The 1,143,562-nt window shown below is 39.5% G+C and overlaps 3 protein-coding genes across 3 annotated transcripts; 1 reads left to right on the top strand and 2 right to left on the bottom strand.

The window, feature by feature from the left end:
* The first annotated feature begins 114,106 nt into the window (after nucleotides 1-114,106).
* Nucleotides 114,107-152,716, top strand: LOC128659306 (lanosterol 14-alpha demethylase). Its single transcript, XM_053712972.1, has 11 exons — nucleotides 114,107-114,408; nucleotides 118,381-118,551; nucleotides 124,708-124,806; nucleotides 124,919-125,095; nucleotides 130,694-130,820; nucleotides 131,699-131,873; nucleotides 132,575-132,694; nucleotides 134,651-134,846; nucleotides 135,483-135,578; nucleotides 136,079-136,247; nucleotides 152,316-152,716. The coding sequence occupies exons 2-11, from the start codon at nucleotides 118,390-118,392 to the stop codon at nucleotides 152,495-152,497; spliced, it is 1,503 nt and encodes a 500-aa protein (XP_053568947.1). The 5' UTR covers nucleotides 114,107-114,408; nucleotides 118,381-118,389; the 3' UTR covers nucleotides 152,498-152,716.
* A 76,323-nt stretch (nucleotides 152,717-229,039) lies between these two features.
* On the bottom strand, nucleotides 229,040-1,123,044 carry AKAP9 (A-kinase anchoring protein 9). Its single transcript, XM_053715709.1, has 50 exons — nucleotides 1,122,890-1,123,044; nucleotides 1,039,344-1,039,598; nucleotides 1,013,172-1,013,216; nucleotides 957,288-957,341; nucleotides 956,677-956,847; nucleotides 842,997-843,152; nucleotides 841,856-842,053; nucleotides 832,600-834,975; nucleotides 823,975-824,188; nucleotides 822,273-822,365; nucleotides 815,019-815,104; nucleotides 791,256-791,340; nucleotides 790,877-791,108; nucleotides 789,176-789,263; nucleotides 774,632-774,988; nucleotides 763,598-763,960; nucleotides 713,984-714,208; nucleotides 692,036-692,161; nucleotides 691,457-691,578; nucleotides 687,501-687,703; nucleotides 665,997-666,217; nucleotides 587,540-587,702; nucleotides 541,095-541,307; nucleotides 538,899-538,937; nucleotides 537,368-537,600; nucleotides 512,935-513,054; nucleotides 500,753-500,929; nucleotides 500,237-500,341; nucleotides 488,819-488,971; nucleotides 438,124-438,297; nucleotides 435,076-437,613; nucleotides 426,651-426,785; nucleotides 425,560-426,063; nucleotides 400,352-400,415; nucleotides 398,928-399,043; nucleotides 358,661-358,852; nucleotides 347,924-348,112; nucleotides 342,994-343,138; nucleotides 336,459-336,681; nucleotides 335,745-335,895; nucleotides 331,791-332,447; nucleotides 301,961-302,172; nucleotides 301,311-301,419; nucleotides 292,193-292,375; nucleotides 291,058-291,258; nucleotides 290,424-290,656; nucleotides 287,043-287,128; nucleotides 267,008-267,140; nucleotides 230,366-230,493; nucleotides 229,040-229,528 (listed from the first exon to the last, which is right to left on the bottom strand). The coding sequence occupies exons 1-50, from the start codon at nucleotides 1,122,941-1,122,943 to the stop codon at nucleotides 229,485-229,487; spliced, it is 13,344 nt and encodes a 4,447-aa protein (XP_053571684.1). The 5' UTR covers nucleotides 1,122,944-1,123,044; the 3' UTR covers nucleotides 229,040-229,484.
* On the bottom strand, nucleotides 743,527-745,109 carry LOC128660269 (mothers against decapentaplegic homolog 1). The gene has a single exon (XM_053714028.1). The coding sequence runs from the start codon at nucleotides 744,680-744,682 to the stop codon at nucleotides 743,675-743,677; it is 1,008 nt and encodes a 335-aa protein (XP_053570003.1). The 5' UTR covers nucleotides 744,683-745,109; the 3' UTR covers nucleotides 743,527-743,674.
* Nucleotides 1,123,045-1,143,562: the final 20,518 nt, after the last annotated feature.

The following is a 1,143,562-nucleotide window of genomic DNA, read 5'->3' as shown; positions in this document are numbered from 1 at the left end:
TACAGTGGTTGAGGTTGTACATTATTGGTGAGTAGATCAGACTTGATTATATATAGAGAGAGGGAGTTAGACAGCTTCAAGATTCGTTGACTGCTAGCAGACATTGGAAGCTGGTAAAGGTGATTTGACGTAGTGTTAAAAGGAGATGTTAGATAATAAAGCATAAGATTTCTTTTGATAGTTTTGTTAGCATGTTATACAGTGGACATATTAAATGTCTTTCTGTCTTTTCACTTTGGAAACCTACTGCTTAACAATGGGCTTGACATATTTTATAAATGCAGAAAGAGAGTGGTTCCCGCCTGTATTTGGATGTGGCAGATTCTGTGATTTGAGTGGTTGTGTGCTGTTTTTTTACTACTGATTTTGTTCTTGACATATTTTCTCAAAGCAAGCAACATTGCTCAGCAGCCAAAGATGCCATTCAGTGCTAACAAATTGAAGCCTTTCAAATTAAGTTCCAAAGGAAGCAGCAATCCTTTTTTTATTCAATCCCACAGCTCCAGGTAGTGACCACTTTGAATACAATATACAAAACCAGAGAGAGTAGAAAATATTGCTGATGTTACTTTCCGGTGCTTCCCTTATATAATAATTTACAACAAGCAACCAGAAAGATATGTATTCAGGACATATAATACTGTCCTAAAAAGTGCAAAGGAAAATGAACAAGCACACGGAAAAGACTTTAGAAACAATATTTTAATCTATATCCCAAACAAACAATCAAGTGCATCACCTGTTAATGCTTAACAGCACCACATGAAGTAAACACATAGACAAACAAACAAAATGAACGCCATGGGTATTCCCTATTGCTAAGCATACGTATGCAGGATCATAGATAGACCTAGTGCACATAAAGTATCTAATTGTATCAAAATTCTAATTCTTATACATAGTACATGCTTTAAAAAGATTTCAAAAAACAGCTATACATATAGTTCATTGGACAGGTACAGTTTCTTGTACTTAAGGCGAAATCCCAGCTGAAGAAGCAAACATATGGAATGCAAATGGTAAACCTCGAAGGTAGCAAACATTACCAAGATGAACCGTCTTATATGTAGTTAAATGGGCTCTCTATCGAGCGGATCCTCATTGCATACGTATGTATCATGCAGAATGTAGCGTCTCGCGCTTGTCATCCCAAGATGTTGCTGTTCTGAGCTGTTAGCAGCAATAGGACCATAACGACTCATGCATTAAAAGTTTCCCAGGAGGTAGTCGACTTGCTCAAGGGTCCTCCACACATGAGTGCCAACGCACGTTTCACCCCACACCGAGTATGTGTCATCAGGGCATACTGAATCCTAGCTGGATATCCTCTTTTATAACACCTGATTAACTTCAGGTGATTACTCCTACATCCATTTCAATCTCTTGAAGGCACCAACTCATTATATTGCAATGTGTAGTAGCTTCAGCCCCAAATTAGAAAGGTTAAGAGAAATGTAATTATAAATTGGCATCACCTAATTCCTAGTGACTCTGCCATCATCATCTCCCTTAAACATACGTACCCACTTTATTTAATACGGCATATACTCTGTCTGAAGCTTATATAAATATGTACATGATTTAAAACCTAAATACACACTTTAGTAAATTATAAACCTAAAGAGAATTAGTTTAAATGAAGCTTGCGAATTCTAGCTTATCATTTAACCCAGCTGGTAGTCTAGTCCCCAGCCTATATATCCATTTGGCTTCATTTTGTAATAGAACTTTGTCATTATTGCCACCTCGTCCATTCGTTATCCCTTTATCTATTACAATAAATTTTAGGGACTCCACATTACCATTATGTGATACACAAAAGACTTCTGTTGGATCCAGGTGCAAATACAAGAGAGGATAAGGAGGGGGACTTCTTTGTGGAGGAGTGGAATGAAAAACTCTCCTCAACGTCCTTGGATTTGATGGATATGATGATTAAAAGAAATAATAAAAGGCTTGAAAAGGTTAAAAGTGAGGCAGAAAAAGCTTTAGCAAAGGTAAATAGTGACCCACATTTTTTTACATTTCCCTTAAAGGGCCACTGTAAGTAAATATTTTCTATGCATGTTACTAACTAACTACCCCAAATACACTTTTTATCAATAGCATTTCATTAACATATCTCTACCGTATATCAGAAATCTTGTCTGCAAATTTAATTGTTTTCCAAACCCACTCCGTGGGTATCCTTTGCTCTGTACCAATCCGTTTACAATACCTAGGTTTCAAAATGGCGCTTTAAACACAAAGTTATTGGTTTAAGTATTTTGAACATGCAGTGCTGAAAATAGTGGGCAGGATAACGTGACATCATCGGCGAATAAAAGATATAACTTTTAGAACGTTATGAAACTTCGTTTTGGAGAAAATATAGGTCAGTAGGTTTTAATTATTAACTTTAATATGTTAGTTGTTTAGCTTAAAAATTATAACAGAAAGTAATCCTTTAACCTTTCTAATTTGGGGCTGAAGCTACTACACATTGCAATATAAGGAGTTGGTGCCTTTAAGAGATTGAAATGGATGTAGGAGTAATTACCTGAAGTTAATCAGGTGTTATAAAAGAGGAAATCCGGCTAGGATTCAGTATGCCCTGATGAACCCCTGTGACACATACTCGGTGTGGGGTGAAACGTGCGTTGGCACTCATGTGTGGAGGACGCTGGAGCAAGTCGACTACCTCCTGGGAAACTTTTAATGTATGAGTCGTTATGGTCCTATTGCTGCTAAGAGCTCAGAACAGCAACATCTTGGGATGACAAGCGTGAGACGCTACATTCTGCATGATACATACGTATGCAATGAGGATACGCTCGATAGAGAGCCCATTTAACTACATATAAGATGGTACATCTTGGTAATCTTTGCTACCTTCGAGGTTTACCATTTGCATTCCATATGTTTGCTACTTCAGCTGGGATTTCGCCTGTCCAATGAGGACTGGTTGTTTTCTTTTTCGCTGGTAACTCCTTACAGATCTCTGTGACGATATAACCACTCCCCTCTGGGTAACGTAACGCGACTGGGAAACGCTGAATGTGGAGATAGCAGGCACGCTGGAACAACACGCTATCTAAGATAAGTGCAAACATACTTTGTAAACTGTACAGTTGCTATATGACCTTGTGTGCAGCAGGATCGCTGTGATCGAATTACACTACTTATGGACATAAGTTTATTTTGGAAGTCTTAAGTACAAGAGACTGTACCTGTCCAATGAACTATATGTATAGCTGTTTTTTAGCTCTTTTTAAAGCATGTACTATGTATAAGAATTAGAATTTTGATACCATTAGATACTTTATGTGCACTAGGTCTATCTATGATCCTGCATACGTATGTTTAGCAATAGGGAATACCCATGGCGTTCATTTTGTTTGTTTATGTGTTTACTTCATGTGGTGGCTGTTAAGCATTAACAGGTGATGCACTTGATTGTTTGTTTGGGATATAGATTAAAATATTTTTTCTGAAGTCTTTTCCGTGTGCTTGTTCCCTTGTTTTTTTTAGGACAGTATTATATGTCCTGAATACATATCTTTCTGTTTGTTTGTTGTAAACTTTGAATACAATGCTTGCAATAAAACTTGTTTCCCCGATTCCCAGAAAACATGTTTAAGGGTTATGACAACCAAAATATTTCTTTCATAATGCAGAGACGGAGCGAAAAACTTGAAGAACCTTTCCAATTTGGTTCTGTTATCAAATGTATGTTTTCTTGGTATCCTCTGTTGAAAAGCAGGTACATAGATTCAGGAGCAAGTGGCTTTATTCTGAAGAGGTCAACATAATAAATTATTATTCTAAAATTGTTTGGTCATGCTGTTTTCTCTGGCTGGAATTGGCAGTACATGGTTAAAGGGACACTCAAGTCAAAATAAACTTTTATGATTCAGAAAGAGCATGGTTTTAAGACACGATCCAATTTACTTTCAATATCAAATTTTGCACTGTATTTCTATACGCACATTTTTGGGGGAACAAGATCCTACTGAGCATGTGCACAAGCCCACAGGGAATACGTATACTAGTCTGTGATTGGCTGATGTCTGTCACATGATACAGGGGGCCAAAAAACGAGAGAAAAAATAAAATTTGTCAGAAAAAAAATAATCTACTGCTTATTTGAGATTCAGAGGTGTTAAATCATTGAGGCCCATTTATCAAGCTCAGAATGGAGCTTGAAGGGCCGTGTTTCTGGCGAGTCTTCAGACTCGCCAGAAACAGCAGTTATGAAGCAGCGGTCTGAAGACCGCTGCTCCATAACCCTGTCTGCCTGCTCTGAACAAGCGGACAGGAATCGCCACAATTCAACCTGATCGAGTACAATCGGGTTGATTGACACCTCCTGCTGGCGGCCCATTGGCCGCAAGTCAGCAGGGGGCGGCGTTGCACCAGTAGCTCTTGTGAGCTGCTGGTACAATGCTGAATACGGAGAGCATATTGCTCTCCGTATTCAGCGAGGTCTTGCGGACTGGATCCACACTGTCGGATCAGGTCCGCAAGACCTTTACTAAATTGGCCTCATTGTCTTTTTATCATGCATTTGTTAATTATGCAATTCTACTGCATTGAGTGGCCCTTTAACCGAGTCTATTAATAACTAAGTATGACAATCACTGTAATATTCAGACAAACTCTTTATCCCCTTTATAATTAAAGGTAACTGCTTACAAAATCAATAGATTTGATGTCTTCTGCCACCCTGTTTGCAAGTTAATCTCAGATGGACAGAATTAGACACAACTCAAACATAATGGACTACATGTATATGATACAAATTAGAGCATAAGCCTGTTTATAGATTACATCTTTTTCTTATTAACCAGACTTTCTCTAACTTAAAATTGCCAAAGTATTAGGATTCTCGATTAAAGGGATAGTCTAGTAAAAAAATAAACTTTCATGATTCAGACAGAGCATGCAATTTTAAGCAACTTTATAATTTACTCCTATTATCAATTTCTCTTCGTTCTCTTGGTATCTTTAGTTAAAAAAGCTGAACTGTAAGCTTAGAAGCAAGCCCATTTTTGGTTCAGAACTGGGTAGTACTTGCTGATTGGATGGCTACATTTAGACACCAATCAGCAAGCGCTACCCAGGTACTGAACCAAAAATGGGCCGGCTTCTAAGCTTACAGTTCAGCTTTTTTAAATAAAGATACCAAGAGAACAAAGAAAAATTGATAATAGGAGTAAATTAGAAAGCTGCTTTAAATTGCATGCTCTATCTGAATCACGAAATTTTGACTATACTATCCCTTTAATGGATACTACTGGAAAACTTTAAATTGTACTCTCCTAAATAATATGGAAAATTACTATCCCTAAACCTTAATTTTAGAACGACAAAAGTAAGCATCACATATTTGGGAACACAAAACATTTATCTTCCACCTGCAAACTTAAAGACACATAAAACCAATTTTTTCCACTCATGATTTAGGTAGAGCAGAGCATGCAATTTAAAGAAATCCACTTTACTTATATTATTAAATGTTCTTCATTCTCTTGATATCCTTTGTTGAAGCAGCAGCATTGTACTACTGAAAGCTAGCTGAGCACACCAGGGGCCCGATCCGATATGCAGCGTCGCCCGCAAAAGCCTGCGACGCCAGATTTTGCGCTGGTTTGGTATCAAATATACGGCGTAACATAGAAGTTACGCTCGTATATTTCTCCCTTTTACATTGCCCCAAAGTAATCAGCTCTTTTACCTGTAATCTAACCCCCCTACACCGCCGCCACCTATATTAAATATATTAACCCCTAATCTAATCCCCCTACACCGCCGCCACCTATATTAAATATATTAACCCCTAATATAATCCCCCTACACCGCCGCCACCTATATTAAATATATTAACCCCTAATCTAATCCCCCTACACCGCCGCCACCTATATTAACTATATTAACCCTAATTATATTAGGGTTAATATAGTTAATATAGTTATTATATTATATATATATTATTAATATAGTTAATAATTAATATAGTTATTATATTATATATATTAACTATATTAACCCTATCTAACCCTAACACCCCTAACTTAATTATTATTGCAATAAATCTAAATAATATTAATATTATTAACTAAAATATTCCTATTTAAAACTAAATACTTACCTATAAAATAAACCATAAGATAGCTACAATATAATTAATAATTACATTGTAGCTATATTAGGGTTTATATTTATTTTACAGGTAACTTGGTATTTATTTTAACTAGGTACAATAGCTATTAAATAGTTAATAACTATTTAATAGCTACCTAGTTAAAATAATTACCAATTTGCCTGTAAAATAAATCATAACCTAAGTTACAAATACACCTACACTATCAATAAATTAATTAAATAAACTACAATTATCTAAACTAAAATATAATTAAATACACTAAACTAAATTACAAAAAAAACAAAAACACTAAATTACAAAAAATAAAAAAAGATTACAAGAATTTTAAGCTAATTACACCTAATCTAAGCCCCCTAATAAAATAACAAAGCCCCCCAAAATAAAAAAATGTCCCTACCCTAAACTAAATTACAAAAAGTAATCAGCTCTATTACCAGCCCTTAAAAGGGCCTTTTGTGGGGCATTGCCCCAAAGTAATCAGCTCTTTCACCTGTGAAAAAAAAGAACACCCCCCCATTACAACCCACCACCCACACACCCCTACTCTAAAACCCACCCTATCCCCCCTTAAAAAAACCTAAGTCTAACCCCCAAGTGGTCCTTACCTGTCCTGAAGACCGGCAGAGAAGGTCCTGTTCCAGGCGGAGAAGTCTTCTTCCAGGTGGCGACCTCTTCTTCTTCCAGGAACCAGCCGGCGCAGAGCGGAGGAGTTGACCGATGACCGCGGAGCTGAAGACCGTCCTCTCTGGAACTGAAGACCGGCGATGCAGGAACTGAAGATCGGCGACGCTGGAACTGAAGACCGGAGCCATGGAGTGTGGAGGATCCTCTTCATACGATCGCCGCCGTACACTGAATCGGAATTCAAGGTAAGCGATTAAAAATGGCGTCCCTTGAATTCCTATTGGCTGATTTGAGCCTTCAAATTCAAATCAGCCAATCGGATGAGAGCTACTTTAATTCTATTGGCTGATTTGATTAGCCAATAGAATAAGAGCTACTGTAATTCTATTGGCTATTCTAATCAGCCAATAGAATTACAGTAATTCTTTTATTTTTTATGGTAATTATTTGAACTTTTGACATTTATTACAGTAATTCTTTTATTTAACTTTTGAAATTTATTACAGTAATTCTTTTATATTCTTTTATGGTAATTATTTGAACTTTTTAAATTTATATGCGATAGAGACTCCTATAGAAATAAGTACCATTAAGCTAGCTCATTCACAATAGTTTTCAGTGCTTCTCATTTTCAGGGTTATTATTTACATCTATGACACACATTGCTCTGTGTCCTCCAACCCCTGTCTACATAATAATGAGCATTTCATGATATTAACCATCCCAAATAGTTTTTATATTTCATTCCTGATTGTTGTTTGCCAATTGATTTCTTTATCTAGCCAGTATGGGGATTTATGAAATCTTTCATGATATGGGTCATACTGAGTGTTCGCCTAAATGGGAATATATCTACCCACACTCATATCTTAACATACTGCCCCATTTCTGGGACTATATTTATATATAACCTTACTATAAATACTAACTGTATAGTCATATATATGTGTATAATTATGTAAATATATTACTTGATTTTGTTCTGTTATGTTTCCTCCTGCTGTATACCGATAGTGTATTTGGGATCCTTTGCTTTTATTAGGTGTATCTTGGTGTTGCATCTCCCTTTCAAACAGCTAATACAACTAATCCTACACAATAAGGGTTAATTTGTACACACCTTTTCAATCCTAATCTTCATTGGTTCAACACACCCATAAAAGGATCCCCAGCAGCAGGAAACACTATCTCTGATGAAGCGCATGTGCTCATGCGCGAAACGTGTAAGATAGGAGCTTACCTGTTGGTTTTCATGGAAGCCTGCTCCTAATAAAACTCTTTTTGCATTTACCTACAAGACTCAGCGCTCCTTTCTCCCCGTTTTACATATGCATCGGCGGTAGGAGGATCCGCCATATGCTGAGTCTTTTGTGGAAGGTGCACACTGGATATTCATTTCAGAATTTCAAGGGTACCCAATCCCCGCGCTCACTGTACTACAGCTATCCCCACCGGAAAGCACTGCTTGAGACCAGAGGGACCCGTAGAGCCGCGCAAGTTCTGGAGCGACACGCTCACCACACGCCAGCATGAGAGAAGCTCTCTCTCAATGAGCTCATCAACATCCGACACGCACAGATGCTAGGAAGCGTGTCCACACGAACATCCCTGCACGGAGAGCGGAAATCACTTAGAGATCTACCAGGAGGCTCTACTCTGGATCACCCCGTCTTCTCTGCAGACTCCGATTGGGAACATAAGGAGATCACCTTTGGCTCCATAATCAGCAATCCCTCGTGTGTTCTCCAACAATAGACTTCATTATCGGTGAGTGCTGGGAGCAAAGTGTCTACCACCTGTGAGTACCCTTATTTGGATACATACAATCGAACTGCAGTTATATTCCTTATAAATTGTGGCACATATATATACAAGAGGATTCCCCAGTAAGAACTGTTATGGTCTGAGCTCTATGACTTAACTGTGACTGTTATATTTACAACTGAATGGATCTTGTCGTGGATATACATTTCCCATATCCTTTATTATCACAGTACAGCCATCCACTTGTCTGAACCGTTCATATATACACAAAACCGACAAGAAGGGACTCTCCAACTGACTTTTGTGATTGAGACCACCTTATAGACATTAGTCGTGTTTTGTCTAGATTTCAGACAGTGACTAACTTGTTTACAACCCATTGAGTAGGACTATTACCTTCTTGGAATTCATTGTATGGATTGTGCTCACTAGGGTTATTGGCTATACTTAAGTATTTAACCATATAGTTTAGGAGACACACCAATGGGCTTATGTTTTAACAAGTGACTCATCACTATAGAAATTTACTATTGGTTCAAACAAGCCATATCCATAAGGTGTGCTGATTGCTAGGCAATCTACCTAGACGCAATAATTAAGGATTATGTCCATTATTGTCCTTTCTTCTCCCTATGCAACATCCTAGACTATCACTACTGTAGTTATACTGTTTATATTAGTCTAGCCCTTAATACAAGTAAATTATAGTACCACTGCTCATTGTTGAACAAATACATACATTTAAGATACTTTTTTTCAACATTTGTATACAGAGTGCGTATCTTCCTTTTTGAGAAACCAGTATTTTAGATCAGTTGCTGATCCTTTACCTCTATAGTTTCTCTTAGTATTCAGGCATTCCACTATATATATTCAGTACTATTCTTAGTATAACCTTTTACACATAAGAGAGTACACGTGTACTAACCAACATTTTGCAACTCATTATGGCTGAAGGAAACCCTCCCACGGGGGTATTAGACACAGACAGAAGAAAACACATAATGAACACTGCATTAAAGGGTAACTCCATCAGAACAGAAGAACCTCTGGAAGGGGACTTAATGCATATATTTAGTAACCTAGAGAAACAGAAATATAAAGAGAGCAACCTTTGGTGGGATATTGAATTTCTTGAATTATACATTAATGAAAGAAAAGTTCCTAGAGGACTAAGGATGAAAAAGTATCCCTCATTTGCACTACACAACTCTGATTTCATGGAAGAATGGAATAACAATCTGACTAACTGCTCCATAATTCTTATGAAGCAGCTACTCAGACATAAAAAAGAAGAAAGAGACTCCTTGTTGGTGCAAATTGAGGGCATATTTGAATCATTGAAACCCTTTGAACTAACCAAAAAATACATAGACTACAAAACACAATTAGACTCCACTATGCAACAACTTGATACCACACTATCAGAGAGAAAAGTTAATAAGTACCAAAGAGACGTGAAAGATTATGAACTAGACATTGTGTATTCATGGCAAAAGAACCAGCCACATAGACAGAAGAACAATTCACAACCAAAGAACAAAAATAAGAACAAAAGAAAGGGCACTTTCAACAATACATCTAATGCCAAACGAGTAACATTCTCGAGTATAGACACAGATAACACAGAAACCTCATCAACTATGGAAGACACTCAACCACACACCACTAGTGAAGTAATAGCTAATACTGATACCACAGAGTGTAAAATGAAACTATCCACACTTGTCAACACACCAGTCACTAGCAGCACACCAAAAAAGGACACCCCACTACGTTATCCAAGCAGGATCAAAAAGGGTACACAGAAGAAGTAGGATCAGTAATTAACTTATCTAACTACACACTCACAAGTTCACAGATCACATTACTAAACAAAGGGTTATAATTTGCACCATCCACTCATTTTGATTTATTTTCAACCATACTAGATGTTAATGCCTTGGTTAGGAAAATCACGCTTTACAAACATTTTTCACTTATATCTCCCACAAATACTCAACTGAGAGATGATCCACCACCAGAAAACACTGCTATCACTATTCAACAATCCATAGGTCTAAAATGTATAGACCAACAGGACCTTAATACACTTATCACACTACAAGCCACTACACTAAGAGAAGCTAGCACTTATGACACCATTCCCAAATTCAACACTTCCTCTAGTAGGAAATCACATTTCTATCCGGTTCACAACAGGAGTGAACCAATAGAAATGTTTCAAAGTTTAATTGAACTAGAGATCACTAGTTTACACACTTCTTTAGAAACATCACCTAGTTCACCTCCTGCACCTACGGACAAACACAATTTATCAAGTAAGGAACAACAGGCACTTCTGACACTTAGTAACAACAAATACATTGTAGTCACCCCAGCTGATAAAGGGGGAGCTATAGTTATTTTAAATACAGCCGACTACAAGAATGAAGTCTATAGACAACTCAATGACAGTGACATATACCAGAAATTGACATTTAACCCAATCCAGAAGTACAAACATGAACTCCATACACTACTTGATACAGCAGTAGAAGAAGGCATCCTCAATTCAGAGTTAGCTGAATATTGTCTAGTAGAACATCCAATCATTCCTACCTTTCGCACAGTACCAAAAATACATAAAACTCTTACCAATACTCCGGGCAGACCCATTGTGGCCAGCCGGGGCTCACTGTGCAAAAGGATAAGTGATTGGCTAGACAATGTACTTCAACCTATCGTTCGAATCTTGCCTGGATATATACGTGATAGCCCTCATCTTATATAGCAATTACAACCAATTTCCTGGCAAGAAAACTACACATGGCTCACTATAGACGTAACAGCTCTCTATTCAAGCATCCCTCATGAGGAAGGCCTCAAAGCTCTTACTTTCATGCTTAAATGATACACAACCTATCCTGACCAATTCATTGCCTTTGTGGAGGAACTAACATTATTCCTCTTGACTCACAACTACTTTGTCTTCGAGGGCCAATACTACCTCCAAAAATGTGGCACTGCCATGGGGGCAAAGTTTGCCCCCTCATATGCTAATTTGTATATGGGATACTTTGAACATCTGTACCTTTTTGGGGGTGGGTTGGCCTTGGCGACAAAGTAGTTGTTTATGGAAGGTTTATAGATGACCTTATTCTCATCTATAGAAACAATACAGAGTTATCTATACAAGGAATGATTAACTATCTCAATGACAATACCCTAAATCTAGAGTTCACCCACAAAGATAATGACCTGATAATTGACTTTCTAGATCTTACCTTAGAACACAATGATGAATGCCAGATAATAACCAGTACATTTAGGAAACCATTATCTAAAAATACTATTCTCAGAGCGGATTTGTGTCACATCTCACATATATTAAGAGGTATCCCTAAGGGTCAATACCTAAGACTACGTAGAAACTGTAGTACTATGTATCTGTATAACAAACAAGCAGAAGAACTCACCAACAGACTAGTAGCCCGAGGATACAAGAAAAGTGTCCTCCTCAAAACCAAAACTCAGGTAGCAAGAATGGACAGAAACAAGCTTCTCACAAAGAATACAAGCACTAAAATGTGAAGAACATCCAACACTGAGAACAAGACCATCACACCTAAAGAAAACATATGTTTTACAACCAGATATAGTAATCAATTTCATTCTATAGTTAAAATTATAAAGAAATTCTTACCCGTCTTAAATGGAGACATTACCTTAAGATACAAACTAGATAAAAATATTAAATTTGTAGCTAAAAAGGCTCCAACTATACGAGACAAAATCACACAAAAATGTCATTATAAAATTCCATCCAACACTAATTGGTTAACACCAACCAAAGGTAATTTTAAATGTGGCCATATACCATGTAAAACTTGCAAATATATTGATAGAAGCTCCACATTTAACTCTTCACAAACTAACAAATCATATCCAATTACTACTAGAATGGACTGCACTTCTACTCATGTGATATACCTTATAACATGTACATACTGTAAACAACAATATACAGGTATCACAACAAAACCATTAAAAGACCGCATTAGAGAATACCTATTATCTATAGAAGAAGAAATTCCAAGAACCACGGTAGCTTAACATTTCCATACACATGATCAGAAATTATCCAATTTTTCATTCAAGGCAATAGAACAAATTCAGAAGGATCCGTTAGGGGGTGACAGAAATAGGACATTATCCAAAATAGAAGTATATTGGATATTTACGCTACAGACTAGAACGCCACAAGGCATGAATAAGAAATATGATGTGAATTTATATATAGATTAATTTTCAAATAATTGTTTCCACCCATGCTATACACACATAAAAAAGCATATTCAAGTCCTACATATCCCGAAAGACTAATTAGATTGCTAAAGGTTGCATATTCTCTCTATTTCTCCTTTTAATTCTCTTTTTCTTACCAATTTCTCCCCTTCCTTATATCCAGTTAGTCTTAGTCTATTCCCTCCCATTTTTTTAATTGACACTCAATCTAATGTTTTTAATTTTTAGAATATAGGTGTCTCTGCTATATCTCCTTTCTCTGAATTGAATGATCGGAGACAGATAATTTTGCCAATGTAACACACAGAAGTTGTAATTCTTTACGACGTGTTTAAACTCATTATATAAATGAATTATTATGCATATAATAAATATATTTTTTTAACTATTGAAATTTATATGCGATAGAGACTCCTATAAAAATAAGTACCATTAAGCTAGCTCATTCACAATAGTTTTCAGTGCTTCTCATTTTCAGGGTTATTATTTACATCTATGACACACATTGCTCTGTGTCCTCCAACCCCTGTCTACATAATAATGAGCATTTCATGATATTAACCATCCCAAATAGTTTTTATATTTCATTCCTGATTGTTGTTTGCCAATTGATTTCTTTATCTAGCCAGTATGGGGATTTATGAAATCTTTCATGATATGGGTCATACTGAGTGTTCGCCTAAATGGGAATATATCTACCCACACTCATATCTTAACATACTGCCCCATTTCTGGGACTATATTTATATATAACCTTACTATAAATACTAACTGTATAGTCATATATATGTGTATAATTATGTAAATATATTACTTGATTTTGTTCTGTTATGTTTCCTCCTGCTGTATACCGATAGTGTATTTGGGATCCTTTGCTTTTATTAGGTGTATCTTGGTGTTGCATCTCCCTTTCAAACAGCTAATACAACTAATCCTACACAATAAGGGTTAATTTGTACACACCTTTTCAATCCTAATCTTCATTGGTTCAACACACCCATAAAAGGATCCCCAGCAGCAGGAAACACTATCTCTGATGAAGCGCATGTGCTCATGCGTGAAACGCATAAGATAGGAGCTTACCTGTTGGTTTTCATGGAAGCCTGTTCCTAATAAAACTCTTTTTGCATTTACCTACAAGACTCAGCGCTCCTTTCGCCTCATTCTACATAATAGAGCTGATTACTTTTTGTAATTTAGTTTAGGGTAGGGACATTTTTTTATTTTGGGGGGCTTTGTTATTTTATTAGGGGGCTTAGATTAGGTGTAATTAGCTTAAAATTCTTGTAATCTTTTTTTATTTTTTGTAATTTAGTTTAGTGTATTTAATTATATTTTAGTTTAGATAATTGTAGTTTATTTAATTAATTTATTGATAGTGTAGGTGTATTTGTAACTTAGGTTAGGATTTATTTTACAGGTAAATTGGTAATTATTTTAACTAGGTAGCTATTAAATAGTTATTAACTATTTAATAGCTATTGTACCTAGTTAAAATAAATACCAAGTTACCTGTAAAATAAATATAAACCCTAAAATAGCTACAATGTAATTATTAATTATATTGTAGCTATCTTAGGGTTTATTTTATAGGTAAGTATTTAGTTTTAAATAGGAATATTTTAGTTAATAATATTAATATTATTTAGCTTTATTGCAATAATAATTAAGTTAGGGTTGTTAGGGTTAGATAGGGTTAATATAGTTAATATATATAATATAATAACTATATTAATTATTAACTATGTTAATAATATATATAATATAATAACTATATTAACTATATTAACCCTAATATAATTAGGGTTAATATAGTTAATATAGGTGGCGGCGGTGTAGGGGGATTAGATTAGGGGTTATTATATTTAATATAGGTGGCGGGGGTGTAGGGGGGGTCAGATTACAGGTAAAAGAGCTGATTACTTTGGGGCAATGCCCCGCAAAAGGCCCTTTTAAGGGCTGGTAATAGAGCTGATTACTTTGGGGCAATACCCCGCAAAAGGCCCTTTTCAGGGCTATTTGTAATTTAGTTTAGGGTAGGGACATTTTAGTATTTTAGGGGGTAATACATTTATTATAGGTGGCGGCGGTGTAGGGGGATTAGATTAGGGGTTAATCATTTTAATATAGGTGGCGGCGGGGTAGGGGGATTAGATTAGGGGGTAATGTAGTTAAAATAGGTGGCGGCGGGGTAGGGGGCTCACATTAGGGGTTAATATAGTTAAAATAGGTGGCGGCGGTGTAGGGGGATCATATTAGGGGGTAATATAGTTAATGTAGGTGGCGGCGGGGTAGGGGGCTCACATTAGGGGGTAATATAGTTAAAATAGGTGGTGGCGGTGTAGGGGGATCATATTAGGGGGTAATATAGTTAATGTAGCTGGCGGCGGGGTCCGGGAGCGGCGGTTTAGGGGTTAATATATTTATTGTTAGGAGTGAGAGGGGGGATTGCGGATAGAGGGGTATACGCAGATTTCTGGACATTGCTAGTTTGTCAGACTTACGGCACTTTAGCAACTGCCGGCGCCGTATATGAGATAGCTCGCTGTGCGAGCTGAAACGACGGGCGGCGCAGGTTTCCACGCTTGCGCCGAAACCTGCGCCGTATATCGGATCGTGCCCCAGGAGAGCTAATTACAAGAGTAATATATGTGCACAACCAATAAGCATCTAGCTCATAATACTGCTCCTGAGACTACCTTTGTATCCTTTTCAGGAAAGGATGCCAATAGAACAAAGCAAAATAGATAAAAAGTAAATTTGACTGTAAAAAATTGCATGCTCTGTTTGAATCATGAAAGTTTAACTTTGACTTTACTTCCCCTTTAATCACACCCCATCAGTAACAGTCTAATACAAACGTTTTTACTTCCCCTTTAATCACACCCCATCAGTAACAGTCTAATACAAACGTTTTTACTTCCCCTTTATTCACACCCCATCAATAACAGTCTAATACAAACGTTTTTTACTTCCCCTTTATTCACACCCCATCAATAACAGTCTAATACAAACGTTTTTACTTCCCCTTTAATCACACCCCATCAGTAACAGTCTAATACAAACGTTTTTACTTCCCCTTTAATCACACCCCAACAGTAACAGTCTAATACAAACGTTTTTACTTCCCCTTTAATCACACCCCATCAATAACAGTCTAATACAAACGTTTTTTACTTCCCCTTTAATCACAACCCATCAATAACAGTCTAATACAAACGTTTTTTACTTCCCCTTTATTCACACCCCATCAATAACAGTCTAATACAAACGTTTTTACTTCCCCTTTAATCACAACCCATCAATAACAGTCTAATACAAACGTTTTTTACTTCCCCTTTATTCACACCCCATCAATAACAGTCTAATACAAACGTTTTTTACTTCCCCTTTAATCACAACCCATCAATAACAGTCTAATACAAACGTTTTTTACTTCCCCTTTATTCACACCCCATCAATAACAGTCTAATACAAATGTTTTTACTCCCCCTTTAATCACACCCCATCAGTAACAGTCTAATACAAACGTTTTTACTTCCCCTTTAATCACACCCCATCAATAACAGTCTAATACAAACGTTTTTACTTACCCTTTAATCACACCCCATCAATAACAGTCTAATACAAACGTTTTACTTTCCCTTTAATCACACCCCATCAAGAACAGTCTAATACAAACGTTTTTACTTACCCTTTAATCTTACCCCATTAATAACAGTCTAATACAAACGTTTTTACTTCCCCTTTAATCACACCCCATCAGTAACAGTCTAATACAAACGTTTTTACTTCCCCTTTAATCACACCCCATCAATAACAGTCTAATACAAACGTTTTTACTTACCCTTTAATCACACCCCATCAATAACAGTCTAATACAAACGTTTTACTTTCCCTTTAATCACACCCCATCAATAACAGTCTAATACAAACGTTTTTACTTACCCTTTAATCTTACCCCATTAATAACAGTCTAATACAAACGTTTTTACTTACCCTTTACTCTTACCCCATCAATAACAGTCTAATACAAACGTTTTTACTTCCCCTTAATCTTACCCCATTAATAACAGTCTAATACAAACGTTTTTACTTCCCCTTTAATCTTACCCCATCAATAACAGTCTAATACAAATGTTTTTACTTACCCTTTAATCACACCCCATCAATAACAGTCTAATACAAACGTTTTTTACTTCCCCTTTATTCACACCCCATTAATAACAGTCTAATACAAACGTTTTTACTTCCCCTTTAATCTTACCCCATTAATAACAGTCTAATACAAACGTTTTTACTTCCCCTTTAATCACACCCCATCAATAACAGTCTAATACAAACTTTGACTTTACGTCCCCTTTAATCACACCCCATCAATAACAGTCTAATACAAACTTTGACTTTACTTCCCCTTTAATCACACCCCATCAATAACAGTCTAATACAAACTTTGACTTTACGTCCCCTTTAATCACACCCCATCAATAACAGTCTAATACATGATCTATCTTAAGGTTATCAATTTAAACATATATATAAAGTCAGCTCTGGATTTTTTCGTCATTTTGCAAAAAAAGAGCATGAATAAAATATCTGACCATAAAAATAAATTCCACAAGTTTTAATCTAAAATTCTGATTTCCCAGAGGGGGACTTAATTACAACTTGAGATTGTTATATATAATGTTAGTTGTGTAGTAAAATAACTATATACTTTATACTAACATAACCACCATGGCAAGCCTGGAATAGCCCCTCTAAATAAGGTAAGTGGTGGGTGGAGTTTTGCTACTAAAAAACAATGTTAAAAGGACATAAACCCCCAACCTTTTCTTTCATGGCTCCTATATAACACCATATTAAACTACTTTACAAATGACTTCTTGTATGACATTTTCTTTCATGGCTCCTATACAACACCATATTAAACTACTTTACAAATGACTTCTTGTATAACATTTTCTTTCATGGCTCCTATATAACACCATATTAACCCCTTAATGACAGTGGACGTACCAGGTACGTCAGTGAAAAAACTTCCCTTAATGACAGGTGACGTACCTGGTACGTCCTCTGTTGTCTTAAGTGCTGGAAGCGATCACGATCGCTTCCAGCTGCTTACAAGGGATTGTAGTGATGCCTCAATATTGAGGCATCACTACAATCCCCCATTTTACATACCGATGCAGAAAGGGCCACTCTGTGGCCCCATCTGCATTGGCTATGTATTTAATCAAAAGTGTTGGTGGATGGGAGCTGCATTTTCATAGACTTACATCTATATGTTAACAAATAAGCGATCTCTCCTTCTCACAATATTCTCCCGGTCCGGCGGTTGCGGCGAGGGGGGGCGGGGGGCGGGTGCGTGCGCGTGCACGCCAAACTTACAGCCCATTGAAAAAAACAACCGATCGATCTAGATGCAGTGGCATCTCGGTTGTTTAATAAGGGATCTGGGAGGGGGAGGGTTGAAGATTATTTAGGGGGGCCAGCTACACTACAGAAAAATATTTTATATTTAAAAAGTTAAAAAAAAAACTATTTTGGGGGGCAAATTGGGTACTGGCAGACAGCTGCCAGTACCCAAGATGGCGGCAAATAGACAGAGGGGGAGGGTTAGAAAGATGTATGGGGGGATCAGGGAGGTTGTGGGGTAAGGGGGGATCTATCACTGCAGACTTTATGCAAAAAAATAAAAAAAAAATAAAAAAAATATTTTTATTTCAGTACTGGCAGACTTTCTGCCAGTACTTAAGATGGCGGTGACAATTGTGAGGTGGGGAGGGAAGAGAGCTGTTTGAGGGGGGTCAGGGGGGGATCAGGGGGTGGGATGTGTCAGGTAGGAGGCTGATCTCTACACTAAAGCTAAAAATTAACCCCACAAGCTACCTAATTAACCCCTTAACTGCTGGGCATATTACAAGTGTGGTGCGCAGGAGTATTTAACGGCCTTATTATTACCAAAAAGCAACACCAAAGCCATATATGTCTGCTATTTCTGAACAAAGGGGATCCCAGAGAAGCATTTACAACCATTTGTGCCATAATTGCACAAGCTGTTTGTAAATAATTTCAGTGAGAAACCTAAAATTGTGAAAAATTTAAGTTTTTTTTTTTATTTGATCGTATTTGGCGGTGAAATGGTGGCATTAAATATACCAAAATGGGCCTATATCAATAATTTGGGTTGTCTACTACACTACACTAAAGCTAAAATTAAACCTAAAAGCTCCCTACAAGTTCCCTAATTAACCCCTTCACGGCTGGGCATAATACACGTGTGGTGTGCAGCGGCATTTAGCGGCCTTCTAATTACCAAAAAGCAACGCCAAATCCATATAGGTCTGCTATTTCTGAACAAAGGGGATCCCATAGAAGTATTTACAACCATTTATGCCATAATTGCACAAGTTGTTTGTAAATAAATTCAGCGAGAAACCTAAAGTTAGTGAAAAAAATTGTGAAAAAGTGAACAATTTTTTTTATTTGATCGCATTTGGCGGTGAAATGGTGGCATGAAATATACCAAAATGGGTCTAGATCAATGCTTTGGGATGTCTTCTAAATATAAATATATACATGTCAAGGGATATTCAGGGATTCCTGAAAGATATCAGTGTTCCAATGTAACTAGCGCTAATTTTGAAAAAAAGTGGTTTGGAAATAGCAAAGTGCTACTTGTATTTATTGCCCTATAACTTGCAAAAAAAGCAAAGAACATGTAAACATTGGGTATTTATAAACTTGGGACAAAATTTAGAAACTATTTAGAATGGGTGTTTTTTGGTGGTTGTAGATGTGTAACAGATTTTGGGGGTAAAAGTTAGAAAAAGTGTGGTTTTTTTCAATTTTTTCCTCATATTTTATATTTTTTTATAGTAAATTATAAGATATGATGAAAATAATGGTATCTTTAGAAAGTCCATTTAATGGTGAGAAGAACGGTATATAATATGTGTGGGTACAGTAAATGAGTAAGAGGAAAATTACAGCTAAACACAAACACTGCAGAAATGTAAAAATAGCCATTGTCATTAAGGGTAAGAAAATTGAAAAATGGTCCGGTCATTAAGGGGTTAAACTACTTTACAAATGACTTCTTGTATGACATTTTCTTTCATGGCTCCTATATAACACCATATTAAACTACTTTACAAATGACTTCTTGTATGACATTTTCTTTCATGGCTCCTATATAACACCATATTAAACTACTTTACAAATTACTTCTTGTATAACAATTTCTTTCATGGCTCCTATATAACACCATATTAAACTACTTTACAAATGACTTCTTGTATGACATTTTCTTTCATGGCTCCTATATAACACCATATTAACCCCTTAATGACAGTGGACGTACCAGGTACGTCAGTGAAAAAACTTCCCTTAATGACAGGTGACGTACCTGGTACGTCCTCTGTTGTCTTAAGTGCTGGAAGCGATCACGATCGCTTCCAGCTGCTTACAAGGGATTGTAGTGATGCCTCAATATTGAGGCATCACTACAATCCCCCATTTTACATACCGATGCAGAAAGGGCCACTCTGTGGCCCCATCTGCATTGGCTATGTATTTAATCAAAAGTGTTGGTGGATGGGAGCTGCATTTTCATAGACTTACATCTATATGTTAACAAATAAGCGATCTCTCCTTCTCACAATATTCTCCCGGTCCGGCGGTTGCGGCGAGGGGGGGCGGGGGGCGGGTGCGTGCGCGTGCGCGTGCACGCCAAATTTACAGCCCATTGAAAAAAACAACCGATCGATCTAGATGCAGTGGCATCTCGGTTGTTTAATAAGGGATCTGGGAGGGGGAGGGTTGAAGATTATTTAGGGGGGCCAGCTACACTACAGAAAAATATTTTATATTTAAAAAGTTAAAAAAAAAAACTATTTTGGGGGGCAAATTGGGTACTGGCAGACAGCTGCCAGTACCCAAGATGGCGGCAAATAGACAGAGGGGGAGGGTTAGAAAGATGTATGGGGGGATCAGGGAGGTTGTGGGGTAAGGGGGGATCTATCACTGCAGACTTTATGCAAAAAAATAAAAAAAATTAAAAAAAATATTTTTATTTCAGTACTGGCAGACTTTCTGCCAGTACTTAAGATGGCGGTGACAATTGTGAGGTGGGGAGGGAAGAGAGCTGTTTGAGGGGGGTCAGGGGGGATCAGGGGGTGGGATGTGTCAGGTAGGAGGCTGATCTCTACACTAAAGCTAAAAATTAACCCCACAAGCTACCTAATTAACCCCTTAACTGCTGGGCATATTACAAGTGTGGTGCGCAGGAGTATTTAACGGCCTTATTATTACCAAAAAGCAACACCAAAGCCATATATGTCTGCTATTTCTGAACAAAGGGGATCCCAGAGAAGCATTTACAACCATTTGTGCCATAATTGCACAAGCTGTTTGTAAATAATTTCAGTGAGAAACCTAAAATTGTGAAAAATTTAAGTTTTTTTTTTTATTTGATCGTATTTGGCGGTGAAATGGTGGCATTAAATATACCAAAATGGGCCTATATCAATAATTTGGGTTGTCTACTACACTACACTAAAGCTAAAATTAAACCTAAAAGCTCCCTACAAGTTCCCTAATTAACCCCTTCACGGCTGGGCATAATACACGTGTGGTGTGCAGCGGCATTTAGCGGCCTTCTAATTACCAAAAAGCAACGCCAAATCCATATAGGTCTGCTATTTCTGAACAAAGGGGATCCCATAGAAGTATTTACAACCATTTATGCCATAATTGCACAAGTTGTTTGTAAATAAATTCAGCGAGAAACCTAAAGTTAGTGAAAAAAATTGTGAAAAAGTGAACAATTTTTTTTTATTTGATCGCATTTGGCGGTGAAATGGTGGCATGAAATATACCAAAATGGGTCTAGATCAATGCTTTGGGATGTCTTCTAAATATAAATATATACATGTCAAGGGATATTCAGGGATTCCTGAAAGATATCAGTGTTCCAATGTAACTAGCGCTAATTTTGAAAAAAAGTGGTTTGGAAATAGCAAAGTGCTACTTGTATTTATTGCCCTATAACTTGCAAAAAAAGCAAAGAACATGTAAACATTGGGTATTTATAAACTTGGGACAAAATTTAGAAACTATTTAGAATGGGTGTTTTTTGGTGGTTGTAGATGTGTAACAGATTTTGGGGGTAAAAGTTAGAAAAAGTGTGTTTTTTTTCAATTTTTTCCTCATATTTTATATTTTTTTATAGTAAATTATAAGATATGATGAAAATAATGGTATCTTTAGAAAGTCCATTTAATGGTGAGAAGAACGGTATATAATATGTGTGGGTACAGTAAATGAGTAAGAGGAAAATTACAGCTAAACACAAACACTGCAGAAATGTAAAAATAGCCATTGTCATTAAGGGTAAGAAAATTGAAAAATGGTCCGGTCATTAAGGGGTTAAACTACTTTACAAATGACTTCTTGTATGACATTTTCTTTCATGGCTCCTATATAACACCATATTAAACTACTTTACAAATGACTTCTTGTATGACATTTTCTTTCATGGCTCCTATATAACACCATATTAAACTACTTTACAAATTACTTCTTGTATAACAATTTCTTTCATGGCTCCTATATAACACCATATTAAACTACTTTACAAATGACTTCTTGTATGACATTTTCTTTCATGGCTCCTATATAACACCATATTAAACTACTTTACAAATGACTTCTTTTATAACATTTTCTTTCATGGCTCCTATACAACACCATATTAAACTACTTTACAAATCACAAATTACTTCTTGTATGACATTTTCTTTCATGGCTCCTATATAACACCATATTAAACTACTTTACAAATGACTTCTTGTATGACATTTTCTTTCATGGCTCCTATATAACACCATATTAAACTACTTTACAAATTACTTCTTTTATAACCTTTTCTTTCATGGCTCCTATACAACACCATATTAAACTACTTAACAAATGACTTCTTGTATGACATTTTCTTTCATGGCTCCTATATAACACCATATTAAACTACTTTACAAATGACTTCTTGTATGACATTTTCTTTCATGGCTCCTATATAACACCATATTAAACTACTTTACAAATGACTTCTTGTATAACATTTTCTTTCATGGCTCCTATATAACACCATATTAAACTACTTTACAAATTACTTCTTGTATAACATTTTCTTTCATGGCTCCTATATAACACCATATTAAACTACTTTACAAATGACTTCTTGTATGACATTTTCTTTCATGGCTCCTATATAACACCATATTAAACTACTTTACAAATGACTTCTTGTATGACATTTTCTTTCATGGCTCCTATATAACACCATATTAAACTACTTTACAAATTACTTCTTGTATGACCTTTTCTTTCATGGCTCCTAACACCATATTAAACTACTTTACAAATGACTTATTGTATGACATTTTCTTTCATGGCTCCTATATAACACCATATTAAACTACTTTACAAATGACTTCTTGTATGACATTTTCTTTCATGGCTCCTATATAACACCATATTAAACTACTTTACAAATGACTTCTTGTATGACCTTTTCTTTCATGGCTCCTATATAACACCATATTAAACTACTTTACAAATGACTTCTTGTATGATATTTTCTTTCATGGCTCCTATACAACACCATATTAAACTACTTTACAAATGACTTCTTGTATGACATTTTCTTTCATGGCTCCTATATAACACCATATTAAACTACTTTACAAATGACTTCTTTTATAACATTTTCTTTCATGGCTCCTATATAACACCATATTAAACTACTTTACAAATTACTTCTTTTATAACATTTTCTTTCATGGCTCCTATATAACACCATATTAAACTACTTTACAAATGACTTCTTTTATAACATTTTCTTTCATGGCTCCTATACAACACCATATTAAACTACTTTACAAATTACTTCTTGTATGACATTTTCTTTCATGGCTCCTATAAAACACCATATTAAACTACTTTACAAATTACTTCTTTTATAACATTTTCTTTCATGGCTCCTATATAACACCATATTAAACTACTTTACAAATGACTTCTTGTATGACATTTTCTTTCATGGCTCCTATATAACACCATATTAAACTACTTTACAAATGACTTCTTGTATGACATTTTCTTTCATGGCTCCTATATAACACCATATTAAACTACTTTACAAATGACTTCTTGTATGACATTTTCTTTCATGGCTCCTATATAACACCATATTAAACTACTTTACAAATGACTTCTTGTATGACATTTTCTTTCATGGCTCCTATATAACACCATATTAAACTACTTTACAAATGACTTCTTGTATGACATTTTCTTTCATGGCTCCTATATAACACCATATTAAACTACTTTACAAATGACTTCTTGTATAACATTTTCTTTCATGGCTCCTCTATAACACCATATTAAACTACTTTACAAATCACAAATTACTTCTTTTATAACCTTTTCTTTCATGGCTTCTATATAACACCATATTAAACTACTTTACAAATGACTTCTTGTATGATATTTTCTTTCATGGCTCCTATACAACACCATATTAGAAATATAGAATGGAAAAGAAGGCGCCACCATAGTGTACGATCAATGGATACAGACAAGCTTCAGATGCGCATGAAAAACTGGTACTTACAAGCTCCTTGACACTTGAGAAGTGTCACAAACGCCTTCTGGAACTTTATGAGTCGTCCAGCTAACTCACACCACCGTCCTTGTTGACCCGTTCTATGGGGTATTCAGATGGATGCCGGATAACTTGCTCTCCCGATAACAATCTGCTTACTCAGGATACAATCTTTGGTTGGAGATAGCCAAACCCGGTCGGCTCTTGTGTGCAGTTAGGACCGTATAGTGCCGTAAACAGCAAACTCCAAAATATATGTACAAAACTGCTACAATTTGATAAAATAAAGTTCGTGGATCCAACGTCTTATAAAACTTGACTTTATTTTATAATATAACACAACGTTTCTCGGTCTTGAATGACCGTTTCATCAGGTGTATATTGACATTAGTGAAACCACGAACTTATATTGCCGATTTGTCGGCGTCTGCTGATTCCCAATGCGCATGTGTGTAGGTGTGTCCGGACCTAGTATTTCCCATTGGAGGACCCAATATGGGTGTGTGATTATTGTGGTGAATCGCTGCTTTCAATGATTCTATATCACGCCTAAAATAAAAACAAGACTTTTGTCTCACATTTATCCCTAATAAGAAATTGGAATTTTACAATGGGTCTAAGTCCGGATTCACATTCACACATGGAACATATTATGCACACTGCATATGTAGCCTACGCATATGGGCTCGATACTATCTTGCAATTAAAAACAAATGAAATACATACTCAGATCACATTTCCAAAATACTACTTAAAAATTATTACGAATAAAATTGGCTCCCTTATCTGAAAATTGACATTCTAACAGTGGAACCAAAAATAAAAACAAAAACAAACCCAAAATAAATTTGGATTATTAGATTGAATGAATATGTCATTTAAAAAAGTGTGTAACAATCAGTCGCATTAGAGTACCAATATGATACCTAGCTGACAACGCGGTGTAAATCTAGATGGGGGATACATAACTTTCCTTTTTGTCAGATACTCAGATAGGTTATTTATATCTATAAAGGTGCAGAAGTCTTATGGACCTCAATTACATATGTACTATATGCAACTGTAAACTATGGGACCGATAGTGTTAATAGACATAATGTCAAACATTATATGATGATCATAGTAAAAAATATATAAAAAACATATATAAAATATATAATATAAAATATATACATTAGAAATTGCAAATATTGTATTAATATTAAATAATAAATAAATATGGAATAAAAATAAAAAAATATATAAAAGAATGAATCTAGGAGTGGGGGGAACTCTAATTCTCTTGATGGGTGGGTAGCTTATAGCTAGTAGCTCTGTGTAGCAGAACCTATATTGTATCACATGATGGACCCACAAAATAGGCCCTACGCATAACCTGTATGTAATAATCTAGGTTTTTGACATATGATTCCAACCTAATGAATAATAGGTACTGATGTTGTACTGTATGTAATATTCTAGGTTTTTGACATATGATTCCAACCTAATGAATAATGGGTACTGATGTTATACTGTATGTAATATTCTAGGTTTTTGACATATGATTCCAACCTAATGAATAATGGGTACTGATGTTATACTATACTATACTGGGTTGCATTAAGCTGTGTGTAATTGGTCATTATCAATTGAATGCAGCCATATCGATATTTGCATTTAAGCCACCGGGAGACAGGGTCTTGAGTTTCCATATCCAAAACGTCTCCCTCTGTCTCAAATGCAAAAATCTATTTCTACCCCACTTCGGAACAATGAGCTCTAAGGGAAAAATACTGAAAGTGTTGGAGTCTCCTCTATGGCATTCTGCAACATGTCTTGGGACACTATGATTTTTAATATTTTTATCTATATTTCTCTTATGTTCACCCCATCTTTTTTTGAGGGGTCTGGAGGTCCTACCTACATATTGGACCCCACAACTACATTCCAGCATGTACACCACAAATGAGGAGTCACAAGTAAAATGGTTAGTAATGTGGAATGTTTCTTTCGTTACAAAAGATGTGTATTCAGTTCTTTTGTCGTTTGTGAATGCTCAAAGTCCACAATTAGGACGACTACACTTGAAAAAACCTGGTTTCCCTATCAGTTTACTTCTGACTATATTCCTAGTGATGTTCTGTCTATTTTCCCTTGGGCAATATTTCTTCATTACGATTTTGCTGGGTGCAAGTTTACTTTTCAGAGTTGGCGCTCTTCTAAAAGTGCAATTGGGAGAAACACCTATATTCTCTTTCAATAGGGGATCCCCTGTTAAAATGTGCCAATATTTGCTGAGAATGTTTCTAATTTTGTGATGATTATTATTATATTGTGTAATGACGCGTACTTCCTTAGATGGTCTTATATTTTTCTTGACTAATTCGACTCCTGCTTGTAAATCCTGTGGGGTAATTTCTTTGTTTGTATATTTGACAAAAAAATCTTCTCTGCACTTCTGTCTAGCTTTCAGATAGCTTTCTTCCACTAAGGTGTTTGGGTATTTTTTATCCAAAAATCTGTTTTTAAGAATTTCGGCTTGACTGTCAAATGTACCTAAATTGGTGCAGTTTCTTCGTATCCTGCAAAACTGATTGTAAGGAATATTTTCCTTCCAGGGCTTATGATGGTTACTCCTATAATTGAGATAACTGTTGGCATCAACTGACTTAAAGAAGGTTTTGGTTGTTATTTTTCCTTCTTTGTCCCATTCTAATACTAGATCTAAAAATTCTATACTTATAGGGTCCATTTTGGCAGTGAAACTGATGCCCATGTCATTGTCATTTAGACTCTTGACAAAGCGTTGTGCCTCTATTTCAGTGCCCTCCCATATGAACAACAGGTCATCTATAAAACGGCCATAGAAGACCAGATTTGCCCTAAATTCTGATGGATATATATAATTATCCTCAAACATGCCCATAAATAAATTGGCAAAACTCGGGGCGAATCTGGTCCCCATGGCCGTTCCTTTGGTTTGCAAGAAGAATCTTTCTTGATACACAAAATAATTGTTCTTAAGAACAAAATCAATGCACTTAAGCAAGAATTCTCTTTGTTTCTTGTGTCAAGGAGCTTGTAAGTACCAGTTTTTCATGCGCATCTGAAGCTTGTCTGTATCCATTGATCGTACACTATGGTGGCGCCTTCTTTTCCATTCTATATTTCTACAGATTTTGTTCTTTTGGGACACCAGCAAAAGTATTGAAGAAGCCGCGAGCCATCATCTGACAGAACCTGAGGGAGTAATCTGACCCCCTAGGTCTCACCAAGTAATATTTACTTAGCGGTACTAAGCTAAGACATCTGAACATTCACTTTTATCACAACACCATATTAAACTACTTTACAAATGACTTCTTGTATAACATTTTCTTTCATGGCTCCTATATAACACCATATTAAACTACTTTACAAATGACTTCTTGTATAACATTTTCTTTCATGGCTCCTATATAACACCATATTAAACTACTTTACAAATGACTTCTTTTATAACATTTTCTTTCATGGCTCCTCTATAACACCATATTAAACTACTTTACAAATGACTTCTTGTATGACATTTTCTTTCATGGCTCCTATATAACACCATATTAAACTACTTTACAAATGACTTCTTGTATGACATTTTCTTTCATGGCTCCTATATAACACCATATTAAACTACTTTACAAAAGACTTCTTGTATGACATTTTCTTTCATGGCTCCTATATAACACCATATTAAACTACTTTACAAATGACTTCTTGTATGACATTTTCTTTCATGGCTCCTATACAACACCATATTAAACTACTTTACAAATTACTTCTTGTATAACATTTTCTTTCATGGCTCCTATATAACACCATATTAAACTACTTTACAAATGACTTATTGTATGACATTTTCTTTCATGGCTCCTATATAACACCATATTAAACTACTTTACAAATTACTTCTTGTATGACATTTTCTTTCATGGCTCCTATACAACACCATATTAAACTACTTTACAAATTACTTCTTGTATAACATTTTCTTTCATGGCTCCTATATAACACCATATTAAACTACTTTACAAATGACTTATTGTATGACATTTTCTTTCATGGCTCCTATATAACACCATATTAAACTACTTTACAAATGACTTATTGTATGACATTTTCTTTCATGGCTCCTCTATAACACCATATTAAACTACTTTACAAATCACAACTTACTTCTTTTATAACCTTTTCTTTCATGGCTCCTCTATAACACCATATTAAACTACTTTACAAATGACTTCTTGTATGATATTTTCTTTCATGGCTCCTATATAACACCATATTAAACTACTTTACAAATGACTTCTTTTATAACATTTTCTTTCATGGCTCCTATATAACACCATATTAAACTACTTTACAAATGACTTCTTTTATGACATTTTCTTTCATGGCTCCTATACAACACCATATTAAACTACTTTACAAATGACTTCTTGTATGACATTTTCTTTCATGGCTCCTATATAACACCATATTAAACTACTTTACAAATTACTTCTTGTATGACATTTTCTTTCATGGCTCCTATATAACACCATATTAAACTACTTTACAAATTACTTCTTGTATAACATTTTCTTTCATGGCTCCTATATAACACCATATTAAACTACTTTACAAATGACTTCTTGTATGACATTTTCTTTCATGGCTCCTATATAACACCATATTAAACTACTTTACAAATGACTTCTTGTATGACATTTTCTTTCATGGCTCCTATACAACACCATATTAAACTACTTTACAAATGACTTCTTGTATGACATTTTCTTTCATGGCTCCTATATAACACCATATTAAACTACTTTACAAATGACTTCTTGTATGACATTTTCTTTCATGGCTCCTATATAACACCATATTAAACTACTTTACAAATGACTTCTTGTATGACATTTTCTTTCATGGCTCCTATATAACACCATATTAAACTACTTTACAAATGACTTCTTGTATGACATTTTCTTTCATGGCTCCTATATAACACCATATTAAACTACTTTACAAATGACTTCTTGTATGACATTTTCTTTCATGGCTCCTATATAACACCATATTAAACTACTTTACAAATGACTTCTTGTATAACATTTTCTTTCATGGCTCCTATATAACACCATATTAAACTACTTTACAAATTACTTCTTGTATAACATTTTCTTTCATGGCTCCTATATAACACCATATTAAACTACTTTACAAATTACTTCTTGTATAACATTTTCTTTCATGGCTCCTATATAACACCATATTAAACTACTTTACAAATGACTTCTTGTATGACATTTTCTTTCATGGCTCCTATATAACACCATATTAAACTACTTTACAAATTACTTCTTGTATAACATTTTCTTTCATGGCTCCTATATAACACCATATTAAACTACTTTACAAATGACTTCTTGTATGACATTTTCTTTCATGGCTCCTATATAACACCATATTAAACTACTTTACAAATGACTTCTTGTATGACATTTTCTTTCATGGCTCCTATATAACACCATATTAAACTACTTTACAAATGACTTCTTTTATAACATTTTCTTTCATGGCTCCTATATAACACCATATTAAACTACTTTATAAATGACTTCTTTTATAACATTTTCTTTCATGGCTCCTATATAACACCATATTAAACTACTTTACAAATTACTTCTTGTATAACATTTTCTTTCATGGCTCCTATATAACACCATATTAAACTACTTTACAAATGACTTCTTGTATGACATTTTCTTTCATGGCTCCTATACAACACCATATTAAACTACTTTACAAATGACTTCTTTTATAACATTTTCTTTCATGGCTCCTATATAACACCATATTAAACTACTTTACAAATTACTTCTTGTATGACATTTTCTTTCATGGCTCCTATATAACACCATATTAAACTACTTTACAAATGACTTCTTGTATGACATTTTCTTTCATGGCTCCTATACAACACCATATTAAACTACTTTACAAATGACTTCTTGTATGACATTTTTTTTTGCTTTCTTGCTATACTTTATGAAAAGCAGGAAGGTAAGTTCAGGAGTGTGCACGTGTCTGCAGCAGCTTTGCAGAAATGTTATACACTAGATGGCAGCACTATTTCCTGTCATGTAGTGCTTTAGACCAGGGATAGGCAAGGTGTCCGTACATGGACACTGGTGTCCGTGGCTGGCCCTTGCAGTGTCCGCCATTCGTTTTGCAGTGGGGAGGCAGGAGTAGGACAGATGAATGCTGGTCCTGATACCACCTTGACACACGCAGCACCACGTTTCACAGGGTTGGGGCTGCACCCATATGACGCCACTCAGTCCCGGGAAAGTGAGCGAGAGGGAAGAAGCAAGCTGCCTGCAGTGCAGCCTGTGTCAACCACCAGTGAGATGTGAACCGTCCCAATTTCTTGATCTGTGTGGCCGCATGTTGCTGATGTCTCTTTGTAGAAGGATACTGCCTACTCTGACAAACCTTACCTTACTAAGTAATTAACCAACCATGATGATCCTGCGATTAACATCAAGGTGGGTGGGTTTGATCAGAAGCTGCAGACTCTCAATACAACCAAAAAAAAAAAAAAGGTAAGAATTTTGAAAACATTTTATACCAGTATACCACAAGCAGTCTTTATATAAATGTTATTTTAAACTTGTTTGATTAGATGACTAATTTGCAGTTGTGGAGCTAGACCAGGGACATCCAATGTGTGGCTCATTTGACAGCAAAGTGCTCCTGACTTATAGAAACATAAAATGTGTCAGCAGATAGGAGCCATTCGCCCCATCTAGTCTGCCCAATTTTCTGAATATTTCCATTATTTCCTGACCTTATCTTATATCTAGTATAGCCTTATGCCTATCCAATACATTTTTAAACTCCTTCACTGTCTCTACCACTTCTGTTGCATGGCTATCCCACCATGAATCCTCTATCCTCTCGGTAAAGAGAGTGTTTTTTGATGTTTTTAATTTGAAATGTACCTTGGTGTCCTTCACTAAGTTCTGTACTTTAAACTACTTTACAAATGACTTCTTGTATGACATTTTCTTTCATGGCTCCTATATAACACCATATTAAACTACTTTACAAATGACTTCTTGTATGACATTTTCTTTCATGGCTCCTATATAACACCATATTAAACTACTTTACAAATGACTTCTTGTATGACATTTTCTTTCATGGCTCCTATATAACACCATATTAAACTACTTTACAAATGACTTCTTGTATGACATTTTCTTTCATGGCTTCTATATAACACCATATTAAACTACTTTACAAATGACTTCTTGTATGACATTTTCTTTCATGGCTCCTATATAACACCATATTAAACTACTTTACAAATGACTTCTTGTATGACATTTTCTTTCATGGCTCCTATATAACACCATATTAAACTACTTTACAAATGACTTCTTGTATGACATTTTCTTTCATGGCTCCTATATAACACCATATTAAACTACTTTACAAATGACTTCTTGTATGACATTTTCTTTCATGGCTCCTATATAACACCATATTAAACTACTTTACAAATGACTTCTTGTATGACATTTTCTTTCATGGCTCCTATATAACACCATATTAAACTACTTTACAAATGACTTCTTGTATGACATTTTCTTTCATGGCTCCTATATAACACCATATTAAACTACTTTACAAATGACTTCTTGTATGACATTTTCTTTCATGGCTCCTATATAACACCATATTAAACTACTTTACAAATGACTTCTTGTATGACATTTTCTTTCATGGCTCCTATATAACACCATATTAAACTACTTTACAAATGACTTCTTGTATGACATTTTCTTTCATGGCTCCTATATAACACCATATTAAACTACTTTACAAATGACTTCTTGTATGACATTTTCTTTCATGGCTCCTATATAACACCATATTAAACTACTTTAAAAATGACTTCTTGTATGACATTTTCTTTCATGGCTCCTATATAACACCATATTAAACTACTTTACAAATGACTTCTTGTATGACATTTTCTTTCATGGCTCCTATATAACACCATATTAAACTACTTTACAAATGACTTCTTTTATAACATTTTCTTTCATGGCTCCTATACAACACCATATTAAACTACTTTACAAATGACTTCTTGTATGACATTTTCTTTCATGGCTCCTATATAACACCATATTAAACTACTTTACAAATGACTTCTTGTATAACATTTTCTTTCATGGCTCCTATATAACACCATATTAAACTACTTTACAAATGACTTCTTGTATGACATTTTCTTTCATGGCTCCTATATAACACCATATTAAACTACTTTACAAATGACTTCTTGTATGACATTTTCTTTCATGGCTCCTATATAACACCATATTAAACTACTTTACAAATGACTTCTTGTATGACATTTTCTTTCATGGCTCCTATATAACACCATATTAAACTACTTTACAAATGACTTCTTGTATGACATTTTCTTTCATGGCTCCTATATAACACCATATTAAACTACTTTACAAATGACTTCTTTTATAACATTTTCTTTCATGGCTCCTATACAACACCATATTAAACTACTTTACAAATGACTTCTTGTATGACATTTTCTTTCATGGCTCCTATACAACACCATATTAAACTACTTTACAAATGACTTCTTGTATAACATTTTCTTTCATGGCTCCTATATAACACCATATTAAACTACTTTACAAATGACTTCTTGTATGACATTTTCTTTCATGGCTCCTATATAACACCATATTAAACTACTTTACAAATGACTTATTTTATAACATTTTCTTTCATGGCTCCTATACAACACCATATTAAACTACTTTACAAATTACTTCTTGTATAACATTTTCTTTCATGGCTCCTATATAACACCATATTAAACTACTTTACAAATTACTTCTTGTATAACATTTTCTTTCATGGCTCCTATCTAACACCATATTAAACTACTTTACAAATGACTTCTTGTATGACATTTTCTTTCATGGCTCCTATACAACACCATATTAAACTACTTTACAAATTACTTCTTGTATAACATTTTCTTTCATGGCTCCTATATAACACCATATTAAACTACTTTACAAATGACTTCTTGTATGACATTTTCTTTCATGGCTCCTATATAACACCATATTAAACTACTTTACAAATGACTTCTTGTATGACATTTTTTTTTGCTTTCTTGCTATACTTTATGAAAAGCAGGAAGGTAAGTTCAGGAGTGTGCACGTGTCTGCAGCAGCTTTGCAGAAATGTTATACACTAGATGGCAGCACTATTTCCTGTCATGTAGTGCTTTAGACCAGGGATAGGCAAGGTGTCCGTACATGGACACTGGTGTCCGTGGCTGGCCCTTGCAGTGTCCGCCATTCGTTTTGCAGTGGGGAGGCAGGAGTAGGACAGATGAATGCTGGTCCTGATACCACCTTGACACACGCAGCACCACGTTTCACAGGGTTGGGGCTGCACACATATGACGCCACTCAGTCCCGGGAAAGTGAGCGAGAGGGAAGAAGCAAGCTGCCTGCAGTGCAGCCTGTGTCAACCACCAGTGAGATGTGAACCGTCCCAATTTCTTGATCTGTGTGGCCGCATGTTGCTGATGTCTCTTTGTAGAAGGATACTGCCTACTCTGACAAACCTTACCTTACTAAGTAATTAACCAACCATGATGATCCTGCGATTAACATCAAGGTGGGTGGGTTTGATCAGAAGCTGCAGACTCTCAATACAACCAAAAAAAAAAAAAGGTAAGAATTTTGAAAACATTTTATACCAGTATACCACAAGCAGTCTTTATATAAATGTTATTTTAAACTTGTTTGATTAGATGACTAATTTGCAGTTGTGGAGCTAGACCAGGGACATCCAATGTGTGGCTCATTTGACAGCAAAGTGCTCCTGACTTATTGAAACATAAAATGTGTCAGCAGATAGGAGCCATTCGCCCCATCTAGTCTGCCCAATTTTCTGAATATTTCCATTAATTCCTGACCTTATCTTATATCTAGTATAGCCTTATGCCTATCCAATACATTTTTAAACTCCTTCACTGTCTCTACCACTTCTGTTGCATGGCTATCCCACCATGAATCCTCTATCCTCTCGGTAAAGAGAGTGTTTTTTGATGTTTTTAATTTGAAATGTACCTTGGTGTCCTTCACTAAGTTCTGTACTTTGGAAAATGTCCACCACAGCCTTGGTCCGTGCCTATCCTTGCTTTAGACATGTGCACATTACTAACCTAGGTCTCTCTTCAACAAAGAAGAACATGAGAACGACAAAAATATAATAGAAGTAAATTTTAAACTTTTCTTAAAATTGTATTCTCTATCTGAATCATGAAAGAAGAAAAAAAATTGGTTTCATGTCCCTTTAATTTGCTTTTAAAATATCTAGACTTGGCCGTTTTATTATTCTATGGCTTAATTAGAAGGGATTTACTGTCCCTTAGATTTAAACAATTAATGTATGCTCCTACCTCTGTCCAAACTCACTTAGCGTAGTAAAAAAGGAACAATGTACTATAAGTTTTGATTCCATAAACAAAATAAACAATATAACTATTGGTTGCTGCTAGTTGATCGTCATTACTATGCAATCACTTGATAACTATAATGATGTAGACACCCTATCAGAGTGGTGGAACTATGACTTTCAAATAAGGGGTTCTTTTTTTGGCAAAGCCAAACCTCCAAAATAAGACCAATATTGGGTTTGTTGTATTTGGCAGCTGGATGGACACAGGACCATTTAATTGAAAGGATAAGATTGCTGCTCTCAAATAAGCAGTGTCATTTTCCCCTATTCGTTGTAGTGGGCACCAAAGATGCAACAATACTACCTGTTCTATTTCCACCTGTGCTAGCAGAAAAGTCATTTGATATTATACTCAAATGTACATCTAATTGATATTAATTTTACTAACACTTGAAAGTTACAATAAAAGTTTGTTCTTTTGGGATAAGTATCCTCGCTCCTCTGCGATCCTCCGTGTGTTCTCAAAGAAAAGGAAACAAAATATGCAACATAGTGTAACTCTGTAACAACTTGAAATAGAGTAGTTCTGCTTGTTAATGAGTGATTACTCACATTTGTTGGAGCTTTTAACCAAGCTCAGGGAAATGCACAATCCCACTTTATACTGGTGGGAAAACAGTACTCTCAGGCAAATCTCTTAAAACGAATATTTATTAAAATACATAAAAGGCATCACAAATGCCCCCAAAACACCTATAACAAAGGGTAAATGAGCAATACTAGATATAAGATCACTCAAATCTCCTTTTAAGAGATTTGCCTGAAAGTACTGTTTTCCCACCAGTATAAAGTAAGAGTGTGCATTTCCCTGAGCTTGGTTAAAAGCTCCAAAAAATGTGAGTAATCACTAGTTAACAAGCAGAACTACAGATACTCGTCGACTTACAACCTATGCGACTTATGACCATCCATACTTACGACCATGTGTCGTACTGCAGACAGCAGTGCTTGTGTGCAGGCCATACGAGAGTGACTGTCGTAAGCAGCAGCAGCAGCCTTCGCATGTGTCGCAGCCTCTCACCATGTTGCAGTCCAAAATACCTGTGATGTGTAGCAGCAGACCTATCTGCCTAAACCCTACATTAGACCATTTTATTTACATGCCGTAGATATATCGTCCGACTTACGTCCAAATCGTCTTACGACCGGACGGTCAGAACGTAATGCGGTCGTAAGTCGACGACTACCTGTACTCTATTTCAAGTTGTTACAGAGTTACACTATGTTGCATATTTTGTTTCCTTTTCTTTGAGAACACACGGAGGATCGCAGAGAAGCAAGGATACTTATCCCAAAAGAACAAACATATCCTTACATATGAACTTTTTTTTTTTGGTTCACTTTTTTTATTTTGTAATATTCGATTATCATATTTATTTCACTTATTTTCTTATTGTGATATTTGGTATATTTATTGTACATAAGTGAAAGTTACAATAACTTTTAGTTTGTTTCTTTTCATATGTTTTGTATTTTATGTAATTATGTATTGTTTTTTTTGTTACATTTTTTTGTCTGTTTAAGGGGTGAAATGTGCCATATACATGTCTTTTTTTTTAGCCTGAATGGCATTTAACACCCCTCATATAGCATATACTATATTTGTTTTTATACAAAACATTAAATAAAGGTGTTTGCATTCCATATGGCATCTTCTTGTGTTTTGTCCGAACACCAATCATTCAGCTCAATTGTTACCTATTAGTAACTCCAGTTACTTAAAAAGCAGGAAACACTTGTTCTCAAGTTGCTTGTCAGGCCCATTCCTGAACTTAACAGAACAAGACTTTGCAATACTCCTAGTCAGGAACACACAGCATAATATAACTGTGCAATACTAGTAATCAGGAGGGTTCAAATAAGCCTTTTGAGAGCACAGGACAAGACTTGGCTATACTCATAGTAAAAAACAGACGAGGTTAGTAACTTGAGCTTAGAAGGACTTGACCTAAAGAATTGCAAACAATTTGGAAATGCAACTTTTAAGTGGCTTGCAAGATTGCAAGACAATGTGTGATGTCAAGCACCACTATCCGTCAGCACAGCTCCTTTATATCTGCTACTTACAAATATTCTCAGCCGTTTTACTTTATTACAAGCTGGGACAACTGTTATGTGATAATCAAGGCTGGAAGTTGTTATACCTCAAGAAGTTATGAGGCTATCAGGATCAAAGAGCTAATTTAAATTCTAGAAGTAGAATGTTTACATTATTATTATCATCATCATGTATTTTTTATTTTATATATATAGATGCTGATGAAGGAGGCAAGACCTCCGAAAACGTTACAGGAATAAAGTAACTTTGCTGTGAAAGACCTGAGAGTGCACTTCTTTTTGGCTACTATATATATATATATATATATATATATATACAGGGAGTGCAGAATTATTAGGCAAATGAGTATTTTGACCACATCATCCTCTTTATGCATGTTGTCTTACTCCAAGCTGTATAGGCTCGAAAGCCTACTACCAATTAAGCATATTAGGTGATGCGCATCTCTGTAATGAGAAGGGGTGTGGTCTAATGACATCAACACCCTATATCAGGTGTGCATAATTATTAGGCAACTTCCTTTCCTTTGGCAAAATGGGTCAAAAGAAGGACTTGACAGGCTCAGAAAAGTCAAAAATAGTGAGATATCTTGCAGAGGGATGCAGCACTCTTAAAATTGCAAAGCTTCTGAAGCGTGATCATCGAACAATCAAGCGTTTCATTCAAAATAGTCAACAGGGTCGCAAGAAGCGTGTGGAAAAACCAAGGCGCAAAATAACTGCCCATGAACTGAGAAAAGTCAAGCGTGCAGCTGCCAAGATGCCACTTGCCACCAGTTTGGCCATATTTCAGAGCTGCAACATCACTGAAGTGCCCAAAAGCACAAGGTGTGCAATACTCAGAGACATGGCCAAGGTAAGAAAGGCTGAAAGACGACCACCACTGAACAAGACACACAAGCTGAAACGTCAAGACTGGGCCAAGAAATATCTCAAGACTGATTTTTCTAAGGTTTTATGGACTGATGAAATGAGAGTGAGTCTTGATGGGCCAGATGGATGGGCCCGTGGCTGGATTGGTAAAGGGCAGAGAGCTCCAGTCCGACTCAGACGCCAGCAAGGTGGAGGTGGAGTACTGGTTTGGGCTGGTATCATCAAAGATGAGCTTGTGGGGCCTTTTCGGGTTGAGGATGGAGTCAAGCTCAACTCCCAGTCCTACTGCCAGTTTCTGGAAGACACCTTCTTCAAGCAGTGGTACAGGAAGAAGTCTGCATCCTTCAAGAAAAACATGATTTTCATGCAGGACAATGCTCCATCACACGCGTCCAAGTACTCCACAGCGTGGCTGGCAAGAAAGGATATAAAAGAAGAAAATCTAAAGACATGGCCTCCTTGTTCACCTGATCTGAACCCCATTGAGAACCTGTGGTCCATCATTAAATGTGAGATTTACAAGGAGGGAAAACAGTACACCTATCTGAACAGTGTCTGGGAGGCTGTGGTTGCTGCTGCACGCAATGTTGATGGTGAACAGATCAAAACACTGACAGAATCCATGGATGGCAGGCTTTTGAGTGTCCTTGCAAAGAAAGGTGGCTATATTGGTCACTGATTTGTTTTTGTTTTGTTTTTGAATGTCAGAAATGTATATTTGTGAATGTTGAGATGTTATATTGGTTTCACTGGTAAAAATAAATAATTGAAATGGGTATATATTTGTTTTTTGTTAAGTTGCCTAATAATTATGCACAGTAATAGTCACCTGCACACACAGATATCCCCCTAAAATAGCTATAACTAAAAACAAACTAAAAACTACTTCCAAAACTATTTAGCTTTGATATTAATGAGTTTTTTGGGTTCATTGAGAACATGGTTGTTGTTCAATAATAAAATTAATCCTCAAAAATACAACTTGCCTAATAATTCTGCACTCCCTGTATATATAAAAAAATTAATGTTTTTTATTGTGGTTCAGTGCAAGGCAAAACATACAATTGTCAATATACAATAGAAAGAGAAAATAGTTTCACAATATACAACCAATACGGGACAGACATGTACACTATATGGTTATATGACAAGTTATAACTAATAAGGTATACCAAAGCGCCAACTATACGAAGGCTGGGTCTGGACCTAATGCAATATTGTCAAACGATTACAATAAACAATATATTGAGTACACAAATAAGTTAAAACATGGATCCATGTATAAACAATCAAATTTATACAACAATAATAGCTAAATGAATAGTTAAAACAAATAGTTATGTAACAGATATAGCATTTAAAATTGTGCAAACATTGCTGTTAAAAATATTCCTAAAAAATTCCAAATTTAGTATAAGGCTCACAACAGAAATTCAACTTTGTGTTTACCACATACACATACACACATTTATACATCAATAATAGCTAAATGAATAGTTAAAACAAATAGTTAAATAGCAGATATGGCATTTAAAATTGTGCACACATTGCTCTTAAAAAATATTCCTAAAAAATTCCAAATTAAGTATAAGGCTCACAACAAAAATTCAACTTTGTGTTTACCACATACACATAATAGGTGAAATATATTAGTCAGTTATATAATATTATCTAACCAATAATGTTCTCGATTCTATGCAATGCTCCTAAATATTGCCAATAGTGACTAATGTGTAAGGCTCTGAGTAAGACCTTTAACTGTGTGTTTAACACATACGCATTGTCAAGTAAAAAATATTGTGACAGCAATAAGCCAATGTAAAAAATGTGTATCAAAAAAGTTGTGTGCAAAAATTAGTGTACAAAAATTATTAATGGTCAAAAAATAGGTTGATCTTCAAAAAAACGTGAATTAAGAACAAAGATTGTGAAAAATTAAAAACCAAAAATTTACAAAAACATTGTGGTGTGTTCAAATAGTAACTTATATAAATGTAAATAATAGTCCAAAAAATAGTCCAACAGTGAAAACTTAATAGAAAAAAGAGTCCAACAATAAATTATAATAAGTAGTGTGTCTCTTTAAGAAAAAACAATAATCCTTAAAGTGTTGAGAATCCTAACAGCAATAGTTATGGTGATTTTCCAAGTCTTTTATACTGAATAGCAGTGTCAGTACTTGCTATCCGTTTTCCAACCCAAAATTCTATCTTCTTGGCAAATATTTTGTTATAATCCCTGGATGATCCTTCTGTAAAAGAAAGATATGATGGTGTAGATTGTTTTTAGATCAATAGAAAATAAAATTGTGCTTACCAGTCAATGCGTTTCGGTCACAAAGAGACCTTTATCAAGACTTTGTTCTTAATTCACGTTTTTTGAAGATCAACTTTTTTTTTGACCATTAATAATTTTTGTACACTAATTTTTGCACACAAATTTTTTGATACACATTTTTTACATTGGCTTATTGCTGTCACAATATTTTTTACTTGACAATGCGTATGTGTTAAACACACAGTTAAAGGTCTTACTCAGAGCCTTACACATTAGTCACTATTGGCAATATTTAGGAGCATTGCATAGAATCGAGAACATTATTGGTTAGATAATATTATAGAACTGACTAATATATTTCACCTATTATGTGGATGTGGTAAACACAAAGTTGAATTTTTGTTGTGAGCCTTATACTTAATTTGGAATTTTTTAGGAATATTTTTTAAGAGCAATGTTTGCACAATTTTAAATGCCATATCTGCTATTTAACTATTTGTTTTAACAATTCATTTAGCTATTATTGCTGTATAAATTTGTGTATGTGTATGTGATAAACACAAAGTTGAATTTCTGTTGTGAGCCTTATACTAAATTTGGAATTTTTTAGGAATATTTTTAAGAGCAATGTTTGCACAATTTTAAATGCTATATTTGTTACATAACTATTTGTTTTAACTATTCATTTAGCTATTATTGTTGTATAAATTTGATTGTTTATACATGGATCCATGTTTTTAACTTATTTGTGTACTCAAATTGTTTATTGTAATTGTTTGACAATATTGCATTAGGTCCAGACCCAGCCTTCGTATAGTTGGCGCTTTGGTATACCTTATTAGTTTCATCTTTCCATTTTGACAACTAGGTGTCAAATTATCAAAGTCAGAGGTCTTATTTAGTAGACGCTAGGTGTACTCCACTATCTATATGACAAGTTATACTTTCTATTCAAAGAATGTTATCCAATCAGACAATATACCTACTAATTGACATAGGCCACTTTTTGACCACATAATGTTGCGGAAAATACAATATATAGTAGGTATGATGAAAGGGTACCACTCTTGAGTCCCAAATGATAGACCTCGTTTTACTTTTATGTCTCAGTGCTGTGTAACTTTGCGTCAGATAGTAATTTAAAAGAAGCGCTCATTGTAGCCAAAATCAGAAAAGGGTTACTAATTATAAAACTATGTAACTCATTCAGTGATGTGGGACATTTCGACAAAACAAACTTCTCAGAGCTAGGATAAGACTTCACAAGATAAAATGCCCAGCGGGTTAACTTTAATTATAGTGGAAGCCTAACAGGTTGCCTTAATAGTTTGATTAAGAGGGTAATAAAATAGGAGTATCTGCTATATGAGGGGTGTTAAATGCCATTCAATGAAGGACTAAACTTTAGCCTTAAAGTAAGCTAAAAATTAAGGTTCAGAATTTGCAGACTTAAAATGATAATATGAGCTTATAAGATACAATTACGTAGAATGCTAGTAAAACTGAGGGCACAATAACCCTATACGTGCTTAGTCAGTGGCATACAAATAGTTCAAGCTCAGAGAGGATGACAGAGTCAACTATAGATATGGCATACTGCCTTGGCCGCTGGCAGTGCAACTTCCAAAAACTTGTGGATAATAGTGTAAGGGCCATCGGTAACAAGCACTCGCCTTGTAGAAAAAAGGCAGATATAAGGGTTGCGTTTTAAAAAGTTTCTGCCCATAGCCAACAAGTTAACTTAGCCCATATGGATTGTAGAATTAAAATGGAGATGTTACATATTATGAATATAACATGTTAAGTATTAGCTCCTACATTAAACCGCAAATTTAGTACAAATAAAAAAGAGGAATGGTTAACAGTTTCACAATATACAGGCATGGTAGTGACCTATCTTAGTGGGAATGTCAAAATTCCAAGTCCTTTTGTACTACTGGGGCTGGTACAGGTTATGAAGCATGTGCTAATCACTAGCTTGTAAAACAAAAAAATGTCAGTCATGCACCCCAATGTTCAGGTTAAAACTTCCTTAATAGAAAATAAACATTGAGGTAAAATAAACAGTAAGGAAAACTGTAAAAGAAACAGCACAGAGAGAAATAATAACACTCCATATTAAACAGCTATTAAGAACTTATGTGTAAAGAAGCTTTTGTTGATTGTCTATATAATAAAAAACAATCATAGAGCAAGCTAGAGTAGCCCCTTGAGACCCTCACGGGTGATTAGTTTGTGCTCTATAAGTACCCAATAGATAGATAGTAAAGCCCCAGAGTACATATCTCAGGAGAGTCTCAATGTGGCAGTACTTCAAGTCCCACTGGAACATAATTCTTTATTTATTTATTTATTTATCACCATCTATGCATTCGAACAACTTAAATTACACATCATTGTGACACGCAGGGCCAAATATCATATATTACAAAAAGAAAAATCATTAGGCATATAGTAATATTAATCCATAGTTACCAAGAATACGCCTCCATAATATAACTGTACACATCGGTGGGCTTTTTCTCTATTTTAAACCGGACCCCAAAAACATGCCACACAAACAACAACAACAACCACAACAGAAAAAAACCCGAACCCCCCCCCTCTCTCTGTTCCCATCGCTCACTCCCCCTAACCCCCTCCTCCTAAGCCTAATACCATAATCCCCTTATACAATACTTGATCCTTATCCTCACTATTTCTGATCTCACTCTAAAAGTTTAATTCAGCCTAGTCCATCTTTAGTATCACCTAGGGACCCATATCCCTGTATCATGCCAGCCAGGCTGATGGAAAGAGGTTAGCAATCACTAACTCTGCAAATGAGATAGAATTCAAAAAGGGCGATAATATCCGTCTTTGAATATGTAATGGGAAGGATTTAATCACTGGGAGCCAATTCTGGAGGAAAGATCTTCTCCTTGTTTCTGCCGAGGAGTTTATGTCATTGGTTTCAAATAATATCTGATATTGTATTTCTTTAATAAATACTGAGAAACTCGGAGCAACATGATCTTTCCAAGATTTCAGAATTAACAGTCTAGTAATAAGAATGATAGTATTTAAAGTCTTGGTCCTAATTTTAGATCTGGTATCGGGGGTATGAGAAAAAAATATTTCTTCTGACGTATAAACATTATAATCTTGATACAATTTACTATACCAGAACCAGATCTTTTGCCATAACTGAAATATTTTTGGACATGACCAAAATAAATGCTTCATATCTGCTTTAGGAAAAGAACAGCGCAAACATTGAAAATTTTGTGAGGGGTAAAATCGAGACATTCTATCTGGAGATAAATAATAATTATTGATAAGTTTCATATGCGATTCTCTCCAAGATATTGGTATCACTAGTTTATCCAACATCAAAAAGCTTTGATTAATCCTGTCCTCTTCCAACATAGGAAAATACCTTAACCAAAAATTGTGTAATTTAGTAATATGTAATTCTCCCTGCTTAGCCAACATAATATCGTATATCAGAGATATAGAGGTGCCTCCTGCGGTAAATCTGCGAATGATTTTTATGATATCGGACCACTCAGCCAATCCTTCTGTATTCCATTTTTGCGCAAGAACGAAATGGCGTAATTTAAAAAAAGCATATAAATTTGAACTTTGAAGGGAAAACTTTTGAAAGAGGGATTCCGATGTCCTTATTCGGTTAGAACTGAAAATTTGATATACATATATTAAACCACGATCAGCCCATCTTCTGAATACTACCTGAGCTAAACCTGGTGTAAATTCAGGACTGCCCCTTATAGGGAGAAACTCGGAGAATGTTGAGGATACCTTAAGCAGATTACAACTTTTCTGCCAGGCAATAATAATATTTTTAATAGAGATCAATCTAGAAACATTCAAAGGAAGTTTCTTTAACGTACAATGTAACAATGCCTTTAATGAAAATGGGATTACTAAAAAGGATTCTAAATCATATAATAAACATTTTTTTAACTCCGTAATCCATTCCAGGGCTACCTTAACTAGGGAGGCCCAATTATATATTCTTAAATCTGGCAAAGCCAATCCTGCTGCCTGACGGGATAGGGTTAGTTTCTTATAAGCAATACGCGATTTACTTTTCCCCCAAATAAACTTAGATTGCCATGCCTGAAGACCTAAAATATCTTTGTTAGTTAAAAATAAGGGAAGGTCGGGACTTCCGGTGGGCGGAGCAACGGACTGGCAGCAAACACAGAGAGCTCTGCACACTAAGCTCTTGAAAAAGCCGATATTTGCTGCCAACACGTTCCCCACACGTATTGACCTTGTTGGAGGTAACTGTACACCTCAACCCCAACGGATACAGAAGTGTGAAGGGCTACTACATCGCCCTTGCCCCCAGAAAGGAAAAGTGCGCATTGCGCAACGGAGTGCAAGGGGTGAGCGCCATCTTGGACCGCGGCCTCCTCTCCCCAGTACACACAGCAGGAGAGCTAACCTCATTGCGAGGACACCGCTGCACGCAACAGGAGACCGGAGGTGGTGAGAAGGCTAAGGTTCTGGACCGGTGCCTAATACTTTATTTTTCAATAAGGGAGCGGTGGTGACACGGAGGTGAGGGGGGCCAAGGCGGGATAACATAACTCCCTGGGCATGGAAAGAGTGCAACAGCACAGCGCTTTGCCCTAGACGAGGTATCCTTCTAAGCATCTTTTAAAATCTGCAAAGGGTATGTTTTGAACTGTTTTGAACTGCAGGTGCTTCAGCTAATACCTGACAAAAGAGTGAAAGCTGTCTTACAAGGCTTACTAACGCATTGCAACATCAGACAGCCACTACACAAAAGACTCTCTTCATTTAACTTTCACGTGGCCTTTCTCCCCCCCTACCCCCTCCCCCCCTCTTCATAATACAAAGCAGAGTGACCCACACTATAAAACCTGGGCAAAGGATGTCTATTAACTGACTTCGGTCAAACACACACAGAGACTTCAATTAAGCCCTTGAATGTTACTAGCACTAGGGAGCGAAGACTCAGCAAAGCCACCTATACACGGAGTGTAAAAACCCTCCCTGTTTAAGCTGGACATTAACATATCTTCAGAGAGAAGGGGAATAGTGTAAAGCACTGCATGGTGAAAACTTTGTGCCTTTAACTGTTGGGTGCTGTTCTTGCAACTACTGAGACCTTGTCCTGTACTGCCACCTAAGGGACACTAGGAGTTATAACATCTGGCTAACCTTTACTACTCAGTTAAGACACTGATTTATACAAGAGGTGCTATGCACTAGAAGTCTTACACTTTTAATTACTTGGCACTGCTATTGCGCCCATTGACACTGTCATTCAGGCAACACAAATAGCAGTAACATCCAGTACAGTCACTTATACTCTGCTCAGACTAGACACTGATTTGCTGAAGCATCATCAAAGAGGGGAGGAAAGGTGAAGTGCGACAAAACGGAAAAGTTTTTATACCTTCAGCCACTACAGCTTGTGCCTGCTATTCCAGAATTTTTTATTTTATTCTAAAGTCTGGGGGACACTCACTGTTGCAACGAATAAACACCAATAACACTGCAAACAACTAGTGAAGATTTTGTATGAAGCTTGACCAATATTTTACACCTGTTCCTCACTCATCGACAGGGAAAATGGCCTCTAGGGGCAAGACCGACGACAGATCAACCCATGGAACCCCCACCCTCCCCTAGGTCCTCTCAGGGGATCACAACAGATTCAGCTGCCCTGCTTCAAGAGCTTAAATAATTTTTCTTACCTAAAATGGAATCCCTCCAGGCAGGGGTTGATACCCTCACTAGTGAAGTGCGCCAATTTTCCACCAGGCTCACTCATGCTGAACAACGCATATCGGATGTGGAAGACAGACAGACGTCCACTTCTACCGCAGTAAGACAACTTCAACGCCAAAACCAGGCACTTTAAGAGAAGTTTGATGACCTCGAAAACCGCAGTCGAAGGAACAACCTTAGGGTGGTGGGGGTCCCGGAAACGATAAAAAACAAGGATCTATTGGAATTCACTGCCTTGACCCTCCCTAAGCTGCTTAAGATGAACGCAGACCACTTGCCCCTGGATGTTGAACGGGCACATCGTCTAGGCCCTGATAAAGGCCTGGAGACCCTCAACGCCCATCCGAGGCAGGTAATCTTCAAATGCCTTAATTACCAAGAAAAACTTGCCCTGCTGAGAGCATATCGAGCCCACTCCGGGGATCTAGTTTTTTAAGGGAAACGGCTGTTAATTTTCCAGGACTTCTCTGCTGAAGTGACTAAGTTGCGCAGCGACTTTGCCCCACTCTGCTCCCGTTTACATAAAGAAGGAAAACCAGCCATGTTGCTATACCCGGCAAAATTGAGATTACAAACACCTGCTGGGCCTAAATATTTTCGTACTCCACAGGAATTACAGTCATATCTAGACAAAGATATTCAAGATGCAGCACGCTGACTATAGATCAGGGCCGCCACTAGAAATTTTGGGGCCCCTGACTTAACCATTGATCAGGGCCCCCCCTTTTTTGACATGTGCAATTTTTGACCAAGTAACTAAAACTTATATGCACTTTATTCTTAAGTGTCTATTTAAACTTGGAAATGTTGTAAAGGTAGTAACACACACTGAAACTTACACACACACTCACACATAAGGATTCACATATAGACACTCTAGCAAACACGCAAAGAAACTGAGAAACAGACACCCAAACAGACACTTAGCACTTGTTTACATTGACCTGACAAGTAATGAGGTAAACTACAGTTTTGTAAAAAAAGGAGATTTAGAAAGCAAAATATGGAGTTCTTATTATCTTTTTGTAAAGGAAGATGCCAACTAAATGATGACAACAGCATGCAGTGGCTGAAAGGAAGGGCCCTGAACTGCCTAGACAATAATTTAAAGGTTAAATGGTAGATTGGTGACTTCCAGAAAGGTCTCATTAGACTCAAAGTCTGTAGAAAGATGTGAATAATCAGTAGTAAGGTCAAAATGTCCTAAAAAGGAACAGACAATGGACACACACACAAACTCAAACTTGCACATACACCCAAGGAAACACCAACAGAGACAGCCTCAGAAAACACACAAAGACATACACACACACACAAAGACACCCACAGAAAACACAGAAAGACATACATATACACCCTCACTGAGACATCCACAGAAAACACACAAAGACATACACACACCCTCACAGAGACACCCACAGAAAATACATACCCTCACAGAGACATCCACAGAAAACACAGACATACATACACACACACACACACCCTCTCAGAGACATCCACAGAAAACAGAGACATACACACCCACCCTCACAGAGGCATCCAGAGAAAATACACAAAGACAAACACATGCCCACCCTCACAGAGATACCAACAGAAAAAAAATACATACACACTCATAGAGACACAAACCAAAGCACAAAGACATAAACACAGACACCCACAGAAACACTCACAGGAGGAAACATTTATGCATCTTGCATCCCCTAAATCAACAGTGTGTGACATGCATGTTAAAAAAAAATGCAGAAATTAAGAGATCACTTTTTAAAGAATCATATTTGTAAATGTGCAAACAAAAATAATTATGTGAATTCAAAATTGTACATTAATGATCTGGGTAGATGGCTAGATGAAGAAAAGTACTTTTAAAAGGTTGACATATGTTTGTTTGATATTTTCCCCAACCAAGAGCACCACTTCAAATATAGTGTACAAATGTTCCTATCTGTCAGTTGTACTTGTGGATTTTGAAAATGCTGTACTCTATATGGTCTTGGTGGAACCATAAGCTGTGGTACTCATACCATTAGATCTGGTTAAATGCAGGATTTAAGCTTGTTGGTATGCATTTCAAAATTAAGTCAGCTGTAGAGTAAACTGAACAGTTTTAAGTTAACCTGTCTCATTTCCAACACTGAGAAATCTTAGTCTGAGAGTATAACATGTTATGCAGATGTAAAAATCTTAGATAAAATGCCTCCTTGTATCTGGAAAGTCCTTGCATAAAGGGCAGTAAACTGGAATGTAATATATATCATTTGTGTATTGAGGGGGAAACATTTCTGCATGGTTTTAAATATAGAATTTCTACAGCATTTTCAAATAATCATAAATACACTGCTGCTAAAAAAAATGTGTTTTTATGGACCCCTGGCCCCACCATAGAACTACTTCCACACTGAAGTTACAATCTTAAATTGCACAAAGAAATAAAAAAACATTTGCTAAGTAAGTCCTAGCTCCTCTGCAAATGAAAGTGATCTGCCGTCTGACTCAGGCACGCACTGTACAAACAAAGTGCCAAGTCAGTCTCATACTGTGCATAGTGGTTTAGTGCACACTCAGAAATCCTCTCAAATGCTAATACTTTACTCCTTGTAATAACATGTCCCATGCTCAATTAGCACTCTGCTGTAGTACCCACTGGTGGCTGCCAAAATTAAAAAAAAATAAAAAAAATTTTTTTTAGTTCTTGCCTCATGGGGCCCCCCTAGCCCATTGGGCCCCTGACAGGAGTCACCCCTGTCACCCCCTGATGGCGGCCCTGCTATAGATACTTGAACACTAGGCTCTCTTTCCTTTTTCCCCTCCTTCTTCTGTCTTCTCATGGAGAGACAGAGATATGGGGAACTTGTCTGTCTTGGAGGAACCATGGATACAGACCCTTTGAAAACTGACAGGCTCCAATGGGCCCTGACCTGCTCTTTACCCCATCTAGCAATGGAGGAAAAAAAGACTCTTGTCATCTTTAGTCTTTTGTGTGGGGTGACCAAGGTTATAAGTTATGGAAAGTTTTCACTTTTGCCTTTTACTGTTGTAGACTATTATGTTGCATGTTATGCTATGTCACTGTGTGGTACGGCAAGAGCTATTGTTCTATGTATTTTGCTGTCTTTACAAGTATGTGTTGCTGTTTTAGGTTCAAGAGAAGGATCATACTTGTCTTTTCGTTCAATGGCACCTGTGCCAGGAAAAGATTTGCCTCTGTACGCCTGCAGTGGTGGATGCACATTATTACAGCTAGACACACCTATATTGTCCATTTCATCTACGAATGAGGTACCTTTAAATGACGTCATCCAAGATGGCGTCCGCTGATCCAATCAGCCAATCAGATTGAGCTCGCATTCTATTGGCTGTTCCGATCAGCCAATAGAATGCGAGCTCAATCTGATTGGCTGATTGGATCAGCCAATCGGATTGAACTTGAATCTGATTGGCTGATTCAATCAGCCAATCAGATTTTTCTAACTTAATTCTGATTGGCTGATAGAATCCTATCAGCCAATCGGAATTCGGCGGACACCATCTTGGATGACGTCATTTTAAGGTACCTCATTCGTAGTTCAGTAGTCGTCCGGGATGGATGCTCCGCGGCGGCGGAGCGAAGAAAGAAGATTGAAGATGCCGCCGGAAGAATGAAGACTTTGCTGCCGCTTGGAGGAAGACGTTGCCGGAGGAAGAATTCTTCTTTGCCGCTTGGAGGAAGACATCGCCGGAGGAAGAATTCTTCTTTGCCGCTTGGAGGAAGACATCGCCCGGATCGGATCAGGAGTTCGGCCGGGTGTGGTGAAGACAAGGTAGGGAGATCTTCAGGGGGGTAGTGTTAGGCTTTTTTAAGGGGGGTTTGGGTGGTTTTAGAATAGGGGTATGTGGGTGGTGGGTTGTAATGGGGGGGGTATTGTATTTGTATGCAAAAGAGCTGAATTCTTTGGGGCATGCCCCACAAAAGGCCCTTTTAAGGGCTGGTAAGGTAAAGAGCTTTGAAATTTTTTTAATTTAGAATAGGGCAGGGAATTTTTTTTATTTTGGGGGTTTATTATTTTATTAGGGGGCTTAGAATAGGTGTAATTAGCTTAAAAATCTTGTAATCTTTTTTTTTATTTTTTGTAATTTAGTGTTTGTTTTTTTTTGTAATTTAGTTTAGTTTATTTAATTGTATTTTTATTTAAATTCTTTTTATTGAGTAGAGACTGTAAATAAACAACATCCATGACATGGCATAGAAAAAAACATTGAAACTTATAGAAATCTTACAGATAATGCATAAAAATACAGACTCTGAATTTTCTTAAGGAGGGGGGAGAGAAAAAGAAAAAGAAAAAAAAAAAAATGGGTAAGTGTATTATTAACAGGGTATAATTGAAAAATTTCAATTAACAACAATTTACGTTCACACGTGTGTCCAGTCTCAGAGGGTGAGTTAAATTATTTGTAGCTGTGGGTGTTATCTTCCAGAATTTAATATATTTCAGCCAAACTATATCCTCGTTTTGCCGGTATTTTTGTTGCTGTGCTAAAGGGAATGTGTATTTTTAATATATTCATCCCATATTGCTTGAAGCATTATGAAGCTTTCCGTACTTCCCTTTTTATATAGAGAGTATTCCTCTAGTTCTAACAATATTTAATTGTATTTTTAGATAGATGTTTGTAGTTTATTTATTGATAGTGTAGGTGTATTTGTAACTTAGGTTAGGATTTATTTTACAGGTAATTGGGTAATTATTTTAACTAGGTAGATATTAAATAGTTAATAACTATTTAATAGCTATTATACCTAGTTAAAATAATTAACAATTTACCTGTAAAATAAATATTAACCCTAACATAGCTACAATGTAATTATTAATTATATTGTAGCTATCTTAGGGTTTATTTTATAGGTAAGTATTTAGATTTAAATAGGAATATTTTAGTTTATAAATGAATTAGATTAATTTAATATAAATTTAGTTAGGGGTGTTAGGGTTAGATAGAGTTAATATAGTTAATATAAATACTATAGTAACTATATTAACTATATTAACCCTAATATAATTAGGGTTAATATAGTTAATATATATAATGTAATACCTATATTAACTATAATATACTTAGGGTTAATATAGATAATATAGCTGGCGGCGGGGTAGGTAGATTAAATTAGGGGTTAATCATTTTAATACAGATGGCGGCGGTGTAAGGGGCTTACATTAGGGATTAATAATATTAATATAGCTGGCGGCGGTATAGGGGGATTAGATTAGGGGTTAATAATTTTTATATAGGTGGCGGCGGTGTAAGGGGTCAGATTAGGGGATAGATAAGGTAGATGACAGCGGTGTAAGGGGTTCTAATTAGGGGATAGATAAGGTAGATGGCGGCGGTTTTAGGGGCTCACAGTAGGGGGTTAGTTTATGTAGATGGCGGCGGGGTCCGGGAGCGGCGGTTTAGGCGTTAATAACTTTATTAGGGATTTCGGGGGGGGGGGGGTCGCGGTTGACAGGTAGATAGACATTGCGCATGCGTTAGGTGTTAGGTTTATTTTAGAAGATCGCGGTTGACAGGGAGATAGACATTGCGCATGCGTTAGGTGTTAGGTTTATTTTAGCAGCCAGTTTAGGGAGTTACGGGGCTCCAATAGTCAGCGTAAGGCTTCTTACGGCTGCTTTTTGTGGCGAGGTGAAAATGGAGTAAGTTTTCTCCATTTTCGCCACGTAAGTCCTTACGCTGCATATTGGATACAAAACTGCGCTGGTTTGGTATACCTGCCTATAGCCCAAAAAACTACGGGCGACGGCAGAAATATACGCGCGTAACTTCTAGGTTACGCCGTATATGTGATACCAAACCCGCGCAAATATTGGCGTCGCCGGCTTTTGCGGGCGACGATTTTTATCGGATCGACCCCTTGCTTTTCCCCGACGTTATGGTGCTCTACTTTTTCAAATACCTGACTCTAGAGACAATAGACGCACGACCTCCTCTATACACACACTACCTGGAGATTACTCAGAGCACTTGGAAGCGTGGGACACATTTCCATAGACATTTGGGGATTGACTCGCCTGACCGGCCACATCTGCTACCTTTTACCTTTGCTATTCTCCACTTTCATGGGTTACCCTTAGGAAGCCTTAAGCTGCCCTCCTCAAGTAGCCCATACCCACCAGGGAACAACAGAAATCATTCGACTGTCTTGACACACACGCTCAAACCTCCAAACCCCAGACTACCCTCATCACCACATATACCACTAGGTACCTGGTTGTACTTGATCGCTATGCATTTCTCCACTGCTCCAAATAAGTGCCTCAAAACATACTTGATAAAGGTTTCTTACTCCCATAGGAGCATTATGCCGATGGGCACCATTGGAGTGTCTTGTTTGTGTGGGGTTTTTTTTTGAGATATTACTATATGTTCTGTTAATGCCAGTGTTTTTATACCCTCAGCAGCAACCACACCTCCACTCCAGGGAACCTCTGCCCCAACGACAGCCTGAGATTCGGCGGCTATGTAGACTGAGCCTTGGGCCTCCTCTTCCTCCTCCTAACCGTGAGTACAGCACCCTGGCACAGGCTACTAAGATTTTTGCTAAATTGATCCCCCAATATGCAGAGCAAACCATGCATGTTCCCAAACCAGTAGTCCCCTTTTTAGAAAACCAAAACATGTCCAGGCCAATTTATCTTTCCCTACCTATTTTATGGTGTTACGGTGTAACATAGTTTCATGGAATGTTGGAGGTATCACCTCTCCCGCTAAACGCAGTAAAATACTACATTTCTTAAATTCAATACATACTGATATAGCTCTTTTGCAAGAGACTCGCTTAACCCAGGAAGAACATGATAAACTCAAGATTAGATGGGTGGGACAGGTCATAAACACGCCCATAGAGGGTAGAAAAAGGGGGGTGGCTATCTTGGTCAAGAAGGGACTTAATTTAACTTTCAGAGACACATACTTAGACACCAAAGGCCGCTACATACTTACTAACCTGTGTATAGCAACCAAGACGTACCTACTTTGTAACGTCTATGGCCCAAATGCTCTTTCACCCCAGTTCTGGCACCAGCTAAAACTTAAGCTAGCAAAGAGGAGTGGGCTCCCAATTATCATGGGGGGGGGATTTCAACATGACACAACTCATACCGATTGACAGATTCGTAGAACCCCCAGCCCTCCCGACCTTACGTGCTATATCTCGCAGACAAAAAGCTGAAGCAAAAATCACTAGGAGTCTTAGGGAGGACTTGGGACTGGTAGACTTATGGAGGTTACGTAACCCTACAGAAAAAGACTATACTTGCATATCTAAAATGCATCACACAATGTCTAGGATTGATTACTTTCTGACACATCCTGCTCTCACACCACATATTCCCCATACTATGATATACCCTGTTACCATCTCAGACCACTCACCCATCAGACTGCTACTTGACCTTGCCCCCCCACATAGCTCACAGAGGACATGGAGATTTCCCTCTCATCTTTACAATAATGCTGATTTCCGTCAGCAGCTGCGCTCTTATTGGATAGACTATAGTACAAATAATGCGCAGCACCAGAATAACCCAGACCTCTTCTGGCACACATCAAAAGCTGTCTTGAGAGGGAGCATTACGGCCTATACGGCACACCATAGACTTAAGGCCAAAAAGATAACTGATCAGATGCTAACAAATCTCACAGAAGCATACAACTCTTACCTGTCTCACCCCACGCGCCATACTAGACAGCATTATTATGATCTCAAACAAGAGAGGGACATACACATCCAGATGGTGGACAACACATATGCGGTACACAGGCAGGGAAAATTCTATAGGTATGGGAATAAGGCCGGTAAAACCATGGCCAATATGGTCAGAGTGGTCACACCCAAATCCTTTATCCCGGCGTTGGCTACAAAGGGAGGACTTTGTACAGACACCCCTGCAATTATGCAGGAGTTTGTCTCCTTTTACTCTAGCCTATACAATAGGCAGGAGATCTCAGAGCCAGACAAACGCTCGTTCTGGAGCAATATAACTGTTCCTACCCTAACGCCTGATCAGCTGTCCTCCTTAAATGCCCCTATCCAGCAACAAGAAGTAATGAACACTATTAAACGCATCAAACTTGGCAAAGCGGCGGGACCTGATGGTCTCCCCACGGAATATTACAAAATTCTATCTCCCGAGATAGGCCCCTACTTTGGCGACACTATTCTCTGAATACCTTTCAGGGGCATCAATCCCTGACTCTAGGTTTTCGGATGCAAATATTTGCGTTATCCCCAAGCCCGATAGAGACCCTACTATACCCTCGTCCTACAGGCCGATCTCCTTATTAAATGTAGACTATAAATTGCTGACCAAGATTTTGGCTGATAGTTTGGCAGAGGTCTTACCCCTCCTGGTCCATCTGGACCAAACAGGGTTTGTTAAACATCGCTCATCAGTAGTTAACTTGAGAAAAACCCTTGCAGTTATTGACCATTATCATCATGCCCAGAGGTTCCCAGTTGATACCCCGTTGCCGGATGCTTGCTTTCTCGCGGTAGACGCTGAGAAAGCATTCGATAGAGTAGAATGGGATCACCTATATACCGCTCTGAGGAAATTTGGTGTCAAGGGCCAGTTTTTTGAGATAATACAAAGACTATACAATGCTCCATCGGCGTCCATTGTCGTAAACAACAGTCTATCCCCCTCCTTCCAACTTAGAAGAGGAACTAGGCAGGGCTGCCCGCTGTCCCCACTCCTCTTCGACCTAGCCATCGAGCCTTTAGCCTGCTATATAAGGCAGCATTGTCCTGGCCTACAGGTCCACACACAACTTCTACATTTATCTCTCTTTGCTGATGATCTGTTGCTCTATATAGGTAACCCAGCCCTAAATATACCTAAAGTGCTAGAAATCATGTCACAGTTCGGTAGATTCACCGGTTATAAGATTAACGTTGATAAATCAGAGGTGACTTGGCTCCAGAATAGCAAAAACACCTTGCTTGGGGACACAAATCTATGTATCACGACTGGCTCATTTAAATACTTAGGCATACACCTGCATGTAGACCCCACACGTATATACCACCTTAACATCCCCAAGGCCATAGCTAATTCACAAGATCTTATTAGAAGCTGGAGGGGGCTCCCTCTTTCTCTCCACGGTAGAATCCACCTACTTAAAATGATTATTCTGCCAAAAATTCTATACCCGTTACAGATGCTTCCTCTATTACTTCATAACAGGGACACTCAAACCATCTCTTCTGCCTTTGCTTCCTTTGTTTGGAATCAGAAGAAACATAAGATTAGCAAGTCTAAACTATCAATGTCATTAGATGCGGGAGGTCTCAAATTTCCGAACATCCTGTGGTATAACTGGGCAACGCTAGCTAAGTTGGTTATAGGGTGGCTCACCAGATCCGACTACTTCACCCCTGCTGTAGAATTTGACATTATCACACCTCTCAATGTGGCTTATTTGCCACACGCTAAGCTGGCATCCCTTCCCTCCCACATCTCTCAAAGCATACTGTTTCGTGACCCATTAAGGGCATGGTGCAAGATGTGTAGATTTTGGAAAATAAACCAAGGGGTGTCCAAATACTTACCTATACAAGGAAACCCTGAGTTTATCCCGGGTTACACTACCAGAGCCTTCCAGGATTGGCAAAACTTGGGACTGACTTCCATTGCACAAATGCTAAACACTTCCACACTCCAGGTCCACCCGTTTCAAAATTTGAGGGAGACCTACGGTATCCCATCTAACACTATGTTTGCCTATTTTCAATGCAGACACTATGTTCAATCTCTCATCACATCTAGCCAAATCACAAACACAAACTCCATCATAGACAAACTATTCCGCATTGCACAACAGGGATCACACTCCATCACCAACATCTATAATGCATTAGCAGCCCACCTAGAGCAATCGGTCCTACAGACAATCTATAACAAATGGCGAGAGACAAGAAACATCACAATTACCCTACCAGACTTGACAGAAAGTTTTTCAAAAGTTCGTATGACCACTCTTTCTGCATACTCGAGAGAAGCCCACACCAAGTTACTCCACCAGGCATACAGTCTTCCAAAACTAAGAGCTAAAATGGTTCCACAGGCAGTGGATAAATGCACCAAATGCTCCCTTGAATCCCCAGACCTTACACATCTTAACTGGGATTGTCCCAAACTCACTATAAGGAACAAACTCCTTTAAAGGAACACAAATGCTGTACCTTTAAATGTTATAGTGTATCACTGAATAAATGTGAATCCTCTATTGGTTAAAAAAGGATTCAATAAGTATTTAGTGAAGTTTAATAAAGGATAATTCTGTATATTACTTCATATACAAGAACTCAAGTTAATGGTGTTAACTTAAAGGTATTATCAGAATCCTAAGTATTCCAGAGTAAGTAAAATTAAAGTATCACTTAGGTATTTGAATAACTTCAACTTAGGAAACAAACTTGTGGTATTCAGTCTTGAATCTATGTGTCAGCAAAACCCCAAACTTGATAAACAGTCTTTGTATTAATTAAACAATAAGGACAGCTTCTGAATAAATTGACTTAATTTTTACCTTGCTTGTACTTTTATTTCCGGCTGTAAATGCTGCGGTATCGTGGCTTTTATTTTCAGCAGGAGGCAGTATTAGTTCGTAGTTTGTTGCCTCTGGAAATAAACTGCTTCGGTAGTCAGGTATGAGCTGTAGCGGAGGCTGTGTGAGAGGAGAGAAAGAGATGTAACTCTTACCGCGGTCCGGTGGCGTCTGACGTCACAGAGGGGAGGAGAATGGAAAGCCGTTGCTCCGGTCCGGTCTGTTTTCTTACTGACAAGGTACTAGGCAAAGTATTGAGAGGAGGGTTTGCCAAACAAATTCCGGATTGTTGAAGTAAGAATGAATCTTTAGATGGGATTTGTAAAATTACAGCAGAATTGTAAGTTGATATTATGTTTTCCTAATAATTGTTTGAGAAGGTATCAATGCTTTGTGGATTGAAAGAAATAACAAATCCTTATTTGAAAGAATTGCGTTTAGTAGGCTTCAGTACTTCCAAATGAATTCAGGTAGCTGTAAGAAAATTACTAAGCACTGAGTAAAGGAAGTGGTAAGGATTTAAAGGCGTTGCTACCAATCAGATTGTTTCTAAAACTTAAAGGGACAGTGTGAAATCCTGACATAACCCCCCCCTTCAAGACAGCTGTCCCACAGCTGTGGGTCTAGGACGGTCTGGATGTCTGCGATGGAAGACAGAAATTAACCTAGGGGCATTAAGGTTAGAAGCCGGTTCCCAAGTATCATCATCAGGAGAATAGTTCTTCCACCGGATTAAATATTGAAGTTCACCCAAATGATATCTAGAATCTAGTATTGATTGTACTTCATATTCATCAGGGTCCAAGGTCTGTGGTTGAGGAGGTAGGACAGTTGTATCCTGTCTAGTACTCAAAAAGGGTTTTAGAAGAGACACATGGAAGGTGGGATGGACTTTAATACTGTCAGGTAATTGAAGGGTTACAGCGTTGTCATTCACAACCCGTATAATAGGAAAAGGTCCAAGAAATAAGGTTGCCAATTTCTTACTGGGTATCTGTAATCTTAGATTCTTGGTAGATAACCAAACCTTATCTCCGATTTTATAAGGAGGAGGAATTCTTCTACGAAGGTCATAATATGATTTCTGTATGGTTTGTGCTTTTTTGATATTATTATGGATGAAAGAAAAATTGTCAAGAAGGGAATTCTGAAAATCTTCGACAAGGGGGGAATTAGTAATCTCTTGAGAACTTATATTGATTGGCGGATGAAACCCATAATTGGCGTAGAAAGGAGTGAGTTTAGTTGAGGAATTCAAGGAATTATTATAAGCAAACTCAGCCATTGCAATGAATTTCATCCAGTCGTTTTGGTGGTAAGAGCAGAAACACCTTAGATATTGCTCCAACCATTGGTTAAGACGTTCAGCTTGTCCATTGGTTTGAGGGTGGAAAGCAGTGGTGTATCTATGTTCTATGCCTGTTATTTTACAGAGATTTTTCCAAAAATGAGAGGTGAATTGAGATCCCCTGTCGGTTGTTAGAATTGGGGGAATACCATGAAGTTTGACGATATTATTGATAAAAAGATGTGCTGTTTCTGAAGAGGTCGGAAGCTTATGGTACGGGATAAAGTGAGCCATTTTCGAGAAGATGTCAATTACCACGAAAATAGTATTTTGATTGTTAGAATTAGGCAAATCAACTATAAAGTCCATTGACAAATGGTACCAAGGTCTAGTGGGGGTAGGTAATGGCATAAGTAGACCATAAGGAGGTTTCTTTTCTGATTTTGAGGTTGTACAGATCAGACAGCTTTGAACGTGTTCTTGTATAGTCTTCTGCATGTTAGGCCACCAAAAATCCCTTTTTACTAATTCAGTTGTACGTAAAATTCCAGGATGTCCTGCTAGAGGAGTATCATGGTAAGTCTTAAGAATTTGTGATCTCATTGCTTCTGGAACATAGAGTTTCTCACCATGGTAGTAACTGTCTTCTTTCTTTATAAGTGATGGATGTGGAGGATCTGGTTCTTGACTTGTAAATCTCCTTATATCTTCAAGGAACAGGTTTGTGAAACCAATAAACTGGTCCTTAGGAATGATAGGGTAATTGTTATTAAGGTCTTGAGGTTTGTCTGGTAATCGTGAGAGGGCATCTGCCTTGCCATTTTTATTTGCTGGTCTATATATGATATTAAAATTGAACCTAGAGAAATAAAGGCTCCAACGAACTTGTCTTGCAGATAGTGTTTTATTGCATTGCAAATACTGAAGATTTTTGTGGTCAGTATAGACTGTAACAGGGTAAGTAGTGCCCTCCAACAGATGTCTCCAATGCTCAAAGGCTTGTTTAATAGCTAACAGTTCTTTTTCCCCTATTGGGTAATTTCTTTCTGCTGGCGTCATCATTTTGGAAAGGAATGAAACAGGGTGGATAGGGCTACTAAGATTTTCTTGTTGTGAAAGGACTGCTCCTAAAGCAAAATCAGAGGAATCCACCTCAAGTATATATGGTAGATTGGGGTTTGGATATTTCAATATAGGAGCGGTAGTAAAGCGTTTTTTTAATGCTGTAAAGGAAGTAGCAGCATCAGTGTCCCAATGATAAGGAATTAAAGAACTAGTTAAACGTGTAAGTGGTTTTGCAATTTTCGAATAATCTTTTATAAATTTTCTGTAGTAGTTGGAGAATCCTAGAAACTTTTGAAGCTCCTTTTTGTTTCTAGGGGTAGGCCAATTTTCAACTGCTTCAACTTTTTCTTTTTGCATTTCTATTCCCTGGGGGGATATGTTGTATCCAAGGAAAGAAACTTTGTTCGTATGAAAAATACATTTCTCCAATTTGGCATATAATTTGTTCTCTCTCAACCTTTGAAGTACCTTGCTTACATGTTCAATATGGTCTGACTTATTTTTTGAGTAAATGAGTATGTCATCTAAATATACTACAAGGCAATTATCCAGAAGATCACGGAAGACATCATTAATAAAATGTTGGAACGTGGCGGGTGCGTTGCACAATCCAAAAGGCATGACAAGATATTCATAGAGTCCGTATCTGGTTCTGAATGCAGTTAACCATTCGTGTCCTTCCTTTATGCGAACCAGATTGTATGCTCCTCTCAGATCCAACTTGGAGTAGATGGTGGCTTGTGAAAGACGTTCGATTAATTCCGGTATTAATGGTAAAGGATATCTGTTTTTTATGGTTCTTTTGTTGAGCTCACGATAGTCTATTATTGGCCTTATGGTTGAGTCTTTGTTGCGTACAAAAAACATCCCAGCTCCTGCTGGGGAAGTTGAAGTTCTTATAAAGCCTTTCCTTAGATTATCGTCGAGATATTGTTTTAGGTAATCTAATTCAGGTTGGCTCATAGGATAGAGATGTCCGTAGGGGATGCTGGCCCCAGGTTGTAACTCAATGGGACAATCGTATGGTCGATGAGGAGGGAGATTCTCTGCCTCTGTTTTACTGAACACATCTTGGTATTGTTTATATTCCTTTGGTAATGTTTCTTCAGGAGAATCAACCTGCAGGATTAAAGACTCAGGTATACATTGTTTTTTACAATATGTGGAGGAAAAAGTAATTGTAAAAGGATTCCAATTGATGTATGGATTATGAAGTTTAAGCCAAGTAATACCCAGGATAATAGAAAAATTTGGGGAAGGAATCACATCGAAAGATAATAGTTCTGTGTGTCCTAATAATGAAACAAGAAGTGGTTCTGTGTGATGTGTAATAGGCCCTGTGGGAATGGTAGAGCCATCAATGACACGAACACAAACAGGTTTTGGTTTGCAAATCAAAGGAATTTTATTAGAAACAGCAGTGTGGTAATCAATGAAGTTTCCATATGCCCCAGAATCAATAATGCCTTCAACCTTCAGTTGTCTTTGGTGCCACTGTAGAGAGATAGATAAAATGTTAAAAGAAGATTGGTTGGTGGTCTGTATAGAGTTATTAAGATATGTAGACTTACTTCTTTTAGATTTTTGAAGTAAAGGACAATCTTGCACAGTATGTAACGGATTTGCGCAGTACATGCATAGACTTTTAACTCTTCGGCGGAGCCTTTCTTCGGGAGTTAAAGGTCCTCTGAGCACTCCAATCTCCATAGGTTCAGCTGTATTTTTGGTCGTAGGTGTGTTATTATGAGCCTGGGGATAACTTGATGACTTAGGACGAACCTCAGAAGTGTAGCGTTCTGCTCTGCGTTCACGTAGCCTACGATCCAGTAGGACTGAGGTTCTCATCAGAGCATCTAATGTTTTGGGTAACTCGAAACGTGCTAATTCATCTTTAAGATTTTCAGCTAATCCAAGACGGAATTGATTCCTTAAAGAGACTTGATTCCATTGAGAGTCGGCTGCATACATCTTGAACTCTGTGATGTAATCCTCCACAGGTCTTTTCCCTTGTCTTAAATTCCTCATGGAGGACTCTGCTGTAATCTGTACATCAGAGTCTTGATATAGCTCATCCAATGATGTAAAAAAATCTTCTAAGGACTCTAACAAAGGGTCATCATTCTCACAGAGGTTGTCAGCCCAGGTCCTGGGTTCCCCTCTGAGAAAAGAGATGGTGCTTAAAACTTTTACTCTGTCTGTGGGGTATGTCCTGGGTCTAAGATTAAACAATAACTGACAGGAGTTTTTGAACTGTCTATATAGTTTTCTGTTTCCTGAAAAAGTCTCAGGCAAAGAAACTTGCGGTTCAGGGGAATTCTCATGTTGTGAAGCTCTTACTGTAATTGAGTCTCTTATAATGGTTCTTAATGATTGATTTTCAATCTGTACATCTCGAACTGCTTGAGTGAGTTGGTCTACCTTTTGAGAAAGATTGTATACGATTTGTGGGAGGTCAGCTGGTTCCATAATTTATGGCTTAGTAATTATATAAGGAACAAACTCCTTTAAAGGAACACAAATGCTGTACCTTTAAATGTTATAGTGTATCACTGAATAAATGTGAATCCTCTATTGGTTAAAAAAGGATTCAATAAGTATTTAGTGAAGTTTAATAAAGGATAATTCTGTATATTACTTCATATACAAGAACTCAAGTTAATGGTGTTAACTTAAAGGTATTATCAGAATCCTAAGTATTCCAGAGTAAGTAAAATTAAAGTATCACTTAGGTATTTGAATAACTTCAACTTAGGAAACAAACTTGTGGTATTCAGTCTTGAATCTATGTGTCAGCAAAACCCCAAACTTGATAAACAGTCTTTGTATTAATTAAACAATAAGGACAGCTTCTGAATAAATTGACTTAATTTTTACCTTGCTTGTACTTTTATTTCCGGCTGTAAATGCTGCGGTATCGTGGCTTTTATTTTCAGCAGGAGGCAGTATTAGTTCGTAGTTTGTTGCCTCTGGAAATAAACTGCTTCGGTAGTCAGGTATGAGCTGTAGCGGAGGCTGTGTGAGAGGAGAGAAAGAGATGTAACTCTTACCGCGGTCCGGTGGCGTCTGACGTCACAGAGGGGAGGAGAATGGAAAGCCGTTGCTCCGGTCCGGTCTGTTTTCTTACTGACAAGGTACTAGGCAAAGTATTGAGAGGAGGGTTTGCCAAACAAATTCCGGATTGTTGAAGTAAGAATGAATCTTTAGATGGGATTTGTAAAATTACAGCAGAATTGTAAGTTGATATTATGTTTTCCTAATAATTGTTTGAGAAGGTATCAATGCTTTGTGGATTGAAAGAAATAACAAATCCTTATTTGAAAGAATTGCGTTTAGTAGGCTTCAGTACTTCCAAATGAATTCAGGTAGCTGTAAGAAAATTACTAAGCACTGAGTAAAGGAAGTGGTAAGGATTTAAAGGCGTTGCTACTAATCAGATTGTTTCTAAAACTTAAAGGGACAGTGTGAAATCCTGACACTCACTAAACTGTGGGGCAAACTAAAGTTTTGGCTCCAGAAGGTGTTGACTGAGAGGGTTGACTTAACACCATCCAACATTATTTTTCTGCATGATTTTGAGGTTGCACCAGGGCACCAGAAATTTCTTTATTCTGTGATACTCCTTACCAGGAGGTTAATCCTGCAATACTTGGTGTCCGATAGAGCTCCTCCCTTTCAGAAATTATTACACACCATACATACATAGGTACTCTTAGAACAAGCAGATGTGCAGGGAGATCTAGAAAGGAGAATCAAAGCTTTTATTTGTAAATGGGAACCCTACCTTCTTTATTTATCTCCACAAGTGAGAGATAGGATTCTGTATCCTTTCCGTAACTCCTTATATATGATGGAAGAAAATCTTCGTGGTAGATGGTGTCCAGCCCCTTCTGTTGCTACAGTATGATTGTATCACTTCCACCTCACTTCTAGTCCAGTAATCTGACACTATGCAGACCTTGTGAATCTTCCACATCTCCCTGTGTTGCCTGTGCCGGGGTGTGGGTCTCCCCCCCCTCCCCTCCCTTCACAGGTCACCCCTTCCCTGGAGTGGAGAGCTTAACTAGAGAACTTCTACCACTCCACGTTTTGAGACATGTTATACTATGTTAAATGTTTTTGTAGTTTTATTTGTTTAAAAATTAGAAAATGATGCTGAACTCTGTGACGACATGGACACTAAAAGACTTTTGGTGACGCTCTCCCGCACAAGCGGCTTGAGAGACGGTCGCATCTTATGTACCTTATGTATTGTTTTTTGCACATATCTTTCCGTGTTGTGATGGAACCAGCATATACAAAAATAAAGTTTTAAAAAAATAAATAAATAAGGGAAGGTTTTGAAATAGATATAATAAACGAGGAAAAACGATAGTTTTTATTAAGTTGATCCTAGCTGACAGGAAAATCAGTAGAGAGGACCAAGCATCTAGGTCTGATTTTATTTTCTGGAGTATTGGACCATAATTCAACCTGTACCAATTTCCTGGATTTCTGTGAAAGACTATACCCAGATATCGGAAAGAATCAACCGATTTAAATGGATGAGAACAAAATTTATGTCTCCCTTCTAAAAGCATTAAAAGTTCACTTTTGTTATAATTAATCTTGTATCCGAAGAAGGAGGAAAAAAAATGAAAGAGTTGAAGAAGCTGCAGAATATCTTTATAGACATTATTCAGAAATATAAGCAAATCATCTGCATATAGAAGAATTTTTACCGTATGCGGCCCCATTAATATACCCAACGGGTCCCTCTCTTTAAAGAGATCTTGGGAGACAGAGCACCATTTATACATAAATATGATATAGGTGAATTATAAAGATTTCGAATAAATTGCAGAAATTGATTGCTGAATCCAAATTTCTCAACAGCTATAAATAGATATTTCCAATTAATTGCATCAAATGCTTTTTCTGCATCAACCGTGAGTATAGCACTATCCTTATACTTTTTAAACTCATCTTTATTATGATCATGATTCCATACATAATCTAGAACGGTAGTAACTTGTCGAATGTTTCTAAATGAACTCCTATTTTTCATGAATCCAGTCTGGTCCAGATGAATAATCTTATCCATATGCACCATAAGTCTAGCAGCTAAAATAGCAGTCAAAATCTTATAGTCGGCATTAAGGACCGATATAGGTCTATATGCCCCTGTGTCAAAGGGGTCCTTACCTTTCTTTAATATCAGTGTAATACGTGCTGCTGTGAAATAATTTGACATGTCATTTCCATGATAGAATAGAAATTATACAGACTGGCTAAGTATGTTTTAATTTCTTCCCGTAGAATTTAAAAAAATTCTATTGGGAGGCCGTCCGGACCTAAGGCCTTATTGCTGCTGATTGAATAGCTTTTACTATCTCATCCTCTGTTATTGGTTGATTTAACCCTTCAAGTTCCTCATCCGAGATGCTAGGGATCTTAATCTTCGTCCAAAAGTCTGTAAAATTATCCATCTTTATCTGAGATTCTGTATATAGCTGTTGAAAAGCTATAAAAAACTCTTTATTAGTATATTCCGGATCCGTATACGTTATATCATTATCTTTAATAGATGTAATAAGGTTCTTACTCTTTCTGATCTTAATTAATTTGGCCAAATATTTTGTTGAGTTACCATAGGATCCTCTGAATCGTAGATTAATCTTTTGTTCTTCTAGCAGAGATCTTTGTCTCAGAAAAATATCCCTTTCTCTTCTAGCTTTGCAATATTTATCCCAATTACCCGGGGATCTATACGTCAGATAGCCTCTAAAAGCATTTCTAACTTGTGCTTCGAGCTGTAATTTCCGCGCTGCTGTCTTTTTTCTCCAGATATAAAGATAAGATTTAATTTCCCCCTTCAAAACTGCTTTCGCAGCTTCCCAAAATGTCTCAATTTTCTGGGATTCAATTATATTATGTGTCACATACTCCTTCCACTTCTGTTTTAAATTATTTATAAATCTTAGATTATTAACCAGAAACCATGGAAAGAAAAAAGGTGGGACTTGATTCTTAGGAAGGACTGCTGTACGTAACATCACTGAAATTGGTGAGTGGTCTGATATCACAACATCATAGATACTCGCCTCTATTCTACCGCAGGCGATAGATTTAGAAATGAATAAAATGTCTATTCTAGAGAAAGTTTTGTGAACTTTTGATTCACATGTAAAACTTCGCTGATCAGGATTTTTTAATCTCCAAATATCTACCAAGTTTAATTCATAAACAAATTTTTTAAACATTTTTGCAATTTTCTGATATTCCTTGACATTTTTTGATGACAATCTGTCTAATTCAGGACAGAAGGACATATTAAAATCCCCCCCTAAAATTAAATTTCCTCCCGTAAATGGGAACAATTTGCGCTTAATATTACCCCAAAAAGCCGGGGAAAAACTGTTCGGATCATATACATTGCAGAGTGTATAATTATGACCATTAATTTGTACACCCAAAATGATATAACTTCCTTCCGAATCAATTTGAATATTGCAAATGTTGTACTCCAAATTTTTATGAAAAAGGATTGCCAACCCAGATCTCCTTTTACTGCTGGAGCTGCTACTACCTCACCTACCCACTTACACTTTAATTTAGGTATTTCTATTTCCTTAAGATGCGTCTCCTGAATCATTGCCACATCCGGCTTAAGTTTTGCTAACTGAGTAATAATGAGTTTCCTTTTTCTAGGGGAAGTAATCCCTCCTACATTCCATGACATAATATTAATATTATCTTTCACTGTCGACATCTATATCTTCAAATACCCTGTGACTGGGAAAAAATAGCCATATAATGAAGGGGGGGGGGGTGGACGAGGAGCGAGGGAGAGAAAAAAATAAAAAAAAAATAAAACCCCACTGGATCTATAAAAATTAATAATACCTGAAAATAGTCTACTTAAACACGTCTCACAGCGTTGACTATTATTGTAGACTATTACATAATCATAAAACACACACAGAAAAACAACAAACAACAATTTGAGCTGTTGGTTTCTAATAAGAAAAACATTTCTTCTCGGTCTCATTCTTGTCATATTGAAAAAGTATAATCTTACTTATGTAGACTTTAGAGTATTTTTGAAACAGGGACATACCCTTTTCTACTATATTTTGTCAATAAACTCCTGGGCCTCTGAAGTATTGTTTAAAACCCCTCTATTACCCTTATCATCTGCTATTATCTTAGCTGGGTAAGTTAACCATGCTTTCACACCTTTTTGCACAATTTTTGTACAATACGGTATCATTTGTTTTCTCTTAACCGAGGTTTCAAGTGAGAAGTCTTGAAATAATAAGAGTTTATTATTGTCAAAAATAAATGACTCAAATGTTTTATATAATTTCAAGAGTTCCACTTTATCCTGGAATTTTAATAGTTTGAAAATGCACATTCTACTTCTGTGTGGTGTGTCTACATTAGATTTTCTTGCACCTATCCTATGCGCCCTCTCAATTGCTAATGGTAGCTGTTGTGGGGGGAAGCCCAGCGCTTGAGGTAATACAAAAGATGTAAATTTCATCAGGTCCTCATATTGAGGGGATTCAGGGAGGCCAACAATTCTAATATTGTTGCGTCTGGAGCGATCCTCTAAGGCCTCCAGACGCAACTGAAGGTCAGAGATCTTAGTCTCTTGTCTTTGGACTACACTCTCTTGAGTATTAACTAAATCTTCTAAGTCGGATATCCTGGATTCTGCCTCATTCAGTCTAGCAGAAAATTGTTTAACCTCATTTGATAACGTAACCAATTCAGATGAAATAGTAGTTAACTCCTTTTTAATCATATCAAACTGTGGAATAAAGATAGCTGACAGTTGCACCAAAAGGGATTGGGAATCTACAGCGGCAGCAGGCATATCTATGGGAGTGTCTACAATAGCATCTAAATTCTTATTCCTCTTATCTTTTACTCTTGAAGGCATTATGGGAGAATTCTGTTTCCCCTGTGAAATAAACCTTTCCATAAGTTTTTAAATGTGAGTATAGGTCAATCTAATAGAAAGTGATAAATCTAGGACCTCTTGGACACCTAGATATTTATAAAAAAAGAATAACAGCTGTACAGCTGTAACAAACAATAAAAAGTGATAAATCTAGGGCTTGTTGGATGCCTAGATATTTACACAAAAAAACCTGTGATACACAATATGTGTTTTTTTTTTCTTTTACGTACTCTGTCTTGTGAGAGCCTTTTTACGAAGCACAACTATCTGCTAAAAATCAATCCGTAGAGATTTTTTTTTTCTTTTTTTTTTTTTTAATAAGTATCCTTTCTAACGTACAACTAGATGTTAACCATAAGTGTAGCGTAAAGAAATTAGATTAGATTCTATCTATTACGGATACCTTTACTTATCCATTAATCCTTTTGCCCAGTTTTAATGTAGCACTTAACTACCCAAATATATTTTAGGGGTCAGCCTAAATTGACTCAGATGAAAAATACCTCTAGATATTTGTTAGGTACTACTGGTTACCCTTATTTATCCTTACAACCTCCTGTTCTACTAAACCTTTATAATCTGCACCGGGATAAAGGTGAAAGAAGAATATAGCAAAAAAAGAGAAACAATTGTTACTTATTTGCAACAATTATGCTATTTAACAGTTCTATCAACAACCCAGGCAGTCTTCAGATTTTATGTGTGGACCAATGTTCCCATACAAACAGGGCTGTATGACCGTATTAGAATGTCTGTAATATGCTCGAGTTACCGATGTAACAATTTTTTTTTTTGTATCTCCCAGAAATACACCGGCCCAATCAAGAGAAAAACAACGTTCCCAGGTTATAATATACCGTAGTCCACAGCCCAGAGAATTTACTGCAACCTAGGAAGGCCCATACACATAGTCCCTATGCAATCCAAAGTATAGCCCAAATCGTATAATTCAAATAAGAGAGTACCTGTTGGGCCGATATACATCTATAAGACCTTTAGATGCATGATCCAGAAATGTACATTACCATACCGTTCTTAGCTCCACACTTTGCCTCCGGATACTTCAGGGTTACTTAGCCCCACAAACAAACCTAGCAAGTCTTCATAAGACTGCTCCTCCGAGATATCACCTCCACCACAGCTCAATATGATATACTCCAACTGCTCCTGATACTTTCATGCACCCGCGGCGTCCAGCGGGTCTCTACAGCTTGACACTTTGTAGGACCGCGAGGAGGAGGCGCCACACACGGATCCCTCCACTGAGTGGCAGCCCCGACCTACTAGCGGCAATCTCAGCTGTGACCTGGGGAACACCTACCAGATTTCTCTGCACGCTGTTTCACTGGACCTCTGGCGCAGCCAAACCACCGGGTAAGAAGCGAGGAGTGTGGTACCTTACCACTTGGCCTCAACAGGCAGGTAGGAGTTCCGCCGCTATGGCTCAGACCCAGCCAAACAACCCCGAAAATCCCGGAACCAGGCCGGGTATACGGGAAAAAGCAGTGGGGCAAGGTCTCGTATTGTCAGTGACTCGTAGCCACCATGGAGCTGTGAACTGTGAAACACGTCTGACAGCCCCGCCCTCCAACCGGAACTCGATAATCAGCTTGTCCTTGTGCACAATCTCGTCCCACTGGAACATAATTCAATAGTGAAAATATATTTCCATATATGTGAGTATCTAACAGATAAGTAGAGGTTTGATGGTCACTCTGTGAAAATAAGATTTAGCCCACTCCCATGCGACTGAATGTACTGTCCTGTCGGTGCAGCAAAAAAATCACTCCAGTGGAAGCCAAGGGGCAGTATACCACTAGGAAGCCTGAGGCGAGTAGCCCTACAGCTGAACAAAAACATTGCAGGCTGGAAAAGATTTAGCGATAAGGTCTCTGCACTCTCAGTGATTTCTATAGTCTCAGTTGCTTTGGGGTGCGTCAACAGCAGAGGAAAACACATTCCCCTCATACTTTCTTGTACTCCCAAACCCAGTAATAAAGTGCGGTGATCATCTAATAGACTCTGCAAGGATATAGGATTGTTCCCCACAGAAGGACCCTGTAGGAGCATCATAACTCCTCAGTTCTTGTGAACAGAGCTAGGTACAGCAGTCTCCCTGAGGGCAAGTGTATTTGCTTATTGCAGTGCCTGTGTTAGCATAGCGAAGACTTTGATAGCTATGTAAATCACCTTTTTGACCCTTGGCAGAGACAACAGGTGTGGCACCATCACCCAAGAGTTCAGTTAAGCCCTGGTCGCTTCTTCCCATCTGGGAGTATGAATCAATCTGCTCCTCATGTTCCAACTTAGGATCATTGTCTGTACCCCAGTCATGTACGGATGCAGGGCCGGCGTTTGGTATAAGGCAACATAGGCACCCGCCTAAGGGCGCAGCAGCCTGGGGGCGCTGAAAGCGGTGCCAACTGCGAGGATTTAAATGTATTATTTATTTTAAATTTTTTTGTGAAACTTGTGTCGAGACTTGAGTGGATCATTCTTTAATTTTATCGCCTATCGCTGCGCCCGCTGGCTACCCCTGCGCCTGTAACTACTATTTCAGTCTTCCATCCTGTCCCTCCCTGGGCTGGCCCGGCTATTGCTTATAGATATTATAGGCCGCCTATGGGATGGGAATGTGGGCGTGCCATGCGTGCGTGTTGTCAGAGTGTGGAGGAGGCCGCCACAGGCGGAGCAGAGTTGCGCAGCAGCTGTCGTGCGGGAGCGGGATGCCGCCTGACTCCACATGATGTCTGGGACTGGCTCACTTACAGCACACTGACTGCACCGCCACCATTTAGAGAAGAGCTGAGCCTAGTGAGTGTAACTGATAATGCTGCCGCCCAGCCCGCTGCCCGCAGATAAAACGAGTGAAGAGAGCAGAGCTGGTGAGCTACCACTGCTTTAACACTTTCTCCCCCCTACAATTTATATGCAGCTCCGAGTCGCTGTATAATTATTTAAAGACACTTTTCCTAACTTAATGATCACTTTATTGTGTCTCTCAGTAACAACTTGTACTTGCTAGCTTGCTTATAGAAATCTCTCCGTTTCTGCCAGCAGTATAACGATGTCCCCTCAAATCTGTGCTTTGTTGTGTGGTGTGGGCAACTTGTTAGTGCACAATAAGGCTGCATCATTGCTGTCGTGTAAGACTCAGGACAGTACCCATATGGAAACTCTGAGCGTGGCCCTTAAAGGCAGAAATCATGATTCTGGTAAATGATATTCCAGCTGAAAAAGTCTGTAAAGAAATAATAATACTAATATAGATGTGTGTGTGTATATGCATTAGACTTGTGAATTTATTTAAAAACCTTAAGCTTTTTTCTGGGGAAAAAAATATTGTTATTTATCCACCACAGTGTTTGTGAGGCACAGTAGCTGACTATGGTCAAACAGTAACTTATTTCTATGTAATAAGCACAAAGCTCAACCCATGTGGTGTGTGCATTACATTGAACAACTGAGAGTTAATGGATTCAACTTTTACAAAACCGTTGAATTCCAAATGAAAGACTTATCATTATATTATCTCTATATATAATATGACATGTTTTCCCTGTGATTAAAATGCTCTTCTCTGCCATGTAACATTATGTCTGCGCCCTGTGAGAGATGTCCCATTCTATGCTATGGCCAATGCCTCTCTAGCAATGACTGTGGTGTATATCTCCCATGGCATATAATAGACATTTCTTGGACAAGCAATGGGGAAACATCGTTTCCCTCTATAGATCACTGTCTAGTTACTAAACATGTTTCTGTGATCATTGTTTTCCTGTCTCTGTTATGGTATGAATTTCTCACATATCTCTGTGTTATAGTTGTTCTCTTCCTGTCAGTAGTTACCTGTCTCTGCCAATCTGATATGTACTACTATGTCTCTAGCATATGATTTGTCTTGTCAGAGAGAGATATAATACTAGTGTCTGGTTACCTCCTGTATACCTACTTTACCAACCCTACATTTTAGGTGTAACATGCAAAAGGTATGCTTTCTGTTAAAGGGACATTAAACCCCCAAAAAGTATTTCATGATTCAGGTAGAGAATACAATTTTAAATAACTTTCCAAATTATTTCTATTATCTAGTTTGCTTCATTCTTTAGATATCCTTTGTTGAAGAAATAGCAATGCACATGGGTGAGCCAATCACACGAGGCATCTATGTGCATCTACCAATCAGCAGCTACTGAGCATATCTAGATATGCTTTTCAGCAAAGCATATCAAGAGAATAAAGCAAATTAGATAATAGAAATAAATTAAAAAGTTGTTTAAAACTGCTTGCTCTTTCCAAAGCATGAAAGAAAAAATTTGGGTTTCATGTCCCTTTAAGTGTCTATTGCATATTATCATTGTCTGTATGCTTCTGTTGCCCGTGTAATATAAGAAACATTTGTATTTGTGTTTTGTTTTTTCCTAGCATTGTCATGAAATGAAATGTTTGTTCCATTGGCATGTAGAATATATGTTTGCTTTTTCGGGTGGGGGATTGAGGGGGGCGTCAAAATGCTCCTTCGCCTGTGTAGACAAAAAATCCTTGCACCGGCCCTGTACGGATGGCTTAGCTGTGATCTTGTGGCGCAGTAGGATTGATGATATGCTGTGCAGTAGTGCCTCAAAATGCCTGGTAATCAACTGAGATATTGTAGTTTCCCATCTATCAACTGCCTCCATAGTAGACACTTCCAGCCACTTAACTTCAAATGTTACGACCGTTAGGAATTGCAGCTTTTATCTTATAGTTGAGCGTAGGTCATTGCTTAAATAGTATTTTAGAATAATTTTATATCAGCGTAGAAGCCGCTCATACCCCTTATTATTGCTTGCGGGGGGGGGGGGGTTGAGGGTCTCCACAAGGGTTGCTGCAGGCCTCAACGCTTCAGATCAATTTTCTGGTGCGGAACTAAGCACAATCTGGTATTAAAACGTTCAGCAAGATCTGTAGAATCCAGTCAGCAAGGCGTACAAATTAGATGGCTTCATAGCAACCAATATGTGGAAATGTATCAGTTTTCCACACACAGCAACCAATTTTGCTACCACTCAAGGTGCTGCCTGAAGACATGCCTCCTTATGTATTTGTGTAGCGCCGCAAATTCCGTAACGCTAATAATATCCAAAGGATTGAGTCAAAAGCCCAGTATGAGACGTTCAGGGTATTGGAGCTAATCAGAACTTAATAATACATTTTTAAAATAGCTATAATGTATCCAAAAAGAATTACATTTGAAACCCAATACAATAATCTACAAACATTTTAATTAATATAAACAGTAAAGGGACATAATACTCATATGCTAAATCACTTGAAAGTGATGCAGAATAACTGTAAAAAGCTGACAAGAAAATATCACCTAAGCATCTCTATGTAAAAAAGGAAGATATTTTAACTCAACATTTCTTTAGCTCACTAGAGTAAGTGTTATGTAAACAGTTATACTTCAGCTGCTGTACAGCTGCAAGTTGAACAAAAAAACAAAAAAAACAAAAGCCAATCAGCAGTGCTGAGGTAATGTTTTGCCTTTGCTGTGATCTCATGAGATTTCATATAGACAGATGCACACTCTCTAGCTTGTCTTGGGACAAGCATCCTGACTGGCTGCTTAAAGTCTCTTTACAGTGAGGTGTGAATACTTAGGATTTTTTTTTTTTTTAAAGAAATGTTCTTTTATTGAGGTTTAGCAAAAACAAAAAGAGAACAAACATTGAAAATGTTGCAAATTACATATCATCAGCTGGACACAAAGTAGATACATATGTAAACATGGTGGTAGAGACATTTGTTTTAATCTGAAGCTCGTTAAACCTCCATTTTAAATTTTTCATTTGAACTTTAAGCAAAATAACCACTTGTCAGGCCACTTTTGGACCATATTGTATAAGAAACAAACATTACATTTCTGGTGCAAAGAAACATTTTTGTCAAAATATGGTAATATCAAAAACTATTGAGATTGGATACTGAGTGAACCAAGAATCTCATATCAAACAAATACTGCCAGTGAGGGTATTCTAGGAGAAGATTGGGGGGTTGGAGATGAAGATAAAAAAGGAGAGGGGAGGAAAAACAAAAACAAACAAAAAACAAAAAAAAGGAGGAGGGGCTCAAAAAATTAGGCTACCTGTTTTCCAGCTTTTCACTATAATTTATCCAACTGTTTCCAGATTTCCCAAATCTGTGAATGAAGAAATACCTTGTTTTGCTGAGTAAAAATCGGACCTTCCATTATTTCTAAATAAGTCATTGTTTTGACTATGTCGCCCCAGGTGGGAGGTGACCTTTGTTTCCAGAGTCTAGCTATTGCCAATTTAGCCGCAGTGAGTATGTAAACTCTGAGAAGGGTTGTCGGAGTTGAGGGTGTTGTAATATCTAAATGGAACAAAGCAGTTTGCGGAGAGTGTCCTAGGGGTGGGTCTAGTGTTATGCATTTGTGTGAAATCTCGATCCAGAAGGGTTGTAAAATCAGGCATTCCCACCATATGTGGGCCGGCGATCCCACTAACCCACATCCTCTCCAGCACAATGGGGAATTTAGGTGAGATATTTTAAAAAGTCTGAGTGGAGTGAGGTGCCACTGTGTGCAGATTTTAATGTATAGTTCTAGTAAGGTAACACAGTGTAGTGCTTGTTTGGTAAGTGCAACAGCTTTAGACCACTCATCTTGCTCTGCATGAAAATGAAGAGCTCTCTCCCAAGCCAAAATATAAGCTGATTTATAGAAAATAGGGGTGTTCATCAAATCTCTGTATGCCGTTAGCCCACCTTTTTTCCTAACTAGTGCGTTCGCGCAATGGTTGATCCAGAAAACCCCATGATTTCAATAAACTGCGGAGTCTCCAGAACTCAAACTGCAGGAGCTGCGGTGGACTATAGACAGAATAGAACTGCAGTGTAGAGATGAAGCGCCCATTAGGAAATAGATCTCCTATGAAGTTTATACAATGCTCCTGCCACAGATTCGGGTGTGAGTCCCTAAGGGCCGCTAGCAGGCATGAAAGGGAATGTATAGGGGAGGGATGAGGAGCTATCTGTGGTAGTGATCGGAGCCTATCCCACAGACAAAGGGCATGTGAAATGATTGTGTTTTGGATATTATAAGCTGATCTAACATGTTTAGGTAACCATATGAGGTCAAGCAGCACGAGCGGGCTAGGCAGTGTTGCCTGTTCCAAAAGCTGCCACTTACTGTTGCTTGGTGTCACATTCCATGATAGAATATGGGCTAGTCTCGAGGCTTCATGGTAAAGGGTCAAATTGGGGGCGCCCGCACCCCCATTAAGTAAGGGGTGTTGCAAAATTCTTGTAGCAACTCTAGGGTGTTTATTTTTCCAGATATATTTGTTACATACTTGCTGGAATTTCCCTATAAGAGATTTGGGGATTGGGAACGATCGGAACAGGTATGTAAGCTTGGGGAGCAGTATCATCTTGAATGCTGCTATACGGCCCAGCCAGGAAATGCATGGGACGCTCCAGCTATCAGCGCTCTTTTGGAACTGCTGCAATAGAGGGTAAAAATTGGATTCTATTATAGTGGAAATGTTACAGGATAGAAATACTCCCAAATGTTTGATTCGTTGTTGAGACCAGTTGAAAGTGTATGATCTTTTGAGATCTGCAAGCACCTAATTTGGAATATTGATGGCTTAAGCATCAGTTTTACTAACATTAAGTGTATAGAAGATGATTTGACCAAAATGATGCAATAAGTCAAAAAGAGCGGGGAGGGAACGGGGGGGGATCCCCCAAAAATATGGTCAAGTCATCTGCAAATAATGCAGTTTTTTGCGATGTCCCAGCTATCTCTACTCCCTGTATATTAGGACTACTCCTGATCGCCTCCGCGAGTGGCTCCATGATAAGAGTGAATAACAGAGGAGACAAGGGGCAGCCTTGTCTCGTCCCATTTGTAATGGGAAAAACGGGAGAGTGAAATCCCAGACCCCTTACTGATGCAGAGGGGGCGGTATATAACGCCTTAACGCAAGAATGAAAATATGGGGGAAAGCCAAATTTATGCAGGACTTCGAATAGGTAGGCCCAGTTCACCCTATCGAAGGCCTTTTCAGCGTCCAGTGCTAGGGTTGTACAAGGGAGGTTCCTTCTCTTGGCTTCAAAATAGATTTTGAGGATTTGTCGAGTGTTGTCTGGCCCTTCTCTGCCAGGAGTAAAACCCACTTGATCTCCATCTATTAACGATGGAAGGACTCGATTTAGGCTGGAGGCCAAAAGTTTAGCTAGAATCTTCATGTCCGTGTTGATCAAGGAAATTGGGCGAAAATGTTCGCACATGTTAGGAGATTTGCCTGGCTTTGGAATGGTTACTATAACTGCCTCTAGTAATTCAGCTGGAAGAGAACCAGATCGTCTAGCCATAGAGCAAACTCTAGTAAGAAGTGGGGAAAGCTGTGGGAGAAAGGTTTTGTAAAAATGTGCGCTATACCCGTCGGGGCCTGGGGCTTTATGAGATTTCAAAGTTTTAATGACTGAAACCACCTCTTTAACACAAAAAGGAGAATCGAGTAGCTCCTTCTGAGCCTCCGATAAAGCTGGCAAGGAAAGTGAATCTAAGAAGTCCTTAATATGCTGAATAGATGGTGTAGGAGAGTCTGGAGAACTTTTTAAGTTATAAAGGGAGGAGTAATAAGTGGCAAAAGCCTTACCTATATCCGCTGGTAAGCGGACCACTCCTTGTGGTGTTTTGATGTATGGGATGCGTGCTTCCGCCGTTCAGTGCCGAAGCTTATTAGCTAATAACTGATCCGCTTTATTCCCTTTAGCATAAAGGTCTGTTTAAAGTGGCGAACCTGCATTTGATACCTCTTGAGTTCCAGGGCTTCTATTTTTGCTTTAGTATCCTCTATTTGGGATAGGACCTGTAGGTCCAGCGATGACATGTGGAAAGAAGTTAACTTCCGAAGGGTTAGGTGTAGCTGAGCTAAGGTTCCTCCCATATGCTTTCTATGTTCTGCTTTAAGTTTAATAAAGAGCCCCCTAATTTATGCCTTAAGAGCACCCCATAGGCAAAAATCACTAACTGCTCCATTATCATTAATGGCTAAAAACTTGACTAATTATTTTTGAATATACACAACCTGCTCTGGGGTTGAAAGAAGGTCTTCTGGTAATCTCCAAGAGGGCCTGGAGGACATACAATTTGGGGTCCTCATGGAGAGTTGAATCGGTGAGTGGTCTGACCATGAGCAATTAGGCATGAGTACTGTTTGAATGTGATCTAGTAACCGTGGTTCACAAAAAATATAATCAATTCTGGTATAGGTGTTGTGAACTGCAGAATAAAAGGAGTAGTCTCTAGAGGAGGGGTGGTGGGATCGCCATGCATCAAATAAATTATATTGGGCAATGAGATTGGTAAATTGTTTGGCAGTCCTGGAAGTATGGGGATCGCAGGGTTTAAGCTTAGGTGAACGTCTGTCCAAGGTCGTATCTAGGAGCATGTTAAAGTCACCTGCTAGGAGCAGGTTTTGAGTCTTGTGAGAGGTTAGTAGTCTGAGGAACTTTCTGAGCACACAAATCTGTCCAGAGTTTGGTCCATAGTAGCTAGCCAAGGTGTATGGGACGTCATCTAACTTACAGTTTAGGATTAGGTATCTACCTCCAGGAGCCTTTAAAAATTTCTAGTTTTTCAAAAAGTACGGTCTTATGAATCAGTATTGCAACCCCTCTCGACTTCCCCGGGTAGTAGGCTGTCTCTATTACTGGGTAATGCTTACTATGTAAAGGAATAGGTGCGCCCTCCATCCAGTGGGTTTCTTGCAAAAAAACTACTTTTGACTTGGTATGAGCTAGCAAACTCAGAAGTCTGTTTCTTTTATTTGGCATATTAAGCCCTCTGACATTATGTGAGTTACATATTAGAGACATACTTCTCTCTTTTATAAAAATAAAAAAGGGGGGGGGAAGGGGAAACAGGGGAGGATAGGTTTGGGAGGAGAAGGAGCTGAGGGGGAGGGTTACCCCACCGGCCCTAGATGCGCTATATAGAACTGTAATATGATACTATGATAAAATCTTTTCAATTGCGGTATTGTCAAGAAAAAACGCTTAGATCGTCCACCTCAGAGAGGGGGGCTCCTTATTTAAGGGGGAAATGGGGGGTATAGGTTGTGGGGGGGATGGTGGTTGATATTATTCTAAATGTCGCGGTATTGACAAGAGATTTGTAAAAGGGGAAAATGGGGGGAGTGGGTATCGGGGGGGGGAGAAGGTGGTAGGTATTATCTGTAAATTTTCTAATAACAATAAAACTTTTGGGAAGAGAGCCGGTCGCACAAGAGCAGGGCAAAGTTTTCTGAGTAGGGGGAACTAAAATTTAAACTAAACTATCGGCCTTGTCGCCTGTCGAGTGAAATAAGTGAAAAACATATGAACCAATATGACAGTGAACAAGTAAGGAAAGAAACCAGGTAATTCACATACAGAACTTCAACATAACTAACATTTACTATACAACATCCTAATAACAGGTAGCCAAGTTCTAATCCCGGTGTGGTTTTCCTGAGCTACTCTAAAAAGTATATTCTACGGTGTCCTGAATATTACGTATTGCATTATTGCACAAGCTGCCCAATTATCTACCCGTGTCAATTTGACTCTAATGACTGCAGTATAGGCTGGGTTTCATATAGTAATCCATTTATTCCAAAACTAGGTACTAAGAAGTAATAAGGGGCTATAACCTTCTATAGGGTGCCTCAGATTATAAACTTAGTGAAAACTAGTGTCCTAGTCAGTTGTGTAGAGCATCATGAATCAGACTGACGTTAGTAGACTGGATCCTCCGGATTAGGGATGCCTACATATGGTGGAACTATCTACTCCAGCTATCTCATATAATCTAGGTCTGGGAGGTCTAGCAGAGGGGTTCAGGTGTTGAGGACACTATTTTATACTCTAGGCACCCTAGTCCACCTCAGTGGTTATGTGTATAGTGCATGCTATTGTAATTTTATCGAGGCTCAGTGACAATAGAGCTCTATGGCTTATAGAGTATAGATGTGTAGATACCAAAGCGCCAAAAAAGGCTGGGTCTGATTAGATGAGAGCTTATACTTGGTATAAAATATGATTACAATTTATTTATACAAGTGGACAAACATGGATCCATGTAACATACAAAACAAACCTTAAAAGTAATAAAATTCGGTACAAATGACTGTATTAAAAATGGTTTAAAAAGAATATGGTAATGAAATCACTGTGACTACAGCCAATGTCCTACATCAACAACTGGTTAAAGAGCTTGGATGTAGTAGTGTCCTAACTGTTATCTTAGGTGTGGAATTTCTAATTGGATGGAACTTAAGTTCCACCTAACTTTGACTAAGGCACAGCTGTGAAATTGATGCTCATATGTTAGCTTGCAACTATGTGTTTACCATAATAATGGTCCTTAATAACAGTATATCTCTTAGGATATAAGAACGCTATAATTAAACTAATTAAGACTTCTATAATAGTGATGTTCAAGTGTTAACTTGCAACTATGTGTTTAATAAATATTGCTTGTTAATAACAATAAAATACTCTCAGATGTAAAATTAATATAATAACAGGAATGAAGTTCCTGCTATCTTAAAGAATCCTATGATAGGTGATGACAGTGTTTTTGTGTTGTCCTGCAACTATGTGTTTAACAGTCGTGTATCTTTAAAAATAAAATAAAATAAAATAATAAAATAAGTGATTGCAGTGCTTAACAATCCATAAAGAATAAAGGAAAACGATTCATAAAAATATACTAAAATAAAAAATAAAAATAATTCCTTTGTGTGGATGTGTATGTTGTGAAAAAAGTACAAAAATGAAAATATCAAACGTTAAAAACTTGAAAACAATCCATATGATAAAAACTTCCGTGAATATAGTTCAATTGATCCAAAAAATGTGAAAAAGTAATCCAAGAAACTTGTGTGTAAAAATAATCCAAAAAACTCTAAAATAGTGATTCAAATATATCTGTGCAGCGTCAGTTAATAGAAACAATATCCAAAAAAAGGTATCAAAATATATATCTAAAAAAGGAAGACTAATTCAGTGGCCACTGTGTTAAAAAACATCATAATAGCAGAAAGTTTACATACAGTGTTCCTAAGTGTAACAGTCTCTTAGCTGGTCTGCATCCAAAGCAGGGGGAGGGAGCCTGGGGGTTGCGTACTCTTCTCAAATGTCTAGCACTCCCAGATGGTCCCTAAAATAATACAAAAAACATACAATAGTGCAGAGGGTATTTTAAAAAAGGTAGTTAATTGGAATGAAGCTTACCAGTCGACGCGTTTCGGTCTGTCCTAGACCTTTATCAAGACTGGTTTGTGTAGTTTGTGGTGGTCTTTTTATACCGGAGTGAGCATATGCAAACCGGAAGTGATTGCACTTTTGGATTTCTTAATACTTCCGGTATCTAGCCCCTCTATTAATCTCTAATAACTATTAATTTCTGATGTTGCTTAGTCCAAATTTGATAGAGGTATGTGTTTTTTTGCTCTTTATATACATGTATCTTATGTTCATATCCAAAACAACTTCTTGCCAATATTAAAATCGTCAGCCACTTTCACTTCCGGTTTACACAATGTATATTCATAAACCTTTAACATATACCTTTACAAAAGATTATTCACAAATAATATGTATTAATTCTTCAGACCCGGCCTTTTTTGACTCAGTGCCTTAGATTTTAATTAATAAGCTGAGAGAACGTTAGTTTTCATTTTGGGAAACAGGGTTTTCATTTTGGGAAACGGGGTTGATCTATATAGCTATTTCCAGATAAACTTTATATATTAGTTGTAGCTTTTAGATTGTCATAGCTTATTGTAGCTTACTTTCACAAAGATCCTAGCTTGTTACAACTTATTGCAGCTCACGCTGTCATTTTTTTTTTGTTGATCAGTGTATATCGTCATCAGAGCCTGTTCTGCTTTCACAGAGATCGTAGCTTTTTACAGCCTGTTACTACTTTGTCATCAGAGCCTGTTCTGCTTTCACAGAGATCGTAGCTATTTACAGCCTGTTACTACTTTGTCATCAGAGCCTGTTCTGCTTTCACAGAGATCGTAGCTTTTTACAGCCTGTTACTACTTTGTTGTAAATCAGTGTGTGTCATAGTTAAGGTGAGGAGGCTGCATTCCTTTGACCCATTACACAGCTAAAAAACCCTTGAAAAACCCCGACCCCCAACAGTTAACTTATCTAAGTCTTATCTAAAATGAAAACACAGACACAGTAGTTATGGCGAAATGTGGAAAGGTCACGATTTATTACTTAATTGAATTTTGCCACCTTTAAACTATATCTTGCAAAATTCAGCCATAAAATCAACTTCAAAAGAACATCAAATAATGCCACTGCATTAAACCAGAATTATGGGAACCACGCCTAGGGGGGTGTAATCACTACCCCCCCCCCCCCCTGGCAGGGCAGTTGGAGAAGGGAGAACCCACGGCATAGCCCTCCCCCTAGATAGACCACCGGATCACCCCTCAGGGCTGAGTATGCCGCGGGATCCTCCCACCCCCCATTCTGCCCCGCCCACTTGTCGTGCACAAACTTCACCGCTTGTTGCAATTGTATGATCCATATTACAAAACAGCTGCCGTTTTCTATCCTCCAGCCAGCGTAGACCGCCAGGTCACCTGCCGTCCTTCGGTTGCGCTGTGTTCTCCCCTTATTGAGGCGCACGGCGGTCTTACTGATACTCGACCAATTAGTCAACGTCCTGCCCTTAGCCGTGCTGCTAACTGCTTTTTCACGTGACCTCTCAGATTATTGCATCGTGCTCTGCTGCGTCTAGGGTGGGTGGGTGGGAAACAAAGAAAAAAGGTTAGTGACTCCTTCTTGCTGTCCCCCTCCTTATAACACCTTTTCTCAGCCCCTCCTCTGCCCTCCTCCTGACCAATGCCTTCTCTCCTTCTTTCTCTCTGTTGTAACCCCCCACACCTGGCACACCTAAATCATCCATTGTTCTTTCCCAGCAGCCCCTCCCTTATGACGTTCCCCTCACATACGCTCCATACACTAGTTTTATTACAGCTTCGTTGTTATCAAAGCTTGTTATGCTTTCACAAAGATCGTAGCTTGTTATAGCCTGTCAGTTTTCATTTTGGGAAACAGAGAGCTTTCACAGAGATCATAGCTTGTTACAGCCTGTCAGTTTTTGTTGTCAGTCAATGTATATCATAGCTTCTTACAGCTTTCGCTATCATCATAGTCTGTCATCATAGCCTTTTTGTTATAATTTGTTATAGTTAATATGTATCTATTTTTAAAAATATGTATCTACCTTTAAAAATATGTATCTACTTTTAAAAAGGATCACAGCTTATTACCGCTTATGCTCTCATTAGAATCTTATTCCAGCTTGTGCTGTCAATTTTTTGTTTTTAAAACGATGTGTGAGAAGAGACATTTATTTATTTATTCCATTTGTGAGAGGAGACTTATAAGGAATAGTAGGTGTATCTGGTCGCACTCCACTATTGCTTGCTTTAGCTTAATTTTAAAAAGGTGTATGTAGGAGGATGTGTGAAGAAAGCAATTACTTTATTAGTTCATTTAGTTTTAGGAATGGTGTGTCTAAGCCGCTTCTATTTTCTTGAATTTCTTATTTCTTGGCTTGTTTGGCAAATATTAGAGTTTAATTCTTCATATGGGATTTCTTGATTTATTTATATTGTTAACAGGTAATGTGTTAATCCCTCATATATATAGATGTTGTTATGTTGAATATTTTAGTCACCAAAAACAAATTTTGGTCCATTAGTTGGATGTTAAGGTAATCTTAATTAAGTTAGGCATAAATTATGATATCAAGAGGACTTAATCTCTTGCCTATAATTGATCATATTCTAGAGATATATTTATGCTAAACTTTGTCTAACTAATAGATATCCGGGCTTACCCAGAGTCACATTGATGCAGTGATTGTTCTACTCAAGCTATTAAATCGTAGAGATCTTATAATGAGTTATACATAATGGTACAATAATAAGAAGGGAACCTAATCCCCTACTGATATCGGATATATTTTAAATAGTAAATATCTTTTAAGTTAAAACTAGCTGATGACTTTACAGACATTATCCAGATGCAGTCATTAGTCTGCTCAAAACTAGCATATTCGGGTTAATGTATATCTAAAAAATGGCTTAATGACTCAAATTATATTATGGTAAATATTGAATTGAGTAAAAACCATCTAATTGTGACAAAGCACAAATTTAACCATATACAACATATTACTTTAAATAGAGGAGGGTACATATAAAACAGATTACTTTAAATAGAGGAGGGTACACTACTTATACCATATACAACAGATTACTTTAAATAGAGGAGGGTACATATACAACAGATTACTTTAAATAGAGGAGGGTACACCACTTCCATTATTACATGGTACTTGGATACTGATGTCCTTAGGAGGAAACTTCTACAAAATCCGTTATCTACAAAACGTATTTCATTTAGACAGTCTCCCTATTCAAGATGTTTATGGAGACTATTTTAAATTATTTTATTTCAGTATTATCAAGGCCTGCTAAGCCCAATATACTTAGGAAATTCTATTTCGAAGATGATGCTGTTTTACAAGTATCTAGATAGTATTCTGGAGACTTTTTGTTAGGCACAGGTCCGTGCAATATATCCGTACTGGGTGAGAGATGACTTTAGGGTGTTCGTTCTGGGCGAAGTGTGGCTTCAATGTGTTCAAAAACAAACAAACAACACCCTTAGATTTATTTCATTAGAAATAAAGAGAGGTGACTAAATTTATATTAAGAAAAGAGAGAGAGAGATGCTTATTTCCAAAAGAATCAGCATTCTTATGGGATATTAAATAAATATCCTTTCGAGGAATGTTTAAAGATAATTTGCATAGATGATCATTTTCATAAGTCTTTGTCTTAAGAATTTGTGTTAAGAATTTAACAAATGGGAAAGGTCTTCTTTATTATTAAGGCCCCTTGGGTATAGACAGTCCATTTTGAATATCTACTTGGATTCGGTGGTTAATAGTTGTTTCTCAAAATTACCACCTCTCCAATTTTTGATAACCTTTTGGATTCCCATATATTTCAATGTTTTAATATTTCCCTGATGTTTGGTCGAGAAATGTTTATACAGGGGTGTGTCCATGTTCTGTTTCTCAATCATTAGCAGGTGTTCCCGAATCCTATCTCTGAGAATTCTGGACGTCTGTCCCACATACCGCAGCCCACATGGACACTGCAATAGGTAGATTACTCCCCTGTCTTGACAACGTATTAGATCTTGTATTTTAAATTCCTCTTTAGTGTTATTTGAATGGAACTTAGTTGTTTTAGTCCCACATTTACATGCTTTACATGTATGGCAGGGGTAGAAACCTTGGACCTTTTTTTCCAAACACATCTTGTATTCCTAGGTTTTTTTTCTTCTTTTGAAGGCTAGGTGCTAACCTGGTTTTCAGATTTTTTGTTTTCCTGTATATAAATTGCGGTGTTTGTGGCAGTTTTTCTCCTAGTAGGTCATCGTCCTTTAACAGCGCCCAATGTTTCCGAAAGATGTTTTCCACAATGTGTTTGTTATCATTGTATTCTGTTATCATTGCTACATTGAGACTGTCGTCGGTGGTGTTTTTCTTAGCCTTTTCCTTATATTTAGTAAGTTCTTTTCTATGTGTTCTTCTTACTTCTTCCAGTTTTTGGTCCAACATTCTCTCATCATAGCCTCTCTCTATAAATGTCTCTTTAATTATTGAAGCTTGTTCTTCCCATTTAGAGACACTGGAGCAGTTTTTTCTCATCCGTAAAAGTTGTCCCTTCGGAATATTGTTTTTCCATTTTGGCAGGTGACAACTTTCCTTGTGGACGTAATTGTTGCTATCCACTTCTTTAAAATGTGTGGATGTTTCCAGTCTCCCTTCTTTCACTTCTATTCTTAAATCTAAGAATGTCAGCGCCGTATAGCTCCACTCGTATGTAAACTTGAGATTTACAGTGTTTTTATTCAAGATTTCGATAGTATATATCAGATCTTCCAGAGTACTCTTCCATATTATGATTATATCATCTATATAACGCTGGTAGAGGACCAGGTCCGCGCCAGCTGGGCAGGAATCCCAGAAAATTTTCTCCCATTTTCCCATATAGAGGTTCGCATAGCTTGGCGCGAACCTGGTCCCCATGGCTGTTCCACACGTTTGGCGATAGAATTTCCCATCATTACTGAAGAAGTTGCGTGTTAGAATATATTGGATACTCTCCAATATGAACTCGCTTTGCTTTGATGGTATATCGGATTCTTTATCTAGAAAGAACTTTACTGCATCAATACCCTCTTCATGCGGAATGCTTGTATATAGTGACGTCACATGATGCTAATATGTAGCCATTCTCCCAAGGTAGATCTTCTATAAGGTTTAAAACCTGTGTTGAATCCCTCAGGTAGAAGGGTAATTTCCTGACCAACTTTTGTAGATGTTTATCTACATACTCCGACCAGTTGCTGCTCAAAGACCCTATTCCAGAGATTATTGGTCTTCCTGGTGGTTTAGTCAACTATTTATGGATTTTAGGCAGATGGTATATTATTGGTATAACCGGATATTTTATATTTAGATAGTTAAACTCTTTGTTGTTTAGTATGCCCTCCTCGTTGGCTTTCTTCAGCAGGTCTATGAGTTATTTTCTATATGCATTCATTGGATTTCCTACCAGTTCTTCATATGTACTTGTGTTGCTAAGAATCCGTCTATTTTCAGCTTCATAGTCGTTCCTATTCATCACGACAATCCCTCCACCTTTGTCCGCGGGTTTTATTGTTAAATCCTGGTTATGTTCCAACTTTGTGATGGTCTCAAGTTGTTTTTTAGACAGATTTTGCTTCTTATACTTTCGTTTTTTCTGTTGTATTTCCCTTATCTCTCTGCAGACTACGGTTTCGAAGGCTTCTATTGTCGTTCCTTTACTACTTGTGGGATAGAAGGTCGATCTTGGTTTTAATTCAGTGTGCACATATTCCTCCGTTATTCCGGAATTTTTATTCCTCTTTGTATTTTCTCTTGTTCCTTCCAGTTCAGATTTAAGAAAGAATCTTTTCAGAGTCAATTTTCTAATAAATTCTTTCGTATTCACGAAAGTGTCAAATTTGTCTAAACACCTAGATGGAGCAAATGAGAGCCCGAAATTGAGGATTTTTCATCCTCATTTAGTTCATATGAACTAAGGTTGAATAGTCCATTATTTGTTTCTTTCTTCTCCACATCATTATTCTTATGTTTAGCTCTCTTAGTCTTTACACCTCCTCTACTTCCTCTATGTGTCTTGCCTTTGTTTTTGATATATGTTGATTTTTCTCTTTTCCTTTTTGTTGGTGGTGATCCAACTCTAAAAAGGTCCAAACAAAGAGCCAGATGTAGATGGTTGTGTTACAGTCGTTGTGGCTGCATTTATCAATTTTGGATCCATATCTCTTCTTTTTGTATGGTTTTTTCGTTCCTCAGTTCTATTGACTTCTTTCTCCCTCGTTTCTTCTATTCCATTCTTTTGTTTAGGGAGTCTTCGATGCCATCTTGGAGTTTCATATGGGTTTTCAATTTCCACATCATTTTCATAGTCTCTGTAGTGATTTCTTGGCACATTTTCATAGTCTCTGTAATAATTTCTTGGCAGATCCTGGAAATTTCTCCTTCTATTCAGGCGATGTCCGGATTGATATATGTTTTCTCCCTGATAATGTCCTCTTTCTGGCTGGTGATGATAGCTTCCATATATTCGATAACTTCAGGCCTTCTTCTTGTTCCATATTCTGTGCAGCGTCCAATATATTGTTCCAATATATCTGTGCAGCGTCAGTTAATAGAAACAATATCCAAAAAAAGGTATCAAAATATATATCTAAAAAAGGAAGACGTTTTTTTTTAAAAAAACAAAAATTGACAGCATAAGCTGGAATAAGATTCTAATGAGAGCATAAGCGGTAATAAGCTGTGATCCTTTTTAAAAGTAGATACATATTTTTAAAAGTAGATACATATTTTTAAAAGTAGATACATATTTTTAAAGGTAGATACATATTTTTAAAAATAGATACATATTAACTATAACGAATTATAACAAAAAGGCTATAATGACAGACTATGATGATAGCGAAAGCTGTAAGAAAAAAACTGACAGGCTGTAACAAGCTACGATCTCTGTGAAAGCTCTCTGTTTCCCAAAATGAAAACTGACATGCTATAACAAGCTACGATCTCTGTGAAAGCAGAACAGGCTCTGATGACAAAGTAGTAACAGGCTGTAAAAAGCTACGATCTCTGTGAAAGCAGAACAGGCTCTGATGACAGCGTAAGCTGTAATTAGCTATGATATACACTGATCAACAACAACAAAAATGACAGCATGAGCTGCAATAAGTTGTAACAAGCTAGGATCTTTGTGAAAGTAAGCTACAATAAGCTATGACAATCTAAAAGCTACAACTAATATATAAAGCTTATCTGGAAATAGCTATATAGATCAACCCCGTTTCCCAAAATGAAAACCCTGTTTCCCAAAATGAAAACTAACGTTCTCTCAGCTTATTAATTAAAATCTAAGGCACTGAGTCAAAAAAGGCCGGGTCTGAAGAATTAATACATATTATTTGTGAATTTATTATTATTATCGGTTATTTGTAGAGCGCCAACAGATTCCGCAGCGCTATGAACAAAGGGGGAGTACAACAAAACAATTATAGGGTAGAGGGCCCTGCCAAGAGTTGCACTGTTGTAGTCAGCTCTTAAGAAGGTGATCTACAAACAGCTGGACTTTTAGGCTTACATGCTAAGGGGGTTCAGGGGATTGCAGTGGAGGAGAGGAACTGGTATTAGGAAAGGTTAGCGTAAGTTGTATGCGTCCCTGAACAGTAGAGTCTTTAGGGAGCACTTGAAGCTTTTAAAACTAGAAGAGAGTCTTGTGGAGCGAGACAGAGAGTTCCACAAGACGGGAGCCAGTCTGGAGAAGTCCTGTAAATGGGAGTGTGATGAGGTGACAAGAGAGGAGGAGAGTAGGAGGTCATGAGTAGAGCGAAGGGGACGGGAGGGAGAGTATCTGGAGACAAGGTCTGAGATGTAGGGGGGAGCAGTGCAGTTGAGGGCTTTGTATGTAAGAGTGAGAGTTTTGTGTTTGATCCTAGAGGCAAGAGGAAGCCAGTGAAGGGATTGGCAGAGAGGCGCAGCAGATGAAGAGCGACGTGTAAGGAAGATGAGTCTGGCAGAGGCATTCATTATGGATTGTAAAGGAGCTAGGCGGCAGGTGGGGAGACCAGAGAGGACAGAGTTGCAGTAATCAAGGCGGGAAAGAATGAGAGAGTGGATTAAAATCTTAGTTGTGTCTTGTGTAAGAAAATGTCTAATTTTAGAGATGTTTTTAAGGTGGAAGCGGCAGGCTGTAGCCAAGGACTGAATGTGAGGAGTGAAGGAAAGATCTGAGTCAAATGTGACCCCGAGACATCGGGCATGCGGGGTAGGGGTAATGATGGGGTTGTCGACAGTTATAGAGATATTGGTGGTGGAGATTTTGGAAGAAGGGGGGAAAATGAGGAGCTCAGTTTTGGAGAGATTTAGCTTGAGGTAGTGAGAGGACATCCAGGAAGAGATGTGAGAAAGACAGTTAGTGACACGGGTTAGCAAGGAAGGAGATAGGTCTGGTGCAGAGAAGTAGATTTGGGTGTCATCGGCATACAAATGATATTGGAAACCGTGGGACTTAATTAGGGAACCTAGTGATGATGTATAGATTGAGAAGAGAAGGGGACCGAGGACAGAGCCTTGCGGTACTCCGACAGAAAGTGGTGACGGGGCAGAGGAGGCCCCAGAGAAGGTTACACTGAAGGTATGGTTTGATAGGTAGGAAGAGAGCCATGAAAGGGCTGTGTCACAGATGCCGAAGGATTGGAGGGTTTGGAGCAAAAGAGGGTGGTCGACAGTGTCAAAGGCTGCGGACAGATCAAGGAGGATAAGCAGAAAGAAGTTGCTTTTTGATTTAGCTGTAAGTAGGTCATTGGTGACCTTAACAATAGCTGTCTCTGTGAAGTGATAGGGACGAAATCCAGATTGCAGCGGGTCAAGAAGGGAGTTTAACGTAAGGAAATGGGATAGGCGTGCATATACTAGTTTTTCGATAAGCTTTGAAGCAAGAGGGAGGAGGAAAATAGGGCGGTAGTTGGATGGGGAGGTAGGATCAAGGGAAGGTTTTTTGAGGATAGGTGTGACCAGTGCATGTTTCATCGATGAGGGAAATGTACCAGTGCTGAGGGAGAGGTTGAAAATGTATGTTAGTATAGGGGTAAGGGTAGCAGAGAGAGAGGGGAGCAGCTGTGAGGGGATAGGGTCAAGGGGACAGGTAGTGAGGTGAGAGCGCAGTATAAGTGCTGAAACTTCTTCCTTAGTAACAGGGGAGAATGAACTAAGTTTCAGGTTATGAGGGTTGTGGTTGGGTGAGAGTATTTGAGAGGGGGAGAGAATGGAATTATGTTGAGAGCTGATTTCATGTCTGATGGAGTCAATTTTGTTAATGAAGTGACTGGCAAAGTCTTGAGCTGACAGAGAATTTGTATTAGGAAGTGGGGGAGGGCGGAGGAGAGTATTGAAAGTGGAGAACAGACGTTTTGGGTTTGAAGAAAGATTAGAGATAAGAGTAGAGAAGTAGTGTTGCTTGTGGAGATTAAGGGCAGAGTAGTTGGAGTTCAAGATGAATTTGTAATGAAGAAAATCAGCTGAACTCCGTGATTTTCTCCAATGCCGTTCAGCAGTACGGGAACATCTGCATAGGTACCGTGTCAGAGAAGTATGCCAGGGCTGGGGATGAGTGTGTGATTTCCGAGCAGTGGTAAGAGGGGCAAGATTGTCAAGGACGAATATAAGGGTGGAATTATAGTGGCAGATAGATTGTTCAGGGCAGGAAAAGGAGGAGAAGGATGAGAGGAGCGGTTTAAGGGAATTAGCAAGTTGTTGCTGATCTAAAGACATAATGCTTCTGTGAAGTTTGGTGTGAGGAGTAGAAGGTGGGAGAGTTGTAGGAAGGGATGATATGTTGCAGGTAAGGAGATGGTGGTCAGAAAAAGGAAAAGAAGTTTGAGAAGTTTGAGAGAGTGCATTGATAGCTAAAGATCAGGTCAAGAGAGTGACCGTCTTTGTGAGTGGGAGAATCAGTCCATTGTGACAGACCGAAAGAGGAAGTGAGTTGCAGAAGTTGTTTAGCAGATGAGGCAGTGGGATTGTTAAGGGGGATGTTGAAGTTGCCAAGAATGAGGGCAGGGGTGTCTGAGGAAAGGAAATAGGGTAGCCAGGCAGCCAAGTGATCTAGAAATTGAGTTGAGGAGCCAGGGGGTTGGTATATGACTGCAACACGTACAGAGAGAGGGGAGAATAAGCGAATCATGTGGGTTTCGAATGAGGGAAAAGTGAGGGAAGAGATAGGATGTATTTGTTGAAAGGTGCAACGAGAGGAAAGTAAAATACCTACACCACCTCCTTGTCTATTACCAGACCTAGGAGTGTGGCTGAAGTGGAGACCCCCATGTGACAGAGCAGCAGTGGATGCTGTGTCTAGGGGAGAGAGCCAGGTTTCTGTTAGGGCCAGAAGGTTGAGGGAGCGGGAGATGAAGAGGTCATGTATAGAAGTGAGCTTGTTGCAAACAGAGCGAGAGTTCCAGAGTGCACAAGTGAAAGGGGTAGTGGCTTTAGATGCAAGAGGAATGTGAGTAAGGTGTGCAGAGTTTTGTTTTCTGAGTCTATGGGATGGTACACAGGGATGTGCACGGTTTGTCAGTGGTTGGGGACCAGGATTAGGGGAGATGTCACCAGCAGTAAGTAGAAGCAAGAGGGAGAGTGACATGAGATGAGATACAGATTTGCAGTAGTGAGACTGCTTTTGAGAGGAGTTGCAGGGGAGAGAGTGTTTAGGAATAGGTAAAGTTATTGAGTACAAAAGTAAGGTGAGTTTAAGAGAGATGGGCTAATGAACAGTGCAGGTGGAGAGGGAGAAGGAGTAATTGAATAGTGTAGTTTGTTATAGAGACAAAGGGTAGCAAAAAGGAATATGAATATATTGAGCATTTTTACAGAATTGGGAACCAGTAAAAAACATAAGACACAGAATTACTGTAACAATTGCATAAGGGAACAAAAAGGTATATGAAACATAATATTACAAAAGTACTGTGTATTCTATAGGGTTAAGGGATTGGAAGGATGTGCTGATCAGTGTTTGCACTTGTCATTTCAGGAGAGTGAAAGTTGTGTGGGAGACTATCTATAAATGAGGAAATGAGCTTGGGGTGGGTGGGAAGCTGTTTTCCAGAAGGCTACCTGTAGTAAGTTAGAGGGCAATTGAAGCAGTTGCGTGTAAAAGTCTGTGCTTTTTCTCTGTGTTCTGAGAGAGAATGTGTCTGAAATCAAGCTGAAGGAGAGAGATATATTGGTTAATGATGGCCCAGCGAAAGTGTGTTAAAATGAGTGGGAGGGTACATTTATGGACATTTTAAGCTAAGGGTCAATCATGCAGAAACCAAAAAAAAACACATCAAAAAACAAAATATTACAGAGATAAGACAGACATACAAGGGGTGAAATAAAACCATTAAAACAAATAGACAGATAAATGGACAAGAGCTGCTTAAACTAACAACATAATGGCAGACAAAGTTGATAAGATGTGCAATGAGCTAGAGGTATGCAAATTATGACTAGCACAGCTTGTAATATATACATTTAAAATAAAAACAAAACAAAAGGAATTATCACTAAATATACAAACACATACAATAAAACAACTTAGTAGGTAAAATATTATGAACCTGTTTTCCAGAAGGCTACCTGTAGTAAGTTAGAGGGCAATTGAAGCAGTTGAGTGTAAAAGTCTGTGTTTTTTCTCTGTGTTCTGAGAGAGAATGTGTCTGAAATCAAGCTGTAGTAAGTTAGAGGGCAATTGAAGCAGTTGAGTGTAAAAGTCTGTGTTTTGTGAATAATCTTTTGTAAAGGTATATGTTAAAGGTTTATGAATATACATTGTGTAAACCGGAAGTGAAAGTGGCTGACGATTTTAATGTTGGCAAGAAGTTGTTTCCGATATGAACATAAGATACATGTATATAAAGAGCAAAAAAACACATACATCTATCAAATTTGGACTAAGCAACATCAGAAATTAATAGTTATTAGAGATTAATAGAGGGGCTAGATACCGGAAGTATTAAGCAATCCAAAAGTGCAATCACTTCCGGTTTGCATATGCTCACACCGGTATAAAAAGACCACCACAAACTACACAAACCAGTCTTGATAAAGTATAAATAAAAGAGAGAAGCGCTCAACCTGGAAACGAACAATAGCATAATAGCTTGTTCTATGGCTAGTTACCACCCAAGAAGCAGCCTCTTTTTGCTCAACATGTGCCTTTCACAGAGAAAAACTTTCCTGAAGCATATCAGTCTGATCCTGACTTCACAGTACAGTCCAGCCCCGAAATACCAGGCAATTCTTCTCTGAACGAGAGAAACAGCAAAACCCCAGACGTACGTTTCGGCCTATTGTGGGCCTCGTCAGTGAGGTGCAGCCATATCCCTCTAGGCACACTGAGCAACGGGTCCACGTCTGGATTCCCGCATCACACTTAGGGAGACTTCCCAAAATGTCATAATTTGCATAAATAAAAGAGAGAAGCGCTCAACCTGGAAACGAACAATAGCATAATAGCTTGTTCTATGGCTAGTTACCACCCAAGAAGCAGCCTCTTTTTGCTCAACATGTGCCTTTCACAGAGAAAAACTTTCCTGAAGCATATCAGTCTGATCCTGACTTCACAGTACAGTCCAGCCCCGAAATACCAGGCAATTCTTCTCTGAACGAGAGAAACAGCAAAACCCCAGACGTACGTTTCGGCCTATTGTGGGCCTCGTCAGTGAGGTGCAGCCATATCCCTCTAGGCACACTGAGCAACGGGTCCACGTCTGGATTCCCGCATCACACTTAGGGAGACTTCCCAAAATGTCATAATTTGCATAAATAAAAGAGAGAAGCGCTCAACCTGGAAACGAACAATAGCATAATAGCTTGTTCTATGGCTAGTTACCACCCAAGAAGCAGCCTCTTTTTGTTCAACATGTGCCTTTCACAGAGAAAAACTTTCCTGAAGCATATCAGTCTGATCCTGACTTCACAGTACAGTCCAGCCCCGAAATACCAGGCAATTCTTCTCTGAACGAGAGAAACAGCAAAACCCCAGACGTACGTTTTGGCCTATTGTGGGCCTCGTCAGTGAGGTGCAGCCATATCCCTCTAGGCACACTGAGCAACGGGTCCACGTCTGGATTCCCGCATCACACTTAGGGAGACTTCCCAAAATGTCATAATTTGCATAAATAAAAGAGAGAAGCGCTCAACCTGGAAACGAACAATAGCATAATAGCTTGTTCTATGGCTAGTTACCACCCAAGAAGCAGCCTCTTTTTGCTCAACATGTGCCTTTCACAGAGAAAAACTTTCCTGAAGCATATCAGTCTGATCCTGACTTCACAGTACAGTCCAGCCCCGAAATACCAGGCAATTCTTCTCTGAACGAGAGAAACAGCAAAACCCCAGACGTACGTTTCGGCCTATTGTGGGCCTCGTCAGTGAGGTGCAGCCATATCCCTCTAGGCACACTGAGCAACGGGTCCACGTCTGGATTCCCGCATCACACTTAGGGAGACTTCCCAAAATGTCATAATTTGCATAAATAAAAGAGAGAAGCGCTCAACCTGGAAACGAACAATAGCATAATAGCTTGTTCTATGGCTAGTTACCACCCAAGAAGCAGCCTCTTTTTGCTCAACATGTGCCTTTCACAGAGAAAAACTTTCCTGAAGCATATCAGTCTGATCCTGACTTCACAGTACAGTCCAGCCCCGAAATACCAGGCAATTCTTCTCTGAACGAGAGAAACAGCAAAACCCCAGACGTACGTTTCGGCCTATTGTGGGCCTCGTCAGTGAGGTGCAGCCATATCCCTCTAGGCACACTGAGCAACGGGTCCACGTCTGGATTCCCGCATCACACTTAGGGAGACTTCCCAAAATGTCATAATTTGCATAAATAAAAGAGAGAAGCGCTCAACCTGGAAACGAACAATAGCATAATAGCTTGTTCTATGGCTAGTTACCACCCAAGAAGCAGCCTCTTTTTGCTCAACATGTGCCTTTCACAGAGAAAAACTTTCCTGAAGCATATCAGTCTGATCCTGACTTCACAGTACAGTCCAGCCCCGAAATACCAGGTAATTCTTCTCTGAACGAGAGAAACAGCAAAACCCCAGACGTACGTTTCGGCCTATTGTGGGCCTCGTCAGTGAGGTGCAGCCATATCCCTCTAGGCACACTGAGCAACGGGTCCACGTCTGGATTCCCGCATCACACTTAGGGAGACTTCCCAAAATGTCATAATTTGCATAAATAAAAGAGAGAAGCGCTCAACCTGGAAACGAACAATAGCATAATAGCTTGTTCTATGGCTAGTTACCACCCAAGAAGCAGCCTCTTTTTGCTCAACATGTGCCTTTCACAGAGAAAAACTTTCCTGAAGCATATCAGTCTGATCCTGACTTCACAGTACAGTCCAGCCCCGAAATACCAGGCAATTCTTCTCTGAACGAGAGAAACAGCAAAACCCCAGACGTACGTTTCGGCCTATTGTGGGCATCGTCAGTGAGGTGCAGCCATATCCCTCTAGGCACACTGAGCAACGGGTCCACGTCTGGATTCCCGCATCACACTTAGGGAGACTTCCCAAAATGTCATAATTTGCATAAATAAAAGAGAGAAGCGCTCAACCTGGAAACGAACAATAGCATAATAGCTTGTTCTATGGCTAGTTACCACCCAAGAAGCAGCCTCTTTTTGCTCAACATGTGCCTTTCACAGAGAAAAACTTTCCTGAAGCATATCAGTCTGATCCTGACTTCACAGTACAGTCCAGCCCCGAAATACCAGGCAATTCTTCTCTGAACGAGAGAAACAGCAAAACCCCAGACGTACGTTTCGGCCTATTGTGGGCCTCGTCAGTGAGGTGCAGCCATATCCCTCTAGGCACACTGAGCAACGGGTCCACGTCTGGATTCCCGCATCACACTTAGGGAGACTTCCCAAAATGTCATAATTTGCATAAATAAAAGAGAGAAGCGCTCAACCTGGAAACGAACAATAGCATAATAGCTTGTTCTATGGCTAGTTACCACCCAAGAAGCAGCCTCTTTTTGCTCAACATGTGCCTTTCACAGAGAAAAACTTTCCTGAAGCATATCAGTCTGATCCTGACTTCACAGTACAGTCCAGCCCCGAAATACCAGGCAATTCTTCTCTGAACGAGAGAAACAGCAAAACCCCAGACGTACGTTTCGGCCTATTGTGGGCCTTGTCAGTGAGGTGCAGCCATATCCCTCTAGGCACACTGAGCAACGGGTCCACGTCTGGATTCCCGCATCACACTTAGGGAGACTTCCCAAAATGTCATAATTTGCATAAATAAAAGAGAGAAGCGCTCAACCTGGAAACGAACAATAGCATAATAGCTTGTTCTATGGCTAGTTACCACCCAAGAAGCAGCCTCTTTTTGCTCAACATGTGCCTTTCACAGAGAAAAACTTTCCTGAAGCATATCAGTCTGATCCTGACTTCACAGTACAGTCCAGCCCCGAAATACCAGGCAATTCTTCTCTGAACGAGAGAAACAGCAAAACCCCAGACGTACGTTTCGGCCTATTGTGGGCCTCGTCAGTGAGGTGCAGCCATATCCCTCTAGGCACACTGAGCAACGGGTCCACGTCTGGATTCCCGCATCACACTTAGGGAGACTTCCCAAAATGTCATAATTTGCATAAATAAAAGAGAGAAGCGCTCAACCTGGAAACGAACAATAGCATAATAGCTTGTTCTATGGCTAGTTACCACCCAAGAAGCAGCCTCTTTTTGCTCAACATGTGCCTTTCACAGAGAAAAACTTTCCTGAAGCATATCAGTCTGATCCTGACTTCACAGTACAGTCCAGCCCCGAAATACCAGGCAATTCTTCTCTGAACGAGAGAAACAGCAAAACCCCAGACGTACGTTTCGGCCTATTGTGGGCCTCGTCAGTGAGGTGCAGCCATATCCCTCTAGGCACACTGAGCAACGGGTCCACGTCTGGATTCCCGCATCACACTTAGGGAGACTTCCCAAAATGTCATAATTTGCATAAATAAAAGAGAGAAGCGCTCAACCTGGAAACGAACAATAGCATAATAGCTTGTTCTATGGCTAGTTACCACCCAAGAAGCAGCCTCTTTTTGCTCAACATGTGCCTTTCACAGAGAAAAACTTTCCTGAAGCATATCAGTCTGATCCTGACTTCACAGTACAGTCCAGCCCCGAAATACCAGGCAATTCTTCTCTGAACGAGAGAAACAGCAGTCTTGATAAAGGTCTAGGACAGACCGAAACGCGTCGACTGGTAAGCTTCATTCCAATTAACTACCTTTTTTAAAATACCCTCTTCACTATTGTATGTTTTTTGTATTATTTTAGGGACCATCTGGGAGTGCTAGACATTTGAGAAGAGTACGCAACCCCCAGGCTCCCTCCTCCTGCTTTGGATGCAGACCAGCTAAGAGACTGTTACACTTAGAACACTGTATGTAAACTTTCTGCTATTACGATGTTTTTTAACACAGTGGCCACTGAATTAGTCTTCCTTTTTTAGATATATATTTTGATACCTTTTTTGGATATTTACAGAGAGAAGTGCACTCACAGGAACGAACAACTGTCTCAATACCATTGTTAGCCTGTTCTATGGCAATTTACCACCTGGGTGCAGCTTTTTAGCCCAGTAATGCTTTTCACAGAGAAGAAATGTCCTGTAGTATATCAGTCTGATCCCGCCTGATATCCTTTTTTGGATATTGTTTCTATTAACTGACGCTGCACAGATATATTTGGATCACTATTTTAGAGTTTTTTGGATTATTTTTACACACGAGTTTCTTGGATTACTTTTTCACATTTTTTGGATCAATTGAACTATATTCACGGAAGTTTTTATCATATGGATTGTTTTCAAGTTTTTAACGTTTGATATTTTCATTTTTGTACCTTTTTCACAACATACACATCCACACAAAGGAATTCTTTTTATTTTAGTATATTTTTATGAATCGTTATCCTTTATTATTATTTATATTATTATTTTATTTTTAAAGATACACGATTGTTGAACACATAGTTGCAGGACAACACAAAAACACTGTCATCACCTATCATAGGATTCTTTAAGATAGCAGCAACTTCACTCCTATTATATTAATTTTACATCTGAGAGTATTTTATTGTTATTAACAACCAATATTTATTAAACACATAGTTGCAAGATAACACTTGAACATCACTATTATAGAAGTCAATCAGTTTAATTATAGGGTTCTTATATCCTAAGAGATATACTGTTATTAAGGACCATTATTATGGTAAACACATAGTTGCAAGCTAACATATGAGCATCAATTTCACAGCTGTGCCTTAGTCAAAGTTAGGTGGAACTTAAGTTCCATCCAATTAGAAATTCCACACCTAAGATAACAGTTAGGACACTACTACATCCAAGCTCTTTAACCAGTTGTTGGTTTAGGACATTGGCTGTAGTCACAGTGATTTCATTACCATATTGTTTTTAAACCATTTTTAATACAGTCATTTGTACCGAATTTTATTAATTTTAAGGTTTGTTTTGTATGTTACATGGATCCATGTTTGTCCACTTATAGATAAATAAATTGTAATCATATTTTATACCAAGTATAAGCTCTCATCTAATCAGACCCAGCCTTTTTTGGCGCTTTGGTATCTACACATCTATACTCAATTCTCTTTTTTGATTACTAGGAGTCAAAGCCAAAGCTAAAGGTCCACCATTTGAGGCAGGCGCATAGTGTACCCCCCCCCCCCTATCACAGTATTTGAATCAGTGCACCTAGCCACACCGTGCTGCCAGCCTACATATTTGTTACCAGGACTATCCTATTCTTTACCCATACTATTCCTTGCACATATAATTTTTTTTTATTTATTTTTTTGCACACATTTATTGCACAATCTTTGACAATCTTTAACATTTAATATTATCATCCATTATGGATAGTCTGAGGAACTTAAGAGAAGCCATCAATATAAAAGTGGTTAAAGATAGAACCAATTCTGATATAAGTACAGATGAGGAGGAGATTATTGATATCCAGTTGATTTTTAGGGAACTTGAAAAATTATTAGTTACATAAGTAAAATATAAGGCAGAAATATATTTTCTGCAAAAGTGTCTAGAATTAGATATCATACCTAAGGGTCTATTGGTGCATAAAGAATGCGCATTCCCCCTCTCAGAAAGTATTGCCGAAAAATGGAGAAAGGTACTAATAGACACCTCTAGAAAATTGATAGAACTCATTATAGAATATAGGATGATGCTAACATCAAATATAGACCTTGAAATAAAGGAGGATGAAGAAATGATCTTAAACTTAGAAAATTCAGGGTCAGAATCAAAGGATATAACAAAAACGAAAGAAAATCTAGTTAGGAAAGTAAGTAAAATCAAAGAGGATGTGATACAAAAGAAAACTAAGAAATTGATGAAGGAGTTAAATAATAAAGAGCAAGAAAGTAACCTAGTAACAGCGGATACAGACACAATAACAGAAAACACAAATCTAGGAGAAACTGATATTGAACCCAAATTAAGATGTAACACTGTGAATAAGAAAAATATAGCTGATCAAGGATCAGATCGTAGAGAAACTCCTACTGACAATTTTCAAAATGAAGGACATTTGAACAAGAACCCACATACAGAGAATACACATGGAAATTATAATTCTCATTACTCATCCAATTATCGTCAGTATGACAATGGATATAACACAGATACAAAGGGAGATTCTATGGAAGACAATATAACAATCAAAGATGGGACAGGGGACAGCAATACAACGTGAGAGATAGGGATGATTATCCCAACTATTGGAATAAAGAGAGAGGAAATAGGAATAATCATTCCAATTATTGGAATAGGGAGAGAAGACATGATGATTTTAGAGGAAGGTCCGATTATTTCGGACAAGAATATGGAACAAGAAGAAGGCCTGAAGTTATTGAATATGGAAGCTATCATCACCAGCCAGAAAGAGGACATTATCAGGGAGAAAACATATATCAATCCGGACATCAAATTTCCAGGATCTGCCAAGAAATTATTACAGAGACTATGAAAATGTGCCAAGAAATCACTACAGAGACTATGAAAATGATGTGGAAATTGAAAACCCATATGAAACTCCAAGATGGCATCGAAGACTCCCTAAACAAAAGAATGGAATAGAAGAAACGAGGGAGAAAGAAGTCAATAGAACTGAGGAACAAAAAAAACAAACAAAAAGAAGAGACATGGATCCAAAATTGATACATGCAGCCACACCGACTGTAACACAACCATCTACATCTGGCTCTTTGTCTGGACCTTTTTTAGAGTTGGATCACCACCAACAAAAAGGAAAAGAGAAAAATCAACATATATCAAAAACAAAGGCAAGACACATAGAGGAAGTAGAGGAGGTGTAAAGACGAAGAGAGCTAAACATAAGAATAATGATGTGGAGAAGAAAGAAACAAATAATGGACTATTCAACCTTAGTTCATATGAACTAAATGAGGACGAAAAATCAGTCCTCAATTTCGGGCTTTCATTTGCTCCATCTGTTTAGACAAATTTGACACTTTCGTGAATACGAAAGAATTTATTAGAAAATTGACTCTGAAAAGATTCTTTCTTAAAGCTGAACTGGAAGGAACAAGAGAAAACACAAAGAGGAATGAAAATTCTGGAATAACGGAGGAATATGTGCACACTGAATTAAAACCAAGATCGACCTTCTATCCCACAAGTAGTAAAGGAACGGCAATAGAAGCCTTCGAAACCGTAGTCTGCAGAGAGATAAGGGAAATACAACAGAAAAAACGAAAGTATAAGAAGCAAAATCTGTCAAAAAACAACTTGAGACCATCACAAATTTGGAACATAACCAGGATTTAACAATAAAACCTGCAGACAAAGGTGGAGGGATTGTCGTGATGAATAGGAATGACTATGAAGCTGAAAATAGACGGATTAAAGTAATCTGTTGTATATGGTATAAGTAATGTACCCTCCTCTATTTAAAGTAATCTGTTGTATATGTACCCTCCTCTATTTAAAGTAATATGTTGTATATGGTTAAATTTGTGCTTTGTCACAATTAGATGGTTTTTACTCAATTCAATATTTACCCCAGTATTTACCATAATATAATTTGAGTCATTAAGCCATTTTTTAGATATACATTAACCCGAATATGCTAGTTTTGAGCAGACTAATGACTGCATCTGGATAATGTCTGTAAAGTCATCAGCTAGTTTTAACTTAAAAGATATTTACTATTTAAAATATATCCGATATCAGTAGGGGATTAGGTTCCCTTCTTATTATTGTACCATTATGTATAACTCATTATAAGATCTCTACGATTTAATAGCTTGAGTAGAACAATCACTGCATCAATGTGACTCTGGGTAAGCCCGGATATCTATTAGTTAGACAAAGTTTAGCATAAATATATCTCTAGAATATTATCAATTATAGGCAAGAGATTAAGTCCTCTTCATATCATAATTTATGCCTAACTTAATTAAGATTATTTTAACATCCAACTAATGGACCAAAATTTATTTTTGGTGACTAAAATATCCAACATAACATCTATATATATGAGGTATTAACACATTACCTGTTAACAATATAAATAAATCAAGAAATCCCATATGAAGAATTAAACTCTAATATTTGCCAAACAAGCCAAGAAATAAGAAATTCAAGAAAATAGAAGCGGCTTAGACACACCATTCCTAAAACTAAATGAACTAATAAAGTAATTGCTTTCTTCACACATCCTCCTACATACACCTTTTTAAAATTAAGCTAAAGCAAGCAATAGTGAAGTGCGACCAGATACACCTACTATTCCTTATAAGTCTCCTCTCACAAATGGAATAAATAAATAAATGTCTCTTCTCACACATCGTTTTAAAAACAAAAAATTGACAGCACAAGCTGGAATAAGATTCTAATGAGAGCATAAGCGGTAATAAGCTGTGATCCTTTTTAAAAGTAGATACATATTTTTAAAAGTAGATACATATCAACTATAACGAATTATAACAAAAAGGCTATGATGACAGACTATGATGATAGCGAAAGCTGTAAGAAGCTATGATATACATTGACTAACAACAAAAACTGACAGGCTGTAACAAGCTACGAACTGTGTGAAAGCAGAACAGGCTCCGATGACAAAGTAGTAACAGGCTGTAAAAAGCTACGATCTCTGTGAAAGCAGAACAGGCTCTGATGACAAAGTAGTAACAGGCTGTAAAAAGCTATGATCTCTGTGAAAGCAGAACAGGCTCTGATGACAAAGTAGTAACAGGCTGTAAAAAGCTACGATCTCTGTGAAAGCAGAACAGGCTCTGATGACAAAGTAGTAACAGGCTGTAAAAAGCTACGATCTCTGTGAAAGCAGAACAGGCTCTGATGACAGCGTAAGCTGTAATTAGCTATGATATACACTGATCAACAACAACACAAATGACAGCGTGAGCTGCAATAAGTTGTAACAAGCTAGGATCTTTGTGAAAGTAAGCTACAATAAGCTATGACAATCTGAAAGCTACAACTAATATATAAAGCTTATCTGGAAATGGCTATATAGATCAACCTCGTTTCCCAAAATGAAAACTAACATTCTCTCAGCTTATTAATTAAAATCTAAGGCACTGAGTCAAAAAAGGCCGGGTCTGAAGAATTAAAGGGACATAATACTCATATGCTAAATCACTTGAAACTGATGCAGTATAACTGTAAAAAGCTGACAGGAAAATATCACCTGAGCATCTCTATGTAAAAAAGGAAGATATTTTACCTCACAATCTCCTCAGCTCAGCAGAGTAAGTTCTGTGTAAAAAGTTATACTTCACCTGCTCCCAGCTGCAGGTAAAAATAAAAATAAATTAAGAAATGAACAGCAGCCAATCAGCATCAGCAGTGCTGAGGTCATGAACTCTTACTGTGATCTCATGAGATTTGACTTAACTCTCATGAGATTTCATAGTAAGCTTCCTTTACCTGATTGGTGAAATAATATGAGAGTTCATGAGGCTCATCCCCTAAGCTGTCCCAGGACAGACACACTAAAATGCTGCTTAGAAATCCTTTACAATGGGATGTGGCTACTGAGGAACATTTGAGGTAAAATATCTTTCTTTTTTACATAGTGATGTTCAGGAGATATTTTCTAGTCAGCTTTTTACAGCTATGCTGCATCACTTTCAAGTGTTTAAACATTTGGGTATTATGGCCCTTTAATACATATTATTTTTGAATAATCTTTTGTAAAGGTATATGTTAAAGGTTTATGAATATACATTGTGTAAACCGGAAGTGAAAGTGGCTGACAATTTTAATGTTGGCAAGAAGTTGTTTCCGATATGAACATAAGATACATGTATATAAAGAGCAAAAAAACACATACATCTATCAAATTTGGACTAAGCAACATCAGAAATTAATAGTTATTAGAGATTAATAGAGGGGCTAGATACCGGAAGTATTAAGCAATCCAAAAGTGCAATCACTTCCGGTTTGCATATGCTCACACCGGTATAAAAAGACCACCACAAACTACACAAACCAGTCTTGATAAAGGTCTAGGACAGACCGAAACGCGTCGACTGGTAAGCTTCATTCCAATTAACTACCTTTTTTAAAATACCCTCTACACTATTGTATGTTTTTTGTATTATTTTAGGGACCATCTGGGAGTGCTAGACATTTGAGAAGAGTACGCAACCCCCAGGCTCCCTCCCCCTGCTTTGGATGCAGACCAACTAAGAGACTGTTACACTTAGGAACACTGTATGTAAACTTTCTGCTATTATGATGTTTTTTAACACAGTGGCCACTGAATTAGTCTTCCTTTTTTAGATATATATTTTGATACTTTTTTTGGATATTGTTTCTATTAACTGACGCTGCACAGATATATTTGGATCACTATTTTAGAGTTTCTTGGATTATTTTTACACACAAGTTTCTTGGATCAATTGAACTATATTCACGGAAGTTTTTATCATATGGATTGTTTTCAAGTTTTTAACGTTTGATATTTTCATTTTTGTACTTTTTTCACAACATACACATCCACACAAAGGAATTATTTTTATTTTAGTATATTTTTTTCCTTTTCTGATTTTTCAGAAATTGCTTTTATTATCATATGTAACATATAACATATTGTGCTTGCATATTTTGCACATCATAACAGAAAAATAAATTATACAATGCAAAAAAAAAACTAAAACTAAAAATAATAAATGTAAACAGTAAAGTCTGTGGTCCATTCTTGTTTTCCTGAAAACTTTGTATGAATTATTATCAGATATAAAAGGACAACAAATAGATATAAACTAAGAATAGTTGACTTGTACATTCAAAACTTCAACATCTCTCCTAAATCAGTAACTCTCCTGATATGGTCTGTGTTGGTATACTATTAGCTTGTCTTTGGCTATTTAGCTTGTACACCAGGATTGATATGGGGCCTGACAGTTGTGATGGTGTTGGCTTGCTCTCTGTGTTTTGCTTCTGTGTACATTATCCAAGGTTCCCATATTTCTATGAATGTGTCTTTAGTTGCCATTAAATCCGCTACTGAACTAGACATTTTGTATAAATACTCTATTTTTTGTTGAATTATGAAGAACCCTGGTGGTTCATTTTTCCAGTATCTAGCAAGGCATAATCTCGTGGCTATACATAATTGAGCAATTAATTTATTTTGTTTTGGTAGGAATCCTCTCATTGGGAGGTGTAGCAAAGCATGTTCCGGTAATAATGTTACTTCTCTGTCATATATGTCTTGCAATAATTTGTTTGTTTCTTGCCATAAGTGTTGTATTTTTTCACAGTGCCACCACATATGCATATAGGTGCCAATGTCTCCGCATCCTCTGAAACATAAATTACTATTTTGGTTTCCTATCTTATGTAGTCTAGTGGGGTATAAATACCATCTATAGGCTGATTTTAGGTAATTTTCCTGTAATGCGGAGTTAATCGTGAACTTTGTACCCTGTCTGAGTGTCTGAATCCAGTCTGTAATTGCCCATTCCTTTCCTAAATCAGCTTCCCATTTGTCCATTGTTGATGTTTTGTTCGTGTTATTATTTATATTGAATATTAGGTATAATTTAGTTATGGAGCCTTTTGGCCTAGTTTTAGAAAGACATATGGATTCAAAGGGGGTGGTAACGCGTGTGGTTGATGTACCCATAATTTCATGTACTCTAGAGCGTAACTGGAAGTAGTGGTACCACGTATGTGTGTCTAAAGGGTCTAGTTCATTGTATTGGTTATGTGTCATGAATGTCCCATTAATGAGGGTGTCTGCTATCCTGTACAGTCCTCTGTTAGCCCACTTATCCTGTACTATCTTATCTATGGAGGAGTTGAGATCAGTTAGAGGGGTTATCGGGGATTTGGTGTTTGTGATTTGATAATAATGTGTTAATTTGTCCCAGATATATAATGTGTGTGTAATGGATATGAATCGCTTCCCCTGCTGGGGCCTGCTTTGTTTTGTGGACCATAGAAGTTTGGCTATATTATTAACTCCTATTATGTTAGCTTCTAATTGCACCCATTGTATGTTTTTATCTCTTGTACACCAAAAAGCTGTTTGTGCCATTCTGGCGGCGTTGTAATATGATATCAGATGGGGTATACCCATTCCTCCCCCGTCTCTATGTCTGGTCATAATATGCTTGTTAATCCTCGCTTTTTTATTTTGCCAAATAAAAGAGAGAATATCGTTTTGTAAACTATGTAAATCCCTTATTGGGATGGATATAGGTAAAGAAGTTTTGGTAGGATTGTCATTTTAGATACTATAATCCTTCCCAGGAATATTTTATTTTAGTATATTTTTATGAATCGTTATCCTTTATTCTTTATGGATTGTTAAGCACTGCAATCACTTATTTTATTTTTAAAGATACACGACTGTTAAACACATAGTTGCAGGACAACACAAAATCACTGTCATCACCTATCATAGGATTCTTTAAGATAGCAGCAACTTCACTCCTGTTATTATATTCATTTTACATCTGAGAGTATTTTATTGTTATTAACGACCAATATTTATTAAACACATAGTTGCAAGTTAACACTTGAACATCACTATTATAGAAGTCTTAATCAGTTTAATTATAGGGTTCTTATATCCTAAGAGATATACTGTTATTAAGGACCATTATTATGGTAAACACATAGTTGCAAGCTAACATATGAGCACCAATTTCACAGCTGTGCCTTAGTCAAACTTAAGTGGAACTTAAGTTCCATCCAATTAGAAATTCCACACCTAAGATAACAGTTAGGACACTACTACATCCAAGCTCTTTAACCAGTTGTTGGTTTAGGACATTGGCTGTAGTCACAGTGATTTCATTACCATATTGTTTTTAAACCATTTTTAATACAGTCATTTGTACCGAATTTTATTAATTTTAAGGTTTGTTTTGTATGTTACATGGATCCATGTTTGTCCACTTGTATAAATAAATTGTAATCATATTTTATACCAAGTATAAGCTCTCATCTAATCAGACCCAGCCTTTTTTGGCGCTTTGGTATCTACACATCTATACTCAATTCTCTTTTTTGACTACTAGGAGTCAAAGCCAAAGCTAAAAGTCCACCATTTGAGGCAGGCGCATAGTGTACACCCACTATCACTCTATCGCTTATAGGTAAGGTAGTCTGAAAGGCCACCAGGCACAAACAAGAAAGGGAAGGGTATAAGGAATGTACCTCAGCTGGGCCCACGCCAAACGTACACACCCTGTTTATTAATATTAATGAGTTTGGGTTCAGGAACTCTAACATACACTAAATTCAACTTTTACCCTCTGCATCTTGTGTTGGCTGGTGAGGTCCAGTCTGTAAAGCTCTAGCTAAATCTCAGAGTCTGACTATAGTAAGATCTACAACTGTGAGTTCACAGAAATATCGCTGTGGGCAAAAAAACAATCATCTACACAAGTATTATAAATGAAATATAAAATGTATAACCAAAGAAATACTTATTGTCCAGAATCCACAACTATCAGGTTACGAACTTGAAGAGCTCAAGAAGTCCTGGAGCAATATCTGTTAATATAGATAACATTTTATAAGCTAGATGAGTTCTTTTAGGATGTTGGTGAGCCGGATCTATGTCTTTGCGGAAGGTCTGACCAATCTAGACCTTCAGGATGATTTTGAGGCGCAAGGCCTCGTACAGCTGTTGATGTCCATTCTTTAGATTTGATGCTACTAGCAGGGACTTGTCGGTTTGTGGAGTTGTTGGGAGCTGTCCATTCTTCTGCCGAAGCCCTTAGCTGACTTTGTCTGGGTTGTGGTCTCTCCTTTTGGGATGAATGTAGATTCCACAATTGTAGAAGTTCATAGCCTTTGGATGGTTTTAAACACCTGGTTATCTCTGAAGACTAATAGGTTAACGGGGTAACCCCATCTGTACCTGATGTTATTTTTCCGGAGCATAGATGTAATTTCAGTGAAGGTTTTCCTCTTTTGTAGGCTCCTAATGGACAAATCGGGGAAGATTTGTAGACTTTTAAACTTATCTGGTAGAGAGGGCTTCTGGAAATGGGCCCTCTGAACTCTCTCTTTGTAAGTGAAGTTATGTAGGCGGACTATCGTGTCTCTTGGTTGGTCCTCCGACAGACCTTTGGGCTTGAGTGAACGGTGGGCACGATCCATCATAGCCTCTGCCTCTGTAGCAGGAGGGGATAGCGTATGAAACAGCTCTTTCAGAAATGACTGCAATTCAGACATGGAGACAGTCTCGGGGATACCTCGGATCCTTAGGTTATTCCGCCGAGATCTATCTTCCAAGTCTGCTATTTTATCTTCTACAACTTCAAAGTAGTCTGCCAGGCGCTGTGTGTAATTTTGTAAGTTGGATTGTTCCACTGCTGCATCTTCATATCTTCTCGAGAGAGAATCAATACGCTCGTTCGTAAATGAAATTTCCTTTTTAAGTTCAGCCATAGAGGCTGCTATTTTAGCAGTGAATGAAGCATGATGTTTGTCCAGCAGAGACTTCAGAGTCCATAATAAAAGTGGGGGTAACCGTTTCTGTTGAAGTTTGTTGAAAATTCTGTATAGCCGCTAGTGCGAGATCAGAAGTATCAGACCTGGGAGAGTCTGGAGTCTCCATTTCACTTTGCGACATCACACATGAAGGCCCAAAATGGTCCATCACAGTTTTTTTTGGCGGAAAAGGCTCCCTATTTTTTTTTTTTTCCCCTAGCAGACTGACATGTTGGATGAGGAATAAATTAGTGCGGCTGTATTGACAATACTGGGTGGTATTGTATCCAAAGACACCCAGGCAGACACGCTGAGGCTGAGGGAGTGTTCACTGTGTGGTAGACAGGCTGAAGTGGCCTAGAGATATTTATTCAATTTCAGCAGACTAGAACGCTAATTAGATGAAAATAAAGGGCTAGGTGATAAAAGTCCACTGTCAGGTTTCTGGGATTTCACCCCCTAATGACCAGCTGCCAGATGCCTTTAATATAATAAGTGGAACCCACGTAGTAGGGTCCTAAGTCCCTGAATGAGATATTTGTATAATGGGCAGGTCCAGCAAAGGTGGTAATAAAATGTCAGATTCAATGTCACTTTATGTACTTGGGTCTATGTTGAACCCAAAGCAAGGTGCTACACCCTTTAAAAATAATAGTATGGTGTGCACTTTGTTGCGTTGCACACAGTTACCATACAGACAGTCCAGGCCTTAAATACTGCATTGACCTAAAGGGCCAGACCAGAGCCTGAGGCAGTTGCTCTGAACGCAGTGATTCAAACCGCTTATTATTTGTTCTTCTCTGATATTTATTTGCCCTGAGGCTGTTCCAGCCCTGAGAGTGACCAGAGAGGTGTTGCGTAGTGGATTGCCGCATTAACTACCATGCAGGCTGCGACCTCACAAAAGATGGCGTCTCACCTGGGAATTCAGAAGCACACCTCTTAATGCCTCCGATCGCCTCCAGGTGTAATATGTGCTGCTCTTCTCCGGTCTGGTAGGTAGTGATGGCCGGTGCGACTTCTTTTGCCTATACAGGCTCAGTCATAAAGGGTGCCGGGCAGCTCCGCTGTTGTGCTGCGATGCGAGGGCTGTGTGGGCTGCAACACCAGAGTCCCGGGATAAGTGGAGAGAGTGCGTCCAGGCGAAGTTACCCCCCCCGGTGGTATCAAGGGAGGTTTAGATCTGACCTGAGGGTTATTCTGAGGACAGGGCTGTAGTAAAACAGGCAATTTTGTATAAGATTACCAGGGAGCTCCGCTCCAATGCGACCAACCTAGGAAATTTGAGGTAAAATTATCTTCCTTTTTTACATAGAGATGTCCTGATATTTTCTAGTCACCTTTTTACAGCTATGCTGCATCAGTTTCAAGTGCTTCAACATTTTGGGTATTGTGTCCCTTTAAAGGGACACTCAAGTCAAAATTAAACTGTCATGATTCAGAGAAGCAATTTTAAACAACTTTAACATTTACTACCATTAACAAAAAGTGCTCAGTCTTTTTATATTTACACTTTTTGAGTCAGCAGCTCCTACTGAGAATGTGCAAGAATTTACAGAATATACGTATATGCATTTGTGATTGGCTGATGGCTGTCACATGATACAGGGAAAGAAAGACATAACTTTGAAATTTGTTAAAATAAAATCTACTACTCATGTGAAGTTTAGACTAAGTGCTTTTGCATTGTCTTTTTATTGCGCATTTGTTGTTTATGCAAATCTACTGTATTTACTGGTCCTTTAAGTACTCAGATTTCTTTTTAAAGTATGTATTGCATTTAAATATAAAAAAAAAAAAAGTTAAAACATCTTGAATATTTTGGCAGCACATTTGTGACTTGTGAAGATATTAAAGTGAAGGTAAAGTTTTTGCAGACTGTATTTTATTCCTCATCTAATATATAGTATGATCGCAACTTTTAAAAAATTTTTTTTATATATATTATAGTTATAAATACACTTTATATTTACATTCCCGGCTCCGCCCTCCATGTATTTCCGGATAATTGCCTTTATTACTTCAAATGCCAGAACAATTGCGCATGCGCACCATTCCCCATACAATCCATTTGCGCCTGCGTGACCCAAAAAATGTTATGCCTAAAGCGCAGGCGTCAATCGTTGCAACATAGTATTCAATGACTAGCTATCAATGATAGTATTCAATGCCGGCGACGCTGAAATTTGCGCTGGTTTGGTATCCTATATACGAGCGTAACCTAGAAGTTACGCTCGTATATTTCTGCCGTCGCCCGTAGTTTTTTGGGCCATAGGCAGGTATACCAAACCAGCGCAGTTTGGTATCCAATATACAGCATAAGGACTTACGTGGCGAAAATGGAGAAATCTTACTCCATTTTCACCTCGCCACAAAAAGCAGCCGTAGTAAGCCTTACGCTGTCTATTGGAGCCTCGTAACTCCCTAAACTAGCTACAAAATAAACCTAACACATGCGCAATGTCTATCTACCTGTCAACCGCGATCCCCCACCGCAATCCCTAATAAAGTATTTAACCCCTAAACCGCCGCTCCCGGACCCCGCCGCCATCTACATTAACTACCCCCTAATGTGATCCCCCTACACCGTCGCCAACAATATTAAACTACCCCCTAAAGTGAGCCCCTTACACCGCCGCCATCTACCTTACCTACCCCCTAATGTGAGCTACTACCCCGCTGCAATCTATTTTAAAATTATTAACCCCTAATTTAATCCCCCTACCACGCCGCCACCTATATTAAATTAATTAACCCCTAATCTAATCCCCCTACCACGCCGCCACCTATATTAAATTATTTAACCCCTAAAATACTAAACTATCCCTACCACTAAACCCAAGTCTAACCCTACAAATAGCCCTGAAAAGGGCTTTTTGCGTGGCATTACCCCAAAGTAAACTGCTCTATTGCCAGCCCTTAAAAGGGCTTTTTGCGGGCCATTGCCCTAAAGTAATCAGCTCTTTTACCAGCCCTTAAAAGGGCTTTTGGTGGGGCTTTGTCACAAAGTAAACTGCTCTTTTGCATCTAATCTAAATCCCCCCACACCGGCCCTACCTATAATAAATGTATTACCCCCTAATCTAATCCCCCTACACCGGCCCTACCTATAATAAATGTATTAACCCCTAATTTAATCCCCCTACACCGCCGCCAGCTATATTAACTATATTAACCCTAATTATATTAGGGTTAATATAGTTATTATATTATATATATTAACTATATAAACCCTAATTATATTAGGGTTATTATACTTAATATTTAGATAATATAATAACGATATTAAGTATAATAACCCTATCTAACTCTAACATCCCTAACTAAACTCTTATTAAAATAAATATAATAGGAATATTTTCATTAATAATATTCCTATTTAAATCTAAATACTTACCTATAAAATAAACCCCAAGATAGCTACAATGTAATTAATAATTACATTGTAGCTATTTTAGGGTTTATATTTATTTTACAGGTAACTTGGTATTTATTTTAACTAGGTACAATAGCTATTAAATAGTCATTAACTATTTAATAGCTACCTAGTTAAAATAATTACCAATTTACCAGTAAAATAAATCCTAAGCTAAGTTACAAATACACCTACACTATCAATACATTAAATAAACTACAAATATCTAAACTAAAATACAATAAAATAATCTAAAATAAATTACAAAAAAAACAAACACTAATTTACAAAAAATATTACAAGATTTTTAAGCTAATTACACCTATTCTAAGCCCCCTAATAAAATAATAAAGCCCCCCAAAATAAAAAAATTTCCCTGCCCTATTCTAAATTTAAAAAAGTTAGCTCTTTTACCTTACCAGTCCTTAAAAGGGCCTTTTGCGGGGCATGCCCCAAAGAAAGCTGCTCTTTTGCCTGAAAAAAACAAAACAATACCACCCCCCAACATTACAACCCACCACCCACATACCCCTAATCTAACCCAAACCCCCTTAAATAAACCTAACACTACCCCCATGACGATCTCCCTACCTTGTATTCACCCAGCCGAGCAGAACTCTTCATCCGATCCGGGCGATGTCTTCAAGCAAGCGGCAGAGAGTCTTCTTCCATCCGGTGATGTCTTCAAGCAAAGCGGCATCTTCAATCTTCTTTCTTCTCTCCTCCGCCGCGGAGCATCCATCCGGCACGACGACTTCCCGATGAATGAGGTACCTTTAAATGACGTCATCCAAGATGGCGTCCGTCGAATTCCGATTGGCTGATAGGATTCTATCAGCCAATCGGAATTAAGGTAGAAAAATCTGATTGGCTGATTCAATCAACCAATCAGATTTTTCTACCTTAATTCCGATTGGCTGATCGTCATTTAAAGGTACCTCATTCGTCGGGAAGTCGTCTTGCCGGATGGATGCTCCGCGGCGGAGGAACGAAGAAAGAAGATTGAAGATGCTGCTTTGCTTGAAGACATCACCGGATGGAAGAAGACTCTCTGCAGCTTGATTGAAGACATCGCCCGGATCGGATGAAGAGTTCTGCCCGGCTGGGTGAATACAAGGTAAGGAGATCTTCAGGGGGGTAGTGTTAGGTTTATTTAAGGGGGGTTTAGAATAGGGGTATGGGGGTGGTATTGTGTTTATCTTTACAGGCAAAAGAGCTTTGAACTTTTTTAATTTAGAATAGGGCAGGGAATTTTTTTTATTTTGGGGGGCTTTATTATTTTATTAGGGGGCTTAGAATAGGTGTAATTAGCTTAAAAATCTTGTAATAATTTTTTTTATTTTTTGTAATTTAGTGTTTGTTTTTTTTGGTAATTTAGTTTATTGTATTTTAGTTTAGATATTTGTAGTTTATTTAATTTATTGATAGTGTAGGTGTATTTGTAACTTAGGTTAGGATTTATTTTACAGGTACATTGGTAATTATTTTAACTAGGTAGCGATTAAATAGTAAATAACTATTTAATAGCTATTGTACTTAGTTAAAATAAATACAAAGTTACCTGTAAAATATAAACCCTAAAATAGCTTCAATGTAATTATTAATTACATTGTAGCTATCTTAGGGTTTATTTTATAGGTAAGTATTTAGATTTAAATAGGAATATTTTAATTAATAATATTATATTTATTTTAATAAGAGTTTAGTTAGGGATGTTAGAGTTAGATAGGGTTATTATACTTTATATATAATAACTATATTAACCCTAATATAATTAGGGTTAATATAGTTAGTATAGCTGGCGGCGGTGTAGGGGGATTAAATTAGGGGTTAATATTTTTAAAATAGATGGCGGCGGGGTAGATGGCGGCGGGGTAGATGGCGGCGGGGTAGCTAAGTTAGATGGCGGCAGTTTAGGGGTTAATAACTTTATTAGGTAGCGGCGGGGTCCGGGAGCGGCGGTTTAGGGGTTAAACACTTTATTTGGGATCGCGGACGACAGGTAGATAGATATTGCGCATGCGTTAGGTGTTCGGAATTGTTTGCACATGCGCTACATGTGAACAAGCATGGATTGTCAATGACGATTTGTTAGGGAACGCATGCGCAGTTTGATCGCGTTACGTGTGCAAAAAGAGGCTGGACGCCACGGGGTATGAGCTAGAATTCGTTAAGGGCAATGTCAATCAAATTAGATACGAAGGACAAGATGGCGGGCGGAGGAAGAAAGTAAGCGAAGTAGGTTTATAAATCCTTCGATTATGGTTTTAGTCTTAAATTATAAAAAAAATGATGAATTAAACTAACGTTTATTTTAGGTAATTAACAAGATGAGGAATAGTGGTGAACGTGACTTGACATTCACTTTAATGTTGTATTATTAGAGTTGTTTATAACAGTACACTAGGGTTCTCTGTTTCTCTCTCTCTTTCTACCTATATAAAACAGCAAAAAAAAAAAAATATTGTCATACACACAAAATCTGATCATTTCTGTACAAGCTCTTATATAGGAAGAACTTCGGTATATCAGTGAAGTACCCTGATCTGACTGAATGCTTGACAAATCTGAAAGGTGTTTTGCATTCTATAATGGCACTGCCTACAGAAGTATACAATTTACCATACTCCATCATAGACACACGTTAATGTGATCACAAGCAAAAGCTCTGTCTATATGATCTTCACTACACATTTGTGTGTGCTTAAGCCTTGCACACAAATGAGGTGCAAACCTCTTTGTACGTATAGGCTGTATCAGTCTTAACTCTCATACAAAAATTAAAAAAAAGTCTCCAGCTCCAGCTTCCTCCGGTGGTTGCAAGCCATTTCTGACGTCAGAAATGATGGATAGGTCATTCTCCAATCACGGCTCCCCCCCCGGGGGAATCAGTGTCTGATTCAACGCCGTGATTGGAGGAAGCCGGGTTCCTTATTTTAGACCCAGGAAAACGCTTTGAGACGGGTGGAGGAAGCTGGAGCTGCAGTGAAGATTAAAAGGTAAGTTTTTTTTTCTCAACAGGAGTGAAATGTGAATTTTGATGAATTAAAGTGCCCCTGTTTTTAATCGAATTTTTAAAAACCGGGCACTTTAGCATCAAATTTGACATTCACTTTAAAGGGAATTTGAAGTAGCAAAACACTATATTGTCTATGTATTAGTGCTTTTAATTCCCACAAGGGTGATTTATTAAAATTTCATTAGAAATACAAAACAAACAACACTTTCAATATAACTTAAATCTTGTGTATACTCCAGCAACAGTATACTAGTTATGTTGATTTAGCATTAAAATGCCCTATAGGTGTGTACAAAATTCTAAACTGTTTTGAATCAAGCTTTAATAAAAAAAATAAAAGATAAAAAAAACAACAACACATCCTATGAGATCTATAGCCATGCTAAATTAGCCATATATGTACAGTGGGCAAGGTCAGAGGTCTAGGTATGTTGTGAGTGGAGCCGGTCAGTCCCTGATTTCACTCTAGAAACTGCTACATTTGCCCTGAAGAGGATGCAGCAAGAGGGACAGCAGGCAGAGCTCCGAAACCCTGATACCCCACAATATGCAGGACAATAGGGAACTTTGCAGTAGTTTTAGCTGTAGCTCAGTCTCACAATCCTGTAATGAAAGAAATCATTTTTTTTAATCTTAGTAATGGAAAAAGTAATGTATTATAACAATATACTTCAGTGTTTTGGGGGCTCTGGTGACAGCCAACGCAAAGTAAACTGGAAAATGTAATGAATTATTCCAGTTATAAGATTTTACTAATGGAGTGTCAGTTTGTGCACCAGTACCTGCAGTGCCTATCTTCTGCATTACTGGAGAAATTTATTATATTATTGATAGGTCAATGAAATTAATAAAAGATATAGTGAGGACATGTCCGGAAAACTATCAAATTATACAACTGACCAGGTGGTCCAGAAAACAACATCGAGGCAACACAAGCAGTAAGAGAGTAGTTTGTTGTACACCGTGAGCTGAACAACAGTTTAAGACTAACGGAAATATAAAATGCTCACGTTTAGCTATAAATATGTAATTCCAGTATCTCTGACAATTTGAAATAACAAATATAATTACAATCTAAAGTTCAGCCATAATATTATTGCACAAAAATAAAATAGCAATGGGAAAATAACTATATAATTTTATAAATGGATTTAAATTAATTATTAAAACAAACATTTATGAAAAACATGAAAAATTGCAGCACAATCGTGTGACACACACAACAGACAAGCACCACACACGTCACGTACACACTCGTTCCCGCCTCCAACAGCTCACAAGCTGATTGCTGCGTCACCGACTCAAAGGCAGCGGATAAGGCAGTCTGCAAGTGACCTCAGATAGGCAGACATCAGTTCAGCGCCTTCTGACCAATCACACTGCAGCATCTTCAACTGCGCTAACTCGTGTATGGGCCGAGTCTACTAGTACCAGCCCCTCCCCCTTTATACGAATCGGGCAGCATCTTCGTGCGGAACCCTATGCATCCCACCTATAGTTTGTTTTAACCCCTCTGGTATCGTTGGGTTTAATGTTAATGCGCGGTAGCTGAGCAGCTTTCGGTAGAAGTGTATAGCTCGTGTCGTGTTTATTTTGGGGCGTGTTGTTGCTTGACAGGTGATTCCGCCCTTTTCATTGCTCCGCCCTTGGTTGGTATCATTCTAGCAAAAAGCTGCGGGGCTGGTATTCAATTCTCCTGGTAACTGCTAGAAAGGAGGCATCACTTGCATATACAGGTATGGGGCACAATATAATGACAGCTGGCTATCATTATTAATACACACAAAATAAGCATTATGCACACGCATATACAAAAATACATTTTATAGAGTATTTAAAGGGACATTTAAATGCATATAGATGAATTACATATCTGAATATAAAAATATTTGCAATACAGATGAATTGGCAAAAATGCTTCTAGTAAGAGATATCACTGTTTTAGTGTTAACTTTTTTCTCTGCACGTGTCTGTGAAGCATAGCTGGATATTCTCAGTGCACCAGCATTTAAAATATTGCAGCTTCTCAGAGCACCAGTGGGGCTTGTATCTTATCATGCAGAACAGTGAAGAGGTGGTGTGAGTGCTATCTATATAGGTATATGCTTAAATCCCTAAGTAGTCTGATATAATCTCCAAATACAGACTATTGCAGAAAGAAAAAAGTGGGAGGGGTGGGGGATAAGCGCTCTGGACCTAAGGTGAGTTACATTAATATTATATATATATATATATATATATATATAAAGAATGATCAAGATGTGGAATATATAAAAAAATCTAGACAAAAAAGAACGATATCAAAAATATCAATTTAATTAAAATAAATATCAGCAGTGTGTAAACAACAAACATTCAGCATAAGACATATAGCATAAAATCAATTTCGGATGACTAATGTTAGTCTAAGATGCCGGCATCAAAAGATAGACTGGTACTAACAGATGATGAAGTGTATAATTAGCCAACTAAAATAAAATACACATAATATTGACAATTGGTATTATAAAATAGCGATTGCTATATATTAAAAACAACAATGCAAGAGACTTGATAATTGCAGTAAAAGCGCTAATATATAATAGACCGATATTTCAGGCACTTTTGTAGGTGAAACCAAGAATTAAATTCAAATAATATGTCTGTAAGAAAGAACAAACCAGCAGCGTGTGTTTGTGTCCGTTGGGAACAATGATGAGTGAGATCCGTGGATAGTGACGTCACGTCATGTGACTTATAATAATGATCCAATAATATCAAACGATCTTGATAAAGGCAGGTCACTCTGCCGAAACGCGTAGATTTGCTTACATTTGATGAGAGATACTCATACATTCTCCTACTCTGCACATTACATGTTCATTTCGAGCTCTACAATTTAAGCAGAACAAGATATATGAGTAATTCCTGTGTGCAGTGTTTATATGCTAATTATAGCCACTGATTTTCATTTTCATCTCACCTTGTTTACGGCGGCACTAATAACAGGTTCATTTCTACCTCACAAATCAATCTTGAGCTAGATATATGAGTAATTCCTGTGTGCCTGCTGTTTATTTCTTGCTCTAATTACAACACTACTACCTACTACAGGGACAGCTGAAAAAAGAGCACCTTGCAAAAAACTTTTATTCATCTGGAGTTCAGAAAGAAAAGACGGACATTTGTTCACACTTTATCCACAATGTTATTTTAAACAGCTGAATCGTTTCCCTTCAGGAGAGATCGGAAGACAGCGATCCGCTACTTGCAAGTATACTTTACACTGCTACAAAGAAAATTGACATTAAGTTTCTTTTTTCCTTTTTTCTATATATCGGTATATATATTTTTCAAAAATACGCTACACCAAAATCGTTTGATATTATTGGATCATTATTATAAGTCACATGACGTGACGTCACTATCCACGGATCTCACTCATCATTGTTCCTAACGGACACAAACACACGCTGCTGGTTTGTTCTTTCTTACAGACATATTATTTGAATTTGATTCTTGGTTTCACCTACAAAAGTGCCTGAAATATCGGTCTATTATATATTAGCGCTTTTACTGCAATTATCAAGTCTCTTGCATTGTTGTTTTTAATATATAGCAATCGCTATTTTATAATACCAATCGTCAATATTATGTGTATTTTATTTTAGTTGGCTAATTATACACTTCATCATCTGTTAGTATCAGTATATCTTTTGATGCCGGCATCTTACACTAACATTAGTCGTCCGAAATTGATTTTATGCTATATGTCTTATGCTGAATGTTTGTTGTTTACACACTGCTGATATTTATTTTAATTAAATTGATATTTTTGATATTGTTCTTTTTTGCCTAGATTTTTTGATATATATTTTTTTAAATATTCCACATCTTGATCATCCTTTATATATATAATATTACTGTAACTCACCTTAGGTCTGCTCCGTCCAGAGCGCTTATCCCCCACCCCTCCCACTTTTTTCTTGTATCTTATCATGTCAGCAATTAACAAAGTAGTCATTACCAGTTAGTACAAGCAACTTAGACTTAGCAAAGTGCTGTTTAAAATGCTAGTGCACAGTGTATACTTAAAGGGACATGCCACCCACATTTTTTCTTTTATGATTTAGAAGGGAATGCAATTTTAAACATCTTTCTAATTTACTTATATTATCTAATTTGATTTATTCTCTTGATATTTTTTGATGAAAAGCATATCTAGATATGCTCACTAGCTGCTGATTGGTTGCTGCACATAGAAGCCTCGTGTGATTGGCTCACCATGTGCATTGCTTTTTCTTCAACTAAGGATATCTAAAAAATGAAGCAAAATAAATATTGAAAGTAAATTGTAATGTTGTTTAAATTTCTATTTTCTATCTGAATCATGAAAGAAAGATTTTGGGTTTAGTGGCCCTTTAAATACACTTTTGAAACAGCTGTAGCTTTTATTGGAAGCTTTTTTGCTAATACATGCACTATATATTACAAGACTGCTTCTATTAAGAACTGAACTGCATCCATATGGATATCAATTTTGGCTGGATTGTCCCTTTAATTATGTTAGACAATTTTACATTGTTTTGCGTTTAAGAGATACACCACTTGGTAGGTCTCTTGAGCATGTAACGTTATCTAATTTGCAATGGATAACTATGGACGTATATGAGTTCCCTCTCTGATCAGGAACACAGTGTAGCGTTTGTGGGGTCAGTGTTTTAAATCTTTCATGCTGCAGACAGCAGAATAGAACCAGTAAATAGTAATCAGGAGGGACCAAATCAGCCTCTTGAGAACACCAGGACAGGACTTGGCTATACTTATAGTAAAAACCCAGACCAAGTCAGAAACGTGGGATTAGCAGGGTTTGACAAAATAATTGAAAACACCGTGGAACAGTTATTAAATGCAACTTGTAAGTAAGTGGCTTGCAAGATGTGCAGGGCAATGTGTGATGTCAGGTGTCCCAGCACTGCTCCTGAGAATAGTCTCAGCTTTTTCCATTTTTTTTTTATTACTTTGCAATAGGCAATTCAGATGTGTTTAGTATAAACAGATATAGAAGATATTACACACTTTTCTGTTAACTAAGCAGTAAAATACCTCACCAGTGGGGGACATCTCTTGTTTTGAATACCAGGGATATTATACATTTCCCTCACTGAAGAGTTCTTTTCATTTTAATACAGTCAAGTGTATGGTTGATCTGTCTTGTCTACTTTACTCCAATATATACGCTTAGGATATAGCAGCCAGTAGTTTTTGCATATGCTCTTTTCTGTTTCCATGAAGTATTTTAAAATAATTAGTATTTCTATAATTACATGTTTTTGTTAATATTAGTGCTCTACAATCTGTTTAATATTCTACATTTTGGAGGCAGATAATCAGCCCAAATTCTAGTAAGAACCTTAATGGTCTCTAGCATTATGGATGAAATGTAAATACATGTGCCTTTCTCCATATTATGGATTACAGAAGATGTCCCATATTCAGAGGTTGACAAATAGCCTACAAACCTATTCAATGAGTAGTTAGAAATCATAAAACCTCAAAAGAGTAATTATATTTATTGTACTTACACCCACCATAATATGGGTTATATATTTTAGTAATGATTGTTACTATAATATTTATCATAGCATAATACATACACCATATATACACTTATGCAATAAATACATGTATATGAAATAAAAATATTTTTGATTTATTGGTGACATTAGAAGCTGACCATGCTGGTGAGTCTGTGGCAGGCTGGCGGTGCCCTGTTGGAGGAGGCAGTAGGGGGCAGCTTGGCATCACGAATACTACTTCCCTGTACCTTCCTCCTCAGCCTAGCGTATCTGTCTAAACTGGCTTTTAAACACCTGCAGGCTGTTGACACTGATGACGTGGTGAGTATATAATATAGATACAAAACATCTTCTGTTAGCAGGTGGCATTCAAGGAAAAAGTTAATATGATGGACTATTTTTTATTCTTCATTTCACTCTTTTCCTGATCACCAACATAGATAGGGTCTGATTCAAAACCCATTCGCCAGTATACAGAGTGTATAGCATTTTGTACAGCCATATTTATAAGGATATTGAAACACTTTGGTAGCTCAGCACCGCTGCCAGGTGCAAGCCAAAAAAGGGGTGCTGTAATCCCTTGAGTACTCACAAATCCACAGAGAGGCAGCACCTTGCAATATAAAAAGTCTTTATTTCCACATACTGGAATTAAAACAGTGACGTTTCGGGTGCAAGACCCTTAATCATACGTCACTGTTTTAATTCCAGTATGTGGAAATAAAGACTTTTTATATTGCAAGGTGCTGCCTCATATTTATAAGGATGAAAGCTGCTTTTTGATGGGCCTTGTGCTTACTGACTGCTGAAGATCAAAGTACAGGAGAATTGAGAGGGTGTAGCTGTGTAGCTTCAGTGGCTAAACTAAGTTATAACATGTGCTAGTTACAGCTAGCAAGTCACTTGTATATTTGGAGGGATATTAGTACATCTTTTTCTAGTATTTTCTGTTTAAAAGGACTGTTGTTGTGTTAGCAATTGTATCTCCTTGTATGCAATCCCCTGCAATTGTGTATTCTCTCTATCCAGTTCTTGGCATAAAGAAGGCTCCTGGTCAGTATGATATACACACCCCCTAAAACTTGGCTCATTCCAGCTAATAACTTTTTGGATTACTACTGGTCTACATATATCTGTACATAAATTATTCATGTTCCTAAAATATGTTTCACTGGCTCTTCAATATTCTGGATAGCTTCTATGTTTTATATGAATTTTCAACCACTGTATGGCCCATTTAATGGGAACCAAAAAACCCCCAAAAAACTTAAGAATTTGGCTTGCCGGGAAAGGACGGAGGAGAGACAGCAAAATACCTGTATGCAAAAACTAGATAGGTGATATTTAAATAAAATACACTTACAACATGGAAGTGATACCTTTTTTAAAGACTTTCTAGTTGCTGATTATTGGTTATAATTTTATATAAATCGGACAAATACTGAAAAAAGATGCAGTTTATCTGCGTTACAACATAATGGATGAGAAATAATTTCTTTATTTTTGTTATATATTATTTGTCTTTATATGTTGTTATTGTATCATTTATCTGGAAATTTAAAGGGACACTTAAAGTGAAGGTCAATTTTGATGAATTAGTGCCCGGTTTTTAATAATCCTATTAAAAACAAGGGCACTTTAATTCATCAAAATTGAAATTTCACTCGTTTTCTTCAAAAACTTACCTTTTAATCCTTGCAGCTTCTCCAGCACTTCCTCTGCCCGTCGCAAGCCGTCTTCGCGGGTCCAAAATGACGAATCCGGCTTCCTCCAATCACAGCGTTGCATCAGGCCAAGATTCCCCCGGGGGGAAGCCGGATTCGTAATTTTTTTGACGTCTGCAGAGGCTTCCGACGGCCGTGGGAATCGCTGGGGCGGTTGCCAGAATGAAAAGGTACGTTTTTGAAGAAAAAGAGTGAAATGTTAATTTTGATGAATTAAAGTGCCCTTGTTTTTAATAGGTTTATTAAAAACCGGGCACTAATTTAATCAAAATTGACATTCACTTTAAGTCAAAATTAAACTTTTATGATTCAAATAGAGCATGCAATTTTAAACAACTTCCAATTTACTTCCATTAACAAAATGTGCACAGTCTTTTTATATTTACACTTTTTGAGCCACCGGCATCTCCTACTGAGCATGTGCAGGAATTCACAGAAGATACATATATGCATTTGTGATTGGCTTATGGCTGTTACATGATGATGGAGGAGGTGAAAAAGACATAACTGAAATTTGTCAGAAAAAAATAAATCTACTACTCATTTTGAAGTTCTGACTAAGTGCTAGTGCATTGTCTTTTTATCATGCATTAATTGATTATGCAAACTGGTCCTTTCTATTTCTGTTTATACACACGCAAGTGAGCGCACACACGTTGATTTTTTTTTACACACTCTCACACAAATACTCTTGCACACTGTCTCACAAACACATGTACACAAAAGAGGGTAATTTCTGGCTTCCGCTGACTCCTAATGAAAATCCGAAACTTAAACCTGTACCCCCTCCCATTAATCTGTATGCAAATGCACAAAGAGAAAAATGACTGTGCCACCTTACCTGAGAGCTCTCCGTTTTAAAGACACAAAAAAGATTGATTTGAAATATACAGCTGTGCATTTAAAATTTTAAAGAATTCTTTCTAAGCACATGCAGATAAACGGCATGCATGCTTTCCTGATACCTGCATGTGCTTGGAGTGATAGTGATTTTAGATTTCTTGTTGATCAATACAGAAGATTTCACTTAATATATTATAAAAATCCTTATGTGGCCATACTCAAAAGGTTTTACGTCTTAACCCCTTTGTTACCTGGAGTGTCCGAGAAAAATGACCAAAATACCAGATAATTTCTAGCATTTTTGCTATTCCTTCATTTAAACAGAAATTGAGCCTTGTTTTTTATATTAACCTATCAAAACTATTTTTTTTAGTAGAAAGCACAAGATATTAACCTAGGCCATTTTGGTATATTGCATGCCACGGTTTAGTTGCCAAATGCGATTATATTGAAACATCATTAACTTTTTCACAAACTTTGGCTTTCTCAATAATATTATTTTCATACCGCTTGTGCAGTCATAACACAATTGGTTGTAAAAGCTTCTCTGGGATCACCTTTGTCCAGAAATAGGAGACATGCATGACTTTTCCATTGATTTTTGGTAATTTAGAATCCCGCTAATTGCATCTGCACGCCACACTTCTAATATTCCTGGGAGTGAAGGTGTTAATTAGTTAACTAGCAAGGGTAATATTATTGTAGTGTATTACCCTCCCTCCTGACATCTCCACCAAACTGATCCCTACTTGATCCTTACAGCTCTCTTCCCTTCCACCCCACTGGTCACCGCCATCTTAGGTACTGGCAGACTGTCTGACCAGCATGCAGTTTTAGGCATTTTTTTTTGCATTGTAGGGACCCCTCATCCCTCCAAAACAGCTCTCCAGCCCCCTCCCTCTAACTGGTAGCAGCCAGTTCATAGTAATTTTATTATTTATTAAAAATTATTTATTACAAATATTTTTCTGGAGTTTAGCGATCCCCTCCGTAACTTATTGTTTACAGGAACCCCCCTCCCCCTGTCATATTCTTTTTCTGTAGCATAGGGGCTCATCCCTCTCTCAACAATATTTTTTTCTTTCTGTAGAGTAGGGATTCCTCCTTTTGCTCTGTCCGCCCACCCCCTCCTACACCACCCACGGCATTACCACAAGCCAATACAGACAGTGACACAGTTAACCTGTCTGTATCAACGATTTGCCTTTATATGCAGTGTTCTCCACACAAACTTTTTGCAGCCAGGTGGCATTATAAGTAGTCGGGTGGGGGCAGTGTTGTAATATTTTTTTAAAATTATATAATTTTCTGCTATTCAAAGCACAAATTAACTGCATAATTTAACTAATGTATTTAAAGGAATAGTCTAGTCCAAAATTAAACTTTTATGTTTCAGATAGAGCATGCAACTTTCTAATTTACTCTAATTTACTTATCAACTTTGCTTTGTCATCTTGATATCTATTTTTTAAAAACCAAGAATGTAAGCATAGGAGCCGGCCCATTTTTCGGTTCAGAACCTGGGTAGCACTTTTTGATTGGTGTCTAAATGTAGCTACCAATCAGCAATCGCTACCCAGGCGCTGAACCAAAAATGGGCCAGCTCCTAAGCCTACATTCAAATAAAGATACCAAGAGAATGACGCAAAGTTTAATTTTGACTAGACTATTCCTTTAATGATAATGTGTGCAATAAAAATTGAACTTTTTTAGTATTGGCTAATTTTAGTTTAATATTGTCTAAAATTTTAGCAGGGTGATCATCAAAATCAGCCAGGTGGTGCACCTTCTAAAAAGGTCCTGGGACTGAAATGGTAAATGACAAACTATAAGTTCTTCCTTACCATATAAAGGCAGATGCCTTCTGCCCCTGGCTGCAGTCTCCACTGTGTTGGATGTAGGGACTATGTCAACACAGTTTGCTGGGTACATATAGTACCTATGTCCATTTGGCTTAAAATGGTTAATAACTTTTAAAGGGACACTGAACCCAATTTTTTTCTTTTGTAATTCAGAAAGAGCATGCAATTTTAAGCAACTTTCTAATTTACTTCTATTATCAATTTTTCTTCGTTCTCTTGCTATCATTATTTGAAAAAGAAGGCATCTAAGCTTTTTTTTGGTTTCAGTACTCTGGACAGCACTTTTTTATTGGTGGATGAATTTATCCACCAATTAGCAAGGACAACCCAGGTTGTTCACCAAAAATGGGCCGGCATCTAAACTTACATTCTTGCATTTCAAATAAAGATACCAAGAGAATGAAGAAAATTTGATAATAGGAGTAAATTAGAAAGTTGCTTAAAATGTCATGCTCAATCTGAATCACAAAAGAAACATTTTGGGTACAGTGTCCCTTTAAATGTGCTGAGCCAATTTACTTCAGATTTTCAGGGTTTGCAGTAAGTACCAATCCCAGCTTAGCCGCCAAATTCAATGGTAATAATTTAAAAGCCAGAAGCAAAATTTAGACAGTGTGCAATTAATAAAACAAAAACTCTAAAATGTATTTTTGTAATTAAATTTGCTTTGTTCGCTAAGTAAACTTTGTTGAAGAGTAAACCTAAGTAGGCTCATTCAGGAGCATGCACTTGTCTTTAAAACTCTAAAGCAGCAGTGTTTGCAACACTGTATAAAATTGCTTCAAACATTGTTGCAAACTGTGTCGCTAAAGACACGTGTATGCTCCTGAGCTCTTATGAGCCTACCTTTTGTTCACTCTTTAAAGGGTAGTACACACCTTGAGATATTTATATACAATGATTATGTGTAATGAAACAACGTTGCAATATCGTTGTATTATTTACCCCCTTTTTCATGTAATTTAGGTCTGACAATTGAACAATTTCTAATTCTTAGAAATTGGAATGCATCTTGCTAAAATTTTTACTAACTTTATGACCATCACAAGCCTTGTTGTCTGTGAACTAAGATTGGCTTCACCAAATAAGGCAAATGGTGGGTGGAGTTTGGTTATTGAAAAATAATTGCAATAAAAAGGATGTTACTTTGTTTAAATAAAGTTGGCTGATATGTTATTCTATAACAACACAACAGAAATGTCTTGTAATTACAAGGTGTTTACTGTTCCTTTAAACAAAGGATACCAAAAAAAACAAAGCAAATTTGATAATACATACGACATGAAAGTTGAATTTTAGGGGTCAATTTATTAAAGTCTGACGGACATGATACGCTGTAGCGCATACGCTGTCTGTATTCAGCATTGCACAAGCAGTTCTATTGAACTGCTTGTGCAATACCGCCCCTGCAGATTTGTTGCCAATTGACCGCTAGCAGGGGGTGTCAATCAGCCCGATCGTATAGGATTGGGTGGATTGCTGTACGCAGCCTCAGAGGTGGCGTATGAGTTAAGGAGCAGCGGTCTATAGTCTTTAACATATGTTCACTGTGCAGATTTCCCTTTGTATGGCTAAAAAAAACACCATTAAACTGAAACACACTCATGCAATCAACAAGACGAATCAGTGATCCATAGCATCATCTTAACTACTTGATTACCCAGGACATAGACAGCACTGATTGAATCCCTTGATTGCCTCCTTTAACTTGCATTGGAGTTTTGCTGGTCACTCTTGGGCGATGTTGAGGTGGAGGGTCAAGAAAGAATGTTGAGACAGTCAGTTGCACTGGGCAGGGGTTACTAGTGTGGCTTTGCTGATATAGCAACCTTTAAGGATCTTATTATCAGGTGCTAGATCTTTTTTATAGGAACCATGGAGTATAATCGTGTTATTGAGTTTGCTATTTAGTGGCTTCTAATTTGAAACAAAGTAATTTTATATAATATTTCAGTCTCTTCTCCCAAAGTTGTTTTTAGCAAGATATTATGGATCTACATGTCTGATACGGTGTGCAAATTTTAAATACTTTTGTTCTCTCTCTACAGAAAAATCCTCCGTTCATTTCATCCCCTATACCATTTTTGGGGCATGCAATATCATTTGGGAAAAGCCCAATTCAGTTTTTAGAAAATGCATATGAAAAGGTAAGAAATCAGTTATATATAAATTAACCCATAAAAAAGAATGCTTTTTAAAAATGTCATCATGCTGAGACCTTTATTGTTGACTGTTCTACACTGTGTATCTTGTTTATAGTACGGGCCAGTCTTCAGCTTCACTATGGTCGGCAAAACATTTACCTACTTGGTAGGAAGTGACGCAGCTGCTTTGCTCTTTAATAGCAAAAATGAGGACCTGAATGCAGAGGATGTATATTCTAGGCTTACAACACCAGTCTTTGGCAAAGGCGTTGCATATGATGTGCCTAACCCGGTAAGATTGAAATATTGTAATTCTTCATTCTTTTATGTGCATTTAATCTTATGTTCTAGAAAAATAACTTTTGTTTGTTGTACATAACTTTGGATTTAAATAACTTGAACACAAACAATTTTTACTTTTTTATGTATTTATGGAATACATTGTTCCAAAGTTTACAGACTTTGCTGGAAAATTCCAGGAGAAGCATCTTATGAGGGTAATTTGAGTCAGATGTTTCAGTTTAGATCTTTTGTGAGTTTAAGGGGCAAAAACATCCATATGGGAAGTGAAGATTAACGTTAGCAGCATATGAGTTATCAGAAATACACAAATAGATCTGCTACTGAATTGTGTCTTATAATTATGTTGAGGATAAGTCAACCTTTTGCTGTCAGCACTGCTGGTGCTCATGGAAGTAGGTGCTGACAAGTAAGTAGGGAAGACTGTGATATAACGTCAACAACATCCTGGGGTTACAACATAGCTTACCTCTGGTTTCCAGTAAAAAATAATTTAACTGCGTGAATGCAGATATCTTAATTTCAACGTAAAAATAGTTCATCTAAATAAATTACAGATTGCATTTGTGATGACCAAATGAAAGTCCTGACCATGACATTTATTTTCTGTTTTGTGTGAATTTCCCAGTTCAACTCATAACATTTTCCTATGACTTGATGCAGTTGTATTGTGAGGAATCTGGATACTTCCAATCTAATAAGTGATATTAAACACTTTTTTTTAATCAGCTCATTACTGCTAAAGGAGGTGTAACCAGACATTAATGCTTATACCTTTTACATGCTTTTTCTTCAGAAAGAGTGAATGTTTTATTAATATGTTTGATAAAATGTAAATATATTTTTGTATTGTCTGATCAGCTTCTCTACTATTAGTGGTTAGTTAAAATCAGATCACATTGTAAATTAAATAGCAGAAGAATGGGGGGGGGGGTCCGGGCAGCTGTCATAGCTGGCAGCATCTTTCACATAGGCAAATCAAGATAGTGATAAGCCACTGAATATCAGCCTTCTCTCTTTCCATCTACAGCTGAAAAGCTCAAAATATCAAACCTCATCACTATAAGCAAAGTCTGTTATTTTTTGAATATAACTATTGAGGAAATCTGGACCGTTGGGACCTAAGGTGGCCACGTCAGGGAAGGCCCCAACACCCACCCACCCCCGGCAACGGGGTAATCTAAGAGCCATCTCAGCTCTATCAACATTATACAGAGTTTACAGATTAGCTACAACTTTAATACCTTTTTAACTATGGGGGAGACCTACCTTACCATCCAAGCTCTCCTGAAAGACTTTAAGAATACGTTTTGTGAGAAGATGGAGGACTTGCTGCTACTCATTCATTCCGATAGCAAATGGTCAGAGACCAGGAGGGTGATCACAGACATGAACAGCACCATGAAGACACGAGTTGCCTTGTCGCCTACCTCACAGCTGATAGAGCCTAACCCTGAGACTGCACAGAACACCTGGCCGAGCGATACGCTCGATCAGACGTTGAATACCAGCTTACCTTCAGAGTGCTTGCCGAAAAGTGGCATGCAGTCATCGCTATTATCTACGTATGCCGACGAAGACTCCCGTAACCAAACTATCGATCCAGGAGAGGCGGACGATTTCCGGGATCGAGATGTGAGTCATTCCTACACAAGAAAAGAGGGCCTCTTAGATAGTATGTTGCTCCAGCCCACCAATCCACTCCACTAAGTCCAAAGAAGAGGATTACATGCAGACTCCCTAGTAAATGGAGACAGACGGATCTCCAGACCCTACCTGGATTCACAGAGCAGCAACGCAACTCCAATGGAGGGATCCTCTCATCTCAAGCACAGGCTCCTCAAAGTCCACAGCTCGGTACACAATCCAATCTCCCTGGTGGGTTACGTGGAGAGGCAAGGCAAGAGCTCAGCCCCCATTGCATTATGGAACTCCCAGTACCCCAATCTGACTGTGTGCTTCAGACTCTACTTTGGTCACCACTCTTGTGGCCATCACAGGAACCAAAGCCTGGAGAGCAGACCCAATCTAATGGACATATTATGTTTACACCGTCCTATGGGTTTTGCCTGATACTCGCTTTTGCTTTACAATACTTGGATAGATACGGACTGTGTGCACCTGATATCTTTTCCAAAAGAGGAATCGGATACATTAGGTGAGGAGGAGGCAATTTCATTATACCCTCCAATTCCATGCTAACCTTTTACAGCAACACATTGAGATACATTGAAGTCTGTAGGCCATGTGCACTTAATGTATGTCTGGATATCAGTATTCTTATGGAGGGTTTCTAAGTTTATTTGCTGCTCCTTGCAGTTACTTCACCCACATGATTTAAATGATGTATGAGGACTGTATTGTCTGATGTTTCAGAGGACGCTTAGATGTGGGATCTGTAATGTTTCCCCACAATATGTTAAATATCCTAGCTCTCACCCTATAGCAAATTACTACCTTGGGGCAATAATTATACATTTGGCTCAGATAATCCCTATAGCAAAATGGGTATCAGTTACCTTTCCCCTATGTGTCACTCTATCTTATACTGTCAATAGATCATTGTGATATTAATGTCTTGAAAGTCACACTGTTAGCACAATTAGCACCCTCTAAGTACCTAATTATTTAATGATATGTCTGGACATGTACTAATTACACAAGCTCATATATAAGAGGTATATTTACCTGCCATTACATGCTTACTTATGACAGATACTTTGATATCAAATGCTTACCCTAATATCTCACATATCAACACCCAGCGTTTTTTGCTGCTTTTAGATACCAGAATTTGCCACTTCTTAATGGAGTATTAATTGCCTTAGTATAAGTACATGTACATAGGATCTGCTTACTAGAAGATTGCAGATTTATCTTAAACAACATCATTAAGAGGCTCCTATAGCTAAACCTAGCAAGTATAAAATGCCCTCCTATATACATACTTAAAGGGACAGTCTACACCAGAATTGTTATTGTTTTAAAAGATAGATAATCCCTTTATTACCCATTCCCCAGTTTTGCATAACCAACACAGTTATAATAATATACTTTTACCCTCTGTGATTATCTTGTATCTAAGCCTCTGCAAACTGCCCCTTTATTTCAGTTCTTTTGACAGACTTCCAGTCTAGCCAATCAGTGCCTGCTCCCAGATAACTTCACGTGCACAAGCACAGTGTTATCTATATGAAATACGTGAACTAACACCCTCAAGTGGTGAAAAACTTAAAATGCATTCTGAAAAGAGGTGGACTTCAAGGTCTAAGAAATTAGCATATGAACCTCCTAGGTTAAGCTTTCAACTAAGAATGCCAAGAGAACAAAGCAAAATTGTTGATAAAAGTAAATTGGAAAATTGTTTAAAATTACATGCTCTATCTGAATCATGAAAGTTTATTTTGGCCTAGACTGTCCCTTTAAGAGAGCCAAATAGGTTTATCCTGCTCCTTGGGAACTAGTACTTGCACTGTTTGAAAAGTGTACCAGGCACACATATTGTAAATTTGCATACAAAGAGAGAAGCGCTCTACCAGGAACGAACAACAGCTCAGTGGCTTGTTCTATGGCGATTTACCACCCGGAGGCAGCCTCTTTTAGACCAGTGTGCTTTTCACAGAAGAAAACTTTCCTGAAGTATATCAGTCTGATCCCGCCAAGCAAGGTCAGTCCAGCCCCGAAATACCAGGCAATTCTCCTCTGAACAAGGAACATGACAACCCCAGGCTATCGCTTCGGCCTTTTATGGGCCTCGTCAGTGAGGTGCAGCCACATTCCTCTAAGCACACTGGGCAAGGAGTCCACGTCTGGTTTCCCCCATCACCCTTAGGGAGACTTCCCCAGGGTCATAATAATTTGCATACAAAGAGAGAAGCGCTCTAACAGGAACGAACAACAGCTCAGTGGCTTGTTCTATGGCGATTTACCACCCGGAGGCAGCCTCTTTTAGACCAGTGTGCTTTTCACAGAAGAAAACTTTCCTGAAGTATATCAGTCTGATCCCGCCAAGCAAGGTCAGTCCAGCCCCGAAATACCAGGCAATTCTCCTCTGAACAAGGAACATGACAACCCCAGACGATCGCTTCGGCCTTCTATGGGCCTCGTCAGTGAGGTGCAGCCACATTCCTCTAAGCACACTGGGCAAGGAGTCCACGTCTGGTTTCCCCCATCACCCTTAGGGAGACTTCCCCAGGGTCATAATAATTTGCATACAAAGAGAGAAGCGCTCTACCAGGAACGAACAACAGCTCAGTGGCTTGTTCTATGGCGATTTCCTGGTAGAGCGCTCCTCTCTTTGTATGCAAATTATTATGACCCTGGGGAAGTCTCCCTATGGGTGATGGGGGAAACCAGACGTGGACTCCTTGCCCAGTGTGCTTAGAGGAATGTGGCTGCACCTCACTGACGAGGCCCATAGGAGGCCGAAATGATCGTCTGGGGTTGTCATGTTCCTTGTTCAGAGGAGAATTGCCTGGTATTTCGGGGCTGGACTGACCTTAATTGGCAGGATCAGACTGATATACTTCAGGAAAGTTTTCTTCTGTGAAAAGCACACTGGTCTAAAAGAGGCTGCTTCCGGGTGGTAAATCGCCATAGAACAAGCCACTGAGCTGTTGTTCGTTCCTGGTAGAGCGCTTCTCTCTTTGTATGCACACATATTGTAAATCTCTATTCTCTCTTTTTCTCTCTCTCTCTCTCTCTCTCTCTCTCTCTCTCTCTCTCTCTCTCTCTCTCTCTCTCTCTCTCATTTATATATATATATATATATATATATATATATATATATATCGTTACTGAGACATATGTCAGCTTGTTATATAAGGTACTTCTGCTTATAAGGGTATACTATTACAATATATGTTCCAAACTTGTTCATCTTACACATTTCCATGACATCCTGACTTTTTGACCTCCACACCCACTATATATATGTAGCTCCCTCTCTAGTAAAACCTGTTTGCATATAATCCTTATCATATATAATATTGTGGGTAGATAAGCCACTATTTCACATTGTCGGTTCAGAAATAACCCTTTCTCGTGCAAACATAGTCCTTGCCTATATCATTTTTGTTTATATATTTTTATATCACCCATTATTAATTTATTTATGTTAGCAGTTGCTAATTTCTTATTAATTATATACAGATAATAAGCTATATGTTTATTTACCATGCCCAAGAGTGGCTTTATATTATTCTATTTTACCTCCAGTGACTTAAGCTATTTCACATAGGTCCAAGAGTGGCCTATAGACAATTTGGGAGGTCTATATAATAAAAAACCAGGTTTCATTTGTATATGCTCAGTCTGAAATGCTGACGAATCTGTCATTTTGCCTTTTGTCTATGTTTACCACGTATGTAATTATTGTCATTGGGAAAGAACATATATAAATTTCTGTTATGCTGTTACTCATAAAAACCTCAATATAAAATCTGATTTAAAAAAAAAACAATAGCAGAAGAATGACAAGTTCTCAGGTGTTTCCTTACCCCTGTAATATATGCAAAGTAGCTCAGAATGATTGTTTCCTTGCAATGTAATTACAATGCTTAGCATTATATTTTTTAAATTTTCTTTGCAGATCTTTTTGGAACAGAAAAAAATGCTGAAAACTGGTCTGAACATAGCACACTTCAGGACTTATGTGAAACAAATCGAAGAGGAGACAATTGATTATTTTAAGCGCTGGGGGGACAGTGGAGTGAAAAGTAAGGGCCTAGTCATTGTCCTTTTAAATGTCAAAATACATCAAATTCACGTTTTTAAACCATTTTTGTCATTAACCCTTTCGTGACAGGGTTAAAGTGCCTACATCGGAACAACTGTTCCGATGTAGACAAATTGAAACTACGCGATCGTGCATACGATCGCGAGATTTCAATTATTGGATCGCATCTGGGGGGCGTCCCTACAATCCTAGGAACGCCCTCCAGACCGCGATTAAATCCCTGAAGCACAGAAGGCTTCAGGACAGCCGTTAGTTATGACGTTCCATTCCGTCATAACGGCTTTAAAGCCCAGTCTAATTATGACGGAATGGAACGGCATAACGGCTTTAAAAGGTTAAAACCTTTTGTTTCAAATGCATTGATGAGGCCTGGGGGAAATAAACATACAAATGATGTCTCACAACTTTTCTGAGAACAAATGTGTGTGTGTTAGTTAAGAAGTTTTAGTTGGAAATAGGTATTTATTTAGATAATTACAAGTACTAATATTCATATGAAATATGTATTGAAGGTAACTTATTTCTTTATTGCAGCTCAAAGAGGTATATTTAAAAAAAACTAAAAACTAAAAAAAAACAATAAAAATACAAAACTCATATCTGAATATACAAAAGTTTGTCAAAGCTTGGCCCTGAAAACCAATAAAGCTGTGGGGGTTGTCTCATGCAGCCAGTTAGAATATGTGATGCAGTATTTCCTGTTACTTTCAAAGCCAAGTATTTTTAATAAACCATGTTCATGATATATTATGTTTATTTTTAATTGCTGCTCTTGCTCATTGCCCTCCTTGACTCTTTAATATTACTTTGTTTAATTATATCAGCATTGTAGGCTAATGTTTTGCCTTTTTTTGTTAGATTTGTTTGATGCTCTGTCGGAACTCATCATCCTGACCGCCAGTCGTTGCCTGCATGGGAAGGAGATCAGGAGTATGCTGGATGAGAGAGTAGCTCAGCTGTATGCTGATCTGGATGGAGGATTTACACATGCTGCATGGCTTCTCCCAGGCTGGCTTCCTTTACCAAGTTTTAGGTAATAGCTCAGTGCAACAACAGAAGTGAATGGCATCATGTGATTTTAGTGTTGGTATGGCAGGTGTATCTGTTTCTGGTATTTGCAGTTACAAGTTAAACTGCTCTAAACCAATCAAGCTAAAGTTTTAGAAGCTCTTTATCTTTATAATCAGTTCAATTAGAGCTAGTTGTAATTCTACCTGATAGAAACTGTACTAAGGGGAATGATGTATTTGTAGGGCTGTGCAGATCATATGTACATGCCAGGCTGCTGTGTCTCTCACGCTAGTGGTTGCCATGCTGCCCAGTTTTGCAGTGTTAAATGCCACTTACACTATTTAAAACGGTGCACGAATCTTACAGCTGCCTGATGATAGGTTCTTGCCTGCTCTGATCTACTTTAGGAGCTTTTTGCATAGTGTCTGCAGCTGGCCATTACCTTATGCTTATAGCACCTGTCACCTTTGCCAGCCTGCCCCTACCGGACGCTGATCTCATTCAGCACTTAGCTCTGGCTTTGTCATGTTTAAGGACTGCTGTACCTGTCTACTTCTTGACTTTACTCCTTATTAGTGAATACAGAAATGTGATACTTGTGCATATGTCCTTTGCTACCTGTCACTAAACCACTAAAAAGAAACGCAAGCATTTTAGAAACTTGAGTTGGATTTTTTTTAAAATGAGAACTTTTTGTTAACCCAATAATGTTTGATTTCACAGACGCAGAGACAACGCTCACAGAGAAATCAAAAATATCTTCTACAAGGTGATACAGAAGCGTCGGCAGTCTGGTGAGCAGGAAGACGACATGCTGCAAACGCTGATGGACGCTACGTACAAGTAGGCTGTTTTAATTCCACCACCTTGTTTATAAGTGTTGTTTTGTATAAACCACATTTGCTTCTCTTGTATCATTACATGAAAGTTCCTGCAATATGCGAATTAAAAAAATTTAAAAAAAAATCAATAAATTGAAATGTACATATAATCATAAAAACAAATGAATGGAAAGTGCTGATAATTTTCAGGTGACATCTGAAGTGCCTATAAAAATCTTCTGTCTTTAATTTTCACCCCTTTTGGTTGTCCACTTCTACCTCAATCAATATGAGGTAAGTAGTGCATATCTCATGTATTCCTTACAGCAACTGATGTTAGCGTGGTATCAAATACAACTCTTCCTGGCTCCTAGACCCAAACTAGGAGAAACTTTCTGTATGAATCCGTATAGGACTCCTTGTAATCCGCAAGCCTTTATGAGTCGCTCATAGGAAAAACAAAAAACAGCTGATAGTGTATTACCTTTTATTATAAAAAAAACTTATTACCACACCATCAAACTCACATTTATAAACCTCAAAGCGTATGAGGTATTTAAAAGCACTAATCACTCCCAGTTTGGAGCACACACGTTGGCGTTTAAAATCCAGCTTCCAAAGCACATTTAAAATCAAAGTTCCTTTTGAGTTGATACCAATACATGCAGGCTGTTAGGAGTACTTCACCTGTTTAATATACACTCCTGGTCTAATATTTACGCGTTTCTTCAACGTTTTTAGAAGGTATTCTAAAAGTCAAGCTTCGTTATTTAAAGATGTCGCCGTCATCTTTAAATAACAAAGTTAGAATGGTCTTTTATATCCTCTGATGAAGAAGGCAATTAAAGCTTGACTTTTAGAATACATATCGATTGAGGTAGGAGCAAGTAAGTGGACAACCAAAAGGGGTAAAAATTAAACACAGCTGGGAAGCTGTGTTTGCAGCCATATCAGAGATAATTGAAACTGAACTAATACCCCAAGTGCAAGTGCTAATGTTCCAAAATCTCCCTAAACTTCAAAATAAGGCCACAAGATATTTACTTCTTTTGATGATTAACGGAGCTAAAAAACTAATTCCCATGAACTGGAAGTCAGTGACTCCTCCAACTATTAGTGACTGGCGCACTCAGATGACGGACCTCCTTACCCTTGAGCGATACCACTTCATGAAAACCAATAACTTAGACCTGCACTACCTTATGACGAAAACTTGGGACAGACACAAACCTCAAACTGTACTTGACACCCATATATCGATTAGAGATTTACAAAATGACTGTGGACGTCCTTGTGTTGTGCCCCCTCGTGAAGACACGTGTTTTTTCCTCGGCACTAGCCTCTCTCAAAATTAAAAAAAAATCCATCTTTTGGGTACTTGCACCGGATTGTCAGTTTCCCTTATGGTCACTCGAATATCGGTCAATAATATTGTTCCCTCTCACCCTCCCCCCCCTTTTTTTTCTTTTCTTTTCTTCTCCTCTTTTCTCTCTTCTGATCCTCATCATACTTCAATTAATATAATAGTTTCCTCAAATATGGGGCTCAACTAGAGGCCCCTCTTACTACTAATCCTAAATATGTTTTCAAATTGGTAAACATTTCTAACTCTACTGAATTTTTGCTGCCAACATAAGCAGAATTTTGCAACTAGTTTGTACTATTACATTTGTATATTGAGGCGACAGACTTAATATTTGTTAACCCTGGAAATATGTTTTGTCTCTGTCACAGAATATTGTTTTATATGATGTAACTTTGATTTTATCAATAAAAATTATAAACATAAAAAAAAATAATTAAAGACAGAACATTTTTATAGGCACTTCAGCTCTTTATCAGTACTTTCCATTAATTTGTTATTGGTTGTGCAAAGCTGGGGAAAGGGTAGTAAAAGCATTATCTATCTTTTTAAACAATAACAATTTTAGTGTAGACTGTCCCTTTAATTAACGGCTACAATTGTTTTCTCTTACAGGGATGGCACACCCCTAAATGATGATGAGATAGCAGGAATGCTGATCGGGTTGCTGCTAGCTGGACAACATACATCTTCCACCACTAGTGCTTGGATGGGATTCTTTATAGCGCAAAACAAGTCTCTTCAAGATCAGTGTTTTGCAGAACAGAAGAGAGTTTGTGGAGAGGACTTGCCACCTCTAAATTATGACCAAGTGAGCAGTTTGTTTTTCTTCTTTTTAGCTAAATAAGACTATTATAACTGATTAGATAATAAACATGGTTCCACAGTGCAGTAAACATACAACATAACGTTAAGCTACTAAGTGAGCCAAATTATTACTTTAGAGTAGCATAAAGGCAATGGGTGATTACTAGTGATATTTGTGCTGTATTGATTTGATTTGCTTTGTATTTTTGTATATGTATATATATATATATATAATTAAGTAAAACACTATTTTTGTGTTATGTTTAGTTAACACCAGTTAAACCCCCCCCACACACAAAAAAAACCAGATTATATTTATTTTACATACTGGTGAGTTGAGTAAAACTTTAATGCTACTTGCAGAAATCTGTGCTTTGTTGCACCGCACTATATGCACCTTGTAAAACGGATAGGTTTTCCAATCTCAATTTCCATTAGTTGAGATGATTAGAAGCAGTGGTCTTCATTGATAAAGGAAGGTCTGATCTCCCACCTTACAGAACAGGTTTCTAGTAAAGCTGATACAAGAAGTAAACAGTCCTTACATGCTTGTGTTATTGCACTAAGCAATATATACATAGCCTATAGCTTCTAATGTCGGTTTATTAATAAAGGCAATGTTATCTGTTAACATTTCTAGCTTAAAGATATGCAAGTGCTGGATCGCTGCATTAAGGAGACGCTAAGACTGAGACCTCCCATTATGACAATGATGAGGATGGCAAGAACACCACAGGTGAGTATTACTGGTGCCTCGTCACATACATCAATAACAAGGGGGATTTAAAGGTCAGAAAACCTAAGAAAAAAAATAAACATTTAACACCTCATAAAAATTTTAATTATGGACAGCTAAAATATTTTGCCCCATATTCCTGTAAATTAACTCAGAAATAGTCTTATAGGACTTAATGGGCATAACCCAGAAATCAGAAGCCTAACCCAAGCATTGCAGGAACTGTGCAGGAGCTTATTTACATGTGGCTTTAATTGGCAACAGCAGAGGAGATTGTATTAGCATACTAACATTGTATACCCAGATTCACATTTATATTAAGAACAATGCAGTGACCTCCCTGTACACTCTAGCTACTCTTGCTTTGGATGGATTTTACAATAAGCTTATTTAAAACTACACTTTTCTGAAGAAGGCCTCAGATGCAAGAAACATACTGGAACCCATGTAACCTCTTTTATATACGGCTGGCTCTGACTGTTCTGCTTTTCTTTTTTCAGACGGTTGCAGGTTACACTATTCCTCCAGGACATCAGGTGTGTGTCTCTCCCACCGTCAATCATCGTCTCAGGGACACATGGGAGAAAAATACAGACTTTAATCCTGACCGGTATCTTCTTGAGAACCCAGCAGCAGGAGAGAAGTTTGCATACGTCCCTTTTGGAGCAGGTAAACAATTTAAAATGCCTCAGAATAAGTGTTTGGACTGGATCTACTTTTTTGTGTGAAATTTGTCAGTTCGATCTGCTTTCATACATTTTATTTTTTTTTGGGTAACTTTGAGCTTGCATTCCTAGTTCTTTAAAGCGACAATCTACTGTAATATTTCCCCCAATAATAAAATGTAAAATTTCTTTTTTTGGTTAATTTTTGTATTTGCATTGAAACCACTATTGTTTACAAGAACATGACCATTCAAATGAAAGGTGTCTCTATGCACAAAGGCTATACTTAGTTATTTAAATGTTTTTTTAAAGGGACAGTCTACACCAGGGGAGAGCAATTATCGTCCCTCCAGATGTTATGGACTACATCTCCCATAATGCTCTTTCAGCCATAATGCTGGCAAAGTATCATGGGAGATGTAGTCCACAACATCTGGAGGGCAGATAATTGCATCTTAAAGTCTTACCTTAGATTAAGCTGCAAATAGCCTCCTGCACCCCTTTCTATATCATGCTGCAGGAATGGTAAAAAAGTTATTTTAAAATAACCACTGGCCACTTTGAAATGGCTGCCAAGCTCTGCCTACTGATGACATCAAAATGTATGCTGCCTATGTCCAATCACAAAATTTATTCAACAGACTGTCAATGCTATTCAGCAGAGTGCCTAGATGCAGCCCAGATCGTGATGTCATCTGTGGGCAGAACTTCGTAGCCAGAAACCATATTCATTTTAAATATTTTTTTTTACTGTTCTGTTGCATGATATAGAAAGGGTGCAGGAGGCTATTTGCAGCTTAATGTAAGGTAAGACTTAAAGATGACTAAGTTGTATACTGTCCATTTAAATAACTAAGTCTGCCTTTAAGGTGGTAGTTTTAAAGAGAAAAAACGGTTTTCAAATGGAGGAACAAAAAAAAAAACCTAAACTAAGACTAAAGGCACAATTTACAATACATTTAATACATGTACAGGTTTTATCACTTAAAGGCACACTGTACCCAAAAAATGTATTTTGTAGAAAACATCCTTTTCAAGTAATTTCTTACACACTTTTTCTTCTCTTGAGCAAAAAATTATGGCCCTTGACTTAGGTATACAGCAGACAGACATACACTGTCACTGATGTATGATTTTAGTCTGTAGCATTGCTGGGACATCAGTAATACAGAGTCAAACTGTCTTTAGCTCAGTAATATCATGTGAACAGTGCTGGTGGCATTGTCACAAACTCTAGCCATGATGTGATATTGTTGCCATGAATAAACTGTTGTGATGCCAATATTACATATTACAGATACTGTGAAACTATTATGTGCTTTGTAAGTTTGTGATGCCTTCTCAGAACTGTAAATTTAGACTTGTTTTTAAACAATGATTTTATTCTATAATTTGCAGAACAAATTTAGTATTGTATAACTTAGGGCTGCAATTAACGATTATTTTCATAATCGATTAATCGGCTGATTATTTTCTTTTCAAAGATACGATGAGTCCACGGATCATCATCCTTACTCGTGGGATATCACCTCCTGGTCAGCAGGAGGAGGCAAAGAGCACCACAGCAGAGCTGTTAAATAGCTCCTCCCTTCCCTCCCACTCCAGTCATTCTCTTTGCCTACGTTAGTGATAGGAAGAGGTAAAGTGAGGTGTTAGATTAGATTCTTCGATCAAGAGTTTATTATTTTTAAAGTAGTGCCAGAGAGTGCTACTTTGTTCTAGGGTGTAGCCTTAGTCCATATCAGTCTCTACAGTAGAGCTATTGGTGGCTTTAGAGCTATGGGAACTTGTGGGACATAATTCTCACTGCGCCTCCCATTTTCAGCTGCCCTATATCCTTCAGCCTGAGATTCTTTCTGACTCAGCATGACTTTATCGCTCAGGCCAATGTGAGGGAGAGGACCTCTCAAGCTTGGGAACTGCCCTACTGCCAGGCAGTGTTTGAGTTAAGTGCTACCTTTTCTGGGATTTAAGGAGTCTCAGTGTTTAACTTAGCACTATGGCACAGTGGGGTTAATGGGAAGCCTTATTTATGTGGGGACAATGTCAGACTTTCAGTAGAGGAGTCTTATTTGGGCAGTGATTTGGTGCAGGCACTGGGGCTGGAGTTATGTTGCTAATTTTATTTTTACTACAATGGAGGGCTCCGGTGGTTTCACTTTAGTTTTTTTTTTTTTCTCTCTCTAAGAGGGAAACATAGACTTGCAGCACGCCCACGAAGGGCCGGACTTCCTGTTTTTTGGCGCCTCTGCTTGTAGCGCTATTTCCAAGCAGTTGCAGGAGGATAGTTGTGCCTTTAACTTCAGATGTGCTGTACTGGGGTTTTTCTGGGCAAGAGCAGCATGTAGACACCTGTCATGCGCTTTTAGCACAGATGCGTTCCTAGTCCGGTGTTTTCTGACAGACTGCAGTAACAGATCGTTGTCTTCTGGGTTCCGGTAGCATTGGTTAAGGTAGGAGCGCCTCAGCAGGTTGCTGTGGTGCAGAGGTTTAATGATTACTCATTTTTTCTGCCCAGTTTATTGCTACAGCAAAACTGGCAGTTTTGTCAAGTGAAAGAAAAACCGTTTAAATTTAAAGAGACAGTAACGGTTTTTGATAAAAAAAATTTTTTTAATGTTTCAAAATGTTTATTGAACAAAATAGTCATATAACAGCAGGAGACAAAAAGTGGAGATATGGACTTGCAAGTCCATGTACATAAATACATAGTAAATACAGTTTTTAATATAATAATATATCCCCATATATTGAAAGACTGATCAAAGTATAATTCTCCCCTAATGGAACACATTGGCCACTAATGGACCATTTTACACATAGAAGGATTGGGTAGGGGTGTGTGAGGGGAAAGGAATAGAAGGGTCACTATATGGCCTACTATATAAATTTTTAAGATATAACTATAAGGAAACCATCATTGCCGATAATTTGAGCTATACAAGTTAATTAGAATGTAAGTACTAATAACTCTATGGGGAACAAGGAATTCAGAGAGGGGAGAGCCTAATAATAGGTGGTTTCAGCTACATCTCCACACCCGCCAGACTATTAATATTGCAGAGACACTAAAATACATAATATCCAAGTTATTACTTAGTATTGTGAAGCGCCGTCCCAGCCGCAGACAGCACCCCACCAGAATAGGGTGAATTGGAGTGCTCTTTTAAAAGTCTTTACCAACTATGTGAGGTAAATGAACCTCTAACATTATCAAAGATTGCATAATACATACAGTGATTCCAGGGATCAGCTTAAACCACTATGTACACCCTCACATCATAAAAATATAACAGGTGCTATGCCATATAATGAGATAAACTACTAATTCAGATCAGGGAATAAAAAGTTAAGTGAAAATGTGCGGCATAGAATTATATTAAGGCAGACATCACAAGGGTCTATATTAAAGCCGCCAAAGTTTAGTATGAAATGAGATTGCAACACATATTTACTGCCAAGTAAAGGCTAACACCAGAAAACCTAAATATAAATGATCATGCTTATAGTATGTATAGATATGGAGTAGTTTGTAGGGACTTAGAGAGCAGATAGTACTAGAAATATATTTCAACAAACTTAAACACAAACATTATATCTAGAGATTCTGAGATGAGAAGGGAGCCATGGAGGTACCTAGAAGAAGACAAATCACTATTCATAGCACAGGAACCGATACAGATTTGGCATAAGTACAATAGAAAAAAAACAAAACATATATATATATTAACTGCGTTTACCAGGCATTTCATAAAAAAAGGTCTAGCATGCTAATAACAAAATGCACTGAAATTTGCTAAAGCTAAGAGGTATAAGTGATGCATGGGGACAAAATGTCTAGGTTGATATCCGGAGTGGTCAACATCTATTATCAAAGTCTCAGACGAAAAGTCTTCATGGATATATTAGTGTAGACACTCATACCAAGTTCTATTCTAAATAATAGTAGTAACTCACATTAGTTTTTACTCAAACTGCGCCTTTCCGGCTATATGTCCTCAAGACTAGAGCTCACTACCCCATCATTGCACTCATATTCTCACTCAAAGGCATGTGGCCTATTCCCACGGTGTCCGTGGAAAACGACTAGATCGCACAGTACCTAAAGGAACCGGCTTAATCTGCAACGGGCAGGTGGTTCTATCCCACTCCTAGTCAAGGAAGCAGGTCGGAATCAGCTGAATTGGGCTGCTCCTTGTAGAAAAATGCAGAGTGTAAGAGCTACAAACAGTGCCCCAGCCCTCCAGGGTTATTCACACATCACATTTAGGATAGTTGTGCCTTTAAAGACCCCATAGACAAGAAGTTGGAGGGTCTACTTAAGAATCATTTATGTTTACCAGGGTCTGCTGTTGCAGATGGCTGCGTGCATTGCTACTGTCACTAGTGCGGCAGCTTATTGGTTTGATGCTCTGTCCGAGTCTCTTAAGTCTGAGACTTCTTTGGAGGAGATCCAAGATAGGATTAAAGCTCTGAAGTTAGCCAGTGCTTTTATTACGGATGCTTCTCTGCAAATTACTAAATTAGCAGCTAAGAGTTCAGGGTTCTCTATCCTAGCCCGCAGAGCTTTATGGTTAAAACCTTGGTCTGCGGACGTTTCATCTAAGTCTAAGCTTCTAGCTATTCCTTACAAGGGAAAGACCTTGTTTGGACCTGGCTTGAAGGAAATTATCTCTGACATCACGGGAGGTAAGGGTCATCTCCTTCCTCAGAATAAGAGAAATAAACAAAAAGGACGACAAAGTAATTTTCGTTCCTTTCGCAATTTCAAGGGAAATTCTTTCTCTTCCTCCTCTAAACAGGAAGGAAACTATTTACAATCTAAGGGTAAACAGTCCAAGAAGCCTGCTGCTGACTCCAAAACAGCATGAAGGGCATGCCCCCGATCCGGGACCGGATCTGGTGGGGGGGGAAACTTTCTTTCTTCGTTCAGGCTTGGGTGCGAGACGTTCAGGATCCCTGGGCTATAGAAATAGTGTGCCGGGGATACAAACTGGAGTTCAAAAATTTTCCTCCTCGAAGATTTCTTCTTTCAAGATTATCTGCAAACCAGATAAAAATAGAGTCATTCTTACATTGTGTAAGAGACCTCTCCTCCCTGGAAGTGATTATTCCCGTTCCTGTAAAAGAACACGGGCAAGGTTTTTATTCAAATCTGTTTGTAGTTCCCAAGAAGAAGGGAACTTTCAGACCTATATTAGACCTCAAGAGTCTGAACAAGTTTCTCAGAGTTCCATCTTTCAAGATGGAAACTATTCGTACCATTCTTCCATTGATCCAGGAGGGTCAATTTATGACGACAGTGAAAGGATGCATATCTACATGTTCCTATCCACAGAGATCATCACAAGTTCCTAAGGTTTGCTTTTCTGGACAGACACTTTCAGTTTGTGGCTCTTCCTTTCGGACTGGCCATGGCACCCAGAATTTTCACAAAGGTTCTGGGGTCTCTGCTGGCAGTTCTAAGACCGCGGGGCATTGCGGTGGCGCCTTATCTGGATGATATTCTAATCCAGGCGCCATCTTGTCATCAAGCAAGGTCCCATACCGACATTGTACTATCCTTCCTGAGAACTCACGGGTGGAAGGTAAATCTGCAAAAGAGTTCCTTAATCCCGAAAACAAGGGTGACTTTCTTGGGAACTTTAATCGATTCTATATCTATGAAGATTATTCTGACAGAGGTCAGGAAATCAAAGATTCTAGATACTTGTCGAGCCCTTCAGTCCAACCCTCGGCCGCCAGTGGCCCAGTGCATGGAAGTAATCGGACTGATGGTGGCGGCAATGGACATCATCCCGTTTGCTCGGTTTCAACTCAGACCTCTACAGTTAAACATGCTCAGGCAGTGGAATGGAGATTATGCAGGAACAGGAGACAAGGGACTCACTTCAATGGTAGTTGTCTCTGGATCATCTATCCCAGGCAACATGCTTTCGCAGACCATCCTGGGTGATTGTGATAACAGATACCAGCCTTCTAGGGTGGGGAGCTGTCTGGGGTCCTCTAAAGGCTCAGGGAGTGTGGACTCAGGCGGAGTCTGTTCTTCCTATAAACATCCTGGAACTGAGAGCGATCTTCAATGCTCTTCTGGCCTGGACTCAGTTGGCTTCGGCCCAGTTCATCAGATTCCAGACGGAGAACATAACGACAGTGGCTTACATCAATCATCAGGGAGGAATGAGGAGTTCCTTAGCGATGACCACGGTAGCCAAGATAATTCGGTGGGCGGAGGCCCATTCTTGACATCTATCAGTGATCCACATCCCAGGGGTGGACAACTGGGAGGCGGACTTTCTGAGCAGGCAGACCTTTCTTTCGGGAGAATGGCGTCTCGTCAGAATGCCAAGCTCCCGAGATACGGGTCAAGATCCAGAGATCCCCAGGCGGAACTGATAGATGCTCTGGCAGTTCCTTGGTCCTTCAGCCTAGCATATCTTTTTTCCCCGTTTGCTCTTCTTCCTCGGGTCATTGCTCGAATCAAACGGGAGAAGGCATCAGTGATCCTCATTGCTCCTGCGTGGCCTCGCAGGATTTGGTATGCCGATCTGGTGGACATGTCATCCCTGCCACCTTGGAGACTACCATTGAGGAAGGATCTTCTCATTCAAGGATCCTTCCTTCATCCAAATCTAATTTCTCTGAAGCTGACTGCTTAGAGATTGAACGCTTAATACTATCCAAGCGGGGGTTTTCTGATTCGGTCATAGAGACCTTGATTCAGACGCATAAGCCTGTAACTAGAAAGATTTACTATAATATTTGGCGTAAATATCTTTATTGGTGTGAATCCAAGGGCTACTCGTGGAGTAGAGTTAGGATTCCCAGAATTTTGTCTTTTCTCCAAGAAGGTTTGGAGAAGGGTTTATCTGCAAGTTCCCTAAAGGGTCAGATTTCTGCCTTATCTATTTTGTTACACAAACTTCTGGCTGATGTCCCAGATGTTCAATCCTTTTGTCAGGCTTTGGTTAGGATCAGGCCTGTGTTCAAACCAGTTACCCCTCCATGGAGTCTGATTTTAGTTCTTAAAGTTCTTCAAGGGGCTCCGTTTGAGCCTATGCATTCCTTAGATATTAAGATGTTATCTTGGAAAGTTTTATTTCTTGTTGCTATTTATTCAGCTCAAATAGTGTCTGAGCTTTCAGCGTTGCAATACAATTCACCTTACCTTATTTTCCATTTTATAAGGTAGTTTTACGTACTATACGAGGGTTTTTCAGATAGGAACATTAATCAGGAGGTTGTTGTTCCTTCCTTGTGTCCTAATCCTTCTTCTCCGAAGGAACGTCTTCTGCACAATTTGGACGTAGTCCGTGCTTTGAAGTTTTACTTACAAGCTACTAAAGACTTTCGTCAGTCTTCTTCTGTGTTTGTAATTTTCTCTGGAAAACGTAAGGGTCAGAAAGCTACGGCTACCTCTCTTTCTTTTTGGTTGAAGAGTATCATCCGTTTTGCTTATGAGACTGCTGGACAGCAGCCTCCTGAAAGAATTACGGCTCATTCCACTAGGGCGGTTGCTGCCTTATGAGCATTCAAAAATGAAGCTTCTGTGGAACAGATTTGCAAGACTGCAACTTGGTCTTCTCTTCACACTTTTTCTAAATTTTACAAATTTGATACTTTTGCCTCGGCTGAGGCTGCTTTTGGGAGAAAGGTTATTCAAGCAGTGGTGCCTTCCGTTTAGGTTCCCTGTCTTGTCCCTCCATTATCATCCGTGTACTCTAGCTTTGGTATTGCATCCCACAAGTAAGGATGATGATCCGTGGACTCATCGTGTCTTTAAAAAGAAAAGAAAATTTATGCTTACCTGATAAATTTGTTTCTTTTTAGACACGATGAGTCCACGGCCCGCCCTCTTCTTTTTAAGACAGGGTGTTCTTTTTTGTAAACTTCAGACACCTCTGCACCTTGGCTTTTCCTTTCTCTTCCTAACTTCGGTCAAATGACTGGAGTGGTAGGGAAGGGAGGAACTATTTAACAGCTCTGCTGTGGTGCTTTTTGCCTCCTCCTGCTGACCAGGAGGTGATATCCCACAAGTAAGGATGATGATCCGTGGACTCATCGTGTCTAAAAAAGAAACAAATTTATCAGGTAAGCATACATTTTTTTTCTTTTTTCGATTAATCGATTAAAAAAAAAAAACTTCAGGCTAAAACTTTATAAACTTTTTTTATTATTAAGCAAAACAACACCACAAACTGTTTACAAAGAGGTAGAACTAGAAAGAGGTAGACTATTACATATCCCACCTTTCAGAAACTTTACATTGAAATGCATAAAGGTCAACATGACCACATGCTTCTGTCTGAGGCTGTCTTTTTGCAAGCTATATTACCTGCAGCAGAGAAGAGGCGCTCAGATGGTGTTGAGTCGCTTGAGATGCATAAGTAGGGTTTTGCCAATTTCACCAAGGTGGGATATTTATCATTGTTAACTCTCCACCAATGCATGGGGCCTCTTAACAAAGTAAGCCTGGACTTCATTCTAACATAAAAATATCTTGAATATCTATATTCCCTGGTAAATAGCCAGCTATAAGGTTTGGGGGAAAAATATCTAGTCCGCTTTTAAAAAAACAAATATATACTTATAGAGGTTGAATTTGGTACATATTACAATTAATTAAAACATATGAAGAAAAAAAAAAGTGCCAAGGACTTGATATATATCAATAACAGGACAAAAGCCTTACCCATTTATCTTTAGAGTAGATATAATCAGCAATAGCAAGCGATCCGTTAATAATTGTGCAAACAGATAACAGTGCACATCAATTCAAATAACAACTCCCATCAATCTAGGGCTAGGTGTAAACAACAAGCACGGCACTATATCATAGTCCCAAATCACCCGATTTAATATAAACAATCCAAATAATGACTTTTATTTTATTTATGGGTTGCACATTAGCCAGGAGTAGTTGTAAACGTATACTGTCCTGAAAAAGTGAAAAGTAAACATCTGTAGACATCCTTTAAGCTAAGGGCATAACCATAAAACACAATACCATGTGCAGGACTGTCTGTGCCCAGACCCACTTATTGCAAACCAACTAATCGATTATGGAGATTCGTTGACAACTATTTTCATAATCAATTATTATTGATTATATTGATTACTGGTTGCAGCTCTAAAAATAACTAAATGCTGTCTCATCAGGAATTAGCATTGTACATTAGTCCCATTTATTATTATAAGGTTTAGTCTCTGTGCCTCTAATTATGTCATTATGACCACAAAAGGGACACTAAAGTCAACATTTCATGATTCAGATAGAGCTGCAATTTAAAAAAAAAAAAATTTTAAATTTATTTCCATTATCAAAATGTGCACAGTCGTTTATATGCACGTTCTGTGGCACCATCTCCCACTGATCATGTGCCTAAGTGCAGTGTATAAACATTTGTGATGGGCTGATGCCAAAAAATCTACTAATTTGAAAATAAGTGCCATTATTGTCTTTTTATTATTTATTTGTTGATTATGCAATTTTACTGAATGTATTGGTTCTTTAAAGTGCCTACAAATAGTCTGTTGTATTTAACAGTTAATATGTAAGATTTATGGATTTATATTTGCATTATACTAAAAGAATACAAAAGTATTTTAGGCTTTAGAACAACCTGGATTCCCTAATAATTCAGAGAATAATTTTCTCTGACATTTTCTAAAATCCTAAATTTATTCTATTGAATATTGCAAGGCCACTATCCAAATCCTATTTGTTATTATCATTCATGAGAATCGGAGATTTATCTAATTGAATAGTCATCTGAATATTTGTGAATCAGCTTTTACATGGGTTTAAACAAACGTAGGGAAATAAAGTATCCATGCATACAAAAGGGCATCAATTAAACAGAATATATTTCTCCAACATAGGTGTGTCCGGTCCACGGCGTCATCCTTACTTGTGGGATATTCTCTTCCCCAACAGGAAATGGCAAAGAGCCCAGCAAAGCTGGTCACATGATCCCTCCTAGGCTCCGCCTTCCCCAGTCATTCTCTTTGCCGTTGTACAGGCAACATCTCCACGGAGATGGCTTAGAGTTTTTTAGTGTTTAACTGTAGTTTTTATTATTCAATCAAGGGTTTGTTATTTTAAAATAGTGCTGGTATGTACTATTTACTCTGAAACAGAAAAGAGATGAAGATTTCTGTTTGTAAGAGGAAAATGATTTTAGCAACCGTTACTAAAATCGATGGCTGTTTCCACACAGGACTGTTGAGAGGAATTAACTTCAGTTGGGGGAAACAGTGAGCAGACTTTTGCTGCTTGAGGTATGACACATTTCTAACAAGACGATGTAATGCTGGAAGCTGTAATTTTCCCTATGGGATCCGGTAAGCCATTTTTATTACATAAGAAAAAAAGGGCTTCACAAGGGCTTTTAAGACTGTAGACATTTTCTGGGCTAAAACGATTGAGATATAAGCATATTTTATACTTCATAGCTTTGAGGAATTATTTTATTCTTGGGAATTATGTAAAATAACCGGCAGGCACTGTATTGGACACCTTATTCTCTAGGGGCTTTCCCTAATCATAGGCAGAGCCTCATTTTCGCGCCTCTATTGCGCACTTGTTTTTGGGAAGCATGACATGCAGATGCATGTGTGAGGAGCTCTGATACATAGAAAAGACTTTCTGAAGGCGTCATTTGGTATCGTATTCCCCTTTGGGCTTGGTTGGGTCTCAGCAAAGCAGATACCAGGGACTGTAAAGGGGTTAAATATAAAAACGGCTCCGGTTCCGTTATTTTAAGAGTTAAAGCTTTCAAATTTGGTGTGCAATACTTTTAAGGCTTTAAGACACTGTGGTGAAATTTTGGTGAATTTTGAGCAATTCCTTCATACTTTTTCACATTTGCAGTAATAAAGTGTGTTGAGTTTAAAATTTAAAGTGACAGTAACGGTTTCATTTTAAAACGTTTTTTGTACTTTGTTATCAAGTTTATGCCTGTTTAACATGTCTGAACTACCAGATAGACTGTGTTCTGTATGTGGGGAAGCCAAGGTTCCTTCTCATTTAAATAGATGTGATTTATGTGACACAAAATTTAGAGAAAATGATGCCCAAGATGATTCCTCAAGTGAGGGGAGTAAGCATGGTACTGCATCATCCCCTCCTTCGTCTACACCAGTCTTGCCCACACAGGAGGCCCCTAGTACATCTAGTGCGCCAATACTCCTTACTATGCAACAATTAACGGCTGTAATGGATAATTCTATCAAAAACATTTTAGCCAAAATGCCCACTTATCAGCGAAAGCGCGACTGCTCTGTTTTAGACAATACTGAAGAGCATGAGGACGCTGATGATATTGGTTCTGAAGTGCCCCTACACCAGTCTGAGGGGGCCAGGGAGGTTTTGTCTGAGGGAGAAATTTCAGATTCAGGGAAAATTTCTCAACAAGCTGAACCTGATGTGATTACATTCAAATTTAAATTGGAACATCTCCGCGCCCTGCTTAAGGAGGTGTTATCTACTCTGGATGATTGTGAGAATTTGGTCATTCCAGAGAAATTATGTAAAATGGACAAGTTCCTAGAGGTCCCGGGGCCCCCCGAAGCTTTTCCTATACCCAAGCGGGTGGCGGACATTGTAAACAAAGAATGGGAAAGGCCCGGCATACCTTTCGTCCCTCCCCCTATATTTAAGAAATTGTTTCCTATGGTCGACCCCAGAAAGGACTTATGGCAGACAGTCCCCAAGGTCGAGGGGGCGGTTTCTACTCTAAACAAACGCACCACTATACCCATAGAAGATAGTTGTGCTTTCAAAGATCCTATGGATAAAAAATTAGAGGGTTTGCTTAAAAAGATGTTTGTTCAGCAAGGATACCTTCTACAACCAATTTCATGCATTGTTCCTGTCACTACAGCAGCGTGTTTCTGGTTCGATGAACTAGAAAAGGCGCTCAATAAAGATTCTTCTTATGAGGAGATTTTGGACAGAATTCATGCTCTCAAATTGGCTAACTCTTTCACCCTAGACGCCACTTTGCAATTGGCTAGATTAGCGGCGAAAAATTCTGGGTTTGCTATTGTGGCGCGCAGAGCGCTTTGGCTAAAATCTTGGTCAGCGGATGCGTCTTCCAAGAACAAATTGCTTAACATTCCTTTCAAGGGGAAAACGCTGTTTGGCCCTGACGTGAAAGAGATTATTTCTGATATCACTGGGGGCAAGGGCCACGCCCTTCCTCAGGATAGGTCTTTCAAGGCCAAAAATAAACCTAATTTTCGTCCCTTTCGCAGAAACGGACCAGCCCCAAGTGCTACGTCCTCTAAGCAAGAGGGTAATACTTCTCAAGCCAAGCCAGCCTGGAGGCCAATGCAAGGCTGGAACAAAGGTAAGCAGGCCAAGAAACCTGCCACTGCTACCAAGACAGCATGAGATGTTGGCCCCCGATCCGGGACCGGATCTGGTGGGGGGCAGACTCTCTCTCTTCGCTCAGGCTTGGGCAAGAGATGTTCTGGATCCTTGGGCGCTAGAAATAGTCTCCCAAGGTTATCTTCTGGAATTCAAGGGGCTTCCCCCAAGGGGGAGGTTCCACAGGTCTCAATTGTCTTCAGACCACATAAAAAAAACAGGCATTCTTACATTGTGTAGAAGACCTGTTAAAAATGGGAGTGATTCATCCTGTTCCATTAGGAGAACAAGGGATGGGGTTCTACTCCAATCTGTTCGTAGTTCCCAAAAAAGAGGGAACATTCAGACCAATCTTAGATCTCAAGATCCTAAACAAGTTTCTCAAGGTTCCATCGTTCAAAATGGAAACCATTCGAACAATTCTTCCTTCCATCCAGGAAGGTCAATTCATGACCACGGTGGATTTAAAGGATGCGTATCTACATATTCCTATCCACAAGGAACATCATCGGTTCCTAAGGTTCGCATTTCTGGACAAGCATTACCAGTTTGTGGCACTTCCGTTCGGATTAGCCACTGCTCCAAGAATTTTCACAAAGGTACTAGGGTCCCTTCTAGCGGTGCTAAGACCAAGGGGCATTGCAGTAGTACCTTACTTGGACGACATACTGATTCAAGCGTCGTCCCTTCCACAAGCAAAGGCTCACACGGACATTGTCCTGGCCTTTCTCAGATCTCACGGGTGGAAAGTGAACGTAGAAAAAAGTTCTCTATCTCCGTCAACAAGGGTTCCCTTCTTGGGAACAATAATAGACTCCTTAGAAATGAGGATTTTTCTGACAGAGGCCAGAAAATCAAAACTTCTAAACTCTTGTCAAATACTTCATTCTGTTCCTCTTCCTTCCATAGCGCAGTGCATGGAAGTAATAGGTTTGATGGTAGCGGCAATGGACATAGTTCCTTTTGCGCGAATTCATCTAAGACCATTACAGCTGTGCATGCTCAGTCAGTGGAATGGGGATTATACAGACTTGTCTCCGATGATACAAGTAGATCAGAGGACCAGAGATTCACTCCGTTGGTGGCTGTCCCTGGACAACCTGTCACAGGGGATGAGCTTCCGCAGACCAGAGTGGGTCATTGTCACGACCGACGCCAGTCTGGTGGGCTGGGGCGCGGTCTGGGGACCCCTGAAAGCTCAGGGTCTTTGGTCTCGGGAAGAATCTCTTCTCCCGATAAATATTCTGGAACTGAGAGCGATATTCAATGCTCTCAAGGCTTGGCCTCAGCTAGCAAAGGCCAAATTCATACGGTTTCAATCAGACAACATGACGACTGTTGCGTACATCAACCATCAGGGGGGAACAAGGAGTTCCCTGGCGATGGAAGAAGTGACCAAAATCATTCAATGGGCGGAGACTCACTCCCGCCACTTGTCGGCAATCCACATCCCAGGAGTGGAAAATTGGGAAGCGGATTTTCTGAGTCGTCAGACATTTCATCCGGGGGAGTGGGAACTCCATCCGGAAATCTTTGCCCAAATTACTCAATTGTGGGGCATTCCAGACATGGATCTGATGGCCTCTCGTCAGAACTTCAAGGTTCCTTGCTACGGGTCCAGATCCAGGGATCCCAAGGCGACTCTAGTAGATGCACTAGTAGCACCTTGGACCTTCAAACTAGCTTATGTATTCCCGCCGTTTCCTCTCATCCCCAGGCTGGTAGCCAGGATCAATCAGGAGAGGGCATCGGTGATCTTGATAGCTCCTGCGTGGCCACGCAGGTCTTGGTATGCAGACCTGGTGAATATGTCATCGGCTCCAGCATGGAAGCTACCTTTGAGACGAGACCTTCTTGTTCAAGGTCTGTTCGAACATCCGAATCTGGTCTCACTCCAACTGACTGCTTGGAGATTGAACGCTTGATCTTATCAAAGCGAGGGTTCTCAGATTCTGTCATTGATACTCTTGTTCAGGCCAGAAAGCCTACCACAAAATATGGAAAAAATATATCTGTTGGTGTGAATCTAAAGGATTCCCTTGGGACAAGATAAAAATTCCTAAGATTCTATCCTTTCTTCAAGAAGGTTTGGAGAAAGGATTATCTGCAAGTTCTTTGAAGGGACAGATTTCTGCCTTGTCTGTGTTACTTCACAAAAAGCTGGCAGCTGTGCCAGATGTTCAAGCCTTTGTTCAGGCTCTGGTTAGAATCAAGCCTGTTTACAAACCTTTGACTCCTCCTTGGAGTCTCAATTTAGTTCTTTCAGTTCTTCAGGGGGTTCCGTTTGAACCCTTACATTCCGTTGATATTAAGTTATTATCTTGGAAAGTTTTGTTTTTGGTTGCAATTTCTTCTGCTAGAAGAGTTTCAGAATTATCTGCTCTGCAGTGTTCTCCCCCTTATCTGGTGTTCCATGCAGATAAGGTGGTTTTGCGTACTAAACCTGGTTTTCTTCCGAAAGTTGTTTCTAACAAAAACATTAACCAGGAGATAGTCATGCCTTCTTTGTGTCCGAATCCAGTTTCAAAGAAGGAACGTTTGTTGCACAATTTGGATGTAGTTCGTGCTCTAAAATTCTATTTAGATGCTACAAAGGATTTTAGACAAACATCTTCCTTGTTTGTTGTTTATTCTGGTAAAAGGAGAGGTCAAAAAGCAACTTCTACCTCTCTCTCTTTTTGGCTTAAAAGCATCATCAGATTGGCTTACGAGACTGCCGGACGGCAGCCTCCTGAAAGAATCACAGCTCATTCCACTAGGGCTGTGGCTTCCACATGGGCCTTCAAGAACGAGGCTTCTGTTGATCAGATATGTAAGGCAGCGACTTGGTCTTCACTGCACACTTTTACTAAATTTTACAAATTTGATACTTTTGCTTCTTCTGAGGCTATTTTTGGGAGAAAGGTTTTGCAAGCCGTGGTGCCTTCCATCTAGGTGACCTGATTTGCTCCCTCCCTTCATCCGTGTCCTAAAGCTTTGGTATTGGTTCCCACAAGTAAGGATGACGCCGTGGACCGGACACACCTATGTTGGAGAAAACAGAATTTATGTTTACCTGATAAATTACTTTCTCCAACGGTGTGTCCGGTCCACGGCCCGCCCTGGTTTTTTTAATCAGGTCTGATAATTTATTTTCTTTAACTACAGTCACCACGGTATCATATGATTTCTCCTATGCAAATATTCCTCCTTTACGTCGGTCGAATGACTGGGGAAGGCGGAGCCTAGGAGGGATCATGTGACCAGCTTTGCTGGGCTCTTTGCCATTTCCTGTTGGGGAAGAGAATATCCCACAAGTAAGGATGACGCCGTGGACCGGACACACCGTTGGAGAAAGTAATTTATCAGGTAAACATAAATTCTGTTTTTTGGATTAAAAAGGTAAATATAATCTTTTTAAACATACCAATGGCTGATACGGACAGCCTCCAAAGTTTGTGAAGAAAAATGTTTTTGTTTTTTTCAGACTAACTTTTTTTTTATACTTTTTAATAATGCATGTTAAAAAAAAAATCACTTTTTTTATTACAGGAGAAACAAAAAATGTGTAATTTATTTTAAAGACAGCATAAAGAAAACTATAACAGCAAATGTTCTTTGTGAATTAGTTTACTACTTGTGCTATTTCTTACTTTTGCATTATGTTTTAAATAGTTGCTTAACCAAATATTTATTTCACATATTTTTTTATTTTTTCAGGTCGGCATCGTTGTATTGGTGAAAACTTTGCTTATGTTCAGATTAAGACAATCTGGTCTATTATGCTTCGTTTGTATGAATTTCAACTTGTTGATGGATATTTCCCCACAATAAACTATACTACTATGATTCATACACCAAACAATCCCATTATAAGATATAAAAGGAGACAGCAACATTAAGTTCAGAAACAGTTAAAGTTATCTTAGACCTTGTCTAATTTCTACTTGAAAAAATTGTATAGTGGGGGGGGGGGTGTTAAAAATCTTTACTGTACATGTTATGTATTTTATATAATGAATGTGTAATAGTAATACAAAAATAATTAAGAAAATTGGGCTTTCTTTTTTTTCTATGTTGTAAATAAGTGAATTCCTATTAAAAATGCCATGTCCCTTCCATTTCTACTTGTGTTTTTTAATTAAACAAATGTTTGGAAATTTGTACATTAAAATAAAAATGAAATTGTTATTTTGCTCAGTCTTCCACTAGCATAAGTAATTGCAGCCACCGGAACAGGTACTGTCAATCACTTCATAATGCTGTTTTCTCAAAGAAAGTGCTTCTCTGCATATCCCGGTGACTATGCAGGGGCTAAATTTCAATGGCAACCCACACTTCACCAGTAATATTTCATCTCTTGCTGTATTACTACCGGGTTCCCCTATAAAATAAAATAAATAGTATTCCTCTTAACCACAAATCTCTCTGTCCTAAGTACTTGAGGTCCCCAGTATTGCAGTAGGCATGTCAAAGAAGCTCTAAACATGATTCCAGACCATACCATAGCTTAGGAAAATGGTATCTGGGGACATTCTTATTAACCATCTGTTGGAAAACTGTTTCCTTTGAGAATAAAATCCTGAGTTTGCAATACCTATGAGTAAGAAAATGCAGCAGTTAACATGAAACACTGTACACATCACTGTAAAGATTACAATGCAGACTTTTACTGAATGAAACATCATAGGGCGCACCCGTTATTTTAGTCAAATTAGAAGTTGTGAGTAAATTTGATTGCAACAATGCGATCGCAGTTTGTGCTTTGATTAATACTGCTTCTCAAAAGCAGGTGTTAACCATAGTGCAAACCTAAAAAGTGTTATAAAACAGATCAAAAATACAATGTACAGTAACACTCATATTAACACTGTCTAATAAAAATGATTTAATACAGGTATGCGTTGCATAACGACCATTCAGTCAACGACCAACAGCATATACATCCGCGGTCCATAGAGAACAGATAGAGATTAGAACTCTTGATCGCACAACAGGACATAGCGGACATAGTACCAGTAACGCTTTAAATGTGCATCAAAGTATAGTAGAATGACTCCTAAATGGAAAAAAAAACGCCTTCTGATTGCAGCAGCAAGAGTCAAAGAAAGAGTATAGATCTGGAAGTAAAACAGAAAGTAATTAAATAGTATGAAGGTGGAAAACAATTGAATGCTATAGCTCATTATTTTGGCATGTCGCACTCCACAGTGACAACGATCCTTAAGAATAAAGATAAAAGTATATATATATAATATAAGTATATTCCAAATGGTTAAAAAAAAGGAGCAGGACCAAACTACAATCTTAATTTTAATACTAGTTCTAGGATGTTCAAGCACTTCAAACAACGTTTTTCACTGCATAATGTGAAAGTGAGAGGTGAGTCTGCAAGTGCAGATAGCAAAGCAGCAGAAGAGTTTGTTGAAATCCTTGATAAGATAATTGTAAAAAGAGATTATAAAACCACACACACAGCCAGTAAAAAATATATATAGCTGGTGATGAGTAAGAGGCGCCAAAAAACATAATTTATGTAAGAACTTACCTGATAAATTCATTTCTTTCATATTAGCAAGAGTCCATGAGCTAGTGACGTATGGGATATACATTCCTACCAGGAGGGGCAAAGTTTCCCAAACCTTAAAATGCCTATAAATACACCCCTCACCACACCCACAATTCAGTTTAACGAATAGCCAAGAAGTGGGGTGATAAGAAAGGAGCGAAAGCATCAAAAAATAAGGAATTGGAATAATTGTGCTTTATACAAAAAAATCATAACCACCACAAAAAGGGTGGGCCTCATGGACTCTTGCTAATATGAAAGAAATGAATTTATCAGGTAAGTTCTTACATAAATTATGTTTTCTTTCATGTAATTAGCAAGAGTTCATGAGCTAGTGACGTATGGGATAGCAGATACCCAAGATGTGGAACTTCCACGCAAGAATCACTAGAGAGGGAGGGATAAAATAAAGACAGCCAATTCCGCTGAAAAATTAATCCACTACCCAAATCAAAAGTTTCAATTTTTATAATGAAAAAAACTGAAGTTATAAGCAGAAGAATCAAACTGAAACAGCTGCCTGAAGTACTATTCTACCAAAAACTGCTTCTGAAGAAGAGAAAACATAAAAATGGTAGAACTTAGTAAAAGTATGCAAAGAAGACCAAGTCGTGCTTTGCAAATCTGAACAACAGAAGCTTCATTCTTAAAAGTCCAGGAAGTAGAAACTGACCTAGTAGAATGAGCCGTAATCCTCTGAGGCGGGGATTAACCCGACTCCAAATAAGCATGATGAATCAAAAAGCTTTAACCAAGATGCCAAAGAAATGACAGAAGCCTTCTGACCTTTCCTAAAACCAGAAAAGATAACAAATAGACTAGAAGTCTTTCTGAAATCTGAGTAGCTTCAACATAATTTCAAAACGCTTACCACATCCAAAGAATGTAAGAATCTTCTCCAAAGAATTCTTAGCATTAGGACACAAGGAAGGGACAATAATTCCTCTACTAATGTTGTTAGAATTCACAACTTTAGGTAAAAATTGAAATGAAGACAGCAAAACCACCTTATCCTGATGAAAAATCAGAAAAAGGAGACTCACAAGAAAGAGCAGATAATTCAAAAACTGAAGAGATGTCTAAAAGGAACAATACTTTCCATGAAAGTAATTTAAATGTCCAAAGAAAGCATATGCTCAAACGGAAGAGCCTGTAAAGCCCTCAGAACCAAATTAAGACTCCAAGGAGGAAAAATTGGCTTAAATGACAGACTTGATACAAACCAAAGCTTGAACAAAATAATGAATAACAGAAAGATTAGCAAATTTTTCTGTGAAAACAGCACAGAAAAAGCAGAGATTTGTCCTTGCAAGGAACTTGCAGACAAAAACCCTTATCTAAACCATCCTGAAGAAACTATAAAATCCTAGGAATTCTAAAAGAATGCCAAGAGAATTTATGCGAAGAGCATCAAGAGATGTAAATCTTTCAAACTCGATAATAAATCTTACTAGACACAGATTTACGAGCCTGCAACATAGTATTAATCACTGAGTCAGAGAAACTTCTATGACTAAGTACTAAGCGTTAAATCTCCATACCATCAAATAATAATTTGAGTTCTTGATGGAAAAAATTAATGTTAAGATATAAGGTCTGGCCTTAATGGAAGTGACCAAGATTGGCAACTGGACATCCGAACAAGAACCATATACCAAAACCTGTGCGGCCATGCTGGAGCCACCAGCAACACAAAAGATTGCTCCCTGATGATTTTGAAAATCACTCTAAAAAGAAGAACCAGAGGCGAAAAAATATAGACAGATTGATAACTCCAAGGAAGTGTCAATGCATACACTGCTTCCGCCAGAGGATCCCCGGACCTGAATAGGCCCCTGGGAAGTTCCTTGTTTAGATGAGATGCCATCAGATCTATTTCTGGAAGCCCTCACATCTGAACAATTTGAAAAAACACATCTGGGTAAAGAGACCATTCTCCCGGATGTAAAGCTTGATTGACAGAGATAATCCGCTTCCCAATTGTCTATACCTGGGAAATGGACCACAGAAATTAGACAGGAGCTGGATTTAGCCCAAGCAAGTATCCGAGATACTTCTTTCACAGGCTAAGGACTGAGAGTCCCACCCTGATGATTGACATACGCCACAGTTGTGACATCGTCTGTCTGAAAAACAAACGTCTCTTTCTTCAGCCAAAACTGAAGAACTCTGAAAAATGCACGGAGTTCCAAAATATCGATTGGTAATCTCGCCTCCTGAGATTTCCAAACCCCTTGTGCTGACAGAGATCCCCAGACAGCCTCCCAACCTAAAAGACTCGCATCTGTAGTGACCATGGTCCAGGTTGAATGAACCGAAGAGACCCGTAGAACTATATGATGGTGCTCTAACCACCAAATCAAAGATAGTTGAACATTGGGATTCAAAGATATAAAAAGTGATATCCTAGAATCCCTGCACCATTAATTCAGTATAAAAAACTGGAAAGGTTTCTTATGAAAATGAGCAAAAGGAATCGAATCCAATGCTGCAGCCATAATACCTAAAACTTCCATGCATATAGCAACTGAAGGAAATAATAGAGACTGAAATAATGTGAAAAAAACTGGTGCCAAGTATGACGACCATATTTTTGGCGCCAAGTATGACGCCCACATTTTTTGGCGCCAAGTAAGACGCCCACATTTTTTGCCGCAAAAAAATCTAACACACATGCGTCAAAAAATTACGCAACCACGTGAAAACTTCCGGCGTCAACTTTGATGCAGGAAATGACGAAATTTTGCGCCAAAAAAGGTCGCGCCAAAAATGATGCAATAAATTGAAGCATTTTCTGCACCCGCGAGCCTAACAGCCCGCAAAGAAAAAAGTCAAATTGAAATTTTTAAGGTGAGAAAAAATATTTATTCATATGCATTTTCCCAAAAAATGAAACTGACAGTCTGAAAGAAGGAATACTGATTATCCTGAATCATGGCAAATATAAGTTTAAAACATATATTTAGAACTTTACATATAAAGTGCCCAACCATAGCTTATAGTGTCATAAATAAAATAAGACTTACTTACCCTAAGACACTCATCTACATATAGTAGATAGCCAAACCAGTACTGAAACGAGAATCAGTAGAGGTAATGGTATATAAGAGTATATCGTCGATCTGAAAAGGGAGGTAGGAGAAGAAATCTCTACGACCGATAACAGAGAACCTATGAAATAGATCCCCTAGAGGAAGACCATGGTATTCAAATAGGCAATACTCTCTTCACATCCCTCTGACATTCACTGCACTCTGAGAGAAAACCGGGCTTCAGCCTGCTGCGAAGCGCATATCAAAGTAGAAATCTAGCACAAACTTACTTCACCACCTCCATGGGAGGCAAAGTTTGTAAAACTGATTTGTGGGTGGGGTGGGAGGTGTATTTATAGGCATTTTAAGGTTTGGGAAACTTTGCCCCTCCTGGTAGGAATGTATATCCCATACGTCACTAGCTCATGGACTCTTGCTAATTACATGAAAGAAATTGCTAAAACATCTAGTGTAGAAAAAATGTTCCAGAAGTGTTTAAAAAATATATCCAATGGATAGTAAAGTGTGAGCGATTCTACCATGTAATGTTTCACTATAAATGTGTGTGTGTCCAAATGATATCAAAAGTATGATAGACAAAAGAATCAAATAGTAAAATGATCAAAAACGACAACCAATACTAATGCAAAAATAAATGATGAAAAAAATAAAATAATGAGAAAAATAAATAATTAAGTGTGCAAATAACAACAATAGAATTGTCCAATGTGCAAATAAAATCCCATCAAGTGCTGAAATGGATGTTGTAAACAATTTTGCGGCAGCTCCTCTAGTGTGTTATGCCACAGTAACACATTCACGATATCCTAAAAAAACAAAGCATAGAGGGTGCCACATGGTGCAGATCAGGCGATCAAGATGCAATAAATACAAAATAGCTACTCACGTGGTATCAAGCACAGATTGTGCAATAAGGCAGACCGGAACCTCAAGTCGTCCGGTAGACACTCAGGCAGTGAACAGGATAAGGTAGTCCCACAAAGATAATCACGAAGTTCCAGAAGTCCCACCAGGGGGAGTCCAGGATAGGATAATTGTAAGGAGGTCAGGTTCCTTGGTTGTGACCCAAAGTGCGCTCAATCCCACCAGGGGGAGTCAGCAAATGATATCCAAGGATATCCTTTCAGCTTGAGGAAATGGTGTTCAAAAATGAGCCACTGTGAGTGTTTATAGCAAATTGGATAGTGCTATATTCTTCCAAAGATAGCATAAAAAGAAAGCACAGTGTAGCAGCAGGTACAGCCTGATGAAACCGTGCTGTGACATGGAGAAACGCGTTGCTTTTAAAACTTCATTTTTATTAAACCTTTTAACTTTGTACCTGCTGCTACACTGTGCTTTCTTTTTTTTCTTCTTTTTTTTTCATTGAGGTATGTTCAGTCATTTTTTTTTTTCTGGAGAGACTGCGTTATTTCAGAATTGGCTGACAGTATCCCCAGGAGGGAGAGGGTAAGCAGTAATCCTAAAATATATAAGAGGGGTATTACTGAGCTTGCATATAGGGGCTATACAAAAATGGTTGACACTGAGGTTTGAATGTTTGTGGGCAAACGTTTACATGACTGGGAGTGCAGATAAAGTTTTTTATGAGATACGTTTTTCATGCTTTATTGAGAGGGTACACATGGCTTCATTTTTGGGTATATGAACCCACATGGCTAGTTTTTAGACCGCTCTGGTGCGGTTAATTTGGGCTGTGAGACATCGAGTGAGATGGGCGGGGCCTATTTTCATGCCTCAGTTGCGCAGTTGTTTTTATCAGGCAAGCAGCAAGCTCCAACTCTGGTGGGCCTTTGTGAGCTGTATTGGGCCAAATCTAAGGTTTAACCCGGTTTTACAGACCCCTGAGGGCAGGTAGGCGCCACAGCAGGGATGTGGTGAGGTGCAGGGGGTGCTTTTTATTGAAATAAATGTTTTATAATTTTCCGTTTTTTCTGGTAAGGGTTGTGTTCCTTTCCTTGTGGGGCAACTGCAAAGTTAGGATGCTTCTATCATAAAATTGGAATAATTTTATTGTTTTAAAGCAGTTTTGGAAAAATGGTATGCTTTTTTTTCTCTTAAAGGCGCAGTACCTTTTTTTCAGATTGTTATTTTTTCACTAAATAAAGTGTTTTCAAGCCTGTTTGTGATCATTACTAGCCTGTTTAACATGTCTGACATTGAGGAAAGCCAATGTTCCATGTGTTTAGAAGCCATTGTGGAACCCCTACTTAAATGTGTCCCTCATGCACTGAAAGGGCCTTAAATTGAAAAGAACATATTTTAGCTGATAAAAGTATGTCGCAGGATGATTCTCAGTCAGAAGAGAATCAGGTTATGCCATCTAATTCTCCCCAAGTGTCACAACCTTTAACACCCGCACAAGCAACGCCAAGTACTAGTGCGTCTAATTCTTTCACCCTGCAAGATATGGCCGCAGTTATGTCTACTACCCTCACAGAGGTATTATCTAAACTGCCTGGGTTGCAGGGGAAGCGCAGTAGGTCCAGTATGAGAGTAAATGCTGAGCCCTCTGACGCTTTATTAGCCATCTCCGATGTACCCTCACAATGTTCCGAGTTGGGGGTGAGGGAATTGCTGTCTGAGGGAGAGCTTTCTGATTCAGGAAAGATGTTCCCTCAAACAGACTCAGATATGACGGCTTTTAAGTTTAAGCTAGAACACCTCCGCTTGTTGCTCTGGGAGGTTTTAGCGACTCTGGATGATTGTGACCCTATTGTAATTCCACCAGAGAAATTGTGTAAAATGGATAGATATCTAGAGGTTCCTGCTTACACTAATGAGGATTTCGGACATTGTTACTAGGGAGTGGGATAGACCAGGCATTCCGTTCTCTCCACCTCCTACTTTTCCCATATCTGACACCATTCAGGATTCGTGGCAGACGGTCCCTAAGGTGGAGGGAGCTATTTCTACTCTGGCTAAGCGTACAGCTATACCTATTGAGGACAGTTGTGCTTTCAAAGATCCTATGGATAAAAAATTAGAGGGTCTTCTAAAGAAAATATTTATTCATCAGGGTTTTCTTCTGCAACCTAAAGCGTGCATTGTTCCTGTAACTACTGCAGCTGCTTTTGGTTCGAGGCTCTAGAGGAGGCTCTTAAGGTTGAGACCCCATTAGATTATATTCTGGATAGAATTAGGGCTCTCAAGCTAGCTAATTCTTTATTACAGATGCTGCTTTCAACTGGCTAAATTAGCGGCAAAGAATTCAGGTTTTGCCATTTTAGAGCGTAGAGTATTATGGCTTAAGTCTTGGTCTGCTTATGTGTCATCAAAATCTAAGCTTTTAGCTATTCCTTTCAAGGGTAAGACCATATTCAGGCCTGAACTAAAGGAGATAATTTCCGACATCACTGGAGGAAAATGCCATGCCCTTCCTCAGGATAAGACAAATAAGATGAGGACCAAACAAAATAATTTTCGTTCCTTTCAAAACTTCAAAGGTGGTCCTTCTACCTCCTCCCCTGCCACAAAGCAGGAGGGGAATTTTGCTCAATCCAAGTCAGTCTGGAGACCTGACCAGACCTGGAATAAAGGTAAACAGGCCAAGAAGCCCGCTGCTGCTACCAAGACAGCATGAAGGGGCAGCCCCCGATCTGGGACCGGATCTAGTAGGGGGCAGACTTTCTCTCTTTGCTCAGGCTTGGGCAAGAGACGTTCAGGATTCCTGGGCTTTAGAAATCGTGACCCAAGGGTATCTTCTAGACTTCAAAGATTCTCCTCCGAGGGGGAGATTTAATCTTTCACGGTTGTCTGTAAACCAGATAAAAAGAGAGGCGTTCTTATGCTGTGTAGAAAACCTATATACTATGGGTGTAACCCGCCCAGTTCCAAAATCAGAACAGGGGCGGGGGTTTTTCTCCAATCTGTTCGTGGTTCCCAAAAAAGAGGGAACCTTCAGACCGATTTTAGATCTCAAGATCCTAAACAAATTTCTCAGAGTCCCATCCTTCAAGATGGAGACCCGGACTATTTTACCAATGATCCAGGAGGGTCAATATATGACCACCGTGGATTTGAAGGATGCGTATCTTCACATTCCTATCCACAAAGATCATCACCAGTTCCTCAGGTTCGCCTTCTTGTACAAGCATTACCAGTTTGTGGCTCTTCCTTTCGGGTTGTCCACAGCTCCCAGAATTTTCACAAAGGTGCTAGGGTCCATTTTGGCGGTTCTAAGGCCATGGGGCATAGCAGTGGCGCCTTATCTGGACGATATCTTAATTCAGGCGTCAACTTACCAACTAGCCAAATCCGTGTTGGCTTTTCTAAGATCTCACGGGTGGAAGGTGAACATAAAGAAGAGTTCACTTATCCCTCTCACAAGAGTTCCATTCCTGGGGATTCTGATAGACTCGGTAGACATGAAAATTTTCTGATGAAGTTCAGAAAATCAAAGATCTTAACCACCTGCCGAGCACTTAATTCCATTCCTCGGCCGTCAGTGGCTCAGTGTATGGAGGTAATTGGACTAATGGTAGCGGCAATGGACATAGTTCCATTTGCTCGCTTGCATCTCAGACCACTGCAACTATGCATGCTCAGGCAGTGGAATGGGGATTATGCAAATGTATCTCCTCAGATAAATCTAGATCAAGAGACCAGAGACTCTCTTCTTTGGTGGTTGTCACAGGATAATCTGTCCCAGGGAATGTGTTTCCGCAGGCCAGCATGGGTCATAGTGATGACGGACGCCAGCCTATTGGGCTGGGGGGCAGTCTGGAATTCCCTGAAGGTACATGGTGCAGATCAGGCGATCAAGATGCAATAAATACAAAATAGCTACTCACGTGGTATCAAGCACAGATTGTGCAATAAGGCAGACCGGAACCTCAAGTCGTCCGGTAGACACTCAGGCAGTGAACAGGATAAGGTAGTCCCACAAAGATAATCACGAAGTTCCAGAAGTCCCACCAGGGGGAGTCCAGGATAGGATAATTGTAAGGAGGTCAGGTTCCTTGGTTGTGACCCAAAGTGCGCTCAATCCCACCAGGGGGAGTCAGCAAATGATATCCAAGGATATCCTTTCAGCTTGAGGAAATGGTGTTCAAAAATGAGCCACTGTGAGTGTTTATAGCAAATTGGATAGTGCTATATTCTTCCAAAGATAGCATAAAAAGAAAGCACAGTGTAGCAGCAGGTACAGCCTGATGAAACCGTGCTGTGGACACGGAGAGAACGCGTTGCTTTTAAAACTTCATTTTTATTAAACCTTTTAACTTTGTACCTGCTGCTACACTGTGCTTTCTTTTTTTTCTTCTTTTTTTTCATTGAGGTATGTTCAGTCATTTTTTTTTTTTTTCTGGAGAGACTGTGTTATTTCAGAATTGGCTGACAGTATCCCCAGGAGGGGAGAGGGTAAGCAGTAATCCTAAAATATATAAGAGGGGTATTACTGAGCTTGCATATAGGGGCTATACAAAAATGGTTGACACTGAGGTTTGAATGTTTGTGGGCAAACGTTTACATGACTGGGAGTGCAGATAAAGTTTTTTATGAGATACGTTTTTCATGCTTTATTGAGAGGGTACACATGGCTTCATTTTTGGGTATATGAACCCACATGGCTAGTTTTTAGACCGCTCTGGTGCGGTTAATTTGGGCTGTGAGACATCGAGTGAGATGGGCGGGGCCTATTTTCGTGCCTCAGTTGCGCAGTTGTTTTTATCAGGCAAGCAGCAAGCTCCAACTCTGGTGGGCCTTTGTGAGCTGTATTGGGCCAAATCTAAGGTTAACCCGGTTTTACAGACCCCTGAGGGCAGGTAGGCGCCACAGCAGGGATGTGGTGAGGTGCAGGGGGTGCTTTTTATTGAAATAAATGTTTTATAATTTTCCGTTTTTTCTGGTAAGGGTTGTGTTCCTTTCCTTGTGGGGCAACTGCAAAGTTAGGATGCTTCTATCATAAAATTGGAATAATTTTATTGTTTTAAAGCAGTTTTGGAAAAATGGTATGCTTTTTTTTCTCTTAAAGGCGCAGTACCTTTTTTTCAGATTGTTATTTTTTCACTAAATAAAGTGTTTTCAAGCCTGTTTGTGATCATTACTAGCCTGTTTAACATGTCTGACATTGAGGAAAGCCAATGTTCCATGTGTTTAGAAGCCATTGTGGAACCCCCACTTAAAATGTGTCCCTCATGCACTGAAAGGGCCTTAAATTGCAAAGAACATATTTTAGCTGATAAAAGTATGTCGCAGGATGATTCTCAGTCAGAAGAGAATCAGGTTATGCCATCTAATTCTCCCCAAGTGTCACAACCTTTAACACCCGCACAAGCGACGCCAAGTACTAGTGCATCTAATTCTTTCACCCTGCAAGATATGGCCGCAGTTATGTCTACTACCCTCACAGAGGTATTATCTAAACTGCCTGGGTTGCAGGGGAAGCGCAGTAGGTCCAGTATGAGAGTAAATGCTGAGCCCTCTGACGCTTTATTAGCCATCTCCGATGTACCCTCACAATGTTCCGAGTTGGGGGTGAGGGAATTGCTGTCTGAGGGAGAGCTTTCTGATTAAGGAAAGATGTTCCCTCAAACAGACTCAGATATGACGGCTTTTAAGTTTAAGCTAGAACACCTCCGCTTGTTGCTCAGGGAGGTTTTAGCGACTCTGGATGATTGTGACCCTATTGTAATTCCACCAGAGAAATTGTGTAAAATGGATAGATATCTAGAGGTTCCTGCTTACACTAATGAGGATTTCGGACATTGTTACTAGGGAGTGGGATAGACCAGGCATTCCGTCCTCTCCACCTCCTACTTTTCCCATATCTGACACCATTCAGGATTCGTGGCAGACGGTCCCTAAGGTGGAGGGAGCTATTTCTACTCTGGCTAAGCGTACAGCTATACCTATTGAGGACAGTTGTGCTTTCAAAGATCCTATGGATAAAAAATTAGAGGGTCTTCTAAAGAAAATATTTATTCATCAGGGTTTTCTTCTGCAACCTAAAGCGTGCATTGTTCCTGTAACTACTGCAGCTGCTTTTTGGTTCGAGGCTCTAGAGGAGGCTCTTAAGGTTGAGACCCCATTAGATTATATTCTGGATAGAATTAGGGCTCTCAAGCTAGCTAATTCTTTTATTACAGATGCCGCTTTTCAACTGGCTAAATTAGCGGCAAATAATTCAGGTTTTGCCATTTTAGAGCGTAGAGTGTTATGGCTTAAGTCTTGGTCTGCTTATGTGTCATCAAAATCTAAGCTTTTAGCTATTCCTTTCAAGGGTAAGACCATATTCAGGCCTGAACTAAAGGAGATAATTTCCGACATCACTGGAGGAAAATGCCATGCCCTTCCTCAGGATAAGACAAATAAGATGAGGACCAAACAAAATAATTTTCGTTCCTTTCAAAACTTCAAAGGTGGTCCTTCTACCTCCTCCCCTGCCACAAAGCAGGAGGGGAATTTTGCTCAATCCAAGTCAGTCTGGAGACCTAACCAGACCTGGAATAAAGGTAAACAGGCCAAGAAGCCCGCTGCTGCTACCAAGACAGCATGAAGGGGCAGCCCCCAATCTAGGACCGGATCTAGTAGGGGGCAGACTTTCTCTCTTTGCTCAGGCTTGGGCAAGAGACGTTCAGGATTCCTGGGCTTTAGAAATCGTGACCCAGGGGTATCTTCTAGACTTCAAAGATTCTCCTCCGAGGGGGAGATTTAATCTTTCACGGTTGTCTGTAAACCAGATAAAAAGAGAGGCGTTCTTATGCTGTGTAGAAAACCTATATACTATGGGTGTAACCCGCCCGTTTCAAAAGCAGAACAGGGGCGGGGGGTTTTTCTCCAATCTGTTCGTGGTTCCCAAAAAAGAGGGAACCTTCAGACCGATTTTAGATCTCAGATCCTAAACAAATTTCTCAGAGTCCCATCCTTCAAGATGGAGACCCGGACTATTTTACCAATGATCCAGGAGGGTCAATATATGACCACCGTGGATTTGAAGGATGCGTATCTTCACATTCCTATCCACAAAGATCATCACCAGTTCCTCAGGTTCGCCTTCTTGTACAAGCATTACCAGTTTGTGGCTCTTCCTTTCGGGTTGTCCACAGCTCCCAGAATTTTCACAAAGGTGCTAGGGTCCATTTTGGCGGGTTCTAAGGCCATGGGGGCATAGCAGTGGCGCCTTATCTGGACGATATCTTAATTCAGGCGTCAACTTACCAACTAGCCAAATCCGTGTTGGCTTTTCTAAGATCTCACGGGTGGAAGGTGAACATAAAGAAGAGTTCACTTATCCCTCTCACAAGAGTTCCATTCCTGGGGATTCTGATAGACTCGGTAGACATGAAAATTTTTCTGATGAAGTTCAGAAAATCAAAGATCTTAACCACCTGCCGAGCACTTAATTCCATTCCTCGGCCGTCAGTGGCTCAGTGTATGGAGGTAATTGGACTAATGGTAGCGGCAATGGACATAGTTCCATTTGCTCGCTTGCATCTCAGACCACTGCAACTATGCATGCTCAGGCAGTGGAATGGGGATTATGCAAATGTATCTCCTCAGATAAATCTAGATCAAGAGACCAGAGACTCTCTTCTTTGGTGGTTGTCACAGGATAATCTGTCCCAGGGAATGTGTTTCCGCAGGCCAGCATGGGTCATAGTGATGACGGACGCCAGCCTATTGGGCTGGGGGGCAGTCTGGAATTCCCTGAAGGTACAGGGTGTGGACTCAGAGGAGGCTCTCCTTCCAATAAATATTCTAGAACTGAGAGCGATATTCAACGCGCTTCAGGCGTGGCCTCAGCTGGCTTCGGCCAAATTCATAAGGTTCCAGTCGGACAATATCACGACTGTAGCATATATCAATCATCAAGGGGGGAACAAAGAGTTCTCTAGCGATGATAGAGGTTTCCAAAATATTGGATGGGCAGAGACTCACTCTGGCCATCTATCAGCAATCTATATCCAGGAGTGGAGAACTGGGAAGCGGATTTTCTAAGTCGTCAGACTTTTCATCCGGGGGAGTGGGAGCTCCATCCGGAGGTGTTTGCACAATTGATTAATCAATGGGGCACACCAGAATTGGATCTGATGGCATCTCGTCAGAATGCCAAACTTCCTTGTTATGGGTCCAGATCAAGGGATCCCCAAGCAGTACTGATAGATGCTCTAGCAGTACCTTGGTAGTTCAACCTGGCTTATGTGTTTCCATTATTTCCTCTCCTTCCTCGTCTGATTGCCAGAATCAAACAGGAGAGGGCTACAGTGATTTTGATAGCACCTGCGTGGCCACGCAGGACTTGGTATGCAGACGTGGTGAAAATGTCATCTATACCACCGTGGACACTGCCACTGAGACACGACCTTCACATTCAAGGTCCGTTCCAGCATCCAAATCTAGTTTCTCTGCGGCTGACTGCCTGGAGATTGAATGCTTGATTTTATCTAAGCGGGGATTCTCTGAGTTGGTCACAGATACCTTGATTCAGGCTCGAAAGCCTGTCACTAGGAAAATTTATCGTAAGATATGGCGTAAATATCTTTATTGGTGCGAATCCAAAGGCTACTCATGAAGTAAGATCAGGATTCCTAGGATTTTGTCCTTTCTCCAAGAAGGATTGGAGAAGGGGCTATCAGCTAGATCCTTAAAGGGACAGATATATGCTTTGTCAATTTTACTGCACAAGCGTCTGGCAGATGTTCCAGACGTTCAGTCGTTTTGTCAGGCTTTGGTTAGAATTAAGCCTGTGTTTAAACCTGTTGCTCCGCCATGGAGTTTGAATTTAATTCTTAAAGTTCTTCAAGGGGTTCCCGTTTGAACCTATGCATTCCATAGATATTAAGCTTCTATCTTGGAAAGTTCTGTTTTTAGTTGCTATCTCTTCGGCTCGAAGAGTTTCTGAGCTATCTGCATTGCAATGCGACTCGCCTTATCTTGTTTTCCATTCTGATAAGATGGTTTTGCATACCAAACCTGGATTCCTTCCTAAGGTTGTTACTAATAAGAATATTAATCATGAAATTGTTGTTCCTTTTCTGTTTCCTAATCCTTCTTCTAAGAAGGAGCGTCTGTTACACAACTTGGACGTGGTTCATGCTTTGAAGTTTTACTTGCAAGCGACCAAAGATTTCCGTCAAACATCTTCTTTGTTTGTTGTCTATTCTGGAAGACGTAGAGGTCTAAAAGCTACGGCTACCTCTCTTTCTTTTTGGCTGAAAAGCATCATCCGTTTGGCATACGAGACTGCTGGACAGCAGCCTCCTGAAAGGATTACAGCTCACTCTACTAGAGCGGTGGCTTCCACATGGGCTTTTAAAAATGATGCTTCTGTTGAACAGATTTGTAAGGCTGCGACTTGGTCTTCGCTTCATACCTTTTCCAAATTTTCCAAATTTGATACTTTTGCTTCTTTGGAGGCTATTTTTGGGAGAAAAGTTCTTCAAGCAGTGGTGCCTTCTGTTTAGGCATCTGTCTTGTCCCTCCCGTTCATCTGTGTCCTGTAGCTTTGGTATTGTATCCCACAAGTAAAGGATGAATCCGTGGACTCGTCATATCTTATAGAAGAAAAGTAAATTCATGCTTACCTGATAAATTGATTTCTTCTATGATACGACGAGTCCACGGCCCGCCCTGTCAATTTAAGACAGATTATATTTTTTGATTTAAAACTTCAGTCACCTATGCACCTTTTAGTTTCTCCTTTTTCTTTCTATACTTTGGTTGAATGACTGGGGGGTGGAGTCAAGGGAGGAGCTATATAGACAGCTCTGCTGTGGTGCTCTTTGCCACTTCCTGTTAGCAGGAGGATAATATCCCACAAGTAAAGGATGAATCCGTGGACTCGTCGTATCATAGAAGAAATCAATTTATCAAGTAAGCATAAATTTACTTTTTTATATCTTTTCATGTGACAACACTGAAGAAATTATACTTTGCTTCAATGTAAAGTAGTGAGTGTACAGCCTGTATAACAGTGTAAATTTGCTGTCCCCTCAAAATAACTCAACACACAGCCATTAATGTCTAAACTGTTGGCAACCTAATTGGAAATGTCCAAATTTGGACCAAAATGTCACTATTTTGTGTGGCCACCATTATTTTCCAGCACTGCCTTAACCCTCTTGGGCATGGAGTTCACCAGAGCTTCACAGGTTGCCACTGGAGTCCTCTTCCACTCCTCCATAACGACATCACGGAGCTGGTGGATGTTAGAGCTCTTGCGCTTCCCCACCTTCCATTTGAGGATGCCCCACAGATGCTCAATAGGGTTTAGGTCTGGAGACATGCTTGGCCAGTCCATCACCTTTACCCTCAGCTTCTTTAGCAAGGCAATGGTCGTCTTGGAGGTGTGTTTGGGGTCGTTATGTTGGAATACTGCCCTGCGGCCCAGTCTCCGAAGAGAGGGGATCATGCTCTGCTTCAGTATGTCACAGTACATGTTGGCATTCATGGTTCCCTCAATGAACTGTAGCTCCCCAGTGCCGGCAGCATTCATGCAACACAGACCATGACACTCCCACCACTATGCTTGACTGTAGGCAAGACACACTTGACTTTGTACTCCTCACCTGGTTGCCGCCACACACGCTTGACACCATCTGAACCAAATACGTTTATCTTGGTTTCATCGGACCACAGGATATGGTTCCAGTAATCCATGTCCTTAGCCTGCTTGTCTTCAGCAAACTGTTTGCGGGCTTTCTTGTGTATCATCTTTAGAAGAGGCTTCCTTCTGGGATGACAGCCATGCAGACCAATTTGTTGCAGTGTGAAGCGTATGGTCTGAGCACTGACAGGCTGACCCCTCACCCCTTAACCTCTGCAGCAATACTGGCAGAACTCATATGTCTATTTCCCAAAGACAAGACTCTGTAAATGACGCTGAGCACGTGCACTCAACCTCTTTGGTCGACCATGGCGAGGCCTGTTCTGAGTGGAACCTGTTCTGTGAAACCGCTGTATGGTCTTGCCCACCGTGCTGCAGCTCAGTTTCAGGGTCTTGGCAATCTTTTTATAGCCTAGGTTATCTTTATGTAGAGCAACAATTCTTTTTTTCAGATCCTCAGAGAGTTCTTTGCCATGAGGTACCATGTTGAACTTCCAGTGAACAGTATGAGAGTCTGAGAGCGATAACACCAAATTTAACACACCTGCTCCCCATTCAAACCTGAGACACTAACGAGTCAGATGACACCGGGGAGGGAAAATGGCTAATTTGGCCCAATTTGGACATTTCCATTTAGGGATGTACTCACTTTTGTTGCCAACGATTTAGACATTAATGGCTGTGTGTTGAGGGGACAGCAAATTTACACTGTTATATAGGCTGTACACTCACTACTTTACATTGTAGCAAAGTGTCATTTCTTCAGTGTTGTCACATGAAAAGATACAATAAAATATTTACAAAAATGTGAGGGGTGTACTCACTTTTGTGAGATACTGTACAATGCTGTGTTGCAATCAGGGTTATGAGAGTTGTGACTGTGAGGCTGTCTGCATGAAAAGGAGGCTCCATGCAAGTCCATGGGGGGGGGAATCATTGCAGAAAAATAACTTTTGATTTATGAAAGTGCGAGCGGACATGATACGATGTATCGTGTCATGTCTGTTGCACAGTGATAAATGCCGACAGCATACGCTGTCGGCATTTATCATTGCACAAGCAGTTCTTCTGAACTGCTTGTGCAATGGTGCCCCCTGCTATCGGCCTCTAGCATGGGGTGTCAATCAGCCCGATCGTATAGGATCAGGCAGATTGATGTCCGCAGCCTCAGAGCAGGCAGACAAGTTATTAGACCACTGCTTTATAACTGCTGTTTCCGGCGAGCCTGAAGGCACACGCGGAAACAGGGTCATAAAGCCCCATTCGGAACTTGATAATTCGGCCTCTCAGTGTTAAAATGCTTCACAGGCAGAATTGCTTTAAAAGCCATAACTCATGACAGACCTGGCTGTGACCAATATTACTCCCAACAAATGATCTCTGAAAAAAAAAACAGATAACTTTTGGCAGGATTGATATACCTACTAAAGATCTGAGAAACCTAAACAACTTAACTGCACTACTTCAACTGGTCTTTTGGTATTTTATAATCTGTAGTTCAAGAAAAGGTTCAAGCACAAGTAAAAAAAAACAAACATAATTTATGCTTACCTGCTATATTAATTTCATTCATGGTGGTGAGAATCCACAATCCATTACTCCTGGGGAAATTACTGTTCCTGACCACTAGGAGGGGGCAAATATTATCAAACGCCAAGAGCCCTATTATACCCCTCCCACCTCTATGGTAACTAGTCTGACATATAGCCAAGCAGAAAAGGGGTAGGAAAAAAAATAACAGCAAATAAAGGAGCAGGAAAAGAGGTGCAAAAAATATAAAACTCCCACCAGAAGAAAATAACAGGGTGGAGTTTCATGGACTCTCACCGCCATGAAAGAAATTAATTTATCAGGTAAGCATAAATTACGTTTTCTTTCATACAGGTAGTGAGAGTCCACAATCCATTACTCCTGAGAAATTAATACCCAATCAGAGATGTCCACGTGTAATGAGGGCTGAACATAATGAAAAAATTAAATCTCTTTTTTCACAATACATTGCTATAAAAAACTTTAAATCAAAAAGCTTCAACCATGAAACTTCCGGTGGGTGGCGCTCTAAGATGGCCACTAACTTCTGAAGCTCTGTGTGATGTTCTACAATCACAGTGGACAGGTGTCTTTAGCCTCCCCATCCGTATATATCCCTTGGCAACAAAAGTACCCGGGAACACTTCTGGATCAAAACATCACTCCTTGGTTGTTGAGAAGCATTTTAAACTTTCCAAAGCCTTTTGGCGAGTTTTCTGGTCCCACGCTGTATATAGTTGTACACATACTCTTACTTTATACCTGTGTACGCGAGACACTTATTACATAGAGTATGGCTTTAGAGACCCCTGATTTGTTGCATTCTATAATTGCTGCTCTTTCAACTCAGCTTTTACCAGCACTTCATCTTTTGGAGGTGGCTATGCAGCATTTGATGGCACAGTTCCGGGTTCAGGATTTTCCTGATCTAGACGTGATAGAATCTAGACACAAGTATCTCTTGCGTAATGGCTTCTACTGATCTTCCCCTAGCAATGCTACAAGCTATCTCAGAGAAACAGAATCCGTAAAGTTTTGCGGGTAATCTTACGATTCTGAGGGGTGTCACTAGCACTAATTGGGAAGCTTTACCTACACTTATTGAAACCCAGAATGATTTCTGGAGCCAGCATGGGGCTGCTGTTCTCTCAGTGGAGTCCTATTTGTTCAACTTTACTCTTATCTGAAGGACCTTACAAAGGCCTAGATTTAGAGTTTGGCGTTAGCCATCAAAACCAGCGTTAGAGGCTCCTAACGCTGGTTTTTACCGCCCGCTGGTATTTGGAGTCAGTCAGGAAAGGTTCTAACGCTCACTTTCCAGCCGCGACTTTTCCATACCGCAGATCCCCTTACGTCAATTGCGTATCCTATCTTTTTAATGGGATCTTTCTAACACCGGTATTTAGAGTTGTGGCTGAAGTGAGCATTAGAAATCTAACGACAAAACTCCAGCCGCAGAAAAAAAACAGTAGTTAAGAGCTTTCTGGACTAACGCCGGTTCATAAAGCTCTTAACTACTGTGCTCTAAAGTACACTAACACCCATAAACTACCTATGTACCCCTAAACCGAGGCCCCCCACATCGCCGCCACTCTATTAATTTTTTTTAACCCCTAATCTGCCGACCGCACACCGCCGCCACCTACGTTATCCCTATGTACCCCTAATCTGCTGCCCCTAACATTCCCGACCCCTATATTATATTTATTAACCCCTAATCTGCCGCCCCCAAAGTCGCCTCCACCTACCTACACTTATTAACCCCTAATCTGCCGACCGGACCTCACCGCTACTATAATAAATGTATTAACCCCTAATCCGCCTCACTCCCGCCTCAATAACCCTATAATAAATAGTATTAACCCCTAATCTTCCCTCCCTAACATCGCCGCCACCTAACTTCAAGCATTAACCCCTAATCTGCCGACCGTACCTCACCGCTACTCTAATACATTTTTTAACCCCTAAAGCTTATTCTAACCCTAACCCTAACACCCCCTAAGTTAAATATAATTTAAATCTAACGAAATAAATTAACTCTTATTAAATAAATTATTCCTATTTAAAGCTAAATACTTACCTGTAAAATAAACCCTAATATAGCTACAATATAAATTATAATTATATTGTAGCTATTTTAGGATTAATATTTATTTTACAGGCAACTTTGTATTTATTTTAACCAGGTACAATAGCTATTAAATAGTTAATAACTATTTAATAGTTACCTAGTTAAAATAATTACAAAATTACCTGTAAAATAAATTCTAACCTAAGTTACAATTAAACCTAACACTACACTATCAATAAATTACTTAAATAAACTATCTACAATTATCTACAATTAAACCTAACACTACACTATCAATAAATAAATTAAATAAAATACCTACAATTATCTACAATTAAACCTAACACTACACTATCAATAAATTAATTAAATACAATACCTACAAATAAATACAATGAAATAAACTAACTAAAGTACAAAAAATAAAAAAGAACTAAGTTACAAAAAATAAAAAATATTTACAAACATTAGAAAAATATTACAACAATTTTAAACTAATTACACCTACTCTAAGCCCCCTAATAAAATAACAAAGACACCCAAAATAAAAAAATGCCCTACCCTATTCTAAAATTAAAATAGAAAAGCTCTTTTACCTTACCAGCCCTGAAAAAGAGCCCTTTGCGGGGCATGCCCCAAAGAATTCAGCTCTTTTGCCTGTAAAAAAAACCCCCCATACAATACCCCCCCCCAACATTACAACCCACCACCCACATACCCCTAATCTAACCCAAACCCCCCTTAAATAAACCTAACACTAAGCCCCTGAAGATCTCCCTACCTTGTCTTCACCACGCCGGGTTCACCAATCGATCCAGAAGAGCCTCCGATGTCTTGATCCAAGCCCAAGCGGGGGGCTGAAGATGTCCATGATCCGACTGAAGTCTTCATCCAAGCGGGAGCTGAAGAGGTCCATGATCGGGCTGAAGTCTTCTATCAAGCGGCATCTTCAATCTTCTTTCTTCCGGATCCATGGTCATCCCGCCGACGCGGAACATCCATCTTCACTGACGACTTCCCGAGGAATGACGGTTCCTTTAAGGGACGTCATCCAAGATGGCGTCCCTCGAATTCCGATTGGCTGATAGGATCCCGCTTGGATGAAGACTTCAGTCAGATCATGGACATCTTCAACCCCCTGCTTGGGCTTGGATCAAGACATCGGAGGCTCTTCTGGATCGATCGGTGGCGTGGTGAAGACAAGGTAGGGAGATCTTCAGGGGCTTAGTGTTAGGTTTATTTAAGGGGGGTTTGGGTTAGATTAGGGGTATGTGGGTGGTGGGTTGTAATGTTGGGGGGGTATTATATGTTTTCTTTTTACAGGCAAAAGAGCTGAATTCTTTGGGGCATGCCCCGCAAAGGGCCCTTTTCAGGGCTGGTAAGGTAAAAGAGCTTTTCTATTTTAATTTTAGAATAGGGTAGGGCATTTTTTTATTTTGGGGGTCTTTGTTATTTTATTAGGGGGCTTAGAGTAGGTGTAATTAGTTTAAAATTGTTGTAATATTTTTCTAATGTTTGTAAATATTTTTTTAATTTTTGTAACTTAGTTCTTTTTTATTTTTTGTACTTTAGTTAGTTTATTTCATTGTATTTATTTGTAGGTATTGTATTTAATTAATTTATTGATAGTGTAGTGTTAGGTTTAATTGTAGGTAAATGTAGGTATTTTATTTAATTAATGTATTGATAGTGTAGTGTTAGGTTTAATTGTAACTTAGGTTAGGATTTATTTTACAGGTAATTTTGTAATTATTTTAACTAGGTAACTATTAAATAGTTATTAACTATTTAATAGCTATTGTACCTGGTTAAAATAATTACAAAGTTGCCTGTAAAATAAATATTAATCCTAAAATAGCTACAATATCATTATAATTTATATTGTAGCTATATTAGGGTTTATTTTACAGGTAAGTATTTAGCTTTAAATAGGAATAATTTATTTAATAAGAGTTAATTTATTTCGTTAGATTTAAATTATATTTAAGTTAGGGGGGTGTTAGTGTTAGGGTTAGACTTAGCTTTAGGGGTTAATACATTTATTATAGTAGCGGTGTGGTCCGGTCGGCAGATTAGGGGTTAATAATTGTAGGTAGGTGGAGGCAACGTTGGGGGCGGCAGATTAGGGGTTAATAAATATAATATAGGGGTCGGCGGTGTTAGGGGCAGCAGATTATGGGTACATAGGTATAATGTAGGTTGCGGCGGTGTACGGAGCGGCAGATTAGGGGTTAAAAAAAATATGCAGGTGTCAGCGATAGCGGGGGCTGCAGATTAGAGGTTAATAAGTGTAAGGTTAGGGGTGTTTAGACTCGGGGTTCATGTTAGAGTGTTAGGTGCAGACTTAGGAACTGTTTCCCCATAGGAAACAATGGGGCTGCGTTAGGAGCTTAACGCTGCTTTTTTGCAGGTGTTAGGTTTTTTTTCAGCTCAAACTGCCCCATTGTTTCCTATGGGGATATCGTGCACGAGCACGTTTTTTAAGCTGGCCGCGTCCGTAAGTACCACTGATATCGAGAGTTGCAGTGGCGGTAAATTATGCTCTACGCTCCCTTTTTGGAGCCTAACGCACTGAAAACTCAGCCATTCTGTGAACTCTAAATACCAGCGGTATTTAAAAGGTGCGGCCAAAAAAAAAGCCAGCGTTAGCTACGTGGGTCGTTACCGACAAAACTCTAAATCTAGCCGAAAGAGTGATGTCACCTATGACATCTCTTTTGCTGGATTTGTTTCACCAGTGCTACATTTCATCAAGCAGACTTGGAAGTGTGGCTTCACTTATGGGTGCTCAGCTTAGTGTTGTTTACCTGCTCTGCACTGTATAAAAAGACTGTCAAGAACAAAGGGCAGCTATTTCTATGATAACCTTTCCAGATGACAGTGACAAAGGGAAGGTGGGTGTGGGGTGTGATTGTTATGGGGACGTAAAGGAGACTTAACTCTTCTATAAACGTTTATATCTACATAGCTGGTCTCTGTTTTAGTTATTGTTTAGTTATTTTTTACATTCTTTGAAATACCCTGGTCTTTAGGATGTTGTTCTTTATATGATTGTTGCTTGACTATGCATAACACTTTTCCTAGTTTTCATATTGTATTGGATCTTAGTTTAAATAATTAACTGCGTAGGCTGTTGCTTAAATGATTACTTTCTGTTATAATTTTTAAGCTAAACAACTAACATATTAAAGTTAATAAACATTAATTAAAACCTACTGACCTATATTTTCTCCAAAACAAAGTTTCATAACGTTCTAAAAGTTATATATTTTATTCGCCGATGATGTCACGTTATCCTGCCCACTATTTTCAGCACTGCATGTTCAAAATACTTAAACCAATAACTTTGTGTTTAAAGCGCCATTTTGAAACCTAGGTATTGTAAACGGATTGGTACAGAGCAAAGGATACCCACGGAGTGGGTTTGGAAAACAATTAAATTTGCAGACAAGATTTCTGACATACGGTAGATATGTTAATGAAATGCTATTGATAAAAAGCGTATTTTGGGTAGTTAGTTAGTAACAGGCATAGAAAATATTTACTTACAGTGGCCCTTTAATAGGTACTATTCCAAAATATTTTCTGTATGGATTCTGCATGAACAATATATATTTTATTTTCTGAGGATGTTATGCTATTAGAACTGTTTTACTGTTTGTGCAATGTCATTGTGTGGACAGCTTTATTTGACACCCAAGTTGCAAGCTTATTGTTCTCAATTTATTTTATAATAAAATGTATGTCACCTATGTGTAGCATAAAGACATTGGGCGAGATTACATATACGGCACAGGCTTCAGCATAACTGCTGAAACCCACTCCACCCGTAATTTCACCTCGCACATCAGGGTATCACATATACGGCGCTGGCAGTTCATATCGATGTCCAAAATTTCTGGAGTCGCCAGTGACTTACGGCACTTTAGAAACTGCTGGCGCAAGTTTAACCCGCCTCCCAAAAATAAATCCGACACGTCAAAACCACTATATCGGCAATCCCCCCCACATCGCAACTAATAATAAATCGAAATTAACCCCTAAACCGACAAACCCCACAATGCAATATGCCTAATTAAACTATTAACCCCTAATCCGCCATTCACCCACATCACAATCTAACTAGTAAAAGTATTAACCCCTAAATCCACCAACCTCAACTTCGCAAACTACCTAATAAATGTATTAACCCCTAATCCGCCATTAACCCACATTGCAAAGTACCTATTAAAACTATTAACCCCTAATTTGCCATTAACCCACATCGCAAAAAAACCTTATAAATATATTAACCCCTAATCCGCCAAACCCACAAAACACAATAATCCTAATAAAACTATTAACCCCTAAACTGCCAAACCCACACAATGCAATAATCCTAATAAAACTATTAACCCCTAATCCACCAAAACCCCACAACGCAAGTACCCTAATTAACCTTTTAACCCCTAATCCGCCAGACCCCCACAATGCAAAGAACTAATTTAATTACTAAGCCCCCTAACCTAATACCCACTAAATTAACCCCAACTTACATAAATAATAAAATACTAAATTATAATTAAAATAAAAAAATACTAACAGTACTTAGAAGAATAAACCTAAGATTAAATTAAAATAAATGAAATAAAAAATGAATAAAAAAATCTAACATTACAGAAAATAATAAAAAAAAATAAAAAAGCCCCCCCCCAAAATAATAACACCCCATAATCTAATGCTAAAATACCAAAAGCACTTAAAAGGGCTTTTTATAGGGCATTGCCCTAAGTTAAACAGCTATTTTGCATTTAAAAAAAGTCCCCTAACAGCAGGGTCGGCTCCAGAATGAATTAAATGGAGGGGCATTTTTTTTTTCACGAGGGGACACGCATTTACAAAGCATGTATGAGAGTCAAAATAAGAGCAGACCTACTATGGCAGTCCAGGGGTTACATTTATCAGATCTCTGGCTGTGCAGGAGTTAGATTTGTTTATATTTCTGGCAGTGCAGGGGTTACATTTGTCATATCTCAAGGAGTATAGGGGTTACATTTATAAGATGTCGCAGCAGGTACATTTATCAGATTTATGGCAGTGCAGGGGTTACATTTGTCACATCTCAGGAATTACAGGAGTTTCATTTGTTAGATGTATGGCTGTACAGGAGTTACATTTATCAGTTCTCTGGCGGTGCAGGGGTTACATTTATCAGATCTCACTAGCAAATCTCTAGCAGTGAATGCAGCTAGATTTGTGAAATTTATGTCAGTGCAGGGTTACATTAGACATATCTCTGGCAGTATAGGGGCTACATTTTCCAGTTTGTTCGTTCGTTCGTTCTCTCTCTCTCTCTCTCTCTCTCTCTCTCTCTCTCTCTCTCTCTCTCTCTCTCTCTCTCTATATATATATATATATATATATATATATATATATATATATATATATATATATATATATATATATGCTATATACAGTTAATTCCAGCCCAGGGGTATGGGACAGTTACAGAGCCGCCAAGGAAAAATTGAGGAGCGCCAGAGCGGGGTGACACATGCTATCTTGAAGCAGGACATACTTGAAAACGAGAGAAATCTCAATGTATCCTTGCTGGTTAAATATTTGATAAATAAATAAGTTGAAGCCCCCAATAACCGGTCTCACTGTACTGTACACACACTGTCTGCTGCTCTGTGTTAAAGACAGACAGTGAAAGCCGGCTGGCCGGGGTGGAAGCGGGATCAGGCCATGAGTGCTAGTGGGTGATAGAGCGCCACTCGCGCTTTAGGGTGGAGGAGCAGCTTATTACCGGCACTGACTGCTGGCACCTTAGAGGGAAAGGAAACGGTGCTGCTGGGCCCTCCTATGTGGCGGATCTCCAGGGTCCGGTGGCCGCAAATGGTTTATGCGACCTTTGGAACCCTGGAAGTTCCGTCACTTATAAAATGTAAAAAAAAAACCTTTTTTTTTTTTTTTTTTTTTTTTTTAAATCATTGCTCTCCAATTAGGCAGTTTTCCTGGGGGGCACATCATTCCATTTGGGTGGGCATTGCCCCCCAATGCCCTCCCTTGGAGCCGACCCTGCCTAACAGTAAAACCTACCACCCATCAAACCCTCAAAAATAAATAAACCTAACTAAACACTAAAAAAAACTAAACTACTCATTGCCCCTAAAGGGGCATTTGTATGGGCATTGCCCTTTTTTAAGCTCTTTTACTGCCCTTAAATGACATTCAGCTCTTAAGAGTGTGCAATAAACCCCTAATCTAAAAAAAATAAAAAATGTCAACAGCCAATAGGATTTCATTAGATCTCATTCCATTGGCTGATTTGAATTTGAAGAATCAAATCAGCCAATAGGAATGCAAGGTACACCATATTTAAACGCATACCTTGAAGGCGATTGTACGAAGAGGATCCTCCACGCTCCATGGCTCCGCGGTCACTGGTCCTGCTCCGTGCTCATCTCCGCACCGACTTGGTCCTAGATGAAGAAGGAAGTGGTCCCCGCTTGGAAGAAGATGTCGGCCGCTTGGAAGAAGACTTCACCGCCTGGAACAGGACCTTCTCCACCGGGCTTCAAGAATGGTGAGTACCTATTTGGGGGTTAGGCTTTTTTTTTTTATAAGGGATTTATTGGGCACTCTTAAAAGAGCTGAATGCCCTTGCAAGGGCAATGCCCATACAAATGCCCCTTTTAGGGGCAATGGTTAGTTTAGGAATTTTTAGTCTTAGGTTTTTTTATTTGGAGGGGTTTGGTGGGTGGAGGGTTTTACTGTTAGAGGGGGACTTAGTATTTTTTAAGGTAAAAGAGCTGTTTAACTTAGGGCAATGCCCTACAAAAGGCCCTTTTAAGTGCTATTTGTAGTTTAGTATTAGATTAGGGTGTGTTTTTATTTTGGGGGAGCTTTTTTAGTTTCATAGGGATTAGGTTTAATTTTTTTATTTTTGATAACTTGGATTAATTTAATCTTAGTTTTTTTTTTATTTTTAAGTAATGTTAGCTTTTTTATTTTAATTGTAACTTAGTATTTTTTTATTTTAGGTAATTGTGGTTAATTTAGGGTGTGTTAGGTTAGGAGTTTTAGTAATTTAATTAGTTATTTGCGTTGTGGGGGTTTGGCGGATTAGGAGTTAATAGATTTAATAGGATTGTTGCGTTGTATGGGTTTGGCGGATTAGGGGTTAATAGTTTTATTAGGTTTATTGCGTTGTGGGTTAATCGCGGATTAGGGGTTAATAGTTTTATTGTGATGTGGGTTAATGGGGGATTAGGGGTTAATATACTTTATTAGTTATTGCGGTGGGGGATTGCGGTTGACAGGTAGATAGACATTGCGCATGTGTTAGGTGTTAGTTAATATTTTCAGGCAGTTACTGGAGTTATGGTGCTCACAATTTCAGCGTAAGGCTTGCTGCGCCTGCCTATGTGTGGCAAGGTGAAAATGGAGTAAAATTTCTCAATTTTCATTGCGTAAGTACTTGCGCTGAATATGTGATAACGATTTGTGACATGGTTCTATGTTAGCTTATGGGAGTAAAAATTGCGGGCGAAGGGTGAAAAATATGCACCGTATATGTGATACAAAAACCGCGTAAAAACTGGCGCCGCCGGCTTTTGCTGGCGACGCTGCATATATAATCTTGCCCATTACCTGCACTACGGTATTTAAATGGGGATGTCCTTATAGCAGTGTTAGATTTATTATTATTATACTTTATTTATGAAGCACCGTCATATTCCGCAGTGCTGTCCATGGATACAGTTCATTTAAATAAAACAATAGTATAAAACTTCTAGGACTAAGAGAAAGGACACACTTTACAAACACATACAGGAGGAATTGAGGGCCCTATTCCCGTGGGAACTTACAATCTAGAAGGGTAGGAGGTTGAGAAACAGGAGGTGAGGACTGTAAGATTGAGAAAAATGTTAATGCAGAGTTAGATGAGGGAAATGTTGTTAGGTAAGAGAAATATTATTGAGTTGGGTGGTAGGCTTCTCTGAACAGAAAAGTCTTCAGATAGCATTTATAGGAAGAAAGATTAGGGCAAAGCCTGACAGCACGAGGGAGAGTGTTCCAGAGGGTAGGTGCTGCACGACAGAAGTGTCCTGCAGTCTAGCATGAGATGAGGTGATAGTCGCAGATGCAAGGAGCAGGTCATTGTTGGATCTTAGTGGGCGGGCTGGAGTATACTTGTTGATTAGAGAGGATAGGTAGAGGGGAGCGCTGTTGGTGAGCGCTTTGTATGCAAGGATGAGAATTTTGAATTTTATTCTGCTGTGTATGGGGAGCCAATGAAGGGACTCGCAGAGAGGTGCAGCAGATACAGAGCAACGGGAAAGGTGGATCAGTCTGGCAGAGGCATTTAGGATGGATTGAAGGGGGGAGAGGCGGGAAAGAGGAAGGCCAGTAAGTAGGTTATTGCAGTAGTCAAGTCGGGAAATAACAAGGGAGTGGGTTATTTGCTTTGTGGTGCTAGCACACAGAAAAGGTTGAATCTTGGAAATGTTGTGTAGATGGTTGCAGCAGGATGTAGAAAGCGATTGGATATGGGGGGCGAAGGATAGATTTGAGCCAAGTGTAACTCTGAGGCAGCGGACTTGGGGCGATGGAAAAAGGTGATGCCGTCAACAGGGATAGAGAAGTCACAAGCCGGCGTAGAGCTTTTTTTTTTTTGGGGGGGGGGGGGTAAGAAATAGCTCAGTCTTGGACATGTTAATCTTTAGGTGGTGAGAGGTCATCCAGGAAGAAATGTCAGATAAGCAGTCGCTGACACGAGAAAGGACAGCGGGAGAGAGAGCAGGGGTGGAGAGGTAGATCTGGGTGTCATCAGTATAGAGGTGATATTTGAAGCCGTAACTGTTGATAAGTTTACCCAGCAAAGAAGTATAAATGCAGAAGAGTAGAGGACCCAGAACAGATCCTTGAGGTACTCCAACAGACAGAGGCATTGGAGAGGAGGAGTTGCCTGCAAATGACACAGAAAAAGACCTGTGAGAAAGATAAGAGTGAATCCAGGAAAGAGCAGTGTCAAAGAGGCCAAACTAGCTAAGGATCTGTAGGAGGAGGGGGTGATCAACTGTAGGCAGCTGAAAGGTCAAGTAAGATGAGTATAGAGTAGTGGCCAATATTTTTAGCAGAGAGAAGATCGTTAGTAACCTTGGTAAGGGCAGTCTCGGTTGAGTGTTTGGGGCAGATTCCGGATTGCAGGGGGTAAAGTAAGGAGTTGGCGGACAGGAAGTGTATTAGGCGATTGTAAACTAGTTTTTCAAGGAGTTTTGCTGTTAGTGGAAGCAGTGATATGGGGCGGTAGCTTTCAGGATAATTAGGGTCAAGGGAGGGCTTTTTGAGTATGGGAGTGACTTTTGCTTGTTTGAAAAAAGATGGGAATGAGTCGGTAGAGAGAGATAGGTTGAAGATGTGAGTAAGAGCAGGAGTGAGGGTGAGAGGTTAGGGAGGGTATTAGATGGGAAGGGATAGGGTCGAGCGGGCAGGTAGTGAGGCATGAGGAAGATAGTAAGGAGGAAACTTCATTCTCAGTGGCTGGATGGAAGATGCAGAGGGTGGCAGAGGGAGTAACTGGGCCTGTTGATGGAATATTGCAGGTTGGTGTTGGGATGTTGCTTCGGATAGAACGTGTTTTGTTTAAAAATTAGTCTGCCAGATCTTGAGCACTAAAGACAGATTGATTATTTAGCAGAGATTCTGCATGTCTGGAGCGCACAGGACTTTTTAAATCAGTAAAACCTTAAAATCACTCGTTTTAAGGCCGGTTGTTTACACCCCACATACATTTCTAACATTTGTGGATAAACTTTCAGCACAAAGTATAAAGGTATAATTTTTATACTTTCAGTGAATAATACACTTAGATGAAGCAGGGAAGTGAATCTGTATTTTTGTTTATTTTTTTTTTTTTTTTTTACGGAGAGCATATGAGTAGTGAAGCAAAACTGTGTAAGCTGTGATTTCCCTAAAAGAAAGTAAGCCACTAGTCTTTGGCGACTGACTAATATTGTTGCTGTCCTATTTCAGTCTATTATATAAAATAAAATAAATCTGCAGCTATCTTGATAAGTGACAATTATTTTTTTCCCATTTTTGTTACACTTGTGCGCAGCGGAAAAATTAGTTTCGGTTAGTTTCGGATTGATTCGGATGTTTTCGAATCGATTAAAATTCGGATACATTCGAATGCATTCGTTTTGGATTCATTCGGATTCGAATAAATTTGAATGTATTCGGTTCGGATTTGATTTGTAAATTCGGAAGTTCTATATGTGTTAGGTGGGATGTGCTGTGTATTAGACTAGTATTATGTACTGTAATATTAGGTGTAACCCATAGCAGAGTGATATAAACTAATATACTGTACAATACTAGTGTAATTGTGATTAGTCCATGGCCATCCGAATGTAACGAATAAATCTGAACTAATTCGGATTTATTCGTTAGTTTCGGTGCAATGGTAATTCGGAAATTCGATTCAATCCAAAGCTCTGAATCTGACAAATATGTCCGAATTTCGATTCGGAACGGAACGAAACGCACATGTCTAATTTTTGTTTAGACATCTACTTTTTGTTGTTTCACAGTTGTAATTAAAAAGCTGGAAGTGTGGGTATATTTCATTATTAAAACATATATTTTGATGATCTGCAGTAGTGGATACTGTGGCAATGTAATTTCGTTTAGCTTTAACTATTAGCTAACCTATCTTTGAGATTGTATGTATATGGATGATGCCTATTCTACCATTCATACATTCTTTTTTTTTTTTAACTTTTTATTTATCGCCAGTAGTGTACAATATTACAACAGAAAAAGAAACACAAAAGCACACACGCTTTATCCTTTGCGCCACACAGGGCCAAGATGTCAAACAAAATAGATTACCTCATTAACCTGTATGATTACATACTTATAGCTAAATCAAGAGAGCTTCGTATTTGTACACAATACTGGATTTTCAAACAATTTTTATACCCCAAGCATACAGACCCCACACACAAAGAAAAAAAAAAAAAAAAAAAAAGGGAACACAATACAAATCTCCCCAGCTCTGCCCCCCTCCCCACCAGCCGGCCTAGGGGCATATCCATTCTCCCCTTAAGTTAGACTCCAGTATAAACACTGAGGGGGGTAGTTATCAAGCCGTCAACCTCAAATACGCTGCGTATTCCGCAGCGTATTTGTGGCGAGGCTGATACGTCTTAGTTATCAAAGGCTCGAGACCGGCAAAAGTAGAATTTTGTGACGTAAGCTTCGATCCGCCGGACTCAGTCCGACACAGATCGATTCTTACGTCACTCCAGATGTTCCGCACACAAGTGCGGCACATTCTCACTACTTTTGCTAGCTATCAAAAAACTAGCAGGTACGCTCGGCACTTTTACGGCCCAGCGTACCTGGTTTTCAAAGTGCCAGCCTGGAGGCGGCGGATCCCATAGGAATCAATGGGAGTCTGACCATAGCGAAAGTACAAGTTCGCTGCTGACAGACATCCCATTGATTTGTATGGGAGCTGTCTGCACCTAACACCCTAACATGTACCCCGAGTCTAAACACCACTAATCTGACCCCCCCTACACCGCCGCAAATAAATAAAGTTATTACCCCCTAAACCGCCGCTCCCGGAGCCCACCGCAAGCTACTCTATACATATTAACCCCTAAACCGCCGCTCCCGGAGCCCACCGCAACTATAATAAATGTATTAACCCCTAAACCGCCGCTCCCGGAGCCCACCGCAACTATAATAAATGTATTAACCCCTAAACCGCCACTCCCTGAACCCGCCGCAACCTATATTAAATGTATTAACCCCTATCCTGCCCCCCCTACACCGTCGCCACCTATAATAAATTTATTAACCCCTATCCTGCCCCCCACTACGCCGCCGCCACTGTAATAAAATTATTAACCCCTAAACCTAACCCCCTAACCCTAACGCCCCCTAACTTAAATATTAATTAAATAAATCTAAATAAATTACCTCTTATTAACTAAATGAATCCTATTTAAAAATAAATACTTACCTTTAAAATAAACCCTAATATAGCTACAATATAAATAATAATTATATTCTAGCTATCTTAGGATTTATTTTTATTTTACAGATACCTTTCAATTTATTTTAACCATGTACAATAACTATTAAATAGTTATTAACTATTTAATAGCTTACCTAGCTAAAATAAAGAGAAATGTACCTGTGAAATAAATCCTAACCTAAGTTACAATTACACCTAACACTACACTATACTTTAATAAATTATTCCTATTTAAAAATAAATACTTACCTGTAAAATAAACCCTAAGATAGCTACAATGTAATTAATAATTACATTGTAGCTATTTTAGGATTTATATTTATTTTACAGGTAACTTTGTATTTATTTTAGCTAGTTAGAATAGTTATTAAATAGTTATTAACTATTTAATAACTACCTAGCTAAAAGAAATACAAAATTACCTGTAAAATAAATCCTAACTTAAGTTACAATTAAACCTAATACTACACTATCATTAAATTAACTAAATAAACTACCTACAAATAACTACAATGAAATACAATTACATAAACTAACTAAAGTACAAAAAATAAAAAAGCTAAGTTACAAAAAATAAAAAAATAAGTTACAAACATGTTAAAAATATTACAACAATTTTAAGCTACTTACACCTAATCTAAGCCCCCTAATAAAATAACAAACCCCCCAAAATAAAAAAAAACCCTACCCTATTCTAAATTACATAAATTTCAATGCTCTTTTACCTTACCAGCCCTTAAAAGGGCCATTTGTGGGGGCATGCCCCAAAAAATTCTATCAGCCAATCGGAATTAAGGTAGGAAAAATCTGATTGGCTGATGGAATCAGCCAATCAGATTGAGCTCGCATTCTATTGGCTGTTCCGATCAGCCAATAGAATGCGAGCTCAATCTGATTGGCTGATTGGATCAGCCAATCGGATTGAACTTGAATCTGATTGGCTGATTCCATCAGCCAATCAGATTTTCCTACCTTAATTCCGATTGGCTGATAGAATCCTATCAGCCAATCGGAATTGAGGGGACGCCATCTTGGATGACGTCCCTTAAAGGAGCCGTCATTCGTCGTAGTCCGTCGGTGAAGAAGGTGGTTCCTCGTCGGCGGAAGGAAGATTCAAGACCCGGCTTGGAAGATGACTTCGCCCGGATAGAAGACCTCTTCAGCGCCTCTTTGAAGATGACATCGGCCGGATCGAAGACTTCTTCAGCGCCGCCTGGATGATGACTTCATCGGATGGAAGATTTCTTCAGCGCCGCTTGGAGGATTAACTTTTTCCGCTCCGGATGTCCTCTTCAGTTCCATCGGTGGCTCGGCTGAGTGAAGACGACTCAAGGTAGGATGATCTTCAGGGGATTAGTGTTAGGTTTTTGTAAGGGGGGTTTGGGTTAGATTAGGGGTATGTGGGTGGTGGGTTTTAATGTTGGGGGGGGTTGTATTTTTCTTTTACAGGCAAAAGAGCTGAACTTTTTGGGGCATGCCCCCACAAATGGCCCTTTTAAGGGCTGGTAAGGTAAAAGAGCTTTGAAATTTATGTAATTTAGAATAGGGTAGGGTTTTTTTTTATTTTGGGGGGGTTTGTTATTTTATTAGGGGGCTTAGATTAGGTGTAAGTAGCTTAAAATTGTTGTAATATTTTTAACATGTTTGTAACTTAATTTTTTATTTTTTGTAACTTAGCTTTTTTTATTTTTTGTACTTTAGTTAGTTTATGTAATTGTATTTCATTGTAGTTATTTGTAGGTAGTTTATTTAGTTAATTTAATGATAGTGTAGTATTAGGTTTAATTGTAACTTAAGTTAGGATTTATTTTACAGGTAATTTTGTATTTCTTTTAGCTAGGTAGTTATTAAATAGTTAATAACTATTTAATAACTATTCTAACTAGCTAAAATAAATACAAAGTTACCTGTAAAATAAATATAAATCCTAAAATAGCTACAATGTAATTATTAATTACATTGTAGCTATCTTAGGGTTTATTTTACAGGTAAGTATTTATTTTTAAATAGGAATAATTTATTAAAGTATAGTGTAGTGTTAGGTGTAATTGTAACTTAAGTTAGGATTTATTTCACAGGTAAATTTCTCTTTATTTTAGCTATGTAAGCTATTAAATAGTTAATAACTATTTAATAGTTATTGTACATGGTTAAAATAAATTGAAAGGTACCTGTAAAATAAATATAAATCCTAAGATAGCTAGAATATAATTATTATTTATACTGTAGCTATATTAGGGTTTATTTTATAGGTAAGTATTTAGTTTTAAATAGGATTCATTTAGTTAATAAGAGTTAATTTATTTAGATGTATTTAATTATTATTTAAGTTAGGGGGGCGTTATGGTTAGGGTTAGACTTAGGTTTAGGGGTTAATCATTTTATTACAGTGGCGGCGGCGTAGTGGGGGGCAGGATAGGGGTTAATAAATTTATTATAGGTTGCGGCGGGTTCATGGAGCGGCGGTTTAGGGGTTAAACTATTTATTTAGTTGCGGAGAGGTGCGGGATCAGCAGGATAGGGGTTAATAATTTTACAATAGAGGGCGACGGTATAGGGGGGGCAGGATAGGGGTTACTAGGTATAATGTAGGTGGCAGCGGTGTCTGGGAGCGGCGGTTTAGGGGTTAATACATTTATAAGAGTTGCGGCGGGGTCTAGGAGCGGCGGTTTAGGGGTTAGTAACTTTATTTAGTTGCGGGGGCCTCCGGGGGCGCCGGTATAGGGGGTAGAACAGTGTAGTTTAGTGTGAGTGCTTAGTGACAGGCTAGCAATAAAGCTGGGAAAAAGCCGAAGGGCAGCGAGATCGGATGAGTGATAACTGTCACAGTCCGCTGCTCATCGCCCCGCGGCTTTTTGACAGCTTTATTTGATAACTTAGGCGAACGTATTCAAGGTCCGCGGCGGCGAAGGTAGGCGAGCTTAGGCGGACGTATTGGGCCGGCGAAGCCAGAAAAGTAGACGGCTTGATAACTAGCCCCCTGTGTCTCTAAAGGGGGAGATGACCAACTTCCTGGTGTTGGTATCCAGCGACTTAATATAAATTTCCCATTTAGCGAAAAAAGCCTCTATGTTTATTTCCATTTCCATTTGAACTTTAATCTGCTCTAGGAATAACTGATAATGTATACCTTTCTTGAATTCTGCAAATTTAGGCTCTTTATGGGATCGCCAGTTTTTCAGAATTGTTTTCCTACCTAACAGAATGGCCGTGTTTATTAATAAGGGATTCCGCCCCGCTTCCTCATACGTTGTTAAAAAGAAAATATTCTGACATGTGATGTGCATATAACGCTGAAAGATTTTTGTTAACCAAAATGAAATTTTACCCCAGAATCTCTGAATCACCGGGCAGGACCAGAACATATGATATATATCAGCTAAATCTAATTTGCATCTAATACAACACAAACTATCTCTTTCTTTTACCCACGATGAGAGAGACTTCGGGGTAACATATACCTGATATAAGATTTTAGTTTGTTGTTCTCTATAGTATTCCCCTTTCATAGCTTTTGCTGCTCTTTTGACCGAATTAGTCAAAAGCTCTGGCTCTATTGAAATAGTCGGGCACTCTCTCCATCTTAGAGTAAGATATCTAATATTACTCAGATCTTGATTAACTAGTAAGGCCCCATATATGGGTGAGATTGAAAGTTTCCCTATGCTAAATAAACAGAGGATTTGTTTTAAGGCTTTATTATCCCACTCCAAGTTTGGCATCTTCAGAATTTGTTCAGCATAATGCCGAAGTTGCAAAAAAGCAAAATATTGAGAGTTGGTAATACCGAATTCTAACTTACATTCATTAAAGGTCTTAACTCTATTCTCCACTATGTTAACTATTTGAATCATATATTTAACCCCAGCATTAGTCCATTTCCCGAATCTTGAAGAGTCATATCCCTCCGAGAACTCTGGGTTCCCTCTAATAGTTAAATACGGAGATACCTTAAAGTTGGAGCCCGTTCTCGCACAAAACTTGCGCCAGGCTCGTATCGGTTGTTCAATAATTATTAATTGTTTACTCCTTTTAGGGATTTCAGGTGGGGACATATGAGTTAGGGCTTTCAAAGAAAACGGAGCAGCTAGCCCTTCCTCTATATCATAGACCGAGAAATGACCTGTCTCTAAGAATCAATCTGCTACATACTTCATATTAGCAGCTAAGTTGTAGGCTTCGAAGTCCGGGATGGCCATTCCCATCCCCTTCTTCCCAGCAAACATACGCTTCATGGCTATCCTGGATCTGCTATTCTTCCAGATGAATTGCCTAATATATTTATTAATTATCAGGCTATCCTTCTTTGCCAAGAGAAGTGGCATAGCCTTAAATACGTAGAGAAATTTAGGTAATGAAATAATTTTTATTAACTGAATCCTGCCAGATAAAGACAGAGGCAAATTCATCCACCTGTCTATGTCTTCTTTGAGTGACAAGATAAGTGGAAGAAAGTTTAAACTATACCACTTCCCTGGGTCACGTGAGAATTTCAGCCCCATATATGAGATATATTCTTTTGCTTCCATGAATGGTGTTGTAGGAGAGTCCTTATTTTTAATCAGCCACAATATTTCCGATTTACTCTTATTTATTCCAAAACCTGTAAAGGTCTGGAATCTATCCAGCGCATCGACAATTAATGATAGATTATTTCCCAAATTTTGTGTAAAGATAAGCAAATCGTCAGCATAGATTGCCTGTTGTATCCTAAATTGTCCTATATTTATTCCTACTAGATACTCTCTGAAATAAATGGCTAAGGGTTCCAGAGATAAATTAAATAGCAGGGGTGAAATAGGGCACCCCTGCCGCGTCCCCCGTTGTAGGTTGAATTTGTCCGAAAGAGTAGAATTGATAACTAAGGCAGCTTGGGGTGTATTATATAATAGTGTGATAATATTCACAAAATTACTCTTAATTCCAAAATTTCCCAAAGTGGTGAACATGTGATTCCAGATCAGAGAATCAAAAGCCTTCTGTGTGTCTATAGATATAATGGCAGCATCCTTGGCTAGGAATGATCCCCCTTTATTCGCTATATCACAATAATTTATTGCAAGTTCTAATTTTCTAATATTCTTTACCAACGTCCTACCTTTCATAAATCCGGTTTGATCCGGATGCACAAGTGGACCAATGGCTATCTGAAGTCTATTCGCCAGAATATGTGTTAGTATCTTATAGTCCACATTCAACAGGGAGATGGGTGTATAAGACTCAATACATTTTAAATCCTTCCCCTGTTTTGGTACCAGGACAATCCTGGATTCATTAAAGTATTTGCTTGGACTGTTCCCACCTATAAGAAAGGAGTTATACATATCCCTTAATGTTAAAATGATTTTATCGCCAATAATCTTATATAACTCCCCAGGAATGTCATCAGGTCCCGAAGCCTTATTAAGTTTTAGTTTGTTAATAGCCTTACTAATTTCCTCCTGGGTTATTGGGGTATTCAACATTTCAAGATCTTCCTTCTTAACTTGGGGGGGCCTGATACTTCCCCAAAACTGCTCCTTGTTACAATATTCCACTTCTCTCTCCTCATACAGTTTTTGAAAATGTTGTTGGAATTCCTTAATAATATCCAGTGGTAATGACTTTACCTTTCACTTTAATACTTGTTATATTTTTACTAGATTTCTGAAAGTTAATCATTTTAGCCAGGAATTTCCCTGTCTTATTACCATAAACCATAAACTTGCTGTTCCGCATTGTTTCTGCTTGTATTTCTCTTGCTATACATCAATCATCCGTCTGTTTATTAGCCTCTAAGTATTGTTTCCAATTCTCACTATTATTATTCTGTATATATATTTGAAATTTATTAACAATCTGATTCGTGAGTTGCAACCAGTGATTATTATTTATATTTTTTGCTTTAGCCAAGAAAGCTATTATTTCTCCTCGAATTACTGCCTTAAAGGCTTGCCATAGTATCTCTATATTCTCGACAGATCCCTTATTTTTGTCCAGGTATTCCTCCCATTTACTAAGCAAAAAATTCAGAAATTTCAAATTTGTATATAGATAACTTGGGAAGAACAACCTATTATTTGATGATTTGTTAGCATTAATTACTAAAGAGAGCAGAATTGGCGCGTGATCAGAGAGGGTAATTGGCGTTATTATTGTTTTTTGAACCAAGGCGAACAGTTTCTTACTGATTAAAAACATATCAATGCGCGCGAGGGACTTATATGCTTTGGAGAGGCAAGTGTATTCCTTACTATCTGGAAAGGTGTTTCTCCATATATCTAAAAGATCTAAGTTATAACAGAATTTTTGAAATGTTCTAGTGTCCCTATTCCCCGAATGCTGCTTCCCCGCCTGTTGTTTCCTATCTATTAATCCTGATGCCACCATATTCAAATCCCCCCCAAGAATAATATTCCTATCTGACCCCATCAGTTTGTCCTGCAGCATTTTCCAAAAACAATTTTTCTTTTCATTTGGGCCATATACGTTACACACTGCAACTCTCCTCCCCCCCTAATTCCATTTCCAAAATAATAAATCTACCCTGTGTATCTATTTCTTTTTTCACAATTAGGTATTGCAGATTTTTCCTGAACAAAATGGCAACCCCGTTTTTCTTGTGAATAGCCGGAGCATATACCACTTCTCCAACCCATCCCCACTTAAGCTTCTGACTTTCCCCCTCATCAAGATGCGTTTCTTGCAGCATACCTATGTCCACTTTAAGTTCATTCAGATGTTGCAGAACCGCTTTCCTTTTTATTGGAGAATTAAAACTGCCTACGTTCCAGGAACCTATCTTATACTTCCCACTCATTCAGCGTTCAGCCCATACTACACCCCCTAGCTCCCAGCCTGGTCAGAAGGGGGGGGGGGGAGAGCGAGAGAAGAAAGAAGAGAGAAAAAAAAAAAGGGGGTCCATTCATCCATCCACAGCCCACCCCCTCCCCATCCAATCCCCTATCATTATATTCTGAAAATCCCCTATATGGTTCTTCTAATAACAACATGATATTTCCTAAACTGCGGTCCATCCTATTCGGACAGCAACACAGTATATCCTAAACTGTATCCAGTCCTATCACCTAACTTCCTCTAGTAGGAATTTTTCTGCTTCCTGAGGATTATCGAAGGTCTTGAACTCATCTGGGGTTTTAATACTTATTTTAGCCGGATATAATAATCAAACTGTTCTACCTTCCTTTATTAAATTAGAGCATAATGGTGCACAAAGTTTCCTCCTATTGGAGGTTTCATAAGAGAAATCCTGAAAGATAAGACATTTCTTATTTTGATAAAAAAAAACTCCTTCTGGAGTCTATATGCCTGTAAAATCTTTATCTTATCCTGGTAATTCAAATAGCGAACAATAATCGGTCTTGGCCTAGTTTTCCCCTCTTCCTGCGTCCTAAAACTCCCAATCCTATGAGCACGCTCCACTATCATTGCCTGCTTATCTACTGGGATTTGTAATAGAGTAGGTAACTGAACTGCAGCAAAATGCAGGAGATCCTTTTTCCAACAGGTTTTCAGATATTCCAATAATACGCAAGTTATTTCTCCTTGACCTGTTTTCAAGGTCCTCAACCTTGTCACTTAAAATTTTAACTTGTTTCTGTATAGCTGATAACTCTCTATCTTTCTCAATGTCTCTATCCTCTAAGTCTGAGATGCGCTGCTCAACTAAACCTAACCTTGCAGAAATTTGTTTTGTTTCTTGTGAGATTACCTCTACTGTGCTTTGTATTGCCTCAAATTTAGGCAGAAAAAGGGTAGTGATTTGTTTCAGCAGTTCAGTGTTTGTTATTAAGTCTGGCCCTGACTCTTGTGAGATTTCTATAGCTAGCTCTGTGCTACGCCTAGGCTGCTTTTTTTCCTGTTGCCTTCTCCCTGTCATGGCTGCTGATTTGGTGTCAGGTACTGAAGATATATATTTATCCATAAGGAATATATAAAAAAAGGTAATAATTCAATTTCCCATATATGCTTTCTGCCAATCTTTGAACATAAGTTGGGCCTCAGCTTAGTTTTATTCTGACCCTAACTCCTAAACTTGGTATCAAACCCCAACACCCCCTAATCCCCACAACAAAACTAAGTAGTATCTACAGATAATGTTTTAGACAAAATGTGCGCCAGTATTAATTTGTATCCATAGTGAACATTAATGAACATATCTTGATAATAATAGAAAAGAAAAAATTACCCTCAAAGAGGAAAGAGAAAATAAAAACAGAAATTACCCTCAAAGAGGAGAGAGGAAAAAAAAAGAAAAAACAAGAAAACAAGAGCAAATTACATACTATCCTGCAAGTAATACAAAAAGAAAATGATCTTCCATAACATATTAGTACTTGGTAAGTCCAATGTCAGTGCCAACTTCACTCAGCCCTGTTTTCAGCCAAAGGAAAGCAGCATTATTCTTGCAGATGCATCTTAAATGTTCAGGGAGATTATTTCTTTTCTTCTTATTTCAGAAAGCTAGATTTTAGCGGCACTCAAGTGTGCCTGCAGTTGTGAGCTGGCCTTTAGTAGCAGTCCAGCATGCTGTCTCTCTCTGAGCGTTGTTGCTCCTCAATTTGTACATACAGGGAAAAAGAAAAAAAAGGAAAAAAAAAGAGAAAACAAACAGGGCCACCCCTGTGTAAATCCGTTTAGGACAGGTACAAAGCTTATGTCTACGTATGCAGGGTACTCACAAAAACGGCGGCACTCTGTTGTGCCTAGTGATGCTGGCTAGGCCTTTTACAGCAGCCTAGCACGCTGCTTCTCTGCCTCTCTTCCACCGGTGCAGATGGCTCCGTCACATATATAACAAAGAAGAGGGAACAGGGATACAAGGCCTCATGTGTGTAAGACTGTATGATAAAGTATATAAGATTGCATGTGATTTTCAGACTAATACTCACAAAAAAGGCGGCACATCAGTGTGCCATTATGGGCAGGCTGGACCTTTTACAGCAGTCTAGCATGCTGATTTCTGCGATCCGTCAGTCCCCCTTATGCATTACTATGTTGTAATCTATAGTCCTTTTCTTTACTTTTCCCCTTTCTTATCAGGAAAAAAAAACAAAACAAAAGCAGGACACCACCTTCAGACAGGGATAGGACAGTGGGGGATATCCCTTATATTCCACAGCACCTTCTCAGGGGGTAGATGGCTGCGCTGACTATGCCAGCCTGTGATCCTCTATATGCACTAACTGTGCTTATGACTCACGGCCTAGGATACTACGGGCGGGGGGGGGGGGGGGAGCGGCCAGAGGGGCTAAAAAAAAAATGTATGTGTGGCAGCAATGTTATAACCAATTTAAGAGTATCTTATATGCAAGAGGCTGGTTACTACAGCCCCCACATTAGGATCCTGCCGCCTATTGCAGTATGTGCGAGCCCCGTTCTGGATATATTAAAAAAAAAAAAAAAAATCACGCTTACCATCAGGCCGCTTCCCCTCGCCCGAACACCTGCCTAGTGAGTGTACTGTGCCCCTTGCGGAGGCCGGGGGGAGGAACTGCTCGTCTGCCGGCTGTGGAACCCAGCATCTGTTCCAGTCTCCTCACTCCTGGTGCCCCGAACACTACGATGATCCTCTCCGCTCCCTAGCGCTTCTCGCGCGCTATCCTCAAGCGTGCTACGTCAGTACTTAGGACCTCCCCCACTCCTGTATGCAGCGTGGCACCATTCATACATTCTATTGTACTTGCAAATATACTCTGTATTTTTTTGTATACCTGTGTTTCCTTAATTAAAGTAATTAAAAAAAAAAAAAAAAGCTTCAACCAAAAAGCCAAAGCTACAGCCTTAGCTTTCTGTTATTTCCTAAAACCAGAAAAAAAAAAGAACAGAGAGACTAGATTACTGTCTAAACTCTCTAGTAGCCTTCAGATAATACTTCAAGGTTATGACAACATCCAAAATATGGAAAAGCATCTCCCTAGAATAGTGAAACAAAAAGAACGATTAGCAGTCTCCTGATTAAAATTGTTCAGAGATATCACCATTGGCAAGAAACCAAACTTAGTCCTCAACACTGCCTTATCTATATGAAAGCCAAAATGAACAAAACATTCTAAGATAAAAACTAAATATCCAATAAACCCCAAAATCTACACTGATCAGCCACAACATTAAAACCACCTGCCTAATATTGTGTAGAACCCCTTAAGCTACCAAAACAGCTCTGATGCATTGAGACATGGACTCCACAACACCTCTGAACATGTCCTGTGGTATCTGGCACCAAGAAATTAGCAGCAGATCCTTTAAGTTCTGCAAGTTGCGAAGTGGGGCTTCCATGGATCAGATTTATTGTTCTAGCACATCCCACAGATGCTCAATCAGAATGTGATATACGGAATTTGGAGGCCAAGGCAACACCTTGAACTGTTTTTCATGTTCCTCAAACCACTCTTGAACACTTTTTGCAGTTTGGCAGGGTACATTATCATCAGCAAACAGGATTGCCATGAAGGGGTGTACTTGGTCTGCAACAATCTCTAGGTAAGTGGTAAGTGTCAAAGTAAAATCAACATGAATACCAGGACCCCAGAGCTTAACACTCTGCCGGTCTGCCTTCTTCCCATAGTACATCCTGCTGCCATCACTTCCCCAGGTAAAGACGCACATGCACATGGCCATTTACTTGATCTAAAAAAAAACATGATTTATCAGACCAGGCAACCTATGTCCTTGTGAGAGTGTCCCTGACACGCGTTTCACGAGGAAGCGTTATGTGAAATGTGCGTCAGAGGCACTCTCATGAGGACATAGTTTCTCTTTTTTACTTATGCTTACTCTGTTGCACTAATTTAATTAATCACTCGTAGCGTTTGATTTCAAATTGATCAGTAAGAGTATAAATAATTACAGTTCATGTCATAGAAGGAGCTTAGCCTAAAATTGGTATCTGCTTTGTCATGACAAATATGATAATCACCATGACTGCTATGTGAGATTGACTAGACAGAGTAAAAGTAATTTTAGCTCTCGCTATAGGAGCTTAGCCTGAGATAGGTATATACCTCTCCAAATCTTAGCTCTTTAGTTACAATGCCATATTTTCTCTTCTGACATATATAATATGATAAAAACTGGCAATTTCTCATTGCACACAGAGTTCAAGTGATCTTAATGTGTTGTGTTTATGTGGAACATTCAGTTGTCCATTTTTCCCAATAAAATTTGTATGAATGTATGTTTGATACCAAACCATATTCTTTTCTGTTTAGATCAATTTTCACCTTTATTATATATGTATTTAGGGTAAGGCAATTCTTTTTTTGATACACCACTTGGTGTGCATTTTTGTATCAGTATTTAAATTATTGCCGTATACCCTTTTTTCAGCAGTATAATATTGCAAGTTTTACATTTACTGATTAATTTAATTAATTATAAAGGTGCATTAACCCTCGCCAAACAAATTTAATCTTTCATTGCTCCATGGTCCAGTTCTGATGCTCACGCTCCCATTAAAGGCATTTTTGGTGGTGGACAGGGGTTATCATGGGCACTATGACCAGTCTGCGGCTACCCAGCCCCATAAACAGCAAGCTGTGATGCACTGTGCGTTCTGACACCATTCTATCATGGCCAGCATTATTTTTTTCAGCAATTTCAACTACAGTAGGTAGCTCTTCTGTGTGATTGGACCAGACGGGCTAGCTTTCACTCCCCATATGCATCAATTAGCCTTGGGCGCCTATGACTCGGATGTTGGTTAACTGGTTGTCCTTCTTTGCACCACTTTGGTAGTTACTAACCTCTGCATTGCGGGAACACCCCACAAGACTTGCCATTTTGGAGATGCACTGACCCGTCTAGCCATCACTAGTTCGCCCTTGTCAAAGTCATTTAGATCTTTTTGCTTGCCCATTTTTTCTGTTTCCAACACATGAAATTCAAGAACTCACTGTTCACTTGCTGTCTAATATATCCCACCTGTTGACAGGTGCCATTTTGACAATATAATCAATGTTATTCACTTCAGCTATTTAGTTTTTATGTTGTGGCTGATCAGTGTATTATTTGAATGAAAACATCTAGATGAAGAAACCTCTCCCCCGGATGCAAGGATTGATGACTGAGAAAATCTGCCTCCCATTTGTTCACCACTGGAATATAAATTGCAGAGAGCAGACAATTGTCCTCTCTCCAGGAAAGAATCAGAGATACTTCCCTCATGGGTAAAGAACTGCAATTTCCCATCTGATGATTGAAAAAAAGCCACTGCTGTGAAATTGGCTGACTGAAAAAAAAGATAGGATACTCTCTCAACAGGGACCAAAATCTGAAGAGCCTTAAAGGGACACTCAAGTTAAAATTAAACTTTCATGATTCCGATTGAGCATGCAATTTTAAACAACTTTCCAATTTACTTCTAGTAACAAATTGTGCACAGTCTTTTTATATTTACACTTTGTGAGTCGCAAGTTCCTACTGAGCATGTGCAACAATTCACAGAATATACATATATACATTTGTGACTGGCTGTATCACATGATACAGGAGGAGTGGAAATGGACATAACTTTGAAAGTTGTCAGAAAAAAATCTACTACTTATTTGAAGTGCAGACTAAGTACTATTTCTGACGACCAGGGTTAACCTACCCTGCACCAGTCACTTGTTTGGCACAGAAAGAGATAACAGACCCTTTCCACTTTAATTAATCTGTCAAAGTCTAGCCACTCTAGAGAAGCCTGTGATTTAGTTCAGTGGGTGCAAGGGTTAACAACACTCTAGTCTGTCCTAGACTTAGAAAAAATGCCCAAACTCCCATTTAATCCCGCCCACGCTAAAACTATCTCCAAGCTGCCACCACTTACGATTTATTTATGGGGAATCTTAAGGAAAAACCCAGACTTACATATTAAATCCCAGAATACAATTTAGCAAAAATAATCTACCAGTCTCTTTAAGTAACGTGGCTATAATATTAGACAAAGGCAAAACTTAATAAGCGAATGTTTATTATGTGAAAAATGATGCACAGTGCATTATTAATAAAAAGATGTTAAATAGAATTATACACAAGTAAACAGTTTTGAAATAAAAAGGAGAAATAACAAACCTTATACTTTACCAGATTTGGTATCTGCGACATTGACATTGGCCAGTAAAGATGGTTATTCACTATGTTGATATACAGCCTCTCATGTAAGAATAAACAACTTGTATTGTGTTAAACACAACATTTTATACCTGTTTCTCAGATATCAAATTGCTTGACCCAACCTTCTTACAGAGGTCCATAAATAATCACTCCCCTCTTTTTACCACTTCATAAAGTTCAGAATCTTTGGCTGAAATTATAGAACACCTTATAACTTCTGATATGCATATTCAACACATACACCTATATAAGCAATTTCCCAGTGACATCATGAGAATTAGTTTGGTACCAAATATGACATGGTTGTCATATTTTCATCATCTAGTGTCAGAATATAGCTAAAAGCATGTCTCAAATTGTACTAGTGTCCTCTGATTGCCCTTATCTAGCTTTGGGTAGAGACACTGCTTTTTGTCTCTTGTGCTGACACTTACTTGCTTGATGCATGCAATAACATTTGGTCAAGTGGAACTTAGAAACAATTTATTAGGGGTCAAAGGGAAAACACACCAACACATTTCTACTGAAAAACAAATGTTTTTAGCAGACGAGCTAAAGAAAATTAACCCATTAGCATCTCAATCATAAAGTATTCATGACACTATTGCATTGTCTTTTTATCATTCATTTGTTGATTATGCAAATCTACGGTATTTACTGGTCTTTTAAAGATAGAGTTCCAAAATCTAAATAGGTAACCTCGCCTCCTGAGAAAATCAAACTCCCTGTGCTCTCTGGAACCCCCAGACTGCCCCCCAACCTGTACAATTTGCATCTGTCAAGATCACAGACCAAACAGGACGAACAAAAGAAAGCTCCCTGAATAATAAGTTGAAGATTCAGCCACCAAGACAGGAACTTACTTATTAAGAACCCCAGGGAAATCCTCTGAAAAAAACTAAATATGATCCCTGCATCATTGCCGAAGCATATAAAGATGATGAGGCCTCATGTGAAATTGAGTAAATGGAACATTATCTAATGCTGCTAACATTAGGCCTAAAACTTCCAAACAAAAAGCTACCAGTAATGTGAATTTATGAGGCAAGCGCCAAAAGGTTAAGGTAGGTTGATAAAAGGATGTCCTAAATTTCTGAATAGCAGTTAAAATATACAATTTTAATATAATTTATGCAATATATGTAATACAATCTAGTACATTAAAATTCATGGATCCATGTTTCACAGATAAAAGAGTTCAAATTAAAATCACAAAATAAAAGTAAAATCACAATAGTAAAATCACAATATTGAAATGTCACAGTGATAATAGTAAATGTTGCATACAATAGTACATAAATGCAGACATTATCTGAATGAAGAGCAGCTGTGTGTAAATTGTGGTGAATCCCCCAAAAATAAGTTGAATATAAAGTTGGTTAGTGTGTAATCCAAAAAGAAATTCTTATTTCGAAAGCAGTCTCAGTTCTATATTATAGATGTGGTATCCTTTGTGTTCAAATAATAAAAAGAATTTGTCCAAAATCAAAATTAGTCATCAGTGATCCAAAAATCAAAAATGGAAATAAAAAATGCTGATAAGTAGTGAGAAAATTGTATATGGTGAAAAAATAGAAATATCAAGATAAAAGGTGAAAAAAAGGGCATCAACAAAAATGTGAAAAGTGTGATGACATAAAAAGCATCAAAACAAAAATAAGTGAACAATGAACGATGCAAGTGTTAGAAGGATGGTGTAGTGAATTCCTTGTGTCTTCAAAAATCCATAGATATCACCGATGGATATACAAATATTCCTAAAGTAACCTGTTAGAGAAAAAAGAAGAAACAATACTGCAGAATATATAAATCGGTAAATTCAGATAAAGGTAATTGGCTTACTTTTGATTATGTTGACGCGTTTCGGCCTAGAACTAGGCCTTTATCAAGACTGAATAACCAAGTAAGCTAGTAAGAGCTTTATAGGGTAAGTTAACCAATGGTTAGTGGCTGTTTGAACGCCAAAGTTAAGCCCCGTCCCCTTCCTGTAAGTTGCATTCTGGGTGTGGGCATGCAATATCTTATATATGTTCGATATATTTCTGGGTCACTCTTAGATCCGAATCTGTCTATTTGTATAGATCTCAACTCAAGGCTAACTTCTTACCTTCTTTGCAAGTATCATTCACAATTTAAATAATTTAGAAAATTATCTTCCGATTTTTTAGGTTCAGTTGTAATACCGGAATGACACTTCCAGTTTTACAATGTTTGACGTAGTTTCTGGAATGTCAGTTCCGGTTCCGGATATGTGACATCATTTCCGGGGTAGACACTTCCGGTTTCGGATTGACCGGATACTCTTTATAGAAAATGAAACTAAAGGTTTTGTGAAGATTTTACATTACTATTTCATAATTACTGTTTAATATCTAAACTAAATATTTTGCACAGATGAGTTATTCCCTCAATCATGAAAACAGTGTTTTAGTAAGTATTGATACATACAGCAATTTTTACTACTTAAATATGGACTGAAAAAATAAAAAGCAGTTATATATACTAAAAACTTATATATATGTATAAGAGACGTAGAAGGACTAAAAGTGCAAACTATATTTGCTAAGTTTGCATAGTTAAAGGGCATTTTTTAAAAGGAATAAAATGGAGTACAAAAATTACAATAATGATAGTAAGATGTAAAGTGCAGTCAGATCTACCATGTGATAGTTAATCTACATATGAAGACATATCGGCCCTTATTTTCTTTCCATTAGAGGAAGTCAATAATAGTGCTAATAGATGGAATACTTGGACGTCTATCTCTCAGTGCTCCTATTAGTGAGGATTAAAATACTGAGGCTGGATGTGTTGTTGCAGTGCATTGGTGAATATAATTTTCATAGCCTAAAATTGGAAAATATGTTTCTAAATAAACATTCTCTAAAGTTATCTGTCTTTTTTAAGAAGGTTAAAAACTTGTCCCATTAATGCTTCCCAATTTGTGCATCCAGTTTGTTTTATGGTATACAAACTCTTAGTGTCTGTTTAAATGGAAAATGTGTGAAAGGTCTTCTTTGTTATTTAATTCCTTTTGGATATAAACAATCTAAAGCGAAAATCCATTTAGACTCATTCAGAAGTAGTTTATGTTTGTAATTACCTCCTCTCCAATTCTTACTCACTTTTTGTATCCCACAGTATTTAAAATCTTTAAGGTTTCCACCATGTTAAGTGGTGAAATGTCTATATAATGGAGTGTCTATGTTCTTTTTTTCTATGCACAGTATATGCTCTTTAATTCTGTCCCTTAGTAATCTAGTGGTCTGTCCTACGTACTTTAAATTGCATGAACATTCGATTAGGTATATAACACCTTTATCACAGCACCTAATCAGATTATTGATCATAAATGTCTCTTTCTTGTGTTGTGAAGAGAAGGTGTTGGTTTTCCAACCGTTTTTGCATGTCTTGCAGCTTGGACAGGGGTAAAATCCTTTAATTGTCTTATTAAGTTGATTTTCCATATTTTGTCTTTTTTGTTTTGGGATACTTGGAGCTAGCATATTTTTCAAATTATTTGTTTTTCTGTATATAAATTGTAGGTGAGCAGTCCGTTTTTCTCCAATTATATCGTCATCTTTTAATAATGACCAATGTTTCTTAAAATTTTCTCCATAATGTGTTTGTTGGCACAATATTCTGTGATCATTAGGACATTTATAGTATCATCTTCAGACTTTTTCACCTATTTTGAGGTCTTTTCGGTCAACGGTCCTGACTGCTTCAATCTTCTCATCCAGTAGTGCCTCTTTGTATTCTATTTCTAAGAATCTCTGTTTTAAAACACTAGCTTGTTCCTCCCAGTTTTTGGGGTTGGAGCAGTTCTTCTTTACCCTTAGTAATTGCCCCTTTGGATATTGTCTTTCCAGATGGCATGGAGACAACTTAAGCTATGGATGTAATTATTACAATCAACCTCCTTGAAGAAGGTCGATGTTTCTATTTTTCCATCTACAATCTCTATTTCAAATCTAAAAATTGGATAACCTTTTTGCTGTATTCGTAAGTGAATCTGAAATTCATCCTGTTCATGTTCATTACGTCAATGGTGTGTTGCAAATCTTCAAGTGTGCCTCTCCAAATAAGGAAGATATCATCAATGTATCTTACATATAGGACCAGGTCCGCGCTAGCTGGGCAGGAGTCCCAAAAGACTTGCTCCCACTTGCCCATATAGAGATTAGTGTAGCTCGGCGCGAACCTGCTCCCCATTGCCATCCCACATAATTGTTGGTAGAACTTATTATCATTATTAAAATAATTGTGAGTTAAAATGTAGTTGATGCTATCAAGTATAAAAGTGCGTTGTGCTTCGGGAACAGATGAGTCTTTTTTAAGAAAGAAATCCACCTCTTCAACACCTCCTTCGTGGGGAATACTAGTATAAAGCGACACGACATCATATGTGCCATAATATATGTGTCTTCCCATACTATTTTCTCCAAAATGGTCAGAACCTGTGTGGAATCTCTTAGGTAGGATGGGAGACTGGTGACATGTTTTTGGAGATTTTTATCCACGTATTCAGAAAGATTACTGGATATCGATCCTATGCCTGATATAATGGGTCTTCCGGGTGGATTTACCAGAGATTTATGTATTTTTGGGAGTTGGTAAAATACTGGGGTAATTGGATGTTTAACCATTATGTAGTTATATTATCTTTGGTTTAGTATCCCCAGTATCTTTGCTTTCAAAGCTAAATCTTCCAACTCTCTTTTAAATTTCTCCACCGGATTGTTAAGTAATCTCTGGTAGGTTTTAGTGTCGCTTAAAATTCTGTTACATTCACCCTCATAGTTGCGTCTATCCATCACCACTATGCCGCCTCCTTTATCGGCTGGTTTAATGGTCAGGTTGTAGTTGTTTTCAAGTTTTTTGATCGTATCAAATTGAAATTTTGATAAATTATATTTGACATTCTTGAGTTTATTTCGGCTCAGATTTCTGATATCGTGACATACATTTGTCTCGAAAGCTTCAACCTTTACTGCCAACTGGGTAAAAAGTGGACTTCGGTCTTAAGTCTGTATGTGAGAATCCGTTGTCCCCGGATGATGCAGGGGGTATATAATTCCATTCAATTGGTGATCTTAAGAAGTAACCTTTTAGTGTTAATTTTCTGACAAACTCTTTTGTACTGATAAAAGCTTGGAATTTGTCCAAACATTTAGTTGGTGCAAAGCTCAGGCCGTACAATAGTACAGATTCCTCTTTTATTGATATTTTCTTGAGCTTAGGTTGTATATGCCATTCGCTCCTTTAGTCCAAGTTTGATCTTTGAGGGACTGGATCTTGGGTGGTGTCTTCAATATGTGGCTTGTCTTTTTTCAGTTTTGTGCCACCTCTTTTTCCTCTATGGGTCTTCTTTTTTGTTGTGTGGTGCTTTCTTGGTCTTCTGAATCTATGTTTTTCCTTTTCATTGTTGTTCTCTCTTTTTCTTTCTCTCTGGAAAGCAGGGGATTTACCCCTAAAAAAAACGAATCAGAAATGGAGGCTAAAGTAGGGTCTTGTTCTGTGATAGAGATGGCCTTCTTGGGTTTTTTATGTAATAGTAAGTCAGGGTGGTGTTGTATTCTTTCATTTGTATCTTGATGGTCGTTTTCATATCGGATATTATAGAACCTCTTGGAGTCATTATATCTCTCTCTCCAACTAGATCCTTGGTATGAGTTTGTATGATAATTGTCTCGATGGTAATGATTCCTATGATCAAACGTTCTTCTTTCATATCCTCATATATCATCTCTGTGATCGGAGAAGGAAATCCTCCTTTCTTGTATATTTCTTGCTGTAAATCTTGGCTTATCAAATTTTCTCTGAGAGTTATAGTGATTATGGTAGTATGACCTATTATGGTTCTTGTTAGGGTAATATGATCGATTGTCATAGTTGGGTTGGTTGTCATAATTGGGGTAATACCTGTCATTATACATCCTTTGATTGTTTTGTCCATAGCTATGTCTATTATAGTATCGTGGAGCTCTGTCATGAGTGTTAACCCAGTCTCCATTTTGGTATGGGACATTGGCCCTGGATGGAACCTGATTATTTGAATTTCTCCTTTGAGATAATTGGCTATTACGATCTCCATAATGATTTGTGCGTGTGTTAGTATGATAATTGGATTGTCTCCTATTGGATTGCTAAGTGCAGACTAAGTACTATTTCTGACCACCAGGTTTAACCTACCCTGCACCAGTCACTTGTTTGGCACAGAAAGAGATAACAGACCCTTTCCACTTTAATTAATCTGTCACAGTCTAGCCACTCTAGGCAAGCCTGTGATTTAGTTCAGTGGGTGCAAGGGTTAACAACACTCTAGTCTGTCCTAGACTTAAAAAGAATGCCCAAACTCCCCTTTAATCCCTCCCATGCTAAAACTTTATCCAAGCTGCCACCACTTACGATTTATTTATGGGTAATCTTAAGGAAAAACCCAGACTTAAATATTAAATCCCAGAATACAATTTAGCAAAAATAATCTACCAGTCTCTTTAAGTAACGTGGTTCAAATATTAGACAAAGGCAAAACTTAATAAGCAAATGTTTATTTTGCAAAAAATGATGCACAGTGCATTATTAATGAAAAGATGTTAAATAGAATTATACACAAGCAAACAGTTTTAAAATAAAAAGGAGAAATAACAAACCTTATACTTTACTAGGTTTGGTATCTGCGACAGGGAGATTGGCCAGGAAAGATGGTTATTCCCTCTGTTGATATACAGCCTCTCATGTAAGAATGAACAACTTGTATTGTGTTAAACACAACATTTTATACCTGTTTCTCAGATATCAAATTGCTTGACCCAACCTTCTTACAGAGGGCTAGAAATAATCACTCCCCTCTTTTTACGACTTCATAAAGTTCAGAATCTTTGGCTGAAATTATAGAACACCTTATAACTTCTGATATGCATATTCAGCGCATACACCTATATAAGCAATTTCCCAGTGACATCATGAGAATTAGTTTGGTACCAAATATGACATGGTTTTCATATTTTCATCATCTAGTGTCAGAATATAGCTAAAAGCATGTCTCACATTGTACTAGTTTCCTCTGATTGCCGTTATCTAGCTTTGGGTAGAGGCACTGCTTTTTGTCTCTTGTGCTGACACTTACTTGCTTGATGCCTGCAATAACACTTGGTCAAGAGGAACTTAGAAACGATTTATTAGGGGTCAAAGGGAAAACACACCAACACATTTCTACTGAAAAACAAATGTTTTTAGCAGACGAGCTAAAGAAAATTAATCCATTAGCATCTCAATCATGAGGTATTCATGACACTATTGCATTGTCTTTTTATCATGCATTTGTTGATTATGCAAATCTACCGGTATTTACTGTTCTTTTAAAGATAGAGTTCCAAAATCTAAATAGGTAACCCCGCCTCCTGAGAAAATCAAACTCCATGTGCTCTCTGGAACCCCCAGACTGCCCCCCAACCTGTACAATTTGCATCTGTCAAGATCACAGACCAAACAGGACGAACAAAAGAGAGCTCCCTGAATAATAAGTTAAAGACTCAGCCACCAAGACAGGGACTTACTTATTAAGAACCCCAAAGAAATCTTCTGCAAAAAACTAAATATGATCCCTGCATCATTGCCGAAGCATATAAAGATGATGAGGCCTCATGTGAAACTGAGTAAATGGAACATCATCTAATACTGCTAACATTAGGCCTAAAACTTCCAAACAAAAAGCTACTGTAGGAAATAATAGACACTAAGTTTAAACAATTTAAAACTAGCTCCATCCTCCTTTGATCTGTCAGAAAACGTCTCATGGAGACAGAATCTATCTGAACATCCATAAAATTAACTCTGGTCTGGGGAAAATTAATTTTCCAACCATGTTTTTGAAGAAACAAAAAAGCCTGTTGGTATGAGATACTGCTGAAAGAAAAAAAGGGAGCCTGAACCAAGATATCATCCAGGTAAGGAAACACTGAGATACCCTGAGTTCTGATTACACACAGAAAGGGAACCCAGAACCTTTTAAATTATCCTGGGATCAGTAGCCAGATCAAATGGAAGAGCAACAAACTAAATTAGTTTGTCCAGGAAAGTAAATCTTAGAAACTAAAAATGATCCTGGTGAAAAGGAAAATGAACAAGAGGCAGAATAGTCCGGATAGTTTCCATTTTGAAAGTAGAAACTCTGAGAAACTTGATCAGAGCCTAAAATCTGGCCTGAAAACGCTTTCATTTTTTGGAACAAGAAAGAGGTTTGAATAAAACCCCAATCCTTGTTTAAAAATTGGAACTGGAACAATCACTCCCATAAATTCAAGATTAGAAAAAGACCTTGCCTATACGGGATTCTCTGGAACATTGGACAAAAGAAAACTCTGGGAGGCTTTTTCCTAAAACCTATCCAGTAACCCTGAAAGACTATATACAGAACCCAAGGATCCAGAATAAAATAAAACCAAGCCTACTAAAAAAAACAAAATTTATGCTTACCTTATAAATTACTTTCTTTTATGATATGACGAGTCCACGGATTTCATCCTTACTTGTGGGATATTAACCTCCTGCTAACAGGAAGTGGCAAAGAGCACCACAGCAGAGCTGTATATATAGCCCCTCCCCTTCCCCTCCACCCTCAGTCATTCAGCCGAAGGTATAGGAAGAGAAAAAGGAAAGGCTAAAAGGTGCAGAGGTGACTGAAGTTTTCAAAAATAAAATAAATCTGTCTTAAAATAACAGGGTGGGCCGTAGACTCGTCATATCGTAAAAGAAAGTAATTTATCAGGTAAGCATAAATTTAGTTTTCTTTTACAAAGATATGACGAGTCCACGGATTTCATCCTTACTTGTGGGAAACCAATACCAAAGCAATAGGACACGGATGAAAGGGAGGGACAAGACAGGAACCTAAACAGAAGGCACCACTGCTTGAAGTACCTTTCTCCCAAAGATAGCCTCAGAAGAAGCAAAAGTATCAAATTTGGAAAATTTGGAAAACGTGTAAAGGGACGACCAAGTCGCAGCCTTACAAATCTGTTCAACAGATGCATCATTTTTAAAAACCCATGTGGAAGCCACAGCCCTAGTAGAATGAGCCGTAATTCTTTCAGGAGGCTGCTGTCCAGCAGTCTCATATGCCAGGCGAATGATACTTCTCAGCAAAAAAGAAAGAGAGGTAGCCATAGCTTTCTGATCCCTACGCTTTCCAGAATAAATAATGAATAATGAAGATGTTTGACAGAAATCCTTAGTTGCCTGTAAGTAAAACTTTAAGGCACGGACCACATCCAAATTATGCAACATACGCTCCTTCTTAAAAGAAGGATAAGGACATAAGAAAGGAACAACAATTTCCTGATTAATATTCTTATTTGAAACAACCTTAGGAAGGAATCCAGTTTTGGTACGTAACACCACCTTATCAGAATGAAAAATGAGATAAGGAGAAACACATTGTAGCGCTGAAAGCTCAGAAACTCTTCGAGCAGAAGAAATAGCAACCAAAAACAGAACTTTCCAAGATAACAATTTGATATCTATGGAATGCATGGGTTCAAACAGAACCCCTTGAAGAACTCAAAGAACTAAATTCAAACTCCAGGGAGGAGTAATGAGTGTAAATACAGTCTGACAAAAAGACTAAACACCTGGCAAATTTGCCAAACGTTTGTTAAACAGAATAGATAAAGCTGAAATTTGTCCCTTAAAGGAACTTGCAAATAACTCTTTTCTCCAATCCTTCTTGGAGAAAAAACAGAATCCTAGGAATCCTAAATTTACTCCATGAGTAACCCTTGGATTCACACCAATAAAGATATTTACGCCATATCTTATGAAAGATTTTGCTAGAGACAGGCTTTCTAGCCTGTATCAAAGTATTGCTGACCGAATCAGAGAATCCTCGCTTTGATAAAATCAAACGTTCAATCTCCATGCAGTCAGCTGCAGAGAAATTAGATTTGGATGTCTGGAAAGGACCTTGAATGAGAAGGTCCTGCCTCAATGGAAGTTTCCACGGTATCAGAGAGGACATGTCCTACTAGATCCGCATACCAAGTCCTGCGTGTGCCACGCAGTCGCTATTAGGATCACTGAAGCTCTCTCCTGTTTGATTCGAGCAATCACGCATGGGAAGAGAGGAAAAGGTGGAAACACAAAAACTAGGCTGAACAACCAAGGCACTACCAAGGCTTCTATCAGTTCGGCCTGAAGATCCCTTGACCGGGATCCGTATCTTGGAAACTTGGCATTCTATTGAGATGCCATCAAATCCAATTCTGATCTGCCCCATCTGAAAATAAATGAGGCAAATAACCCCGGGTGAAGTTCCCACTCCCCCGGATGAAAAGTATGTTGACTTAGAAAATCCGCTTCCCAGTTCTCTACTCCTGGGATGTAGATCACTGACAGATGACAAGAGTGGGCCTCTGCCCAACAGATTATCTTGGATACTTCTATCATCGCTAAGGAACTCCCTGTTCCCCCCTGATGATTGATATATGCCACAGTCGTGATATTGTCCGACTGGAATCTGATGAATTTGGCCGAAGCCAACTGAGGCCACGCCTAAAGCTCATTGAATATTGCTCACAGTTCCAATATTAATTGGAAGTAGAGACTCCACCTGAGTCCAAACACCCTGAATCTTCAGGGAATTCCAGACTGCACCCCAGCTCAAAAAGCTGGCGTCCATTATCACTATTACCCACGAGGGTCTGCGGAAACAAGTCCCCTGGGACAGATGATCCAGCGACAACCACCAAAGAAGATAGTTTCTGGTCTCTTGATCCAGATTTATCTGAGATAAATCCGCATAATCCCCATTCCACTGTCCGAGCATGCACAGTTGCAGTGGTCTGAGATGGAAGCGACCAAACGGAACGATGTCCATTGCCGTTACCATTAATCCAATTACCTCCATACACTGAGTCACTGATGGCCAAGTAATGGACTAAAGAGCTCGGCAAATAAATAGAATCTTTGATTTTCTGACCTCTGTCAGAAATATTTTCATAGCTACTAAGTCTATCAGAATTCCCAAGAAAGGAACCCTTGTCTGTGGAACTATTGAACTTTCTCTATGTTCACCTTCCAACCGTAAGTTCTCAGAAAAGACAACACTGTGTCCGTGTGAGATCTTGTCAGTGAAAACATGGATGCCTGGATTAGAATATCGTCCAGAAAAGGCGCCACTGCTAAACCTCGCGGTCTGAGAACTGCCAGAAGAGACCCTAGAACCTTTGTGAAGATTCTGGGTGCTGTGGCCAACCCGAAGGGAAGAGTCAAAAGATAGATAAAAATACCCTCTGCACTTCGAATCAAGTTTCCAACCCTTCAGACCAGCTACACAGTCCAGGAGCCACAGAGTTACTGTTTGCTGCTGCTAAGCCTGAAGAAAATGCACCAAAATAGGCTCCGCCCCTTATGGTCAAAAGTCGGAGTAGGCCCAAACAACACCGCATAAAAACAATAAGTTATAAGTGCCAAAAAAAACAAAACATAAAACATTGTTTTTTATATTGTCTCCCATGTCACATAATGCCCAAATATCAACTAATGATAAATATAATATAGGGACTCCAGTAACACCCCTCTTATTAAAATAGGTTTTACTGCATACCCCATTCCCATACAGGGAAATAATGCCAGCCAGTTCTGATACACCAAGTCTCCTCAGAAAAAAAGGCTGCACATACCTTAATGCTGCTTGTAGCATGAAACCGGTCTCCACACTGAAGTCTCATGGTTACCTTCAGAAGTCTCTTGGAAACCAGCGTGGATCTTAGTTACATTGCTAAGATCATCAAATCTCAGGGCAGAAATCTTCTTCCATATCCCCCTGAGGAAAATAGTATGCACTGGTACCATTTAAAATAAAAAAACACAATTTATGTAAGAACTTACCTGATAAATTAATTTCTTTCATATACATTCCTACCAGGAGGGGCAAAGTTTCGCAAACCTTAAAATGCCTATAAATACACCCCCTCACCACACCCACAATTCAGTTTAACGAATAGCCAAGAAGTGGGGTGATAAGAAAGGAGCGAAAGCATCAAAAATAAGGAATTGGAATAATTGTGCTTTATACAAAAAAATCATAACCACCACAAAAAGGGTGGGCCTCATGGACTCTTGCTAATATGAAAGAAATGAATTTATCAGGTAAGTTCTTACATAAATTATGTTTTCTTTCATGTAATTAGCAAGAGTCCATGAGCTAGTGACGTATGGGATAGCAGATACCCAAGATGTGGAACTTCCACGCAAGAGTCACTAGAGAGGGAGGGATAAAATAAACACAGACAATTCCGCTGAAAAATTAATCCACTACCCAAATCAAAAGTTTCAACTTTTATAATGAAAAAAACTGAAGTTATAAGCAGAAGAATCAAACTGAAACAGCTGCCTGAAGTACTATTCTACTAAAAAATGCTTCTGAAGAAGAGAAAACATCAAAATGGTAGAATTTAGTAAAAGTATGCAAAGAAGACCAAGTCGTTGCTTTGCAAATCTGATCAACAGAAGCTTCATTCTTAAAAGTCCAGGAAGTAGAAACTGACCTAGTAGAATGAGTCGTAATCCTCTGAGGTGGGGATTAACCCGACTCCAAATAAGCATGATGAATCAAAAAGCTTTAACCAAGATGCCAAAGAAATGGCAGAAGCCTTCTGACCTTTCCTAGAACCAGAAAAGACAACAAATAGACTAGAAGTCTTTCTGAAATCTGAGTAGCTTCAACATAATTTCAAAACTCTTACCACATCCAAAGAATGTAAGAGTCTCTCCATAGAATTTTTAGGATTAGGACACAAGGAAGGGACAATAATTCCTCTACTAATGTTGTTAGAATTCACAACTTAAGGTAAAAATTGAAATGAAGACAGCAAAACCACCTTATCCTGATGAAAAATCAGAAGAAGGAGACTCACAAGAAAGAGCAGATAATTCAAAAACTGTTCTAGCTGAAGAGATGTCTAAAAGGAACAATACTTTCCATGAAAGTAATTTAAATGTCCAAAGAAAGCATATGCTCAAACGGAAGAGCCTGTAAAGCCCTCAGAACCAAATTAAGACTCCAAGGAGGAAAAATTGGCTTAAATGACAGACTTGATACAAACCAAAGCCTGAACAAAATAATGAATAACAGAAAGATTAGCAAATTTTTCTGTGAAAACAGCACAGAAAAAGCAGAGATTTGTCCTTGCAAGGAACTTGCAGACAAAAACCCTTATCTAAACCATCCTGAAGAAACTATAAAATCCTAGGAATTCTAAAAGAATGCCAAGAGAATTTATGCGAAGAGCATCAAGAGATGTAAATCTTTCAAACTCGATAATAAATCTTACTAGACACAGATTTACGAGCCTGCAACATAGTATTAATCACTGAGTCAGAGAAATTTCTATGACTAAGTACTAAGCGTTAAATCTCCATACCATCAAATTAATAATTTGAGTTCCTGATGGAAAAAATTAATGTTAAGATATAAGGTCTGGCCTTAATGGAAGTGACCAAGATTGGCAACTGGACATCCGAACAAGAACCATATACCAAAACCTGTGCGGCCATGCTGGAGCCACCAGCAACACAAAAGATTGCTCCCTGATGATTTTGAAAATCACTCTAAAAAGAAGAACCAGAGGCAAAAAAATATAAGCAGATTGATAACTTCAAGGAAGTGTCAATGCATACACTGCTTCCGCCAGAGGATCCCCGGACCTGAATAGGCCCCTGGGAAGTTCCTTGCTTAGATGAGATGCCATCAGATCTATTTCTGGAAGCCCTCACATCTGAAAAATTTGAAAAAACACATCTGGGTAAAGAGACCATTCTCCCGGATGTAAAGCTTGATTGACAGAGATAATCCGCTTCCCAATTGTCTATACCTGTGAAAAGGACCACAGAAATTAGACAGGAGCTGGATTTAGCCCAAGCAAGTATCCGAGATACTTCTTTCACAGCCTAAGGACTGAGAGTCCCACCCTGATGATTGACATACGCCACAGTTGTGACATTGTCTGTCTGAAAAACAATAAACGTTCTCTTTCTTAAAAAAGAAGCCAAAACTGAAGAACTCTGAAAAATGCACAGAGTTCCAAAATATCGATTGGTAATCTCGCCTCCTGAGATTTCCAAACCCCCTTGTGCTGACAGAGATCCCCAGACAGCCTCCCAACCTAAAAGACTGAATCTGTAGTGATCATGGTCCAGGTTGAATGAACCGAAGAGACCCGTAGAACTATATGATGGTGATCTAACCACCAAATCAAAGATAGTTGAATATTGGGATTCAAAGATATAAAAAGTGATATCCTAGAATCCCTGCACCATTAATTCAGTATAAAAAACTGGAAAGGTTTCTTATGAAAATGAGCAAAGGGAATCGAATCCAATGCTGCAGTCATAATACCTAAAACTTCCATGCATATAGCAACTGAAGGAAATAATAGAGACTGAAGGTTCCGACAAACGGAACCCAATAAAATTGTCACTTGTCTGCTAGAGACAAAGACATTGACACAATCTATCTGGAAACCTAAAAAAGGTGACCCTTGTCTGAGGAATCAAGGAGCTTTTGATAAAAAGATCCTCTAACCATGTCTTGAAGAAACAACAAAAGTTGAATCATATGAGATTCCGCAGAACGAAAAGACTGAGCCAGTACCACGAGACCGTCCAAATAAGGAAACACTGAGAAGCTTGAAAAGATTCTCAGAGCTGTCGCTAGACCAGAAGGAAAAGCAACAAATTGGTAATGCTTGTCAAAAAAAGAGAATCTCAGAAAATGAAAATAATCTGAATGAAAACAGAAAATGAAGATATGCATCTATTGTATCTATTGTAAACAAATAATGCCATCACTGACCAAAAAAGGCAGAATAGACCATATAAACACCATTCTAAAAGATGGTACACTTATATGACAATTAAAAAAAAAATTCTATCTTTGGGATAATGAATAGTTTTGAATAAAACCCCCAAACCCTGTTCCTAAAATGGAACTGGTATAAATACCCCAGAAAACTCCAGGTCTGAGCAGCGCCTTGAGCCCCAACGGGTGACCAGCCGCGCTTCACAAGTACCCAATACATACAGGTCTGAAACACACTTCAGGAAAGTGTGAGCCTTACTGGAATAGCTGAAATATGTTAGAGAAAAAAAAGACTTCTCACAGAAGGTTTTACTCTAAATCCTATTCTGTACCCAAATCTAAGAAATTTGGACCGAATTGAACCAAACAATTTTTTTTAAAAAAAAGTCTTAACCTGCCCCTTACCAGCTAAGCTGGAATAAGAACTGCACCTACATGCAAATTTGGGGAGCTGACTTTGATCTTTTAAATGGCTTAAATTGAATGAAGAAAACTTCCAATTATAAACATGTTACTTGGGGAAGAATTTAGAATTCCGTTCCTTAGTAAGAACAAAAACTAATAAAAGCTTAAAATTTAGTCTTAGAACTCAATCTTGAAGCCCAGAGTAACAGTTGAAGAATTGAATCCAATTGTGAACCAAATAATTGATTACCTTGGAAAAAAAGAAATTTGGAATTTAGAAATCAAATTAGCATTCAAAGATTGAAATCACAAAGTTCTTTTAGCTAAAATAGCTAAAGACATAGATTAAACCTCATTTGCGAAAATATAAAAAAAATGACGACACAAATGAAATTATTAGCATGTTGATCAACTTAACAATGCTAAACAAATCATAATCCGATACTTGTTGCACTAAAGTATCCAACCAAAAAGTTGAAGCAGTTGCAACATCAGCCAAATAAATTACAGGTCTAAGAAAAGTACCTGAAAATAAATAATTTTCCTTAAATAAGATAAATACTATTTGCTATAGGAATAGTAGAATGTTTAGCAAGAGTAGAGATAGCCCCATTAACTTGGGGGATCTTCCTCAAAACTTAAAACTAACTGCAGGCAAAGGATACAATTTAAAAACCTTAAAGAAGGAATAAAAGAAATTCCCGGCCTATTCCATTCCCTAGTATCAGGAACTGGGAAAAAACCTCTGAAGAAACCACAGAAGGTTAGTAAGCAGAATTTAAATGTTAGCTAGTCTTAAAATCAAAAGAACTAGTTACTTCAATATCCAAAATAATCAACACCTTTTCAACAAAGAACGAATGTACTCTATTTAAAAATAAAAAAGTAGATTTGTTAGTGTCAATATTCTGAATGAGAAAAAACACCATCAGAAAAGGATAATTCAGTATGTTGTTGGTCATTTGAAACTTCATCAACTAAATGAGAAGTTTAAAAAAGACCTAAAAATTTTATTAGAAGGCAGGATGGCAGACAAAGCCTTTAGAATAGAATCAGAAAAATATTCTTATAAATTCCTAAGTATATCTTGTACATAAGATGTAAAAAGAATAGCAATAGATAATGCATAAATACTAATGGACTCTGCATGTAAAAGTTTATCATAATAACTTATTACAAACCATAGCTAAAGATAAACATTCATAACATTAAAATAAATGAACTTAGCTTTGGTAGGACTGATATCAGTCATCAGGAATCCCTCAGTATTTTCTGATACAGGAACAGTTTTTGGAATATCTTGCAATATGTAATAGAAAAAAACAACATATAAAGCAAAAATATCAAATTCCTTAAATGACAGTTTCAGGAATGGGAAAAAAATGCAAACAGAACAGGCCTCTAGAAACCAGAAGCAACTAAAAAATGAGACTTAAATAATGCTAAAAATCTGGCGCCAAGAATGACACCCACATATTTTTTGGCACCAAAAACGTCTGCAACAAACACGACAAAACCAAAAACGTCTGCAACTACGTGAAAACCTCCGGCGTCAACTACGACGCCGGAAATGACGTTATTGATCAATCTCGCACCAAAAAAGTCTCGTGCCAAAAATGACGCAATAAATTCTAGCATTTTTTGCACCAGCGAGCCTAACAGCCCGCAATTTAAAGGAAAAAAGTCAATTGAAAATTTAGTTAAGAAAATTATTTAATTCATATGCATTTTCCCAAAAAAATGAAACTGACACTCTGAATGAAGGAATACTGAATATCCTGAATCATGGCAAATATAAGTTTAAACACATATATTTAGAACTTTACATATAAAGTGCCCATTATAGCTTTGAGTGTCATAAATAAAAATAAGACTTACTTACCCTAAGACACTCATCTACATATAGTAGATAGCCAAACCAGTACTGAAACGAGAATCAGTAAAGGTAATGGTATATAAGAGTATATCATCGATCTGAAAAGGGAGGTAGGAGAAGAAATCTCTACGACCGATAACAGAGAACCTATTAAATAGATGCCCTAGAGGAAGACCATTGTATTCAAATAGGCAATACTCTCTTCACATCCCTCTGACATTCACTGCACTCTGAGAGGAAAACCGGGATTCAGCCTCCTGCGAAGCGCATATCAACGTAGAATCTAGCACAAACTTACTTCCCCACCTCCATGGGAGGCAAAGTTTGTAAAACTGAATTGTGGGTGTGGTGAGGGGTGTATTTATAGGGATTTTAAGGTTTGGGAAACTTTGCCCTCCTGGTAGGAATGTATATCCCATACGTCACTAGCTCATGGACTCTTGCTAATTACATGAAATAAACTTCTTGATTGAAGAAACTAAAACTAACACCTCACTTTACCATGTCTTCCTAGTATAACACAGGCAAAGAGAATGACTGAGGGTGGAGGGGAAGGGGAGGGGCTATATATACAGCTCTGCTGTGGTGCTCTTTGCCACTTCCTGTTAGCAGGAGGTTAATATCCCACAAGTAAGGATGAAATCCGTGGACTCGTCATATCTTTGTAAAAGAAAAGCACAACCTACCCCCAACCAGAATGTCTGGATTGGGGGCCGCACCTTCATGCTGACTTGGAAGGAGAAGTAGTTTTCTTGGATTGCTAGATCTGTTCCAATTTAAAACTGATTTTCATGCAGAGTTAGAAAATCCTTGTTTCTGAGAGGAGGATGCATATTTTTGTTCCTCATACTGACAAAAGGAACGAAAACGATTAGAAGCTTTAAATTTACCCTTAGACTTCTTGATGTGAAGAATAAATGCTCCTTTACCTCTAGTCACAGTAAAAATAATAGAATCTAAATCAGAATCAAACATCATCTTTCCTTGAGAAGAAAGTAGCTTGTCTACTTATATATATATATATATATATATATATATATATATATATATATATATAGTTAGTCCAATAAAAAAGTATCATTGCTCAATGCAATACTTTTGTTATTTTGGTACCTTTAGAAGAAAGAAATATGTCTGAATATAGAAACCATATCAGCAGACCAGAACTTTAACCATAACGCCTTTCTAGCAAGAACTACTAAAGACATACTCTAAGCATTAAGCTAAATAATGTCAATAATAAAATCATAAAAGAAAGCATTAGCAAATTAAGGCAACACTAACTGCAGGCCTAAAAAAAACATATGGAAAGATTCTAATCTTTTAGGCATAGGTTCTTAAGAAAATTACTCTCTTCCAAAGGAATGGAAGCCTAGCCAAAGTAGAAATAGCTCTGTCCACTTTAGGAACATATTCCCAAAGTTCATTAGAAGTTGTCAATGGCTACATCCAATAAGACATTGTAGAAGGAATAAAAGTACTAACTGACTTAGTTAATTCCTTAGAAACTATCTTAAATACAGCATTAGGGAAAAGACAATGTATTGCTTTATTGCCCAGGCCCTCCTACAATGGTTATTCACAAGTGTAATCACACTAATGATCGGTTTAGACCACTCTGTTTCCGACCTGGGCCGGGAAAATCCCTCTTTAGATCAACCTGGTAACTCCAGGCTACCTCAGGAGGTAACGTATTGATACGGAACTTAATGCAGACACCTAAACAACATAGCACAGAGTAAACAAGAAAATCCTTGAAGGTTTTAACTTGCAGGTTATCAAATCTAAGCGTTTAACAGACTTGTCCTCAGAAAACTTAGTATCCTGAAACCCTTAAGTATTAAAAACATCCTTAAAAGTGAATAAAGATGTTCAAATGTAAACAAGAAAAAGGACGAATCAGCAGAACCAGGATCATAAGCATAATCAAAAATAGACTTAGAGATAGTAGACAGTAAATCATAAACTGATCTTTACTGTTTACTTGGAGGGGGCACAGCCACCAGCATTTCGGATATTTGGAACAAATTTCTCAAATGCTTGTAAATAAATTGGAGAACTCCCCTGTAAAAAACAAACAGACGGAGGACAGACCTCTTTAGAAGCATAAATATATTAAAGCAGGTATTATACTAGAGGTAATACCTCAGCAGGTAAAAATATATACACTTATCATTGGTAGGAAAGTGTTTAAAGGACTTGGCTTTTAAAGAGGATTTAGGGGCAAAAATAGAAGGCTCCATGATTGTGGAAACTATAAATTAATAGAATGCACAATCATAAGGCGCTATCCTCTTCAAGTTCTTGAAGTAAGGGACAAAACGTACCCCCTCCAGATAGAAGCATTAAAGGAAAAGTAAACTTTGACGCACGGCCACACAGCTTTTGCAAGTAACATAACAATAAGTCTGAGTTTAATTCATAATTTTTGTGAAATCTATTAAATCATTTCCAAGTACCCTTTACGACGAGTGCTCCTATCGTCGTAACTCTGCCTGTCTATTTTTTTGTTTTTGGATGACGAATAGCCTTTAGACTGTTTCTATTGGTCCCTCACTGGCGTCCCAACAGACAACATTAACGCCCACTAGTTGAAATACGAATGCGTGTCTCGTGAATTTTGCGCCCGCATCATATGCGCGTCCATGAGAAACGCATGCGCATTATCGGTTTTTAAGCAATTGATGTCACAGCAGTGCAAATTCTAGATCGCAGCGAGGATTTGATCCAATAATTGTGAATCAGTGAAACAATTGTAAAACGATCGATGCAACGCTACAAAAGAATGGATCAACTGATTTATTCTTACAATATGTATCCAAGCTGCAAGGTTTTATGCGCATGTGTAATATACGAAGACGGACAAGAACGCGCACAAATGTACACGTAAGAGCAGGTGGGACCGGTCTTACGTGTAATGGAGAGAAATTACGGAAATGATTGGATCGGCGGAGTGAAAATGGAAACAGGTATGCGATTTCAGTTAGAAATAACAAATAATAATCTTTAAAATAAAAAAAGTTAGCGACTATAGTTAGCTCATAAACATTAATCAGCATCACATTGTTTTCAAAATGAATCTATGTTGGGAGTGAGAAATTCTCTCAGATTAAATCTTTACTGCAGAACTTGTTGGTACAAATTATAATAGGAAGAGTTGACAGAATCCTTGGAGCTTTAGCTAGATCAAAAAGAAGAGCTACTGAAAAGGTAAATGTTGCATTATAGAATTGAGAAACTGTGTAATCTTGATGAATGTGGATATTTTAGTATTTAAACACATATACAGAAAAGCATCTGAGAGCTCTGGTAGATTTATAACAGATGACCAAGAAACCACATTCCAGGAGATTTCAGAAGGTTGCCTCTGTAGAAACGACAGTTCAATTTTCTTTCCAATGGAGTATCTGCATTCTTCCAAGTAGCCATTGTGGGGGAAAAAAAATCACCTGAAGAGATGAAGTCTTAGGGACACATCTCTGGAATTCTGGTTTCACTGGCCTTAGTAAATTTAGTAAAACTGTTTACTTTTATAATGCCATCCATTAAACCCAGATAGTTATACAATGTTTCTAACAAGGAAGATGGATTAACTTAAAGGGACAGTATATACAAAATGAAATAAATTGACTGGATAGTGTATGGAATTTTAAACAGCTTTCTAATGTACTTATATTATCAATGTAACCTTTGTTAAAGACTATTCCTAGCTGAGCTCAGGAGCGTGCACCAGTCTATAGCCAACAGACAGCAGTGTTTTCAACATTGTTTATTGCATGGTTATACAATGTTACAAACACTGCTGCCTAGGTTTATATTTTAATAAAGGACAATAGTACAAAAAAATGTGATAAAAAAAAATAAATGGAAATTGTAAGCTCTATCTGAATCATTAATGTTTAAGTTTACTGTCCCTTTAAGATTGATGACTGCTTTAATAGACTTGAATACCTTTGGTTCTGGAAAAAAGTTTAGAATTTTAGCCAGACTTATTCTCAAAAAAGAAACAGTGTTATGGAGCTGGAGAAATTCTTGGAAAGGTTAATTTGCTATTTAAAGGTTTGAAGATCCTGAATCACCATGAAGGGAAGGTGTAACCGGCTGCTAACTGTAACAACAAAGTCTTAAAAAAGAGGTTGTCCTGTAACATGACCTTTGCCTGCAGAGCTACGAGAATTGTGAGAAAGATCCCTGGAATTCTGGGTAATCTGACAGGGCAAACTGGAGATTAAAGGGACAGTCTAGTCAAAATTAAACTTTCATGATTCAGATAGAGAAATTTTAAGCAACTTTCTAATTTACTCCTATTATCAATTTTTCTTTGTTCTCTTGGTATCTTTATTTGAAAAAGCAAAAATGTAAGCTTAGTAGCCGGACCATTTTTGGTTGAGAACCTGGGTAGTGCTTACTGAATGGATGGCTACATTTAGACATTCTTGCTTTTTCAAATAAAGATACCAAGAGAACAAAGAAAAATTGATAATAGGATAAATTAGAAATTTGCTTAAAATTGCATGCATGAAAGTTTAATTTTGACTAGACTATCCGTTTAATAGAAAAAAGATGCTTCATTTAGATTACTGGTTTTCAAACCTGTCATCAACAGGCCAGGTTTTCTGTATTACCTTGCATGAGAGCAGGTAAAATAACTCTGTTTACTAATCAGCTGATTGTTTCATCTGTGCTCCAGTTCAGATAACCTCAAAATGTGTCCTGTTAGGGAGGTCTGAGAACAGGTTTGAAAACCAGTGATTTAGATCAGCAATACTCTATAATAACTACCCTGCATTTATGGCTCTTTTAACATTTTAAAAGGGCTCTGTTTTGAAATGAGGAACACACATAAGCCCAGTGGAGGCTCCTCTATAGGAGCACTTGAGCACGTGAACCCCCTGACACCTGATGCCCCCTAACCCCTGATAAACCAAAAAAAAAAAAAAAGAGTGAGAAATAAAAAAAACTAATTCAATTTAATTCAATTTTTAAACCTTTTTTGCTGATTCCACTGCAGTTTTGACTAAAAACATTAAAATTGCCTTATTTAGGCTGAAAGTGGAATGGGCTTTTGCCTAATACTTCTATCTATCGCACATGCTTTTTTTTTTTTTTTTCTCTCCTCAAAATGTAAATTTAATACGTAATCTGAGCAAGTTATGATGGGATGTCAGATGTTTCCATGCCATTACATGTAATATATATTTCATAAAATGTCAGGATGGGTTTAACTTTTGGTAATTGGATTATAATGAATAGACCTATATGTGGAGATAAAAACTTTTTTTGTGTTGCTGCATTCTGTCTTTTGACTCTGCATGTTCAGTTATGAACTATTTCTTATGCTGTATCCTTGTTTATATTTATGTTATCCTGATATGTAAAATAAAGATATAAAAAAAAAAAGAAGTATAGGCAAAAGCACTTTCCACTTTAAAACTGCATTGACTGCAGCACCACCAACAGGCTAGCCAATAGCTTTCCTAACCGCACAGCTCTTAGTGTGCGAGAGCCAGCTGTCACGTGACACTCGCACACTAAGAGCTGTGTATGTGTGGGGAGTGGAGGAGGAGCATCGTGGGCTTCAATCACTTGAAGAGCCCGGCCCACCACCACTGCAGGCAGCACTAACAAAGGATTTTTTAAAATTTATTTTTGGCTGAAATTTTTCTGGTGGGGGAGGGGGCAGGTGCAACTCTCCAGGAAGTTCCGGAACCGGGAGTCTAGTGTGGCTATCTGACACCCGCAAATTGCCGGAATAGGGGAAGGCCGCGCTCCACATTCTTCAGTGACAGTGCAGCATTAGGGACTAACTGAGTTCTTGGCAGCGTGACTGCACCCCCTTAACAAAACAATACTAGGCAGCAAAACCAGGAAGCAGCAGACGCAGCACAACAATAGCTAAGTACCTGGGGCTGGGGAATTCATGGGGCTAGGCTGAGCATTGTATCTCACTAAGAGGTGTTCCATTAATTTCGGTGTACCAACATGAGACACTTACATGACATTAAGGTGCTCAGTAAAACTGACAGTTTACAAAGAATATTAAAGGTAAATAATTTACTTTAAAAATCGTATTGATAGTACACATTACAACTCATTTTAAAAGTTCACAAAAAAACGTTAATTTAAATTTTGCAATAAAGTTGTTTAAAATATTCAGGAAAAAACATTTAATGTACAAAATAAAATATTGGATTAGTTATGGAGTTTAATCTAGTTGAAAGTGGATCCTGACTCACCTATTTTAGAACTAATTTCAAATGAAAAACTTGCGGCATTGGGGCATAATGACTGATGGGACAGTTATTAGTTAAAAAAATATATGGTTATTATGACATAAATCATGGAAAAATTGGAAAAAAATACTTTCTAGTATTCTGGTGGGATTATTAGTGAAATTTCTCCTGGGGTCAGTTTTTGTCATTTCTGGCTATTGAATGGTGTGATAAATTAGCCCATTGGGGAATATGGCCCTTACATTTAAAGTATTAGGGTGGTGTATCCTTCATCATGTGGTTTGGGTATACCAGTATTACTTTTCCCCTTATGTTTAGGAACTTGGCTCTCAGGTTGCCTTTGCTAGTGTGTTATTTATACATATATGCTCCTAGTACTCTTTACTAAATGTGTTTTTGTAAATATGTGTGTGCCTATGAATGTGTGTGTGATTATCTGTTTATCAGTGTGTGTATAAATGTATGAATATGTCTATGGATATATGTGTGTGATATGTTTATCAGTGTGTGTGTATATATGTGTATATGTGTGTGTTTGTGTTTATCAATGTGTGTGTGTGTATGTGTAAATATGTGTGTGTGTATACTGTGTGATCCATGTTGATTTTTTAAATTGGAATAATAAAGCTGTTTTTCTTTTATATATACCTGGATATCGGGACCGCTTTTTTACTTTTTCACATGTGCTAATAGGATTACAAGGAATCCTCTACAAGGTACCCCTTATCCGCAAGTACGTACAGGCAACCCCCGGCGGACCCATTGATTCATCCGTTACAGAGCTCCGGCTCAGCAGCAGGTACGAGCATTGCACTGGATTGCTTAATCGCTTACCATGTGACACCGCATCTTGATTGTTATTGGCATATTGGATCTGCTCATCAGAAACCCCAGAGGAACCCCAGACGAAACCGGCTTGGAAGAAAGCTGCCTGATTGGAGTTACTGCAGGAACAGTACGTTGTTGGCGGCGGCCGCAAGTTTCCGTTCCTGTTGGGTATTGAAATACGAGTAGTTGGAGCATCTGGTAGCTTCATTTCCGCGCAGTGTGGATACTCGTGAAAATCTACCACGGATCAGAGCGGGTGAGTCTTCACGCTTGATAGCGTCTTTACATGAGAAATAAGTCTAAAAGTTTTGCATGGACATTTAACCATTTGTGCTCCCAATATTGTTTTGATACCTATAGTGCTTATGAATAAAGAATACTAGGGGCTGTGGACTGCCTTTCTTTATATACTATACGGCCATTCATAGGTTAACCACAGAAAAACTTTTGTTATTTCTCATTATTCCTTGATACTGTGGTTACCTGAAGTATAGCTGTGCTGGGTTGCCTGCTACTTGTTAAAGCTTTTAAACATGGACACCACACTAGAATCTACACAATTTTATTCACTTATAAGCTTGAACGATCAAGATTTAGAAGGACTTGAACTTGAAGAGTTTTTCTCAGCACAATCAATTGATATCAAGCTTGGGGATTTGTTCCATAAGTTGGAGATTTTAAGGCTTAAAGAGATCAGGTTGAAGTTGGACTCCTGGATTTTGAATAAATACCTCACTTTACAAATGATTCCAAGGGGACTGAGAGTAAAAAAATTCCCCAACTTTGAAGTAACTGACCAAGACTTTGTAAAGAAATGGAACAGCATACTCTCTGAATGTTCCCTGAGACTTATGGTTATGCTCATTAAATTTAAATCTAATCAATTGGTTATAGTCAGGAACAACATTGCCAAATTACAAGTTGAGCTAAATAATTTTAAGTCGAGTAATGAATATGTGAGTTTTGATCAAATGTTAAGAGATGTTGTTGAGTCTTCTAGACAGGAACTGATTTCTATAAAACACACTAAGTTCCTACAAGATCAGAAGGATTACTCTGATAATCAGGTCTTTATTTGGCAGAAAAACAACACACGTTATAGAAGAAATTTCAATAATAACAAACGTATTGGCAAAGCCAACCAAAAACAAAGCAAAACCACACATATCAATTCTAACATTACATAAGTAAATCAAGGCCCAGGCACACATACAGAGGTACAACCATTCATCCCTCATCACAAGAAAAGAAAAAACAATAAATCTAAAAAAAGAGTTACATTCTCTGACCCAGAAACCACAGATGATGACATCATCCCAAGGGGTTTCTACTTCAGGTGATGAGGGTTCTAGAAATGATTGTAATGTTGATTCAGAGACAAGTGGTGAAGAGGTTGAGAAAGCACCACAAGTTAGCAATATTGATACAAACAATTCATTCAATCCAGGTGCCAGACCTAAAATATCTCAAACTAAGACACAAGACAGACCACACAGCTCTATCATTCAACATAACACACATCCAGAGATTAGTGCACAACAGGAAACTGTAGTACCACAGGTTTTTCACGTGGCACAGAAACATACGGGAGGGGGAGGGAAGCAAATACATACTCCCAAGCACAGATACACATTGAGAGATCCCAAAGTGACAAGCTAGCTCAATCTAGTAGTGTTATTAATTTGTCATCACATATCCTGAACAAAGCTGAAATTAAGATCTTGGAACTTGGTTTGGCCTTCTGCCTTAACAGAAAGTTCAATCTTTTTCAAACTATCATTGATCTCAACCGCTTTGTAAGGAAAATAACCTTGAACAAACATTTTGAAATGTCAGCTAGAACTGATGATGCAAGCTCTTGCTCCTTACAAGATACTTTGGAACCCATTTGCTCCTCTACCCTCAGTTTCCAAGAGGCTTGTAGTGTTGCATCTCTGGAAAGCTTGGAAAGGGAGTCTACATTGTCTAGCCACGTAACTAATACCAAGTTTCCCCAAAGAAAGGTTACCTCCAATTTTTACCCGATACATCATCGGGGAAAATCTTTGGAGGTTTTCCACAAGCGGGTGGTTGAGGATTTAAAACAACTTAGTATGTCTACTACATCAACCACGCACAATCTCTCTAAATCAGAAAAAGAAGCGATCATTTCAATACAGAATAATGACAACATTGTCATAAGACAATCTGATAAGGGAGGCAGTGTGGTGGTACTTGATCGTGTAGACTATGTCAACGAGGCTTTACGACAATTAACTCATCCTTGTACATACTCAATTATAGATCAGAATCCCACCAAACGTTTTCAACATGAGCTTGGGCAGATGCTGGATGATGGGGTAGAATTAGGAATATTGGGCCAACAAACAGCAGATTCCTTATATGTGAAATATCCAATTATCCCCATCTTCCATCATCTGCCTAAGGTTCACAAGAGCCTTACTAATGTCAAGGGTCGTCCCATCGTTTCAGGGATAGGCTCACTCCTTGAGCCTTTGTGTGACTGGCTGGATGGAATACTCCAGCCATACGTTTTGGCCTTGCCAAGCTATATTCGTGACACAACGCATGCGTTGGGTATGCTGGAGGGCATCGAATGGCATGCACATTACAGCTGGCTCACCATAGATGTGGTTTCGTTATACTCCAGCATACCCCACAACATGGGGTTAAAAGCCATTGAGTATTTCTTAACTTCCAGTGCTGATTTGACAACAGAACACATAGCGTATCTTTTACGCATCACTCAGTATGTGCTTGAACATAACTACTTCTGCTTTGAGGGGGTGTTTTACCTCCAGAAGCAAGGCACGGCCATGGGTGCTAAATTCGCCCCCTCTTATGCGAATTTGTTCATAGGCTGGCTTGAACGGTTTTTCATCTATGGAGGTGATAACCCCCTCTGAGCAGAAGTGTTTTTTTTTATCGCCGCTTCATTGACGACCTCATATTTATCTGGTCATCTACTGAGAGACAAGCCGTTTCATTTTTTCGGTATCTCAGTGATGCCAGGCATGGCCTCACGTTTACTTATGAGTGGCACAGGCAGAGAGTCAACTTCTTGGATGTCACTCTAACAGGAGATCATGAAACACATAAGATTGTTTCAAAACTATACAGGAAACCCATCTCAGGGAACACGATCTTACATCACAAGAGTGGACATCCCTCTCATGTATTTAAGGGAATAGTAAAGGGTCAATTCCTGCGAGCTAGGAGGGTTTGCAGTAACGATAACGATTTCCTAGAGGTATCCAAACTACTCAAGCAAAGACTCAAAAGCAGGGGATATCCACCAAAGTTGCTTAACAACATAACAAAGAAAACGGCCCTGGAAGGAAAAAATAACTCTTTAACGCCCAAACGGGGGAATAGGGAGGAAAGACCACTTACATTTATTACACAATATTCCTCAGATTTCTCAAAAGTGTGTGACATCATCCAGAAATATTTTCCCATTCTTTTGGGTGATGTACATCTAAAATCCACAGTGGAGAAGGGATTTAGGTGCGTCTATTCAAAAAATCTGACCCTAGGCAATATGCTGTCTCCAAGCCTCCTACATTGCAAACAAAAGAACAAAGGCTCTTGGTTGCAAGTTAATGGCACTTACAAGTGCGGGGATCACAGATAAAAAGCATGTGATTTCATCACTGAGGGCAAAGAATTTTATTCTTGTGCCACCACACAAAAATGTGCCTCCAGAGGCTGCATAAAATGCTCTAGTACCTATGTAGTGTACCTCATTGAGTGCCAGGCACACTCCAAACAATACGTTGGAATGACTAGCAGGGAAGTCCGCACCCGAATCAGAGAACATTTAGGATATATCAAATATGAGAAGCCATGCTCAGCACTATCACGGCACTTCATTGAGGTGCAAGGCAAAGATACTGGAGCATTTAGATGGCGAGGCATTGAGACCATAAAATTGCCCCCTAGAGGTGGTGATAAGGATCAGATCCTGGCTACACAGGAGGTGTACTGGATCATGAAACTGAATACTCAGGTTCCTCAGGGATTTAACTCTGAGTTTGATATTATTAACCATTGGAAATAAGTTGTTTTTTGGTCCAGTGCATCTCCTGTTGGCCAAAAAATACAAAGGATATATTTTATTCCTCTTTCACTGGTGCATTTTACAATGTAATTACATAGTGGTCAAGATATTATCTATCTATAATAACATACTTATAGCCCCATTACAGTATAACCCCTTACCACCATTATAAGAAATTTAATTATGAAAAAGTCCCGAGGCACTGGACAGGAGTTTAACCTAAATCTGATATTAAAAACCCTTCTAGTCCCTAAATTTTTTTGGAATTGAGCTTTTTATTAAATATCCACATTTTTTGTGAGCTGAATTACATCAAAAATACATGCTATTAAATAACTATACATGCAACATTTAAAGTTTTTAACTTTAATATAAGGTACATTAATTCAATGCAAATTTGATTCTTAAGTGTAAACATAAATACATCATAGTTACAGGTCTTATCTAGGCAGTATGTTGAACTATGTCAATTTATTTGGACTGTTTATAAATTTGCATTTTATAAATCTTATGTTTATATTTGGATTGTTGCTAACAATATGGTATATTTTCTTAGACTCTAATTTCTCTTGATCAGGTCAATGCTTTGTTAAGTGATTTATTATGTGTGTATATTTGTCTTTACATGGTTAATAGGGGTGTGTTACACCAACCAATAGCCATGAAGTTTGTATCCTTTTTAAACACTTACCTGTGTCTAATTAGGTTTATGAGTACGGCACTGGGCCGAAACGCGTAAAACCAATCACTACTGTGTGATCCATGTTGATTTTTTAAATTGGAATAATAAAGCTGTTTTTCTTTTATATATATACCTGGATATCGGGACCGCTTTTTTCCTTTTTTCACATGTATATGTGTATGTGTAAATATGAGTGTGTGTGTGTATATGTGTAAATATGAGTGTGTGTGAGAGTGTATATGTATATGTGTAAATATGAGTGTGTGTGTGTGAGAGAGTGTTTGTGTGCATATGTGTATGTGTAAATATGAGTGTGTGTGTGTATGAGTGTATATGTGTATGTGTAAATATGAGTGTGTGTATATGTGTAAATATGAGTGTGTGTGTGTGTGAGAGTGATTGTGTGCATATGTGTATGTGTAAATATGAGTGTGTGTGTGTATGACTGTATATGTGTATGTGTAAATATGAGTGTGTGTGTGAGAGTGTTTGTGTGTATATGTGTATGTGTAAATATGAGTGTGTGTGTGTGAGAGTGTATATGTATATATATGAGTGTGTGTGTGTGAGAGTGTTTGTGTGCATATGTGTATGTGTAAATATGAGTGTGTGTGTGTATGAGTGTATATGTGTATGTGAAAATATATATGTGTGTGTGTGAGTGTTTGTGTGTATATGTGTATGTGTAAATATGAGTGTGTGTGTGTGTGTGAGAGTGTATATGTATATATATGAGTGTGTGTGTGTGAGAGTGTTTGTGTGCATATGTGTATGTGTAAATATGAGTGTGTGTGTGTATGAGTGTATATGTGTATGTGTAAATATGAGTGTGTGTGTAGGTGTATGTACGGTATAAATGTGTAAGAGAGTGTAAATATATGTTTGTCCTCTAATGGGGAGGGGAGTCAGTGGAGCTCTGTTAACGTGGAGAAAAGTGTCCCTCTTTCGCTATTTCAAATGTTGGGAGGTATGCATTTTGAATGCAGTGCGCAGTTGCTGAAATCAGAAGTGGCAGCAGGCAATAGGGTGGAGGAGGGGGACAAGAGGTAGGTAGGTAGAGCAAAGAGGAGGTGGGGGGGGGGCCCTGCCACACTTTTGCCCGGGGGCCCTGATTGGTCTCAGTCCGCCCCAAGAGGACAGTCTGAACTACCCCAGAAGAGCAGTACTAGACAGAGGCGGAAGACAACAGTAAGTTACACAGTATGTCTACCAGTTTTTTTTTGTTTTTTTTTCTTGCCCCTTCACCTTTTCTACCCTGTTAATGTTATTCATTGCACACACGCATAATTTATATATGTGTGTGTGCGAAATACTTTAGAAAACTACATTTGATTTGACTAAAAAGTTGTGTATACAACTAATATGATAATATACTAAAAAATATAAAACGCTCATTGTTTTTAAGAATATACTATTGTCTGTGCAGTGTGTATTATACATAAAACTATATGACTTTTTATGGGCTAGTATATTGGATTCATTACTTTTTAAGTGCCCCTAATTATACTTACTTACGTGTTTGCATTTTATTTTTTAATGATTATTATTATGTATAATCCATGCTGGAAAAGCACACTTTCACTGCCACAGTGCTTCAGTGATTAATTGCAAAATTAAAATCCTTACAGAATTGTAATTCAAGTGCAACTATCTCCTACTCATTGTAAAATGTACTTATTTACAAAATGGACATATATGTATGATATGGTTTCATTCTTTCAGATGCAATTTTACAGCTTACCCATAATAATCATTTTATAGCTTTCTATGATTATACAGGACTGGATTTCTGTTTTATATATTTTAGTTTTCCTCATTTTTCCTAATATAAAACTTTTCATGCTGTATGCTATATAGCATAACAATTTATGTGAATCTAGTATTGTGCATGTGTGTGTGTGTATAAGGGCTGGCTGATTGTGTTGTGATACTACTTCTGCCCATAGTAGTTTCCTTGTTAATGTTGGTCTGTGAGTAGTCTCCTGTCAGTATGTATGTCTAAACTGATTTGTAAGTGTGCCAGTGCTATACCTAACGTGGGCATTTCTTAGATATGTTGTTAAATATATACACACATACACAATAAAATGGGCGGAGCCATCTGAGGGGCGGGGCTAGTGCTCCCCCATCTTCAAAAGTCACCAGCCGCCACTGCATAAGCCCTTACAGACATGAAAAAAGTGCCAAATACTAGTCCAGTACTGTGTCTGTGAGGGATTATGTTTATTGTCTAAGATTTTACACTGTTAAATAAAACTGTCCTTATATCTGAGCATTTACTTTAAAATCATCTATCTTAGTGCAGTAAGGAGTGTTAGCTGTTTACATCTTGCATTATTCCACCTCGGTAAAGCATGCACCCAAATGAGAGCAGTGCTCATATTTTAAAGGATAAAAGACCATTATTTTTTCTGAAACACCTTGCAATCATGAGTTGTGTGGTTTTTTTGTATGTACAGTAATTTACTTCTTCAATAAGCTTATAAAAATATACTTTTTACAGAACATTTAGTCATTTTATGCACTGCAATAATATAGTATACATTTACGCTGGTCATGTCCAAATTAAAGAAACAAACTGTGTTCAATGCAAATTTTTTAAAATGGTGAAATTTATTTCAGTACCTTGACAAAATACCCATAAAATTCAAAACTTCTACCATTACAAAAATAGTTCTCTACATATGATATGTTCAATCCGCGATGCCGGTAGCAAATATTAGGACAGGACAGTAACTTCAGCCTTCAAGCAAGGCTTCTCGTTCTGCAGTACATAAAAGTTTCTTTCACCCGTTTCATAAATACGTATAAGTTAATCATTTAAATTAGAATTGCACAAAATGTACATGTCATTTAACGGCTGATTTGAAACAAAACACAAAAAAAAATCATATACAGAAATTCCAGACTGCTTGATGTGTATTCATGGAGCGGTGTCCGATTGTTCTACTGGGCTGATGTTGGTCCCACAAGAGTCACAATACGGAAACGAAGAAGCAGCACAGCTTTACAGAAGGCTATTCAAGTATTGCAAGAATATTATCTTCTTGTTCCATAGTGTGTCGGGGTAATTGCACTGGATCCTGTAGTGAAGATGTAATATGTTTTTTTTTAATATTTAAATATATGATCTCTTTGCATCATTCTTACAAGTGTAATTAATAACTGAAAAAACACTTAAAGGGACAGTCAAGTCCATAAAAAACTTTCATGATTCAAATAGGGCATGCAATTTTAAACAACTTTCCACTTTACTTGTATCACCAATTCTGCTTTGTTCTCTTGATATTCTTAGTTGAAAGCTAAACCTAGGAGGCTCATATGCTAATTTCTTAGACCTTGAAGGCTGCCTCTAAGCCGAATGCATTTTGACCACTAGAGGGCGTTAGTTTGTGTGTTTCATATAGATAACATTGACCTCATGCACGTGAATTTATCGAGGAGTGAGCACTGATTGGCTAAAATGCAAGTCTGTAAAAAGAATTGAAATACTGGGGCAGTCTGCAGATGCTTAGATACAAGGTAATTGCAGAGGTAAAATGTGTATTATTATAACTGAGTTGGTTATGCAAAACTGAAGAATGGGTAATTAAGGAATCATCTAACTTTTATAACAAAAATTCTGGTGTTGACTGTCCCTTTAATATTCCAAACTGATGGGCACGTGCGCACTTATTGCTAGTGACATATGCAAGTGCTTGAGATTAACACACAAACATACTTTATTTTTATGTACATATTGTGCTTTATAAGTACTGCACTGAGAGGTTCTCACATAGGAAGATGACAATGTATTCTAGAAGTGATAAAAAGCCAAACTGAGCATAAGATACTTTATAGGCTGAGGCACCTTATAACTGAAAATCATCCACTTAACATTTACAGGTTCATACTAGGAATGAATTACAATGATATCTTACCTGACTGCACACTTCCTAGTCGTTTCTGCAGTGCTTCTAGACGGTTTATGTAATCTGTTAATGCTCTGTCAGGATCATAGTGCTGAAGGTGAGAGCATGGACCTAGATCAGTAGAAACAGCACTGTATCTGTGTAAAGAAAGTGTCAAATATTACAGACAATATAGGATATTTAGGCATCCTGAGATTTGTAGTATGTGGCAACACTAAAAACTCCCTGCATTTATCACAATTCAAGTGGAAACAGACGGTGGTTCATTACCATTGGGTTTTATCAGCCAACCACTAGGAAAGTGGAATTAACTTTAGAAACAATTCTTTCCCTATCCACTTTTATTGCTTAGTTAAAGGGATATAAAACAGTTTCATTTTTGTAATAATAAAAGCACTAAGCATTGGTTTCCAAATAGCAATCATTACAATATGTCCTTAAAGGGACAGTCAACACCGGCGGTAACTTAAGGCCATACCATAGATCCGGAATAGAAGATGCAGCTACACCGCATTGATGTTGATGAGCTCTAACGGTATTTGAGTAATCACCGAAAATACATAGGCTTATTTCTTGAAAATATGGCTGCCAAACTCCCCCCACTATTACGTATAAACCTTCTTTTTAATTGAATCTTCCAATCGCAATGACATCCTCAGTCGGTTTGCGAGCGTGCAGAAGATAATGTGCATGCGCATTATCAAAACAGAACCATCACCCTTTGAAAAATGAACGAGCATCTGAAAACATGAGAGAAGGGGACGAAGGATGAGTGGAAGGGGTTTGGCAACCATTTTCAAGGAATAAGCCTATGTATTTTCGGTGATTACTCAAATACCGTTAGAGCTCATCAACATCAATGCGGTGTAGCTGCATCTTCTATTCCGGATCTATGGTATGGCCTTAAGTTACCACGGGTGTTGACTGTCCCTTTAAGTTCTCAGCATGTCTGCTCCATTATGTAACTTTAAGCAGGAGCTACATAGAGAATTTCTGCATGCTCTTTTTCAAGAAAACAAGGATGTTGTTTGATGTTTTTTAACACAATCTGTTTCTTTTTATGTTTTGTTTTTTTCCAACCAATTTTATTCAGTTTAAATCAAATTACAATGTGGAAGGCCCAGCTTCCATGAACAGTATATAACAAATCGGTAATGTTTTACAAGATAAATTGTACAGTTAAAGAATATGAAAAAAGAAAACCTTCTTACAAAATTACATTTGAATTTCTAAGATCTTTTATGGAGGTTTAAGAAAAAAAGAAGAAAGAAAAGGATAAAATTACTGCTTAGTACTGACATATTTTGCTTTAAAGGGACACTGAACCCAAATTTTTTCTTTCATGATTCAGATAGAGCATGCAATTTTAAGACACTTTCTAATTTATTCCTATTATCAATTTTTCTTCGTTCTCTTGCTATCTTTATTTTAAAAAGAAGACATCTACGCTTTTTTTTTTTATTCAGAACTCTGGACAGCACTTTTTATTGGTGGATGAGTTTATCCACCAATCAGCAAGAACAACCCAGGTTGATCACCAAAAATGGGCCGGCATCTAAACTTACTTTCTTGCATTTCAAATAAAGATACCAAGAGAATGAAAAAAAATTGATAATAGGAGTAAATTAGAAAGTTGCTTAAAATGTCATGCTCTATCTGAATCACGAAAGAAAAAATTTGGGTACAGTGTCCCTTTAAGTATAAAAGTTGGTTGACGGGGGGCGGAGCTAACCGCTGTATGAAGAGGCTGTGAGTTCGTGGACCTCTATACTATAGAAGGGCTATTTAACCTTAAAAATCCACTCTGGGGGATTTGCAAGTGAGAAATTGTCACATTTAGGATAGGAGAGGTGCTTGGATTGATCCTGCAATTTCTAGCCGCACAAAGCTTATTCCCGTAGACCCTCAGACTCTGAGCCCGACTTCGCAACTCAGCCTGAGCACTGGAGCACATGGAAGGAGCAGACTCAAACTGGTTCCAGCTATCTCTCCGGAGGGTCGGGGATCCGCTCCGGAGAGTTACATAAGTCATAGGAGGAAGTCTAAAGGAAGATTGGACAAGCTGCAACCACGGGTACTCAGCCCGGTGAACATATCCTTGCCGCCAAACAAGCCGAGACCCAGGTGCGGCCTGAAGTGACAGGGTAAGAGCTGTATGCGGGGTAAAAGGGGTAATGTCACTGATGGCACATCACTGAATGTCAGTGTAATTGGAGGTTGAACTGTAGCAAGCTAGAGGAGGTGCCGTACCCTGTTACTGTTAGGTGGAATCAGTGTGGTGGAAATATTCAACTCCCGCAGGGCAATACTGCTTAAGATTACAAGTAGGAAGTTTTCAGGTTTCCCCTATATAAAGAACCGGAGACGATTAAAATACAGACGATCAGCAACAGTTATAACTGTATAAACAGAGACCTTGGCACAGTGTATACAAACAAGCTGCAAGACACTAAATCTCCCTGCTTGTTTTTGGCGCGAAATTCCGCCTCTGTACACAGCTCACTTAACACTTTCCTCTACCCTTAGGGGAATTAAAAGATCGCTAGCTCTGTATAAGGAAGAACATATGATATTATTCCCATACCCAGCTTTAGGGGGTTGATGTCTCACCATTAACAGCGATCTTACTTGCTCCTTCCTCGCTGTGATTGTACATTCAGCAAATATTTAGTGTAACACAATAACCCACACTCTAACCGCCCTAAAGACACAGCACAGCTGCAACAAGATTTTAGAGGGGAGATCATATCTCAGTATCTGTACTGTATCAGAATCTTGTCACATACATAAAAGAGAGGACATTATAAGCAAATCAAATATAGAGGAGAGGAGACTGCAAAAAGCCTATGTATATTCTAACTAGGATTTTCAATATAGGTTGACTGAATAAATCCCTGCATCCCTGAAACATACCAATTGGGGCAATTTCACAGATGGCCGTGCAGCCTCCCTCTCACCTGCCCTAGCAATACAGTTTGAGGACAACCACGTGGGGCGCCCACCTCCCCCTTTTCCTGCTGTGTGCCACCACAGCAGGCTATATCCACCTTCCTTTGTGCATCCAGGTCCAGGGAGGACAGATACCCCAGGGTGTAGCATCACCTATCAACATTGTATTGAAGGAGTATAACTGGCCCAAGAGGGGAGTGACACCCATATGCCCCTAACGAATGGAACCCAAAATTTGATAGGACGCATAATCTGAGTGATGGCCTCACACTGAGACCTTAGGCAGGGGGAGATGTGGAGCCTCTAAGTGATCATAGCAACACCACTCCTAAAATCTGGTGCCCCTCAAATTATACTTCTCTGCTGACCAATATTCTCTCTCATAGGGGGCAACATAGTACATAACCCAAAATGGCCCACTCCAACAAGAAAAAACATCAGCAAAGATTAGGAGATGGCCTCAAGCGTACAGTAGCAGACCATTTCAATAACAGAATCCTTTCAGACAGAGAGGGTTCTGATGAAGAATCCAGGGACTCACGTTCATCTTATAAAGAAATATCTGAGACAGACAGTCTTTCTAAGGGAAAGTCATCTCACTCTGACACTAAAGTCTTGGACTCAATTAATGCTTTATCTACTAAAATAGATACCCATTACTCCTCCCTCAGAAATGAGATAAGGAATTCAGTTGCTGACTTAAGAAGAGACCTAAATACCCAGAACGAAAGGTCAGAAGCGATAGAGAGGAAGCAGGAGGATATGGCGGTTGATCAGGCCAATGTACTAGCATATGCACAATCCTTGGCAGAGATTATCAGTGACCTAGAAACTAAGATAGCTGACAATGAAGACAGGTCCAGACTGAACAATGTCAGGATAAGGGGTATCAAGGAAGATGTCGGCCCCGCAGATCTACCTGAATATCTACTGAGTCTATTTAAGGACCTCCTGGGCACTTTCCAGAGCACGGACGCTTTAATTGATAGAGCTCATAGAGCAATTAAACCGAGAACAATGGCTTCGGAGCTCCCAAGAGATGTCATTGTACGCCTCCACTATTTCACTTTTAAAGAAAAACTGATGAGGGCCTCATTTTCTAATAAACCGTTTGCAGAAAAACACCCTGGGATTCAGTTGTTTCCCGACCTCTCTTCCTTCACCTTAGCAAAGAGAAGATCATTTGCCCCTGTTACACTTAAATTGAGAAGGGCCGGGATCAAGTACAGATGGGGTTTCCCTGTCAGACTTTTCTTTCAGCATGATAATAAGAACTATACCATCTCTTCATTGGAGCAGGGCACGAGCCTTTTAACAAATCTTGGCCTAGGACAACAGGAGGAGGGTTTGTGTCCTACTACAACCCCCCAAAGGGACTTAAGACCGTCGGCTGCTGAATGGCAGCCTCTGCCAAAGAGACCAAACAAGCAACAGAATAAAGCTCCAGCACCATGAACAGGGGTTTGAGTCCATCTATGATGCTTTCAACAATTCATGCTGAAGTGATTGGCATCTAAAAGCTGAAATCTCACAACAAATAAAGAGTGTTGCTAACTGGTGACGATAATTTGTAATACTTGAAGTTAAAGACAAGTCAGATTCCTTTTTATGTCTACTAAGCCAAAGAAGGACATTTTCACGATTTGCTTGACCTCAGGTCAGAGGGCACTAGCCTAATATAATTCATGTACATTGTAATTCCTCTACTTCAGTTCACCATGGACTTGGGAAAAGATTTAACTGTTCATAATAGAGCTATATGAATGTTTTTTGGTTGTCTTGTTCTTCTTCTTTTCAGGGTTTCTTTTTGTTTTCTAAGTTGTATGAAGAAGACAAGTCCGAGATCAGGATGTAGACCGGGCAGGTTGGCAAGGTTATTTGACCTCAATATAACATAATTTATGTAAGAACTTACCTGATAAATTCATTTCTTTCATATTAGCAAGAGTCCATGAGCTAGTGAGGTATGGGATATACATTCCTACCAGGAGGGGCAAAGTTTCCCAAACCTCAAAATGCCTATAAATACACCCCTCACCACACCCACAATTCAGTTTAACGAATAGCCAAGAAGTGGGGTGATAAAAAAGTGCGAAAGCATATAAAATAAGGAATTGGAATAATTGTGCTTTATACAAAATCATAACCACCACAAAAAAAGGGCGGGCCTCATGGACTCTTGCTAATATGAAAGAAATGAATTTATCAGGTAAGTTCTTACATAAATTATGTTTTCTTTCATGTAATTAGCAAGAGTCCATGAGCTAGTGACGTATGGGATAATGACTACCCAAGATGTGGATCTTCCACACAAGAGTCACTAGAGAGGGAGGGATAAAATAAAGACAGCCAATTCCTGCTGAAAATAATCCACACCCAAAATAAAGTTTAACGAAAAACATAAGCAGAAGATTCAAACTGAAACCGCTGCCTGAAGTACTTTTCTACCAAAAACTGCTTCAGAAGAAGAAAATACATCAAAATGGTAGAATTTAGTAAAAGTATGCAAAGAGGACCAAGTTGCTGCTTTGCAGATCTGGTCAACCGAAGCTTCATTCCTAAACGCCCAGGAAGTAGAAACTGACCTAGTAGAATGAGCTGTAATTCTCTGAGGCGGAGTTTTACCCGACTCAACATAGGCAAGATGAATTAAAGATTTCAACCAAGATGCCAAAGAAATGGCAGAAGCTTTCTGGCCTTTTCTAGAACCGGAAAAGATAACAAATAGACTAGAAGTCTTACGGAAAGATTTCGTAGCTTCAACATAATATTTCAAAGCTCTAACAACATCCAAAGAATGCAACGATTTCTCCTTAGAATTCTTAGGATTAGGACATAATGAAGGAACCACAATTTCTCTACTAATGTTGTTGGAATTCACAACTTTAGGTAAAAATTCAAAAGAAGTTCGCAACACCGCCTTATCCTGATGAAAAATCAGAAAAGGAGACTCACAAGAAAGAGCAGATAATTCAGAAACTCTTCTGGCAGAAGAGATGGCCAAAAGGAACAAAACTTTCCAAGAAAGTAATTTAATGTCCAATGAATGCATAGGTTCAAACGGAGGAGCTTGAAGAGCTCCCAGAACCAAATTCAAACTCCAAGGAGGAGAAATTGACTTAATGACAGGTTTTAAACGAACCAAAGCTTGTACAAAACAACGAATATCAGGAAGAATAGCAATCTTTCTGTGAAAAAGAACAGAAAGAGCAGAGATTTGTACTTTCAAAGAACTTGCGGACAAACCCTTATCTAAACCATCCTGAAGAAACTGTAAAATTCTCGGTATTCTAAAAGAATGCCAGGAAAAATGATGAGAAAGACACCAAGAAATATAAGTCTTCCAGACTCTATAATATATCTCTCGAGATACAGATTTACGAGCCTGTAACATAGTATTAATCACAGAGTCAGAGAAACCTCTTTGACCAAGAATCAAGCGTTCAATCTCCATACCTGTAAATTTAAGGATTTCAGATCCTGATGGAAAAAAGGACCTTGTGACAGAAGGTCTGGTCTTAACGGAAGAGTCCACGGTTGGCAAGAGGCCATCCGGACAAGATCCGCATACCAAAACCTGTGAGGCCATGCCGGAGCTACCAGCAGAACAAACGAGCATTCCTTCAGAATCTTGGAGATTACTCTTGGAAGAAGAACTAGAGGCGGAAAGATATAGGCAGGATGATACTTCCAAGGAAGTGATAATGCATCCACTGCCTCCGCCTGAGGATCCCGGGATCTGGACAGATACCTGGGAAGTTTCTTGTTTAGATGGGACGCCATCAGATCTATTTCTGGAAGTTCCCACATTTGAACAATCTGTAGAAATACCTCTGGGTGAAGAGACCATTCGCCCGGATGCAACGTTTGGCGACTGAGATAATCCGCTTCCCAATTGTCTACACCTGGGATATGAACCGCAGAGATTAGACAGGAGCTGGATTCCGCCCAAACCAAAATTTGAGATACTTCTTTCATAGCCAGAGGACTGTGAGTCCCTCCTTGATGATTGATGTATGCCACAGTTGTGACATTGTCTGTCTGAAAACAAATGAACGATTCTCTCTTCAGAAGAGGCCAAAACTGAAGAGCTCTGAAAATTGCACGGAGTTCCAAAATATTGATCGGTAATCTCACCTCCTGAGATTCCCAAACTCCTTGTGCCGTCAGAGACCCCCACACAGCTCCCCAACCTGTGAGACTTGCATCTGTTGAAATTACAGTCCAGGTCGGAAGCACAAAAGAAGCCCCCTGAATTAAACGATGGTGATCTGTCCACCATGTTAGAGAATGTCGAACAATCGGTTTTAAAGATATTAATTGAGATATCTTCGTGTAATCCTTGCACCATTGCTTCAGCATACAGAGCTGAAGAGGTCGCATGTGAAAACGAGCAAAGGGGATCGCGTCCGATGCAGCAGTCATAAGACCTAGAATTTCCATGCATAAGGCTACCGAAGGGAATGATTGTGACTGAAGGTTTCGACAAGCTGCAATCAATTTTAGACGTCTCTTGTCTGTTAAAGACAGAGTCATGGACACTGAATCCATCTGGAAACCCAGAAAGGTTACCCTTGTCTGAGGAATCAAAGAACTTTTTGGTAAATTGATCCTCCAACCATGATCTTGAAGAAACAACACAAGTCGATTCGTATGAGATTCTGCTAAATGTAAAGACTGAGCAAGTACCAAGATATCGTCCAAATAAGGAAATACCACAATACCCTGTTCTCTGATTACAGACAGAAGGGCACCGAGAATCTTTGTAAAAATTCTTGGAGCTGTAGCTAGGCCAAACGGCAGAGCCACAAACTGGTAATGCTTGTCCAGAAACGAGAATCTCAGGAACTGATAATGATCTGGATGAATCGGAATATGCAGATATGCATCCTGTAAATCTATTGTGGACATATAATTCCCTTGCTGAACAAAAGGTAAAATAGTCCTTACAGTTACCATCTTGAACGTTGGTATCCTTACATAACGATTCAATATTTTTAGATCCAGAACTGGTCTGAAAGAATTCTCCTTCTTTGGTACAATGAAGAGATTTGAATAAAACCCCATCCCCTGTTCCGGAACTGGAACTGGCATAATTACTCCAGTCAACTCTAGATCTGAAACACATTTCAGAAATGCTTGAGCTTTTACTGGATTTACTGGGACACGGGAAAGAAAAAATCTCTTTGCAGGAGGTCTCAACTTGAAACCAATTCTGTACCCTTCTGAAACAATGCTCTGAATCCAAAGATTGTGAACAGAATTGATCCAAATTTCCTTGAAGAAACGTAACCTGCCCCCTACCAGCTGAGCTGGAATGAGGGCCGCACCTTCATGTGGACTTAGAAGCAGGCTTTGCCTTTCTAGCTGGCTTGGATTTATTCCAGACTGGAGATGGTTTCCAAACTGAAACTGCTCCTGAGGATGAAGGATCAGGCTTTTGTTCTTTGTTGAAACGAAAGGAACGAAAACGATTATTAGCCCTGTTTTTACCTTTAGATTTTTTATCCTGTGGTAAAAAAGTCCCTTTCCCACCAGTAACAGTTGAAATAATGGAATCCAACTGAGAACCAAATAATTTGTTACCCTGGAAAGAAATGGAAAGTAAAGTTGATTTAGAAGCCATATCAGCATTCCAAGTTTTAAGCCATAAAGCTCTTCTAGCTAAAATAGCTAGAGACATAAACCTGACATCAACTCTGATAATATCAAAATGGCATCACAGATAAAATTATTAGCATGCTGAAGAAGAATAATAATATCATGAGAATCACGATGTGTTACTTGTTGCGCTAAAGTTTCCAACCAAAAAGTTGAAGCTGCAGCAACATCAGCCAAAGATATAGCAGGTCTAAGAAGATTACCTGAACACAGATAAGCTTTTCTTAGAAAGGATTCAATTTTCCTATCTAGAGGATCCTTAAACGAAGTACCATCTGACGTAGGAATAGTAGTACGTTTAGCAAGGGTAGAAATAGCCCCATCAACTTTAGGGATCTTGTCCCAAAATTCTAATCTGTCAGACGGCACAGGATATAATTGCTTAAAACGTTTAGAAGGAGTAAATGAATTACCCAAATTATCCCATTCTTTGGAAATTACTGCAGAAATAGCATTAGGAACAGGAAAAACTTCTGGAATAACCACAGGAGCTTTAAATACCTTATCTAAACGTTTAGAATTAGTATCAAGAGGACCAGAATCCTCTATTTCTAAAGCAATTAGTACTTCTTAAGTAAAGAACGAATAAATTCCATTTTAAATAAATATGAAGATTTATCAGCATCAACCTCTGAGACAGAATCCTCTGAACCAGAGGAATCATCAGAATCAGAATGATGATGTTCATTTAAAAATTCATCTGTAGGGAGAGAAGTTTTAAAAGATTTTTTACGTTTACTAGAAGGAGAAATAACAGACATAGCCTTCTTTATGGATTCAGAAACAAAATCTCTTATATTATCAGGAACATTCTGCACCTTAGATGTTGAAGGAACTGCAACAGGCAATGGTACTTTACTAAAGGAAATATTATCTGCTTTAACAAGTTTGTCATGACAATCAATACAAACAACAGCTGGAGGAATAGCTACCAAAAGTTTACAGCAGATACACTTAGCTTTGGTAGATTCAGCACTTGACAGCGATTTTCCTGTAGTATCTTCTGACTCAGATGCAACGTGAGACATCTTGCAATATGTAAGAGAAAAAACAACATATATATAAAGCAAAATTGATCAAATTCCTTAAATGACAGTTTCAGGAATGGGAAAAAATGCCAAAGAACAAGCTTCTAGCAACCAGAAGCAATAAAAAATGAGACTTAAATAATGTGGAGACAAAAGCGACGCCCATATTTTTTCGCGCCAAATAAGACGCCCACATTATTTGGCGCCTAAATGCTTTTTGGCGCCAAAAATGACGCCACATCCGGAACGCCGACATTTTTGGCGCAAAATAACGTCAAAAAATGACGCAACTTCCGGCGACACATATGACGCCGGAAACGGAAATAGAATTTTTGCGCCAAAAAAGTCCGCGCCAAGAATGACGCAATAAAATGAAGCATTTTCAGCCCCCGCGAGCCTAACAGCCCACAGGGAAAAAGTCAAATTTTAAGGTAAGAAAAATGGTTAAATCAAAATGCATTATCCCAAATATGAAACTGACTGTCTGAAAATAAGGAAAGTTGAACATTCTGAGTCAAGGCAAATAAATGTTTGAATACATATATTTAGAACTTTATAAACAAAGTGCCCAACCATAGCTTGGAGTGTCACAGAAAATAAGACTTACTTACCCCAGGACACTCATCTACATATAGCAGATAGCCAAACCAGTACTGAAACGAGAATCAGCAGAGGTAATGGTATATATAAGAGTATATCGTCGATCTGAAAAGGGAGGTAAGAGATGAATCTCTACGACCGATAACAGAGAACCTATGAAATAGACCCCGTAGAAGGAGATCACTGCATTCAAATAGGCAATACTCTCCTCACATCCCTCTGACATTCACTGCACGCTGAGAGGAAAACCGGGCTCCAACTTGCTGCGGAGCGCATATCAACGTAGAATCTAGCACAAACTTACTTCACCACCTCCATCGGAGGCAAAGTTTGTAAAACTGAATTGTGGGTGTGGTGAGGGGTGTATTTATAGGCATTTTGAGGTTTGGGAAACTTTGCCCCTCCTGGTAGGAATGTATATCCCATACGTCACTAGCTCATGGACTCTTGCTAATTACATGAAAGAAATATGTTTTTAATGTTGGGTTTATTTTAAAGGTTGTCTTTTATTATAGTAAAAATGTTGATGTATTTCTACATATATGAAGGAGTAATATGCTTGTTGTATTGCATGTCACCAATATTACTTTTATTTTACACAGTTTAATTGCAGAGTGTACCTCCACACATTATCTCCCCCTCTTAATTTGATATCTTTTTTCCTATTTTAGAAACTAACTGGTTGCTATATATTTCTGTGAGATCCCACTGGACCTCACAAATTTGGGGGTTTAGAGTACATAAGTAGAGTTAACCTAACCACGACCCTCACATATTCATTAGGTATTGACCTATATTCAAAGAGTAGTTCAAGTTAGTCACGACAAATTGTAATAGCTGTCTCCGCCCCCCCTTCTTTATCTCATCTCCTTGTTTCTCTTCGCTGCTCCCTCTTTCCCTCCCTCTTTTCTTTCTTTTTCCTAACTCTCTATACATAGTCCACCTAAATCCCAACATTCCCTAGCATATCTTTCTCCCTTGTATGTGTCCATCTCTTTGTAAGTTGGAAGTAGTGATGTGACATAGATTACTAATAGAGATTATAATCGGGCCCGATCACTCTAATAACTTTATATAGTATTCATTACCTTTAGGCCCTGTCCTTAACCTATTCTTCTCCCCTCTCTTCCCCCTCCCATCTCTCTTTTTCTTATTTTTTTTCTCTTTATCTATTTGCTTTTTCTTCTCATGTTCTCTCTCTACTTATATGTTAAGAAGGTTTATATAGCTGCGTATCAGAGAGAACACATAAATTGAAAATTCTTAGTCATAGTTCACTCTCACCGCCAGTGAACTAATCAGCGGTGTTTACCCGCAATCACAGGTATAGTGTTATAAGTTATTTTTGTATTTGCTTTTCAGTTATATAAATTCCAATATTAGCCTTTTAGGATTGACACCAGAGTGAGTAATTCCCAGCGGTTGGGAACACTTTCTAATTTTTAGGCCCTATCTAACCAGGGGGAGGGGGAGAGAGAGGGTGAGGGAAGGTGATTGTGTTTTTTTTTTTTTTTTTTTTCCCCTCCTCCCTATTCCCTCTTCCTACCGCATCCCAAGCTCCCCACCCTCCTACCCTGGGACATTCTCTCCAACTTTGACACACTTACCGCTAATAATGGCAGGCTTAAGGTTCCTCACTCACAACACTCAGGGTCTAAACTCCCCGACTAAAAGAAGCCTTCTGCTCAATCAACTCAGACGAAATAAAATAGATGTTGCTTTCATTCAGGAGATCCATTGGCAGCACCAGGAGGGTGAGATATTTAAATTTCGCAACTATTCACATGTTTATAGAGCCTCCCACCACAGTAAATCTAGAGGAGTAGCAATCTTGATCAGGGATTCAGTAAGCTTTGAAGAAATCTATAGTGAAATAGATTCTCAGGCGAGATATATTTTCCTAGTCTGTAAAGTCAATGATATACTCTTTACCTTTGTAAACATCTATGTCCCCAATGTGAAGCAAACACGATTCCTTAAAAAAACACTCACCCGTGTCGCAGCTATCAGACAGGGAGAATTGTGTGTAGGTGGAGATTTTAACCTCACATGGGATCCTGATATTGATAAGTTAGTACCCCCTGTACTTAAAAAAGACAGGTCCTCAAGGTCAAAAGCAGCTGCATTCCAGAAGGTGATGATTCAGTTTCAACTCTACGATGCTTGGAGGGCGTATAACCCTTCAATGCGCGATTACACTTTTTATTCAAACCCTCATGGGTCGTTTTCTAGGATAGATACCTTTTTCACTTCGGCTAAACTCTTAGATAAAACGTTAAGGTCTGGTATTCATCCGATCTCTTGGTCGGATCACCACTCTGTGACACTGGAGCTGGGACCAATTATCCCGAATGAGGGATATTCTTGGAGACTGGCGGACTGGTTGATTCAATCACCTGCTGATATACTAAACAGCCAAGAAGACATCACAGACTTTCTGAAATCAAATGATGATAACCAAACGAGTTGCCAGAACCTATGGTCCACTCTCAAAGCATACATGAGAGGCTTCTACATTAAATTGGCAGCCAAAGCAAAAAAGAAAAGTGGTGGCACTCTGGCTGAGTTAACATGTAAATTAAGAAACTGTCAACTTGGAATTTCTGGGACCTATTCTGCAGAGATCAATGGTCAGATACAAACACTAAGAAAACAGATTAGAGATCTAGAACTTCTAAGAGTTCAGAGGACCCTGGATAAGTTTAGGCAGAGGTTCTATTATTGTAACAACAAACCAACTACGTTCCTAGCGGACAAATTGCGCAATCGAACTGCCCAAAAACGTATAGTGGCTATTAGGAGAGGAGATACTAAGGTGTCCTCTCCGAGAGAAATTGGACTAGCCTTTAGTGAATTTTATAGCTCTCTATATAATATACAAGTTTCGCAAGATAATACATTCTCCTCGACAGCGGAGATAGGCTCTTTTTTAGGGAGTCTAGAGCTACCTATTCTATCCGAGCAAGATGCTACACTGTTGGAAACCCCAATATCTATCGAGGAGATTAAATTGGCGATTAAACAACTCAAAATAGGGAAGGCGCCTGGCCCTGATGGGTACACAGGGAAATTTTATAAAACTTTCAAACACATAATTATGCCTGTCTTGCACAGATTCTTTAATGAGATAATGACTTTGGCGACAGTGTCACCAGAGTTTCTAGAAGCTAACATAGTTACTTTACTAAAACCAGATAAAGATCCGGCAGAATGTGGGAGTTATAGACCCATATCATTGATAAATGTAGACACTAAATTATATTCTAAAATCTTGGCCAACCGCTTGGCAAAAGTCGTGCCATCTCTGGTATATGGGGACCAGGTGGGGTTCATACTGGGTAGAGAGGGTCCCGATAACACTAGGAGGCTGGTACACATAATGTCTGAGGCCCAAAATAGACGGGTCCCCCTCCTCGCCCTGTCCCTAGATGCGGAAAAGGCATTCGACAGGGTGAGGTGGGACTACCTGTGGGAGGTCTTGAAGAGTTTCGGAATCCCAGAGCAGTTTGTTGTTGCGGTGAAGACTCTATACTCAGGTCCCACAGCGGTGGTGAGAGGCGTAGGATTTCAATCTGAAAAATTCCAGGTGTCAAATGGAACGAGACAGGGGTGTCCCCTGTCTCCCTTATTATTTGCACTTGTAATAGAGCCCTTGGCTCAAGCCATTAGGAGAAATGATAAAATTGAGGGTGTCAAGCTCAGAGACTCCACACATAAAATTGCACTTTTCGCAGACGATGTCACTCTTCTATTGACATCCCCTAGAACATCTCTGCCGGCTCTCATGGAGGTCATACAACAGTTTGGCGCTCTGAGCTTCTATAAGTTGAATCTAACTAAAACTGAGGCCCTATCGATCGGAATTCCAGACTCAGCAGTGGCTGAAATTAAAAGAAGATACAGTTTTAAATGGATGAAGGATAGCATAAAACACTTGGGAGTGTACTTGAGCCCTGATCTGGTTACAATGATAGACAGAAATTTTACTAATCGAATGCAAGAATTTAAAAAGATCTTAGATTCATGGGAGTATGCTGAAATTTCTTGGTCTGGGAGGATAGCATCGGTTAAAATGTCGTTCCTCCCAAAAATTACCTACCTATTTCGATGCATTCCTGTTCAAATCCCCAGATCAATAATAAATCGGTTACAAAGTATGATTTCAGCATATATTTGGAGGAGTAGGAGACCTAGGATTTCGGGTTATGTTCTGCAGAGGAAGGTCAAACAGGGAGGCCTATCGGTCCCAAATATCCTTTCGTACCATGATGCGGCACGATTATCCCACATCATGGGATGGAGTATTGTCGACTCTAGTCTTAGATGGCAAGAGGTGGAAAGGGATACTTTGCCATTACTTCCAGATCTGATATGGATCCCAGCTCATTGCCGTGATAAGCTCGGAATAACTCAGCCAGTTATAGTAGATGCTCTCAGGTTTTGGGACAAAAATAGACACAGACCAAATATAGCTCCACATCCGTCTCCAGTACATTCAGTAGTAAGCGTTGCTTGGTGTCTCCAGGAAGCTCATATGAACATATGGCTTAGTATTGGTAATCTTCTGGCTGAGGATATACAGGAGGGAGTTGATCATTTCTCCCTTAACTCCTTTATGACAAAATATCAGATCTCCAAAAAATGCTACTTTGAAGCTTTTAGATTACTTAACTTCCTTAGAAGCTGGGGATTGCTAAACAGCACCTGGAGGAACAGGACAAAATGGGAGTTGTGCTGGTGTTCAGTTCACAAACCTAGGGGTATGATGTCTTTCCTATATTCCCTATTAATTGGAGAACAAGCGATGGTGAAAACTGTGTCGCACTTAGCCTGGGAGTCAGACCTCCAAGAGTCTATTGCTATGAGAGATTGTCATAGAGAGATGCTGCTAGCTAGGAGATACCTCCATTGCTCGACACTCTGGGAAATCCATTACAAAATAGTATACAGATGGCACCTAGTACCTAAACGGTTACACCAGATGTACCCTTCCTCCTCGCCATTGTGTTGGAGAAACTGTGGACAGATAGGCACATGGATGCACGTGTGGTGGGAGTGCCCTCAGATAAGGCTCTTTTGGCGATCATGCCTAAAACTGTTAAGAGACTTACATTATAATATACCGACCTCCCCCGCGCTTGGTTTGCTGCATTTGGGTCTCCCTAGAATGCCTCTCCCGAAAAAGATTTTCCTGATATATTTCCTTACTGCAGCCAAATTAATAATAGCCAGAAAGTGGAAGCAAATTTTGCCTCCTTCTATAAAGGATGTGGTTATTCAACTTACTCACATGAAACATATGGAAAGATATGTCTACAATACAATGGGTAAGGCAGATCTGCACATCAAAGTATGGGAGGGCTGGTCTGAATTCTATGGGGAATAGATTTGACAATATTCAATTAATAGAGAGGGGACCTTACTACATATCTAATCAGATTGGTTTGGACTATTTACACTCCATCCCCTCTCTGCAAACACCTATATTGCCATCCCTCCCGGTCCCTTCTGCATATTTCTACCTTCCTCCCCCCTCTTTCCCCCCCCCTTTTTTTTTTTTCTCTCTCCCCCTTCTCCCCCATAAGATCAGAACTAATTGGTGCCGAATCTACCAGTGGGTAGACATTTATGTACTCGTTCTCACCGGTTTATAATACATGTTAAAGGTGTTTGTCCTACTTGTGCTTTATTACATCTTGAAAAGCACCAATTAATAAATACATTTTCCTGTTGTATATAATTTACCATACTATAAGATGTGTAAGTTGTTATAGATATCCAAAATGCGAACTTTTTCTTTTTGCGTCATGACATAAGAAACAAAATGGAAAAGAGGTAACGCCAGAATGTGATTATTTTATATTATACTGGAGATTTTAGGAATGTACAAGCTTGTGATGTATAATGTTTCTACTCTTTGTATAATGTTTATTGTACTTTACTTTTGTATTCCTGGTATTCCTCAATAAAAAACTTTGATTCTCAAAAAAAAAAAAGTTGGTTGACGACTCATCTAATTTTGTAGAGCAAACCCAGCTAATCCTATGTATTTCATGTATATATGTAGATATAAAGCAAATGGTTTGGGTTAATGTAAATTTATTAGCACTCATTAAACAGATCAATTGTAACTATTTATAAGTGTTTATTTCTTAAGGTATTGTTCCCATAAATACATAATTTCTGCAAACGTCCATTTTAGTGTTTCTTTTTAGGTTTAGTTTAACGTATATTTTATTTTACTATTTAATATACCTTTAAGAAAAGAGACTAGGAAGGTCAGTTAGAAACCAGTAGTGAAGCCTAGGAGGAGGAGTCTGCTGCGTAAAAATGGCAGCATAATTTTGAAGCTCCAGTAACCTCCTTGTCAGTACCAGAAAGACTATAAAGTAAAAAACAAACTAGATTATTACTGCAAGCCCTAAGTTAAAAGTTATCCTGCGTACCGAGCAAGAAAAGCCCAAAAAAAGTAATTCTTAGAGACGTTGAAGGATGTAGCTGCATACCACAGAGCACGCTCCAGTTGCTACCTGGGAAGTAAGAGGTGGGGAAAACCTACCTTCTGAAAGTAGCAGCATCTAGCGTTCAGTGGTGGCTAATAGAGTCGACCTAGTGCACAGTGGAGACGATACACAGTCCCGGTGACATCGAGGAGATCGGGTGTGTGGGAAGAAGCCACATATCAGCGAGTACGTTACAAGTGAGAGCGGGGAGTTCTCCTAAAGGCAACCTCATCCTTCGCTCAGTGGTAGTCACCGGCGGAGTATACAGAGAGCACAGCACTGGTAGCAAGAAGGTCAGAGTGATGCTGAGGAGAGTGGTTGAGCAGACGCAGGTAAGACACAGTCGCGAGCACTATCATGAACTAAAAGGACTATGCTCAGAAAGGAGCCACCTGAGAGGCAGGCGTTATTAGGTGCAGCAGCATCTAGGAACAAGTTTGGAGGAGACCGCCCAAAAACACCCAGAAAGAGAGGAAGGCGAATGAAAAGGAAAGGAGGGGAAAAGAAAGACAAGAGAAGAAGACAGGGGATAAAAAGAAAAAAAGAGACTAGGAGGAAATAGAAATGCCAAAAAAGAGCTGGAACAAAAAGAATATTGAGAATTTATGGATGGCAAGGCCTTTATGTGCTGTCAGAACATGACAAGTGGATTTAATGTAAGGTACACAAATCATATTTTCTCTCACATGAAGTAGAAAATATTTTATTACCACTGGGTGTGAAATAATGATGGTGTAAATAATCACAAGGGAGTGTATAAAGGGCTAACCACAAGTCATACAAGTGTCAGGAAGAGATTGACATCCAAAGTAGCAGAAAAGGCACTTCTGCACCCACATTATAAGAGGCAGTGTTGTGATAAGCGCAAAGACAACGAATAGGTATGAAGGGTGGGGTTGGTTTCTTGAAAAATGAGCACTTCCCAGTGTAGCCTCTGCCTTCAGGGAAATAAAATAGCTTACATGCTGGCAACTTAGGCTACATTCTGCCTTTTCTGAGCATGGGCAAATCTGACTCCCTGCTAGTATTAACTTAATAGTAAACCAGCTCATGCTACTGTAGGAGGTTTATCACATCAAGCTAGATAAGCCTTCCTGTAGAGACCTTCAGCCTCCTTGTAGGGTTTTGAATTAAAGTAATGGACACTGCACAAATGAAATTTAAAAAATAAAAGGTAAAATCATTTTAAAATGATGGATAATACATATAAAAAATGATTTCTATTAAGCCTAAGCCACCGCTTAGTGCTTTCTTATTACTGTTTCATACCCCTTTAAATACATTTTAAAAGTCTTAAGTACAACTACCATTCCTTCCTTGATTGTTGCTGGCATTCAAAGATTTAAAGGGACAGTATTCTATTGTGTAAAGTGTACTGAAGTATAAATTTTGATATATGTGTAATTCATTATTTTGCATACCTTGTTCACAATAATTCATTTTATATTTTTACATTTCTAAGCCCCCTGTTAAGGTCTTCAAGCATGCCCTATCGATGAGTGCTATCCAGATAGGACCTCGGTCGCGAGCTCTCCATATTAGCGAATGCATACATCTATTGCACTGACGTCCGAGCAAACGTCAGCCATGCTTTTTTTCATGCTCGGAAGTGTGTAAGAGACGTATGACAGCAGTGACAAGAAGTGCTGATATTTTATAAAGTTGTGCAAGTGTATTGTGGGTTACTGCACTGCATATATGCACGGGAGCGCACTTCTACAAAGTATGTATTCCTAAATTAGGAGCAAAAATTGGCTACAATTTAAATAAGGGGGTTTGCTCTTTTCCATGGGCTTGAGTTAAAGGGACAGTATACTGTAAAAATGTTTTTCCCTTAATGTGTTTCCAATTACTTTTTTACCAGCTGCAGAGTATAAAATCTATGAGATTTGCTTTTTTAAGGCTTATTTGTGTACATGAATTAGCTTATTTTGTGTTTTGAAGCCACAACCTAATAAAATGGGTTGAGCTTGTAGGTATAATCAGATCTCATTACTTTATCACATTGTGTACATATACCTGCTTCCTTATCTTATATCTGTCCATAAACCAATCACCAATATTTGGAGAGAACAATGAAAAATGAACTTTTTTTTACCTTATCTCTTCTATAACCCACTGGGAGTGTAATTTCTTCTACTGGCTGTGTTTACACAGCTTGGCCTTGAGGCCATAAACCTTCAGGAAGGGTGGGGATACCACAGGCTAAATAAACTATTTCAAATGCCAATATAAGGGTAATGGAAATACTTGGAAACAATTTAATACACTACAGCAGGTAAAGCGAATCATCGGGAACAAATTAAAGGGGAGAACATTTTTGAGTAAACTGTCCCTTTAACAATGCGTTCACAGCAGTAGGATTAAAGAAAGGAGTTAGGGATTTAAATATAAGTTAGATTTCAACATTGTTAGTAGATGCGTTGAAAGATTACTGTCCCTTTAAGTTTGAAAGTAAATATATATTTTGAGCTAGGAAGGACATACTTTAAAACTACACAAAGTAGCACACAAATATTGTCAGCATGTGCCCCGGGGCTACCATCATACTACTTGCTGTGTGGTCATACTGCCTGCAAGATTATATATATATATATATATATATATATATATATGTATATATATACACACACACACACACACACACACACTCAATGGCCACTTAATTAGGTACACCTGTTCAATTGCTTGGTAACACAAATTGAAAATCAGCCAATCACATGGCAGCAACTCAATGCATTTAGGCATCTAGACGTGGTGAAGACGACTTGCTGAAGTTCAAACCGAGCATCAGAATGGGGAAGGGGATTTAAGTGACTTTGAACGTTGCATGGTTGTTGGTGCCAGACTGGCTGGTCTGAGTATTTAAAAAACTGCTGATCTACTAGGATTTTCACGCACTACTATCTCTAGGGTTTACAGAGAATGGTCAGAAAAAGAGAAAATATCCAGTGAGCAGTTGTGTGGATAAAAATGCCTTGTTGATGTCAGAGGAGAATGGGCAGACTGGTTCGAAATGATAGAAAGGCAACAGTAACTCAAATAACCACTCGCTACAACCAAGGTATGCAAAATACCATCTCTGAACGCACAACATGTCGAACCTTAAAGCAGTTGGGCTACAGCAGCAGAAGACCACACCGGGTGCCACTCCTGTCAGCTATGAACAGGAAACTGAGGCTAAAAAATTTGCACAGGCTCACCCAACTTAGACAATAGAAGATTGGAAAAACGTTGCCTGGTCTGATGAGTCTCGATTTCAGCTGCAACATTTAGATGGTAGGGTCAGAATTTGGGGGATATTTTCTTGGCACACTTTGGGCCCCTTAGTACCAACTGAGCATCGTTTAAACGCCACGGCATATCTGAGTATTGTTGCTGAACATTTCCATCCCTTTATGACTACAGTGTACCCATCTTCTGATGGATACTCCAGCAGGATAATGCACCATGTCACAAATCTTAAATCATCTCAAACTGGTTTCTTGAACATGACAATTAGTTCACTGTACTCCAATGGCCTCCACAGACACCAGATCTCAATCCAATAGAGCACCTTTTGGCATGTGGTGGAACGGGAGCTTCGCATCATGGATGTGCAGCTGACAAATCTGCAGCAACTGCGTGATGCTATCATGTCAATATGGACAAAAATGTCTGAGGAATGTTTCCAACACCTTGTTGAATCTATGTCACAAAAAAACCACATAAGCTGTTTTAAACCGCGATTAACCACTGTGATTTAAAAACTGTGAGAGTCTGCGTTTTTTATGTGGGGGGGCGGGGCCTGGGGGGACATCACGTCACGATGATCATGCCGTGTGCAGGTTAGTCCCGGGTACCTTCATTCCGAGACAATGCAGTGTCCGGGAATGGAAAGTCGCCTGCCAATAACGTCACACCCCAGGCAGCTCAGCAGAGTGATCCGCTACCTGCGTGCCCTCGCTCGGCTCTCCATGTGCTGCAGCAGGATAGGCTTTCGCAGGATTTCACCGCAGAGACTAATGGGGTATGTAGTTCCTACCACTAGTAATTCTGGCATATGTAGGTTATGGCAGGATTTCACCACAGACTTGCAGAGACTAATGGGGTATGTAGTTCCTATCACTAGTTATTCTGCGGTATGTAAGCTTCGGCAGGATCTCACCACAGAGTATTGAGCTATTTAGTTTTTATCACTAGTGCTTTTGGGATATGTAGGTGTCAGACGGAGCACAAGGCCACAGGTACAGTGCGGGTATTTTGGGATGTGTATTTTTGGTACATATGGGATACGTAGGCATCAGCAGTGTTTCAGCACAAGCTCTATATACAGTCGATCACGACCCAGTGTTAGCAGCAGTAATGTTTTAATGTGAGAGTGTTTTAGTAATTTTTAAGAAAACCGCGATTAAATCGCAATCGCGATTTTCATTTTTGCCCATGTCGCCCAGCCCTAATATCTATCTATACACACACATATACATATATACACACATATACATATATACATGCACATTTGTTTTTTTTAAAGAGTTTTAAAGAGAAATATGGTTTACAAGCAAGAGCACACCATTACAGGAGTACAAAATATAAGATACAAGCCATTAAAATAAAACATCTTGAATATACCCAGCAAATAACATGAATTATTATTATTATACTTTATTTATAAAGCACCAACATATTCTGCAGCGCTGTCCATGGGTACAATTCGTTTAAATAAAACAATGATACAAAACTTGAAAGAGACCAGACAAAATTTGACAAACACATACAGGAGGAGTTGAGGGCCCTATTCCTGTGATAACTTACAATCTAGAAGGGTAATGGTAAAAAATAACTAAGAAAACCTTTCTTTTTATATAATAGGAAAAGTATATTTAAAGGGATACTAAACCCAATTTCTTTCTTTCCTGGTTCAGATAGAGCATGCAATTTTAAGCATTTTCCTAATTTACTCCTATTAGCAATTTTTCTTTGTTCTCCTGCTATCTTTATTTGAAAGTGCAGGAAAGTAAGGTTAGGAGCCGGCCCATTTTTGGTCCAGCACCTTGGTAGAGCTTGCTGATTGGTTTGCTACATTTAGCCACCAATCAGCAAGCGCTACCCCGGTGCTGAACCAGAAATGGGCCGGCTCTTAAGCTTACATTTCTGCTTTTTCCAATAAAGATAGCAAGTGAACAGAAAAAATTGATAAAAGGAGTAAATTAGAAAATTGCTTAACATTGCATGCATATCTGAATCATGAAAGAAAAAAATGTGGGTTTAGTATCCCTTTAAGAGGTCTAGAACACTGGTTTTCAAACCTCTCCTCAGGCCTCCCCAACAGGCCAGGTTTTCAGGATTACCTTGGGTTAGAGCAGGTAAAATAATCATGTTTACTAATCAGCTGATTATTTCACCTGTGCTCCAGTTCAGATATCCACAAAATGTGGCCTGTTAGGGAGGTCTGAGGACAGGTTTGAAAAACAGTGGTGTTGAATCATTAAAAACTACTCAGGTTTTCCTTTGGGGTTAATTAACTGGCAAGAGGGTTCTATCTGAAAACAGATATATTAAAGCCACTCTTGGGTTTTAAACATAGAAAACAAAAATGTATAGATTAAATTTAGTGACCAAAACCTAAATTATCACTTAAGCACCTGAGGAAAAAAAAAGACTTGATATACTGTACTAGTAACTTATTAAAGGCCTAAATAAGCAACATCTGTGAATAAAGAAAAGGATACAATTAAGTGGAAAAGGGTTTCTAACTATGATGTAAAAACAAATGTATAATGTGTACTCTCCAATATACCAGAAGGGTCTGGAGATGGCGATTATCAGAATGTGGGTTCCTACAATATTGCAAAGCTATTAACAAAACACTAAAGATAGGGTGAATTATAATAACTGGAGACCTGCACTTATAGCTTAATACACAAAGTGGCGTGATAATAAAAAGAAACTAGACCGCATCTCGCCATCCCGGCCGCTGATTGCTGTATACCGTATAAGTTAAATTGACTTATAAGGAGAAAAAAAAGGGGAGGGGGATAACCCTATGGGAGCTGTTCACTATAATATTATTAGGTAGTTTTGTTATACTTCTGCTGTGCAAATATATAAACATAGTGGAGATAGAAGAAAAAGGGCAAGATTACAGTTATGCCTTGGCAAGACATCCAACATGGAGTAAAATCAAATTAGTATTAACATACAAAGGAACCTTATCATGGTAATTAAATAAATACAACAGCAGAAATATGTGTAATTTGATCATGAAATAAAGGTCCAGTGGATCAAACATTACACTTCTCCCATTATCCCCATTTACAGATATTTTTTTTATAGGATTATTGCCAATCTGGGCACATATTCTAAAAGATTTTCTACTTCTGTTAAGGTAATGTCCAAAACATGGCCACAATCAAAAAGTGTATAGTCCAATGAGATACTTTAGACTAAATATTCAGATTAAACAAAACCATTCAGTTAAAGGGACGTTATACACTCATTTTTTATTTACATAAATGTTTTGTATATCTATTTATATATATAAAGTTTTGTTTTTTTAATTTTTTTTTATAGTTTTGCTTATTTTTAAATAACATTGCTCTGATTTTCAGACTCGTAACCAAGCTTCAAAGTTTTATGAGAATACCGTCAGCTACCTACTCCAGCTTTCTCCTGTTTGTGTTAAGGGTCTTTTCATATGCAAAAGAAGGGGGAGGGGGGAGTGTCTTATTTCCCACTTGCAGTTGGCTTTCCAGCTACCTTTTCAACAGAGCTAAACTGAGAGCTTCTAAACCATTTTATACTGGATTTTTATATCAGTATCTGTGCATTTTATTCTTTAAAGTAGTTTCTATTACATGCAGTTAAATGAAAATTAGTGTATACTGTCCCTTTAAGCGAAAATATAATTGGTGATACCCTATTTTAATTGGAAATTGTACTGACCATAATATATCCTGTTAAAAAAAATGCCAATTTGTACATTCAAGCAATTTAAAATAAATGGCTGCCATATTCCAGAATATAAGGGTATGACCAAATCCAAAACGTAAATAGGTAACTTATCCCAAAGTAATGCAAATAGTTTTATTAATTAGTCTATAAAATGTATGGGAAAGTGTTTATTCATTTAAAAGTAGCCCATAATATAAAGGCAATGCAAATATATATTTAAAAATAAATGTAAACATAACACTATGACAATATGCAGATTCATTCATAAAGAAATTAAACAACTCTACAATTACACTAACCAAAGGGCTTTTTATATAAGGTTTCAAAAAGTATATATTGCAGTTACCCACAGAACTGGGTACTAAGAATCTGCCAGGAAGGTGCTCTACCGACTTAACCCAATAACATAATTTATGTAAGAACTTACCTGATAAATTCATTTCTTTCATATTAGCAAGAGTCCATGAGCTAGTGACGTATGGGATATACATTCCTACCAGGAGGGGCAAAGTTTCCCAAACCTCAAAATGCCTATAAATACACCCCTCACCACACCCACAAATCAGTTTAACGCATAGCCAAGAAGTGGGGTGATAAGAAAAAAGTGCGAAAGCATAAAAAATAAGGAATTGGAATAATTGTGCTTTATACAAAAAAATCATAACCACCACAAAAAAGGGTGGGCCTCATGGACTCTTGCTAATATGAAAGAAATGAATTTATCAGGTAAGTTCTTATATAAATTATGTTTTCTTTCATGTAATTAGCAAGAGTCCATGAGCTAGTGACGTATGGGATAATGAATACCCAAGATGTGGATCTTCCACGCAAGAGTCACTAGAGAGGGAAGGATAAAATAAAGACAGCCAATTCAGCTGAAAATAATCCACACCCAAAACAAAGTTTAAATCTTATAATGAAAAAAACTGAAATTATAAGCAGAAGAATCAAACTGAAACAGCTGCCTGAAGTACTTTTCTACCAAAAACTGTTTCAGAAGAAGAAAACACATCAAAATGGTAGAATTTAGTAAAAGCATGCAAAGAAGACCAAGTTGCTGCTTTGCAAATCTGATCAACCGAAGCTTCATTCCTAAACGCCCAGGAAGTAGAAACTGACCTAGTAGAATGAGCTGTAATCCTTTGAGGCAGAGTTTTACCCGACTCGACATAAGCATGATGAATCAAAGACTTTAACCAAGACGCCAAAGAAATGGCAGAGGCCTTCTGACCTTTCCTAGAACCGGAAAAGATAACAAATAGACTAGAAGTCTTTCGGAAATTTTTAGTAGCTTCAACATAATATTTCAAAGCTCTAACTACATCCAAAGAATGCAACGATCTTTCCTTAGAATTCTTAGGATTAGGACACAATGAAGGAACCACAATTTCTCTACTAATGTTGTTAGAATTCACAACCTTAGGTAAAAATTTAAAAGAAGTTCGCAACACCGCCTTATCCTGATGAAAAATCAGAAAAGGAGACTCACAAGAAAGAGCAGATAATTCAGAAACTCTTCTAGCAGAAGAGATGGCCAAAAGAAACAAAACTTTCCAAGAAAGTAATTTAATGTCCAGCGAATGCATAGGTTCAAACGGAGGAGCTTGAAGAGCCCCCAGAACCAAATTCAAACTCCAAGGAGGAGAAATTGACTTAATGACAGGTTTTATACGAACCAAAGCTTGTACAAAACAATGAATATCAGGAAGACTAGCAATCTTTCTGTGAAAAAGAACAGAAAGAGCAGAGATTTGTCCTTTCAAGGAACTTGCAGACAAACCTTTATCCAAACCATCCTGAAGAAACTGTAAAATTCTAGGAATTCTAAAAGAATGCCAAGAAAAATGATGAGAAAAACACCAAGAAATGTAAATCTTCCAGACTCGATAATATATCTTCCTAGATACAGATTTACAAGCCTGTAACATAGTATTAATCACAGAGTCAGAGAAACCTCTATGACTGAGAATCAAGCGTTCAATCTCCATACCTTCAAATTTAAGGATTTGAGATCCTGATGGAAAAAAGGACCTTGCGACAGAAGGTCTGGTCTTAACGGAAGAGTCCACAGTTGGCAAGAGGCCATCCGGACAAGATCCGCATACCAAAACCTGTGAGGCCATGCTGGAGCCACCAGCAGAACAAACGAGCACTCCTTTAGAATCTTGGAAATTACTCTTGGAAGAAGAACTAGAGGCGGAAAGATATAGGCAGGATGATACTTCCAAGGAAGTGACAATGCATCCACTGCCTCCGCCTGAGGATCCCTGGATCTGGACAGATACCTGGGAAGCTTCTTGTTTAGATGAGAAGCCATCAGATCTATTTCTGGAAGTCCCCACATTTGAACAATCTGAAGAAAAACCTCTGGGTGAAGAGACCATTCGCCCGGATGTAACGTTTGGCGACTGAGATAATCCGCTTCCCAATTGTCTATACCTGGGATATGAACCACAGAAATTAGACAGGAGCTGGATTCTGCCCATACCAGTATTCGAGATACTTCTTTCATAGCCAGAGGACTGTGAGTCCCTCCCTGATGATTGACATATGCCACGGTTGTGACATTGTCCGTCTGAAAACAAATGAACTACTCTCTCTTTAGAAGAGGCCATGACTGAAGAGCTCTGAAAATTGCACGGAGTTCCAAAATATTGATTGGTAATCTCACCTCCTGAGATTCCCAAACCCCTTGTGCTGTCAGAGACCCCCAAACAGCTCCCCAACCTGTCAGACTTGCATCTGTTGAAATCACAGTCCAGGTCGGAAGAACAAAAGAACAAAAGAAGCCCCCTGAACTAAACGATGGTGGTCTGTCCACCACGTCAAAGAGTGTCGTACAATCGGTTTTAAAGATATTAATTGAGATATCTTTGTATAATCCCTGCACCACTGGTTCAGCATACAGAGCTGAAGAGGTCGCATGTGAAAACGAGCAAAGGGGATCACGTCCGATGCAGCAGTCATAAGACCTAGAATTTCCATGCATAAGGCTACCGAAGGGAATGATTGAGACGTCTCTTGTCTGTCAGAGACAGAGTCATGGACACTGAATCTATCTGGAAACCTAAAAAGGTTACCCTTGTCTGAGGAATCAATGAACTTTTTGGTAAATTGATCCTCCAACCATGTTCTCGAAGAAACAATACAAGTCGATTCGTATGAGATTCTGCTAAATGTGAAGACTGAGCAAGTACCAAGATATTGTCCAAATAAGGAAATACCACAATACCCTGTTCTCTGATTACAGACAGAAGGGCACCGAGAACCTTTGTAAAAATCCTTGGAGCTGTTGCTAGGCCAAACGGCAGAGCCACAAACTGGTAATGCTTGTCTAGGAAAGAGAATCTCAGAAACTGATAGTGATCTGGATGAATCGGAATATGCAGATATGCATCCTGTAAATCTAGTGTGGACATATAATGCCCTTGCTGAACAAAAGGCAGAATAGTCCTTATAGTTACCATTTTGAATGTTGGTATCCTTACATAATGATTCAATATTTTTAAATCCAAAACTGGTCTGAAGGAATTCTCCTTCTTTGGTACAATGAAGAGATTTGAGTAAAACCCCAGCCCCTGTTCCAGAACTGGAACTGGCATAATTACTCCACCCAACTCTAGATCTGAAACACATTTCAGAAATGCTTGAGCCTTCACTGGATTTACTGGGACACGGGAAAGAAAAAATCTTCTTGCAGGAGGCCTTATCTTGAAGCCTATTCTGTACCCTTGTGAAACAATGTTCTGAATCCAAAGATTGTGAATCGAATTGATCCAAATTTCTTTGAAAAATCGTAATCTGCCCCCTACCAGCTGGGCTGGAATGAGGGCCGCACCTTCATGTTGACTTGGGAGCTGGCTTTGGCTTTCTAAAAGGCTTGGATTTATTCCAGACTGGAGATGGTTTCCAAACTGATACCGCTCCTGTAGGGGAAGGATCAGGCTTTTGTTCCTTATTGTGACGAAAGGTTCTGAAATTACTTCAGAAATAGCATCAGGGACAGGAAAAACTTCTGGAATAACTACAGGAGATTTAAAAACCTTATTTAAACGTTTAGATTTAGTATCAAGAGGACCAGAATCCTCTATTTCTAATGCAATTAAGACTTCTTTAAGTAAAGAACAAATAAATTCCATTTTGAATAAATATGAAGATTTATCAGCATCAACCTCTGAAACAGAATCCTCTGAACCAGAGGAATCATTATCAGAATCAGAATGATGATGTTCATTTAAAAATTCATCTGAAAAATGAGAAGTTTTAAAAGACCTTTTACGTTTACTAGAAGGAGGAATAACAGACATAGCCTTCTTAATGGATTTAGAAACAAAATCTCTTATGTTAACAGGAACACTCTGAGTATTAGATGTTGATGGAACAACAACAGGTAATGTAACATTACTAAAGGAAATATTATCTGCATTAACAAGTTTGTCATGACATTCATTACAAACAACAGCTGGAGGAACAGATACGACAAGTTTACAGCAAATACACTTAACTTTGGTAGATCCAGCATCAGGCAGCGATTTTCCAGAAGTATCTTCTGATTCAGGGTCAATCTGAGACATCTTGCAATATGTAATAGAAAAAACAACATATAAAGCAAAATTGATCAAATTCCTTAAATGACAGTTTCAGGAATGGGAAAAAATGCCAGTGAACAAGCTTCTAGCAACCAGAAGCAAATAAACAATGAGACTTAAATAATGTGGAGACAATAATGACGCCCATATTTTTTAGTGCCAAAAAAGACGCCCATATTATTTGGCACCTAAATGCTTTTAGAGCCAAGAATGACGCCACATCCGGTAACGCCGACACTTTTGGCGCAAAAACGTCAAAAAAGTCCGCGCCAAGAATGACGCAATAAAATGAAGCATTTTCAGCCCCCGCGAGCCTAACAGCCCACAGGGAAAAAAATCAAATTTTAAGGTAAGAAAAAAATTGATTATTCAAATGCATTATCCCAAATAATGAAACTGACTGTCTGAAATAAGGAATATTGAACATCCTGAATCAAGGCAAATAAATGTTTAAACACAAATATTTAGAACTTTATATAAAAGTGCCCAACCATAGCTTAGAGTGTCACAAAAATAAGACTTACTTACCCCAGGACACTCATCTACATGTAGTAGAAAGCCAAACCAGTACTGAAACGAGAATCAGTAGAGGTAATGGTATATATAAGAGTATATCGTCGATCTGAAAAGGGAGGTAAGAGATGAATCTCTACGACCGATAACAGAGAACCTATGAAATAGACCCCGTAGAAGGAGATCATTGAATTCAAATAGGCAATATTCTCTTCACATCCCTCTGACATTCACTGCACGCTGAGAGGAAAACCGGGCTCCAACCTGCTGCAGAGCGCATATCAACGTAGAATCTAGCACAAACTTACTTCACCACCTCCACGGGATGCAAAGTTTGTAAAACTGATTTGTGGGTGTGGTGAGGGGTGTATTTATAGGCATTTTGAGGTTTGGGAAACTTTGCCCCTCCTGGTAGGAATGTATATCCCATACGTCACTAGCTCATGGACTCTTGCTAATTACATGAAAGAAATTGTGATTTAACTGCTTTGTATTTGTGGATTGAATTAATAAAATACATCTTAAAGTGAAAGTCAATCATAGCATTGTACAAACGCTAGGATTGACTATTGAAACAAATAAAGGGGACTTTTCACCTTATTGGTTTCAACAGATCGCTGTTCTTAGCTGCTACAGCAGCCCACGGCTAAAAAACAAAATTTATGCTTACCTGATAAATTTATTTCTCTTGTGGTGTATCCAGTCCACGGGTTCATCCATTACTTGTGGGATATTCTCCTTCCCAACAGGAAGTTGCAAGAGGACACCCACAGCAGAGCTGTCTATATAGCTCCTCCCCTAACTGCCACCCCCAGTCATATGACCGAAGACAAGCAAGAAAAAAGGAGAAACTATAGGGTGCAGTGGTGACTGTAGTTTAAAAATAAAAAACACCTGCCTTAAAATGACAGGGCGGGCCGTGGACTGGATACACCACAAGAGAAATAAATTTATCAGGTAAGCATAAATTTTGTTTTCTCTAGTAAAGGTGTATCCAGTCCACGGGTTCATCCATTACTTGTGGGATACCAATACCAAAGCTTTAGGACACGGATGAAGGGAGGGACAATGCAGGAACTTAAACGGAAGGCACCACTGCCTGTAAGACCTTTCTCCCAAAAATAGCCTCCGAGGAAGCAAAAGTATAGAATTTGTAGAATTTAGAAAAGGTATGAAGCGAAGACCAAGTCGGCGCCTTACAAATCTGTTCAACAGAGGCCTCATGTTTAAAAGCCCATGTGGAAGCTACTGCTCTAGTAGAATGAGCTGTAATTCTTTCAGGAGGCTGTTGGCCAGCAGTCTCATAAGCTAAGCGGATTAAGCTTCTTAGCCAAAAAGAAAGAGAAGTTGCCGAAGCCTTTTGGCCTCTCCTCTGTCCAGAGTAGACAACAAACAAAGCAGATGTTTGACAAAAATCCTTTGTAACTTTAAAGCACGAACCACATCAAGATTGTGTAATAGACGTTCCTTCTTTGAAGAAGGATTAGGACATAATGAAGGAACAACAATCTCCTGATTGATATTCTTATTAGATACCATCTTAGGAAGAAACCCAGATTTGGTACATAAAACTACCTTATCTGCATGGAAAATCAGATAAGGGGAATCACACTGTAAAGCAGATAACTCCGAAACTCTTCGAGCCAAGGAGATAGCTACTAAAAACAGAACTTTCCAAGATAAAAGCTTAATATCTATGGAATGCAAAGGTTCAAACGGAACCCCTTGAAGAACTTTAAGAACTAAATTTAAACTCCATGGTGGAGCGACAGGTTTAAACACAGGCTTGATTCTAACCAAAGCCTGACAAAACGCCTGAACGTCTGGAACCTCAGCCAGACGCTTGTGCAAAAGAATAGACAGAGCAGAAATCTGTCTCTTTAAGGAACTAGCTGACAATCCCTTCTCCAATCCTTCTTGGAGAAAGGATAATATCCTAGGAATCCTGACCTTACTCCATGAGTAACCCTTGGATTCACACCAATGAAGATATTTACACCATATCTTATGATACATTTTCCTGGTGACAGGCTTTCAAGCCTGAATTAAGGTATCAATGACTGACTCGGAAAAACCACGCTTTGATAAAATCAAGCGTTCAATCTCCAAGCAGTCAGACGCAGAGAAATTAGATTTGGATGTTTGAAGGGACCTTGAAGTAGAAGGTCCTGCCTGAGCGGCAGAGTCCAAGGTGGAAAGGATGACATGTCCACCAGATCTGCATACCAAGTCCTGCGTGGCCACGCAGGAGCTATCAAAATCACTGAAGCTCTCTCCTGCTTGATCTTGGCAATCAGAGGAGGGAGCAGAGGAAATGGTGGAAACACATAAGCCAGGCTGAAGGACCAGGGCGCTGCTAGAGCATCTATCAGCGCTGCCTGGGGATCCCTTGTCCTGGACCCGTAACAAGGAAGCTTGGCCTTCTGACGAGACGCCATGAGATCCAGTTCTGGTTTGCCCAATAGTTGAATCAGCTGGGCAAATACCTCCGGATGGAGCTCCCACTCCCCCGGATGAAAAGTCTGCCGACTTAGAAAATCCGCCTCCCAGTTCTCTACTCCTGGGATATGGATAGCTGAGAGATGGCAAGAGTGAACCTCTGCCCATAGAATCATCTTTGAAACCTCCAACATTGCCAGGGGGCTCCTTGTTCCCCCCTGATGGTTGATATAGGCTACAGTCATGATGTTGTCCGACTGAAATCTGATGAACCTGATCGCAGCTAGGTGAGGCCAAGCCTGAAGAGCATTGAATATCGCTCTTAGTTCCAGAATGTTTATCGGAAGGAGGGCTTCCTCTTGAGTCCACAAACCCTGAGCCTTCAGGGAGTTCCAGACTGCGCCCCAGCCCAGAAGGCTGGCATCTGTCGTCACTATAGTCCATTCTGGCCTGCGGAAACTCATTCCCCTGGACAGATGGACCCGAGATAGCCACCAGAGAAGAGAATCCCTGGTCTCTTGATCCAGATTTATCAGAGGAGAAAAATCTGTGTAGTCCCCATTCCACTGATTGAGCATGCAAAGTTGCAGTGCTCTGAGATGTAGGCGGGCAAACGGAACTATGTCCATTGCCGCTACCATTAGGCCGATTACTTCCATACACTGAGCCACTGACGGCCGAGAAGTGGAATGAAGAGCACGGCAGGAAGTTAGAAGTTTTGACAACCTGACCTCTGTCAGAAAATTTTTAATTTCTACTGAATCTATCAGAGTTCCTAGGAAGGAAACTCTTGTGAGAGGGGAGAGAGAACTCTTTTCTTCGTTCACCTTCCACCCGTGAGACCTCAGGAATGCCAGAACAATGTCCGTATGGGACTTGGCGATTTGGAAAGTCGACGCCTGTATCAGAATGTCGTCTAGGTAAGGAGCCACCGCTATGCCTTGTGGCCTTAGAACCGCCAGTAGGGACCCTAGAACCTTCGTAAAGATTATTGGTGCCGTGGCTAACCCGAAGGGAAGAGCCACAAACTGGTAATGCCTGTCTAGAAAGGCGAACCTGAGGAACTGATGATGATTTCTGTGTATCGGAATGTGGAGATAAGCATCCTTTAAGTCCACGGTAGTCATATCATGGACATGGACCCTCCTGGCTCATAGGTAGTATGGTTCGAATAGTCTCCATCTTGAAGGATGGGACCCTGAGAAATTTGTTTAGGATCTTGAGATCCAAGATTGGTCTGAAAGTTCCCTCTTTTTTGGGAACTATAAACAGATTTGAATAGAAGCCATACCCCTGTTCCTCCCTTGGAACTGGGTGAATCACTCCCATAACCAGTAGGTCTTGAACGCAACGTAAGAATGCCTCTCTCTTTATCTGGTTTGCAGATAATTGTGAGAGATGAAATCTCCCCTTTGGAGATGAAACTTTGAAGTCCAGAAGATATCCCTGGGAAACAATCTCCAGAGCCCAGGGATCCTGGAGTCTCTTGTCCAAGCCTGGGCGAAGAGAGAAAGTCTGCCCCCAACTAGATCCGGGCCCTGGATCGGGGGCTACTCCTTCATGCTGTTTTAGAGGCAGCAGCAGGTTTTTTGGCCTGCTTCCCCTTGTTCCAGGCCTGGTTAGGTCTCCAGACTGGTTTGGACTGGGCAAAATTTCCCTCTTGTTTTGCATTAGAGGAAGTTGAAGCTGCGCCACTCTTGAAGTTTCGAAAGGAACGAAAATTAGTCTGTTTGGTCCTTAATTTGTTGGACCCATCCTGAGGAAGGGCGTGACCTTTTCCTCCAGTAATATCAGAAATGATCTCCTTCAGTCCAGGCCCGAATAGTAACGTCAGCTGACCAGGATTTAAAGGGACACTGTACCCAAATTTTTTCTTTCATGATTCAGATAGAGCATGCAATGTTAAGCAACTTTCTAATTTACTCCTATGATTAAATTTTATTCATTCTCTTGGTATCTTTATTTTAAAGGCAAGAATTTAAGTTTAGATGCTGGCCCATTTTTGGTGAACAACCTGGGTTGTCTTTGCTGATTGGACAGCACCAATAAACAAGTGCTATCCATGGTTCTGAACCACAAATTGACTGGCTACTTAGCTTAGATGCCTTCTTTTTCAAATAAAGAATGCAAGAGAACGAAGAAAAATTGATAATAGGAGTAAATTAGAAAGTTGATTAAAATTGCTTGCTCTATATGAATCACAAAAGAAAAAAATTGGGTTCAGTGTCCCCTTAAGCCATAGCGCCCTACGCACCTGAATGGCAAAACCTGAATTCTTAGCCGTTAGCTAGGTTAAATGAAAAACGGCGTCAGAAATAAAGGAATTAGCTAATTTAAGAGCTTTAATCCTGTCTAGAATATCATCTAACGGGGTCTCCACCTGTAGAGCCTCCTCAAGAGACTCGAACCAGAAAGCCGCTGCAGCAGTGACTGGGGCAATGCATGCAAGAGGCTGGAGAATAAAACCTTGTTGTATAAAGATTTTCTTAAGGAAACCCTCTAAATTTTATCCATTGGATCTAGGAAAGCACAACTGTCCTCGACGGGGATAGTTGTACACTTAGCTAGTGTAGAGACTGCTCCCTCCACCTTAGGGACCGTCTGCCACGAGTCCCGTGTTGCGGCATCTATGGGAAACATATTTTTAAAAGCAGGAGGGGGAGAGAACGGTACACCTGGTCTATCCCATTCCTTAGTAATAATTTCTGAAAACCTCTTAGGGACTGGAAAAACGTCAGTGTAAACAGGCACTGCAAAGTATTTGTCCATTTTACACAATTTCTCTGGGACTACAATGGGGTAACAGTCATCCAGAGTCGCTAAAACCTCCCTGAGCAACAAGCGGAGGTGTTCAAGCTTAAATTTAAATGCTGTCATTTTAGAATCAGACTGAAGTAGCGCCTTCCCTGAATCAGAAATGTCACCCACAGATAGAAGCTCTCCTGCTTCGGCTTCTGCATATTGTGAGGGTATATCGGACATAGCTACTAAAGCGTCAGAAAGCTCTGTATTTGTTCTAGCCCCAGAGCTGTCTCGCTTTCCTTGTAAGCCTGGCAGTTTGGACAATACCTCTGTGAGGGTATTAGTCATAACCGCCGCCATGTCTTGTAAGGTAAACGCATTGGATGCGCCAGATGTACTTGGCGTCACTTGAGCGGGAGATATAGGTTTGGACACATGGGGAGAGCTAGGTGGTTTAACCTCCCTTTTGTCAGTCTGAGAAACCTCTGGTGATAAATCTTTAAATGCCATAATATGGTCTTTATAACTTATAGAAATATCAGTACATTTGGTACACATTCTAAGAGGGGGTTAACACAATGGCTTCTAAACATAATGAACAAGGAGTTTCCTCTATGTCAGACATGTTTAACAGACTAGTAATGAGACCAGCAAGCTTGGAAAACACTTTAATAAATGTGAAACAGCAATTAAACAAAAACGTTACTGTGCCTTTAAGAGAAAAAAACTACCACATAAACTGCAAAACAGTGTTAAAAAGTAGTAAACTCTACGAAATGTTTACAGTGTGTATAAGGGACTAAAGCAGCATTGCACCCACTTGCAAATGGATGATTAACCCCTTAGGCCCCAAACTGTATTTGTAAAACGTTAAAACTGTTAATAAACAGTCAAACACACTGCCACAGCTCTGCTGTGGCTCCTACCTGCCCTTAAACATGATTTTTGCAGGAAAAAAACCCTCTCTAGTGGTCCTAGATGCCGGAGGGCTCCTTTAGGGAAGCTGGATGTCTCAGTCTGAATATCAACTGCGCATTTAGAGTGCGAAAATAGGCCCCTCACACCAAGCACTCAATGTCAGAGGGCCTTTAAAAAGTACTCCTAGGAGTAATCAGACTAGCCATGTGGAAAACTAGGCCCCAAATAAAGATTTATTACCCTCAGAGAAAAAACGTTTTTTCTATAAACCATGCAAACGTTTTGACACTAAGTAATATGAGCATTAACATGAATATTACCCTTTTTTGTAAGCATGATCCCAGTCGTTGTTAAATCACTGCATCAGGCTTACCTCAAATATACAAGGCCCTGTCAGCATTTTCTAGACCTTATCATCTCTCTAGAAATAAATATACTGAACATACCTCAAAGCAGGTAATCTGCAAACCGTCCCCCCAACTGAAGTTTTCTTTCCATACTCTTCAGTTATGTGTGAGAACAGCAATGGACCTTAGTTACAAACCGCTAAGATCATCAACCTCCAGGCAGATTCTTCTTCTAATTTCTGCCTGAGAGTAAAACAGTACAACGCTGGTACCGTTTAAAAATAGCAAACTCTTGATTGAAGGTAAACACTACACTAAGTCACCACATCTCTCTTACACTTCCTATCTTGTCGAGAGTTGCAAGAGAATGACTGGGGGTGGCAGTTAGGGGAGGAGCTATATAGACAGCTCTGCTGTGGGTGTCCTCTTGCAACTTCCTGTTGGGAAGGAGAATATCCCACAAGTAATGGATGAACCCGTGGACTGGATACACCTTTACAAGAGAAATGTTTTTGCTAAGAGGTGACGTTTTCACCTCTTAGCCAATAGCCGTGCGGTAAATCCGGCTCCCATGGGCGAAAAAAATCCGGGTCCCATGAAAACATCACTTCTTAGCACAAACATTTTTAGCCGTGGGGCTGCTGTAGCAGCTAAGAATGGCGATCGGTTGAAACAAATAAAGGGGCTTTCTACATGAAGTATCTTATACTTCATGAATGAAAGTCCCCTTTATTTGTTTCAATAATAAATCCTAGCGTTTGTACAACGCTAGGATTGACTTTCACTTTAAGTAGTTGGAAGATGAATGTTTTTGGTTTTAAAAGGTGGCTCTCTTTTTTTCCTTACATTTTTATTTTTCTGTTGTGAGTTTTATTTGAGCCTGTGATCCATAACTAATTATATAAGGCTCTTATGTAACATCTCAGCAGTACTATAAGCTACCACAAATATATCTAGAAAGGCACATTTTATATTGAGCGCTGTTATCTTGCTATTCAGGCCTCTGCATAAGAGGAGAGACACGTATCACAATATAATCTTACTCCTCAGTAAAGATGCACCCTCCCTCCATGATGGTATGTTTTTTATTATCTGGCCCTAAGTATGAATGATGTATGATGGCGGAATGGCAAGTGCTGATACTATTAAATGTTCTCATATAAGATAAAATGTTTTCTCACAGTCTGACAATCTATAGATATTTTATGTTTATATAACTGGCTTACAGCTGTAGCTTATTATTTCATTTACTTTGCATGACTGACCTTTATGTAATCACTTCTAACAGCATTTTGCTATATTCTTACACTGTTATATAAAGAGATGTTAGATTATCATAAACAGGTATATACACATTTATAATGCATGTTACAGCTCAGTATACACTACATGCACACGTTTTAGCTGAAAATAAATAGCTACTATTTACCTATGATGAGAATTCACAGTGGACTGAGGGGATTCAAAACCTGATCTCGATCGAGAGGAAGAATGCCTCTGGTCTCCATACAGCTCCAGATTACCAGCTGGAAGGTACGGAGAGTCTGTCCTCAGCTCATTGCCTGAAAGAGATTACATGGGTAAAACCAATTTCTTTATTATCTTTTGTTTAATAGGGACAGTCTACTTAGAAATTGTTATTGTTTAAAAAGATAGATAACTTTACTACTCATTCCCCAGCTTTGCATAACCAACAATGTTATATTAACATACTTTATAGCCTCTAAGTTTGCCTGTTTCTAAGCCCCTGCTGGCTGCCTCTTATGTCAGTGCTTTTTATTAGCTTTTAACAGCCAGACAGTGCTAGTTCACGTGTGCCATATAGATAACTTTGTGCTCACTCCAGTGGAAAATGATAATCGTTATGCAAGAACCAGCACTAATTTGTTAAAATGCAAGATTGTAAAAAACATAATTTATGCTTACCTGATAAATTAATTTATTTCATGGTGGAGACAAGTCATGATCCATTACTCCTGGGAATTACTCTTCACTACTACTAGGAGGAGGCAAAGATAACCAAACCCCAAGAGCTCTATAAAACCCCTCCCACATCACGGGTACCTTAGGCTAACGTATAGCCAAGCAAAATTAGGTAGGAAAATAAATAAGAGCAAAATAAAAGGAGCAGGGGAAAAAACTAAATTTATGCTTACCTGATACATTTCTCTCTTTCCGGATATGGACAATTCACAATGTCATTCCAATTACTAGTGGGAATATCACTTGTGGCCAGCAGGAGGAGGCTAAGAGCACCACAGCAAAGCTGTTAAGTATCACTCCGCTACCCATAATCCCCAGTCATTCGACCGAAGAGAAATGTAAAAAGGAATAACACAAAGGTGTAGAGGTGCCTGAGCTTCAGTCAAAAATAACTGTCTTAAATAAGGGTGTGGTCATTGGACTCTCCATATCCGGAAAGAAAGAAATTTATCAGGTAAGCATAAACTTTGTTCTCTTTCCTAAGATATGGAGAGTCCACGACGTCATTCCAATTACTAGTGGGAACCAATACCCAAGCTAGAGGACACGGAATGAATAGGGAGGAAGAACAAGACAGGCAGACCTAAACAGAAGGCACCACCGCTTAAAGAACCTTTCTCCCAAAAGAGGCCTCAGCCAAAGGCAAAAGTATCACATTTGTAAAATTTTGAAAAAGTATGCACGAGAGGACTAAGTTGCAGCCTTGCAAATCTGTTCCACAGTTGCTTCATTTTTGAAAGCCCAAGAAGAGGAGACAGCCCTAGTGGAATGAGCTGTTTTTTTCTCTCAGGAGGCTGCTGGCCAGCAGTCTCATAAGCAAAACTAATTATACTTCTTAACCAGAGGGAAAGAGAAGTAGCCTTACGCTTTACAGAGAAACAAACAAACAAGGTAGAAGACTGGCGAAAATCCTTAGTCGTCTGAAGGTAGTATTTTAGAGCACGCACCACATCCAAGATGTGCAACAGACGTTCCTTATGAGAAGAAGGATTAGGACAGAGAGAAGGAACAACAATTTCCTGATTAATATTTCTATCCAAGACCACTTTCGGAAGAAAACCCAATTTAGTACGAAGAACCACCTTATCTGCATGAAAGATAAGGTAAGGCGAATCACACTGCAAAGCTGAGAGTTCCGAAACTCTTCGAGCAGAAGAGATAGCAATAAGAAACAAAACCTTCCAAGATAACACTTTAATATCTATAGAATGAATAGGCTCAAACGGAGCCTGCTGTAAAGCTTTAAGAACAAGGTTAAGGCTCCAAGGAGGAGCAACAGGTTTAAACACAGGCCTGATTCTGACCAGGGCCTGACAAAAAGATTTAACATCTGGCACTTCTGCCAGACGCTTGTGTAAAAACAAATTATGCTTACCTGATAATTTCATTTCCATCTGTATGGGAAGAGTCCACAGCTGCATTACTTGTGGGAAATACTGAACCTGGCCACCAGGAGGAGGCAAAGACACCCCAGCCAAAGGCTTAAATACCTCCCCCACTTCCTCATAACCCCAGTCATTCTACTGAGGGAACAAGGAACAGTAGGAGAAATATCAGGGTGAAAAAGGTGCCAGAAAAAAAATAAAAAAAAATTTAGGGCCACCCATCGGAGAACACGGGCGGGAGCTGTGGACTCTTCCCATACAGATAGAAATGAAATTATCAGGTAAGCATAATTTATGTTTTCCATCTTAATATGGGAAGAGTCCACAGCTGCATTACTTACTTGTGGGAAACATATACCCAAGCTCTAGAGTACATGGAATGCTAACGGGAGGGAAAAAAAGAGAGGCGGACCCTAATCTGAGGGCACCACGCCCTCAAAAACTTTCTCCCGAAGGCTGCTCCAGCAGAAGCAAAACATCAAAATTTTAGAATAAGTATGTAAGAAGAAACAGATAACCGCCTTACAAATCTGATCCATAGAGGCCTCATTTTTGAAGGCCCAAGAGGAAACCACTGCTCTCGTAGAATGAGCCATAATCCTCAAAGGAGGCTTATGTCCTGCCGTTTCTATGCTAAACGGATGACACTCCTCAGACAAAAAAATAAGGAAGTCGAAGAGGCCCTCGGACCCCTACGCTTCCCGGAAAAGAAAAGAAACAGAGAAAGAGGTTTGTCTAAATTCCTTCGTGGCCCGAAAATAGAACTTCAAGGCACAAACCACATCCATAAATACGTTGTAAACATTTCTTCGATGAAGAAGGATTAGGACATAAGAAAGGTACCACAATTTTTTGATTGATGTAGCGAATTGACACAACCTTAGGAAGAAAACCTTACTTGGTTTGCAGAACAGCCTTATCGGCATGCAAAGCCAGATAAGGAGGGACGCATTGCAAGGCAGCAATCACAGATACTCGCAGAAGCAATAGTCAGTAGAAAAGGAACCTTCCAAGTCAACAATTTAATGTCTACTTCATGCATAGGCTCCAACGGAGATGGTTACAAAACCTTAAGAACAAGATTTAAACTCCAAGGAGGAGCCTTAGATCTAAACACAGGTCTGATCCCAGCAGAGCCTTAACAAATGGCTGCACATCTGGAAGCTCTGCAAACCTCTTGTGCAGTAACACAGACAGGGCCGAAAACTGTCCCTTCAGGGGACTTGCAGAAAAGCCCTTCTCCAGTTCATCCTGGAGAACAGAATAAGTAGGTCCTCCACACCTTATGATAGATGCTACGAGCAACCAGCATACAAGCTTGAATGAGAGTAAAAATAACTCCCTCAGAAAACCCTCTCTTGGCTAGGACTAAGCGTTCAATCTCCACGCAGTCAGCCTCAGAGAATCTAGACATTGATGAACAAAGAGACCTTGGTCAGCAGATCCCTTGCAACAAGGTAACTTCCACGGAGGAGATGATGACATCCCCACTAAATCCACAAACCATATCCTTTGCGGCCAAGACGGAGCAGTCAGTATAACTGACGCCTGCTTGACTCGAGCCACTACACTAGAAAGTAGTGGTAACGGTCGGAAAGGATAAATTGGATTGAACCTCCAAGGCACCGCTAAGGCATCTGTTAACTCAGCATGAGGATCCCTGTACCTCAACCCCTATCTGGGTAGCTTGGTATTGAGACGTTATAAGATCATCCTCTTGCAAATCTCTGCAAACACTCGGGATGGAGAGACCATTCTCCCGGATTAAATGATTGTCTGCTGAGGAATCCGCTTCCCAGTTGTCCACACCCGGAATTTGGATCGCTGACAGCGAACAAATGCGGGTCTCCCCCACACCAGAATCCGAGATACTTCCCTCAAAACTAGGAAGCTTCTTCTTCCCACCTGATAGTTGATGTAAGCCACCAAGGATATATTGTTTGATTGGAATCTGATTAAATGGTATGAACCCAGCAGAGGCCAAGCCTTCAGAGCATTGTATATTGCCCAAAGATCCAAAATAAGATCAGGAGGGAGCTTTACCTCCTGAGACCAGATGTCCTGTGCCTTCCTGGCACCCCAAACTGCTTCGCATCCTGACAGACTCGCAAACCGTAGTCACAATCACCCAGGATGGTCTTGAGACGGATGTCCCTCAGGACAAGTGATCCGGACAAAACCACCAAGAGAGCGATTCTCCCGATTGGTTGTCCAGAGATCCGAATGATCGCCATTACACTATTTCAGCATGCGCAGTTGCAACAGTCTGAGGTGAAACCTGGCAAAGGAAATGATGTCCAAGCTGGACACCATGAGACCAATCACCTCCATACCCTGATCGAGATCTGGAGGGCAAGACATGTTGAAGCTAGCTTGCAACATCTCTGGTCTGTTAGAAATATTCTCATGTCTATGGATACTTTTATAGTACCCGAGAATTCTACCCTGGTACTTGATACAAGAGAACTCTCTCTAGATTATCTGCCATCCATGGGATCGAAGAAGACAAAGGAGATATTCTGAATGGTCCACTTTCGTTAAAATTTCTTTAGCTAGACCAAACGGAAGGGCAATAAACTGGAAGTGCTGGTCCAGGAATGCAAACCTTAGGAACTGGAAGTGGTCCTTGAGGATTGTTACGAGAAGGGAGCATCCTTTAGATCTATCGTGGTCATGAACTACCCCTCTCAAATGAGGGGAAGAATGGACCATATTGTCTACATCTTAAACGAGGGGACATTTAAAAACCTGCTTAAGCTCTTTAGGTCGGAAAGTTCCCTCCTTCTTAGGGACCACGAAAAGGTTTGAATAGTATCCCAAACCTCTCACTGCAATAGGCACCGGGACAATAACTTCTATATGACAGATCCCGTACACACCCCAGAAAGACTTCCCTCCTTTCTGGTCAGGAAGACAGGAGGAATATGCCCTTGGGTGGCTGAGACTTAAAACCTATCTTGTAACCCTGAGCAATGACCTCCAGGACCCATGGATCCTGCACGTCCCTGAACCAGGCGACTGAAAAGAGCAACATACTGCCCCCTACACGATCCAGAAGAGGACCGGGGACCGCCCATTCGGCGGGCTTCTTGCTCTGCTTGGATTTATTCCAGGACTGAGCCAGCTTCCAAGAGCTTTTGGTTTGCTCTGGCTTAGCGGAGGACTGCTGACATGGGCTTTATCAGAAAGAAAACCGTCCCTTAGATTAGTTCATATACTCTTGCGGTAGGAGGGCACCCTTGCCCCCTGTGACCGTGGAGATAATTGAGTCCAGGCCTGGACCAGACAAAAACATGATTTATGTAAGAACTTACCTGATAAATTCATTTCTTTCATATTGGCAAGAGTTCATGAGCTAGTGACGTATGGGATATACAATCCTACCAGGAGGGGCAAACTTTTCCAAACCTCAAAATGCCTTTAAATACACCCCTCACCACACCCACAATGCAGTTTAACGATTAGCCAAGTAGTGGGGAGAAAAAATGAGTAAAAAAGCATACAAAAAGAGGAACTGGAAATAAAAATGTGCTTTTATTCAAAAATCATAACCACCATAAAAAGGTTGGGCCTCATGGACTCTTGGTTCTTACATAAATTATGTTTTCTTTCATGTAATTGGCAAGCGTCCATGAGCCAGTGACATATGGGATAAAAATACCCAAGGATGTGTGAGACCACAGAAGAGTCACTAGAAAGGGAGGGATAAAATAAAAACAGTGATTTCTGCTGAAAAAATTAAATCCACAAAAAATAAGTCTTTCATAAATTTCAAGAAAAAAACAAATCATAAGCAGAAGAATTAAACTGAGACAGCTGCCTAAAGAACTTTTCTACCAAAGACTGCTTCAGAAGAAGCAAATACATCAAAATGGTAAAATTTAGTCGATGTATTCAAAGAAGACCAAGTTGCTGCTTTGCAAATCTGATCAACTGAAGCTTCATTCTTAAAAGCCCAAGAAGTGGCGACTGATCTAGTAGAATGAGCTGTAATTCTCTGAGGCGGAGACTGACCTGCCTCCAAATAAGCCTTGTGAATCAAAAGCTTTAACCAACATGCTAATGGAATAGCAGAGGCTTTTTAACCTTTCCTAGGACCAGAAAAAACAACAAATAGACTAGAAGTCTTCCTGAAATCTTTAGTAACTTCGACATAATATTTCAAAGCTCTTACAACATCCAAAGAATGTAAAGATCTTTCAAGAGCATTCTTAGGATTAGGACACAAGGAAGGAACAACAATTTCCCTACTAATGTTGTTAGAATTCACAACCTTAGGAAGGAATTTAAACAAAGTCCACAAAACTGCCTTATCTTGATGGAAACTCAGAAAAGGAGACTAACAAGAGAGAGCAGACAATTCAGAAACTCTTCTAGCTGAAGAGATAGCCAAAAGAAACAATAGTTTCCAAGAAAGTAGTTTAATATCAAAAGAATGCATAGGTTCAAAAGGAGGAGCCTGCAAGGCCTTCAAAACTAAATTAAGACTCCAAGGAGGAGAGATTGATTTAATAACAGGCTTCACATGAACCAAAGCCTGAACAAAACAGTGAATAGCAGGAAGTTTAGCAATCTTTCTATGAAATAAAACAGAAAAAGCAGAGATTTGTCCCTTCAAGGTACTTGCAAACAAACCTTTATCCAAACCATCCTGAAGAAACTGTAAAATTCTAGGAATCCTAAAAAAATGCCAAGAGAATTTATGAGAAAAACACCATGAAATATAGGTTTTCCAAACCCGATAATAAATATTCCTTGAAACAGACTTACGAACCTGTAGCATATTATTAATCACTGAGTCAGAGAAACCTCTATGACTAAGTACTAAGGGTTCAATTTCCATACCTTCAAATTTAGTGATTTGAGATCCTGAAGGAAAAACGGCCCTTGAGACAGGTGGGTCTGGCCTTAAAGGAAGTGACCTAGGTTGGCAACTGAACATTCAGACAAGATCCACATACCAAAGCCTGTGAGGACATGCTGGTGCTATTAGAAACACATGTGAATGTTCCAATACGATCTTGGAGATCACCCTTGGAAGAAGAACTAGTGGTGGAAAAATATAAGCAGGTTGGTAAAACGCATCCACCATCTCCGTCTGAGGATCCATAGACCTGGAAAGGTACCCGGGAAGCTTCTTGTTTAGATGGGAAGCCATCAGATCTATTTCGGTGACACCCCACATTTGTACAATCTGACAAAATACATCTGGATGGAGAGACCACTCCCCTGGATGTAAAGACTGAAGACTGAGATAATCTGCTTCCCAATTGTCTACACCTGGGATATGTATTGCAGAAATTAGACAGGAGTTGGATTCCGCCCAAAAAAGTATTCAATAGACTTCTTTTATCACAAAAGGACTGCGAGTCCCCCCTTGATGATTGACATATGCCACAGTTGTGATATTGTCCGTCTGAAAATGAATGAATGATTCTCTCTTTAATAGAGGCCAATCCTGAAGAGCCCTGAAAATAGCACACAGTTATAAAATATTGATTGGTAACCTCGCCTCTTGAGGATGCCAAACTCCTTGTGCAGTCAGAGACCCCCAGACAGCTCCCCAACCTGTGAGACTTGCATCTGTTAAAATCACAGTCCAGGAAGGACAAACAAAAGAGGCCCCTTGAAGAATCCAATGATGGTCCAACCACCAGGACAGAGAGAGCTGAATGTTGGGATTTAAGCAGATCAACTGTGATATCCGAGTATGATCCCTGCACCATTGATTCAGCATGCAAAGCTGCAGAGGTCTCATATGAGAATGAGCAAAGGGGATTGCGTCTGATGCTGCAGTCATGAGACCTAAAACTTCCATGCACATAGCCACTGAAGGGAATGATCGAGACTGAAGGTTTCGACAGGCAGAAACCAATTTCATTCGTCTCTTGTCTGTTAAGGACAGAGTCATGGACACTGAATCTATCTTGAATCCTTAAAAGGTGACCCTTGTCTGAGAAATCAAGGAACTCTTTGGTAAATTGATCCTCCAACCATTTCTTTGAAGAAACAACACAAGTTGATTCATGTTAGATTCTGCTAAATGAAAAGACTGAACCAGTACCAAGATATCGTTAAAATAAGGAAACACCGCTATACCCTGCTCTCTGATTACAGATAGAAGGGCACTGAGAAACTTTGAAAAGATTCTTGGAGCTGTTGCTAGGCCAAATGGAAGAGCGACAAATTGGCAATGCTTGTCTAGAAAAGAGAATCTCAGAAACCGATAGTGGTCTGGATGAATCGGAATGTGAAGATATGAATCCTGTAAGTCTATTGAGGACATGTAATGACCTTGCTGAACAAAAGGCAGAATAGTCCTTATAGTCACAATCTTGAAAGTTGGGACCCTTACAAATTGATTAAAAAAAAAAGAATTTTATTTCTTCAGGACAATGAATAGATTTGAATAAAAACCCAGACCCTGTTCCAGAATTGGAACTGGTACAATTACTCCTGAAAGCTCTAGATCTGAAACACACTTCAGAAAGGCATGAGCTTTCACAGGATTTGTTGTAACGTGAGAAAGAAAAAATCTTCTCACAGGGGGTCTTATTATGAAACCTATTCGATAACCCTGAGAGACAATATGCTGAATCCAATGAGTCTGAACAGAACCTGCCCAAACGTCTTAAAATAATTTCAATCTGCCCTCCCTAGTAGAACTGGATTGAGGGCCGCACCTTCATGCATTTTTGGGGGCTGGCTTTGGTTTCTTATAAGGCTTGGATTTATTCCAACTCGAGGAAGGCTTCCAATTGGAGCCAGAGTCCTTAGGGGAAGGAGTGGTTTTCTGTTCTCTATTCTGATGAAAGGAACGAAAGTGATTAGAAGCTTTAGATTTGCCCTTCCCCCAGTAATAGTGGAAATAATAAAATCCAACTGAGAATCAAAAAATGATTACCCTGGAATGATAGAGATAGTAACCTAGATTTAGATACCATGTCAGCATTCCATGATTTGAGCCATAAAGCTCTTCTAGCTAAAATAGTCAAAGACATAGATTTAACATTAAAGGGACACTGAACCCAAATTTTTTCTTTTGTAATTCAGAAAGAGCATACAATTTTAAGCAACTTTCTAATTTACTCCTATTATCAATTTATCTTCGTTCTCTTGCTATCATTATTTGAAAAAGAAGGCATCTAAGCTTTTTTTTGGTTTCAGTACTCTGGACAGCACTTTTTATTGGTGGATGAATTTATCCACCAATCAGCAAGGACAACCCAGGTTGTTCACCAAAAATGGGCCGGCATCTAAACTTACATTCTTGCATTTCAAATAAAGATACAAAGAATGAAGAAAATTTGATAATAGGAGTAAAAGTTGCTTAAAATTTCATGCTCAATCTGAATCATGAAAGAAAATTTTTGGGTACAGTGTCCCTTTAATCTTGATGATATAAAAAAAAGCATCACAGATAAAATGATTAGCATGTTGAAGCAAACGAACAATTCTATGCAAATCAGAGTCTTTTTCCTGTTGTGCTAAGCTATCCAACCAAAAAGTTGATGCAGCCGCAACATCAGCCATAGAAATGGCAGGCCTGAGAATATAGCCAAAATGCAAATAAGCTTTCCTTAGATAAGATTCAATTTTCCTATCCAAAGGATCCTTAAAAGAAGTACTATCTTCCATAGGAATAGTAGTATGTTTAGCAAGAGTAGAAATAGCCCCATCAACCTTAGGGACTTTTTTCCAAAACTCTAATTTAGCCACTGGTAAAGGATACAACATTTTAAACCTTGAAGAAGGAACAAAAGAAGTACCAGGCTTAGACCATACCTTAGCAATCACATCAGAAATAGCATCAGGAACAGGAAAAACTTCAGGAGTAGACATAGGAGGTTTATAGACAGAATTTAAATGTTTACTGGATTTATTATCAAGAGGACCAGACTCCTCAATATCCAAAGTTATCAACACTTCTTTTAACAAAGAACGAATATACTCAATCCTCATCAGAGTAGGATATATCAGTATGTTGCCGGCAATTACAAATTTCATCAGAATTATGAGAAGTTTTAAAAGACCTTTTACGTTTATTTAAAGGCGGTATAGCAGCCATAGCCTTCTGTATCGCATCAGCAAAATAATTTTCATATCAACAGGGATATCATGTACTTTAGATGTTGAAGGAACAACAGATACTGTGCTAGCACTAATAGAAACCTTTTCTGCATGCTAAAGCTTATCGTGACAACTGTTACATACTACAGATGGAGATATAATCTCCACTAGCTTACAACAGATACACTTAGCTTTGGTAGAACTGTGTTCAGGCAGCATGGTTCCTACAGCAGCTTCTGAGACAGGATCAGATTGAGATATCTTGTAAAATGTAAAAGAAAAAATAACATTTAAACAGAATATCTTATTTCCACATATAGCAGTTTTAGGAATGGGAAAAAAACGCAAATGCTAAAATTGGCAATAAAAGCAAATAGCATAGCCCTCTGAGCATAAAGAAGGCAAGGAGCATATAGGAAGTGGGGTAAAATAAAACTAATTTTTTTTTGGCGTCAAGTATGATGCACGACGCAAAAGGAAGATTTTTTTGGCGCCAACAAACATCCGGAAATGAAGCAACTCGCGTCATAACAATTTCGCGCCAAACAACCTAACGTCAACTAAGACTCAGGTAATGATGAACTTGCGTCATTACATACGCACATTCGCCCCAAAAAAATACTCACGCCAAGAATGACGTAATAAATAATAGCATTTTGCGCCTTTGCGAGCCTAATTTGCCTGCAAGTTTTAATGAAAAAAAAAGTCAAATGAAAAAAAAGACTATACCCCAGGTAAGACAAACTTCCTAAAACATGATTCCCATAACGAAACTCCCAGACTGCAAAGGGAAATACACATAGACCTGACTCATGGCAAATATAAGTAAAATACATATATTTAAAACTTTATGCATAAAGTGCCAAACCATAGCTGAGAGTGTCTTAAATAATGATACATACTTACCGAAAGACACCCGTCCACATATAGCACATAGCCAAACAAGTACTGAAAGCTATCAGCAGAGGTAATGGTATATAAGAGTATATCGTCTATCTAAAAAGGGAGGTAGGAGATGAATCCTTACGACCGATAACAGAGAACCCTTGAAAGATTTACCGTGAGGAAACCATAAAATCAAATAGGCGATACTCTTCTTCACATACCTCTGACAAACAATGTACTCTGAGAGGAATTGGGCTTCAGAATGCTTAGAAGCGCTTATCACAGAAGAAATTATAAAAAACAAGCACAAACTTACTTCACCACCTCCATAGGAGGCAAAGTTTGTAAAACTGAATTATGGGTGTGGTGAGGGGTGTATTTATAGGCATTTTGAGGTTTGGGAAACTTTGCCCCTCCTGGTAGGATTGTATATCCCATACGTCACTAGCTCATGGACAGGCCAATTACATGAAAGAAATCATTTCCTTAAAGAGAGAGATGTCGTCCAGACTTAGAAGTCATATCCACAGACCATGACTTCAGCCAGAGCCCGACGGGCCTGAAAAGAAAAAGCTGAAGCCATAGCATTCAAGCGAATAAACTGCCTAATAGCAGCACAGATAAAAGAATTAACAACCCTCAAGGCCATAAATCTTTACTGAGTAATGTCAAGGGGATCCTCCACCCCGATCAAATCCTATAAGGAGTCACACCAGAAGGTAGTGTCTCCAGTAACCACGGCAACAGCTGCTGCCGGTTGAAACAAATATCCCATATGTTGAAACCTCTTTCTTAACAGAGTTTTCATGTTTTATCCATGGGCTCTTCAAACGAAGAACTATCCTCAAGCGGGATAGTAGTAGGTTTAGCAAGGGTGAAGATAACGCCATTCCATTTAGGGACGGAACCTCACAACGCCATTGAGAGCCCAGGACCAGGGACAATTTGTTAAAGGGAGAAGAGGGGGAAAAGGAATCCAATCCTGTCCCATTCATTCTTAATAATGTTCTCCATCTAACAGGAGTAGGGAAGGATAAGGTACCACCCTGTCCTCAAACTCTATCCAATTTAGGAATTAAAGGTTCATCAGGCAGTTTGGCCTCTGGAACCTCTGAATTCGCCAACAACTTCCTTTAGAAGAAAGCGCAAACTCCTAAACTTAAGTCTGGTTCCTCCGCAGCCAGAGGTTTAGAGGTAGCAGACTCCAACCCAGAATGTTCATACTCTGAAGTCTCAGAAAGAACTTCATCCTTGGATAACCCTCAGTTAAATCCAATAAATTATCTGATGTACTCTGGGAAGGAGTGCAATGTGTAACCTTTCGCTTGCGCTTAGCAGGGCGACGTAAAGCATTAAAGGCCGCAGACACCACCGCCTGAACTGTGCAGTAACGTCTGGTGACAAAAAAGCCCCCTCCAGATGGAGGATCAGCAATGCTACGGGAAAACTGCATGTGTAGAGATACAAGAATGTAGGGTACGCACCTCACTGTACGACAACTCCTCAGAAGTGGATGCTTTGTGGTATCAAACATGTTTGATATTATCACATTATCAGGGCATATGGAACATCATTGAGTGGGCGGAACTAAGGCCTACTCACCATATAAACAGGAATTACTCATAAGGAATAGAGGGAGTGCCCTCTAAAGTAACAGAATCCTCCATCGTTAGTGCAATAAAACTAGAGAAATAAAACATCTTATCTTATACAAAAAAATGGCACCCCTATACCCCAATGGCTGGGGCACTCACCACCTCCTATGACCCAGACAGTACAGAGATTTATGACTTCTCTCTGATAGACACCCGGTCAGGAAAAAAAGAATGAATCACATGGTGCAGAATGCACTACCGTCCACGCTATAAGAAAGCGTGCCAAGCTTGTAAGCTGCATGGCTCTCAAAGTGAAAGTGAAACCTGTATTTTCCATAACAGCCTATGAACCCATTACATCTCACACATAAAAGCAGCATAAAATAAAATAAACATATAAGTTTATTCCCCCCTGTGAAATAATCCCCCTAAGGAGATATTAACCCTTGATTCTATACAGATAAAAGGAGTCCCACTGTGACCATGTCTTCTTGCGTTATCATACATGTGTAAATTATGAAGCGATCTTACCAGAATCTACGCCGTGGAACAGGAACACAGCCCTTCAAGTGTGACAGATAGTAGCATTGCTTCTGACATGGACTTGAGTGAAGAAAGCAGGCAGCGAAACTCGTCAACGCTGATTGCCTATGGAGCTGTTAATAGGAGTCGGGATGGTTTGCAGAACGACTCTACCTGCATCTCCGGACTCTAACTTTCATCCATGCTCTCACTGAGAGTCTGACAGGACTACTTAAAACTCCAGTCCCATCTCGAAGAGTACTACCCTCCATAAGAGACTACTTCAAAATCTTCTAACACTTCTCTGCCAACCTCCTGTGATGAAAGGAAAAGAATGACTGGGGTTATGAGGAAGTAGGGGAGGTTTTTAAGCCTTTGGCTGGGGTGTCTTTGCCTCCTCCTGGTGGCCAGATTCAGTATTTACCACAAGTAAGGAATGCAGCTGTGGACTCTTCCACTCTTCCCATATAAAGATAGAAATGGCGCCTGAACCAATATGTCGTCCAGGTAGGGCGCCACTGCAATTCCCGGAGACCTGATCACTACCAAGAGACCCCCCAGAACCTTTGAGAAAATTCTGGGAGCTGTGGCAAGGCGAAACGGAAGAGCCACAAACTGAAATGTTTGTCTAGAAAGGTGAATCTCAGGAACTTGTGATGATCCCTGTGGATGGGAACATAAAGATACGCATCCTTCAGGTCTATGGTCGTCATGAACTGACCCTCCTGAACTAATGGAAGAATGGAACGAATGGTTTCCATTTTGAAGGATGGTACCCTGAGAAACTTGTTGAGACACTTTAGGTCTAAAATTGGTCGAAAAGTTCCCTCTTTTTTGGGAACCACGATCAGATTTGAATAGAATTGTAGACCCTGTTCCCTTACTGGAACTGGAACAATCACTCCCAAGAAGGAAAGGTCCTGAACACAGTTCAAGAATGCCTCTCTTTTTACCTGGTCTGCAGATAATCTTGAGGTGCGGAATCTGCCCCTGGGAGGAAAAGTTTTGAATTCTATTTTGTAACCCTGAGATACTATGTCCACAGCTGAAGGATCTGGGACATCCTGTATCCATGCTTGACAAAACAGGGAAGGTCTGCCCCCCACTTGATCCGATCCCGGACCGGGGGCCAACCCTTCATGCTGACTTAGACTCAGCTGAGGGTTTCTTTGATTGCTTTCCCTTGTTCCAAGACTGATTGGGCTTTAGGCTGCTCCTGCTTGGAAGAGGGAGAGGAAGACTTTTGACCTTTGAAGTTACAAAAGGAACGAAAATTACTTTGACGCCCTTTAGGTCTGTTGTTCTTATCTTGTGGTAGAAAAGACTCTTTTCTACCCGTAATATCAGAAATTATTTCTGCCAGACCAGGTCCAAACAAGGTTTTACCCTTGTAAGGAAGCGCCAGAACCTTGGACTTTGAGGTAAAAAAAGCTGACCAAGATTTTAGCCACAAAGCCCTGCAGGCTAAGACAATGAAGCCAGACATCTTGGCTCCCAGTCTAATAATTTGCATGTTAGCATCAGAAATAAAGGAATTGGCTAGTTTGAGAGCTTTAATCCTATCTTGAATCTCCTCTAAAGGAGTCTCTACTAAAATTGATCCAGACAAGGCATTGCACCAGTAAAATGCAGCACTTGTTACTGTGGCAATACAGACTGCAGGTTGCCATTGAAGACCCTGATGAACATACATCTTTTTCAAATAAGCCTCCAGCTTCTTGTACATGGGATCCTTAAAGGAGCAGCTATCCTCTTTAGGGGATCGTAGTTCTCTTAGCCAGAATAGAAATAGCCCCTTCTACTTTAGGCACCGTGCCCCATGAATATGTAATGGAGTCAGCAACAGGAAACATCTTTTTAAAAATGGGAGACGGGGAAAAAGGTATCCCTGGCTTCTCCAATTCCTGTGAAATAATCTCCATCACATGGTCTGGAACAGGAAACACTTCCACAGAGGAAGGAACATCATAGTATTTGTTAGGTGTACTAGATTTTTTAGGGTCGACAACGACAGAAGAGTCAGAGTCGTCCAAAGTAGCCAATACCTCCTTTAACAGTACACAAAGGTGTTCAAGCTTAAATATGAAGTTTACTTCTTCAGTATCAGATTAAGGAATTATACTGTCCGAATCGGAGATTTCACCCTCAGAGGCTACCAATGTATCCTCCTCATCAGACTTATGAGGGAGTGCAACCTGCGTAGCAGTAGGTGGAACAGAAACCTTACTATCTAAAAGTCTAAATTTCCTCTTGCGTTTTCCCAGTATAGGAAAAGCAGATAATGCCACAGATACCGCAAAAGATACCTGTGCAGCAAAATCTGCAGGCAAATAAACTCCTCCAGGAGGCTGAGAGGAACTGCAGGGCACTGTATGTGATGCCACTGAGGCTTGGGACGTCGGAGGAGAAAGCTGTGGCATTGCCTGAACAGCATCATCCTGAAAAACATTAGGCTCAGAAACCAAAAAAAATTCTTTACATTTTAAAGTTCTTTTTAAGCATGAGGAACAAAATTGCATAGGTAACACAATTTGGGCCTCAAGACAATAGACATTTGTCCATAGGAACAGACTCCTGCTCTATGATCAAACTACCAGAATTCCCACAGAAATGACACAAAAAATAAAACTCTTTTACAACTGTACTGTCACTTTAAATGTATACAGAGCGATATAGTGCTCAAAAAAACATACCCCCAAATAGCAACCTCTACACGTCAGCAGACTGATGGGCTCTCTCCTGCCTTCCGGAGAACAAAACAACTTTGAGGGACTTAAATTAGCTGGCTCCTAACAGACACTACTAGCCCAGCCGACACAGCTCCGATCTAAGAGCGGAAGAGAGAGTCACGTAACCGTCTAAAATAGAAACTGCGCAACAGAGTAAAAGCGTGAGTTTCAGAGCCGAGTCAAACGTAACAGTCAACTGTAATTACAGTCCTGAATGTGCAATCACATTAGCTCCCAACACTTTTGCCCCAAACTTAGAACAAAATTGAATACAGAGCCATAGGATTAAGAATTAACTCCTTCATACCCACAAAGGAGATAAAACTTAAGTCTCTCACATACATGTGCCTGCCCACTGCCTAATAAAATCCTTTACTAAGGATTTAATATGTCCCACTTAAGATAATGCAGAGAAATTCTTTAAAGTGCCTCCATACCAAGAAGACTAAAGCACTTACCTGCAATTCCAGCTGTCCAGCAGGTAGACAGCTCACAAGGTGTGAAAGGACACATACTCCTTACAGAGACCTGTAGAAAAAGAAAGAACAGAATAACCAACTCTGGCTTTCTATACCGAGGGTAGCAAACATGTTAGAAAACCAAGCAAAGACTACCTCACAACTTTCTAACTGCTTAAAAGCCACCACTAATCTACTGAAGAGATTGACGTGGACACAGCTAGACCCAAAATCTTGCTTGTAGAAAAACGAGAATCAAATTTTTCTTCAGAGATCAAACTTCACCTCCTCCATTGACAGAGGCAAAGAGAATGACTGGGGATTATGGGTAGGCGAGTGACACAACAGCTTTGCTGTGGTGCTCCTTGCCTCCTCCTGCTGGCCAGGAGTGATATTCCCACTAGTAATTGGAATGAAGTCGTGGACTCTCCATATCTTAGGAAAGAAAAAAAAAAATATGCGCTATAAAAAAAAAATAAAAAAAAAATAACCACCTTGAAAGAAAATTTTTTATAAGGTAAGCATAAATTATGATTTCTTTCATACAGGTAGTGAAAAGTCGATGACCCATTACTCCTGGGAACTAATACCCAAGCTGTGGTGTCCATGAGTAATGAGACACAAAGAGCGGGATTTAAGAAACATCAACAACCCCAAAAGAACAAAAAAAAAAATATATATATATATATATATATATATAAAATTATATATTTACAGGTAGCCCTCAGTTTACGCCGGGGTTAGGTTCCAGGAGGAATGGTTGTAAATCGAAACCATTGTAAATCGAAACCCAGTTTATAATGTAAGTCAATGGGAAGTGAGGGAGATAGGTTCCGGCCCCTCTCAAAATTGTCATAAGTAACACCTAATACATTATTTTTAAAGCTTTCAAATGAAGACTTTAAATGCTAAAAAGCATTATAAATCTAATAAAATAATCACACAACACAGAATATATATTTAAACTAAGTTAAATGAAGAAAAACATTTGCTAAACAACATTATAAATCTAATAAAATAATCACACAACACAGACTTCACTTACATTTTTCTGCAAACAGTTCTTTCTATGCATTCCAATCTGGACTGATTTATAGACAGGAAGATCTTGTTCCTTTTAAATCTGCTCGATAGCTCAGGTCTGGTTAAACTGATTAATTTCAGCTTGCTTGGCTTTGCTGCAACACAAGCGGACAGCTCCACCTACTGGCTATTTTAATAAATGCACTGCTTCTCAATGCTTTTCAATAGCAGTCACATGACTAGAAAAAAAGGTTGTTATTCTGAAACGGTGTAAATTGAACCGTTGTAAAACGAGGGCCACCTATATAAATTTGAAAGCCCAAGAAGTGGCAATCAATTTTGTAGAATGAGCAGTAATTCGTTTAGGCGGAGGCCTTCAAGTAAGCCTTATGAATCAAAAGTTTCAACCAAAGAAACAGCAGAAACTTTCTGTCCTTTCCTAGAACCAGAAAAGTTAAACTAGAAGTTTGTCTGAAATTCTTAGTAGCATCAATATAATAATTAAAACCTCTAACAACATCCAAATTATGCAAAGATCTCTCTGAAGCATTCTTGGGATTAGGACACAAAGAAGGGGCAGCAATTTCCCAACTGATAATGTCTGAAGCGGCAATACATCAAATTTAGTTCTTAAGACTGACATCCTAATGAAAGATAAGATAATTAAGGAGGTTAACAAGAAAGACCAGACAATTAAGAAACTCTCCCCAACCTGAAAGACTTGCATCTGTAGTGATCACAGTCCAGGTAGGCAGGGCAAAAGAAGCCCCCTAAATAATGAACTGATTATCCAGCCACCAGGCCAGAGACTGACTACTTCTGTGATCTAGAAAAATCTTCTTTGTATGATCCCTGCACCAATGACGAAGCAAACAAAGCTGAAGAGGTCTTGTGAAATCAAGCAAATGTCGTATCTGAAGTTGCAATTATAAGACCTAATACTTTCATACAAAGAGCAACAGAAGGAAAAGAGAGAGACAGAAGGCTCAGACAGGCTGACATCAACTTTAGCCTTTTCTCTTGATCTGATACTCACAAAAGTAACCCTTGCCTGAGACACCAAAGTACTCTGGAAAATTGATCTTCCTACTAGCAGTAGCTACATAAAGAATAGAGATAGGTGGCCTAAACAAATAACCTGCGTGCAGAAAGGCCCTTCTATGAAAGGATTCTAACTTCCTATCTAAAGAGTCCTTAAAAGAAGTATTGTTTTCCAAAGGAATAGTAGTATGCTTAATCCAAGTGGAAATGGCCCCATCTACTTTAGGGACAGTCTCCCACAGTTCAATATTAGAGGCAGGTAAGGGAAATATTTTCTTAAACCTTGCAGAAGGATTAAAATAATTACCTGGCTTAGACCATTCTCTAGAAACTATTTCATAGACAGCATCTGGAATAGGAAAAACCTCAGGGGTTTTCGTAACAGTTTTAAAGACCCCTAAATTAAGCAAAACCACTATAAAAGAGAACAAATATGTTCAACTTTAAATAAAAAAAAGAATATGATGGGGGGGGGAGTGTGTGTGGGGGGGGGGAGTGTCTGTGCAGCGTTCTAAAGAGGACGCTTTTCCTGGAACTCTTGAGAAACTTTCAATAACCGTCGACTATCCAAAAATTATAACAGAATTTTTACTGCATTTACTGATAATAAATTGTGTGAGGATCTTTCACAATTTTGATCAGCAGTTTTTATAAATCAGGAGCCAGGATCGGCAGATTGAGGCCTGAGGTACCTTTGAGGTGGGAGGGGTTTTATAGAGCTCTTGGGGTTTGGGAATCTTTACCTCCTCCTAGTGGTAGGGAACAGTAACTCCCAGGTGTAATGGATCATGGACTCTTACCACCTGTATGAAAGAAAGCTAAAATTAGAAATAAGGATTTTTTATGGTGTTTTTTTCATGTGCCTAAAAAGTCAGAAAACCCTGTGGAATTCCTAAATAAAGGGTATTTGAATTAGGTATTAATAAATTATAAAAGAAAAAGAATAATAAAAAAAAAGATCACAACTGAACAGTAATATTGCTATTGTTTTTAAACTCAGGTTAGACAGTATAGTTTAATAACAGTTATAAAATAGAAAAATCTTGTAATGATTTCAAAGGAATAAAAAAAGAAGTATTTTAGTAAGTAACTAAAACCTGTCTTAGACAGTCTTTTGACACTGAGGATGAATATGTGTACTAATGTATCCAAAACTAGAAAAGTTAGTAATAAAAATGTTTTACTTATGAAATTCATGACAAGAATCTATAAAAAAACACAGTTTAACATAAAGGAAATAGGCCTGGAAATGTCATGTTTGGAACTATGTACCTACGTGATCTACTCAATGACAGAAACAATAGAATTGCCATCTATTAAAGGAATAGCCATGCATACTTATAGATTACCCAGATGACGCTATGTTATGTCAAAATATAAGAATTTATCTGCCAAATCTGGCATCAGATGAGGCACAAACATACAAGTAGTGTTTACAGAATGATTAAACCAGTCCACAGGGTCCTCTCTTGGAGTCTTAAGACTTCACTCTCCTGGATCAATACCCTGACAGCTTAGGAGAGGATGATCCAGCAGTCATGTTGTTTCGTGTCATGATGTTCATGCAATATTGATAATCACCCCTTAATGATTTACAGATTACAGGCTAGAGCAGTTTACCACCAAGGTCCATAATTAATAGGTTATGCTTATATTTCTAGCAAACCACCTAAGATTCTCGGCACATCACAAGATAAAGTTATAAAGCCTACCACTCCTTATAAGTGGTTTTATGTTGTGCTAAACACTAGTTTTGATTATGTGGTTTCTCACCTGTGCTTTGCCCAAATCCACTCCTGTTCACACCACCTGGACTAAAACTAGTAGCTCGTTGCCACCTCCGAACTAAGAACTTCATCCTATGCAAAACAAGTATAAACACAGAATTACACATCAAAAAATCTTATATGATAGTGGTGGATAGGGGTTACATACAAATCACTCTCTATTTGATCTAGACTCCCCCATTCAAACTATAGGAGCAAATTTAACGGGACATGAAACCCAAAAATGTTTTTTTTTTCATGATTCAGATAGAGAACACAATATTAAACAACTTTCCAATTTACTTCATATAATTTGCTTCATTCGCTTGGTATCCAAAAATGTTCAGAACACATTGGTCTGCCAATTACAAGAGGCATATATTTGCAGCAATCAATCAGCAGCTCCTGAGTCTATCTAGGTATCCTTTCCAACAAAGAATATCAAAAGAACAAAACAAATTAGATAATAGAAGTAAATTGGAAAGTTGTTTAAAATCACTATCTGAATTTTAATTTCTTCTCATGTTTGTTTAATTTTGGTTTTCTGAAAAAAGTGGACATATTCTGTAAAGAGTAACATTTTTTCCAGACTGTCATTATTGCTTTTGATGAACTATTATCTGTAATATTTGTTTTGAAACCTCAATAAAAAATGTGTTTTTGCATTTCCTTTAAAGGGATAGGAAAGTCAAAATTAAACCTGCATGATTCAGATAGAGTATGTAATTTTAAGACACTTTTAAATTCACTTCTATTTTCAAATGTGCTTTGATCTCTTGGGATCCCTTGTTGAAAAAGAATATGCACATATCCTACGCTAGTGGGAGCTAGGTGCCTGCACACTTGTCTCTTGTGATTGGCTAACTAGATGTGTTTAGCTAGCTGCCAATAGTGCAATGTTGTTCCTTCGGCAAAGGATAACAAGAGAATGACGCATATTTGATAATGGAAGTCAACTGGAAAGTTGATTCAAATTGTATGTTCTATTGGAATCATGAAATACATTTTTTGGGGTTTCCTCTCCCTTTAATATATATTTTTTCAATAAAAAGATAGATGGAGAACAATGGTTTTAGGTTTCTAACTCTTGAAGAACTGTCAGAATTTTGAGAAACAGGATAAAAGTATATTTTACTCTGAACAGTGAAAAGATTAGTTGAGCAGTCACATAAACCAAACACCTTTAAAGAGATATTAAACTCAGCAACTTAATTTTTTATAACACTTTATAATTATGCACACACTTATGAAACATCAAAAATTAAACATAATACAAATATATTTTCATAATATAATGGTTAACCTCTTATTCAGGCAGCAACTTTAATTCCAAGTGTGTACAGGTTTTCATTGTGCAGATTGTTTAGGCAAATGCTAAAAGACAAACTCAGAAAAGTTCCACTAAAAATGACCACACACAGCATTGTCTGTCATGATGCAGCCTCCTAGAAATGATCTGTGCTTCACCAAAGTATTAGCACTGCTTTTTATTAGCTGAGACTTTTAGGCATCCTATTGTTTGTAAACAACCAACATTAAAGGATTATATTTGTTAAAAGGATAATCTCAATAGTGTGCAAAGGAGAAAGGCAACACCTTATAAGTTTAAACATAAATGCAATGCATTTCTTTGCGTTTAACAGTTATTATAATTCAGAAGGGCAATGCTTGCTATTTTTGAAGTGCTCTTATTGATGAAATGTGCGTCTTTCTATATGGTTAAGAGAGAGGGTGCCAACTGAAGATTAAATCATAAAACACACTATTAAAGTGGCACTAGTGAAAACACAGTCATCTGTATGAAAGAACAGTATCTAATGATGTTAAAAGTATTTTTGCATAAAAAAGTGAAATAAGGGCTATTTAATACAACTGTGTCAGATGTGTACTTCTCACCAATGCTCATTGGTTGATAAGACACTTCCTACTAAGGTTCTTTGGTTGAAATATTCTTTAATTAATTATTATTGGCTGTTAAGTACTTCCTGTTAATGCTCATAGGCTGATATATACTTCCTGTTAACGTTCATTGCCTGATAAGGCTGGACAGGCCTTTTTAGGTGGGATCAGACTGATATACTTCAGGAAAGATTTCCTCAGGGAAAAGCACAACTGGGCTAAAAGAAGATTTTTCCAGGTGGTAACAGGGCAATAGAACAAGCCACTGAGCTGTTGTTCGTTCCTGGCAGACTGCTTCTCTTTCTGTGTGTTAATGTATTTCCAGTTTATAGTTATTGAGCACCAGTAGGAAGTCAATAAGCATTAATAGGAAGTGCATTCACTTCATATATATATATAATTAGGCAATAGAAAAGTCAACATATTAAATAAAGCTTTTTTTATATGGATAATAGAACATTCTTGAGTACAGTGTCTGTTTAAGAGATATTTTTTCCTGCTCGTGGTATACTTTAACCCTTTGCTCTGTATGTCAGCTGTTTTTAAAATAAGGGGTTAAGTGGCAAGACCACACTATAGCTAAATGCTGTAAAGAGGTAAGCAACAGTAGTGTGTCTCGTATCTGGCACTGAGACCCGCGTTATTACCGAGATAAAAAAACCTTTCATGATTTAAATAGGGAATGTAATTTTAAGCAATTTCAAATGTACTTTTACCACCAATTTTGCTTTGTTCTCTTGGTATTCTTAGTTGAAAGCTAATTCTAGGAGGTTCATAAGCTAATTTCTTAAACCTTGAAGACTGCCTCTAATCTGAATGCATTTTAACCACTAGAGAGCATTAGTTCATGTATTTCATATAGATAACATTGAGCTCATGCACGTGAAGTTACCCTGGAGTGAGCACTGATGCAAGTCTGTTAAAAGAACTGAAATAAGGGGGCAGTTTGCAGAGGCTTAGATACAAGGTAATCACAGAGGTAAAAAGTGTATTTATATAACTGTGTTGGTTATGCAAAACTGGGTAATGGGTAATAAAGGGATTATCTATCTTTTTAAACAACAAAAGTTCTGGCGTTGACTGTCCCTTTAATGACATGCGACTTACAAGGTACATTGTGTACTTAATAGGCTAAGGGTGCTGACAACTGAATTGCTACATTCAAAATGCAACTTCATAATGATGCAGCCCAAAGCACAGTAGCACATGCAGACCCTTATACCAAATGGCAATATTTAAATGCCAACATTTGTGCAGGGGTCAGGAGTCCCAAAGCTGCAGCCTAACTAGAGATTAAGTGTTGGCAACTTACTATTTTTAATACCCAAATTGTTATTTCTGCCATTTTGATATGTCAGTTGAGCATCTCTGACATTCTCTTGCTGTTCTACACACTACATACATTTTCTAGCTCACACTGTGCTGCCTTACAAATAAATAATAATACAATGTTCTTTGGTTTTTAGTTTTGTTCCCGAGCACCACTTACCGTGAAATTGCTATTGACACCCTAACAGCAGAGCGGAAGCGCATGAAAGCGCGAGAATGATGTGTGATTATTTCCAGATCTGTGTAGCAGGGTTGCCCACCCATTCTTGCAATCAGAGCTAGAGTGGCCTCTTCACATTCTTGAAATCCACCAAGTAACAGCAGCAGATATTTTTTCTGGTAAACCAAGGCTTTTCTATAGCTTTCTGACCGCAGGTATTTACCATAAATTCTCTAAAATACACAAAGTCAACAGAAAAACTTCTTACTTTGACCAAAACACAAACATATGAACAAGAAGCAAAGTAAATAAATGAATAAAAGAACGTAAAGGGACTGTTAAATTTATGCTGAGTATATAATGGAAATAAAGCAATGCATTGAAAACAATATATACCTAAAATGTTTTAAAAGTTTTTATGTTATCTACAATGCTGTGGCTAATTAGGGACAGAAATCAGTGAACTCCTGCACTGATCAATCAATCACTGTGTATTATGTAGCAAAATCCCCTTACCCATCCTAGTGAAAAATATAGTTTTTGTTTACTACTCATAATCAAACACTTAATAGAGAATGTAATTTGGAGTTTAAGGTCATATTACAAATACAGCCATGCAAATCTAAATGTTCACCTTCAGAGCCATGTTTTCAGACTCCCGCCCAAGACTTCTTTGCCGGTCTTCATTTCTTAGTTCAGCTTTTAATTTAGCCAGCTCTGCTTCCGATTGCTTCAAAGACTTCTGAAGACTGAGTTTCTCTTTAGTCCACAACTCCCTTTCTGTTGCAATGAGCACATCTATATTAACTGTGTTGTGAGATGAAGATCTAGAACCCTGTGAGAACAAAGTATTAATCACTAAGGTGCAAGATCTGTTACATTTAGAACAGTTCTAAAACATAAACCCCCTTATGCGTTTAGAGATTTAAAAATAAACTCTATCAATGAGCAAATGCTGTTTGATCCAGGCAAAATGTAAGTCAAGAGAAGGCACTCCCCTCATAATAGGCCAGGTGTCGGCTCTTCCGCCAAACCAGTTACTGGTTTACATGTCTAGATATTAATTTCAAAAGATTCTAATATTATTTAAAGGTAAACATTACATCCTATACCTTCTTAAGGGATGGCAAATTTAAAACTAAACTTCCATGATTTAGATAGAGCATGAGATATTAAACAACTTACCAAGTTACGTGTATTCTCAAAATGGCTTTGAACTCTTTGTATCCTTTGTTGAAAAGCATACTTAGGCTCAGGAGCAGCTGGTGATTGCTGGCTCTACATATATGCCTCATATTATTGGCTTGCAAGCTCCCATTTCTGCCTCTAGTTTTACTCTTCAACAAAGGATACAAAGACTACAAAGTAAATTTGCTAAAAGAAGTAAATTGGAGAGTTGTTTAAAATTGCATGTTTTATCTGAATAGCGAACATTTAATTTTGACTTTACTATCCCTTTAATACTTACAAAGAATCATATAGCTTTCATCTAAAGTAACTAACCCTACATGGAATTGTAACTTATACTGCATAGTAATTATATAGATGTTATTTGAAGTTCATGCCCAAGAAGCTGCAGTATTTCCACTGTATTAAACTTTAAAATGCCCCTTTCCTACATATAAAACACTTGGCTTCTAAATAAGCTAATTTGGTTTGGAAGTTCTTGCACATAGGGAAAGCTGTCACATAAAACATTCCTTGACCTATAGTCAGTTTAACACAGTACTGAGTGCTATCCTTGACTTCATTCTCAGTTCAGTACTTACGTGATCCCCTGATGGGCCTGTCTGTCTGTTGCGGCAGGCTTCTCCCTCTAGTTTAAGCAACGCATTCCGCAGATCATTTTTTTCTTCCGTTAACCTGCTCACATATCCTGTAAGCTCTGCATTTTGTGTTAGCAATCTCTCAGTAAGGGAGTTTGTATCTGTCCCAGCTGGTATAACCATACTCTGGAAAAATAAAAAGAGGTCTGTTTATATGAACCAAAAATGTATGCAATCTATGTATTTAGTCATTTTAAATGTACAACTGCATTTTCCTGAATGTATTTGATGATTTAAAATGTGGATAAAAGAAGAGGACGTGGTTCACTAACTGTTGCTTCAAAATCCACAGCATTGTCATTATATCTTAAGAACTATTTCTTACACACACATATTTCTATAAAGTACTGATTTACATGCATAAAACAATTCTTATGGTATGTTAATCGCTTTCTTACACAAGAGAACTACAATTTGCTGACCTTCGAACAAACATTTATAAAAACAAAATGTATGCTTACCTGATAAATGTATTTATATCTTGACACGATAAGTCCACGGATCATCTAATTACTATTGGAAATATCACTCCTGCCCAGCAGGAGGCAGCAAAGAGCACCACAGCAAAGCTGTTAAATATCACCTCCCTTCCCTCCAACCCCAGTCATTCGACTTAAGCAAAGGAGAGAAAGGAAGCAACAAGGTACAGAGGTGTCTGAAGTTTATAACATACCAACAACCTGTCCAAAGAACAGGGCCGGCCGTGGACTCATCGTGTCAAGAAATAAATACATTTATCAGGTAAGCATAAATTTTGTTTTCTTTCTAATGACACAATGAGTCCACGGATCATCTAATTTCTATTGGGAATCAATACCCAAGCTAGAGTACACAGATGATAAGGGAGGGACAAGACAGGGAACCTAAACGGAAGGCACCACTGCTTGAAGAACCTTTCTCCCAAAAGAGGCCTCAGCTGAGCCAAAAGTGTCAAATTTATAGAATTTTGAAAAAGTGTGAAGAGAGGACCAAGTTGCAGCCTTGCAAATCTGTTCCACAGAAGCTTCATTTCTGAATGCCCAGGAAGAGGAAACAGCCCTCGTAGAATGAGCCGTAACTCTCTCAGGAGGCTGCTGTCCAGCAGTTTCATAGGCAAATTCATAGCTAATAATACTCTTCAGCCACAAAGAAAGAGAAGTAGCCGTAGCTTTCTGCCCCTTACGTTTCCCCGAGAAAACCACAAACAGAGGAGAAGACTGACGAATATCCTTAGTCGCCTGTAAATAGAATTTTAATGCACGCACCACATCCAGATTTTGCAAAAGCCGTTCCTTTTGAGAAGGAGGATTAGGTCACCAGGAATGAAATACCATCACCTGATAAATGTTCCGTTCTGAAACTACTTTAGGGAGAAACCCTAACTTAGTATGCAAAACCACATTATCCGAATGAAAAATAAGGTAAGGAGACTCATACTGTAATGTCGAGAGCTCTGACACTCTACGAGCAGATGAAATAGCAACAAGCAAGAAAACTTTCCAAGATAACAACTTAATATCTAAGGAATATGAGGCATAGGCTCAAATGGAGACCCTTAAAGAACCTTAAGAACTAAATTAAGACTCCAAGGAGGAGTAACTGGCTTGAACAAAGGCCTAATCCTGACCAAGGCCTGACAAAACGATTGTACGTCTGGGACGTACGCCAGACATTTATGTAACAAAATAGACAAGGCAGATATTTGACCCTTTAGGGAACTTGCCGATAAACCCTTCCCCAAACCTTCTTGGAGAAAGGACAGAATTCTAGGAATCCTAACTCTACTTCAAGAGTAGCCCTTGGATTCACACCTATATAGATATTTGTGGTAAATCTTTCTAGTCACAGGTTTACGAGCCTGAATAATGGTCTCAATGACCTATTCCGAAAATCCACGCTTGGATAAAATTAAGCGTTCAATCTCCAAGCAGTCAGTTTCAGAGAAACTAGATTTGGATGAAGGAAGGGCCCTTGAAGTAGAAGGTCCTTCCTCAACGGAAGTCTCCAAGGTAGAAGAGATGACATGTCTACCAGGTATGCATACCAAATTCTGCGAGGCCACGCCGGTGCAATGAGGATCACTGACACCCTCTCCTGCTTGATTTGAGCAATAACCTGAGGTAGCAGAGCGAATGGAGGAAATAGGTATGCGAGACTGAAATTCCAAGGTACCGCTGAGGGTGCCTTGACCTCGACCCGTACCTCGGAAGCTTGGCAATCTGCTGAGATGCCATGAGATCCAATTCCGGCTGACCCCATTTGAGAATCAGGCTGGAAAACACTTCCGGATGGAGTTCCCACTCCCCCGGGTGAAAAGTCAGCCTGCCTCCCAGTTGTCCACCCCTGGGATGTGGATCGCCGACAGACAGCAATTGTGGGTCTCCGCCCACTGAATTATCTTGGCTACCTCTGCCATGGCCAAGGAACTCCCCGTTCCTCCCTTATGATGTAAGCCACTGAAGTTATGTTGTCCGACTGGAACCTGATGAACCGGGCCGAGGCTAACTGGGGCCAGGCCAGAAGAGCATTGAAGATTGCTCTCAGCTCCAGAATGTTTATGGGTAGAACAGACTCCGACAGAGTCCATGTTCCCTGAGCCTTTAGAGAGCCCCAGACTGCTCCCCATCCCTTGTCTCCTGCTCCAGCTGTACCGTGGAGACAGATCTGCATAATCTCCGTTCCACTGACTGAGCATGTTATACTGCAGAGGTCTAAGGTGGAAACGTGCGAACGGGATGATGTCCATTGCCGCTACCATCAGACCGATTACCTCCATGCACTGAGCCACTGATGGCCGAGGAGAGGACTGAAGCACTAAGAAGAATCGAAAATCTTTGATTTCCTGACTTCTGTCAGAAATATCTTCATTGATAAGGAATCTATTGTGGTTCCCAAGAAAATTACCCTTATATTTGGAACTAAGGAACTCTTTTTCAAATTTACTTCCATCCGTGAGATCGCAGGAAAGATAACAACATTTCCGTGTGGGATTTTGCTTGTTGAAACCAGAATGTCGTCTAGATAAGGTGCCACTGCAATGCCCCGCAATCGGAGCACCGCCAACAGGGATCCCAGAACCTTTGAGAAAATTCTGGGAGCTGTGGCAAGACCGAATGGAAGAGCCGCGAACTGGAAGTGTTTGTCTAGAAATGCAAACCTTAGAAACTTGTGATGGTCCCTGTGGATGGGAACATAAAGGTATGCGTCCTTTAAATCCACTGTTGTCATAAATTGACCCTCTTGGACCAAAGGAAGAATGATAGTTTCCATCTTGAAGGACGGCACTCTGAGGAATTTGTTTATACTCTTGAGATCTAAAATTGGTCTGAAGGTTCCCTCCTTCTTGGGAACCACAAACAGATTGGAATAGAACCCCAGACCCTGTTCCTGCATCGGAACAGGAACTATCACACCCAGGTCGGAGAGGTCCCGAACACAGTGTAAGAACGCCTCTCTTTTTGTCTGGTCTACAGATAATCTTGAAAGCAGAAACCTGCCCCTGGGAGGAAAGGTCTTGAACTCTAGTTTGTATCCCTGGGACACGATGTCAACCGCCCAGTGATCCTGAACATCTCGAACCCAAGCCGGAGTGAAGGAAAGTATGCCCCCCACAAGATCCAGTCCCGGATCAGGGGCAGGCCCTTCATGCTGTTTTTGATTCAATAGCAGGCTTTTTGGATTGTTTTCCCTTGTTCCAAGACTGATTGTGACTCCAGGAAGGTTTAGACTGCTCCTGCTTGGATGAGGGAGTGGAAGGGTTTCCCTTGAAATTTCGAAAGGAATGAAAATTACTCTGAGGTCCCTTTTGTTTATTTCTCTTATCCTGAGGGAGGAAATGGCCCTTTCCTCCGGTAATGTCAGAAATTATTTCCGTCAAACCCGGCCCAAACAAGGTCTTTCCCTTGTAAGGAATCGCCAAAAGTTTAGACTTAGATGACACATCCGCAGACCAAGATTTTAACCATAAAGCTCTGCGGGCCAGTACGGCAAAACCAGAAATCTTAGCGCCCAGCTTAATAACCTGAAGGGAAGCATCCGTAATAAAGGCGTTGGCCAACTTAAGGGCCTTTATCTTATCCTGGATTTCTTCGAGGGGAGTGTCTGTCCGATTAGAATCAGACAATGCATCATACCAGTATGCTGCAGCACTAGTGACAGTACCAATACAAACCGCGGGTTGCCATTGTAAACCCAGGTGTACATACATTTTCTTGAGTAACCCCTCTAACTTCTTATCTATAGGATCCTTAAAGGAACAACTATCCTCTATGGGACTAGTAGTTCTCTTGGCTAGCGTGGAAATTGCCCCTTCCACCTTGGGTACCGTCTGCCAAGACTCCTTGATAGAGTCTGCTATAGGAAACATCTTTTTAAATATAGTTGATGGAGAAAAATGGATACCTGGTCTCTCCCATTCCTTAGCAATAATCTCTGTAGCCCTATCTGGTTCAGGAAATACCTCCTCCATGGAGGGCACGTCAAAATACTTTTTCAGTTTACTGGACTTCTTAGGATTGACTACGACAGTAGTGTCTGAGTCGTCTAGGGTAGCTAAAACCTCCTTAAGTAGCAAACGGAGGTGTACGAGCTTAAACCTGAAAGAAACAACTTCAGTATCAGCTAAAGGCATTACACTCTCTGAATCTGAGATTTCACCCTCAGACGCTACCGAACAGTGGCGTATTTAGGTTTTGTGCTGCCCTAGGCACTTAAGATTCTGCTGCCCGGTCTGTACTTGAATAAACGCTTCATTTTAACTTTATATAGTTTCTCCTTCTCTTTGCTGGAGGCGGGACCGTGAGCCGCAAATTTTTTTCTTATGGCACCCACTGCGACTACCAGTTTGATTACATTACATGATATACTGACTGAGACCGGCTACATTTCTCACACTGTGCCGATCATGGCATGCATGGTGATGTTGAACTTGTGGCGCGCCGCTCTTGTGCATAAAGTAAATTAACAGACAGATTTGCAGCGCAGCCACTAGTTTCTTGAGAGACTGTCAGACTGAGTCACTAGTAGACAATAAAAAGCATTGGTGGTGTCAGTGGGGACCCGGGGACACTTACCTTGAAATAAATATGCGTCTCTCAGTCTCTTCAGTCTTTTTCTTTTCAATGTGTGCAGCGCAAGCACGTCTGGGATAATCAAACAAACCTTATGTGAATGGTGCTTGCCGCCCTCAGCTGCCGCCCCTCCCAAAGCTGCCGCCCTAGGCACGGGCCTTGTTGGCCTTGGCCATGATTTGCCCCTGCTACCGAAGTATCCTCCTCTTCAGGTTTCTGGGAAGGAACATTCGGAATAGCCACTACTGTGTCAGCAACCTTAATCACTGGTTGATTACCCTTCCTTTTGTGCTTTTACTGCAGCATGGGAAAAGCAGACAATGCATCAGATACCGCTGATGACTTTAGGGAAGCGATGTCTTGCAAGGTAACTCCAGTTGGAGTAATAGAGGAAGCGTAGGGCACTAGTTGAATGGACGCTAAATTTTGGGATGCTTGAGGAGAAAACTGCGGCATATATTGAACATTGTCAGAAGGCTCCTGAACAGCATCCGCCTTAGACAATGCTGGCTCCGAAAAAAGTCTATCCCTATAATATATAGATCTCTCAATACATGAGGAACAGAAAGGGATTGGTGGTTCTACATTAGCATCAAAACTTAAAGAACATGTAACATCTTGCAGGGTTTCTTGGTCCATCTTTATTCACCAATAAACAGACAAACTGATATTTAATAAAGAAATTATCCCCCAAAACAAAAACAAACAAATAGTTACTGTTCCTTTAAATTTTAAATGAACAAAATAGCTGCTTTATTTTTGTGCTATTAAAATTACACTATAGCCCCCAAAATAACTTCCAGACAACTCTACACTTTGGCTTAGCGTTGCTGAGGTGCTTACCTGCTTGCCTGCTAACGAAGTATATTACTCTATAAACACTGCGGTCCATAACCGCAACGCTGCTGAATCTGTGACGCAGATGAATTTCCCTTCGGAGACAAAAAAAAGGTGCGCAATAGGAGCTGCCGCTGTAACTAACTCCGCCCATCGTGGGCGTAACCTGAAAACTCTCGATCGGCTAAATGAATTACCACAGCCATTGGGAGTAAGGTATAAAAAACAAATACACCACCAAGAGTCAGATTCTCCTCGTCTCCAGTGCCTGCTCTGCTGCCCTTAATAAATATTCCCCTGACATAGGTGAATGTGACTTGTCCCCCAATGAAAGTAAAAGTGCTATCCTTTTTCTCTGCATGTCCCAAAAAAACATAACGTTAGCACTTACCTTAATATTTCTGCCAGGCAGCACGGCAGCTCACTAGGTTTGGGACGTCAGTTCCCTCACATGGACCTGTGGGTAGAAACAAAGACTGAGTAATCTTACTCAGGCTTGCATGGATAGGGCAGCATAAATACATGGGAGGCCCAGTGAAGATTGTACCCCACAAGTTCCCATTGCTTGAAAGCCACCACTGCTCTACTGAACAGACTGATCCATACGGCAACACCCTAGAGCAAAGCAGAACAATCTTGCACTGCTTAAAAAATAATAAAATCTTGCTTGAAGAATCTTTTCCTAACACCTAACTTTACCACTTCCTTGCTCTAATGTAGGCAAAGAGAATGACTGGGGTTGGAGGGAAGGGAAGTGATATTTAACAGCTTTGCTGTGGTGCTCTTTGCCGCCTCCTGCTAGGCAGGAGTGATATTCCCAATAGTAATTAGATGATTCTTGGACTCATCGTGTCATTAGAAAGAAACTAGACAAGACACCTGCTGGGTTCTATGTAACTTGTAAATTCTCAGATCTACTTTACAATCTTCACTAAAATCATTACACTTCAATCTTCCTTGAACCTAGTTATGTATTTAAAATACAAGTATCTGAATTGTAATGAGCTTTGTAGAGCTCTGGTGAGAGATTTCACTGTAATCATAAAGTTAAGAAGAAGAGGATTAATTGTGAGAATTACTGAAAAAAACAAAACATTTTTTTTATTATCACCAGTAACACAATGTGTATTTTATACAGGACTGAATATCTATAGCTTTCTGCACATGAAAACTGAGAAGTATAATTGAGTCATGTTTTGCATTACTATAAAAAGGATTTTTGGGGATACCTTTCCTGTGTGTGGGCTTCTCATCTACACCGACCACAAACACCAAATGACTTATGGTGGAACTTTAACCCATTACAGGTCAAATATTACCCTTAAACGTCTTTTGATACTTTGGAACCTTTATGTGCAGTAAAAATCCATGTGGTTATTCCCACACAAGAGGGTTATGTTTACTATTTAGTGGGTTACAGAGAAGGAAATTGAAGATAGATTAAAGGGACATGAAACCCAAAATATTTATTTTCTGATTCAGACAGCACATAGAGTTTTAAAAACGTTTCCAATTTAATTCTATTATCTATTTGCTTTGTTGCCATAGTATTCTTTGTTGACGAGATACCTAAGTAGATGTATGGAGCACCATGGCAGGAAATAGTGCTGCCATCTTGTGCTCTTGGATATGGATAACATTCTTGCAAAACTGCTGCCATATAGGGCTCCAGAAGAAAATTTGATAATAGAAATAAATGTAAAAGTTGTTTACAATTGCATGCTCTGTCTGAATCATGAAAGAAAAAAAATAGGGGTTTAATTATTATAACTATCACATTATACTGTTACCTTAATGGCTTTTTTATACACTAACCAAATGTTTTACTTACCATAAAAATAATTTCTAGAGCTAGAATGTACCAGGACGTTTAGTGTGCTAAGCTCCCTCCCCTTTCTGTAAGCTTCCCCACATATACTGTGGGAAACACAAAAACATAATTCTGGCTGGGCCATAATGTGATGGCACGTTGTATATGAAGTATATGATTAATTGTAAGTTAGGGTATACAGGAAAGCAGTTTTTTTTTATAGAAGAGCAAGTTAGTATCAATACTGTGCAAAGGACACTGCAATTCTCCCTAAAATAAAGAGTAAAAATTTTCACTAAACACCAAAAGCACAGGACAACTTAAAGGGACAGTACACTGTAAAATTGTTTTTCCATAAATGTACTTTAAATGACTTGTTATACCAACTGCAAAGTATAAAATATTTGAGAAATTGCATTTTCAGGTTTATTTGTGTATCTGAAGTAGCTGATTTTGTGCTTTGAAACCACAGCCTATTACAATGGGTTGAGCTTCAGGTAATATCAGATCTCATTATGTTATCACTTTTATGTACACAGACTTGCTTCCTTATCTTTGTCTGGAAAACCAAAGCTCAATACATAGAGAGAACAATGGAAAATTATCATTTTATTACTTAACTATCATGCCCCCCACTGAGGGTGTAATCTCTTCTGCTGGCTGTGTTTACTTAGGCTTGTCAATAGCGTATACGCCAGTATCAAAACTTTCAGTATAGGTTGGGAAACCACAAGCTAAATCAGCTATTTCAAATGCTGAAATATGAGTAAAGGAGCTACTTGCAACCAATTTAATACACTCTAGCAGGTTAAAAGGATCATTGGGAATAATTTAAAGGGGAGAAAGTTTTTGGGTGAACTGTCCCTTTAACCTCTTTACAATACCCAGACACAGATATGGTAATGAGATACTGACCCATACAAGAACATACCTCAGCCTGAGGTATACCAGGACTCACATTGCTTTGTAAATGAAGGGTACCGGATGGTGATTAGGACAAAATTAGGACAATACAAGCTTGTAAACCTTGGTACATAGCATGCTATAATGTGGTGCACACTGTCCCTATTGGATAACAGTCAAAGGCTGCCCCTTGACAGGAAGGCTACAGTTCCTACACATCAGCTATACATTAAATGAGAAGGGTCAAAAACATATTTATTGAACTATTAAAAACAAAACAACTCTTTAGGCTGGAGCAAGCATGCAGCACACAACTAACAAGGTGCAAACTGAACTGTAGCTTGCAGGGAGGGGAAATCTGAGGACTTATTAGAATTTCTACTTACTCCAATAAGAAATGAACCCACAGGTTGGAAATATATGATATTATGTCAGAAATACAGTTTGTTTAAACAATCCTCACCTCTCCTCTAACTGATGACATTTCTAGTTGATCAAGCTGAGATGCAACCTCTTGAAGGGTGTTTTGTGACCAAACAAAATTCTCATCATCTGCAGTCTCAAAAAGAACCCTTCAATGAAAGAAAGCCAAGTAAAGGTCAGACACTGAAAACAGCTTAAACCCATTTGTAAAATAATATATCTTTTTTGTTTAAAGTGACCCAAACTTTCCAATTTACTTCTATCATCTAAGTTGCTTCATTCTCTTGATATAATTTGTTGGAAAATATATCTAAATAGGCTAAGTAGCTGCTGATTGGTGGCTGCACATAGATGCCTTTTGTGATTGGCTCACCCATGTGCATTGCTATTTCTTCAACAAAGGATATCTAAAGAATGAAGAAAATTAGATAATAGAAGCAAATTGGAATGTTGTTTAAAATTGTATTCTCTATCTGAATTGTGATAGATAGAGATTTGGGCATGTCCCTTTAATATTCACACTTAAAAGCAGTTAATATATTGAGCTCAGTTAATCATACTAAGAATAAAACTTAAGAATTCCCAAATAAATATTTTTAAAATGTAGGCCAATATATTTGACAGGCCCAAAAGTTAATAAACAGGTTGTGTTCATGATATAAAATATCACTGTATAAAAGTGTCTCTCACCTTTGGTTTGCTTTGGCTGCCAGCTGTTTAAGTTTAGCAGATACCTGCTGTAGCCTCAATCTAAGATTTTCTAAATGCCAGGGACCCTCATGTGTAACAGAGTTTCCGTTCAATTCATGCAGAGGGGATGAGCGTAATTCTTTTTCAACATTAACTCCTTTTTGGTTCTGGACAGTATTATTTCCTTGATCGTTAATCAAATTCCATCCAGCCTAGAGACATTTACAAAACAGAAACAGTGAGAATTGAGAACATTTTGTAACAAATATAGTAAATAACAGAGACACTTATGTGTTCTGCTTTTGATAATAAAGATTAAGGGCTAGTTTGTGGAGCGCAACTGAGCTCAGGGTGCGTTATCTTTTGCATGACCTAAAACAAAGAATAACACACACTCTAGTATTACATGTGGATGATTATATATTTTAACCAAAGCATTGTAAAGTGCCCTAGACATTTACTGGATATCACAGGTATTACGTATGTTAATTAAGTGTTGCACTTAAGAGCAATCCAAAACACCACTTTAAAATGTGGAGATTAAAATCTGAAGTAAACCATTATTATTAATAATATAGCACAAAACGACACGAAGAACCCCACACCCGCACTATAGGCTTAGAGCAACAACGGCTTAGCAATCAAGTGATATCTGTCATAAATGTTATTGCCCGCCCCATACAAAATGTATTATGTGAAAAATTTAGCAAACCTGCGCTATCTGGCATATAGATGTTACTGCCCTAGACTTACTAATGATTTTGCTTGAGCGATGTTAACACACAATTCCGCTAATATTTTTGTGCTCCATTTGTAATCTAGACCACTGGTTTTCAAACCTGTTCTCAGGCCTCCCTAACAGGCCACATTTTGAGGATACCTGAACTGGAGCATAGGTGAAATAATCAGCTGATTAGCAAATGTTTATTTTATCTGCTCTCATCCAAGGTAATCCTGAAAACCTGGTTAGATAAAACTTCTAAACAGGGCACAAGTAATATATAAGGACAAAAAGTAAATTTTAGACCGGTGCTTAAGTAAATAGACTATAATTTAAAAAACAAACAAACTTATAATTAGCACTCTTGCCACAAATAAAACGGCGAAACACCACCAGGAGTGGCCGTATTATAAGAACAACAGTCACTCACAATGCTAAGGACTCTGCCAAATACAAACTATATTTACATCAATGCCAATTATGTGTTTATTAGCAGTGTCACACAAAAGAAATAAGTTAAAACATACTAACAATGTGAATAAATAAACAAACATCAAATCCTACAATGTCCTGACTCAAAAAAAAATCAAGGACAACAGTCCATGAGAGGGGAAATGATATCTATGCCACCGTTTATTTCAAGGTAACAGAGAGAATTTAAAATTCCTTTATAACAAAACAAGCTCCTCTGTAACATACGGTATGTATTTCCAATGCTGTTGAATCAATGTTTGTAGAAGCTCTTTACATCATCCTCACCGGGTTGGTGCCGCGTTCTAGTAATGCTCACGGGTTAAAGTGCACAGTCAACAATGTGCAAGCGATATCGACCGGTTGTACCAAGGCACCCCCAGATGGCTATAGACTCAACTCGCCTCTAAACCGCTCCGATATTATTGTGTCGGTGTGAGCCCTCCCCTAGAATCTGCTGGCTGGAGCGGGATGAGTCACCACAAATGCCAACAACCGAGGGGCAGGAGTACTTCCACATAGCTCTACCGTTCACAACACACTCCACTTAAGAGGCGGGTGGTAAACAAGCCAATATACCCATATAGTGAACCAGCGTGCGTACATGTCTGAAAAGAATCCTCCTCTCAAAAGACAGTCAGGATGTGTAGGATTTGTTGTTAAGCCAATGATCGTTTCACCTGTCTGGCTTTGTCAGGGCTGGAAAGAAAGAAACACAGCGCATCCCATCTAAGAGTAAAAGTATTTAATGATACAAACAATGCGCCATATAAAATCACACTTACAAGATGTGAGATAAAATCAAGCATATATGTGAATGCTCTGCGTCAGTGAGTCCAAAGAACGCCCAGGCTGGAAGTTATGATTTCTCAGATCCGCAACTGAGCTCTGCGCAAAACTCGTGGGCTATCAGGGCTGATAAATCAAATCAATCAAAACTACCTTATATGGCAACCATGTGTTGCCTCGCCCTGGAAATCCAAATGGTGAATTTTCGTTCCTGTGCAATCTGGATTATTATTGAATTACATAGCAACACTGTAGCCTATGTATTCAAGACATGTAACTTATTGAACATAATATGTACAAAATATATACAAAATAGCTTATCTCTGACAATGTAATGTATAGTAAAAAAAAAGCATACAGCAGAATTAAACTCATACTTGTTATGCTGTTGTTCAGTGGCGTCACTAGGGGGGTGCGGGCCGCACCTTGGTGACACCCTCCAGGGGGTGACACCAAAAAAAAATTTTTTTTTTTTTTTTAACATTTTATTGAAATTCAAAGAAATACAATGTTGAGATGCATAGATTATTTTATTAGAGGCTGGCATTTGTGAACATTAGTGGGACTGGGGAAGTTGTAGACAAACAATTTTTTTGCCCCTTAAACCAGTGCTGCAATTTCAACAAATAGTTTTCCCGACTGCTTTTGCTTGTTTGCACTTTGCTCCTCCCCTGCCCAATTTCACTATGAATGTTGTGGGTGTGCCGTGGGGCTTGCAAAGTTGTGCTGCTAGCCTAAACCTGCCTGCCTATCTGTGCTCACTGCTCAGTGACATGCGGCCCAGGGCTGTGCACTGACAGACTTGGAACAGAGTCAGAGAGCAGAATTTTCATAGTTTGCGTGCCTAAACCTTTTCTTCAGTGATTTATTATAGAGTGCTCTGTTTATCTTTCATTTGATGTTCTGCTGAGCCAGGGAGCAGCTCTAGGCATGAGCTTTATAATTAATGCAGTGCAGTTTACATATTTTGTCTCAGTGTTTTTGTGTGTGTGTCTGAGTGTGTTTCCGAGTGTTTGTGTATGCATCTGAGTATGTTTTTAAGTGTGTCTGAGTGTTTGTATGTGTGTTTGCCTGTGTTTTTGTGTGTGTCTGCTTTCTGGGGGGGGGGGGGTGACACCATGACTTACCGCACCGGGTGACACCAACCCTAGTGACGCCACTGCTATTATTTATCATACTTGACAAATTGTTATATCTGGCATTGATATAGATAAAACCTATGGCTTTCACCTAATGTGTTTTAATCACGGACACTGATACAGATTACCAAAAAGTCAAATATTGTCAACCCAAAATGGAGAAAATAGTAACTCTTCATTCAGACCACCTTGAAAGAGCGTATCCAAATTATAGATCCAACGACTTTCGTGTTGCAAGAGTATTTTATCAAGGTTCCCACCTCTTATGCCTAATTTTACTTTCTCAATTCCTATTAGGCTGAACATTCTAGGTGAAGAATTGTGATATTTTTTAGAGTTGTGCTACACTATTACATTGCTGTGTTCAAAGAACTCCATACACTCTTACCAATTTGTTACATTAATGTTAAATTATTATGCTAAATAATCTCTACATTGTTTATTGCTAAGCTAAAAGCCATTTAAAGGAATAATCTAGTCAAAATTAAACTGTCGTGATTCAGATAGAGCATGCAATTTTAAGCAACTTTCTAAGTTACTCCTTTTATCAATTTTTCTTTGTTCTCTTGCTATCTTTATTTGCATGTAAGCATAGGAGCCGGTCCATTTATGGTTCAGCACCTGGGTAGCAATTGCTGATTGGTGGCTACATTTAGACACCAATCAGAAAGTAAAACCCAGGGTGCTGAACCAAAAATGGGCCGGCTCATATGCTTACATTCTTTCGTTTTTTAAATAAAGATAGCAAGAGAACAAAGAAAAATTGATAATAGGAGTAAATTAGAAAGTTACTTAAAATTGCATGCTCTATCTGAATCATGACAGTATAATTTTGACTAGCCTATTCCTTTAACATATATGAGTTATCATTTTTATTTGTCATATTACAGCATTTAAAGGCTTATGACTTTTCAATAACTGTGATTTACCTACCTCTCAAAAAACTTATTCTACCTTTTCATATCTCTCTATTCTGGGTTATTTTGTCTCTTCTGCTGCCTCAGTTTTCTAATTTTCACCTATCTCCACAAACTTTCACCTGTATCCCAAATCAAACAAGAGGCAACATATAGCAATAAGCCCATTATCAAACACCAGCAAATAAAAATGTCACTTGAATTGAAAAAAGGGACATGATACCTAAATGTTGAAGCACTTGAAATTGATGCAGCATATCTGTAAGAAGCTGACTAGATAATATCACCTGAGATATTTTACCTCAAAATTTCCTCAGTGAACACATCCCAGTGTAAAGGAACTTGAAGCAGTCACTCAGGATGCTAGTCCCAGGACCAGAGGCGTAACTAGAAACCAAAGGGCCCAGGTGCAAGAATCTAATATTCTACGGCTCAACATTCAATAAAACTAGGTTTCATTGAATTATTACCAACATCGCAGGGGGTAAGCAAAGCTTATACGATGACAACTAAAACCACGGATATATTAAAGGACTTATCATATACTCACATAATAATTCCTATAAAAAAAAGGGCCTGTGCTGATTCGGATATGTGGGCCAACGTAATGGACTGTATATGCACTCAAAACTACTCTGAACATCATCAATTTGCGAAATCTGAGACTGTAGTTAAGTCAACTTATATATTTCCAGCAGAAATTAAAACCAGATTCTTTCAACACATTTTACTCAGGTTAACTGATGCCGATATGGTCTACATGGTTCTCCAGGTTTTGCAATGGGCTTGAGAGCACAAGCGGACTAGGTTAAGGCAACTGAGCTCCACACTTGTCATTATTAATTTTCAAATATGTTTAAGTTCATTGTTAGCACTGGCCCATTTTCAGTTGTCAAACAGTTTTCTTTCCCAGAGAGATATAGAAAGGGAAATAATAGCCCTTTTTAAATAGTCAGACCAAATGCAATCCCTTTACTAGTGGACCAACCCTTGGGAGATTGGGTGTTTTTCTTTCCCCAGTATCACATTACCTTTCTTTTTTCTTTAAAGTATTTAACACACTACCGTTCACCAAGTCTGCTAATTCCCTGTATAATAGATTTTTCTTTAAAGTAACAACTGTTTGTTCCTTCAATACACAGATTAAAAGAGATATACAGCATCATATGACTAATATATAAATAAATAAAACAAAATTCATGCTTACCTGATAAATCTATTTCTTTCCGGATATGATGAGTTCACGACGTCATCAATTACTGTTGGGAATATCACTCCTGGCCAGCAGAAAGAGGCAAAGAGCACCACAGTTAAACTGTTAAGTATCACTTCCCTTCCCACAAACCCCAGTCATTTGACCGTAGTAATGAAGAAATATGAGTAACATAAAAGTGGACAGGTGCCTGAGGTTTATTAAAAAAAACAACTGTGTAAAAATAAAGGGCGGGGTCGTGGACTCACCATATCCAGAAATAAATTTATCAGGTAAGCATAAATTTTGTTTTCTTTCCTAAGATAAGTTGAGTCCTCAACGTCATTAATTACTGTTGGGAACCAATACCCAAGCTAGAGGACACAGATGACCAGGGAGGTACAAGACAGGCAGACCTAAAAAGAAGGCACCACCGCTTGAAAAACTTTTCCTCCAAAAGAAACCTTGTCCACGGCAAAAACAAATCAAATTGATAAAATTTTGAAAAATTATGCAAAGAAGACCAAGTTGCAGCCTTGCAAAACGGATCCACAGAAGCTTCATCTGTGAAAACCCAAGAAGAAGAGACAACCCTTGTGTAATGAGCCATAACTCTCTCAGGAGACTGCAGCCCCGCAGTCTGAAAAGCAAACAAATTAAACTTCTCAACCAGATAAAAGAAGTAACAGAAGCTTACCGTTATAGAGAAAACAAAAAAACAGAAGAAATATTAAGCACGCACACACGTTCCTCAAGAGATAAGAATGAGGACACAGAGAGGGAACAAACAATTGCCAAACAATATTTCCACTTAAGATAAATAACCGCCTTATCCGAAATAAGATAAAGCGAAACACACTGCAAAGCTGAAAATACCTAAGCTCAAGAAGATATAGCAAAAAACATAATTTATGCTTACCTGATAAATTCCTTTCTTCTGTAGTGTGATCAGTCCACGGGTCATCATTACTTCTGGGATATTACTCCTCCCCAACAGGAAGTGCAAGAGGATTCACCCAGCAGAGCTGCATATAGCTCCTCCCCTCTACGTCACTCCCAGTCATTCGACCAAGGACCAACGAGAAAGGAAAAGCCAAGGGTGAAGTGGTGACTGGAGTATAAATTAAAAAATATTTACCTGCCTTAAAAACAGGGCGGGCCGTGGACTGATCACACTACAGAAGAAAGGAATTTATCAGGTAAGCATAAATTATGTTTTCTTCTGTTAAGTGTGATCAGTCCACGGGTCATCATTACTTCTGGGATACCAATACCAAAGCAAAAGTACACGGATGACGGGAGGGATAGGCAGGCTCTTTATACAGAAGGAACCACTGCCTGAAGAACCTTTCTCCCAAAAATAGCCTCCGATGAAGCAAAAGTGTCAAATTTGTAAAATTTGGAAAAAGTATGAAGCGAAGACCAAGTTGCAGCCTTGCAAATCTGTTCAACAGAGGCCTCATTCTTGAAGGCCCAAGTGGAAGCCACAGATCTAGTAGAATGAGCTGTAATTCTTTCAGGAGGCTGCTGTCCAGCAGTCTCATAAGCTAAACGAATTATGCTACGAAGCCAAAAAGAAAGAGAGGTAGCGGAAGCTTTTTGACCTCTCCTCTGCCCAGAGTAAATGACAAACAGAGAAGACGTTTGTCGAAATTCCTTAGTTGCCTGTAAGTAAAATTTTAGAGCACGGACTACATCCAGGTTGTGCAGTAGACGTTCCTTCTTTGAAGAAGGATTTGGGCATAAAGAAGGAACAACAATCTCTTGATTGATATTCCTGTTAGTAACTACCTTAGGTAAGAACCCAGGTTTAGTACGCAGGACTACCTTATCCGAATGAAAAATCAAATAAGGAGAATCACAATGTAAGGCTGATAATTCAGAGACTCTTCGAGCCGAGGAAATAGCCATTAAAAATAGAACTTTCCAAGATAACAACTTTATATCAATGGAATGAAGGGGTTCAAACGGAACGCCCTGTAAAACATTAAGAACAAGGTTTAAACTCCATGGTGGAGCAACAGTTTTAAACACAGGCTTAATTCTGGCCAAAGCCTGACAAAAAGCCTGGACGTCAGGAACTTCTGACAGACGTTTGTGTAACAGAATGGACAGAGCTGAGATCTGTCCCTTTAATGAACTAGCAGATAAACCCTTTTCTAAACCTTCTTGTAGAAAAGACAATATCCTAGGAATCCTAACCTTACTCCAAGAGTAACCTTTGGATTCACACCAATATAGGTATTTACGCCATATCTTATGGTAAATCTTTCTGGTAACAGGTTTCCTAGCCTGTATTAAGGTATCAATAACTGACTCAGAAAATCCACGTCTTGATAAAATCAAGCGTTCAATTTCCAAGCAGTCAGCTTCAGAGAAGTTAGATTTTGATGTTTGAAGGGACCCTGTATCAGAAGGTCCTGTTTCAGAGGTAGAGACCAAGGTGGACAGGATGACATGTCCACCAGGTCTGCATACCAAGTCCTGCGTGGCCACGCAGGTGCTATTAGAATCACTGATGCTCTCTCTTGTTTGATTCTGGCAATCAATCGAGGAAGCAACGGGAAGGGTGGAAACACGTAAGCCATCCTGAAGTCCCAAGGTGCTGTCAGAGCATCTATCAGGACTGCTCCTGGATCCCTGGATCTGGACCCGTAACGAGGAAGCTTGGCGTTCTGTCGAGACGCCATGAGATCTATCTCTGGTTTGCCCCAACGTCGAAGTATTTGGGCAAAGACCTCCGGATGAAGTTCCCACTCCCCCGGATGAAAAGTCTGACGACTTAAGAAATCCGCCTCCCAGTTCTCCACTCCCGGGATGTGGATTGCTGACAGGTGGCAAGAGTGAGACTCTGCCCAGCAAATTATCTTTGATACTTCCATCATAGCTAGGGAGCTTCTTGTCCCTCCCTGATGGTTGATGTAAGCTACAGTCGTGATGTTGTCCGACTGAAACCTGATGAACCCCCGAGTTGTCAACTGGGGCCAAGCCAGGAGGGCATTGAGAACTGCTCTCAATTCCAGAATGTTTATTGGCAGGAGACTCTCCTCCTGACTCCATTGTCCCTGAGCCTTCAGAGAATTCCAGACGGCACCCCAACCTAGAAGGCTGGCGTCTGTTGTTACAATTGTCCAGTCTGGTCTGCTGAATGGCATCCCCCTGGACAGATGTGGCCGAGAAAGCCACCATAGAAGAGAATTTCTGGTCTCTTGATCCAGATTCAGAGAAGGGGATAAGTCTGAGTAATCCCCATTCCACTGACTTAGCATGCACAGTTGCAGTGGTCTGAGGTGTAAGCGTGCAAAGGGTACTATGTCCATTGCCGCTACCATTAAGCCGATTACCTCCATGCATTGAGCCACTGACGGGTGTTGAATGGAATGAAGGGTGCGGCAAGCACTTTGAAGTCTTGTTAGCCTGTCCTCTGTCAGGTAAATCTTCATTTCTACAGAATCTATAAGAGTCCCCAGGAAGGGAACTCTTGTGAGTGGAACGAGTGAACTTTTCTTTTCGTTCACCTTCCATCCATGTGACCTTAGAAATGCCAGCACTAACTCTGTATGAGACTTGGCAGTTTGAAAGCTTGAAGCTTGTATCAGAATGTCGTCTAGGTATGGAGCTACCGAGATTCCCCGCGGTCTTAGTACCGCCAGAAGAGCACCCAGAACCTTTGTGAAGATTCTTGGAGCTGTAGCCAATCCGAATGGAAGAGCCACAAACTGGTAATGCCTGTCTAGGAAGGCAAACCTTAGGTACCGATAATGATCTTTGTGAATCGGTATGTGAAGGTAAGCATCTTTTAAATCTACAGTGGTCATGTATTGACCCTCTTGGATCATAGGTAAAATTGTCCGAATAGTCTCCATCTTGAACGATGGAACTCTTAGGAATTTGTTTAGGATCTTTAAGTCCAGGATTGGTCTGAAAGTTCCCTCTTTTTTGGGAACCACAAACAGATTTGAGTAAAACCCCTGTCCCTGTTCCGATCGTGGAACTGGATGGATTACTCCCATTAACAAGAGCTCTTGTACGCAGCGTAGAAACGCCTCTTTCTTTGTCTGGATTGTTGACAATCTTGACAGATGAAATCTCTCTCTTGGAGGAGAGTATTTGAAGTCCAGAAGGTATCCCTGAGATATTATCTCTAGCGCCCAGGGATCCTGAACATCTCTTGCCCAAGCCCGGGCGAAGAGAGAAAGTCTGCCCCCCACTAGATCCGATCCCGGATCGGGGGCCCTCAATTCATGCTGTTTTAGGGGCAGCAGCAGGTTTCCTAGTCTGCTTGCCCTTGTTCCAGGACTGGTTAGGTTTCCAGCCTTGTCTGTAGCGAGCAACAGCTCCTTCCTGTTTTGGTGCAGAGGAAGTTGATGCTGCTCCTGCTTTGAAATTACGAAAGGAACGAAAATTAGACTGTCTAGTCTTGGCTTTGGCTTTGTCCTGAGGCAGGGCATGGCCTTTACCTCCTGTAATGTCAGCGATAATCTCTTTCAACCCGGGCCCGAATAAGGTCTGCCCTTTGAAAGGTATATTAAGCAATTTAGACTTAGAAGTAACATCAGCTGACCAGGATTTTAGCCACAGCGCCCTGCGTGCCTGAATGGCGAATCCTGAATTCTTCGCCGTAAGTTTAGTAAGATGTACTACGGCCTCCGAAATGAATGAATTAGCTAGTTTAAGGACTCTAAGCCTGTCCGTAATGTCGTCCAGAGTAGCTGAACCAATGTTCTCTTCCAGAGACTCAATCCAGAATGCCGCTGCAGCCGTGATCGGCGCAATGCATGCAAGGGGTTGCAATATAAAACCTTGTTGAACAAACATTTTCTTAAGGTAACCCTCTAACTTTTTATCCATTGGATCTGAAAAAGCACAGCTATCCTCCACCGGGATAGTGGTACGCTTAGCTAAGGTAGAAACTGCTCCCTCCACCTTAGGGACCGTTTGCCATAAGTCCCTTGTGGTGGCGTCTATTGGAAACATTTTTCTAAATATCGGAGGGGGTGAGAACGGCACACCGGGTCTATCCCACTCCTTAGTAACAATTTCAGTAAGTCTCTTAGGTATAGGAAAAACCTCAGTACTCGTCGGTACCCGCAAAATATTTATCCAACCTACACATTTTCTCTGGTATTGCAACTGTGTTACAATCATTCAGAGCCGCTAACACCTCCCCTAGTAATACACGGAGGTTTTCCAGTTTAAATTTAAAATTTGAAATATCTGAATCCAGTCTGTTTGGATCAGAACCGTCACCCACAGAATGAAGTTCTCCGTCCTCATGTTCTGCCACCTGTGACGCAGTGTCTGACATGGCCCTAATATTATCAGCGCACTCTGTTCTCACCCCAGAGTGATCACGCTTACCTCTTAGTTCTGGTAATTTAGCCAAAACCTCAGTCATAACAGTAGCCATATCCTGTAATGTGATTTGTAATGGCCGCCCAGATGTACTCGGCGCTACAATATCACGCACCTCCCTCTGAGCGGGAGATGTAGGTACTGACACGTGAGGCGAGTTAGTCGGCATAACTCTCCCCTCGTTGTTTGGTGAAATTTGTTCAATTTGTACAGATTGACTTTTATTTAAAGTAGCATCAATACAGTTAGTACATAAATTTCTATTGGGCTCCACTTTGGCATTGCAACAAATGACACAGGTATCATCCTCTGAATCAGACATGTTTAACACACTAGCAAATAAACTTGCAACTTGGAAATACAATTCAATTAGAATAATATTAAAATGTACTGTGCCTTTAAGAAGCACAGAAGATCTATGACAGTTGAAAATTAATAAATTGAAACAGTTATAGCCTCAATCCTTGTAAACAACACAACTTTAGCAAAGGTTTAATCCCATTAGCAAAGATAACAAATTCTGAAAGCAGGAAACAAATTACAGAATAAACGTTTTTTATCTCAGTCAAACTATAATTCTCACAGCTCTGCTGAGAGAAATTACCTCCCTCAAAATAAGTTTTGAAGACCCCTGAGCTCTGTAGAGATGAACCGGATCATGCAGGGAATACAATGAGTTGCTGACTGAAATATTTGATGCATAGAAAAAGCGCCAAAAAACGGCCCCTCCCCCTCACACACAGCAGTGAGGGAGAACAGAAACTGTCAGAAAAACAGATTAAGCAACTGCCAAGTGGAAAAATAGTGCCCAAACATTTATTCACACAGTACCTCAGCAAATGAAAACGATTTTACATTCCAGCAAAAACGTTAAACATAATCTCTAGTTATTAAACAGCTTTATGTATTTCTTACAGTGTAATTCTAGTGAAGTACCATTCCCCAGAATACTGAAGTGTAAAGTATACATACATGACATTATATCGGTATGGCAGGATTTTCTCATCAATTCCATTGTCAGAAAATAAAAACTGCTACATACCTCTATGCAGATTCATCTGCCCGCTGTCCCCTGATCTGAAGTTTACCTCACTCCTCAGATGGCCGAGAACAGCAATATGATCTTAACTACTCCGGCTAAAATCATAGCAAAACTCTGGTAGATTCTTCTTCAAACTCTGCCAGAGAGGTAATAACACACTCCGGTGCTATTTTAAAATAACAAACTTTTGATTGAAGATATAAAACTAAGTATAATCACCATAGTCCTCTCACACATCCTATCTAGTCGTTGGGTGCAAGAGAATGACTGGGAGTGACGTAGAGGGGAGGAGCTATATGCAGCTCTGCTGGGTGAATCCTCTTGCACTTCCTGTTGGGGAGGAGTAATATCCCAGAAGTAATGATGACCCGTGGACTGATCACACTTAACAGAAGAAAAAAGAAAAACTTCCAAGATAAAAATTAAAATCTATGGAATGCTATGGCTCAAACTGAGCCAGCTGCAAAACCTTAAAACCAAGGTTAAAGCTCCAAAAGGAGCAGCAGACTTAAACACAGGTCTGACCAGGGTCTGAGAAAAAGATTAGACATCTGGCACATGTCTGTAAAAAAGGATAACGCAGAAATCTGACCCTTCAGAGAACTGACTGACAAACCATCCTCCAGACCTTCCTGGACAAAGGGCAAAACTCCTAGGAATCCTGACCCTACTTCCAGAAGCAGTCCTGGGATTCACACCAATCAGGGAATTTACGCTATACCTTATGGTAAAAGATACCAGTAACAGGCTTGCAAGCCTGAATCATGGTCTCAATGACCGATTCAGAAAAACCACGCTTAGACAGAACTAAGCATTCAATCTCCAAGCAGAAAGCTTCAGAGAAAATGAAAATTGAATGAAAGAATGGAACCTAAATTAGAAGGTCCTTCCTCAGGAACAACCACCAAGGTAGAAGAAATACATCTCCGCTAGGTCTGTATACCAGATTCTGCGAGACTATGCAAGATACGAGCAATGACTCGTGGAAAGAGAGCAAACTGAGGAACAGGGATGCCAGACTGAAATCCCAAGGAACCGCCAGAGTATTTAACAGAGCAGCCTGCTGATCTCATGACCTTTAACATAACTTTGAAGCTTGGCGTACTGCCATCTCCAATTTCAGCAACCCCCATTTAAGCGATAGCCTGGAGAACATGGAGATGAAAAACCTGACTGCTCAAGAAGTCTGCTCCTGGTATTCACTCCTGAAATGTGAATAGTGGATAAACAACATTCCACGCCAATCATGGCAAAGGAACTCCAGGTTCCTCCCAGGTGGTTAATGTAAGCCACTGAGGAGAAATTGTTCAACTAGAACCTGAAAAACCGGTTACGACAACTGAGTCCAAGCCATCTGAACATTGTAGATCGCTCTCAACTCCAAGATGGTTATAGGGAGGAGCAGAAACCTCCTAAGTCCATAGTTACCAACCAAACAGGCTAGCAACCGTGGTCACTATTACTCAGGAAGGTCTCCGGAAGCATGTGCCCCAAGACAGATGTTCCTGAGAAAATGAAAAGATTCTGGAGAATGCGGGCAACGATCCCACTACCTCTTGCAAGCTAAGCGGGCGCTCTACCACTAATTCCCCTTTCTGATCCACAGGGAAGAATCTCATGTCGACAGATCTAGATCTATCCTCCGAGACAGAGCCACAAGATCCTCGGTCCACTATCTGAACCTACAGAACAGCAGACTCTCAGATGGAATCAAGCAAAGGGATGATATCCAATTAAGCAACCATCAGACCAAATACCTCCATACATTGAGCCACGGAAGGACCAAACAGAGTACTGAAAGAGGCAAGAGGAAAGAATCATCTATTTTGTGACCCTTGTCAAAAATATTTTCAGAGATAGGGAAACTAATATGGTCCCTAAGACAATACCCCTGTAGCTGGAACAAGGGAACTCATTTTCAGATTCACTTCCATCCATGGGAATGAAGAAAGACAACAAGATCTCCTGAACCATTAAGATGTCCAGGAAGGGCATCACAGCAATTCCCTGAAACCTGATCACTGACAATATAGCCCCCTCTGAGAGTCATGGCAAGGCCAAAGGGAAGAGCCACAAACTTAAAGTGTTTGACAGAAAGGTAAAACTCAGGAACTTGAAAATATGTGTCCTCCAGGTCTATGGTCACCATGAACTGACCCTCCTAGACCAAAGGAAGAATGGAACCACTGGTTTCCATTTGAAGAACGGTACCCTGAGACAACATGTTGAGACACTCTAGGTCTACCATAGGATGAAAAAAATTCCCTCTCTTTCGGGAACCACAAACAGGAATTAATAAAATCCTAGACCCTATTCCCTTACAGGAACAGGAACTATCACTCACAGGGAAGAAAAGTCCCAAACGCACTACAAAAATGCCTCACTGTTAACTGGCCTGCAGATAAAATAAAGAGATGGAACCTGCCTCAGGGAGGAAAGATATTAATTATATGTAGAAACCCTGCAATACTATGTCCACGGTCTATCTGAGCATCTCGTATCCATGTTTGAAGACAGAGAGATTCAGCCCCCCAATTGGAGCGATCCCGGATTGGGGGCAAACTCCTTAAGGTCTATTCATCTTGTCTTGCGGTAGAAAAGACCTTTTTCCACCCTTAATATCAGATATATTCCAGTTAGATCAGGACCAAACAAGGACTTACCCTTGTGAGAAAGCCCCAGAAACTTAGACTCGAAGACTTAGACTAGAAGAAAAATCCCCTGAACAAGATATAGTCACAACGCCGCGCGGGCTAGCACAGCAATGCCAGATATCTTGGCTCCCGGTTTAAAACTTGCATGGTAGCATCAGAGATAAAAGAATTGGCTAGCTTAAGAGCCTAAATTCTATTCTGGATCTCCTCCAAATGAGTCTCTACCAAATTGGAATCAGACAAGGCGTCGCACCAATAAGATGCCGCACTTGACACAGTGGCAATACAAACTTCCATGTAAGACTCCAGCTTAGTCCATTGATCTTGAAAAGAACAGCTATCCTCTCTAGGAATTGTAGTTCTCAGAGTAGAAATGTTCTACTACTTCAGGCCCTGTGCGCCATGATATTTAAAGGAAACAGTGACAGAAAAATATCTTTTTTAAGATAGGAGACGGGGGAAAATGAATCCCTGACTTCTCCCAATCCTGTGAAAAATCTCTCAGCACGGTCTGGAATAGGAAAAACTTCCACAAAGGAATACTAGTATATAAAAGTTTACTAGATTCTTTAGGGTGGACAACAACAGCGTATCTGAGTGACTCCAAGGTAGCCAAAACCTTCTTTAACAATACACAAAGGTGTTCAAGCGTAATCTGAAGGATACAACTTCAGCATCAGATGAAGGAATTATACTGTCCGAATCTAAAATTTCACCCTCAGAGACTACCGACGTATTCTCCTCATCAGACTTAAGAGTAAAGCCAAACTGAGTAGCATTAGATGGGCAGAAACCTCACTATCTGAATCTTTAAGTTCCTCTTGCGTCTTCCCTCAACTAGGAAAAGCAGATAATGCTGCAGATACCGCTGAAGATATTTGTGCAGCAACTTCTGCAGGCAAATAAACTCCTCCATTGATAGGAACCGCAGGGCACTGCATGTGATACCACTGAGGCTGGGGACGTTTAAGGAGAAAGTTGTGGCATTGCCTGAACAGACTCATCCTAGGAGACCTAACATAATTAAATTAAATTGTGGTAAAAAATTATTAGAAAAACTACTGTCCTTTTAAAGGGACACTGAACCCAAATAGTTTTCTTTCGTGATTCAGATAGAGCATGCTATTTTAAGCAACTTTCTAATTTACTCCTATTACCAATTTTTCTTCGTTCACTTGCTATCTTTATTTGAAAAAGAAGGCATCTAAGATTCTTTTTTGGTTCAGGACTCTGGACAGCACTTTTTTATTGGTGGATGAATTTATCCACCAATCGGCAAGAATAACCCAGGTTATTCACCAAAAATGGGCCAGCATCTAAACTTACATTCTTGCATTTCAAATAAAGATACCAAGAGAATGAAGAAAATTTGATAATAGGAGTAAATTATAAAGTTGCTTAAAATTGCATGCTCTGTCTGAATCCCGAAAGAAATAATTTGGGTTCAGTGTCCCTTTAAGGACAGCAGTCCGATCCAGCTAAGCAATCTAGAACAATCCGGAGCGCACCAAGAAGGAGGTGCCGTAGTGGTCCTGACATGCAATCAACCTTAGGAAATGTCGGAAACGAAGAAACCCCGCACCGCTAGAAAAACTGCAGCAGAAAGCTAGTCACAAGCCTGCCGACAATAAACTGCGCAGCCATTACGAGTGCGCAATTCTACTCTGACTCCCCACCAATATTATGAAGGAGAGAACGTTAAAGGCGGCAAAACTCGGTTTTAGAAAAAAAACTTTCCACCCGTCCAATAGTACAAAGACCAGCCCAGACTTAACATACTTATAGGTAAATCATATATACATTTACATGTTTAAAAACATAATTACATGCATTTGATATCCAAATAACACCCATTACAGTGTCAATGGAGCTGTTAGCTGCTAAAAAACATAATTTATGCTTACCTGATAAATTCCTTTCTCCTGTAGTGTAGTCAGTCCACGGGTCATCCATTACTTATGGGATTATATCTCCTCCCTAACAGGAAGTGCAAGAGGATCACCCAAGCAGAGCTGCTATATAGCTCCTCCCCTCTACGTCATACCCAGTCATTCGACCGAAACCAAACGAGAAAGGAGAAACTATAGGGTGCAGTGGTGACTGGAGTTTAAGTTAAAAATTTAGACCTGCCGTAAACAACAGGGCGGGCCGTGGACTCACACTACAGGAGAAAGGAATTTATCAGGTAAGCATAAATTATGTTTTCTCCTGTTAAGTGTAGTCAGTCCACGGGTCATCCATTACTTATGGGATACCAATACCAAAGCTAAAAGTACACGGATGACGGGAGGGAAAGGCAGGATATTTACACGGAAGGAACCACTGCCTGTAGAACCTTTCTCCCAAAAACAGCCTCCGAAGAAGCAAAAGTATCAAATTTGTAAAATTTGGAAAAAGTATGAAGTGAAGACCAAGTTGCAGCCTTGCAAATCTGTTCAACAGAGGCCTCATTCTTAAAGGCCCAAGTGGAAGCCACAGCTCTAGTAGAATGAGCTGTAATCCTTTCAGGAGGCTGCTGTCCAGCAGTCTCATATGCTAAACGTATTATGCTACGAAGCCAAAAAGAGAGAAAGGTAGCCGAAGCTTTTTGACCTCTCCTCTGTCCAGAATAAACGACAAACAGGGAAGAAGTTTGACGAAAATCCTTAGTTGCCTGCAAATAAAATTTCAGGGCACGGACGACGTCCAGATTGTGCAGAAGTCGTTCCTTCTTTGAAGAAGGGTTAGGGCACAATGATGGAACAACAATCTCTTGATTGATATTCCTGTTAGTGACTACCTTAGGTAAGAACCCAGGTTTAGTACACAGAACTACCTTGTCTGAATGAAAAATCAGATAAGGAGAATCACAATGTAAGGCCGATAACTCAGAGACTCTTCGAGCCGAGGAAATAGCCATTAAAAACAGAACTTTCCAAGATAACAGCTTGATATCAATGGAATGAAGGGGTTCAAACGGAACACCTTGCAGAACGTTAAGAACTAAGTTTAAGCTCCACGGCGGAGCAACAGTCTTAAACACAGGCTTAATCCTAGCCAAAGCCTGACAAAAAGCCTGAACGTCTGGAACTTCTGACAGACGTTTGTGTAAAAGGACAGACAGAGCTGAGATCTGTCCCTTTAACGAACCAGCAGATAAACCCTTTTCTAAACCTTCTTGTAGAAAAGACAATATCCTAGGAATCCTAACCTTACTCCATGAGTAACTCTTGGATTCGCACCAATATAAGTATTTACGCCATATTTTATGGTAAATTTTCCTGGTAACAGGTTTCCTAGCCTGTATTAAGGTATCAATCACTGACTCCGAGAATCCCCGCTTTGATAGAATCAAGCGTTCAATCTCCATGCAGTCAGCCTCAGAGAAATTAGATTTGGATGTTTGAAAGGACCCTGAATCAGAAGGTCCTGTCTATGAGGCAGAGACCATGGTGGACAGGACGACATGTCCACTAGATCTGCATACCTGGTCCTGCGTGGCCACGCAGGCGCTATTAGAATCATCGATGCTCTCTCCTGTTTGATCCTGGCAATCAATCGAGGAAGCATCGGGAAGGGTGGAAACACATAAGCCATGTTGAAAACCCAAGGTGCTGTCAGAGCATCTATCAGTACCGCTCCCGGGTCCCTGGACCTGGATCCGTAACAAGGAAGCTTGGCGTTCTGGCGATACGCCATATTTTATGGTAAATTTTCCTGGTAACAGGTTTCCTAGCCTGTATTAAGGTATCAATCACTGACTCCGAGAATCCCCGCTTTGATAGAATCAAGCGTTCAATCTCCATGCAGTCAGCCTCAGAGAAATTAGATTTGGATGTTTGAAAGGACCCTGAATCAGAAGGTCCTGTCTCAGAGGCAGAGACCATGGTGGACAGGACGACATGTCCACTAGATCTGCATACCAGGTCCTGCGTGGCCACGCAGGCGCTATTAGAATCATCAATGCTCTCTCCTGTTTGATCCTGGCAATCAATCGAGGAAGCATCGGGAAGGGTGGAAACACATAAGCCATGTTGAAAACCCAAGGTGCTGTCAGAGCATCTATCAGTACCGCTCCCGGGTCCCTGGACCTGGATCCGTAACAAGGAAGCTTGGCGTTCTGGCGAGACGCCATGAGATCCAGATCTGGTTTGCCCCAATGCTGAAACAGTTGGGCAAACACCTCCGGATGAAGTTCCCACTCCCCCGGATGAAAAGTCTGGCGACTTAGGAAATCCGCCTCCCAGTTCTCCACGCCTGGGATGTGGATCGCTGACAGGTGGCAAGAGTAAGACTCTGCCCAGCAAATTATCTTTGAGACTTCCATCATCGCTAGGGAACTCCTTGTCCCTCCCTGATGGTTGATGTAAGCCACAGTCGTGATGTTGTCCGACTGAAACCTGATGAACCTCAGAGTTGCTAACTGAGGCCAAGCCAGAAGGGCATTGAAAACTGCTCTTAATTCCAGAATGTTTATTGGAAGGAGTCTCTCCTCCTGATTCCATGATCCCTGAGCCTTCAGGGAATTCCAGACAGCGCACCAACCTAGCAGGCTGGCGTCTGTTGTTACAATCGTCCAATCTGGCCTGCTGAAGGGCATCCCCCTGGACAGATGTGGCCGAGAAAGCCACCATAGAAGAGAATCTCTGGTCTCTTGATCCAGATTTAGCATAGGGGACAAATCTGAGTAATCCCCATTCCACTGACTTAGCATGCACAATTGCAGCGGTCTGAGATGCAGGCGTGCAAAAGGTACTATGTCCATTGCCGCTACCATTAAGCCGATTACCTCCATGCATTGAGCCACTGACGGGTGTTGAATGGAATGAAGGACACGGCAAGCATTTAGAAGTTTTGATAACCTGTCCTCTGTCAGGTAAATTTTCATTTCTACAGAATCTATAAGAGTCCCCAAGAAGGGAACTCTTGTGAGTGGCAATAGAGAACTCTTTTCTACGTTCACCTTCCACCCATGCGACCTTAGAAATGCCAGAACTAACTCTGTATGAGACTTGGCAGTTTGGAAACTTGACGCTTGTATCAGAATGTCGTCTAGGTACGGAGCTACCGCTATTCCTCGCGGTCTTAGAACCGCCAGAAGAGAGCCCAGAACCTTTGTAAAGATTCTTGGAGCTGTAGCTAACCCGAAGGGAAGAGCTACAAACTGGTAATGCCTGTTTAGGAAGGCAAACCTTAGATACCGGTAATGATCCTTGTGAATCGGTATGTGAAGGTAGGCATCCTTTAAATCCACTGTGGTCATGTACTGACCCTTTTGGATCATAGGTAAGATGGTCCGAATAGTTTCCATTTTGAACGATGGAACTCTTAGGAATTTGTTTAGGATCTTTAAGTCCAAGATTGGTCTGAAGGTTCCCTCTTTTTTGGGAACCACAAACAGATTTGAGTAAAACCCTTGTCCGTGTTCCGACCGCGGAACTGGGTGGATCACTGCCATTAGTAAAAGGTCTTGTACACAGCGTAGAAACGCCTCTTTCTTTATCTGGTTTGCTGACAACCTTGAAAGATGAAATCTCCCTTTTGGAGGAGAAGCTTTGAAGTCCAGAAGATATCCCTGAGATATGATCTCTAACGCCCAGGGATCCTGGACATCTCTTGCCCAAGCCTGGGCGAAGAGAGAAAGTCTGCCCCCCACTAGATCCGTTTCCGGATCGGGGGCCCTCACTTCATGCTGTCTTAGGGGCAGCAGCAGGTTTTCTGGCCTGCTTGCCCTTGTTCCAGGACTGGTTAGGTTTCCAGCCTGTCTGTAGCGAGCAACAGTTCCTTCCTGTCTTGGGGCGGAGGAAGATGATGCTGCTCCTGCCTTGAAGTTACGAAAGGCACGAAAATTAGACTGTTTAGCCCTTGGTTTGGCCCTGTCTTGAGGCAGGGCATGGCCCTTACCTCCAGTAATGTCAGCGATAATTTTTTTCAAACCGGGCCCGAATAATGTCTGCCCTTTGAAAGGGATGTTAAGCAATTTAGATTTAGAAGTCACATTGGCTGACCAGGATTTAAGCCACAGCGCTCTACGCGCTTGAATGGCAAATCCGGAGTTCTTAGCCGTAAGTTTAGTTAAGTGTACTACGGCATCAGAAATAAATGAATTAGCTAGCTTAAGGACTTTAAGCTTGTCTATAATCTCATCCAATGGAGCTGTGCTAAGGGTCTCTTCCAGAGACTCAAACCAGAATGCCGCCGCAGCCGTGACAGGCGCAATGCATGCAAGGGGTTGTAATATAAAACCTTGCTGAACAAACATTTTCTTAAGGTAACCCTCTAACTTTTTATCCATTGGATCTGAAAAAGCACAGCTATCCTCCACCGGGATAGTGGTGCGCTTAGCCAGAGTAGAAACTGCTCCCTCCACCTTAGGGATCGTCTGCCATAAGTCCCGTGTGGTGGCGTCTATTGGAAACATTTTTCTAAATATAGGAGGGGGTGAAAAAGGCACACCGGGTCTATCCCACTCCTTGTTAACAATTTCTGTAAGCCTTTTAAGTATAGGAAAAACGTCAGTACACGCCGGTACCGCAAAATACTTATCCAGCCTACATATTTTCTCTGGAATTGCAACCGTGTTACAATCATTCAGAGCCGCTAATACCTCCCCTAGTAATACACGGAGGTTCTCAAGCTTAAATTTAAAATTTGAAATGTCTGAGTCCAGTTTACTTGGATCAGATCCGTCACCCACAGAATGAAGCTCTCCGTCCTCATGTTCTGCAAATTGTGACGCAGTATCAGAAATGGCTCTATTATTATCAGCTCACTCTGTTCTTACCCCAGAGTGATCGCGTTTACCCCTAAATTCTGGCAATTTAGGTAGTACTTCAGTCATAACATTAGCCATGTCTTGCAAAGTGATTTGTATGGGTCGCCCTGATGTACTTGGCGCCACAATATCACGCACCTCCTGAGCGGGAGGCGAAGGTACTGACACGTGAGGAGAGTTAGTCGGCATAACTTCCCCCTCGTTGTCTGGTGAAATTTTCTTTACATGTACAGATTGGCTTTTATTTAAAGTAGCATCAATGCAATTAGTACACAAATTTCTATTGGGCTCCACATTGGCCTTTAAACATATTGAACAAAGAGATTCATCTGTGTCAGACATGTTTAAACAGACTAGCAATGAGACTAGCAAGCTTGGAAAAATACTTTTCAAATAAATTTACAAGCAATATAAAAAACGCTACTGTGCCTTTAAGAAGCACAAAAAAACTGTCACAGTTGAAATAACAATGAACCAAATTAGTTATAGCAACCAAATTTTCACAGTAAATGCATTAAGTTAGCAAAGGATTGCACCCACCAGCAAATGGATGATTAACCCCTTAGTACCCAAAAACGGATAACAATTTAATATTAACGTTTTTATCACAGTCAAAACACACTCTCACAGGTCTGCTGTGAGTGATTACCTCCCTCAAAACTAGTTTTGGAGACCCCTGGGCTCTGTAGAGACGTCCTGGATCATGGAGGAAGAAATAGGAAGACTGTGACTGAATTTTTACTGCGCAATAAAGCGCTAAAATAGGCCCCTCCCACTCATATTACAACAGTGGGGAAGCTCAGTAAACTGATTTTATTCAGAAACAAACGACAGCCATGTGGTAAAAATCATGCCCATAAAGTTTTATCACCAAGTACCTCAGAAAAAAAACGATTAACATGCCAGTAAACGTTTTAAAAATAAAATTATGAAATGTTATTAATAAGCCTGCTGCTAGTCGCTTTCACTGCAGTGGAGGCTCAAATATTACTTAAATATATACAGTATTTTCTTAGTGAAGTTCCATTCCCCAGAAATACCTCAGTGTAAACATACATACATATCAGCCTGATACCAGTCGCTACTACTGCATTTAAGGCTGCACTTACATTACATCGGTATTAGCAGTATTTTCTCAGTCAATTCCATTCCTTAGAAAATAATATACTGCAACATACCTCCTTGCAGGTGAGCCCTGCCTGCTATCCCCTGTTCTGAAGTTACCTCACTCCTCAGAATGGCCGAGAACAGCAAGTGGATCTTAGTTACGACCGCTAAGATCATACACAAACTCAGGTAGATTCTTCTTCTAATGCTGCCTGAGAAGAAACAACACACTCCGGTGCTGTTTAAAATAACAAACTTTTGATTGAAGAAATAAAAACTAAGTTTAACAACCACAGTCCTCTCACACGTCCTATCTATTAGTTAGGTGCAAGAGAATGACTGGGTATGACGTAGAGGGGAGGAGCTATATAGCAGCTCTGCTTGGGTGATCCTCTTGCACTTCCTGTTAGGGAGGAGATATAATCCCATAAGTAATGGATGACCCGTGGACTGACTACACTTAACAGGAGAAAAGTTCCATAAGATATATAAAAATAAAGAGGTGACAAATTATACACATTGATGAAACACAGCCCACAACTTTACAGGGGAAAATACTTGATATACCAGAAAGAAGTATAAAACTCCCAAATTCTCCTGTCACACATGCAGTGACTGCTCCCAGCCTAAATATACCCATATAAAGGACATGTGTGTCCCAGAAAATGTTGCAGGTCTTTTTACCTCATTAAGTGCACAGTCTCCCATCCCTAGAAGACAAAAGGCACTTACTTGCAGTCAGGCCATCCGGCAGGAGGACTGATTACACAGTATGAGAGAACACATGTTCCTCACAGAGTCCTGTAGAAGAGAAAGAACAGAGTAAACCAACTCTGGCTTTCTATACCATGACAACAATGTAACATGAAACACAGCACTCACTGCACAGCCAGGAACAGGTTCACCAAACCCAGCATCGATATAAAGAAACAAAATTGTTCCAGCTGGTGCAAAAAAGACTTTTATTGTGCAAACAGGGATGTAAAAAAGCAACGTTTCAGGCCCACACTTGGCCCTTTCTCAAGCTTGACCATAGATTAGTGAACAAACATTTAAATAGCCACAATGGCGCCAAATATTGTGATTGAAAGTGATACAATGTTGCCCTCTAGTGGCGAGCAATAATATAACATACAAATGTGTTTAAAGTGCATTTTGATGGCCTACAATACCGACACCTAGTGAGTCATCATCATGTTGTCTGGCACATATATATACTTCATATCATATGTGAAAATTCATATATTAAATATTAAAAATAATAAGCGTTAATCAATTTATCAATATATAAATGACAAAAATTTTATATTAATAAAAGTTTAAAAATGCATTGAGAATTTAATCATTGTTTTGATAACCACAATATATTAAATTAAAAAATATATATGTAAAGTGTATCTAATTACAGATAGATAAATTATTTTTATCAGTTGACTTGATTTTGTAATATCTTAATTTACTATCCATCAGTAGACAGACACACCTACATATTTGGTCAATATTGGATATTCAACATTATGTATTCATTCACAAACTTTCAGAGACATCAAATCTCATATCAATATGTACATATGGGCGCACATCCATCTATGCATGATTTTAACAGTACAATACTATAAAAAGAAACTTTTTATGTCATTCCATTTTATTAAATTACCAAAAGGCAGTCTAATTGCATTCCCTATTTAAGCCTCTCGGCCATAAAGTGCATAATTCATTAATCCAGAATGTTTCTTTTTATAGTATTGTACTGTTAAAATCATGCATAGATGGATGTGCGCCCATATGTACATATTGATATGAGATTTGATGTCTCTGAAAGTTTGTGAATGAATACATAATGTTGAATATCCAATATTGACCAAATATGTAGGTGTGTCTGTCTACTGATGGATAGTAAATTAAGATATTACAAAATCAAGTCAACTGATAAAAATAATTTATCTATCTGTAATTAGATACACTTGACATATATATTTTTTAATTTAATATATTGTGGTTATCAAAACAATGATTAAATTCTCAATGCATTTTTAAACTTTTATTAATATGAAATTTTTGTCATTTATATATTGATAAATTGATTAACGCTTATTATTTTTAATATTTAATATATGAATTTTCACATATGATATGAAGTATATATATGTGCCAGACAACATGATGATGACTCACTAGGTGGCGGTATTGTAGGCCATCAAAATGCACTTTAAAACACATTTGTATGTTATATTATTGCTCGCCACTAGAGGGCAACATTGTATCACTTTCAATCACAATATTTGGTGCCATTGTGGCTATTTAAATGTTTGTTCACTAATCTATGGTCAAGCTTGAGAAAGGGCCAAGTGTGGGCCTGAAACGTTGCTTTTTTACATCCCTGTTTGCACAATAAAAGTCTTTTTTGCACCAGCTGGAACAATTTTGTTTCTTTCTATACCATGGACAGCAAATATGTTAGGTAAAAGCAGCAAGGCCCACCTTACAAGTTCCTAACTGATTTAAAGCCACCACTGCCCTTACTGAAGAAACTAATGTGGAGTATGGCTAGACCCAATCCTTGAAAAAGGGGAGTGAACAGAGTAACCTACTCTGTTCTAAAATAATAAAATCTTGATTGAAGTGAAATAAATACAATTTCTTCAGGCACCAAAACTTCACCTCCTCCTTGCACAGAAGGCAAAGAGAATGACTGGGAAGTGATACTTAACAGTTTAACTATGGTGCTCTTTGCCTCCTCCTACTGGCCAGGAGTGATATTCCCAACAGTAATTGATGACGTTGTGGACTCATCATATCTTAGGGAAAAAATTATAATATATATATATATATATATATATATATATATATATATATATATATATATATATATATATATACACACACTATATATATATATATATATATATATATATATATATATATATATATATATATATATATATATATATATATATATATATATATATAGATATACACACAGTCGTATGCAAAGGAGTAGGCACCAGTGACAATTTCCATGATTTTCATTTAAAAAAAATTGGGTGTTTGGATCAGCAATTTCATTTTGATCTATCAAATAACTGAAGGACACAGTAATATTTCAGTAGTGAAATGAGGTTTATTGGATTAACAGAAAATGTGCAATATGCATCAAAACAAAATTAGACAGGTGCATAAATTTGAGCACCCCAAGAGAAATAATGCATCAATATTTAGTAGAGCCTCCTTTGGCAGAAATAACAGCCTCTAGATGCTTCCTATAGCATGTAATGAGTGTCTGGATTCTGGATGAAGGTATTTTGGACCATTCCTCCTTGCAAAACATCTCCAGTTCAGTTAGGTTTGATGGTTGCCGAGCATGGACAGCCCGCTTCAAATTACCCCACAGATTTTCAATGATATTCAGGTCTGGGGACTGGGATGGCCATTCCAGAACATTGTACTTGTTCCTCTGCATAAATGCCAGGTAGATTTTGAGCAGTGTTTTGTGTCGTCTTCTTAAAATATCCAGCTTCGGCGTAACTTCAACTTTGTGACTGATTCCTCAAAATTATTCTCAAGTAGCTGCTGATATTGAGTGGAATCCATGCGACCCTCAAATTTAACAAGATTCTCAGTACCGGCACTGGCCACAGAGCCCCACAGCATGATGGAACATCCACCAAATTTTACTGTGGATAACAAGTGTTTGTCTTGGAATGCTGTGTTCTTTTGTCGCCATGCATAACGCCCCTTGTTATGACCAAATAACTCAATCTTTGTTTCATCAGTCCACAGAACCTTCTTCCAAAATGAAGCTGGCTTGTCCAAATTTGTGTTTGCATACCTCAAGCGACTCTGTTTGTGGCATGTGTGCAGAAAAGGCTTCTTCCGCATCACTCTCCCATATGCTGAATTGTTGAACGATGCACAGTGACACCATTTGCAGCAAGATGATGTTGTAGGTCTTTGGAGGTGGTCTGTGGGCTGTTTTAGACCGTTCTCACCATCCTTTGCCTCTCCGATATTTTACTTCTGGCCTTAACAAGAACTGTGCCTGTGGTCTTCCATTTCCTCACTATGTTCCTCACAGTGGACACTAACAGCTTAAAGGGCCAGTAAACCTAAAAAATAATGTTATATAATTCTGCACATAGTGCAGAATTATATAACATTATATTAGCAGCAGCTTTATAAAACATAATATTCCCTGTGAATTTTTATAAAAAAATACTGTTTTCCAGACCCGCTCTCTGTGCTCTTCTGAGCGGGTCTGGTTTTTACACAGAGTGGATTTGGCCAGCTGTCTAGTCACAGCCCGGCCCGACCGCACCATTACACTCAGTGCAGCTCGCTCCTGCTCTGTCTGATAGCAGGAGCGAGCTGCACTGCAATTTTGGTTGCCTCCCATTGATATTTTTTAGTGATTAACTTTGAAATATCCATCCATTACTTCTCCCTTTTAGAGAAACTACTTAGAAATTCCTTTATTGCATTGAAGGTCTTTTCTTTACCATAGATATTGATACTTATTAAAATGATCCAGATGTGGGCTTCTCTTTTTCTTATTGTCTTCTTTAGCATGAGGATTACTATTCATTATGTATGTATCTCTATGCAATGTTATATACTATGTATTGTATATTTTGTTTTGTTGCCAAATCAAGCCTGCTGCTTGTTCTTTGTTTGTTTCCTCAAAAAAAAAAAAAAAAATTAGAAAAAAAAGATAGGCTCAGGCAGCCTACCTATACCCTCTGCACCCCCCTCCCCGGTTATCCGGGTACAACAGTTGTGTTGAAACTGTCTCTGCACCTGAATTATTTTAAGTGGTTCTACTGCACAAATTCTTTTGGATAGACATGGAGATGATTGAGAGTTGGGAAAGCTATGCAATAAACCTGATCCACACACATTTTACCGATCTTAAGCAATTGGTATACCAGTCTACCTTCGCAGATGGTCCAAAGTCTGAGGGGATAGCATGCGCAATACCAACACACCCAGAGGAGGGTTCATCCCATGCCGAGGCGCACACAGTACAGGATTCAGTAATCCTTCATGGAACCCGTAATAACCAGTGCCTGAAAGTCGCAGAGTCCGAATGACCAAACTTAGGAGATTCTGCTACTCTGTGAAAGAAAATAACTTTGGCCACGACCCTTATCAATAAATGTGTGAGCCGGAAAGGTAACCATCTAGAGAGTCAAATACAGCCTGGAAGAGAACGGATACATATCACCCTGGAGCCACAGAGAAGTAAAGTAGCCGACGCGGCGTTACTGAATACCAGTGATTCCATGCGATCTCTAAGCAAATGTGGAATCGGCTGAGTTTCAGCCACTTTGCCATAGCAGATCACCTAAGGTGGGGGCTTATAGACCATAGTAAATGATCAGATTGTTTACATCACTTGTTCATATGTACTGAACTTTATGATGGTGATGCTCCTGAGTTTCCTTCATCTGATCATTAGATCTCATTCCCATGTACTTTCTAACTACACAGTCTAGTGCAGTCTGATGTCAATATGTGAAATTGCTCCTACTCAGACAGATGTCCCTATAATCTCCAAAGTTAAAGTGAAAGTAAATCCTAGCGTTTTACAAACGCTAGGATTTACTATTGAAACAAATAAAGGGCACTTTCATTCATGAAGTATAAGATACTTCATGAAGAAAGCTCCTTTATTTGATTCAATTGATCGCCCCTCTTAGCTCCTACAGCAGCCCACGGCTAAAAAAATTTTTGGCTAAGAGGTGAAGTTTTCACCTCTTAGTCAATAGCCATGCGGTAAATCCGGCTTGGCGTCCATTGGAGCTTTACCGCACGGCTATTGGCTAAGAGGTGAAAACGTCACCTCTTAGCCAAATTTTTTTTAGCCATGAGCTGACGTAGGAGCGGCGATCGGTTGAATCAAATAAAGGAGCTTTCTACATGAATGAAAGTGCCCTTTATTTGTTTCAATAGTAAATCCTAGCGTTTGTAAAATGCTAGGATTTACTTTCACTTTAAGTATGTGACTATGAGAATGTACCTATCAAATTGCACTTAAGGTTTCTTTTTTTGTTAAATAGATTTAAATGTTATCGATGTCTGCACAATGTGTATATCTCTGTTAATTTCATTAGTTTCCAGTGCAGAGTCATTTAACTTATATTTTCTACCGTATAATGTGCAGGCTAACTTTATATTAGATGTATAGGTGTAAATTATAATGTTAAGTAGACCTGATGGTAATGATGTGCTTTTATTTGTGCTACTGCTCGCTCTATGATTAGAGATTTGTTGTAATTAACTAATTAACCTTTACCATACATTTATAGTGATATGTCTCTGGGACTTCAGAGTATATAACTTTAAGCTTATGTGAGCAGAGTTTTAAGGTAGCTAACAAAGGCTCAGTATAATTCACACCTATTTGGACGGCTGTCTAATTTTAATGTCCACTAGCTCTTTATATTCCCACCGGCGATAGTATATCTTTATGTGTAATAAAGGGTTAGTACTATTATAAAGCGCTCACCACTCAGGTCAAAACATATTTACTTCTCTCAAATATACTCTATGCAATGTATTCTAACTCTACTAACATACCACATGTTTTCTCTAATCCCACCCATGCCATTTAATTATTTCCTGAATATACTCACTACATCTCCCATATTCCATCAGTAGACCACTATATCTCATTACATTTTGTAGAAGCTCAGGAGGTCCCCTTTCATACTGCTTTGTAACGTCCCATTCTAGTTTTATACTCAGTTGTTAAAATATTGTAACTGATTGACATTTTTTTGGTTTCTCATGAGTGACATATAGTCTAAAAGTGGCGATAATAGTGACTACCAATTGAGCTTTACTATACATGAATAAGAGGTCCATGAGTGAACAATCCAGTAGTCACTTTCGTCTGACAATTACTGTAAATAGGAAGTTGCAATAAGTTATGTATTGGTACTTACTATATGTTACCTATTGATATTGTTTTTTTGTGGAATATCAACATATATAAGAAAATTAATTTGAGGTTCCTTATTTGAGATCCACAAGTGGTCTCTCATTGTATATGATTACCCTCTATTGCTTTGGTTCAATTATAGTACTAAAAGGTCCAAGAGTGGCCTCAGACACCATCTTGAGGGTATATAGACAGCAGGCAGTATAAAATATTATAATTCTGACTTATAGCATATGAATCTACATTTACCTTTTTGTTTCTTTATACTGGCTGTATATTAAGACTAATTTTCTTTGTATGTTTTTCTGACATATGCAATATGTATGCCTGATTTGAATCTCAATAAAAAATAAAAAAAATGTAAAAAATATGAGCACGCAAAATTCCTTCTAGAGTTTACATGTTTACAGTAATTATAAGGATGTTACTTAAATGCCCTATTAGTATTAATTTTGGGCTGCACCTTATGGTTTAGTTTAGAAAATGTGAGGACACTGTTTCTTTTATGTAAACCTATACTAAGTTTCCAAATAATATCATATTCAAATGTAACATTGTGAAATCCCAGGTGCTTATTTATACCTGTTCATGAGAATATAAATATAGTACAAAGCTGTTAACAAGCTAAAAACAAACAGATTAACACTTCCGCTAAAATATACAAATATAGGAAAGTCCTACAAGACCTGGTGCTAGAAATCACGATCAGAATGTAGGAAAAAGTTGTTGTTTTTTTGGAAACAACTTACCTCACTTTGGCCTTGCTCTCTTCTTGTAGCATAAAATTCTGGAGCATCCACCTGAACACTGTTTTGAAGTTTATGAATGATTTGTTTCATATGCACCTCATCTGCTTGTAGCATCTGGACCTCTAACGTCCTCTCATCTAACTTCCTCTGAAGATCGTCTACCTTCGACTTTAATAATTCTTCAGTCTGATGAGGAGACTTCTTCACTTCTTTCAACTCCTTTTTATGATATTGCCTTTCTTGTTCAATAGTTTGCTTTAGATCTGCACATTCTAATTTATAGCTTTCCACCTCACTCATCAATTCTACTATACGTTTATGTTTGGAATCTAACTGACTTTGCAGCTCATTGATTAAATCAACAGCAGGGTTGTAGCCTTCTTCTTGCTCATTCCCTTTACTGGTCTGAATCTGTGTTTCCAACTCTCTTCTACACTCAATGGTATTCATAAGTTCACTAGTTCTTGATTTTTCTAAATCCAAGAATGTCTGAAGTTCAGACACTTTGCTTCTCTCTTTGGATAGCTCTGTGTCATATACTGTTTCCAATGATACAATTTTTTCATTGAGCTCCTTCACTTTCTGTCTCTCTTCTTCTAAACGAGTAGTAACTTCTGTGTTTTTCAGTCTTTGGTCTTCAACTAAAATTTTCAAGTCCTGTATAAATAAGGGACTTTGTCAGCATTTATTTATAAAACAAAATCTCACATAAAATTTAAAATAAACCATAAGTCATTGCAATCCGTTGTCACTAAATGCAGTGGAATTAAATTCTTTCTTTAGGCTCGGAAAAATAATCACGATTATAGCTCTCTTTCATTTACCATGAATAAATCTACCCAAATCCCAGTCATTGCATATGACTAAACTAAACATCTAAAAAGTAAAAAAAAAAAAAAGAAAAGAATACCACCAAAAAACAACAACCACAAAGCAATTAAGAGACTACAAAAAGCAATCTAGTAGGAAGTGTACCATATTTTTTGCAGTTTTCCATGGTCAGAAAGATTGGATGTTAAGTTTAAAATGTCTCTTTTTTGTACTACAGTACTGTAATACTGTAGAATATAACTGAAGTATTGTCCCCACAAATATCAAATATTAAAGATTTTGTTTTGATAGTTTTAAGACATATATCTTATAAATAGAAATATATTCATATATAGATGCACCATGCATACATACAGTGGATATAAAAAGTCTACACACCCCTGTTAAAATGTCAGGTTTCTGTGATGTAAAAAAATGAGACAAAGATAAATCATTTCAGAACTTTTTCCACCTTTAATGTGACCTATAAACTGTACAACTCAATTGAAAAACAAACTGAAATCTTTTAGGTGGAGGGAAGAAAAAACAAACAAACTAAAATAATGTGGTTGCATAAGTGTGCACACCCTCTTATAACTGGGGATGTAGCTGTGTTCAGAATTAAGCAATCACATTCAAAATCGTGTTAAATAGGAGTCGGCATACACCTGCCATCATTTAAAGTGCCTCTGATTAACCCCAAATAAAGTTCAGCTGTTCTAGTTGGTCTTTCCTGAAATTTTCTTAGTCGCATCCCACAGCAAAAGCCATGGTCCACAGAGAGCTTCCAAAACATCAGAGGGATCTCATTGTTAAAAGGTATCAGTCAGGAGAAGGGTACAAAAGAATTTCCAAGGCATTAGATATACCATTGAACACAGTGAAGACAGCCATCATCAAGTGGAGAAAATATGACACAACAGTGACATTACCAAGAACTGGACGTCCCTCCAAAACTGATGAAAAGACGAGAAGAAAACTGGTCTGGGAGGCTACCAAGAGGCCTACAACAACATTAAAGGAGCTGCAGGAATATCTGGCAAGTACTGACTGTGTGGTACATGTGACAACAATCTACCGTATTCTTCATATGTCTGGGCTATGGGGTAGAGTGGCAAGACGAAAGCCTTTTCTTGCAAAGAAAAACATCCAAGCCAGGCTCCCAAAAGCATGTGGGAAAAGGTGTTATGGTCTGTTGAAACCATGGTTGAACTTTTTGGCCATAATTCCAAAAGATATGTTTGGCGCAAAAACAACACTGCACATCACCAAAAGAACACCATACCCACAGTGAAGCATGGTGGTGGCAGCATCATGCTTTGGGGCTGTTTTTCTTCAGCTGGAACTGGGGCCTTAGTTAAGCTAGAGGGAATTATGAACAGTTCCAAATACCAGTCAATATTGACACAAAACCTTTAGGCTTCTGCAAGAAAGCTGAACAGGAACTTCGTCTTTCAGCATGACAACGACCCAAAGCATACATCCAAATCAACAAAGGAATGGCTTCATTAGAAGAAGATTAAAGTTTTAGAATTGCCCAGCCAGAGCCCAGACCTGAATCCGATTGAAAATCTGTGGGGTGATCTGAAGAGGGCTGTGTACAGGAGATGCCCTCGCAATCTGACAGATTTGGAGTGTTTTTGCAAAGAAGAGTGGGCAAATCTTGCCAAGTCAAAATGTGCCATGCTGATAGACTCATACCCAAAAAGACTCAGTGCAGTAATAACATCAAAAGGTGCTTCAACAAAATATTAGTTTAAGGGTGTGCACACTTATGCAACCATATTTTATTTTTATATTTTTTTTCTTCCCTCTACCTAAAAGATTTCAGTTTGTTTTTCAATTGAGTTGTACAGTTTATAGGTCACATTAAAGGTGGAAAAAGTTCTGAAATGATTTATCTGTGTCTCATTTGTTTACATCACAGAAACCTGACATTTTAACAGGGGTGTGTAGACTTTTTATATCCACTGTATATACATGACAGAACAACAGGATTGCCAATGAGACTTTTGCAAGATGATGCAAAATATGTGAAGCTGTTAATATTCTGAAATGATAAAATTCTTAACAAACATGAAGGCTTTGTGTTTCTGTGACACTAAGGGTGGTCACATCTAGTCACTAAGGACAACCTATCTTATTTACAGAAAGGCTTATTGATCATTAATGGAATTAACTTCTACAAGAGGTGGTAATGACAAACACTGTGGGGTGACTAATGCCTGAGATAAGCATAAGGCTATCCTATGAACTAGATACATTTATACTTTTAGCAAATATTGGTCAGAACTATGGTTCTTATCTGCCGTCAAAATCTATGTTTCTAACCAGAAGACCAGGATATACTATGCCAGGATAGTTTTCCACATTTATCATCTCATACAGCTACAGCTCACTGTATTTGCAGAGTGTATAATTGTCTTGTGTCAGTAATTAAATGGAGTTAAATAGTATATAAATGCTAGTGGGATATGGGATTATGTGCTTTGTAACTAATCTATGTGGGATTACAGATAATTTACCTAAAAAGTGCTGTGCATGAAATAACTAAGAATGGAATCTGACTAGGGTCATTGAGGTCTGACTTGAGATTAAAGGGACATTGTACACTAGATTTTTCTTTGCAAAAATGTTTTGTAGATGATCCATTTATATAGCCCTTCTTCGAGTGTTTTTGTACAATGTAAAGTTTTGCTTATTTGTTAATAACATTGTGCTGATTTTTAGACTCATAACAAAGCCCCAAATTATCAGATGTAGACTGAAGACTACAGATTCCAGATTGCTCCTGTTTGTGTAATCTGCCTTTTTATATGCAGGGGGAGGGGGGGGGTCTGCTCTTTCTGCTTTCCCAGCCCTTTTCACTGGGTGTCCCAGCCTAACCTCATCAACAGTGATAAATTGGGAACTTCTAAGTAAGTTTTTAAAATGTTTTATCCTGTATTTTTAAATCAGTATCTGTGCATATTCTTCTTTATAGTAGTGTTCATTACATGCAATTATATGAAAATGAGTGTACACTGTCCCTTTAAGCCTCAGATCTTTTTGAAAGCTTACAATGCCATCCAAAACTATCCAGTAAGCTTTAAATAATGATATTATTCCAAAACCTGTAGATACTTTGTGAATTACACATATTACCTCTAGTTCCTCTCTCTCTCTTTCCTCTCTCCTTTCAATTTTGGCTTTTTCTTTCTCCAAGGCCCATTGCAATTCTCTACTTTTTTTCTGCTCATTTTCTAAAGTGCTATTTACTTCATCCAGTTCATTTGTTCGCTGCGTTACTTCCAACCTGTTATGAAAAAAAAGTAATGTTTAGAAACAGCAGAGTTTAAAGGAACATGAAACACGAAAATGTTTCTTTCAAGATTCAGATAGAGTTAAACTTTCCAATATATTTCTATTTGCAAATTTACTTTGTTCTCTCAGTTTCCTTTGTTGAAAAGTAGGTTTAGGAGGGTGCACGTGCCTGCAGCAGTATTTGGTAAAAATGCTTTTATCCATGTTAAACATTTGCAAGAGCACTAGATGGCAGAAGTATTTGCTGCCAAACTGTGTGAAACAGATGCAGGCTACCTACCTAGGTATCATCTTCAACAAAGAATAACATAAGAACAAAGCAAACTTGATAATAGAAATAACAATTAGAAACTTTTTAAACTTTTTAAAATTGTATTGCAGCTGAATCATTAAAAAACAAAAATTTGGGTTTCATGTTTTCATTAAGAGAAAGCAATTGAAAACTTACTGAAATAACTTTATCTCATTAGTATCAAACCAACAATCAGGCCTTAACGTAAAACAAGGGCGATCCCTCTTATTAATCAGGAAAATCTGCTTGATCTATTGGCAAACCTGAGTGTCTCCGATTCGTTAAAGTGCTTGTGCTGTATTTTGAGAGTAGCTTCGAGTTCTGCCTTGGTTTGTGCAAGCTCTTTCTTAATCTCGGCAACCACCACCTTCTCAGAATGTAACTGTCCCTGGAGCTCTTTAGCCTTTGCATTCATGTTGTCAAGCTGCAAACTGAGCTCTTGAGTTGGGTGAGGATTCTCTTGCTGCAGATGGTAACTTACTACATCTGGTTAATAGAGGAAGGAACAATACTCCGGGTTTAGAGTACAATAACAGAATTTATGTTTACCTGATAAATTACTTTCTCCAACGGTGTGTCCGGTCCACGGCGTCATCCTTACTTGTGGGATATTCTCTTCCCCAACAGGAAATGGCAAAGAGCCCAGCAAAGCTGGTCACATGATCCCTCCTAGGCTCCGCCTTCCCCAGTCATTCGACCGACGTAAAGGAGGAATATTTGCATAGGAGAAATCATATGATACCGTGGTGACTGTAGTTAAAGAAAATAAATTATCAGACCTGATTAAAAAACCAGGGCGGGCCGTGGACCGGACACACCGTTGGAGAAAGTAATTTATCAGGTAAACATAAATTCTGTTTTCTCCAACATAGGTGTGTCCGGTCCACGGCGTCATCCTTACTTGTGGGAACCAATACCAAAGCTTTAGGACATGGATGAAGGGAGGGAGCAAATCAGGTCACCTAAATGGAAGGCACCACGGCTTGCAAAACCTTTCTCCCAAAAATAGCCTCAGAAGAAGCAAAAGTATCAAACTTGTAAAATTTGGTAAAAGTGTGCAGTGAAGACCAAGTCGCTGCCTTACATATCTGATCAACAGAAGCCTCGTTCTTGAAGGCCCATGTGGAAGCCACAGCCCTAGTGAAATGAGCTGTGATTCTTTCAGGAGGCTGCCGTCCGGCAGTCTCATAAGCCAATCTGATGATGCTTTTAATCCAAAAAGAGAGAGAGGTAGAAGTTGCTTTTTGACCTCTCCTTTTACCAGAATAAACAACAAACAAGGAAGATGTTTGTCTAAAATCCTTTGTAGCATCTAAATAGAATTTTAGAGCGCGAACAACATCCAAATTGTGCAACAAACGTTCCTTCTTTGAAACTGGATTCGGACACAAAGAAGGCACGACTATCTCCTGGTTAATGTTTTTGTTAGAAACAACTTTCGGAAGAAAACCAGGTTTAGTACGTAAAACCACCTTATCTGCATGGAACACCAGATAAGGAGGAGAACACTGCAGAGCAGATAATTCTGAAACTCTTCTAGCAGAAGAAATTGCAACCAAAAACAAAACTTTCCAAGATAATAACTTAATATCAACGGAATGTAAGGGTTCAAACGGAACCCCCTGAAGAACTGAAAGAACTAAATTGAGACTCCAGGGAGGAGTCAAAGGTTTGTAAACAGGCTTGATTCTAACCAGAGCCTGAACAAAGGCTTGAACATCTGGCACAGCTGCCAGCTTTTTGTGAAGTAACACAGACAAGGCAGAAATCTGTCCCTTCAAGGAACTTGCAGATAATCCTTTCTCCAATCCTTCTTGAAGAAAGGATAGAATCTTAGGAATTTTTACCTTGTCCCAAGGGAATCCTTTAGATTCACACCAACAGATATATTTTTTCCATATTTTGTGGTAAATTTTTCTAGTTACAGGCTTTCTGGCCTGAACAAGAGTATCAATAACAGAATCTGAGAACCCTCGCTTTGATAAGATCAAGCGTTCAATCTCCAAGCAGTCAGTTGGAGTGAGACCAGATTCGGATGTTCGAACGGACCTTGAACAAGAAGGTCTCGTCTCAAAGGTAGCTTCCATGGTGGAGCCGATGACATATTCACCAGGTCTGCATACCAAGTCCTGCGTGGCCACGCAGGAGCTATCAAGATCACCGATGCCCTCTCCTGATTGATCCTGGCTACCAGCCTGGGGATGAGAGGAAACGGCGGGAATACATAAGCTAGTTTGAAGGTCCAAGGTGCTACTAGTGCATCTACTAGAGTCGCCTTGGGATCCCTGGATCTGGACCCGTAGCAAGGAACCTTGAAGTTCTGACGAGAGGCCATCAGATCCATGTCTGGAATGCCCCACAGTTGAGTAATGTGGGCAAAGATTTCCGGATGGAGTTCCCACTCCCCCGGATGTAATGTCTGACGACTCAGAAAATCCGCTTCCCAATTTTCCACTCCTGGGATGTGGATTGCAGACAAGTGGCAGGAGTGAGTCTCCGCCCATTGAATGATTTTGGTCACTTCTTCCATCGCCAGGGAACTCCTTGTTCCCCCCTGATGGTTGATGTACGCAACAGTCGTCATGTTGTCTGATTGAAACCGTATGAACTTGGCCTTTGCTAGCTGAGGCCAAGCCTTGAGAGCATTGAGTATCGCTCTCAGTTCCAGAATATTTATCGGTAGAAGAGATTCTTCCCGAGACCAAAGACCCTGAGCTTTCAGGGGTCCCCAGACCGCGCCTCAGCCCATCAGACTGGCGTCGGTCGTGACAATGACCCACTCTGGTCTGCGGAAGCTCATCCCCTGTGACAGGTTGTCCAGGGACAGCCACCAACGGAGTGAATCTCTGGTCCTCTGATTCACTTGTATCGTCGGAGACAAGTCTGTATAGTCCCCATTCCACTGACTGAGCATGCACAGTTGTAATGGTCTTAGATGAATGCGCGCAAAAGGAACTATGTCCATTGCCGCTACCATCAAACCTATTACTTCCATGCACTGCGCTATGGAAGGAAGAGGAACGGAATGAAGTATTTGACAAGAGTTTAGAAGTTTTGTTTTTCTGGCCTCTGTCAGAAAAATCCTCATTTCTAAGGAGTCTATTATTGTTCCCAAGAAGGGAACCCTCGTTGACGGAGATAGAGAACTCTTTTCTACGTTCACTTTCCATCCGTGAGATCTGAGAAAGGCCAGGACAATGTCCGTGTGAGCCTTTGCTAGAGGAAGGGACGACGCTTGAATCAGAATGTCGTCCAAGTAAGGTACTACTGCAATGCCCCTTGGTCTTAGCACCGCTAGAAGGGACCCTAGTACCTTTGTGAAAATCCTTGGAGCAGTGGCTAATCCGAACGGAAGTGCCACGAACTGGTAATGCTTGTCCAGGAATGCGAACCTTAGGAACCGATGATGTTCCTTGTGGATAGGAATATGTAGATACGCATCCTTTAAATCCACAGTGGTCATGAATTGACCTTCCTGGATGGAAGGAAGAATTGTTCGAATGGTTTCCATTTTGAACGATGGAACCTTGAGAAACTTGTTTAGGATCTTGAGATCTAAGATTGGTCTGAACGTTCCCTCTTTTTTGGGAACTACGAACAGATTGGAGTAGAACCCCATCCCTTGTTCTCCTAATGGAACAGGATGAATCACTCCCATTTTTAACAGGTCTTCTACACAATGTAAGAATGCCTGTTTTTTTATGTGGTCTGAAGACAATTGAGACCTGTGGAACCTCCCCCTTGGGGGAAGCCCTTTGAATTCCAGAAGATAACCTTGGGAGACTATTTCTAGCGCCCAAGGATCCAGAACATCTCTTGTCCAAGCCTGAGCGAAGAGAGAGAGTCTGCCCCCCACCAGATCCGGTCCCGGATCGGGGGCCAACATCTCATGCTGTCTTGGTAGCAGTGGCAGGTTTCTTGGCCTGCTTTCCCTTGTTCCAGCCTTGCATTGGTCTCCAGGCTGGCTTGGCTTGAGAAGTATTACCCTCTTGCTTAGAGGACGTAGCACTTGGGGCTGGTCCGTTTCTACGAAAGGGACGAAAATTAGGTTTATTTTTGGCCTTGAAAGACCTATCCTGAGGAAGGGCGTGGCCCTTGCCCCCAGTGATATCAGAGATAATCTCTTTCAAGTCAGGGCCAAACAGCGTTTTCCCCTTGAAAGGAATGTTAAGCAATTTGTTCTTGGAAGATGTATCCGCTGACCAAGATTTTAACCAAAGCGCTCTGCGCGCCACAATAGCAAACCCAGAATTTTTCGCCGCTAACCTAGCCAATTGCAAAGTGGCGTCTAGGGTGAAAGAATTAGCCAATTTAAGAGCACGGATTCTGTCCATAATCTCCTCATAAGAAGGAGAATTACTAGTGATCGCCTTTTCTAGCTCATCGAACCAGAAACACGCGGCTGTAGTGACAGGGACAATGCATGAAATTGGTTGTAGAAGGTAACCTTGCTGAACAAACATCTTTTTAAGCAAACCTTCTAATTTTTTATCCATAGGATCTTTGAAAGCACAACTATCTTCTATGGGTATAGTGGTGCGTTTGTTTAGAGTAGAAACCGCCCCCTCGACCTTGGGGACTGTCTGCCATAAGTCCTTTCTGGGGTCGACCATAGGAAACAATTTTTTAAATATGGGGGGAGGGACGAAAGGTATACCGGGCCTTTCCCATTCTTTATTTACAATGTCCGCCACCCGCTTGGGTATAGGAAAAGCTTCGGGGGGCCCCGGGACCTCTAGGAACTTGTCCATTTTACATAGTTTCTCTGGGATGACCAAATTCTCACAATCATCCAGAGTGGATAACACCTCCTTAAGCAGAGGGCGGAGATGTTCCAACTTAAATTTAAATGTAATCACATCAGGTTCAGCTTGTTGAGAAATTTTCCCTGAATCTGAAATTTCTCCCTCAGACAAAACCTCCCTGGCCCCCTCAGACTGGTGTAGGGGCCCTTCAGAAACAATATCATCAGCGTCCTCATGCTCTTCAGTATTTTCTAAAACAGAGCAGTCGCGCTTTCGCTGATAAGTGGGCATTTTGGCTAAAATGTTTTTGATAGAATTATCCATTACAGCCGTTAATTGTTGCATAGTAAGGAGTAAGGAGTATTGGCGCGCTAGATGTACTAGGGGCCTCTTGTGTGGGCAAGACTGGTGTAGACGAAGGAGGGGATGATGCAGTACCATGCTTACTCCCCTCACTTGAGGAATCATCTTGGGCATCATTTTCTCTAAATTTTGTGTCACATAAATCACATCTATTTAAATGAGAAGGGACCTTGGCTTCCCCACATTCAGAACACAGTCTATCTGGCAGTTCAGACATGTTAAACAGGCATAAACTTGATAACAAAGTACAAAAAACGTTTTAAAATAAAACCGTTACTGTCACTTTAAATTTTAAACTGAACACACTTTATTACTGCAATTGCGAAAAAGTATGAAGGAATTGTTCAAAATTCACCAAAATTTCACCACAGTGTCTTAAAGCCTTAAAAGTATTGCACACCAAATTTGGAAGCTTTAACCCTTAAAATAACGTTTTTATATTTAACCCCTTTACAGTCCCTGGTATCTGCTTTGCTGAGACCCAACCAAGCCCAAAGGGGAATACGATACCAAATGACGCCTTCAGAAAGTCTTTTCTATGTATCAGAGCTCCTCACACATGCATCTGCATGTCATGCTTCTCAAAAACAAGTGCGCAATACAGGCGCGAAAATGAGACTCTGCCTATGATTAGGGAAAGCCCCTAGAGAATAAGGTGTCCAATACAGTGCCTGCCGGTTATTTTACAAAATTCCCAAGATTAAAATAATTCCTCAAGGCTATGGAGTATAAAATATGTTTATATATAAATCGATTTAGCCCAGAAAATGTCTACAGTCTTAAAAAGCCCTTGTGAAGCCCTTATTTACTGTCTGTAATAAAATGGCTTACCGGATCCCATAGGGAAAATGACAGCTTCCAGCATTACATCGTCTTGTTAGAATGTGTCATACCTCAAGCAGCAAAAGTCTGCTCACTGTTCCCCCAACTGAAGTTAATTCCTCTCAACAGTCCTGTGTGGAACAGCCATCGATTTTAGTAACGGTTGCTAAAATCATTTTCCTCTTACAAACAGAAATCTTCATCTCTTTTCTGTTTCAGAGTAAATAGTACATACCAGCACTATTTTAAAATAACAAACTCTTGATTGAATAATAAAAACTACAGTTAAACACTAAAAAACTCTAAGCCATCTCCGTGGAGATGTTGCCTGTACAACGGCAAAGAGAATGACTGGGGAAGGCGGAGCCTAGGAGGGATCATGTGACCAGCTTTGCTGGGCTCTTTGCCATTTCCTGTTGGGGAAGAGAATATCCCACAAGTAAGGATGACGCCGTGGACCGGACACACCTATGTTGGAGAAATAAAGCTTCTAGCCACTAAATAAATGTGACATAAGAACATAAGGCAAGTACTGTATTTAATTTACGTGACAAAGATAGATATAAATCTTTGTGAAAGTGATATCACAACACTCAGAGAATTCTAGATTCTAGAATATTTGATAATTTAAAGGGATCATGTTTATGCAGTTCTCAAATACAATTTATAGAATGTTCAACTTAGAGAAATCATTGCTACAGAGAGGATTTACTACCTTATAGTTTAGATGATCAACTCTATAATTTGTGCTGGGAATTAAAGGGACTGTTCTCTTATGGGTGTTCTATACATTCATACAAGTAAGTGCAGCTGGTCATATGCAAACTTAACACATTGTGCCAGATAAGAGAGCACATTGCAAATATACCTTCAGCTTTTTGATGATATTGGGGACTAGCACTGTCTTCATTTTGTAAGCTGATCAGCTGTTCCCGGAGATCCCGAAGTTCCAGTAACATACTCCGCCTATCTGCATTTTGTAGGCAATCCATTGCATTTATCTGCTCCATGCCCTTGAAAGGGAGAGTCACCATTTCATTACTCAGTCAATATAACAGGACATATAAAATTGAGGTTTCTTGAAAAATTACAGGTCAGGTAATAGCTTTTAGATTGGTCTTGTTTTGTTCATACCACTTCTGGGCCCTTTATTTATGTCTATATTTCTATTTAAAAAATTGGCTCATGAAGGGGTAAATGTCTACTGACTATACTAGCTTGTACATTCCTGTAATTGTATACCTGTATTATTTTAATTGTAAACCTCTTATAAAAAAAAATCTGATTAGTTAATTATTTAAAATAACTTGTTAGGAAGATATTAAGCAGGGAAAACTATAGGACCCACTAACATTATGTAGCATTAAGTACATCATAAGAGAAGAAGAGAGAGTTGCTAAATTACAAGTCTCTAAATGACAATGGCACATACATAGGACATCATTAAGGATCACTTCTTCACAATTTAAGAGAAACCTCCCCAATATACACTCATCACGGTGTCTAAAACAATGAGAAACTACAGCACTTCTCAAAGTTTAAAGTGACATGGCTATAGATTAAAAAAGCACAGTCACTAAAGAATGGAGAGATGGGTGAAATTCACTAAAAAGCTGCAAAGAGGATTGGCTCAAATGTGGTGGAAGGGACAGTGACTGGGTAATATGGCTAGTGAGATTCTAAATTTCAATTAGCTATAATACAGTATAAGAAGTCTGCAACATTACAAAATAAAAGACAAATATATGCCGCAGGTGTGGGATTCTAGGATTTTGGAATACACTTGAGAGATCATGATTGAAAAGTACTGTCTGAAAAGGAGTTTGAGTTAGGGATTGACAAATTGCCATATATTGGCCTGTTCCTCTGCATTCACTCTGTTTGACTCAGTTTCTGACTTCCACACCCTTCTTTCTCTCTATATTTCCATTTTATTCCGAGTGTCCTTCCGTTTTCAGATATTCATTGCTTGACTATTGGGTGGTTTATTTAAATGCATATTAAAACATAAGGGTTTATGTGCTGTATTTATATCATTTAAAAGGGACAGCAAACTTAAAAAATAATGTTATAGAATTCTGCATACAGGGAGTGCAGAATTATTAGGCAAGTTGTATTTTTGAGGATTAATTTTATTATTGAATAACAACCATGTTCTCAATGAACCCAAAAAACTCATTAATATCAAAGCTGAATAGTTTTGGAAGTAGTTTTTAGTTTGTTTTTAGTTATAGCTATTTTAGGGGGATATCTGTGTGTGCAGGTGACTATTACTGTGCATAATTATTGGGCAACTTAACAAAAAACAAATATATACCCATTTCAATTATTTATTTTTACCAGTGAAACCAATATAACATCTCAACATTCACAAATATACATTTCTGACATTCAAAAACAAAACAAAAACAAATCAGTGACCAATATAGCCACCTTTCTTTGCAAGGACACTCAAAAGCCTGCCATCCATGGATTCTGTCAGTGTTTTTATCTGTTCACCATCAACATTGCGTGCAGCAGCAACCACAGCCTCCCAGACACTGTTCAGAGAGGTGTACTGTTTTCCCTCCTTGTAAATCTCACATTTGATGATGGACCACAGGTTCTCAATGGGGTTCAGATCAGGTGAACAAGGAGGCCATGTCATTAGATTTTCTTCTTTTATACCCTTTCTAGCCAGCCACGCTGTGGAGTACTTGGACGCGTGTGATGGAGCATTGTCCTGCATGAAAATCATGTTTTTCTTGAAGGATGCAGGCTTCTTCCTGTACCACTGCTTGAAGAAGGTGTCTTCCAGAAACTGGCAGTAGGACTGGGAGTTGAGCTTGACTCCATCCTCAACCCGAAAAGGCCCCACAAGCTCATCTTTGATGATACCAGCCCAAACCAGTACTCCACCTCCACCTTGCTGGCGTCTGAGTCGGACTGGAGCTCTCTGCCCTTTACCAATCCAGCCACAGGCCCATCCATCTGGCTCATCAAGACTCACTCTCATTTCATCAGTCCATAAAACCTTAGAAAAATCAGTCTTGAGATATTTCTTGGCCCAGTCTTGACGTTTCAGCTTGTGTGTCTTGTTCAGTGGTGGTCGTCTTTCAGCCTTTCTTACCTTGGCCATGTCTCTGAGTATTGCACACCTTGTGCTTTTGGGCACTCCAGTGATGTTGCAGCTCTGAAATATGGCCAAACTGGTGGCAAGTGGCATCTTGGCAGCTGCACGCTTGACTTTTCTCAGTTCATGGGCAGTTATTTTGCGCCTTGGTTTTTCCACACGCTTCTTGCGACCCTGTTGACTATTTTGAATGAAACGCTTGATTGTTCGATGATCACGCTTCAGAAGCTTTGCAATTTTAAGAGTGCTGCATCCCTCTGCAAGATATCTCACTATTTTTGACTTTTCTGAGCCTGTCAAGTCCTTCTTTTGACCCATTTTGCCAAAGGAAAGGAAGTTGCCTAATAATTATGCACACCTGATATAGGGAGTTGATGTCATTAGACCACACCCCTTCTCATTACAGAGATGCACATCACCTAATATGCTTAATTGGTAGTAGGCTTTCGAGCCTATACAGCTTGGAGTAAGACAACATGCATAAAGAGGATGATGTGGTCAAAATACTCATTTGCCTAATAATTATGCACTCCCTGTATAGTGCAGGATCATGTAACATTATCTTAGCGACAGCTTTAAAAATCAAAAGGCTCTTCTGATCAAGATGTCTTTTTCAAAAGCTCCCGCTCTGGTCTGGTAGCAAGCTACATTTAGTTCAATAGTGTGATCGGGTGCGCTGTGATTAGACAGCGCGCCCGCAAATGTCTTTTGAAAAAGAAGACCTGATCTGAAGAGTTTGGAGAGAAGACCACGTAAGTGCAACTTGGAGAGCTAAAATCTCTCAAATCTTTTGATTTTTAAAGCTGTTGCTAAAATAATGTTACATAACTCTGAACTATGTGAAGAATTATATAACATTATTTTTTAAGTTTACTGTCCCTTTAACAAACAAAAAAAGACATTTAGTAAAAAAAAACTAAAACAAATTTGTTCCTAGCCAGTCCACTGTTCTTTTCTAACCATTTGTATGTTCATGATCCTCTTAGTATAAGTTTGACTCTTTGGTTTGTTTGAGGTTCAAGTAACTCTGATTCTTCCTCTGTGATTGACATTTCCTTAGGGACTGTCGCTTTCAGCTTATCTGGGACAAAAGTGTGAAGTACGTGGAGGTGTGGCATTGACGTTCACAGCACGAGTTAGGAGACAGACTAAATGCACTGATATGTTTACAAGTACATGCAAAACTGTGCACATTTACAAAGGTCTCCCATAGCACTGAACTAGAAAACATTGGTTTCATATAAATGATAACATAAAAAGATTATTGAACATAAATTGTTTGATAAATACAGGTATCAATTTCACAATAAGGGCAAGATTAATCATTGCTAGTATCCTATATTTGCACATAAAAATGCGCACACAAATAAATGCCCCTATTTATCAATCAAAGACGTGCCTAAATGTTATACATAAAATCTTATTTTATTCTGTTTCCTTTTAGGGCCAGAGTCCTAGTAGTTTGAATATTTAATTAACTATTCTTTATAAAAACTTTAAACAATGTATTTGAATTGTTCCAAAAAGCATTTGATAAGTTATTCAGTTTAGGTTGTTTTTTTTCTTCTTCTCATTCTAAGGACGTAATTAATTTGTAATATTGTTGTTTTATGATGTTTTTTAAAAACAGGAAAAGATTTGAGGTTCCATTTATTGGAGTAAATGTATACAATGTAACAGATTGTGGATACATCATTGGTGCCATAACTTGAAACAGATGTGTCTCAAGATTATTTTGTTAAAGAGACTTTAACCACAACGTGTTTGGAATGTACGTGCTTCAAATCTGGACAACATCCTGAGTCTCTTGTCTCTTAAAGATTTTTGGAGGCAAAGACTACATAGATGTTTCGCTGTTAGATAGATTTATCAATATCTTTTGTAACAATATTGCATTGTCATTACTTTTTGATTATAACCTCAATAAAAATTAAAAAAAGCCTTAAAATTGGCTATTTCGACTACTACTCTGTTTCCGTTCTTCTTGGCGTACAGGTGCACCAAAAAAAGGTGAAATGAGATTGTTTTAGTCGTATTTCCTATAGTACTCCTCATTAATTCAACTTGTTACAAAATGATCATTTCTTTTCTCCTATAGAGGACTGACAGTTCTCCTGCAAATGCGTGCATTAAAGTTCTCCATAACTACTGTGAAGAACAGCTTTAGAACTCTATTCTATACCAGTTCTAGAAGCAATGTAAGAAAAAAAAGGCTCAACAATCTGCAAAAATAATATATAAGAAGCACAATAACAATGTATATTGGAGTGCAAAAATAAATAAATATTGTAGCGCAAAAATAATATATATATAGGGGAGCAAAATAATGATAACAGATCTATTTTCTTTCATTGTTGAAGAGGGGCGTTAACTAAACTACTAGTGGGGCTGTATAAATATTGCTATTGGTTCATATACCAGTTACATGGGGAATAGTTGCTTATTTTCATTGATAAAAAAGGTGCAGATACTAATCCGATTAGAGAAATTTACCTTTACATCTCCTCAGCTTTCCTATGGAAAAGTGAAAAAAAAAGGCGAGCTGAGGAGAACCCATAGAACAATTACCCTGAGAATTCTCCTTGCGCTTGATACATCACGTTCTGTAAAATCAGACAAAGTAGTACACGCACAACCACTCAGATTCTTTTTAAAATCCATAACCACAATATGTATTTCTAATCACCTGCTCCTGCAGACTTAGTTGCATTTGGTTTAACATGGCTGCCGCATCACAGCTACTAGAGGCAGCCAGCTGAGTGTGGAAAGCTGCTAACAAAACATCTTGCTCCTTGCAGAACACTTCCTGTACAGCTCTCAGGAGTTCTCCTCGCCAATCTGGGATACATTCATAAATATCAGAATTCTCGGTGCCCTAAAATAATTAAAATAAATAAAAAACGATATACAGTATGTATGATATTTAAATAACTGCATAACAACATCTATGACGTATATGAAGTTCTGTAGAAATATCTATTCTAAGGCGCAAGACAGATGTTTTAGAGAACATTTCTCTACTATGCAAAAGAAAAGAAATAAAACGTCAATATTTTTGAATGAAAAAGTAAAATTCAAAACTTAAAAGGGACACTCAAGTCAAAATTAAATTTTCATGATTCAGACAGACAGAGCATGCAATTTAAACAACTTTCCAATTTACTTCCATTAACAAAATGTGCACAGTCTTTATATTCACACTTTTTGAGTCACCAGAACTCCTACTGAGCATGTGCAAGAATTCACAAAATATATGTATTGGCATTTGTGATTGGCTGATGACTGTCACTTGATACAGGGTGTGTGGAAATAGACATAACTTTGAAATTTGTCAGAAAAAAAAATCTACTACTCATTTGAAGTTTAGACTAAGTGCTATTACATTGTCTTTTTATCAAGCATTTGTAGATTATGTAAATCTACTGTATTTACTGGTCATTTAATGGTAACTGAAGGAATTTCATACCAGAGTACAATGCAGAAATATTAAATAAAATTGATTTCCATGCTTATGATATATGTGACATTAAATTCAAACTGCAATCGGCCATGGTGAATAATACTATAATTTCCAAGAACTCTATAGTTATAGCTAACTTGGGGCTAGATTATAAGGAGAGCAATATTTAACGATCCCGCATTAACTCCGCTAGAAGTAAGCTTTTTGCGGGTAGCATGCGTATTACAAGTTGAAAGTTTTTGTACGAGTGCTAACCAGACGCACACGCAAAAATCCGAAACTATAATATTGCGAACACGTTAACTTATTCCCCGATAGACTTCAATGGAGTGCGAAAACGTGGGGGAAAAAACACCCAATAATTTGTGCAAACCTAATTCAGTTTTTTCAAGTGCGCTAACCCGACATGGAATATTAATATGGAATGTGAATTTCTTCACAAAGCAGAATGTTCTATTTATTTTTAAATACACACACATATATATATATATATATATATATATATAAAAAATAGTCCAAAGAGAGCACTCGCCGTTAATCTTTTAATCCAGTATGTAAACGTTTTCTGGGAGTGACCCCGTCATCAGACAAGTGAACTAGCGCTGTCTAGCTTTAAGCAACTGTCAAAATGCACTGAAATAAGAGGCGGGCTTCAAGGACTTAAAAATTAGGATTTTAGCCTACCTAAATTTAGCCTTCTACCAAGAGAACAAAACAAATTTGATGATAAAAATAAATTGGCAAGTTGTTTAAAATTGCATGCCCAATCTGAAGCATGAAAGTTTAAATTTTGACTTGACTGTCCCTTTAACTGGTTCATAGAAATTTCACAATTTCTACTGCATGAAAAAAGGAAATTTATGCTTACCTGATAAATTAATTTCTTCTACGATATGACGAGTCCACGGCTTTCATCCTTACTTGTGGGATTTATCCTCCTGCTAACAGGAAGTGGCAAAGAGCACCACAGCAGAGCTATATATATAGCTCCTCCCTTCCCTCCACCTCCAGTCATTCGACCGAAGTTAGGAAGAGAAAGGAAAAGCCAAAGGTGCAGAGGTGACTGACGTTTACAAAAAATATATCCAATTTAAATCTGTCTTTAAAAAATGACAGGGAGGGCAGTGGACTCGTCATATTGTAGAAGAAATTAATTTATCAGGTAAGCATAAATTTCCTTTTCTTCTACAAGATATGACGAGTCCACGGATTTCATCCTTACTTGTGGGATACAATACCAAAGCTACAGTACACGGATGAAAGGGAGGGACAAGACAGGAACCTAAAAGGAAGGCACCACTGCTTGAAGAACCTTTCTCCCCTAACCAGCCTCAGAAGAAGCAAAAGTATCAAATTTGTAAAATTTGGAAAAAGTATGAAGAGACGACCAAGTTGCAGCCTTGCAAATCTGTTCAACAGAAGCATCGTTTTGAAATGCCCATGAGGAAGCCACAGCCCTAGTAGAATGAGCCGTAATTCTTTCAGGAGGCTGCTGTCCAGCAGTCTCATACGCCAGACAGATGATACTCTTCAGCCAAAAAGAAAGAGGTAGCCGTAGCTTTCTGACCCCTACGCTTTCCAGAATAAACAATGAATAATGAAGATGAACTTCAAGGCACGGACCACGTCCAGGTTATGCAACTTACGCTCCTTCTTAGAAGAAGGATTAGGACATAATGAAGGAACAATGATTTCCTGATTAATATTCTTATTAGAAACAACCTTAGGAAGGAAGCCAGGTTTGGTACGTAAAACCACCTTATCAGAATGGAAGATAAGATAAGGTGAATCACATTGTAACGCTGAAAGCTCAGAAACTCTACGAGAAGAAATAGCAACCAAAAACAAAACTTTCCAAGATAACAGCTTAATATCTATGGAATGCAAGGTTCAAACGGAACCCCTTGAAGAACATTAAGAACTAAATTCAGACTCCAGGGTGGAGCAATTGGTCTAAACACAGGCTTAATTCTGGTTAAAGCCTGACAAAAAGACTGAACGTCTGGAACATCTGCCAAACGTTTGTGTAGTAAAATTAACAAAGCAGAGATCTGTCCCTTTAAGGAACTCGCTGATAACCCTTTCTCCAATCCTTCTTGGAGAAAAGACAGAATCTTGGGAATCTTAACCTTACTCCATGAGTAGCCCTTGGATTCACACCAAAAAATATATTTACGCCATATCTTATGATAGATCTTTCTAGTGACAGGCTTACGTGCCTGAATCAAAGTATCAATGACCGCATCAGAGAATCCCCGTTTAGATAAAATCAAGCGTTCAATCTCCAATCAGTCAGCTGCAGAGAAATTAGATTTGGATGTTGGAAAGGACCTTGAATGAGAAGGTCCTGTCTCACTGGGAGTTTCCACGGAGGGAGAGAGGAGATGTCCACTAGACAGGCGCGATTAGAATTACCAAAGCTCTCTCCTGTTTGATCCGAGCAATCACCCGGGGAAGGTGAGGAAACGGTGGAAACACATAAGCTAGGTTGAACGACCAAGGTACTGCCAAGGCATCTACTAGTTCGGCCTGAGGATCCCTTGACCTGGATCCGTATCTTGGGAGCTTGGCATTCTGTCGAGACGTCATAAGATCCAATTCCTGTCTGCCCCATCGGAGAATCAATGAGGCAAAAACCTCCGGATGGAGTTCCCTCTCCCCCAGATGAAAAGCCTGGCGGCTTAAATAGTCCGCTTCCCAGTTGTCCACTCCTGGGATGTAGATTGCTGACAGATAACAAGAGTGGTTTTCCGCCCATCAAATTATCTCGGATACTTCCGTCATCGCTAATGATTGATGTAAGCCACAGTCGTGATGTTGTCCGACTGGAATCTGATGAATTTGGCCGAAGCCAACTGAGGCCACGCCTGAAGCGCATTGAATATTGCTCTCAATTCCAGAATATTGATTGGAAGCAGAGACTCCACCTGAGTCCATACACCCTGAGCCTTCAGGGAATTCCAAACTGCACCCCAGCCCAGTAGACTGGCGTCCGTTGTCACTATCACCCACGAGGGTCTGCGGAAACACATCCCCTGGGACAGATGATCCGGCGACAACCACCAAAGAAGAGAGTTTCTGGTCTCTTGATCCAGATTTATCGGAGGAGATAAATTTGTATAGTCCCCATTCTACTGTTCGAGCATGCACAGTTGCAGTGGTCTGAGATGAAACCGGACAAACGGAATGATGTCCATTGCCGCCACCATCAATCCAATTACCTCCATACACTGAGCCACTGACGGCCGAGGATTGGACTGAAGGGCTCGACAAGTATTTAGAATTTTTGACTTTCTGACCTCCGTCAGAAAAATCTTCATTGCTATAGAATCTATCAGGGTTCCCAAGAAGGGAACCTTTGTCTGTGGAATTAGTGAACTCTTTTCTAGATTCACCTTCCAACCGTGAGTTCTCAGAAAGGACAACACTGTGTCTGTATGAGACTTTGTTAGATGATAAGTTGATGCCTGAATCAAGATATCGTCCAGATAAGGCGCCACTGCTATGCCCCGCGGCCTGAGAACCGCCAGAAGGGACCCTAGAACCTTTGTGAAGATTCTGGGTGCTGTGGCCATCCCGAAGGGAAGAGTCATGAACTGAAAATGTTTGTCCAGGAAGGCAAACCTTAGGTACTAATAATGATCCTTGTGAATAGGAATATGAATGCATCCTTCAAGTCCACAGTAGTCATATATTGACCCTCCTGGATCATTGGTAAAATTGTTCGAATAGTCTCCATCTTGAACGACAGAACTCTGAGTAACTTGTTTAGACTCTTGAGATCTAAAATGGGTCTGAAAATTCCCTCTTTTTTGGGAACCACGAAAAGATTTGAGTAAAACCGCTGCCCCTGTTCCAGTCTTGGAATGGGACGAATTACCCCCATAGTAGAGAGGTCTTTTACATAACGTAAGAACGCCTCTCTTTTTATCTGGTCTACAGACAATCGTGAAAGAAGAAATCTCCTCCTTGGAAGAAATCCTTTGAATTCCAGTTGATACCTGTGGGTCACAATTTCCAGTGCCCAGGGGTCCTGAACATCTCTTGCCCAAGCCTGGGCAAAGAGAGAAAGTCTGCCCCCTACTAGATCCGGTCCCGGATCGGGGGCCGCCCCTTTATGCTGTCTTGGTAGCAGCAGCGGGCTTCTTGGGTTGTTTGCCCTTGTTCCAAGCCAGGTTGGGTCTCCAGAAGGACTTGGCCTGAGCAAAATTCCCTTCCTGCTTTGTAAAGGAAGAGGAAGAAGAGGGTACTCCTTTAAAGTTCTGAAAGGAACGAAAATTATTTTGTTTACCCCTCATCTTAACAGACTTATCCTGAGGTAGAGCATGACCTTAACCTCCAGTAATGTCAGAGATGATTTCCTTTAATTCAGGCCTGAATAGGGTCTTACCCTTGAAAGGAATAGTCAAGAGCTTTGACTTAGATGACACATCAGCAGACCACGATTCTAACCATAACGCTCTACGCGCTAAAATGGCAAATCCTGCATCTTAGCCGCCAACTTAGCAATTTGAAAGGCGGCATCTGTGATAAAAGAATTAGCTAGCTTGAGAGCTTTAATTCTATCTAAAATATCCTCTAAGGGAGTCTCCATTTTAAGAGACTCTTCTAAGGCATCAAACCAGAAAGCCTCAGCAGTAGTAACTGGAACAATGCAGGCTGTTGGTTATAAAAGGAAACCCTGATGAATGAATAACTTCTTTAAAAGACCCTCTAATTTCTTATCCATAGGGTCTTTGAAAGTACAGCTGTCCTCAATAGGAATAGTTGTACTCTTAGCCAGGGAAGATATAGCTCCCTCCACCTTGGGGACAGTCTGCCAAGAGTCCTGATATGGGATACATTTTCTTAAAAGTAGGAGGAGGAGAGAACGGTATACCCGGTCTGTCCCACTCCTTCTTGATAATCTCCGAGATTCTTTTAGGAACCGGAAAAACATCAGTGTAAACGGGTACTTCTAGATATTTGTCCATTTTACACAATTTTTCTGGTGGTACCATAATAGGGTCACAGTTATCCAGAGTCGTTAAGACCTCCCGAAGTAGTAAGCGGAGGTGTTCTAGCTTAAATTTAAAGAACATGACGTCCGAATCTGTCTGAGGTAACACACTTCCTGGTTCAGAAAGTTCTCCCTCAGACAAAATTTCCCTGACCCCCAACTCAGATCCCTGTGAGGGCACATCAGAAATAGCCAACAAAGCGTCAGAGCACTCAGTATTCACATTTATTCCTGTCCTACTGCGTTTACCCTGTAACGATGGTAACTTAGATAATACCTCTGTAAGGGTAGTTGACATAACTGCAGCCATATCCTGCAGAGTAAATGAATTAGACGCGGTTGAGGAACCCGGCATCGTTTGGGTGGGCGTTAAAGGTTGTGACGCTTGGGTGGGCGTTAAAGGTTGTGACACTTGGGGAGAATTAGGCGGCATATCCTGATTCTCTTCAGACTGACAATCATTCTTAGGCACATTTTCTTTACATAAAATATGCTTTTTACATTGTAAGGCTCTTTCAGTACAAGAAGTACACAAAGTAAGAGGGGGTTCCACAATGGCCTCTAAACACAAAGAACAAGGAGTTTCCTCAAGCTTAGACATGTTAAACAGACTAGCAATAGTCACAATAGCAGTTTTTAACCCTTTTAATTGATTAAAAAAATTTCAGAAAAAAGGTACTGCGCCTTTAAATAATAAAAGCGCAACAATTTTACTGTACTGCAGCAAGAGCGATTTTTTATTACTAAAAAATTATACTAAGCAGTTCCAATTTGCCAAAAATTATTGCACTAATAGAGCAAAGCTAAATCACCCTGCAAAAAGTCTTTTTATCTGGTAAATAAACTTTAAACAATGATAACAGTCCCTGCACCTCGCCCTACCTGCCCCCAGGGAACTCAGGAAAGATTCAACAACGATCCGGTTATTGAATATCTACTTTAGGCCCCACGGGAGCTAGTGCCTGCTGCCTTCTAGTGAGGAAGAAACTGCGCGTCTGAGCGTGCGAAACAGGCCCCGCCCACTATGGACGTCGTATTAAAGCAAAACACCATAACCGCATGGAAAGCGGTTTCAAAGAACCATGTGGTCCCCACATTTATTATGCCATATTGTTTACCCCTTTAATAAACATAGCAAATATCACAGCTGCCTCTCCCAGTGTCAAGCCCCAAGTGAGCTACATAAACGTAGTAACTCATATGTATACACTAGTAAACACAGTAACCCATAATTCCTATATGTCTACTGCTTACCCTTTCCCTTACAGGGAATAATGTAAGCCAGTTCTGATATAACAAGTCTCCTCAGAAATAAAAGACTGAACATACCTCAATGCTGCTTGTAGCATGACACCGGCCTACACACTGAAGATTTTTCTTGCACTACCTTCAGAAACTCTGTGGAAACCAGAATGGATCTTAGTAACTTAGTAACGTCTGCTAAGATCATCAATCTCAGGGTTGAAAAAAGATCTCTTCATTCCTCTCAGGAATCCATACTGATGATTTCTCCCTGAGAAAAATAGTACACACCGGCACCATTTTAAAATAAAAAATATCTTGATTGAAGAATCTAAAACTAACACCTCACTTTACCTCTTCCTATTACTAACACAGGCAAAGAGAATGACTGGAGGTGGAGGGAAGGGAGGAGCTATATATACAGCTCTGCTGTGGTACTCTTTGCCACTTCCTGTTAGCAGGAGGATAAATCCCACAAGTAAGGATGAAATCCGTGGACTCGTCATATCTTGTAGAAGAAATAAGCACTGTGAAGAAATCAGAACATAGTATACTTGTATCCCTTGAGCAAAATTGGATTACAAAAATGGATGTTCCTAGAATGCTGACTTACAGAGTTTTGTGCAAATGTCAGTTACTTAATTTTTTCATACAAGATTTATTTTTGCCCCATGACCCCTCTCGGTTATTTTTAAATTTGTGACAATACATGATGTCTTCTATTGTTTACAGAGGTAATTATCATAGGTTTTTTTAAAAAAAAAAATCCAAAAATGTTCTCATATATTACCTTGAGATCAATTTATCTATGATACCAAAAGGCAGATCCCATGACAGAGAGTCATGGTTCTGGTGAGAGTCAAAGGTTTCAACAAATAATGTAAAAGATTTGCTTCACAGACATTAATTACAGTTTCATAGAAGGATGCCATATAATTCTTAAATATGTGTATTTAAAAACATGTTAAATATAGAAATAATAGTTGTAAAAAATTGCATTATCAAGAGTGAACTTCCAGATCAAAATGAAGATAGGCACATTCAAGGAGAAAACCAAAAGGTTTTATTTATCTGAATGAGAGCAAAAGAAAAACCCTTGACTACTCTGACATAGTTGAACAGAAAGTTGTCGGATGGCCTTAGTTTGAAGAAGTTTATCCAGAGCAAAAAAAAAGAGCTTGCTGAAGAGCAAGACTGGAGGCATGATTACAATCATGGATTCTAGGACTAGGTGAATCAAGTTATGTTTTGTACACTAAACAGATAGTTTTATGAGTTACTCAGTAAGACACAAGAATAGTGGCTCATCTTAATGAATATGAATAACTGGCCTCCAACCAGCATACTGTCTTAAGGATTAGAAATGGTGTCTTGCCTGTAGCAGACCATATATTACTAATTCTAAAGGTCCTGATGGATGCGTGAGAGATTAAAAAAAGTAAACATGAAAAAGACTTGTGGAAGGGGCATTTGTATGAACCCCATTTAAATTAGGGAGCGAAAGGAGAGAAATCATGTCAATTGGAATGTCTTATTAAACTAACCATAAGGTTATTTTACTGAACATTACATTGTAAAGTAAGTGTCTCTCCTTAACATAAATCATATTGGTGAACTACACTTAATGACATACACAGTTCCCAAGGTAAAAACTGCCTTTCAAATTATCACTGAGGGACCTCATAATACTGACAAGGCATCTTATAGAATCTAGCTAGACCAGAGAGCTTTAGAGAATAGGGCCCTTAAGGAGGACTCACAAAAGGCAAAGGGAATTAAGTAGATGGAGAAAAGGCATATATACTCCACAAACCATTTACCATAGTTTCTCCACCCCTCAACTTGACTAAGTCAAGGTATAGTGGCATATACTGAGAAAACATCCTCCATCTGTTTAATACAGAAACATGGAACAGAGGAAGTATTGCTGGATAGAAACCTCTATGGACTGGTGTGTTCTTAGGGTGCCAATGAGTAGGGAGAACTTGAAAGTATATCCCTCTTTACCAGTGGGTCTTCTGAAGGTACAGTGGGAGGTAAGGATGCCAGCGCCCTGGGGAAGAAAGGTGTTGCTAGTGTGTGTGGGGGTTCTGGAAGGTACAAGCTGTGACATTTAAATTATGTAAGGCAATAAAGGCATGCAACTAAAAGGTTTACAAATTGAAGATTTGGATAAATGTAGACAACATTATACATTTGTCAGAGAGATAGGGTAATATTAAGAGAAGGGCGTGTGAGGTGTTAAAAAGGTGAGGGGGTAAAGTTAGTGAGTTCCTTTGTTAGGATTTTGTGCTAGTGATGGTTTAAAGGCTTGTTCTGTGCAATATGCACATATATCACTCAGGTTATTTGAGGGATGTGTACACTTCAATTAAGCTAGCAAATAATTCAGATGTGATCCTACATCGCTCGAGGAATTCTTGATCTCGGCAAGGGAATCACGTATCAGTGTTTGTTCCATTACAGGTGCAGTTAAACAAAATAATTTGAAAGAAAAGGAGTGGATGATGTCTACATATCATACTAATAGTACCAAGACCCAGTAGAAGGGAAATTACGTCTAAAACAGCTGGGGAAGTGTACCAGTATATAGATACTACCATAACTATGAGCAAGACTTCTGATTATGTGATCTGATCTATGAGAATGAAATGTGATACATGGACTCACATAACACAGTATTACACTTGAAGATTCAGAGCACAGAATAGAAAGGAGTCAGCAACATCACTGGAAGAAAAAATAACTTGAAGACCTATGTAGTTCATGTGTAAATAAAACTTATAACCCAGGGTACAAATGAAATAGGGCAAAAGGGCAACTGGTGACCGGTGCTTAAAGGGACATGAAACACAAAAAAAATCTTTCATAATTCAGATAGCGAATACAATTTTAAACAACTTTCCAATTCACTTCTATTATTTAATTTTCTTCCTTCTCTTGTTATCGTTTGCAGAAAGGTTTAGCTAGGAAAGCTCAGGAGCAGCAAAGAACTTAGGTTCTAGCTGCTGATTGGTTGCTGCATATACATACCGATTGTCATTGGCTCACCCATGTGTTCAGTCGGCAACTAGTGGTGCATTGGTGCTCATTCAACAAAGCTTACCAAGAGAAAGAAGAAAATTTGATAATAGGACTAAATTAGAAAGTTGCTTAAAATTGCATGAGCTATCTAAATCATTAAAGAAAAAAATGGGTTTCATATCTCTTTAAGTAAATCTAAATATATAAATTAATAAGAAGAAGAAAAAAAAGAACTTATAAATAGCACTCTTGCCTCTATAAAATATTGTCTATAGACACAAAAATGGTGGCTACAAATAAATGTTGTTCATGGTATGGAACACAGGGAGGCTATAAAGCAATGATTTAGACTGCAAAAGCCACTTAGTTTTAAGTTCCTGCTCTTCTCCAATGGGTGGCTTGATATTACCCCACTGGTAATGAGTCATCTCCTACTAATGAGGATGAGAAAAAATTGTCTAAAAGTTTTAAAAGTATTTTACACAATAAAGTATTCATTTAGAACATACAGCACTTTTATACTTACAAATATAGAGACATTCTTCTTTTACAGAACTGGCTTTATATACATGATCTAACAGAGCTGTTTTACATGTGTGATACCTTTTAAATTACATCTAAAATTGTGAGTTGTCTCAACGTTGCGGCTTGTTTTACAAATGGTTTAATTACTTCAGGTTGATCTGTGCATATCATACCTCTGACTCTTTGTGAATCTGCAGTTTGCCAATCAGGGCTTTTAGAGATGAAATAGTTTCAAGAAAAGATTTTCTTTCTTTCAGCCAAGGATTTTGACTCACAGTGACAGATTTAGTTTCCTTTTCTGGGCTTTGAGGTTCAGTCAGTGTTAAAACCTGTATACCTTCTTGATGAACTGCCCGTAGCAAGTTCTGTAGAACAATAAAAACATAAAAATACTTATGTCAGTTAATATGCAAGTCATATATACGGTTACATTATTATTATTATTATTACTATAATAATAACAACAACATTAACAATAATACCACTTAGTCTAAAAAACAGCAACCTCTTTGTTATTATACTATTGTAGATAATCATTTTTTGCTGCTCCCGAGCTTACTTAGATAAACTTTTCAGCAAGGGATAACAAGAGAAGGAAGCAAATTAAATAATAAAAGTAAATTGGAAAGCTGTTTAAAATTGTAAGCTCTGTCTTAATCATGTATGTCTAATTAAGACTTTACTGTCCCTTTAACTGTGAATTTTAGCTCAAGGCTTTGAGTAATACATTTTGATTCCGAAATATTGCAAACTATTATTGTTATAATTTTGTTTTTAGTGGTAGTGTATATCCTTGAAACAGGGAGGTAATTCACAGCACTTTGTAAAGGTATCTCATAGCAAAACAGTTTCTAAACTCCTCTGACTTTCTGAATTTAGAACACACAGCTGTGGAGCTTATGATTTTAGGACTATGCAGAATGTTCCCAGTCACCTTCATCCACCAATATCAACATAATACTGAGTACACAGAAACAACACTCATTCCCATTTTCTACACTAAGGGAAAAAAAACAGAATTTATGCTTACCTGATAAATTACTTTCTCCAACGGTGTGTCCGGTCCACGGCGTCATCCATTACTTGTGGGAATATTCTCTTCCCCAACAGGAAATGGCAAAGAGCACAGCAAAAGCTGCCCATATAGCCCCTCCTCAGGCTCCGCCCCCCAGTCATTCGACCGATGGTTAGGAGAAAAAAAGGAGAAACTATAGGGTGCCGTGGTGACTGTAGTGTATAGAGAAAGAAAATTTTACAAACCTGATTAAAAAACCAGGGCGGGCCGTGGACCGGACACACCGTTGGAGAAAGTAATTTATCAGGTAAGCATAAATTCTGTTTTCTCCAACATTGGTGTGTCCGGTCCACGGCGTCATCCATTACTTGTGGGAACCAATACCAAAGCTTTAGGACACGGATGAAGGGAGGGAGCAAATCAGGTTACCTAAACGGAAGGCACCACGGCTTGCAAAACCTTTCTCCCAAAAACAGCCTCCGAAGAAGCATAAGTATCAAATTTGTAGAATTTGGCAAAGGTGTGCAGAGAAGACCAAGTCGCTGCCTTACATATCTGATCAACAGAAGCCTCGTTCTTGAAGGCCCATGTGGAAGCCACAGCCCTAGTAGAGTAAGCTGTGATTCGTTCAGGAGGCTGCCGTCCGGCAGTCTCATAAGCCAATCGGATGATGCTTTTCAGCCAGAAAGAAAGAGAGGTAGCAGTAGCTTTTTGTCCTCTCCTCTTACCAGAATAAACAACAAACCAAAGATGAAGTTTGTCTGAAATCCTTTGTTGCGTCTAAATAGAACTTTAAAGCACGGACCACATCTAAATTGTGTAACAAACGTTCCTTCTTTGAAACTGGATTTGGACACAGAGAAGGAACAACTATTTCCTGGTTAATATTCTTGTTGGAAACTACTTTTGGAAGAAAACCAGGTTTAGTACGCAAAACAACCTTATCTGAATGGAACACTAGATAAGGTGGATCGCACTGCAAAGCAGATAATTCAGAAACTCTTCTAGCAGAAGAAATAGCAACCAAAAACAGAACTTTCCAAGATAGTAACTTGATATCTATGGAATGTAAAGGTTCAAACGGAACCCCTTGAAGAACTGAAAGAACTAAATTTAGACTCCAAGGGGGAGTCATGGGTCTGTAAACAGGCTTGATTCTGACCAAAGCCTGTACAAAAGCTTGTACATCTGGCACAGCTGCCAGTCGTTTGTGTAACAACACAGATAAGGCAGAAATCTGTCCTTTTAGAGAACTCGCTGACAACCCTTTATCCAAACCTTCTTGGAGAAAGGAGAGAATCTTAGGAATTTTAATCTTACTCCAGGAAAATCCCTTGGATTCACACCAACAGATAAATTTTTTCCATATTTTATGGTAAATCTTTCTAGTCACAGGTTTTCTGGCTTTAACCAGAGTATCAATCACTGAATTTGAAAACCCACGCTTGGATAAAATCAAGCGTTCAATTTCCAAGCAGTCAGCTGCAGAGAAACTAGATTTGGATGTTCGAATGGACCTTGTACTAGAAGATCCTGTCTCAAAGGTAGCTTCCATGGTGGAGCCGATGACATATTCACCAGGTCTGCATACCAAGTCCTGCGTGGCCACGCAGGAGCTATCAGAATCACCAAGGCCTTCTCCTGTTTGATCCTGGCTACGAGCGTGGGAAGGAGAGGGAACGGTGGAAACACATAAGCTAGGTTGAACGACCAAGGCGCCACTAATGCATCCACTAGAGTCGCCTTGGGATCCCTGGATCTGGACCCGTAGCAAGGAACCTTGAAGTTCTGACGAGACGCCATCAGATCCATGTCTGGAATGCCCCATAATTGGGTTAACTGGGCAAAGACCTCTGGGTGGAGTTCCCACTCCCCCGGATGGAAAGTCTGACGACTCAGATAATCCGCCTCCCAGTTGTCTACTCCTGGGATGTGAATTGCAGATAGATGGCAGGAGTGATCCTCCGCCCATTTGATGATCTTGGATACCTCTCTCATCGCCAAGGAACTCTTTGTTCCTCCCTGATGGTTGTTGTAAGCTACAGTCGTCATGTTGTCTGACTGGAATCTTATGAATCCGGCCTTCGCTAGTTGAGGCCAAGCCCAGAGAGCATTGAATATCGCTCTCAGTTCCAGGATGTTTATCGGAAGAAGAGACTCTTCCCGAGACCATAAACCCTGAGCTTTCAGGGAATCCCAGACCGCGCCCCAGCCTAATAGACTGGCGTCGGTCGTGACAATGACCCACTCTGGTCTGCGGAAACTCATTCCCTGAGACAGGTGATCCTGAGTCAACCACCAACGGAGTGAGTCTCTGGTCACCTGGTCTACTTGAATCTGTGGAGACAAGTCTGCATAGTCCCCATTCCACTGATTGAGCATGACCAGTTGTAATGGTCTTAGATGAATTCGAGCAAAAGGAACTATGTCCATTGCTGCAACCATCAATCCTACTACTTCCATGCACTGAGCTATGGAAGGCTGCAGAATAGAGTGAAGAACTTGACAAGCGTTTAGAAGCTTTGACTTTCTGACTTCTGTCAGGAAGATCTTCATTTCTAAAGAATCTATTATTGTTCCCAAAAAGGGAACTCTTGTTGACGGAGACAGGGAACTCTTTTCTACGTTCACCTTCCAGCCGTGAGATCTGAGAAAGGCTAGAACAATGTCTGTATGAGCCTTTGCCTTGGAAAGAGACGCTTGAATTAGAATGTCGTCTAGATAAGGTGAAACTGCAATGCCCCTTGGTCTTAGAACCGCCAGAAGGGACCCTAGCACCTTTGTGAAAATTCTGGGAGCAGTGGCTAAACCGAACGGAAGAGCCACGAACTGGTAATGTTTGTCCAGAAAGGCGAACCTTAGGAACTGATGATGATCTTTGTGGATAGGAATATGTAGGTACGCATCCTTTAAATCCACGGTAGTCATATATTGACCCTCCTGGATTGTAGGTAAAATTGTTCGAATGGTTTCCATTTTGAACGATGGAACTCTGAGAAATTTGTTTAGAATTTTTAAATCCAGAATTGGTCTGAAAGTTCCCTCTTTTTTGGGAACTACAAACAGGTTTGAGTAAAACCCCTGACCTTGTTCCACAGTTGGAACTGGGTGTATCACTCCCATCTTTAACAGGTCTTCTACACAATGTAAGAATGCCTGTCTCTTTATTTGGTCTGAAGATAAGCGAGACATGTGGGACCTTCCCCTTGGAGGAAGTTCCTTGAATTCTAGAAGATAACCCTGAGAAACTATTTCTAGTGCCCAGGGATCCGGAACACCTCTTGCCCAAGCCTGAGCGAAGAGAGAGAGTCTGCCCCCTACTAGATCCGGTCCCGGATCGGGGGCTACCCCTTCATGCTGTCTTGGTGGCAGCAGCAGGCTTCTTGGCCTGTTTACCCTTGTTCCAGCCCTGCATTGGTTTCCAAGCTGGTTTAGCCTGGGAAGCGTTACCCTCTTGTCTAGAGGCTGCAGAGTTAGAAGCCGGTCCGTTCCTGAAATTACGAAATGAACGAAAATTGGACTTATTCTTAGCCTTGAAAGGCCTATCCTGTGGGAGGGCATAGCCCTTCCCCCCAGTGATGTCTGAAATAATTTCTTTCAATTCTGGCCCAAAAAGCGTCTTACCTTTGAAAGGGATATTAAGCAATTTTGTCTTGGAAGATACATCCGCCGACCAAGACTTTAGCCAGAGCGCTCTGCACGCCACAATTGCAAACCCTGAATTTTTCGCCGCTAATCTCGCTAATTGCAAAGCGGCATCTAAAATAAAGGAATTAGCTAACTTAAGTGCGTGAATTCTGTCCATGACTTCCTCATATGGAGTCTACATATTGAGCGACTTTTCTAGTTCATCGAACCAGAAACACGCCGCCGTAGTGACAGGAATAATGCACGAAATTGGTTGGAGGAGGTAACCTTGCTGAACAAAAATCTTTTTAAGCAAACCCTCCAATTTTTTATCCATAGGATCTTTGAAAGCACAATTGTCCTCAATGGGAATAGTCGTGCGTTTGGCTAGCATAGAAACTGCCCCCTCAACCTTAGGGACTGTTTGCCATGTGTCCTTCCTTGGGTAGACCATGGGGAACAATTTCTTAAATATAGGAGGTGGGACAAAAGGTAAGCCTGGTTTCTCCCACTCCTTATTCACTATGTCCGCCACCCTTTTAGGGATCGGAAAAGCATCAGGGTGCACCTAGGAATTTGTCCATCTTGCACAATTTTTCTGGAATGATCAAAGAGTCACAATCATCCAGTGTAGTTAGCACCTCCTTAAGTAATGCGCGGAGATGCTCTAACTTAAATTTAAACGTCACAACATCAGGTTCTGCCTGTTGAGAAATTCTTCCTGAATCTGAAAGTTCTCCCTCCGACAAACCCTCCCTCCTCACTGCCACTTCTGACTGGTGTGAGGGTATGACAGATAAATTATCGTCAGCGCCTTCTTGCTCCACTGTATTTAAAACTGAGCAATCACGCTTTCTTTGAAATGCTGGCATTTTGGATAAAATATTAGCTATGGAATTATCCATTACTGCCGTTAATTGTTGCATAGTAACAAGCATTGGCGCGCTAGATGTACTAGGGGTCGCCTGCACGGGCATAACTGGTGTTGACACAGAAGGAGAGGATGAAGAACTATCCCCACTACCTTCATTTGAGGAATCATCTTGGGCAACCTTATTAAATGTGACAGTACTGTCCTTACTTTGTCTGGATGCCATGGCACAATTATCGCATACATTTGAAGGGGGGACCACCTTGGCCTCCATACATACAGAACATGTTCTATCTGAAGGTACAGACACGTTAGACAGGCTTAAACAGGCTAATAATGCAAAAAAAAAACGTTTTTAAACAAAACCGTTACTGTCTCTTTAAATGTTAAACAGAGCACACTTTATTTCTGAATGTGTGAAAAACTATGAAGGAAATATCCAATCTTTACCAAATTTGCACCACAGTGTATTAATGCTTTTAAAATATTGCACCCCAATTTTCAAGCTTTTAACCCCTTAAATGAGGAAACCGGAGCCGTTTAATCAATTAACAATTTTAACCCCACTACAGTCCCAGCCACAGCGTTTGCTGCGACTTCACCTGTCCTTAAGGGTTATACGATACCAAATTAAGCCTTCCAGGAACGTTTTCAATGATCACCAGACCCTCTCACATGCAGCTGCATGCACTGCATCCAAAGAAACTGCGCAATTATGGCGTGAAAATGAGGCTCTGCCTACTATAGTGAAAGACCCTTCCTGACTGGAAAGGTGTCTAAACGACTGCCTGGCGCCTAAAAACGTTCCCCACCATAAAAGTTTTAGAAATCACTTCAAACTTCATAAAATACTTAAATAAAGCAATCGATTTAGCCCACAAGAGTGTCAACCAGTGTATAGCCCATAATAAGCCTTCATTCTGTTAAGAGTCTAAGAAAATGGCTTACCGATCCCCAAGTGGGAAAATGACAGTCTTCTAGCATTACACAGTCTTGTTAGAAAATGGACTAGTCATACCTTGAGCAGAAAAGTCTGCAAACTGTTCCCCCCAACTGAAGTTCTGTGGGCTCAACAGTCCTGCGTGGGAACAGCAATTGATTTTAGTTACTGCTGCTAAAATCATACTCCTCTTTTAAACAGAACTCTTCATCCCTTTCTGTTTTAGAGTAAATAGTACAAACCGGCACTATTTTAAAATAACAAACTCTTGATAGAAGAATAAAAAACTACAACTAAACACCACATACTCTTCACCATCTCCGTGGAGATGCTACTTGTTCAGAGCGGCAAAGAGAATGACTGGGGGGCGGAGCCTGAGGAGGGGCTATATGGGCAGCTTTTGCTGTGCTCTTTGCCATTTCCTGTTGGGGAAGAGAATATTCCCACAAGTAATGGATGACGCCTTGGACCGGACACACCAATGTTGGAGAAATAGGATGTCATACAAGCAAGTAAATTATTGTATTTGCCTTTTTTTGTGTAAAAGGAGTATAAAAACATAATTTATGCTTACCTGATAAATCAATTTATTTAATGGTGGTGAGAGTCCACAATCCATTACTCCTGGGAATTACTTTTCTCTTCCACTAGGAGGAGGCTAAGATTTCCAAACCCCAAGATCCCTATAAAACCCTTCACATCTCATACATACCTCAGTCTAATGTATAGCCATGCAAAGTGAGAAGAAAAAGGAATACAAGCCATATAAAGAGCAAGGAAAATAGATATGCTGAAGAAAAAACTAACCCCCAAAAACATGAGGGTGGGGGTCTCTTGGACTCCTGAGAACTAATATCCAAGCAGTGGATTCCATGAGTAATAACATAAAGGGAAGGCTTTAAAAAACATCTTTCACTGAGAAATTTAATCAACTTCAACAATATTTTTTTTTTCAATGCACTTAAAATAAATCAAACAGGCAAAAAAGCAGAAAAGAACCTTTCTACCAAAGGTTGCTTCAGAAGAAGCAAAACCATCAAAATCGTAACATTTTGTAAAAGTATGCAAAGAAGACCAAGTAGCTGCCTGTTAAATCTGATCAACTGAAACATCATTCTTCAAAGCCCAAGAAGTGGCAACTGACCTAGTAGAATGAGCAATAATCTGCTGCAGTGGAGGCTGACCTGCCTCCAAGTAAGCCTTGTGAATCAAAAGTTTCAACCAAGAGGTCAAAGAAACAGCAGAAGCATTCTGACCCTCCATAGGACCAGAAAAAATAATGAACAAACTAGAAGTTTTTTCTGAAGTCCTTGGTAGCATCAATGTAATATTTCAATGCCCTAACAACATCCAAAGAATGCAAAGATCTCTCTGAAGCATTCTTAGGATTATGACACAAATAAGGAACAACAATCTCTTTGCTAATGTCTGAAGAAACAACCTTAGGCAAAAAATCTAATTAAGTCTGTAATACGGACCAGAGCCTGAACAGAACTATGAATATCAAGAAGATTAGCAATCTTTCTGTGAAACAACACTGAAAGAGCAGAAACCTGCCCCTTCAGATAACTGGCAGTTGGGCCTTTATCCACACCATCCTGCAAGAACTGCAAAATCCTGGAAATTCTGAAAGGCCTTACAGACCTTGTGATAGATTCCCCTAGTTACAGGCTTATGTGAATGAATCAAATGGTAGAGCAACAAACTGAAAATACCTGTCTAGAAAGGCAAACCTCAGAAATTGGAAATGTTCTTAGTAAATAGGAACATAAAGGTAAGCATCCTTTACATATATTGTGGACATAAACGGACCTTGCTGAACAAAAGGCAGAATAGTCTGAATAGTTTCCATTTTGAAAGACTGAATCCTTACAAACTTGTTCAGGGCTTTAAGATCCAGAACTTGTCTTAAAGTACCTTCCTTCTTTGGAACAATGAAGAGATTTGAATAAAATCCCATGTTCCTGCAAAGGAACTGGAATAATCATTCCCATAGCTTGCAGATCTAATATAAGATAAGAATATTGTCTACCAATACATAATTTGTAACAACAATTATGCATGTTCAGAAAAATGCTATTTCTATTATGTCATCAAGTTAGATATCATAGCACCTGTACACTCCATTTGAGCCTATCTCCTCCCCAAATGGGTGAACACCGACCATCTATTGGCCAACACACCGCACTTAAGCTCACCTGGAGTATCAGGTAACTATCTCTGATGAAGAGCACGTACGCATGCCCGAAACGTGTCAGGAGCCTTGTCTACCTGCTGTCTACTACCTGAATAAACGAACATTTGCACTGGCATCCTGGCTCCGGTGTCCTCCTTTCCTCATAGTTTGCATTCCAGCGGATAAATCAACCACTATTCACAGGGCCCAGCCAGTAGCTCACTATACAGAATATCTGGTTTTCTCTTAATTTCCACTGTGGGCAGAATGAACAGCATTGCACAGAACTGACTCTGTCGACAAATATCCATGACGCAATCGAGGAGCGACAAGAGCTACTAGAGCTGACGTCACACGAGAGCGTCACGTATAGCGCATCACGCACCACAGAGTGAGGACGCGAACAACGCCATCTTTTTTGCTGAGATGATATTAAGGAGTCCAAGGCACTTCTGCATCCCTACCGATCACAGGAGGAGGAGCGGGCTTCACACCTGTACCACCACTGTTTGACCGAGTCTCCGTTAGCGCAATAGCACGCTACTACTATATGTGACTGCAAATTAGAAACAGCTCTAGCACAGCATCTCACAGCCATCCCACAAGGAGTACCAACTTAAAAACAGAATTTATGCTTACCTGATAAATTACTTTCTCTTGCGGTGTATCCAGTCCACGGATTCATCCTTTACTTGTGGGATATTCTCATTCCCTACAGGAAGTGGCAAAGAGAGCACACAGCAGAGCTGTCCATATAGCTCCCCCTCTAGCTTCACCCCCAGTCATTCGATCAAAGGTTAGGAAGAAAAAGGAGAAACCATAGGGTGCAGTGGTGACTGTAGTTTAAACAAAAAATTTTTACCTGACTTAATTGCCAGGGCGGGCCGTGGACTGGATACACCGCAAGAGAAAGTAATTTATCAGGTAAGCATAAATTCTGTTTTCTCTTGCAAGGTGTATCCAGTCCACGGATTTATCCTTTACTTGTGGGATACCAATACCAAAGCTCTAGGACATGGATGAAGGGAGGGAACAAGGCAGGTACCTTAAACGGAAGGCACCACTGCTTGCAAAACCTTTCTCCCAAAAATAGCCTCCGAAGAAGCAAAAGTATCGAATTTGTAAAATTTTGAAAAAGTATGCAGTGAAGACCAAGTCGCTGCCTTACAAATCTGTTTAACAGAAGCCTCATTTTTAAAAGCCCATGTGGAAGCCACTGCTCTGGTAGAATGAGCAGTAATAGTTTCAGGAGGCTGCTGGCCAGCAGTCTCATAGGCCAAACGGATGATGCTTTTCAGTCAAAAGGAAAGAGAGGTAGCAGTCGCTTTCTGACCTCTCCTCTTACCAGAATAGATAAACAAGGAAGATGTTTGTCTGAAATCCTTAGTTGCTTGCAAATAGAACTTTAGAGCATGAACTACATCAAGATTGTGCAACAGACGTTCCTTCTTCGAAGAAGGATTAGGACACAGAGAAGGAACAACTATTTCCTGGTTAATATTCTTATTAGAAACCACTTTAGGAAGGAAACCAGGTTTGGTACGCAAAACTACCTTATCTGCGTGGAACACAAGGTAAGGTGAATCGCACTGTAAAGCAGATAATTCTGAGACTCTTCGAGCAGAAGAGATAGCTACCAAAAACAAAACTTTCCAAGATAACAACTTAAAATCTATGGAATGTAAAGGTTCAAACGGAACCCCTTGAAGAACTGAAAGAACTAGATTAAGACTCCATGGCGGAGCCACAGGTTTATAGACAGGCTTGATTCTGACTAAGGCCTGTGCAAACGCTTGAACGTCTGGAACCTCTGCCAGACGCTTGTGTAAAAGGATAGACAGAGCAGATATCTGTCCTTTTAAAGAACTAGCTGACAATCCTTTCTCCAAACCTTCTTGGAGAAAAGACAATATCCTGGGAATCCTAATCTTACTCCATGAGTAACCCTTGGTTTCACACCAACAAAGATATTTCCGCCATATCTTATGGTAGATTTTCCTGGTGGCAGGCTTTCTCGCCTGAATCAGGGTATCTATAACTGACTCAGAGAAACCACGCTTTGATAGAATTAAGCGTTCAATCTCCAAACAGTCAGACGTAGAGAAATTAGATTTGGATGCTTGAATGGACCCTGAATTAGAAGATCCTGCCTCATTGGCAGTGTCCATGGTGGGACAGATGACATGTCCACTAGGTCTGCATACCAAGTCCTGCGTGGCCACGCAGGCGCTATCAGAATCACCGAAGCCTTCTCCTGCTTGATTCTGGCGACCAGACGAGGGAGAAGGGGAAACGGTGGAAAAACATAAGCCAGATTGAAGGACCAAGGCGCTGCTAGAGCATCTATCAATGCCGCCTTGTGGTCCCGGGACCTGGCCCCGTAGAGAGGAAGTTTGGTGTTCTGACGGGACGTCATCAGATCCAACTCTGGAGTGCCCCAAAGCTGAGTCAGCTGGGCAAATTTACCCTCCCGTAGAGAGACCCTAGTGCTTAGAGCCGGCAAAGAGAATGACTGGGGGGTGGAGCTAGAGGGGGAGCTATATGGACAGCTCTGCTGTGTGCTCTCTTTGCCACTTCCTGTAGGGAATGAGAATATCCCACAAGTAAAGGATGAATCCGTGGACTGGATACACCTTGCAAGAGAAATAAAAGCTTATAATTGACTGATCCGCCAAAAGACTTTTAAGGTCGACTACTTGAGAGCATTAACTACAGCGACCCAGAGGCTTGGGACTAAAGTCACTTACCCTTGATAACAAAATAATTACTGATGAACTTTATGAACTACTCTTGTTTTTAACATCATAGTCCACACTAACCACTGGACAAGTCTATACGTTACAAGGGACTCCAGATGTGGCATCATAAAGTTCTCTGTACCTCTTAAGAGCCGTTTAACATCTAACTGCATATACTGAGTACTGGGAGTTATTGTTCTATACCTTTGGGTGTTATCAAAGTATTTTTCCCTTTTCCCATTACAGCATAGTGTAATCAAGCCGATACGATATACCAGCACACTCCTTATTTTCTAACCATTGTATAAGACACTAGTCTAACAAGTGATTTATTCAGCAAGAATTAAACTTTAATCAGCACAACAGCACTTTACTTAACAATATAAACACTCAGACACATTTCATTATGGCTGAAGGCCACAATCCCACAGGGGTAATAGACTCAGATAGAAGAAAGCACATAATGAATATAGCACTAAAATGCAGCTCCACCACAGGAGATTAAATAGTAGAAAGTGACCTGGTCACAATCTTTTCCAAATTAGAAAATAAAAAGTACAAAGAATTAACATGTGGTGGGACATAGAATTTCTAGAGCTCTATATTAGTGAAAGAAAGGTCCCTAGAGGCCTTAGGATGAAGAAATATCCATCCTTTGCAGTTAATATTCCAGACTTCATGGAAGAATGGAAAGATAACAACCAATGGTTCCATTATTCTCATGCAACAACTATTAAAACACAGAAAACAGGAAAGGGAGACCTTACTAGCAGCAATAGAAGGGGTATTGAGCACTCTTATAAAATTTGAGCAGACACAAAAATACAAAGATTATAAGAAACAATTAGATGAAACCTTAACACAGTATTATCTAGCAGAAAAGTCAGTAAATACCAAAGGGACAGCAAAGACTATGACTTAGATATAATATACTCCTGGCAAAAGAACAAACCCAATAGACCACACAAAAAACAAACAGGGAAAAGGAAAGAAAAGGAAAAACCATTCACATCATACACCTAATTCTAAAAGAGTAACATTCTCTAGCATAGAAACTGATACTTCAGGTAACATCTTCAATCAAGAGGATAACCAAGCACACACCAGCAGATCTAGTGACGAACCAGACAGTCCCCAAACGTTGCAAGGGAGAACACGACTAACCACTTTAGTTAACACCCCCCATCACAAGTAGTACTCCAAAAAAGGATCTGCCACCCAGATATCCGAGTCAGATAAAGAAAATGACAAAGAAGCAGTAACCAATCTCTCAGACACACCTCTCACGCATCACCAATTACAACTTTTAAATAAAGGTTTATCGTTTGCACCTTCCACTAATTTTGACTTTTTTCGATCATACTTCATGTTAATGCAGTAGTCAGGAAATAAAAAAGTGATAAGTTCCAGCGCCCAGTATAATGCCCCTAAGCTCCCTTACAGGTTACCTTCCCTAAAGTTAACCAAATATACACAGAAAAAAGACAACTTGGATAGTTCAGGAGCGCTTAAAAGCCATAAGGGTGTATGGAGATCAATATATAAATTTGCACACTATAAACAATAATATACTTGTACTTAAAATAATTTAATATGAATTAGCAGAATATAAACAATAATATTATTTAATAAATAATTTATTTAAAACAGATTATAGGGGACGTCTCCCTTAAAACATCAAAAAATCTAAAGAAATGTAATATAAAAATACCACATAAGTGAGTTCTCAATTGAAATAAAACAAAAGACTTAATAAAACAAGTTAAATTAACTACGTACAGCTTAGCGCTAATTCCACCTTAGATAATATGAATATAAAAGAACAAAGTCTGTTCGAATTGTAAAGATTCTCTCAGACGTGTAGCAAATCGAAAAAATGTTCCTTTACACTGAGGCTAGTTTGACACAATAGGTAAAAATGTATCTTTTCTCAAAGGCTATTTTTGACACAATAGAAGGATACAGTCTTTGTAGTTAAATGCCTTTTGTCTTGCAGTTTACAAGATGTCTTTAATTATTTCAACTTGCTAAAGGCTGTATATGGACATAAGCTTACCGGATCTTCTGACACATTCAGTATCTAGTGTAGAGTTTTCTTCTTATTGTGCCTTACCGAAGTTGGGCAGGTATAGTAGTAGGCTTCTTCTTTACTTAGTATCCTGCTTTACTGTTCAAACTTGTACAATACAAGGATTCGGCGGGTGTTAGAGATGAAGAGCACGCTCCTGCGTGTTTGTGGTATCAACACTCGTTACCGACAGCAAGTATCTGAGCTCTTGTTAGTAGAGAGTATGCTCCAGCAAATGGTTTCTATACTTATATGTTATAAGTAAATTTCCAGAGCTTCAGAATCTGGTGCACGCTCGAGCGTGTTTGCAGGTACCTAGGATTGGGTAAACAAACGGCCGTTCGTTAACGATCTGCTCCCCTGGACTCGTATGTGTCTGCGATTAAGCAGGGGGCAGCAGAAAAGGTAATCCAGTCCTTTACAGTATGTTGTTCCTTGTTAAAACGTCAACGCATTTCGCCAGCAGGCTTTGTCAAGACGTGTATGTCAGTTTGTTATTCCGGTATTTTAAATAGCCCTCCTGTCCTTCCTATTGGTCTGTGACTTCTTCCCTTCAATTGGCTGGGAATCAAGGTGGATTATGTGACAGTCTTGCTCAGTCTATTAATGTGGAATCGCTGTACAAGCAGATTAACACTTAAGAAATATATACAAGACTTCTTTAATAGTTACGTTAAGAAGTATAGTGTATGTGCCTAGTGATAAGAGTGGTTTAAAGTGGACTTCGCTATTGCAATTATTTAGGAAATTTTGCAAGTTAATGTAACTCATAATATTTAAAAATTGTCATATATCTATATAGATTCACTAGCCTATATAGCAGTATCTAGAAAAACGAAAAATGATCAAGTTTAACATTGCAGACATATGAAATTAATTCTTTGTTGAAGGATAATTCTATGCTCGTGGGTTAGAATACTTATTTTCCCCATTCCTTCCTTTGTTTTATGGTGGATGGTGGATATAAATTTACTAGCCCATATCGCCATTCCTAGACGAGCAAGGAGTGATAAAGTTTTGTATTGCGGACATATGATATTGAATCCTTTGTTAAAGGATCATCTTATACTCGTAGGTTAAAATACTTATATTCCCACTCCTTGCTATATTTTATAGGGGTTAATGGGTCTAGAGGATATCTATCCTGGCATAAAAAATTGTTTTAAAGGGTATTATAATCTAAGTAATAATTAAGTTAATCCATTTTCAAGATGGATCTTAATGGTGGGCGCATTTAGATATTTAGAATCTTATGTTTATAATTGCCTGAAAGTCACATTAGTAGGATTTAGATACTTCAAATTCTCAATTTATTTCATCTAATGGAAGTTGTAGAAAATATGGATTAACTCATAGGATTTTCAATATATATTTCATAGCTCACTATCTATTATCTATCAGACTTTATTTAGAGGTGAGATTAATAGATCTAAATGTGATTTTAATGGTCTAATCTATCGCTCACATAGTCAGGAAAATCACTCTAAAAAAACACTTCACCACACAAGCACAAAATGACACAAACAATGATCAATATATTGTCAAAAATAATTTAATTGAAACCAGGCCCTCAAATGCAGATTTTACAGACTCACAACCCACCACACAATTAACTAGTCTCTCTGACAACACATCCAAGGATAACCCATCCATGGATATAGGTATCACATTCACAGACTTATGTGACTTAACGATCAAATTGCACTTCAGGCACCTACCCTAAGACAAAATAGTATGCACATTCCTACACCACTTATAAACACAACACTTAAGAGCAAATCATATTTTCATCCTGTACATGGCAGGAGTGAATCTATAGAAATGTTTCATAATTTGGTAGAACAAGAAATTACACAAAACTATTAAAGACATCCCAAATATTCACAAAGATAACTTAATAGGAGAAAGTAATTACAAATTCTAAAAAATAATCCTAACATAGTCATTACCCCAGCAGATAAGGGAGGGGCCATAGTAGTCCTCAACAAAACAGATTACAAATCTGAGGCCCTCTCCCAACTCACAGATATCAACACTTATCAAAGACTCACTTTTAATCCAACAGAAAAACTTAAAAGAGAACTTCACACATTAGATACAGCTTGTGAAGAAGGTTGCATTAAACAACAATTTGTCCAACATTACCTCAAAGACCATCCCACTGTCCCAACCTTTTGCATAGTCCCCAAGATCCACAAAACCCTGGTTAAACCACCAGGCAGGCCTATAGTGGCCAGCAGGGGATCACTGTGCGAGAGGTTTGGAGACTGGCTAGATAATGTACTCCTGCTTATAGTCAGATCTCTACCAGGATACATTCGAGACAGCACACACTTGATCAATAAAATGGAAACAATCAAATGGGAGAATAACTATAAATGGTTAACTATAGATGTCTCCTCCCTGTATTCTAGCATTACCCACTCGGAAGGACTAGAAGCACTAAAATTCATGCTAGAACGTTACACAGATTTTCCAGAAAGGTTTATCAGTTTTCTTATAGAGATAACAAAATATCTTTTGACCAGTGTTCCCTCTAAGGACAGTTTTGTGTGCAGCCCAGCAGTGAAACAGTTAACAAGAGAACCATACCTTCCCATCTGCATTGTGCAGTGTTTGCTAATTGCATTGTGTGGTTACCTAATTAACTGTTTCACTGCTGGGCCGCACACAAAACTGGCCTTAGAGGGAACACTGCTTTTGACCCACAATTACTTTGCGTTTGAGGGGATTTACTACCTCCAAAGATGTGGCACGGCTATGGGGGTAAAATTTGCCCCCTCCTGTCAAGGTATATGTAAGGTTAATAAATATATATTTTAATCATATGTTTTAAGATTAATAAATGTATATACATATTTTGATCATGTGTTTGACTGGTCGGTGGAGGATGATTCAATTCATTCTTAACTTGGGACTCCTGTCCCATCCTCCCACATTCAGTGCAAAAAGTGAAGAGGGCATCCAAGTGAGAACAATAGAGCATTTGGTTTAATTAAAATTTAACAACAATTTCAGGAAACCATATGTGTGATTGCCTGGGAATGTGAGATAAAATCTATTACCCCTCACAACGTGCCGTGGAGTCTGACTCAGGCGACATAGCTTGTGAGAAAGTAACTCTGTGCATTTCAAATGCAAATAAACCATGCTATGTGGGTGGGGCAGTGAAGACCTTAGGAAACAAAGACAAATGCTATGGTGTGAACTTAAAATTACTGAAAGCAGTGTGGGTTGAAGAATTAACATTTACAACCCCTGTATAACACAGATAAAAATAAATACATTTTTGCAAAGGGAACAATACTAGTTTCATATGTGTTTGGAATAATTCAAATAACCCATATATGTATATATATGGGACTGAGACATTTTATATTAAATGAATGATTGCTATGTTGAGTAATAACTACATCAAATACATATGAATGCTTGGATCATTTCTAATAATTATTTCTATTTTTATTGCAGACAACCATTGGTCATGGGCATCAATCTATGCACTTAGAAAGAGGTGCACTGAATACCTCAGCCTCTGCGTTTTTAAGAATATGAATAGATATTTGTGGACCTAAAAAGAAATAATTAATGACACTTATTATTTTATTTCAGGTGAACCATGGGCAAAGTTCCTGCGTGCAAGAATTGTGGGAGACATAGAGCATACTATATTATATGAACACATATTACATGTATAAATTCCATTAATTTCAGAAACAGGATACATTATTTTAATATAATATACTGTGTTTCATATCAAAATGATCAGAAAATTCATAAGATATTACTTATCCAAAACAAATATTGTGAGTAGTTGTTGCAGTAAATTATGATAAAATGAATAACCATTTCATAGAAATACTGAATTAAGTTGTTAAAATGTTTAGAAATGGTATTGCATGTATTGCTGTGTTGTGCTGTCTGCTGCCACCTTGTGTTATGATGCGAAATTGCAGCCATGAGATGATTGGTTGTTGCAAGGATGCATATCCTTGGCAACATACATTCCCAAATGAACCAATCCATGTTCAGTTGCAAAGGGCCAATCCGAAACAAGACTTCCGTGGGGCGTTTCCAATACTCACCAATGATGGATAATGATCAAAAAAGGGGAGGGGTAAAATCAGATGATTTAACCCCAAGCATAGAGACTGAGAGGAGGCTGCTGGCTAATCCTGGAGGAATAACTACTGTGGTTATTATTAAAGCACACGGCTACTCTTAGACTCCATATGTGAATATCCCCAATTTTGAAATTCTGAGGTGAAATTGAATCTGTTGAGAAACATTGGAAACTGGATATCGATTGGTTTATTTGGTAAAGTATTGAAATTACATGTGATGTTTTAGAATAAGTTATATGCATAGTCACTACAGTTAAATTACAATTGGAAGATTGGAGAGAGCAAATTGTACTTTTAAATTGTATTGCATAACCTTGAATAGCTCTTAGCTTGCCTATTTGTATGCAAACATTTAAAGCAAACATTTACTATTGCTGTATGTAGCAGAGTTAGGGAAATAGTTTACATTTCAAGTTAGCATTTCATAGCCTATGTATTGTTAAACTAATCCCAACCTTTCTTAAATTGTTTATCTATGCAAATATATAATAATAATTCAGAAGTGTATATTGTATTATTATTTAAATTTGTATCTGGTAGACCAAGTAATTTATCTGTGAAAGTTCTAATGTTTTAAATCAATATTGTATTAGGATAAATTGTAGTTAAATAGCATAATATATATATTATCCTATTGTTTATAAGCACTGATAGGATTGTATTGCTTGGAAGTTAAAAGTAAAAGGTTTTAGTCCCATTGTGTTAACTGAATGAAAGGCTATTTGTAAATAAGGCTGATTTTTTAAGGTAAATTTTTCTGGGCTTTGTAAGAAGGATAGCATATCTTAATAGTTGGTTTTAACGAATATAATATTGTGTCATATTCTGGTATTGCAAATATATGTCAAAATGTTCATGGATATTAACTAAATAAAAGAATTCAGGTATTTATATTAATTGTATGGTTTCTAGTAGATGCATGTTGGTTAAGGGTTTCTATTTTTAAGGATAATTATTAAATATATTGTGTTATAACCCTGCCATAAGCTGATATATTATTTGGAGAGCACTACTTAGATTTTCATAAATATACTGACACTCCTATGCAAATTTGTATATGGGATACTTTGAGATCAGTCGCATCTTTGGAGGAGACTGTCCCCTCAGGTACAACATCATAACATATGGAAGGTTTATAGATGACTTGATCTTAATTTATAAAGATGACCAAGTAACAATTCCCCAGCTTATAGCATTTCTTAATCAAAACATTCTTAACCTCTCATTCACACACAGACTAATTAATCGAGTATAGAGTATCTTGACCTGTATCTATAACATGATGATAACAATAATATCATTACCTCCAATTATAGCAAACCCCTTTCCAGAAACACCATATTAAGAACTAACTCTTGCCATGCTTTTCATATGAGGAAGGGGATACCTAAAGGCCAATTTCTTTGCTTATGCAGGAACTGTTCCACACTAAAATCATATAAGCAAGAGGCCAAAATACTATCCAACAAACTGATAGCCAGAGGCTACAATAAATCTGCACTTAACAAAATCAACACACAGGAAGCAAAAATGGACAGACATACTTTACTAAACAAGAATGGAAACAATTCCAACATTAACAAAAATAAGAAAGCAAACAAAAACAAAGACAAACACAAAAACATGACATCCAAGAATACAGACTTATTGGACATGGATGAAATATACTTTACAATCAAATATAGAATACAATTTTACAACATCTGTGGTATAACAAGAAAGTACCTACCAGTCCTTAATGGAGACCCCACACTAAAATTTAAATCGGATAACAAAGTAAAGTATGTAGCTAAAAAAGTGATCAACATTGGAGATGTAGTAAAGAAAAAATTCAACAGTAAGGAACCTAGACAAGTGAATTGGCTTTTTTAAGTGAGGACATGTTCCATGAAAAATCTGTGCTTACACAAACAAAAGCATTCACCTCAACACAAATGGGAAAATAATTCAACATAAAAAACAATAGATTGCACATCCAAATTTTTGATTTACTTAGTAACTTTCAAACAATGTCACCTTCAATATGTGAGCATAACCAAACGCCCATTGAAAGAGATAGGATCAGGGAGCACCTTATTTCCATAGAGGAGGCAAAACCCAAAACACCAATAGCAAAACATTTCCACACACATCAAGCTTGTATCTTTTTCATTCATAGGCATAGAACACATAGACAAAGACCCCCTGGGAGGGGATAGACTGAAAAATCTACTACAAAGAGAGGTTTACTGGATCTGAACGCTAGCAACTAGAACACCTCTAGGCATTAATAGGCGATATGATGTAAACCTGTTTGTGGAGTAAGAACCTTTAACAAGTAACGACCATTATTCAACTACTAATTTCACTCTACCATCCATGCAGCAATACCAAATGAAGTTCAAACCTTATTCCATCATACAGGTTGCAACATAACACCTCCATTTGCTATACCTACCAACACTCTACCATTACACAATAGACATTAGGTTTATTAAATTAGATAGAACATATATATATATATATATATATATATATATATATATATATAAAAACACACACACACACAGGTGGCCCTCGGTTTATGCCGGTTCAATTTGCGACGTTTCAGAATAACAACCTTTTTTTTCAGTCATGGGACTGCTATTGAAATGCATTAAAAATCAGTGCACTAATTAAAATAGCCAGTAGGTGGAGCTGTCCGCTTGTGTTTCAGCAAAGTTAAGCTAGTTTAACAGCCTGAAATTGATCTGTGTACACAGATCAAACAAGACCTATCGAGCAAGATCTTGCAGCCACTTCCCTATTATCTTCCTGCCCAGCTGCTTGAGATGAGGGTGCCTAACTGCCTATTAATCACTGCCGATTGAAATGCATAGAATAGGTGCAGACCCAATATTATCTAACATGCTAACAATGCAGAAAACTGACTGCAGAAAAATGCAAGTAAAAAAACGTTTTTGTTCATTAAAGCAATCTGTTGTGTAATTATTTTATTAGGTGATGTTTAGCAAATGTTTTTGTTCATTAAACTTAGTTTGATGATACTACAATCTATATTAGGTTTATAATGCTGTTTAGCATTTAAAGTCTTCATTTCAAACCTTTAAAAATAATGTATTAGGCGTTACTTATGACAATATTGAGAGGGGCCTGGAACCTAACTCCCTCACTTCCCATTAACTTACATTATAAACTGGGTTTCAATTTACAACGGTTTCAATTTATAACCATTCCTCATGCAACCTAACCCCAGCGTAAACTGAGGGCTACCTGTATATATATATATATATATATATATATATATACAGGTGGCCCTCGGTTTACAACGGTTCAATTTACACCGTTTCAGAATAACAACCTTTTTTTCTAGTCATGTGACTGCTATTGAAAAGCATTGAGAAGTAGTGCATTTATAAAAATAGCCAGTAGGTGGAGCTGTCCGCTTGTGTTGCAGCAAAGCCAAGCAAGCTTAAATTAATCAGTTTAACCAGACCTGAGCTATCGAGCAGATTTCAAAGGAACAAGATCTTCCTGTCTATAAATCAGTCCAGATTGGAATGCATAGAAAAAACTGTTTGCAGAAAAATGCAAGTGAAGTCTGTGTTGTGTGATTATTGTATTAGGTTTATAACGCTGTTTAGCAAATGTTTTTGTTAATTTAACTTAGTTTAATTATATATTCTGTGTTGTGTGATTATTTTATTAGGTTTATAATGCTGTTTAGCATTTAAAGTCTTCATTTCAAAGCTTTAAAAGTAATGTATTAGGTGTTACTTATGACAATTTTGAGAGGGGCCTGGAACCTAACTCCCTCACTTCCCATTGACTTACTTTATAAACTGGGTTTCAATTTACAACGGTTTCGATTTACAACCATTCCTTCTGGAACCTAACCCCGGCGTAAACTGAGGGCTACCTATATATATATATATATATATATAGGAGCCTCTGATGAAGCGCATGTGCGCATGCACGAAACGCGTCAGGTGTCTATCTGTACCTACACCTGTCATTTGGCCAAATAAAAGATATTGATACCAAGTTTGCAGTCTCCGGGTCTCCTCCTTCATTCCCCCTGGTGGGATTTACCTTCTTCATTATATATATACATACATACACACACACACATACACAGTTGTGCTCATAAGTTTACATACCCTGGCAGAATTTATGATTTCTTGGCCATTTTTCAGAGAATATGAATGATAACACAAAAACTTTTCTTTCACTCATGTTTAGTGTTTGGCTGAAGCCATTTATTCTTTTCTTTCACTCATGGTTAGTGTTTGGCTGAAGCCATTTATTATCAATCAACTGTGTTTACTCTTTTTAAATCATAATGAAAACAGAAACTACCCAAATGACCCTGATCAAAAGTTTACATACCCTGGTGATTTTGGCCTGATAACATGTTCACAAGTTGACACAAAGGGGTTTGAATGGCTATTAAAGGTAACCATCCTCACCTGTGATCCGTTTGCTTGCAATTAGTATGAGTGTATAAAAGGTCAATGAGTTTCTGGACTCCTGACAGACCCTTGCATCTTTCATCCAGTGCTGCACTGACGACAGTAAAAGAACTTTATCCATTCATAAGAGTTGGATTCATATGAAGAGTGACCCTCCTGTTGTTACGTGGCGTGTACTGGTAGGGATATGTAACTGTCAGGATGTCAACACTCAATAGGGGATAGGCATCGTAAACAGGGGCGGGATCTTCTCTCATTGGTGTGTTCGTTGTTTGCGGACCTACTTTATATATAATATCATCGCTATTGGTGTTTACAAAAAAAGTTATTGTTATATCATAAACTTTGTTGTTACAAAGAATTCTTTCTTTCCCCTGTTATAACGAGCTGACCGATTCGCAAAACATCTAAGGTGATAGCGTTATTTGACATGTACAAAGGGGGTGTGTATAACAATACCTGTACACGCCACGTAAAAACAGGAGGGTCACTCTTCATATGAATCCAACTGTTATGAATGGATAAAGTTCTTTTATTATCATTGTTCCAAACAAGTTGCCTTTAATCATGCAAGCATTAATATGGACGAGATTTAAGTCAAAGTAAGTCTGTTCAATTTGATACACACCATGGTTTTTTAGACACCTAAACACTTATTACATTGGCTCTGTTTGGTTTAGATGCACGGGACACACACACTGATACAAGGAATCCAGGTTCCCTAGGCATCGATTATTATTATTATGGTATATAGACATTCATGTATATATATTGTCCTCACTAATTGTATGTTTATGAATGTAATACAACAATGATTTTACCAATTGCCATTTGTAGATACTCACTAGTGTGTTTTACTTGTTTTGCTAAATATGACACAAATGTTTCTAAATGTGATTGATACAGACACCTTCTGGCATTAAATACTGTTTTAGATGAAAGGAGTTTATTTGTACTGCAACATGAATATTGAATTTGTACTAAAATGTGAATATAACCCTTTTTTAAGCATTAGTATTTACATAGTTCAGTAAATGAGTGCTCTGTCTATTTTTGATTGGATGTGATTTTCTAATTGTCTGTATGAGGATAACACCCACTTCAGGTGTTGCTCGTTAATGAACTGTTAGTATGGTATATAGCAAGTGTTTTTTGTTCATTTTTATTATGCCTGATGAAACAGCCACTGGTGGGCTGAGAAACGCGTTGCAATTCTTATATACTTATTTTAATAAAGTAAGTTTTATATTAACTTACCACACCTTCAACCTGAGACTGGACACTGGAAGCTCCTGACCCCTGTGGGATAAGTCTACTGGGTGACTATACTGACCCCAGCTTGCCTCTATAGCACTAAGGGAGGTGCTCCACCAAATGTGAGTGTATATTTGTCTCTCTATCTCCCACTGCTTGTCTCAACAATACTAGGCCATAGGCTTTTTTGTGTTCCTTCATATAATCCTCTGCAGAGATCCGGACATATTCTCTAGTCCAGTCTTCTGGGTGACTGATATTGATCCCAGACTGCCTTGTCTACACCATTAGGGGTGCCTAACCATATGTGAGTGTAATCATTAACATCTATCAAAATCTCTGTTCCATACAATATTGGGCCATATGGCGCTTCTGTTTTTTTGTGTTATCTGCAGAATACTGAACTTGGATCTTGGCCGTGATCCTTAACAGTCAGCTGCCTTGACCAGCCCAGATATCATATTTCTGCACTATTTAAAGAGACTGTCCTATAGCAAGTCCATGAGCAAGCATGTATTACTAATTATCAATTTTATCATATATGTGCATAATATGTGATTTATTAACTCACCCTATATTTTATATTGTTTGATTTGATTAATTTCTTTGGTTATTAATGCATGTGTGCACTATACACTAGTGACCACATATTACACACTAGTATATATTCCTATCACTCTACCGTTATATTTTAGAACACTCATATTTAGAGGTACTCAACACTGTTGGTGCTACAAGGGCGCCCCCTATACAATCTAATTATTTAAAAAGATTAAACACAGTTGATTGATAATAAATGGCTTCAGCCAAACACTAACCATGAGTGAAAGAAAAGTGTTTGTGTTATCATTCATATTCTCTGAAAAATGGCCAAGAAATCATAGATTCTGCCAGGGTATGTAAACTTATGAGCATATCTACCCACCCACCACATCTTTGTACCTAAGAAGTAAAAGAAAGGAAATTTGATCTCAACATAAATAATGACCTAGTCCTGTGGCCTCCAATTCCCGGTATATATTCTAACATAACTGAGGCCTAATCACTTAGATATAGGACCTGAGCATCGGGATCACACTAAGGGGCCCATTTATCAAGCTCCGAATAGAGCTTGTGGGCCCGTGTTTCTGGCGAGTCTTCAGACTCGCCAGAAACCGCAGTTATGGAGCAGCGGTCACAAAGACTGCTGGTCCATAACCCTGTCCGCCTGCTCTGAGCAGGCGGACAGGAATCGCCGGAATTCAACCCGATCGAATACGATCGGGTTTATTGACACCCCCTGCTGGCGGCACATTGGCCTCGAGTCTGAAGGGGGCGGCGTTGCACCAGCAGCTCTTGTGAGCTGCTGGTGCAATGCCGAATACGGAGAGCGCATTGCTCTCCGCATTCAGCGAGGTCTTGCGGACCTGATCCGCACTGTCGGATCAGGTCTGCAAGACATTTGATAAATAGGCCACTAAGTATTAACAGATCATTTTTTTTTTTCAATATATCTTTATTTCCCCGACAAGGCAAACAAAAAACCAAGAGGATAAATATCAAACACACACAAAAAAAGGCATATACAATAGCATATACATCTCATATATAACATATGCCTCCTAACCATACATCTTCAAACAACTAATTCTACTTTTGTCCTCCTTTTCTTAGTACATAAAATAAACCATACATTGTCAGGTTTTATTCGTATTTTCCTATTCCTACATTTCACCTTAGATCAGTATTACTGGTCATACCTCGTCCTGTCTACCCCCCCTGGTCCCAACAGAAAAAAAGAGAAAAAAAATAAATAAAAAAATAAATAAAAATTTTTCCCTCACTGACATCCTCTATCTTATATTAAAAATATTTACAGTTATTTCACCTCTCAATATCATTTCACTGACATACACTGAATATCGAAAGGGCCATATCAATTTTTTCTGAAGATCCTCTGGATAAATTTTAATTAAATCAACCCACTTCTGGAAGAAGCGGGTAATATCCATTTCTTTCTCTGAGTCTATTGTACAATGTTCGATAATCATATAGTTATATACATTATTACAAAATTCTGCAATAGTTGGGGTCTTCCTATCAATCCATTTCTTCAGAATCAGATTCCTTCCTATCATTATCATATAATTAATAAATTCTTTGTTTCTATATCCATTATTCTTTGGCAATAAAAATATCACAAGCTCTAATCGTATTTGTATATTTTCAGTTATTATTTTCTGTAACCAGTAATTTACCTTCATCCAGAATTGTTTAATTTTGGGGCAGTGCCAGAAATAATGCAACATCTCGGCCGAAGGGCATTGACATTTACTACATTTATCTGATCTTCTTACATTCCACCTATGTAATAGTGATGGTGTAAGATAGACGATGCAGAATATTCAAATGTGCTTCTCTAAAATTAGTAGCTTTGGCTGCATCTTGTGCACTATCTATACTATACTGGATCATCTCTGTATTTACTTCAGATATTCCTTTAAGATGCCATTTTAAAACTAATTGATTCAGAGCAGACCTTCCTTCTTCCTTCATAATAATATGATACCATTTCTTTATTGAAGAATTTCCTGCTTTGCATATACCTAAACCGGCATCTATTTTGTCCCAGCTCTCCTCTGTCTTGTTAACTCTAAAAGATTTATCAACCCAATGCCTTAGCTGCAAATAAGCAAAAAGATCTTTATTCATAAGTCCAAATTCTCTTTTTAAATTTTCAAAAGATTTCATCCTTCTCACCCCTTCTTCTTGCTCTAGTGCTTGATATATATAGTTCAGCCCTGCTCTTCTCTATCTGTGAAATACTTCAGCTTTCAATCCTTCTGGGAATAATGGATTCCCTGTTATTGTGCAATATTTGGAAAACTCATGAGATAACCCCACTTTTTTACAAAAAATTTGCCAAGCCCTTATTACTGTGGAAATCGTTCTAATTTTTTTACATTCCTTGGGTAGTAATCTATTATCCACATGTAATAATGCTTTTGTCACATAAGGTTTTACCAATAGCTCTTCAAACTGCCTGTCTGTAAAATATTCTGCCTCTATCAGCCATTCTGCCGCTATTTTGACTAGGCACGATATATTATAATCCTGTAAAGATGGGAGTGCGAAACCTCCAAAACTCTTTAATTGAGTTAGTTTCCTTAATGAGAATCTTATTCTCTTTTTCCCCCAGAAAAAAAGATGTCAACCAGCTATTAAATAATTGAACATCCTTTCTTTTAATTATAAGAGGCAAATTTTGAAGTTTATATAAAATTTTTGGAAACAATATAATTTTAACTATATTAATTCTCCCTGTAAGGGACAGTGGTAAATTTCTCCAAATTTCTAATAATCCCCTTATTTTTACAAAAAGATTCTTATAATTTTCTTTATACCATTCATTTGGGTTCTTATTTAGCCATATGCCCATATATAAAATTGTATTTACCACCGTGAAGATAATTTCTTTTGGTGAGTCCTTAGTTTTCCTTAACCACATCAGATCAGACTTCGACATGTTAACTTTATAACCCATAAATGAGCTATATCTGTCCAGATACTCAATTAGCAATGGTATATTTCTCTGTGTATTTCTAATAAATAAAAGGACGTCGTCCGCATAGAGCAATATCTTTGTTTCAACCGTATTACATACAGCTCCTTGTAAAATCTGATTTAATTTAAAAGCCAGCGGTTCAATTGAAAGATTAAACAAGAGGGGGGATAGAGGGCAGCCCTGCCTTGTTCCTCTTCCTAGTACAATCTCAGATGACGTCTATCCATTGACCAGTATCAAAGAGATCGGGCTATTATAAATAGCTTTAATATACTTTACAAAATTACCTATAAGACCATAGCTGGCTAAGGCTGTATAGAGATGATCCCATTCAACTGCATCAAAAGCTTTTTCAGCATCAATGGTTATTAAAGCGGCATCATCTATATCCTCCCTCTCCTCTTGTCCTTTTAGATTCCAAAAATATTCCAAAATCAAACAGGTCCTTCTAATATTTAAGGTAGATGTTCTTCCATTCATGAAACCTGTTTGATTTGGGCTAATCAGAGAGTTCATCACTATTTTAAGTCTATCTGCTATTATAGAAGCAAGCAACTTATAATCTAAGTTCAAAAGCGAAATAGGTCTATACGAATCAGTTAACTCTGGATATTTTTCTTTTTTTAAAACTAGTACTGTTATTGCTTTTGTAAAATTTTTGGAGATTGGGTTATTTTTGATATAATAGGCATTAAATAGCTTGGTTAAGATAGGGACCAGATCTTCACATAACATTTTATAAAATTCTGCTGGCAACTGATCTTGGCCTGGCGCCTTATTATCTACTGATTTTTTAATTGCCGTTTCTACTTCATCCTCAGTAATGTCTTTATTCAAAACTTCCAATTCTTCATTATTTACTTTAGGTAAAACAATATTTTCCCAGAACTCTTTTTTATTCTGCTCGTTAATTGGCCTGCCATAATAAAAATCTTGAAACTTATTATAAAAAATTTGAGAAATGTGCTCAGGATTTATCACTCTGATTTGGTCCTGTCTTATAGCCTCCACCTGGGTAGATTTTTTAAGGGACCTAGTGAGTTTTGCAAGATATTTACCCATCTTATTTCCATATGTCATGAAGTTTGCTTTATTTTTTAAATCTTCTCTATATGCCTTTTGTAAAAAAAAATACATCCCTCTCATGTTTCGCATTAATATATTTTTGCCAATTACTTTTAGATGTATCTTGGAGATATCTGTTATACAGGTTAATTAATTGATTAGCTAATTGAATCTCCCTAGACTTACATTTTTTTTTAAACCGGGACATATAACTAATTACCTCTCCCCTGAGAACAGCTTTCGCTGTTTCCCACAACACTTCAATCTTGTCTGCGTAATCTACATTATTTTCTAAAAAATCATTCCATTTCGTTTTAAGCCATATTCTAAATGCACTATTCCCCTTCATATATTTAGGGAAAAAATTTATTATTTCTGTAACCTTTATTCCCTGCTTCTGTAGATATTTTTAATGTTATTGGGGCGTGATCTGATAGTATAACTTCTTTAGTATCTGCCATTATTTCTTTTTTCATCAATGATTCTGAGATCAGAAATATATCTATTCTTGATAAAGAAGAAAATCTTTTTGCTAAACACGTATATGCCTTTTCATCAGGATTTTGGAATCTCCAAATATCCCGTAATTTAACAGTTTTGCATAAATCCCTAAAGATTTTTCCTTCCTTTTTTAGCCTATTGTCATAGCTTCTATTTTGAGTGCTGAGTCGGAAATTGGGAAGTTAAATTAAAATCTCCTGCCACAACTAAGTTATAATTCATATATTCTATAAAGCGTGCTTGAATTCTAGACCAAAAATCAACATCGATTTCATTTGGGCCGTAGATGTTACATATCACGAGCACTGCCCCCTTTATTTCTAATTTTAATATCAGAAATCTTGAATTTTCATCTATGACTGTCTCCAAAACCTTACAATCCAGATTTTTATTAATTAGTATAGCTACTCCTTTCTGTCTCTTGGAGCACGGCGTCGCATATACCTCACCAACCCAATTACTTTTTAATTTACAAATTTCCTTATCTTTTAGCCGAATCTCTTGCAAAAGAGCCACATCAGTATTTAATTTTTTAAAGTGTTTAATAATTGCTTTTCTTTTTATTGGTGAGGTAATACCCGCCACATTCCAAGATGTTAAAGACACTGTATTACTCATTTTCTTTCTGCTTTCTGCTCATTTGTGCTCATTTTTAATGTAAACTTGTATATCCTTTTAACCACAATATTGTTTTAATTATCTGTTTTTCTTTTCTTTATTTCTATTCTTGTGTCACACATTTTCTTAACCTCTATTATTAAAATATACATTCTTATAATAATAAGCATTGGTTTTCTACAGATTGCCAAAAACTAGTAATGTAAATGAACTTTTTTGAGTAAAAAAGAATATTGTCTAGCAATACATAATATGTAACAACAATATGCATATTGTTATATGTTCAGAAAAATGCAATTTCTATTATGTCATCAAGTTAGATATAATAGCACCTGTACACTCCATTTGAGCCTAACTCCTCCTCAAATGGGCGAACACTGACCTCCTACTGGCCAACTCACAGCACTTAGGCACACCTGGAGTATCGGGTAACCATCTCTGATAAAGCGCATGTACGCATGCGCGAAACGCGCCCGGAAGAAGGAGCCTTGTCTACCTGTTGTCTCCTACCTGAATAAACTAAAGTTTGCACTGGCATCCTGGCTCCGGTGTCCTCCTTTCCTCAAAGTTTGCTTCCAGATTTGAGACAGACTAGAAAAAAGCTTGAGCTTTTACGGGACTTCTTGAAACATTGGACAGAAAAAACCTCTCTCTGGAAGGCCTTATTCTGAATCCTATTTGATATCCTTGAGAAACTATATTCAAGACCCAGGGTTCTGGAACAGACTGAGACCAAGCCCCTTGAAAAAGGCCTATTAATCTGGCCCCCTATCAGTACCTATCATTAACTCTGGATCGGGAGCCGCACTTTCATAAAGTTTTGGTAGTAGGGATAGATTTCTTAACCATTATAGGAGAAAACAACAATGGAAAAATACAAACAATTGATTATACAAAAAACAATTGTAAAAGTAAATGGTAAGAACAAATACTGCCCTTCAGGAGCGGAGCCGCTGCCTCCCACAGTTTCTCCCAGCGAACTGTTAGTAGATATGATTTGGTTAGAGGGGCGCTTGCTCCAATGTGTAATCTACCAATTCAATGTCAGTCCAGAAGTGGCATCACTGATACTGGATTTTTGATTCAGTGAGTATACTGCACTTATTTTTATTGAGTGTATACAAACACAAAATTGGAGTCCTTTCATTTCCAAAGTCTTCTGGACTGACATTGAATTGGTGGATTACACATTGGAGCAAGTGCCTCTCTAACTAAACTATAGATTTCTTACCCTGTTTTGACTTGTTCCAGTTAGCACTAGGTGTCCAGACTGAACCAGAGGTGCCTTGCTTTTGAGAAAAGAGTCAAGAAGCTTTAGATTTTCCTCTAGATTTCCTGTCCTGAGAAAGAAGAGCCACTTTACTTCCAGTAACAGTAGATATTATAGAAACTGAAAGAAAATAGATAATATTCTGGATTTTGACACCATATCAGCAGACCAGGATTTAAGCCATAAGGCCCTCCTGGTAATGACTGCCAAAAGAAAAAAAAAACGAAAGGAACAGAGCACGGGTAAAAGCAAAGCAAAATAACATTTATTAGACATGAATCTGTAACAAACAAAAAAAAAGGTAAGACTACATGCAGGAGAAAAAGGTGTCAGATGTGTTTCGGCTCACATCTGTGACATGCTTTTGACATTAATCTTCATAATATCAAATACAGCATTACAAATAAAAGAATTGTCACTCTTAAGAAAACCCAAAAGATTTGCACTAGCAGCATCATCAGGATACTGCACCAAAACACTAGACAACCAGAAAATAGAAGCAGCAGCTACATCAGCAATATAAATAGCTGGCCTGACAATATAGCCTGCAACTTTCTATCTAAAGGGTCTTTAAAAGAAGTACTGTCTTCCAAAGGAATAGTAGTACATTTAGTTAGAGTGGAAATGGCCCCATCAACCTTGGGAACGGTTTCCCACAAATCAGTATTATTAGCAGGTAAAGGATATAACTTTTTAAACCTTGTAGAAGGGGTAAACAAATTACCTGGCTAAGACCATTCCTAAAAAATGTCAGAGAGAGCATCAGGAATATGGAAAACTTCAGGGAGATTAACAACAGTGTTAAAAACTGAATTTAAATGATTACAAGGCTTATCCTCAGAAACTTTAGGATCTTTAATCCCTAAAGTAATTAAGACCTCTTTTAGAGAATGAATATGTTGAACTTTAAACAAAAAAGAGGAAATATCAGATGAAGATTATTCATCACTAGTGGAAACTTCACCATCTGAAGGCTTAACAGTATCCCTGGTTTCAAGGCACATAGAACTTGTATAAGGTAAAATCTGAACTGCCCTTTTATGCTTGTTTGAAGAGCAGTCAATGCCTCAGAAACTGCCTTGATAAAATATTTCACAGTAGGTGAAACTATGTAAGTATTCTCCTGTAATGAACAAACAGAGGGTGCATTAAAACCCAAAGAAACAGCATTAAAGGGACACTGAACCCAATTTTTTTGTGATTCAGATAGAGCATGCAATTTTAAGCAACTTTGTAATTTACTCCTATTATCAATTTCTCTTTATTCTCTTGTTATATTTATTTGAAAAAGAAGGCATCTAAGCTTTTTTTTGTTTCAGACCTCTGGACAGCACTTTTTTATTGGTGAATGAATTTTTCCACCAATCAGCAAGAACAACCCAGGTTGTTCACCAAAAATGGGCCAGCATCTAAACTTACATTCTTGCATTTCAAATAAAGATACCAAGATAATGAAGAAAATGTGATAATCGGAATAAATTAGAAAGTTGCTTAAAATTGCATGCTCTATCTGAATCACAAAAGAAAAAATTTGGGTTCAGTGTCCCTTTAAGTTGGTCTGATAGAATTAAAAACTTGAGCCACATAAATGAGCTGGGGAAGGCACTTCAGTGTTTTTACAAAAAGCACACCTAATAATGGTAGAAAGGTGTTCAGGGGACTCGGTTTCTTGGGTAGATTTAAAAACAAAGCCAGGCAATGCACTTAACACTATAACCTCTTAAAAAGCTCTTGAGGAATGGAAATCAAATCAAAACAAAGCAGGAGACATTAACATAACATCTGAAGGCAAATAACGCTCATCAGAAAGATATAATGCGCACAAAAAAAAACTAACAGCTAAAAGGAAAACCCGATGTGCTCATAGCAAAGGACAAACGCGCGCTAACCTGACACGCGAAAGTACTATAGAAAGACTAAAGGGACATGGCAAACGCGAGGTGCATAAACCTAAAGACCAAGGTGTGAAATTCAAACTAATTGCATGAAAAAAAAACATGCAAAAAGGTAAGGGAGTAGTGTAAAGGATTCTATCCCAGGACCATATATATATAAGCAAATATATATAAAAAATTTAAAAAGTGGCCAAAACATAGCTATAGAGTGTCTAAAATATATAATAAATGATACTTACCAATAGACACTCCAACAGCAAATAAGCAGCAGACAGTCCCTGCGACCAATTAAGGAAGGGTTAGGAAAAAGTTCCCATGAAGTGAAAAAAGAATCACAAACCATACCCCATATATATCGCTCTGACAAGCACTGTACTCTGAGGGGAAACCGGGCCTCAACATAGACTGAAAAACAGAATTTATGTTTACCTGATAAATTACTTTCTCCAACGGTGTGTCCGGTCCACGGCGTCATCCTTACTTGTGGGATATTCTCTTCCCCAACAGGAAATGGCAAAGAGCCCAGCAAAGCTGGTCACATGATCCCTCCTAGGCTCCGCCTACCCCAGTCATTCGACCGACGTTAAGGAGGAATATTTGCATAGGAGAAACCATATGATACCGTGGTGACTGTAGTTAAAGAAAATAAATTATCAGACCTGATTAAAAAACCAGGGCGGGCCGTGGACCGGACACACCGTTGGAGAAAGTAATTTATCAGGTAAACATAAATTCTGTTTTCTCCAACATAGGTGTGTCCGGTCCACGGCGTCATCCTTACTTGTGGGAACCAATACCAAAGCTTTAGGACACGGATGATGGGAGGGAGCAAATCAGGTCACCTAGATGGAAGGCACCACGGCTTGCAAAACCTTTCTCCCAAAAATAGCCTCAGAAGAAGCAAAAGTATCAAACTTGTAAAATTTGGTAAAAGTGTGCAGTGAAGACCAAGTCGCTGCCCTACATATCTGATCAACAGAAGCCTCGTTCTTGAAGGCCCATGTGGAAGCCACAGCCCTAGTGGAATGAGCTGTGATTCTTTCGGGAGGCTGCCGTCCGGCAGTCTCGTAAGCCAATCTGATGATGCTTTTAATCCAAAAAGAGAGAGAGGTAGAAGTTGCTTTTTGACCTCTCCTTTTACCGGAATAAACAACAAACAAGGAAGATGTTTGTCTAAAATCCTTTGTAGCATCTAAATAGAATTTTAGAGCGCGAACAACATCCAAATTGTGCAACAAACGTTCCTTCTTCGAAACTGGTTTCGGACACAGAGAAGGTACGATAATCTCCTGGTTAATGTTTTTGTTAGAAACAACTTTTGGAAGAAAACCAGGTTTAGTACGTAAAACCACCTTATCTGCATGGAACACCAGATAAGGAGGAGAACACTGCAGAGCAGATAATTCTGAAACTCTTCTAGCAGAAGAAATTGCAACCAAAAACAAAACTTTCCAAGATAATAACTTAATATCAACGGAATGTAAGGGTTCAAACGGAACCCCCTGAAGAACTGAAAGAACTAAGTTGAGACTCCAAGGAGGAGTCAAAGGTTTGTAAACAGGCTTGATTCTAACCAGAGCCTGAACAAAGGCTTGAACATCTGGCACAGCTGCCAGCTTTTTGTGAAGTAACACAGACAAGGCAGAAATCTGTCCCTTCAGGGAACTTGCAGATAATCCTTTTTCCAATTTTTGTGGTAAATCTTTCTAGTTACAGGCTTTCTGGCCTGAACAAGAGTATCGATAACAGAATCTGAGAACCCTCGCTTCGATAAGATCAAGCGTTCAATCTCCAAGCAGTCAGCTGGAGTGAGACCAGATTCGGATGTTCGAACGGACCTTGAACAAGAAGGTCTCGTTTCAAAGGTAGCTTCCATGGTGGAGCCGATGACATATTCACCAGATCTGCATACCAAGTCCTGCGTGGCCACGCAGGAGCTATCAAGATCACCGACGCCCTTTCCTGATTGATCCTGGCTACCAGCCTGGGGATGAGAGGAAACGGCGGGAATACATAAGCTAGTTTGAAGGTCCAAGGTGCTACTAGTGCATCCACTAGAGCCGCCTTGGGATCCCTGGATCTGGACCCGTAGCAAGGAACTTTGAAGTTCTGACGAGAGGCCATCAGATCCATGTCTGGAATGCCCCACAGTTGAGTGACTTGGGCAAAGATTTCCGGATGGAGTTCCCACTCCCCCGGATGCAATGTCTGACGACTCAGAAAATCCGCTTCCCAATTTTCCACTCCTGGGATGTGGATAGCAGACAGGTGGCAGGAGTGAGACTCCGCCCATAGAATGATTTTGGTCACTTCTTCCATCGCCAGGGAACTCCTTGTTCCCCCCTGATGGTTGATGTACGCAACAGTTGTCATGTTGTCTGATTGAAACCGTATGAACTTGGCCCTCGCTAGCTGAGGCCAAGCCTTGAGAGCATTGAATATCGCTCTCAGTTCCAGAATATTTATCGGTAGAAGAGATTCTTCCCGAGACCAAAGACCCTGAGCTTTCAGGGATCCCCAGACCGCGCCCCAGCCCATCAGACTGGCGTCGGTCGTGACAATGACCCACTCTGGTCTGCGGAAGGTCATCCCTTGTGACAGGTTGTCCAGGGACAGCCACCAACGGAGTGAGTCTCTGGTCCTCTGATTTACTTGTATCCTCGGAGACAAGTTTGTATAGTCCCCATTCCACTGACTGAGCATGCACAGTTGTAATGGTCTTAGATGAATGCGCGCAAAAGGAACTATGTCCATTGCCGCTACCATCAAACCTATCACTTCCATGCACTGCGCTATGGAAGGAAGAGGAACGGAATGAAGTATCCGACAAGAGTCTAGAAGTTTTGTTTTTCTGGCCTCTGTCAGAAAAATCCTCATTTCTAAGGAGTCTATTATTGTCCCCAAGAAGGGAACCCTTGTTGACGGAGATAGAGAACTCTTTTCCACGTTCACTTTCCATCCGTGAGATCTGAGAAAGGCCAGGACGATGTCCGTGTGAGCCTTTGCTTGAGGAAGGGACGACGCTTGAATCAGAATGTCGTCCAAGTAAGGTACTACAGCAATGCCCCTTGGTCTTAGCACAGCTAGAAGGGACCCTAGTACCTTTGTGAAAATCCTTGGAGCAGTGGCTAATCCGAAAGGAAGCGCCACGAACTGGTAATGCTTGTCCAGGAATGCGAACCTTAGGAACCGATGATGTTCCTTGTGGATAGGAATATGTAGATACGCATCCTTTAAATCCACCGTGGTCATGAATTGACCTTCCTGGATGGAAGGAAGAATTGTTCGAATGGTTTCCATTTTGAACGATGGAACCTTGAGAAACTTGTTTAAGATCTTGAGATCTAAGATTGGTCTGAACGTTCCCTCTTTTTTGGGAACTATGAACAGATTGGAGTAGAACCCCATCCCTTGTTCTCCTAATGGAACAGGATGAATCACTCCCATTTTTAACAGGTCTTCTACACAACGTAAGAATGCCTGTCTTTTTATGTGGTCTGAAGACAACTGAGACCTGTGGAACCTCCCCCTTGGGGGAAGCCCCTTGAATTCCAGAAGATAACCTTGGGAGACTATTTCTAGCGCCCAAGGATCCAGAACATCTCTTGCCCAAGCCCGAGCGAAGAGAGAGAGTCTGCCCCCCACCAGATCCGGTCCCGGATCGGGGGCTAACATTTCATGCTGTCTTGGTAGCAGTGGCAGGTTTCTTGGCCTGCTTTCCCTTGTTCCAGCCTTGCATTGGTCTCCAAGCTGGCTTGGCTTGAGAAGTATTACCCTCTTGCTTAGAGGACGTAGCACTTTGGGCTGGTCCGTTTCTACGAAAGGGACGAAAATTAGGTTTATTTTTGGCCTTGAAAGGCCGATCCTGAGGAAGGGCGTGGCCCTTACCCCCAGTGATATCAGAGATAATCTCTTTCAAGTCAGGGCCAAACAGCGTTTTCCCCTTGAAAGGAATGTTAAGTAGCTTGTTCTTGGAAGACGCATCAGCTGACCAAGATTTCAACCAAAGCGCTCTGCGCGCCACAATAGCAAACCCAGAATTCTTAGCCGCTAACCTAGCCAATTGCAAAGTGGCGTCTAGGGTGAAAGAATTAGCCAATTTGAGAGCATTGATTCTGTCCATAATCTCCTCATAAGGAGGAGAATCACTATCGACCGCCTTTACCAGCTCATCAAACCAGAAACATGCGGCTGTAGCGACAGGGACAATGCATGAAATTGGTTGTAGAAGGTAACCCTGCTGAACAAACATCTTTTTAAGTAAACCTTCTAATTTTTTATCCATAGGATCTTTGAAAGCACAACTATCTTCTATGGGTATAGTGGTGCGTTTGTTTAAAGTGGAAACCGCTCCCTCGACCTTGGGGACTGTCTGCCATAAGTCCTTTCTGGGGTCGACCATAGGAAACAATTTTTTAAATATGGGGGGAGGGACGAAAGGAATACCGGGCCTTTCCCATTATTTATTTACAATGTCCGCCACCCGCTTGGGTATAGGAAAAGCTTCTGGGAGCCCCGGGACCTCTAGGAACTTGTCCATTTTACATAGTTTCTCTGGGATGACCAACTTGTCACAATCATCCAGAGTGGATAATACCTCCTTAAGCAGGATGCGGAGATGTTCCAACTTAAATTTAAACGTAATCACATCAGGTTCAGCTTGTTGAGAAATGTTCCCTGAATCAGTAATTTCTCCCTCAGACAAAACCTCCCTGGCCCCATCAGACTGGTTTAGGGGCCCTTCAGAACCTTTATTATCAGCGTCGTCATGCTCTTCAGTATCTAAAACAGAGCAGTCGCGCTTACGCTGATAAGTGTGCATTTTGGCTAAAATGTTTTTGACAGAATTATCCATTACAGCCGTTAATTGTTGCATAGTAAGGAGTATTGGCGCGCTAGATGTACTAGGGGCCTCCTGAGTGGGCAAGACTCGTGTAGACGAAGGAGGGAATGATGCAGTACCATGCTTACTCCCCTCACTTGAGGAATCATCTTGGGCATCATTGTCATTGTCACATAAATCACATTTATTTAAATGAGAAGGAACTCTGGCTTCCCCACATTCAGAACACAGTCTATCTGGTAGTTCAGACATGTTAAACAGGCATAAACTTGATAACAAAGTACAAAAAACGTTTTAAAATAAAACCGTTACTGTCACTTTAAATTTTAAACTGAACACACTTTAATACTGCAATTGCGAAAAAATATGAAGGAATTGTTCAAAATTCACCAAAATTTCACCACAGTGTCTTAAAGCCTTAAAAGTATTGCACACCAAATTTGGAAGCTTTAACCCTTAAAATAACGGAACCGGAGCCGTTTTTAACTTTAACCCCTTTACAGTCCCTGGTATCTGCTTTGCTGAGACCCAACCAAGCCCAAAGGGGAATACGATACCAAATGACGCCTTCAGAAAGTCTTTTCTATGTATCAGAGCTCCTCACACATGCGACTGCATGTCATGCCTCTCAAAAACAAGTGCGCAACACCGGCGCAAAAATGAGGCTCTGCCTATGATTTGGGAAAGCCCCTAAAGAGAAAGGTGTCTAAAAAAGTGCCTGCCGATATAATCTTATCAAAATACCCAGATTAAATGATTCCTCAAGGCTAAATATGTGTTAATAATGAATCGATTTAGCCCAGAAAAAGTCTACAGTCTTAATAAGCCCTTGTGAAGCCCTTATTTACAATCTTAATAAACATGGCTTACCGGATCCCATAGGGAAAATGACAGCTTCCAGCATTACATCGTCTTGTTAGAATGTGTCATACCTCAAGCAGCAAGAGACTGCTCACTGTTCCCCCAACTGAAGTTAATTCCTCTCAACAGTCCTGTGTGGAACAGCCATGGATTTTAGTAACGGTTGCTAAAATCATTTTCCTCATACAAACAGAAATCTTCATCTCTTTTCTGTTTCTGAGTAAATAGTACATACCAGCACTATTTTAAAATAACAAACTCTTGATTGAATAATAAAAACTACAGTTAAACACTAAAAAACTCTAAGCCATCTCCGTGGAGATGTTGCCTGTACAACGGCAAAGAGAATGACTGGGGTAGGCGGAGCCTAGGAGGGATCATGTGACCAGCTTTGCTGGGCTCTTTGCCATTTCCTGTTGGGGAAGAGAATATCCCACAAGTAAGGATGACGCCGTGGACCGGACACACCTATGTTGGAGAAACCCCTTTCTCTGAAGAATCAAATGCACATCTTTATTCTTCAACCACCTCCAGTGGAGGCAAAGTAAAGACTGAGGTATGTGTGAAGTGGCTCTTTGGGTTTGGAAATCTTTGCCTCCTCCTAGTGGTAGAGAATTCCCAAGAGTAATGGATAATGGACTCTCACCACCTGTATGAAAGAAAGTACATGCCAAATGCAATTAGAATACAGGTGGCCCTCGTTTTACAACGGTTCAATTTACACCGTTTCAGAATAACAACCTTTTTTTCCAGTCATGTGACTGCTATTGAAAAGCATTGAGAAGCAGTGCATTTATTAAAATAGCCAGTAGGTGGAGCTGTCAGCTTGTGTTGCAGCAAAGCCAAGCAAGCTAAAATTAATCAGTTTAACCAGACCTGCGCTATCAAGCAGATTTCAAAGGAACAAGATCTTCCTGTCTATAAATCAGTCCAGATTGGAATGCATAAAAAGAACTGTTTGCAGAAAAATGTAAGTGAAGTCTGTGTTGTGATTAATTTATTAGGTTTATAATGCTGTTTAGCAAATGTTTTTGTTCATTTAACTTAGTTTAATTATATATTCTGTGATGTGTGATTTTTTAAATTAGTTTTATAATGCTGTTTAGCATTTAAAGTCTTCATTTCAAAGCTTTAAAAATAATGTATTAGGTGTTACTTATGACAATTTTGAGAGGGGCCTGGAACCTATCTCCCTCACTTCCCATTGACTTACATTATAAACTGGGGTTCAATTTACACTGGTTTACGATTTACAACCATTCCTTCTGGAACCTAACCCCGGCGTAAACTGTGGGCTACCTGTATATTTTTTTCAAGATGCTTGTGTTTGTAAAAATACTTTTGTTGAGAGTTATTGCAGCTAGAATACATTTTAACATGCACGTGACCTGCTGCCAGTGCTGGACGTCTTGCAAATGATTATTTGTTTAATATGCACACAATTTCAGTTGGTGGTGCATCACCTATACTGCAAGCAAAGTTCAGGAAACAAAATTGTAGCATACAACGTAAAGTCGTATCAGCCATGTGCGCATTCAAAGTTATCCAGGAAGAACAGCCTAGGAGCAGCAATAGCCTAGACACAAAGTGGTAGACAATGCAAACTCACAGAGTGAGACTGTAGAGTGCTGACATAAAAATCACCTATCGTCTGTTTCATCACTCACTACAGAGTTCCAAACTGCCTCCGGAAGCAGCATCAGCACAAGATATGTGCGTTAAGAGTTTCATGGACACCACTGGACTGTGGAACAATAGAAATGTCTTCTCTGGAGTGCTGAAATATGCTTCACTATTTGGCAGTCTAATGGAAGAATATGGGCATGGCGGATGCAAGAAGAACGCTACCTAGGCTTACTGTAAAGTTTGGTGTAGGTGGGATAATGATCTGGGATTGGTTTTCAGGGTTTGGGCTAGGCCCCTTAATTCCATTGAGGTTTGGTGTGGAGGAACTGAAGTGGCCTGCACAGAGCCCTGACCTCAACCCCACTGAATACGTTTGGGATTAATTGGAATGCCGTTTGCAAGCTAAACCTTCTAGTGCAATATCAGTGCCTCACAAATACTATTTTGGCTAAATAGCTAAAAATTCCCACAGCCACTCTACAAAATATTGTGGAAAGCCTTCCAAGTAGAGTGGTGGCTGTTATAGCTGCAAAAGTGTGTATGTGTGTGGGGGCAACTCCATGGTTTTGGAATGGGATGTCAAACATGTTCATATAGGTGTCCACATACTTTTGGCCATATAGTATATATCCCTTCAAATCTATTCTACCGTCACATACAACTAATTTTCCCAGGCAGATAATGCAATTTGAAGTTTGTTTGCACAGTCACATTTTACCTTTTAATGATAAAAAACTATTATCACTGCAAATAAAGTATCAACTCATATGACAAGGTTGGCCACTTTTGAATTACACGATGAGTGACAATGTATAGATCCGTTTGAATTTCTTTTATCTTAATTGTACAAGGTTGAGAATAAAACATGAATATTTTTCTAAACATTCATACCTTATATACTATGAATATATGGCTGCTATTTTACAATATACTTAGGAAATCCATGCCTTTACCTTTATTTTGTTTGGAATAAAGTCAGTTGAGAATTCATCATCACTTCGAACTCCATCTGGGCCTGGCTCAAAGTTATGAACAGTATATGTGCCTTGACTCCACTCAGAAGTTCCATCTATATAAAAAAAATAAAAAAACATGTGCTTTTACAGTAGATTTATATCTAGAGTACTGGCACCACAAAGCACACGCTTAGCAGTCAGAATAACACAGTACTTTAGGTGCTGCTTCTTGAAATCATTCTTTTTATGAAGTCCTGACATTTCATATAAGTCACAGGTAATAATAACATCTTACATTTCTTATAGTATGTTAAATGTAACATGAAAGTTGTATGTGTGTAGTGTTGTTATATACTGCATATGTACATATGGCTGTTTTGTACACAGATGAATTTGTGTGTGTTAGGTCAATAAAGATGTTGTGCATCACAGGGAAATGAATGCATATTTGTGCATTATCATGGATGTTTTGGCTGTGAACAGCATTAGTAACTATTACACTTTACCCAGTACTCTTTGCACATGGCGAGTCTGTTATTGTGACTAAGAAAAAAATGCATTATAGGTCATATCAGATATTCAGCTTTAGTAGCATAGTAAAAATGTAATATTACATCCTGGACAGTTTTATATTGCTATAAACACGTTATAAATATTTTTGTAAGAAAATGATAAAGCAGTAAAGGGACATAACCTTGTACCACACTCAGAAGTGATTAGACCCTTAAAATGAAATGCAAGTAGTATGTTGAAAAGTATTACATGTATGTATAGTTTTTATATTACATAAAGTACCTTTTTAGATCATCTTATCCTTTTTTACACAGATTCATGTATTTGTTTTTCTTGTGATAAAATGTGCCTTTACATCAGCTTGGATATTAATTCTGCCATTTATGGCTTAGAAACAATGCACACTCACGATAAATGTCAGACTCGGTCACAGCATGTGTGACATCACTTGGTCTCTTTGCATAGGCACGCTTGAATAATTAAATCACTGTTAGAAATTACACAGGTGTTGGCCCAGAGGATGGGAGCTCAGAAAAAGGAGATTAAAGAGACCCTGCATTGTAAAATTAGTTTCTCCTTAATGTATTCTCAATGACTTGTTAAATCAGGTTACAGAGTTTTAAATGTAATGGAAATTGCTACTTTATGTTTATTTTTGCATTTAAAATAACTGTTTTTGTGAACTGAAACCACCAGAAATAGCAAATCTGTTTATTTTATCTCACCCTCTGTATACAAAAAAGAACATACTTAGGGCACTACATTACAATTACAAGTGATGGTTTCAATGAGTAAAGCTATTTTAATTGCTAAAAATTAACCATTTATTTGAGGCGCTGCTATAACAATAACAGCAGCTACTGTAATAACTCAGCTTAGTTTAAGAATTTAAGACAAAATGAACTCACCACTAGAAGCTGTATCTGTGAACTTGCCTGAAGCAGGTAATGCTGAATCTGGAATAACGCCTCCCTAAATAAAAGGAGACAAACACATAAAATGTAACCATTAGATATTTATCATACCTAACATTGTAGTCTCTTGGGGAACGGAGGTTGTGTTGAGCGGTGGAGGGGTTCCCTTTAGTACAATGGTTCTGGGCAGTAAAGGGAGTATAGTGGTCCGGGGGTCAGGATAGAAAAGTCAAAACGTTCCTGATTCAGAAAGAGCATTAATGTAAACAATTTTGCAGTTTACTCATATTATCTCATTTGCTGCACTCTCTTGGTATCCTCTATTGAAAAGCATACCTTGGTAGGCTCAGGAGCAGCAATGCACTACTGGGTGCTAGCTGCTGATTGGTGGCTGCACGTATTTGCCTATTGTCATTGGCTCACCTGGGTGCAGCTAGCTCCCAGTAATGCATTGCTGTTCTTTGAAGTAAGAATGCCAAGAGAATGAAGCAAATATGGCAATAGAAGTAAATTGGAAAGTTGTTTGAAATTGTATGCTCTGTCTAATTCATCAAATAAATATTTGGGGTTTCATGTCCATTTAAATGCAATAGTGAACAACATGAGCTTATGGTTTATATTCACAACGAGGCTGAAATTGATAGCAGTGGGGTCCAGGAGGAAGGAGGTAAATAGTGGTTAAAGCGAATAGTGGGCTGCAGGATGTAAAGGGTTATTTGCAGTTTATTGTGAGTGAAGGTGGCAAGAAACTTTAAAGAATTTTATTGTCACCAAAAACATAATTTATGCTTACCTGATAAATTTATTTCTCTTGTAGTGTAGTCAGTCCACGGATCATCCATTACTTATGGGATTATATCTCTTCCCCAACAGGAAGTTGCAAGAGGATCACCCAAGCAGAGCTGCTACATAGCTCCTCCCCTCACATGTCATATCCAGTCATTCGACCGAAACAAGACGAGAAAGGAGAAACCATAGGGTGCAGTGGTGACTGGAGTTTAATTAAAATTTTGATCTGCCTTAAAAGACAGGGCGGGCCGTGGACTGACTACACTACAAGAGAAATAAATTTATCAGGTAAGCATAAATTATGTTTTCTCTTGTTAAGTGTAGTCAGTCCACGGGTCATCCATTACTTATGGGATACCAATACCAAAGCTAAAGTACACGGATGAAGGGAGGGACAAGGCAGGAACTTTAAAAGGAGGGAACCACTGCCTGAAGTACCTTTCTCCCAAAAATAGCCTCCGAAGAAGCAAAAGTGTCAAATTTGTAAAATTTTGAAAAAGTGTGAAGTGAAGACCAAGTCGCAGCCTTGCAAATCTGTTCAACAGAAGCCTCATTTTTAAAGGCCCAGGTGGAAGCCACAGCTCTAGTAGAATGAGCTGTAATTCTTTCAGGAGGCTGCTGTCCAGCAGTCTCATAGGCTAAACGTATTATGCTACAAAGCCAAAAGGAGAGAGAGGTAGCCGAAGCCTTTTGACCTCTCCTCTGTCCAGAGTAAACGACAAACAGGGAAGAAGTTTGACGAAAATCTTTAGTTGCCTGCAAATAGAACTTCAGGGCACGGACTACGTCCAGATTATGCAAAAGTCGTTCCTTCTTTGAAGAAGGGTTAGGACACAATGATGGAACAACAATCTCTTGATTGATATTCCTGTTAGAAACTACCTTAGGTAAGAACCCAGGTTTAGTACGCAGAAGTACCTTGTCTGAATGAAAAATCAGATAAGGAGAATCACAATGTAAGGCAGATAACTCAGAGACTTTTCGAGCCGAGGAAATAGCCATCAAAAACAGAACTTTCCAAGATAACAGCTTGATATCAATGGAATGAAGGGGTTCAAATGGAACGCCTTGCAGAACGTTAAGAACTAAGTTTAAGCTCCACGGCGGAGCAACAGTCTTAAACACAGGCTTAATCCTAGCCAAAGCCTGACAAAAAGCCTGAACGTCTGGAACTTCTGCCAGACGCTTGTGAAGAAGAATAGACAGAGCAGAAATCTGTCCCTTTAACGAACAAGCGGATAAGCCCTTTTCTAAACCCTCTTGTAGAAAAGACAATATCCTAGGAATCCTAACCTTACTCCATGAGTAACTCTTGGATTCGCACCAATATAAATATTTACGCCATATCTTATGGTAAATTCTTCTGGTAACAGGTTTCCTAGCCTGTATTAAAGGGACAGTCAACCCAAATTTGCAAATAGGTCATTCTTATAAAGTTGCTAACGATATTTAGTTTGCACTGTAGCATATTTTATTATCCTAAATAGTTTATAAGCATTAGCACTTACTTGTTTGTTACTTGCTGTTTAAAATGCCCGCCTGCCCCCTCCCATATTTCGTCATCATGATCCTCAGTTTCTTCAGTGTTCAGCTCTAACTCGGATATTTCTCGCAATTCCACGCTCCCTGTGATTTTGCGCATGCGCATTGCGTTGCTAACACTAGGGGGAAGGAACTCAAGATACTCTCTCATGTTCCGGTACGTCTGATATTTCAGACGTACCAGTGTGCTGCCAGTAATCTGTGAACAGTCTCCGGCAGTGTGTACTAATTGATCTAATAGAGGGTACATAGGAAGCAGCTAAATGATGTCTAGAGCTCTATCTTACATTAGTACATTACTGCAATTATTGCCCACCACCGCATCTGCATGTTTTAAACATTTAGCTGTCAAGAAATAGGGCTGCAACGCATCGCGTAGCAGTTCTCTGGTAACAAAGAATGTGTTGTCTTTTCTGTGTAACAGAGACAGCTGTTTATTGGCAGCTTAGTGTTCTTTCGATAACTGAATAAAATACAATTGCCATTCCTTTGACCTACCCTAGAATCACTGTTAGTAATCACCTCTTCTTGCAATCCTTCATACTTGCGTGACCTCTCTATTACTACTTTCATTTTTACTAAAAAAAAATGTATAGGCTGTATTGATCTTTATTCCGTTGTATCCTATTTTAGTATAGCCTCTTACTACTGTAAGTCGTTTGTCATGTTCCTTTATTATTTTGTTTTGGTACATTTGGTGCAAAACACATCACCAAGTCTCCCCTGCCTGAAGGATTTCTAAGCTCCCTCTATTCCCTCAATTATCGAAAGAAAACTCCGCTGCCAGTAAACAGCTGTCTCTGTTACACAGAAAATTAACCATTTAGCTGTCAAGACATATTGTATTATACATTTTGTTGCAAACCAATTCTCCCCTGCCTTCTCTGGTAACAAAGAATGTGTTACGTCTTTTCTGTGTAACAGAGACAGCTGTTTACTGACAGCGGAGTTTTCTTTTCATAATTGAGGGAATAGAGGGAGCTTAGAAATCCTTCAGGCAGGGGAGAATTGGTGATGTGTTTTGCAAAATAATGTATGTGTGTTATTAAATACATACATGTGAAAAGATTAAATATATAATAGATAAGAATAGATGAACTAAGTATACTATTATCACCATCTCTCTCTTCTTCTCTCATACGTCTATAGTTATTTTTTAGGAGATTTATAAATAACTAGTAGAATATGCTGCACACATTTGAGTAACAGAGAGTCAGTTTCTAATTACTTGTACTCCAGCTGAACTTTGGCGTTTTCTTTGACTTTCTACCTAATGTATGTGAGCTGTGTGCCGTGCACGGCAGAAGTGTATTCATAGACACTAAGAGAATGAAAAGTCCAGACCGGCTCCTTTTGGTGCCAACAAAAATGAGGGCTAGCAGAATGTATTGACCAAAGGCAACACTTTGCTATTCACCCTAATTAGCTCAAATTGCTCCTTCGCACTAGGGAAGAATGCAGTGCTTGCACAGTAAAGAGTGTGGCAAACACCCTAGAATTATGACTGACATAATATAAGTATTATAGTTTCCCACAATGGAATGCATGAAAATTACAAGCTCGACTTTTTCTGGGATTCATGTGTGCAGAACTGTAGATGTGTTTGTATTTATGTGTTGTCCTATATCAGTTGCTTTTTATATATAAACCAGTGGGTTTTTCCCTGGACTATTTATTCACTTGGTTACCAAGCAACACATGAATCCCAGAAAAAGTCGAGCTTGTCATTTTCATGCATTCCATTGTGGGAAAATATAATACTTATATTATGTCAGTCATAATTCTAGGGTGTTTGCCACACTCTTTACTGTGCAAGCACTGCATTCTTCTATTGAAGATAATGATGATCACACGGTCTGGCTGTCTATCTACACAACTATATTTTACATCTAGTAGCTAGTATCATTATTAATCTTACTGAAAAAATATGTTTTATGCAGATAACTCCACATATTTATTTTTTTCGCAATAATTAGATACATTTATTTCAGTATAAAAGTTACAGAACCATTTCAGTGAATTGTATTGTCTATTCTGTATAAAATGGTAAATGGTATAGTACATGCTTCAACATATGCCTTACAGTTACTGATTAGAAGCAGTGCGCAATATAAAATAACAGTTTTATTTCAGAACAGTCATGTATGTTGAAGCATGTACTATATTTTAATATAAGCTCTGGACAGCAGAGTCCTAAAGCAAAAAAATAAAGGAGTTGTAAAGCAAAAGGCATTTCCTGCAAAGCCTCGGGGAATAAAACACTGAGCTCAGATCCCTGGTGCGAAGGAGCAATTTGAGCTAATTAGGGTGAATAGCAAAGTGTTGCCTTTGGTCAATACATTCTGCTAGCCCTCATTTTTGTTGGCACCAAAAGGAGCCGGTCTGGACTTTTCATTCTCTTAGTGTCTATGAATACACTTCTGCCGTGCACGGCACACAGCTCACATACATTAGGTAGAAAGTCAAAGAAAACGCCAAAGTTCAGCTGGAGTACAAGTAATTAGAAACTGACTCTGTTACTCAAATGTGTGCAGCATATTCTACTAGTTATTTATAAATCTCCTAAAAAATAACTATAGACGTATGAGAGAAGAAGAGAGAGATGGTGATAATAGTATACTTAGTTCATCTATTCTTATCTATTATATATTTAATCTTTTCACATGTATGTATTTAATAACACACATACATTATTTTGCAAAACACATCACCAATTCTCCCCTGCCTGAAGGATTTCTAAGCTCCCTCTATTCCCTCAATTATGAAAAGAAAACTCCGCTGTCAGTAAACAGCTGTCTCTGTTACACAGAAAAGACGTAACACATTCTTTGTTACCAGAGAAGGCAGGGGAGAATTGGTTTGCAACAAAATGTATAATACAACATGTCTTGACAGCTAAATGGTTAATTTTCTGTGTAACAGAGACAGCTGTTTACTGGCAGCGGAGTTTTCTTTCGATAATTGAGGGAATAGAGGGAGCTTAGAAATCCTTCAGGCAGGGGAGACTTGGTGATGTGTTTTGCACCAAATGTACCAAAACAAAATAATAAAGGAACATGACAAACGACTTACAGTAGTAAGAGGCTATACTAAAATAGGATACAACGGAATAAAGATCAATACAGCCTATACATTTTTTTTTAGTAAAAATGAAAGTAGTAACAGAGAGGTCACGCAAGTATGAAGGATTGCAAGAAGAGGTGATTACTAACAGTGATTCTAGGGTAGGTCAAAGGAATGGCAATTGTATTTTATTCAGTTATCGAAAGAACACTAAGCTGCCAATAAACAGCTGTCTCTGTTACACAGAAAAGACAACACATTCTTTGTTACCAGAGAACTGCTACGCGATGCGTTGCAGCCCTATTTCTTGACAGCTAAATGTTTAAAACATGCAGATGCGGTGGTGGGCAATAATTGCAGTAATGTACTAATGTAAGATAGAGCTCTAGACATCATTTAGCTGCTTCCTATGTACCCTCTATTAGATCAATTAGTACACACTGCCGGAGACTGTTCACAGATTACTGGCAGCACACTGGTACGTCTGAAATATCAGACGTGCCGGAACATGAGAGAGTATTTTGAGTTCCTTCCCCCTAGTGTTAGCAACGCAATGCGCATGCGCAAAATCACAGGGAGCGTGGAATTGCGAGAAATATCCGAGTTAGAGCTGAACACTGAAGAAACTGAGGATCATGATGACGAAATATGGGAGGGGGCAGGCGGGCATTTTAAACAGCAAGTAACAAACAAGTAAGTGCTAATGCTTATAAACTATTTAGGATAATAAAATATGCTACAGTGCAAACTAAATATCGTTAGCAACTTTATAAGAATGACCTATTTGCAAATTTGGGTTGACTGTCCCTTTAAGGTATCAATAACCGACTCCGAGAAGCCACGCTTTGATAGAATCAAGCGTTCAATCTCCATGCAGTCAGCCTCAGAGAAATTAGATTTGGATGGTTGAAAGGACCCTGAATTAGAAGGTCCTACCTCAGAGGCAGAGACCATGGTGGACAGGATGACATGTCCACTAGGTCTGCATACCAGGTCCTGCGTGGCCACGCAGGCGCTATCAGAATCACAGATGCTCTCTCCTGTTTGATCTTGGCAATCAGTCGAGGAAGCATCGGAAATGGTGGAAACACATAAGCCATGTTGAAGACCCAAGGGGCTGTCAGAGCATCTATCAGCACCGCTCCCGGGTCCCTGGACCTGGATCCGTAACAAGGAAGCTTGGCGTTCTGGCGAGACGCCATGAGATCCAGATCTGGTTTGCCCCAACGATGAATCAGTTGAGCGAAGACCTCCGGATGAAGTTCCCACTCCCCCGGATGAAAAGTCTGGCGACTTAGAAAATCCGCCTCCCAGTTCTCCACGCCTGGGATGTAGATCGCTGTTGTTATAGTTTAGGGAGAATGGGGGGATTTTGGCATTTAAGCCAAGTGTAGAATTATACACACATTATTAGAATAAATAATAGAAAATTAAATTAACACTTTATTTAACAAATATGCAAAAACAAACATTACCATAGGTAGATACTATAGTTCAAAAAGAGTCTGGGTATAATTCCTTCCAGTCCCCACAGGTGTGATTTAATCAATACAGTATCTATCTATAATTAAAAAAGATACTATTAAGGCCATAAAGAAACATGGGAATTCCACTACCAGTTTCTATAAGTCAGTTGCCTTTGAATAGCATCTATATTAAAATAAGGGCTATAGAGTCTGTAATGGCGTGTGATTTTAATCAGCTAGTATTAGGAAAAACGAAAAAAGTAGGATGCTTAGTGATTCACAATCAATCCATTCCCAACAGTATTCACACTGTCTGTAAAGCTGTGCGCTCAAAGGCGACCTCCTACCTGCGTACCGCTCTGATTTAACAGAGTCGGCCGATTTCTGACTAAATTCCCTATATACAATATCTATATGTCACACACACATCACAGCATACAACTATTATGAACAATACTACTGGTCATTCCATTATCCTCTTAGTCTATATCAGTAAAAAGAGGTGACCCTGTTTGTAGTGGATACAAATTGGAGCTATAAATATGTGAAAGAGAGGTAACTAAAAAGCTGTCATTAGCCTTACTAGTTTCCGCAAATATTCTACTGTCTAGTATATGCCCCAATAGGAGCTGTAAAGTTATCCCCAAATTTTAGCAACAATTGTATCCAGAGCGGATATAACTTAAAACAAAGCCGCTCGTGTATGCTGTGTAGTTGCTAGCAACCACGCTCAAACAGACTCCGCCCGCTGACGCGTTTCAGTCACTGTAACGTGACTTCGTCAGGGCATAGGGCCAGCCCAACGTTAGGCCACGCTATTTGTACCCGATGGTTGTCAAGGTAACGGTTTGTGGCTCCACGGATATTCTGTGGAAGTGTTAAAAAACCGCTTGGCATTTTATTAATCATCTCTTGTCAGTCATTTTACTGAACGTAATTTGTGTAAGTTTTTCGCCACCTATTATATAAAGGCTGCTACCAAAGTCATCGCAAGTAAATATTTCATGTATGTTTATACTCAATTGTGTATATTGGCTTTGTTATTTAGTATTATTCACAATAAAATTCTTAATCCTTGTCCTTATTACTTCCCATTTGTATGTGTCTAATCATAAGAGTGTTGGTATAAGTGGATATATCTTATCATAATAGCTTGTACTTAACTTCAGCAAGTTCATTAATATCTATCTGGAAGGTAATGTCTAAAGAGTTAAAGAGTCTATCTAAGCCAGGGAACCAATCACTTATCCCGAACTTGTGTGATACAGCTCCAATATCTTTGTTGAACTAGAACTAGAAAAAATTATCTAGTTAGTATCAGACACCAATCATTATCATCATTTCTGTTAGTATCATAACACTGATCATTATCATCATTCCTGTTAGTGTGATCTTTATCTAGTATAATATAACTGCTGCATCACTTTGCGACATATTCCTTCAGGATAGAAATGCTAGTGTTTGTTACAACAGGGATTACAAATGTCCCTATTATTTATTTAAGATATATAGATTATATTATAACACTCCAACTAAATAAGGACTAATGTGAATAAACCTATTGCTATGTGCATTTTTAAGGAGTATCCAGACATAACTTAAAGCCAAATACATGTATGCAATGTGTGTAGTGGTTTATAAAAAGCATTTAAATGACATTGCCTCATTTAATCCTCGTGGTGCTGAGGACTGTAATTCGTGAATCCATCTACACTCTTTTTGTAGTAACATCTTAGTGATGTCTCATTTTCTGCCTTTTACTTTGAGTTGTTCTATAGCAAAGAAAAATATGTCATATTTGTGTCCCAGGTGTAGGTGATTGGTTCCCTGGCTTAGATAGACTCTTTAACTCTTTAGACATTACCTTCCAGATAGATATTAATGAACTTGCTGAAGTTAAGTTCAAGCTATTATGATAAGATATATCCACTTATACCAACACTCTTATGATTAGACACATACAAATGGGAAGTAATAAGGACAAGGATTAAGAATTTTATTGTGAATAATACTAAATAACAAAGCCAATATACACAATTGAGTATAAACATACATGAAATATTTACTTGCGATGACTTTGGTAGCAGCCTTTATATAATAGGTGGCGAAAAACTTACACAAATTACGTTCAGTAAAATGACTGACAAGAGATGATTAATAAAATGCCAAGCGGTTTTTTTAACACTTCCGCAGAATATCCGTGGAGCCACAAACCATTACCTTGACAACCATCGGGTACAAATAGCGTGGCCTAACATTGGGCTGGCCCTATGCCCTGACGAAGTCACGTTACAGTGACGGAAACGCGCCGGCGGGCGGAGTCTGTTTGAGCGTGGTTGCTAGCAACTACACAGCATACACGAGCGGCTTTGTTTTAAGTTATATCCGCTCTGGATACAATTGTTGCTAAAATTTGGGGATAACTTTACAGCTCCTATTGGGGCATATACTAGACAGTAGAATATTTGCGGAAACTAGTAAGGCTAATGACAGCTTTTTAGTTACCTCTCTTTCACATATTTATAGCTCCAATTTGTATCCACTACAAACAGGGTCACCTCTTTTTACTGATATAGACTAAGAGGATAATGGAATGACCAGTAGTATTGTTCATAATAGTTGTATGCTGTGATGTGTGTGTGACATATAGATATTGTATATAGGGAATTTAGTCAGAAATCGGCCGACTCTGTTAAATCAGAGCGGTACGCAGGTAGGAGGTCGCCTTTGAGCGCACAGCTACTGACGGGTGTGGAATGGAATGAAGGGCACGGCAAGCATTTAGAAGTTTTGATAACCTGGCCTCCGTCAGGTAAATTTTCATCTCTACAGAATCTATAAGAGTCCCTAGGAAGGGAACCCTTGTGAGTGGTAATAGAGAACTCTTTTCCACGTTCACCTTCCACCCATGCGACCTCAGAAATGCCAGAACTATCTCTGTATGAGACTTGGCAGTTTGAAAACTTGACGCTTGTATCAGAATGTCGTCTAGGTACGGAGCCACCGCTATGCCTCGCGGTCTTAGTACCGCCAGAAGTGAGCCCAGAACCTTTGTAAAGATTCTTGGAGCCGTAGCTAACCCGAAGGGAAGAGCTACAAACTGGTAATGCCTGTCTAGGAAGGCAAATCTTAGGTACCGATAATGATCCTTGTGAACCGGTATGTGAAGGTAGGCATCCTTTAAGTCCACAGTGGTCATGTACTGACCCTCTTGGATCATGGGTAGGATGGTTCGAATAGTTTCCATTTTGAATGATGGAACTCTTAGGAATTTGTTTAGGATTTTTAAGTCCAGATTGGTCTGAAGGTTCCCTCTTTCTTGGGAACCATAAACAGATTTGAATAGAATCCTTGCCCGTGTTCCGTCCGCGGAACTGGGTGGATCACCCCCATTAGTAAGAGGTCTTGTACACAGCGTAGAAACGCCTCTTTCTTTATTTGGTTTGCTGATAACCTTGAAAGATGAAATCTCCCTTGTGGAGGAGAAGCTTTGAAGTCCAGAAGATATCCCTGAGATATGATCTCCAACGCCCAGGGATCCTGGACATCTCTTGCCCAAGCCTGGGCGAAGAGAGAAAGTCTGCCCCCCACTAGATCCGTTTCCGGAAAGGGGGCCCTCTCTTCATGCTGTCTTAGGGGCAGCAGCAGGTTTTCTGGCCTGCTTGCCCTTGTTCCAGGACTGGTTAGTTTTCCAGCCCTGTCTGTAACGAGCAACAGCTCCTTCCTGTTTTGGAGCGGAGGAAGTTGATGCTGCTCCTGCCTTGAGGTTACGAAAGGCACGAAAATTAGACTGTTTGGCCTTTGATTTGGCCCTGTCCTGAGGCAGAGCATGGCCCTTACCTCCCGTAATGCCAGCGATAATTTCTTTCAAGCCGGGCCCGAATAAGGTCTGCCCTTTGAAAGGAATATTAAGCAATTTAGATTTAGAAGTCACGTCATCTGACCAGGATTTAAGCCATAGCGCTCTGCGCGCTTGGATGGCAAATCCGGAGTTCTTAGCCGTAAGTTTGGTTAAATGTACGACGGCATCAGAAACAAATGCGTTAGCTAGCTTAAGTGCTTTAAGCTTGTTCATAATTTCCTCCAATGGAGCTGTGCGAATGGCCTCTTCCAGAGACTCAAACCAGAATGCCGCTGCAGCAGTGACAGGCGCAATGCATGCAAGGGGCTGTAAGATAAAACCTTGTTGACCAAACATTTTCTTAAGGTAACCTTCTAATTTTTTATCCATTGGATCTGAAAAGGCACAACTATCCTCCACCGGGATAGTGGTACGCTTAGCTAAAGTAGAAACTGCTCCCTCCACCTTAGGGACCGTCTGCCATAAGTCTCTTGTGGTGGCGTCTATAGGAAACATTTTCCTAAATATGGGAGGAGGGGAAAAAACAGAATTTATGTTTACCTGATAAACTACTTTCTCCAACGGTGTGTCCGGTCCACGGCGTCATCCTTACTTGTGGGATATTCTCTTCCCCAACAGGAAATGGCAGAGAGTCCCAGCAAAGCTGGTCACATGATCCCTCCTAGGCTCCGCCCACCCAAGTCATTCGACCGACGGACAGGAGGAAATATATATAGGAGAAATCATATGATACCGTGGTGACTGTAGTTAGAGAAAATAATTCATCAGACCTGATTAAAAAAACCAGGGCGGGCCGTGGACCGGACACACCGTTGGAGAAAGTAATTTATCAGGTAAGCATAAATTCTGTTTTCTCCAACATTGGTGTGTCCGGTCCACGGCGTCATCCTTACTTGTGGGAACCAATACCAAAGCTTTAGGACACGGATGAAGGGAGGGAGCAAATCAGGTCACCTAAACGGAAGGCACCACAGCTTGCAAAACCTTTCTCCCAAAAATAGCCTCCAAAGAAGCAAAAGTATCAAATTTGTAAAATTTGGCAAAAGTGTGCAGTGAAGACCAAGTCGCTGCCTTACATATCTGATCAACAGAAGCCTCGTTCTTGAAGGCCCATGTGGAAGCCACAGCCCTAGTGGAGTGAGCTGTGATTCGTTCAGGAGGCTGCCGTCCGGCAGTCTCATAAGCCAAACGGATAATGTTTTTAAGCCAAAAGGAAAGAGAGGTGGAAGTCGCTTTTTGACCTCTCCTTTTACCAGAATAAGCAACAAACAAGGATGATGTTTGTCTGAAATCTTTAGTAGCCTCTAAATAGAATTTTAGAGCACGGACAACGTCCAAATTGTGTAACAAACGCTCCTTCTTTGAAACTGGATTCGGACACAAAGAAGGTACAACTATCTCCTGGTTAATATTTTTGTTAGAAACAACTTTAGGAAGAAAACCAGGCTTAGTACGCAAAACCACCTTATCTGAATGGAACACCAGATAAGGAGGAGAACACTGCAGAGCAGATAACTCTGAAACTCTTCTAGCAGAAGAGATTGCAACCAAAAACAAAACTTTCCAAGATAGTAACTTAATATCTACGGAATGTAAGGGTTCAAACGGAACCCCTTGAAGAACTGAAAGAACTAGATTTAAACTCCAGGGAGGAGTCAAAGGTCTGTAAACAGGCTTGATCCTAACCAGAGCCTGAACAAATGCTTGAACATCTGGCATAGCTGCCAGTCGTTTGTGTAGTAAGACAGATAAAGCAGAGATCTGTCCCTTTAGAGAACTTGCAGATAATCCTTTCTCCAAACCTTCTTGTAGAAAGGATAGAATCTTAGGAATCTTTATCTTGTTCCATGGCAATCCTTTGGATTCACACCAACAGATATATTTTTTCCATATTTTATGGTAAATTTTTCTAGTTACAGGCTTTCTAGCCTGAATCAGAGTATCTATTACAGAATCTGAAAACCCACGCTTTGATAAAATCAAGCGTTCAATCTCCAAGCCGTCAGCTGGAGAGAAACCAGATTCGGATGTTCGAATGGACCTTGAACAAGAAGGTCCTGTCTCAAAGGTAGCTTCCATGGTGGAGCCGATGACATATTCACCAGGTCTGCATACCAAGTCCTGCGTGGTCACGCAGGAGCTATCAAGATCACCGAAGCCCTCTCCTGATTGATCCTGGCTACCAGCCTGGGAATGAGAGGAAACGGTGGGAATACATAAGCTAGGTTGAAGGTCCAAGGTGCTACTAGTGCATCTACTAGAGTCGCCTTGGGATCCCTGGATCTGGACCCGTAGCAAGGAACCTTGAAGTTCTGACGAGACGCCATCAGATCCATGTCTGGAATGCCCCATAATTGAGTTACTTGGGCAAAGATTTCCGGATGGAGTTCCCACTCCCCCGGATGGAATGTCTTCCCAATTTTCCACTCCTGGGATGTGGATCGCAGACAAGTGGCAGGAGTGATCCTCCGCCCATTGAATTATTTTGGTCACTTCTTCCATCGCCAGGGAACTCCTTGTTCCCCCCTGATGATTGATATATGCAACAGTCGTCATGTTGTCTGATTTAAACCTTATGAATTTGGCCTTTGCTAGTTGAGGCCAAGCTTTGAGAGCATTGAATATCGCTCTCAGTTCCAGAATGTTTATCGGGAATTCTTCCCGAGACCATAGACCCTGAGCTTTCAGGGGTTCCCAGACCGCACCCCAGCCCACCAGGCTGGCGTCGGTCGTGACAATGACCCACTCTGGTCTGCGGAAGCTCATTCCCTGTGACAGATTGTCCAGGGTCAGCCACCAACGGAGTGAATCTCTGGTCTTTTGATCTACTTAAATCGTCGGAGACAAGTCTGTATAATCCCCATTCCACTGTTTCAGCATGCACAGTTGTAATGGTCTTAGATGAATTCGTGCAAAAGGAACTATGTCCATTGTTGCAACCATCAATCCTATTACTTCCATGCACTGCGCTATGGAAGGACGAAGAACAGAATGAAGTACTTGACAAGAGCTTAGAATTTTTGATTTTCTGACCTCTGTCAGAAAAATCCTCATTTCTAAGGAATCTATTATTGTTCCCAAGAAGGGAACTCTTGTTGACGGGGACAGAGAACTTTTTTCTTTGTTCACCTTCCATCCATGAGATCTGAGAAAGGCTAGGACAATGTCCGTATGAGCCTTTGCTTTTGACAGAGACGACGCTTGAATCAGGATGTTGTCCAAGTAAGGTACTACTGCAATGCCCCTTGGTCTTAGAACCGCTAGAAGGGACCCTAGTACCTTTGTGAAAATCCTTGGAGCAGTGGCTAATCCGAATGGAAGTGCCACAAACTGGTAAAGCGAACCTTAGGAACTGATGATGTTCCTTGTGGATAGGAATATGTAGGTACGCATCCTTTAAATCCACGGTAGTCATAAATTGATTTTCCTGGATAGTAGGTAGGATCGTTCGAATAGTTTCCATTTTGAACGATGGTACCCTGAGAAATTTGTTTAGGATCTTGAGATCCAAAATTGGTCTGAATGTTCCCTCTTTTTTGGGAACTATGAACAGGTTGGAATAAAAACCCATCCCTTGTTCTCTTATTGGAACTGGATGAATCACTCCCATCTTTAACAGGTCTTCTACACAATGTAAGAATGCCTGTCTTTTTATTTGGTTTGAAGATAATTGAGACCTGTGGAACCTTCCCCTTGGGGGTAGTTCCTTGAATTCCAGGAGATAACCTTGAGAAACTATTTCTAGCGCCCAAGGATCCTGAACATCTCTTGCCCAAGCCTGAGCAAAGAGAGAAAGTCTGCCCCCCACCAGATCCGGTCCCGGATCGGGGGCTATCCCTTCATGCTGTTTTGGTAGCAGTGGTAGGCTTCTTGGCCTGCTTACCCTTGTTCCAGCCTTGCATTGGTTTCCAGGCTGGTTTGGGTTGTGAAGTATTACCCTCTTGCTTAGAGGATGTAGAATTAGAGGCTGGTCCGTTTCTGCGAAAGGGACGAAAATTAGGCTTATTTTTAGCCTTTTAAAGACCTATCCTGTGGGAGGGCGTGGCCCTTTCCCCCAGTGATGTCTGAAATAATCTCTTTCAAATCAGGTCCAAATAATGTTTTACCCTTGAAAGGAATGTTAAGCAATTTTGTCTTGGAAGACACATCCGCTGACCAAGACTTTAGCCAAAGCGCTCTGCGCGCCACGATAGCAAACCCTGAATTTTTCGCCGCTAATCTAGCTAATTGCAAAGCGGCATCTAAAATAAAAGAGTTAGCCAATTTAAGTGCTTGAACTCTGTCCATAACCTCCTCATACAAAGATTCTTTATTGAGCAACTTTTCTAGTTCCTCGAACCAGAAACACGCTGCCGTAGTGACAGGAACAATGCATGAAATTGGTTGTAGAAGGTAACCTTGCTGAACAAAAATCTTTTTAAGCAAACCCTCTAATTTTTTATCCATAGGATCTTTGAAAGCACAACTATCTTCGATAGGAATAGTAGTGCGTTTGTTTAGAGTAGAAACCGCCCCCTCGGCCTTGGGGACTGTCTGCCATAAGTCCTTTCTGGGGTCGACTATAGGAAATAATTTCTTAAATATAGGGGGGGGGGACAAAAGGTATGCCGGGCCTTTCCCACTCTTTATTTACTATGTCCGCCACCCGCTTGGGTATAGGAAAAGCGTCGGGGGGCACCGGAACCTCTAGGAACTTGTCCATCTTACATAACTTCTCTGGAATGACCAAATTGTCACAATCATCCAGAGTAGATAATACCTCCTTAAGCAGTGCGCGGAGATGTTCTAATTTAAATTTAAATGTCACAACATCAGGTTCAGCTTGATGAGAAATCTTTCCTGAATCTGAAATTTCTCCCTCAGACAAAACCTCCCTCATGGCCCCTTCAGATTGGTGTGAGGGTATGACAGAACAATTATCATCAGCGTCCTCTTGCTCTTCAGTGTTTAAAACAGAGCAATCGCGCTTTCTCTGATAAGTAGGCATTTTGGATAAAAGATTTGCTATAGAGTTATCCATTACAGCCGTTAATTGTTGCATGGTAATAAGTATTGGTGCACTAGATGTACTAGGGGCCTCCTGTGTGGGCATAACTGGTGTAGACACAGTAGGGGATGATGTAGTATCATGTTTACTCCCCTCATTTGAGGAATCATCTTGGGCAATATCATTATCTGTGGCATTACTTTCCTTACTTTGTTTGGACACTATGGCACAATTATCACATAAATTTAAATGGGGAGACACATTGGCTTTCATACATATAGAACATAGCTTATTTGATGGTACAGACATGTTAAACAGGCTTAAACTTGTCAACAAAGCACAAAAAACGTTTTAAAAACAGAATTTATGTTTACCTGATAAATTACTTTCTCCAACGGTGTGTCCGGTCCACGGCGTCATCCTTACTTGTGGGATATTCTCTTCCCCAACAGGAAATGGCAAAGAGCCCAGCAAAGCTGGTCACATGATCCCTCCTAGGCTCCGCCTACCCCAGTCATTCGACCGACGTTAAGGAGGAATATTTGCATAGGAGAAACCATATGGTACCGTGGTGACTGTAGTTAAAGAAAATAAATTATCAGACCTGATTAAAAAAACCAGGGCGGGCCGTGGACCGGACACACCGTTGGAGAAAGTAATTTATCAGGTAAACATAAATTCTGTTTTCTCCAACATAGGTGTGTCCGGTCCACGGCGTCATCCTTACTTGTGGGAACCAATACCAAAGCTTTAGGACACGGATGAAGGGAGGGAGCAAATCAGGTCACCTAAATGGAAGGCACCACGGTTTGCAAAACCTTTCTCCCAAAAATAGCCTCAGAAGAAGCAAAAGTATCAAACTTGTAAAATTTGGTAAAAGTGTGCAGTGAAGACCAAGTCGCTGCCCTACATATCTGATCAACAGAAGCCTCGTTCTTGAAGGCCCATGTGGAAGCCACAGCCCTAGTGGAATGAGCTGTGATTCTTTCGGGAGGCTGCCGTCCGGCAGTCTCGTAAGCCAATCTGATGATGCTTTTAATCCAAAAAGAGAGAGAGGTAGAAGTTGCTTTTTGACCTCTCCTTTTACCGGAATAAACAACAAACAAGGAAGATGTTTGTCTAAAATCCTTTGTAGCATCTAAATAGAATTTTAGAGCGCGAACAACATCCAAATTGTGCAACAAACGTTCCTTCTTTGAAACTGGTTTCGGACACAGAGAAGGTACGATAATCTCCTGGTTAATGTTTTTGTTAGAAACAACTTTTGGAAGAAAACCAGGTTTAGTACGTAAAACCACCTTATCTGCATGGAACACCAGATAAGGAGGAGAACACTGCAGAGCAGATAATTCTGAAACTCTTCTAGCAGAAGAAATTGCAACTAAAAACAAAACTTTCCAAGATAATAACTTAATATCAACGGAATGTAAGGGTTCAAACGGAACCCCCTGAAGAACTGAAAGAACTAAATTGAGACTCCAAGGAGGAGTCAAAGGTTTGTAAACAGGCTTAATTCTAACCAGAGCCTGAACAAAGGCTTGAACATCTGGCACAGCTGCCAGCTTTTTGTGAAGTAACACAGACAAGGCAGAAATCTGTCCCTTCAGGGAACTTGCAGATAATCCTTTTTCCAATCCTTCTTGAAGGAAGGATAGAATCTTAGGAATCTTAACCTTGTCCCAAGGGAATCCTTTAGATTCACACCAACAGATATATTTTTTCCAAATTTTGTGGTAAATCTTTCTAGTTACAGGCTTTCTGGCCTGAACAAGAGTATCGATAACAGAATCTGAGAACCCTCGCTTCGATAAGATCAAGCGTTCAATCTCCAAGCAGTCAGCTGGAGTGAAACCAGGTTCGGATGTTCAAACGGACCCTGAACAAGAAGGTCTCGTCTCAAAGGTAGCTTCCAAGGTGGAGCCGATGACATATTCACCAGATCTGCATACCAAGTCCTGCGTGGCCACGCAGGAGCTATCAAGATCACCGACGCCCTCTCCTGATTGATCCTGGCTACCAGCCTGGGGATGAGAGGAAACGGCGGGAACACATAAGCTAGTTTGAAGGTCCAAGGTGCTACTAGTGCATCCACTAGAGCCGCCTTGGGATCCCTGGATCTGGACCCGTAGCAAGGAACTTTGAAGTTCTGACGAGAGGCCATCAGATCCATGTCTGGAATGCCCCACAGCTGAGTGACTTGGGCAAAGATTTCCGGATGGAGTTCCCACTCCCCCGGATGCAATGTCTGACGACTCAGAAAATCCGCTTCCCAATTTTCCACTCCTGGGATGTGGATAGCGGACAGGTGGCAGGAGTGAGACTCCGCCCATAGAATGATTTTGGTCACTTCTTCCATCGCTAGGGAACTCCTTGTTCCCCCCTGATGGTTGATGTACGCAACAGTTGTCATGTTGTCTGATTGAAACCGTATGAACTTGGCCCTCGCTAGCTGAGGCCAAGCCTTGAGAGCATTGAATATCGCTCTCAGTTCCAGAATATTTATCGGTAGAAGAGATTCTTCCCGAGACCAAAGACCCTGAGCTTTCAGGGATCCCCAGACCGCGCCCCAGCCCATCAGACTGGCGTCGGTCGTGACAATGACCCACTCTGGTCTGTGGAATGTCATCCCTTGTGACAGGTTGTCCAGGGACAGCCACCAACGGAGTGAATCTCTGGTCCTCTGATTTACTTGTATCTTCGGAGACAAGTCTGTATAATCCCCATTCCACTGACTGAGCATGCACAGTTGTAATGGTCTTAGATGAATGCGCGCAAAAGGAACTATGTCCATTGCCGCTACCATCAACCCGATCACTTCCATGCACTGAGCTATGGAAGGAAGAGGAACGGAATGAAGTATCCGACAAGAGTCTAGAAGCTTTGTTTTTCTGGCCTCTGTCAGAAATATCCTCATTTCTAAGGAGTCTATTATTGTTCCCAAGAAGGGAACCCTTGTTGACGGAGATAGAGAACTCTTTTCCACGTTCACTTTCCATCCGTGAGATCTGAGAAAGGCCAGGACTATGTCCGTGTGAGCCTTTGCTTGAGGAAGGGACGACGCTTGAATCAGAATGTCGTCCAAGTAAGGTACTACAGCAATGCCCCTTGGTCTTAGCACAGCTAGAAGGGACCCTAGTACCTTTGTGAAAATCCTTGGAGCAGTGGCTAATCCGAAAGGAAGCGCCACGAACTGGTAATGCTTGTCCAGGAATGCGAACCTTAGGAACCGATGATGTTCCTTGTGGATAGGAATATGTAGATACGCATCCTTTAAATCCACCGTGGTCATGAATTGACCTTCCTGGATGGAAGGAAGAATAGTTCGAATGGTTTCCATCTTGAACGATGGAACCTTGAGAAACTTGTTTAAGATCTTGAGATCTAAGATTGGTCTGAACGTTCCCTCTTTTTTGGGAACGATGAACAGATTGGAGTAGAACCCCATCCCTTGTTCTCTTAATGGAACAGGATGAATCACTCCCATTTTTAACAGGTCTTCTACACAATGTAAGAATGCCTGTCTTTTTATGTGGTCTGAAGACAACTGAGACCTGTGGAACCTCCCCCTTGGGGGAAGCCCCTTGAATTCCAGAAGATAACCTTGGGAGACTATTTCTAGCGCCCAAGGATCCAGAACATCTCTTGCCCAAGCCTGAGCGAAGAGAGAGAGTCTGCCCCCCACCAGATCCGGTCCCGGATCGGGGGCCAACATTTCATGCTGTCTTGGTAGCAGTGGCAGGTTTCTTGGCCTGCTTTCCCTTGTTCCAGCCTTGCATTGGTCTCCAAGCTGGCTTGGCTTGAGAAGTATTACCCTCTTGCTTAGAGGACGTAGCACTTTGGGCTGGTCCGTTTCTACGAAAGGGGCGAAAATTAGGTTTATTTTTTGCCTTGAAAGGCCGATCCTGAGGAAGGGCGTGGCCCTTACCCCCAGTGATATCAGAGATAATCTCTTTCAAGTCAGGGCCAAACAGCGTTTTCCCCTTGAAAGGAACGTTAAGTAGCTTGTTCTTGGAAGACGCATCAGCCGACCAAGATTTCAACCAAAGCGCTCTGCGCGCCACAATAGCAAACCCAGAATTCTTAGCCGCTAACCTAGCCAATTGCAAAGTGGCGTCTAGGGTAAAAGAATTAGCCAATTTGAGAGCATTGATTCTGTCCATAATCTCCTCATAAGGAGGAGAATCACTATCAACCGCCTTTATCAGCTCATCGAACCAGAAACATGCGGCTGTAGCGACAGGGACAACGCATGAAATTGGTTGTAGAAGGTAACCCTGCTGAACAAACATCTTTTTAAGCAAACCTTCTAATTTTTTATCCATAGGATCTTTGAAAGCACAACTATCCTCTATGGGTATAGTGGTGCGTTTGTTTAAAGTGGAAACCGCTCCCTCGACCTTGGGGACTGTCTGCCATAAGTCCTTTCTGGGGTCGACCATAGGAAACAATTTTTTAAATATGGGGGGAGGGACGAAAGGAATACCGGGCCTTTCCCATTCTTTATTAACAATGTCCGCCACCCGCTTGGGTATAGGAAAAGCTTCTGGGAGCCCCGGCACCTCTAGGAACTTGTCCATTTTACATAGTTTCTCTGGGATGACCAACTTGTCACAATCATCCAGAGTGGATAATACCTCCTTAAGCAGAATGCGGAGATGTTCCAACTTAAATTTAAATGTAATCACATCAGGTTCAGCTTGTTGAGAAATGTTCCCTGAATCAGTAATTTCTCCCTCAGACAAAACCTCCCTGGCCCCATCAGACTGGGTTAGGGGCCCTTCAGAAACATTATTATCAGCGTCGTCATGCTCTTCAGTATTTAAAACAGAGCAGTCGCGCTTACGCTGATAAGTGTTCATTTTGGCTAAAATGTTTTTGACAGAATTATCCATTACAGCCGTTAATTGTTGCATAGTAAGGAGTATTGGCGCGCTAGATGTACTAGGGGCCTCCTGAGTGGGCAAGACTCGTGTAGACGAAGGAGGGAATGATGCAGTACCATGCTTACTCCCCTCACTTGAGGAATCATCTTGGGCATCATTGTCATTGTCACATAAATCACATTTATTTAAATGAATAGGAATTCTGGCTTCCCCACATTCAGAACACAGTCTATCTGGTAGTTCAGACATGTTAAACAGGCATAAACTTGATAACAAAGTACAAAAAACGTTTTAAAATAAAACCGTTACTGTCACTTTAAATTTTAAACTGAACACACTTTATTACTGCAATTGCGAAAAAACATGAAGGAATTGTTCAAAATTCACCAAATTTTCACCACAGTGTCTTAAAGCCTTAAAAGTATTGCACACCAAATTTGGAAGCTTTAACCCTTAAAATAACGGAACCGGAGCCGTTCTGAACTTTAACCCCTTTACAGTCCCTGGTATCTGCTTTGCTGAGACCCAACCAAGCCCAAAGGGGAATACGATACCAAATGACGCCTTCAGAAAGTCTTTTCTAAGTATCAGAGCTCCTCTCACATGCGACTGCATGCCATGCCTCTCAAAAACAAGTGCGCAACACCGGCGCGAAAATGATTCCTCAAGGCTAAATATGTGTTAATAATGAATCGATTTAGCCCAGAAAAAGTCTACAGTCTTAATAAGCCCTTGTGAAGCCCTTATTTATGATCGTAATACACATGGCTTACCGGATCCCATAGGGAAAATGACAGCTTCCAGCATTACATCGTCTTGTTAGAATGTGTCATACCTCAAGCAGCAAGAGACTGCTCACTGTTCCCCCAACTGAAGTTAATTGCTCTCAACAGTCCTGTGTGGAACAGCCATGGATTTTAGTGACGGTTGCTAAAATCATTTTCCTCATACAAACAGAAATCTTCATCTCTTTTCTGTTTCTGAGTAAATAGTACATACCAGCACTATTTCAAAATAACAAACTCTTGATTGAATAATAAAAACTACAGTTAAACACTAAAAAACTCTAAGCCATCTCCGTGGAGATGTTGCCTGTACAACGGCAAAGAGAATGACTGGGGTAGGCGGAGCCTAGGAGGGATCATGTGACCAGCTTTGCTGGGCTCTTTGCCATTTCCTGTTGGGGAAGAGAATATCCCACAAGTAAGGATGACGCCGTGGACCGGACACACCTATGTTGGAGAAATAAAACCGTTACTGTCACTTTAAATTTCAAACTGAAAACACTTTATTACTGAATATGTGAAAAAGTATGAAGGAATTGTTCGAAATTCACCAAAATTTCACCACAGTGTCTTAAAGCATTAAAAGTATTGCACACCAAATTTCAGAGCTTTAACCCTTAAAATAACAGAACCGGAGCCGTTTTTACATTTAACCCCTATACAGTCCCAGCTATATGCTTTGCTGAGACCCAACCAAGCCCAGAGGGGAATACGATACCAAATGATGCCTTCTATAAGCTTTTTCAGTGATTCTTAGCTCCTCACACATGCATCTGCATGCCTTGCTCTCCAAAAACAACTGCGCATTAGTGGCGCGAAAATGAGGCTCTGTCTATAACTAGAAAAGGCCCCCATCTGAAAAAGGTGTCCAACACAGTGCCTGTCGTTTTTCTAAACAATCCCCAAGATTATAATAACCATTATTAGTTAGAATCTGCATAATATGCCTAGTAAAGCAATCGTTTTAGCCCAGAAAAATGTCTACCAGTTTTTGAAGCCCTTTTTGAAGCCCTTTATTCTTTTATGTTTAACTAAGAAAATGGCTTACCGGTCCCCATGAGGGGAAATGACAGCCTTCCAGCATTACATGGTCTTGTTAGAAATATGGCTAGTCATACCTTGAGCAGAAAGGTCTGCTAACTGTTTCCCCCAACTGAAGTTACTTCATCTCAACAGTCCTGTGTGGAAACAGCAATCGATTTTAGTAACTGTCTGCTAAAATCATCTTCCTCTTACAAACAGAAATCTTCATCCTTTTCTGTTTCAGAGTAAATAGTACATACCAGCACTATTTTAAAATAACAAACACTTGATAGAAGAATAAAAACTACATTTAAACACCAAAAAAACTCTTAACCATCTCCGTGGAGATGTTGCCTGTGCAACGGCAAAGAGAATGACTGGGGTGGGCGGAGCCTAGGAGGGATCATGTGACCAGCTTTGCTGGGACTCTTTGCCATTTCCTGTTGGGGAAGAGAATATCCCACAAGTAAGGATGACGCCGTGGACCGGACACACCAATGTTGGAGAAAGGCACACCGGGTCTATCCCACTCCTTGCTAATAATCTCTGTTTGCCTTTTAGGTATAGGAAACACGTCAGTACACACCGGTACCGCATAGTATCTATCCAACCTACATAATTTTTCTGGAATTGCAACCGTGTTACAATCATTCAGAGCCGCTAATACCTCCCCTAGCAATATGCGGAGGTTCTCAAGCTTAAATTTAAAATTAGAAATCTCTGAATCCAGTCTCCCTGGATCAGATCCGTCACCCACAGAATGAAGCTCTCCGTCTTCATGTTCTGCAAATTGTGACGCAGTATCGGACATGGCTCTCACATCATCAGCGCGCTCTGTCCTTAACCCAGAGCTATCACGCTTGCCTCTTAATTCTGGCAATTTAGATAATACTTCTGTCATAACAGTAGCCATGTCTTGCAAAGTGATTTGTAAGGGCCTCCCTGATGTACTTGGCGCCACAAAATCACGCACCTCCTGAGCGGGAGGCGAAGGTACTGACACGTGAGGAGAGTTAGTCGGCATAACTTCCCCCTTGTTGTCTGGTGATAATTTCTTTACATGTAAAGACTGACTTTTATTTAAAGTTACATCAATGCATTTAGTACACAACTTTCTATGGGGCTCCACATTGGCCTTCATACATAGTGAACAAACAGATTCATCTGTGTCAGACATGTTTAAACAGACTAGCAATGAGACTAGCAAGCTTGGAAAATACTTTTCAAATAAATTTACAAGCAATATAAAAAACGCTACTGTGCCTTTAAGAAGCACAAAAAGCTGTCACAGTTGAAATAACAATGAACCAAATTAGTTATAGCAACCAAATTTTCACAGTAAATGTATTAAGTTAGCAAAGGATTGCACCCACCAGCAAATGGATGATTAACCCCTTAATACCCAAAAACGGATAACAATTTAATAATTAACGTTTTTATCACAGTCAAACACACTGTCACAGGTCTGCTGTGACTGATTACCTCCCTCAAAATGAATTTTGAAGACCCCTGAGCTCTCTAGAGACGTCCTGGATCATAGAGGATGAAGTAGGAAGATTGTGACTGAATTTTTACTGCGCAAAAAAGCGCTAAAATAGGCCCCTCCCACTCATATTACAACAGTGGGGAAGCTCAGTTAACTGTTTCTATGCAGAAACAAAAGTTAGCCATGTGGTAAAAATCATGCCCCAATAAGTTTTATCACCAAGTACCTCACAAAAAACGATTAACATGCCAGTAAACGTTTTGAACATACATTTTAAAAGTTATGAAGTGTTATTAATAAGCCTGCTACCAGTCGCTTTTACTGCAGTTAAGGCTCATACATTACTTCAGTATTAACAGTATTTTCTGAGTCAAATTCCATTCCCTAGAAAAATACTTCAGTGTACACACACTCATCAGCCTAATACCAGTCGCTACCACTGCATTTAAGGCTGAACTTACATTACATTGGTATCAGCAGTAATTTCTCAGTCAATTCCAATGCTTAGAAAAATAATATACTGCACATACCTCGTTTGCAGGGGGGCCCTGCATGCTATTCCCCTTTTCTGAAGTTACCTCACTCCTCAGAATGTGCGAGAACAGCCAGTGGATCTTAGTTACATCTGCTAAGATCATAGAAAACGCAGGCAGATTCTTCTTCTAATGCTGCCTGAGAAACAAACAGCACACTCCGGTGCCATTTAAAATAACAAACTTTTGATTGAAGAAATAAACTAAGTTTAAAAACACCACAGACCTCTCACAACAACCTATCTTTAGTTAGGTTGCAAGAGAATGACTGGATATGACATGTGAGTGGAGGAGCTATGTAGCAGCTCTGCTTGGGTGATCCTCTTGCAACTTCCTGTTGGGGAAGAGATATAATCCCATAAGTAATGGATGACCCGTGGACTGACTACACTTAACAAGAGAAAAATATATTTTGCTCTTCTCATCGAAAGTGCATTTTCGCGTGACCTGTTGCTATAGACGTTTAGTTAAAATGTTTTTTTTTCTGCACTTGGATTTTGATGGGCTATGAAGCACAAATGTTTGGGAAAGGGCTGCCAGTAGCTACCAGTCCTGTCCGAAATAACTGAGCCAGCCCCTAGATGAAGCAATGCTTTTTATCTGTTTACTGTTTCTTATTGATTAAAAATGATAGAATAAGTCATTTTAAATTGACACAAGTATTATGATCTCCCCATAATCAAACCATATTATCAATGAACTCATTAAGGTAACAGAAATAAAGATGTTATAATTTAGGTGTCTAACCGATTCTCCCTTTGTTACAAAACAAACAATCCTTACAGCTGCAGTCCTGAGAGAGTCAATCACTGCTTTTAAAGCGTCACATTCCTCGGTTAAAGCCCGAACTGCGACATACTGCTCTCTCCTCAAGGAGTCTGCTTCAGAAATGTGCCTTGCTTCCATATCTAGTATTTCTGCAGCATGGAGGTCCTGCATCTGACCAATCTTTTCTGTGAACTGTTCCATTATTTGCGTAACTTCATCTGAGGTGCTGCTCCCATCAGCAGCCACAAACTCGTTCTGGACTCCAATGTCTTTGAGATGGACAGGTGGTGTTTGATTACTATTATTAACACTCAAGGTCCTGTCAGTCTGAGATGAGGAGGTTTTCCTATCAAAATCGGTCTGCTCCTGGCTATCCACACTGTCTGCGACACCAATTGCTAAATTCTCTTTGATTCCTTGCTCCTCCATATAATGTGCTAGTTTCTCTTCAGCTTGTGTGAGACACTGCTTCACATGTTGTAACTCTTCTTGTAAGTGGGCCACGTTTGTTTCCTTTAGCTGAAAAATAGTATTTTTTACTTATACAGAAAAAATATGGCGGACTTCACCTGCAAACGAAACACTTCTTTTCACATAAATGTACATTAATACATACTTAAAGGGACATTGTACACTAGATTTTTCTTTGCATAAATGTTTTGTAGATGATTCATTTATATAGCCCATCTGGTAGTTTCAGACTCCTAACCAAGCCCCACAGTATCAGATGTATACACGCGTTTACAGACTCCTGCAGGCTCCTGTTTATGTATCATTCTTTTCATATGCAGGGAAGGTGGGGAGTATCTGCTATTTTTGTTTACCCAGCCCCTTTCACTGTGTGTTCCAGCTAACCTCATCAACAGTGCTAAACTGGGAGATTCAGTACTAAATATTGTATGCCTGCTAAAATGTAATGGTTAGAGAAAATAACCTTTTACTACAGCATTGTTCTAGTTTATGTCCCTTTAAATCTGCTTATTTTTGCTGTTATGCCCAAATATGTCTTACAGGAAATTAAGACACTAAAAACAAACACCAATAGATATAATTATTTTATCAGACTTTCTGTCCATTATGGATAAGAATATCTGTTTGTTCCATACCATCAATTCCTCTTTAAGCTTTTCCGAAACTTCTCTGAAGTGACACAACTCTTCTTTGGTAGTTACTGCCTCTGCTTTAATTCTTTGAAGCTCTTGTTCTAGATCCTCAACACTCTGAGACGGTCTGAAAAGTTCCTGAAAAAAACAAACAAAAAATACTAATAAAAAAGACAAAATGTATGCTTACCTGATAAATTTATTTCATTCTTGACACGATGAGTCCACGGGATCATCAATTACTGTTGGGAATATCACTCCTGGACAGCAAGAGGAGGCAAAGAGTATCACAGCAAAGCTGTTAAGTATCACTTCCCTTCCCACAAACCCCAGTCATTCGACCGAAGGAAAGGAGAGAAAGGAAATAACACAAGGTGCAGAGGTTTATATAAAAAATATTGTCTGAAAAAAAGGGTGGGTCGTGGACTCACCGTGTCAAGAAATAAATAAATTTATCATCAGGTAAGAATAAATTTTGTTTTCTTTCTAATGACACAGTGAGTCCACGGGATCATCAACTACTGTTGGGAATCAATACCCAAGCTAGAGGAAACAGATGATAAAGGAGGGACAAGACAGATAACCTAAACAGAAGGCACCACTGCTTGCAGAACTTTTCTCCCAAAAGAAGCCACAGCCAAGGCAAAAGTATAAAATTTAAAGAATTTAGAAAAAGTGTGCAAAGAAGACCAAGTTGCAGCCTTACAGATCTGTTCTACAGAGGCCTCATTCTTGAAGGCCCAAGAAGAAGACACCGCCCTAGTGGAGTGAGCTGTAATTCTCTCAGGGGGCTGCTGTCCAGCCGTCTCATAAGCCAAACGAATAATACTTCTCAACCAGAGAGAAAGAGAAGTGGCAGTAGCTTTCTGACCCTTACGTTTCCCAGAAAAACAAACAAACAATGCGGAAGACTGACTAAAGTCCTTCGTAGCCTGCAGATAAAATTTAAGATCCCGCACAACATCTAAGTTGTGCAACAAACATTCTTTATGAGAAGGATTAGGACAGAGAGAAGGAATAACAATCTCCTGATTAATATTTCTGTCCAAACAACCTTTGAAAAAAAAAAAAAAAAACTTGGTACGGAGAACTGCCTTATCTGCATGAAATATGATATATATATATATATATATATATATATATATATACTGTATATATATGATAATCACACTGCAAAGTGGAGAGTTAAGAAACCCTCAGAGCAGAGTAAATAGCAATTTTTCCAAGATAAAAGCTTAATATCTATGGAATGCATAGGCTCAAACGGAGCCCGTTGTAAGACTTAAAGAACCAAATTAAGGCTCCAAGGTAGAGCAACTGATTTAAACACAGGCCTGATTCTGACCAGAGCCTGACAAAAGGATTGGACATCCAGCATATCCGCCAGATGCTTGTGCAACAGAATAGATAAAGCAGAAATCTGACCTTCAAGAGTACTGACAGATAACCCCTTCTTAAGGCCTTCCTGGAGAAAAGACAAAATCCTTGGAATCCTAACCTTACTCCAAGAATATTCCTTAGAATCACACCAATAAAGATATTTATGCCATATCTTATCGGAAATCTTTCTAGTGACAGACTTACGAGCCTGAATCATATAGTCTCAATGACCGACTCACGCTTAGCTAAAATCAAGCAGTCAGCTTCAGAGAAACAAGGCCCATGATCCTAATTACTTCACTTACTCCTTGCACTAGAGGCAAAGAGAATGACTGGGGTTTGTGGGAAGGGAAGTGATACTTAACAGCTTTGCTGTGGTGCTCTTTGCCTCCTCCTGCTGGCCAGGAGTGATATTCCCAACAGTAATTGATGATCCTGTGGACTTACGGTGTCATTAGAAAGAAATATAATTTCACACAGCTTTTTTTGTGTTTCTGTTTAATAAGTAACCCTGCTAAATACCCAAAGTAATGTAAAGTTTTTGGACACTACTAAAACACAAACTTATACAGCTGTACGTTGGAGACATTGCAGGTTCTGTTCCAGACCACCGCAATAAAGCGAATATAGCAATAAAATGAGTCATACAATTTTTTTTTTTGGCCTATAAAAGTTATATTTACACTATGCTGTAGTCTATTAAGTGTGCAATAACATTATGTCTAAACGAAACAATTAGATGTGTATATATAGGTTTGTATATGTGTATATTCATGTCTATGTATGAGTTTATATAGTATGTTGGGAAAAATGGCATTGATAGACTTGCTCAACACAGAGTTGCCACAACTCTTCTATTTGTAAAAAACAAAAATGTATGCTTACCTGATAAATTTCTTTCTTTCTAGATATGGTGAGTCCATGGCGTCCTTAATTACTGTTGGGAATATCACTCCTGGCCAGGAGTATCCCTCCCCTTCCCACAATCCCCAGTCATTCGACCAAAGGAAAATGAATAAAAGGAGAAACACAAGGTGTAAAGGTGCCTGAGGTTTAGTAAAAAAAACTGTCTTTAAAATACAGGGTGGGGTTGTGGACTCACTCAATTTATCAGGTAAGCATACATTTTGTTTTCTTTCCTAAGATATAGTGAGTCTACGGCGTCCTCAATTACTGTTGGGAACCAATACCCAAGCTAAAGGACACAGAGGACTAGGGAGGGACAAGACAGATTACCTTAACTAGAAGGCACCACTGCTTGAAGAACCTTTCCCCCAAAAGAAGCCTCGGCCGAGGCAAAAGTATTAAATTTATCAAATTTTGAAAAAGTATGCAAAGAAGACCAAGTTGCAGCCTTGGAAATCTGCTCCACAGAAGCTTCATTTTTGAAAGCCCAAGAAGAAGAAACAGCCCTAGTGCAGTGATTTGCAACCTTTTTTTTGCCGTGGCACACTTTTTTACTTTAAAAAATCCTGTGGCACACCACCATCCCAAAATTTTACAAGTCACACATTGTAGCCTAATACAGGATATATATACAGTATATACTGTATATATGTGTATATATATATATATATATATATATACACATATACACACACACACACACACACTGTACTGTGCTGTCATGCCATGCCTCCTACAAACTATACATGACATATTGACATTCATTCACAAACAATCATAATGATTTTCTGTGAATGAATGTCAATGTCATGGTTGTAAATGATGCCTGATGAGCCTGTCACATACCTCCCAATATTTCAAAATTTGAAAGAGGGACACCCGCACTGTTGTCAGTCTGCCGCAGCACACCTGAGGATCTCTCACGGCACACTGGTTGAAAAACACTGCCCTAGTGGAATGAGCTGTGATTCTCTCAGGAGGCTGCTGTCCAGCACTCTCATATGCCAAACGAATAATACTTCTCAACCAGAGGAAAAAAAAAAAGTAGCAGTAGCTTTCTGATCTTTACGTTTCCCAGACAAACAATGCAGAAGACTGACGAAAATCCTTGGTCGCCTGCAAATAGAATTTAACCACACGCACAACATCCAGGTTGTGTAACAAACGTTCCTTATGACAAGAAGGATTAGGACACAGAAGGAACAACAATCTCCTGATTAATATTTCTATCTGAAACAACCTTGGGAAGAAAACCAAACTTGGTACGAAGAACTGCCTTATCTGCATGAAATATGAGATAAGGCGAATCACACTACAAAGCTGAGAGTTCAGAAACTCTCTGAGCAGAAGAGATATTAGTAATAAACAAAACCTTCCAAGATAACAACTTAAGATTTATGGAATGCATAGGCTCAAACAGAGCCTGTTGCAAAACTTTAAGAACAAGGTTAAGACTCCAAGGTGGAGCAACAGATTTAAACACAGGCCTGATTCTGACCAAGGCCTGACAAAAGGATTGCAAATCTGGCACGTCCGCCAGACGCTTGTGCAGCAAAATATATAGAGTAGAAATCTGGCCCTTCAGAGTACTGACAGACATATCTTTCTCCAGACCTTCCTGGAGAAAAGATAAAATTCTTTTAATCCTGACCCTACTCCAAGAGTTTTCCTTGGATTCACACCAATGTAGATATATTTACGCCATATCTTCTACGCCATAATCTTTCTAGTAACGGGCTTACGAGCCTGAATCATAGTCTCAATGAGATAACATTAAGCGTTCAATCTCCAAGCAGACCGCTTCAGAGAAATGGAATTTGGATGAAGAAAAAGACCCTGAAGTAGAAGGTCCTTCCTCAGAGGGAGTCTCCATGGTGGCAGAGACGACATTTCCACTAGGTCTGCATACCAGATCCTGCGTGGCCACGCCGGAGCTATTAAAATCACAGTTGCTCTCTCCTGCTTGATGCGTGCAATGACTTGTGGAAGGAGAGCAAACGGCGGAAAAAGGTACGCCAACTTGAAGTTCCAAGGAACTGCCAGAGCATCTATCAGAAAGGCCTGAGGATCCCTTGACCTTGAACTGTACTTTGGAAGCTTGGCGTTCTGTCGAGGTGCCATCAGATCCAATTCCGGTACTCCCCATTTGATGTTTAACCTGTAGAACACCTCAGAATGGAATTCCCACTCCCTGAGATGAAAAGTATGTCTGCTCAGGAAATCTGCTTCCCAGTTGTCCACTCCCAGAATGTGGATGGCAGATAGGCAGCAATTGTGAGCTTATGCCCACTGAATGATTCAAGCTACCTCCTTCATGGCTAAGGAACTCAGAGTTCCCCCTGGTGGTTGATGTAAGCCACTGAGGTTATGTTGTCTGACTGGAACCTTATAAACCGGGCTAAGGCCAGTTGAGGCCAAGCCATCAAGGCATTGAAGATCGCTCTCAACTCCAAAATGTTTATGTGGAGAGCAGATTGATCCTGAGACCAAAGTCCTTGCCCCTTCAATGAGTCCCAGACTGTTCCCCAGGCCACCAGGCTGTCGTCTGTAGTCACAATCACCCATGAGGGTCTCCGAAAGCATGTTCCCTGAGACAGATGTTCCTGAAACAGCCACAACGGAAGAGAGTCTCTTGTCAACTGATCTAGAAATATCTTCTGAGACAGATCTGCATAATCCCCGTTCCATTGACTGAACAAGGGAAGTCTTTCCCAAATTCACCTTCCATCCGTGAGCGTGAAGAAATGACAATAAGATATCTGTGTGAGATTTTGCAAGTTGAAAAGATTGGGCCTGAACCAGAATGTCGTCCAGATAAAGCGCCACTGCAATTCCCCGAGACTGAGTCACTGCCAAAAGAGCCTCCAGGACCTTTAAGAAAATTCTAGGAGCTGTGCGAAGCAAAATGCAAGAGCCACAAACTGAAAGTGTTTGTCCAGAAAGGCAAATCTCAGAAATTTGTGATAATCCCTGTGTATGGGAACATGGAGGCACGCATCCTTCAGGTCTATGGTCGTCATGAACTGACCCTCTTGCACTAAAGGAAGAAAGGAACGGATAGTCTCCATTTTGAAGGACGGCACTCTGAGAAACTTGTTGAGACACTTTAGATCTAGAAAAGGTCTGAAAGCTCCCTCTTTTTTTGGGAACCACGAACAGATTGGAATAGAACCCTAGATCCTGTTCCTGTACTGGAACTATCACTCCCATGAAGGAAAGATCCTGTACACATTTTAAGAACGCCTCTCTTTTTATTTGGTCTGCAGATAATCTTGAGAGGTGGAACCTGGCCATGGGAGGAGCGGTCTGGAATTCTAATTTGTAACCCTGGGATACTATGTCCACGGCCCACGGATCTGGAACATCTCATATTCATGCTTGAAAAAACAGAGAGTCTGCCCCCCCACTTGATCCGGTCCCAGATCGGGGGCGAACCCTTCATGCTGACAGACTCGGCTGCAGGCTTCTTAGATTGCTTCCCCTTGTTCCAAGACTGACTGGGTTTCCAAGAAGGCTTGGACTGTTTCTGAAGAGGGGGAAGACTTACCTCTGAAGTTACGAAAGGAACGAAAATTACTCTGACGTCTTTTCGGCCTATACTTATCTTGTGGCAGAAAAGATCCTTTACCACCTGTGATATCGGAAATTTCTGCCAAACCCGGCCCAAACTAGGTCTTATCCTTGTAAGGAATAACCAAAAGCTTAGACTTAGAGGAAACATCTGCTGACCAAGATTTCAGCCATAACGCTCTACGTGCCAAAATTGCAAAACCAGATATTTTGGCTCCCAACTTGAGGACCTGCAATGAGGCGTCAGTAATAAAGGAATTGGCTAACTTAAGGGCCTTAATCCTATCTTGTATCTCCTGCAAAGGTGTCTCTGCTTGAAGAGACTCAGACAACCCGTCAAACCAATAGGCTGCCACACTTGTCACGGTGGTAATACACACCACCAGTTGCTATTGGGAGACCCTGATGAATATACATCTTTTTCAAGTAAGCCTCCAGCTTCTTGTCCATAGGGTCCGTGAAAGAACAGCCATTCTCAATAGGAATAGTAGTTCTCTTAGCCAGTGTAGAAATGGCCCCTTCCACCTTGGGCACCATCTGCCGGAGACAGGGAAAAAGGAATTCCAGGTCTCTCCCATTCCCAGGCAATAATCTCCGTAGCACGGTCTGGCACGGGAAACACCTCCAGAAAGGAGGGGACATCAAAGTATCTATTTAATTTACTAGATTTCTTAGGGTTGATCACGACAGGGGTATCAGAGTCGTCCAAGGTAGCCAAAACCTCCTTTAACAAAACACGAAGGTGTTCAAACTTAAATTTGAAGAAAACAACTTCAGCATCAGAAGTAGGAATTATACTATCCGAATCTGAGATCTCCCCCTCAGAGGCTACCGAAGTATTTTCCTCTTCAGTCTTATGAGAAAGAGCAACTTGGTTAGCCTGGACTGGATCAGAAACCTTACTATCCGATACTCAAAATTTTCCTCTTGCGTCTTCCCTGAAGCATGGGAATGGCAGCTAATGCCTCAGATACCTGGGCAGCAATTTCTGCATGGAAATATACTCCTGCAGGAGATTGCGAGGAACCGCATGGCACTGCATGTGTTAAGGCTTGGGAAGTTTGGAGGAGAAAGCTGCGGCATTGCCTGAGCAGCATCAACCTGAGAGAGTGGTGGCTCAGCAACAAAAAGTCTATCTTTGTACATTAATGTTCTCTCAATACAATCAGAACAAAAGGGCAAATGAGGTTCAACTTGGTTATCTAGACAAAGCTTGCATTCAGCAGGAGGCACAGACTCTTGGTCCATCTTGCAATTAAAATTGAAACACAAGCGACAAGCAAAAATGCCCTAACCTCTCTAAGATGTAATTGAGGCTTTATAAACTAAAACAGGATACCTCAACACCTCAGCGATATCACTGAGGTGCCTACCTGCCCCCTCTGCACTCCGGAATCATAAGTCGACTTGAAAACGGAGCCTGTAGTGATTTCTAAGAGTTCCGTATAATTTCTGCAGAGGCTTGACGAAAAAACATCCACTTCCGCTATAAGCTACGCCGCTATAAGGAAAAGCGCGCGCTTAAGGGAAAATTACCGCCTCAGAGAAGGATCCGCCTCCCTCTAGTATGACAGAGGCGGTCCCGGCGGCCATAACAAAATACTTGTATCGGAACTCTGCTCCTTGACATGTCTTAGGTGTTAGTCTCCTAAACTGAGACATGTACCGGACCCATCCGTTTTACCACCGGATCCCCAGAGAATACTACTGAGCCACCAGTGATTAACACACACATCTCTTTAAGCCCCAGTGCCTGCTCCCTGCCAAATGAGTCCTGTTAGATAATACACGAATCTAGTCCCCAAAAAAGTGCAGCTATTCTGCTTTAGAGCCAGTGTTCTGTTTCTCTCACACAAAAAAACAACAAAAATGGCACTTACCTGCACCTCTGGCTATCCGGCAGGAGGACAGCTCACCTGGTATGAGAGGAAGCCACTCCTCACAGAGACCTGTGAAAACAAGAAGGGACAGAGTAAACCTACTCTGGCTTTCTATGCAAGGGCAGCAACTTTTTAGGAAAACACAGTGAGGCCCATACCACAAGTTCCTAACTGCTCGAAAGCTACCACAGCCCTACTGAAGAGACTAACGTGGAGTACAGCTAGACCAGCTGCAAACCTACTATGGCTTTCAAAATAATAAAATCTTGATTGAAGAAAAATCTTTTACAGACACCAAACTTCACCTCCTCCTTGCATTGAAGGCAAAGAGAATGACTGTGGATTGTGGGAAGGGGAGGGATACTTAACAGCTTTGCTGTGGGGCGCTTTGCCTCCTCCTGCTGGCCAGGAGTGATATTCCCAACAGTAATTGAGGACGCCGAGGTCTCACCATATCTTAGGAAAGAGCAATATCTGCGAAGTGCAATAAAACGAGGTATGTCTGTACAAAAAATGCACAATTCTGGAGTTATTTCATGCTGAAAATGTATAAATTGTTGGATCCTAATACATGCTACAATTTTCTAGTTCTTCACAGATTTCATGATCAATGAAATAAAAATCACTAAAGTCTTAAACCCACACAACAGTACACTAGCATGTCAATATTGGAGTATATTTAGCTGCCATACCTGTGATGCGGAGGTCAGAGTGTCTTCTGATTGGCTTTCTATAAAGTTTTTATCCTGACTTTCTTTCATGTTCTCCAATATATGCTGCAGCTCACGTAATTTGTTTTCTTTCTCAGCAGCCTGCTGATTAGAGGTGGTAACATGCTCCTTCTCTAGCTGTAGTTGCTCGTGGAGGTCAGCTAGTTGCTTCTCCAGCTGCAACAGTCTCAAAGATAATACTGATAACTTTGACTCTACTTCTTCCTCTCCTATAGATTTGGAGAGGTCTGTCTGTGTCGCTACTGACCCATCTGCTAGGATGCACACCTCCTCGGTCTTATGCATAAGTTTACTCTGAACTTGAATGGCTTTCATTTGGGCCTCACTTACAAGAGCTGATGCCACTTTTTCCCTGAGTTTATCCTCCATGGCAGATATGATTTCACCATGTTTATCATGTTCAGAGTCTGCCTGTTTTTTGAGTAACTCTATTTCATGTAAATACTGCAACAGTTCTAAATCCTTTTCTTTAATAATGTTCTGATGTTCCTGCAACTGAGCTTCCATATTTTGTACTGTATGCTGTGAGGTGTCCTGTAAAGATGTGAGCAAAGCTTGAGTTGCTAGAAGCTGTGCAGTCTTTTCTCTGAGGGTTTCCTTTAACACATCATAATTAGTACAGCTTTCTGGATCTTGTGATTTTACATTTGACTGTCTGTCTGCAACATTTGGATCTGTAACATTTACTTCAATTTTCAACTGTGAGGATTCATCATCAGCCATCTTGGCACCTTCTTGATTGCTCTGTCCACTTAAGCATTCCACAGAAACCCTCTCCTCTATAGTTGCCAACCTTTGCTCCAAAGAGTCTATAACCCCATTCAGCTGTTCTACTTCATGTGTTTTCTCATTGAGCAGCTCTGCTTGAGACATGTATTGCAACAATTGTAATTCCTTTTCTTTAACAACATTTTGGCACTCATGCAATTGAGACTTTAAGTTTTCTACAGTGCTCTTCATAGCCTCCTGTACAGAAGAAAGCAAGGTTTGGTTTGCCAAAAGTTCAGCTGTCTTTTCTGTTAAAGCCTCTTCCAACTTTTGGATGTCAGATGTTTTTTCTCCTATGACCATCTCCTCATTGCTTTCACACACATTACTACTTTCACTGTATGTTTTAGGTATCTTCAAGTCCTGCTTCAGTATATTAATTTCTGTTTCTGTATTTTCCAGTTCTGTTGTTGAATGGGTCATATCACTGTTGTTTATTTCTAACTTATGATGTAATACCACATTTTCAGTCATGCCAGCACCTAAATTATGTTTGCCATTTTTATGGTAATCTTCCCTACTGTCAAATCCTACAGCAATATTCTTCTTAATATCTTCCAGTTCCTTATGAAGTGCACTTATCACTTCATTCAGATGTTCTGTTTCTTCAACCTGAGTTTTGAGCAATTGTATTTCAGCTGAATACTGCAGCAATGTTAAATCCTTATCCTGAATAACTTTCTGACTGTCTAGTAACTGTAACTCAATATTTTGTATAGTGCTTTGCATGGCCTCTTGCACTGATGAAAGCAGGGACTGATTTTCTAACATATCGGTTCCCTTTTCTCTTGGAGTCTCCCCCAAGCTCTTAACGTCTACTTTATCTGAATTAATTATAGTTACTTTTACACTTTCACACTTTATTCCTTTTTTGTTTTCTGGAGACTTTCTCAGGTTTTCAAACTCTTCACTTAGTAGCCCTAAGTCTTCATAGGCTGCATCAAGCTTAGAGTTTACAAGGCTCAGCGCTGTAGAACTCATTTCGCTCTTTTGAACTGTCATTTTTTCTCCCATTACAGTTTCAAGTTGGTGTTTAGAACTCTCTGCACCTTCTGTGCTGTTGACAAAATCTACTGGCATCTGATCACTGTTTCCCAACTGCATTTGCAGTTTCTCTATCATCTCATTCAAATGTTCTACTTCCTGGCTTCTCGATTTCAGCTGCTTTATTTGCTCTGCATATTGCACAAGTTCTATGTCCTTATCCTTTACTTCTTTCTGAAGCCGTTGTAACTCTTTTTCCAGATTGTGTATAGAGAATTGAACCAATTCCTCCTTTACTTTTTCTTGATGGTCTATTTGCTCAGAATTGATGGTGGCTTTACCATGCTTAGTTCCTAATGTTGTATCTCCTATAGGTTTATTGTGAGCCTTTCTCAACTTCTCTAATTCTTTCTTCAGCTGTTTAACTTCAGCTTGTGTCATTTCAAGCTCAGTAATTACATGCGTCACCTCTGCATCATTTACGTTGGCTTCCTGTTGCAATGATTCCTTTTCTGCCATCATACCTTCTAGCTGGTGCTTGCTACTTTCTGCAACTTCTGTCATGCTGGTGAAATCCATTGAGACATTTGGTTCTATATTTGCCAGCTCCTCTTGAAGTTTCTCAATTACTTCATTAAGCTTTTCAATTTCTTCCTCGCTATTCTTTTTTAAGCGCTCTTGATCACTCTTTAAGCATTTAATCTGAATTTTATATTCTTTGATTTGCTCATTTTTTTCTTCAATTTCCTGAAACATTTAATAAAAAATAATTATAAACATTTTTATTTATTTTTTATATATCAACTAATGGAGATTTCCTAATTTATATATGAAAATAAAACAGAATAGAACTTAAAGGGACATTAAACCCACGTTTTAACTTTCATGATTTAGAAAGAGAATGCAATTTTAAACATCTTTCTAATTTACTTCTATTATCTAATTTGTTTTATTCTTTTGATATTCTTTGCTGAAAAGCATATCTAGATATGCTCAGTAGCTGCTGATTGGTTGCTGCACATACAAGCCTCGTGTGATTGGCTCACCCATGTGCATTGCTTTTTCTTCAACTAAGGATATCTAAAAAATTAAGCAAAATAAATAATAGAAGTAAATTGTAATGTTGTTTACATTTGTATTCTCTATCTGTATCATGAAAAAAAGATTTTGGGTTTAGTGGCCCTTTAATGTGCAAGATACAAATCATTATTATAACAAACTTAAGCGCATAGTAGCTAAGAACTTAATGTTATTTACTTTGTTATCAGATGCAGCCAAAAGCTGTGCCTGTAGTTTTCCAATCTGTTCATTGAGCTGATCCATTTCCTTATCCTTCTCTTGCAGTAGTTCTTTGAATTTCTCTGGTTTGGAATGGCCAGCATTGAAAGATATGTTATCTTGAGCTTCTTCTGTTAAATTGTCTAATTCATCCTTAAGTAAACAAATAAAAAAGACTAAATATTAAATACTCAGAAGCCTTTCAATATTTAAATATTACATAAAAAAATTTTAAAAGAAAAAATACTATAAGAGGATAAGCAAAGATAAAAAAAAGAGAAGATAGTTTAAGGGACATATTAGTCAAAAAAATTCTACCATGCACATGAAAGAGCAGCAGTTAAAAATATTTTGTGGCCAAAAAAGGGTTAAAGGGACATGAAACCCAATATTCTTCTTTCATGGTTCAAATAGAGCATCCATTTTTTTAACAACTTTACAATTTACTTCTATAATCTAATTTGCTTTGTTCTCTTGGTATTCTTTGTTTAAGAAGCAGCAATGCAGTAATGAGAGAAAGAAGAACATATTGGGTGAGCCAATAAGATGAGGCATATATGTGCAGCCACCAATAATCAGCTCATGAGCCTACCTAGGTATCCTTTTCAACAAAGGATACCAAAAGAACAAAACAAATTAGATAGCAGAAGATAATTAAAAGTATGTTTAAAATCACATGCTCTATCTGAATCATGGAATAAAAAAATTGGGTTTCATGCTCCTTTAAGAAAATAAAATGTATGCTTACATAATAAATGAATTTCTTTTTAGGTGGTGAGAGTCCACAAATTCATTACTTCTGGGATTCAAATCCTAGCCACAAAAAGGTGGCAAAGACTTCAAGAGATCTCTATCCCTCCCACCACCTCACTGATTAGCCAGTCTAACGTATATCCAAATAAGGAGAAGTAGAAAGGTAGAAAAGGACAGAATAGATAAATGAGGTGCAAAACTAGAGAAAAATAAATAGGACAGGCCTTGTGGACTCTCACCACCTTGAAAGAAATTAATCAGGTAAGCATAAATTGTGTTTTCTTTTGTAAGATGGTGTGAGTCCACAAGTTCATTATTTTTGGGAAATAATACCCAAGCTATGGAGTCAACGAGTAATGAGGGCGGGATAACATTTTTAAAAAGGCAGGCCCGAATTTCCAGACACTGCTGCCTGAAGAACTATCCTACCCAAAAACTGCCTCCGAAGAAGCAAAAACATCAAAGTGGTAAAATTTTGTAAAGATATGTAGAGACGACAAAGTTGCTGTCTAGCAAATTTGCTCAACAGAAGACATTTTAAAATGCCCAGCAAGTGGAAACTGATCTGGTAAAATGGGCAGGATGCACTTTGGAGGAGACTTTCACACCTCCAAGTGAGCCTTGCAGATTAAAAAATGTAACCAATAAGTTAAAGTAACAGCAGTGGTGTTCCGGTCTTTCCGTGGACCTGAGAAAAGGATGGATAGAATAGAGAACTGACTAAAATCCTTTGAAGCCTGAATATAAAACATTAAAGCTCTAACTACATTTAGGTTATGTAGAAACTACTCTTTAGAATTCTTAGGATTTGGACAATAGAAGGAACCATAATTATTCTAGTTCTCAGAAAAAAAGGTACTTTTTTTAAGGCATCAAATTTGGTTCTTAAAAGAGCCTTATCTTGATGAAAAACTAGGCAAGTTGGATCACAAGAAAGAGCAGACAATTTGGCAGAAGAAATCTCTAAAAGAAACAAAACTTTCAAAGACAGTGGCTTAATTTCTAAAGAGTGCATTTGAAAAAAATGGAGAAACTTGTAAGACTTAAAACCAAATTAAGGCTCCAAGGTGGAGAAATTGGCATAATAAATATTTAGTCTGTCTAAAGCTTGAACAAAATTCTAAACATCAGGAATTATAGCAATTTTTCTATAATATAGAACAGAAAGAGCTGAAATTTGACGCTTCAAAAAAACTAGAAGATAAACCTTTGTCTAAACCTTTTTGTAAAAATTGCAAAATTCTGGAAATTCTGAAAGAATGTCAATTAAAATTCTGCTTTTCGCACTAAGAAAGAACACTTTCCATACTTTGTGATAGATATTCCTACTGAGAGGCTTTCTAGTCTGGCTCAAAGTATTTACGACAGAACTGTTTTAAAAACTAAGCGTTCAATTCCAGGCCCTAAAGTCGAGATCTTTATAATATAATTGTCACGCTTGGCAGAGTGGGTACAGGAGTTTGGAGCTTATGTGTGAAGGTGTCGGACTTAGGGCTGTCTTGTGCTTTAACAGGGGCCAGTGAGATGGACTTCTGAATGGAACTACCCCTTTTAGGCATAGCTAAAAAACAGACAGACAATACAACTTTACTGTACAGGAGAGTGAAGGATCAGATGCTGGATATCAGGATAGGTAAACAGGTATACTCACTCCAGAGCTGGAATCAGAGTTAATGCCCAAGATAGGGCCAGGAACAGGAATGCCCACTTGAGGCCAAAGACTGCAATGCCCACTTGACAGACACCCTCTGCAGAGCTTGGGTGCAGTAGCTGGAGACTGGCACTTGGCAGACACTACCTGCAGAGCTTGGATGCCGTAGCTGGATACTTGAACTTGGCAAGTGCTTTCTGCAGAGCTAGGCACTGAAACAGGATACCTGTGCTTGGCAGGCGCCCTCTGCAATACTTGGGTACAGGAGCAGGATACCAGAGAAGGCAGGATGGTGACACTGGATAACAGGTAACAGGTAGCAGTGACAGGCTGGAGATCAAAGAATAGCCAGGAGACAAGCCAATAGTCACCTACAAACTGGTAGAGCCACAGTGTCAGGGCAGGGAGTGGTCTATGAGGTGGCCTTAAACAGCAGTGCTGATAGGGAAACTAGCTGCAGCTGGCAAACAGGTGGAGCCAAAGAGCAAGGGATTGGTGACTGAAATAATCCACTTCCCAGTTGAGCACGATTGAAAGCACAAGTAAGTCATCGCCATCAGGAGAGGCCAGCCCTGAAGAACCCGAAGATTGCACATAGTTCTAACACATTTATTGGCAACCTCGCCTCCTGAGGAAACTAAACTCCCCATGCTCTTCTGCATCCCTATACTGCGTTCCAACCCAGGAAATTTGCACCTGTCATTATTATCCAAGACAAAGGGAGAAATGAAGTCCCCAGAGAAATGTTGATTTATCCACCACGAAAGACACTCTAGTTATAAGATCTAATAGAATCCTTTAACAAAGCAGAATGTAATCCTTGCAACATTGACTCAGCATGTAAAGATGACTAGCTCTCAAATGAAACCAAGCAAACAGAATGAAATTTAATGCAGCAATCATCAGACCTAGGGGTAGATTTATTAATGGTCGAGTGGACATGATTTGCTGTAGCGAATCATGTCCGCTTGACTATGCTAGTGAAATGCTTGTGCAATGCCGCCCCGTGCTCACTGCCGGACAATCGGCCGCTAGAAGCGGGTGTCAATCATCCTGATCATATCGGATCAGGATGATTTCATTCCGCCACCTAAAAGGACCGCTGTTTAACTTCCATTTCAGGCTAGCCTGAAACGATGGGCGTAGAATGCAGCATTCACTGCTTAATAAATCTACCTCCTAGCATTTACAGAGCATTTAAAGCGCTAGCAAAGGATTGTGAATAGACAAACTTCATACAAGTTGCCTGTAACTTTACCTTCCTGAGATCTGATAGGGATAGCCTCATAGATACAGAGTCTTTGCCAACTCCCAGAAAGATACTCTAGTCTGAGGAGAGCTCTATGGAATATTTATTCTTCATCCATGTTGCTAAAGAAACAACAAAAGATTGAATGTATGAAAAAATGGAGCTTGAACCAAGATATTGTCCAAGTAAGGAGCTACAGAAATGCCCTGAGCTCGGATTACAAAGAATACCTTTTGTAAGTATTCAGGGAGCTGTAGCTAGACCAAACGGACAAAGCTAAAAACTGGAAATGCCGATCCAGAAATTCAAAACTGAAAAACTGACCCTAAATAGCCCTGCAGACTTACAGGAACCATAGTTGTTATTGTTTCCACTTTGAAGTTTGGAACCATGCCCAGAAACAACCAATAGTTTCTGGGCATGGTTTCAAGATAATGAAAGGGATTTAAAGTGAAGCTCAATGTCGAAGAATTAGTGCCTGGTTTTTAATAATCCTATTAAAAACAAGGGCACTTTAATTCATCAAAATTGACATTTCACCCGTTTTCTTTAAAAACAGACGCCTAGATTTAGAGTTCTGCGGCCAAAGGGGTGTGTTAGCTATGCATGCTTTTTTCCCCCCGCACCTTTTAAATAACGCTGGTATTGAGAGTTCTCAGAAGGGCTGCGTTAGGCTCCAAAAAGGGAGCGTACAGGCATATTTACCGCCACTGCAACTCTCAATAACAGCGGTGCTTAAGGACGCGGCCAGCTTTAAAAACGTGCTTGTGCACGATTCCCCCATAGGAAACAATGGGGCAGTTTGAGCTGAAAAAAAACCTAACACCTGCAAAAAAGCAGCGTTCAGCTCCTAACGCAGCCCCATTGTTTCCTATGGGGAAACACTTCCTAAGTCTGCACCTTACACCCTAACATGAACCCTGAGTCTAAACACCCCTAACCTTACACTTATTAACCCCTAATCTGCCGCCCCCGCTATCGCTGACCCCAGCATATTATTTTTAACCCCTAATCTGCCGCTCCGTACACCGCCGCAACCTACGTTATCCCTATGTACCCCTAATCTTCTGCCCCTAACACCGCCGACCCCTATATTATATTTATTAACCCCTAATCTGCCTCCCCCAACGTCGCCGCCACCTACCTACAATTATTAACCCCTAATCTGCCGACCGGACCTCACCGCTACTCTAGTAAATGTATTAACCCCTAAAGCTAAGTCTAACCCTAACACTAACACCCCCCTAAGTTAAATATAATTTTATTCTAACGAAATAAAATAATTCTTATTAAATAAATTAATCCTATTTAAAGCTAAATATTTACCCGTAAAATAAACCCTAATATAGCTACAATATAAATAATAATTATATTATAGCTATTTTAGGATTAATATTTATTTTACAGGCAACTTTGTATATATTTTAACCAGGTACAATAGCTATTACATAGTTAATAACTATTTAATAGCTACCTAGTTAAAATAATTACAAAATTACCTGTAAAATAAATCCTAACCTAAGTTACAATTAAACCTAACACTACACTATCAATAAATTAATTAAATAAACTACCTACAATTATCTACAATTAAATCAACTAAACTAAATTACAAAAACAAACAAACACTAAATTACAAAAAAAAAAAGATTACAAGAATTTTAAAATAATTACACCTACTCTAAGCCCCCTAAAAAAAATAACAAAGCCCCCCAAAATAAAGAAATGCCCTACCCTATTCTAAAATAAAAATTGAACAGCTCTTTTACCTTACCAGCCCTTAAAACAGCTCTTTTGCATTTAAATAAACATACAATACCCCCCCCCAACATTACAACCCACCACCCACATACCCCTAATCTAAACCGAACCCCCCTTAAAAAACCTAACACTAAGCCCCTGAAGATCTTCCTACCTTGTCTTCACCACGCCGGGTATCACCGATCCGTCCAGAAGAGGGTCCGAAGTCTTCCTCCTATACGGCAAGAAGAGGTCCAGAAGAGAGTCCGAAGTCTTCATCCTATCCGGCAAGAAGAGGAGATCCGGATCGGCAAACATCTTCATCCAAGCGGCATCTTCTATCTTCTTCCATCCGGCGCGGAGCGGGACCATCTTGAAGCAGTCGACGCGGATCCATCCTCTTCTAACGACGTCCTAAGTCCGAATGAAGGTTCCTTTAAATGACGTCATCCAAGATGGCGTCCCTCGAATTCCGATTGGCTGATAGGATTCTATCAGCCAATCAGAATTAAGATAGGAAAAATCTGATTGGCTGATTGAATCAGCCAATCAGATTCAAGTTCAATCGGATTGGCTGATCCAATCAGCCAATCAGATTGAGTTCGCATTCTATTGGCTGATCGGAACAGGTCCGATTTGCAGATTAGGGGTTAATAATTGTAGGTAGGTAGCGGCGACGTTGGGGGGGGGCAGATTAGGGGGTAATAAATATTATGTCGGGGTCGGCGATGTTAGGGGCAGCAGATTAAGGGTACATAGGGATAATGTAGGTTGCGGCTCTGTGCGGTCGGCAGATTAGGGGTTAAACATTTTTTACTAGAGTGGCGGCGATGTGGGGGGACCTCGGTTTAGGGGTACATAGGTAGTTTATGGGTGTTAGTGTACTTTAGAGCACAGTAGTTAAGAGCTTTATGAACCGGTGTTAGCCCAGAAAGCTCTTAACTCCTGGCTTTTTTCTGCGGCTGGAGTTTGGTCGTTAGATTTCTAACGCTCACTTCAGCCAAGACTCTAAATACCAGCGTTAGAAAGATCCCATTGAAAAGATAGGATACGCAATTGACGTAAGGGGATCTGCGGTATGGAAAAGTCACGGCTGGAAAGTGAGCGTTAGACCCTTTCCTGACTGACTCTAAATAGCAGCGGGCGGCCAAAACCAGCGTTAGGACCCCCTAACACTGGTTTTGACGGCTAACGCAGAACTCTAAATCTAGGCGTTACTCTTTAATTCTGACAGCCGCTGCAGTGCTTCCTCCGCCCATCGCAAGTCCTCTTCGCGGGTCCAAAATGATGAATCCGGCTTCCTCCAATCACAGCGATGCCTCAGGCCATGATTCCCCCGGGGGAAAAACGTGATTGGAGGAAGCCGAATTAGTCATTTCTGACGTATGAAGAGGCTTCCGACGGCTGGGGGAATCGCTGGAACGGCCGTCATGATTAAAAGGCAAGTTTTTTAAAGAAAACAAGTGAAATGTTAATTTTGATGAATTAAAGTGCCCTTTTTTATTAGGATTATTAAAAACCAGGCACTAATTCCTCGAAATTGACCTTCCCTTTAAGCAACTAAACTGATACATTTGTATCTTTTTAAGGGGCTTATTACATGAACAGCCCTACTAGATACAATCAGATGCATCAAAACATATCTTAACGATTTTGCGGTTTCTATAAACCCACAGTGTTTAATTAAATATTTCAGTGAATAACTTTTAAACAGTACAAATATACCTAGTTATTCGTTATATTAATGCTATATAAGCAGTTGATCTGGGGAGTATCAAGTTTAACTGGTTATTGTCTGCAGTGATTATTTATAGAGACAACAAGGTTTTTAACACTGCAGCCCAAATTACAATATTTAAAGAAACAGTTGATAATCCCCTTTAGTAACTGTTAAGCTATCAGAATCCTAAATATTAGAAATGTCTAAATGTGAGAGATCTCTGTATGTCAAAAAACAGAATTTATGCTTACCTGATAAATTACTTTCTCCAACGGTGTGTCCGGTCCACAGCGTCATCCATAACTTGTGGGAATATTCTCTTCCCCAACAGGAAATGGCAAAGAGCACAGCAAAAGCTGTCCATATAGTCCCTCCTAGGCTCCGCCCACCCCAGTCATTCGACCGACGGACAGGAGAAAAACAGGAGAAACCATAGGGTGCCGTGGTGACTGTAGTTAAAGAAAGAAATTCATCAAACCTGATTAAAAAACCAGGGCGGGCCGTGGACCGGACACACCGTTGGAGAAAGTAATTTATCAGGTAAGCATAAATTCTGTTTTCTCCAACATTGGTGTGTCCGGTCCACGGCGTCATCCATAACTTGTGGGAACCAATACCAAAGCTTTAGGACACGGATGAAGGGAGGGAGCCAATCAGGTTACCTAAACAGAAGGCACCACGGCTTGCAAAACCTTTCTCCCAAAAATAGCCTCCGAAGAAGCAAAAGTATCAAATTTGTAGAATTTGGCAAAAGTGTGCAGGGAAGACCAAGTCGCTGCCTTACATATCTGATCAACAGAAGCCTCGTTCTTGAAGGCCCATGAGGAAGCCACAACCCTAGTAGAGTGAGCTGTGATGCGTTCGGGAGGCTGCCGTCCGGCAGTCTCGTAAGCCAATCGGATGATGCTTTTCAGCCAAAAGGAAAGAGAGGTAGCAGTAGCTTTTTGACCTCTCCTCTTGCCAGAATAAACGACAAACAGAGAAGACGTTTGTCTGAAATCCTTTGTTGCTTCTAAATAGAACTTTAAAGCACGAACTACATCTAAATTGTGTAACAAACATTCCTTCTTTGAAACTGGATTCGGACACAAAGAAGGCACAACTATTTCCTGGTTAATATTCTTGTTGGAAACAACCTTTGGAAGGAAACCAGGTTTAGTACGCAAAACAACCTTATCTGAATGGAACACCAGATAGGGCGGATTACACTGCAGAGCAGATAACTCAGAAACTCTTCTAGCAGAAGAAATAGCAACCAAAAACAGAACTTTCCAAGATAACATCTTGACATCTATGGAATGTAGAGGTTCAAACGGAACCCCTTGAAGAACTGAAAGAACTAAATTCAGACTCCAGGGAGGAGTCAAAGGTCTGTAAACAGGCTTGATCCTGACCAAAGCCTGAACAAAAGCTTGAACATCTGGCACAGCTGCCAGTCGTTTGTGTAACAAGACAGATAAAGCAGAAATCTGTCCCTTTAGAGAACTCGCTGATAATCCCTTATCCAAACCTTCTTGGAGAAAGGAAAGGATCCTAGGAATTTTGATCTTACTCCATGAGAATCCCTTGGATTCACACCAACAGATATATCTTTTCCATATTTTATGGTAAATTTTTCTAGTTACAGGTTTTCTGGCTTGTACCAGAGTATCTATCACAGAATCCGAAAACCCAAGCTTAGATAAAATCAAGCGTTCAATTTCCAAGCCGTCAGCTGGAGGGAAACTAGATTTGGATGTTCGAATGGACCCTGTACTAGAAGATCCTGTCTCAAAGGTAGCTTCCATGGTGGAGCCGATGACATATTCACCAGGTCTGCATACCAAGTCCTGCGTGGCCACGCAGGAGCTATCAAGATCACCGAGGCCCTCTCCTGTTTGATCCTGGCTACCAGCCTGGGAATGAGAGGAAACGGTGGAAACACATAAGCTAGGTTGAAGGCCCAAGGCGCTACTAATGCATCCACTAGAGTCGCCTTGGGATCCCTGGATCTGGACCCGTAGCAAGGAACCTTGAAGTTCTGACGAGACGCCATCAGATCCATGTCTGGAATGCCCCATAATTGAGTTAACTGGGCAAATATCTACGGGTGGAGTTCCCACTCCCCCGGATGGAATGTCTGACGACTCAGATAATCCGCCTCCCAGTTTTCCACTCCTGGGATGTGGATCGCAGATAGGTGGCAGGAGTGATCCTCCGCCCATTTTATGATTTTGGTCACTTCTCTCATCGCCAGGGAACTCCTTGTTCCCCCCTGATGGTTGATGTAAGCAACAGTCGTCATGTTGTCTGATTGGAATCTTATGAATCTGGCCTTTGCTAGTTGAGGCCAAGCCCTGAGAGTATTGAATATCGCTCTCAGTTCCAGAATGTTTATCGGGAGAAGAGACTCTTCCCGAGACCATAGACCCTGAGCTTTCAGGGAGTCCCAGACCGCACCCCAGCCCACTAGACTGGCGTCGGTCGTGACGATGACCCACTCTGGTCTGCGGAAGCTCATTCCCTGGGACAGGTGATCCTGGGTTAGCCACCAACGGAGTGAGTCTCTGGTCTTCTGATCTACTTGAATCACTGGAGACAAGTCTGTATAGTCCCCATTCCACTGTTTCAGCATGCACAGTTGTAATGGTCTTAGATGAATTTGCGCAAAAACAGAATTTATGTTTACCTGATAAATTTCTTTCTCCAACGGTGTGTCCGGTCCACGGCGTCATCCTTACTTGTGGGATATTCTCTTCCCCAACAGGAAATGGCAAAGAGCCCAGCAAAGCTGGTCACATGATCCCTCCTAGGCTCCGCCTACCCCAGTCATTCGACCGACGTTAAGGAGGAATATTTGCATAGGAGAAACCATATGGTACCGTGGTGACTGTAGTTAAAGAAAATAAATTATCAGACCTGATTAAAAAACCCGGGCGGGCCGTGGACCGGACACACCGTTGGAGAAATAAATTTATCAGGTAAACATAAATTCTGTTTTCTCCAACATAGGTGTGTCCGGTCCACGGCGTCATCCTTACTTGTGGGAACCAATACCAAAGCTTTAGGACACGGATGAAGGGAGGGAGCAAATCAGGTCACCTAAATGGAAGGCACCACGGCTTGCAAAACCTTTCTCCCAAAAATAGCCTCAGAAGAAGCAAAAGTATCAAACTTGTAAAATTTGGTAAAAGTGTGCAGTGAAGACCAAGTCGCTGCCCTACATATCTGATCAACAGAAGCCTCGTTCTTGAAGGCCCATGTGGAAGCCACAGCCCTAGTGGAATGAGCTGTGATTCTTTCGGGAGGCTGCCGTCCGGCAGTCTCGTAAGCCAATCTGATGATGCTTTTAATCCAAAAAGAGAGAGAGGTAGAAGTTGCTTTTTGACCTCTCCTTTTACCTGAATAAACAACAAACAAGGAAGATGTTTGTCTAAAATCCTTTGTAGCATCTAAATAGAATTTTAGAGCGCGAACAACATCCAAATTGTGCAACAAACGTTCCTTCTTTGAAACTGGTTTTGGACACAGAGAAGGTACGATAATCTCCTGGTTAATGTTTTTGTTAGAAACAACTTTTGGAAGAAAACCAGGTTTAGTACGTAAAACCACCTTATCTGCATGGAACACCAGATAAGGAGGAGAACACTGCAGAGCAGATAATTCTGAGACTCTTCTAGCAGAAGAAATTGCAACTAAAAACAAAACTTTCCAAGATAATAACTTAATATCAACGGAATGTAAGGGTTCAAACGGAACCCCCTGAAGAACTGAAAGAACTAAATTGAGACTCCAAGGAGGAGTCAAAGGTTTGTAAACAGGCTTGATTCTAACCAGAGCCTGAACAAAGGCTTGAACATCTGGCACAGCTGCCAGCTTTTTGTGAAGTAATACCGACAAGGCAGAAATCTGTCCCTTCAGGGAACTTGCAGATAATCCTTTTTCCAATCCTTCTTGAAGGAAGGATAGAATCCTAGGAATCTTAACCTTGTCCCAAGGGAATCCTTTAGATTCACACCAACAGATATATTTTTTCCAAATTTTGTGGTAAATCTTTCTAGTTACAGGCTTTCTGGCCTGAACAAGAGTATCGATAACAGAATCTGAGAATCCTCGCTTCGATAAAATCAAGCGTTCAATCTCCAAGCAGTCAGCTGGAGTGAAACCAGATTCGGATGTTCGAACGGACCCTGAACAAGAAGGTCTCGTCTCAAAGGTAGCTTCCAAGGTGGAGCCGATGACATATTCACCAGATCTGCATACCAAGTCCTGCGTGGCCACGCAGGAGCTATCAAGATCACCAACGCCCTCTCCTGATTGATCCTGGCTACCAGCCTGGGGATGAGAGGAAATGGCGGGAACACATAAGCTAGTTTGAAGGTCCAAGGTGCTACTAGTGCATCCACTAGAGCCGCCTTGGGATCCCTGGATCTGGCCCCGTAGCAAGGAACTTTGAAGTTCTGACAAGAGGCCATCAGATCCATGTCTGGAATGCCCCACAGGTGAGTGACTTGGGCAAAGATTTCCGGATGGAGTTCCCACTCCCCCGGATGCAATGTCTGACGACTCAGAAAATCCGCTTCCCAATTTTCCACTCCTGGGATGTGGATAGCAGACAGGTGGCAGGAGTGAGACTCCGCCCATAGAATGATTTTGGTCACTTCTTCCATCGCTAGGGAACTCCTTGTTCCCCCCTGATGGTTGATGTACGCAACAGTTGTCATGTTGTCTGATTGAAACCGTATGAACTTGGTCCTCGCTAGCCGAGGCCAGGCCTTGAGAGCATTGAATATCGCTCTCAGTTCCAGAATATTTATCGGTAGAAGAGATTCTTCCCGAGACCAAAGACCCTGAGCTTTCAGGGATCCCCAGACCGCGCCCCAGCCCATCAGACTGGCGTCGGTCGTGACAATGACCCACTCTGGTCTGCGGACTGTCATCCCTTGTGACAGGTTGTCCAGGGACAGCCACCAACGGAGTGAGTCTCTGGTCCTCTGATTTACTTGTATCTTCGGAGACAAGTCTGTATAGTCCCCATTCCACTGACTGAGCATGCACAGTTGTAATGGTCTTAGATGAATGCGCGCAAAAGGAACTATGTCCATTGCCGCTACCATCAACCCGATCACTTCCATGCACTGAGCTATGGAAGGAAGAGGAACGGAATGAAGTATCCGACAAGAGTCTAGAAGTTTTGTTTTTCTGACCTCTGTCAGAAAAATCCTCATTTCTAAGGAGTCTATAATTGTTCCCAAGAAGGGAACCCTTGTTGACGGGGATAGAGAACTCTTTTCCACGTTCACTTTCCATCCGTGAGATCTGAGAAAGGCCAGGACGATGTCCGTGTGAGCCTTTGCTTGAGGAAGGGACGACGCTTGAATCAGAATGTCGTCCAAGTAAGGTACTACCGCAACGCCCCTTGGTCGTAGCACAGCTAGAAGGGACCCTAGTACCTTTGTGAAAATCCTTGGAGCAGTGGCTAATCCGAAAGGAAGCGCCACGAACTGGTAATGTTTGTCCAGGAATGCGAACCTTAGGAACCGATGATGTTCCTTGTGGATAGGAATATGTAGATACGCATCCTTTAAATCCACCGTGGTCATGAATTGACCTTCCTGAATGGAAGGAAGAATAGTTCGAATGGTTTCCATCTTGAACGATGGAACCTTGAGAAACTTGTTTAAGATCTTGAGATCTAAGATTGGTCTGAACGTTCCCTCTTTTTTGGGAACTATGAACAGATTGGAGTAGAACCCCATCCCTTGTTCTCTTAATGGAACTGGATGAATCACTCCCATTTTTAACAGGTCTTCTACACAATGTAAGAACGCCTGTCTTTTTATGTGGTCTGAAGACAACTGAGACCTGTGGAACCTCCCCCTTGGGGGAAGTCCCTTGAATTCCAGAAGATAACCTTGGGAGACTATTTCTAGCGCCCAAGGATCCAGAACATCTCTTGCCCAAGCCTGAGCGAAGAGAGAGAGTCTGCCCCCCACCAGATCCGGTCCCGGATCGGGGGCCAACATTTCATGCTGTCTTGGTAGCAGTGGCAGGTTTCTTGGCCTGCTTTCCCTTGTTCCAGCCTTGCATTGGTCTCCAAGCTGGCTTGGCTTGAGAAGTATTACCCTCTTGCTTAGAGGACGTAGCACTTTGGGCTGGTCCGTTTTTACGAAAGGGACGAAAATTAGGTCTATTTTTTGCCTTGAAAGGCCGATCCTGAGGAAGGGCGTGGCCCTTACCCCCAGTGATATCAGAGATAATCTCTTTCAAGTCAGGGCCAAACAGCGTTTTCCCCTTGAAAGGAATGTTAAGTAGCTTGTTCTTGGAAGACGCATCAGCCGACCAAGATTTCAACCAAAGCGCTCTGCGCGCCACAATAGCAAACCCAGAATTCTTAGCCGCTAACCTAGCCAATTGCAAAGTGGCGTCTAGGGTGAAAGAATTAGCCAATTTGAGAGCATTGATTCTGTCCATAATCTCCTCATAAGGAGGAGAATCACTATCGAGCGTCTTTATCAGCTCATCGAACCAGAAACATGCGGCTGTAGCGACAGGGACAATGCATGAAATTGGTTGTAGAAGGTAACCCTGCTGAACAAACATCTTTTTAAGCAAACCTTCTAATTTTTTATCCATAGGATCTTTGAAAGCACAACTATCCTCTATGGGTATAGTGGTGCGTTTGTTTAAAGTGGAAACCGCTCCCTCGACCTTGGGGACTGTCTGCCATAAGTCCTTTCTGGGGTCGACCATAGGAAACAATTTTTTAAATATGGGGGGAGGGACGAAAGGAATACCGGGCCTTTCCCATTCTTTATTAACAATGTCCGCCACCCGCTTGGGTATAGGAAAAGCTTCTGGGAGCCCCGGCACCTCTAGGAACTTGTCCATTTTACATAGTTTCTCTGGGATGACCAACTTTTCACAATCATCCAGAGTGGATAATACCTCCTTAAGCAGAATGCGGAGATGTTCCAACTTAAATTTAAATGCAATCACATCAGGTTCAGCCTGTTGAGAAATGTTCCCTGAATCAGTAATTTCTCCCTCAGACAAAACCTCCCTGGCCCCATCAGACTGGGTTAGGGGCCCTTCAGAGATATTAATATCAGCGTCGTCATGCTCTTCAGTATCTAAAACAGAGCAGCCACGCTTACGCTGACGAGGGTTCATTTTGGCTAAAATGTTTTTGACAGAATTATCCATTACAGCCGTTAATTGTTGCATAGTAAGGAGTATTGGCGCGCTAGATGTACTAGGGGCCTCCTGAGTGGGCAAGACTCGTGTAGACGAAGGAGGGAATGATGCAGTACCATGCTTACTCCCCTCACTTGAGGAATCATCTAAACACTAAAAAACTCTAAGCCATCTCCGTGGAGATGTTGCCTGTACAACGGCAAAGAGAATGACTGGGGTAGGCGGAGCCTAGGAGGGATCATGTGACCAGCTTTGCTGGGCTCTTTGCCATTTCCTGTTGGGGAAGAGAATATCCCACAAGTAAGGATGACGCCGTGGACCGGACACACCTATGTTGGAGAAAGGAACTATGTCCATTGCTGCAACCATCAACCCTACTACTTCCATGCACTGAGCTATGGAAGGTCGTGGAACAGAGTGAAGAACTTGACAAGCGTTTAGAAGTTTTGACTTTCTGACATCTGTCAGGAAAATCTTCATTTCTAAAGAATCTATTATTGTCCCCAAGAAAGGAACTCTTGTCGACGGAGACAGGGAACTTTTTTCTATGTTCACCTTTCACCCGTGAGATCTGAGAAATCATCTTGGGCAACTTTACTATCTGTGGCAGTACTGTCCTTACTTTGTTTGGACGCTATGGCACAATAATCACTCAATTTTGAAGGGGGAGACACATTGGCTTCCATACATACAGAACATAGTTTATCTGAAGGCACAGACATGTTAAACAGGCTTAAACTTGTGAAAAAAGTACAAAAACCGTTTTAAAACAAAACCGTTACTGTGTCTTTCAATTTTAAACAGGGCACACTTTTTTTACTGAATATGTGAAAAACTATGAAGAAATTGTTCAATTTTAACCAAATTTTCACCACAGTGTCTTAAAGCATTCAAAGCATTACACCCCAAATTTCAGCCTTTGCTGCGACTTTACCAAACCCAGGGGGGTATACGATACCAAATGAAGCCTTCTAGGAACCTTTTCAACTACTTCCAGACCCACACACATGCAGCTGCATGTCCTGCTCTCAAAAGTAACTGCGCAGTAATGGCGCGAAAATGAGGCTCTGCCTACTACAGAGAAGGCCCTTCCTGACTGGGAAGGTGTCTAAACCAGTGCCTGACGTAAAAAAACATTCCCCAAAGTTATAAAGTGTGAATTTCAACATCAAGCTGTATAAAATGCCCAAATAAAGAAATCGATCTAGCCCATAAAAGTGTCTACCAGTTTTATAGCCCATATTAAGCCCTTTATTCTGTTTGAGACTAAGAAAATGGCTTACCGGTCCCCATGAGGGGAAATGACAGCCTTCCAGCATTACACAGTCTTGTTAGAAATATGGATAGTCATACCTTAAGCAGAAAAGTCTGCCAACTGTTCCCCCCAACTGAAGTTATCTCATCTCAACAGTCCTATGTGGGAACAGAAACCGATTTTAGTTACTGCTGCTAAAATCTTACTCCTCTCACAAACAGAACTCTTCATCCTTTTCTGTTTCAGAGTAAATAGTACATACCAGCACTATTCTAAAATAACAAACTCTTGATAGTAGAATAAAAAACTACAACTAAACACCACATACTCTTCACCATCTCCGTGGAGATGCTGCTTGTTCAGCGGCAAAGAGAATGACTGGGGTGGGCGGAGCCTAGGAGGGACTATATGGACAGCTTTTGCTGTGCTCTTTGCCATTTCCTGTTGGGGAAGAGAATATTCCCACAAGTTATGGATGACGCCGTGGACCGGACACACCAATGTTGGAGAAATAAACATATATATATATATATATATATTAGCTGATACACAGCAATATTTTAATAAATATAAAAACCAAAATTAAAACTATCATTCTGATATATATATATATATATATATATATATATATATATATATATACACACAAAATTAAACGGATATCCAACGGAATAGCTAGCGCCATATTCCTGGCGGTAATCCTTACAATATCAACAATAACAGATGAATGATTAGGTGACCTAATAAAAGTTAGGTGATGTTGAAAATCCTCATCACACCATGAAGTAGAGGTTTCTGCAACACAGGCTATACAAACAGTTATTTTGAATAAAAAAACATTTTTTGTAAAAAACCTTTCTATGGAAGACTCTAGTTTCCTGTTCATAGAATCCTTGAAAAGAGTACGGTCCTCCAAAGGAATCGTAGTATTCTTTAAAAAAGTAGAAGTGGCTCCATCCTAGAAACAAACTCCCAAAGGACCAAATTAGAAGATGGTAATAGAATATTGAAACGATAAAGCACAGAGCGCATCCACGACTCAAGGTGAATCAAATACAATTTATTTTGAGCATATAAATCATTGCACTTACAAGAAGTTAAAAGAATAAAGCCTTGTTAAAAACAGGTCCGGAAAGTCAGCTCAGGAAAATAAGTTCCTACAAGTTTCAGCTAGAAACCGTCCGTCCGCTCCACCTGTAGTTCCCTCACTTGATATCTTTTCCCCCGTGTTTCTTTTAGTTCCAATGCGGCTGCTTGTAACAGTAACGGATGTCTTGCCAAGCTTCTCCTCCGTCTACGCATTTCGTCCTCCTCTTTTGGACTTTTTCAAGACACTGAGAGCGGCTGAAAAAGAGAGGGTCATACCGGGTATTTTTCAGCCGCTCTCAGTGTCGTGAAAAAGTCCAAAAGAGGAGGACGAAACGCGTAGACGGAGGAGAAGCTTGGCAAGACATCCGTTACTGTTACAAGCAGCCGCATTGGAACCAAAAGAAACACGGGGAAAAGATATCAAGTGAGGGAACTACAGGTGGAGCGGACGGACGGTTTCCAGCTGAAACTTGTAGGAACTTATTTTCCTGAGCTGACTTTTCGGACCTGTTTTTAACAAGGCTTTATTCTTTTAAATTCTTGTAAGTGCAATGATTTATATGCTCAAAATAAATTGTATTTGATTCACCTTGAGTCGTGGATGCGCTCTGTGCTTTATCGTTTCAGTATTTCCATGTCAGTGCACCCGAGTGCCCTGTACGAAGTAGCAGCACCACTTTCTCAGAATCACAGGAGAAATCACCGAGAGGATATAAGAATACCCTGTGGAGTTAACAAATTATTGGTATTATATGTTTTTTACCATACTCCTGGAGTCATGAAGTATCCCTGTCAAGTTTTATATATATTGTAATAAAGTGTGTTATATTTTTAATTATTTATTCATTTTATATACTATCTCACTATTTTTAAAATGATAGCTGATACTATCTGAATTGTGTTTACAAGGTACCTGGTGATACTAGAGATGCTAACACTCATATTAATTATTTGAGATTATCATTGATTTGGTGTATGAATTTTTTATAATAGGTACAGACAGCTAGCGCAGTAATTACATGGCCATTCCTTGGTAATTTTTTCAGAAACCACATCTGTTACAGGAAAAACTTTAAGAGCCTTAACAACAAGCTTGAATATTAGATCCAACTGTTTAATGGACTTATCCTCAGCCAGTATACTGTAGTCCTAATGTACATAATACTTCATGCAATAATGTACGAAGGATATTTTTTTAAACATAAAGGTAGATAACAGACTCTTGCTCATTAGAAATAAATTCACCCTCAGAAGACGTCAGAGTCTGAATCTTTTAAGAGATTTTTAGCGGATTTCTATTCAGAAAACCAGAATGGTGAGATAAATACACAGTAGGTAGACCTAGATCTTTTACGCTGGCTTTAAGGGGCCATAGCCGCTAACATTTCAGAAATACATTCAAAATCTTTAAAGCCTGGAACAAAATCTGATGAACTCCTTTGTAAGGAACAAACAGAGGGAGGATAGACTCTTTTAGAGGCAAGAGCAACATTAGATTGACTGGCATGCCTTAGGTAAATTTGCCAAGTCATACAAAAATCTTGTTTGCTGGAAAGAAACTTTGATAGTGAGAGACTGCTGGGAATATATATATATATATATATATATATATATATACACATATACACACACACACACATATACATACATACATACATACACACACACACACACAATTTCTACATGAAAATCTGAGAATAGAAAGTGAAGATATTAGACTATGCATAGTCTAAAATTGTTCCAGTTTATTGGGAAAAATATAGTGATTGTGGGAGACTTTAATATGGCCTTTTTACATATCTTAGATAGATCTAATACAAGATATATCACTAGGAAAAACAAAGAATTATAAATACTTCAGATGTTTTGTCAGAAATTGGTACTTAAAGATATTTGGAGAACACAAAACCCTGAATGCAGAGAGTTTACGTGTGAGTCTAAGGTATACAGGGCCTTCCCCAGAATAGATTTTTTTTTAAATTGCAAATCGTATGATGGGGATGAAAATTAAGTCAGATATACGGGAAATAGTCCTATAAGATCATGCCATCATTTCCCTGGAGATAGGTCATAGAGATCAATACTCTACAAATAATGCTAGACTTTTCTTCCCACAATATCTTATTCATAATATACACTTTAAGTCTTAGTTACAAAACAAATGGAAGGAATTTTTTTTGACGATAATATTGATTACCTGGATAAGCCGGAAAAATTTTGGGAAACTGCAAAGGCAGTTTTTAGAGGGCAATTAAAGCATATTTAAAATTCTGTTAAGAATAGTTACAGGAGATATCTCAATCTGTCCGTTGGCTTAATAAACTAGATTGTGATTTATATTTAAAACAAAATATAATTCTTAAGGTACAAAAGCAAAAATCATTCTTTTCAGGTATACAGGGTACCTTAGCCAAATTTTTGGCTAAGATCTCTAAAACAAGACAGCAGAATAATTTTATAGCCTCATTGAAATACCAGAACAAAAGGATCACCAACGTTACGGAGATAAGGCAGGCATTTTTAAACTTTTTTTCAGGTGTATTCATAAAGATTAATCAGATTAATAAAGACAACAAAGAGTGTTTTTGGCATAAGGTAAATCCCCCCCCCCCCAAGTTTTGAACGTTGATCTTCAAAGTTTAAATGAGCCTATTACGGTAACAGAAATAGTGGAAACTATAACTAAGTTAAAACTAGGAAAATCTCCAGTACCAGATTCCCTGCCAGCCGAGTTCTACAAATTATTACTCAACCAAATTCCCCCATTTTATGATCCTTTCTCAACGAATATTTTATAGGTAATAAATCCCAGTCATTACTCTTCTAAGCATCAAATATAACACTGATCCTCAAAAAAGGCAAAGATCCAGAACTGCCTACATCATATAGGCCTATTTCCCTCCAGAATCAGGTTTATAAGATCCTAACAGCTATTATTGCCAAAAGATTGAAATCCTGTTTGAACGATATTATCCATCCAGACTAGACGGGTTTCATGACAGGTAGGAACCCAGTTAAGAATCTACTAAAGGTACAGTTGGTATTAGATTTTTTCTGGAATAAAATCACAGGTAAAAGGTCTCACTATAAGCCAGATCTAGCAATTCTTACGATCGATGCTGAGAAAGCATTCGACTCTATCATCTGGGACCACTTATTCTCATCACTGGAAGGGATTGGTTTGACAGGATTCTTTCAACAATTTGATCGGCAGCTGTGAGTAACACAGCAGATTCTATTCCCTAGGTTCTCCAGATTTTTAATTCATTTAGCTCCTTTTCCGGCTATAAAATTAATTATGAAAAATTTGAGTTACTATAGATATATAAACCACCACAAGTAGCCCCTCACCCCTATCAGGAAACTAAGCAGATTAAATATCTAGGTATTACTTTGAGTTGTAACATGGAACTATGGTACAAATTTAATTTTTGTGAAGTGTTTCAGTGATTTCCAGACTAAATTACAAAGTTGAGCTAACCTTCCAATTTCGATTACTGCTTGTGTTATGAGGATCAAAGTCATCCTTTTCCCTAAATTACTCTATTTCCTTCAAAATTTACCACTTCTCTTATATAAAAAAGACATTTCCTTTCTCCACAGGATCTTTAATAAATTTATTTGGGTAAGACACCGTGTTTCTCATTATATACATTAACTTTGCCAAAATCTTACGGTGGCTTGGCATGCCCAAATATTAAATTTTACAACTATGTAGCCTTGTGTAAATTTGCATTAGATTGGATGATGAAAAAGGACTATGTTGCGTTTTATGATTTATAATCCAGACTGACCGCCCCCTTTGCGCTGAAAGCGATTCTACATTGTTCTTTTGCCAAACTTCCTAGTACCATATCTCAACTTTACTCTTTTAAATATACAATTTATGCATGGCAAAAAATCTTTATGGAGATGGAAAGTTCTTCCCACTGTCAGATAACCCTGACTTTTCACCCGGATTGGACACTTCTGTGTTTTTTATGCGGGCTGATAAGAGACTTAAATCCGTAGGCCAGCTATGTGAAAATAAGACATTGATTGTGAGATCCTTCAAAGATTTGAGACTGTTTCATAATTTCACAAGAACTGATTTCTATGCCTATCTCAAGGTCAGACATTGGATAGAGAATCTGAGACAAGAAACGGATACAGATCTAGATATAGGGAAATTGGGACCAGTGATTAAGGGCTACTATAAGGGGGTAAAAACCATCTCTCAGATCTATAATTGCTATTGAAATTTCATGTGGAAAGGCATATTACTAATATGATTGCTAAATGGAATAAAGCCAAGATCTCCTTAGATAGGGAAATGATATCAGATAGTATTGTGCTTGTAATTAAGGCTGTGGTCGCTATCAGCTGGAGAGAAGCACATGTTAAGACAATAAATATGGCATACGTTACGCCAGCTAGAATGGCAAAATGGGCACAAGACAAAGGGATGTGTTACAAGTGTGGATTATAATTATTATTATATAGTTCATTGCTTTTGGGTATGCCAAAAAATGTATCAATTCTGGCAAAAAAGTCAGATTTATCAACTCAACTTATTGTACTTGTTCATGAATTTACGTCTAGCTTAAAGTGTGTCGTATTTTCATGATTTTAGTGTGAGAGGGGCTGCGTCTCCAAATATTTAATTAAGATTTTGTGAGATATGGAACTAGAGAAAATAAGGCTGAATGCTGTTACGATTTGTTCTATTTTGGCGGCCAGATGTGAAGTAAATATATGACATGTTTATTTTATGTATTGTGTCTGCTACACCTTTTTAATAAATATTTAAAATGAAAAAAAAAAAAAAAGACTATGCAAGCTAACTGAGAAAACCACATAGTGAATTAAAAAGTTATATAACTTGTAGGAAAAAAATAAATATATTTAGACATAAATATATATATATATATATATATATGAAACTCTTGGAATATTTAAGAAAAATTACCCACTCCTCCATATGGCAGTAACTGATAGGAGCACAGAAGCTGATGCAAATTGAGCCGATTCTCTCGACCGGCTGTCTAAAACAATCTGTTGAGACAGATCTGAATGATCGCCGTTCCACTGCCTCAGCATACACAGTTGTAAAGGTCTGAGATGTAACCTGGGGGTGGGACTCAAGGAGGTCCAGAGGGCAAGACATGCCGAAGTTAGCTTGCAACGTCTCTGGTCCGTTAGAAATATCCTCATGTATATGGAGTCTATTATAGTATATTCAAAAGGTCCTAAAACGGTAGTCGATATAAACTCATTCCCCGTGAAAAGGAAACTGACAGTGTTTCACCAGCTGAAAAACACTCGCCACACACAGCATGAAATACATACAAAAGAAAGAATTTTCCAGTCAGGTGAGTAGGTCAAGTTCCAGAGCAGCAGCATCACCAATGCACTAGTATAAGTTAAAAACTCCAACTTTTATTAGTAAACTTAAAAGTAAACTTAAAACTTACAATTTGCAAAGGACACAAACGGAGGAGTGTAGGTAAGAGGACACAGCCTACATCAGCTGACGCGTTTCACGGCTTGATGGCGCTTTCTCAAAGACAGTGTAGTGGATACGGGCCAGACGCTGCTATTTAAACACCAGGGAAACTCCCCAAAGGTAGATCTAACCAAAATCTAACCAATAGTTGTGCAGAACCAGTACCAGCCTCCACTACACTGTGTTACGTAGAAAAACACTCAATACAATAGACATATAATGTTACTAAAAACACAGAAAAATATAATAAAATTTGTTACATCAAGTGGTTACATCGAACAAAACAAAAGTATCAAAAGACTGAATATAGGATGATTTTAGATCGCTCAGATCGATATGAAATTATAAACATTTATACATTATAAAGCGATACTCCATATAATAGCCTTCTAAATATGGGTAAGGGTATGCATTTATAATACTTATCAAAGGAGTATGTACATATATATGGAGAATTAAAAAAAATAATTATAATATATTTGACAAATATGTATACTTGAAATCCCACAATTATATATCGATGTGACTATACGAAAGAGAAAGATGACAGCATGACTTTGTAATGCGCCAAGTGGTATACTATTACAGGAAAACTTAAATATACATGTACACATTAGGGACCCTGGTATAGGTCAATATCCCATCTTAGATTTATGCCTAGTGGTTCCCTTGTGTTTAATTTAAAAATCCACTGAACCTCTCTATCCAGAAGACGTTTGAATCTATCTACTCCTCTTAACTCGAAGGGGACAAATTCTATTGCCTGAAATCTAAGTGCCTTTTTTTCCTTCTAGATGTCTGCTAAAATGTTTAGCTATTGGGGTTTTAGGGGGGTCCTTCTCAATCGCAGATAAGTGTTTCCTAATTCGATCCTTAAGGTTACGACTCGTACATCCTGTATTTTGTTTTTTGTAAACTGTACATGTAATTAGATATACAACATATTTTGAACAACAATTCAATCTGAAATTCATTGCGAACCTGTTTCCTTCTACTGTAGAGATAACATTTTTACCAACAATTGCATGTTCACATGTTATACATGGATATTTGCCACACCTGAAAAAACTTTTTTAGAAAGCCAAGATCCCTTACTTGGTTGTTGTTTTTTGTACACACAGTTAACTACCTGGGATCATATGGTTGGTGCTCTCCTGGGCATATATTTACATCTCTTTTCCAAAATTAAATTGATTTTTGGGTCCAGCCTTAAGATATCCAGGTTAGATTTCACTATGTGGACAATTTGTTGGAATTGATTACTAAATGGTGTGACAAAGAATACCTCTGAGTTTTTCCTTATATTTGATGTTTTTATTTGCATTTCTCCTATTGCCCTTCAAAAGTTTAGACCTATCAATCTCTCACTTATGCTCGCAACCTCTTAAGAGTGTCTTTGTTATATCCTCTACATTCTAAACAATTAACTAGGTCAAGAGAGTGTTCATCATATTTAAATATTGTATTGCATAGTCTTCTGATTCTAATCAGTTGATCTTTAGGGATCCCTTGTGTAACATGTTTAGGGTGGCAAGAATCTGCCCTCAATATTGTATTTCCTGTTATACTTTTCCTGTATAGTTCAGTATTTACAATGTTACTACCAGTAAATTGGATATCTAGATATTCTATACTTCAATAAAGGACTCAACCTGCAGATCTGTGCCATTCCATATTATGATTAAATCGTCAATATACCCTTCAGTACACTTTGATTTTATCATGGAAAATGTTATTACCAAAGATATATGACGACTTAAACCATCCCATATAGAGATTCGCATATGTGGGGGCAAATTTTGCACCCATCGCTGTATCGCAGGTAGAATCCTCCATCGAAAAGAAAAAAGTTGTGTGTCAATAGGAACTTAAAGGGACAGTCAAGTCCAAAAATAATGTATGTTTCAAATAGGGCATGTCATTTTAAACAACTTTCCAATTTACTTTTATTACCAATTTTCTTGGTAAAAAGCTAAACCTAGGAGGTTCATATGCTAATTTCTTAGACCTTGAAGGCTGCCTCTAATCTAAATGCATTTTGATAGTTTTTTTACCACTAGAGAGCATTAGTTCACATGTTTCATATAGATAAACATTGAGCTCATGCACGTGAATTTACCATGGACACAGCTCTGATTGGCTAAAATGCAAGTCTGTCAAAAGAACTGAAATAAGGGGGCAGTCTGCTGAGGCTTAGATACAAGGTAATTACAGAGGTAAAACGTGTATAGTTATAACTGTGTTGGTTATGCAAAACTGGGGAATTGGTAATTAAGGGATTATCCATCTTTTAAAACAACAAAAATTCTGGTCTTGACTGTCCCTTTAAGAACTTCCAGAACAAAATCAATTAAATCACTAGAAAAAGTACTTTTTAGTAAAAGATGATATCTCACAGCCTCTATACCTAACTCATGTGGGATACAAGAGTACAGAGAACTCACATCAACAATGAGCCACTTATATTTACTATCCCAAGAAAAATGTTCAAATTTCTTCAAAATATGTGTGGTATCTTTGACAAATTCTGGTAAGTTGTCAAGCCATTCACCCAAATGTTCTCCCAATGACCCTTACCGCAATACTATAGGTCTCCCCGGAGGAGGCTTGGGGTCTTTATGGATTTTTGGTACTAATCTAAAATTAGCGACTCTAGGAACCAATTTGTATAGATAATCACACAAGGACTTATCCAAAATTCCCAGATGTAAACCCCAATCCAATAATTTGCGGAGCTCCAATTGAAATTGTTTAGTGGGATCCCTAGATAATTTTCTATATTTATCTCCGTTATTGGCTTCACTGAGATAGTCTTCCATGTTTTGGACTACAATTGTGCCCCCCTTATCTGCTGGGGTGATTGAGATATCTGTCCTTGATTTCCATTTATTTAAGGCATCTCTTTGTTTGTATGTCAGGTTTGACCTCACTCGTTTTTGTGTATGCCTTGTTATGTTGTCATGTAACTTAACAAAATCCATATGTGTTTTTTCCTGAAATAATTCTATGTATAAGTTGCGTGAGTGAACTGGGTAGAAGAGGCTTTTATTTTTTAAATGCTCATTGCATTTTTTATGTTCACAATCATCCTCTATATTTCTAAAAGGGGGGCACAATTGTAGTCCAGAACATGGAAGACTATCTCAGTGAAGCCAACCGTCAGCTAAATAACAGAGATACATATAGAAAATTATCTAGGGATCCCATTAAACAATTTCAATTGGAGCTCCGTAAATTATTGAATTGGGGTTTACATCTGGGAATTTTGGATAAGTCCTTGTGTGATTATCTATACAAACCTGTTCCTAGAGTCGCTAATTTTAGATTAGTACCAAAGATCCATAAAGACCCCAAGTCTCTTCCGGGGAGACCTATAGTATCGGGCTAAGGGTCATTGGGAGAAAATTTGGGTGAATAGCTTACCAGGATTTGTCAAAGATACCACACATATTTTGAAGAAATTGGAACATTTTCCTTGGGATAGTAAATATAAGTGGCTCACTGTTGATGTGAGTTCTCTGTACTCTTGTATCCCACATGAGTTAGGTATAGAGGCTGTGAGATATCATCTTTTACTAAAACGTAGTTTTTCGAGTGATTTAATTGATTTTGTTCTGGAAGTTCTTAAGTTCCTATTGACACACAACATTTTTCTTTTCGATGGAGGATTGATTCTACCTGCAGACCAGCGATGGGGGCAACATTTGCTCCCACATATGTGAATCTCTATATGGGATGGTTTGAGTTGTTAAGTCAAAGTGTACGCAAGGTATATTGACGATTTAATCATAATATGGAATGGCACGGGTCTGCAGGTTGAGTCCTTCATTGAATACCTTAAAGCTAATCTGGAGTTTACATTTGAATGACAGAAGTATAGAATATCTAGATATCCAACTTACTGGTAGTAACGTTGTAAATACTAAACTATACAGGAAAAGTATAACAGGAAATACAATATTGAGGGCAGATTCTTGCCACCCTCAACATGTTACACAAGCGATCCCTAAAGGGCAACTGATTAGAATCAGAAGACTGTGCAATACAATATCTAAATATGATGAGCACTCTCTTTACCTAGTTAATCGTTTAGAATGTAGAGGATATAACAAAGACACTCTTATGAGGTTGAGAGCACAAGTGAGAGATTATGATAGGTCTACACTTTTGAAGGGCAATAGGAGAAATGCAAATAAAAACATCAAATATAAGAAAACATTTAAAGAGGTATTCCTTGTCACACCATTTAGTAATCAATTCCAACAAATTGTCCACATAGTGAAATCTAACCTTGATATCCTAAAATCAATTTAATTTTGGAAAAGGCATTTAAATATATACCCAGGAGAGCACCAACCATAGGATCCCAGGTAGTTAACTATGTGTACAAAAAACAACAACCAAGTAAGGAATCTTGGCTTTCTAAAAAAGTTTTTTTCAGGTGTGGCAAATATCTATGTATAACATGTGAACATGCAATTGCTGGTAAAGATTTTATCTCTACAGTAGAAGGAAACAGGTTCCATATGAATTTCAGATTGGATTGTTGTTCAAAATATGTTGTATATCTAATTACATGTACAGTTTGCAAAAAACAATATACAGGATGTACGAGTCGTAACCTTAAGGATCGAATTAGGAAACACTTATCTGCGATTGAGAAGGACCCCCCTAAAACCCCAATAGCTAAACATTTTAGCAGACATCTATAAGGAAAAAAAGGCACTTAGATTCCAGGAAATAGATTTTGTCCCCTTCCAGTTAAGAGGGGGAGATAGATTCAAGCGTCTTGAGGATAGAGAGGTTCAGTGGATTTTTAAATTAAGCACAAGAGAACATCTAGGCATAAATCTAAGATGGAATATTGACCTTAGGACTGATGGAAATGATGATTAAAAAAGATAAAAAACGTTTAGAAAAGATATAAATTGAAACTGAAGAATCAATTAAATTGGTAAATTCTTTTGAGTCAGATTCTAAATTTAATAAGCTTAATGATGAAGTAAAAGATCATGTGTCGAAATTGAGAACAGAAATTAAAACTAGGAAATGTAGGAAACTTAATAGGGATCAAGATGACTATAAAAAAGATAAAGTTTACTCTTATTTTCTTAATAAGGGCTCATTTAATTCAGGTACAGATGCTTCAGATAGCGAGACCGATGCTAGACTTTCAAAAAACGGGGTAACTTTAGAAAAAGACGAAGAGGGGGAGGAAAAGACCCAAAAACAAAAAGCAAAGATGCACATTTTCAGGCAAAGCCTCAGAGACAGGGGAGGCGACAACAGAATCAAGACACTCCATCGCAGTGGAGATGGAGGACAAGGAGAGGCACTCAGAAGGACTATTAACTTCTATTAATAGTGTACCTTCTGATGAAATGCAAATAGTGAATCTTTCTTCTTTCAATTTAAATCTGTCCCATATAAGCCTCTTGAAAAAAGGTATTTCCTTCTGTCCCTCAAACCATCTGGATAAATTTACTTTGGTAAAAGATCTGCATTTATTTGGACGAAAATTAGTGTTGTCCTCCATTATGGAAGGAAAAAAGTCTTTTCTTTTAGAGGATGAAAGAAAGCAAGACAGTTTGGCTATAGAAAATCTTGTAAATTTGTTAGAAGAAAATGAACCTGACATTCCGTCAGTAGAAATTGACATTTCTTTAACTGATCCTGTTGAGATTGGTAAACCACAGACTCCCTTCAAGTCTAAGTTTATGCCAGCCTTATCCCTGGTTCCTGCAGTACAATTTTTTGTCAATGCTGTGGAGCATGACATTGAACAAATTGTATTTTCAGGTATTGTATCTGACAATCTAAATAAAATGAAGAGACAGGCCCTTCTTGAATTAAAGAACGCCCCCAACATCGTCATTAAGGCGGCCGATAAAGGGGGAAATTTGGTTATATTAGATGAAGACCTTTATCTTAAAGAAGTGATGAGACAGTTAAATAATAAAGATCAATATGTACGTTTGAGATACAATCCTTTGGAAGATACTCAAACGAAATTGCTCTTTTTACTTAATAATGCCAAAATTGAAGGCTTAATCTCTAAAAAAGAATTTGATTACTTGTTTCCACGTTACCCAACCTTGCCTACTTTTTATTGTCTTCCTAAATTACATAAGGATAGCAAGAAACCACCGGGCCACCCGATTGTGCTGGTGGGGTCACGGAAAATGACGGTAATTTTGTAGATTTTTTTCTAAAACCATTTCTCCCAACTTTACCTACTTATGTGAGGGATACTTCAGACTTGTTGCAAAAGATCAACAATTTGATCATTGATGATGATGTCATCTTGGTTTCTTTGGATGTTGAAGGCCTTTATTCTTCTATTCCACATCATGTTGGGATTGAAGCCTGTAGGTCCTTCCTTGAGACTCGCGGTCCCTCTTTCCAAAAACACACTGATTTTGTACTTTTACTTCTGAAATTTGTTCTTGAAAACAATGTTTTCTGTTTTGATGGTAAATTTTTCAGGCAAATACGAGGTACAGCCATGGAGGCCACTTGTGCCCCCACATATGCTTGCCTCCATTTAGGCATCTGGGAACTATCAGAGGTTTTTGGAACCCATAATGATAGCGTTGAACAATCGGTTCAACTTTGGTTACGTTATGTGGACAATGTCTTCATGCTTTGGAAGGGGGACCTGAAGAGTTTAGAATCTTTTGTTAAGATTCTAAAACAAAATAATTATAACATCCTTTTGACATATGAGGCTAACTCCTTTGAATTATCTTTTTTAGATATTCTAACTAAAAAACAAGGTAGATATCTCCAAACTGAGATTTATCGTAAACCAACTGCCACTAACAGTTTACTCCAGGCACACAGCAATCACCCTTCCTCTTTGAAGAAAGGTATTCCCTATGGACAGCTTTTGCGTTTGCGCAGAAATTGTTCGACCAATTCAAGTTTTGACTTTCATGCTAAGAAAATGAAAGAGAGATTTCTTCTTTGTGGTTATTCTAAAAAATTGATTGCTAGTTCCCTCAGTCGGGTAAGGAAACTTAAAAGAGAAGAAGTTTTATTCTCTAAGAAAGAGAAATCAGTTGAGCAATCTAATCTTAGATTTATTACACAGTATAACTGTCATTGGGACAAAATTCGATACATTTTGGACAAAAACTGGTACTTTTTGCTAGCTGATAGAAAATTTGCGACTAAGGTAGGAGATCGTCCACTTTTGACTGCCAGAAAAGCAATGAGCATCAAAGATTGCCTAGTAAAAAGCCATTTTGTTAAAACTCCTAAACAAAATTGCTTAACAATGCACCAGTCTCACAAAGGAAGCTTTCCTTGTGGCAAATGTATTTCTTGTAAATACATAGTGAGAACTGACAGTTTCACAACCGGAGGTAAAATGTATCATATTAATTACCCAATAAACTGCCAAACCTTTGGAGTTGTCTATTTATTGTCTTGTCCTATGTTTTACGTAGGTAAGACTAAAAGACAACTCCTAGATAGAGTAAGGGAACATTGTGATGATGTCAAGAACAACAAGGAGACTAGCAGCGTTGCACGACATTTTCAGATGTATCATGATTCAAATTTTGAGCTTCTCAAATTTATTGGTATCGATGTTGGGTTGACACATAAGAGAGGAGGAGACCAGGATAAATGTCTCCTCCAAAAGGAATCTGGTTGGATTTATCGTTTACATACTTGTGCACCCCATGGTTTGAACGAAAAAACTTGAATTTGCTTCTTTTTTATAATTTGAGCTGAAATTCATAATGATTCACTCTAAATAACTTGGTTATACTTATGGATTGTAAGTTTTGAATAACCCTAAAAGTTGGTAATATGTAATAAGTGGATCTAGTCCGTCCCCATATATATATACTAAATAAGTGGCCTCTTATTTGTTATTGATTTTATTCAAAATGTTGAATATAATCCAATCTAGTCTATATTGACCTTTAATAGGTCCTTTTCTGGCTAACCTGAAGACTTCAGTATTCTTAGTTGATTACTTTGTGATTTCCACCATACGTGGTAAATTGCCTGTTTAGTCTACTGGGTTAAGACAACACTATTTAGAGCCATTTTATTTTTCCAAATTCTCCGGCTACAGGTTCGATTCCGCTCCCTCCTAACCCCTCCCCACCCCAAAAAAAAAATGATACAATAGGTTTAAAATAGTTTGTATTTGGATTTTGATTGTATGGGGTTAATGGGGAATACCTTTTGGAGGTATATAGTATCCTAACGTTTATTAGTACTGGTACCTATATTTATTTGCGAGATTTTCTTTTCCCTAGTCTCTGAGAGTATTTTTGTCTGGAAATTTTATCTTTGCAACATAATTATCTCTCTAATTTGAAAATTTGCGGCAGACTAAAGCTAAGATTACATATAGGCTAGCGGTCTAAGACGTTAGGAAGAATTTAATTTAATTTTATTTGGTTTAGTTTCAAGGTCCATGGTTCTAGCCCACGCTTACAACAATACCACTTAAGCATCGATGGATTTGATATATACTTTATCCTCAGGTTTTTTCTAATTATCTAACAATTTATTTATATATAAAAAAAATATTTTTTTCTTTGTATTTATTGTTAATGTTTAACCTAGTTGCTGGATGCTTTTCTTTTCGTCTGCAGAACTTGCGACCGGAGGACTGCTTTTGGTCTCTCAGCACTTCCTTTAATATTATATTTTTGTTCAACTGCACTAATAAATTTTCTGTGACTAGTATACTTAAAATTATTATAATTGTGGATGTACATTTGAATACGTTTTGTTATTTTATGTTTGCATTTAAAATTTTCATCTCTTCCTGGAGGCGTGTTTTACACGGCCTATAAATGGCCAAACCTTTCATAGTGACGTCAGCCCTGAGGAAGTCCCTGTCAGTCAAGGGGATGAAACGCGCGTAGGCAGTGGCAATCAGCTGTTCTTTTAATGAGACGCCTACTCTTTGGGATTCGCCATTTTACACGCTCTTACCTGGTAACAAAAGTTGGGTTTGCTGAAGCCCTTGTTTGCACGGCATGATGCCAATGCTTTTCCTGGAGCAGCAGTAATTTCGTTAATCGAACTATCCTTAAGCTGTGAGTTGTCTGGATGTGCTTGTCCGATTGGCAGAGGAATTTGATGTTTCCTACCACATTTCTAAGTGGATGCCTGGACACAATCTATTTTCACAAACCACCTGGATGAACTGTGTATTACAATTTCTCCCTTACAAGGGTTATAACGAATGTACAATAAGTCTGGTCGTTTTTACCTGTGATTTATGTTTTGACAATTCACTTTATTATTAATAACGCTATACCACTTTGCCACACACATAGATCCTCATTATATATCAAGACAGTGTTATCCCTCAATACTTTGGGACTGATTAATTTACACTATGAGCTTTTGTGTTTCTGAGTGAATTACATAGATCCTCCATATGTTGTTCATGACAGCATTTCCCTTTAATATTAATTGGGGCTGTCCTCTGACTGAGGAGTTGTAATCTCTCTATAACAAAGCTATGCAACATTAGCCCATTCATATTGATATTTCTGCTACATTTCCCATGAGACGTCTCATTTAATTGAACTCTATAGTATTTCAAATGATTCTAATTTTTTTGTTTTTTCTTATTTATTACGACTTTGTTCTTTAATAAATTTATAGTGCTTTGAACATATGTTCGTTTTTTTTAAGTTCTTGTCTCTTGCTTGTTTCATGTCCTCACACTTATTACTCCAAATATATATATTTTTTCTTCAAATTGGCAGAACAAGGTTTTCTATTGCCCTTTATGTGTAGAGAGTGCTGAATTCCCTTTTTATAAGGCTCACTTATCCTTATTTTCTTTCTTCTAATGTTGATACTATATTGACCTATACCAGGGTCCCTAATGTGTATATGTATATTTAAGTTTTCTTTTAATAGTATACCACTTGGCGCATTACAAAGTCATGCTGTCATCTTTCTCTTTCGTATAGTCACATCGATATATAATTGTGGGATTTCAAGTATACATATTTGTCAAATATATTATTATTATTTTTTTAATTCTCCATATATATGTACATACTCCTTTGATAAGTATTATAAATGCATACCCTTACCCATATTTAGAATGCTATTATATGGAGTATCGCTTTATAATGTATAAATGTTTATAATTTCATATCGATCTGAGCGATCTAAAATCATCCTATATTCAGTCTTTTGATACTTTTGTTTTGTTCGATGTAACCACTTGATGTAACAAATTTTATTATATTTTTCTGTGTTTTTAGTAACATTATATGTCTATTGTATTGAGTGTTTTTCTACGTAACACAGTGTAGTGGAGGCTGGTACTGGTTCTGCACAACTATTGGTTAGATCTACCTTTGGGGAGTTCCCCTGGGATTTAAATAGCAGCGCCTGGCCCGTATCCACTACACTGTCTTTGAGAAAGCGCCATCAAGGCATGAAACGCATCAGATGACGTAGGATGTGTCCTCTTATCTACACTCTTCCATTTGAGTCCTCTGCAAATTGTAAGTTTACTAATAAAAGTTGGAGTTTTTAACTTATACTAGTGCATTGGTGATACTGCCTACTCACCTGACTGTAAAATTCTCTCTTTTGTCTATTATAGTACCCAGGAATTCCACTCTGGTACATGGGATAATAGAACTCTTTTCCAAGTTTATCTTCCATCCATGTGATCGAAGAAGACTGAGAAGGGACTCCGAGAATTATTCTGCAAGACAAAAGTATGGTGCTTGCACCAGAATATCGTCCAAGTATGGGGCTACTGCAATACCCTGAGTTCTGGCAACAGCTGGAAGAGCTCCCAGAACTTTTGTAAAGATTCTTGGAGCAGTAGCTAGGCCAAACGGAAGGGCAATTAACTGGAAGTGCTGGTCCAGGAATGCAAACCTCAGGAACTGAAAGTGTTCCCTGTGGATTGGAACATGAAGGTAAGCGTCCTTCAGATCTATAGTGGTCATAAACTGGCCTTCCTGAATTAAAGGAAGGATGGACCTTATCGTCTCCATCTTGAAGGAAGGGACACTGAGAAATGTGTTTAAGCACTTTAGGTCCAGAATTGGGCGGAAAATTCCCTCCTTCTTTGGGACCACGAAAAGGTTTGAATAAAATTCTTTCTTCAATAGGCACCAGGACAACAACTCCTAAGGAGGATAGATCCCGAACGCATCCTAGAAAGGCATCCCTCTTTTCTGGTCTGGTAGATAGATTCGAGAGAAGGAATCTGCCCCTTGGCGGATGAGATTGGAAGCCTATCTTGTATCCCTGAGATACCACCTCCAGGACCCACAGATCCTGTAAGTCCTTGAACCAGGAGTCTGAAAAAAGAGACAGTCTGCCCCCTACATGATCAGATCCCGGATCAGGGGCCGCCCCTTCATGATGATTTGTTTTCGGCGGGCTTCTTATTCTGCTTGGATTTATTCCAGGACTGAGCCGGCTTCAAAGTACTCTAGGGTTGCTCGGGGTTGGAGGAGGATTGTTGTCATTGGGATTTGTCAGAACGAAAGTAACGAAAATTAGAAGATTGTCGTCCCTTAGACTTGGACCAAATAAAATCTTTCCCTTGAAGGTAAGACAAAGGAGTCTGGACATAGAAGTCATATCCACAGACCAAGACTTCAACCAGAGCGCCCGGCGGGCTAGGACCGCAAAGTCAGAGGTCTTTGCATTTAGGGGAATAATTGGCATGTTTGCATCACAGATAAAAGAATTAGCAATTCTCAGATCTTTAATTGTGTCTTGAATATCCTCGAGGGGAGACTCCACCTCAATGAGTTCCGACAAAGAGTCGCAACAGTAGGTAGCCGTTCCGGCAACTGCAGCCGCCGGTTGAAACAATAAACCCATATGTTGAAACATCTTTCTCAGAAAGGTTTCCATTTTCTTATCCATCGGCTCTCTGAATGAAGAAATATCCTTAAGAGGTATAGTAGTACGTTTAGCAAGCGTAGAGATAGCACCGTCCACCTTAGCAATGGAGCCCCACAAATCCAGTTGAGAGCCATCTTAACCGGCACATGAAAAGTCAAAGGAACTTTCCTGTCGTCGTAAACTCTGTCAAATTTAGGTATCATAGGTTCTTCAGGGAGCGTGGCCTCTGGAACCTCTAACGTAGACAGAACCTCCTTTAATAAAAAACGCAAGTGCTTAATTTTAAATCTAAAGGACGGTACCTCCGCAGAAGGAGGCTTAGAAGCTAATGACTCCGACCCAGAAAGTTCACCCTCTGAAGCTACAGAGGTTAACTCATCATCGGATAACTGGGACATAATAGCTAAATCCGATAAATATTTAGATGACTCCTGGTCAGGAGAGCTATGATTAACATTTTTTTCTTGCGTTTGTTAGAGTGAAGTAATGCACTGAGGGCCGCAGACACCGCTGTTTGTAACTGCGTGGCAAAGTAGGCAGGAAGAAGGCCCCCTCCGGATAGAGGATTAGATGTGCTACGGAAAAACTGCATGTGGAGTGGATAATGTAGCAAGGGTAGTAATCTCACGGGACGCCGAGTCCTGAGAGGTAGACAGCTCAGAGGGACTAAGAGCCTTAGCAGGCTTGTCTCCCTTATTAGACTTTATAACGGTGTTAAGGTATGTGGAACATAAATGAATGGGCGGGAAAACCACAGCCTCCGCACAATATAAACAGGTATGATTTAGTACAGAAGGAGTACCTTCTAACATATCAGAGTCCTCCATAGCTCATGTTATACTCACAGAAGGACCCAAATAAAAACGTTTTTTTATTATAGAAAACTGCACCTTTATACTCCCAATGGCTGGGGCACTCACCACCTCCTAGACCCAGACAGTTAACAGAGGAAACGCTCTCCTCAGGTTCAAGTCTCAGCCGGAATAGAGGAAATGAACATAGACCACACCCAGTCACATGGAGTGCAAGACAGTACTTCCCCCTGTTATTAGAAGTACAGCAAGTAATAGGAGCTGTGTAACACTTTCAAAAATGAAAGTGAAACTTAAAAATGAAACCCGTTTGTTCCAACCAAAAACACACAGCCTATCAGCCCAGGAAAAAAATCACACAAAGCAGCATGTAAATAATTAATACACTTATTAATTAACCCCAACTGTTCAATAAACCCCTTCAGAGGATATTAACCGTGGATCCTATCAAAGTATAAAGGTGTCAGACTGTGACCCTGTTGTAGTGTTTTATGTGTAAACATTGAAACAATCTTACTTCCAGGATCCATGCTGTGGAACAGAACACAGCCTCTCAAGTGTGACAGTCTTATAGCAGCTCTCCTGACATGGACTTGAGTGAGAGAAAGCAGGCAGTGGAACACGTTAACACTGTTTGCTTAGGAGCTGTTAGCAGTAGTCTGGATAGTTTCGCAGAAAAACATTCCCTGCATCTCCAGACTGTAACTTTCATCGATACTCTTACTGAGAGGTTGACATGACTACTTAAAACTCCAGTCCTATCTCGAGGGGCAGATACCCTTTTTCAGGACTCTCTGAATCTTCTGCCACTTCTCTGCTACCTCCTAACGTGAGGAAAGGCAAAGAATGAGTGGGGTAGTGAGGAAGTCGGAGGGATATTTAAGCCTTTGGCTGGAGTTTCTTTGCCTCCTCCTGGAGGCCAGGCCAACAGTAAGGAATGAAGCCGTGAACTCTCCCTATCTTAGGAAGGAAAAGTGTCCACAAGCCAAGACTGTTCATTCGCTTCAAGGTTTCCCAGCACACATTGAAATCCCCTTACATAATACCTCAGTCACTAAGAGACTAAGTATATGAGATGGTGTAAATTGACTGAAAGATTTGTTGCCTGGCTATGATGTACTGTGTAATACTGTACCTACTAATAGCCTGTGGGCTATGTAAGTGCAAAATACTTATCTTCACTGAACCCAATCCACTGTACTCCCATTTCAACTAAGAATCTTACAAGCAACTCAATCCTTCACCTGCATGGCAAAAGTTTGGACTGGCTAATCAGTGAGGTGGGAGGGATAGAGAACTCAGAGGTTTTTGGGAATCTTTGCCTCCTCTTTGTGGCCAGGAGTTGAATCACAGAAGTAGTGAACTTGTGGACTCTCACCAACTTTCGAAAGAAAAACAGAATTTATGTTTACCTGATAAATTACTTTCTCCAACGGTGTGTCCGGTCCACGGCGTCATCCTTACTTGTGGGATATTCTCTTCCCCAACAGGAAATGGCAAAGAGCCCAGCAAAGCTGGTCACATGATCCCTCCTAGGCTCCGCCTTCCCCAGTCATTCGACCGACGTAAAGGAGGAATATTTGCATAGGAGAAACCATATGATACCGTGGTGACTGTAGTTAAAGAAAATAAATTATCAGACCTGATTAAAAAAACCAGGGCGGGCCGTGGACCGGACACACCGTTGGAGAAAGTAATTTATCAGGTAAACATAAATTCTGTTTTCTCCAACATAGGTGTGTCCGGTCCACGGCGTCATCCTTACTTGTGGGAACCAATACCAAAGCTTTAGGACACGGATGAAGGGAGGGAGCAAATCAGGTCACCTAGATGGAAGGCACCACGGCTTGCAAAACCTTTCTCCCAAAAATAGCCTCAGAAGAAGCAAAAGTATCAAACTTGTAAAATTTAGTAAAAGTGTGCAGTGAAGACCAAGTCGCTGCCTTACATATCTGATCAACAGAAGCCTCGTTCTTGAAGGCCCATGTGGAAGCCACAGCCCTAGTGGAATGAGCTGTGATTCTTTCAGGAGGCTGCCGTCCGGCAGTCTCGTAAGCCAATCTGATGATGCTTTTAATCCAAAAAGAGAGAGAGGTAGAAGTTGCTTTTTGACCTCTCCTTTTACCAGAATAAACAACAAACAAGGAAGATGTTTGTCTAAAATCCTTTGTAGCATCTAAATAGAATTTTAGAGCACGAACTACATCCAAATTGTGCAACAAACGTTCCTTCTTTGAAACTGGATTCGGACACAAAGAAGGCACGACTATCTCCTGGTTAATGTTTTTGTTAGAAACAACTTTCGGAAGAAAACCAGGTTTAGTACGCAGAACCACCTTATCTGCATGGAACACCAGATAAGGAGGAGAACACTGCAGAGCAGATAATTCTGAAACTCTTCTAGCAGAAGAAATTGCAACCAAAAACAAAACTTTCCAAGATAATAACTTAATATCAACGGAATGTAAGGGTTCAAACGGAACCCCCTGAAGAACTGAAAGAACTAAATTGAGACTCCAAGGAGGAGTCAAAGGTTTGTAAACAGGCTTGATTCTAACCAGAGCCTGAACAAAGGCTTGAACATCTGGCACAGCTGCCAGCTTTTTGTGAAGTAACACAGACAAGGCAGAAATCTGTCCTTTCAAAGAACTTGCAGATAATCCTTTCTCCAAACCCTCTTGAAGAAAGGATAGAATCTTAGGAATTTTTATTTTGTCCCAAGGGAATCCTTTAGATTCACACCAATAGATATATTTTTTCCATATTTTGTGGTAGATTTTTCTAGTTACAGGCTTTCTGGCCTGAACAAGAGTATCAATGACAGAATCTGAGAACCCTCGCTTTGATAAGATCAAGCGTTCAATCTCCAAGCAGTCAGTTGGAGTGAGACCAGATTCGGATGTTCGAACGGACCTTGAACAAGAAGGTCTCGTCTCAAAGGTAGCTTCCATGGTGGAGCCGATGACATATTCACCAGGTCTGCATACCAAGTCCTGCGTGGCCACGCAGGAGCTATCACGATCACCGATGCCCTCTCCTGATTGATCCTGGCTACCAGCCTGGGGATGAGAGGAAACGGCGGGAATGCATAAGCTAGTTTGAAGGTCCAAGGTGCTACTAGTGCATCTACTAGAGTCGCCTTGGGATCCCTGGATCTGGACCCGTAGCAAGGAACCTTGAAGTTCTGACGAGAGGCCATCAGATCCATGTCTGGAATGCCCCACAGTTGAGTGATTTGGGCAAAGATTTCCGGATGGAGTTCCCACTCCCCCGGATGAAATGTCTGACGACTCAGAAAATCCGCTTCCCAGTTTTCCACTCCTGGAATGTGGATTGCAGACAAGTGGCAGGAGTGAGTCTCCGCCCATTGAATGATTTTGGTCACTTCTTCCATCGCCAGGGAACTCCTTGTTCCCCCCTGATGGTTGATGTACGCAACAGTCGTCATGTTGTCTGATTGAAACCGTATGAACTTGGTCTTTGCTAGCTGAGGCCAAGCCTTGAGAGCATTGAAAATCGCTCTCAGTTCCAGAATATTTATCGGGAGAGTAGATTCTTCCCGAGACCAAAGACCCTGCGCTTTCAGGGGTCCCCAGACCGCGCCCCAGCCCACTAGACTGGCGTCGGTCATGACAATGACCCACTCTGGTCTGCGGAAGCTCATCCCCTGTGACAGGTTGTCCAGGGACAGCCACCAACTGAGTGAATCTCTGGTCCTCTGATCTACTTGTATCGTCGGAGACAAGTCTGTATAGTCCCCATTCCACTGACTGAGCATGCACAGTTGTAATGGTCTTAGATGAATTCGCGCAAAAGGAACTATGTCCATTGCCGCTACCATCAAACCTATTACTTCCATGCACTGCGCTATGGAAGGAAGAGGAACAGAATGAAGTATTTGACAAGAGTTTAGAAGTTTTGATTTTCTGGCCTCTGTCAGAAAAATCCTCATTTCTAAAGAGTCTATTATTGTTCCCAAGAAGGGAACCCTTGTTGACGGAGATAGAGAACTTTTTTCTACGTTCACTTTCCACCCGTGAGATCTGAGAAAGGCCAGGACAATGTCCGTGTGGGCCTTTGCTTGTGGAAGGGACGACGCTTGAATCAGAATGTCGTCCAAGTAAGGTACTACTGCAATGCCCCTTGGTCTTAGCACCGCTAGAAGGGACCCTAGTACCTTTGTGAAAATTCTTGGAGCAGTGGCTAATCCGAACGGAAGTGCCACAAACTGGTAATGCTTGTCCAGGAATGCGAACCTTAGGAACCGATGATGTTCCTTGTGGATAGGAATATGTAGATACGCATCCTTTAAATCCACCGTGGTCATGAATTGACCTTCCTGGATGGAAGGAAGAATTGTTCGAATGGTTTCCATTTTGAACGATGGAACCTTGAGAAACTTGTTTAGGATCTTGAGATCTAAGATTGGTCTGAATGTTCCCTCTTTTTTGGGAACTACGAACAGATTGGAGTAGAACCCCATCCCTTGTTCTCCTAATGGAACAGGATGAATCACTCCCATTTTTAACAGGTCTTCTACACAATGTAAGAATGCCTGTCTTTTTATGTGGTCTGAAGACAATTGAGACCTGTGGAACCTCCCCCTTGGGGGAAGCCCCTTGAATTCCAGAAAATAACCTTGGGAGACTATTTCTAGCGCCCAAGGATCCAGAACATCTCTTGCCCAAGCCTGAGCGAAGAGAGTCTGCCCCCCACCAGATCCGGTCCCGGATCGGGGGCCAACATCTCATGCTGTCTTGGTAGCAGTGGCAGGTTTCTTGGCCTGCTTTCCTTTGTTCCAGCCTTGCATTGGCCTCCAGGCTGGCTTGGCTTGAGAAGTATTACCCTCTTGCTTAGAGGACGTAGCACTTGGGGCTGGTCCGTTTCTGCGAAAGGGACGAAAATTAGGTTTATTTTTGGTCTTGAAAGACCTATCCTGAGGAAGGGCGTGGCCCTTGCCCCCAGTGATATCAGAAATAATCTCTTTCAAGTCAGGGCCAAACAGCGTTTTCCCCTTGAAAGGAATGTTAAGCAATTTGTTCTTGGAAGACGCATCCGCTGACCAAGATTTTAGCCAAAGCGCTCTGCGCGCCACAATAGCAAAACCAGAATTTTTCGCCGCTAACCTAGCCAATTGCAAAGTGGCGTCTAGGGTGAAAGAATTAGCCAATTTGAGAGCATGAATTCTGTCCATAATCTCCTCATAAGAAGAATTATTATTGAGCGCCTTTTCTAGTTCATCGAACCAGAAACACGCTGCTGTAGTGACAGGAACAATGCATGAAATTGGTTGTAGAAGGTAACCTTGCTGAACAAACATCTTTTTAAGCAAACCCTCTAATTTTTTATCCATAGGATCTTTGAAAGCACAACTATCTTCTATGGGTATAGTGGTGCGTTTGTTTAGAGTAGAAACCGCCCCCTCGACCTTGGGGACTGTCTGCCATAAGTCCTTTCTGGGGTCGACCATAGGAAACAATTTCTTAAATATGGGGGGAGGGACGAAAGGTATACCGGGCCTTTCCCATTCTTTATTTACAATGTCCGCCACCCGCTTGGGTATAGGAAAAGCTTCGGGGGGCCCCGGGACCTCTAAGAACTTGTCCATTTTACATAATTTCTCTGGAACGACCAAATTCCAGAGTTCCAATTTAAATTTAAATGTAATCACATCAGGTTCTGCTTGTTGAGAAATTTTCCCTGAATCTGAAATTTCTCCCTCAGACAAAACCTCCCTGGCCCTCTCAGACTGGTGTAGGGGCACTTCAGAACCAATATCATCAGCGTCCTCATGCTCTTCAGTATTTTCTAAAACAGAGCAGTCGCGCTTTCGCTGATAAGTGGGCATTTTGGCTAAAATGTTTTTGATAGAATTATCCATTACAGCCGTTAATTGTTGCATAGTAAGGAGTATTGGCGCACTAGATGTACTAGGGGCCTCCTGTGTGGGCAAGACTGGTGTAGACGAAGGAGGGGATGATGCAGTACCATGCTTACTCCCCTCACTTGAGGAATCATCTTGGGCATCATTTTCTCTAAATTTTGTGTCACATAAATCACATCTATTTAAATGAGAAGGAACCTTGGCTTCCCCACATTCAGAACACAGTCTATCTGGTAGTTCAGACATGTTAAACAGGCATAAACTTGATAACAAAGTACAAAAAACGTTTTAAAATAAACCGTTACTGTCACTTTAAATTTTAAACTGAACACACTTTATTACTGCAATTGTGAAAAAGTATGAAGGAATTGTTCAAAATTCACCAAAATTTCACCACAGTGTCTTAAAGCCTTAAAAGTATTGCACACCAAATTTGGAAGCTTTAACCCTTAAAATAACGGAACCGGAGCCGTTTTTGTATTTAACCCCTTTACAGTCCCTGGTATCTGCTTTGCTGAGACCCAACCAAGCCCAAAGGGGAATACGATACCAAATGACGCCTTCAGAAAGTCTTTTCTATGTATCAGAGCTCCTCACACATGCATCTGCATGTCATGCTTCCCAAAAACAAGTGCGCAATAGAGGCGCGAAAATGAGACTCTGCCTATGATTAGGGAAAGCCCCTAGAGAATAAGGTGTCCAATACAGTGCCTGCCGGTTATTTTACATAATTCCCAAGATTAAAATAATTCCTCAAGGCTATGGAGTATAAAATATGCTTATATATAAATCGATTTAGCCCAGAAAATGTCTACAGTCTTAAAAGCCCTTGTGAAGCACTTTTTTTCTTTCTGTAATAAAAATGGCTTACCGGATCCCATAGGGAAAATGACAGCTTCCAGCATTACATCGTCTTGTTAGAATGTGTCATACCTCAAGCAGCAAAAGTCTGCTCACTGTTCCCCCAACTGAAGTTAATTCCTCTCATCAGTCCTGTGTGGAAACAGCCATCGATTTTAGTAACGGTTGCTAAAATCATTTTCCTCTTACAAACAGAAATCTTCATCTCTTTTCTGTTTCAGAGTAAATAGTACATACCAGCACTATTTTAAAATAACAAACTCTTGATTGAATAATAAAAACTACAGTTAAACACTAAAAAACTCTAAGCCATCTCCGTGGAGATGTTGCCTGTACAACGGCAAAGAGAATGACTGGGGAAGGCGGAGCCTAGGAGGGATCATGTGACCAGCTTTGCTGGGCTCTTTGCCATTTCCTGTTGGGGAAGAGAATATCCCACAAGTAAGGATGACGCCGTGGACCGGACACACCTATGTTGGAGAAACTAAATTAATGCTTACCTGATAAATTGATTTCTTCTATGGTAAGACAAGTCCACGGATTCATCCTTTACTTGTGGGATATTATCCTTCCCTACAGGAAGTGGCAAAGAGCACCACAGCAGAGCTGTCTATATAGCTCCTCCCTTAGCTCCACCGCCCAGTCATTCGACTGAAGGTACAGGAAGAAAAATGAGAAACTACAAGGTGCAGAGGTGACTGAGTTTAACTAAAAAAAATATATAATATGTCTTAAAATGACAGGGCGGGCCGTGGACTCATCTTACCATAGAAGAAATCAATTTATCAGGTAAGCATAAATTTAGTTTTCTTCTATATAGGTAAGACGAGTCCACGGATTCATCCTTTACTTGTGGGATACAATACCAAAGCTACAGGACACGGATGAACGGGAGGGACAAGACAGATGGTTAAACAGAAGGCACCACTGCTTGAAGAACTTTTCTCCCAAAAATAGCCTCCGAAGAAGCAAAGGTATCAAATTTGTAAAATTGGGGGGGGCGGAGCCAACTGGGAAGCAGATGGGTCGCACATTTCAAGAGCTCCGGACACTATGCATGAAATTTAAAGAATTTAGTGCCCCTGCAAGCTTCTAAATCGGTCCCACTATGAAAATTTGATGACAAGACTGACCTTCGCACCTATTCCCAAAACCTATAACTCTGCTTTGATGAAACTCTGCATCTACTGGGAGTAAACTGTTTGCAAGCGGCTTGGGGAGCCGCCATCTTAGGGCCTGCACAGTGTCTACAGGGACGACAGGGGCTCACTAACGGCGACTGTGTTACTCCCAAACCTGATGACTGCTGCCAAACCTCAACATGGACACCGCGGAGCGCATTATGGAAGAGATCCACTGTTTTTTGAATGGCTGTCATGAGGTGCTTGTGGGCTTTAAGGTGTCTGCGCCACGGCAGTTAGAATCAGCGCCCAGTGCCTATCTTTATCGCACTCCCGCTATTACTGAGATACCCATTGGGGAGGATGCTTTGGGGCCCCGGCGTACCTCTCCCACTCGCTACTATCTACAGGACACTCTGAAAGCGGAGAAAGTGATGACGGTGGTACAATCAAACAAGCAAGAAAATGCAGGCGGGTTGTCGAAAGCTGCACACTGTACACCTTTGGACACTGTAAGTGTTGTTGGGGGCTCATCGGCTTCCACGGATCGAGACCTCCTAGCTTGGTATCATATGTCCTTTGGTGTGGCCTTTGGAGGTATGTTTGACAAGTGGCAAACTAGCCGGATGAATAAGAAATCAGCCCAAAATGTACATTATTCTTTTCATGTTCTCTTTCTTGAATTGAGGACCGGCATTGGCTGAGGACTAACTATCATACAAGTGACAGAGGTATTGGTGACAGTAAGAACGTAGATTTGCACTAATATATCTCGAGTCACATACGGACGATCATGGCAGCGGATGTTCTCTTACTGCTCTTCCTACTAGGGGAACTTTATTCTGTAACTGTGTTTGTTAAACATGCCCCAGCCTGAACACACAAGAACCCTTATGACGGCGCTGAACCTGAGTTTTGGGGGACGATATGTGATAGGGCATCACTGTTTGCATTTGATACTAATCTGAGGACTATGTATATAACTTTACCTTTTTCATGCTTGCAGCTAAGTGTACTAATCGTTTTTTATGTGTAGTGTAGACGCAAGAGGGGCATATGATGCTTTAACACTTTTCTACTGTTGGAATTCCCGCCCGAGAAAAACAGAGACCAGTCAGCACACTCTACTGTCTTAGTATCGGGGGGATTACCTAGTTATCTTTATATGACAGACAAGCTATCTTATTGTATGATTGTATATCTCACTGTATAGCCGTATAATTACTGGTTGTATTCTGGCAGCTCCCTTTCCAGCGTTGCACTACTCTCCTATACACTACTTTATTTGCATAGTTCCTATTCTACAAGAACACAATAGGTCTCTCAGATCATTTAGTTATCATGCACTGCCCCACTTCTTGCAAAGGTTAAAATGATCCTAACTTAACCCTAGTATTAGGTAATCTACTCTCCCTAAAGCTAGCTTTCCCTTTCGCAAATGTATTCAGTCCCTCACAATACTGATTAATGGGTCCTTAATATACTCTAATATTTTATGTCTCCTTGTTCTTATTATCTTCATAATTGTCAGCTTAATATAGTACCTCTTGCAAATAGTTAAGAGCTCTGGTGCTGCCAATGGTGGCTCATGTGCTTTTTGGTAAGTTTAGGTTCTCAGGGTCCCCAGATAAGAGATAGGAGTTTGTTATTAAATTAAACTGCCTGGTTGCAGTTGTAGTTTCAAAGTTCAGCATCATGGATAATCCCTATATACAACCTAACCTCATATAGACGCCTAAGCTTCCTTATGCGGAGTATAACATGGACCCACTATACAATTAACCTGTTTCTAGCAACCTTCTAGCAACTTATACGTCCTAGAAACTCTTCACATAGACCTAGTGCTCCCTTCATATACTTTGTTTATCATCTTCATATTACCACCTCCCCCCCCCCCCCCCATATTAATATACCTCCTAGTTTAGGTGGGTTAAATAAGCGGCTAATCTTGTCTATGCCGCCGTTTTATATCTATTAATATTACCTACTAATTGACTATACCGCTACAGCAATTCTTAAAATTTATCATTGTGCTGATTATTTTTCTCTCCCCTATCCAGCTTAGCATGCCCGCTCAGCACCACCGCCAAGTCAAGTTTAAAGTTTTTTGTTTTTTTTTACGTTAACAATCCTAGCTATTATACTTACTCCATAACTGATGAACATGACTCACGTCAATTTCCTTGTTATCGCACTTCTAATTCTAAAATATCCCTTTTTATGCGAATCACAGAACACTATTTCACCAATGTCGCAGCTACAACTGCATTCCTAAGCCTGACTAAGTCTATACGAAGTTCAAATGGTTATAAAACTATCTCTGTAAAGAAGAATGTTTATGTGACTAAAAATGACCGTTCAAATTGTTAATTTCAGCTCAGGTAAAATAGAAAAAGGGGTTCCATCTGATTATTCTTATTCAGAATCTTGTCTTCTATATATACAGATATTGTCACATTGAAATGTACCATTCATGCTTGTCCTATTGTCATGTCTTATATAAGTTGTATTGTTTTCGCACAACCCCAATAAAAATTTAAATAAAAAAAAAAAAAAAAAAAAAAAAATTGTAAAATTTGGAAAAGGTATGAAGTGAAGACCAAGTCGCAGCCTTACAAATCTGTTCAACAGAAGCATCATTTTTAAAAGCCCATGTGGGAGCCACCGCTCTAGTAGAGTGAGCTGTAATTCTTTCAGGAGGCTGCTGTCCAGCAGTCTCATATGCCAAACGGATGATGCTTTTCAGCCAAAAGGCAAGAGAGGTAGCCGTAGCTTTTTGACCTCTACGTTTTCCAGAATGGACAACAAAGAAGATGTTTGACGGAAATCTTTGGTCGCTTGCAAGTAAAAACTTTAAAGCACGAACCATATCCAAGTTGTGCAATAGACGCTCCTTCTTAGAGGAAGGATTAGGACACAGAGAAGGAACAACAATTTCCTGATTAATATTCTTATTAGTAACAACCTTAGGAAGGAATCCAGGTTTAGTACGCAAAACCACCTTATCAGCATGGAAAACAAGATAAGGCGAGTCGCATTGCAATGCAGATAGTTCAGAAACTCTTCGAGCCGAAGAGATAGCAACTAAAAACAGAACTTTCCAAGATAAAAGCTTAATATCTATGGAATGCATAGGTTCAAACAGAACCCCTTGAAGAACCTTAAGAACTAAATTCAAACTCCATGGCGGAGCAACAGGTTTAAACACAGGCTTGATTCTAACTAAAGCATGACAGAACGACTGAACGTCTGGAACATCTGCCAGACTTTTGTGCAGTAGAATTGATAAAGCAGATATCTGTCCCTTTAAGGAACTAGCTGACAGCCCCAGGAGCCTCCTCCTGAGTCCACAATCCCTGTGCTTTCAGGTAATTCCAGACTGCACCCCAGCCCAATAGGCTGGCGTCCGTCGTCACTATGACCCAAGCTGGCCTGCGGAAACACATTCCCTTGGACAGATGATCCTGTGACAACCACCAAAGAAGAGAGTCTCTGGTCTCTTGGTCCAGATTTATCTGAGGAGATAAATCTGCATAATCCCTATTCCACTGTTTGAGCATGCAAAGTTGCAGTGGTCTGAGATGCAAGCGAGCAAACGGAACTATGTCCATTGCCGCTACAATTAAGCCGATTACCTCCATACACTGAGCCACTGACGGGCTCGGCAGATGGATAAAATCTTTGATTTCCTGACCTCCGTCAGAAAAATTTTCATGTCCACCGAATCTATCAGAGTTCCCAGAAATGGAACTCTTGTGAGAGGGATAAGTGAACTCTTTTTTACATTCACCTTCCACCAGTGAGATCTTAGAAAAGCCAACACGATGTCCATGTGAGACTTGGCTAGTTGGTAAGTTGACGCCTGGATTAAGATATCATCCAGAAAAGGCGTCACAGCTATGCCCCGCGGCCTTAGTACCGCCAGGAGGGACCCTAGCACCTTTGTGAAAATTCTGGGAGCCGTGGCCAACCCAAAGGGAAGAGCCACAAACTGGTAAGGCTTGTCCAGAAAGGCGAACCTGAGGAACTGGTGATGATCTTTGTGGATAGGAATGTGTAGATACGCATCCTTGTCATATATTGACCCTCCTGGATCATTGGCAAAATAGTCTGAATGGTCTCCATCTTGAAGGATGGGACTTTGAGGAATTTTTTTAGGATCTTGAGCTCCTAAATTGGTCTGAAAGTTCCCTCCTTTTTGGGAACCACAAACAGATTGGAGTAGAACCCTTGCCCCTGTTCTGTTTCCGGAACTGGGCAGATCACTCCCATGGAATATAGGTCTTCTACACAGCGTAAGAACGCCTCTCTTTTTGTCTGGTTTATAGACAATTGAGAAAGATGGAATCTCCCCCTTGGGGGAGAATCTTTGAAATCTAGAAGATACCCCTGGCTTACTATTTCTAAAGCCCAGGGAGTCCTGAACGTCTCTTGCCCAAGCCTGAGTGAAGAGAGAAAGTCTACTAGATCCGGTCCCGGATCAGGGGCTACCCCTTCATGCTGTCTTGGTGGCAGCAGCGGGCTTCTTGGCCTGTTTACCCTTGTTCCAAGTCTGGTTAGGTCTCCAGACTGACTTGGATTGAGCAAGATTCCTCTCTTGCTTTGCGGCAGGGGAAGAGGAAGAGGGACCACCTTTGAAGTTTCGAAAGGAACGAAAATTATTTTGTTTGGGCCTCATCTTATTCGTCTTATCCTGAGGAAGGGCATGGCCTTTCCCTCCAGTGATGTCTGAAATGATCTCTTTCAGTTCAGGCCCGAATAGGGTCTTACCCTTGAAAGGAATGGCTAAAAGCTTAGCTTTTGATGACACATCAGCAGACCAGGACTTAAGCCATAACGCTCTGTGCGCTAAAATGACAAAACCTGAATTCTTTGCCGCTAATTTAGCTAATTGAAAAGCGGCATCTGTAATGAAAGAATTAGCTAGCTTGAGAGCCCTAATTCTATCCAGAATATCCTCTAATGGAGTCTCAACCTGAAGAGCCTCTTCCAGAGCCTCAAACCAAAAGGACGCTGCAGTAGTTACAGGAACAATGCACGCTATAGGTTGGAAAGCACAACTGTCCTCAATAGGTATAGTTGTACGCTTAGCCAGGGTAGAAATAGCTCCCTCCACCTTAGGGACCGTCTGCCACGAATCCCGCACGGCATCTGATATGGGAAACATTTTCTTAAAAGTAGGAGGGGGAGCGAACGGAATACCTGGTCTATCCCACTCCTTAGTAACAATTTCCAAAATCCTCTTAGGGACCGGAAAAACATCAGTGTAGGCAGGAACCTCTAGGAATTTGTCCATTTTACACAATTTCTCTGGAACTACAATAGGGTCACAATCGCTAAAACCTCCCTGAGCAATAAGCGGAGGTGTTCTAGTTTAAATTTAAAAGCCGTCATATCTGAATCTGTCTGAGGGAACATATTTTCAGAAATCTCTCCCTCAGCCAGCAAATCCCTGACTTCAGAACATTGTGAGGATACATCGGATATAGCTAATAAAGCGTCAGAGGGCTCAGCGTTTGTTCTCACACCAGACCTACTGCGCTTCCCCTGCAACCCAGGCAGCTTAGATAAAACCTCTGTGCGGGTAGTATTCATAACTGCGGCACAGGTGAAAGAATTAGACGCACTAGAAGTACTTGGCGTCGTTTGTGCGGGCGTTAACGGTTGTGACACTTGGGGAGAATTAGATGGCATAATCTGATTCCCTTCTGACTGAGAATCATCCTGCAACATACTTTTAGTAGCTAAAATATGTTCTTTACAATTTATTGAACTTTCAGTGCATGAGGGACACATTCTAAGTGGGGGTTCCACAATGGCTTCTAAACATATTGAACACTGACTTTCCTCAATGTCAGACATGTTGAACAGGCTAGTAATGACTACAAACAAGCATGAAAACACTTTATTTAGTGAAAAAAATAGCAATCTTAAAAAACGGTACTGCGCCTTTAAGAGAAAAAAGCATACACGTTCTGCAAAACAGTCTAAACATGCACCAAATTTTTCAAAATTTTGTATGTAGACCCACTATAGGTAGTTAAGATTGCACCACAATTTTTTTTTAACAATTAACCACTTAATGTCCAAACCGAATCGAAAATAGGCCCACATCCGGAAAAAGACCCCTCCGCACCTTGCCACAGCCCTGCTGTGGCCCTACCTGCCCTCAGGGATAGAAAATGTGGGGTAAAAGCTTCGATTTGGCCCAAAACATACACCAGGGCCCTCAGAAGTTAGAGTTTGCTGCTTGCTGACAAACTAACTGCGCATCTGAGGCATGAAAATAGGCCCCATCCATCTCACTCGATGTTTCCTCAGCCTTAAAGAACCGCACCAGAGCGGTTATAACTAGCCATGTGGGTTCCAAAACCATAAAATTAAGCCATGTGTGCCTTAATAAAGTTGCCCAAAACGTTTATGGCCCACAAAAACGTTAAAGCACTCCCATCCAAAAAACGTTTGCTCACAAACATTTGTCATTCAGTGTCAACCATATATGTAATTGGCCCCATATGCAAGCTAAGTAATGCCCTTCTTTTAGCTCTAGGATTACTGCTTACCCTTACCCTCCTGGGTATAATGTCAGCCTTTCTGAAATACACAGTCTCTCCACAAAAAATATGACTGATCATACCTCATTGCTGCATAGCATGAAAACCGTTCCTCACACTGAAGTTTCCTGTACTCCTCAGCCTCTGTGGGAACAGCAAAATGGACCTTAGTTACAAATGCTAAGATCATCATCCTCCAGGCAGCAGTCTTCATCCATCTGCTGTCTGAGAGTAAATAGTACAAACCGGTACCATTTAAAAATAACACTCTTGATTGAAGAAATTGAAAACTAATATTTTATCACCTCTTTCACTTTACCCTTCCTAGTACTTAGAGTAGGCAAAGAGAATGACTGGGGGTGGAGCTAAGGGAGGAGCTATATAGACAGCTCTGCTGTGGTGCTCATTGCCACTTCCTGTAGGGAAGGATAATATCCCACAAGTAAAGGATGAATCCGTGGACTCGTCTTACCTATATAGAAGAAAAGGAGTTTAAAAGGTGAAACTAACAGTAAGTGTCTGATTTTGCATCTGGGTCCTGGGAACATTCATTTAAAAACAAAAAACAAAGAAGCACTGAAATACATTTGAAACAGAAACACATGTGTGTTTTGTTAGTAAAACCAGTTTTAATCTAAAAAAAACCCCATAACTCTACATAAAGGGGTTATTATATATCCAAGATATTTTTCAAGCAAATAAATCAGTAAATTCTTCTTCTTAAGAAAAGGCATTAAATAATACTTTAAATATGTATAGCTTTAGATTTAAAGGGATAATGAATACTTTGTAGTTACAGTTTTCAATACATTATCATATAAGGTTAGTTTGAAATGCTTTAACTGCAATAAAACAATTTTGGCTGCAAATGCTTTTCAATAGCCAAACTTTATCCACCAGTTGCCCTATCTGGAGAAGTCACAGCTAGCTGCAATAATTATCCTATCAAAATCACCATTGTTTTGTAGTTCCTTATCTGATCATCTCTGCTGAGGCAATTAGAAACAGATATGTGGTCAGGTCCCATTTGGGAAGCCAGCTTTTTGTCTTTCCAGTTGTCAGAATTGGAAAACTAATTTTTAGACTTAAATTACAGGAAAAGCGGGTTACATAATAATAATAAAAATATAATGCATATGTGTTTTACTGTACTTAAACATTTTACATTATAATCTCAAAGTCTTTCATGTCCCTTTATTAAAGGTTCTTTTTTGATAAGATAATGGATTAAATGTGTCTCCTTCGGACAAGCCTCTGTTTCTACAGTAAGTTGATATAGATTGACAAGAGAATTCATATAAATATGTTATTGTTTTAGCTTATGTGCCCTAAAGCCTTGTTAATGGTGACTATTTGTGGCTAGATGCAAAAAGCTTCAGAAATATATAATTTTTATAGAATAGTAGAGCTAAGACTCTGAACTAGCAGATACATCTGATGCTTTTCTCACCGTTAATACTTTAATTTGCTGTTCCTGCTCTTGTAGCTGGGTCGCAGATTCTTTTCTTTGGATTTCTAGCTGCATATGGAGCTGCTGAACCTCTTCATTTTTATTTTCCAATTCTTCTCTGAATTGTTCCAGTTGTTCTTCTAGGTTTGTAATCTGAAAAGCAGGTGAGTCAAAGGAAAAGAAATGTAACTATCCAAAGTTGAGTAAGAGAAAGGTAGAAATAAATAACCAGTTTCTATGGTCTAGCAATTATATTTAATACATGAGGTGGTCAGATATTGAAAAATTATCACAATAAGAAACATTTTAAGAAAAAGATCTTTGTATCAATGAGAAATTATATTTAACACTAAATGTAAACACAAAACAATTGTCTCCAAAATGGAGCCAATAGCCTTTAATCACACAACAATTTATAAAATAATTATGCAATTATTTTCATGATAAAATCACTTTACGGAAGGAAATAAGTAGTCAGTAAATAAAATTAACAAAGATGAAAATAATTTAAAGGTAAAAGCCAAGGCCTGATTGGTTTACAGTGAAATACTATCAAACATTTAAAGATATCCTTCCCCCTACCCACCTAAGCTTATTTAATAAAGTGGATGAAGATAACCCTTTTCCTAAAAGTATAGTAGAGGCACACATCACTGGTATCCCTAAACCCAGGAAAACTCCTGACACCCCTTAAAATTTTAGACCCATTTAACTACTTAATATAGATATTAAAATTTTTGCAAATGTTTTCGCAGCCCGCATCAATAGGGTCTTACCAAATTTGATTCACACTAACCAAAGCTGGATTCACACCGCACCCAAAGCTAGGGACAACACCACCAAAATAATAAAATCTCTTAGATTACATCACTCAGGGAAAAATCCCAGCTACATTTCTCACAATTGACGCGGAAAAAGCCTGTGATAGGCTCAATTGGCGATTTTTGAAGGCTGTCATGGGTAAATTTGGGTTTGAAACACACATTATCGGAAAAATATTTGCTCTATAACTCCCCTACAGCTAGAATACACAAATAACTCCCTTTCATCTCAAATAAATATAATGAATGGGACACGACAAGGTTGTCCCCTTTCGCCATTGTTGTTTGTGATGGCAATAGAAATATTAGCGACCAAAATACGCCAAAATCCAGAGATTAAAGGTATTCTCGTTAATAACACACTATAAAATGGCATTATATGCCCACGATATCATGCTTACTCTTACCTCCCCCCTATAGAATCACTTAATGATCTCAAGATACAGCAAATACTCATTCTTCAAGGTAAATGAAACCAAATCAGAATTCCTCAGCTTAAATAACCCTGCCTCTCTCATACAACAAATCTAATGTAATTTCCACTTCCAACACAATCCTAAATCTGTAAAATACGTAGGCATACAAATAAAAGAAAATAAAACTCTACTGTACTCTTTAATACAGAATATTAGAAAAGACCTACAAAGTTAGGAACAAAAATTGCTATCCTGGCTAGGCTGGATAAACTTGATTAAAATGATACTACCCAAAATATTGTATATCTTCCAGGCATTGCCTATTCAACTATCCGACCAGTATCTACACACTCTACAAAGGACACCTAACACTTATATATGGTCTAAAAACATGACCAGAATTTCAATGAAATCCATGTACATGCCAAAAGATATAGGGGGATTTGGGGTACCAATCTCTAATATTACCGCCTAGCCAACCACCTAGTAAGAATTATCATTTGGTGCAAAAATGAGAAAGATAAGGAATGGATAACACTAGAGTGGTCACTAGCCAATTCTATTAATTGAGGCAGTTTGAATTGGTCCCCTATAGCACAACAAAAAACTACATCTACTTCATCCACCTTAATTTCTGAAACCCTTAGAGTGTGGTAGCGGCTGCTCAAAAAAACTACGACCATATCAACAATTCCATCTCCCCCCCATAGCAAACAACCCAATATTTAATATCAAGCAAACTATTAGTCATGATACCTCTAGCTTAATACATACCTTAATCCCATGTTCCCATGTCATACAGTACTAACAAATGGTAAATTACAATAAAAAATGTCTGTCAGATAAGGGCATACAATATACACTGGTACAAATATATCCAACTGAAAAATTTCCTCACTATCCACCATGAAAAATAAAAAATAACTAGAAACCTGACAACTTTTGAGAACATATGTTACCAATCGCCCAATATTAAGGGATACTTATCTATAACTTACAAACTTATACTACAATATTATTCGCGTAAATTACCATCATAAACACAAAAATGGGAAACAGAACTCTCACAAATGAATTCCTCTGTCTTTTCAATGAGGTTTAGGGAAACTAACATGAAACTTCTTAATCAATGGTATTATACACCACAAAGGCTGGCCCAAATATACTAAAAATTAAAAAGCTTTATGTTGGCGAGACTGTGGCCAAACAGGTACGGCTTACCATATTTGGTGGCATTGCCACAAAATTAGTGACTATTGGGCTCTTATCATTAAAGAAATGACTAACGTGATTCAACTTGATATCCCTAAAGGCCCCTTAATATGTCTTTTTAATAAACCGACTAAATTGAAATGTAGACTTAGATCCACACTTTTACTTCTGATGCTAAATTGTGCCAAACAATTAATCCCTAGACTATGGAAGAGCACACATATTTCCTCTATAGAAGAATGGGTTTCCTTGGTTACACTAACACTTAAAAAAGTACCACTATTCTCTAATACGTAAATTGAATAATTACTTTAATATTCATTTTATTTGGGAAGAATACATATATTCAAGATAATAATATATACTTTGTTCATGCATATTGCTGAATGTTTACTTCTCTTATCAAATTTGCTTCATTCTCTTGGTATTATTTGTTGAAGGAGCAGCAATGCACCACTGGTTTCTAACTGGTGAGCCAATAACTATCGATATATATATAGCCACCAATCAGCAGCTAGAAACTAGGTTCATTGCTGCTCCTGAGCTTACCTAGATAAACTTTTCAGCAAAAAAGAGAACAAGAGAAGGAAGCAAATTAAATGTTGTTTAAAAATGTATGTGCTCTGTCTAAATCATGAATACCTAGGCCTCGATCCGATATGCAGCGTCGCCCGCAAAAGCCGGCGACGCCAAATTTTGCGCTGGTTTGGTATCACATATACGGCGTAACCTAGAAGTTACGCTCGTATATTTCTGCCTTCGGCCGTAGTTTGTTGGCCCATAGACAAGTATACCAAACCAGCGCAGTTTGGTATCCGATATATAGCGTAAGGACTTACATGGCGAAAATGCAGAAATTCTACTCTATTTTCACCTCACCACAAATTGCAGGCGTAGTAAGCCTTGCGCTGTCTATTGGAGCCCCGTAACTCCCTAAACTAGCTGCTAAATAAAACCTAACACCTAACGCATGCGCAATGTCTATCTACCTGGCAACCGCAAACTGCTAAATAAAACCTAACACCTAACGCATGAGCAATGTCTATCTACCTGTCAACCGCGACCCCCCGCCGCAATCCCTAATAAAGTATTTAACTCCTAAACCGCCGCTCCCGGACCCCGCCGCCACCTACATTAAATGTATAACCCCCTAATGTGAGCCCCTACACCGCCGCCATCTACATTACCTACCCCCTGTGAGCCCCTTACACCGCCGCCACCTACATTACCTACCCCCTAATGTGAGTCCCTTACACCGCCGCCATCTACATTACCTACCCCCTAATGTGAGCCCCTTACACTGCGCCATCTACATTACCTAAACCCTAATGTGAGCCCCTTACACCGCCATCTACATTATCTACCCCCTAATGTGAGCCCCTTACACCGCCCCATCTACATTATCTACCCCCTAATGTGAGCTCCTACCCCGCAGCCAGCTATATTAAAATTATTAACCCTAATCTAATCCCACTATACCGCCGCCACCTATATTAAATTATTAACCCCTAAAATACTAAACTATCCCTACCACTAAACCTAAGTCTAACCCTACAAATAGCCCTGAAAAGGGCTTTTTGCGTGGCATTACCCCAAAGTAAACAGCTCTATTGCCAGCCCTTAAAAGGGCTTTTTGCGGGCCATTGCCCTAAAGTAATCAGCTCTTTTACCAGCCCTTAAAAGGGCTTTTGGCGGGACTTTGTCACAAAGTAATCAGCTCTTTTGCATCTAATCTAAATCCCCCTACACCGCCGACACCTATAATAAATGTATTACCCCCTAATCTAATCCCCCTACACCGCCGACACCTATAATAAATGTATTACCCCCTAATCTAATCCCCCTATACCGCCACCACCTATATTAACTATATTAACCCTAATTATATTAGGGTTAATATAGTTAATATAGTATATATATTAACTATATTAACCCTAATTATATTAGGGTTAATATAGTTAATATAGTTCTTATATTATATATATATTAACTATATTAACCCTAATTACATTAGGGTTAATATAGTTATTATATTATATATATATATATATATATATATATATATTAAGTATAATAACCCTATCTAACTCTAACACCCCTAACTAAATTCTTATTAAAATAAATCTAATTAATATTAATATTATTAATTAAAATATTCCTATTTAAATCTAAATACTTACCTATAAAATAAACCCTAAGATAGCTACAATATAATTAATAATTACATTGTAGCTATTTTAGGGTTTATATTTATTTTACAGGTAACTTGGTATTTATTTTAACTAGGTACAATAGCTATTAAATAGTTAATAACTATTTAATAGCTACCTAATTAAAATAATTACCAATTTACCTGTAAAATAAATCCTAACCTAAGTTACAAATACACCTACACTATCAATAAATTAAATAAACTACAAATATCTAAACTAAAATACAATTAAATACACTAAACTAAATTACAAAAAATAAAAAAAAGATTACAAGAATTTTAAGCTAATTACACCTATTCTAAGCCCCCTAATAAAATAATAAAGCCCCTCCCCAAAATAAAAAAATGCCCTACTCTATTCTAAATTAAAAATTAACCAGCTCTTTAACCAGCCCTTAAAAAGGCTTTTTGCGGGGCATGCCCCAAAGTAAACAGCTCTTTTGCCTGTAAAAACCCCCCACAATACCACCCCCCAACATTAAAACCCACCACCCGATCAGCCAATAGAATGCGAGCTGAATCTGATTGGCTGATTGGATCAGCCAATCGGATTGAACTTTAATCTGATTGGCTGATTGAATCAGCCAATCAGATTTTCTTACCTTAATTCCGATTGGCTGATAGAATCCTATCAGCCAATCGGAATTCGACGGACGCCATCTTGGATGACGTCATTTAAAGGAAACTTCATTCGTCGTTCAGTCGTCGGGCCAGCTGGATGTTCCGCGTCGGAGGGCTGAAGAAAGAAGATTGAAGATGCCGCTTGGAGGAAAACTTCGCCCCGATGGAGGCCTCTTCTTTGCCGCTTGGATAAAGACATCGCCGGGATGGAAGACTTCTTCTTTGCCGCTTGGATGAAGACATCGCCGGATGGAAGACTTCTTCTTTGCTGCTTGGATGAAGACATCGCCCGGATTGGATGAAGAGTTCAGCCCGCTGGGTGAAGACGACTCAAGGTAGGGAGATCTTCTGGGGCTTAGTGTTAGGTTTTTTAAGGGGGGTTTGGGTGGGTGGTTTTAATGTTGGGGGTGATATTGTGTTTTTTTTTTACAGGCAAAAGAGCTGTTTACTTTGGGGCATGCCCTGCAAAAAGCCCTTTTAAGGGCTGGTAAAAGAGCTGGTTAATTTTTAATTTAGAATAGGGTAGAGAATTTTCTTATTTTGGGGAGGGGCTTTATTATTTTATTAGGGGGCTTAGAATAGGTGTAATTAGCTTAAAATTCTTGTAATCTTTTTTTATTTTTTGTAATTTAGTGTTTGTTTGTTTTTGTAATTTAGTTTAGTGTATTTAATTGTATTTTAGTTTAGATATTTGTAGTTTATTTAATTTATTGATAGTGTAGGTGTATTTGTAACTTAGGTTAGGATTTATTTTACAGGTAAATTAGTAATTATTTTAACTAGGTAGCTATTAAATAGTTATTAACTATTTAATAGCTATTGTACCTAGTTAAAATAAATACCAAGTTACCTGTAAAATAAATATAAACCATAAAATAGCTACAATTTAATTATTAATTATATTGTAGCTATCTTAGGGTTTATTTTATAGGTAAGTATTTAGATTTAAATAGGAATATTTTAATTAATAATATTAATATTAGATTTATTTTAATAAGAATTTAGTTAGGGGTGTTAGAGTAAGATAGGGTTATTATACTTAATATATATATAATATAATAACTATATTAACTATATTAACCCTAATATAATTAGGGTTAATATATATAATATAATAACTATATTAACCCTAATATAATTAGGATTACTATAGTTAATATAGGTGGGGGCGGTATAGTGGGATTAGATTAGGGGGTAATGTATTTAATATAGGTGGTTGCGGCGGTGTAGGGGGATTAGATTAGGGGGTAATACATTTATTATAGGTGGCGGCGGTGTAGGGGGATTTAGATTAGATGCAAAAGAGCTGATTACTTTGTGACAAAGCCCCGCCAAAAGCCCTTTTAAGGGCTGGTAAAAGAGCTGATTACTTTAGGGCAATGGTCCGCAAAAAGCCCTTTTAAGGGCTGGCAATAGAGCTGTTTACTTTGGGGTAATGCCACGCAAAAAGCCCTTTTCAGGGCTATTTGTAGGGTTAGACTTAGGTTTAGTGGTAGGGATAGTTTAGTATTTTAGGAGTTAAATAATTTAATATAGGTGGCGGCGGTATAGGGGGATTAGATTAGGGGTTCATTTAATATAGGTGGCAGCGGTATAGGGGGATTAGATTAGGGTTAATAAATGTAATATAGGTGGTGGGGGTGTAGGGGGATTTAGAATAGGGGTTAATAATTTTAATATAGCTGGCGGCGGGGTAGGGGGATTAGATTAGGGGTTAATAATTTGAATATAGCTGGCGGCGTGGTAGGAGCTCACATTAGGGGGTAGTTAATGTAGGTGGCGGCGGTGTAAGGGGCTCACATTAGGGGGTAGTTAATGTAGGTGGCGGCGGTGTAAGGGGCTCACATTAGGGGGTAGCTAGTGTAGGTGGCGGCGGGGTCCGGGAGAGGCGGTTTAGGGGTTAATAACTTTATTAGGTGCGGCGGGAACAGGAGTGGCGGTTTAGGTGTTAATACATTTTTTATTATTAGGAGAGTGAGGGGGGATAGCGGATAGAGGGGTATACGTGTCGGGCTATGTTTGGGAGGCGTGTTAGACAGTACGGGAGATTTTATAACTTAGTCAGGTTTTGTAGGCGCCGGCAGTTTCTAAAGTGCCGTAAGTCACTGGCTACTCCAGAAATTTGTACTTACGCAGATTTCTGGACATCGCTGGTTTATCCGACTTACGGCACTTTAGCATCTGACGGCGCCGTATATGGGATAGCTCGAGTTGCGAGCTGAAACTACGGGCGGCGGGGGTTCCCTCGCTTGCGCCGCAAACTACGATCTATATCGGATCGCGCCCCTAATTATAACTTTACTGTCCCTTTAACTTGTATGGTAATATATATTACTTTACAGTAAATATTCTACAAAAACGCGAGTTTGCATGTGTGAGGTTTTAAGCAAATCCGAGACTGCAATAGTCATGTGAAGTTATAGAATTCAATAAACCCCAAGCTGCACTGCAAAGTATAAGCGTTAATTAGAATCATACATTTAGTAAAGACCGAACGAAAAAAAATGATAAACTATTCACACAAAATCTACCATAATGATTTCCTTTAAAGGAACATAAAAATGGTATAGCGCTGCGGAATCTGTTGGCAGTGTACAAATAATAATAATGGTATAAACTCTTTTAACCCCTGTTAGAGGACTTCTCTATTACCCCTAACAACCCCTTAACCAATTTGGACGTAGATCTACTTCATGCGGTACATAGCTCATTGTACCGCCTAACGTAGATCTACATCGGACATGCTGGAAGCCCTAGCACAGCTGCTGTACCTGGGCTTCCAGCATCTGCCTTCATATGGCAACAGAGCTTGGTTGGTGCTCCGTTACAATATGAAGGCAGATTAGCAGATAGTTACAAACAGTGACACAGTCTGTAATGATCTCCGTTGTTGCCGGGGATAGTTGTGGGAGGAAAGGTGGGAGGCGGGTGGGCGGCACAGTGGTGGAGGTGAGACGGAGGGGGAGGGAGAAGGCGCCTCTACGCTGCTGAAAAAATAGTTTGAATGGACAGAGGGAGGGGTGGGTCATTGCACTACAGAAAAAGTGAAATGGGTGTGTGGGAGCGCCCTAGATAACGATTGTGGGGAGGACCACTATGCTACAGAAAAAGAAAAAACATAAAAAACAATAAAAATGGCATATAAATTAGATACTGGCAGACACATGCCAGAACCAAAGATGGCTGCAACTAGTGGGAGGGGGGAGGATTTGAGAGCTGTTTGGGTAGGATCAGGGAGGTGGGAGGGATAAGTACACTGAAGGGAATTTTTTAAAAAATTTTTTTTTTTAGAAAAAAAAAGGCCTAAACTGGATAGTGACAGACTGTCTGCTAGTAGCTAAGATGGTGGGGATGAGTGTGCGTAGGGGTGTGTGTAAAAGAGCTGTTTGGGAGGGATCAGGGAGGTTAACTAATTAACCCCATTCACTGCCGGAAATGTCAGAAGTGTTGTGCGCAGCTGCAATTAGCAGCCTTCTAATTACCAAAAAAACAAACAATGGCAAAGCCAAGCATGTCTGCTATGTACAAACAAAGGGGATCCCAGGTAAGCTTTTACAACCATTTGTGTCATGATTGCACAAGCCATTTGTAAATAATTTCAGTGAGAAAACCAAAGTTTGTGAAAAAGTTAACAATTTTCTTTTATATAATCGCATTTGGCGGGGAAATGGTGGCATGAAATATACCAACTTGGGCCTAGTTCAATACCTTGGGTTGTTTACTTAAAAAAAAAAATATATATATATATATAGTTTTGATAGGTAAAACAAACAAACAAAAACAAAAAAACAACAAAGGCTCTATTTCTGTTTAAATGGAGTGTTAGAAAAAATGCTAAACAAAATTCTCTGGTATTTTTTGGCAAGTTTTTCTCTGAAATTCCCAGTAGTGAAAGGGTTAAATTACGTAGCTGCTAAAATAACATTTTAACTTGTGAGTGCTCTGTTGTTGACATGTTCATAGACAACGTGCACTTGCCAATTTGATGAGTGATCTGTGCTGTTTACAATCCAAGAAAATCTCAGTGCAACATTGTTACTCATTGACAATAGCGCATTTATTTAGATTTAGAGGTAAAACATCACATTATTTTACATAGTTAAAATCATACAAAAGGAGTATAGGTACATATTATTCCACCCACAATCGCTTATGCATTTCAAACTGCTCTGACGCTTTCTTAGATATATGGTGAACAATACTTTTGTATGATACAGTGTTACATTAAGCTATAAGCTTTAGCTGATGGAGCGACACGCCTTAGGAAGGAGGTGGAGCCATGGGCTTATAAATGTCTGGGGTTTGATGAACCTCCTTAATCTTTGAGAAAGTGTTAAAAAGTGGCAGGAAACACAAGACAGAGAGGGTGGACTAAAATGTTTAAAAATAATTTAAAGGAATAGTCTTAGTCAAAATTAAACTTTAATGATTCAGATAGAGAAGGACATTTTAAGCAACTTTCTAATTTACTCCTACTATCAATTTTTCTTTGTTCGCTTGATATCTTTATTTGAAAAAGTTATGTAAGCATAGGAGCCGACCCATTATTTGTTCAGCACCTGGGTAGCGCTTTCTGATTGGTGTCTAAATGTAGCCACCAATCAGCAAGTGCTACCCAGGTCTGAACCAAAAATGGGCTGGCTCCTATGCTTAAATTTAAATAAAGATACCAAGAGAACGAAGAAAAATTGAAAATAGGAGTAAATTAGAAAGTTGCTAAAAATTGCATGCTCTATCTGAATCATGAAAGTTTAATTTTGACTAGACTATTCCTTTAACTATGTAAAATAAATGTGAAATTTTACCTCTAACTCTAATTGAATGTGCTATTGTCATACAGTAAAAATATTGCACTGAGACAATTTTTGAATCGTATCCAGCATGGTCTGATAGTGTCATGAGAACCTGCTGCCACAGAAATACACTGGGTCTGAGGATCTAAAGCTCTCCACTCAGGGGAGATGATCTAAGAATTCTTGTCATTACAACGAGGCCCAGCAAAAAAAAAAAAAAATACAAAAATTGTATCTTGAGACATGATAATGTGCCTAAATAGTATTATTTATGTGAAGGAAAGACTCCTACATTACAGTAAAAGGTCTAAAAACAATCGGAAAGATTTTGTGTGATTTCTCTCCATGTCGGCGAGTTTTCTGATCATTGGCCCATATTGTGGATGGTACGCTTGCTAGTGGTACCACCTGCCTGTCAATAGCATAAAAATGTTAATAGATTACCCACATTAAAGGGACACTGAACCGAAATTTTTTCTTTTGTGATTCAGATAGAGCATGCAATTTTAAACAACTTTCTAATTTACTCCTATTATCAAATTTTCTTCATTCTCTTGGTATGTTTATTTGAAAAGCAAGAATGTAAGTTTAGATGCCGGCCCATTTTTGGTGAACAAACTGGGTTGTCCTTGCTGATTGGACAGCACCAATATACAAGTGCTGTCAATGGTTCTGAACAAACAATTTGCTGGCTCCTTAGCTTAGATGCCTTCTTTTTCAAATAAAGATAGCAAGAGTACAAAGAAAAAATTGATAATAGGAGTAAATTAGAAAATTGCTTAAAATTGCATGCTCTATCTGAATCATGAAAGAAAAAAAAAACTGGGTTCAGTGTCCCTTTAATGATTTTCTGTCATATTATATAAAGAGTTTAAGGGATTACCATTACTTTAAATATATATTCTAACTTTATGTTGCCTTAAATGCATAATTTAGAACACATTTATGTTTCTCTAGCTGTTTTATAATTCCACCAGTCATTTTAATTACCCTTCCAAAATGCAATGATTGCAGACTGATTAGCGAAAGGAACATTTCATTCCTTCTATCTGCTACTGATATCACTATTAGATATATTAAACAAAACAAACACCAGAATGTAAATCTGAGGCACTCATGCGTAACATTCCCATATTTATTAACTATTTAGTATGCCTAGCATTTAGTAACACTACTGTCCTTGTGTCTGCCTGGTCTCTTACAATGCGGTCTATGAATTGGTTAACTGGTTTCCGTAAAACTGGTATAAGCTATATTTACTGTTTCACAAAGAAAGTTAATCTGACAAGTAAAACTCCAAGCCTGTAATTACAAAAATATGATCTGATGTAAAAAATACAAACCTCCTTTTCTTTTCGGTCTATTGCCTCTCGCTCCTCCTGAAGTTGATCTTCTAAAGGCATTTCTCCTTTGACTCCTGAGACTATAAACTGTTTTCTTTCTTCAACCTTTAATTTGAAAATATATGATATGTTATTTATGCAGAACTTATTTATCTACCTCAGTTAGTAGATATACTTATAGCACATCTCTCTCAGTGTCTGAGCAAATTGTATTAGGTTTGTATGAACCAAGTGAATTGTAATTTTGTCCAAAGTGAAGTAAGAAATATCAAACTTTCTTGGCGATCATAATCCAGTCATGAGGTTGGACATTACTACATACAACTGGCTAAAGCTGAATGCATTAATTCCGAACTTAAGAATTCCAGGTAATTTAACCACAATACTATGTCTTTGAGGCACTAAATACACCCAGTGCCTTATTATATGTGCACTGCTGGATCTGTTACCACTCTGGGCAACTTCTTATTTTACAGTAATATGTGGTACGCTGTGTGATACAAAAAAGTCTCATACTTTTAGTGGACTATCGGTGGTTGAAAGTAGGGCCTGTTCCAGTTCACGGATTCTGCACTCCAACTTTTCTATCTCTTCATTCCTTTCCTGCACATCACGCTGAAGCTGCTCTTTGCAGAGCAAAAGCTCACTGCATTTGTCTGTTTTCTCCTTAAGATTACATTCTAGCTTTTCAACCTATTAAAGAATAGGGGAAAAAATACAATGATTAATATTATTTTTAATAAGGACAATTATAAGGTATGTAGCTAGTAGACATGTGCAATTGGTTATTTGTTATCTAAACTAGTTTCCAAAATAGATGTGGTATTCACATTTTTCCAGCACTAGATACAACACACATAGATCTGGAATTGCACAGATGTTTGTGTGTTGCACTTTTTTCCTAATAAATCTGAAGCCAGAAAAAGATGAATACAGCAGACCACAGCCATTTTTGTGATTCATAGCTAATGTACTGCACATGTCTAGTAGCCAATAGCTGTAAATAGACTTCCTATTAAGGGACTGATCATGCCGCAAAAGTGGCAGAAATGACTCAGATTAACTATAATGTCAATTACAGCAAGCATATGATATTTTTTTCTACAGAATAACACATTGTGGAAATAAATACAAAATGAATGCTTACCAGATAAATTCATTTCTTTCATGGCAGGGATAGTCCATGACTTCATTCCTTACTGTTGGGAAATACAACACCTGGCCACCAGAAGGAGGCAAAGACACCCCAGCTAAAGGCTTAAATATCCCTCCCACTTCCCCTATCCTCCCAGTCATTCGGCCGAGGGAAAAAGAAAAAGTAGGAGAAACATCAGGGTATAAAAGGTGCCAGAAGAAATTATAAAAAGGGAGCCGACCAAGCAAAAATATCTTACGGGGGGGGGTCAAGGACTCTCGCTGCCAGTAAAGAAAGGAATTTATCTGGGAAGCATAAATTTTGTTTTCTTTCCATAAGGCAGGGAGAGTCCATGACTTAATTCCTAACTGTTTGGAATACCATACCCAAGCTTCAGAGGACACTGAAGGAATAACGGGAGGGAACAAAAAGGCGGCGGACCCTAATCTGAGGGCACCACAGCCTGCAAAACCTTTCTCCCGAAAGCTGCTTCAGCTGAAACAAACACATCAAACTTGTAAAATTTAGAAAAGGTATGTAAAGAGAACCAGGCAGCCGCCCTACAAATCTAATCCATAGAGGCTTCATTCTTAAAGGTCCAGGAAGAAGCTACTGCTCTAGTGGAATGAGTCGTAATCCTCTCAGGAGGCTGTTGTCCCGCTGCCTCATAAGCTAGGCGGATGCCACTCCTCAACCAGAAAGACAGGGAAGACTTAGTGGCCTTCTGACCCCTACGCTTACCTGCATAGATGACAAACAAAGATTAAGATTATCTGAACTCCTTAGTTGCCTAAAGATAAAACTTCAAGGCACAAACCACATCTAAATTGTGGAGCAAACGTTCCTTCCCGAGGAAGGATTGGGACACAAGGAAGGAACAACAATCTCCTGAAAATGTTACAATCTGACACAACCTTAGGAAGGAAACCTAACTTAGTACGTAAAACCGCCTTATCGGTGTTAAAAACAAGGTAAGGGGAGGTTACATTGCAATAGTCAACAGAACCTTCCAGGATAACAGTTTAATGTCAACATTATGCATTGGCTCAAACAGAGCCTGCTGCAACACACAAAGATCAAGGAGGAGATTCCAAAACTCTCTTGGCTAAGACTAAGCGTTCAATCTCCACGCAGTCAGCCTCAGAGAATAAAGATTTTGATGTAGGAAGGGACCTTGTAGTAGCAGATCCCTGCGACAGTGTAACCTCCATGGAGGAGATGAGGACATCCCCACCAAATCCGCAAACCAAGTCCTTCGCGGCCAGGATGGAGCAATTAGAAACACTGATGCTTGCTCCTGTTTGATCCGAATCACCACACGGGGGAGAAGAGGTAATGGAGGAAATAGATATGAGTCTGAACCTCCAGGGAACTGCCAGAGCATCTATTAGTTCTGCTTGAGGATCCCTCAATTTCGACTCGTACCTGGGTAGTTTGGCATTTAGACGGGAGGCCATGAGCTCTATCTCCGGCATCCCCCATCAGGAGCATATCTCTGCAAATACTTCGGGTGGAGAGACCATTCCCCCCTGGTGAAAAGATTGCCTGCTGAGGAAGTCTGCTTCCCAGTTGTCCACACCTGGAATGTTGATCGCTGACAGCATACAGTTGTGGGTCTCAGCCCATTCCAGGATCTGAGAAACCTCTCTCATCGCTAAGGAACTCCTTATTCCTCCCTGATGGTTGATGTAGGCTACCAAAGTTATATTGTCCAATTGGAATCTGATAAATTGGGACGAACCCAGAAGGGGCCAAGCCTTCAGTGCATTGAAGATTGCCTGAAATTCCAAAATATTGAACGGTGACGTAGACGACTCCTGAGTCCACACACCCTGTGCCTTCAAGGCACCGCAAACGGCTCCCCACTTGGGTACGTAGTCACAATTTCCCAGGACGGTCTCAAGAAGCACGTGCCTTGGGACAGGTGATCTTGACAGAGCCACCAAGAGAGTGAATCTCTCGACAGGCTGTCCAGTATTATCTTTTGGGACAGGTCTGAATGGTTGCCGTTCCATTGTCTCAGCATGCATAGTTGTAAGGTTCTGAGATGGAATCTGGCAAAAGGAATGGTGTCCATACAGGACACCATAAGGCCAATCACCTCCATACACTGGGCCACTGAAGGACTTAGGGAAGCCTGGAGGGCAAGGCAAGCTGATTTTAGCTTGCAACGTCTCTGATCCCTTAGAAAAATCTTCATGGATACAGAGTCTATAATTGTACCCAGGAAATTAACCCTGGTATTTGGAGTAAGATAACCGTTTCCCAAGTTTATCTTCCATTAATGTGACCGAAGAAGACTTCTCAGTGCTCCCTTGCTAGACGAAAATATGGTGCCTGTATCAAGATATCATCCAGGTAAGGTGCTACTGTGATACCTTGTGTTCTGGCAACTGCTAGGAGAGCTCCCAGAACCTTCGTAAATATTCTTGGAGCAGTAGCTAAGCCAAACGGAAGTGCTATGAACTGGAAGTGTAGGTCCAGAAATGCAAACCTTAGTAATTGAAAATGTTCCTTGTGTATCGGAATGTGAAGATATGCATCCTTCAGGTCTATGGTAGTCATAAACTGTTCTTCCTGAACCAGGAGAAGGATTGATCTTATTGTCTCCAACTTGAAGGATGGGACGCTTAGAAATTTGTTTAGACACTTTAAATCCAGAATTGAACGAAACGTTCCCTCCTTTTTGGGAACCACAAAGAGGTTTGAATAAAACCCCATACCTCTTTCTGATGCAGTTACCGGGACAATTACTCCTAAAGAGACTAGATCCCATACGCAACCTAAAAAGGCAGTCCTCTTCTCTGGTCTTGTAGACAGTCTGGAGAGAAGGAATCTGCCCCTGGGCGGATGAGACTTGAATCCTATCCGATATCCCTGAGATACGACCTCCAGAACCCAAGGGTCCTGAACATCCTGAAACCAAGCGACAATCTGCCCTCTACTCAATTTGATCCCAGATCGGGGTCCGCCCCTTCATGCCGATATGTTATCCGCGGGCTTCATTGTCTGTTTGGACTTGTTCCAGGACTGAGCCGGCTTCCAAGTACTCTTGGGCTGCTCGAGCTTGTATGAGGTCTGAGATTGTTTCTTACTTGTCCGAATGGACGTTCCGATTCTTTCCCAATCGTTACTAATAATGTTTGCCATACGAACTAGTACGGGAAAAGTCTGTGGGACCTTTCTGTCTTCATAGACCTTGTCTAACTTAGGGATCTTAGGTTCCTCAGGTAGCTTAGCCTCTGGAACCTCTAGAGTAGACAGGACCTCCTTTAGTAAAAAACGCAGATATTCAATTTTAAATCTAAAGTAGGGTTTCTCCGCTGGAGGAGACTTAGTAACAGACGTCTCCGACTCAGAAAGTTCACCCTCTGACGCTACAGAGGTTAACTCATCCTCGGATAGCTGAGACATACAGGCTAGATCCCATAGGAATTTAGATGACTCTAATACAGGAGAACTATGTTTAACCTTTCTCTTACGTTTCCCAGAGATAGGTAGGGCACTCAGGGCCGCAGACACTGCCAATTGTAGCTGCGCAGTAAAGTCTGCAGGAAAAAGGTTACCTCCAGATGAAGAATTAGCTGTGCCGTGGGGAACTGCATGTGAAGCAGTTTAAATAGACAGGGCAGAAATCTCTCTGGTCATAGAATCCTGAGAGGTTGATGGCTCAGAGGTACTAATTGCACTATGAGTATTGGCAGACTTAGCTCCCTTCTTAGACTTTAAAACCGTGCTTAGGCAATTGGAATAAAATTGAGCCTCCTCACAATATAAACAGGTATTATTCACTACAGAAGAGGTGGAACCCTCTAATGTAGTATCAGAGTCCTGCATAGCTTTGGTACGTAATTCCACAGATGAAATAAAAAAACGTTACAAAAAACAAGCATTTTTAATATAAAATCGGCACCTTTACAATCCCAATGTCTGAGGCACACACAACCTCCTAGACCCAGACAAATGATCAGTGAAACGCTCTCCTCAGGAGTGCTGTCTGCAGCAGGATCACAAGGAAGAGAAAGAGGCCACACCCGGTGACGTGGTGCGCAAGACAGGACTTCCCCTGCTATGTAAATGAGTGCTAAGCTAATATGAGCTGCGCAACACTCAAAAACAAAAGTGAATCCAGTCTGTTCCAAAGCCAAAAGCACACAATCTTATGAGCCCAAACCTAATGCAGAACATAAAAATCCCCATAACTGTTCCAAATAATCTCCCTAAAGGAGATATTAACCCTTGATCCTATTGAGGTATAGAGGAGTCCCACTGTGACCCTATACAGGAGTCCCTCTAGGATCTATGCTGTGGAACAGATACAGCCTCTTAAGCATGACAGTCTTGTAGCGATGCTCTGACAGGGACTTGAGTGATTAAAAGCAAGCAGTGAAACTCGTCAACACTGATTGCTCAGGAGTTGTTAGCTAAGAGTCTGCATGGTTTCGCAGAAAAACTTTCCCTGCATCTCCAGACTCTTAACTTTCATCAATACTCTCACTGAGAGGTTTATATGATTCCTTAAAACTCCAGTCCTCTCTTGAAGGGAACATACCCATTACAGTAGTATCCGAATCTTCTGACACTTCTCTGCCACCTCCTCTAGTGGCAAAAGGCAAAAATGGCTAGGAGGATAGGGGAAATGGGAGGGATATTTAAGCCTTTGGTTGGGGTGTCTTTGCCTCATTCTGGTGGCCAGGTGTTGTATTGCCCAACAGTAAGGAAAGAAGTTGTGGACTCTCCCTGCCATATGGAAAGTCAAAACTGCCCAAAAGAATTATCAGAAAATGGTGGCAAAAAGGTTGCTTGCACTTACAACATAGCATTGGGAAGTTATCCAATAGAAAAGCAGCTTGTTCCATCATTGGAACATGAATCGCTTCATTGATAAAGCTAGCTAATTTTATTATAAACCCACACAGCTACTGCAACCGCATAAGCAACCTCTCCTTAACAATGTGTGTGGAGTGACAGTTCCATCTGGGTCTAACAGTTCTATGCTGCTCAAGTGGTACTTTAACTATGTGTTTAACTCTTGCAAGAGTTGCAGGGTTGCTAGAGCTAAATTCATTAGAGCATGCCATTTTACCACTGCAATAATCCTTTAAATGAAAAGGTATCTTGCATCAAAAAATTTAGCTTAACATATTAGCAGTCTGAGATTATATCACCAAATAATACTGGGTGCCATATAGCTTGAAATTCTGTATAAAATATACTTTAAAACATCTCATACAGAATTATATCTTTTTATAAATATGGCATTTGGCTAAATTTAAAATGATCTATGTAATGTCACCCTAGGCATGAAAATACTGGACTGTTAAAGAGACACTAAACTAAAAACAGAATTTATGTTTACCTGATAAATTACTTTCTCCAACGGTGTGTCCGGTCCACGGCGTCATCCTTACTTGTGGGATATTCTCTTCCCCAACAGGAAATGGCAAAGAGCCCAGCAAAGCTGGTCACATGATCCCTCCTAGGCTCCGCCTTCCCCAGTCATTCGACCGACGTAAAGGAGGAATATTTGCATAGGAGAAATCATATGATACCGTGGTGACTGTAGTTAAAGAAAATAAATTATCAGACCTGATTAAAAAACCAGGGCGGGCCGTGGACCGGACACACCGTTGGAGAAAGTAATTTATCAGGTAAACATAAATTCTGTTTTCTCCAACATAGGTGTGTCCGGTCCACGGCGTCATCCTTACTTGTGGGAACCAATACCAAAGCTTTAGGACACGGATGAAGGGAGGGAGCAAATCAGGTCACCTAAATGGAAGGCACCACGGCTTGCAAAACCTTTCTCCCAAAAATAGCCTCAGAAGAAGCAAAAGTATCAAACTTGTAAAATTTGGTAAAAGTGTGCAGTGAAGACCAAGTCGCTGCCTTACATATCTGATCAACAGAAGCCTCGTTCTTGAAGGCCCATGTGGAAGCCACAGCCCTAGTGGAATGAGCAGTGATTCTTTCAGGAGGCTGCCGTCCGGCAGTCTCATAAGCCAATCTGATGATGCTTTTAATCCAAAAAGAGAGAGAGGTAGAAGTTGCTTTTTGACCTCTCCTTTTACCAGAATAAACAACAAACAAGGAAGATGTTTGTCTAAAATCCTTTGTAGCATCTAAATAGAATTTTAGAGCGCGAACAACATCCAAATTGTGCAACAAACGTTCCTTCTTTGAAACTGGATTCGGACACAAAGAAGGCACGACTATCTCCTGGTTAATGTTTTTGTTAGAAACAACTTTCGGAAGAAAGCCAGGTTTAGTACGTAAAACCACCTTATCTGCATGGAACACCAGATAAGGAGGAGAACACTGCAGAGCAGATAATTCTGAAACTCTTCTAGCAGAAGAAATTGCAACCAAAAACAAAACTTTCCAAGATAATAACTTAATATCAACGGAATGTAAGGGTTCAAACGGAACCCCCTGAAGAACTGAAAGAACTAAATTGAGACTCCAGGGAGGAGTCAAAGGTTTGTAAACAGACTTGATTCTAACCAGAGCCTGAACAAAGGCTTGAACATCTGGCACAGCTGCCAGCTTTTTGTGAAGTAACACAGACAAGGCAGAAATCTGTCCCTTCAAGGAACTTGCAGATAATCCTTTCTCCAATCCTTCTTGAAGAAAGGATAGAATCTTAGGAATTTTTACCTTGTCCCAAGGGAATCCTTTAGATTCACACCAACAGATATATTTTTTCCATATTTAGTGGTAAATTTTTCTAGTTACAGGCTTTCTGGCCTGAACAAGAGTATCAATAACAGAATCTGAGAACCCTCGCTTTGATAAGATCAAGCGTTCAATCTCCAAGCAGTCAGTTGGAGTGAGACCAGATTCGGATGTTCGAACGGACCTTGAACAAGAAGGTCTCGTCTCAAAGGTAGCTTCCATGGTGGAGCCGATGACATATTCACCAGGTCTGCATACCAAGTCCTGCGTGGCCACGCAGGAGCTATCAAGATCACCGATGCCCTCTCCTGATTGATCCTGGCTACCAGCCTGGGGATGAGAGGAAACGGCGGGAATACATAAGCTAGTTTGAAGGTCCAAGGTGCTACTAGTGCATCTACTAGAGTCGCCTTGGGATCCCTGGATCTGGACCCGTAGCAAGGAACCTTGAAGTTCTGACGAGAGGCCATCAGATCCATGTCTGAAATGCCCCACAGTTGAGTAATGTGGGCAAAGATTTCCGGATGGAGTTCCCACTCCCCCGGATGTAATGTCTGACGACTCAGAAAATCCGCTTCCCAATTTTCCACTCCTGGGATGTGGATTGCAGACAAGTGGCAGGAGTGAGTCTCCGCCCATTGAATGATTTTGGTCACTTCTTCCATCGCCAGGGAACTCCTTGTTCCCCCCTGATGGTTGATGTACGCAACAGTCGTCATGTTGTCTGATTGAAACCGTATGAACTTGGCCTTTGCTAGCTGAGGCCAAGCCTTGAGAGCATTGAGTATCGCTCTCAGTTCCAGAATATTTATCGGTAGAAGAGATTCTTCCCGAGACCAAAGACCCTGAGCTTTCAGGGGTCCCCAGGCCGCGCCCCAGCCCATCAGACTGGCGTCGGTCGTGACAATGACCCACTCTGGTCTGCGGAAGCTCATCCCCTGTGACAGGTTGTCCAGGGACAGCCACCAACGGAGTGAATCTCTGGTCCTCTGATTTACTTGTATCGTCGGAGACAAGTCTGTATAGTCCCCATTCCACTGACTGAGCATGCACAGTTGTAATGGTCTTAGATGAATGCGCGCAAAAGGAACTATGTCCATTGCCGCTACCATCAAACCTATTACTTCCATCAGAATGTCGTCCAAGTAAGGTACTACTGCAATGCCCCTTGGTCTTAGCACCGCTAGAAGGGACCCTAGTACCTTTGTGAAAATCCTTGGAGCAGTGGCTAATCCGAACGGAAGTGCCACGAACTGGTAATGCTTGTCCAGGAATGCGAACCTTAGGAACCGATGATGTTCCTTGTGGATAGGAATATGTAGATACGCATCCTTTAAATCCACCGTGGTCATGAATTGACCTTCCTGGATGGAAGGAAGAATTGTTCGAATGGTTTCCATTTTGAACGATGGAACCTTGAGAAACTTGTTTAGGATCTTGAGATCTAAGATTGGTCTGAACGTTCCCTCTTTTTTGGGAACTACGAACAGATTGGAGTAGAACCCCATCCCTTGTTCTCCTAATGGAACAGGATGAATCACTCCCATTTTTAACAGGTCTTCTACACAATGTAAGAATGCCTGTTTTTTTATGTGGTCTGAAGACAATTGAGACCTGTGGAACCTCCCCCTTGGGGGAAGCCCTTTGAATTCCAGAAGATAACCTTGGGAGAATATTTCTAGCGCCCAAGGATCCAGAACATCTCTTGCCCAAGCCTGAGCGAAGAGAGAGAGTCTGCCCCCCACCAGATCCGGTCCCGGATCGGGGGCCAACATCTCATGCTGTCTTGGTAGCAGTGGCAGGTTTCTTGGCCTGCTTTCCCTTGTTCCAGCCTTGCATTGGTCTCCAGGCTGGCTTGGCTTGAGAAGTATTACCCTCTTGCTTAGAGGACGTAGCACTTGGGGCTGGTCCGTTTCTACGAAAGGGACGAAAATTAGGTTTATTTTTGGCCTTGAAAGACCTATCCTGAGGAAGGGCGTGGCCCTTGCCCCCAGTGATATCAAAGATAATCTCTTTCAAGTCAGGGCCAAACAGCGTTTTCCCCTTGAAAGGAATGTTAAGCAATTTGTTCTTGGAAGACGCATCCGCTGACCAAGATTTTAACCAAAGCGCTCTGCGCGCCACAATAGCAAACCCAGAATTTTTCGCCGCTAACCTAGCCAATTGCAAAGTGGCGTCTAGGGTGAAAGAATTAGCCAATTTAAGAGCACGGATTCTGTCCATAATCTCCTCATAAGAAGGAGAATTACTAGTGATCGCCTTTTCTAGCTCATCGAACCAGAAACACGCGGCTGTAGTGACAGGGACAATGCATGAAATTGGTTGTAGAAGGTAACCTTGCTGAACAAACATCTTTTTAAGCAAACCTTCTAATTTTTTATCCATAGGATCTTTGAAAGCACAACTATCTTCTATGGGTATAGTGGTGCGTTTGTTTAGAGTAGAAACCGCCCCCTCGACCTTGGGAACTGTCTGCCATAAGTCCTTTCTGGGGTCGACCATAGGAAACAATTTTTTAAATATGGGGGGAGGGACGAAAGGTATACCGGGCCTTTCCCATTCTTTATTTACAATGTCCGCCACCCGCTTGGGTATAGGAAAAGCTTCGGGGGGCCCCGGGACCTCTAGGAACTTGTCCATTTTACATAGTTTCTCTGGGATGACCAAATTCTCACAATCATCCAGAGTGGATAACACCTCCTTAAGCAGAGCGCGGAGATGTTCCAACTTAAATTTAAATGTAATCACATCAGGTTCAGCTTGTTGAGAAATTTTTCCTGAATCTGAAATTTCTCCCTCAGACAAAACCTCCCTGGCCCCCTCAGACTGGTGTAGGGGCCCTTCAGAAACAATATCATCAGCGTCCTCATGCTCTTCAGTATTTTCTAAAACAGAGCAGTCGCGCTTTCGCTGATAAGTGGGCATTTTGGCTAAAATGTTTTTGATAGAATTATCCATTACAGCCGTTAATTGTTGCATAGTAAGGAGTATTGGCGCGCTAGATGTACTAGGGGCCTCTTGTGTGGGCAAGACTGGTGTAGACGAAGGAGGGGATGATGCAGTACCATGCTTACTCCCCTCACTTGAGGAATCATCTTGGGCATCATTTTCTCTAAATTTTGTGTCACATAAATCACATCTATTTAAATGAGAAGGGACCTTGGCTTCCCCACATTCAGAACACAGTCTATCTGGCAGTTCAGACATGTTAAACAGGCATAAACTTGATAACAAAGTACAAAAAACGTTTTAAAATAAAACCGTTACTGTCACTTTAAATTTTAAACTGAACACACTTTATTACTGCAATTGCGAAAAAGTATGAAGGAATTGTTCAAAATTCACCAAAATTTCACCACAGTGTCTTAAAGCCTTAAAAGTATTGCACACCAAAATTTGGAAGCTTTAACCCTTAAAATAACGGAACCGGAGCCGTTTTTATATTTAACCCCTTTACAGTCCCTGGTATCTGCTTTGCTGAGACCCAACCAAGCCCAAAGGGGAATACGATACCAAATGACGCCTTCAGAAAGTCTTTTCTATGTATCAGAGCTCCTCACACATGCATCTGCATGTCATGCTTCTCAAAAACAAGTGCGCAATACAGGCGCGAAAATGAGACTCTGCCTATGATTAGGGAAAGCCCCTAGAGAATAAGGTGTCCAATACAGTGCCTGCCGGTTATTTTACAAAATTCCCAAGATTAAAATAATTCCTCAAGGCTATGGAGTATAAAATATGTTTATATATAAATCGATTTAGCCCAGAAAATGTCTACAGTCTTAAAAAGCCCTTGTGAAGCCCTTATTTACTGTCTGTAATAAAATGGCTTACCGGATCCCATAGGGAAAATGACAGCTTCCAGCATTACATCGTCTTGTTAGAATGTGTCATACCTCAAGCAGCAAAAGTCTGCTCACTGTTCCCCCAACTGAAGTTAATTCCTCTCAACAGTCCTGTGTGGAACAGCCATCGATTTTAGTAACGGTTGCTAAAATCATTTTCCTCTTACAAACAGAAATCTTCATCTCTTTTCTGTTTCAGAGTAAATAGTACATACCAGCACTATTTTAAAATAACAAACTCTTGATTGAATAATAAAAACTACAGTTAAACACTAAAAAACTCTAAGCCATCTCCGTGGAGATGTTGCCTGTACAACGGCAAAGAGAATGACTGGGGAAGGCGGAGCCTAGGAGGGATCATGTGACCAGCTTTGCTGGGCTCTTTGCCATTTCCTGTTGGGGAAGAGAATATCCCACAAGTAAGGATGACGCCGTGGACCGGACACACCTATGTTGGAGAAAATTAAACTTTCATAATTCAGATAAAGCAAAAAAAAAAAAAAGACTAAATCCCAAAAGGTGAAAAATATGCAACTACCCTTATTCCAAATACATCCCTCTGTCAAAAACTGCATTCTGAGAGGAAATGGGCCTCAACTTAATCTGAGAACCCCTCCCACTGAAGAATCAAATGCACATCTTTATTCTTCACCTTCCTCCAGAGGAGACCAAGAAAAGACTGAGTTACCAGTCAGGTGGGAGGGTTTTATAGAGCTCTTGGGATTTGGGAATCTTTGCCTACACCTAGTGGCAAGGCAGAGTAATTCCCAGGAGTAATAGATTGTGGACTCTCACCACCTGAATATTTTTTTTTTTTCCCAATTGAATTCCCTTAAAATCTGCAGTCTTTTTATATGCACACTTTCTGAGGCACAAGCTTACACTGAGCATGTGCAAGAATTCACAGTGTATATGCGTTTTGTGACTGGCTGCGTTGTCTTGGTAAAATAGTTAAAAAAATACCATACCAGGAAAATCAAGACAGACAATATTACAGAAGTGTTTTATTTTTATATTTTTAATAGTCTGATTTCCATTGTTACCTCGTTGTTTTGGTGATCAGTGACTGGCTGATGTCGCTGTGGCATTTTAAGCTGCAGTTCAAGCTTCTGTATTTCCTGCTGAAACACATCTCTTTCATGCTCACGATCAACGGCTTGCTCCTAGAATTTAAGATGAAGAAGCATAATGTAAAATGAGCAAACGCTAGCAGATTTCATTTTACTATCACTAGCATTAGAGTAAAAAACAAACATAAGAAAAGAATTAGGCTTTTTCAGGTATGATCCGGCCACTTCTGTTAGAATTAACTTCTGGCTATAATAAAAAAAACATATAAGGCACAGTAGCCATGATTCAATATTTGTACTGTGTTATCTCAATACACGGTGTTAATATTCTGGCAACACAGTGAGCATAACACGTCGCACTAGAAGAGAAGACTTTCCAAATAGAATGAACACGTCAAAAACATTTACACCCATTAACAGTGCAAGTTTGATATAACTATTTGTACTCAGTACCATTAAACACAGTACAAATTATGTTCTAAAAAAAAGTTGTAAATCATAAAACAGAACAAGGATGGCTGCCATTATTTGGCCTCGTGACTGATGTAACCATGCAATTAAACACAGCATGCAAACAAACAAGGTGGAGACAAAAGTATCTTTACTACCTTTCCAGGAAAGTATGCTGCCATAAAACACTGTTTATTTTTTATTGAAAATATTTAAAGGGATATGAAACCCAAAAAATGTATTTTGTGATTGAGACAGTACATCATTTGAAAAACACTCTCCATTTACTTCTATTATCAAATTTGCTTTGTTCCCATAATATTCTTTGTTTAAGAGATACCTAGGTAGGCATCTGGAGCACTACATGGCAGGAGATAGTGCTGCTGTCTAGTATTCTGGCAAAAATGCTGCCATATAGTGCTCAAGAAACGGTCCGACTCTTAAGCATATGTCCCTGCTTTTCAACAAATGGTACCAAAAGAACAAAGGAAATTGATAATAGAAGTAAATAAGAGAGCTGTTTAAAATTGCATGCTCTATCTGAATAATGACGTAGGATCTACATAGAGCGGTGCAAAGCCCATCGTACCACATAACATAGTTCTACTTTTCAGCTTCAGGAAGCTCCAGCAGTGCTGTTTTTCCTGAGCTGTAAGCATTTGCCTTCATATGGTAACTGAGCATGATCGGTGCTCCATTTCCATATGAAGGCAGATGCCAGATTGTTATAGGCACCATCCTGGAAAGCAGGAGGCGGGTGGGTGGGCCAGCAGTGGAGGGGGGGGAGAGTGGGAGGAGCCCTAAGCTGAAGGAAAAAAAACAGAATTTATGCTTACCTGATAAATTACTTTCTCCAACGGTGTGTCCGGTCCACGGCGTCATCCTTACTTGTGGGAATATCTCTTCCCCAACAGGAAATGGCAAAGAGTCCCAGCAAAGCTGGCCATATAGTCCCTCCTAGGCTCCGCCCACCCCAGTCATTCGACCGACGGACAGGAGGAAAAAATAGGAGAAACTATAGGGTGCCGTGGTGACTGTAGTTAGAGAAAATAATTCATCAAACCTGATTAAAAAAAAAACCAGGGCGGGCCGTGGACCGGACACACCGTTGGAGAAAGTAATTTATCAGGAAAGCATAAATTCTGTTTTCTCCAACATTGGTGTGTCCGGTCCATGGCGTCATCCTTACTTGTGGGAACCAATACCAAAGCTTTAGGACAAGGATGAAGGGAGGGAGCAAATCAGGTTACCTAAACAGAAGGCACCACGGCTTGCAAAACCTTTCTCCCAAAAATAGCCTCCGAAGAAGCAAAAGTATCAAATTTGTAAAATTTGGCAAAAGTGTGCAGTGAAGACCAAGTCGCTGCCTTACATATCTGATCAACAGAAGCCTCGTTCTTGAAGGCCCATGTGGAAGCCACAGCCCTAGTAGAGTGAGCTGTGATTCTTTCAGGAGGCTGCCGTCCGGCAGTCTCGTAAGCCAATCGGATGATGCTTTTAAGCCAAAAGGAAAGAGAGGTAGAAGTCGCTTTTTGACCTCTCCTCTTACCAGAATAGACGACAAACAGAGAAGATGTTTGTCTGAACTCTTTTGTAGCTTCTAAATAGAATTTTAGAGCACAGACTACATCTAAATTGTGTAGCAAATGTTCCTTCTTTGAAACTGGATTCGGACACAAAGAAGGTACAACTATCTCCTGGTTAATATTTTTGTTGGAAACAACCTTTGGAAGAAAACCAGGCTTAGTACGCAAAACAACCTTATCTGAATGGAACACCAGAGAGGGCGGAGTACACTGCAGAGCAGATAGCTCAGAAACTTTTCTAGCAGAAGAAATAGCAACCAAGAACAAAACTTTCCAAGATAGTAACTTAATATCTATGGAATGTAACGGTTCAAACGGAACCCCTTGGAGAACTGAAAGAACTAGATTTAAACTCCAGGGAGGAGTCAAAGGTCTGTAAACAGGCTTGATCCTAACCAGAGCCTGAACAAATGCTTGAACATCTGGCACAGCTGCCAGTCGTTTGTGTAGTAAGACAGATAAAGCAGAAATCTGTCCCTTTAGAGAACTCGCTGATAATCCTTTATCCAAACCTTCTTGTAGAAAGGAAAGGATCTTAGGAATTTTGATCTTATTCCATGGGAATCCCTTGGATTCACACCAGCAGATATATCTTTTCCATATTTTATGGTAAATTTTTCTAGTTACCGGTTTTCTGGCTTGAACCAGAGTATCTATCACAGAATCTGAAAACCCACGCTTTGATAGAATCAAGCGTTCAATTTCCAAGCCGTCAGCTGGAGGGAGACCAGATTTGGATGTTCGAATGGACCCTGTATAAGAAGGTCCTGTCTCAAAGGTAGCTTCCATGGTGGAGCCGATGACATATTCACCAGGTCTGCATACCAAGTCCTGCGTGGCCACGCAGGAGCTATCAAGATCACCGAGGCCCTCTCCTGCTTGATCCTGGCTACCAGCCTGGGAATGAGAGGAAACGGTGGAAACACATAAGCTAGGTTGAAGGACCAAGGCGCTACTAGTGCATCCACTAGAGTCGCCTTGGGATCCCTGGATCTGGACCCGTAGCAAGGAACCTTGAAGTTCTGACGAGACGCCATCAGATCCATGTCTGGAATGCCCCATAATTGAGTTAATTGGGCAAAGATCTCCGGGTGAAGTTCCCACTCCCCAGGATGGAATGTCTGACGACTCAGATAATCCGCCTCCCAGTTTTCCACTCCTGGGATGTGGATCGCAGATAGGTGGCAGGAGTGATCCTCTGCCCATTCTATTATTTTGGTCACTTCTCTCATCGCCAGGGAACTCCTTGTTCCCCCCTGATGATTGATATAAGCAACAGTCGTCATGTTGTCTGATTGGAATCTTATGAATCTGGCCTTTGCTAATTGAGGCCAAGCCCTGAGAGCATTGAATATCGCTCTTAGTTCCAGAATGTTTATCGGGAGGAGAGACTCTTCCCGAGACCAAAGTCCCTGAGCTTTCAGGTATTCCCAGACCGCGCCCCAGCCCACTAGACTGGCGTCGGTCGTGACGATGACCCACTCTGGTCTGCGAAAGCTCATTCCCTGGGACAGGTGGTCCAGGGTTAGCCACCAACGGAGTGAGTCTCTGGTCTTCTGATCTACTTGAATCACTGGAGACAAGTCTGTATAGTCCCCATTCCACTGTTTCAGCATGCACAGTTCTAATGGTCTTAGATGAATTCGCGCAAAAGGAACTATGTCCATTGCAACAACCATCAACCCTACGACTTCCAGGCACTGAGCTACGGAAGGACGAGGAATAGAATGAAGAACTTGACAAGCGTTTAGAAGTTTTGACTTTCTGACTTCTGTCAGGAAAATCCTCATTTCTAAAGAATCTATTATTGTTCCCAAGAAGGGAACTCTTGTCGACGGAGACAGGGAACTTTTTTCTATGTTCACCTTCCATCCGTGAGATCTGAGAAAGGCCATAACGATGTCTGTGTGAGCCTTTGCCTTTGAAAGAGACGACGCTTGTATTAGAATGTCGTCCAAGTACAGTACTACTGCAATGCCCCTTGGTCTCAGAACCGCTAGAAGGGACCCGAGTACCTTTGTGAAAATCCTTGGAGCAGTGGCTAACCTGAATGGGAGGGCCACAAACTGGTAATGTTTGTCCAGAAAGGCGAACCTTAGGAACTGATGATGTTCTTTGTGGATAGGAATATGAAGATACGCATCCTTTAGATCCACGGTAGTCATAAATTGACCTTCCTGGATTGTAGGAAGAATCGTTCGAATGGTTTCCATTTTGAACGATGGTACTCTGAGAAATTTGTTTAGGATCTTTAAATCCAGAATTGGTCTGAAAGTTCCCTCTTTCTTGGGAACTACAAACAGATTTGAGTAAAATCCCATTCCTTGTTCCGCCGATGGAACTGGGTGTATCACTCCCATCTTTAACAGGTCTTCTACACAATGTAAGAATGCCTGTCTCTTTATTTGGTTTGAGGATAAGTGAGACATGTGGAACTTTCCCCTTGGGGGTAGTTCCTTGAATTCCAGAAGATAACCCTGAGAAACTATTTCTAGTGTCCAGGGATCCTGAACATCTCTTGCCCAAGAGATCTCTTGCCCGGATCGGGGGCTACTCCTTCATGCTGTTTTGTTAGCAGCAGCAGGCTTCTTGGCCTGCTTACCCTTGTTCCAGCCTTGCATCGGTTTCCAGGCTGATTTGGTTTGTGAAGCATTACCCTCTTGCTTAGAGGATGCAGAATTAGAGGCCGGTCCGTTCCTGAAGTTACGAAAGGAACGAAAATTAGACTTATTCTTGGCTTTGAAAGGGCTATCTTGTGGGAGGGCGTGGCCCTTTCCCCCAGTGATGTCTGAGATAATCTCTTTCAATTTTGGCCCAAAGAGAGTTTTACCCTTGAAGGGAATATTAAGCAATTTTGTCTTGGATGATACATCCGCTGACCAAGACTTTAGCCAAAGAGCTCTGCGCGCCACAATTGCAAACCCTGAATTTTTCGCCGCTAATCTAGCTAATTGCAAAGCGGCATCTAAAACAAAAGAATTAGCCAACTTAAGTGCGTGAACTCTGTCCATAACTTCCTGATATTGAGTCTCTCTACTGAGCGACTTTTCTAGTTCCTCGAACCAGAACCACGCTGCTGTAGTGACAGGAACAATGCACGAAATGGGTTGCAGAAGGTAACCTTGCTGTACAAAAATCTTTTTAAGCAAACCCTCCAATTTTTTATCCATAGGATCTTTGAAAGCACAATTATCCTCGATAGGAATAGTAGTGCGCTTGTTTAGAGTAGAAACTGCCCCCTCGACCTTAGGGACTGTCTGCCATAAGTCCTTTCTGGGGTCGACCATAGGAAATAATTTCTTAAATATAGGAGGGGGGACAAAAGGTATGCCGGGCTTCTCCCACTCCTTATTCACTATGTCCGCCACCCGCTTGGGTATAGGAAAAGCGTTGGGGTGCACCGGAACCTCTTGGAACTTGTCCATCTTGCATAATTTTTCTGGAATGACCAGGTTGTCACAATCATCCAGAGTAGATAACACCTCCTTAAGCAGTGCGCGGAGATGCTCTAATTTAAATTTAAATGTCACAACATCAGGTTCAGCCTGTTGAGAAATTTTTCCTGAATCTGAAATTTCCCCATCTGACAAAACCTCCCTCATGGCCCCTTCAGATTGGTGTGAGGGTATGACAGAGCAATTATCATCAGCGCCCTCCTGCTCTTCAGTGTTTAAAACAGAGCAATCACGCTTTCTCTGATATGCAGGCATTTTGGATAAAATATTTGCTATGGAGTTATCCATTACTGCCGTCAATTGCTGCATAGTAATAAGCATTGGTGCGCTAGAAGTACTAGGGGCCTCCTGCGTGGGCAAAACTGGCATAGACACAGAAGGAGATGATGTAGAACTATGTCTACTACCTTCATCTGATGAAACATCTTGGGCAATTTTACTATCTGTGTCAGTACTGTCCTTACTTTGTTTGGACGCTATGGCACAATTATCACATAATTTTGAAGGGGGAGACACATTGACTTTCATACATACAGAACATAGCTTATCTGAAGGTACAGACATGTTAAACAGGCTTAAACTTGTCAATAAAGCACAAAAACCGTTTTAAAACAAAACCGTTACTGTCTCTTTAAATTTTAAACAGAGCACACTTTATTACTGAATATGTGAAAAAGTATGAAGGAATTGTTCAAAATTTACCAAAATTTCACCACAGTGTCAGCATTCAAAGTATTGCACACCAATTTTCAGAGCTTTAACCCTTAAAATAACGAAACCGGAGCCGGTTACAGTTTTAACCCCTCTACAGTCCCAGCTACAGCCTTTGCTGCGACTCTACCAAACCCAGGGGGGAATACGATACCAAAAGAAGCCTTCTAGGAACTTTTCCAACTACTATCAGATCCTCACACATGCATCTGCATGTCTTGCTCTCAAAAGTAACTGCGCAGTAATGGCGCGAAAATGAGGCTCAGCCTACAACTGGGAAGGCCCTTCCTGACTGGAAAGGTGTCTAACACAGTGCCTGACGTTAAAAAACGTTCCCCAAGTTTATAAGTGTGAATAACAAGCATAAACATGTATAAAATGCCCAAATAAAGCAATCGATTTTGCCCATAAAAGTGTCTACCAGTTTTAAAGCCCATATTAAGCCCTTTATTCTGTTTGAGACTAAGAAAATGGCTTACCGGTCCCCATGAGGGGAAATGACAGCCTTCCAGCATTACACAGTCTTGTTAGAAATATGGCTAGTCATACCTTAAGCAGAAAAGTCTGCTAACTGTTTCCCCCAACTGAAGTTACTTCATCTCAACAGTCCTATGTTGAAACAGCAAACGATTTTAGTTACTGTCTGCTAAAATCATCTTCCTCTCAAACAGAACTCTTCATCTTTTTCTGTTCAGAGTAAATAGTACATACCAGCACTATTTTAAAATAACAAACTCTTGATAGTAGAATAAAAAACTACAACTAAACACCACATACTCTTAACCATCTCTGTGGAGATGTTGCCTGTGCAACGGCAAAGAGAATGACTGGGGTGGGCGGAGCCTAGGAGGGACTATATGGCCAGCTTTGCTGGGTCTCTTTGCCATTTCCTGTTGGGGAAGAGATATTCCCACAAGTAAGGATGACGCCGTGGACCGGACACACCAATGTTGGAGAAATTGAAGGGGGAGAGAGGGATGGGCCGTTGTACTACAGAAAGGGGGTGGCATCGGGGTGAGGGCTCCCTATGTAATTATTACTTGGAGGGGGGAGATGGGGGGATACTACACTATAGAAAAAAGTAAATTTATGCTTACCTGATAAATTAATTTCTTCTATGGTAAGACGAGTCCACAGATTCATCCTTTACTTGTGGGATATTATCCTTCTGCTAACAAGAAGTGGCAAAGAGCACCACAGTAGAGCTGTCTATATAGCTCCTCCCTTAGCTCCACCCCCCAGTCATTCGACCGAAGGTACAGGAAGAAAAAGGAGAAACTAAAAGGTGCAGAGGTGACTGAAGTTTAAATCAAAAAAATATAAGCTGTCTTAAAATGACAGGGCGGGCCGTGGACTCGTCTTACCATAGAAAAAATTAATTTATCAGGTAAGCATAAATTTACTTTTCTTCTATAAAAGTAAGACGAGTCCACGGATTCATCCTTTACTTGTGGGATACAATACCAAAGCTACTAGACATGGATGAACGGGAGGGACAAGACAGATGGTCAAACAGAAGGCACAAATGATTGAAGAACTTTTCTCCCAAAAATAGCCTCCGAAGAAGCAAAGGTATCAAATTTGTAAAATTTGGAAAAGGTATGAAGCGAAGACCAAGTCGCAGCCTTACAAATCTGTTCAACAGAAACATCATTTTTAAAAGCCCATGTGGAAGCCACCGCTCTAGTAGAGTGAGCTGTAATCCTTTCAGGAGGTTGCTGTCCAGCAGTCTTGTATGCCAAACGGATGATGCTTTTCAGCCAAAAGGCAAGAGAGGTAGCTGTGGCTTTTTTACCTCTACGTTTTCCAGAATAGACAACAAACAAAGAAGATGTTTGACGGAAATCTTTGGTCGCTTGCAAGTAAAACTTTAAAGCACGAACCACGTCCAAGTTGTGCAATAGACGCTCCTTCTTGGAGGAAGGATTAGGACACAGAGAAGGAACAACAATTTCCTGATTAATATTCTTATTAGTCACAACCTTAGGAAGGAATCCAGGTTTGGTATGCAAAACCACCTTATCAGCATGGAAAACAAGATAAGGCGAGTCGCATTGCAATGCAGATAGTTCAGAAAAGCCGAAGAGATAGCAACTAAAAACAGAACTTTCCAAGATAGAAGCTTAATATCTATGGAATGCATAGGTTCAAACGGAACCCCTTGAAGAACCTTAAGAACTAAATTCAAACTCCATGGTGGAGCAACAGGTTTAAACACAGGCTTCATTCTAACTAAAGCCTGACAGAACGACTGAACGTCTGGAACATCTGCCAGACGTTTGTGCAGTAGAATTGATAAAGCAGATATCTGTCCCTTTAAGGAACTAGCTGATAGCCCCTTCTCCAATCCTTCTTGGAGAAAGGACAAAATCCTAGGAATCCTGATCTTACTCCATGAGTAGCCTTTGGATTCGCACCAATAAAGATATTTACGCCATATCTTATGATAAATTTTCCTGGTGACAGGCTTTCAAGCCTGAATCAAGGTATCTATGACCGACTCAGAGAACCCCCGCTTGGATAAGATCAAGCGTTCAATCTCCAAGCAGTCAGTCGCAGAGAAACTAGATTTGGATGCTGGAACGGACCTTGAATCAGAAGGTCCTGTCTCAGTGGCAGAGTCCATGGTGGAAGAGATGAAATTTCCACCAGGTCTGCATACCAAGTCCTGCGTGGCCATGCAGGTGCAATTAAAATCATCAAAGCTCTTTCCTGTTTGATTCTGGCAATCAGACGAGGAAGGAGAGGAAATGGTGGAAACATATAAGCCAGGTTGAACAACCAGGGTACTGCTAGAGCATCTATCAGTACTGCCTGAGGATCCCTTGACCTGGACCCGTATCAAGGAAGTTTGGCATTCTGACGAGATGCCATCATATCCAATTGTGATGTGCCCCATTGCTGAATCAATTGTACAAACACCTCCGGATGGAGTTCCCACTCCCCCGGATGAAAAGTCTGACGACTTAGAAAATCCGCTTCCCAGTTCTCCACTCCTGGGATATAGATTGCTGATAGATGGCAAGAGGGAGTCTCTGCCCATTGATTTATTTTGATAACCTCTATCATCGCTAGCGAACTCTTTGTTCCCCCCTGATGATTGATATATGCTACAGTCGTGATATTGTCAGACTGGAATCTTATGAATCTGGCCGACGCCAGCTGAGGCCATGCCTGAAGCGTGTTGAATATTGCTCTCAGTTCTAGCATATTTATCGGGAGGAGAGCCTCCTCCTGAGTCCACAATCCCTGTGCTTTCAGGGAATTCCAGACTGCACCCCAGCCCAATAGGCTGGCGTCCGTCGTCACTATGACCCACGCTGGCCTGCGGAAACACATTCCCTTGGACAGATGATCCTGTGACAACCACCAAAGAAGAGAGTCTCTGGTCTCTTGGTCCAGATGTATCTGAGGGGATAAATCTGCTAATCCCCATTCCACTGTTTGAGCATGCAAAGTTGCAGTGGTCTGAGATGCAAGCGAGCAAACGGAACTATGTCCATTGCCGCTACAATTAAGCTGATTACCTCCATACACTGAGCCACTGACGGGCGAGGAATGGACTGAAGAGCTCGGAAGATGGATAAAATTTTTGATTTCCTGAACTCTGTCAGAAAATTTTTCATGTCCACCGAATCTATCAGAGTTCCCAGGAAAGGAACTCTTGTGAGAGGGATAAGTGAACTCTTTTGTACGTTAACCTTCCACCCGTGAGATCTTAGAAAAGCCACCACGATGTCCGTGTGAGACTTGGCTAGTTGGAAAGTTGACGCCTGGATTAAGATATCGTCCAGATAAGGCGCCACATCTATGCCCCGCGGCCTTAGAACCGCCAGAAGGGACCCTAGCACCTTTGTGAAAATACTGGGAGCAGTGGCCAACCCGAAGGGAAGAGCCACAAACTGGTAATGCTTGTCCAAAAAGGCGAACCTGAGGAACTGGTGATGATCTTTGTGGATAGGAATGTGTAGATACGCATCCTTTAAGTCCACGGTGGTCATATATTGACCCTCCTGGATCATTGGCAAAATAGTCCTAATGGTCTCCATCTTGAAGGATGGGACTCTGAGGAATTTGTTTAGGATCTTGAAATCCAAAATTGGTCTGAAGGTTCCCTCTTTTTTGGGAACCACAAACAGATTGGAGTAGAACCCTTGCCCCTGTTCTGTTTTCGGAACTAGGCAGATCACTCCCATGGTATATAGGTCTTCTACACAGCGTAAGAACGCCTCTCTTTTTGTCTGGTTTACAGACAATTGAGAAAGATGGAATCTCCCCCTTGGGGGAGAATCATTGAAATCTAGAAGATACCCCTGGGTTACTATTTCTAAAGCACAGGAGTCCTGAAGTCTCTTGCCCACGCCTGAGCGAAGAGAGAAAGTCTGCCCCCTACTAGATCCGGTCCCGGATCGGGGGCTACCCCTTCATGCTGTCTTGGTGGCAGCAGCGGGCTTCTTGGCCTGTTTACCCTTGTTCCAAGTCTGGTTAGGTCTCCAGACTGACTTGGATTAAGCAAAATTCCCCTCTTGCTTTGCGGCAGGGGAAGAGGTAGAGGGACCACCTTTGAAGTTCCGAAAGGAAAGAAAATTATTTTGTTTGGTCCTCATCTTATTCGTCTTATCCTGAGGAAGGGCATGGCCTTTCCCACCAGTGATATCTGAAATGATCTCTTTCAGTTCAGGCCCGAATAGGGTCTTACACTTGAAAGGGATGGCTAAAAGCTTAGCTTTTGATGACACATCAGCAGACCAGGACTTAAAGCCATAACGCTCTAAAATGGCAAAACCTGAATTCTTCGCCGCTAATTTAGCCAATTGAAAAGCAGCATCTGTAATGAAAGAATTAACTAGCTTGAGAGCCCTAATTCTATCCAGAATATCATCTAATGGGGTCTCAACCTGAAAAGCCTCTTCCAGAACCTCAAACCAAAAGGACGCTGCAGTAGTTACAGGTACAATGCACGCTATAGGTTGGAGAAGAAAACCTTGGTGAACAAATATTTTCTTCAGAAGACCCTCTAATTTTTTATCCATAGGATCTTTGAAAGCACAACTGTCCTCGATAGGTATAGTTGTACGCTTAGCCAGGGTAGAAATAGCTCCCTCCACCTTAGGGACCATCTGCCACGAGTCCTGCACGGCGTCAGATATGGGAAACATTTTCTTAAAAGTAGGAGGGGGAGCGAACGGAATACCTGGTCTATCCCACTCCTTAGTAACAATTTCCAAAATCCTCTTAGGGGCCAGAAAAACATCAGTATAGGCAGGAACCTCTAGGAATCTGTCCATTTTACACAATTTCTCTGGAACTACAATAGGGTCACAATCATCCAGAGTCGCTAAATCCTCCCTGAGCAATAAGCGGAGGTGTTCTAGTTTAAATTTAAAAGCCGTCCTATCTGAATCTGTCTGAGGGAACATATTTCCTGAATCAGAAATCTCTCCCTCAGCCAGCAAATCCCTCACTTCAGAACATTGTGAGGGTATATCGAATATGGCTAATAAAGCGTCAGAGGGCTCAGCGTTTGTTCTCACACCAGACCTACTGCGCTTCCCCTGCAACCGAGGCAGCTTAGATAAAACCTCTGTCAGGGTAGTATTCATAACTGCGGCCATATCTTGCAGGGTGAAAGAATTAGACGCAGTAGAAGTACTTGGCGTCGCTTGTGCGGGCGTTAACGGTTGTGACACTTGGGGAGAATTAGATGGCAAAACCTGATTCTCTTCTGACTGAGAATCATCCTGCGACATACTTTTAGTAGCTAAAATATGTTCTTTATAATTTATTGACCTTTCAGTGCATGAGGGACACATTCTAAGTGGAGGTTCCACAATGGCTTCTAAACATATTGAACATTGACTTTCCTCAATGTCAGACATGTTGAACAGGCTAGTAATGACTACAAACAAGCATGAAAACACTTCATTTAGTGAAAAAAATAATCTTAAAAAATGGTACTGCGCCTTTAAGAGAAAAAAAGCATACACGTTCTGCAAAACAGCCTAAACATGCACCAAATTTTTCAAAATTTTGTATGTAGACACAATATAGGTAGTTAAGATTGCACCACAACATTTTTTAACAATTAACCTCTTAATTTGCAAACCGGATTGAAAATAGGCCCAGATCCGGAAAAAAACACTCTCAGCACCTTGCCACAGCCCTGCTGTGGCCCTACCTGCCCTCAGGGATCGAAAATGTGGGGTAAAAGTTCGATTTGGCCCAAAACATACACCAGGGCCCTCAGAAGTTAGAGCTTGCTGCTTGCTGATAAAACTAACTGCGCATCTGAGGCCCGAAAATAGGCCCCGCCCATCTCACTTGATGTCTCCACAGCCTTAAAGAACCGCACCAGAGCGGTTATAACTAGCCATGTGGGTTCTGAGACCCAAAAGTTAAGCCATGTGTGCTTAATAAAGTTGCCCAAAACGTTATTGCCCACAAAAACCATTAAAGCACTCCCAAATCAAAAAACATTTTCTCACAAACATTTGCAATTCAGTGTCAACCATATTTGTAATTGGCCCCATATGCAAGCTAAGTAATGCCCTTCTTTTAGCTATAGGATTACTGCTTACCCTTACCCTTCTGGGTATAATGTCAACCTTTCTGAAATACACAGTCTCTCCAGAAAAATATGACTGAACATACCTCACTGCTGCATAGCACGAAACCATTCCTCACACTGAAGTTTCCTCAGCCTCTGTGGGAAAAGCAATGGATCTTAGTTACAAATGCTAAGATCATCATCCTCCAGGCAGCAGTCTTCATCCATCTGCTGCCTAAGAGTAAATAGTACACACCGGTACCATTTAAAATAACAAACTCTTGCTTGAAGAAATTAAAAACTAATATTTTATCACCTCTTTCACTTTACCCTTCCTAGTACTTGGAGTAGGCAAAGAGAATGACTGGGGGGTGGAGCTAAGGGAGGAGCTATATAGACAGCTCTGCTGTGGTGCTCTTTGCCACTTCCTGTTAGCAGGAGGATAATATCCCACAAGTAAAGGACAAATCCGTGGACTCGTCTTACCTTTATAGAAGAAATAATAATAATTATATATATATATATATATATATATATATGAAAAATATTTATAAATTAGGTACTGGCAGATAGCTGCCAGTACCAAAGATAGATGCCATGGTGGGGGGTTAGAGAGCTGTTTGGGAGGGATCGGGGAGGTGGGAGGGTTGAAAAAGGATCACTACACCGCAGAAAGAAAAAAAAAAAAGGATAGATAGGGATCAGTGGGTGTACAGCTAATATTAACCTTACAAGCAACCTGATTAATCATGCTGGAAATAATAGAAGTGTGGTGCGCAGCTGCAATAAGCGGCATTCTAACTACCAAAAACAATGGCAAAGCCATGTGTTTTCTGCTATTTCTGATCAAAGGGGATCCCAGAGAAGCTTTTACAATAATTTGTGTCATGATTGCACAAGCAGTATCTAAATAATATCAGTGAGAAACCCAAAGTTGTTTTTTTTTATATGATCGCATTTTGCAGGGAAATGGTGGCATGAAATATACCAAAATGGGCCTAGTTCAATACCTTAGGTTGTAGTAAAACAAATTCACCGCATTTGGCGTTGAAATTGTGGCATCAAATAGCCTAGTGAGTGTAGAATGTGGAGGGCTTGACATCTATGTCTTTACGTTTTGCACATGTGGGGTTCCTCTGTGTTTATTTTTCTTTCAGGCGCCTTAATATAAGAACCTGCAGTGACCTTAAGATCCCCATAAGAAGAGCCACTCAGTGGCGGCATAAAAAAACAGTGCAGGTTGGGTTCTCTGCAGCTGGAACGGTTTACGAATTAATATATTATACCATGTGCATCCTACAAATTGAGCAAAAAGAGTATTCTCGCAAGACCAACCAATAATAACTAGGTCATTTAAACAGAGTGTGGTTAGATGACATTACATACCCAAATCATGAAACTAAATTGATGCCAAAGAAACGCTGTGCCTTCCAGATAACCCTGGAGGCCACTCTTGGACCTCATATGAAAACATAAATGTAACTAAAGAAGTCACCTACTGAGAATATAGAGACCACTCTTGGGTCACCCGTAGTGAGTCTCTATTTTCTAACTTGATAGGGTGCAGAACAATTAAACGTAGACTAAAAACTTCTATAAAACTAATAAACTGGGGTTTAAATAAAGTAATATAAGTACTAGAAATAGTTCCATATGTAGGAGGACTGTGTAGCGGTATAAATTGGGAAAATTAATTCATGCAGGCTATGTTTTGAGCAGAATTGTGAGACCATTGTGATCTGCCCCAGATCCTGGTGATTGATATGGGAAGTGAGTTATTATATTCTGACCCCGAATGGCGTATTCAGTAATGTAAGGCATTGTGACCCAACATACTTCTCTGAACTAGGACAAAACCTCACAGGTAAAATAAATGACTGATCGGCGGGGTAGTGTGGGTTATATTAAAGGTCATCAATGCCAGTCACTTGCCAGATAGGTAAAGGTAGGGATAAGAAAAGTGTTTCAGGAGGCAATTGCCCATGGTTGTAGGGTTAATTTCCGATGTGGCACTTTATCCTGATCATTATCAGTTCTCGAATGAATCCACACCCTTAGCTCATAAAAACATAATTTATGCTTACCTGATAAATTTATTTCTCTTGTGATGTATCGAGTCCACGGATTCATCCTTACTTGTGGGATATTCTCCTTCCCTACAGGAAGTGGCAGAGAGAGCACCCACAGCAGAGCTGTCTATATAGCTCCCCCCTTAGCTCCACCCCCCAGTCATTCGACCGAAGGCTAGGAAGAAAAAGGAGAAACCATAGGGTGCAGTGGTGACTGAAAGTTTAAAAATAAAAATATATATGCCTGTCTTAAATAAACAGGGCGGGCCATGGACTCGATACATCACAAGAGAAATAAATTTATCAGGTAAGCATAAATTATGTTTTCTCTTGTAAGATGTATCGAGTCCACGGATTCATCCTTACTTGTGGGATACCAATACCAAAGCTTTAGGACACGGATAAAGGGAGGGACAAGACAGGGACCTTAAACGGAAGGCACCACTGCTTGTAGAACCTTTCTCCCAAAAATAGCCTCCGAAGAAGCAAAAGCATCAAATTTGTAAAATTTGGAAAAAGTATGAAGCGAAGACCAAGTCGCCGCCTTACAAATCTGTTCAACAGAAGCCTCATTTTTAAAAGACCATGTGGAAGCCACAGCTCTAGTAGAATGAGCAGTAAGTCTTTCAGGAGGCTGCTGTCCAGCAGTCTCATAGGCCAAACGGATGATGCTTTTCAGCCAAAAGGAAAGAGAGGTAGCCGTTGCCTTTTGGCCTCTCCACTGACCAGAATAAACAACAAACAATGAAGATGTTTGACGGAAATCTTTGGTTGCTTGTAAGTAGAACTTTAAAGCACGAACCATATCAAGATTGTGCAACAGACGTTCCTTCTTTGATGAAGGATTAGGACATAGAGAAGGAACAACAATCTCTTGATTGATATGCTTATTAGAAACAACCTTAGGAAGAAAACCAGGTTTGGTACGCAAAACCACCTTATCTGCATGGAAAATAAGATAAGGGGAATCACACTGTAAAGCAGATAGCTTAGAAACTCTTCGAGCCGAAGAGATAGCAACTAAGAACAAAACTTTCCAAGATAGAAGCTTAATATCTATGGAATGCATAGGTTCAAACGGAACCCATTGAAGAACTCTAAGGACTAAGTTTAGGCTCCAAGGCGGAGCAACAGGCTTAAATACAGGCTTAATTCTGACCAAAGCCTGACTAAAAGTTTGAACGTCTGGAACATCTGCCAGACGTTTGTGTAGTAGAATAGACAAAGCAGATATTTGTCCTTTTAGAGAACTAGCTGATAATCCCTTCTCCAAACCTTCTTGGAGAAAAGACAATATTCTAGGAATCCTAATCTTACTCCACGAGTAACCTTTGGATTCACACCAATAAAGATATTTGCGCCAAATCTTATGATACATCTTCCTGGTGACAGGTTTTCTAGCCTGAATCAGGGTATCAATGACCGACTCAGAGAACCCACGGTTTGATAGAATTAGGCGTTCAATCTCCAAGCAGTCAGATGCAGAGAAACTAGATTTGATTGCGAGAACGGACCTTGGATTAGAAGGTCCCGCCTCATTGGCAGGGTCCACAGTGGAACTGAGGACATGCCCACTAGGTCTGCATACCAAGACCTGCGTGGCCACGCAGGTGCTATCAGAATCACCGAAGCTCTCTCCTGCTTGATTCTGGCAACCAGACGAGGGAGGAGAGAAAGCGGTGGAAATACGTAGGCCAGATTGAAGGACCAAGGTACTGCTAGAGCATCTATCAGTACCGCCTTGGGATCCCGGGACCTGGACCCGAAACGAGGAAGTTTGGCATTCTGACGCGACGCCATCAGATCCAATTCTGGTGTGCCCCATAGCTGAATAAGCTGAGCAAATACCTCCCCAGGATGAAAAGTCTGACGACTTAGAAAATCCGCCTCACAGTTCTCTACTCCTGGAATGTGGATTGCTGAGAGATGGCAAGAGTGATCCTCTGCCTATCGGATTATTTTGGTTACCTCCATCATCGCTAGAGAACTCCTTGTTCCTCCTTGATGATTGATATAAGCTACAGTCGTGATGTTGTCCGACTGAAACCTGATGAATTTGGCTGCAGCAAGCTGAGGCCACGCCTGAAGCGCCTTGAATATCGCTCTCAGTTCTAGGATGTTTATCGGAAGAAGAAATTCCTCCCGAGACCATAAGCCCTGTGCTTTCAGGGAGTTCCAGACTGCACCCCAGCCTAGCAGGCTGGCATCTGTTGTTACAATGAGCCACTCTGGCCTGTGGAAGTACATTCCCTGAGACAGGTGGTCCTGAGACAACCACCAGAGAAGAGAATCTCTGGTCTCCTGGTCCAGATGCAGTTGAGGAGATAAATCTGCATAATCCCCATTCCACTGTTTGAGCATGCATAGTTGCAGTGGTCTGAGGTGTAGGCGGGCAAAAGGAACTAATTCCATTGCCGCTACCATGAGTCCGATTACCTCCATACACTGAGCCACAGATGGCCAAGGAATGGAATGAAGAGTTCGGCAAGTGGTTAAGAGTTTTGATTTTCTGACCTCCGTCAGAAATATTTTAATTTCTACCGAATCTATCAGAGTCCCTAGAAAGGAAACTCTTGTAAGAGGGAAGAGAGAACTCTTTTTTATGTTCACCTTCCACCCGTGAGATCTCAGAAAAGCCAACACAATGTCCGTGTGAGACTTGGCTAGCTGAAAAGTCGACGCCTGGATTAAGATGTTGTCTAGATAAGGCGCCACTGCTATGCCCCAAGGTCGTAGAACCGCCAGAAGGGACCCTAGCACCTTTGTGAAAATTCTTGGAGCCGTGGCTAACCCGAAGGGAAGAGCCACAAACTGGTAATGCCTGTCTAGAAAGGCAAATCTGAGAAATTGATGAAGATTTCTGTGAATAGGGATGTGAAGATACGCATCCTTTAAGTCCACGGTAGTCATATTGACCTTCCTGGATCAGAGGTAGAATAGTCTGAATGGTTTCCATCTTGAATGATGGAACTTTGAGGAACTTGTTTAGAATTTTGAGATCCAAGATAGGTCTGAAAGTTCCCTCTTTTTTGGGAACCACAAACAGGTTTGAGTAGAACCCTAGCCCCTGTTCCTCTTTTGGGACTGGGCGGATCACCCGCATGGTAAGAAGATCTTCTACACGGCGTAAGAACGCCTCTCTCTTTGTCTGGTTTACAGACAATCGAGAAATATGAAATCTCCCCCTTGGAAGGGAGTCTTTGAATTCCAGAAGATATCCTTGGGACACAATTTCTAAAGCCCAGGGATCGTGAACATCTCTTGCCCAAACCTGAGCGAAGAGAGTCTGCCCCTACTAGATCCGGTCCCGAATCGGGGGCTACCCCTTCATGCTGTCTTAGAGGCAGCTGCAGGCTTTTTGGCCTGTTTACCCTTGTTCCAAGCCTGGTTAGGTCTCCAGACTGACTTGGATTGGGCAAAATTCCCCTCTTGCTTTGTAGCAGAGGAAGCTGAAACGGAACCACTCTTGAAGTTCCGAAAGGAACGAAAATTATTTTGTTTGATCTATCCTGAGGAAGGGCATGACCTTTCCCTCCAGTGATGTCTGAAATAATTTCTTTCAGTTCAGGCCAGAATAGGGTCTTTCCTTTGAAAGGGATGTTCAAAAGTTTAGATTTAGATGACACATCAGCAGACCAGGACTTAAGCCATAACGCCCTGCGTGCTAAAATGGCAAAACCTGAATTCTTTGCCGCTAATTTAGCCAGCTGAAAAGCGGCATCTGTAATAAAAGAATTAGCCAACTTAAGGGCCTTGATTCTGTCCATAATCTCTTCTAATGGAGTCTCCATCTGAAGAGCCTCTTCTAGAGCCTCAAACCAGAAAGCAGCTGCAGTAGTTACAGGAACAATGCACGCAATAGGTTGGAGAGAAAAACCCTGATGAACAAAAATTTTCTTCAGGAGACCCTCTAATTTTTTATCCATAGGATCTTTGAAAGCACAACTGTCTTCGATAGGTATAGTTGTAAGCTTAGACAGAGTAGAAATAGCTCCCTCCACCTTAGGAACTGTCTGCCACAGGAGGGGGAGAGAACGGAATATCTGGTCTATCCCACTGCTTAGTAATAATATTCACAATCCTCTTAGGGACTGGAAAAACATCAGTGTAAACAGGAACCTCTAAGTATTTATCCATTTTACACAATTTCTCTGGAACCACTATAGGGTCACAATCATCTAGAGTCGCTAATACCTCCCTGAGCAATAAGCGGAGGTGTTCAAGCTTAAATTTAAAGGACGTCATATCAGAATATGTCTGAGGAAGCGTCTTTCCTGAATCAGAAATTTCTCCCTCAGATAACAAATCCCTCACCCCTACTTCAGAGCATTGTGAGGGCATATCAGATACGGCTACTAAAGCGTCAGATGGCTCAGCATTTTTTCTAAACCCAAAGCTGTCCCGCTTTCCTTGTAAACCAGGCAGTTTAGATAAAACCTCTGTGAGGGTTGTATTCATAACTGTGGCCATGTCTTGTAAAGTAAAAGAATTTGACGCACTAGAGGTACTTGGCGTCACTTGTGCAGGCGTTACTGGTTGTGACATTTGGGGAGAGCTAGATGGCGAACCCTCATTTACTTCTGACTGAGAATCATCTATTGCTCTATTTTTAAGTGCTAATATATGTTCTTTATAGTTTATAGACATATCAGTACAATTGGGACACATTCTAAGAGGGGGTTCCACAATGGCTTCCAAACATATTAAACAAGGATTTTCCTTGGTGTCAGACATGTTAAACAGGCTAGTAATGTAACAAGCAAGCTTGGAAAACACTGTAATCAAAGTAAAAAATACTTAGAAATAAAACGGTACTGTGCCTTTAAGAGAAAAAAAGCTGCACCAGTTCTGCAAAACAGTGTAAAAAAGCAGTAAACTTAACAAAATTTTTACAGTAGCATTATAAAGACTTAGTAACTTTGCACAGCTATGCAAATAAACAATTAACCCCTTAATGGCAAAAACGTATTGAAAAAACGTTAAACCCAGTAAAAAAGACTTTCAGCACCTTGCCACAGCTCTGCTGTGGCTCCTACCTGCCCTTCAGAACAATTTGTGAGGAAAAAAAACTTCTTTAACAGCCCTCACAGCAGGAAACTCAGGAGAAGCAGTGATATGTCTCAGAGGAAAGGAAACTGCGCAACTGAGGTGCGAAAATAGGCCCCTCCCACCTAACTCAATGTTTTGAGGCCTATCAGAGAAACACCAGAGTGTCTCTTAATTAACCATGTGAGTTACAAAACTCAAAACCAAGCCACAATGACCCCTTTAGTCCCTTCAAAAAACGTTATAAATGCATCAATAAACAAAACGTTTTTTCCTAACAGTGTCACCAGCCCTTTAGTCCCTTCAGAAAACGTTATAATTGCATCAATAAACAAAACGTTTTTTCTTAACAGTGTCACCAGTAACTAATGAGCCCTTCAAGCAAGCTGAAATTCCTATTAAAATGTCTGAATACAGCTTACCCTTCCCTCATGGGGATATTGCCAGCCTTTTCTAGAATTAACACAGTCTGTCTAGAAAAATATAGACTGAACATACCTCATATGCAGCTTAGCCTGCAAACTGTTCTCCCAACTGAAGTTTTCCAGTACTTTTCAGGCCTTGTGAGAACAGCAGTGGATCTTAGTTACAAAGTGCTAAGATCATAATCCTCCTTGCAGAAATCTTCATCCCTTTTCTGCCAGAGAGTAAATAGTACACACCAGTACCATTTAAAATAATAAACTTTTGCTTGAGAAATAAAATACTAACATTATAGTCATCACATAGCTCTTTGCCCTTCCTAGCAGTTAAGCAGGCAGAGAGAATGACTGGGGGGTGGAGCTAAGGGGGGAGCTATATAGACAGCTCTGCTGTGGGTGCTCTCTCTGCCACTTCCTGTAGGGAAGGAGAATATCCCACAAGTAAGGATGAATCCGTGGACTCGATACATCTTATAAGAGAAATATATAAAAATATATAAAAAAAAGGGGGGGATGAGTGGTAGACATATTCACACTGAACAGTTGTGGTAGTAATCTATCTAGATGGGAGTACCACTTCTTAATCTATCTATGCGCCACTTAGATTGCGGATTATGGGGCAAGTGTTGATGTGTACTTGTAGGATATACCTACCCTAATATAGAATAAGCATTGCAGTAAAATATGTATTGGGAGAAAACTGTAAAAAGAGCAACACAAAGATATATAACAATGCACCAGATTGAAAGTTATTTAAGAGTGTAATTGCTAGGAAACTGTAATTGGTTGTCCCCTTAATGGAAACTGGGCATACAGCCGGCCAAAGTAATATCCAGGTCCCTTAGTACCGAACCCAGAAGGGTCTCAGATCGGCAGATTTTCAATCTCAGCGGAACGTCATTGATTGGGACCAAAGTAAGGTAAATGATAGTCTCACATATAACCGAGGGTTGAACGGGTTCTTGATGTAGATAAATTTTAGCCCACTCCTCTACGACTCGCCAAACTTTCATGTCCTTGCCAGAAAAAGTTACGCCGGTAGGTGTTTGGGGGCGTTGTACCACCTGAAAGCTTGAGGGGGTCAGACCCGCGATCTAAGAAAGGCACTGCAGGCTGGAGAAAACATAGTAACCAGACTTCCCCCCTCTCAGTATGCTCAGCAGGCTCCATTGTTGTGGGGTGCGATAGATAAAAACCCACTGCGACTTGTTCTCCCGGGCCAATTTTAGCAGCGCTGTGGTCATCTGGAAGGCATTGCAGGGAAATAAGGCTGCCGTTGTCAAAATGGTCCTGTAGGGGCCTCTTAGTTTCGCGGAACTCGCGTGAAAGAGTGTATGCAGTCCGATCGCCCAGAGAGCCCGTTGTGCATTCTATGGCAGCCCAGCACGACTGTCCAGGCAAGTTGCTTGTTTGGTTCACGATAGAGGCGGTAGAAGTGGTGTCATCTGTCGGGACTTCAGGTTTCTCCTGACCGCCTCCTCTCAAGTTGGAATGTGAGCCACTATATTTCTCTGTTTCCAGCCCAGGGACGTTGTCTGTACTACAGTCCTGCAGAGGTAGTTTGGCTGTGATCTTGAGGCGCAATAGGATTAAGGACAGGTCATGCTCCAATTCCTCAAAGTATTCGACAATCACTTATGTTATGGAAGTTTCCCATCTAGCAACCGCCTCCATATTAGCAGTGTCCTGTAGTGCGACCGTAAAAAGTTGTAGCTTATATCCAGTAATTAGACGAGTGTCTATATTTAAGTAACTCTTGAAATGATCAGTGAAACAGTTTCATAGCAGCATAGAAGCCGCTCATACCCCGGTTTATTACTTGCGGGGGGGTGTTGAGATCCTCCACAAGGGTAGCCGCAGGCCTCAACGCTTCAGATTAGTTTTCTGGTGTGGAAGTCAGCACATTTGTGGTATCAAAATGTTCAGCTGAGTGTATAGAATCCACTCAGTAATATATGCAGATGAAATGGCTTCATAGACAACTAATATTTGACAATTTATCAGTTCTCCCCATGCAGCAACCAATTTTGCAACCATTCAAGGTGCCGCCTGAAGACACGCCGTATGCACATATTTTATAAAATACATTTAATTACATTTTTCAGGAGTTTCAGCATTAACACGTTTTTGCGCAACAGTTTCTATTATTGATAAAAAAAAAAATTTAGCTTGTGGAATTTGGAAGGGATTCCACATATTAAAGGGACATAATACTCATATGCTAAATCACTTGAAACTGATGCAGTATAACTGTAAAAAGCTGACCGGAAAATATCACCTGAGCATCTCTATGTAAAAAAGGAAGATATTTTACCTCACAATTTCCTCAGCTCTGCAGAGTAAGTTCTGTGTAAAAAGTTATACTTAGCTGCTCCCAGCTGCAGGTAAAAAAAAAATAAAAAAATGAAGAAATGAACAGCAGCCAATCAGCATCAGCAGTGCTGAGGTCATGAACTCTTACTGTGATCTCATGAGATTTGACTTAACTCTCATGAGATTTCATAGTAAGCTTCCTTTACCTGATTGGTGAAATAATATGAGAGTTCACGAGGCTCATCCTTTCAGCTGTCCCAGGACAGACACACTAAAATGCTGCTTAGAAATCCTTTACAATGGGAGCTGGCTACTGAGGAACTTTTGAGATAAAATATCTTTCTTTTTTACATAGAGATGTTCAGGAGATATTTTCTAGTCAGCTTTTTACAGCTATACTGCATCACTTTCAAGTGTTTAAACATTTGGGTATTATGGCCCTTTAACTGTTGTCTAGTCCATAAAAAAGTGCACAGGTATTATTTACTTTTCGGCATGAAATATACTAAAATAGGCCTAGGTCAATACCTTGGGTTGACTACTTAAAAAAGATATATAGTTTTGATAGGTAAATAAAAAAACCAAAAAAAAAACCCAAAGGCTCTATTTCTGTTTAAATGGAGTGATAGCAAAAATGCTAAAAATTCTCAGGTATTTTGGGCAAATTCTACTCTGGAATTCCCGGAAGTAACGGGGTTAAACACTATCAAACAGATTATATACATTAGATAAATAAGTGATTAATAAACAGTAGAGGACAATGATCCACCTCTTTATGGGAAGACAATATTTCTGTAAGTATTATTAAGTCCACAGCTGACTGTCAGATCTGTCACATACATCAACATTGTTGTTAAAGGAAAGGTAAAGTAAAGATTAGACTTTCAAAAGTGAGGCAGAACATATCTACAAAAATCCTCAGACTTTAATGGTGATTTTCTTAAGAAAATGATAAGATACTTTTTTGTAGAGGATTGTAGTTGACCCCTGTATGCTCTATTTGAATCATGAAAGAAAAAATCTGGGTTTCATGTCCCTTTAAGAGATGCAATGTCTTACATCATGTTTGATATCATTCACATATCTCCTTGAAGTAGCACCAGTGACCAAGGATTGTTTATGTGTATTTAAAACATAAGAATTTAGGACCTGTCACTGTAAAAACAAAAGATCACACACAATGAAGAAAACTGTCAAACCTGTTTCATGCTTTAAAGGGGCACTAAATCACAGACATGACAATTTTCTGGCGTAATAAAACTGGAAAATATATGTCCCTTCAGCACAAAGAAAAAAACTAAACTTATTTAAAAGGTACATGAAGCCCCAAGAGACATAGAACATGTCATATTAAACAATTTTCCAATTTGCTTCCATTATCAAATTTGTTTCATTCTCTTGGTATCCTTTGTCAAATGAGCAGCTAGCGGAACACATCTGGTGAACCAATGACAAGAGGCTTTTATGTGTAGCCACCAATCAGCATCTAGCTCCTGAGCCAACCTAGGCATGCCTTTCAACAAAGGATATGAAGAGAATGAAGCAAATTAGACAATCTGAATCACGAAAAAAAATTTGTTTCATGTCCCTTTAAATGCTCCTTTACCTTTCTTTTTTTATTTGAAATATAGATATATATATGAAGGAACAATTTCCCATACATTTAATACTCTGCAGCAGGTATAACAAGTCATTATGAATACATTACAGTTTCATGTAGAAGTCACAATTGAATAAAACATGTAATAAAGTTTTATAATATGATTGTAATTATCGTGGAACCCTCACACATTTTCCTCCCACTCACATCTAAAAACTTGCGTGTTTTATCAAGTTGTTTCTCCAATGCCAGATTTTTTTGTCGGAGGTCTTCTAAATGTGCATTCTTCTCCTGTTCCAGTTCCAGATATCGATTCATTTGTTCCTCTAGTTCAGCTTCTATCACCTTCATGTGCTTGTGGAGGTCACATGAGTCCTTTTCAGCTTGTCGCTGAACCTCTATTTTTTCATTCAAGAGCTTCTCAGTCTCCTCTAACAATTCTGTTTATGGACAAGATTACATGAGATTTAGAACATAAGATTTTCTGTAGGTCTTTGATTCTCTAAAAGATTAGATGCTCACAAGTTGAGAAATATATTGGATTTTATAAAATTATAAACATAAAGATGTTGGATTTTTTGTTATACATCTAAAAACTGGCTTTAATAAAAAAAAAATATATAATTTTTTTTAAATTCAATTATAACAGCATGACAAATTTATACTTTGTAGAAAATTAATGGCAGGATTACAATCCACTGTAGATGTGGAAAATGTAAACTCCCTGATATTTGTTCATTATATTTTAAATTACAATACGATTACACCTCCACAGGGTGAAAATACTGATTTTTGCTTTGATCCAATCTTAATGTAGTATTCTGTTTCAATTTATAATTGTAAAAACACACAAGCACAAAGTTATTTAAAAGTATTTTAAACTTAATACATATATAAATTCAAATAAAAATGTTTTATATTATATTGATGCCATTTTATTTCGGTGCGATTTAAGTTATTCAATAACTGACATGTGGCATGTATATCAAATAAATGGCCATCTATAAAAGTGTTTTGAGACTATATGTGATAAAGGTAAATTATATGAAATTAAAAATATACAACTTGTACAATGTCAATTATATAAATCCAATATTTTTCTTAACAATCTTGTGGACAAAATCATACTCTCTTTCACCCAGTCCACCGGGTGTAAATAAATATATAAAGCCTTTATGCTTTATGAACTGCAAACTTTCACCTTGTGTTGTTACAGGGAAAGAGAACCTTCACAAAGATGATTAATGAGAAATAGGCAAATGAAAGAAAATCACAAAGATGCAAAACGCAATTTTCTTGTCGCTATTTCCTGCCTCATACCATCATCTTAAAAGCAAGGCAACATTTACTAAATAAATAATTAGGTAACAATACATTAAAGACTAATTAAAAGTATAAATTTCAATTTCACCACAAAGAAACGGAAACAAAAAATAATTTTTTTGTGTCTGTGGTTATATTTTTAATTGATAAGATGATGGTTATTCATATTTATGGATTTGCATGTTAGTAACAGTGCACAGAAAAGAATAGGAAATCCCAGACTACCGTTCCTTGTTTAAAGGGACTAAAAGGATAATGAAAGAAGAAGTAAATCAGAAGAATTTATAAAGCAGTGCGAGTTAATAGATGTTAGAGGAAAATCAAAACGCAGAAGCCCAAAAGCCATTGATTAATCCATATCAAATCTGTGTAATTTCCACCCAATTAACACTGGCCATGCGGGATACAAACACACCTTCTTTGGGAGCTGCATCGACTGCAGCATCTACTAAGCCTAGGAGAACAGAAAACAAAACAATGGCAGAGTAATTGACATGCCTTCCACAGTGTTCTAGACATGTGACAATACGGAAATGCTAGAGCAGCTGAGTAACAATATGGCTGAATTATGACAAAAAGCAAAATGATGACAACCAAGCAAACCATTTAGTGATAAGGGAGGGGTGTTTAATGCTACAGACCCAGAAAAACTCCAGCAAACGAATGATTGCACCAGCAGATTTATACGTGACCATCTACTTGCCTTGTATGCTCCCTTACCTGTTCTGGATGATGTTCTTGGAAAATTGTTCATATTTTTTTATATGTATATTAAAAAAAGCAAAATCAAGTACAAGAACAAAACAAACGTCTATGGGGTGTAGTAAATAAATAAATATACAAAATAAAAGAATGATTCTTTTTTCCATCTAAGCAAAAAGAAACAAACCACAATGTCTCTTTTTTTGTAAAATGTGCAGCTAATTAATTTATGATATAAGAACAGAACTGGCAAATCTATTTTATATTAAGTGATGTACAGACTTAAAAATCAGAAAGACCCCTCCCCCCGAAGACACTGCACAAAATAATTTGACTTACAAACAAAACAGAGAATATTGAGGTTACCAGACCTCCAAGCATTAGATATTTGACAGGTCTATCAACTTAGCAAAGTAGGTTATAAAAAATAATATAAATAGTTCACTATGATAAAGCAGAGGGTGCCGTCTTAAAGGGAGTGGATTCTAAATCTACAGCAAAACATTGTCTTTGTCACTAAAAAGGTTTTTAAAGAATGATTTTTTACAACTTATTTTCTCATCATTCTTTATTCAAATCAAGTCTTTACCAATATTTCTTTAAGGTGTTAATAAAAAAAAAATCTACTTTTAAATATATATTAATTACCCACAAATTCATAGCAAAACAATTTACAAAAATGAAGAGACAGTACAAATGAATAGCATGAATATAAATTTGCTTCATTTGTCATAAAATACGTTCCTGCTGTCTCCTTTGGTCAATAATTACACTGGTAACTTCCTAAGGTAACTTACTTTTTTTTTTGCGTATTTGTATCAAATTAAAAATGTATTGTCAAAATCTATTCATATGTTTAGAAATATAACACAGTTAAAAAAAAACAGTATCATCTGTTGTTTTTAACCAAAGAAATAATACATTAATGCTAAAAAAAAACCATAATGTCAACAATATAAACAAACATATGTAATATGTGTTGCTTTACAACTCAGTCATATCTGTATAATTCTTTGAACTGTAGCACAGGATCAAATTAAGTTAATCTATAAAAGTTTGAAACGCCAGCATGACATGACAATTTACAATTACATTTTAAAGACACCAAGGTGATGTCATTTCTTTAATTTAAAAGGACCATAATAATGATAATACCCAAATGTTTAAACACTTGAAAGTGATGCAGCATAGCTGTAAAAAGCTGACTAGAAAATATCTCCTGAACATCTCTATGTAAAAAAGAAAGATATTTTACCTCAAAAGTTCCTCAGTAGCCACCTCCCATTGTAAAGGATTTCTAAGCAGCATTTTAGTATGTCTGTCCTAGGACAGCTGAAAGGATGAGCCTCGTGAACTCTCATATTATTTCACCAATCAGGTAAAGGAAGCTTACTATGAAATCTCATGAGAGTTAAGTCAAATCTCATGAGATCACAGTAAAAGTTCATGACCTCAGCACTGCTGATGCTGATTGGCTGCTGTTCATTTCTTCATTTTTTATTTTTTTTTACCTGCAGCTGGGAGCAGCTGAGTATAACTTTTTACACAGAACTTACTCTGCTGAGCTGAGGAGATTGTGAGGTAAAATATCTTCCTTTTTTACATAGAGATGCTCAGGTGATATTTTCCTGTCAGCTTTTTACAGTTATACTGCATACGTTTCAAGTGATTTAGCATATGAGTATTATGTCCCTTTAAGCAAACTTGACTCTGCATTTATGTAATGCAATTATTCTGTGCTGTAAATATCAACAGAAAGTAATGTATCATTATGTGAGTCGTTAGGTGTCTAACAGTGTCAGATTATTATAGAATGACACCGCCCTGTAATAATCTTTGAACATGTGGTTATGCATGAGACACAATCAATGACACAAAATATAATAAAAACCATTATAAAGATACATACGTTGCTCAGCAGGTGATGCATCAGCCTTTAAAGCATTTTTCTGTCGGGAGAGCAACTCCCTTTCCTCTTGAATTTGCTGTCGTTCCTGCTCAAATTCCTGTAATCTGTTACCTGTACTTAGAAGCTCCTGTTCAAGATGCCTGATAAGATCTGTTTTTTCCTGCATTTGCTTTTCAAGAAAGACTCTCTCTTCTGTATATCCATCGAGGAGGCCTGTAAAGCACAAAGAAACAATGCTATAAAAACAACATGTACTTTCCTCTTATTTGCAAATCCTCAAGCATTCAAATGTATTATTACCAGGTTTACTAAAGCACTCAAATTCATTATTTTCGTATTGACAGGCACCAGTGTATTCAGCTGCTTGCAGACAGTACAACAGAACAGTTTAACTTCAAACCTTGAAGACTTTTCTTATTTCAATAGCCAATCAAGTCTCTAACTGTAATAGCATCAAAGGGTCATTATAGTCACTATCAAAAGGGGTTCAGTGAATTATATCTTAGACTTATCTAGGGAGAATAATTTGCCTGTTCAATACACTGCTTGGCTTAGCAGTACCTGCAGAATGTTACAGCTTTTCCATTTTCCAAGTTAGGAAGTCTAATGTCTCTATTTATTGTTCTATACAGGTGAAGGCTGCACATGAAAATGATCCAGCTCAATATCAGTCATGTGACAAGTCATCCCAGCACTCACTGTTGTGTATTAAAGGGATATGAAACCCCAAATTTTCTTTTTGTGACTGAGACAGAGCAGACCATTTTAAAAAAAGTTTCCAATTTACTTTAATGATCAAATTTGCTTCGCTCCCATGATATTCTGTGTTGAAGAGATAGCTATGTAGGAATCTAGGGCACTACATGGCAGGAAATAGTGCTACCATCTAGTGCTCTTACAAATGGATAACATTCTTCTATATAGTACTGCAGAAATGGGCCAGCTCCTATGATACATCCTTGCTTTTCAACCAAAGATACCAAGATAATAAAGAACAATTGCTAATAGAAGTACATTAGAAAGCTGTTTAAAAAACGCATGCGCTATCTGAATCATGAAAAAAAAAATGCGGGGTTTCATATCCCTTTAACATCATATCAAGGGAAGATTGCGTGGTGCACTTAAAAAAAAGTTATCACTAAAGCAATGTTTTTGCAAAAATACTTATGCATTGCATTTCAAATTCAAGGTTTAATTCCATTTAAAGAAACTGTAGAAACCAATTTCCATTTAACTGCATGTAATAGACGCTAGTATAAATTAGAATATACACAGTACTGATCTAAAAATCCAATATAAAACCTTTTAAAAACTCTAGATTCTCCCAATTTAGCACTGTTGATGAGGTTAGACTGGGACACCCACTGGAATGGGCTGAGAAAGCAGGAAGAGCAGATACTTCCCCCTCCACTGCATATGAAACGACCCATTATACAAACAGGAGACCTCAGTATACATATAAAACTTTGGGGCTTGGTTAGGAGTCTGAAAATTAGCACAATGTTATTTAAAATGAAGCAAAACTATACATTTTTACAACATAATTCCCAGATGGGCTATGTAAATGGATCACCTAAAAAATATCTATGCAAAGAAAAATCTATTGTACAATGTCCCATTAAGCTGAGAACAAAGCACTCAAACTGGCTACTTAACCGAGGGTGTTAATGAACTGTTGCCCCTTTGCCAACCCATGCAAAACTATGCCAATAACATTTTACATTTGAAATGCACTTAAATAATTTCTATTTTGGTTAGGTCTTTAAAAAAACACTGCACAATTTATGATATATACTAATTATATATATATATGAAATATGTCCATTTAAGAAACATGCATTCATTAAGCACAAAGATTAAAAGAATACTAAACTCTCTGAGACTGCTACTATTTTAGCACGTTTATAACTGTCCCTAATTGGCCTTAGCAGTGTAGATGAGATAAGAACAGGCTATTTAACAAAAGATAACTTAGTTACAACATGGGGTTCACGGTAACTGTATAGAAACTAAAATCTAATGCATACCTTTCTAAAGCATAGCTTATTTATTATTTGGTTCAGAATGAGATGGGTAAAATAAAATCAATTTGCACGCTTTACAGTTAGACTTTCAGTTTGCATGTATATTTTAAGCAACGTTCAAGGTCATTTTTCAATTTTCATGCTTCTGAAGTAAGTCACATACCTCTGTTCTGCCCTAAGCTGGATTCCCTTCCTATTTTTAATTACTGTTTTATATTTAAGCAATACAACGTAGCGTGTTTGCAGAATAACTTTTCCATTTACAGGAACAAAAAAGAATATAGGTTACACCCATGCTGTTATCCTATAAGGGTATTGATGAGATGGGGTCTGGGGATGATATGGTTATGAACTTGAGTGGGGTGGAGGGAGGCAGGGAAATTGACCACATGTTTTTCTGTAGTCCTCTTCTAGCAAGATGAACCTGTCTGTCTAGGCAGAGATCTGATAACACCCCAAGCTCAACCCATTTTAATAGGTTGTGACTTCAAAACACAAAAACATAATTTATGCTTACCTGATAAATTTATTTCTCTTGTGATGTATCGAGTCCACGGATTCATCCTTACTTGTGGGATATTCTCCTCCCCTACATGAAGTGGCAAAGAGAGCACCCACAGCAGAGCTGCCTATATAGCTCCCCCCTTAGCTCCACCCCCCAGTCATTCGACCGAAGGCTAGGAAGAAAAAGGAGAAACCATAGGGTGCAGTGGTGACTGAAAGTTTTAAAAGAAAAATATATATGCCTGTCTTAAAAAACAGGGCAGGCCGTGGACTCTATACATCACAAGAGAAATACATTTATCAGGTAAGCATAAATTATGTTTTCTCTTGTAAGATGTATCGAGTCCACAGATTCACCCTTACTTGTGGGATACCAATACCAAAGCTTTAGGACACGGATGAAGGGAGGGACAAGACTAGGACCTTAAACGGAAGGCATCACTGCTTGTAGAACCTTTCTCCCAAAAATAGCCTCCGAAGAAGCAAAAGTATCGAATTTATAAAATTTGGAAAAAGTATGAAGCTAAGACCAAGTCTCCGCCTTACAAATCTGTTCAACAGAAGCCTCATTTTAAAAAGCTCATGTGAAAGCCACAGCTCTAGTAGAATGAGCAGCAATCCTTTCAGGAGGCTGCCATCCAGCAGTCTCATAGGCCAAACGGATGATGCTTTTCAGCCAAAAGGAAAGAGAGGTAGCCGTAGCCCTTTGACATCTCCGTTTACCAGTATAAACAACAAACAAAGAAGATGTTTAACGGAAATCTTTAGTTGCTTGTAAGTAGAATTTTAAAGCATGAACCACATCAAGATTGTGTAACAGACGTTCCTTCTTAGATGAAGGATTAGGACACAAAGAAGGAACCACAATCTCTTGATTGATATTCTTATCAGAAACAACCTTAGGAAGAAATCCAGGTTTGGTACGTAAAACCACCTTATCTGCATGGAAAACAAGGTAAGGTGAGTCACACTGTAAAGCAGATAGCTCAGAAACTCTTCGAGCCGAAGAGATAGCTACTAAAAACAAAACTTTTCAAGATAGAAGCTTAATATCTATGGAATGCATAGGTTCAAACGGAACCCCTTGAAGAACTTTAAGAACCAAGTTTAAGCTCCATGGCGGAGCAACAGGTTTAAATACAGGCTTGATTCTGACCAAAGCCTGACTAAATGCTTTAACGTCTGGGACATCTGCCAGACGTTTGTGAAGTAGAATAGACAAAGCAGATATTTGTCCTTTTAGGGAACTAGCAGATAATCCCTTCTCCAAACCTTCTTGGAGAAAAGACAATATTCTAGGAATACTAATCTTACTCCGTGAGTAACCCTTGGATTCACACCAATAAAGATATTTGCGCCAAATCTTATGATAGATCTTCCTGGTGACAGGCTTTCTAGCCTGAATCAGGGTATCAATGACCGACTCAGAGAAACCACGCTTTGATAAAATCATGCGTTCAATCTCCAAGCAGTCAGATGCAGAGAAATTAGATTTGGATGCGTGAACGGGCCTTGGATTAGAAGGTCCCGCCTCATTGGCAGAGTCCACGGTGGAACCGAGGACATGTCCACTAGGTCTGCATACCAAGTCCTGCGTGGCCAAGCAGGAGCTATCAAAATTACCGAAGCTCTCTCCTGCTTGATTCTGGCAACCAGACGTGGGAGGAGAGGAAACAGTGGAAATACATAGGCCAGATTGAAGGACCAAGGCACTGCTAGAGCATCTATCAGTACCACCTTGGGATCCCGGGACGAGGAAGTTTGGCATTCTGACGAGACGCCATCAGATCCAATTCTGGTGTGCCCCATAGCTGAATCAGCTGGGAGAATACCTCCGGATGAAGTTCCCACTCCCCCGGATGAAGAGCCTGACGACTTAGAAAATCCACCTCCCAGTTCTCTTCTCCTGGGATGTGGATTGCTGAGAGATGGCAAGAGTGATCCTCTGCCCACTGGATTATTTTGGTTACCTCCATCATCGCTAGAGAACTCCTTGTTCCTCCTTGATGATTGATATAAGCTAGTGTCGTGATGTTGTCCGACTGAAACCTGATGAATTTGGCCGCAGCAAGCTGAGGCCATGCCTGAAGTGCATTGAAAATCGCTCTCAGTTCTAAAATGTTTATCAGAAGGAGAGCTTCCTCCCGAGACCATAAGCCCTGTGCTTTCAGGGAGTTCCAGACTGCACCCCAGCCTAGCAGGCTGGCATCTGTTGTTACAATGAGCCACTCTGGCCTGCGGAAGCACATTCCCTGAGACAGGTGGTCCTGAGACAACCACCAGAGAAGAGAATCTCTGGTCTCCTGGTCCAGATGCAGTTGAGGAGATAAATCTGCATAATCCCCATTCCACTGTTTGAGCATGAATAGTTGCAGTGGTCTGAGGTGCAGACGGGCAAAAGGAACTATGTCCATTGCCGCTACCATGAGTCCGATTACCTCCATACACTGAGCCACTGATGGCCGAGGAATGGAATGAAGAGCTCGGCAAGTGGATACGAGTTTTAACTTTCTGACCTCCGTCAGAAATATTTTCATTTCTACCGAGTCTATCAGAGTCCCTAGGAAGGAAACTCTTGTAAGAGGGAAGAGAGAACTCTTTTTTATGTTCACCTTCCACCCGTGAGATGTCAGAAAAGCCAACACGATGTCTGTGTGAAACTTGGCTAGCTGGAAAGTCGACACCTGAATTAAGAGGTCGTCTAGATAAGGCGCCACTGCTATGCCCCGTGGTCGTAGAACCGCCAGAAGGGACCCTAGCACTTTTGTAAAAATTCTGGGAGCCATGGCCAACCCGAAAGGAAGGGCCACAAACTGGTAATGTCTGTTTAGAAAGGCGAATCTTAGGAATTGATGATGATCTCTGTGAATAGGGATGTGTAGATACGCATCCTTTAAGTCCACGGTAGTCATATATTGACCCTCCTGGATCAGAGGTAGAATAGTCTGAATAGTCTCCATCTTGAATGAGGAAATTGTTTAGAATTTTGAGATCCACGATTGGTCTGAAAGTTCCCTCTTTCTTGGGAACCACAAACAGGTTTGAATAAAACCCTAGCCCCTGTTCCTCCTTTGGGACTGGGCGAATCACCCCCATGGTATGTAGGTCTTCTACACAGCGTAAGAACGCCTCTCTCTTTGTCTGGTTTACAGACAATCGAGAAATGTGAAATCTCCCCCCGTGGAAGGGAGCCCTTGAATTCCAGAAGATATCCCTGGGACACAATATCTAAAGCCCAGGGATCCTGAACATCTCTCGCCCAAGCCTGAGCGAAGAGAGAGAGTCTGCCCCCTACTAGATCCGGTCCCGGATCGGGGGCTACCCCTTCATGCTGTCTTAGAGGCAGCTGCAGGCTTCTTGGCCTGTTTACCCTTGTTCCAAGCCTGGTTAGGTCTCCAGACTGACTTGGATTGGGCAAAATTCCCCTCTTGCTTTGTAGCAGAGGAAGCTGAAGCGGGACCACTCTTAAAGTTCCGAAAGGAACGAAAATTATTTTGTTTGGCCCTCATCTTATTTGATCTATCCTGAGGGAGGGCATGACCTTTCCCTCCAGTGATGTCTGAAATAATCTCCTTCAGTTCAGGCCCGAATAGGGTCTTACCTTTGAAAGGAATGTTCAAAAGTTAAGATTTAGATGACACATCAGCAGACCAGGACTTAAGCCATAACGCCCTGCGTGCTAAAATGGCAAAACCTGAATTCTTTGCCGCTAATTTAGCCAGTTGAAAAGCGGCATCTGTAATAAAAGAATTAGTCAACTCAAGTGCCTTAATTCTGTCCATAATTTCCTCTAATGGAGTCTCCATTTGAAGAGCCTCTTCTAGAGCCTCAAACCAGAAAGCAGCTGCAGTCGTTACAGGAACAATGCACGCAATAGGTTGGAGAGAAAAACCTTGAAGAACAAAAATTTTCTTCAGGAGACCCTCTAATTTTTTTATCCATAGGATCTTTGAAAGCACAACTGTCCTCGATAGGTATAGTTGTACGCTTAGACAGAGTAGAAATAGCTCCCTCCACCTTAGGAACTGTCTGCCAAGAGTCCCTTATGGTATCAGATATGGGAAACATTTTCTTAAAACAGGAGGGGGAGTGAACGGAATACCTGGTCTATCCCACTCCTTAGCACTAATATTAACAATCCTCTTAGGGACTGGAAAAACATCAGTGTAAACAGGAACCTCTAAGTATCTATCCATTTTACACAATTTCTCTGGGACCACTATAGGGTCACAATCATCTAGAGTTGCTAATACCTCCCTAGCAATAAGCGGAGGTGTTCAAGCTTAAATTTAAAGGCCGTCATATCAGAATCTGTCTGAGGAAGCGTCTTTCCTGAATCAGAAATTTCTCCCTCAGATAACAAATTCCTCGCCCCTTCAGAGCACTGTGAGGGCATATCAGATACGGCTACTAAAGCGTGAGACGGCTCAGCATTTTTCCTTAACCCAGAGCTGTCCCGCTTTCCTTGTAAACTAGGCAGTTTGGATAAAACCTCAGTGAGGGTTGTATTCATAACTGTGGCCATGTCTTGTAAAGTAAATGAATGCGACGCACTAGAGGTACTTGGCGTCACTTGTGCAGGCGTTACTGGTTGTGACACTTGGGGAGAGCAAGATGGCGATCCCTCATTTACTTCTGACTGAGAATCATCTATTGCTCTATTTTTAAATGCTAATATATGTTCTTTATAATTTATAGACATATCAGTACATTTGGGACACATTCTAAGAGGGGGTTCCACAATGGCTTCCAAACATATTGAACAAGGATTTTCCTTGGTATCAGACATGTTAAACAGGCTAGTAATGTAACAAGCAAGCTTGGAAAACACTGTAATCAAAGTAAATAACACTTAGAAATAAAATGGTACTGTGCCTTTAAGAGAAAAAAAACTGCACAAGTTCTGCAAAACAGTGTAAAAAAGCAGTAAACGTAACGAAATTTTTACAGTAGTATCTTACAGCCTTAGTAACTTTGCACAACTTTTTTAATAAAGACTTTTACTTATTCTACCTTGCTGTGAGATATATATCTCTTTATCCAATATTATTGGCCCCATTTATCTTCTGTACGGATCGTAACCACTAGTGGTTTAGCTACCTCCCAAATTTCCAGTGATTACCCGGTTCACTAAGGAGCAGCTGCACAGATCCAAGGGAGTCAGCCGAACGGCTCTTCGCGCCAAACAAACTAACGTCAATAAAGACACAGGAAATGACAAAACTTACAACACTATAGACGCAAATTTGCGCCAAAAATTATCCGCAACAAAAATGACGCAATAACAGCATTTTGCGCCCTCGCAAGCCTAGATTTGCCAGAGAATTATAAGTAAAAAAACAAGTCAAATTGGAAAAAAAGACTAAACCCTAGGTAAGAATTTTTTTATTTTTTAAATAAACTTCCTTTAACATGATTCTCATATTGAAACTGTTAAGACTGCAAAGGGAAATACACATAGACCTGACTCATGGCAAATATAAGTAAATACATATATTAAAAACGTTATATTAATACATAAAGTGCCAAACATAGCTGAGAGAGTGTCTAAAATAATGATACATACTTACCTGAAGACACCCATCAACATATAGCAGACAACCAAACCAGTACTGAAAACTATCAGCAAAGGTAATGATATAAGAGTATATCGTCAATCTGAAAAGGGAGGTAGGAGATGAATCCCTACGACTGATAACGGAGAACCCTTGAAAAGATATGAGTGAAACCATAAAAATCAACAGGCAATACTCTTTTCACGTCCCTCTGACAAACACTGTACTCTGAGAGGAATTGGGCTTCAGAATGCTTAGAAGCACTTATCATGGAAGAACTCATAAAAATCAAGCACAAACTTCCATAGTAGGCAAAGTTTGTAAAACTGAAGTATATGTGTGGTGGGAGGTATATTTATAGGCATTTGAGGTTTGGGAAACTTTGCCCCTCCTGGTAGGAATGTATATCCCATATGTCACTAGCTCATGGACTCTTGCCATTTACATTAAATAAATTCATGCAGGTAATTGATAGCTGCAAAGTGTCCCTGGAATTTTTTTTTCAAATGTTGGCAACTATGCTGTCTGCCATTACCTAAGATGGGGGTTACCAGTGAGGGGGGTGGGGGAGGTAAGATAGCTGTTTGGGAAGGATCAGGGGTGGGGTGCTACAGGTGGGAGGCTAATCTCTACACTAAAGTTAAAACTAACCTTTTAAGCTATCTCATTTACCCCTTCACTGCCGGGAATAATAAAAGTGGTGTGCAGCTGCAATAAGCAGCCTTCTAATTACCAAAAAGCAATGGCAAAGCCATATATGTCTGCTATTTCTGAACAAATGTGATCCCAGAGATACTTTTACAAACATTTGTGCTTTGATTGCACAAGCAGTATGCAAATAATTTCTGTGAGAAACCCAAAGTTTATGAAAAAAGTACCTTTTTTTTATTTGATTGCATTTGCCGGTGAAATGGTGGTATGAAATATACCAAAATGAGCCTAGACCAATACCTTGGGTTGTCTACTTAAAAAATATATATAGATATGGCTCTAGGCTAGAAGGAGTTTCCGGAGGAGGAGCACAGGTGTGTGATCAGGTGCTGCACCTGTCCTGATCTCTCCTACCTACAAGCTGTTGGTGTGGAACCGCGCCCAAAACCCTCTAGTTTAGGGTGGCTTGTATTGCTGAATATCACCGCTGCTGGAAACTTCATAGTGCCCTGACATTGCACTAAATAGCTGCAGATAGCAGCTCTGAAAAAGGACCTATCATTACAGTAAAATTAATACTCTTTAAAAAACGGCTGTTGTCACACAATCTCCTTATTAAGCCGGGGCAACCCAAGAAGAAGTGTTCAATTAAAAGACAAGTCAAACTCCCGATCACTGCCGAATAAACTGAAACCGAGGACGGAGCTGAGAGGCGCTGCACTTATCATGAGTCGTGTGGACTCTGCTGACTTACCGCTCTCCTGTGTTTACTGAATACCTAGGAGTTGGAGCTGGAGTTACCTGTGCTTCGCACCGGCGCTGTGGCTGGAGCGGTGGGTGCGGATGGTGTGGCCTGTTGTTTCTCTTTTTGCTTGCATCCCTGCGCTGAAGTGGCATTCCCCCTCCCACCGGTGCTGCGTGAGGTGGGGCCACTGCTGGGGGAGACGGGTCGGTCCCTGGTGCGGGGCTGGCTCCGGGGAGGATAGCGTGGAGCTGCTGGAGTGGTGGCTGTGGATGCCCTCTTTCCCGCCTCTGCCTTCTTTCTTCTGCCTCTAGCCAAGGTGTTTGAGACTCAGGAGTGCTGTCGGTGTCGGCTGGCGGAGTGACTGTGGCAGTATATGAGTCACACCCCTGAGAGTAGCTGACCGGCTTTCTTGAAAAAGACGCAGGAGACGAGGTTATTGGTATCTGTGTATTGCAGTCTGCTGATTTGTTTTTCGGCAAACGTTGTTCCCTCGACCTGGAAGACGCTCTCCTTCCCACCGATGCTGCGTGAGGGGGGGCTGAGGCTGATGATCGCTGGTTATCCCCTGCTCAAAGCTTGGTCTATTGGTTCTGGGTAACGTAGAACTCCTGGGATAAAACTTGCAGTTTTCCCTTTTTAGCCGCCTCTATTCTGAAATGACTTGACTCAGTACTGGACCCTTATTACCTGTTCTTTTTTTTTTTTCCTTTGCTGGGGTTTGCATATAATCTATAAGCTATGACAGCCGGCTTGACTTTGATATAAATAACGGCTATTGCTTGCAAGCACTGTACAACATTTAATTTTGTTAGATCTGTTCTCTTTAGCTGTTATTTACGATAAAACCTAGAACCCCTTAGTTTCTAACTGCTATATATTTTTCCTTGAAAGTGCATGTTGTTAATTTATAGCAGCAAAAAGTGAAACATTGTATTATTTTATTCTTGAATTATTTAGTTTGTTACTAACTGACTGGGGGTTTTCGCTTGCTTCTCTCTCAGATCCATAGCAAGTGTACTATAACACCGGGCCACTCCATGTAGTTCTACCTAAGTTTGAAGACACATCCAGCGGTATTAAAATATACTATGAGTACTGACTTCAAAAAAGTAAAATATATTTAGCTTAGAGGTGTGTTTGACCCTGACTTAAATAACGGCTACTGGCCTAATAGCGCTTTATAATACCTAAATTGGCTAGGTTTGTTTTCTTTAGGTCGTATTTATGACAACTTAAAATTTAGAACCCCCTAGTTTCTAATTGGTATATATTTCTCTTGGAAACTGTATGTTGTTAATTTGTAGCAGCAAAATGTGAAACATTGTATCTTCATATTTCCTGAACCATTCAGACTGTTACTAATTGATTGGGGGTCTCTTTTGTTTTTTTCACAGACCCACAGCAAACGTATTATAATATTGAATTACCCTATATAGCTTTGCTCAACTTTTAAAGCTACATTAAGCTCTGTTAAAATTTATCCGGAGTACTGGTTTCATAGCAGTGATTTACATTTAGTTTAAAGGTGTGTTAATAGTCTACAAGTAATCTGGTGTGCCAGATACACACAGGTGAAATAATCAATTCAGTATCAATTAGCTTAAAAGTACCTTAAAAGCTGATTTCTTTCTAAAATTTATAAAATATTGACCTGATGGCCTAGGACTAGGAGAATTGAGTTGCTAAATACTGTTTTTTTTCTGTTCTTAGCTGAAAATTTAGAACGATATATTAATCACTAATGAGGGCTTTCTTAAAGATTAGAAAACTGTGGGCTCCACAGCAGGACCCCGTCTCTGTGATTTGATATATCTTATCTTGTCACCAGCTTGACTGAACCTGACTCACTTAGTTCACGGTTAATTTTTCTTTTCTTTCTCTCCTTTTAGAGGAGAAAATAACCTACACAAAAGTGTTCACTTTTTCACATATCCCTCACTTCTCTCTCCTTTTTTCAGTAGATTAGTCTGTCTCTTTCTTCCTTTTTTTTTTTTTTTTTTTTTTGCTCCCTATCACAATTCACTCCCATTATTTTATGGATAAATTTCTACACACACAATCTCGCACATCACCTTCAGTCATGTCGGCTAGACAGAGGGATAAAAAACATAAACCCAATACAGAGCCTGTGGGTGAGCCACAATTGGTAACCCAAGAATCATCAAATTTACTTGATTCCGCTGATACACAGTCTCTAGTCTTAAATATCTCTGCTGCTCTCGCACCTAAGTTTGATTCACTTAGAATAGAAATCAAACAGGATATTGCGCAGCTAGTTACAGAAGTCAAACAATTCTCGGAAAGATTCTCTGAAGTTGAACAGAGAGTATCTGACTTAGAAGATCTCACTCTAGCTCAAAACAGTAAACTAGAAGCCACTTCCTCAGCCCTTGCTAAATTGCAAAATAAAGTAGAAGACTTGGAAAATCGCGCCAGGCGCAATAACTTGAAAGTAGTGGGGGTACCTGAGGGGAAGCAGTTTGAGGATTTAAATACATTCATAACACAAACATTACCAGCATTATTGAACATACCTCAAACGCAGCCAGTTATAGAAAGGGTGCACAGGTTAGGGTCATTACCGTTATCCAAAGAAAATATGAGGCCAAGGCCAATCATAGCTAAATTCCTGAATTACCAGGACAAAATTACATTCCTACAAGCCTTTTGTAAAAATCAACCTATATTACTGGAAGGTACAAAAATCCTTTTATTCCAGGACTATGCAGCTGAAACTGCCTCAAAAAGAAGGCAGTTGGCTCCGGTATGCACTAAGTTTATACAGCAGGGGCTGCGAGCGACAATTTTACATCCTGCTAGGTTACGACTTGTGTGCAACAACACTTTGCATTTTTTTGATTCTGCCAGTACGGCAGAATCATTTTTCACCAAAAACTGCACACCTGAGCAGTTGAGGTGACACACTATCTAGTTTTTTTTTTCCTTATTGGTAAAAATTAGAATAGATCTGTTATTTCTCATTTTTTCCCTTAAGATGGGCCCTTTTTAGCAAATGGGCAACATACGGCTCAGGTGGGTCAGTCGCATGTTTTGGGGTTTTCTTTTTCCCTTTTTTTTTTTTTTTTTTTTTTTTCTCTTTCTTTTCTCTTTTTTTCTTCTTCTTCACCATCTTCCCTTCTGGAACATAGATATCTACTATAATGACTGGGATTAAATCTACCTCATGGAATATAGGAGGGTTAACTTCTCCTATTAAGAGAAAAATGATAATCTCCTATTTGAAGAAAATAAGTACTGCTATTGCTTTTTTACAAGAAACCCACTTAAAGACTCAAGAAATTCTTAAACTAAAATCTTCTTGGGTTAAGGAGGTCTTTTTCTCATCTAGTTCTAGCCGAAAAGGGGGAGTTGCTATTCTTCTGGGTAAAAAACTCAAATATGAGATAATACAAAGTGAATCAGATGAGGAGGGGAGATATATCATACTGAAAATTAAGGTTGCTAATGTTTTGTACACTTTATGCAATGTATATGCTCCAAATGTTTTTAGTCCCTCATTTTGGGATACGCTTCAGGCCAGGCTTATGACATGTGCAGAGGGTTTTTTAATTTTAGCTGGTGACTTTAATATGGCTCCTCAATACCCAATTGATAGGATGAGGCAGCAGCCATTAGTCAAAAAAACCAAAAGAGATAATCTCGAGGCAAAGTTGTTCTCCAGGATTTTTTCTAACTTGAGAGTTAAGGATATTTGGAGGATATTGAATCCGGATACACGTGATTTTACATGTCTCTCAAAAGCACATAAATCACTGTCACGGATTGATTTATTTTTGGTTGATGAAAGACTTTGTAAACACAAAGTATCAGCTCAAATTCTGCCTATTGTGGTATCGGATCATGCTCCAATTTGCTTTGAGATTTATACGACTGGCCCTTCACATACAAATAATCGGTTTTTCTTTCCTAAATATTTGTCTGCTGATTCTGGATTCAGAAGTTTCCTCGAAACTAAGTTTCAGGACTTTGCCTTGTTTAATGCGGAGGCTAGAGCCCGTCCTTCTGTGTTTTGGGAAACTGCTAAAGCAGTGTTGAGGGGGGAAATTTTGGCATATACCATTAGGCGTACCAAGAAATTTAAAAAACGCGAAAATGAACTTCTTCGCGCAGTTACAAATGCTTATAACTCATATTTATTAGAAAAGACGTCTCAGAAATGGGTTAAATATATTGCTGCATTAGAAGAGAGAGACTCATTCCTACTTTATAAATCTACTCAGCAGGAAGTTCGGTTTTCTGCGAAACTTTACAAATATGGGAACAAGACGGGAAAACTTCTGGCTAGACTGCTGAGGCAGGATTTAGGCTCTCAGTTAATAGATTCTCTAGAAAAAGAGGGACAGATGTTTAGTTCCTCTCAGGATTTTGTTCAAATTTTCTATGATTACTATAAGGGAATATACTCCCCCAGGACTTCTGACCTCACAGAACGTCAGAAGTTCTGGGGAGAAATTTCTTTTCCAACATTAACACCTAGTCTAATTAAGGAACTTGAATCCCCCATTACGGAAATAGAAGTTGCAAAGGCAATTAAAAAGTTGGCATATAACAAAGCACCTGGCCCGGATGGAATACCTAATGAGTTTTATAAAATGATACCCTCCACTGTAATACCTGATTTAACCTTGTTATTCAACTATATATATATAGAGGGAAATGAACCCTCATCTAATTTTACAGCTTCATATACGTCTTTAATTTTAAAAAAGGGCAAAGATGCAAGAATGGCCGAGTCATATAGACCCATAGCTTTGACGAACACCGATTATAAATTGTTGACTACGATTCTCGCCCAGAGACTCCAGTCCCTTCTTCCCTTGATTATTAGCCCAGATCAGGCTGGTTTTATGAAGAATAGGAACTCTGCAGCCAAAATAAGGGAACTCCTGCTTACCTTGGATTACTTTGCGAATGGTACGGATGCTGATCGTTCAGAGGAGGGAGGTATTCCAGACTTGGCAATCTTGGCTATTGACGCCGAAAAGGCCTTTGACTCAGTTTACCATGATCATCTTCTATTTTCATTAGAACAATTTGGGCTAAAAGGTAAATTTGCTAAGTTATGATAGTAAATGGCCAGCTATCTCCAGAAATAATTCTGCATAGGGGGACTAGGCAGGGGTGTCCCCTTTCCCCGCTCCTTTTTAATATTGCTATAGAACCTTTTGCTATAATGATAAGACAGAGATTGGAGGGGATTGGGGTGGCTGGGCGGGAGTTGAAAATAGCATTATATGCTGACGATATTCTCATTTATCTTTCTAATTTACGTAGAAATTTGCCTACTCTTTTATCAACTATACAACAGTTTGGTTCCTTTTCAGGGTATAAGGTAAATATAAAGAAATCTGAACTTCTCTGGATAAGGCACACAGACAGCTCTCCTATAAATGTACCCTTCTCTATAGTGAATGACTCATTTAGATATTTGGGTATAAATGTCTCAAGTAATCCTGATTCCTGGTATTCCCTGAACATTCCTCCTGTGTTGAATAAGGTTAAATCAGTTTTTAAGAACTGGCAGACTTTACCCTTGTCCTTGTCTGGACGCATAGCAGCTTATAAGATGATCTTATTACCAAAAATTCTATATGTCCTTCAAAATATTCCTTTAATTTTAAGAAAGAACGATTTGAGTTTATTCAATTCACAACTCCGGTTTTTCCTGTGGCAGGGTAGGAAATCCAGAATATCACTTGTAAAACTCTCCCTTCCAATAGGATCCGGAGGCCTGGCTTTACCTGATTTACGAGTATATAACTATGTATTTCTGGTTCGTATTCTAGCAGATTGGCTTTTTGCTCATAATTATGTTACAAATAATGACTTAGAGAGCAGTATTTTGTATCCTTATTCACCAATTGCGTTGATTCATCTCAACACTATTCATATCCCACCCCAAGTTAAACGCTATAGATCTATTTATAATATAATTCTAGCTTGGAGGAAGATATGTACTTTGTTAGGAATAGAACATCGGGTGTCGAGCTTTCTAGGTTTTTTGGGGAACCCACAATTTCAGCTAGGAACACCATCTTCAATCTTTTTAGAGTGGAAGACCCAAGGGCTTGCTAATGTTCTTCAGATACTTGACATAGAAAAAAGATGTGTGAAATCATTTGACGCTCTGAGGGTGGAATTCAATATCTCCCAGAGAAACTTCTTTGCCTACCTTCAGGCTAGACATTATGCTATGAAGTTAGTGAACGAGTATGGCTGGAATTGGTCATTGGGGCGCATAGAAAACTGGTTCATTCTGGCAAAAAATAGACTCATGTCAATTTCTCCATGCTATTTGATTATTGTCTCCGATAGGGGCACAATTAATCTTGATAAAATTGCTATTAACTGGGCCACATTGATATCTCAGGAAGTAGAATCTAAAATACCTTCTCTCTCAATTCGAAAGGTTACTCAAACAACCCTTTCTGCCACATGGAGAGAATCTCATTTGAAGTTGTTACATATGACATATTTTACACCAGAAAAAGGAGCGAGATGCGGCAGTATGAATTTTATTACATGCCCTAAATGCTCGTTTCCCTCTGCAAACCTCCTGCACATGTTATGGACCTGCCCTAAAATTAAAAACGTATGGTCCAAAGTCCAATTTTGGCTTTGTAAGATACTAAAGCTCTCATCATTAAATTGGATAGGCAAACATATAATTTTTCTTTTTTCTGACCCAGAAGATAGACAACTCAATGTGAAGTTTATTAATATAACTATATTGGCTGTCCGATATCTTATTTTTAAAAAATGGAAAACGCTTACGGTCCCTAGTATATCAGAAATTAAAAATTGTTTAAAAAAACAATGCATTCTTGAACAATATAATATTAGTGTTGATAATGATGTCCAGGTTGTTAAATTCTTTCTTAAATGGTCAGCATTTATAAAACTTCTTTCTCCCACGGAGATTGAATATTTGATATATCCCTTACGTAACTCTGAACTAGTTCTGCTGGGGAGATGGTGAAGGCTTTCCCCCTTTTTTTTTTTTTTTTTTTTTTTTCCTCCTCCTTCTCCCTTTCCTTTTTTTTTTTTTTTTTTTTTTTCTTTTTCTTTTCCTTTCCTTCATAAAATATAAAAACCCAACAAGGAGTAGTCAAAATGGGAAACACATGCGCCTTTGATTAACTAAATATGTATGTGGATTATTTATACATGCTAAGTACTTTTCTACTTTTGTTTGGTGGTCCCATGTACAAGGCTAAAAAAACCTAATTCTTTCTTTTTTGTATTCTGTACATATTGTTGGTTGTAAATAAAGACTATAAAAAAAAAAAATATATATAGATTTGATAGGTACATTTTTTATGTTTAAATGGAGTGATAGCACAAATGCTAAAAATGCTCTGGTATTTTTGGTAAGTTTTTGTCTGGAAGTCCTGTTAGTAAAAGGGTTAAAGGGACACTAAACTCTCAAAATATTTTTTTTTTAAATCCAGGTAGAGAATACAATTTTAAACAACATTCCAATTTACTTCTATTATCTAATTTGCTTCATTTTTAGATATCCTTTGTTGAAGAAATAGCAATACACATGGATGAGAAAATCACACGAGGCATCTATTTGCAGCCTCCAATCAGCGGCTACTGAGCCTATCTAGATATGCTTTTCAGCAAAGAGTATCAAGAGAATGATGCAAACTACATAATAGAAGTAAGTTAGAAAGTTGTTTAAAACCATGTTCTTTCTAAATTATGAAAGAAAAAAAATTGGGTTTCATGTCCCTTTAACTTTGACCATTCTTGCAAGTTTTTTTTATAAAAAATTATGTAAAACTCCTAAATTATGCTGAATCTGTGTCAAACTATGTTTAATGTGTGTTGATTCAATAAACTGGTGAATTTGAAATACTCCCACATTTCTCAATCTTTACAAATATCTAAAAAGACATAGTAGTAAAATAAAAAAAACAAATGACTAAAAATGTATGCTGTTAACACATTTCAATTTACTGCTTTAATATTGGCTCTATAAGTGGCTAATCTGTCACTTTTATTCACTTTAAACGTTTCAAAATGTTTCTAGGCAGAGATTTAGCTATTAAAAGGGACACTGAGCCCACATTTATCTCTTTCGTGATTCAGATAGAGCATGCAATTTTAAGCAACTTTCTAATTTACTCCTATTCTAAAATTTTCTTCATTCTCTTGGTATCTTTATTTGAAAAGCAAGAATGTAAGTTTAGATGCCGGCCCATTTTTGGTGAACAACCTGGGTTGTTCTTGCCGATTGGTGGATAAATTCACCCACCAATAAACAAGTGCTGTCCAGGGTGCTGAACCAAAAATTGTCTGGCTCCTTAGCTTAGATGTCTTCTTTTTCAAATGAAGATAGCAAGAGAACGAACATTTTTTTTATAATAGGAGTAAATTAGAAAGTTGCTTAAAACTGAATGCTCTATCTAAAACACGTAATAAAAAAAATTAGGTTCAGTGTCTCTTTAAACTGTTTGTAGAACATGTTAATGTTCACTGTAGTGAACTGGCGTGTGTAAATTGCATGTAAACCATTGTTTGATTACTTTCTTTTTGCCTACTATGTCCTTTTGAGTTGCTTGTTGTTTTTATTTTTTTTATTTTAAAAATGTCTGAGCAGACTGCAGATTCAGATATTAAACTGATTGTAGAAAATATTGATGTTTACTGTAGTGGACTGGCATGTGTTTAACTTGTTGCACCTGCACACAATTGTTGGTTTTTGGGCTACTATGGCCTATTTAAATTGTTTGAACTCTAGAAGTGGTATATCTGTTTAACACATTTTTAAATTTAAACCTGCCCTGTCAACATGCAATATGTATTAAATTATATAAAAGTATTGTTTAATGCAGTAACAGGTCTAATTGTTTTAGGCCAATGTAATTTTAACTTGTTAAAGTCATAAATGTGAAAAGTTATATAGCAAAACATAAAATATTGAATAAAACATGTTTTATTAAGTAATTCAGTTTGTCTGTTTTATTTTACTTTTTTCCGAGTGAAATTTTGTTGATAAAAAAAAATACTTGGCAAACCTAGTACTATGTTACACAGTCATTTGCCATATGGTAAGGGACCTACACTGGGTACTCGCAGACCTAAGATGGCCGTGACCAGTGGATAGGGAAGATTGCTGTTTGGGAGGCATCTGGGAGGCATCTGATGGGAGGGTAATCCAACGCTTTAATAAATAATAAGAAGTGTGGTGCGCAGCTGCAATTATAAACCTTCTAATTACCAAAAAACAATGGCAAAGCCATGCATGTCTGTTATTTCTGAACAAAGAGTATCCCAGAGAAGCTTTTGCAACCATTTGTGTTATGGCTGCACAAGAGGTATGTAAATAATTTAATTTTTTTTTTTTACATATATAATAGCATTTTGTTGCATGAAATATACCAAAATGGTCCTTGGGTGGTCTACGTTAAAAAAATTTGAGCATCAGATTTGAGAATTTGGACAGTTATGACACACCAAATTAGAGTTACCCTATTGCATTATATTAGATATAGCTGCAGATAAAATCCTTACATTTATCAAATATAATAAAAAAAAAATACATAGTTGGCCTTAGCTGAATCAAAGGATGCTAATGAACATATTTAGAATTTTTTTTTGTCTACATTTGGAAAGCTACAGGTTTTCGTGGAATGTGTTAATTACTGGAATGTGAATAAATAGCTAGTTCAAATTGTCATACACTGAAAGCTCTTTTTATTAAAAACAGTTTTCATAAGTAAATAAAGAAGGGCTGTATTTCTGTTTAACCCTTTCATGTTGGGTCTAATTTGTATACATCTAAACAAATTGAAATCACGCAATCGTGCATACAATAATTGCACACAAGATTTCAATGATGGGATCGGGTCAGGGGGGTGTCCATATGACGCTAGGCACACCCTCCAGGCCGCAATCCCATTCTGGAAGGGACATTGGCTTCAGTACAGCCAAACGACTATGACGTTCCATGCCGTTCTAGCGGTCGCTAAAGACCAGTGCACTTAGGACAGCATGGAACGTCCCAACGTCGGGAAAGGGTTAAACTGAGTGATAGCAAAAATGCTTCTAATTGTCTGGTACTTTGGACAAGTTTTTGTCCAGAAATTCCCAGTAGCGTGGAGGTTAAAAAATATAGAACTCAACATTAAACTTTTATTATTCAGAGACAGGAGTACATTTTATTTTTTTATTTTTTATGATAGCCTCTCTTGATATTCCTTGCTGAAACAAAACGTTTTACCATGACAGTGCGAGTGTCGTTACAAATATTGGGGTCGCTCACAGTCCTTTAGAAAAGTTTATCAAATGATTTGTCTACAAAATTCTCATATACTTTAATGGTGAGTTTTAAATAAAAATTGTTAGATAAGGATTGTGATCGACTTGTTTCAAACATAGCTGCCATATAATGCTGAACACACATGCAACCTCCTGAACATTCTTCATCATGCTTTTGTGAAAATTAGCTAAAAGACAAATTATGCTTACCTGATAATTTCATTTCCTTCTGTATGAGGAGAGTCCACGGCATCATTCCTTACTGTTGGGAAATACTGAACCTGGCCACCAGGAGGAGGCAAAGACACCCCAGCCAAAGACTTAAACATACTCCCACTACTTCCCTCATATCCCAGTCATTCTGCCAAGGGAACAAGGAACAATTGGAGAAATATCAGGGTATGAATGGTGCCGGAAGAGAGAACAAATTTTAGTCCGCCCATAGGAGTATACGAGCAGGGGCCGTGGACTCTCCTCATAAAGAAGGAAATTAAATTATCAGGTAAGCAAAATTTATGTTTTCCTTCTTAATATGAGGAGAGTCCACGGCATCATTCCTTACTGTTAGGAAAACTATACCCAATCTCTAGAGGACACTGAATGATAACAGGAGGGGTAAAAGAAAGGCGGACCCTAATCAGAGGGCACCACAGCCTGCAAAACCCTTTATCCCAAAAGCTGCTTCAGCCGAAGCAAAAACGTAAAATTTGTAGAATTTTGAAAAAGTATGTAAGGAGGACCAGGTAGCCTCCTTACAAATCTGATCCATAGAGGCCTCATTCCTAAAGCCCCAAGAGGAAGCCACCGATCTAGTGGAATGAGCTGTAATCATGTGAAGAGGTCTAAGTCCCGCTGACTCATAAGCTAAGCGTATAACACCCCTCAACCAAAAAGATAAGGAAGTCGAAGAAGCCTTCAGACCCTTACGCTTCCCAGAGTAGATAACAAACAAGGAAGACGTTTGTCTAAAATTCACAGTAGCTTGAAGATAAAACTTCAAAGCTCGAACCACATCAAAATTATGAAGTAAACGTTCCTTCGAAGAAGGATTAGGACACAAGGAAGGAACCACAATCTCCTGATTGATGTTACGATCAGACACCACCTCAGTGTGGAACACCAGATAAGGAGGCTCAGATTGCAAGGCAGCCATTTCAGACATTCTGCGTGCCGACGCAATAGCCAATAGAAAAAGAAGATTCAAACTCCAAGGTGGAGCGTTGGATCTAAACACAGGTCTCATCCTGTTCAGAGCCTTAATGAAGGATTGCACGTCTGGGAGCTCTGCGAGCCTCTTGTGTAGCAAAACAGAAAGGGCCGAAATCTGTCCCCTCATGGAACTGATAGAAAGGCCCTTCACCAGACCCTCCTGGAGAAAGGGAAGAATCATGGCAGCCTTAACCTCATGCCAGGCAAAACCACTTTCTTCACACCAGAATAAGTAAGCTCTCAGCACCTTATGATAGATGCGATGAATAACAGGCTTACGAGCCTGAATTAGAGTGTCAATAACCTTCTCAGAGAAACCTCTCTTGGCTAAGACTAAGCGTTCACTCTCCAAGCAGTCAGCCTCAGAGAATCTAGATTTTTTTTTTAAAATATCATTTTTATTGGGGAGGACAAAATGCACGTACAATACAAGGTTATCTGTTGCTGTCACATTACAACAAGAAGTGGAGTTTCAATACATTGTCATTGTATAGAATACAGAGTCCATGATTGGCACGTTGATTACTATAGCAAGATACCATTTGAGATTTAAATTATAGTAAATATCAAGATACAGGCATGGCAATAGTGCATAAGTCCTAATCCCAAACTCTACTTATTTCCTTTTTCTTTGTAACAAATAAAACCATAAACCTAACTAAACAATATAACCCTAACTGACTAGTCGTAAAGAAAAATCAAACCTCTGTCAGAGGTAACGGATACGGGCCTGCCGTGGCAGGGCCGATGTAATGTTGGGGCCTGGCTGGTAAAAAAAAAAAAAAAAAAAAGAGAATCTAGATTTTGATGAACAAAGGGACCCTGTTTCAGCAGATACCTGCGACAAGGTAACTTCCATTGAGGAGATGAGGACATCCACACCAGGTTCGCGAACCACATCCTTCGCAGCAACAATGGAGCAATCAGTATCACTGATGCTTGCTCCTGCTTGATGCGGGCCACTACACAAGGGAGAAGTGGTAACGCGGAAAAATGAAAATTAGATTGAACCTCCAAGGCACTGCTAATGCATCTATTAGCTCCGCCTGAGGATCCCTGGACCGCGACCCATATCTGGGTAGCTTGGAATTGAGCCAGGACGCCATGAGATCTATCTCCGGCATCCTCCAACTGTTGCAAATCTCCGCAAACACCTTGAGATGGAGAGACCATTCCGCCGGATAAAAGGATGGTCTGCTGAGGAAATCCACTTTCCAGTTGTCCACACCCGGAATGTGGATTGCTGACAGCGAGCAGTTGTGGGCCTCCGCCCACTCCAGAATCCGAGATACTTCCCCCTCATTGGGAGCTCCTCGTTCCCCCCTGATGGTTGATGTAAGCCACCAAGGTCATGTTGTCTGATTGGAATCTGATAAAGTTGGACAAACCCAGAAAAGGTCAAGCCTTCAGAGCATTGAAGATCACTCGAAGTTCCAAAATGTTGATCGGGAGGAGGGATTCCTCTCAAATCCATAGGCCCTGTGCCTTCCTGGCACCCCAAACAGCTCTCCATCCTGAGAGACTTGCGTCTGTAGTCACAATCTCCCAGGAAGGTCTCAAGAAGGATGTCCCTTGGGACAGGTGATCTGGACAGAGCCACCACCAGGAGAGCTATTCTCTTGACCGGTTGTCCAGAGAGGGCCTTAAGGAGGTCTGTAGGCAAGACAAGCCGAAGTTAGCTTGTAACATCTCTGGTCTGTAAGGAATATCCTAATGGATATGGAATCTATTATAGTACCCAGGAATTCCACCCTGGTATTGGGAATAAGAGAACTCTTTTTTAAGTTTATCTTCCATCCATGAGATCGACGAAGAAATAGAAGAGCATTCGAATGGTCTTCTGCCAGACGACAGGATGGTGCTTGAACCAGAATATCGTCCAAGTATGGCGCTACTGCTATACCTCTGGTTCTGGCCACTGCAAGCAGAGCCCCTAGAACCTTCGTAAAAACTCTTGGAGCAGTAGCTAGACCAAACGGAAGTGCAATAAACTGGAAGTGCAGGTCCAGGAATGCAAACCTTAGGAACTTGAAGTGTTCCGTGTGTATTGGAACGTGAAGGTAAGCATCCTTCAGATCTATCGAGTTCATGAACTGTCCTTCCTGAACTAAGGGAAGGATGGACCTTATTGTCTCCATCTTGAACGAGGGGACAGATACGAATTTGTTTAAGCACTTTAGTTCCAGGATCGGTGGAAAGTTCCCTCCTTCTTTGGGACCTTAAAAAGATTTGAGTAGTATCCCAGACCTCTTTCTGCAAGAGGTACCGGGACAATGACTCCCAGGGAGGAGAGAACCCTCACGCACCCTAGAAAAGCCTCTCTATTTTCTGGCCTTGAAGAGAGGTTTGACAAGAGGAATCTGCCCCTGGGTGGATGAGACTTGAAACCTATCCTGTATCCCTGAGCGATGACCTCCAGGACCCACGGGTCTTGCACATCCCCAAACCAAACTTCCGAAAAGAGTGACAATCTGCCCCCTACAAGATCCAGAGCCGGATCGGAGGCCGCCCCTTCATGCCGACTTTGTCTCGGAGGGCTTCTTGTTCTGCTTGGATTTATTCCAGGATTGAGCCAGCGTCCAAGTCCTCTTGGATTGCTCAGGCTTTGTGGAAGGCTGCTGATGTTGGGATTTATCCGAACGAAAGGAACTGAAGCCTTGGCATTCAGGCGAATAATCTGCATCACAAATAAAATAATTAGCCACCCTTAAGGCCTTAATTCTTTCTTGGATCACGTCGAGGGGACCCTCCACCTCGATCAACTCATATAAGGAGTCGCACCAGTAGGTAGCCGCTCCAGCAACTACAGCAACAGCCGCTGCCGGTTGAAACAAATATCCCGTATGTTAAAACATCTTTATTAACTGAGTTTCTATCTTCTTATCCATAGGCTCTTTAAACAACGAACTATCCTCAAATGGGATAGTAGTGCGTTTAGCAAGTGTGGAGATAGCGCCATCCACCTTGGGGATGGAACCCAACGACTCCAATTGAGAGTCCGGAACCGGGAGCAATTTTTTAAAGGAAGAAGGGGAAAATGAAGAACCAATCCTTTCCTATTCATTCTTAATAATGTTCGTCATCTTTACGGGAACCGGTAAAGTCTGTGGTACAACCCTGTCCTCATAGACCTTATCTAATTTAGGAATCAAAGGTTCCTCAGGCAATTTAGACTCTGGAACCTCTAAAGTAGCCAACATTTCCTTTAGCAGAAAGCGTAAATGTTCAATCCTAAATCTAAACTCTGGTTCCTCCGCAGCTGGAGGCTTAGAGGCAGCAGATTCCGACCCAGAAAGAACACCCTCTGAAGTATCAGAGGTGTCTTCCTCATCGGATAATCTTGGATTAGATAAATCCAATAAGATAGTAGATGACCCCTGGGAAGGATAGCAATATTTGACCTTTCGCTTGCGCTTAGTAGGGCGAGGTAAAGCACTAAAGGCCGCAGACACTGCCATTTGTAACTGCTCAGTAAAGTCTGGCAGTAAAAGGGCCTCTCCAGATGGAGGATTAGTGCTACGGGAAGCTGCATGTGTATTAGATGACTGTAGGGTGCGCACCTCACGGGACGAAGACTCCTCAGAGGTGGACAGCTCAGTGGTATCAAACATATTAACTTTCTTTGACATGATTACTTTATCAAGGCATGTGGAATATAATTGAGCAGGTGGGTATACGGTCTATATTGTGCGGCCTCCTCACAATATAGACAGTAGGACTGCAACAACTAATCGGTAAGTTTGAACATAAAAATAGTTGTCAACAAATATCATTATCAATTAGGTGGTCTGTGATTGGTTGGTCAGTTGCACAGCACCAGCTGCTTTAATCTGATGAACTACTGCAACTAAGATTGTGCAAAAAAAATGGAATTTATTTATCTTTTTAATCTTTTTTCTATCCGATTAATTGGACAATAATCATCCGATTAATCGGATAGAAAAAAAATAAATAAATAAAAAATTTGCACAACACCATGTGCAGAAGTTCATTGGATTGAAGCAGCTGGTGCTGTGCAATTAACCAACTAATCGCTGACCACCTAATTGATAATGAGATTCTTTGACAACTATTTTTATGATCAATCTTACCGATTAGTTGTTGCAGCCCTAATAGACAGGTATTAGACTTAGGTAAAGAGGGAGTACCCTCTAACGCATCAGAATCATCCATAGCTTGCGCTTATAAAGCAGACTATTAAATAATAAGATAAAACGGCACCTTTATACCCCCAATGGCTGGGGCACTCACCACCTCCTATGACCCAGGCCAAACAGAGAAACTGCTTCTTCTCTGGTAAACGGTCAGGAAAGAGGAAATCAGTGTGACCACACCTGGTCACCTGGTGCGCAATGCAGGACCGCCCCTGCTATAATAGGAAAAAGCATGCCAAACCTTTCAGGCTGCAGAGCTTCCAAAAACGAAAGTAAAACCTGTACGTTCCAACATCTGCCTGAGTCTCATCTCACACATGTTGCAGCATAATCATAATTAATCACATAATTTTATTTTATCACCCCTGTTCAATAATCCTCCTTTGGAGATATTAACCCTTGATTCCATACAGATAAAAGGAGCCATACTGTGACCCTGTCTTCTTGCGTTATCATATGTGTATAAAAAAAATGAAACGATCTTACCGGAATCTATGCCGTGGAACCGAAAAACAGCCTCTCAAGTTTGACAGTCTTGTAGCATCGCTCCTGACATGGACTTGAGTGATGGAAGCAGGCAGTGAAACTCGTCAACACTGATTGCTTAGGAGCTGTTAATAGAAGTCTGGATGGGTTCGCAGAAAGACTCTCCTTGCATCTCCAGACTCTAACATTCGTCAATTCTCTCACTGAGAGGCTGACAAGACTACTTAAAACTCCAGTCCCATTTCGAAGGGTAGATACCCTTCATAAGAAACTACTCCGAATCATCTGACACTTCTCTGTCTACCTCCTGTGACGAAAGGCAAAGAATGACTGGGATATGAGGGAAGTAGGGGTAGTATTTAAGCCTTTGGCTGGGGTGTCTTTGCCTCCTCCTGGTGGCCAGGTTCAGTATTTCCCAACAGTAAGGAATGATGCCGTGGACTCTCATATAAAGAAGGAAAGATAGGGGTATATTTGATAATAGGAATAAACTGGCATTTCTTTTTTTTAGTTGTATACTCTTAATTATCAAAGTTTAATTTTTTTCATCCATGTCTCTAACTAACACAAGTCAACCCCATGAGATGTGTGAACCCCCTTAAATACTAGTGGTGATGCCAGGGATGGCACTTGCCCCCTCAGCATAATGGCTGCCCCCCCCCTAAATATTGATTCCCCCCCATGCTTTTCCCACTACCACTCTGCCCTTAGCCTATAGCTCCAGTCCATGACCTGCTCAAGGCTTACCCCAACCCTGCCCATGGTCCTGCCCACTAAATACCAGTGACCCTCAAACATGTGCCCCCCCCATAATAACAATAATAAACTCTGGAGATAACACTGCTATTGAGCAGTGGTATCTCCAGAGTATATTATTGTTATTATGGGGGGGTTCACATGTTGATCCACAGTGAAAAAAGAAGCAAGCATGTCCATAAAAGTAAGGTTCCTTTTAAAGAATAAATGATAGCGATTGTGTACGCTCACACCCTTATTGTTCTTAGCTATTTCAGGCAAAAAACAAAATATTATTTTCTCTTTGCAAAATAAATACATCAGAAGTTTTATCAACAGAAAAATATAAATGATTATGGATTAGCTTTGACAGTGTATTGCTATGAGACAATACACAATTTTGACCACAATCACCAATGTACTAGCTGACGTCCAATTAAACAACAAAAAATGCTCATAGCTGACTAAATATAAACACCATACAATGACATTTTTTACATGAAATTAGGCACGGCATATCACTTATTAATAACTAAACACAGTAAATATTTAAAGAACAAGTCCTGGCAGGCTCAGAGCATTGTCCATATGAATCGCAGCTGTCACATTTAAGCTATTTATATCATAAAAATGATTTCACAAGCTGGACTTAGTTTAACCACTTGTACTATAACAACACAGTTTCCATAATAAAAAACTCTCAGACCTCCTGTATAGGTAAACTCTCTGATAGATATTTAGAGTATCATGAAGTCACTAGCAGTAAAATACTTTAGAGTCAAATCCTGGTTGTGCTCTGCCACTCATAATGTTTAAGATAATTTAGAGTTCAGCAACCTGTATTTGATTATTATTGACTTTACACAAAACATCAAAATTGTTTTTGTTAGGTTTCCAACAGCCTTAGGGGTAATACTTAATTTTGCTCACTCCTTCATTCCTTACATTCAGAAAAGAAAATGTTATATATATATATCTTATAATGCTTAAAGGGATAGTTTACACCCGAAGTTTTATTGTTTTAAAAACAAAATATATGCTTACCTGATAAATGTCTTTATTTCCGGCATGGAGAGTCCACAAAACATTGTAATTACTAGTGGAATATTCACTCCTGGTCAGCAGGAGGCGGCAAAGAGCACCCCAGCAGAGCTGTTAAAGGATTAGTAAAAGGATCGTAATTTTTTATTATTTTTTCAAATAAAATAAATCAATGTTGTAATAATAAGTTATTCAATTTACTATTTTCTAAAAACGAAGTTCCGATCATGTAATAAAAATTAAAGTCTTATTCGATTGTTACGTCACTTCTTCCAGCCCCCTTCAAAGGGAGGTCTAGAAAGCTCCTCTGGGTGCATAAATTATCTTAGGAAATTGGCATAGAATAACGCATGCGCAGTTTATACACGCATGAGCAAGGTTCTAATTGAAAGAATGCTTATTTTGCATGCTCATCTCTCTAAGGGAGATTCTTTAATAATTACCCTCAGTAATATTATAATAAGGATCGTGGATGCTGAGGCTAGGTCTAATCTTGATCGCGAATGAACACGGTCACATGACACCAATACAGCATACGTAATAGATTTTGATAAAAAAAATATTTAGCGCATGTGTAGACATTGGGCTAATCAGAGCGCATGCGTTGGCAACGATCCCTGTACCCAGAAATGCAGCGAAGAGAGAACACAGGTTGCCCACCGTGATTGGCTAATGCAAATTAACCTCATGGTGGGTTTGGAAATTTAAATATTTTTGGACGGCAATAGCTTCGGAACAAAGAAGAAAGCACAGCGCAAGGTATTTAGACAAATTTATAAACATATTTCATGTTTATAATAACGTAAAGAAAATTTCAGACTTTACCATCCCTTTAAGTATCACTTCCTTTACCCATAAACCCGCGTCATTCGGCTGAAGGGAAACGGAAAAAGAAGATAGCACAAGGGTATAGAGGTGCCTGAGGACTAGACAAAAAACTGCCGTCTTAATTTGAATAAGGGCAGGTCATGGACTCATGCCCGGAAATAACTAAATTTATCAGGTAAGCATGAATTTTGTTTTCTTTCCTATTGTATGGAGAGTCCGCAAAACATTCTAATTAATAGTGGGAACAAATACCTAAGCTAGAGGACACAGAATGAATAGGGAGGGAGAACAACACAGGTGGACCTAAACTGAAGACACTACTGCTTGAAGAACCTTTCTCCCAAAAGAAACCTCAGCTGAGGCAAAAGTATCAAATTTGTAGAATTTGGAAAAAGTATGAATAGAGGACCAAGTTCATAAACTTTGCGAGCAGAAGAAACAGCATGAAGAAACTAAACCTTCCAAGATAGTAATTTAATACTAACAGAATGCATCGGTTCAAAACGGAGCCTGCTGCAAAACTGTAAAAACAAGGTTAAGACTCCAAGGAGGAGCAACAGAATAAAACACAGGCCTGATTCTGACCAAGGCCTGAACAAAAGACTGAACATCTGGCAGAATTGCCAGACGTTTGTGCAGAAGAATAGACAGAGCAGAAATCGGACCCTTCAAAGTACTGACTGACAAACCCAGGCCCTCCTGAAGAAAAGCCAAAATTCGAGGAACCCTTACTTTGTTCCAAGAAAAAACATTTGAATTTACACCATACCCTATGGTCAATTCTGTGAGTAACCGGTTTACGAGCCTGAAGCATAGTATCTATGACTTTCTCAGAGAAGCCACGTCTAGCCAAATAGACGTTCAATCACCAAGCAGGCAGCTTCAGAGAAACCAGATTTGGATGAAGAAAGGGACCCTGAAGCAGAAGGTCCTTCCTGAAAGGTAACCTCCACGGTGGAAGAGATGACATTATCACCAGATCCGCAAACCAGATCCTGCGAGGCCATGCAGGAGCTATTGGAATCACAGAAGCTCTCTCTAGATTGAAGCTCCAAGGAACCACTAAAGCATCTACCAGAATGTCTTGAGGATCTTTGGACCTTGAACCGTACTTAGGAAGCTTGGTGTTTTGATGAGACGCTATTAGATCCAACTCCGGAACCCCCACCTGAGAGATATCATTGTAAAAACCTCTGGGTGGAGAGCCCACTCTCCGGGAAGAAAAGTCTGCCTGCTAATAAAATCCGCCTCCCAGTTGTCCACCCCTGGTATGTGGATGGTAGAGAGATGGCAATCGCGAGACTCTGCCCACTGGGGAATGCGAGACACCTCCTTCATTGCCAAGAAACTCAGAGTTCCTCCCTGGTGATTGATGTAGGCCACAGAGGTGATGTTGTCTGACTGATATCTGATAAATCGGACCAAAGCTAGTTGAAGCCAAGCTATAAAAGCATAGAAAATTGCTCTCAACTCCAAGAGGTTTATTGGAAGAGATGACTACTCTGGAGTCCACAGACCCTGTGTCTAAGAAACCCCAAACTGTTCCCCAGCCTAACAGGCTGGCGTCTGTGGTCACAATCACCCAGGAAGGGCTCAGGAAGCATGTGCCCAGAGACAGATGGTCCTGCGAAACCCACCATGAGAGTGAAACTCTTGTTGGGGAATCCAAATTTATCTTCTGCGAGAGATAGGAGTGGTCCCCAGGTAAAAAAACACCCTCAGGAAGTTGAGAGGAACTGCAGGGCACTGCAAGTGAAGCTTGGGAAGCTTGAGGGGAAAGCTGAGGCGTAGCTAGGATAACACTATCCTAAGAGACAGGAGGCTCAGGGAAAGACATCTATAAACTTTAAAGTTTTATTTAGACATGAAGAGCAAAACTGTACAGGAGGAATTATCTTAGCCTCCAAACACACTAAGCATGTTTCAAATGAATCAACTTCAGTATTAGAGGCCTATTTATCATATGTCTGTCGGACCTGATCCGACAGACATCGCTGAATGTGGAGAGCAATACGCTCTCCATATTCAGCATTGCACCACCAACGCCGTCCCTGCCAGCAGGGGGGTGTCAATCAACCCAATCGTACGAACGGGCGATTCCTGTCCGTCTCATCAGAGCAGGCGGACAGGGTTATGAAGAAGCGGTCTTTAGACCGCTGCTTCATAACTGGTGTTTCTGGCGAGAAACAACAACAAAATGCCAAATAAGGTTTATTTAAATGAAGCAATAAAACATAAATAAGCACATAAAACCCTCAGCTCTGCTGAGGTCTTACCTCTCCAGAAGTTGCTATCCCACTAGCACAGAAAACCGGACACACCCGGTAGCAAAAAACACCTTGTTACCGGAACAGCCCAAAGCCACTTGCCACTGTAGATAAAAGAATATGCAGCCTCCACACTTGCCGCGGCAAACTCCGTGACCGCAATAAAAAACTTTTTTTTTAAAAATTGCGCCGAACAAAAACGGCACGAAAACCAACCTGAAAAGCGATTGCAACAAGTAAGAAGTAAAACAAACACCTGTCAAACACTTCATACACTCTCCCATCTCTGAGCCCCCAATAATAAATGATGCCTCTTTTCAAATAAAAGCAGGGCCCCTAAAACAGATTTAAATAAATACTTTCCAAAAGGATTCAACCCCTATAGTGCCTGTACCTTTAAAGGGATAGTCTAGTATAAATTAAACTTCCATTATTCAGATAGGACTTTTAATTTTAATCAACTTTCCAATTTATTTTTATCATCAAATTTGCTTTTTTCTCTTGGTATTCTTAGTTTAAACTAAACATAGGTAGGCTCATATGCTAATTTCTAAGCCTTCACATGCTTTTTAAATCTCTTTTCAACACATAGAGACAGAAAGTACACGTGGGCCATATAGATAACACTGTGTTCAGGCACAGGGGGTTATTTAAGATTTAGCACAAAACAATGCTAAATGCAAGACAATAGATAATAAACAGTCACAGTCATGTGATCAGGGGGCTGGAAGAAGGTTCCTAGATACAAGGTAATCACAGAGGTAAAAAGTATATTAATATAACTGTGTTGTTTATGCAAAACTGGGGAATGGGTAATAAAGGGATTATCTATCTTTTAAAACAATAACAATTCTATGGTAGACTGCCCCTTTAAACCTAGAAGGGAAAGCACTTACCTGTGGATCCTGCTCTGTCAGACAGGAGCTGTTTTCTGAGGTGTGGCAGCTTCACTGTATCTACCAGGGACCTATAGAAAAGAAAGAACAGAGTAACCAACTCTGGCTTTCTATAATATGGGTAACAATAATGTTAGAAGTTTAAGCAAAGACCACCTTGCCGTCTTCTAACTGCTAATAGCCACCATTACTCTTACTAAAGACATTGCCATGGACACAGCATAGCCCCAATCCTTGCTTGCAGGGAAAAAGTACCCAATAAAAGGATTAAAATCTTCAGACACCATCTTCGCCATCCTCCTGTGATCAAAGCAAAAAGAATGACTGGGGGTTATGGGTAAGGGAAGTGATACTTAACAGCTCTGCTTGGGTGCTCTTTGCCTTCTCTTGCTGGCCAGGAGTGAATACCCCACTAGTAATTAGAATGTATCGTGGACTCTCCATGTCATAGGAAGGAAATATAGATAATACCTTTATTACCCATTCACCGGTTTTGCATAACCAACACGGTTATATTAATATACTTTTTACCTCTGTGATTACCTTGTATCTAAGCATCTTCTGACAGCCCCCTGATCACATGACTTTTAGTTATCTATTGACTTGCCTTTTAGCCAATTAGTGCAGTGTCTGCCACATGCCACGGGCGTGATCACAATGTTATCTATATGGCTCACATGAACTAGCGCTACCCTGTTGTGAAAAGCAAATAAAAATCACGTGATAAGAGACAGTCTTTAGTTGCTTAGAAACAGGCAGACATTTAGAGGTTTCAATGTTATAAAGTATATTAAAATACCATTGTTGGTTGTGCAAAGCTGGGGGATGGCTAGTAAAGGCATTATCTATATTTTTAAACAATGACAATTTAATGTTGACTGTCCCTTTAAAAAATATATAATACAATGTTCCTTTGTTAACACAGAAATCCTTGAAATTAACACTTTCAAAATGCCTTGCTGATTGCTACAAATTCCCAGTGCAATTACTATCAATTTATTATTCTGACTATCTCTGCTGATCTTCTTAAAATTGCAGAGCTTTTTATGTCCTTTATGTTTTTATATCACGCAAGTAATTCAGAGCCCAATGATCTAAAGCTCTCTGGGCTTGTGATATTGTCTAAGAAATCTCTCCAGTACAATGAAGCCCCTGTCTTAATTATCTGGCGGCAGTTTTTACTTTGGGAACAGGGTGTCTTGCAAAGCAGTGTTGCCCTGTATTTGAAGACAATGCATAATTATAATAGGACTCTCAAAAAATAGTAATTTAAAAAGTATAAAATGAATAAATAAAATATTGAAATAAAAATATTGTATTGTTTAAAGGGACATTAAAGGGACATTAAAGGGACAGTCAACAACAGAATTTATGTTGTTTCAAATGAAAGATAATCCCTTTATTACCCATTCCCCAGTTTTGCATAACAAACACAGTTATAATAATGCACATTTTATCTCTGTAATTACCTTGTATCTAAGCCTCTGCAGACTGCCCCCTTATTTCAGTTCTTTTGACAGACTTGCATTTAAGCCAATCAGTGCTCACTCCTAGGTAACTTCAAGTGCATGAGATCAATGTTATTTATATGAAACACATGAACTAATGCCCTCTCTAGTGGTGAAAAACTGTCAAAATGCATTTAGCCTTTAATGTCTGAGAAATTAGCATATGAACCTCCTAGGTTTAGCTTTCAACTAAGAATACCAAGAGAACAAGCCAAAATTGGTGATAAAAGTAAATTGGAAAGTTGTTCAAAATGACATGCCCTATTTGAATCATTTAAGTTTTTTTTGGACTTGACTGTCCCTTTATTAAACACTTTGACATGGTTATATAAAATAATAAATCGTATGAATAAATAAAGTCTCTACAATATACTTTCATTATTTATTTTGTTCCATTTTCTGGTAATTCCATTCTGAAATTATGAACATTTCCTTTTAGAAATGGAAGTGCAGAACACTGTTTTATTCCACACAGACATTGGCTGCACACTCTAGTGACCTATGTATAACTGTCTCCAAATGGCCACAGCAGAGAAGGTAACCTAAGTTACAACATGGCAGCTCCCAGTGTTTTATAGACACTAAAGCTTTACACTTATTTTGTTAATATTTAAACAGCTAATAAAACTTTAAAAAATGCATCTACATGTTATTTTCATATTAATATTTTCCTTGAATGTATCATTATATCTATCATTTATTTAGTGTTTAATGTCTCTTTAAGCACATTAAAAATTGTAATGAAACTGTTCGGCAAAAATAGCATATCATAAAAAAGTTATAACTTACTTTGAAATTATGCAAGAAAAAAAACAATGTAAGGAGCATAGAACAAAGTGTAATAAAGCTTTGCTTCACATGCAAAAATGATTTATAATATGAAATTTAAAAAGTATTGTTTTCATTATAGTTAATTGAGTTTCCCCTGTCTTTGCTAGTGGGCTGAACAGGGACATTCCATAGGTGTAGCTGAGGTCTGGCGTAATATCTAAACATTTTACCCCTGCAGATCTTTTGAAAATGTGGCAAGATTGTGTCAGAATATGCACACAAAACACTTGCACGAAAACAGATTGTAAGGTGCTATAAGCTGAAAGCAGAGTAAATCTGATCTTTATTGGCTGCAGGATTTCATTTTTAAAGTGTGTCCCCTGCTCCCTGCTAACTTCACTCTGCTCAGCAAAGTTTTCTTTTCCAGCAAGCTCCTTTATATTCTGTGAGAAACATCTTGCCACTTGCAGAGACAGCCCCCTTTTTTTTTCTCCATGAGGGCTTCAGCATAAATGATAACATAATAGAATGCAAATTTGGGAAAGAAATGTGGGAAGGTTAGGCTTGTGAAGTCTGACATGCTCTTTCAGTTTTCAGGAAAATACATGAATGAAAGTATATTACCAATAATCAAGCATTTTATATTACAATCTGAAAGAGTTTATTGTTTCTTAAAAACTTTACAGCTTCCTTTATAAAGTTGCCCCTTCCCCTTTTGCGCCAACCTTTTCTTACTGTGTACTACATAATAAAAATGTTTATGTGTAGTGTTAAAACCCTGCTGCTGTACCTAGTCTATATGCAGGAACTGTATATTGTCATATGTATATTAATGACTTATCACAGCACAGCGGCATATATAACACTCTATAAATAAAAACTGTAGATTCCTAGATATTTATGAGCAGATGTTTTATCCACTATGACAAAAAAAGAGAAATATAATTGCAAGCATCAGGAAAATACATATAAAACTGTATACAAGTGAAAGGTTTGGAACATCTGTAAGTGCTATACTGCCTGAAATGTGTTGACTCCCTCCTCTTGGTTTCTAAGGGGTTAAACAGCAGATATGTGTCTCTGATACAATTAAAGGGCTGTGGTTAGAAACTCTAGGTCAAAAAAAGAAAATGTTTGGCAAGTGGTTTCTTAAAGTAACTAAACTTGATTAACTCATTATCCCCAAGGCAGAACATGCTGTGATCTGAGATGTCATTGCAGAAAATGCAGCATGTCTGCATCATGCTGTTCTCTTCAAACAGCACAGTGCTCTGGCTACACTGTGCAAGTTTTCCTTAAATGGACAGTCAAGTCCAAAAAAATCACCAATTTTGCTTTGTTCACTTGGTATTCTTAGTTGAAAGCTAAACCTATGAAGGCTCATATGATAATTTCAAAGCCCTTGAAGGCCGCCTCTTATCACATGCTTTTTTATTTACTTTTCACAACAGGGGAGAGCTAGTTCATGTAAACCATATAGAGAACATTGTCACGTCCGTGGATTGTGGCAGACACTGCAATAATTGGCTAAAATGAAAGTCAATAGATAATAAATAAAAATGTAATGTCAGGCATCCAGAACAAAGTGATTTTTGAAGAGAACAAACATGGATATGAAAGCAGCAGTGCATTTATTGTTGACTGACTCTCAGGGATTTTTTCACAATACATTTTAAAAACTTAAAGTTTCTTTTTTTCTCTGCATTTAATTTGCAATACATTTTTCAATTGCTGGACTTTATTATAAACTTTAAAAATTGCTTTATTCTCCAGTTAACCAACACATGGTGCTTTAGTGCACCTGCCTAATTTAACATTTTATTTTATTTCAAAATGATCTGCAAAAACAGAATTTATGTTTACCTGATAAATTACTTTCTCCAACGGTGTGTCCGGTCCACGGCGTCATCCTTACTTGTGGGATATTCTCTTCCCCAACAGGAAATGGCAAAGAGCCCAGCAAAGCTGGTCACATGATCCCTCCTAGGCTCCGCCTACCCCAGTCATTCGACCGACGTTAAGGAGGAATATTTGCATAGGAGAAACCATATGGTACCGTGGTGACTGTAGTTAAAGAAAATAAATTATCAGACCTGATTAAAAAAAAAAACCAGGGCGGGCCGTGGACCGGACACACCGTTGGAGAAAGTAATTTATCAGGTAAACATAAATTCTGTTTTCTCCAACATAGGTGTGTCCGGTCCACGGCGTCATCCTTACTTGTGGGAACCAATACCAAAGCTTTAGGACACGGATGAAGGGAGGGAGCAAATCAGGTCACCTAAATGGAAGGCACCACGGTTTGCAAAACCTTTCTCCCAAAAATAGCCTCAGAAGAAGCAAAAGTATCAAACTTGTAAAATTTGGTAAAAGTGTGCAGTGAAGACCAAGACGCTGCCCTACATATCTGATCAACAGAAGCCTCGTTCTTGAAGGCCCATGTGGAAGCCACAGCCCTAGTGGAATGAGCTGTGATTCTTTCGGGAGGCTGCCGTCCGGCAGTCTCGTAAGCCAATCTGATGATGCTTTTAATCCAAAAAGAGAGAGAGGTAGAAGTTGCTTTTTGACCTCTCCTTTTACCGGAATAAACAACAAACAAGGAAGATGTTTGTCTAAAATCCTTTGTAGCATCTAAATAGAATTTTAGAGCGCGAACAACATCCAAATTGTGCAACAAACGTTCCTTCTTTGAAACTGGTTTCGGACACAGAGAAGGTACGATAATCTCCTGGTTAATGTTTTTGTTAGAAACAACTTTTGGAAGAAAACCAGGTTTAGTACGTAAAACCACCTTATCTGCATGGAACACCAGATAAGGAGGAGAACACTGCAGAGCAGATAATTCTGAAACTCTTCTAGCAGAAGAAATTGCAACTAAAAACAAAACTTTCCAAGATAATAACTTAATATCAACGGAATGTAAGGGTTCAAACGGAACCCCCTGAAGAACTGAAAGAACTAAATTGAGACTCCAAGGAGGAGTCAAAGGTTTGTAAACAGGCTTAATTCTAACCAGAGCCTGAACAAAGGCTTGAACATCTGGCACAGCTGCCAGCTTTTTGTGAAGTAACACAGACAAGGCAGAAATCTGTCCCTTCAGGGAACTTGCAGATAATCCTTTTTCCAATCCTTCTTGAAGGAAGGATAGAATCTTAGGAATCTTAACCTTGTCCCAAGGGAATCCTTTAGATTCACACCAACAGATATATTTTTTCCAAATTTTGTGGTAAATCTTTCTAGTTACAGGCTTTCTGGCCTGAACAAGAGTATCGATAACAGAATCTGAGAACCCTCGCTTCGATAAGATCAAGCGTTCAATCTCCAAGCAGTCAGCTGGAGTGAAACCAGGTTCGGATGTTCGAACGGACCCTGAACAAGAAGGTCTCGTCTCAAAGGTAGCTTCCAAGGTGGAGCCGATGACATATTCACCAGATCTGCATACCAAGTCCTGCGTGGCCACGCAGGAGCTATCAAGATCACCGACGCCCTCTCCTGATTGATCCTGGCTACCAGCCTGGGGATGAGAGGAAACGGCGGGAACACATAAGCTAGTTTGAAGGTCCAAGGTGCTACTAGTGCATCCACTAGAGCCGCCTTGGGATCCCTGGATCTGGACCCGTAGCAAGGAACTTTGAAGTTCTGACGAGAGGCCATCAGATCCATGTCTGGAATGCCCCACAGCTGAGTGACTTGGGCAAAGATTTCCGGATGGAGTTCCCACTCCCCCGGATGCAATGTCTGACGACTCAGAAAATCCGCTTCCCAATTTTCCACTCCTGGGATGTGGATAGCGGACAGGTGGCAGGAGTGAGACTCCGCCCATAGAATGATTTTGGTCACTTCTTCCATCGCTAGGGAACTCCTTGTTCCCCCCTGATGGTTGATGTACGCAACAGTTGTCATGTTGTCTGATTGAAACCGTATGAACTTGGCCCTCGCTAGCTGAGGCCAAGCCTTGAGAGCATTGAATATCGCTCTCAGTTCCATCTGAACGTTCCCTCTTTTTTGGGAACTATGAACTCTAAGCCATCTCCGTGGAGATGTTGCCTGTACAACGGCAAAGAGAATGACTGGGGTAGGCGGAGCCTAGGAGGGATCATGTGACCAGCTTTGCTGGGCTCTTTGCCATTTCCTGTTGGGGAAGAGAATATCCCACAAGTAAGGATGACGCCGTGGACCGGACACACCTATGTTGGAGAAAATGTTTTCACAAAAAAATCTCATTGCAGAAAGTGAAGAAAAGTTCTGCCTCTGGGCTCATCATTACTATAGAACAGTGATTTTGTAGTACTTTTATATGTTTGCTCACCCTTTGTCTAGTCCACTGTTTCTCATCTTCAGTTTGCATTTAAGGACTAATATTTTAATCCCAACCTTGTTTAAGCATGGGTGGGATAATCACAGTGATTATATAACCCGTGCTACAGGTTAGATATCTGGACAAATTCTAGCCAATAGACTAGAGTTAATCAGCAGTAGCCTTGATTCAAAAGAGTTGGATGTGGTACATTATATACATGATCAAAGAGGTGCAAGTGTTTATTGACATCCTTAGATCTCTGTTCTAAACTGACCCTGTCTTGGTGCCCTTTGTAAGTCCTACCTCAGGAAGCTTAAAGTTCATCTCTTACAACAAAATCCCACCACGTTGCTCAAAACCCATCCAAGTAAATAAAGCCCCACCCCCACATTGTCTAAAGTGGCAATATCTTGGGAGACATAGAACATAAAACATAAGTTACCAATGTTTTCAAACTGTCTTGATCTTTCCAAGCTTAAGGCAATACTAAACCCAATATTTTTTACTTTTATGATTCAAATAGAGAATGCAATTTTAAGCAACTTTCTAATTTACTCCTATTATTATTTTTTCTTTGTTCTCTTGGCATCTTGTTTTGAAAAGGCAGGAATGAAAGCTTAGGAGCCGGCCATTTTTTGGTTCAGCACCTGGGTAGCGCTTGCTGATTGGCAGCTTAATGTAACCACCAATTAGCAAGCGCTATCCAGGGTCCTGAACAAAAAATGGGCTTGCTTCTAAGATTTTATTCCTGCTTTTTCAAATAAAGATACTAAGAGAACTTAGAAACATTGATAATAGGAGTAAATTACAAGGTTGCTTAAAAACATAATTTATGCTTACCTGATAAATTCCTTTCTTCTGTAGTGTGATCAGTCCACGGGTCATCATTACTTCTGGGATATTACTCCTCCCCAACAGGAAGTGCAAGAGGATTCACCCAGCAGAGCTGCATATAGCTCCTCCCCTCTACGTCACTCCCAGTCATTCGACCAAGGACCAACGAGAAAGGAAAAGCCAAGGGTGAAGTGGTGACTGGAGTATAAATTAAAAAATATTTACCTGCCTTAAAAACAGGGCGGGCCGTGGACTGATCACACAACAGAAGAAAGGAATTTATCAGGTAAGCATAAATTATGTTTTCTTCTGTTAAGTGTGATCAGTCCACGGGTCATCATTACTTCTGGGATACCAATACCAAAGCAAAAGTACACGGATGACGGGAGGGATAGGCAGGCTCTTTATACAGAAGGAACCACTGCCTGAAGAACCTTTCTCCCAAAAATAGCCTCCGATGAAGCAAAAGTGTCAAATTTGTAAAATTTGGAAAAAGTATGAAGCGAAGACCAAGTTGCAGCCTTGCAAATCTGTTCAACAGAGGCCTCATTCTTAAAGGCCCAAGTGGAAGCCACAGCTCTAGTAGAATGAGCTGTAATTCTTTCAGGAGGCTGCTGTCCAGCAGTCTCATAAGCTAAACGAATTATGCTACGAAGCCAAAAAGAAAGAGAGGTAGCGGAAGCTTTTTGACCTCTCCTCTGCCCAGAGTAAATGACAAACAGAGAAGACGTTTGTCGAAATTCCTTAGTTGCCTGTAAGTAAAATTTTAGAGCACGGACTACATCCAGGTTGTGCAGTAGACGTTCCTTCTTTGAAGAAGGATTTGGGCATAAAGAAGGAACAACAATCTCTTGATTGATATTCCTGTTAGTAACTACCTTAGGTAAGAACCCAGGTTTAGTACGCAGGACTACCTTATCCGAATGAAAAATCAAATAAGGAGAATCACAATGTAAGGCTGATAATTCAGAGACTCTTCGAGCCGAGGAAATAGCCATTAAAAATAGAACTTTCCAAGATAACAACTTTATATCAATGGAATGAAGGGGTTCAAACGGAACGCCCTGTAAAACATTAAGAACAAGGTTTAAACTCCATGGTGGAGCAACAGTTTTAAACACAGGCTTAATCCTGGCCAAAGCCTGACAAAAAACCTGGACGTCAGGAACTTCTGACAGACGTTTGTGTAACAGAATGGACAGAGCTGAGATCTGTCCCTTTAATGAACTAGCAGATAAACCCTTTTCTAAACCTTCTTGTAGAAAAGACAATATCCTAGGAATCCTAACCTTACTCCAAGAGTAACCTTTGGATTCACACCAATATAGGTATTTACGCCATATCTTATGGTAAATCTTTCTGGTAACAGGTTTCCTAGCCTGTATTAAGGTATCAATAACTGACTCAGAAAACCCACGTCTTGATAAAATCAAGCGTTCAATTTCCAAGCAGTCAGCTTCAGAGAAGTTAGATTTTGATGTTTGAAGGGACCCTGTATCAGAAGGTCCTGTTTCAGAGGTAGAGACCAAGGTGGACAGGATGACATGTCCACCAGGTCTGCATACCAAGTCCTGCGTGGCCACGCAGGTGCTATTAGAATCACTGATGCTCTCTCTTGTTTGATTCTGGCAATCAATCGAGGAAGCAACGGGAAGGGTGGAAACACGTAAGCCATCCTGAAGTCCCAAGGTGCTGTCAGGGCATCTATCAGGACTGCTCCTGGATCCCTGGATCTGGACCCGTAACGAGGAAGCTTGGCGTTCTGACGAGACGCCATGAGATCTATCTCTGGTTTGCCCCAACGTCGAAGTATTTGGGCAAAGACCTCCGGATGAAGTTCCCACTCCCCCGGATGAAAAGTCTGACGACTTAAGAAATCCGCCTCCCAGTTCTCCACTCCCGGGATGTGGATTGCTGACAGGTGGCAAGAGTGAGACTCTGCCCAGCGAATTATCTTTGATACTTCCATCATAGCTAGGGAGCTTCTTGTCCCTCCCTGATGGTTGATGTAAGCTACAGTCGTGATGTTGTCCGACTGAAACCTGATGAACCCCCGAGTTGTCAACTGGGGCCAAGCCAGGAGGGCATTGAGAACTGCTCTCAATTCCAGAATGTTTATTGGCAGGAGACTCTCCTCCTGACTCCATTGTCCCTGAGCCTTCAGAGAATTCCAGACGGCACCCCAACCTAGAAGGCTGGCGTCTGTTGTTACAATTGTCCAGTCTGGTCTGCTGAATGGCATCCCCCTGGACAGGTGTGGCCGAGAAAGCCACCATAGAAGAGAATTTCTGGTCTCTTGATCCAGATTCAGAGAAGGGGATAAGTCTGAGTAATCCCCATTCCACTGACTTAGCATGCACAGTTGCAGTGGTCTGAGGTGTAAGCGTGCAAAGGGTACTATGTCCATTGCCGCTACCATTAAGCCGATTACCTCCATGCATTGAGCCACTGACGGGTGTTGAATGGAATGAAGGGTGCGGCAAGCACTTTGAAGTCTTGTTAGCCTGTCTTCTGTCAGGTAAATCTTCATTTCTACAGAATCTATAAGAGTCCCCAGGAAGGGAACTCTTGTGAGTGGAACAAGTGAACTTTTCTTTTCGTTCACCTTCCATCCATGTGACCTTAGAAATGCCAGCACTAACTCTGTATGAGACTTGGCAGTTTGAAAGCTTGAAGCTTGTATCAGAATGTCGTCTAGGTATGGAGCTACCGAGATTCCCCGCGGTCTTAGAACCGCCAGAAGAGCACCCAGAACCGTTGTGAAGATTCTTGGAGCTGTAGCCAATCCGAATGGAAGAGCCACAAACTGGTAATGCCTGTCTAGGAAGGCAAACCTTAGGTACCGATAATGATCTTTGTGAATCGGTATGTGAAGGTAAGCATCTTTTAAATCCACAGTGGTCATGTACTGACCCTCTTGGATCATAGGTAAAATTGTCCGAATAGTCTCCATCTTGAACGATGGAACTCTTAGGAATTTGTTTAGGATCTTTAAGTCCAGGATTGGTCTGAAAGTTCCCTCTTTTTTGGGAACCACAAACAGATTTGAGTAAAACCCCTGTCCCTGTTCCGATCGTGGAACTGGATGGATTACTCCCATTAACAAGAGCTCTTGTACGCAGCGTAGAAACGCCTCTTTCTTTGTCTGGATTGTTGACAATCTTGACAGATGAAATCTCTCTCTTGGAGGAGAGTATTTGAAGTCCAGAAGGTATCCCTGAGATATTATCTCTAGCGCCCAGGGATCCTGAACATCTCTTGCCCAAGCCTGGGCGAAGAGAGAAAGTCTGCCCCCCACTAGATCCGATCCCGGATCGGGGGCCCTCAATTCATGCTGTTTTAGGGGCAGCAGCAGGTTTCCTAGTCTGCTTGCCCTTGTTCCAGGACTGGTTAGGTTTCCAGCCTTGTCTGTAGCGAGCAACAGCTCCTTCCTGTTTTGGTGCAGAGGAAGTTGATGCTGCTCCTGCTTTGAAATTACGAAAGGAACGAAAATTAGACTGTCTAGTCTTGGCTTTGGCTTTGTCCTGAGGCAGGGCATGGCCTTTACCTCCTGTAATGTCAGCGATAATCTCTTTCAACCCGGGCCCGAATAAGGTCTGCCCTTTGAAAGGTATATTAAGCAATTTAGACTTAGAAGTGACATCAGCTGACCAGGATTTTAGCCACAGCGCCCTGCGTGCCTGAATGGCGAATCCTGAATTCTTCGCCGTAAGTTTAGTAAGATGTACTACGGCCTCCGAAATGAATGAATTAGCTAGTTTAAGGACTCTAAGCCTGTCCGTAATGTCGTCCAGAGTAGCTGAACCAATGTTCTCTTCCAGAGACTCAATCCAGAATGCCGCTGCAGCCGTGATCGGCGCAATGCATGCAAGGGGTTGCAATATAAAACCTTGTTGAACAAACATTTTCTTAAGGTAACCCTCTAACTTTTTATCCATTGGATCTGAAAAAGCACAGCTATCCTCCACCGGGATAGTGGTACGCTTAGCTAAGGTAGAAACTGCTCCCTCCACCTTAGGGACCGTTTGCCATAAGTCCCTTGTGGTGGCGTCTATTGGAAACATTTTTCTAAATATCGGAGGGGGTGAGAACGGCACACCGGGTCTATCCCACTCCTTAGTAACAATTTCAGTAAGTCTCTTAGGTATAGGAAAAACCTCAGTACTCGTCGGTACCGCAAAATATTTATCCAACCTACACATTTTCTCTGGTATTGCAACTGTGTTACAATCATTCAGAGCCGCTAACACCTCCCCTAGTAATACACGGAGGTTTTCCAGTTTAAATTTAAAATTTTAAATATCTGAATCCAGTCTGTTTGGATCAGAACCGTCACCCACAGAATGAAGTTCTCCGTCCTCATGTTCTGCCACCTGTGACGCAGTGTCTGACATGGCCCTAATATTATCAGCGCACTCTGTTCTCACCCCAGAGTGATCACGCTTACCTCTTAGTTCTGGTAATTTAGCCAAAACCTCAGTCATAACAGTAGCCATATCCTGTAATGTGATTTGTAATGGCCGCCCAGATGTACTCGGCGCTACAATATCACGCACCTCCCTCTGAGCGGGAGATGTAGGTACTGACACGTGAGGCGAGTTAGTCGGCATAACTCTCCCCTCGTTGTTTGGTGAAATTTGTTCAATTTGTACAGATTGACTTTTATTTAAAGTAGCATCAATACAGTTAGTACATAAATTTCTATTGGGCTCCACTTTGGCATTGCAACAAATGACACAGGTATCATCTGAATCAGACATGTTTAACACACTAGCAAATAAACTTGCAACTTGGAAATACAATTCAATTAGAATAAAATTAAAACGTACTGTGCCTTTAAGAAGCACAGAAGATCTATGACAGTTGAAAATTAATAAATTGAAACAGTTATAGCCTCAATCCTTGTAAACAACACAACTTTAGCAAAGGTTTAATCCCATTAGCAAAGATAACAAATTCTGAAAGCAGGAAACAAATTACTGAATAAACGTTTTTTTATCTCAGTCAAACTATAATTCTCACAGCTCTGCTGAGAGAAATTACCTCCCTCAAAATAAGTTTTGAAGACCCCTGAGCTCTGTAGAGATGAACCGGATCATGCAGGGAATACAATGAGTTGCTGACTGAAATATTTGATGCGTAGTAAAAGCGCCAAAAAACGGCCCCTCCCCCTCACACACAGCAGTGAGGGAGAACAGAAACTGTCAGAAAACAGATTAAGCAACTGCCAAGTGGAAAAATAGTGCCCAAACATTTATTCACTCAGTACCTCAGCAAATGAAAACGATTTTACATTCCAGCAAAAACGTTAAACATAATCTCTAGTTATTAAACAGCTTTATGTATTTCTTACAGTGTAATTCTAGTGAAGTACCATTCCCCAGAATACTGAAGTGTAAAGTATACATACATGACATTATATCGGTATGGCAGGATTTTCTCATCAATTCCATTGTCAGAAAATAAAAACTGCTACATACCTCTATGCAGATTCATCTGCCCGCTGTCCCCTGATCTGAAGTTTACCTCTCCTCAGATGGCCGAGAAACAGCAATATGATCTTAACTACTCCGGCTAAAATCATAACAAAAACTCTGGTAGATTCTTCTTCAAACTCTGCCAGAGAGATAATAACACACTCCGGTGCTATTTTAAAATAACAAACTTTTGATTGAAGATATAAAACTAAGTATAATCACCATAGTCCTCTCACACATCCTATCTAGTCGTTGGGTGCAAGAGAATGACTGGGAGTGACGTAGAGGGGAGGAGCTATATGCAGCTCTGCTGGGTGAATCCTCTTGCACTTCCTGTTGGGGAGGAGTAATATCCCAGAAGTAATGATGACCCGTGGACTGATCACACTTAACAGAAGAAATTGCATGCTCTGTCAGAATCATAAAAAAACAAATTGGGTTTAGTATCTCTTTAAGAACATTTTCTTGAAAATGAAAATCCACAAACATAGAACTCAAGGTAGTGTCCTTTGAATGGCCTTGAGCTAAACTGTCTTATCGATTTTAAGTTACATAACCCACTACTGCACAAAACAGTTCAGTTCTGCCCAGCCATTGTATTACAGTGTATTATATCCATAGGAGTAGGTAGCACATTGCAAAACTTAAAGGGACAATCTACAATAGAATTTTTATTGTTTTAAAAGATAGATAATCCCTTTATTACTCATTCCCTAATTTTGCATAACCAACACAGTTATATTAATATACTTTTTACCTGTGTGATTACCTTGTATCTAGGCATTTTCTGACCGCCCCCTGATCACATGACTTTGTATATTTTTTTTATCTATTGACTTGCATTTAGTATTGTGTTGTGTCAACTCTTAAATAACTCCCCGTGCCTGAACATAGTGTTATCTATATGGCCCACATGAACTAACAGTCTCTTGTTTAGAAAAGCAATTAAAAAAGCATGTGATAAGAGACAGCCTTCAAGAGCTTAGAAATTAGCATATGAGTCTACCTAGGTTTAGTTTCAACTAAGAATACCAAGAGAACAAAGCAAATTTGTTGATAAAAGAAAATTTGAAAGTTGATTAAAATTAGAAGTCCTATCTAAATAATGAATTTTGACTAAACTGTCCCTTTAACAAAAATAAAGCATTACTTGCAAGTCATAATTCTGATGCAACATTATATGCTTTCGATTACAGTCTAACTATTTAACTGTATAAATGTACACAGTTCTAGAATTGAAGCAGCTTAAAACTAACCCAATAGTTTTTTTTTTCTAGCGATTTGTTGACCATATGATATCCTCACATAGAGCAATACCTTTTATTTACTTGTCTAGACTTTCCTTTCTTTCCCACACCCACCCTCTGAACAATCCCAGGTAAGCATAGTAAACAATGATGTCATTTCCCAGCACAGCTACACCACAATTCCTGTTCATTAGCTCCTCTCTCAAACACAAATACATCCTGCAATCACTTAGCATCTCTTACCACCTCTCAAGCCCTCCTAAATGTAGCACTACAGCTCACTTCTCACAAAATATACTGTCCCTTTAGCACAACCATACACTGCCTCCAAAGCAGTTATGGAATATTTACTATAATCATCCCCAAGAGGCACACAAGTTAAAGTACCTCCCCCGCATTTCTATGTCATTCTAAAAGCCTGGCCAACACGAGCCTACTGCTCTCATTATTGCTGCAGCCTTTATTTCAAATTCACTTTTACCATCCTATGAGACAGTGTCTGTCTATCTATTGGGTACTTATAGAGCGCAAACCAATAACCCGTGAGGGTCTCAAGGCGCTAAGCCTTCAGATTTTTAAAACACCATCAGTTTGGACGTCCATTACCTATCACTAACACCCAAACTAAAAGCCACTTTAATAATGAGATTCTAGCAACGTAAAATGTTTTGTTCCATATTTGTTTGTCCAACTATGCACAGGCAACATCTCTTTTACTCAGTCCTCAAGTGTCAGAACCTGACAGGTAATTGGCCACGTGCATATTCTGCTCCTGATTGGCTCAATACATTGTGAATCCGGAGAGTAAATGTATTAATGTGCAGGAGTTATTAGAAATGACTACTTTGTTACAAATAAAAGGCTTTTAACAAATCAGAGCACTTCATTATTACAACAGAATAATACAATTTGCATGCACTTGCCTTCTGCTTTGCTAAGTTCCAGGGCCAAGTGTTCCTTGGCTTTGGCCTCCTCATTGAGTCTTTCCTGAAGCTCTTCCTGGCATCTGAGCAGCTCAGTAGTCTCCTGTTTCCTTTTGATGGATTCATGTATCAGCTCTGTCTGTGCAGCTTTTGCATGTTCAAGCTGTAATAAAACAAAGAAAGATAACCAATTACATTACAACAGTCAGTGTAGACTTGTGTCCTAGATATAGCTATTGTAACTTTAAACATTGTCAGCCATGTATGAATACAGCAGTTTTACAGAGGAGGGCATATTTTACAAACCTATGGATATAGCTGGAGGATGAAGGTTTATTTCTGTACCACCCACCAGTGTATGATACAAAAATGACAAATAATAAGAGTCTGTGACCACTTACATCCACTGAATGCCAGGGGAATACATTATTTGTAGAGACTTAAAGGGCCATAATATCCAAATGTTTAAACACTTGAAAGGGATGCAGCATAGCTGTAAAAAGCTGATTAGAACATATCACCTGAACATCTCTATGTAAAAAAGAAAGATATTTTACCTCAAAAGTTCCTCAGTAGCCACCTCCCATTGTAAAGGATTTCTAAGCAGCATTTTAGTGTGTTTGTCCTGGGACATCTGAAGGGATGAGCATCGTGCACTCTCATATTATTTCACCAATCAGGTAAAGGAAGCTTACTATGAAATCTCATGAGAGTTAAGTCAAATCTCATGAGATCACAGTAAGAGTTCATGACCTCAGCACTGCTGATGCTGATTGGCTGCTGTTCATTTCTTCATTTTTTTTAATTTTTTTACCTGCAGCTGGGAGCAGCTGAGTATAACTTTTTACACAGAACTTACTCTGCTGAGCTGAGGAGATTGTGAGATAAAATATCTTCCTTTTTTACATAGAGATGCTCAGGTGATATTTTCCTGTCAGCTTTTTACAGTTATACTGCATCAGTTTCAAGTGATTTAGCATATGAGTATTATGTCCCTTTAAATATATTAAATTGTATAGAAAATATGCTTTGTATTGAATACTTAATGTGTATTTATATTTTATTATATCACTTTATAAAAGGTTTCTATGTATCACCGCGTTACTGTAGACAAGATAAGATGCGTTGTAGATCAAGTGTATTGTAATACAATACTAGATATATATGCTGTTTTGTACACAAGTACTGCACTAACACTGTCATGGATATGGTTAGGTACAAGCTGAGGTAGCACTCCAAATATCTTATGCTTTGTGTATAGGCTGACAAAATGAATGTGTTTCATAATGCCGTATTTGTTCAGATAATGCCCAATCCCATCACAATAAATCAAAGGACCTAGATGAGCTTGCTAGCACCTTGGTAAACAAGGTAAGCTATGGTCAACCAAGAAATGAACATTAAAATGGAAAATGAAATAAAAAAAGTGGTATAATGGATGAGGACACAAAGGTAGGCATCCTTCAGATAATTCATGGTTATAAAATGACCATGTTCTAGATCTTTCATTAACCTGTTTAGATTTATTTTTTTGTAAGTCTAATGGGGTAAGAACATGCCCTCTTCTTGTGGAACAAATTAAATATTGGAGAAAAAAACTGCCTCTTTAACTGACCTGGAACAAGACAGGACACTGCAAGATCTATAAGATTCTGAAACAAATAATAAGAACACTCAAAAAATGCCTAACGGCCGTGACACACTGCAAGCGGAGCGGCACGCAGCATGTAGATGCGGATGTGCACGATCAGTGTGTCCTGCCTTTTCATCTCTGAGCACTCGACTGCGTCAGGTCGCTTAGCTGAACGATCAGAGATGAAATATTTGAACTTTAGAAGCGATGCAACGTGGTATGAAGCAGCTGCTTCGCCTCTCGCCGCATCGCTTGCAGTGTGTCACAGCCTTAATTGTCAACACAGTTTAAACAGACTGAAAATTAGTTTTTAAACTGGATCAATGCAAACAAAAATCAGATTAGTTGCACAAGCGCCAAGAACCATCATCCTATCAATAACTTATGAGGAATAAAACACTATCTATTCACTTTTCCACAAAACAAACAAATTGTTTTAAAGGAGCCAAATACTATTCGGATAATCCACAAATACAAGTTTTATCTTAAGCCCAGCTACCAAGAGATGTAATATCTGAACAAGCCTTTAAACTCAGTCCAGAAACAAAGGATGAAACTTGAAACACCCTTTCAGTCTAGATATAATGTATCTATGTCACACAAATTAACATTTCCTCTTTAAATTGTAAATTAAATAAATCTTCCTGATTTGTGCTTGATCTGTTTGATAAATTTGATTTGTTTTCCTAAACCTAAAAGGAAAAGTAGCTCTCTCAGATGATGTATAGCCCCTTGCTGAATTCTGATTCACTGAAAGCACAGGGCACCCTGTATTTATACTTACTTTGAGTTACAACATAACCTATATAACAAGTGTACTTGGATTTATCTCTATGCTACTATTGGCTCAATAGAACTGTAAAACATCTGAGTTGTATTTTCTGCATGTAAACAAAGGGTTGTATCTAATGAACATCCTTGTAAAGACTGTATAACTAAGTGGCACAAGCACATTATAATTCCCTGCAGCAGTACAAGCAGACCTCAGGTTACTCAGAAAACAACTATGGCCGCAGCACTTTCTCCTGTCTTAACGGCTGTGAATGTTTCTACTGACATTAACTTTAAGAAAATGGTTTTCAGAAATCATGAAGTAGAGATTTCCATTGATAAATTTATCTTATCCTGTCAACAGAACATACAGGTTATAACCTCTGGCTTATACTGTTTTACAAAACAGTGAGGACATCTTAAAGGGACATAAAATAAGTTGGGATAGAGACAAAATATAATAATATGTACTTTAATTACTTTACCTGCAAATTTATACTGCAGTGCCTCGACATTAACCCTTTCTTTTTAGTTTCTGAATTGTAAAGCTCTAACTCCCCCCCACACATTTCTTTCTATTGCTGTATCTATATGTATTGTTGCTTTGGTAGAATACAAAAATGCATAGGGATTATCTGCTGGAGCATGCCTAAAAGCTGTGAACTCAGATGAAGTACAACGCATGTGTCTAAACACTGATAAGGGTGGGTGGAGTTAGCTGCTCCAGGCAGCTTAGCATTTTTGCTTATTTTTGAAAATTATTTTAAAATACTTGCCAGCAATTTTTAAACATTTTTTTTATGTAAACCATTTTTAATTAATTAGCCCTTTTAGGAATTGCACAGATCTCAACCTGTTTTATGGCACTCCAATAGCTACTGTACCACTTACATGGAATAAAGATTAGTAATATCAGATTTAAATACAGACAATGCTGAGATAAAACAAAATAAGTAATAAAACAAAGATTAGACACTACATGCTTTGTTGTACTGCACAAGTAGGGCAGGTTGATTTAAGTTACTCATAAATAACTGCTCTCTGAGGGTAGAGTCATATTTAGTTAAACATTTCTTTTGATTATATACAGAAAGCCATAATTACCAGTTGTGGTAAAACTCAGAGAAATAACTTTAGTCATAATGACAGGTTCCTGCTTATTTCACTGATTTATCTGATGTAGAATATCCAGAGAGATGACAATAAGACTACCAACATTCCATTTGATAAAACAAAGCATTTTTAATAGAGTATTATGGTTAATAAAATACAAATTACGAAAATAACTCATCCAACTGTCTGTGAAGTTTCAATCACACTGGATCTTTCCTCCTTGGTTTGGAGTCAATACTGGATGTTCAACCCAATTTTTTACTTTCATGATTCAGATAGATCATGCAATTTTAAACAACTTTCTAATTTACTCCTACTATCAATTATCCTTCATTCTCTTGCTATCTTTATTTGAAAAAAGCAGGAATGTAAGCATAGGAGACGGCCCATTTTTGGTTCAGCATCTGGGTAGGGCTTGCTGACTACATGCCTGCTTTTTCAAATAAAGATAGCAAGAGGATGAAGAAAAATTTATAATAGGAGTAAATTAGAAAGTTGCTTAAAATGGCATGCTCTATCTGAACCATGAAAGAAAAAAATTGGGTTTGGTGTCCCTTTAAAAAAAAAAAAATGTATGCTGAATTAAAACAGATGTAGATACATTGCGTTATTGTTACACTTTGCTCTGACAGTAATAGATGAAATTGTTTAACATACTGACTCGCTACTAAAGTATACAGTGTATTAGTAAACAAGATGCAATTATTACTATATATTATAGCAAAGTGGTGTACTTCAAATAATTTCAATCAAGCAGATACTCAGTCTTTCTAATACTTGCATCGTCCATACTAATTTTATTTAGTATTATTATTATCCTTCAGAAGTTACGGTTAAAATGGTTGTGCTAACAGAACATTATAAAAATAACTTTCAATTTAACCACCTACTGTTTGACATAATCTGATTCTGCACTGTTTATAGTAGCAGACTTTAGCAAGATACTATAGTTTAGGCCAGCACTTCACAAACCCAGGAGCCATGGAGCCACTGGCTCCTAGAATTTTACCCCTGGCTCCTAACTTTTTGGTATATTCTCCCAGAGGCGTAACTAGAAACCACAGGGCCCAGGTGCAAAAAAGAGGATGGGTATATCTTCTTTCACAGCAATGTTATAAGGAGGTATAGGGTATATGTCTGTTGGGAGGTGGTTTAGTTTACTAATATATCTCAATAATATCTCTTGGCTATTTAGTGAAGCTTTGATGTGGTGTATCTCCAATGAAGAGGTGGGGGGGGGGGTGGAAGAAGGAAGGAGGAGAAAGAGAGAAGGAGGAGAAAGAGGAAGAGAGAGAAAAAAGGGAAAAAACAGCTTTATTTATGCAATCATGAGTCCCATATTTCCCAGTATTTTCTAGCCTATCTTGGGTCTTTATAGAAGTGTTTCTCCATGGTGGCCATGTAGTCAACCAGTGCGAGAATCACGCGGAGTTGTGGGGGATCCGGCTTTTTCCAATCACGTGCTATGCACAATTTAGTTGCCGACAGGATATATATCATTAATCGCTTTGATGTCTCTTGTATTGCGCTATCAAAAATATGCCACAGGGCATATGCTGGAGTGAGGATAGAGGTGATATTTAGAGTATTAAGTAGGGCTGTGATCTGTTGCCACAACTGGGTTAATTTTGGGCATTCCCACCACACATGTAGATCAGTTCCAGTTTTCCCACATATTCGCCAGCATAGTGGCAAAGATGTCGGCAACATTTTAGTGAGCCTAAGGGGAGTCCTAGGCCATTTTAATAGAATTTTGATATAAATTTCTAGGACCGTAACACAATTAATGTTTTTTTTATTAGGGTTACAGCTCTCTCAAACTCTTGTTCTGTAAATATATGTCCTAGATCTCTATTCCATTCTTCAAGTTGCCAGGGTATAGCTTATAAGCGATCTGTCATTATGCTCACATAATGAATTGTAATTTCTTTCACGTAATTAGGAAGAGTCCATGAACTAGTGACGTATGGGATATACATTCCTACCAGGAGGGGGCAAAGTTTCCCAAACCTCAAAATGCCTATAAATACACCTCCCACCACACCCACAATTCAGTTTTACAAACTTTGCCTCCTATGGAGGTGGTGAAGTAAGTTTGTGCTTGATTTTTTCTTCTATGATGAGCGCTTCTCAGCATATTAAAACCCAATTCCTCTCAGAGTACAGTGTTTGTCAAAGGGATGTGAAGACAGTATCGCCTATTGATTTTATGGTTTCTCTCACGGGAAATCTTTTCAAGGGTTCTCTGTTATCGGTCGTAGGGGTTCATCTCCTACCTCTGTTTTCAGATCGACGATATACTCTTATATGCCATTACCTCTGCTGATAGTTTTCAGTACTGGTTTGTCTATCTGCTATATGTGGATGGGTGTCTTTAGGTAAGTATGTATCATTGTTTAAGACACTCTCAGCTATGGTTTGGCGCTTTATGTATTGATATAAAGTTTTAAATATATGTATTTTATTTACTTTACTTACAGTTTTGGGAAACCCCAGGCTTTCAAGAAACTTAGCACCCTCATACTTTCAAATCGGAACCATGATGGAACTGACTCGTATCTGGAGATTAACTCGTTCGTAGTGCATATGGAAGTACAGGAGTATAGGTTCATATCTACCCATTCATCTACATGTATATTTGTGAGATCCGAAAACAGTCCTTTCAGCTGGTGTGCAGGGGAAGCGTGGGGGGGCGCTATACTATTGTACATGCGTAAGTTTTTCCAAATCTGTAGGTTATGTATGACTATAATATTGGATATATTTTTGATTAGGTTCAAATGATTCGGGATCCATATAATGTCTGAAAGCATTAGATTGCTAGAAAGTGCTGCTTCTTCTAAATGATACCACCCAGATCTTTCTGTTGCTAAACACCATTCTGTTATGTGTGCTAATCTTGTTGACTCATGATAAAGGAAAATGTTAAGGAAAAGGTTATGGAAAGCTATGCCCCCCTTTGAGTAGCTTCTCTGGAGTATGCTAGACGCAATCCTAGGTTTTTTGCCTTGCCAGGTATAGTATGAGAAGAGCTTATGGAATTGGTATAAAATGGAGTATGGAACATTAAGTGGAATACATCTAAACAGGTATAGAATTTTGGGCAGTAAGTACATTTTAATTGCAGAAACCCTACTTATCCAGGAAATCTCTCTAAAATCCCAGCTACCAATTAAAATTTTAATATCTTGGATAAGTTTATTATAATTTGCTCGTATTACATATTCTGGATCTTGGCTTAGTAAGATGATGTTTAAGGTGTGTTAGAGACCAGGAGAAGTGATATGTTGTCTGCAGGTGAGTAAGAATGAGTTGTGGGACATTCAGAGCATATGATTTTGTAATAGCTTGTTCTGCAGAATATTTCTAATAGTTGAAATACTGCAGGGATCGAAGTCAAAGGATCAGTTATGATAAGGGTCACATCGTCTGCAAATAGAACGATTTTCTCCACTTGATTACCAATAGTTACACCTTTAATGCTTTTGGACATGCAAATTCCTTGTACAAGGGGTCCATCACCATTGCAAAGATCAGTGGCGACAGGGGGCATCCCTGCCTTGTACCATTCCAAATCCAGATCTCTGGCAAGCAGAAACCGAGACCTCTCACTTTTGCGAAAGGGGACGAATATAGAGCCTGAATAGAATGAATGAATGGTTCCGGAAAGTTAAATGCATGTAGCACCTTCCATAGATATTCCTATCTGACCCTGTCGAAAGCCTTTTTGGCGTCTAAGAGGGCCACCATGGGGATTCCAAATGTTTTTGCTGCTGTGAGTGTATTTAATAGCCTCATAATATTGTCTGGACCTTGTCATCCTTCAATGAAACCCACCTGGTCTATATGGATCAGGGTAGGTAAGAGGTGTACTAGTCTGTTGGCTAATAATTTGTAGTAAAGTTTTGTGTCTACATTTATTAACGATATAGGTCGAAAATGACCACATTCTGTGATGTTTTTACCCGCTTTAGGTATTGGGAGAATGGTTGCTTCCAGACACGCCCCTTTATAAAACAAAAAATACCCTGGTGCTTAGTAAGGCAAGTGATCACTTTCATCAAAAGGATCACTTGAATTTTAAAAAGACAACTCATTGTAGAGCACATATCATTTTTGCTCTAGGGTTTCAGATTTCTAATTTCAAATGAGAAGTCACGTGCCCCTTTATGTTGTGTCGTGGTTCTCCAAGAGCAGTGAGAAAGTTCCTTTGATTTTGGGCACTTCACCGTATGTGACATCACTCACAATGTGTTGGCGAATGTCAATGTATAAAATAATGAAGTATTACCTGTCCTTTTTTCATTAAACCAATAAAGGACAATTAAAGTGGGAGCTACCAGAGGATGTCATCCTCACACAATGCAGTGAGTGCAGAACAATAATGTGACACCGCGGGTGTTTAATTATTTAATAGACCTTATTTTGTGGAATGATTTCTCCTTTTATATTCATCCTTTTGGAGGCGTGTTCCTAACCACCAATACAGCAGTGGGAGTTGTCCCAGCCAATGAGCTAGGAAGGCACAATATAAAATATGTTCACAAATGTGCATATTCCCTGCTGAATTTAGTCTTGTATGCCATCGTTTTTTTCTTTTACAATATTTAATAACTGCTCAAATGTACGCATGAATAATACACTTTGTATTCCTCTTCTAAACTTCAAATACAATTATTTTATTATGCGTCATGAAGTTTCATGAAACCCCCCTATTTCTTTTGTTAATGCAATAGATTTCTAAACTGCCAGACAAGTTGTGACTTTTCAAAAATTAACTTTATTGCCCACTTAACATTCTTGTGTTATCAAATACCTTTTATGGCTAAAGCATATGTTTTTTTTATTTAAAAACTAAGCACATTTTCCCTCGATTTCCAATGCTCAAAAATATCACAAGTTGGAAATCCACAAAACACTCACAAATTATAGAAATATTTGCCATGGAGAAAATATAGTTAAACAAATATGAATAAATTATTTCTGGCACTAGACAAATGCTGGATGTATTATGTTATGTGACACAAGACAAATACTAGTTAGTGAATGTATATGCAGGTACGATAAGTTAAAGGGACATAATACTCAAATGCTAAATCACTTGAAAGTAATGCAGCATAAATGTAAAAAGCAAAAGGAAAATATCACCTGAGAATCTCTATGTAAAAAAGGAAGATATTTTACCTCACAACTTCCTCAGCTCACCAGAGTAAGTATTCTGTAAAAAGTTATATTTCAGTTACTGCCCAGCTGCAGGTTAAAAAAAAACAAAAACAAAAAAAAAACAGCAGCCACTCGGCATCAGCAGTGCTGAGGTCATCAACTCTTTTATTGTGATCTCATGCGATTTCACTTAACTCTCATGAGATTTCATGGTAAACTTCCTTAAACCAGTGATTTTCAACCTTTTTTTTTTTGCCGTGGCACACTTTTTTTACATAAAAAATCCTGTGGCACACCACTATACCAAAATTTTAAAAAAATCACACATTGTAGCCTAATACAGTATATATATATATATAATACTCAGAAGGGATCCCACACTCACTATTAACATGCAGCCTCCGGGGTGCACTTTAAATGTATAATATAGAAAATAAGAAAAATGAATGTCAATATGTCACGTATAGTTTGTAGGAGGCATGGCATCACAGCAAAATACATACAGTATATATGTATGTGTGCGTATGTATGTGTGTATATATATATATATATATATATATATATATAAAAATATATATATAGAAAATAAATCAAGAAAGGCACTCTCTGTATTCATCACCAAAACTTTTACTTAGGTGAACGTTTTCGGTGTTGCCACCGTCCTCAAGGTCTGAGGATGGTGGCAACACCGAAAACATTCACCTAAGTAAAAGTTTTGGTGATGAATACGGACAGTGCCTTTCTTGATTTATTTTATATATATATATATATATATATATATATATATACACACATACATACACACACACACATACATACTGTATGTATTTTGCTGTGATGCCATGCCTCCTACAAACTATACGTGACATATTGACATTCATTCACAAACAATCATAATGATTGTCTGTCAATGAATGTCAATATGTCATGGTTGTAAATGATGCCTGCCTTTCTGCCTGATGAGCCTGTCACATACCTCTCAATATTTCAAAATTTGAAAGAGGGGCACCCCTGCACTAGGAGTAAAAAACAAGCAAAATTTTAAAATCATGTCACACTGTTGTCAGTCTGCCGCGGCACACCTGAGGATCTCTCACGGCACACTAGTGTGCCGCGGTACACTGGTTGAAAAACACTGCCTTAAACTGAATAGGAAAATAAGATAAGTGTGCATGAGGCTCACTCCCTTGCCTGTCCCGGCATACTGATTAGCTGCTTAAAATCTCTCTATACAGTGGGGTGTGAATAATTAGGAAAATGTGGCATAAATATCTTCCTTATTTACATAGAGATACTCAGGTGAAATTGTCTAGTCAGCTTTTTACAGCTATGCTGCAGCACTTTCAGGTGTTTAAACATTTGGGTATAATGGCCCTTCAAGCAAGCCATAACATGTTACCACTTATTTGTTTAAAGGGACACAATACTCATATGCTAAATCACTTGAAACTAATGCAGTATAACTGCAAAAAGCTGACAGGAAAATATCACCTGAGCATCTCTATGTAAAAAAGGAAGATATTTTCCATCTTAATGGGAGGAGAGTCCACTGCTTCATTCATTACTTGTGGGAATTAAGAACCTGGCCACCAGGAGGAGGCAAAGACACCCCAGCCAAAGGCTTAAATACCTCCCCCACTCCCCTCATCCCCCAGTGACTCTTTGCCTTTCGTCACAGGAGGGGGTTTGTCCTTTTCTTCTTCTACCTCTTTTAAGAAGTTGTTCCCCGTTCCAGACTCTCGAGCTATGGGGGGCCATTCCTAAGGTGGATGGAGCTAAGCGTACGACTATTCCCCTCGAGGATAGTTCATCGTTCAAGGAGCCCATGGATAAAAAGTTAGAGTCCATGTTGAGAAAGATGTTTTAACTTATGGGGTTGGTTTTCCAACCTGCAGCTGCAATCGCTGCGGTGGCAGGAGAGGCTACCTACTGGTGTGACGCACTGTCTGCTATGGTCAAAGTAGAGACTCCACTCAAAGAGATACAGGAAAAGATTAAGGCCTTAAGGGTAGCTAATTCTTTGATGCAAACATGCAGGTCATTCGCCTGAATGCCAAAACATCAGGTATCTCTGTTCTAGCCCGTAGGGCAGGGGCGTGTTAATGAATAGGCCAACAAGGCCGGTGCCTAGAGCGGCAGATTTTGGGGGGCGGCACTTGTCCACTGCAGTATCTGGCCATGCTTGAAAAAAAATATTTAAATTTTGCCCGGGCGGCTTACAAGCGGTCACGTGACCGGCTTTTGTGATCAGTGTGAGCCGAGGACTGGAGCGGGGTGTGATAGAGGGAGCCGCTGCCTGCCTGTTACACAGCCTTTATAGTGTTCCCATGTGGTGGTGGCTGTATCTGCGCGCCTGCCGCCTGGGCTTCTGTAAAGAAAGGAGAAGGCGACAGGAGGAGTATAATCCGCTTTGGCACTTCAGATAATCAGACGAGGTAACTTAAAATGTGAGTGTAACAACACATTACACACTGCATGCAGCCACATTTTTCTAGCTGGAGATTTCATTCTCTATTACTGAGAATTTTGTAGCGCACCGCTACTCCCACACTGTAGAGCCGGATCACAGTTATAGATAGAGAATGAAATCTCCAGCTGGGAGATTAATGTTGCCGCATGCAGTGTGTATTGCGAGGGTATGAAGGCTGCCCCAGGGGAATAGGGACCGACACAGCACAATGTGAACACAGCCAAGAGGAAGCAGCCTCTGCCCCCAGTATCCGGTTCTTGCTGCCCCAGGGGAATAGGGACAGACACAGCACACTGTGAGCACAGCCAAGAGGAAGCAGCTTCTGCCCCCAGTATCCGGTTCTTGCTGCCCCAGGGGAATAGGGACCGACACAGCACACTGTGAGCACAGCCAAGAGGAAGCAGCCTCTGCCCCCAGTATCCGGTTCTTGCTGCCCCAGGGGGAATAGGGACCGACACAGCACACTGTGAGCAGAGCCAAGACGAAGCAGCCTCTGCCCCCAGTATCCAGTTCTTGCTGCCCCAGGGGAATAGGGACCGACACAGCACACTGTGAGCACAGCCAAGAGGAAGCAGCCTCTGCCCCCAATATCCGGTTCTTCCATCCCCAGAGCCCGGCCTGTCATTTTTAAACACAGGGCTGTAAAAAGTGCAGAAGGTTTCTCAGACGGGAACAGTATGAATGTTTTGTATAGAAAAGCAGTCACGCTTTTCTATACAAATCACACAAACTGTTTCCGGTCTGAGAAACCTTCTGCACTTTTTACAGCCATGTGTTTAAATATGAGAACTTCTGCAGGCGGGCTGCTCTGTCCAGTGTTGGCACAGTTTTATTAACACTGATCTGATCTATCTATATATTTTTTTTAAATTAATTCATAAAGTGCAGGTGCTAGATAGAAATATGGCTGCTGTTTTGCTCTTCCAGTCTCTCATCTGCCATATCTCCCTCCTTCTCCCCCTCCCTTCCTAATATTTTTGAAAATGCAAAAAAATATAAAAAGTAATGTTGCACCCTGATCCAAAAAATATTATGTCTAAAAAAGTCCTAAAACCTGGGGGGGTTGGGGGGCAGCAGAATTTTGAGTGCCTAGGGCAGCACAAAACCTAAATACGCCACTGCCGTAGGGCGTTGTGGTTAAAGTCGTGGTCGACTGACATGACTTCCAAGTTGAGATGAGATTACTATCCCTCCCATTTCAGGGGAAAGTCCTTTTTGGTCCAGGCCTAGACTCTAAAATATCCACGGTCACGAGAGGCAAGGGTGCTTTACTCCCGCAGGATAAGAAGAATAAGCCTAAGGGCTCTACTTTTCGTCCCTTTCGTTCGGACAAGTCTCAGCGCCAGAAGCCTGCTGTGAAGGCCGAACAGTCCAAGGGATCTTGGAAGCCAGCTCAATCTTGGAAAAGTACAAATAGAACAAGAAGTCCGCCGAGACAAAGTCGGCATGAATGGGTGGCCCCTAATCCGTCTCTGGATCGTGTAGGGGGCAGACTATCTCTGTTCGCAGAGGCTTGGATACGAGATGTACAGAATCCTTGGGTTCTGAAGGTTATCACCCAGGGTTACAGGATAGGGTTCAAGACTCATCCGCCCAGGGGCAGATTCCTCCCGTCAAACCTATCCTTCAAGACCAGAGAAGAGAAACGACTTTCTAGAGTGCATGAGGGATCTTTCATCTCTTGGCATAATCGTTCCAGTACCTCTAGCAGAAAGGGTAGGATACTATTCAAACCTTTTCGTGGTCCCAAAGAAGGAGGGCACATTCTGCCCAATTCTGGACCTAAAGTGCCTCAACAAGTTCCTGTCAGTCCCATCGTTCAAAATGGAGATGATCAGGTCAATTCTGCCCCTAGTTCAAGAGGGGCAATGTATGACGACAATAGACCTGAAGGATGCTTACCTTCATATGCCCATACACAAGGACCACGTCAGGTTCCTAAGATTCGCTTTCTGGACCAACACTACCTGTTTGTGGCCCTACCGTTCGCTCTGGCGACTGCCCCAAGAGTATTTATGAAGGTTCTGGGAGCGCTGCTCGCGGTAGCAAGAGCCAGAGGTATTGTGGTGGCTCCTTACCTGGACGATATTCTAGTCCAGGTTTCATCCTGCAGTCTTGCGGAGGAGCACTCAAGGGCTCTTCTCCTTCGATCCCACGGATGGAGGATAAATGAGGGAAAGAGTTCTCTGGTTCCCAGCAACAGGGTGGAGTTCCTGGGTACGATAATAGATTCCATATCCATGAAGATATTCTTGACAGACAAGAGATGTGCCAAGATTGCGTAAAGCTGTCTTGCCCTTCAGACCTCCTCAAGGCCATCTGTGGCCAGGTGTATGGAGGTGATTGGGCTTATGGTATCCAGCATAGATGTCATTCCATTCCCCAGGTTCCATCTCAGACCTCTTCAGTTATGCATGTTGAGACAATGGAATGGCGTTTACCAAGATCTATCCCAACAGATATCTCTGGACAACCGAGTGAGGGACTCCCTCTATTGGTGGATCTGTCCTAGGGACCATCCTTCTTGAGGCCATCCTGGGAGATTGTGACCATGGACGCAAGTCTATCAGGATGGGGAGCTGTTTGGGGTGCCAGACAGGCACAGGGCAGGTGGACTTGAGAGGAGTCAACTCTACCAATAAATATTTTGGAACTTCGAACGATATTCAATGCTCTGAGGGCTTCCCCCCCCCCCTGGGGTCATCCCGGTTCATCAGATTCCAGTCGGACAACACTACCTCGGTGGCTTACATAAACCATCAGGGGGTAACGAGAAGCTCCCTTGCCATGAAGGAAGTATCTCAGATTCTGGAATAGGCAGAGACTCACAACCTGTTCGCTCTCAACGATCCACATTCTGGGTGTGGACAACTGGGATGGTCTCTCCATCCCGAAGTGCTTATGGAGATCTGCAACAGATGGGGGACGCTGGAGATAGACCTCATGGTGTCCAGACTCTACTTCAAGCTACCCAAATAAGGGTCGCGGTCCAGGGATCCCCAGGTTGAACTGATAGATGCCTTGGCGGTCCCTTGGGAGTTCAATCTAATTTACATATTTCCACTGTTGCCACTTCTCCCTCGAGTGGTGGCCCTCATCAAACAGGAGCAGACTTCAACCATTCTGATTGCTCCGTTGCGGCCACGGAGGACGTGGTTTGCGGATCTGGTGGGGATGTCGTCATCTCCTCCATGGGGGTTACCCTGTCCAAGGAATCTGCTGGTGCAGGGTCCTTTTCTCCACCAAAATCTTGATTCTCTAAGGCTCACTGCGTAGAGATTGAACGCCTAGTTTTGGCCAAGAGAGGGTTCTCAGGGAGAGTGATTGACACTCTCATTAAGGCCAGGAAACCGGTCACTCGTCGCATCTATCATAAGGTGTGGAGGACCTATTTATACTGGTGTGGGGATCATGGATACCCCTGGCATAGGATTAGGGTACCCAGGATTCTGGCTTTTCTTCAAGATGGTTTGGATAAGGGCCTTGCCGCTAGTTCCTTAAAGGGACAGATTTCAGCCTTATCAGTTCTGTTACACAAGAAGCTAGCAGAGCTTCCTGATATTCAGTCCTTTGTTCAGGCTCTGTCCAGAATCAGACCGTTTTTTTAGACCTTCGGCTCATCCTTGGAGCTTGAACTTGGTTCTTAAGGTTTTGCAGAGGGCTCCGTTTGAGCCTATGCATGCTCTTGACATTAAGATTCTTTCCTGGAAGGTTCTGTTTCTTTTGGCTATTGCATCGGCTTGCAGAGTCTCTGAGTTAACGGCCTTGCAACATGAACCCCCTTACCTACCTTGGTTTTCACGCCGATAAGGCTGTGCCTCGAACTGGGTTAGGATTCCTTCCCAAGGTGGTGTCAGATCGGAACATCAATCAGGAGATAGTAATTCCTTCTTTGTGTCCTAACCCTTCTACGCCTAAGGAAAGGTTGCTTCATAACTTGAATGTGGTTCGAGCCTTGAAGTTTTACCTTCAGGCCACAAAGGATTTCAGACAGACTTCGTCTTTGTTTGTGGTGTATTCAGGGAAGCGTAGGGGGCAGAGGGCCTTTTCCACCTTACTGTCCTTTTGGTTGAGGAGCATTATCCATTTGGCATATGAGACAGCGGGACATAAACCTCCTCAGAGGATTATGGCTCACTCAACTAGGGCTGCGGCCTCTTCTTGGGCCTTTAAGAACGAGGCCTCTGTGGAGCAGATTTGTAGTGCGGCTACTTGGTCTTCCTTACATACTTTTGCAAAATTTTACAAATTTGATGTTTTTGCTTCTGCGGAAACTGTGTTAGGGAGAAAGGTTCTGCAGGCTGTGGTGCCCTCAGTATAGGGTCCGCCTCCCTTTTCTCCCTTCCGCCTCCCATTCAGTGTCCTCTAGAGCTTGGGTATTTGTACACAAGTAATGAATGAAGCAGTGTTCTCTCCTCCCATTAAGATAGAAAACATAAATTATGCTTACCTGATAATTTCATTTCTATCTGTGGGAGGAAAGTCCACTGCTCCCGCCCGTTTGCTCCAGTGGGAGGACCTAAATTTAATGTTATTCTTCTGGCACCATTAATACCCTGATATTTCTCCTACTGTTCCTTGTTCCCTTGGAAGAATGACTGGGGGATGAGGGGAGGTATTTAAGCCTTTGGCTGGGGTGTCTTTGCCTCCTCCTGGTGGCCAGGTTCTTAATTCCCACAAGTAATGAATGAAGCAGTGAACTCTCCTCCCACAGATGAAAATGAAATGATCAGGTAAGCATAATTTATGTTTTACCTCACAATTTCCTCAGCTCAGCAGTGTAAGTTCTGTGGAAAAAGTTATACTTCAGCTGCTGCTTAGCTGCAGGTAAAAAAAAAATGAAGAAATGAACAGCAGCCAATCATCATCAGCAGTGCTGAGGTCATGAACTCTTTAACTGTGATCTCATGAGATTTCACTTAACTTTCATGAGATTTCATAGTAAACTTTCTTAAACTGAATAGGGAAATAACATGAGTGTGCACGAGGCTCACTCCCTTGGCTGTCCCGTGACAGACATACTGATTTGCTGCTTAAAGTCCTTTGCAAAGGGGTTTGAATTTTGAGGTAAAATACCTTTCTTTTTTACATAGAGATGGTCAGGTGATATTTTCTAGTCAGCTTTTTACAGCTATGCTGCATCACTTTCAATTGTTTCAACATTTGTGTTTCATGGCCTTTCAGTAATTAACCCCTTAACGATGCATGTCGTACAGGGTACGTCTTACACAAACTGGTCTTTAAAGACCAGAGACGTACCCTGTACGTCGTTAAGGGTTTCAAGCGGCTGGAAGCGATCCTGATCGCTTCCAGCCGCTTTCAAGGTATTGTAGTGATGCCTCGATATTGAGGCATCACTGCAATACCTTTTTAGGCACACCGATGCAGAGAGAGCCACTCTGTGGCCCTCCCTGCATCGGCCAGTGATGGTGCCGATCGTTGATGGGTGGGAGCCATTGAAGGGAGGTGGGCGGCCCATCACTTGGGAAGTTCCTTCCGGCTATATTTTATGCCGGGTATGCGCGGGAGCGCGCGCTGACGGTGAGGGGCGGGTGCGCGTGCGTGCGCGCGCACCCGCAATCTAAGAGACAGTTGCTGGCAATGCTGGGGTTTTTTTTGGTGGGAGAGGGTGGTGGGTGCGGAGGAGCAGTGATCTGGGGGTGATCAGGAAATGATCTGGGAGGGGGAGGGTGTAGGGTATGGAGAGGGGCAGCTACACTACAGAAAAAGTTAGGGTTATAAAAATAAAAAAAAGTTATTATGCAAAGTGGGTACTGGCAGACAGCTGCCAGTACCCAAAATGGTGGCTAATAGTTAGTGGGGGGAGGGTTAGAGAGCTCATTGGGGGGGGGGGGGGATCAGGCAGGTTGGGGGCTAAGGGGGGATCCTACACAGCAGAATATGATATATTTTTTTAAATAATTAATAAAAACAAAATAAAACTTTTATTTTAGTACTGGCAGACTTTCTGTCAGTACTTAAGATGGCGGGGACAATTGTGGGGTGGGGGAGGGAAGAGAGCTGTTTGGGAGGGATCAGGGGGTGGGATGTGTCAGGTGGGAGACTGATTTCTACACTAAAGCTAAAATTAACCCTTCAAGCTCCCTACAAGCTACCTAATTAACCCCGTTACTGTTGGGCATAATACAAGTTTGGTGCGCAGCGGCATTTAGCGGCCTTCTAATTACCAAAAAGCAATGCCAAAGCCATATATGTCTGCTATTTCTGAACAAAGGGGATCCCAGAGAAGCATTTACAACCATTTGTCCCATAATTGAACAAGCTGTTTGTAAATAATTTCAGTGAGAAATCCAAAGTTAGTGAAAAAGTGAACATTTTTTTTTTATTTGATCGCATTTGGCGGTGAAATGGTGGCATGAAATATATCAAAATTGGCCTAGATCAATACTTTGGGTTGTCTACTACACTAAAGCTAAAATTAACCCTACAAGCTCAATACAAGCTACCTAATTAACCCCTTCACTGCTGGGCCTAATACAAATGTGGTGCACAGCGGCATTTAGCGGCCTTCTAATTACTAAAAAGCGAAGCCAAAGCCATATATGTCTGCTATTTCTGAACAAAGGGGATCCCAGAGAAGCATGTACAACCATTTGTGCCATTATTGCACAAGTTGTTTGTAAATAATTTCAGTGAGAAACCTAATATTTGTGAAAAAGTTAGTGAAAAAGTGAACGATTTTTTTTATTTGATCGCATTTGGCAGTGAAATGGTGGCATGAACTATACCAAAATGGGCCTAGATCAATACTTTGGGATGTCTACTAAAAAAAAAAATATATACATGTCAAGGGATATTCAGGGATTCCAGACATATCAGTGTTCCAATGTAACCAGCGTGAATTAAAAAAAAAAAAATGGTTTGGAAATAGCGAAGTGCTACTTGTACTTATTGCCTTATAACTTGCATAAAAAGCAAAGAACATGTAAACATTGGGTATTTCTAAAATCAGGACAAAATTTAGAAACTATTTAGCATGGGTGTTTTTTGGAGATTGTAGATGTGCAACAGATTTTGGGGTTCAAAGTTAGAAAAAGTGTGTTTTTTTCAATTTTTTCATCATATTTTATAAAAATTTTTATGATAAATTAAAAGATATAATGAAAATAATGGTATCTTTAGTCCATTTAATGGCGAGAAAAACGGTATATAATATGTGTGTGTACAGTAAATGAGTAAGAGGAAAATTGCAGCTAAACACAAACACAGCAGAAATGTAAAAATAGCCCTGGTCCTTAAGGGAAAGAAATTGAAAAATGGCCTTGGTCCTTAAGGGGTTAAATTGTTTATCATCTATTTGTAGATATAGGAGTGATTTGTGTGCTGTTAATTTGTGGCTGCATAAAAAATTCATTAAGGTATACAAAACTTATTACTAACAAATTACATATCCAATTTATGTGCATTTTTTATTTTACAAACTTTCCTCAGGCAGAAATGTCTCAAGCGTGGGAAGCAATCTGGCATAACATGTTGAAAAAAAGGAATTGTATGTTTCCACATGTCTCCTCAAATGCTATAGGCTCTGTAAAAATGTCAGGAAATTTCGATATCTGACTTCCGAATACGGATACATACTTATAGTAAGTTGGTAGTATTTGTCTCTTTAAATCAGCTATTATCAATTTGCAGTAAGCAGAGAAGAATGAAAAAGTGGGAAAGATAGCGGGAGGAAGAGTTTAAGGACATAGTTCATAGGACCATATTAAAAGAGTATTTTGACAAATCGGGAAGCAAACATTATTAGTTGCAGGAATGTGTTTGTATGAAGATTTTAGATAATGAATAAACTGCAAAACTCTGCTGTCCCATATTTTTCAGTGCTGAGAATTTATTAACCCGATGGCCTAAGCTGTTCACTGCTCAGCTTGTCCTGTGTGTTTGGTGCTTCTTGTGATCCCTGATGCTGCGATACTGCTGCCCTCTAGAACTTACCTGACCTTTTATAAATCTTGTATGTCCATACTGGACATGGAATGAACTCAGACTGAGACACAAGGGTAAGAGCTGAAATTATAAACTGGATGAATTGTGCAAATTGTTCTGTCCATCCCCAAAAGGGGGGATTATTCTTCACTGGTGAAGTTGAGATAAATGATTTTTCTATGACAGAAATATCCACATGGGAGAAATAAAATTTCCAGACAAAACAACCTAATGACTGGTATTTGTTAAGAAGTAATTTACTAACATGGTTATATTACTGTATTGTAATCAGATTAACTCAGTAACACATATGAAGAGTATAAATGTTATTTATATGAATTGCTCTATTAGAATAAAGCAACTTCTAAAATGAATAGCTTGGGGTCTTGGACTTTGTTGCCTCTAGTGATATCTCAATAAACTAAAAAAATGGCTTCTGTATTAAAACATTTTTTTAAGACAATCTGAAATGAGGGTAAAGCAATTAATCTATCCATCAGCAGAACATAAAGCCAAGCCCTATTTAAAAGGAAAACAAAAATCATATTGATATAAAAAATGTCAGACTTCTTCTTGAACAACTTTTAGCCTCCAATTATACAATAAGTTAAAAGCTCCACTCTCCTAAGGTATTATTTATTTATAAGACCATCTAAATTACTTTAAGACTTCACATTGGTATTGGATCTACTACCATTTGACATTACAATAATTAGTAGGCATGCTATTATGTTACAACCTACTGTCTACCTCTCTGTTAAGAGAAAGCGAATATGCTCAAGACTTATAAATAATATCTACGGTATCCAGTTTCCATGTCACATTATAATTACTTGTTGGGAGCTAAGATAGTTATTTATCAGATAATTCTGGGTAAAGGGTGGGTGGTATATGCAAATCATATAAAGTAAATTCTATCATTTTTTTTTTAGATATATAAAAAAAAAAGTGCTCTCAAAACCAGGGTTGAGCAAAGAGTGACTGAACCATTGTTTTACAATGGACATACATACAGATATCTTGCCCTATTTAGAAATGGCAAGCTTTGAAGCCAAGTTTGTTATTCATTAAGAAGGTGGTTTGAAATGTTTGCTAAAAAAAACAACAAAAAACTATCTAAAAGAACAGACAATAATCATGTTATTTAATAATGAGGAAAATGCAACAAATTGTGTTAAATATATATATTTTTTTAATAAAAAGGAATGTCAAAACTTTTTAAAAGGAACATTCTAGTGTAACAATTAAATGCTCTATTTTTCAGAACATTTTATTTTTAAACCAGTTTCCTTCCTATCTGTTAGCTTCCACTCATAAAGATGATAGAGTTGGTGAGCAAATGAGACACAGACGTTAAAGTGACGGTAAATCCTAGCGTTTAGGAAACGCTAGGATTTACAATCGTAACAAATAAAGGGGACTTTCATTCATGAAGTATAAAATACTTCATTCTGAAAGCCCCTTTATTTGTTAGCAGCGTTTGCTGCGCTGAGCTGTAAGGCAGCCCACGGCAGAACGCAATTTGGCTGAGAGGTGACGTTTCCACCTCTTAGCCAATAGAAGTGCGGGAAATACAGCTTGGCGCCACATGTGGAAACATACAATGCCTTTTTTTCAACATGTTATGCCAGATTGCTTCCCACGCCTGAGACATTTCTGCCTGAGGAAAGTTTGTAAAATAAAAAATGCACATAAATTGGATATGTAATTTGTTAGTAATAAGTTAATAAGTTTTATATACCTTAATATTCTACACAAACATTGTTATTGTTTAAAAAGAGAGATAGATATTGCCTTTACTACCCATTCCCCAGCTTTGCACAACCAACATTGTTAGATTAATATACTTTATAACATTTAAACCTCTAAATTTCTGCCTGTTTCTAAGCCACTACAGACAGCTTGTTAATCACATGCTTTTTAATTCACTTTTCACAACAGGAGACTGCTAGTTCATGTGGGCCATATAGATACCATTGTGTTCACGCCCGAGGAGTTATTTAAGAGTTAGCACAACACAGTACTAAATGCAAGTCAGTAGATAATAAATAAAAAAGTCATGTGATCAGGGGGCTGCCAGAAGATGCTTAGATACAAGGTAATCACAGAGGTAAAAAGTATATCAATATAACTGTGTTGGTTATGCAAAACTGGGGAATGGGCAATAAAGGGATTATCTATCTTTTTAAACAATAAAAATTCTAATGTAGACTGTCCCTTTAATATAATCTTATTTTTATGCTGGAATATCCCTTTTAATAAAACAAGTCATGAATGTTTGTGCAAAATGAATACAACACTGGTGCACAAGGACATAGCTCATTCATATAAACAAAAACAAAAAATAGCTTTTACCTAAAGGGATACAAATACAGCATGCAATTTTAAGCAAATATCTAATTTACTACTATTATCAATTTTTCTTCCCTCTCTTTATTTAAAAAGCAGCAATTTAAAGCTTAGGAGCCGGCCCATTTTTGGTTCAGACCTGGGTTATGCTTGCTTGTTGATGGCTAAATGTAGTCCCAAATAAGCAACCACTATCCAGGTTGCTGAAACCGAAATGGTCCGGCTCCTAAACTTTACACTGCTGCTTCTAAAAAAAAAGAAAAAAAAAAAAAAAAGATAGTTTAGTGTCCCTTTAAGCAGAAGCAATGTTTTTTTAAAAAAAATAAAATAAAAAAACATTATAATACAACGAAAAACAAAAAATCACTTAAATGTCCCATGAATGCACTTGAGTAAAAAGTATTACATGAGACCATCAGCTATGTAACAGTTTTAATTACGTATTCCATCTAGCTTGCATGAAGGCCTAAAGCCAAAAAACCCTATATGTTTAACCCCTTAACCCCTTAACGACCAAGGACGTACGCCACACGTCCTCAAAAAAAAGTCAGTTAATGACCGAGGACGTGTGGCGTACGTCCTTGGTCTGGAAAGCAGCTGGAAGCGATCCTGCTCGCTTCCAGCTGCTTTCCGGTTATTGCAGTGATGCCTCGATATGGAGGCATCCTGCAATAACCCCCCTTGGCCATCCGATGCAGAGAGAGCCACTCTGTGGCCCTCTCTGCACCGGACATCGATGGCCGGTATCGTTGGTGGGTGGGAGCTTACGTGGGAGGCGGGTGGCGGCCATCGGTGCGCTATGTGGAGTGGAGGGGGGGCGGGATCGGGGGGCGGGAGCTACGGGGGCGCGCACGGGAGCGCGCGCGTGCACGGGGGTGGTGGGCGGGCGCGTGCACGGGGCGGGAGCGGGTGGGAACCGCTACACTACAGAAAAAAAAAAGTTAAAAAGTTAAAAAAAACCCAACTTAAATGCAATCTAAGGGTCCTGGAAGGGGTTGGGGGTTGGTCTCGGTGGGGGGGGAAAGCTACACTACAGAAAAGGGAATTAAAAAAAAAAAAAGGCACATTTTGTTACAAAACTGGGTACTGGCAGACAGCTGCCAGTACCCAAGATGGCGCCCATTATTGCAGAGGGGAAGGGTTAGAGAGCAGTATGGTGGGGGATCAGTGAGGTTGGGGTCTAAGGGGGGATCCTACACATCAGCATATGTAAATATGCTTTTTTTTTTTTTAAAAAAAAGGGCCAAATACCTTTTATTTTAGTACTGGCAGAGTTTCTGCCAGTACTTAAGATGGCGGGGACAATTGTGGGGTGGGGGAGGGAAGAGAGTTGTTTGGGAGGGATCAGGGGGTCTGATGTTTCAGGTGGGAGGCTGAGCTCTACACTAAAGCTAAAATTAACCCTGCAAGCTCCCTACAAGCTACATAATTAACCCCTTCACTGCTAGCCATAATACACGTGTGATGCGCAGCGGCATTTAGAGGCCTTCTAATTACCAAAAAGCAATGCCAAAGCCATATATGTCTGCTATTTCTGAACAAAGGGGATCCCAGAGAAGCATTTACAACCATTTGTGCCATAATTGCAGAAGGTGTTTGTAAATAATTTCAGTGAGAAACCTAAAATTGAGAAAAAATTAACGTTTCTTTTAATTTGATCGCATTTAGCGGTGAAATGGTGGCATGAAATATACCAAAATTGGCCTAGATCAATACTTGGGGTTGTCTACTACACTACACTAAAGCTAAAACTACCCCAAAAAGCTCCCTACATGCTCCCTAATTAACCCCTTCACTGCTGGGCATAATACACGTGTGGTGCGCAGTGGCATTTAGCGGCCTTCTAATTACCAAAAAGCAACACCAAAGTCATATATGTCTGCTATTTCTGAACAAAGGGGATCCCAGAGAAGAATTTACAACCATTTATGCCATAATTGCACAAGCTGTTTGTAAATAATTTAAGTTAGAAACCAAAAGTTTGTGAAAAAATTTGTGAAAAGTGAACAATTTTTTCTATTTGATTGCATTTGGCGGTGAAATGGTGGCATGAAATATACCAAAATGGGCCTAGATCAATACTTTGGGTTGTCTACTAAAAAAAAATATATACATGTCAATGGATATTCAGAGATTCCTGAAAGATATCAGTGCTCTAATGTAACTATCGCTAATTTTGAAAAGAAATGGTTTGGAAATAGCAAAGTGCTACTTGTATTTATAGCCCTATAGTTTACAAAAAAAGCAAAGAACGTGTAAACATTGGGTATTTCTAAACTCAGGACAACATTTAGAAACTATTTAGCATGGGTGTTTTTTGGTGGTTGTAGATGTGTAACAGATTTTGGGGGTCAAAGTTAGAAAAAGTGTGTTTTTTTCCATTTTTTCCTCATATTTTATAATTTTTTTTATAGTAAATTATAAGATATGATGAAAATAATGGTATCTTTAGAAAGTCCATTTAATGGCGAGAAAAACGGTATATAATATGTGTGGGTACAGTAAATGAGTAAGAGTAAAATTACAGCTAAACACAAACACCTCAAAAATGTAAAAATAGCCTTGGTCCCAAACGGACAGAAAATGGAAAAGTGATGTGGTCATTAAGGGGTTAATGACCGAGGACGTGCAGGGTACGTCCTCAAAAAAAAGGCAGTTAACGCCTGAGGACGTACCCTGCACGTCCTCGGTGTGGAAAGCAGCTGGAAGCGATCCTGCTCGCTTCCAGCTGCTTTCCGGTTATTGCAGTGATGCCTCGATATTGAGGCATCCTGCAATAACCATTTGTAGCCATCCGGTGCAGAGAGAGCCACTCTGTGGCCCTCTCTGCACCGGACATTAACGGCTACGTTCGTTGGTGGGTGGGAGCCGGTGTGGGAGGTGGGTGGCGGCCATCGATGGCCTTTGTGATGCGGAGGGGGGCGGGATTGGGGGCGGGGACGAGCACGGACGCGCGCACGTGCACGAGGAGGGAGCGGGTGGGAACCACTACGCTACAGAAAGTTTTTTTGTTAGAAGTGGGGATCAAAGGGGTTAATATGTTTATTTTGGTGATCGGTTTGGCTGGTGGGGTATTGGACTGTGGGGGGGAAGCTACACTACAGAAACAAATAATAAAAAAAAAACATTTTTATTTGCAAACTGGGTACTGGCAGACAGCTGCCAGTACCCAAGATGGCCCCAATAAGGCAGAGGGGGAGGGTTAGGGAGCTATTTTGGGGGGATCAGGGAGGTTGGGGGCTAAGGGGGGACCCTACATAGCAGCATATGTAAATATGCTTAAATTTTTTTTTTTTTTTTTTTTTTTTATACCTTTTATTTTAGTACTGGCAGACTTTCTGCCAGTACTTAAGATGGCGGGGACAATTGTGGGGTGGGGGAGAGAAGAGTGCTGTTTGGGAGGGATCAGGGGGTGGGATGTGTCAGGTGGGAGTCTGATCTCTACACTAAAGCTAAAATTAACCCTGCAAGCTCCCTACAAACTACCTAATTAACCCCATTCACTGCTGGCCATAATACACATGTGATGCGCAGCAGCATTTAGCGGCCTTATAATTACCAAAAAGCAACGCCAAAGCCATATATGTCTGCTATTTCTGAACAAAGGGGATCCCAGAGAAGCATTTAAAACCATTTGTGCCATAATTGCACAAGCTGTTTGTAAATAATTTTAGTGAAAAACCTAAAGTTTGAAAAAGTGAACAATTTTTTTTTATTTGATTGCTTTTGGCGGTGAAATGGTGGCATGAAATATACCAAAATGGGCCTAGATCAATACTTGGGGTTGTCTACTACACTACACTAGAGCTAAAATTAACCCTAGAAGCTCCCTACATGCTCCCTAATTAACCCATTCACTGCTGGGCATAATACACATGTGGTGCGCAGTGGCATTTAGCAGCCTTCTAATTACCAAAAAGCAAAGCCAAAGCCATATATGTCTGCTATTTATGAACAAAGGGGATCCCAGAGAAGCATTTACAACCATTTATTTCATAATTTCATGAGTTGTTTGTAAATAATTTCAGTGAGAAACCTAAAGTTTGTGAAAAAATTTGTGAAAAAGTAAAAAAAATTTTTTATTTGATCGCATTCGGCGGTGAAATGGTGGCATGAAATATACCAAAATGGGCCTAGATCAATACTTTGGGATGTCTTCTAAAAAAAAAATATATACATGTCAATGGATATTCAGAGATTCCTGAAAGATATTAGTGTCCCAATGTAACTAGCGCTAATTTTGAAAAAAAGTGGTTTGGAAATGGCAAAGTGCTACTTGTATTTATGGCCCTATAACTTGCAAAAAAAGCAAAGAACGTGTAAACATTGGGTATTTCTAAACTCAGGACAAAATTTAGAAACTATTTAGCATGGGTGTTTTTTTGGTGGTTGTAGATGTGTAACAGATTTTGGGGGTCAAAGTTAGAAAAAGTGTGTTTTTTTCCATTTTTTCCTCATATTTTATAATATTTTTTATAGTAAATTATAAGATATGATGAAAATAATGGTATATTTTGAAAGTCCATTTAATGGCGAGAAAAATGGTATATAATATGTGTGGGTACAGTAAATGAGTAAGAGGAAAATTACAGCTAAACACAAACACCGCAAAAATGTAAAAATAGCCTTGGTCCCAAACGGACAGAAAATGGAAAAGTGCTGTGGTCATTAAGGGGTTAATGTAAGAATTTGTGTTAATATTATTATTCACATTATGATATAATCCATATTTTCCTGCATAATTAAAAAAGGAATAGAAAATATAAGTAAATATAAGGTGAGGACACAATGATACCAATCAGTGAGAAGGTTTCAAGAACAAAGCACTGAATGGAGGTAAGTTATTTGGAGAGGAAGACTTTGCCCACTAAACAAGCCAAATGATGTTTGCTACTCACAGAGAAAAAACAACCAACCTGGCAAGCAAAGAAGAAATATTTTTTCTTTCAGATCCAAAACTTTAAATGAGGGATGTCTGTTTACGGTGTTCTCTCCACCCAAACAAATAAATATATTGATTATTCACAATTCTTTTACAACTTGCAGGGGGAGGGGTTATTACTGTAGCTCTATAAACAAAAAAACAAAGCAGGACAACACCCAAATTCCCATTAATATTTATACCATAACACTGGTTCTTTGGGAGAATAGACACTACACCTGCATTTCACTATGTACTTATTATCCTGTGGATCTGTTCTGTGCCTTGTTGTGCCATTTGTGTTAAGACAATGGGACAGGTGGTTTCTTTACTTTTATGTAGAGCAAACAGAATTAAGCCACATCCTTGTTTTTACAGAACAGGTCCTGGCAGGGAGCTCCCTTTCTGTGTTTACCAAAGGAATGTAATATTTGCGGCTCATTATGTTTTATCCTTGTTAACTATACAAATCTATACAAACGTGAGTGCTGAAGTTACAGAATAGTGTAATCCTAAAGCTTCCCAAAAAATACACATTAATATGTGAGAATATCACTATTAATATTACTAATCATCTACATGTAAATGAAACAAGGCCCACAGAAGCTTAAACAAATAGTAAAATTAATGTTTATTAATATTTAAATGAAAGATAAATAGCTTTTTTTGTCTAAACCAAAAATGGATACTATAACAATAGGATGTACTGACTTCTTACGAGATACTTAAAAAGGTACAAAACTCAATTTTTTTTTCACAATTCAGATAGAGCATGCAATTTTAAGCAACTTTCTAATTTACTCTTATCAATTTTTTTCGTTTTCTTGCTATTTTTATTTAAAAAGCAGTAAAGCTTAGGAGCCAGACCATTTTAGGTTTAGCACCCTGGATAGCGCTTGCTTACTGGTGACTACATTCAGCCAACCAATAAACAAGCGTAACCACAAATGGGCCGGCTCCTAAACTTTACATTCCTGCTTTTAAATAAAGATAGCAAGAAAACGAAGAAAAATTGATATAAGGAGAAATTAGAAAGTTGCTTAATATTGCATGATCTATCTGAATCATTAAAGAACATTTTTGGATTTAGTATCCATTTAATAATTGTGTACACCTATGTATAACAGATACATCATTCACTTCTAGTGCTAAATTCCTATGATGTGCTTTGTGGTGTTACGTCAACAGCTTTGTTTTGTTACACACCTAGTAAATATCTGACATTCACCAGACACCCCTAATTCATTTTTCAAATACCTGCAACACCCCAAGGACATAGACAATGTTACTGGTTTAAAAAAACACAAGAGTGCAAAAAGAAAATGCTCTAAAGTGTAAGTACAATAATAAAGTACTATTGATTGCATATAACTATGCACTTAACTGTAGGGTAATATACACAGTTCTAAACAGCTCCAGTGCGTCAATGCACTGCTGGAACCAAGCAGAACACATCTGGTGAGCCAATGGCTAAAGGCATACGTGTGTAGCCACCAATGATCAACAAACATTGTTGCTACCGTGCCTATCTAGGTATGCTTCTCAACAAAGGATACAATAAACAAAGTAAATCTGATCATAGAAGCAAAGTGAAACGTCTTTCAAAACTGCATGCTGTAGCTGAAACGTAAAAGTTTAAATGTAACATGTCCCTTTAAGAAAGCTAAAATAACATGTATATAAAGTTTAAATGTAACATGTCCCTTTAAGAAAGCTAAAATAATATGTATATAAAGTTTAATATGTTCACCATTCAAGCCACAAATGCTGGACCTGTGACACCTTGTATGTCCTGGAACACTACTTGAGAATAAATGAATGAATATGTTTATTAATTAAAAGCAATATGTCATGACATATTCAAAGCAAGGCTTAGTCTGAGAATCTACATTCATTTTAAAATGTTTTTAGTTGTTTAAATATGGAAGGTCTCCATAAATTAATGATTGCTGTCATGTTAAAACCTAGTTACATTTTCTACTTTTTTAGGCCAATAAGGTGCATCTATAAATGAGCGTCTAGAGTGAACAACAATGGCTGTATATAACAACAGTGTTAGACTTGTGGAGTCTGCACTTCCAATTCTACAGGGAATTGGAAAGCTCAAAATTTCAGTAAAGAAGGGGTCAGCATAAACAGTATAAGTATATTGTAAAAATTTTTAACAAATACAAGTGTTTAATGTCTCTTTAATTTAAAATATATACTGTACCTTCAACAAGAAATGGTTGCATTTTTTTATCAGTACTTATTCAATCTACTATTTTTTATTTAAAAAAAAAAAACTTAAAGCAACCTTGGGCCCCAGATGTTTTGGAACTACATTTCTCATGATGCTTAGACACTCTTTAGGCTGTTTGGGAAATGTAGTTCCAAAACATCTGGGGGCCCAAGGTTGCTGACCCTTGTCTTAAAGGGACTTTAAAGTCAATATTAAATTTCATGATTCAGACAGAGCATGTCATTTTCAACACCACACTTCAATAAACTAATTTGCTTTATTTACTTGGTATCCTTTGTTGAAAAGCATACTTAGGTAGGATCAGGAGCAGCAATGCACTACTGGCAGCTAGCTGCTGACAGGTGGCTGCATATATACGCCTATTGTCATTGTCTTACTAGCTTCAAGTTCAGATAGCTTCAAGTAGTGCTCCTAGCTGTGCCTTCAACAAAGGATACCAAAAGAATGATGTAAATTTTAAAATAAAAGTAAATTGTATTCTCTATCTGAATCTAAAAATAACTTGGGCTTCATGCCCCTTTAAGCTAATGTAAGTAAGCACAAACTTCTGGAATAAGGTGTACAAGCAAAACCAGAAAAGCAAACCAGAAAAAGGCGAAGTTATCTATTGACAATTATGCTGTCAAATAAATGCCCTAAGTAATCCAAAGAACTACTAAAAATAGATCATGGAAGTGATCAAGAACCATTAATGCTTTGTTCCCTTCCTCGTTTTTTTAATGAATGTATTTATATAAACAATTAAGTTAATTTGAGCCTGTACCTCTCCAGCTATTAAGTACATTATGTGTGTTCCCTGCACTGCTCATCGTCTAGGAAGAGACTGAAGCTGTCTTTGCATACACAGGGCTGCATCAGTCATCCCCTCCCAGAAAACAAGCAGCCTGAGAAGCATGCAATGCACTGTGTTTGGGTCTCAGGGGACACAGCATTGGATTGGCTATATTGTCCTGAACAACCCTAAAAAGAAAACAAGAAAAACTATTTATTAAATGGAACCAATGCATAACTTCCTTACTATTTTAAAGGGACATGAAACCCAAATTTTGTTCCTTCATGATTCCGATAGAGCAGGGGTGGGCAATTATCGGTCCTCCAGATGTTATCGACTACATCTACCATAATGCTCTTTCAGCCCTAATGCTGGCAAAGCATCATGGGATATGTAGTCCATAACATCTGGAAGGCCAATAGTTGCCCACCCCTGAGATAGAGCATACAATTTTAAACAAATTTCAATTTACTTCTATTATCTATTTACTTAGTTCTTTTGGTATTCTTTGTTGAAATACATACTTAGGTAGACTCAGGAGCTGGGAGCTAGTTGCGGATTGGTGGCTGCACATATGTGCCTCTTGTCCTTGGTTTACCAATGTGTTCATCTAGCTCCCAGTAGTGCATTGCTGCTCCTTTCAACCAAGAATACTAAGAGAAGGATCAAAATTGATAACAGAAGTCAAATCGGAAAGCTGTTTAAAAATGTATGCTTTATCTGAATCATGAAAGAAAATAAAAAAAATCTTGTGTTTCGAATCCCTTTAATATATTTTACCGGGATAAACAAAACAAAAATGAAAAGAATAAAATAAAATATAGCTGAATGTTAATTTCTGCTAAAATGAAAAGCATGCACATATCTTCAACACTATATGGCAGCAGCATTCGCAACAATGTTTGGAACAATGTTGTACTTATAGTGCATATTGTGTTTATTTCCACCAAATTGCAAGCACTATCTAAATCATGAAAGTTTACTTTCAACTCCAATGTTCCTACAACTAAACATGTATCACAGCTTGCTTACATCAAAATCAGAAAGCTTAAGGGGATAGTAAACCATTTTTTTCTTTTATGATTCAAATAGAGCATGCAATTCTAAGCAACTTTCTATTTTGCTCCTATTATCCATGTTTCTTTGTTCTCTTGCTATCTTTATTTGAAGAGCAGGAATGTCAAGCTTAGGAGACGGCCCATTTAAGGTTCAGCACCATGGATAGCGCTTGCTTATTAGTGGCTACATTTAACCACAAATAAGCAAGCGTAACCCAGGTTCTAAACCAAAAATGGGCCATCTCCTAAAATATAAATATTGCATAAATATGCTTTAACAAGGCTCCAATGCACTAATATATATGTCTATGTGTGTACATATGTATTTATGTGTTTATATGTGTATATATGTCTGTAAATACATAGATACACATATAAATACATTAATACATATGTACACACATATACATATAGATCTTCAGCAATGTATATATCTCAATGTCAAAGGCCTTTGGCAGCTTTTTTTACCCTAACACCCGAGATCTCATATGATTTTTTTTTTAATACTTTTAATTAGACAGTGTTATTATGAGTGTAACTGTACTCTGTAATGTATTTTAGAAGTGTTTTATGCAACCTTTTAGTTTTGCAAAACAGTTAACCACAACTCTGAGATCGCAGTAAGAATTCCAGAGCAAATCCGCAATCACGATTTCACTCAAGTTGTAATATCAGCACAAATAAAAATGAGCGCAACCAATCGCGAAAACCTTCTTGGAAAATAATTTGCTCTCCACTTGTAATCTAGCCCTAAATGTAGCAAGGAAGCTGTATAAATCATTTTTGATTTGTTAACAAGATTAGGTCTTGTATTACATATGTCAGACCTTGTCTCCAGATACTCTCCCTCCCGTCCCCTTCACTCTGCTCATGACCTACTCTCCTCCTCTCGTTACCTCCTTACATTCCCGTCTACAGGACTTCTCCAGACTGGCTCCCATCTTGTGGAACTCTCTGCCTCGCTCCACAAGACTCTCCCCTAGTTTTGAAAGCTTCAAGCGCTCCCAGAAAGACTCTACTGTTCAGGGATGCATACAACCTACGCTAACCTTTCCTAATACCAGTTCCTCTCCTCCAGTGCTATCCCCTGAACCCCCTTAGCATGTAAGCCTAAGAGTCCAGTTGTTTGTAGATCACCTTCTTAAGAGCTGACTACAATAGTGCAACTCTTGGCAGGGCCCTCTACCCATTTAATCTCTATAATTGTTTTGTTGTACTCTGCCTTTGTTTATAGTGCTGCAGAATCTATTGGCGCTCTAGTTAGAGACTGAGAAAGAACTGAGCACAAAATCTAAAAATAAACAAAATGTAAATGTCACCCATGTGTATAAAAGTATAACACATGAAGGTTGCAGAACAATTAGAGTTTGGGAATTCTAATCTTTTAAACAAGCACTCACTTTATAGGATCTTTGAGAATCTTTACAGTTCATTAACTCCGTGGCATGTTTCAACTATGGCAGATTTTAACTCTCACTGCTGAGCCATCTCATGCCTCTGTATGAAGTAATTTTTAATTGTTATTTTTTGCATTAATCAATTTCAGCTTTATTTTTTGTTGGGGGGGGGGTTCCCTTTGTTTCAAGCGACTACACAAATCATATGTTGTGTAATTCAGAAGGATAATTTTTTTTTAGAAAATAGCTTTAGTTTGCAGTAATAAGCAAAAATGGACCCCCCCCCCCAAAAAAATATTAATTCTAGAACTTCCACTGTCCACTATAGGTTATGCAAAACTGATTGTTGTTGTGTGATTTACTATAGAGAACATTGTAAACACGAGCATGGTTAATATTTCTTAATCAACCTCTTTAGTTCTGAACTTTGCATCTGTTCAACTCCTCAAAACACCAAATGAGAAAAGGTGACTTGTATTTGTTGTCACTACATTGGTTTTTAAACTTTGGATTATTTACTCTACGCATTTGCTCAAGATTCTTTGTCCTCTACATTCCTTATATTTGCCGGATAATATCCTAGAATCAGTATTGAGCGTTGGAGCTACCTTGTTCTGGGAACAGCAGCCAATGGGCAGTGGACGTTGCAAGCGGATCACGGATTACGTCACAAGAGGTACGCCCACTTGAGACGGAGCAGACCTACATTGTTACAGTTACCATACTAGCAATAACCGGAAGACAAGAGAGCTTCAAGACGAGTGGCAAGCAGGCTGAATAAGCACTCAGAGAGGAGTTCCGGAGATACCGAAGAGTGAGGTTGCCCAGGACCGCCACAGTCATCTTAATCACATCACGGAGGTCCAACAGTGAGTACAGCATGTACTTTGCCTGAGACTTTTATGTCTATTGCTTCCAGTTCTATTGTTTATGGGAGCCAACCTCTTGTTATGTGCCTTATATGTATGGATATTCATTACGCTGACTAATCCCATTGTGAATGTGGGAAGACGCTTGTTCTCAGTACAGCGATTTGTTTAATTCCCCATACCTAATTTGGATACATCTATAGATGTTTGGACGTTTGGATGTCTGCCTTTACTCCATTTTTGTGACATTTTCTGCCCACCACTAGCTTCAATAAGACCCATTACAAGTTATTTGTCTCTCCTATTGTGATTATACATACTGAGGGGGACTGTAGGTTTTACCCTCTGCTTAGCATCTATATTCACTCACTTATTAGACTAGTATTTTTTGCAGCCACATATTACACAAGCACTGACTTCATTCTTATAATACATGCTCACTCCAGTCCATTTGTATTTAATGTAGTAAAGAACAATAACAATGAAAAAACTAAACTAAAAAATACCCTATTTATATAAAATGTCACACCGTTCTCCCATTTATTTTGATAGCAGTAAATCTCAGGGTACCAAGGATCTATAAGCCTTGACATAACAACACAACAAAACTGTTCCTGTCAGGTGACCTTTATTACAATTGCTGAGGAAGTAATATGGACTTCCAAAAAGCAGCAGATCCTTATAAACAGGACCAGAGCTGTAAAGCTGCTGGTCATCATGTAAATAAGGAATACTGCCTTATGCAATCTATATTATATCCACTCCCCTCTACCCCCACTAACCACCGTTATCCTGCAGCATATAATAATGTTTTCATGCAATAATTAATCATTTCAAACTACTCAGGCAGAGAAGTGTTTTTAATTATTCAAGCGGCAGCAGATTTTCCTGTGTTTCTTGTTGTCTTTTTAATATCATCACCAAAAAATATTACGTTTTATTAATATGTTTTGTGTGTTTTACAGCATTTTTTATTATACCTATCTATCATAGGTTTTTCGTATATAAAAACTCACTACTTCCTGAGTCGCTACAAAACTCACTACTTCCTGATTCACAACAAAACTCGCTACTTCCTGATTCACTACAAAACTCGCTACTGATTCACTACAAAACTCGCTACTTCCTGATTCACAACAAAACTCGCTACTGATTCACTACAAAACTCGCTACTGATTCACTACAAAGCTCACAACTTACTGATTCACAACAAAACTCACTACTTACTGATTCACAACAAAACTCACTAATTATTGATTCACAACAAAACTCGCTACTGATTCACTACAAAGCTCACAACTTACTGATTTACAACAAAACTCACAACTTACGGATTCACTAAAAAACTCACTACTTACTGATTCACAACAAAACTCACTAATTATTGATTCACAACAAAACTCGCTACTTACTGATTCACAACAAAACTCGCTACTGATTCACAACAAAACTCGCTACTGATTCACTACAAAGCTCACAACTTACTGATTCACAACAAAACTCACTACTTTCCGATTCACAACAAAACTCGCTACTGATTCACTACAAAACTCACTATGTTTTGTGTGTTTTACAGAATTTTTTATTATACCTATCTATCATAGGTTTTTCGTATATAAAAACTCACTACTTCCTGAGTCGCTACAAAACTCGCTACTTACTGATTCACAACAAAACTCGCTACTTCCTGATTCACTACAAAACTCGCTACTGATTCACTACAAAACTCGCTACTTCATGATTCACAACAAAACTTGCTACTGATTCACTACAAAACTCGCTACTGATTCACAACAAAGCTCACAACTTACTGATTCACAACAAAACTCACTAATTATTGATTCACAACAAAACTCACTACTTACTGATTCACAACAAAACTCACTAATTATTGATTCACAACAAAACTCACTAATTATTGATTCACAACAAAACTCGCTACTTACTGATTCACAACAAAACTCGCTACTGACTCACTACAAAACTCACAACTTACTGATTCACTACAAAGCTCACAACTTACTGATTCACAACAAAACTCGCTACTGACTCACTACAAAACTCACAACTTACTGATTCACTACAAAGCTCACAACTTACTGATTCACAACAAAACTCACAACTTACTGATTCACAACAAAACTCGCTACTGACTCACTACAAAACTCACAACTTACTGATTCACAACAAAACTCGCTACTGACTCACTACAAAACTCACAACTTACTGATTCACTACAAAGCTCACAACTTACTGATTCACTACAAAGCTCACAACTTACTGATTCACAACAAAACTCACAACTTACGGATTCACTAAAAAACTCACTACTTACTGATTCACAACAAAACTCACTAATTATTGTCAAGGATCTATAAGCCTTGACATAACAACACAACAAAACTGTTCCTGTCAGGTGACCTTTATTACAATTGCTGAGGAAGTGATATGGACTTCCAAAAAGCAGCAGATCCTTATAAACAGGACCAGAGCTGTAAAGCTGCTGGTCATCATGTAAATAAGGAATACTGCCTTATGCAATCTATATTATATCCACTCCCCTCTACCCCCACTAACCACCGTTATCCTGCAGCATATAATAATGTTTTCATGCAATAATTAATCATTTCAAACTACTCAGGCAGAGAAGTGTTTTTAATTATTCAAGCGGCAGCAGATTTTCCTGTGTTTCTTGTTGTCTTTTTAATATCATCACCAAAAAATATTACGTTTTATTAATATGTTTTGTGTGTTTTACAGCATTTTTTTTATTATACCTATCTATCATAGGTTTTTCGTATATAAAAACTCACTACTTCCTGAGTCGCTACAAAACTCACTACTTCCTTCCTGATTCACAACAAAACTCGCTACTGATTCACTGCAAAACTCGCTACTTCCTGATTCACAACAAAACTCGCTACTGATTCACTACAAAACTCGCTACTGATTCACTACAAAGCTCACAACTTACTGATTCACAACAAAACTCACAACTTACTGATTCACTAAAAAACTCACTACTTACTGATTCACAACAAAACTCGCTACTTACTGATTCACAACAAAACTCGCTACTGATTCACTACAAAGCTCACAACTTACTGATTCACAACAAAACTCACAACTTACGGATTCACTAAAAAACTCACTACTTACTGATTCACAACAAAACTCACTAATTATTGATTCACAACAAAACTCGCTACTGATTCACTACAAAGCTCACAACTTACTGATTCACAACAAAACTCACAACTTACGGATTCACTAAAAAACTCACTACTTACTGATTCACAACAAAACTCGCTACTTACTGATTCACAACAAAACTCGCTACTGATTCACTACAAAGCTCACAACTTACTGATTCACAACAAAACTCACAACTTACGGATTCACTAAAAAACTCACTACTTACTGATTCACAACAAAACTCACAACTTACTGATTCACAACAAAACTCGCTACTGACTCACTACAAAACTCACAACTTACTGATTCACAACAAAACTCGCTACTGACTCACTACAAAACTCACAACTTACTGATTCACAACAAAACTCGCTACTGACTCACTACAAAACTCACAACTTACTGATTCACAACAAAACTCGCTACTGACTCACTACAAAACTCACAACTTACTGATTCACTACAAAGCTCACAACTTACTGATTCACAACAATACTCACAACTTACGGATTCACTAAAAAACTCACTACTTACTGATTCACAACAAAACTCACTAATTATTGTCAAGGATCTATAAGCCTTGACATAACAACACAACAAAACTGTTCCTGTCAGGTGACCTTTATTACAATTGCTAAGGAAGTGATATGGACTTCCAAAAAGCAGCAGATCCTTATAAACAGGACCAGAGCTGTAAAGCTGCTGGTCATCATGTAAATAAGGAATACTGCCTTATTCAATCTATATTATATCCACTCCCCTCTACCCCCACTAACCACCGTTATCCTGCAGCATATAATAATGTTTTCATGCAATAATTAATCATTTCAAACTACTCAGGCAGGGAAGTGTTTTTAATTATTCAAGCGGCAGCAGATTTTCCTGTGTTTCTTGTTGTCTTTTTAATATCATCACCAAAAAATATTACGTTTTATTAATATGTTTTGTGTGTTTTACAGCATTTTTTATTATACCTATCTATCATAGGTTTTTCGTATATAAAAACTCACTACTTCCTGAGTCGCTACAAAACTCACTACTTCCTGATTCACAACAAAACTCGCTACTTCCTGATTCACTACAAAACTCGCTACTGATTCACTACAAAACTCGCTACTGATTCACTACAAAACTCGCTACTGATTCACTACAAAGCTCACAACTTACTGATTCACAACAAAACTCACTACTTACTGATTCACAACAAAACTCACTAATTATTGATTCACAACAAAACTCACTAATTATTGATTCACAACAAAACTCGCTACTGATTCACTACAAAGCTCACAACTTACTGATTCACAACAAAACTCACTAATTATTGATTCACAACAAAACTCACTAATTATTGATTCACAACAAAACTCGCTACTGATTCACTACAAAGCTCACAACTTACTGATTTACAACAAAACTCACAACTTACGGATTCACTAAAAAACTCACTACTTACTGATTCACAACAAAACTCACTAATTATTGATTCACAACAAAACTCGCTACTTACTGATTCACAACAAAACTCGCTACTTACTGATTCACAACAAAACTCGCTACTTACTGATTCACAACAAAACTCGCTACTGATTCACTACAAAACTCGCTACTGATTCACTACAAAACTCGCTACTGATTCACTACAAAGCTCACAACTTACTGATTCACAACAAAACTCACTACTTTCCGATTCACAACAAAACTCGCTACTGATTCACTACAAAACTCACTACTGATTCACTACAAAGCTCACAACTTACTGATTCACAACAAAACTCACTACTTACTGATTCACAACAAAACTCACTACTTACTGATTCACAACTTACTGATTCACAACAAAACTCAATACTTACTAATTCACTACAAAACTCACTACTTACTGATTCACTACAAAACTCACTACTTACTGATTCACTACAAAACTCACTACTTACTGATTCACTACAAAACTCACTACTTACTGATTCACAACTTACTGATTCACAACAAAACTCACTACTTATTGATTCACAACAAAACTCACTACTTAATGATTCACAACAAAACTCACTACTTAATGATTCACAACAAAACTCACTACAAAACTCACTACTTATTGATTCACAACAAAACTCACTACTTACTGATTCACTACAAAACTCACTACCTGCTGATTCACTACAAAACTCACTACTTGCTGATTCACTACAAAACTCACAACTTACTGATTCACAGCAAAACTCACTACTTCCCGATTCACAACAAAACTCACTACTTCCCGATTCACAACAAAACTCGCTACTGATTCACAACAAAACTTGCTACTGATTCACTACAAAGCTCACAACTTACTGATTCACTAAAAAACTCACTACTTACTGATTCACAACAAAACTCACTAATTATTGATTCACTACTAAACTCACTACTTACTGATTCACTACAAAACTCGCTACTGATTCACTACAAAACTCGCTACTGATTCACTACAAAACTCGCTACTGATTCACTACAAAGCTCACAACTTACTGATTCACAACAAAACTCACTACTTCCCGATTCACAACAAAACTCGCTACTGATTCACTACAAAGCTCACAACTTACTGATTCACAACAAAACTCACTACTTACTGATTCACAACTTACTGATTCACTAAAAAACTCACTACTTACTGATTCACAACTTACTGATTCACAACAAAACTCAATACTTACTAATTCACAACAACACTCACTAATTATTGATTCACTACAAAACTCACTACTTACTGATTCACTACAAAACTCACTACTTACTGATTCACAACATACTGATTCACAACAAAACTCACTACTTATTGATTCACAACAAAACTCACTACTTAATGATTCACTACAAAACTCACTACTTACTGATTCACTACAAAACTCACTACTTGCTGATTCACAACAAAACTCACTACTCATTAGCAAATTGCTGTTTTATTCTTCAATACAGTGCCACTGTCAAAGTGTGCTAATGAAGACACTAAACACGTCAGATCACAATTTCTCTGTATCAATAGAAAGAAACTCACAGTGTCAGTCACAGTAATTCTTTTCTCTCTCTTCCCTATTTATATAATGTTTTAGAATGGAACACTAGATCATATAATTGCAAGAAAAAAATATCCTTACATTTACTGAACTAGAGGAAGCAGATATTATTGGCACGTGCTTTTGAACAACCCTTGCCCCTTTTCTCCCCTCTTGCCAGTTTTCACAATATAATGTGTTATCCAGCTAGGGATGAAGTCATCGGGGTTATTGTACTGTACATAAGATAATGGTTGAGCAATACAGCAGCATAATTATCTGCATATTAGTGAATGAATTATAACTGAATTTAAATAACATCTATATAAAAAAATACGCAAAAAAAACATGCACAACAATAAGACACTGTATAAAATAACTAGAAATGATATAAAACATACTAAGGGAATTTAAAAAGCACTTATACTTACAGAGTATGGTGGTGTTGGCAATGATATTTTGGAGACTACTTTTAATAAGTGCCCATTTTTTTTGTGGTTTATGTGTGCAATTGAAGTGTTTACCACTATGGCATTTTTATCATTCAAATCCCAAGTAAATGGGTAAGGTTCTGGCAAAGGTACAAGAGATTCCACTTCATATGTATCCTCCTGTCGGCCAGCAGGCCATAGATCCCCGAGTAATTCCGATTCCCATAAGGTCTTGTGAGAATCCATTTGATGTGATGCTGCTGCCAGGTCCCTTCCCTACTTCGTATGGGGTGTATCAAATTCTTTTTAACTTGGGGAAACATGGGGCTTACCGATTTGACATGGTACTTTTAAACAAATATGTCACTATAACTCGCAGGATAAATCATGATAAGCTTATTCAGAATGAAAATGCAAGGCCCAAGACATCAAACACAATTAAAAAGTAAAATATATTTAAATGGGTAAAATATTCCACCAGAGTCTTTTAAATGATTCCACATTTTTTAAGAATGATTCCCGAAAGTTCACGAAAAGCATCATGCAAAGCAGCAATGAATTATGAGTGGCAGAGCCAAGTCAGTGCATCTATACCCAACACAACAGGCTAAATCAGGTAGAACCTCCTATCAACAGGGGAAGATCTCCATAGCAGCCATGCAGTAAGCCCTCTCTGCTGGAAGGATATTAATTCTCCTTGCACACTGCCAGGAGTCTGCAGAACCAGAAGCCAGGAACATTCTCCACTTTACAAGCACATCACCCCCTACAAAGTAAAACTGCTTCGCTCTCTGCCTTCCGTGAGAAACAGGCAGAGGGAGTGGCCTGATACCTTCAGGCAGGTAGATATTAACTCATTATGGCCCAGAGAGACATGCAGTGAACTGCACAAAAATGCTGTGCTGAGCCCTCTAGGATAAAAAGGTGTTAATGGGAATACACCATTTGGCAAAGCACATCAGTTTGCAGAAATACAATGCACTGATGTTACAGATACAGTAAAATTTTTCTTTTTTATGGAAAAACTAAAAACAAAATTGATCTGATTTAGGTGAATAAAATTAAGTGTATGCATATTTCTATATGTTTCTTTCTATAAACAATAATAGCAGCCGCATGATTTATTATTTAAAAAACAAAACAAACTGTTACTTATGTTCATATTGAGCCCATATATGACCCTACTGTGTGGCATATACTTTTTTTTCCACTTGCTCAGTACTATAGTCTCCACACTTTCTAGATTTTATCATTCAGTCAGATAAAACAGTTTTATGCTGATGGCATCAGTTATATATATATATTTATTTTGTGCACCTTTAACAATCTATGAACATATACAGAGTATCTGTAAACAAGGATGTGCATCATAGCAGCGTTTTTTTAATCACAACAAATCAGTGCTGACACTTTACACATTTTAAATCGTTATATTTTAATTACCCTAGCAAGCAAGGGGATTTTATAGTAGTTGCTTAGGGCAGATTTGTAAATAAAGCAAATAGACATGACAGTAAATTGGTGCATTTCTTAAAGGTATTTAAAGACATGAGGCAAAAGGCTTACAACTTAAATCCCTTAGTTGCTACAAAATCCTTTAATGTAATCCACTGATGATATCTTACATATTAAAAAGAAAACATGTTTTTATGACAAATTATTTAATTTAAGGACTGACAAAGCTTGGAAGCCAGAACTTTTTGGATTTTTCTTCATGTACCTCAATACTCCCACTGGCAACTATAGTTAAAATCTATCAACCATTAAAGGGACATGAAACACCAACATGTTACTTGTTTATTTTTCTTACTCCACAGCAGCCAATAGAGGTTGCCATGCAGTGTCACATATAAATTGTAATTTATTAACAGACTCTGTACAACCTCCATTTAATCATCTGAGAAATACTTTTGCACACTTGTTATAGGAGCCCTAACTCATTATTAACTGGCTTACAATCTATTTGCTCTGGGACACTCCTGGAATCCTAAAAATAAATAAAAGAATGTGACACACCAATAACATTATTTAATATGGAGACATAGGGCGCCATGTACTAAGGCGTCAATTTTTTCGCACAGACCGTATCGAAATAACCCGCCGGCATTCGCACCATGCGGATGGCACTTCGTTACATGAATGTACTAAAAACCAAGCCGTAAAATTTCGCGTCTATTGTGTGTCGAAGACAATCGGATTATTGATAACTTTGAAGCTTCGTTCGGCACGAAAGAGCAAAGTTAAGAAGCAGTCTGCGACCTGATTGGTTTAGTTCTTTACCCACGTGACGATCTAGGTGTCATAATCGCCTTCTGGAGTCGATGGAAGGCACACGTACCTTGGAAAGACGACCATCAAAGCATCAATAACTTTGGTTAGGTGCCTCGAAAAAGTAGACTGGCTGATGCCAATTATAACGCTAGACACAGCTTGGAATGAACCGGTGGCAAAAAAGTGTAAGGCTGCCAACAGTTTTAATAGTCCGGGTATGGCTTGTGAACGTGCTGTCATTGGTTCAAGGTATTCTGCTATTTCATTGTAAAGTTGCATAATAGCTTCTCTGTCCAAACGGAATCTCTGGATAATCTCTCGATCAGAAATGCTTTCCAAACCCATACGTGGAAGGAAAACTCTAGGGACTCTAATTCTTCTACCTCTCCTTCTTTGCAAGTTGTTAACCGGTGCCTGTATAGCCCTTCTTCCTCGTAATTGAATTAATCGGAAAAGAAACATGTGTAAAAGTGTCTCCATCTTCATTCATTGATCCAAAAACCAATAATGATACAATAGTAGTCTAGTCCTTTCACTTAAGTACTTCTACCTGGCGTCAGGTTGATACCCCCTATAGTTTTCTATTGTATTCGCTACCTAAATGGTCGCAAAGCAAATCACGCGAAGTTACAGTGAAAGTTGGAGCGGGCGGATTAGTTGTAACATTCATAATTTCCGATTACAGCGAATTTACGTGCGATCGAACATGTAGTAAGTGGAAAAAGGCTTCGGAACGATGAGTTGAGTAAAATTACGATCGCTGATGAAAATAGTGGTTTTTCGAGCAGATCGCAGATTGATACATACGAGAAGCAGATCGTGAGCGAATTTTGACGCGGAAATACAGACGGACGGTCACTTCGAAGCTTAGTACATGGCCCCCATAAAAGTGGGAACAGTGGGAACTAGGAGACACATATAGGTAAAATTACTGTGTGCCCACTAAAAACCTTACAAGATAATGGGTTTAAACTCAAATAAGGTTATTATGGGCATTCTAGGATACCCTATCTGTCTAGATTTGATGCGTCACCCTCAGCTGCGGCCAATGAAACTGTGATATACAAAGTAAGAAGAAAATGGTAAATGAGAAGGGATTGATCGGCAGTGACCTGCAGTTTGCTATGTAGTTGTGAGAATTTGCACAGCTGCAGGTTACCGTCTATGAATCCCTTCTCTCTTATTTACCATTCTCTCTCTCTCTCCTTAGCCCAGTTTCTCAGCACGCCTTTAGTTCTATAGTCTCTGGGCAGCACCACTGGAAGAGATTCAATGGTAAACAGTTATGAAGCTTAATAGTTTGGGCTGTACCTCCACACCTGCAGGCAGACAGGGAAGGCCAGTCCCTCATGTACAAGAAACAGAAGTCCAGCCACAGGAAATCAAATCCTTTATTTCTTCCTAGGGGTCAAGCTGAAACAGAACTGAGACAACGCCTCAAGCACAGAGAGACATGATTAAGGGCTTTTGAGCTTGAAATGTTGCCTCAGTTCTGTTTCACCTTGACCATTACAGAGAAATAAAGGATCCCCCCCCTTTAACAGTTATGAAGAACACTTATCGCAGTGATTTTTAACCTTTTTTTTGCCGTGGCACACTTTTTTACATTAAAAAATCCCGTGGCACACCACCATCCCAAAATTTAAAAAAAATCACACATTGTAGCCTAATACAGCATTTATATACACACATACACACAAACACACACATACTGTATGTATTGTGCTGTTATGCCAAGCCTCCTACAAACTACCCCTGCACTGGAAGTAAAAAACAAGCAAAGTTTAAAAAATATGTCACACTGTTGTCAGTCTGCCGTGGCACACCTGAGGATCTCTCACGGCACACTAGTGTGCCACGGCACACTGGTTGAAAAACACTGACTTATCGTATATATGCTGTTTCTAGACATGGATATGTAAAGCCCTAACCTGGTTACTGAAACATTATAATCATCCTAAACATAGTAGTACTGACATAAAATGGTAATCTTTATTTGCGAGTCAGTAAGCATCCATGAGACATAAAACACCTTGTAATTACAAGACATGCCAGCTGAGTGTGAAACATTTCTGATGCCTTAAAACTCAGAATGTTGTATTTATTTTTCATGTTCCCCAACCGCTTGTTTTATTTGAAGAAGCCAATCTGGGCCGCTTACTAGAGTAGACATAGAACAGTTGCATTGTTTTGAAGTAATGTTTTAAAAGATGTTTATAAATAGATAAAAGAGGGAAAATAAATTTAAAATAAAAACTATTTAGCAAAGATTTATATTAATCTCAAAGTGTTTCATGACTCTTTAAAAAGCAAACAATACGCCTATAAATAGTAGACACTGGCAAAATGTTGAATTTGGCTTCCGTTTAGCAAATTTGGCTGCAGGCACTGGCATTTGTCTCTTTTCAGTACACATATCAACCTATGTATTCACAATAAAATACAATCATGTCCAAAGACACAAAAACATGTTTTAAAAAATAAAACCAAAACAATAGTAGAATAGCACATCTCCAGACACTAAGGGACAGATTACAAGTGACGCTGCGCTAGAAGATTTTTGTGCGTTGGGTTTACACCCGTATAATGAGTTTAAAGGGAACTGCTTTCGTTCACGCACTAACCTGATGCACGCCAAAACTTAGAATAGCATGTGCGCAGTCACGTATTACCCCATAGACGTCAATAGAACTCAAAGGAAAACACTATTGCATATTCTCAATTGTGCTAACCCGACATAAAAATATAAATATTTCACAGTCCAATGTTCTTTACAGTTCAGAATATGTCCTATATATTCATAAATACATTTTTCTATATATATATATATCTGATGGTATTTTGGTACAATATATATCTATATATATATATATATATATATATATATATATATATATATATATATACATATACACGCACACACACACACACACACACAGAACATATTCTGCTATGTGCAGAACATTGAAATGTGAAATATTTACAGTAAATACATAGTTGAAATCTTAATTAAATATAAATATTGCATGAATATGCTTTATTATATTTTCATCTTATTATATTTTCACACTAAACCCACATTTTTTTCTTTAATGATTCAGATAGAGCATGCAATTCTAAGCAACTTTCTAATTTACTCCTATTATATATTTTCTTTGTTCTCTTGCTATCTTTATTTAAAAAGCAGGAATGTAAAGCTTAAAGGGAAACTGAAGCCAAATTTTTACTTTCGTGATTCAGATAGGGCATGCAATTTTAAGCAACTTTCTAATTTACACCTATTATCATTTTTTCTTCGTTCTCTTGCTATCTTTATTTGAAAAAGAATGTATCTAAGCTTTTTTTAGGTTCAAAACTCTGAACAGCACTTTTTTATTGGTGGATGAATCTTTCCACCAATCAGCAAGGACAACCCAGGTTGCTCACCAAAAATGGTCCGGCATCTAAACTTACATTTCAAATAAAGATACCAAGAGAATGAAGAAAATTTGATAATAGGAGTAAATTAGAAAGTTGCTTAAAATGTCATGCTCTATCTGAATCACGAAAGAAAAAATTTGGGTTCAGTGTCCCTTTGAAAGCCGGCCCATTTTTGGTCGAGAAGGTGGTTATGCTTGTTTATTGGTTTGCTAAATGTAGCCAGCAATAAGCAAGCGCTATCCAGGGTGCTAAACCTAGGATGGGCTGGCTCCTAAGCTTTTAAAATAAAGATAGCAAGTGAACGAAGAAAAATTGATAGTAGGAGTAAATTAGAAAGTTGCTTAAAATTGCCTGCTCTATCTGAATCATTAAAGAAAATGTTGGGTTTAGTATCCCTTTAACTTTAAAGGTCTCCTATTCACACATATATATGTACATATGTATTTGTGTATATATGACTGTAAAAAACATATATACACATATAAATATATCTGTAAACAAACATATATATATATATATATATATATATATATATATATATATATATATTAACACATACACAACCAACATTTAGAGATGAATATGTATGTATCTCTTTGTTAAAGCCCCTTGCAGCCTTTTTTTTTTTTTCCAAACACCTGAGATCTCATATCTTTGAGCCCTATAAGTGTACTTTGTAATATATTTTTTACAGACTACTGCAGGCTCCTGTTTATGTTATCTGTCTTTTCATATGCAGGGAAAGGAGGAGTGTCTGCTCTTCTTGATTTCCCAGCCCCTTTCACTGGGTGTCCCTGCTTAACCTCATCAAGAGTGCTAAACTGGGAGCTTCTAAGTCAGTTTTTAAAAGGTTTTATACTGGAATTTTAGATCAGTATCTATGCATATTCTTCTTTATAGTAGTGTTTATTACATGCAGTTATATGAAAATTGGTGTACACTGTCCCTTTAACATACCAGCAAATACAGTAGATTTGCATAAACAACACATACATGATAAAGACAATGCAATAGCACAGTCTGAACTTCAAATTAGTAGATTTTTTTCTGACAAATTTCAGTTATGTCTATTTCCACTCCCCCTTTATCATGTGACATCCATTAGCCAGTCACAAATACATATATTCTGTGAATTATTGCACATGCTCAGTAGTAGCTGGTGACTCAAAATGTGTAAATATAAAAAAGGCTGTGAACGTTTTGTTAATAGAAGTAAATTGGAAATTTGTTTAAAATTGAATGCTCTATCTGAATCACGAAAGATTAATTTTGACTTGAGTGTCCCTTTAAATAAAAAGTACAACGAAAATGCAGTTATACCAAAAAAAATTGAGAATGTGCTCACATGTAAAAACCTTTAAATTAAAAGGGACGCAAACCCTCAAATTTTCTTTTATGATTCAGATAGAGCATACAATTTTAAACAACTTTTTTATTTACTTCTATGAGCTAATATGCTTTGTGACGTTAGTGTCCTTTGTTAAAAAAGAATAACTAGGTAGGCTCAGGAGCTGGCAACTAGGTGCTGATTGGTAGCTATAAAAATATACTTCTTATCATTGGGTTACCAATGTGTTCAGCTAGCTCCCAGTAGTACATGATCCTTTAATAAAGGATACAAAGATTATGAAGCTAAATTGATAATAGAAATAAGTTGGAAAGTTGTTTAAAAATGTATGCTCTATCTAAATTATGAAAGAAAATATTTGGGTTTATGTCCCTTTAAAAACTTAATCGTATAAGTATATATCCCGGTGGTATCACTAGCACAACAGTCACCTGATACAAGCTGTAATATTAAATCTGCTTTAAGGACAATCTCTCTTTTTGTCCACCAATGACGCCAATATTTATTTATATAAAATACGATTATGTTAACTTTTTAGACAATTCCATATGAATACAAAATAATAATACAATAATAAATAAATGCATAGGTAACCATATGGTTAAACAATTCTTCTCTAACAATACAACAAAAGTAGCTATTACCAGTATATTAAATGAATATATTTGTAGGTTATATATGATCAGAAACAAACCATATCAGAAATAAATTATCTTTTTAGATTTCATTTTTACAGTTTTTATTTTTAACTTAGTTGAATGGATGAGAAACTTATTGGACTCAGACGTTTATGATATCTTAGTTTACTAAAAGAAAGCAAGACCTATATTTGCTTAAACCTTTAGCTTTCAGAGTCTCCAAAGCATTTATCCAAATTGTTTCTGTCTCAGGGAAATAAAAGAATCGGCACCTCTGATTTTCAGGGATACCCATTTAATATAATTTTTTCAACCATGTTTTTTTATTATAAACCTCAGCACAATAGGTGGAAATCTTATGAGCAGGTTAGCCCTCTCAGTACCTGATCTTTACATATTTACTTATAAGCTAAATACATGTATCTGAATGTGAAAAATGTAATTGTAAAACAAAAAATCTTATTTAAAGTGCCAAGAAAAAGTCGTTTTATTTGGAGCAGGAACTCTAATTTCTCCTAAAAAATTACAATTTAAAATGTCTAGTTCCAACAAAAAAAATGTACAATGACTTTTAAATGTCACCTGACCAAATGTGTTATTAGGTCTTCTTTTAAAAATAGACAATATTTTGGATGATTCTTTTAAAGGGACATGAAACCCAAAATTTCTCTTTCATGATTCATATAGACCATACAATTTTACAAAAGACTCCAATTTACTTCTATTATCAAATTTGATTTATTCTCTTGTTATTCTTTGTTGAAGAGATATTTAGATAGGTAGGGTGCACATATCAGGGACCTGGTTATGAAGGAGAGACAAATACATTACAATATAATACTCATAGCACATTTTGCATGATACCTCTTCATGTAGGTCACACAATGGCTTATTGTGTGGTCATTATATTCTCTTACTCCTCTTCTATAATTGTGACACATAAGCAAATTGATGAGCCTTGTACTCAGTTTTTTTTTTAATTAATAAAATATGAGATTCTTTTTTTGTGATAGTCCAAAGGAAATATTTCCAATCTAATTAAAATGATGTGCACTAGTGGCATGTAACTATTTGTCTGTTTCTTTTCTCTAAACGCTAGCAACAAAATAATCTCCCTCATGCTGAAATATGTATTTCTATTGTGGTTCTCCACAAATTCAGACATCATTATATTTTAATTGACATAGGTTCCTCAGTAGCGGACATTACTTTCCAGTACAATCCAAACCACCAGTGTTTTACATTCACTGAGGTACAGATTATTATGCCATATTTGCAAGTGTTCAAACTAGGCCATATTGGTTTGAAAATGTAGAGGAAAATAAAATATATACCAAATAATATACACTGTGCTTAAATCACATGGCTTACTAACTAAATGTCAGTAAAGTGTGGCATCTACGTACACCAATGACTCCCAGCATTTACAGCCATGAACTGTAAAGTCCAGATTATTGGTTTGAGCATATAATTAACAATTCTCACACATTTGTTGACAGATACATTATATTTCAAAAAGAAAAAAATCTTTCTCAAAGTTGGACATTTGAGATCTAGGTATATAGTTGGAAGATAGAAAATCTCTGTTACAAGGAGGGGTTGGAACAGCAATGTATATTCCTGTTTGTCTACATACATAACAATTACTGCCACAACACATCAGGCAGAAGTGCAAGTGATATAATATATACTTTTCAAATCTTATTACAAGATAAAAAGTCATTTTCCTATTCACAACTATATCATTATATAACTACCAATAAATGTAAAAAAATAAGATACTAAGACCACTAACAACATTTGAGAATTTATGCACAGTTAAATCAAGTATAAAACATTTGCTCTCCAAATCATATACTATTTTACAGAATGGTACAGAAGTCCTCCCGAGATATGTACAGAACTGGCAAATATAATTAGAGCTAAGTATTGACTCAAAAATATAGCAAAATATATTCCAAAAAAACACAAAATCTTCAGTGTTAGCAAGAGTAGTGGAACAAAATTTACATTTTTGATTAGGTGGTATCTAACCCCCACTAGAATCTATAAAATCTACCCACAAACACAGAATTCATGCTGGAGAGGGTATGGAGGTAGAGGTAACCTATCCATATCATGTGATTTTGTCCTTACATTAAAGGGATACTAACCCCAATTTTTTTTCTTTCATGATTCAGATAGAGCATGCAATTTTAAGCAACTTTCTAATTTACTCCTATTATCAATTTTTCTTTGTTCTCATGTTATCTTGATTTGAAAAAGCAGTAATAAAAGGTTAGGAGCCGGCACATTTTTAGTCCAGCCCCTTGGTAGAGCTTGCTGATTGGTTTGCTACATTTAGCCACAAATCAGCAAGTGCTACCCAGGTGCTGAACAGAAAATGGTCCGGCTCTAAAGCTTACATTACTGCTTTTTCAAATCAAGATAACATGAGCACAAAGAAAAATTGTTAATAGGATTAAATTAGAAAAGTGCTTAAAATCTCATGCTCTATCTGAATCATGAAAGAAAAAAAAAAAACATAATTTATGCTTACCTGATAAATTCCTTTCTTCTGTAGTGTGATCAGTCCACGGGTCATCATTACTTGCACTTCCTGTAGGGGAGCAGATAATATCCCACAAGTAATGATGACCCGTGGACTGATCACACTTAACAGAAGAAATTGGGTTTAGTATCCCTTTAAGACATTTTGGGCTCAAGCATTTGTGACGATAGACAAAAGCATAGATCATCACAATTTAAATAATTTTTGATTCCTAAAGTGTATGTTATAGTATTATCTGTTTTTTTATATGTGTATGTATATAAAATAAAAAAAAAGTAATAATTGTAACGCACACTATAAAAATATATAAAATGCATTTCAAACAACTATTACATTCTCTCTATCTTGTGCAAGTCCAGACCTTTTGAAGAAAACCAATTAAGATAAACACAAACAAAAGTCTTTAATCCTGGCATTCAACTCTTGGCCACTAAAAGGAGATAAATATTCCCAAATTTCTACAAGCACTTAATCCCTCCCACCTCCCTGGTATTCTAGTCTGACGTATAGCCAAGAAAGGAGAAGTAGAAATGTAGGAAAAGACAAAGTAGGGAATATGAGGTGCAAACTATAGCTGCTGCCAGAAAAAAAATAATTAAGCAAAAAAATGAAAATGGGCGGCTCTCATGGACTCTCACTACTATGAAAGAAATTAATTTATCAGGTAAGCATGCATTTTGTTTTCTTTCATAAGGTGGTGAGAGTCCACAAGCCATTACTCCTGGGAACAAATACCAAAGTTGTGAAGTTCACGAGTATTAAGCGCTGCGGAATCTATTGGCGCTCTACAAATAACATATAATAATAATAATTGTGCAGGACAACAATATTTAAAAGGCAGTCACCTAATTACTAGACATGGCTGCTTAAAGACTTTCCTACCAAACACATCAAAATGGTAGAAATTAGAGAAAGTATGTTGCTGCCTTGCAATTTTATTCAATATAATTCATCATTCCTGAAAATCCAAGAAGCAGCAGCTGATCTAGAAAAAGGACAATAATGCATTTTGGGGAAAAAAACTACCCCCCCTCCAAGTAAGCCTTGTTAATCAGGAGAATTAGCAAAAAGCTAACAAAACTGATGTGGCCCTTTGACCTTTATATGGACCATCAAATTTATTCCTAAAAAGATTAAAAGATATTGCTAAAAACAACAAAAACTTCCAAGAATGTAGCTAATTGTCCAAAGTGTGCAGGTTTGAAAAGAGATACCTGTAAAGTTTATGTAAAAAAAAAAAAAAAAAAAAATAACTAAAGTTCAAAGGAGGAGAAATTGGTTTAGACACTGGATATATCCAGTTTCCATTGAGCGGTAATTAGGTTTGCGTGTGCTTGCAAAATGATAAATATGCTGTCGGAAGCAATATTGTTCACTGACTGCTTCCAACGGCCCGTTATAACTCAATTTCGGCAACCGAAAACATTTTTGTGTCCCATAGAAAGTATCAGAAGCCGCTAATCTTTAAAAAATACCAGGTTTCCAATGACCGCGCAAACCGTTAATACACTGTCGGAGGCTGCTGATACATTAACAAAAATTACACCCACCTCAACTAGGTGTAAAATAGGAAAAAGGTGCTTTTTGAGACCTATTTCCCATTGAAATCTAACCGGCCTCCCAAAAACAAACCTGACACGTCAAAACCCCTCTATCCGCCATCCCCCCCACATCGCAATTTATATTAAATGTATTAACCTCTAAGTCGCCATTCCCCCACATCGCAACAATAAAAGTTATCAACCCCTAATCAGCCATTCCCCCACAACGCAATCTACCTATTTAAACTATTAAAAGGGACATTAAACCCACACATTTTCTTTCATTATTCAGAAAGAGAATATAAATTTTAAAAAGATTCCAATTTACTTCTATTATCAAATTTGCTTTGTTCTCATGTTATTCTTTGTTGAAGGGATACCTAAGTAGCTAGTGTGCACATTCCTGAAGCACTACATGACAGGAAATAGCGCTGCCATTTAGTGTTCATACTAATGTGTAACATTGTTGCAAAACTGCTGCCATATAGAGATGCAGACACGTGCACACTCAAATTTACTTTACTGTTTTTCAACAAAGAATAAGAAGAAAACAAAGAATTTGATAACAGAAGTATATTGGAAAGTTGTTTAAAAAATCGTATGTTCTATCTGAATCAAGAAAGAAAAAAAAAAACACAATTTATGCTTACCTGATAAATGTATTTCTCTTGTAGTGTATCCAGTCCACAGATCATCCATTACTTGTGGGATATTCTCCTTCCCAACAGGAAGTTGCAAGAGGATCACCCACAGCAGAGCTGCTATATAGCTCCTCCCCTAACTGTCATATCCAGTCATTCGACCGAAAACAAACAGAGAAAGGAGAAACCATAGGGTGCAGTGGTGACTGTAGTTTAATTAAAATTTACACCTGCCTTTAAAGGACAGGGCGGGCCATGGACTGAATACACTACAAGAGAAATAAATTTATCAGGTAAGCATAAATTAGGTTTTCTCTTGTTAAGTGTATCCAGTCCACGGATCATCCATTACTTGTGGGATACCAATACCAAAGCTAAAGTACACGGATGATGGGAGGGACAAGGCAGGAACTTAAACGGAAGGAACCACTGCCTGTAGAACCTTTCTCCCAAAAACAGCCTCCGAAGAAGCAAAAGTATAAAATTTGGAAAATTTGGAAAAAGTATGAAGGGAAGACCAAGTTGCAGCCTTGCAAATCTGTTCAACAGAGGCCTCATTTTTGAAGGCCCAGGTGGAAGCCACAGCTCTAGTAGAATGAGCTGTAATCCTTTCAGGGGGCTGCTGTCCAGCAGTCTCATAGGCTAGGCTTATTACGCTCCGAAGCCAAAAGGAAAGAGAGGTTGCCGAAGCTTTTTGACCTCTCCTCTGTCCAGAGTAAACGACAAACAGGAAAGATGTTTGACGAAAATCCTTAGTAGCTTGAAAGTAAAACTTCAAGGCACGGACTACGTCCAGATTATGTAAAAGATGTTCCTTCTTTGAAGAAGGATTAGGGCACAACGATGGAACAACAATCTCTTGATTGATATTCTTGTTAGAAACCACCTTAGGTAAAAACCCAGGTTTGGTACGCAGAACTACCTTATCTGCATGAAAAATCAGATAGGGAGAATCACATTGTAAGGCAGATAGCTCAGAGACTCTCCGAGCCAAGGAAATAGCCATCAAAAACAGAACTTTCCAAGATAAAAGTTTAATATCAATGGAATGAAGGGGTTCAAACGGAACTCCTTGAAGAACCTTAAGAACCAAGTTTAAGCTCCACGGGGGAGCAACAGGTTTAAACACAGGCTTAAATCTAACCAAAGCCTGGCAAAATGCCTGGACGTCTGGAACCTCTGCCAGACGCTTGTGCAAAAGAATAGACAGAGCAGAAATCTGTCCCTTTAAGGAACTAGCTGATAATCCTTTGTCCAAGCCCTCTTGGAGAAAAGACAATATTCTAGGAATCCTAACTTTACTCCATGAGTAAGTCTTGGATTCACACCAATAAAGATATTTACTCCATATCTTGTGGTAGATTTTCCTGGTAACAGGCTTTCGTGCCTGTATTAAAGTATCAATGACTGACTCGGAGAAGCCACGCTTTGATAGAATCAAGCGTCCAATCTCCATGCAGTCAGTCTCAGAGAAATTAGATTTGGATGATTGAAAGGACCTTGTATCAGAAGGTCCTGTCTTAGAGGCAGAGTCCATGGTGGAAAGGGTGACATGTCCACTAGGTCTGCATACCAAGTCCTGCGTGGCCACGCAGGTGCTATCAGAATCACTGATGCTCTCTCCTGTTTGATTTTGGCAATCAGTCGAGGGAGCAGAGGAAACGGTGGAAACACATAAGCCAGGTTGAAGAACCAAGGCGCTGCTAGCGCATCTATCAGCGTCACTTCTGGGTCCCTGGACCTGGATCCGTAACAAGGAAGCTTGGCTTTCTGGCGAGACGCCGTGAGATCCAACTCTGGTTTGCCCCAACGATGAATCAACAGAGCAAACACCTCCGGATGGAGTTCCCACTCCCCCGGATGGAAAGTCTGACGACTTAGAAAATCCGCCTCCCAGTTCTCCATGCCTGGGATATGGATTGCTGACAGGTGGCAAGAGTGGTACTCTGCCCAGCGAATTATTTTTGAGACTTCTAACATCGCTAGGGAACTCCTGGTTCCCCCTTGATGGTTGATGTAAGCCACAGTCGTGATGTTGTCCGACTGAAATCTGATGAACCTCAGTGTTGCTAACTGAGGCCAAGCCAGAAGAGCATTGAATATCGCTCTTAGCTCCAGAATATTTATTGGAAGGAGTTTTTCCTCCTGAGTCCACGATCCTTGTGCCTTCAGGGAATTCCAGACTGCACCCCAACCTAGAAGGCTGGCATCTGTTGTTACAATTGTCCAATCTGGTCTGCGAAAGGTCATACCCTTGGACAGGTGTACCCGAGACAACCACCAGAGAAGAGAATCTCTGGTCTCTTGATCCAGATTTAGCAGAGGGGACAAATCTGTGTAATCCCCATTCCACTGACTCAGCATGCATAATTGCAGCGGTCTGAGATGAAGGCGCGCAAATGGCACTATGTCCATTGCCGCTACCATTAAGCCGATTACCTCCATACACTGAGCTACCGAAGGGCGCAGAATGGAGTGAAGAACACGGCAAGCATTTAGAAGTTTTGATAACCTGGACTCCGTCAGGTAAATTTTCATTTCTACAGAATCTATAAGAGTCCCTAAGAAGGAGACTCTTGTGAGTGGGGATAGAGAACTCTTTTCCTCGTTCACATTCCACCCGTGCGACCTCAGAAATGCCAGAACTATCTCTGTATGAGACTTGGCAACTTGAAAGCTTGACGCCTGTATCAGGATGTCGTCTAGATACGGAGCCACCGCTATGCCTCGTGGTCTTAGAACCGCCAGAAGTGAGCCCAGAACCTTTGTAAAGATTCTCTGGGCTGTAGCCAACCTGAAGGGAAGAGCTACAAATTGGTAATGCCTGTCTAGAAAGGCAAACCTTAGAAACCGATGATGATCTTTGTGAATCGGTATGTGAAGGTAGGCATCCTTTAAGTCCACTGTGGTCATGTACTGACCTTCTTGGATCATGGGTAGGATGGTCCGAATAGTTTCCATTTTGAAAGATGGAACTCTGAGGAATTTGTTTAAGATCTTTATATCCAAAATTGGTCTGAAGGTTCCCTCTTTTTTGGGAACCACAAACAGATTTGAATAAAAACCCTGTCCTTGTTCCGTCCGCGGAACTGTATGGATCACTCCCATAACTAGGAGGTCTTGCACACAGCGTAGGAATGCCTCTTTCTTTATCTGATTTGCAGATAACCTTGAAAGATGAAATCTCCCTTGTGGAGGGGAAGCTTTGAAGTCCAGAAGATATCCCTGAGATATGATCTCCAACGCCCAGGGATCCTGAACATCTCTTGCCCACGTCTGGGCGAAGAGAGAAAGTCTGCCCCCTACTAGATCCGTCGCCGGATAGGGGGCCATTCCTTCATGCTGTCTTAGAGGCAGCAGCAGGCTTTCTGGCCTGCTTGCCTTTGTTCCAGGACTGGTTAGGTTTCCAGGCCTGCTTAGATTGAGCAAAAGTTCCCTCTTGTTTTGAAGCGGAGGAAGTTGATGCTGCACCTGCCTTGAAATTTCAAAAGGCACGAAAATTAGACTGTTTGGCCTTTGCTTTGGCCCTGTCCTGAGGAAGGGTGTGACCCTTACCTCCAGTAATGTCAGCAATAATTTCCTTCAAACCAGGCCCGAATAAGGTCTGCCCCTTGAAAGGAATGTTGAGTAATTTAGACTTTGAAGTCACGTCAGCTGACCAGGATTTAAGCCATAGCGCCCTACGCGCTTGGATGGCGAATCCGGAATTCTTAGCCGTTAGTTTAGTCAAATGAACAATGGCATCAGAAACAAATGAGTTAGCTAGCTTAAGTGTTCTAAGCTTGTCAATAATTTCAGTCAATGGAGCTGTATGGATGGCCTCTTCCAGGGTCTCAAACCAGAATGCCGCTGCGGCCGTGACAGGCGCAATGCATGCAAGGGGCTGTAAAATAAAACCTTGTTGAATAAACATTTTCTTGAGGTAACCCTCCAATTTTTTATCCATTGGATCTGAAAAAGCACAACTGTCCTCAACTGGGATAGTAGTACGCTTTGCTAAAGTAGAAACTGCTCCCTCCACCTTAGGGACCGTCTGCCATAAGTCCTGTGTAGTGGCGTCTATTGGAAACATTTTTCTAAATATAGGAGGTGGGGAAAAAGGCACACCGGGTATATCCCACTCCTTGCTAATAATTTCTGTAAGCCTTTTAGGTATAGGAAAAACATCAGTACACACCGGTACCGCATAGTATTTATCCAGCCTACACAATTTCTCTGGTACTGCAACTGTGTTACAGTCATTCAGAGCAGCTAATACCTCCCCAAGCAACACACGGAGGTTCTCAAGCTTAAATTTAAAATTAGAAATCTCTGAATCAGGTTTCCCCGAATCAGAAATGTCACCCACAGACTGAAGCTCTCCGTCCTCATGATCTGCATATTGTGACGCAGTATCAGACATGGCCCTTACAGCATCTGCGCGCTCTGTATTTCTCCTAACCCCAGAGCAATCGCGCTTGCCTCTTAATTCAGGCAACCTGGATAATACCTCTGACAGGGTATTATTCATGATTGCAGCCATGTCCTGCAAGGTAATCGCTATGGGCGTCCCTGATGTAATTGGCGCCATATTAGCGTGCATCCCCTGAGCGGGAGGCGAAGGGTCTGACACGTGGGGAGAGTTAGTCGGCATAACTTCCCCCTCGTCAGAATCTTCTGGTGATATTTCTTTTATAGTTAAAGACTGATCTTTACTGTTTAAGGTGAAATCAATACATTTAGTACACATTCTCCTATGGGGCTCCACCATGGCTTTCAAACATAATGAACAAGTAGTTTCCTCTGTGTCAGACATGTTTAAACAGACTAGCAATGAGACTAGCAAGCTTGGAAAACACTTTAAACAAGTTTACAAACAATATAAAAAACGTTACTGCACCTTTAAGAAACACAAATTTTGTCAAAATTTTAAATAAAAGTGAAAAAAGGCAGTTACACTAACAAAATTTTTACAGTGTATGTAACAAGTTAGCAGAGCATTGCACCCACTTGCAAATGGATGATTAACCCCTTAATACCCAAAACTGAATAATAAAAGACAAAAACGTTTTTTTTTGTTTTTTTTTTCAGTCACAACAACTGCCACAGCTCTACTGTGGCTTTTTACCTCCCTCAAAAACGACTTTGAAGCCTTTTGAGCCCTCCAGAGATGTCCTGTATCATGCAGAGGGAAGCTGAATGTCTCTGTCAGTATTTTTAGCTGCACAGAAAAGCACTAAAAAAGGCCCCTCCCACTCATATTACAACAGTGGAAAGCCTAAGGAAACTGTTACTAGGCAAAATTCAAGCCAGCCATGTGGAAAAAAACTAGGCCCCAATAAGTTTTATCACCAAATACATATAAAAATGATTAAACATGCCAGCAAACGTTTTATATTACATTTTTATAAGAGTATGTATCTCTATTAATAAGCCTGATACCAGTCGCTATAACTGCATTTAAGGCTTTACTTACATTAGTTCGGTATCAGCAGCATTTTCTAGCAAATTCCATCCCTAGAAAAATATTAACTGCACATACCTTATTGCAGGAAAACCTGCACGCCATTCCCTCTCTGAAGTTACCTCACTCCTCAGAATATGTGAGAACAGCCATGGATCTTAGTTACTTCTGCTAAGATCATAGAAAACGCAGGCAGATTCTTCTTCTAAATACTGCCTGAGATAAACAGTACACTCCGGCACCATTTAAAAATAACAAACTTTTGATTGAAGAATAAACTAAGTATAAAACACCACACTCCTCTTACGACCTCCATCTTGGTTGAGGCTTGCAAGAGAATGACTGGATATGACAGTTAGGGGAGGAGCTATATAGCAGCTCTGCTGTGGGTGATCCTCTTGCAACTTCCTGTTGGGAAGGAGAATATCCCACAAGTAATGGATGATCCGTGGACTGGATACACTTAACAAGAGAAATGTGGATTATGTTCCTTTAACTCCTAAACTGCCATCCTCCCACAGAGCAAAGTATTAATATAATCACTAAGCCCCCTAACCTAACACCCCCTAAGTTAACCCCATTACATAAAATTAAAAATATTAAGTTAAAATAGAAATAAAAAAACACTACATAAAGAAACCTAAGATTAAATTAAAAAAATAAAAATCTAAATTTACAAAAAATAAAAAAAAGTCTAAAATTAAAGTCTAAAATTAAAGAAAAAATTAAAGAAAAAATTAAACCAAATCTAATACCCCTATAAAAATAAAAATATCCCCTAATCTAAGACTAAAGCTTTTACCTCAAAAATACAAAACAGTACCCCCCCCCGCCCACCAAAATAAAAAAGCCCTAATCTAAAAAAAAAAAAAAAAAAAACACCCCAAAAAATAAAAAAAAAAGCCTAAGTTTAACCCTGAAATAGGTGCTCATAGTTCCTGAAGTCCGACGGTGAAGGTCTTCTTCTAGGCGGCGACATCTTCAGCCAGCACGAGGACCTCTTCTATCTTCATCCGGAGCGAAGGCGGAGCGGAGGTGGCCGCGGTGCCAGACCGGTGGCTGCGAAGCCATCCGACGTGGAGGATCCTCTTCATGCAATCGCCGCCGTACACTGAAGATTGAAAGCAAGGTACCTGTTTTATATTTGGGGTACCTTGCATTCTTATTGGCTGATATTTTCAAATCAGCCATTAGAATAAGAGCTACTGAAATCCAATTGCTGTTTAAAATCAGTGTGCATGAAAAGGGTCCTCCACACCGGATGGCTCCGCAGCCACCTCTGCTCCGCGCCTCGTTCGCTCCGGATGAAGATAGAAGAGGTCCACATGCTGGATGAAGATGCTGGATTGCGCATGCGTTAGGTGTTTGCTTTTATTATAACAGCAAGCGACGGGGAAAATATACGCGCCACACTTGTATGCGGCACCGTATATGTTATCGAGTGTAAGTGTAGTGTAAGGTTGGGTTACCATAGTAAACTATCAATTTGCACGAAATCCAGCATCGGGTGGAAGCATTAACACAACGCTAACTTACACCTACACGAAAAGGGCGACTGCACGCAATGGAAACCTGGTACTAAAATGGAATTACTTTCAGCTGCCGACAACTTCGGTAGCTTACGGCTACATATTTAACGGCTCAATGGAAACGAGCCCTAAGCCTGAAGAAAGCCTTGATGTCAAGACACTTAGCAATTTTCCTGTAGTATGAAATAGAAAAAGGCTGAAATATGACACTTTAAAGGAGTTGGCAAATAAGTCATTATCCAAAAAAAGAAGAAATATTGTAATTCAAAAATAATGATAGCTAAAATCCTAGATTTCAAACACAGGAAAGAAACCACTCTCTAAATAATTTGAGAACTGTTACTTTATGGCCTGAAATTAGGTGTTCAATACAGCATTAATGAAACCTCTTTAGTAAAAAAATAAAATAAAAAAAAAATAGTGTTAAGAGCTATGCGCGTTCTTGCTTCTATTTGCGATTGGGTGCATACTTTGGATTTTTTCGTCGTCTGCGATGTTCCGTTAGGATTGGCGCATCCTTGCGTTGTGTTCTGGTGCAAATTGTGCTATTTAAGGGGCTCGTTTCTATCTCTCCTTGCTCGTGTATAGGATTCATTCCTGGGTGTTCTGCTGAAAATGATTAATGATTTCTGTTTGGCGACCTAGCTGTATTTCTCTGACTATTCTGGATTGTGATTCTGCCTGCTTTTGCCTGGAATCCTTTTGACCTTTGGCCTGGATTGTGTTTACTCTGCTGCCTTATGATTTGGAACCTTCTTCTGCCCGCCTGTTGCTGAACCTTTGGGCTTTGTTCCTGACCTTGACTTGGACTGTTACCTCAAGTACTTTTATTTTGGTCTCGTCCTGGGTACTACCAGCTGTGCTGGGATTGTGTTCATTTAGTCACTTCCCAACCTTAGGGTCCCTTTCTGGACAGACATTATCCTACCTCTGACAAATAGGTATACAATATCTAAACCATAAAGTGAGAGACTCAAGATCTTGATGATTGGAGAAAGCTTGGACATTTGAATCAGATTTGCAAGACACATTTTTGTGGCCTGACTGGAGCATTCATATTAATGAAGAATGGTTTATTCTATCCAAACTATGACTCTGGGAAACAGAAATCTAGTAGAAAACTAGTTGAAGGAGAAAACATTCCAGTGGAAGGGATTACCTAATAAGGAAATCTCACCAGAACTAAAGAGTGCACCAACCTTTAAAATCTGAAGCACTCCCTTGTATTGAGGAAACAGAGGGAGGACAGATTCCTTTAGATGAAGAGCAGCATTAGATTGTGAATCTACCCTCTAAACCAGGGATGGGGAACCTTGGTACTCCTGATGTTTCAGAACTACATTACCCATGATGCTTAGGCACTCTGAAGTCAACTTGATCATCATAGGAAACAAAGTCCTGAAACATCTGAAGGGCCAAGGTTCCCCATTCCAGCTCTAAAGAATAATGAAAGGTAGTGGGAACAAATTTCTGTATACTCCATTAAAGAATACACAGAAAGACAAAATAAATGAAGACAGCCACCAATTTTTATTGTTCTGTAAATGTATGTAAACCCCCCCCCCAAAAAAAAAAAAAAAACAACAAAAAACAGTACATAAAATGTTTGGAAACAATGTAACTGGGACCTTGTAAAATAAAGGCTGAGACATATGAAAGACAACTTTGGGCAATAAGTATGAAAGGGAAAACCTCCTTGTGCAATAATAGTAAAAAAACAAATAATGCATTACATAAAATAAAAATCTAGCCTGGCATAATAATTAGTAAAAATAATATCTTACCCTTCAGTAATAAGACATGTAAAAAAACAAATTATGCTTACCTGATAATTTCATTTCCATTGTGGGGAGGAGAGTCCACGGCTTCATTCATTACTGTTGGGAATTAAGAACCTGGCCACCAGGAGGAGGCAAAGACACCCCAGCCAAAGGCTTAAATATCTCCCCCACCTCCCTCATCACCCAGTCATTCTGCGGAGGGAACAAGGAACAGTAGGAGAAATATCAGGGTATAAATGGTGCCAGAAGATGAATAAAATTTAGGTCCGCCCATCGGAGTTACGGGCAGTAGCCGTGGACTCTCCTCCCCACGATGGAAATGAAATTATCAGGTAAGCATAATTTATGTTTTCCATCTAAAGGGGAGGAGAGTCCACTGCTTCATTCATTACTGTTGGGAAACATATACCCAAGCTCTAGAGGACATTGAATGAAACCGGGAGGGTAATCTAAAAGGAAACCACGGCCTGCAAAAACCCCAAAACAGCTTCCGCAGAAGCAAAAACGTCAAACTTGTAAAACTTTGTCAAAGTGTGTACGGAGGACCAGGTAGCCGCCTTACAAATTTGTTCCATAGAGGCCTCATTCTTGAAGGCCCAAGACGAAGCCACAGCTCTAGTTGAATGAGCCGTGATCCTATAAGGGAGGCTTATGTCCCGCTGTCTCATAGGCCAAGCAAATCAAGCTCCTCAACCAAAAGGACAAATTAGTAGAAGAGGCCTTCTGCCCCTTATGCTTCCCTGAATACACCACAAAAAAGAGATGTAGACTGTATGAAATCCTTTGTAGCCTGAAGATAGAACTTTAAGGCACAAACCACATCCAGGTTATGAGGTAACCTCTCTTTAGAAGAAGAAGGGTTAGGACACAAAGAAGGAAAAACTATTTCCTGATTGATGTTACGGTTAGACATCACCTTGGGAAGAAACCCCAAACCAGTGTGAAGCACAGCCTTATTCGCATGAAAAAACAGATAAGGATGCTCACATTGCAAGGTGGCCAGTTTAGATACTCTGCATGCCGATGCAATGGCCAACAGGAAGAGAACCTTCCAGGACAGATTCTTAATGTTAATGGAATGCATAGGCTCAAATGGAACCTTCTGTAATACCTTAAAGACCAAGTTTAAGCTCCATGGGGGAGCAGACTGTCTAAAGACAGGCCTGATTCTAGACAGAGCCTGAACAAAAGATTGGATGTCAGGGAGCTCAGCGAGTCTCCTATGCAACAAGACTGATAATGCCGAAATCTGTCCCTTTAAGGAACTGGCGGCAAATCGTCTTGGAGAAAGGACAGAATCCTGGATACCTTCACCGTATGCCAAGGATATCCGTGCTTCTCACACAAGGACAAGTAAGTCCTCCACACCTTATGGTAGATGCGGCGAGTGACTGGCTTCCTTGTCTGAATTAGAGTATCAATCACACTTTCAGAAAAGCCTCTCTTGGCCAAGACTAGGCGTTCAATCTCTACTCAGTCAGCCTCAGAGAATCAAGATTTTGATGTTGAAAAGGACACTGTTCCAGCAGATCCCTGCGACAGGGTAACCTACATGGCGGAAAGGAGGACATCCCCACCATATCCGCAAACCACGTCCTCCGCGGCCACGATGGAGCAATCAGAATGGCCGAAGCTTGCTCCTGTTTGATGCGTGCCATTACACGAGGTAGAAGTGGTAACGGTGGAAAAATGTAAGCTAGGCTGAACCCCCAAGGCACCGCTAAGGCATCTATCAGCTCTGCCTAGGAATCCCTGAACCTCGACCTGTATCGGGGTAGCTTGCAATTGAGTCTGGACGCCATGAGATCTATCTCCGGTTTTCCCCATCTAAGACAAATCTCTGCAAACACCTCGGGTGAAGAGACCATTCCCCCGGATGGAAGGATTGCCTGCTGAGAAAGTCCGCTTCTCAGTTGTCCACATCTGGAATGTGAATCGCTGAGAGCAAGCAGCTGTGGGACTCCGCCCACTCCAAGATCCGAGACACCTCCCTCATGGCTAGGGAGCGCCTCGTACCCCCTGGTGGTTGACGTAAGCCGCCGAGGTAATGTTGTCGGTCTGCAACCTGATGAAGCTGAACGACCCCAGAGGAGGCCATGCCTTCAGAGCATTATAGATTGCTCAGAGTTCCAGAATATTTATCAGAAGGAGAGACTCCTCCCGGGTCTATTTTCCTTGTGCCATCCTGGCACCCCAAACAGCTCCCCATCCTGTCAGACTCGCATTCGTGGTCACAATCTCCCAGGACGGTCTCAATAAGAATGTTCCCATGGACAGTTGCTCCAGACGGATCCACCAAGAGAGGGAGATCCGAGTCCGAGCATCCATGGATATCCGCTGTGATAGATCTGAATGATCTCTGTTCCACTGTCTCAACATGCACAATTGAAGAGGTCTGAGATGGAACCTGGTGAATGAAATGATGTCTATGCTGGAAACCATGAGTCTGATCACCTCCATACACTGAGCCACCGATGGGATTGAGGAGGACTGAAGGGCCAGACAAGAGGACGCAATCTTCCTGCGTCGATCGTCTGAGAAATATTTTCATGGACATAGAGTCTATTATCATGTCCAGGAACTCCACCCTGTTGCTGGGAACCAGGGAACTCTTTCCTGAGTTGATCTTCCAACCGTGAGATTGGAGCAAAACAAGAAGAGCCCTTGAATGATCCCCTGCAAGACTGAGCGACGGCGCCTGGACTAGGATGTCATCCAGATAGGGCGCCACAGCAATGCCTCTGGACCTGGCCACTGCAAGTAGCGCTCCCAGAATCTTCGTGAAGACTCTCTGGGGCGTCGCCAAACCAAAGGGGAGGGCCACAAACTGGAATTGTTGGTCCAGAAATGCAAATCTTAGGAACTTGAAGTGGTCCCTGTGAATTGGCACATGAAGGTAAGCGTCCTTCAAGTCTATTGTCGTCATGAACTGTCCCTCATGAACTAGGGGCAGAATAGATCTGATTGTTTCCATTTTGGACGATGGAAGACTCAGAAACTTGTTTAAACACCTTAGGTCCACTTGAGGCTCCTTCTTTGGAACCACAAAAATATTTGAATAGTACCCTAGACCAGTTTCTGCTTGGGGTACTGGTACAATAACACCTAGAGAGGAGAGACTCCTCACACACTCTAGAAAGGCCTCTCTTTTTTGGTCTTGAAGACAGGTTTGACAGGAGGAATCTGCCCCTGGGCGGATGGGAACAGAACCCTATCCTGTAACCCTAGGCGACCACTTCCAGAACCCAAGGGTCCTGAACATCCTGCAACCAGGCTTCTGAGAAGAGAGATAATCTACCCCCTCCTACTTGGTTCGAAGACTAGTCAGGGGCCGCCACTTCATGCCGATTTTGTCTCGGCGGGCTTCTCGCTCTGCTTAGACTTGTTCCAAGATTGAGCTGGCTTCCAAGTTCCCTTGGACTGGTCCACTTTCGCGGCGTGCTACTGGCGCTGGGCCATGTCCGCACGAAAAGTAGATCCTTTAGGCTTAGCCATCTTATCTGTGGTAGGAAAGCTCCCTTGCCTCCTGTAACCGTGTATATGATCGAATCTAATCCTGGACCGAACAGAATCTTTCCTTGAAAAGGCAGGGACAACAGCCTCGACTTAGAGGTTATGTCCGCAGACCAAGACTTTAGCCACAGAGCCCTGCGCGCTAAAACCCGACACCTTAGCGTTCTGGCGAATAATTTGCATATTGGCATCACAGATGAAAGAATGGCGACCTTCAGTGCCTTAATCTTATCCTGTATCTCGTCGATGGAAGTCTCCCCCTCGACCATTTCACACAGTGATTCACACCAATTTGTCGCAGCTCCGGCAACCTCGGCTTTGGCCGCTGCCGGCTGAAAAACAAACCCTGTGTGCTGAAACATCTTCCTTAGCATGTTTTCCAACTTTTTATTCATGGGCTCTTTGAACGACGAACTATCCTTGAGGGGAATAGTTGTCTGCTTCGCGAGCGTGGACATATCACCATCCACCTTAGGGACAGTTCCCCACAGCTCAAGCTGAGAGTCCAAAACGGGGAACAGTTTCTTAAAGGAAGAAGAAAGGCAAAAGGAAGAACCTAATCGCTCCCATTCATTTTTAATAATATTAGCCATCTTAACGGGAACCGGGAAGGTCTGAGGTACTACCCTGTCCTTGTATACCTTATCAAGCTTAGGAATCGAAGGTTCCTCCGGAAGCTTAGATTCCAGAACCTCCAACGTAGCAAGCACCTGCTTCAGCAAAAAGCGCAAATTCTCTATCCTAAACCTAAAATCAGGCTCCTCTGCAGCCGGAGGTTTAGATAACACGGATCCTGACCCAGAAGGAGCCTACTCCGAAGAGTCAGAGTGGGCCTCCTCATCGTATAAAGCCTCTGAAATTTCCATCGGGCCTCCATGATACACCCTACGCTTGCGTTTAGCAGAACGTGGTAAGGCATGGATCACTTTCGAAACCGCCGTTTTCAGTTGGTCCCCAAAGTCTGACGGCCAACAAATCTCTCCCGTAGGAGCAACGGTTGGACCCTGCGGCGCTGCATGTGCAATTGGAGATGAATGCAGGTAACGCACCTCACAGGACGGGGAACCCTCAGAGGTGGACGGCTCAGTAGTAACTAGACATCCGTTTACATTTAGATGTCGTAACTTTATCAAGGCGTGTGGAACAAAGTTGAGCAGGCTGATCTACCAGAACCTCCTCACAATAAACACAGGAATGAGACTTTGTTAAAGAGGGAGAACCCTCTAACGCGTTAGAGTCCTCCATAGCTTGCGCTTTTATTACGGACTAGATTAACTTAATAAATAGGCACCTTTATACCTCCAATGGCCGGGGCACTCACCACCTCCTATGACCCGGACAACAGAAACCGTTTCGTCTCCTGCGCCGCTGATTAACAGAGGAAGAGAGATAGCCCCACCCGGTCACAAGGAAAGCCTGGCAGGACCGCCCCTGCACTAAGGAGAAAAATACTCCCGTAAGTAACCTGAAAGTTCCACACATTGCCAGAGCCTCATCTCGCACATAATGCAGCAATGACACAACAATATCATGTGTAAACCCCCCTGTTCAATAATCCCTTTTCCAGGAATACTAACCCTTGATTTTTTAAAGATAAACGGCGTCACACTCTGACCCTGTCTTACGTGTTCTCATTATGTATATAAAAAATGAAAGATCTTACCAGAATTTAGGCTGTGGAACAGGAACAAAGCCCTTCAAGTGTGACAGGTTAGTAGCCTCGCTCCTGACATGGACTTGAGTGTAGAAAGCAGGCAGCAAAACTCGTCAACGCTGATTGCTTGTGGAGTTGTTAATATAAGTCAGGATGGTTTTCGCAGAAAGACTCTCCCTGCATCTCCGAACTCTAACTTTAGCCCAGGCTCTCACTGAGAGGCTGACAGGACTATTTAAAACTCCAGTCCCAATGCAAAGAGTACAATCTTTAATAAGAGACTACTCCAAATCTTCGGCACTTCTTTGCCATCCTCCTGTGACGAAAGGCAAAGAATGACTGGGGGATGAGGGAAGTGGGAGAGGTATTTAAGCCTTTGGCTGGGGTGTCTTTGCCTCCTCCTGGTGGCCAGGTTCTTAATGCCCAACAGTAATGAATGAAGCCGTGAACTCTCCTCCCCTTTAGATGGAAATGGTCATTGCACACAGAAACAAGGGAGAAGTTAATGGATTTAAAAAAAAGAGAGGGAGACAGCCCAGTCACTAACTGTAAATGCTGTGCTAACTCAGAGCATACAAGAAAACATAAAATACACCAAGAAACTCCCCCTCACATTGCCAAAATTAACTCACTTTTACTGTGTATATAACAGAGGGTATAAGGTTGCATTGCGATGTAAAAAAAAGAAATAGTATACAGCGCCAAAAGGGTAAAAGGCACACAAGCTCACTAAAATGAACAATCACCTAGCACAATTGTGGAAAAGAAACTGATAAATATGTATGAGGAGCGCCTAAAAAGGCTTAGGTGTGCAAGGGGTATATAAAAAATTAACAATTTAATAAGACAAATAAGGTAAAAAAATACATACAATAGTCCACAGAATATTAAATAAAAATATATTTACATTTTTTTTTTACCATTTTAAAAAAAGGAAATTTATGCTTACCTGATAAATTTATTTCATTTACGATATGACGAGTACACGGATTTCATCCTTACTTATGGGATTACGCCTCCTGGTCAGCAGGAGGAGGCAAAGAGCACCACAGCAGAGCTGTATATATAGCTCCTCCCTTCCCTCCCACTCCAGTCATTCGACCAAAGCTAGGAAGAGAAAGGAAAAGCCAAGGTGCAGAGGTGACTGAAGTTTAACAAAAATAAAGACCTGTCTTAGAAAATAACAGGGTGGGCCATGGACTCGTCATATCGTAAAAGAAATACATTTATCAGGTAAGCATAAATTTCCTTTTCTTTTACAAGATATGACGAGTCCACGGATTTCATCCTTACTTATGGGATACAATACCAAAGCAATAGGACACGGATGAAAGGGAGAGGGACAAGACAGGAACCTAAACGGAAGGCACCACTGCTTGAAGAACCTTTCCCCCAAAAACAGCCTCGGACGAGGCAAAAGTATCAAATTTGGAAAATTTGGAAAAAGTGTGAAGAGACGACCAAGTTGCAGCCTTGCAAATCTGTTCAACAGAAGCATAATTTTTAAATGCCCATGAGGAAGCCACAGCCCTAGTGGAATGAGCCGTAATTCTTTCAGGAGGCTGCTGTCCAGCAGTCTCATATGCCAAACGGATGATACTCTTCAGCCAAAAAGAAAGAGAGGTAGCCGTAGCTTTCTGGCCCCTACGTTTTCCAGAAAAAACTACAAATAATGAAGATGATTGACGAAAATCTTTAGTCGTCTGCAGGTAAAACTTCAGGACACGGACCACGTCCAAGTTATGTAACAGACGCTCCTTCTTAGAAGAAGGATTAGGACACAAGGAAGGAACAACAATTTCCTGATTAATATTCTTATTAGAAACAACCTTAGGAAGGAAACCAGGTTTGGTACGTAAGACCACCTTATCAGCATGGAAAATAAGATAAGGACAATCACATTGTAAAGCAGAAAGCTCAGAAACTCTGCGAGCAGAAGAAATAGCAACCAAAAATAAAACTTTCCAAGATAACTTAATATCTATGGAATACATAGGTTCAAACGGAACCCCTTGAAGAACATTAAGAACTAAATTCAAACTCCAAGGAGGAGCAATAGGTCTAAACACAGGCCTGATTCTAGTCAGAGTCTAACAAAAAGATTGAACATCTGGAACATCTGTCAGACGTTTGTGTAGCTAAATAGACAAAGCAGAAATCTGTCCCTTTAAGGAACTTGCTGACAACCCTTTCTCCAATCCTTCTTGGAGGAAAGATAAAATCTTGGGAATCCTAAACCTACTCCATGAGTAGCCCTTGGATTCGCACCAATAAAGATATTTACGCCATATCTTATGGTAAATTCTTCTAGTAACAGGCTTACGTGCCTGAATCAAGGTATCAATGACCGAATCAGGGAACCCTCGCTTAGATAAAATCAAGCGTTCAATCTCCAAGCAGTCAGCTGCAGAGAAACTAGATTCTGTTGATGGAAGGGTCCCTGAATGAGAAGGTCCTGCCTCAATGGAAGCCTCCACGGCGGCAGAGAGGACATGTCCACCAGATCGGCATACCAAGTCCTGCAGGAGCAATTAGAATTACCGAAGCCCTCTCCTGTTTGATCCGTGCAATCACCAGTGGAAGGAGAGCAAACGGTGGAAACACATAAGCTAGGTTGAACGGCCAAGGCATCTATCAGTTCGGCCTGAGGATCCCTGGACCTGGATCCGTATCTTGGGAGCTTGGCATTCTGACGAGACGCCATCAGATCCAATTCCGGTCTGCCCCACCTGAGAATCAGGGTGGTAAAGACCTCCGGATGGAGTTCCCATTCCCCCGGATGAAACGTCTGTCTGCTCAAAAAATCCGCCTCCCAGTTGTCCGCTCCTGGGATGTAGATTGCTGACAGATAACAAGAGTGAGCCTCCGCCCACCGAATTATCTTGGATACTTCTGTCATCGCTAAGGAACTCCTTGTTCCTCCCTGATGATTGATGTAAGCTACAGTCGTGATGTTGTCCGACTGAAATCGGATGAATTTGGCCGAAGCCAACTGAGGCCAAGCTTGAAGCGCATTGAATATTGCTCTCAACTCCAGAATATTGATTGGGAGTAGAGACTCCAACCGAGTCCACACACCCTGAGCCTTCAGGGAATTCCAGACTGCACCCCATCCTAGTAGACTGGCATCCGTTGTCACTATCACCCATGAAGGTCTGCGGAAGCACGTTCCTTGGGACAGATGATCCAGCGACAACCACCAAAGAATAGTCTCTTGTCTCCTGATCCAGATCTGAGGAGACAAATTTGCATAATCTCCATTCCACTGTCTGAGCATGCTTAGTTGTAGAGGTCTGAGATGAAAACGAGCAAGCAAACGGAATGATGTCCATTGCCGCCACCATCAATCCAATTATCTCCATGCACTGAGCCACTGATGGCCGAGGATTGGACTGAAGGGCTCGGCATGTATTGAGAATCTTTAACTTTCTGACTTCCGTCAAGAAGATTTTCATGGACATAGAATCTATTAGAGTTCCCAGAAAAGGAACCCTTGTCTGTGGGACTAGTGAACTCTTTTCAAGATTCACCTTCCACCCATGAGTCCTTAGAAAGGACAGTTGATAAGACGAGGCCTGGATCAGAATATCGTCCAGATAAGGTGCCACTGCAATGCCCCACGGTCTGAGAACCGCCAGCAGAGACCCTAGAACCTTTGTGAAGATCCTGGGAGCCGTGGCCAGCCCGAAAGGAAGAGCCACAAACTGAAAATGTTTGTCCAGGAAAGCAAACCTTAGAAACTGGTAATGATCTATGTGGATAGGAATGTGAAGATATGCATCCTTTAAGTCCACGGTAGTCATATATTGACCCTCTTGGATCAATGGAAGAATTGTCCGAATCGTCTACATCTTGAAGGACGGGACTCTGAGAAACTTGTTTAGTCTCTTGAGATCTAAAATGGGTCTGAACGTTCCCTCTTTTTTGGGAACCACGAAAAGATTTGAGTAAAACCCCTGCCCCTGTTCCTGTATTGGAACGGGACAAATTACTTCCATAGTGGAGAGGTCTTTTACACAACGTAAGAATGCCTCTTTTTTCTGGTCTACAGACAATCGTGAAAGAAGAAACCTTCCCCTTGGGCGGGAATTTTTGAACTCCAGTTGATACCCCTGGGACACGATTTCTAGTGTCCCGGGATCCTGAACGTCTCTTATCCAAGCCTGGACAAAGAAAGAAAGTCTTCCCCCCATACTAGATCCGGTCCCGGATCGGGAGCCGCCCCTTCATGCTGTCTTGGGAGCAGCAGCGGGCTTCTTGGGTTGTTTACCCTTGTTCCAAGCCTGGTTGGGTCTCCAGACGGACTTGGCTTGTGCAAAGTTCCCTTCCTGTTTAGCGGAAGAGGAAGAGGGGAATCCCTTGAAATTTCGAAAGGAACGAAAATTACTCTGTCTACCCCTCTGCTTAGATGTTTTATCCTGAGGTAGGAGATGACCCTTACCTCCCGTAATGTCAGAAATGATCTCTTTCAAGTCAGGCCCGAATATAGTCCTCCCCTTGAAAGGAATAGTCAAAAGTTTGGATTTAGAGGACACATCCGCAGACCAAGATTTTAACCATAAGGCTTTGCGTGCTAGAATGGCAAAACCTGCATTCTTAGCCGCCAATTTGGCGATCTGAAAGGCGGCGTCTGTAACAAAGGAATTAGCCAACTTTAGGGCCTTAATCCTATCCATTATTTCCTCTAAAGAAGTCTCAGTCTTCAGAGATTCTTCCAAGGCATCAAACCAAAAGGCAGCCGCAGTTGTAACTGGTACAATGCAGGCCGTCGGTTGTAAGAGAAACCCTTGATGAACAAATAGCTTTTTTAGAAGACCCTCCAACTTTTTATCCATAGGGTCTTTGAAAGCACAACTGTCCTCAATAGGGATAGTCGTACGCTTAGCTAGGGCAGTTATAGCTCCCTCCACCTTAGGGACTGTCTGCCACGAGTCCCGCACGGTGTCAGCTATAGGGTACATTTTCTTGAACATAGGGGAAGGAGAGAACGGGATACCCGATCTTTCCCATTCCCGAGTAACAATCTCCGAAATTCTCTTAGGAACCGGAAAAGTATCGGAATAAGAAGGGACTTCCAGATATCTGTCCATCTTACACAATTTCTCTGGAGGAACCACAATAGAGTCAGTGTCGTCCAGAGTCACTAAAACCTCCCGAAGTAACAGGCGGAGGTGTTCAAGCTTAAATCTAAAGGACATGACGTCCGAATCTGCCTGGGGCAACGCACTACCCGAGTCAGACAGTTCCCCCTCAAACAGTGGCTCTCTACCCCTTAATTCAGAGGTCTGGGAGGGCACATCAGAGATAGCCATCAAAGCATCAGAAGTTGCAGGGGCCCCCTGTGTTTCTGCCCTGCTACGTTTGCCTTGCAACACTGGTAACTTAGACAAAACCTCTGTGAGGGTAGATGACATAACTGCAGCCATATCCTGCAAAGTGAAAGAAGCAGACGCCATTGAAGAACATGGCGTCGCTTGAGCGGGCGTTAAAGGCTATGGCGCTTGGGGAGAAGATTGCGGCATACCCTGAATCTCATTGGTTTGAGAACATTCTTTAGACATATCTTTATTAAAAAATATTTTCTCTTTACATTGTAAGGCTCTCTCAACACAATTATCACATAGTGTAACAGGGGGTTCCACAATGGCATCCAAACACATAGGACATGTATTTTGTTCAAGTTCATCCATGATAACCTAAACAAAAAGCAATCTTGGTCAAATCTGTGTAAAAATCTGTTGTACTGTATCTTTAAGAAAACGATCTGAAGCTTATATAAAATTTATTGAGTTGTATCTTTATTTGCAATCCAAAATAAAATCTAGGTACTAAGGCAGAGGGTCAATTACCCATGTGAACAAAGTTTATAAAGTATAATACGGTTTTACTTTTGTACGTTTTTACTTTTGTAATACCCAGTCACCCTGCCGCAGCTCCTACCTGCCTCCTGACCAACTAACACCGCCACACTGTGCACCTAAGTCACTTGAATATTCTCACAAGTACACTAAGGAACCGATGCGATGTAGCCACCGGAACAGGGAGAGATGCGCTGTCAGAGCGCACGAAAATATTCCCCGCCCTTCGTGGGCGTAATCAAAAGTAAAAAACCACCTCAAAATGCCGAACACATATATTCATGCAGCAGCGCCTTAGGCGACTTAACTAACAACAGTTACTCAGAGATAGCCATCCCAAGAACCGGAGCCTTGTAAATAAAAACATCCCCAACGTCAGCCTGCCCGTTTTGCACACAAACATCTCCCAGTGGCTCTAGATCACACATCCTTACTAGAGTGTCTGGTAAAAGTGCGTACTCTAAGTCAGATCCGGTCTGTCCTCTGGTATACATAAACTAAGACCGGCAATGTACACATACCCCAGTGCTCTTAGGAAATGCAAGACTGCCCTAATGTCTGGGGGAAAGTATAAAGGGAGCCTCCCAATATATATCTGGTCAGTACAGTTACTCTGAATAAAAACTGTACTTACCTCTATGCTGAAGGTACAGCATGATTACTTCACAGTATCAAGAGGTCCAATCTTCCTCCTGAGGTCCTGTGAAAGAGCAGGGACTTGGTTACAACCTCACAAGACCATATACAGATAATGCAGCACAAATATGGGAGGCGCAGCAGATACAAAAATCCCCCAGTTCCCAAAGCCTAGAAGACTATTCAGAAACTGCACTGTAATAAAAACAGCACACTTCGGTACCATTTGAAAATAAAAAACTCTTGATTGAAGAATATAAACTAACACCTCACTTTACCTCTTCCTATCACTAACACAGGCAAAGAGAATGACTGGGTTGGGAGGGAAGGGAGGAGCTATATATACAGCTCTGCTGTGGTGCTCTTTGCCTCCTCCTGCTGACCAGGAGGCGTAATCCCATAAGTAAAGATGAAATCCGTGGACTCGTCATATCTTGTAAAAGAAAACATTTTATTTTTGATCAACTTAAAAGTATTACTCAGTATCTGTTTGCAATAAACATTTGCTGCCATCAGTTAAACTGGCTATAACCAAAATTAAAGATGTCCAATCTTCCTCCTGAGGTCCTGTGAAAGAGCAGGGACTTGGTTACAACCTCACAAGACCATATACAGATAATGCAGCACAAATATGGGAGGCGCAGCAGATACAAAAATCCCCCAGTTCCCAAAGCCTAGAAGACTATTCAGAAGCTGCACTGTAATAAAAACAGCACACTTCGGTACCATTTGAAAATAAAAAACTCTTGATTGAAGAATATAAACTAACACCTCACTTTACCTCTTCCTATCACTAACACAGGCAAAGAGAATGACTGGGTTGGGAGGGAAGGGAGGGGCTATATATACAGCTCTGCTGTGGTGCTCTTTGCCTCCTCCTGCTGACCAGGAGGCGTAATCCCATAAGTAAGGATGAAATCCGTGGACTCGTCATATCTATCAGATTACTCAGTATCTGTTTGCAATAAACATTTGCTGCCATCAGTTAAACTGGCTATAACCAAAATTAAAGATGTCTGCAGCAGCATTAAGGTTATACTAAATAGCCGCTGCAATTAGTAACTCCCGGGAACTACTAGAACTAAAGATGTCTTCTGTAGCGTCATGAAACATTCTATCCATTAGCCGGATATAACACATTTTAAGGAACTGACAAGCCATTAGAACCGGAAGTAATACAACCGGAATTGATAGTAGCCGACCCCGGAATTGATAGTAGCCGACCCCGGAATTGAAGTCATCCTCTCTCGGCAGAAAATCTTTTGGCGTTTCTTTGGCAGCTTTCCCCCTATGATTAGTCAGTCTGTTTTACAAGCACAACTTTTATTCACATCTGTTTAAGGCCGAAACACGTCGAATTTTGGACTGTCAGCTCGAGTTTCTTTTTTTTGGGGGGGAAGAAGACCCGGTAAGCCTATTTCCATTCAGGCATGTCTATCTCCCTATGTATTGCTCCATTTTGTTCCCCCCTTTTAGGTTACCCCAGCGTTGAAGGATTACTAGGAACATGTGTCTTTTTTCTGTGTTTTCTCATGTGTCTATGTTAATCTTTGACAATGTATAATTCATTGTACACTTTTGATATACGGTTTTCCTTCAATTCATTGTTGTACATGATGCTTTAACCATTTGCTCCATCGTATAAATTTATGCTAGTTAATCCTGTATCCCATTTTGCTACCCTCTATTCCTCCAGCATATGAATAGTTAACCTATGTGTCCTCTCCTACTTTTTGTTAATCCTCAGCCACTGATTCGTTTATGTTCTAACCAATGAAAATGTTCTGTTTCCTTTTTAAGGTATGAACAGCCGTTTTTAACTATGTCTATGATTACGGTCTTCCGACCGAAACCGGTCAGACTTTTTTGCACTGGCTCTGTATGTTTGGATTTATTCCTTACCTCCTTTTTTAACATGATCGTTAATAAAGTAATTTTTTATATTTAAATTTAAAGGCATTGGATAAAGGACTCTTTTTACTCTTTTCTTTGGATACTAGGAACAAGTATCTACACTATATCACTGTTCACTAACCCATTTGGATAATTTTCTTTTTTACCTTATTTTGATTTTTTAACACTTAGTCGAACATTCATTCATTTTTTTGGACTTTTTACCACTTATACAGGACTTTATATAGACTTTCTATTGGACACTTATTCCTTTATATTTTTCATCTATTAGAATTTTTGACAGTGGGATTTTTTTCACCTTTTTTGGGATTCTTTCCCACTTCCATTTTTCTTTTCTTTTTTGGCGGGTTTATTATACCCTCAAGTGTACACTTCCCTCCCTTTACATAAATATATATATATATATATATATATATATATATATATTAAACACTAAACAAGAGGATACTAGGTTGATATAAGTATGCAAACTCAGAATATTGAAACATAAGCATATATAATGCCAAAAGGTGCAGACCCTATAAATTTAAATATAACAAAAAAACTATAAGAGGAGAAACAGGACACATCATGATAAATACAGCACTCTTTTAAATGTAAAAAAACATCAGAGTTTAATTATGTCCTTATATATTAAGGCACTAAATAGGCAGAATACCTAATATACAAAATATGTCAATAAAGCAACGTAAATGTTTACAGTGCAAAAACAACTTTTATAATAGTAAAAGCAATAAAGTTAGGTCACGTGACTAACAAGGGCCCATATACAATTTTACATCGGCAGTAACAGACTTGCAAGGGTAGAACAGATCCACTACACCCAGCCGCACACAGAACCCCCTAGCAAATAGCCAAGGAGGAAAAGCATGGGGAGGTTCGCATATAGGGATCTAAGTGGATCGTTGTAACCTTAAAGTGCGAGGCATACATAAACATGAATCGGCAGAATAAAATACAATGTCAGCAAATATAAGCCAGTACAGATAGCCAGATACATGCAAGCAGGCATAAACACATAAGCCGATAGTGTTAGTAGCAGCATGTTAGTCATGCTTGAGCAAAGTTCTCTACGTAACAAGGTAGTTTCCATAAGCCAACCTTCCACAGTGCGGTATACGAGAGACAAAATCACTGGTTAAATAGTTAGGTTCCACATCCAGTGGAAAAAAAAAAACACAGTCCCACAATTTAGTGAGTTTCCAAACACTTACCTGTCTTCACGTGGACATAGAGCCAAAGTGAGACTCAGCACGCCATAGATCCTCATCAAATCAAAAATATGTATTGCCTCGAAAACACTGCCAGACATCAGCGGTGTATAGCGCATTAATAGTCCGATGTGACGGGCAGGGTCACGTACAAGGAACTTTAAGGTTACTACGATCCACTTAGATCCCTATATGCGAACCTGCCCAGGACTTTCCTCCTTGGCTAAAATTGTATATGGGCCCTTGTTAGTCACGTGACCTAACTTTATTGCTTTTACTATTATACGAGTTGTTTTTGCACTGTACACATTTACATTGCTTTATTGACATGTTTTGTATATTAGGTATTCTGCCTATTTAGTGCCTTAATATATAAGGACATAATTAAACTCTTTTTTTTTTTACATTTAAAAGAGTGCTGTTTTCCCTATCTATATATAAGGAGCATTTATCCTGATGTGTCCTGTTTCTCCTCTTATAGTTTTTTGTTTTTATATATATATATATATATATATATATATATATATATATATATATATATATATATATATATATATACACACACATACATACATACATATACTGTATATATATATATATATATATATATGTATACATACATATATACATATATATATATACACACACACACATACATACACACATACATACACATACTTATAGGTACATCCCAGTATTCACTTGCATACTCTGGGTCATTATTACTGTAGGTTTTTATATTCTGTGGACTATTGTATGCATTTTTTACCTTATTTGTCTTACTGTATTGAGATTTGACTTCCAGTTAAATTAGCTGAATACTAGTAAATAGCAGCTATTACCACATAATAAACTTTCCACAATGAATAGAAAGTATGAAAAGTATAAATAATAAAAGGTGGAATTAGTCTGTGTCATATATATGTTCCCTGGTTATGATGTACCTACTAATAGCCTGTGGGTTTATGTGAGTGCATGAAATGGCTGAACTTACCTTAGATACACCCACTCTACTGTGAATAGTGGTTGCAGAAAAGAGTGCTGCTGGTAGGAAGCCCAAGTAATGCTGTGTATCTCAACGCAGATCTATGTGGAGCATATTGATGACCCAACCGGAGGGGGGATAAGGGACTGGTCTCTGCGACCCCTGTGGCAGGCTTGTGACTAACTCCTTCACTAGGAGTGATTGTGTCACTACCTAATACTTTAATCTCCCCTCTATCTCTCAGCTCTCTAAGGGGAAAATGAGCCTCAAATTGATCTGAGGACCACTATCAATCAAGAATCTGGAGCACCTCAATTCTTCACCTTCCTCTTGGGAGTTAAAGATAAGACAAGAATACCAGAGAGGTGGGAGAAAGTGCTTTTAGACTTTGCCTCCTCCTAGTGGTCAAGAGTTGAATTCTAGAAGTAATGTCTTCTGGACTCTCCACTCCATTTGAAAGATTTATTTTTATTCTTTTGAAAACATTTTTTGGCCTATGCGGAATTATAATGCTAATGAATAAATTATAAAGCCTATGAATAAAAAATAAGCTAGAGCCCTAAGGAAAATAAAACATTTTTGTATGTTGTTCTGCAGGTTTAAACAGGAAACATTTTAAGCTAAATATAGTGAAATGTCGCCACATATGAGCAAAAATGAATATATCAGATAACATGAAGGTGCTTGTTAAAGGGACATGAAACCCAACATTTTTCATTCATGATTCAGATAGACAAATACAATTTTAAACAACTTTCTAGGTTCTAGCTGTTGATTGGTGGCTGCATATATATATATATATATATATATATATCGATTGTGATTGGCTCACCCATGTGTTCAGTAAGAAACCATTAGTGCATTGATGCTCCTTCAACAAATGATACCAAGAGAATGAAACAAATTAGATAATAGAAGTAAATTAGAAAGTTGTTTAAAATTATATTCTCTATCTGAATCATGAAATAAAAAAATGTGGGTTTCATGTCCCTTTAAGGATAAGATTACCAAAGTAGTGCAATTTGTTTAGACTGACAAAAGAGCTCATTACTTATGCCTTTTTCAGGGCATACTTTTTAGCATATGATTTTTTTAGCATAGGATTTTTTAATATAGGGAGCTATGATCACTGCCTGACAAATGCCTTTCTCAGGTCAATCTTTCTAGGACAGGTTTTCTTAAAGGTTTTTGGTGTTTGTATTGGGAGGGTTATTTTTTGTGTGCAAAAGAGGTAATCACTTCAACTAGGGCACTGCCCGACAAATGCCCTTTTCAGAGCAATTTTTAGTCATTTTTCTAGTTTTAGGGTAAGTCTTACTGGTTGTTTTTTTTGTTTGTTAATTTTTTATTTATTTTTTGTGTGCAATGGTAGTGGTTTTTAATTTTTTTTGTAATAGTAGTGTTTATTTATTTTATAACTTAGTGGGTCTTAGGTTAAGGGTATTGGGGGTATTTTGCAATGGGGGTTGTGGCAGTTTAGGGGTTACTAGTGTAGCTGTGTAATTTGCAGTGGGCTATGTGGCAATTTAGAAGTTACTAGTGTTGCGGGGTAATTTGCGGTTGGCTATGTGGTGGTTTAAGGGTTACTAGTATAGTGGGGTAATTTGCAGCGACTATGTGGCAGTTTAGAGGTTAATTTTGTAGGGAGTTGGTTGTGGCAGTTTAGGAGCTATTATAGTAGGGGGTTTATTGCATTGGGGGATAACACACAAGTGTAGGTGTTAGTTTTTTTTAACACGGCTGCTCCATTGATTTTAATAGGGTTACTGTGTAAATTTTTTTAGTCAGATTTTGTGCAAGCGCAAAATTTTTAACTTCAACTTGTAATACCAGTGCTACCGGACGCTTGCAAAAATGTTAACCTCTAGCTATGTTAACGCTCAAGCGGGAGCAGTAATTACCGCTCTGCTTGTAATCTAGCCCTGAATATATATACAATCCCTAAACTATGCAAGAAAAAATTAGATATCAAGAAGAAACAAATATGCATTTCAAAATGACCCAGTAATTCTCAGTTATTTTCTAGTTAAGCATTTTTAAGTTAAATTCACCATCAGCATCTATGCAAATTTGTTAATAAATAATCTGGTGATATTTTTCAGTTGGAATAGAAACTACACACGTCAGTTGCACAAGAAGTTGAAGTGTCCATACCTGATTACTTGTTTCATTGATGGCTTCTAAGAGTTTTTCCACAGCTGCTTGGAGACGGATGCTGATGTTAAGAACTTGGGCTTCATCTTCTGGGTTTAAATTCAAACCAGCAAACTCAACATCTGTAAGTGGCAGTGGTAGGTCCAGTCTCTCCTCTGCTACCCCTGACCAGATGCTTTTATCCTTAGCAGTAGCAGTGTCAGCCACTTCTACAGCATGATCTAAAGAGAACATAAATAAGGGTTATTCATGAATAGGAAACACTAATAAATAATAATTTAATGTAGCTGCATGAACAAACGTTGTGAAATTAAAGTAACGACTGCTCAAATTTAAAGGGAATTTAAAGTAATTTTAACTTTACTGAATCGGAAATTAACATATTTTTTGTTCTGAGTAAAATGGTTTTTTTTTTTCTGTACTTAAAAAAAAGGGGGAGGGGGACAAAAACACTTTTTATACTTTTTGGGTCTGTCACTGTTCACCAAAGCTATGCAAGAAAGTTTATTAGCCTGTAAGCTTCTAGCCAATAGGTGTTACACATATATACATGTTCTGTAATGTTTCAAAGTACAAATGAATAGACTTAACCTTGCAAAATCTTTTAACATATTTAAATAGTGCTCTTTCAAATACATGTCCCTTTAACTTGCCAAAATTACAACACTCCCTAATTACACTAATATTAAATGTGAAATACTTCATTGGTAACATAAAAAGTGGTTGCAGTAACAAACATAAATATGCTGCTAGCATAATTCTGTGCACACATTCAGAGTTTTCACATACTCAGACTAAAGAATGTAGAAATGATGGGCAGTTCTTCATTTCTAACACAAGCAATTATGTACTGAATTCTCTGCCTATAGCAACACAGAAGCCAGTTTTATAATTTTACTATGGCTTGTGCATTTGTGTAGTTATGAAAGCAAATTATAATGAAAAGACAAATACTTGTTTTGACGAAACGAATATCCAAACGGATGCACTAACCAGTTTAAAGAAAACCAACAAATACTAAAGAAAATCATTAGCATTCATTTGTAAAGTGTTAAGCATTTACCTGTCCAAGCAGGAGAGCTGTGCTAATAGAGTCTGTACTAAAGGAGAAGGTCCTGCAGCAAAGGAACAGCTACATTCATTTTAACAAAAACAAATGTAAATGTTCCCCCAATATTCAGTATTTGTTTTAAGCAAAATGAATACCGAATAGTAATTTCAACCTTCTTAATAAAATATTTTCTTTTCATTAAAAGGGACACTAAACTAAAAAAAAAAGTTATTTCATGATTCAGATAGAGAATGCAATTTTAAGAAACTTTCTGATTTACTCCCACTATCAATTTTCTTCGTTCTCTTGGTATCGTTATTTGAAAAAGCAGGAATGAAAGCTTTGGAGCAGGCCCATTTTAGGTTAAACACCTGGGTTGCGTTCGCTGACTGGACGGCTAAATGTAACCACCAATCAGCAAGCGCTATCCAGCGAGCTGAACCAAAAATGGGCCGGCTCCAAAGCTTTCATTCCTGCTTTTTCAAATAAAGATACTAAGAGAATGAAGGGAAAAAAATAATAGAAGTAAATTAGAAAGTTGCTTAAAATTGTATGCCCTAGCCGAATCATGAAATAAAAAAATTGGGTTTAGTATCACTTTAAAATAAAACTTATTCAAACTGACAAGGCAGTGTAATGCTCTTCTTCTTTTAATCAAACCTGACCTTTTCCCTAAAACGCCAGCATCATGATAAATATTACTTGTGGTAGTTTACGGACACCTCAAGTAAACTTTTTTAAATTGTTCTTTTTTTAGTAAAAGCAGATAAGTGGCATGTTATTGGCTTAAATAAAAGACACAATAAAGAGATGTGTTAAATAGTTCTCATGCTAATGTATAACATTCTTGTAAAACTGCTGCCATATTGCTACAGACATATGCACGCTCCTGATGCACGCTCCTGAGCATACCTCCCTGCGTTTAAACAAAGGATACCAAGAGAATAAAGACAATTTGAAAATAGAAGTAATCTGGAAAGTTGTCAAAAACTGCATGCTCTATCTGAATCATGACAATTGGGTTTTATGTCCATTTAAAGTAAATGCAAATTTTGACGCTAAAGTGCCGGTTTTTAAAAATTCGATTAAAAACAGGGGCACTTTAATTCATCAAAATTTACATTTCTCTCCTGTTGTGAACCTCCCCCCCCCAAATTTACCTTTTAATCTTGACAGCCGCTCCAGCTTCCTACTGCTGCAAAGCCTTTTCCTGGTTCTAAAATGAGGAATCCGGCTTCCTCCAATCACGGCATTGAATCAGACACTGATTCCCCCGGGGGGGAGCCGTGATTGGATGACGACCTATCTATTTCTGACATCAGAAATGGCTTGCGACAACCGGAGGAAGCTGGAGCTGCTGTGAAGATTAAAAAGGTACGTTTTTTTCACAACAGGAATGAAATGTAAATTTTTATGAATTAAAGTGCCCCTGTTTTTAATCGAACTTTTAAAAACCGGGCACTTTAGCATCAAAATTTACATTCACTTTAAGTACTATATGGCAGCAGTTTGCAACAATGTATAACATCATTACAAATATTGTAGCAAATGCTGCTGCCATATAGTGGGCAAAATGTACAAACTCCTGAGCCTAGTTAGGTATGCTGTCATCAAGATGAGCAACGTTCCCACAAACGATACGAGAATTAAGTAAATTTGCAGAGCAATCTCTTCAAACTCTGTCTAAATAATTAAGTTTTCTTTTGCTCTTCATGTCCCTTTAACTTCAGGATACCATTTTTATCCATTACTTCAGAGTCCATACATGTATTTGTACCTTCTAAAATGTAATATTAACAAGAGCACCATGATGCATACAGGATCCAAAAACCCAAAGGCCAATTATAATCTCTATGGTACATTATTGACTGTAACTAAAGAGGAACGGGATTTGGGAATTATTTTTTCAGATCTAAAATTCAGTAGCAATGCAGCAGTGCAGCCAGTAAGTTTGAAGGGTACGGACCCGCGCCAACTGAACCCCTATGCCCCTAGTGCAGCCAGTAAGACCAGTTGAATACTTGGTTGCATTGTGAGACTTATTAGCAGCAGATTACTAGTTAGGTCTTAGCTGGAATATTGTGTACAGTTCTGGAGACCATATCTCCACAAGGATATAAATACACTAAAAACTGTCCAAAGGAGGGCTACTAAACTGTGTCTGTAATATAAAACATACAAAGAAAGATGTAAATATGTATAGTTTAGAAGGGAAAGAGGTGACATGACAGAAACCTTCAAATATTTTGCTTTGATTTAGGCATCAATTTCTTGAGCTGGATGTGATTTTAACATGTTAAGTTGACCTTAAAAAGGTTTATTTTATAGATGTTTCCAACACAGTAATCGTAATGCACATAAGGTCTTGACTGATGTAAATCCTGTAGAATTAAAGTGGCGTTGGTATTAGTAGTGGTTTATGAACTTATCACAACTGAAGGGGTTAAACACATTGTAGAAATACTGCTTGGGAACCACAGAGCACTACTGGTCTTGAGCAGAGACTATTAAATGAGGCCATACAAAAACAGACTATTTAGCACTAAGTTGTATTTTATTTCAAACAATATCAATGCAATGTTTGCAAAGTTTATAAATATATAATTTCTCTTGTTAAGTGTATTCAGTCCACGGGTCATCCATTACTTATGGGATATATTCCCTTCCCAACAGGAAGTTGCAAGAGGATCACCCAAGCAGAGCTGCTACATAGCTCCTCCCCTCACATGTCATACCCAGTCATTCTCTTGCAACTCAACTAGATAGGACGTTGTGAGAGGTCTGTGGTGTTTTTTATACTTAGTTTATTTCTTCAATCAAAAGTTTGTTATTTTAAATGGCACCGGAGTGTGCTGTTTGTTCTCAGGCAGTATTTGGAAGAAGAATCTGCCTGCGTTTTCTATGATCTTAGCAGAAGTAACTAAGATCCAATGGCTGTTCTCGCACATTCTGAGCAGTGGGGTAACTTTCAGAAAGGGAATAGCGTGTGGGGAATCCTGCTAACAAGGTATGTGCAGTAAATTATTTTTCTAAGGAATGGAATTGACTAAGAAAATACTGCTGATACCGATGCAATGTAAGTACAGCCTTAAATGCAGTAGCGACTGGTATCAGGCTGATGAATGTATGTACAATAAGTAATTTTCTAAGGAATGGAATTTGACTAAGAAAATACTGTTAATACTGAAGTAATGTATGAGCCTTAACTGCAGTAGAAGCGACTGGTAGAAGGCTTATTAATAACACTACCTAACTTTTAAAGTGCATGTTTAAAACGTTTACTGGCATGTTATTCGTTTTTTGTGAGGTACTTTGGTGATAAATCTTTTGGGGCATGATTTTCCACATGGCTGTCGTTTATTTCTACATAGAAACGGTTAACTGAGGTTTCCCACTGTTGTAATATGAGTGGGAGGGGCCTATTTTAGTGCTTTTTTGCGCAGTAAAAATTCAGTTACAGTCTTCCTGCTTCTTCCTCCTTGATCCAGGACGTCTCTAGAGAGCTCAGGGGTCTTCAAAATTTATTATGAGGGAGGTAATCAGTCACAGCAGACCTGTGACAGTGTGTTTGACTGTGATAAAAACGTTAATTTTTAAATTGATTATCCGTTTTTGGGTATTAAGGGGTTAATCATCCATTTGCTAGTGGGTGCAATGCTTTGCTAACAATACATTTACTGTGAAAATTTGGTTGCTTTAACTGATTTGGTTCATTGTTATTTCAACTGTGGCGATTTTTTGTGATTCTTAAAGGCGCAGTAGCGTTTTTTATATTGCTTGTCAACTTATTTGAAAGGATTTTCCAAGCTTGCCAGTCTCATTGCTAGTCTGTTTAAACATGTCTGACACAGATGAATCTGTTTGTTCACTATGTTTGAAGGCCAATGTGGAGCCCCACAGAAATATGTGTACTAAATGTATTGATGTCACTTTGAATAAAAGTCAATTTATATCTGTAAAGAAATTATCACCAGACAACGAGGGGGAAGTTATGCCGACTAACTCTCCTCACGTGTCAGTACCTTCGCCTCCCGCTCAGGAGGCGCGTGATATTGTGGCGCCAAGTACATCAGAGAGGCCCATACAAATCACTTTGCAAGACATGGCTGCTGTTATGACAGAGGTATTATCTAAATTGCCTGAATTAAGAGGCAAGCGCGATAGCTCTGGGTTAAGGACAGAGCGCGCTGATGATGTGAGAGCCATGTCTGATACTGCGTCACAATCTGCAGAACATGAGGACGGAGAGCTTCATTCTGTGGGTGACGGATCTGATCCAGGGAGACCGGATTCCGAGATTTCTAATTTTAAATTTAAGCTTGAGAACCTCTGTGTATTGCTAGGGGAGGTATTAGCGGCTCTGAATGATTGTAACACGGTTGCAATTCCAGAGAAAATATGTAGGTTGGATAGATACTTTGCGGTACCGGTGTGTACTGACGTTTTTCCTATACCTAAAAGGCTTACAGAAATTATTAGCAAGGAGTGGGATAGACCCGGTGTGCCCTTTTCCCCTCCTCCGATATTTAGAAAAATGTTTCCAATAGACGCCACCACACGAGACTTATGGCAGACGGTCCCTAAGGTGGAGGGAGCAGTTTCTACTTTAGCTAAACATACCACTATACCGGTGGAGGATAGTTGTGCTTTTTCGGATCCAATGGATAAAAAATTAGAAGGTTACCTTAAGAAAATGTTTGTTCAACAAGGTTTTATCTTACAGCCCCTTGCATGCATTGCTCCTGTCACTGCTGCTGCGGCATTCTGGTTTGAGTCTCTGGAAGAGGCCATTCACACAGCTCCATTGGATGAGATTATGGCCAAGCTTAAAGCACTTAAGCTAGCTAATGCATTTGTTTCTGATGCCGTTGTACATTTAACCAAACTAACGGCTAAGAACTCCGGATTCGCCATCCAGGTGCGCAGAGCGCTATGGCTTAAATCCTGGTCAGCTGACGTGACTTCTAAATCTAAATTGCTTAATATTCCTTTCAAAGGGCAGACCTTATTCGGGCCCGGCTTGAAAGAAATTATTGCTGACATTACTGGAGGTAAGGGTCATACTCTTCCTCAGGACAGGGCCAAATCAAAGGCCAAACAGTCTAATTTTCGTGCCTTTCGTAACTTCAAGGCAGGAGCAGCATCAACTTCCTCCGCTCCAAAACAGGAAGGACCTGTTGCTCGTTACAGACAGGGCTGGAAAGCTAACCAGCCCTGGAACAAGGGCAAGCAGGCCAGAAAGCCTACTTCTGCCCCTAAGACAGCATGAAGAGAGGGCCCCCGATCCGGAAACGGATCTAGTGGGGGGCAGACTATCTCTCTTCGCCCAGGCTTGGGCAAGAGATGTCCAGGATCCCTGGGCGTTGGAGATCATATCTCAGGGATATCTTCTGGACTTCAAAGCTTCTCCTCCACAAGGGAGATTTCATCTTTCAAGGTTATCAGCAAACCAAATAAAGAAAGAGGCATTTCTACGCTGTGTGCAAGACCTCTTAGTAATGGGGGTGATCCACCCAGTTCCGCGGACGGAACAAGGGCAAGGGTTTTACTCAAATCTGTTTGTGGTTCCCAAGAAAGAGGGAACCTTCAGACCAATCTTGGACCTAAAAATCTTAAACAAATTCCTAAGAGTTCCATCATTCAAAATGGAAACAATTTGAACCATCCTACCCATGATCCAAGAGGGTCAATACATGACCACAGTAGACTTAAAGGATGCCTACCTTCATATACTGATTCACAAAGATCATTATCGGTACCTAAGATTTGCCTTTCTAAACAGGCATTACCAGTTTGTAGCTCTTCCCTTCGGGTTAGCTACGGCCCCGAGAATTTTTACAAAGGTTCTGGGCTCACTCCTAGCGGTGCTAAGACCGCGAGGCATAGCGGTGGCTCCGTACCTAGACGACATTCTGATACAAGCGTCAAGTTTTCAAATTGCCAAGTCTCATACAGAGATAGTTCTGGCATTTCTGAGGTCGCATGGGTGGAAGGTGAACGTGGAAAAGAGTTCTCTATCACCACTCACAAGAGTCTCCTTCCTAGGGACTCTGATAGATTCTGTAGAAATGAAAATTTACCTGACGGAGGCCAGGTTATCAAAACTTCTAAATGCTTGCCGTGTCCTTCATTCCATTCCACGCCCGTCAGTAGCTCAGTGCATGGAAGTAATCGGCTTAATGGTAGCGGCAATGGACATAGTACCATTTGCGCGCCTGCATCTCAGACCGCTGCAATTATGCATGCTAAGTCAGTGGAATGGGGATTACTCAGATTTGTCCCCTCTACTAAATCTGGATCAAGAGACCAGAGATTCTCTTCTCTGGTGGCTTTCTCGGGTCCATCTGTCCAAGGGGATGACCTTTCGCAGGCCAGATTGGACAATTGTAACAACAGATGCCAGCCTTCTAGGTTGGGGCGCAGTCTGGAACTCCCTGAAGGCTCAGGGATTATGGACTCAGGAGGAGAAACTCCTCCCAATAAATATTCTGGAGTTGAGAGCAATATTCAATGCTCTTCTAGCTTGGCCTCAGTTAGCAACATTGAGGTTCATCAGATTTCAGTCGGACAACATCACGACTGTGGCTTACATCAACCATCAAGGGGGAACCAGGAGTTCCCTAGCGATGTTGGAAGTCTCAAAGATAATTCGCTGGGCAGAGTCTCACTCTTGCCACCTGTCAGCGATCTACATCCCAGGTGTGGAGAACTGGGAGGCGGATTTTCTAAGTCGCCAGACTTTTCATCCGGGGGAGTGGGAACTTCATCCGGAGGTCTTCGCTCAACTGATTCATCGTTGGGGCAAACCAGATCTGGATCTCATGGCGTCTCGCCAGAACGCCAAGCTTCCTTGTTACGGATCCAGGTCCAGGGACCCGGGAGCGGCGCTGATAGATGCTCTGACAGCCCCTTGGGTCTTCAACATGGCTTATGTGTTTCCACCATTTCCGATGCTACCTCGACTGATTGCCAAGATCAAACAGGAGAGAGCATCAGTGATTCTGATAGCGCCTGCGTGGCCACGCAGGACCTGGTATGCAGACCTAGTGGACATGTCGTCCTGTCCACCATGGTCTCTACCTCTGAGGCAGGACCTTCTAATACAAGGTCCTTTCAAACATCCAAATCTAATTTCTCTGAGGCTGACTGCATGGAGATTGAACGCTTGATCCTATCAAAGCGTGGCTTCTCGGAGTCAGTTATTGATACCTTAATACAGGCACGGAAGCCTGTTACCAGAAAAATTTACCATAAGATATGGCGTAAATATTTATATTGGTGCGAATCCAAGGGTTACTCATGGAGTAGGATTAGGATTCCTAGGATATTGTCCTTTCTACAAGAGGGTTTAGAAAAGGGCTTATCCGCTAGTTCGTTAAAGGGACAGATTTCTGCTCTGTCTATTCTCTTACACAAACGTCTGGCAGAAGTTCCAGACGTCCAGGCTTTTTGTCAGGCTTTGGCTAGGATTAAGCCTGTGTTTAAGACTGTTGCTCCTCCGTGGAGCTTAAACTTGGTTCTTAAAGTTCTTCAAGGGGTTCCGTTTGAACCCCTTCATTCCATTGATATTAAGCTTTTATCTTGGAAAGTTCTGTTTTTGATGGCTATTTCCTCGGCTCGAAGAGTCTGAGTTATCGGCCTTACATTGTGATTCTCCTTATCTGATTTTCCATTCAGACAAGGTAGTTCTGCGTACTAAACCTGGGTTTTTACCTAAGGTAGTTTCTAACAGGAATATCAATCAGGAGATTGTTGTTCCATCATTATGTCCTAATCCTTCTTCAAAGAAGGAACGACTTTTGCATAATCTGGACGTAGTCCGTGCCCTGAAGTTCTATTTAAAGGCAACTAAAGATTTTCGTCAAACTTCTTCCCTGTTTGTCGTGTACTCTGGTCAGAGGAGAGGTCAAAAAGCTTCGGCAACCTCTCTCTCTCTCCTTTTGGCTTCGTAGCATAATACGTTTAGCCTATGAGACTGCTGGACAGCAGCCCCCTGAAAGAATTACAGCTCATTCTACTAGAGCTGTGGCTTCCACCTGGGCCTTTAAGAATGAGGCCTCTGTTGAACAGATTTGCAAGGCTGCAACTTGGTCTTCGCTTCACACTTTTTCAAAATTTTACAAATTTGACACTTTTGCTTCTTCGGAGGCTGTTTTTGGGAGAAAGGTTCTACAGGCAGTGGTTCCTTCCGTTTAAGTTCCTGCCTTGTCCCTCTCATCATCCGTGTACTTTGGCTTTGGTATCCCATAAGTAATAGATGACCCGTGGACTGAATACACTTAACAAGAGAAAACATAATTTATGCTTACCTGATAAAATTTATTTCTTTTCTAGTGTATTCAGTCCACGGCCCGCCCTGTCTTTTTAATGCAGATCTAAATTTTAATTAAAACTCCAGTCACCACTGCACCCTATGGTTTCTCCTTTCTTATCTTGTTTCGGTCGAATGACTGGATATGACATGTGAGGGGAGGAGCTATGTAGCAGCTCTGCTTGGGTGATCCTCTTGCAACTTCCTGTTGGGAAGGGAATATATCCCATAAGTAATGGATGACCTGTGGACTGAATACACTACAAGAGAAATAAATTTATCAGGTAAGCTTTAATTATGTTTTTTGTTACATTATAGTTGAACTACAAAGAATGGTGGATAAATATTAGTTTTGTTTTTAAAAATTGTATCTTCTAACAGTGGTAATGTTTCCTGAAACATCTGCCAGAAATACATTAAAGTAACATTCTCTTGAGTTTTTATTGCAAGGCGACTATATATGAAAAAAACAGAATAAGTTGGTACGCCTAGCTGTGTTTAATTCTGTGATTAAACAAGGTTAATCATTCAACAAAAGGGAAAGGCTTATGTGAGTTTCAATGAAATGTATCTCTCTCTGTTGTAACGTCCATTATTGTGTGCATGAAAAAAAACATGGTAAAGACATCACTTAGCTTAAAAATAATTCAGTATATTTTGGATGACAGAAGGATGATATTTGCCTACCATTAAAAAAATTCACTAAGTCAAAATAATTCAGGATTGAATGGGTTAAAGGGATAGGAAAGTCATAATTAAACTTGCATGATTCAGATAGAGCATGTCATTTTAAGACACTTTTAAATTCACTTCTATTTTCAAATGTGCTTTGTTCTTCTGGTAACCCTTGTTGAAAAATAATACGCACATATTCTACACTAGTGGGAGCTGCTGCTAATTGGTGCCTGCACACATTTGTCTTTTGTGATTTGCTGACTAGATGTGTTCATCTTGCTGCCAGTAGTGCAATGATATTCCTTCAAAGGATAACAAGAGTACAAAGCAAATTTGATAATGGAAGTAAACCGGAAAGTTGTTTAAAATTGTATGTTCTATCCAAATCATGAAAGAAAATTATGGGGTTTTCTGTCCATTTAAAGGGATACTAAACCCAAACATTTTCTTTCATGATTCAGGTACAGAATATGATTTTAAAGAACTTTCTAATTTACTTCTATTATCTAATTTATTTCATTCTCTTGGTATCATTTGTTGAACTACTGGTTTCTAGCTGAACACATGGGGTGAGCCAATGACAATCGGTATATTTATGCAGTCACCAATCAGCAGCTAAACCATAGGTTCTTTGCTGCTCCTCAGCTTTTATAGAAACAATTTTCAGCAAAGAATAACAAGAGAAGGAAGCAAATTAAATAATAGAAGTAAATTGGGAAGTTGTTTAAAATTATTTTCTCTATCTGAATCATGATAGAAAAATGTTGGGTTTCATGTCCCTTTCAATTAGAGGGAAGCAGATTCAGGAGAAATGTGAGTAGACATTTTTGTTTTACAGAAAGGGTGCAGGATTCATGGAATAAACTTCCAATAGAGGTGGTAAACACAGGTACTGTAAAATAATAAAAAAAAACTGCCTGGGACATGCATAAGTCTATCCTAAGAAAACAGTAACATGTAGTATAGGTAGACTTGATGGGCCCTTTGGATCTTATCTACTGTAAAATTCTATGTTTATCTTTCTATGTTTATTGCGGTTTAAATTGACTTTTTCCCCACAGATTCTATAGAGAATTTTAAAATGATATAGATTTTTATTTAAGTATGAACAAATACATTTCTTTTTCTAGTACTCTTAACATGACAATGTCAGTAAATGAAAGGTATCACTTTAATCTTTCAGTTCATTAAGTTAGGGACTTATTGTTATATCTAATGTTCTACGGAATCTCAAAATCTCAATGATGGGAACACACAGCTAACGTTGTGAGCACCAAAATACACACACTTAAAAAAATATAGTTCAATGTAAAACCACAAGACTGTTAAGTAGGCCTGGCTACGCTTTCTAGAAAAATCTATTTGGTTTCCCTGTCAGCTTCTTCATTGAGCCTAACTACATATTTGGTATAATTTGAGAAAATATAATATATTACAGAGCCAGCATGTGTGGTTTTAATGCGCTTATTCTTATATTTCTGCATGCATTTATCCACGTGTAAGATAGCTTGTGTATTTATCTGTGTGCTCATTAATATATATTTGTGTTTATTTGTATTTTCTCTGTGTACAAACGTACATTTATGTGCATATGCGTTTGTGTTTTATACTGGCCATATTAATGGTTATAGGCTTTATACCATCCTTCTGTAAGAGGAATCACTATGTGAAAAGACTGCCTATTTTATATAACTAAAACACACACAATTATCAGTATGGCTGCTCTGTATGTTGAAACATATTTTAATATACATACTTTTTTTATATAAATGTAGGAGGGGTTGCAGCATCAAATGTGTTTTTGGATGTATATCCTGCTTTACTATAAATAATATGATCTTAATTAAAATGTGTTTTCCACGATTATTTTCTACAACACTGTTAATAACATAGCTAAAATAAAACACTCAAAAATGCATATGGTGTAATATGAAAAGTTATGGTATAAGGATTTATCAGATCAGCAATCAGGAGTTAATACGAGCAATCCTCTAATAATAACTGGACCAATCCCACAGCTTAACATGCATTACTGAAACATGCCACTGCTTGTACAAAAGGCAGAACAAGTTTGGTCTTGCTGCAGCGTATTGCGTACTCCAATATAATTCACTGACTCAATTAGAAACGTATCACTGCCAGGATAAGAAGAAACATGGTCAATGTGTGTATGGTTATTAATTGAAGCAAATGGCAAAGAATATTTAATTTTAAAAATAAGTAAGATTTGACGATGAATCCATTTTTAATCTAATAAAAACAGAATGATATCACTATACTGCAACAATACATTGCATACATTGGTTAAAGGAAAATGTTTTTTTCCTATATGGAAGAAATTTATATCAGTATTAAATTTATTCTGTGTTACTATTCTTCCTATAATTCTTCCTACTGCACAGTTATTTTGAACTTGTGCTGTCATTCATAGAAAAAAAAAAAGTTAAAATGAGAATTAAAATCATATTGTAATCCCCTATACCAAAGCCTAAAACCCAACTTTTTCTGGTGGATATAAGAATTTTTACTTTACTGCTATAGGCCATTATCTTATCTACACATGGTCATCATCTATACCACATGCATTTAGTGCGGACGACAACCATGTGTTGTCATTCCGTGGGGGGGGGGGGCATCACCAAGCCTTGGAAACATCACAGGGCTTAAGGGAGCTGGAAGGGGGGGTAGTACGTACTTAAACCCTTAATCTCAGGTTCCTTAAGCACTAGAAACCCCTAGGAATCACCTGCTCGTTCAAACAGTGTGTGTCTTGGGGGAATAAGTAAAGCAAGCATTGAAATGCTTCTTGGGGATAGTTTGGCCTGACTGTTGAGTGCTACAAATATTGTAAGAAAGTATTATTTTGTAACTTGAATGTTGCTTTTGAAATATTAATATTGTTGCATTGTTTTATGTATTAGGAGTATAATCATTTTTAAAAAATATTGGAATATTTGTGATTTTATAGTCTATACTGATGTGAAAATCCTTTTTATTATAAGTTTAAAAATTCTTGTCACAATTTATTTACAAATGTGGGCGTTTCCTTTCTTGATTTGTAGGGCTTGTTTTTAACAGTTTAATATGGCATCTCCATTTGTGTTTTTCTATTTATAATATCCTTTTAATAATTAAGGCGCTCTTTGTTTGTGCATTATTCCAGGTAATAGGGCTTTAGAATCTAATGAGGTGAACTCCTCAACGTTGCCTTGCAAAGGTTCTCAGAAGAGAAGTCTCTGTTAGCTGTTCAAGAAGTGTTTTGGACAATATACTGCCCAACTAGAATCTGCCCCAGTCAAATGTAAGTGATATTATTGTGAAGTAGAAGTGTCTAGGGACAACAAAAGCACAGCCATGAAATAGCAGACTATGCAAATTCAAAGAGTGGTGCCTTTGAGTGTTGAAGCACTTATCACGTACAAATCACCTATCTGTTGTATTGCAGGCTACAGAGCTCCGAACTGCCTCTGAAAGCAACAACAGCACAAGAACTGTGCATCAGGGATTCATTAAATCGGTTTCCTTTACTAAGCATCTATACACAAGCCTCACATCATTTTGTGAAATGCCAAATGCCAGCTGGAGTGGTGTAAAGCACATTGCTACTGGTTCATGAAGATATGGTTTTGTAAGGAGGAGCTCAAGTTGCCTGTACAGAGCCCTGATCTCAACCCCATTCAACACCTTTGGGATGAACAGGAATGCCAACTATGAGCCAGACCTTCTTGTCCAACATCAGTACCTGACCTCAAAAATGTTCTTTTCGCTGATTGGGCACAAAGTCACACAGACACAATAAAAAAATCTTGAGGAAAGCCTTTCCAGAAGAGTCCTGCCTTTTATATGTCTAAAGTGGGGGACAACTCCATATTAAATCCCATGGTTTTGGAATGGTAAGTCCAAAAAGCTAATACATTATAGGTGTGATGGTTAAGTGTCCACATACATTAGTGTGTGTGTGTGTGTGTGTGTGTGTGCGTGCGTGTCTATATGCATACATAAAAAAAATAAATTGACATAACTTTTAAATGACAGACAGAAGAGTTTAAGATTTGTTGATTTGTTGATAATGGGTGATTTTACTAAATGGGATCTTGCTTAAAGGGACAGTCAAGTCCACAAAAAAAAAACTTTCATGATTCAAATAAGGCATGTAATTTCAAACAACTTTACAATTTACTAATATCACCAATTTTGCTTTGTTCTCTTGGTATTCTTAGCTGAAAGCTAAACCTAGGAAGTTCATATGCTAATATCTTAGACCTTGAAGATTGCTTCTAATCTGAAAGCATTTTGACAGTTTTTCACCACTAGAGGGCATTAGTTAATGTTCTATAAGCTTCTCTATCAAGTGTAGATATTCTTGGTAAAATATAACACAAGGTTGTATAAAGATGAATATATAAGCGATATAAGAGTTTGACAAATTTAATACATAAAATAAAATTAAAATTCAACATACAATCAGTTAAAAACATGGATCCATGTACATATTATAGAATATTGTACAATATTAATCGGTTAATAACAATTGTTTTAAAACGATGAGTAACAGTTGTTTTAAAACACAAAATTATTCTAAAAATCACAAACTTCTGTAAAAATTACTTTAAATGTTACAAACTTCTGTAAAAATTACTTTAAATATTTGTTGTTATTCAGTTCCTTAAAATGTAGTTTGGGTGTATTGCACCAATTTATTGAATGTCTCTAATTCCTTAGTGGGAATATCCTCCTCCGTTAAAAAATGTGATAAAACAATGATGGTATATAAAAAATAAAAGTGATTCCTTTAAAGTGTTCCAGAAAAAATTCTGTGTTAGAAAAAAATAATAATAAAAAATCTGTGTTTAAAAACAAAATTATATTGGTGTTCTAAAAATCGGAGATATGTGAATCAAAAATATATAACTCAAAAATTGAACTCAAAAAACGTGTGGTGATCCAAAAATGATGATGGTGAAAAAATTAGTTAGTGGAGAAAAATGTGTGGGTGTAGCTCCAAAACCTTAATCAATGGTTATTTGATGGTGTAAAGTAAATGTGTTGATAATAATGATGATTAAAATCCTCCTTTCCTTTCTGGCGAATGCTTAGTTGTTGGAGTGTTTTCTAGGGTATTCAGTCTATATTATAAGACTCTATCCTCATAAACCTGCAATCAACAACAAAACAACATAGTGCAATAATGCTACAAATAGAGAAGTAATGAAATATTGCTCACCAAATTCTGTCAACGCGTTTCGGCCTCTCAGTTAGGCCTTTTTCAAGAACACCAATATAATTTTGTTTTTAAACACAAATTTTTTATTATTATTTTTTTCTAACACAGAATTTTTTCTGGAACACTTTAAAGGAATCACTTTTATTTTTTATATACCATCATTGTTTTATCACATTTTTTAACGGAGGAGGATATTCCCACTAAGGAATTAGAGACATTCAATAAATTGGTGCAATACACCCAAACTACATTTTAAGGAACTGAATAACAACAAATATTTAAAGTAATTTTTACAGAAGTTTGTAACATTTAAAGTAATTTTTACAGAAGTTTGTGATTTTTAGAATAATTTTGTGTTTTAAAACAACTGTTACTCATCGTTTTAAAACAATTGTTATTAACCGATTAATATTGTACAATATTCTATAATATGTACATGGATCCATGTTTTTAACTGATTGTATGTTGAATTTTAATTTTATTTTATGTATTAAATTTGTCAAACTCTTATATCGCTTATATATTCATCTTTATACAACCTTGTGTTATATTTTACCAAGAATATCTACACTTGATAGAGAAGCTTATAGAATCTTCTAAACCCACTTCCCAATAGCCTCTAGTTAGGCGCTTTCTGATATTTCATCACTAATACATATTCAATCTCAGGGGCAGCTAGGTACCCCATTATCAATAAGCAAGATTGGGATATTTTGAGCGCTGTAAGATACCGTTTAATTTAAGGCATTAGTTAATGTGTTTCATATAGATAATATTGAACTCACACACGCAAAGTTACCTAGGAGTGAGCACTGATTGGCTAAAATGCATCTCTGTCAAAATAACTGAAATAAGGGGGCAGATTGCAGAGGCTTAGATACAAACGCCTAGATTTAGAGTTTTGTCGGTAAAGACCCACGGTGCTAACGAGCCTTTTTTTCCAGCGCACCCTTAAGACAACGCTGGTATTACGAGTTGTCTGAATGGCTGCGATAGCCTCAGAAAAGGTAGCGTTGAGCATTATTTAGCTCCACTTCAACCCTCAATACCAGTGTTGCTTACGGTAGCGGTAAGTGGAAAAACGTGCTTGTGCACGATATCCCCATAGGAAACAATGGGGCTGAGGTGGCTGAAAAAAAACCTAACACCTGCAAAAAAGCAGCGTTCAGCTCCTAACGCAGCCCCATTGTTTACTATGGGGAAACACTTCCTAAGTCTGCACCTAACACCCTAACATGAACCCCGAGCCTAAACACCCCTAACCTTACACTTATTAATCCCTAATCTGCCGCCCCCGCTATCGCTGACACCTGCATTTTATTATTAACCCCTAATCTGCCGCTCTGGACACCGCCGCAACCTACATTATACCTATGAACCCCTAATCTGCTGCCCCTAACATCGCGACACCTATATTATATTTATTACCCCCTAATCTGCCCCCCCAACGTCGCCGCCACCTACCTACACTTATTAACCCCTAATCTGCCGACCTGGACATCGCCGCCACTATAATAAATGTATTAACCCGTAAACCGCCGCGCTCCCGCCTCGCAAACACTATAATACATTTTATTAACCCCTAATCTGCCCTCCCTAACATCACTGCCACCTACCTACAATTATTAACCCCTAATCTCCCGCCCCCAACGTCGCCGCTACTATAATAAAGTTCTTAACCCCTAAACCTAAGTCTAACCCTAACCCTAACACCCCCCTAAGTTAAATATAATTTAAATAAAACAAAATAAAATGACTATCATTAAATAAATTAATCCTATTTAAAACTAAATACTTACCTATAAAATACACCCTAATATAGCTACAATATAACTAATAGCTACATTGTAGCTATTTTAGGATTTAAATTTATTTTACAGGCAACTTTGTATTTATTTTAACTAGGTACAATAGCTATTAAATAGTTAAATTATAATTTAAAATAATTACAAAATTACCTGTAAAATAAATCCTAACCTAAGTTACAAATACACCTAACACTACACTATCATTAAACTAATTAAATAAATGACCTACAATTATGTAAACTAAAATACAATTAAATAAACTAAACTAAATTACAAAGTAATCAGCTCTTTTACCAGCCCTTAAAATGGCTTTTTGCTGGGCATTGCCCCAAAGTAATCAAAGCTTTTACCTGTAAATAAAAATACAATACCCCCCCATATTACAACCCACCACCCACATACCCCTACTCTAAAACCCACCCAAACCCACCTTAAATAAACCTAACACTAACCCCCTGAAGATCTCCCTACCTTGAGTCGTCTTCACTCAGCCGAGCCGAATTCTTCATCCAAGCGGGGCAGAAGAGGTCCTCCATCCGACTGAAGTCTTCATCCAAGTGGGGCAAAAGAGGTCTTCCATCCGATTGAAGTCTTCATCCAAGCGGAATCTTCTATCTTCATCCATCCGGAGCGCAGCAGCAGCAGCATCCTGAAGTCCTGCGGCGCGGAGCATCCTTCCAGCACGACGGACTAACAACGAATGACGGTTCCATTAAATGACGTCATCCAAGATGGCATCCCTCAAATTCCAATTGGCTGATAGGATTCTATCAGCCAATCGCAATTAAGGTAGGAAAAATCTGATTGGCTGATGTAATCAGCCAATCAGATTGAAGTTCAATCCGATTGGCTGATCCAATCAGCCAATCGGATTGACCTCGCAATCTATTGGCTGTTCCGATCAGCCAATAGAATGCAAGGTCAATCCGATTGGCTGATTGGATCAGCCAATCGGATTGAACTTCAATCTGATTGGCTGATTACATCAGCCAATCAGATTTTTCCTACCTTAATTTCGATTGGCTGATAGAATCCTATCAGCCAATTGGAATTTGAGGGACGCCATCTTGGATGACGTCATTTAAAGGAACCGTCATTCGTCGTTAGTCCGTCGTGCTGGAAGGATGCTCCGCGCCGGAGGTCTTCAGGATGCTGCCGCTCCGGATGGATGAAGATAGAAGATTCCGCTTGGATGAAGACTTCAATTGGATGGAAGACCTCTTTTGCCCCGCTTGGATGAAGACTTCAATCGGATGGAGGACCTCTTCTGCCCCGCTTGGATGAAGACTTCAATCGGATGGAGGACCTCTTCTGCCCCGCTTGGATGAAGAATTCGGCTCGGCTGAGTGAAGACGACTCAAGGTAGGGAGATCTTCAGGGGGTTAGTGTTAGATTTTTTAAGGGGGGTTTGGGTGGGTTTTAGAGTAGGGGTATGTGGGTGGTTGGTAGTAATGTGGGGGGGTATTGTATTTTTATTTACAGGTAAAAGAGCTGATTACTTTGGGGCAATGCCCCGCAAAAAGCCCTTTTAAGGGCTGGTAAAAGAGCTGATTACTTTGTAATTTAGTATAGGGTAGGGCATTTTATTATTTTGGGGGGCTTTTTTATTTTATTAGGGGGCTTAGATTAGGTGTAATTAGTTTAAACTTATTGTAATTTTTTTTATTTTCTGTAATTTAGTGTTTGTTTTTTTGTATTATAGTTTAGTTTATTTAATTGTATTTTAGTTTACATAATTGTAGGTAATTTATTTAATTAGTTTAATGATAGTGTAGAGTTAGGTGTATTTGTAACTTAGGTTAGGATTTATTTTACAGGTAATTTTGTAATTATTTTAACTAGGTAGCTATTAAATAGTTATTAACTATTTAATAGCTATTGTACCTAGTTAAAATAAATACGTTGCCTGTGAAATAAATTTAAATCCTAAAATAGCTACAATATAACTATTAGTTATATTGTAGCTATATATGGGGTTTATTTTATAGGTATTTAATTTTAAATAGGAATAATTTATTTAATGATAGTAAAATTATTTCGTTTTATTTAAATTATATTTAACTTAGGGGGTATTAGGGTTAGACTTAGGTTTAGGGGTTAATAACTTAATTATAGTAGTGGCGACGTTGGGGCGGGAGATTAGGGGTTAATAATTGTAGGTAGGTGGCGGCGATGTTAGGGAGGGCAGATTAGGGGTTAATAAAATTTATTATAGTGTTTGCGAGGCGGGAGTGCGGCGGTTTAGGGGTTAATACATTTATTATAGTGGCGTCGATGTCCGGTCGGCAGATTAGGGGTTAAAAAATTTAATTATAGGGTTTGCGATGTGGGGGGGCCTCGGTTTAGGGGTTCATAGGTAGTTTATGGGTGTTAGTGTACTTTATAGCACTGTAGTTAAGAGCATTATGTTCCGGCGTTAGCCCATGAAGCTCTTAACTACTGACTTTTTTTGGCGGTTGGAGTCTTGTCGGTAGAGGCTGTACCGCTCACTTCTTCCAAGACTCGTAATACCAGCGTTCGACAAATTCCATAGAAAAGATAGGATACGCAATTGACTTAAGGGGATTTGTGGTAGCCTCGAGTCGCGGAAAGAAAGTGAGCGGTAGACCCTTTCCTGCCTGACTCTAAATACCAGCGGGCGTTAAAAAGCAGCGTTAGGACCCCTTAACGCTGCTTTTTAACCCTAATGCAGAACTCTAAATCTAGCTGAAAGTAATTGCAGAGGTAACGTTTATTATTATAACTGTTGGTAATGCAAAACTGGGGAATGGGTAAAAAAAGGATTATCTACCTTTTTAAACAACAAAAATCCTTTTGTTGGCTGTCCCTTTAACTATATTTCACTTGCAGAAGACCATCATTAGGTTATATGTGTTGTCTTGTAAAATTAATTATGTGGGTGGTCTTAAAGGGACAGTATACACCAATTTTCATTTAACTGAATGTAATAGACGCAACTATAAAGAATATGCAGAGATACTGATCTAAAATCCAGTATAAAACTGGAAGCTCCCAGTCTAGCACTGTTAAAAAGATTACCTGGAACACCCACTACAAGTGGGAAATTTCAGACACTCCCCCCCTTCCTCTGCATATGAAAAGACTCTTTACACAAACAGAAGCAAGCTGGAGTAGGTATACATCAGTAGTCTCCTAAAACTTTGGGGCTTGGTTAGGAGTCTTGAAATCAGCGCACTGTTATTTAAAAATAAGCAAAACTATTCTTTTTTTTATTATTAAATTGTATGGGCTATATAAATGGATCACCTACAAAACATTTATGCATAAAAAAAAATCTAGTCTATAATGTCCCTTTAACTAATTTACTTAATAGACTTGTTATTCAATGTCAGGGACTGTTTATTTTGACAGCTATGTCAGGGACTGTTTATTTTGACAGCTATTTTTAATGCATTAATTGAGCAAACTGACCAAAACATTTTTTAAGAGTTGTTTCTAAAGCAATCCTTAAGCTTGTTGTAGCTTGTTAAACCTCAGGCTAGATGGTAAGCCGTAAAATCATCTTAAATCTTCTGACCTATCGGACAGGTCAACAACACAGGTTATTAGGAGGAAAACCTTCTCTATTTATGCCAAATATTTTAAACATTCCGTTGGTAAGCCCTTCAAATCTCCAGTTACATTAGTTTTACCCAAATAATTGTAATCTTTTAAATGAACTATATCTCTAGGACTAAAAACTATTTTTTTTAGATTTTGTTCTTAAAGTCAAGCTCGTTGCTCACCCTCATAGTGGGCATTGCAATAAAAAAAATGTACTTTGTCATGATTTTTTCAAAATCGCACCTGAAAATGATATATATAGTTATTTACCTTCTATTATTATATTTGATTCCTCCGTCCGACTTTTTGTCCCTCATTTCGGCTTTGATTGACACTTCTATCATCAAATCTTGTTTCCCCCCCTCGGGGTGTTCAGCCCCTTTTCTGACACGTCACGCGACGTTACTGCGCATGCGTGAAGTACCCGATGACAGTTACAGAAGCAATGCGCGTCCACGACTCGCTCATACGCAAAACTAAGGAGCAATCAGATGCCGATGGTGATGGTGATAGCGTATGGATTTCGGAACGCATGCGCATATTGCCCTAAAACTTGGAAACGCATGCGCAAATTGAGTCATGCTCGTGAATGCGCTTCTGAGCTATGTAATAGAGCAGGCGGGACTGCTCTATACATAATGCAGGGCAAATACAGGAAGCACAGAATGGGAGGAGTTTAAAAATATAACGGAGGTACGTTGAATTACCAAATATAAAGACAAGTATTCATTTTTTGGGAAAAAAAATATTGCGGTTTAACTAAAGAGTAGATTTGGAATTAGTAGGCTAGAGGAATTTAACAAAAATTTACATTCACTTTAAATCTGTTATCCACACAAACATTACAATTTTTTTTTTATGTAAATCTCACCTGCAATAGGGATCTCAACGACACGCTCTACTTTTGGATTTTCTGGTTCTAGACTCCAAGCAAATAATTTGGATGTAGAATGTTGTCTCCCAGATTTGTCCAGCAGCCCAATTACATGTCTTCCTATAGTTTCCTCCACTGCACCTGTTGTCTTAACTATTTCAAAAAGAATCTTCAGGAGCTGCTTATTTGCTTTTTTTAAGCTAAACAAAGAAGGAATGCATTGATTATTAAACATCTTTACACTGTTGCTACATTTTTGTGGCACTTTTTGCCATTCTGACTTACGAACATGCATCTTACTAAACATATGATTGTGTACAAGAAAGAAAAAGAAAAATCAGTATAAAAAAAATAAATGTGAAAAAAAAATAAAAAAAATAAAAATAAAAAAAAATCGGAAGATTTTTTAAGTCATGGTGCAAATATTTTTGATGAGAACACAAAAGTGCTAAGATGGAACACAGACATACAGGGACCTTCTAAAAGAAAAAAAATGATATGCTATGTTTCATTATAACATGTACCTATTGTATGTGTTTAACCCTGCAAATGTATTAAACACATAGGTAAAGTCACATCTGGAAGCCATGAGCATTGCATTTGTGAGAGTTAAACACATAGTTGAAGATGAAATGATGAAGCGCACAACACATATACATACAGTAATATTGGCACCCTTGATAAATATGAGCAAAGAAGGCTGTGAAAACGTGTCTTTATTGTTTAACCTTTTGTTAAAAAAATAAACTCTGCTCTCATGGATATCAAACAATTGCAAACACAACAAAGGTTTATCCAAAAAAAATATATGTGTGGCACAATTTCTGGTACCCTTTTAGTCAATACTTTGCGCTACCTCCCTTTGCCAAGATAACAGCTCTGAATCTTCTGCTATAATGCCTGATAAGGTTGGAGAATACATGGAAAGGGATCTGAGACCATTCCACCATACAGAATCTCTCCAGATCCTTCAAATTTCGAGCTCAACACTGGTGGACTCTCCTCATCAGTTCACCCCACAGGTTTTCTATAGGGTTCAAGTCGGGGAACTGAGATGGCCATGGCAGGACCTTGATTTTGTGGTCAGTAAACCATTATTGTGTTGATTTTGATGTATGTTTTGGATTATTGTCCTGCTGGAAGATCCAACCATAGCCCATTTTAAGCTTTCTGGCAGAGGCAGTCAGGTTATCATTTAATATCTGTTGAGCCCATGATGTCATGTTATCCTAACAAAATGTCCAGGTCCTCTGGCAGAAAAACAGCCCCAAAACATTAAAGAGCCACTACCATATTTAACCGTGGGTATGAGGTAATTTTCTACATGGCTTCCTCTCTGTGTGCGCCAAACCCACCTCTGGTGTTTATTGCCAAAATTCATAGGGTTGCCAATAATTGTGCCCACATCTATATTTAACATTATTATTATTTTTTTTATAAACCTGTGTTGTGTTTGCAATTGTTTGATATCCAGGAGAGCAGAGCATTTTTGTGCATTTTTTTAACAAAAGCTCAAAAGGTTAAACCATAAAGACAAATGAAAACTGGTCAAAATAACAAAAATATGCAGTGTTTTCAGACCTCGAATAATACAAAGAAAACAAGTTCATATTCATTTTTAAACAACACAATACTAATGCTATCTTTATTAGAAAAAGCAGGATTGAAAGCTTTGGAGCCGACCCATTTTAGATTCAGCACCTGGGTTGTGCTTGCTGATTGGATGGCTAAATATAGCCACCAATCAGCCAGCACTATCCAGGGTGCTGAACAAAAAAATGGGCCGGCTCCAAAGCTTTCATTCCTGCTTTTTTAAATAAAGATACCAAGAGAACGAAGAAGAAGAAAATTATAATAGGAGTAAATTAGAAAGTTGCTTAAAATTGCATGCTCTATCCGAATCATGAAGGAAGAAAATTGGGTTTAGTATCCCTTTAATATTTTATTATTTTGATGTCATACCTATATAAGTGTATAAAAACATTCTGAACATTAACAGATTTTCATTAAGATTTTTTTATACATTAGTAGTAGAAGTGATTTTAAAAACTGTACTTACAAATATAAGTATTTTGTGTGAAAATTCCGAGCCACGTGTACAGAAAAATAAAATCTGTTGACTGATGTTTAAATCATGTAAAAACAAGTAAAGACTAAAAAAAAATCAGACTGTTGCCAGAAGGAATACAGTGTATGCATCAGCTTAAAACAGACCAATCCTACGCAAAGAAATACAGCAAAATCTCTAGCTACATATTTTCCAGTAAAAGAAAAAAAAAAGTGTGTGACATATGCAGTACTATTTTGTTTGTTTTTACCTTGAAGACAAATAGCAGTTACTTAAAGGGACATTAAAGGGGCATTAAACCCAACATTTTTCTTTCATGATTCAGATGGAGAATACCATTTTAAACAACTTTCTAATTTACTTTTATTATCGAATTTGCTTCATTCTCTTGATATTCTTTCATGAAAAGCATATCTAGATAGGCTCAGTAGCTTCTGATTGGTGGCTGCACATAGATGCCTCATGTGATTGGCTCACCCATGTGCATTGCTATTTCTTTAACAAAATATATCTAAAGAATGAAGCAAATTAGATAATAGAAGTAAATTGGAATGTTGTTTAAAATTGTATTTTCTATCTGAATCATGAAAGATTTTTTGGGGGGTTTAGTGTCCCTTTAAACACTTGGAGATGGTATATGTCATATATAGTATACTGTATATACTTTTTATTATTTATTTTCCCCCCTTATCCTGTAATTCCATTCTTAATTGTGAGCTTTTCAGTTGCTGTTAGAAAAAGAAGTGCAGAACACTGTTATATTAAAAACAGCCATTGGCTGCACACTCTAGTGACCTATTTATAACTGTACCTAATTGGCCACAGCAGAGACGGTAACCTAAGTTACAACATGGCAGCTCCTATTGTTTTAATGACACTAAAACTATACACTTATTTTAGCAACTTTAAAAAATTCATCTATATGCTATTCTCAGACTAATATTTTTTTTGAATGCATCATGCTACCTAGTATTTATTTAGTGTTTAATGTCCCTTTAATATATTAAGCATTTATACTTCTTAATAATTTTAAAAAATATTTTAAAAATACACAGTGCATGTAAGTACAGGTAGCCCTCAGTTTACGCCGGGGTTAGGTTCCAGAAGGAATGGTTGTAAATTGAAACCGTTGTAAATTGAAACCCAGTTTATAATGTAAGTCAATGGGAAGTGAGGGAGATAGGTTCCAGGCCCCTCTCAAAATTCTCATAAGTAACACCTAATATATTAATTTTAAAGCTTTGAAATGAAGACTTTAAATGCTAAACAGCATTATAAACCTAATAAAATAATCACACAACACAGAATATATAATTAAACTAAGTTAAATGAACAAAAACATTTGCTAAACAGCATTATAAACCTAATAAAATAATCACACAACACAGACTTCACTTGCATTTTTCTGCAAACAGTTTTTTCTATGCATTCCAATCTGGACTGATTTATAGACAGGAAGATCTTGTTCCTTTGAAATCTGCTCAATAGCTCAGGTCTGGTTAAACTGGTTAATTTCAGCTTGCTTGGCTTTGCTGCAACACAAGCGGACAGTTCCACCTACTGGCTATTTTAATAAATGCACTGCTTCTCAATGATTTTCAATAGCAGTCACATGACTGGAAAAAAAGGTTGTTATTCTGAAACTGTGTAAATTGAACCATTGTAAAACGAGGGCCACCTGTACACACTTAGATGAAACACTAGTAGTTTTGCATATATACATTTATAGTATGTGCATCTTTTCATACATATAGAAACTTTCTCAGTTTAAGGATTTTAGTGGAAGCTGTATTGGGTAGCAAATAAGTAAGCATTGTTTTCTCTTACTAAGAATGTTGGATCATGAAAACAAATTGATTTTCTGCAACACAAATAAATAACATACCTTTCAGAGGTGAGGTCTGTAGAAGGGGTGTCTTTGCTTTCCTCATGTCCTTCCCCAACGTGCCCACCCTCCAAGGTTAGGTCTTTGCTTTCTGCCTGAGTGGCAGTTTCATCCTGAGCAAGCTTTTGTAAAGGTAAGTATGAAAAGAGAGACAAGAATCCTGTCATACTGCAGCCAACGTCAGCTAATTGTTATATAGCACTGTGTAGTGAAGAAGAGTGACCCTGATCCTGTTACACATGCATGCAGAGTGCTTTGCTTTATTTTTCCCCCAAAAGAGCTTCATTAAAAAACTAAACATCTAATAATCAAAGGACACAAGTTGCATTTTAACACAGAAGTATTTGTAATTAACATAATCAGGCTGCAACATTACAATGGTTTCCTAGTTGGTATAAACAACCCCTGACAGAGTTATGGTAACCATAGACAACCTGTCTGCTGCTACACACATAAACCCTGCCCACTTCTACAGTAATCAAGCACACTGTAAAGGAATGAGAGTCTCCCAGTAATGATACTATGATGATCAGTAAGGTAATTTAACTTTTGCACTGAAGGGTTCAGGCTTTGTGCTACCTGTGTCTGGGTTGCGTTATCCTGCTTCTCTGTGCTCTTCCAGCATGGCTTTTTCAGTGATTCCAACTCTTCCAACAGCATTTTTTCTCTTTCTGTGGCCTGGTTTTCATTAATTACTAAAGCAGTCTGAACAAAAAGAGTTTTAAAAATTCACTTGTACACATGCTGGTCAAAATGTTTATTTTTATAAACAGTCATTGAAGTTTAACAAATATTTGATAAATAAAAGTACATCCAGCAGGTTCCTAAAGTCACCTACTTTAAAAATAATAATGTATATTTGCCAACTGTCCATATTTTCCTGAGACAATCCAGTTTGTTTGCACCCTGGTCTGTAATTTAATTTGTTTAGGATTCTTTCCCAAATTGTAAAAATCCAGCCTGAGGTTTGGGCTTGACATGGGAGTCTGTGGCTTTGTTGGTCTTATGAATAAATGTGTTTGCAAATATAGATTTTAAGGCCTAGATTCCATATTAATTGCTACCTGTAACGCCAGCTATATGCCAGAGGGCACTACATTATCTGGGATCATACCTAAAAGGCTACATATAGAAAGTGAAACCCAGTTAGTGCTAGGTAGAAATAGGTAGCAAAAGCCTATGCTTTGCATAAGATCCACTACAGCATATGGCCATCACTACAACTGTGAAGTTTCAAGGTGATACAGTTTCCTTGACCAATAGATTGTATTTCACTGAATTGTCCTGTGGAATAAATACTAACCACTTTTCATCAACCCCATAATAATATTTAAAGGTTCAGGTGATTTCTCATTTTAAAGAGAGAAATATTTTATCACAGAGATGTATGGATTACATTGCTTCCCTTTTTCTGGTTTCTAAGGTTCAAGAGATTACCCTTTTTACAGTGACCGCGTGCCACCTAGATTTTCATCATCATCTGAGAACTAACTTGGGAATGTAGCTGACAAAAAATGGCCTACAGGGACCAAGAAATTGATGTGAAGTCTCACTTAAAGGGACATTAAACCCAAACATTTTCTTTCATGATTCAGACAGAGAATACAATTTTAAACAACATTCCAATATACTTCTATTATCTAATTTGCTTCATTCTTTAGATATCCTTTGTTAAATAGCAATACACATGAGCCAATCACATGAGAAAAAATGTGCAGCCACCAATCAGAAGCTACTGGGCCTATCTAGATATGCTTTTCAGGAAAGAATATCAAGAGAATGAAGCAAATTAGAAAGTTGTTTAAAATGGTATTCTCTATCTGAATCCTGAAAGAAAAATATTTGGTTTAATGTCCCTTTAAGCATATAGCTGGCATAATTAGGGCTGCAGTAACATGTATCTGATCTGAGAACTCAATCGTTTATATAGCTGGCATAATCAAGGTTGCAGAGACCATATAACCTATCAATTCTCTCACTTACGTATATTACTGGTAAAACAGGGGGCACAGGAATCCCTTATCTGATCTATGGTGTCAAATGCATGTGTAGATGTCATCATGGGGTCATGCATCTGAGTTTGAAATAGCTTTATATAGCTGACATAATACAGCCTGTGTGACTGCTGTGCCTAGGTACCTTACCTAGGTCTAGATTACAATTGACGTGCTGACATTTGCACGTGAAAGATTATTAGAATAGCGCTGGTGCGTTAATTTGCGCACGTATAACAAGTTGAAAGTAAATGCGTTCGCTTGAGTGCAACAAATTATATGCGTGTCGATTTCAATAACGCTCCTTAAGAGAACGAATTCTTCATGTATGGTAACCCGACACCTAAAGCGCATTTACGCATATTTTACATTCTAATGTTCTTCACACAGATTTTTATTCTTAACTATATATTTCCATATATATGTTAATGCAAAATATATATCTACAGGCTGCAACTTACGATTTTCATAATCAATAAATCTGCAGATAATTTTTTCGATTAATCGACTAATCGGATAAAAAAACAACAACAATATTGTATTCCTGTATTTAAAATAAAATCCACATACTGAGTGTTACAAATATAAAACTTCAGACTAAAAAACTTTACATTAACAGCAGAGCACATTTTTATAATTAAGCAAAACCACACACTTTTTGAAAAGAGTTAGGACTAGAACTAGAACTTAAATAGGGGCAGAATGGACCTGATCATTGCTGGGAACCAGGGAACTCTTTCCCTCGTTTATCTTCCATCCATGGGATCGAAGAAGGTGAAGAAGAGTCCTCGAATGGTCCTCTGTTAGACTGCATGACGAAGCTTGGACCAGGATGTCGTCCAGATAAGGTGCCACTGCAATACCTCTGGCTCTCGCTACAGAGAGCAGCGCTCCCAGAACCTTCGTAAAGACTCTTGGGGCAGTCTCCAGAACGAACGGTAGGGCCACAAACTGGAAGTGTTGCTCTAGAAACGCAAATCTTAGGAATCTGAAGTGATCCTTGTGGATTGGCACGTGAAGGTAAGCATCCTTCAAATCTATTGTAGTCATGAACTGTCCCTCTTGAAATAGGGGCAGAATGGACCTGATCATCTCCATCTTGAACGATGGGACCGACAGAAATTTGTTTAGGCACTTTAGGTCTAGAATCGGGCGAAACGTGCCCTCCTTCTTTGGGACCACGAAACGGTTTGAACAAATACCCCAGACCTCTTTCCGCTAGAGGTACTGGTAGGATTACTCAGAGAGAGGAGAGATCCCTCACGCATTCTAGAAAGGCGTCTCTCTTATCGGGACTTGAAGATAGGTTTGACAGAAACAGAATTTATGTTTACCTGATAAATTTCTTTCTCCTACGGTGTGTCCGGTCCACGGCTTCATCCTTATTTGTGGGATATTCTCTTCCCATACAGGAAATGGCAAAGAGAGCACACAGCAAAGCTGTCCATATAGCCCCCCTCTGGCTCCGCCCCCCAGTCATTCGACCGACGGTTAGGAGAAAAAGGAGAAACTATAAGGTGCCGTGGTGACTGTAGTGTGCATAAAAATAAAAATTTTAAACCTGACTAAAAGCCAGGGCGGGCCGTGGACCGGACACACCGTAGGAGAAAGAAATTTATCAGGTAAACATAAATTCTGTTTTCTCCTACATTGGTGTGTCCGGTCCACGGCTTCATCCATACTTGTGGGAACCAATACCAAAGCTTTAGGACACGGATGAAGGGAGGGAACAAGTCAGGTAACCTAAACGGAAGGCACCACAGCTTGCAAAACCTCTCCCAAAAACAGCCTCCGAAGAAGCATAAGTATCGAATTTGTAAAATTTGGCAAAAGTATGCAGAGAAGACCAAGTCGCTGCCTTACAGATCTGTTCAACAGAAGCCTCGTTCTTGAAGGCCCATGTGGAAGCCACAGCTCTAGTAGAATGAGCTGTAATTCGTTCAGGAGGCTGCCGGCCGGCAGTCTCATAAGCCAAGCGGATGATGCTTTTTAGCCAAAAGGAAAGAGAGGTAGCAGTAGCTTTCTGACCTCTCCTCTTACCAGAATAGACGACAAACAAAGAAGATGTCTGTCTGAAATCCTTTGCTGCTTCTAAATAGAATTTTAAAGCACGAACTACATCTAAGTTATGTAACAAACGTTCCTTCTTCGAAGCTGGATTCGGACACAGAGAAGGAACAACTATTTCCTGGTTAATATTCCTATTGGAAACCACCTTTGGAAGAAAACCAGGCTTAGTACGTAAAACTACCTTATCTGTATGGAATACCAGATAGGGTGAAGAACACTGCAAAGCAGACAATGTGGAAACTCTTCTAGCAGAAGAAATAGCAACCAAAAACAGGACTTTCCAAGATAGTAAGTTAATATCTATGAAATGTAAAGGTTCAAACGGAACCCCTTGAAGAACTGAAAGAACTAAATTTAGACTCCATGGAGGAGTCATAGGTCTGTAGACAGGCTTGATTCTACCTAATGCCTGTACAAACAACTGTACATCTGGCACGGCTGCCAGACGTTTGTGCAACAAGACAGACAGAGCAGATATCTGTCCTTTTAGAGAACTAGCTGACAAACCTTTATCCAAACCCTCATGGAGAAAGGAAGTATCCTAGGAATTCTAATTTTACTCCAAGAGTAACCCTTGGATTCGCACCAACAGATATATTTTTGCCATATCTTATGGTAAATTTTCCTAGTCACAGGTTTTCTGGCCTGAACCAGAGTATCTATAACTGAATCCGAAAACCCACGCTTAGATAGAATCAAGCGTTCAATTTCCAAGCAGTCAGTTGCAGAGAAACTAGATTTGGATGTTTGAATGGACCTTGTACTAGAAGGTCCTGCCTCAAAGGTAGTTTCCATGGTGGAGCCGATGACATATTCACCAGGTCTGCATACCAAGTCCTGCGTGGCCATGCAGGAGCTATTAGAATCACCGAGGCCTTCTCTTGTTTGATCCTGGCTACAAGCCTGGGAAGGAGAGGGAACGGTGGAAACACAAAAGCTAGACTGAACGACCAAGGCGCCACCAATGCATCTACTAGTGTCGCCTTGGGATCCCTGGATCTGGACCCGTAGCGAGGAACCTTGGAGTTCTGACGAGACGCCATCAGATCCATAACTGGAATGCCCGATAGTTGAGTTAACTGGGCAAAGACCTCCGGGTGGAGTTCCCACTCCCCCGGATGGAAAGTCTGATGACTCAAATAATCCGCCTCCCAGTTGTCCACTCCTGGGATGTGAATTGCAGATAGATGGCAGGAGTGATCCTCCGCCCATTTGATGATATTAGATACCTCTCTCATCGCCAGGGAACTCTTTGTTCCCCCCTGGTGATTGATGTACGCTACAGTCGCCATGTTGTCCGACTGAAATCTTATGTACCTGGCGTTCGCTAGTTGAGGCCAAGCCAGGAGCGCATTGAATATCGCTCTCAGTTCCAAAATGTTTATCGGGAGAAGAGACTCTTCCCGAGACCATAGACCCTGAGCTTTCAGGGAGTCCCAGACCGCGCCCCAGCCTAAGAGACTGGCGTCGGTCGTGACAATGATCCACTCTGGTCTGTGGAAACTCATTCCCTGAGACAGGTGATCCTGAGCCAACCACCAGAGGAGTGAGTCTCTGGTTATCTGGTCCACTTGAATCTGGGGAGACAAGTCTGCATAATCCCCATTCCACTGTTTGAGCATGCACAGTTGCAATGGTCTTAAATGAATTCGAGCAAAAGGAACCACGTCCATTGCCGCAACCATTAACCCTATTACCTCCATGCACTGAGCTATGGAAGGCTGAGGAATAGAGTGAAGAACTCGACAAGCGTTTAGAAGCTTTAACTTTCTGACCTCTGTCAGAAAAATCTTCATTTCCACAGAGTCTATTATTGTTCTCAGAAAGGGAACCCTTGTGAAGGGAGACAGAGAACTCTTTTCTATGTTCACCTTCCACCCGAGATCTGAGAAAGGCTAAAACAATGTCTGTATGAGCCCTTGTTTTGGGAAGGGACGACGCTTGAATTAGAATGTCGTCTAGGTAAGGTGCTACTGCGATGCCCCTCGGCCTTAGGACCGCTAAAAGGGACCCTAGCACCTTTGTGAAAATTCTGGGAGCAGTGGCTAAACCGAACGGAAGAGCCACGAACTGGTAATGTTTGTCCAGAAAGGCAAACCTCAGGAACCGATGATGATCTTTGTGGATAGGAATATGCAGATACGCATCCTTTAGGTCCATGGTAGTCATATATTGACCCTCCTGGATCGTTGGTAAAATTGTCCGAATGGTTTCCATTTTGAATGATGGAACTCTGAGGAATTTGTTTAGGATTTTTAAGTCCAGAATTGGCCTGAAAGTTCCTTCTTTTTTGGGAACTACAAACAGGTTTGAGTAAAACCCCAGACCTTGTTCCGCTGTTGGAACTGGGTGTATCACTTCCATCTTTAATAGGTCTTCTACGCAACGTAAGAATGCCTGTCTCTTTATCTGGTCTAAAGATAAGCGAGACATGTGGAACCTTCCCCTTGGAGGAAGTTCCTTGAACTCTAGAAGATACCCCTGAGAGACAATTTCTAGTGCCCAGGGGTCCGGAACATCTCTTGCCCAAGCCTGAGCAAAGAGAGAAAGTCTGCCCCCTACTAGATCCGGTCCCGGATCGGGGGCTACCCCTTCATGCTGTCTTGGTAGCAGCAGCAGGCTTCTTGGCCTGTTTTCCCTTGTTCCAGCCTTGCAATGGTTTCCATGCTGGTTTAGGCTGGGAAGCGTTACCCTCTTGTCTAGAGGTTGCAGAGTTAGAAGCCAGTCCGTTCCTGAAATTGCGAAAGGAACGAAAATTAGACTTATTCTTAGCCTTGAAAGGCCTATCCTGTGGGAGGGCATGGCCCTTTCCCCCAGTGATGTCTGAAATAATCTCCTTCAATTCTGGCCCGAAAAACATAATTTATGTAAGAACTTACCTGATAAATTCATTTCTTTCATATTAGCAAGAGTCCATGAGCTAGTGACGTATGGGATATACATTCCTACCAGGAGGGGCAAAGTTTCCCAAACCTCAAAATGCCTATAAATACACCCCTCACCACACCCACAATTCAGTTTAACGAATAGCCAAGAAGTGGGGTGATAAAAAAGTGCGAAAGCATATAAAATAAGGAATTGGAATAATTGTGCTTTATACAAAATCATAACCACCACAAAAAAAGGGCGGGCCTCATGGACTCTTGCTAATATGAAAGAAATGAATTTATCAGGTAAGTTCTTACATAAATTATGTTTTCTTTCATGTAATTAGCAAGAGCCCATGAGCTAGTGACGTATGGGATAATGACTACCCAAGATGTGGATCTTTCCACACAAGAGTCACTAGAGAGGGAGGGACAAAATAAAGACAGCCAATTCCTGCTGAAAATAATCCACACCCAAAAATAAAGTTTAATGAAAAACATAAGCAGAAGATTCAAACTGAAACCGCTGCCTGAAGTACTTTTCTACCAAAAACTGCTTCAGAAGAAGAAAATACATAAAAATGGTAGAATTTAGTAAAAGTATGCAAAGAGGACCAAGTTGCTGCTTTGCAAATCTGATCAACCGAAGCTTCATTCCTAAACGCCCAGGAAGTAGAAACTGACCTAGTAGAATGAGCTGTAATTCTCTGAGGCGGAGTTTTACCCGACTCAACATAGGCAAGATGAATTAAAGATTTCAACCAAGATGCCAAAGAAATGGCAGAAGCTTTCTGGCCTTTTCTAGAACCGGAAAAGATAACAAATAGACTAGAAGTCTTTCGGAAAGATTTAGTAGCTTCAACATAATATTTCAAAGCTCTAACAACATCCAAAGAATGCAACGATTTCTCCTTAGAATTCTTAGGATTAGGACATAATGAAGGAACCACAATTTCTCTACTAATGTTGTTGGAATTCACAACTTTAGGTAAAAATTCAAAAGAAGTTTGCAACACCGCCTTCAGAAAAGGAGACTCACAAGAAAGAGCAGATAATTCAGAAACTCTTCTGGCAGAAGAGATGGCCAAAAGGAACAAAACTTTCCAAGAAAGTAATTTAATGTCCAATGAATGCATAGGTTCAAACGGAGGAGCTTGAAGAGCTCCCAGAACCAAATTCAAACTCCAAGGAGGAGAAATTGACTTAATGACAGGTTTTATACGAACCAAAGCTTGTACAAAACAATGAATATCAGGAAGAATAGCAATCTTTCTGTGAAAAAGAACAGAAAGAGCAGAGATTTGTCCTTTCAAGGAACTTGCGGACAAACCCTTATCTAAACCATCCTGAAGAAACTGTAAAATTCTCGGTATTCTAAAAGAATGCCAAGAAAAATGATGAGAAAGACACCAAGAAAAATAAGTCTTCCAGACTCTATAATATATCTCTCTAGATACAGATTTACGAGCCTGTAACATAGTATTAATCACAGAGTCAGAGAAACCTCTTTGACCAAGAATCAAGCGTTCAATCTCCATACCTTTAAATTTAAGGATTTCAGATCCTGATGGAAAAAAGGACCTTGTGACAGAAGGTCTGGTCTTAACGGAAGAGTCCACGGTTGGCAAGAGGCCATCCGGACAAGATCCGCATACCAAAACCTGTGAGGCCATGCCGGAGCTACCAGCAGAACAAACGAGCATTCCTTCAGAATCTTGGAGATTACTCTTGGAAGAAGAACTAGAGGCGGAAAGATATAGGCAGGATGATACTTCCAAGGAAGTGATAATGCATCCACTGCCTCCGCCTGAGGATCCCGGGATCTGGACAGATACCTGGGAAGTTTCTTGTTTAGATGGGACGCCATCAGATCTATTTCTGGAAGTTCCCACATTTGAACAATCTGAAGAAATACCTCTGGGTGAAGAGGCCATTCGCCCGGATGCAACGTTTGGCGACTGAGATAATCCGCTTCCCAATTGTCTATACCTGGGATATGAACCGCAGAGATTAGACAGGAGCTGGATTCCGCCCAAACCAAAATTCGAGATACTTCTTTCATAGCCAGAGGACTGTGAGTCCCTCCTTGATGATTGATGTATGCCACAGTTGTGACATTGTCTGTCTGAAAACAAATGAACGATTCTCTCTTCAGAAGAGGCCAAAACTGAAGAGCTCTGAAAATTGCACGGAGTTCCAAAATATTGATCGGTAATCTCACCTCCTGAGATTCCCAAACTCCTTGTGCCGTCAGAGATCCCCACACAGCTCCCCAACCTGTGAGACTTGCATCTGTTGAAATTACAGTCCAGGTCGGAAGCACAAAAGAAGCCCCCTGAATTAAACGATGGTGATCTGTCCACCATGTTAGAGAGTGTCGAACAATCGGTTTTAAAGATATTAATTGAGATATCTTTGTGTAATCCTTGCACCATTGATTCAGCATACAGAGCTGAAGAGGTCGCATGTGAAAACGAGCAAAAAGGATCGCGTCCGATGCAGCAGTCATAAGACCTAGAATTTCCATGCATAAGGCTACCGAAGGGAATGATTGTGACTGAAGGTTTCGACAAGCTGCAATCAATTTTAGACGTCTCTTGTCTGTTAAAGACAGAGTCATGGACACTGAATCCATCTGGAAACCCAGAAAGGTTACCCTTGTCTGAGGAATCAATGAACTTTTTGGTAAATTGATCCTCCAACCATGATCTTGAAGAAACAACACAAGTCGATTCGTATGAGATTCTGCTAAATGTAAAGACTGAGCAAGTACCAAGATATCGTCCAAATAAGGAAATACCACAATACCCTGTTCTCTGATTACAGACAGAAGGGCACCGAGAACCTTTGTAAAAATTCTTGGAGCTGTAGCTAGGCCAAACGGCAGAGCCACAAACTGGTAATGCTTGTCCAGAAAAGAGAATCTCAGGAACTGATAATGATCTGGATGAATCGGAATATGCAGATATGCATCCTGTAAATCTATTGTGGACATATAATTCCCTTGCTGAACAAAAGGCAAGATAGTCCTTACAGTTACCATCTTGAACGTTGGTATCCTTACATAACGATTCAATATTTTTAGATCCAGAACTGGTCTGAAGGAATTCTCCTTCTTTGGTACAATGAAGAGATTTGAATAGAACCCCATCCCCTGTTCCGGAACTGGAACTGGCATAATTACTCCAGTCAACTCTAGATCTGAAACACAATTCAGAAATGCTTGAGCTTTTACTGGATTTACTGGGACACGGGAAAGAAAAAATCTCTTTGCAGGAGGTCTCATCTTGAAACCAATTCTGTACCCTTCCGAAACAATGTTCTGAATCCAAAGATTGTGAACAGAATTGATCCAAATTTCCTTGAAAAAACGTAACCTGCCCCCTACCAGCTGAGCTGGAATGAGGGCCGCACCTTCATGTGGACTTAGAAGCAGGCTTTGCCTTTCTAGCTGGCTTGGATTTATTCCAGACTGGAGATGGTTTCCAAACTGAAACTGCTCCTGAGGATGAAGGATCAGGCTTTTGTTCTTTGTTGAAACGAAAGGAACGAAAACGATTATTAGCCCTGTTTTTACCTTTAGATTTTTTATCCTGTGGTAAAAAAGTTCCTTTCCCACCAGTAACAGTTGAAATAATAGAATCCAACTGAGAACCAAATAATTTGTTACCCTGGAAAGAAATAGAAAGCAGAGTTGATTTAGAAGCCATATCAGCATTCCAAGTTTTAAGCCATAAAGCTCTTCTAGCTAAAATATCTAGAGACATAAACCTGACATCAACTCTGATAATATCAAAAATGGCATCACAGATAAAATTATTAGCATGCTGAAGAAGAATAATAATATCATGAGAATCATGATGTGTTACTTGTTGCGCTAAAGTTTCCAACCAAAAAGTTGAAGCTGCAGCAACATCAGCCAAAGATATAGCAGGTCTAAGAAGATTACCTGAACACAGATAAGCTTTTCTTAGAAAGGATTCAATTTTCCTATCTAAAGGATCCTTAAACGAAGTACCATCTGACGTAGGAATAGTAGTACGTTTAGCAAGGGTAGAAATAGCCCCATCAACTTTAGGGATTTTGTCCCAAAATTCTAATCTGTCAGACGGTACAGGATATAATTGCTTAAAACGTTTAGAAGGAGTAAATGAATTACCCAATTTATCCCATTCTTTGGAAATTACTGCAGAAAACATAATTTATGTAAGAACTTACCTGATAAATTCATTTCTTTCATATTAGCAAGAGTCCATGAGCTAGTGACGTATGGGATATACATTCCTACCAGGAGGGGCAAAGTTTCCCAAACCTTAAAATGCCTATAAATACACCCCTCACCACACCCACAAATCAGTTTAACAAATAGCCAAGAAGTGGGGTGATAAGAAAAAAGTGCGAAAGCATATAAAATAAGGAATTGGAATAATTGTGCTTTAAAAAAATCAAAACCACCACAAAAAAGGGCGGGCCTCATGGACTCTTGCTAATATGAAAGAAATGAATTTATCAGGTAAGTTCTTACATAAATTATGTTTTCTTTCATGTAATTAGCAAGAGTCCATGAGCTAGTGACGTATGGGATAATGATTACCCAAGATGTGGATCTTTCCACACAAGAGTCACTAGAGAGGGAGGGATAAAATAAAGACAGCCAATTCCTGCCAAAAATAATCCACACCCGGAATAAAATTTTAATGAAAAAACATAATCAGAAGATTCAAACTGAAACCACTGCCTGAAGTACGTTTCTACCAAAAACTGTTTCAGAAGAAGAAAACACATAAAAATGGTAGAATTTAGTAAAAGCATGCAAAGAGGACCAAGTTGCTGCTTTGCAAATCTGATCAACCGAAGCTTCATTCCTAAACGCCCAGGAAGTAGAAACTGACCTAGTAGAATGAGCTGTAATCCTTTGAGGCGGAGTTTTACCCAACTCGACATAGGCATGATGAATTAAAGATTTCAACCAAGATGCCAAAGAAATGGCAGAAGCTTTCTGGTCTTTTCTAGAACCGGAAAAGATGACAAATAGACTAGAAGTCTTTCGGAAAGACTTGGTAGCTTCAACATAATATTACAAAGCTCTAACAGCATCCAAAGAATGCAATGATTTCTCCTTAGAATTCATAGGATTAGGACATAATGAAGGAACCACAATTTCTCTACTAATGTTGTTAGAATTCACAACCTTAGGTAAAAAAATTCAAAAGAATTTCGCAGCACCACCTTATCCTGATGCAAAATCAGAAAAGAAGACTCACAAAAAAGAGTAGATAATTCAGAGACTCTTCTGGCAGAAGAGATGGCCAAAAGAAACAAAACTTTACAAGAAAGTAATATAACGACCAAAGAATGCATGGGTTCAAAAGGAGGAGCTTAAAGAGCCCCCAGAACCAAATTCAAACTCCAAGGAGGAGAAATTGACTTAATGACAGGTTTTATACGAACCAAAGGTTGTACAAAACAATGAATATCAGGAAGATTAGCAATCCTTCTGTGAAAAAGAACAGAAAGAGCAGAGATTTGTCTTTCAAGGAACTTGCGGACAAACCTTTATCTAAACCATCCTCAAGAAATATAAGTCTTCCAGACTCTATAATATATCTCTCTAGATACAGATTTACGAGCCTGTCACATAGTATCAATCACAGAGTCAGAGAAACCTCTTTGACCAAGAATCAAGCGTTCAAACTCCATACCTTAAAATTAAGGTTTTGAGATCCTGATGGAAAAAAGAACCTTGAGACAGAAAGACTGGTCTTAACGGAAGAGTCCACAGCTGGCAAGAGGCCATCCGGACAAGATCCGCATACCAAAACCTGTGAGGCCATGCTGGAGCTACCAGCAGGACAAACGAGCATTCCTTAGAATATTGGAGAATACCCTTGGAAGAAGAACTAGAGGCGGAAAGATATAGGCAGGATGACACTTGTAAGGAAGAGATAATGCATCCACTGCCTCCGCCCGAGGATCCCGGGATCCGGACAGATACCAGGGAAGTTTCTTGTTTAGATGAGAAGCCATCAGATCTATTTCTGGGAGTTCCCACATTTGAACAATCTGAGGAAATACCTCTGGGTGAAGACCATTCGCCCAGGTGCAACGTTTGGCGACTGAGATAATCCGCTTTCCAATTGTCCATACCTGGGATATGAACCGCAGAGATTAGACAGGAGCTGGATTCCGCCCAAACCAAAATTCGAGATACTTCTTTCATAGCCAGAGGACTGTGAGTCCCTCCTTGATGATTGATGTATGCCACAGTTGTGACATTGTCTATCTGAAAACAAATGAACAACTCTCTCTTCAGAAGAGGCCAAGACTGAAGAGCTCTGAAAATTGCACGGAGTTCCAAAATATTGATCGGAAATCTCACCTCCTGAGATTCCCAAACCCCTTGTGCCGTCAGATACCCCCACACAGCTCCCCAACCTGTAAGACTTGCATCTGTTGAGATTATAGTCCAGGTCGGAAGAACAAAGAAGCCCCCTGAACTAAACGATGGTGATCTGTCCATCATGTCAGAGAGTGTCGTATAATCGGTTTAAAGATATTAATTGAGATATCTTTGAGTAATCCCTGCACCATTGGTTCAGCATACAGAGCTGAAGAGGTCGCATGTGTAAACGAGCAAAGGAGATCGCATCTGATGCGGCAGTCCTAAGACCTAAAATTTAAATGCATAAGGCTACCAAAGGGAATGATTGTGACTGAAGGTTTTGACAAGCTGATATCAATGTTAAACTTCTCTTGTCTGACAAGGACAGAGTCATAGACACTGAATCTATCTAGAAACCTAAAAAGGTTACCCTTGTCTGAGGAATCAATGAACTGATTGGTAAATTGATCCTCCAACCATGAACTTGAAGAAACAACACAAGTCGATTCGTATGAGATTCTTCGAAAATGAGAAGACTGAGCAAGTACCAAGATATCGTCCAAATAAAGAAATACCAAAACCCTGTTCTCTGATTACAGAAAGAAGGGCACCGAGAACCTTTGAAAAAAATTCTTGGAACTGAGGCTAGGCCAAACGGTAGAGCCACAAAACTGGTAATGCTTGTCTAAAAAGAGAATCTCAGACACTAAAAGTGATCTGGATGAATCAGAATATGCAGATACACATCCTGTAAATCTATTGTAGACATATAATTCCCTTGCTAAACAAAAGGCAGGAGTAGAGACAGCCCCAAAACCTTAGGGATTTTGTCCCAAAAGGGACAGGATATAATTGCTTAAACGTTTAGAAGGAGTAAAAGAATTACCCAAATTATTCCATTCCCTGGAAATTACTTCAGAAATAGCATCAGGGAGATTAAACACTTCTGGAATAACTACAGGAGATTTAAAAACCTTATTTAAACGTTTAGATTTAGTATCAAGAGGACCAGAATCCTCTATTTCTAATGCAATTAATACTTCTTTAAATAAAGAACGAATAAATTCCATCTTGAACAAATACAAAGATTTATCAGCATCAACCTCTGAGACAGAAACCTCTGAACCAGAAGAACCATTATCAGTATCAGAATGATGATGTTCATTTAAAAATTCATCTGAAAAAAGAGAAGTTTTAAAAGACTTTTATGTAAACTAGAAGGAGAAATAACAGACATAGCCTTCTTAATGGATTTAAAAAATAAAATCTCTTATGTTTATCAGGAACACTCTGAAAATTAGATGTTGACGGAACAGCAACAGGTAATGTAACAGTACTAAAGGAAATTTTATCTGCATTAATAAGTTTGTCATGACATGCAATACAAACAACAGCTGGAGAAACAGATACCAAAAATTATAGCAGATACACTTAGCTTGGTAGCTCCAGCACCGGGCAGTGATTTTCCTGAAGTATCTTCTGACTCAGTTGCAACGTGGAACATCTTGCAATATGTAATAGAAAAAACAACATATAAAGCAAAATTGATCAAATTCCTTAAATGACAGTTTCAGGAATGGGAAAAAATGCCAAAGAACAAGCTTCTAGCAACCAGAAGCAATGAAAAATGAGACTTAAATAATGTGGAGACAAAAGCGACGCCCATATTTTTTTAGCGCCAAATAAGACGCCCACATTATTTGGCGCCAAAAATGACGCCACATCCGGAACGCCGTTTTTTTTGCGCAAAATAACGTCAAAAAATGACGCAACTTCCGGCGACACGTATGACGCCGGAAACGGAAAAGATTTTTTGCGCCAAAAAAGTCCGCGCCAAGAATGACGCAATAAAATGAAGCATTTTCAGCCCCCGCGAGCCTAACAGCCCACAGGGAAAAAAGAGTCAAATTTTTGAAGGTAAGAAAAAATGATTAATTCAAATGCATTATCCCAAATATGAAACTGACTGTCTGAAAAATAAGGAATGTTGAACATTCTGAGTCAAGGCAAATAAATGTTTGAATACATATATTTAGAACTTATAAACAAAGTGCCCAACCATAGCTTAGAGTGTCACAGAAAATAAGATTTACTTACCCCAGGACACTCATCTACATGTTTGTAGAAAGCCAAACCAGTACTGAAACGAGAATCAGCAGAGGTAATGGTATATAAATAAGAGTATATCGTCGATCTGAAAAGGGAGGTAAGAGATGAATCTCTACGACCGATAACAGAGAACCTATGAAATAGACCCCGTAGAAGGAGATCACTGCATTCAAATAGGCAATACTCTCCTCACATCCCTCTGACATTCACTGCACGCTGAGAGGAAAACCGGGCTCCAACTTGCTGCGGAGCGCATATCAACGTAGAATCTAGCACAAACTTACTTCACCACCTCCATAGGAGGCAAAGTTTGTAAAACTGATTTGTGGGTGTGGTGAGGGGTGTATTTATAGGCATTTTAAGGTTTGGGAAACTTTGCCCCTCCTGGTAGGAATGTATATCCCATACGTCACTAGCTCATGGACTCTTGCTAATTACATGAAAGAAATAGCATTAGGAACAGGAAAAACTTCTGGAATAACCACAGGAGCTTTAAATACCTTATCCAAACGTTTAGAATTAGTATCAAGAGGACCAGAATCCTCTATTTCTAAAGCAATTAGTACTTCTTTAAGTAAAGAACGAATAAATTCCATTTTAAATAAATATGAAGATTTATCAGCATCAACCTCTGAGACAGAATCCTCTGAACCAGAAGAGTCATCAGAATCAGAATGATGATGTTCATTTAAAAATTCATCTGTAGGGAGAGAAGTTTTAAAAGATTTTTTACGTTTACTAGAAGGAGAAATAACAGACATAGCCTTCTTTATGGATTCAGAAACAAAATCTCTTATATTATCAGGAACATTCTGCACCTTAGATGTTGAAGGAACTGCAACAGGCAATGGTACTTTACTAAAGGAAATATTATCTGCATTAACAAGTTTGTCATGACAATCAATACAAACAACAGCCGGAGGAATAGCTACCAAAAGTTTACAGCAGATACACTTAGCTTTGGTAGATCCAGCACCAGACAGCTATTTTCCTGTAGTATCTTCTGACTCAGATGCAACGTGAGACATCTTGCAATATGTAAGAGAAAAAACAACATATAAAGCAAAATTGATCAAATTCCTTAAATGACAGTTTCAGGAATGGGAAAGAATGCCAAAGAACAAGCTTCTAGCAACCAGAAGCAATAAAAAATGAGACTTAAATGTGGAGAAAAAAGCGACGCCCATATTTTTTAGCGCCAAATCAGACGTCCACATTATTTGGCGCCTAAATGCTTTTGGCGCCAAAAATGACGCCACATCCGGAACGCCGTCATCTTTGGCGCAAAATAACGTCAAAAAAATGACGCAACTTCCGGTGACACGTATGACGCCGGAAAAGGAAAATAATTTTTGCGCCAAAAAAGTCCGCGCCAAGAATGACGCAATAAAATGAAGCATTTTCAGCCCCCGCGAGCCTAACAGCCCACAGGGAAAAAAGTCAAATTTTTGAAGGTAAGAAAAAAATGATTAATTCAAATGGATTATCCCAAATATGAAACTGACTGTCTGAAAAATAAGGAAAGTTGAACATTCTGAGTCAAGGCAAATAAATGTTTGAATACATATATTTAGAACTTTATAAACAAAGTGCCCAACCATAGCTTAGAGTGTCACAGAAAATAAGATTTACTTACCCCAGGACACTCATCTACATGTTGGTAGAAAGCCAAACCAGTACTGAAACGAGAATCAGCAGAGGTAATGGTATATATAAGAGTATATCGTCGATCTGAAAAGGGAGGTAAGAGATGAATCTCTACGACCGATAACAGAGAACCTATGAAATAGACCCCGTAGAAGGAGATCACTGCATTCAAATAGGCAATACTCTCTTCACATCCCTCTGACATTCACTGCACGCTGAGAGGAAAACCGGGCTCCAACTTGCTGCGGAGCGCATATCAACGTAGAATCTAGCACAAACTTACTTCACCACCTCCATCGGAGGCAAAGTTTGTAAAACTGAATTGTGGGTGTGGTGAGGGGTGTATTTATAGGCATTTTGAGGTTTGGGAAACTTTGCCCCTCCTGGTAGGAATGTATATCCCATACGTCACTAGCTCATGGACTCTTGCTAATTACATGAAAGAAAGGGTCTTACCTTTGAAAGGAATATTAAGCAATTTTGTTTTGGACGACACAACCGCCGACCAAGATTTTAGCCAAAGCGCCCTGCGCGCCACTATTTCAAAACCTGAATTTTTCGCCGCTAACTTAGCCAATTGAAAAGCGGCATCCAAAATAAAGGAATTAGCCAATTTTAGTGCATGAATTCTGTCCATGACCTCATCATATGGAGTCTCCTTCTGAAGTGAATTTTCTAGTTCATCGAACCAAAAAGACGCCACCGCGGTGACAGGAATAATGCACAAAATTGGTTGAAGAAGGAAACCTTGCTGAACAAAAATCTTTTTAAGCAATCCTTCCAATTTTTTATCCATAGGATCTTTAAAAGCGCAACTGTCCTCTATAGGAATAGTTGTGCGCTTAGCTAACGTTGAAACTGCCCGCTCTACCTTAGGTACCGTTTGCCATGCATCCCTTCTGGGGTCGACAATGGGGAACATTTTCTTAAATATAGGAGGGGGAACAAAAGGTACACCTGGCTTCTCCCACTCCTTAGTCACTATGTCCGCCACCCTCTTAGGTATCGGAAAAGCATCAGCGTGCACTGGGACCTCTAAGAATATGTCCATTTTGCACAACTTCTCTGGTATCACCAAAGTATCACAATCATCAAGGGTAGCTAGCACCTCCTTAAGCAGAGCGCGGAGATGTTCTAGATTAAATTTAAATGCCACGATATCAGGTTCTGCCTGCTGAGAAATTTTTCCTGAGTCAGAAATTTCTCCCTCAGACAGACCCTCCCTCACTGCCAACTCAGATTGATGTGAGGGCATAACAGATAAATTATCGTCAGCGCCTACTTGCTCATCCTCTGTATTTAAAACTGAGCAATCACGCTTTCTAGGAAATGCTGGCAGTTTGGATAAAAGTGCTGCTAAAGAATTATCCATTACTGCTGTTAATTGCTGCATAGTAACAAGCATTGGCGCGCTAGATGTACTAGGTATCGCCTGCGCGGGCAAAGCTGGTATTGACACAGAAGGAGAGGATGATGAACTATCCCCACTACCTTCATTTAAAGAATCATCTTGGGCAACATTATTAAATGTGAAAGTACTGTCCTTACTTTGTTTGGACGCCATGGCACAATTCGCACATACATTTAATGGGGGAACCACCTTGGCCTCCATACACACAGAACATATGCTATCTAAAGGTACAGACATGTTAAACAGACTTAGGCAGGCTTTTAATGCAATAAAAACGATTTTAAACAAAACCATTACTGTCTCTTTAAGTAAAAAACAGGGCACACTTTATTTCTGAATGAACAAAAAAACATCAAAGAAATGTCCGATCTTTATGAAATTTTTACCCCAGTGTCTTAATGCTTTAAAAGTATTGCACACCAAATTTCAAGTCCCTTAACCCCTAAATGACCAAACCGGAGCTAATAATCACAATTGACCGGTTAAAACACACTACAGTCCCTGCCACAGACTTTGCTGCGGCTTTTACCTTCCTTAGGGGTTATTCACAACAGTTAGAAGCATCTATGAGTCCTTTTCTAAGCCACTGGACCTTCTCACGTGAAGCTGCATGCCAGGCGCAAATAAACGTTCCCAAAAGTGTTTCAAAGTTTGCAAAACACTCCAAATATCATAAAAACTTGATAAAAGTCAATCGATTTAGCCCACAATAGTGTCAACCAGCATAGAGCCCAAATTATAAGCCTTAATTCTGTAACTGCGTCTAAGAAAATGGCTTACCTATCCCATAAGGGAAAACTGACAGTCTTCTAGCATTACAAGGTCTTGTTAGAAACGTGACTGATCATACCTGAAGCAGATAAGCCTGCAAACTGTTCCCCCCAACTGAAGTTCTCTGGTTTCAACAGTCCTGCGTGGGAACAGCAATGGATTTTAGTTACTGGTACTAAAATCATACTCCTCTTTAACAGAAATCTTCATCACTTTCTGTTGTAGAGTAAATAGTACAAACCGGCACTATTTTAAAATAACAAACTCTTGATAGAAGAAATAAAACTACAACTAACACCACATACTCTTTACCATCCCCGTGGAGATGCTACTTGTTCAGAGCAGCAAAGAGAATGACTGGGGGCGGAGCCAGAGGGGGGGCTATATGGACAGCTTTGCTGTGTGCTCTCTTTGCCATTTCCTGTAGGGGAAGAGAATATCCCACAAGTAAGGATGAAGCCGTGGACCGGACACACCAATGTAGGAGAAAAGAATCTGCCCTGGGCGGATAAGTCTTGAACCCTATCCTGTATCCCTGGGCGATGACCTCCAGAACCCAAGAATCCTGAACGTCTCTCATTCAAGCTTCCATGAAAAGCGATAGTCTGCCCCCTACGCGATATAGAGACGGATCGGGGGTCGCCCCTTCATGCCGATTGCTGTGTAAACATAGCCAGCAAAGGAAATTAAACTTGGCTTTGTTCCAAGATTGAGCAGGTTTCCAAGATCCCTTGGACTGCTCAGGTTTTGCAGCAGGTTGCTGGCGTTGGAACTCGTCCGAACGAAAGGGACGAAAAGTAGACCCCTTAGGTTTATTCTTCTTATCCTGCGGTAGGAAAGCACCCTTGCCTCCCGTGACTGTGGATATAATAAGAGTCCAGGCCTGGACCAAAAAGAACTTTCCCCTGAAACGGGAGGGATAGTAATCTAGACTTGGAAGTCATGTCAGCAGACTTTAACCACAAAGCCCTATGGGCTAGAACAGAGAACCCTGATGTCTTGGCATTCAGGCGAATAATCTGCATATTTGCATCACAGATAAACAAATTAGCCATCCTTAATTCTTTCCTGTATCTCCCCGATAATATTAGCCACCTTAACGGGAACCGGGAAGGTCTGAGGCACCACCCTGTCCTCGTAGACCTTATCTAGCTTAGGGATCGAATGTTCCTCCGGAAGTTTCGGTTCCGGAACCTCCAACGTAGCAAGCATCTCTTTCAACAAGAAGTGCAAATGCTCCATTTTAAACTTAAAGTCTGATCCTCCACAGGCGATGGTCTAGATGTCGCAGATTCCAACCCAGAAAGAGCGTCCTCCGAGGAGTCGGAGTCCTCTTCATCAACGGATAATCTGTCAGAGACATCCAACGGAGTAATGACCCCTGGGACGGATAGCTATGTCTCACCTTTCGCTTGTGCTTAACAGGGTGTGGTAAGGCATTGAAGGCCGCAGTAACCACCGTTTGCAACTGATCAGCGAAATCTGGGGGCCAAAGGGCCCCTCCCGCGGGAGGATTAGTAGTGCCTTGGGGAGCTGCATTTGTAATCGGAGATGAATGTAGGGAAAGCACCTTGCAGGACAGAGAACCCTCAGAGGTAGATAGCTCGGTTGTACTAAATATCTTATTCTTTTAAAGCATGTGGAACATAGTTGACTAGGCGAATCTACCGGAACCTCCTCACAATAAACACAGGTATTCGATTTGGTCAAATAGTGAGTAGCCTCTAACATATCAGAGTCCTCCATAGCTTGCGCCTTTATTACGGACTAGATAGAATTAAATGGCACCTTTATATCCCAATGGCCGGGACACTCACCACCTCCTATGACCCGGACCACACCGAAACCGTTTCGTCTCCTGCAACTGCCGATCAAGAAAGAGGAAGTTAAGAGGCCACACGCGGTCACATGGAGTGCCATGCAGGACCGCCCCTGCACTACAGAGAAAAAAGAGGCCGCACCGAAAACTCTCAAGAAAACCTGACTGTTCGCACATTGCCAGAGCCTCATCTCACACATGTCGCAGCATCAATAAAAAATTACCCCCCTGTTCATATAACCCCCTTTCCGGGGATATTAACCCTTGATTCTATACAGAGAAAAGGAGACACACTGTGACCCTGTTTTCTTGCGTTATCATATGTGTATAAATGAAACAATCTTACCAGAATTTATGCCGTGGAACAGGAACACAGACTTTCAAGTGTGACAGGGTAGTAGCATCGCTCCTGACATGGACTTGAGTGCAGAAAGCAGGCAGCGAAACACGTTAACGCTGATTGCTTAAGGAGCTGTTAATCTGAGTCGGGAAGGTTTCGCAGAAAGACTCTCCATGTATCTTCAGACTCTAACTTTCACCCATGCTCTCACTGAGAGGCTGACAGGACTACTTAAAACTACAGTCCTATTCCGAAGAGTACTACCCTCCATAAGAGACTACTCCGAATGTTCCAACACTTCTCTGCCAACCCCCTGTGATGAAAGACAAAGAATGACTGGGGGATGAGGGGAGTGGGGGAGGTATTTAAGCCTTTTGGCTGGGGCGTCTTTGCCTCCTCCTGGTGGCCAGGTTCTAAATTCCCACAAGTAATGAATGAAGCCGTGGACTCCTCCCATTAAGATGGAAATAACATTTTCCTGTATATGAAAAACATTGGAATGTTAAACTTATGTTGAGTTAGCGCACAAGCGATTAGTGTTAGGTTTTTCTTCTTCTACGTTCTCCATTGAAATCTATAGGGAGAAAAAGTGCAGTTTTGATGTCGGAAGTTCTGAAGTTAGTGAGCGTCGGGTGTAGCTTGCACGTAAAACATTTACTTTCAACTTGTAAAACGCACGCTAACCTGCATGCAAAAAAAAAGAAAAAGAAATAAAAAGATTACTTCTAGCAGTGTTATGCTTGACCTCCATACCGCTCCACTTGTAATTTAGCTCCTAATGTTTTAACTGGACAAGAAACTGACATAATGGCCTGTAAAACATCAGGGTCATACACCTGATCTGAGGTTTTAAACTGAACAAAGAGCTGACATAGCGGAACCTGCCTGAATGCAGGGTCATACACCTGAACGGAGGATTCAGTTACACATATATCTAAAATAACAGTACCTACCCAGCTGCATATTATGTGATGATACAGTTGGTGGGGGTGAGGTGGGGGCAAACAAATCTTTCTTTCACCATGGTCTATTATTCATTAGTTCTTTGTAATTTGTACCTAAGACAAATTTTCATTGTCTATTAGAGACAAGGAAAAAGAGAAGCCAGGCAACTTACCTCAGCTAGCTGTGTCCTGAGCATATGAAGCTCAGCAAGCAGTTGCTCCTGGTCGTACATTTGTCTTTCTAGCTGTGACATATGAGACAGTCTCAAGGCCTCAGTTGCCTGTTGGTATTCCTGTTCCTGCCTCACCAGCTCCTGCCTCATGTCTTCCACACGCTCCTCATACAAAAGCCTCAGTTTTGCACTTTCCGCACCCATTGCAACCATCTGATTATAGTCCTGTCAAATACACAAAATAAATCTATACATCAATTCTACAATGAAAGTTTGTATTGCTGACAAAAAAAACTTGACGAGCAATTAGTAAGTGCAATAAAAATGATATGATAAGGCTTGGGAGGAAGAGGAGGAGCCTGTGCACAAGCCGGTGCACAAGCAGCAGACTCTTGCACTCCTGCAGCTACCTTAAGTGGCGGGTATCCGCGCCAGGAATCCCTACTCATTAGCAGGGAGGAATTAGCTGCAGACACCCCTGTTATTTTAAAAACTGGTGACTCTTCCTATAGCGCAAATACAATACAGCGCTAAATAAAACTTTATGCCCGGAGCCTGGGACAAAGGTGGATCTCCCAGGTTCCCCTTTCAGGCACGAAAAATCTGTAGAAAGGTCCACCACTAGACCCGATCCTGTGAACTTTTTTTTTGCCTAAAACACCCTTTCGCTACTTACCGGATACAGATTACTGCCAGCTGTGTCACTCACCCCCCTCATAGACTTAAAATACCGCTGCATGCTTACGGACAAAGTGGCCAGGTGTTGCCTGCTTGTACCCTGAACACTGGTTTTGCGCTCCCCGCCCACCGGTGCTGCGAGCGGGGAGCGAGCTACTTTACTAACACACGAGGAGCTACTGACCGGAATTGTACCCGCCACTGGTCCGAACTGATCCTAGCGTGGATGCAAAGGGGAGCCTACGTGCCACTTCTGCCGGCAATCTGCGCCTGGTTGGTGCCTGGAGCTTGGTCTCTGTTCTCCCCGCCCACCGATGTTGCGAGCGGGGAACCATTCGATACAGTATCTGGCTGAAGCTTGCTCCTGTTGACTTGCTCCTCCTCTCCAACTGTCTCGCTATCTCACCGGAGTAACGAGGAGATACTGCTGTGGAGGTCGGCAACGCTGGGAGAGGAGAGCAACTGGAGATTCCTTTCCTATAGCGTTGAGGTCAGATGGAAGGCTCCGAATACCAAGCGTGAGAATATGGGAGATTCTGGATAAGGTCCGGACTTGAGGCTTCCTGTTGGCCTTCTCACTGATCCCTGACTGGAATGATTCAAGCTTGGAAGCCTGCATATTAAGGGGGTGAGTGTGAGCCATCGGCTTTAATCAGTCTGAAGGGGGACGATTATAGATTTCAGAAGGCATTCTTAGATTAAGAAATAATAAACCTGGGGTCAGATAAAAAAAACCCTACCTGTGATTAAGCTACCTGTGACTCATTAACTAAAACTACCCCCCAATCCGTAAGGGGGTCTGCTATAAAAACAGACCTGTAGAGAGAGAGGTGACAAGGGAAGAGCTGAGGGCAGAAGGGGAAGGAGTGAGAAGACCCCAGTGGGCCAAGACAAGAGTGAAGAGGGAACAAAAGAAAGAAGGGAAGACAAGCCCAAGAAGAAACAGTTTTGTGAATAGATGGTGTGAAATAACCTGTATACATAATAAAACACACAAGCTCATAAAACCTAACTTGATTTTCTCCCCCAGGCAAACGGGACTTTTCCCTCTTCATTTATAAGGACATACACCATGTTTCCCCTATGTGTTTAAATACTTGGGGCATATATATATCATTTGTGTTTTATTATAAGTGTTATATATCTCTTCTGTTTTTCCTCATTTACTGTGAAATCCATATCCTTTGAAAACAGTTAACTAAGCTCTTAAAGGGCCAGCAAAGGTCCCAAATTAAGCACTACATTGTGTTCAGAATAGAGGGCAACCCAGTAGGAATGATGGCTTAAAAACGGCATTGGGAGTTGAGGGCGATACCAAAAACTTGGTTTAATAGACATTAAGAAACTACAGACCCTCTTAAAGGGGAGCCCACTTAAATAAACACATACAGGGATTTACATATCAACTCACCATCCCATCCCATAAATGTGAGCAAAAGAACTTCTCTTAAGGGGTTGCTTTAATTATAAATAGAGACAACAGGGTCTTCTTTTAGTTATTGGGTTCATCTACCAAAATAGTTGAGACACGTTGAGGTTTAAGAGGGGCGCATATCGTTTAAAACATTGGTTCTCAGAACTACATATTCTAGTCGCCATTTCCTGGTCTTATTCACTAATCAACCACCCCTTTTTTTTTTTTTTTTTTTTTTTTTTTTCCTCCTAATGAGCACTTTCACTCGCACTTGGAGTTCACTTCATATAACAACCCCACCCCACTTCCCCCCACACCTAATTTTTTCACCCCAGTCACCCCACATATGGATGTACAATTTTTGCACCTAGGCACTGTTTTTTTTCCCCTCTTCACTTCCTCCCCCACTTAATGGATAAATTTGTCACCCCCAAACATAATCCAGGCATGACGACCAAGAATAAAGATCGTAGAAACAAGAACCAATCAGAAACTCTGACTGAAAACATCAATGAAGGTACACCACAAAAATCTCAGAAAAATGTAGCATCGCAAGATAACCAAGAATTGGTAGCTAATATATTAGAAGCTATCTCACCAAAATTTGAGTTTTTAAGGAGTGAGATTAAACAAGATTTAGCATCTCTCACAGCAGAAATTAGACAATTTTCTACCAGACTTCAGGAAGTTGAGCAACGTGTCTCTGACATTGAAGACACGACAAACAGTTACATACCCCTGATAGAAAACAACCAAGATGAGATTAAAAAACTCCAAACAAAAATAGACGACCTAGAAAATAGATCTAGGAGAAATAATCTGAGGATTATTGGTGTCCCCGATCCCGGTAAACAGGAAGACCTAATGAAATTTATGACCGAAACATTACCTTCATTACTAAAAATTCCCCCAAATCAACCACCCTTTATTATAGAGAGAGTGCATCGGATCGGGAGACCCCCAGATAATATACCCAATTCAAATAGGCCTAGACCAATTATTTCAAGGTTTCTAAATTTTCAAGATAAAGTAATGTATTTACAGCACTTTAGACAAAATCAACCAATTACATATGAAGGCAACAGGATCCTCCTTTTCCAGGACTTCTCAATAGAGACCTCCAGGAAAAGGAGAGAACTTACCCCGCTGTGCGGGAAACTTATTAAAGAGGGTTGGCAGGCAACCGTTGTCTACCCTGCAAGACTTAAGTTAACTTATAATCAACAAATATATTTTTTTGACTCTGTTGAGGAAGCAGTAAAAAAGCTAGAAGAATTCGGCTTTAAACAGTAGTGATAGGAAGTTTGATTTACTTATTTTAGAATCAAAGATGTTATCTTATTTTCTACATAAAGACATAAAGACAATTTAATTTTTTTTTTTTTTTTTTTTTTCCTCTCTCTCCTTTCCTCTCTCTTCCCTCCTCAAACCTCACGCACATCTAGAACAAACTTATCCCCTTCTTAAATGTTAAGGTCACTTCCCCATGGTAGTATAGGAAGTACATGATCAGAATCACATCATGGAATATAGGGGGCGTAACTGCCCCGATTAAACGTAAAACTATCCTATCTCATTTACAGAAATTAAACACCACTATAGCACTTCTACAGGAGACGCACTTAAACACACAGGAATCCACAAAATTAAAGAACTCCTGGATTGCTGAGGTAATAGCGGCACCATCACCTGATAGAAAAAAAGGAGTTGCGATTCTCCTGGGAAAGAGATTAATGTATGAAAAATTACTTACCATAATCGATCCGCATAGTAGATATGTAATCATAAAAATAAAATCTCAGGGCTCGACATATACCATCTGTAATCTCTATGCTCCGAACATTATTGATTACCACTTCTGGGACACGCTTCAAGCACAAATTCTTCAGGTCAGCGAGGGTCAATTAATCCTAGCAGGCGATTTCAATATGGCCCCATGTTTCTCTTCGGATAGATACAGATATAAAGGTAAGCTCAGAAAAACAAAAAAAGACAACCTTGAAATGAAATTATTCAAAAATCTATATCTTACTTTAGCAGTAAGAGACATCTGGAGGACACAAAATCCTCATACTAAGGCATTCACCTGCCATTCAAGGGCTACTAAAAGCCTCTCCAGAATAGATCTCATATTAATAAATGATCAATGTGTCCAAGCCGGCTCAAAAGCCACCATTGCAGAAATTTGCATATCGGACCACGCTCCAATAGCGCTGGATATTCCAACCCATAGGAAACACGCAGTAGCTTCACGTTTTTTCTATCCCAAATATTTAAGTAACAATATAAAATTTAGAGATTGGCTAAAATCTAGATTACAGGAATTCTTCAGATTAAACGAAGGCTCAGTATCCAATCCCGCGATCCTATGGGAGACAGCTAAAGCGGTCTTAAGGGGAGAAATCATAGCATATACAGCTAAATTAACTCGAGAATCTAAACAAAAAGAAAGTCAACTTATAGCCTCAGTTATCAATGCATACAATACTTATTTGAGCATCTCTAGCAAAGGTAACTGGAACAAATACATTAGAGTAAAAAAGGAACGCGATACCTTTCTCACTACACAAACAATACAATCTGAATTAAAATATCAATCTAAGCTGTATAAATACGGAAATAAAGCTGGTAAAATGCTTTCAAGTCTAGTAAAGAACTCTAGACAGTCAAACTTGATTGAAAGCCTACAGGTCGGAAATAACCTCATAACCACAACAGAGGAAATCTTAGATTCATTTTTTCACTATTATAAAGATATATATGCCCCGTCGCCATCAGATAAAGCTGTGCAAGTAGCCTTTTGGGTTGATCTACCCATTAAAAAAGGCAAGGTTGACTTTATAAGTAACTTAAACGCACCAATTTCTGAATCAGAAGTATTGCAATCAATATCTGGGTTAAAACTGGAAAAATCACCAGGACCAGATGCAATCCCCAACGAGTTCTACAAAAGTCTAAGCGAGGTAATAGCGCCTTGTCTCACAACCCTGTTTAATTTTTTCTTTCAAGAGAATGCCCAAATCCCATTTAACTTTCTAGAATCACACACTATCTTCATATTGAAACCTGGGAAGGATCCACAAAAAAGAGAATCTTATAGACCAATTGCGTTACTGAACTCCGACTACAAAATATTTACATCCATCTTAGCTAGGAGATTGCAAAAAGGTCTATCCGAGATCATCCATACAGACCAAGCCGGGTTTTTGAATAATCGCAGTTCAGTAGCCAAGATTAGACAACTTCTCACGATAGTCGAGCATTTTAAATCCTCCGAGGATAACTTTCATACCACATATCCTGATGCAGCAGTAATCGCGATAGATGCTGAAAAGGCCTTCGATAGCGTTGATCATCTCTATCTATTCGATACATTAACTAAATTCGGTTTGTCAAATAAGTTTCTTAACGTAGTCAAAAATATCTGTACACAAGCATCTACGAATCTGATAATACAGGGCCAAGTATCGGGTAAGATTAAACTAGGCAAAGGTACGAGACAAGGTTGCCCCCTATCCCCTTTATTGTTTGACTTAGCAATAGAGCCCCTTGCTATCAAAATAAGGCAAAACATTGAGGGGATTTTAATTGGCAAGAAAAAGGCTTTAGTAGTTCTATACGCGGATGATCTGCTGGTGTACTTAGCGAACACCACTCAAAATATTCCCAAGCTGGTAAATATAATTGAGACCTTTGGCTTATTTTCGGGCTATAAAATGAATAGAACCAAATCAGAGCTGTTGTGGCTAAGGATAAAAAATGATTCTCTCACTGATAATCCATTCAAAATAGTTACTAAATCATTCCGATACCTTGGAGTTCATATTTCAGCAGACCCTCTGGATTGGTATACACTAAATTTTACTCCCATTATACAGCAAATTATACAACAAATGAGAAGTTGGCAAAATCTCCCTCTCTCAATTGCAGGTCGAATAGCTCTGTTCAAAATGATCTTACTCCCCAAAATAGGATATCTTTTTCAAAGTTTACCTTTTATCTTAAAAACATATGATGTCAAAAGGTTGAATACAGCCCTTCGCCACTTCTTATGGCAAGCTAAGAAACCTAGAATCTCCTTGAAAAGACTATCGCTTCCGAAATCAAAAGGTGGAATGGCCTTGCCTGATCTCTATCTATACAATTTAGCCTTTTTGGGCCGAATAGCGACAGATTGGATAGCTGGATCCAATCATTTTTCTGACTATGAACTAGATCAGAGCTTGATTAACCCGCTATCACCAATTTCACTTCTACATATTCCTCTTCATCAAATACCTAAGCGGATAAAAGGTCTAAAGACTGTATACACGATCTTAGTAGCCTGGGGAAAAATTGGTGCTCATCTCCAGGTAAATATCCAAATACCAACATACCAAACCTTCCTAGGTAATCCAGAATTTCAGGAGGGAACACAAGACCAGATACTACAACGATGGCATAATCAAGGACTCATAAAAATCTCGCAGTTTCTTAAACAAGACTCAGGAAACATTAAATCCTTTGAAGAACTAAAAGCAGAATTTGACTTTAAGAATCAGGAATTCTTTATGTACCTACAAACCAGGCATTACGCCTGGCAATTAATGAATAAACATAGATGGAAATGGAAGTGGGACATGTTGGATAATTGGGTATCCCTAAATAAGGCTGGCTTGTTCTCAATAACCCCATGGTATAACTGTCTCGTCTCCTATAAAGGAGATGAAAATTTAACGAGATTAGCGCAGAAATGGGGAACTCAGGTTAACATATCTAGTGGTTCACAAATAGCCAGATCAATTCAAATGGCAATGGAAACAACCCTCGCTGAGACCTGGAGAGAATCACACTTAAAACTTATTTATCAAATTTATTATACCCCAGAAAGAGGTTACAGATGGTGTAATTTGAACTTTAATAAATGCCCTAAATGCAGTCTCCAAGCTGCGGACTTGGAGCATATGATATGGGATTGCCCTAGAATTTCACAATTTTGGCACAAAATAGAATACTGGTTAAATAAAACAGTGAAAGTCACCCCCTGTAAAATAACAATGCTCCATGTTATCTTTCTGGTCGACAAGACAAATTACCGTCTAGACTTCAAACTAGTGAACGCAACTATTCTTGCGGCCAGAAATTTATTATTTAAAAACTGGAAAAAAACGATAATACCCTCAATTTCCGAAGTTAAAAATTATCTTAGGAAGCAATATTTAATTGAACAGAAAACTATAGCACCTCACCCAGAAAAGGAAATAAGAAGACTTTTTGATAAATGGGCAAAGTTTATTAAGATTTTTTCACCCCCTGAAGTGGAGCATTTAATATTCCCCTTTAGGAATACCGACTTAGTGATGATGGGCAGTTGGTGAGGAGGGCAGAGAGAGGAATTAATTAATTCATTGATTAATTGGTTAGGTGTCCCCCTTTCCCCCCCCCCTTTTTTTTCTTTTTTCTTTTTTCTTCTTCTCCGTATATGCAATGGCATGAGTCTAATGCTAATTGTTTAACTATTGGTCGGGAAAGATGGAATAGAATAATAATGTACACTGTATATTGTATAATGATCCATGCGTCTGAGATTCTTCGGTACATTTGTTGTATAACTTGTAAAATCCAATAAAAATTATGTTAAAAAAACAAAAAAAACAACATGCTCTACCTGACTCATGAAATAAAAAAATATTTTTCATGTCCCTTTAATGATAATTATATTCTTTATTCATACATATTAAAAAAACATGTTTATTGAAAGTAAGTCCCATCTGTACACAGTTTCTCAAGGTGAGAATATTAATGGCTATGATGTGCATTATATATATATATATATATATATATATATATATATATATATATATATATATATATATATATATATATCTTCTTTTTGCTTTCTGGACAAAGCAAGCATGTCAATTGGAATACATAGATCTGTCAGTCTAAGATGTGATCATGTGTCATCTTTACAAAGCTTCCCATTAACCTTTTATTTATATGTTGACAAAAGAGTGCTGATGGAACTGATGCCTGTATGAATAATACATCTTATTTTATAAAAAAAAAAAAAAAAAAAAAAAAAAAAAATGATATGAAAAAAAAAGCAGACTTTATGAATCTTTTTAAGATATCTTTTATACCTAATTGATAAAAAAAACACGAGCACCTCAGACAGAATAAACCATGTGTATAAAAATAAGGTTGCACATTAAAGGCACATACTAATGCAAACAGGACATGCTCTAATTTGTTAGAACATATTAGTGTCCCTTACATCCAAAGGGAAAAGAAAGTCAAACTTAAAAGGGACAGTAAAGTCCAAAATAAAGGTATATGAAACCCAATTTTTTTTCTTTCATGATTCAGATAGAGCAGGCAATTTTAAGCAACTCTTATTAATTTGTCTTCGTTCTCTTAGTATCTTTATTTGACAAAGCAGGAATGGGAGCCAGACCATATTTGGTTCAGAACCTGGGTAGCGCTTGCAGATAGGTTGCTAAATGTACAAGGTAAAAAAGTATATTGATATAACAGTGTTGTTTATGCAAAACTAGGGAATGGTAAATAAAAAGGGATCAACTGTTTTTTTTAAACAATAATATTTTTTGTGTTTACGGTCTCTTTAACCCCTTAATGACCACAGCACTTTTCCATTTTCTGTCCGTTTGGGACCAAGGTTATTTTTAAATTTTTGCGGTGTTTGTGTTTAGCTGTAATTTTCCTCTTACTCATTTACTGTACCCACACATATTATATACCGTTTTTCTCGCCATTAAATGGACTTTCAAAAGCTACCATTATTTTCATTATATCTTATAATTTACTATAAAAAAAAATATATAAAATATGAGGAAAAAATGGAAAAAAAACCACACTTTTTCTAACTTCGACCCCCAAAATCTGTTACACATCTACAACCACCAATAAACACCCATGCTAAATAGTTTCTAAATTAGTTTTTTTAGCACATTTACATATGCTACAGTGTAGGATCCCCCCCTTAGCCCCCAACCTCCCTGATCCCACCCAAAACAGCTCTCTAACCCTCCCCCTCTGCCTTATTGGGGGCCATCTTGGGTACTGACAGCTGTCTGCCAGTGCCCAGTTTGCAAAAAAAAAAACTTTTGTTATTTAATTTTTTTTATGTTTTTTCTGTAGTGTAGCTTCCCCCCCCCCCCACACAGACTAATCCCCACCACCTTACTGATGTTTTTTTTTTATATCATGTTTTCATTTTTGTGCACTTTTTTTCTTTAGTGTAGCGGTTCCCACCCGCTCCCTCCCCGTGCACGCCCCCCCCCCCCCCGTGCGCGCCTCCGGACATTCCCGCCCACGATCCCGCCCCCCTCCAGATCAGCAGGGCCATCAATGGCCGCCACCCGCCTCCCATACCGGCTCCCACCCACCAACGAAAAGAGCCACCGATCTCCGGTGCAGAGAGGGCCACAGAGTGGCTCTCTCTGCACCGGATGGCTAAAAAATGTTATTGCAGGATGCCTTGATATCGAGGCATCCTGCAATAACCGGAATATACCTGGAAGTGATCAGGATCGCTTCCAGCTGCTTTCCAGACCGAGGACGTGCAGGGTACGTCCTTGGTCGTTAACTGATTTTTTTTTTTAGGACGTACCCTGCACGTCCTCGGTCGTTAAGGGGTTAAAAGGCAGTGTTACCCTACATTTTTCTCCACTTTAATGTGTTCACAATAATCAATTTTAACTAATAGAGAGTATTAGCCCCTTAAGGACCGGGCATTTTAGACAAAAACTTCCCCAAAAACCAGAGCATTTTTAGCATTTTTGCCATTACTACATTTAAACAGAAATAGAGCCTTTTTATATTTACCTATGAAAACTATATATATTTTTTTAGTAGACAACCCAAAGTATTGATCTAGGCCCATTTTGGTATATTTTATGCCACCATTTCACCTCCAAATGTGATCAAATAAAAACAAAATCGTTAACTTTTTCACAATTTTAGGTTTCTCACTGAAATTATTTACAAACAGCTTGTGCAATCATTGCACAAATTGTTGTAAATGTTTTTCTGGGATCCCCTTTGTTCAGAAATAGCAGACATATGGCTCTGGCATTGCTTTTTGGTAAATAGAAGGCTGCTAAATGCCGCTGCGCACCACACTTGTATTATTCCCAATAGTGAAGGGGTTAATTAGGTAGCTTGTAGGGTTAATTTTAGCTTTAGTGTAGAGTCAGCCTCCCACCTGACACATCCCACCCCCCCTCAAACAGCTCTATTCCCTCCCCCACCTTACAATTGTCACTGACATCTTAAGTACTGGCAGAAAGTCTGCCAGTATGAAAATAAAAGCCTTTTGTTTTATAATTTAAAAAAAAAACATATTTGCTGCAGTGTAGGTTCCCCCCTAACGCCCCCCCCCCCCCAAAAAAAAAAAAAGCTCTCCACCTCCCCCCTACCTAATTGCCGCCATCTTAGGTACTTGCAGCTGTCTGCCAGTACCCAGTTTGCTGCAAATTAGGTATTAAAAAAAAAATAAAAAAAAATATAGCCATTTTTCTGTAGTGTAGCTGCCCCCCTCAATATCCTACCCCCTCTCCCCGTTCAACTTCCCACCCTCCTATTCCCATCACTAACCAATATAACCAGGATGTAGTGAAAACATTTCAGTTTCATTTGTATCAGTTCCCAGGCGTCCCCTGTTAAATTCTGTACCCAAGAATCCAAACAGAGTAGCAGCAAACCAAGTATTTATTGTTTAACACAACAAAAAATGCAGCAACGTTTCGGTATTGCTACCTTAGTCAAGCTAAAGTGCATAATGAAATAGATTCTATTTATACCAATCCACCACAAGGTGGTGCTCAAGATACAAATCCATATTAATCCTTAATCTACCACAATGTAGTTACCTTATAACCTAAGTTTAACACTTATCAATTTAACAATGAATTAATAATAAAATCCAAAAATACAGATATATATATATATATATATATATATATATAAAAACGTGCCATTTATAAGAATACAGACATATCTAAATCTCTATTTAAACCTTTAGGTTCCATTGTATCTAATTTCCATATCCAAAAACATTCTCTTTGTTTTAACAAGCGTTCTCTATTACCTAACCTACGTGGCAATGATCCGAAAAGAGACTGATTTTTTTCAACTTAGCAAAGATTTGTATAGATTTTTCAGGAACTTGAGACTTAAAAGTTTTATGTTAAATCCCTGCTATGGTGTTAATGTGGTTAAAGAGAAAGCAGCCTTTGATTTGGCTCAATTAGGGTTAAAGAAAAAAAGCACTTTTTTACCCCCACAGAATAACCATAGCGTGGAAACTTATATTAATTTGGTCAAAAGGGATATTGCTAATTACAGGATAAAGTCTCTAAGAGTAAATTGTCTGCTAATGGGATGTTAACACATAACATGTCTGGTAATCAAAATTGGCTTAATAAAAATCTAAAAAGTAACTTTACTGTGAATGATGTAGTAGCCATTAAATCTTTAAGGTCTAGAAAGGATGTCATTTTAAAAAGTGCCGATAAAGGCGGAGCTATAATAGCTCTAGATAAAGAATACTATGTTAAAGAAATTAAACAACAATTGAAAGATCCTCAGGTGTACAAAAAGTTGGCAAGCAATCCTGTATTTTTAATTCAGAAAGAACTTAATTGTATCTGCCAGAAAGCCTTGAAATCTGGTTTAATTAATAAAGATCTTTACAGTTTTTTGTATGTTGAACATCCCTGCACTCCTGTGCTGTATACTTTGCCGAAAGTACATAAAAACTTAAAAAAAAAACCCAGGCCGGTCCATTGTTGCGAGTACAGAATCAGTCCTTACCAATGTGTCAATCTTTTTAGACTGGATATTGAGACCATTTGTAGAAATGTCAAATTCTTTTCTCAAAGATACAGGTGATTTTCTTAGAAAGGTTGACGCATTGGATTTGGTAACTGATAAATATATTCTTTATAGCTTAGACGTGGAGAGCCTATATACCTCTATCTCTCATGAAAGTGGAATGGGAGCAGTTGAAATGGTATTGGGTTTGGATGGCAATTACTCTAAAGCTCAAACCCACTTTCTATTGCAATTATTGGAATTAATACTGTACTGCAATTTCTTTCTATTTGAGGATCAGTTTTTCTTGCAGGTTCAGGGAACCGCCATGGGGTCCAACGTCGTCCCCAATTATGCTAACATTTTTATGAACATTTTTGAAGAGAAATTTTTTTTCACCAATCCTGGGTTTCATCGGTATGGCGCCTGCTGGTGGCGCTATATCGATGACATCTTTGGAATTTGGTGGGGCGACGTTGGATCCCTATTTGCATTTGTAAATGAGCTTAATGGAGCCCTGGGTAAGATAAAATTTAAGTTAACATGGAGTGAAAGTGACATCACGTTTCTAGATACTAAGGTAATGAAAAAGGGTAAAGAATTAAAAATTGATCTGTACAGAAAAGATACAGACAGGAATAGTCTTCTTCACTTTGATAGTGCTCACCCAATATCTCTTTTAAAGGCCCTTCCCCCTAGCCAATTTTTAAGAGTACGCAGAATTGTCACTGATGACGATTTATTAGAATTAAGGTTTAAAGAAATGAAATCTAGATTTCTTAAGAGGGGTTATCCCTCTGAATTAATTGACACAGAAATTAAATATGCTTTATCTGTTCCAAGAGAGACTCTGTTGAGTCCAAAGAAAAAGGAAAATAAAAAAGATGATCGTTTAATTTTTGTGTCAGAATTTAATTCTCAATCGGTCCAAATCCAGCGCATTATTAAAAAGCATTGGTCTGTTTTGACAGAATGTAACCCTGAGATTAAAGAATTTGGGAATTTCCCTATGCCTGCCTACAAGCAAGGTTTAAACCTTAGACAACAATTGGTACATGCTGATGTAGGCTCCAATATTAAAACAAAACAACAATATATTTCCTGTAAGACTGAGGGATGTTATCCTTGTTTGAACTGTTCATGTTGTAATAACATGATCAAAGGTCCTGATTTTCACCATCCTATCACAGGGAAGACATTTAAAATTAGAGGTTATCACACATGTAAGTCAACCTTTGTAATTTATTTAATTAAATGTCCCTGTGGGAGGAGTTACAATGGTGAAACGACTAGGATCATTAAGGACAGGATAATAGAGCATAAAAGTAACATTCGAATGAAAAACATCAAAGCACCTGTAGCGCACCATTTTGTGGAAAAGGGACATTCAATAGGACAATTGAGGTTCCAAATAATTGAAAAAGTATCATTGCCACGTAGGTTAGGTAATAGAGAACGCTTGTTAAAACAAAGAGAATGTTTTTGGATATGGAAATTAGATGCAATGGAACCTAAAGGTTTAAATAGAGATTTAGATATGTCTGTATTCTTATAAATGGCACGTTTATATATATATATATATATGTATATATATATATATATATATATATATCTGTATTTTTGAGTATTTTTTGGATTTTATTATTAATTCATTGTTAAATTGATAAGTGTTAAACTTAGGTTATAAGGTAACTACATTGTGGTAGATTAAGGGTTAATATGGATTTGTATCTTGAGCACCACCTTGTGGTGGATGGGTATAAATAGAATCTATGTCATTATGCACTTTAGCTTGACTAAGGTAGCAATACCGAAACGTTGCTGCATTTTTTTGTTGTGTTAAACAATAAATACTTGGTTTGCTGCTACTCTGTTTGGATTCTTTTATCATTTGTTCAGAGTTTGGAGTGTAGCTCTGGAGTGGCGTGCAAAGGGCCATTGTGTACAGCATTAAGGACTTTTGGTTTGAAATTCTGTACCCACCCAGAGAGCCTCATTACTTTCTATGGAAGTCCTCTCTATGGGACTTCCAGGATCCGCCCTTGTCTTACAGAATTCAGTGAGTTCAGCACCTGTGAAGTCTGCACTATAATTTCTCTCCAAACGAGAGAATCAGGCCCATAGAAAATAACTAACTTCTCTGGGACATTGAAGCTGCCAGTTTTATTTTAAATAGAACAAATACAAAGAGCCTGTAATTTGTTAGATATACACATAAATAAATATGTTAAAGTTACACAGAATTTGTTAAAGCATAATCAGAATTTGTAAAATCACAATCTTAAATACACTTCTGTATACAGAATCTATATGCACTAAAATACAAAATAGAAAGTGCAACGTTTAAATGTAATAAAATCTGAAGTCTTAAATAATACAAAATACAAAGCACAAAGGGGTCGATCCGATAAAAATCGTCGCCCGCAAAAGCCGGCGACGCCAATAATTGCGCGGATTTGGTATCCTATATACGGCGTAAGCTAGAAGTTACGCGCGTATATTTCTGCCGTCGCCCGCAGTTTTTTGGGCCATAGGCAGGTATACCAAACCCGCGCAGTTTGGTATCCAATATGCAGCGTAAGGACTTACGTGGCGAAAATGGAGAAAACTTACTCCATTTTCACCTCGCCACAAAAAGCAGCCGTAAGAAGCCTTACGCTGACTATTGGAGCCCCGTAACTTCCTAAACTGGCTGCTAAAATAAACCTAACACCTAACGCATGCGCAATGTCTATCTCCCTGTCAACCGCGATCTGCTAAAATAAACCTAACACCTAACGCATGCGCAATGTCTATCTCCCTGTCAACCGCGATGCCCCCCCCCCCCCCCGAAATCCCTAATAAAGTTATTACCCCCTAAAACGCCGCTCCCGGACCCCGCCGCCATCTACATAAACTAACCCCCTACTGTGAGCCTCTAAAACCGCCATCTACCTTATCTATCCCCTAATCTGACCCCTTACACCGCCGCCACCTATATAAAAATTATTAACCCCTAATGTAAGCCCCTTACACCGCCGCCATCTCTATTAAAATGATTAACCCCTAATTTAATCTACCTACCCCGCCGCCAGCTATATTATCTATATTAACCCTAAGTATATTATAGTTAATATAGGTATTACATTATATATATTAACTATATTAACCCTAATTATATTAGGGTTAATATAGTTAATATAGTTACTATAGTATTTATATTAACTATATTAACTCTATCTAACCCTAACTAAATTTATATTAAATTAATCTAATTCATTTATAAACTAAAATATTCCTATTTAAATCTAAATACTTACCTATAAAATAAACCCTAAGATAGCTACAATATAATTAATAATTACATTGTAGCTATGTTAGGGTTAATATTTATTTTACAGGTAAATTGTTAATTATTTTAACTAGGTATAATAGATATTAAATAGTTATTAACTATTTAATATCTACCTAGTTAAAATAATTACCCAATTACCTGTAAAATAAATCCTAACCTAAGTTACAAATACACCTACACTATCAATAAATTTAATAAACTACTAACATCTATCTAAAAATACAATTAAATTAACTAAACTAAATTACAAAAAATAAAAAAAAGATTACAAGATATTTAAGCTAATTACACCTATTCTAAGCCCCCTAATAAAATAATAAACCCCCAAAATAAAAAAAATTCCCTGCCCTATTCTAAATTCAACAAATTTCAAAGCTCTTTACCTTACCAGCCCTTAAAAGGGCCTTTTGTGGGGCATGCCCCAAAGAATTCAGCTCTTTTGCATACAAGAAATACAATACCCCCCCCCCATTACAACCCACCACCCACATACCCCTATTCTAAACCCACCCAAACCCCCCTTAAAAAAGCCTAACACTACCCCCCTGAAGATCTCCCTACCTTGTCTTCACCACACCGGGCCGAACTCCTGATCCGATCCGGGCGATGTCTTCCTCCAAGCGGCAAAGAAGAATTCTTCCTCCGGCGATGTCTTCCTCCAAGCGGCAAAGAAGAATTCTTCCTCCGGCGACGTCTTCCTCCAAGCGGCAGCAAAGTCTTCATTCTTCCGGCGGCATCTTCAATCTTCTTTCTTCGCTCCGCCGCCGGGGAGCATCCATCCCGGCCGACTGCTGAACTTGGAATGATGTACCTTTAAATGACGTCATCCAAGATGGCGTCCGCCGAATTCCGATTGGCTGATAGGATTCTATCAGCCAATCGGAATTAAGTTAAAAAAATCTGATTGGCTGATTGAATCAGCCAATCAGATTCAAGTTCAATCCGATTGGCTGATCCAATCAGCCAATCAGATTGAGCTCGCATTCTATTGGCTGATCGGAACAGCCAATAGAATGCGAGCTCAATCTGATTGGCTGATTGGATCAGCCAATCGGATTGAACTTGAATCTGATTGGCTGATTCAATCAGCCAATCAGATTTTTTTAACTTAATTCCGATTGGCTGATAGAATCCTATCAGCCAATCGGAATTCGGCGGACGCCATCTTGGATGACGTCATTTAAAGGTACATCATTCCAAGTTCAGCAGTCGGCCGGGATGGATGCTCCGCGGCGGCGGAGCGAAGAAAGAAGATTGAAGATGCCGCCGGAAGAATGAAGACTTTGCTGCCGCTTGGAGGAAGACGTCGCCGGAGGAAGAATTCTTCTTTGCCGCTTGGAGGAAGACATCGCCGGAGGAAGAATTCTTCTTTGCCGCTTGGAGGAAGACATCGCCCGGATCGGATCAGGAGTTCGGCCCGGTGTGGTGAAGACAAGGTAGGGAGATCTTCAGGGGGGTAGTGTTAGGCTTTTTTAAGGGGGGTTTGGGTGGGTTTAGAATAGGGGTATGTGGGTGGTGGGTTGTAATGGGGGGGGGGGTATTGTATTTCTTGTATGCAAAAGAGCTGAATTCTTTGGGGCATGCCCAACAAAAGGCCCTTTTAAGGGCTGGTAAGGTAAAGAGCTTTGAAATTTGTTGAATTTAGAATAGGGCAGGGAATTTTTTTTATTTTGGGGGTTTATTATTTTATTAGGGGGCTTAGAATAGGTGTAATTAGCTTAAATATCTTGTAATCTTTTTTTTATTTTTTGTAATTTAGTTTAGTTAATTTAATTGTATTTTTAGATAGATGTTAGTAGTTTATTAAATTTATTGATAGTGTAGGTGTATTTGTAACTTAGGTTAGGATTTATTTTACAGGTAATTGGGTAATTATTTTAACTAGGTAGATATTAAATAGTTAATAACTATTTAATATCTATTATACCTAGTTAAAATAATTAACAATTTACCTGTAAAATAAATATTAACCCTAACATAGCTACAATGTAATTATTAATTATATTGTAGCTATCTTAGGGTTTATTTTATAGGTAAGTATTTAGATTTAAATAGGAATATTTTAGTTTATAAATGAATTAGATTAATTTAATATAAATTTAGTTAGGGTTAGATAGAGTTAATATAGTTAATATAAATACTATAGTAACTATATTAACCCTAATATAATTAGGGTTAATATAGTTAATATATATAATGTAATACCTATATTAACTATAATATACTTAGGGTTAATATAGATAATATAGCTGGCGGCGGGGTAGGTAGATTAAATAAGGGATTAATCATTTTAATAGAGATGACGGCGGTGTAAGGGGCTTACATTAGGGGTTAATAATATTAATATAGATGGCGGCGGTGTTAGGGGCTCACTTTAGGGGGTTATAGATATAATATAGCTGGCGGCGAGGTACGGGAGCGGCGGTTTAGGGGTTAATAACTTTATTAGGTTGCGGCGGGGTACGGGAGCGGCGGTTTAGGGGTTAATAGCTTTTTTATTGTTAGGCTAGTGAGGGGGGATAGCGGATAGAGGGTTAGACAGTGCGGGCTATGTTATGGAGGCGTGTTAGACAGTGCGGGCTATGTTAGGGAGGCGTGTTAGACAGTGCGGGTGTTTTAGACTTTAGTCAGGTTTTATAGGCGCCGGCAGATTCTAACGTGGCGCAAGTCACTGGCGACGCCAGAAATTTGTACTTGCGCAGATTTCTGGACATCGCTGGTTTGTGAGACTTACGGCACGTTAGCATCTGACGGCGACCTATATGGGATGGCTTGAGTTGCGAGCTGAAACTGCGGGCGACGCCGGTCTCCTCGCTTGCGCCGCAAACTGCGATCGATATCGGATCGCGCCCAAAGTGTAAATGCAGAAGAACTCTACTGTCTTGAAGTGCTATATTGCACTGGGCTTGTCTCTTTTACACATACAGAAAAGCAGGAATGCCCCTTGGAGAAGTATCTTGTGAGTGATCTTGCAGTACTGGAGGATCATTTTTATATTATTATCCCCCCAGATGTGTTCAACTAGTTGCACTGCTGCTCTGGAGATGACTAACTTTGCAGCAGTTAAACATACAATCATACGCAAAAGTTTAAGCACCCCTGACAATTTCAATAATTTTCATTTATAAATAATTGGGTGTTTGGATCAGCAATTTAATTTTATCTATCAAATAACTGAATGACACAGTAATATTTCAGTAGTGAAATTAGGTTTATTGGATTAACAGAAAATGTGCAATAGGCATCAAAATGAAATTAGACAGGTGCATAAATTTGGGCACCTCAACAGAAATATTGCATCAATATTTAGTAGAGCCTCCTTTAGCAAAAATTGCCTCTAGACGCTTTCTATAGCCTGTAATGAGTGTCTGGATTCTGGATGAAGATATTTTGGACCATTCCTCCTTGCAAAACATCTCCAGTTCAGTTAGGTTTGATGGTTGCCGAGCATGGACAGCCCACTTCAAATCACCCCACAGATTTTCAAGGATATTAAGGTCTGGGAACTGGGATGGCCATTCAAGAACATTGTACTTGTTCCTCTGCATAAATGCCAGAGTAGATATTGAGCAGTGTTTTGGGTCATTGTCTTGTTGAAATATCCAGCCCTGGCGTAACTACAACTTTGTGACTGATTCCTCAACGTTATTCTCAAGTATCTGCTGATATTGAGTGGAATCCATGCGACCCTCAATTTTAACAAGTTTCCCAGTACCGGCGCTGGCCACACAGCCCCACAGTATGATGGAACATCCAACAAAATATTACTGTGGGTAGCAAGTGTTTGTCTTGGAACGCTGTGTTCTTTTGCCGCCATGCATAACGCCCCTTGTTATGACCAAATAACTCAATCTTTGTTTCATCAGTCCACAGCACCTTCTTCCAAAATGAAGTTGGCTTGTCCAAATGTGCGTTTGCATACCTCAAGCGACTGTTTGTGGCACGTGTGCAGAAAAGGCTTCTTCCGCATCACTCTCCGATACAGCTTCTCCTTGTGCAAAGTGCGCTGAATTGTTGAACGATGCACAGTGACACCATCTGCAGCAAGTTCATGTTGTAGGTGGTCTGTGGGCTGTTTTTGACCGTTCTCACCATCCTTTACCTTTCCCATATTTTACTTGGCCTGCTACTTCTAGCCTTAACAAGAACTGTGCCTGTGGTCTTCCACTTCCTCACAGTGGACACTGACAGCTTAAATCTCTGTGATAGCTTTTTGTAGCCTTCCCCTAAACCATAATGTTGAACAATCTTTGTTTTCAGGTCATTTGAGAGTTGTTTTGAGGCCCCCATGTTGCCACTCTTCAGAGGAGATTTAAAGAGAACAACAACTTGCAATTGGTCACCTTAAAGGGACAGTCAAGTCCCAAAAAACTTTCATGTTTTAAATAGGGCATGCAATTTTAAACAACTTCCCAATTTACTTTTATCACCAATTTTGCTTTGTTCCCTTGGTATTCTTAGTTGAAAGCTAAAACTAGGAGGTTCATATGCTAATTTCTTAGACCTTGAAGACTGCCTCTAATCTGAATACATTTTGACCACTAGAGGGCATTAGTTCACATGTTTCATATAGATAACATTGAGCTCATGCACGCAAAGTGACCTAGGAGTGAGCACTGATTGGCTAAACTGCATGTCTGTCAAAAGAAATGAAATAAGGGGGCAGTCAGCAGAAGCTTAAATACAAGATAATTACAGAGGTAAAACGTGTATTATTATAACTGTGTTGGTTATGCAAAACTGGGGAATGGGTAATAAAGGGATTATCTTTCTTTTTAAACAACAAAAATTCTGGTGTTGACTGTCACTTTAAATACCTTTGCTCATGATTGGATGCACATGTCTATGAAGTTCAAGGCTTAATGGGCTCACCAAACCAATTGTGTGTTCCAATTAATCAGTGCTAGGTAGTTACAGGTATTCAAATCAACAAAATGCCAATGGTGCCCAAATTTATGCACCTATCTAATTTCGTTTTGATGCATATTGCACATTTTCTGTTAATCCAATAAACCTCATTTCACTACTGAAATATTACTGTGTCCTTCAGTTATTTAATAGATCAAAATGAAATTGCTGATCCAAACACCCAATTATTTATAAATGAAAATCATGGAAATTGTCAGGGGTGCCTAAACTTTTGCATACAACTGTAGTTATATTCAAGCAATAGGGCAATTATAATTTGCTAAGTAACATTAGAGCATATTAGTTTTGCACTTTGATGTCCTTAAGCATAGCTGAAGTCCTGCAGGAAAAAGCTGGTGACACAATTAGGAGCAGCACACACACATACCAATCAATCACTGACCCTGTCTTGCTCAGGAACTACAATAGGATGAGTGTGAATCTGTTATGTGTCTAACCCATTATTTGGGGGTGGAACACATAGGGCCAGATTACAAGTCGAGCGCTATTTACCGCTTTCCCTTGCGTGCAAACACAGCCAGAAGTAAACTTTTAATGCGCGTGGATTACAAGTTGAAAGTAAAATGTTGGCGAGCGAGTTGATGCGCTCTAACTTCAGATATCGCAACCATGATAATTTATCCCTATAAACTTTAAAACTTATCGCTTGCACACTAACCTGACATGCATTAGACCAACTGCGCCAACCCAAAGGTAGTTATGAATATTTTACATTTTAATGTTCTTCACATAGAAGATATTTCAATATATCTGATGTATTTTTTGTAAATATATTAATCAACTTTTGTTGACGCTGATTAACTGACTGTTTTCTTAAAGGGACAGTCTACTCCATAACATGTTATTGTTCATAAAGATAGATACTTCCTTTATTACCCATTCCGCAGTTTTTCATAACCAATACGGTTATATTAACCCCTTAATGAACGCAGCACTTTTCCATTTTCTGTCCGTTTGGGACCAAGGCTATTTTTACATTTCGGCGGTGTTTGTGTTTAGCTGTAATTTTCCTCTTATTCATTTACTGTACCCACATATATTATGTACCGTTTTTCTCGGCATTAAATGGACTTTCTAAAGATACCATTAAGGCGGAGCCTGGAGGAGCTGAGGAATGGAAGCCTAAGGGTGAAGCTCCGTGCAGAACATTAAGTAAATAGGCTTAAAAGTTGATGTAAGAGGCAAGAAATTAAGCACAGGAGAGGCTTGACACACGAAAACATGTTTGTGGTCTTTATGGATTAATAGAGAATCTTTGCCACGCTGATCCAAGGACCTTAATTACGGAGGTGAGCGCAACAGCGGTATAGCCGCCATCTCTACAGCCCACGTGGCACTACTTCACACATAGCTCTCACAGCGAGAGCGCAAGGAGTTAGAGACACTTGAAGTGGAGGCTGAAAGAATCGCATCGACGATCCACAAATATGTGAGAGGACAGGAGAGGCGACAGAAGGGAAATGATGAAGGAGTAAATGGCCGTTGCAATATCTGGGCTCTGGATTGACAGGTATGCAGGGAAAGCCTGACCACGCATATCATTTAGGCTGGAGGCCTTTACCGGTCATTAAATGGAAAGGCTATAAGGGATCTATATAAAAGGCATGCTCACAAGTAAATTAAAAGAGACATAACACTATCCCAAGACACCGCTCCCAAAGATATACACTGGGTTAATAGGCTCAGATGCGACATGGAGATATAAGACACGGGGAGAGTGATTCTGGAGGAGGACTCTTTTTACTACTATGCTCTATCTATAAGCCAGCAGGCCCCAAACCCTGTACCCCTTCAGCCACTATTTCTTAAACACGACATGGGGGCCCAGATATAAAAAGACCTTGGGAAAAAGCCGGTCACTAGGGGCAACAAAGGTGCTAAAAGTGAATGTTTAAAGTTCCTGTGCCGGTGGACATAATATTCTTATTCCTGCTGACAATAAAAACTGAAAGCTGTTTTTCGCTAGCGGCCTAGCTGTCCCTCACTCCTATAGTACATGCCACACTTCACAGGGAGACAAGAAATTATCACAATGACTGCAAGGAAAAATTCCAAAACGCAATCACTTGCTAAACAGTCCTCGACTAACCTTTTCTTTAAACCTCTGAAGGGAGATAAGATGCCAGATACACAGATGCAACACTCAGATGAGGAGAGGGAGGTGGATGAGGGCTCTAAAGACAAATCAGAAGACTCAAGGCCTATCACCAAAGCAGATTTGGAGCATCTTGTCTCCAAGCAAGATATTAACATAAATTTTGAAAGACTGCTAGAAAGAATGGAGAGCTTGCAAAATTCTGTGACTAATAGTGTAACGGAATTGAAACAGGAGATAGTAGATCTGGGTTCCCGAGTAAACTCCCTGGAAGAAAATGGGGACTCAATGGTAGAGGATCTGAATGCAGTAACAAATAAAGTTACCTCTCAACAATCAGAAATTGACGATATATACGATAAACTAGAAGATTTAGAGAACCGTAGCAGAAGATCTAATATACGTCTAAAAGGAGTCCCTGAAACAATAGGCCCTAAAGAGTTAAATTTCTATCTGCATAACCTTTTCCTAAGTATTACTGGCTCAGAGGGTGAAGACAAATTCCAAATGGAAAGGGCTCACAGGGCACTTCGACCCAAACCAAAGGGGGAAGACCCCCCCAGGGATGTTATCATCAAGATGCTGCGCTTTCAAGAGAGAGAGGAATTGCTAGCTGCTGCGAGGAAGAATCCCACTTTTAAGTACCAAGGGAACGTTATTCAATTTTATCAGGACCTTTGCCTACGGACCCTACAGAGAAGAAGTTCTTTTCGACCTTTTACCTCGCTACTGAGGAAAAACCAAGTTCCATATAGATGGGGCTTTCCTTTTGTCCTGCATATATCGTGGGAAAACAGGTCTTTTTCTATCAAAGATCCTCAGGAAATCCCAGAAATCTGCCGTAAAATGAAATTAGATCCTCTGGCTATGCCGCAACAAGAACCTTCCTCTGAGCTGAACAACCAGGGGGGAAGACCACGTCAGAAGCATTGGTCCAAAATTCCGGACAAAAAACGGAAAACCTGATCACTCTGAAGTTTAAAATAAATCTGCTTGAATAAGGGGGGAGCCCCCCTTTTCTCTTTTCTTTTCTCCCCTTCTTATGTGTTGAAAACAAGGGGATGGTAACAGGAGATAAAATTCTGAACTCATATGGCCAGTAAGGACGCTCTCCAGAGGCCAGATAAGTATAATGACAATCTGCAAATAGTTTGATAAAAAAAAAGTTTGTTGTTTGAAAGTTTCATACAGTATAAACAGGGAACCATACTGGAAGAAGGGGCTAAGTTTGGGTTGCAATTTCATGCTTTTTTTCTTCCCCTAGCAGGTATTATGCAGAGATAGAATGTGGGGGATGAGGTCCTGCCTGTTTGACTTATTATTTACAATTATTACTCTATGCCATGGAATGTTTTCCTACTGTTTTTTGTTGCCCTTCTCTATTCTTGCCTTTAGATAGGACATTTATTAAGTCATAATGAATAGGGTATGATGATATCTGCACTTAGGAACAGAATGTGTTGGAATCCTGTGGGGATTATCAAAGTTTTTGTTTACATGTTCAATGTTTTTTGTTATTTCATTTTTTGTTTTTTTAACCAGGTGTTTCCTTATAGATTTGGAAGTAAGAATGGGAGGAGATCTCGAGGTACTAGAGGGTATCAGGTACTTTGGTTTGATGTGGGAAAGGAGATTTTTATTAACTCTAACAGAATAGCTGAGATAGGCTTAACACAACTACATGAGAGGAAGGGAGAGGGGGAATATGGATGACACATAATATTAGACTAGTCTCCCATAACGTTAGGGGGTTGAATACAGACAATAAGAGACGGACGGCAATGACACACTACCTGAAGGTAAATGCAAACATAATTTTTCTCCAGGAAACGCACTTCGTGTCCCAGACAATCCCTAAATACTGGTCGCGACAGTTCCCCCATCACTTTCATTCAACAACCGACTCAAAAAAAAAGGGGGGTGACAATCCTAATACATAAATCTTTGGACTTTATACTTGATAGCGAGATAAGGGATAGCGAGGGCAGGTTTGTGATATTAAGAGGCTCAATTCAAAACACTAAAGTCACACTTTGTAATGTGTATGCACCCAATGAAACCCAGAATGCCTTTTTTGAGAAAATTTCACAACACCTTACCCAATGGTCACAGGATAGAATTATCTTGGCGGGGGATTTTAATGTTTCCATGAACTCCTTTAAGGGGGATGGAGCTAGAGGGCAGACAAGTAAACAACATCGCCATAATGCAGTTGTCAAATCGATTAGGGAATCGATGGGGGCACACAACCCCCTGTGAGTCAAATAATGATCCCTAATTTAGTGACCTCGAGCACGCAACCGTGTGTATGGTCAGATCATACATTAGTAATCTTAGAGCTAGCGGGAATTCTAAATTTTTTAAGACCCAGATCATGGACATTTAACCCAGCGCTCCTTAAAAACCCAGGCATACAAGAGAAGATAAAAATAGCATTGAGGGAATATTGGCAGTTAAATGAGGGGTCCACGGTTAACCCGTTAACGGTCTGGGCCGCACATAAGCCTGTGATGAGAGGTCTATTTATCAAAGAGAAGTCGATAGTGGTAAAACAATCAACACACATAGTGACCACACTGCAGAGGGAGGTCGAGACACTTGAGCTAGAACATAGACGCACACTATCCTAAGGGGTTTATAAGTCCCTCCAGTCCAAACGGAAAGAATTGTCTACAATTTTAAATGATAACTCTATGCGCGCAGCTATGAGGCTCAGGGCACACTATTATGTATACGCAAATAAGCCAGATAAATATCTGGCATATAAACTGAGGGAAAGAACCAAGTTCTTTGCCATACCCTCTATCCACAAACAGGATGGAAATTCCACATCAAACCCTCAGGAAATAACCGAGACTTTCGCTCAGTATTATGAAGGTCTCTATGATGGGAAAAAGGTAGATGGGGGGGACCTCAGTCGGCAAACACAGGATTTTCTAGAGCAAGCTAAACTACCGACGATACAGGACACAGACTTGACAGGGTTGAATGCAGACATCACGACCTTAGAAATACTATCAGTAATCAAGGACCTTAAAACGGGTAAAGCGCCGGGCCCAGACGGATTAACAGGAGAATATTATAAATTATTTAAGAAAGAATTATTACCCCATTTATTGACTTTTTGTAATGGCATATTGGCGGGACGGGAATTACCCAGGGATATGTTACAAGCCAAGATTGTGGTGATACCCAAAGTAGGAAAAAATTTGAAATATTGTCAGAACTATAGGCCCATTTCCCTGATTAACACAGATCTCAAAATCTTTACAAAAATTATGGCTAACAGACTTAAATTGATTCTACCATCACTCATCCACAAAGACCAAGTAGGCTTTATTATGGAAAGGGAGGCCCCAGATAACGTTAGGAGAACACTGACTCTAGTAGACTACCTTGTACAGACTAAAACACCATCGCTGCTACTAGCACTTGACGCGGAAAAAGCGTTCGACAGGGTAGATTGGCCTTTTATGGTTAGAGTTTTAGACAAAATGGGATTTAAGGGAGCCTTTATAAAGGCACTCACAACCATATATTCAAGACCAACGGCGGTAGTGGGGGCTGCAGGATACATCTCTAGGTCCATAGACATTTTGAATGGTACTCGTCAGGGCTGCCCACTCTCACCGCTTCTATTTGCCATTTGTATTGAACCACTTGCAGCGCTTATAAGGCAATCAGTAGATGTGTCGGGGGTACAGTTAGCAAACGACGAATACAAATTAACACTATTTGCGGACGACGTTTTATTGACGCTGACGAAGCCTTTAATTTCCTTACCTAACCTGTATGCTATTTTAGGGAAATTCGCAGAGATCTCAGGCTATAAGATTAACCTGGATAAATGCGAAGCCTTGCCGATTTGTCTCCCCTCTCATACACAAAAAACAGTAGAACTAAATTTTAATTTGACATGGGCAAAAACCCACATAACCTACTTGGGTGTCAAGATAAATAACACTCTCTCAGATTTATATGGGTTAAATTATACTCCTATTTATAAAACCATTAGGAAGGATCTAAATAACTGGAAGAAGAGTAGGTTCTCATGGTATGGGAGACTGTCGGCTATAAAAATGAATGTCCTCCCTAGGATTTTATACCTCTTTAGAGCTCTGCCGATTGGGGTCCCCGTGACGGATCTAAATGCCTTACAGTCTGATCTATTTCGGTTCCTGAGGGGAGATGGTAAACCTCGCATTGCATCACAGTTGTTGAAACAACATAGACGGATGGGGGGGTGGGAGTTCCGAATCTAGTGGACTATTATCACGCGTCTAGATTGGCACAGTCGGTCATCCTGGGGAAAAACTTTCAGGGAGTCATTTGGCCAAAGATAGAGGCGGCTATTGAGGGCAGCGAGAATCCAGCGGATATTTTATGGGACCCTTTGTGGAAGACAAAAAAACTCACATACAGATCACCAGTGACACATGAGACACTTTACACCTGGCATAGGATGGCTAAACAGATGGGCTTGTTGAGTCCTCAGTCAGTATTATTACCTTTAAAGTTTTTGCTACCTAAGGAACTAAGAAAAGTGGTGGGAAAATGGGAAAATAAAGGGTTATATAGGGTAGCGGATTTCCTAGATAAATCAGCAACACTCACTTTTAACCATATCAGAGACAAGATTCAGCCAAACGTTTTAAACTGGTTTCTCTACCTACAGATCTCGTCAGCTATTTCTCAATACATGGCGGGTAGAACAAGCCAACCCTTGACCTTACTAGAAAGATTATGCACCACACAATCTAGGGGGAAACATGTAATATCTCAGATTTACATAACATTGCAAGGAAAGAAAGACACTCTTAAGGGTCCCAATATGGAGAGATGGGAGAGAGATGTAGGGGAAGTGAGGGAAAAGGAAACTTGGGAAAAGATTTTCTCAGAAACAGGGAAGCGTCTGCTTAGTGCAGACATGAAAGAAAATTGCTTGAAGGTAGCCTTTAGATGGTACCTGACCCCAGAACGGACAGCTCACATTCCCACCCTAAATAGTGCTCTCTGTTACAGGGGGTGTGGAGTGAGGGGCACGTATAGACACATGTGGTGGGACTGTTCCATAGTACGGCCATTATGGGAGAAATTATCGAACCTCCTTAGCGATACATTAGATGAAAGGATTGAGTTGACAATAACCCAAGCACTTTTACACGAGAGGGTACGTCCTCTAAATTCAGCGATTAATACTTTTATTAAGACCTTATGTACCTGCCTTCGTATATGCATTGCTAGACATTGGAAGGTAGGGGCTCCAGGGTGGACAGAAGTACTAGATAAGATAAACGATACCTACCTAATGTCAGAACTAGCAGCATGGACACAGGGGAATAATGAACAGTTTCAAAAAATATGGTTCTACTGGATCATGAAAGGCTATGCTAGACCACACCCCAACCAGGAGGGAAATGAGTAAAAGAGAGAGGTATAGTGAGGTAGCACGGAAGGAAATAGAAAGATCCCACTATGGACAGATATTTGGTTCCTCGAAGTATGAGACGAATCTACTAACATTGAATTCCATAGCAATAACTGGACATTACGTTTCATTAGATAAAGGAAAGATACGTATAAGGTTTGGAAACACCTGGGGGGAGGGTGGGAGAGGGGTTTTGTATTAAGGTTATGATGTATTGTTTATTATACCATAATTTGAAAGGTGAGATATTCTCAAAAGTGATAAATTCCACTTGCTGTAAAAAGGTTACGAGTTATGTGTAAAAGACTACCACAGCACTTGTCAGCGAAATATGTGTAATTACTGATATTCACCTTTAATGTATATCTATGTTTTTCTATTATGTTTATAAAATCAATAAAAACAATTTCAATTAAAGATACCATTATTTTCATCATATCTTATAATTTACTATAAAAAAAATTATAAAATATGAGGAAAAAATTAAAAAAAACACACTTTTTCTAACTTTGACCCTCAAAATCTCCTACACTTCTACAACTACCAAAAAACTCCCTTGCTAAATAGTTTCTAATTTTTTTTTTTTTTTTTTTAAGCATTAGAGAGTTTATTTTAATGTATTAGTAATATCCACTAGATTTGGAATAAAAAGTACTTTGGAGAAGTACTACAGCATAACTGAATATAAAAGTCTGGGAAAACCACACAAAGTACAAAAAAGTAAACAATATATATAAAAACAAAAAACAAACACATTGAAGCTAAGTGAACTCAGAATTTAAAAGGTTTCAAACTTTCATTTTATAGTCTGGCAATTGTTTTTTTCAAAAAGTATACTTGTCGTGCAATGCCTTCAAGCTGCAAAGGGTTAGCAGTTAAAGGCAGAGTAATATTACGCATGAACTGCGGAAATGCAAGGGGCAACAATCATATTACAAGCCCCCTCAGAGCATGAGTTAACAGTCAAGCTTATTTATACTACCAAATACGAAGAAATGCAAGAAGCAAACACTGGTGCTATAAAAACAAATACATAGAGAATTTGCACTTTTGCTTCATTCTGTTATAGATACCAGGCTTTTGTGGGGAGGTACCTAATTGCTGGATAAAAGAAAAAGCTTTACACACACACACACAAACAAATGCAACATGTATGCAATGCACAGCAGAAGTCAGACAGAAGCCTTGGGATAACTAAGTGTGCTCATTTTTTTATTCATTTTTTTTTAATCTGGCACAGTGTCTCAATCTCCCTGCTTACTCTTAATGTTGGAACATAGCATATTTAGACTTGGGCTAAATAGGGAAAAAAATGGCGTGGGGGCAGGACAACAATTTATTTTAACAGGAAATGAGCTGTTTGTGTAGGGGGCAACATGATACATTAACAGGAAATATGTGCTAACATCCTGACAATAGTATTTACACCATTTAAAAAAAAAAGTTTTCATGTACAAACTACTACAGAACCTACTTGCTTCTTAGATTACCCCCCCAATAAAAAAGACAAAAATTGCTGTATTATCTCCCCATGCCAAAAAAATTACTCATTGACTTGTACACAGCTACCAGGACACTTTCTTTACACAGCATTATTTTTCTTTTACAATGCTCCTCGGTATACAAATCCTAAAACGAACATTTTGAGGCCTTTGTAAGGGCCACCTTAGAAAGCAGCTGTACAATGGAACTAAATACAGTTTTTCAACTCATCCTCTCCCCCTCATGTTGAGTTGGTCACAATCATCAAGTATTAGAGGCTACCCCCCAAAAAGATTAAGTCCTCTTTGCAAGTATGTTTGACTCAAACATCCTTCAAGTACATGCAAGGCTTTACGGCATTCATAGACATTAGTGTCCTGCTCAATTAAGAGACTGAAGAAATAGGATTATGGGGTGAGCCCATCTGAGTAAGTACTTTATCCAGCCACTGAAGAGGGCCATGAAGATGAATCTCAATCCAGCAGGGGGTGCTTGTTACATCCTGACGGTGATACTCAGCACCCCACCCCTTTTCCAATATGCCGCCTGGTGTTCTCAATAGTGGAATTGCGGTTCACATTGGACAAGAGCCCAAGGCAAAATCTGTTCCTGTTGTTTGAAGGATCAGTGAAACCATCCACCAACACACTTGTTGAGGAGGCATGAAAAGCTTCTCCTACACGATTGTTGAGCTCATAGTAGACAATAGAACACCAGTGCTTTGGCTCCTCATAGGCTACAGCCTGAACATCAGCTCTATTGATTTCTGAAGGGATGGAAGGCACCATCATATTTGTGTCCATTGGCTGAGAGTTGTCCTGGGTCATCTGATCTTCCGGTGGCATGTAAGCAGGAGGAGGTGTGTCCGCTGGAATTTGGAAAGGGCTCCCAGGTTCAGAGCTAGCTGGGGAGTATGGATAAGTACTGCTACTTCCAGGAGAATTTGGGTAGCTGCTGTTAGGCGAGTGAGGGAACGGGTGGCTATTTGGCTGCTGAAAAGAGTCTGGAAAAGCGGCATTATGAGGCATGTGGGGCTCACTTGGCTCCAAGGTGCGGAATTGAGCCAGAAGACTGTGTTGAGGGTTGTATTCACTGTGTCTTAGGACGAGCACTGGAGGAAGAACAGGACTCTCAACTCTCTTGTAGTGATATGGGTTTATACAAACTTCCTTCTGCTTAGAACCAAAGGGATACTCGCAGCATTCCAAGGGTTTCAGTTCATGGTGACTTTGTAGGTCCGGCCAGCGCCAGACTCTGCAATAAATGACATGTGGAAGGCCCTTGCGATGAGAAACTTGTAATCGCCCATCCAGGGAGCGGGGAATGGTAACACAGTTACTAGGCTGCCCTGGACAACTTAGGGCTTTTTCTAGTTCTTCCATTGCTCCTTTTTTCTTTTTCAGCTTTTTTACCAAAGCATCTACAGCTTTCTCAGCCCATTTTTCTTCTTCGTCACCTTGTTTCCACCCAAGCAGCTTTTTCACTGCTGGGCTAGTAAAGGAAAACAAGCTTGTGACATTCATTGTGACCAGTCCGAAGTTATGTCACTGAACACTATGAAAAGACAGCTGGGTCAGGTTTGCAATGTCAGATTCCAAGCTACAAGTGGACGTTATCCAGTGCCAGAGTCTCAGCTTGCGGTTCCCAGCAGCATCTGTCCGTGCGCTGTTAGACCGTTGTAACCACTCGGTAAATACAGATAATAAACCCAGCGGCTCGCATGCCTCCCCAGCAGCAGCAACCCGGGATGTGAGGCTCCCTCCTCCTCTCTCCCCGGCTGCCTGGATCGATCTCATAGTTTCTAAATTTTGTCCTGAGTTTAGAAATACTCAATGTTTACATGTTCTTTGCTTTTTTTGCAAGTTATAGGGCAATAAGTACAAGTAGCACTTTGCTATTTCCAAACAATTTAAAAAAAAAATAATTAGCGATAGTTACATTGGAACACTGATATCTGTCCGGAATCCCTGATTAACCCTTCACATATATATTTAAAAAAAAAAAAAAAAAAAAAAAACCTAAGGTATTAAACATGGGGTATTTTTACTCTTTCCATGCAACTATTTTACCACCAATCTATGCCAAAGTTTGAAAAAAAAAAAAAAAAAAAGTGGTGATTTTTTGACAAAATAGCAATTCAAGAATACATTTACTGAGAATGTTAAGGGTTACTGCCAAATAACACCCCAATATGTCTTCAGCAGCATCTCCTGAGTACAGTGATACCACCCATGTATAGGTGTGTTGGGTTCTCTGGGGGCTAAAAGGCCTTATTTTTAGGGGGCGCATTCCAGTTTTTCAACTTAGAATTTTCACATCTGTCATCATGCACCCATGTCCTATTTGGGACATTTCTGAAGCCAGACAATGCAAATTACCCCCATCAAACCATATATTTTTAAAACGTAGACACCCTAGGGTATTTCAAATGCTGGTATTTTAACACTTTGCATGCACTAATTCAACCACCAGTCTTTGTCAAACTTTTGGGTAGTCATTTTGGTGTGTTATTTTTCACACGCATTGTAATTTAGGCATGGATTCTCAGTTCCTGTTATATGTTACTGACCAAAAACACCTCAATATGTGTTCAACAACATCTTCTGAGTACAGTGATACCACCCATGTATAGGTGTGTCGGGTTCTCTGGGGGCTAAAAGGCCTTAATTTTAGGGGGCGCATTCCAGTTTTTCAATTTGGAATTTTCATATCTGTCATCATGCACCCATGTCCTATTTGGGACATTTCTGAAGCCGGCCAATGTAAATTACCCCCATCAAACCATATATTTTTGAAAAGTAGACACCCTAGGGTATTTCAAATGCTGGTATTTTAACACTTTCCATTAACTAATTCAACCACAAGTCTTTGTCAAACTTTTAGGTAGTCACTTTTTTGTGTTATTTTTCACACACATTGTACTTTAGGCATATATTCTCAGTCCCTGTTATGTGTTACTGCCAGAAAACACCTCAATATGTATTCAACAACATCTCCTGAGTACAGTGATACCACCCATGTATAGGTGTGTCGGGTTCTCTGGGGGCTAAAAGGCCTTCATTTTAGGGGGCGCATTCCAGTTTTTCAACTTGGAATTTTCACATCCCATGCACCCATGTCCTATGTAGGACATTTCTGAAGTCGGCCAATGTAATTTACCCCCATCAAACCATATATTTTTGAAAAGTAGACACCCTAGAGTATTTCAAATGCTGGTATTTTAACACTTTCCATGCACTAATTCAACCACCAGTCTTTGTCAAACTATTGGGCAGTCATTTTTTGTGTGTTATTTTTCACACACATTGTACTTTAGACATGAATTCTCAGCTCCTGTTATGTGTTACTGCCAAAAAAGACCCCAATATGTGTTTACCAACATCTCCTGAGTACAGTGATACCACCTATGCATAAGTTTCTTGGCTTGTTCGGGGGGTGTAATGCCAAATGTCCGACATGCGTTTGTGATTTTTTTTTCACATTTAACATATTTTCTTTGCCTATTGTCTTTTTGGGGGTATTTTAAAATACCCCAATTTATTTGTTTCCATGAATGTGCATATTTTTGAAATGTTGACACCCCAAGGTATTGTATATGGTGTGCTTTGATGCATTTGAAGTAACTGTTTTAGCCAAAAAAATTGGAGAAATTGTATGGTGGCATTTTTTCAATTTTCATTTTTACACACACATTGCTTTTTGACTATGATTTAGGAGAGACTGTTGTAAGTTAGTGCAAAAAAATACTTCATGTTGTTTTCTGCTAGGCACCTTGAGTACACCTATGCCCCCCATGCATAGGTTTGCCAGGATTTTGGGAAGGTTATGTTACAATTTTATGACTTGTGATTTTAGTTATTAAGTGAGAGTATTTCTTCTGATAGGCCTATCTTTAGTTTGGGGCCTATTGTATACCCCACTTTAATTTATTGCCATGAATGTGCATATTTTTGAAATGTTGACACCCCAAGGTATTGTATATGGTGTGCTATGATGCCTTTGAAGCAACCGTTTTAGCCAAAAAAATTGGAGAAAGTGTATGGTGGCAATTTTTCAATTTTCATTTTTACACACACATTGCTTTTTGACTATGATTTAGGAGAGACTGTTGTAAGTTAGTGCAAAAAAAAATACTACAGGTTGTTTTCTGCAAGGCACCCTGAGAACACCTATGCCCTCCATGCATAGGTTTGACAGGGGTTTTGGTAAAAAAAAAAAAATAGCCACATTTTAGAAAAAAAATATATTAGTGAAATGTAAAAATCTGGCACATTAAAAGTAAAAAAATAACAACAAAAAATTTAACAGTAAACATAACCAAAAAAAAAATAACAGCAAATGTATTTATTTTTTAAAAATTTACCATTGTATGGTACCGCTTGAAGCAGTCCCCAATGCAGAGTCCAGGCTGTCCAGGGCAATCAGGACAGTGATATACAGTGTCCCTTCTCTGCCCCCTCTTGGTACAGACTCTGCATTTTTTTTGTGGTCTCTGCTTTGCGGCAGTAGGGGGGGATTTTAAAAATAAAATGAGTAGCCCCAACTCTGCTCTCTCCCATCACCGCCCGGGGAGCAGGTGCATCATGGTACAAAATCCCCGAAATGATCTGGAGCTGAAATTGTAAAAAAGTCTGTTTCATTCCGGGGTTTGCTTTTTTGAACAAAAAAGCGTTGTGGGTTGCAATCTGCATTAGGTAAATTGCAACCTTTTTGTACCAGGCCCTTGTCTTCTGCATAATTAGGTAGGGCTGCAGCAGCTGATCAGCCAGATCAACCCCACCCATATGCCGGTTATAAGACTTGATGCACACTGGCTTCCTTATGATCTCAGCTCTGCCACGTACAGAAACCGCCACCGTCCTCTCTGTGTGGATGGTGGTAAGAAGGTATACATCCTTCTTGTCTCTGTACTTAAGTGCCAACAGCTCCTCTTGGCGCAGAGCTGAGGTCTCCCCCCTTCGTAGCCGGGTGTGTACAAGTTGTCCTGGGAAACCTGCGCGGTTCTTTTTAATAGTACCGCAAGCTACTTTATCAAAGCAATACAGCAGCTTGAACAAAAGGACACTTGTATAAAAATTGTCTAAGTACAAGTGATACCCTTTGTTCATTAGGGGTAATATCAGGTCCCAGACAATCTTGCCAGTGGTTCCCATATGTTCTGGGCAACCTGGAGGGTCAAGGTGGCTATCCTTTCCCTCATAAACCCGGAAGGCCTGAGTATACCCAGTCTCGCTCTCACAGAGCTTATACACCTTTACCCCATACCTGGAGCGCTTGGAAGGAATATACTGCTTGAATCCCAGCCTTCCCTTATACTTCATCAGGGATTCATCAACGCATATATTCCTTCCAGGTGTATAAGCCTCTGCAAACCTGGCAGAAAAGTGGGTAATCAGGGGGCGGATTTTATACAGCCTGTCAAATTGGGGATGCTCCCTAGGGGGCACAGGCTGTTGTCGCTGAAGTGCATGAAATGAAGAATCATTTCATACCTCTTCCTCGACATAGTCTGGGAGAAAATGGGGGTAGAGCAGATGGGGCTAGTACTCCAGTAGGAGCGAATGGAGGGTTTCTTTATGATGCACATCAGCATAGTCAATGCCCAGAATTTTTTAAATTCTGGCACATTGATGGGGGCCCATTGCTGCTTTGCCAAATATGTTTCAGGCTTTGCAGCACGGTACTGATGGGCATATAAATTAGTTTGGGCGACAATCTTCCCCAATACATCATCACCCAGAAACACCTCCAGAAACTGTTGGGGGCTAAAACCTGCCACATCTATATTTATGCCAGCATTTGCTGTGAAGGGTGGGATATCTGGCCTCTGGAGATGAGGCGTTACCCACTCTTCAGCGGCAATGGCAGCAACACGCCTCCTTCTAGCAGGGGGGCTAGCAGCCACAGATACATCACTATCAGTTGAGACTGCATCTAATGATGTATCTGAGCATATGGCAGGGTCAAAATTGGGGTCTGAGTCAGACATAGAGGCATCTGACTCTGATGCAAGGATGGAATATGCCTCCTCAGCACTATATGTTTTCTTTGACATTATTGTATCTGTCACAGAAAAACAAAATTAATTAACTAACTAAATGGCCTTTGGGTTTTTTTTTTAAAAAAAGTACAGCTATGCTAATGCCAGTGATTTATAGCGATCACTGGCAAGCTAGGGGTTAAATACTATTTAAATTAAATTAAATTAGCTAAATGGCTCTGAAAGGAGCCTTTGGGTTTTTAAAAAATTACAACAACAAAAATGAACCCCTAAAAAAATGCACAGACAGCAAAAAAGTACAGCTATACTAATGCCAGTGATTTATAGCGATCGCTGGCAAGCTAGGGGTTAAATACTATTTAAATTAACTAAATGGCTCTGAAAGGAGCCTTTGGGTTTTTTAAAAATGACAACAACAAAAATGAACCCCTAAAAAAATGCACAGACAGCAAAAAAACAGAATTTATGCTTACCTGATAAATTACTTTCTCCAACGGTGTGTCCGGTCCACGGCGTCATCCATTACTTGTGGGATATTCTCCTCCCCCACAGGGAAAGGCAAGGAGAGCACACAGCAAGAGCTGTCCATATAGTCCCTCCCAGGCTCCGCCCCCTCAGTCATTCGACCGACGGTTAGGAGAAAAACGGAGAAACTATAGGGTGCCGTGGTGACTGTAGTGTATAGAAAAGAAATTTTTCAAACCTGATTAAAAAACCAGGGCGGGCCGTGGACAAGACACACCGTTGGAGAAAGTAATTTAACAGGTAAGCATAAATTCTGTTTTCTCCAACATTGATGTGTCCGGTCCATGGCGTCATCAATTACTTGTGGGAACCAATACCAAAGCTTTAGGACATGGATGAAGGGAGGGAGCAAATCAGGTTACCTAAACAGAAGGCACCACGGCTTGCAAAACCTTTCTCCCAAAAATAGCCTCCGAAGAAGCAAGAGTATCAAATTTGTAGAATTTGGCAAAAGTGTGCAGAGATGACCAAGTCGCTGCCTTACATATCTGATCAACAGAAGCCTCGTTCTTGAAGGCCCATGTAGAAGCCACAGCCCTAGTAGAGTGAGCTGTGATTCGTTCAGGAGGCTGCCGTCCGGCAGTCTCATAAGCCAATCGGATAATGCTTTTCAGCCAGAAAGAAAGAAAGAGAGGTAGCAGTAGCTTTTTGTCCTCTCCTCTTATCAGAATAGACGACAAACAAAGAAGAAGTTTGTCTGAAATCCTTTGTTACTTCTAAATAGAACTTTAAAGCATGGGCTACATCTAAATTGTGTAACAAACGTTCCTTCTTTGAAACTGGGTTCGGACACAAAGAAGGGACAACTATTTCCTGGTTAATATTCTTGTTGGAAACAACTTTTGGAAGAAAACCAGGCTTGGTACGCAAAACAACCTTATCTGAATGGAACACCAGATAGGGTGGATCACACTGCAAAGCAGATAATTCATAAACTCTTCTAGCAGAAGAAATAGCAACCAAAAACAGAACTTTCCAAGATAGTAACTTGATATCTATGGAATGTAAGGATTCAAATGGAACCCCTTGAAGAACTGAAAAAACTAAATTTAGACTCCAGGGAGGAGTCAAAGGTCTGTAAACAGGCTTGATTCTGACCAAAGCCTTTACAAAAGCTTGTACATCTGGCACAGCTGCCAGTCGTTTGTGTAACAAGACAGATAAAGCAGAAATCTGTCCCTTTAGAGAACTCGCTGACAATCCCTTATCCAAACCTTCTTGGAGAATGGAATTTTAATCCATGAGAATCCCTTGGATTCACACCAACAGATATATATTTTCCATATTTTATGGTAAATCCTTCTAGTCACAGGTTTTCTGGCTTGGACCAGAGTATCTATCACTGAATCTGAAAACCGGCGCTTGGATAAAATCAAGCGTTCAATTTCCAAGCAGTCAGCTGTAGAGAAACTAGATTTGGATGTTCGAATAGACCTTGTACTAGAAGATCCTGTCTCAAAGGTAGCTTCCCTGGTGGAGCCGATGACATATTCACCAGGTCTGAATACCAAGTCCTGCGTGGCCACGTAGGAGCTATCAGAATCACAGAGGCCTTCTCCTGTTTGATCCTGGCTACAAGCCTGGGAAGGAGAGGGAACGGTGGAAACGCATAAGCTAGGTTGAACTACCAAGGCGTCGCTAATGCATCCACTAGAGTCGCCTTGGGAACCCTGGATCTGGACCCGTAGCAAGAAACCTTGAAGTTCTGACGAGACGCCATCAGATCCATGTCTGAAATGCCCCATAATTGAGTCAACTGGGCAAAAACCTCCGGGTGGAGTTCCCACTCCCCCGGATGGAAAGTCTGACGACTCCGATAATCCGCCTCCCAGTTGTCTACTCCTGGGATGTGAATTGCAGATAAATGGCAGGAGTGATCCTCCGCCCATTTGATGATCTTGGATACCTCTCTCATCACCAAGGAACTCTTTGTTCCTCCCTGATGGTTGATGTAAGCTACAGTCATCATGTTGTCTGACTGGAATCTTATGAATCCGGCCTTCGCTAGTTGAGGCCAAGCCCGGAGAGTATTGAATATCGCTCTCAGCTCCAGGAAGTTTATCGGGAGAAGAGACTCTTCCCGAGACCATAGACCCTGAGCTTTCAGGGAATCCCAGACCGCGCCCCAGCCTAATAGACTGGCGTTGGTCGTGACAATGACCCACTCTGATCTGCGGAAACTCAGTCCCTGAGACAGGTGATCCTGTGACAACCACCAACGGAGTGAGTCTCTGGTCATCTGGTCTACTTGAATCTTTGGAGACAAGTCTGTATAGTCCCCATTCCACTGCTTGAGCATGCACAGTTGTAATGGTCTTAGATGAATTCGAGCAAAAGGAACTATGTCCATTGCTGCAACCATCAACCCTACTACTTCCATGCACTGAGCTATGGAAGGCTGCAGAATAGAGTGAACAACTTGACAAGCGTTTAGAGCTTTGACTTTCTGACCTTTGTCAGGAAGATCTTCATTTTTAAAGAATCTATTATCGTTCCCAAGAAGGAAACACTTGTCGACGGAGACAGGGAACTCTTTTCTACGTTCACCTTCCACCCGTGAGATCTGAGAAAGGCTAGAACAATGTCTGTATGAGCATTTGCTTTGGAACGAGACGACGTTTGGATTATAATGTCGTCCAGATAAGGTGCCACTGCAATACCCCTTGGTCTTAGAACCGCTAGAAGGGACCCTAGCACCTTTGTGAAAATCCTTGGAGCAGTGGCTAGCCCGAATGGGAGAGCCACGAACTGGTAATGCTTGTCCAGAAAGGCGAACCTTAGGAACTGATGATGATCTTTGTGGATAGGAATATGTAGATATGCATCCTTTAAATCCACGGTAGTCATAGAATGACCCTCCTGGATTGTAGGTAAAATTGTTCGAATGGTTTCCATTTTGAACGATGGAACTCTGAGAAATTTGTTTAGAATTTTTAAATCGAGAAATGGTCTGAAAGTTCCCTCTCTTTTTAGGAACTACAAACAGATTTGAGTAAAAACCCCTGACCTTGTTCCACAGTTGGAACTGGGTGTATCACTCCCATCTTTAACAGGTCTTCTACACAATGTAAGAATGCCTGTCTCTTTATTTGGTTTAAAGATAAGTGAGACATGTGGAACCTTCCCCTTGGGGGTAGTTCCTTGAATTCCAGAAGATAACCCTGAGAGACTATTTCTAGTGCCCAGGGATCCTGAACATCTCTTGCCCAAGCCTGAGCAAAGAGAGAGAGTCTGCCCCCTACAAGATCCGGTCCCGGATCGGGGACTACCCCTTCATGCTGTTTAGGTAGAAGCAGTAGGCTTCTTGGCCTGTTTACCTTTATTCCAGCCTTCCATTGGTTTCCAAGCTGGTTTAGTCTGGGAAGCGTTACCTTCTTGTCTAGAGGCTGCCGAGTTAGAAGCCGGTCCGTTCCTGAATTGCGAAAGGAACTAAAATTGGACTTATTCTTAGCCTTGAAAGGCCTATTCTGTGGGAGGGCATGGGCCCTTCCCCCAGTGATGTCTGAAATAATTTCTTTCAATTTTGGCCCAAAAAGGGTCTTACCTTTGAAAGGGATATTAAGCAATTTGGTCTTGGAAGATACATCCGCCGACCAAGACTTTAGCCAGAGCGCTCTGCGCGCCACAATTGCAAACCCTGAATATTTCGCCGCTAATCTCGCTAACTGCTAAGCGGCGTCTGAAATAAAGGAATTAGCTAACTTAAGTGCGTGAATTCTGTCCATGACTTCCTCATAAGGAGTCTCCCTACTGAGCGACTTTTCCAGTTCCTCAAACCAGAACCACGCCGCTGTAGTGACAGGAATAATGCACGAATATAGGTTGAAGGAGGTAACCTTGCTGTACAAAAATCTTTTTAAGCAAACCCTCCAATTGTTATCCATAGGATCTATGAAAGCACAATTGTCCTCAATGGGAATGGTCGTGCGTTTGGCTAGTGTAGAAACCGCCCCCTCGACCTTAGGGACTGTTTGCCATATGTCCTTCCTGGGGTCGACTATAGGGAGTAATTTCTTAAATATAGGAGGAGGGACAAAAGGTATGCCTGGCTTCTCCCACTCCTTATTCACTATGTCCGCCACCCTTTTAGGTATCGGAAAGGCATCAGGGTGCACCGGGACCTCTAGGAACTTGTCCATCTTGCACAATTTTTCTGGGATGACCAGATTGTCACAATCATTCAGAGTAGATAGCACCTCCTTAAGTAATGCGCGGAGATGCTCTAATTTAAATTTAAATGTCACAACATCAGGTTCTGCCTGCTGAGAAATTCTTCCTATCATAAATTTCCCCATCTGACAAACCCTCCCTCACTGCCACTTCAGATTGGTGTGAGGGTATGACCGAAAAATTATCATCAGCACCCTCCTGCTCTACAGTGTTTAAAACAGAGCAATCGCGCTTTCTCTGAAATGCTGGCATTTTGGATAAAATATTAGCTATGGAGTTATTCATTACTGCCGTCAATCGCTGCATAGTAACAAGCATTGGCGCACTAGAAGTACTAGGGGTCGCCTGCGCGGGCATAACTGGTATAGACACAGAAGGAGATGATGTAGAACTATGTCCACTTCCTTCATCTGAGGAATCATCCTGGGCAACTTTACAATTTGTGACAGTACTGTCCTTACTTTGTTTGGACGCTATGGCACAATTATCACACATATTTGAAGGGGAAACCACATTGGCTACCATACATACAGAACATGATCTATCTGAAGGTACAGACATGTTAAACTGGCTTAAACTGGTTAATAAAGCACAAAAACCGTTTTAAAACAAAACCATTACTGTCTCTTTAAATGTTAAAACAGGGCACACTTTATTACTGAATATGTGAAAAACTATGAAGGAATTATCGAATCTTTACCAAATTTTCACCACAGTGTCTTAATACATTCAAAGTATTGCACCCCAATTTTCAAGCTGTTAACCCTTAAAATGTTGAAACCGGAGCCGTTTACAATTTTAACCCCCTTACAGTCCAAGCCACAGCCTTTGGTGCGACTTCACCAATCCCAGGGGGATATAAGATACCAAATGAAGCCTTCTAGGAACGTTTTTAGTGGATTCCAGACCCTCACACATGCAGCTGCATGTACTGTACTCAAAAGTAACTGCGCAATAATGGCGCGAAAATGAGGCTCTGCCTACTACAGAGAAAGGCCCTTCCTGACTGGGAAGGTGTCTAAACAAGTGCCTGGTGCTAAAAACGTTCCCCAATGTTATAAAAGTGTGAAATTCAACTTCAAACTGCATATAATACTTAAATAAAGCAATCGATTTAGCCCCTAAAAGTGTCTACCAGTTTATAGCCCATAATAAGCCCTTTATTCTGTTTGTTTTGACTAAGGGAAAAATGACAGCTTTCCAGCATTAGTCTTGTTAGAAAAATGGCTAGTCATACCTTGAGCAGAAAAGTCTGAAAACTGTTCCCCCCAACTGAAGTTCTCTCATCTCAACAGTCCTGTGTGGGAACAGCAATTGATTTTAGTTACTGCTGCTAAAATCATACACCTCTTTTAAACAGAACTCTTCATCTCTTTCTGTTTCAGAGTAAATAGTACATACCAGCACTATTTTAAAATAAACTCTTGATAGAAGAATAAAAAACTACAACTAAACACCACAAACTCCTCACCATCCCCGAGGAGATGCTACTTGTTCAGAGCGGCAAGAATGACTGGGGGGCGGAGCCTGGGAGGGACTATATGTACAGCTCTTGCTGTGTGCTCTCCTTGCCTTTCCCTGTGGGGGAGGAGAATATCCCACAAGTAATGGATGACGCCGTGGACCGGACACACCAATGTTGGAGAAAGTACAGCTATGCTAATGGCAGTGATGTATAGCGATCACTGGAAAGCTAGGGGTTAAATAGTCTTTAAATTAAATTAAATTAGCTAAATGGCTCTGAAAGGAGCCTTTGGGTTTTTTTAAAAATTACAACAACAAAAATTAACCCCTAAAAAAAATGCACAGACAGCAAAAAAGTACAGCTATGCTAATGCCAGTGATGTATAGCGATCACTGGCAAGCTAGGGGTTAATGGCTCTGAAAAGAGCCTTTGGATTTTAAATTTTTTAACAAATAAAAGAAATAAATCTCTCTCTGCTAAATACAGGTCTCTCTCCAACAAAATCACAAGTGAGGAGAGGGAGGGAGATCCACACTGATCAGAGTCAATATTTACAAATATTGACCTGATCAGACAAATGGGAGATTTTATTATTATTATTTTTTTTTTGTTGGAAGGCTCAGATTGGGTGACCCTAGCTTGCCCCTATGATGAGGCAGGCTAGGGACACCCCCAGAGGCCCCATGATGCACTGGGCATCGCCATTTTGGAAGCCTCATGGGGGAGGGGGGGCTATATAGGGGCTTTTTTATTTTATTACCCGTTTGTTTGTTTTTTTACATTTTTTATTTAATTTATATACTAAGTGCCTCGACCCACCGAGGCACTTAGCACACTAGCAGAGCATCGGAAGCGTGTCCGATCGCTTCCGATGCTCTGCTGCACTGCCGGGCTCCAGGTGGAGCAAAACCGGAAGTGATCACTCAAGGGGGAGTGATCAATCCGGTCCCAGCACTCCGGAACAGTACTGCAGGGATGCCTGGACATCGAGGTATGCCTGCAGTACTGTAATAGTGTCTGGAAGCGATCTTGATCGCTTCCAGCACTCACTTTAGCCGAGGACGTGCAGGATATGTCCTCAGGCGTTAATTGCCTTTTTTTTTTTCGGACGTACCCTGCACGTCCTCGGTCACTAAGGAATTAATATACTTTTTACCTCTGATTACCTTGCCCCCTTATCTCAGTGCTATTTACAGACTTGCCTTTTAGCTAGTGCTGACTCATGAATAACTCCACAGGAGCAAGAACAATGTTATCTGGCACACATGAACTAGCATTGTCTTGCTGTGAAAAGTTATAAAAATGCACTGAGATAAGAGGCGGCAAAGGCTTAAAGACAGGCAGAAACTTTTAGAGGTTTAAAATGTTATAAAGTATATTAATATAACAATGGTGGTTGTGCAAAGCTGGGGAATGGGTAGTGTTATCTATCTTTTTAAACATTTTGGAGTAGACGGTCCATTTAAAGAAAATAAATTTGTCTCTGACTTATTGCTTGGGCATCTTCCTGAAATACTAACCACTAAACTATACCTTACAAAGCAGTAAAAAGATTTGCTATCCACTTGCAGCATAAGATCCTAGGTATACTTTCACTAAAATAATCTGGAAAGCAGATGAATCTTCAATTGTATAAAATATTTAATGAATTCCACCTCACTATAAAACAACACTACCACACACATTAAAGGGACATAAAACCCTAAATGCTTCCTTCATTATTTAGATTGAGCATGTAATTTTAAACAACTCTTCATTTTACTTCTAATATCTCATTTGCCTCTTGCTATTGGCTTACCAATGTGTTCAGCTAGCTCCCAGTAGTGTATTGCTCCTCCTTTTACAAAGTATACCAAGGGAACAGAGCAAAACTGAAAAGTTGTTTTAAAATGTATGCTGTATCTTAATTAATGGATAGTAAAGTTAAAATTAAACTTTATTAAATGGAAAGTTGTTTAAAATTACATGTTCTAATTTAGTTTTATTATCTAATTTGCGTTGTTCTCTTGGTATCCTTTGTTGAAAGTATACCAAGGTAGGCTCAGAAACAGCAATGCACTACTGGGAGCAAGCTGGTGATTGGTGGCTGCACACATATGCCTCGATTGTCTCACCATGAGTATTCAGCTAGCTCCCAGTAGTGCATTGCTGCTCCTTCAACAAAGGATACCAAGAGAATGGTGACAGAAGTAAGTAGGAAAGGTGTTTAAAATTGCATTTTCTATCTGAATCATGAAAGAAAATTTTTGGTTTTAATCCTCCTTTAAGCACCAAATATATTAAAGTGACAAGAAACCCAAGATTTTTCTATTATGATTCAGATAGAAAATGCAATTTTAAGCAACATTCCAATTTACTTCTATTATTTAATTTGCTTGATTCTTCAGATATCCTTTGCTGAATAAATAGCAATGCACATGGGCGGTATTCAAAATTGTGTGCTCTTTCTAAATCATGAAAGAAAAAAAAATTGGGTTTGTTTCTTTAAGAATAATGCCATTAATTTATCCTTTGAAAGCCAGAGGTCACAACCCAAAACAGCAACTGATTCCCTTGTGAACAAACATTTTACTACCATAAATAAAACAGAATAAAATACATGACTATTCAAACTGTGCATAATCTTACCATGTATACCTCATAAAATGTAGGAAATGAGGGCACTATATTCGGAAAACAAAACAATTCTGAACAAAACCCTAAAACATAAATTCCCAACAGCCTCAATCATAACTTCTAGTACTTGAACATAACAATAATGATCAGAAACTTTAAACCACAAAGAGAAAATGTTGGTAATATTAATGTATTAACCTATTAGACATGTATATATCACATTGAGAGCGCTTATAACTGACTCATGTTGTTATGTATGATAACATTCTCTGTACTTCTCTATTGAATTATGCACAGGACCTGTATATATCACATTGCGATCTCTTATAACTGACTCATGTTATGTATGATAACATTCTCTGTACTTCTCTATTGAATTATGCACAGGACTTATATATATCACATTGAGATCTCTTATAACTGACTCATGTTATATATGATAACATTCTCTGTACTTCTCTATTGAATTATGCACAGGACTTATATATATCACATTGAGATCTCTTATAACTGACTCATGTTATATATGATAACATTCTCTGTACTTCTCTATTGAATTATGCACAGGACTTGTATATATCACATTGAGAGCTCTTATAACTGACTCATGTTATGTATAATAACATTCTCTGTACTTCTCTATTGAATTATGCACAGGACTTGTATATATCACATTGAGATCTATTATAACTGACTCACGTTGTTATGTATAATAACATTCTCTGTACTTCTCTATTGAATTATGCACAGGACTTGTATATATCACATTGAGATCTCTTATAACTGACTCATGCTATGTATGATAACATTCTCTGTACTTCTCTATTGAATTATGCACAGGACTTGTATATATCACATTGAGATCTCTTATAACTGACTCATGTTATGTATGATAACATTCTCTGTACTTTTCTATTGAATTATGCACAGGACTTGTATATATCACATTGAGATCTCTTATAACTGACTCATGTTATGTATAATAACATTCTCTATTGAATTATGCACAGGACTTGTATATATCACATTGAGAGCTCTTGTAACTGACTCATGTTATGTATGATAACATTCTCTGTACTTCTCTATTGAATTATGCACATGACTTGTATAAATCACATTGAGAGCTCTTATAACTGACTCATGTTATATATAATAACATTCTCTGTACTTCTCTATTGAATTATGCACAGGACTTGAACAAATCACATTGAGAGCTCTTATAACTGACTCATGTTATGTATGATAACATTCTCTGTACTTCTCTATTGAATTATGCACAGGACTTGTATATATCACATTGAGATCTATTATAACTGACTCACGTTGTTATGTAGGATAACATTCTCTGTACTTCTCTATTGAATTATGCACAGGACTTGTATAAATCACATTGAGATCTCTTATAACTGACTCATGTTATGTATGATAACATTCTCTTAACTTCTCTATTGAATTATGCACAGGACTTGTATATATCACATTGAGATCTATTATAACTGACTCACGTTGTTATGTATAATAACATTCTCTGTACTTCTCTATTGAATTATGCACAGGACTTGTATGTATCACATTGAGAGCTCTTATAACTGACTCATGTTATGTATAATAACATTCTCTGTACTTCTCTATTGAATTATGCACAGGACTTGTATAAATCACATTGAGATCTCTTATAACTGACTCATGCAGGACCGTCTTTAACACAGGGCAAAAGGGGCAGCTGCCCTGGGCCCAGTCTCTGTCGAGGGGCCCAAGAGTCCTAAAAAAAAAAAAAAATTTTTTTTTTTTTTTAAATGATTAGCCCAGCAGTGGATGATCCACGGCTGGGCTAATAATAATAAAAAAAAATTGATTTAGTTGTTTTTTGGGATGTTGGGGTGGAGAGCAAAATTGCATGGGGGGGGGGGGCAAGAAAATTTTTGCCCAGGGTCCAATCAATATTAAAGACGGCCCTGGACTCATGTTATGTATGATAACAATCTCTGAACTTCTCTATTGAATTATGCACAGGACTTGTATATATCACATTGAGATCTCTTATAACTGACTCATGTTATGTATGATAACATTCTCTGTACTTCTCTATTGAATTATGCACAGGACTTGTATATATCACATTGAGATCTCTTATAACTGACTCATGTTATGTATGATAACATTCTCTGTACTTCTCTATTGAATTATGCACAGGACTTGTATATATCACATTGAGAGCTCTTATAACTGACTCATGTTATGTATAATAACATTCTCTGTACTTCTCTATTGAATTATGCACAGGACTTGTATATATCACATTGAGAGCTCTTATAACTGACTCATGTTATGTATAATAACATTCTCTGTACTTCTCTATTGAATTATGCACAGGACTTGTATATATCACATTGAGATCTATTATAACTGACTCACGTTGTTATGTATAATAACATTCTCTGTACTTCTCTATTGAATTATGCACAGGACTTGTATATATCACATTGAGATCTCTTATAACTGACTCATGTTATGTATGATAACATTCTCTGTACTTCTCTATTGAATTATGCACAGGACTTGAATATATCACATTGAGATCTCTTATAACTGACTCATGTTATGTATGATAACATTCTCTGTACTTTTCTATTGAATTATGCACAGGACTTGTATATATCACATTGAGATCTCTTATAACTGACTCATGTTATGTATAATAACATTCTCTATTGAATTATGCACAGGACTTGTATATATCACATTGAGAGCTCTTGTAACTGACTCATGTTATGTATGATAACATTCTCTGTACTTCTCTATTGAATTATGCACATGACTTGTATATATCACATTGAGAGCTCTTATAACTGACTCATGTTATATATAATAACATTCTCTGTACTTCTCTATTGAATTATGCACAGGACTTGAACAAATCACATTGAGAGCTCTTATAACTGACTCATGTTATGTATGATAACATTCTCTGTACTTCTCTATTGAATTATGCACAGGACTTGTATATATCACATTGAGATCTATTATAACTGACTCACGTTGTTATGTAGGATAACATTCTCTGTACTTCTCTATTGAATTATGCACAGGACTTGTATAAATCACATTGAGATCTCTTATAACTGACTCATGTTATGTATGATAACATTCTCTGAACTTCTCTATTGAATTATGCACAGGACTTGTATATATCACATTGAGATCTATTATAACTGACTCACGTTGTTATGTATAATAACATTCTCTGTACTTCTCTATTGAATTATGCACAGGACTTGTATGTATCACATTGAGAGCTCTTATAACTGACTCATGTTATGTATAATAACATTCTCTGTACTTCTCTATTGAATTATGCACAGGACTTGTATAAATCACATTGAGATCTCTTATAACTGACTCATGCAGGACCGTCTTTAACACAGGGCAAAATGATTAGCCCAGCAGTGGATGATCCACGGCTGGGCTAATAATAATAAAAAAAATTGATTTAGTTGTTTTTTGGGATGTTGGGGTGGAGAGCAAAATTGCATGGGGGGGGGGGGGGGCAAGAAAATTTTTGCCCAGGGTCCAATCAATATTGAATTATGCACAGGACTTGTATATATCACATTGAGAGCTCTTATAACTGACTCATGTTATGTATGATAACATTCTCTGAACTTCTCTATTGAATTATGCACAGGACTTGTATATATCACACTGAGATCTCTTATAACTGACTCATGTTGTTATGTATGATAACATTCTCTGTACTTCTCTATTGAATTATGCACAGGACTTGTATATATCACATTGAGAGCTCTTATCTGACTTAATTTGTTCTGTACTTGTATAGTACCGCAGGGGACAGCCATTGTCACACGTAGGTTATAGCACAATTATGCTGCATTATTATTAAAAGTAAATAAAAGGCAAAAATAAACATTCATGTTTCAGATACAGCTTGTCATGTAAGAGACTTTTCAATGTATTTCTATTATGAAACATACTTTGTTCTTTGAGTATCCTTTGTTGAAAAGCATACCTAGGTAGGCTCAGGAGGAGCAATGCACTACTGGGATGTAGCTGGAGATTGGTGGCTACACACATGCCTCTTGTCATTGGCTCAACAGTGTTCAGCTAGGTCCAGTAGTGCATTGATGTTCCTTCAACAAAGAATACCAAGAGAATTGAGCAAATTTGATAATAGAAGTACATTAGTTTAAAATTGTATGTTCTATCTGAATAAAAAAACCTCTGTTTAATGCCCCTTTAACTGTGTATAATAACCTAGGCAGATATTTGCAAGCAATAGTGCAATTATAAAAACACATATTGCCAAATAATTCATGATAACCCTTAGATTTGCAAAAACAGCGAGTTTCCTGTAGGAAAAAGTTACAGTCTCTCCTCTACAGTTCTCAGAAGAAAATCAGCACACCCATACTAGACCCCCATAGTATTGTTCTGCATTTATAGTCTGTAGTATTGAAGTCATCATTTAATAGGTATATAAAACTGCTGAGAAAATAAGCAATCTCCAAAACATTCTGTTGTATGACAAACTTAAATATAAACAAGAAAAATAAAAAAAGACTTATTAAAAACCAAAACAAAAAGATTACAGAACTTTCCATGGAAAAAAATCCCCACTGATTACCGGTTACACAGTGAATCAAACATTAATTCCATACACAGCACTGCTTTCTTAAAAAGTATAATGCTTTATAATTTTCTGCTAAAAGATTTGTAAATAGACTGTAATGTAATATCAAGGCAAAACCTCCTACTAGATAGCATTTAATTGATATCATACTTACTGTTATGATGAAGAAATTACCCCTTCTATGCCTTGAGTCTCAAAGTGAAGACTCAACGTATAGACCATTCCCTAGTAAAGCAAATATTTGACGTTTCTTAAAACAACATATACGTTTGTATACATTTCACTTGCTCATGTTTGCTTTTTTTGAATGAAAACTGGCTTAATGTTTTGTCAATTTTGAAAACACTAATGTTCATTTAGACATTAAAGCATAAAAAAAATATATATATAAAAAATATGAACAGCAATTACTTGCACACATGAAAACTTTAACAACTTTCAGCCAGCATGTTTTAAAATCTTACATCTCAAAAATTACTAGAGCAATAAGAAATGGGAAATGTATTTCCAAAACATCAAGGGTGCCAAGGTTAATCATCGCTGCCCTAGAGTAAGGAGCATGATCACACACAAAAAGCCAACTATTTCTTCCTCACAGCCACAAGTCCCCTTCTTTTAGACTAACAAGCATGTATTTGTTTATGGAGTTTTTAAGGATAGTAATTCACTGTCCTCATCCCAAAGGAGTACCAAACATGAGCACAAAAAGACATACTTTTCCTCCTTTTTTAGTGGTTTTGAAGGGTTAAAATAATAGAATGGCTTTATAGACAGCTGCAGGTACAGGAGGAAAAACAATAGTAGGATGAGTAGTAACTGTGCTAGTTTAATGTCCCTTTAAGCATATGGACCAGATTCACTTACACAAGTTTCCTTCCAAAGCTATCATTTCTATGGTGTAATAAGATGACTCACAAATGTCAGTCACCCACCCTTTGACTTCACTGAATAAAACATTGTATGACAAAAAGGCTTTGGAATTAATAAAAATAAAAGGACATTTTTGTACTTACGTCTTCTTTGAGAACAACAGTTTTCACATGAGGAACATTTTGGTCTAGATGTTTTAGACTTGGAACATCATCCTTCTCTGTGCTTAATGAGGTCTCTGATGACTGAATGACAACTAATTCTACTCCACTAAAATCATGTTCTGATAAAGCTCTCTGGATCTCCACTTGTGATGTCAAATCAATTGATTGCAGCTGATGTTGGTGCTCTTCACTAATCATACATCTGCCACCGTCATGATCAGAATCCTCGGTATCAAGGTTCTCCCTGTCCTCTTGTTGCTCGGCTATTTCACCATTCTTTATAGCAGCTAGCCTTGCAAGTTCAGTTTTCTGGGCAAATGCTATTGTCATCTCAACAATAACCTAAAATAGTTAGAGAGAAATCACTGTTAAAAAAATATGTTCTATAATAAAGCTCTTCTTTGGGCTGTCATTCTTTCTGCAATTGGTTATGGTTAATTTTAAAACTCATTTACAATAACCTCTTCAGACACCAGAAAATGTACAAAATTGGTAGAAAGATGTCCTGACTATTGTGGCAAAAACCTCCTACTACATATAACAATGTTCAAATACAAAATGAATGATGTAAAACTACAAAGGCAGAATTCATGATGATGCTTAATAATATATTAATTACTTTGTGAACACTGAAAGGACATAGCGCTGAATAAATAATGTATGCAGCAATGTAAAGTTTGTATGTGATAAATTATTATTGTAAATAGATTCACCATGATTTTCTGTCTTCTTTAATTCTAAATGTATTTTGAATTTACAGCATTTCCCAAGCTCTCTGTTTGACTCATTATGCAGTCCTATTACTGATGGCTACCTAGATAGGATTCTCAGCCACGTGCATGTACAATATTATGCTGGTGTTGCCAGCTCTGATAAATATTGCTTGCTCTACAGCAGCTTTTGTGTGACATTTTAGCAGTCACTGATTACCTTAGGCTCTAATATTGCGCATGCGTTGGAGCGTATCCTGTGTTACAGAATGGGACTTTGATTAAGAATTTTACTATGAAAAAAACGTTTGTTTTCATCTTGCTGCAAGTAATATAACATCTATTATGCTGTTGTAATACAGGGCAATATAGTTCTTAGAGGCAGAATTCCAGACTTCCATGGCCCTTTAAACAGGATAACAGTGCTACATATTAATGTTTGTTGTGTTAGTAGAAAGTGGTGTTAAAAAGGACATTAAGCACCTCCTGCTTTTATGTAAAACTGTGCTTGTCCCATGCTCCCTATTGCTTTTTGGCCTCTCTGGATAACATGAGAAAAACTACAATGTTTACACTAAAGAAGAGTAACTACATTTAATGTCCCTTTAAGCTTAACAAATCCCAAGAGTTAACAAGCAACTGCTCCTAAAATTATTTTTCTGACACCGAGCATTTTGGAAAATTCTAGAAATATCTATATATTAATAACTACATAGAAATTTTCTATCTGATGAAATTAAAAAAACAAATAGCAAACAGAATATCTTAAATATTTGGAATATTAACCCTACTACGTACACTACATAACCTGTAAAATGCTTGTGTACTCATTTGGAACATTTTCATAGCTTCCCTACCCTGCAAAAATACTGCTGCACTGGAGAGAGAAACACCACAAGGATGTAGTGGGGTTGAAAGAAAAAAGTAAACGGAACAAGTTCATACGGCAAAATTCTTTCCTTTAAATGCTAAGCAAAGAACAAACCGTCCATCATACGTCATAGACCACATCATGTGACACCATGCGTTGTTATTACATTACTGATCATGAAAACTGTAAGTGTAAATAAAGTTATAAGCTTAACAAACATACAGAAAAACTGAACTAATCAGCTTTATTAGTAATATAAATGGTCTGGAGGGTATTGGCTTTTTAAATGCTGCAAAATAATTGCCTACAGAAAACATGATTTTTTTATATTAAAATTGGAATCTTAGTCACTCAATATGGCCATATTCTGCTTAGCCAGTCACCAACTTACAATACTTTGCCTTTATGGGCTGAACCATTCCTGTTTTTTCTCTTTATAATAGAATAAGACTCCCTGGCTTTATATACACAACTCCATTACATTGACATGAGTACACCTGAGCTTGGGTGTGGTGCTTTAACCAATGGAAGATGGTCAGCCTCCCTTTTTCATAAATACAAAGTTGGGTTAAAGGGACACTGAACCCAAATTTTTCTTTTGTGATTCAAATAGGGCATGACATTTTAAGCAACTTTCTAATTTACTCCTGTTATCAAATTTTCTTTATTCTCTTGGTATCTTTATTTGAAATGCAAGAATGTAAGTTTAGATGCCAGCCCATTTTTGGTGAACAACCTGGGTTGTCCTTGCTGATTGGTGGATAAATTCATCCACCAATAAAAAAGTGCTGTCCAGAGTCTGAACCAAAAAAAAAGCTTAGATGCCTTTTTCAAATAAAGATAGCAAGAGAACGAAGAAAAATTGAAAATAGGAGTAAATTAGAAATTTGCTTAAAATTGTATGCTCTATCTGAATTACGAAAGAAAAAATGTAGGTTTAGTGTCCCTTTAAGCAAACCTTACAAAAAGTTTATATACATCTTTGGAAGTGCTGCCAGTGAGACCAAATAGTTACACAAAACAGGGGGTATTGGCGCACATCCACTTGCAAATTAACAACACATTTTCAAATGCTGCAAAAATTGCCTGCACAAAACACCTATGCTTTTATATTAAAACTGGGATCTTAGTCACACAATATGGACATATTCTGCTTAGCCAGTCACTTACAAGGTACCCCAATGTTGACTGATTCTAATATTACAGTACTTTGCCTTTATGGGCTGAATTATTCCTGCTTTTTCTCCTCATAATAGAATGAGACTCCCAGGCTTTATATACAAAACTCCATTACACTGTGACGAGTACACCTGAGCTTGGATGTTGTGCTTTAACCAATGGAAGAAAGTCAGCCTCCCTTTTTTTTATAAATACAAATAGAAAGTTGGGTATAGGGCACCTTACAAAAAGTTTATATACATCTTTGGGAGTGCTGCCAATGAGACCAAATAATTACACAAAACAGAGCGTATCTGCAAAAAATTGCCTGCAAAAAACATCTATGCTTTTATATTAAAATTGGGATCTTAGTAACAGAATATGGCTATATTCTGTTCAGCCAGTCACCAACTTACAAGGTGTTCCAATGTTGATTGGTCCTAACACTACAGTACTTTGCCTTTATGGGCTGAATAATTTCAGATTTTTCTCTTCATAAGAGAATGAAACTCCCTGGCTCTATATACACATATATACAAGTTGTGTATATGTTGCGGTTAAAGTAAGAAATTGGGTAATCCTAGCATTAACCGGGTACACCTGAGTCACCGCATCAAACATATATACAATGCACTGTAATTCACAAATCTTCACTGTACTTTTTGTCTCCGCCAGGCGGGGGAGTTCAAGAGGGGCAAGGTTCACTTGGGGTTGATGCCAGAGGGCGCCTTCCTTGAACCCTCTAAGCAGAGGCAAAAAAAATAATGTAGATAGAGGAATTACATTACATCGGGCTTTATCCACAGCCGCTTGGGTAATTGTCAGGTTTACCCGGATTTTGGACTTTACCAGTAAAATATATAAAGCAGGGAGTCTCATTCTATTTTGAAGAGAAAAAGCAGGAATGATTCAGCTCATAAAGGCAAAGTACTGTAGTGTTAGGACCAGTCAACATTGGTACATCTTGTAAGTGACTGGCTAAGCAGAATAGGGCTATATTGTGTGACTTAGATCCTAATTTTAATATAAAAGCATACATGTTTTTTGCAGACAATTTCTTAGAGCATTAAAAAATGTGTTGTTTATTTGCAAGTGGATGTGCGCCAATACCCCCTGTTTTGTGTAACTATTTGGTCTCATTGGTAGCACTCTTAAAGATGTATATAAACTTTTTTGTAAGGTTTGCTAAACCCAACTTTGGGCAAGATTACAAGTCGCTTGGCAAATCAGTTGCGAAAACACAGCGTGCATCATAGCTTTTTCGCATTTTGGGTTGTGCAACTATTACAAGTTGCAAAATAACTTATTTTGCGCGCGCGTTAAGCCACGTAATCCAAACAGCCAAATCGATTGCGCTTTCACGTATTCCTCATAGAAGTCAATGGAGAATACAAATAGAAAAAAAAAAACACACAAAAACCCTAATATGTTGCACAAAGCCCTTGATGGATTCTCCTCGAAAAGTGTACATGAAAATGTGAATATTTCATATTGTGAAAATGTTTTCGTAACGGAATATGTTCTATTTATTTATAAATAAATATTTCTCTACTTCTGTGATGATTTTTGGACTGATATATCTATTTATAGCAAGATATGTATATGAATATATATATATATATATATATATATATATATATGCCTATATTTCTCAAGATCTATATGCGAATATCTCTGAAAATCCCTGAGATATTGTTTAATATGCATAAGATTGTAATGTAAAATGTTTTCATTATCTCCATTGTTAAACATATGTCTATAGATATAAATCCATGTTTCTCTTTGTATGTGTATGTATGTCAATGCATCAGCTTTTTTTTCTCCTAACACCCACAATCTCTTATCTTCTAGCCCCTATAACCTTTGTGTGTAATATTTTTTTTTAATAATTTTTATTAGACAGATTTAATATGAGTGTAACTGTACTTTGTAATGTATTTTTGAAGTGCTTTGCGAAACTTTGTGTTGAGCAAAACTGTTAAAGGGACATAATACTCATATGCTAAATCACTTGAAACTGATGGCAGTATAACTGTAAAAAGCTGACAGGAAAATATCACGTGAGCATCTCTATGTAAAAAAAGAAGATATTTGACCTCACAATTTAATCAGCTCAGCAGAGTAAGTTATGTGTAAAAAAATATACCTTAGCTGCTGCCCAGCTGCAGGTAAAAAATAAAATAAAAAATGAAGAAATGAACAGCAGCCAATCAGCATCAGCAGTGATGAGGAGGTCAACTCTTTTACTGTGATCTCATGAGATTTCACTTAAAGGGACACTGTACCCAAAAACTTTCTTTCGTGATTCAGATTGAGCATGCAATTTTAAGCAACTTTCTAATTTACTCCTATTATCAAATTTTCTTCATTCTCTTGGTATCTTTATTTGAAATGCAAGAATGTAAGTTTAGATGCCGGCCCATTTTTGGTGAACAACCTGGGTTGTCCTTGCTGATTTGTGGATAAATTCATCCACAAATAAAAAAGTGCTGTCCAGAGTACTGGAACCAAAAAAAAGCTTAGATGCCTTTTTTTTTCAAATAATGATAGCAAGAGAACAAAGAAAAATTGATAATAGGAGTAAATTAGAAAGAAAGAAAAAATTTGGGTACAGTGTCCCTTTAACTCTTGTGAGATTTCATAGTAAACTTCCTTAAACTGAATAGGGAAATAATATGAGTGTGCACAAAAGCTCACTCCCTTAGTTGTCCCGGGACAGACATACTGATTTGCTGCTTAGAAGTCCTTTACAATGGGATGTGGCTACCGAGGAACTTTTGAGGTAAAATATCTTTCTTTTTTACATAGAGATGTTCAGGTGATATTTTCTAGTCAGCTTTTTACAGCTATGCTGCATCACTTTCAAGTGTTTTAACATTTGGGTATCATGGTCCTTTAAGTACAGCTCTTCGAGCATGGAAAGGATTGTTGTATAAAAGGTGAATGAGCAAGCCCAATTACAATTTTTCAAGACTTGAAATAGCAGTGCAATGGAAATTGAATGCAAAAAGACCATATAGAGTGCGGAAAACTCATAACGCTCGACTTGTAATCTTGCCCTTTGTATTAATAAACACGAAAAGGAATGTTGTGTAAAAGGCAAATGTGAGCGCCAAATTACGATTTTTCAAGACTTGCAATAGCTGCTCAATGGAAATTGATTGTGAAAAGACCATATTGCACGCGGAAAACTCATAACAATTTACTTGTAATCTTGCCCTTTGTATTTATAAAAAAAGGGGAGACTAACCATCTTCCGTTGGTTAAAGCACCCCACCCAAACTTAGGTGTACTCATGACAGTGTAATTGAGTTGTGTATATAAAGTGAAGGAGTCTCATTCTTTTATGAAGAGAAAAATCAGGAATGATTTAACCTATAAAGGCAAAGTACTGTAGTATTAGGTCCAGTGAACATTGGGACACCTTGTAAGTTGGTGACTGGCCAAGCAGAATATGGCCATATTGTGTGACTTAGATCCCATATCTGTACTATAATCGCGTTTGTAACGCGTCCGTTGGTGTCGCCAGTTAAGCACGCATCCTCAAAGGAATGTTGGCTGTGTGAGGCAGCCAAAAGAATGTTGACTGCGCCCGCAGCCAAAAGAATCCACCGGGATGCCGAAAATGGCAGGGTGGTGAAAGAATCCACCGTCACCACCCTGCCATTTTAGAAATCCATCTGCATGCAGAATAAGCAAACCCGAAGCCTTAAAAAAACAAAACACGCAACCGCCTGCAGGAAATAAATAAGAAACACGTAACAGCCCGCACAAAGTATAACAATACAAAACTAACCTCCCGCACAAAGTATTAAACACCGAAACCGCAAACCCCCACATCGTAAAATAATAAAGTAATTAACTTCTAATCGGCAAATAACAATTAAAATATTAACCCCTTAACTGCCAACCCCCACATCGCAATAAACCTATTAACCCCTAAACCGACAAACCTCCACATCGCAATAAACCTAATTAACCTATTAACTCCTAAACCTCCACCCCCCACAACGCAAATAACTAATTTAATTACTACGCCCCCTAACCCAACACCCCCTAAATTAACCCCAATACGAAGTCACACAAATAAAACCTAACATTAAATTACAAAAAAATAATCTAAAATTACAAAAAATAAAAACTCTAAAGTTACAGAAAAAATAAACAAAATTATCAAGATAAAAAACCTAATCCCTATGAAAATAAAAAGCCCCCCCCCCCACCAAACTACCCAAAATAAAACACTAAAAAACCTAAACTACCCATTGCCCCTAAAGGGGCATTTGTATGGGCATTGCCCTTAAAAGGGCATTCAGCTCTTTTACTGCCCTTAAAAGGGCAATCAGCTCTTTTCCAGCCCATTAAATCCCTAATCCCTAACACTAAACCCCAAATAGGTACTCACCGTTCCTGAAGTCCAGCAGAGAAGGTCTTCTTCCAGGCGGATTAGGGTTTTTTTGTGCTTAAAAAAGAGCTGTTTGCTCTTTTAAGGGCAGTAAAAGAGCTGAATGCCCTTTTAAGGGCAATGCCCATACAAATGTCATCTCATCTCCTGTAACAGAGGAAGAAGTCTCTGTACTCCTATCCTTGGCTCATCTCACAACCTGCCCACTTGACCCTATTCCTTCACGACTTCTTCCCTCGCTCTCTGCTTTACTAACCCCTACCCTAACTCATCTCTTTAACCAATCTCTCACTGCTGGCACATTTCCTAATACATTCAAGCATGCGTCAATCATACCAATCCTAAAAAAGCCCTCGCTTCACCCCTCCACGCCTTCTATCGACCGGTCTCCTTACTTCCCTTTGCTTCAAAATTATTGGAACGACTGGTCTATAATCGGCAAACTCAATTTCTCACAACTAACTCCTTACTTGATCAACTAAAATCTGGTTTCTGTCCTAAACACGCAACAGAAACCGCTCTTGCTAAAGTAACAAATGACCTGTTATCAGCTAAAGCAAAAGGCCACTACTCCTTACTAATTCTACTTGACCTATCTGCTGCTTTTGACACAGTCGACCATCCTCTCCTCCTAAAAATACTACATTCATTTGGCTTCCGAGACACAGCCCTCTCATGGTTTGCCTCATGTCTCTCAAACCGCTCGTTTTCAGTTTCTTTTAACAACATATCTTGTGATCCTATGCCTCTCTCAGTTGGAGTATTGCAAGGCTCTGTCTTGGGCCCCTTGCTTTTCTATCTCTATAGATCCTTCCTTGGAAAACTTATAGCCTCCTTTGGATGCAATTACCACATATATGCTGATGATACCCAAATCTATTTTTCCTCTCCTGATATCTCTCCTTCTTTACTCAACTAGATTTCCAACTGCCATTCTGCAATTTACTCTTGATGCCTTCACACTACCTCCAACTCAATCTGTCCAAAACTGAGCTGCTTCTTATTCCACCCTCTTCGAGACATCCAACACCTGACATTTCTCTGACGGTTGGAGACTCTATTCTCAACACCTCACCCCAGGTCCGCTGTCTTAGGGTCACACTAGACTCAGAACTCACATTCAACCCACATATACAAGCACTTACCAATTCCTGCGGTTCACACCTACACAAGATTTCCAGAATTCGTCCCTTCCTTACTCAAAAAAACTACAAAAATACTTATTCATTTCCTCATTTTGTCACGCATTGATTATTGCAATCTACTCCTAAATGGCTTTCCAAAACACTGCCTCCCCTCCCTCCAATCTATTATGAATGCTTCTGCTAGACTCATCCACCTAAGTCGCCGATCTACATCAGCTGCTCCGCTCTGCTAATCTCTACACTGGCTCCTCATACACTCCAGAATACAATTTAAAGTATTAACCCTAACTTACAAAACACTCAACAGTATAACTCCCAACTACATTTCCTCTCTCATCGTAAAATATTCGCCATCCCGTCCTCTTTGATCAACCTCTGACCTACGTCTCTACACTCCTGTTATCTCTACGTCCCACTCCCACCTCCAAGACTTCGCACATGCTGCTCCTGTTCTCTGGAACTCTCTACTTCACTCCATAAGACTGTCTCCAACCTTGTATAGCTTCAGACACTCCTTGAAAACCCACCTATTCAGAGAGGCTTTACCATCTCTCCTCCATGCCTCATCCGAACCAAACTAATACATGAACTGTCTGACTCACTACTGCAACTACAACCGATGTGACAAGCTACCCCAACCTTATTTCTCTGCACCCTAAATCTGTAGACTGTGATCTCTCCGGAGCAGGGCCCTCTTCCTCCTGTACTAGATTTGTTTAGTTTTGTTATGTTTTGTATTTTAGCACAAATCCTCCTTATTATACACCCCTATCATTGTAACCGGCGCTACGGAATTTGGCGACGCTATACAAATAAATGATAATAATAATAAAATGCCCCTTTAGGGGCAATGGGTAGTTTAGGTATTTTTAGTGTTAGGTTTTTTTATTTTGGGGGGTTTGGTGGGTGGGGGATTTTACTGTTAGGGGGTAATTGGTAATTTTTGTAGGTAAAATAACTGTTTAACTTAGGGCAATGCCCTACAAAAGGTCCTTTTAAGGGCTATTGGTAGTTTAGTATTAGATTAGAGGGTGTTTTATTTTGGGGGGATTTTTTATTTTTATAGGGGTATTAGTTTAGGTTTCAATTTTTTATTTTGGATAGCTTTGTTTATTTTTTTCTGTAATTTTACTTTTTAGCTTTAGCTTGGGGGTTTGTATTTTTTAAACATAGACTGCCCTCTGGGCAGGCTTATCGCCTAGTTTAATATAAAAGCATAGGTGTTTTTCCAGGCAATTTTTGGCAGAATTTAAAAATAACTTGTTTATTTGCAAGTGGATATGTACCAATACCCCCTGTTTTGTGTAACTATTTGGTCTCATTGGCAGCACTTCCAAAGATGTATATAAACTTTTTGTAAGGTTTGCTAAACCAAACTTTGTATTTGTATTTATAAAAAACAGGGAGACTGACCATCTTCCATTGGTTAAAGCACCGCATCAGGTGCACTCATAACAGTGTAATGGAGTTGCGTATATAAAGCCAGGGAGTTTCATTCTATTATAATGAGAAAAAGCAGGAATGATTTAGCCCATAAAGGGAAAGTAATATAGTGTTAGGACTAGTCAACATTGGGATACCTTGTAAGTTGGTGACTGGCTAAGCAGAATATGGCCATACTGTGTGACTAAGATCCCAATTTTAATATAAAAGCATAGGTGCTTTTTGCAGGCATTTTTTTGCAGCATTTAAAAATGTGTTGTTTATTTGCAAGTTGATGTACCAATACTAATTTGTGTAACTATTTGGTCCCACTGGCAACACTCCCAAAGATGTATATAAACTTTTTGTAAGAATACTTTGATTTACATGCGAGGTCTTTTGCTTACGACATAATGCCAAAGGGCAAGCACGGCTATTGGCTAAGTGGTGGAAACCTCATCTCATTGAAAAAATTGAGCTATGCCATGGGTGGTCAGAGGCACTTAGGTTAGCACTGAAGCTGCAGGGAAATAAAGGTACATATTCATCGTTTTTGTTTTTTTAAAACTGATGAATAAAGGTCGCCTTTTTTTTCAGTAATCGTAAATACTAGCGTTTCAGAAACGCTAGAATTTTACCATCACTTTAATAAATAAAAGTTTTTTTAAAAAATCTGCTTCCATCAATTCAAAAGTCCAAAACTCAATACTTCTTTCAGTTCTCAAGATATGATGGCAAGCCACGTGTGCTGTGCACAGAGTGTAAAATTCAGATATGATTTTTTTGCAATTAGTGAATGTAAACTTTTTTTATTTTGATAAAAATAAAGTGCAAGTATTTTTAATTACCTTTATCTATCTTTATTTTCCTCTGTTGACTCCCCCCATGTATATATGTAAACAGGGAATAGGCAATATCATTTTGATTCACTGTTTACCCGCTATATGCAGTTTGCTGGCTGCAGACATCTGCATGTGCAGTTTGTCTTACGGTTTACTAGATGCATTCATTCAATCTCAGGTATAGAGCAATTGATACTACCCTATATGTTAATACACTGCAAAAGTAAACAGGAAAGGGCGGAGGGCAGACTTAAGGCTGGTAGGAATAATTAATAATACAGTTCTACTCTAATACATTTTTTGCACAAAAAACGTGTTTTCATATGATTATATAGATTCTATGACCTGATTATGAAATGTATTTATTTACCATCACTTTATAAAGCTTTGTCTTCAAACCCACATTTAAAATAAAAGAAACAAGACAAAAAGGCACTATATTAGCCAAATTTCAACGTACTCGTGCAATTTCTTCCTCTATTCTTTCATGATAACGTTCTTCCAGCAACTGATTTATGTCCATATGTTTCTTTTCTTCAATGTCTCTGAGTAAACTCGAATGCTCTTGGAAGCTCCCATTCATATTTCCACGCTTAGTCTTTGCCAACTCTTGCTTTAGAGTCGCATTTTCATGACTATATTTCTCTTTGAGATCTATTGTCAGTTGCAATATTTCCGTGTCATGCTGTTTTTTCAGGGTCTCCACTTCTTCTACATACTTTGCGCTTAAAGCTTGTCTCAAATTTTGCAACTGCTGATAAATAATGCCACTGCATTTATTTATAGGTTTATCTTCTTTTACTGCAGACTCATTCATCTATGAATAAAGACAGGAGTAATTGTAGCAGTGAAAAACACAAATAGAGCAAATTTAAATTCCTAGCTATTAGCTTTATGTCTTGTAAGAGCAAAATAAACAATAATTTAATCAGCATATCCATTCTATGTATATTTACAGTTTGAAATGAAATCCTCTATAGAAGATGGAATCACCTGCTGCATTATCAGCTGCAAAATATTATTTAATTGATCCTCTTTCTTCGGGTAGCAAATAAAACCTGTGGGTATTGTATTCATACATATAAAGTAGTATGAATGAATATAATTTGCTAAAATAAGGCTTTCAATATAAAAACAGAATTTATGCTTACCTGATAAATTACTTTCTCTTACAGGTGTATTCAGTCCACGGATTCATCCTTACTTGTGGGATATTCTCAATCCCTACAGGAAGTGGCAAAGAGAGCACACAGCAAAGCTGTCCATATAGCTCCCCTCAGGCTCCGCCCCCCCAGTCATTCGACCGACGGTTAGGAGAAAAAGGAGAAACTATAGGGTGCAGTGGTGACTGTAGTTATTGTAAATGAAATTTGAACCTGACTTAATATCAGGGCGGGCCGTGGACTGAATACACCTGTAAGAGAAAGTAATTTATCAGGTAAGCATAAATTCTGTTTTCTCTTACTTGGTGTATTCAGTCCACGGATTCATCCTTACTTGTGGGATACCAATACCAAAGCAATAGGACACGGATGAAGGGAGGGAACAAGTCAGGTAACCTAAACGGAAGGCACCACTGCTTGCAAAACCTTTCTCCCGAAAATAGCCCCCGCAGAAGCAAAAGTATAGAATTTATAAAATTTGGCGAATGTATGCAGAGAAGACCAAGTCGCTGCCTTACAAATCTGTTCAACAGAAGCCTCATTCTTGAAAGCCCATGTGGAAGCCACAGCTCTGGTGGAATGAGCTGTAATTCGTTCAGGAGGCTGCTTACCAGCAGTCTCATAAGCCAATCGGATGATGCTTTTCAGCCAAAATGACAGAGAGGTAGCAGTTGCTTTCTGACCTCTCCTCTTACCAGAATACACAACAAACAAGGATGATGTTTGTCTGAAATCTTTGGTTGCTTTTAGATAGAACTTTAAAGCACGAACCACATCGAGATTGTGCAACACTCGTTCCGTCTTAGAAACTGGATTAGGGCACAGAGAAGGAACAATGATTTCCTGGTTAATATTCCTATTAGAAACCACCTGTGGAAGAAAACCAGGTTTAGTGCGTAAAACAACCTTATCTGCATGGAACACCAGATAGGGTGAATCACTCCGCAAAGCAGACAATTCTGAAACTCTTCGAGCAGAAGAAATAGCTACTAAAAACAAAACTTTCCAAGATAATAACTTGATATCTATGGAATGCAAAGGTTCAAACAGAACCCCTTGAAGAACTGAAAGAACTAAATTTAGACTCCATGGAGGAGCCACAGGTCTGTAGACAGGCTTGATTCTAACTATGGCCTGTGCAAACGCCTGAACGTCTGGTACAGCTGCCAGACGCTTGTGTAACAGAATAGACAGAGCAGATATCTGTCCTTTTAAGGAACTAGCTGACAGGCCTTTCTCCAAACCTTCTTGGAGAAAAGATAATATCCTTGGAATCCTAACTTTACTCCACGAGTAACCCTTGGATTCACACCACCAAAGATATTTCCGCCATATCTTATGGTAAATTTTCCTGGTGACAGGCTTTCTGGCCTGTATCAGAGTATCTATAACTGATTCAGAGAAACCCTGCTTAGCTAGGATTAAGCGTTCAATCTCCAAGCAGTCAGTTGCAGAGAAACTAGATTTGGATGCTTGAAAGGACCTTGGATTAGAAGATCCTGCCTCGATGGCAGTTTCCATGGTGGGACCGATGACATGTCCACTAGGTCTGCATACCAAGTCCTGCGTGGCCACGCAGGCGCTATCAGAATTACCGAAGCCTTCTCCTGTTTGATTCTGGCTATTAGCCGAACGGAGAAGAGGAAACGGTGGAAAGACATAAGCTAGACTGAATGACCAAGGCGCTATTAATGCATCTATCAATGCCGCCTTGGGATCCCTGGACCTGGATCTGTAAAGGGGAAGTTTGGTGTTCTGACGGGACGCCATCAGATCCAACTCTGGAATGCCCCATAGCTGGGTCAGCTGAGCAAAAACCTCCAGGTGGAGTTCCCACTCCCCCGGATGGAAAGTCTGGCGACTTAGAAAATCCGCCTCCCAGTTGTCTATCCCTGGGATGTGAATTGCAGATAGATGGCAGGAGTGATCCTCCGCCCATTTGATGATCTTGGTTACTTCCTTCATCGCTAGGGAACTCTTTGTTCCTCCCTGATGATTTTTTTTTTTTAAGTATAATTTTTTATTGATTTTTCATATCATAACCATGTTTTATACAAAGGCCCAAAACAATACAAAACAAGAACAAAGGGAAAAACAGAAAAACATTTCTTATATAATGACATACAGCCCTATTTTTCCATATCGTGGTGTCTATCTTCCATATATCAGACAGAACCATATAAATCCAGTTATTCTACTGTAACTCGGAACAAGACATCTGCCATATCTAAATATATATTAATTATTCCTATTACCTAACTCCTGTCCTATTACCTCATTTCCAATAGGATCCATTGTAGAGATAGGATCTTTGTCCACACTCATAAAAAGGGAAAGAAAAAAAAAAAAAAAGGGGATCACTCTATGCCAACCTCCGCCGCCCCTCCCCTCCTTATCGCCGTTCCAAAATCAATACCCCATGCACTGGGGAAATTTCCACCCAATATTTGTAATTGTACATATACAGTATCCCTAAGTGGTTTAACCAACATAATTTGTGTTTCAAGTGGGAATGATAAAATAAATCTTTCCCATTGTTTAAAGAACTCAGCTAACCGTCTGTCTGTCGGGTTTTGTAAGTTTATCTGGTCATGCATAAGTTGCATTGTCAAAACATTCTTGAGTTCTTTCAAATTCGGAGCATTTTTGGATTTCCAGGCTTTCAATATCATAATACGTCCCAGTAATATTACCATGTTGATTAACTTAGTGTTCCTGCAAGTTACTTGCGACTGCACCAAGAAAAGTACATCTGTCACGAATATATGGTAATCTAAATGAAGAGATGATCGAATCCAATATGCTACTTTCAACCAGAATTGATTGATCTTTGGGCAGGCCCAAAAACAGTGCATAAGGTCTGCTTTAACAGCGAAACACTTAGGACATAGACTCAATACCTTGTACCAACTAGACAGTCTAGCGGGAGTCACATAAGACATAAAAAATATCTTGATCTGTGATTCTCTCCATGATGTCAGCACCCAGCTTTTATTTATAATTTTAAATGTATTTATTATAGTTTGCTCATTGACTTCAGGCACAAATCCAGTCCATTTTGCTACAATATATTCCCTTTGATCAATAGAGGGTTTCAGGTTAAGATAGCCATAAAACGGAGCTATCGAGTAAAGGCCCCTTTGAAAATTATTAATTTGGGGTTGAAACAGAAAAGTCCACTCCTTTCCATATTTTTGCCTGAGCTCCAGTATAAAATGCCTTAACTGCAAATATGCATAAAACTCTTTGTTTGAGAGACCGAATTGCTGTCTTAATTCGGCAAAAGAAAAAATTGAGGAGTCTGATTTAACCATTTGTGCAACATATATCAGTCCTTTTAGGGACCATAGTCTGAATACCTCTGTTGAAAGTCCCGGGACGAAGTTTGGGTTCCCTGTAATAGGTAGGTACTGGGATGCATAAGGCGAATTTCCTGAAAGGACGCAGAATCTTTGCCACGCGACAATAATGTTTCTAAATGTTATAAGTGAAAAAAGCGCAGAGGGAAGGGCCGTCATTGGGCAGTGTAGAATACCATCCAGTCGGAACGGCTTCACTAAAGCAGTTTCCCAAGAAATTGCTGCAACCTGGTCTTGTTCAGTTAACCAGTCAACTGCAACCTTGACGCGAGCAGCTAAACTATAATTATATAAATTCGGGAGAGACAGACCGGCCGCATCCTTATTACACATAAGCCGTGTAGCCGAGATGTGGATTCTGGCACCTTTCCATAGAAAATTTGAACATGCCTTATTGTAACTGCTTATATCTGTCTTCTTAATCGGGATCGGAATATTTTGAATAAGATAAAATACCTTAGGGAACAAAATGGTTTTTATAAGGGTAACTCTCGCTGATAGAGAAATAGGTAAGTTTTTCCAATCTTCCATCCTTACCCTACATTCCCGAAAAAACTTAGTAAAATTAAGTCTGTACCATTCCTCTGGATTCGCACTTAATTTGATACCAAGATACATGATTTGAGATGTTTCTAAAAACGGATGTTTAATGTATTGATGAACTTTATTGATCCATAACAACTCAGACTTTGCAAGATTAATTTTATATCCCAAGATTGAACCAAAAAGATCAGTTGACTTTAATAATAGAGATAGACTTTGCGCGATATTACTCAGACACAAAATTATGTCGTCTGCATACATTAATAATACAAGTTTCTGATCTCTGACACGAATCCCATCTAGTTGCTGACGAAGTAAAATCGCAAACGGCTCTAAAGATATATTAAACAGCAACGGCGAGAGAGGGCAACCTTGGCGTGTGCCACGCTGTAACAAAAGACGTTGAGAAATCTCGCCGTTGATTAATAAAGATGAAATTGGGGAACTATATATTGTGCGTGTAAACTCCAATATATGACCAACCAATCCAAATTGTTCTAGTGAAAAAAAAAGATGTTTCCAGGAGATGCGAACGCCTTCTCCGCGTCGATCGTTAATAGCGCTAGATCCAGGATGCCTTTCTGACTTGATAACCTAAATTTATTCCAGAAAAAAATCAAGCAATGTTGTTATCTTGCGTATATTTTTAGTGGGATTCCTACCCGTCATAAAACCAGCTTGATTTTCGTGAATTATTGTACCTAAGTGAGGTTTTAATCTTTCAGCTACAATTGAAGTCAAAAGTTTATAGTCCGAATTTAGGACTGATATTGGCCTATAAGATGCTGGAATCTCTGGATCTTTATTTTTTGGGGGGATTAAAGAAATTACTGCGGCCGCAAAGTATGGTGAACATTTATTGTTTCCAATAAAGTAATAATTAAATAATTTCATGAGGGTTGGAACAATTTGTGTCTGTAGTATCCTATAAAATTCAATGGGGAGGCAATCCGGACCTGCTGCCTTATTTGTTTTAGCTACTTTAATTGCAGCATAGATCTCTTGTTCATTAATTGGTTTATTAATTTCTGCAAGAATCTCCGATGAGATCTTTGGGGTCTTAATCTTATGCCAAAATTGTTGCTGCCTTCCTGTGTCATATACCTCTGCTTTATATAATTCACTAAAATACTGATGGAAGGTTTTAATAATATCTGAATTACCTGTGAATCTATCTGTCTTAGTTCTAATAGCCGCCACTACATTACGATTGGTTACTTTGGTTAATTTAGCCAAGAATTTGGCTGATCTCCCGGCGAAGCCACCATATAGAGCCTTTTGTCTTTGTAGTTCTAAAGCTGTCTTTTGCTGAATAAGAATGTCTCGTGCTGTTTTAGCGTCTATATACTTGCGCCATTTCTCATTAGAATGCTCACATAAATAAGCCGCATACGCATTTTTTACCCGATTATTCGCCTGCATCTCTAATTGTTTCACCTTCTTATTACGCCTACATAAATATGCCTTAATCTTGCCTCTAATTACGGCTTTAGCCGCTTCCCAATATATCTCCGGTTTCTCTTTAAAAGCACCATTGAAAGACTCATATTCTTGCCATTGGTTAATCAACCAATTCTGAAATTTCGTGTCATTCATAAGATACTTGGGGAAAAAAATGGTTTGATTGGTGGCCCTTCGCCTGAGCGGTGCATTAAGTGATAATGTGATTACTGCATGATCTGAAATTGTTATGTCACTGATATCCGCTTTCCACTCTAAACCTGACATATTATCTGAAACCAGAAAAAAATCTATCCTTGATAAAGAATGATATCCTTTGGAAAGACATGTAAAAGACCTTAAATCTGGGTTTTGCACACGCCAGATATCCACCAACCCCAACTGAGAGCAAAACTTTTGAAGTATGCGAGTCTTTCTGTCCCGTGGAAAAATATATGCCTTATTATCTCTATCTAAAATAGGGTCTGCTACAAGATTGAAATCTCCCGCAATTATCAACTGTTGCCCTACGAATTTATGTAACTGTGTTACCATCTTGTCCCAAAATACATTATCTACTTTATTCGGTCCATATATATTACATAACACATACCGGGTTTGATTAATAGTGATTTCTATAATTAAAAACCGCCCCTCCTGGTCTTTTATAATAGATTCTGTTTTGTATTCCAAGTTTTTATTAAAAAGGATAGCAACGCCTCTTTTACATGATTTAAATGGTGCCGGGATAACCTCTCCTACCCAATTCGTCTGTAGTTTCAATGATTCTGCTTCCTTTAGGTGTGTCTCCTGGAGGAAAGCTATATTTGGTTTAAATTTAGCCAGATGTTTAATTATGCTTTTCCTCTTTATTGGGGAATTTATACCCCCTACATTCCAAGACACTAACTTAAAAGTATCTAGCATAGCCCCCAAAGAAAAGATTTAAAAATCGTCCCATTCTATATATAACAAATCTAAGATAGACCCCGAAAGAAAGATTTGACCGTCGTCCCATTCTGTGTATAGCAGTTCTAACATAGACCCCGACGGAAGGAATTAATTAGTCGCCCCACTCTACATATAACAGTTACAAAAGCACACAGGTGCACCCACCAAAAAAAAACAACAAAAAAAACACTCATTAGTGGAAGGGGAGGGGAAGGCGGACGAAGGGGAGAGCAAAGAAGAGGAAAAAAAAAAAAAAAAAGGTGAAAACATAAATATTTTACAATTTAAAACATAAACATTAAACGCCATTCTATATGTTATTAATTAACATAATAGTAGGGCTCCAATTCCTAATCACTGGATATCCATTTTTTTACATAACGACTTAGCTTCCTCACTATTATTTAATACATAGGAGGTTCCTGCCTTATTAATTAAAAGTTTGGCAGGATATACCAATCTAACGTTACATTCAGCTTTCAAGAATTTATCAAAAAAAGGGGCCATTTCCTTTCTCTTGGCCCTGGTCTCGGTGGAGAAATCTTGGAATAACCAGATTCTATGAGAATTAATATTTAATACATTGAGTTTTCTATAATGGGTCAAAAATAATATCTTGTCCTGGTAGTTAACAAACTTAAAAATTATAGGCCTTGGTTTAGAAATTGTACTATTTTCTCTGAGCGGCCCAATTCTGTGCACTCTCTCAATCAGAAACGGTGTAGGAGGAGGAGGAAGCAAAAGTGCCTGAGGGAGGGTTACCGAGACAAATTGTAATAGATCTTGATATTCGGGCGATTCAGGTAGACCAATCACTCTCAAATTATTTCGCCTTGATCTATCCTCTAAGTCCTCTATACGGTTCTGTAATTGTGCTATGGTCTTGACCTGAGTATTTACTGCAGGTACCATGATATTTACTCTATCCTCCAAATCCGACACCCTTGTCTCCACCTCCTCCAGTCTAGCAGTGTATTGCCTAATCTCCTCTGTAAGATTGGTTATCTCAACTTTAATTTCCTGTTTAACTGCTTCTAGATGGGGGGCCATTATTTTGGCCATCTCTGCTGCAAATTCTGACATATCATTACAAGTAAAGTTTACCATCCCTGCTTCTTGGGGTATGTCCTGAGGCAGCTCTGTGTGTTTAGTGTTACTTCTTTTATCTTTATGTTTGGGCGGCATTATAGGTGAGGTACCCTTCTGATGGGAGATATACCTCTCCATTCACCACAGTGCAATGTGAATATATCAGCGAATGTAAAAAAACAAGAAAAATTTCGCTGAAATGTGTATCTTATTCACTGTCAGCCCCACGGGCCAGCTGACAGGGTGCAAAAAAGAGGGAAGAAAGGGAGAAAAAAAAAAAAAGTGGGATAAGGTGTGAAATAGTGACTGTGATTGCTTAACAACCTAAGAGAAAAAAAAAAAAGAAAAAAGAAAAAAAGTAAGTGAAAAATGTGAGGTGAAACAAAAAAGCGAAAAAGAAAATAGTGTTATGACACCTACAATGCAAAAAAATTCCAGTGAAACTTTTACGAATAAGAGCTATTAAAGTGCCCCATATAATTTTTGATTAAAGAATCTGTTTATTCAACAAAAAAAAAAAATCTTTAAAGCAGATCAGGGTGAGGAAAATCTAAATTAACTACTAGATGTGTTTGTCTGTTTAATGCCACTTCTCGACTTTCTATAGTAGTAAAATATAAATGATCCTAAAAACAGTTACCATAACCTTAATTAAAGGGGAAATAGCTACCTGCCTGACTGTGAGACTATAAATCTCAACACACAACAATATTTATAGAAATTTCTGACGCCAACACTTTAGAATTAAGTTAAGTTATGATCATAGAACCATAGCATCTAAATACAGACGGCCTTCAACTACAAGAATTAGTCCTGATAGATACACACCAAGATAATGTATCCTTAAAAAAAAAAAAGGGGCAAAAAAAGCAAAAAAAAAAGTTTCACAGTCCTTGGGGCCTTATACTTCCCTTTCACCCAGGTTCATACAAGTCTAAAGAACAGTTGTGGCCTTCTTCAATACAATCTTCTTAAGACAACAACCGTCCTCCAGATAAAAACCCACAGAAAAAAAAAAAAAAAAAAGAAAAAAAGGAAAAAAAAATAATAAAAAAAAAAAAAATCCTTCTTAAAACTGTGTCGATGATTTTATTTACTGCCACCAGATCTATAGCAGTGCCTCTATAATAATTTGTCGTAATTTATAGTTCTGATTTTTGCTTCCCATACAGTTTTTACTGTGACACAGTCTGTAACTTTAGCAAAGCAAGTTTTTCCCACTTGCAACACTGTTGCCACTAGATCTTGTTACATAGAGATCTTCACAGCTAAGACGGCTGTTTAAATGTATAACAAGCTCTTTATGTTAAGCCCAAATTACTTTCTTTCCATCACAATGGGATATCGAATACAATATTATCAGCACAAATCAAAATCTGCCAATTTACTGTACAGCCAGAAGACAAAAAAAAAAAGGCCGTGACAAGCATAACTTTCAGTCCAATCTTTCTAGTCCTTGTTCTCTAAGTGCCAATTACTATATTTCTTTTATATTGGCCAAGGTATTTATAATATATTGAGGCAGGTATGCTTCTGTATCCAGAGATCAAGACTACTGTCCTGCAATGGCCTCTCCAATATTATCTGGCTCAGGGGGACCTCTAGACTCGCTCCTCTCCCCACCACTCTCACGCTGTACCTGTTTCTACTCACGCTTCCGCCAAGTGCTCACGGCTCCACTGATGTTCCCGGAGCTCTAGGTGCTCTGACAGGGCTGCGGCTACTGGTCCGGCGTTTCCATACAGCATGGATCACAATTTACACTTTCTCCAGCTCCACGGCTATACTCAGGGACTGCACCAGGTCAGTGATTCCTGAAACCGAATCAGGGGAGGACTCCCCTTCCCTTCTGTCTTGTCCGTCCTATACCTTGTTTGGTAGCGTGCTGCAAAGGTGCTCACTATAGGAGAGGCGGGGGCCGTAGGATTACCACTCCCCCGATAATGCTCCAGACGCCTCTCACAGTCGGGACAGCTCCGTGCAGGACTCTTCTCCAGGCGAGCTCCGCTTCTCCTGTCCTGTATACGATGGACGATGGCCGCTCAAAGCCCCTTACAGCTGGTCAGTGCAGTTTCCTCCATATTGTGACCACTCATAATAAAAGTCCATCTGTTTAAAATTTTAGGACTTGCAACCAAAGTACTGAGGCGTTATGAGCTTAGCTATCCAGTGAGTGTAAAACTGAGATAGAACGGTACAGCGTGGCGTGCTTCAGCGACAAAGCACCAAACTTGCCAATTTTCTTAGACTTCCCACCGAGATCTGTAGGATCAACTACCGGCCCATGGCTAGCAGAGCCAAGGCAAGGTACACTTCGGCTGAATGGTGATTTTCAGGTTCCCATAATCTGGGATGTCGGAGCAAACAGCAGCTACCTGCTTGCTACCTGTTGGCTCCGCCCCCCTGATGATTGATGTACGCCACAGTCGTGATGTTGTCCGACTGAAACCTGATGAATTTGGCATCTGCTAGTTGAGGCCACGCCTGGAGCGTATTGAATATCGCTCTCAGCTCCAAAATGTTTATCGGGAGAAGAGATTCTTTCCGAGACCATAGTCCCTGAGCCTTCAGGGAGTTCCAGACCGCACCCCAGCCTACCAGACTGGCATCGGTCGTGACAATAATCCACTCCGGTCTGTGGCAACTCATTCCCTGAGACAGGTGATCTTGAGACAACCACCAGAGAAGAGAGTCTCTGGTTTTCTGGTCCATTTGAATTTGAGGAGACAAATCTGCGTAATCTCCATTCCACTGTTTGAGCATGCACAGCTGCAGTGGTCTGAGATGGATTCGGGCGAAAGGGACTACGTCCATTGCCGCAACCATTAAACCAATTACTTCCATGCACTGAGCCACGGAAGGCCGAGGAATGGAATGAAGAACTCGGCAAGTATTCAACAGTTTTGACTTCCTGACCTCTGTCAGAAAAATTTAATTTCTACCGAGTCTATTAGTGTTCCCAGAAGGGGAACCCTTGTGAGCGGGGACAGAGAACTCTTTTCTACGTTCACCTTCCACCCGTGAGACCTTAGAAAGGCCAGAACGATGTCCGTATAAGCCTTGGCTCTGTGAAAGGACGACGCCTGTATTAATATGTCGTCTAGGTAAGGTGCTACTGCAATGCCCCGCGGTCTTAGTACCGCTAGAAGGGACCCTAGCACCTTTGTGAAAATTCTGGGAGCGGTGGCCAACCCGAAAGGAAGGGCCACGAACTGGTAATGTTTGTCCAGAAAGGGAACCTTAGGAACTGATGGTGATCTTTGTGGATAGGAATATGTAGGTACGCATCCTTTAGATCCACGGTAGTCATATATTGACCTTCCTGGATCATCGGCAAGATTGTCCGAATGGTTTCCATCTTGAAAGACGGAACTCTGAGGAATTTGTTTAGAATTTTTAGATCGAGGATTGGCCTGAAAGTTCCTTCCTTTTTGGGAACTACGAACAGGTTTGAGTAAAAGCCCAGTCCTTGTTCTGCAATTGGAACTGGGTGTATCACTCCCATCTTTAGTAGATCTTCTACACAGCGTAAGAACGCCTGTTTCTTTGTTTGGTCTGAAGACAAACGAGAAATGTGGAACCTTCCCCTTGGGGGAGAATCCTTGAATTCTAGAAGGTACCCCTGAGCAACTATTTCTAATGCCCAGGGATCCGGAATGTCTCTTGCCCAAGCCTGAGCAAAGAGAGAAAGTCTGCCCCCTACTAGATCCGATCCCGGATCGGGGGCTACCCCTTCATGCTGTCTTGGTAGCAGGAGCAGGCTTCTTGGCCTGTTTACCCTTATTCCAGCCCTGCAAGGGTTTCCAGGTTGCTTTGGGCTGGGAAGCGTTATCTTGCTTTGCGGCAGCAGAGGTTGCAGCAGGTCCGCTCCTGAAGTTGCGAAAGTTAGCCTTATTTTTGGCCTTAAACGGCCTATCTTGTGGAAGGGCATGGCCCTTGCCCCCAGTGATAATAATTTCTTTCAGCTCTGGGCCGAATAGGGTTTTCCCCTTGAAGGGAATATTTAACAGTTTTGTTTTGGACGACACATACGCCGACCATGATTTGAGCCAAAGCGCTCTTCGCGCCATAATGGCAAAACCTGAGTTTTTCGCCGCTAGTTTAGCTAATTGGAGAGCGGCATCAGTGATAAAAGAATTAGCCAGCTTAAAAGCGTGAATTCTATCCATGACCTCATCGTATGAAGTCTCCCACTGGAGCGACTCCTCCAGAGCCTCGAACCAAAAAGCTGCTGCAGTAGTTACCGGAATAATGCAGGCAATTGGTTGAAGCAGAAAACCTTGCTGAACAAAAATTTTCTTCAGCAATCCTTCCAATTTTTTATCCATAGGATCTTTGAAAGCACAACTGTCCTCTATTGGTATAGTTGTACACTTAGCCAGTGTTGAAACAGCCCCCTCTACCTTAGGGACCGTCTGCCACGCGTCCCGCCTAGGGTCGTTTATGGGGAACATTTTCTTAAAGATAGGTGGGGGAACAAAGGGTACACCTGGTCTCTCCCACTCCTTAGTCACAATATCCGCCACCCTCTTTGGGATCGGAAATGCCTCAGTGTATACAGGGACCTCTAGAAATCTGTCCATCTTACACAATTTTTCAGGGACCACCATGGGGTCGCAATCATCTAGCGTAGCTAAAACCTCCTTAAGCAGGACACGGAGGTGTTCCAGCTTAAATTTAAACGCTAAGGAATCTGACTCTGCCTGCTGAGAAACTTTTCCTGTGTCAGAAATTTCTCCCTCAGACAGCCCTTCCCTCACTGCTACCTCTGAGTTTTGTGAGGGTACTACAGATAAATTATCCAAAGCTTCAGATTGCTCATCCTCTGTATTTAAAACTGAGCTATCGCGCTTTCTTGGAAAAACTGGCAGTTTGGATAAAAATGCTGCAAGGGAATTATCCATTACTGCTGCTAATTGTTGTAAAGTGATAGGGGCCAATGCGCTAGAGGTACTAGGCATCGCTTGCGCGGGCGTAACTGGTGTAGACATGTGGGGGGAGGAAGAAGGACTATCCTCATTACCCTCCGTTAAGGAATCATCTTGGGCAGCATTTTTAATTGTCACTGGATGATCTTTAAAATGCTTAGATGTTTTTGCACACTTTAAACATAAATGCAATGTGGGTACTGCCATGGCGTTTGAACATAAATGTCTATCTGAAGGCTCAGACATGTTTGACAGACTCAGACAACACTAAAATGTTGAAAAAAATACTTTTTGAAAAAACGTTACTGTCTCTTTAAATAATAAAAAGGCACACACTTTTTTACCAAATCATCAAAAAACATCCGATCTTAATGAAATTTTCACCACATGATCCTAATGCCTTGAAATGATTGCACACAAATTTTCAAATCGTTTAACCCCTTAATGCCCAAACCGGAGCAAAATGAAATAAACACCCGGTTTAACCCACTACAGTACGATGCCACAGTCTTTGCTGTGGCTTTACCTTCCTTTAGGGTTAATTGCAGGTGTAAATTAAGCCTCCCTGAAGTCCTCCTGTACTCTAAAGGCTCTGCACATGAAGCTGCATGGAGCTGTGTTGCAAATTAACTGCGCAATTGAGGCGCGAAAATGAGGCCCCCTCCTTCATCACTCCAGAGTTATGGGGCCTTTCAGATTAGCTGTCTTACAAAATGCCAGGCATAAAAAAGTCCCCAAAAAGTGTTTCCAACGTCTAAAAACGCTTAATAAACATAAGATTACTCTAATAAAGTAATCGATTTAGCCCATCACAGTGTCTGCCAGTATTAAAGCCCTTAACTGAAGCCATCATTCTATACAGTGTCTCAGAAAATGGCTTACCTTCCCTCATGGGGTTTCTGTCAGTCTTCTAGCACTACCAGGTCTTGTTAGAAAAATGACTGAACATACCTTAAGCAGTATAAGCCTGCAAACTGTTCCCCCCAACTGAAGTTCTCCGGTACTCTACAGTCCTGTGTGGGAACAGCAATGGATTTTAGTTACAACATGCTAAAATCTTTTTCCTCTCAGCAGAAATCTTCATCACTTTCTGCCTCAGAGTAAATAGTACAAACCGGCACTATTTTAAAATAACAAACTCTTGATTGAAGAAATAAAAACTACAAATCTAACACCACATACTCTTTACCCTCCCGTGGAGATGCTACTTGTTAGAGCGGCAAAGAGAATGACTGGGGGGGCGGAGCCTGAGGGGAGCTATTTGGACAGCTTTGCTGTGTGCTCTCTTTGCCACTTCCTGTAGGGATTGAGAATATCCCACAAGTAAGGATGAATCCGTGGACTGAATACACCAAGTAAGAGAAAGTAAAGTAATACTCAAAAACAAACAGAAAATCTAAGCATGCTGGTTCTGTTAGTTTTTTCCAGCTATTTATACATTGAACAAAATATTTGTAGCTAGAACAACACATCTCCTATTAAATATTTTTAGAGATAATACAATATATCTTCAATTTTATGGACAAATTACCTTTGAAATATCAGCAACTGGCTCATACACAGCATTTAAAATGTCAGATTCTTGTAAACTCACTTCTGATTGACTTTCAGACAAATCACTGTTAAGAGGGAAACATAAAAGTTAGACATGACAATAAGAGAAACAGATTTATAACACAAACTATTATAATAAACAAGGGCCATCCAAACTAAGAACTGGGGGCTTTGTCACTTCATGCACGTATTCTCTGAGCATCCAATCTCTGTTGCTGCAGGTACATGTAGATAAGTGGCACATTGTTTGCTTAAATGAAGTATATACCTTTGATTAACATAATTTAAAAAAATGTGTTCCCCAGCTATGCCTGTAAAAAGTGTACTACTGATAGCTTACTCCTTATAGAGTGAAATTGGTGGGTTAGAATCAGCAACACTCACCTTGAATGATTTTAAAAGTGCTACTTTTTAGATTACTCATTTATCAAGCAAAAATGCAGTATGTAAAATGTTTTATATATGTAACAGAAAACTGGATTTGTTTATCACCTTCAAGTATATATGCATGTTTAAATAAATTAGTAATGATAACATTATATTTGAGTCCTAAAATATTAAATATAGTTCTAATTATGAAAAACTTATTTTTTTAAATTACTTTATAAGCTTCAAAATGGAACAAATGTGTCATTTTCAGAAGAAATATGAATAAGTAACTAATTTTTACTATGTATACAGAATAATTCCTTAAAATATCCTTGGATAATAGAACATTTAGTTCATTTAAACAGTGAATATGAAAACATAATCCACACTTAACAAAAAGCAAAAGTCCTTCCCTCTCACTTCCTATAATCTAATTTGTTAAAGGGACAGTCTACTCCAAAATGTTATGTTTAAAAAGATAATCACTTTATTATCCATTCCCACGGTTCTATTAACCTCTTTTTACCTCTGTGATTACCTTGCAACTAAGCCTCTGCAGTGCTATTTACAGACTTGCATTTTAGCTAATTAGTGCTGACTCATGACTAACTCCATGGGAGTGAGCACAGTGTTATCTATATGGCACACATGATCAAGCAGTGTCTTGCTGTGAAAAGCTATAAAAATGCCCTGAGATAAAGGTGGCCTGCAAGGGCTAAAAAACAGACATTTGGAGGTTTAAAGGTTATAAAGTATATTAATATAACAATGTTGGTTACGCAAAGCTGGGGAATGGGTAGTAAAGGCACTATGGGCTAGATTTATCAACGCTGAGGCGTACAGGGGCGCGTATAAGCGCCCCTGTACGCCTCAGCTCGCCTGTGGCGGGGCGAAATTACCCGCAGGTAATTAACATTGCACACAAGCACAATTTTGCGCTTGCGTGCAATCCCGCCACCTGCCCGCGCACAGCCAATCACGCGCGGGCAGGAGCTGTCAATCTCCTCGGTCGGACTCGACCAAGGAGATTGAATTTCGCCACAATAGAGGTGGCGTAGATGTTAGGGAAGCAGCGGTCTGGTGACCGCTGCTTGATAAATCCCGGCGAGCAAGTTCTTGAGAGAACTTGCTGCCGTAGGGGCTTAATAAATCTAGCCCTATGTATCTATTTAAATAACACAAATTTTGGAGTAGACTGTCCCTTTAACATAGCAAAAATAAAATGACATAAATATGCATTAAAACAGCAGATCTGTATAGTCTTGAAAGTCTTGATCAGTAGGTTTAATCTTTGAAAATAGGCATTTACCTAAATTGTGGAGAGCTGTCACTGACATTCTGAAGTTGTCCTTGTAAATGAATTATCTCTGTAGTGTATCGTTCTTCCTTTTCCTTTAACTGTTGCTGGAAGTAGAATCTTAAGTGTTCAATTTCTTGTGAATGTTTTTGTTCAAGCTGTGTTCTTTGCTGGCTGAACTCGATCTTAAGTTTCTCAATCTCGTCTGATAGAAATTGTGTGCCGGACAGTGGTTCTTGAACATCTTATAAGAGAAATTAAAACGCAATTAAGTGTGGCAGCATGAATGCCTCTTCATATAAAATAAAGGACAAGGAATAAAACTAAACATTGTGTTGCTTGACATAAATAGGTAACATAGGCAATGCCTGTCAATGTGCTCTCAACATACCATCAGATGTAGTCTGTGAATGAAGCAGCAAATGCCTAACATTAGCAATATCAATGTTTTCTTTGGTAGTTTGAAGCTCTTCAACCTGAAAAAAAGGGCAATTTTATTTATTTATTTAGTATATTGATAAGTCTGTTTCTTTAGGTAAACAAAATTAATGAGTTGTGCCATATATATTTGGATGGTAGAAAATTACTAGATACCAAAAGCAGCCTTAGCCCCAATCAACTAAATTCATGTTTTATCAGAACTCTGCACTCCACCATAGCCACTCTATGTGTCACCTCCCTGTTGTGATTGGTCAGTTCCTTTTTAAATGTAAAAAGTGCAATTTTAAATACATACTCTTTTTACATCGCCTCATGAAGAAGCCCGACCGCAGATCGGGTGAAACGCGTTAGGCTATACATGAGCCAGTGAACGACCAGCTGCCCAGACTCTCTACCCACGGCAAACAGTGCATGAATTCCAGATATCGTGCCTGACAAACTCCATCTCAGCCCGGTGTGGAGGACTAGCAGCTGTGCAAACACAGTGCTCACCTTGATGTGCTTTAATCACTTGCAAATCTTGTGTTATTTTTTATGTGTGTATCCATTTGTAATAAAAAAACTTCACTTGAGTCTGGCCCTGTGCGCCTCTTTCTCTTTTACATGGTACCATATCCGAGCTGAGGGTATCACACAGATTACACCAGCCTAAGAGTATTCTGGCAAGGCGCCTTGGAGTGCTGGTTTCTGATTATGTCTTGGCTCACAAACTAGAGACTGGTTTAATTGTTAAAAAATAAGTATTTTTTATACACCCTCAATACAAGGTGGACTATTTATTGCTGTTCAAGAAGTTTGTTTACTTTCGTTTAGCAACACAGTTGCAATCCTATCAGTTGTAATAACGAAAAGTATCAACTATTATTTAGTCATTATATCATCCAACCCTAACATCAACTTTATCTCGACATCAACTTTATTCATCCATTGGACATTATTATTGTTTTTACATTATGAACATTCAGCCACAATTGTGATGAATTTTGTGATTTTTATGTTTTTTAACAAAGGTTTTTGATAACAATATACATTTTTTATTTTTTTATTTTTTATATTTACATTTTTTCTCAGGGTGGTATTCTAGCAAGACAAATTATACTATATATTCATTTCTTTTTCAAAATGTATTATTTATGTTATATGTAAGTTATATTTTATGAAATTTCATTAGGGAGACGTCCCTTGCATTTTATTGTGATTCATTGTAGTAAAATCTTTTTTTAATTTCCTCACTTTGTTGATCTATTTTTATACTTAATTTTTATACTTAATATTTACAGATTAAGTGTGTTGATTTCCCTGGCTATTAGCGCCCTCTCATTCTTTTGTGTTTTTTGTCTGCTGTTGTGGCCATTTTGGAGAGGTGGTCAGGGAGTGGCTTGGAAAATCTTTAGACTTTTTAAGCGCTGTATATTTTTTCTTTCAATTCTATTTCTGGAAGACCCAACATCTGAACAATCTGAAAAAACACATCTGGATGGAGTGACCCCCGAATGTAAAGTCTGACGGCTGAGATAATCCGCTTCCCAATTGTCTACACCTGGGATATGTACCGCAGAAATTAGACAAGAGCTGGATTCCGCCCAAGCAAGTATACGAGATACTTCTTTCATAGCTAGGGGACTGCGAGTCCCACCCTGATGATTAACATATGCCATAGTTGTGACATTGTCCGTCTGAAAACAAATGAATGGTTCTATCTTCAATAGAGGCCAAACCTGAAGAGTCCTGAAAATAGCAGAGTTCTAAAATATTGATTGGTAACCTTGCCTCTTGAGATTTCCAAACCCCTTGAACTATACGGCGGTGGTCTAATCACCAAGTCAGAGACAGTCGAACATAGGGATTTAAGGATATTAATTGTGATATCTTTGTATAATCCCTGCACCATTGATTCAGCATACAAAGCTGGAGAGGTCTCATATGAAAACAAGCAAAGGGGATTGCGTCCGATGCTGCAGTCATGAGACCTAAAACTTCCATGCACAAAGCCACTGAAGGAAATGACTGAGACTGAAGGTTCCAACAAGCTGAAACCAATTTTATTCGTCTTTTTCTGTTAGAGACAGAGTCATGGAGACTGAAGCTATCTGGAAACCTAAAAAGGTGACCCTTGTCTGAGCAATCAAGGACCTTTTTGGTAAATTGATCCTCCAACCATGTCTTTGAAGAAACAACACTAGTTGATTTGTGTGAGATTCTGCAGAATGTAAAGACTGAGCTAGTACCAAGATATCATCCAAATAAGGAAACACAGCAATACCCTGTTCTCTGATTACAGAGAGTAGGGCACCGAGAACCTTTGAAAAAATTAATGGAGCTGTTGCTAGGCCAAATGGAAGAATGACAAATTGATAATGCTTGTCTAGAAAAGAGAATCTCAGCAACCGATAGTGATCTGGATGAATCGGAATGTGAAGATATGCATCCTGTAAGTCTATCATGGACATATAATGACCTTGCTGAACAAATAATAAGAATAGTCCTTATAGTCACCATTTTGAAAGTTGGCACTCTTACAAAACGGTTCAAAATTTTCAGCTCCAGAACTGGCCTGAATAAATTTTCTTTCTTTGGGACAATGAATAGATTTGAATAAAACTCCAGACCCTGTTCCTGAAACGGAACTGGTATAATTACCCCTGAAAGCTCTAGATCTGAAACACACTTCAGAAAAGCCTGGGCCTTCACTGGATTTGCTGGAATGTGTGAGAGAAAAAATCTTCTCACAGGAGGTCTCATTCTGAATCCTATTCAATACCCTTGAGAGACAATGCTCTGAATCCAATGATTTTGGACAGAATCTGCCTAAATGTTCTGGAAAAAGTTTAATCTGCCCCCCACCAGCTGAACTGGAATGAGGGCCGCACCATTATGCAGACTTGGGGGCTGGCTTTGGTTTATTAAAAGGCCTGGATTTATTCCAACATGAAGAAGGCTTCCAATTGGAACCAGACTCCTTGGGGAAGGATTTGGTTTCTGTTCCTTATTCTGTCGAAAGGAACGAAAACGATTAGAAGCTTTAGATTTACCTCGAGGTAAAAAAAACCTCCCTTACCCCCACTGACAGTTGAAATAATGGAATCCAACTGAGAACCAAATAAATTGTTACCTTGGAAAGAAAGAGATAGTAATCTAGACTTAGATATCATGTCAGCATTCCAATATTTGAGCCACAACGCTCTTCTAGCTAAAACAGCTAAAGACATAGATTTAACATCAATTTTGATGATATCAAAAATAGCATCACAGATAAAATGATTAGCATGCTGAAGCAAGCGAACAATGCTAGAAAAATCAGAATATGTTTCCTGTTGTGCTAAGCTTTCCAACCAGAAGGTTGATGCAGCTGCAACATCAGCTATAGAAAGTGCAGGCCTGAGAAGATAGCCAGAAAATAAATAAGCTTTCCTTAGATAAGATTCAAGCTTCCGATCTAAAGGATCCTTAAATGAAGTACTATCTTCCATAGGGATAGTAGTACGTTTGGCAAGAGTAGAAATAGCCCCATCAACTTTAGGGATTTTTTCCCAAAACTCCAATCTGGCTGCTGGTAAAGGATACAACTTTTTAAACCTAGAAGAAGGAATAAAAGAAGTACCAGGCCTATTTGATTCCTTTGAAATCATATCAGAAATATCATCAGGAACTGGAAAAACCTCTGGAGTAACCACAGGAGGTTTATAAACAGAATGTAAACGTTTACTAGTTTTAATATCAAGAGGACTAGTCTCCTCAATATCCAAAGTAATTAACACTTCTTTCAACAAGGAATTAATATATTCCATCTTAAAGAGATAAGTAGATTTGTCAGTGTCAATATCTGAGGTAGGATCTTCTAAATCAGATAGATCCTCATCAGAGGAGGATTATTCAGTATGTTTTCGGTCATTTGAAAATTCACCATCTTTATGAGAAGTTTTAAAAGACCTTTTACGTTTATTAGAAGGCGAAATGGCAGACAAAGCCTTCTGAATCTCATCAGCAATAAAATCTTTTATATTCACAGGGATATCATGTACATTAGATGTTGAAGGAACAACAGGCATAGTACTAGTACTGATGGATACATTCTCTGCATGTAAAAGCTTATCATGACAACTGTTACATACTACAGCTGAAGATATAGATGCTGAATTATCATATGTCTGTCGGACCTGATCCGACAGTGCGGATCAGGTCCGACAGACATTGCTGAATGCGGAAAGCAATACGCTCTCCGTATTCAGCATTGCACCAGCAGCTCACAAGAGCTGCTGGTGCAATGCCGTCCCCTGCAGGGAGGTGTCAATGAACACGATCATACTCGATTGGGTTGAATTGCGGTGATTCCTGTCCGCCTGCTCAGAGCAGGCAGAGTTATGGAGCAGCGCTCTTTAGACCGCTGCTCCATAACTTGTGTTTCTGGTGAGTCTCGCCAGAAACACGGGCCCTCAAGCTCCATACGGAGCTTGATAAATGAGCCTCCTTATCTCCATTAACTTACAACAGATACACTTATCTTTGGTAGAACTGTTATCAGGCAGCAGGAATCCAACAGTGGTTTCTGAGACAGGATCATATAAAGCAAAATTATCAATTTCCTTATATGGCAGTTTCAGGAATGGGAAAAAAATGCAAACAGCATAGCCCTCTGAGCATAGAAAAAGGCAAGAGGCATATAGGAAGTGGGGTTTAAATAATAAAATTATTTGGTGCCAAGTATGACGCGCAACGCAAAACAAAACATTTTTGGCGCTAACAACATCTGGAAATGACTCAACTCGCGTCATAGCAGACGCAACCTTGTGCAAGGAAGCCTGCCATCAACCAAGACGCCGGAAATGTCGAATTTGCATCACCAAACCTAATATATCTCTCTCCTTCAGCTTGATATGAAATATATCCTCTCCCAGAACCCACAGAAAATACAAAGATTTTTACACTCAGCTGTTTCAACTGCCCTCTGCTAACTTACAACAGCTTGATTTGAAATATATCCTCTCCCAGAACTCACAGAAAATACAAAGATTTTTTCACTCAGCTATTTCAACTGCCCTCTGCTAACTTACAACAGGTAGCATTCTGGAAAACAGTTTCTTCATTATATTTTACCTACCAAGTTGTTTTTATTGTATGTGTTTGTATATTTAGTGGTAATTCCTTTTGTTTTGTTTTTATTTTAAATGTATATATTACCATGACTTTGCAATTACAGGCTGTGCTAATCATAATTTGCATACCTCTAGCTCATTGCATATTTTATTGACTTTATGTCTGCCATTATGTTAAGTTAGTTTAAGCAGCTCTGGCCCATATATCTGTCTATTTGTTTAATGGTTTTATTTCACCCCTTGTATACCTCAGTCTCAGTCTTATATCTGTAATATATTGATGATTTGTTTCTGCATGAACGACCCTTAGCTCAAATGTCCATAAATGCACCCTCCCACTCCTTTAAAACACTTTTGCTGGCCCATCATTAACCTAATATATCTCTCTCCTTCAGCTTGATTTTAAATATATCCTCTCCCAGAACTCACAGAAAATACTAAGATTTTTACACTCAGCTGTTTCAACTGCCCTCTGCTAACTTACAACAGGTAGCCTTCTGGAAAACAGCTTCCCTCCCACCCTACCCCAAGCTCATTTCCTCATTTATAGATAGTCTCCCACACAACTTTCACTCACCTGAACTGACAAGTGCAAACACTGATCAGCACATCCTTCCATTGCCTTAACCCTATAGAATACACAGTACTTTTGTAATATTATGTTTCATATACCTTTTGTTCCCTTATGCAATTGTTACAGTAATTCTGTGTCTTATGTTTTTAACTGGTTCCCAATTTTGTAAAAATGCTCAATATATTCATATTCCTTTTTGCTACCCTGTCTCTATAACTACAATATTCAATTACTCCTTCTCCCTCTCCACCTGCACTGTTCATTAGCCCATCTCTCTTAAACTCACCTTACTTTTGTACTCATGAACTTTACCTATTTCTAAACACTCTCTCTCCCCCCTGCAGCTCATCTCAAAAGCAGTCTCACTACTGCAAATCTGTATCTCATCTCATGTCACTCTCCCTCTTGATTCTACTTACTGCTGGTGACATCTCCCCTAAACCTGGTCCCCAACCACTGACAAGCCGTGCACATCCATGTGTACCATTCCATAGACTCAGATTCCTCTTGCATCAAAAGCCACTACCCCTTTCACTTGTGCACTCTGGAACTCTCACTCTGTTTGCAACAAGCTCACTTCTATACATGACCTCTTCATCTCCCGCTCCCTCAACCTTCTGGCCCTAACAGAAACCTGTCTCTCTCCCCTAGACACAGCATCCACTGCTGCTCTGTCACATAGGGGTCTCCACTTCAAACACACTCCTAGGTCTGGTAATAGACAAGGAGGTGGTGTAGGCATTTTACTTTCCTCTCGTTGCACCTTTCAACAAATACATCCCATCTCTTCCCTCACTTTTCCCTCATTCGAAACCCACATGATTCGCTTATTCTCCCCTCTCTCTGTACGTGTTGCAGTCATATACCGACCCCTGGCTCCTCAACTCAATTTCTAGATCACTTGGCTGCCTGGCTACCTTATTTCCTTTCCTCAGACACCCCTGCCCTCATTCTTGGCGACTTCAACATCCCCCTTAACAATCCCACTGCCTCATCTGCTAAACAACTTCTGCAACTCACTTCCTCTTTCGGTCTGTCACAATGGACTGATTCTCCCACTCACAAAGATGGTCACTCTCTTAACCTGATCTTTAGCTATCGATGCACTCTCTCAAACTTCTCAAACTCCACTTTTCCTCTTTCTGACCACCATCTCCTTACTTGCAACATATCATCCCTTCTTACAACTCTCCCTCCTTCTACTCCTCACACCAAACTTCACAGAAGCATTATGTCTTTAGATCAGCAACAACTTGCTAATTCCCTTAAACCGCTCCTCTCATCCTTCTCCTCCTTTTCCTGCCCTGAACAATCTATCTAACACTATAATTCCACCCTTATATTCATCCTTGACAATCTCGCCCCTCTTACCATTGCTCGGAAATCACACACTCATCCTCAGCCCTGGCATACTCCTCTGACACGGTACCTACGCAGATGTTCCCGTACTGCTGAACGGCACTGGAGAAAATCACGGAGTTCAGCTGATTTTCTTCATTACAAATTAATCTTGAACTCTTACTATTCTGCCCTTAATCTCCACAAGCAACACTACTTCTCTACTCTTATCTCTAATCTTTCTTCAAACCCAAAACGTCTGTTCTCCACTTTCAATGCTCTCCTCCGCCCTCCCCCACTTCCTAATACAACTTCTCTGTCAGCTCAAGACTTTGCCAGTCACTTCATTAACAAAATTGACTCCATCAGAAATGAAATCAGCTCTCAACATAATTCCATTCTCTCCCCCCCTCAAACGCTCTCACTCAATCACAACCCTCATAACCTGAAACTTAGTTAATTCTCCACTGTTACTGAGGAAGAAGTTTCTGCACTTATACTGCGCTCTCACCTCACTACCTGTCCCCTTGACCCTATCCCCTCACAGCTACTCCCCTCCCTCTCTGCTACCCTTACCCCTATACTAACACACATTTTCAACCTCTCCCTCAGCACTGGTACATTTCCCTCATCAATGAAACATGCACTGGTCACACCTATCCTCAAAAAACCTTCCCTTGATCCTACCTCCCCATCCAACTACCGCCCTATTTTCCTCCTCCCTCTTGCCTCAAAGCTTCTCGAAAAACTAGTATATGCACGCCTATCCCATTTCCTTCCGTTAAACTCCCTTCTTAACCTGCTGCAATCTGGATTTTGTTTCTATCACTCCACAGAGACAGCTATTGTTAAGGTTACCAACGACCTACTTACAGCAAAATTAAAAGGCCACTTCTCTCTGCTTATCCTCCTTGATCTGTCCGCAGCCTTTGACACTGTCGACCACCCTCTTTTGCTCCAAACCCTCCAATCCTTCGTCATCTGTGACACAGCCCTTTCGTGGCTCTCTTCCTACCTGTCAAACCGTACCTTTAGTGTAGCCTTCTCTAGGGCCTCCTCTGCCCCGTCACCACTTTCTGTTGGAGTACCGCAAGGCTCTGTCCTCGGTCCCCTTCTCTTCTCAATCTATACGTCATCACTAGGTTCCCTAATTAAGTCCCACGGTTTCCAATATCATTTGTATGCCGATGACACCCAAATCTACTTCTATGCACCAGACCTATCTCCTTCCTTGCTAACCCGTGTCACTGTCTTTCTCACATCTCTTCCTGGATGTCCTCTCACTACCTCAAGCTAAATCTCTCCAAAACTGAGCTCAGCATTTTCCCCCCTTCTTCCAAAATCTCCACCGCCAATATCTCTATAACTGTCGACAACTCCATCATTATCCCTACCCCGCATGCCCGATGTCTCGGGGTCACATTTGACTCAGATCTTTCCTTCACTCCTCACATTCAGTCCTTGGCTAAAGCCTGCCGCTTCCACCTTAAAAACATCTCCAAAATTAGACACTTCCTTACACAAGACACAACTAAGATTTTAATCCACTCTCTCATTCTTTCCCGCCTTGATTACTGCAACTCTGTCCTCTCTGGTCTCCCCACCTGCCGCCTAGCTCCTTTACAATCCATAATGAATACCTCTGCCAGACTCCTCTTCCTTACACGTCGCTCTTCATCTGCTGCTCCTCTCTGCCAATCCCTTCACTGGCTTCCTCTTGCCTCTAGGATCAAACACAAAATTCTCACTCTGACATACAAAGCCCTCAACTGCACTGCTCCCCCCCTATATCTCAGACCTTGTCTCCAGATACTCTCCATCCCATCCCCTTTGCTCTGCTCATGACCTCCTACTCTCCTCCTCTCTGGTTACCTCATCGCACTCCCGTTTACAGGACTTCTCCAGACTGGCTCCCATCTTGTGGAACTCTCTGCCTTGCCCCACAAGACTCTCCCCTAGTTTTGAAAGCTTCAAGCGCTCCCTAAAGACTCTACTGTTCAGGGATGCATACAACCTATGCTAACCTTACTTTATACCAGTTCCACTCCTCCATTGCTATCCCCTGAAGCCCCTTAAGTCCAGCTGTTTGTAGATCACCTTCTTAAGAGCTGATTACAACAGTGCAACTCTTGGCAGGGCCCTCTACCCATTTGATCCCTTTAATTGTTTTGTTGTTCTACCCTCTGTTTACAGCGCTGTGGAATCTGTTGGCGCTCTACAAATAACCGATAATAACCAAACGTACCTTCGCACCAAAAGAATTCTAGCACCAAGAATGATGCAATAAATATCAGCATTTTGCAGCCTCACAAGCCTAAATTTTGCCCGCAAAAATTAATGAAAACTGTCAATTTTGAAGAAAAGACTATACCCCAGGTAAGAAAAAATAACTTTCTAAATATGTTTTTCCCAATTTTGAAACTGCAAAAGGAAATATACATAAACCTGACTCATGGCAAGTATAAGTACAATACATATATATTTAGAACTTTACATTAATACATAAAGTGCCAAACCATAGCTGAGAGTGTCTTTAAGAAATAAAAACATACTTACCGAAAGACACCCATACACATATAGCAGATAGCCAAACCAGTACTGAAACAGTTATCAGTAGAGGTAATGGAATATGAGAGTATATCGTCGATCTGAAAAGGGAGGTAGGAGATGAATCTCTACGACCGATAACAGAGAACCTATGAAAAGATTTCCCGCGAGGAAAATCATAGAATTCAATAGGTGATACTCCCTTCATGTCCTAGGTAACAATAGGTTGAAATAATATGATTTAATACATAAGATAAAAAGGTTGGTACATTTAAAATTATACAACAATTAGTCATGGATCCATGTTACACTTTAAAATATATATTGAAACACTAGGAACAATTTAAAAATGCTTGTAGAACAATAAATAACAACAAAAAAAATCTAACAAATAATGTCTATCGCATAAAACTTAAATTCTAATATGTGAATGCTAGGAGCGCTTATGCACACTCTATTTATAAAAACAATGGGTTACAATGCACAGGTGGATAGATTCCATGTTGCTTGAAACCGGTGGGTGTGAAATGTAAGTGGCTCCGAATTGGGGTTTTGCCTATGTGTTTATCCAAAATTGTGTAAATCCTAACAGGTGGACAAAAAAATGTTACAGGAATGTCTAGAACCTGAATTCAAAATATAAGACCTGAAGTTGTGCCTATGTGTTTATCCAAAAAGGGTGTAAATCCTAACAAGTGAAAAAATGTGAGAAAAATATTGCAGGGGTGTGTGAACCTTATTTTCAAAATAAACAATGAATTCAAAATAAAACGATATACAAGTGAATTTTTGACAAATCAACTAATGCAAACATAAAGCATAAATAGAACCAAAAAAAAAACATAAACAAAAAAACAACAGCGCAACTTTAACGTGTGTTCAAATGTGTTTCTGCTTGCAAACTGTGATGTGAACAAATATCTATTATAAACACTGAATAGTGGCAAAACTTTGTGATTGGATTGAAATTGAACACAGGCTCTAAATTGATACCCTAAAATACAAATCTAAAGGGCTCAGAGTTGCTGAGCTAGATATAAGGGACTTGCTCAAAGAGCCTCGAGATGTTAATTAAAAGAGACCATATAACAACATTGGGTTAAAAAACAGATGATATAACATAAAATGCTTAAAAGTCCAAATAAATATTCAAATTGGATAATAAGAATCTTGCTATAGTCTATCTCAATATGGATCCCAACTGCTGATTATGTAGAAATCTTCTTGGGTGGTAGTTAACAAATAATTCCAACTTGCAATGTTGTCCCTTACCTGCCAAAAAAGGAAAGGCAAACAATAGTGCAGATGGCTTCTTAATGTGATCACAATTAAAATACTCCTTACCAGTCAACTGGTTTCGGTCTCCACTGACCTTTCTCAAGACTGGTTTGAGGACCTAGACTGTTATATACCTTGCTGATTAACAGGTAAAATTAACACCTGTGTAGTAGAACAGGATGTGAAAACAACAATTTTTTCTTTTTCTCTCCTGGGTTAGAGAGAACATAGCAAAGCTTTTAGTTACCAAGGCAATTTGCTTGTTTTTTCAGAATCAGCTAAAATAATATGAGCATTGTCAAAAATAAGAGTCCAATTATGTAGATATGTTTATAAAAAAATGACCATTTAAAACACTTTGTGAAATGTCAAAAAAATTGTTCGTTTAAAACACTTGTAAAATGTCCATTTAAAACATCTGTTTCTATATTTATACTTTCTTAATAAATGATCAAACTTTATGATGCATATTGGGTTATTATTTACTACTGCATATATTGTATTCTTGTGGAATTATTTATGTATATATTGGCCATGTTGTAATACCTAGCACTCATAGGTTCTAATTTGAGGGCTCAAGCCAGAATGTATGTGCTATTGGCTGATTTAGGGGTGTGTTAAATTCCTGCAATCTGATTGCTTGTCTGTGTTTAATGTGCTTCCTTAGCACTATAGACAAGCTGTAAAAGCCTTGACAAAACAAACAAACCAAATTTCTTACATCCTTGCTTCCCTCATAAATAATCATTCGCTATGATCATTATTTAACAGAGGGATTCTAGTTTCTATGTATGAAGCGCATAGCTGCTAAATGATATTTCGAATAGGGTATAATATATTTTATATGTGACAAAGCTTAACAATTTCAGGCAGAGTGTAGTGTGTTTAATGTACAACTTAAGGTTAAAATTACATACTGGAATGAAAATCGTGTTTCTGACTGACCTATTATGATTATGTGATTTCCTTCAGGTTAACATACTGTTTAAGACAAAAAAGCAGAGACAGAAAACAAAAAAAAAACACAAAAATAAATTTAACAAATCTTGTGCTTTTAACATATAGAGTAAACGGAGAGAGATACACATTTACAACTCAAATCTAAGGTTTGTTTACTCTCTTTTATTGCTACGGTATTTGAAACTGACCATAGGTCCCTTGGAAATCTGTTTAAGGTAGGGATTGCTTGTATTGTTCTATATACAATATGCAAATGGTCTAGACTACTTGTTAATTCTATTAGTTTGGGAGCTGATATGGTTCTGACTGCAATACTAATAATGGATAGAGGATAAGTATTTCCTCTAAACTAAACTTAGATATCCAAACCTGGTGAAGAGAAAATATACATAGAAAATATATATAAAAATAAAGTATATATATGATTAAAACTATCTTCTGACGTCACTTGCATATTATTATTACTGTTTGTTAGATCCAAAGCAAAACTAGTCTCATAATTGATACTTCTATCTTTCATAAATGAGGAAATTCTAGATTGGTTACAACTTTAGGGTCTCTATTGGCTATACTACACATGTCTTAGGTGTGGACTACCAATAGGATTGTTATAAAGCAGCTAAATAGAAGATTAAATAGCAGTTCAAATATAGATATAATTGAAGTATAAGTCCTGTTGTAATTCCCACAGATTAATTGGTGTTTATATCCTCTAGAATTATCATATAACTAAAGGATTATATCAATACTTAAAAAGGCAGCTTCTCATAAAGGGAACAGGGTAGGCAGAGTTTCTATGACCTTACGGGCAGGTCTAATCATTATTAAGTTATTATTATTTATATTTATATTTTAAGAGATAGGTGAAAGGATTTTTTTTTTTTAAAATATATATGGATCCAAATTCAGAAGTCACTTGTAATAAGGGGCTAGTAAGATAAAACAAATCCCTTCCTAGTCATGACTCTTTTTAGTTGAGGTTTAGGAGATGAGACAGGTCCTCTTTGTTATTTAAGCCTTTTGGGTGCAAGCAATCTAGATGGAAAATCCATTTTGATTCCTCCGTTAATAACCTCTTCTCATGGTTGCCCCCTCTCCAGTTTCTTGGTACTTTTTGAATCCCTATATACTTTACAGTATTAATGTCACCTTGGTGCTTCTCAGAAAAATGTTTATATAAAGGACTATCTTTGTTAAGTTTTTCTATGAATCAGAGGTGTTCACGTATCCTGTCCCTTAGTGGTCTTGACGTCTGTCCAACGTATTGGAGACCAAAGGGACATTGGAGTAGGTAGATCACATTTTTGTCCTGGCACCGGATCAAGTTTTTTATTTTGTACTTCTTTTTGGTGTTAAAAGAATGGAATTCTGCACTTTTTTCTCCACATTTACATGCTTTACATTTGTGGCATGGAAAAAATCCTGCCACGTTCTTACCAAATGCATCTTTAAATACTGGAGGTTTCTTCCTCTGTATACTGGGAGCCAGCCTTGTTTTCAGATTTTTTGTCCTTCAATAAATAAATCTGGAGTTTTTTGATATTTTGTCTCCCAAAATATCATCATCTTTGAGCATGTTCCAGTGTTTACGGAAAATGTTCTCTATAATTCGACTGTTCTCACTGTATTCAGTAATTAGAGGAATATTAAGGATCTCTGTATTCTCATTCCACTTAATTTTCTCTTTGTAATGTGTCAGATCTTTCCTTTCTATTTGGTCTACTTCTTGTATTTTTTGATCAAGAAAATATTCTTCATATCCTCTCTCTATGAATTTCGACTTGATCACTTGTGCCTGTTCTTTCCACTTAGAGGGATTGGAGCAATTCTTCTTCATTCTTAGAAGTTGTCCCTTCGGGATGTTGTTCTTCCACTTTATGTGATGGCAACTCATCAATTTCAATCCAATCACAAAGTTTTGCCACTATTCAGTGTTTATAATAGATATTTGTTCACATCACAGTTTGCAAGCAGAAACACATTTGAACACACGTTAAAGTTGTGTTGTTGTTTTTTTGTTTATGTTTTTTTTTTGGTTCTATTTATGCTTTATGTTTGCATTAGTTGATTTGTCAAAAATTCACTTGTATATCGTTTTATTTTGAATTCATTGTTTATTTTGAAAATAAGGTTCACACACCCCTGCAATATTTTTCTCACATTTTTTCACTTGTTAGGATTTACACCCTTTTTGGATAAACACATAAGCACAACTTCAGGTCTTATATTTTGAATTCAGGTTCTAGACATTCCTGTAACATTTTTGTGTCCACCTGTTAGGATTTACACAATTTTGGATAAACACATAGGCAAAACCCCAATTCGGAGCCACTTACATTTCACACCCACCGGTTTCAAGCAACCTGGAATCTATCCACCTGTGCATTGTAACCCATTGTTTTATAAATAGAGTGTGCATAAGCGCTCCTAGCATTCACATATTAGAATTTAAGTTTTATGCGATAGACATTATTTGTTAGATTTTTTTTGTTGTTATTTATTGTTCTACAAGGATTTTTAAATTGTTCCTAGTGTTTCAATATATATTTTAAAGTGTAACATGGATCCATGACTAATTGTTGTATAATTTTAAATGTACCAACCTTTTTATCTTATGTATTAAATCATATTATTTCAACCTATTGTTACCTTTGGTATTTGACTATCTGCCCATAGACCCTGCCTACGTTGTTTGGCGCTCTGATATCCAATCTTAAAATTGAATCCACCCTTGGCAACTAGGTGCCAATTTATTAGAGCTGGAGGTCTGTTGCATTATATAGTTGGCGCTTAGATATCACCTTTCCACACATTCACTCCCTTCATGTCCCTCTGATATTCAATGTACTCTGAGAGGAATTGGGCTTCAAAATGCTGAGAAGCGCATATCACAGAAGAAAATCAAGCACAAACTTACTTCACCACCTCCATAGCAGGCAAAGTTTGTAAAACTGAATTGTGGGTGTGGTGAGGGGAGTATTTATAGGCATTTTGAGGTTTGGGAAACTTTGCCCCTCCTGGTAGAACCTATTTGGAGAGAATCGGAAAGGCTTAATTTTTTTTTTTTTGCATGAAATGACTGTGAGAAACCTAGGCACAATTAAAGAATGTGTGCCAAGCAGGATGGTCCTCCATATGGTTCTGCTCCGATTGCAAAAAAACTGATTTATCCGTATAAATCAGTGGCTCCCAATCTTTTTCCGGTCGCTACCTCTTGGTTTCATAAACTCATTATCAGTGCCCCCTTAGCTTACCAGTAAAAATATTAAACATTATAAATTTTAAATGACATTTTTGCGCTTCATTTATTCAAATTGTATTGTCTTGATATTGTAATAAAAGCCTTTTAAAGTTGAAAGTCACTGTGCAAAGGTCTTATATATCAAATTTAGGTCTAGCTTAGCACCGATAGTCACAGTGATCACATGTAAAAAATTACAAGTGATTGTTTGTCAACAATGGCTTGTCTTGACCCCTCATTTTATATTAATACATTTTTATTGGGGGGGGGGGGTTACCCCTAAATTTTATTTTTTGCACTTGGATAGTGGTAACGCTGCTAGAAGTAAGTTTTTTGCGCACGTCGTGTAGCACTCGTATTACAAGTTGAAAGTAAACTATTTTCACTTACACGCTAACCCAACGCACGCAAAAAGCCGAAATCTAGAATATTGCATGTGCGATAACCTTTTCCCTGATAGAACACTTGTGCGCAAACCCGATCGCCTATTCTCAAGTGCGCTAACCTGACATGGAGATATGAATATTTTATAACCAATGTTCTTCACATAGAAGAATATGTTCTATTTATTCATAAATACATATATATATATATATATATATATATATATATATAGATCTGATGTTTTTTTGCAAAACATAAATATATATATATATATATATATGATTATCTATTTATAATTACATAGAACATATTCCCCTATGTGAAAGAACATTGGAATGTAAAATGTTTACAGTACAAACAGTATAACACTTTATTAAAAATGAATATTGGATAAATATGTTTTTACATGTTTTCATCTACTTAAACTGAACGTAAAGTTTTCCACTATAGCTTTCAAAAACGCTAGGGTTTGTCAGTGCTATAAATAAGAGAGACATTCAGTTATGAAGTTAAAATAAATGTATGAAACAAGTACCTTTATTTTGTTGCGTGGTTATTCGTAAATCAAGTGACTCCGGCCGCCCATGGCAAAATTAATTTTTTTCAATGAGGTGACATTTCCACCTCTCAGCCAATAGCAGTGCTTCATGGCTATCTTTTTTAGGAAAAACATGGCCACAAAATAAAGGTACTTGTTTCATACATTTATCTAAACTTCATGACTAAAGGTCCCTTTAATTTATAGCACTGATAAATCCTAGCGTTTTTAACTGCTAGGATTTACCATCACTTTCAGCACGGAAATTGTGGAAAACCTCTGTCCTTAAGGGGTTAATGTTTACAGGAGGTGCTAATGTATAGTACTGGTAAAAGAAAGAATGCAAACCTTCTATACAAGTGGCTGGAATGTGTTGCAGTCAGAAAGAATAGAAGTTGAGGATAAACCTAAATGATCATAAAAGGAAAATCCCTAAAAGCAGTAAAATGTTAACTACAAAGCAAGAAAGTTGTTTCGCTTTAGACATCTAGACTACAGCACATAATAGGAGTATATTAGAAAGTTGCTTAAAATTGCATGCTCTATCGGAATCATGAAAGAAAAAAAATGGGTTTAGTGTCCCTTTAAGTGATAGCTCAGTAGAGCTTTCTGACCTACAGGCAGCACAGAAAAACCTCTAATACAAGATAAGCTCAGCACCAAAATAACAGATGTGAGCAGGGGTACACATATGAGAATATAAAATATCTCCTCCTGGTGATACAAGAACGTTACCCTGACAGTCCAAAAAAACACAGAAGAGCCCAAAAAACTTTCACCACTTCCACAGTTCACATCAAACCAGCTTCAGCAGCATGTGTAAGAAGTGGAGATTTCCCATGATCCACAAGAATTCACCTGCAGACTGTCACCTGATAATCTCAGGCAAAACCACTATAAATACAAGGCATTCCGAGGTGAGGCATATCACAACTTCTGTCGATGCTAGTGGTTCTGCAGCCTCTTTATGAGACAAAGGCTTTATTTTTTGAAAAAGCAACAATTGGTAGCAGAGCGCATAAAACCTGTGTTAAAACCCTATCCTATATGTACACTCATTTTAATGTTCATATAAATAGGGGCGGGGCTGTGGGAGGAACATTTTTCTTCTTACCTGTAACACCTTTCTCTACTATGTACCACAGCTGCAATCAGTCGGAAGGGGCATCCAAGAAAGTGAAAGCACAATTCAAAAGGTCTGTAGACCAGGGGACTGGAAGATAAATACCTATTTAACCTGGGGGGACTGTGATATCTCCTACTAGGAGAAGATTTTCCCTTTCCAGCTACACTCCTGACCTCCACCTTTGTGAATGAGACACTATTGAGGGGGATAATGGTTCTTAGATTAGTTAAAGAACCCCTTTTCAATGACCTGAAGCTCTGGAACATAGGAATGTATTGTAAAATTAGGTTCCTATTAATGTGTTTCCATGATATGTGATACCAGCTGCAGAGTATTAAATGCATGGCAAATTTATATTTTATGTTTGTATATGAAATAACCCATTGAAATAGTCTCAGCTTGCAGAAAACATAATTTATGTAAGAACTTACCTGATAAATTCATTTCTTTCATATTAGCAAGAGTCCATGAGCTAGTGACGTATGGGATATACATTCCTACCAGGAGGGGCAAAGTTTCCCAAACCTTAAAATGCCTATAAATACACCCCTCACCACACCCACAATTCAGTTTAACGAATAGCCAAGAAGTGGGGTGATAATAAAAAAGTGTGAAAGCATATAAAATAAGGAATTGGAATAATTGTGCTTTATACAAAAAAATCATAACCACCACAAAAAAGGGCGGGCCTCATGGACTCTTGCTAATATGAAAGAAATGAATTTATCAGGTAAGTAAATATAAATTACATAAATTATGTTTTCTTTCATGTAATTAGCAAGAGTCCATGAGCTAGTGACGTATGGGATAATGACTACCCAAGATGTGGATCTTTCCACGCAAGAGTCACTAGAGAGGGAGGGATAAAATAAAGACAGCCAATTCCTGCTGAAAATAATCCACACCCAAAATAAAGTTTAATGAAAAACAAAAACAGAAGATTCAAACTGAAACCGCTGCCTGAAGTACTTTTCTACCAAAAACTGCTTCAGAAGAAGAAAATACATCAAAATGGTAGAATTTAGTAAAAGTATGCAAAGAGGACCAAGTTGCTGCTTTGCAAATCTGATCAACCGAAGCTTCATTCCTAAACGCCCAGGAAGTAGAAACTGACCTAGTAGAATGAGCTGTAATCCTTTGAGGCGGAGTTTTACCCGACTCGACATAGGCATGATGAATTAAAGATTTCAACCAAGATGCCAAAGAAATGGCAGAAGCTTCCTGGCCTTTTCTAGAACCGGAAAAGATAACAAATAGACTAGAAGTCTTTCGGAAAGACTTAGTAGCTTCAACATAATATTTCAAAGCTCTAACAACATCCAAACAATGCAACGATTTGTCCTTAGAATTCTTAGGATTAGGACATAATGAAGGAACCACAATTTCTCTACTAATGTTGTTGGAATTCACAACCTTAGGTAAAAATTAAAAAGAAGTTCGCAACACCGCCTTATCCTGATGAAAAATCAGAAAAGGAGACTCACAAGAAAGAGCAGATAATTCAGAGACTCTTCTGGCAGAAGAGATCGCCAAAAGGAACAAAACTTTCCAAGAAAGTAATTTAATGTCCAATGAATGCATAGGTTCAAACGGAGGAGCTTGAAGAGCCCCCAGAACCAAATTCAAACTCCAAGGAGGAGAAATTGACTTAATGACAGGTTTTATACGAACCAAAGCTTGTACAAAACAATGAATATCAGGAAGATTAGCAATCTTTCTGTGAAAAAGAACAGAAAGAGCAGAGATTTGTCCTTTCAAAGAACTTGCGGATAAACCTTTATCTAAACCATCCTGAAGAAACTGTAAAATTCTCGGAATTCTAAAAGAATGCCAAGAAAAATGATGAGAAAGACACCAAGAAATATAAGTCTTCCAGACTCTATAATATATCTCTCTGGATACAGATTTACGAGCCTGTAACATAGTATTAATCACAGAGTCAGAGAAACCTCTTTGACCAAGAATCAAGCGTTCAATCTCCATACCTTTAAATTTAAGGATTTGAGATCCTGATGGAAAAAAGGACCTTGCGACAGAAGGTCTGGTCTTAGCGGAAGAGTCCACGGATGGCAAGAGGCCATCCGGACAAGATCCGCATACCAAAACCTGTGAGACCATGCCGGAGCTACCAGCAGAACAAACGAGCATTCCTTCAGAATCTTGGAGATTACTCTTGGAAGAAGAACTAGAGGCGGAAAGATATAGGCAGGATGATACTTCCAAGGAAGTGATAATGCATCCACTGCTTCCGCCTGAGGATCCCGGGATCTGGACAGATACCTGGGAAGTTTCTTGTTTAGATGAGACGCCATCAGATCTATTTCTGGAAGCTCCCACATTTGAACAATATGAAGAAATACCTCTGGGTGAAGAGACCATTCGCCCGGATGCAACGTTTGGCGACTGAGATAATCCGCTTCCCAATTGTCTATACCTGGGATATGAACCGCAGAGATTAGACAGGAGCTGGATTCCGCCCAAACCAGAATTCGAGATACTTCTTTCATAGCCAGAGAACTGAGTCCCTCCTTGATGATTGATGTATGCCACAGTTGTGACATTGTCTGTCTGAAAACAAATGAACGATTCTCTCTTCAGAAGAGGCCAAGACTGAAGAGCTCTGAAAATTGCACGGAGTTCCAAAATATTGATCGGTAATCTCACCTCCTGAGATTCCCAAACTCCTTGTGCCGTCAAAGATCCCCACACAGCTCCCCAACCTGTGAGACTTGCATCTGTTGAAATTACAGTCCAGGTCGGAAGAACAAAAGAAGCCCCCTGAATTAAACGATGGTGATCTGTCCACCACGTTAGAGAGTGTCGTACAATCGGTTTTAAAGATATTAATTGAGATATCTTTGTGTAATCCCTGCACCATTGATTCAGCATACAGAGCTGAAGAGGTCGCATGTGAAAACGAGCAAAGGGGATCGCGTCCGATGCAGCAGTCATAAGACCTAGAATTTCCATGCATAAGGCTACCGAAGGGAATGATTGTGACTGAAGGTTTCGACAAGCTGAAATCAATTTTAGACGTCTCTTGTCTGTCAAAGACAGAGTCATGGACACTGAATCTATCTGGAAACCCAGAAAGGTTACCCTTGTTTGAGGAATCAATGAACTTTTTAGTGAATTGATCCTCCAACCATGATCTTGAAGAAACAACACAAGTCGATTCGTATGAGATTCTGCTAAATGTAAAGACTGAGCAAGTACCAAGATATCGTCCAAATAAGGAAATACCACAATACCCTGTTCTCTGATTACAGACAGAAGGGCACCGAGAACCTTTGTAAAAATTCTTGGAGCTGTAGCTAGGCCAAACGGCAGAGCCACAAACTGGTAATGCTTGTCCAGAAAAGAGAATCTCAGGAACTGATAATGATCTGGATGAATCGGAATATGCAGATATGCATCCTGTAAATCTATTGTGGACATATAATGCCCTTGCTGAACAAAAGGCAAGATAGTCCTTACAGTTACCATTTTGAACGTTGGTATCCTTACATAACGATTCAATATTTTTAGATCCAGAACTGGTCTGAAGGAATTCTCCTTCTTTGGTACAATGAAGAGATTGGAATAAAACCCCATCCCCTGTTCCAGAACTGGAACTGGCATAATTACTCCAGCCAACTCTAGATCTGAAACACATTTCAGAAATGCTTGAGCTTTCACTGGATTTACTGGGACACGGGAAAGAAAAAATCTCTTTGCAGGAGGTCTTATCTTGAAACCAATTCTGTACCCTTCTGAAACAATGTTCTGAATCCAAAGATTGTGAACAGAATTGATCCAAATTTCTTTGAAAAAACGTAACCTGCCCCCTACCAGCTGAGCTGGAATGAGGGCCGCACCTTCATGTGGACTTAGAAGCTGGCTTTGCTTTTCTAGAAGGCTTGGATTTATTCCAGACTGGAGATGGTTTCCAAACTGAAACTGCTCCTGAGGATGAAGGATCAGGCTTTTGTTCTTTGTTGAAACGAAAGGAACGAAAACGATTATTAGCCCTGTTTTTACCCTTAGATTTTTTATCCTGTGGTAAAAAAGTTCCTTTCCCACCAGTAACAGTTGAGATAATAGAATCCAACTGAGAACCAAATAATTTGTTACCCTGGAAAGAAATGGAAAGTAGAGTTGATTTAGAAGACATATCAGCATTCCAAGTTTTAAGCCATAAAGCTCTTCTAGCTAAAATAGCTAGAGACATAAACCTGACATCAACTCTGATAATATCAAAAATGGCATCACAGATAAAATTATTAGCATGTTGAAGAAGAATAATAATATTATGAGAATCATGATCTGTTACTTGTTGCGCTAAAGTTTCCAACCAAAAAGTTGAAGCTGCAGCAACATCAGCCAATGATATAGCAGGTCTAAGAAGATTACCTGAACACAGATAAGCTTTTCTTAGAAAGGATTCAATTTTCCTATCTAAAGGATCCTTAAACGAAGTACCATCTGACGTAGGAATAGTAGTACGTTTAGCAAGGGTAGAAATAGCCCCATCAACTTTAGGGATTTTGTCCCAAAATTCTAATCTGTCAGACGGCACAGGATATAATTGCTTAAAACGTTTAGAAGGAGTAAATGAATTACCCAAATTATTCCATTCTCTGGAAATTACTTCAGAAATAGCACCAGGAACAGGAAAAACTTCTGGAATAACTACAGGAGATTTAAAAACCTTATCTAAACGTTTAGATTTAGTATCAAGAGGACCAGAATCCTCAATTTCTAAAGCAATTAGTACTTCTTTAAGTAAAGAACGAATAAATTCCATTTTAAATAAATATGAAGATTTATCAGCATCAATCTCTGAGACAGAATCCTCTGAACCAGAAGAGTCATTAGAATCAGAATGATGATGTTCATTTAAAAATTCATCTGTATAAAGAGAAGTTTTAAAAGATTTTTTATGTTTACTAGAAGGAGGAATAACAGACATAGCCTTCTTGATGGATTCAGAAACAAACAACAGCTGGAGGAATAGCTACCAAAAGTTTACAGCAGATACACTTAGCTTTGGTAGTTCCAGCACCAGACAGCGATTTTCCTGAAGTATCTTCTGACTCAGATGCAACGTGAGACATCTTGCAATATCTAAGAGAAAAAACAACATATAAAGCAAAATTGATCAAATTCCTTAAATGACAGTTTCAGGAATGGGAAAAAATGCCAGTGAACAAGCTTCTAGCAACAAGAAGCAATAAATAATGAGACTTAAATAATGTGGAGACAAAAGCGACGCCCATATTTTTTTAGCGCCAAATAAGACGCCCACATTATTTGGCGCCTAAATGCTTTTGGCGCCAAAAATGATGCCACGTCCGGAACGCCGACATTTTTTGGCGCAAAAGAACGTCAAAAATGACGCAACTTCCGGCGACACGTATGACGCCGGAAACAGAAAGATTTTTTGCGCCAAAAAAGTCCGCGCCAAGAATGACGCAATAAAATGAAGCATTTTCAGCCCCCGCGAGCCTAACAGCCCACAGGGAAAAAAGTCAAATCTTTAAGGTAAGAAAAATATTTGATTCAAATGCATTATCCCAAATATGAAACTGACTGTCTGAAAATAAGGAATGTTGAACATCCTGAGTCAAGGCAAATAAATGTTTGAATACATATATTTAGAACTTTATTAAAAAAGTGCCCAACCATAGCTTAGAGTGTCACAGAAAATAAGACTTACTTACCCCAGGACACTCATCTACATGTTTGTAGAAAGCCAAACCAGTACTGAAACGAAAATCAGCAGAGGTAATGGTATATTTATAAGAGTATATCGTCGATCTGAAAAGGGAGGTAAGAGATGAATCTCTACGACCGATAACAGAGAACCTATGAAATAGACCCCGTAGAAGGAGATCATTGAATTCAAACAGGCAATACTCTCCTCACATCCCTCTGACATTCACTGCACGCTGAGAGGAAAACCGGGCTCCAACCTGCTGCGGAGCGCATATCAACGTAGAATCTAGCACAAACTTACTTCACCACCTCCATAGGAGGCAAAGTTTGTAAAACTGAATTGTGGGTGTGGTGAGGGGTGTATTTATAGGCATTTTAAGGTTTGGGAAACTTTGCCCCTCCTGGTAGGAATGTATATCCCATACGTCCCTAGCTCATGGACTCTTGCTAATTACATGAAAGAAATAGCAGCCAATCCTAACCTATTTCTCACTGTACACAAAAGCCAATACTTTGGTCCTGATGATCTGAAGCTCTCTGGTCTGGCAAGATTATCTAAGAAGTCTCAACAGTACTGCGAGGTCACACAAAGAATTTTAGAAAGGTAAATTTTATCCTGAGAGCTGTTTATCTAGCGACGAAGAGTTCTGGATGTGAAAGAGAGACACATACAAAACAATTCTCAAAAATGGTCCCCAAAGATTTTGTGTGATTTCTCTCCATGTTAGTGAGAATTTTATCATTAACATTTCGGTACCTATCTCTAACATCCACAACTGGGCTGCAGCTACCTTTTGTTTGCATATCTTTTCTTTAGAGAATATATCACGATTCATATTTTTAGCATAAGTGGTAGTTTCTACTGGCAAAAGTAGCTATTTTAAACAACAACATAAAGGTAAACAAGCAATCATGTTCACTCTCATTCCTTTCTTACCTTATCTAGAGAGCTTTGAAGATCCACCATCCACTGGTGTTTTTTCAAAAAAAATTCTAGCAGCATTGTTAAATGTCCATGTACAGCTGTAAAAAAAGAAATACAATGAAATATATAATACAAACATGTAGTAGGATTTAAATGCTAAGGATTGTTTAGTGTAACTATTTCATTTGCAGGATTTTGGAACACAATCTTGGTTACAGAGGTTTTTTTTTTGGCCTCTCTAGGGAGTGTGGCACAGGCACAATTTTTACACAAGAGATGGTTTAATGTCTTTTTTATGCAAAAACATAATTTATGCTTACCTGATAAATTCCTTTCTCCTGTAGTGTGATCAGTCCACGGGTCATCATTACTTCTGGGATATTAACTCCTACCCAACAGGAAGTGCAAGAGGATCACCCAGCAGAGCTGCTATATAGCTCCTCCCCTCTACGTCACACCCAGTCATTCGACCAAGAACCAACGAGAAAGGAGAAGCTAAAGGGTGCAGTGGTGACTGGAGTATAATTTAAAAATTTAGACCTGCCATAAAAAACAGGGCGGGCCGTGGACTGATCACACTACAGGAGAAAGGAATTTATCAGGTAAGCATAAATTATGTTTTCTCCTGTTAAGTGTGATCAGTCCACGGGTCATCATTACTTCTGGGATACCAATACCAAAGCAAAAGTACACGGATGACAGGAGGGACAGGCAGGATCTTTATACAGAAGGAACCACTGCCTGAAGAACCTTTCTCCCAAAAATAGCCTCCGAAGAAGCAAAAGTGTCAAATTTGTAAAATTTGGAAAAAGTATGAAGCGAAGACCAAGTTGCAGCCTTGCAAATCTGTTCAACAGAGGCCTCATTCTTAAAGGCCCAAGTGGAAGCCACAGCTCTAGTGGAATGAGCTGTAATTCTTTCAGGAGGCTGCTGTCCAGCAGTCTCATAAGCTAAACGTATTATGCTACGAAGCCAAAAAGAGAGAGAGGTAGCAGAAGCTTTTTGACCTCTCCTCTGACCAGAGTAAACGACAAACAGGGAAGACGTTTGTCGAAATTCTTAAGTTGCCTGTAAATAAAATTTTAGGGCACGAACTACATCCAGATTGTGCAGAAGTCGTTCCTTCTTTGAAGAAGGATTTGGACACAAGGATGGAACAACAATCTCTTGATTGATATTCCTGTTAGTGACTACCTTAGGTAAGAACCCAGGTTTAGAACGCAGAACTACCTTATCCGAGTGAAAAATCAAATAAGGAGAATCACAATGTAAGGCTGATAACTCAGAGACTCTTCGAGCCGAGGAAATAGCCATTAAAAATAGAACTTTCCAAGATAACAACTTTATATCAATGGAATGAAGGGGTTCAAACGGAACGCCCTGTAAAACGTTAAGAACAAGGTTTAAACTCCATGGCGGAGCAACAGTTTTAAACACAGGCTTAATCCTGGCCAAAGCCTGACAAAAAGCCTGAACGTCTGGAACTTCTGACAGACGTTTGTGCAACAGAATGGACAGAGCTGAGATCTGTCCCTTTAAGGAACTAGCGGATAAACCTTTTTCTAAACCTTCTTGTAGAAAAGACAATATCCTAGGAATCCTAACCTTACTCCAAGAGTAACCTTTGGATTCGCACCAATATAAGTATTTACGCCATATTTTATGGTAAATCTTTCTGGTAACAGGCTTCCTAGCCTGTATTAAGGTATCAATTACTGACTCAGAAAATCCACGTTTTGATAAAATCAAGCGTTCAATTTCCAGGCAGTCAGCTTCAGAGAAATTAGATTTTGATGTTTGAAGGGACCCTGAATCAGAAGGTCCTGTCTCAGAGGCAGAGACCAAGGTGGACAGGATGACATGTCCACTAGATCTGCATAACAGGTCCTGCGTGGCCACGCAGGCGCTATTAGAATCACCGATGCTCTCTCCTGTTTGATCCTGGCAATCAATCGGGGAAGCATCGGGAAGGGTGGAAACACATAAGCTCTCCCGAAAGTCCAGGGTGCTGTTAAAGCATCTACCAGGGTCGCTTCCGGATCCCTGGATCTGGACCCGTAACGAGGAAGCTTGGCGTTCTGTCGAGACGCCATGAGATCTATTTCTGGTTTGCCCCAACGTCGAAGTATTTGGGCAAAGACCTCCGGATGAAGTTCCCACTCCCCGGATGAAAAGTCTGACGACTTAAGAAATCCGCCTCCCAGTTCTCCACTCCCGGAATGTGGATTGCTGATAGGTGGCAAGAGTGAGACTCTGCCCAGCGAATTATCTTTGATACTTCCATCATCGCTAGGGAGCTTCTTGTACCTCCTTGATGGTTGACGTAAGCTACAGTCGTGATGTTGTCCGACTGAAATCTGATGAACCCCCGAGTTGTTAATTGGGGCCAAGCCAGAAGGGCATTGAGAACTGCTCTCAATTCCAGAATGTTTATTGGCAAGAGACTCTCCTCCTGAGTCCATGATCCCTGAGCCTTCAGGGAATTCCAGACAGCGCCCGCAACCTAGCAGGCTGGCGTCTGTTGTTACAATCGTCCATTCTGGCCTGCTGAATGGCATCCCCTGGACAGATGTGGACGAGAAAGCCACCTCACAGAAGAGAATTTCTGTCTCTTGATCCAGATTCAGAGTAGGGGGACAAATCTGAGTAATCCCATTCCACTGACTTAGCATGCACAATTGCCGCGGTCTGAGGTGTAAGCGTGCAAAGGGGTACTATGTCCATTGCCACTACCATTAAGCCGATCACCTCCATGCATTGAGCCACTGACGGGTGTTGAAATGGAATGAAGGACACGGCAAGCGTTTTGAAGTTTTGTTAACCTGTCTTCTGTCAGGTAGATCTTCATTTCTACAGAATCTATAAGAGTCCCCAAGAAGGGAACTCTTGTGAGTGGAAGGAGAGAACTCTTCTTTTCGTTTATCTTCCACCCATGCAATCTTAGAAATGCCAGTACTAACTCTGTATGAGACTTGGCAGTTTGAAAGCTTGAAGCTTGTATCAGAATGTCTTCTAGGTATGGAGCTACCGAAATTCCTCGCGGTCTTAGCACCGCCAGAAGAGCCCCCAGAACCTTTGTGAAGATTCTTGGAGCCGTAGCCAACCCGAATGGAAGAGCTACAACATGGTAGTGCCTGTCTAGGAAGGCAAACCTTAGATACTGGTAATGATCTCTGTGAATCGAGAATGTGAAGGTAAGCATCCTTAAATCCACTGTGGTCATGTACTGACCCTATTGGATCATGGGTAGAATTGTCCGAATAGTTTCCATTTTGAACGATGGAACTCTTAGGAATTTGTTTAGGATCTTTAAATCCAAGATTGGTCTGAAAGTTCCTTCTTTCTAGGGAACCACAAACAGATTTGAGTAAAATCCCTGTCCGTGTTCCGACCGCGCGAACCGGATGGATCACTCCCATTAGTAACAGATCTTGTACGCAGCGTAGAAACGCCTCCTTCTTTATTTGGTTTGTTGACAAACCTTGACAGATGGAATCTCCCTTTTGGAGGAGAGGTTTTGAAATCCAGAATGTATCCCTGAGATATGATCTCTAGTGCCCAGGGATCCTGGACATCTCTTGCCCAAGCCTGGGCGAAGAGAGAAAGTCTGCCCCCCACTAGATCCGTTCCCGGATCGGGGGCCCTCAATTCATGCCGTCTTAGGGGCAGCAGCAGGTTTTCTGGCCTGCTTGCCCTTGTTCCCAGGACTGGTTTAGGTCTCCAGCCTTGTCTGTAACGAGCACAGCTCCTTCCTGTTTTGGAGCAGAGGAAGTTGATGCTGCTCCTGCTTTGAAATTACGAAAGGAACGAAAATTAGGACTGTCAAGCCCTAGGCTTGGCTCTGTCTTGAGGCAGGCATGGCCTTTACCTCCTGTAATGTCAGCGATAATTTCTTTCAAACCGGGCCCGAATAAGGTCTGCGCCTTTGAAAGGTATGTTAAGTAACTTAGATTTAGAGAGTAACGTCAGGCGGACCCTCGATTTTAGCCACAGTGCTCTGCGTGCCTGAATGGCGAAACCGGAATTCTTAGCCGTAAGTTTAGTTTAAATGTACTACGGCATCTGAAACAAATGAAGTTAGCTAGCTTAATGGTTTTAAGCCTGTTTGAAATTTCTTCGATAGTAATTGAGTCAAGAGTCTCTTCCAGGGACTCGGACCAAAAAGCGGCCGTGACAGACGCAATACATGCAAGGGGTTGTAGTATAAAACCTTGTTGAACAAACATTTTCTTAAGGTAACCCTCTAATATTCTTATCCATTGGATCTGAAAAAGCCCAGCTATCCTCCACCGGGATAGTGGTAACGCTTAGCCAGAGTAGAAACCCGCTCCCCTCCACCTTAGGGATCGTCTGCCATAAGTCCCAGCGTGGTGGCGTCTATTGGGAACATTTTTCTAAATACAGGAGGGGGGGGAAAAGGGTACACCGGGCCTATCCACTCCTTTAGTAATTATCTCTGTAAGCCTCTTAGGTATAGGAAATACATCAGTACTCGCCGGGTACCGCATAGTATCTATCCAGCCTACATAACTTCTCTGGAATTGCTACGGTGTTACAATCATTCAGAGCTGCTAATACCTCCCCTAGTAGGAACGCGGAGGTTCTCAAGCTTAAACTTAAAATTAGAAATGTCTGAATCCACTCTATTGGGATCAGAACCGTCACCTGCAGATTGAAGCTCTCCGTCCTCATGTTTCCGCATACTGTGACCCAGTATCTGACATGGCCCTAGTATTATCAGCGCACTCTGTTCTCACCCCAGAGTGGTCACGCTTCCCTCTAAGTTCGGGTAATTTAGACAAAACTTCAGTCATAACATTAGCCATGTCCTGCAATGTGATTTGTAAGGGCCGCCCTGAAGTACTCGGCGTTACCAAATCACGCACCTCCCGAGCGGGAGAATTCAGGTACTGACACGTGAGGCAAGTTAGTCGGCATAACTTTTCCCCTCGTTGTTTGGTGAATGATGTTCAATTTGTACAGATTGACTTTTATTTAAAGTAGCAATCAATGCAATTAGTACATAAATTTCTATTGGGCTCCACCTTGGCTTTAGCACATATAGCACAGAGATATTCCTCTGAATCAGACATGTTAAACACCTAGCAATAAAAACCAGCAGCTTGGAAATACTTTTCAAATTTAAAATTTCAATAGTATGAAAAAAACGTACTGTGCCTTTAAGAAGCACAGAAGTTATGACAGTTTGAAAAAACAATAAAATCAAATTTTAACCGGAAAAAATTATCTATTTAGCAAAGGATTGTCCCCCCTTAGCAATGGATAACTAACCCTTAAATGACAGAAAAAAAGTACTGAATATAACGTTTTTTTATCACAGTCAAGCACTATCTCACAGGTCTGCTTGTGAGTGATTACCTCCCTCAAAATAACTTTTGACGACCCTTAAGCTCTGTAGAGACGAACCGGATCATGCAGGGAAGAAAAACAGACTTGTGACTGAATTCCTGATAGCGTAGCAAAAGCGCCAAATTAAAACCCCTCCCCCCTCACACACAACAGTGAGGGAGATCAGTAAACTGTCAAAAATTGAATAAAATGCCCGCCAAGTGGATAATTAGTGCCCAACACAATTTTTTCACACCAGTACCTCAGAAAATTAAACGATTTAACATGCCAGCAAAACGTTTAACCTGATAATAAATTGTCACAGAAACCTACTGTTAGCCGTTCTCACTGCAATATAGGGCTAAGGTTTATTCATACAGTATCATTCCAGTGAAGTGCCATTCCCCAGAATACTGAAGTGAAAATATACATACATGACAGCCTGATACCAGTTGCTACTACTGCATTTAAGGCTGAACTTACTTTATATAGGTATTTGCAGTATTTCTAATCAATTCCATTCTCAGAAAATAATAAGCTGCTACATACCTCTTTGCAGGTGACCCTGCCCGCTGTCCCCTGATCTGAAGTAAACCTCACTCCTCAGATGGCCGAGAACAGCAACATGATCTTAACTACTCCGGTTAAAATCATATAGAAACTCAGGTAGATTCTTCTTCAAATTCCCCCTGAGAATGAACAACACGCTCCGGTGCTGTTTTAAAATAACAAACTTTTGATTGAAGTCATAAAAACTAAGTAAATCACCACAGTCCTCTCACACATCCTATCTATTAGTTGGGTGCAAGAGAATGACTGGGTGTGACGTAGAGGGGAGGAGCTATATAGCAGCTCTGCTGGGTGATCCTCTTGCACTTCCTGTTGGGGAGGAGTTAATATCCCAGAAGTAATGATGACCCGTGGGACTGATCACACTTAACAGGAGAAAACACCCAAATTGTTGTGTGTCCCGCATGTGAACTGCAATACATGTGGTTATTAAAAAATATATCGGGGACTGCGTGAAGTTCTTTAATTGAACACAAATAAACATACAGGAAGCTTGCAAATAAATAACATCACTTAATACTTGATTTTCTGGTTGCTATATAACCTTTAAAATAAATCCATACAGCACTTTTTTTTTTATTTTCATTCAAACACATAAAACCAGAAATTACAGACTACAAGCACAAAATAATATTTAATACACTGACCAACTACATGCACTTTGCTTTGTTAAATGAAGGATGTATTTTGAAAGGATTAGTTTAAAATAAATCGACTGGTTATTTCTTTATTTACTGGTTAAACCTACTTATTTTTGTATGGTTTAGCGATGCATATCTCTCCAAACAATAGGCTATGGGGATTATCCGTATAAATCAATGTGCAATTATTTCCCAGGTATGCTTTTTTTTTTTTTTTTTTTTTTTAAACCATTCCTCATGTTTATTAATGTGGTTTTTCTCTTTTCTATTTATTATTTTTCAACTTTCTATATTCTTAGTGTCACATTTTCTTAACATTATTGAATAAAAGATTGGGAGTCAAAACTACTTTAAAGTTCAACTTGTGAGAAAAAAAATATTTTACTGCTCTTGTTTTTTTCCATATGTTGCCCATTGTGTAACACAATGTCAGATCAATAAGCTCTAGGTTCAGCAAGACTATAATTGATTAGTTATTAATAATTAATTTCATAAAAAGGTGGTCAAGAAGAACCTATATAGCAAACAAGTGGAGCTGAAGATACAGTTCTGCCAGGAATAGTAAATGAAAGAGAAATGAACTACTATCTCTTTGTAAAACTAATTTCCATAAATATATCTTAACATTTAACTGAAACCAAAGGGTATTATAAACACAGTGGTCCTTCAATAAATTGTGTGCTAGTAAACTTGCACAGTGACTTACTTTTCATTTCATGTATATGTTTCTGTAAAGCCCCAATACATAATGAGTCCTGGTAGATTGCCATCTTTGATGACTTGATTTCTTCTGATGGTTTTTACAAGCATTCGGTTTAAGCACTAAGTAAAGGAAAGAAACTTTTTAAAACAAACTAATAATCTTCTTTATGATAATATTAAAAATCACAGTTTATACTGCTTAGATCAGGATGGGGAACATTTGCACTCCTGATGTTTCAGAACTACATTTCCCATGATGCTTAGGCACTCTGAAGTCCAGTTGAGCATTATGGGAAATGTAGTTCTGAAACATCTGGAGGGCCAAGATTCCCCATCCCTGCTTAGATAAACAGGATTTTTACTATTACTAAATCTCTAAATATCTCAACAGAAGCTGTCTTTAGAGATCTTGGAAAACAAGATCTGTAGAGATCTTGCAACTTTCTAATTTACTCGTATTATCAATTTTTCTTTGTTCTCTTGGTATCTTTATTTAATTGTAAGCTTAGGTGCGGCCCATTTTTGGTTCAGCACCTGGGTAGCGCTTGCTGATTGGTGGCTATATTTACACACCAGTCAGAAAGCGCTACCCAGGTCCTAAACCAAAAATGGGCCGGCTCCTATGCTTACATTCCTGCTTTTTAAAGATACCAAGAGAACAAAGAAATATTGATAATAGAAGTAAATTAGAAAGTTGCTTAAAAATCGCATGTTTACCTGAATAATGACAGTTTAATTTTGACTAGACTATTCCATTAAAACTATTGTAACAAAACACACAACAAACCTGATTAATTTGGTCATGTTCATCATTTATTGTCTTCAGCAGGATTTCTGTTAGTGTCTGAACATGATTTTGCTGCACAACCTGAATTAAAAAATAAAAATAAACATTACTTTTTATTAGGCATCTTATTCAGCAATTGCATAAAACATGTGCCCATATGCTGCACCTTGCCTAGCTAGTGAGTTATTTTAATATGGGATCTTTCACAACTGAATCACTGAAATTCTGTAAAGGGATATCGTAATAATTTCTTTGGTTCATCAAAAAAATTGATAATTTCAAAATACATTACTCTATTTTGTTTGAAAATCCCCTATTTCTGTCCTGAATAATACATGTTTTCTAGTCAAGCTTGCAGAGGCTTCTCTCTCTCTCTGTGACAGTTATCCTTATTGGTCGGTGACGATTAGTATGAAATACTGCTGTATCAAGTTGCTGTTTTTTTAAATTAGAAACAAGCTTTATTGAGCATTGTACATATACAATATAAAAATATTGATAGTTCATACAAACCCAGCAAAATTGTACAAACACAAAGTATTCAGTTACATTTCAGGTAAAATATTTAAGATGTTAACATTTTGCTCTGTCATATGCACAATATAATATTTTCGAGTACAATGATGCTTTAGGTTATGATATTCTTATGCTACAAAAAAAATTTGTACACAACATGCAAATATTTACATGAAACAGACAGAGCAAATTATATTAATACATTTATTTTTTAAAGGTAACAAAATAATTCAAGACTTTCAAAGGTGTTATTCATATATTATGGTTATATGAAATGGATGAAAGTCAGTACATCCTGAAAATTATACCATCAGCCATCATATGATACCAATTATCCAAATACATTAAAGATAAGTTAATAACACAAAATTAACTATATTTTCCTGAAATATTAAGTATATACCGGTTTGTTTCAATGTAAATGCATGTAGCTCCTTATGATGTGATTCTAGTATATCTTTAATCTTCTGTTCCTGAAGATTAAGCATCTCCTCTTTAAGGCTGCAAATGTCTTCCTCTTTTTCTCTGTGAAAGTTTTTGGTAATTAATTCTAGTTGTGCTATGTGAATTTGTGTAAGACTAATGTGTTGTGCTTCCAACTGAAGTTTCGTATCAACCTGGGAATAAAACAGAAGTATTAGTAAATAATGATCATGCTTACATTCAATAGTATAAAGAAATATAAAAAAAATAATCTGTAAACCATAAAATTATTCATTGTGCATATAGATAATTACAAACAACAGCAAAATGACAAAGAGAGTGATAATTTGAAAAGTAATATATCAAGAGTCTAACATTATTTGACAAATAAGTCTCCTGAAAAAAAGTATACCTGTCAAAAAAACAAAACAAACAAAAAACTCAAAATGTACATGAGCTGTAAAGACTCCCTTGCTTGTTTGTAAGGCTAGTGCCACTCAGGGTACAGACCATTTTAGCTCCCTATGCCTTAACAGAGATAAATATCCTGCAGCATACCAGTCTGATCCAGCTGAAAGATACCCCAGCCCCAAAATACCAGGCAATTCTCCTCTTAACAAGAGAAAGCAACCAACCCCTGACATACATTTTGGGAAAAGTTTATCGAAGGGTGAAGGGGGAAACCAGACATGGACTCCCTGCTCAGTATGCCTAAAGAAACATGGCTGCAACTCACTGACAAGGCCCAGAGAAGGCTGACATTTTTATGTAGGGTTGCCATGTTCCTCGTTCGGAAGATTACCTGGAATTTTAGGGCTGGACCAGCCTTTTTAGGCAGAATCTAACTTATATACTTAAGGAAAGTTCTCCTCTGTTAACAACACAACAGGGCTAAAATAAGCCACTGAGCCTTTGTGTGATGCTGGTTGAGAGCTTCTCTCACTGTATATATTTGTATTATGACCATGGGGAAAATCTCCCTAAAAGTGATGGGGGAAACCAGACGTGAACTCCCTGCCCAATATGACTAGAGACATATGGCTGCACCTCACTCACAAAGCCCACAGAAGGCAAAAACGATTGTCTGGGACAGCCATGTTACTTGTATGGAGGAGGATTGTCTGGTATTCTGGGGCTGGACCATCCTTTTTAGACTGGATTAGACATATACTTCAGGAAAGTTCTCCTCTGTGAAAGGCACAAATGGGCTAAAAGCGGCTGCTCCCAGGTGGTGACCCCACAAAAACAAGCTACTGAGCTGTTCTATGTCCCTGGTTGTGCACTTCTCTCTACGTATATAAAAACATAATTTATGTAAGAACTTACCTGATAAATTCATTTCTTTCATATTAGCAAGAGTCCATGAGCTAGTGACGTATGGGATATACATTCCTACCAGGAGGGGCAAAGTTTCCCAAACCTTAAAATGCCTATAAATACACCCCTCACCACACCCACAAATCAGTTTAACGAATAGCCAAGAAGTGGGGTGATAAGAAAAAAGTGCGAAAGCATATAAAATAAGGAATTGGAATAATTGTGCTTTATACAAAAAAAATCATAACCACCACAAAAAGGGTGGGCCTCATGGACTCTTGCTAATATGAAAGAAATGAATTTATCAGGTAAGATCTTACATAAATTATGTTTTCTTTCATGTAATTAGCAAGAGTCCATGAGCTAGTGACGTATGGGATAATGACTACCCAAGATGTGGATCTTTCCACGCAAGAGTCACTAGAGGGGGAGGGATAAAATAAAGACAGCCAATTCCTGCTGAAAATAATCCACACCCAAAATAAAGTTTAATGAAAACATAAGCAGAAGATTCAAACTGAAACCGCTGCCTGAAGTACTTTTCTACCAAAAACTGCTTCAGAAGAAGAAAACACATCAAAATGGTAGAATTTAGTAAAAGTATGCAAAGAGGACCAAGTTGCTGCTTTGCAAATCTGATCAACCGAAGCTTCATTCCTAAATGCCCAGGAAGTAGAAACTGACCTAGTAGAATGAGCTGTAATCCTTTGAGGCGGAGTTTTACCCGACTCGACATAGGCATGATGAATTAAAGATTTCAACCAAGATGCCAAAGAAATGGCAGAAGCTTTCTGGCTTTTTCTAGAACCAGAAAAGATGAAAAATAGACTAGAAGTCTTTCGGAAAGACTTAGTAGCTTCAACATAATATTACAAAGCTCTAACAACATCCAAAGAATGCAATGATTTCTCCTTAGAATTCTTAGGATTAGGACATAATGAAGGAACCACAATTTCTCTACTAATGTTGTTAGAATACACAACCTTTAGGAAAAAATTCAAAAGAAGTTCGCAACACCGCCTTATCCTGATGAAATTTCAGAAAAGGAGACTCACAAGAAAGAGCAGATAATTCAGAGACTCTTCTGGCAGAAGAGATGGCCAAAAGAAACAAAACTTTCCAAGAAAGAAGTTTAATGTCCAAATGAATGCATGGGTTCAAAAGGAGGAGCTAGAAGAGCCCCCAGAACCAAATTCAAACTCCAAGGAGGAGAAATTGACTGAATGACAGGTTTTATACGAACCAAGTCTTGTACAAAACAATGAATATCAGGAAGATTAGCAATCTTTCTGTGAAAAAAAACAGAAATGGCAGAGATTTGTCCTTTCAAGGAACTTGCGGAAAAACCTTTATCTAAACCATCCTGAAGAAACTGTAAAAAAATTCTCGGAATTCTAAAAGAATGCCAGGAAAAATGATGAGAAGACACTAAGAAATATAAGTCTTCCAGACTCTATAATATATCTCTCTAGATACAGATTTACGAGCCTGTAACATAGTATTAATCACAGAGTCAGAGAAACCTCTTTGACCAAGAATCAAGCGTTCAATCTCCATACCCTTAAATTTAAAGATTTGAGATCCTGATGGAAAAAAGGACCTTGCGACAGAAGGTCTGGTCTTAACGGAAGAGCCCACGGTTGGCAAGAGGCCATCCGAAAAAGAATCCGTCCATGCTGGAGCTACCAGCAGAACAAACGAGCATTCCTTCAGAATCTTGGAGATTACTCTTGGAAGAAGAAACTAGAGGCGGAGAGATATAGGGCAGGATGATACTTCCAAGGAAGTGATAATGCATTCACTGCCTCCGCCTGAGGATCCCGGGGTCTGAACAGACACCTGGGAAGTTTCTTGTTTAGATGAGAAACCATCAGATCTATTTCTGGAAGTTCCCACATTTGAACAATCTGAATAAATACCTCTGGATGAAGAGACCATTCGCCCGGATACAACGTTTGACGACTGAGATAATCCGCTTCCTAATTGTCTATACCTGGGAAATGAACCGCAGGAATTAGACAGGAGCTGGATTTCGCCCAAACCAGAATTCAAGATACTTCTTTCATAGCCAGAGGACTGTGAGTCCCTCCTTGATGATTGATGTATGCCACAGTTGTGACATTGTCTGTCTGAAAACAAATGAACGACTCTCTCTTCAGAAGAGGCCAAGACTGAAGAGCTCTGGAAATTGCACGGAGTTCCAAAATATTGATCGGTAATCTCACCTCCTGAGATTCCCAAACCCCTTGTGCCGTCAGAGACCCCCGCACAGCTCCCCAACCTGTAAGACTTGCATCTGTTGAAATTACAGTCCAGGTCGGAAGAACAAAAGAAGCCCCCTGAACTAAACGATGGTGAACTGTCCACCACGTCAGAGAGTGTCGTACAATCGGTTTTAAAGATATTAATTGAGATATCTTTGTGTAATCCCTGCACCATTGGTTCAGCATACAGAGCTGAAGAGGTCGCATGTGAAAATGAGCAAAGGAGATCGCGTCCGATGCAGCAGTCATAAGACCTAAAATTTCCATGCATAAGGCTACCAAAGGGAATGATTGTGACTGAAGGTTTTGACAAGCTGATATCAATGTTAGACTTCTCTTGTCTGACAAAGACAGAGTCATAGACACTGAATCTACCTGGAAACCTAAAAAGGTTACCCTTGTCTGAGGAATCAATGAACTTTTTGGTAAATTGATCCTCCAACCATGATCTTGAAGAAACAACACAAGTCGATTCGTATGAGATTCTGTTAAATGTGAAGACTGAGCAAGTACCAAGATATCGTCCAAATAAGGAAATACCAATACCCTGTTCTCTGAATACAGACAGAAGGGCACCGAGAACCTTTGTAAAAATTCTTGGAGCTGATGCTAAGTCAAACGGTAGAGCCACAAAACTGGTAATGCTTGTCTAAAAAAGAGAATCTCAGAAACGAAAAGTGATCTGGATGAATCGGAATATGCAGATATGCATCCTGTAAATCTATTGTAGACATATAATGCCCTTGCTGAACAAAAGGCAGGATAGTCCTTACAGCTACCATCTTGAATGTTGGTATCCTTACATAACGATTCAATATTGATAGATCCGGAACTGGTCTGAAGGAATTGACCTTCTTTGCTACAATGAAGAGATAGAATAAAATCCCAGCCCCTGTTCCAGAACTGGAACTGGCATAATTACTCCAGCCAACTCTAGATCTGAAACACATTTCAGAAATGCTTGAGCCTTTGCTGGGTTTACTGGGACACAGGAAAGAAACAAATCTCTTTGCAGGAGGCCTTAACTTGAAGCCAATTCTGTACCCTTCTGAAACAATGTTCTGAAACCAGAGATTGTGAACGGAATTGATCCAAATTTCTTTGAAAAGAACGTAAACTGCCCCATACCAGCTGAGCTGGAATGAGGGCCGCACCTTCATGGGGACTTAGGAGCTGGCTTTGGGTTTCTATAAGGCTTGGATATATTTCAAAGTGAAGAAGGTTTCCAAACTGATACCGCTCCTGAGGATGAAGGATCAGGCTTTTGTTCCTTGTTGTGATGAAAGGAACGAAAACAATTATTAGACCTAAATTTACCTCAGATTTTTTACCCTGTGGTAAAAAAGTTCCCTTCATTCCAGTAACAGTTGAGATAAAAGAATCCAACTGAGAACCAAATAATTTATTACCCTGGAAAGAAAGGGATAGCAAAGTTGACTTAGAAGACATATCAGCATTCCAAGTTTTAAGCCATAAAGCTCTTCTAGCTAAAATAGTTAGAGACATATACCTGACATCAATTCTAATGATATCAAAGATGGCATCACAAATAAAATAATTATCATGTTATAGAATAATAATGCTATGAGAATTATGATCTGTTACTTGTTGCGCTAAAGCTTCTAACCAAAAAGTTGAAGCTGCAGCAACATCCGCTAAAAATATAGCAGGAGTAGAGACAGCCCCATTAACCTTAGGGATTTTGTCCCAAACTCTAATCTGTCAGATGGCACAGGATATAATTGCTTAAAACGTTTTAAAAGGAGTAAATGAATTACCCAAATTATTCCATTCCCTGGAAATTACTTCAGAAATAGCATCAGGGACAGGAAACACTTCTGGAATAACTACAGGAGATTTAAAAACCTTATTTAAACGTTTAGTTTTAGTATCAAGAGGACCAGAATCCTCTATTTCTAATGCAATTAATACTTCTTTAAATAAAGAACGAATAAATTCCATCTTGAACAAATACAAAGATTTATCAGCATCAACCTCTGAGACAGAAACCTCTGAACCAGAAGAACCATTATCAGTATCAGAATGATGATGTTCATTTAAAAATTCATCTGAAAAAAGAGAAGTTTTAAAAGACTTTTATGTATACTAGAAGGAGAAATAACAGACATAGCCTTCTTAATGGATTTAGAAACAAAATCTCTTATGTTATCAGGAACACTCTGAGTATTAGATGTTGACGGAACAGCAACAGGTAATGTAACAGTACTAAAGGAAATTTTATCTGCATTAACAAGTTTGTCATAACATTTAATACAAACAACAGCTGAAGGAACAGATACCAAAAGTGATACACTTAGCTTTGGTAGCTCCAGCACCGGGCAGCGATTTTCCTGAAGTATCTTCTGACTCAGTTGCAACGTGGAACATCTTGCGATATGTAATAGAAAAAACAACATATAAAGCAAAATTGATCAAATTCCTTAAATGACAGTTTCAGGAATGGGAAAAAAATGCCAGTGAACAAGCTTCTAGCAACCAGAAGCAATAAATAATGAGACTTAAATAATGTGGAGACAAAAGTGACGCCCATATTTTTTTAGAGCCAAATAAGACGCCCACATTATTTGGCGCCTAAATGCTTTTGGCGCCAAAAATGACGCCACATCCGGAACGCCGACACTTTTGACGCAAAAAAACATCAAAAATGACGCAACTTCCGGCGACACGTATGACGCCGGAAATAGAAAAAAAATTTTGCGCCAAAAAAGTCCGCGCCAGGAATGACGCAATAAAATGAAGCATTTTCAGCCCCCGCGAGCCAAACAGCCCACAGGGAAAAAGTCAAATTTTTTAAGGTAAGAAAAAATGATTGATTCAAATGCATTATCCCAAATATGAAACTGACTGTCTGAAAATAAGGAATGTTGAACATCCTGAGTCAAGGCAAATAAATGTTTGAATACATATATTTAGAACTTTATAAAAAAGTGCCCAACCATAGCTTAGAGTGTCACAGAAAATAAGACTTACTTACCCCAGGACACTCATCTACATGTTTGTAGAAAGCCAAACCAGTACTGAAACGAAAATCAGCAGAGGTAATGGTATATATATAAGAGTATATCGTCGATCTGAAAAGGGAGGTAAGAGATGAATCTCTACGACCGATAACAGAGAACCTATGAAATAGACCCCGTAGAAGGAGATCATTGCATTCAAATAGGCAATACTCTCCTCACATCCCTCTGACATTCACTGCACGCTGAGAGGAAAACCGGGCTCCAACCTGCTGCGGAGCGCATATCAACGTAGAATCTAGCACAAACTTACTTCACCACCTCCATAGGAGGCAAAGTTTGTAAAACTGATTTGTGGGTGTGGTGAGGGGTGTATTTATAGGCATTTCAAGGTTTGGGAAACTTTGCCCCTCCTGGTAGGAATGTATATCCCATACGTCACTAGCTCATGGACTCTTGCTAATTACATGAAAGAAAAGTATATCTGTGTAATGTATACTGTCAAGCAGTAAAACAAATGTTAAACAACTGCAAAAGCAAAAGAATGTGCTGTACAGGGAAATTAACTAGCAACTCAATTGAGCATTAGACTACAAGGAAGCTTGCACACTGAGCCTGCACCTCTTTTTAGCATTGGGTACCTTGGAATCTAAAGGGTTTTACTGCTGTTGGAAAATATATTTCACTATTAACTCGATGGCAACACAGTCTTTTGCACATATTTCACTGGGTAGATAATTTAAAGGGACAGTAAACCTAAAAAATAATGTTATATAATTCTGCACATAATGCAGAATTATATAACATTATATTAGTGTTATCATTATAAAACCTTAGATTTCCTTTGAATTTTTTTCAAATATGTCAGTTTTTCAGACCCGCTCTCTGTGCTCTTCTGAGCGGGTCTGTTTTTATTACACAGCGCATCGGGCCAGCTGTATAGTCACAGCACGGCCCGACCGCGCCATAACACTAGGTGCAGCTCGCTCCTGCTGTCAGACAGAGTAGGAGCGAGCTGCACTTAGTGTCATGGCGCGGTTGGGCCGGGCTGTGACTATACAGCTGGCCCGATGCGCTGTGTAATAAAAACAGACCCGCTCAGAAGAGCACAGAGAGCGGGTCTGAAAAACTGACATATTTGAAAAAAATTCAAAGGAAATCTAAGGTTTTATAACGATAACACTAATATAATGTTATATAATTCTGCACTATGTGCAGAATTATATGCAGAATTATATAACATTATATTTTAGGTTTAATGACACTTTAAGGTTTGAAATCAGACAAAGGAACACAAAGTTCCACTTCTGGCAAACCCACATGCTAATACATTAAACTCATATAGATGCCTGGATGATCTATTTTCCTAAAGTGATTAACTTTAACCTCCAAAAAATGGCTTGGTTTTCTCATTCCTACCAATTCCCTTTGATACCTAAAAGGTCCTCCCCGTGGTGTGACAAATAAACTTGTCAAAATTTACTCATAGAACACATTTTCTTTTTGTAGAATAACTGGATAGGATAATTCATTCCTTCTAAACTACATTAAACAAAAAGGCAGAATACAGTTTTTTTCTGAATACAGGTAAATTAATCAGTATTAGGTATTTAAATTATGCCACACACAAAGAGATAATTAAATCATGACGCTTGTCTAGATCTCATGCAATACGTTTGAATATCACTGACTACATAGACCTTAAAAACACTTAATAAGGATTTTGTATGTCTATATATATATATATATATATATATATATATATATATATATATATATATATATATATATATGTGTGCATGCAATTCCTAGAAACTTTATCAGTACATATTTTTGAGCAGTCAGTAGTTATCTGCAAGTCTTCCAACCACAACGGGTGGCTTTACCTAAGAGTGCAGGTACCCTCTCAAGATGTAGACAGTTATTTGTAGACTCTGTTCTACACTGTCACACACATTACCTTTGATCATTTTTAAGTAAAAGATATTGACACTTTAAAAAATAAACTTAACATGAAACTTAGTATCATAAATATTGAAGACCTACCTGCTTCTCATAAAGAGTAGTAAGTTTACTTTGAAGATCTGTGTTTTCATTTTGTGCTTTTAACAAACACACAGATTCATTTTCTAATTTCATGGTTAACTCATTCAATCTCTGTAAAAGGAACTCTCTGTCTTCCCTTGTATTTTGTATTCCTTGTTCCAAACCACAGCTGTGCATTGTTTTATTTGGAGATAACTCTTCTGCTCTATAATTCAAATCTTCTTTTGCTGTAGACATGGACCACTCTGGTGTTTTATCATTTGATATTAAAAGTTCATTATTTACAGAGTATTCTTGGCCATCTTGTACACTTGACATCCGCTTCACATTTGTTACTCCTGCCAGTTTTTGGCGACCAGACAAAGCATCATCTCTTTCTTGGCATAAGCATTTCACTTCTTCTTTTAACTGAATAATTTCAGTTTGCTTCAACTGCAACTGTACAGAGAGATCAGACAATTTAAAAGCTAATTCTTCTTTATCACGTTGAGCAATCTCTAATTTTTCCATAAGTTCTGTTGTATCTTTCTCAACTACATCTACTCCTTCAAATGTGTCTGCTTTAACAAGTTTAGCTATACTGGAGGCGTCAGACTTGGAGTCCTTCAGTGAAACCTTTTCTTCTGCAGAATTGTTTTTTAATATTGCAAGCTCTTCTTGAAGAACATGGAGTTTCACTTTGTATTTTTCTTCTTGTTTGTTTATATTATCTTCTAATTGCTCTTTTAGCTTTAAAAGGCATGCATTTTCCTCTTGTAATTCCTGGTAGTTGACTTCAAAATTCTTTTCTGCAAAGGAAAATGTATTCTTCTGTCTTTCTATTTCTTCTTTTAACTGAAGTTCTAGATTTCGAAGCTGCATATTTTCCATGGTCAGTTTTTCAACTTCTTTATTTAACTCTGGATTCTCAGATTTAGCCTCTTTTTTTAGCATGATGTGCAAAGAATTGTTTTCATCTTTAAGAAGTCTGTTGTCTGTTTCTAAAGCACTAACCCTTTGATTAAGAGTCTCTTTATCTTTTACTTCATTTTCAAGCAATTCAATTCTGAGTTGCAGCGTTTGGGCTTCTTGTTCTATGGTTCCCTTTTCCTTTTCATCTTTTCTAAGAGAGTCTACTTCCTTTTGAAGCTCATTAATTTTGATAATCATTTCTTCAGATTTGGAGTCATTCATGGACTGCAATAAGTCTTTAAGCTTTGAAATTTCCAGCATTAAATGATTCTGTTTGGTTATTAAGTCATCTTTCTCAGACTGCATAGCATTAATTGTTTGACTCATGTCATTCTTTACTCTTTCGATCTGTGTTTTATATTGCACATCTAGATTATCTTTTAGATTTTCAATGTTTGTTCTGTGCTCTAGAGTTAAGTCATCTCTAAGCTTTGAGAGTTCCTCTTCTTGACTGAACAAAAAGTGTGTTCTAAGTTTTTCTAACTCTGCTTCTAGAGACTCAGCCATTCGGTCCAAAACAGCATCTTTTTCTCTTTCTAACATATCAAGTTTAATTTTATAATTTGTGACTTCAGAGTCATGTTTTGATTCTAATTCTTTGGTAAATTCAGCTGCTAACGATAACTGACTTTTGAGTTCTTCAATTGTAACATGCAAGCTACTTGTTTCACTGAGTTTGGTTTCTTTTTCTGCTATACTCTGCTTAGCTTTTTGAATCTGTTCTCTTGCAAAGCCCAGATCCTGAAGCAATTCCTCAATCTGATGTTGTAGACGTGATTTTTCAGATGAAGCGATCTCAAGTTGTTGAGAAAACTCTTTCTCTGTCTTGTTTCTCTGCTCGTTAGAATCTTGCAGCTTAATATTTAATTCATTAATTGCAGAATGAAGTACATCAATTTGCTCATTGGTTATACTATTTATTGTCTGAATAGAGATGCTTTCCACTTCTGCTTTGTGCTGTAAAATAAGCTTTTCAATCTCTAATGTATGCTGCCTGATTAACTCTTGCTTCATCTGTACAATCTGCTGTCCATACATCTCATCTAATTCTGCCTGAAGCTGTTGCAATTTGTTTTGGGTTTCTAATTCCATTCTTTGAACAAGGTCAGCTTCAGACTGAGTACCTTTGTAATGCTTTTTCTGAAAGTCTTCTACAATGCCCATTAACTGTTTTATTTCTTCAGAAGACATTCTCTCTTTTTGTTTAGAATTACTCAGCTCATCCGCAAGGCCATTTATTTCACTGTTCTTTAGTGTTAACTGTTCTCTCAAATCCTCTATTAATTTTTCAGCTACACCATTTTTTTCCTTTAGCCGAAATGAAATGCTTTCTTCATTATTTAGTGCTGTTTTCAAGTCATCAATAGTTACATCTTTTTCGTGTAATTTTCCTTCATAAGTAACTTCAAATTTGCTCTGATACACCTGTAGAAAAGCATACTGAATCAAAAATTAGCAACAAAAATTTGACAGGCGATACAAGGAATTTTCTGAAAAAAAACAGAATTTATGTTTACCTGATAAATTACTTTCTCCAACGGTGTGTCCGGTCCACGGCGTCATCCTTACTTGTGGGATATTCTCTTCCCCAACAGGAAATGGCAAAGAGCCCAGCAAAGCTGGTCACATGATCCCTCCTAGGCTCCGCCTACCCCAGTCATTCGACCGACGTTAAGGAGGAATATTTGCATAGGAGAAACCATATGGTACCGTGGTGACTGTAGTTAAAGAAAATAAATTATCAGACCTGATTAAAAAAACCAGGGCGGGCCGTGGGCCGGACACACCGTTGGAGAAAGTAATTTATCAGGTAAACATAAATTCTGTTTTCTCCAACATAGGTGTGTCCGGTCCACGGCGTCATCCTTACTTGTGGGAACCAATACCAAAGCTTGAGGACACGGATGAAGGGAGGGAGCAAATCAGGTCACCTAAATGGAAGGCACCACGGCTTGCAAAACCTTTCTCCCAAAAATAGCCTCAGAAGAAGCAAAAGTATCAAACTTGTAAAATTTGGTAAAAGTGTGCAGTGAAGACCAAGTCGCTGCCCTACATATCTGATCAACAGAAGCCTCGTTCTTGAAGGCCCATGTGGAAGCCACAGCCCTAGTGGAATGAGCCGTGATTCTTTCGGGAGGCTGCCGTCCGGCAGTCTCGTAAGCCAATCTGATGATGCTTTTAATCCAAAAAGATAGAGAGGTAGAAGTTGCTTTTTGACCTCTCCTTTTACCGGAATAAACAACAAACAAGGAAGATGTTTGTCTAAAATCCTTTGTAGCATCTAAATAGAATTTTAGAGCGCGAACAACATCCAAATTGTGCAACAAACGTTCCTTCTTTGAAACTGGTTTCGGACACAGAGAAGGTACGATAATCTCCTGGTTAATGTTTTTGTTAGAAACAACTTTTGGAAGAAAACCAGGTTTAGTACGTAAAACCACCTTATCTGCATGGAACACCAGATAAGGAGGAGAACACTGCAGAGCAGATAACTCTGAAACTCTTCTAGCAGAAGAAATTGCAACTAAAAACAAAACTTTCCAAGATAATAACTTAATATCAACGGAATGTAAGGGTTCAAACGGAACCCCCTGAAGAACTGAAAGAACTAAGTTGAGACTCCAAGGAGGAGTCAAAGGCTTGTAAACAGGCTTAATTCTAACCAGAGCCTGAACAAAGGCTTGAACATCTGGCACAGCTGCCAGCTTTTTGTGAAGTAACACAGACAAGGCAGAAATCTGTCCCTTCAGGGAACTAGCAGATAATCCTTTTTCCAATCCTTCTTGAAGGAAGGATAGAATCTTAGGAATCTTAACCTTGTCCCAAGGGAATCCTTTAGATTCACACCAACAGATATATTTTTTCCAAATTTTGTGGTAAATCTTTCTAGTTACAGGCTTTCTGGCCTGAACAAGAGTATCGATAACAGAATCTGAGAACCCTCGCTTCGATAAGATCAAGCGTTCAATCTCCAAGCAGTCAGCTGGAGTGAAACCAGATTCGGATGTTCGAACGGACCCTGAACAAGAAGGTCTCGTCTCAAAGGTAGCTTCCAAGGTGGAGCCGATGACATATTCACCAGATCTGCATACCAAGTCCTGCGTGGCCACGCAGGAGCTATCAAGATCACCGACGCCCTCTCCTGATGGATCCTGGCTACCAGCCTGGGGATGAGAGGAAACGGCGGGAACACATAAGCTAGTTTGAAGGTCCAAGGTGCTACTAGTGCATCCACTAGAGCCGCCTTGGGATCCCTGGATCTGGACCCGTAGCAAGGAACTTTGAAGTTCTGACGAGAGGCCATCAGATCCATGTCTGGAATGCCCCACAGCTGAGTGACTTGGGCAAAGATTTCCGGATGGAGTTCCCACTCCCCCGGATGCAATGTCTGACGACTCAGAAAATCCGCTTCCCAATTTTCCACTCCTGGGATGTGGATAGCAGACAGGTGGCAGGAGTGAGACTCCGCCCATAGAATGATTTTGGTCACTTCTTCCATCGCTAGGGAACTCCTTGTTCCCCCCTGATGGTTGATGTACGCAACAGTTGTCATGTTGTCTGATTGAAACCGTATGAACTTGGCCCTCGCTAGCTGAGGCCAGGCCTTGAGAGCATTGAATATCGCTCTCAGTTCCAGAATATTTATCGGTAGAAGAGATTCTTCCCGAGACCAAAGACCCTGAGCTTTCAGGGATCCCCAGACCGCGCCCCAGCCCATCAGACTGGCGTCGGTCGTGACGATGACCCACTCCGGTCTGCGGAATGTCATCCCTTGTGACAGGTTGTCCAGGGACAGCCACCAACGGAGTGAGTCTCTGGTCCTCTGATTTACTTGTATCTTCGGAGACAAGTCTGTATAGTCCCCATTCCACTGACTGAGCATGCACAGTTGTAATGGTCTTAGATGAATGCGCGCAAAAGGGACTATGTCCATTGCCGCTACCATCAAGCCGATCACTTCCATGCACTGCGCTATGGAAGGAAGAGGAACGGAATGAAGTATCCGACAAGAGTCTAGAAGTTTTGTTTTTCTGGCCTCTGTCAGAAAAATCCTCATTTCTAAGGAGTCTATTATTGTTCCCAAGAAGGGAACCCTTGTTGACGGAGATAGAGAACTCTTTTCCACGTTCACTTTCCATCCGTGAGATCTGAGAAAGGCCAGGACAATGTCCGTGTGAGCCTTTGCTTGAGGAAGGGACGACGCTTGAATCAGAATGTCGTCCAAGTAAGGTACTACAGCAATGCCCCTTGGTCTTAGCACAGCTAGAAGGGACCCTAGTACCTTTGTGAAAATCCTTGGAGCAGTGGCTAATCCGAAAGGAAGCACCACGAACTGGTAATGCTTGTCCAGGAATGCGAACCTTAGGAACCGATGATGTTCCTTGTGGATAGGAATATGTAGATACGCATCCTTTAAATCCACCGTGGTCATGAATTGACCTTCCTGGATGGAAGGAAGAATAGTTCGAATGGTTTCCATCTTGAACGATGGAACCTTGAGAAACTTGTTTAAGATCTTGAGATCTAAGATTGGTCTGAACGTTCCCTCTTTTTTGGGAACTATGAACAGATTGGAGTAGAACCCCATCCCTTGTTCTCTTAATGGAACAGGATGAATCACTCCCATTTTTAACAGGTCTTCTACACAATGTAAGAATGCCTGTCTTTTTATGTGGTCTGAAGACAACTGAGACCTGTGGAACCTCCCCCTTGGGGGAAGCCCCCTGAATTCCAGAAGATAACCTTGGGAGACTATTTCTAGCGCCCAAGGATCCAGAACATCTCTTGCCCAAGCCTGAGCGAAGAGAGAGAGTCTGCCCCCCACCAGATCCGGTCCCGGATCGGGGGCCAACATTTCATGCTGTCTTGGTAGCAGTGGCAGGTTTCTTGGCCTGCTTTCCCTTGTTCCAGCCTTGCATTGGTCTCCAAGCTGGCTTGGCTTGAGAAGTATTACCCTCTTGCTTAGAGGACGTAGCACTTTGGGCTGGTCCATTTCTACGAAAGGGACGAAAATTAGGTTTATTTTTTGCCTTGAAAGGCCGATCCTGAGGAAGGGCGTGGCCCTTACCCCCAGTGATATCAGAGATAATCTCTTTCAAGTCAGGGCCAAACAGCGTTTTCCCCTTGAAAGGAATGTTAAGTAGCTTGTTCTTGGAAGACGCATCAGCTGACCAAGATTTCAACCAAAGCGCTCTGCGCGCCACAATAGCAAACCCAGAATTCTTAGCCGCTAACCTAGCCAATTGCAAAGTGGCGTCTAGGGTGAAAGAATTAGCCAATTTGAGAGCATTGATTCTGTCCATAATCTCCTCATAAGGAGGAGAATCACTATCGACCGCCTTTATCAGCTCATCGAACCAGAAACATGCGGCTGTAGCTACAGGGACAATGCATGAAATTGGTTGTAGAAGGTAACCCTGCTGAACAAACATCTTTTTAAGTAAACCTTCTAATTTTTTATCCATAGGATCTTTGAAAGCACAACTATCCTCTATGGGTATAGTGGTGCGTTTGTTTAAAGTGGAAACCGCTCCCTCGACCTTGGGGACTGTCTGCCATAAGTCCTTTCTGGGGTCGACCATAGGAAACAATTTTTTAAATATGGGGGGAGGGACGAAAGGAATACCGGGCCTTTCCCATTCTTTATTAACAATGTCCGCCACCCGCTTGGGTATAGGAAAAGCTTCTGGGAGCCCCGGGACCTCTAGGAACTTGTCCATTTTACATAGTTTCTCTGGAATGACCAACTTGTCACAATCATCCAGAGTGGATAATACCTCCTTAAGCAGAATGCGGAGATGTTCCAACTTAAATTTAAACGTAATCACATCAGGTTCAGCTTGTTGAGAAATGTTCCCTGAATCAGTAATTTCTCCCTCAGACAAAACCTCCCTGGCCCCATCAGACTGGGTTAGGGGCCCTTCAGAACCATTATTATCAGCGTCGTCATGCTCTTCAGTATCTAAAACAGAGCAGTCGCGCTTACGCTGATAAGTGTTCATTTTGGCTAAAATGTTTTTGACAGAATTATCCATTACAGCCGTTAATTGTTGCATAGTAAGGAGTATTGGCGCGCTAGATGTACTAGGGGCCTCCTGAGTGGGCAAGACTCGTGTAGACGAAGGAGGGAATGATGCAGTACCATGCTTACTCCCCTCACTTGAGGAATCATCTTGGGCATCATTGTCATTGTCACATAAATCACATTTATTTAAATGAATAGGAATTCTGGCTTCCCCACATTCAGAACACAGTCTATTTGGTAGTTCAGACATGTTAAACAGGCATAAACTTGATAACAAAGTACAAAAAACGTTTTAAAATAAAACCGTTACTGTCACTTTAAATTTTAAACTGAACACACTTTATTACTGCAATTGCGAAAAAATATGAAGGAATTGCTCAAAATTCACCAAAATTTCACCACAGTGTCTTAAAGCCTTAAAAGTATTGCACACCAAATTTGGAAGCTTTAACCCTTAAAATAACGGAACCGGAGCCGTTCTTAACTTTAACCCCTTTACAGTCCCTGGTATCTGCTTTGCTGAGACCCAACCAAGCCCAAAGGGGAATACGATACCAAATGACGCCTTCAGAAAGTCTTTTCTAAGTATCAGAGCTCCTCTCACATGCGACTGCATGTCATGCCTCTCAAAAACAAGTGCGCAACACCGGCGCGAAAATGAGGCTCTGCCTATGATTTGGGAAAGCCCCAGAGAATAAGGTGTCTAAAACAGTGCCTGCCGATATTATTATATCAAAATACCCAGAATAAATGATTCCTCAAGGCTAAATATGTGTTAATAATGAATCGATTTAGCCCAGAAAAAGTCTACAGTCTTAATAAGCCCTTGTGAAGCCCTTATTTACGATCTTAATAAACATGGCTTACCGGATCCCATAGGGAAAATGACAGCTTCCAGCATTACATCGTCTTGTTAGAATGTGTCATACCTCAAGCAGCAAGAGACTGCTCACTGTTCCCCCAACTGAAGTTAATTGCTCTCAACAGTCCTGTGTGGAACAGCCATGGATTTTAGTGACGGTTGCTAAAATCATTTTCCTCATACAAACAGAAATCTTCATCTCTTTTCTGTTTCTGAGTAAATAGTACATACCAGCACTATTTCAAAATAACAAACTCTTGATTGAATAATAAAAACTACAGTTAAACACTAAAAAACTCTAAGCCATCTCCGTGGAGATGTTGCCTGTACAACGGCAAAGAGAATGACTGGGGTAGGCGGAGCCTAGGAGGGATCATGTGACCAGCTTTGCTGGGCTCTTTGCCATTTCCTGTTGGGGAAGAGAATATCCCACAAGTAAGGATGACGCCGTGGACCGGACACACCTATGTTGGAGAAAATTGTATTAACAATTTATCCCAAAATAGATAAAATGGGAGTAAAGACACTAATGTAAATAATAGTTAGAATTAATTGTTAAATGGCCTTTTGTTTCAAATACTTGTTGCATGTGCTTTTTTTCATTCTTAATTCACGTTTTTATAGCATATTTGTGTTTGTTGAAAAAAAAGGGGACACACTGAGCATCTGCAACTCTTGTCTCTAGTATAGCCTGGATGGTGACAGTTCTATGTGTTATTGCACATGGTTTCAAGTAGCTTGCGATAAACACAACTCTTAAAGGGACATTAAACACTTTGAGATGGTAATATAAAATGATAAACTGTATATAATAAAACAACTCTGCAATATACTTTCATTATTTATTTTGTCCTCTTTGCCTGTAATTCCATTATGAAATTGTGAGCTTTTCAGTTCCTGTTAGAAATGAAAGTGCAGAACTCTGTTAAATCCAGCACAACCATTGGCTGCACACTCTAGTGACCTATTTATAACTGTCTCTAATTGGTCACAGCAGAGAAGGTAACACAAGTTACAACATGGCAGCTCCCAGTGTTTTATAGACACTAAAACTGTACACTTATTTTATCACTTTTTAAAAAACTAATGAAACTTTAAAAAATACATCTACATGTTAGTCATGGACTAATCTTTTCTTTGAATGCATCATTCTATCTAGCATGTATTTAGTGTTTAATGTCCCTGTAAAGGACAGCTATCATAGCACAAGGATTATAGGAGTAGTTTTTCATATGACTTATAAAGTATCTTGCTCTGTTCTCCACCTCTCTACCTACATAACATCAACGATCATGTGGTTATAAATCATCATGCAATGCTGGGAATACATAGATGTTTCTATAAACACTGATTAACTGAATAGCTATTTGTTCATGATGTTGATATATATTTTAAATAACATTTTTACGTATTCAAACCTGTTCAAGGCTTTGGATCTTCTCCTGCAGAGATCCAATCTGAGTTTGGTAGTCTTCATTTTGTTTCTGAAAGTGCTTCAGCTGAATCTCCTGCTCCTCTAGCTGTTGCTGATAAGTAAATATCTGCTGCTTGGAGTGCAGGAGGTCAGTAGCTGTACTAGTATGGCTGGTGCTTCTTAACGATTCACTGGCCTGCAGCTGCAGAAAACACACATTTGTACAGGGAAGAAAGAAAAAAAGATCATGGACAAAAACAAAGTGACATGGAAGTCAAAAAAGTCTAATAAGTATTTAAAAGTGCAATTAGTATATAACAAAGTTACACAGAAAATATGAAAGTGGACATATTATAAAGGAAACAAATAAGGTTGTCAATCTTCCAAAAGCAAAGTCCTGAGCGAACACTGCAGGTGACCCAATCAACAGCGGCTGTCGTGCAGCTGGGTTGTGTTACTGCCGTTTGCTGATTGGGCCATCAGCCATTTCCGGGACCAGCGGTTCTTTGCATCTCCCAAGTAGTACTTTAACTATGTATTCAATGCTCTGCTGGGGTTAAAACTGTAGACTTGCAGGATTGCAAGTGCTTAAATTACATACTCAAATTACATAATGCATTACAGTGTGCATTTTTGCAATATAATGTCCCTTTAATAAAGGTAATTAAAGAAAAACTGTTACGGGAATGATAGACGTCTTTCCCCCTTACAAGCAGTATAAAAAGGAAATAACTTTATAACACATTGTTTGCATTACAAATCGCTTAAAGGGACATTAAAAGACAATTTACTTCAGTCTCTTGGTACCCATTGTTGAAAAACATCTAGATATGCTTAGAAGCCGCAATGCACTACTGGAAGCTAAATGGTAATTGGTGTCTATGCACATATGCTTCCTGTCACTGACTAACCAGATGTGTTCAGCTGGGTTGCATTAATGAACTTCTTCTCTGGAACACACTTTAACTATACGTTTAACCCTTTTCTAGTGGTTAAATATATCTTATTTTTGCAAACAATGGTGTAATAATAAATCACCTAACACATTATGGCATTTTCTTTTTACAAATTTTATTTTCCTTTTAACAAAAAAATAAACTTCCATTTCTTCTGCAAAATCTAAATCAATATGCCTGAGAACATACGTGTTGAAACTGGATCTTCAATTTCTGGCTTTGTTCAGTGAGCTCAAGAAATTCTCTCATTATTTCATCCTTCTCTTTCCTGGCAAGTTGGAGGTTTGTTGTAAGTTGTGTAATGATGTCATCTCTTTGTTTTATTGCCGATTCAAACTCTTGAAGCTGCAGAATAAAAACAATATAGATAGACAATCAACAAAGGTATAAAAAATAAAGGGTTTGCAGTGTTTAAAGGGACAATGTAATGCACAAATGATATGTTCTAATTCATTACAGCATGTCATTTTAGCAAACTAAAGGGGTTAAACACACAATTAAAATCCTGCTTGGGAGCCACAGAGAACTGCTGGTACAGAGCAGATATGGGCAGTGAGCCTATCATCAGTGGAAAATAACATGTCCCTGCCAATCACAGGCCATGTCTGCTGAGAAACAGCTATGGCTCCTAAACTGACTTTTAACTATGTGTTTAACTTCATTGTTAGGGATAAACACATGGACTTGCATGGTCAGTAGTGCTAAAATGGCATGCTCTAACTATTTCAATCATGCGAATTGTGCACTACAATGTTCCATTAATACTTAAATTGCTATTCTGGGTGCATACTGATAACTTAGAATGAACTATATTAAGTTAGCACTATAAAAGTTAAGACATTTTGATAGGCATGTGTGACAAGCTGGATCATAATCAGTCATGCACTTATGTTAATTCCAATGTAATGTATTGCCCTTAAATAAAGATAACATTTATTTTATGGAGTACATTGGCAAGTTAAGTTTTTTTTCTGAAAGTCATTTATGACAAACTGATATTTATGTGTATATGATATTTAGTTTACCAAATATGGACTTACTATACTATTACGGATATATATATATATATATATATATATATATATATATATATATATATATACCCGATACTGATGATAACTGATATTTAAAGTTATTACATTTCAGATTTTAATACATACCTAAACACAAAATAATGACATACAACTTATATCTGCTTATATCATTTTTGTAGTACAGATAACACAAATATTTATTTAGTAATGAGAAGTTTTCTATTTTCTTGTGTGACTGATTTATTCCTTAACTGTATATATATATTAATGAGTTAAAAAACAATATGCAGGTATATTTAAGTTAGTATAAAACATTTCTTAATTATTGTTGTAAAACATTAATAATAAAACATATGTCGGTGTCTGGGAGGTCATTCAAGTTCACCCATCAATAAAAGTGAGGATTTATGGATTTACAACTCAGAATTATTTGGGCGTGGGAAAGTTTGCATTGTACATACTAATGTTACCAATAATGTTAATAGGGTCACACACACACACACAGGACAAGTGTTAGTCTAAACACAGATGGTTACCCCATAAACAGAGGAAAATTAATTATATTTAAAAATTTCTCTGAAATATCTTTTTTTTTTTTTTTTTTATGAAACTGTGTTTATTGTCTTTGAAATGCTTGCATACGTGTATGTGTAATAAATCCCCATATAGAGATGTTAGAAGTTATACGCCTATCCTATAGCAAACTCGAGGGGTTTACATTTTTCTACATGCTCCAGTTCTAATATATGAGTGATTACCAATTTTTTTTATTTACCCCATTGTGCAACACTCATTTTATCTATCCTTGAATCTTATTTTTTCCAAATTATTATCTAGCCCTGACATGGGATTTAAAGGGACAGTCAAGTCCAAAAAAAACTTTCCAATTTTACTTTTATCACCAATTTTGCTTTGTTCTCTTGGTATTCTTAGTTGAAAGCTAAAACTAGGAGGTTCATATGCTAATTTCTTAGACCTTGAAGGCAGCCTCTAATCTGAAAGTATTTTGCCAGTTTTTCACCACTAGAGGGCATTAGTTAATCTGTTAAATATAGATAACATTGAGCTCATGCACGTGCATTTACCGAAGAGTGAGCACTGATTGGCTAAAGTGCAAGTCTGTCAAATAAACTGAAACAAGGGGGCAGTTTGCAGAGGCTTAGATACAAGGTAATTACAGAGGTAAAACGTATATTATTATTATAACTGTGTTTGTTATGCAAAACTGGGGAATGGGTAATAAGGGGATTATCTATTTTTTTAAACAACAAAAATTCTGGTGTTGACTGTCCCTTTAATGAACTTCTGGACTCTACCTAGTTTTTTATTATTCCTATAATCATAATTATTTCATGTTGTTACTAAAACATTGAAAAATGAAACACACACACACATATATATATATAATACCATAATAAACTTACTAAAAAAGTAACTGTAAACAATTTACAATCTCCTCTATAATTTGAATTTGTATGTATATATATATTTTTATATATATATATATATATATATATATATATATATATATATATATATATATATATATATATTTCTCTTGCTAGATGTATAAAGTCCACGGATTCATCCATACTTGTGGGATATTCTCCTTCCTAACAAGAAGTGGCAAAGAAAGCACCCACAGCAGAGCTGTCTATATAGCTCCTCCCTTAGCTCCACCCCTCCAGTCATTCTCTTTGCCTGCTTAACTGCTAGGAAGGGTAAAGTGAGTGTGGTGACAAAAATGCTAGTTTTTTTATTTTCTCAAGCAAAAGTTTGTTATTTTAAATGGTACCGGTGTGTACTATTCACTCTCTGGCAGAAAAGGGATGAAGATTTCTGCAAGGAGGATGATGATCTTAGCACTTTGTAACTAAGATCCACTGTTGTTCTCACAAGGGCTGAAGAGTACAGGAAAACTTCAGTTGGGGGAACGGTTTGCATGCTAAGCTGCATTGAGGTATGTTCAGTCTATTTTTTTCTAAACAGACTGTGATATTTCTAGAAAAGGCTGGCAATGTCCCCATGAGGGAAGGGTAAGCTGTATTCAGATACTTAGTAGGAATCCCAGCTTGCATAAAGGGCTCATTGGTTACTGGTGACACTGTTAGAAAAAAATAACAAAAAAAACTAGGGATGCACCAAAATTTCGGCCGCAGAAAGTTTCGGCCGAAAATGGCATTTTTGGCTATTTCGGTTTTCGTTTTTTTAGCCTGTAATTTTCGGTAAAATTATTGTGTAGCATGTTTCAAATTTGATGCTAGCCTAGAGCTGCTGTTTAAGTTTATTACTTGACTTACTGTTCTGCATATAATGAGTTTTCTAGGACTATACTTTATTTGGATAATTAGTAAAAAAAAAACCTGTTAAATATGATTCTGTTACATAGAACTAAATGAAGAATAATACAGTATATTGATATTTATAATTGTTTTAAGTAGGGATGCACCAAAATTTTGGTCGCAGAAACATTTTGCCCGAAAATGGCATTATTGTTTGCCTGGTTTTTTTTTTTTTTTCTTGGTAAAATTATTGTGTAGCATATTATTGTTTTAAGATATTTTTGTCCAATTTTAGTATGTTACTTTCAATAAAAGTGTGGGATTTTTTTTATTGGCTCTAATTATGCAAAAAAAAAAATAACTAAAAAAAAAAAATAATTTGAAAAAATACATTTTCGGTATCAGTTTCGGTTTTCGGCCAAGTGCATCCCGGATTTTCGGATTCGGTTTCGGTCCAGAATTTCCATTTCGGTGCATCACTAAAAAAACATTTTGTTATTGCAAACATAACGTTTTTTGAAGGACTTTAAGGGGTCATTGTGGCTCATTTAAGGGTTATCAACACACATGGCTAGTTTGGAAACACTCTGGTGTGTTTCTTTTAGGCCCCATAACATCGAGTGAGGTGGGAGGGGCCTATTTTCACGCCTCAGTTGTGCAGTTTCTTTTACTCAGAGACATCCAGCTGCTTCTCCAGAGGGTCCTACTGTTGTTTGAGGGCTTAAAGAAGTTTTTTTCCCCACAAATCTTTCCTAAAGGGCAGGTAAGGCGCCACAGCAGGGCTGTGGCAAGGTGCTGAACGTGTTTTTACCGGTTTTTGACGTTTTGTCAATCCGGTTTCTACATTAAGGGGTTAATCGTTTATTTGTCTAGCTGTGCAATCTTACTAAAGCTTCATGATGCTACTGTAAAAATTTAGTAAAGTTTACTGCTTTTTTACACTGTTTTGCAGAGTTTGTGCATCTTTTTTTCTCTTAAAGGCACAGTACAGTTTTTTTCTAAGTATTATTTGCTTTGATTAAAGTGTTTTCCAAGCCTGCTTGTTTCATTACTAGCCTGTTTAACATGTCTGACATCAAGGAAAATCCTTGTTCAATGTGTTTAGAAGCCATTGTGGAACCCCCTCTTAGAATGTGTCCCACTTGCACTGATATGTCTATAAATTGTAAAGAGCATATTTTAGCACTTAAAAATATAGCTATAGATGATTCTCAGACAGAAGGAAATGAGGGTTTGCCATCTAGCTCTCCCCAAGTGTCACAACCAGTAACGCCTGCACAAGTGACGCCATGTACCTCTAGTGCGTCAAATTAATTTACTTTACAAGACATGGCCACAGTTATAAATACAACCCTCACAGAGGTTTTATCTAAACTGCCTGGTTTAAAAGGAAAGCGCGACAGCTCTGGATTAAGAACAAATGCTGAGCCGTCTGACGCTTTAGTAGCCGTATCCGATATACCCTCACAATCTTTGGAAGTAGGGGTAAGGGATTTGTTATCTGAGGGAGAAATTTCTGATTCAGGAAAGACGCTCCCTCAGACAGATTCTGATATGACGGCCTTTAAATTTAAGCTTGAACACCTCTGCTTGTTGCTCAGGGAGGTATTAGCGACTGATTGTGACCTTATAGTGGTCCCAGAGAAATTGTGTAAATGGGACAAATACTTAGAGGTTCCCGTTTACACTGATGTTTTTCCAGTCCCTAAGAGGATTGTGAATATTGTTACTAAGGAGTGGGATAGACCAGGTATACCGTTCACTCCCCCTCCTGTTTTTAAGAAAATGTTTCCCATATCTGACACCATGCGGGACTCGTGGCAGATGGTTTCTAAGGTGGAGGGAGTAATTTCTACTCTCGCTAAGCGTACAACTATACCTATAGAAGACAGTTGTGCTTTCAAAGATCCTATGGATAAAATATTAGAGGGTCTCCTAAAGAAAATTTTTGTTCATCAAGATTTTCTTCTCCAACCTATTGCGTGCATTGTTCCTGTAACTACTGCAGCTGCTTTCTGGTTCGAGGCTCTAGAAGAGGCTCTTCAGATGGAGACTCCATTAGAGGATATTATGGATAGAATTAAGGCCCTTAAGTTGGCCAATTCTTTCATTACAGATGCCGCTTTTCAACTGACTATATTAGCGGCAAAGAACTCAGGTTTTGCCATTTTAGCACGCAGGGCGTTATGGCTTAAGTCCTGGTCTGCTGATGTGTCATCAAAATCTAAACTTTTGAACATCCCTTTCAAAGGAAAGACCCTATTCAGGCCTGAACTGAAAGAGATTATTTCAGACATCACTGGAGGGAAAGGCCATGCCCTCCCTCAGGATAAAACAAACAAAATGAGGACCAAACAGAATAATTTTCTTTCCTTTAGGAACTTCAAGGGTGGTCCCGCTTCAGCTGCCCCTGCTGCAAAGCAAGAGGGGAATTTTGCCAATCCAAGCCAGTCTGGAGACCTAACCAGGCTTACAACAAAGGTAAACAGGCCAAGAAGCCTGCAGCTGCTTCAAAGACAGCATGAAGGGGTAGACCCCGATCCGGTACCGGATCTAGTAGGGGGCAGACTCTCTCTCTTCGCTCAGGCTTGGGCAAGAGATGTTCACGATTCCTGGGCTTTAGAAATTGTGTCCCAGGGATATCTTCTGGACTTCAAAGACTCCCCCCCCCCCCCCCCCCCAGGGGAAATTTCACATTTCTCAACTGTCTGCAAACCAGACAAAGAGAGAGGCGTTCTTACGCTGTGTAGAAGATCTACATACCATGGGAGTGATCCGCCCAGTTCCAAAGGCGGAACAAGGGCTAGGGTTTTACTCAAACCTGTTTGTGGTTCCCAAAAAAGAGGGAACTTTCAGACCAATCTTGGATCTCAAGATTCTAAACAAGTTCCTCAGAGTACCATCATTCAAGATGGAGACTATTCGGGCTATTCTACCTCTGATCCAGGAGGGTCAATATATGACTACCGTGGACTTAAAGGATGCATATTTGCACATCCCTATTCACAGAGATCATCATCAGTTCCTCAGATTCGCCTTTCTGGACAGGCATTACCAGTTTGTGGCCCTTCCCTTTGGGTTGGCCACGGCTCCCAGAATTTTCACAAAGGTGCTAGGGTCCCTGTTGGCGGTTCTAAGACCGCAGGGCATAGCAGTAGCGCCTTATCTAGACAACATTTTAATTTAGGCATCGACATTCCAACTAACCAAGTCCCACACGGACATCGTGTTGGCTTTTCTGAGATCTCACGGGTGGAAGGTGAACATAAAAAAAGAGTTCTCTCTTTCCTCTCACAAGAGTTTCCTTCCTATGGACTCTGATAGATTCGGTAGAAATGAAAATATTTCTGATGGAGGTCAGAAAATCAAAACTCTTAACCACTTGCCGAGCTCTTCATTCCATTCCTCGGCCATCAGTGGCTCAGTGTATGGAGGTAATCGGACTCATGGTAGCGGCAATGGACATAGTTCCTTTTGCCCGCCTACACCTCAGACCACTGCAACTATGCATGCTCAAAAAGTGGAATGGGTATTATGCAGATTTGTCTCCTCTAATACATCTGGATCAGGAGACCAGAGATTCTCTTCTCTGGTGGTTGTCTCAGGACCACCTGTCTCAGGGAATGTGTTTCCGCAGGCCAGAGTGGCTTATAGTAACAACAGATGCCAGCCTGTTGGGCTGGGGTGCAGTCTGGAACTCCCTGAAAGCACAGGGCTTATGGTCTCAGGAGGAAACTCTCCTCCTGATAAACATTCTAGAACTGAGAGCGATATTCAATGCGCTTCAGGCGTGGCCTCAGCTAGCTGCGGCCAAATTCATCAGATTTCAGTCGGACAACATCACGACTGTAGCTTATATCAATCATCAAGGAGGAACACTGAGTTCTCTAGCGATGATGGAGGTAACCAAAATAATCTGATGGGCAGAGACTCACTCTTGCCATCTTTCAGCAATCCATATCCCAGGGGTAGAGAACTGGGAGGCGGATTTCCTAAGTCGCCAGACTTTTCATCCGGGGGAGTGGGAGCTCCATCCGGAAGTATTTGCCCAGCTGACTCAGCTATGGGGCACACCAGAATTGGATCTGATGGCGTCCCGTCAGAACGCCAAACTTCCTTGTTACGGGTCCAGGTCCCGGGATCCCCAGGCAGTACTGATAGATGCTCTAGCAGTGCCCTGGTCCTTCAACCTGGCCTATGTATTTCCACCTTTTCCTCTCCTTCCACGTCTGGTTGCCAGAATCAAGCAGGAGAGAGCTTCAGTGATTTTGATAGCACCTGCGTGGCCACGAAGGACTTGGTATGCAGACCTGGTGGACATGTCATCTGTTCCACCGTGGACTCTGCCGCTGAGGCAGGACCTTCTAATCCAAGGTCCATTCAAGCATCCAAATCTAATTTCTCTGCGTCTGACTGCTTGGAGATTTAACGCCTGATTTTATCAAAGCGTGGTTTCTCTGAGTCGGCCATTGATACCCTGATTCAGGCTAGAAAGCCTGTCACCAGGAAAATTTATCATAAGATATGGCGAAAATATCTTTATTGGTGTGAATCCAAGGGTTACTCATGGAGTAAGATTAGGATTCCTAGGATATTGTCTTTTCTCCAAGACGGATTGGAGAAGGGATTATCAGCTAGTTCCTTAAAGGGACAGATATCTGCTTTGTCTATTATTTTACACAAACGTCTGGCTGATGTTCCAGACGTTCAGGCGTTTAGTCAGACTTTAGTTAGAATCAAGCCTGTGTTTAAACCTGTTGCTGCGCCATGGAGTTTGAATTTAGTTCTTAAAGTTCTTCAAGGGGTTCCATTTGAACCCATGCATTCCATAGATATTAAGCTTCTATCTTGGAAAGTTCTGTTTCTTGTTGCTATCTCTTCAGCTCGAAGAGTGTCTGAACTATCTGCATTACAATGTGACTCACCTTATCTTGTGTTCCATGCAGATAAGGTGGTTTTGCGTACTAAGCCTGGGTTCCTACCTAAGGTTGTTACTAGCAGGAATATCAATCAGGAAATTGTTGTTCCTTCTCTGTGTCCTAATCCTTCTTCCAAGAAGGAACGTATGTTGCACAATCTTGATGTGGTTCGTGCTTTAAAGTTTTACTTACAAGCAACTAAAGATTTTCGTCAAACATCTTCATTGTTTGTTGTCTATTCTGGTAAGTGTAGAGGTCAAAAGGCTACGGCTACCTCTCTTTCTTTTTGGCTGAAAAGCATCATCCGTTTGGCTTATGAGACTGCTGGCCAGCAGCCTCCTGAAAGGATTACTGCTCATTCTACTAGAGCAGTGGCTTCCACATAGGCTTTTAAAAATGAGGCTTCTGTTGAACAGATCTGTAAGGCGGCGACTTGGTCTTTGCTTCATACTTTTTCCAAATTTTACCAATTTAATACTTTTGCTTCTTCGGAGGCTATTTTTGGGAGAAAGGTTCTACAAGCAGTGGTGCCTTCCGTTTAAGGTACCTGTCTTGTCCCTCCCTTCATCCGTGTCCTAAAGCTTTGGTATTGGTATCCCACAAGTATGGATGAATCCGTGGACTTGATACATCTAGCAAGAGAAAATAGAATTTATGCTTACCTGATAAATTTCTTTCTCTTGCGATGTATCGAGTCCACGGCCCGCCCTGTCCGTTTAAGACAGGTAGTATATTTTTATTTTAAAAACTTCAGTCACCTCTGCACCCTATAGTTTCTCCTTTTTCTTCCTAGCCTTCGGTCAAATGATTGGAGGGGTGGAGCTAAGGGAGGAGCTATATAGACAGCTCTGCTGTGGGTGCTCTCTTTGCCACTTCCTGTTAGGAAGGAGAATATCCCACAAGTATGGATGAATCCGTGGACTCGATACATCCCAAGAGAAAGAAATTTATCAGGTAAGTATAAATTCTGTTTTTTATTTTTTAATTATGAGTAGAAAAGCAAAAAATATGGTATTCATAAAATACTTCATAGTTTCCCTTGATAATATGTAACATCATTACTTCAATTATTATGCTAAAGGATACTGTCTCTTTTGCACCATCTTGAAAGTTCAACTTGAGTGATGCTGTGCCTACTTCTGAGAAACATTTTTCTATTTCCTTTCAAATATGTCTTTTACTGCAAGTTTATTGTATATTCTTCTTATGACATTCTGAGCATGAAGCTTTCAAGGACAAGGGGTGCATAATTACTTTTTAAACTGTTTTATTCACCCATGAAACATGCTACAAGCCTGACATTGTATTTGATCAATTTTATAAGCAGGAACATAAATATTCAGGGCATAGTAGAAAGGGCATTTCTATTACAGACTAGGCACGACTGCAAAACTAAACAAAGTTACACTAAACTATACAATCTACTCACAAATAACAGCTGTACAACTGCATTAGCTCACCATAAAGTTGGCTGCCATTTGAGAAGAAAGGCGGCACACTGTCTTTCTGATGTACAACTTGACATGAGAGTGAAATGTAATCAAAACAAACAAAATATATTAATATTGGCTACTCTAATAAAATGCTGCAGCGAACTGTTCATTTCAACAAGCTAAAAGATTTTTATCATAAAAAAAAAAAAAATCAGTCCCTCAAGTCGAAAGCTTATATCAACTTCATAAAAGTTGAATTATTTATACTTTTCTTTATGTTCAGTGTAAAAACTATTTTTAAGGGGGAAAAAATGGGAGGGAAATCAAAAGAAATACAAAAAAGTAAAGGTTTAAAAAGGGGGGGGGGGATTAGAATTTTTTTTAAAAAACTGGATTGTAAGAAGTTTCCATTTTGTCACTTTACAGATTAAAATGTTTTTGTAATTTCGTTTGTTCCTGCGGGGTCAGTTCAATTTCTATTTATTTTGAGATGGATAAACTGGGATGTAGCTTTGTTCCAGTCTGAAGCATTTATGCATCTATATTTTTTTTAATATTTTTAGATAGATAATGCAACTATTGTGTGTGTGACAAACCATCCCACAGCCTGTGTTAGAAATCTCAAACTTATCATTCATGCCTGCTTAAAAGGCTGCATGCTGGTTCTAGATTTGAGGGCTATAATTTAGTTTGCTCAGTCAAATGAGACTTCTACAACTGAGTGTTTTAGCACAGATAGAAAGCATCAAGATCTAGCTAGAAAAATATCAAGAGCTTCCTTAAACTCTATCTGAATATTCTCACCATATACACCAAATCATCTGGAATCAGCTCTTGGATAATGTTAAACAGTCTCTTCAGAAGCCTACTCGTTTGGTAAAGGTTTTTGAACAAATGTCTATTCTTTTGGTGTCCCATTTGATTTAACACTACATTTAGATTAAATCTGACAACATGATGATGCTGGCTTATATCGGCTTAAAACCTTGCTGTCTAGTGCTTGGTTACTGAATCTGTAGTTATGGATTGGTTATTTAATTTTTTAGTGTGGATGAATTTTTGTTTCTGACAGGGTGATATTCCACATTCCAAAATACTGTAAACCTATAACTACAAGGGTTTAAAACCATTTATGGGACATTTTGGTAAGGAAGACATTTGTGTTGAGTATCCCAATGTGTTCTGAAAATGTTGCAATGTATTCAAAATGGCATACCTTTTGAGCTTGTGTATCATATATCAGATATTTCAGTGAATTTTTAGGGGAAAACAACATTTATGCTTAACCGATAATTTCTTTTATGATGGTGGGAGTCAATGAGTCATCATATGTGGGAATTCCCCTCCTAACCACTAGGACGACAAAAATACCCCAACACAACAGAGAATTAAATGCCTCCCACTTCCCATAAATCCTCAGTTATATGGCGAAGTAGATGGAGGGGGAAGAAAAGCAGGGAAAATAAAGTGGGGCGAGAGACGTGCAAAACAAATACTGCACCTGAACAAAAGGAAGAGCTTGTGGAAACTCTTTCATGAAAGAAAATTAAAATAAATTAATTTATAACATAAGCAAAAATGTTGTTTTCTTTTATTAGATGGTGAGAGTCTACAAGTCATCACATGTGAAAATCAATACCCAAGCAGTGAAGTCCATGAGATCACCATGAAATGGGCAGTACAAACAGTGAAGGTAGGCACATTAGTGATCAGGCTCTGCAGCCTGAAGAGCATTCCTACCAAAATCAGCCTATAAAAAAGCATACACATCAGTGATAAAACTTTGATAAAGTGTGCAAAGAAGACAATGTAGCTGTGATCAATAAAAGCCTCACTACGAAATGCCCAAGCAGTGAACTGCTCTAGAAGAATGAGCAGTAATGCGCTCAGGGGGATTCTTCCTTACAATCAAATATGTCTTACGAATTAAAGTTTTCAGCTAAAGTAACAGCTGTAGCTTTCTGTCACTTGTGATGCACAGAAAAATTAACAAAAAAAGAGAAGAAAAAAAGTCTGAAATCCGTTGTGACTTCTACATAATATCTGAGAGCGCTCACAACATCCAGATTGTAAAGAAGTCGCTCCTTAGCATTCTTAGGAGCTGAATGGTTCCAAATTTCCTGATTAATAGTATCCATAGATACCATCTTTGGAAGAAAGGTTTACAAAGCAGATCTGAATGCCCAGAAACCCTTCTGGTTGAAGAAATAACCAGAAGAAAAAGAATGTTACAGGACAAAATATGTAGGTCTAAATCATTCATTGGCTCAAAATGAGGAGTTGGAAGAAAATTTAAAAGAGATTAAGATTGCAAAGGATGAGAAACCATTCAAATAACAAACTAGTTTAATTCTGATCAGCCTGAACAAATATCTGAAATCTGGAATTTTATCAATTTCTTATGGAACAATAAGAATTCCAACTGTAACCTTCCGAGTGCACCAAGTGAAATAATTTTTCCAGACTTCATGATAAATATATGCCTGGTTACAGGTTTCCTAGCCTCAATCCAGTTATCAATAACCCTGTCAGAAAAAACACTAAGCATACAATCGCCTTGACAGTTTTGAGATCCTGATAAAACAAAAAAACAAAAAAAACAAGATCACTTCTTAGAGGAAGCCTCCAAGACAGGCATTAGGACATTTGAATCAGATCCCCAAACCAAATCCGGACGAGGCCACACCGGACCAATCAGAATTAATCTGGCTTGTTTGATCGATTCTGGCTATCACTTTGGATAGAAAAACAAAAAGGAGGAAAGATGTATACCAGGTTAAATGACCAGGGAACCACTAGGGTATCTATCAGACTCGCCCAAGAGTCCTGACACCTGGCAACTCTCCTCCTAAACAGTCCAGACTGCCTGCACTCTCCGAGACTCCCAAACTACACCCTACCTTAACAGGTTTGCATTTGTGGAAATTACTTATAATGGCTGAAGAAATGAAGCCCTCTGAATTAAGGAATAGTGGTGAGTCTGTCACTGTCCTAAGCTTTCCAAAAGAGACTCAATCTGCCCCCACACTGAACTAGCATGGGAGCAGCACCTTCATGCAGACTTGGAGACTGGGGTAGATTCTTGGTCTGTTTATTTTTAGACCAAGAAGGACTGGACTTCCGAGAAGATTTGGAGTAATCAGAACTCTGAGCAGATGATGAAGCTTTCTGATTCTTAGATTGCCAAAATAAATAAAAACATCCTTCGAATCTAAGCTCACTCTTAGATTTTTTTTTTTGTAATCTTGGGGCAGAAAAGCTCCTCTATACCCAGTGACTGTAGCAATAATAGCATCCAGTCCTGGCCCAAACAGAGAATTACCCTGAAAGAGAAGAGAAAGTTATCTGCGTTTAGAAACCATATTGGGGACCAAGACATAAGATATAAAGCTTGTCTTCCAAAAACGGCTGAAGCAGTATTTGTAGAATTAATTAAAATAATTTCCACTACTGCATCACAAATAAAACTATTTGCTTTTCTCATGAGATTTGTACAATCCTGAAGATCATTCAAAGCAGTTTCCCAAAAAACAAGTTCTGAAAGATTGTCACATAAAACAGCAGTAGCAGCACCTACACATGTAAGACTGACAGCAAATGAAAAGCCTGTAAGCTGAAAGGATTGTCTATGAAAACCCTAACGGCTAGATTTAGAGTTTTATCGGTAAGGACCCGCGTAGCTAACGCTGGCTTTTTTCTGGCCGCACCATAAAAATAACTCTGGTATTGAGAGTCCACAGAAAGGCTGCGTTAGGCTCCAAAAAAGCAGCGTAGAACATATTTAACGCAACTTCAACTCTCGATACCAGAGTTGCTTACGCAAGCGGCCAGCCTCAAAAACGTGCTCGTGCACGATTCCCCCATAGGAAACAATGGGGCTGTTTGAGCTGAAAAAAAACCTAACACCTGCAAAAAAGCCGCGTTCAGCTCCTAACGCAGCCCCATTGTTTGCTATGGGGAAACACTTCCTACGTCTGCACCTAACACTCTAACATGTACCCCGAGTCTAAACACCCCTAACCTTACACTTATTAACCCCTAATCTGCCGCCCCCGCTATCGCTGACCCCTGCATATTATTATTAACCCCTAATCTGCCGCTCCGTAAACCGCCGCTACTTACATTATCCCTATGTACCCCTAATCTGCTGCCCCTAACACCGCCGACACCTATATTATATTTATTAACCCCTAATCTGCCCCCCACAACGTCGCCTCCACCTGCCTACACTTATTAACCCCTAATCTGCCGACCAGACCTGAGCGCTACTATAATAAAGTTATTAACCCCTAATCCGCCTCACTAACCCTATAATAAATAGTATTAACCCCTAATCTGCCCTTGTTAACATCGCCGACACCTAACTTCAATTATTAACCCCTAATCTGACGACTGGAGCTCACCGCTATTCTAATAAATGTATTAACCCCTAAAGCTAAGTCTAACCCTAACACTAACACCCCCCTAAGTTAAATATAATTTACATCTAACAAAATTAATTATCTCTTATTAAATAAATTATTCCTATTTAAAGCTAAATACTTACCTGTAAAATAAACCCTAATATAGCTACACTATAAATTATAATTATATTATAGCTATTTTAGGATTATTTATTTTACAGGTAACTTTGTAATTATTTTAACCAGGTACAATAGCTATTAAATAGTTAGTAACTATTTAATAGTTACCTAGTTAAAATAATAACAAAATTACCTGTAAAATAAATCCTAACCTAAGTTACAATTAAACCTAACACTACACTATCATTAAATTAATTAAATAAAATATCTACAATTACCTACAATTAAACCTAACACTACACTATCAATACATTAATTAAATACAATATCTACAAATAACTACAATGAAATAAACTAAAGTACAAAAAATAAAAAAGAACTAAGTTACAAAAAATAAAAAAAATAGCCAATAAAATGCGAGCTCAATTTGATTGGCTGATTGGATCAGCCAATCGGATTGATCTTGATTCTGATTGGCTGATTCCATCAGCCAATCAGAATATTCCTACCTTAATTCCGATTGGCTGATAGAATCCTATCAGCCAATCGGAATTCGAGGGACGCCATCTTGGATGACGTCCCTTAAAGGAACCGTCATTCTTCAGTTGGACGTCGCCGGATGAAGATGGGTCCGCGGTGGAGGTCTTCAGGATGGAGCCGGTCCTCATCGGATGAAGATAGAAGATGCCGCTTGGAAGATGATGGTTGCCGGTCCGGATCTACTCTTCTTCCCTGATAGGATGAAGACTTTGGAGCCTCTTCTGGACCTCTTCAGCCGCCGGATGATGGATCGCCAGCCCCCGCTTGGGTTGGATGAAGATTTTGGAGCCAGGACGGATCGGTGAACCTGGTATGGTGAAGACAAGGTAGGATGATCTTCAGGGGCTTAGTGTTAGGTTTATTTAAGGGGGGTTTGGGTTAGATTAGGGGTATGTGGGTGGTCGGTTGTAATGTTGGGGGGGGGGTATTGTATGTTTTTTTTTACAGGCAAAAGAGCTGAACTTCTTGGGGCATGCCTCGCAAAGGGCCCTGTTCAGGGCTGGTAAGGTAAAAGAGCTTTGAACTTTAGTAATTTAGAATAGGGTAGGGCATTTTTTTATTTTGGGGGGCTTTGTTATTTTATTAGGGGCTTAGAGTAGGTGTAATTAGTTTAACATTGTTGTAATATTTTCTTATGTTTGTAAATATTTTTTTATTTTTTGTAACTTAGTTCTTTTTTATTTTTTGTACTTTAGTTAGTTTATTTCATTGTAGTTATTTGTAGGTATTGTATTTAATTTATTTATTGATAGTGTAGTGTTAGGTTTAATTGTAGGTAATTGTAGGTATTTTATTTAATTAATTTATTGATAGTGTAGTGTTAGGTTTAATTGTAACTTAGGTTAGGATTTATTTTACAGGTAAATTTGTAATTATTTTAACTATTTTAGCTATTAAATAGTTCTTAACTATTTAATAGCTATTGTACCTGGTTAAAATAAATACAAAGTTACCTGTAAAATAAATATTAATCCTAAAATAGCTATAATATAATTATAATTTATGTTGTAGCTATATTAGGATTTATTTTACAGGTAAGTATTTAGCTTTAAATAGGAATAATTTATTTAATAAGAGTTAATTAATTTCGTTAGATTAAAATTATATTTAATTTAGGGGGGTGTTAGTGTTAGGGTTAGACTTAGCTTTAGGGGTTAATACATTTATTAGAATAGCGGCGAGATTCGGTCGGCAGATTAGGGGTTAATAATTGCAGTTAGGTGTCGGCGATGTTAGGGAGGGCAGGTTAGGGGTTAATAAATATAATATAGGGGTCAGCGGTGTTAGGGGCAGCAGATTAGGGGTACATAGCTATAATGTAGCTGGCGGCTCTTTGCGGTCGGCAGATTAGGGGTTAATTATTGTAGGTAGGTGGTGGCGACGTTGTGGGGGGCAGGTTAGGGGTTAATAAATATAATATAGGGGTCGGCGATGTTAGGGCAGCAGATTAGGGGTACATAGCTATAATGTAGCTGGCGGCGGCGTGCGGACTGCAGATTAGGGGTTAATAAGTGTAGGTAGCTGGCGGCGACGTTGTGGGGGGCAGATTAGGGGTTAATAAATATAATATAGGGGTCGGCGGTGTTAGGAGCAGCAGATTAGGGGTACATAAGTATAACGTAGGTGGCGGTCGGCAGATTAGGGGTTAAAAAAAATTAATCGAGTGGCGGCGATGTGGGGGGACCTCGATTTAGGGGTACATAGGTAGTTTATGGGTGTTAGTGTACTTTAGAGTACAGTAGTTAAGAGCTTTATGAACTGGCGTTAGCCCAGAAAGCTCTTAACTACTGACTTTTTTCTGCGGCTGGAGTTTTGTCGTTAGAATTCTAACGCTCACTTCAGACACGACTCTAAATACCGGAGTTAGAAAAATCCCATTGAAAAGATAGGATACGCAATTTACGTAAGGGGATCTGCGGTATGGAAAAGTCGCGGCTGAAAAGTGAGCGTTAGACCCTTTTTTTAATGACTCCAAATACCGGAGGTAGCCTAAAACCAGCGTTAGGAGCCTCTAACGCTGGTTTTCACGGCTACCGCCAAACTCCAAATCTAGGCCTAAGTTTTCTATCCAAAGGATCCTTAAAGGGACAGTATACACTCATTTTCATATAACTGCATGTAATAGACACTACTATAAAGAATAATATGCACAGATACTGATATAAAAATCCAGTATAAAACTGTTTAAAAACTTACTTAGAAGCTGTCAGTTTGGCTCTGTTGAAAAGGTAGCTGGAAAGCCCACTGCAAGTGGCAAATAAGACACTCCCCCCCCTCCCCCTTCTTTTGCATATGAAAAGACCCTTTACACAAACAGGAGCAAGCTGGAGTAGGTAGTCGAGCGTATTCACATAAAACTTTGGGGCTTGGTTAGGAGTCTGAAAATCAGAGCAATGTTATTTAAAAATAAGCAAAACTATACATTAATTTAAAAAAAAAACTTTATGGGCTATATAAATAGATTATCTACAAAACATTTATGCAAAGAAAAAATGAGTGTATAATGTCCCTTTAACAGAAGAACTATCCTCCAATGGAATAATAGTACACCTGGCAAGAGTGGAAATAGCTGCATCCACCTTAAGAATAGTTTCTTAACTCTTTGTATAGAAAAAAAACATAATTTATGTAAGAACTTACCTGATAAATTCATTTCTTTCATATTAGCAAGAGTCCATGAGCTAGTGACGTATGGGATATACATTCCTACCAGGAGGGGCAAAGTTTCCCAAACCTCAAAATGCCTACAAATACACCCCTCACCACACCCACAAATCAGTTTAACGAATAGCCAAGAAGTGGGGTGATAAGAAAAAAGTGCGAAAGCATAAAAAATAAGGAATTGGAATAATTGTGCTTTATACAAAAAAATCATAACCACCACAAAAAGGGTGGGCCTCATGGACTCTTGCTAATATGAAAGAAATGAATTTATCAGGTAAGTTCTTACATAAATTATGTTTTCTTTCATGTAATTAGCAAGAGTCCATGAGCTAGTGACGTATGGGATAGCAGATACCCAAGATGTGGAACTCCACACAAGAGTCACTAGAGGGGGAGGGATAAAATAAAGAGAGCCAATTCCTGCTGAAAAAATAATCCACAACCCAAAACAAAAAGTTTTAATCTTATAAAGAAAAAAAACGAAATCAGAAGCAGAAGAATCAAACTGAAACCGCTGCCTGAAGTACTTTTCTACCAAAAACAGCTTCAGAAGAAGAAAACACATCAAAATGGTAGAATTTAGTAAAAGTATGCAAAGAAGACCAAGTTGCTGCTTTGCAAATCTGATCAACCGAAGCTTCATTCCTAAACGCCCAGGAAGTAGAAACTGACCTAGTAGAATGAGCTGTAATCCTTTGAGGCGGAGTTTTACCCGACTCGACATAAGCATGATGAATTAAAGATTTCAACCAAGATGCCAAAGAAATGGCAGAGGCCTTCTGACGTTTCCTAGAACCGGAAAAGATAACAAATAGACTAGAAGTCTTTCGGAAAGTCTTAGTAGCTTCAACATAATATTTCAAAGCTCTAACTACATCCAAAGAATGCAATGATTTCTCCTTAGAATTCTTAGGATTAGGACATAATGAAGGAACCACAATATCTCTACTAATGTTGTTGGAATTCACAACCTTAGGTAAAAATTCAAAAGAAGTTCGCAACACCGCCTTATCCTGGTGAAAAATCAGAAAAGGAGACTCACAAGAAAGAGCAGATAATTCAGAAACTCTTCTGGCAGAAGAGATGGCCAAAAGGAACAAAACTTTCCAAGAAAGTAATTTAATGTCCAATGAATGCATAGGTTCAAACGGAGGAACTTGAAGAGCCCCCAGAACCAAATTCAAACTCCAAGGAGGAGAAATTGACTTAATAACAGGTTTTATGGGGGGCGTGTCTGACCAACGACCAAGATGGCTGCTGTTTAAGATTTGTCTGCTTATAGAGGCTGAATATTCTGCTGAGTATCTCTCTCAAACCGTCTAAATCCTATCCCTCTCAGGGGATCTGTGTCTGGCAATACCTACAGAACGGATTAATGCGACTTCTGAACACTAACAGACATCAGCAGACCAGAATAGAGAAGGTGCGCAGCAGAGGCCTTGTAGCGGCCTGTGCCTCTCTCTACCCCTCCAATATTCTGACTAGTCAGTTTAATCAGCCAAATGTGCTGACCCACAAACTCCCTTACGCGACAAAAGCTATTTGGGATACTAAGCTACAAACTTTTTATTCATGGTAAACACTAACATGGTGTCAAAGATCGACTCGATTTTGGAGGAGCTGCGTGTAAATGTGGATGAGCACCTCCACAGTTTCAGCAACGACCTTAAGCTCATGTTAACCTCGATGTTAACACATCATGCAATCAGCAACATAGGCACCCCCTCGGATGTGACAGCTGTACTGCGGAAAGATGACCCTGTTGTTTACTCTACGCCGCCGCCATTTATTTCTGAGATGCCCTCCGAGATACACCTCCTGGTGAGGGAGACCGGGTGTGGGGAGCGGCTGTGGTGTTTGGAGAGTGCGGAGCAGTCTAAGACCATGAGAGAGTCAACTAAGGAGAACTTATTTGTTTGTGAACAAGCTGGAAGGCGTCCAGCAACGGAGATCGATGGAGCTACAGTTAAATATCCAGCTGCCGCCCCGGTCACTAACGTGAGGCATCTCCAAATACCAGGGCAACAGTGGATCCCAACAGAAATAGAAATAGCAGCCAGTGCTGAAGAGAATGTCGTGCTCCCAAGCTTTGAAACAACTTGCCTATCACTGCACATTAATTATATCTGCGAGAGGAGAGCGACAGAGGGGAAACTGACACCTCTCGAGATAAAGCCCACATACCACAAGAACAGCGCTCCTGCAGAGACCTGGACTGCGGAGCTGAGGCTCTCGGCTGCACATAGCGATCTCCTGGTTAAAAGAGTGAGTAACAGAGATCAAGTGTCAGACTGGGACGCTGCTTGGGGAATGCTTTGTCAACCCTTAGCTTATGTTGACGCACTTTGCTTATGCCGACTTTTTGACCCTGGGGGGTCCTAAGGGTAGAATAGTCCGTTTCGCCCAGGGGAGACCATGCAGGTCTGTGGAGGAGCTGAGGAAGTCATTCATTTTCTATATGACCTATATTAAAGGAGCCATCATTGTTTTGGGCATACTCTGGCCCTTAGCCTTTAACATATAGGAAGAATAGTGTTCTTGTAGTTTGCTATACTTACTCCAATATATAGGTTTTATTTAACATAATATCCCCTGGTTTTTGGTTTATAGGGCCATCAGCTCCTATAATATTTCTATGCCGTCTGTATCTCCCCTCACCCTTTCCCGCTCTACATTTGTAAGCGGGTCATATCCATTTCCCCTTATCCGTCTGTGTCCAGTGGTGACAACATTCCTGAGGGGAGATGCTGCAGAAACACTACATGAGTCTTCTTACCATAGTGATCCAATGGTGGTAGGTTTCCATACCAATCCGGTCTTAAACTTATACTTTTCTGTTTTTGATCTCAGCCTCACCCCCTTTGATTTTATTCTCGTTCCTCTCCCCCCCCCCATGACACCACTGAGCCTAATTCATAGGCAAAGGAAAATGAGTCCTATAGAAACATTTATTCTCTTTTTACATGACAACCACCCAATTCATTCATCATCATTCTTTCCCTTTAGTGATTTTACTAATACTGTGATATTAAATGTACGCAGATGCATGTTTAATTGCCCCTTTTTAGATAATGAGGAGATGTTGATGAATGTTCTACACTTGTTTTCAGGTGAGCGATATGTTATTCATGCTGGTTAACAATTATTTAATGACGATTGTTGATATATCTACCTAGTGTTATAGACTATACCAAGCCCTAAAGTGGCTATAGACCCAATTTATCTACCTCCGACAAGTCTTTATATTATATAATGGTCCAAGAGTGGCCCACTATTTTCAGAGGAGGTAAATATCTGTATAAAAATTAGGATATTGTTGTTTTTGCCCATTACATTCTGAATGTATATCTACTCGACTATTCACTGTTTCTTATTGTGAATGATATTCCAAAGTTTGTAATACTCAAATATTGGCATTCCTTCATACGTTGTATATGTTTATAATATCCTTAATAAAAAAAAAAATAATTTAATTTAATAACAGGTTTTATATGAACCAAAGCTTGTACAAAACAATGAATATCAGGAAGATTAGCGATCTTTCTGTGAAAAAGAACATAAAGAGCAGAGATTTGTCCTTTCAAGGAACTTGCAGACAAACCTTTATCCAAACCATCCTGAAGAAACTGAAAAATTCTCGGAATTCTAAAAGAATGCCATGAAAAATGATGAGAAAGACACCAAGAAATATAAGTCTTCCAGACTCTATAATATATCTCCCTAGATACAGATTTACGAGCCTGTAACATAGTATTAATCACAGAGTCAGAGAAACCTCTTTGACTAAGAATCAAGCGTTCAATCTCGATACCTTTAAATTTAAGGATTTGAGATCCTGATGGAAAAAAGGACCTTGCGACAGAAGGTCTGGTCTTAACGGAAGAGTCCACGGTTGGCAAGAAGCCATCCGAAAAAGATCCGCATACCAAAACCTGTGAGGCCATGCTGGAGCTACCAGCAGAACAAACGAGCATTCCTTCAGAATCTTGGAGATCACTCTTGGAAGAAGAATTAGAGGCGGAAAGATATAGGCAGGATGATACTTCCAAGGAAGTGACAATGCATCCACTACTTCCGCTTGAGGATCCCTGGATCTGGACAGATACCTGGGAAGTTTCTTGTTTAGATGAGAGGCCATCAGATCTATTTCTGGAAATCCCCACATTTGAACAATCTGAAGAAATACCTCTGGGTGAAGAGACCATTCGCCCGGATGCAACGTTTGGCGACTGAGATAATCCGCTTCCCAATTGTCTATACCTGGGATATGAACCGCAGAAACTAGACAGGAGCTGGATTCCGCCCAAAACAGAATTCGAGATACTTCTTTCATAGCTAGAGGACTGTGAGTCCCTCCTTGATGATTGATGTATGCCACAGTTGTGACATTGTCTGTCTGAAAACAAATGAACGATTCTCTCTTTAGAAGAGGCCAAGACTGAAGAGCTCTGAAAATTGCACGGAGTTCCAAAATATTGATCGGTAATCTCACCTCCTGAGATTCCCAAACCCCTTGTGCCGTCAGAGACCCCCACACAGCTCCCCAACCTGTAAGACTAAACAATGGTGATCTGTCCACCACGTCAGAGAGTGTCGTACAATCGGTTTTAAAGATATTAATTGAGATATCTTTGTGTAATCCCTGCACCATTGGTTCAGCATACAGAGCTGAAGAGGTCGCATGTGAAAACGAGCAAAGGGGATCGCGTCCGATGCAGCAGTCATAAGACCTAGAATTTCCATGCATAAGGCTACCGAAGGGAATGATTGTGACTGAAGGTTTCGACAAGCTGATATCAATTTTAGACGTCTCTTGTCTGTCAAAGATAGAGTCATGGACACTGAATCTATCTGGAAACCCAAAAAGGTTACCCTTGTCTGAGGAATCAATGACCTTTTTAGTAAATTGATCCTCCAACCATGATCTTGAAGAAACAACACAAGTCGATTCGTATGAGATTCTGCTAAATGTGAAGACTGAGCAAGTACCAAGATATCGTCCAAATAAGGAAATACCACAATACCCTGTTCTCTGATTACAGACAGAAGGGCACCGAGAACCTTTGTAAAAATTCTTGGAGCTGTTGCTAGGCCAAACGGCAGAGCCACAAACTGGTAATGCTTGTCTAGGAACGAGAATCTCAGAAACTGATAGTGATCTGGATGAATCGGAATATGCAGATATGCATCCTGTAAATCTATTGTAGACATATAATGCCCTTGCTGAACAAAAGGCACAAAAGGCAGGATAGTCCTTACAGTTACCATTTTGAATGTTGGTATCCTTACATAACGATTCAATATTTTTAGATCCAGAACTGGTCTGAAGGAATTCTCCTTCTTTGGTACAATGAAGAGATTTGAATAAAACCCCAGCCCCTGTTCCAGAACTGGAACTGGCATAATTACTCCAGCCAACTCTAGATCTGAAACACATTTCAGAAATGCTTGAGCCTTCGCTGGATTTACTGGGACACGGGAAAGAAAAAATCTCTTTGCAGGAGGTCTTATCTTGAAACCAATTCTGTACCCTTCTGAAACAATGTTCTGAATCCAAAGATTGTGAACGGAATTGATCCAAATTTCTTTGAAAAAACGTAATCTGCCCCCTACCAGCTGAGCTGGAATGAGGGCCGCACCTTCATGTGGACTTAGGAGCTGGCTTTGATTTTCTAAAAGGCTTGGATTTATTCCAGACTGGAGATGGTTTGCAAACTGATACCGCTCCTGAGGATGAAGGATCAGGCTTTTGTTCCTTGTTGTGACGAAAGGAACGAAAACGATTATTAGACCTAAATTTACCTTTAGATTTTTTTATCCTGTGGTAAAAAAGTTCCTTTCCCTCCAGTAACAGTTGAGATAATAGAATCCAACTGAGAACCAAATAATGTATTACCCTGGAAAGAAAGGGAAAGCAGAGTAGACTTAGAAGACATATCAGCATTCCAAGTTTTAAGCCATAAAGCTCTTCTAGCTAAAATAGCTAGAGACATATACCTGACATCAACTCTAATGATATCAAAGATGGCATCACAAATAAAATTATTAGCATGTTGAAGAAGAAAAATAATGCTATGAGAATTATGATCTGTTACTTGTTGCGCTAAAGCTTCCAACCAAAAAGTTGAAGCTGCAGCAACATCCGCCAAAGATATAGCAGGTCTAAGAAGATTACCTGAACACAAATAAGCTTTTCTTAGAAAGGATTCATTTTTCCTATCTAAAGGATCCTTAAAGGAAGTACCATCTGCCGTAGGAATAGTAGTACGCTTAGCAAGAGTAGAGACAGCCCCATCAACCTTAGGGATTTTGTCCCAAAATTCTAATCTGTCAGATGGCACAGGATATAATTGCTTAAAACGTTTAGAAGGAGTAAATGAATTACCCAAATTATTCCATTCCCTGGAAATTACTTCAGAAATGGCACCAGGTACAGGAAAAACTTCTGGAATAACTACAGGAGATTTAAAAACCTTATCTAAACGTTTAGATTTAGTATCAAGAGGACCAGAATCCTCAATTTCTAATGCAATTAGGACTTCTTTAAGTAAAGAACGAATAAATTCCATTTTAAATAAATATGAAGATTTATCAGCATCAACCTCTGAGACAGAATCCTCTGAACCAGAAGAACCATTATCAGAATCAGAATGATGATGTTCATTTAAAAATTCATCTGAACAATGAGAAGTTTTAAAAGACTGATTATGTTTACTAGAAGGAGGAATAACAGACATATCCTTCTTAATGGATTTAGAAACAAAATCTCTTATGTTATCAGGAACACCCTGAGTATTAGATGTTGATGGAACAGCAACAGGTAATGGAACTTTACTAAAGGAAATATTATCTGCATTAACAAGTTTGTCATGACATTCAATACAAACAACAGCTGGAGGAACAGCTACCAAAAGTTTACAGCAGATACACTTAGCTTTGGTAGCTCCAGCACCGGGCAGCGATTTTCCAGAAGTATCTGCTGACTCAGTTGCAACGTGGGACATCTTGCAATATGTAATAGAAAAAACAACATATAAAGCAAAATTGATCAAATTCCTTAAATGACAGTTTCAGGAATGGGAAAAAATGCCAGTGAACAAGCTTCTATCAACCAGAAGCAATAAATAAAGAGACTTATATAATGTGGAGACAAAAGTGACGCCCATATTTTTTTAGCGCCAAATAAGACGCCCACATTATTTGGCGCCTAAATGCTTTTGGCGCCAAAAATGACGCCACATCCGGAACGCCGACACTTTTGACTCAAAAGAACGTAAAAAATGACGCAACTTCCGGCGACACGTATGACGGCGGAAACAGAAAAAAAAAAATTTGCGCCAAAAAAGTCCGCCAAGAATGACGCAATAAAATGAAGCATTTTCAGCCCCCGCGAGCCTAACAGCCCACAGGGAAAAAAGTCAAATTTTAAGGTAAGAAAAAATTGATTGATTCATATGCATTATCCCAAATATGAAACTAACTGTCTGAAAATAAGGAATGTTGAACATCCTGAGTCAAGGCAAATAAATGTTTGAATACATATATTTAGAACTTTAAAAAAAAAGTGCCCAACCATAGCTTAGAGTGTCACAGAAAATAAGACTTACTTACCCCAGGACACTCATCTACATGTTATAGAAAGCCAAACCAGTACTGAAACGAAAATCAGCAGAGGTAATGGTATATATATAAGAGTATATCGTCGATCTGAAAAGGGAGGTAAGAGATGAATCTCTACGACCGATAACAGAGAACCTATGAAATAGACCCCGTAGAAGGAGATCATTGAATTCAAATAGGCAATACTCTCCTCACATCCCTCTGACATTCACTGCACGCTGAGAGGAAAACCGGGCTCCAACCTGCTGCGGAGCGCATATCAACGTAGAATCTAGCACAAACTTACTTCACCACCTCCATAGGAGGCAAAGTTTGTAAAACTGATTTGTGGGTGTGGTGAGGGGTGTATTTGTAGGCATTTTGAGGTTTGGGAAACTTTGCCCCTCCTGGTAGAAATGTATATCCCATACGTCACTAGCTCATGGACTCTTGCTAATTACATGAAAGAAATACATGGTTTCTGACATTCTTTAGAAATTAGTTCAGAAACTAAATTGGGCATGGGAAAAGAAGGTGGCTGCTTAAGAGCTGCCTTAAAAAATGTATCAATCATTTTAACTGGTTTCTTAACTCTCCAATTGCCCACTTATCACTCCAATTGCCTTGCAAGTAATCTTCTTATCCCTCAGGAAATCCCACAGCCAGGAAAACACTAGTACCCAGATAAGGAGATTGCTAACAAACAGTCTATACAAGGCCAGAGGCAAGGACAGGCAGACAGGAGATACACTGGATCAGGATAAGCCAAACTTATGGTCAGGTACAAGCCAGGGTTGCAAATGGAAAGCAGAATCTCACAGCAACAAGGCTATAAACATATCAAAGTCAGAGTCCAGGCCAGATCAGCTACAATATTATTAAGCAGAAATACCAAGGGAAAATCCGAAAGCAGGTAAATAGACGAGCCAAAGGTCGGCAGCGAGTAATCCAAATATCAGAAGAACGAACCCAGGTAGCACAAAGCAATAGTGTTACCACGTAAGATGTGAAACATATAGATGCAATTAAAACCAAACTTACAAATCAGGTGGCACTTCTATGAAAGATGGTGATAATTAGTAGGCTGGCATGCACAGCAGTCAGCACATTGAAATCCCGCTAATCCGCTTTCTCCAAGCGACTTTGAACATCCAGGTGCAGCACTCTGTGATGTGTAATTCTTCTGGGAAACACTGGGACTCTAATCACAGCAGTTTACAAGGTCGGGTTTAATAGCAACACTGGGCAGTGTGTGGTTGCAAGTATTCCTCTTCACAAAAAAAGTGCTCTCTTTGGTTTATAAGTGATATGCTTGATTTTATTAATTCATTTTTTATCATCTTCAAGATTTTATTGTACCTGTTGCAACATTATAGTTGAGAAAAAAATTTATGCTTACCTGATAAATTTATTTCTCTTGTAGTGTATCCAGTCCACGGATCATCCATTACTTGTGGGATATTCTCCTTCCCAACAGGAAGTTGCAAGAGGATCACCCACAGCAGAGCTGCTATATAGCTCCTCCCCTCACTGCCATATCCAGTCATTCGACCGAAACAAGAGGGGAAAGGAGAAACCATAGGGTGCAGTGGTGACTGTAGTTTAATTAAAATTTAAACCTGCCTTAAAAGGACAGGGCGGGCCGTGGACTGTATACACTACAAGAGAAATAAATTTATCAGGTAAGCATAAATTATGTTTTCTCTTGTTAAGTGTATCCAGTCCACGGATCATCCATTACTTGTGGGATACCAATACCAAAGCTAAAGTACACGGATGATGGGAGGGACAAGGCAGGAACTTAAACGGAAGGAACCACTGCCTGTAGAACCTTTCTCCCAAAAACAGCCTCCGAAGAAGCAAAAGTGTCAAATTTGTAAAATTTTGAAAAGGTGTGAAGCGAAGACCAAGTTGCAGCCTTGCAAATCTGTTCAACAGAGGCCTCATTTTTAAAGGCCCAGGTGGAAGCCACAGCTCTAGTAGAATGAGCTGTAATCCTTTCAGGGGGCTGCTGTCCAGCAGTCTCATAGGCTAAGCGTATTATGCTCCGAAGCCAAAAGGAGAGAGAGGTTGTCAAAGCTTTTTGACCTCTCCTCTGTCCAGAGTAAACGACAAACAGGCCGGATGTTTGACGAAAATCTTTAGTAGCCTGTAAGTAAAACTTCAAGGCACGGACTACGTCCAGAGTATGCAAAAGATGTTCCTTCTTTGAAGAAGGATTAGGACACAATGATGGAACAACAATCTCTTGATTGATATTCCTGTTAGAAACCACCTTAGGTAAAAACCCAGGTTTGGTACACAGAACTACCTTGTCTGAATGAAAAATCAGATAAGGAGAATCACAATGTAAGGCTGATAACTCAGAGACTCTTCGAGCCGAGGAAATAGCCATCAAAAAAAGAACTTTCAAAGATAAAAGTTTAATATCAATGGAATGAAGGGGTTCAAACGTAACTCCCTGAAGAACTTTAAGAACCAAGTTTAAGCTCCACGGGGGAGCAACAGTTTTAAACACAGGCTTAATCCTAACCAAAGCCTGACAAAATGCCTGGACGTCTGTAACTTCTGCCAGACGCTTGTGCAAAAGAATAGACAGAGCAGAGATCTGTCCTTTTAAAGAACTAGCTGATAAGCCTTTTTCCAAACCCTCTTGGAGAAAGGACAATATCCTAGGAATCCTAACCTTACTCCATGAGTAACTCTTGGATTCACACCAATAAAGATATTTACGCCATATCTTATGGTAGATTTTCCTGGTGACAGGCTTCCGAGCCTGTATTAAGGTATCAATGACTGACTCGGAGAAGCCACGCCTTGATAGAATCAAGCGTTCAATCTCCATGCAGTCAGTCTCAGAGAAATTAGATTTGGATGATTGAAAGGACCTTGTATTAGAAAGTCCTGCCTCAGAGGCAGAGTCCATGGTGGAAGAGATGACATGTCCACTAGGTCTGCATACCAGGTCCTGCGTGGCCACGCAGGCGCTATCAGAATAACCGATGCTCTCTCCTGTTTGATTTTGGCAATCAGTCGAGGGAGCAGAGGAAACGGTGGAAACACATAGGCCAGGTTGAAGAACCAAGGAGCTGCTAGAGCATCTATCAGCGTTGCTCCCGGGTCCCTGGACCTGGATCCGTAACAAGGAAGCTTGGCGTTCTGGCGAAACGCCATGAGATCCAGTTCTGGTTTGCCCCAACGATGGACCAGTTGAGCAAACACCTCCGGATGGAGTTCCCACTCCCCCGGATGAAAAGTCTGACGACTTAGAAAATCCGCCTCCCCGTTCTCTACGCCTGGGATGTGGATCGCTGACAGGTGGCAAGAGTGAGACTCTGCCCAGTGAATTATCTTTGAGACTTCTAACATCGCTAGGGAACTCCTGGTTCCCCCTTGATGGTTGATGTAAGCCACAGTCGTGATGTTGTCCGACTGAAATCTGATGAACCTCAGTGTTGCTAACTGAGGCCAAGCTAGAAGAGCATTGAATATTGCTCTTAACGCCAGAATATTTATTGGGAGGAGTTTCTCCTCCTGAGTCCATGATCCCTGAGCCTTCAGGGAGTTCCAGACTGCGCCCCAACCTAGAAAGCTGGCATCTGTTGTTACAATCGTCCAATCTGGCCTGCGAAAGGTCATACCCTTGGACAGATGGACCAGAGAAAGCCACCAGAGAAGAGAATCTCTGGTCTCTTGGTCCAAATTTAGCAGAGGGGACAAATCTGAGTAATCCCCATTCCACTGACTTAGCATGCATAATTGCAGCGGTCTGAGATGCAGGCGCGCAAATGGCACTATGTCCATTGCCGCTACCATTAAGCCGATTACTTCCATGCACTGAGCCACTGACGGGCGTGGAATGGAATGAAGGACACGGCAAGCATTTAGAAGTTTTGATAACCTGGACTGCGTCAGGTAAATTTTCATCTCTACAGAATCTATAAGAGTCCCTAGGAAGGAGACTCTTGTGAGTGGTGATAGAGAACTCTTTTCCACGTTCACTTTCCACCCATGCGACCTCAGAAATGCCAGAACTATCTCTGTATGAGACTTGGCAATTTGAAAGCTTGACGCCTGTATCAGGATGTCGTCTAGATACGGAGCCACCGCTATGCCTCGCGGTCTTAGAACCGCCAGAAGTGAGCCCAGAACCTTTGTAAAAATTCTCGGAGCAGTGGCCAACCCGAAGGGAAGAGCTACAAATTGGTAATGCCTGTCTAGAAAGGCAAACCTTAGGAACCGATGATGATCTTTGTGAATCGGTATGTGAAGGTAGGCATCCTTTAAGTCCACTGTGGTCATGTACTGACCCTCTTGGATCATGGGTAGGATGGTCCGAATAGTTTCCATTTTGAATGATCGAACTCTGAGGAATTTGTTTAAGATCTTTAGATCCAAGATTGGTCTGAAGGTTCCCTCTTTCTTGGGAACCACAAACAGATTTGAATAAAATCCCTGTCCTTGTTCCGTCCGCGGAACTGGATGGATCACTCCCATTACTAGGAGGTCTTGCACACAGCTTAGGAATGCCTCTTTCTTTATCTGGTTTGCTGATAACCTTGAAAGATGAAATCTCCCTTGTGGAGGAGAAGCTTTGAAGTCCAGAAGATATCCTTGAGATATGATCTCCAACGCCCAGGGATCCTGAACATCTCTTGCCCACGCCTGTGCGAAGAGAGAAAGTCTGCCCCCACTAGAACCGTTTCCGGATAGGGGGCCGTTCCTTCATGCTGTCTTGGGGCAGCAGCAGGCTTCCTGGCCTGCTTGCCCTTGTTCCAGGACTGGTTAGGTTTCCAGGCCTGTCTGGAATGAGCAACAGTTCCCTCTTGTTTTGAAGCGGAGGAAGTTGATGCTGCTCCTGCCTTGAAATTTCGAAAGGCACGAAAATTAGACTGTTTGGCCTTTAATTTGGCCCTGTCCTGAGGAAGGGTATGACCCTTGCCTCCAGTAATGTCAGCAATAATTTCCTTCAAGCCAGGCCCGAATAAGGTCTGCCCCTTGAAAGGAATGTTGAGTAATTTAGACTTTGAAGTCACGTCAGCTGACCAGGATTTAAGCCATAGCGCCCTACGCGCCTGGATGGCGAATCCGGAATTCTTAGCCGTTAGTTTAGTCAAATGAACAATGGCATCAGAAACAAATGAGTTAGCTAGCTTAAGCGTTCTAAGCATGTCAATAATTTCATTCAATGGAGCTGTCTGGATGGCCTCTTCCAGGGCCTCAAACCAGAATGCCGCCGCAGCAGTGACAGGCGCAATGCATGCAAGGGGCTGTAAAATAAAACCTTGTTGAATAAACATTTTCTTAAGGTAACCCTCCAATTTTTTATCCATTGGATCTGAAAAAGCACAACTGTCCTCAACCGGGATAGTGGTACGCTTTGCTAAAGTAGAAACTGCTCCCTCCACCTTAGGGACCGTCTGCCATAAGTCCCGTGTAGTGGCGTCTATTGGAAACATTTTTCTAAATATAGGAGGTGGGGAAAAGGGCACACCGGGTCTATCCCACTCCTTGCTAATAATTTCTGTAAGCCTTTTAGGTATAGGAAAAACGTCAGTACACACCGGCACCGCATAGTATCTATCCAGCCTACACAATTTCTCTGGAATTGCAACTGTGTTACAGTCATTCAGAGCAGCTAATACCTCCCCAAGCAATACACGGAGGTTCTCAAGCTTAAATTTAAAATTAGAAATCTCTGAATCAGGTTTCCCCGAGTCAGAGATGTCACCCACAGACTGAAGCTCTCCGTCCTCATGTTCTGCATACTGTGACGCAGTATCAGACATGGCTCTTACAGCATTTGCGCGCTCTGTATCTCTCCTAACCCCAGAGCTATCGCACTTGCCTCTTAATTCAGGCAATCTAGATAATACCTCTGACAGGGTATTATTCATGATTGCAGCCATGTCCTGCAAGGTAATCGCTATGGGCGTCCCTGATGTAATTGGCGCCATATTAGTGTGTGTCCCCTGAGCGGAAGGCGAAGGGTCTGACACGTGGTGAGAGTTAGTCGGCATAACTTCCCCCTCAACAGAACCCTCTGGTGATAATTCTTTTATAGATAAAGACTGATCTTTACTGTTTAAGGTGAACTCAATACATTTAGTACACATTCTCCTATGGGGCTCCACCATGGCTTTCAAACATAATGAACAAGTAGGTTCCTCTGTGTCAGACATGTTTAAACAGACTAGCAATGAGACTAGCAAGCTTGGAAAACACTTTAAAACAAGTTTACAAGCAATATAAAAAACGCTACTGCGCCTTTAAGAATCCCACATTTTCCCAAATTTTGAAATAACAGTGAAAAAATGCAGTTACACTAACAAAATTTTTACAGTGTATGTAATAAGTTAGCAGAGCATTGCACCCACTTGCAAATGGATGATTAACCCCTTAATACCAAAAACGGAATAACAAATGACAAAAACGTTTTTTAAACAGTCACAACAACTTCCACAGCTCTACTGTGGCTTTTTACCTCCCTCAATACGACTTTTGAAGCCTTTTGAGCCCTTCAGAGAAGTCCTGGATCATGCAGGAAGAAGCTGGATGTCTGTGTCTGTAATTTTTGCTGTGCAAAAAAACGCTAAAATAGGCCCCTCCCACTCATATTACAACAGTGGGAAGCCTCAGGGAACTGTTTCTAGGCAAAATTCAAGCCAGCCATGTGGAAAAAACTAGGCCCCAATAAGTTTTATCACCAAACATATGTAAAAAACGATTAAACATGCCAGCAAACGTTTTAAAATACACTTTTATAAGAGTATGTATCTCTATTAATAAGCCTGATACCAGTCGCTATCACTGCATTTAAGGCTTTACTTACATTACTTCGGTATCAGCAGCATTTTCTAGCAAATTCCATCCCTAGAAAAATATTTTAACTGCACATACCTTATTGCAGGAAAACCTACATGCTATTCCCCCTCTGAAGTTACCTCACTCCTCAGAATATGTGAGAACAGCAAAGGATCTTAGTTACTTCTGCTAAGATCACAGAAAATGCAGGCAGATTCTTCTTCTAAATACTGCCTGAGATAAACAGTACACTCCGGTACCATTTAAAAATAACAAACTTTTGAAGAAATAAAGTAAGTATAAAACACCACAGTCCTCTTACGACCTCTATCTTAGTTGAGAGTTGCAAGAGAATGACTGGGTATGGCAGTGAGGGGAGGAGCTATATAGCAGCTCTGCTGTGGGTGATCCTCTTGCAACTTCCTGTTGGGAAGGAGAATATCCCACAAGTAATGGATGAACCGTGGACTGGATACACTTAACAAGAGAAACATAATTTATGTAAGAACTCATCTGATAAATTCATTTATTTCATATTGGCAAGAATCCAGGAGTGACGTATGGGATATACAATCCTACCAGGAGGGGCAAAGTTTCCCAAACCTCAAAATGCCTATAAATACACCCCTCAGCACACCCACAATTCAGTTTAACGAATAGCCAAGTAGTGGGGTGATAAAGAAAGGAGTAAAAAGCATCAACAAAGGAATTTAGAAATAATTGTGCTTTATACAAAAAAACATAACCACCATAAAAAGGGTGGGTCTCATGGACTCTTGTCAATATGAAAGAAACAAATTTATCAGGTAAGTTCTTACATAAATTATGTTTTCTTTCATGTAATTGGCACGAGTCCATGAGCTAGTGACGTATGGGATAGTAATACCCAAGATGTAGAACTCCACAGAAGAGTCACTAGAGAGGGAGGGATAAAATAAAAACAGACATTTTTTGCGCTGAAAAATGTAATCCACAACCAAAAGAATAAGTTTTTCTTATAATTGAAAAGAAAAAAAGAAAAAAAATTAAAACATAAGCAGATGACTTCCGGCTGGGGGCGGAGCAGGCAGGTAGCATGCAGGTAGTGTGCAGGTAGCTACCACCAGCTCTGTTTTCCTCACTAAAGGGATTGTTACTATTCTCCAGCCACTCGTAGTAAGCCTTGTCCTAGGATGTCTAGCTAGGACCGGCTGGGGGTCTTCGGACCACGACTAGGAAGTCTTCTGGAGGCTGAATAAGCTCTTTTGCTAAGAGCACCTGGATAAGCTGCTACGTTTGTACCAAACATCGGCTGCCTTATGAGCAGGTCTTAAATGGGAGACGGAGCCTTGGCAAAACTGACACCTGGCTGAACCTTTACAAACTGAAGCAATTTGAAAATTGGCTATTGCGGCTATAGTTACAGCGGGGCTCGTCTGAAAAACTTTGCAGTATATTCAAGTACTATAAGCTGAATGGCTCGGTGAGAGGCAATGCTATTATGCGAAACTGCATCATTTTTGGCTTTTAAAACCCACTCTGTTAAATCAAAAACTTTACCTGTTTTTCAACTCCATGCTTTGAGGTATTCTAGAGGCGGAGCCTTACAAGCTGTGCGCACTCACCTCCAATCCTGGTATCGGTTCTATTAAGCTCACGGAGCGCGGATCCTGCAAGGGGCACGGCAGTGTGGTGTGGAGGGTCAGACCGGCCTGAGCGTTCAGTGCTATTGTAGCGTTGAGGATTCCCGGCACAGCGTTTGGATTTGAACCACCTTAACAGCAATAGAAGGCAGCATTGCAGGCTGGAGTACAAGGTTCTGGATCTTCACAAGATTGTTTCTGGCTGCCTGATGACAGAGTCGGGCATAGCTTCTAAAAGGTGACGGTGCTGGAAGCAAAGCGGAGCGCAGCTTAACCACTACAGATCCTCAATTGGCTAACGGCACAGAGTGGGTAAGCTAGGCTATCTAGCTTTCTTTCAGGTTATTAGTTTAACAAGTGCACAAGACTGATAGCACGAAGGCCTGGACAAGAGAGCAGGTTCTGTTTCCTTTTGTTTTCCCTATGTATCTATGATTATCCCTGCTGTTTAGACTTTCTGCATAAACTTCTACAACTTATCACGACTTTGAAACCCGTTAGAGAGGTCTTGGGCTGTGAGTTTGCATATTGCAAAGACGGGACTCTCATGAATCATATATAATAAGCTGGTTAAAGGGAAAAAAAAAAAAAAAAAAAGCTGATCATTTATTGTCTTATTGTCTCGTTTCTAGGTGTTGTTTGATGTTTGCCATAGGAGACAAGGCTAAATAGACAGCAGAATGTATGGTTTAACCTAAAGTTGAGGGGTTACTTAGATCTGTTTAAGATACTTTTGAGTTGTATATTGCCTGATGTATTCTGCATGCTTAGTTTATGTGAAACTTAAGTTTATCAACATTATTTGCGCATTCGAACTTTAAAGTTTCCTGCACCTGCTTTTTATATTTGCCGTGTCCCCTTACAGCATCCCCTAGGCAACATTTGAGGGGGGGGGGGAATTGAGTGCTCTAAGATTAACCAAATAGTTAAGACAAGGAACAAGGGGGCAAGTTCAATAAGTAACTTTCTATATATGGTAGATCAAGAAACATCTATATAGTAAGAAGTAAGAAAGAAAGAAAAAGAAGAAGGAAAGGGATCTTAAAAAGGGAAAGGGCGAGAAGGGGAAGTAAGGAGGGGGGATCAACACAGGGAAAGCCTACTACTCACTCCATCATATATAGTTTTATTGAGATGGGCTCTACCTAGTGGAGGATAGGGAATAACACAACAGCAAGTTCCGTAAATTAAATAGAGAGATATAGAAGATAATACTCTAGAAGTCCTGGGGATTTGCCTATCAAGGGAATTCTTGTCACATAAAGTCAAGTTGTAGTTTGAAGGGTGGTTTATTAGTTCGTAGTCTGAATAAGACTTAAAGGGACACTGTAACCAAAATTTTTCTTTCGGGATTCAGATTGAGCATGAAATTTTAAGCAACTTTCTAATTTACTCCTATTATAAATTTTTCTTCATTCTCTTGGTATCTTTATTTGAAATGCAAGAATGTAAGTTTAGATGCCGGCCCAATTTTGGTGAACAACCTGGGTTGTCCTTGCTGATTGGTGGATAAATTCATCCACCAATAAAAAAGTGCTGTCCAGAGTACTGAATCCATAAAAAAGCTTAGATGCCTTCTTTTTCAAATAAACATAGCAAGAGAACGAAGAAAAATTGATAATAGGAGTAAATTAGAAAGTTGCTTAAAATTGCATGCTCTTTCTGAATTACAAAAGAAAAATTTTGGTTACAGTGTCCCTTTAATGTAGATTTTTCCTTTTTTTTTTTTCTTTTTTTTTTTCACTAAGCACAGTTGGTATAATCACTTTTTTTTTTTTTTTTTTTGTCACCCACACTGATACACACGTTTCCTTGTGGTTTTTTTTTTTTTTTTTTCTCTCGCACTCTCAGAGTTTGTAACACAAACTCCCTTATTTAATAGTAAGTGGCATAATTGTCACCAAGTCACAGGTACACTCGACATATACACATTATCACAGTGAATGGATAGATTTGTCACGAACCACAAAGGTTCTTCACCGAAAATGCCACCCAAACAAAAAGATAAGCGTAGCACCATGAAAAACTCATAACTTACTAGATACCTCACAAGAACGAGGAGCAACCTTTTCTGGTGCTAATGACATGACGGAATTTGCTGCTGAAGTAGCAAAATTGATGACCCCACAATTGGATCTGATTAAAACTGAAATTAAGACTGAGATCCATAGCTTAAAAGAAGAAATTAGGCAGTTTACGGTGAGACTCACGGAGGTAGAGACCAGGGTCTCGGAAGTGGAAGACAGAGTAGATGTTCAAGGCTCAGATATCACTGATCAAGGGAAAATGATCTTACAATTGCAAGCACGCCTAGAAGACCTCGAAGATAGGTTGAGGCGCAATAATTTACGCATTATTGGCCTCCCGGAATCAGTGCAATATCAAGACTTGTTACATTTTGTCTCTGTCTCCCTCCCGCAGGTGCTGATGATCCCCCCGCCGATTTCACCTTTCCTGATCGAGAGAGCGCATAGATTAGGTCCGCCCAGAGATAGTAACACTGTATCTAAAGCCAGACCTATTATTTTTAAATTTGTGAATTATCAGGACAAACTTTTATTTTTGAAACACTATAGAAAAATGAGTCCATTATTTATTGACAATAACAAAATTTTGATTTTTCAAGACTTTTCAGCGGAGACTAGCGCTAAAAGAAAAACAATGTCCCCTTATTTTTCTAGATTCTTAGAAGCAGATTGCAGTGTTAGGCTGGTTTATCCGGCTAAACTACTAATTACCAAGGCAGGTATCTCTTATACAGCAAATAACAGTAAGGAAGCAAATGCGCTATGTAAAGAATTAGGGATTCAATGAATAGGAAAGAGAGGGATTCCTTTTTTATTGTGTCAGTTATTTTTAACATCTTACGTGTAAGGGAAGAGTCACGCTGGATATTCATTGAAGTAAATGGTTAGATTCACTGGTGTGCTGATGTTTAGAGAAACACGGAATTATGTAGAAGGTTTTTATTTTAATATTGTAAGATATGTATTACGTTTTTTAATTTTGTATGTGGGTGTTGTTGCCCTTTTTTTTTGTTTTCCCTGTTTTTTTTTTGTTTGTTTTTTCTTTCTCTCTCCCTTCCTGCTCTCCCCTCTCCCCCTGGTACTCTCTGGGGTTCTTTCTCATGTATTTATTTTTTACTGATTAGATATGTTAGCATCTTTTAAACTGTCCTCCTGGAATGTAGGAGGTATAAATTCCCCAATTAAACGCAAAGCAATAATCAAACATTTGGCTAAAACCCAATCAGATATTGTGTTCTTACAAGAGATTCATTTAAAGGCGTCCGAAGTTTTGAAATTACAAACCAATTGGGTGGGTGAAGTAGTTGCAGCCCCCTTTAATGCCAGTAAGAGGGGAGTGGCAATTTTATTTAAGAAAAATCTAGATTATGAGATTGACTCCTCTTTCATAGACCCGGAGGGTCGCTTTGTTATTTTGGAAATATCATGTAATAAGGTTCGATACGTGTTATGCAATATTTACGGTCCTAATAATATAGATAGAGAATTTTGGGACAGCTTGGTGTTATATTTACATAAATTTGTTGGACAGAATATTATTATTGCAGGGGAACTCAATCTAATAGCAGATCCCTCCTTAGACAGAGTTAAAAAAATGGGTTGCCCCTTGCGGGATAGGAAGACTCGTATCTTTCAAAAATTATGCTCACAACTGGGCCTAATTGACATCTGGCGGCTACAGAATCCCGATTCGAGAGCCTACACGTGTATGTCCAAAGGTCAGCAGGCATTATCTAGGATAGATTTTTTTTTGATTGCGGAGTCTTTGATTGGCCTTGATTGGGAAGCTGAGATTGGAGATATAGTGATCTCAGACCATGCTGTAATAACGTTAGCATGCAAATCACTACGATTAGACAGGCCTGGGAAGCACTCCATTTTTTTTCCAAAATATCTGATGAATAATGTTCAATTCAATAACTGGCTGATTAACCAGTGGCAAGAATATGTGGGTTTTAACCGAGATTATGTTAACAGGCCGGAGGTCTTTTGGGAAGCAGCAAAGGCTGTACTGCGTGGTAAGGTAAAGGCATATCTGTGTAAACTGAAAAGGAAATCCAGGCAACAGGAAATGCAATTGTCACGTCAAGTAAAAAACGCGTATAAAACATACTTAGGTCTGCGCTCTTGTAAGCACTGGAGGAGATATATAGCAGCTAAATCTTTGCGAGATGTCTTCATTAAACAGAAGACCAGGGCAGATATACAAAAACAAAAAGCCCTTTATTGTGGTCAAGCGGGTAGGTCTGCTAGATTTGTGGCAAGGCTGATTAAGACCAAAGGTAGTGGTAAGATAAACTCTATTAGAAAAGATTCCAAGAGATTTACCTGTAGTACAGATATATCCAGAGTATTCTATGAATTTTTTACCGACTTATATAGTTCTGAGGAGCAAGGTACAACAATAGGCGATTTTTAGGATAAAATCAAGACTCCTAAAATACCTACGGAGAGTTTGGCAGAAATTAATGTTCCAATTACAGTTGAGGAGATCATAGAGGCCATTGCAGCTGCCAAAACTAATAAAGCAGCAGGTCCTGACTGTCTACCATTGGAATTTTATAGGATTCTACAGACACAAATTGCCCCAACATTGGTAAATTTATTTAACTATTATTTTATTGAGCATAATAAATGATCTCCCTATTTTGCGGCGGCGGTAATATCTTTAATTCCAAAAAAAAATAAGGATCCAGAGTTACCTGGGTCATATAGACCTATATCAGTTCTCAATGCGGACTACAAACTGCTTACATCGATTTTGGCAAAAAGATTAAAACCCCATCTCGGTTTAATAATTCATGAAAATCAAGCCGGGTTCATGGCAGGGAGGAATCCGGCCAAAAATACTCGCAAGATCTTGACTCTAATTGATTATTTTTGGAATAAGTTTAGAACGGCTAGTCACAGAGCGAAGTCAGACCTAGCTCTGCTGACTGTCGATGCGGAGAAGGCGTTCGATCGTGTCTCCTGGAAACATCTATTTTATTCTTTAGAGCAGTTTGGTATGAGGGGGCATATCCAGGAAGTAGTTTGCATTATTTATTCCGCCCCAAACTCAGCTTTGCTTATTAATGGCGAACTTTCCCAACCGGTAGTACTATACAGGGGCACCCGTCAAGGATGCCCTCTATCTCCTCTCCTGTTTAACATCTCATTGGAACCTCTCGCAATTATACTTCGTCAACGATTAGAAGGGATTCGAATCGGGGCACAAAAATTAGTATTATTGATGTATGCGGATGACATTCTGTTGTGTTTAAGTAATATTAAAAAGGATCTCTACAGCTTTGGCAGTATATCGGGTTTTAGAATTAATTGGTCCAAATCGGAACTGTTATGGATAAATAAAAAAGATCATACTATCAAACACCCTTTTAAAGAAACAGAGCAGATAACTTACTTAGGGCTCACTCTGAATTCAAATCCTTCAGAATGGTATAACCTGAATTACAATAAATGTTTTTCAGAATGTAAAAAAAAATGGAAGACTGGATAAAATTGCCTATCTCCTTATCAGCTAGGGCCACGCTTTTAAAAACTATTTTATTCCCCAAAATATTCTACTTCATTCAAAATATCCCGCTACCTATTCATAAAAAGGACATAATAAGCTATAATAAGGCATGCGCCAAATTTCTATGGCAAGGCTCTAGAGTTCGGATCTCTGTAGCACGCTTGATGAACAAGATAGAAGCTGCAGGTTTATCACTGCCTAATAACATAATTTATGTAAGAACTTACCTGATAAATTCATTTCTTTCATATTAGCAAGAGTCCATGAGCTAGTGACGTATGGAATATACATTCCTACCAGGAGGGGCAAAGTTTCCCAAACCTCAAAATGCCCATAAATACACCCCTCACCACACCCACAATTCAGTTTAACGAATAGCCAAGAAGTGGGGTGATAAAAAAGTGCGAAAGCATATAAAATAAGGAATTGGAATAATTGTGCTTTATACAAAAATCATAACCACCACAAAAAAAGGGCGGGCCTCATGGACTCTTGCTAATATGAAAGAAATGAATTTATCAGGTAAGTTCTTACATAAATTATGTTTTCTTTCATGTAATTAGCAAGAGTCCATGAGCTAGTGACGTATGGGATAATGACTACCCAAGATGTGGATCTTTCCACGCAAGAGTCACTAGAGAGGGAGGGATAAAATAAAGACAGCCAATTCCTGCTGAAAATAATCCACACCCAAAAATAAAGTTTAACGAAAAACATAAGCAGAAGATTCAAACTGAAACCGCTGCCTGAAGTACTTTTCTACCAAAAACTGCTTCAGAAGAAGAAAATACATCAAAATGGTAGAATTTAGTAAAAGTATGCAAAGAGGACCAAGTTGCTGCTTTGCAAATCTGGTCAACCGAAGCTTCATTCCTAAACGCCCAGGAAGTAGAAACTGACCTAGTAGAATGAGCTGTAATTCTTTGAGGCAGAGTTTTACCCGACTCAACATAGGCAAGATGAAGTAAAGATTTCAACCAAGATGCCAAAGAAATGGCAGAAGCTTTCTGGCCTTTTCTAGAACCGGAAAAGATAACAAATAAACTAGAAGTCTTACGGAAAGATTTCGTAGCTTCAACATAATATTTCAAAGCTCTAACAACATCCAAAGAATGCAACGATTTCTCCTTAGAATTCTTAGGATTAGGACATAATGAAGGAACCACAATTTCTCTACTAATGTTGTTGGAATTCACAACTTTGGGTAAAAATTCAAAAGAAGTTCGCAACACCGCCTTATCCTGATGAAAAATCAGAAAAGGAGACTCACAAGAAAGAGCAGATAATTCAGAAACTCTTCTGGCAGAAGAGATGGCCAAAAGGAACAAAACTTTCCAAGAAAGTAATTTAATGTCCAATGAATGCATAGGTTCAAACGGAGGAGCTTGAAGAGCTCCCAGAACCAAATTCAAACTCCAAGGAGGAAAAATTGACTTAATAACAGGTTTTATACGAACCAAAGCTTGTACAAAACAATGAATATCAGGAAGAATAGCAATCTTTCTGTGAAAAAGAACAGAAAGAGTAGAGATTTGTCCTTTCAAAGAACTTGCGGACAAACCCTTATCTAAACCATCCTGAAGAAACTGTAAAATTCTCGGTATTCTAAAAGAATGCCAAGAAAAATGATGAGAAAGACACCAAGAAATATAAGTCTTCCAGACTCTATAATATATCTCTCGAGATACAGATTTACGAGCCTGTAACATAGTATTAATCACAGAGTCAGAGAAACCTCTTTGACCAAGAATCAAGTGTTCAATCTCCATACCTTTAAATTTAAGGATTTCAGATCCTGATGGAAAAAAGGACCTTGTGACAGAAGGTCTGGTCTTAACGGAAGAGTCCACGGTTGGCAAGAGGCCATCCGGACAAGATCCGCATACCAAAACCTGTGAGGCCATGCCGGAGCTACCAGCAGAACAAACGAGCATTCCTTCAGAATCTTGGAGATTACTCTTGGAAGAAGAACTAGAGGCGGAAAGATATAGGCAGGATGATACTTCCAAGGAAGTGATAATGCATCCACTGCCTCCGCCTGAGGATCCCGGGATCTGGACAGATACCTGGGAAGTTTCTTGTTTAGATGGGACGCCATCAGATCTATTTCTGGAAGTTCCCACATTTGAACAATCTGAAGAAATACCTCTGGGTGAAGAGACCATTCGCCCGGATGCAACGTTTGGCGACTGAGATAATCCGCTTCCCAATTGTCTATACCTGGGATATGAACCGCAGAGATTAGACAGGAGCTGGATTCCGCCCAAACCAAAATTCGAGATACTTCTTTCATAGCCAGAGGACTGTGAGTCCCTCCTTGATGATTGATGTATGCCACAGTTGTGACATTGTCTGTTTGAAAACAAATGAACGATTCTTCAGAAGAGGCCAAAACTGAAGAGCTCTGAAAATTGCACGGAGTTCCAAAATATTGATCGGTAATCTCACCTCCTGAGATTCCCAAACTCCTTGTGCCGTCAGAGATCCCCACACAGCTCCCCAACCTGTGAGACTTGCATCTGTTGAAATTACAGTCCAGGTCGGAAGCACAAAAGAAGCCCCCTGAATTAAACGATGGTGATCTGTCCACCATGTTAGAGAGTGTCGAACAATCGGTTTTAAAGATATTAATTGAGATATCTTCGTGTAATCCTTGCACCATTGCTTCAGCATACAGAGCTGAAGAGGTCGCATGTGAAAACGAGCAAAGGGGATCGCGTCCGATGCAGCAGTCATAAGACCTAGAATTTCCATGCATAAGGCTACCGAAGGGAATGATTGTGACTGAAGGTTTCGACAAGCTGCAATCAATTTTAGACGTCTCTTGTCTGTTAAAGACAGAGTCATGGACACTGAATCCATCTGGAAACCCAGAAAGGTTACCCTTGTCTGAGGAATCAAAGAACTTTTTGGTAAATTGATCCTCCAACCATGATCTTGAAGAAACAACACAAGTCGATTCGTATGAGATTCTGCTAAATGTAAAGACTGAGCAAGTACCAAGATATCGTCCAAATAAGGAAATACCACAATACCCTGTTCTCTGATTACAGACAGAAGGGCACCGAGAACCTTTGTAAAAATTCTTGGAGCTGTAGCTAGGCCAAACGGCAGAGCCACAAACTGGTAATGCTTGTCCAGAAAAGAGAATCTCAGGAACTGATAATGATCTGGATGAATCGGAATATGCAGATATGCATCCTGTAAATCTATTGTGGACATATAATTCCCCTGCTGAACAAAAGGCAAGATAGTCCTTACAGTTACCATCTTGAACGTTGGTATTCTTACATAACGATTCAATATTTTTAGATCCAGAACTGGTCTGAAGGAATTCTCCTTCTTTGGTACAATGAAGAGATTTGAATAAAACCCCATCCCCTGTTCCGGAACTGGAACTGGCATAATTACTCCAGTCAACTCTAGATCTGAAACACATTTCAGAAATGCTTGAGCTTTTACTGGATTTACTGGGACACGGGAAAGAAAAAATCTCTTTGCAGGAGGTCTCATCTTGAAACCAATTCTGTACCCTTCTGAAACAATGCTCTGAATCCAAAGATTGTGAACAGAATTGATCCAAATTTCCTTGAAAAAACGTAACCTGCCCCCTACCAGCTGAGCTGGAATGAGGGCCGCACCTTCATGTGGACTTAGAAGCAGGCTTTGCCTTTCTAGCTGGCTTGGATTTATTCCAGACTGGAGATGGTTTCCAAACTGAAACTGCTCCTGAGGATGAAGGATCAGGCTTTTGTTCTTTGTTGAAACGAAAGGAACGAAAACGATTATTAGCCCTGCTTTTACCTTTAGATTTTTTATCCTGTGGTAAAAAAGTTCCTTTCCCACCAGTAACAGTTGAAATAATGGAATCCAACTGAGAACCAAATAATTTGCTACCCTGGAAAGAAATGGAAAGTAAAGTTGATTTAGAAGCCATATCAGCATTCCAAGTTTTAAGCCATAAAGCTCTTCTAGCTAAAATAGACATAAAAGAGACATAAACCTGACATCAACTCTGATAATATAAAAAATGGCATCACAGATAAAATTATTAGCATGCTGTAGAAGAATAATAATATCATGAGAATCATGATGTGTTACTTGTTGCGCTAAAGTTTCCAACCAGAAAGTTGAAGCTGCAGCAACATCAGCCAAAGATATAGCAGGTCTAAGAAGATTACCTGAACACAGATAAGCTTTTCTTAGAAAGGATTCAATTTTCCTATCTAAAGGATCCTTAAACGAAGTACCATCTGACGTAGGAATAGTAGTACGTTTAGCAAGGGTAGAAATAGCCCCATCAACTTTAGGGATTTTGTCCCAAAATTCTAATCTGTCAGACGGCACAGGATATAATCGCTTAAAACGTTTAGAAGGAGTAAATGAATTACCCAATTTATCCCATTCTTTGGAAATTACTGCAGAAATAGCATTAGGAACAGGAAAAACTTCTGGAATGACCACAGGAGCTTTAAATACCTTATCCAAACGTTTAGAATTAGTATCAAGAGGACCAGAATCCTCTATTTCTAAAGCAATTAGTACTTCTTTAAGTAAAGAACGAATAAATTCCATTTTAATTAAATATGAAGATTTATCAGCATCAACCTCTGAGACAGAATCCTCTGAACCAGAAGAGTCATCAGAATCAGAATGATGATGTTCATTTAAAAATTCATCTGTAGGGAGAGAAGTTTTAAAAGATTTTTTACGTTTACTAGAAGGAGAAATAACAGACATAGCCTTCTTTATGGATTCAGAAACAAAATCTCTTATATTATCAGGAACATTCTGCACCTTAGATGTTGAAGGAAGAAGATGCAACAGGCAATGGTACTTTACTAAAGGAAATATTATCTGCTTTAACAAGTTTGTCATGACAATCAATACAAACAACAGCTGGAGGAATAGCTACCAAAAGTTTACAGCAGATACACTTAGCTTTGGTAGATCCAGCACTAGACAGCGATTTTCCTGTAGTATCTTCTGACTCAGATGCAACGTGAGACATCTTGCAATATGTAAGAGAAAAAACAACATATATATAAAGCAAAATTGATCAAATTCCTTAAATGACAGTTTCAGGAATGGGAAAAAATGCCAAAGAACAAGCTTCTAGCAACCAGAAGCAATGAAAAATGAGACTTAAATAATGTGGAGACAAAAGCGACGCCCATATTTTTCGCGCCAATAAGACGCCCACATTATTTGGCGCCTAAATGCTTTTTGGCGCCAAAATGACGCCACATCCGGAACGCCGAAATTTTTGGCGCAAAATAACGTCAAAAAATGACGCAACTTCCGGCGATACGTATGACGCCGGAAACGGAAACGAATTTTTTGCGCCAAAAAAGTCCGCGCCAAGAATGACGCAATAAAATGAAGCATTTTCAGCCCCCGCGAGCCTAACAGCCCACAGGGAAGAGTCAAATTTTTTAAGGTAAGAAAAAAATGATTAAATCAAATGCATTATCCCAAATATGAAACTGACTGTCTGAAAATAAGGAAAGTTGAACATTCTGAGTCAAGGCAAATAAATGTTTGAATACATATATTTAGAACTTTATAAACAAAGTGCCCAACCATAGCTTAGAGTGTCACAGAAAATAAGATTTACTTACCCCAGGACACTCATCTACATGTTTGTAGAAAGCCAAACCAGTACTGAAACGAGAATCAGCAGAGGTAATGGTATATATAAGAGTATATCGTCGATCTGAAAAGGGAGGTAAGAGATGAATCTCTACGACCGATAACAGAGAACCTATGAAATAGACCCCGTAGAAGGAGATCACTGCATTCAAATAGGCAATACTCTCCTCACATCCCTCTGACATTCACTGCACGCTGAGAGGAAAACCGGGCTCCAACTTGCTGCGGAGCGCATATCAACGTAGAATCTAGCACAAACTTACTTCACCACCTCCATCGGAGGCAAAGTTTGTAAAACTGAATTGTGGGTGTGGTGAGGGGTGTATTTATGGGCATTTTGAGGTTTGGGAAACTTTGCCCCTCCTGGTAGGAATGTATATTCCATACGTCACTAGCTCATGGACTCTTGCTAATTACATGAAAGAAATGTTATTTTATAGCCAAGCGGCTCTGGTTAAGGTTGCAGTGGACTGGTTGACAGGACTAGAACAGGTATTCCCAGTAAGCTGGGAAACAGCATTGATCGCTCCAGTTCGTTTAGATGCGATATTGCATTGCCCAATTACCGCATTGCCAACGCAAATTTTTATGATGGAAACTTTTAAAAACATAATAACTGCCTGGCAAAAGTATTGTGTGGATCTGGGTGTTTCACCCTATGTATCGAAATATCTACCGATTATAGGGAATCCCAATTTTTCTCCAGGTATCACAGAGCAGGTTTTTAGAGACTGGGCAGACCGAGGGCTCGGTTATGTGATACAACTTCTTAATTCGGATCAAGAGATAGTTACTTTCAGGGAATTGAGTAATATGTTCGGATTATCGAATAAAGAGTTCTATGCTTACTTACAGTTAAGACATTTTATTCAGGAGCTGAAGACAAACTATTACGGGACAGAATGGTCACTTGGTGAGGTACAAAGCAGTATTAATAATTTTCAAAGAGGGGATTATTCTATTGCCCCATTTTATTCCCTTCTCATGCTTGAGCCTTCCTCAGCCCAAATAGAGTATATAGTATCTTTATGGGATAAATCTCTTCCACAAATCGATGCTGAGATGGTAAAGAACGCCTTTAGGGTAATTCAGAAAAGCTGGGTGCTGACCATTTGGCGTGAAACGCAGATCAAAGTGGCCTTAAAGGTGTATTTAACGCCGGCAAAGCTATGTAAATGGTACAAGTCAACGATCACCTGTTCTAGATGTAGTGCAACTAAGGCGGACATGCTGCATTGTTTCTGGATATGCCCCAAAATAGCTCAATTTTGGGCCAAGATAATGTATTGGATGAAAGCTACGCTTAAAATACAATATGAGATATCACCATTAGAAATATTTTTCTTGGTGAAGTCTCAGCATCCGCCTAGAAACTATAAAATGATTAACCAGATCATATTGGTCGGACGTAATTTAATTCTAAAAACATGGAAGGCCAAATCTGCCCCAAATATAAAATCTTTGAAGAGTGAGTTGACTTCTCAGTTTATATTTGAACAGTATAATCTACAGAACCCAACAGATACTCAACTTGCTATTTTTATTAAACACTGGAAAGTGTTTATTACTTCTTTCCCAGCGGAAACTCAAGAGACGCTGGTCAAGCCACTGAAAAACTCCATTTATGTTCAATCACAAGTTCTAGCAGGCCACCTTCCAAGTATTTGGTTAGAGGACCGTGTGGATATGGGATGAGGCTTGAATCAGTGAGGAGGCGGACACTCCAGTGCTGACGGGACCCCAAGGGGCGGGTAGGGGAGAGAGAGAATGAGTTTCCCCCTTTTTTTTTTTTTTTTTTGAGTTTTTATTATGTCTTATTTTTTTTGCTTGTCTGGTTCTGTGTTTAAAAAAAAATATAGGAAAAACTCCAACATTTACGATTTATTATCTGCAAGTAAAGATTGAATTGTCTATATTTAAGTTAATTATAGGTTATGGGGCCCTGCGTGGCGCAAAAGGTAACACACCTGTACAATTGTACTCTTTTTTCTTGTTCTTTTTGTTTTATATAATAAAATATAATATATATAAAAAAAAAAAAAAAAACATAAGCAGATGAATCAAACTGAAACAGCTGCCTGAAGAACTTTTCTACCAAAAACTACTTCTGAAGAGGCAAATACATCAAAACGGTAGAATTTAGTAAATGTATGCAAAGAAGACCAAGTCGCTGCTTTGCAAATCTGATCAACTGAAGCATCATTCTTAAAAGCCCACAAAGTGCAGACTGATCTAGTAGAATGAGCTGTGATTCTCTGAGGCGGGGCCTGACCCGACTCCACATAAGCCTTATGAATCAAAAGCTTTAACCAAGATGCCAAGGAAATGGCAGAAGCTTTCTGACCTTTCCTAGAACCAGAAAAGACAACAAATAGACTAGAAGTCTTCCTGAAATCTTTAATAGCTTCAACATTATATTTCAAAGCTCTTACAACATCCAGAGAATGTAAGGATCTTTCCAAAGAATTCTTAGGATTAGGACACAAAGAGGGGACAACAATTTCCCTATTAATTCACAACTTTAAATAAAAATTTAAACGAAGTCAGCAAAACTGCCTTATCTTGATGAAAAATCAGAAAAGGTGATTCACAAGAAAGAGCAGACAATTCAGAAACTCTTCTAGTAGAAGAGATAGCCAAAAGGAACTACCAAGAAAGTAGTTTAATATCCAAAGAATGCATAGGCTCAAAAGGAGGAGCCTGTAAAGCTCTCAAGACCAAATTAAGACTCCAAGGAGGAGAGATTGATTTAATGACAGGCTTGATACAAACCAAAGCCTGAACAAAACAGCGAATATCAGGAAGTTTAGCAATCTTTCTGTAACATAAAACAGAAAGAGCAGAGATTTGCCCCTTCAAGGAACTTGCAGACAAACCTTTATCCAAACCATCCTGAAGAAACTGTAAAATTCTAAAAGAATGCCAGGAGAATCTATGAAAAGAATACCATGAAATATAAGTCTTCCAAACTCGATAATAAATCTTCCTAGAAACAGATTTACGAGCCTGTAACATAGTATCAATCACTGAGTAAGAGAAACCTCTATGACTAAGCACTAAGCGTTTAATTTCCATACCTTTAAATGTAATGATTTGAGATCCTGATGGAAAAACGGTCCTTGAGACAGAAGATCTGTTCTTAAAGGAAGTGGCCAAGGTTGACAACTGGACATCCGGACAAGGTCCACATACCAGAACCTGTGAGGCCATGCTGGTGCTACCAGAAACACAAACAAATGTTCCATGATGATCTTGGAGATCACTTTTGGAAGAAGAACTAGAGGCGGGAAGATATAAGCAGGTTGGTAAAACCAAAGAACTGCTAACGCATCCACCGAGTCCGCCTGAGGATCCCTGAACCTGGACAGCTACCTGGGAAGTTTCTTGTTCAGATGGGAAGCCATCAGATCTATTTCTGGAAGACCTCACACCTGAACAATCTGAAAAAAAACATCTGGATGGAGTGACCACTCCCCCGGATGTAAAGTCTGACGGCTGAGATAATCCGATTCCCAATTGTCTACCCCTGGGATATGTACCACAGAAATAAATCAAGAGCTGGATTCCTCCCAAGCAAGTATTCAAGATACTTCTTTCATAGCTAGGGGACTGCGAGTCCTACCCTGATGATTGACATATGCCACAGTTGTGACACTGTCTGTCTGAAAACAAATGAATGGTTCTCTCTTCAATAGAGGACAAACATGAAGAGCCCTGAAAATAGCACGGAGTTCTGAAATATTGATTGGTAACCTCGCCTCTTGAGATTTTCAAACCCCTTGTGCTGTCAGAGATCCCCAGACAGCTCCCCAACCTGAAAGACTTGCATCTGTTGTGATTACAGTCCAGAATGGACGAACAAAGGAGGCCCCTTGAACTATAAGATGGTGGTCTAACCACCAAGTCAGAGAGAGTCGAACACTGGGATTTAAGGATATTAATTGTGATATCTTTGTATAATCCATGCACCATTGATTCAGCATACAAAGCTGGAGAGGTCTCATATGAAAACGAGCAAAGGGGATCGCGTCCGATGCTGCAGTCACAAGACCTAAAACTTCCATGCACAAAGCCAAGACAAGCTGAAAGCAATTTTATTTGTCTCTTGTCTGTTAGAGACAGAGTCATGGACACTGAATCTATCTGGAAACCTAAAAAGGTGACCCTTGTCTTAGGAATCAAGGAACTTTTTTGGTAAATTGATCCTCCAACCATGTCTTTGAAGAAACAACACTAGTTGATTTGTGTGAGATTCTGCAGAATGTAAAGACTGAGCTAGGCCAAATGGAAGAGCGACAAATTGGTAATGCTTGTCTAGAAAAGAGAATCTCAGAAACCGATAGTGATCTGGATGAATATGAATGTGAAGCTATGCATCCTGTAAGTCTATCATGGACATATAATGACCTTGCTGAACAAAAGGCAGAATAGTCCTTATAGTCACCATTTTGAAAGTTGGCGCTCTTACAAAACAGTTCAAAATTTTCAGATCCAGAACAGGCCTGTCTTTCTTTGAGACAATGAATAGATTTGAAAACCCCAGACCCTGTTCCTGAAACGGAACTGGTATAATTACCCCTGAAAGCTCTAGCCTGAGCCTTCACTGGATTTGCTGGAGAGAAAAAAATCTTTTCACAGGAGGACTTATTCTGAATCCTATTCGATACCCTTGAGATACAATGCTCTGAATCCAATGATTTTGGACAGCTGAACTGGAATGAGGGCTACACCATCATGCAGACTTGGGGCTGGCTTTGGTTTCTTAAAAGGCTTGGATTTATTCCAACATGAAGAAGGCTTCCAATTGGAACCAGATTCCTTGGGGGAAGGATTTGGTTTCTGTTCCGTATTCTGTCAAAAAGAATGAAAACGATTAGAAGCATTAGATTTACCTTTAGATCTTTTATCCTTTAATGCACTCCAACTGAGAACCAAATAAATTGTTACCTTGGAAAGAAAGAGATAGTAATCTAGACTTAGATACCATGTCAGCATTCCAATATTTGAGCCACAAAGCTCTTCTAGCTAAAACAGCTAAAGACATAGATTTAACATCAATTTTGATGATATCAAAAATAGCATCACAGATGAAATGATTAGCATGTTGAAGCAAGCGAACAATGCTAGAAAAATCAGAATCTGTTTCCTGTTGCGCTAAGCTTTCAAACCAGAAGGTTGATGCAGCTACAATATCAGCTATAGAAATTGCAGACCTGAGAAGATAGCCAGAAAATAAATAAGCTTTTCTTAGATAAGATTCAAGTTTCATATCTAAAGGATCCTTAAAGGAAGTACTATCTTCCATAGGGATAGTAGTACATTTGGCAAGAGTAGAAATAGCCCCATCAACTTTGGGGATTTTTTCCTAAAGCTCCAATCTGGCTGCTGGCAAAGGATACAACTCTTTAAACCTAGAAGAAGGAATAAAAGAAGTACCAGGCCTATTCCATTCCTTTGAAATCATATCAGAAATAGCATCAGGAACTGGAAAACCCTCTGGAGTAACCACAGGGGGTTTATAAACAAAATGTAAACATTTACTAGTTTTAATATCAAGAGGACTAGTTTCCTCAATATCCAAAGTAATTAACACTTCTTTCAACAAGGAACAAATATACTCCATCTTAAAGAGATAAGTAGATTTGTCAGTGTCAACATCTAAGGTAGGATCTTCTAAATCAGATAGATCCTCATCAGAGGAGGATAATTCAGTATGTTTTCGGTCATTCAAAAATTCATCATCTTTATGAGAAGTTTTAAAAGACCTTTTACATTTATTAGAAGGTGGAATGGCAGACCAAGCCTTCTGAATCGCATCAGCAATAAAATCTTTTATATTCACATGGATATCTTGTACAATAGATGCTGAAGGAACAACAGGCATTGTACTAGTACTGATGGATACATTATCTGCATGTAAAGGAATATCATGACAATTGATACATACTACAGCTGGAGATATAATCTCCGCTAACTTACAACAGATACACTTATCTTTGGTAGAACTGTTATCAGGCAGCAGGAATCCAACAGTGGTTTCTGAGACAGGATTAGATTGAAATGAGAGAAAAAGAGGTAAGATAACCTCAAAAGGGGCGGTTAACAAGCACTCATTCCTAGTTGTGAGTAAAATAAAATAAAGATTTTTATTCGTTATAATTAAAATGCAAGCCTCCAAAGCAAACAGTACCTATAATTAAACTAAGTCACATTATTCCCCTGTTTCCTGGCCGATAGCAGCTCCCTCGGCTTCAGGTGACAGGGACAACGGACCACTAGTGTTTAAAATCAACAAAATGCACCTAGATGAGCAAAAAACAAGCAAACTAGTTTCGGCTGTACTATCAGCCTTTCTCAATGCGGCAGACAGACCGAGGCCCGGGTGCCACCCCTTTAAATAGCACTATGTGAAATCCATAGACCAATCGTAGGCTGCATAGGAAACACTCCCACTTAAGATCCAATCATTATGTATTGAGACGTAGTCTATTATACTCGCAATATTATTGGCTGGTATGTGGCATCTCCTTCATGTGAATAAATATATTGGTTACAATCTCCTATTTCAAATACTTATTGGTGGGTTCCTATGGCTAACGATTGTATGTCTTCCTTCATTTATTGATAATAAGTCTAATGTGTCTTGGATCGTTTGTGGATTTATAACCCTTACTCTAAGAATAGTGCGGTTTGAGTCATAAGTAAATATAGAGGTCCTATTGGTGTAACAGACACTACCACTTCCAACATCAACCACTAGGGTAGCGAGGGTGTGTACAGAAGCAAAGTTTTGATTAGCTAATGTCTAATATTACCCAAATTGGTTCCGATACTTCATCTATCTTAATGCCGTGGGTTTCAAATTCACATGTTATAGCGGAGTCTATTTATACATTCTATAGTGGTATACCAGCAAAAAAGGAGAATGAAGGGAATAAAGTCAAACATTGCTCTGCAATCCGACCTCAATTCGGTTCTCAGTGTGATACACTCTATCACAGCACAACCAACAGCATACATCCCATCATCTGAATGTCTATACAGGGGTTCCATGGCACAGATGACAACGCACAACAATCCTGAATTTGGGGTGCTCACCTCAAAAATGCTTATGAACATCATGTTAAGATCCATATAATAAACGTGTATCATGAGCTTAATATTTACACCTATTATTAGTTATAAATTAAGGCTTGATGTATACAAAGATTGTGTTTAGTCCATTTACCATTAGTTTCAATTATATACTTTCTTAGTGTGAAAACACATATTGGTATTTCTAACATTAGGTAAAACTGTCTTGACGATATTGTATTACTATTAAAAGGTTTTATGGCGTTAATTTTCTCTGTACTGGTGTATCGGTATACTGATACATATTACAAGAAGTTAAAGTGATCTTGAGTGCTGTGGGCGGCAATAAAACACTCAACTAATACATTCGTGGTTAAATGCTATCCACAACCGCTACCTATTCTCTGATATTTACAAAAAACCCAAGTATCATATAAAGTACCGTATTCCTAAATTAGTTTGAGTTGGTACTTCCAAATATTATTTTTAGGGGAATAATAATCAAATTGGGTTTGGTACAATATTGGTAAGCATGAATGTATTTGTTTACATATTTTTATAGAAAGAATAAAATAAATTAAAACTAATGTATATGTATGTACCATATGTTTAGATGTTTATGATTCATATTTTTCCACTTCTGAGAAAGTGTAGCAAGGAATACTGATATTTAGATATCATTCTTAAATAGTCACAAGGGAAGTGATTTTAAAGAAATACCCAGAAGTTATTGGCCTCATTCATCCCGTTAGGTGTAACTGTATTGAGTCTAAAGATCCAACCTGTTTCTTTCTGCAACAAGATTTTCTCACTGTTGCCTCCTCTAATCCCAGGTTTTATCTGTTCCAGACCCCAGCACTTAATGGAAGTAGTTTTGCCAGAATGGTATTGAAGAAAGTGTCTAGCCACACTTGTTAACTGTCTGCCCTCTTCTGCATCTCTATGTGCGTTGCGAATGTTGCTTAGGTGTTCTGTCATTCTAGTGCTCAATTTACGTGTAGTCATTCCTGTGCAAATTATATTACATGAACAGGATAAGCAGTAAATGACATTCTCACTTTGTCAGTTAATGTGGCTTTTGATTTTCCATGTTTTGGAAAATCTGTCTACAATTGTATCTTTTTTAACCATATATTGGCATGTTTTACAATGCCCACAGGGGATGGAGCCTTGATGGATAGATATCTTATTTCTATTTCTATTAAAGTGACTATTTGTTAGATTATCACTTAAGTTATTGGCACGTTTAAAGGTGAAAGAAGGGTTAGTAGGTAATAACATCTTAAGTTTGTCATAACTTTTTAGAATATGCCAATGTTTGTTAATGATGGCTGCTACTTTATCACTTTGACTGTTATAAGTGGATATGAATCTTATCGAATTGGTATCTGATGGTGTTGGCTTTCTTGGTCTGAGAAGTTCTGACCTATCTTTTGCCATTTGCCTTCTGATAGGCCCTGGCTAATAGTTTCTTTGTATAGCCACGTTCCAATAGTCTTATTCTTAATTCACAAGCTCCTTTTTTAAAATAATTAATATCTGTACTATTCCTTCTTAATCTTAGATATTCGCCATATGGGAGGCTATGAATGGTAGATGGATGGTGATGGCTGCTAGCGTGTAGTATGTTGTTAGTGGCAGTCGGTTTTCTGTAAGATTCTGTCTCAAGTCTGTTATTTTGTTTCACAATGGTCAGATCTAAGAATTCGACTTTTTCCATACTAGTGTTGTATGTCAGATATAAGCCAAAAGGATTAGTATTCAGGGATTCAATGAATTTTTGCAAAATTTCAATTGGACCCTCCAATATAAGTAGAATGTCATCTATGTACCTGGACCAGTGGGAGATGTATTGAGTATATAGATTCATGTTGTCATTAAATACTATCATCTCTTGCCACCAGCCCAGGTACATATTGGCGTAAGTAGGTGCGCAGGATGTACAGAATATAATACTTTTCAAAAGGTTCATAGATGACCTTCTATTTGTGTGGAAAGGGGCTCCATCTGAAATCCCACTTTTCATTGAGTATTTGAACAACAATGATAGAGGGATAGAATTCACCTTTGAGAGCCATGAACTCAGCATCAATTATCTTGATGTGACTCTGTCCGGCAGATCAGGTGAAAAGGTGGTCTCTACCATATACCGCAAACCAATAACAGGTAACACACTGCTACATGCGAGGAGTTGCCATCCTCAGAATGTCTTCAAAGCAGTGGCAAAGGGACAACACATGAGGATCAAAAGGAACTGTAGCCATCAAGACAATTACGAGAAGGAAAGTGGAGAATTGACCACTAGATTGAGGAGCAGAGGGTACAAACATGGAATTATCAAGAATGCCAGGGACTCAGTCAAGAATATGGATAGAGCAGCATTACTTGCATCTAAGAGTAAGGTGACTGAATGGAAATCCTTTGAGAAGGCCCCCCTTTTCTTGACTGACTATACAGTGGAATATCCCAAAATATGCAACATCATCAGGAAGCACTACAGTATGCTTTCTGCGGATGATTTGACAGACATATCCAACCAAGGATGCAAGTTTTCCTACAGGGAAAATAAATCCATCGGGAATATAGTGGCACCTACTAAGCTCAGAAAAGCTGAACCAGAAGGTTCAGCATGGCTGTTGATCAAGGGAATGCATAGGTGCAACTATAGAGACTGTGTTGCCTGTGAAAAAGTTGAATGTGGTGAATTCTTTCAATCCACTGCACCAACTGCAGGTCCAAATATGAATATGTTGTGTACCTAATTCCTTGTATATCATGCAGGGTACAGTACGTAGGGTTGACCACAAGGGAGATAAGATCCCGTATAAGGGAACATCTCTCCACTATAAGGACAGGTAAATCCAGCACTCCTTTGCTGCAACACTTTGCACAAAGACATGAAAAAAGTGCTGAGAGCTTCAGGTGGATGGCTATTGAGAAGCTACCAGTCCCCCCGAGAGGAGGAGACAGGGAAAAGGCCTTAGGCAGACAGGAGGTTTCTGGATCTTCAAATTGAAGACCAGAACACCTTCAGGACTAAACTCTGCTTTTGATCTGATTAATTACTGGCATTAGAACATAGATAATCACATTAACGAGGGTTGACTAGACCAGGTAGACTTCCCTTATAAAATTTTGATGATCCTAGAGTACAAACTATGTAAAGTCACCATATTTTATTTCAAGCAACCAAACTTTACTCGTCCAACATTTCACAATATGGTGTGTCTTTTGTGAACAAAAGAAAGTTTCCACACTAGGATTGCTGGTCCAAATTTAACAATCATGGCCAACCAGGATATTACAGTAAGAAGTTCAATCTAGTAGCATTAATTCACCAGTTTAACAGACACATAACTAGTGATACATTCAAATAAATGTTCTCATAGGTCAGTGTATGGCTATCACAGTTATAAACTGAAAAAAAGAATAAAAAATTAAAAAACAAAAAAACAAAAAAATTAAATAACTAGATTAGAAGCTGGAAACATTGTGAAACGATTATATTATGATCTCTGTTTCTGACAATGCCTATACATGTATTTTTCTTAGATAAGGCATTGTATGTTGCAATATGTGACCATATTTCAGGCTAACAATAATTGTATACCCCTGAAATATTTAAAAAGGATATGCCTATCAACCAACCAAGTTATAAATGAGAATTGTTTATCAAGCATTCTGCTTAAATAAGATATTAACTATGGAGGAGTCGAAAAGCATCCGCAATGATGTTGTAAATAGTGACCGTAATTTAATTTAATTTGGTCAGCTACAGCAGTACACCATAGGCAATGTCAGTTAGTAAGTGTTAATTTTATTATAAGTAAACCATAAATGTGTAAATGAATTTACATGGCACAATATCCCTTCAAGTGATACTAAGTAACAAGTTAAGCACATCATTCAACGTTGTGATTACAAACATTGGTGTTTATTCATGTGTATTTGGCTTGGTAACTATATACGAGCTAGGATTGGCTCAAGTGGCTGTCCAATGAGATGAGGGTTAGCCCTTGAAAAAGGGCGCTTGTTTTTAACAATTTTTATCAGCTAAGACTACGGCTCCTTAGCCGAAACGCGTCAGCTGTTTGGCACCTTTTATCTATCCTTGGACAACCAGCTGCTGTCAGTGTTCATTGAGCATTGATGTACAACAACGTTTTTGTCAATAAAGGACTCTGTGCTCTATATCATTATCAGCGTTGTTCTGGAATAAACGCTGTTATCACATCAGCCGGTGCTCCTGTCCTTTTTGTCTTTTGCTCTATCACCATTGGATGGTTTGACAGTGAGCACGGACAAGGCTTTCCATAGCGGAGTGCCTCCTTCCCTCCCCCAATCCCGGATTGGACGGATAGGATACCAGGCGGTGACGTCCAGGGCTGTCGACCAATCGCGTGAGCCGCATGCGTCTGAGGAGGGTGTGGTCTGTGCGGAAGCAAGAAGCTGGCTGAATCGAGGATTTCCAGGGCACCCCGGGCGATAAGGTATCGCAGGATAGGAGAAGGTCCTCGGTGAGTAAGGACCACTGACATCCTGTGCCCAGAGACCAGATCGGAGGAAACACAGATCACCCCAAGGACCGGACGCGGTAAGTCGGCCCTTTTGAGTCACACTGTTCCGTGAGCCTGTAGAACTGTTTGGTACTTTCATTGTAAAACATGCCAATATATGGTTAAAAAAGATACAATTGTACACAGATTTTCCAAAACATGGAAAATCAAAAGCCACATTAACTGCCAAAGTGAGAATGTAATTTACTGCTTATCCTGTTCATGTAATATAATTTACACAGGAATGACTACACGTAAATTGAGCACTAGAATGACAGAACACCTAAGCAACATTCACAACGCACATAGAGATGCAGAAGAGGGAAGACAGTTAACAAGTGTGGCTAGACACTTTCTTCAATACCATTCTGGCAAAACTACTTCCTTTAAGTGCTGGGGTCTGGAACAAATAAAACCTGGGATTAGAGGAGGCAACAGTGAGAAAATCTTGTTGCAGAAAGAAACAGGTTGGATCTTTAGACTCAATACAGTTACACCTAACGGGATGAATGAGGCCAATAACTTCTGGGTATTTCTTTAAAATCACTTCCCTTGTGACTATTTAAGAATGATATCTAAATATCAGTATTCCTTGCTACACTTTCTCAGAAGTGGAAAAATATGAATCATAAACATCTAAACATATGGTACATACATATACATTAGTTTTAATTTATTTTATTCTTTCTATAAAAATAAGTAAACAAATACATTCATGCTTACCAATATTGTACCTAACCCAATTTGATTATTATTCCCCTAAAAATAATATTTGGAAGTACCAACTCAAACTAATTTAGGAATACGGTACTTTAAATGATACTTGGGGTTTTTGTAAATATCAGAGAATAGGTAGAGGTTGTGGATAGCATTTAACCACGAATGTATTAGTTGAGTGTTTTATTGCCGCCCACAGCACCATCTATATCCATATCCATAGTTCATTTTATAACACTGTATATTTGACAATATCATGGCTTATGAAAGTTAAACTCAAGATCACTTTAACTTCTGGTAATATGTATCAGTATACCGATATACCAGTACAGAGAAAATTAACGCCATAAAACCTTTTAATTGTAATACAATATTTTCAAGACAGTCTTTACCTAATGTTAAAAATACCAATATGTGTTTTCACACTACGAAATTATATAATTGAAACTAATGGTAAATGGACTAAACATGATCTTTGTATACATCAAGCGTTAATTTATAACTAATAATAGGTGTAAATATTAAGCTCATGATACACGTTTATTATATGGATCTTAACATGATGTTGATAAGCATTTTTGAGGTGAGCACCCCAAATTAAGGATTGTTGTGCGTTGTCATCTGTGCCATGGAACCCCTGTATAGACATTCAGATGATGGGATGTAAGCTATTGGTTGTGCTGTTATAGAGTGTATCACACTGAGAACCGAATTGAGGTCGGATGGCAGAGCAATGTTTGACTTTATTCCCTTCATTCTCCTTTTTTGCTGGCATACCGCTATAGAATGTATAAATAGACTCCGCTATAGCATGTGAATTTGAAACCCACGGCATTAAGATAGATGAAGTATTGGAACAAACTGGGGTAATATTAGACATTAGCTAATCAAAACTTTGCTTCTGTACACACCCTCGCTACCCTAGTGGTTGATGTTGGAAGTGGGAGTGTCTGTTACACCAATAGGAGCTCTATGTTTACTTATGACACAAACCGCACTATTCTGAGAGTAAGGGTTATAAATCCACAAACGATCCAAGACACATTACACTTATTATCAATAAATGAAGGAAGACATACAATCGCTAGCCATAGGTACCCACCAATAAGTATTCGAAATAGGAGATCGTAACCAATATATTTATTCACATGAATGAGATGCCACATACCAGCCAATAATATTGCGAGTATTATAGACTACGTCTCAATACATAATGATTGGATCTTAAGTGGGAGTGTTTCCTATGCAGCCTACGATTGGTCTATGGATTTCACATAGTGCTATTTAAAGGGGTGGTACCCGGGCCTCGGTTTGTCTGCCGCATTGAGAAAGGCTGATAGTACAGCCGAAACTAGTTTGCTTGTTTTTTGCGCATCTAGGTGCATTTTGTTGATTTTAAACACTAGTGGTCCGTTGTCCCTGTCACCTGAAGCCGAGGGAGCTGCTATCGGCCAGGAAACAGGGGGATAATGTGACTTAGTTTAATTATAGGTACTGTTTGCTTTGGAGGCTTGTATTTTAATTATAAAGAATAAAAATCTTTATTTTATTTTACTCACAACTAGGAATGAGTGCTTGTTAACCGCCCCTTTTGAGGTTATCTTACCTCTTTTTCTCACATTTGTATTATTATTGGTGGGATAGCACCGGAAATTGTGGTTTTTCCATTAATTCCAGTTTACACGTAACTAGTGCCAGTACTCTCATTTTTCTCTAATTCAGGATTAGATTGAGACATCTTGCAAATGTAGGAGAAAAAAAACAACATATAAAGCAAAATTTCCTTATATTGCAGTTTCAGGAATGGGAAAAAAATGGAAACAGCATAGCCCTCTGAGCATAGAAAAATGGTAAGAGGCATATAGGAAATGGGGTTTAAATATGACACGCAACGCAAAACTAAATTTTTTGGCGCTAACAACATCCAGAAATGATGCAACTCGCTTCATAGCGGATGCAACCTTCTGCAAGGAAACCTGGCGTCAACTAAGACGCCGGAAATGGAGAATTTGCGTCACCAAACGTAACTTTGTGCCAAAAAAATTCTCACGCCAAGAATGAAGCAATAAATATCAGCATTTTGTGGCCTCGCAAGCCTAAATATAACTTCCTAAATATGTTTTCCCTATTTTGAAACTAATAGTCTGTAAAGGGAAATACACATAAACCTGACTCATGGCAAATATAAGTACAATACATATATTTAGAACTTTACATCTATACTATAATTGTGTTTGTAAGCGTCCATCGCCGTTGGCAGTTGCGCACGGATCCTCAAAGGAATGTTGGATGCGCGTGCAGCCTCCTCACGGCGACAGACAGCTTCAGGAGCTCCAACTCTCAGCTGTAACATAACAGCTGAGAGCTGGAGCTTCAGGCATCTGCCGCATATGGAGCTGGAGCGCGATCGGTGCTCCGCCTCCATATGAGGCCAGATGCCTGATCGTTACACAGGGTGGCGGGTGGGTGGCTCAGCAGGGAAGGGGAGGCAGTGGCAGTGCCCTAAAAAAAATGGCGGCTCAGCAGGGAAGGGAAGGCAGTGGGAGTGCCCCAATTAAAAAAAAGGACAGGGGGGTGAGAGAAAAGAGAACGGGGAGAGAGCAAAAGAGAAAGGGGGAGAGAGCAAAAGAGAGGGGAGAGGGAGAGCAAAAACAGAATTTATGCTTACCTGATAAATTACTTTCTCCAACGGTGAGTCCGGTCCACGGCGTCATCCTTACTTGTGGGATATTCTCTTCCCCAACAGGAAATGGCAAAGAGTCCCAGCAAAGCTGGTCACATGATCCCTCCTAGGCTCCGCCCACCCCAGTCATTCGACCGACGGACAGGAGGAAATATATATAGGAGAAACCATATGGTACCGTGGTGACTTTAGTTAGAGAAAATAATTCATCAGACCTGATTAAAAAACCAGGGCGGGCCGTGGACCGGACACACCGTTGGAGAAAGTAATTTATCAGGTAAGCATAAATTCTGTTTTCTCCAACATTGGTGTGTCCGGTCCACGGCGTCATCCTTACTTGTGGGAACCAATACCAAAGCTTTAGGACACGGATGAAGGGAGGGAGCAAATCAGGTCACCTAAATGGAAGGCACCACAGCTTGCAAAACCTTTCTCCCAAAAATAGCCTCCGAAGAAGCAAAAGTATCAAATTTGTAAAATTTGGCAAAAGTGTGCAGTGAAGACCAAGTCGCTGCCTTACATATCTGGTCAACAGAAGCCTCGTTCTTGAAGGCCCATGTGGAAGCCACAGCCCTAGTGGAGTGAGCTGTGATTCTTTCAGCAGGTTGCCGTCCGGCAGTCTCATAAGCCAATCGGATAATACTTTTAAGCCAAAAGGAAAGAGAGGTAGAAGTCGCTTTTTGACCTCTCCTTTTACCAGAATAAACAACAAACAAGGAAGATGTTTGTCTGAAATTTTTAGTAGCCTCTAAATAGAACTTTAGAGAACGGACAACGTCCAAATTGTGTAACAAACGTTCCTTCTTTGAAACTGGATTCGGACACAAAGAAGGTACAACTATCTCCTGGTTAATATTTTTGTTAGAAACAACTTTAGGAAGAAAACCAGGCTTAGTACGCAAAACCACCTTATCTGCATGGAAAACCAGATAGGGCGGAGAACACTGCAGAGCAGATAACTCTGAAACTCTTCTAGCAGAAGAAATTGCAACTAAAAACAAAACTTTCCAAGATAGTAACTTAATATCTATGGAATGTAAAGGTTCAAACGGAACCCCTTGAAGAACTGAAAGAACTAGATTTAGACTCCAGGGAGGAGTCAAAGGTCTGTAAACAGGCTTGATCCTAACCAGAGCCTGAACAAAAGCTTGAACATCTGGCACAGCTGCCAGTCTTTTGTGTAGTAAGACAGATAAAGCAGAGATCTGTCCCTTTAGAGAACTTGCAGATAATCCTTTCTCCAAACCTTCTTGTAGAAAGGAGAGAATCTTAGGAATTTTTATCTTATTCCATGGGAATCCTTTGGATTCACACCAACAGATATATTTTTTCCATATTTTATGGTAAATTTTTCTAGTCACAGGTTTTCTGGCCTGAACCAGAGTATCTATAACAGAATCTGAAAACCCACGCTTTGATAGAATCAAGCGTTCAATCTCAAAGCCATCAGTTGGAGGGAGACCAGATTTGGATGTTCGAATGGACCCTGAACAAGAAGGTCCTGTCTCAAAGGTAGCTTCCATGGTGGAGCCGATGACATATTCACCAGGTCTGCATACCAAGTCCTGCGTGGCCACCCAGGAGCTATCAAAATCACTGAGGCCCTCTCCTGACTGATCCTGGCTACCAGCCTGGGAATGAGAGGAAACGGTGGGAATACATAAGCTAGGTTGAAGGTCCAAGGTGCTACTAGTGCATCTACTAGAGTCGCCTTGGGATCCCTGGATCTGGACCCGTAGCAAGGAACCTTGAAGTTCTGACGAGACGCCATCAGATCCATGTCTGGAATGCCCCATAATTGAGTTATTTGGGCAAAGATTTCCGGATGGAGTTCCCACTCCCCCGGATGGAATGTCTGACGACTCAGAAAATCCGCTTCCCAATTTTCCACTCCTGGGATGTGGATCGCAGACAAGTGGCAGGAGTGATCCTCCGCCCATTGAATTATTTTGGTCACTTCTTTCATCACCAGGGAACTCTTTGTTCCCCCCTGATGATTGATATAAGCAACGGTCGTCATGTTGTATGATTGGAACCTTATGAATTTGGCCTTTGCTAGTTGAGGCCAAGCTCTGAGAGCATTGAATATCGCTCTCAGTTCCAGAATGTTTATCGGGAGAAGAGACTCTTCCCGAGACCATAGACCCTGAGCTTTCAGGGATTCCCAGACCGCGCCCCAGCCCACTAGACTGGCGTCGGTCGTGACAATGACCCACTCTGGCCTGCGGAAGCTCATTCCCTGGGACAGATGGTCCAGGGTCAGCCACCAACGGAGTGAATCTCTGGTCTTTTGATCTACTTGAATCATTGGAGACAAGTCTGTATAATCCCCATTCCACTGTTTGAGCATGCACAGTTGTAATGGTCTTAGATGAATTCGTGCAAAAGGAACTATGTCCATTGTTGCAACCATCAATCCTACTACTTCCATGCACTGCGCTATGGAAGGACGAGGAACAGAATGAAGCACTTGACAAGAGCTTAGAAGTTTTGATTTTCTGACCTCTGTCAGAAAAATCCTAATTTCTAAGGAATCTATTATTGTTCCCAAGAAGGGAACCCTTGTTGACGGGGACAGAGAACTTTTTTCTTTGTTCACCTTCCGTCCGTGAGATCTGAGAAAGGCTAGAACGATGTCCGTATGAGCCTTTGCTTTTGACAGGGACGACGCTTGTATTAGAATGTCGTCCAAGTAAGGTACTACTGCAATGCCCCTTGGTCTTAGAACCGCTAGAAGGGACCCTAGCACCTTTGTGAAAATCCTTGGAGCAGTGGCTAATCCGAATGGGAGGGCCACAAACTGGTAATGTTTGTCCAGAAAAGCGAACCTTAGGAACTGATGATGTTCTTTGTGGATAGGAATATGTAGGTACGCATCCTTTAGATCCACGGTAGTCATAAATTGACTTTCCTGGATGGTGGGTAGAATCGTTCGAATAGTTTCCATTTTGAACGATGGTACCCTGAGAAATTTGTTTAGGATCTTCAAATCCAAAATTGGTCTGAACGTTCCCTCTTTTTTGGGAACTACGAACAGATTGGAATAAAATCCCATTCCTTGTTCCTTTATTGGAACTGGGTGTATCACTCCCATCTTTAACAGGTCTTCTACACAATGTAAGAATGCCTGTCTCTTTATTTGGTTTGAGGATAAGTGAGACTTGTGGAACCTTCCCCTTGGGGGTAGTTCCTTGAATTCCAGGAGATAACCTTGAGAAACTATTTCTAGCGCCCAAGGATCCTGAACATCTCTTGCCCAAGCCTGAGCAAAGAGAGAGAGCCTGCCCCCCACCAGATCCGGTCCCGGATCGGGGGCTACTCCTTCATGCTGTTTTGTTAGCAGTGGCAGGCTTCTTGGCCTGCTTACCCTTGTTCCAGCCTTGCATTGGTTTCCAGGCTGGTTTGGGTTGTGAGGCATTACCCTCTTGCTTAGAGGATGCAGAATTAGAGGCTGGTCCATTTCTGCGAAAGGGACGAAAATTAGGCTCATTTTTAGCCTTAAAAGACCTATCCTGTGGAAGGGCGTGGCCCTTTCCTCCAGTGATGTCTGAAATAATCTCTTTCAATTCTGGTCCAAATAAAGTTTTACCTTTGAAAGGGATGTTAAGCAATTTTGTCTTGGATGACACATCCGCTGACCAAGACTTTAGCCAAAGCGCTCTGCGCGCCACGATAGCAAACCCTGAATTTTTCGCCGCTAATCTGGCTAATTGCAAAGCGGCATCTAAAATAAAAGAGTTAGCCAATTTAAGTGTGTGAACTCTGTCCATAACCTCCTCATATGGAGTTTCTCTACTGAGCGACTTTTCTAGTTTCTCGAACCAGAACCACGCTGCCGTAGTGACAGGAACAATGCATGAAATTGGTTGTAGAAGGTAGCCTTGCTGTACAAAAATCTTTTTAAGCAAACCTTCCAATTTTTTATCCATAGGATCTTTGAAAGCACAACTATCTTCGATAGGAATAGTAGTGCGTTTGTTTAGAGTAGAAACTGCCCCCTCGACCTTGGGGACTGTCTGCCATAAGTCCTTTCTGGGGTCGACCATAGGAAATAATTTCTTAAATATAGGGGGGGAACAAAAGGTATGCCGGGCTTTTCCCACTCCTTATTTACTATGTCCGCCACCCGCTTGGGTATAGGAAAAGCGTCGGGGGGCACCGGAACCTCTAGGAATCTGTCCATCTTGCATAATTTCTCTGGAATGACCAAATTGTCACAATCATCCAGAGTAGATAACACCTCCTTAAGCAGTGTGCGGAGATGTTCTAATTTAAATTTAAATGTCACAACATCAGGTTCAGCTTGATGAGAAATTTTTTCTGAATCTGAAATTTCTCCATCAGACAAAACCTCCCTCATGGCCCCTTCAGATTGGTGTGAGGGTATGACAGAACAATTATCATCAGCGCCCTCTTGCTCTTCAGTGTTTAAAACAGAGCAATCGCGCTTTCTCTGATAAGTAGGCATTTTGGATAAAAGATTTGCTATGGAGTTATCCATTACAGCCGTTAATTGTTGCATGGTAATAAGTATTGGCGCACTAGATGTACTAGGGGCCTCCTGCATGGGTAAAACTGGTGTAGACACAGTAGGAGATGATGTAGTATCATGTTTACTCCCCTCATTTGAGGAATCATCTTGGGCAATATCATTATCTGTGGCAGTACTGTCCTTACTTTGTTTGGACGCTATAGCACAATTATCAGATAAATTTAAATGGGGAGACACATTGGCTTTCATACATATAGAACATAGCTTATCTGAAGGTACAGACATGTTAAACAGGCTTAAACTTGTCAACAAAGCACAAAAAACGTTTTAAAATAAAACCGTTACTGTCACTTTAAATTTCAAACAGAAAACACTTTATTACTGAATATGTGAAAAAGTATGAAGGAATCGTTCAAAATTTACCAAAATTTCACCACAGTGTCTTAAAGCCTTAAAAGTATTGCACACCAAATTTCAGAGCTTTAACCCTTAAAATAACAGAACCGGAGCCGTTTTTAAATTTAACCCCTATACAGTCCCAGCTATAGTCTTTGCTAAGACCCAACCAAGCCCTGAGGGGAATACGATACCAAATGACGCCTTCTAGAAGCTTTTTCAGAGATTTTTAGACCCTCACACATGCATCTGCATGCCCTGTTCTCAAAAAACAACTGCGCATTAATGGCGCGAAAATGAGGCTCAGTCTATAACTAGAAAGGCCCCCTGACTGAAAAAGGTGTCCAACACAGTGCCTGCCGTTTTATAAGCGTTCCCCAAGATTATAAATGCCAATTGTTAGCCTAAATCTGAATAATATGCCCAAATAAAGCAATCGATTTAGCCCATAAAAATGTCTACCAGTTTTTTAGCCCATATTAAGCCCTTTATTCTGTTTGTTTGACTAAGAAAATGGCTTACCGGTCCCCATGAGGGGAAATGACAGCCTTCCAGCATTACACAGTCTTGTTAGAAATATGGCTAGTCATACCTTAAGCAGAAAAGTCTGCTAACTGTTTCCCCCAACTGAAGTTACTTCATCTCAACAGTCCTATGTGGAAACAGCAATCGATTTTAGTTACTGTCTGCTAAAATCATCTTCCTCTTACAAACAGAAATCTTCATCCTTTTCTGTTTCAGAGTAAATAGTACATACCAGCACTATTTTAAAATAACAAACACTTGATAGAAGAATAAAAACTACATTTAAACACCAAAAAACTCTTAACCATCTCCGTGGAGATGTTGCCTGTGCAACGGCAAAGAGAATGACTGGGGTGGGCGGAGCCTAGGAGGGATCATGTGACCAGCTTTGCTGGGACTCTTTGCCATTTCCTGTTGGGGAAGAGAATATCCCACAAGTAAGGATGACGCCGTGGACCGGACACACCAATGTTGGAGAAATAGAGAGGAGAGAGAGAGAGCAAATGAGAGGGGAGAGGGAGAGCAAAAGAGAGAGGGAGGAGAGGGAGAGCAAAAGAGAGGGGGGAGAGAGCAAAATTGAGAGAGGGGGAGAGGGAGAGCAAAAGAGAGGGGGGAGAGAGCAAAAGAGAGGGAGAGAGGGAGAGCAAAAGAGAGGGAGAGAGGGAGAGCAAAAGAGAGGGGGGAGAGAGAGTGCAAAAGAGAGGGGGGGGAGAGAGTGCAAAAGACAGGGGGAGAGAGAGCAAAAGAATGGGGGGAGAGAGAGCAAAAGGGGTGGTGAAATAATCCACCTGGATGGCGCAAGCTGCATCCAGGTGGATTCCGAAAATGGCAGGGTGGTTCCGTCACCACAAAATACTGCCCTCTGGGCAGGCTTTCCCACTTATATTTATATAAAACAAGAGTTACAAAATAGATTGTTTCTACATCCGTAGCTTAAACAAAAATTAGACTGCCCTTTGGGCAGGCTTATCGACTAGTTAATACATAAAGTGCCAAACCATAGCTGAGAGTGTCTTTAAGAAATAAAAACATACTTACCGAAAGACACCCATCCACATATAGCAGATAGCCAAACCAGTGCTGAAACAGTTATCAGTAGAGGTAATGGAATATGAGCGTATATCGTCAATCTGAAAAGGGAGGTAGGAGATGAATCTCTACGACCGATAACAGAGAACCTATGAAAAGATTTCCCGCAAGGAAAAGCATAGAATTCAATAGGTGATACTACCTTCACGTCCCTCTGACAGTCACTGTACTCTGCGAGGAATCGGGCTTCAAAATGCTGAGAAGTGCATATCAACGTAGAATCTAAGCACGAACTTACTTCACCACCTCCATAGGAGGCAAAGTTTGTAAAACTGAATTGTGGGTGTGCTGAGGGGTGTATTTATAGGCATTTTGAGGTTTGGGAAACTTTGCCCCTCCTGGTAGGGTTGTATATCCCATACATCACTAGCTCATGGACTCTTGCCAATTACATGAAAGAAATTGTATGTTCTATCTGAATCATGAAAGAAAAAAATTGATTTCATGCCTCTCTGATGTCTAAACCAATCAGGGTGGATACCATACCCACTATCCCTGAATATAACTCTACTGGAAAGTAAGAGAAATCACATAAACAAATTTAGTGAAATTTAGATTGTATGACACTCTTTCCATTACTTTTCACGCAGTCAAAATGTGAATAAATAATAAAAAAGAAAATAAACTTGCTTTATTCAAAAGTCCTGAATTGGATTCTATTTGAATATTAAGAAAATTAGCAATCAGTGGTATAAATCTTCATTTAAAATATACATTTAAGGTATATGTTAATATGCAATTTTAAAACAGATCAGAAATCTTGCTTCCAGCTCATGCAAAGGAGTACAAACTAAAAGTGTTCACTTTTAAATTCCATAACCATGGCAACATAGCTCAGTATAATGCGTGTGTGTTTGCTTTATACACAACCGTAATAAAGTACAGGATGGATTGACTGAATTACACGCTACCAAACACAGCTTGTTTCGTCCTTTTAGGGGCAAATCATTATGGTGTATATTGTTTAAATCAAATCATAATAAGTGTCATAGAATTAATTAACGATTAATGTGAACAAAACAGTGAGAGAAGCAAAATGCTGTAAAAATTCAGTTATCAAAAAATATATATGTTGTTTGCAGGTCTAAAAACAGATAAGAAAACTTGATGTAGAGGTGAAGGGACAGTTCAATTCATAAAAATAAAATGCTCTGATTCTTTAAAACATTTTATTTTTTAAAAAAAATCAAACGCTTATTGCTATTTGTTTAGCCTCATCAGGGACTAAACCAACCATACCACACCACCCCTGCATTGCAATGCCTCCTGCTAAAAAACAGCACTGAGCCATACATCATGCATAGGTTTAAAGGGACATGATATCAAAACAAAATCTTTAATGAGTTAGACAGAGCATACAATTTTAAACAGCTTTCCAATTTACTTCTATTATCACATTTGCTTCATTCTCTAGGTATCCTTTGTTGAAGCAGTAGCAATGCACAACTGTGAGCTAGCTGAACGCATTGGTAAACCAATGAAAAGAGGCATATATGTGCCGCCACTAATCAGGAGCTAGCTCCCAGTAGCACATTGCTACTTATGAGCCTACCTAGGTATAATTTTCAACAAAAGATACTAAGATAATTAAAGGGACAGTCTAGACTCATGATTCAGATAGGGCATGCAATTTTAAACAACTTTCCAATTTACTTTTATCACCAATTTTGCTTTGTACTCTTGGTATTCTTAGTTGAAAGTTATACCTACGAGGTTCATATGCTAATTTCTTTTACCTTGAAGGCCGCCTCTTATCTTAATGCATTTTTTCATGACTAGAGGGTGTTAGTTCATGTGTGTCATATAGATAACAATGTGCTTACACCAGTGGAGTTACCTAGGAGTCAGCACTGATTGGCTAAAATGCAAGTCTGTCAAAAGAACTGAAATAAGAGAGCAGTTTGCAAAGGCTTAGATACAAGATAATCACAGAGATAAAAAATGTATTAATATAACTTTGTTGGTTATGCAAAACTACGGAATTGATAATAAAAGGATAATCTATCTTTAAAAACAATAAAAATTCAGGTGTAGACTGTCCCTTTAACCAAATTAGATAATAGAAATAAATCGAAAAGCTGTTTAAAATTGTATGCTTTCATTGAATCAGGGAAGTTTAATTTTTACTTTATTGTTCCTTTAACCCTTTCAGGATCGGGAATTTCAGAGAAAAACTTGCCCAAAGTACCAAAATACCGAATAATTTTTAACATTTTTGATATCACTCCATTTAAACAGAAACAGGGACTTGTTTTTTTTATTAACCTATCAAAGCTATATATATTTTTGTATTTAGTAGACAACCCAAGGTATTGATCTAGGCCCATTATGGTATATTTCATGCCACAGTTTTGTCATCAAATGCAATCATATTTAGAAAATCATTAACTTTTTCACAAACTTTGAGTTTCTCAATTAAATTATTTACATACCGCTTGTACAGTCATAACACAAATGGTTGTAAAAGCTTCTCTGGGATCTTTGTTTAGAAACAGCAGACATGGATGGCTTTGCCATTGGCTTTAGGTAATTAGAAGGTCGCTAAATGAAGCTGCAGTGAAGGGATTAATCAGGTATCTTGTAAGGTTAATTTTAGCTGTAGTGTAGAGATTAATCTCCCAGTTGACACCTCCTACCCCCTGATCCCTCCCAAACAGCTATCTTCCCTCCCTTACTCCCACTGGTCACCCACCATCTTAGGTACTGTCAGACAGTATTAACTTTTAGGGCTTTTATTTATTTATTTTTAATTTTCTGCAGGGTAGGATCTCCCCTTACCCTCCCACCTTCCTGATCCCTCCCAAACAACTCTCTAACCCTCCTCCCCTTTCAATGGTCTCCGCCATCTTAGGTACTAGAAGCTGTCTGTCAGTACCCAGTTTACATCCATTTCTTTTTTACAGTTATTTATTAATAAAAATTGGGGAACCCTCCCCTTCTTCCCTCCCTCCGCTCTCCCGCTATGCGCTGCTCGCCATTGATCATTTGTTTAATAATAAAATGCAGGAACAAATCAGATCATTGAATTACTAAATTAGAATGTCCCTTTAAGCTGTGCTACAAGGAGCAAAAGACATTTAATTGTAAACAAGGTGGTTTAGTTTTTTCGCTTCATATATTGTTAATACTCAATAGGGTAAAGACTTGTATAGATACTTGCATTACAGTTCATCGAGAGCACGGGTCGCCAACCTTTCGAACCTCAGGGACCACTAAACTCACAATTTTGAATCCTGTGGACCATTAACATGATTTTTTTTTTTTTAAAGGTACAAACCTCTAAAATGTATGTATGTATGTATGTATGTATGTATAATTCATTAAAAGTATGGGGGGAGATAAAAAAAACTGAATTTAAAATCCTCCATGTCTCAAAATTAAATCAATGTAAATATTTGCATAGGAAATTAGCACATCTAGGCAAGAATCCCTGCTTGCTTTCCCCAGAAATTCTTAATATACAAATGTTACCAATGCAGAAGAGAATTGTGGGTAAGACACGCAAATTCTCAGTTGTTTTGCTTCAAAATACTGTTTTGACACAGCGATCCTTTTAACAGGATTATTACAGCAAACCAGAAATCACTCACTAGACAGCCTGTTTCGTTCTTTTTGGAACTCATCAGTAGGAGATAGATTTCTGGTTGCTGCATTGGTAAAGCTATTTTCATGGGTAAACCAAAATTCATTAAAATTATGGGGGGAGATAAAAAAAAATGAAATTAAAATCCTCCATGTCTCAAAATTAAATCAATGTAAATATTTGCATAGGAAATCAGCACATCTAGGCAAGAATCCACGCTTGCTTTTCCCCAGAAATTTTTAATATACAATGTTACCAATGCACAAGAGAATTGTGGGTAAGATATGCAAATTAGAACATGATTATTACAGCAAACCAGAAATCACTCACTAGACAGCGATCCTTTTAACAGGATTATTACAACAAACCAGAAATCACTCACTAGACAGCCTGTTTCGTTCTTGTGCATTGGTAGCATTGTATAGTAAGAATTTCTGGGGAAAAGCAAGTGGGGATTCTTGCCTAGATGTGCTAATTTCCTATGCAAATATTTACATTGATTTCTATATATTTATATATATATATATATATATATATATATATATATATATATATACACACATATATACACTGTACATAACTAGTATAACCATAGCTAAGTTTACATTATGTATATATTTACACATTTTTTATAATTATTTTTTGGAATGATCTAACTGAATGACAGAACTGAGAGAATACTTCCAAATGACAGATGAAGGATGAGTGCAAACTTTTGAGTTGGAAACAGAGCTGGAAACAGAGAGGCAGAAAGTGGAAAAAAAAAGAATTATGTTTAAAAGGACCACAAGACTTCCAAGTTACCTCCCCAGATAGGAATTATTCAAAACTACTTATAATCATGGACAGACATTGGAGTCATAAATTTGTTTTTATCAGAAAACTCTCAATATGGATGTGAGCTAACCACGACTGATGTTACAGGCAATTACTATAATACTAGTGGGATATGGCTGATCTGCTGGATGGCAATTACTGGAATTCAGGTGGAATGGTTTTGTGCACGGGAAAATTATTAGAATGAAAAATAATTCATATTTAATTTAAAAAAAAAAAAGAAGATGGAGGGGAGGAACACAAACATTGATGTAAGTCCATCTGAAGGAATTAGGAAAATTTCTAAAAAGAGACAGGTAAAGAGAAGAAAAAAAATGAAATATGAGAAAAACTTTTTTTCTTTTTTATATATACTTTAATTCCATTATTTCAAGCCAAGACTATACCAACCTCTGCTGGCTTTAGAATAGAAGCATCTTCCTCTGAGCAGCGTGCCGGGTGGGAGGAGTTAAAAATACAATCTAGTTACGCAAGTTGCGCAGTACTACGCAACATGCATAGGGAGAATGTAATTTAACTCCTCCGTCGGTTTTAACTGATGTCCAGCCAGGTACTGTAGGGAGTTGCGGCGCAATGGGGGTGACACCATCAGAGGAGATTCATTCCTGCTTGATGGTGTCAAGGACCACCAACATCTTTTCGTGGACCACAGGTTGGCGACTGCTGATCTAGAGGACAGTTACCCAAACTATGGTGCTCTGGCCAACCAACGTTTTTTACTGATAATTTAAAATGTGCATATTTGTACCAAAATGTATAAATCTGAGCAGTCTTAGGTTATAAAAAAGAGTGTCAGTACTTTTATGAACTGTACAGCTGAAATGATACTCCACAAGTTAATAACCTTGGGTAAGGAAATAAGTTCTGTAAAACAGACTTTTTTAGGTACCACATACAGATGTGGCCAAAGTATTGGTACCCTTCCACTTTTTTTTGAAAAAACACAATTTTCTCTGAACTAAGTAAAAATTTACAAAAGTATTTAATGTTCACCATTCTTTATTGATAATGTAATAGAACAGAAACTTCACTTTTGATTTATGACTTGGCATATTACTTTAAACAGTAAAACAAATGAGAATGGCACAGACAAAAATAGTTATCCTTCACCTATTATTTTGTAGTACAGTCTTTGGAGACAATACCTGCAATCAAGAGCTTTATGTAGCTCTGCATAAGATTTCTACACTATTTGACTGGGATTTTGGTCCACTCTTCTTGAGCAAACTACTCCAGTTTTCTCAAGTTTGATAGGTGCCTTATCCCAACAGCGAGTTTCAGGCAGTTGAAATTGATCTTGGAATACTTTACAGATTATCTTCCTTACATAAAATAAAGCTGCTTTAAAAATTATGAGATACCTGGAAATTGTATTTTTAAATGAAGGTGTGATAAGGTGTGATAAGTCTAGTCTTTTTTCAGTATTGGGGAACTATTTGTCTGGCACAGTTGAGAAGGAGCTGGAGGACCCTGGATTTGACTTTATTTTTGTAAAAACAAAATATAGGTTTATTGAGGAGCATTATAGAAGGGTCAAATTGAATTGTATGGTTCAAGCAGGAGGTTATGTGGCAAGTTAATTGTTCTCAGTAGGGAATGAGAGTCGCGCATATGTGATAATGTTCCCCACAGCCTCTACAACACTGCTCATTCACAGTTAAAAATCTTACCCCATTCCAGTAGGGAATGAGAGTGGCACATATGTGATAATGTTTCCCACAGCCTCTACAACACTGCTCATTCACTGTTAAAAATCTTACCCCATTCCAGTAGGGAATGAGAGTGGCACATATGTGATAATGTTCCCCACAGCCTCTACAACACTGCTCATTCACTGTTAAAAATCTTACCCCACTCATCTCTAGTTGGGGGAGACAGTACGTATCTATTCTAAGAGTGTACAAACTAAGGCCTAGATTTGGAGTTCGGCGGTAGCCGTCAAAACCAGCGTTAGAGGCTCCTAACGCTGGTTTTGGGCGCCCGCTGGTATTTGGAGTCAGTGATTAAAGGGTCTAACGCTCACTTTTCAGTCGCGACTTTTCCATACCGCAGATCCCCCTACGCCATTTGCGTAGCCTATCTTTTCAATGGGATCTTTCTAACGCTGGTATTTAGAGTCGTTTCTGAAGTGAGCGTTAGAGCTCTAACGACAAGATTCCAGCCGCCTGAAAATAGCAGGAGTTAAGAGCTTTCTGGCTAACGCCGGGTCATAAAGCTCTTAACTACTGTACCCTAAAGTACACTAACACCCATAAACTACCTATGTACCCCTAAACCGAGCTCCCCCCACATCGCCGCCACTCAATTAAAATTTTTAACCCCTAATCTGCCGACCGCCACCTACGTTATACTTATGTACCCCTAATCTGCTACCCCTAACACCGCCGACCCCTGTATTATATTTATTAACCCCTAACCTGCCCCCCACAACATCGCCGCCAGCTACTTAAAATAATTAACCCCTAATCTTCCGACCGCAAAGCGCCGCCACCTACGTTTTCCCTATGTACCCCTAATCTGCTACCCCTAACACCGCCGACCCCTATATTATATTTATTAACCCCTAATCTGCCCCCCACAACGTCGCCGACACCTGCCTACACTTATTAACTCCTAATCTGCCGAGCGGACCTGAGCGCTACTATAATAAAGTTATTAACCCCTAATCCGCCTCACAAACCCTATCATAAATAGTATTAACCCCTAATCTGCCCTCCCTAACATCGCCGACACCTACCTTCAATTATTAACCCCTAATCTTCCGATCGGAGCTCACCGCTATTCTAATAAATGTATTAACCCCTAAAGCTAAGTCTAACCCTAACACTAACACCCCCCTAAGTTAAATATAATTTACATCTAACGAAATTAATTAACTCTTATTAAATAACTTATTCCTATTTAAAGCTAAATACTTACCTGTAAAATAAACCCTAATATAGCTACAATATAAAACAGAATTTATGTTTACCTGATAAATTACTTTCTCCAACGGTGTGTCCGGTCCACGGCGTCATCCTTACTTGTGGGATATTCTCTTCCCCAACAGGAAATGGCAAAGAGCCCAGCAAAGCTGGTCACATGATCCCTCCTAGGCTCCGCCTACCCCAGTCATTCGACCGACGTAAAGGAGGAATATTTGCATAGGAGAAACCATATGATACCGTGGTGACTGTAGTTAAAGAAAATAAATTATCAGACCTGATTAAAAAACCAGGGCGGGCCGTGGACCGGACACACCGTTGGAGAAAGTAATTTATCAGGTAAACATAAATTCTGTTTTCTCCAACATAGGTGTGTCCGGTCCACGGCGTCATCCTTACTTGTGGGAACCAATACCAAAGCTTTAGGACACGGATGAAGGGAGGGAGCAAATCAGGTCACCTAAATGGAAGGCACCACGGTTTGCAAAACCTTTCTCCCAAAAATAGCCTCAGAAGAAGCAAAAGTATCAAACTTGTAAAATTTGGTAAAAGTGTGCAGTGAAGACCAAGTCGCTGCCCTACATATCTGATCAACAGAAGCCTCGTTCTTGAAGGCCCATGTGGAAGCCACAGCCCTAGTGGAATGAGCTGTGATTCTTTCGGGAGGCTGCCGTCCGGCAGTCTCATAAGCCAATCTGATGATGCTTTTAATCCAAAAAGAGAGAGAGGTAGAAGTTGCTTTTTGACCTCTCCTTTTACCAGAATAAACAACAAACAAGGAAGATGTTTGTCTAAAATCCTTTGTAGCATCTAAATAGAATTTTAGAGCGCGAACAACATCCAAATTGTGCAACAAACGTTCCTTCTTTGAAACTGGATTCGGACACAAAGAAGGCACGACTTTCTCCTGGTTAATGTTTTTGTTAGAAACAACTTTCGGAAGAAAACCAGGTTTAGTACGTAAAACCACCTTATCTGCATGGAAAACCAGATAAGGAGGAGAACACTGCAGAGCAGATAATTCTGAAACTCTTCTAGCAGAAGAAATTGCAACCAAAAACAAAACTTTCCAAGATAATAACTTAATATCAACGGAATGCAAGGGTTCAAACGGAACCCCCTGAAGAACTGAAAGAACTAAGTTGAGACTCCAAGGAGGAGTCAAAGGTTTGTAAACAGGCTTGATTCTAACCAGAGCCTGAACAAAGGCTTGAACATCTGGCACAGCTGCCAGCTTTTTGTGAAGTAACACAGACAAGGCAGAAATCTGTCCCTTCAAGGAACTTGCCGATAATCCTTTCTCCAATCCTTCTTGAAGAAAGGATAGAATCTTAGGAATCTTTACCTTGTTCCAAGGGAATCCTTTAGATTCACACCAACAGATATATTTTTTCCATATTTTGTGGTAAATTTTTCTAGTTACAGGCTTTCTGGCCTGAACAAGAGTATCAATAACAGAATCTGAGAACCCTCGTTTTGATAAGATCAAGCGTTCAATCTCCAAGCAGTCAGCTGGAGTGAGACCAGATTCGGATGTTCGAACGGACCTTGAACAAGAAGGTCTCGTCTCAAAGGTAGCTTCCATGGTGGAGCCGATGACATATTCACCAGATCTGCATACCAAGTCCTGCGTGGCCACGCAGGAGCTATCAAGATCACCGACGCCCTCTCCTGATTGATCCTGGCTACCAGCCTGGGGATGAGAGGAAACGGCGGGAATACATAAGCTAGTTTGAAGGTCCAAGGTGCTACTAGTGCATCTACTAGAGTCGCCTTGGGATCCCTGGATCTGGACCCGTAGCAAGGAACTTTGAAGTTCTGACGAGAGGCCATCAGATCCATGTCTGGAATGCCCCACAATTGAGTAATTTGGGCAAAGATTTCCGGATGGAGTTCCCACTCCCCCGGATGTAATGTCTGACGACTCAGAAAATCCGCTTCCCAATTTTCCACTCCTGGAATGTGGATTGCAGACAGGTGGCAGGAGTGAGTCTCCGCCCATTGAATGATTTTGGTCACTTCTTCCATCGCCAGGGAACTCCTTGTTCCCCCCTGATGGTTGATGTACGCAACAGTCGTCATGTTGTCTGATTGAAACCGTATGAACTTGGCCTTTGCTAGCTGAGGCCAAGCCTTGAGAGCATTGAATATCGCTCTCAGTTCCAGAATATTTATCGGTAGAAGAGATTCTTCCCGAGACCAAAGACCCTGAGCTTTCAGGGGTCCCCAGACCGCGCCCCAGCCCATCAGACTGGCGTCGGTCGTGACAATGACCCACTCTGGTCTGCGGAAGGTCATCCCTTGTGACAGGTTGTCCAGGGACAGCCACCAACGGAGTGAGTCTCTGGTCCTCTGATTTACTTGAATCGTCGGAGACAAGTCTGTATAGTCCCCATTCCACTGACTGAGCATGCACAGTTGTAATGGTCTTAGATGAATGCGCGCAAAAGGAACTATGTCCATTGCCGCTACCATCAAACCTATTACTTCCATGCATTGCGCTATGGAAGGAAGAGGAACGGAATTAAGTGTTTGACAAGAGTTTAGAAGTTTTGTTTTTCTGGCCTCTGTCAGAAAAATCCTCATTTCTAAGGAGTCTATTATTGTTCCCAAGAAGGGAACCCTTGTTGACGGAGATAGAGAACTCTTTTCTACGTTCACTTTCCATCCGTGAGATCTGAGAAAGGCCAGGACTATGTCCGTGTGAGCCTTTGCTTGAGGAAGGGACGACGCTTGAATCAGAATGTCGTCCAAGTAAGGTACTACTGCAATGCCCCTTGGTCTTAGTACCGCTAGAAGGGACCCTAGTACCTTTGTGAAAATCCTTGGAGCAGTGGCTAATCCGAAAGGAAGTGCCACGAACTGGTAATGCTTGTCCAGGAATGCGAACCTTAGGAACCGATGATGTTCCTTGTGGATAGGAATATGTAGATACGCATCCTTTAAATCCACCGTGGTCATGAATTGACCTTCGTGGATGGAAGGAAGAATTGTTCGAATAGTTTCCATTTTGAACGATGGAACCTTGAGAAACTTGTTTAGGATCTTGAGATCCAAGATTGGTCTGAACGTTCCCTCTTTTTTGGGAACTACGAACAGATTGGAGTAGAACCCCATCCCTTGTTCTCCTAATGGAACAGGATGAATCACTCCCATTTTTAACAGGTCTTCTACACAATGTAAGAATGCCTGTCTCTTTATGTGGTCTGAAGACAATTGAGACCTGTGGAACCTCCCCCTTGGGGGAGGCCCCTTGAATTCCAGAAGATAACCTTGGGAGACTATTTCTAGTGCCCAAGGATCCAGAACATCTCTTGCCCAAGCCTGAGCGAAGAGAGAGAGTCTGCCCCCCACCAGATCCGGTCCCGGATCGGGGGCCAACATTTCATGCTGTCTTGGTAGCAGTGGCAGGCTTCTTGGCCTGCTTTCCCTTGTTCCAGCCTTGCATTGGTCTCCAGGCTGGTTTGGCTTGAGAAGTATTACCCTCTTGCTTAGAGGACGTAGCACTTGGGGCTGGTCCGTTTCTACGAAAGGGACGAAAATTAGGTTTATTTTTGGCCTTGAAAGACCTATCCTGAGGAAGGGCGTGGCCCTTACCCCCAGTGATATCAGAGATAATCTCTTTCAAGTCAGGGCCAAACAGCGTTTTCCCCTTGAAAGGAATGTTAAGCAATTTGTTCTTGGAAGACGCATCCGCTGACCAAGATTTCAACCAAAGCGCTCTGCGCGCCACAATAGCAAACCCAGAATTTTTCGCCGCTAACCTAGCCAATTGCAAAGTGGCGTCTAGGGTGAAAGAATTAGCCAATTTGAGAGCACGGATTCTGTCCATAATCTCCTCATAAGGAGGAGAATCACTATCGATCGCCTTTTCTAGCTCATCGAACCAGAAACACGCGGCTGTAGTGACAGGGACAATGCATGAAATTGGTTGTAGAAGGTAACCTTGCTGAACAAACATTTTTTTAAGCAAACCTTCTAATTTTTTATCCATAGGATCTTTGAAAGCACAACTATCTTCTATGGGTATAGTGGTGCGTTTGTTTAAAGTAGAAACCGCCCCCTCGACCTTGGGGACTGTCTGCCATAAGTCCTTTCTGGGGTCGACCATGGGAAACAATTTTTTAAATATGGGGGGAGGGACGAAAGGTATACCGGGCCTTTCCCATTCTTTATTTACAATGTCCGCCACCCGCTTGGGTATAGGAAAAGCTTCTGGGGGCCCCGGGACCTCTAGGAACTTGTCCATTTTACATAGTTTCTCTGGGATGATCAAATTCTCACAATCATCCAGAGTGGATAATACCTCCTTAAGCAGAGCGCGGAGATGTTCCAACTTAAATTTAAATGTAATCACATCGGGTTCAGCTTGTTGAGAAATTTTCCCTGAATCTGAAATTTCTCCCTCAGACAAAACCTCCCTGGCCCCCTCAGACTGGTGTAGGGGCATATCAGAACCATTATCCTCAGCGTCCTCATGCTCTTCAGTATCTAAAACAGAGCAGTCGCGCTTACGCTGATAAGTGGGCATTTTGGCTAAAATGTTTTTGATAGAATTATCCATTACAGCCGTTAATTGTTGCATAGTAAGGAGTATTGGCGCGCTAGATGTACTAGGGGCCTCCTGAGTGGGCAAGACTGGTGTAGACGAAGGAGGGAATGATGCAGTACCATGCTTACTCCCCTCACTTGAGGAATCATCTTGGGCATCATTTTCAGTGTCACATAAATCACATCTATTTAAATGAGAAGGAACCTTGGCTTCCCCACATTCAGAACACAGTCTATCTGGTAGTTCAGACATGTTAAACAGGCATAAACTTGATAACAAAGTACAAAAAACGTTTTAAAATAAAACCGTTACTGTCACTTTAAATTTTAAACTGAACACACTTTATTACTGCACTTGCGAAAAAGTATGAAGGAATTGTTCAAAATTCACCAAAATTTCACCACAGTGTCTTAAAGCCTTAAAAGTATTGCACACCAAATTTGGAAGCTTTAACCCTTAAAATAACGGAACCGGAGCCGTTTTTATCTTTAACCCCTTTACAGTCCCTGGTATCTGCTTTGCTGAGACCCAACCAAGCCCAAAGGGGAATACGATACCAAATGACGCCTTCAGAAAGTCTTTTTTATGTATCAGAGCTCCTCACACATGCGACTGCATGTCATGCTTCTCAAAAACAAGTGCGCAATACCGGCGCGAAAATGAGGCTCTGCCTATGATTAGGGAAAGCCCCTAGAGAATAAGGTGTCTAAAACAGTGCCTGCCGATATTATTTTACAAAAATACCCATATTAAATGATTCCTCAAGGCTAAATATGTTATATATGAATCGATTTAGCCCAGAAAATGTCTACAGTCTTAACAAGCCCTTGTGAAGCCCTTATTTACTCTGTAATAAAAATGGCTTACCGGATCCCATAGGGAAAATGACAGCTTCCAGCATTACATCGTCTTGTTAGAATGTGTCATACCTCAAGCAGCAAAAGTCTGCTCACTGTTCCCCCAACTGAAGTTAATTCCTCTCAACAGTCCTGTGTGGAACAGCCATCGATTTTAGTAACGGTTGCTAAAATCATTTTCCTCTTACAAACAGAAATCTTCATCTCTTTTCTGTTTCAGAGTAAATAGTACATACCAGCACTATTTTAAAATAACAAACTCTTGATTGAATAATAAAAACTACAGTTAAACACTAAAAAACTCTAAGCCATCTCCGTGGAGATGTTGCCTGTACAACGGCAAAGAGAATGACTGGGGTAGGCGGAGCCTAGGAGGGATCATGTGACCAGCTTTGCTGGGCTCTTTGCCATTTCCTGTTGGGGAAGAGAATATCCCACAAGTAAGGATGACGCCGTGGACCGGACACACCTATGTTGGAGAAATTATAATTATATTATAGCTATTTTAGGATTAATATTTATTTTACAGGCAACTTTGTAATTATTTTAACCAGGTACAATAGCTATTAAATAGTTAAGAACTATTTAATAGTTACCTAGTTAAAATAATAACAAATTTACCTGTAAAATAAATCCTAACCTAAGATATAATTAAACCTAACACTACCCTATCAATAAAATAATTAAATAAACTACCTACAATTACCTACAATTAACCTAACACTACACTATCAATAAATTAATTAAACACAATTCCTACAAATAAATACAATTAAATAAACTAGCTAAAGTACAAAAAATAAAAAAGAACTAAGTTACAGAAAATAAAAAAATATTTACAAACATAAGAAAAATATTACAACAATTTTAAACTAATTACACCTACTCTAAGCCCCCTAATAAAATAACAAAGCCCCCCAAAATAAAAAATTCCCTACCCTATTCTAAATTAAAAAAGTTACAAGCTCTTTTACCTTACCAGCCCTGAACAGGGCCCTTTGCGGGGCATGCCCCAAGAATTTCAGCTCTTTTGCCTGTAAAAAAAAACATACAATACCCCCCCCCCCCAACATTACAACCCACCACCCACATACCCCTAATCTAACCCAAACCCCCCTTAAATAAACCTAACACTAATCCCCTGAAGATCTTCCTACCTTGTCTTCACCATCCAGGTATCACCGATCCGTCCTGGCTCCAAGATCTTCATCCAACCCAAGCGGGGGTTGGCGATCCATAATCCGGTGCTGAAGAGGTCCAGAAGAGGCTCCAAAGTCTTCCTCCTATCCGGCAAGAAGAGGACATCCGGACCGGCAAACATCTTCTCCAAGCGGCATCTTCGATCTTCTTCCATCCCGAGCGAAGTGGCAGGATCCTGAAGACCTCCAGCGCGGAACATCCATCCGGACCGACGACTGAACGACGAATGACTGTTCCTTTAAGGGACGTCATCCAAGATGGCGTCCCTCGAATTCCGATTGGCTGATAGGATTCTATCAGCCAATCGGAATTAAGGTAGGAATTTTCTGATTGGCTGATGGAATCAGCCAATCAGAATCTAGTTCAATCCGATTGGCCGATCCAATCAGCCAATCAGATTGAGCTCGCATTCTATTGGCTGATCGGAACAGCCAATAGAATGCGAGCTCAATCTGATTGGCTGATTGGATCAGCCAATAGGATTTAACTTGATTCTGATTGGCTGATTCCAACAGCCAATCAGAAAATTCCTACCTTAATTCCGATTGGCTGATAGAATCCTATCAGCCAATCGGAATTCGAGGGACGCCATCTTGGATGACGTCCCTTAAAGGAACAGTCATTCGTCGTTCAGTCGTCGGTCCGGATGGATGTTCCGCGCTGGAGGTCTTCAGGATCCTGCCACTTCGCTCGGGATGGAAGAAGATCGAAGATGCCGCTTGGAGAAGATGTTTGCCGGTCCGGATGTCCTCTTCTTGCCGGATAGGAGGAAGACTTTGGAGCCTCTTCTGGACCTCTTCAGCACCGGATTATGGATCGCCAACCCCCGCTTGGGTTGGATGAAGATCTTGGAGCCAGGACGGATCGGTGATACCTGGATGGTGAAGACAAGGTAGGAAGATCTTCAGGGGATTAGAGTTATGGTTTATTTAAGGGGGGTTTGGGTTAGATTAGGGGTATGTGGGTGGTGGGTTGTAATGTTGGGGGGGGGTATTGTATGTTTTTTTTTACAGGCAAAAGAGCTGAAATTCTTGGGGCATGCCCCGCAAAGGGCCCTGTTCAGGGCTGGTAAGGTAAAAGAGCTTGTAACTTTTTTAATTTAGAATAGGGTAGGGAATTTTTTATTTTGGGGGCTTTGTTATTTTATTAGGGGGCTTAGAGTAGGTGTAATTAGTTTAAAATTGTTGTAATATTTTTCTTATGTTTGTAAATATTTTTTTATTTTCTGTAACTTAGTTCTTTTTTATTTTTTGTACTTTAGCTAGTTTATTTAATTGTATTTATTTGTAGGAATTGTGTTTAATTAATTTATTGATAGTGTAGTGTTAGGTTAATTGTAGGTAGTTTATTTAATTATTTTATTGATAGGGTAGTGTTAGGTTTAATTATATCTTAGGTTAGGATTTATTTTACAGGTAAATTTGTTATTATTTTAACTAGGTAACTATTAAATAGTTCTTAACTATTTAATAGCTATTGTACCTGGTTAAAATAATTACAAAGTTGCCTGTAAAATAAATATTAATCCTAAAATAGCTATAATATAATTATAATTTATATTGTAGCTATATTAGGATTTATTTTACAGGTAAGTATTTAGCTTTAAATAGGAATCATTTATTTAATAAGAGTTAATTTATTTCGTTAGATAAAAATTATATTTAACTTAGGGGGGTGTTAGTGTTAGGGTTAGACTTAGCTTTAGGGGTTAATCCATTTATTAGAATAGCGGTGAGCTCCGATCGGAAGATTAGGGGTTAATAATTGAAGGTAGGTGTCGGCGATGTTAGGGAGGGCAGATTAGGGGTTAATACTATTTATGATAGGGTTAGTGAGGCGGATTAGGGGTTAATAACTTTATTATAGTAGCGCTCAGGTCCGCTCGGCAGATTAGGGGTTAATAAGTGTAGGCAGGTGTCGGCGACGTTGAGGGGGGCAGATTAGGGGTTAATAAATATAATATAGGGGTCGGCGGTGTTAGGGGCAGCAGATTAGGGGTACATAGGGATAATGTAGGTAGCGGCGGTTTACGGAGCGGCAGATTAGGGGTTAAAAAAATATGCAGGGGTCAGCGATAGCGGGGGCGGCAGATTAGGGGTTAATAAGTGTAAGGTTAGGGGTGTTTAGACTCGGGGTACATGTTAGAGTGTTAGGTGCAGACGTAGGAAGTGTTTCCCCATAGGAAACAATGGGGCTGCGTTAGGAGCTGAACGCTGCTTTTTTGCAGGTGTTAGGTTTTTTTTCAGCTCAAACAGCCCCATTGTTTCCTATGGGGGAATCGTGCACGAGCACGTTTTTGAGGCCGGCCGCGTCCGTAAGCAACTCTGGTATCGAGAGTTGCATTTGCGGTAAAAATGCTCTACGCTCCTTTTTTGGAGCCTAACGCAGCATTTGTTTGAACTCTCGATACCAGAGTTAAATTTATGGTGCGGCCAGAAAAAAGCCAGCGGAGCGTTAACAGCCCTTTTACCGCCGAACTCCAAATCTAGGCCTAAGGGAGGAGTGAGTTGGTAGGAATTATCTATAATTTATATATGAGACAAATAATTATCTTTAATGATGAGGTGGAAGAGCATAGACTTTCAAATGGGTGTAGAGATCTAGTGAAAAATGCCTTCCTTATATAAAAGAAATGTCTAAGTTGCATATATTGAAACCACTTATGTCCTCCTATTTCAGATAATTCCAGTTTTTCTAGGAAGTGTTCATTAGCGAGGATTTTGTAGAATGGGAGAAAACCAACAAGTGTTTTCCCCTGAGCTGAAACTTGGGAAGTATCTATAGGTATATAAACATTTCCAATAATTGGGATAAGTGGAGAGGGGTTTGAGGAGAATTCTGGATAGATTTGGAGTGTCCCCTCCAGGTATTCAGCAACTCAGGTAATAATGGAAATTCTAGTAGGTGTAGTCCAACACATCCCACCCAGTTGTCTACAATGTACCAGATTGTGTTCTAAGAACACCCATTCGTTATGGTATCTGTTCCTACACCAACAGATTTTCTTTTTTTATTTGGATCCTATTCATTTTTTTAAGAGTGAAATGTGGAGTACTCAGTAAAGTCAAAATTACATTTTCATGGTTTAGGTAGAGCATGCAATTATTATTAAAAAAAAAAAAAAAAAACAGAATTTATGCTTACCTGATAAATTACTTTCTCCAACGGTGTGTCCGGTCCACGGCGTCATCCTTACTTGTGGGAATATCTCTTCCCCAACAGGAAATGGCAAAGAGTCCCAGCAAAGCTGGCCATATAGTCCCTCCTAGGCTCCGCCCACCCCAGTCATTCGACCGACGGACAGGAGGAAATATATAGGAGAAACCATATGGTACCGTGGTGACTGTAGTTAGAGAAAATAATTCATCAGACCTGATTAAAAAACCAGGGCGGGCCGTGGACCGGACACACCGTTGGAGAAAGTAATTTATCAGGTAAGCATAAATTCTGTTTTCTCCAACATTGGTGTGTCCGGTCCACGGCGTCATCCTTACTTGTGGGAACCAATACCAAAGCTTTAGGACACGGATGAAGGGAGGGAGCAAATCAGGTTACCTAAACAGAAGGCACCACGGCTTGCAAAACCTTTCTCCCAAAAATAGCCTCCGAAGAAGCAAAAGTATCAAATTTGTAAAATTTGGCAAAAGTGTTCAGTGAAGACCAAGTCGCTGCCTTACATATCTGGTCAACAGAAGCCTCGTTCTTGAAGGCCCATGTGGAAGCCACAGCCCTAGTGGAGTGAGCTGTGATTCTTTCAGGAGGCTGCCGTCCGGCAGTCTCATAAGCCAATCGGATGATGCTTTTAAGCCAAAAGGAAAGAGAGGTAGAAGTCGCTTTTTGACCTCTCCTTTTACCAGAATAGACAAAAAACAAAGAAGATGTTTGTCTGAAATCTTTTGTAGCCTCTAAATAGAATTTTAGAGCACGGACTACGTCCAAATTGTGTAACAAACGTTCCTTCTTTGAAACTGGATTCGGACATAAAGAAGGTACAACTATCTCCTGGTTAATATTTTTGTTAGAAACAACTTTCGGAAGAAAACCAGGCTTAGTACGCAAAACCACCTTATCTGCATGGAAAACCAGATAGGGCGGAGAACACTGCAGAGCAGATAACTCTGAAACTCTTCTAGCAGAAGAAATAGCAACCAAAAACAAAACTTTCCAAGATAGTAACTTAATATCTATGGAATGTAAAGGTTCAAACGGAACCCCTTGAAGAACTGAAAGAACTAAATTTAAACTCCAGGGAGGAGTCAAAGGTCTGTAAACAGGCTTGATCCTAACCAGAGCCTGAACAAATGCTTGAACATCTGGCACAGCTGCCAGTCTTTTGTGTAGTAAGACAGATAAAGCAGAGATCTGTCCCTTTAGAGAACTTGCAGATAATCCTTTCTCCAAACCTTCTTGTAGAAAGGAAAGAATCTTAGGAATTTTTATCTTATTCCATGGGAATCCTTTGGATTCACACCAACAGATATATCTTTTCCATATTTTATGGTAAATCTTTCTAGTTACCGGTTTTCTGGCCTGAACCAGAGTATCTATCACAGAATCTGAAAACCCACGCTTTGATAGAATCAAGCGTTCAATCTCCAAGCCGTCAGCTGGAGGGAGACCAGATTTGGATGTTCGAATGGACCCTGAACAAGAAGGTCCTGTCTCAAAGGTAGCTTCCATGGTGGAACCGATGACATATTCACCAGGTCTGCATACCAAGTCCTGCGTGGCCACGCAGGAGCTATCAAGATCACCGAGGCCCTCTCCTGTTTGATCCTGGCTACCAGCCTGGGAATGAGAGGAAACGGTGGGAACACATAAGCTAGGTTGAAGGTCCAAGGTGCTACTAGTGCATCTACTAGATTCGCCTTGGGATCCCTGGATCTGGACCCGTAGCAAGGAACCTTGAAGTTCTGACGAGACGCCATCAGATCCATGTCTGGAATGCCCCATAATTGAGATAGTTGGGCAAAGATCTCCGGGTGGAGTTCCCACTCCCCCGGATGGAATGTCTGACGACTCAGATAATCCGCTTCCCAGTTTTCCACACCTGGGATGTGGATCGCAGATAGGTGGCAGGAGTGATCCTCCGCCCATTGAATTATTTTGGTCACTTCTTTCATCGCCAGGGAACTCCTTGTTCCCCCCTGATGATTGATATACGCAACAGTCGTCATGTTGTCTGATTGGAATCTTATGAATCTGGCCTTTGCTAGCTGAGGCCAAGCCCTGAGAGCATTGAAGATCGCTCTTAGTTCCAGAATGTTTATCGGGAGAAGAGACTCTTCCCGAGACCATAGTCCCTGAGCTTTCAGGGATTCCCAGACCGCGCCCCAGCCCACTAGACTGGCATCGGTCGTGACAATGACCCACTCTGGTCTGCGGAAGCTCATTCCCTGGGATAGATGGTCCAGGGTCAGCCACCAACGGAGTGAATCTCTGGTCTTCTGATCTACTTGAATCATTGGAGACAAGTCTGTATAGTCCCCATTCCACTGTTTGAGCATGCACAGTTGTAATGGTCTTAGATGAATTCGTGCAAAAGGAACTATGTCCATTGCTGCAACCATCAACCCTACTACTTCCATGCACTGCGCTATGGAAGGACGTGGAACAGAATGAAGAACTTGACAAGCGCTTAGAAGTTTTGACTTTCTGACCTCTGTCAGAAAAATCCTCATTTCTAAGGAATCTATTATTGTTCCCAAGAAGGGAACTCTTGTTGACGGAGACAGAGAACTTTTTTCTATGTTCACCTTCCATCCGTGTGATCTGAGAAAGGCCAGAACGATGTCTGTATGAGCCTTTGCTTTTGACAGGGACGACGCTTGTATTAGAATGTCGTCCAAGTAAGGTACTACTGCAATGCCCCTCGGTCTTAGAACCGCTAGAAGGGACCCTAGTACCTTTGTGAAAATCCTTGGAGCAGTGGCTAACCCGAATGGGAGGGCCACAAACTGGTAATGTTTGTCCAGAAAGGCGAACCTTAGGAACTGATGATGTTCTTTGTGGATAGGAATATGTAGGTACGCATCCTTTAGATCCACGGTAGTCATAAATTGACCTTCCTGGATAGTGGGTAGAATCGTTCGAATGGTTTCCATCTTGAACGATGGTACCCTGAGAAATTTTTTTAGGATCTTCAAGTCCAAAATTGGCCTGAAAGTTCCCTCTTTTTTGGGAACTACGAACAGATTTGAATAAAATCCCATTCCTTGTTCCTTTATTGGAACTGGGTGTATCACTCCCATCTTTAACAGGTCTTCTACACAATGTAAGAATGCCTGTCTCTTTATTTGGTTTAAGGATAAGTGAGACATGTGGAACCTTCCCCTTGGGGGTAGTTCCCTGAATTCCAGAAGATAACCCTGAGAAACTATTTCTAGTGCCCAGGGATCCTGAACATCTCTTGCCCAAGCCTTAGCAAAGAGAGAGAGTCTGCCCCCTACTAGATCCAGTCCCGGATCGGGGGCTACTCCTTCATGCTGATTTGTTAGCAGCAGCAGGCTTCTTGGCCTGCTTACCCTTGTTCCAGCCTTGCATCGGTTTCCAGGCTGGTTTGGGTTGTGAGGCATTACCCTCTTGCTTAGAGGATGCAGAATTAGAGGCCGGTCCGTTCCTGAAATTGCGAAAGGAACGAAAATTAGACTTATTCTTGGCCTTGAAAGGCCTATCTTGTGGAAGGGCGTGGCCCTTTCCCCCAGTGATGTCTGAGATAATCTCTTTCAATTCTGGTCCAAATAGAGTTTTACCTTTGAAAGGGATGTTAAGCAATTTTGTCTTGGATGACACATCCGCTGACCAAGACTTTAGCCAAAGCGCTCTGCGCGCCATGATTGCAAACCCTGAATTTTTCACCGCTAATCTAGCTAATTGCAAAGCGGCATCTAAAATAAAAGAGTTAGCCAACTTAAGTGTGTGAACTCTGTCCATAACCTCCTCATATGGAGTCTCTCTACTGAGCGACTTTTCTAGTTCCTCGAACCAGAACCACGCTGCTGTAGTGACAGTAACAATGCACGAAATGGGTTGTAGAAGGTAACCTTGCTGTACAAAAATCTTTTTAAGCAAACCCTCCAATTTTTTATCCATAGGATCTTTGAAAGCACAACTATCCTCGATAGGAATAGTAGTGCGCTTGTTTAGAGTAGAAACTGCCCCCTCGACCTTAGGGACTGTCTGCCATAAGTCCTTTCTGGGGTCGACCATAGGAAATAATTTCTTAAATATAGGAGGGGGAACAAAAGGTATGCCGGGCTTTTCCCACTCCTTATTCACTATGTCCGCCACCCGCTTTGGTTAAAGGAAAAGCGTTGGGGTGCACCGGAACCTCTAGGAACTTGTCCATCTTGCATAATTTCTCTGGAATGACCAAGTTGTCACAATCATCCAGAGTAGATAACACCTCCTTAAGCAGTGCGCGGAGATGTTCTAATTTAAATTTAAATGTCACAACATCAGGTTCAGCTTGTTGAGAAATTTTTCCTGAATCTGAAATTTCCCCATCTGACAAAACCTCCCTCATGGCCACTTCAGATTGGTGTGAGGGTATGACAGAACAATTATCATCAGCGCCCTCCTGCTCTTCAGTGTTTAAAACAGAGCAATCGCGCTTTCTCTGACATGTAGGCATTTTGGATAAAATATTTGCTATGGAGTTATCCATTACAGCCGTCAATTGTTGCATGGTAATAAGCATTGGCGCGCTAGATGTACTAGGGGCCTCCTGCGTGGGCAAAACTGGTGTAGACACAGTAGGAGATGATGTAGTATCATGTTTACTCCCCTCATCTGAGGAATCATCTTGGGCAATTTCATTATCTGTGGCAGTACTGTCCTTACTTTGTTTGGACGCTATGGCACAATTATCACACAAATTTAAATGGGGAGACACATTGGCTTTCATACATATAGAACATAGCTTATCCGAAGGCACAGACATGTTAAACAGGCTTAAACTTGTCAATAAAGCACAAAAAAACGTTTTAAAACAAAACCGTTACTGTCTCTTTAAATTTTAAACAGAAAACACTTTATTACTGAATATGTGAAAAAGTATGAAGGAATTGTTAAAAAATTACCAAAATTTCACCACAGTGTCTTAAAGCATTAAGAGTATTGCACACCAATTTTCAGAGCTTTAACCCTTAAAATAATGGAACCGGAGCAGTTTACAAATTTAACCCCTATACAGTCCCAGCTATAGCCTTTGCTGTGACCTAACCAAGCCCAGAGGGGAATACGATACCAAGTGACGCCTTCTAGAAACTTTTCCAGCTACTTTCAGATCCTCACACATGCATCTGCATGTCTTGCTCTCAAAAAACAACTGCGCAGTAATGGCGCGAAAATGAGGCTCAGCCTACAACTGGGAAGGCCCTCCCTGACTGGAAAAGGTGTCTAACATAGTGCCTGCCGTTAAAAAACGTTCCCCAAGTTTATAAATGAGAATTATCAGCATAAACATGTATAAAATGCACAAATAAAGCAATCGATTTAGCCCATAAAAGTGTCTACCAGTTTTATAGCCCATATTAAGCCCTTTATTCTGTTTGCTTGACTAAGAAAATGGCTTACCGGTCCCCATGAGGGGAAATGACAGCCTTCCAGCATTACATGGTCTTGTTAGAAATATGTCTAGTCATACCTTAAGCAGAAAAGTCTGCTAACTGTTTCCCCCAACTGAAGTTACTTCATCTCAACAGTCCTATGTGGAAACAGCAATCGATTTTAGTTACTGTCTGCTAAAATCATCTTCCTCTCACAAACAGAAATCTTCATCCTTTTCTGTTTCAGAGTAAATAGTACATACCAGCACTATTTTAAAATAACAAACACTTGATAGAAGAATAAAAAACTACATTTAAACACCAAAAAACTCTTAACCATCTCCGTGGAGATGTTGCCTGTGCAACGGCAAAGAGAATGACTGGGGTGGGCGGAGCCTAGGAGGGACTATATGGCCAGCTTTGCTGGGACTCTTTGCCATTTCCTGTTGGGGAAGAGATATTCCCACAAGTAAGGATGACGCCGTGGACCGGACACACCAATGTTGGAGAAATCTAAATTTACCTTTATTATCAAATTTGTTTCATTGTCTTATATCTAGGTAGACTCATAGCCACCCAGGAGTGTGCAGTGTCTTTAAAACTCTATGGTGTATAACAATTTTACAAACATTGTTGCAAACGCTGCTGCTACAGAGTGCTGAAGACATGTGCACGCTCCTTAGCACCTGAGCCTACCTACGTTTATTCTTCAACAGGAGAATAAAATAAAAAGAGGATAAAGCATGCTTGATAATAAAAGTAAATTGGATTTTTTTACTTTCAAATGCTTGCACTAGCTTGTCTTTGGAAATGTAATTTTCACTTTACTGCCCCTTTAGTATAATTTGCTCAGCATTAACCAGTACCAACCTACTAGCACACTGAAATACTTTATTTTTTAACCTACAGTTCTTACAGAATTGCCATGCTAATTTTACTGTTTGACATCACTTTTATAAAGTATATAAAAAACGGTAAAAAAAAGTGTATACTATATAAGGACAAAAGCCATATTAACAAATCACAATACAGTTATTTCTACATTAAATGAGGTTCTACTTACATTGTATTTAGCACTAATTGCTTATTAGCAACAGACAGGGGTGTTTTTATTACAGAATAAATAAATGTAAGGAAATGAATAAAAACAATGTATAAAGGGACAGTAAAGCCAAACTTTAATGTATGGGCATGCAATTTTAACCAACTTTCCAATTTACTTCTATTATCAAATTTACTATGTTTTCTTGGTATCCTATGTTGACAAGTAAACCTAGGTAGGTTGATAGGAGCTTATAAGCTATAAACATTGTTGCAAACACTGTTGCCAGATGGCTAAAAATACATACACACTCCTAAACTTACCTAGCATTACTCTTTCACAAAGGATACCAAGAGAATCAAGTAAAAATTATAATACAAGTAAATTTTTTTTTTTCAATTTCAAGCTCTATCAAATCCATTTTAAGTTTAATTTTGACTTTAATGCCCCTTTAACAATGGTCAATGCTTATGCTATAGGACTTATAGGTAAACTGTAACGACCCCAAGTCTGGACACTGTTAAAATGTGCATTTGGCAACTTTCTCACACCTTGCTGCCACCTCCAATAAACAGACACATCTATGTGAAGGCTGATTCCTTAGCATGTATACTATTTGTCCACCTTCTCAAGTCTTAATATATATAAGATTTGCTTATCTATAGTATCTGGGTTCTAATGGCTTTCAAAAAACATTATTTGGGAAATTTGTAGGGCTGAAACAACTAATCGACTTAATCGATAATAAAAATCGTTGTCAATGATTAAACCCATTAAAAAACATCAACTCACTGCTGATTTCTGGTGATGTGCATATACAGTATAAGCGGCTTATATATGCACCAGAAATCAGCAGTGTTTTCAGTCAGCAGTGAGTTGATGTTTTTTAATGTTTTTTTTTTTAAGAGCTGTCTGTTAGGATCGCATGGGGAGATCGTGAGCACCGGACCGGATTGTATGGAAGGGGAGGGGTCGAGGTGAGGGACCGGATTAAGTAACTTCCTGGGACCCAAGGGGAGATAAACCATTAGCTCTGTTTTTGTTTTATAATCTAAAGCCAAGCTCAGTCACCTGTAAGCCCTTAAATTAGCAACTCTTTTACTCATACATTATATGATCTATCCCTCTTTTTGGCTAGTATACTGGAACTGGAGGGATACAATTATTATATAGGGAAGTTGGGAACATTGTAGCTGCAGAATTGCATGCAGATTATATGTAGAATACAAAAGCGTAAACTTCCTTTCAGGATCACTTCTCCCCTGTGTGACAGGAGCACAGCAAGTATAGTGACCCCAGGCTACAGCAGACAGCCGTCACCACAGGACATCACTGAAGAAGTGTAGGGCACAGCAGGTCTTAGGTCTGGTGCCCTGTAAGTGGGCCTGGGCATGACTCTCTGAATGTAGTTCATATTAACTCCCTCACTCCCACCCTGCAGTCATCCTGTGCCCCCAGAACCATATTAACTCCCTCACTCCCCACCGTGCAGTCATCCTGTGCCCCCAGAATCATCAGATTAACTCCCTCCCACCCTGCAGTAATTCTGTGCCCTCAGAATCATCAGATTAACTCCTTCCCACCCTGCAGTAGTCACCCTGTGCCGCAGAATAATCAGATTAACTCCCTCCCTACCACCTTGCAGTCACCCTGTGCCCCCCAGATTAACACACTCCCTCACCCTGCAGTCATCCTGTGCCCCCTAGATTAACACACTCTCCCACCCTGCAGTCATCCTGCAGTCATCCAGATTAACACCGTCCATCCCTCACACCCTGCAGTGCAGTCATCCTGTGCCCACAGAATCATCAGATTAACTCCCTCCTTTCTTTTTAACCGATTAATCGAAAAAATAATCGACCAACTAATCGAATATGAAAATAATCATTAGTTGCAGCCCTAGAAATTTGCCATATATATAACAGCAGGTCCATGAGTTGCCTTAACTTTATTATAATATAAGCAGGTTGGAGACAAACTCCTTCATTACTACATCTATCCAGATTAATAGCCACTTTAAAAAGGCCATTGTTTTTCTTTTTGTGTAATATGTTAGTTACTTATCCTATTGGCAGTGCTGTTTAACATGATATACATAATGGCCATATACCTGACCGCTATTATAGATATATGCATATACATAGTTCTTGGAGACTCTTTAGATTAGCTGCACATCCTTGTTGAATTGATAACTATCCCATTTCTCATTACCCCATACATGCCATACTTCACTCTTTAATGCTAGCATTAATCAAGCCTCAGTGATGAGTGAGTATATATACTAACTATGTTATAAGGAGATGAGGAGAGCTCATTATAGGTGTATAATTCTTGCTTAAACTTGACATGTGTGGAGGGTAGACTCAGGATGTGACTGGATATATTAAGAATCAGCTCTCAAGGTGTTTGAATGTATTGCCCATGATGTATAGTCATGGTTTTCATTCACAAGCTAACAGAATTCATTTTTACAATGTTACCTGCAGGTCTCTCTCACATATGAATCATATAAGTTGACATGGCTTACTTTATTTAGAAAAAAAACACAACATAGTTAGGTTGTCTGATAACAAGATCCTTTTTCCTTTTCCCAACTACACATCTCTCCCCTCACTGGCTGGCATAATATAATAATTCATGTTTGACATTTTCTGCGGTCTTTATTATTTAGATAATCTCTAGATAGACTACTCTTCTACTATTGGGATCCAAAAGCGGTCGCTTATTTTTTTAGTAGCCTTCTTTACAGTTATTTTGAATAAGATAGGACCCAAAAGTGACCCAGTCTGCCAATTAGAAGGTTTCCCTATTTATTATATACTAGTCCTAAAGCCCGTTCACACGGGCCATTTTTTGCAGGGTACAGCAGTCCCAACCCTTGCGCTCTCTCCCTGCCCCTCTCTTTTGCTCTCTCTCCCCCCTCTCTTTTGCTCTCTCTCCCCCTCTCTTTTGCGCTCTCTCTCCCCCCCCTCTCTTTTGCGCTCTCTCTTCCCCCTCTTTTGCGCTCTCTCTTCCCCCTCTTTTGCGCTCTCTCTCCCCCCCTCTTTTGCACTCTCTCTCTCCCACCCCTCTTTTGTGCTCTCTCTCCCCCTCTCTTTTGCGCTCTCTCTCTCCCCCCCCTCTTTTGCTCTCTCTATCCCACCCTCTTTTGCGCACTCTCTCTCCCCCCATCTTTTGCGCTCTCTCTCTCCCCCCTCTTTTGCGCTCTCTCCCCTCTATCTCTCTCTCCCCTCTCTCTCTCCCCCTCTCTCCCCTCTCGCTCTCCCCCTCTCTCTCTCCCCCCTCTCTCCCCCCCTCTCGCTCTCCCCCCTCTCTCTCTCCCCTCTCTCTCTCTCTCTCTCCCCCCTCTCTCTCCTTTCTCTCTCCCCTCTCTCTCCCTCCCTCTCTATCTCCCCCCTCTCTCTCTCACTCCCCCTCCCCTCTCTCTCTCCCCCTCCCCTCTCTCTCTCCCTCCCCCTCCCCTCTCTCTCTCTCTCCCCCCTCCCCTCTCTCTCTCTCCCCCTCCCCTCTCTCTCCCCCTCCCCTCTCTCTCTCCCTCCTCCTCTCTCTCTCTCCCTCCTCCTCTCTCTCTCTCCCCCTCTCTCTCTCCCTCCCCTCTCTCTCTCCCTCCCCTCTCTCTCTCCCTCCCCCTCTCTCTCTCACTCCCCCTCCCCTCTCTCTCTCCCTCCCCTCTCACTCCCCCTCCCCTCTCTCTCCCTCCCCTCTCTCTCTCCCTCCCCTCTCTCTTCCCCTCCCCCTCTCTCTCTCTCTCTCTACTCCCCTCTCTCTCTCTCTCTCTCTTCCCCTCTCCCTCTCTTTCTCTTTCCCCCCTCTCTTTTGATCTCTCTGTCCCCTTTCTTTTGCTCTCCCTCCCCCTCTCTTTTGCTGTCTCTCCCCCTCTCTTTTGCTCCCTCTCTTGTGCTCCCTTTATCTCCCCTCTTGATCTCTCTCACCTTTCTTATCTTTTCCCTACCCCCTCCATCCCTCTTTTGAGCTGTTTTGAGCTCTCACTGCACAGCCTTTCACGGGCCGCCTGGCCCCGCCCCTTCACGCTTGGTCACGCCCCCTCACGGCCCTCACGCATGGTCACGCCCCCTTCACGACCCCGGTCACGCCCCCGGCCATGCTCGGTCACGCAGACTTCTGCTCGCACTGCAGAGCAGAGACTTAGGGACTCTCAAAGGCCAGGTGTGTTTGTCCTCGTGCTGTGCTGTCTACTGCACATGACAGCTTCGGACAAACACACTTGGCCTTTTATTATATAGGATTATAAAATTTAGCTGTCAAATATTACCTAAGAGTTTTATCATTAGCTTTTTTTTTTTATCATTAGCTTTTTGTATAACTTAGAGTTTACACATTTAAGTCATATTTCGTTATGTAATTGTAAGTGGGATATTACTGTTCATACATATTATTGTACATATATTTCTTATGTTATATTTATGTAACGTTTTGCAATTTGTCTATACTGTATTGTCAATGGCAAACCTCAATAAAAATATTTAGAAAAAAACAAAAAAACATTATTTGGAAAATTATTACTCAATCTTTCTCCAGGTGGATTATTAATTTACAATTTCCCTGCCTTAGCCCCCTCATGTGTAAGCCATTCTACCTTTTGTGCTAATGCTGAATGTACCCCCCAATTTCAGTAATTTTTATGTGACGTACCTACACAAATCATACCTTGATTTTTTTTTTCCCCCAGTAGAAATATCGAAATATGTGGAAATGCAACCATATGAAATGCAAAACGATTCAATGTAATTCTCTATATTGCACACCGTAAACAATAGCATGCGATTTATTGCTTCTGAAATATTTCAAACACACACTTTATGGATCCACATTCCCAAAACATTAAAATGTACAACCATCCTTCACTTAGCTGAGAATTCATGATGTGAAATTAACAATTAAATATAATTTTATATAATTGTATAATTAGCACTTTAAAAACACTTAACAAAATACTGAAATCATAAATGAGGATTTTTATGATCAGGTTTAAGTTTTCTATGTTTCACACGTTACATTTCTTTGATTTGAGATATATTTTTAACTTGGTATCTGGGGAATGGGAAGCCAGGAAACAATCCTTTTTATTAAAGGGACACTGAACCCAAATTTTTTCTTTTGTGATTCAGATAGAGCATGCAATTTTAAGCAACTTTCTAATGTACTCCTATTATCATTTTTTCTTCGTTCTCCGGCTATCTTTATTTGAAAAAGAAAGCATCTAAGCTTTTTTCTTGGTTCAGGACTCTGGACAGCACTTGTTTATTGGTGGATGAATTTATCCACCAATCAGCAAGGACAACCCATGTTGTTCACCAAAAATGGTCCAGCATCTAAACTTACATTCTTGCATTTCAAATAAAGATACAAAGAGAATAAACAAAATTTGATAATAGGAGTAAATTAGAAAGTTGCTTAAAATTTCATGCTCTATCTGAATCACAAAAGAAAAAATTTGGGTTCAGTGTCCCTTTAACATCTTATCTGAGCATGTACACATTTTTTTAGCTATATAGATTACATTTTGCTTGGGATGGGAATGAGGTTAATGTCATATTTAAACAATAATTCTTTGAACTTGATATTCACAGGGGATTATAGAGATCAAGTGATTCACTATTTTGGATGTCGACTTACAGGTAAATTTGGAGAAAGGTTGCATACATTACCAATCATTATAGGACACCCACAGCACAAATACTATCCTAAATCATTCTTCTTGCCAGCCCACACGTGTTGAATGCAATTCCAAAGAGACAATTAATTAAAGGGACAGTATACACTCATTTTCATATAACTGCATGTAATAGACACTACTATAAAGAATAACATGCACAGATACTGATATAAAAATCCAGTATAAAACGGTTTAAAAACTTACTTAGAAGCTGTCACTTTTGGCTCTGTTGAAAAGGTAGCTGGAAAGCCCACTGCAAGTGGCAAATAAGACACTCCCCCCCTCCCCCTTCTTTTGCATATGAAAAGACCCTTTACACAAACAGGAGCAAGCTAGAGTAGGTAGTCGAGCGTATTCACATAAAACTTTGGGGCTTGGTTAGGAGTCTGAAAATCAGAGCAATGTTATTTAAAAATAAGCAAAACTATACATTAATTAAAAAAAAAAAAACTTTATGGGCTATATAAATAGATTATCTACAAAACATTTATGCAAAGAAAAAATGAGTGTATAATGTCCCTTTAATTGTTCTACATAAGAAATGATCAACAACACGCCATACAGTCTGTGGAAAGGTTAGGGCTTTATTTAACAAAACCAAGGCTTTGATGAATGATATTAGGCTTTGGTGAATGATATTCCAAAATATAGGTTGATTTAATATAAGGAGAGTACAAGGTTTCAACCTAAGACATTTAATCAGGGTAAAACCATGTTTTACAAATGCTAAAAGCTTGGAATAACCATTTGTAACATTATAAGAAGTTGTTCACCCATTTTGAATATGGATTTTACATTGAAGCAAATTGTTGATAATGGAATCAGCTTTATTCTAAAGAGTGCAAGAACACTCTGCCTCATTACTACCTACAGATAAATCTGGTTCATTTCTTTCAAGAAGAAAATGTTTTTATAAAACTTGTTATTTTGTAAAGTGGCAATTCTTTTCAATCTAGTGTCACAGGTAAAATGTATGAAATACGGTTTAGACTAAATTGTGGAAGTATACATATAGTATACTTATTGACCTGTAGGGGGTGCCAGATACAGTATGCAGGTCATACTAAGAGGTCTTTAAAATACAAAAATTTGATAAATGTTAAAGGCATAGAAGACCCAGATGTATCTATTCTTGATGTTATATTTAAAAACTCATTATAATGGTGATACAACATGTTTACAGTTTCAGGCTATTGACCAGGTATCTGCTTTAAAAAGAGGTGGTGTTAGAGAAGAACTTTTAAGTCAGAAAGTAGTGCAATGGGTATTTTTGATGGAGTCTCGATACCCACAAGGTATTAACATGGACATGCATGTTAAATTTAGTGTGAGTTTCTTCTAAGTGTTAAAAAACAGAATTTATGCTTACCTGATAAATTACTTTCTCTTGTGGTGTATCCAGTCCACGGATTCATCCTTTACTTGTGGGATATTCTCCTTCCTAACAGGAAGTGGCAAAGTGAGCACACAGCAGAGCTGTCCATATAGCTCCCCCTCTAGCTCCACCCCCCAGACAGGTAAGCATAAATTCTGTTTTCTCTTGTGAGGTGTATCCAGTCCACGGATTCATCCTTTACTTGTGGGATACCAATACCAAAGCTTTAGGACACGGATGAAGGGAAGGAACAAGACAGGTACCTTAAACGGAAAGCACCACTGCTTGTAAAACCTTTCTCCCAAGAATAGCCTCCGAAGAAGCAAAAGTATAGAATTTGGAAAATTTGGAAAAAGTATGCAGCGAAGACCAAGTCGCTGCCTTACAAATCTGTTCAACAGAAGCCTCATTTTTAAAAGCCCATGTGGAAGCCACTGCTCTGGTAGAATGAGCAGTAATTGTTTCAGGAGGCTGCTGGCCAGCAGTCTCATAGGCCAGACAGATGATGCTTTTCAGCCAAAAGGAAAGAGAGGTAGCAGTCGCCTTCTGACCTCTCCTCTTACCAGAATAGATGACAAACAATGAAGTGGTTTGTCTGAAATCCTTAGTTGCATGTAAATAGAACTTTAAAGCACGAACCACATCAAGATTGTGTAACAGACGTTCCTTCTTCGAAGAAGGATTAGGACACAGAGAAGGAACAACAATTTCCTGGTTAATATTCTTATTAGACACAACCTTAGGAAGAAAACCGGGTTTGGTACGCAAAACTACCTTATCTGCGTGGAACACCAAGTAAGGTGAGTCACACTGTAAAGCAGATAACTCTGAAACTCTTCGAGCGGAAGAGATAGCTACCAAAAACAAAACTTTCCAAGATAAAAGTTTAATATCTATGGAATGTAAAGGTTCAAACGGAACCCCTTGCAGAACTGAAAGAACTAAATTCAGACTCCATGGCGGAGCCACAGGTCTATAAACAGGCTTGATTCTGACTAAAACCTGACTAAACGCTTGAACGTCTGGTACCTCTGCCAGACGTTTGTGTAAAAGAATAGACAAAGCAGATATCTGTCTTTTTAAGGAACTAGCTGATAATCCTTTCTCCAATCCTTCTTGGAGAAAGGACAATATCCTGGGAATCCTAATCTTACTCCATAAGTAACCCTTGGATTCGCACCAACAAAGATATTTTCGCCAAATCTTATGGTAGATTTTCCTGGTGACAGGCTTTCTAGCCTGAATCAGGGTATCGATAACCGACTCAGAGAAACCACGCTTAGATAGAATTAGGCGTTCAATCTCCAAGCAGTCAGACGCAGAGAAATTAGATTTGGATGTTTGAAAGGACCTTGAAGTAGAAGGTCCTGCCTCATTGGCAGAGTCCATGGTGGAACGGATGACATGTCCACTAGGTCTGCATACCAAGTCCTGCGTGGCCATGCAGGTGCTATTAGAATCACCAACGCCCCCTCCTGCTTGATTCTGGCAACCAGACGAGGAAGGAGAGGAAATGGTGGAAACACATAGGCCAGATTGAAGGACCAAGGCGCTGCTAGAGCATCTATCAACACCGCCTGGGGATCCCGGGACCTGGACCCATAAAGAGGAAGTTTGGCATTCTGACGGGACGCCATCAGATCCAATTCTGGAGTGCCCCATAGCTGAGTCAGCTGGGCAAATACCTCCGGGTGGAGTTCCCACTCCCCCGGATGAAAAGTCTGACGACTTAGAAAATCCGCTTCCCAGTTGTCTACTCGTGGGATGTTAATTGCTGAGAGGTGGCAAGAGTGAACCTCTGCCCACCTGATTATTTTGGTTACTTCCATCATTGCTAGGAGACTCCTTGTTCCCCCTTGATGGTTGATGTAAGCTACAGTCGTGGTGATGTCCGACTGAAATCTGATGAATTTGGCCGCAGCTAGCTGAGGCCATGCCTGAAGAGCGTTGAATATCGCCCTCAGTTCCAGAATGTTTATCGGGAGAAGAGCTTCTTCCCGAGACCATAAGCCCTGAGCTTTCAGGAAGTCCCAGACAGCACCCCAGCCCAAAAGACTGGCGTCGGTCGTTACAATGATCCACTCTGGTCTGCGGAAACACATTCCCTGAGACAGGTGATCCTGAGACAACCACCAGAGAAGAGAATCTCTGGTCCCCTGGTCCAACTGTATTTGAGGAGACAAATCTGCATAATCCCCATTCCACTGTTTGAGCATGCATAGTTGCAGTGGTCTGAGGTGTATCCGTGCAAAAGGGACTATGTCCATTGCCGCTACCATTAATCCGATTGTCTCCATTCACTGAGCTACAGACGGCCGAGGAATGGAATGAAGAGCTCGGCAAGTAGTTAAGAGTTTTAACTTTCTGCCCTCCGTCAGAAATATTTTCATTTCTACCGAGTCTATCAGGGTTCCTAGGAATGGAACTCTTGTGAGGGGGGAGAGAGAACTCTTTTTGATGACCTCAGAAAGGCCAATACAATTTCCGTGTGAGACTTGGCTCTTTGGAAAGTCGACGCCTGAATTAAGATGTCGTCTAGGTAAGGCACCACTGCTATGCCCCGCAGTCTTAGAACCGCCAGAAGGGACCCTAGCACCTTTGTGAAAATTCTGGGAGCAGTGGCCAACCCGAAAGGAAGAGCCACAAACTGATAATGCTTGTCCAGAAAGGCTAACCTGAGGAACTGGTGATGATCTTTGTGGATAGGAATATGCAGATACGCATCCTTTAGATCCACGGTAGTCATAAATAGACCCTCCTGGATCATTGGTAATATTGTCCGAATGGTCTCCATCTTGAATGATGGGACTCTGAGTAATTTGTTTAGAATTTTGAGATCCAGGATTGGTCTGAAAGTTCCTTCTTTTTTGGGAACCACAAACAGGTTTGAGTAAAAACCCGGTCCTTGTTCCACAATTGGAACTGGGTGGATCACTCCCATTGTATGTAGGTCTTCTACGTAGCATAAGAACGCCTCTTTCTTTGTCTGGTCTGTAAACAGACGAGAAATGTGGAACCTTCCCCTTGGAGGGGAGTCCTTGAATTCTAGAAGATATCCCTGGGATACAATCTCTAAGGCCCAAGGATCGTGTACGTCTCTTGCCCAGGCCTGAGCGAAGAGAGAGAGTCTGCCCCCCACTAGATCCGGTCCCGGATCGGGGGCTACCCCTTCATGCTGTCTTGGAGGCAGCTGCAGGCTTCTTGGCCTGTTTACCCTTGTTCCAGCCCTGGTAAGGTTTCCAGGCTGCCCTGGGTTGTGAAGTGTTACCCTCTTGCTTTGCAGCAGGGGAGGATGAAGCGATACCGCTCCTGAAATTTTGAAAGGAACGAAAATTATTTTGTTTGTTCTTTGTCTTAAAGGACTTGTCCTGAGGGAGAGCATGGCCTTTTCCCCCAGTGATTTCTGAGATAATCTCTTTCAATTCCGGCCCGAAAAAGGGTCTTTCCTTTGAAAGGGATGTTCAGTAGTTTGTATTTTGACGACACATCGGCCGACCAGGACTTTAGCCATAGCGCCCTGCGCACCAGAATGGCGAAACCTGAATTCTTTGCCGCTAACTTAGCTAGTTGGAAAGCGGCATCTGTGATAAATAAATTAGCCAGCTTAAGAGCCTTAATTCTGTCCATAATGTCCTCATATGAGGTCTCCGTCTGGAGCGCATCATCCAGCGCCTCGAACCAGAAAGCAGCTGCATTAGTTACAGGAACAATGCACGCTATAGGTTGGAGAAGAAAACCTTGAAGAACAAAGATTTTCTTAAGTAAACCCTCTAATTTTTTATCCATAGGGTCTTTAAAAGCACAACTGTCCTCAATTGGTATGGATGTGCGTTTAGCAAGTGAAGAAACAGCCCCCTCCACCTTAGGGACCGTCTGCCACGAGTCCCGCATGGTGTCAGATATGGGGAACATTTTCTTAAAAACAGGAGGGGGGACAAACGGAATACCTGGTCTATCCCACTCCCTAGTTACTATATCCGCGATCCTCTTAGGGACCGGGAACACATCAGTGTAAACAGGAACTTCTAGGTACTTGTCCATTTTACACAATTTCTCTGGAACCACCAAAGGGTCACAGTCATCCAGAGTAACTAATACCTCCCTGAGCAATAAGCGGAGGTGTTCTAGTTTAAATTTAAAAGCCAACGTATCAGAGTCTGTCTGAGGAGCAACCTTTCCCGAATCGGAAATTTCTCCCTCAGACAGCACATCCCTCGCCCCCATTTCAGAGCGTTGTGTATATCGGATACGGCTACTAAAGCGTCAGAATGCTCAAAATCTGTTCTTAAAACAGAGCTATTACGCTTTGCAGGTAACACGGGCAGCTTAGATAAAAATACTGAGAGGGTATTATCCATAACTGCCGCCAAGTCTTGTAAGGTAAAAGAGTTAGACGCGCTAGAGGTGCTAGGCGTTGCTTGAGCGGGCGTAACTGGTTGTGACACTTGGGGAGAGGTCAACGGGCTAACCTCATTACCTTCTGTCTGAGAATCATCTTGGGCCACATTTTTAAGTGCAACAATATGGTCTTTAAAGTGTATAGATATATCAATACAAGTGGGACACATTTTGAGAGGGGGTTCCACCATGGCTTCTAAACACATTGAACAGGGATTTTCCTATGTTTAACAGACTAGTAGTAAGACAAACAGGCCTAGAAATCACTTTAATCAAGCAAAAACACACTTTGCAAAAAACGTTACTGTGCCTTTAAGAGATAAAAAAGACACACAATTTTCCAAAACAGTGAAAAATGCACCAAACTTTTTGAAATTTTCACAGTATGTACCTAAAGCATTGGTAAGATTGCACAACTAGCAAGAAAAAGATTAACCCCTTAATGCCCAAACCGGATCAATAGTAAGCTAACAGACCGGTTAAAACAACTTTAGCACCTTGTCACAGCTCTGCTGTGGCCCTACCTTCCCTTAGGAGTCAGATTTATGGGGAAAAAGCTTCTTATGGGTCCTCAAACTGTAGCAGGAGCCTCCATGTGAACACAGCCTGAAGATCTAGTCAAACTAACTGCGCATCTGAGGCGCGAAATTAGGCCCCTCCCACCTTACTCCGGTGCTGAGAGGCCTAAGAAAACACTCCTAAGAGTTATAATATTAGCAATGTGGGTAACAACCCCTGTAAGAAACCCAAAGGGACCTTCAAAGTGTCTCAAAAAACGATATTTCTTAGTAAAAACCGTTTGCCATACAAAAGTGTCAACTTGCCATAAAAAAGTGTCAACCAGTATAAATTAGCCCTGTTATGTAAGCTTGTAATTTCATACTTAGTCTCTGAATAAAGCTTACCCTTCCCTCATGGGGATGTTATCAGTCCTTTTCTAGCATTATCACAGTCTTGTCTAGAAATAAATGACTGAACATACCTTATTGCAGCCTAACCTGCAAAACATTCCCCCCAACTGAAGTTTTCTTGTACTCCTCAGTCCTTTGTGGGAACAGCAGTGGAGTTTAGTTACAACATGCTAAAATCATCTTCCTCTCTGCAGAAATCTTCATCTCTTTTCTGTTGGAGAGTAAACAGTACACACCGGTACCATTTAAAATAACAAACTTTTGCTTGTAGAACAAAAACTACAAATCTAACACCACATTCACTTTACCCTTCCGAGAGGGACCCTATTGCTTAGAGCCGGCAAAGAGAATGACTGGGGGGTGGAGCTAGAGGGGGAGCTATATGGACAGCTCTGCTGTGTGCTCTCTTTGCCACTTCCTGTTAGGAAGGAGAATATCCCACAAGTAAAGGATGAATCCGTGGACTGGATACACCTTACAAGAGAAACATATTTTATTATACAATTTCAATCATTAACCTTTAGACAACATAGATATTTATGGAATAATTGTCTCTTTAATATGTACATATTTACATATTTGTTGAGGTCCATCAAATAATTGTTCAACACAGCGATATGATGGGGTTGTTTTTCAGCACCTGTAATAAGTATGTCTTTATAGTAAGAGTTAATGGTAAGTCTGTATGCAGTAATCAAAGTGTGGGGAGCCACATAAAACATGAATGCATGGGGCTATTGCTTCCCCGTCAGATCAGATCACAACTTTACAAAAAAAAAATACCTCCATTTCCCCTGGTTCCAATTAATTTATAAAAGAAATAACTGAGGAGGAGGAGAAAAAAAATCACACTGGAAAACAATCCTGTTTGCCCAAGACTGTGATTGTTCTGAAAGCCATGCTTCCAATGGTGGCATTTTCTTAGAATACTTTGGGCCTCATTTATAAAGTCATCAACTTGCTAATGTCTCTGAAAGCAAATTTTCCCTCTGTTGCTCACTCCTTGCTGACTCCAACAACCAACCTTATTTAAAAAAAACTGTTAAAACTTATTACATTAATTTCAATAAGAAGACTAGTGAATGATTGCTAACTTTGAAACTTTGATAGGCAATGTGTGAATGTATCATTCTGTAAACCTAACAAAAGTGGACAATCAACCCCATGTGAATTGAAAGGTGTCATAAACATCACTTTGGACGTAAATATGAGGAGACACAAAGTATAGAACAGGACAGTTATTGACCTATGAACACAGGGTTCCAGAGCTTTGCTGACCTTATTGTACAGTGTCAATATTGATTCAATGTTCAGCTGGAACCTCTATACAATCTACCTGCCCATGAAGGCTTCTTGTCCGCACCTGGGTATAAAAAGACCATTGGAACTTACTTATGTCTGCTTACAGTGATGAATGGTGGGAGCTTCTTATTTTAAACCCTTCTCCTGTATCTATAAAGGCACCGAAAGTTAAAAATGTGCAGTAAGATCTCTATGGTAGAACTCTTGCGGTGAGCACAATCACAAAGTAAGTTATGTTGTGTTAACTGTGATGTTGCCGTTTATAATGCTCTGGGATAATTCCTTAATGGGACATTAAACCCTAAATAAATGTTAGACAGAATGATGCTTTAACAGAAAAGATTAGTATGAGAACAAAATGAATATATTAAAAAAAGGCTGTTTATTTTTAACATTGAATTGAATTACATAGAAATGCCAGTTGTCTGTATTTGGGCATTCATTTGTGGGTATGCTCTATTCACAAAGCATGGAGCACACTTACCAATCAGCTTCTCTGTTAAAACAGAGATCAGCACCACAAAGCAGCTTTCTTTTGTTTTATGCTGCTTTGTAGCAGCTATAATTGTCATTTATATCCCTTTATTGTAATCTTTGCTCCCTATGAAGCAGCATAGGCTACACAGCCCTCTATAGTCAGTGCTCAACAGCCTCTCCAACAACCTATAGATTCCATTGGCAATACAAGTAACAATATAGGAGGACTCTGAAAGAAAAGGCAAGATAATCTATTCACTAGGCGACATTTTATTTTCTGCAGTTTCTAAATATGTATTTTCTTTTTAATGACACAATGAGTCCACAGATCATCTTAATTACTAATGGTATATTCACCTCCTGGTCAGCAGGAGGCGGCAAAGAGCACCACAGCAAAGCTGTTAAATATCACCTCCCTTCACTCCCAACCCAGTCATTCGCTTTGCCTAAGTTAGTGATAAGAAATGGTAAAGTGAGGTGTTAGAAAAGATTCTTCACTCGAGAGTTTATTATTTTTAAAATAGTACAAGATTATGCTGCTTTGTTATAGGGTATAGCCGTATATATGTATACATGTATACACAAGGACTATCTCAATTTTCTAGGGTTGTTTTCTAGACAAACATTCAAACTCGTGATTCTTTCTGGCCTGGTCACTGTTCTCTGAATTCTTTTCAAGGGTTCCGGGATCACTGCTGCTGGTGCTCTGATTGCGGAGCATTGCAGAGACATCTTTTTCTTTCATGTAATTAGCAAGAGTCCATGAGCTAGTGACGTATGGGATATACATTCCTACCAGGAGGGGCAAAGTTTCCCAAACCTCAAAATGCCTATAAATACACCCCTCACCACACCCACAATTCAGTTTTACAAACTTTGCCTCCTATGGAGGTGGTGAAGTAAGTTTGTGCTAGATTCTACGTTGATATGCGATCCGCAGCAAGTTGGAGCCCGGTTTTCCTCTCAGCGTGCAGTGAATGTCAGAGGGATGTGAGGAGAGTATTGCCTATTTGAATGCAGTGATCTCCTTCTACGGGGTCTATTTCATAGGTTCTCTGTTATCGGTCGTAGAGATTCATCTCTTACCTCCCTTTTCAGATCGACGATATACTCTTATTTATATACCATTACCTCTGCTGATTTTCGTTTCAGTACTGGTTTGGCTTTCTACAAACGTGTAGATGAGTGTCCTGGGGTAAGTAAATCTTATTTTCTGTGACACTCTAAGCTATGGTTGGGCACTTTATTTATAAAGTTCTAAATATATGTATTCAAACATTTATTTGCCTTGACTCAGAATGTTCAACATTCCTTATTTTCAGACAGTCAGTTTCATTTTTGGGATAATGCGTTTGAATCAATCATTTTTTCTTACCTTAAAAATTTGACTTTTTTTCCCTGTGGGCTGTTAGGCTCGCGGGGGCTGAAAATGCTTCATTTTATTGCGTCATTCTTGGCACGTGTCGCCGGAAGTTGCGTCATTTTTTGACGTCCTTTTGCGCCAAAAATGTCGGCGTTCCGGATGTGGCATCATTTTTGGCGCCAAAAAAGCATTTAGGCGCCAAACAATGTGGGCGTATTATTTGGCGCCAAAAAATAAGGGCGTCGCTTTTGTCTCCACATTATTTCAGTCTGATTTTTTCTTTGCTTCTGGTTACTAGAAGCTTGTTTATTGGCATTTTTTCCCATTCCTGAAACTGTCATTTAAGGAATTTGATCAATTTTGCTTTATATGTTGTTTTTTCTCTTACATATTGCAAGATGTCTCACGTTGCATCTGAGTCAGAAGATACTTCAGGAAAATCGCTGTCTAGTGCTGGAACTACCAAAGCTAAGTGTATCTGCTGTAAACTTTTGGTAGCTATTCCTCCGGCTGTTGTTTGTATTAATTGTCATGACAAACTTGTTAAAGCAGATAATATTTCCTTTAGTAATGTACCATTGCCTGTTGCAGTTCCCTCAACATCTAAGGTGCAGAATGTTCCTGATAACATAAGAGATTTTGTTTCTGAATCCATCAAGAAGGCTATGTCTGTTATTTCTCCTTCTAGGAAACATAAAAAATCTTTTAAAACTTCTCTCTCTACAGATGATTTTTTAAATGAACATCATCATTCTGATTCTGATGACTCTTCTGGTTCAGAGGATTCTGTCTCAGAGATTGATGCTGATAAATCTTCATATTTATTTAAAATGGAATTTATTCGTTCTTTACTTAAAGAAGTACTAATTGCTTTAGAAATAGAGGATTCTGGTCCTCTTGATACTAATTCTAAACGTTTAGATAAGGTGTTTAAATCTCCTGTGGTTATTCCAGAAGTTTTTCCTGTTCCTAATGCTATTTCTGAAGTAATTTCCAGAGAATGGGATAAATTGGGTAATTCATTTACTCCTTCTAAACGTTTTAAGCAATTATATCCTGTGCCGTCTGACAGATTAGAATTTTGGGACAAAATTCCTAAAGTTGATGGGGCTATTTCTACCCTTGCTAAACGTACTACTATTTCCTACGTCAGATGGTACTTCGTTTAAAGATCCTTTAGATAGGAAAATTGAATCCTTTCTAAGAAAAGCTTATCTGTGTTCAGGTAATCTTCTTAGACCTGCTATATCTTTGGCTGATGTTGCTGCAGCTTCAACTTTTTGGTTGGAGACTTTAGCGCAACAAGTAACAGATCATGATTCTCATAATATTATTATTCTTCTTCAGCATGCTAATAATTTTATCTGTGATGCCATTTTTGATATTATCAGAGTTGATGTCAGGTTTATGTCTCTAGCTATTTTAGCTAGAAGAGCATTATGGCTTAAAACTTGGAATGCTGATATGGCTTCTAAATCAACTCTACTTTCCATTTCTTTCCAGGGTAACAAATTATTTGGTTCTCAGTTGGATTCCATTATCTCAACTGTTACTGGTGGGAAAGGAACTTTTTTACCTCAGGATAAAAAATCTAAGGGTAAAAACAGGGCTAATAATCGTTTTCGTTCCTTTCGTTTCAACAAAGAACAAAAGCCTGATCCTTCATCCTCAGGAGCAGTTTCAGTTTGGAAACCATCTCCAGTCTGGAATAAATCCAAGCCTTCTAGAAAGGCAAAGCCTGCTTCTAAGTCCACATGAAGGTGCGGCCCTCATTCCAGCTCAGCTGGTAGGGGGCAGGTTACGTTTTTTCAAAGAAATTTGGATCAATTCTGTTCACAATCTTTGGATTCAGAACATTGTTTCAGAAGGGTACAGAATTGGTTTCAAGATGAGACCTCCTGCAAAGAGATTTTTTCTTTCCCGTGTCCCAGTAAATCCAGTGAAAGCTCAAGCATTTCTGAATTGTGTTTCAGATCTAGAGTTGGCTGGAGTAATTATGCCAGTTCCAGTTCTGGAACAGGGGATGGGGTTTTATTCAAATCTCTTCATTGTACCAAAGAAGGAGAATTCCTTCAGACCAGTTCTGGATGTAAAAATATTGAATCGTTATGTAAGGATACCAACGTTCAAAATGGTAACTGTAAGGACTATCTTGCCTTTTGTTCAGCAAGGGCATTATATGTCCACAATAGATTTACAGGATGCTTATCTGCATATTCCGATTCATCCAGATCATTATCAGTTCCTGAGATTCTCTTTTCTGGACAAGCATTACCAGTTTGTGGCTCTGCCGTTTTGCCTAGCTACAGCTCCAAGAATTTTTACAAAAGTTCTCGGTGCCCTTCTGTCTGTAATCAGAGAACAGGGTATTGTGGTATTTCCTTATTTGGACGATATCTTGGTACTTGCTCAGTCTTTACATTTAGCAGAATCTCATACGAATCGACTTGTGTTGTTTCTTCAAGATCATGGTTGGAGGATCAATTTACCAAAAAGTTCATTGATTCCTCAGACAAGGGTAACTTTTCTGGGTTTCCAGATAGATTCAGTGTCCATGACTCTGTCTTTAACAGACAAGAGACGTCTAAAATTGATTTCAGCTTGTCGAAACCTTCAGTCACAATCATTCCCTTCGGTAGCCTTATGCATGGAAATTCTAGGTCTTATGACTGCTGCATCGGACGCGATCCCCTTTGCTCGTTTTCACATGCGACCTCTTCAGCTCTGTATGCTGAATCAATGGTGCAGGGATTACACAAAGATATCTCAATTAATATCTTTAAAACCGATTGTACGACACTCTCTAACGTGGTGGACAGATCACCATCGTTTAATTCAGGGGGCTTCTTTTGTGCTTCCGACCTGGACTGTAATTTCAACAGATGCAAGTCTCACAGGTTGGGGAGCTGTGTGGGGATCTCTGACGGCACAAGGAGTTTGGGAATCTCAGGAGGTGAGATTACCGATCAATATTTTGGAACTCCGTGCAATTTTCAGAGCTCTTCAGTCTTGGCCTCTTCTGAAGAGAGAATCGTTCATTTGTTTTCAGACAGACAATGTCACATCTGTGGCATACATCAATCATCAAGGAGGGACTCACAGTCCTCTGGCTATGAAAGAAGTATCTTGAATTCTGGTTTGGGCGGAATCCAGCTCCTGTCTAATCTCTGCGGTTCATATCCCAGGTGTAGACAATTGGGAAGCGGATTATCTCAGTCGCCAAACGTTACATCCGGGCGAATGGTCTCTTCACCCAGAGGTATTTCTTCAGATTGTTCAAATGTGGGGACTTCCAGAAATAGATCTGATGGCCTCTCATCTAAACAAGAAACTTCCCAGGTATCTGTCCAGATCCAGGGATCCTCAAGCGGAAGCAGTGGATGCATTGTCACTTCCTTGGAAGTATCATCCTGCCTATATCTTTCCGCCTCTAGTTCTTCTTCCAAGAGTAATCTCCAAGATTCTGAAGGAATGCTCGTTTGTTCTGCTGGTAGCTCCGGCATGGCCTCACAGGTTTTGGTATGCGGATCTTGTCCGGATGGCTTCTTGCCATCCGTGGACTCTTCCGCTACGACCAGACCTTCTGTCGCAAGGTCCTTTTTTCCATCAGGATCTCAAATCCTTAAATTTAAAGGTATGGAGATTGAACGCTTGATTCTTAGTCAAAGAGGTTTCTCTGACTCTGTGATTAATACTATGTTACAGGCTCGTAAATCTGTATCCAGAGAGATATATTATAGAGTCTGGAAGACTTATATTTCTTGGTGTCTTTCTCATCATTTTTCTTGGCATTCTTTTAGAATTTCAAGAATTTTACAGTTTCTTCAGGATGGTTTAGATAAAGGTTTGTCCGCAAGTTCCTTGAAAGGACAAATCTCTGCTCTTTCTGTTCTTTTTCACAGAAAGATTGCTAATCTTCCTGATATTCATTGTTTTGTACAAGCTTTGGTTCGTATAAAACCTGTCATTAAGTCAATTTCTCCTCCTTGGAGTTTGAATTTGGCTCTAGGGGCTCTTCAAGCTCCTCCGTTTGAACCTATGCATTCATTGGACATTAAATTACTTTCTTGGAAAGTTTTGTTCCTTTTGGCAATCTCTTCTGCCAGAAGAGTTTCTGAATTATCTGCTCTTTCTTGTGAGTCTCCTTTTCTGATTTTTCATCAGGATAAGGCAGTGTTGCGAACTTCTATTGTATTTTTACCTAAAGTTGTGAATTCTAACAACATTAGTAGGGAAATTGTGGTTCCTTCATTATGTCCTAATCCTAAGAATTCTAAGGAGAAATCATTGCATTCTTTGGATGTTGTTAGAGCTTTGAAATATTATGTTGAAGCTACTAAGTCTTTCCGAAAGACTTCTAGTTTATTTGTTATCTTTTCTGGTTCTAGAAAAGGCCAGAAAGCTTCTGCCATTTCTTTGGCATCTTGGTTGAAATCTTTAATTCATCTTGCCTATGTTGAGTCGGGTAAATCTCCGCCTCAAAGGATTACAGCTCATTCTACTAGGTCAGTTTCTACTTCCTGGGCGTTTAGGAATGAAGCTTCGATTGATCAGATTTGCAAAGCAGCAACTTGGTCCTCTTTGCATACTTTTACTAAATTCTACCATTTTGATGTATTTTCTTCTTCTGAAGCAGTTTTTGGTAGAAAAGTACTTCAGGCAGCGGTTTCAGTTTGAATCTTCTGCTTATGTTTTTCATTAAACTTTATTTTGGGTGTGGATTATTTTCAGCAGGAATTGGCTGTCTTTATTTTGTCCCTCCCTCTCTAGTGACTCTTGCGTGGAAAGATCCACATCTTGGGTAATCATTATCCCATACGTCACTAGCTCATGGACTCTTGCTAATTACATGAAAGAAAACATAATTTATGTAAGAACTTACCTGATAAATTCATTTCTTTCATATTAGCAAGAGTCCATGAGGCCCACCCTTTTTTTTGGGGTGGTTATGATTTTTGTATAAAGCACAATCATTCCAATTCCTTATTTTATATGCTTTCGCACTTTTTTATCACCCCACTTCTTGGCTATTCGTTAAACTGAATTGTGGGTGTGGTGAGGGGTGTATTTATAGGCATTTTGAGGTTTGGGAAACTTTGCCCCTCCTGGTAGGAATGTATATCCCATACGTCACTAGCTCATGGACTCTTGCTAATATGAAAGAAATGAATTTATCAGGTAAGTTCTTACATAAATTATGTTTTTTTCTGAAGTCTCCTGGTTGGAAGGTGAATTTGGTGAAGAGTTCCTTAGTCCCATCTACAAGCGTAGTTTTCTGGGACAGCTATATTAGTCTCCTCATCAATGAAGCTGACTGTAGTCAGGAATTCAAGGATTTCGTTCTTACCTAGCGGCTCAGTGTATGGAGGTATTTGGGCTGATGGTAACGACAATCAACATCCTTCCAGTTGCCCGTTTCCACCTTAGTTTTCAACAGTTAAGAATTTTAGGTGGTTGTCTCAGGATCCTTGCTTCCAGGGAATCTGCTTTTGCAGTTCTTCTGGGTGAGTGTGACAACAGATGCCAGCCTTTTGGGCTGGGGAACTGTTTGGGGCCCTCTAAGAGCAGGGAACATGGACTCGGGTGGAGTCTGTTCTTCCCATTACCGTTTTGATAAAGTAAATCATCTCCTAGCCTGGCCTCAGTTAGCTTCGGCCGAGTTTATCAGTTTTTAGTTAGATCTTACTTCAGCCGTTGGGGACTCTGAGTTTTTCTAGGCCATGACAGAAGTAGTGAAGATTGTTCAGTGAGCTGAGACCCACAATTGCTGTCCGTTGACAACCTGCATCCCAAATGAGACTTTTGAGAGGCGTTCTTCGTAAGTAAGCAGACTTTTTACACAGGGGAGGGGGAAGTCCAGCCGGGAGTGTTCCAGACGGATTATCAATGGGGTCAGTTTCAATTGAATCTCATGGCTTCTCGACACGTTACCTTGGAATGTCAGTCTTGCATACTTAATTCCTCCATTTGATTTTTCTTCTGTAGTCTTGGCTCGAACTAAGCAGGAGAAGGCATCAGCGATTCTCTTTTCACCGGCGTGGCCTGTAGGATTGGTATGCAGTCCTGGTGGACGTGTCACATCCTCCACCTGGGAGTCACGTGGAGGAAGGACCTTCTACTTCAAGGACCCTTCCTTTATCCAAAAACTGTTTTTCTGTATCTGACTACTGGAAGATGGAAGTTTTATTTCTTCCAAAAGTGGATTAGGAATTGATCAGCGAGACCATGAAGCAGGCTCGTAAGCCTGTGTCTAGGAAGATTTTACCCATATGACATGGCGTAAATATTTATAATGGTGTGGATCCAGGGATTATTCCTGGAGTAGAGCCAGGATTCCTAGGATATTGTCTTTTCTCCAAGAGGGTTGGAGAAAGGACTATCGACAAGCACCCTAAAGAGTCGAATTTTTGCCTTTATCGATTTTATTACTCAAGCGTCTGGCAGATGTCCCAGATATACAATCCTTTTGTCAGGCCTTGGTCAGGATCAAGCCTGTGTTCAAGCCAGTTACTCCTCCATAGAGTCTTACTTTGGTTTTAAGAATTCTTCAAGGGGCTCAGTTTGAGCCTATGAATTTCTTAGATATTAAGTTGTTATCTTGGAAAGTTTTATTTCTTGACACTATTTCTTCTGCTCGCAGAGTGTCAGAGCTCTCGGTATTGCAGTATGAGTCACATTACCTTACCTTATTTTTCATTTTGATAAGGTAGTTTTTTTCGTACTAAATAAAGATTTCTTCCTAAGGTAGTTTCTGATCGGAACACTAATTAGGAGATTGTTATTTTTTCTTGGTGTCCCAATCCTAATTCTCAGAAGGTTCGGCTTCTGCACAATTTGGATGTGGTTCGTGTTTTAAAGTTTTACCTGAAGGCAACTAAGGATTTTCGTCAGTCTTCTGCATTGTTTGTAGTTTTCGCAGAAAAATGTAAAGGACAGAAAGCTACGGCTACTTTTCTTCTTTTTGGCTGAAGAGTATCATACTTTTCGTGTATGAGACTGCTGGAAAGCAGCTTCCAGAGAGAGTTACGGCTCATTCCCCATGAGGGCTGTTGCATCCTCATGGGCGTTCAAGAATGAAGCTTCTGTGGAACAGATTTGCAAGGCTGCAACTTGGTCCTCTCTTCTCACTTTTTCAAAGCTTTTCTATATTTGTCACTTTTGCTTCGGCTGAGGCCGCTTTTGGGAAAAAGGTTCTTCAAGCAGTGGTGCCTTCCGTTTAGGTTCCCTGTCTTGTCCCTCCCATATCATCTATGTACTCTAGCTTGGGTAATTATTCCCATTAGTAATTAAGATGATCCGTGGACTCATCGTGTCATTAAACAGAAAACAAAATTTATGCTTACCTGATAAATTTATTTCTTTTTTGACACGATGAGTCCACGGCCCGTTCTGTTTTTTGTACGAGACAGGTTGTTGGGTTTTTAAACTTCAGACACCTCTGCACCTTGTTACTTTCTTTCTCTCCTTGACTTCGGTCGAATGACTGGGATGGGAGTGAAGGGAGGTGATATTTAACAGCTTTGCTGTGGTGCTCTTTGCCGCCTCCTGCTGACCAGGAGGTGAATATCCCATTAGTAATTAAGATGATCCGTGGACTCATCGTGTCAAAAAAAGAAATAAATTTATCAGGTAAGCATAATGTTTTTAAAATGTATTTATTTTAATAAACATGGATTAATATTCGTGCATTGTTTCCCTATCCAGCTAATCAGAATTTCTAAACAGAAGAAAACATTAAGCCGGAACTTTATCCTTAATATCATATAATTAAGCTTTTATACAAATGCTGCATAAAGAGATGATTTGTACTTCCTACAGCTGATGACTGAATCCATTATTGCAACATTAGCACCTCAAAAGGTTCATTGTATACTAACAACAGCACAAGCAATGGATGATTAACGTAAGCAGTATCTTTATTAATAAAGAGTGTAATTATACAGTCCTATCTGTATCACTAAGTAGCCCCCAGTAAAGCACTGTCATAAGTTTGTATTAAGAATTAAGATGAAACATTATAAAAAAAAAACAATATTATATCCTCAACCAGCACTAAAACATGCAGGGTAGAATATATCTATGTCAAAGTCTGGCATTATCAGGACAGAGCGGATGTGGATAAAAATAGTACAACAGGAGCACGCTAAACAGCTTTATATATCAAGTTTCATGATTTAATGTCACTGCTGAAATACATTTGCTGCTTACTATATAGCAGGCACCTCTGCATACAGTGCATGTTTCAGACTTTCTTCACATAAAAATAATATTTGAATATAAAACACTCAGAAAGCTAAAGATGACAAAACCCCAAACAAAGTCACAATGCTGACTATTTGCGAATAGGAAATGCCTTCACTTATAACAAGTCCTGTAACTATCACTGTTAACCATAATATGTCTGCAAACTTTCTGGCTGAACTTGCAGAAGGGTATCTTAATACAAAATCATTACCGGAGTGCTTTCATTTTACAGCATTTATATTGATGATAATAATATGAAAGTCAGATAAAACCTTATTTTACAGATGTAAACATAGAAACAAAGCAGTACATAAGCCACGTTTTATCGTGTCTATATGTTCACCAGATAGCTATTAAGTACTGATGGAGGACTGCATTTTAAGAGATGTGTATTATAAATGATCAGAGAAAATAAAAAGCATAACCCTACCTGTTGAAATCCTTCTGTGCCATAGGCTGCTCTCATTTCTTCCAGTTCTCTGTTCAGCTCATCAATTTCTTGATGCCTTCCAGGCAATTCATCTTCCATCACCTCCAGCCGTGTTGGAGAGCTCTGTGTTCCGTGCTCAGAGTATGTCTCTCGAACTCCAAATTCTTCCTCCTAAATCAATCCGACATGGTTAGTTTTCAAAAGACTCCCAATTCTGCAAAGTCAAAATGCCTTTCTCTCAATCCACCACCACTTTGCTCACATTAAAATATCAGGCAGGATAGAGCTAGCTTATTGCCATGACAACCACCTTTGTTGTTGAGATAATTTGCGCCTCAAGAGCACTGACACATTTCCACAAAATTCTCTATGTGTTAAAAATGAAAGAGTAAAGCATTTTTGATTACAAATTAGATCTGAAGCATCCACATTAACAAGCAGAAATGTAGTATGCTTTTAGTTTATATTAGTCAAGAGAATCTCTAGTTACATGGTCTTTATCTTATTTTGCAGCATTGTTTAACACTTTTATTGCTGAATTGGAACCCAGTCAGAATGTTAGGTATGCAGAGTTAGTGACAAGGCAAAGGACGTCTAATATTATACTGTACCCTCTTATGGTCTGATGAACTGTTTATGCTCAGCAGAAAACTGTTGCCAGTCACCTATGACAAAAAAAAATCCAGCAGAGTAAAAATGTGTCCTATAATGCTATAGCGCATGGGTACTGCAAAAAACAAAATGTATGCTTACCTGATAAATTATTTTCTTTCCTGGCATGTAGAGTCCACAAATGTTTTCTAATTACTAGTGGGAATTCAACTCCTGTCCACCAGGAGGAGGCAAATAACACCCCAGCAAAGCTTTAAGTGTCCTCCCACTTCCCATAATCCCCAGTCATTCAGCCGAGGAAATACGGAAAGAGAAGAGGATACCAAGGGTGTAGAGGTGCCTGAAGTTTTGAAAAACAAAATAAGCCATCTTGAAAGTAAACCAGAGCGGGACATGGACTACATACCAGGAATGAAAAGAATTTATCAGATAAGCATACATTTTATTTTCTTTCCAATGGCATGGGGAGTCAACAAATCCATTCTAATTACTAGTGGAAACTAATACCCAAGCTAGAGTACACAGAATGTTAGGGAGGGAGAAACAAAAAAGGAGGACCTAAACTGAGGCACCACCCCTTGAAAAACATTGCTCCCAAAGGAAACCTCAGCTTGAGTAAAAAAAAACTGGAGTATGGAAAAGTATGTAACCTAGACCAAGTGGTTGTTATGCAAATTTGCTCCAAAGAAGCCTTGTCTTAAAAACCCCAGGAAGAAGAAAAATAGCCCTAGAAAAAAGAGTTGTAATCCTCTTAGGAGGCAGTTGCCCCACTGTCTCATAAGCCAACCAAAATATACTCCACAACTCAAAGGAAAGAGTAGCGGACATGGCTTTCAGACCCTTGAGCTTGCCGGCAAAGACTATAAAAAGGGCAGAAGATATACAGAAATCTTTAGCAACCTGGAAATAGAAATTTAGAGCACAAACTACATCCAGGTTGAGTAGAGATAGGACAGAAAGGGGGAAAAAGTTCGAAAGAATTTGCCATCCAAAAATCCCGTAGGAAGGAATCTCCATTAGAAACGGACTGCCTTATCCGCCTGGAAAACAGGATAAGGAGGATCACATTGAAGAGCCGAAAGGTCAGAGATTCAAAGCGCAGAAAAAACAAAAAAACTATCCAAGTCAACAATCTTTTGACAATAGAATGCATAGAGTCAAACGGAGTCTGATGCAGACTCAAAGAACAAGGTTAAGATTCCAAGGAGGAGCAACAGGTTGAACACAGGCCTGATTCTGGCCAGGTCCTGCGCAAAGGACTGAACATCTGCCAGATCGGCCAAACATTTATGAAACTAATGGCTAATGAGTCTGTATCAAGGAGACAATAACCGATTCAGGAAAACCTTGCATAGATAAGATAGGTGCTCAATTTCCATGAAGACAGATTTATAATCTAGAACTGGGTGAAGAATCACCAAAACCAGTTCCTAATACAGGCTCTCACCCGAGGAAAGAGAACAAACGGAGGAAAAGGAAAAATTTCATGGGATCGCTTGTGAATTGCTTGTGGATCTCTAGACCTGGATCCGCATCAGGGAAGCTTGGAGATTAGACGAGAAGCCATCAGAACCCTAGGGAGAAACATCTGTCTGCTCAGGGATCTGCCTCACAGTAGACCACACCTGGGAAGAGAAAACAGGAATGTGGCAGATGAGAATCACCCTCCTTCGTTAAAGGGACAGTACACTGTAAAATTGTTTTTATATTAATGTATTTTAAATAACTTGTTATACCAGCTGCAGAGTATAAAATGTATGACAAATTGCATTTTCAGATTTATCTGTGTATATGAAGTAGCTGGTTTTGTGCTTTTAAACCACAGCCTATTACAATGGGTTGAGTTTCAGGTAATATCAGATCTCATTATGTTATCACTTTAATGTACACACAATTGCTTCCTTGTCTTATATTTGTCTGGAAAACTAAAGCTCAATACATAGAGAGAACAATGGAAAGTTATCATTTTATTACTTAACTATCCTGCACCCCACTGTGAGTTTAATTTCTTCTGCTGGCTGTTTACTTAGGCTATTCAATAGATGAGACTCCAGTATCAAAACTTGCTGTATAGGTTGGGAAACCACAAGCTAAATCAGCTATTTCAAAGGTCAAAACAGGGGTAAAGGAGCTACTTGTAAACAATGTAATACACTCCAGCAGGTAAAATGGATCATTGGGAACAATTTAAATGAGAGAATTTTTTGGGTTGAATTGTCCCTTTAAGGAACTCCAGGAACCTCCCTAATGGTTGAAATAAACCACCAAAGAGAAGGATTCTGATTGAAAACAGATAAACTGGACTGAACTCAGATGGGGCCAGGCTACCCGGGCATAGATATAGCTCTCAACTCTATACAATTATTGAAATTACAGAGTCTGATTGAGTCCAGATTCCCTGAGCTCCTAATGGACCCCAACTGCTCCCCAGCCGGAAGGCTGGCCTCAGTGGAACACTCACCCAGAAAGGTCTCAAGAAGCAAGTTGCCTTGGAAACGATGGACCTGAACGAGTCACCAGGACAGAGAGACTCACATCGGGTAGTCTAGGACTATCCTCTGACAGAGGCCCCAGAGGTTCCTACTCTTGATTTCTCCATCTCAGATAATGCCTTAAAAAACCCAGGGCTGATAAATAATGCTGCAGAGGATTATCATTGGGCTACCAGGTAGACCCAAGGAAGAAAAACAAATCTCAGCAAATAGAACAAAAACGTAAAACAGCTTGTGAGCACCCAATCAAGGTGCAAATAGTTGGAGCTGGTCTTGAACTGCAAACTTTCTGTTTGCTAGGCTGCTAAGCTAATCATCAGGCTACTACAGCTGGCTGCAGATTTCTGTAATCATCGAGACTACTTACTATCAGCAAAGAATAACAGCAGGGAGACTAAAATATAAACTATCCCCATAGAGGAAAAATATGAAATATTGCCCTAGCAATAATTAATCACTAGATCCCCCTATGGGAAATAAAGTTTTAAACAGCTTTGAACACACATTCGAGGTGCAAGTACGTGTAGCTGGTTTCAAACTGCAAACCTTCTGCTTGCTAGGCAACTAAGCTAACCACCAGGCTACTACAGCTGGCTATCTGAAAAAACACCTTTTCTATTGAAGAAAAGGAGGGATAAAACATGAAATGCTTAAATCCCAAAAAATCCCCTTTATTATAAATAGTAGAAAAAACATATGATAAGCTGATATAATGCGTATAACAGTATCCAGGAAAAAATGAATTCTGCAAAAAAGATAGTGATAAAAAGCAAATGCTAACATCCCTAAAGGTACATATAAAAGATAAGATTAGCAGGAACACTGCTTATAATGATATCCCATATAAACCTCTACTGTAGACTGAGAGGGATAAAATATCTAAGTGCTGAAGTTTCTATTAATATGTACAGTAGACAAAAGGTAATATAACCAGAAATGCTTCTTCTACTGAAGGAGAGGGACAAAACAAGAAATGTTAAAGGATTACTAACGTTTGCTTTTTAGGTCCATAATGGACCACATATTTTAAACAACATCAATCATCACAATCCAATCTACCTTATTTGGTCTTGAACCTAAGCTCCAAATCTATATAAAATAACGTTTTATTTTAATCGCATGACATCACTTCATCCAGCCCTCAAATATGGGCCGTACACGGTATACCTCAGTTGCCAATCCGATTGCAAGTATTTGCATAAAATTATAATCTGATTTAGTCAAACTACGTATGCGCAGTTTGAATTGTCTATCCGCACATGCGCATATTGCGGCACTGATGTATTACCCACAATGCATTGACAACAACGCATGCGCATTTCTAATAGACATGAAGACGGTGACGTATTTGAGGAAGGTTACCTATCTCGCGCATGTGCATATCGTTCAGCAGTCGCCATCTTCAAACTAGAGTTGTCCTCCCACATTGGAGAGAGCAAACGGATCGCAAAGCAGTGGGTTTGGAAAAGATAGAAATTTCAGAGCAATTATATTACAAACGGTAAATATTTGTAACATGATGGGCATTGAAAATGTATTTATTTAGATGTATATTTTTAAACTATAGTGAATTATATTGTGACTACAGTGTCCCTTTAATAATCCCGAAAACGTACATTTATATTTTCAAAGCAACAAAAAGATGCTGCCATCTAGTTGTGATCACCTCACTATGAAAGAGAATGAGGGTTACACAATACATAACAAATATATATAGATTGAATATGAACAGGAGAAAGGAATCCCTAATGGCATATCTTACTATGTACAGTAGGATTAGTATAAGCAGAACCTCATGCTTATAAAAGTGACACCACATTTCTACACTAGTAAAGAATTAGATCTGTAATGTCAGCAAACCCCCACCAGATGGCAAAAAAGAACCGGGAATCTCTGTTAACATATAGCAAAGACCCGGCATTAGAAGGTCAATGCACTGTACAAATTATATAAAAGAATAGAAAAACTGCACCTTAAACATCTGAATCTTCTTTCCGATAACAATAAAAATACAAGCAGTTATTAACTACCATTAAGATAGCACGCTCAAAGAGCATTTTGATATAAAACCTTCAGAAGATCTAAAAAGGATTTTGGTGGAGCGCATTACAGAAAAGAAAAACTTTTAGTAGAGCCTGCCCTAAGAGATTGCTTGATCCAATGTGGCCGTAATAAGTAGCACGCATGCGATCGCTACCTGGCAGGTACCAAAATTCCTCTCCTGATACAGGAGAACACACACATACACACATAATCTAAAACAAACAGGAATAAAATGTACCCCACTCAGATAGCGTAAGCCTCCGTTCGCCTGGGAAGCCAGAGGTGTTGCTGCTGACATACACTGAATATTCCTCCAAGTAAGGTGTAGGCTAAAGGCAGTCTCCTATAGTAAACAGACAAAGCACGGCACAAAGAGTGCAACACGCTGCCAGCAAGAGGATAAAGAAAGCACATATGAGTTACAGGCTCCTTACCCGCCAAACACATAGGAGGGCTAAAAAGCTCTGGCGGCTCTTCACCCCGCCGAAACCGGAATGTACTCACACAGTTCAGATACATAATAAATAATTGGATATGAGCGCTTCCAATAATTCGCTCAAAAGCCCATAAAACATCCAACAGCTAGTGCCGTAAAAGTTTGACCTCAGACTTAACACACATTTATCAAGCCGTAACGATCCTCTTAGAGGAAAATCAATAAACTGAGAAAGGGCCCCCTGCGGAGAGGGTAAACTTATACTCATTAACAGTAGACCCTTATCGTCATTAAAGGCGCAATCGACTGCACAAAATCGCACAGCCCAACAAAACCTGCTAGTGTCTGTTCTATGACACAGTGCGGCTATAACCCAGTCTAAGGCAGTCATTTTTTTAAACCCCACCACTGCTGGAGGAAAGATACAAATGAGCTCTAAACAAGAGAGATCCTGTACAAACAAACCCTTGATATCTAAAAACAAACGGCAGGGAACTATGATATTATCCCAGAGTAAGTGACTAACAAAAAATGATGTAGAGATCAACAGACCCCCTATAGAAACCCTGTAGGTGCCGTAACACACCATAAAGAGTGCAATAAATCATAGACATATCTGTTTATGTATTTCACACCCTGGGATTGATCCACTCTCATACTTCATATAGATTCCTTTTGACAAGGATTGTACTGAAAAGACATCATTAGTCAAAGCCGCGTATAACCCCTTTCTGAAAGAGATTATGAAACTGCTGGCATACTTTTATGGTAATGTATTTAATAAACACAGTGCCCCAAGTAAATAAGCACAATCCCTTATAAACATTGTGCCCCTAGTAGATAAGCACATCTAACGTGCAGGGATAGGAAGAGTGAGGGATATAATTAACACGCTTCATAAAGCCTGGGTCGTCATAATTACATTTGACCCTTCTAAGACAAAAAGCGGCATATTCCCTGACACTGGCAGAAAACCAGTTAGCTGCTCAGCCGCAACATATCTCAACTTGAAGATATATAATAAATATACAAACCTATCATGAGGGTAGCAGGTCCCACTAGGTCCCTGAATATCCCAGTCCTTCTCCATGATATCCTGAGAAATAAATATGAAAGGACTTACCCTCCAGGATCTTCTGCTGTGGAGCAGTCAAAGCAGCTCCAGGTCTGTTAGCCTCATCCGGTTTTCTATCTAGGGGTTTGCAGAAATTGTTGGAGTTAAAGTAAGGACTACCTCACCAACCTCCAACACCTAAAAGCCACCATTACTCTTACTAAAGAGGATTACATGGACACAGCATTGCCCCAATCCATGCTTGCAGAGAAAATACCAATTAAAGGATTAATTTTCTTCAGACACCATCTTCGCACATCCTCCTAGATGTACAAGGCAAAGAATGATTGGGGATTATGGGAAGTGGGATGATACTTAAAGTTTTGCATGGGTGTTCTTTGCCTCCTCCTGGTGGCCAGGAGTTAAATTCCCACTAGTAATTATAATGGATTTGTGGACTCTCCATGCCATTGGAAATAAATAGGCATTTCTTCTGTTAAGTGTGATCAGTCCACGGGTCATCATTACTTCTGGGATATTAACTGCTCCCCTACAGGAAGTGCAAGAGGATTCACCCAGCAGAGCTGCATATAGCTCCTCCCCTCTACGTCACTCCCAGTCATTCTCTTGCACCCAGCAACTAGATAGGTCGTGTGAGAGGACTATGGTGATTATACTTAGTTTTATATCTTCAATCAAAAGTTTGTTATTTTAAAATAGCACCGGAGTGTGTTATTACCTCTCTGGCAGAGTTTGAGGAAGAATCTACCAGAGTTTTGCTATGATTTTAGCCGGAGTAGTTAAGATCATATTGCTGTTCTCGGCCATCTGAGGAGTGAGGTAAACTTCAGATCAGGGGACAGCGGGCAGATGAATCTGCATAGAGGTATGTAGCAGTTTTTATTTTCTGACAATGGAATTGATGAGAAAATCCTGCCATACCGACATAATGTCATGTATGTATACTTTACACTTCAGTATTCTGGGAGAATGGTACTTCACTAGAATTACACTGTAAGAAAGACATAAAGTTGTTTAATAACTAGAGATTATGTTTAACGTTTTTGCTGGAATGTAAAATCGTTTTCATTTACTGAGGTACTGAGTGAATAAATGTTTGGGCACTATTTTTCCACTTGGCAGTTGCTTAAATCTGTTTTTTCTGTCAGTTTCTGTTCTCCCTCACTGCTGTGTGTGTGGGGGAGGGGCGCTTTTACTATGCATCAAATATTTCAGTCAGCAACTCATTGTATTCCCTGCATGATCCGGTTCATCTCTACAGAGCTCAGGGGTCTTCAAAACTTATTTTGAGGGAGGTAATTTCTCTCAGCAGAGCTGTGAGAATTATAGTTTGACTGAGATAAAAACGTTTATTCTGTAATTTGTTTCCTGCTTTCAGAAATAGTTATCTTTGCTAATGGGATTAAACCTTTGCTAAAGTTGTGTTGTTTACAAGGATTGAGGCTATAACTGTTTCAATTTATTAATTTTTAATATTATTCTATTTGAATTGTATTTCCAAGTTGCAAGTTTATTTGCTAGTGTGTTAAACATGTCTGATTCAGAAGATGATACCTGTGTCATTTGTTGCAATGCCAAAGTGGAGCCCAATAGAAATTTATGTACTAACTGTATTGATGCTACTTTAAATAAAAATCAATCTGTACAAATTGAACAAATTTCACCAAACAACGAGGGAAGAGTTATGCCGACTAACTCGCCTCACGTGTCAGTACCTACATCTCCCGCTCAGAGGGAGGTGCGTGATATTGTAGCGCCGAGTACAGCTGGGCGGCCATTACAAATCACATTACAGGATATGGCTACTGTTATGACTGAAGTTTTGGCTAAATTACCAGAACTAAGAGGTAAGCGTGATCACTCTGGGGTGAGAACAGAGTGCGCTGATAATATTAGGGCCATGTCAGACACTGCGTCACAGGTGGCAGAACATGAGGACGGAGAACTTCATTCTGTGGGTGACGGTTCTGATCCAAACAGACTGGATTCAGATATTTCAAATTTTAAATTTAAACTGGAAAACCTCCGTGTATTACTAGGGGAGGTGTTAGCGGCTCTGAATGATTGTAACACAGTTGCAATACCAGAGAAAATGTGTAGGTTGGATAAATATTTTGCGGTACCGACGAGTACTGAGGTTTTTCCTATACCTAAGAGACTTACTGAAATTGTTACTAAGGAGTGGGATAGACCCGGTGTGCCGTTCTCACCCCCTCCGATATTTAGAAAAATGTTTCCAATAGACGCCACCACAAGGGACTTATGGCAAACGGTCCCTAAGGTGGAGGGAGCAGTTTCTAGTTTAGCTAAGCGTACCACTATCCCGGTGGAGGATAGCTGTGCTTTTTCAGATCCAATGGATAAAAAGTTAGAGGGTTACCTTAAGAAAATGTTTGTTCAACAAGGTTTTATATTGCAACCCCTTGCATGCATTGCGCCGATCACGGCTGCAGCGGCATTCTGGATTGAGTCTCTGGAAGAGAACATTGGTTCAGCTACTCTGGACGACATTACGGACAGGCTTAGAGTCCTTAAACTAGCTAATTCATTCATTTCGGAGGCCGTAGTACATCTTACTAAACTTACGGCGAAGAATTCAGGATTCGCCATTCAGGCACGCAGGGCGCTGTGGCTAAAATCCTAGTCAGCTGATGTTACTTCTAAGTCTAAATTGCTTAATATACCTTTCAAAGGGCAGACCTTATTCGGGCCCGGGTTGAAAGAGATTATCGCTGACATTACAGGAGGTAAAGGCCATGCCCTGCCTCAGGACAAAGCCAAAGCCAAGACTAGACAGTCTAATTTTCGTTCCTTTCGTAATTTCAAAGCAGGAGCAGCATCAACTTCCTCTGCACCAAAACAGGAAGGAGCTGTTGCTCGCTACAGACAAGGCTGGAAACCTAACCAGTCCTGGAACAAGGGCAAGCAGACTAGGAAACCTGCTGCTGCCCCCAAAACAGCATGAATTGAGGGCCCCCGATCCGGGATCGGATCTAGTGGGGGGCAGACTTTCTCTCTTCGCCCAGGCTTGGGCAAGAGATGTTCAGGATCCCTGGGCGCTAGAGATAATATCTCAGGGATACCTACTGGACTTCAAATACTCTCCTCCAAGAGAGAGATTTCATCTGTCAAGATTGTCAACAATCCAGACAAAGAAAGAGGCTTTTCTACGCTGCGTACAAGAGCTCTTGTTAATGGGAGTAATCCATCCAGTTCCACGATCGGAACAGGGACAGGGGTTTTACTCAAATCTGTTTGTGGTTCCCAAAAAAGAGGGAACTTTCAGACCAATCCTGGACTTAAAGATCCTAAACAAATTCCTAAGAGTTCCATCGTTCAAGATGGAGACTATTCGGACAATTTTACCTATGATCCAAGAGGGTCAGTACATGACCACTGTAGATTTAAAAGATGCTTACCTGCACATACCGATTCACAAAGATCATTACCGGTACCTAAGGTTTGCCTTCCTAGACAGGCATTACCAGTTTGTGGCTCTTCCATTCGGATTGGCTACAGCGCCAAGAATCTTCACAAAGGTTCTGGGTGCTCTTCTGGCGGTACTAAGACCGCGGGGAATCTCGGTAGCTCCATACCTAGACGACATTCTGATACAAGCTTCAAGCTTTCAAACTGCCAAATCTCATACAGAGTTAGTGCTGGCATTTCTAAGGTCACATGGATGGAAGGTGAACGAAAAGAAAAGTTCACTCGTTCCACTCACAAGAGTTCCCTTCCTGGGGACTCTTATAGATTCTGTAGAAATGAAGATTTACCTGACAGAGGACAGGCTAACAAGACTTCAAAGTGCTTGCCGCACTCTTCATTCCATTCAACACCCGTCAGTGGCTCAATGTATGGAGGTAATCGGCTTAATGGTAGCGGCAATGGACATAGTACCCTTTGCACGCTTACACCTCAGACCACTGCAACTGTGCATGCTAGGTCAGTGGAATGGGGATTACTCAGACTTATCCCCTTCTCTGAATCTGGATCAAGAGACCAGAAATTCTCTTCTATGGTGGCTTTCTCGGCCACACCTGTCCAGGGGGATGCCATTCAGCAGACCAGACTGGACAATTGTAACAACAGACGCCAGCCTTCTAGGTTGGGGTGCCGTCTGGAATTCCCTGAAGGCTCAGGGACTATGGAGTCAGGAGGAGAGTCTCCTGCCAATAAACATTCTGGAATTGAGAGCAGTTCTCAATGCCCTCCTGGCTTGGCCCCAGTTGACAACTCGGGGGTTCATCAGGTTTCAGTCGGACAACATCACGACTGTAGCTTACATCAACCATCAGGGAGGGACAAGAAGCTCCCTAGCTATGATGGAAGTATCAAAGATAATTCGCTGGGCAGAGTCTCACTCTTGCCACCTGTCAGCAATCCACATCCCGGGAGTGGAGAACTGGGAGGCGGATTTCTTAAGTCGTCAGACTTTTCATCCGGGGGAGTGGGAACTTCATCCGGAGGTCTTTGCCCAAATACTTCGACGTTGGGGCAAACCAGAGATAGATCTCATGGCGTCTCGACAGAACGCCAAGCTTCCTCGTTACGGGTCCAGATCCAGGGATCCAGGAGCAGTCCTGATAGATGCTCTGACAGCACCTTGGGACTTCAGGATGGCTTACGTGTTTCCACCCTTCCCGTTGCTTCCTCGATTGATAGCCAGAATCAAACAAGAGAGAGCATCAGTGATTCTAATAGCACCTGCGTGGCCACGCAGGACTTGGTATGCAGACCTGGTGGACATGTCATCCTGTCCGCCTTGGTCTCTACCTCTGAAACAGGACCTTCTGATACAGGGTCCCTTCAAACATCAAAATCTAACTTCTCTGAAGCTGACTGCTTGGAAATTGAACGCTTGATTTTATCAAGACGTGGGTTTTCTGAGTCAGTTATTAGTACCTTAATACAGGCTAGGAAACCTGTTACCAGAAAGATTTACCATAAGATATGGCGTAAATACCTACATTGGTGTGAATCCAAAGGTTACTCTTGGAGTAAGGTTAGGATTCCTAGGATATTGTCTTTTCTACAAGAAGGTTTAGAAAAGGGTTTATCTGCTAGTTCATTAAAGGGACAGATCTCAGCTCTGTCCATTCTGTTACACAAACGTCTGTCAGAAGTTCCTGACGTCCAGGCTTTTTGTCAGGCTTTGGCCAGGATTAAGCCTGTGTTTAAAACTGTTGCTCCACCATGGAGTTTAAACCTTGTTCTTAATGTTTTACAGGGCGTTCCGTTTGAACCCCTTCATTCCATTGATATAAAGTTGTTATCTTGGAAAGTTCTATTTTTAATGGCTATTTCCTCGGCTCGAAGAGTCTCTGAATTATCAGCCTTACATTGTGATTCTCCTTATTTGATTTTTCATTCGGATAAGGTAGTCCTGCGTACTAAACCTGGGTTCTTACCTAAGGTAGTTACTAACAGGAATATCAATCAAGAGATTGTTGTTCCTTCTTTATGCCCAAATCCTTCTTCAAAGAAGGAACGTCTACTGCACAACCTGGATGTAGTCCGGGCTCTAAAATTTTACTTGCAGGCAACTAAGGAATTCCGACAAACGTCTTCTCTGTTTGTCATTTACTCTGGGCAGAGGAGAGGTCAAAAAGCTTCCGCTACCTCTCTTTCTTTTTGGCTTCGTAGCATAATTCGTTTAGCTTATGAGACTGCTGGACAGCAGCCCCCTGAAAGAATTACAGCTCATTCTACTAGAGCTGTGGCTTCCACTTGGGCCTTCAAGAATGAGGCCTCTGTTGAACAGATTTGCAAGGCTGCAACTTGGTCTTCGCTTCATACTTTTTCCAAATTTTACAAATTTGACACCTTTGCTTCATCGGAGGCTATTTTTGGGAGAAAGGTTCTTCAGGCAGTGGTTCCTTCTGTATAAACAGTCTGCCTATCCCTCCCGTCATCCGTGTACTTTTGCTTTGGTATTGGTATCCCAGAAGTAATGATGACCCGTGGACTGATCACACTTAACAGAAGAAAACATAATTTATGCTTACCTGATAAATTCCTTTCTTCTGTAGTGTGATCAGTCCACGGCCCGCCCTGTTTTTAAGGCAGGTAAATATTTTTTAATTTATACTCCAGTCACCACTTCACCCTTGGCTTTTCCTTTCTCGTTGGTCCTTGGTCGAATGACTGGGAGTGACGTAGAGGGGAGGAGCTATATGCAGCTCTGCTGGGTGAATCCTCTTGCACTTCCTGTAGGGGAGCAGTTAATATCCCAGAAGTAATGATGACCCGTGGACTGATCACACTACAGAAGAAAGGAATTTATCAGGTAAGCATAAATTATGTTTTTTAAGGCTTTACATATCAACCTATTGAAGGAAATTAAGAAATAAATGTTAAACTCTATGTTAACTGCATTTTAAAATTAAAAGCAAGATAATTAAAAAGGCAACAAATGTAGAATTTTACATATAGTGGTAAACGCAACATTCATATAAAGCAACAACATGTAACAATTATTATTCCATTTTCACAGCTTCACACCAAATACGCTCCTGTCCTACATAATGTTACATTTAAACAAATGCTAAACTCTTTAACAAATGTTAATGTTTTAAAGGGCCGTAATAATAAAAAATGACATGTTCTAATTCATTAGAGCATGTCATTTTAAGACTATCAACCCTGCACTACTGTGTGTTTAACCCCTGCAATGGTTTTAAACACAGTAGAAGTACCGCGCAGTACAGTAGAAGTACAGTGAAGCACAATGCAGGTCCCGAACGGAAACTGCTGCTTATCCAATCAGCACCATTAGTTACACAGTACTTCAACTATGTATTTAACACCTTTTCAGAGTTAAACACACAAAGGTGCAGGAAAGTCTTAAAATTACATACGCTAACAAATTAGAGCATGTGATTTTTTATTTTTATGGCCCTTTAACCAATTTTTAAATAAATGTTTCTGTCTGAATAAAATGACTATTTGTTTTCATGCTGGTGGAGCCATATGCACCAACACAGATGTGCTTAGCTTAAATTTTTTGTAAAAAGAAAAATATATATTTATTTCTATATACAAGAATGTATGTATGTTAAACATGTTTAACTGAAGCTCTCTCCTACACATGCTATAAAAAGGTACCACGTATAGGGAAGAATACATAGCTGTTAAAAAAACATGAAATAACGTGCACTATCCATCTACATGGAGAAGAATCGAGTACTTAGATAATCTATACATATTTATAGTACAGATACATGAGATATCACCAACAAATCCAAAGAAAATATAAAAACAAATACAACAAATAAAACTAAAAATTATACAAAGACTCAGGTTTCTCTACTTCATGAGAAGGTAAAAGAAGGTAAAATTGAGGGCTGTAGCATGAGGTAAACACATCTGTGCAAGGGTTTTCTCTTGTAAGATGTATCGAGTCCACGGATTAATCCATACTTGTGGGATATTCTCCTTCCTAACAGGAAGTGGCAAAGAGAGCACCCACAGCAGAGCTGTCTATATAGCTCCTCCCATAGCTCCGCCCCCAGTCATTCTCTTTGCCTGCTTAACTGCTAAGAAGGGTAAAGTGAGTGTGGTGACAAAAATGTTAGTTTTTATTTTCTCAAGCAAATGTTTGTTATTTTAAATGGTACCGGTGTGTATTATTTACTCTCTGGCAGAAAATAGATGAAGATTTCTGCAGGGAGGATGATGATTTTAGCACTTTGCAAATAAGATCCACTGCTGTTCTCAGAAGGACTGTAGAGTACAGGAAAACTTCAGTTGGGGGAACGGTTTGCAGGCTAAACTGCTTTGAGGTATGTTCAGTCTATTTTTTTCTAGACAGACTGTGTTAATTATAGAAAAGGCTGGCAATATCCCTATGAGGGAAGGGTAAGCTGTATTCAGAGACTTAGTAAGAATCCCAGCTTGCACAAAGGGCTCATTAGTTACTGGTGACACTGATAAGGAAAAACGTTTTTATTGTTATTGCAAATATAACGTTTTTTGAGGGACTTTAAGGGGTCTTTGTGGCTTGTTTAAAGGGACAGTCTACACCAAAATTTATCTTATTTAAAAAGATAGATAATCCCTTTATTACCCATTCCCCAGTTTTGCATAACCAACACAGTTATATTAATATACTTTTTACCTCTGTGATTACCTTGTATCTAAGCCTTTGCAGACAGCCTCCTTATCTAAGTGCCTTTGACAGACATGCAGTGTAGTCAATCAGTGAAGACTATTAAATAACTTCACGGGAGTGAGCACAATGTTATCTATATGACACATGTGAACTAGCACAGTCTAACTGTGAAAAACTTTCAAAATGCTCTGAGCTAGGAGGCGGTTTTCAACTGTTTAGAAATCAGTTTGAGCCTAGCTAGGTTTAGCTTTTCAAAAATACCACCAAGGGAACAAAGCAAATTTGATGATAAAAGTAAATAGGAAAGTTGTTTAAAATGGCATGCCCTATCTGAATCATGAAAGTTTAGTTTTGACTTTACTGTCCCTTTAAGGGTTATTAACCCACATGGCTAGATTAGGAAACACTCTGTTGTGTTTCTTTTAGGCCCCATGACATCGAGTGAGGTGGGAGGGGCCTATTTTCGCGCCTCAGTTGAGCAGTTTCTTTTCCTCAGAGACATCCAGCTGCGTCTCCAGAGGTTCCTACTGTGTTTGAGGGCTGTAAAGAAGAAGTTTTTTTCCCCACAAATCGTTCATAAAGGGCAGGTAGGCGCCACAGCAGAGCTGTGGCAAGGTGCTGAACGTTTTTTTTACCGTTTTTTGATGTTTTGTCAATCCAGTTTTTACATTAGGGGGTTAATTGTTTATTTGCATAGCTGAGCAAAGTTACTAAGGCTTTATGATGCTACAGTACAGTTTTTTTCTAAGTATTATTTACTTTGAATAAAGTGTTTTCCAAGCTTGCTTGTTTCATTACTAGCCTGTTTAACATGTCTGACACCAAGGAAAATCCTTGTTTAATGTGTATAGAAGCCATTGTGGAACCCCCTCTCAGAATGTGTCCCACTTGCACTGATATGTCTATAAATTATAAAGAGCATATTTTAGCACTTAAAAATATAGCAATAGATGATTCTCAGACAGAAGGAAATGAGTGTCACAACCAGTAACGCCTGCACAAGTGACGCCAAGTACCTCTAATGAGTCAAATTCATTTACTTTACAAGACATGGACACAGTAATGAATAAAACCCTCACAGAGGTTTTCTCTAAACTGCCTGGTTTACAAGGAAAGCGTGACAGCTCTGGGTTAAGAACAAGTGCTGAGCAGTCTGACGCTTTAGTAGCCATATCTGATATACCCTCAAAATGTTCTGAAGTAGGGGTAAGGGATTTGTTATCTGAGGGAGAAATTTCTGATTCAGGAAAGACGCTCCTCCTCAGACAGATTCTGACATGACGGCCTTTAAATTTAAGCTTGAACACCTCCGCTTATTGCTCAGGGAGGTATTAGCGACTCTAGATGATTGTGACCCCATAGTGGTTCCAGAGAAATTGTGTAAAATGGACAAATACTTAGAGGTTCCTGTTTACACTGATGTTTTTCCAGTCCCTAAGAGGATTGTGAATATTGTTACTAAGGAGTGGGATAACCAGGTATTCCGTTTGCTCCCCCTCCTGTTTTTAAGAAAATGTTTACCATATCTGACACCATGCGAGACTCGTGGCAGACGGTTCCTAAGGTGTAGGGAGCTATATCTACTCTAAGCGTGCAACTATACCTATCGAAGACAGCTGTGCTTTCAAAGATCCTATGGATAAAAAATTAGAGGGTCTCCTGAAGAAAATTTTTGTTCATCAAGGTTTTCTTCTCCAACCTATTGCGTGCATTGTTCCTGTAACTACTGCAGCTGCTTTCTGGTTTGAGGCTCTAGAAGAGGCTCTTCAGATGGAGACTCCATTAGAGGATATTATGGATAGAATTAAGGCCCTTAAGTTGGCTAATTCTTTCATTACAGATGCCGCTTTCCAACTGGCTAAGTTAGCGGCAAAGAATTCAGGTTTTGCCATTTTAGCACGCAGGGTGTTATGGCTTAAGTCCTGGTCTGCTGATGTATCATCAAAATCTAAACTTTTGAACATCCCTTTCAAAGGAAAGACCCTATTCGGGCCTGAACTGAAAGAGATTATTTCAGACATCACTGGAGGGAAAGGCCATGCTCTCCCTCAGGATAAAACAAATAAATTGAGGACCAAACAAAATAATTTTTGTTCCTTTCGGAATTTCAAGGGTGGTCCCGCTTCAGCTTCCCCTGCTGCAAAGCAAGAGGGGAATTTTGCCCAATCCAAGTCAGTCTGGAGGCCTAACCAGGCTTGGAACAAGGGTAAACAGGCCAGGCAGCTGCCTCTAAGACAGCATGAAGGGGTAGCCCCCGATCCGGGTAGACTTTCTCTCTTCACTCAAGCCTGGGAAGAGATGTCCACGATTCCTGGGCTTTAGAAATTGTGTCCCAGGGATATCTTCTGGACTTCAAAGACTCTCCCCCAAGGGGGAGGTTTCACACTTCTCAATTGTCTGCAAACCAGACAAAGAGAGAGGCGTTCTTACGCTGTGTAGAAGACCTAAATACCATGGGAGTGATCTGCCCAGTTCCAAAAGCAGAACAAGGGCTAGGGTTTTACTCAAACCTGTTTGTGGTTCCCAAAAAAGAGGGAACTTCCAGACCAATCTTGGATCTCAAAATTCTAAACAAGTTCCTCAGAGTACCATCATTCAAGATGGAGACTATTCGGACTATTCTGCCATTGATCCAGGAGGGTCAATATATGACTACCGTGGACTTAAAGGATGCGTATCTACACATCTCTATTCACAGAGATCATCATCAATTCCTCAGATTCGCCTTTCTGGACTGGCATTTTCAGTTCGTGGCCCTTCCCTTCGGGTTGGCCATGGCTCCCAGAATTTTCTCAAAGGTGCTACGGTCCCTTTTTGCGGTTCTAAGACCGCGGGGCATAGCAGTGGCGCCTTATCTAGAAGACATTGTGTTGGCTTTTCTGAGATCTCACGGGTGGAAGGTGAACATAAAAAAGAGTTCTCTCTTCCCTCTCACAAGATTTCCCTTCGTAGGGACTCTGATAGACTCGGTAGAAATGAAAATATTTCTGACGGAGGTCAGAAAGTCAAAAATCTTAACCACTTGCCGAGCTCTTCATTCCATTCCACGGCCATCAGTGGCTCAGTGTATGGAGGTAATCGGACTCATGGAAGCGGCAATGGACATAGTCCCTTTTGCCCGCCTACACCTCAGACCACTGCAACTATGCATGCTCAAGCAGTGGAATGGGGATTATGCAGATTTATTTCCTCAACTGCATCTGGACCAGGAGACCAGAGACTCTCTTCTCTGGTGGTTGTCTCAGGACCACCTGTCTCAGGGAATGTGTTTCCGCAGGCCAGAGTGGCTCATAGTAATGACAAATGCCAGTCGGCTAGGCTGGGGTGCAGTCTGGAACTCCCTGAAAGCACAGGGCTTATGGTCTCGGGAAGAAACTCTCCTCCCGATAAACATTCTAGAACTGAGAGCGATATTCAATGCGCTTCAGGCGTGGCCTCAGCTAGCTGCGGCCAAATTCATCAGATTTTAGTCGGACAACATCACGACTGTAGCTTATATCAATCATCAAGGAGGAACACGGAGTTCTCTAGCGATGATGGAGGTAACCAAAATAATCCAATGGGCGGAGGATCACTCTTGCCATCTCTCAGCAATCCATATCCCAGGGGTAGAGAACTAGGAGGCGGATTTCCTAAGTCGTCAGACTTTTCATCCGGGGGAGTGGAAGCTCCATCCGGAGGTATTTGCCCAGCTGACTCAGCTATGGGGCACACCAGAATTGGATCTGATGGCGTCCCGTCAGAATGCAAACTTCCTCGTTACGGGTCCAGGTCCCAGGATCCCCAGGCGGTACTGATAGATGTCCTAGCAGTGCCCTGGTCCTTCAATCTGGCCTATGTATTTCCACCGTTTGCTCTACTCCCACGTCTGGTTGCCAGAATCAAGCAGGAGAGAGCTTCGGTGATTCTGATAGCACCTGCGTGGCCACGCAAGACTTGGTATGCAGACCTAGTGGACATGTCATCGGTTCCACCGTGGACTCTGCCAATGAGGCAGGACCTTCTAATCCAAGGTCCATTCACGCATCCAAATCTAATTTCTCTGCGTCTGACTGCTTGGAGATTGAACGCCTGATTCTATCAAAGCGTGGTTTCTCTGAGTCGGTCATTGATACCCTGATTCAAGCTAGAAAGCTTGTCACCAGGAAGATCTATCATAAGATTTGGCGCAAATATTTTTATTGGTGTGAATCCAAGGGTTACTCATGGAGTAAGATTAGGATTCCTAGAATATTGTCCTTTCTCCAAGAAGGTTTGGAGAAGGGATTATCAGCTAGTTTCTTAAAAGGACAGATTTCTGCATTGTCTATTCTTTTACACAAGCGTCTGGCAGATGTTCCAGACGTTCAAGCGTTTAGTCAGGCTTTAGTCAGAATCAAGCCTGTATTCAAACCTGTTGCTCCACCATGGAGCTTAAACTTAGTTCTTAAAGTTCTTCAAGGGGTTCCGTTTGAACCTATGCATTCCATAGATATTAAGCTTCTATCTTGGAAAGTTCTGTTTTTAGTAGCTATCTCTTCGGCTCGAAGAGTTTCTGAGTTATCTGCTTTACAGTGTGACTCACCTTATCTTGTTTTCCATGCAGATAAGGTGGTTATACGTACCAAACCTGGATTCTTTCCTAAGGTTGTTTCTAATAGGAATATCAATCAGGAAATTGTTGTTCCTTCACTGTGTCCTAATCCTTCTTCAAAGAAGGAACGTCTGTTGCACAATCTTGATGTGGTTCGTGCTTTAAAATTCTACTTGCAAGCAACCAAAGATTTCCGTCAAACATCTTCATTGTTTGTTGTTTATTCTGGTAAACGGAGAGGTTGAACGGCTACGGCTACCTCTCTTTCCTTTTGGCTGAAAAGCATCATCCGTTTGGCTTATGAGACTGCTGGACAGCAGCCTCCTGAAAGAATTACTGCTCATTCTACTAGAGCAGTGGCTTCCACATGGGCTTTTAAAAAATGAGGCTTCTGTTGATTACAGATTTGTAAGGCGGCGACTTGGTCTTCGCTTCATACTTTTTCCAAATTTTGCAAATTCGATACTTTTGCTTCTTCAGTGGCTATTTTTGGGAGAAAGGTTCTACAAGCAGTGGTGCCTTCCGTTTAAGGTACCTGTCTTGTCCCTCCCTTCATCCGTGTCCTAAAGCTTTGGTATTGGTATCCCACAAGTATGGATGAATCCGTGGACTCAATACATCTTACAAGAGAAAACAGAATTTATGCTTACCTGATAAATTTCTTTCTATTGTGATGTATCGAGTCCACGGCCCGCCCTGTCTGTTTAAGACAGGTAGTATATTTTTATTTGAAAAACTTCAGTTACCTCTGCACCCTATAGTTTCTCCTTTTTCTTCCTAGCCTTCGGTCGAATGACTGGGGCGGCGGAGCTAAGGGAGGAGCTATATAGACAGCTCTGCTGAGGGTACTCTCTTTGCCACTTCCTGTTAGGAAGGAGAATATCCCACAAGTATGGATGAATCCGTGGACTTGATACATCACAAGAGAAAAAAATTTATCAGGTAAGCATAAATTCTGTTTTTTAAGCTTTGAAACAAACTGATAAAAGATAAATTCCCAGCAATTACAGATAGCGGTCATATGCCGCAATAAAGTAGAAATTCCATATTTAGCACACTGGACGTAAATGTAATTTATCTCTTTACTGAACAATCAAATCTCAGTTGTGGTTTGTGAGAAGTTGACATCTAAAATCTAACTATCTGGATTTTGCATTTCATTGAAATATTTTTCTATCTAGGGTTACTCCAGGTTAGGCATTTTCTATCCTGGTCTCTCCAAGGAGTAAGCCTGACCAAATAGGTTTCTGCTTACAACAGCTATTTTTTGGACTTGGGGGAATAGATCAAAACTAGTTTGCATGCAAAAGCTTTACTTCCACTGATTTCTTTTGAAAGGGATATAGAAGTCAAATTAAAATTACACTAATTACAAAACCTTTACATTTTACTTCTATTACCAAATGTGGATCATTTTCATCTTGAAGCTGTTCTCTAAATTGTATTCATTTTAAAACTGTATTCATGCACAAACATACATCATAAAACTACAGCTGCTATGAGTACCAATTGATATGCATCCCAATATGATAGCATTCTAAACACCTACATTTAAAGTTTTTGTGTGCATACCCTACTGAAATTAACTATACGTAAGAAATGTTTTTAATGTTTAAATTAAAAAGAGAATGACATCTCTGTATTAATGTGTTTAGATAACAATGTGTTTACCCATTTGGCGTGCATTTTTGATTCACATACAGTATCCCAAAAAAGTGAGTAAACCCCTAACATTTCTGTAAATATTTTATTATATCTTTTCATGTGACAACACTGGAGAAATGACACTTTGCTACAATGTAAAGTAGTGAGTGTACAGCCTGTATAACAGTGTAAATTTGCTGTCACCTCAAAATAACTCAACACACAGCCATTAATGTCTAAACCGCTGGCAACAAAAGTGAGTACACCCCTAAGTGGAAATGTCCAAATTGGGCCCAATTAGCCATTTTCCTCCTCGGTCATGTGACTCGTTAAGTGTTACAAGGTCTCAGGTGTGAATGGGGAGCAGGTGTGTTAAATTTGGTGTTATCGCTCTCAGACTCTCTCACTGGAAGATTAACATGGCAACTCATGGCAAAGAACTCAGAGGATCTGAAAAAAAGAATTGTTGCTCTACATAAAGATGACCTAGGCTATAAGAAGATTGCCAAGACCCTGAAACTGAGCTGCAGCACAGTGGGCAAGACCATACAGCGGTTTCACAGGACAGGTTCCACTCAGAACAGGCCTCGCCATGGTCGACCAAAGAAGTTGAGTGCACGTGCTCAGCATCATATCCAGAGAATGTCTTTCGGAACTAGACATATAAGTGCTGCCAGCATTGCAGCAGAGGTTGAAGGGGTGAGGGGTCAGCCTGTCAGTGCTCAGACCATACGACGCACACTGCATCAAATTGGTCTGCATGGCTGTTGTCCCAGAAGAAAGCCTCTTCTAAAGATGATGCACAAGAAAGCCCGCAAACAGTTTGCTGAAGACAAACAGACTAAGGACATGGATAACTGGAACCATGTCCTGTGGTCCGATGAGACCAAGATAAACTTATTTGGTTCAGATGGTGTCAAGCGTGTGTATTGGCAACCAGGTGAATAGTACAGAGACAAGTGTATCTTGCCTACAGTCAAGCATGGTGGTGGGAGTGTCCTGGTCTAGGCCTGTAAGAGTGCTGCCGGCACTGGGGAGCTACAGTTCATTTAGGGAACCATGAATGCCAACATGTACTGTGACATTCTGAAGCAGAGCATGATCCCCTCCCTTCAGAGACTGGGCCACAGGGCAGTATTCCAACATGATAACGACCCCAAATACACCTCCAAGACGACCACTGCCTTGCTAAAGAAGCTTAGGGTAAAGGTGATGGACTGGCCAAGCATATCTCCAGACCTAAACCCTATTGAGCATCTGTGGGGCACCCTCAAATGGAAGGTAGGGGAGCGCAAGGTCTCTAACATCCACTAGCTCTGTGATGTTGTCATGGAGGAGTGGAAGAGGACTCCAATGGTAACCTATGAAGCTCTGGTGAACTCCATGCCGAAAAGGGTTAAGGCAGTGCTGAAAAATAATGGTGACCACACAAAATATTGATACTTTGAGCCCAATTTGGACATTTTTACTTAGGGGTGTACTCACTTTTGTTGCCAACGGTTTAGACATTAAAGGGACACTCAAGTCAAAATTAAACTTCATGATTCAGATAGAGCATGCAATTTTAACCCCTTAAGGACCAGCGACGTACCCTGTATGTCGCTGGCCTTTTTTTGGGACTTGATTGTTTTTTAACGCGGTCTTGCCACCAGCGTTGAGACTGCTCTATTCCACAAAGCCTGCTGGAGGGAGGGAATTAATAGCGTGTTCTTGCTAGACTTGTGCTATTATGTCCTGAAAAAACCCTTAACGACCAGTGACATACAGGGTACATTGTGGTCATTAAGGGGTTAAACAACTTTCCAATTTACTTCCATTAACAAAATGTGCACAATCTTTTTATATATACACTTTTTGAGTCACAAGCTCCTACTGAGCATGTGCAAGAATTCACAGCATATACGTATATGCATTTGTGATTGACCGATGGCTGTCACATGATACAGGGGGAGTGGAAATAGACATAACTTTGCAATTTATTTAAAAAAAATCTACTACTTATTTGCAGTTCAGACTAAGTGCTATTGTACTGTCTTCTTATCATGCATTTGTTGATTATGCAAATCTATTGTATTGACTGGTCCTTTAATGGCTGTGTTTTGAGTTATTTAGAGGGGACAGCAAATTTACACTGTTATACAGGCTGTACACTCACTACTTTGCCTTGTAGCAAAGTGTCATTTCTTCAGTGTTGTCACATGAAAAGATATAATAAAATATTTACAAAAATGTGAGGGGTGCACTCACTTTTGTGGGATACTGTAAAAATATGTACAAGCAAAATTGCTTATAGTAAAAGTTATTACTGTTTTGATGGCAAGTTTGAATGTGCACAAAGCATATGCCTTGTGAACTAGCATTCAACTCTCAGAGAGCATGTATTATGCAGGTGATGATCTTATTAGATTGCTGACAAACATATGTCACTGTCGGCTGTAGCAGACATAGTGCCAGATTATGAGTGGTGTGTTAACAGTTTCGCATGAGCACAAAGAGAGTTATCCCCGGTGTTTGTGTATGTCGGATTTACCGCTCATATTACAAGTTGAAAGTAAATGTGAACGCTTGAGCACAATTGCGATTTACGCTAGAATTATTACTGCATCCTCAGAGCTATGGTTAACTATTTTGCGGCACAAAAAAGTGTCACAAAACACATCAAAAATACATTACAAAGTACTGTTACACTCATAACACTGTCTAATAAAAATTATTTAGAAAAATATAGCGCAAAAAAGATTTTAAGGGCTCAAACATATAAGGCAGGCAAAGTGCTTTAACATTCAGATACAGTACATACATGTACATGTCTAAATATGTGTGTATGTGTATGTATATATATATATATATATATATATATAAAAGGAAATTTATGCTTACCTGATAAATTGATTTCTTCTACGATACGAGTCCACAGATTCATCCTTACTTGTGGGATATTATCCTCCTGCTAACAGGAAGTGGCAAAGAGCACCACAGCAGAGCTGTCTATATAGCTCCTCCCTTGACTCCACCCCCCAGTCATTCGACCGAAGGTATAGGAAGAAAAAGGAAAAACTAAAAGGTGCAGAGGTGACTGAAGTTTTGAACACAAAAATATAATCTGTCTTAAATTGACAGCGAGGGCCGTGGACTCGTAGTATCGTAGAAGAAATCAATTTATCAGGTAAGCATAAATTTCCTTTTCTTCTACTAGATACGACGAGTTCACGGATTCATCCTTACTTGTGGGATAAAATACCAAAGCTACAGGACACGGATGAACGGGAGGGACAAGACAGATACCTAAACAGAAGGCACCACTGCTTGAAGAACTTTTCTCCCAAAAATAGCCTCAGAAGAAGCAAAAGTATCAAATTGGTAAAATTTGGAAAAAGTATGAAGGGAAGACCAAGTCGCAGCCTTACAAATCTGTTCAACAGAAGCATCGTTTTTAAAAGCCCATGTGGAAGCCACCGCTCTAGTAGAATGAGCTGTAGTTTTTTCAGGTGGCTGATATCCAGCAGCCTCGTATACCAAACGGATGATGCTTTTCAGCCAAAAAGAAAGAGAGGTAGCCGTAGCTTTTTGACCCCTACGCTATCCAGAATAAACAACAAATAAAGAAGATGTTTGACGGAAATCCTTAGTTGCTTGTAAGTAAAACTTCAAGGCATGAACCACATCCAATTTATGTAACAGACGCTCCCTTCTTAGAAAAAGGATTAGGACACAGAGAAGGAACAACAATTTCCTGATTAATATTCTTATTTGAAACAACATTAGGAAGGAATCCAGGTTTAGCGCGCAAAACCACCTTATCAGAATGGAATATAAGATAAGGCAAGTCGCATTGTAATGCAGAAAGCTCAGAAACTCTTTGGGCAGAAGAGATAGCAACTAAAAACAGAAATTTCCAAGATAGAAGCTTAATATCTATGGAATGCATTGGTTCAAATGGAACCTCTTGAAGAATATTTAGAACTAAATTCAAACTCCATGGCGGAGCAACAGGTTTAAACACAGGCTTGATTCTAACTAAAGCCTGACAAAACGACTGAACGTCTGGGACATCCGCCAGACGCTTATGTAGTAAGATTGACAAAGCAGAAATCTGTCCCTTTAAGGAACTAGCTGATAATCCCTTCTCCAATCCATCTTGGAGAAAAGACAAAATCCTAGGAAACACATAAGCCAAGTTGAACGACCAAGGTACTGCTAGAGCATCTATCAGTACTGCTATCAGATCCAATTCCGGTGTGCCCCATTGATGCATCAATGCCGCAAACACCTCCGGATGGAGCTCCCACTCCCCCGGATGAAAAGTCTGACGACTTAGAAAATCCGCTTCCCAGTTCTCCACTCCTGGGATATAGATTGCTGATAGATGGCAAGAGTGAGTCTCTGCCCATTGAATTATCTTGGAAACCTCTATCATCATTAGAGAACTCTTTGTTCCCCCTTGATGATTGATATATGCTACAGTCGTGATATTGTCCAACTGGAATCTTATGAATTTGGCCGAGGCCAGCTGAGGCCACGCTTGAAGCGCGTTGAATATTGCTCTCAGTTCCAGAATATTTATTGGTAGTAGGGACTCCTCCTGAGTCCTAACACCCTGAGCCTTCAGGGAATTCCAGACTGCACCCCAGCCCAAGAGGCTGGCGTCTGTCGTCACTATGACCCATGCTGGCCTGCGGAAGCACATTCCCTGGGACAGATGATCCAGTGACAACCACCAATGAAGAGAGTCTCTGGTCTCTAGATACAGATTTATCCGAGGAGATAAATCCGCATAATCCCCATTCCACTGTCTGAGCATGAACAGCTGAAGTGGTCTGAGATGCAAGCGAGCAAACGGAACTATGTCCATTGCCGCTACCATTAACCCAATGACCTCCATACACTGCACCACTGATGGCCGAGGAATGGAATGAAGTGCTCGGCAAATAGTTAGGATCTTTGACTTTCTGACCTCCGTCAGTCTACCGAGTCTATCAGAGTTCCTAGGAATGGAACTCTTGTCAGTGGAACTAGTGAACTCTTTTGTATGTTCACCTTCCACCCGTGAGTTCTTAGAAAAGCCAACACGATGTCTGTGTGAGATTTGGCTAGATAGTAAGTTGACGCCTAAATCAAAATATCGTCCAGATAGGGCGCCACTGCTATGCCCCGCGGCCTTAGAACCACCAGAAGGGACCTTAGCACCTTTGTGAAGATTCTGGGAGCTGTGGCCAACCCGAAAGGGAGGGCCACAAACTGGTAATGTTTGTCCAGGAAGGCGAACCTGAGGAACTGGTGATGATCTTTGTGGATAGGAATGTGAAGATACGCATCCTTCAAATCCACGGTGGTCATATATTGACCCTCCTGGATCATTGGTAAATATGTTCGTATGGTCTCCATCTGGAACGATAGGACTCTGAGAAATTTGTTTAGACTTTTGAGATCTAAGATTGGTCTGAAGGTTCCCTCTTTTTTGGGAACCACGAACAGATTTGAGTAAAACCCCTGCCCCTGTTCTAATTTTGGAACTGGGCAGATTACACCCATGGTATATAGGTCTTCTACACAGTGTAAGAACGCCTCTCTTCTTGTCTGATCTACAGACAAACGTGAAAGATGAAATTTCCCTCTTGGGAGAGAATCCTTGAATTCTAGTCGATACCCCGGGTCACGATTTCTAATGCCCAGGGATCCTGAACGTCTCTTGCCCAAGCCTGAGTGAAGAGAGAAAGTCTGCCCCCTACTAGATCCGGTCTCAGATCGGGGGCTGCCTCTTCATGCTGTCTTGGTAGCAGCAGCGGGCTTCTTGGCCTGTTTACCTTTATTCCAGGTCTGGTTAGGTCTCCAGACTGACTTGGATTGTGCAAAATTCCCCTCCTGCTTGGTGGTGGAGGAGGAAGTAGAGGGTCCACCTTTAAAGTTTCGAAAGGAACGAAAATTATTCTGTTTGCTCCTCATTTTAACCGTCTTGTCCTGAGGAAGGGCATGACCTTTACCTCCAGTAATGTCAGAAATGATCTCCTTTAGTTCAGGCCCGAATAGGGTCTTACCCTTAAAAGAAATAGCTAAACGCTTGGATTTAGATGACACATCAGCAGACCAAGACTTAAGCCATAACGCTCTATACGCTAAAATGGGAAAGCCTGCATTCTTTGCTGCTAATTTAGCCATTTGGAAAGCGGCATCTGTAATAAAAGAATTAGCTAGCTTGAGACCCATAATTCTATCCAAAATATCATCTAATGGGGTCTCAACCTTAAGAGACTCCTCTAGAGCCTCAAACTAAAAAGCTGCTGCAGTAGTTACTGGAACAATGCACACTATAGGTTGTAGAAGAAAACCCTGATCAATAAACAATTTCTTTAGAAGACCCTCTAATTTTTTATCCATAGGATCTTTGAAAGCACAACTGTCCTCAATAGGTATAGTTGTACGCTTAGCCAGGGTAGAAATAGCTCCCTCCACCTTAGGGACCGTCTGCCACGAATCCCGTATGGTGTCAGATATGGGAAACATTTTCTTAAAAGTAGGAGGGGGAGAGAACGGAATGCCTGGTCTGTCCCATTCCTTAGTAACGATGTTAGGGGACTGGAAAAACATTAGTGTAAGTAGGGACCTCTAGCTATTTATCCATTTTACACAATTTCTCTGGTGGGATGACAATAGGGTCACAATCATCTAGAGTCGCTAAAACCTCCCTGAGTAACAAGCGGAGGTGTTCAAACTTAAACTTAAAGGCTGTCACATCTGAGTCTGTTTGAGGGAACATCTTTCCTGAATCTGAAAGCTCTCCCTCAGACAGCAATTCCCCCACCCCCAAATCAGAACACTGTGAGGGTACATCGGAGATAGCCAATAAAGCATCAGAGGGCTCAGCATTTACTCTAATACCTAACCTGCTGTGCTTACCCTGTAAACCTGGCAGTTTAGATAATACCTCTGTAAGGGTAGTAGACATAACTGCAGCCATATCTTGCAGGGTGAAAGAATTAGACGCATTAGAAGTACTAGGCGTCGCTTGAGCGGGCGTTAAAGGTTGTGACACTTGGGGAGAATTAGATTCTCTTCTGACTGAGAATCATCCTGAGACATACTTTTATCACCTAAAATATGTTCTTTGCAATGTAAGGCCCTTTCAGTACATGAGGGACACATTTTAAGTGGGGGTTCCACAATGGCTTCTAAACACATAGAACATTGACTTTCCTCAATGTCAGACATGTTAAAACAGGCTAGTAATGACCACAAACAGGCTTGAAAACACTTTATTTAGTGAAAAAAATAACTATCTGAAAAACAGTACTGTGCCTTTAAGAGAAAAAAAGTGTACAATTTTTCCAAAACTGCTCTAAAATGTTATAATTATCCCAATTTCAGAATATATGTGTCTTATCTTGTCAGCTAAGATTGCACCATAAGAAAATTTATGCTTAACCCTTAATGGGCAAAAACGTTACTCAAAAAATGTTATGAATTAACCAATCAACCCCCTGCACCTCGCCACAGCTCTGTGGTGCCTACCTGCCCTCAGGGGTCTGAAAAATCACTCTAACACTTCGATTAGGCCAAATCTTTCCTTTGAGGTCCACCAGAGCTGGAGCTTGCTGCTTGCATGGGGAAATCAACTGTGCATCTGAGGCGTGAAATTAGGCCCCGCCCATCTATATCGATGTCTCACTGCCTTGTAAAAACCGCTCTAAAGCGGTCTAAAACCTAGCCATGTGGGTTCCCATATACCCAGGTCTTAAAGAAAGCCATGTGAACCCTCCAGTGCCATCAGAGTAAAAACGTTTGCTTTACACAAAAAAACGTTAATTGCCTTCCAAACATAAAATCGTTTTGCTCCAACAACATTATGTCATCAGTGTCACCATTTTTTTAGCCCAAAACATACAGGTCCCAGTAATACCCTTCTATTTCACATGTAGGATTACTGCTTACCCCTTCCCTTATGGGAATACTGTCAGCCAGTTCTGAAATAACACAGTCTCTCCAGAAAAAAAATACTGAACATACCTCAATGCTAGTAGCATGAAAAACGTTCCTCACACCAGTGTTTTTTAACCAGTGTGCCGTGAGAGATCCTCAGGTGTGCCGCGGCAGACTGGCAACAGTGTGACATATTTTTTAAACTTTGCTTGTTTTTTACTTCCAGTGCAGGGGTGTCCCTCTTTCAAATTTTGAAATATGTGACAGGCTAATCAGGCAGACATCATTTACAACCATGACATATTGACATTCTTTCACAGACAATCATTATGATTGTTTGTGAATGAATGTCAATATGTCACGTATAGTTTGTAGGAGGCATGACATAACAGCACAATACATACAGTATGTGTGTGCGTGTATATGTGTGTATATATATATATATATATATATATATATATATATATATATATATATATATATACTGTATATGCTATATTAGGCTACGTGTGATTTTTTTTTACATTTTGGGATGGTGGTGTGCCACAGGATTTTTTAATGTAAAAAAGTGTGCCACGGCAAAAAAAAGGTTAAAAATCACTGCCTCACACTGAAGCTTCTTAAGTACTCCTCAGCCATTCTGTGGGAACTACTCTGGATCTTAGTAACAACTGCTAAGATCAGTCTCCAGGCAGAAATTTTCATCCATCTGCTGCCTGGGAAAAAACAGCACTCACCGGTACCATTTAAAATAAAAAAAAGTCTTGCTTTTATCACCTCTTTCACTTTACCCCTTCCTATTACTTAGTATAGGCAAAGAGAATGACTGAGGGGTGGAGTCAAGGGAGGAGCTAAATAGACAGATCTGCTGTGGTGCTCTTTGCCACTTCCTGTTAGCAGGAGGATAATATCCCACAAGTAAGGATGAATCCGTGGACTCGTCGTATCTAGTAGAATATATATATATATATATATATATATATACACACACTCCGTAATAAGGTAGCACTCACTGGGTCTTTAAATACTAAAATGTTTTATTTTCCGTAACATTTCAGGGTTACCCCCATCCTCAGACAACTTAATAATAACAAACAGTGTTCAACTTACTTTTAAACCCTCCACCTTATCAGTTCTGCCTCCTCGCCGTAGCCGGTGGCGTCCCGGAAGTGACATTGCGTCTTTCTGGCATTCTGTATTCCACCTGCGTGTAATGGTAGTCAATAGTTACCAGGACGCCTCTCAGCTCCAGCATGTCAGGAGGCTATCACTGTGTGCTGTGTTAAAGACAAAGTGACAAAATATTGTGACACAATATATACAATACATGTAGTGAACAATATTGGGGAAAGAGATATGTTACAGCATGTTATATTATAAGTAACTTTGTAAACATCATAGTATTCTATACTCTGTAAGGCTAAAGTCGTTACTGATGTGGGGATATATCTATGAGGAATTTTCTTATTCCTTCAATTATTGGGTGTGTCCCCTATGTATAATTACGGGCAAACTAACTGGGCCAAAGTAAACTATAAAGGGGCCATAATTATCTGGGTATTTATTTATATATATGTGTGTCCTAGACTTATAGTAAAAAAGGCAGTAAAGAGTGTCTAAATAAAAGAACATTTGTAGATTCCTGCTAAAGGATGCTTTATGAAAAATCATATAAAGCAATGCCAATCCAGTCTAGTGTTCAGCCCTTTAGGGGTCAGGGTACCCAAGGTGTATATCCATCTTGATTCCGTCTGGAGGAGCATTTTAGCTCTTTCACCTCCCCTATATGGTATAGGTACATGGTCTATCATAGTATAGCGGAGATCATTGACCTTGTGGCCTGCCTCCATGAAGTGTCTGATCACCGGTTGTTCAGATTCTTTCCTGTCCAGCGCTGCCCTTATACCAGCTTGATGGTTGGCCCTTCTGTTTCTGAGGGTGTCAATTGTTTTCCCTACGTAAAATTTCCCGCATGGACAGTGCAGCATATAAAGAATGTGGGTAGTTGTACAGGTGACTCTATGTTTGAGAAAGTATTTTTTGTTTTTGTATGGATGGTTAAAATATTTCCCTGTGGTCATCCCGTTGCATGTCGTACAACCCAGGCACCTATAGCAGACTTTATTCTGTTGGAGCCATGTGCCACTAGTGTAGCAGGGGCGTTGATCAGTGTAAATGAGTTGGTCCCTAAGTGATTTTGCTCTTCTATAACCTATCCTGGGTGGTCTTTGGTTTTTAAAGGGTAAAGTATCATCTGTTTCCACTATTGGCCAAAATTTTCTGATGGTATTCAGTCTGCTTATCTGACCTTCAGAAACTCCTAACTTTTATGTCTTATGTTGGTATATTTGTAAAGTGCTTTGAGTCTCACAGGGAGAAAAGCGCTATATAAATCGCAAATTATTATTATTATAAATTATTATTGTTCATCTCCAGGGGTATAGGTGAGTGTCATCGTCGGGGTGTCTTCTTTCTTTTCTGTAGATTTGTTACTGACTGATCTTGATACTTGGATTATTGCTGTTGGGGTCGAAGGTGCTCCTATTTCTGAGCTTGCTGTATTCGCCTTGTCGTGTTACAAAGTGTTCCCTCAATCTTAAAATCCTTCCAAATGTTTGGGCATTCACATCACGTTGGAATTCATCCCGTCTAGGAGTTGATACAAAAGAAAGGGGGAGATACATGAGGAATTAGTGGTCAACCTAAGCCAACATCAACTTACTCCCATGGAAAGAAGGGTGTTAAATAAGGGTCTTTCTTTTGTACCGACTCCTAGACGGGATGAATTCCAACGTTATGTGGATGCCCAAAAATTTTGAAGGATTTTAAGATTGAGGGAACACTTTGGAACACAACAAGGTGAATACAACAAGCTCAGAAATAGGAGCACCTTCGACCCCAACAGCAATAATCCAAGTATCAAGATCTTCACCAGGATGATTACAAAAAATCTAATTGGCAACATCACTGGCTATACAAGATCTTACTTCAATAAAGAAGAATGGATAGCCCTAAAAGAATTGAAGGAAGACAGAAACATCATAATCAGGGAGGGGGATAAAGGGGGTGCCCTGATCATCATGGATTACAAGGACTATTGTGGCGAAATATTGCAACAACTAAGTGATGACAAAACCTATAAACCCCTCTCAGGTAACCCAACTACAACTTTTAAAAAGGAGATAGATGCAGTACTAAAACTAAAACAACATAACTGAGGAACTTTGGAGATACCTATCCACCGACCAACCAAGAATACCAGTACTGTATACGGTACCCAAAATTCACAAAAATTTGGATTTTCCACCAGGACGGCCAATAGTATCAGCTATAGGCTCTATACTGCAACCCACTGCGGTCTATCTAGACACGCTGCTCCAACCCTTGGTCTCCAATATGGAGACATTCACATTAGACTCAAGCACAATTATCAAACTACTAAACAACATGGAAGTACCCGAGGAAATATGACTAGTGACACTGGATGTCACTAGCCTATACATAGTAATCCCACATGGGGAAGGAATGAGTGCGGCCCGTAGACAACTCAGAAAATATCCATACATAGGACCCCCGGAGGATATCATACTAGAATTACTAAGTATGTGCCTGGAACTCAACTATTTTCGGTACAAACAAAAATACTATCTGCAAATAGCAGGGACGGCCATGGGGTCAAATGTGGCCCCTGCCTATGTGAATCTCTATATGGCAGACTTTGAGACGCAAGGCACCACGGCATTTATGGACAATAGGATCAGAATATACCAACGATACATAGATGACCTGTTCATACTCTGGACAGGCACAGAAGAAGATCTAGACACATGGTTCCAAGGATTGAACATGAATAACAGCAACCTAAAATTCAAAATGGAAAGAAGTTTGACCCATTTTGACTTCCTGGATCTGAGGATATATAAGAAGAACGGAAAATTGATGACTACACTCTACCGAAAGAGTACAGACAAGAATTCCATACTCCATGCCAGAAGTTGCCATCAACCGGCACTAAAAAGGGCATTACCAATGTCGCAGATGAAGAGAGTAATAAGGAATAATACGGAGATAAATAACAGAGACAAACAACTTGAAGAGTTGGAACAACAATTCCGCACTAGGGGGTACACCAACAGAATACTGAAAGAAAGCCGCAACAAAATAAGTGAGGATAATCAACAGGTACTACTAGTCAGTAACAAATCTACAGAAAAGAAAGAAGACACCCTGACAATGACACTCACCTATACCCCTGGAGATGAACAAGTAGCGAAAGTTTTGGCCAATAGTGGAAACAGAGGGTACTTTACCCTTTAAAAACCAAAGACCAGCCAAGATAGGTTATAGAAGAGCAAAATCATTTAGGGACCACCTCATTCACACTGATCCACGTCCCTGCTACACTAGTGGCACATGGCTCCAACAGAATAAAGGCTGCTATAGATGCCTGGGTTGTACGACCTGCAACAGGATGACCACAGGGAAATATTTTAACCATCCATACAAAAACAAAAATACTTTCTCAAACATAGAGTCACCTGGACAACTACCCATATTGTTTATATGCTGCACTGTCCATGTGGGAAATTGTACGTAGGGAAAACAATTAACACCCTCAGAATCAGAATGGCCAACCATCGAGCTGCTATAAGGGCAGCGCTAGACAAGACAGAATCCGAACAATCGGTGGCCAGACACTTCATGGAGGCAGGCCACAAGGTCAATGACCTCCGCTATACTATAATAGACCATGTACCTATACCATATAGGGGAGGTGAAAGAGCTAAAATGCTACTCCAGACGGAATCAAGATGGATATACACCTTGGGTACCCTGACCCCTAAAGGGCTGAACACTAGACTGGATTGGCATTGCTTTATATGATTTTTCATATAGCATCCTTTAGCAGGAATCTACAAATGTTCTTTTATTTAGACACTCTTTACTGCCTTTTTTACTATATGTCTAGGACACATATATATATATATATATATATATATAAAAAAATGCCCAGATACTTATGGCCCTTTATAGTTTACTTTGGCCCAGTTAGTTTGCCCGTAATTATACATAGGGGACACACCCAATAATTGAAGGAATAAGAAAATTCCTCATAGATATATCCCCACATCAGTAACTTGACCATACAGTATAGGGTATACTTGTCATTTTTTTGGACGACTTTAGCCTTACAGAGTATAGAATACTATAATATTTACAAAGTTACGTATAATATAACATGCTGTAACATATCTCTTTCCCCAATATTGTTCACTACATGTATTGTATATATTATGTCACAATATTTTGTCACTTTGTTTTTAACACAGCACGCAGTGATAGCCTCCTGACATGCTGGAGCTGAGAGGCGTCCTGGTAACTATTGACTACCATTACACGCAGGCGGAATACAGCCACCGGACGCCACCGGCTACGGCGAGGAGGCAGAACTGATAAGGTGGAGGGTTTAAAAGTAAGTTGAACACTGTTATTATTATTAAGCTGTCTGAGGACGGGGGTAACCCCGAAACGTTACGGAAAATAAAAGATTTTAGTATTTAAAGACCCAATGAGTGCTACCTTATTGCGGAGTGTATAGTATGTTATTGTATGCACCCTGGGCAGGAGAACACATGCTGCCTTGTTTGCAGCGTGGAAGCTAGGAGTGCTTCATCCCCATAACATTTGGATATATATATATATATATATATGTGTGTGTGTGTGAGAGTGTACATATGTATTTATATAGATATATATGTAGTTACATAAACACATAAATAAATATGTATATATACATATATATGAGGGCATTGGAGACCTTTGCAGTCAAGTAGATGAAGACATGTAAAAGCATATTTATGCAATATTCACATTTCATAAAGTGGTATACTGTGTATTTAATGTAAATATTTCACATTCTAATGTTCTGCACATAGGGGAATATGTATATATACACACACATATATATACTGTATGTATATATATATATATATATATATATATATATAAAAAAATAAATAGAACATATTCTGCTATGTGAAGAACATTGGAATGTGAAACAATTTATATTTTCATGTCGGGCTAGCGCACATGAGAATATATCTGTTTTGTGTGCGAGTAAGGTGTTAGGTTCTTTTTCCACTTATTTTGCTCCATTGACATCTATAGGGGAATATGTTATCACACGCAATATTCTTAGTTGAGCTTTTTACGTGCATCGGGTTAGCGTGTGAGCAAAAATTGTTTACTTTCAACTTATAATATCGAGTGGGAGTGTTAAAAACCACTCCACTTGTAATCTGGCTCACAGTGTTTGAACGAAGATGCACAAGATATATATACTTATGCTCTGTGCATAGTAAATTATGTCACTGAAACAACAAACTTTTTTTACTAGAAGCATTTTGCCAATACTATTTAAAACTACAATTTTGGTTTAAATGTTTTAATATCTTTTTGTACATGTGCAATGAAAGGGTCAGTGAAGTCAAATAAACTTTCATGATTTGGGCACAGAATGGTATTTAACCCTTTCACTGCTACGCCATTTCCACACCTCTGTGCAGGAGCTGTTTTTAGTTGTTAAGAGTCATGAACGTTTAATTTTGACTTTGTTTTTAAAGCTACATAAATATAAATGTAAATATCCTTGACATAAAGTATTTAATTATTCTAAGATTACTCAAATGGTTACAGTACAATTAAATACAGTAGAATTGGAAAATCCAAAGGTTTTTTTTTCTAACAAATTTCAAAGATTTCTTCCATATCGCTGCCTACTTTATCATGTGACCTTCATCTGCCAATTACAGCACTGTGAACCATTACACAAGCTCAGTAGGAGATAGTGCCTCAGAAAGTGTGCATATAAAAGACTGACAACAAATTGATAATGGAAGTAAATTGGAAAGTTGTTTAAAATGGCATGCTCTATCTAAATGATGAAAGTTTAATTTCACTTTAAGCTTTCTAGACACTTTTATAAAACAACCAAAAATCTCTGTGATGCCAAACTGCTTTACAAATAACTAACAACACATACAATGCTGGCTATTAGAATGTGCATCAGTTAGATTATTTTGTTCTCAATTTAAATGAAACAATTAGAAATATCTCAGTCACATATATTCAATACACATTTAAACTACTGTGCCTTAAAATCTTTACTTTTACCCTTTCTTCCTCTTTGACTATTATATTACTAAATACAACAGACCAAAAAACGTGCGACAACATAAAAATGTTCAAACGGCAGCACCACACAGGCTGAAATATTTTATATAAAGTTGATAGTTGACAAAACAAATGTTTTTCAATTCAATCACGTATAAAAAACTCAATAAAAAAGAGAAAAATAAAAGCTACAAAGCCTTTTGCTATTATTCAAATGCATAATTTTAATGGCAAATATACGCAGGTAATCAACAATTTGCTTTTACCAATGTTCTGAGTAATAGTTAGAAGCTGTAAGGTACAAGAACAGCAACATTATTATTCCCTCTGTCCCAAACATTTATGTCTTAGCTTATTCTTACACGGCTAAATTGCCAGTGATTTTTCTACTTTATGACAACATGTTCACTGCTGCTTTTGTGATTGCTATTCTGCTTCACCCCAGGGAGGTACTATATATGTCAGAACAACTACTCTCCTGAGAGAAGGAAAGAAATAAGGAGTGTATGTTCTGTCCTTCAATTTAAGGTCTTACATATCACAAGAATTGTGAATAAGGGAGGAAAAGTGCTTCTAACCTAAATAACAAAAAAATAGGATTTTTTTTTTATCTATAAGGGAGGGTAAACTTAATCGTTTTTATTTACGATATTAGTAATCATAAAGTAAAACATTGGCACTTTCATTCATGAAAGGATTTGTAAATGCATTTTTTTTTTAATAATTACCGTTCATGTTTTCAGATATTCCACTGTCCCTCCGCCCTTAACTGATACTCTATTTCTTACTTCAGTGACGATTCAGGCTGTAGCCAATCGCATTTGGTGTCAAAAACCAGCAGCAATATTATTTACTGGACGTACAAAAAGAGTTCCCAAATGCAGCATAAAAAACAAAAATTCTTTATTTCATCAATTAAAAGGTAGAAAAATCACCCAAACTGATTCATCGGAATGGTCTGAAAAAGTATTTGGTGACATGTATCCGATAACCGGGACTTATTTGAGTAATTTTGAATAAGCTACTGTTCTATTGGCTTTGCTTCCTAAACGCCCTACAAAGCATTTCAAGTGTGTTTTTATTATTATTTACTTGCTGGACACCAAAGGGGGGGGGGGGGGGACGGTGATACGATTGGCTACAGCATGAATCATTATTAAAATAAGACATACAGGACACATTTCTACACACACACATTCACATTAACATGCATACGGTGTTAACACTCTTAATACATTTTTTCCACTATTTTTTAGGTTTATAGGAACATGAAACCCCAAATTTTATTTCATGATTCAGATACATGAATACAATTTTAAACAACTTTCTAATTAACCTCTATTTTCTAATTTGTTTCATTCTCTTGGTATCGTTTATTGAAGGAGAAGCAATGCACTAATGGTTTCTAATTGAACACATGGGTGAGCCAATCACAATCGATTTTATATATATATATATATATATATATATATATATATATATATATATATATATATATATATATATATATATATATATATATATATATATATATATATATATAAGCAGCCAACAATCAACAGCTAGACCTAAGTTCTCTGCTGCTCCTGAGCTAGCCTAGATAAACCTTTCAGCAAAGGATAACAATTGAAGGAAGCAAATTAAAAAATATAAGTAAATTGGAAAGTTGTTTAAAATGGTATTCTCTACCTAAATCATGGAAGAAATTTTTTGGGTTTCATGTCCCTTTAAGCAGACACACACATACAAAGCATAGAAAATTATTGAATACCATGCTAATGTGAATAATATATATATATATATATATATATATATATATATATATATATATATATATATATATATATATATATATATATATATATATATATATATACACACACACACACACACACACAGGTGGCCCTCGGTTTAAGCCGGTTCAATTTGCACCGTTTAAGTATAACAACCTTTTTTTTCAGTCATGTGACTGCTATTGAAAAGCAGTGTACTAATTTAAATAGCCAGTAGGTGGAGCTATCCGCTTGTGTTGCAACAAAGTTATGCAAGCTTAGCAGACTGAAATTATTCTGTGTACACAGAACAGACCTTAGCTATCGAGCAGCTTTCAAAGCAACAAGATCTAGCAGCCACGTCCCTATTATCTTCCTGTCCAGCTGCTTGAGGTGAGGGTGCCTAACTGCTTAATCAGTCCAGAATGAAATGCATAGAAGAGGTGCAGACCCAATATTCAATATTATCTAACATGCTAACAATGCAGAGAACTGTTTGCAGAAAATGCAAGTTAAAAAAATGTTTTTGTTCATTAAACTTAGTTTGATGATAGTCTTTTGTGTGATTAATTAGGTTTATAATGCGGTTTAGCATTTAAAGTCTTCATTTCAAAGCTTTAAAAAACACAATTTATGCTTACCTGATAAATTTATTTCTCTTGTGGTGTATCCAGTCCACGGATCATCCATTACTTGTGGGATATTCTCCTTCCCAACAGGAAGTTGCAAGAGGACACCCACAGCAGAGCTGCTATATAGCTCCTCCCCTAACTGCCATATCCAGTCATTCGACCGAAACAAGCCGAGAAAGGAGAAACCATAGGGTGCAGTGGTGACTGTAGTTTAAATCTAAATTTTGACCTGCCTTAAACTGACAGGGCGGGCCGTGGACTGGATACACCACAAGAGAAATAAATTTATCAGGTAAGCATAAATTGTGTTTTCTCTTGTAAGGTGTACCCAGTCCACGGATCATCCATTACTTGTGGGATACCAATACCAAAGCTAAAGTACACGGATGAAGGGAGGGACAAGGTAGGTACTTAAACGGAAGGTACCACTGCCTGTAAAACCTTTCTCCCAAAAATAGCCTCCGAAGAAGCAAACGTATCAAATTTGTAGAATTTTTAAAAAGTATGAAGTGAAGACCAAGTCGCCGCCTTGCAAATCTGTTCAACAGAAGCCTCATTTTTAAAGGCCCAAGTGGAAGCCACAGCTCTAATAGAATGAGCTGTAATCCTTTCAGCTCAGAGAGGTTGCCGAAGCCCTTTGACCTCTCCTCTGTCCAGAGTAAACAACAAACAAAGCAGATGTTTGACGAAAATCTTTAGTAGCTTGTAAGTAAAACTTTAAAGCACGGACTACGTCCATATTATGTAAAAGACGTTCCTTCTTTGAAGAAGGATTAGGGCACAATGATGGAACAACAATCTCTTGATTGATATTCTTAGTAGATACCACCTTAGGCAAAAACCCAGGTTTTGTACGCAGAACTACCTTATCTGCATGGAAGATCAGATAAGGAGAATCACATTGTAAAGCAGATAACTCGGAGACTCTACGAGCCGAGGAAATAGCCATCAAAAAAAGAACTTTCCAAGATAACATGGAATGAAGAGGTTCAAACGGAACCCCTTGAAGAACTTTAAGAACCAAGTTTAAGCTCCATGGAGGAGCAACAGGTTTAAACACAGGCTTGATTCTAACCAAAACCTGACAAAATGTCCCTTGTGCAAAAGAATAGACAGGGCAGAAATCTGTCCCTTTAAAGAACTAGCTGATAATCCTTTTTCCAAACCCTCTTGGAGAAAAGACAATATCCTGGGAATCCTAACCTTACTCCATGAGTAATTCTTGGACTCACACCAATAAAGATATTTACGCCATATCTTATGGTAGATTTTCCTGGTGACAGGCTTTCTTGCCTGTATTAGGGTATCAATGACTGACTCAGAGAAGCGACGCTTTGATAAAATCAAGCATTCAATCCCCAGGCAGTCAGTCTCAGAGAAATTAGATTTGGATGATTGAAAGGACCTTGTAGTAGAAGGTCTTGTCTCAAAGGCAGAGTCCAAGGTGGAAAGGATGACATGTCCACTAGGTCTGCATACCAGGTCCTGCGTGGCCGCGCAGGTGCTATCAAAATCACAGATGCTCTCTCCTGTTTGATTTTGGCAATCAGTCGAGGGAGCAGAGGAAACGGTGGAAACACATAAGCCAGGTTAAAAGACCAAGGCGCTGCTAGAGCATCTATCAGCGTCGCTTCTGGGTCCCTGGACCTGGAACCGTAACAAGGAAGCTTGGCGTTCTGGCGAGACGCCATGAGATCCAGTTCTGGTTTGCCCCAACGATGAATCAATTGAGCAAACACCTCTGGATGGAGTTCCCACTCCCCCGGATGAAAAGTCTGACGACTTAGAAAATCCGCCTCCCAGTTCTCTACACCTGGGATATGGATCGCTGAGAGGTGGCAAGAGTGTCTCTCTGCCCAGCAAATTATCTTGGAGACTTCTAACATTGCTAGGGAACTCCTTGTTCCCCCTTGATGGCTGATGTAAGCCACAGTCGTGATGTTGTCCGACTGAAATCTGATGAACCTCAGAGTTGATAACTGAGGCCAAGCTTGAAGAGCATTGAATATCGCTCTCAATTCCAGAATATTTATTGGAAGGAGTTTCTCCTCCTGAGTCCACGATCCCTGAGCCTTCAGGGAGTTCCAGACTGCACCCCAACCTAGAAGGCTGGCATCTGTCGTTACAATTGTCCAATCTGGCCTGCGAAAGGTCATACCTTTTGACAGGTGGACCCGAGATAGCCACCAGAGAAGAGAATCTCTGGTCTCTTGATCCAGATTTAGTAGAGGGGACAAATCTGTGTAATCCCCATTCCACTGACTGAGCATGCATAGTTGCAGCGGTCTGAGATGTAGGCGCGCAAACGGAACTATGTCCATTGCCGCTACCATTAAGCCGATTACCTCCATGCACTGAGCCACCGAAGGGCGCAGAATAGAATGGAGAACACGGCAAGAATTTAGAAGTTTTGATAACCTGGACTCCGTCAGGTAAATTTTAGTTCTACAGAATCTATCAGAGTCCCTAGGAAGGAGACTCTTGTGAGAGGGGATAGAGAACACTTTTCCTCGTTCACTTTCCACCCGTGCGACCTCAGAAATGCCAGAACTATGTCCGTATGGGACTTGGCAATTTGGAAATTTGACACCTGTATCAGGATGTCGTCTAGATAAGGGGCCACTGCTATGCGCCCCCAGAACCTTTGTAAAAATTCTTGGGGCTGTAGCTAACCCGAAGGGAAGAGCCACAAACTGGTAATGCCTGTCCAGAAAGGTAAACCTTAGGAACCGATGATGATCTTTGTGTATCGGAATGTGAAGGTAAGCATCCTTTAGATCCACTGTAGTCATATATTGACCCTCCTGGATCATAGGTAGGATGGTCCGAATAGTTTCCATTTGTTTAAGATCTTTAGATCCAAGATTGGTCTGAGTGTTCCCTCTTTTTTGGGAACCACAAACACATTTGAGTAAAATCCCTGTCCCTGTTCCTCCTTTGGAACTGGATGGATCACTCCCATAACTAGGAGGTCTTGCACACAGTGTAAGAATGCCTCTTTCTTTATCTGGTTGACAGATAATCGTGAAAGGTGAAATCTCCCTTGTGGAGGAGAAGCCTTGAAGTCCAGAAGATACCCCTGAGATATAATCTCCAACGCCCAGGGATCCTGAACATCTCTTGCCCACCAAATAGTATGGCACTGTGCTGTGACCAGTGCAAAAAAACAAGCTAGCACTTATCAGTGGCTAGTACACTGTGGAAGCCAGGTTCCAAAGGCACTTGTCCTGGTTGCAACTCTGTGAATATCTCCTGTTGGCTGGACTTCAGGTGCTGCAAAGGTGTAATCTTTTATGTGTTGTTCCGTTGGTATTTGATGAACCACAACACAGACAACTTCAAATAAAAATGACTTTTAATACTTATGACGCGTTTCTCAACCTCCAGGGGTTGTTTCATCAGATTCACTTTTTTATCTGATGAAACAACCCCTGGAGGTTGAGAAACGCGTCATAAGTATTAAAAGTCATTTTTATTTGAAGTTGTCTGTGTTGTGGTTCATCAAATACCAACGGAACAACACATAAAAGATTACACCTTTGCAGCACCTGAAGTCCAGCCAACAGGAGATATTCACAGAGTTGCAACCAGGACAAGTGCCTTTGGAACCTGGCTTCCACAGTGTACTAGCCACTGATAAGTGCTAGCTTGTTTTTTTGCACTGGTCACAGCACAGTGCCATACTATTTGGTAAGCATAATACTTACTTTTATCTGTACCTGCATTCCAGACGATATCACGCTATTGTGGCGCCCTCTCTCCTTCTTTTATCTACAGTTGTTCCACACTCTCTGGGATCAAGAGGAGCAGCCTGACCCACCATTCCCATTAGGAGGATATCCATATTCCTTTATTTTACTACCAGCTTATGGACAGTAAATAGGACTAACACGGTAGATCTGAGCTACTATATTTTAAGTCTATTATTTGGTTTTATATTTTATATTGTTCTCTTTTTCAAACATCAGCGCTCTTTTATATCCCTTTATTGGGATATTTCCATTTTATCTCTTGCCCACGCCTGGGCGAAGAGAGAAAGTCTGCCCCCTACTAGATCCGTTACCGGATAGGGGGCCATTCCTTCATGCTGTCTTAGAGGCAGCAGCAGGCTTTTTGGCCTTCTTGCCTTTTTTCCAGGACTGGTTAGGTTTCCAGGCCGTCTTGGACTGAGCAAAAGTTCCCTCTTGTTTTGTAGCAGAGGAAGTTGATGCTGCACTTGCCTTGAAGTTTCGAAAGGCACGAAAATTAGACTGTTTGGCCCTTGATTTGGACCTGTCCTGAGGAAGGGCATGACCTTTACCTCCAGTAATGTCAGCAATAATTTCCTTCAAACCAGGCCCGAATAGGGTCTGCCCCTTGAAGGGAATGTTAAGTAGTTTAGACTTTGAAGTCACGTCAGCTGACCAAGATTTGAGCCATAGCGCCCTACGCGCCTGGATGGCAAATCCAGAATTCTTAGCCGTTAGTTTAGTCAAATGAACAATGGCATCAGAAACAAAAGAATTAGCTAGCTTAAGTGCTCTAAGCTTGTTAAGTATGTCCTCCAAAAGAGTCGTTGTCTGTAAAGCCTCTTCCAGAGACTCAAACCAGAATGCCACAGCAGCAGTGACAGGAGCAATGCATGCAAGGGGCTGCAGGATAAAACCTTGTTGAATAAACATTTTCTTAAGGTAACCCTCTAATTTTTTATCCATAGGATCTGAAAAAGCACAACTATCCTCGACAGGGATAGTAGTACGCTTTGCTAAAGTAGAAACTGCTCCCTCCACCTTAGGGACCGTTTGCCATAAGTCCCGTGTAGTGGCGTCTATGGGAAACATTTTTCTAAAAATAGGAGGGGGGGGAAAACGGCACACCGGGTCTATCCCACTCTTTATTAATAATTTCTGTAAACCTTTTAGGTATTGGAAAAACATCAGTACACACCGGCACTGCAAAGTATTTATCCAGTCTACACAATTTCTCTGGCACTGCAATTGTGTCACAGTCATTCAGAGCAGCTAAAACCTCCCTAAGCAAAACACAGAGGTTCTCAAGCTTAAATTTGAAAGTAGAAATATCAGAATCAGGTTTCCCTGAGTCAGAGATATCACCCACAGACTGAAGCTCTCCTCCCTCAGCTTCTGCATATTGTGAGGCAGTATCAGACATGGCTCTTAAAGCGTCTGTATGCTCTGTATTACGCCTAACACCAGAGCTATCACGCTTTCCTCTAAATTCAGGCAGCCTGGCTAATACCGCTGACAGTGTATTATCCATGACTGCCGCCATGTCTTGTAAAGTAATCGCTATGGGCGTCCTTGATGTACTTGGCGCCATTTGAGCGGGAGTCCCTTGAGCGGGAGTCAAAGGGTCTGACACGTGGGGAGAGTTAGTCGGCATAACTTCCCCCTCGTCAGAATCCTCTGGTGATAAATTTTTTAAAGATAAAAGCTGATCTTTATTGTTTAATGTGAAATCAATACATTTAGTACACATTCTCATATGGGGTTCCACCATGGCTTTTAAACATAATGAACAAGGAGTTTCCTCTATGTCAGACATGTTTATACAGACTAGCAATGAGACTAGCAAGCTTGGAAAACACTTTAAATCAAGTTAACAAGCAAATATAAAAAACGGTACTGTGCCTTTAAGAGAAACAAATTTTGTCAAAATTTGAAAAACAGTGAAAAAAGGCAGTAATTCAAACGAAATTTTTACAGTGTATGTAATAGGTTAGCAGAGCATTGCACCCACTTGCAAATGGATGATTAGCCCCTTAATACAAAAAACGGATCAAAAAAACGAATTAAACGTTTTTTTAAACAGTCACAACAACTGCCACAGCTCAGCTGTGGCCCTACCTTCCTCAATAAACGACTTTTGAAGCCTTTAGAGCCCTTCAGAGATTTCCTATAGCATGCAGGGGACTGCAGAGGGAAGCTGAGTGTCTCTGTCTGCAATTTTAAAGGGACAGTCAACCATAGAATTGTTATTGTTTTAAAAGATAGATAATCCCTTTATTACTCATTCCCCAGTTTTGCATAACCAACACAGTTATATTAATGTACTTTTTACCTCTGTGATTACCTTGTATCTAGGAACCTCCTTCCAGCCCCCTGATCACATGACTGTGACTGTTTATTATCTATTGTCTTAAATTTAGCATTGTATTGTGCTAGATCTTAAATAACTTTCTGTGCCTGAACACAGTGTTATCTATATAGCCCACGTGTACTTTCTGTCTCTTTGTGTTGAAAAGAGATTTAAAAAGCATGTGATAAGAGGCAGCCCTCAAAGGCTTAGAAATTAGCATATGAGCCTACCTATGTTTAGTTTAAACTAAGAATACCAAGAGAAAAAAAGCAAATTTGATGATAAAAGTAAATTGGAAAGTCAATTAAAATTTAAAGTCCTATCTGAATAATGAAAGTTTAATTTATACTTGACTGTCCCTTTAACTGCGCAAAAAAGCGCTAAAATAGGCCCCTCCCACTCATACTACAACAGTGGAAAGCCTCAGGAAACTGTTTCTAGGCAAAAATCAAGCCAGCCATGTGGAAAAAACTAGGCCTCAATAAGTTTTATCACCAAAGCATAAATAAAAACGATTAAACATGCCAGCAAACGTTTTATATTGCTCATTAATAAGAGTATATATCTCTGATAGTAAGCCTGATACTAGTCGCAATTAAATCACTGTATTTAGGCTTAACTTACATTAATCCGGTATCAGCAGCATTTACTAGCAATTCCATCCCTAGAAAAACTTAAAACTGCACATACCTCATTGCAGGATAACCTGCACGCCATTCTCCCTCTGAAGTTACCTCACTCCTCAGACATATGTGAGAACAGCAGTGGATCTTAGTTACTTCTGCTAAGATCATAGAAAACGCAGGCAGATTCTTCTTCTAAATGCTGCCTGAAATAAAATAGTACAACTCCGGTACCATTTAAAAATAATAAACTTTTGATTGAAGACAAAACTAACTATATTTCACCACTTTCCTCTTACTACCTCCATCTTTGTTGAGAGTTGCAAGAGAATGACTGGATATGGCAGTTAGGGGAGGAGCTATATAGCAGCTCTGCTGTGGGTGTCCTCTTGCAACTTCCTGATGGGAAGGAGAATATCCCACAAGTAATGGATGATCCGTGGATTGGATACACCTTACAAGAGAAATAATGTATTAGGTGTTACTTATATCAATTTTTTAGAGGGACCTGGAACTCAACTCCCTCACTTCCCATTGACTTACATTATAAACTGGGTTTCAATTTACAACGGTTTCGATTTATAACCATTCCTTCTGGAACCTAACCCCAGCGTAAACTGAGGGCTACCTGTATATGTATATATATATATCTATATCTATATATATATATATATATATATATATATATAGTATTGTGTGTATGTATATATATATATATATATATATATATATATGTGTGTGTGTGTGTGTGTGTGTGTGTGTGTGTGTGTGTGTGTGTGTATATATATATATATATATATATATATATATATATATATATACACATAGAAATGAGAAAAGCTGTCACTCATTTAACTTTCTGCCGACTCCAGATAACAGCCGATGCTTCCCCGGCTAAGGCATGTGCAGCACCTGAAAAAGTCCCTGATGCACACTCGTATACAAAACTGCAAAAGGTAATATCTAGAGACCAGAGGTACGGAAGCTTAATAGTAAGAAAGGCAACAATCTTGGCTTGGATCATGGTGTGGATAACATTTCACATTCATTGGCATATATGTTTAAAATTTATAATACACCGGACATGCTGAAGAGGAGTGTAGATACAAACAGGACAGGTGCCTACGGCGGAGATAAAAGCATGAGATTAAAATCCTCTATTTCATAAAAAGTAAAGCAACAGAATTATTCCATAGGCAACTAGCACATCTAGGCAAGTATCGCCGCTTGCCTTTACCCAGATATACTACGTACACACTAAATGCATATGGTATATAGGTATTTCTGGGTAAAGGCAAGCAGGGATACATGCCTAGATGTGGTAGTTGCCTGTGCAATAATTCTTGTTGCTTTACCTTTATGAAATTGAGGATTTTAATATCATGCTTTTAACTCCTCCATAATTTAAATGAATATTGCTTTTGTCCTGGAATGAGCTTCTGCTAAGGAGTTCTACTAGGACGAAACAGTTGTCCAGAAGTGGTTTCGTTTTTTGCTGCACCTAACCCAATAGGGAATTGCTGTGTTTTAACAAAGTATCAGAAGCAAAAATGTAGCATATCTCATTTGCATGTCTTATCCAGAATCCCTTGGTGCATTGGTAACAGTGTATACGGGTATTTCTAGGTAAAGGCAAGTGGAGATATAAGATGACAAATATGTGCGTTTGTGTGTGTGTATGTATGTATGCATGCATGCATTTTCCTCCAATTAGATAACTATCATCATCTATGTGGGCTTCTCTCTTTAATGTTATTTGGTTATTTAAATGTTAGTTAAAAAAAAGTGTTAACAGAGGTACAAATTTACCCTGTAAAAAGTCATACCTGACCTGCAGGATGATGATGCACATTCACAGTGTTATATCTTTCAGACGATGGATATCTTGGAAAAGGCCACAGTCATATTTGTTTAGTGATACTGGGAATTTGAAGCAGTGGATAGTATGAAGAAGAGAGGAATGAAGAACAGGTAACTAATGCTATTAATAATATTGAAGACTTAACCTATGATGAACTGGGTTAAATGAATGCTATATGTGTTACTAGTAAAAAAAAAACAACAAAAAAAGTTAAATCAATATTCTACTAGTAACAATACAGTTACTCAATATTCTGCTTCAGTGTGTGTTACTTGCTTATCTGGTATTAAACCCATGCTCTAGTTGTGTTCTTGGCTTAAAATAAGTTACATCACTGCTGTTTGTGTGGTACTGGCCCGCAAGATGTTAAATTGCTATGTTGTGTCTGCTACCAACTTGAAAAGGGTTAAAGGGACAGTCTACACCAGAATTTTTATTGTTTTAAAAGATAGATAATCCCTTTATTACCCATTCCCCAGTTTTGCATAACCAACACAGTTATAATAATATACTTTTAACCTCTGTGATTATCTTGTATCTAAGCCTCTGCAAACTGCCCCTTTTTTCAGTTCTTTTGACAGACTTGCAGTCTAGCCAATCAGTGCTTGCTCCCAGATTACTTCACGTGCACGAGCACAGTGTTATCTATATGAAATATGTGAACTAACACCCTCTAGTGGTGAAAAACTGTTAAAATGCAATCTGAAAGAGGTGGCCTTCAAGGTCTAAGAAATTATCATATGAACCTCCTAGGTTAAGCTTTCAACTAAGAATACCAAGAGATCAAAGCAAAATTGGTGATAAAAGTAAATTGGAAAATTGTTTAAAATTACATGCTCTATCTGAATCATGAAAGTTTATTTTGGCCTAGACTGTCCCTTTAAATCACTGTTCTGTGAGTTTCTGGCTGAAAGAATGGTTAGGTTATTGCTGTGTCACTGGCTCAAAATAAATTAAAACAATAACCTTAAAGGGAATGTGCTAAAGACTCCCTTAGCCTCAATCCAAACAATACCGTCTTCTCCTTCCAGTACATATAAAATCCTAAAGGTCCCACAAGTAATGACTGTACAGCAAGAGGGTGTAACTCAATGCAAAATATATGTGTCAATTAGAAACACTATTAAAAAAAATCAAGTTATCACATAAATATTAACTACATTTAACAACCAATAAAATCACTATATAACATTACAATATGAAATATTGGGTTACTAATTAAAAATGAATAAAACTAAGAGTGTGTGTGTGTTTTTTAATTGTTCAAATGGGTTAAATCAAAGCTCTGTGTGTGTGTTACTGGCACAAAAGAAAATGCTGGATAACAGGTCTCAAACATAATTGGTAAGCATTTAGTATTTGATAAAATAAGTTGTATATTGTGCTGTGAGATATGAGCTAAACACAGCTAACAATAATGATAAGAATACCAAGCTATAAAAAGAATAATTAAAAAAAAAAAAAAAAATAGGTAGATGCTCTCAAAGGAGCTAAAACCTCAAATTATGGAAGAGGATAAAAAACTGAAATTTTTACACAATCATTGATCTAAAAGAAAACATAATTTATGCTTACCTGATAAATTCCTTTCTTCTGTTGTGTGATCAGTCCACGGGTCATCATTACTTCTGGGATATAACTCCTCCCCAACAGGAAATGCAAGAGGATTCACCCAGCAGAGCTGCATATAGCTCCTCCCCTCTACGTCAGTCCCAGTCATTCGACCAAGAATCAACGAGAAAGGAGTAACCAAGGGTGAAGTGGTGACTGGAGTATAATTTAAAAGATATTTAGCTGCCTTAAAAAAGGGCGGGCCGTGGACTGATCACACAACAGAAGAAAGGAATTTATCAGGTAAGCATAAATTATGTTTTCTTCTGTTATGTGTGATCAGTCCACGGGTCATCATTACTTCTGGGATACCAATACCAAAGCAAAAGTACACGGATGACGGGAGGGATAGGCAGGCTCATTATACAGAAGGAACCACTGCCTGAAGAACCTTTCTCCCAAAAATAGCCTCCGAAGAAGCAAAAGTGTCAAATTTGTAAAATTTGGAAAAAGTATGAAGCGAAGACCAAGTTGCAGCCTTGCAAATCTGTTCAACAGAGGCCTCATTCTTAAAGGCCCAAGTGGAAGCCACAGCTCTAGTGGAGTGAGCTGTAATTCTTTCAGGAGGCTGCTGTCCAGCAGTCTCATAGGCTAAACGTATTATGCTACGAAGCCAAAAAGAGAGAGAGGTAGCAGAAGCTTTTTGACCTCTCCTCTGTCCAGAATAAACGACAAACAGGGAAGAAGTTTGGCGAAAATCTTTAGTTGCCTGCAAGTAGAACTTGAGGGCACGAACTACATCCAGATTGTGTAGAAGACGTTCCTTCTTTGAAGAAGGATTTGGACACAAGGATGGAACAACGATCTCTTGATTGATATTCCTGTTAGTGACTACCTTAGGTAAGAACCCAGGTTTAGTACGCAGAACTACCTTGTCTGAGTGAAAAATCAGATAAGGAGAATCACAATGTAAGGCTGATAACTCAGAGACTCTTCGAGCCGAGGCAATAGCCATTAAAAACAGAACTTTCCAAGATAACAATTTTATATCAATGGAATGAAGGGGTTCAAACGGAACACCCTGTAAAACGTTAAGAACTAAGTTTAAACTCCATGGCGGAGCAACAGCTTTAAACACAGGCTTGATCCTAGCTAAAGCCTGACAAAAAGCCTGGACGTCTGGATTTTCTGACAGACGCCTGTGTAACAAGATGGACAGAGCTGAAATCTGTCCCTTTAATGAACTAGCTGATAAACCCTTTTCTAAACCTTCTTGTAGAAAGGACAATATCCTAGGGATCCTAACCTTACTCCAGGAGTAACCTTTGGATTCGCACCAGTATAGGTATTTACGCCATATTTTATGGTAAATCCTTCTGGTAACAGGCTTCCTAGCCTGTATCAGGGTATCAATAACCGACTCAGAAAAACCACGTTTTGATAAAATCAAGCGTTCAATTTCCAAGCAGTCAGCTTCAGAGAAGTTAGATTTTGATGTTTGAATGGACCCTGTATCAGAAGGTCCTGTCTTAGAGGTAGAGACCAAGGCGGACAGGATGACATGTCCACTAGATCTGCATACCAAGTCCTGCGTGGCCATGCAGGCGCTATTAGAATCACTGATGCTCTCTCCTGTTTGATTTTGGCAATCAATCGAGGAAGCAGCGGGAAGGGTGGAAACACATAAGCCATCCCGAAGTTCCAAGGTGCTGTCAAAGCATCTATCAGAACCGCTCCCGGATCCCTGGATCTGGACCCGTAGTGAGGAAGTTTGGCGTTCTGGCGAGACGCCATGAGATCTATCTCTGGTTTGCCCCAACGTCGAAGTATTTGGGCAAAGACCTCCGGATGAAGTTCCCACTCCCCCGGATGAAAAGTCTGGCGACTCAAGAAATCCGCCTCCCAGTTCTCCACTCCCGGGATGTGGATTGCTGACAGGTGGCAAGAGTGAGACTCTGCCCAGCGAATTATCTTTGATACTTCCATCATTGCTAGGGAGCTTCTTGTCCCTCCCTGATGGTTGATGTAAGCTACAGTCGTGATGTTGTCCGACTGAAACCTGATGAACCCCCGAGTTGTTAATTGGGGCCAAGCCAGAAGGGCATTGAGAACTGCTCTCAATTCCAGAATGTTTATTGGAAGGAGACTCTCCTCCTGGTTCCATAGTCCCTGAGCCTTCAGAGAATTCCAGACAGCGCCCCAACCTAGTAGGCTGGCGTCTGTTGTTACAATTGTCCAGTCTGGCCTGCTGAATGGCATCCCCCTGGACAGGTGTGGCCGATAAAGCCACCATAGAAGAGAATTTCTGGTCTCTTGATTCAGATTCAGAGTAGGGGACAAATCTGAGTAATCCCCATTCCACTGACTTAGCATGCACAATTGCAGCGGTCTGAGGTGTAGGCGTGCAAAAGGTACTATGTCCATTGCCGCTACCATTAAGCCGATCACCTCCATGCATTGAGCTACTGACGGGTGTTGAATGGAATGAAGGACACGGCATGCATTTTGAAGCTTTGTTAACCTGTCTTCTGTCAGGTAAATCTTCATTTCTACAGAATCTATAAGAGTCCCCAAGAATGGAACTCTTGTGAGAGGAAAAAGAGAACTCTTCTTTTCGTTCACTTTCCATCCATGCGACCTTAGAAATGCCAGAACTAACTCTGTATGAGACTTGGCAGTTTGAAAGCTTGAAGCTTGTATTAGAATGTCGTCTAGGTACGGAGCTACCGAAATCCCGCGCGGTCTTAGTACCGCCAGAAGGTCACCCAGAACCTTTGTGAAGATTCTTGGAGCCGTAGCCAATCCGAATGGAAGAGCTACAAACTGGTAGTGCCTGTCTAGGAAGGCAAACCTTAGATACCGGTGATGATCTTTGTGAATCGGTATGTGAAGGTAAGCATCTTTTAAATCCACTGTGGTCATGTACTGACCCTTTTGGATCATGGGTAAGATTGTCCGAATAGTTTCCATTTTGAACGATGGAACTCTTAGGAATTTGTTTAGAATCTTTAAATCTAAGATTGGCCTGAAAGTTCCCTCTTTTTTGGGAACCACAAACAGGTTTGAGTAGAACCCTTGTCCTTGTTCCGACCGCGGAACCGGATGGATCACTCCCATTAATAACAGATCTTGTACACAGCGTAGAAACGCTTCTTTCTTTATCTGGTTTGTTGACAACCTTGACAGATGAAATCTCCCTCTTGGGGGAGATAATTTGAAGTCTAGAAGGTATCCCTGAGATATGATCTCTAGCGCCCAGGGATCCTGAACATCTCTTGCCCAGGCCTGGGCGAAGAGAGAAAGTCTGCCCCCCACTAGATCCGGTCCCGGATCGGGGGCTCTCGGTTCATGCTGTCTTTGGGGCAGCAGCAGGTTTCCTGGCCTGCTTGCCCTTGTTCCAGGACTGGTTAGGCTTCCAGCCTTGCCTGTAACGAGCAACAGCTCCCTCCTGTTTTGGTGCAGTGGAGGTTGATGCTGCTCCTGTTTTGAAATTCCGAAAGGGACGAAAATTAGACTGTCTAGCCTTAGCTTTGGCTTTGTCTTGAGGTAGGGCGTGGCCCTTACCTCCTGTAATGTCAGCGATAATTTCTTTCAAACCGGGCCCAAATAAAGACTGCCCCTTGAAAGGTATATTAAGTAATTTGGACTTAGAAGTAACATCAGCTGACCAGGATTTTAGCCACAGCGCCCTACGTGCTTGGATGGCGAATCCTGAGTTCTTAGCCGTAAGTTTGGTTAAATGTACTACGGCCTCCGAAATGAATGAATTAGCTAGTTTAAGGACTCTAAGCCTGTCCGTAATGTCGTCTAGCGTAGATGAACTAAGGTTCTCTTCCAGAGACTCAATCCAAAATGCTGCCGCAGCCGTAATCGGCGCGATACATGCAAGGGGTTGCAATATAAAACCTTGTTGAACAAACATTTTCTTAAGGTAACCCTCTAATTTTTTATCCATTGGATCTGAAAAAGCACAGCTATCCTCCACCGGGATAGTGGTACGCTTAGCTAAAGTAGAAACTGCTCCCTCCACCTTAGGGACCGTTTGCCATAAGTCCCGAGTGGTGGCGTCTATTGGAAACATCTTTCTAAATATTGGAGGGGGTGAGAACGGCACACCGGGTCTATCCCACTCCTTAGTAACAATTTCAGTTAGTCTCTTAGGTATAGGAAAAACGTCAGTACTCGCCGGTACCGCAAAGTATTTATCCAACCTACACAGTTTCTCTGGTATTGCAACGGTGTTACAATCATTGAGAGCTGCTAAAACCTCCCCTAGTAATACACGGAGGTTCTCCAATTTAAATTTAAAATTTGAAATATCTGAATCCAATCTGTTTGGATCAGAACCGTCACCCACAGAATGAAGCTCTCCGTCCTCATGCTCTGCAAGCTGTGACGCAGTATCAGACATGGCCCTAGTATTGTCAGCGCACTCTGTTCTCACCCCAGAGTGATCACGCTTGCCTCTTAGTTCTGGTAATTTAGACAAAACTTCAGTCATAACAGTAGCCATATCTTGTAATGTTATCTGTAATGGCCGCCCAGATGTACTAGGCGCCATAATATCACGCACCTCCCGGGCGGGAGATGCAGGTACTGCCGCGTGAGGCGAGTTAGTCGGCATAACTCTCCCCTCGCTGTTTGGTGAAATTTGTTCAAATTGTACAGATTGACTTTTATTTAAAGTAGCATCAATACAGTTAGTACATAAATTTCTATTGGGCTCCACCTTGGCATTGGAACAAATGACACAGATATCTTCCTCTGAGTCAGACATGTTTAACACACTAGCAATAAACTTGCAACTTGGTTATAATCTCTTTTAGCAAAAAACGTACTGTGCCTCAAAGAGGTACTAAACGATTAAATGACAGTTGAAATAATGAACTGAAAAACAGTTATAGCATCAAACTTTAAAACAACACAACTTTTAGCAAAGGTTTGTTCCCATTAGCAACATAACAATAATTAAATTTGACATAAAAATTACAGAGCAACGTTTTTATTCACAGTCAATATAAAATTCTCACAGCTCTGCTGAGAGAATCTACCTCCCTCTAAAGAAGTTTGAAGACCCCTGAGATCTGTCGGAGATGAACCGGATCATGCAGGAAATATAAGAGTAACTGACTGGAAATTTTTGATGCGTAGCAAAGAGCGCCAAAAACGGCCCCTCCCCCTCACACACAGCAGTGAAGAGAAACGAAACTGTCACAATTAAAACCAAACAACTGCCAAGTGGAAAATAATGCCCAAATATTTATTCACTCAGTACCTCAGAAATGTAAACGATTCTACATTCCAGCAAAAACGTTTAACATGATAAATACTTATTAAAAGGATTAGTGACTTTTAACAGAGTAGTTCCGGTGAAATACCATCCCCAGAATACTGAAGTGTATACATACATGTCATTATAACGGTATGGCAGGATTTTCTCATCAATTCCATTCAGAAAATAAAAACTGCTACATACCTCAATGCAGATTCATCTGCCCGCTGTCCCCTGATCTGAAGCTTTTACCTCCCTCAGATGGCCGAGAACAGCAATATGATCTTAACTACTCCGGTTAAAATCATAGTAAAAAAACTCTGGTAGATTCTTCCTCAAACTCTGCCAGAGAAGTAATAACACGCTCCGGTGCTATTGTAAAATAACAAACTTTTGATTGAAGTCATAAAAACTAAGTATAATCACCATAGTCCTCTCACACATCCTATCTAGTCGTTGGGTGCAAGAGAATGACTGGGACTGACGTAGAGGGGAGGAGCTATATGCAGCTCTGCTGGGTGAATCCTCTTGCATTTCCTGTTGGGGAGGAGTTATATCCCAGAAGTAATGATGACCCGTGGACTGATCACACATAACAGAAGAAAAAAAAGTGTGTACACTTTCTTCAAATTATTAACAAACACATATCACTAAACAATATAAAGCACAACACTTCACAACCCCACTATATTGCAGGTCATACACACTCATAAGAATAGTACTTAAAAGTACCATCTCCAAATTAATATGTCAAGCAAGTCTCAAAGGTAGAGAAGAACACATTATTTAAAGATCCAAATGGATCAGGCTGAGTACCGTACTACTCTCGGCATCAGTTATCATAGATAGCCGCACGGTTTCTGCAATGGATTCCGCTTGGTTCTTCAGGTAATGATGACACTGAAGCTCCTTAGATTGTTCTGTTTGCTGAGAGCAGCAAAAGGGAAGCACATGAGCAGCCTCCGCTCTTCTGGTGTCTGTAGGGATTACAGCAACGCTGGCTCATCCTCACTGCTCCTCTCTGGAGGATGAGTACAGGGGGCCCCCCCTTGGACAAACTTCACTGCATTTGACATTGACCAGGTCCGACAACTAATTTCTTCAATTACAACCCATAAATGGGATAATTATTATAAATGTGACATTTTTATATTGATGGGTATTTATCTGGATACTACAAATGTGCATTAGGTGATTAATTTTATAAACAAATGCAGGATATGGCCATTTGTAGCAGCATGTTTCTCTTTTCAGAGTATAATTTATTCTTGTGAAAGTGCAACACACAAAGATCTGGATTTGCACAGTACTTTGTGTGATGCACTATCACACAAAAATATCCGTCTCCGAAAAGAAGCGAATTCCACTACCCGTGGCCATATTTGGCATTCGTTTATAAAATGAATCAGTTGCCCAGGCCTACTGGAGACTTTCCTTGGAATGGTGTAATGCTGCATTATCACACATCCATCATACTTATATTGTAGCTAGTCTAGTTAGTCTGTAAATAGCATTGCTATAGTATCATGGTATATAAATATGACTCCATAACTGAAAAATTCCCAAAACTCTAAGCCTTAAAGTAACAGGTAGTTGAAACAGCTTTTACTAGACCTTTTGTCATGCAAAAAATATTTTAACCAACAGCTGCTCTTTTTAAATACATAATAGAAAAATGTTGAGACCTATCTCCTTTTAAAACAGATAGGTAATGCAATAAACATAGTAACATAGTAAATGAGGTTGAAAGAAGACCAAAGTTCATTGAGATCCTGCCTGATTTATAATAAATAGGCTTCCAATAGAACTTAAATTAATACAATTAGAAAAACGGCCATTTAACACAAGAATATATAAATATGTAAAACAGTAATTTACTGGAATAAATGTATTTGCACTGAGGGACTTTCTCTGCCACTTTTGGTCTTAGTTATGTTAATGTCTGTGACTAAAGCAGTAACAGCCCAAATGCATAAGGAAGATCTGTGCTGTCTGTCATGATTATATTTGAAAATAAATCCATATTTATACTGTGGTACAGATGTTTGGAAACATAAAATAAAGCAGTGAGACATGCATGTAAACTTGATGTTTGAGTATGTAATAATTGAGATAAAGATACCACGGGCTTAAATTAATCAAGATGTCATAAGTTATAAATTCAAACAATTCTTGGTAAAATGACGTGGAAATTAATTTAAATAGTTGAAAAAGATAAATGTAAACTACTTTTTTACATTAATCTTTTTCCACTATTTAGAATATTTTAGTGGATGTACCAGCCGACTGATTTCACTGATCACCCCGGCTAAAATGTTTGCCAATATTAAGATAATATTAGCCAGTATTAAAAAAAATTCATTTTTTGCACAAATTATCATTAAATAAATTTATGTTAAATTATGCAATTAATTGTGCATTTTCTGTGGAGAAAACTGGAGTACATAATTAAAAAAAATCAATCTCTTGTTAATTGTACGCTAAATGTATGCTTTAAATGAAAAAAAAAAAAAAAACAACAACAAAATAAATCACAAAATACCAATCACATAAACTTTGATTATGATTAACATATAAATAAGAATGAATTACTTTCATGCATCATGCATAAGACTTAAAAGCCATTCTTACCTCAGAGCTATAATCATCAGCTGTAGTTGAAATTTCACTTTCAGGCTAAAAATTAAAGAAAATAATTTTGAAATGGGTCTAGCCATTAAATAACTAAACCACATTATTGTAAAGCAAAACCATCTTAGCAGAATCTGTGCAACAGTTCGCCTTGAAATGATTGCCGCTGTCAGACACTATATGTCATCACCAGGTTTTCTACAAGGCAAACAAATCCGTTAAGGGTGAATGTTTTATAATCTAGAGCTCTTCAGTGAATTACAGACTCAAGCCTTAAACCAGGTCATCTTCAATATGATGAAAAGTTGTGTTATAAGTGTCACCATTATTTTAAGGAACCTGCTATACCATTAGACTTCTTGGTGACAATAATAGTAAAGTTATTATTCCAACAAATTAGTAACACAAATTAGTTGTTCTAAAACAAAATCATCTCCATAAACCACAACATTTTAGAGCACTCATTATTATTTTTTTATTATTGAAGACTGATATAGATGTGTACAAAACCCTATCTCTGGTTCAGTTTAATCTCTATAGTGCAGTAACTATTTATTATAATTTATATTTGTTACCATTTCAGTCATAAACCAGGAAGGAGCAACACTCAAAAAGCAAGACAGACTGCCTCTTTAAAGGTTCGTTATGAGGAGCATTGCAAAGCTATAATCAGGGATAGCAGAAGCAATGTCAGACAAATAATATTGAAGCAAGAAAGAAGAGTCTTAGACGGTGGAAATCATGAGTTTATGAATACTACCATATGGTTTGTCGAGCCTCAATATACAGTATACAACATAAGTGAGTGCACCCTAGTGCAATATCACTTAAATGTCAAATGATTCAAAATTGTACAACCTAATAGTAACTGCATTACGTCTAAGTTTTACAGTAAGGTATTTGCTCTTATGTAAAATTAAAAACTAACAGTTTAGATTTACTATATTAAAAAAAAAAAACGTCCCCAAAGCAGGAAATCAGTGCAACAAAAGTCAGTGCACCTTTCATTACTGAGAATCAAGTCTTTTATTTTTTTCAATACTTTGCATGTCCACCTTTATTTTTGATGACAGACTCAATCCTCCTTGGCATAGAGGAAACCAGTGTCGTACAAATTTCTGGAGAGATGTTCTGCCCTTCTTCAGAGATATTTTTTTCAGCTGCTCTTTGCTGGAGGGGTTGTGTTGCTCTACCATTCTCTTTAAAATACCCCAAAGGTGTTCTACTGAATTCAAGTCAGGTGACATACTTGGCCAGGTCATTGTTTTCACTTGTTTCTCCTTTAGAAACTCTTTTGTGATTTTGGCAGTGTGTTTGGATCGTTATCATGCTGGAATATTTGTCCTCTGCCAAACTTCCGGAGAGTGGGAGTCATCTTGTCAGCCAGTATTTTGGTAGATTGCAGGCATTCATGGTGCCATCTATAAATGTAATCTCCCCAACACCTTTTGCAGTCACGCAGCCCCATAACGTCACACTCCCACCTCTATGATTCACTGTTGGGACTATGCATTCACTGTAATAATCCTGACTAGGTTCACACCAAACATGCTGCACCCCATCTGAGCCAAAAAATTGTATTTTGGTCTTGGCCATCTTACCAAATAATGTGCTCCCAGTATTCATCAGGCTTTTCATGTTGTTAAGGAAAGTTTAATCTTGCAGTTTTGTGCCAAAGAGCAAGCAAGGGTTTTTTCCTTGGATGCTGTCCATAGAAGTTCACATTATGCAATGTCCTTAGCACTGTCTGAGCTGTCACAGAAACTCCAATTTCTATTGATAATCCCTGAGCCAAATCTGAAGCATTTGCCTTGATGCAAATCTGAAGCACTTGCCTGTTGCCCGTTTTTCAGAGCTAGATTGTGCAAGTAACGCACTGTCCGTGGCGTCATTTTAGGAGGATAGCCACTGCGGCTCAGATTGTTGGCACTGTGTATCGATCTATACCTCCTGATTACTGCTGCAACTGCGTTTTGACTGATTTTTAGTTGATTACCAACCCCAAGGCAGAACAGTGTGTGATGCGCAATCTCATCGCAGAAACTGTAGTGTGTCTGCAGAAAGACCGGCCATAACAGTAAAAAAAAAATGCCTGAACTTTTAATTTCCTGCAGGTGTCACTGTTCCGTTCTATCACAGTGTAAATATTTACTACGTTCTTCTCTTTTTCAATTTTCCTACCACTTCCTGAACTCCAGTGCGGTACAGGGAAACAGCCAATTGCAGAAAATGTAAGTCAGGGCTTAACAAATGTATTCTAGCAGTAAAGGAGCCAACCAAAATACTTAGCAGACAGATTTAGTTTTTTTAAATAAATGTGTGTTAATATATAGAAGTGTGTGTGTGTGTGTTAATGTGTGTGTGTTAATATGTATGTGTGTTAATGTGTGTGTGTGTGTGTGTATGTGTTAATGTGTGCTTTAATGTGTGTGTGTGAATATGTGTGTGTGTGTGTGTTAATGTGTGTGTTAATGTGTGTGTGTGTGTATCTGTATTAGTGTGTGTATGCATCTGTATAACTGTGTGTGTGTGCATCTGTATTAAGAGTGTGAGCGTGCATCTGTATTAGTGTGTGTGTGTATTAGAGTGTGTGTGTGTGCATGCATTTGTGTGTGTGTGTGTGTGTGTGTATATGTATATCTCTATCTATATATATATATATCAGCAGTATAAGCATGGAGCACCAGCCCCTCCAAAATAAGCATATAGACCCCAGCAGTACAGTAGAGCAGGTTCCCGGGCAGACTGACACTGTGGGAACGTACAGCAGACATCAGCGAGGATGTACAGGAACCTGTCCTCATGCACACCGAGTAAGGGCAAAGAACGCAACACTGGCTCCTCAGACACTGCAGAAAATTTTTCACAAAAAAAAAAATAAAAAAATCTCATTGCAGAAAATGAAAAAAAGTTCTGCCTCTGGGGTCACCAATCTTCCGGTATCCTTTTCCATCTTTGTGAAGTCTTACAATCAGATTTTTCAATTCCTCTGGCAATTCTTTTCCATGTGGAGACATGATGCAAACTTGCAGATAGACACAGCCCATTGGTCAAACAATTAGACTGCTCTAGTAACTATGCTCATGCAATTAGGCTAATTGGAAATCATAGGTTTCTCAATTTTGTTTCAGTGATCTAACTTGTGTGTTAGTGACCACAGGTGTATTCACTTTTGTTGCATTAAGTTTCTACTTTGGGGCCTGTATTTTTAATATAATCTTTCTAAAGTATTTGTTTTTGATTGTTTATAATAGGAAATACTCTACTTGTCTACTTAGAAATAAAACAATTATTGAGAGGTGATACAATTTTAAATAATTTGATATTTAAGTGATATTGCCCAGGGGTTTATTCACTTCTGCTGTATACTGTATATTAACAGGGGGTAGCAAGCATCACTGGCGCCTTTGCAGTTGTGGATGACTGACAAAATGTTGGAAGGCTAAAGATTCATATTAATCTAAAACAGGAGTATGAGTAAGCCAGAAACAGAGGTGTGTAAAAGAAACAAACTGCTGGAGTAGCAGCAACTGAAAGTGAGAGACGTAAAGGCACATTATGGAGAGGAACAAAAGTACACAGAAACAATAATCAAGACAAGAAACATAATGACACTGACTGAAAAATATGAAGTCTGAAGCTTAGCAAAACAGCAACACAACAACAAATGCAATAGATGAAGCACACTGACCAAGTTATTGGACACAATGTAAAATACATGAATAAGTGAACATTAGGAAAACAGCATAACACTATTTTATGACTACCCATTTGTGAGAAAACCACAAAGCATCCAGCACTCGGCAACTTGCTAGCATTCATATCAAACTGCTATTACATGGATGCTTCTGTAAAACTCACAACACAATCCACACCTAGTAACAGACACATCTGTAAAACTTACAATACAGTCCATACCCAGTAACTGGCGCATCTGTAAAACTCCTAATACAGTCTATACCCAGTAGCATGCGCATCTGTAAAACTCCTAATACAGTCTATACCCAGTAGCATGCGCATCTGTAAAACTCCTAATACAGTCCATACCCAGTAACAGGCGCATCTGTAAAACTCCCAAAACAATCCGTAACCAGAAGCAGACGCATCTGTAAAACTCCTAATACAGTCCATTCCCAGTAACAGGCGCATCTGTAAAACTCCCAAAACAATCCGTAACCAGAAGCAGACGCATCTGTAAAACTCAAAATACAGTAAATACCCAGTAACAGATGCATCTGTAAAACTCACAATACAGTCCATACCCAGTAATAGACGCATCTATTAAACTCCTAATACAGTCTATATCCAGTAACATGCGCATCTGTAAAACTACTAATACAGTCCATACCCAGTAACAGGCGCATCTGTAAAGCTCCCAATACAGTCCCATACCCAGTAACAGATGCATCAGTAACAACATAATTTATGCTTACCAGATAAATTCCTTATCTTCCTGTTAGGAAATACAACACCTGGCCACCAGGAGGAGGCAAAGACACCCCAGCCAAAGGCTTTAATATCCCTCCCACTTCCTCATTACCCAGTCATTCTGCCGAGGGAACAAGGAAAAGTAGGAGAAACATTAGGGTATAAATGGTGCCAAAATAATAAAATAAATAATAGGGGACTGCCCATAGACAAGAAAAAAAGGGCAGTGGGCTCTCCCTATTTGGAAGGAAAGGAATTTATCTAGTAAGCATAAATTATGTTTTCCTTCCTAAGATAGGTAGAGTCCATGGCTTTATTCCTTACTGTTGGGAAAACTATACCCAAGCTCCAGAGGACACTGAGTGAATAACGGGAGAGAACAAAAAGGAAGAGGCGGACACTATTCTGAGGGCACCACAGCCTGCAAAACATTTCTCCCGAAAGCTGCTTCAGCCGAAGCAAAAACATCAAACTTGTAAAATTTTGAAAAAGTATGTAAGGAGGACCAGGTAGCCGCCTTACAAATCTGCTCCATAGAGGCCTCATTCAAGAGGAAACCACTGCTCTAGTAGAATGAGCCGTTATACGATGTCCGGCTGTCTCATAGGCTAAACGGATGACACTCCTTAACCAAAAAGATAGGGAAGTCGAAGTAGCCTCTGCCCCTTACGCTTCCCCGAATAGACAACAAACAAAGAGGAAGATTGTCTAAACTCCTTAGTAGCCTGAAGATAGAACTTGTGAAATAAGCGTTCCTTTGATTAAGAAGGATATAGGATGCAAGGAAGGAACCACAATCTCCTGATTGATGTTTCGATCTGACACAACCTTAGGAAGAAAACCTAATTTAGTACGTAAAACTGCCTTATCTGCATGAAAAAAAAGATCTCACAAAACTCTGCTCGCAGAGGCAATAGCCAATAAAAACAGAACCTTCCAAGATAACAATTTAATGTCAACGGAATGCAGAGGCTCAAACGGAACCTGTTACAAAACCCAAAGAACAATATTTAGGCTCCAAGGAGGAGCCCCAGATCTAAACATAGGTCTGATCCTAATCAGAGCCTTAACAAAGGACTGCACATCTGGAAGCTCAGCCAGTCTCTTGTGCAATAAAACAGACATGCTAGAAATCTGTCCCCTCAGGGAGCTAGCAGAAAGGCCCTTCTCCAGCTCATCCTGGAGAAAAGATAAGATTCTGGCAACTTTAACTCTGTGCCAGGAAAAAACACTCTCTTCACACCAGAATAAGTAGGTTCTCCACACCTTGTGGTAGATACGCCGAGTAACTGGTTTATGAGCTTGAATAAGAGTATCAATGACACTCTCAGAGAAACCTCTCTTGGCTAAGACTAAGCATTCAATCTCCACGCAGTTAGCCTCAGAGAATCTAGATTTTGATAAACAAATGGACCTTGTATCAACAGGTCTCTGCGACAAGGTAACTTCCACGGAGGAGATGAGGACATCCCCACTAGATCCGCGAACCACTTCCTTTGTGGCCACGATGGAGTAATCAGGATTATTGATACCCGCTCCTGCTTGATGCCGGCCACCACTCGAGGAAGAAGCGGTAATGGAGGAAAAAGATATATGAGTTTGAACCTCCAGGGCACTGCTAGTGCATCTATTAGATCCGCTTGGGGATCCCTCGACCCATACCTGGGTAGCTTGGTATTGAGACGGGACGCTATGAGATCTATCTCCAGCGTTCCCCACTTGCTGCATATCTCTGCAAACACCTCGGGATGGAGAGACCATTCCCCTGGATGGAAGGATTGCCTGTTGAGAAATTCCGCTTCCCAGTTGTCCACACCCAGAATGTGGATCTCTGACAGCGAACAGCTGTGGGCCTCCGCCCATTACAGAATCTGAGATACTTCCTTCATCGCCAAGGTTAGCTTGCAGCGTCTCTGGTCTGTTAGAAATATCCTCATGGATATGGAGTCTATTATAGTACCCAGGGATTCCACCCAGGTAATTGGGATAAGAGAACTCTTTTCCAAGTCTATCTTCCATCCATGTGATCGAAGAAGACTGAGAAGGGACTCCGAGAATTCTTCCGCAAGACGAAAGGATGGTGCTTGCACCAGAATATCATCCAAGTATGGGGCTACTACAATACCCTGACAGCTAGAAGAGCCCCCAGAACCTTTGTAAAGATTCTTGGAGCAGTAGCTAGGCCAAACGGAAGCGCAATGAAATGGAAGTGCTGGTCCAGGATTGCAAACCTCAGGAACTGAAAGTGTTCCCTGTGGATTGGAACATTAAGGTAAGCGTCCTTCAGATCTATAGTGGTCATAAACTGGCCTTCCTGAATTAAAGAAAGGATGGATCTTATCGTCTCCATCTTGAAGGAAGGGACACTGAGAAATTTGTTTAAGCACTTTAGGTCCAAAATTAAGCGGAAAGTTCACTCCTTCTTTGGGACCACAAAAAGGTTTGAATAAAACCCCAAACCTCTTTCTTCGATAGGCACCGGGACAACAACTCCTAAGGAGGATAGATCCCGAACGCACCCATGAAAGGCATCCTTCTTTTCTGGTCTGGTAGACAGATTCGAGAGAAGGAATCTGCCCCTTGGCGGATGAGATTTAAAGCCTATCTTGTATCCCTGAGATACCACCTTCAGGACCCACAGATCCTGTACGTCCTTGAACCAGGCATCTGAAAAAATAGACAGTCTGCCCCCTACACAATCCGATCCCGGATCGGGGGCCGCCCCATCATGCCGTTTTGTTTTCGGCGGGCTTCTTATTCTGCTTGGATTTATTCGAGGACTGAGCCGGCTTCCAAGTACTCTTGGGTTGCTCGAGCTTGGAGGAGGATTGTTGTCATTGGGATTTGTCAGAACGAAAGGAACAAAAATTAGAAGACTGTCGTCCCTTAGACTTGTTCTTCTTATCTTGTGGTAGGAAGGCACCCTTGACTCCGGTAACCATAGAAATAATGGAGTCCAGGCCTGGACCAAAAAAAAATCTTTCCCTTGAAGGGAAGAGAAAGGAGTCTGGACTTAGAAGTTATATCCGCAGACCAAGACCAACCAGAGCGCCCGGTGGGCTAGGACCGCAAAGCCAGAGGCCTTTGCATTAAGGCGAATAATTTGCAGGTTCGCATCACAGATAAAAGAATTAGCAATTCTCAGAGCTTAAATTCTGTCTTGAATATTCTTGAAGGGAGACTCACCTCAATGATTTCCGACAAAGAGTCGCACCAGTAGGTAGCCACTCCGGAAACCGCGGCAACTGCAGCCGCCGGTTGAAACAAAAATCCTGTATGTTGAAACATCTTTCCCAGAAAGGTTTCCATTTTCTTATCCATTGGCTCTCTGAACAAAGAACTATTCTCAAGAGGTATAGTAGTACGTTTAGCAAGCGTAGAGATAGCACCATCCACCTTAGGAATGGAGCCCCACAAATCCAGTTGAGAGTCCAGGAAGAACCAATTCTTTCCCATTAGTTCTTAATAATGTTCGCCATCTTAACCGGCACAGGAAAAGTCAAAGGAAAGTTCCTGTCTTCATAAACTTTCTCTAATTTAGGTATCATAGGTTCTTCAGGCAGCGCGGCCTCTAGAACCTCTAACGTAGACAAAACCTCCTTTAATAAAAAAACGCAAGTGCTCAATTTTAAATCTAAAGGACGGTTCCTCCACAGCAGGAGGCTTAGACACTAAGGACTCCGACCCAGAAATTTCACCCTCTGAAGCTACAGAGGTTAACTCATCAACCGATAACTAGGACATAATAGCTAAATCCAATAAATATTTAGATGACTCCGGGTTAGGAGAGCTATGTTTAACCTTTCTCTTGCGTTTGTTAAAGCAAGGTAATGCACTGAGGGCCGCAAACACCTCAATTTGTAACTGTGCGGCAAAGTCCGCAGGAAGAAGGCCCCCTCCAGATGGAGGATTAGGTGTGCTACGGGGAACTGCATGTGGAGTGAATAATGTAGTAAGGGTAGTAATCTCACGGGACGACGAGTACTGAGAGGTAGACGGCTCAAAGGGACTAAGAGCCTTAGCAGGCTTGTCTCCCTTCTTAGACTTTATAACGGTGTTAAGGCATGTGGAACATAATTGAGTGGGTGGGAAAACCACGGCCTCCTCACAATATAAACAGGTATGATTTAGTACAGAAGGAGTACCTTCTAACATGTCAGAGTCCTTCTTAGCTCAGGTTATACCCACAGAAGGACACAAATAAAAATGTTTTTAGTATAGCAAACTGCACGTTTATACTCCCAATGGCTGGGGCACTCACCACCTCCTAGACCCAGACAGTTAACAGAGGAAACGCTCTCCTCGGGTTCAAGTCTCAGCCAGAATGGAGGAAATGAACATAAACCACACCCGGTCACATGGAGTGCAAGACAGAACTTCCTTTGTTATTACAAGTCCAGCAAATAATAGGAGCTGTGCAACACTTTTAAAAACGAAAGTGAAACTTAAAAGTGAAACCTGTTTGTTCCAGCCAAAAAGACACAGTCTATCAGCCCAGGAAAAAAAATAACACAAAGCAGCATGTAAATAATTAATACACTGATTAATTAACCCCAACTGTTCAATAAACCCTCTTCAGAGGATATGAACCCTGGATCCTATCAAGGTATAAAGGAGCCACGCTGTGACCCTGTTGTAACATTTTATGTGTAAAAATGTAAACGATCTTACCTCCAGGATCTATGCTGTGTAACAGAACACAGCCTCTCAAGTGTGACAGTCTTATAGCAGCGCTCCTGACATGGACTTGAGTGAGAGAAAGCAGGCAGTGAAACTCGTCAACACTGATTGCTTAGGAGCTGTTAGCAGTAGTCTGGACGGTTTCGCAGAATAACTTTCCCTGCATCTCCAGACTCTAACTTTTATCAATACTCTCACTGAGAGGTTGACATGACTACTTAAAACTCCAATCCTATCTCAAAGGGCAGATACCCTTTTTCAGGACTCTCCAAATCTTTTGACACTTCTCTGCCACCTCCTAACGTGATGGAAGGCAAAGAATGACTGGGGTAATGAGAAAGTGGGAGGGATATTACACTGGTGTGTCTTTGCCTCCTCCTGGTGGCCAGATGTTGTATTTCCCAACAGTAAGGAATGAAGCCGTGGACTCTCCCTATCTTAGTAAGGAAAGAGAAACACTTTGATGAGAATGGTAGAAAACGGTAGAATAATAAGCTATTATTTATTAATTACTAAAGTTTGTTATTTATCACATTAGATAGTGTGTGTTATAAACATACAATCAATATTATTACCAGGGGAGGATTTGATCTAAATCATGGATTTCTACATAAAGGTAAATAATATTTTTTCAGGTTATTTTTCCTGTTATATCAGAAAATTACAGATTTAGTTATATACCATTGGAAATACATAATTATTAAATTATAGGGATGTGGACTATCCCGTTTAACAGGTTAATCATTCATATTTGATCAACTTTTCAGCTGTACTTCATTGTAAGGAGAAAAATAATCATTACCTTAAAGGGACATAATACCCATGTGCTAAATCACCTGAAAGTGATGCAGTGTAGCTGAAAATAACTGACAAGAAAATATCATCTGAACATCTCTCTTTAAAAAAGGAAGCTATTTTACCTCAGTAAGTGCTCTGTGAACAGTTATCTTTCAGCTAATGTCAGATGAGTGTAAAAAAACAGCCAATCAGCTTCATCAGTGCTGATGTCACACTTTGCTTTACTGGGATCTCATGAGATTCCACTGAAATCTTGCAAGATTAAAAGTAGGGAAAAAACATGACTGTGTCTGCACATGCCAGATGCATACTCCCTTGCAAATCCAGGGACTATAACCCTGATTGGATGCTTAAAGTCCCTTAACAATGTGATGTGGATACTGAAGACATGTTGAGGTAAAAGATCTTCCTTTTTTACATAGAGATGCTTAGGTGATATTTTTTAGTCAACTTTTTACAGCTATGCTGCATCACTTTCAGTTGCTTTAATATTTGGGTATCATGTTCCTTTAATAAACAAAAAAAACAATTTAAATAGTTTTAATTTAGCTAAAGAAAAATAATTATTACCATAATAATAATAATTAAAATATTATCATCAACTAAAGGTTTTCACTTTCTATTTTTATTGATTGGCCCTCCCTCCTCACAATTAGGTCCTTGTGCAGATCTATTCCACTCCAAACAATCTTCTTTTTATTTAGCATCTTAAAACTTAGTAAGGGGTTAGTTTTGTGTACATAGAATTGCAGGGGACAGTAAAGTCAAAATAACTTTCCAATGTCTATTATCTAATTTGCGTCATTTTCTTGGTATCCTTTATTGAAAAGCATAGGTAGGTTCAGGAGCAGCAACACACTACTAGGGGCTAACTACCGATTGGTGGCTGCACATATACCTCTTGTAAATAGCTCACTGAATGCGTTCAGCTAGCTCCCAGTAGTGCATTGCTGCTCATTAAACAAAGGAATAAAGATAATGAAGCAAATTTGATAATAGAAGAAATTCTGAAAGTTGTTTAACATTGTACACTCTATCTGAATCTTAAAAGAAAAATGTTGGGATTTTGTCCCTTTAAGGTCTATTTCTCAACTCTGTATGTTATTTTATAACATTTTTGCTATGAAGAAGAGGCATGTTAATCCTGCAGACACAAGTTCACAGTTTTGAGAAATACAAAACCAAGAAAATGTGATAATATCTTCTAGATAGAACACGTCCAAAATAATCTTACAGAGACCTCTGGGAGAGCATGACATTGTGAATGGATTCACAGAATTAATTTAACAAAAACATTACAGCCATGAACATACAGCCTCATGTTACAAAATCAAAAAGTAATTCCATATTTCAGGATAACATTTGCCTTATAATGTATCTTAAATAGGAAACTATCTTTAGACAGATTTTTCCTCAAAAAGATTTTTATGTAAAAATAAATAAATCCTATTTACGTCGGAAAAAAAACATAATTTATGCTTACCTGATAAATTCCTTTCTCCTGTAGTGTGGTCAGTCCACGGGTCATCATTACTTCTGGGATATTAACTCCTCCCCAACAGGAAGTGCAAGAGGATCACCCAGCAGAGCTGCTATATAGCTCCTCCCCTCTACGTCACACCCAGTCATTCGACCGAGAACCAACGAGAAAGGAGAAGCCAAAGGGTGCAGTGGTGACTGGAGTATAATTTAAAAATTTAGACCTGCCATAAAAACAGGGCGGGCCGTGGACTGACCACACTACAGGAGAAAGGAATTTATCAGGTAAGCATAAATTATGTTTTCTCCTGTTAAGTGTGGTCAGTCCACGGGTCATCATTACTTCTGGGATACCAATACCAAAGCTAAAGTACACGGATGACGGGAGGGACAGGCAGGCTCTTTATACGGAAGGAACCACTGCCTGAAGAACCTTTCTCCCAAAAACAGCCTCCGAAGAAGCAAAAGTGTCAAATTTGGAAAATTTGGAAAAAGTATGAAGAGAAGACCAAGTTGCAGCCTTGCAAATCTGTTCAACAGAAGCCTCATTCTTAAAGGCCCAAGTGGAAGCCACAGCTCTAGTATAATGAGCTGTAATTCTTTCAGGAGGCTGCTGTCCAGCAGTCTCATAAGCTAAACGTATTATGCTACGAAGCCAAAAAGAGAGAGAGGTAGCAGAAGCTTTTTGACCTCTCCTCTGACCAGAATAAACGACAAACAGGGAAGACGTTTGTCGAAAATCCTTAGTTGCCTGTAGATAAAATTTCAGGGCACGGACTACATCTAGATTGTGTAGGAGACGTTCCTTCTTCGAAGAAGGATTAGGACACAAAGATGGAACAACAATCTCTTGATTGATATTCCTGTTAGTGACCACCTTAGGTAAGAACCCAGGTTTAGTACGCAGAACCACCTTGTCTGAATGAAAAATCAGATAAGGAGAATCACAATGTAAGGCAGATAACTCAGAGACTCTTCGAGCCGAGGAAATAGCCATTAAAAACAGAACTTTCCAAGATAACAATTTGATATCAATGGAATGAAGGGGTTCAAACGGAACACCCTGTAAAACATTAAGAACTAAGTTCAAACTCCATGGTGGAGCAACAGTTTTAAACACAGGCTTAATCCTGGCCAAAGCCTGACAAAAAGCCTGAACGTCTGGAACCTCTGACAGACGTTTGTGTAAAAGAATGGACAGAGCTGAAATCTGTCCCTTTAAGGAACTAGCGGATAAACCCTTTTCTAAACCTTCTTGTAGAAAAGACAATATCCTAGGAATCCTAACCTTACTCCATGAGTAACTTTTGGATTCGCACCAATATAAGTATTTACGCCATATTTTATGGTAAATCTTTCTGGTAACAGGCTTCCTAGCCTGTATTAAGGTATCAATTACTGACTCAGAAAAAACACGTTTTGATAAAATCAAGAGTTCAATTTCCAAGCAGTCAGCTTCAGAGAAATTAGATTTTGATGTTTGAAGGGACCCTGGATCAGAAGGTCCTGTCTCAGAGGCAGAGACCAAGGTGGACAGGATGACATGTCCACTAGATCTGCATACCAAGTCCTGCGTGGCAACGCAGGCGCTATTAGAATCACCGATGCTCTCTCCTGTTTGATTCTGGCAATCAATCGAGGAAGCATCGGGAAGGGTGGAAACACATAAGCCATCCCGAAGGTCCAAGGTGCTGTCAAGGCATCTATCAGGACCGCTCCCGGATCCCTGGATCTGGACCCGTAACAAGGAAGCTTGGCGTTCTGTCGAGACGCCATGAGATCTATCTCTGGTTTGCCCCAACGTCGAAGTATTTGGGCAAAGACCTCCGGATGAAGTTCCCACTCCCCCGGATGAAAAGTCTGACGACTTAGGAAATCCGCCTCCCAGTTCTCCACTCCCGGGATGTGGATTGCTGACAGGTGGCAAGAGTGAGACTCTGCCCAGCGAATTATCTTTGATACTTCCATCATCGCTAGGGAGCTTCTTGTCCCTCCTTGATGGTTGATGTAAGCTACAGTCGTGATGTTGTCCGACTGAAACCTGATGAACCCCCGAGTTGTTAACTGGGGCCAAGCCAGAAGGGCATTGAGAACTGCTCTCAATTGCAGAATGTTTATTGGCAGGAGACTCTCCTCCTGAGTCCATGATCCCTGAGCCTTCAGAGAATTCCAGACAGCGCCCCAACCTAGTAGGCTGGCGTCTGTTGTTACAATTGTCCAATCTGGCCTGCTGAATGGCATCCCCCTGGACAGATGTGGCCGAGAAAGCCACCATAGAAGAGAATTTCTGGTCTCTTGATCCAGATTCAGAGTAGGGGACAAATCTGAGTAATCCCCATTCCACTGACTTAGCATGCACAATTGCAGCGGTCTGAGATGTAGGCGTGCAAAGGGTACTATGTCCATTGCCGCTACCATTAAGCCGATCACCTCCATGCATTGAGCCACTGACGGGTGTTGAATGGAATGAAGGACCCGGCATGCATTTTGAAGCTTTGTTAACCTGTCTTCTGTCAGGTAGATCTTCATTTCTACAGAATCTATAAGAGTCCCTAAGAAGGGAACTCTTGTGAGTGGAAAGAGAGAACTCTTCTTTTCGTTCACCTTCCATCCATGCGACCTTAGAAATGCCAGTACTAACTCTGTATGAGACTTGGCAGTTTGAAAGCTTGAAGCTTGTATCAGAATGTCGTCTAGGTACGGAGCTACCGAAATTCCTCGCGGTCTTAGTACCGCCAGAAGAGCACCCAGAACCTTTGTGAAGATTCTTGGAGCCGTAGCCAATCCGAATGGAAGAGCTACAAACTGGTAATGCCTGTCTAGGAAGGCAAACCTTAGATACCGGTAATGATCTTTGTGAATCGGTATGTGAAGGTAAGCATCCTTTAAATCCACTGTGGTCATGTACTGACCCTTTTGGATCATGGGTAGGATTGTCCGAATAGTTTCCATTTTGAACGATGGAACTCTTAGGAATTTGTTTAGGATCTTTAAATCCAAGATTGGCCTGAAGGTTCCCTCTTTTTTGGGAACCACAAACAGATTTGAGTAAAACCCCTGTCCATGTTCCGACCGCGGAACCGGATGGATCACTCCCATTAGTAAAAGATCTTGTACACAGCGTAGAAACGCCTCTTTCTTTATTTGGTTTGTTGACAACCTTGACAGATGAAATTTCCCTTTTGGGGGAGAGGATTTGAAGTCCAGAAGATATCCCTGAGATATGATCTCTAACGCCCAGGGATCCTGGACATCTCTTGCCCAAGCCTGGGCGAAGAGAGAAAGTCTGCCCCCCACTAGATCCGTTCCCGGATCGGGGGCCCTCGATTCATGCTGTCTTAGGGGCAGCAGCAGGTTTTCTGGCCTGCTTGCCCTTGTTCCAGGACTGGTTAGGTCTCCAGCCTTGTCTGTAGCGAGCAACAGCTCCTTCCTGTTTTGGAGCAGAGGAAGTTGATGCTGCTCCTGCCTTGAAATTACGAAAGGAACGAAAATTAGACTGTCAAGCCTTAGGTTTGGCTCTGTCTTGAGGCAGGGCATGGCCTTTACCTCCTGTAATGTCAGCGATAATTTCTTTCAAACCGGGCCCGAATAAGGTCTGCCCTTTGAAAGGTATGTTAAGTAATTTAGATGTAGAAGTAACGTCAGCTGACCAGGATTTTAGCCACAGTGCTCTGCGTGCCTGAATGGCGAATCCGGAATTCTTAGCTGTAAGTTTTGTTAAATGTACTACAGCATCTGAAACAAAAGAATTAGCTAGCTTAAGTGTTTTAAGCTTGCTTGAAATCTCATCTATAGTTATTGAGTCAAGAGTCTCTTCCAGGGACTCGGACCAAAAAGCGGCCGCGGCCAAGACAGACGCAATACATGCAAGGGGTTGCAATATAAAACCTTATTGAACAAACATTTTCTTAAGGTAACCCTCTAATTTTTTATCCATTGGATCTGAAAAGGCACAGCTATCCTCCACCGGGATAGTGGTACGCTTAGCCAGAGTAGAAACCGCTCCCTCCACCTTAGGGACCGTCTGCCATAAGTCCCGTGTGGTGGCGTCTATTGGAAACATTTTTCTAAACACAGGAGGGGGGGAAAAGGGTACACCGGGCCTATCCCACTCCTTAGTAATTATCTCTGTAAGCCTCTTAGGTATAGGAAATACGTCAGTACTCGCCGGTACCGCATAGTATCTATCCAGCCTACATAATTTCTCTGGGATTGCAACGGTGTTACAATCATTCAGAGCTGCTAATACCTCCCCTAACAGTACACGGAGGTTTTCGAGTTTAAACTTAAAATTAGAAATGTCTGAATCCATTCTATTGGGATCAGAACCGTCACCTGCAGATTGAAGCTCTCCGTCCTCATGTTCTGCATACTGTGACGCAGTATCAGACATGGCCCTATTATTAACAGCGCACTCTGTTCTCACCCCAGAGTGATCACGCTTACCTCTAAGTTCTGGTAATTTAGACAAAACTTCAGTCATAACATTAGCCATATCCTGTAATGTGATTTGTAATGGCCGCCCTGATGTACTCGGCGCTACAATATCACGCACCTCCCGAGCGGGAGATGCAGGTACTGACACGTGAGGCGAGTTAGTCGGCATAACTCTCCCCTCGTTGTTTGGTGAATGATGTTCAATTTGTACAGATTGACTTTTATTTAAAGTAGCATCAATGCAATTAGTACATAAATTTCTATTGGGCTCCACTTTGGCTTTAGCACATATAGCACAGAGATATTCCTCTGAGTCAGACATGTTTTTTTTTTTTTGTTTTTTTTTTAAAAAAATTTTTGAAATTTTTTTATTGAGGTTTTATGAAATGACATACAAGCAAGTTATACTTAAATAAGTTCAAGTACTAAATACATAAAGAAATGCCAGTAAGGTTCTAGACCTTCTCCTCCATAGTAGAGGCCACTTTTGGACCCCACAAAACACAAAATAAAACATTAGAAGGTACTATAAAACTAATGAGACCACTTATGGGTCTCAACTGAACCTCAGGTTTTATAAAGTTTTTAAGGCTATGAAACATGTTTGAGCATATACAGGTACTGAAATATTTTTAGAGCTATAGAGCATGGTTGGACGAATGGATATCATGGGAGAGAAAAAGAATAAAACATGCTTGAGTAAATATTGATTCTATAGTAATTTCAGAGCTTCAGAACATGCCTAGATATATAGATATCATGGGGGAGATAAAGAGTAACTGTATACACTGTTTTAATATAGAATGTTTTTGAAACTATAAAGCATGCTTGAGTATACACAGGTTCTAAGATATTTCTAGAGCTATAAGACATGCCTTAATGAATAGATATCATGGGAGAGATAAAGAGTATACCATGCTTAAGTGAATTTAGATTCTATAGTATTTTTGGAACTGTAAGACATGCCTGGGTGTATAGATATCGTGGGGGAGATAAAGAGTAGCTGTATAAACTGTGTTAACTCTAGCGTCCGCCTTACATTTCTGATAGGAATATTAAGCAAGTGGAAGGAACAATATAGATAGGGTGGGGCATACGGAGGGTCAAAACAGCTGAGGGTCAGTAAAATATAATGGTAGCATTTTATGACTTTTAAGCAAAGAATGTTAGTTTGTGAATGAGATGCATCCTAGTTCATATTGAAAATTATTTCTCCCCTTAATAGTAGTGCTGTACACATAATCTAAAATATAAAAAGCCAGCACATTATAATAACTATCTTACCCATAACAACAAGCTGAGCAGTTGGCACTAATCTCTAGAGGTAGGAATACAGGGCTCGCCTCCTCGGCCGCAGAAGACCAGCCCGCCTTGTGAGAATCAGAAAAATGCCCGGTAATACATAGTAGTGAATTGCATAGCGATGTTGGTACAAATTGAATTATCACTATTGATAAGTAAAAGTGTAGTCATATAGGGGATAATTAAAGTTTGTCTCAGAAATTAGATGCATATAATATCCCAAACCATAAACACGCAGCTGTGCTACTGAAGGGAAGGGGAACCATATAAACAGGGGGATAAGCAAAACTATTGAGAACTTAAAACGTAGACTTCCATGAAGTCCTCAGTCAGGCAGTAAAGCTGATCCATTATGAACTCAGGGATAGTGTGCGGGAAAATGTTCCATTACCCAATTCCAGTTGAAATTAAAGTATCCAGAGTCCCATATAAGTCAAAGCAGGCACCAAGCATCCCCAGGAGCTGTAAGAGGATAGTAAGGCAGGTGATCCCATGATAAGATGTTGGGAATAGATGAATAAGAGGGAATTCCCTGCAATCAAACCTCTCAGCTATAACCGCTGTTGTAATGCTTGAACTGGGCGCTGCAATGGTATGGCCGCCACCTGGCTGCAAAGTAGCGACACTCATAGCAGCTGTCTGAAGCCTCCGCTCCACGACCGGGACATCTCCGCTCTTGGGAGTCAGGCTATCAGTGTCTAGGTCTGTATGTACCGTGCCCAGAGTAAGCGCCGAGTGCCGGGGCCCCAAAGCACTGCAACACTCACCAGCCGCAGTAATGTGGTCCGGCTGAGGGTCTGGGCAAAGTTCATGCTTCGGTTATGGTAGGGATCCGTAAGTAGGGACTTGTCAAAGTTCTCTCTGTACTCCTTGAGCAGGTAACTCAGCTGTTTCAGGAAAGTAGTTGCTCCTTCCATATCTATTCTCCCAGTGAGATGCAAGGCGGGCATGTTGATTACGGCTGGTAGTACACTTGCAGTGATTAGTGAGGCAACACTGCTCAATAACGACAGGGCAATAGAGGCCACCTGCCGGGGGGGTTTAGATGCTATGAAAAGTCCTCAATGTCCCTTACAAGTCCGGAGAGATTAAAAAAAAAAAAAGATCAGTAGCCACGAGGGTGGGAAGATGGCTGCCGCCAGTAAAGGTTCAGATTAGAGCTCCGGTCCTGGTTGAAAAAGATAGCTCTTGAAAATAAATTTGGTTTGCACTTTCAAATAGACAAAAGTCCAAGGAATGTTTTGCAGGATTTTCAGGATGCAATGCGATGCAAAAAGATATATATTTGCTGTATAGGGACCGGAGCAGCAAGCTTGTGCGACCGCTCTCATGGGCTCCGGACTCCGCCCCCCCGAGTCAGACATGTTTAACACACTAGCAATTAAACTAGCAACTTGGAAATACTTTTCAAAGCAATTTACAAATAATATGAAAAACGTACTGTGCCTTTAAGAAGCACAGAAAAAAAGTTATGACAGTTGAGTAATAATAAACCGGAGAAACTATAACATCAAATTCTTTCCGGTAAAACACAATTTTAGCAAAGGATTGCCCCCATTAGCAATGGATAACTAACCCTGAATAGCAGAAAAAATGTACAGAATATAAATGTTTTTTATCACAGTCAAAGCACAATCTCACAGGTCTGCTGTGAGTGATTACCTCCCTCAAACTAACTTTTGAAGACCCCTGAGCTCTGTAGAGACGAACCGGATCATGCAGGGAAGAAAACAGACTTGTGACTGAATTTTCTGATGCGTAGCAAAAGCGCCAAAATAGGCCCCTCCCCCTCACACACAACAGTGAGGGAGATCAGTAAACTGTCTTAAATTAAATAAAACGACCGCCAAGTGGAAAAAACATAATTTATGCTTACCTGATAAATTTATTTCTCTTGTAGTGTATCCAGTCCACGGATCATCCATTACTTATGGGATATTAACTCCTCCCCAACAGGAAGTGCAAGAGGATTCACCCAGCAGAGCTGCTATATAGCTCCTCCCCTAACTGCCATTACCAGTCATTCGACCGAAAACATGCAGAGAAAGGAAAACCATAGGGTACAGTGGTGACTGTAGTTTAATGGAAAAATTTCCTGCCTTAAAGTGACAGGGCGGGCAGTGGACTGGATACACTACAAGAGAAATAAATTTATCAGGTAAGCATAAATTATGTTTTCTCTTGTTAAGTGTATCCAGTCCACGGATCATCCATTACTTATGGGATACCAATACCAAAGCTAAAGTACACGGATGACGGGAGGGACAGACAGGCTCTTTATACGGAAGGAACCACTGCCTGAAGAACCTTTCTCCCAAAAACAGCCTCCGAAGAAGCAAAAGTGTCAAATTTGTAAAATTTGGAAAAAGTATGAAGAGAAGACCAAGTTGCAGCCTTGCAAATCTGTTCAACAGAAGCCTCATTCTTAAAGGCCCAAGTGGAAGCCACAGCTCTAGTAGAATGTGCTGTAATTCTTTCAGGAGGCTGCTGTCCAGCAGTCTCATAGGCTAACCGTATTATGCTACGAAGCCAAAAGGAGAGAGAGGTAGCCGAAGCTTTTTGACCTCTCCTCTGACCAGAATAAACGACAAACAGGGAAGACGTTTGTCGAAAATCCTTAGTTGCCTGTAGATAAAATTTCAGGGCACGGACTACATCTAGATTGTGTAGCAGACGTTCCTTTTTCGAAGAAGGATTAGGACACAAAGATGTAACCACAATCTCTTGATTGATATTCCTGTTAGTGACCACCTTAGGTAGGAACCCAGGTTTAGTACGCAGAACTACCTTGTCTGAATGAAAAATCAGATAAGGAGAATCACAATGTAAGGCAGATAACTCAGAGACTCTTCGAGCCGAGGAAATCGCCATTAAAAACAGAACTTTCCAAGATAACAACTTGATATCAATGGAATGAAGGGGTTCAAACGGAACCCCCTGTAAAACATTAAGAACTAAGTTCAAACTCCATGGTGGAGCAACAGTTTTAAACACAGGCTTGATCCTAGCTAAAGCCTGACAAAAAGCTTGAACGTCCGGAACTTCTGACAGACGTTTGTGTAAAAGAATGGACAGAGCTGAAATCTGTCCCTTTAAGGAACTAGCGGATAAACCCTTTTCTAAACCTTCTTGTAGAAAAGACAATATCCTCGGAATCCTAACCTTACTCCATGAGTAACTCTTGGATTCGCACCAATATAAGTATTTGCGCCATATCTTATGGTAAATCTTTCTGGTAACAGGCTTCCTAGCCTGTATTAAGGTATCAATAACTGACTCAGAAAAACCACGTTTTGATAAAATCAAGCGTTCAATTTCCAAGCAGTCAGCTTCAGAGAAATTAGATTTTGATGTTTGAAGGGACCCTGGATCAGAAGGTCCTGTTTCAGAGGTAGCGACCAAGGTGGACAGGATGACATGTCCACTAGATCTGCATACCAAGTCCTGCGTGGCCATGCAGGCGTTATTAGAATCACTGATGCTCTCTCCTGTTTGATTCTGGCAATCAATCGAGGAAGCATCGGGAAGGGTGGAAACACATAAGCCATCCCGAAGGTCCAAGGTGCTGTCAAAGCATCTATCAGAACCGCTCCCGGATCCCTGGATCTGGACCCGTAATGAGGAAGCTTGGCGTTCTGTCGAGACGCCATGAGATCTATCTCTGGTTTGCCCCAACGTCGAAGTATTTGGGCAAAGACCTCCGGATGAAGTTCCCACTCCCCCGGATGAAAAGTCTGACGACTTAAGAAATCCGCCTCCCAGTTCTCCACTCCCGGGATGTGGATTGCTGACAGGTGGCAAGAGTGAGACTCTGCCCAGCGAATTATCTTTGATACTTCCATCATTGCTAGGGAGCTTCTTGTCCCTCCCTGATGGTTGATGTAAGCTACAGTCGTGATGTTGTCCGACTGAAACCTGATGAACCCCTGAGTTGTTAACTGGGGCCAAGCCAGAAGGGCATTGAGAACTGCTCTCAATTCCAGAATGTTTATTGGTAGGAGACTCTCCTCCTGATTCCATTGTCCCTGAGCCTTCAGAGAATTCCAGACAGCGCCCCAACCTAGTAGGCTGGCGTCTGTTGTTACAATTGTCCAGTCCGGCCTGCTGAATGGCATCCCCCTGGACAGATGTGGCCGAGAAAGCCACCATAGAAGAGAATTTCTGGTCTCTTGATCCAGATTCAGAGTAGGGGACAAGTCTGAGTAATCCCCATTCCACTGACTTAGCATGCACAATTGCAGCGGTCTGAGATGTAGACGTGCAAAGGGTACTATGTCCATTGCTGCTACCATTAAGCCGATCACCTCCATGCATTTTGCTACTGACGGGTGTTGAATGGAATGAAGGACACGGCATGCATTTTGAAGCTTTGTTAACCTGTCTTCTGTCAGGTAAATCTTCATTTCTACAGAATCTATAAGAGTCCCCAAGAAGGGAACTCTTGTGAGTGGAAAGAGAGAACTCTTCTTTTCGTTCACCTTCCATCCATGCGACCTTAGAAATGCCAGTACTAACTCTGTATGAGACTTGGCAGTTTGAAAGCTTGAAGCTTGTATCAGAATGTCGTCTAGGTACGGAGCTACCGCAATTCCTCGCGGTCTTAGTACCGCCAGAAGAGCACCCAGAACCTTTGTGAAGATTCTCGGAGCCGTAGCCAATCCGAATGGAAGAGCTACAAACTGGTAATGCCTATCTAGAAAGGCAAACCTTAGATACCGGTAATGATCTTTGTGAATCGGTATGTGAAGGTAAGCATCCTTTAAATCCACTGTGGTCATGTACTGACCCTTTTGGATCATGGGTAAAATTGTCCGAATAGTTTCCATTTTGAACGATGGAACTCTTAGGAATTTGTTTAGGATCTTTAAATCCAAGATTGGCCTGAAAGTTCCCTCTTTTTTGGGAACCACAAACAGATTTGAGTAAAACCCTTGTCCTTGTTCCGACCGCGGAACCGGATGGATCACTTCCATTAATAAAAGATCTTGTACGCAGCGTAGAAACGCCTCTTTCTTTATTTGGTTTGTTGACAACCTTGACAGATGAAATCTCCCTCTTGGGGGAGAGAATTTGAAGTCTAGAAGGTATCCCTGAGATATGATCTCTAACGCCCAGGGATCCTGGACATCTCTTGCCCAAGCCTGGGCGAAGAGAGAAAGTCTGCCCCCCACTAGATCCGTTCCCGGATCGGGGGCCCTCGATTCATGCTGTCTTAGGGGCAGCAGCAGGTTTCCTGGCCTGCTTGCCCTTGTTCCAGGACTGGTTAGGTCTCCAGCCTTGTCTGTAGCGAGCAACAGCTCCTTCCTGTTTTGGTGCAGAGGAAGTTGATGATGCTCCTGCTTTGAAATTACGAAAGGAACGAAAATTAGACTGTCTAGCCTTAGGTTTGGCTCTGTCTTGAGGCAGGGCATGGCCTTTACCTCCTGTAATGTCAGCGATAATTTCTTTCAACCCGGGCCCGAATAAGGTCTGCCCTTTGAAAGGTATATTAAGCAATTTAGATTTAGAAGTAACGCCAGCTGACCAGGATTTTAGCCACAGTGCTCTGCGTGCCTGAATGGCGAATCCGGAATTCTTAGCCGTAAGTTTAGTTAAATGTACTACGGCATCTGAAATAAATGAGTTAGCTAACTTAAGGGCTTTAAGCTTGTGTGTAATCTCATCTAATGGAGCTGATTCAAGTGTCTCTTCCAGAGACTCAAACCAAAATGCTGCTGCAGCCGTGACAGGCGCAATGCATGCAAGAGGTTGCAATATAAAACCTTGTTGAACAAACATTTTCTTAAGGTAACCCTCTAACTTTTTATCCATTGGATCTGAAAAGGCACAGCTATCCTCCACCGGGATAGTGGTACGCTTAGCTAAAGTAGAAACTGCTCCCTCCACCTTAGGGACCGTTTGCCATAAGTCCCGTGTGGTGGCGTCTATTGGAAACATCTTTCTAAATATCGGAGGGGGTGAGAACGGCACACTGGGTCTATCCCACTCCTTAGTAACAATTTCAGTAAGTCTCTTAGGTATAGGAAAAACGTCAGTACTCGCCGGTACCGCAAAATATTTATCCAACCTACACATTTTCTCTGGTATTGCAACTGTGTTACAATCATTCAGAGCCGCTAACACCTCCCCTAGTAATACACGGAGGTTTTCCAGCTTAAATTTAAAATTTGAAATATCTGAATCCAGTTTGTTTGGATCAGAACCGTCACCCGCAGAATGAAGCTCTCCGTCCTCATGTTCTGCAAATTGTGACGCAGTGTCTGACATGGCCCTAATATTATCAGCGCACTCTGTTCTCACCCCAGAGTGATCACGCTTACCTCTTAGTTCTGGTAATTTAGCCAAAACTTCAGTTATAACAGTAGCCATATCCTGTAATGTGATTTGTAATGGCCGCCCAGATGTACTCGGCGCTACAATATCACGCACCTCCCGAGCGGGAGATGCAGGTACTGACACGTGAGGCGAGTTAGTCGGCATAACTCTCCCCTCGTTGTTTGGTGAAATATGTTCAATTTGTACAGATTGACTTTTATTTAAAGTAGCATCAATACAGTTAGTACATAAATTTCTATTGGGCTCCACTTTGGCTTTAGCACATATAGCACAGATATCTTCCTCTGAATCAGACATGTTTAACACACTAGCAAATAAACTAGCAACTTGGAAATACTTTTCAAGTAATTTACTATAATATGAAAACGTACTGTGCCTATAAGAAGCACAGAAAAAGTTATGACAGTTGAAAATTAATAAACTGAAAAGTTATAGCATCAAATCTTTGTAAAAAACACAATTTTAGCAAAGGATTGCTCCCATTAGCAAAGGATAACTAACCCTGATAGCAGAAAAAAAAAAAAAAAAAAAAATACAGAAATAAACGTTTTTTTTTTATCACAGTCAACTACAATCTCACAGCTCTGCTGTGAGTGATTACCTCCCTCAAAACAAGTTTTGAAGACCCCTGAGTTCTGTAGAGATGAACCGGATCATGCAGGGAAGACAATAAACTTCTGACTGAATTTTTTGATGCGTAGCAAAAGCACCAAAAAAGGTCCCTCCCCCTCACACATAACAGTGAGAGAGATCAGTAAACTGTCATAAATTAAATAAAACAACTGCCAAGTTGAAAAAAATAGTGCCCAAAACATTTTTTCACCCAGTACCTCAGAAAATTAAACGATTTTACATGCCAGCAAAAAACGTTTAACATTAATAAATTGAGTGTTATTAAAAAGCCTGTTGCTAGTCCCTGCAAATTAGGCTAAAGTTTTATGCATACAGTATAATTCCAGTGAAGTGCCATTCCCCAGAATACTGAAGTGTAAAATATACATACATGACAGCCTGATACCAGTTGCTGCTACTGCATTTAAGGCTGAGTTTACATTATATCGGTATGGCAGAATTTTCTCATCAATTCCATTGTCAGAAAATAATAAGCTGCTACATACCTCTTTGCAGATTAATCTGCCCGCTGTCCCCTGATCTGAAGTTTACCTCTCCTCAGATGGCCGAGAAACAGCAATATGATCTTAACTACTCCGGCTAAAATCATAGAAAAACTCAGGTAGATTCTTCTTCAAATTCTACCAGAGAAGGAATAACACACTCCGGTGCTATTATAAAATAACAAACTTTTGATTGAAGGTATGAAACTAAGTATAATCACCACAGTCCTCTCACACATCCTATCTATTCGTTGGGTGCAAGAGAATGACTGGTAATGGCAGTTAGGGGAGGAGCTATATAGCAGCTCTGCTGGGTGAATCCTCTTGCACTTCCTGTTGGGGAGGAGTTAATATCCCATAAGTAATGGATGATCCGTGGACTGGATACACTTAACAAGAGAAAAACAGTGCCCAAAACAATTTTTCACCCAGTACCTCAGATAATTAAACGATTTTAACATGCCAGCAAAAACGTTTAACATCAAATAAATGAAATGTCATTAGAAAGCCTGTTGCTAGTCGTTCCCACTGCAAGTTAGGCTAAAGTCTTATGCATACAGTATTATCCCAGTGAAGTGCCATTCCCCAGAATACTGAAGTGTAAATATACATACATGACAGCCTGATACCAGTTGCTACTACTGCATTTAAGGCTGAGCTTACATTATATCGGTATGGCAGTATTTTCTCAGTCAATTCCATTCTCAGAAAATAATATGCTGCTACATACCTCTTTGCAGGTTAACCTGCCCGCTGTCCCCTGATCTGAAGTTTACCTCACTCCTCAGATGGCCGAGAACAGCAAGATGATCTTAACTACGCCGGCTAAAATCATACAAAAACTCAGGTAGATTCTTCTTCAAATTCTACCTGAGAAGGAACAACACACTCCGGTGCTGTTTTAAAATAACAAACTTTTGATTGAAGGTATAAAACTAAGTATAATCACCACAGTCCTCTCACACATCCTATCTATTAGTTGGGTGCAAGAGAATGACTGGGTGTGACGTAGAGGGGAGGAGCTATATAGCAGCTCTGCTGGGTGATCCTCTTGCACTTCCTGTTGGGGAGGAGTTAATATCCCAGAAGTAATGATGACCCGTGGACTGACCACACTTAACAGGAGAAATCTGATTTAAATCAAACAAATCTAAATTTAATTAAAAGGACAGTCTACTCCAGAAATGTTATTGTTTAAAAATATAGATAATCCCTGTATTACCCATTCCCCAGTTTTGCATAACCAACAGTTATATTAAATTTACTTTTAACCTTTGTAATAACCTTATAACTAAGCCTCTGCAGACTGCTCCCTTATTTCAGTTCTTTTGACAAACATGCATTTTAGCCAATCAGTGCTGACTCCACCAGAGTGAGCACAATGTTATCTATATGGTACATATGAACTAGCGCTGTCTAACTATAAAAAAATTTTATAAAAATGCGAGGCGGCCTTCAAGGGCTTAGAAATCGGCATATTAATTTTGACGACTGTCCCTTTAAAAAAAAATATTTTAAAAATAGATTTTTTTAAATTTATTATTATTAAAAAAATTAAATCAATCATTGATTTTTATCCCCCCTGATCATTACTTACTTCTACATTATAGGTCTGGTCATGTTTAATAATTTCACCCTGGGGCACAGTTCTCATGATAGTGAATTCAGTAGTGGTAGCTGCCTCGCTTGGAGTGCTGAGAGGATGGGCCTCATCACTCTGGGATAAGTTGCCTTCTGTTGCATTCTCTGACTGGTCACGTGGTTTTAAGCTTGAAGAACTCTTCTTTTTCTTAGACTTCTTTGTTGCGTTCTGGCTTTCGGTTTGGCCTTTACGTTGCCTGAACTGTGCAAGCTGAGGAGCAAAATAACATTGTTAGAGTACTCATTCCATATAATGATTCACATACATAGTGTTTTTTCATATTTGTAACAATGCCAACATAGATGATGCTACTATACATATAATAGGATATTTAACACAAAACATGGCTGACAAACTAGCCCATGTCATACAGGCTGGAAATGTATTACAAAAAAACCTTTTATGATTTGTGAAAACTATTCACTGAACCCAATTTTTTTCTATCATGATTCAGATAGAGCATGCAATTTTAAGCAACTTTCTAATTTACTCCTATTATCAAATTATTTTCATTCTCTTTGTATCTTTATTTGAAATGCAAGAATGTAAGTTTAGATGCCGGCCCATTTTTGGTGAACACACTGTGTTGTTCTTGCTGATTGGTGGGTAAATTCACCTACCAATAAACAAGTGCTTTCCATGGTCCTGAACCAAAAAAATAGCTTAGATACCTTATGTTTTAAATAAAGAAAGCAAGAGAACGAAGAAAATAATAATAGGAGTAAATTAGAAAGTTGTTTAAAATTGCATGCTCCATCTTAATCACGAAAGAAAAAAATTTGAGTTCAGTGTCCCTTTAATGTAACTCAAGGGTCAACAGATTTGTAAAACTTCTTTCTCAGTTTCCAGTAACGTGCAAAACCGTGATTTAACTCCTTGACTGCCGGAAACAAGAACAAAACATTATTTCACATTTTAGCTGCTAGTACAATGATTTAATGCCTTGGTTGCCAGAAAGACAAATTCAGTACTAATTTAACACTTTGAATGATTGCTAGGTCTACTGCAATATTAACTATCTTCATTATCTCAAGTTCTCTAAAATCTTAGTGCTGTCAAATACCATATTATTTTGAAAGCTGTGTATTTAATTACTCTAATAATGGCTACAGATAGCTATCTTGCTGATTACAAGTGGCTTTTCTATCAATAGTAATACATTTTAAGAAATTTAACAAAATAATAATAAAAAAACAACCACAGGTAAGACTTCTGATATCTTAGGCAAAGCCCCCTTAGTTTTATGTTTTACATTGATCTCAGACAATAAAAGCAAATCAATTAGTAATAGCAAGCTAAATAAATATCACTACATTTACATTCTATAGGTTTAGTAATTTGCTTACGACACATTCAATTTGACAAAACACCTAGAAGACGATTTCGCCTACAAAGCTCCACACTAAGCCTCTAAATCAAATTTAGAGATTGGCAACAGCAATTATTTAACGTGTGCCAAGATCTCATTTAAGACATATGCTCAAATGTCACTCCATGTCAAACTTACACACAAAGCTATGTACATGGATAAACTCAGCATATGCACATTTGACTCTCTTAAAAAATGTGCACAACTTTTGCTTCTGTAAGAGGGAACCATACTCTTTTAAAAACACAAGATTAGTAAAACTAATACGAGAGTTTATTTTACTTTTCTTATTTTTTTAATAACAACATAGCAGTCTCATAGCATAAAGACAATGTCCCTTCAACTGTGTTTTTGTTCTGATCACATTAAAGTGATCAGCAAGTCATGAAAAACATACTCAATGGTGTAAATAGATGGCACTACTTCAAGGCAACACTTTGGCCACTGTACATAACCTCCCCCAGCCACACTATTGTAAATGTACATACACAGTATGCTTATATTATATTGTAGTTACCAGGCTGTATAACCTTGTTTGGTAGCACACTGGTGAACTCTAATGACTCTGATGTAGTAAATGCAAAAAGGTATCTTTTAGTTGCAAATATATATCATTAGCCTTAAAAGGGAAAAATATGTAATAATTATAATGACAGAAGACTCGAGGTAACCTGTATGTTGGCTCAGCAAAATAACAAATATTGAGAACTATTATGAAAGCATTTGGGGCAGGTAGTGCAAGCAATATTATATTAGGGACACCTTATAACTGAATCTAAGGTTGCTAATGCATTTAGCATATTTATTTTAAAATAAACCAGCACTACTGAGTGGTAAAAATCTGAAGTATTTATAACTGTCATAAAAATCTGTAGGTTGCAGTAGGATTACATTAACTGTAAGGTATCATCAGTCATGAAAACAATGCACAATTACTATAATTCAGCATTCACTTGCCCCCCCATACCTCTCATTTGAAAACAAAGCATTGGTATAAAACACAATTTTGCAGTAGTTCAGTTAACTAGTGTAGGTCTGATGCAGTAATTATTTTGGTTTGGAACTATGGTAACTTTCCATGCACATCCTCAGAAAAGGTTAGGGATCATCAAAAGGAATGTCGTAAAAATTCTGATTTCACCATATAAATCACTTTGCTAACCCACAGAAAAACACATGATAAATTGATTAAAACAAACTCAGTAAAAATAATAATAATAATATTTTCTACCTTGTAACAAAACATGATCGTCAGCGGAAAACATTCCGGTGCAGCAAAGCCAACTACTCAGTCTGTGTTAGCAAAAGACTGCAATTGACTTATGATTGCAGAGCTTATGTGATTTACTTTAGAACAAAGATTTAAATGTGCAAATCTTGTTACCATATACATGGGCGTTCGCAAGGGGGGGGGCAGTTGCCCCCCTAGTTTTTAGCAAAATTTTACCTCTCCCTCTATCCTGCAAAAATTCCTGGGGACGACAATATTATTTTCTTTAAGTAGAAACAAGCTTGTCAATATAACATCAAACTGCTGAGTGAGAGGAGGACACATAGTATAACACACCTAGCCTCTCTTAAAAGATGTACAAAAGACTCAAACACTCTAAATTAAAGCTACACAAGGACCAGCGCACAGCACTAGATACTGGTAGCACTAGTTCTAGCAGACTACTCAACTTAGAAAGTCAATTTTGACAAACAGTCAAATTTATTGGTTGCAATATTTTTATGAGTAAGGATTCTTTGTTTATGAAATGAAAATTCTAATGTGTGGCACTATTCAATAGATAGCTCTCACATATGTTTGTGAATATGTGGAGAAGAGAGTTCTGCAAATTACTTACAGTGGATTGTTTGCAGTATCCCTGGGCGTGGATCATTAAAAAGACTAACACACTGTTACCTAGTAATCTTTGAAAAAATAAAAGGGATATATTGTGACATTTTCATAGTTGCAGAAGGTATTTAAACCCCCTCCAGAATTATCTATGGTAGGAAAGATCATCTTAGCATGCATGGCATTGAGACCACTCCTGTCCTTAATTAAGAAGCATTGCTTGCACTTCTAAACTCCTATAACTTTATATTAAAATTGTGGGGGGTTTTAATGTTAATTTTATTACAATTATTGAGTGGATACATTAAATACGTGTGATACATTATTTATAAATTATCTACAGCAGTGATTCACAAACATAAGTTCAATTTAGGGACTAGAGACATCACTGTTTGACCATAGGTGGATAATCACCAATGATCACGTAAATATATCATCAAGAATGGTACCCTGATGTTCTTATTCATTAGGTCATTTTATTTTTATGTTATGATTCTGATGGATCATGACATTTAAAAAAATAAAAAAATAATGACATCCTTTATCAAATGTGCTTCCTTCTCCTTTGTTGAAAAGCATACCTAGGTAGGCTCAGAAGTAGCAGTGCACTACTGGGAGCTATCTGGTGATTGGTGGCTCTACATATATGCCTCTTGTCACCCAATGTGTTTAGCTAGCTCCCAGTAGTCATTGCTGCTTCTAAGTCTACTATTTGACGCAGGATACCAAGAGACTAAAGCTAATTTAATAATAGAATTAAATTGGAAAACGGTTTAAAATTGCATGCACTAGCATGAAAGTTTAATTCTGACTTTAATGTCCCTTTAATGCCCCTTGTTAACTGTGAGTTAAACCTCTCATGAGCAGGACATGTTCAGTGATTGGTGGATGTATGTGATTGGCTCGTCTGCATGTCTAGAGCAGGTCTGCAATGTATTGCTTCTTCACAACAGGACTTTAGCTATGCACTATGTAGTAATATGCACTTTCAAACAATAAAGCTTTTTTATTTCTGAGGCCCTGCAATAGTTTGCATATTTTCTGGTTTAATCATAAGATATTTACATGTGAAAATGTCCATAATAGAAACATGTTAGATGTAAAATATGCACTGCACCATCCATTATGTTGCTGTTTATTTATGGGTCATTCACATTTGGCACTCTAATATGTTTGACATTTTCTATGGAAGTTTAAAAAAAATGTATTTGTGAAATAAAACATTCTTACAAAATCATTAATTTTCTGCATGATATTACACACTTAAAGGGACAGTCAAGTCCAAAATAAACGTTCATAATTCAAACAGGGCATGTAATTTTAAACAACTTTCCAATTTACTTTTATCACCAATTTTACTTTGTTCTCTTGCTATTCTTAGTTGAAAGCTAAATTTAGGAGGCTCATATGCTAATTTCTTAGACCTTGAAGGCCACCTCTAATCTAAATGCATTTTGACAGTTTTTCACAACTAGAGGGCATAAATTCATGTGGGTCATATACATAACATTGAGCTCACGCACGTTACCTAGGAGTCAGCACTGATTGGTTAAAATGCAAGTCTGTCAAAAGAACTGAAATAAGGGGGCAGTCTGCACAGGCTTAGATAAAAGGTAATTACAGAGGTAAAACATGTATTATTATAACTGCGTTGGTTATGCAAAACTGGGGAATGGGTAATAAAGGGATTATCTTTTTAACCCCTTAACGACGCATGTCGTACAGGGTACGTCGCACACAACCTGGTCTTTAAATACCAGCGACGTACCCTGTACGACATTAGGGATTTAAAGCGGCTGGAAGCGATCCTGCTCGCTTCCAGCCGCTTTCCGGTTATTGCAGTGATGGCTCGATATCGAGGCATCCTGCAATAACACCCCTTGGCCATCCGATGCAGAGAGAGCCACTCTGTGGCCCTCTCTGCACCGGACATCGATGGCCGGTATCGTTGGTGGGTGGGAGCTGCAGTGGGAGGCGGGTGGGCGGCCATCAATGTTAGCTATGACGTGGAGGGGGCGGGATAGCGGGCGTGACCGTCGGGGGCTCGCACGGAGGTGCGCGCACATGCACGGGAGGGCGGGGGCGTGCACGGGGTGGAAGCGGGTGGGAGCGGATACACTACAGAAATTTAAAAAAAATAAGTGGGATAGAGTGGGGTACAAAATAATTTTAAAAATACATCTAAGGGATCTGGGAGGGGGTGGGGGGTTGCTCTTTGGCTGGGGGAAGCTACACTACAGAAAAAAATAATAAAATATAAAAAAGCATATTTTTTTTTAGTAAACTGGGTACTGGCAGAAAGCTGCCAGTACCCAAGATGGCTACCAATAAGGTAGAGGGGGAGGGTTAGAGAGCTGTTGGGGGGGGGGATCAGGGAGGTTTGGGGCTAAGGGGGGATACTACACATCAGCATATGTAAATATGCTATAAAAAACCTTTTATTTTAGTACTGGCAGACTTTCTGCCAGTACTTAAGATGGCGGGGACAATTGTGGGGTGGGGGAGGGAAGAGAGCTGTTTGTGAGGGATCAGGGGGTGGGATGTGTCAGGTGGGAGGCTGATCTCTACATTAAAGCTAAAATTAACCCTGCAAGCTCCCTAATCAACCCCTTCACTGCTAGACATAATTCATGTGTGATGCGCAGCGGTATTTAGCGGCCTTCTAATTACCAAAAAGCAACGCCAAAGCCATATATGTCTGCTAATTCTGAACAAAGGGGATCCCAGAGAAGCATTTACAACCATTTGTGCCATAATTGCAAAAGCTGTTTGTAAATAATTTCAGTGAGAAACCTAAAGTTTGTGAAAAAAATTGTGAAAAAGTTAACTTTTTTTTTATTTGATCGCATTTGGCGGGGAAATGGTGGCATAAAATATACCAAAGTGGGCCTAGATCAATACTTTGGGTTGTCTACTACACTACACTAAAGCTAAAGTTAACCCTACAAGCTCCCTAATTAACCCCTTCACTGCTGGGCATAATACACGTGTGGTGCGCAGTTGCATTTAGCGGTCTTCTAATTACCTAAGAAACAACGCCAAAGCCATATGATGTCTGCTATTTCTGAACAAAGGGGATCCCCAGAGAAGCTTTTACAACCATTTGTGCCATAATTGCACAAGCTGTTTGTAAATAATTTCAGTGAGAATTCTAAAATTATGAAAAATTTTACGTTTTTTTTTTTCATTTGATTGCATTTGGCGGTGAAATGGTGGCATTAAATATACCAAGATAGGCATAGATCAATACTTGGGGTTGTCTACTACACTACACTACAGCTAAAATTAACCCTAGAACCGCCCTACATGCTCCCTAATTAACCCCTTCACTGCTGGGCATAATTCACGTGTGGTGCGCAGTGGCATTTAGCGGCCTTCTAATTACCAAAAAGCAACGCCAAAGCCATATATGTCTGCTATTTCTGAACAAAGGGGATCCCAGAGAAACATTTACAACCATTTATGCCATAATTGCACAAGTTGTTTGCAAATAATTTCAGTGAGAAACCTAAAGTTTGTGAAAAAATTTGTGAAAAAGTGAACAATTTTTTTTATTTGATCTCATTTGGCGGTGAAATGGTGGCATGAAATATACCAAACTGGGCCTAGATCAATACTTTGGGATGTCTTCTAAAAAAAAATATACATGTCAAGGGATATTCAGGGATTCCTGAAAGATATCAGTGTCCCAATGTAACTAGCGCTAATTAGAAAATAGGAAATAGAAAAACAAAATTTATGCTTACCTGATAAATTTATTTCTCTTGTGGTGTATCCAGTCCACGGATCATCCATTACTTGTGGGATATTCTCCTTCCCAACAGGAAGCTGCAAGAGGATCACCCACAGCAGAGCTGTCTATATAGCTCCTCCTCTAACTGCCATTCTCAGTCATTCGACCGAAGACAAGCAAGAGAAAGGAGAAACCATAGGGTGCAGTGGTGACTGTAATTTAAAAATAAAACACACCTGCCTTAAAATGACAGGGCGGGTCGTGGACTGGATACAACACAAGAGAAATAAATTTATCAGGTAAGCATAAATTTTGTTTTCTCTTGTAATGTGTATCCAGTCCATGGATCATCCATTACTTGTGGGATACCAATACCAAAGCTATAGGACACGGATGGAGGGACAAGGCAGGGGCTTAAACGGAAGGCACCACTGCCTGCAAGACCTTTCTCCCAAAAATAGCCTCCGAAGAAGCAAAAGTATCAAATTTATAGAATTTTGAAAAAGTATGAAGCGAAGACCAAGTCGCCGCCTTACAAATCTGTTCAACAGAAGCCTCATTTTTAAAAGCCCATGTGGAAGCTACCACTCTAGTAGCAATGAGCTGTAATCCTTTCAGGAGGCTGCTGGCCAGCAGTCTCATAAGCTAAGCGTATTATACTCCTTAGCCAAAAAGAAAGAGAAGTTGCCGAAGCCTTTTGGCCTCTCCTCTGTCCAGAGTAGACAACAAACAATGCAGATGATTGACGAAAATCTTTAGTAGCTTGTAAATAAAACTTTAAAGCATGAACCACGTCAAGATTGTGTAAAAGACGTTCCTTCTTTGAAGAAGGATTAGGACACAGTGACGGTACAACAATCTCCTGATTGATATTTTTATTAGATACCAACTTAGGTAAAAAAACAGGTTTGGTACGCAACACTACCTTATCTGAATGAAAAATGAGATAAGGGGAATCACATTGTAAAGCAGATAACTCCGAAACTCTTTGAGCCGAGGAGATCGCTACTAAAAACAAAACTTTCCAAGATAAGAGCTTAATATCTATGGAATGCAAAGGTTCAAACGGAACCCCTTGAAGAACCTTAAGAACTAAATTTAAACTCCAAGGCGGAGCAACAGGTTTAAACACAGGCTTGATTCTGACTAAAGCCTGACAAAACGCCTGCACGTCTGAAATCTCAGCCAGACGTTTGTGCAAAAGAATAGACAGAGCAGAAATCTGTCCCTTTAAGGAATTCGCTGACAAACCCTTCTCCAATCCATCTTGGAGAAAAGATAATATCCTAGGAATCCTGACCTTACTCCATGAGTAACCCTTGGATTCACACCAATGAAGATATTTACACCATATCTTATGATAGATTTTCCTGGTGACAGGCTTTCGTGCCTGTATTAAGGTATCAATGATCGACTCGGAGAAACCACGCTTTGATAAAATCAAGCGTTCAATCTCCAAGCAGTAAGCCGCAGAGAAATTAGATTTGGATGGTTGAAAGGACCCTGAAGTAGAAGGTCCTGTCTCAGAGGCAGAGTCCATGGTGGAAAGGATGACATGTCCACCAGATCTGCATACCAAGTCCTGCGTGGCCACGCAGGTGCTATCAAAATCACCGATGCTCTCTCCTGCTTGACCTTGGCAATCAGACGAGGGAGCAGAGGAAACGGTGGAAACACATAAGCCAGGTTGAAGGACCAAGGCGCTGCTAGAGCATCTATCAGCGCTGCCTTGGGATCCCTGGACCTGGATCCGTAACAAGGAAGCTTGGCGTTCTGGCGAGACGCCATGAGATCCAGTTCTGGTTTGCCCCAACATTGAATCAACTGTGCAAACACCTCCGGATGGAGCTCCCACTCCCCCGGATGAAAAGTCTGTCGACTTAGAAAATCCGCCTCCCAGTTCTCTACTCCTGGGATATGGATAGCTGATAGGTGGCAAGAGTGAATCTCTGCCCAACGAATTATCTATGAAACCTCCAACATCGCTAGGGAACTCCTTGTTCCCCCTTGATGGTCAATGTGAGCTACAGTCGTGATGTTGTCAGACTGAAATCTGATGAACCTCACTGCCGCTAGCTGAGGCCAAGCCTGAAGAGCATTGAATATCGCTCTTAGTTCCAGAATGTTTATCGGAAGGAGAGCCTCCTCCTGAGTCCACGACCGCTGAGCCTTCAGAGAGTTCCAGACTGCCCCCCCCAAGCCCAGAAGGCTGGCATCTGTTGTTACTATTGTCCAATCTGGCCTGCGGAAGGTCATACCTATGGACAGATGGACCCGAGATAGCCACCAGAGAAGAGGTCTCTTGATCCAGATTTAGTAGAGGGGACAAATCTGTGTAATCCCCATTCCACTGACTGAGCATGCAGAGTTGCAGCGGTCTGAGATGTAGGCAGGCAAACGGAACTATGTCCATTGCCGCTACCATTAAGCCGATTACTTCCATACACTGAGCCACCGAAGGGCGAGAAGTAGAATAAAGAACATGGCAGAAATTTAGAAGTTTTGACAACCTGGCCTCTGTCAGGTAAATCCTCATTCCTACAGAATCTATCAGAGTTCCCAGGAAGGAAACTCTTGTGAGAGAGAGAACTCTTCTTTTCGTTCACTTTCCACCCATGAGACCTCAGGAATGCCAAAACAATGTCTGTATGGGACTTGGCAATTTGGAAATTCGACGCCTGTATCAGAATGTCGTCTAAGTAAGGGGCTACTGCTATGCCCCGCGGCCTTAGGACCGCCAGAAGTGACCCCAGAACCTTTGTAAAGATTCTTGGAGCTGTAGCTAACCCAAAGGGAAGAGCCACAAACTGGTAATGCCTGTCTAGGAAGGCGAACCTGAGAAACCGATGATGATCTTTGTGTATCGGAATGTGAAGATAAGCATCCTTTAAGTCCACGGTAGTCATGTATTGACCCTCCTGGATCATAGGTAGGATGGTTCGAATAGTCTCCATCTTGAAAGATGGGACCCTGAGAAATTTGTTTAGGATCTTGAGATCTAAGATTGGTCTGAAGGTTCCCTCTTTCTTGGGAACCACAAATAGATTTGAATAGAAGCCTTGCCCCTGTTCCTCCTTTGGAACTGGGTGGATCACTCCCATAACTAGGAGGTCTTGAACACAATGTAAGAATGCCTCTCTCTTTATCTGGTCTGCAGATAATTGTGAAAGGTGAAATCTTCCTTTTGGGGAAGAAGCTTTGAAGTCCAGAAGATATCCCTGGGACACAATTTCCAACGCCCAGGGATCCTGGACATCTCTTGCCCAAGCCTGGGCGAAGAGAGAAAGTCTTCCCCCTACTAGATCCGTTACCGGATCGTGGGCCGATCTTTCATGCTGTCTTAGAGGCAGCAGCAGGCTTCTTGGCCTGTTTACCTTTGTTCCAAGCCTGGTTAGGTCTCCAGACCGGCTTGGACTGGGCAAAATTTCCCTCTTGTTTTGTATTAGAGGAAGTTGATGCCGTGCTCGTCTTAAAGTTTCGAAAGGCACGAAAATTAGTTTGTTTGGTCCTTAATTTGTTAGACCTATCCTGAGGAAGGGCATGACCTTTTCCTCCAGTAATATCAGAAATAATCTCCTTCAGTCCAGGCCCGAATAGGGTCTGCCCCTTGAAGGGAATATTGAGAAGCTTAGACTTTGAAGTAACGTCAGCTGACCAGGATTTAAGCCATAGCGCCCTATGCGCCTGAATAGCAAAACCTGAGTTCTTAGCCGTTAGTTTAGTTAAATGAACAACGGCGTCAGAAACAAATGAATTGGCTAGCTTAAGCGCTTTAAGCTTGTCAAGTATATCATCCAATGGGGTTTCTACCTGTAAGGCCTCTTCCAGAGACTCAAACCAGAAGGCCGCAGCAGCAGTGACCGGGGCAATGCATGCAAGAGGCTGGAGAATAAAACCCTGTTGAATAAACATTTTCTTAAGGTAACCCTCTAACTTTTTATCCATTGGATCTAGGAAAGCACAACTGACCTCGACGGGGATAGTTGTACGCTTAGCTAGGGTAGAAACTGCTCCCTCCACCTTAGGGACCGTTTGCCATAAGTCCCGTGTAGCAGCATCTATTGAAAACATTTTCTTAAAAATAGGAGGGGGAGAGAACGGTACACCTGGTCTATCCCATTTCTAAGTAATAATTTCTGAAAACCTCTTAGGTATTGGAAAAACATCAGTGTAAACAGGCACTGCATAGTACTTATCCAATCTACACAATTTCTCTGGCACTATAATGGTGTCACAGTCAACTTTCCAATTTACTTTTATGACCAATTTTGCTTTGTTCTCTTTGTATTCTTAGTTGAAAGCTAAACCTGGTAGGTTTGTATACTAATTTTCTTAGACCTTGAAGGCCGCCTCTGTATTCAACAGTTTTTCACCACTAGAGGGCGTTAGTTCATGTGTTTCATATAGATAACATTGAGCTCATGTATGTGAATTTACCGAGGAGTGAGCACTGATTGGCTAAAATGTAAGTCTGTCAAAAGAAATGAAATAAGAGGGCAGTCTGCAGAGGCTTAGATACAATGTAATCACTGTTGGTTATGCAAAACTAATGAATGGGTAATTAAGGGATTATCTATATTTTAAAACAACAAAAATTGTGGTGTTGACTGTCCTTTTAATATATGCAAGTGGAGGTTTATTTTTTGCACGTGGGAGCTGTGGGATCCTGTGCCCTTGGAGTGAGCTAGCTGGGCAGCTCAGATGTCTCAGCTTGTTTATTTTCACCATTTATAGTGAATTAATATTGTGAGTAGAATTGTTTTCTTCCATAATTCAGATAAAGCATGCAATTTTAAACAACTTTTAAACTTTCTTCTACTATCTAATTTGCTTATTTCTCTTGTTATCCTTTGTTGAAAAGCATACCTAGATAGTCTCTGGAGCAGCAATGCACTACTGGGATATAGCTGCTAATTGATGACTGGACATATTTGTCTCTTCTCATTGGCTCAACCAATGTGGTCAGCTAGCTCATAGTAGAGCATTGCTGCTCCTACACCAAATGATACCAAGATAATTAAGTCAATTTGCTAGGAAAGTTGTTTAAAATGGCATTCTCTGTCTGAATCGTGAAATAAATAAATGTGGGTTTCATGCACCTTTAATAAATGCACTTCTATATAAGATATACACAGTATGCAAAATAAAGCAGATGGAGTTTACTAAAGATTTTAATAAAAACTGACTGATGATATAGACTGCAGCTGGAACTAGATAGGGAACACAATTGACCTCTTCTTCAAATGAAGCCAGTCAGTATAATGCAACATGTATTATGTTGAAAATAAACAAAACAAAAAAACAAATCATTAACAATTTAATTATTTCATATGTTAATAAAATCCTTGTCTGCTGCATTTGACAAACAGCTTATGTTAAACAGATGTTACGTTTAAAAATAAATAAAAAACAAAGGCAGAAGGATTTTATTGGCTTATTATAGAGCTTAAAGGGACAGAAACATTGAACTCTGTATTTCAGTTTTAAAATAGAGCTATTTCTGCATTATACTAGGAAAAAGGTTGTTACTGTTTTTAAGTAACAATGTGTGCCATTGTCTTTGTGGCCCTGGAAAAAAACAAACAGACTAAAAAATGTGTGTTCTGTGGACTTCTGGAGCGTGAACAAGCAGTGGCTACAAATCAAAATAACCATTCGGAGGAGAGGACAGAAGAGTTTACCTGTAACTGTAAATAATCTGACCCTGTGCCCTTGGACATTATTAGGAAGTATATCAGTGTTCTCCACACAAAAAAAGTTGGCAGGCGAGTAGCGTTATGAAGTAACCAGGTGGGGGCAGTGTATTACTTATAGCGATTATTGATGCCAAACATACAACATAAAAATTAGCCTAAATTAATAGTTAAATACAGAATATGTACCAAACCATGCTTTGTAAACCTTTAAGCTATATTTTACCTATTGTCTTATAAATGCATGAATTCATACCTTCACCCCAATAATATGACTAAATGACACAGGATATTTGAAAATCATTTTATGTAGACAAGGTACACTGCAATTAAAGTAATATCATATTTCACTCCTAAATAAAGATTTCTAAATTTGCCAATATAGTGATTTGATATCCAACTAGCACATAATATGCAGACATTCCAACTCTCCTAGAAGTTCCGGGATTTTCCCACATTGAAATAGCAGCTCCCTGACACCCACAAATTAAACACAATATCCATAAAGAGCAGTGCAAGAGAAAATCAAATTTGTGCCTGCACTTTTCATTTCTACCTGTAGATGTCACTGTTCCGTTATAGCTCAATGTAAATAGTTTTTTTTCCTCACATACTTTTTGTGATAACATTTTTAACTATTTCATAATCAGAGCAGCAAGGAATTCTGAATTGGGGCAGGGGGCAGTGGGGGCACCTCCCTGAAGGAGTTTTTGCAGGTTGGGATGTCTGAATATGTGATGTCAAAAACTGTATGGGCAACTTAAAATGTTTAGCAGACATGACATATTAAGACATATTAGTGTTCTTCTCAGATATTTTCCCATCAGATGGTATTATAAAGTAGCCGGGTGGGGACAGATGAAATCTTTATAATATTATAAAATGTTCTGCTATTTGTAAATGTAACTTAAAGGGACATTGTACACTAGATTTTTATTTGCATACATGTTTTGTAGATGATCCATTTATATAGCCTATCTGGGTATTTTTGTAAAAAAAAAAAATGTATAGTTTTGCTTATTTTTAAATTACATTGTGCTGATTTTCAGACTCTAACCAAGCCCCAAAGTTTTAAATGTATACTGATGTCTACAGACTCATGCTTGCTCCTGTTTGTGTAAAGGTTAATTTCATATGCAGGGGAGGGGGATGCTGTCCCTGCTTTCGCAGCCCATTTCACTGGGTGTCCCAGTCTAACCTTATCAACAGTGCTAAACTGAGAGCTTCTAAGTACGTTTTTAAAAGGTTTTATACTGGATATGTATATCAGTATCTGTGCATATTATTCTGTATAGTAGTGTCTATTACATGCAGTGTATACTGCCCCTGTAAGCTATCCAAATCACACATTAATTGCATTATTTAACATAAATGTATTTAATAATATTTTGTGCAACAAGCATTGGGGGAGAAAATAATAGCTAATTTTAAATAAATATATGCTTAAAGGGACATGAAACCCAAATGTTTAAGCACTTGAAAGTGAGGCAGCATGGCTGTAAAAAGCTTACATGAAAATATCACCTGAACATTTGAGATTTACATGAAAATATCACCTGAACATTTGAGATTTAATCTCCTGCAACGGAAACGTTTTTTCACTGTAAGAGCAATAAAAGTGTATAACTCATTACCAAAGGAGGTAGTGAATGCCAATACCCTAGATACATTTAAAAATTATTTGGATACATTTCTGTCTATAAACAAAATTCATGGATATGATTGCTAGTTTTAAATGGGTCACCTTTTAGTGGGATTATTTAAGTTTAACTGGAGCTTTTTGTATATATTTTAGATTTGTATAGGTTGAACTCGATGGACTTTGGTCTTTATTCAACCTCATCTACTATGTTACTATGTAACATCTCTATGTAAAAAAGGAAGATGTTTATCTCAAAGTTCCCTAAGTATTCACACCCCACTGTAAAGAGACTTTAGTCCCAGGACTTCCAAGGGAATGTGCATCTGGCATGTGCAGGCACAGTCATGTTATTTTACTATTTAGTTTAAGGCAGTTTACTGCGAATTCTCATGAGATCACAGCAAAGCAATGCAAGACCTCAGAACTGCTGATGCTGATTGGCTATTGGGTTTTTTGTTTTGTTTTTTTCAACTTTCAACGTCACAATAGCTCTAACTGTTCACTGAGCACTTACTATGGTGAGCTGAAGAAATGTTGAGGTAAAATATCTTCTTTTTTTATATAGAGCTGTTCAGGTTATATTTTCATGTCAGTTTTTTACAGTTATGCTGTATCAAGTATTTTAGCATATGAGTATTATGTCCCTTTAATACATGCCCATTAAATAGGAAAGAACACTAAATGATCAATAACCTATATTTCCTCTAGCAACAAATAATGCTAATTCAATAAAAAAGCTCAGGCAAGTATGCCAGATACTGTCTTCAGTTAGGGGAGCTATATTATCTTACCATGCAACTGTGCTGAAGCACAGGTGCAAGACCAGTTGGCCTTCTCAGAAGAAACAGCTGTTGGACTTGTTTGTTTTTATACAATATTAGGATTCAGTAGCCACATCCAAATGCAAAATGTGTGTGTGTGTATATGTATATATATATATATATATATATATGTATATATATATAAAATACTGGGCTGCACTCAAACACCATATAAAATAAAGGTCCCCCACTTCATTAATATAGAATATTTTTTTTTCCTTTACGAAAATAAGTGTTGTATAAAACATTTTGCATTTCATTGGCCTTCTATTTCTAGGTGTACTGTAGAGGCACAGGTGCAAGACCAGTTGGCCTTCTCAGAAGAAACAGCTGTTGGACTTGCTTGTTTTTATACAAAATTAGGATTCAGTAGCCACATCCAAATGCAAAATTTGTATAAATATATATATATACGTAAATTAAAGTTCTACAAAGTTGCACACGCACAAATAAATATAGTCTTGAGTGAGAACATTAATCCTTTCCTCTATAGTCCCATCCGGAGCATCTAGGACAAAACCAGCAAAGAAAATATCCCATAGGTATAGTGCAAACCTAGCAAGTGTTAAATTTCCTGCCACAAACAGAAGTATCCCAATATGGAGCCCACGCTACCCAGCTCTCTCTCATAGCTGATTCAATACATCTGTGGCTGCGTTCGGGAAGCGCTCCAAGCGAACTATGACTCGCTTGGAGCGTTTTCTTCACACTTGCAAGTGAGAGGCTGGGCGTTTTTTGAGCGCTCTGCTGACGTAAGTCCCAGCGCTTCCAGCGTGCTGGAAAAGCTGGTAATTTTCAGAGCAAGCTCAGAAGCTTGGCAATATGGCAGCCTCCACACACGTGTTGCTGTGGAGGCTGCCATGTTTTTAAAAGCAGCAGAGGAGGGACAGGTGAGGCAGATAAGCCTGACAGCAGCATTTAGTAGGGCAAAGTGGAGATAGGTTACTTAAAGGGACAGTCTACACCAACATTTTTCTTATTTAAAAAGATAGATAATCCCTTTATTACCCAATCCCCGTTTTTGCATAACCAGCACAGTTATATTAATATACTTTTTACCTCTGTGATTACCTTGTATCTAAGCCTTTGCAGACAGCCTCCTTATCTAAGTACCTTTGACAGACATGCAGTGTAGTCAATCAGTGAAGACTCCTAAATAACTTCACGGGAGTGAGCACAATGTTATCTATATGACACATGTGAACTAGCAGTCTAACTGTGAAAAACTTTCAAAATGCTCTGAGCTAGGAGGCGGTTTTTCAACTGTTTAGAAATCAGTTTGAGTATAGCTAGGTTTAGCTTTTCAAAAATACCACCAAGGGAACAAAGCAAATTTGATGATAAAAGTAAATTGGAAAGTTGTTTAAAATTGAATGCCCTACCTGAATCATGAAAGTTTAGTTTTGACTTTACTGTCCCTTTAACGTGGAGATAGGTTACTTAACGTGGAGATAAGTAACCTATCCCCACGTTAAGTAACCTATCTCCACGTTAAGTAACCTATCCCCACGTTAAGTAACCTATCCCCACGTTAAGTAACCTATCCCCACGTTAAGTAACCTATCCCCACGTTAAGTAACCTATCCCCACGTTAAGTAACCTATCCCCACGTTAAGTAACCTAACGTGGGGATAGGTTACTTAACGTGGGGATAGGTTACTTAACGTGGGGATAGGTTACTTAACTTATCTCCACTTTGCCCTTAAACCTCAAGTTCTCTAACGCCTGTGTAGATTTTAACTATATGAGACCTGATACCGTGCTTCACTATTCCACTTAACTCTCCCATATGTGTTTACACATAGTATTTAAAAAAATATATATATATAAAAGGAAATTAGATTTCTACTAATATCTGTATGGTGATGATTATTCGTACAATATATATATATATATATATCTAGAGAGAGAGAGAGAGAGAGAGAGAGAGAGAGAGCTGTCCCTCTCATAGGGGTAGTGTATATATTATTTAGGAAGACTATGGTCTAGACATAATGTCAGTGTAGATAAGCATTATGATATAAAATCTTTATTATTGCACAAGGTATATATAATCAATGAATAATTATATTATTATTATGCTTAACTATCATTGTCTCCCATCAGGGGCTACATTGCATCAAACATGCTGTACTTCAAAAATACCTGAACTGCAATGTAATGCGAGTTTCTAAAAACGGTATCTTTAGGGTTACAAAGTGTTACATTCTCTATCGGATACATACATTTTGTTATCATAAGCTCCCCTGTATGGAACATAGTGGTATAATATTCAGACATTTTATACAACTTATAAAAGAAGGGGTTTTGATACACATTATTACATATATGTTTGTAGATTACATAAATAAATTAATGCGTCTTGTGCAACGCAGAATGCCTTTATGTTATAAGTTTCATGTTAAATCGAATAACTTAATATTGTATCAAATTGTGCTGTAACTTCAGGCTACCTAAGGTATCAGGACTCAAGTCTGAGTTTGAATTAATGCTCAAGTGCATAAGATAACTAAAATATTTACTTCCAATAGTTAATCAAATCGTACTCAGAGTTGAGCCCCCTAGGCACCCTGGTCTGTAGTGTGAAAACCCAGAACATCTCATGTTTGCCTAGAATTTTGTCCCTATCTCCACCTCTAGTTGGGTGCTTGACCCATTCTATAGATTGTCACCTCAAAGTTAGGTTACTCTTGTAGTGTGTGTTTTTGAAATGTTTGACCAGCGGAGTAGTGTCCTTACTGATTTTAATCGTGGACAAATGATTTCTAATCCTTGTATTTACATTGTTTGTTGTGAGGCCTACGTATTGCAAATGACACTGAAAGCATGTCAATACAGATATAACATAGGAGGATGTACAATTGAGGCAAGAAGTAATGCTAAATTCCTCTCCCGTAACTTCTGAGTGGAATTTATCAGAAAATATACCAAATTCACAAGGCCTGCACCTTGTCTTCCCACCCTTGTACATCCCCCTATGTCTGAGCCAGGAACCTTGAGTCAAAGGGGTTAGAGAAGGTCATTCTGAAGGGGACAAGTAGTTCCCTATAGTTCTGTTCTTCCTATAGGAGCAGCGTAAACCTCTCTCAACACATTCAGTGAGTTTGTCATCCGCTGCTAGTAATTGGAAATGTTTTCTTACTATTCCACAGATGTCCTTATATTCCTCACTAAATTCTGTGACAAAGGTGACTTGATCCTGATATTTCCTATCTCTGCTCTTCTTGACCTCTATTGAACCCTTCAGAAGTAAGCTTCTGTCCAGTTTGTCTGCCTGTGCTTGTGCTCTCTGTCTAACACTCTCTACGAATATCCTCTCAATTTTAATCTGTTCCTCATATTCTTACTTTGTTTTTTGCAAGTGACTTCCTCTGTACAATTTCTTTTTACTCTAATCAGTTGTCCCTTTGCAACCGTAAAAACCCTGACATACTATGTCCACAGCCCAAGTGTCTGGGACATCGCGTATCCAAGCTTGTCAAAACAAGGAAAGTCTGCCCCCCACTTGATCCAACCCCGATCCGGGGGCAGACCCTTCATGCTGACTTAGTCTCAGATGAAGGCTTCTTTGATTGTTTCCCCTTATTCCAAGTCTGATTGGTTTTCCAGGAGGACTTAGACTGCTCCGGCTTGGAGAAGGGTGAGGAAGGCTTTTGATCCTTGAAGTTACGAAAGGAATACAAATTTGAATTTTGACGTCCCTTAGGTCTATTTTTCTTGTCTTGCGGTAGAAAGGACCCCTTTCCACTCGTAATTTCAGAATTGATTTCCGCCAGACCAGGAACAAACAGGGTCTTACCCTTGTAATGTAACAACAGGAGCTTGGACTTGGAGGTAACATCAGCTGACCAAGATTTTAGCCACAGAGCCCTGCGGGCTACGACAGTGAAGCCAGACATCTTGGCCCCTAGTCGAATGAATTGCATGTTGGCATAAGAGATAAAGGAATTGGCCAATTTGAGAGCCTTAAACCTATTTTGGATCTCCTCTAAAATCAATTTAGACAAAGCATCACACCAATAAGATGCTGCACTTGTTACTGTGGCAATACAAACTGCAAGTTGCCATTGTAAACCCTGATGCACATACATTTTCTTTAAATAAGCCTCCAGCTTTTTATCCATAGGATCTTTAAAAGAACAGCTATCCTCTATAGGAATCGTGGTTCTCTTAGCCAGAATAGAAATAGCCCCTTCTACCTTAGGCACAGTATGCCATGAGTCCTGAATGGAGTCCGCAACAGGAAACATCTTTTTAAAGACAGGGGACAGGGAAAAAGGAATCCCTGGCTTATCCCATTCCTGTGCAATGATCTCCGACACACGATCTGGAACAGGGAACACTTCCCCAGAGGAAGGAACATCATAGTATTTGTTAAGCTTACTAGATTTTTTTAGGGTTGACAGCGACAGAAGAATCAGAGTCATCCAAAGTAGCCAGTACCTCCTTTAGAAGTAAACAATGGTGTTCAAGCTTAAATCTGAAGTTTACTTCAGATTCATTCAAAGGATTTATACTGTCAGAATCCGAGATTTCACACTCAAAAAAGATACCGAGGTATCCACCTCATCAGGCTTATGAGGGACACCACAGAAGATATCTGTGCAGCAAAATCTACAGGCAAAAACACGCCTCCAGGAGGCTGAGAGGAACCGCAGGGCACTGTATGTGACGCCATAGAGGCTTGGGACGTTTGAGGAGAAAGCTGTGGCAGCATTATCCTGAGTGACAATATGCTCAAAAGGTAGTAATTTATCTTTAAATTTTAAAGTTCTATCTAAACATGAGGAGCAAATTTGCATTGGCAAAACAATTTGGGCCTCTAAGCATAATAAACATTTCAATTTATTTCCCTAAATAAAGGAATGAAAACAGACTTTAGTTTCAGAGCTCAAAAAACGCTAAGTAAAAATTATCAATATTGCACCTCTACACCTCAGACAGTCTGAGGTGCCCTACAAGTTCATATTAATTTTTAAACACAATACTAATATTTTAACTTAGAAAAGTTCAGAAATCAATATTTGGTGGAATAACCCTGATTTTCAATCACAGCTTTCATGCGTCTTTCACATTGCTGTTGGGTAACTTTATGCCAACAAGCAGCTCGGCTTGTGACTAGCCATCTTCCTCTTGAGCACATTCCAGAGGTTTTCAATGGGGTGACGGTCTGGAGATTGGGCAGGCCATGACAGGTTCTTGATATGGTGGTTCTTGATTGACCTGGCTGTGTGGCATACAGCATTATTCTGATGAAAAAAATCTATCCTCAGAGATGGGGAACATTGCCATAGCAGAAGGAAGCAAGTGTTTTTCCAGGATAAACCTTGTATGTGGTTTGATTCATGTGTCCTTCACAAAGATAAATCTGACTGATTTATCAGGTCATCTTCTCTAATGAGTCCAAATTTTATCAGCAGCAACTTTTCAACAAAGGATACCAAAAGAACAAAGCTAATTAAATAATAGAAGTAATCTGAAAAGTTGTTTTAAATTGTATGCTCTGACTCATGAAAGAAAATGGTAGGTTTTCATGCCCCTTTAAGCTCATGTTTTAAACACATTTCTATGCTAGTATAGTTGTTTCAGGGTGGTAATGAAAAACCGTGTTGGAAAAAGAACCAGCAAGAAAAAGAACATATTGGCCATTTCTTGGAACAAGTTTTCCTCTAGTTAGTCTAACAGCAGCAAAACAAGGTTGGTCTGATCTCTGGAGAATGAGAGTTTTATACAATGATTTTTTTTTTCCAGGTCCCAAAATCCCTTATGCAATTTCACAGGAGGCTTCTGAGTTTGTCAAGTATCATTTATGTATACCATAGTTTGTTTGAAGAGGAAGAATGTTATTATCAATGATGTTTTTATTGCTGATGCTAAAAAGCATACAAAGAGGAAATCTTATTAGAATAGCAAAACATTTTTCAATTTAACAAGATGTACAAATGAATAGAAAAAAATTCTGAATAATGAATAGGGAGTCGGACTAAAAATCACTGAGCAATCCAAATTAAATACACAGACTAGACCTGTCCTTGGTAAATTCTAGACATGCAGAAAAAAATCAGACACTGTCTTTTGTATTGAAATGAAATATTTACTGCTAATACCGATACCTTCACAGACAATAAGTAGAACACAAATGAGTCAATAAACCGACATTTGCAGAGAATAATTTCAGAACATTCAACAACCACCTTATTGGACTAGTTTTACCATTTTATTATGATTTAAAAAAAATGTTTGATAAAAACTCAATAACCTTTTAATACAACACATTACACCTATGCAACTGTATTAAAGGGACAATAAAGTCAAAATGATTCAGATAGAGCGTGCAACTTCAAATAACTATTTAATTTATTTCTATTATACAATTTGCTTTATTCTCTCTGTATCCTTTGTTAAAGAGTAGCTTCAGGAGCAGCAATGTATCAAAATCATGAAAGTTTAATTCTAATTTTACTGTCCCTTTAATTGTAAGGGTCTATAAAGACACAGGTTAATAAAGCAAACTGTTAAGTTGAAAAAGGTTATAAAACATGTATGTGTTAATAGACCTCAATTTATAGGTATTATTCATCTATGATTCTCCTCAGCCCAGAAATTTGATTAATTGCTGTTACTGGGTATTGAAAATATAAAAACAATTTAAAGGGACATTGTACATTTCCAATGATTCATTTTACATACTATTTTGTCATATGAAACAGATGATTTTGACTGCAGAAATCACTAACTACACTAAAAATATGAATGCTTTTGTATTCGCTAATGAAAAGCTATGTAAACAAGAACCAGCAACAAAAGTAACATGGAGAGCAATTGAAAAGGAACACTCTAGTATCTAAGGGCCTGGTGTTATTAAAATAGATAGAATGCAAAATCTTTGGGCAGTTTTTGAGCATTATATTGCTATGTATGTGTCTCTCATTCAAATCCTGAACATTGCGTATTGAGATAAACATCTTTGAAGCTACAATTTGCCTATCTAAAATTATTAGAGGCACTTCACAGTACTGACGAGGCTTGTTAGATAATCTTGTGAGTGGAGCGTCAGGCCCTAAGTATCACTCTTTGTGAATAGACAAAGAGATAAGAAGACAGACATTCATGAAACTCAAAACCATCATTTTCCCCCACCATTTAACCCCTTAAGGACAAGGCCATTTTTCAATTTCTTTCCCTTAAGGACCAGGGCTATTTTTACATTTCTGCGGTGTTTGTGTTTAGCAGTAATATTCCTCTTACTCATTTACCGTACCCACACATAATATATACAGTTGTTCTCGCCATTAAATGAACTTTCTAAAGATACCATTATTTTCATCATATTTTATAATTTATAATAAAAAAATATATAAAATATGATGAAAAAAAGGGAAAAAAACACACTTTTTCTAACTTTGACCCCCAAAATCTGTTACACATCTACAACCACCAAAAAACACTCATGCTAAATAGTTTCTAAATTTTGTCCTGAGTTTAGAAATACCCAATGTTTACATGTTCTTTGCTTTATTTGCAAGTTATAGGGCAATAAGTACAAGTAAGACACTGATATCTGAATAACCCTTCACATGTATATTTTTTTTTAGTAGACACCCAAAGTATTGATCTAGGCCCATTTTGGTATATTTCATGCCTCCATTTCACTGCCAAATGCGATCAAATAAAAAAAATTGTTCACTTTTTCACAAACGTAAGGTTTCTCACTGAAATTATTTACAAACAGCATGTGCAATTATGGCACTAATGATTGTAAATGCTTCTCTGGGATCCCTTTTGTTCAGAAATAGCAGACATATGTGGCTTTGGCGTTGCTTTTTGGTAATTAGAAGGCCGCTAAATACCGCTGCGCATCACACGTGAAATGCCGCTGCGCAACACACCAGTATTAGGCCCAGCAGTGAAGGGGTTAAATATGTAGCTTGTAGGGAGCTTGTAAGATTAATTTTAGCTTTAGTGTAGTAGACAACCCAAAGTATTGATCTAGGCCCATTTTTATATATTTTATGCCACCATATTTTGTGCCACCATTTTACCGCCAAATTCGATCAAATAAAAAAAATTGTTTACTTTTTCACTAACTTTGGGGTTCTCACTGAAATTATTTACTAACAGCTTGTGCTATTATGGCACAAATGGTTGTAAATGCTTCTCTGGGATCCCCTTTGTTCAGAAATAGCAGACATATATGCCTTTGGCATTGCTTTTTGGTAATTAGAAGACCACTAAATGCTGCTGCGCACCACACTTGTATTATGCCAAGAAGTGACGGGGTTAATTAGGTACCTTGTAAGGAGCTTGAAGGTTTAATTTTAGCTTTAGTGTAGAGATCACCCTCCCACCTGACACATCCCACCCCCTGTTCCCTCCCAAACAGCTCTTTTCCCTACCCCACCACACAATTGTCCCTGTCATCTTAAGTACTGGCAGAAAGTCTGCCAGTACTAAAATAAAAGGCTTTTTTTTTTGCATTTAAAAAAAAAATTAAAAAAATTCTGCTTTGTAGGATTCCCCCCTTAGCCCCCAACCTCCCTGATCTCCCCCAAAGAGCTCTCTAACCCTCCTCCCACTAACTAGTTGCCACCATTTTGGGTACTGGCAGCTGCCTGCCAGTACCCACTTTGCAATCAAATGTGGCTTTTTTTTTTTTTTTTTTTTAAAATAAACCCCACTTTTTCTGTAGTGTAGCTGCCCCCTCCATATCCCTCCCAGATCCTTTTTAAAAAGTTATTCCCCCCCCCCTCCTCTGCCTCCCATCACTCTCTACCACCACTTCCAATTTGGCCACTGCCAGATCGCATGCATCTTGCACAACTGCTGGCCAGAAGTTTGCCAGCGATGGGCCGCCCACCTGCCTCCCTGCAGCTGCTCTCTCTCGGCATCAGTGTGTCAAAAAAGGTATTACAGTGATGCCTCAATATCGAGGCATCAAGGCAATACCTTGAAAGCGGCTGGAAGCGATCAGGATTACTTCCAGCCGCTTTAAACCCCTAACGTCGTACAGGGTACGTTGTTGGTCTTTAAAGACCAGTTTGTGTGTGACGTACCCTGTACGACATGTGTCGTTAAGGGATTAAAATTACCAGAAAACTATACACAAATACATGTATACATTCTGGAGTAAAAATAAATTGCTCTATTTGTTAGAGCATTCTATTTTTAAATAAATTATCTTCATTTAGTAGGTGTTTAAAGGCTTAGCACATAGGGCTCCATGTGCTTCCCGCTATGTAAGAAGCAGCAGTCATCAGATCGCTGCTTCTTACAATCTCCGCAACCTCTGAGATGGGTGAGAGAAATCAGCCAAACTCGCTCGCTCAGGGTGATGGACAGGCCATTCTCTTGCGCGAGGAAAATGAGCGGCATTACACACTCACTTGAGGGTGTATTGGTACATACAGGCAACAAACAGGGTCCACTGCCCTATGCCGCGTGGACAAATTCTCAAGTTGGGAACATTGTCCACACGCACTTTAATACATGTGACCCTCAGTGTGTTCCACAATGATTGACCAGCGTTGGAAACTACACATGGCAAGTGCTAACACATTGTAAAAGAAATTATTATCATTTTTTAATAAAATTCTTTTAATAAAGAATAATTTTATTTTTACACTAGAATATCTCTCTGACATACAAAGTAGCATATGGATTGACTGTGAAATATGATTTAGACCAGGAAGTCCCCAAATGTATTAGATTTTTACAGAAAAAAATGGAAACAACTATCAAGGGGTTAATTGTTTGAGATCATAATGTATATTGGTTTAGAATATCTTATTTTCAAATTAGAGGACCATTATAGTGATGATAATATTACATGCTCTAATTCGTTAGAGCATGTCATTTTATTACTAGCGGTGCTGCAACTCTGGATGTTTAATGCCCGCAAAGGGTTAATACACATAAAGTACCGCTCGGGAACTGAAGAGCCCTGGTGATTGAATCAGCATCAGTTAAATACACTGAGTTGCAGCATGCAAATTAGAGTCATTTTATCACTACAATGGCCCTTTAATATCCTATAAACCAGTGTTTTTCAACCAGTGTGCCGTGGCACACTAGTGTGCCATGAGAGATCCTCAGGTGTGCCGCAGCAGACTGACAACAGTGTGACATATTTTTTAAATTTTGCTTGTTTTTTATTCTGGGGCATTTTTTTATTTTGAGTGAGATGATGACTGAATGTAATTGTGCAGCGGCAGCTCGCCTCCCCGACCCGTGTTCACACTTGGAAGGAACCCCCACCCACCACGACACGTGCCTAGTGCCGGCTTTATATGCAGCACCACGCAACACTTCAATTCCCCATGCATGCTGGCGCAGCTTTGCTCCTCCTCCAGAACAGTTCCAGCCAGGTCACGTCACTCACGTTCCTTCTCAGCACAAGGAACATGACCGGAGGACTGGAGACTCACTGGAGAGGAAAAGGGAGGAGCCAGCCAGCCGGTGCTGTGTGGACTCGGAGTGTGTGCAGAACTAGCGTGGGGAAAGGAGCAGCACTGGCTGTTACAGTCTGGCAGTGGCACCGAAAGAACATCCGTGTGACGAAGTCAGAAGATAGAGAAGGTCTGAATCTGGGCAGTGGGGTTTCAGGAGTGTCAGTGTGTAATATCATGTTGTTTGTAATTTGTGTGTGCAGTGCAAGTTGACTGAAGGTCAAATCATATCCTGAAGAAAACATAACCAAGCACCTCCATTATGATTCAAAAAGTCCTCAAATTTACTGTTACCACCTTTATATCTTCTTTCTTGGTAATTTGGGTGTGCAAGTTGACTGCTGGTCAAATATCACTAATAAAGCATAACCAATCAAGCATCTCCATACTTTTACTAGAGTTCAGGAGGGAAACGTTTTTAAGATACCAAGAAATAGGTAGATAGAATTAAGTAAATTAGTTTATATATGTATTGTATCTGCTGTCTGAATTGTTTTGTTGTCATATATGTATGTGTGTGTGTGTGTGTGTGTGTGTGTGTGTGTGTGTGTGTGTGCGCATGTATGTTTGTGTGTATGTATGTGTGTATGCATTTGTGTGTATATGTATGTATGAGTGAGTGTATGCATGTATGTATGCTTGTGTGTGTGTATATATATATATATATATATATATATAACATAATTTATGCTTACCTGATAAATTCCTTTCTTCTGTAGTGTGATCAGTCCACGGGTCATCATTACTTCTGGGATATTACTCCTCCCCAACAGGAAGTGCAAGAGGATTCACCCAGCAGAGCTGCATATAGCTCCTCCCCTCTACGTCACTCCCAGTCATTCGACCAAGGACCAACGAGAAAGGAAAAGCCAAGGGTGAAGTGGTGACTGGAGTATAAATCAAAAAATATTTACCTGCCTTAAAAACAGGGCGGGCCGTGGACTGATCACACTACAGAAGAAAGGAATTTATCAGGTAAGCATAAATTATGTTTTCTTCTGTTAAGTGTGATCAGTCCACGGGTCATCATTACTTCTGGGATACCAATACCAAAGCAAAAGTACACGGATGACGGGAGGGATAGGCAGGCTCTTTATACAGAAGGAACCACTGCCTGAAGAACCTTTCTCCCAAAAATAGCCTCCGATGAAGCAAAAGTGTCAAATTTGTAAAATTTGGAAAAAGTATGAAGCGAAGACCAAGTTGCAGCCTTGCAAATCTGTTCAACAGAGGCCTCATTCTTGAAGGCCCAAGTGGAAGCCACAGCTCTAGTAGAATGAGCTGTAATTCTTTCAGGAGGCTGCTGTCCAGCAGTCTCATAAGCTAAACGAATTATGCTACGAAGCCAAAAAGAAAGAGAGGTAGCGGAAGCTTTTTGACCTCTCCTCTGCCCAGAGTAAATGACAAACAGAGAAGACGTTTGTCGAAATTCCTTAGTTGCCTGTAAGTAAAATTTTAGAGCACGGACTACATCCAGGTTGTGCAGTAGACGTTCCTTCTTTGAAGAAGGATTTGGGCATAAAGAAGGAACAACAATCTCTTGATTGATATTCCTGTTAGTAACTACCTTAGGTAAGAACCCAGGTTTAGTACGCAGGACTACCTTATCCGAATGAAAAATCAAATAAGGAGAATCACAATGTAAGGCTGATAATTCAGAGACTCTTCGAGCCGAGGAAATAGCCATTAAAAATAGAACTTTCCAAGATAACAACTTTATATCAATGGAATGAAGGGGTTCAAACGGAACGCCCTGTAAAACATTAAGAACAAGGTTTAAACTCCATGGTGGAGCAACAGTTTTAAACACAGGCTTAATTCTGGCCAAAGCCTGACAAAAAGCCTGGACGTCAGGAACTTCTGACAGACGTTTGTGCAACAGAATGGACAGAGCTGAGATCTGTCCCTTTAATGAACTAGCAGATAAACTCTTTTCTAAACCTTCTTGTAGAAAAGACAATATCCTAGGAATCCTAACCTTACTCCAAGAGTAACCTTTGGATTCACACCAATATAGGTATTTACGCCATATCTTATGGTAAATCTTTCTGGTAACAGGTTTCCTAGCCTGTATTAAGGTATCAATAACTGACTCAGAAAATCCACGTCTTGATAAAATCAAGCGTTCAATTTCCAAGCAGTCAGCTTCAGAGAAGTTAGATTTTGATGTTTGAAGGGACCCTGTATCAGAAGGTCCTGTTTCAGAGGTAGAGACCAAGGTGGACAGGATGACATGTCCACCAGGTCTGCATACCAAGTCCTGCGTGGCCACGCAGGTGCTATTAGAATCACTGATGCTCTCTCTTGTTTGATTCTGGCAATCAATCGAGGAAGCAACGGGAAGGGTGGAAACACGTAAGCCATCCTGAAGTCCCAAGGTGCTGTCAGAGCATCTATCAGGACTGCTCCTGGATTCCTGGATCTGGACCCGTAACGAGGAAGCTTGGCGTTCTGTCGAGACGCCATGAGATCTATCTCTGGTTTGCCCCAACGTCGAAGTATTTGGGCAAAGACCTCCGGATGAAGTTCCCACTCCCCCGGATGAAAAGTCTGACGACTTAAGAAATCCGCCTCCCAGTTCTCCACTCCCGGGATGTGGATTGCTGACAGGTGGCAAGAGTGAGACTCTGCCCAGCAAATTATCTTTGATACTTCCATCATAGCTAGGGAGCTTCTTGTCCCTCCCTGATGGTTGATGTAAGCTACAGTCGTGATGTTGTCCGACTGAAACCTGATGAACCCCCGAGTTGTCAACTGGGGCCAAGCCAGGAGGGCATTGAGAACTGCTCTCAATTCCAGAATGTTTATTGGCAGGAGACTCTCCTCCTGACTCCATTGTCCCTGAGCCTTCAGAGAATTCCAGACGGCACCCCAACCTAGAAGGCTGGCGTCTGTTGTTACAATTGTCCAGTCTGGTCTGCTGAATGGCATGCCCCTGGACAGATGTGGCCGAGAAAGCCACCATAGAAGAGAATTTCTGGTCTCTTGATCCAGATTCAGAGAAGGGGATAAGTCTGAGTAATCCCCATTCCACTGACTTAGCATGCACAGTTGCAGTGGTCTGAGGTGTAAGCGTGCAAAGGGTACTATGTCCATTGCCGCTACCATTAAGCCGATTACCTCCATGCATTGAGCCACTGACGGGTGTTGAATGGAATGAAGGGTGCGGCAAGCACTTTGAAGTCTTGTTAGCCTGTCCTCTGTCAGGTAAATCTTCATTTCTACAGAATCTATAAGAGTCCCCAGGAAGGGAACTCTTGTGAGTGGAACGAGTGAACTTTTCTTTTCGTTCACCTTCCATCCATGTGACCTTAGAAATGCCAGCACTAACTCTGTATGAGACTTGGCAGTTTGAAAGCTTGAAGCTTGTATCAGAATGTCGTCTAGGTATGGAGCTACCGAGATTCCCCGCGGTCTTAGTACCGCCAGAAGAGCACCCAGAACCTTTGTGAAGATTCTTGGAGCTGTAGCCAATCCGAATGGAAGAGCCACAAACTGGTAATGCCTGTCTAGGAAGGCAAACCTTAGGTACCGATAATGATCTTTGTGAATCGGTATGTGAAGGTAAGCATCTTTTAAATCTACAGTGGTCATGTATTGACCCTCTTGGATCATAGGTAAAATTGTCCGAATAGTCTCCATCTTGAACGATGGAACTCTTAGGAATTTGTTTAGGATCTTTAAGTCCAGGATTGGTCTGAAAGTTCCCTCTTTTTTGGGAACCACAAACAGATTTGAGTAAAACCCCTGTCCCTGTTCCGATCGTGGAACTGGATGGATTACTCCCATTAACAAGAGCTCTTGTACGCAGCGTAGAAACGCCTCTTTCTTTGTCTGGATTGTTGACAATCTTGACAGATGAAATCTCTCTCTTGGAGGAGAGTATTTGAAGTCCAGAAGGTATCCCTGAGATATTATCTCTAGCGCCCAGGGATCCTGAACATCTCTTGCCCAAGCCTGGGCGAAGAGAGAAAGTCTGCCCCCCACTAGATCCGATCCCGGATCGGGGGCCCTCAATTCATGCTGTTTTAGGGGCAGCAGCAGGTTTCCTAGTCTGCTTGCCCTTGTTCCAGGACTGGTTAGGTTTCCAGCCTTGTCTGTAGCGAGCAACAGCTCCTTCCTGTTTTGGTGCAGAGGAAGTTGATGCTGCTCCTGCTTTGAAATTACGAAAGGAACGAAAATTAGACTGTCTAGTCTTGGCTTTGGCTTTGTCCTGAGGCAGGGCATGGCCTTTACCTCCTGTAATGTCAGCGATAATCTCTTTCAACCCGGGCCCGAATAAGGTCTGCCCTTTGAAAGGTATATTAAGCAATTTAGACTTAGAAGTAACATCAGCTGACCAGGATTTTAGCCACAGCGCCCTGCGTGCCTGAATGGCGAATCCTGAATTTTTCGCCGTAAGTTTAGTAAGATGTACTACGGCCTCCGAAATGAATGAATTAGCTAGTTTAAGGACTCTAAGCCTGTCCGTAATGTCGTCCAGAGTAGCTGAACCAATGTTCTCTTCCAGAGACTCAATCCAGAATGCCGCTGCAGCCGTGATCGGCGCAATGCATGCAAGGGGTTGCAATATAAAACCTTGTTGAACAAACATTTTCTTAAGGTAACCCTCTAACTTTTTATCCATTGGATCTGAAAAAGCACAGCTATCCTCCACCGGGATAGTGGTACGCTTAGCTAAGGTAGAAACTGCTCCCTCCACCTTAGGGACCGTTTGCCATAAGTCCCTTGTGGTGGCGTCTATTGGAAACATTTTTCTAAATATCGGAGGGGGTGAGAACGGCACACCGGGTCTATCCCACTCCTTAGTAACAATTTCAGTAAGTCTCTTAGGTATAGGAAAAACCTCAGTACTCGTCGGTACCGCAAAATATTTATCCAACCTACACATTTTCTCTGGTATTGCAACTGTGTTACAATCATTCAGAGCCGCTAACACCTCCCCTAGTAATACACGGAGGTTTTCCAGTTTAAATTTAAAATTTGAAATATCTGAATCCAGTCTGTTTGGATCAGAACCGTCACCCACCGAATGAAGTTCTCCGTCCTCATGTTCTGCCACCTGTGACGCAGTGTCTGACATGGCCCTAATATTATCAGCGCACTCTGTTCTCACCCCAGAGTGATCACGCTTACCTCTTAGTTCTGGTAATTTAGCCAAAACCTCAGTCATAACAGTAGCCATATCCTGTAATGTGATTTGTAATGGCCGCCCAGATGTACTCGGCGCTACAATATCACGCACCTCCCTCTGAGCGGGAGATGTAGGTACTGACACGTGAGGCGAGTTAGTCGGCATAACTCTCCCCTCGTTGTTTGGTGAAATTTGTTCAATTTGTACAGATTGACTTTTATTTAAAGTAGCATCAATACAGTTAGTACAGAAATTTCTATTGGGCTCCACTTTGGCATTGCAACAAATGACACAGGTATCATCCTCTGAATCAGACATGTTTAACACACTAGCAAATAAACTTGCAACTTGGAAATACAATTCAATTAGAATAATATTAAAATGTACTGTGCCTTTAAGAAGCACAGAAGATCTATGACAGTTGAAAATTAATAAATTGAAACAGTTATAGCCTCAATCCTTGTAAACAACACAACTTTAGCAAAGGTTTAATCCCATTAGCAAAGATAACAAATTCTGAAAGCAGGAAACAAATTACAGAATAAACGTTTTTTATCTCAGTCAAACTATAATTCTCACAGCTCTGCTGAGAGAAATTACCTCCCTCAAAATAAGTTTTGAAGACCCCTGAGCTCTGTAGAGATGAACCGGATCATGCAGGGAATACAATGAGTTGCTGACTGAAATATTTGATGCATAGAAAAAGCGCCAAAAAACGGCCCCTCCCCCTCACACACAGCAGTGAGGGAGAACAGAAACTGTCAGAAAAACAGATTAAGCAACTGCCAAGTGGAAAAATAGTGCCCAAACATTTATTCACACAGTACCTCAGCAAATGAAAACGATTTTACATTCCAGCAAAAACGTTAAACATAATCTCTAGTTATTAAACAGCTTTATGTATTTCTTACAGTGTAATTCTAGTGAAGTACCATTCCCCAGAATACTGAAGTGTAAAGTATACATACATGACATTATATCGGTATGGCAGGATTTTCTCATCAATTCCATTGTCAGAAAATAAAAACTGCTACATACCTCTATGCAGATTCATCTGCCCGCTGTCCCCTGATCTGAAGTTTACCTCACTCCTCAGATGGCCGAGAACAGCAATATGATCTTAACTACTCCGGCTAAAATCATAGCAAAACTCTGGTAGATTCTTCTTCAAACTCTGCCAGAGAGGTAATAACACACTCCGGTGCTATTTTAAAATAACAAACTTTTGATTGAAGATATAAAACTAAGTATAATCACCATAGTCCTCTCACACATCCTATCTAGTCGTTGGGTGCAAGAGAATGACTGGGAGTGGCGTAGAGGGGAGGAGCTATATGCAGCTCTGCTGGGTGAATCCTCTTGCACTTCCTGTTGGGGAGGAGTAATATCCCAGAAGTAATGATGACCCGTGGACTGATCACACTTAACAGAAGAAATATATATATATATACCGTGCTCCTTATATAATCTTGCGTTCCACAGATAACACTTTTTCCAGTGCGCGGGGGCTACAATGTGTGATTTTGTAAAATGTTGGGATGGTGGTGTGCCACAGGATTTTTTTAATGTAAAAATGTGTGCCACAGCAAAAAAAGGTTGAAAATCGCTGCTCTAAACAGAGTGTTCTAAATTATTCAGCTGACACAATATGGAAAATCTCCTCTTTTGTACAGTTAGTGAGTGTTGTACACTCAAAACGTCACTCCAAAACATCTGCTATTCCAGAGCACCAATTAAGACTAATGGGAGCTCACTCACTATAAGGTGGAACTGCACATAGACAAGTATGCAGCACTAGAATCCATACTACACAAGCCAGCCTTTATGGGGCAGAATACTTGTAAATACCATGCTGAAAGCATAGGCACCATCAAACAGCCATTGAGTAATGAAATTAGCCAACTCTCTCTGGTAGGTAAGTTGTAGGCCAAGTTTATGGGAGATCCACATTACGCCTCAACATTCCGACACTGTACACAATGGCTTAAAGAACTGAAAAATTGATAAAGAAAAAGATAAAACTGATACATTGCATGCTATGGAGCACTAGTAATTCCGGCAATATATGCATTGTTAGGTTAGTTAGCATTATTGGAACATCATATGTTTCCATTTCTTAAGTGAGCAACTTTTTATAAGTAAGGCACTAAGAATTAGGCAAAATAATTATTTAAGAATTGAACAAGGAGAGAACAAAGACTGAACAAAAGGACAAAACACTAGGCAAACGCTGTTGTAATACTGTTTTATGTCTCACTGAATCCCCTTTTAGTAAAAATGCTCCATATTTTCATGTTCCTTTTTGCTACCTCGTCTCAATAACAAACTACTTTATTCCTTACCAAATGCATTATTCATTGGCCCATCCCCTCACTTTTCCTCTTGTGAACTTCACACTTTCATTAACTCACTCTCTCCTCCCTGCACCTCATCCCAAAAACACTCAAAACTACAAATCTGTATCTCATCTTATGTCGCTCTCCCTCTTGCTTCTATTAGCTGCTGGTGACATCTCTCCTAATCCTAGCTTCGCACACCCATGTATGTCTTTCCACAGACCTAGAAATCAAAACCCTGGAAACTTTACTCAAATTCCTCTTGTTTCTAAAGCCAACACCCCCTTCTTTTGTGCACTCTGGAACTCTCGCTCTGTTTGCCACAAGCTCACTTCTATCCACGACCCACTCCTTCAACCTTCTGACACTCACAGAAACCTCCACTGCTGCACTGCAACATGGGAGTCTCCACTTGAGCCACACCTCAAGGGCGGTAAACAGACACGGTGGTGGTGTAGGCATTTTACTTTCCTCTCGTTACACAAATACAAACCATCTCTTCCCTCACATTTTCTTAATTTAAAAACCACATGATTAGCTTATTCTCTCCCCTATCTTTACGTGTTGCGGTTATAGATCGCCCCCTGGATCCTTAACTTCATTTCTTGATGATCATTTTGCTGCCTGCCTGCCTTTTTTCCTCTCTTCAGACTCCCCAGCCCTCATTCTTGGGGATTTCAACCTCCCTATTGACAATTCCACTGCACTGGTGCAAAACAAAACGTCTCCAGCTCATTTATTCTTTTGGTCATTCACAATGAACCAACTCTCCCATTTACAAAGATGGCCACTCCCTTGGTCTGATTATCATAATTTGTACAGTTTTCTTCTGTTAACTCAGGACTGTTGTATATATTTGAGTCTCCAGTCTATTGCTATGCAATCTACCTAGTTCCCTGCAAACCCTGCTATTAGGCTCCATCCTGTTAAAGAGGCCAGACAAATAATAGTATGACTCTCAAGCTGAAGCTAGGACAAACTGGGCCTGAGGCAGCAACTTTGCATAAGGCAGCAACTCCCCCCCCCCCCACCCGGGTAACCCGGGTCATTTTTCCCCATATGGTCAGCAGTGCACAATACCTCTAATGATTGCCACAATCTTATTTGTGCAAGTGTAAATTGTAAACGTAGTCTACCGACAATAACACCTTTGTTGTTAACCATATAGGATGAGACATCATTGAACAGACTTGACATGCATCACTAGAGATTGGAAAGCATGCTGACCTCTTTGATCGAAAGATCGATATCGGATAATGACTTACAGCATCATGATTTGGTGGGCACTGAGTCATACATACCTGTAGAAGCTAAGATCTTTCATGTTAATGGTGGATCCGATGCTTAAACCCAGAGATATGGACAGGGAAATAATTCCTTTGTTTAAGTGCCAAGTACCAGCACGAAACACGTAAGAACTGCTGTTTTTGCTGCCTCTTTGTACCTTATTTTTAAATTATGCTTTATAAAAGGAATATTTATACTGGCCGCTTATTGGCGTGCACCCGCTGGGCTGTTACACACCTCCATCTTCCCGGCACTTCCTGTGGTGTTTACAGCCTTTGTGGGATCTCGAGCAGTTTGCATCTCGGAGCAGAAATAATAGTCTTATTTAAATAATCAGGCGTAACCTTTATGCAATTCCTTTAATAGCGGATAAAACCTTGTTTTTTGTTTTTTTCCCCAGTATCACTTTTATCTTAGTGAAGTTTGGGTCTGGTGGCCTTAGATCTGAACTGATCTGAGTGCACTGGAGCACCTTTACTTTGTCCTTTTATTTAATATTTTATATATATATATATATATATATATATATATATATATATATATATATATATATTTATACACACATATACGTATATATATATATATATATATATATATATATATATATATATATATATATATATATATATATATATATATATATATATATATATATATATATATATATATATATATATATATATACATACACACACACACATTTTGGTTGCCTTCCACTGACTGATTTTTTTTTAAAAAAAAATTTAGTGATTAACTTTGAAATGTCAGTCCCTTACCTCTCCGTTTGAGAGAAATTGTTTTGAAATTCCTTTATTGTATTGAAAGTCTTTTCTTTACCCTATACAGGTATACCCCGCTCATACAGCGGGTTAGGGACCGGAGCCCCGCTGTAAAGTGAAAACCGCCTTAAAATGAAACAAGGCAGTTTTAGCTTTCTTTTCACTTGCCAGTGTGTTTAAAAACTTAAAAACATGCTTTAACTAACTTATATTAGGTGTACAATAGAGCTAAGCTTAGTTTAACACTCGCACAGCACAGTATTCAATAAATACTGTACCTGTAAAATAGTGACAATCACTGTAGTACAATTTGCCAGAGTATAGCACTGAGACACAGATTGCACTGTAATGATGTAAACAGAGTGAACTAAGCATAATAAAATGGTGCCAGTCACTTTTCTTGAAATCTCACGAAGATTACAGCACTGTTTTAAAATCCTTGGAGGTTGAACTTCAGCTCCACAAAGCGCTGTATTAGCGAAGCGCTGTAAAGTGAAGCGCTGTAAAGTGAGGTATACCTGTATATTGATACAAATAAAAAATGGTCCAGATGTAGCTTTCTTTCTTTACCTTCTTGTCACTATCAACAAGAGGTCCAAAAGTGACCTTTACTTTTATAAACCCCTATGTTTACAAGTATAATCTTAAAATAGAGGAACAAGTGTCCTCCTTTATCATAGCATATAGGGGGAAGGGGTGGGAAATGAGGCTTGCTTTTCATTATCTATGTATCTCTATGCAATGTAGGCAATGGAATGTTATATACCCTATATTACGTATTTTCTTTTGTTGGCAAATTAAGTTTGTTTGTTGCTTTTTATTGTTTGTATCCTCAATAAAAAAAAATTAAAAAAAAGAGCAACAAAATTAGTAAATACCAAGTCAATTGAGCTGCCTTCACAGTGGGTTGGACATGTGGTCTATTGGGACAGACCAAACAAGGTGGTAAGAGATTGACATTTAGAGGCAACAGGCATGTTAGGGATTTCAATGGCTATATTGAAGTCCCCTAAAATGAACAAAGGGATGTTACAAGGAAATGAGGTAGCCAGGCTTCAAAATGGTCTACAAAGTGTGACATTGGGCGAGGAGGGAGATAGATAACAACACCACAGAGCACTACAGGGGAGAAGAGGCGGATTGCATGAACATTAGAGGATGAGAACGAAATAGCTGTGGGTGAAGGAATTCAGTGAATGGTGCTGTTTGGGACAGAATAATGCCTACTCCCCCTCCGTGTGCAGGACATCAAAGGACATGGACATGGAGGCTGCGTCAGTTGTGTTAGAGGAGGAGAGACAAGTTTCTGTGAGGGCCAAGAAGTTAAGTGACTGTGAAATGAAAAGGTCATGAACAGTGGTGTATTTAGGTTTCTTGCTGCCCCCCTATTCCCCTTCCCCTAATGCTTTAAGCCTTTTTTTGGCAATAATATTTTTGGTCAGGTAGTAATGTGAATTTTTATGGCATTTCTAAAATACATGTTCACACACACAGACACATAGAAACACATAGTTATACACATATACACAGTCACAGTTATACATATACACACAGTCACAGACACATACACACACAGAGTTATACACATACACACAGAGTTATACACATACACAGAGTTATATACATACACACAGAGTTATACACATATACACAGTCACAGTTATACATATACACACAGTCACAGACACATACAGAGTTATATACATACACACAGAGTTCTACACATATACACAGTCACAGACACACATACACACACAGAGTTATGCACAGTCACAGACACAGAGTTACACACATATACACACAGAGTTATACTCATATACACAGTCATAGACACACACAGAGTTATACACATACACACAGATATACATAGACACACACAAAGACTTGTATCTTTTGCTGCAATATATAAAACTCCACAAACACATATCTTGAAACAATATTTCCTCGAAAACAATACTAAGTGCTGAAAGCTAACAAACCTAAAGTCAAAAGCGATGGGAAGTATCTTTTCTCCAACACTGGTGTGTCCGGTCCACGGCGTCATCCATAACTTGTGGGAATATTCTCTTCCCCAACAGGAAATGGCAAAGAGCACAGCAAAAGCTGTCCATATAGTCCCTCCCAGGCTCCGCCCCCCCAGTCATTCTCTTTGCCGCTCTGAACAAGTAGCATCTCCACGGAGATGGTGAAGAGTATGTGGTGTTTAGTTGTAGTTTTTTATTCTTCTATCAAGAGTTTGTTATTTTAAAATAGTGCTGGTATGTACTATTTACTCTGAAACAGAAAGAGATGAAGAGTTCTGTTTAAAAGAGGAGTATGATTTTAGTAGCAGTAACTAAAATCAATTGCTGTTCCCACACAGGACTGTTGAGCTGAGAGAACTTCAGTTGGGGGGAACAGTTTGCAGACTTTTCTGCTCAAGGTATGACTAGCCATTTTTCTAACAAGACTGTGTAATGCTGGAAGGCTGTCATTTTTCCCTCATGGGGATCGGTAAGCCATTTTCTTAGACTCAAACAGAATAAAGGGCTTATTATGGGCTATAAACTGGTGGACACTTTTAGGGGCTAAATTGATTGCTTTATTTAAGTATTACATGCAGTTTGAAGTGAATTTCACACTTTTTTAATATTGGGGAACGTTTTTAGCGCCAGGCACTTGTTAAGACACCTTCCCAGTCAGGAAGGGCCTTTCACTGTAGTAGGCAGAGCCTCATTTTCGCGCCATTATTGTGCAGTTACTTTTGAGTACAGTACATGCAGCTGCATGTGTGAGGGTCTGGTATCCACTGAAAACGTTCCTAGAAGGCTTCAATTGGTATCGTATACCCCCCTGGGATTGGTGAAGTCGCAACAAAGGCTGTGGCTGGGACTGTAGGGGGGTTAAAATTGCAAACGGCTCCGGTTTCCACATTTTAAGGGTTAACAGCTTGAAAATTGGGGTGCAATGCTTTGAATGCATTAAGACACTGTGGTGAAAATTTGGTAAAGATTGGATAATTCCTTCATAGTTTTTCACATATTCAGTAATAAAGTGTGCCCTGTTTAACATTTAAAGAGACAGTAACGGTTTTGTTTTAAAACGATTTTTGTGCTTTATTAACCAGTTTAAGCCTGTTTAACATGTCTGTACCTTCAGATAGATCATGTTCTGTATGTATGGAAGCCAATGTGGTTCCCCCTTCAAATATGTGTGATAATTGTGCCATAGCGTCCAAACAAAGTAAGGACAGTACTGTCACAAATAGTAAGGTTGCCCAGGATGATTCCTCAGATGAAGGAAGTAGACATAGTTCTAAATCCTCTCCTTCTGTGTCTATACCAGTTATGCCCGCGCAGGCGACCCCTAGTACTTCTAGCACGCCAATGCTTGTTACTATGCAACAATTGACGGCAGTAATGGATAACTCCATAGCTAATATTTTATCCAAAATGCCAGCATTTCAGAGAAAGCGCGATTGCTCTGTTTTAAACACTGTAGAGCAGGAGGGCGCTGATGATAATTTTTCTGTCATACCCTCACACCAATCTGAAGTGGCAGTGAGGGAGGGTTTGTCAGATGGGGAAATTTCTGATACAGGAAGAATTTCTCAGCAGGCAGAACCTGATGTTGTGACATTTAAATTTAAATTAGAGCATCTCCGCGCATTACTTAAGGAGGTGCTATCTACTCTGGATGATTGTGACAATCTGGTCATCCCAGAAAAATTGTGCAAGATGGACAAGTTCCTAGAGGTCCCGGTGCACCCTGATGCTTTTCCGATACCTAAACGGGTGGCGGACATAGTGAATAAGGAGTGGGAGAAGCCAGGCATACCTTTTGTCCCTCCTCCTATATTTAAGAAATTGTTCCCTATGGTCGACCCCAGGAAGGACTTATGGCAAACAGTCCCTAAGGTCGAGGGGGCGGTTTCTACACTAGCCAAGCGCACGACCATTCCTATTGAGGACAATTGTGCTTTCAAAGATCCTATGAATAAAAAATTAGAGGGTTTGCTTAAAAAGATTTTTGTACAGCAAGGTTACCTCCTTCAACCTATTTCGTGCATTATTCCTGTCACTACAGCGGCGTGGTTCTGGTTCGAGGAACTGGAAAAGTCGCTCAGTAGGGAGACTCCGTATGAGGAAGTCATGGACAGAATTCACGCACTTAAGTTAGCTAATTCCTTTATTTTAGACGCCGCTTTGCAGTTAGCGAGGTTAGCGGCGAAAAATTCAGGGTTTGCAATTGTGGCGCGCAGAGCGCTCTGGCTAAAATCTTGGTCGGCGGATGTATCTTCCAAGACAAAATTGCTTAATATCCCTTTCAAAGGTAAGACCCTTTTTGGGCCAGAATTGAAAGAGATTATTTCAGACATCACTGGGGGAAAGGGCCATACCCTCCAACAAGATAGACCTTTCAAGGCGAAGAATAAGTCCAATTTTCGTTCCTTTCGCAATTTCAGGAACGGACCGGCTTCCAACTCTGCAGCCGCTAGACAAGAGGGTAACGCTTCCCAGACTAAGCCAGCTTGGAAACCAATGCAAGGCTGGAACAAGGGTAAACAGGCCAAGAAGCCTGCGGCTGCTACCAAAACAGCATGAAGGGGTAGCCCCCGATCCGGGACCGGATCTAGTAGGGGGCAGACTCTCTCTCTTTGCTCAGGCTTGGGCAAGAGATGTTCAGGATCCCTGGGCACTAGAAATAGTCTCTCAGGGTTATCTTCTAGAATTCAAGGAACTACCCCCAAAGGGAAGGTTCCACATGTCTCACTTATCTTCAAACCAAATAAAGAGACAGGCATTCTTACATTGTGTAGAAGACCTGTTAAAGATGGGAGTGATACACCCAGTTCCAACTGTGGAACAAGGTCAGGGGTTTTACTCAAATCTGTTTGTAGTTCCCAAAAAAGAGGGAACTTTCAGACCAATTCTGGATTTAAAAATTCTAAACAAATTTCTCAGAGTTCCATCGTTCAAAATGGAAACCATTTGAACAATTTTACCTACAATCCACGAGGGTCAATTTATGACTACCGTGGATTTAAAGGATGCGTATCTACATATTCCTATCCACAAAGATCATCATCAGTTCCTAAGGTTCGCCTTTCTGGACAAACATTACCAGTTCGTGGCTCTCCCATTCGGGCTAGCCACTGCTCCAAGGATTTTCACAAAGGTGCTCGGGTCCCTTCTAGTGGTCCTAAGACCAAGGGGTATTGCAGTGGCACCTCATCTGGACGACATTCTAATCCAAGCGTCGTCTCTTTCCAAAGCAAAGGCTCATACATACAGACATTGTTCTAGCCTTTCTCAGATCTCACGGGTGGAAGGTGAACGTAGAAAAGAGTTCCCTGTCTCCGTCGACAAGAGTTCCCTTTTTGGGAACAATAATAGATTCTTTAGAAATGAAGATCTTCCTGACAGAAGTCAGAAAGTCAAAGCTTCTAAACGCTTGTCAAGTTCTTCACTCTATTCTGCAGCCTTCCATAGCTCAGTGCATGGAAGTAGTAGGGCTGATGGTTGCAGCAATGGACATAGTTCCTTTTGCTCGAATTCATCTAAGACCATTACAACTGTGCATGCTCAAGCAGTGGAATGGGGACTATACAGACTTGTATCCAATGATTCAAGTAGACCAGAAGACCAGAGACTCACTCCGTTGGTGGTTGACCCAGGATCACCTGTCCCAGGGAATGAGTTTCCGCAGACCAGAGTGGGTCATTGTCACGACCGACGCCAGTCTATTAGGCTGGGGCGCGGTCTGGGATTCCCTGAAAGCTCAGGGTCTATGGTCTCGGGAAGAGTCTCTTCTCCCGATAAACATCCTGGAACTGAGAGCGATATTCAATGCTCTCCGGGCTTGGCCTCAACTAGCGAAGGCCGGATTCATAAGATTCCAGTCAGACAACATGACGACTGTAGCTTACATCAACCATCAGGGGGCAACAAGGAGTTCCTTGGCGATGAGAGAGGTGTCCAAAATCATCAAATGGGCGGAGGATCACTCCTGCCACCTATCTGCAATTCACATCCCAGGAGTAGACAACTGGGAGGCGGATTATCTGAGTCGTCAGACTTTCCATCCGGGGGAGTGGGAACTTCACCCGGAGGTGTTTGCCCAGTTGACTCAATTATGGGGCATCCCAAGGCGACTCTAGTGGATGCATTAGTGGCGCCTTGGTCGTTCAACCTAGCTTATGCGTTTCCACCGTTCCCTCTCCTTCCCAGGCTTGTAGCCAGGATCAGACACGAGAAGGCCTCTGTGATTCTGATAGCTCCTGCGCGGCCGCGCAGGACTTGGTATGCAGACCTGGTGAATATGTCATCGGCTCCACCATGGAAGCTACCTTTGAGACAGGATCTTCTAGTACAAGGTCCATTCGAACATCCAAATCTAGTTTCTCTGCAGCTGACTGCTTGGAAATTGAACGCTTGATTTTATCCAAGCGTGGGTTTTCAGATTCAGTGATACTCTGGTCCAAGCCAGAAAACCTGTGACTAGAAAGATTTACCATAAAATATGGAAAAGATATATCTGTTGGTGTGAATCCAAGGGATTCTCTTGGAGTAAGATTAAAATTCCTAGGATCCTCTCCTTTCTCCAAGAAGGTTTGGATAAGGGATTGTCAGCGAGTTCTCTAAAAGGACAGATTTCTGCTTTATCTGTCTTGTTACACAAACGACTGGCAGCTGTGCCAGATGTACAAGCTTTTGTACAGGCTTTGGTTTACAGACCTTTGACTCCTCCCTGGAGTCTAAATTTTGTTCTTTCAGTTCTTCAAGGGGTTCCGTTTGAACCCTTACATTCCATAGATATCAAGTTACTATCTTGGAAAGTTTTGTTTTTGGTTGCTATTTCTTCTGCTAGAAGAGTTTCTGAATTATCTGCTTTACAGTGTGACCCACCCTATCTGGTGTTCCATTCAGATAAGGTTGTTTTGCGTACCAAGCCTGGTTTTCTTCCAAAAGTTGTTTCCAACAAGAACATAGTTGTTGAAGGAAATAGTTGTTCCTTCTTTGTGTCCGAATCCAGTTTCAAAGAAGGAACATTTGTTACACAATTTAGATGTAGTCCGTGCTTTAAAGTTCTATTTAGAAGCAACAAAGGATTTCAGACAAACTTCTTCTTTGTTTGTCGTTTATTCTGGTAAGAGGAGAGGACAAAAAGCTACTGCTACCTCTCTTTCTTTCTGGCTGAAAAGCATCATCCGATTGGCTTATGAGACTGCCGGACGGCAGCCTCCTGAACGAATCACAGCTCACTCTACTAGGGCTGTGGCTTCCACATGGGCCTTCAAGAATGAGGCTTCTGTTGATCAGATATGTAAGGCAGCGACTTGGTCTTCTCTGCACACTTTTGCCAAATTTTACAAATTTGATACTTTTGCTTCTTCGGAGGCTATTTTTGGGAGAAAGGTTTTGCAAGCCGTGGTGCCTTCTGTTTAGGTAACCTGATTTGCTCCCTCCCTTCATCCGTGTCCTAAAGCTTTGGTATTGGTTCCCACAAGTTATGGATGACGCCGTGGACCGGACACACCAATGTTGGAGAAAACAGAATTTATGCTTACCTGATAAATTACTTTCTCCAACGGTGTGTCCGGTCCACGGCCCGCCCTGGTTTTTTAATCAGGTTTGAAAAATTTCTTTCTCTATACACTACAGTCACCACGGCACCCTATAGTTTCTCCTTTTTTTCTCCTAACCGTCGGTCGAATGACTGGGGGGGTGGAGCCTGGGAGGGACTATATGGACAGCTTTTGCTGTGCTCTTTGCCATTTCCTGTTGGGGAAGAGAATATTCCCACAAGTTATGGATGACGCCGTGGACCGGACACACCGTTGGAGAAAGTAATTTATCAGGTAAGCATAAATTCTGTTATTATCCCAAATCACCCATTGTATACCTGTATAATACTTCTAAAATAACTGCAAGCTTCTTACAAATATAGCCACAAAAAAGTACTGCCCCCTCCCAATCTGCTGCCCTAGATAAGTGTCTTGTTTGCCTAGGCCAAAATACACCCCTGGTCACGAATAGAAGTGAGGTTTTTGCATATAGGAGTATACATTTTAAATAGCACTATAGAATTGTAGTGTTTTAGCGGAAGTGCAGTTCATGAGATTGAGAGGGCTATGTATGCAAGGTTTTGGAGGTGCTAGTGGTGATGAGAAGAAAGAGGCAGATGGTGGACCACCTGGATTAGATGAGAGGAGAAGGAAGATGGTAACAGAAAGACGATGAGTGAGTGTCTTATGTGAGTGTCTTAGCTTAGTGTCCGTAAAAAATAGTTGGCTGAAGGATTAAAGGAAAGGAATGAAATTAATTTGTGTTGTAGAAGGGAGAGGCTAGAAGAGGTGAGATATGAATAGTCTTAGTTTGTAATAGGAGGTGAAGGGAGAATATGGTAAAACAAATAGGAGATTATGAAATGTATTTAAAATGACAGAGGAGTTAAATGGAGATTAGAAGTATGAAAGTACTTGTTTAAATGTAATCAACTCCTTTGTTATTCTATTTCTAACTCCAGCAAACGTCAGACATATTGCAAATATAACTGCCCTGACGAGCAAAGCTCTGACAAGCTTAGAGTGTCCAATATATTGGTAAAAGCAGTCATAATTAACAGAGATCATAAGTTAGTGCTAAGAAAAATACAAGGCCTAAGCAAACAAAGGAGATGCCACCTTCTTATCGCAAGTGGAAAACAGACACAGGAATTTTACACTGCAAAAATATATTAAATTAGCATACTACAGAATTCAAGATTTGGGGAAGTGCCAAAAGCAGTTACACTGGATGATGCATATTATTATTTCTATAAGAATATGCTGAAGCTGGCTCCAGACCACACAAGTGATTTGAGCAATAATATGTATATAATTGTTGCAAATATAATACTCGGGACGCATGCAACCTCCTGAGCCTAGCTAGGTATGCCTTCAGGGGGAGGAGCACATATTTAACAATTGATACCATGAGAAAGATTGATAACAGAATTAAACGGGACAGTTCTAACATCCCACATTGTGTCTGAATCATGTAAAGTTAATTTGGATTTTCATGCCCCTTTAAAGACAAATTTCCCAGTTAAAATAATTAATTTATGGTTATAGCGATTTACAATGACACAGCATTCAATGCTGATCTTTCAGTAACAATTATTCTCAAAAGAATAGTGAGATAAAGCAATTAAATACTTTAATGGCATTTAATAATTTAAGAAAGTACTGAGTATAATGATATAACATACAAGCTGAAAGTCTCCATCACAATAAAGGTGAAATTACATCCTCTTGTAACAACAAAGCTCCAGATAAACTTTCCAGTAAAAAGCAACAGAAGCCACTCCATGTATTAGTTATCCATTTAAAACAGAAAACAGTAAACTGATGAAAGTGTAAACCCTGTGGCATCACTGAACACCGTACCTTCTGAAGCAACATGCAACCCCCTCCTCATGATTAAATAGTTTGTTGATCTCAGCAATAAATAAATACATAGGAAGTCTGTATGCAGTTCTCCAGCATCAATTAAAGGACAGTATATTTGTATTTTCTCCACTTTAATTTGTTCAAATTATCCATTTTACCTGCTGTTCCCTAAGGGTGATGGAGATAACCAAACATGGACGTCTTTCTTAATTTCCCTAGAATAATATGGCTGCACCTCACAGACAAGGCCAACAGGAGGCTGAAACAATCGAGGTTGCCATTTTCATAGTTCAGAGAAGTAGTGCCTGGTATTTCGGGGCTGGGCTGACTTTGTTAGGTGGGATCAGACTGATATACTTCAGCAGTATCCTCCTCTGTGAAAAGCACAATTGGGTTAAAAGTGGCTATTCCAAAGTGGTAACCGCACCAAACAACAAGCTACTGAGCTGCTGTTCGTTTCTGCAAGAATGTTTTTCTTTCTGTATCTATTTGTATTAAACTGTAGACATGGGCATCATTTCATATTTTGCCTTCGCTTTGCAAACAAATGCCAAATATGGCTGTAGAGAGCGACATTCGGCTATTTTGGTGCCAGATTTATTTGTGTGAAACTGCAACTCACAAAGATCTATATTTGCACAGATCTTTGTGTTGTTGCACTTTCGCACAAATAAATCTGGCACCAAAAATAGCCTACGTCCATACACAGCATCAGTTTTACAAATATGAAATTATGCACATGCCTTTTAATTTGTTTACAAATGTCTGCTTTACGTTTATTTTGACATTTCAAATAGTTGATTTTGCCCGTAAGATCTTCACCTAAAATTATTTTGCGAGATTTCTCTCTAAGCTGCCTAGTTTCTGATCATTGGGTCCTAAGTATCGGACAGAAATAAGATAAGGAAGCATTTGTGTGTATAGAAAGTAATAAAATAAGGAGAACCGATTTCCCTGCATTTTCATACATTTTATACTCTGTTGCTGGTATAACAAGTCATTGGAAACACATTAAGGAAAAAACAATTTTGCAGTACACCATCCCTTTAAAACCTCCCAAACACTCTGTTTAAACAACCCTGGATGCCAGAAAGTGTTGCCATATGTTGCTATGAAATGTGCTGCATCCAAATTGCTAAACATGGAGTAAAGTTACAAAAATAACTAATTTTTGTTAACATGCAACACGCTAATAACTATGTTTAAATGGACATAAAACCCATTCATTTATGATTCAGATAGAGGGACCATTCATTTTTAAACAACTTTCCAATTGACTTATATTATCAATGTTGATTTATTCTCTTGGTTACCCTTTCTGTGCCAAACTGGTGACTGGTCCAGGGTTGGCTAACCATGTACTTCGCAAAGCCATTTCAATTTTAACTGAAACTAATACAGTTGGATCAGTTGTGTACGTCATACTTACACTCATTGGTTGATAAGTACTTTCTATTAATGTTAATTACTTGACCGGTTGATAGGTACTTCATGTTAATGGAAGATAAACAAGGGGCGCCAACATAGTGTGAATCGTTAAAACAACAAATATAAAAGTGATGTGCAAAAAACTACTCACAAGGAAAGTGGCACCTTAAATGAATAAGGTGCAATAAAGCAGGCTGACATTCAAATTCCAGCAGTCAGTACGCTGGAGGTCTCACCCAGAGGACCTGTGGAATCCAGATAGGCGTCTAGAAAGTAGCACCCACGTTTTTTAGGGCCAATGGCCGGACCAGGTGAGCTGCAAGCTGATAGGTGTTCTCCTGCTGCACTCACGCCACCGAGACTTTTCTCCAAAACTGACAGTGTCAGTGTATGAAAGGTTCCGTGGTAAAAGTCCTGTTTCAAAAACAAGTGGATCATGGAAAGAAGCAAAAATACCGGGTCGTGGCATAAAACAAACAGTATTTATACCACGACCCGGTATTTTTGCTTCTTTCCATGATCCACTTGTTTTTGAAACAGGACTTTTACCACGGAACCTTTCATACACTGACACTGTCAGTTTTGGAGAAAAGTCTCGGTGGCGTGAGTGCAGCAGGAGAACACCTATCAGCTTGCAGCTCACCTGGTCCGGCCATTGGCCCTAAAAAACGTGGGTGCTACTTTCTAGACGCCTATCTGGATTCCACAGGTCCTCTAGGTGAGACCTCCAGCGTACTGACTGCTGGAATTTGAATGTCAGCCTGCTTATTCATTTAAGGTGCCACTTTCCTTGTGAGTAGTTTTTTGCACATCACTTTTATATTTGTTGTTTTAACGATTCACACTATGTTGGCGCCCCTTGTTTATCTTCCATTCTAGACACCCTGACCCATCGCACTGCGGGACACAAGAGGAGCACGCCAAACACCTGAACACATCACCGTTCACATATTAGGATTGGACACTTATTTTTTACATCACAGCATTTTTTGGGACATTGATAAGTACTTTTTATATATTTTACTCATCGCCACAAATATCATTGTTTATCTGTGATATCTGATTATTTCAATGTATCACTAATATTATACACAAATTGTCCTGAGCACTTGTTTTTACTCAAAATTTATTTTCGTCATATTATTAATTTTTCACACATACCAAACACTGTGCTGTTTATATTTTTTTATTTATGCATACGGGTACAAACCCAATCATAAAGTGTTAGGTCCTACTTTGATAACCTGTGTTCCAAGCGCATCCTCTTAAGTTTTTTCCTCCTCAGGAATTTCTTTTTATATTTTTACTTCATGTTAATGCTCACTGGTCGATAGATACTTCATGATAACGCTCACTGGTTGATAGGTACTTCATGATGACGCTCACTGGTTGATAGGTACTTCATGATAACGCTCACTGGTTGATAGGTACTTCATGATAACATTGGTTGATAGGTACTTTATATTAATGTTAATTACTTGACTAGTTGATAGGTACTTCATGATAACGCTCACTGGTTGATAGGTACTTTATATTAAATGTTAATTACTTGACTGGTTGATAGGTACTTCATGATAACGCTCACTGGTTGATAGGTACTTCATGATAACGCTCACTGGTTGATAGGTACTTCATGATAACGCTCACTGGTTGATAGGTACTTCATGATAACGCTCACTGGTTGATAGGTACTTCATGATAACGCTCACTGGTTGATAGGTACTTCATGATAACGCTCACTGGTTGATAGGTACTTCATGATAACGCTCACTGGTTGATAGGTACTTCATGATAACGCTCACTGGTTGATAGGTACTTCATGATAACGCTCACTGGTTGATAGGTACTTCATGATAACGCTCACTGGTTGATAGGTACTTCATGATAACGCTCACTGGTTGATAGGTACTTCATGATAACGCTCACTGGTTGATAGGTACTTCATGATAACACTCACTGGTTGATAGGTACTTCATGATAACGCTCACTGGTTGATAGATACTTCATGATAACACTCACTGGCTGATAGGTACTTCATGATAACACTCGCTGGCTAATAGGTACTTCATGAGAATGCTCAATGGTCGATAGGTACTTCATGTCCCCAATGCAGAACATGCAGTGATCTGAGATGTCATCACAGAAAATGCAGCATGTCTGCAGAAAAAAATGGTACACATGCAGGAACTGTTACCACTTTAACTTTGCAGCGCTCCTACACATCAGGCTGTTCTCTTCAAACAGTGTTGTGCTCTGCTTGACTGTGTAAGTTTTCCTCAAAACAGTGCAGCCAGAGAAGAGCCTGATGCACATATTTTGAAGGAGTCAAAGGATTTTATGTATACATTTATGTAGAAAAGTCTAAAAGGTTTACAATTAGAAGTAAAATATTAGGAGATGAGGCACCTGCCTATCAAGTATCGACATTATGCAGTTACTGTGAGTGAGCCTGTGACCATTGATATATCTTGCCACTATTTCTGTAAATATCTCAAAAACTTTAGCTATACATTGAGATGAGTCAAATGGCTCCTTTTTCCCCCATTTTGCATTTTATACCCAAAATGGGGGCAAAAATCTACTTCACATGTGCAAACACAAACACTGGAATGCAGTGGCAATCCGGAGTTCAGACTGCGGTGCTGACGCGTAGAGGGACCTGCAAAAGCAAAGTTACTACAGAAGTGGCGCCATCTTGACTCCAGCTAAGACGGCTGTAAATCTGAAGGAAACTGCTTCACACAATAACGACACAAAGTGCCACCAATATTCAGAAGCAACCAGTGTGCACTACTAACCCGTTTTCTCCCTTTGAGCATGGAGGAGACGAGCATCGCTATCCGCAATCTACTACTGGAGCTGGATCGAAAGCTAACCACTGGATTTGAAGACCTCAGGTCTATAGTTAAGGGTGCACACATGGCGTCGGCCATCCCTACTCTCGAGACATCCACTATGGCCAAATAACAGCTTGAGGACCCACAAATAGATGCGTACACATCTGGGAATGAAGATAAACTAGCCTGTACCTGGAGGAGTACATCAGCGAGCCACATGCCCTTCTCTTCAGACCCAGCCATGGGGGATATGACCGTCAATAAGCAGGAGGTTGCTGTCATTACAACACGAGCAGTTAGAACCACTTGAGATGCTGAGTCGCATGATCACTATCTAGCCGGTCCCTCAAAGCCCATGGAGCCTGAGTAGTGTTCAGGAGATTTCACAGACTTCTGTGAGCAGGTCCACGGCTTCTACTACCACAGTCACCTCAATTTGGCCATCTGAGATACATGGGCGGCTTCGCGCTGTGAAAGTGAGAGAAGCTTCAACAGATCCTTCGCTGACATGCAGCTGAGAGCGAGCGGCTGTAGTTTGCCAATTCAAGAGTCCCGCTCCAGGTATAATAACTTGCCCCACATACTGGTATACGTAATTGATCCCATGCTACCTCTACTTAGAACTGGAATAGGCTAATTCTTTACAAATCCTGACCTGCCTTCTGTGTGACTCTGGTATTCACTATTGTAAGCAGCCTTTAATGTTGTCGGACCCATGGACTAATTTTCCACAAGAGCATGGATGCCTCATATTTGTTTAAATAGAATTACTTTTTGTTTTTCACCATCTTTGCATTGCTGAGTTATTAACTCCATCTATTTGAGCACATACTATTGTACTCCATCATATTACTGCAAATACTAGTACGCAATCTTACCTTACTATGATATATATATGTTTACTTACAGAGCACTGCTTCATGCCAAATGTCTATAAAACACCACATCTATGATATGATTATACATCCTGCAATTTTGAGGTGACACAGGGGGTTAGTATAGCTATTACACATCTTCTTGGCTCTATACACACAACCCTTGGTATTTACAAGCTGACTTCGGACCCTTATCCTTTTTACTTTCTTCTCATAGTATGCTAGTTACTCTAGACTGAGCTAGGGTGGCTTAATTGTGTAATTATGTAGGTCCATATGCAGTACCTATTCCCTTACAACCTCTCTCCTGATGTCCACATTTAAAATAAATAATAAAAAAAATATTAGGTACACTATTGCTATACTGCCACCAACTCTAGATAATGAAGCCCATTTTAAGATCTTCATTAACAAGGTATATACACATATTGGGGGCTTATTTTCTATCCAAGTTTATCAGATATCAAGCCTCAGCACATATACCCTTTTGTTTGTCAGGCTACAAGGAGACATATATGTCTTCCATATAGTAGCTACTCAAAATCCAATGAGCTAGCCAAGAGGTTTATAGCATATAAATTGTGATGATTCTCTTGTATATTACGCTGCTTCTTTCCCTTCTACGAGTCAAAACTGCAGTTGTTTCTACTTACAGGCATAGGCCGGACGCTCTCATTATTATTATCGGTTATTTGTAGAGCGCCAACAGATTCTGCAGCGCTGATTGCCATATAACCTCGCTATCTATGTTTCATAAGTTACTAAACTCCTCAATTCTTATGTTATATGTGTTCTTACTGTTTATATTTAGGGTGAATTTATACTGTATTAGATCATGTGACAGGGCCAAAGTATTGTACTGTTAAACAACACATAGTCTTTATACTATGCTTTAGATGCCCAACGTTAAATATAATTTTCCCTCTATACATACCACCTAATCATTTCCCATTCCCCTGGCTACCTTTGTGTTTTAATATAGACGGCTCCTCCCTCCCATCATCCCCTATTTCTTGAGCGGCTCTTGCCCGCTGACTTATCCCCCCCCCTTATACTATGGCCTAAGTGTGGCCATCACAATAGCCAACTCCCCACATTTTGTTACCTTGGAATTAGAAGGTAACAGAGTATTCCCCCTGCGGATATGGGGACTATTTTCTTATCTCTATGTAAAAAAAATGATACAGCCCAAAAGTGGCTGCTCACCTGACTATCATAGGTCTCATCAGTGATCATTTGATTAGTCAGCTAACTATGCTTTAGTATTATAAAACAGAGGTTTAAGAAGCCTATTTCTTGTTATGCACTGTTGTAGTTTTCTTTTTCTCTACAAATGTCAATCGCCTAGATTTAGAGTTCTGCGTTAGCCGTCAAAAGCAGCTTTAAGGGGTCCTAACGCTGTTTTTTACCGCCCGCTGGTATTTAGAGTCAGTCAGGAAAGGGTCTAATGCTCACTTTCCAGCCGTGACTTTTCCATACCCCCAAGGCAGAACATAGTGCGATCTGCGATAATATCGCAGAAAGTGGAGCCTGCCTGCAGAAAGAATGGCCAGTTCTGATAAGCACATCATTTTCTTCAACAGTTTTTTTTTTGTTTTTTTTAATTATTATTATTGCGCATAGCAACCGGCACATTTTTACTTTCACATTATTGGCTGCTGCTCATGAAATTGATACATTTTATTAGATGCTTTGCTTATAACTTAAATTTGTTACTTTAGCCGCCAGAACTGCTTCTGCGACTGAGGTAAGTGTGCAGCCAGGGATGCGCGTTAATAATAGCAGAAAAACCCTTGTAGTGTAACCCTTCTTCTCCCCGGCTCAAAGTGTTAATAGCACCGCACAGGGAAAAAAAAGTGTTATCCCTGCTGCGGTCTGCTTGTGAAGACTGTTAGATTAAAAGTGATGTGTGTTTGCAGAGTTTTGGGAATGCCGATTCCCACTTTTGATAATCAATCACAATTGCCAAATTAGACTAGACACACAACCAACCGGTATAAGCTTTCACAGTAGTGTTGTAAAAAAAAAAAGAACATGAAGGCTGAAGCTAGCACTGCTTAAAACTGAGGCGGTCCCCACCTCTCTACTGAAGCCCGCACCCAGACTGTAAACATTTTTTTGTGAATGTGAGCGCAGCCTTCATGTTCTTTTTTTTACAACACTACTGTGAAAGCTTATACCGGTTGGTTGTGTGTCTTGTCTAATCTGGCAATTGTGATTAATTATCAAAAGTGGGAATCGGCATTCCCAAAACTCCGCCCACACACATCACTTTTAATCTAACAGTCTTCACAAGCAGACCGCAGCAGGGATAACACTTTTTTTCCCTGTGCGGTGCTATTAACACTTTGAGCGGGGAGGAGAAGGGTTACACTACAGCAGTTGTCCATAGCACGACACTGGAGTGCTATGTTTTCTGTGTGGTATCATAAAGCATATAAAGTCACAGGCAGCAGATGTATTATATACCCCCTGGGGCTGTTTGTATGTTTTAACCTTTACAAACAGCCCCAGGGGGTATATAATACATCTGCTGCCTGTGACTTTATATGGTTTATGATATCACACAGAAAACATAGCACTCCAGTGTCGTGCTATGGAGGGAGGGACGAGTGTCAGTGTGCAGGAGCAGAACACCAGTACGTGAGAGACATTTACAGATCCCCCCCAGCTGCCTTTTCTGCAAACACTTGTAACCCTTCTCCACCCCGGCTCAAAGTGTTAATAGCACCGCAAAGGGAAAAAAAGTGTTATCCCTGCTGCGGTCTGCTTGTGAAGACTGTTAGATTAAAAGTGATGTGTGTGGGCGGAGTTTTGGGAATGCCGATTCCCACTTTTGATAATCAATCACAATTGCCAAATTAGACTAGACACACAACCAACCGGTATAAGCTTTCACAGTAGTGTTGTAAAAAAAAGAACATGAAGGCTGCGCTCACATTCACAAAAACATAATTTATGCTTACCTGATAAATTTATTTCTCTTGTAGTGTAGTCAGTCCACGGGTCATCCATTACTTATGGAATATATCTCTTCCTAACAGGAAGCTGCAAGAGGATCAGCCAAGCAGAGCTGCTATATAGCTCCTCCCCTCACATGTCATATTCAGTCATTCGACCAAAGCAGACGAGAAAGGAGAAACCATAGGGTGCAGTGGTGACTGGAGTTTAATTAAAATTTAGATCTGCCTTAAAGACAGGGCGGGCCGTGGACTGACTACACTACAAGAGAAATAAATTTATCAGGTAAGCATAAATTATGTTTTCTCTTGTTAAGTGTAGTCAGTCCACGGGTCATCCATTACTTATGGAATACCAATACCAAAGCTAAAGTACACGGATGAAGGGAGGGACAAGGCAGGAACATTAAACAGAAGGAACCACTGCCTGAAGTACCTTTCTCCCAAAAATAGCCTCCGAAGAAGCAAAAGTGTCAAATTTGTAAAAATTTGAAAAGGTGTGAAGCGAAGACCAAGTCGCAGCCTTGCAAATCTGTTCAACAGAGGCCTCATTTTTAAAGGCCCAGGTGGAAGCCACAGCTCTAGTAGAATGAGCTGTAATCCTTTCAGGAGGCTGCTGTCCAGCAGTCTCATAGGCTAAACGTATTATGCTACGAAGCCAAAAAGAGAGAGAGGTAGCCGAAGCCTTTTGACCTCTCCTCTGTCCAGAGTAAACGACAAACAGGGAAGAAGTTTGACGAAAATCTTTAGTTGCCTGCAAATAGAACTTCAGGGCACGGACTACGTCCAGATTATGCAAAAGTCGTTCCTTCTTTGAAGAAGGGTTAGGACACAGTGATGGAACAACAATCTCTTGATTGATATTCCTGTTAGTAACTACCTTAGGTAAGAACCCAGGTTTAGTACGCAGAACTACCTTGTCTGAATGAAAAATCAGATAAGGAGAATCACAATGTAAGGCAGATAACTCAGAGACTCTTCGAGCCGAGGAAATAGCCATCAAAAACAAAACCTTCCAGGATAACAGCTTGATATCAATGGAATGAAGGGGTTCAAATGGAACGCCTTGAAGAACATTAAGAACTAAGTTTAAGCTCCACGGCGGAGCAACAGTCTTAAACACAGGCTTAATCCTAGTTAAAGCCTGAACGTCTGGAACTTCAGCCAGACGTTTGTGTAGAAGAATAGACAGAGCAGAAATCTGTCCCTTTAACGAACTAGCAGATAAGCCCTTTTCTAAACCCTCTTGTAGAAAGGACAATATCCTAGGAATCCTAACCTTACTCCATGAGTAACTCTTGGATTCGCACCAATATAAATATTTACGCCATATCTTATGGTAAATTTTTCTGGTAACAGGCTTCATAGCCTGTATTAAGGTATCAATAACCGACTCCGAGAAGCCACGCTTTGATAGAATCAAGCGTTCAATCTCCATGCAGTCAGCCTCAGAGAAATTAGATTTGGATGGTTGAAAGGACCCTGAATTAGAAGGTCCTGTCTCAGAGGCAGAGACCCCGGTAGACAGGACGACATGTCCACTAGGTCTGCATACCAGGTCATGCGTGGCCACGCAGGCGCTATCAGAATCACCAAAGCTCTCTCCTGTTTGATCTTGGCAATCAAACAAGGAAGCATCGGGAATGGTGGAAACACATAAGCCATGTTGAAGACCCAAGGGGCTGTCAGAGCATCTATCAGCACCGCTCCCGGGTCCCTGGACCTGGATCCGTAACAAGGAAGCTTGGCGTTCTGACGAGACGCCATGAGATCCAGATCTGGTTTGCCCCAACGATGAATCAGTTGAGCAAAGACCTCCGGATGAAGTTCCCACTCCCCCGGATGAAAAGTCTGGCGACTTAGAAAATCCGCCTCCCAGTTCTCCACGCCTGGGATGTAAATCGCTGACAGGTGGCAAGAGTGAGACTCTGCCCAGCGAATTATCTTTGAGACTTCCAACATCGCTAGGGAACTTCTGGTTCCCCCTTGATGGTTGATGTAAGCCACAGTCGTGATGTTGTCCGACTAAAATCTGATGAACCTCAGAGTTGCTAACTGAGGCCAAGCTAGGAGAGCATTGAATATTGCTCTTAATTCCAGAATATTTATTGGGAGGAGTTTCTCCTCCTGAGTCCATAATCCCTGAGCTTTCAGGGAGTTCCAGACTGCGCCCCAGCCTAGAAGGCTGGCGTCTGTTGTTACAATCGTCCAATCTGGCCTGCGAAAGGTCATCCCCTTGGACAGATGTGGCCGAGAAAGCCACCATAGAAGAGAATCTCTGGTCTCTTGATCCAGATTTAGTAGGGGGGACAAATCTGAGTAATCCCCGTTCCACTGACTTAGCATGCACAATTGCAGCGGTCTGAGATGCAGGCGCGCAAATGGTACTATGTCCATTGCCGCTACCATTAAGCCGATTACTTCCATGCACTGAGCTACTGACGGGTGTGGAATGGAATGAAGGACACGGCAAGCATTTAGAAGTTTTAATAACCTGGCCTCTGTCAGGTAAATTTTCATCTCTACAGAATCTATAAGAGTCCCTAGAAAGGGAACTCTTGTAAGTGGTAATAGAGAACTCTTTTCCACGTTCACCTTCCACCCATGCGACCTCAGAAATGCCAGAACTATCTCTGTATGAGACTTGGCAGTTTGAAAACTTGACGCTTTTATCAGAATGTCGTCTAGGTACGGAGTCACCGCTATGCCTCGCGGTCTTAGTACCGCCAGAAGTGAGCCCAGAACTTTTGTAAAGATTCTTGGAGCCGTAGCTAATCTGAAGGGAAGAGCTACAAACTGGTAATGCCTGTCTAAGAAAGCAAATCTTAGGTACCGATAATGATCCTTGTAAATCGGTATGTGAAGGTAGGCATCCTTTAAGTCCACTGTGGTCATGTACTGACCCTCTTGGATCATGGGAAGGATGGTTCGAAAAGTTTCCATTTTGAATGATGGAACTCTTAGAAATTTGTTTAGGATTTTTAAGTCCAAGATTGGTCTGAAGGTTCCCTCTTTCTTGGGAACCACAAATAGATTTGAATAGAATCCCTGCCCGTGTTCCGTCCGCGGAACTGGGTGGATCACCCCCATTAGTAAGAGGTCTTGTACACAGCGTAGAAACGCCTCTTTCTTTATTTGGTTTGCTGATAACCTTGAAAGATGAAATCTCCCTCGTGGAGGAGAAGTTTTGAAGTCCAGGAGATATCCCTGAGATATGATCTCCAACGCCCAGGGATCCTGGACATCTCTTGCCCAAGCCTGGGCAAAGAGAGAAAGTCTGCCCCCCACTAGATCCGTTTCCGGATAGGGGGCCCTCTCTTCATGCTGTCTTGGGGGCAGCAGCAGGTTTCGTGGCCTGCTTGCCCTTGTTCCAGGACTGGTTAACTTTCCAGCCCTGCCTGTAACGAGCAACAGCTCCTTCCTGTTTTGGAGCGGAGGAAGTTGATGCTGCTCCTGCCTTGAAGTTACGAAAGGCACGAAAATTAGACTGTTTGGCCTTTGATTTGGCCCTGTCCTGAGGTAGAGCATGGCCCTTACCTCCCGTAATGTCAGCTATAATTTCTTTCAAGCCGGGCCCGAATAAGGTCTGCCCTTTGAAAGGAATATTAAGCAATTTAGATTTAGAAGTCACGTCAGCTGACCAGGATTTAAGCCATAGCGCTCTGCGCGCTTGGATGGCGAATCCGGAGTTCTTAGCCGTAAGTTTGGTTAAATGTACGACGGCATCAGAAACAAATGTGTTAGCTAGCTTAAGTGCTTTAAGCTTGTTCATAATTTCATCCAATGGAGCTGTGCGAATGGCCTCTTCCAGAGACTCAAACCAGAATGCCGCCGCAGCAGTGACAGGCGCAATGCATGCAAGGGGCTGTAAGATAAAACCTTGTTGAACAAACATTTTCTTAAGGTAACCCTCTAATTTCTTATCCATTGGATCTGAAAAGGCACAACTATCCTCCACCGGGATAGTGGTACGCTTAGCTAAAGTAGAAACTGCTCCCTCCACCTTAGGGACCGTCTGCCATAAGTCTCGTGTGGTGGCGTCTATAGGAAACATTTTCCTAAATATGGGAGGAGGGGAAAAAGGCACACCAGGTCTATCCCACTCCTTGCTAATAATCTCTGTAAGCCTTTTAGGTATAGGAAACACGTCAGTACACACCGGTACCGCATAGTATCTATCCAACCTACATAATTTTTCTGGAATTGCAACCGTGTTACAATCATTCAGAGCCGCTAATACCTCCCCTAGCAATATGCGGAGGTTCTCAAGCTTAAATTTAAAATTAGAAATCTCTGAATCCAGTCTACCTGGATCAGATCCGTCACCCACAGAATGAAGCTCTCCGTCTTCACGTTTTGCAAACTGTGACGCAGTATCTGACATGGCTCTCACCTCATCCGCGCGCTCTGTCCTTAACCCAGAGCTATCGCGCTTGCCTCTTAATTCTGGCAATTTAGATAATACTTCTGTCATAACAGTAGCCATGTCTTGCAAAGTGATTTGTAAGGGCCTCCCTGATGTACTTGGCGCCCCAAATCACGCACCTCCTGAGCGGGAGGCGAAGGTACTGACACGTGAGGAGAGTTAGTCGGCATAACTTCCCCCTCGTTGTCTGGTGATAATTTCTTTACATGTAAAGATTGACTTTTATTTAAAGTAGCATCAATGCAATTAGTACACAAATTTCTATTGGGCTCCACATTGGCCTTTAAACATGGTGAACAAAGAGATTCATCTGTGTCAGACATGTTTAAACAGACTAGCAATGAGACTAGCAAGCTTGGAAATACTTTTCTAAATAAATTTACAAGCAATATAAAAAACGCTACTGTGCCTTTAAGAAGCACAAAAAGCTGTCACAGTTGAAATAACAATGAACCAAAATAGTTATAGCAACCAATTTTTCACAGTAAATGTATTAAGTTAGCAAAGGATTGCACCCACCAGCAAATGGATGATTAACCCCTTAATACCCAAAAACGGATAACAATTTAGTAATTAACGTTTTTCTCACAGTCAAAACACACTGTCACAGGTCTGCTGTGACTGATTACCTCCCTCAAAATGAATTTTGAAGACCCCTGAGCTCTCTAGAGACGATCTGGATCATGGAGGATGAAGTAAAAAAGCGCTAAAATAGGCCCCTCCCACTCATATTACAACAGTGGGGAAGCTCAGAAAACTGTTTCTATGCAGAAAACAAAGATGGCCATGTGGTAAAAATCATGCCCCAATAAGTTTTATCACCAAGTACCTCACAAAAAACGATTAACATGCCAGTAAACGTTTTAAACATACATTTGAAAAGTTATGAATTGTTATTAATAAGCCTGCTACCAGTCGCTTTTACTGCAGTTAAGGCTCATACATTATTTCAGTATTAACAGTATTTTCAGAGTCAATTCCATTCCTTAGAAAAATACATTCAGTGTACACACACTCATAAGCCTAATACCAGTCGCTATCACTGCATTTAAGGCTGAACTTACTTTACATTGGTATCAGCAGTATTTTCTCAGTCAATTCCATTCCTCAGAAAAATAATTACTGCACATACCTCATTTGCAGGGGGGCCCTGCATGCTATTCCCCTTCTCTGAAGTTACCTCACTCCTCAGATGAGAACAGCCAGTGGATCTTAGTTACGTCTGCTAAGATCATAGAAAACGCAGGCAGATTCTTCTTCTAATGCTGCCTGAGAATAAACAGCACACTCCGGTGCCATTTAAAACAACAAACTTTTGATTGTAGAAATAAACTAAGTTAAAAAACACCACAGACCTCTCACAGCGACCTATCTTTAGTTAGGCTGCAAGAGAATGACTGAATATGACATGTGAGGGGAGGAGCTATATAGCAGCTCTGCTTGGGTGATCCTCTTGCAGCTTCCTGTTAGGAAGAGATATATTCCATAAGTAATGGATGACCCGTGGACTGACTACACTTAACAAGAGAAAAAATGTTTACAGTCTGGGTGCGGGCTTCAGTAGAGAGGTGGGGACCGCCTCAGTTTTAAGCAGTGCTAGCTTCAGCCTTCATGTTCTTTTTTTTACAACACTACTGTGAAAGCTTATACCGGTTGGTTGTGTGTCTAGTCTAATTTGGCAATTGTGATTGATTATCAAAAGTGGGAATCGGCATTCCCAAAACTCCGCCCACACACATCACTTTTAATCTAACAGTCTTCACAAGCAGACCGCAGCAGGGATAACACTTTTTTTCCCTTTGCGGTGCTATTAACACTTTGAGCCAGGGAGGAGAAGGGTTACAAGTGTTTGCAGAAAAGGCAGCTGGGGGGGGGATCTGTAAATGTCTCTCACGTACTGGTGTTCTGCTCCTGCACACTGACACTCGCCCCTCCCTCCATAGCGCGACACTGGAGTGCTATGTTTTCTGTGTGATATCATAAACCATATATAAAGTCACAGGCAGCAGATGTATTATATACCCCCAGGGGCTGTTTGTAAAGGTTAAAACATACATGATACAACTATAATGAAATGATGCCAAAGTCAGAGCACAGCATCAACGGAAACAGACTATATTTAAATTGCAGTTTAGTTATATTATTGTTAAGTATAACACTGGTATATTAGGGGGGTATGCATGAAGAGAGTAGACCAGGGTGATATTGATATGCAGGGGGGTATGCATGAAGAGAGTAGACCAGGGTGATATTGATATGCAGGGGGGTATGCATGAAGAGAGTAGACCAGGGTGATATTGATATGCAGGGGGTATGCATGAAGAGACCAGGGTGATATTGATATGCAGGGGGGTACGCATGAAGAGACCAGGGTGATATTGATATGCAGGGGGGGGTATGCATGAAGAGACCAGGGTGATACTGATATGCAGGGGGGTATGCATGAAGAGACCAGGGTGATATTGATATGCAGGGGGGTATGCATGAAGAGACCATGGTGATATTGATATGCAGGGGGGTATGCATGAAGAGACCATGGTGATATTGATATGCAGGGGAGTATGCATGAAGAGACCAGGGTGATATTGATATGAAGGGGAGTATGCATGAAGAGACCATGGTGATATTGATATGAAGGGGAGTATGCATGAAGAGACCATGGTGATATTGATATGAAGGGGAGTATGCATGAAGAGACCATGGTGATATTGATATGAAGGGGAGTATGCATGAAGAGACCATGGTGATATTGATATGAAGGGGAGTATGCATGAAGAGACCATGGTGATATTGATATGAAGGGGAGTACGCATGAAGAGACCATGGTGATATTGATATGAAGGGGAGTACGCATGAAGAGACCAGGGTGATATTGATATGCAGGGGGGTATGCATGAAGAGACCATGGTGATATTGATATGAAGGGGAGTATGCATGAAGAGACCATGGTGATATTGATATGAAGGGGAGTATGCATGAAGAGACCAGGGTGATATTGATATGCAGGGGGGTATGCATGAAGAGACCATGGTGATATTGATATGCAGGGGGGTATGCATGAAGAGACCAGGGTGATATTGATATGCAGGGGGGTATGCATGAAGAGACCAGGGTGATATTGATATGCAGGGGGGTATGCATGAAGAGACCAGGGTGATATTGATATGCAGGGGGGTATGCATGAAGAGACCATAGTGAAGTGATTTCTATTTCAAAATGACCTGCAGAAAATTTTTAACTAAAAAAAATCTCATCGCAGAAAGTGAAAAAAAGTTCTGCTTCTGGGTCCATACCGCAGATCCCCTTACGCCAATTGTGCATCCAATCTTTTCAATGGGATCTTCCCAACGCCGGTATTTAGAGTCTTGGCTGAAGTGAGCGGTAGAGCCTCTACCGACAAGACTCCAGCCGCAGAAAAAAGTCAGGAGTTAAGAGCTTTATGGGCTAACGCCGATTTATAAAGCTCTTAACTACTGTGCTCTAAAGTACACTAACACCCATAAACTACCTATGTACCCCTAAACCGAGGCCCCCCCACATCGCTGCCACTCTAATAATTTTTTTTAACCCCTAATCTGCCGACCGCACACCGCCGCCACCTAAATTATCCCTATTTACCCCTAATCTGCTGCCCCTAACGTCGCCGACACCTACATAATATTTATTAACCCCTAATCTGCCCCCCCCAACGTCGCCGCTACCTTACCTACACTCATTAACCCCTAATCTGCCGACCGGACCTCGCCGCTACTCTAATAAATGTATTAACCCCTAAAGCTAAGTCTAACCCTAACCCTAACACCCCCCTAAGTTAAATATAATTTTATTCTAACTAAATAAATTATTTCTTATTAAAAAAATTAATTCTATTTAAAGCTAAATACTTACCTGTAAAATAAACCCTAAATCCGATTGAACTTGAATCTGATTGGCTGATTCAATCAGCCAATCAGATTTTTCCTACCTTAATTCCGATTGGATGATAGAATCCTATCAGCCAATCGGAATTCGAGGGACGCCATCTTGGATGACGTCATTTAAAGGAACCTTCATTCGGTGTTAGGACGTCGGAAGAAGAGGATGGATCCGCGCCAGCTGCTTCAAGATGGACCCGCTCCGCTCCGGATGGAAGAAGATAGAAGATGACGTCTGGATGAAGATTTCGGACCCTCTGGAGGACCTCTTCTGGCCGGATAGGATGAAGACTTCGGACCCTCTGGAGGACCTCTTCTGGCCGGATAGGATGAAGACTTCGGACCCTCTTCTGGACGGATCGGATGGTACCCGGCTGGGTGAAGACAAGGTAGGAAGATCTTGAGGGGCTTAGTGTTAGGTTTTTTAAGGGGGTTTGGGTGGGTTAGATTAGGGGTATGTGGATGGTGGGTTGTAATGTTGGGGGGGTATTGTATGGGGTTTTTTACAGGCAAAAGAGCTTTTTATTTTAGAATAGGGTAGGGCATTTTTTTTATTTTGGGGGGCTTTGTTATTTTTTTAGGGGGCTTAGAGTAGGTGTAATTAGTTTCAAATTCTTGTAATCTTTTTTTCTTTTGTAATTTAGTGGGGGGTTTTTGTAATTTAGTTTAGTTGATTTAATTGTAGGTAATTGTAGGTAGTTTAGTTAATTTATTGATAGTGTAGTGTTAGGTTTAATTGTAACTTAGGCTAGGATTTATTTTACAGGTAATTTTGTAATTATTTTAACTAGGTAGCTATTAAATAGTAAATAACTATTTAATAGCTATTGTACCTAGTTAAAATAAATACAAAGTTGCCTGTAAAATAAATATAAATCCTAAAATAGCTACAATGTAATTATTATTTATATTGTAGCTATATTAGGGTTTATTTTACAGGTAAGTATTTAGCTTTAAATAGGATTATTTTTTTTTAATAAGAAATAATTTATTTCGTTAGAATAAAATTATATTTAATTTAGGGGGGTGTTAGGGTTAGGGTTTAGACTTAGCTTTAGGGGTTAATACATTTATTAGAGTAGCGGCGAGGTCCGGTCGGCAGATTAGGGGTTAATACTTGAAGTTAGGTGTCGACGATGTTAGGGAGGGCAGATTAGGGGTTAATACTATTTATTATAGGGTTTGCGAGGCGGGAGTGCAGCGGTTTAGGGGTTAATACATTTATTATAGTGGCGGCGAGGTCCGGTCGGCAGATTAGGGGTTAATAAGTGTAGGTAAGGTAGCGGCGACGTTGGGGCGGCAGATTAGGGGTTAAAAAATATTATGTAGGTGTCGGCGATGTTGGGGGCAGCAGATTAGGGGTTAATAATAAAATGCAGGGGTCAGCGATAGCGGTGGCGGCAGATTAGGGGTTAATAAGTGTAAAGTTAGGGGTGTTAAGACTCGGGATACATGTTAGGGTGTTAGGTGCAGACTTAGAGAGTGTTTCCCCATAGGAAACAATGGGGCTGCGTTAGGAGCTTAACGCTGCTTTTTTGCAGGTGTTAGGTTTTTTTTCAGCCCAAACTGCCCCATTGTTTCCTATGGGGGAATCGTGCACGAGCACGTTTTTCCAGCTAGCCGCTACCGTAAGCAACGCTGGTATTGAGAGTTGAAGTGGCGGTAAATATGCCTCTACGCTCCCTTTTTGGAGCCTAACGCAGCCCTTCAGAGAACTCTCAATACCAGCGTTATTTAAAAGGTGCGGGGGGGGGGGAAACGCGTAGCTAACGCACCCCTTTGGCCGCAAAATTCTAAATCTAGGCGAATGTATTTTAAACAATGTCCTTGATGTTACAAGTGATCATGGTTTGTTATTCATATCGCAAAATCTCAATAAAAAACTATTTAAAAAAAACCCTACCAGGTACAGAAAAAAATGTCTATTGTTATTACTGGTTATCAAACTCCCTCCTTGAGCCACTGCAATCTGGATTTCGTCCCCATTACTCCACAGAGACAGCAATTGTTAAGGTTACCAATGACCTACTTACAGCAAAATCAAAAGGCCACTTTTCTCTGCTTATCCTCCTTGATCTGTCCGCAGCCTTTGACACTGTTGATCACCCTCTTTTGCTCCAAACCCTCCAATCCTTCGGCATCTGTGACACAGCCCTCTCGTGGCTCTCTTCCTACCTGTCAAACCGTAGCTTTAGTGTATTCCTCCTCTGCCCCGTCACCACTTTCTGTCGGAGTACCGCAAGGCTCTGTCCTCGGCCCCCTTCTCTTCTCACTATACACGTCATCACTAGGTTCCCTAATAAAGTCCCACGGTTTCCAATATCATTTGTATGCCGACGACACCCAAATCTACTTCTCTGCACCAGACCTATCTCCTTCCTTGCTAACCCGTGTCACTAACTGTCTTTCTCACATCTCTTCCTGGATGTCCTCTCACTACCTCAAGCTAAATCTCTCCAAAACTGAGCTCCTTATTTTCCTACCTTCTTCCAAAATCTCCACCCCCAATCTCTCTATAACTGTCGACAATTCCATCATTACCCCTACCCCGCATGCCTGATGTCTCGGGGTCACATTTGACTCAGATCTTTCTTTCACTCCTCACATTCAGTCCTTGGCTAAAGCCTGCCGCTTCCACCTTAAAAGCATCTCTAAAATTATACACTTCCTTACACAAGACACAACTAAAATTTTAATCCACTCTCTCATCCTTTCCCGCCCAATTACTGCAATTCTGTCCTCTCTGGTCTCCCCCACCTGCCGCCTAGCTCTTTTACAATACATAATGAATGCCTCTGCCAGGCTCATCATCTGCTGCACCTCTCTGCCAATCCCTTCACTGGCTTCCTCTTGCCTCTAGGATCAAACACAAAATTCTCACTCTGACATATAAAGCCCTCAACTGCACTGCTCCCCCCTATATCTCAGACCTTGTCTCCAGAAACTCTCCCTCCCGTCCCCTTCGCTCTGCTCATGACCTCCTATTCTCCTCCTCTCGTTACCTCCTCACACTCCCGTTTACAGGACTTCTCCAGACTGGTTCCCATCTTGTGGAACTCTCTGCCTCGCTCCACAAGACTCTCCACTAGTTTTGAAAGCTTCAAGCTTTCCCTAAAGACTCTACTGTTCAGGGATGCATACAACCTACGCTAACCTTTCTTTATACCAGTTTCTCTCCTCCATCGCTATCTCCTGAAACCCCTTAGCATGTAAGCCTAAGAGTCCAACTGTTAGTAGATCACCTTCTTAAGAGCTGACTACAACAGAGCAACTCTTGACAGGGCCCTCTGCCCATTTGATCCATATAATTGTTTTGTTGTACTCCGCATTTGTTTATAGCGCTGCAGAATCTGTTCGCGCTCTACAAATAACCGATAATAATAATAATAATCTTTAGAAGTGCACAAAATAAAAAGACGGAATGTTTGCAGAAAACTAGCAGCATATCAATTAATATTACTCTTAAAAGGGACATTAAACACTAAATACATTCCATGCACCTAACTCTAATTATAGGTGACACAATTTTGGAACCTAGGTTACAGTGCATGTATCTAAAGGAGAGTTGCTTCACATGTGCAAACACTGGAATGTAGTGAAAGCAAGATTTCAGTATAGTGGCAATCCACGACTAGAGGGAGGCAGGGAATAACCTCAATACTGCACTTACAAAATGTATTTTGTATAATGTCCCTTTAAAAAAAAAAGTATTTTAAAGTTCCACGCTTCATCTGTATTATTTTAATTTACTTATATTGTCAAAATGTACCCTGTTCTCTTAGAATCCTTTGTTGAAACTCCACTCCATAAGAGCATTCTGAGACAGAAAGGTTTGTGCACATTTTGAGGACTATAACTATATGATTATTAAAAACTACTGACATATAGTGCTAAAGAGACATGCACCCTCCTCAGCCTACCTAGGCATGGTCTCAATGAAAGAAGCTAGCTTTTAAAGGGACATAAAACTTAATGTATTTTTCTTTCATGATTCAGACAGGGCATACAATTTTAAACAACTTTCCAATTTACCTCAATTATCAATGTTGCTTTATTCGCATTGTATTACATAGGAAGGGTCAAGGGCAGCATTGCACTACTGGGAGCTAGTTGGTGATTTGAGGCTACACATATATGCCATGTTGTCATTGACTCACCTGATGTGTCCAGCTACGGAAACCAAGAGTATAAGGTAGATTTGATAACTAAATGAAATTGTGAATGTGTTTAAAATAGTAATGCTCTACTAAATAAATCATGAAGATAAATAAAATCATTTGGCTTTCCTGCCCCTTTAACAAAGGATTCCAAGAAAAATTGGTAAATTAAAAAAAGGGGGAATTTAAACTGTGCTCTGCATGATTCATTAAAGTATAATTTTGACTTTCAAATCCCTTTAATAAAACATGTTCAGAATATGATCACAATATAAAAAAAATGTTTTTCATTCTATTCCAAATACCACCTTTTTTACTCTTTTTTTTTTTTTTTTTTTTTCCTGTATCCACTGTTGGCTATGAGATTTGACCAAAATACAAGGCTTACAGTAAACAACAGTCTGAGGAGCAAGACTCTATTGTATCTAATATTATTACAGGAAGAAAAAAGTTCAATATTAACCTAGAAATGTATGTAAACAATAATTTGACAGTCTAAGAGAACATTTTTCTAGATGTAAAGCATTGCATGCAAAGCAATTTCAGTGGGGAGATAGAGTATATTCATGCAAACAGAAGTGAAAACTCTCAGGAGTCAACAATTTATTTTTAGTATAAATAAGTAGTATATTTAAAGGGACATAAAACAAGTTGGGATAGAGACAAAATATAATAATATGTACTTTAATTACTCTAACTGTAAATTTTTACTGCAGTGCCTCTCCATTAAGCCTTTCTTTTTAATTTCTGAATTGTAAAGCTCTAACTCCCCCCACACATTTCCTTCTATGGCTGTATCTATATGTATTGTTGTTTTGGTAGAATGCAAAAATGCATAGGGATTATCTGCTGGAGCATGCCTAAAAGCTGTGAACTCAGTTGAAATACCTGTGTCTAAACACTAATAGGGGGGTGGAGTTGGCTGCTCCAGGCAGCTTAGCTATGTTATTCATTTTTTTGAAAATTATTTTAAAATACTTGCCAGCAATTTTTAAACATTTTTTTTATGCAAACTACTTTTAATTAATTAGCCCTTTTAGGATATGCACAGATCTCAACATGTTTTATGTCCCTTTTAAGGGACAGTCTACAATAGCATTGTTATTGTTTTAAAAGATAGATAATCCCTTTATTACCTATTCCCCAGTTTTGCACATCCAACACAGTTATATTAATACACTTTTTACCTCTGTGATTACCTTGTATCTAAGAACCTTCTTCCAGCCCCCTGATCACATGACTGTGACTGCTTATTATCTATTGTCTTGCATTTAGCATTGTAATGTGCTAAATCTTAAATAACTCCCTGTGCCTGAACCCAGTGTTATCTATATGGCCCACGTGTACTTTCAGTCTCTTAGTGTTGAAAAGGAATCTAAAAAACATGTGATTAGAGGCAGCCTTCAAGGGATTAGAAATTATCATATGAGCCTAGGTTTAGTTTCAACTAAGAATACCAAGAGAAAAAAATAAATTTGATGATAAAAGTAAATTGTAAAGTTGATTAAAATTACATGTCCTATCTAAATAATGAAAGTTTAATTTTGACTAGACTGTCCCTTTAAGTATGATGCCTGTGTTATCTTAGAATAGTTTTGAATGACTTACTGGTTCCAAATACGATGTAACTTTCCATTCATATTCAAAACAGTCTTTTCTTTTACATTCATAACAGATGGAAAAAAAATGGTTTCTAATAAACAATGGGTACAACAGTTGTAAGGTAGTGTAGAAAAAATAAATAAATTAAAAGGGGTATAAAAATACAACAAGAAAATGCTCTAAACAGTTAGCTATATGCAAGCACAAGTATAACAATAAAATGCAAAAGGAGTTAAAGGGATAAAAAAACAACATTTTTCTTTCATGATTCAACTTTCCAATTTACTTTTAGTATATTTGCTTCGTTCTTTTGGCATCCTTTGTTGAAGGAGCAGCACTGCATTATCTGAAGCTAGCTAAACATATCAGCTAAACCAATGAGAAGAGACTAAAGGATAGATTTACCAATGTCTGTCCGACATGATACGCTGTAGTGTATCATGTCCGACAGACATCACTGAATGCCGACAACATCCGCTGTCGGCATTTATCATTGCACAAGCAGCTTACCAGAACTGCTTGTGCAATGCCGCCCCCAGCAGATTCGTGGCCAACCATCCGCTAGCAGGGGGTGTCAATCAGCCCGATCGTATAGGATCGTGCGGATTGAAGACCGCAGCCTCAGAGGCAGTGGACAAGTTATGGAGCAGCAGTCTTTAGACCGCTGCTTCATAACTGCTGTTTCCGGCGAGCCTAAAGGCTCACGTGCAAACAAGGGCCATTCAGCCCTTGTTAAATCTACCCTATATTCTGTATGTGGAGTCACCAATAAGCAGATAGCACCCAGTAATGCATTGCTGCTCCTGAGCCTACCTAGGTATTATTTTATACAAAGGATACAAAAAGAAAACAAGGTAAATTAGATAATAGAAGTAAATTGGAAAGCTTTTTAAAATTATATGCTCTATCTGAATAATAAAATAACATTTTTGGGTGTCATGTACCTTTAACTTCAGTTCCAGAGCAGCAATTCTCTACTTGGAGCTAACATAAAGCATATGGTGTGCCAATGACAAGAGGCATATATGTGTAGCCACCAATCACCAGGTACCTCCCAGTAGTTTACTGCAGCTCTGGAGCGGACATTAACTATGGATTTAATCCATTGCATTAGAGAATTTCCCTTTTTGCACTTTTATGGACAAAGGGATTTCATATATACATACATAGTAACATAGTAGAAGAGGTAGAAAAAAAAGACAGAAGCCCATGGAGTACAACCTATACAAATCTAATAAACTTACAAAAAAAGCTCCAGTTGAGCTTAAAATTAATCCCATTAAAAAGGTGACCCATTTAACACAAGCAATCATATCCCTGAATTCTATTTCTAGACAGAAATGTATCCAAACAATTTTTAAATGTATCTAAGGTATTGGCATTCACTACTCCTCTGGTAATGAGTTCCACAATTTGATTGCTCTTACAGTGAAAAAACGTTTACATTGCAGGAGATTAAATCTCCATTCCTCCAGCCTTAAATTGTGACCTCTTGTCACAAACAAAGCTTCTGACTTCTCTTTATATGGGCCTTGAATATATTTATATAAAGTAATTGTGTCACATCTCAAGTGCCATTTTTCTAGAGAAAACAGACCTAGATTGGCTAACCTGTCCTCATAGCTTAAATTCTCAATTCTCCTTATTAACTTTGTGGCCCTTCTCTGAACTTTTTCTAAGTCTGCGATGTCTTTTTTTGAGGTAGTCCCAGAACTGTATACCATACTAAAGGTGAGGTCTTAACAGGGATTTATATAGTCACAGAATTATGCTTTCCTCATTTGTATCAATGCCTATGTGAATACATGCTAGTATCTTATTAACCTTAGAAGCCGCTGCTCTGCATTGTGCACCCATCTTTAGCTTGTTATCTATTACTACTCCCAAATCCCTTTCCACCTCTGTTTTGCTAGGTCTAGTCCCATTTAAATAATTGATTGTCTAATTTTCCATTACCTACCCATACTTCTAATTTTTGCAGATCCCATTGTAATGTAAGTTCATCCTGCTCTGACCTAATGAACTTACACAACTTTGTATCATCTGCAAAAATAGAGATGTTGCTATTTAATCCTTGCACCAAGTCTTTAATTAAAATAATAAAAAGAACATGGTCCAGTACTGATCCCTGGGGGACTCCACTGATTACCTTTGTCCAATCTGAGTATGATCCATTTACTACTACTCGTTGCTCCCTGTATTTTAGCCAGTTATTTATCCATGAGCTAATATTTTCAGCTATTCCCAGTCCCTTAAGTTTGTACATTAAAGGGACATTTTGGTCAAAATGCACATTGATGAATTACATCTTTGAATAGAAACATATTTGCAATATACATGTATTGGCCAAAATGCTTCTAGTAGACGCTATCACTGATACAAGTTGGGCTTGTATCACGTCAGCAATAAACAAAGGCCCTCTGAGCAAGTTCTGTGTTTAAAATGCTGGTGCATGGTGCATACTTAAATATACTTTTTAAACAGCTTTAGCTTTTATTAGAAGCATTTTTGCTAATACATGTACACTCACCGGCCACTTTATTATTAGGTACACCTTGATAGTACCAGGTTGGACCCCCTTTTGCCTTCAGAACTGCCTTAATTATTCGTGGCATATATTCAACAAGGTGTTGGAAACATTCCTCAAAGATTTTGGTCCGTATTGACATGATAGCATCAGGCAGTTGCTGCAGATTTGGAGACTGCACATCCATGATGCGAATCTCTCGTTCCACCACAGATGGGTAAACTGTAGTCATAAAGGGATGGACATGGTCAGCAACAATACTCAGGTAGGCCTTGGCGTTTAAACGATGCTCAATTGGTACTAAGGGGCCCAAAGTGTGCCAAGAAAAGATCCCCCACAGAATTACACCACCACCAGCCTGAACCGTTGATACAAGGCAGGATGGAACCATGCTTTCATGTTGTTTACACCAAATTATGACCCTACCATCTGAATGGCACAGCTGAAATTGAGACTCATCAGACCAGGCAAAGTTTTTCCAAGCTTCTATTGTCCAGGTTTAGTGAGCCTGAGCGAATTGTAGCCTCAGTTTCCTGTTCTTAGCTTTCAAGAGTGGCACCCGGTGTGGTCTTCTGCTGCTGTAGCCCATCTGCTTCAAGGTTCAACATGTTGTGCGTTCAGAGATGGTATTCTGCATACCTTGGTTGTAACGAGTGGTTATTTGAATTACTGTTTTTTTTCTATCATGTCGAACCAGTCTGCCCATTCTCCTCTGACCTCTGCCATCAACAAGACATTTTCATTCACACAACTGCCGCTGACTGGATATTTTCTCTTTTTCTGACCATTATCTGTAAACCATAGAGATGGTTGTGCGTGAAAATCCCAGTAGATCATCAGTTTTTGAAATACTCAGACCAGCCCGTCTGGCACCAACAACCATGCCACGTTCAAAGTCACTTAAATCCCCTTTCTTCCCCATTCTGATGCTCGGTTTGAACTTCAGCAAGTCGTCTTTCCCATGTCTAGATGCCTAAATGCATTGAGTAGTTGCTATGTGATTGGCTGATTAGCAATTTGTGTTACCAAGCAATTGAACAGGTGTACCTAATAAAGTGGCCGGTAAGTGTATATTACAAAAATGATTCTATTCACAACTGAAATTCATCCAAGTGGATTTCAATTTTGGCTGGAATGTCCCTTTAATCTCTCATGTGTCACTATATGAAACTCCTTTGCAAAATCCAAACTGATTCCGCTTTATCTATATTTTTACTTACTTCCTCGTAGAATCTAATACATGACTATTTCTCATAAAAATATGCAGAAAAAAAACTAATAATCTTGTTTACACGAAGAAATTCATCAATACAATCCTTTATAATCCCTTCAAGTATCTTCCCCACTATTGATGTCAGACTAACTGGTCTATAGCTCCCTGGATCAGCCCTGCTTTATTTTTTAAAAAGTGGCACCACATCAGCTTTACGACAGTCCTGGGGTACTATGCCTGAGGATAATGAGTCTTGAAAAATTAAGAGTAGAGGTTTATCTATAACAGTGCTAAATTCCTGTGAAACCCTATTACTTTTTGCATACAAAATAATAATAATAATAATAATGTAGATATACTTAAAGGGATAGGAAAGTCAAAATTAAAAACTTGCATGATTGAGTTAGAGTATGTTATTGCCCCCTCCTGGCTACTTCATAATGCCACCCAAATGGTATTGTTTTCTGTGGAGAACACTGTAAAGTGTAAATTCAACATAAAAAAAGGAAATGGTTATTCTTTAAAATGCTGTCACTAACTCACAGTTCTGCATGTGGATTAATTATGTACTGGCAATTAATGTGTTGCTAGACTCTTCATAGAAACAAATGTTTACTAACAGCCAGCCTATTATCATGGGACATAAAGAACATGCAAATCATTTACTGATTGCTACACACATCCACCTTGTATATCCCTGCAAATGAAAAACATGGCTATGTCATACAGTAAAAGATCCTCACACCAACCGTTATTGATGCATGCATATGAGTACATCGAATTTACCAAACTTGTGAAGTGATATTAAACATACATGTAAGGGATTTCCCATGAGATGTAAACAAATTGAAATCATACGATTGTGCATGCAATCGCGAGATTTCAATGATGCAAAGTATATTGGTTAGGAAAAGAAATACTTAGAACCAATGACTAAAACATAAAGAGCCAGATTACGAGTGGAAGGCTATTTAGCGCTTTCCCTAGAGTGCTAATTGCGCTATAAGTAAACTTTTTGCGTGCATTGGGTTGCGCAGGTATTATGAGTTGAAAGTAAAAATTTATCACTCTCAAACTAACCCCACACAAAAAAACATGTTTTGATTTTTTCTCTCTCAACAGATATGCAAAAAAAAGAGTTGGTATGCTTATCATGATAATCCAGGGCTTGACAAATATATTAAAAGTTTTGCAACCAGAACATTATTATTGACAGCCATGGTTGACTAAATTTATAGATAAGTTGAAAAATGTTTGGTCCTAGAAGATCTAATACACTTTTTTTGTCCAGCAGATACAACAATTACAACCTTTTATGTACTGGTTCAAAAAACTGTGGAAATATTTTGCTAACTATAAACTACAGGTGTCTAAACCTATTCCTTGAGGGCCAGAACGAATTTCATAATCACAATACTGATCAACAGTTTATTAAAAATGATCGGTACAATTTAAAGGGACATGAAATTCATTTTTTTCTTTCTTTCATGATTTAGATAGAGTAATTCGGAAAGTTTAAAATTACTTTCCGAATTACTTTGAATATCAAATTTGCTTCAATTTCTTGGTACCCTTTGTTGAAAGAGCAGCAATGCATAACTGTGAGCTATTTGAATACATCAGGTGAGCCAATGACAAGGAGGCATATACCTGCAGCCACCAATCAGCAGCTAGCTCCCCTTAGTGCACTACTACTCCTAAGCCTACCTAGGTATGCTTTTCAACAAAGGATAGTAAGAGGATGAAGTAAATTATACAATAGAAGTAAACTGGAAAGCTGTTTAAAATTTCATGCTCTGTCTGAATCATGAAAGTTTCATTTTGCTTTTATTGTCCATTTAAATCATATAGGAGATTCTAAAATTCTGGCATCATGACTAGAAATAGGCTTCCATATTTTAGATTAACTAAAGATCAAAAGGGACATCACAAACTCACAATTTTTTCTTTCATGATTTAGGTAGAACAGACAGTTTTAAACAACTTTCCAGTTTGCTTCTATTATCAAATTTGCTTCATTCTCTTAGTATCATTAGTTGAAGGAGCAGTGATACACTACTGGTTTCTAGCTGAACACATGGGTGAGCCAATGACAATAGGCATATTTATGCAGCCACCAATCAGCAGCTAGCACCCAGGTGCTTTGCTGCTCCTGAGCTTACCTAGATAAACACTTTAACAAAAGATAACAAAAGAAGCAAATTAAATAATAGAACTAAATTGGAAAGTTGTTTAAAACTGAATGTTCTGTCTGCATTTTGAAAGAAAAATATTGGGTTTCATGTCCCTTTAAAAGGGACAGTAACTCCAAATATTTTATTGTTTAAAAAGATCTAATCCCTTTATTACCCATTCCCCAGTTTTGCATAACCAACACAGTTATATTAATATACTTTTTAACCTCTGTGATTACCTTGTATCTGATCCTCTTCTGACAGCCCCCTGATCACATGATTATTTATTTATTATCTATTGACTTGCATTTTAGCCAATTAGTGCTGTGTTGTGCACAACTTCACATGCGTGAGCACAATGTTATCTATGTGGCCCACATGAACTAGCAGTTTCCTCTTGTCAAAAGCAAATAAAAATGCATGTGATAAGCGGCTGTCTGTAGTGGCTTACAAACAGGCAGAAATTTAGAGGTTTAAATGTTATAAAGTATATTAATCTAACAATGTTGGTTGTGCAATGCTAGGGAATAGGTAGTAAAGGTGTTATCTATGTTTTTAAACAATAACAATTTTGGTGTTTACTGTCCCTTTAAGTCATTTCCAACTGCATAAAAAATACACAGCAATGTTAAGTGAGGTACACAAAGTATGTTGTGGATACTAACCAATAAAAAATGTTTTAATTAATTTGGCTGACTCATAAATATTAGTGGCTTTTTATGACACTGAGACAACAATTAACTTCAGGTTATATAGATAGTCTAATGGCAAGTGTTCATAAGTACATAAATGTATTGCCTACGGGAAGCATGTAAACATATGCCTGTTTAACCCCTTAATGACCACACCACTTTTCCATTTTCTGTCCGTTTAGGACCAAGGTTATTTTACATTTTTGCGGTGTTTGTGTTTAGCTTCCTCTTACTCATTTACTGTACCCACACATATTATATACCGTTTTTCTCCCCATTAAATGGACTTTCTAAATATACCATTATTTTTATAAAATCTTATAATTTAGTATAGAAAAATTATAAAATATGAGGGAAAAAATGGAAAAAAAACACTTTTTACAACTTTGACCCCCAAAATCTGTTACAGATCTACAACCACCAAAACACCTATGCTAAATAGTTTCTAAATTTTGTCCTGAGTTTAGAAATACCCAATGTTTACATGTTCTTTGCAAGTTATAGGGCAATAAATACAAGTAGCACTTTGCAATTTCCAAATCACTTTTTTTCAAAATTAGCACTAGTTACATTGGAACACTGTCCGGAATCTCTGAATATCCATTGACATGTATACATTTTTTTAGAAGACATCCCAAAGTATTTATCTAGGCCCATTTTGGTATATTTCATGCCACCATTTCACCGCCAAATGGGATCAAATAAAAAAAAAAATTGTTCACTTTTTCACAATTTTTTTCACAAACTTTAGGTATCTCACTGAAATTATTTACAAAGAACTTGTGCAATTATGGCATAAATGGTTGTAAATGCTTCTCTGGGACCCCCTTTGTTCAGAAATAGCAGACATATATGGCTTTGGCTTTTTGGTAATTAGAAGGCCGCTAAATGCCACTGCGCACCACACGTGTATTATGCCCAGCAGTGAAGGGGTTCATTAGGGAGCATGTAGGGAGCTTCTAGGGTTAATTTTAGCTTTAGTGTAGTGTAGTAGACAACCCCAAGTATTGATCTAGGCCCATTTTTGTATATTTAATGCCACCATTTCACCGCCAAATGCGATCAAATTTTAAAAAAAGTTACATTTTTCACAATTTTAGGTTTCTCACGGAAATGATTTACAAACAGTTTGTACAATTATGGCACAAATGGTTGTAAATGCTTCTCTGGAAACCCCTTTGTTCAGAAATAGCAGACATATATGGCTTTGGCATTGCTTTTTGGTAATTAAGGCCGCTAAATTCCGCTGCGCATCACACGTGTATTATGGCTAGCAGTGAAGGGGTTAATTAGGTAGTTTGTAGGGAGCTTGCACGGTTAATTTTAGCTTTAGTGTAGAGATCAGCCTTCCACCTGACACATCACACCCCCTGATCCCCCCAAACAGCTCCCTTCCCTCCCCCACCCCACAATTGCCCCCGCCATCTTAAGTACTGGCAGAAAGTCTGCCAGTACTAAAATAAAAAGTATATATGAATATATATATATATTTTTTTTTTAGCATGTTTACATATGCTGCTGTTTAGGATCCCCCCTTAGCCCCCAACCTCCATGACCCCCCCCCCCCCAAACAGCTCTCTAACCCTCCACCTCTGCCTTATTGGGGGCCATCTTGGGTACTGGCAGATGTCTGCTAGTACCTAGTTTGCAAAAAAAAAATAAGTTTTAGTTTTTTCTGTAGTGTAGCTTTTTATTCCCCCCTTTTTCCCCACTTTTAACTTAAAAATGTTTCTGCAGTGTGGCGGCTTCCACCCGCTCCCTCCCTGTGCAAGTGCCCACCCCCCGTGCACACCCCCTCCCACGATCCCACCCCCCTCCACTTTACAAGGCCCATCGATGGCCGCCACCCGCCTCCCACACCGGCTGCCTCCCACCAACGATAACGGACATCGATGTCCGGTGCAGAGAGGGCCACAGAGTGGCTCTCTCTGCATCGGATGACCAAGGACTGTTATTGCAGGATGCCTCGATATCGAGGCATCACTGCAATAACCGGAAAGTGGCTGGAAGCGATCAGGATCGCTTCCACCGCTTTCCCAGACCGACGTCGTACAGGGTACGTCTTCGGTCGTTAACTGTATTTTTTTTGAGGACGTACCTTGCACGTCGTCGGTCATTAAGGGGTTAAAAAACATCTTACAAAATACTTTATCAAATGCTTTTGAATACAAATATTTAAATTCTAATTAAAAGGACAGTAAAGTCATAATTAGACATTTGTGATTCAGATAGAGAATACAATTTTAAACAACTTTCCAATTTACTTCTATTATTTAATTTGCTTCCTTCTCTTTGCTGAAAGGTTTATCTAGGAAAGCTCAGGAGCAGCAAAGAACCTAGGTTCTAGCTGCTGATTGGTGGCTGCATATACATACCGATTGTCATTGGCTCACCCATGTGTTCAGTTAGAAACTAGAAGAGCATTGCTGCTCCTTCAACAAATGATAAAGAGAATGAAGCAAATTTGATAATAGAAATAAACTAGAAAGTTGTTTTAAATTGTATGTTCTACCTAAATCATGAAAGAAAAATTTGGGGTTTCATATCCCTTTAAGTTTAAAAATAACATTTGTCTTTTCAAGGACTTCACTTACACAAAATAATTAACACATGATTTAATTCATTTGCCATATGCAATCATAAAGTTTGGTTTAGAAACAATATAAATATGGATTTAGGCTATGAGACGTTAACTGAAATTCCAAAAAAAACAGCTAGTCATTCAAAGCGCAAATAGAACAATTTAATACTGGAAACTCAAGGTGAGATTCAAAAAAATAAAAACGAGAGCATGCACAGGTATTATTGTCTAACGTGTTTCCAAACACAAAAGCTCAAAAATGAAGGATAGTCCTATACAATGAATTGACAGACATAGTCAGTGCCGTCTTTAATATTGACTGGACCCTGGGCAAAAATTTTCTTGGGCACCCCCCACCCCATGCAATTTCGCTCTCCACCCCAACATCCCAAAAAACAACTAAATCAATTTTTTTTTATTATTAGCCCAGCGGTGGATCATCCACTGCTGGGCTAATCATTTAAAAAAAATTGCAATATGTGAAACTGGACCTAAGCAGTACTAATAAGTAATTACATATATAAATTCCTCCACTGTGGATTCATTTAACCCCTTAATGACAACTGACGTACCAGGTACGTCATGCAAAAACTAACTGTTAATGACAATAGACGTACCTGGTACGTCAGTTGTCTAACAGAGTGCTGGAAGTGATCACAATCGCTTCCAGCAGCTCTGAGGGTATTGCAGTGATGCCTCGATATGGAGGCATCCTGCAATACCCCTTTACAAGCCTCCGATGCAGAGAGAGACACTCTGTGGCCCTCTCTACACCGGTAGCGATGGTGCCATTGTAGCTTTTACAACAATTTCTGCCATAATTGCACAAGCTGTTTGTAAATAATTTCAGTGAGAAACCTAAAATTGTGAAAAATTTAAAGTTTTTTTTTATTTGCTCGCATTTGGCGGTGAAATGGTGGCATAAAATATACCAAAATGGGCCTAGATCAATACTTGGGGTTGTCTACTACAATACACTAAAGCTAAAATTAACCCTACAAGCTCCCTAATTAACCCCTTCACTCCTGGACATAAAACACGTGTGGTGCGCAGCGGCATTTAGCGGCCTTCTAATTACCAAAAAGTAACCACAAAGCCATATAAGTCTGTTATTTCTGAAAAAGGGGATCCCAGAGAAGCATTTACAACCATTTGTGCCATAATTGCAGAAGCTGTTTGTAAATAATTTCAGTGGGAAACCTAAAGTTTGTGACAAAATTTGTGAAAAAGTGAACTTTTTTTTTTTTTTTTTTTTATTGCATTTGGCGGTGAAATGGTGGCATGAAATATACCAAAATGGGCCTAGATCAATACTTTGGGATGTCTTCTAAAACAAAATATATACATGTCAAGGGATATTCAGGTATTCCTGACAGATATCAGGGTTCCAAAGTAACTAGCGCTAATTTTGAAAAAGTGGTTTGGAAATAGCAAAGTGCTACTTGTATTTATTGCCCCATAAATTGCAAAAAAAAGCAAAGAACATGTAAACATTGGGTATTTCTAAACTGAGGACAAAATTTAGAAACTATTTAGCATGGGTGTTTTTTGGTGGTTGTAGATGTGTAACAGATTTTGGGGGTCAAAGTTAGAAAAAGTGCGTTTTTTTTTTCATTTTTTCCTCATATTTTATCTTTTTTTTTTAGTAAAATATAAGATATGATGAAAATAATGGTATCTTTAGAAAGTCCATTTAATGGCGAGAAAAACGGTATATAATATGTGTGGGTACAGTAAACGAGTAAGAGGAAAATTACAGCTAAACGCAAACTGCAGAAATGTAAAAATAGCCATTGTCATTAAGGGTAAGAAAATTGAAAAATGGTCCGGTCATTAAGGGGTTAATATTCTTTTGAATGTGATTCTGGTGTGATGTTAGCTGGTTAAAGAGATTTAGGGCAGCCAACAGGAGCAAAGCAAGGTAAAGGAGGAAGCATGGAGGTGCAGACAAATATAAGTTTACTGACTGGAACAGCAGAACTACTATGGGAAGCTGTAAAATCTGAGACAGAGAGAAAATAAAAACTATAAAAATAAACCTTACATTAATGTGTGAAGTATCAGTATGACACTATACATCAGCCACAGCAGCACATGTCGCTTCTTTGCTAGGAACAATTTCCCTCTCACTCTACACTAGACAATGCTGCATGGGGAGGGGCGTGTGTGCACTCACTTATTCTTCCCACTGACACCTTTCTACAAAGCACTGTTCCCCTAACAAACTTCAGTTAGTTGATCTTAGCGCCACAGCAGAAAGAGCAGGGCTAAGGGGACCAGTAGACTGGATGCTGTCTGTCCAAGGCTGCATGGATACAGTGTGAGATGAGTCACACAGCCTCAAGACTGAAGAGAGCAGTGTATGCAGCTGCATAGATGCTCAAATCCTCACGTGCCTGCCGCTCCAGCTTTCTGCTGCATGCGCCTACAGTCAGCCCTACCCAGAAACAATCCCCACAACCAGAGCAGTTACCTGGTAACAGTGGTAACCCCAGTAGGACCTTTTCTGATGCAGTGGAAATGGCTGGATGCCGAGTTAGGGCTTTGCATTCAGTGCTGCACAGCACATGGCAATAGCTTGGCATGTCACATGACTGTCTGGCACAGTTTTTTTAAAAAAAAATTATAAGCAGAGTACTTTTGAATGTGACAGTATTAGGACTGAATGTGTGTTCCCCATGTCACATCAGCAGTCTGGTATGAACCATACAGGGCTGCCCCTTTTGCCCTGTGTTAAAGACGGCCCTGGACATAGTGACATTATGAGCAATGTATCCAGTATACAATTAGAGTACTCAAGATTTGAGTACAGGTGGCCCTCGTTTTACAACGGTTCAATTTACCCCGTTTCAGAATAACAACCTTTTTTTCCAGTCATGTGACTGCTATTGAAAACCATTGAGAAGCAGTGCATTTATTAAAATAGCCAGTAGGCGGAGCTGTCCGCTTGTGTTGCAGCAAAGCCAAGCAAGCTGAAATTAATCAGTTTATCAAGCAGATTTCAAAGGAACAAGATCTTCCTGTCTATAAATCAGTCCAGATTGGAATGCATAGAAAGAACTATTTGCAGAAAAATGCAAGTGAAGTCTGTGTTGTGTGATTATTTTATTAGGTTTTTAATGCTGTTTAGCAAATGTTTTTGTTCATTTAACTTAGTTTAATTATTTATTCTGTGTTGTGTGATTATTTTATTAGGTTTATAATGTTGTTTAGCATTTAAAGTCTTCATTTCAAAGCTTTAAAAATAATCTATTAGATGTTACTTATGACAATTTTGAGAGGGGCCTGGAACCTATCTCCCTCACTTCCCATTGACTTACATTATAAACTGGGTTTCAATTTACAACGGTTTCAATTTACAACCATTGCTTCTGGAACCTAACCCAGACGTAAACTGAGGGCTACCTGTATTTAAAACCTCACTGATGGAATAGGACATGGTAGAATAAGATGAGATAGAATTAGGGAGGAATGAATGGACCAAGCTAAAACTAGAGGCCGCTGGGGAAAAAGCATATATTAAAACTAAAGGGGATTACAATCGATGCCAACAATTAATAACATCTCCCTCTATGTTTAAACCCAGTGGCCTCCTAGTTTGGAGCTGAAAGATCCAAAAGGCCTCTCTATAAAGAAGCCGCGTAATTCTATCACCTCCCCTAGGCTTGGGGCGAACAATCTCTATTACTTGCCAACTTAGTGAGGAAACATTTTGTTTATGACAGTGAATAAAATGTCTTGCGAGGTCAGAGCATTTGATATTGCTCTTAATATCATTAAGATGTTCCCTAATACGGGTCCTAGCTTCCCTTGTGGTACAACCTTTATATTGTAACTCACACTGCGAGCATTCAATCAAATAAACTACGTATGTACTACATCAAGTGCTACAACTGTCATGAAGGTATACCCTCTGTGTGTTTTCGATTGGAAGGTAGAGCCTATCCTCGTGTATGAACAAGCTATACAGTTACCGAAATTGCATCTGTAGTGTCCCTTAACAGACTGCTTGTATAAATACTTTGTTTCCTCAGCAAGCTTGGAGCCAGAATGTTTCCAATGGTACAACCCTTCCGAGATACAAAGTTGCAACCACCGGAAACATATCACAATAGGTAAATGTTTTTTTAATTATTCCACATATCTCATCAAAATGAAGACTAAAGGTAGTTGAAAAAATTGGTCTATTGTGATCAAATCTGTTCTGCCTGTCCGTACTTTGGTCACTGATAAGGGAACTTCTTTCCATACGCGTTACTTCAAGAAGGGCTCTATTTAGATTAAAGGGACACTGAACCCAATTTTTTTCTTTTGCGATTCAGATAGAGCATGCAATTTTAAGCAACTTTCTAATTTACTCCTATTAGCAAATGTTCTTCATTCTCTTTGTATCTTTATTTGAAAAGCAAGAATGTAAGTTTAGATGCCAGCCCATTTTTGGTGAACAACCTGGGTTGATCTTGCTGATTGGTGGATAAATTCATCCACCATTAAACAAGTGCTGTCCAGGGTTCTGGACTTTCTTTTTCAAATAAAGATAGCAAGAGAACGAAGAAAAATTGATAATAGGAGTAAATTAGAAAGTTGCTTAAAATTACATGCTCTATCTGAATCATGAAAGAAAAATTTGGGTTCAGTATCCCTTTAAGTGAATAACCCCTCTGTAGTAAGGATTCTTTGAATTTTTCACTTTCTATAAGAAAATCCGATGTCTCTGTACAATTGCGCTTAATACGCATGAACTGCTCCTTGGCCACTCCAAACCCAGTGTGTTATATATACCAGTGATGTAGACAGAAAATATGTAAAACCACAGAAATTAAGTGTTCCTTAAAACATAACAACACAACAGCATTACAGATCATGACAGACATACTGCAGATCATCACTTCCAATTAAATTTGCATACTGACAATATAGAGTGTCAGATTGAACCCAGTAAAAGTGATCTGTGTACACAGCAATATGCATATTCAAATGAGTACACTGCATATTTAAATGACACACAGAAAGGAGTGTGCATACAAAGAAAACCATTTGTATTATGAGACATACTGATACAATTACAAATATGCATCATGATACAATGATATGCACATATACACATGCTATGAAATAAATACCAAAAATGTACAAAACACATTAAAAAGATCACAAAAATGTATGTGCACAGTAACTAAGTCATGCATATAAACACACAAAAAGGACACTATGACAGACATTGCCTTATGCAAATATATACAGTCATTCTGATATCCAGTGCCATATACACAGTTGTGTGTGTGTGTGTGTATACACAAACACACACACCTTATCTGACATACTGTCTCATATCTACAACAGGACACACGTGACTAATACATTGCAAACACACACCGACACACAATAAGAAAAGCTGAGACACCTCCAGTTGCATATCACAGACAAAAAGTGTCGCACAATATGACATTTAAACACTGATATGTGCAATATGACATATAAAAAAACATAACTAATGGATGCACAGTATGACACCTAATGACATATAGCAGACACAAAATGACCCACAAAGGCACAAGAGGTACACAGTAACACAATATGACACTCATTGACATGATAAACAATTAGAGATTCACAATATGACTCACACTGACCTGACAACTACCCAATTAAACATGCATGCACAATATAACACACATATATTTGACACACAATCTGACACAACAAGTCGCACATTCACAAAATAGTATACAAATATAAATGACAGACACACACTGACACTTGTAGAATAAGACATATACCGAAGAGTCACACACTGGCATGTTCACAATAGGACCAGTGTTCTCTCTAGGGCTTATTTAATAGGCACATTACCCATCTGATTATACTGACCACCAGGCTAAAATGTAAGGCAGTATATATTAAGCTAAAATTATCAAATATTAAATGTTTACAATGTTTGTTGCACAAATTATTATTAAATCAATTTAGGTTAAATTATGCAATTAAACTGTGCTTCGGATAGCTTATTTAACATTTATAAATAACAGAATAAAGTTATAATATTGTAATATTACAATGCCCCCATCCGGATGCTTCATAATGCCACCCAGCTGGTAATATTTTTTTTTTTTTGAGGAGAACACTTAACATGGGTAACTGTCAGACACACTAAAAAATTTACAATAAATGACAAATACTTAAATTATATTTGCAGTGTCATAGACTGTCACATGAACAAAATGTCACAAACTTGCATATGAAAGAAACACACCAGCACATGAACAATATATACAACATACACACATTGCCATATGACAGATAAATACTGACACAAGCACAATACACACTTACATGACTTCCACACACTGACATTTGACAGATACACAATGACACATTCACAATACAACACATACTTATAGAATACTTACACACACTCATATGACAGATACGCACTGAGACAAGCACAATACAACGCATACTTACACTGACATATGACAGATATACCCTGACACATGCACAGTATGGCACATACATATGACATACACACAGACATATGATAGAAACACATTGCCATATGATAGAAACACACTGACACATGCACAATACAACACTTACTTACAGAATACTTACACACACTCATATGACAGATACACATTGACACATGCACAATACAACACATACTTACACTGACATATGACAGATATACAAACTGACACATGCACATTATGGCACATACATATGACATACACACACTGACACATGATGGACGCACACTGACACATGCACAATACAACACTTACACTTATATGACAGATAAACACTGACACAAGCACAATACAACGGATACTTACATTGATATATACACAATATGGCACATATTTATATATAACATACACACACTGACACATGCAAAATAAAACACATACTTAAACATACTATGACAGATACTTACATATGACATACTTACAGACATATGCAGACATATGCAGACTATGACATATACCATACTCACACTTGACAGTCAAATACACAATATGACACATACTTACATATGACATTTGACAGACATATGCACAATATGACACATACTTACATATAACATACTCACACTGCCATTTGATACATATGCACAATATGATCTGCAAACACTAATATTTGACAGGTACATGCACAATATGACACATACTTACATATAACATACTCACACTGCCATTTGATACATATGCACAATATGATCTGCAAACAGTAATATTTGACAGGTACATGCACAATATGACACATACTTACATATAACATACTCACACTGCCATTTGATACATATGCACAATATGATCTGCAAACACTAATATTTGACAGGTACATGCACAATATGACACATACTTACATATAACATACTCACACTGCCATTTGATACATATGCACAATATGATCTGCAAACACTAATATTTGACAGGTACATGCACAATATGACACATACTTACATATAACATACTCACACTGCCATTTGATACATATGCACAATATGATCTGCAAACACTAATATTTGACAGGTACATGCACAATATGACACATACTTACATATGACATATACAGATTGACACATGACACAAGCTCAGTCACAATGTCTTCCATGGACCCTTACCTTGGCCTTGCCAGCCTCAAGCTTCCTTCTTCTCTCCTGGTCTTCTTCCTCCATGCCTGCCCCTGTGCACAGACACAGCAATACGCAGTGTTACTATAAGCAGCCGCAACTCTTTCCCATCTCCACGTAAACATTCGGCGCAAGGTACTGACGTCACAGCCGCACCAAGCCTGACAGGGGGAGACAGGCCCCGCCCCGGGGGATGCGCGTGTGTATTGCTGCGGTTAGTATTAGTAACACTGCTCCTTATTGTTCCAAAGACACATTAACACCTTTTCGCTACTGTTAAATATACATTTGGCAGAAAATATCTTTTGTCACCTGGTTGCCAGTGAAGACTGTGAAATACGTAGTAGTCTTATTTGGCTATGCATGTTGTTAAATATTTACTTTTTCCATTTGTCAATGCCTGAAATCAGCGATGATAAAAGCAGGGACTGCGGGAATTCCCTAGACTAATGCTGAGAACAACTCTGATGCCATCTTTTGTCCTAACTAATGTACTACAGGCAAGGCGCTATGCCTGGCACACGCTGCCAGAGAAATTCTTAGGGCACTGATGTCTAGAGAGGTTTTATTTATACATACCCTTTCTATGGTGCAAAAAGTTGACGCTAAATATCAATATCAAGGATATAGTGATTTGCTGCTAAGGGACCTTCTACAATTTATTCCTACCTTTTTTTTTTTTTTTTTTAAATCACCCATCTGTCATTTACATTCATTCTTGCTCTGCACAGAATACTGGACATGCTTTAAAAAATGCACTACCGTTGACACTCAGGGGCAACTGTTATTGTGATGTTTGGGAAGCTATATCAACGAATGGCTGGCTCATAACTCCTCTCAGCACCCATAGACTTGTACAGGTGGCCCTCATTTTACAACGGTTCAATTTACACCATTTCAGAATAACAACCTTTTATTCCAGTCATGTGACTGCTATTGAAAAGCATTGAGAAGCAGTGCATTTATTAAAATAGCTAGTAGGTGGAGCTGTCCGCTTGTGTTGCAGCAAAGCCAAGCAAGCTGAAATTAATCAGTTTAACCAGACCTGAGCAATCAAGCAGATTTTAAAGGAACAAGATCTTCCTGTCTATAAATCAGTCCAGATTGGAATGCATAGAAAGAACTGTTTGCAGAAAAATGCAAGTGATATATTCTGTGTTGTGTGATTATTTTATTAGGTTTATAATGCTGTTTAGCATTTAAAGTCTTCATTTCAAAGCTTTAAAAATAATGTATTAGGTGTTACTTATGACAATTTTGAGAGGGGCCTAGAACCTATCTCCCTCACTTCCCATTGACTTGCATTATAAACTGGGTTTCAATTTACAATGGTTTCGATTTACAACCATTCCTTCTGGAACCTAACCCCAGCGTAAAGTGAGGGCTACCTGTATCTGCATTTCATTCTTCTATTAAGAACAATGTTATTTCTCAATTGGAAATATATTTTGTTTTTTTGTTGTTTATTTTCTAACAGACATTTATTGGTGAATAGCAGTTTATTTTTAAAGATATACCGCATTAAAAGGACATGCCAGAAAATTAATACATCTAAAGAGTTCAAATGTACTTAAATATTTGTATTATTAAAAATTGCTAAGCCCTCAAATTGTTTTTATAAAATTTACCTTTACCCATACTCCAGAGTATCATGCACACCCGCCAACAATCTCAAAAGCTGTTTGCTTGTCCAGATCCCCTAAGTGTTGCAGTCCTCTTTATCCGCTCCAAAGAAACAATCTAATTTTTTTTTTCTTTTTTTTTTTTTTAACCAATGCTTTCTCACTTGTCACAGAGAAACACTCACAGCTTTTTCCCTGCCTCTCTTCTACACTTACCCCTATTCTCACACACATTTTCAACTTCTCCCTCAGCAACGGTATATTTCCCTCATCTCTAAAAAATGCACTGGTCACACCTATCTTCAAAAAACCTCTCGATCCTACCTCCCCATCCAATTACCACCCTATTTCCCTACTTCCCCCTTGCCTCAAAATTTCTTGAGAAGCTGGTATACACATGTATATCACATTTCCTTACATTAAACTCCCTGCTTGACCCACTGCAATCAGCCCCCAACACTCCACAGAGACAGCAATCGTTAAGGTTACCAATGACCTGCTTACAGCAAAATCTAAAGGCCACTTTTCTCTGCTAATCCTCGTTGACCTGCTTGCAGCCTTTGATACTGTTGCCCACCCTATTTTGCTCCAAGCCCTCCAGTCCTTCGGCATTAGCGACACAGCCCTCTTGTGGTTCTCTTCCTACCTGTCTAACCGGTGTAGCTTTCTCCAGTGTATATTCTTCCCCTTTACCACTTTCTTTTGGGGTACCACAAGGTTCTGTCCTTGGTCCCCTTCTCTTCTCAATCTATAAGTCATCATTAGGTTCCTTATTAAAGTCCCATGGGTTTTCATATAATTCGTATGCTGATGACCCCCAAACCTACCTCTCTGCACCAGACCTATCCCCTTCCTACTAACTGTCTTCCTCACATCTCATCCTGGACTTCCTCTTACTACCTTAAACTAAATCTCTCCAAAACTGAGCTCCTTATTTTCCCCCCTTCTTCCAAAATCTACACCCCCCATTTTTTTATAACTATCGATAATTTCATCATTACCCCAACCCCAGAAGCACAATATCTTGGGGTCACACTTTACACAGATCTTTCTATCACACCTTCAAAACATCTCCAAAAGTTGACATTTCCTCACTCAAGATACAACTAAGATTTTAATCCACTATTTCATTCTTTCCCACCTTGACTACTGCAAGTCCATCCTCTCTAATCTCCCTAGGTGCCATCTAGCTCATTTACAATCCATAATGAATGCCTTTTAGAAACTCTTGGCAGGGCCCTCTACCTACTTGACCCCTATAACTGTTACCTTGCATCTCATGCCTGTGTTTATAGCGCTACAGAATCTGTTGGAACTCTACAAATAACTGATATTAATAGTAATTATTAAAGGAACATTAAAGTCAGATGTAAATTTGTATGGTACAGAGAGAAATTTTAATTGACTTTTCAATCATTATCAAGTTTACTTTGCTATCTTGGTATTATTTGTTGAAAAGCATATCTGTGTAGACTCAAGAGCACCAAAGCACATCTGGGAGCTAACTGGTAATTAGTGGTTATTTACATATGCCTCTTGCTATTGGATCACCGGATATGTTCCGCTAGGTCAAATTTTGGGTTTCATGTCCTTTTACAGTGGTCAAACACAAACTGACTTACATTCCAAGATTGTTTATGACTAGCAGAATAGAAAGAAAAAGCACAGAATAGAATTAAAATATTAAAAATGCTATCACTTTGGCTTATTTTGACTATATGAAAATATGAATAGCATTTACAATTGTGTTTATAGAACATGCTGCTATCATTTGACAGGGGAAAATGTTCTCTTTCAAATTAGAGGTCCTTTAGGATTCAGCTGATCAGTGTTAAAAATGGTGATCATCTGCCCTTCTAGAAACCATATTATTCTAGAAGTGGAGGAGTGTTATAGAGCCCCTATATCCCCTCATATTTAATTTAATAGGTATGAGATGCCTCTCTAATCGATTATCGATCTAGTTGAGATCCTTCATGAGAAAGAGGGAAGTCCTTTTGTTTAAAATGATGGGTCACACCCCACTTTAACTCTTAGTTTACCATTATCGTAATAGTGATCCCCTGCCCATTTACACAACCATGCAGTATTTGATGAGGAGGATGAGGCACTTTTACAGACCCTACCCCCCATAAACACTAAAGGGTATGAGACCCCAGTTTACAAGGAGAGGAACCTTCTCTTTCCAATGAGGTGTCTCATTCCTCTTTCATAAGTAGCAAAATTGGCAATCACCTACAGAATGTGTTTACTGTATGAGGGCAATTTTACCAAAATAACCCCTATCCTCTAAAACTGTGAAAAAACACACACACAATACCCCTGCCAACAAAGTGGTAATTGCCCAGTCTCAAATAAGGAGTCTCATGTCTCTTTATTTTTATGGTAATCGCATGTCTACTAAGTGACTTTTACAATGTTCAATGCTTTAAAAGTAAGCATAGCACCCCAAATTAAGCACTACAGTAAGGCCAATTAGCTATCTTTTAACAAGAAGAAGTGCTTCTTTAAAAAAAGGGACACATTCCCCCTACCTATGGCAGCATTGATCACCTGAAATGGAGTATCACAAATTAAAGGGACACTGTACCCAAAAATTTTCTTTCGTGATTCAGATTGAGCGTGAAATTTTAAGCAACTTTCTAATTTACTCCTATTATCAAATTTTCTTCATTCTCTTGGTATCTTTATTTGAAATGCAAGAATGTAAGTTTAGATGCCGGCCCATTTTTGGTGAACAACCTGGGTTGTCCTTGCTGATTGGTGGATAAATTCATCCACCAATAAAAAAGTGCTGTCCAGAGTACTGAAACCAAAAAAAAAAAGCTTAGATGCCTTCTTTTTCAAATAATGATAGCAAGAGAACGAAGACAAATTGATAATAGGAGTAAATTAGAAAGTTGCTTAAAATTGCATGCTCTTTCTGAATTACAAAAGAAAAAATTTGGGTACAGTTTCCCTTTAAATAAAGATTCCTTATTTTAAAGTATTGTTAACGCTTGGAAAAAAAAGATACTTGCAACAGTAATTACCTTATACTGTATTTGCACAAACAATTATGAAACATAATTTAGAAGTTAAAGCTAATAGGGCTGTTCTTCCAATTAAACTCCCACACACTTAGAAGCAGTTTCACCCTAACATGATAATTATGTCACATTTATTATGTATTAGCTATAGTAACCTGAGCATAAAAAATACTGGCCGTGTTGGTAAAATATAGGCAGGATGGCATCCCTATTAGAAAGCAGCAATATTGCCTATTGTCATCTGTCTGTCCTGCTGCCAAGCACTGGTGCTGCCTCACAGCGCTGGTTCTATATTGAGGGTTGTATTACCCACTAAACATGCAATATATTATAGTCCCCTCATTTGAAAGAGTGAGGTCGCAACATTGAAATAATTGGTTCCATATCCTCTTAACTGTATAACTATTCTATGTTTAGTGGGTTTCCTACCTATTTTTGCTTTTCTGGGTGAGTTTGGATAGGGTTAAAAGCATGCATTCATTGTTAAAATTGTTAAAGGGACACTGAACCCAAAAATGTTTCTTTCATGATTCAGATAGAACATGAAATTTTAAGCATCTTTCTAATTTACTCCTATTATCAAATTATCTTCATTCTCTTGGTATCTTTATTTGAAATGCAAGTTTAGATGCCGTACCATTTTTGGTGAACAACCTGGGTTGTCCTTGCTGATTGGTGGATAAATTCATCCACCAATAAAAAAAGTGCTGTCCAGAGTTCTGAACCTAAAAAAAGCTTAGATACCCTATTTTTCAAATAAAGATAGCAAGAGAACAAAGAAAAATTGATAATAGGAGTAAATTAGAAAGTTGCTTAAAATTGCATGCTCTATCTGAATCACGAAAGAAAAAGAAAAAATGGTTTCAGTGTCCCTTTAAGCTTTCCCTCTTGGTAAAATGAGAATAGTGTGTAATTTTAAAATGAATCTATTATTTTCTTGTTTATATATCTTATACATACTAATGTAGATATGTAATGTAATTCTGTATTAATCCCAAGGTGGTGCAAAGTGGCACAAATAATTAATTTTATCTTCCTATTTTTCAAAATTTGTTTTCAACAATATAGGTATAAAAACCTAAAACTTTGGTGTTTTGAGAATGTAAGCTAAATGTGCAGCCATAAAACCTGGTAGTGACGCCTTTGAAAATGGCACAATTTTTTTTTGGCCTGCTGAAAAAAATGAGGTATGATGTGTGTGTTCCTTACAGAGAAAAAAAAAATTATGTTTAAACTGAAGGAGTGCCAAAACAACTAAAACAGAATGTTAATGGAAAATATAATAATATTATAGCTGTATACAATATATAAAATATAATATATAGCATTTATTTAAACATCAAGTTAGGCTAAAAATGTGAACAAAATAGGGTACCCTATAAAAATAGCAAGATATAAAAATAGTTATATTAAAAACAATGATGCTGAAAAAGAGAACTGAAGGATCCTTCAGAGTTAGACATACAAAACAGTGTGGTCTAACTGTCCAGATAGTGATATAAAATCCAAATAAAAAGTACCAAATATGTCCAACAGATGCAGTTCAGAAAAAATAAAGTTCAGAAAAAATAATTTGATGGAGTGACTATGATATGTCCCAGATGTGTACAGATAGAAAGTGTTCAAATTGATGAAAAATGTTCAAGTTAATGGCAATTGTCCCTCGTGGTGTGTAAATTTCAAAATATAATTATATATTATATAATATAGTGCAATAACGCTAAAAGTTCAAGTGGTATGTGATTGAAATAGAGATCACTGTATAGAAAACTTGAGCAGTGCCTTCCTCAACGTGTTTTGGCTCTGGCATGGGCCTTTCTCAAGATGACTAATGCTCAAGAATCCTGAGCTTAAATGACTTTCACTAGCCAATTAGGCTGATAGCTTTTTCCCGCCAAAATCGTGACCTTATTGTGACCGGAATAGCATGAGAAAATAGTATGCCCATATCTGACTTTTAAATCTTAATTAGTAGAGTACATCTAGGCATATATTGCCCTTAAACAAAATGGCGGTGATAGCACATGTGACGTCACTTCCGGTCCCGTATTGGATCATCTATCATGATGTCACTTCCTTTATGAGTCTAAGTCCTCCTGGGAATTGTAGTCATGTATCATTTATTTGACTTTCGTAAAGACTATTACATCAGGGGGATAGTAAGAGTATATTCTGATTACCCTCTGTTATGATTCCAAGTGTTGGAAAATAAACATTAGGTGAATCCGGGTGTAGGAAAATTATCAGACGGGAATTTTGTGTTGTAAACAAGTAATAAACATAAAACTCAATCTTAAAAATATAGTGTTAGAAATATATAAAGTGCTCGAGTTTCCCAAGGTGCTTGTACGATAAATATATCGTAATCATATATAATCACAAGAATCTAATGCATTTTAAAACAGACTTATGGTTTATAGTAAAAACATAAATAAAAACTGTCATTTAAAAACAGTTATTAAAATACCAATAAAAATACAAGTGAAAATGCAAGAGAATATTTATATGTGTCAAAATTTATATGTCTCGGAAAATTACTCTATGCGTCCATCTATCAATAAGCATAATGGGGGGGTGGAACGCATATTTAGTACACAAATACATAGTACATGAGAAAGAGGAAAAAATAACTTAAAATAGATGAAAAACCTCAAAATCAGCATTGTGGCCCCATGGATACAGGCAATCTATATTTAAGATACATTCGGCTTCAATTTATAGTAATTTCTTACTGTAGTTTCCACCTCTCCAATCTTTATTCACTTTGCAGATACCCATATATCTTAGACTGGAGTTATTACCTCCATGTTTGTCTGAAGTGCTTATATAATGGAACATCGTCTCTCCCGTTTTTTATGGTAGAGAGATGTTCTCTGTAAGAAATTTGAACCTTCTAAAATGTGACCCAATTTTGGGAGAAAAACTCAAAGATGTACCACAGTTTATATATAGAAAAGCAAGAAATTTAAAATCATCTTCAGCCCCCAGTGTACTAACAAACAAACTCAAATCCTATGAAATAGACTTGAAGGGGAAGAGATTAAAAGGCTTATTCCTGTGTGGGCTATGTAAAGCCTGCAAACATGGTAACACATGGTGGGGTCATCTATCTCATCAACTGTGGGTGTGGCTTACAATATGTGGCACAGACATCGAGAAGTGTGAGAGATAGGATCAGAGAACATCTCTCTGCTATAAAAAATGGGAGAGATGATGTTCCATTATATAAGCACTTCAAAGACAAACATGGAGGTAATAACTCCAGTCTAAGATATATGGGTATCTGCAAAGTGAATAAAGATTGGAGAGGTGGAAACTACAGTAAGAAATTACTGCAAATTGAAGCCAAATGGATCTTCAATATAGACTGCCTGTATCCAAGGGGTCTCAATGCTGATTTTGAGGTTTTCCATCTATTTTAGATAATTTTTTCCTCTTTCCCATGTACTATGTATTTGTGTACTAAATATGCGTTCCACCCCCCATTATTCATATCGATAGATGGGTGGAAGCATAGAATCATTTTCCCAGACATATGAATTTTGACACATATAAATATTCTCTTGCATTTTCACTTGGTAAATGACAGTTTTTATTTATGTTTTTACTATAAACCATAAGTCTGTTTTAACCATTTAATGATGTTATGCCGTTCTATTCCGTCATAATTACACAGGGCTTTAAAGCCGTTATGATGGAATAGAAAGTCATAGCTAACGACTGTCCTGAAGCCTTCTGTGCTTCCAGGATTTGATCGCAGTCTGGAGGGCGTTCCTAGGGTTGTAGGGATGCCCCCTAGACACGATCCAATAATTGAAATCTCGCGATCGTAGTTTCAATTTGTCTACATCGGAACAGTTGTTCCAATGTAGACACTTTAACCCTGTCGCGGAAGGGTTAAAATGCATTAGATTTTTGTGATTATATATAATTACGATATATGTATCGTATAAGCACCTTGGGAAACTCGAACACTTTATATATTTCTAGCACTATATTTTTAAGATTGAGTTTTATGTTTATTACTTGTTTACAAAAGTCACATAGATAGCCCCTGCACTCGGCTAAGGGAAACAAACAAATCACTCCTTCACATAAGACCGTAGCTGTGACATACACAGTCCTCCCCAGACAAACGCTACTATCGTATCAGCAGAAAAGTTCAGCTCAGGAACAGAGCATGTATAATACAATGCAGTAAATAGGAATAGAAAAACATAAAGCGGACTTACTAGAGATGATGCTTCTGTGTAGAGAGCAGCTCCCTGCTTCACCGCCGCTGTTCCACTTTTGCTGGGTTTGTCCTTCCGGTTCAGACTCCGGGTTACCGGTTAGAGAAATCCCGCTGTAAGTGGTTAGGAGAGTCCTATGGAATGGTCATATTGCAACGTAAAAGAAAAAGGGGAATCCAGACCAGCTCCTCCTCTCACTCTTTATTCGTTTTAAAACTTTAAACAGCACACAATTTTGACGATGTCAAAGCACCTACAGGCATTTAAAACACAGGTATGACAGGTACCCCCTCACATCTGACGCGTTTTGGAGGTATCTGTAATCATAGATACTTGTGTGAGATACCTTCCCAAATTTATACTTGTTCCTGTGTCTGTGATTGGATAGTTTCCTACACACCCTTCTACATACAATTGGTTCTCCCCTACACCTGGCAACTCGTATGGAGCTGTCTGCTCACAAAATCCCTTCACCATTGTTTTTAAATCACTATTTAAACTCATAGTGTTATATATTTGTGTATTTGTACATTTTGAAGGGCTTATTCCCCTATTTCCATAAACTATCATTGCCGTTATCCAACTCTAAGTTTTCTTCGCTGTTCAAACTCTGAAATCCTATTCACCTTAAAATGATTAGTCTCAATCAGTGTTCCCTCTAAGGACAGTTTTGTGTGCAGCCCAGCAGTGAAACAGTTAACAAGAGAACCATACCTTGCCATCTGCATTAGGCAGTGTTTGCTAATTGCAGGGTGTGGTTACCTAATTAACTATTTCACTGCTGGGCCGCACACAAAACTGGCCTTAGAGGGAACAATGGCCTCAATATGTTAGGCTGCCCACATTTGAGCCTTTTACGTCTGTCAGAGCATGTTGAGAAAATATATGTTGATTAAAGACCGTTACATTTACATTTTATATCTCTCTTTACTTGAACCAACCAAAGGTCTCTATATCATAAATTAAAATGTTTATTTTATTTCATTCTATTGTAAACACTGGTGTACAATATTTGGGCGTTAAAGTACATATGCAATTTTAGAGATAAACCCATCCTTTAAAGATTAGATCTTATGTTCCACTTGGGAGCCGTCTTACATTACAACTAGATCATTTCTCTTTATTGTCTTTACTCCTCAAGGTTAGCTTAGATTTTTATCACCTATTACATTCGATGTAGCAGCAGTATTAGCTTCCCTCTGTATTAGATTTAAAGTGATTTATTTTAATATTATTATTAACTCTTGACTCTTATGTTCCACTTAGGGACATTCTTGCCTTTTAACCAGATCTGTTCATCTTTTATTTCTTGTTCTTTGCCCTCAAGATTAAGTTAGATTTATTTTAATTTGTGAAAATTCTTTGTGGCCATAATACTTGCTTACTTTGATGGTCTCTTCATTTTATATTTAATTGTGTTCAGATATGTTATAAAAAGACGTAAAATGGAGATAAATTAGAGGTTAAAAAATTATTTTTAAATTAATTTTAGATTTTAAATTTTAAATCAGAATTTTATTAGTGGTATCTATTTGATATTTATCCAATAGTTAAAGGGGAATTCCATTCAATATTATTTCAATTGTTATAATAGAGTACTTTGCCTTATTCTACATCTTCAGTAGGGAATAGGTATCTAGTTTTGAAGATTTAAAATTTTAGATTTCAGATTTTGTCTAATTTGTAGTTTTGAATTTGAAATTGAGGTTATGTTCTATTACATTAGAGAGAAGGGAGATCATTACTAGATTGGAGTATATTTGGTTTATTTATTTGTCATATTTATTTTTCCCAATGATTTATGAGATCCCATTCTGAATTAAACCCACCGGGAGTTCTAGTTCCCAGTTTGAATATCCAGAATGCTTCTCTTTTGTAAAGAAGTTTCTCTCTATCTCCACCTCTTTGTGGTTGTCTGACATGTTCAATTGCTTGCCAAATGAAAGATGAAATGTCTTTCTTGTGTACATGTATGAAGTGGTATGCCAATGCTGAAAATTCCTTACCACACCTTATGTTACTAAGGTGCTCTCTTATACGCGATCTCACCTCTCTCGTAGTGAGCCCCACGTATTGACGTTTACAGTATATACATGATATAAGATATATTATATAACCCACTGAGCAATTTATACATTGAGATGTTTCAAATCTTTGCCCTGTGGTATATGACTCAAAGAATTTTGTTACTTTGACTGTGTCACATGCTTTGCACAATGGGCTATTACATTTGAATGTACCCTTATTTATCAACCATGAGCTTCTCTGTGTTTGACTTGGTATCTTTGTGGGTGAGAGTATGTTACCTAAGGTCATACTCCTTGTGTAAGAAAAATTACAAGCTTTTTCTATTATAGGCTTCAGTTTCTCATCTGCTCTCAAAATAGCCAAGTTCTTTTTGACTATGTCACACATTTTTGTATATTGATTACTGTGATTGGTGATAAAGTGTATATTACCAATTTTGTTTTCCCTTGCTTCTTTGGTAATCAACAGGTTATCTCTTTCTACTCTATCAACTTGTTGTCTGGCTTTATTAATTACAGATCTGGGATAACCTCTGTTTTTGAGTTGTGATGATAAAATATTACACTCTTGTTGATAGTCTTCTCCCTTGGAACAAATCCTCTTCATTCTGAGGAATTGTCCCTTGGCTATGGCCCTTGAGATATGTTTAGGGTGATTACTTTTGGCATGTAATAAGTTATTCTTGGCTATCGGTTTCCTATATATTTTTGTGTGTATACGACCCTCTTTCAAGTCCCCATGTAATGTGATGTTGAGGTAATTTATGATCTCCACATCACACTCCATGGTGAAGGTCAGACCAACTTCATTATTGTTTAGGTAGTCCAAAAACTCAGGAATTTCCTCTCTGGGCCCATTCCATATTTGGATCAGGTCATCTATGAACCTACGGAAGAATGTTATCCTATCCCTATATCTATTTCTATCTCCAAAGATGTGGGACTCTTCCCACCAACCTAAAAATAGGTTGGCGTACGAGGGGGCAAATTTTGCCCCCATCGCAGTCCCACACCTCTGGGTTTAGGTAGTCAAAAAACTCAGGAATTTCCTCTCTGGGCCCATTCCATATTAGGATCAGGTCATCTATGAACCTACGGAAGAATGTTATCCTATCCCTATATCTATTTCTATCTCCAAACATGTGGGACTCTTCCCACCAACCTAAAAATAGGTTGGCGTATGAGGGGGCAAATTTTGCCCCCATCGCAGTCCCACACCTCTGCAGATAGAAAGCAAGAACCTAACTATGCTAGTGACATAAGCTATCTGTTCACTTGAGTAGTTAGTGTTTCTTTTAAGAAAGAACTCTATAGCCTCTCTATAACCTCTATAGCCTCTCTATAACCTACAGGACACTAAACACCTACTAAATCTATGTACAGATCTAGAGTGGAAAAAGGAAAATATATGGGTAACTATAGATGTAGTCTCCCTTTACTCCCGTATACCCCATGTCCATGGATTAGAGGCTATAGAGTTCTTTCTTAAAAGAAACACTAACTACTCAAGTGAACAGATAGCTTAGGTCACTAGCATAGTTAGGTTCTTGCTTGAACATAACTATTTTGAGTTTCAGGGAGATTTCTATCTCCAGAGGTGTGGGACTGCGATGGGGGCAAAATTTGCCCCCTCGTACGCCAACCTATTTTTAGGTTGGTGGGAAGAGTCCCACATCTTTGTATATAGAAATAGATATAGGGATAGGATAACATTCTTCCATAGGTTCATAGATGACCTGGTCCTAATATGGAATGGGCCCAGAGAGGAAATTCCTGAGTTTTTGGACTACCTAAACAATAATGAAGTTGGTCTGACCTTCACCATGGAGTGTGATGTGGAGAGCATAAATTACCTCAACATCACATTACATGGGGACTTGAAAGAGGGTCGTATACACACAAAAATATATAGGAAACCGATAGCCAAGAATAACTTATTACATGCCAAAAGTAATCACCCTAAACATATCTCAAGGGCCATAGCCAAGGGACAATTCCTCAGAATGAAGAGGAATTGTTCCAAGGAAGAAGACTATTAACACAAGTGTAATATTTTATCATCACAACTCAAAAACAGATGTTATCCCAGATCAGTAATTAATAAAGCCAGACAACAAGTTGATAGAGTAGAAAGAGATGACCTGTTGATCACCAAAGAAGCAAGGGAAAACAAAATTGGTAATATACACTTTATCACCAATCACAGTAATCAATATACAAAAATATGTGACATAGTCAAAAAGAACTTGGCTATTTTGAGAGCAGATGAGAAACTGAAGCCTATAATAGAAAAAGGTTGTAATTTTTCTTACACCAGGAGTATGACCTTAGGTAACATACTCTCACCCACAAAGATACCAAGTCAAACACAGAGAAGCTCATGGTTGATACATAAGGGTACATTCAAATGTAATAGCCCATTGTGCAAAGCATCTGACACAGTCAAAGTAACAAAATTCTTTGAGTCATATACCACAGGGCAAAGATTTGAAACATCTCAATGTATAAATTGCTCAATGGGTTATATAATATATCTTATATCATGTATATACTGTAAACGTCAATACGTGGGGCTCACTACGAGAGAGGTGAGATCGCGTATAAGAGAGCACCTTAGTAACATAAGGTGTGGTAAGGAATTTTCAGCATTGGCATACCACTTCATACATGTACACAAGAAAGACATTTCATCTTTCACTTGGCAAGCAATTGAACATGTCAGACAACCACAAAGAGGTGGAGATAGAGAGAAACTTCTTTACAAAAGAGAAGCATTCTGGATATTCAAACTGGAAACTAGAACTCCCGGTGGGTTTAATTCCGAATGGGATCTCATAAATCACTGGGAAAAATAAATATGACAAATAAATAAACCAAATATACTCCAATTTAGTAATGATCTCCCTTCTCTCTAATGTAATAGAACATAGCCTCAATTTCAAATTCAAAACTACAAATTAGACAAAATCTGAAATTTAAAATTTGAAATCTTCAAAACTAGATACCTATTCCCTACTGAAGACGTAGAATAAGGCAAAGTACTCTATTATAACAATTGAAATAATATTGAATAGAATTCCCCTTTAACTATTGGATAAATATCAAGAGGTGGAGATAGAGAGAAACTTCTTTACAAAAGAGAAGCATTCTGGATATTCAAACTGGAAACTAGAACTCCCGGTGGGTTTAATTCCGAATGGGATCTCATAAATCACTGGGAAAAATAAATATGACAAATAAATAAACCAAATATACTCCAATTTAGTAATGATCTCCCTTCTCTCTAATGTAATAGAACATAGCCTCAATTTCAAATTCAAAACTACAAATTAGACAAAATCTGAAATTTAAAATTTGAAATCTTCAAAACTAGATACCTATTCCCTACTGAAGACGTAGAATAAGGCAAAGTACTCTATTATAACAATTGAAATAATATTGAATAGAATTCCCCTTTAACTATTGGATAAATATCAAATAGATACCACTAATAAAATTCTGATTTAAAATCTAAAATTCATTTAAAAATTACTTTTTAACCTCTAATTTATCTCCATTTTACGTCTTTTTATAACATATCTGAACACAATTAAATATAAAATGAAGAGACCATCAAAGTAAGCAAGTATTATGGCCACAAAGAATTTTCACAAATTAAAATAAATCTAACTTAATCTTGAGGGCAAAGAACAAGAAATAAAAGATGAACAGATCTGGTTAAAAGGCAAGAATGTCCCTAAGTGGAACATAAGAGTCAAGAGTTAATAATAATATTAAAATAAATCACTTTAAATCTAATACAGAGGGAAGCTAATACTGCTGCTACATCGAATGTAATAGGTGATAAAAATCTAAGCTAACCTTGAGGAGTAAAGACAATAAAGAGAAATGATCTAGTTGTAATGTAAGACGGCTCCCGAGTGGAACATAAGATCTAATCTTTAAAGGATGGGTTTATCTCTAAAATTGCATATGTACTTTAACATCCAAATATTGTACACCAGAGTTTACAATAGAATGAAATAAAATAAACATTTTAATTTATGATATAGAGACCTTTGGTTGGTTCAAGTAAAGAGAGATATAAAATGTAAATGTAACGGTCTTTAATCAACATATATTTTCTCAACATGCTCTGACAGATGTAAAAGGCCCAAATGTGGGCAGCCTAGCATATTGAGACTAATCCCTTTAAGGTGAATAGGATTTCAGAGTTTGAACAGCGAAGAAAACTTAGAGTTGGATAACGGCAATGATAGTTTATGGAAATAGGGGAATAAGCCCTTCAAAATGTACAAATACACAAATATATAACACTATGAGTTTAAATAATGGTTTAAAAACAATGATAACAATGGTGAAGTGATTGTGTGAGCAGACAGCTCCATACGAGTTGCCAGGTGTAGGGGAGAACCAATTGTATGTAGAAGGGTGTGTAGGAAACTATCCAATCACAGACACAGGAACAGGTATAAATTTGGGAAGGTATCTCACACAAGTATCTATGATTACGGACACCTCCGAAACGCGTCAGATGTGAGGGGGTACCTGTCATACCTGTGTTTTAAATACCTGTAGGTTTGCTTTGACATCGTCAAAATTGTGTGCTGTTTATAGTTTTAAAACGAATAAAGAGTGAGAGGAGGAGCTGGTCTGGATTCCCCTTTTTCTTTTATATTACTTGTTTAAAACACATAGTTCCGTCTGATAATTTTCCTATACCCGGATTCACCTAATGTTTATTTTCCAACACTTGGAATCATAACAGAGGGTAATCGGAATATACTCTTACTATCCCCCTGATGTAATAGTCTTTACGAAAGTCAAATAAATGATACATGACTACAATTCCCAGGAGGACTTAGACTCTCAAAGAAAGTGACATCATGATTGATGAGACAATCCGGGACCGGAAGTGACATCACGTGTGCTATCACAGCCATTTTGTTTAAGGGCAATATTTGCCTAGATGTACTCTACTAATTAAGATTTAAAAGTCAGATATGGGCATACCATTTTTTCATGCTATTCTGGTTACAATAGGGTCATGAGTTTGGCAATCAGCCTAATTGGCTAGTGAAAGTCATTTAAGCTCAGGATTCTTGAGCATTAGTCGTCTTGAGAAAGGCCCATGCCAGGGCCGAAACGCATTGAGGAAGGCACTGCTCCAGTTTCCTATACGGTGAGCTCTATTTCAATCACATACCACTTTAACTTTTAGCGTTCTTGCACTATTTTTTGCATTCTCTTTTTCCATAGGTATTTGATTCTGGATTTTTTCACTTTTTAGATTTTTATTTTTATTCTCATCAATCTTTTTTTTTTTTTTTTTACCTCTAAGAGGAATTATATGTTGAAATTCACACACCCCGAGGGACATATTTTCACCATCTGGCACTATTGCCATTAACTTGAACATTTTTTCATCAATTGGAACACTTTCTATCTGTACACATCTGGGACATATCATAGTCACTCCATTAACTCCATGAACTGCATCTGTTGGACATATTTGGGACTTTTTATTTGGATTTTATATCACTATCTGGACAGTTAGACCACACTGTTTTGTATGTCTAACTCAGTAGACTCCTTCAGTTCTCTTTTTCAGCATCATTGTTTTTAATATAACTATTAATGTATTGCTATTTTTATAGGGTACCCTATTTAGTTCATATTTTTAACCTAACTTGATGTTTAAATAATTGCTATATATTATATTTTATATATTGTATACAGCTATAATATTATTATATTTTCCATTAACATTCTCACTTAGGCCCTTTTGTGGCACTCCTTTTTCTGTACACGTTTATGCATATAGGTTTTTAGGGAATCTGTTTTTGGAGCTTGTGAGTTCCTCTTATTGTAGGTGCTGTACTGTCACTTTCTTATAAAACAACTAAAACAGTAGTAGCACAGGGATGAAAATGGCTCTACACTGAAACAAAAAAATAAGTAGTCATGATATAGTACCTGTATTTTCAAATATTATAATCTGATTGAAATAAAAGTCCATACAACTATTTGTTTGAGCCACGCTTGCCACCTTTGAAGTGGTACAGATAAAACACTTGATTTCTTTTTACTAAACTGTGAGTTGTTTTTTTCTTTTTATTCCCCTCTGACCTGCAAAAAATAAAAACCCTAAACATGCCCAGTAAATACCAGGACCAAGCTGTTTGTCAGCTTTGCAATATATACTTTACATAGGAAAGGTTTAGAGTTTAATTATGACTATTTAAATTGCCTACCTACAGTGGGTATTGAAAAAATCACCCCCCTTGAAAATAATCACATTTTGTTGCTTTGCAGCCTGAAATAAAGACAGACATAGTTTTTGTTTATCCATTTGTAATTACTCAGTGCAACTTATAACTTAAAAGTGAAAGATAGAACACCAACATGTCAGACAAAAATAAAGACAATTCAAAAACAGAATCACCGGGTTGGAAAAAGGACCGCCCCTTGTGTTAGTATTTTGTTGAACCACCTTTTGCTTTAATTACAGCCTTAAACCTGTTGGAATATGTCTCTACTAACTTTGCACATTTTGACTGTGCAATATTTGCCCACTCTTCTTTGCAGAACTGCTACAGTTCAGTTACATTTGATGTTGACTGTTTGTGGACTGGCAGTATTCAAGTCATGCCACAGATTTCCAATGGGGTTTAAAGTGAAAGTTAATTTTGAACACTCAAAACACAGCACCTCATTATCCCCATGTATATAAACATAATCGCCGTTTTTTTTAATTAAAAAATATTCTTATTTTCATTTTATTACTAACGTTTCTTTCCAGCCGTTTTCGTCCTGACTCCTCCCATCTTATTCTTCCTGCTTTCTTAGTCATTACGTATAGAGCGGTCCCACCCGCTCTATACGTATCATCTATGCGCGTTCACAACGATGAAGAGCATTTGCGCATGCGCGATTTCAGTATGCGAACCGCAATGTGCATGCGATTGACAAAACAATCGATAATAAAAGTCAAAGTATGAGAGATCGGATCGTCATCAAGCTTATATTATATTCAATCTATTGATGCTTTTCTGTTTAGAAACGGAGTTAGTCACTAGTGTTAGAGCGATCCGCTTCAATGTTGCAAACAGTGTGTGAATCCTCAGAAGATTATGCGCATTAAGGTGTGGATGCTGTGCGCATGCGCTAAACGGCCACGAGCTTTGGTATGTTGAATATGCAGATTAGATGTGACGCATGCGCAGGCGGACCAATATCAAGATGACGTAGTGTCACGACCGCCTAACGGCCAGGATTTCAATTGGCACTTAGAGATACGTCATGAGGAAGTAGAAATATCAGAGAAAAACGGGTTGTTATTACCAGAGACGATATTGGGATTTATAAATAGGTAAAACTTCGTTTTAAAACAAATGTAATAAATATGATGAATGAAAGTCCTAATGAATTTAAATATTTAACTTAATTCTGTAGATCAAACGTTTAGGCCCATATTTATCAAGCTCCGTACGGAGCTTGAAGGGCCGTGTTTCTGGCGAGCCTTCAGACTCGCCAGAAACACAAGTTATGAAGCAGCGGTCTAAAGACCGCTGCTCCATAACCCTGTCCGCTTGCTCTGAGCAGGCGGACAGGAACCGCCGGAAATCAACCCGATCGAGTACGATCGGGTTGATTGACACCTCCCTTCTGGCGGCCGATTGGCCACAAGTCAGCAGGGGGCGGCGTTGCACCAGCAGCTCTTGTGAGCTGCTGGTGCAATGTTAAATGTGGAGAGCGTATTGCTCTCCGCATTTAGCGAGGTCTTGCGGACCTGATCCGCACTGTCGGATCAGGTCCGCAAGACCTTTAATAAATAGGGGCCTTAAACTTTACCTTCACTTTAAGTCTGGGCTCTGATTAGGCCATGCAAGGACATTCACTTTTTTCTCCTTCAACAACTGTGTGGTCATTTTTGCTGTGTGCTTTGGGTCATTTCCATGTTGGAAGGTAAACCTTCTTCCCATTGACAACTTCCTGACAGAGGGCAGCAGATTTTCCTCAAGAATTTGACGGTATTTTGCCCCATCCATTATTCCTTCTAGCCTGACAAGTGATCCAGTGCCTGCTGTAGAGAAACACCCCCATAACAGGATATTACCACCTCCATGCTTTACTATAGGTATGGTGTTATTTGGATGGTGAGCTGTATTGGGTTTCCTCCAGACATATCGTTTGGTGTTGAGGCCAAATAATTCAATTTTAGTCTCATCTGACCATAACACCTTTTTCCATGTGGCCTCAGAATCTCCTAGGTGTGTTATGGCAACGCTCAGTCATGACTGCATGTGGCCTTTCTTGAAGAGTGGCTTTTTTCTTGCAACCCTCCCATACAAGTCACAATTGTGGAGAATTTGTGATATTGTTGTCACATGCACACAATTACCACTCTTTGTCATAAATTCCTGCAACTACTTCAGAGTTGCTGTGGGCCTCTTGGTAGCCTCTCTGACCAGTTTCCTCCTGGCTCTTTAATCCAGTTTGGAGCGACGTCCTGATCCAAAAAGGGTCTGTGTTGTACCAAATACCTTCCACTTCTTAATAATAGACTTCATTGTGCTTCTAAGCATTGATAAAGCCTTTGATATTTTCTTGTTTTCATCTCCTGACTTGTGCCTGTACACAATTTTATCCCAGAGATCTTTTGACAGTGCCTTGCCACCCATAGTTGATTGTTTGCTTCAGTTGCACTACCAAGGACTGAGATGCTCCAGGAAAGCTCTTTTCATGCTGAGCTAATCAATATGCCCACAGCTGATCACAGTTGAAGGTCTAATGGCTTTGTGTGTGCTGTTGAAAAGGTGATTAGCTATACCTGATTGAGGTTACAAGTAATTTTAGGAGGGGGTGATCCTTTTTCCAACTCAGTGATTCTGTTTTTGAATTGTCTTTATTTTTGTCTGACATTGTGTTATATCTTTCACTTGGATGTTATAAGTTGCACTGAGTAATTATAACTGGATAAACAAAAACTGTCTGTCTTTATTTCAAGCTGCAAAGCAACAAAATGTGCTGATTTTTTTGGGGGAGTGTGATTTTTTTCAATACCCACTATATTAACAAATAATATAGAAATATGAATTCTGTAGTGAATTAAAGGGACAGTAAAATTAAATTTTCATGATGCAGAAAGAGACATTTTAACCAATTTACTTCTATAATCTAATTTGCTTTGTTCCCTTTGTTGGAAGCATACCTAGATAGGGAAGAGAGCAGCAATACTCTTCTAGAAACTAGCAACTGATTGATGGCTGAACACGCATGCCTTTTTTATTGGCTTACAGTATGTGTTCTGCTAGCTCCCAGTAGTGCATTGCTTCTTGTTCAACAAAGGATACCCAGAGAATGAAGTAAATGAGATAATATAAGTAAATTGGAAACATGTTTAAAATTGTATGTCCTATTTAAATCATGAAATGTAATTTCCCTTTAAAACTACATAATGTTGATTGATTGTAATGAAATCAGAGTTTTATTTACTTAAGAATTTTGATTAATTTTATTTGCAAATACAATAAAAAGGAAAAAAATATATAAATGGTTACAATATTATCCTAATACATTTCAATTAATTATTCTCTCCTCCTGAAAAATAGCAAACACTCCCAAGTAAGCTCCTGATTTTTAAATGCAATTTTTTTCTTTATTAATTTTTCTAGGAAACTCAAGCTGACGTGATTTACATTAGTAGCTCACATTTAATTTTCATTTAGACATTTAGGGCCAAATTACAAGT

The sequence above is a fragment of the Bombina bombina genome, chromosome 5, assembly GCF_027579735.1.
Source record: "Bombina bombina isolate aBomBom1 chromosome 5, aBomBom1.pri, whole genome shotgun sequence".
NCBI classification, from domain to species: Eukaryota; Metazoa; Chordata; class Amphibia; order Anura; family Bombinatoridae; genus Bombina; species Bombina bombina.
Note: the sequence above shows the minus strand (reverse complement) of the source record. Positions and strands in the feature narration are given on the sequence as shown.

What these genes read in the sequence shown, in the direction of transcription:
- LOC128660269 (XM_053714028.1), bottom strand. Translation starts at nt 744,682, where the DNA reads ATGAATGTCACAAGCTTGTTTTCCTTTACTAGCCCAGCAGTGAAAAAG.
- AKAP9 (XM_053715709.1), bottom strand. Translation starts at nt 1,122,943, where the DNA reads ATGGAGGAAGAAGACCAGGAGAGAAGAAGGAAGCTTGAGGCTGGCAAG. An exon ending in GAGAGAGAGAGGAACTAGAG is followed by an intron (nt 332,448 to 335,744) that starts GTAATATGTGTA and finishes TTATTTATACAG; the next exon opens with GACTTGAAAATTTTAGTTGA. An exon ending in ACTAGGAAGTGTGCAGTCAG is followed by an intron (nt 229,529 to 230,365) that starts GTAAGATATCAT and finishes TCTTCACTACAG; the next exon opens with GATCCAGTGCAATTACCCCG.
- LOC128659306 (XM_053712972.1), top strand. Translation starts at nt 118,390, where the DNA reads ATGCTGGTGAGTCTGTGGCAGGCTGGCGGTGCCCTGTTGGAGGAGGCA. An exon ending in CTGTTGACACTGATGACGTG is followed by an intron (nt 118,552 to 124,707) that starts GTGAGTATATAA and finishes CTCTCTCTACAG; the next exon opens with AAAAATCCTCCGTTCATTTC. An exon ending in TAGAAAATGCATATGAAAAG is followed by an intron (nt 124,807 to 124,918) that starts GTAAGAAATCAG and finishes TCTTGTTTATAG; the next exon opens with TACGGGCCAGTCTTCAGCTT.